This window comes from Pelophylax lessonae (genome assembly GCF_965119305.1).
Source record: "Pelophylax lessonae genome assembly, chromosome: 2".
NCBI classification, from domain to species: domain Eukaryota; kingdom Metazoa; phylum Chordata; class Amphibia; order Anura; family Ranidae; genus Pelophylax; species Pelophylax lessonae.
Genome location: NC_138769.1, coordinates 590,940,966 through 592,075,424, shown reverse-complemented (window position 1 = coordinate 592,075,424; position 1,134,459 = coordinate 590,940,966). Strand labels below are relative to the sequence as shown.

At 42.7% G+C, this 1,134,459-nt stretch overlaps 2 protein-coding genes across 9 annotated transcripts in view; both read right to left on the bottom strand.

Annotated features, from left to right (window-relative positions):
• Positions 1 to 84,673, bottom strand: part of LOC309545931 (twist-related protein 2-like) — a 102,176-nt gene extending 17,503 nt beyond the window's left edge. Inside the window, exon 1 of the mRNA XM_082245369.1 lies at positions 83,909 to 84,673. Within this exon, the coding sequence (XP_082101495.1) occupies positions 83,948 to 84,436 (489 nt within the window). The 5' untranslated portion in view covers positions 84,437 to 84,673 and the 3' untranslated portion in view covers positions 83,909 to 83,947. The remainder of the gene's footprint in view (positions 1 to 83,908) is intronic.
• A 75,775-nt stretch (positions 84,674 to 160,448) lies between these two features.
• On the bottom strand, positions 160,449 to 758,314 carry HDAC7 (histone deacetylase 7). Of its 8 annotated transcripts, XM_082245365.1 has the most exons (26): positions 758,185 to 758,314; positions 510,700 to 510,756; positions 368,506 to 368,562; positions 229,418 to 229,590; positions 228,989 to 229,067; positions 226,910 to 227,027; positions 224,557 to 224,669; positions 222,245 to 222,367; positions 220,974 to 221,083; positions 218,947 to 219,115; positions 214,357 to 214,550; positions 210,286 to 210,477; positions 208,971 to 209,187; positions 206,513 to 206,646; positions 202,998 to 203,118; positions 190,198 to 190,247; positions 183,083 to 183,190; positions 182,689 to 182,744; positions 181,312 to 181,399; positions 177,487 to 177,606; positions 172,389 to 172,486; positions 165,289 to 165,407; positions 165,064 to 165,197; positions 164,469 to 164,553; positions 162,416 to 162,560; positions 160,449 to 161,697 (listed from the first exon to the last, which is right to left on the bottom strand). In XM_082245365.1, the coding sequence occupies exons 4-26, from the start codon at positions 229,541 to 229,543 to the stop codon at positions 161,646 to 161,648; spliced, it is 2,751 nt and encodes a 916-aa protein (XP_082101491.1). In that variant the 5' UTR covers positions 229,544 to 229,590; positions 368,506 to 368,562; positions 510,700 to 510,756; positions 758,185 to 758,314; the 3' UTR covers positions 160,449 to 161,645. The 8 variants fall into 8 exon arrangements, with proteins under 8 accessions (XP_082101491.1, XP_082101488.1, XP_082101492.1 ...); XM_082245362.1 differs by lacking the exons at positions 510,700 to 510,756; positions 758,185 to 758,314 and adding an exon at positions 484,845 to 484,878; XM_082245366.1 differs by lacking the exons at positions 510,700 to 510,756; positions 758,185 to 758,314 and adding an exon at positions 368,964 to 369,075.
• Positions 758,315 to 1,134,459: the final 376,145 nt, after the last annotated feature.

Genomic DNA, 1,134,459 nt, shown 5'->3' with positions numbered 1-1,134,459 from the left:
CCACCAGGGCGAGCATTTAGGTCCACATTTGTTCAGGGACATACGGAACACAGGTATTCTGCAGGGGGGCTGGGTGCCTCTGGGGGGCACAAAAACATCCGAACTAGATGCACAGGGGCCTAAATGCCCAGTGTGCATGTGGCCTAATAGGGAGCTTAGAGGGCAGTAAGGGGCAGATTCATGCTTAGCATGCTTACAGGAAAAGTCAGCATGAATATAGTATTAGCACCTTATCTCTCTGTCATTCAGACATACAATTTTCAGTGCAGGCAACCTCTGCTCATGCTTTTCATCACATGCTAAATTACTTTTATACTTTAAAGCTAATTATAGACATTTATAGGTAGTAGGATGTGCCTCTTTCGGAATGTATCTTGTTCAGCCTTCCCTAAAGGACCTTGTCAAAAATACTATTCAGCCAATAAATACCCTGAAAAAGAACAAATGCATACCTTTCCTCCTGCCCCTGCCATTGAATCACTCAAGTGAAGAGGAATCCTCCCCTGAAGTCTGTTGAGAAATTAACAATTCTGGGAGTGCCAATCTGCAGTTCCCACCTGCCATGCTCAGTGATGACCTCCTCCTCACTAAAGATGTGGAGGTTGCCTGCCGCAAGTGTTTGGTTCCTTAACAGACTTCAGCAGATGATACCTACAGTATTTAATGTAGTAGCAATCAGCAACATGGGTAGCAGAAAAATATTTACTCTCTTCTTTTGCAGGTATTTTTGAAGAGAATAAATTCCTGACAGGGTCACATAAACACCATCAGGGTGAAACAGCACCAATCAACCCAGCCTTCTAACATGTCCAGTTGGCTGTTTCTCTACAGATGGTTGGGTGACCCATCTATCTGCCCCACAGACATCAAGTTGTGTACTTACTCCAATGAAAATGGCAATGTCTTTCTATTGGTACCATAAGTTCACCCACTTTGTGGAAGATCTAGGCATATATGAACAGATACAGAGAACATGATGATGCACTGCATTTGTCTGTGTTTAGCACCCATGATATGTTCATATTTCTTTACTATTATTAATTTTAGGTTGTAGAAAATGTTTGATATGTTTGGTAAACTAACTGATCAAGTCAGGTAGTTAGCACATTTCTTCTGTATGTACTTCATTACAGCACACTTGTACTAGGAAAATATATAATAGAACTAAGCTATGTGCTTGGTTGTAGACAATCCAGGATGCCACTGCATTCCTCTGTTTTTAGAATATGTCCCTTTTATTAAAAAAAAGTACAAAAGTAAATCTGTCTTGTGAAGCAAAATAAGACAGGCATGGTTTGTCTGCTGCTTCCTCAGGATGGTGACCCACCTTTCCAAGCTTCTGAAGCTAAAAACTAAAAATACAAATACTGATTTACTGCAAACTTGTATTTACAGAGGGTTATGCAAAATCCTAACCACCTCTTAAAAATGCTGATGATGGCTGTGTCCTGTTAGGCACCAACTACTAGAGCAGAATGTGGGAGTGGTAAAAGAGGCTTTCACGGTAATAGCAGGCCTCTTATAGGGGTGCAGATGCCTCCCTGAGAATGTTGAGCAGGGAGATATCAGCCCAACGTTAATCACACAAGAGCCCACTCAATGTTTTTACATGACTCCCCTGACAGACTTAAGTTCTACTATATTAATGAGAACAATTAGGGATAGGGCGAGTTCACAGATTTTCCAACAAGTCAAAAAATTCTGTTTGCTAAAATTATCACTTTCAAAGTTGGGTGCAATTCTTTTAGCACCTTGCCCTCAGCAAAGTGTACCTCCTAATAACCTGATCCTTGCCCAAGTATCGTACTGACCATTGGATTAAGCTGGGATCATACCTCTAGAGGTCTAGTGGAGTCCATTTCTCCCTGGGTTGGTTTGTGGTCATAATGTTATGGCTGATCGGTATATGTGGCTATGTTCTGTACATTAATAATACCAGGTAGACAGTTTAAAGTATTTAAAATGTGTATATTTGTTTTCCAGTGTTTTTCTGACAAAGGTTTCGGTTATAACCCTCAAGCTTTGGCACTAATAGGAAACAAGATTCATGTTGTATAGAAGGGAGACACAAAAGTTTTGGCAGAGTATCAGGTTTAGAAGGTATTTCATCAATACAACAAGGCACAGAGTGTAGCAATTTCTGACCAGCATAACTAACCAAAGGCCAAAACCAACTAACAAAAAAACAACTAACTATCAAACAAACTAACCAAGGGCAAAGGAGGACCTTACAGAAGGACATTAACCTCCCTGGCGGTATCCCTGAGCGTGACTCGGAGTGGATTTTTTAGGCTAGGATCGGTATCCCCGAGTCACGCTCAGGGTGGATGTGCAGAGCGCGCAGCGGTGTCTCTTACCTTCTCCTGGCGATCCAGCGATGATCTCCCATTGCTGTGATCACCAGCCGAGATCCCCGCCGCTCGTCCGTCGGTATGATGACTTCCTGGTTCCATTCCCTGCAGCAGCAATGCTGCATGGGAGCGGAACTGGGAGGGAAATTCAAACGTTGCACAAAACACAAACACATAACACATTTATATTATATTATATATATATATATACATATATATATATATATATATATATATATATATATATATATATATATATGTGTGTGTGTGTGTATATGTATATATATATATATATATGCACATATATATATATATATACATATATATATATATATATATACACATACATATATATATATATATATATATATATATATATATATAATATATAACGCATGAGTTATAATCTAATCAATAATATAATTTGATTATATATATTATATATTATGTAATAAAATTAAATTATTGATTAGATTATAATTCATGCGTTTGTGTTTCAAATTTATCACATCTGGGATGTCTACTAGAGTCTTGTTTTGGTCAGGTTTAGGTCAGTAATTACTAAGAATTGTAGGCCTATAATACATAACGCCAAATTTCCATGAAAAAAATTGTACCGCTTTTGGTACATAATTCCTGACATAATCATACCGCCAGGGAGGTTAAGACATTTTTCAACTTCCAACTTTCTCAGCTAAAACTTATATACATGCACCTTTTATTGTTTGAATTTTTCCTGCAGTTTCCCCCAGCACTGACATAGTGTAACAATTGCCTTGCCTCTGAAATTTTCCAAACAGTTTAACAAATTTCCAATCAAACAGCCTTTTTAAAGCAAATGTGGTGGCACAAAGCTTTCCCTTGTGCCCTGTAATGCCCTGGTAATGCCAAACTGTGCAAAATAGTTCTAATGTCTGGGATAACTGCTGGTTGGTAATGTTTGTGGTAACGATTATTCACCAACTGTGTGACTTAGCTGATGTGTTTTGTACCCAGATTACAAAAAATTCTTATTAAGATTGAAATGTTTGCAAAGAAATGACATAGCCATTTACACTAGTAACATACATATATATTTTTGTAAATCATTTATGCTACATCAGTATCATGATTATTATGTAGCACTGACATGGTGGAAATAAGAAAGAATACTGTGCCTGGAGCAAATGGCAAAATCAAAAAGTTCATCTTTAAGGGGTCACAGAAGGCAAGGTCCCTTTTCTCTGATTTCAAAGGAAACATAACCCTTTCTGCCACACTGGATTATTAGGACATTGCTAACAATGTCTGCTGAGCGGTACATCCAGGTATTTAAGTTACGCCGAACCTTTAAATTGCCATGAGAGATCCAAGCTCTATTTACTGTAATTGCAAGCTTGCTCTCACCTCCACTTTGTAGGATTCTGCCCAGCTGAATTTGCTTAAAATGTTATAGTTTGATCACATTATATTTTAGTTCAAAACAGATGGCATGAAAAGGAATCCATCCAAGAGGAGGGAGAAACATAAACCCCCCACCTCCCCTTTCCTAAAAGGGATTCTGCTCATAAAGAGAGAGAAGTATGGAAGTAATTGAGAGCCAAGATTAGCTCTCCTTTCATCTTCCAAAACATCCTGTCCCTAGAGATGAAATAGTGAGTGAGGATGATGGGAGCTTCACACGCTTGAAATAGTGGGATTGCGCCATTTTAAAGCAGTGATTCCTTGGACTAGCAGTGGGATTCCATTTGTACTGCCAGAACATAACATGATGGAAACCCTGGTAACATATAGCATAGCTGAAGTGTCATAAACTCATTTTTTGGGGGGGGGGGGAGATTATACTTTTTTACCGATAAAACTTTTTTTTGTGAAATAACTTTTATCAAAAAAAAAATCAGGTTTTTGCTTTTGTTGTACTTCCTACTAATCTCAGTATCCGTCTAAACTAAGATGGGAGGCTTCCCTCGTCCTTGGATTAGACAGCTTTGTGGCTGATAAAAAAGACCTAGTTTTGCTTCAGGGTTCCTAATCTGCTGGGGTGGCAATAGGTAGGCTTTGGTTTTTGCTTTTCAGCTAAACTATTTAAGGAGCCGTATTGAAATTATGGTAAGTTTATCATTCAGGCTTTACATCATGCAGTCTTTTCACACGACTCACGCTATTACAGGCAAAACAGTTCTGGATCATGGCTTCTACCAACATCTGCCCATCACAACTATTCAATGGAACTGGTAAAATGTATTGAAAACTATTGTCAGCAGAGGAAACATTTTTATGTTGAAAGATTATATTCTTCAGAATGTTCTATTTCAGTTGGTTAAATATGTTTTTTTTTTTTTATTAACTGGATCATATAAAAAAAAATGAAGCATGTGTGGGTGTTTGTTAATGACATGTTTGTAACGTATTTCTTCAAGTACTTGAGTTGAAATACTTGAATTTGTATTATAATACAAATGCAATACTTGGTTTGTATTGAACACAAGTTTACACTTGCATTTATTGCTGCCTCCTTGCATTCCTATAAATGACGCATGTTCCATTCTGCTGCATTTAAATCAGACCAGTCATGGAAATGCAAGGCCCACTTATCTTATAGATTCACACCTTCCAATGCAAAGGTTTGGCGTGTTTTTAACAGGCAAAAACTGTTGATTTTAATTGAAGAAAGGAAACATTATTAGAAAAAAGAAAATGGTATTTGTCTTATACCCCTGCCTTCTGCTGCTGTGAAGGTGATGTCACTCAGCCTTGTGGTGGGATCCTCAGATTTTTCCCAAAATTCCACTATGAGGCTGAGCGAAGTCACCCTCTACATTTAACTCTATGTTTATACATGATAAATTATGAGGCGATTGTCTATCAGATAAGCAGCCCTCCATACATTTTTCTATGTCTGTAAATACAGTATAAGATAAATGTTTATATTAAATTCATATACTCACTAATGTAACTGAAATATTAAGGTGATTGATTTCTTTCTCATATATTCCACTTTTCTTACCTTATTTTGTTTTTGTGCATGATAATAAAATTGTATATTTTCAGTATTAAAAAAACTGCAGCAAATAAATGTTTATACCTTTATTTAAAGCGCACGTGTGCTATCTATGCCTACACTAAGCAAAATAAGAGGTTTACTTGATAGCAGGTTATACATTTTATACATTTATTCCTAGCAAGCTTTGAATTTGTTAAGCTGTCAAGCAAAATTGTTTTACAAACTTTCATAAATATGAGCCTAATTTTCTAAAGCTTTCTTTGGTGGTATTTATTAACCACTGGTTTTTAAAGTTTACTATATAAAGGAAAAAAGAACAAACATTTTGAAAAAAAAAAAAAACTCGCTCACTTCTGCTATAAAACATGTAAAAGGAAAATGCTAGAACAGTACATAAGCCCCCTAAATCAGGGGTGTCAAACTCAATTTCTTCATGGGCCGCATTAGTAGTATGGTTGCTCTCATAGGGCCAGATGTATCTGCGGTACGATATGTGCAGAGTGCAGAGCTCAGGATAAGGTTATATACAGAGTGCAGAGTTCATGAATGAATTTTGTAGAAAGTGCAGAGTCCAGGGGTGGGCAATGTACAGAGTGCAGGGTTTTAGGGGTGCGCTATGTACAGGGTGAAGAGTTCAGGAGTATGTTATGTGCAGAGTGCAGTGTTCAAGGATGAGCTATATACAGAGTGCAGGGTTTAGGGGTGCACTACATACAGAGTGCAGGGTTCAGAAGTGCGTTACGTACAGAGTGAAGAGTTCAGAAGTGCACTATGTACAGAGTACAGTGTTTAGGGGTGCGCTACGTATAGAATGCAGGGTTAAGGGGGTACTGTGCACAGTGTGCAACTTTAACCTCAACCCCCCTCCTCCCCCAGAATCCTGCCATGCCCCAGTGTGAGTGTGTGTAGGGATCTGTAAAGAAGGCTTCTGTGTTTACAAGTGACAGCAGGGAGCGAGAGCAGAGAGTGAGAGCCGGAGGTGGTGGAATGGAGTTCTGCCACATTCTGGCTGCAAAACTGGGTGTGAGGGGCACATGACAAGCCCTGGCGGGCCGGATTTGGCCTTTGGGCCTTTTGTTTGACTTATGTGCCCTAAATGAACCCTTTTTGGAAAGTAAGGCACCCCAAAGTAATCAAATTTTGCCAATTTTTTTGCAAACAAAGAAACATGTTGGTATTGAGGTAGGTAAAATATGGATCTTGGCAATTGTGCACTAGATACATTAATGTACAAGAAGAGGAGTTTAAGTGATTAATATACAGGTCACATACAGTGGGAAGATGAAGATGAAAGGGTTATTGTGCACACATACAGGATAAAGGAGCTGAACAGTTAGAAAACAGGTTGCACAGAGAAACAGGCTGGAGATCATATGTACAGGAGAGGATGGGGAGGAGTTTAAAGGGTTAAAAAAAATCCATTACTAGTGAAAATGCCTCACCATTATCTGCTGCTGGTAACTATGTATTTAAAAAACATCATTAATTAAAAGTTACTATTTCCTCTTCTTCCTCTGTTGTAAAAGAAAAGGAGAGGGCTCTCCAGAGAGAACGTAGCTTTAGTAAGGTCAGCAGCACTAAGATGCAAGGATAGATTTAAGAAAATACTCTTTGCTTTAGCTGGCCATACCCTGTAAGTTTTTATTTTTTCATTCAGCCAGCAGCCACAAACAAGTTTGGTAGAGGAAAATTGTATTCTGACAGCTGTACTGACCGCTGTCTGTATATACCAATCATTGGCTGAAGCCACTGATCGAGAAAAGTTTCCCAGCGCGTCACTGCAACAGAAGTTGATCAAATGAGTGGGGTGGTCACACACTGACTGAAATTCGTCCAGTCCCTGCTGAACCGGTTGAATTTTGCTCAGTACATGGCCAGCTTTAAATGTATGTTGTTGTTTTGCTGTATGCCTTTATACACTATTAAACCGGCGTTCCACCCTGAAAAAAACTTTTCACCGTCCGCTAGCTTACACAAACCTGAAAAAGAACTGGATAATTAAAGTTTTTTTTTGTTTTACTTACCTTGTTTCTAATGAAAATATACTTACCTTCCTTCCTCTTCCTCCCTCTGCGGCCGCGGCCCGCGCCGTCTCTTACTCCTTGCATTTACTCCTGGGAGATGAGTGTCATCAATCCCAGGAATCAATGCGCCTGCAACAGCCCTGCTCGTCACTTCTGGTGCAGGCATGTCATTCCCTGCTGAACAGCTTCTGGGCATGCCCGCCTGCACCGGAAGTGGCGAGCAGGGCATTCTGGGACTCCAACGTCACCGAAGAGGACACCGAAGAGGACGCTCTGGCTTCAGCTGCCCACACCTGAGATGGCAGCACTGAACAAGACATTTTCAAGGTAAGTATTTCTTCTAAAAGGTAAGTGAAACAGGGGACAGTTCAGAGGCTATCATTTTTAAGAAGCATTTTCTGTGTTGTTGTTTGGTTGTATGCCTTTATACACAATTAAGAAGCAATTTCTGGGTGCAAAAGATCTTGTAATCAGCTACATGTGTTAAAGGGCATGTAAAACAAATACAGTGTGTTATACATGTAGTATATGGAATATAAGGTAAACTGCATCTAAGATGAGTGAGTTAATGGGCCTAAAAATGGAAGACACCTGGACATATTCTGTAGGGTCCCCAGTTTTCCTTGTAGTTCCTTTTGTATTTTTATAAAAACACTGCAGCAGAAGCAATGTACGCAAACCACCTTACAAATTGCCTTTTGTTTTGCCATTTTTAATTCTGATCCAATAATGTACTGCAGAATTTGCACAGTAAAATATTTTCGTCTATTGTGGTTTCTGTAAATTCTGCTTTATGACTCACAATGATTACCAAAAAGCAGCAATGCATTCCTTCCTTTATTTTAAGCCTATAACTAGCCCCAAACCAAAGCTGCGTTCTTTATATCCTGTGTAACACGCACATCCGACTAAGTGTGCGTGGGCCATTTAGCCATACACCGTGAAGAATGATGAAACAATGGTTAGGGACTGAGTAATAAGACCTTTAAAAACCAATGCATTTAAAAAAAAACTGTCACAAACACTTTAAAGCTTGGATTCCAAATATACATTTCAATTTCTCTTATTGTGTTCTACTGTTACAAAGTTGCAATGTCTCGGTCATGGGGAGTTCAAGAAACTTTGCTTTTAAACTAGTGAGCATCCTTCATTGTAATGTTGGGTTTTAAGTTTTCCAGTGTTTTCAGGTTTTTTAGCACTCTGGTTCACCACAGACTTTGTTCCCTATTTCTTTATGTTTTATATGTGCCTTTCATCAACAGCAAGCTGTGGCCCCCGATATATCAAGAGGAATAGGAACTTTCTATATTCCCTTACAGTAACCACTCAAATTCAAAAATACCACAAAAATGACAACTAATTTAACCAACTAATCTTTACAACTAACTTTGGGTAACTGAGGCAACAAAGACCATTCTTAATAGTGATACATTAAAGCTTAACTCCAGTCAGCCATAAAATATCAGTATTTTATTAATCTCCCTTCCCCCTTTCCCAGATGGCAACAAGGATTAAAAGCTCATTTGGTCGAGCGGAGGTTTACTTACCTTTTTCTCGCTGTCGTGAGTCTCTATGAATATGGGAGAACCTGTGACATCCTAGCCTATTTTAATATATTTTATATTATTACATTTATACATTAAGGGCCAAAATACTTGGATAGACACAAACAAATGGGAACATCCTTTGATACCCCCCTTTAGTGTCTAATCTTAGTAGCCTATTGAGTAGCCTGTAATTTCTACCAGTAAACCTAAAACAAATGTTAAATAGAGATTGATTACCAAAATTTGCACATGCATATGCAAAATTACATTTACCTGTAGAGAAGCCTAACTTCAGGTAAATGTGTTTTTGTACATTTTTGAATAGAGCAGATAAGAGGTGGAAATGTAATCCGTATTTTGGCTCTGTTTTATTCTATAAAAAAAACAGAAAGAAGAGGCACCTCTGAGTGTAGACTGTTAAGTGGTTTATTGAAAGAATAAAAGAGTAAAACTCACATAATAATAATATGTATATTGTTATGAAGTGAAATCCTGTATTACTTTCTACCCTTTATTTTACAACAAATCACAAGTAAAAAAAAAATAATAATAATAATAATAAATAAATAGATATGTAATGCAGGATTACACTTCATAACAACATATATCTATTATTATTTAGCCTTTATTTCAATTTTTTTTTTTTTTTTTAGAATTCTTAACTCTTTAAAAATATATTGTATTTTTGTATTGTTGTAATATTGTAATATCATTTATGTTTTTAGATCAGTATTATTATATATTTGCCACAAGGTGGTGTTTTTGGTTTGTATAAAATAATTAGGAGTTCCCTCCTCACTAGCTTGAGAAAGGAGCGCGCATTGTAACATTCCACCTACTGCGCATGCTCCGAAACGCGTCGCGGACTAATGATGTTAGAGGTCGATGCTTCTTTCCAGCATATGTTCCAGCATGCATTCCAACCCTCAGTCCTGGCTGTTTCCCTTTCTACACTGATTGCATGCTGGATTCAGCGTGACAAGGCAGCGACACAGCTCCAGCATGGGTACCACAGCCCCTACACCTCTGAACGTCCCCTGGGTAATGGGAATACCCGAAAAGCCGGTATTAACATACCACTGTGTGAGTTTTACTTTTATTCTTTCAAAGAACCACTAAACAGATTACACTCGCCTCTTCTTTCTGTTTTTTTTACATGTTCTGGAGAAATAGCTTCTACTCCCCCCCCCTCTTGAAGGTTAGCCCTGCTCCAGCTGATTTGTTCTCTTGTGGCTGTAGCCATATGGACACAAAAAAATGGACTACCTATATATATGTAATCTCAGCCCCATCTGTAGACGTCTATGTAGTAGCGCCAAACTACCCATGTTCTAACTGTTTTGTTCTATGACTCCACTGGGGAGATCTCTCTCACATCTTGTAGATCATCTGGGTGGGATTTTTACAGCTGATGACTAATGTTTTTTCACTTTTCTAGGCCTAAAATTATATTTTTTTCCCCCAGTAGGCACAATCATGCAAGTTTATCCAATATGGAATTACATTTTTGAAGAATTATCTTTTATTAGAATGCTTGTTTGATTGTCACATCACACACAGTCGACTGTTGAATGTCTATAGGCACATTCATACCAAATACTTTTCTAATTTGTTTTGCAACCTATTGTTGCATGCTAGCAGCAACCTTTGGCTAAGGTAGGTTTCAAACACTTGAAAATGTTAGGTGCAAATCTTAAAATGTAAGATCGTTTATAGGGCAGCTACAACCTTCAGCAGGCTATACATATGGGGATCCGATTATCCAGAGGGGTGATTGAAAAAGCTGAACAGATTCCATCCACACAAGCGAGGTGGATGAAGGAATCCTCCCCCTGTGTTATTGTGGGTACTCCTCCACTGTTTGAATACACTGATCAGTGCTGCAGCCAATGGCCTGCAGCACTGATTGAACAAACATTTTCCAACAAGCCCATTCACCAGACAACAATCATTAGATCGACTTCTCTTGTATGGGAATGGCTATAGATGGATGGAAATTCAGCCGATCCCTGCTGACAAGGCTGGATTTTAATCCATCTATGGCCAGTTTAAATCCAAAATAGTGAAATCTAGAAAAAGACACCAGCTTTATCAAATAAATGCGGACGTGTGGTGTCCTATACATAGTAGAAGAAATTGATTGATTAAAGTGTATGATTTGGGAGAAAAAAAATGAGATGATCTGGGAGGAAAAAAAGATCTGCAAACATAAATATGGTGCAAAGTATTTATTTATAAAATTAAGTAATAGTGTTAGCTTAAAAAAGCAATCAATAAATCTACAAATAAATGAACAAATAGTGTCGTTCTTATTGAGCTCTGGGAAAGCAAGCTTTAGGCCACACTGTTTTGTATTATAAAACTTACTGACCATCAAGTAAAGTCTTATAATGCAGTTAGATGGAAAATAAAAATGTCTGCAGCTTTGCAACGCCTTTAAACACCCAACCAGTGTGAAATGCCAAGTGGAATGGTACAGATTTATTGCTAACCTCAGCATTTCTAAGTCAGCATTTACTGGCTTTCAGAACTTCCTGCAAATAAAAGACCTCATACTGATAGCTATAGATACGGCACTAGTGTAGTTTTGCAATAATTCCAAGATCACGAACAGTTGGCAGTTCATTGTTAACGATTCTTTTGATGCCTAGCCAGCTACAGATAGTTTTTTTTTTTTTCAAAGACTGATTTTAAAAATAGGAAACCATAAAACTGGAACAATAGGGGAGCAGTTGCTAACAGCAACCAGATTGCTTACTTCTTTGGGAAGATAAAACCAGATTGGTTGGCATGGGCTTCTGCTTCATTTGTATTTAATTTATTTGTTATTATGCTTTTTATAGGGACGTGATGAAACTGGGGGAATTTTCATGCATGTTGCTGCATTTTCCTCCACAATGTATTTGAAATGTATTGTGTTCCTTTGGGGTGTGTTAGTTAAAGAATAACTAAGGAGGATAAACTGTTTTTTTAGTTTAGGATAGAGTGGAGATGGATTGGAACACCTCTCAGTTGTTATTGCTGTCTGTGCCCCCATAAGGGAGATTTGCCCTCTCTATTTGCCCTCTCTATTTGCCCTGTTTACCATTATCATTGAAAGTGAACGTAAAATAAAATCCTGAATTTTGGGTTGTCTCCAGAAAAGTAATAAAGGAGACATCTTCCAATGGGGACACTAGTTCTGGTGACCTGGGGGTCCCCCAAGGAACTCCCTTAATTTGCAGGGATTTCCTCTCACTTCCTCTTTGGCTAGGGGACAGGAAGTGAAGAGAAATCTCTGCAATGGGATACGAATGGTGTAAACAAATCTGTCAGGGGTTATATCCAAAATGAAAAAAAAAAGTTTGCCTATAATTCTACTTTAACATTGACCAGCTATATTCTAAATATCTTGACCCGCACCTTCGTATTCAAATATCCCAAAGTCCTTTACAAACTTAAAGCTTAACTCGACTTTTGTTGAGACAAAAAAAAAAACAAACCCTCTGGGTAATCTATGTACATTACAAGGATTATGACAACCTTTGTTGCAGATTCCTACCTTTTTTAATTCTGAAGAAATCACTGTTTGTTCCTCTGTGCCACTGTGTTGAGTGAGTCTAAGTGGTTTCATAATTATTATTCAGCTGTGCACCTGCAGAACACTAATGAGGAAAGCTGCTTTGCCTGCATCCCTTTAGATGTGTTCCTATTGGAAGTATCTCACCAAAAATGACATTTATGTTGCAGGGGATGCTAGAAACCTGACTTGTATCTTAGGCAGACTTCTGGGAAAATCGGTGAGCCAATCACACAAGCAGGAAGTGATGTTTCTGGGGTGTGGTCAGTACACATTCTGTGTACAGAACACCTCCCGGTAGCCATATTGCATTGCATTTTCAGAAAAATACAACGGCTGAAGATTGAAAAGGAAAGGCAATTTTTAATAACCTTTAATTACAATATGACTTGTGTCGCAATGTTACAGCATATGCTACATTATTTTTTTGGGGGTTTTTTTTTGTTATGCAATATATTTTTCAACTTACTTTAACTTACCAAGCTGTCCTGGCAAAGTAGCAGTTAGAAGGTAGAGGCAAACAATTTGACAGCTGACAGGGGTGCTTACAATGGTCAGATTTTACTAATTTAAGTAAAACCTTTATCTCTAAAGGAAAAAAAAAATACTGTTTGCTTTAACTGCTTATAAAGTGCTTCAATTTGTTAGTAAAGTCTATTTAAATCTGCTAGTTTAACACTACCCTCTCCCCAGACTGACAATGCTGCTGTCCATACTTAAGGTGTCTCCTTTGTACTTCAACCAGAATGCAGACACCATAAGGTAATGGCTGGATCAGCAGATGAAAAAACGGGGGAAAAAATTGGTAAGCTGCAATACAGTATATAACATTTTTGTTTTTACCCGTTTAAAATGACACTAAACTTTGGCTTAAAAAATTATATTAAAGTATGTATTCCTAACTGAAAAAAAGAACCTTCTATTGCTCTTAGTCTTCTTCAAATTCCTTTTTTTTGCTACTGTTATCTGATTTCCTGTTAGAGGGTGGCTACCTGCATTCTCCATGGTCCAACTGTATGTAGGTATGTAGCCATTCTCTCTTGTTTGCCCTTGAGGTGGACTAAGGACTATGTACTTGCAGTGTGCACAGAGTAGTGCACATGACTGCAACTAACAAGCATTGCTTGTTCCAAACAAACAGAAGTGAGGAGGAAAATTAGAGGTTTAGGAGCTCAGGGAGGATGCTGGAAGTGGTAAGAAAAATACAGTAAGAAAACATTTAATGAAACATAGATTACAGGGCCATTAGGTGGTGGATATATATATATATATATATATATATATATATATATATATATATATATATATATATATTGGTGTTAGGAACTGTCACATTGGCTTTTTTTATATATTTGCACTTTTTTATATATTTGCACTTTTTTTTTTTTGCATTGGTAATTGGCATTGGTATTTTATCATATGTTTTTTTTAAAGACATCACTGCACACTTGCTTGCTATTAGCATAGCACTGTGAGCGCCACTTCCTTTTCTTCTGATTTTTATTTTTTAGGTGATGCATTCACTTCTTAAAGGGGCAGCAACACATTCTAAATTTATTTAGGGCGCCATCATTTGTTATTATGACACAGTGGATATATATAGCTTATTTTTGGAGAATAAGGATATCCTTTAGTGTCACTTTAATTTTCCAGAATCCTCCTGGTCCTGGCACCTTATAACGGAAAATGTTAGATTTAATTGACAAGTCTTGAAAAGAGTAAAAAAAAGTTGGCTCAACATTTTGAGTGGAAATAACTATGATTAACGTCAGAAGAAAGTGCCCTGGGAGTACACATGAATAAAAGAGAAAAAATGTAGAAGAACGATGATAAGGTATATATAACTAAGCCATAAATATTAGTATGGGGAGTTCTTTTTATTGTGTTTAAATATGTAAAGCATAAAATAGAAGGCAAGCGAGTTCTTATGGACCTGTTTAATAAGTTCAGTGGCCACCTATGGATAATAATTTTTATAGTATTTTTCCACAGGGGTAAAATATAGTTGAAACTACTTTTAAAGCATGCAGTGATTTAGTCATTTTAATATAGCGCTGTCCCTGGAGTTCAATGAAAATTAACATTTCCAGGCTGTAGCTCTTTATTTTCAGAATTTCATAATTCAATGATGAACAATAATATCACTATTCATTTTGAAATATGCACTTTAGGAATTATCAATACACTAAGCCTTGGTTCACACCAGTGCGGCTTTAAAATCGCACTACTTCAGCATGATTTCAAAGCAGCAGATCAGTGCGAATTTCACCTCTAATTTCATTGCGGCTTGCAACTTCGTTTAACAGAAAATCCCAAAAAAGTAGTGCACAAACTTTTTCAAAGCTGCTGTAATGTGACTCGCATTGATTTGAACAGTTCAATTGCCAGCAAAAGGGTGTGACTGGTCATGTGATTTTGAACTATCATATCGCATGACAAATCGCACCAGTGTGAACCAGGGCTAAAGCATAGTATGTGTCTGTCAACAAAGATTCACTGCAGGTGAATTTTCAAGGTTGATGTGTTCACCTCCAGTGAATGTTTGGTGAAAATTGCAATTGCTGCTTTATTAATATGCCCCCAAGGGTGAGTTACAGGCTCTTGAACTAGAATATTTGTTACAAGTCAGGCTCACAGACTTTGCATATTTTGCTAATCCATTCTCAAATTTGTAGCAGGTGCTAAATGTGTGTGCAACATTTTACTTTTTTTTTTTTTACATCTTTGAGTCAGTTTACACTAAGGCGACGCGACTCCTTACTACTTCGGGGGCGACTTGTGCATTACCATGCACCACGACTTTGGAGCAACTTGCAGGGACTTCACATAATAGAAGTCTATGCAAGTCGCTCCGAGGTCGGTCCGAAGTAGTACAGGACCCTTTTTCTAAGTCGGAGTGACTTGTGTCGCTCCTATTAGAACGGGTCCACAGCTTCTCTATGGAAGGCGACCTACGGCGACCTGTCAGGCGACCAGGTCGCCTGACAGGTCGCCCCAGTGTGAACGGGGGCACAGGCTCTTGAATTAGAATATTTGTTACAAGTCAGGCTCACAGACTTTGCATATTCTGCTAATCCATTCTCAAATTTGTAGCAGGTGCTAAATGTGTCTGCAACATTTTACTTTTTTTTTTTTACATCTTTGAGTCAGTTTACACTAAGGCGACGCGACTCCTTACTACTTCGGGGGCGACTTGTGCATTACCATGCACCACGACTTCGGAGCGACTTGCAGGGACTTCACATAATAGAAGTCTATGCAAGTCGCTCCGAGGTCGGTCCGAAGTAGTACAGGACCCTTTTTCTAAGTCGGAGCGACTTGTGTCGCTCCTATTAGAACGGGTCCTGTAGCGGTCTATGGACCGCGAGGGAGCGCGACTTGTCAGGCTGACAAGTCGCCTGACAAGTCGCGCTAGTGTGGACCGGCTCTAATGGTATAAAGATTTCGGGCGCGAGAGAGATTTGTATCCAAAGCAGTCATGGGAAGACACAATAAAAGCAGTTGGAGTGCAGCAAACACCCTATCACTGATACACAGAAAAAATATCACATTTTCTGTTTATGTAAGTGCATATTTCTTTTGCTAAAAAAGTTTTTGTCATAATCTACCATTACAAGTTTATTTTAACTTTAAAGTGCTTCTATAGGCAGAAGGTTTTTTTTATCTTAATACATTCTGTGCATTAAGATAAAAAACCTTCTGTGTGCAGCAGCCTTCCTCAACCCCCCTAATACCTCCCCGAGGCCCATCTAGATCCAGCGATGTTGCATGAGAGACTTAGCTGTACAGGACCCCCTCTCCTGATTGGCTCCAGCCGCTGTCAATCAAAGTCAGTGAGCCAATGAGGAGAGAGAGGGGCCAGGGCCGAGCCACGCTCCATGTCTGAATGAACACATGGAGCTGTGGCTCGGCTCGGGTGCCCCCAGAGAAAGCTGATTGCTATGGGTGCACTCAGCAGGAGGAAGAGGACAGGAGCGTCAGTGAGGAACCCAAGAAAAGGAGGATCTGGGCTGCTCTGTACAAAACCACTGCACAGAGCAGGTAAGTATAACAGGTTTGTTATTTTTTTTTAAAAAACAAGACTTTAGGCCTCTTGCACACGATACTCCTGTTTGAGCATCTTCTTTTGGCCTCTTGCACACAGTACTCCTGTTTGAGCATCTGCTTTTTCCAGAACTTTTTTTTTGTATGTATTTGCAAGTATTCGTGTGTATTTGTGCGTATTTGCATGCATTGAGGCTTAAATTACTGACCAAAAATGCAGATTTTTCTATTTTGTTCTTACTGAAGAATGCACAGCGCTTGTTTACGCGCCTATGTGCACAGGCACATTACAATTAATGGGCTGTATTTTTATTTTTATAGCTCAGAAAAAAAAAAAAGCTGTACTGAGATTTTTCAAGCTGCGAGATGCTCAAACAGGAGTATCGTGTGCAAGAGGCCTTAGTATCACTTTAGAGTTTAGGTATAACTAAAAACTTTTTTTTTTAGTTTTGGATAGAGTGGAGAGGGATTAAAACCCCTGTGAGATTTTATTGCTGTCTGTACCCCGTTAAGGAGCTACAACCCTTCCTATTTGTCCCGTTTACCATTATCATTAAAAGTGAAAGTAAAAGAAAATTCCACATTTTTGGGTTGCCCCCAGAAAAGTAATAGAGGGGAAATCTTCCAATAGGGACACTAGCTATAGTGAGCTTGGGGTCCCCAAGGAATTCACTTGATTTTCAGGAATTTTCTCTCACTTCCTGTTTGGCTATGGGACAGGAAGTGAAGAGAAATCTCTGGAACAGGACACAGATTGCGAAAAACATTTTGACAGGGGTTATAACCCTCCCTTGCTCTATCCAAAATAAAAAAAAGTTTTGCCTACTGTTCAAATTAAATTTTAAGCATTAGATGAGCAACTAGGTTTTAGAACAGGTTAAAGGATAACCTCACTTCAGTGAATTTGTCCTTTACCGCCCACACACCACCACCAAACCCACCCAGTATATTCCACATGGTTAAAGAACAACTAAACACTTCTGTATGGAAGTCTACACAACTAATACATCCGTTACTATTTGAATCACAATCCTCATAAAGTAAACCAAAACCCTCCCTGACTGAGCCAAATTCTCCTTAATTTGCGTCTCACATGCTTCCCCTCCCAGACACTGCAGCTCACAGTGGGAGGGTGTCAGCAACAGAGGCTGTGCTGTCAATCCAGGAAGCAGTGGGCAGGACTAGGCGTGGCCAGATGCTGATTGACAAGCTACTGGCAGAATCAGAAGTGACAATGCTCTCTGCAACGACTTTCATCCCACTGGCACAGCCTACATGAGAGTGACAACTCTGTTGTGAATTCAGGAGCAGTGGAGCATCATCACACTATCACAAGAAGCTGCATAAAGTGGACTTTACTGGCAGGATCAAAGGGTATTTTCAGAGAGACTAAGAGAAAACTGTAAGTGTTGATGCACTTACAAATGAATACTGCTCCAGATATTCTTTTTTTAATGGGAGGCTATATTTCTACTTTAAATACTGACCTACAGTCACACTCAAGAGATCACTGTGCAGTCCTGCCCAGCCCTACACAGCCTTGCTTGTAGACAGTACGAAACGAGTCCTATGCCTTTGGCACATCAGTAACCCAACCATAGAAATGAATGAAAATGAAAGGAACAGTGTGAATTCATAGTAGGGGCTAGCACGGCAATGACAGTTAGAAAAGACATTGGTTATATAGCATGTGCACAGTTAACGCAAGGTCCGGTGAGAGATTGGCAGTGCAGTAAAATGTCTTTTGATATATGTAACCCTTATTAAGCTTCCGGGTTACTTTTTATATTTTTCCTTGATAACACATTTAAATGAGTGTAAACAATACAAACGCATACAAGCCTGACATCTTTCTGAAATTAATTTGCAAGCTTTACATGTGCAGGAAATATGATTTTTGTGCATAGAGCACGGCACTTTTCCATGCCACCCTACTCTGTCGTGGGGAGAGTTTCATCACCATGAGCTGATGCTGCATCTGGTAAGTAAAGAAGGAGGATCTGCACTGAAAGGTGGAGGGGTCTGTACTGAGGGGGGATCTGTACTGGGTTAGTCTATACTGGGAGTGGTGGGGGGGGGGGGGTTCTGTACTGCATGATCTGTACTGAGGGGTCTGTACTGAGTGGTTCTGTACGGGGTGGTGTGGAGGTCTGTACTGAGGCAAATTCTACACTGGATATCTGTTCTGTGGGGGGGCGGGCATACTGATGGTTGTCTGTATTGAGAGGGGTCTGTATTCAGGGGATCTGTACTAGGGGGTGTCTGTTTGGAGGGGTTCCATACAGTCTGTACTGTCAGTTGTCTGCACTAGGGGTTACCATACTATGGACTGTTTGTACTGGGTGGTGTTTGTACTGGAGGGGTCTGTACTGAGGGGGTAGTTACTGAGGGATGTCTGTATTGGGGGTCTGCATTAAGGGGGTAGGTACTGAGGGGTGTCTGCACTATGGACTGTTTGTACTGGGTGGTGTTTGTACTGGAGGGGTTCGTGCTGAAAGGTAGTTACTGAGGGATTTGTGTACTGGGGGGTGGTCTGCATTGAGGGGGTAGGTACTGTGGGGTGTCTGTACAGAGGCAGTCTGTACTGGGGATGTCTGTACTGAGGATGTCTGTACTGAGAGAGCCTGTACTGAGAGGGGTCTCTACTGATTGATGTCAACACAGGGGAGGTCTGTACTGAGAGGTATGTATTGGAGGGTCTGTACTGAGAGGTTAGCCTGGGAAGGTGGTCTGTACTGAGGTGGTGGGCTGGGAGGGGAGATTCAGAGGTGTGGGGGAAGATCTGCACAGATGGGAGATTGGGGCCATTGGCTGAGATCTGTACTCTGGGGGTTATGGACTTGTGGGGGATTTATACTGGCAGAAGAGAGTCATTTTTGGTAATAGTCTGTACAGTGGCCTGGGCATTATGGACTTCTGAGCCCTGCACTCTCTGCACTTTGCCTGTTACACTTGAAATTATAGGAACAATGCTGTGGAAAATGTGTGTTGTCTATAGAGTGAGTAGGCTAAGATTTTATTTAACCACGCCCCTTTAAGCCCCTCCTACCGTTAGCATAATTTGGTCAGACCCATAATTTGGGGCTACATGCGCTGCCTTATTTTTTTTTTGTTTTTGTGTGAGTGTGTCTATGCGTGTGTTGGGGGGATTGAAAAAAATCGGCCTGGGGTGCCAGATATGCTAGTTACACACCCTTACTAAGACAAAGCAAAGAGTGGTTAAGAAGTGCAAAGTCCAAATAACCATAGGAACCAAATAAATTACAATGCAGGCCAATAAGCATATAATTTCTGATGAATTGTTGACTGTTACTTGTACTTTTCACGTCATCAGTGTTCTTTGTTCTACAGTAATAAATTGGCAGAAATTTTTAACTTTTTCTTCACAAAGCACCGGGATCTGGGGAGGTGTATTTAAAATGTACCAACCAATAAAAATCACATTTCACAGGAATCAGTAGAACACATGTTGACATTATCAAATCACATTATTATTTTGATCAAAAAGTCAATTTTTCTTGACATAATTAAAAAACATCAGCTCTCCAGCTTCCAGCCAAGGCAATCTAGGTCACAGAATCCCTAGCTCTGGCTACCAGTCATTAATATTATATGTAGGTGATAGTGCCGACCAATACAATTAAATAAGCCACTATAGCCTGTGTCTCAGCATGTGATCATTTAAATCAATTAGTAGCCTTTTAGGCCCCTTTTACACTTGTGTGATCTGGAAGTTACGTGACTTTAACGCGTCTTTAACGCAACTTTGACACGACTTAAAGCAATGCCTGTGTAATCTTGAGGTCTTTGGACCTCAAGTCGCATCAAAGTAGTGCAAAGTAGTGCAGCGAAGTCACATAGATATGAATGGTACTCATTGGAAATTATGGGATACAACTTGTCATGCGACATATTACTAGAAACTTCTATAATGTATAAGAAATTACACAGCTTCATACTATACCCCTGAGGAAAGTTGTTTCTCAACTGAAATGCGTCGAACTTGGAGAATGAATTTCCAATGATGTTCCATTTATCTGGATGAGCACCTTTTGCAGGCTGTGATTTTTTATTGTTTTTGCATATTTGCACATGTCCAATTGTTCACCACTTTTTCTATGAAATGTGATATGTATACTTTTTATACGATTGAAATAAATGTAATTTTATAATACATTGGATGATTGGTTGCCTACATAGTTCCATCCATAGGGGGTCTTTTACCCCTTTGTGTTCACTATTTAGTGCACATTCAAATGAATACTGAAAAAAAAAAAAAATATATATATATATGCACATGAAGTGCTATATGTGTATCATTAAACCATCCAAATACTAATATTTCAATACATATGTGTAATGTTTGCTATATACAAGGGATCAACCGATTATCGGCAAAGCTGATATATCGAGGGCCGATCTGCACTTTCCCCGATATATCGAAATCGGCCACCAAGGTGATTGATATTGCCGATATTTTGGGAAAGTGCTTGTTCCAGAGTGATGCCTGCAGCTAGAGGCATCATTCTGGTACCGGCGTCCATAGCCGACGGTCGGCTGTCTTGTAATGACAACCGATTCGGCTGAGAAGCCACTCGGCTGTCACTACAAGGAGCTGGAAGAGGCGCCCCCCCTCTCCCGCTGCCTTCCGCGGCTCGCCCGGGTCTCCCGTCCCAACGGGAGACCCGGGCAACCAGCCTGCATGGCTGCCAAAGACCCGATCAAAGCCGCATGAAACCCGGAAGTGTTGTCATGACATCACTTCCGGGTACTGGCGCCAGATTAAAAAACTGACAGCTTTCAAAACAGCCAAACTTGGCGTTTTGAATGCTTTTAAGTGCAGAGGAGGGGCTTGGGGTCTTTTAGATCCCCAGATCCCTCCACAATACTACATGTGAAAGAAAAAAAAAATAATTTTTTTTTTTAAATGTATGAAAATATCGGCCCATATTGGCCGATACGTATATGCCTTGGCCTTATCGGTATCGGCAACGAAAAACCGATATCGGTCGATCACTACTATATACACAAATGAACATCAGGAGATTAATTCATATATAAACAATCAAAAAGTCCAATAAAGTGCTATTTATGTGCCATTCACAAAAAAAGTCCAAGATCAATGCTCCTGGTTCAGGGCTATATATAAATATTTGTTCTTTTATCTTCCCCTTTAAATACACCATGGCTGGTGTTTTTACTGCGTATGTGCTCTTTTGATATCATTTTTATACATTTTATACATTTCTTTGCACCCATATTTGTGCTGAAGTAACCTCACAGTTAAACACTTTGATCAGTCATTAATATTGTTATAAAATAATATAACATGTAGAAAATAATGAACTTTACCGGTGGACAGGGGTTACATAAAAACCGATCTTTAATGTTTATATTTAAAAGCATTAAAATGACTACAGTTCCCCTTTAAAAGAGAAATCCTGCTCCATTTTTGGCTGCAGAAAAGCCCAGCTAAGGAAATAACTTTAATTTGTATGCGTGCTGGCTGTAATCAGAGGAAAATAATCCAAGCGGCATAAAGTTTGATGTTTGTGTGCATATTTTTAGAAGGATTTGGCAAAATTACACAGGTTTGGATGTGTCATTAAAAAAGAGGCTGAAATGATTACTATCAAGGAACCCATGCTGTTCAAGTAAAACCTTTTAACCTTATAAAATAAAGGATTAGTAAACTGATGGTTTCAGCATGTTGAAATATTTCATTTGAATAGTTTATATGTAAATAGTATCGTCTACTTTTATCATTTTATGCTCCTGACATTAAATAAGTCCTCAGACTACATCCCAGGCTGCTGCAAGTTACTGTACACCCGACTAGCTGTGAGCGCAGGTTCACATATGTGCGATAACAGACATCGCATGTGATTCGGAGCGCACTGCTCTGCAAATCACGTGCGATGTGTATGCGATGCAAATTCAGCCATACAGATTGTACACAACTCGCACGGGACCCTTTTTTGGTCTACACCAGACTCGGATCGCATGGGTATTCACACCTATGCGATCTGATTCATGTCCGAACTGACACTGCGATATGCGAACTGATCTGGGGGTTTAGTTAACTTTGTTTTGACACCCCAAGCGATACGCATATGGCAGTGTGCACTGCCTGTGAGTTGAATGCATATTTTTAACACTGATTACTGTAGTAATGTCACTGGTCCCTCCACAGTGGATTCGCAGGGTTCCTGCATCGCATATGTGTGATAAACTGATCTATATAATATAAACCAGCTCTGATTATCCCATTATATTCTATCTGATATAGATGGGTGAATTACAAGGCCTGTAAATCCAGAGACCCTTTTTTTCTGTGTCAATTAAAGCTTAACACAAAATGTTTCATTTAATTAGACTTCTCAATAGTCACACAGGATTTAATCCATATTGTGTGCACCAAATGACTTTGCAGACACAGGTATTAGCTTGTAAAAGTATTGCTGACATCATCACTGTGCTACTCATAGCCTGTGTTGTAAGTAGAAATGTGGGAGGGACCCAGCAGGCCCCACCCACTACAGGCTGCCTTCAGAAAACTACAGAAGGGGGCGGAGATAAGATCAGTCACCAGTGGCATGACTACAACCTTTGGGGTCCCGATGCAAGAAACCATGAAGGGCCAGTGGCCCATTTGCAAGTGCAACCTTTGCGACTCTGGTAGTTCCGCCACTGGTGTCAATATTTTTTTAATTTTATTTTTTTATGATTTTTTTACCATTTCATTTTATTTTAAATCTTACAATTTTCTTTTTGATTATTTTTTAAACATTTTTAGGAGTCCCATTGGGGGGCTTTGTTGAAATATTAAGGGTCTAAAAGGACCTCTGATGTTTCACCTTCGAGACAGAAAAAGTAGATTGAGGACAAAGCCTTCCATCTCCATTTATGCAGCTTCAGCTGCACAGAATGAATGAACAGGAATAGCTCTGTACAGATCTTCAAGTTTATTCACAAACTGAAGAATAGTAAACAGTGTACTATGCTTCAGTTATAAATGGACAGAGTCAGTGATTGCTACCAATCACTGACTCTGTCCATTCCGAAAAGGAAGGGGCTAGTAAATTACATATTTCCTGGCCCTTACTCCGCTATCCATCCTGACACATCTCCCGCAGCCACCGGGGGGGGGGGGGGGAGAGTGAAAGGTGGATGCTGGGAGAGCTGCGGGGGAACAGGGGAGCCAGGAGAGCACATGTAATAATACACATAACTCTTGTATTTAGACATGATTTGCTTATTGTGGAGGAGTTCAGTTTTAAATTGGTCTAATTGCTTGCTGTAAGGTATCTGTACAGCATTCAGCCTTCTTTTTCTACCTGCATTACATCCCCAGCAATCCTTTCCTTCTCTTTGGGGCACTAAGGCTGATTTACTAAGGATGTTCAGAATCTTAACTGTGTTATTATTGCCTTCAGTTATTAAATTATGTAAAAAGCAGCTGTACATCATTGGGAATTTAAAGTGAAAAGGAATTTGCTTTTCACATGATTAGATAAGCAAAATAAATATTAACACAATTTTTTTGATTTTCTAAACCTCTTTAGGCCTCATGCACGCTGTGCGCTTTAGCCATCTCTCCTAGACGCCTGTCCTCCTGCCAGTGGCGTTTTGGCAGAAAAGAACTCTTGACACTTGTAAGCGCAAAAAATGTTTTTAGGCGTGTTAGCCACTTGGGTATTTCTTCATTTTATTGGCCAAAATAATATTTTATTTTGCCAATCTAAATGAGTTAATGCTCAAATGGAGTGTTTAAACGCGGCAAGCATTTTTTCTGCCAAACCGCTGCTGCTCCTGAAAGCCCTGGCAGTAGGTTTTTATTTCTGCCTCTAAACACCCCTATGTTTAAACTCCTTTAAACACCTATCTGTGCATGGACACATATGCTGAGATGGAGGGGCGTTTAGAGGCAGAAAAAAAAAATGCTAGATGCCACTAAGAAAAGCATTAAAAGTGTCCAGTGTTCAAGAGGCCTAAGTATATCAGCCTCTCTGTCTTTACTTTTCCGCTTCCATCGCCATTTTATTTTCCCTTCACTTTCTTCTTCTCTTTATCAAAGACCTACTGGTCTCCCTTCATGTCTTTTTTTACTGTTTTAACTAGTGATCGACCGATATAGTTTTTTCATTGCCGATACCGATACTGATATTTTGGTCATCGCATATCGGTATCGGCCGATATGGGCCGATATTTTTGTACATTTAAAACATTTTTATTTTTTTTTTGTTTTTACTTGATAGGTACTCTTGTGGATGGATCTGGAGGTCTAAAAGACTATAAACCCCTCCTTTGCATTTAAAAGCATTCAAGATGCCAAGTTTGACTGTTTTGAATGCAGTCATTTTTTTTTTAATCTAGCGCCAGTCCCCGGAAGTGATGTCATGACATCACTTCCGGGTTTCTGCATGGAGACCCGATCAGAGCCGAATGCAGCTTTGATCGGGTCTTCAGCGGCCATGCAGGCTGGTTGCCCATGTCTCCCGGTTGGACGGAAAACCTAGGCGAGCTGTGGAAGGCGGCGGGAGGGTGGGACGTCCCCTCCCGCTTCTTGTAATGACAGTCGAGCGGCTTCTCAGCTGCATCGGTTGTCATTACAAGACAGCCGACCGTCGGCTATGGACGCCGGTACCGGAATGATGCCTCTAGCTGCAGGCATCACTCTGGTACACTACTTTCCGAAATATCGGCAATATCGGTAACCTCAGGGGACGATTCCGATATATCGGGGAAAGTGCAGATCGGCCCTCGATATATTAGCTTTGCCGATAATCGGACGATCACTAGTTTTAACCTTAACTTACTGATCTCTAATTATATTACTTGCTATAACATTCCGTTTAAATATTCAGGGCCCATTCACACCTTTCCAGTGCAGTGCACTGCAGTAAGGCATGAGTTAGGTGCATCAGCCCATTGTGGTGCCATTCATTTTGAATGGGCTTTTATTTGCTTGGGATTCCTTACCCCTAGAACACACCTGCCTTAACTAAATGGCCTGCCTTAACTAAATGAATGTTGCTATGCTTAGGAACATCCATGTCAAGGTCTGAATAAGCCTTTCAAGGTCTTGTGTGAACATTTTTCATATTTATCTTGTATTTGTGTTCTCACTTCTGCATTTTAAATATCAAAGGTTGTATTTCGGACAAGTGGTAACTGCTTGCATCCCTGTATATTTCAATGTGTACTTCGTAATTGTTTAACCACTTGCCGACCATCCGCCATACTTATGCTGCTGTAGGGTGGCTCTGTCCTTCGACACGACGTACCTGTACTTCGTTTTGTGGGACAGCTAGTGGGGGCACAGGGGGAGCCAATCAGCGGGTCCGGTGTACACCTACGATCGCTCGCCGTGAAGACAAGTTGGCAGACTGCTGTTCTGTCAGTGATGAACACAGGGATCCTGTGTTTCTCTTATTTAGGAACACAGGTCTCTGTGTTCATCCAGCAAGTCCATCCCACACACAGTAAGAAAGCACCCCCTAGGGACACTTTTAACCATTTGATCGCCCTGTTGTTAACCCCTTCCCTGCAGGTGTCATTAGTACAGTAACAGTGCATATTTTTAACACTGATTACTGTAGTAATGTCACTGATCCCTCCAAAAGTGTCAAAAGGGTCAGTTAGGTGTCTGATCTGTCCGCTGTAATGTCACAGTCGCACTAAAAATCGATGATCGCCGCCATTATCAGTAAGAAAAATAAATAAATAAAACCGACATAAATCTTTCCCTTAGTTTGTAGACACGATAACTTTTGCGCAAACTAACCAATATACACTTATTGGGATTTATTTTTTGCCAAAAATATGTATCAGAATACATATTGGTCTAAAATGATGAAAACATTTTATTTTTTACATTTTTTTTTATTGGGAATGTTTTGTAACAGAAAGTTTTTTTTTTCAGAATTGTGGCTCTTTTTTTGTTTAGAGCACAAAAAATAAAAATCGTGCAGGCGATTAAATACCACCAAAAGAAAGCTCTATTTGTGGGGAAAAAAGGACATAAATTTACAGCACCGCACGTCCATGCAATTTGTTAGTTAAAGTAATGCAGTGCCTTATCGCAAAAATGGCCTGGTCATTAAGGGGGTAAAACCTTCCGGTCCAGAAGTGGTTAAATAAACATATACTGAAAAAAGCTCAATGGCTGACAGAGCCGTGTCACACGAGCAATTCTTCTGCTGGCAACACATTAGCAGCAGCAGAATCACCCAAGTCTTACATTTATCTTTATAAAGTCACTCCGTCATTGGTCGGAATACTGCCTAGTCTTCTTTGCTAGCAAGGGGTCATCAAATGAGTGACATCTTCCTCCCCCAGTCTATGGGGTAAGAAATATATAGAAACAAGTAAGCCATTTCTTAGAGATCCTGACACTGGCAAAAACTCAGGCAGCAAGCCTATGTTTGTGATTCATGCAGACCACTGTCAACTGACCTCGCTGCAGGGAGCAGCCAACGGACTGGTTAGAAAACCAGTTCCAAATGATTCCTCTTAAGTAGTACCAGCCTTCTCCCTTTATTTCACAGCAGAAAACATGAACTCCCGTCCCAGCCTAGCATGCATGTGTATGCAGCTAGGGCTGTTGGATTGTTCTCACACCTTTCTCTGAAATATATAAAATTTAACATGTAACTTAAAGGTACAATTTTATTTAGTTTTGGATTCAGTAGACAGAAATTAGAACACCTGTCAGGTTTTGTATTGCTTTCTGTGCCTCCAGTAGGGAGATTTAGAGCCGGGTCACAGTGGGTCGCCTGCCATAGATTAGCACAGGACCCGTTCTAATAGGAGTGACACAAGTCGCTCCGACTTAGAAAAAGGATCCTGTACTACTTTGGGGCGACCTGGAGCGACCTGCATTGACTTCAATGATATGAAGTCTGTGCATGCCGCTCTGAGGTCGCGGTGCGACTTCACAGGTCGCCCGGCAAGTCGGGTCGCGCCTATGTGAACCGGCTCTTACCCTCTTTATTTGTCCTGTTTATCATTATCATCGAAAGTGAAAGTAAAAGAAAATCCGAGATGTTGAGTTTTCACCAGAGAGGAAATCCCTCAATGGGGTCACTAATTCCAGTGACCCTAGTAATAACCATGTATTCCCTCACTTTGGAGGGATTCCCTCTCACTTTCTGTTTTGGCCATGGGACAGGAAGTGAAGAAAAATCTCCCCAGTGGGACACAGGGAAACAAAGACAAAAATGGGATTATACTCTCCCTTATTCTATTTAAAAAGAAAAACAAAAGTTTGCCTTTGTTTCCACTACAAGTCTTTAGTAGAATGAAATGAAATTTAATGTAAAGAGAAAATATACATAACCTAACGTTTAGACTATGTACTATTTCTGTTTTTATTTTATTTGCCAGTGTCATATAAATAGATCATTTACAGGATAGCTCCATATTAAAATAAAGATATATATATTTTTTTCAGATTTAAAAGTGATCTGTGACTACAAATGAAATATAGACATATGGTTATTTAAAAGGGGGAAAAAAGCACAGCACAATAAAATCACATGAGGCTTGTATCCTCTCACTTCTGTTTGCTCCAATGGCTCAATAGCGTACGATTTATGAGTGAATAGATAGTTTTAAAGTATAGCAGAGGAAATATAAAGACGATTTCTACAAGCATTATTTGCACCTAACTGCCCATGTAGTGTAACCTAAATACATTTCAGAAGAAAAAAAACTGTTTCTGTAGAAATGAAAACACTTTTTAATGGGTCCCCTGTTTGTAACAATCCTACTGTGTGTGTGTGTGGTTACTTCCACTACTTTTTCGTAGTATGCTTGTTGTGCGTTTTGGTATAAAATTTGACTATTTTTAATTTATTACTAAAAGGCGATGTCTGAACTATCAATAAAATTATGACGCAGTGCCTCCAGCCGATTACGGCAAATAATTTAATAACTAAGAAAAACCCAATCAATTTTGTTCAGACCTCCAATAATATACCACAACAATTTTCCTGAGCCCTTGGCGCTTACGGTGAATTCTTACCAATATATAAATATCTCCCAATTAAATTAATAAATATAATTTATTAAGATACGAGTATAATTATATATTTACATACAAAACTAAATTTACTGGTGATTAATATTCCACACACAATATCAAAATACGTTGCACAGATACAATGTGATTAGAATTAAATTTTTTTTTTTTAAACCAGACACAGAATTAAATATAACCCGATAAAAGTAAAATGAACTGTGAATTAAAATATTAAAAACAAAATGCCTGACCACTCTTAAGGCAGTTTCTCACTTTCCGCGGCCGTAGGAAAGAAAGGAACTTATCTTAAAGAGTCACACCCTATTATACCCAACACACTTAAATTCAGCCTTAACTCTAGACAAACACTTGAAATTCATAAAATCAATTGATTCAGTGAAAAGAAAAATTAACATATAGAGTTGCTCTACCCGATGTAAATGACCATATATGTATAATTTCAGACAATGTCATACAATTCCTATTATCTTGGGAGTAAATGGGTTAAATTATTAAGTCTATCTCTCACCACTCCTTCCAAGGAAAATGTTCAAAGTAAAGTAGTTCGTCTCTCAGCAGGAGATCAGCCAATGGGCAGTGGTCAAAATGGCAGCAGTCTTTTCCTGTGTCCTTCCTTAGGCGTGTTTTTTAGGATTTTTTTTTTTTCAGAGTCCCTTGTTTTTCCCGGGGTCCTTATTTATATGATCAGAAACTATTGATTGAAATGACCACTCCCCAACCAATATTGACTGTTTCTTCAGTGGTGGTTTTCAGAAGTGGGCAGTGACTAGTCGATTGTCACCTGCCCATTGGTTAACAGTTAGTTGCATCATTGCAAATGGGATTGTCCTATAATGTGATGTGGGAGTTGCTATAAACCATATATGAATTATATTTTTGGGGATTTGGTGATTTCTGCTTTTTATAACATTTCAATATTTTGATTCAAGATTATGTTTTCTGCTGGTAGTGTCATTATTAATAGCTGTATTCATTTCCTGTAGGAATAATTCCATAATCCTTGTGTAATATTCTTTAAGTACAAGAGATTTATAGGGATATCTCATGCTAGTGTAGTTTATATCATCATTGAGCATTATTTGTGATTTGGTGGGTGAGCCATCTCTATTGATGAATTATTCTAGTGAAACACTATCCCCTACATATAACAACAAAGTTCAATATATGGTGATAACTGGATACACACACACATGCACATACACACACAGATATATTAATACACGTGCGTGTACACACATACCCATACATATACACACACATATCCACACACGCACATGTACATATGTACCATACACATATACATGCATATACCTACACACCTACACGCACATATATACATACATGTGTATACATATATATATATATATATATATATATAAACATATCTACATACACAGATGTACACATCCTAGTCACCATTTTGTTGAAGAGGCTTATGTATTCAGCTGAGTCAATACTATTGCGTCTTAAGAAGAGTTAGTTTTCACCCTAGAACAATGGGGACCGTCTATTGCTTTGTTTCTTCTGTTGAATAAGTTTCTTCTTCAAACTTTGATTTTCAGGTTTTTATCACCTTTCTTTGTACAAAACCTTGAGAATTGGGGACGTTTTTGTATGGCCAATTGTCTCTGACTAATTACACAAACCTGTCTGAATTTGCACTGTTGAAGGTTTGGTCAATACTATTGTGTGTGTGTGGCCAGTTTTTTTTTTTTTTTTTTTACAGAGGTTGATGTGTCAGGCTGAGGTCAGTGTAAGTGTCGCAAGTATATTTCATCATTTAATATTTTCATATATCGATAACCTGACATATCCCCCTTTTTGATTTGCATGTATGTCAGCATCATACAGGGAAATCAACTAATAGGCAGGTTATGGATCATTATGGTACATTCCACTGACGAGTCTGTATTGCTTTCGAGTGTAGGGCGTACTATTCCTTGATTTCAGGGGATATGCTGAGGTTTAAAACATTTTCCGGTGTAGGTCCTTGGATCCACACTTGTGCAAACTTTTTGGGTGATGATTCGTTTGTCAGTCAAGATGAATCCGGGTGCTTCTTGGACAAGTATTCCCGATGAAGGTCCTGGTCGGGCGATGAGGCCGGCCTGGCCTGGTAGACATATCCACAGCAGGATACCCAGGATGCTCCACATAGCAGGACTCCAGGACATTCTCGTGGGAAGGTCTCTCCTTCGGGATATCTGGTCCTCCTTCCTTGAGTGATCGCTGGCAGACAGGTTTCTGGTTTGATACATCAGATCATCATCAGGGCTTCCTGCTAGGGTCTGGTCGCTAGCACTTCCGATTACCAGTTTGGCTGTCATCTGGGGCATCATTATATACACTATAGTAGGTAAATAAACAGTTTTAGTATCAGATACATATATATAAAAATAGCCCTGTAAAGCAAAATGTGGATTCACCCTAATTCTTTTTCTGCCCTTATGATCTTTCCATAATCCAAGAGGAGTGCGTGGTTCAGTCTCCCAACAGCTGTAATTGTGATTTGGGATGGCAAGCACGCAATTGATTTATATGCACCCATCTCTCACTGATTTCACCATTCCGAGGGATGTGCAATTTATATGCTACGGGGGAAATCTTATCAGCTATGTTAAACGGACCTTTCCAAGATGGAAGGAATTTCCGTTCCTTGACCTGGTCTCTCGCAAAATTGTATAGGTAGACTTTGTCCCCAATCTCGTACTCCTTCTTGGTGGTTTTAAGGTCATAGTAGGTTTTAGCGCCAACTGCGGCTCTTTCAATGTTTCGCTGGGCAAAGGCAAAAGCATACTGTAAATGTTTTCGCAGATCCTCTATGTATTGGTGTGTTGTGGTGGCATTGACCAAATTGTGATCTGTAGTGCGGTACAATAAGTGCTGGGGCAATACCATCTGCCTTCCGGTCATGAGTTCGAAAGGGGACATTTTTGTGACCGTACTCGGAGTTGCCCTTAAGGCCATCAAGACTAGGGGAAGTTTAACATCCCAGTCTTTGCCTGTCTCCTTAACAAATTTCTTTAGGATGTTGACAATTGTCTGATTGTACCGTTCTACTCCACCACTAGAGGAGGGCCGATATGCGATATGCAATTTCCTTTTCACGCCCAATATTTTCCACAGTTTGGTCATCACTTCACTAGTGAAATGTGAACCCCTATCGGATTCTATCCTCTGGGGTAGACCAAACCGTGAAAAAATGTGATTAATTAATAAGGCAGCGCATGTATCAGAGCTATTGTTTGGCGCTGGAATACATTCAACATACTTGGTAAATAAACATGTAACGGTTAACATATACCGATTCCCTCGTGAAGATTTAGTGACAGGTCCAATGAAGTCCATTTGAAGGTCTGACCAAGGCATACAGATCCCCCTTTTCTGAAGGGGGGCCCGATGGGTTGGTGAAGCCGGTTGAAATTGGGGACATATTAAACAGCCTTGGCAGTATGCCTTCACATCACGCAGCATATGAGGCCAGTAGGCATAATCCCGAAGGATCTCATAGGTGATCTTCTCCCCACGATGCCCGGCAGTGGGAGCGTCATGGGCGTGTTGCAACATTAACCCTCTAAATTTAAGTGGAACTACCCATTGTTGGATACTCCCTTTTGATGTGCGTATCAACAATCCCTGATGCAATGCAAACTGGGATTTGGACTTCATTAAAATGCGTAAATCCTCTTTACCGGTACCATCCCCTTGGCTAATGGGATTTTGGTCAGAATTTTCTAGGTGTCTATAAAATAAGCCAATTATTGGGTCTTCTTTTTGAGCTGTAATTAAATCTTCACTGGGGGCATCATGACTCCATTGTAACACATTTGCATCTTTGCTCACCCCGGCTTGTTGTCTAGTTACAGCTTCTAACTGTACTGCCCCCAAAAATTTATCAATATCTAGTGATTCACCTGTTATGGCCCCTTCTTTGGCCAGGGAATCAGCCAGATCATTACCTTCCTTCTCGGCACCTAGGACTTTAGAGTGGCCCTTGGTCTTCTTAAAATACAAGGTGATGTCATTTTCCCTTACCAGCTGGTCTATTTGGCAAAATAACCTACCATGTTTAACGGGTTTTTGGTTGCTTTTTAGCATGTGGTTCCTTTTCCACCTAGGAAGATATTCAACAAAACTGTTCCTAACATAATTGGAATCGGTGATGATGGAAAATTCTTTTAGGTTATATTCTATGGCCATCTCGACAGCTTTTAGAATGGCAGCGAGTTCAGCAACTTGGCTGCTTTTGGATCCAAGCTTGTATCCCACAGAGGTTGGGGCTACACCTTGGGTCCATACAATCCCAATACCTGCCACTAGTTGGAGCTGTTCTCCATCCTTATGATGATAGGCGCAACCATCTACATATACACACGGCAACCGTTTACAGTACTCTTCATCATAAACTTTATAGGGAGACAACAGTTGTTCTTCCAAAAAGTCAGCGTCCGGGTCTCCCTTACTGGGATTGGTGGCTGAACAGTCATGGAGCTCAGCAAGGCCCTGGGCTACTGGACTTTTCTTGTTCTGTTTATAACGAACTTCCAGAGGCCATCCTTGCAAGGACAAAGTCCAAGCAGTGATGCGGCTATTAGACACATTTCCATCCCTGATACGTTCACTTTGTAAATACTGTAAAGGTTGGTGTGCGGTCTCAACAATAATTCTTTCACCTTGAATATAACTGCGGAAATTCTGTAATGCCCACACCGTGGATAATAAAGCCTTTTCGCAGTCTGTAAACTTCATCTCTACTGGGGACAATGTTTTGCTAGCGTAAGCAATAACCTTACTGACATTCTCTTGTTTCTGGTAAAGAACAGAACTCATACTTACCTGCGTGTACCCTGTCTCAAGATAAAAGGGTTTACCTCCTTCTGGATATGCAAGGCAAGGAGCCTGGGTCAGACGAACCTTCATTTCCTTTACAGCGTCTTCCTGTTCCTTACCCCACGACCATCCAATGTCTTTCTTTAGCAGATGAAGAAGCGGTTTGCTTATTTCGGCGTAGTTGTCAATGAACTTACGGGAATAGTTTACCATCCCTAGAAACGATCTCAACTCTTTCAGATTAGTAGGGACCTTACAGTTTAGCACAGCCTCAACCTTTTTCTTTTGGGGATTTAGACCTTCCGAAGTAACTTCATGGCCTAAGAAATTTACACGTGTGCGACACCACTGGGCTTTTTGTAGAGACAATTTCGCCCCGGCTGATCTTAACTGGCCTAGGACATGTCGCAGTTCTGTAAGGTGTTTGGTCATGTCAGTACTCTTGATTAGGATGTCATCAACATACGCCAGTGTTCCTCGCTCTAGGGCATCTGGCATAGCCTTATGCATAAACACAGCGAATTCATGGCCAGAATTGATAAACCCAAAAGGCATACGAACCCAACAGAACTGCTGGTTCCCAAAACTGAAAGCTAGTTTATACTGGTCTTCTTCACTGACTTTAATGGTCCAGTAACCTTGGGCACAATCAAGGGCTGTGAATACCTGGGACCCTTGGAGTTGGGCAAGACACTGGTCTATGTATGGTACAGGCCATCCTGACATGTAAACACGCTTGTTTAGTTGTCGGAGGTCAGCGCACAAGCGCCACTGTCCATTGGGTTTCAAAACACCCAGGATGGGGTGATTATAGGAGCTGTGGATGGGCCTAATTATACCCCGTTCATTTAGCTTCCTAATAATCTCGGCTAGAGACTCATAGGAGGCCAAAGGAAGTCTATATTGTTTGACGAACACTGGTGGGGCCTTTGGGTCAGTCTGGATTCTGGCGAAGTGGAGTTCGGTACTCCCACAATCGTAAGAATCCTTGGCAAAGATCTCCTGGAATTCAAAGAGGAGTTCGCGGAGCAATTGTCGCTCGAGATCATTGGAGCATGCATCTGCTAGTGCTATTATCTCTTCAACTATCTCTTTGAATCCAGGAAAGCTTTCAGGCTGCCCTATCTCATATGCCTCTTCAAGTCTGGTGGTTAAATCACTAGGTGTATATCGGGCACTTTCCTCCCATTCATGTCCTTTGGGGCACTCTTGTTCTTTAATCGGTTGATCAAAGACAAGGGATGTCTCTTCAATTCTACAGGTACCATCCTTAGAATCAAAGGGATAAATGGACTCAATGGTGAACATACCTTCGGGTAAAGAATTGAACGATTGTTCAACTAATTGCTCCTCAGATAAATATTCCTCAGGTATGAGTCCAATCACTTGGTTAGTGACCCCAAATGTGTAATACCCCGTTTCTACCGCAAGACCGATAATGGTGTCCTTGGGTAGGCTAAGGTCCTGATTTGAGAGGTTGTGTATGTAGATGTATATAGGGGATTGATGCGTGTTGATCAGAGGCGTGTGGGTAATTTTTAGTCCTTCCCCCTGCATTCTCTGGGATATGCATACTAGCGCATCTGACCCTTTTAATCTTTGTCCCCTTTTTATTTTTACGGGGAGTACAAAATTATTTCTGCCTTTGGGCACGATAATTTCTTGGGCTACCTGAACCTCAACAGCATAAGGCATCTGCTGTTGGAATTTCAGGGCTAAATTTACATCCTGGTATCCCTCAGGGACCCCCTTTAGTCGACTCCATAAACAGTCATTGATTAAGTCGACTTGAGTGGCAAACCGATGCAGTAAGTCGTTGCCGATATATATTTGGTTTTGGGGATTGTCCAAGACTATGAACACGTGAGTGGTTGTCTTATTACCTATGGTAATGTTTAACAGGCATCTAGCAATGGAATTATAATCCTCCGAATCATCAATGGCGTCTGAAATCCAATGACGTTGAGGAGTGGATAAATGGATCATTTCTATCTCAGTCATATGTTTTAAGAGCCCATGGCTCACAAAGCTATGCTCTTGCTTTAAATCAAGTTTGGCATATTTTGACCTACTAAGACCATTTATCTGGATAGGGATAAATAGATCACTGCTAACCCTTTCCACTCCTGTTAGGAACTGAGCGTGGTTTCCCCCTTTCCTAATTTTATTCTCCTGATGGAAAGACATGGTCAGTACATTATCTAGGAGGGAGATCTCTTTTATTTTATCACAGGGGATTTTAAACACATGGTCATCTCCTCCCACTTCAAGGCTTTTGTGGTCAGGTTGGATGACTGTTACATCAGGTAATTGACTATTTCTGAAATGAACTTCCAGGGAACCAGGCCTTTCTTCCACCAGGTGGCAGTGTTGCCGGGAATGGGGAGTCTGAAGTCTCTCATATTTAATTGGTGTATTGACTTGGGACCACAATACCTTGTTCACACAATCAACAATAGTGTTGAGCCTTTTAAGAAGGTCTATTCCAATGATCATGTGATGGTGTGGGAGAGTGGCAATAATAACAGGGTGCCTAAGTTCCTTATTACCTAATTTAAGTTTAAGCCAGGCAGTACCCCTAACTTCTAGTGGTTCTCCACCTACCCCTACCAGGGAACAATCAAAGCTCCTAAGTTTTGGTTTCTTGGGCATTGAGTTTGTTACTCGATTAAAATGTTCCTCTGACAGGATTGTGGCTTGGGACCCAGTGTCAATTAGGCCTAAAATTGGGTGATCACTGGCATCCTGTATTTTCACCGTAGTGAAATATCTCCCATCAGATTCGTTCAACTCACACATGAAATTGGCATGGTTGAAGATCTGGGAACCTGTCAATAATTTACAATCAGCATTGATCTCACCACACGTCACAGATTCTGTGCGCTTATTATTCCTTCTGGTTTGCCTGTTGGACTTCCTCAAGACGGAAGCGCAATGAGTGGGGTGCGCTCCGTCAGACTGGTCATTTATGACTATCCCCAATGGCTCGGCTAGGTTAGAGGGGTTAAGTGAACACTGCAAGGCAGGAGGGGAATTAACAACCAACATTTGATCCTCCCTGGCCCTATGACTATGTTTCTCAATTGTGGGCACATCAGGGGTAGAGCATGCGCCCCCTTTTGCTGCATACAGTGTTATCCCCTCTGGGCCTATCGGGGGGAGGTCTATGCATTCTGTGACCTTTGGTTGGTCACAGGAGTTGCCCCTAAAAAAGATGGGTTGTTAGATTGGGTGTTCATGAATTGTGTCATTTGTCCGACCATTTGATTCACCTGCTCCTCAATTTGTCCTATACGTTGGTTGAGGGTATTTTGGTACGTTGCCCTATTTTGTCTGACCCTATTACGTTCCGGATGGGACTGGGTAGATGTCTCAGACTCATAACCACTCCTCAGGCCCCGATGCTGGGAACTCTCTCTCGGAGGTCCCTGTATTTCTCCTTGACCTTGGGGAACTTGGGGAACTGCACCAATCCGGGGTGCTCCCTCTCGTTCCTGGTCAGGAGGCGACCTATGGTCATTGTGGTTCTCAATAATATTAGGGTTTCTCATGAAGTTTGGGTCCTGGTTAAAGTTGGGGTTTCTGCCAAATCTGTTGTATCTACGGAAGTTGGGGTTTCTTTGGAATCTGGGATACCCATGGAAATTGGGGTCTCTGTGAAAGTTGGAGTATCTATTAAAATTGGAGTTTCTGTCAAAGGGGGGGTACCTATTAAAATCGGGATCCCTATTGAAATTGGAGTCTCGATTGAAATCAGGTTGGAACCCCTGGGAATATTCCCTCTTGCCCTTTCTGTGTTGTGGACCCCTTTCACTTTCACTACTGTACCCACGTGGCCTCTGTCTGTCCCTCACCGTTGGCTGGAGTCGTGGTGCGACTCCGGGAGGTCTACTGGGCCTTCCATCTCGGACTGCCTCTGCATAAGATTTTCTCTCTGTCTGTTCACCCGAAGGTTGAGGGGGCATGGTAGTGGCCGCTACTATTTTAGGGTTCTGCTGGGCCTCTCTTTTTACCCCACTTTCACTGGACTGTTGGATTGAGAAAAGGTAGTCACTCTCCCTTACTAACCAATCCAGGGAGCGTCCTTTCCTAAAGTCTTGTGCAAGACCTAATTTTATATAAGCAGGTAATGCTTCATAAAATAAGGTCTTGAATTCAGACTGATCAGGATTGGGATCCTTTTCAGCCAGAAAATAGGCATTTTTCAGTAATGCCAGAAACTCTGTAGGGCTCTGATTATGACCACATTTTAGATTATAGGCCGCAGCCTTGGCAGACGTTGTAGTTTTATATGGTCCAAACTCCATTTGACACCTATGTTTAACCTCCTTCCACGACTGACCATACAGGGTTTTTAACGAATCAAAGAATTGTCTGTTTTTACTTTCAAATACCCAAGGTAGCAAATCAATTTTTGTACGATCGTCCTCAATGCCTAAGATTTCTAAGGTACGTTCGTATGTTCCTAGATGGTCAGTGATGGCGGGGGATCCTTTCTTAGAAAAGACAGGAACAGTTTCTTTTAAAAATCGGATGATTTTGGGGGTGTCATATCTTTTAAAAAGGACCCTGGGCCTCCTTTCCTGTTTATATGAAGCCCTATCCATTTCCTCATCTGTATACTCTGGGGAGTACCTTTGAAGCCTAGGGGGTGACCCATACTCAGACTCTGATTGGCTATACCTTACCTGTCTCTCCCGCTGATATGGAGATCCCCCTCTTTTTATTTCCTGTTCACGATTATCACCCAGATGCATTAATTCGTGATTTATCATGGATGTTAAATCTCCTATCCGTTTCTCCAATACTTTCTGCTCTGATCTTAGAATCTCAATTTCTGCGTTGTTTGTTTCATCCTCAGTAATAGAGTTATGTTTCTTAGGGGTTTCTTTTTCTTGTCTATAAGATTCTATTTCTTGTTTAAGTGTTTGATATTTTTCTTTTAGCTTCCTAAATTGGACACGGGTTTCCTCATATAGGGTTTTACTATTTTGAACCTGGATAAGTAATTCCTCCTCAATTCCCTTAGATTGGTTAATTCTAGTCTCAGCCCATTGGAGTTTTTCTAAAAGGGATCCTATGTCTTGGTTTTTGTTTATCAAGAGGGAGCGGGTTTCCAATAATTCTTTCTTTAGGGCGGGCATTTGTGTGATAAATTCATTACACAAAAACCACAGAGTAGGCCATGTTTTCATAATGAGACGATCTTGGACCTTCGTGTCCTTCTCATTAGCATAGGCCCTTATAAGTTGGTAAACCCGGCCGCCTTCAATAAACAAATTATCAGTTAAACTCTGAGCTTGCTCTTTTTCATCCTTGACATACTTGTCTAAACTGCATCCTATGTTTAATCTTCTACGAAGGTGTTCAACTATTCCATAATCAACAAATTTATGTAATGTTTCTCGATTTTTATCAGTATCTTTAGCGGGGGTAGTGGCCATTGTTGGGATGGTTTCACCTTCCTGGCTGTGCCTAGATGGACTTGATTCACTGTGATTTCCTGCCATGCTAGGACAATAGATATTTTTGACAATGTATGTGGACAATCACCAGTATGTTTTGTTATATGGTAAGATTTCCTTATAAGCGATCTCAGCACGTGCCTCCAATTAATATGTTGTGCGTTTTGGTATAAAATTTGACTATTTTTAATTTATTACTAAAAGGCGATGTCTGAACTATCAATAAAATTATGACGCAGTGCCTCCAGCCGATTACGGCAAATAATTTAATAACTAAGAAAAACCCAATCAATTTTGTTCAGACCTCCAATAATATACCACAACAATTTTCCTGAGCCCTTGGCGCTTACGGTGAATTCTTACCAATATATAAATATCTCCCAATTAAATTAATAAATATAATTTATTAAGATACGAGTATAATTATATATTTACATACAAAACTAAATTTACTGGTGATTAATATTCCACACACAATATCAAAATACGTTGCACAGATACAATGTGATTAGAATTAAATTTTTTTTTTTTAAACCAGACACAGAATTAAATATAACCCGATAAAAGTAAAATGAACTGTGAATTAAAATATTAAAAACAAAATGCCTGACCACTCTTAAGGCAGTTTCTCACTTTCCGCGGCCGTAGGAAAGAAAGGAACTTATCTTAAAGAGTCACACCCTATTATACCCAACACACTTAAATTCAGCCTTAACTCTAGACAAACACTTGAAATTCATAAAATCAATTGATTCAGTGAAAAGAAAAATTAACATATAGAGTTGCTCTACCCGATGTAAATGACCATATATGTATAATTTCAGACAATGTCATACAATTCCTATTATCTTGGGAGTAAATGGGTTAAATTATTAAGTCTATCTCTCACCACTCCTTCCAAGGAAAATGTTCAAAGTAAAGTAGTTCGTCTCTCAGCAGGAGATCAGCCAATGGGCAGTGGTCAAAATGGCAGCAGTCTTTTCCTGTGTCCTTCCTTAGGCGTGTTTTTTAGGATTTTTTTTTTTTCAGAGTCCCTTGTTTTTCCCGGGGTCCTTATTTATATGATCAGAAACTATTGATTGAAATGACCACTCCCCAACCAATATTGACTGTTTCTTCAGTGGTGGTTTTCAGAAGTGGGCAGTGACTAGTCGATTGTCACCTGCCCATTGGTTAACAGTTAGTTGCATCATTGCAAATGGGATTGTCCTATAATGTGATGTGGGAGTTGCTATAAACCATATATGAATTATATTTTTGGGGATTTGGTGATTTCTGCTTTTTATAACATTTCAATATTTTGATTCAAGATTATGTTTTCTGCTGGTAGTGTCATTATTAATAGCTGTATTCATTTCCTGTAGGAATAATTCCATAATCCTTGTGTAATATTCTTTAAGTACAAGAGATTTATAGGGATATCTCATGCTAGTGTAGTTTATATCATCATTGAGCATTATTTGTGATTTGGTGGGTGAGCCATCTCTATTGATGAATTATTCTAGTGAAACACTATCCCCTACATATAACAACAAAGTTCAATATATGGTGATAACTGGATACACACACACATGCACATACACACACAGATATATTAATACACGTGCGTGTACACACATACCCATACATATACACACACATATCCACACACGCACATGTACATATGTACCATACACATATACATGCATATACCTACACACCTACACGCACATATATACATACATGTGTATACATATATATATATATATATATATATATAAACATATCTACATACACAGATGTACACATCCTAGTCACCATTTTGTTGAAGAGGCTTATGTATTCAGCTGAGTCAATACTATTGCGTCTTAAGAAGAGTTAGTTTTCACCCTAGAACAATGGGGACCGTCTATTGCTTTGTTTCTTCTGTTGAATAAGTTTCTTCTTCAAACTTTGATTTTCAGGTTTTTATCACCTTTCTTTGTACAAAACCTTGAGAATTGGGGACGTTTTTGTATGGCCAATTGTCTCTGACTAATTACACAAACCTGTCTGAATTTGCACTGTTGAAGGTTTGGTCAATACTATTGTGTGTGTGTGGCCAGTTTTTTTTTTTTTTTTTTTACAGAGGTTGATGTGTCAGGCTGAGGTCAGTGTAAGTGTCGCAAGTATATTTCATCATTTAATATTTTCATATATCGATAACCTGACATGCTGTAGCTGTCATCGGTGAGGGAAAGGACAAAGACAACATGTCTACCACTGACTTCAGTAACCTTTCAGCAGGGCAGGTGTCTGGTTTAGGATATCCTATAGGTACTATTCCTTCCATTGTTATATGGCACTAGTCATCCCACTGACACCAAAAATGAGACACCATTCCTTTCACTGACACCAACAGTGGGGCACTTTTCCTCCCAATGACAAGAACGATGGGGCACAATTCATCCCACTGATACCAACAACGAGGCACCACACTCATACCAACAAAGGGGCACTATTCCTCTCCACTAGTACTAAGGATGGGGCATTATTCCTCATCCTACTTGACCACAAGCATTATGTAATGGTTTGTCTGGTTTTGGATATCATCTATTCCAGTGGTCTCCAAACTGCGGCCCAATGGCCAGATGCAGGCCTGTGTTTCCCTTTATTCAGCACTTGGGGTACTATTCCTTCCATTGATACAAGGCACTAGTCATCCCACTGATACCAACAACGAGGCACCACACTGATACCAACAAAGGGGCACTATTCCTCGCCTCTAGTACTAAGGATGGGGCATTATTCCTCATCTTACTTGACCACAAGCATTATGTAATTTTTTTTTACTCCCGCTAACCACCAAGCCTGAAACATTGTCTGCTCCTACTGATGCTGGAGCATTATCTACTCCCACACAGCCACAGCTTGGTTCCTCAAAAGTCTGAAGTACAGTATATTGGCTATTTGTTTAGAAATTTTGGAGACCCCTGATCTAAACATTATCAATTTTTTTACGTGTAAGAAATAACGTTTTTGTGAACACTAACCCATACAGTTTAAGGGTCCATTCACACTAGCGCGACTTGTCAGGCGACTTGGTCGCCTGACAAGTCGCGGTAGGTCGCTCGCCATTGAATAGTACAGGACCCGTTCTAATAGGAGCGACACAAGTCGCTCCGACTTAGAAAAAGGGTCCTGTACTACTTTGGGGCGACCTGGAGGCGACTTGCATTGACTTCAATTATATGAAGTCCGTGCAAGTCGCGCCGAGGTCGTGGTGCACAGCGTGCACCGCGACTTCACAGGTCGCCCCACAAAATCCTGTTGCGGCAGTGTGAATGGGCTGTAAAATAGAAAGGCGAAATGTAAATAAAATTTAAAAAAGTAAATATAAAAAACATTATAAATAAATTTTTTCCTTTTTTTTTTGTTTAAGTGCTTTGCTGCATAATGAGCTCAGAGAGCTGCGGAAGGAATAGTGTACTGATCTTCCAATGGAATAGCTGCGTGGGGGGGGGGGGGGGGTATGGGGGGGAGAGTATCACCACTCTAAACATTCTAATCAATCTAATCATTGGAGGATAGAAGGGTGAGTTCCTAGCATAGCCAGAAAACTGACCATGCTGTGCTCTCATGCCTAAAGTGAAAATAAGAAAGCAGAAGGACTGGCAGGGACACCACGAATTCTACATAAAGGAAGAAATACAAAGACAAATGGATACTTTTTCATACAAGTACATGGTACAGCAGGCACAAGTAATGTATTCTTTAACCACTTCAGCCCTGCCCACCGCAGTTTTACTGTGGCAGGCAGGCGCTCCTGGGCAAAGTGACGTAGTACTACGCCGCTCGCTCAGGAGACTGTAGGGGGCAAGCTCCCGCTCGCTAGTTGGGGAGCCAGCGCGTGTGACTGGCGGCTCCGATGGCCGCCGGCCACCCGCGATCTCCCGCAGCTGAGAGAGAAGGACAAACGGCTGATGTAAGCACAGCCATCTGTCATTCTCCCTGAAGTGATCACAGAGGCTATGTAAGCCTGCTATATAGGATCGCATGTCTCTGTGATTACTTCACAAGCCACGCCCCTCCACAGTTAGAATCACGCCCTTAGGGATACGTTTAACCCCTTGACCCAGTACAGTTAACCCCTTCCCTGCCAGTGTCATTTTTACTGTAACAGTGCATTATTTTATACCGATTACTGTAGTAATGTCACTGGTACCCCAAAAGTGTCAAAAATGTCAGTTAGGGGTTCGATCTGTCCACCGCAATGTCGCAGTCCCGCAAAAAAAATCGCAGATCGCCGCCATTACTAGTAAAAAAAAAAACAATAAAAATTGCATAAATCTTTCCCGTAGTTAGTAAACACAATAACTTTGGCGCAAACCAATCAAAATATGCTTTTTGCGATTTTTTTTACCAAAAATATGTGACAGAAAACAAATTGGCCTAAAATGTTAAAAAATTTTGATTTTTACATTTTCTTGTTTGAGAATTTCATATAAAAAAATGTGAAAAATATTGTTTTTTTTATCAAAATTGTCGCACTTTTATTGTTTATAGCGCAAAAAATAAAAATCACACAGGTGATCAAATACCACCAAAAGAAAGCTCTGTTTGTGGGAAAAAAAGAATGTCAATTTTGTTTGGGTACAGCGTCGCACGACCGTGCAATCGTCCATTAATGTCACACAGTGCCGAATCGCAAAATAGGGCCTGGTCATTGACCAGCCAAATCCTCCGGGGCTAAAGTGGTTAAGAAATAAACAATTGTCAATAGTTGTGCTTGATCAAACCAACCAAAGACATGTCTACAGGGCTTTTGTTCTCTGTATAATCAGCTCCTAAGTCATACACATTTAGGTCGGTGGAAAGGAAGGATTGAGTTGGTGTAAGGCCATTAGGCTGCTTAGATTTATAGAATAAATACATTTTCAATAGGGCTTTCCCTCTTATAGCTATTCAGCAAGGGTGCTAGTCAGAATCCACATATCTGTGTAGGATTAAATAATGCAAATAATAATGCTCATATGGACCAGAAGGAGTATGTAAAGCTTGGAGCTAAAATTACTTTAAGAATAATAATTAAATTCTTTCACTGCTGGAGCTGTTTTTCCATTTTTCGAACTAAATAGCACAATTTTTACATAAAATACACCTGAAACACCAAACCATAACATATTTTCTGAAAAAAGAGAACCAATAGAAAAAAAAAAAAATTATGTCCCACTGTGTTAGTTTAAACAAATTATAGTGCATACAAAACAGTTGGGTAGGTCAAGACTCAAAACACAGATAGAAACTACAATCCCCAAAATTGTCCAAAGGCAAATGTGCATGGTGATACCCAACATGTGTTATGCAATTGTTGTTTATGTACTCCTAGGTTCCCCTACACATGCATTTGTGCACAAATTTGCAAGGGGACAGACGACATTCATTTTTTTTTTTTTTTTTTTATATATAGTAATATTTTTTTTTTAATTTGTATAATTTTTTCATTTCATTTTATTGCTATCGCAAGGACACTGATACATTCCAATGTGATAGCACTTTGAAATTACAGGTACCCTTAATGGAGAAATCAGGGGTCTTTTGAAGATGCCGGATGCCTCTCATGCACTCAGTCAACTCTGATTAAGATTACAGAGGTTGATTAACTGAAATTGGAGAGTTAAAAATCTGGTGCAGCTGTGCATGGTAGCCAATCAGCTTCTAACTTCAGCTTTTTCAAAAAAGCTTTGACAAAAAAACCCGAAAGCTGATTGGTTTCTATGCAGAGCTGAACCAGATTTTGCACTCTCCAGTTTTAGTAAATGAACCCCACAGTGTCCTTGATTAGCTGCTTCATCTGGCTCCCATGACGGAACAAAAAGCTTTGAACCCAGAAGTACTTTTAGGCCTCAGTGCTTCCTGGTTCATATTTTACAAAAGTGATGGAGGATTGTCTTGATGGGTGAATGGACAGCATGTGGTGGGGGTCACATTAAAAAGTGTAAAAGAGCATCAGCCTGTCTGCAGGGAAACATACACAAATGTGCAAAAAAAGCACTATGTCATGCAGAAGAGTGTACATTGTAGAAGTGATAGGACAGCTATATAGCCTTTGGATCACTACTACAGCATAGCCAGCAGTCAGTGTTGGAGGTAACTAGTTACAAAGTAACTGATTACAGTAACTACATTACTTTTTTTGGTAACTAAGTAATGTAACTAGTTACAATACTAATATTGGTAACTACACTACTTTACTAGGCTATAGGAGGTAACTACACTACTTTACTAGGCTATAGGAACGCGCTTTCCTGCGTTACCCAAGCTGTGCGATACAATCTTTATTTCGAAGAATAGAGAGGGATGACGTTTATGACTTTTTGTTGCACTTTATGTTTTATTCTGTTTTTTTCAGGTTTTGTTCTCATGTTTCCCAAAGCCTGTGTTTATACAATAAACTCTATGCAGAAAGAGTGTCATGTATCTTCTTCTACACGGTCAATTAAGAAACAGGACAGTAAAGTAATAAGTAGTGAAGTTACTTTTCAAATGCAGTAACTAGTAAAGTAATCTCGTTACAATTTACAGAAGTAACTAGTTTCATTTTTTGAGTAACTACCCCAACACTGCCAGCAGTCTGTTCTTGAAAAGTTAACACAATCATGGCTGCTATAGCACCCATGAGTTTCTTTACAACCCACAACTGCCACTGATGTAGTAGTTACGTTGGTGGCAATAAAACAAGACCTTTGTTTTCAGGTTAAATCAACAGTTTTACATTATGATTCCCTGAAGCATATGGGACGGCAGGAAGGAGTTTGCTTGTAAACATGACTACCCTTTAATAACAATTTTTTTTTTTTTATAAATAAATAAATAAATAAATAAATAAATAAGGCACTCGGACACTTCGTTGGATGGAAAAGGCCGCGGCTTATTTTATTAGCTGGTACAAACTTGAAATACTCAACCAACAATATTTTCTTTAACATATTCAAATACAACCAACCCAGTCATGAACAACTCGGGTTGTACAAGAATAAAATTATCATTAATTTTAGCAATTATCCAACACACCATCCATAAAACATAACTTACACCACAAAAAACGTCCCCCTCTGATACAGAGGTGACCCAACCAGACTAATATTGTAAGCCGCGACAAACCTAAAGGGAGGGAGGGAGGGGAAAAGCAGGTGAGGATTTTGAAGAGATTGAGCTGTGAGGGCTCGGGCGGACCATTAAATAGCCCCCCTTCTGAGGTAGCCTTCCTCCCATAGGAGGGAGAGTGTGGGCGTGGATAGGGGCTCATTCGCTGGAACCACTACTCTAACTCAAAACTGCCTAGCTACTGCAACTAGTTTTGCCCAGCTACACCTGAGGCGGGAAAACCTGAGCAGGAAAGCCAGGAAAACAAACCTTAGGGTCAAAAGTTCACTAACCCCTGACATAGCTTACCAGTATAACCCATATTAAAATGGCCTCACTAATGCTAACTACCTAACTCTCACCCTTCCACCATCCCATAAGAAAGGGGGCTTATATTAGCCCCCTTTCCCATATGGGACGGCAGGAAGGAGTTTGCTTGTAAACATGACTACCCTTTAATAACAATTTTTTTTTTTTTTTTTTTTTATAAATAAATAAATAAATAAATAAATAAGGCACTCGGACACTTCGTTGGATGGAAAAGGCCGCGGCTTATTTTATTAGCTGGTACAAACTTGAAATACTCAACCAACAATATTTTCTTTAACATATTCAAATACAACCAACCCAGTCATGAACAACTCGGGTTGTACAAGAATAAAATTATCATTAATTTTAGCAATTATCCACCAGACAGGCGATCCTCATCGCCTGTCACCACACCCCCGAAGCGCGGCCAGTTCTATCATAGTACCAAGGTTGGCGTTGAAAATGTCCAACCCAATGTTTGAAAGGTGGACCCCATCATCCCTGTAAAGACCACGGATGCCACCCTCCAAGTCCGAGTGCCTATATGACAAAATATCGCTTTGAAGCAAAAATTTTTCCAAAGCTTTGTTGACCCTCTTTCTAACTCTGCCTAAAACCTTAAGGTAACCAGCAGACCACACCAATCTTTGAATTATTTCTGAAAAAACTATGACCGTACCAGGCAAGTTCTGCTGCACCCGGAGTAGATCATCCCGGATCTGAAAAATCAAACTAAGAGTCTTCACACTACCCACATCGTTACCACCCAGATGTACTACCAAAATGTCAGGGGGGGGGCGGTTGACAAGTAACCCATCTAAAGTATTCAATAACTCCACCCACCGCATACCCCTCTTACTAAACCAAAATAACTGAAATCTGTTTCCATCCAGGCCAAGATGATCTGAGTAAATCCTCCTCTTTGCTCTCAGGTGAGCCCAGTGCACGAAGGAGTGCCCCACTATCCAAACTCGTAGCCGATTACCTGGAAGGATCAAAAACAAGATTATGGCGAACATAAGAAGTATAGCAGTCAGACTTCCATCTCCCCAAACCCTTAATCTGACCAACCTCTAAACCCGACCTGGAGGTCTCAGTTGCTGCCCCAATTCTAAAAGAGTGGGAGGAAATTTACCCACGAGGTCCGCGTCTGGGAGCAGCTGAAAAAACTTTTGTACCTGAAAGCGAGACAGAGAGTCCGCCAGATCATTGTCCTTACCTGGGACATACGATGCCTTAATCCAGATATTAAAAGTTAAGCATTTAAAAACCAGATGCCTCAGCAGCGCAATGACCGGCGGAGATCTCGAGGTCAGACAATTAATTGCATATAAAACGCCCTTATTGTCCGTCCTTACCAAAATCCGATGATTACTAAAAAATTCCCCCCATAGCTCCAGGGCCACCACGATAGGAAACAGTTCCAGTAATACCACATTTTTAACAAGTTTTAAACATTTCCATCGTTCGCACCAACGCTCCGCGCACCAGTGCGTACGCCAGATGGCGGCGAAACCAACTGAACCCGCAGCGTCAGTGCGAAGAAGGAAATCCTTGTCCAGGACAAAATCTGATTGCCAAACTGCTTTACCATTGAAATGCAGCAAGAACTGAAGCCAAACCATTAAGTCTGCCCTCATCTCATGTGACACTCTGACATGGGCAGAGGGGGACTTCAGACCAGAAACAGCGAGATACAACCTTCTAGAGAAAGCCTTGCCCACAGGGATTACCCGTGAGGCAAAGGCCAACAACCCCAATAAGGACTGCATCTCTTTGAGGCAAACTTTCTTTTTCCTGATGACTAAAATTAACATACCTCTTAATTTTCGTATCTTGTCAGCCGGCAATCTGAACTCCATCTGGACCGTATCGATGGTGATTCCTAAAAATTCTAAACATGTGCATGGCCAAACAGTTTTTTCAGACGCTAAAGGAACCCCAAACGACTTGCAGAGCATGCAAAAAGTTCTAAGAAGAAATTCACAGTCGGATGTACCAACCGTCCCCATAAACAGGAAATCATCCAGATAATGCATCACCTTGGATGACCCCGTCACCTGTTGTAGCACCCATTCCAAAAAAGTTGAAAAGCACTCGAAGTAGTAGCATGACAGGGAACAGCCCATGGGCAGGCACCTGTCAAGATAAAATTTGTCTTCAAAAAATATACCCAAAGAATTAAAGCAGGATGGATGCAGAGGCAACAGCCGAAAAGCTGACTTAATGTCCGCTTTTGCAAGCAATGCACCTTTACCTAAAGTTTTAATAATCACCAGCGCGTCCTCAAATGTTGCATAAGAAACAGACGCATCATCAGCATCAATCTCCTCATTCAAGGAAGCACCCCTGGGATAAGAGAGGTGATGTATTAGTCTAAAGGAATTCGGCTCCTTCTTTTGGACAATGCCAATGGGAGATATTCTGAAATTCCTAAAGGGAGGGTAAGAGAAAGGACCCACAAACCGACCTTCAGAGATTTCTTTATTTATCTTTTCTTGAACAACATCAGACATGTTAGCAACCGACTTTAAATTCTGAACAATTGTACAACCTAACCCAGAAAAACGCGGAAGGCGAAAGCCAAACTTGAAACCGTCAGTTAGTAGCTCCGCCTTCCACCGGTCTGGATACACCCGTAACCACGGGAGCAGTTCTGATACTTTCACTGGCGTTAGGGCCTTTTGGAAAACTTCCCTGTTGGGCCCCGGCCATTCTCCTAAAGCACTTTGCGACTGGATGTGCTCCAGCGCAAAATGCACACTCGTGCCGGTATTTACACGTACCTGGCCATCGACACTGCGAGTCGTTAAAACTGAAACATATCCCCCGCTTATAGGCTGGGGCACCTGCCACCTGCTGGGGAGGGACGGAAGGCACCCTAGGCTGAAAGGGCGGCCTTTGTGGCACAAATAAATCAAGCCACAAACCCACATCTTTAGTACCCCATTTAAGACTAGGGTGCACTGCCATTTTTTGCCTGAAAGCCATGTCGTAGTTAAACCACGCTATTCCTCCAAAGCTTTTATAAGCCTCTAGGATTATCTCTATATGGTGAAATAATCCAACGCTTTTAGCAGGGAACTTCTCACATAGGACAGAGGAGTAAATGCAGAATGCCTGCAACCAATTAAATATGGTTTTAGGCACAAATCTCTTCCTGTCCTCCTCTTCCTTCCTATCCACTTTTGTCATGAACTCCCTAGAGGAGGGTAGCAATGATAAAAGATCAACGTATACACCCTGCCAGACCTTTTCCTTTAAGGCATCAGGTAGGTGGAAACCCAAAGGGGAGACCTCACACGGCATTGATTCCTTCAGAAAACTTTCGGGCAGGTTCTGGGTCTGAGCTACAGAGAATACACTGTTATCCCTAGTGGCGCCACTAGGTGGCAGCCAGACGTCACAAACGGCTGGAGTAACCTCCACAGGCTTCTGAACCTGTACAGTTTGTACACATTTTTTAAAAAGATCAAAAATGACAGAATCAGACAGTACAATAGACTCACCACCCTGCGTGGGCTGATGGCCATGGGGGCTGGGATCCTCCTGCTCTGGTCCCGCTGCGTGATGCTCCTGCATCACCATGCTGGGAAGACATCCTCCGACCTGGGTAGAAGCTGCGCTCTGCTGGCCAGCCGGCGCCCATCCGCCAGTCTGGGGTCCCGATGCCGACAAGGGGGGCGGCATGAAGCCCGCCGACGAGCTCCGATTCCTGACGTCCGCATCCTCGTCCGGTCCATCCTCCTCCGCTCTTCCGAATCTTCCGACCGCGGAGCGCCGTCCAGCTGAAGGGGAAAATCTTCTCCTCGGTGTTCTCCGCCTCTTCGTGGGGCCGACCGCCCCGGAACTTCTTCCTCTTCCGGAGTCACGGCCGACGTCAGAGGTCCGGTGACCGAACGAGTCTCCCGGCGGACATGACGCGGCAGCGTGACCTATGACAGAAGCCTCTGACCTCCCGGGTGACGGCATCACTTCCTCCGCCGCCGCCGCTGCTGATGTAGATCGGAACCCGGGTCCCGCGGCAACTGAAGGCACCTACGGATCCAGGCATCGCCTCCTTCCTCTCCTGCCCTCTCGATAAGCTGCCTAAGGAGACTCATAACAGCCCAAATGCTCCAGAAGACCACCGCACGCAAGAAGAAGAAGAAAAGCAGGTGAGGATTTTGAAGAGATTGAGCTGTGAGGGCTCGGGCGGACCATTAAATAGCCCCCCTTCTGAGGTAGCCTTCCTCCCATAGGAGGGAGAGTGTGGGCGTGGATAGGGGCTCATTCGCTGGAACCACTACTCTAACTCAAAACTGCCTAGCTACTGCAACTAGTTTTGCCCAGCTACACCTGAGGCGGGAAAACCTGAGCAGGAAAGCCAGGAAAACAAACCTTAGGGTCAAAAGTTCACTAACCCCTGACATAGCTTACCAGTATAACCCATATTAAAATGGCCTCACTAATGCTAACTACCTAACTCTCACCCTTCCACCATCCCATAAGAAAGGGGGCTTATATTAGCCCCCTTTCCCATATACTTGCAGTTTCTTCTCTCCCTTGCTACTCTAGCCAGTAGTATGTGACTCTCTACATATGACAGGACTGAGACAATCCTATTGCTCCCAGAGACTGAAAGGAGCAATATGGTAGTTTAACCACTTAAGCCCCGGAAGATTTTACCCCCTTCCTGACCAGGGGTTTTTTTGCAATTTTTTACTGCGTGACTTTAACGGACATTTGCGCGGTCGTGCGACGCTGTACCTAAACGAATTTCACGTCCTTTTTTTCCCACAAACAGAGCTTTCTTTTGGTGGTGTTTGATCATGTGCTATAAACAAAAAAAGAGCGTAATTTTTGCAAAAATAACAATATTTTTCACTTTTTTTATATGAAACTCCAAATAGAGCAACAATATATGCATTCAGTTGTACATAAAACGTGAAAAAGTGTCCATGTGCAAAATAGAACTCAATCTTAATAATCTTAAAAAGTGCAAAATAATCCAATGAAGGAATGATCCGTGCAGAGTGAAAGTAAAGGGATCCGTCACCAACAGTACCCTCACACTCAGGCTTCTTACCAGATGTCCAGGACCATAAATTATAATTGGTCAGACAGGCAGCGGCAAGTTTATCCAGAAGGGTAACTATCATATGGATCACAGATCGTATAGGGGGAGACTAACAATGGTAAAAAAAAAGGAAAACTCCCATAGTGAAGCCTATCATGATAAAACAGGATTTATTTTAAAATATGGCTACAATTACCTTTATACAAAACATAAAGTGTCCATTCACACTACCGCGACTTGTCAGGCGACTGGTCAGCCTGACAAGTCACGGTCCGTCGCGGTCCATTGTGTGCTACAGGAGCCGTTCTAATAGGAGTGACACAAGTCGCTCTGACTTAGAAAAATGTTCCTGTACTACTTCAGGGCGACCTGGAGCAACTTGCATAGACATTCATTATATGAAGTCCGTGCAAGTCGCCCTGAAGTCGCGGTGCACGCGACTTCACAGGTCGCCCCCGAAGTCGTGCCGCGTTAGTGTGAACCGGCTCAAAAGGCATTTGTTTTGTATAACAGGAGAGCAGCAGGCTGTTGGCTTCAAACACTACCGCTGGTAAGGGATCAGGCGTTTGGGATCGTCGTCACTAGTAGGCCACTCCCTGATGCATTTCGTAATTAACAAGGCGTCTTCAAAGGATGGACCAAGTAACAACAGTACACCTAAAAGAACCATACTCTTCTTTTTTTAAATTGCAGTCTCTGGACTGCTTTTCCATGTTTAACCACTTACGGACCAGTACATATACTGCGGCAGGTCAGCTCATTCCCGCAAAACGACATACCTGTACAGCATTTCGCAGGACAGTGAGTTGGGGCGCACGCCCATTCACCACAGGGGAAGCTGATCTGTGGGTCTGGTGGCCTCGATTGTCGCTGTGCACCCGCGATCGCTCCCCGTGGAGACAGAACGGTGGTCTGTTGTAAACACAGCAGACCGCTGTTCTGTCAGTGATGATCACAGGGCTCCTGTGTTCCTCTTTAGGAACACAGGTCCCTGTGTTCATTCCATAAGCCCATTCCCCACACAGTTAGAAAGCACCCCCTAGGGACACATTTAACCCTTTGATCGCCCCTAGTGTTAACCCCTTCCCTGCCAGTGTCATTAGTACAGTAATAGTGCATAGTTTTAGCACTGATTACTGTAGTAATGTCACTGGTCACCCCAAAAGTGTCATAAATGTCAGGTTTCCAATCTGTCCACCGCAATGTCTCGCTAAAAATCACTGATTGCCGCCATTACTAGTTAAAACAAATAAATAAAAATTACATAAATCTTTCCCCTAGTTTGTAAATGCAATAACTTTTGCGCAAACCAATCGATATGCACTTATTGGGATTTTTTTTACCAACAATATGAGGCAGAATACAAATTGGCCTAAAATGATGAAAAAATTAGATTTTAAAATTTTTTTAATGGGAATATTATTTAGCAGAAAGTAAAAAATATTGTTTTTTTTTTTTTTTTCAGAATTGTCGCACTTTTTTTGTGTATAGCGCAAAAATAAAAATCACACAGGTGATCAAATACCATCAAAAGAAAGCTCTATTTGTGGGGGAAAAAATACATCAATTTTATTTGGGTACAGCGTCACACGACCGCGCATCTGTTTGTTAAAATAATGCAGTGCCGAATTGCAAAAAAATGGCCTGGTCATTAAGGGGGGAAATCTTCCGATCCAGAAGTGGTTAACAGGGTGGAGTCTGACTGCTTTTAAATGGCCAGCAGGTTGGAGGGCTACCCAGTTTCTTAACACAATTGGAAATCCCTTGTATAGGAGTGTTGTAATGACAAACAACAAAATATTATTTGTTAAAATATTAATATTTACATATTTTATTTTAAAATAAAAACTATTAAATGTAGAGCATACCTACCACAAACAGTGGCATTGCCTTTACAGGTATATTACAAAGTCAGTTGTGTATTTTATTTCTATTGACGAGCACAACACCAATAAAAGTTTTGTTGCACAGCAACCGTCTGCAAATCATCTAAATGCTAAGCTCCAGTTTTATCAGTAAAATACAATATAAGGTCACGTAGACTTGTTTCTGCGGTCAAGCAAAATGCAGCAACTGATTATCTATAAGTTCTGATACAAATAATTGGAGAGAACAATACATACAATAATTGATACAGTAATTGACTGTGGAAATGGCTGACTCACTCCAGTGATAACCACAGTTATAAAAGCAAAAAGCTAACATCTGTTTTTTGTAGGCAGCGAGCTGTAACTAACACTGACCGCACTTTATCATCTTTATTAACATTCAATTACAATATGACTTGTGTCACAATTGTATACGCTATATTATTTTGTCTTTGTTTGCTTTTTTGTTCCCCCCGTAAGTGAAATTACCCTTTAAACTTTAGTACCGTTAGTAATTGATAAATGTGGCTGATCTAAGTATTGGGTGTGGGAGTCTCCAAAACCATCCTCATAGACAGGGCCGGACTGACCATCGGGAGGACCGGGCATATTCCCGGTGGGCCGCGGCGCCGGCTCTGACTCAGTCCGACTCCTCACAGACTCAGTAGAAGACATTCATTTCCCTCACTGCGGCCGGTGTACTTGCCAGCTACACCGGCTCCGCGGCCAATCAGCCTTCGGCTCAGGGGGGGTGTGAGTCACACCCCCCCCCCTGAGCAGAAGGCTGATTGGCCGTGGTGCCGGAAGTCAAGAGAAATAGTGAACAGTCAGTCAGTGTGTTTCTTCCCGCCGCGCCGGTCTCCTGCCCGGCGCGGCCAGCAGCCCAGCCCGCAGCATCGGCACCCAAGCAGCTGCAGATGGCAGCTCCTTCAGTCCAACTCCAGGCTGCTCGCGGCGGCGGCGGGGAGAGAAGGTAAGTACGACTCCAGTGCCTGCAGTGCTGTGCAGCCCCGGCCGTGTGTACTGATTAGGAGGGGGATGGGGCAGCCGGCCCACACATTTGGAACAAGCTGCCTTCAATGTTGAGTTTTTTGGAAAACTTTTTCAGTTTCTCCCACATGTCTGCCGCCCCTTCATGACAATCTGCGAGCACTATGACAGCACAAATGTGAAATTCATTCCAGTATCTGAATGGGACATAGTAAAGACACATGGTTAGTTTAACCCTGTAAAAGTGCCAGCTACAGAGAAAGCACAAGCAGCTTAAAGGCGACTTGAAGAGTCAGAAATAAGGTGCCTGCTATAGCTCAAAAAAATGCTAGTTGCTTGATCTAATGCTGATCTACTGACTTCTATGCTTTCCAGGTCACTGCCCTGAAAGTAGGCAGACCAGGATTTCTGTTTTTCACCTGCTGCATGCTTGTTTGGGGTCAGGCACGCAGAAAATATTGACGTCAGAGACTGCCAGTCAACAAGCATTTTTCAGAAGCTCAGCAAGACAACTTACATCTTGTTCTCAGTATAGGTGCTTTGAAATCTGTGCATGCTTAGTGCGCTGCAGATTGTGCTTTCTTACAAGATCATCCATCCACTTGTTCTCTGTCTCTCTATCTCTGTCTCTGTCTCTCTATCTCTCTCCTGATGTTTCCCTATCCCGGCTCCTGCTGCCGCTGGATGGATACCTGTTTCTCCTCCTCCCTTCTGCAGACATTCTGCGGCTGCGTGCTCTTCAAGTCCCCACAGTGCTTTTCATCTCCCCCTATGCTCTCTGGCTCCCCCAGTGCTCTCCACCCCCCTGTGCTCCCTGGCTCCCCCCTAAGTAATTTCCAGTCCCCCCCCCTTCATGCTCTCCATCCCCCTGGTTTTCCCTGCCCGCCCCCTCCCCCGCCCCCCCCCCCGCCCCCAGTGCTATCCACACCCTGCGCCTTCCAACCCCCCTGCAATGCTTTCCAACCCCCCCCCCCCCTTAATTCTCTCCAGTCCCCCCCCCCCCTTGCCCTTCAGCTCCTCCAGTGCTATCTGCTTTCCCTGTGCTCTCCGGCCCCCCTAGTGTCCTATCTTCTATCATGTCTGCAGTCTCTGACCTTCTCTTGTATCACATCTGCAGTCTCTTGACCATCTCCTGTACTATGTCTGCAGTCTCTGACCATCTCCTGTATCATGTCGGCAGTCTCTGACCATCTCTTATATCATGTCTGCAGTCTCTGACCATCTCTTGTATCACGTCCGCAGTCTCTGACCATCTCTTGTATCACGTCCGCAGTCTCTGACCATCTCTTGTATCACGTCCGCAGTCTCTGACCATCTCCTGTATCACGTCCGCAGTCTCTGACCATCTCCTGTATCACGTCCTCAGTCTCTGACCATCTGCTGTATCACGCCTCAGTCTCTGACCATCTCCTGTATCACGTCCTCAGTCTCTGACCATCTCCTGTATCACGTCCTCAGTCTCTGACCATCTCCTGTATCACGTCCTCAGTCTCTGACCATCTCCTGTATCACGTCCTCAGTCTCTGACCATCTCCTGTATCACGTCCTCAGTCTCTGAGCATCTCCTGTATCACGTCCTCAGTCTCTGAGCATCTCCTGTATCACGTCCTCAGTCTCTGAGCATCTCCTGTATCACGTCCTCAGTCTCTGAGCATCTCCTGTATCACGTCCTCAGTCTCTGAGCATCTCCTGTATAACGTCCTCAGTCTCTGAGCATCTCCTGTATTACGTCCTCAGTCTCTGACCATCTCCTGTATCACGTCCTCAGTCTCTGACCATCTCCTGTATCACGTCCTCAGTCTCTAACCATCTCCTGTATCACGTCCTCAGTCTCTGACCATCTCCTGTATCACGTCCTCAGTCTCTGACCATCTCCTGTATCACGTCCTCAGTCTCTGACCATCTCCTGTATCACGTCCTCAGTCTCTGACCATCTCCTGTATCATGTCCTCAGTCTCTGACCAGCTCCTGTATCATGTCCTCAGTCTCTGACCAGCTCCTGTATCATGTCCTCAGTCTCTGACCATCTCCTGTATCATGTCCTCAGTCTCTGACCATCTCCTGTATCATGTCCTCAGTCTCTGACCATCTCCTGTATCATGTCCTCAGTCTCTGACCATCTCTTATATCATGTCTGCAGTCTCTGACCATCTACTGTATCACGTCCTCAGTCTCTGACCATCTCCTGTATCACGTCCTCAGTCTCTGACCATCTCCTGTATCACGTCCTCAGTCTCTGACCATCTCCTGTATCACATACTCAGTCTCTGACCATCTCCTGTATCATGTCCTCAGTCTCTGACCATCTCCTGTATCATGTCCTCAGTCTCTGACCATCTCCTGTATCATGTCCTCAGTCTCTGACCATCTCCTGTATCATGTCCTCAGTCTCTGACCATCTCCTGTATCATGTTTGCAGTCTCTGACCATCTCCTGTACTATGTCCAGCGGGAACACTCTGCAGCCAAACCGCACAGCACACCCAAGGTAAGTGGAGAACTGGAGAGAAGAGTGACTTCTACTTAGGGATTTCTTTTGCAGATAGGCTGGGCTGGCTCTGGCAGCAACAATTTAATTCAAATCAGGATTCCTTTTGCAAATAGGCTGGCCTGGCACTGTCAGCCATGCATAGTACTAGTCTAGTACTATGCTTGCCAGTGCCAGGTCAGCCTATTTGCAGAAGAAATCCTGATTTGAATAAAATTGTTGCTGCCAGTGCCAGCCTACCAGGGGCTGATCTGAGGCGTGAAGGTGCAGGAATTGGGGTGATCTGAGGTGTGAAGGTGCAGGAAATGGGGTGATCTGAGGTGTGAAGGTGCAGGAATTGGGGTTATCTGAGGTGTGAAGGTGCAGGAATTGGGGTGATCTGAGGTGTGAAGGTGCAGGAATTGGGGTGATCTGAGGTGTGAAGGTGCAGGAATTGGGGTCATCTGATGTTGGAAGGTGCAGGAATTGGGGTCATCTGATGTTGGAAGGTGCAGGAATTGGGGTGATCTGATTTGTGAAGGTGCAAAGCTCACTTGATTTCTTACTATTATTCAAGCGGTTTACAGCAGTTCCTTTATATGAAGCTGAGTTGTTTTTTATGTATCTGGCACTCCCAATTTCTTTGAAAACATTTTTCGACACTATTTTTAGGACTCAACCATCAAAACAGGATTTAAAGTAAGAAAAAAAAAAAAAAACAGCATCATATGGCAGCTCTGATCTAAATTGGACCCAATCTGTCAGATTAAACTAAAAAAGGTACCGTAATCGAATCCACACATCCTGGAACATTAAATCCTCTCATCAAGCATCCCGACGAACGCCCCTCCCCGCCACGCCCCAGTCACGCACCCCCCCCCCCCCCCTCGCGGGCTGCTCAGTCCAAAATGCCCAGGCCTATTTTTTGTCCCAGTCCGGGCCTGCTCATAGACAAATAGGTAGGCCCTTGCAAGACATGGTTATTGATACATTTAATGTATCAATGAAAACGTCTTAGGGATTGATGTGTGGTTGGCATTTCTTTATAGGTTGCAGAGTTAGATTGTAAAGTGTGGGCCAAGTTTGGCCAAAAAGAACCAATCTCTCTTTTTCTGCCATCAATTTCTATGAACCATATGCATTTCTCTAAACACTTTAGTCACATCCACATATGCATTCTTCAAAGGTCTTTTTTTAGGTGTAAGTTTGATTTTAATTGGTGGCTCTACATAGACATTACATATCTGAGACACAATGGCAAATAAGTATATATAAATATATATATATATATATATATATATATATATATATATATATATATATATACTGTATATATATATATATATATTTATTTATTTTATTTATTTCAGGTACTTATATAGCGCTGTCAATTTACGCAGCACTTTACATATACATTACACATTCACATCAGTCCCTGCCCTCAAGGAGCGTACAATCTAAGGTCCCTAACTCACATTCATACATACATAGTAGGGCCAATTTTTTATACAGGATCCAATTAACCTACCAGCATGTCTTTGGAGTGTGGGAGGAAACCGGAGTACCCGGAGGAAACCCACGCAGGCACAGGGAGAACATGCAAACTCCAGGCAAGTAGTGTCGTGGTTGGGATTCGAACCAATCAATATTTATACATATATATATATATATATATATATATATATATATATATGTATATATATATATATATATATATATATATATATATATGTATATATATATATATATATATATATATATATATATATATATACACAAATATAATTTGTATATATATATATATATATATATATATACACACACAAGATGCAGCAGGTTTGATCTACTAAAAGCATCAGCATCATTATAACTTTTGTATAAGTTAATCTAAGTTCACTTTAATCACCTGTTCATCCGTACCTTTATTTTTTATTTTTTTCCTTAAACCAAACAGGTTTACATCGCTGAGAGTGAAAATGATCATTTTAGTAAATCACCATATGAGCAGTACTTTTTGTGCATGTTGTGTTGCTTGATCTGCATAAACTGACCTGACTGTAATTTTTAAATTACATTTGTCCCTTTATTTTTATTTTATTTTTATTTTACTAATGAAGTTTCGGGAAAAGCACTTTGACAAACCTAAAGGGAACTTGTTACAATGGCTGTTACCTTTTACAGTCAAGCGCCCCATTCATTGCTGGGTACTGCCACTGCCTGGCTGCTGGGGAAGGGGGGGGGGTAATTTTGGGGAAAAAGTACCCCTACATACAATGACATTTTCTCCCCCTCAATTCCCCCCTTCTGTGAGTTAGGAAATAGCAACCTGCAGAGCCATGGTTGTGATAGGTTAAAACCATTTTTTATCTTTCCCTTAAATCACGAAACCTGACTTATCTATTAGACAAATTGTGTTTTGACTACATTTTCCTTCGTAGCATTCGGCTTCTAAAGAAACATGGCATCATTTTTACATTTGCATTATGTCTGGGGTTTCTTAGAGGCTTTTAATCATTTTAGTCACACATATAGACAATTTCTGAGGTGAGTCATTTCTGACCTATCCCTACCCACAATTCAGGAAACCGCTTAGGTCTTTGGATGGATTCAGATCTGCGTTCTTAACATATTACTGGAGTTCCCATGTGTGCACTTGGCATATCTGCTTGCACGCTAAATTATTTTGGGCAAAACTTCAGATATTTCTGGCAAAACCGCTTCTTAAAAGTAATTTAAAAAACAATAACGATCTGAGAAAATACTGTGCGTATTTTTGTTGTCCTTTGAAAAGCCGGATCCCATGGGACACAATGAATTTATGAGCAAGTGTGCATAAATCAAAGCTAAGCTTTGCTAGCGTCAGTATAATTTAGCCGTGCAGTTAACCCTTGCTTTCTACAAATGACTGTGTAGTGTTTTTCTGTTCTTTGCAGTATTTGTTACAAATGTCTTATTGTGCTGGATTTGCCTGTAGGCTAGTATTTGTTTCAAAGCCCTCTTCACCTTTGAGCGAGCCAGCCAAGAAATGCTGGAAGCTGTCATTGATGGCTTGCTTTTGAAAGTACAACTTCTAGGGCTGTCACTGTTTTCCTTGTTTCTTGATAAGATTCCGATGTTTCCCTACCAAGGGCCCTTTCACATTGGCGGTAATGCTTACTGAAAAGAGATCAGTGGTGGTTTGCTTTTCAGAGGATGGTATAGCAGTGGCAGGCATTCAGGGGGAACTACTCCTGCCTCCGCACGCCCTTTCTTTTTTCGTACTTTTTTAGTTGCCGAATGGCAATTTTACATTACAGGACCGTGCTGAAACTGTGTGAGCCAAATGGTTCACAGTCCCTGTGCAGTCACATTGATATCTGCAGCACAAGTAAAAATTGGCATGGGCACAAAGCAACGGCATGTGTACAGCTCTATCAGGCAGTAATGTCAGAGTTCCAGTTGGGTGTCCACCAGTGCGAAAGACACCTTAAGGCAGTGGTTCTCAACTCCTGTCCTCAGGACCCACTAACAGGCCAGATTTTAAGTATTACCTTGGGGAGATGCAGACTAGAATACTGCAATCACTGAGCAGCAAATTATATCACCTGTGATGTATTTCAGTTATCTTGCAAACCTGGCCTGTTAGTGGGTCCTGAGGACAGTAGTTGAGAACCACTGCCTTAAGGAAAAGAACATGCAAAATAAAATATTTTCTGATCTTAGAAAAGAAGTTAAAGCTGTGTGCAGTTCAATGAACCAACCATGTGCTAGCAAATATACTTTTTTAAAATTTGTTCACACATGATTGGGATTCTCCCTATTTACTATTACTCACTTTGCAAAGTAAATGTACACTTTTTAAAGTGATCAGCTTCTATTCCTTTGGAAAATCAACCCCAGCGACTCAAAAACAAGCATGCAATCAGTCAAGTACTGCAACACTTGAATGTCAAACAAGTTTCAGGTCACATGGATTTACTAAAGGGGTAGAGACTGTTCTCTGAGTAACTGGTCATGCTAACAAATATTCTGTTCTGTAATTTCATACAAGCTCTCGTATTCACAGTCATCACAGCTTTACCTTATTTTCTAGCATTTGTTTTGCTAAGTGAACAGTCCCTGTTGCTTTAGTACATCAACCCAAGTAACTTACTAAAACTAGCCATACACTCCTAGGTTTTCATGTGTAGCCCGGGGGCGGAACAAGAGAAAATCAATAGATTCCTCCATCTACGCTAAACAGCATGCATGGAGGAATCTGCACTGACGGCAGAGATGTATAGTAACTAAGTAGAACTACTTCACTACTGTACTTAAGTACCGAAAGGCGGTATCTGTACTTTCCTAGAGTAGAATTTTTTTCTCCTACTTCCACTTTTACTTCACTACATTTTTTCGATGATTTCAATACTTCTACTCCGATATTTTTTTTTCGTGCTGCATAGTTACTCGTTACAATTATAAAAATTACCACTGCCAGAACAGTAGATGGCAGGTTTCATGAAGCTCAAAACATGTGTATTATCAGCGCATACGAAAATAAATGCTACTGTATGTATAAATAAAAGCTGCATTTGAAATAATAAAAGACAATATGATGTTCAAACTTTTGACTTCTTTCTTTAATAACTACATAACACAGTACTTGTACTTTTACTTTCAGTACTTGAGTTGCAAATTTTTAAAAAAAAAACTACTTGCAATACTTAAGTACATAAAATGTTGAATACTTTAGTACTTCTACTCAAGTCACTTTTTGATCGAGCACTTCCACTTCTACTCAAGTCACTTTTTGATCGAGCACTTGTACTTTTACTCAAGTATGGGTTTCGAGTACTTTATACAAGTCTGACTGACGGCTATTGTATTCAAGCACAGTGGCTGCTTAAATACCCAGACAGTGACTGCATCTAATTAAATGCAGTCACTATTTGTCCGGCAATATTTCCCCCAGTACTGACAGGGCCACCACAGCTCAAACTTCAGTGATTCAGCAGGAATCAGTTGGAATTTGAACCAGCTTTAGGTTGTAAGGCATTGCTCCCACCTGAGTGTTTTGGAATCATAGGCAGAATCACGTTTGCGATGCCATTATTTTTTAATGGCATCCCAAACATGGTATGACTTTGGTGCGATTGTTGTGCGCATTGCTGCAAAAAACACAGCCCCAAATGTGCCTGGCTTGGTACATGAGCTTCTTTGGCGTGTTTTTGGAGCGGAGGGAGACCTGCTCCAAAAATGCACCACAAAAACGTGAACAAAAAAAAAACTATACTAAATGGCACAGCAGGTGTCGCTTAGGTGTTAACTGAGCCTAAAGGAAAGATAAAGATGACAACCTTATAGGTTGTATCTAACTCAGCATCTAAAGCCTGCCACACATAGATTGAAATCCATCCAGTTCTATGGGCAGGCTGAGTGTACCCAAGTCCATTCATCAATCTACTTGGGTACAACCAGCCTGCCAGATTTTTCACATGCAATTTCTTCCGCCAACAATAGCTGCTAGCAGTAATTATTGTACTCTGCCAGCCAGTAAGGCTCCCTGTGCATTAAGCCTCACCCCCCACCCCCTCCATGGGCAGAATACAATAGAAGTGCGGCATTCCCCCATCAATACTGACTGCGCTGCGTTACTCAGTATCTAGTTACCTCACCTATGACAAATCTCCTAATGCTGTCCTGATAGACTCCCTTTAACAAGAAGATAAACTTATGTATTGCACATTGCTAGTTATGCCAGTGCTGCTAGCGGAAATTAGCATTTTCTAATTCTGCCTGGTAAAATATTTGCTCCTTGGGTCATGTGGACAGTAGCAGTAATGTAGCTTACTTCCAGTTAGAAGAAGCAATTTTTTGAGAAAGCAAAAAAATAAGAATTTCCATATACTTCAGCATAAAGTTTTTTTTTTTTATAAAATATCTGCCTAAAACTGTTATGGAATATCAAAGTGTAAAAAAATGTTTCATAATAAAAAGCATTAAAAGCAAAAAAAAAAAAAAACATTAATTTACCCAATATTATTACATCATCAGATAGAATTAAAAGGGTACAACTGCATGCATAATTTGTCTTCGTTTTTTACAAGAACGTATTCATTGTATTTAATCAATTTGATAATCTTGAAGTGCAATAAGATGCCACAAATATGGCACATAAGCGATTGTATATTCTGGCAATTGGATATTACAATGTAAAACAAATATATATCAAACAGATTACTTAATAATATTCATGATGTCACATTATGGTTGCACATACGATTATAATCACAGAGTGGCTAAGGGCCTATTACCATGCATTTTCCCACATAACAAAAAATGTGAATTCCTGGGCTCATTTTTTTTTTTTCATACTAGTACTATATAATCTGCATGAAACTTAAAGTTTATCTAAACCCAAGAACAAAAATGTAATATATTGCAGAATATCAGTCCTCAAAAAGTGAAGGCTGCAATTTTCTTCCAGGCTTTTTTACATTTATTTTTACCTGGTGTTCGCTGGAAATGATTCACTAAAACGGGAGAGTGCAAAATCTGGTGCAGCTCTGCTGCAACCAATCAGCTTCCATTTTTTTTTTTTTTTTGGTAAAGCTTAATTGAACAAGTTGAAGTTTGAAGCTGAGTGGCTACCATGCACAGCTGCACTATATTTTGCACTTAGTAAATCCCCCACTGTACTGTATCTCTGGAGAAGCAGCATTTTCACCCTAGGGAACGAAGTTTGTTAGGACTACTGAACACCTACTCCTCTCCTCTTTTCTATAATTTGACAAGGGGGGATTCTCTAGCCCACAGCAAAAGGTGAGGACAAGTCCCCTTGAGTCCCAGAGATTTATTTTGTTTTAGTGATATCTCACTTTCACACATATCTTTTAGGTTGTAGCCTACCCTTACATATTATACATTGGGGTTAATTTACTAAAACTGGAGAGTGCAAAATCTGGTGCAGCTGTGCATGGTAGCCAATCAGCTTATAACTTCAGCTTTCTCAATTAATCCTTGACAAAAATCTGGAAGCTGATTGGTTTCTCAGCAGACCTGCACCAGATTTTGCACTCTCAAGTTTTAGTAAATCAGCCCCATTGTTTTTTAGGGCTTTAATTTTGTAGCCAGTTCTTTTATTTCCTTTGTTTTTATTGGGGAAAAATATGAAAACAAAATTAGAGAATTGTATTTTCCTGTAATTTTTAGCCCCCGTTCACACTGGGGCGACCTGTCAGGCGACCTGGTCGCCTGACAGGTCGCCTGGCATAGAGAAGCTGTGGACCCGTTCTAATAGGAGCGACACAAGTCGCTCCGACTTAGAAAAAGGGTCCGGAGCTACTTTGGGGCGACCTGGAGCGACCTGCATTGACTTCAATGTTATGAAGTCCGTGCCGGCCGCTCCGAGGTCGCGGTGCGAGCAGCGCGCCGCGACCTGTGAGGTCGCCCCGGGAAGTCGGATCGCCCCAGTGTGAACGGGGCCTCAAAGGAATGTGTACACCCCCATATATATGTTACATAAAAGTATAATTTTAATCAGCCAACTTTGTTGATTTTATTTTAACACATACATGAAATCGAAAATGGGTAAGTATACATATCTTTCTTACAAAGGTTAGTTAAGATAAGTGTTAGGAGGGGAGAGGGAGCAGTTTTAAGGCTAGTAAGGTGTAAGCTGGAATTCTTTTTAAAGCAATATTAGACCCAGAAACATTATTTATTATATTCTAGTTTAATAATTCTTAGATGTGATGGCTACCTTAGTTTTCTTGTTTAGGCTTTTTTCCCTTTATTTTCACCTGTTGATCTGTCCAGTAAGTCTGCTGTTTTTCTCATTTCAATAGTTTTTTATTAAATTTCCAAGAAAAAGAACAAATAACAATTACAATATACAGGTACACTGGTTGAAATCCACAACAATCACATTGAACATTGTATACCCGGTTCAAAGTCTAAGAATACACTCTCCTATAAATGTATCAGTTAAAAGGTTGAGACAAACCATTTACCACTGACGTGTGCTTACAATGATTAGCTTTTATTTAGGAAAAGAAGATGAGAAAATGTTTGCTGTAACTACTTGTGTAACTGCAGTGTGAGCTGGAGTTTGGCTTCAATTAGTTAGTGTATCTAAATCTGCTAGTACAACTAACGCTCCCTTTTCCCCAGACTGAAAATGCTACTGTCCAAATGTGCCCCCCTGTGGTACTGGCCAGATGACCAGGTGAAAACAGAGTGAAAAAAGACTTAAAATGAAAACGAATGCAGCCATCACATCTAATGATTGGTAAGCTGCAATATTTTACATTTTTTTGGTTTTGGGTTTAATACTGCTTTAAGTAAAATATTATTTATCTTCTTTTTTTTTTTTTTCTTATGTAATGACTTACTATAAAGCCTAAAAAGTCAACAATTAGAAAATAGCTATCATTCCTTAACATTTTATTTAAGCTTTGCAAAATGCACTCACTTTTAGATTTCCTCCAATATAAGCTGTATATTCATTCATAAAACAAGATGTTGCACTCAGTGGAATGTGTGCTTGGTTGCTGCATGCGGCTTGTGCACATATGTGCAAATAACACTCAGATTTAGTAAAATCTGAATAAGTTACCCTACAGCATAGGTTACCCTACAGCATCGCCTTTAAATGGCAGCCTGGCAAGCGATCATACACTTTTAGTAAATTAGGCCCTTAATGTGAAGCTCCATGAAACTGCCTTGGCATTTGTCCAGCGGAAAGAAATATTTAAGTGGTATTTTTCACAAACAGATTAGTGTGCTGCGCAGACCTAATAAAGTCCTTCAGTGCCCCCAGATTTTACAAGCAGGCATAGTGCCGTATTTTAAGAGGAATATTTTTAGCTTGTTCTAACATATCTGACTTTGGTCAAATTTAAAATCAACATGCACTTTACCCATCCAAGACAAAGAATCAAGTTTACTGTACTACCCCTTTTTACAGCTGCCAGTACTCATCTTCCCTTTAATCCCTTTCTAATCTGTTTGGCCACCAGTAGTGTTGGTACTTGCTGATTGACTACTTGGGTACCCAGTGCTTCCACATGGCAGGCAGAGTTTTCATCCCTGTCAAAGCTTTAAGGCTAGGATCACACCTAGGGTTTCATGAATGCGAGTATTTTGCACACATTTTTTGTGTCTTTTTCACGTTTTTCACATGCTACAAGCAAAGGGCATCCCATTTATTTTAATGGGCAACCCTACATGTGACAAGCGTGCCAAAGTAGCTCATGTAACTTTTTGGGCGTTAAGCTTTGCGCATTTTTTAACCATGCATTTTGATGTGTGACAAAATGTGCATCTGCTGGTCCTGTTCGGGATTCTATTAACAATGGATGGCGCTGCAAGTGCTACATGCGTTTCGTGAACATACGCAAAAATGCGCGCCTTTGCATGCATTCACAAAATACTCAGGTGTGAACCTAGCTTTTTATGACTTGCAGCTTACGCAGGACATTTTGGGGTGGATTTACTAAAACTGGGAGTGCAAAATCTGGAGCAGTTGTGCATGATAGCCAATCAACTCCTAACTTCAGCTTGTTTATTTAAGCTTTAATAAACAGAAAAAATACCTGGAAGCTGATTGCTTTCTATCCAGATCTGCATATATCCATATATCCATAGTAAATCAACCCCTTTCTCTTGTCTTCTGATGACCAAAGCAGCAGGTAGTTAAAAGAAAGGTGATTATGTAAAGCTTTTGGCAGCATTTAAAGAAGCCCTTTTGTTACAATAAAATACCTGAAATAGTGCCACTCTGTAGAGGAAAAACAGAAATACTTACCTTTCCAGCGGGCAGTGGTTCCAATCTTCACTCACTTGCACCACAGTGTGTAGTGGAGTACAAGATATTTGACGCACCCAAAAGTGTCAGATGCCAGTGGTGCCCATTGGTCTTCTAGACAGCAGAGATTGGAGGGGCTGCCCACTGGACAGGTAGGTATGACTTTTTTTTTTAACAGGGTACTATTGAAGTTTTATATTAGTGTCAGGGTCACTTTGAAGCAACCTGTTGCCTTGCCCTTTCTTAGCTTAAAAAAGATCTACATACTAGTGGAAAAGCTGTTTTCTTTGGATGTTGAAATGTATAAAAAGAACTATTTATCAGATTAATCTGCTTTCCCTGCAAAGGCAGAGAACCTGATATGCAGTCCAGAAAAATCACATCAAGAGAAAAATGTTTCTGTTTTTATGTCGGCAAACTATATCAAACTACTTAATGACATAGGGAAATCTCATACTGTATCATGAGAGAGTTTTCCTGGATGCCTACTCAACTGCTCAGTGCTGAGAAGAAGGAGCCACCCTTGGCCCCTATTTTTATTTTTTTTTTATTCTTCCAGTAATTATCTGGGTCTCTAGTGTTTGATTCTCTCCAAGGCAGATTATCCAGTGGAGAAACAGTATATCTTAATACTTAATAGTTACTTAATACAACATACTTAAGGGTCAGGTAAGAGGTGATTGTATCAGGGGGGACCTGCTATCTCCAAAGACTTTCATGCCTTATTTTAAAATGGCAACCATGTGCCATGTGATTGGGCCTTCTATTATCACCAGAAGCATTCATGACTTGGTTTGAAAATGTCAACCGTATGTGACCAGTGATTTACCGTACATGCATGGTCCACCAGTGTCCTTGATACCCTCCAAATTGCCCCTACCCTAATAGAAACTTAGCATTGAGCAACCATCCACTCTGTGACTTTTCTGCATGTTCTGACAACTGACCCTATACTGTTCTACCGCACATGTGCTGTCAACCAAGCACTTTGAGCTAATGGGAGGAAAAGGGGGTTACATTTTGGGGCAGAGGGGTGGCTTTACTGCCCCTGGCTTCAGACACTTCTGAAAAAGACAGTAAAAATGAAGTCCAAAGCACCGAAATATATTTACAATGTTTACTTCCGCTTTATTGATTTTTTAAATACTCAAGCCAAAATGTAAATAAAATTAGCCAAAAAACACCTTTTTATTTGCATTAATCTGCTGTTTTCTAAGACACTTGCAGTTTATTCTTACCATTCACCTAGCCTTGTATGTATTTCTATGTCTAGCAGTTAACCATATACTGTACTTGGATGCACCTTTTGTGACCATTTCAGTAAAGATTTCTCCTTATCTTCTACTGAAAACTTTACAAAGTTAGTAACCTGTGACCTCAAGAAATTATTCCTAAATTACCAAAATCTTTTTATTCATCCAAAGTTTATTTTATATTGAAAAATACAGCCTCAATCATTTTATATCATATAAAAGTGTATAAGTTTATTGTGTTAAAAAAAAAAAAAAAAGTTCAAATCTAAACGTTTTACATGCTGTGCATTGTATGCACCTTATGTGTTTTCTATTCACCACCATTGAACTCTGTGTAATGCACTTTGTTCTGGAAACCGCAGTAAAGATGCAGCAAGCAGGGCTAGATAGATAAAGATAGATAGATAGATAGATAGATAGATAGATAGATAGATAAAGATAGATAGATAGATAGATAGATAGATAGATAGATAGATAGATAGATAGATAGATAGATAGATAGATAGATAGATAGATAGATAGATAGATAGATAGATAGATAGATAGATAGATAGATAGATAGATAGATAGATAGATAGATAGATAGATAGAACATATATAAATATATATTTAGCTACTCAGAAGCAAGTTAAAGCATACTGCATTTGACTTGCTTTTATGTTTGATGCCCTTATGGTTTGTCCAGTATACTTATTGTGAAGGAGTGATGCAACAATGTTGGTTCCTAATGCATGCAAAGTTATTCTGTAAACTTTGGTTTACTTTTCTCCATAAACATTTAGAAGTTCCTATCCTTTTTGCCTTAGGGCCTTCTCTACATCCTCTTTATTCCTGTATCAAACAGCTTCAAAGACATAGGAAGGCATGCAAGACTTCTACTTTCAGAAGGCTATTAAAATCCAGAAAGAGTAAGTAAAATGTGCGAGTTAAAAGGAAAGCTGGGTTTATATCACATAAAAGGATTGAAACTGTAAACATATGTCGTGAAGTGGCACCTGGGTATGTCTTTAGACATTTCACAGTGCAGGTCAAATTGGAGATGGTTGGCTTTCAAGACATGTTTTCCAGATGCTGGAGACTTTATCAAGGTACACTTGTTAATATAGAGGGACACTATTCCTGTATTGTAGAACCATATATGTATACCATATTATTTCTACTGTTCCCACATATTCAATAAAAGTAATACCCAAAGCTGAAGTATACTGTTCTATAAACATGTCAGTATAAAGCTGTAGTAAAGACTTATGGTGGTAATAAAATGATACCCTTCTCATTATAGCATAAAAAAAGCAGCAGTGTATATGGTGCACCAATCTTTGGCAACCTATCAGAAAGACTATTTTGGTGACTATATTAAACATATATAAACATGAAAGATGAAATTCATTTGCATACTTTGGGTTGCTCTACATTATTATTTGTGCCAAAAGAATGAAGTGTATCTCTAGGCAAATCTTTTTTTTTTTAGCTTTGAGTGGAATAAGGCAGCATTATAAACTCTGTCGAGTTTTTATTGCTGTCTTTGTCTCTATTGCGGCAATTCACCCCTCTATTTTTACTGGTGACAATTGTCACCAAGAAAACAAGCGAGAGGAGATATAAAATTCTAGACATTAAAGTCTCCAGAACCAGAGGTGATAGGAAATCTTCTATAGGGGACACTTGTTTCAGGGACAGTGGTCTAAGATGTTAATTTCCCCCACTTTGTGAGATTTCCTCTGCCTACCTTGTTATACCCTGGGACAGGATATGAAGGGAAAATTCCCAATGGTACACACGTAAAAAAAATAAAAAATCTGACGGGCTTTAACCATTCCCTACTCTATTCAAAACTAAGAAAAAAAAATTTAGGCTTTGTTTCACGTTTCATTTATTAGGTACTTCGTGGAGATCATTTCCAAAGTGCTATCTAGAAAATGTTCTTAGTCCTTATTTATTAATAAAAACATAATTTCAGACCACTGTGGACCATAGTGCGTAGGATAACCCCTATGCACAACATTTACCCAATAAAAAAAAAAAATCCAAGTGTTGATGAAAACATCTTAAGAATGTAATTTCCATGTCAAGATGCATCCCATGAATCCCTACAAGCACAGCTTGCATTGCTTCAACCTTGTGAAACCTTGATTTGCTAGCCTTATCCTGTCTTCAGCTTTTTGCATTTGAAATTCATCAGTACCATATGGAATGCCATGGGGATATGTATTTATTTTTAAGAAACTGCCAGCTGGCAAAATTTTAATGCTATTAAATAAGTTCACTGTTTCTTTAAATTAAATACCCAATCATATGCAAGGAAAATTGTGTGTGTTTGTGTATAAAGTCATCAGTAAAAATCTGTGCTTCCACCCCCTAATTCATAATGGAATCCGATCTAAAAAGATATATAAAGAATATCATAGTGTAGCCCATGTGATTTCCCTGCTTTTTTATATTTCTTTTATGACTCATTGCTAATCATGAAAGATCCTTAATCGTGTGTGCTTTTTTAAAAATTGGATGGGCTTGCTTCATATTTATGGGCGATTTGCAGCTATGATTGCACATTTTTTAAATAAATTCTGTTACGTTACAAGTTCTGTAATGTAAGTTAGTTACTGCAGGTGGTTATAATTTGCAATGTGCATACATTTGTAGGTTGTGCACATTGTACAATTAATATCTCTTACTAAATGTTTCTCTAGGTATTGTACTGTATGGAATAATCTTTTCTAAGAGCGACCTAGAATCCTATCAAAGCATGGTAAAAGCTAACTTTAAAAAAAAAAAAAATACCAAGCCCCCACATTTCAAAAAAACTTCTTATTTTTGCAAGGGCATGTAAGAACACAAAAGTATATTCACTTTACTTCATGGACCTACAATCTTCCTCCTCTACAAATGTGGCTGTGAAGACAGAGCCACCAAAGCCACTCTTTATGCAAGTCTCTGGCTGGTCTCATTGCCACCTATCTCGCCATCCTCATAACTCCTGCACTGTAATCAATGCAGAAGAATTACCGCGTAATCAGGATGGGATGTAGCCACTGGTAGTACGGCCTGTCCATATTCCAGTATGGTACTGGCTGTTATTGGATCCTAAAGAAAGAAGTGCTAGCTCATCCCCTTGCAAAACTAAGCAACCCATTCATCATGAGCTTGTGGAGGCGATTTTTTTTTTTCATGTACCCAGAGTTGAGCTGTAGTGCTTTTAAAACCTTGCTTTCATGTATCATTAGTGATACCATATGTACATAAGGGCTGCCATCACCCTCAATGCAACACAGCTTGAGACCTTGGGGTTAATTTTCTAAAGGAGTAGAGGCTGTGCCTAGCAAAGAATATGTTCACAAAGTAAATGTTCAAAGAGACTGTTAGTAAATAAGGTCAAGCTGTGTTCACTTTGATGACCCAATTATGTGCTAGCAAAAAAATGATTTTGTTGTTTTTTTTTTTTTTGTGTTTTTTTGTATTTCCCTTGCATTGGTTATTCCCAGTCAAGATAGCTTCTCCTTAAATAAGGAGTATTACTTTGTAAAGCAAACATATACATTGCTTGAAGAACAGTCTACACTTATTTAGTAAATCCACAGTCGTATCACCTACACCTAGGCTGAAAATGACATGACCGTGGTCAGAGCAATACACTTGAATAGTCTGGAATTGGGTACAAAATTTAATTTTTTTTTTTAATGCTGCAATATGGCCCGTTGGATCAGGTTGAATTTTATTTATTTTTTAGGTGAACTTAAAGCACTTTTTGCATTCATTATTTAGCACAATTGGTTAGTGGTTAGTACTCTTGCCTTACAGCACTGGGGTCCCCGGTTCCAATCCCAAACAGGACAAACCTGCATAGTTTACAAGTTGACCTTTGCTAGCATGGGTTTCCCTCTGCACTCCAAAGACATGCAAGTAGCTTACGGTAATTGGTTCTTGTCTAAATTGGCCCTAGTTTGTGTATGTAAGCATGTGACAAATGAACCTTGCATGCTCCTCAAAGGCTGTGCCAGACCAATTTCACAAAGCGCTGCATAAATTACTGTGCTATATACATACCTGTAATAAATAATAACGCATATTTTATCAATAGACGTTTCCTAGACACCAAATGTTATCAAATTTTATCAATAGATTTTGACAAAGATTCACAACAAGACAAATAAAATAAAAGATATTTATGTATGGTGCCGTACAGAATAAAGTTCTTGTACTTCTTTTGGACGACAGGCGTCCCGCGATTCTGTTTGTGATTTTTCCACAATTCGTCAGGCGACAATCGCGGCAAAATCAGGCCGCGTTTGGGGTGCTATTGCAAGTGACGGGAATTGCACGGGTGTCTCTCGATTTGCAGTGATTCGGGATCACAGGCAGAATTATGACGATTCTGCCTGCGATCCGGGACGCCAATATGTGAATGGAGCCTAACTGTGAGCTGCATCAGTACCTGAGCTCATTGCTCATTGCTGTTTGGTGTTTCCTCATAATTACACTTTTGTGTGCATTATCAATCCAGCTGCATCATGTCTCATCTACTTCTACAGTGCCAAATTTTTACAGAAAATTATTATATCTTTATAAATGGTCCATCCAAAAACAAATAAATGGACATGGGAAAGTCTTTTTTTTTCTAAGTACATTTTTGGCAATTACCTTTATTCCTTAATCAAATTAACCTGTTATGAGAGAATTATGGGGTTGATTTACTAAAACTGGTGAAGCTCTGCATGGTAGTCAATTCGCTTCTAACTTCAGCCTGTTCAATTAAGCTTTGACAAAAAAAAAAAAAAAAAAGCAGCTGGAAGCTGATGGGTTTCTATGCACAGCTGTACCAGATTTTGCATGCTCCAGTTTTGGTAAATCAACCCCTATGTTACTGACCTCTGGTTCTGAAGATGCTTGTTGCCTGGCTGTCATGCTGACCTTTTGGCTTTAATACTGTGAATCCCTGACCCAGAACAATTATGCAAATAAGGACCTTTGCCTTTTCTCTGATCTACCTGATCTGCATTATTGTTTCAGGTCATTGACTTTGAAAAGTGTCAGTATAACAGCCAGGAAACTGTCATTCTCAGAAGTAGAGAAGCAATTTCAGCCCTTATATATCAATACAGGTTTATTTTAGATCATATTGTAAAATTGATGCTGCACAGACCTTGATAGTTTTGCTGTGCTCCATGCAGTGACTGAACAGGCTTAATTCTGTGCTTATGCTATTTTTACTGGCAGTTTTCTGCCTTTTGCCTGTTTCTGTATTTCTGAATGTTCTACTGAAACATGTTTCCTGGCAACAGATTTTATACCTGCAGCACTTCTTCATAGTTTCTCATTTTTGTTTTTGAATTAAATTTGAAATAACGGTTTAAAGTGTATTAAAAAAACATTAAGCATGCTCAGACCTCAAAATAGTGGGTGTAATAAAAGGGTCATAGTAAATGTTATTGGGAATAAATGTGCAGGCTTTTGGTGTTTTGTAGAGGAACTAACATGGAATAAGAGGTATTTAGCAAAAATTAGATATTATCAAGGATAGGAATTCAAAACAAAAATAAAAAAACTGGGGAACATTGCTCTAGTTAGCTTGAAGTTACAGTTTTTCTGGGTACCAAAATCAGTACTCATCTATTTCACCAAATCTTTTTAGCATTATTTGAAATTTCAACACAAATGCATTTATCAGCTTTTTACAATCATTTCTTTAGTAACCAAAATCAACTTTTCAGAATCCATTTTCTACTATTTGTACTTCATGACAATTGGTTGTCAGACAGTAGAAGATGGATCGTGGTTGGTTGTTATACATTATTGCACTAAAGAATTAGACTTGCTTGTCTCCTGTATTCCAGCCCTTCTGGTGTGGATCCAAACAATAACCTGCCTCCTAGTCTTTGGGATTGATTTACTAAAGTAGATAATTTAAACTTAGCAAATACAGTGAAGCTATGTTCACTTTAAATAGCCAATTATTTGAAAAAACAATAAAAAAATGATTTTGGCTTACACTTAATTAATGTTTAAGATAAACATAATGCAATCATATTCACTAAGGCTAAGCTAATTAGATATGAGTTTGTTAATATCAACATACTGAAAAGCAGTGGTATATCTTGCAATGTTTGTAAGTAGAATTAGGTGAAATTACCTTTTTTGGTGTTAAAGTATATTTTTTGGACAATATGTTATGGGGAGACTTCTTAATATTTCAGGGTGTCATCTCTTTATCCCTGAGGAAGAGACTGATCAAATAAATCTCGAAACACGTTGGGTAAATGATGTAAAAAAAACGAGCAACTTGTGGAATATCAAAACTTCACAACGCATGTGGTTTTGGAGAGTACCACTTCAATCGGTATATATTCACCCAATGTTTCTCAAGTCAATTGTGGCTGCTTGTGGTTTTTTGGTAAAAAAAAAATAATACTTTTGTATTTTTGAATAATTTTGTATTAAAGTAAAATATTTTTAAACAAATTTGATTTTGTGGGTTTGGTTGCCCGCACAATCCCATATAGGTTAAAGGAATACAATTTAGGCTAATTGGATATTTTCAAAGTGAAATTTCTCTATTGCTTTAGTAAATGAAGCCTTTTGTGCTCACGGTTATAAAAAGTTTTATCTAGTGTGGACACCATTGTGTTACTACAAAAAGGGTCCCAGGCAAATAGAACGTTTCCATGTTTTCTTGGAATGTCCTTTTTAAAGTACATGATACATTTCCATAGAAATATAGTAGCTTTACACAGAATAGGTTGTCTTATTTTTCAGAACTGCCCTACAGGAATTTTCTCTATGGCTTTTCTGATCTACTAATGTAATATTTTAATTAGTTAATCAAAGAAGCAAACAATGCCTTTAGTGTTTCCTTGTTGGTGCTATAGATTTCCGTTTTTAGGTCTGGGCACTGCAGCACACACCACATAAGTATGATATATATAATTGAATTTCCATAATCTAGTTAAGATGTTGACTTTTGTGAAAGTGACACCGCTAAATGTGAAGCCTGGAGTACAAAATGGAAGGGTTATGTACTCGTCAGTTAATTACTGTGGACTGCCACATTCAGATGTGATGTAAAGAGTTGACATAATGTGTGTCTGCAGTTAGATAAACCAATAAAATATGGAAACTGTAAACCATTACCCTGAAAATGATCTTTCTCCCTAGCCTTCTTTGCAAATTTTTTTTACTTACTTTTTTTGTGAGTGTATTTCATCTCTTCTAACATGCAAAGTTTATCGGGAAATTGTGGCCACAGCTGCAGTTAATGTTCCTATGTTGATCCACATACTGTGCAGACTGCCACCGCACGACAGGAGACAATTCCGCCTTCCTTTGAAGTTGGCCCGGTAGTGGCCTCTCTGCACGTTCCGATAGTGAGAACGGGTAACGCTTGTTTGTTTTGTAAATCTTCATGTTGTGAGTTTGTATAAAGCACAAGATGACAATTACAGTGGCGATGGATCTGCTGTGCCCTGCAGAGAACTCCTATGTTATTGTTCTTTTTCTTTAAATGAGATCATTATCAGTACAAATTTGAGATTTGGAAAAAACACAAAGGTCCTCATTGTGAATTAGAAAGAATCAAAGCTGTCATGTGTTGACTGTTTAAATCTTTCTTGTCTTAAGTTCATGCTGCTATTGCCAAGTAGAATAATGACATGTATAAAACAATATAATACAGATTTAATATTTCCATGTAATATGGCCATAGATAGAAACTCAGATCTTTTGTTGGTAAAATATTCATTTCATGCCCATTCTCATATAGTTACCTATTATTATCTTTCAGAATTCATTACTGTACTCATTTTTAAAACATATTTCTGAGAAAGTATGGGTTTTGCCAGTAACATCAATTCTGAGCAAATTTGCTCACAACGAGATACATTTTCCAGCATGCTGAAAGATTTACTTAGGAAGCAACTTTTATACTTGAGCCCAGTGAAACTATGTTCCCTTCATAGACTGGTGAATGGTGAAATTTAAAAACACAAGACACACAATTGAATTCCTGAAGCTGGCACAGATTTACAAACACTACTATTTATTAATTTACTAACCCTTCACATCACATTAATTTACTAACCCTTCACATTACATTAATTTACTAACCCTTCACATCACATTAATTTACTAACCCTTCACATCAGTCCAGTAATCTACAGTAACTAGCATTTATTATTGAATGCCTTTTTACATTTGCTTATGTGAGCATAATTTTAAATGGCACTTTAATGATGATAAGGTGTTTTTTTACTTAATTGGTGGGAAATAGACAAGTCCTTTAGATAAAGGGAAGCAATGGATTGATTTGTAGTATACACACAAATCTGCATGTTACCTGCATTTACAAGCAGTGCATTTTATTATTGTGGGCCCCTTTGGGGCCAGTTCACACCGGTGGGTTGCAGGTGTGATAAGCTAAGTCATGCTTGCAACATCTTTTTTTTAAAGCATGTGTTAAATGGGGGGTTTAATTTACTAACGGCAAATAGGCTATTCACTCAAAAAAAAAAAAATGGAATTTGCCCCAGAGCTTAGTGAATGAGATGAAGCTTTGCTGACTTCCTTACGTGCAAGCAAAAATACTGTTTTTTTTTTTATTCCTTACATGTGATGAGATATTTTTTGTTAAGTGAACTACATTAAGTTCTGGGGCAAATTCCCTTGCAAAGTGCAATTTGCCTTGCTAAGTGGCTAGTCTATTTGCCTTTAGTAAATAAACCCTATGCAATTAATTGGTAACCCATGTAAGATGCACCTAAGTCAGGCCATAGATTATGCAATTTTCTTTCCTTCCACCATAGGTGGAAAATTGCATGATTTCCCTATCAACACAGGTGGTGTTGATGGGAAATCCCTCCCACAGCGCTACTGCGTTCTGTTGGTGGGGAGCCTTCCCTGCTGGCAGAACACAATGATTAGTGTTACTGGCTATAGCCGGCGGCACTAATCATTTGGGAAAAACCTGTTAGGCTGGTGTGCACAAGTCTATCGATAACCAGGGTGCCCATACATGAATTGAAATTTGGCAGTCCCTGTTAAAACTGTCAAATTTCAATCCATGTATGGCTGGCAAAGCTCACATGTAAAATACAGTGCACTACACTTAAACCAGAAAGATGAGCATCAGTCCTTAATGTGTAGATAAAATATTGTAGACTTTTTCCCCCTACATCACAATGCAGCCTTCATAGACAGCAATTCAGAATGAACTCTCCCTGCATCCTACGGTAAAAAGACACCAATCTCACCACAGGCAAATGCACAGACACGGTATGAGCTGACACTTCAACAATATTTTTAACATGGACTAAATACAGGTTCCATGAGTGACACTCAGATCTTTATCACACCAAAGGATGAGCCAGCGTATCGAAAATGTAGGGTGGAAGAGCTAATCAAGATTTTCTCTATTTTACATACTCTTTTTTATATGTACGCGTTGCCTTAACATATTGAACAATATTCTACAGTAAGCAAGCCAGTGGTATGGGCTGTACTAAGAAAGCATTTTGACATATCCACTTATCAAAAGAGTTGTCCTTGACTTCAAGGGAGCATTAACACTGGACATGAAGCTATGGTTGCATTATACTTGCCTCGTGTTTGTATTTTGCTGCATTCCCCATGAGTCACTTAGAGATAATAGGACTAATTAACAAGGAGTAGACAAATGGTAACTTAGCTTGGTAATTAAGCTGAATCTGTGAGCACAACTTCCCCATATTCAATAGGCTATGTATACATACCCTTTTCTAGTCTTGTTAATTTAAACTCACCAAATCTCTGTTGTAGATGTAGACATTAGTGTAATGTACACTGCTAACTTTGGTTTAATACCACTTAAACATTGCATGTTCTATTTGAGAGTTTATGCTAAATGTGGTAGTTTGTATTGAACCTCAATAAACCCCTAAAGTGGTTTCTCTGAAACTGGTGCTTTTTATCAAGTAAAAGAAAAAACATTTAGGTGTATATGTAAACCATTGATATGTATATATAACTGAAAAAAAATGTAATTTGTCTGTAATGACCATGGTTCATATAAGGTGTCAGCCCTAATCTCTGAGTTCTAGTTTGATATTTGCAGATTAATGTAACCTAATGGTTACTTAAGTGTCTTATGGCTCCATCAGTGAGATCTTTGCTCTTATCGGCCCATTTGTCTGTCCACTACAAGGTGGTCCCATTCTCCTTGTGGAATACTTCATACTTTACATTAAAGTGAATGGAGCAAAATAAATGTCTATGGCATGGAGGGTACAGGTAGGAAATGTGGCAGATGTGTTATTGGAATCTCTTCAAATACAAAAAGATTATTCAGTCCTAGGTGGACTAACCCTTTAAAATGTGATATTATTATTTGCTTAATCAACTGTTAATGCAAAATGTTTTCCTTACATATGCTATGGTAAAACACAATTGATAAATGCAATAATACAACAGCACATTTATAGACTATATAAATAGGTGCAATGGATATGGTAAATTTATAGAAAACAATAAAATAGCAAATGCCTGGGCTATTACTGTCTTCACCATCAGCTCCTTTACCTCCATAGGTCTATTTCGCTTTAACACTTTCAGACCAGCAGGTAGATGCATCAGCTACTGAGTGGTGGTTATATTTACTGTAATAAGAGAAATAAGGTAGCTACCATTGTTGATCTTCCAGTAATACCAGTCACCTGACTGCCAAGCTTTGATATTTTCTGAATCACTGACCCAGAAAAAGTATACAGATTAGAAATTCAGAGTGAAGTAAGACTGACGTGTTCCAGGTCCATGCTTCAGAAACTAAGAAGACACTGGACTAGCATGGAAGCCAAAAAACAAACCTTCCCATGAGAGGTCAGCAATGACAGTTCCTATATTCTCTTAGTACTGCTTTATAAATTGAGGAAGGCTACCTGGATTTTCCTAGATTCAGTTTGAGATACATCCACCAGTATCATGTACACACACAATAATTACTCTGTAATAAATGACTTTTATGGGAAAACTAAGCACGTTTGTTTCAGATAAAACCATTTTACACAGCATGTTGGAAACTGCAGCTGTGTCCCAGGAGAAGGAGCAACACTTTACTATGTTTTCAGAATAACCCAGTTAAAGTTGATGGAAATCCAGGCCAGGCTATAGATTATAAGAGAATTCATCCTAAATGCTATTCCTCTGTGTTTATCAGCAAAAACAGGAATGCTAATCCTAATAGCAGGCTGTATTTCATGGCCGGCTTTCCACCGTTCATTGCCAGAGCCTGTAAACCTGCAGTAAAGTATGTCATTTTGGAATCTTCTGCAAGTGTTATAGAACTTTCACCAGTGTGCTGTATTTCTATAGTAGTAAAATCTGATATACTAAATAGGTCATTTATACACTACCCAAGAAGACCTGTGCTTGCCTTAAACATCCAGTTAAGCTCATTAATATTTTCCCTAAACTGATTGCGGTCTTTCCAGTTGTCAATGTGCACGGTGCAGTTACCTGCAGCTGTTTGATGTCATTTATCTGACTCCTGCTTTGTGTTACTGTATGTTGCAATTGCTTACTGTCTCTTTATAAAAGCTTTATTGTTTTTTTTTTTTTTTCACTTTTTTTTTTTTTAATAAACGCTAGATCAGGTGCTTCCAAAACTGATATGCAGAGACAGTTCTTAGAGATTTAGGGCTGCCACTATGTATAGTCTAATGCAGCCTTCTCTCCATCAGCTAAATATATGATACTTAAAAACATTAGTAAAGTGTGTAGACCAGATGCTGCAATTCAGCCCAATATTAGTACTGACCTTTATTGGTATAATGCTTTATCTGCATATATAAACCAATTTGTATTTTGTACATTGTTGCTTTGTATAATGCATTGAAGTCGTGCAGTATTTTTTTGGTATTGGTAATCTTGGCAAAACATCAAGCTAATTTGTATGTTTGAATTTGAAATGCACTACATACATCAATTAGATAAATCTCCATAACAGCGTCATAGAAATAAGTAAAAATTATAATTAATTAATTTTTATTAATAATAAAATTAATAATAGTAATGGTAACTGTGATTTAAAGAACCACAACACAAAATGAGATTCTAGTTAACGATTTATGCTGATAACTAAATAGGGGCTCTAGGGAATTGTGGTTGCCAATCACCCTTATTCTTGGGGACATTATTGATTTTTTGTTATTAGAATTTTTTTCTCCCTCCTAAATTTCAACATGCTTAAACGTCATACTAAGATCTCAGTTTTTGGGGTGTTTTCTTTTAGCTGTTTCTACTCCTATTATTACTGTTATGATATCATGTAATTATAGTATACCACAACTTCCCAAGAAAATATCAGGTGTAAAATGCTTATGTACACTTCCTGGGTGCTCCTTTACATTTCTCTAGACCAGATCCATTGCTTCAAGGGAAATATAGAATGAAATAAAATACATTTATTTTGACTTTTTGAAGAAATATTTTTGCCATCGCACCAGACATGGACAGGTTTTGTATATGACTCCCAAAGTGATTTGATAAAACCTTCATTTTCATTCTACTCTTCAATTTTTCAATATTCAATTTAAATACCCAATCAGACTCAGGTAAAATCTCAGTTACAGTATATGCAAAGTAGCAATTAAGTAGATTTGCTAACCTTGACTTCACTTACCACATTTTGTTTTGTAAATACTCCTAATTTACCAAATCTTGGATCTAATCCACCTAACAGTTTTGAACATTTGCTTTTCACAGTTTTTTTTTTTTCCAAGTAAAATTTTATGTCTCTTTTCCACAGCGCTATGCCCTTCGTTTCCTGAAAAGAAAAGGCAGCTTGTAGCTATTGCTCCTCGATTTGCTAAAGGTCTCAACAGGAGCAGAAAGGTCAAGTGTTAATTAAACAAACATGATTTTGACATTTGTGTCTGTAAAAGGATGTGTCTAATAAAACTCCTTCCCCACAGTGAACTCAAACTAATATATCACCTTAATTATGTCTTACAGCACTAACACGATAAGCTTTGACATTGACATATATTAAAATATAGCAAGGAAAATGTTTTGCATGCTTTGCTTTCCTTTCTCATTAAGGTAAGGGAAACCTATAAAATATAAAAATGCAGAACTTATATTAGATCATGGATACCACAAATCTTTACCAAGATGTCGGAACTAAATCCCATTCTTTAATTTAAATTTTGTTTATTTTTTTGCAATGTTAACATGCTGGTATATAGTTTTATTTTATTTACATGCCTATGTTGTTATTAGAATTATTGCATGTAAAATGTTAACACATTGCACAAAACCTTGCTAAAATTGTTGCATGTGCATTTTTTAGTGTTACATTTAACAGAGATTTTCTTTCTTACCTTTTGCATGACAAACAAAAGGGTACCAGAAGAAAATGAACAAAGGTGAATGATAATTACATTTAAAACCAGTAACATAGTAAAATTATTAGGCAGGCAGTAAAAATGAGCAGAAAATGCCTGCGATGACAGAACATATCACTCGGTACGCTGTGACGAACAGCAGCAGTCATTACTAAATCGACAGCAAGAAACAGATTTCCGCAGAAGTGAATGTATGAGATGTAATGTTTATGTCCTTTTACATCAAAACTTTATTTGGTTAGTTACCGACTAGAATGATATTTCTTAGCCATAACCACAGCAGTTCATTAATCAGAGGTAACGACAATCCTTGTCTAGTTTCACTTGGCGAATGTAATAAAGCAGTGCAGTGAGCAGTCAGGATGTACAAGGTGCACCATTCCAAAACAGCCAATCAGGTTTTAGTTTACTGCTGTTGGATCAATCAAGCGTTGATTTCTGGTTGCCGTGGGTTACTACACATTGGCTTTCTTCTGTACTTACCTTATTGAATAAATCAAGTTGATTTGTTAACTCTACATTTGCTTCTAGCCTTTATGTGATTTCCAGGATTATAAACACTTTATTATGGGCTGAGTGTTTATAATAGGCAGCTAACTGTATTACAGTAACACATGTAAAGGTGCAAGTTCAGTTCTCCTCTAGGAAGATTCCTGGTACATACACACGTAGTAAAATGCATCATTGTCATGCACAGCCCCCTGCGTGTTCTACGGTGGAGGAATCTTTAAAAGTTTGTTTATGTTACAACGTCCAAAGGCAAAATTTAAAAAAACAAGCCTATACCACAAAATAGACAAGGCAAACTACTTTGATTATTGGAGAAAGATGTTAGCAAGGCAGCTGAAACGTTTGAGATGAAACATTTGGACAGTTCTTGAATGTTAGATAAATAAGCTGTGGGACTCAGACAATGTATAGAAATAAACATCAGAAATAGCTGCACGGATTTTCTCCGGTGGTCTGCATACCCTAGACATGGGCATAAATCAACGGAACCCATACATATTGATTTTCAACTAAATGAACCACCACATGGTATAATTTAGCTGTCAGCTCAGATTTTACCACAAGTTCATTTGTTACTTAAAAAACAAAAAAAAAAACGAATAGCAAAAGTGAACCTTACTATTTCAAAAAGTTGTATGCGATCCTTGACATGTCAAAGTTTATTTCCACTATCTTGGAACGAATACTAGCAGATATACAAAGACATGTGGGATGATGAATGTGCATCGATTTCAGATCCAGGCTACTTATTGCTACATAACACCTAACAATATTTTATAAGGTAGGTGTTTACTGTTGGGATCAGCTCTGTGAACACAACACATTTTCATATACTCTTTTAAAATATATATATATATATATTTTTAAATTGTGAGAGGAAAGAAAGACGTGTTTTCATTATTTAGCTGTAGGATAATTTCTTAGGTAGCAAAAATATGAAAAAGGCTTTGGTAGAAAAGGTATTCCTCAATGGCAATGGTGCAAGTGATAAGAAACAATAAACCATTTTACGTATTTATTTAAACTAAACATAGGATGCATATGTTTGCAACTAATTTATTATTGCCAGAGAACATTATTTTATTAATAATGTGCAGACATAATGGAAACATTTTAGATATATCATTAATTATGTCAAGTGTACTTTGTATCATACATCTGTTTGGGTGCCTATACAGTTATGTGTATCTGTATACCTTCATGTTCTGTATAAAGCCTTGCTGTAGTAGTTTCTTTAGATGTTCTTAACAAGTAGTGTATTTTTAATGAATTACATTAATCTGTAGACCTCTACAAGACTTATCTGTTTATCTGTTGACATAGTATTTGGTGTTAGTTATATAAATGTGCAGAAACTTGGAGAGAAAATATATACAAATGTGGGCAGTGGGAAACATTTTTTGTCCTTTACAGCTTTTAATTAGGTTCTTGTTTTCATAATATAAGGTGCACTATCACATTTGTAAAATTGGATTAACTTCTAAGAGCAGTGATATAAAAATATATATCAGTGCTCTTAGAACTTGGAATCAATGTTTTTTTTTTATGTATCCTGAGTGTTTTGTTTCTGTTATATAGTTTATTGAAACTACAGACTGTCTTGCAATTGCCATGTTAGACACTGCTAATTGGGCTTTAAGTGTTGTGCTATGTTCAGCACTGGGCACCTTGTTGTAAGTAATGAAGTGTGGCTAAGACTTTTCCGGCTGTACAGTTTAATCAGTCTGGATAGTGTAATGAAGGAAATGCTTGCACCTCATTCCCACCCAGGAGACATGATTAGCCGTGAAAAGTGATAATGTGGCCTAGGTCAGCCAAGCCCTCTCGTTGTCTAATTTATAACAGGAGTGTATAACATCCTTTTTTGCTTAGTGGTCTGAATGACAGGGATATAAATGACAAGTGCACTGACTGTTACAAGCTTAGAGTGCACACTAGTGAAACAATGTAACCCTGTGTGAAGATATATTGGTCACAAGCCTCCAGAAAGTGTGAACAAGGTTGTAGATGCCTGCAGCTAGAGGAAAGTGTACATTTATGAATCAACCCCTCATGGTTTGCTGACAGGGAAACAGAATATAATAGAAAGAAGTGAGATTTTGAACACTTTTCTGAAAATTATTGTGACACTATATGTAATGCATTTTCCACCTCCTATATTATTACATAACACAGAGTTCCTGGATAACAAGGACATTAACTGTAATAGTAGATCTTGGATGGTATCTAAACAAGCATATTAAACGCTCAGATTACCTACAGTTTTTCAATCTTTGCATTTCAGATGAGCAGGTGATACACGGCCATTGCAAACTCCATATAACAGACAAAAAACTGTTTGCCAAGCCTTGTTGTTTATCCACATACCTTCTTGAACCGCAGGCACAAAGGACATCGGTTGGTGGCTCAGTGGGATGTTGACATGGACCAGGCACCTTCCATTCTCCAAACAGAAAAGGCATAGCTGAGTCTTTCATGAGCAAGATAGTTACAGCTTGCAATCTTGTGGTCCAGCTCATCGCTCTGCAAGACTTGATACAGGAAATCAATATAACGTGAAGCCAGCTTCAGGGTCTGTATCTTGCTGAGTTTATCAGATGGTAGAGTAGGGATGATCTTGCGCAGCTCTGCAAAAGCGTCATTTAATGACTGTGTGCGTTGCCGCTCTCTGACATTGGCGATGATTCTCTGTGTGTGTACATCCTCAAATGTTTCTAACTGGGGACTCCTTTTGCTGCGTTTGCATGATGGTGATAGGGACATCCTTCCATCACCAGATTTGCCCACCAGTACTGTGCGCTTACGTATGGCCTTTCTCTGTTGGCGCTCAGCCTCTTCCTCACTTGTTACCAAGCTGCCTTCGGGGGAGTCGGGGCATGTTCCTTCTTCTTTCATTTTGTATGAAGTGGTCCCTGCTGCCTGAACTCTACTTGTTATCCTCCCCCAGATGCCTGCTATGGGATGCACTCTTATTTGTGCCAGGACCTTTTTAAAGTGTTGGAGGCAAAAGGCTGTACCAAGTAAGGTGAAAACAAATTCTGGAAAGCAGCGTGTGTGTGCCAGCCGATTCAGGCAGAGTGTGTGCTCCTAAGCTTAACAGGCTTCCCGAATAATGCTCCTCTCCTTCCTTCTTTTCTTTCACTCCTCATTTTTGGATGTTAAGGAGGGATTTCACAAGAAATTGGCCTTGTGCGTCTTCTGATTGGATCATCCAAGCCAATGAATTGGGGGGAGGGATCCATAACTTCTCTCTAACTTTGTGATTCCAAATAACTCTTCACCCCCTCCCTCTCCTTTCCTTCAGTCAAAACCAATCCATCATGGAAAGGTAGTATAAACGTTGCTGGACATTATGGGTTCCAGATTTAAGCCCTGCAGGCACAGATGCACAGTGAACGGAAGGCTGGAGCAGACTGCCCATCAAGCAAGAAGTAACATAAAGGCGGCATCAGTCCCCTTAGGCGCCACTGAGGGGGTACAGGGGCCTTTCCCAGTGAATCATTGTTACCCCTTAAATCTTTCAGACACTTCATCATTTACATATAAAGGCTGCACCGTGCAGTCTTTGCATTCAGAAAGCATAATTTCTCTATCAACAAACGCTGCTAGGCAGAAGAAAATCTTTATATAGGATGAGGTTACCTCACTGGGGAGAGTGTATGGTGTAGAAGAGCAGCACAATAAACAGACACTGTTGTGACAGATTGTACCAGTGCAAATCCTAACCAGATGATGGGAAAACCCTTTCCTTTCCGAGTTGATTTTATAGACACGCATTATGTTTGTGTCCCGAAATCCCCTGATCAGAACAGACTGCCAGTAGTGTTTTGATGTTGCATTGGACCAGTCTTTAACATTATGGGAAACTGACATGCTGTGATGCTGCTGCCAACTGTAAACTCCACTGATATATATACACATGCACAGGCTGCAAAGATACACAACCATTTAAAAAAAATCAAGATGAATCATCTTGTCTAAACAGGATAGCAAACATATAGTTGTTGTAGTTCCAACAAAAACAGGCAATGGGAAAAACTAACAATAACACTTTGTATCTATGCTTGGCAGTTGAAGCTGCACATGTAGCAGGAGCTGGGAGTCAGTGTGCAGATAATGTAGACCTAGGTACATATCTGAGAATAGTGGACTCTGTTTCCTTCTTAAATGTTGTATATTCATATGTCACCACTCTGCCTTGACCTGCTTATTGACTGAACTTAAAGCACCCTCTTTTTAACTTTTGCACCCCCATGTTGGTGATCCCTTTAAAATATCTCCTTGGACTCTTTTTTTTTTTGCCTTCAATGTAAGTACCTTATTTTTAAGCCGAAAATGCCGCTTCTGCTGTACCTCGCCGCAGCAAGGTACGTCATGTCTGCCCGGCCATTGGTGCCATCAATGCCAGGAGTCAGTGGGCATCTGCCACTTGTAGCATCGCCACGCTTTGTACAATGTGCGCATATATATATATATATATATATATATATATATATATATACACGCAGGTTTGGGAGGTGCATGCTGGGTAGCCAGCTGTCATATTCCGGAAGAAACAACGAGTGGGCTTTAGATGCCCACCCTGAAGATGGGAGCACACTGAGGAGAGCAGATTTAATTTTTTTACAAATTAGAAAACCTACATTTATTAATAAATCTGTTATGTATAGGATTAGTTGAAACCATCACGGGTGTGTTTTATTGAAAATGAAAAAAAAACAAGCTTGAACATTTATATGTTCCAATATGTTTTAGCTGTTTGCCTAGAGTTCAAGTTAAACCACTTAAGCCCCGGAAGATTTTACCCCCTTCCTGACCAGGGGGTATTTTGCGATTCGGCACTGCGTGACTTTAACAGACAGTGCGACGCTGTACCTAAACGAGTTTGACGTCCTTTTTTTCCCACAAACAGAGCTTTCTTTTGGTGGTATTTAATCACCTGTGCCATTTTTTGATCACGCGCTATAAACAAAAAAAGAGCGTCAATTTTGCAAAAATAACAATATTTTTCACATTTTTTTATATAAAATTCCCCATAAAAAAAAAGTAAAAATCAAAATTTTTTAACATTTTCGGGCAATTTGTTTTATGCTACCTATGTTTGGTAAAAAAAATCTCAAAAAGCGTATTTTGATTGGTTTGCGCAAAAGTTATTGCTAGGGTGTATGTAGTTCCGCGCTTAGGATGAGGGGTATATATGTACAATTGAACACCGCACCTAGCTGCTGCCCACTTCAAAAATGCGGCCCTAGAAGGGGAGCACTTGAAGAAATAAAAGGGGAAAGGAAGTGATTGGCGCTGCCTGGTGGGGTGTTATGGGAATGTATATGTAGGATACTATGCTTCTAGTAAGATGTCCTATAGAGGCCTGTGTAATAATTTAATATTGGAATCAGTGGATCATCAACTTAAAATCTGATAAATGACAAACCTGTGTAAAACCAAAGTTGGTCTATGTATAAAAAATGAAATAAAACCCTATATACATAACATCAGTAAATAAATTTCATAAGTATAAAATGTGCAAAGAGAAGTGCAAAAAGTGAATAAAAAAAGTGAAGTGCTAAAAAATAAATAAAATTGATCCAATGAAATCCAGTAGTAAATATGTGACCATAAAATAACAATAGGTAAGTATGCTATAAAAATTCTTAATAAATATAAGTAAAGTAATAAATAGCGTATATATGACCCTAAAATGACAATCGATGGGTATGCTCTTAAAGTGCCAATAAATACAAGTGGAAAAAAATGAATAAATAATTCCCAATAAATAAATAAATAAGTGCAAAAGGTGCAAAAGGTGAACCAATTAATTGTACAGTAAGACGAAACCGGTAGAGAGCGTGACCACGTCATTTCCGTCCACTGAACCCGAGACTTGGGACGCACATCCGGCGGTTGGTTCGCACGCTACTTTCTGGCGTGCACCGCAAGAGAGGAGGTTGCGGCTCCTATGCCAGACGGGCATATCTTTGTATTTTATACCTTGTGAGTACATGTCTTTTTTATATAATAAAGCTGTTCTGTGAAACAATTTTACACTATTGGAGGCTCCTTCCCTTTTTCTCCTACATACCCGGGCACTGTACTGGATTCCTATTTTATACCTATTGAGCTGACATCTGCATTACTACCACGGAGTGATACCAAGGCCATAGGAGATCCTGATTGCCAGTGTGTGGGAGCGATCCCCTAATAATCGACCCGCTGTTTACCCCTGTAGGGGTAAGGGAATCTGGTAAGCGCAGGACCCCAGGCTCAGGGGAACACATCTTCCTTCTGCCCACCCACTATACTTTGGGCATAGAGAAAAGAGCACTTCAAATCCACCATATATTGACTTCACTTATTTAGGACCCTTTTGGACTTTTTAACCACTGAGACGGCACATTTACTTGGATTTATTTGTTGGATTATTTTTATTGACTTTTTAGTCTGCATTTTTTCATTTATGTACCGCTATTCAAGCAAAAGTTATTGCGTTTACTAACAAAGGGAAAGATTTTTGTAATTTTTGTTGTTTTTTTTTTTAACACGTAATGGCGGCGATCTGCGATTTTTTTTGCGGTACTGCGACATTGCAGCGGACAGATCGGACCCTTGACTGACATTTTTGACACTTTTGGGGTTACCAGTGACATTTCTACAGTAATCAGTGCTATATATATGCACTGTTACTGTAAAAATACACTGGCCGTGAAGGGGTTAACTTTATTTGAGAGGGAGGGGCTGTGTGTGTCCCTAGGGGCGTGATTCTAACTGTGATTGGCTGTCTGTTGAGCTGTAGTTACACTGATCAATGGTCCTACATAGTAGAACCGTATGATCGGTGTTTCTACACAGGGGAGAATGACAGGCAGCTTGTTTACACAAGCTGCCTGCCTTTCTCCCTCTCCCCCGACGATCGCAGAGTGAGCGGCGGACATCGGGTCCGTCGGTCACACGCGCGGTGGGGTCCGTGACCGCGCGGGAGCGCGCAGCCGGCGGCGCGCGCTCGCTCCCCAGAGCCTCACAGGCTAGTGACGTATATTTACGTCACTTTGCCTGTGAGGGGCTGACCGCCACAGTAAATCTACTTGCGGCGGTCGGCAAGTGGTTAAAAAAGCAAGTGTTGAATGATAGTCCTTTAATCGTGTAAGGCATGAAAAAAAAAAGAGATCAAATGAAAACCGACAAAGAATAAAGTGCAAAAGAATTTAAGGAATAAACTGTTGAAATAGAAAGGTTTAATCTGGGTAATTAACATTATGGAGGGTGGCTGGTTTTAGCAGTTTAGTGTTGTCCTGTTTTGAAGATGAATATTTGTTGGTTATTGTAATTCGATGACAGTAATATATTTTCTGCATCATCAGAGACCATTCTGAATTCTTTATTTGAACACTCAAAATTAGCTGTAAAAAATGTAAAAAATGAATGAAAGAGAGATAAAGCTTAATGTACTTTTTACTGTAAAACAGAAGGAACTTAAATGTTTTCAGATCTGAAAACCATGCCAAGGAAAACATATCTGTTGCCCCCAGCAACCAAACATAATTTCACATTTATTTTCAGTCCTGAGATATAAAAATGATTGTTGGAAGCTGGTTAGTTGCTAAAGACAAAAATACATTTTTTCTCTAGAACAATTGTCAAACACTACCCCCATTGGGACTATAGGGAAAAAAAAAAACATCTGATTTCTTATATAGACCATGAAATCTTAACTAAAATGCCAATGAAGACAACTAAAACCAGCTTCTTCGATAGGAAACCCCCTGCTGACACAACAACCTCATAATTAATGTCTCCATCTTATAATATAAAAACACAGGGGGGGGGGGCGTTTCTGAAAGGTATGCTGGATGAAAATGAAGCCATTCTTTTGAAGTTCATATAATCAGTAAAACTAGTTTGAAAGCTCAGAAATTGCTTGGTTTCCCACACTGTATTAAATAACATGTAGGATTAAAGGTCACACATATCTCTCAACTAAACAACCTCAGCACCCTAGGGCCTTTGAGAGGAGCTGAGGAGTTCTACCTTTAGATTCCTGACAACATAATAAACGGTAGGTTTTTCAGCCCACTTGTATAAATACATACTGCATCAGTTTATTTTCATCCTCTTTTAAAGGATCAGTCCACCTTATACTTGTCTTTTAAGTTTTGGAGGATGCTGTAAAGATAAAGCACCTAATGGGTTTCTAATATCTTTTAGGAGCTACAGTGGTGAGAATTCTAAGCTGTCTTTAAAGGTCCACACACACCTGCCAAGGTCAGTACGTGGAGCTTTGAATCTCCCATTTGTAATAATCAATATCTCAGTTGAAATTATGAGACTTCAATTTGAAGTGTGCGAACATCTCCATTATAGCAGGAGGAGTAAGACTCCATGGGGGGAGAGAACAAAGTGGGGAGCGGAAGCTGGAGTCCCTAAGAAATATTGGAAGGAAACTGTTGACTGAAATATTCCACCAGGACTTGAAACTAAAATTAAAATATAAAGCTTTGTCTCTGTATCAGAAGAACCATTTTTCTTTCTCCAGAAACTACAGATAATTGTTGAAGAGGAAAAAAAAAAATCTTCAACATATTATTTTGCATGACAGCCAGATTATTGAGGATTTTAAACAAATCCCAGAAAGGCATCTACAAAATCATTAGGACAACAGTGATTTAAAAGGATAAAGGAAGGTTAACTACAGTAAATACAGGCGTTAGATTACACTCCAATCATTTTCCATGGTGAATAAATGTTCAGTTCAAAATTGATTAAAAAAGTGATAGGTATAGGATTTCTTATACACATGAGTCGCAGTAATAATATCCAAAAACAAGATACACTTTAAGGTAAAAATAGGCTGTATACTGCCAAAAAAAAAAACCATGCAAACAAAGGCATAATGAGCTAGTATGCATCGCATACTAGCTCATTATGAAATACTTACCTTAAAATGAAGCCCTGACATGGACGCCCGGACACCGCTGTGGGAGCTGACATGCTCCCTCGGCGTCTCTTCTGGGTTCGGCGGCTCCGGTGCTGTGAGTGGCCAGAGCCGTGATGATGTCACTCCCGCGCATGTGCGCCGGAGTCACTTTCCGGCAAGTAGCCGGCAAGGAACTCTGAAGGTCTGCTGGACGTTCAGAGCGCATGCGCCGCTAGTGTCAGCGGCTGTATGCAGGGCAAATATCTCCTAAACCGTGCAGGTTTAGGAGATATTAATTGTACCTACAGGTAAGCCTTATTATAGGCTTACCTATAGGTAAAAGTAACAACATTGAGTATACTACCACTTTAATAAATATATGCATTGAATGGAATAGACATTTCCACTGCAAATAATTTAGAACATTTACTCAAGTGTTTAGGATGCAAACATAAATAGTTTTGAGGTTGTTTTTAAGATGCTTTGAGCCTTTTTTTTTAATTTACTGGAGAAAAGATATACTTCTGATTCTGTACAAAGGTTTCCTAACCTTATATTGCATATTCTTTGACTATTCATCAATTCCTTACTTTTCTGAAGGTGCAGCTGTCTTAAAACAGATTCTTATATCATTCATTTAGCTCGATTTTGGAGTATTTGTACTCCTACACTGTACCATGGCACTATTTAGCACAAAGGACAAGTCTTACACCTGACCAGCAGTCCTCCATCCATCTCAAATTAGAATGAATATAAAATCTCTTTAAACTGAATGGGTTAATGGTAATTGGGCTAGCAGAGATGTTGGTTTAAGGGAATAAAGCTTTTCATAGCCTGAATATACCGATAACATTTCCCAAATCTCACAGGTTAAAAACATGTGTTTTTTTTCCTTACTAAAAAAAATAGAATTGTTGCTTTATTATATACATCATACAATTGTAAAATGTATGCATTTGTTCGTTATGTTATGTACACCTAAATATATATATGTACATTAGAAAACAATATGCAATGTCTGCCCAGTTTTCCTTCTTTGCGGTTTTAAAAGTGTTATCTATTGAATATTTGTGAAATTGCAAGTGAAAGGTTGAAATGGTGGACTAGTCTAGTGTGTGGACTAGTGTTCCCTACAAACACCCAGGCAGGAAGACGGACTCATCTACTCAGATAGATTTCGATTGACACAATATATATATATATACTTTATGTTATTTAGCTTAAAGAGTCATAAAAACAAAGGAACGGATCATTAATAATAACTGACCTTCTGTTATTTGTTGTTTTAGGAAATTACTGTAAATCACTATAGTCAGAGAAAAATACCTTTATTAGTTTTGGCATTGCTATAAAGTCACAATGACCTTTCTTCTAGCAGTAGCTGACAATCATAGGAATTTTTTAAAACACAGATTTTAGAGAGTTGTTTGTGATTTGAGCATCATTAAACAGACAATGTGTGAAATAATACGCAACTAATTTGTAGAGAAGAAATGCACATCATGTTCGTTCACACTAGCCATGGGGCTATGTTGGGCATTATTGTCCAAGGAAGTCCCAAAGCATAAACAAGGCAGTTGGTGTGAAGAGAAACAATTAGAACTGTTGTTTCAGTTCACACCAACCTGCTGCATTAGTGTGCACTGAACAAAAGTAGGACGGGTTTCATTTTTGCACAGTGCAGTGAATTGTGACGCACATCACAAGGGGCTGCAGTGCATAGTGTAAACGAAATGTAATTTTGTTAAATTTCAATAAAGTTTTACAAAATAATAAATTAAAAATGTACTGGTGAAATGCATTGTAACAACGCAGTGAATAGCCCATACACAAGGCACACCCATGGTCATATGTTATATGGACACACACTGGTGTGAATGGACTCTAATAAAAAAAATGTTAAAAAGCCTTCAGCACAGAAGGCCAGTCTGTAGACATGTTCACTTTATAGGCACATGAGGACTCATTGTTTCATTTACATGTATCCCAGACCTGCTGACCGGTGTATATTACCAGGTATAAGTGACGTTTGCTTTTGTTTAACCTTTTAGGTGTTCATTTTGCTTCTCATGCATACATTTGCATACAACAGAAATGGAATCTTTCCTGTTAATTGCTTAGATACTGTGGAATTTAACACATGATATATGAATAGCATATAGAACTTTTATGCTATAAATACTCAACCTTGTCTTATGCTGGAGCCCCCAATAATCAGTTTGCCATTATTGCATTCTAACAATATCTTATTCTTAATGGAACCCCATTAAATACATCAAATTTAATAATAAGGGGACTGATAAAATGGATTACAAGACCCTGTATGAGATCTTGACCCATTGTTTACTCAACTCCGTACTTGAGGAGCCATGCTCAAGCTACATTTTTTATTGTAAGTATTGATCACATTTACATTGATTACCCATCATAGGACAAAATATGTTTGCATTGCTAGCAGTAAAGTTACTCCTCTAGCAAATTCATAACTGTATGTTCTTCCAAAAAAGGTATATCTTTTTGACCTGCTTCTATCTCTTAGTGGAAAAATCTATTTCAAAGGCTGGTTTAGGTATTACATTAGGTGGGATGGACGAGGGCTGTCATGGAAAAAACTTTACTTTTACAATAACGAGTCAAGTTTAAGTGTTATTGTAACCTAAGCTAAATCTAGTACTCAGGGACCATTAAAAGCACTCCGGTGGCAGTTTTTAGGCTGCATGGTTAATTTAAATAACAATTGGAATAACAAAAGTAAAAACTTTTTAATACCACTTTTTTGCCACAAAAACCATCATGCAATACAAAAAATATTTTAATGATTTAATAAAAATAAAGTGAATACCATTTTAAGAAGTGGATGTGTCATCTCATATGTACCAGTAAAGTACGCAAACCTTTTCTAATTTTGAGCCAAAAAACAAATAAAAGATCTGACCATATATTTTAATTATGCACCAGCTATCATTTTTTTCATGATCTTGGGAAACTCTTTGAAGTTGAAACGTGATTTCACTGTCAAGTGCCTGAAACATTTCAGAGAATAGGTACATTTTGCACTAAAAGCATCCATCTGTCCTAAAATTATTTTAATTGAAACACCTGTGCTCATTGGAATTGAATAAAACCTGCAACGATGGTGACCCCTGTAGATTGGTTGGGGAAACTGTATTGCAACAAGGAAGCTGCCTTGCACAGAAAGGGTAGAAAAGACTATAAGACTTCACAGCCTCAGCAGCCTCAGGCTGTGAAAGGGTTAATGCAACAAACTGCTCTGAACAGGGTTCAGTTCTCTCATATGTGAGCAATTAGCACCATATTCCTACCAAATAAGATGCAGATGTGTCATGACCAGCGCATTATCTTTGATGTCCTGTGGTCTGTCATGTGATTTAACCCTATCATTTCCAGGTGCATACCAATTTTTGGTGTGCCAGAATGGCAGTGCATAGACAAGAACTCTAAACAGTAAGCAGCATTTTTTCCCAGAGGGATGTTAATTTAAATGCCTAATATGAAATATACGGTTATGACATTTATGCAATCAGTGTTTGCATCTGCATGAATTAGGACAGGCATGAATGTTTTTTAAAGCTACATCAGAACACTTGTGCCTGCAGGCAACCAGTTTTGGACACATTTTTTTCTTGATGAAAAATAGCAATGTCTGTTTTTAAGCTGACATGTGTAACACCAAACCAAGATGTGTTACAGTGGGTATGGACCTTTATGTCTCACCTAGCTTAAGAGTAAATAGTGCATAAAAAAACGAAATCTATGGAGAGCTAATATTGTGGTTATCAGCGCAGCATGAGGGATGGGGGTTGCAGTTTAAAGAATCATAATCTCTATCACATTTATTTCTAAATAGCAAGATAATGTAAAAAAAAAAAAAAGTCAACATGCTACATATGCAGAAAAGAAAGCAGTATGTTAAGACGTGGACTAGAAGGAGATACAGCATTGTGGGTATGATATTAATTTTGACAACATTGCATCTTCTCAGTCGTGCAACAGAACCTCATACCTATTGAAATACAGTTGGACACAACAACATTTAAACATAGTTGTAAATCATTCCAAGAATATAATGTTAATAACAGTATATTGAATGTACCCTTGTGGCTCACAGGGACCAGTGTTAGATACTAGAAAAATGGAACAAATCACCAGGTGAAGATGGCTTATACACGAAGGTCCTCAAAGAACTTAGCCGTGTCATATCCAGACCTTTTTTCCTAATTTTTGAGAACAGCTTACTGACTAGCATGGTGCCTGCTCATTAGCAAAAAGCAAACCTGGTACCAGAATTGAAAAAGGACCAAGATATATACCTGAGAATTATAGATCAGACAGCCTAACATCAATAGCATGTTAACTATTGGAAGGAATTATAAGGAACCATTTCCAAGAATTTGCTGATGAAAATACAATAGTAGTATTAGTAGTACCCAACATGAATTTATGAAAAGATCGTTCTTGCCAGACCAACCTTTTTAAAATGATATGAGGAAGTAAATTGTAATTTGGATAGAGGAAGGCCTGTGGACATAGTGAATCTAGATTTCGCTAAGGCATTTTATACGGTACCCCTCAAACGATTCATCTGAAAATCTACACATTAAGGCCTTTTGGCATTGATGATGACATGGTATGTACCTGGGTGCAAATGGTTGCAGGAGCATGTCCAAAGGATGATGATTAATAGAATAATTTTCTGAAGGGCTCTGTCCTGGGACAAATTCTGTTTAGTTACTTCATAAATGATATAGATGGCTGAATAAATAGTTCAATCTCAGTGTTTGCTGAATATACAGAGCTAAGCAGGGCAGTAGCAACTTTACAATAAAATCAAATAGGTAGTCAAATGGCAGATGAGATTTATAGTAGGAAAGTGTAAAGTTAGTACACTTGGAAGTTAAAAATATGCATCCAAGTTACATGTTAGGAGGAAAAAGGATCTGGGGGTCCTAGTAGATAACAAACTCAGCAATACCATGCAATCCAAGCTGCAGCATGCAAGGCCAGTGGACTATTAGCATGCATTTAAAAGGGTATTTACTCAAATGATAAAACTATAACTGTACCACTTTACAAAACTCTGGTTTGGCAAATTCTTGAGTATGCCATCCAGTTCTGATTACCAATCCTCAGGATGTGCTTGAACTGGAGCAATTGGGGAACCACTGCAAACATTATACTTAAATTGTTCTTTAGTCATCATTTGAAAAATTTAAAGTCAGCAGCTAAAATACTGTAGCTGCTGACTTTAATAAACAGACACTCACCTGTTCCAGGATCCAGTGTGGTTTCTTCACTGGCCTTCAATCCCTGGCGCCAGGATGCTAACTATGGGCAGCTGGCTGTGACTGCTTGCTGCTTCATAGCCAGCTTCTCACTGTGCATGCTCTATCTGCATAGTCCCTCAGCTTTCAGGGACCTATGACATGTCCCAGAAGGCTGTGGGGGAAAGAGGGGTGCGAACTTCTGAAAAGTTTGCTGCAGTATTCCGACCGGAAGAGTGGTAGCTGGTACCTGTCAAAACCAGGTTCCTGATCCCCCCCCCCCCTAAAAAATGATGTTCCAAATGGGAAGGAGGAGGGGGGGAGGAGGAGGAAGAGCAGAACTACCTATTTGGGTGAAGTTCAGCTTTAATTACCTATGGAGAAGAGCGCTCAAGGGGGGATATGATAACAATATGCAAATCCTTGAATGGTGACTCTAGCATTGGGAGCAAACTTTTTTCTCTTAGGTCTCTAAAGCAAATACGCAGCCACACAATTAAGTTGGATGAGAAACAGTTTAATCCTAAACTGCGTAAGGGGTTCTTTACTGTTACAGACGTGAGGATGTGGAACTCTTTTCCACAGTTTGTGGTTTCAGCAGAGAGTGTAGATACGTTTAAAACTTTTAGATGTGTTTCTTAGTGAATCTAATGTTCAGGGATATGGGAAATCGTAGTGACACACATACATTCCCAGGTTTAACTGAGACTATAACCTTACTAGCTATGTAATTGGAGGAGCTTTGGGAGCCATCTTTGGGTATCTAGTTGATTTGATGCGTGTCGCGCATTGAATATGAAAGTTTTGATATATTTTTTGGGCTTTGACGTTTGACTGTCTTCCATGTTGTTTGACCAAAAAAGGTGGTTGGCTATATGAGAGAAATTTCATGACATGATTTGAGGGGATCATCGGTGAAGGTCACTACCTAGTGGCGTGCATCTGCTATTTAAATTCTGGCATGAAAGGTTTAGCAAAAATATTACCTTGAAAGAGCCCAAAAGAGATAAAGAAAATAAGTGGAGAAAGTGGATAGCTCAGTCTCATCTGTCTAGTCTAAAGGAGACAGATGAATAAGAGTAAAGTGCCACGCACATGGAATTTCCTAATCCAACATGTTTAAGAGTGTCTTCAATAAAAGCTCGGTCAACCCATTTGAAGGTTTTTTCTCTTCAGTTGATAATAACATCAAAAGGAAGCCTTTTGTTCAGACTGAGTGAATTAAGTCAAGATCTCTTTTCTTCTTTATAGATAGTGATGTGATATGAGCTATGATACGCAGATTGTTCATTGCAGTCCATAAATGGCACCAATTGAAATTGATGCAACATTATTTACTTTTTCCATTCTCCTTTTTTACTACTTACCTCTTTCTACTTACCCTCTTGTTTATCCTCTCTAATTTACTTTCCACTGCTTGCTTGTAAATAAAGGAAACAATGAGTGCCAATCATATGTGATGCAAAAAAAGAAGGAAAATGGTCTAGTGACTTCCATAACACACCTCCATCCCAATATTCATACAGACAAAAGAGATTGACCCGCGGGACTTTAAATGAGCTAGGTGTTAGTGGCTGGAAATAAAATGCTGAGGTAGATAGGTAATAGAGTAGACTTTTATTTCGATATGTAAAAATATTATACAAGTGATGAATGGTATCATACACTGGTTTGCATATTGAAATAGCCTCCTGGCTAAAGTGTAAACAATATACAGCATAAATAATAATATATCACAGACCAGGGGTAGATATGGACCAAATGATCCCCTGTTTGGTTTGCGGCAGAACTTTAGAACATCGCAAAAGTTTCGGAACCGAATAATGAACCCCATTGAAGTCTTTGGGACCTGAACTGGAAAAATCAAAAGTGCCAATTTTAAAGACGTATATGCAAGTAATTGAGCATACAATGGTTATGGGGGTCCGGGTACTGCCCTGAGAGACATGTATCAATGAAAAAAAGTTTGTAAAAAACATAATTTTTAAATGGTGAGTGATTTAATGATGCCTAAAGTGAAACCATCAAAATGAGAAATAACAATAAAAGTTAAAAAATCCTTTAAATATAGTGCCTGGGGGGTCCCCTTAGTTTGCCTGTAAAGTGGCACATCTGTACCGTGTATAGAACATGCCACAGCAATAATGACATTTATAAAGCCAAAAAATGACATTTTCAATTTTAAGCTTTCTTTATTTCATAAACAATGGCTTGGGAAGCCAGTCTGTATGATGAGGCCACAATTTAATGCACTCGGAACAAGATTAGAGAATTTTTGGATAAATTTTGGTGTCTTTTCTGCAGATTTTGGATAGAAGTAACAGGTGCGGAAAATTGGGCTTTGGGTGTCGGTGGTGCCTTCACACTGTAACCCCCTAGAGGTACTTTTGATGAAAGCAAGAATTGGCCTTGCTGTCAAAAATTGCAATGATATGAAAAATTGGTCTTTGGGTGTCCTTGGTGCCTTCACGCTGTAACTCTATACAGGTACTCTTGATGAAAGCAAGAATTGGCTCCAGGGCCGCACTGGGAATAAAAACCAGCCCTGGAAATAATTTCATACCAGCCCCATAGCATTATTATACCAGCCCAACGGCATAACGCCATTATTTTCTTCTTCATAAAAGGGAAAACCATGCATTTAAGAGCACACGTGAAGAGTGTATTATATATAGATAAGACAGATACGAAAACACATAGGGCTTTATATATGTAAGAGCAAATTCAGGTTAAAAATGGTAAAAGTGCAGGCATGGTGTAGGAGGTGTCAGAGGCTGTGCGGACATGGTACAGGAGATGTCATAGGCTGTGTGGACATGGTACAGGAGATGTCATAGGCTGTGCGGACATGGTACAGGAGATGTCAGGGGCTGTGCGGACATGGTACAGGAGATGTCAGGGGCTGTGCGGACATGGTACAGGAGATGTCAGAGGCTGTACGGACATGGTACAGGAGGTGGTCATAGGCTGTGCGGACATGGTACAGGAGATGTCGGGGGCTGTGTGGACATGATACAGGAGATGTCGGGGGCTGTGCTCACATGATGCAGGAGATGTCAGAGGCTTTGCGGACATGGTACAGGAGATGTCAGGGGCTGTGCAGACATGGTACAGGAGATGTCAGGGGCTGTGCGGACATGGTACAGGAGATGTCAGGGGCTGTGCAGACATGGTACTGGAGATGTCAGGGGCTGTGCGGACATGGTACAGGAGATGTCATAGGCTGTGTGGACATGGTACAGGAGATGTCAGGGGCTGTGCGGACATGGTACAGGAGGAGGTAAGAGGCTGTGCGGACATGGTACAGGAGATGTCAGAGGCTGTGCGGACATGGTACAGGAGATGTCAGAGGCTGTGCGGACATGGTACAGGAGATGTCATAGGCTGTGCGGACATGGTACAGGAGGTGTCAGAGGCTGTGCGGACATGGCACAGGAGATGTCATAGGCTGTGCGGACATGGTACAGGAGATGTCATAGGCTGTGTGGACATGGTACAGAAGGTGTCAGAGGCTGTGCGGACATGGTACAGGAGGTGTCAGAGGCTGTGCGGACATGGTACAGGAGATGTCAGAGGCTGTGCGGACATGGTACAGGAGGTGTCAGGGGCTGTGCCGACATGGTACAGGAGATGTCAGAGGCTCTGCGAACATGGTACAGGAGATGTCAGGGGCTGTGCGGACATGGTACAAGAGGTGGTCATAGGTACATACCTATTTTGTACTATTTATGCTAATATGCATTTATTTTAATTTTTCAATTGGCTAAGCATTAAAAGTACATAAAGTTAAAGCTTCTTTAGTTATTCTTCCTAGGGTAGGCAAGGACATCTGGTAGCATTCTAGGAGATGGTGTCTGCTTTTTTTTTTTCTTTAATTCTCCTAGAAAAATGTTTCTTTACTGATTTGAAAGAATCAATTTGAGTTTGGATTTCATGCTTTTTTGAATTTCCCAGAAGGGGGGGCATAGTCACTACTTTCAAAGATGGCTTCATAAACCACGAGCTTCTTCTCTACAGTGAGCCGGCGGCTACAACAAAATGGCGGCGATAACCAAACACTGCAGGCCGCTGTTAGACCTCTAGAGGCGGATCGCCAGTGTCTCAAAAATATGAAGCGGTCGCAGCCACAGCTCAAAGCGGCCCCAGGGCAAGCAGCCTACCGGGATTTTTCCCGCTATCCCGGTAGGCCAGTCCAGCCCTGATTGGCTCTTGTGTGTTCTGTGGCATAGGAAAAATAGTGTCTGCATAAATCTTGCCTTGAGAGGAAAGGAAGTCCTCCTCTTCTTCCCGCTGCCCTGCCTCGAGTGCCCTGTTCATAATGCCACACAGAGTCTGCTCCTGCAAGAACACAACAGGGATTGTGTCACTAATGCATGCATTATCACGTCTCACAATCCTTGTGGCCTCCTCAAATGGTGACAGTACAGTGAATACATCCTTTATCAACAGCCAAAGGCGTGGAGAAAAAAAAAAAGGAGCTGGCCTGAGCCTGTCATTGTGCCATACTCACACAGGTACCCATTGACGGCCCTCTGATGCATGTGCAGCTACTGCAGCCGCTGGTAGGCACAGATCAGGCAGTTTACAGGCAGGGGGAATTCCCGCTGCATTTCAGCCAGCCGAGCACTGGCTGTGTATGACCGCCTGAAATGGCTGCAGACTCTTCTGGCCTGCTTCAGCAGATCTTCCAACCCTGGGTACCTGTTTAAAAAAATGGTGTACCACCAAATTGAGGACATGTCCCTGTCTAAGGGCAGACAAGAGGTTTGTGCTATTATCACACACCACCATTCCTGGCTCCAGCTGGCATGGTGTTAACCACCTCTGGGCTTGCCACTGCACAGCTGCCAGAATCTCTGCTCTAGTGTGGCTCCTGTCCCCTAGGAAGCTGAAGCACTGCATGTTTCCTTGCAGTCTGACTCATTGAATAGCACCTTGAACACTTAGGGGGTACTTGTAGTCCACTGGACAAATAAACTTTTTTTTCTTTAAAGTTTAGAAATATCTATGACCTCAATATGCAGGTCTGCAGGTGTTTGGAAGCTGGCAGTGGGTTATAGAGGGTGTGACAGGGGGTGGGGTGTTAGCGAGGCAGCAGTAGGGTGCCAGGTGTAATCAGGAAGAGGATAACAGGAGGTAGGGTGTTAGCAGGCTGGCAGTGGTGTGCCAGGTGGGATGAAGATGAGAATGAGGGTGACAGGGGGTAGTATATTAGGAAGGTTGCAGTTGGGTGGCAGGTGTGATGAGGATGACAGGGGTAGGTTGTTAGCAAGGTTGCAGAGGGGTGGCAGGTGTGATAAGGATGACAGGGGGTGGGGTGTTAGCAAGGTTGTAGTGGGGTTTCAGGTGTGATGAACATGGGGATGACAGTGGGTGGGGTGTTAGCAATTTTGCAGTGGGTGCCAGGTGTGATGAACAGGAGGATGACGGGGGGGGGGTGTTAGCAAGGTATTAGTGGGGTGGCAGGTGAGATGAGGATGAGGATGACAGTGCGTTGGGTGTTAGCAAGGTTGTAGTGGGGTGCAAGGTGTGATAAGGATGAGAATGACTGGGGGTGGGTTGTTAGCAAGGTTGCAGTGGGGTGCCAGGTGTGATGAAAATGAGGATGAAGATGACAGTGGGTGGGGTGATAGCAAGGTTGCAGTGGGATGCCAGGTCTGATGAAGATGAATATGTGGATGGCATGGAGTGGGTGTTAGCAAGGTTGCAGTGGTTTGCCAGGTGGGATGAGGATGACAGGAGAGAGAGAGAAAAAAAGAAGAAAGGCACAGAAAGAGAGAAAGAAGGTTCACAAATATGAAAAAAGAAACACATTTTTGGCATGATCTGTATTATTTATGAATTTAGAAATTGGGAAATACATTTATTTTTAAACGTTTAGAAATATCTATTACCTCAATTTGCACATCTGCAGGCTGTAACTGATACTGTTGAGAGGTCAAAAACTGTACAGTGGTGTTATCTCGTTTATGGAATCACTGCCTCTTGAAATCCACTATAGCCTGTGTCCTCATGCATTTATGGGAGGACGGATCATCCATTAATCAAGATGTGACACCCCACTCACTGTGTTCTTTTTTTGTTAGTGGGCATGGGGGAGGAGGGAGGGACTGGGCTTTAATCTAGGATCTGTATACATTCCCACATGTGTGATGTTAATACCATGTGACCTGAATAGCTCAGCTAAAACCTGGAAGTGTTCTCTTCAGCAATAGAGACCAAACTGAGCATGTGAAGCTTTACTACACTCAATGTGTCTTATCTGGACTTGTCCAGTGTGACATTGCAGGAGGTGGAGGATCTGTGCATACAGGATCACACAGACTTTTTACCCAATGCAGAGGATTAATCACTTAATTTACACAGTGAGTATAACAAGCTTGCTCTTCTGCATATATAGACAGATTTTACTGTTGTGGGTTTAGTAACACTTTAAGAGGGACCCTCTGCTAAACAAACTGTGAAGTTGATGGTTTGAGAAGTGTTTAAGCTACATGGAATTGTGGTGTCGGACAGTTTACTTTAACATTTTGGAAACACTTTCGCTCAGCTTTAGGTGTAATAATAAATCTGTCTTGTGCTTTTCATCCTCAGTCTAATGGTCAGATTGAGATGACCAATCAAACTGTAAAGCAGTACCTTTGATATTTTGGCAGTTATCTTCGTGATGACTGAGTGGACTATCTTCCTATGGCAGAGTTTGCTTATAACAATTCTAAAAGCCATTTTTTCTTAAATTCTGGGTATCGTCCAGTTTTTATTCCTGATCTCCCTATCTCAACTCCACTTCCTGTCATTACCAACAGAATATTCATATTAAAAGAGATTCAGGAGAAATTGGTTGATACTTTGAAGGAGGCTCCGAAATATTACAAGAAAGCTGCTTACAGACATCGCAGAATACTCTCTACTTTTCAAGTGGATGACAAAGTTGGGTTATCTACCAAAAATTTGAATGTTCATGTTCTATCTGCTAAGTTGGGTCAAAAGTTTATAGGACCTTTTCAGATCTCTCCTCAAAATAACCTGGTCACCTTTTTCATAAAACTTTCTGACAGTATTAAGATTCACCCTGTTTTTCACAAGTCACTACTTAAACCATTTAATGAAATTCCTCCACCTCCTGCACCTGTTGAGGTACAGGGTAAAGATAAATTATTGGTTGAGAAAATTCTTGATACCAGGATCTTTAGTACCAAATTAAAATATCTGGTTCAATGGGAAGGGTATGGGCCAGATGAAAATTCTTGGGAAATTTAGGAGAATGTTCATGCCCCTAGATTAACAAGAGAATTCCACCTGAGTAGAGTTGGGTGAATGGTTCGGCCCAAACATGAGTTCGTGCCGAACATTAGCTGTTCGCCCATTCAATGAACACCTGAATTATCATGGCGTTCGACCATTTGTTCGGCCTGACGAATAACCGCAATGCACTGTGCTGCTGCCCAGTGCATTAGAAGCCCTGATTGGCTGAAGCAAGTATAAATCAGTGCATTACTGCATGTTTAACGCAATATATATTTCCGTGCATTACTGCATATTTAATGCAGTATATATTCATGCCTTACTGCACGTTAACACAGTATATATCTGAGCGTTACTGTACGTTTAACGCAGTTCATATCCATGAGTTACTGCACATGTAACGTAGTCTATATCAGTGCATTTCTATATGCTTAATGCAGTATAAATCAGTGCATTACTGCACGTTTATTGCAATATATATTTCCGTGCGTTACTGCACATTTAACGCAGCATATATCTGTGTGTTTCTATATGTTTAACGCAGTATATATCTGTGCATTACTGGATGTTTGATGCAGTATATATCAGTGCCTTACTGGATGTTTAACGCAGTACAAATCAGTGTGTTACTGTGCGTTTAATGCAGTATATATCCATGCGTTACTGCACATTTGGCACAGTATATATCAGTGCGTTACTGTATGTTTAACGCAGTATATATCCGTGCGTTACTGCACGTTTAACGCAGTGTGTATATATCAGTGCTTTACTGCACATTTCACACAGTATATATCAGTGCATTACTGCACGTTTAATGCAGTATATATCTGTGCGTTACTGGATGTTTAACGCAGTATACAGTGGATATAAAAAGTCTACACACCCCGGGTAAATTGTCAGGTTTCTGTGATGTAAAAAAATAAGACAAAGATAAATCATTTCAGAACTTTTTCCACCTTTAATGTGACCTATAAACTGTACAACTCAATTGAAAAAAAAAAGCGGAAATCTTTTAGGGAGGGGGAGTTAAAATAAAAAACTAATATATTGTTGTTGCATAAGTGTGCACACCCTCTTATGACTGGAGATGTAGCTGTGTTCAGAATTAAGCAATTACATTAAAACTTCTGTTAAATAGGAGTCAGTACACATATGCCATCATTTAAAGTGCCTCTGATTAACCCCAAATAAAGTTCAGCTGTTACTAGTAGGTCTTTCCTGACATTTTCTTAGTCACATCCTACAGCAAAAGCTATGGTCTGCCGAGAGCTTCCAAAGCATCAGAGGGATCTCATTGTTAAAAGGTATCAGTCAGGAGAAGTATACAAAAGAATTTCCAAGGTATTAGATATACCATGTAATACAGTGAAGACAGTCATCATCAAGTGGAGAAAATATGGCACAACAGTGACATTACCAAGAACTGATGAAACTGAACAAAATTGATGAAAAGACGAGAAGAAAACTAGTCAGGGAGGTTACCAAGAGGCCTACAGCAACATTAAAGGAGCTGCAGGAATATCTGGCAAGTACTGGCTGTCTGGTACATGTGACAACAATCTCCTGTATTCTTCATGTGTCTAGGCTATGGGGTAGAGTGGCAAGACGGAAGCTTTTTCTTACGAAGAAAAACATCCAAGCCAGACTAAATTTTGCAAAAACACATCTAACGTCTCCCAAAACATGTGGGAAAATGTGTTATGGTCTGATGAAACCAAGATTGAACTTTTTGACCATAATTCCAAAAGATATGTTTGGTGCAAAAACAATACTGAACATCACCAAAAGAATACTATACCCCCAGTTAAGCTTGGTAGTGGCAGCATCATGCTTTGGGGTTGTTGTTTTTTCAGCTGGAACATAGATCTTAGTCAAGGCAGAGGGAATTATGAACAGTTACAAATACCAGTCAATATTGGCACAAAACCTCAGGCTTCTGCTAGAAAGTTAGACATCTTTCAGCATGACAATGACCCAAAGCACCCCACTGTAACCTTTCTAATTCACTACCCCCTGTCACCCTCATCCTCATCTTCATCACACCTGGCACACCACTGCCAGCCTGCTAACACCCTACCTCCTGTTATCCTCATCACATCTGGCACCCCACTGCCGCCTTGCTAACAACCCACCCACTGTCATCCTCATCCACCCATAACCCACTGCCAGGCTCCAAACACCTGCACTGAGAAAGCAGCTTATTCAAATGTTGAGAGGACAAGGGTCTCTTCCCCACAAATGTGTGGTGACGGGTAACGTGGTCTATAGATGGGTAACATGGTCTGTGGATGGGGGCATATTAAAATATAAAACAGAATGTTAACAATAAAGATGCCTCCCTAGTTGAATGATTAAGTGTTACTAAACCCACAACAGTAAAATCAGTCTGTATATGCAGTAAAGCATGCTTGGTGTACCCCTTATGGTGGATCCTAAGGGTTTAATCCTCTGCATTGTGTAAAAAGATGGTTTGATCCTGTCTTCTCTAAACCTCTCCTCCTTTCATAGACTCTTTTCTATGGAGGGTACATGTGATCAGCACAGACCCAATCAGAACTGTCCAGACTTGAAGCCTGATAGGACAATCGTGGGAGAAAAAAAAAACTCCTTCTACAAGCTATCATACTGATACAAGTCACAAGATTGCTCTAACTGCTATATACAGCTGATAAAAAAGTATTTATCAGTTTATATTTACTAAAATAATTACATTTCTCATACCACTTTTCGAGGAGTCTCAAGAATGTATTGGAACTTTTGGCACCTAGTAAGTTCTTCTGAGATAGTATTGTACCTTCAGAGTTGCCTTCCTGGAGGAGCCCAGACAACATCCTCTGTAAGGCAGCGTCCTTACCACCCCCGCCCCTGAAACGGGTCGAAATGAAATGATAAAATTGAACCTGCAAAATAATAGACACCAACGTCCTTGTCTAGAAAACAAACCCTGGGCAGAACAAATACATTTCAGATGTTTATGATCAATTAGAACATTTACAGGATGATTAGCCCCTTCCAGTAGCTGCCTCCATTCTGAAAAGGCTTCCTTAATTGGCAGAAACTTTTTATTACCAATGTCATAATTCCTTTTGGCTGAAGACATTAAATGAGAGAAATAGGCAATGAAGCATCAACTTACATGATAAAAGGAATCAGATCAGAATGTACCAATATTGGTACAGAAGTGAAAAGAGACATTAGCTTACTAAAGGCAGTCTGTGCCTCAAGTGACCACACAAAGGGTATCCCTTTCTTTGTCAGCTGTGTAATTAATTGGTACTTTCACCTTAGGGAATTTCTTCTCAATTTTCTGTAGAAGTTGGCAAATCTAACAAATCATATTTCCTTAACATTTCTAGGGGCAGGCCAATCCACCACTGCTTTGATCTTCTAGGGATCCATGCTCACTTCATTTCTCCTTCTGGAGAAATAATATATCCCAAGAACTGGATCTGGGTTCATTTAAATTCCCTTTTTCCCCAGTTTGATAGAGGTGATTGTAGCTGTATTAGTGTGCACTTCTGACAAAAAGTAACATAGACAGTACTCAATTGTTCCAGTTATATAAAGATATATATAGACATATAAAGAGATAAAGATGTTTTTTCCTTAATGCTTGCTCCTCCAGGTTATCAGAAAGGATGAGAATATCATCCAAATATACAATTACAAATGAATCCAGCAGATCTTGAAAAACATCATTGATGAAGTGTTGAAAAGTTGCAGGAGCGTTGCAAAGGCCAAAAGGCATAACCAAGGACTCGAAATGCCCAAATCTGGTTCTAAAGGGAGTTTTCCATTCATCTGACAAAAACGTACAAGGTTAAATGCCTCCAGTAAGTCTAGTAGTTTTGTAAAGACTTTTGCAGCAATTAAAGTGATTGTAAAGTCTGTTTTTTTTCCCTATTAAAATAACAAACATATTATACTTACCTCCTCTGTGCAGTGATATTGCACAAGGCAGCCCAGATCCTCCTCTTCTTGGGCCCCTGGCTGAAGCTCCTGGCCCCTCCCTTCTGTTGAGTTTCCCCACAGCAAGCAGGTTGCTATAGGGGCACCTGAGCCGAGTTGCAGCTCCATGTATCTAGTCAGACACGGAGATGCCCTTGGGCTGCGCCCCTCTCTCTCCTGGTTGGCTGAGTTTGTGTCTCAGTCAATCAGCACAGAGAGTTCCAGATGGCTAAGACACTCATGGGCATGAATGGATAGAGAGGTAAGTATTAGAGGAGCTGAGCGGGGCTGCTACACATGATTTTACAACCCCTTTAAGGGAAGTGGATAACAGTTTTTAATAGTGATTTTGTTCCCTGTAATCTAAGCACAGATGCAAGGTGGAGTCCTTTTTTTCATCAAAGAACAGGGCTGCCCCTGCAAGAAACATTAAATGTCTGCTAAACCCTTCTCTAAATTCTCATCAAGCCACTCCCTGAGCACCTTTATTTCTGGTTCAGATTGATTGAAAAGGTAACCAAAAGGTATTTCTGCCCCTGGAAGCAGTTCAACGGGACAATAGAACTCATGGTATCGTGGAGGCAGGTTATCATATGACTCGGTAGTTACCACTTCAACTTGTGATTCCTTGATCGGCTGAGAACTTGTTCAACAAGGTTTTTCTTTGCAATATTCCACGTAATGGGGGTGGGGGGGGGGGGGTTCAGAAAATGTATAGTCCATGCTCCCTAGTTGATGGAGGGATTCTGGGTAGACAACCAAGGAAAGCTCAGGATTACAGGAAATTTTGATAGTCTCATGGTGAATAGCCTCAAGTCAGGGTACCAATTGAACTGTTTAATGGGCAACAGGTCTTGACGATTAAGGTGAACCATCCACTGTCTCCAGTTGTCTCCATTTCAGTAGGGGCAGATTTAATTTTTGTTTGAATATTATTGTTTTGGGCAAAATCTATGTCCATAAAGTTCCCCCAAGTCCGGAGTCCAGCATAGCATAGCAGAGCAAGTTTACACACTTAAGGACTAAGCCTATTTCTGACACATGTGGTTTACAAGTTAGAAAGCAGTATTTTCTGCTAGAAAATGACTTAGAACCCTAAAACATTATATATATATATATATAAATATATATAAAGCAGGTTTTCCAGGCATTGAGCCTGAGGTGGGTCTGCCATTGCTACCGGTTTCCTCTCCAGCCCATGTGAGCTGTGACCCCAGGTGTGAGAACTGAGACAATGACAATTCCAGCATCTTTGGTTTGGTTGTTTTATTGTATTTAGGGGATGGGAGAAGGGAATGAGTGATTTACTCCTCTGGCTCAACTAGGTACACTTTTGGGACTCTTTGGCAAAAATGCCTGTTAGCGCAGTCTTGACGCCAGCCGACGCTAGCCAATGCTTCCCGATGCTTTAATACACTGTAACACTGCAAGCTGTGCTGGAACCTCGACTTTAGTTCAGAAGATCCAGTACTGTAGAATACTTGACTTAAGACACTGCTTTACTCCAAAAGTCACTGAACAGCTCCCTCCAGCCCTGCGCTGGCTTGAGGTAGCTCTTTGTGAATTCCTGTGATGCTGCAACTCTCCACTGCCTTCTGGGGTAGTTACAAGCCTGAATGTGTCTCTGATTGGGTTTCCTTCACTGCCCAATGAAAAGCCTCTCACAGGGCCAGTGGGGAGACTCCCCTCTCAGCAGACACAAGTGGGAGCCATGACAACCTACCTAATCAAAAGAAATCATGGCTCTGCTGTTAGGCAGACAAAGCACGCACCTACATTGCCTTGCAAAAGTATTCGGCCCCCTTGAACTTTTCCACCTTTTGCCACATTTCAGGCTTCAAACATAAAGATATAAAACTGTAATTTTTTGTGAAGAATCAACAAGTGGGACACAATCATGAAGTGGAATGAAATTAATTGGATATTTCAAACTGTTTTAACAAATAAAAAACTGAAAAATTGGGCGTGCAAAATTATTCAGCCCCCTTAAATTAATACTTTGTAGCGCCACCTTTTGCTGCGATTACAGCTGTAAGTCGCTTGGGGTATGTCTCTATCAGTTTTGCACATCGAGAAACTGAAATTTTTGCCCATTCCTCTTTGCAAAACAGCTCGAGCTCAGTGAGGTTGGATGGAGAGCATTTGTGAACAGCAGTTTTCAGTTCTTTCCACAGATTCTCGATTGGATTCAGGTCTGGACTTTGACTTAGCCATTCTAACACCTGGATATGTTTATTTGTGAACCATTCCATTGTAGATTTTGCTTTATGTTTAGGTTGATTGTCTTGTTGGAAGACAAATCTCCGTCCCAGTCTCAGGTCTTTTGCATACTCCATCAGGTTTTCTTCCAGAATGGTCCTGTATTTGGCTCCATCCATTTTTCCATCAATTTTAACCATTTTCCCTCTCCCTGCTGAAGAAAAGCAGGCCCAAACCATGATGCTGCCACCACCATGTTTGACAGTGGGGATGGTGTGTTCAGGGTGATGAGCTGTGTTGCTTTTACAACAAACATAACGTTTTGCATTGTTGGCAAAAAGTTCGATTTTGGTTTCATCTGACCAGAGCACCTTCTTCCACATGTGTGGTGTGTCTCCCAGCTGGCTTGTGGCAAACTTTAAACAACACTTTTTATGGATATCTTTAAGAAATGGCTTTCTTCTTGCCACTCTTCTATAAAGGCCAGATTTGTGCAGTATACGACTGATTGTTGTCCTATGGACAGAGTCTCCCACCTCAGCTGTAGATCTCTGCAGTTCATCCAGAGTGATCATGGGTCTCTTGGCTGCATCTCTGATCAGTCTTCTCCTTGTATGAGCTGAAAGTTTAGAGGGACGGACAGGTCTTCGTAGATTTGCAGTGGTCTGATACTCCTTCCATTTCAATATTATCGCTTGCACAGTGCTCCTTGGGATGTTTAAAGCTTGGGAAATCTTTTTGTATCCAAATCCGGCTTTAAACTTCTCCACAACAGTATCTCGGACCTGCCTGGTGTGTTCCTTGTTCTTCGTGATGCTCTCTGCGCTTTAAACGGACCTCTAAGACTATTATAGTGCAGGTGCATTTTTACAGAGACCTGATTACACACAGGTGGATTCTATTTATCATCATTAGTCATTTAGGTCAACATTGGATCAGTCAGAGATCCTCACTGAACTTCTGGAGAAAGTTTGCTGCACTGAAAGTAAATGGGCTGAATAATTTTGCACGCCCAATTTTTCAGTTTTTTATTTGTTAACAAAGTTTGAAATATCCAATAAATTTTGTTCCACTTCATGATTGTGTCCCACTTGTTGTTGATTCTTCACAAAATTTACAGTTTTATATCTTTATGTTTGAAGCCTGAAATGTGGCAAAAGGTCGCAAAGTTCAAGGGGGCCGAATACTTTCGCAAGGCACTGTACCTGTAGGGTGCTACATATAATATATACAGTGGGTACGGAAAGTATTCAGACCCCCTTACATTTTTCACTCTTTGTTATATTGCAGCCATTTGCTAAAATCATTTAAGTTCATTCTTCTTCCTCATGAATGTACACATAGCACCCCATACTGACAGAAAAACACAGAATTGTTGACATTGTTGCAGATTTATTAAAAAAGAAAAACTGAAATATCACATGGTCCTAAGTATTCAGACCCTTTGCTCAGTATTTAGTAGAAGCCCCCTTTTGATCTAATACAGCCAGGAGTCTTTTTGGGAAAGATGCAACAAGTCTTTCACACCTGGATTTGGGGATCCTCTGCCATTCCTCCTTGCAGATCCTCTCCAGTTCTGTCAGGTTGGATGGTAAACGTTGGTGGACAGACATTTTTAGGTCTCTCCAGAGATGCTCAATTGGGTTTAAGTCAGGGCTCTGGCTGGGCCATTCAAGAACAGTCACGGAGTTGTTGTGAAGCCACTCCTTCGTTATTTTAGCTGTGTGCTTAGGGTCATTGTCTTGTTGGAAGGTAAACCTTCGGCCCAGTCTGAGGTCCAGAGCACTCTGGAGAAGGTTTTTGTCCAGGATATCCCTGTACTTAGCCGCATTCATCTTTCCCTCGATTGCAACCAGTCGTCCTGTCCCTGCAGCTGAAAAACACCCCCACAGCATGATGCTGCCACCACCATGCTTCACTGTTGGGACTGTATTGGACAGGTGATGAGCAGTGCCTGGTTTTCTCCACACATACCGCTTAGAATTAAGGCCAAAAAGTTCTATTTTGGTCTCATCAGACCAGAGAATCTTGTTTCTCACCATCTTGGAGTCCTTCAGGTGTTTTTTTAGCAAACTCCATGCGGGCTTTCATGTGTCTTACACTGAGGAGAGGCTTCCGTCGGGCCACTCTGCCATAAAGCCCCAACTGGTGGAGGGCTGCAGTGATGGTTGACTTTCTACAACTTTCTCCCATCTCCTGACTGCATCTCTGGAGCTCAGCCACAGTGATCTTTGGGTTCTTCTTTACCTCTCTCACCAAGGCTCTTCTCCCCTGATAGCTCAGTTTGGCCGGACGGCCAGCTCTAGGAAGGGTTCTGGTCGTCCCAAACGTCTTCCATTTGAGGATTATGGAGGCCACTGTGCTCTTAGGAACCTTAAGTGCAGCAGAAATCTTTTTGTAACCTTGGCCAGAACTGTGCCTTGCCACAATTCTGTCTCTGAGCTCTTCAGGCAGTTCCTTTGACCTCATGATTCTCATTTGCTCTGACATGCATTGTGATCTGGAAGGTCTTATATAGACAGGTGTGTGGCTTTCCTAATCAAGTCCAATCAGTATAATCAAACACAGCTGGACTCAAATGAAGGTGTAGAACCATCTCAAGGATGATCAGAAGAAATGGAAAGCACCTGAGTTAAACATCAGTGTCACAGCAAAGGGTCTGAATACTTAGGACCATGTGATATTTCAGTTTTTCTTTTTTAATAAATCTGCAACAATGTCAACAATTCTGTGTTTTTCCGTCAATATGGGGAGCTGTGTGTACATTCATGAGGAAGAAGAATGAACCTAAATGATTTTAGCAAATGGCTGCAATATAACAAAGAGTGAAAAATTTAAGGGGGTCTGAATACTTTCCGTACCCACTGTATATATATATATATATATATATATATATATATATATATATATATATATATATATTGTGGCAAAGACTCTGGAGAATAAAATGGCTGTTGTTCAAATATTTTTTGTCACACTGTATTTGCGCAGCAGTCTTTCAAACTCAATTTTTTGGGAAAAAATACACTTCACTGAATTAAAAAAAAAAAAAAAATAGTAATGTTAGTCCAATTTTTTTGTATCTTGTAAAAGATGATGTCACGTCGAGTAAATAGATACCTAACATAATACGGTTTAAAATTGCGCACACCCGTGGAATAGCAACAAACTACGGTACTTAAGAATCTCCATAGGCGAAGCTTTAAAAAATTTTAACGGTAACCATTTTAGAGTTACAGAGGAGGTTGAGGAGGTTGTTACCAACAGAATGCCAGCCCTTAAAATGCGGTACCGGATTGATGCCTCCAGCTGCAGGCATCACCTCGGTAAAAGCACTTCTTCAAGCTGACCTACAGGTACGTCAGTTTGCGGGGAAGTGGTTAATAGAGATGACAAAATGATAAAGTTGAGAATTGACTTTATTTTCTTCATGGATCAAAATGAGATAAAATGGAGTTTATTTTTTCAGGCACTTTAACATCAGTCACAGTAATTGTTCTTTCGACTTTGTTGGGACAACTAACTGCTTAATGCCCAAAGTCCCCACAATAGATACATGACTTCTCTGAATGTCTTTCTTTCTCCTGTGACTAAATTAATCTCTTAATAGCATCAATCTGCATAGGTTCAGAAGCGTTATAATGCGGAGAAACTTTTGGACCCTTCCGAACAAATTAACTAGCCGAGAAATGCATTCTATATTTATCTCAAAAGTAGTCAATTCACCCAAAAAAATGTAATATTTCCAGAATGTGTTTAATATCAATATTTTGCGATATTTAGCTTACATTTTTCTTTATTTTTGGCGTTTTTTTTTTTTATGAAGGCCAACTGCACCAGAAGGCACACAGCAATATAATAAAACTATGATGAAATGTTACAATTTTTTAACATTCCTGAGCTCATAGGAGAACATTTTCACACTGATACATTGTATACTTTTCACTTTCTGGGAAGTGCAGAGTTCCTCTAATTGTTATTTTGGTACCTTTCGCTTATAATTCTATAAAACAAACACACTCTTTTAATAAATTTTAGGTGGATAACACACCTGAGGGCGCCTTCCTTTTTTGGCTTTACGCCAAGTGTTTGTAAAACTGTATTGCTTTATAGCATTTTCTATATGAACATATCATTTGGATTATATGCTCAGCCTTTTATTGATATCTCAGAGAGACAGTAATTCTAGTTTTGTTTTTGTTTCCCGTGACACACACTCTGGTTCGGAGTAGCTGTGCTTCTTTCTCCAGCTCCGCATCCTGTGAGGTCGTTGGTGGTCGTTTGGTCTGGAATTGTGGGCATAGGCATGGACTTGCTAGGCACAGCATGGACCGGCTTCATGACAGGTATACAATCCACGTGTGGATCTCATACCAAAACAGAGGAAGACCTTAGGACCTATCTAGGCAAAATGTATAACTTATTAAAACGCAAATCACACCTTTACTGGCATATCGAGTATTTCCTCAAGTACATTGATGAGAACATCAGTCCACAAGGGCTGAGGATACACACTCTCCCTACTGTGAGAGATCCATCTGAGACTTTCAAGAAAGAATGGGAGAGTATACTTAATACATGTAGTCAAGATTTGATGAAATCACTCGTGACCCAGTACAAGGTGGATATGACAGCGTTAGACATTGAAATAGATCAAATGAATACCAAATATAAACAGGTCTTCGAGGCCCCTAATTTTGCTCCAGCTTGGACAGAGGTGAAGGCTAAACTAGAGGTTATGAACAAAGAAATTATTCATAAAAAACAAGTTAAATTCCAAAAAGACAAACAAGCCTTCAACGAAGGCTATGCCTATAAATGGAATCTCAAAACCCGCCCCATACGTACACACCGCACACGCACTATCAATCACGCAGATATCACGGATGATAATGTAGAATCTGATTCTAGCTTGGCCAGTTCCCTTTCGCACCAATCACGAGCACCACGATCAGGCCCTCCTGCCCTTAACAAACGCACCAAGGCCCGGAAACGAGGACGAGGCAGTGCTGGTCCTTCACCCACTTTACCCTCGAGTCAAAATAAGAAAAAACCTGATACACTCGTTAATTTAAACACATCCACGAGCCTACCAAACATAGCTCCTACACTACAGAAAGTACTAGCCAGAAACACTTCACTACCCTCTAACACTAGTGATTCCGCTTCCGCTATATCGGACGACGGTTTTTTAGAGCTACCCAATCCCCAAACACCCAGGAACACCAAACAGGGCAATTTAAACATGTATGTGAAACCCAAAACAACCTAAATAATTCCAACACACACACCAATTCCTCAAATAAACTCAATATTATCAACTTAACCCCGTTTGACTTGACTCCTGTCCAAGAACAAGTGCTTGGCCTGGGTTTAGGCTTTTGCCCTTCCAGAGCTATTGATACTTCTGAAACTATAAAAGACCTGCACCTGTTTGCAAGAAATCTTACTTTTAAGTTTATGTTTGACAAAGATAGGAAACAAAAACACTTAGAAAAACAACTGGCCGAACAGACCAAGCACTTTACCATGGCTGAGAGCCGGGCCATCAAGGACCTAGTTTTGCTATATGAAGAGGGCAACACGGAAGTTGTATCCATGATTGATTTGGTGGATTCACCTGATGAAATCCCTCCCCCTCCTACTTCTCAAATTATTTCAAAAAAGGTTTTCAAACCGAAATCAGAAAAATTTCCTGATCTATCTAACAATGCTAACATCTGGACGTTCGTTCAACGGGTGTCCAGAGATTTAAAAACTACTTCTTTGCCCCCCATCCCTAGAAACCTCACTAGAGATCAGGCCCTGGCCTTATCCTCACTTCAAAACAATAAAGATATCCTTATAAAACAATCAGACAAGGGGGGTAACATAGTTGTTATGACTCCTCCCCAGTATGAAACCATGTGTCTAGAAGTCTTGTGTAACCGGGAATGGTACCTGCCCATCGAGCCTGGTTGCATTGAGGATTTCATTTGTGAATACAGATCCCTGTGTTTTGAGGCCCTTTCCCAGGGCCTCATAGACAGGGATACGTATAATTTTCTGTCTAACAAATATCCCAAAACTCCCACCTTTTATACTTTGCCTAAGGTGCACAAGAGCCTTGTGCACCCTCCTGGTAGACCTATCGTCTCTGGCAACGAGTCGCTCACGGAGCACGCCAGCAAATTTGTGGACTCATTTTTACTTCCTCATGTCCTTGCACTTCCGTCCTATATCAGGGACACCACTGATCTTCTTAAACACCTTGAGGAGATTCAGGTCCCTCCGGATGCCCTGCTTGTAGCAATTGATATTGAGGCATTATACTCTAGTATCCCGCACGACCAGGGCATCCGGATGGCCGAATCTTTCCTCAAGGAACAGGATTACAAGACCTGGCCCTTGATGGACTTTGTCCTCCAGTTATTAAGATTCATTCTCACGAGAAATTATTTTACCTTTTTGGAACAAACATACTTGCAGGTCCAGGGGGTAGCTATGGGCACTTGCTGCGCTCCCTCTTATGCGAATTTATATCTGGGTGCCTGGGAGAGGCTGGTCTTTTCAGACGAGAGAATGGAACAGTGGATGTCTCACATTTTAATTTGGTACAGGTTCATTGATGATCTGTTGATCATATGGACAGGTACAGTAGATGAACTTTCACTTTTTTTGAAAGCCATTGATCATAACAATCTAAATCTCAAATTTACTTATACGTTTGACAGGCACGTGATTTCATTCCTTGATCTGAACATCAGCCTCTCCCCGGATGGCCTCATTGACACGGACCTTTACCGCAAACCTAGTGCGGGTAATACCATTCTCAGTGCAGCAAGTGCCCATCCCGCCCCCTTGATTGCAAGTATCCCTTATGCCCAATATTTAAGGCTCCGTAGAAATTGTTCCATGGAAGCCAGGTTTTATGTCCAGGCTGGCCTGCTTCGTGAGCGACTCCTTGCCAGAGGATATTCTAAGACGCTGCTCAGGAAGGCTTACAATAGAGCCATTACCTATTCGAGAGCTGATTTGCTCTATAAAACCACCTCCAAAAAAGATGATAAAAGTGTTAGATTTATTACCACATACTCTGCTCACGATGATGTTTTGCGAAAGATCCTGAAGCGCCATTGGCCGATTCTTACTCAAGACTTTACCCTTCACAAATATCTAAGTGCCAGACCCAGTCTGGTATTTAGACGATCAATGTCCCTTAGAGACTGTTTAACTAAAAGTCATTATACCAAAGAATCTACTAAAGTAGGTCTCCCAAAAGGTACATACCGCTGTGGGTCTTGTAACAAATGCCCTTGGATAAGAGTCGGTACTGGTATTCGCTTGCCCAGTGGGAAGTGGTTTCAGTCCAGACATTATGCCGACTGCGACACTCAGGGGGTCATTTACCTCATGAGCTGTCGCTGTGGGGCATTTTATATCGGCAAGACCATTCGGAAATTGAGCAAGCATATAGGTGATCATATCTATCACTCTGAGGGAGGTACAATACAAACGAGCGTCACACGTCACATAGCTTTCTGCCACAAGTACGATAACTCCATGGTCTCGTTTTTTGCTTTGGAAGTGATCCCCCAGGATCCCCGTGGGGGAAACTGGGACAAACGGATTCTACAAAGGGAATCGTATTGGATAGAATCCCTAGAGGCTACCATACCCCCTGGGATCAATGAGGTTCTGACTTACAAACCTTTCTTGGGTTAAAAAGGTCTTTTCCCCAATGGTCTATTCCTCCCCTTTTTTTCTCCCCTTTTTATATACATTTCTGGATTGCCCTTGAGCCCGGTCGATGTAAGTTCCTGGACGTTCATGCCCTTTATTTGCCCACGATTCATCTCTGGACCATCCACCCCCTGTGGCACCGCAGATGTGACTCTGGAGAATGGTCAGTTTGCCAATTATTCTCATTATTGAAAACTTTATCCCCTTTCTATACTCAACTTCTGAGTTGATGTCTCTCTGGGATTTTATATCTCCAATTGCTGTAGTAGTTAATACTTAATACTATGACATGTCCTATTTTTTGTGATGTTAAATTTCCCGTGTGTTGGAGGATCTCAGTACTCCACAACATGGTATCCTTTTGTAGAAACTATGGGGAACCTATTGTTTCCTATAAGTTTCTTCTACAACAATCATTTACATTGAGGATTGTAACTTTATACTTTACACAAATATTAATAGGTGTTTTTTTTGCCATTACTTTATTTCCTTATCACGTCCATTGTCATATTTGTTTACATGCATGCTATGATTCCTTTGGCGATCGAAGTGCATCCGGGGCACTATCCATGTGTGTGGTCTTTCCTCCTGCCACTGGGTGGCGTGCTCTCCAGACGTCCCAGCGGATGTGTGGTCCTCTCACACATCGCTGGCCGGATGTTCATTGTCCGTCCGGCGTTGATGTGGCCGCTTTCCGGGCTGTCCTTTGCGGCCCGGTCTGAGCGACACTGCGCATGCGCCTCTTCGGATGCGCGCGCAGTTGAGGACCTGACCCGCCCACGTTACGCGTGACGTCATGCGCGGCGTGGTGCCGGGTTGAGGGCCATATTAGGGGGATTAAGTGTCTCATTCAGTCACTTAGGAACTGGTGTGTGCGGACATGGCGGTCCCACGTGGGTAAGATACTTAGAACCAAAATGGCGTACCTGTTATCAGATGATAGATGGGGTTTTTTTTTTTTTTTATCACCCTGTAATATGTCTATCTCTCCGATAATGCTATTTAGATGTCTGTGACGGCTGGCCTTACTCCTTTGACCAAGTCATACAAGTACAATAGCTCATATCCGGGCTCTATTTAGATCTTTAGTTACCTATCCTTACCAGGAAGGACTTATCCTCCATTTTGCAGGTAAAGCCCCCCTTCCGCTTATTTTTCAATCATTGAACGGAGATATAATATACAGCATTTTGGATCACAGATGCACTGTTTGATTTCCATCCCAACAGATCATTACTCCGCTGGGTATTTTCCAACTTGGCCGCCATGTTTGACACCTCCCGCCTTTAACCTTGTTCATTTTGACTATATAAACGTGTCTATCTCAGACACTGAATAAGGTATATATGTTAGGCCTATATACAGGCTTTTCTCTTTTTTGACCTGGCGGTGGAGGCTTTCTTAGCTCATTACACTTACATTCTTATCCCACCCCCTATGCCCCTCCACATCCGCGGGTGAGACGTTTTTTTCTGGGGAGCTTTCTATCCAATTGGTTTGGTGGTGGATCTCTCTGTGGTGACGGCCCTGGATGCCCTTTGATGTTCCATATTGGCATGCACTTTATGTTTTGAATTTATACATATATGCATTTGAACTAATAACAAATGTTTGTTGTCGCTGTATCATACAGGCACTGTACATTGACACATTCTTATTCCCCTGAAGAAGCGGTGCATCATTGCCCGCGAAACATGTCGGGATTGGTTTGATGTTCATCATTGGACCTACTTATCTTCATTATTATTACTGCCTTATGTCTAATACATTGTTCTTTTTGTATATGTCAAAATACATACATCTATGTTGCATTGTTTGTCTTGGATTTTAAAGATGTTATGTCAATAAATATTTCTAGCTTTTAAACTATGTACTTATTATTTTGAACTACCTGGTACCTTTAAAGTCCCACCAGCCCTCCCATTTTTCTTCTCATCTCCATTTGTTTTTCCTTTCTTTTTCCCCATTCTTCCTAGCTCCCCACCCTTTTCTTTTCCCTTTTTTGTCCCCTTCCCCCATCCCTTTCCTCTTCTCACTTTTGCTTTTTCCCCTCCCCTCCTTTCTTCCCCCTTTTTTCCCCCCTTTCCCCTCCCCCTCTTTCTTTTCCCTCTCTCTCTCCCTTCCCCTTCACTCATATGTCTCTCTTTCTTCTCATGTCTTCTTACCCCAGCACCTACCTGTACACCTCGGGTTCCAGCTGTGGGTTTCACTCCTTGGGATACCTTTCCCAGTATAGATCCTATTTTGCAAAATTCTAAAATACTGCCATCAAACACCAGCTGATAAATAACGAATGTGTGTGTTTTTTTTAGGGAATTGACTTTAATTATTTATATACATTTTTCTGCGGTGAACCTCTCACTGTTTTAACAAAGGTGCAGTGCTGTATTTACCTCGAAAATGAGTTCCATAACCTTCATATCGCATGCAATAATACATAACACATAAGTTAACACATACATAGAAAAAAATTTTTTAGGGTAAGATGCCCTTTAAATATTTTTTGCTGTGTCTATTTAAATTACAGTACTCTTATTTTTACCTGATTACTCTCTTGAATACATTTTAAATACATATTTTACATACTCATACTTTTATTGAAAGGTTATGCCAAGGGCCTGGTCTAGTCTCACTAAGGTTGACAAACCACTGCTCTACGACAATAAAACATCTAAGGGGGGAACACTGTACCCTAGACACTATTTATCATGACATTAAGTCTTCTTTCATTTGAAATTTGCTGGCACGTATTACAAAACTCATAACTTATCTTGGTACTTTAGCTTAATTATATCAGCATGCTTCATGAAATCTATGCTAAACTGTCTTCCATTTTCAAGCATTTTCAAAAGTCAGGGACTGTTTCACCCAACCCAACAGGATGTTCCACTTTATGTAGAATTCTAGGAACTTTTCTCCTGTGAAGTACTTAATACGTTTTCCTCCGTTTCATTTTCTTTCTGCTATATCTTCCTTTCATCTGCTTTCTTCTTTTTACCCTCTTCTCCTTTTTTGATTTTTAACAGTAACTTAAACACATCTCCAGATGTCACAAAATAATATAAGATGGAGAGTATATGTAAGTAAGTCATAAATCAGGGTATGCAAAAAATGAATATAATACAGATCAAACTGTCATGTTTGGACGATGGAAAAATAAACAGTTAGACATAAAACTTACACCTATGAATTATCATTGGATTAGACATGAACAATAATATACTCGAGTAACATTTTGTTGGTGGTACTGAAATCCCTCACAGAAAGAAAGGGGGAAGGGACAAGAAACAGAGGATGTTCAAGTCCTGGCAGTCTGGCAGTAATAGAATAGAGTGTCCTGTGGGTGAAAGCGAAATGAGTGAGTAGAGGAAGGAGAGAGGGAGGGGGAGGTGAAATAAACTTGGTAGAGTTTAATCAAGTTCTGGAAGTGAAGTAGGGGAAGGGAAAGAGAAGGAAAGGTTATATTTAACTAAGTTCCTCTGAACCTTCTGGTCCATGGTTGTGCCCAGGGTCCAGTACCCCTCACTGTACTGGCCAGGGAAAGCCAGGGTTAGGGGGTGGAAGGAAGGATAGAATGACAAAAGGGTAGAGTGCCTTAGGAAAAAAAAAAAAGAAGGGGAGCTAAGTCGCAGGGCCTTTTGTGGGTAAGTGTTGGCCCTGAGTGTAGTATACAGGTGATTAGTTTTTGATTGCCTTGTATGATGCTGATCTATGAAATTCCTCCATGTGTGGTTAAATTATTGCAGTCTGTCAATTTTGTAATGCACTGTGGACTCCATCTCAAATAAGTAATCTACCTGATCTACCCAGTCTTTCTTTGAAGGCATTGTAGGTATCCACCATAATCAGGGGATCAAGCTGCATGCTGCATTAATGAGGTGTCTGAGTAAGTGTTTTCACACTGAGTTAGATTTCAGTTGCATCCCCCAAAGCCAACCGCCCCTCTTTCCCCCACACCTGTATACAAGCAGTACAGCCTGCACCTCCTGTACAGGGCCTGGGGGACCGGGCACCTGCTGAGCAGAAGCAACGGCTGTACTGCTTTATTGCTGACACCGATACTCATGTGACTCCCCTTGTAGTGCTGCCAGCTTCCCCTCCCTCCATCCAGGGGGATTAATTGTAGTATCTGCACCCCCCGCTCCGATCACTCCCACCCCCCCTGCCCTCCGGGCCCCCCTGTGTGCCCACTTTCACCTGCTGTCTTAACCAGTTTGTGTGCCCTATTCCCTGCAGCGCTGCTGGCTTCCCTCCTTTCCTTCCCATTGGCAACTGCTAAGGGCAAACAGGGGGTCATTTTAGGATGAAGAATGGAGGGCACCTTTCTTTTCTAAATGAACATAGTGAGCAATCAGCACCGATCACTCACTGTGTCTATTCATCACTAAAACCTAGTAAACTGTGTATATTATGCTTCAGTTTGTGAATAAACAGGAAGCCTCTGAGTGCTTTGATGATCCTAACCGATGCACTACTGCCGAAGCAAAGTTGCATAGTTTGCAGCAGGGTAGACGTTCCTGAGTACATAGCTGAATTCCGATGTTGGATCTCAGATACCACTTGGAGCCCAGCAGCGAAAATGAGAGGTAAAAGATAACCTCACTAGAGTACAGACTCCTAATGATCTTCATCCAACTATGTATCCGAATTGATCAGAGACCTACAGAAAGGAGGAAGGAGAGACCTGGAATGTTTAAAAGTAATGTTACAATGAGTTACTTTAAGTCAAAAATTCATGCCGTGTTTATCTCTTAGTGAATTGACCCCTTTGTCTCTATCATTCTTATATACAGTAGGTATTCTATCTAATACTTGGTACCTGGTTGATCCTGCCAGTCACTTTTCTTCCTTGTTCTAAACTGACCTCACAAAGCACAGAAGATGTGTGTCGTCAGTTTTCATCCTTTGGCTGGACATTCAGAGTTACATGACACTATGCAGACACACAGCATGCCTGTATTTGGTGGTTTGTTCAGCCTCCACGCCCCCCAACCAATCACAGCCTGCCTCTTGCTCACACCCTCTCTGAATCACAGCCTGTCTCATAAACAATGCAGTTATGGTGCCTGCATAGTTATAACTGTATTAGTAAGTGTCTATAACATGTTCACAACTACTTTATTTAAAGTGGTTCTAAAGGCTCCTGTTTTTTTACCTAATGCATTCTATCCATTAAAATAAAGAACTTCTACGTGCAGCTCTCTCCCCACTCTCCCCCTTTATACTTACCTGAGCCCCATCTCGATCCAATGATGTGGATGAGAACATTGGCTCTCCCAGGCCCCTCTCTCCTCATTAGCTCACACAGCAGCAGGAGCCTCAGATAAATGCTTTCCTTTTACCAGCACCACACCTACTGCACATCTTCTGCCTCACAGCCAATCAGCAGCCTCCTACACAGTCGAACATACTACATGCAGACTAGGCTATCATGGACAAAGGCGTCATACTGAGAAGTAATTCTGTTTGAAAGAAAGAGGCAGTATAGAAGGTTAGTGGTCCGGCTTTAGGCTGCGTTTTCTATGGTTGAGAACCACTATCGCAGAACTTTGAGTCACAGTGAATTTACTGTTAGAAGGAGTACTGTAATATTTTCAAAAAGTGATAAATACCTGCAAGTCAGGAACAGATTAAGAACATAATGGATAGGGCTGAGGATTTTGGTGGGCATAAAGGGCTGTGCATCGGCGTGTGCCCAGAGGTAAAGGGTGCAGCGTTACAGGCCCAATGCTACTGAAGTCCCAGGGTTCCATAAGAGCCCTGCATCAGTGTGCGTGACGTGATCTGAGATGAGATGGAAGGGCACATCTGTGCAGACCTCACACAACACTACAGAGGAGGAAAACCCGGCCTCCATTAGGACTTTCCACCCAGTACCCATTAATAATCCCACCAAGCCCAGCCCAGGCAGTGCGTGGGGAATGCAGGACCGGTCAGGCCAGAAGAAATTTCTCCTCCATGCGCAGCCTGTTCTTTTTGGGCAGCTGGGCCCAGGAATTTTCTTCTCAGAGAATAGGTGCAGGAACCACCCCCCTTCCCACAGTGGAGCACGCCACATCATAGGTTTGGTGTGGCCAAATTGTACAGTGGAAGGGTCTTAAAGGGACATTGTTAAATAACACCAGGAGTGAATAACACACAGGCATAGGGTTCAGTAGAGCATAATAAACAGAGTGCTGGGTTCAGGAGAGCGTAGTACACAGGGTGCTGGGTTCAGGAGAGCATAACACACAAATTGCAGGGTTCAGGAGAGTGTAATACATGGAGTGCTGAGGTTCAGGAGAGCGTAACACACAGAGTGCAGGGTTAAGGAGAGAATAATACACAGAGTGCTGGGTTCTGGAGGGCGTATTACACAGAGTGCTGGGTTCCAGAGAGAGTAATACACAGAATGCTGGGTTCAGGAGTGGGTAATACACAGAGTGCTGGGTTCAGTAGTGCATAATAAACAGAGCGCTGGATTCAGGAGAGCATAATACACAGAGTGTTGGGTTCAGAAGAGCATAACACACAGAGTGCAGGGTTCAGGAGAGTGTAATACACAGAGTGTTGGGTTTAAGAGTGCATATTACACAGAGAGCTGGGTTCAGGAGAGAGTAATACACAGAGTTCTGGGTTCAGGAGTGCGTAATACACAGAGTGCAGGGTCTAGGAGTGCGTAATACACAAATACCCAGAGTACTGGGTTCAGGAGAGTGTAACACACCGAGTGCAGGCTTCAGGAAAGCATAACACACAGAGTGCTGGGTTCAGGAGAGCATAATACACAGAGTGCTGGGTTCAGCAAAATGTAATACACAGAGTGCTGGGTTCAGCAAAGGGTAATACACACAGTGTTGGGTTCAGCAAAGGGTAATACACAAAGGTCTGGGTTCAGCAAAGCATAATTCACAGAGTGCTGGGTTCAGCAAAGCGTAATACACAGAGTGCTGGGTTCAGCAAAGCGTAATACACAGAGCACTGGGTTCAGCAAAGCGTAATATACAGAGCACTGGGTTCAGGACAGAGTAATACACAGAGTGCTGGGTTCAGGACAGAGTAATACACAACGTTCTGGGTTCAGAACAGCATAATACTCAGAGTGCTGGGTTCAGGACAGTGTATTAGACATAGTTCTGGGTTCAGGACAGCATAATACACAGAAAGATAGGTTCAGAGCAGCATAATACACAGAATGATAGGTTCAGAACAGCGTAATACATAGAGTGCTGGGTCCAGGACAACATAATACACATAGTGCTGGATTCAGGACAGCGTAATACACAGAGTGCTGGGTTCAGGACTGCATGGTACACAGGAGGGTGTTAGGCACAGAATGCAGGGTTCAGGGGTTTGCTATGCAGAGAGCACTATTGCACCCGCATCCATAACTCACTCGGCCCCTTTTTCTCACAGATCTCTACAGCTACCTCCTAACCCTTCCTCCCCGAACAGCTAAGCTTTGCATTTAGCTGCTTCAGCAGTGACCTCTCAACTCCTACTGCCCTCACCTTTTCATAAAAATCATCCCCTCCCCATCTGTTCACCTCAGAAGCCGCTGGTCTCAGCCTTCCACACAGTCCATTTGTGGCTCTGCCTTTCCACAACTGGACAGAAGCAACAGCGGGCATAAGATTGTTCAGCAGGGGGTGTCGGAAGGCTGTTTCTCAGCCAGCAAGCCCTCTCTAAAGCCCACAAAATCATCCGTGCACCCGCAGCTCTCTCTCTGTGTCTGCCCTGAGTGTTGTGCTGGGAGGTTCTGATGGAGCAGTGTGCTGTCACTTGTAGCACAGAAGTCGGGCTTCTGTATTTACAAGTGACTGAAAATAAAGGTGACAATAAAACTGGGCATCTTGGGCCTATATTAAGGTAGAGGCCTAGTGCTGCAGCTCCATTAACCCCTACGTTAATCCAGCCCTACTGCAAGTGTTTTACTTTTCATGGTACATTGAATCAGAGTTGATTTTTTTACACTGAACAAGTGAAAGCTGATCTGTGCAGAAGGGATTTAATAATTAAAAAAAAGCATTGAGAAAAAAAGAAAAGAAAAAAAACATAAAAATGGAACAAAACAACAAACTACATAAGTATAAACTCAGTTTAAAATGACCCACCCAAATCATCAGTGGTGCAGCAAATTCTTTTCCAAATTCACATAGTTAAGTGGAGATAAACTGTGTGTAGTCATTAACCTAGGGATTTCAAATAATTGTAGTATAAATACACTATATCTAGAAAGTCCAACATCTGGGGAGCCAGCATTTTACATACCTTACACCACAAGGACAAATTAACACTTTAAGCAATTTCATGAAAAGGTGACCGAAAAACAGGGGGGGGGGGGGTGAATATAAGAAAAATACAATAAAGTCATAGAATACCGCTTCAAGTTCACTCTTTAGACCAACATACTTCCCCAGAGCCCCTGACTTTCTCCAGAATAGGTTTCATTATACACTACACCTGAAGTGCATATCTGCAAAGATTTGGTAAAATGTATATGGTAGCTTTATCAAAGTTAAGCATATTTTCCTCAAATCTATTAAATAATATAAATGGATGCAAAAGATCAAAAGATCATCTTGCTGGGTCACATTGTGTAGGAGTTATGGAGAATGAGGGATCAATGTAATTTGTCAATTTCAGTCATTGGGTAATCTCCCTAAAAGCATGAACTCCAAGAACAGTAAGTACAGTTACAAAGGGAGGGTGGTTGTGTCTGATATTTTCTTGAGGGGACAATTAGCTATAAATACTGCTTCCTGGAGATAGTTTTAAAGCCCTTGGTGGGTAAAGAGAACCCTGACCATCTGACCCTGACATTATTTGACCTGTTAATGTTTGCCTAAATGTTGAACCGAAACTGCATGATCTGGCTGGTGAACGATCGTTCTTAGCAATAATTATTATATAAACATGCACTTTTCAACCTTGCATATTTGTGCCCATGGAGAAGGAAGTGAGGTGCTTTGCAGGCACCTCGGGGGACGACAGTAACTATTTGGCTGAGAAAACCTGTTCTGGCTGATTGAGTCACAGAGTAGACTAAAGGTCCCTATAGACAGCTCGAATATTGCTTGACAAATTTTAAAATATTCTCTTTCAAAGTCCAAATTAGAGCTTTGAAGCTATAAAATGTTACCAAGATACTTAAACACAAGACCAGTATACAGGGCCAGCGCCAGCATATGGCTGCTTAGGCAGCTGCATTAGGGCACCATGATGAGGGGGGGGGGGGGGTTGAAAAAAATCTGAATCCCCAGCCACAACACCTGTCTTTTGTTACCTAATGCTGCACCCTCTCTCCTACTGGGCATGACATGGACGCTTTAGTTTGCCTCATCTGTTAGCTGCCCTGAGCCAGAGAGAGGGCGCTGGGAATACATAAATCCTCCCCTTCAGTACACACTGCTGTGTAGTGCAGCAAGATGCACCTTTGCCTATGTAGACAAAAATCCTTGCACCGACCCTGACAGTATACAAAATTAATAATAGATATAAACCTAAAAGTAGTATATTCATTGTAAGCCAGGCCCTCAAATCAAAGTTTGGTGTATGGGCTTAATATATAGAATGTAAATCCTAACAATGAACTTCTCTTATTTGCTTCCTTTTATCTTGTTAAATATACAGTTAAAAGCATTTTGTTATTTATGTTTTATATGTACAAAAAAATGTAATCTTCTCAAATTTCAGAGCTGTCCTGTGTCCTCTGCACATATCCTATTTTATTTCTATTTAGCACCCTATTTCCTATTTTATGACTACAGGACTAAGTCAGATACTGCCTAGGCTTTGGAGAGGAAAACAGTGGGAGTAGCTGAGTAGTTTAGCAAGCAAAGCTAGGCAAGGCTGACACCACTTATCTTAAAAAAATAAAAAGGAAAAAATTGCAATAGCATTTTAAGAGCTGAGTGCATTTCTGACACAGTAGGTATTTTTCTGTATTTGCATAAAGGGATAAAACACAGGGAAACGTGCATGTATTTCAGAAATGAGGGTGTTTTTATTTCTTTTGCCCTAACATATGCTTTAAGATGCTTTAAAATATGCAATTTGATTTAGCAGGGCATTAAAGTGACTATAAACAATATTGTTACTTCAAAAACAATTCATACATATTCACTTTTTAATGGCCCTGTGATCTATTTTTTATTATATAAGTCTGTATTTTTCTGCTGCTTTGTAATGTCCACTGTGAGCTCACGAAACCTCTCTATTTCCCCCTCACTTTCTTTTGTCTGAAAGCAGTGTACATTAGCTTGGGCCATGTAGACTGCTCTATGCACACTACAAATCCCATGGTCCCCAGTAACAGTCAAGAGAGGGTGGCTACATCCCCACATACGTTAGGACCATGGGGGCAGTAAATTATCAGGGAATTAGTCATAGAATTCATGATCTCTACACCAGTGGTCTTCAAACTGCATCCTGCAGGCGGGATGTGGCCCTTTGCTTGCCTTTATCTGGCCCTTGGGGCACTATTCTTCTCACTTACTGTATATGAAACACTATTGCTCTCACTGACACCAGCAGTGGAGCTTAATTCCTACCACTGAAACCAACAGGGGGGCACTATTCCTTCTACTCAAACCAACAATGGACTATTATTTCTCCCACTGACACCAACAATGAAGCACTATTCTTCCCACTGATACCACCAATGGAGCACAGTTACTCCAACCGATACCAATGATGGTACACTACTCCTCCTCCTGCTGACTACAGGCACTATGTAATTTTGTACTCCCAATGACCATCACACCTGAGGTATTATTTACTTCCACTGATGATGGGACATTTTCTATCCCATCAGCCATAATCTGGCCATACTAACTTCTGAAGGACAGTAAATCCATGGTTTAGAAAGTTTGAAGGCCCCTACCTACCTAAGAGATTTGCCTTTCCAGGCAGGAGGCCTCAAACCTGTTCCACAGGGAATAAAACTTATTTAGCTGGAGAAGATGTCTTTGACTAAAAAATACAAGGAGCAATAAAATAATCTATTGAGAAATGTTGCAGGGATTACAGATTAAAGTTTAAAATTCCCTGACATACCCAAAGGATTTGTACCCCCGTTCCTGCTGAAGTGGGAAAGGGATTTGGACCTAACGCTCTCTTCTGAACAAACAGAACGCATTCTCTATTTTGCCCGTTATTTGACCATTGAGAGCAAATATCAGGAGTTGGGACATAAGATCCATTCAGGATGGTATAAGGTCACTGCACTTCTATGGAAAATCTAGCCTGAGGCGGTGGGCACCTGCTTGGGCTATGGAGGGGGTGAGGGCACTATGTTACATATCTTCTGGACCTGAAAATGTCTGGATGGGTTTAATCTCCAGTTGGGAAGACTATTAAGCTGTTTACTGACTTTGATCTGGGCTCGGACTCCGCCAGGTACCGTGTGCACCACTTTGATCTCCCGAAACACAGATACAAAAAATCTATGCTTATTCACTTGTTAAAGAGTAGCCCCTCTTTTGTTGGGAAAAAAATAATTCCCCTCTGGGTGATCTATTGTACATTACAAGGATTTTGACAAACTTTGTTGCAGATTCCTACCTTTTGTTATTTTGAAGAAATCCCTGTGTGTTTGCCATGTACAGAAGTGAGTCTAATGGGGTGGTTTGCTAATTATCAACCAGCTGCTGCACCTTCAAGGGTATAATGAGGAAAATTGCTGCATCCCTTTAGATGTGATTTCCTATTGGGAATACCCCACCAGAATGGCATTTTTGTTGCAGGAGATGCCTGATATCTGATATGTATCTTAGTGGAGATTTCTGGGAAAATCAGTAAGCCAATCACACAAGCAGGAAATGACATATCTGGGGGGGTGGGGGGGGGGTGGTCAGTACACATTCTGTGTACAGAACACCTCCAGGTAGCCATATTGGATTGCATTTCACATAAAATTACAGAGCTGCAGATTGAAACGGAAAGGTAATTTTTAATAACATTCAATTACATTATGACTTGTGTCGCAATTGTATATGCTATATTATTATTTTTTTTTTTTTTTTGCTTTTTTTTCCACGAAAGTGGAGTTACCCTTTAAATGTGGCAAGGGAATGTATACAGGCATTATTGAAGCTAGATTCACCCCCTACTCATTCATTATGGCTATCAAAAGTATCTGACATCCATTCTTTGTAATCTATCATTGTTGCCCTGAGTGGCAAGGAGAAGTTCAGACAGAAGTGATTCCACTGGACTCTATACATGTGTTCCCGGGAGTACAACTCTGACCTTGCAGCTGAGGGGTGAGGTTCCTTCCTTTTCTCCTAACCTCTCCCCACCCCTCACCCCCTTTTTTTTCATACTCACACTGTCATTCTCTCTCCGTTTTCCCTCCTCTTTGTCACTGTTAGTGGTTGCTGACCAATGTTACAACCATGTTTCTGGTTCAAATAAAATGTTCAGATAGGGTGGAGGGGGCACTACTTTATTGGTGATAATCTACTGGTTTTTGGTATAAATGTGGACTATTTAATTGGTTGTTCTGCTTTATTTTTACTTTATGCCGGTGTTCTATCAGAATACTGCTACCTATCAGATTCTGCAACTGGAAGTGACGTATGGATGAGAACAACTTACTGCACATGTGCCATGCGTTCCAACATGGCCGCTATGCATTCCAATAGGTTTCCTAATGTGACAGAACACGAAGCAGAGGTGGACATCTTCTTACACCCACGCAAGTCTTGAATTTTACATTTATTTTAGCAGTAAACTCTCCTTATAGACTGAAATAGACTATTTTACCATGACGGAGTGAAATAGTCTATTTCACTATATAATCAGTTTGTTGCTGAGCACTGCAGGGTGTACCAAGATGGCCGTCGCCATCTTCTACCTGCAGGTTTCTCGCTATACTTACTAGAATACAATATTAATACAAATGTAATACTGTGATTCAGTCTATAAGGTGAGTTTACTGCTAAAATAAAAAAAATAAAAAATCAAGACTTGAGTGGGTGTAAGAAGATGTCCGCCTCTGCTTCATGTTCTGTCACATTAGGAAACCTATTGGAACGCACAGCGGCCATGTTGGAACGCATGGTGCAGTAACCTGTTTTAGTCCGTACGTTACTTCCGGTTGCAGAATCTGATAGGTATTCTGAGAGAACAGGGACAATTATAGCCTGCTTTTCTATGCTATTATGTACTGATGCCACCTTAACCCTTTCTGTATATTAAAATTACAAAAAAAAAAATGTTTGGCACATTACGGTGTTGCTAGGCCAAATAAATGAAAAGGCCACCTGTAAAAGATAAATAATTTCTGTCTGTTTGACCACTCAATAAATGGCTGTTACATCACTAAAGCAAAGCTCTTGCTTTGGTCATTTGAAGAGAACACAAATCTAGCTATTCAAGCCCCTAAGCTTTGTATTTCCAGGTGTATTAACATTTATTTTTTTAATGCAACCTTATAAAGTTTTTGCAATAATTAGGGCTTTATGTTTTTGGGCCAGTATGACAGTAAACATTTATGTATTTGTATAGTTTTTTTGAAAAGTCAAGTCTTATCCCATGAGGTACAGTAAGTTTGTCTAGAATTAAAATGCAAGCTTTGCATCTTCCAGTAATGTCCACAATACAGATAGACAGAATTTGTCACAAGGAGGATTTTTTGGCTGTTAGAGGCCCAGCCTTAGCATTTCTGACCAATATTACACACGACCCAAACAGGTGCATTGCTTTTCACATACCATACTTACCATTAATCATTTTGTTTAGCAGGCATTTCTTTGTTACTAGATGTGTTGTTTTTTTATTATTATTATTATTCATATTTACAATACTATACTATACTATACTACTTACAATAAACCACAGTTCTTTCTTTAGAACAGTTTAACAGACAATGAATAAATAAATTATAATTTAAAGTAATTTTAACCCCTCCTATAGACAGGATATAGAAGTTGTGGCATCATCCTGAGAGGCTTACCCAGCATTGTCATAAGGTTTCTATCACATGCACATTTTTTATTTCCTAAGGGGTAAGAGCTGTCAACAACCAATCACTCACAGCCCTACCAGAAGCTTTAAAGCAGGCCCTTTCTCAAACAAAACCGAAAAATGATTCCTTCAAAAGAGAGCATAACCACAAGAGGTGGCCACGGCACAAAAATGCACAATAGCAAGTTAAAAGGAACATATTTATAAGGTCAGTACTAAATATTGCACAACATTGCCATTAGTAATGACCTACTTAGTATTTTAGTGCAAGACCAAACCTACAGGGTAAAGTACATATATATGCCTTACCTTTAAAAACAACCCATTTAAAAAAAAAATAGAAATGAAAGGCAAAACATTTGTGTGTGTGTATGTGTATATACAGTATATATATATATATATATATATATATATATATATATATATATATATTATTAATACCTTTTTTCTTTTATTTTTTAAGTGATCATACTCCTATTCTTAGCTGCATAAGGGACTTCAAGAGCTGAAGTGGAGAACCAGCAGTACATTGATCTACCCAGTGAAAAGCTGGGTAAAGATGTGTGTCTGTACAAGGCAAGACCATTAGAGGACAGGTAGGCTGTTCTCCCAGCATAGTCAGAAAACTGATCAACAGGTCAGATTGAAATAGAAAACCAGGGGGCCAGGCAGGATCACCAGGTATTTCACACAATAGAAGCAATACAAAGAGAACAGGATGCTTTTTAAAATAGGTACATAGTACAACAGGCACCTACCAGGAATATGAAATGCTGAGGTAACATATTCTTTAGCCAGTTCCCATCTGGGGTATAGTAAAATGACCCCAGCAGGAACCTCTCATCCCTCCAGGCGGTCTGCCCGTTCTCGCCACTCCCGTGTGCCCCCAGGGGCATGCAGCATGGCGATTGGGGATGGAGAGTGTCCCTTGGAGGGTAACATAGAGAGGGACGCCCATAAAGTCTGCAATGGGAGCTGTAGTATAGGGACTAAGGATATGAGCCAAGAGCGCATTCGGCACCTCCAAAATTACAGTGAACTATATTTACTAAATAGGTGACTTCTGAAGGCAATTGATTCCACTAGATTTTAGAACGCTACACTTTTTACTTATTTATTTGTAAAAAATTTTTAAAACCATTTATCATTTTCCTTCCACTGCACAATTATGTGCCACTTTGTGTTTATCTATCACATAAAATTCCAATAAAATATATTTACATTTTTGGTTGTAACATGATAAAATGTGGAAAATTTCAAGGAGTTTGACATTTAACAATTGACAACTGTGTAAAAAAAAAATTAGTTTTCATTTTCTTTCTACATTTTCTAAAAACTTGTGGGGAAAAAAATGACATGTTCAAAAGACTTATTATGCCTCATACATTATACGTTTCTATTGTCCTGGTGCTCCAAGACCTTCAAAAATGTGATAGGTGTCAGGAAATTATATGTATCATTTATGCTCCTAGAAAGCCTGAAGGTGCTCCTTGCATGTTGGGCTTCTATATGTGGCTAGGCTGTAAAAAAGTCTCACACATGTACAAACCCAATTCCAAAAAAGTTGTGACACTGTACAAATTGTGAGTAAAAAAGGAATAGACTAGTTTACAAATCTCACAAACTTATATTTTATTCACAATATAATATAGATAACATATCAAGTGTTGAAAGTGAGACATTTTGAAATGTCATGCCAAATGTTAGCTCATTTTGGATTTCATGAGAGCTACACATTCCAAAAAAGTTGGGACAGGTAGCAAAAAGGGGCCAGAAAAATTTAATGTACATATAGGAAACAGCTGGAGGACCAATTTGCAACTTATTAGGTCAATTGGCAACATGATTGGGTATAAAAAGAGCCTCTCAGAGTGGCAGTGTCTCTCAGAAGTCAAGATGGGCAGAGGGTCACCAATTCCCCCAATGCTTCGGCGAAAAATAGTGGAGCAATATCAGAAAGGAGTTTCTCAGAGAAATATTGCAAAGAGTTTGAAGTTATCATCATCTACAGTGCATAATATCATCCAAAGATTCAGAGAATCTAGAACAATCTCTATGCGTGAGGGTCAAGGCCAGAAAAACATACTGGATGCCTGTGATCTTCGGGCCCTTAGACGGCACTGCGTCACATACAGGAATGCTACTGTAATGGAAATCACAACATGGGCTCAGGAATACTTCCGGAAAACATTGTCGGTGAACACAATCCACCGTGCCATTCGCCGTTGCCGGCTAAAACTCTATAGGCCAAAAAAGAAGCCATATCTAAACATGATCCAGAAGCGCAGACGTTTTCTCTTGGCCAAGGCTCATTAAAATGGAAAACTGTTCTGTGGTCAGACGAATCAAAATTTGAAGTTCTTTTTGGAAAACTGGGACGCCATGTCACCCGGACTAAAGAGGACAAGGACAACCCAACTTGTTATCAGTGCTCAGTTCAGAAGCCTGCATCTCTGATGGTGTGGGGTTGCATGAGTGCGTGTGGCATGGGCAGCTTACACATCTGGAAAGGCACCATCAATGCTGAAAGGTATATCCAAGTTCTAGAACAACATATGCTCCCATCCAGACGTTGTCTCTTTCAGGGAAGACCTTGCATTTTCCAACATGACAATGCCAGACCACATACCGCATCAATTACAACATCATGGCTGCGTAGAAGAAGGACCCGGATACTGAAATCGCCAGCCTGCAGTCCAGATCTTTCAGCCATAGAAAATATTTGGCGCATGATAAAGAGGAAGATGCGACAAAGAAGACCTAAGACAGTTGAGCAACTAGAAGCCTGTATTAGACAAGAATGGGATAACATTCCTATTCCTAAACTTGAGCAACTTGTCTCCTCAGTCCCCAGACATTTGCAGACTGTTATAAAAAGAAGAGGGGATGCCACAAAGTAGTAAACATGGCCTTGTCCCAAATTTTTGAGATGCGTTGATGCCATGAAATTTAAAATCCACTTATTTTTCCTTTAAAATTATACATTTTCTCAGTTTAAACATTTGATGTCATCGATATAAAATATTGAAATTTGAAACGTCCACATCATTGCATTCTGTTTTTATTCACAATTTGTCCCAACATTTTTGGAATCGGATTTGTAGTATCTCTTTACTCAGGAGGAGCATCAGAATGTAAAAAATGTATATAACCACCTTTTATGCCAGCAGAATGTATTTTGGGGTGTAATTGCTAGTATGCATATGCTGCGTGTAAGAAATAACTTGTAAATATGACAATTTTGTGTAAAAAAAATAAAAATTTCATAGTTACATAGTTAGTCAGGTTGAAATCAGACACAAGTCCATCTGGCTCAACCAATAAAAAAACAAAAAACAGTAAAGCAAACCCATACAATCCCATATACACAATCCTATACCCACAGTTGATCCAGAGGAAGGTGAAAAAACCCCAGCAAAGCATGATCCAATTTGCTACAGCAGGGGAAAAAAATCCTTCCTGATCCTCCGAGAGGCAATCGGACATTCCCTGGATCAACTTTACCTATACATATTTGTATGATGTAGAAAATCGGCGCTCAAGGGATCCCTTGATAAAGTCACGTGCGTAGTGACGCAACGCGTCGGGAGGAGCCGGGTGACGTCACTTCCGTGTTCACGGCCGCAACCGGAAGTTCTACAGTGTATTGCTTTCAGCATTCGCTTTGCTTGTTTGTTGCTGTTTATTTGTAAGTGTATCTGAATTTCTAATTAAACTGGTTTTTGAAGTTACTGCACCATGAGCGTCTCATTTTATACCCTATGAGGCGGAACGGCTCGGAGTAAGCATATTGTGCAGCTGAGGACCTGTATTGCACTGGGAGATCGATGTACTGCGAACATCAGTGATTACATTCCCGCAAGAGAGGAGAGAGTTCGGAAGCCCATCTTGAAGGAAAGCAGTCGGCTTTTTTGGATTACACACATGTGCAGATAGTGTGTGTTGGAGGTAAGCAGCCACTACACACTTTTGTGTCGGAGATTGGATCGATATCCAGATTATTTATGCTATAGTCCACGATTGGTTGATTTTTTTGAAGATTTTCTTTTTGAAGAATTTACTTTATTCATATGTGATTGTGTTTATTGGACACTGTGGGACTTTTTGGAAATTTATTTTCACACATACGTCTTTTCATCAATTTTTTATCACAGATTTATATTATCATTCAATAATAATTGCAATGATTATTGCCATTTATATCGATTGTATTGATCATCTTCCTTGGGATTGCACCACAAGTTTGACACACTATTTATTTAATTAGAGGACTTTATTTATGCACAGTTTTTTTCACATTTATTCACCGAAGATTTCATGTGTATAGATTTATAGTTTTACAGTTTTTTATTGAGTGATGATTTCACCTTGAATACTTTGATCCTTTTGCATCAGTGCTCAATTACATAGAGCATCATTCACGGTGGTGGACATTGTTACTGTCACAGTGTTTATCACATATATTTATCATTTTGAATTAGCGCCGATTTTCTACATCATACACATATCAATTCACGGTGGGGACACCGATTAAGATTGGCAGCTTTTTCTTTATTTTTGTTTTTATTTTTATTTTATTTTTATTTTTATTTTCACTTTTATTTATTTGATTTTGGAATTGATTCACTCCTATCAAACCCCTCTGGGTAGCGCATTGATCCTCTTACTATATTCATACCTATACATATTAGTACCCATTTATATTATGTACACCTAGAAAATAATCCAGGCCTTTTTTCCTTATATTCCTAAGAATTGTGGGAAAAAATTACAACTTCAAAAATCTCACTATGCCTTTTACTAAATACCTTAGACTGTCTACTTTCCAAAAAGGGGTCATTTGGGGGGTATTTGTACTGTCCTGACGTTTCAGGGCCTCAAGAAATAAGATAGACAGTCAGTACATCAGCTGTGATCAATTTTTAATGATTGGCACCATAGTCTTTCACACAGACTAAATAATATCCACTAAATTGGGTTATTTTTACCAAAGATATGTAGCAAGAAACATTTCAGCTCAACATTTTTAAAAAAAATTTAACATTTTTAAGCTGTGTGTGTTCTTTGAAAATGATGCAACTTGTCTAAGTAGTCCTTGGGAGTGTTACCAATGGAACTACTAGTGTAGCGCTTACCCCCGAAGGGGCAGCTGAGAATGACCAGGTGTCCCATGCTATTGCGGAGGCTGCCTGCCACAGACACAGTCCCAAGCACATTGACAACACAGGTTCAGTCTAGGGGGATGTCTTTATGTGGGTTTTATTTTCAGAAACTTTAACAGGAGGGCATTTCAGGGTTCAGGATACTCCAAAACGATAGCGAAATTAACAGGACAAAATCTCTCACAAAATCCTCTTGAAACAGCATTGACTGGAGGTAATGGGGAACGGCCAGTAATTCTAGGTCTCTATAAGAGCAAATCTAGTCCATCCTGTAATTTCTGGCCATCAGTTCCTTCTAGCACACTTGAAAGTCCAAAACCAGGTCTTACTCACAATGTTTTAGGACAGTTGTCTGCCACCCAGCTTTCACACAATACTCTTAAGTAAGGGAGACAAAGATCCTTGCCCAGATCAGAATTCCAGGACAGTACCCTTCAGCAAAAGTCTCTTTAATAATTGTATCCAGCCCTTCAGCCCAGCACCTGCTTAGGTCCAACTGCAATTCTTCAGCACACTCTAGTTGCCTCCGAGGGTTGGCAGCCCAAGAAGAACTGGAGCCCTCCTAGCAAAGGAAGAACTGGAGAGGCTTCCCAAACATTTATCAATTCCCTAGCTGCCCCCTGGATGCCCCCTTCCAGGGATTAGCTGAGGCATGATACATTTTTATAGCTGTATATTTAATCCTCCCTGCCCTATATTCTGGAATCCTTCTCCCAGAAGCAGGTAGAAGAAATCAAACACCAAACTTGGAAAGCCTTGACCAGACAGAAAAAATGGATCAATGCTCCACTGACTACAGTAAGGCTAAAAACTAAATTTAGCCTAATAACCGAATTAGAGGAAGGGGCTACATTAGCTTTCAGTGACAGCTGTAGTCAGCTCCTGAGCCTATAAACCTGCTACAGAGCAACATACAAGAGCATATTGCAGTACAGTTCAGAACAGTGTCTTTACATTATGTTTCAAGAGGGAAGGTAGAGATGGCATCTTTGACATCATTTGCATATTTTATTACCTGTGACTGTTGCTAGAATAAATAAAATGAAAAACATTTCCCAGCTAATAAAGAAAAAAATGATTAAAAAAAATTATATTTTTCCCACCACACAAGCACCACTACTCTTCACTCTGTTAAAGAGTTTAAGGGCTGAATATCAGGCAGCATCGGCCGGCTTAATAGAAACAGGCCAACATTCGCCCTGTGTGTACGGCAGCCAGTCCGACAAAAGTTTATCCCATTAGTGCTCTTAGACAATGGCTGAGAGCGCTGACTGGTGTGTTCTGGGGGGGGGGGGGTAAGAGAAAACAATAGCACAGCAGAGAACATCGCTGTACTAACATTGCATAGTTAGTACAGTGGCTCCTCCCAAGCTCTTCCGTTTTTTTTTGTTCAGCTCTTTAGGTTGAATGATTGAAAAAATGAATAGTGTCTAATAGGCTTTAGCTTGCTAAAAGATCTTCAGCATTCAACATTTTTGGGTGTGTCAGATGCCTGGTCCCCTTCTGTGTTCTGTGTTTTTAGAGAAAGGATGGGTGGGAAACATAAGATGGAACCACAGTGGGCAGCAGGGTACCAGGCATCTGAGTGAAGAATGGGAGTTCGTCCAAAAGGACAGGTATTGTATGTGTTAATTCCTTTCTTTACAGGTTGGGCTTTTTTACAATGTTTTACAGAATCACTCTAAATATGGCAAATGAATGCAATATTGATTTGTTTAACTCATATGCGATTAAAAAAAAAAAAAAAAATCACATCATTAGCAGCGCTCAGAATAATATATAACATAAGTCTTTTAACTTATCCACAAAAGGATCCATAAAAAATCCATATAAACACCAGGTGAGAACTCATTTTCATAGGATGGTAGGTAATGGCTACAGGAACAAAGCTGTATGTTAGATTGTCACACAATGTAACCAGTTTAAAAGCATGACAATGAATCAACCAAGTAGGCATCTCTCACCACTGTACCATCCTGCGGTAATTCCTGGGAGAAGCACGCTCAGTCAATGTTCGTAACAGCCGTGTGTTCACGTCCTAACGCGTTTCGTCATCATCTTCGTCAGACGTCCACTTTGTGGGAACCTGCCGACCAGCCGCAGATATACAAGTGGTTAATACTTTCAGTTATATTAAATATTGATTTGTTTCCTACTTGTTGCTGTGGAAAAAATTGTTGCAAGTACAGTGTATCTAAATTTCCTACCAAATGAATAACAAGCTGTCCTGAACTAAAGCTGTTTAATATGTTAGATGACAAAAGTTAAAAAGTTATAAGGAATAGAACCAACTCATCTTCTAAATTTAAAAAAAAAAAAAAAAAGTTGAAATGTCAGTACACTGCTCTGCAAATCACATGTGATGTCTGTGCATTGTGAATTTAGCCATGCAGATTGTATGGCTGAATTTGCATCGCATTCGGAGCAAAGTCACACAGGACCCTTTTTTTGGTCCGCACCAGAATCGGATTGCATGGGTGTTCACACCTATGCAATCCGATTCATGTCCGAACTGACAGTTCGCACTGTGATATGCGAACTGGGTGTCGTTAACTCTGTATTCACACCCCCAGCGATTTGTATATAGCAGTGTAAACTGCCTGTGAGACCAGTGCGATGTGGGAACCCGCAGTATATTCGCAGGGTTTCCGCATCGCAAATGTGTGAACCGGCACTCAAGGTAATCAGACAAATGTATTTATACTCTCAAGACATAAAAGTGGTGTTTGCAATAATATCTAATTTTTAGTGCTTTTAAATTGGGTTTTGTTCAATAAGGCAAAATGCAAAGTACAATAGTTTACTGTAGCAAATCACAACTCTTATTTCACTGACCTTACTTCAGTAAACTGAAATCAGTATACAAAGGAGGCTTTGACTTACTGCACTTACAGTGGGATGTCATTATTGATATTTGCACATCATGTTGAATAAGCCTTAATATGTTAACAAGTCCAACCATTGGAAGAGCCGCAAAATTGCTGCAATATGCTTCATATTGACTATGCATTCACGTCAAGTAGAGAAAACTCTCTCCTACTCTGCTTGATTTATGGGTTTATACCAGAGTGCAGTTGTCTTTTTGTCCCCCAACGTTCTCCCCCGGTAAATGCTACTCATTTTCAGCAGTGCCTTCAGTCTTTACAGAACATGATGAGGGTCTCTCTAATTTCTGTGGCTCCCACCTTCCAGTATGCACCTTCGATGTTCGTTTACACCAAATGCAGCCAATTGCATTTTAAAAGGCAGCAAAACCCAGTATGAACACATATGCAAGAAAAGTGTATTCCAGCGAGTCTAGTTTAAAACATGTGAATTTAAAAACAAAGAACAAAGTACAGAATGCTGCATTTTGCTGCACCGAAACGCACAGCAAATACACGTAAACATGCGCAAACGCTATGCAAATGTTCAGGAACGCAGGCATTGCAGGAATTTAGGCAAATGCACTGCAAACACCCATGAACATGTGCAAATGCATGTGTAGCACCCTCCTAGTCAGGTGCTGGGCAAAAGCATTGGGTTGCTTTCCTGCTTATCAGGGAGCAGGATTTCTAGTTTTGCCTCTTACATGTGTCCAGGTGTGATTCACTTGGTCTGAGGGAGTGTCCCCATGGTATCCAATAGGGGAGCATGTTGGACAGTGGAGGAAACCCAGCCAGTGACACACAGGCTTTTGTGGCAGTCCCAGTGGAGGGCACAACAGCGGTGCATCCTGGGATTGACCATAAAAGCCAAGGGCTCATGTGACAGGACATCTTTGGGCGGGAAGCCAGGTACCAGGAAGAGGGTGAATGCTGTCTCTCCTCCTGTCCTGTTGGAAAGAGGTCACAGGTAGAGATGGCCTTGCGGTTCACCGGCGGTCGGTTCGCGGTGAATTTTGCTTGTTCGCTACCCGCCAAATTTTCGGACACATGGCGTCGTTTGCGGCAGCCATATTTGTTTACATTGGGGAAAACTTTGACCCATGACACAGCCGTCAGGTGGAACGGGACAGCCAATTGAAACATTCCAGCACATGGACAGTCCCCCTACCCTATAAATAGACCCGATCTGGCGGCCACTTCACATTCCGCTTTCTGCCAGTGTAGGGAGAGGTCTGCTGTGCTCATCAGGGAGAGTTTGCTAGACACATATAGCGCTGTGAAGATCCACAAAAGTACTTTTTTAGGGCTGGTATTTTTCGGTATAAGTCTAGTATCTTTTGAGCTTAGGGAGAGGTATCCAGTGGTTGCTTTAGGGGCAGTTAGAGATCGGCTTCAGTCACACACAAATCGCTCTGTCAATGTCCACAAAAGTCCTTTTGAGGGCTGGTATTTCAGTATAGGTTTAGTATCTTTTGAGCTTAGGGAGAGGTATCCTGTGGTTGCTTTAGGGGCAGTTAGAGATCGGCTGCAGTGACACAGAAATCGCTCTGTCAATGTCCACAAAAGTCATTTAAAATGCTCCAATGTCGTTTTAGGGTCTATTACAGTCTCTTTACTATAGGGGCAGGTATCCTGTGGTTGCTGTAGGGGCAGTTATAGATCGGCTGCAGTGACACAGAAATCACTATGTCAATGTCCACAAAAGTCATTTAAAATGCTCCAATGTTGTTTTAGGGTCTATTACAGTCTCTTTACTATAGGGAGAGGTATCCAGTGGTTGCTTTAGGGGCAGTTATAGATCGGTGCAGTCACATAGAAATCGCTTTGTCAATGTCCACAAAAGTCATTTAAAAAGCTCCAATGTTGTTATAGGATCTATTACAGTCTCTTTACTATAGGGGCGGGTATCCAGTGGTTGCTTTAGGGGCAGTTAGAGATTGGCTGCAGTCACACACAAATTGCTCTGTCAATGTCCACAAAAGTCATGTAAAGGGCTGCAAATGTTTTGGTATTGCTGTGCAGTGCACTAAAAAGGGGGGGGGGAATCCACAGTATAATATACTTTGTAGAAAGCATATTATAGTGAATTAGTACTATTATTGCGCACTGTGCAGCATTGTGACAGGTGTGGTGGTGAGACTGAGCGTTTCTGCAGCAACAATACACACAGTGACAAAAGCACTTCTAATGTATTATAACTGGTGTGATAGACCAATTGCCCCCCCCCCCCCCATGCCACATATTGAAGTGGGGTGTTATCTGAGTAAACTTTTTCAAGTGTATTTGTGTCATGCAACAATATTGCCTAGTTTGCTGAGTGAATTCTGGTACACACAGCGCCAAACTCACTGGCCAATTTTTTGAACTGGTGTGCTACACCCCCCCCCCCCCCATGCCACATATTGAAGTGGGGTGTTATTTAACAGTATAATTTTCTAAGAGTGTATTTTAGTCCTGCAAAAATTTGGCCTCTTGCTGTGTAAACAGTTCTACACACAGTGACAACAGTTACTGGCCAATTATTTGTAGAACTGGTGTGATAAACCTGTGGCCCCCCAATACCACATATTGTAGTGGGGTGTTATTTAACAGTATAATTTTCTAAGAGTGTATTTTAGTCCTGCAAAAATTTGGCCTCTTGCTGTGTAAACAGTTCTACACACAGTGACAACAGTTACTGGCCAATTATTTGTAGAACTGGTGTAATAAACCTGTGGCCCCCCAATACCACATATTGAAGTGGGGTGTTATCTGAGTAAACTTTTTCAAGTGTATTTGTGTCATGCAACAATATTGCCTAGTTTGCTGAGTGCAGTCTGGTACACACAGCCCCTAACTCACTGGCCAATTTTTTGAACTGGTGTGCTACACCAATGCTCCCCCCCCAATGCTACACATTGAAGTGGGGTGTTATCTGAGTAAACTTTTTCAAGTGTATTTGTGTCATGCAACAATATTGCCTAGTTTGCTGAGTGCAGTCTGGTACACACAGCCCCTAACTCACTGGCCAATTTTTTGAACTGGTGTGCTACACCAATGCTCCCCCCCCAATGCTACACATTGAAGTGGGGTGTTATCTGAGTAAACTTTTTCAAGTGTATTTGTGTCATGCAACAATATTGCCTAGTTTGCTGAGTGAAGTCTGGTATACACAGCGCCTAACTCACTGGCCAATTTTTTGAACTGGTGTGCTACACCAATGAGCTATAGGATATTAAATTGGGCAGATCATGATAATGAAATTGGGCTACACAATAATATAATAGACAATGATCAAACAATATTTTTTCTTCTTCTATGTGACTAGCCTATATTAATTTATCCTACCATGAACCCTGAAAAATCCCTCAGTATGATCAGCTGCTCGATCCAGGCTTTCTTCGCCTCCCCCGTGCCAAGATGATCTAGCTGGGCATCTAAACTTCTGATTGTTAAATTATGGGCCGCCCTGAACATTTAAATATCTCTTTCTATATGATCTAGGTCACTGTATAAAAACATGGCCCTAGACCTTTTAGTAATAAAAAAATGTGAAAAACTTCTTAAATTATGTTCATCAATGGTTGCCCAGCGGACTCTAGGCTGACAGCGGAGACTAACTTGAATCTGAATAGCTCCACCATTGCCCGCTGTATCTGTCTCACTCTGTGATAGTTTGATGGCATATTTACATATGTATTTTTTGCCCAATATCACTTTCATAATGAAACTAGTGACAGCGCGTGGGATTTAGGGAGCTTCTGTACGTTACAGCGGTGATACTGCCCAATGATTAATTTGGAGATTGAGAGTCCCATGTCGATTGACTAGGAACCGGCTCTATGTCCCAAATCGGGACATTGAAGTTCCGGTGTTTGCCGGCAGTAGTCCTGGATCCATGCCCTAATTGCTTTTAGATAAAGATTGTAGAGCATTACCTTTGTTTTACCACAAGATGGAGACTCTCCATCCGGTTTTTAATTGAGGTAGGAGGTAATGATGGAGGAGTGTCCGCAATGCTGTCACCTGTTGGCATTAACCAATCACGCGATCTTCCTATTTATTCACCTCCCAAACCCTCCAATGACGTCCTGACGAAGCGTGCGTCACGCACGCGAAACGCGTTGACGTCACACGCCGGCCCCGCACAACCCGGAAGAGCCACATATGCGCTCCGGCTTCCATCCATGGCGCGGAAATCCGGTTTCATACTGGAACACGCTGTTTTCCCGTGGCTTGCCGAAGCTGTACCTGCCTGCCGGGCCTCCATTTAAACGTCCTCTGAAGAATACGAGCAGAAGTCCACTGATCGAAGGTCCCAACTGCTTGGTGAGCATAAAATCATTAAACAATAGGGGATTGAGAAAAGGCTGTGACCACCAGGCTGCCTGTGGACATACAGCATATTAATGCCTACCAGTGGAAAGCCTTAATCTGGCCTATGGTTAATTCCACTTTTATGAGACCCAGCCTTATTTTGGTGTGAGCCTGCGCAGTACACATATTGCACTGCGTCTCTCCCCTGCTCCCGCACCTTCAATTTAAAATACTGCAAGTGACTTTCTGCCCCAGAGAAACGTCTGTTGGCCTGACATTGTTGCCCCATATCCAAGAGGAACTGCATCAAACCCCCCCCCCCTATAGCAAATCTACCCTTGATCCTCCCGGGACTGGTCCTCTACACTCTTTTAAAATACTCGGTATGCAGACACTCCTTCAGACACCTTCTTCCCAATGGTGAAATTATCTTGGAATTCCGAGTCTATTGGTATTTATAAATATTGTGTCACGGTTTAGCCTGCCACTGAATATATATAATTTTGGAACTCCATAATGTATTGCCTTGTCCATGAAAGGACCTCTTTGACATCAATGCATCAGCCGTGTAGAATCAAGTTGCTATAATGACAACATTAATGATGGTTATGATCCCTTGTTATTTGGTGTAGCTATTTTGGTCCACAACAATTATTGTTTAACGTTTATACTGTGGCATGCCAGCCAGTAGATCTTTGAGCACACTGCGTTCACAAATTCCGAATCGGAATATACGCAGTCTGCCCAGATCTCTGCTGTCTTTAAGTTTCCGGAGTATGTGTGTGGCCGGCCCTGTGAATGTGTGTCGTTGGTTTTAATGTCTAGTATGTGTCTTGTTGTTTGCATCATACCTGCTGATATTTGTAATGTGTTCCCCTAAGACGGGGTATTTTTTAGACCATGTGTCATCTCTGATCCTTAATAAAGTTTTTTCCAATTTCACTAAGTCTGTTTGAGCATCCCTTTTTGCAGCTGTTCTAAGGGGTCCCCTATGGCCCCTTCCATGTGTTTAATTTTACACCAATGACCCCCCCCCCCCAATGCCACATATTGAAGTGGGGTGTTATCTGAGTAAACTTTTTCAAGTGTATTTGTGTCACGCAACAATATTGCCTAGTTTGCTGAGTGAAGTCTGGTACACACAGTGCCAAACTCACTGGCCAATTTTTGAACTGGAATGCCACACCAATGCCCCCCCCCCCCATGCCACATATTGAAGTGGGGTGTTATTTAACAGTATAATTTTCTAAGAGTGTATTTTAGTCCTGCAAAAATTTGGCCTCTCGTTGTGTAAACAGCGCTACACACAGTGACAACAGTTACTGGCCAATTATTTGTAGAAATGGTGTAATAAACCTGTGCCCCCCCCCCCCCATGCCACATATTGAAGTGGGGTGTTATTTAACAGTGTCATTTTCTAAGAGTGTATTTTAGTCCTGCAAAAATTTGGCCTCTTGCTGTGTAAACAGTTCTACACACAGTGACAACAGTTACTGGCCAATTATTTGTAGAACTGGTGTGATAAACCTGTGGCCCCCAATACCACATATTGAAGTGGGGTATTATTTAACAGTATAATTTTCTAAGAGTGTATTTTAGTCCTGCAAAAATGTGGCCTCTTGCTGTGTAAACAGTGCTAGACACAGTGACAACAGTTACTGGCCAATTATTTGTAGAACTGGTGTAATAAACCTGTGGCCCCCCAATACCACATATTGAAGTGGGGTGTTATCTGAGTAAACTTTTTCAAGTGTATTTGTGTCATGCAACAATATTGCCTAGTTTGCTGAGTGCAGTCTGGTACACACAGCGCCTAACTCACTGGCCAATTTTTTGAACTGGTGTGCTACACCAATGCTCCCCCCCAATGCTACATATTGAAGTGGGGTGTTATCTGAGTAAACTTTTTCAAGAGTATTTGTGTCATGCAACAATATTGCCTAGTTTGCTGAGTGAAGTCTGGTACACACAGTGCCAAACTCACTGGCCAATTTTTGAACTGGAATGCCACACCAATGCCCCCCCCCCAATGCCACATATTGAAGTGGGGTGTTATCTGAGTAAACTTTTTCAAGTGTATTTGTGTCATGCCACAATAAATATTGCCTAGTTTGCTGAGTAAAGTCTGGTACACACAGCGCCAAACTCACTGGCCATTTTTTTGAACTGGTGTGCTACACCAATAGCCCCCCCCCCCCCCCCGTGACCGATAAGCGCACTTGCCTAGCTCATGACAGTGTACACTACCTCACATTTATAAAAATTAATGAGGCATGGATCTCTGAGGAATTGAACACAGGTGACCAGTAGACCAGGTTTCATCGAAATTCCTCATGCCAGGCAACAAATATGGAAAGACCACCATCCACCCACAACAATTCCTGGTCCTTGGCTTCACTAAATACAGCGGCATAAAAGGCATTTCATGTCCATTGAATGGCTAATTTTTGCAGCCTATACAGGCCGACACTTACTGTTCTGTGTACTGTGAATGCCTACTGCACCTCTAGCCATCATATACTACGTTCTTTGCTGTCAGTTCAACCCATGTGAGCTAATTTTTGCGGCCTATACAGCCCGCCACCAACTTGTGTATACTGTGAACGCCTACTGTACCTCTAGCCATCATATACTATGTTGTTTGCTGTCAGTTCAACCCATGTGAGCTCATAATGTGTCTGACCAATCCTTTTATACGGCGATTTCGGCACGTCTTCTGACCCTTCCAAACGTCCCTCGCCTTGTTGGCGGCGACTTTAATGCCGTTATTGATCCTATCCTAGACAGGTCCTCCCCTTGTCCCTCGTCACATCTCCGTGCCCCTGACTGCCCCACTTTGCTGGCGTCGATGGTGGACTCGCTCTCTATGGTGGACGTTTGGCGACACTCGCACCCCACGGATCGGGAATACTCCTTCTACTCTCACCCCCATAAATTATTCACTAGAATAGACTACCTTTTCTGCACTGACTCCCTTCTCCCCCAATTACGTGAGGCCACGATACATGAAATAGCGGTCTCTGATCACTCCCCGGTTTCCGTCTCCCTGACGCTCTCTGACACCCCTGCCGTCCCTCTTATTTGGAGATTTCCATCCTACCTCAAAAACAACACTGATTTCATATCTGATTTACACAGTGCGTGGGAAGAATACTCTGCGGCTAATTCACAACATTGCGGCTCCCCTCTCCTTTTTTGGGAGGCCGGCAAAGCCTTTTTAAGAGGCCGCATCATTTCTTATGAGGCGGCTTTTAAACGTCATGCAAACGGCGGGTACAAAACTGCTAGTGAACGACTGCGGCTTGCTCAGCGCGTACTTGTTCAGTCGGATACACATGACAATCGAACATCCTGGCTTGCAGCTAAACACAACTTCGATGCCTGGGCTGATAAGCTGGAGACCATTCACAGGGCTCACTTATCCGCAACTTTGCACAAGTTCGGCAACAAAGCGGGGAAATTGTTGGCTAGGTTGTGCAAAGGCCCGCTATCCACCACACGCATTGGTATGAATTTTAAGGGGAAACCCACGGCAAAAGAAAATGGTAGAGGTACTCCCCAAAATCCGAACCAGACCCTTATCTGAGCATGCAGCGTGGCAGGCCAGGATAGGGGAGAGACAAGCAAGCAATCCCCATTCCCCAAACCACACCACATGCTCTCAACGTGGGAGGGGCACTTTGTCTACATGTTGAGGAGGGCAATGGCCTCTTCCCCAGAACCCTGGCCCAGTGGTTGTGGGAGTGCAGGGGATAGATTATTGGAATCTGGAAGCCCCCTTTAAGAAGGGGGCCCCCCAGATTCTGGCCTCCCCTATGCGAATGAGTATGGGGTGCATACAGTAGTACCCCTACTCATTCACCAAAAAAAATGTCAAAAGTAAATAGAAACACAAGCCAGTTTTTGACGAATTCTTTATTTGATTAGATAAATAAACATGTCCCCCGGAGTAAATCTATCATCAATCCCAATTAACGCAGTTCGCCAACACACATGAAAAAAGCACTCCGCCTGCCAAACATGACCACTCCCGTCACCTGTCACTCGCCGAATGACAGCACCACTTCCCCCACTGCTAAGAAAAAAAAGAGGCAAGGCCACCTGGGCACATTACTGGGTAACCCCTCTCTCATGACAGCACTTGGAGTCCCTGCCCTGTGATGTTATAGGGGCGGGGTCTCAGGAGCTGCATGGAGCCACTGGGTGACCTTGCCCCTTTGACATCATGGGGCAGGTTCTCCAAGTTCCATCATGAGGGTGGGGTCACCTGTGATATAAATTGAGGGCCCTGCCCCTTTGTTTACTTAGCAGGGGGACTTCTTAAAGGGGGGCTTCCAGATTCCTATAAGCTACTTCCACAACCACCAGGCCAGGGTCGTGGGGAAGAGGCTCTTGTCCTCATCAACATGGGGTCAAGGTGCTTTTGCTCTTGCATCCCCCCTCTTGCCTGCTGGGTTGCATGCCTGGATAAGGGTCTGGTATGGATTTTGGGGGGGGACCTCACACCATTTATTTTGGCATTGAGTTCTTTTTAAAATCAATACCAGAACTGTCAGCCAGCAGTAAAAACACACAGTCAAAATGTATCCGAATTGTACTGCAGCTGCACTCAAAATCGCCTTGAAAATCAGCTCCAAATTGCACTGCACTAATATGAACCTAGGCTTACACTGTAAGTCTAAGTCTAACACAGTATGCAGAAAGCAGGACACGTTAGTCAGAGTCAGAACTGCTTTCAGACTGGGATTTTGAAGCTACAGATGCTTTCTAGTACTCCTCTTATTAAAGCTCAACCATAGTCAATTTTTTTCTGTTGAATGAAGTAGGGGAGAGTTACAACCCTATCAGCCATTTTTTAATCTGCCTTGTCCCTATTGTGAAGATGTCAAATCACAAAACTTACATATACAAAAAACTTAGAATTGAATTTGCTGTCAGATGACAGCTTTGGCTGCTTTACTTCGGTTTGTAAACAAAGTGGCCGGGGATTCCTTTCATCCATGTTAATGGGGGATGCTACAAAAAATAAAAAATAAAACTGTGTAGGGTCCATCCTAAAAATCCATACTAGACTCTATTTTTTATGAGGGTCTGGTATTGATGTCAAGAGGAACCCCATACCAATGGCACACAAAAAAAGTATTCTATACCAAACCCTGGGTGATATGATTGACAGCGGATTTACATCAACAAATTTTTTGGGGAATTTTTTGTGACTGATAAAAGATGTTTCTTCATGGGGGGGGGGGGGGGGGATCTGGTTGCCTCCCACTAAATGTTCGGATCAGGGTCTAGTGTGACATTTTGCGGGAGAGCCTGGAATTTTTCTGTCTTGATTTTTGCATGGGGTTCCCCCTCAAAATACAACCACGCCTGGTATGAATTATTAAGGGAACTCCAAACTCTTTTTTTTTTAACCACTTGACCTCCGCAAGGTTTTACCCTCTTCATGACCAGGGCATTTTGTTTTATATTCACTGTACCACTTTATCTGGGAATCGTACAGTCATGCAACATTGTATGCAGATTAAATTTGCATCATTTTTTTTTTTACACAAATAGAGCTTTCTTTTGGTGGTATTTGATCACCACTGCTTTTTTTTAATATATTTAAAAAATATATATTTTTTACTTTCTATTATCCATATCTAATCAAAAGATAAAATTTCCTCATACATTTAGGCCAAAAAGTATTCTGCTCCATGCCTTTGGTTAAAAAAAATCCCACAAAGTGTATAATAATTAGTTTCTGTGAAAATAGCACCTACAAACTATGGTATATATATATACTGGAATTTACGCAGCTATAGACACTATACTGTAATGGTGGTGATTAGCGACTTATAGTGTGACTGTGATATGGTGGCGGACACTCTGGCACTAACAGACACTATCTGGGAGGGTAACTGACAATGACATCACTAATACAGTGATCAGTGATAATACTGTACACTGTTCCTGTACTAACGACACTGGCTAGATAGGGGGTTACCATATGGGGGCAATCAAGGGGTTAACTTTGTGCCTACAGATGTGTAATGTGTGCTGCTTTTATTTTCTGATTTGGCTGTTTTTTCTCTCAGCTTTACAGAGAGAAGAAACAGCCAGATCGCTGTTCCTATGCACACAGAACTCTGTCTGTGATTAGACACAGACACATTGGCTAAAATCTGCTGCCAAACTCATCATAGTTGACAGAGGTGCTTGCATTCCCGCCCCGAACCTGAAAAATAGGCAGCGACGTAAAGATAGGTTGTCCAGCCTGCCTGTTCAGCTCACCAACAATAAAACTACTGTATTTAAACTAACCCCTTTGTTTTCATGACTGGGGATTCCTGGTCAGCAAGTGAATGAAGCTGGGTGATGTCACTGGTTGCTAAGGAGAAGCGGGTGCTGGCATTATTATATATGAAGTTTAACTTCTGCCGACTGGGCTAAAAGTCCAGCTTTTGGACGAATGCTCAGGCAAGCAAAATTGTGTTAGGACCAAACTGGGAACTAATCCCTATTCACAAGGCTTTGAATGACAAATGTACAAATATGTGCTTAAATATCATAATCATAATTGATGCATCTTTAAAGTCTAATTCCAGGAAAAGTAAAAATCTTTCTGCCCCTACGCTGCAAGGGTTAAAGGCTTGTTTAGGTTGAGAGGACAGGAAATGCAATTTGACTTACCTTATTCTCCACTTCCCTGGCAGACTCTGCTCTCCTTTACCCTAGCAGTGGACTGTTCATCATTTCTAATAAAGGGCTATTGGCCCTGCATTGATTTTGATGACATCAGAGGGTATCCAACTGTTAGAGCATAGAGAAGAAGAGGGCGGGGCTGAAGGAAATAGCCATGCAGTGGAGAGGAGCCTGTGGGAGCAGAGTCTCAGGAAATGGTAAAATTCTATCATGCTTACCTTGTTATTTTTGGTTGCTGGTTCCAATCCATGGCAGCATACATGTGGTAGTAGCCCCACCTACTTCATCTAACAGGATATGTACATAGATATAAAGTTTTGATGCCAACAGCTAATTTCCTGTAAATGCTAGGGACAAACTGGATAGGGTCAGTAGGTTTAAATGGATTGGTGCCAGGAAAGGAAAATTACAAGGCAATTATGATAGAATTTTCTGTTTTCCTGGTGTCAACTTGGCAGCATACATGAGCCAAAAACTCAGCTAGGGAGGAAATCTCAAGCAAATTCTAATAATATCTAATCTAATCTAATAAAGAATAGGGAATGGGTGCGCTAACCTAAATTATATGCAGCCGCACTAGAAAAGGTGAAAATAAGAGTGGAAAAAATGAAATAGTGCACTTACAATGTGGCATAGAGTGTATACAAACACATTAAATCATATAGTGATACTGAACCACACAGTGGTGATAAAAAACATAAAAAATAAATACATCAAAAGTCCATTAAAAAAACAATCTCTCAAAAGAATGCATAAGCGTGATAACACACAAAGAGTCTTTTAAAGAAAGAAGTGTCTTCCAATTAGACCACTGTGAGACGACAAATCTGTGACACAAATGTGAATAAGATGGTCCCTTACCAACTGGTAACAAGAACCAGGTGCAATAAACTATAACTTCCACACGTGCACAAAACTTGTCTGGTGTCACCCATGTGGTATGCGTGGCTTTTAACCAGAATTCTAAAGAGGGTAGGCCTGGAACCTCTGTTGGTATATGGGTAGTGTGGACAGTATCCAAAGTCAGCTCTCGACCATAAGGTATAGATATCTATTCCTTCCCAGGGCGTATCACTCTCCTTTAAGGACCGAGGCTGGATATTGCTGTCTCAAATGACGCGTTTCTGGAGCAGAAGTCCCAGCTGGCGCCTAGTAAGGAGAAATGCGTCTCACAGTAGTCTAATTGGAAGACACTTCTTTCTTTAAAAGACTCGTTGTGTGTTATTAAGTTTATGAATTCTTTTGAGAGATTGTTTTTTTTTAATGGACTTTTGATGTATTTATTTTTTATGTTTTTTATCACCACTGTGTAGTTCAGTATCACTATATGATTTATTGTGTTGGTTGTATAAAAAAACAATCTCTCAAAAGAATGCATAAACGTAATAACACACAACGAGTCTTTTAAAGAAAGAAGTGTCTTCCAATTAGACTACTGTGAGATGCGTTTCTCCTTACTAGGCGTCAGCTGGGACTTCTGCTCCAGAAACGCGTCGGGGGGAGCCACAACGCCATCACGCTACATGGACCATGCTGCAGGCGACCACATTTTGCTATAGGAACCTTGTCTTATCCATTTGATGCCATGTAAGTGCAATATTGCATTTAAATAATGTGTTTTAATAAGGATAACGCACTATTGGCCATTTTTCCTTTCCATCTTGGGGGAGCTTCATTTGAGACAGGTATATCCAGCCTTGGTCCTTAAAGGAGAGTGAAACGCCCTGGGAAGGAATAGATATCTATACCTTATGGTCGGGAGCTGACTTTGGATACTGTCCACACTACCCATATACCAACAGAGGTTCCAGGCCTACCCTCTTTAGAATTCTGGTTAAAGGCCATACCACTTGGGTGACACCAGACAAGTTTTGTGCACGAGTGGAGGTTATAGTTTATTGCACCTGGTTCTTGTTACCAGTCGGTAAGGGGCCATCTTATTCACATTTGTGTCACAGATTTGGTCTAGATGGAAGACACTTCTTTCTTTAAAAGACTCTTTGTGTGTTATCACGCTTATGCATTCTTTTGAGAGATTGTTTTTTTTAAATGGACTTTTGATGTATTTATTTTTTATGTTTTTTATCACCACTGTGTGGTTCAGTATCACTATATAATTTATTGTGTTGTTTGTATCCACTCTATGCCACATTGTAAGCGCACTATTTCATTTTTTCAATGGGATCCTATGCCCAAAGTTAGCTTCAAATGGGGCTGAATGTTCACCAAAAGAGAGTAGGATAGAAGACCAGGTGGCAACCTTGCAGATCCGAGAAACAGTCATTTGAAGCAAAAAGATCAAAAAGCACTCCTAGATGTAGTGCTTGCCCAAACCCAAGATGACCACCATATGAAATCCATTCACTGCAAATGCTCCAAATGATGCAATATTTCCTGCGGCCTTGTTTTTTCTTCCGCAATGGCCACTGAAATTTACATTGGAATGCAATGCAATCACAGCCCATCGAAGAGAACACAGCACAAGACTTCTGAGGATGTTAACAGACAAACTCCAGAAAGAAAAAAACATACTTGTCCTGATAACGCAGTTCCATGACTCCAAGGATCCACAGACTTCTTAGGAGGCAGCCTGGGATAAATCTAGACAAGGAAAGCACTTTAGAGGAATATAGACTTAGCTGACCTACTAAATACAGTGGGGAAATCCCCTGCAGATTTTGTAGGTTTGCCCACTTACAAAGAAATGAATGGTCTATAATTGTTATCATAGGTGTATTTTAAATGATGGAGACAGAATATCAACCAAAAATCCAGAAAAAAAAACACATGATACAAATGTTATAAATTGAGTTGCAGTTCAGTGAGTAAAATAAGTATATGATCCCCTAACCACCAACAATAATCCTGGCTCCCACAGACTGGCTACAGTATGTGCTCATGTGGTACACAGATTAGTCCTGTCAATTTAAGAAGGTGATCCTAACAACAGCTTTCTATGTGTATAAAAGACACCTGTACACAGAATCTTCTTCCATTCAAACCTCACCATCATTGGCAAGACCAAAGAGCTGTCAAAGGACGTCAGGGACAAGATTGTAGATCTGCACAAGGCTGGAATGGGCTACAAGCCCATCAGCAGGAAGCCTGGTGAGAAGGAGACAACTGTTGGAGCGATTATTCGCAATAGGAAGAAATACAAAATAGCCATCAATTGCCCTCGGTCTGAAACTCCATGCAAGACTTTGCCTCATGGGGTAAGGATGATCATGAGAAAAGTGAGGGATCAGCCTAGAACTACACAAGAGAAGCTTGTGAATTATTTCAAGGCAGCTAGGACCACAGTCACCAAACAAACCATTGGTAAAACAATACACCACCATGGATTAAAATCCTTCAGCGCCTGGAAGGTCCTCTCCTCAAGAAGGCACATGTACAGGCCAGTCTGAATTTTGCCAATGAACAGCTAAATTATTCAGAGGATTGTGAGAAAGTGCTGTGGTTAGATGAGACCAAAACGGAGCTCTTTGGCATTAACTGAACTTGCCGTGTTTTGAGGAAGAAAAATGCTGACTATGACCGTAAGAACACCATCCCTACAGTCAAGCACAGAGGGGTTAACATTATGCTAAGTGTACAGGCTGACTTTGCCACATTGAGGGGCCAATGAACGGAGCTATATATTGTAAAATCTTGAATGAGAACCTCCCAAGAGAACACTGAGGATGGGTCGTGGATGGGTCTTCCAGAATGCCAATGACCCAAACAATCCTGCCAAAGCAACAAAGGAGTGGCTCAGGAAGAAGCACATTAATGTCATGGATTGGCCTAGTCACTTTCCAAGCCTTAATCCTATAGCAAATGTATGAAGGGAGCTGAAACTTGGAGTTGCCACCACGACAGCCAAGAACCCTTAGGAATTTAGAGAAGATCTGTAAAGAAGAGTGGACCAAAATCCCTCCTGAGATGTGTGCAAACCTCGTAACCAACTACAAGAAACGTCTTACCTCAACACTTAAAAGCTATGTACTGAACCTGTGAGCAGAAGTAGGCGGTACTACTATCACATATATGCTGCCATCTTGGTGCCAGGAAAGTAAAACTGCCTTCCTCAAAGCTCATCTTTATGGGCAGAAATGAGTGGGCATCCAAAACATTTTCAGATTTTTTATTTTTTTTTGCTGGCTAGAGTTCTTAAGTTATACTGGTTGTGCAATCCCAGCCATCGACTTGCGTAGCCCAAATCTGTACCCAGTTAGCTGTACCTTTCATACAGTACATTATATACAACTGCTCAGAATCCATCACAACTTTCTACAATTCACAGAAAGACTGGAAAATCTTTTTAATCCAAGAAGTAAGATTGTGTGCCATAAATTAATCCTTTCCCTTGTCCTCCGTCTAGGTTGGATGAAAGCAGTCAGCAAATTTCAACTCTGTAACAAATCTTTTGGAAGAGATACAGACTTTTATATCCTGTCAGGAATACTTACCGTATATACTCGAGTATAAGTCGACCCGAATATAAGCCGAGACCCCTAATTTTACCACAAAAAAGTGGAAAAACATATTGACTCTAGTATAAGCCTAGAGTGGGAAATGCAGCAGTTACTGGACCCAACTGGACCACCACGAGACACAAAACAGGGGCTGCGGGCATGGTACAGGAGATGGCACAGGTCATGGTACAGGAGATGGCGCAGGTCATAGTATAGGCATTGCACAGGTCATGGTAAGGGCATGGAAAAGGTCAGGGCACAGGTGATGGTATAGGCATGGCACAGGTGATGGTACAGGCATGGCACAGGTGATGGTACAGGTCATGGTACAGGAGATGGTATAGGCCATGGTACAGGAGATGGTATAGGCCATGGTACAGTATGTACAGGCATGGCACAGGAGATGCAGTGCTGCGGGCATGGTACAGGAGAATGTCCACATTTGGATTATGTGGTTTCTAAAGAGTTGGCTGGCTTCAACTTATAGGCTTTCATTGTGAGAAACGCAATGAAGCACAAGCATGGCGTAGCACTGCAAAGTAAAAAATAGAGCCTGCATGTGTAAAGATATAGAGCATGGCTACCACCATGTAAGCATACTTACAATGCGTAGAAACTAGTGATCGATCGATATCGGATTTTCGTTGCCGATACCGATACCAATATTTTGGCCAATGCATTTCGGTATCGGCCGATATTGGCCAATAATTTTGTACATTTTTTTTTTTTGACAGGTACTTTTGTGGAGGGATCTGGGGGTCTAAAAGACCCCAAACCCCTACTCTGCACTTAAAAGCATTCACAAGTTTGGCTGTTTTCAATGCTGTAATTTTTTTAAATCTGGCGCCAGACAGTACCAGGAAGGGATGTCACTCATGACATCCCTTCCGGGTTATTGCATGGAGACCCGATCAGAGCCGAATGCGGCTTTGATCGGGTCTTCGGCGGCCGTGCAGGCTGGTTGCCCGGGTCTCCAAGTGGGAGCCGCATTGGTTGTCATTACAAGACAGCCGACCGTCGGCTATGGCCTCTAGCTGCAGGCATCACTCCGGTACAAGCACTTTCCTAAAATATCGGCAATATCGGTAACCTCCGGGGGCCTATTCCGATATATTAGGAAAAGTGCATATCGGCCCTCGATATATCGGCTTTGCCGATAATCAGTCAATCCCTAATAGAAACCAGCAAAAACATACACAGTTCAAGAAAAAAAAAGACATTTTATTGCTCAAATTTCATTTTTTTACAAAAAATATATAAAGATATACATATATATTTATAATTTCCTTCTAGACAAAACAGGAGGTCCGTATCCCAAGCCATCTATAACAACATCAAAGAGTTGTATAAACACAATGCCTTCATTAGAATGTGTACGCACAAATGCAAGCCTTCTTTTGTGGGGGAAAAAAATTTCATGGTACAAAATTCCAAAAGTGGAAGCCCTTTTCACTGAGACCCAGTGAGGAGAAGAAAAGCGTATATACACAATCACCTATCGCCCTTATAATTCCTGTCTTTGGCCTGTAGCTCATGTTTGTCTTTCTTAGCACACAATAGAATTTCCCTTTGAGACTGAAAGTCACTGATGCATTTAAAATTATCGAAATGCATTGCTATGAAATGGAGTTTTGAAACACTGTGAAAGGTGCACAACCTGGATGACCTATATAGATAACAAAAATCTTCCTATGCTGATTCTTAAAAACTTTGTAGCTCACAGTTCGCAAAAGCGGCATGGCTTCTCTCCTTTGAAAATGGCGACCTCAAGTGGTTTGGTGCAGAATTGCAGTTACATTTATCAAACAGAACAGGCTGGCATATTTGGGGATAGTGACTAAATGTACAAATTTTTAAAACATTGGACTAGCAAATGGCATATTTTTGGAAATTATACAAATGCTAATCATCTTTATTTTTAAACGTGAAAAACATTCCCCATAGAATGTTTTTGCATTTTAGCAACGCTGTTTTAATAGTACATTACACAGTAACAAAACTGCTTATTTTTTTACTATATAAATTTAGCCATCAACCTATAACTATTCTAATTATCAGTTATTTACAAAAACTTAGATCAGACGACACAGTATGGCTTCCATGTCTAGCTTTCTGTAAAAGCAAAGCCAACTCTTGTGCAGGACTAAGTACTGGATTATGGTATAGAATGGTCATCATTCACTTTGAGACTGCATTGTTTTAGTGAGAACAGCCAGTCATATTTTCCTAGACTATAAATCAAATTAGGCTATGAAATATATTATGTATTAATGCACTGCATTGTGGACAACCCATGCTAGTAAATCACAGAAGATACATGTATGGGATAGGAAGTATTTTCATTCTCTAAGCTGGAACAATTTTCCAAAATGGGATAAATTGTATTTAAAAATGTGTACTGTTAAACAGTGCTCCCAGCTAAAGAAGTAAAGGTTAATAAGTTTGTAAATGTGCTCTGCGTTAAATAGAAGTAGGTAACATTTCACGCATAAGATTTACAACTTTTTTTTTAAAAAAGGAACAGTGCTCAATGCAGTTATTTGAAAAAAGAATTAAATATAATCCCTATTTCTCTGACATGAGCACAGTACGTTTGAACGTTGCTTCCCATACTGCTTTATTAGAGGAGTCCAAGCCTGGCATACAGGAGAAGCGGGCATAAGAGGTTCTAAACTGTCTTACAAGTTACAACTTATCCTGCATGTACAAGACAATTTCAGAGACTGGCCTTGATTCATCAAGCAGCTAAAGCCCTCTCTCAAGTCATGCTAAAGTTGCCACTAACTCAGAATTATTTCTTGTTTTTTTTTTTTTTTATGCCATAAGTGCTACAGAATCAGTCATCATCTCAAACTGGCACTCTATACCAGTGGTCCTCAACCCTGGCCTACAGGGCCCACTAACAGGCCAGATTTGCAAGATAACTGAAATACATCCCAGGTGATATAATTTGCTGCTCAGTGATTGCAGTACTCTAGTCTGCATTTCCCCAAGGTAATACTTAAAATCTGGCCTGTTAGTGGGCCCTGAGGACCGGAGTTGAGGACCACTGCTCTATACAACACCTAGGCCCCTTTCACACGAGAGGACCAATCGGGTCCGCCTGTCAGTTTTTCAGGTGGACCCTCTATTCTCTTTTATTGGCAGTCAGATTGTAAACAGACTTGGGTTTGTTGTTTACAACCAGCTACCTCCGATCCAATAAAACCAAACGGAAGGGGATCTGTTCCTCTCTGTCTGGCCGGATCGGAAGGTAGTCAGATGCAAACGGACAGCTGTTCCATTTACATTGGACTGCCCATAGAGCAAAGCGGGCTGTGTCCCTGTCCACTCTGCATGAGCAGAGCAGGCACAAACCTGTCTTCTAGACGCTCCGCTCAGCAGGGATTCAGCCGATGGATCCCTTACTAAGAAAAACAGACCTGGCCCGTGTAAAAGGGGCCTTTTTTGACACATTCTTTAAAAACATGTCACCTATTCACTCCCCCCCATCCCACTTTTTTGTTCTTCATGGTGTCAAGTAAGAACATGACAAAGGCATCTGTTTGCCATTTGTTTCTGATTTTGTAACCATCAAAATGACAGACAGCTGTTCAGTCCATCCTATACTCCTACTAATTGTATAACCTAGCATAAACATGTGCAATGTTACCCCTAATTACAGCTATTTCCCTAATTAGCTTCCAAATAATTTCACACTGTGTATCATTATTTCTTTATACAACAGCGAACATGAAGAGATGGACTGTCCAAACATTTACAGTAGTGATAATGGTGGAGGAACAGAAATGGAATGTTGCCCTGGTCTCAGTGCCTCTGAAGTGATTTGTGGTGTGTCAGTGTGCTGTTACTTCTTAGGAAACTTCTACATTGAGGGGGTAAATTGTTTTGTGTGGCGAGGCATTCCAAGTGGTTTAAGATTAAACACAATACATTATCTAGACCAGATGTTGGCCAATATAAAAAGATAAAACAGACTTCTCCTAGTCTTTCTAATTTTTAACGAAAAGCGTAATGCCTTCCCTTTTTTGACACATGAATACCTTATAGAACTGATACAATTTGTGCTGGAGGGGAGGAATAAACATAGGCCAGCATGAGAGAAAAGAGGGTGTTTGAACCAGAGGACCCAGTGAGAGTGGGACACAGCCAACTGTTTGATTTACAGATCAGCCGCTCATGCTTTGCAGTCATCACACCTGACAGGGGTATGAAGTGTGAGACTGGAGAGGTACACATTATTATTTTTCTTTTCTACTGAAATCACTTCAAAGATCTTTATAGCTCCAAAATTGACAGGTATTGCGAACGCAGCAAGCGAAAAACCTGGCGGATGATAAAAGGAAAGACATCACAAGCACAGTACCAGTGTAAATCCCGCTGCTTACTCCTTAATCCACATGATTCTTAGCAGGACTCGTGTATTAGCAGAGTCTATATGATCACATTTTTTTCTGTGGAAATGGCCGAAGACCGCCATACAGTCAGTCAGACAATAAGGAACTGTGGGTTGGTTTAACATTCTACTGTAGTGGTTATACAGATATAGACTCAGACGGCACATCAAAATTCAGCACAACCATTGTGAACGGCTTGGAAATTAAATATACAGCGCATGATAGGTTTATTTTCACTGACATGGAATGGACTTGTTTGGGTTGTGAATTGAAAGGTTTATCCATCTGGTGGCATTACTATAAGGTTTATAAGAACCCCAATGAAACAATGTTTAATGCCTCGTACACACGCAACGATTATCGGTCATCTTTTGTCCAGTGTTGTTGTGTTGGTTGAAATGTGCTCTAGACTGCACACAAATTTTCCCGGCCAACAAAAACCAACTTCAGAAGTGATGTCATGTGCTGGTTTACTTTCCGTGTGTTTTTTCTTCTCTGAGCATGCCCAGTCTTGCTCATCAGATTTTTGTCTGCCGAAATCTGTACTGACTGACGGAAAATCGGCCGTTCTGTTGACGGCCAGTAAAAATTTTATAGCCTGCACACCAGATTTTGTTTGGCCGAAAAGTCGAAGTCGGTTGTCGAAAGCATCATACTAATGCCCCGTACACACGCGTCGATAGTTGGCCGGGAATTTTCGGCCAACGTCCGATCGGCAGATTTTTGGCTTGTTAGTATGATGCTTTCGACAACCGACTTTTCGGCCGAATAAAATCTGGTGTGCAGGCTATAAAAATTTTGTTGGCCGTCAACACAACGGCCGATTTTCCGTCAGTCAGTACAGATTTCGGCAGACAAAAATCTGATGAGCAAGACTGGGCATGCTCAGAGAAGAAAAAACACACGGAAAGTAAACCAGCACATGACATCACTTCTGAAGTTGATTTTTGTTGGCCGAGAAAATTCGTGTGCAGTCTAGAGCACATTTCAACCAACACAACAACACTGGACAAAAGACGGCCGATCGGTCAGCCGATAATCGTTGCGTGTGTACGAGGCTTAACAAGCCGAAAATCGGCCGATCGGACGTTGACCAAAAATTCACGGCCAACTATCGATGCGTGTGTACGAGGCATAACACTCTACAATTTAGCTTAGCCATTCAATTGTGTGTGTGTGTGTGTGTGTCTCTCTGCTGTTCCTACCTATACTCACCCCAGATCTGGGTCATTAAAGACTAGCTCCTGCTAAAATGAATTCTCACTAATACGTAGATACCAACTTTTTGTATCATCACAGAACTCCAATGGAGTCATCTTTTCTCCTTCCACCAGATCAACCTGATTCAAGTCCAGTCAGGTAGACAAAGCAAACTTTGACCATTTGGTAAAGCAAGACAATATTGCTCCTTCTAACTGAATTCCTTACAGGAAGGAACTGGTAAAGAAATAGAAGGAGAATACCATCCAAAATGCTAAAAAGTCAACTTTGTGGTAGCTTAGCCTTTAGTGGACAGCAGATCATTTAATACCACAGTCATCAGAATGTAAGAAAACATGGATACACTGGAGAGCTTGTGTTCTCCATTTATCTTGGGTGACCTGACTAAAAGCAGAGATACTGTACATGTCACACACAGGCCCTACATCTTGGGTGACCTGACTAGTTAAAGCAGAGATACATGTCACATGCAGGCCCTACACTGATGCCGTTTTTTTTAAGAGGTGTGCGTTTTAGTGGAGATCATTAACCTTTGACAGTTTAGAAACTATATAGGGGCCCAAAAAGTGCATGTATCTGTGAAAACACCTGTCTCAGCAACGTACTATAATCATAGGATTTTGAACACATGGTTAAAAAAAAACAACACACAAAATGTTTTAAATTTTTCTGTAATATCTGCACCATATAACTTTTCAAATTCTCACGTGACTACTTAGTGCACATGGGAATGTGAAAATGACTTATTTTGCAAAGTTTCTCCAGATTGTCTCATCAAGCATATATTTTACAGCAAACTGGTCCATTGTGTTTTTTTATTTTTTACACAGTCTGTTAGAAGTTAATACATGATATTCAATTGTCTTTATCCTGTATGTGGTGTGTCGGGGGGAGGAGGGGGTGACTCCCCATAGTGCAAATGAACAACACAAAATCCATTCCATCCACGTAACGATTAGTGGTCATTGGGAATATCTAGAAAGCAAAAAGGCATTTTCTAACTTCCAGGTGTGCCAGGCACTTACAGTCTCATTCTAGGTTATCAGCATTTTGTGAATCTCCAGTGAGTGGTCTACATGAAGTTTCTCCTGTACAGAAAGGTCCGCTTTGGTCAGGCTGCAGGATCATCCTGCAGTGCTCCGTTTATTTTTACATGATGAAGCGTTTTGATGCGTTTTCACATAGCTGAGTTTGGCATTGAGAACGGTTGTCACATTTCCAGCAAAATGATTTCATGAAAATTGTCTACCAATCTTGAGCTTGGTAAATCAACCAATTGGGTACAATCTGTAAAGTATGGGAAAATGTTGAAGCACAACTAGCATTTGATTATACACTAAATTACACAGAAGAGTAATGTTCATCTTCACAGGTCTGTACACTTTTTTTTATATAATGGGTAAGACGGACGGTGTCACTAACTTCTGTTGTCTTCCCTTCACATGGTTACCACTTCATGTGAATGATATCTTTGGTTGAGTTCAGCAATGTCCTCTTGGTGCATAGCCACAGTAATAAGACAATAAAGTGTCTATGTACAAATTTATGTGCTCAGGTAACAAATGGAATTCTGTTATTCAGGCAAGATCCCATGTTCAACTCATGCTAACGCGTGATGGCTTGGTGCAGCTTCAGGAATGATCTCACAGGTTAGGGTCTAGGTCATCTTTGAGTTAAGATTAATAAAGCAAACGGCACCACTGAATGAACTTGAAAAGTAGCTCATCTCATCCATTAGAATAGCTGTTTGCTTCGCCAGGTCATAGACTCATGGGACCGTCTTCCTCCATGGGTTCTTCCTGAGGTTCACTGCTGCAGGGAGAAAATAGAAATTATTTACATCATCTCTAACATCTATAACAAAGCCTGCATTTCAAAAGCCATGTTCATGAAAACAAAGACCACACAACTTCATTTTCATTGGAATTTTGTTATACCCATACTGGTCTTACAGGTAACAATAGGACTGCTGAATATAATGTTCATTTTGATGAAAGAATCATTCTTTCACCAATCGACTGAAGTAATTCAACCTATGAATAACTGGTTTCATTAAAAATATGAGCTATCCGAAGGACAAATTGGATTTAACCAAATAAGATTTCTCTTTGTTGTATCAGATGATCATTTTTGAAAGAAAAAAATATTTTTAATGTTTAAAAAGATTATTATATGCACAAGACCAGTGCGGCAAACCTTTACATTATAGATAGTCTCAGCCTATGGAGGTATTACTGAATACAGAAATGTCTGCTGTAAAATTGTGCAAAAGATTATAGACCGGCCAGCCATAAACACACAGAACATATTTCATTAGTTGGGTGTATCTGCCAGTTCTCTCTTCTGACTGTATGTCTATTCATAACCATTCCATGATAAAACAGATATACACTAGCATTCTACTTTATATGCATCCTAAAAAAAAAACTGCTATTTACCATCAGTAACTGGGTATTGCCTGTATTCAAAGTATGAAACATCTAAATTATTTTTTAACACATATGGACAACGACAATTTGAAAAGACATACTTCCCAGCTGCTGCCATTGTTCGCCCTACTGACAAAGAGGCCAGGGCAGTCACAGTGTCCACCTCGTCCCTATCGAGTTTTTGTGCTTCCAGGAGAGAGTACCCAACCTTGGAGGCAAACCGCTTGACGTATGTCCAAAATTTACCTGTGGTTTAACAAAAACAATCATTATAGAGCATTAGGTCTTCCAGGATATTTCTATTAGTAAAAAGTTTTATTTTTTTTTTTCTTAAAATCTATATGAAATATGTAAAATATGTAAAAAGACTCTCATTTACTAGTGAGACTACCCTATCACTATACCTGTCCCATGCCAGGATTATATTGATCTGAGCACAATACACTGAGTCTCTTGGGGATGGTTCACACCTGTGCGATATGTAGCGTTTCATTTTAAAAGCATTACCACTGAACTCTATAGAACGTGCAGGACTTAAACCCAATGCACCCAAAATGTGCAGCTGTGAAAGGGGTCTAAAGTGAATATAAAGCCAAAGCTTTTTTTGGATAGAGAAGTGATGAGTTAAAACTCCTGTTGGTTTATTTTTTGCTGTCTGTTTTAAGTCCTGTCGATGCAACCATAAGTGACACAAAATCTCTACAAGGGGGCGATAATCCCCCTCTTGTACCATTGTCACCAGACGTCCCTATTGAAAAACATTCCTAAACTCTTGCTCTGTGATGGGCATGAAATTATGGATTTCCCATCACTTTCTGTCTTTCTGAAAATGGCCACCAGGGAAAAAAAAAAAAATCACAAGATTAAACACTTTTTTTAAATAAATCCTATGTAAAAAAAGTGTGACTCTCAGGTGAAAATTGTGTGAATACTGGGTGAAAACAATAATAAAAAGATCTCGTAAATGGGAAATCCACCCGTGTAAACACAGACAGCAATAGACAAAAAAAAAAAAAAAAAAAAAAACACTCGACAGGGTTTCTAACTCTTCTAATCAAAAAGTGAAGAAAAAAAAAAATCTTTGGCAATACATTCCACTTAACACCTAATATGAAGCCTTTCGTAGTATTATGACTGCGTACACATAAAGGCCCATTCACACCAGCCTAGCCCGCCACGGTGTGTTAAATGCACATGCTGTATTGTGCATTAACATGTGTTGCCTTAGTGCAGCCCATTCATTTAAATGGCTGCTTAACACCCCACAATAGATAAAGAATCTTGCATATTAGCAATGAGCGGCAACACAGATGCCTTGGGGTACCATTAAAATGAATGACACGCAGCACAACAACATGCACTAATGTGCACTGCAGTATTGCATGGTTTATTACTGTGCTTTGGTGAGAATGGACTGTCGCTCCTGTGTGCTTAGCAATAAAGTATCACTTAGTTCACATGTTACAGAGATCTTACAATGGTCACAAACAACTGTGGCATTAAAATCATACACAAAAAAAATCATCGGACCATGCCATCCATATTTCTTGTACAGCCAATAATCAATGCTTGAGAACAGCCATGATTTCCAATCACACTGCGTCACAATAAAGCAATCCCCATGTAGCAGAGCCCTAATTCCTTAAACTTTTTGCGATAGCTGCATGAAAATATAACATGGGCTTTAATTAGTTTCATAAGCTATTAGGTTAAATAACACAGCTACAGCATATAGAAGACAACCATAACATCCAGATCGTCCTTGCCTCCAGGAGTGATCACTGAGGGTGGGGAGGTGTGTGGTTGGAATACTTATAGGCTGTTGCTGAAAGCTTTCATTAGTTCTGGCCAAATTGGCTATCTCAGACATAGTTTAGTGGCGATTCTATAGCTGCTGATTTCTCATTAAATTCTGGAATTAATTGAAATGAGATCTTAGTAACATTTGTGACTGATTTATCATGTGGGGAGTCTTGTGACAGGCTCTTTGAAGTTATGTCTTCCAGATTTATGTAGAAAAGTCATTGAGTGCTCCCCAGCTGCAAGTGCTTGCCACGCATTATAGTACAGAGCACTGCGTGGCAAACAGCCTTCACTGACAGAGGGGCTTCCTGCTCTATAAATGTACAACCCCCAAACCAAGACAAGACTTACTCTGTACTTGAATAACAGTCTCTAATGATCTCACAGCGTTGGGGTTGGGTCTCTGCCTCAGAGTTTCTTCGGGGAGGGGATCCAGCTGGAAGTGGAGAGAAGATAATTATGGGGATTGAACAGAACAACAAACTATTCCCAGAAGGACATAATAAACACCTCTCCGAGTAGGATGTATATTAAATATATATCTGAAGCTATGAAATTACATTGGGGCTCATTTATTAAAGCATCTGGAAGAGGAACTATCTGCACAAGTCATAACTAACCAAATTCCAGCTCTCATTGTCAAGTGCAGGTTTGAAAATGAAGGGAACCTTAAATACTGTTCTAGGCAAAATACATTCATATCATTTCCAAATCACTAAATGGGAGCCAACAGGTGCTTTAACTTGCTAATGCCTGCCTTCACACGGGGCACCTGTTTAGTGGGGAATCTGTCAGGTATTAAAATTGTAGATGTTCTACAACTGGCAAGCTGGACCAATGCATAAAACAATTAAAAACAAGACAGCTTGGTTCTGATCTTCTGGGTGGCTTGTAGCAGATCATTTACTACCAAAGAGAATATTTACTGGTGAAACACTGTACTCACCTCATTGCCCAATAAAGCAGATACACAGGCCTCAGAGGCATCACATATTGCTGTCAAGTCATGGCCACCTTCCAAAGCCAGAACCACTCGGCCACCAGCCAAACTCATAAGTTGACGTGTCATATGACCAAAACCTAAACACAGAAGCAAAGGAAAAGTTTAGGATCTAATATAAAAGTAAATCAATATTTATGTCTTACAACCCAAAGTCTAGCCTGCTCTTACACTTAGCTGTTACTTTGTATCCTCCAAGTGGAGCTGGGTGTCCTTCAGCTGCATCAAAACCAGCTGATACCAAGACCACATCTGGAGAGAATTCATGAGCAATTGGCATCACCACAGTCCTGTAAAGAGACAAAAAGGAAAAAAGTCATGTTGAGAGTAGAACAGGTATTCAGTAATTAATAACCAGCTTAATTCCAAATTTACCAGAAAACAAACCTAAACTGCCTCTGGTGTTATGTCGTCTGACAGATCACTAATAGCATGCTTTTGCTCCAGTCTAACGTGCACACAAAATAAAGAAACTCCGAACAAGGCAACAATGCAATGGATACACTAAACCAGTGTTCGCCTACAATAAATTAAGGCCAGCCATAGATGGAGCAAATTTCTTTCTTGCATCCACGGGAAAAAGGTTGACGGGCAATTCCTCCTGAGCCATTGTGTTCTCCCAGCGGGGGAAGCCATCCCTGCTGGGAGAACACAGTGATTATTGCTAGAGGCTATAAGAGCTGCTTGCAATAATTGCATGTAAAATCCAGCAGGCTGGTTTTACCCATGTTGATCACTCGATCAACTTGGGAACATTCACCCTGCCCATACATGGTTCAAAAACCAGCTGGGATTCCAACTGCCTATGACCAGCTTTAGTCACTTGTTTTTTTTCTTACTGTATACAGGAATATAAACTGATATTTTGCATACATGTTTAAGTACTTAAAAAAAAAATTTCAAATAAACATGCAATACAGAGAATGCTTACATGGCGCTGTTATTAATAATAATCAGAAAGCCCAGCACTGCCTGGTCACCATTGGTGAGCCTGTCTCACTAAAAACCCATACAGCTTTAAATATTTTAGCAGGGAAGGGAATATGTGTCCCTCCTCTGCAGCAGTGACACAGCTGCTTGTTTTGTAAAAAGACCTCCAAAGCAGGAGATGGAACAATACGGGGTATGCCCAGCACCGTAGTAAAGGACACAGAAGAAGTGGTGGAGAACAGGTGGAGGAGTGCTGGTTAGCAAGAGGTGAATAAGAAATACTTATTTCAAAACACACACACCCATGTCATTTAAAATGTACACCACAATTCAAATTTTGCAAACATAACTAAATCTGTATATAGACTTCAGACTTGGAAACAAGTCAAGTGCTGTATGCTCCTCGGGATCAGTATGATTACAGAATCTACTGAGATGCTTTGACATATTTAAATTTTCTTGATTTCCCTTTCAGCAGGTCAAGGTGTTGCTGGCTTTGACCTGCTTTTGTATTCACATTGGGGAAGTAAAGCAACTCCAATGCAAAAACCTAAGCACATGCACCCTAAAAGGTTAGCCCACCCAAAAGCAATACTTCAGTCTATTATGTTTTAATTTTAATTTTATACTAATAAAATGTGAATGGGGAAAAAGGGGAGGGTCGGAGTGGCCCCACCTTAAAATAGCCATGGCACTTTTGCAGACATAGGATGAAGAAAACATCTGAATCCTGTAGATATGTGAAGAACTGTTAAATGACTTCACTCTCTTGTATCAACCAAAAACTGAAAAGGATTTTGCTGGAACTGACTCTTAAATACCAAATACGATTAGCGCTAGCAAACTAGAGTTAATGAATGCGTTCAGGAGTAAGACTAGCCTCCTAAACTGAATCTAGAAATCTGACAGATCCCATTCCCAAACAGAAAATTATATCATACAGTGCGAAAATATCTGGCTTCGCTATATTCATGTTCGCTAAAGCAAGTTCCTCCGCTCTTCAATCATGAATCACTTTCCAGGTATATCCCTTTGCTTTCTGTGCCCATCTTTGGCAGCCCAATGCATAAAATGAGTGGAATGAATGCCACCACTGCTTGTCACTTGGCTATCCTGTAGAGCTGACAATCTAATAAGCAACAACAGGGCTTCATAAAAGGCAGCAACAAGGAAATAAGTAAAGCTGTGAGCGGAATCATGCTTTCTTTGTGCAGAAAACCTATTTATAGAATGCCTTTCATGTAAAACAGATCCAGATGTAGAATAGAGGGAAGGGGGCTGCTGGGCAGGAAGAGGCAATCTCATAATGTGGAAGAGAATTAAGACGCTGCAACAGTCACATCAAAAATTCCATTTAACTCATTCACAACTGAGATTTATACCACCAACAGTCAGCAAAAATGAAATAAGATATGCATTGTCCTAAAGGGGTCACCTCATCCAGAACTGATATTTCCGCAATCCGAACCAGTTACCACTTCCTTTCATCTCCCTACCTTAGTTCCTGGATATGATCAAGGTGGCCTGGACTCTCCCTCTTTCTGCAATGGAAGGTGGCTAACTACCCCATAATGGCTGTCTGCTGTGGGCAGCCAAGCTCAAAGACCTTGTCACAGGACTTTCCAAATAGATAAAAGGAGCCACACAGTGATTGAATCTGCTTGAATCTATCAAACCAGAATTCGTGTTTTGGGTGGAATGGCCCTTGAAATTAATTTTTAGAGATTTTTGGTGGATGCTAGAGAGCTAAAGCTAGCCACAGATGTTACAACTGCACTCTAAAATCTGTTACTGTTGAGATCCAAACCAGTGAGAATGAGAATATTATACAATCGTCAGAATTGGATGAGGCTTTAAGAAACCATGAATGGTTGAAATATATCTAAAGTTGAACTCCCAAGCCAAACATACTGCATACCACTAATATGAATGCACAACATCGTTTTTTATATTAACTTCCCATATTTCTCTGCATATGAAAGGCAGACAGAGGTCAAGCACTGGAGACAAGTGTGTAGTAACACAGGTAGGACCTCATCGGTATGCTGCTATCGTTTCACTGTTCATGCATGCAGCATGCTGGGGATGGGGAGTGTTTAAACAAGCAGAACTTCTCCAGCCTTTTCCTCCATGGTCACTCTCATATAAGGAGTACAATTACAATTATTTCCGGGGAAAGAGATGCTGAAGTATGCACATGGGAGATACTTATAGGATTAGAGTAACTTGTATATATGGTGCCTCAAGTTGAGACCCTCCAATTAGGAAATTTACCTCTAAGCAGACCATAAGGGCTCTTTCACACGGTCCGCCTCCGTAGGCGGATCCGTGCTGCTCAGCGGGGATCGATCCGCGATCCCCGCTGAGCCGGCGGATGACAGCTCCGTCTCCGCTAGCAGTGCGGAGAGGGAGGTGTCACAGCCCCCGCTGCTCTCTATGGGGAATCGGATGAGAGCGGACCGCCTGTCCGCTCTCACCCGATCCGATCCCCGGGAGGGATGGAAAATAGGGTTTCCATCCGTCCGGATTTCATGGACAGGATCGGATGCGGATGGCAGCGGGTGTCAGCGGACATGTCACCGCTGACATCCACTGCTCCATAGGGCTGAATTGGGCATCCGATCAGATCCGCCTAAAAAACTGACAGGCGGATCTGATCGGACCGCCCGTGTAAAAGAGCCCTAAAGTGTACGATATGAATGCAGTTTTCCATAATATTCTCTATGGCACTGCCATTTCTTTTACACAATAGTGGCATCCGTTATGAGGAAGCAATGCCCCTGCAGGATTTTTCACTTATATTTTGGAAAATGCATATTTAGTAAAAATATCCCAAAAAAAAAAAAGGTGGGAAGAAATAGAGGCAGAACTATGGCAGAGAGTCTCAAAGAGGAATAAGCCAAGGGGTCATTCAGCCCATCGAACTCTACCTTAACTGAAAGTTATTTTTGGTGGGCTGGCACTTCAGATAAATTCAGACCTACTTTTTATGGTAAGGAACCCTGCATTCATAATGAGTGCCAAGAACTCTGAATGGTAAATCAAGCCATATACAAGTAACACGCCACAAGAAAAACATGATGGCGACTAAATGAATGCTTATTTTTTTCCCAGGTGAGAAGTATTTTTTGTTACTTCATCATAATCATTACCTAAATGTGAAGCACTGAAGGCTATGGGGGAATAACCAAAAGGGTAAAAAACACAAATCAAGACAGCACAGTACAAAATATGTAACGGTAACTTTTGTGATTAAGAGCTGGTTCACATTAGCGCGATACGACTCCTTACTACTTTGGGGGCGACTTGTGCATTACATTGCACCACGACTTCGGAGCGACTTGCAGGGACTTCACATAATGGAAGTCTATGCAAGTCGCTCCGAGGCCCCCCCGAAATAGTACAGGCCCCTTTTTCTAAGTCGGATCGACTTGTGTCGCTCCTATTAGAACAGGTCCTGTAGCGGCCAATGGACTGCGAGGGAGCGTGACTTGTCAGGCTGACAAGTCGCCTGACAAGTCGCGCTAATGTGAACCGGCTCTAAAGGGAATCTACAATGTAATTCCAGCAAGAAAGTTTACCTTTCAGTTAATTTTAAGTTTAATGTCATGTTCACATGTATTTGTTGTACCATACTTCTATTTATTTATTAGACATGCAGAGTTGTAGATTTTCCCTCTATTGGTTGTCAGTCAGTATTACGCCACTTGTCTAATATACTAACTGTTTGGATAAAGGTGTCCAAAGTAAGACATAACTTCTGTCCAGTAATACTAAGCAGAAAGCATGGCGCTACTACATAATAAAAACGACATAATAAACTACTACATAATAAAAAAAAAACTACATAATAATAACAAAAAGAAAAAAAATCAGAGAGGAAAGCCCAGTCATGTGACCTTCTCTTCACAAATCATGGAGTTCTCCCTTTTGCATTAACCATTTAAGGATCGCCTACCACAAATCTACTGTGGCACACCAGCCCCGAATGTGCTGTCATGATAGGTTACAACACAAGCCGATCAGTGGGTCCTGGCCAATGATTTATGGCTAGAGCCCGCCGATGGGCTGGGCGAATGACAGAAGAGAGTCGTATTAAAGCAAATAACACAGGGCTCTCTACTGTCAGCAGCGATGTGGGAATAAAAACCAGCACATTGCTATGTGAAAACACCACATAGTAAACACATTACACATTGTTAGGCACACAGTTAACCCATTGATCACCCTAGATCTCAAACCTTTCCCAGCCGGTGTCATTAGTACAGTGCACAATATTAGCACTGATCACTGTATTAATGTTATTGGTGATGTCAGTGGCAGTTAGTCAGTCCCCCCCCCCCCCCAAGGGTCAGTTAGTGTTAGATTGCCCACAGCACTATCGTAGTCCCATTATAAGTCGCTGATCACTGCCATTAGTAGTAATAAATAAATAACTAAAAATTCTAATATATATATATATATAACATAGTTTGTAGACACTATAACTTTCACACAAACCAGTCAATATACACTTATTGGAATGTTCTTTTCCCAAAGACATGTAGTAGACCAAAACGTTTTTTTTTTTTTTTATTGGATATGTTTTAGGCCCCGTTCACACTGGGGCGACGCTACTTGCCGGGGCGACCTCATAGGTCGCGGCGCGCTGCTCGCACCGCGACCTCGGAGCGCCCGGCACAGACTTCATAACATTGAAGTCTATGCAGGTCGCTCCGGGTCGCCCCAAAGAAGCTCCGGACCCTTTTTCTAAGTCGGAGCGACTTGTGTCGCTCCTATTAGAACGGGTCCGCAGCTTGTCTATGGAAGGCGACCTACAACGACCTGTCAGGCGACCAGGTCGCCTGACAGGTCGCCCCAGTGTGAACGGGGGCTTATAGCATAGAGTAAAAATATTGCCTATTTTAAAAAAAAATTCTAGTCTTTTTTCATTTATATCGTAAAAAATAAAAACTAGACTAGCTAGAGGCTTCATTTAACAAAGAAATTAATGCTACAATGGTGGCAGGAGGGTATAGCTGACAGTACAATCATGCCAAAAACGTAGTAGGAGGGTATAGCTGACAGTACAGTAATACCACTACAGTTAAAGGAGATTATAGATGGCAGTACAATAATGTCACTATACTAGTAGCAGGGTAAATATGACAGTGTGATAATGCTACTACATTGGCAGGAGGGTATAGCTGGCAGTAAAGCAGTCCACTAGAGTAGTGGTAACATATAGCTAACACTACAGCAATACCACTAGCATAGCAACAGGGTATAGATGACAGTACAGTAATGCCACTATATTAGTGGTAAGGTATTGTTAACAGTACTATAATGCCACCACAGTTGGAACAGAGTATAGATGACAGTACAGTAATGCCACTAGAGCACCAGCAGGGTATAGCTGACAGTATAGTAATACATCTAAAGTAGCAGAAAGGTATAGCTGACAGTATATTTATGCCACTATATTTGTGGCAGGGTATAGCTGATAGTACAGTAATGACGCTATAGTAGTAGCAGGGTATAACTGACAGTACAGTAATGCTATTAGGAGAGCAGCAGGGTATAGGTGACAGCATGGCAATGCCACTATAGTCGCAGCAGGGTAAAGCCGACAGTACTGTAATGCCGCTACAAGAGCAGAGAGGTAAAACAGCAGAACAAATCACCACCAATATTGGACAAAATTAGCTGAAAAGGAAACTAAAACAAGTTTCAACAAATCAGAAAGCAGAGAGAGGACTGGGTGGACTGGTGCTGGCAGTAAAGAGTGCTGTAATTATCAGTACACTGATCTGCTTTACTTTGCTCAGCAATGTGCTGCATGCTATACTCTCAGCAAACAGGTTAACAGTCACTCCAAACAATTTACACAGTCGATTAGTAGGCCCCATGCAAATATTATTATCCCGTAAATAACGGCACTATGGCTGTACATTTTAAGCCTATTCCACTTGCTGTAAGATTGGCTGCACAAGGTTAATAACAAGTGTTGTGTGTACTGCACACTGGTAAGGGTTTAATGGAACAGGGAGTGTTGGGTTGGGACTATTCTGCAGCCATTCATGTTGTGCCTGTCCTGTGTGTGATAATATGGTTATTTTAAAGGAGAAGGCTGCACTGATGTTGCCCAAATAATACCTGTGACTGTGGACACCCAGAGGGCTTCAGTCCCCAGCTCTCCTCATCCGGCACATTCCACCAGCACTAATAATGCACTACAAGGTCAGAAAAGACAGAAACGAAAAGGAGTGAAAAGTGGGAGCAGAAAAGAGGAGCCAGGAAACCATGAAAAATAAGGGATTGGCAAGGGCAGGGTGAGGGCACAGAACAAAAACAAGACTCACCTGAACGCTGCAAGGTATTCTGCATCACCCATAGGAGGATCTAGACCGCCTGCCCATGCAACATTCACATTAAAACCTTCCCCACTGTTAGCACCAACCTGAAAGAAAAATCAATGCAACACATTAAATAGTAGAATAGACATTCATTTGATAAAAGAAAACATGGGGGTTAGACTTTTTGCCCCCACATTTTAGCTTTGTTTCTTTACCTTACAGGTAATGGAAATAAACAATTGGTTAGCTATTTAACGAAAAACTAAAATCAAATAAAAAATATTGATAGGGTTTCTACATGCTGAATATATCGGACACATAATTCAGATTATGCAGGAGAATGATTCCCTGCATGTGATTTCAACAGTAACAACGTCCGTTTGGATGAAACGCGTAGGGCATATTTATAACGGGGGCGTCATCATGCCCACTAGGGCACTGGATGCAGTGTATACAAAAAATCTTGTTATTTCTTTACGATGTGAGTATTTGTCTATTTTTAATAAATAAACAACAACAACATTGTCCAGCCATGAGCGTTTAAGGGCAATGAACAACAGATAGCCACATTTTATATACTAAATATAATTTTCATTCACAGTAATTATACTTAAGCCTATTGCCTTTCCCTTAGCTTAAAATGGCAAAATGTTAAAATATCAGGTGAGCACAGAAGTGCTTAAAGGATAAGTTCACCTTTAGTAACAAAGAACATGTTCCTGCTCCTACAACTTCTCCACGATCCCCCTTATAATTGTGATAGCAGGCTCCGGGATTTTCTCCCTGCACCAGCTGTCACAATTTGAAAAGAATGAGGCTGTGGGAGGCACCGCCCATACGGCTGCATTATTCTGTGAATGAATGAACTACAAGTACCAACATGTTTTGCGGCTGATGCCTTGTAGTTCTCAATGAACTGGTGAGCGCTCTAGTAGTTCATTGATTCTTTCTTTCATTCAGTAACTGCCTGTGATACGAGGTAATGGCAGACACAGACAGTCTGTAGGGGCCTGATATTGCACCTGTGATCTGGTGCAGGCACCTAACAAAATATTAATAAATGAACATTTTTTACTATTACTAAAAACGAATTATACATTTTTTTTTTTTTTAAAGATGAACTTATCCTTTAAACAAACTTAGAATTGACCATATATCCACCAGCAAGCCCATAAATATGTCAGACCACTCTTGCTGTATAGGGGCACAAGTAAAAGCAACAGCTAAATTATAAGATAATTATTACTTAACACCCATTGCTAATTAGGTAAACACAAAGGGAAACCACATATAAAAATAGAGCTAGAAGCCTATACCATATATTTAAACAGATGTGACAGATGTCTGATTGTAAGACTGAGCAGAGTGACTCATTACTTGTGTTTTGTTTTTTTGTTTTTTTCATGTCAAAAAATCCCATTCAACATTTTAAGCCAGCCACCCAAAATAGTGCAGCAACAAGCAGGCTTTTCTCTAGATTATTATTATCATACAGGATTTATATAGCGCCAACAGTTTGTGCAGCGCTTTACAACTTTACAGCTTTAGGGTAAACAGTACAGTTACAATACAATTCAATACTGGAGGAATCAGAGGGCCCTGCTCATTAGAGCTTGCAATCTAAAATAAAAAGGTTATGACTGCAATGCTCAGGCCTTTGACTCCACGTGAACAGCAAAGGTTAACAGTGCAGGAGAGGAAACTTGCTCTTGCCGGCTTCAAACGATAAAATGCAAGTGTTCTGTCTATCACTTTTATAACGTTGTTTTCAAAGGAGTTATTTTGGGCAGGAACACTTATTTCCCATCTGCTTTGCATCTTCCCTCCCCCTTTTTTTTTTGCAAAAAAACCCCTTTGTTCCTCAAAATATCAAAGTGATGATGATAAACTGTTTACAATGCAAAATCCTCTCAGGCCCTCATCCCGGGCACCCCTTCTGTAGTAGAGGCTGCACGTAATCAGCTGTGTCAGTCCTAAACTGTTCCTAAGCCATCTGTCTGCAATTATATGAAGATGCTGCAAAAGATCTAACACAGTGAAAGAAATATGGCAACTATAAGCCTAATGGGCATCAGTTTGCGTTGGTGACAAATCATCATCCAACAGGTGTGGGCACAAGATATTAAGCAGACCCCACTAAGCAGAAGATAGAAGGATTATTTTGCAGATAATAAGAAAATCTCCTCAGTTGCTCTTGGTTAATGAATTCTGCACATAATAATTGCCCAAGGTTCAGCTGGATCAAACTAAATGCCCAAAACTACCAAGTATGGAAGAGCATGTGACTGGTTCTGTGTGACAGTACCAGTGCTGGGTAGTTGGCACAGCACAGTCACAAAGCTTTAAATTTGGGCTTGCATAGGGCTTCCTTTCCTTGTTCCAGGAATTTGAACAGAATATCAGAAGGCAAAGGAAAGGCAAAGTGCAAATTCACTTAAAAAATTACCTTTTAGGTACATCAAGGTTTCTTTGGGCTAACAGTACTGTCAAGAGTGCGGGCATCTTTTCGTGCCTCTGCAAGTATCATTGATAAAATATATAAAGGGCATCAGCATCTGCCCAACCTGGAGTCAAGTCTAGTCTCTTTCCAAAGTAAAGCTATGCCTCCACCATTCTAAAGCTCAGTGCCAGTACCTCAATCTTTAACAGAGGCTCTAGAACTATAATCCCACCACTTTATAAAACTCTGGTCCGACCACATCTGGAGTATTCTGTCCAGTTCTGGTCGCCAGTCCTCAGGAAGGATGTGTTGGAGCTGGAGAGAGTCCAGAGAAGGGCAACTATACTAATTAGGGGATTGGAGGACCTTAATTATGAAGAGCGTCAACAATCGCTTGATTTATTCTCCCTGGAGAAGAGACGCCTGAGAGGGGACATGATAGCAATTTACAAATACCTCAATGGTGATCTCAGCATAGAAAAAAAACGATTCAGTCGCAAGGATTGCGTGAGGACGTGAGGTCATACAACGCAATTAGAAGAGAAGCGTTTTAACCTCAGGCAACGCAGGGATTTCTTTACTGTTAGGGCTACAAGATTGTGAAATTCTCTACCACAAGAGGTAGTTTCTGCGGGAAGTATGGCTACTTTCAAAAGACTCTTGGACGTACATCTCAAGGATCAGAACATTAAGGGGTATGAGAAATGATTACGGCCACACACACCCACACAGGTTGAACTGGATGGACTATTGTCTTTATTCAACCTCAACTACTATGTAACTATGCAATATTGAAATGCTAACCACTTGAAGACCTGCCTTTTTTCTGACATTTGTTGCTTCCAAGTTAAAAATCAGTATGTTTTGCTAGAAAAGTACTTAGAACCCCCAAACATGATGATTTTTTTTTTAGCAGAGGCCATAGAGAATAAAATGGTGGTCATTACAATATTTTATGTCACACTGTATATGCACAGCGGTCTTTCAAAGCACTTTTTTGGGGGATATAATACACTTTATTGAATTAAAATAAACAAAACAGTAAAGTTAGCCCAATTTGTTTGTATAATGTGAAATGTTTTATGCTGAGTAATAAGATACCGAACATGCGCACACAAACTACGGTACTTAAAAATCTCCATAGGCGATGCTTTAAATTTTTTTACAGGTTACACAGTTTAGTGTTACAGAGAGGTCTTGCGTGAGAATTATTGCTCTTGCTCTAACTTTCGCAGCGATACCTCACATGTGTGGTTTGAACACTGTTTACATTTGCGGGTGCGACATAGGTATGCGTTCGCTTTTGCACTCGAGCATGGGGGGATGGGGCACCTTAAATTTTTTTTTTTTCTTTTTTATTTGACTTTTTATTTTTACCCTTTCCTTTTTAATTTTTTGACCACTTTTATTGCTGTCACAAGATGTTTACCTTTCTTGTGACAGTAATAGGCAGCGACAAGTACTCTTTATGGAGAGATCTGGGGTCTCCTCTACACTTGAAAGCATTCAAAGCGCCAAGATCAGTGTTTTTGAATACTTTAAAATTTTTAAAACTGGCACATTTAAGACTCCAGTAAACTGGAAGTGATGTTGTAAGGTCACTTCCAGGTTACTACATCCGAGACCTGATCAAAGCTGATTCCGGCTTTGTTCGGGTCACTAGCCAGCTGGCAGATATGGTGGCTGGTCGCTCGGATCTCCTGGTGGGACTGGAGAGCCCAGGTGGGTGGCAGAAGGCAGTGGGAGGGGAAAAATTGCCCTCCTGTACTTGTAATAACAGCTGAGCAGGTGCTTACCTGCATCGGCTGCTAGTATAAGAAAGCCAACCGTCAGCTCTATCACCCAGGCACAACCACTTGAAGCAAAATTACGTACATGTACGCGACTTTGTGGCAAGTGGTTAAATTGACAAGTCCAAAGACAAGTCTTCGCTTCAGCAGCAAGGCCTCTTTAACTGCTTCAATACTGGGCAATTTCGCCCCCTTCCTGCCCAGGCCAATTTTCAGCTTATAGCATTGTTGCATGATATTTGCGCGGTCATGGAACACTGTACCCATAGAACATTTTTATCTTTTTTTTTACCTGGATAGAGCATTCGTTCAGTGGTATTTAATCACCACTGGGTTTTTTATTTTTTTGCTTAACAAATGAAAAAATACCTAAAATTGGAAAAAACCTGCATTTATTTTGTTTTTTATTTTTGCGTTTTTATGCTTTTTTTTTTAAGGGGAGATTTTTTTTTGTTAGGCAGATTAAAAAATCAAAAAATGCACTACATGCATTTCCACAGCTTTTCCATTGAAGTCTATTGAACCACAAATGCACCATGTTGCGTTTTAAATTCGTCCATGGCCCTTTCCAAAAACGCAGTGGTTGAAAAACGTATAGATGTGAACGTTTTCCATAGGAAATGAAACCATGTTAATTGGGCTGTAGTGTGTTTCTGCAAAATGCACTAAAATATGCATAGGTGTGAACCAGGCCTAAGCACAGTCTGTTCATTCAGAAAAGATAATCAATGGTAGTATATCCTGGAAAGCATTTTCCTTTTGCCTACAGCAGAATTTTAAATAGGCCTGCGAGTGTGGTTTATTACAGCTGATCGTGGTTAATGATGAAAAGATGGCTTTGCCAGCCCATTGTCTTTATGAAGATAGTTATTACCTCGTCAGCAGCTCCACTGCCAGGAAAGAAGTTGCCGTCATCATGTCGATGAAGGGAGATGTATAATACATTGGTATCCCTATAAAACACTCGTTGTGTTCCATTGCCATGGTGAACATCCTGGTAATAAAATTGATGACACAATAGTTAGTGAATAAAAGGTTTATCTTTAAACAAATTACATTGGTCTCATCTTTGCTAAAAGATCTTGCAAGTAAATTACAAATAAAATGTAAATAAAATCAGCGCAACCCCAAGTGAAATAAAAATTATTAAAAATGATTCCACCCCAATGGCAGCATACATTGTGTTTTTCACAAACCACAAATAGCAGATAAAATAGCAAATTAATCCAGTGCCAATGGTGAATAAAAAAAGTATATAGTGTCAATTAATGGCATTAACAAGTGTAAGACAGTGATTACATAAGATAAATAGCATCAATTAATCCCAATTACAAGTGTATAGCAGTGGTTCTCAAAAATAAATAACAATTAAAAATGTGCAAAATAAGACCTATATATATATATATATATATATATATATATATATAATATATTTCTTTTATTTCATATATATATATATATATATATATATATATATATATATATATATTTTTTTTTTATATAACCACTGCTATACACTTGTAATTGGGATTAATTGAGGCTATTTATTTATCTGATGTAATCACTGTCTTACACTTGTTAATGGGATTAATTGTAAGTAAATTACCCACAAATACATTTTATAAAGTAATTTTTTTTTTAGTGAACAGTGATTTCCTATCTCGTCTGTCTGGGTTTTCCTCCCATGTAGTAAAACAAAGAAATCTTCACGTCTCAATATATCTCTCTTTTGGTTGTGCACAGGTACTGCAAACATTCAAAGGAGAGACAAAAGCTCATTTGAATTTATTTGCCAATATCACTAAGCTTTGAACATTTAGATCTAGATCTTGATTGATAGTCTAAAGCCTGGTACACCCTATTTGTTTTTTCCTGGGTTGAACAAAAAAAAATTGTCAGGTCAGGGGCGCTGTACTAATGGTCCAGCATTAGTACTGCAATCTCCACTGCTGAGCTGTTGTTTTCTGACAGGGGAACGGAACCCCACCAGAACACTCTGATCAGTGCTCTAAGCCAGTTTTCCAGCAAGCTGGCCAATGGCCGGATTCTGTTGGACCAGCTGGCATACACACTGGCCTAATGTCAGCCGACATTTGTCCCATGTGTACAGGGCTTAAGTCAGTGGAAGAGCTATTATTTAGAGACAAGAGCACAAAGGATCTTCACATCTGCATACAGGTAACCATATCTTCATAAGCCATCTTCAAACATCAGCTGTGATACCTCCAAAGGCATAATGATTAATTCCTTAACAAAACCACAGCCCCAAAGTCATAGCTCATCACAAACAAGACAGATATTCATTGTCAGCTACTGCTCTAATGAACACCACCACCACCATCTGAACAATGACAAGGTCACCTGCAAACCAGAACAGCACAAGTACTATGGCCTCCTACGCCTAAACCAGTAGCGATACCACCAATGGATTACAAAATTATAAACCCATGTTGTGGAAGTCAAGAAAGAAAGGAGGGGTACTAATTTGCATCAACCCCAAAAAAATAGATGAGGCTAACGAGTCCTCGTGAATCTATCTCATCTAAATCAACCCGGCTGTACGATATTCTCATTATTCACTCAGCTGCTGGATAAAATCTGCTTGTTTTTAATGCATCATCTTCAATGTGATGAATGACTGGAGGGAGAATGCAAATATATGACATCTAGTGGTGGAAATCCATTACTACATGAATTATAAGCCATTTAAGCTGTAACCAGCAAACCTCTCCCAGCTCTTAAGAAGTTAGCACTATTGGCAAAGGAAACGCGTCAACATGTCGTCATCACACACGTGACGTCCAATAGGGATTGCAGCTATGAGCATGCACCTTTGAACTGGCGGTAGCCGGGCATCTAACAAGTGAGTGGGCTATTCATAACCGGAGTGGTATGGCAATATACAACACGCTGACTTGCAGCATAGGAGCTGGCGGACGGTAAGAGGTGGTGAGCTTCCGTCCACTGCTACTCTCCACTATATGCAACTGCTGGTGTATTCACACCCAGGCAGTCGTGACTTAAAAGATATGTCACTTCTGCTAGCTTGTATACACTCTGTACAGGAGTATTGCCCTATCAGAAAAAACCTGGAGCTTTTCTATTGAGTATACCAGCCCACTAACACACATTTGGAAAGGGCAATCTTGCAGCTGTAGTAATACTCAATCACTGTCAGATCCATATGCAGTCATCATATCCTCCCACGGATTGATTCATTTTTGACTGGCTACAGTTAATCTATTGGATTGATGGACTACTACATAGTCTCAGACTTAGATAGTCCCTAACGTGAATCTCCATTTAGGTCCAGTGATGTGACTGGATTGTATAGCTGGAGGTGAGTGGTAATCCATGCGCGTCTGCTTAATCCCCCATTACTGACAACATTGTCACCATTTTAATTTGGTTTGGTGGAGGAACATGTAATTTGTTTTAATACTTTTCAATCGGTTATTTTCAATAAATTGTTTTTTTATAACCATTATGTCCCTTTATGTAACATTCTTGGTGGGCCTTGTCCTCCTTTATTGCATGTTGTGGAAGTCAGACAAAACATTTTCCCCATTCTACAGGACTACTAGGCCACATGTTTCGGTGCAAAGAATGGCACAAAAATACAATGGGAAACTAAAGCAAAAATGATGACCTATCAGTTGCAAAAAAAAGATGCATGTCTAACAAAAAATTAACATACTATTGGCTTTAATAACAAAATCTTGATTCTCGCTTAAAAAAAAAAAAAGGGGGGGGCTAGAACACCCCACCTTCCTACTCCAAACCGCTGCAACATTTAATTTCTTAACTTCTTCAGAGTGTTGAGTGGCCAGACACCCAGGAGGGAGTTGCAGAAGGTTGGAGAGGGCTTGTAAGTGTGACTGTGCTGTATTCAAGTTTTATAGTGCACACAGCAATCAAACGCGAAAATAGGACAAAACAGGGCTGCAACCAATACAAGTTTTTCAGAATTCCACTCCATGCAATGCCCTGTGATGGATGACAACTAAAATGACTTCCTCTACAGAAGGCTGAGGACTGTCTATTCTCCTCTATGGGACAGTGCTGGTACTTGGTGAATGGCCCAGCACTGTCACATAGAGGCAAGTAGACAGTCAAGTACCCATACTGCTGCAACTAGAGCAACTCTGAACTTATAAAGGGCTTCTTTTCTTCATTCCTGGCTCCAAGCCCCTAAAACAAGGGGGGGGGGGAACTTTGCAGAGGAAAACAAAGAGCCTGCAAATTTTCATCTCCTTTTAAAAATGCTATTTTTTTTCTGTTGGTCACTGGTTCAGTGCTTTATAAGTCCCTGGCCCAAAACAAGGATGTAGCCAGTGAAGTCAAAATGACTGATTAGTTTACTGATCCAAGAAAAGTATGCTAAACAACTGGATTGATAAGGGCAATTTACATTTTCTGAATGAAAAGTCAGAAAAATGCAGCCTATGTACACCTTTATTAGGCCTCTATGGAATTTCCCAGATCTCTAGGTACATGTAGAGCATGTAAACAGCTGGTAAATGAAAAGGCTGCTGCACTCAGGCATCTTCCTCATCTCCATCTAATTCAGAACCAAGGAAAATGCAGGTGGAGCCCATCTTTATAGAAGGGATGCCAATCTCTGCCTGAGACCATGTAAAGTAAACACAGTGCTAAGGGAGAAAACTGCACAAAAAATGGCAATGTACATATAACTTACCCAGTCCACAATAAGAATCTTTCGGACGTCTAGTCTCTGTTGCAGTTGTTTGGCGGCGATGGCTACGGAGTTGAAGAAACAGAAGCCCCTAAGAGGCAATAAACCAAATGTCAGGACACATAATAAAGCTAGCTGCAGACATCACAGAGAAGTCTGACATGAAGACAAAACCAAAATGCTAATAGATATCTTAAATGATAATAAATCTCATTAAAAAAACATTCGGGTTGATTTACTAAAACTGGAGTGTGCAAAATCTGGTGCAGCTGTGCATGATAGCCAATCAGCTTCGGACTCCAGCTTGTTCATTTAAGCTTTGACAAAAAAACTGGAAGCTGTTTTTATCTAGTGCTGCACCGGATTTTGCACTTTCAGGTAAGCAAATCTTTTTTTATTCCCCTAAACTAGGGGTCTCCAGACTTTCTAAAGAAAGGGCAAGTTTATTGTCCTTCAGACTTTAGGGGGGTCAGACTATGGACATTGGGAGTAAACAATGCCTGATCTTAGGTATTAGGGGGAGAAATAGTTGGTGTCAGTAGGAGGAATAGTGTCCCATTTTTGTTGTCAGTAGAAGAAATAATGTCTCAAGGGCCAAATAAAGGCAAGCAAAGGGCTGCATCTGGCCCTAGAGCCGCAGTTGGGTGACCACTGCCCTAGACCAAAATGAGCAATTTATCCTTGCAGTGCAGGCACAGCCTCCTACATGGGATATTTTTTCTAGTGGGCTTTAATGTAGTCTACTTAGATACACTGTAAAAGTTTTTGGCATTAAGAAAATTAGCCTACTAGGGTAATATTATTACTAAGTCTACTTATGTCATAAAACAAACCTTGACTTAAAAAAACAAAAATTTACAAAATCACTCTGGGTAGGCAACTCCAACATGTTGACAGAACCAGTTACATCTTCTGAAACCCCAAAAACAGCGGTGCCCTGGGTTGCAAAAGCAACCCTATTTGCTGACATTGACCCAATGCCCCCTCTCCTCATTCTGTTGGGTAGTGAGGCTACTCATAACAGTGATGGTTCAATTGCAAGTCTTAGGAAACACAGGGAACAGAAAAAGACAAGAGCTAAGGTGCCAGTATTGCACATCAGCGCTCCCTACTAAGCAGTGTACGTAGCAGTTTACTATGTTTTAAAGCCCACAGGTACATTTAAAAATGAATTTTTAACCCAAAAAAGTGTAGTAGCACATGCATCATTTACTAGATAGACTATGAAGGGTTCACTATCTCTGACATCTAAATGCATTTTATAGTGTTATGCTAAACTAACTTCATATACTAGTTATGGAGAAAGACACCCTGCTGTAAATGGCTCCAAAAAACACAGTCAGTTAGGATACCAGCAGAAGAAATATAAAATATTCATACATAGCAGTTGACGGGTCTGCATGATGTCCTGGGGGCCTCACCAAAGCAAATCCATTCTGCAAGAAAAAGATAGAACCTGATGAGCTGACAGCAGAATCACATTTATGAATGCAGCTCTGAGGCTCAGGAAATATAGTCTGCTCCCATAAAACAGACATGGAATTTTATTTCAGTGGCCATCCAAACAGGTGCAGCCAATATGTGGATAAAGGCGGTTATGTTTAGAACAAACAAATATTATCCATATTACCAAATTGAATAAATACACAAATGTCCAGTACTGGAGTCCACTGTCTGATCTCCATTCCATGGCAGAAGAAGAAGAGATGGTTTTCAGGAGGTCACAGAGAAGCTCCAGTTACAGTTGCCATAAAAATACTTTTACACAACATACCTTTAATTCTTGTGTTACAACTTTAAATGCCAGTTCAATGACGCTTCCGGCAGCCCAGCGAGCAGCATTTGAGGAATGGAGCTCATTCCAGATAGTGTCACTGTCCACCTGCAAGTAAAAGGAGTGGCAAGAAATTAAGTAGCTATTATTTTGAAAAATTTAATATGTAAAGAAGACGTGAACTAGTTGGAAGTTGTGCCCAAAAAAGGTAGGCAGAGTGTAAAGGACTAGTCATCAGTATGCCTGTGGTCTCTCTGCTACGAATCATTTCCCTATTACTAACCTAACCTAACCTAACCTAACAAGCATGTTCTGCTCAGTATCTCGGTATGGAAGCAGCCACCCGATAAAGGCAGAGCCTTGCTTCCCCATGTCAGATACTGCAGCAAGGTGAACAGTGAACAGAAGAGCAGTGACATCAACAATTTTGCTCCAAATCTCCTGAGTATAGCAGTCAGAAACAGCAGATCTATAGTTTCACAATGCAGATATACAGCTTTGAGACTACAGGCACAGGAGTAACTAGGAAACTTAAAGAGGGCCTTTAATCAAAAAGTCTCCCCCAACTCCCCCCCCACGATTGTTTTTTTTTTTTTTTTTTGGGGGGGGGGGGGGGAGAGCGGGTACCTAGTTTTGACAGGTACCCACTCCCACTTGGATCGCCTAGGCGATCTGAGCAGAAATTTTTCTCCCACCCTCCCTGCTCGCAACCTACTGGGACAGGTCGCAGGTCTCAGAAGGCTGTCTGTCAAACTATTCACAAAGTGCAGCGCGGCTCACACATGTGGAGTAGGTAGCCAGCTGTGAAGCCACAAGGAGTCACAGCCGGCTGCCCACAGTTAACATGCTGGCGCCAAGGACCAAAGACCGGTGAAGAAATTGGTTAGGTGAGCACAGGTCTGGATTCTTGGGCAGGTGAGTTTGTGTTTATTGAAAGTCAGCAGCAACAGTTTTTGTAGCTACTGACTTTTAATTTTCGCACATCTGACTGAAGCTCCTCTTTAAAATACCAGGATGTGCACTACTATTTTTCCATAAGGGACACAAAACAAAAATGGGATTTTTGACTTACCTGAAAAACCATTTCTCTGATGTTCATTGACAGACACAGCTCCTGATCTTGTTAACCATTGGGTTATACTACCCCCTACAGGAGAAGGACACTAGGCAGAAAAAAGGTCTGGCCACACCTATGGGCTGTCCCAGGGGATATACTCCCTCTCTCTGCTATAGCCACTCAGTTTTGTTACATGCCATGTCAGAAGAATTACAACTCCGCAGAGGGGTGGGTGCTGTGCCCGGCAATGAGCATCAGAGAAATGGATTTTAAGGTAAGACGAAAACCCTATTTTTTCTTTCGTTCATTGACGGACATAACTCCTAATCTTCTTAACCATTGGGACGTCCCAAACCAGTGTTAAACATGAGGGATGGGAACAGCGAAAAATAAATTCCCAAGGCTAACTATAGCCAACCAGGTAAACTGGAGCTCAACCAAAACAACTGGAGCTCACCTGAAAAGAACAGCAGCCTGCAAAACCTTGCGGCAAAAGGAAGCATCCGCAGATGCCAACACATCCACTTTAGAGAACTTTGTGAAAGTGTGCGCCAACGACCAAGTGGCCGCCTTGCAAACCTGCATCTGATGATGGAAGGCCCAGGAGGCACTGGGTGCCCGAGTAGAGTGTGCCTTGACAAGAAAAGGAGGAACTTGACCCTTGATGGAATAGGCCTGAATCACCGTCTGTCTGATCCATCTGGAAATGGTCACAGAGGAATCGGACAGTCCCATTCGTAAGCACAAATAGTGAGTCTGATTTCCTATAAGACTTCGTAGCTGCCAGATACACCCTAATCGCCACATCCAAGGCATGCAAAGCAATTTCCTTTGGATGTTTTGGCCTGGGACACAGAGAAGGCAACACAATGTCTTCATTCAAATGAAAATCAGAAAAAAGCTGAGGAAGGAACGAAGGACAGGGGCGAAGAACCACCTTATCACTGTGAACCACCAAGTAAGGTGAACGACAGGGTAACGCCACCAATTCAAACACCCTGTGTGCAGAGGTGAAAGCCACCAAAAAGGCTTCTGGGACAGCGTAAGCAGGGGAATCTCCCGAAGATTCTCAAAAGGAGGCTTCTGGAGGACCGAGAGCATCATTTGAGGTCCCAGGGCAGCAACAGAGACCGCACTGGAGGGGTAAAGTGCCTAAATCCCTGAAGAAAATTACGCACAAAGAAGTATGTGACCCTTGATAGTACTCAAGGCCAGTTTCTGTTCAACCCCCCGTTGAAGGAAGGTCAAGATCCGAGCCACCGAAAAAAGAGAGAGGATGAACCCCAAGAGACTCACAGCACGCAATGTACGATTTTCGTGTATGATGGTAGATCTTCCTAGAAGTAGACCTCCTAGCTTTTAACAGCGTTGGAATCACTGACTCAGACAAACCTCTATCCAGCAGCACCTGGTGTTCCACAGCCAAGCCATCAAAGCCAGTGACTGTAAAGCAGGATAGAGGATTGGTCCGTGGGACAGCAGATCCTCCCTGAGAGGAAACCTCCAAGGAATGTCGGCGACCAGTCACACCTGATCGGTGTATCCAGCCCGGCGAGGCCAGTCTGGGGCCACTAAGATGACCGGAATCCTTTCTGCCTCGATTTTGCTTAGAAGTCTTGGCAGAAGCTTGAGAGGAGGGAAGGTATAAAGCAGACAATACTGATCTCCACAGGGCCACCAGCATGCCAGTGGCATCTGCCTGTAAAGCAGAATGAAAGATTGGGCCTTGGAACAGCAGATCATCCCTGAGAGAAGAGGAAACTTCCAAGGAATGTCGGCGACCAGCCGCACCAGATCGGCGTACCAAGCCCAGCGAGGCCAGTCCGGGGCCACTAAGATGCCTGGAATCCCTTCTAACTCGGTCCTGCATAGAAGTCTTGGCAGAAGCTTGAGAGGAGGGAAGGCGTAAATCAGACGATACTGACCCCATGGGGCCACCAGCACACCAGACGATTTTGTGACCGAGCCACAGACCTCTGCACCTTTCTGTTGAGCAGGTACGCCAACAGATCCACCTTGGGCTTCCCCACTGGAGACACAACCGAAGAAACACCTCTGGATGAAGGGACCACTCCCCTTGGTCCAACGCCTGCTGACTGAGGTAAGCCGCCTGACAGTTTTCCACCCCGGGAATGTGTACGGTGGAGCGGGTTGAAACTAACCGTTCTGGCCACCTTAGAATGCTGGCTACCTCCAGAGCCACCAGGATACTTTTTGTGCCCCCCCTGTTGATTTGGCATTGTCCGATTAAATGTGCACTGGACATCCCTGATGAGGATCCGTCCAATGTTCCAGGCACAGTCTGATCGCTCGGAGTACCAAGACATTTATCGGTAGTTTGGGCTCTTCCAGTGTACAGACCCCCTGAGCCGGAATTTTGCAGAGGACTCCTCCCCAGCCGGACAGGCTGGCATCCATGGTGACTACTGTACAATACAAGGGGAGAAAGGATTTGCCCAGCCGAAGAACAAAGCCACCACATCAGGGACTCTATCGTGCGAACTGACTCAATTCTGAACTACGGCGCCCGCACAAAACAGGTCCAGAACCCCTGAAAACATTCCAAAGTCGGAATCGGGACCATCACCCTTTAAAGTAAAAGGTCGTGCACCACCTCAAAAAGAGCCTGTAGGCGGACCGGGGACAGTCGCACGTTGGAAGGAAGAACCTTACCGGAGGGTAAGAACGCAACTCGAACTTGTAGCTGGACCAAATGACTTTGTGGACCCACCTAACTTGCACCAAAGGAGTCCACGGGTCCGGGAACCAGGGAAAAAATCCCCCCACCCTAGATACTGGTGAGGGCACACCTTCATGCTGAAGGGGCCTTGTCTGCAGGTCTGGAGAAGCCCGATCTTGACTTGCCAGACCAAGTTCACGTGGATCCTCCAAAGGAGGCCCCGAAGGGCTCCGATTCCTTGTCATTTGACCATGAGGGACAAAAAAAACGTATAAGCAGAGAAGGAGGGCCCATGTCTACGATGAGGGTCGTTGCCCTTAGTAGCCTGCGGAAGAAAGGTACTCTTCCCCCATGTGAGACCTTTAATGATGTCATCCAGGGTAGCACCAAACAGGCGATCTCCTTGAAAGGGAAGATCAGTCAAGGCCTTTTTAGAAGTCTGGTCTGCAGACCAGCATTTGAACAAATAGACACGCCAAACGACCACTGCCAAAACAAACAGCCGAGCCACTTGGGGAGCCGCATTCCAAAGAGACATCACAGAGAAACTGCAGCCCCTGGACCAGCTGGTCCGCCAGCTCAGCAAAGGCAGGGGGGAGCTACTCCCACTCCAGGTCACTACGCAAAAGCCTAGCCCATTTGGTCAGAGTCTGCGACACCAGGGCATTGGTGACTATTGGCCTCAGTGCCAAACCAGCCAGGATGTACATATTGCGGACCACAGCCTCCGCCTTCCTGTCAGCTGGGTCCATAAAGGCTGGGGACTCTTCAACCGGAATCATGGTTGCCTGTTCAATCTGGAAACTAGAGGGTCCATCACAAGTGGAACAGTCCACTTCTTAAGAAGGGGCTCCTCACAGGGGTGTCGCCTAGCAAAATCGCTTAGGGACCTCAAGGGGACGCTTTGGTCATCCTCACTATTTAGTGACACTTGTCAAAATAGGAGGGAAAAGAGAACACGTTTTCCGCTCTGGATGGCTTGTGAATGCCAAAGGGAACCTGTGCCTCTGCCGCAGCTTCAGCTGCATCCTCCATCTTTAAGGTCTCACGCACAGCTACAATCCCTGCGCCCACCATCTAAAAAGAAAAAAATGCCAGGACCAGAGATTCCAGCAAGGAGAGAGGAGTACCTATAGCAGAGAGAGGGAGTATACCCCAGGGGACTGCCCATAGGCGCAGCCGGACTTTCTTTCTGCCTAGTGTCCTACTCCTGTAGGGGGCAGTATAACCCAATGGTTAAGAAGAACAGGAGCTGTGTCCGTCAATGAACGAAAGAGAAATTTTTAATTTTTCAGGGTGCTGCTTGGGCACAAATAGTACTTCTATATTTTCCCTATAACAGTGCAGATCCTGGTTTTGGTAAGTTAATTTCTAGGGCAAAGATTTAACAGCATTTTAGAAGATAAGCACAACTGTACCATATACACCATGGGGAGAAATAATAGAATAGGGTAACATCAAATCATAATAGCAAAGATCATATTGTGTCAAACAAGTCATTTTTTATCATTCTCTTGTTGACTAAGTTCCTGGTTGACACACTGTGTCATTAGAAATGTATTTTCCAAATGCCAGTTGGTAACCCAACACTAGAGTGTCTGACTGTATTACCCGAGGATACTCAGAGCTAGATCTTCAAGTGCTTATGGATAAAGCGCTTAATGATTTTGGGTGAGGCAGGAGCCTCAAAGCCAGTGCCTGCCCGTGCCTCTGATCTCAATTATGGTTTGTTTTTAGGAATAAACGCACTGGAAAGGAATTTATTTTATCTTTTTTTTCTTCTTCTTCTTCTTTCATTTCCCGTGAAACATCTTGTTTTCATCAGAGTCGCGTCAGCGCCAGGGAAATAACAAAGGAGACACGGAAAAACCTGGGGGATTCTAGACTAATCAAAGCCATGTGTGAGGCCTTAACTCAATCATCCCCTGAGGTTTAGCTGGCACAAGGCTCAGCTTTGGGTGAATCACTCATGGGACAGTTATGGGGACAAGTGAGTTTATCTGGCCAGGGTCCTCGCAGAAGACAGTGCAACTCGCCGTAGAGTCCATGATGCATAGTGATGAGTTGGAATGCCAATTATTCGGATATAATCACAGACCAGTATCATATTTTAAGTACAACGAAAGGCAACATGTTTTATTGCTGTCTGTGTCTCCATTAGGAAGTTTCACTCTGTCTAAATGTCCTGAACATCAATATTACCAGAAATAAAAGTTAGTAAAAAATTCATAATTTGGAAGTTGCCACCAGCACAAGAATAGAGGAGATAACTACCAATAGGAATGCTTGTCTCCCTGACAACTGTCTAAGAGGAGATTTCCCTTACATTGGAAAGATATCACACTTTCTGTTGAGTCTACATACCAGGAAGTAAAGCAAAATTTCCCTAATTAGACAGCGATGGCAAAAAAACAAAAACTAAAACATGTGGTTTTAACCTTTACCTACTTTATCAAAAATGAAAAAAGAAAAAAAAAAAAAGCTGTTTTGACTTTAGATATCCTTATATATTATATATATATATATATATATATATATATATATATATATATATATATATATATATATATATATATATATATATCCTAAATGCTCTTAGTCAGCTTAACAGTTAAGAGTAAAAGAATGTGTTTTCATGTATTCCATGTGTTAGATGAAAGACTCCCATATTTCCCTGAAGGATAAGGAACATGACTTCTAATGTACCATTATATCTGGGAGACTATCAAAGGGGACAGTTGGGAACATGCATTCCTACTGTCTCTATAAAGAGGTGCAATCTTGAAGAGATTGACTTCAAAGTGTCCCACTGTCAGCACAAACTGTGAGATATATAGGTGTTACTCCATCTGAGAGAAATATATGGTGAAATCACGAAAAGAAAGAAGCAAAAGATCATTCTATGAGCCCGAGTGCTTATGGTACAGATGTGATGTAAATGCAGTATAGGAGCAATCAAATACCGTATTCGCTATTCCCAAACAAATGACAACAGGTTACAGGTTACTACTGGTTAAATCCCACCCTTACCATTATTAAATGCCTTTTATTTTTAATACATTTTTTAATTTGTATCATTAAAATGTTTTAATTTTTATTATTAGTTTATTAACTTTTATGAAATAAAAGTTATTGCCTGTAGAACAAATTAAAGCATGGCTAGAAGTGGAAGCTAACAAAAACACCTTTAAGTTTTGATTGCTTCAGCAACGTTTCTTCTGCTATAAATTGCCAAAGGTAGAACATATTCCCAAAACATCTAACACACCTCTACACAGAGAAGGAATCTTATTGGGTCTATACCTTAATTAAACAAGGTTTATCAAATATATACTGTATCATAGCAAAAAATTCCTTACGATCGTTAGAGAGACTCACCCCAAGTCCTCCACACGGCAGCATAACAAACATCCTCTGAGCAAGAATTCCTAAGAGACAAAAATAAAATATCATTGTAAAATACAAAATGATAAAAAGATGTAAAGAAATGTGGCAGCTTTCAGTTTTTTGGTGTTTATATAAGTTCCATTATTGGTGTTCTCATCGGTTAGATAGGGGTTTCTAATTACAGAGCTTCCCTAATGCAGCTTCCACATATTATTGCAAATGTATGCAACCAAGACTTGTGGTGTAAAACATGGTACCGTGTAGCCATTTTCAAATATGAAAACCAAAGTTGCTAAAACAAAAATCACTTCTATAAATATTAAGAGCACCACTGGCCATTAAAAGAGAAATGTAAGAAATGTCTCACTTCAAGCGTTTAGCTGTTTAATTGCCTTCTCAATGTTTGTGTCTCAAGATGCAGGGCTGCAGCTTGAAACTTTTAAAAAAATGCAGATCAATGGAAGTACACAGAATGCAGAAACAGGAGATGTTGCCGCAGGAAGCTTTACACAAACATCCAACATGTAGGATCGTAAGCATATAACTTAGGAGAGGCGAGATGCAAACTGGTCCATCACATGTCAGAGCAACACAAATGGGTTCCAGCAACTTGTGTTTTATATGTTCCTATTGTGAACAGAACAAATCTTTTATGACTGTAAATAAATTTGGGTGTATAGATTATAATTCAGTACAGTATACTACATAGGATTTACTCAAACTGGAGAGTGCAAAATCTGGTGCAGCTCTGCATAGAAACCATTCGGCTTCTATCTTCAGCTTGTTCAATTAAGCTTTGACAATAAAACCTGGAAGCTGATTGGTTTCTATTTAAAGCTGCACCAGATTTTTCACTCTCCAGTTTTAGTAAATCAAAAGTGCTGGGATTTTTATATTCAGCTGAAATTTTATGTATATATGTGTATATATATATATATATATATATATATATATATATATATATATATATATATATATATATATATCTGTGAAGACTATGGACACTCATGAACTATACATTCTGCATCAAAGTAGAAGAAAAACAAACCAAGGGTGACTAAAGCTGGTCACAAGTGATGCGATTTTCTTTCCTGCAACCACAGTTGGCAGACAAGAAAATCGCTAGATTCCCCCATTACCACAGTCAGTGTTGATGGGGGACTCCCTCCTGCCGAGCTATTGTGTTCTCCTGGTGGTAGGGGGGTGCAATCCCTGCCAGGAGAACACACAGTGATTATTGTTAAAGCGGTAGTATACCGCTTTTTTCACTTTTAACTACAGGTAAGCCTATAATAAGGCTTACCTGTAGGTACAATTAATTTGGGAGATATTTGCAGTGCATGCAGCCGCTCACGCGAGCGGCGCATGCACTTTGAAAGTACGGCGGACCTTCAGCTTCCCTTGCCGGGAGCTAGCCGGAAAATGACTCCCGCATGCGCGGGAGTGACATCATCGCGGCTCCGGCCAATCACAGCGCCGGAGCCGCCGACTCCGGAAGAGACGCAGTGGGATCATGTCAGCGCCCCCAGCGGTGTCTGGGGGTCCGTGTCAGGGCTTCGTTCTAAGGTAAGTAATTCAGAATGAGCTAGTATGCGATGCATGCTAGCTCATTATGCCTTTGTCTTGCAGGTTTTTTTATTTTTTTTTTTTTATTTTAGGTTTACAACCGCTTTAAGGGCATAAGCCGCTGGCAATAATCACATGAAAAATCTGACATGCTGGTTGTACCTAAGTTGATCAACTTGGGTACAACCAGTATGTCAGATTAATTTTTTTTTTTTTTTGATCAATCAACTTGGGTACAATCAGCCTGCCCATATATGGTTAGAATCTCGGCCCATCCCTGCTGATCTGGCCAAGATTCAAACTGTCTATTACTGGCTTAAATTAAATTACAGGGGTCAATGACTCCAGCAGTTTGTTATCTGGCATTTAAAATGATAGCAGTAGTGCATGTGAGAAGGGTAAATATATTTACAAATAGGAACAGATATTTTGCTTCTTAAACACATGTTATAGAAGGGATGTTTAACACTCCAGCTGTGGTGAAACTACAAATCCCATCATGCCTGTGGCTGCCATGGTTTTGCAATGCCCCATGGGCCTTGCAGCTCCACAATAGCAGAGGCTGCCTACCACTGCGAACACACACACACTTCATACTGGCTGCATACATATCATAGACAGACTGTTACTGAAGGGCGTGCATACAAATCTGTACAGGAAATGCCATTATGAAAATATGAAACAGCAAACTGTAAAAAAATAAAATGGCTATAAAGCTCAGTTGGCCTTTCACTAGCAGCTTAAAAGGTGTACAATCAGAACTCACACTGTAGCTACTAAAACATGAGGAGCACATTCCTCACTCAGGGCTCTATACTTTTCCCTATATTGGTATGTGGGGACAAGAAGATATTATCTTTTTTATAACTTTTAGAATCAGCATTAAGAGATGAATCACAAGCAACAACATATGGATAAAAAAAAAAACAGAATGTTCAGAACCACATGTATGTCAGTATGAAATAAAGGTGCACACAACCATGAATCCTAAATGTTGATTATCAGCCTGGTGATAAGAAGAGACAGAGAAGGAGAGAGTCAAGGGGGAGATTTTTTATAGGTTTCTCCGAGAGAATAATAAATTAGATCTAGTTGATATGATGTTAGTACAGAAGGGTTAGTGTGAAGGGTGTATTCTGCGCTGTTGGCAGAATTCAGGAGTCCATATGAGAAAGCTTTTGTGATTGCCTAAGGTGAGTCATCCCTCCATACTCCTGATTTCATTTATTTCACACACCTACTCAACAGAGGGGACCACAGTAACCCCCCCCCCCCCCCCCCCGTGTTGTGGGCAGAATCTGGCATAATAGATGGTCAGTTTGGTTGTGGCACTGCCTCCAGATTATACGGTAAACTTAAAGTATCTGGCCAAAAGGACTTTGAAAGAGTAGGCCAATTCCACCAGCCACCAATACTGAAGAGAAAATTCTGTTGGGCTCACGTTCCATCTTGTAAGAAGTCTTTTTTTAGAAGTAAAAGCAAGATTCTCTGCTGGGGTATGATTTTGTTTTGTTTTTTTCTCCCCTATTGACATGCCCAGCTCCTGCCTCAAATTCTGTATTAGTTCCTATAGCATGATATTTTTGTCCTTCTGGAGCGTGCTATGGAGGAGAGATGGGGTATATGTAGGAGTGTCCTGTAGGAGGACAAGAATGGCCTGCTGGTTTTGTAGGAACAGATCAAGGTGGATATTTGTTTAAATGTAAACTGCAACAGTCTATGCCAGTGATGGTGAACCTTGGCACCCCAGATGTTTTGGAACTACATTCCCATGATGCTCATTCACTCTGCAGTGTAGTTGAGCATCATGGGAAAGTTAGTTTCAAAACATCTGGGGTGCCAAGGTTCATCATCACTGGCTCTATGCTGTGGACAAAGGCTTTAAGGGAAATCACACTTTTGCTATCACCCCACACCAAGGTAATAAAAATAATGTCTCTCGAATGATCCCCCCCCCCCCCCCAAACATGTGTTAGTAATATTAGCAAGCGAATAGACAGAATATGCTTGTCATCCAGTAGACTTCAACAAAATGGTGGCCGCCTGCACACAGACACTGACTCCCTGTTGCATAAATGGGACTTAGATGGGTAGAAGGTGGCATCAGCTCCTATTCTCAACCTGTAGAGAACTCCTCAGATGTGTTTCGTCCTTTTTGAGGCTTAATCGTAGAACCCCTTACCCTCCACCCTCTCTGGCAGTGGTGATCCCCAAAGTGTTTACATACTGGATGCAGAAATATCCCCACGTGCTGGCCAGGTTTGCACGTCACCCACCCACCCCTGCCCACAGACATGAACGAAGCAGTACTCCTACAATAAAGATGCTAGAGTACTATGCCATGACAAGTAATAGTGCTATGGCAGGTACATCTACAGCAGGAGACTTTTGCATGCAGAATGAAGACTCAGAAAAGGAGGTAAGTGTGTACTAGGCTGGTGGTGTTGGTGGTGGTGGGGGGGGGGGGGGGTTAGGTTAGATTAGTTTAAGGAAGCTGGGGATTTCTGTAGCAAAAGTGTAGTTTCACTGGCCATACATTATACAATTCTCTTGTACAATTTTCCTTTAGATTAACAAAAATCATAAATCATATATAATGAGGTCAAACCTAAACATTTTCAATTTGTATGCAATCAGGCAGCCCTTGCACTAGACAGTTGAAGGTAAATCTAAAGGAAATTAAATAGGAAAATTATATAATATATGGCGAGCTAAAACCAATTAGCTGCATTCCTTGTTATTGAGAAAAAAAAATGGCGGAAACAATTGAAGTGCATCAAAGACTTAAATACCTACAGTTATCTTACTGCCAACCTTATCTGCCCACAAGCTGAACATAGCTCTACTATCAATGCAAACAGTAGTTACAGCAAACAATATTAGCTACCAATTTGCAGAGTTCTTCACAATATGAATGTAGAAATCCTCTTAAAAAAAGCCAGCCCAAGACTGTTTAAAGAGATAACTGTTGGCTAAAAAGGTGGCAAAACCTTCCCCCCTATATTTTAAAGGCTAAGTTCAGAAAAAAATAATTTTGCAGAGAAAAAAAAATGTGCATTAATGAATTTTACCTACAGTTTATAACAGGTGTAATGTCAGGCTCCTGCACACTCTCCCTCCAGCTTTCTGCCCATACCTATGTACAGCCTTTCAGTTAAAAAGCTGGAGGAAGCACGCTGCTCAACATATTCAGTCTATTGAGAAATAAAGCTGTCTGCCGTGGTAAAAGAGAGGACTTGTAGTTTGTTAATTCACAGATCCATGTGAATCAATGACATGCCTGTGCAGGCAGAGCCCTGCAACAATTGTAGAAGTGACAGCGGCTGCGATGGAGAAAAACCCCAGCCTGCTGTTACAGGGAAGTGGCTTAGGGGGTGCTGGAACATGTTATGCCATAAGGAAGGATGTAACATGTAATATGTTCTAAAGGTGAACTTAGCCTTTAAGAAAGCTGCATTCTAGCAAAGCTCTTGGGAACAGTTATTGGATATTATGTTCATTCTGATATAAAATTTTCTGTGTACATTAAAAATTGTACAGCCAGTAAAAGCAGATTTCTGAGACTTAGCAATGGATGTTTGGAAGAGGTTTTAAATCTTCTTTATACAGTACTGCGATGCATTTTGATGAGCTTAGCATGATTACATGGAAATGAAGTCTTGCTTCATGTAATCTGTATGAGCCCACGCGAGGGCAGCAGAACACAAGCAAATGTAAATCAAGATGAAGAAGTGGGAAATTCCAAGATAAACTATTATCGAGATCCTTCCCTCTTACCATTTCTGATGTCCAGCATTCCAGAGAAGAGCAGCAATGGCTGGCAGTTACTTTATTTATTTTTTGTCTCTGGTGCTGACAAACAGGTTTGTAACCTTATCTAATACTGATTGATGTGTAGGATCTGTGTTTAGAGAAGCTGTCACTAAGAACTAAGTGAAATGGAATCCTGGAGTCCTGGGCTGTTGTCATGGCCTAGATGTACATGCTGCCCGCTGCAATAACCCTATGCTGTGCTCAGGACTGTAGTAATGAGGTGGGATCTAAACCTTATCTGGGCTGATGAATAGCAGAGACTTGTCAACATTGCTCCAAAATGGTATTTCTTATAACCCCAGGTTGGTCACAGGTAAAAAGCAAATTATCTTTGACAATGTGCAATATTCTAGGTCAACGGGTTCATTTAATGACCTGGCATCTCATTTGCCAATTAAGGTCTGTCTGTCTTGGCTGCATCCAGTCAATTTCAAACTATCCTTTCTCAACTGTTTGTTTTTAAGGTAGATTAATGCAGGCCATACATGGGTAGAATTAAAATTTTAGAGTTTTGCAATTCGATGGTGCCACCATTGATATCAAAATTCAACCAGCCAAGCCTTCAATTTCACCTCATGTTGCTACAGAAAATACATTTTGTGGCCGGGAATCTTCTTTTCCTTCCAGGTCACAGCTCGTAAGCATTTCTTTTTTCGCTTATATTTCTTGAACGATTCTCTCATCATTGATTAAAAATTTGTTCATTTTTCAAAACATTTCCAACATGCTGATCACTCAATATCAATGGGTGCACAAAAATCTACTGTTCCAGCATCTCACTAATGGTGCAAACGTCAAACAAAAATTCTTAGCTATGATTTTCGAAAGAAAATTCTTTCGAAGTTTGACCCATGTATGGCAGGCTTTAAAGTGAGTTTAGTTCTTTTTTTTCACCTACTGCTGCAGTTACATAACTTACTTGTAATGCCCCACATCCTACAGCCTGATGGTTTTGGTGGAAATCTCCTGTCTAATGATGTCCGGTACTCTTCACAGCTCTTAACTACTGGCACTGCGGGTGTTCATAGCTTCAGGTCTACCCCAGCAGTACATTTTAGAAACTCCCAATGACAGCCCATCCTCTCCTCCACTGATAAAAGTCAGTTCAGGAGATTCTGAAATGCATTATAATGTTAGACCCGAAGCTATTGATCCCGTAGTGCCAAAAGTTCAGAGCTGTGAAGAGGATCGAATGTCACTGGAGAGAAGATTTCTATAGGAACCATCAGCCTGCAGGATGTGGGACAATCTTCTTTAACATTGGGTTACATCACTGCAGCAGTAGGTAAAAATGTTTTTTTTTTTTTAAACTACACTTCCCCAAGAAGAAGAGTTATGCCTCATACACACGTGCAGATCGTCGGCCGAACGATCGGCCGTCTTTTGTCCCTGGTCTGTCGTGTCTGTTGAAAAGTGCAAAAGACTGCACAAGAATTTTGTCCGCCGACTACAGCCGACTGCAGAAGTGATGGTTAACTTTCCCTGTGTTTTTTCTTTTCTGAGCATGCCCAGTCTTGCAAATCTGCTGTCTGTCGGCCGAATTCTGTATTGACTGGCGAACAATCGGCCGCTCTGGTGTCGGCATACAAAAATTTTAATGCTTGCATGACAGATTCTTTTCGGCCGAAAGTGCGCTGTCGGCTGTCAGAAGCATCATACTAACAAGCCGAAAATCGGCCGATCGGTCGTCGGCCGAATCTTTTCGGCCGACAATCTGCACGGGTGTACGGGGCATAAGGCCTGCCATAGATGGAGCAAATTTCTTTCCTTCAACCATGGGTTGCAGGAAGTGGAAGCTGTCCCTGCTGGGAGAACACAGTGATTACTGCTGATGGCTATAACAGCCACCTGCAATAATCGCATGTAAAATCCAGCAGACAGGTTGTACCCAAGTTTATTGATCGACCAAGCCTGCCATACATAGTTCCTGCTGAACCGGCAAAGATTGAAACCATCTATGGCTGGCTTTAGCAACAACTGGATGCTTTATTATTGAGATCCATAGAGAAATGAGAGCAATACGTAGTAAACACTGACAACAATCAGAATTCAGTAATTAGATTAGAAGACAAATAGCTTTAATTAACAGACAGACAGACAGACAGACAGGCAGGCAGGCAGGCAGATAGGCCAGCAACATCCTGCATTATGTTAGGCCAGCCAAAGCAGTTAGAATCTCAACCGGTTCATCAAACTATTGATGGGCAGGCTGAATGTATCAAGTTTATCGATTGATCAAATTGGATACAACCAACCTGCCAGATTCTCTTGCGATTATCGCTAGCAGCAGGGATTCCCCTGGTGGGGATGGCTTTCCCAACTGGGAAAAGACATTTGCCCGGCAGGGGGGATTCCTGCATCAACACTGTCTGTGTTGAGGGGGGGGAATCAAGCGAGTTTCTTTCCTGCAAGAAAGAAATTCGCTCTATGTATGGCCAGCCTTAGACTTTCTTAGTATCAAAAGATGATAGATCTAGCGGGTAGCCACTATAACAGTAGGCCCATTCCACAGGAATCAGCTGGCTTGTGAGACATTACCAATTATTTCTGCTTACCAATATTATTTGAATTATGTTATTTATTATGCACTGTAATGACCAGTCCCACATTAGAGACATTTCCAATGTGCCTGTAGTGTTTTCTATGGATGAAATAGGTTGTTAGCATTATTGCCTTGCAGTGCAAGAGTTTCCTTCCGTTGCTGTGCAGCTGGATCGGGAAATGTCTCAGCGCCTGTGATTAGCGCAGTGAGTGTCGGTTTCCTGGCAGGATCGGGCACATGGGAACTCAAACACGCCTGAGCCCATCTTTGGAGCTGTGATTGCCTCCCCCACAATCCACAAACATGCTGGTAGATTTGTAACTTTCTATCCATATTTGTCCTACAAGTGACTCCGTACAGGCATAGCGAAATATACCAGTGTTAGGGACACTGGCCTTAAAAGTGGTTGTAAACCCCCCTTTCTAACTTGTACCCATAGGTAGGCCTATAATAAGACTTACCTATAGGTACTGTAAATATTTCCTTAACTTGCACTGTTTAAGAGATATTTACTTTGCATGCAGCCAGTGACATCACTGACGCATGCGCTCTGAAGGAACAGCCGCCTGTGCCGTTCCTTCAGAGCCCTGTGCCGTGAACGCCGGCTCCCATGAGCATGTGCGGGAGTGATGTCATCGCAGCTCCGGCCAATCAGATGGCTGGGGTACGCAAACCAGAAAGAAAGACGGCTGAACATGTCGGCCCTGTCACCGGTGAGCAGATGGCACTGGGGGGGGGGGGGGGGGGCTTTGTTCTAAGGTAAGTATATCATAATGTTATAATAATTATTAATCAGCGCAATATCATATCTAAAAACATGAACAACAAAATATCCTCTACCCCAATATTAGCGCACAGGTGCAAAAGTTATCATTGATAATGAATTGCTGCCCGTATTAAAAAGTGCTTTCACTTTACTCCAATGAATATAACTGTAATGAAAATACAGCGCAATCTCAACCCATCTGTGTGTAACCAACATTGTTTCTACATGAAAAGACCTTTTAGTATCGTGAGTCAGGATCGATACAAAGGAGGAGATTTACTAAAACTGGAGATTGCAAAATCTGGTGCAGCTCTGCATAGAAACCAATTAGTCATTCAAAATGCAACAGCGCTAAAAGCTGAAAATTGGTCTGGGAAGGAAGGGGGTTTAAGTGCCCAGTATTGAGGTGGTTAAAGGTTTACAACATCTTTAAGACAGACTAACGTAAATGGGTGATGTGGCCGTAGGCTAAGCCTAGAGCACCTGGTATTCCCAGGCAGTCTCCAATCCAGGTACTAACCAGGCACGACCCTGTTTAGCCTCCGAGATCAGACGAGATTGGACGCGTTCAGGGTGATGTCCTTTGATGACACCCTGGAAGGTGGGGCGAAACGCGTTGACGTATTTTCGGTTATGCTGTCCTCCGTGGAACTCATGCCTGAACAACGTTCCCGGAAGAACTGTACGGTCGGACTTTGATCTTGTAAGTAATTTTACCTTTTGCGCAACAAAGTGTTTACATACTTCATGATGGCAGCCTTCTATTTGTATTTTTGAGCCTCTAAAGATCATACTACTGGTGGGGAATGGAGTGCTATATCTACAAGGAGGATTTGTGGCATATATCTACTACTCTTAAGCTGTTTAGACCCCAGACTGAAACAGCCGTGGGGTCCATTACTTCTGGTGAGTGGGGACACAAAAGGGGAGTTGAGCACCCTGCACCGGCTGATGAGTTTTCAAGCACCTTCTATAGCACATTTATGCACCTTTATGGACTTTTGAAGCACTGATGCACTTTCAATCGTGAAATATTGAATTTTTTTATTTGCACAATATTGTATTTATTCATTATAATGCACCTTTATGGACTTTTGAAGCACTGATGCACTTTCAATCGTGGAATATTGAATTTTGTATTTGCACAATATTGTATTTATTCATTATAATGCACCTTTATGGACTTTTGAAGCACTGATGTACTTTTAATCGTGAAATATATATTTTTTTTTGCACAATATTGTATTTATTCATTATAATGTACCTTTATGGACTTTTGAAGCACTGATGCACTTTCAATCGTGGAATATTGCATTTTTTCTATTTTTGCACAATATTGTATTTATTCATTATATAGTCATTGTTTTTCTATTATAGCACCTGCAAATGTTTATATTCATATTTCAGGCAAGCTGTTTCATATTTATATTTATCTGTTTCTAAGTCTACCCAATGTATAGCAGCTGCCCTTAAGTGCTTCACCTATTAGCACTTGATAGTTGGTTGCACGATTAACTTTGTATAGGTCACGTTTATATATGCAAGCGCTGTTTTTACCAATATCTAAAGTTAATGGGTTTTTTTTTTTTTTTTTCAAAGTGCTGCAATTAAAAGCATATCAGTGCTTTATAAACAATAAAAAAAACACGTCTATGATGTGTATTTTTGTTCAGGTCTATATAGATACTGTTTCCTCACTTTGTGTTTTCAAGTCTATGACATCCAGGGAGAACAGGGAGTACTTCCTCTTCAATGCACAAAGCTGTTTGTCACAACTGTTTTCTTTCCCCACAGTCTGGAACGCATGACTCTTGTTTTGCTTCTCAGCAGGTCATCAGTTTGTATAAGGCTGCATTAATGCAGTTCCTTGTTTTTCCCTGACGGATCATACTGTTTGTATTTTTTCTGTTACGTCACCAATACATTGCAATGTGATTTTCCATTTACAAATGACATTGAGCACCCACTTGTAGGGTCGGGAAACAACAATTAGAGGAACCCAACAAATCATAATATCATCTACAATAACATTTCCAAAGCAATTACTCTTCAGTAGACATCCATGCAAGTACAACAGGAGTTCCTGATAAATATCAAATGATTGCACATCAATCTTCTTTCCTAGGTTTGGCCAGCTGCTGGGCCTCAAGCTAGATAAAGCTTTGAAAACGCCAATTTCTTAAAGCTTTTGGAAAATCATTGCTCTGAAACCCGTACGATTACTGAAATGTGGCATAATCTGATCTGAATAGGCTGAGGATGTGATAGAGTAGACAGTAACTATATTACAGTGGACATGTCAGAAGCTATATGCATCAGACAACAGGAGTAACATCTTGTTTGAGATATATGGTAAATATAGAATTAATAGCTGGCATTGATCCATACTGTGTTAACCCTTAGAGCCCATTCAGACAGGGGCGACACGACTTGCTGGGGCGACCATATAATTGAAGTCCTGTACTACTTTGGGGCGACCTGGAGGCGACTTGGTCGCCTGGCAAGTCGCCTCCAGGTCGCCCCAAAGTAGTACAGGACCCTTTTTCTAAGTTGGAGCGACTTGTGTCGCTCCTATTAGAACGGGTCCTGTACTACTCTATGGCGAGCGACCGACCGCGACTTGTCAGGCGACCAAGTCGCCTGACAAGTCGCGCTAGTGTGAATGGACCCTTAAATGGGAAGTATTGTCGTGAACAAGCACAGGCAGCTCACAGACAGGCAGCAGGATAAGGTAAAGTGTCATTAACTCCCTTAAAGTGGAAATTTACTTTCTCAATCAACATTGACTATTTTTAATTCCTATGCTGCTAGCATTAGTAAATAGATAGAGAAATATATCACATTTGCTTTTCTTTACTTGTTTCCTGGTTTCCAGACCTAAGCAAATGATGTCATACATCCCAGGAGTCTTCAGTAGGGGAGAAGGGGTTTTCTCAGCTAAGCACATCCTCCTGCCTGCATGCCTGAGCTAAGGCAAGATGGATTCCAGTAAGTAAATGCTACATGAATCATACACCCTTACTAAAGAAGGCCATGGCCAAAAATGCTAAAGAGTGTGTTTCAAAGTGATTTCTCAGCAAAATAATACATGGTGTAGATGGTTGGGTGAGTTTGCTTTGAATATTTAACATGAAGTAAATAGTGTTCTTGGTTTGTGATGCTCAGATGCAGTGTAGTTCCACTTTCAGTGTTAAGTGTGGGGGTTAAGTGTGTCGGGTTTGCTGAACAAGACTCGGGTTGCACCCAAGGAGAGAGGTTTTAAATGTTTTGTTGACTATTATGATGAAGAAATGTTTCTGGCTCTCCACGAGCCCAGCAATTAGAATTCTCACTATTGCATATACCCTATGTGATGGTTGTACAGAAGGTCATCTTCTACTATATAAATCCTTGTTACATAAAGGGCTATCAAATATATAAGTAATAATGTTACCCTGACATGAATCATCAGGGGTTCACACTGAGGAGGGCTGATTTAATTTTCAGATGCTTACTATATTGTCTATATGGTGAATTTGTATGTTTTATGTAGATGTATACATTTAAGCAGAACACTAGCAAACGTATGTAGTATCAGGTTACGTGAGGTTCTATTCTTAGACAGTTTGAATCTCGGCCAGCTAAGCTGGAACCAGCCAAGATTGGAACAATGTATGGGCAAGCTGAGTGAACCAAGTTGATCGATCGATCAACTTAGGTACAACCAGCATGCCGTATTTTCCATGCGATTATCCTGTCAACACTGACTGTGCCGATGGGGGAATCTTATTCCCGTAGTTGAAAATTTGCTCCGTGTATGGACTGCTTTACTGCAAGGTGCAGCAGTATCTAGAATCTAAAGGGTATACATTATAAATCAGATCGCCATACACAAGTGAGGATTCTCTGTAGTGCTGGTAATGGCTAGTTTGTGTCTGAAGACACTAAAACAGAACACTTTCAGAGGCAGGCTTCGTTTTCTGGTATAAGCCCAGACATGTGTGCAATGTTCACCCAAACAGAGCACAAAAAAAAAAAAAAAACAGACACGTTAACAGCTGTTGATTTTGAATACCTACGACAAGTTTTGTGTGGCGTTCTGTACTTTTGGAAAGGAATACATACCCGCAAGCTTGCGATTGTCCAGTTTGAGCCTATTATGAGGATTGGTGCCATAGAGGAGGACGTGTGTCTCTGTATGTACTGACTGCAGCTCTTCCAGGGATGCCTTTCTACCACGAAAGCACTGCAAAATACACAGACCATTAACTTTACATGGTGCAGTAGAAACAAGCTCTCTATGACACACTACGAGCCCCAAATCTAACAGTCAGAAGTCTGTTTTTCATGTCTCACAGTATTGTCAAGTGATGCCAAAGGCAGAATACTAAGGTAGTCCTATTAAAGGATAAAGAACCAGGGGGAAACAGACCTGCAGGGCAGCAATGCTAACCACTGAACTGCAATGCCTGCTCTCAGTGTAAGAAGAATGAGAAACCAAGCCTGTTTGCCAAGTGAGCCTCTTACGGTGTTGAAACAAGGCCTAGAACAGTTATTTTTAATCTTGTTAAAGTGGAAGTAAAGGCAAAACATACCAAACTTTAAACCTACTCTCAGCCCCATTGTAAGCCTAATCTATCTAGCCCTGTAAAAAAAAAAACAATTGCTATAGTTACCTATTCTGCAGCCAGTTCGGTCCCAGGCTGCGCTGTCAGCGGTGGCCGCAGAGTGCAGAGAGGCAGCCGACAACAGAAGCCCCATGGGTGACGTCACTTCTCAAGCATTTCCCAGCCATTGTTGGCTCTCCCCTGCACACAGGAGCTGGTGGAGACTAGACCGGAGTGGCTTCAAAATAGGTAAGTATAGTGTTTTTTTCTTTACAGAGGTAGACAGATTAGGCTTAGAATGTGGCTGAGGGCAAGTTTAGATTTAGTTAGGTTTTTCCTTTACCTCCACTTTAAATAAAAAATACTGTTGAATATCTAAATGAAAACCCAAGCTGGGAAAGTGTGGCTGCCTCCAGATAGGCTTTGTAGAGGAGTAAAGGCAGATCTTCCAACTCCTGGGATTTGGCCCTCTAGATCAGTCTCTTAACCACCTTAGCGGTATCCCCGAGCGTGACTCGGGGTGGATTTTTCAGGCTAGGATCGGTATCCCCAGGTCACGCTCGGGGTAGATGAGCAGAGCCTGCAGCGCTGTCACTTACCTTCTCCTGGCGATCCAGCGATGATCTCCCATTGCTGTGATCGCCAGCCAAGATCCTCGCCGCTCATCCGTCGGTCTGATGACTTCCTAGTTCCGTTCCCTGCAGCAGCAATGCTGCATGGGAGCGGAACTGGGAGGGAAATTCAAACGTTGCACAAAACACAAACACATAACATTTATATATATATATACACACACACACACACATATATATATATATATATATATAATATATAACGCATGAATTATAATCTAATCAATAATATAATTTTATTATATAATATATATTATATTATATAATAAAATTATATTATTGATTAGATTATAATTCATGCGTTTGGGTTTCAAATTTATCACATCTGGGATGTCTACTAGTCTTGTTTTGGTCAGGTTTAAGTCAGTAATTACTAAGAATTGTAGGCCTATAATACATAACGCCAAATTTCCATGCAAAAAATTGTACCGCTTTTGGTACATAATTCCTGACAATCATACCGCCAGGGAGGTTAACCAGGGTTCCTCCAGAGGTTATTAGGGTTTCTTGAGCATCTCAGATGAGTTCCCACTTGACACTAATGATCTTCTTCGCTATCTTTAAAGTAGAATTCCAGCCTCGACCTAACTACTCTTAAAAATATCCCCTACCCCCTTCTAAACCTATGGTGACTAACGTGTAAAAAAAAGATGTGTACCTATTCTCAGCCTGTTCCGGTCACACGATCCCATGTGACAGCCAACAGCAAATACAGGGGAAAGGAGAGAGCGCTCAACAATGGCTAAGAGGTGACGTCACCCATAGGCTCTCATGTCCTAACCATTGTTGGTGCTCCCACCTCTCCCTTGCAGGTGCCACTGGCTGACACAGGGGAGCTGGATCATGTAACAGGATGAATATACTGTTTTTAGTCAGTCCAATTTTACACAGATTAGTCAGCAAAGGTTTTAGGAGGGGACCATTTTAAGACATGTTAGGTTTTGAAAAGGATTTATCCCAATGACCACAAATGTAAGGAGCATTATTCACACTGACCATCACACTAAATTTACTGTGAGCTGTGAATACGAGTATTAGCAGGGGTTTCCGGAGACTGGAAATTTATTTCAAGGGTTATTCCTTGTTAAAAGGTTGAGAAAGGCTGCTCTAGATACTCTATAACAGTAACAGTACAGAGATGCATACAGCCCTTTCTATCAGTACATACATGTACCACTATCAAATCAGAGAGAGTAGGGAAATCCCAATAGTAGGTATGGTGACTTCCAGATTTTGAGAAGCCTAAATGTAAGCACTACAAATATTACAATCTGAAAAAGTCCAAAACAGATTTTGAAAGCGTCCATTAGTTACAGCCAACAGGCTTTGCACACATCCAATTTAGAACTTCCAGTATTCTGGTGGATGGACACAACTCTGCTATTTGTATACTGGCTTTCAGCAAATGCAAAGGCAATTCACCACAAAATGGCCCCCAGACTACACAAACATGGCCCTTGGGCATTGCACGACAAAGGCTACAAGAAAATGGTGGCCCTACGTGACACTACGAGGCTCCCACGGACCCAGGAGGGATCCCTAGGTTTAGGACAGGCACAGGCAGGATGGGGGGTCCTGGCAAGAGCCCCCATGGGGTACAACCCCTCCCCCCCGCACAGCCGATCATCCGGTTCCAGTGGCGCCCCCCATAGCGCCCTGTCCCAGGTGTAATAGACCAAAAACACAGCTCCAGCATTAGTGGAAGGGGGGAGGAGGTGGGTAGGATCGGGAGACAGGTGAAGGGGGTGCTTAACGGGGAAGGAGGGGAACACGGGGGTCCAACCATCCCATGGAGGGGCCCGCATCCCAGAGGGAGAGGGGGATCAGCTACTCACCATACCAGGAACCAGGCGGGCACCGCTCCAGACAGAACCCCTCTCCAAAATGGGGGGGGGGGGGGGGCTGTCGTCTAGGAGAAACGTTCTGACTCGGGCCAAAACCCAGTCGTATGCGACTTTGCGTGGTGTTTAACTGACCTAGCGCTGAGCTGAGGCCTGCGTGGGCTCGCAGGCTAGACTGGGGTGACCACTGGATCTAGATTATCCCGCCTGTCACCCAGTCCAGTAGTTGATTGTAGATCTCACAGGAAAAACCAGGAGAAAAAAAATCTATCTAAAAGAAAAAAAATTTGCCTGGACCAGAAATACCAGCAAGGAGCTAGGTCCTTACTCCTGACTAAGCAAACAAAAAAAAAACTGAGTACCTATAGCAGAGAGAGGGAGTATACCCCCTGGGACTGCCTATAGGTGTAGCCAGAATTTTTTCCTGCCTAGTGTCCTACTCCTGTAGGGGGCAGTATAACCCAATGGTTAAGAATATCAGGAGCTTTGTCCGTCAATGAACGAAAGAGAAACTATATTTAAATACCCACCCCTCCAAAGTAAGAGATGGCTAAACTTACTTCACAATGATTTCGCAGTCCTCTTTCTTGCAAGCGGGACCAGATGCTTTGGATTCTCCCAGCATGCTCTGGGTGGTTGCTGTTGTCTCCACAGGTACACTGGTGTTTCAACATCACAGAGTCATAAACAATTCCTATAGAGGAAAAAATGTTTACTGTATCTTTTGTGGCCAACCGTTCAGCTATTACAGTGGTGATTTTCAACATTACTGACAGATATATAAATATAGGTACACTGGGGGAATATATCAATCCACTCAAACTGAATCATTAAAACAGAGAAGAGAACAAATGCGTAACAAACTAAAACAGATTTACTAGAAGCCAGAAAAGATAAAAAGGTAACTTGGCTGTTTTATAGCAGCAAGGATCACCTCTCATATGCTGCATCTAGGGGTGTACGTCCATTCATGTATGTATGTATGTATGTATGTATGTATGTTTCAGCTTAGAGATGTGTATACTTGTGTATAGCCGTATCCTGTAACTCATTTACACTGTACACAACACCTGTGGCCCCCAGGCACAAAAAAAGGACATTATATGTCCCAATACGCCCATGTGCATGAGCCCTAATGTGCCAACAAACAGGACCAGCAACCAGGATTTTGCAGTGGAGCCTATGATGAGGCACTCCCATTGAGCGATACACGTTTTCTTGTGAAGGTAACTATAAGCATGCAGCGCTTTTCTTGTTTTTTTTTTAATAATCCCCCTCTACTATTTTTCACAAGCCCACCATTTCCTACTGGTTTAAAGTGAAAATAGAGAGAATGTAGGCAGAAAAGGGGTGGAGATGAAGGAATTTTCACTTAGCTTAGTAAATGAGCTGAATATGTACTGATTCATTCAATCAATTTTTTCTTTTCCTCGCATGTGATTGGAAATTCTTTGCAAAGTGAATTTTCACCACAATCCCTAATATAAGTGAAAGTTCAATTGTGAAGCAATGATTCACTTTGCAATATGAACATGCTCTTCTCCTTTAGTAAATCAACCCCTGTGCTCTCTCCTTGATAAATCTCCCTCTGTCAAGCTCATTCTATAAAAAGCTAGTTTCCTATTTATCAGTTAGACATGGCGGGAAACAAGCTTTGAGTTGGGGAGAAAAAAAAGTGCTGCACCCAAAATTCCAGATGCGTGGTAAGTGGTAAAAGCAAACTTGTGTCATCCACAGAATATCCAAAAAGATATCTTAGGCCCCTTTCAGACTGAGCGGAATCTGTTCAAGCGGATCTGCTTGCCAGCCGGGAATCTCCAGTTGATTCTCGCTGAGCAGGCGGATGACAGGTCCGTGTTCGCTCTGATATGCAGAGCAGACATGGACACAGACTGCTCTTCTCTATGGGGCGGTCAGATAGAAATGGATTGCATGTCCGTTTCCATCTGATTGTCATTCGATCCGCCGGATGGATGGCGAACGTATCCCCATCTGTCTGTTTTTAGCAGCCCGGTTTGGATCGGATGCCGACGGGTGACAGAGGACACATGTTTGCTGACATCCGCCGCCCCATAATGAACAATGGGTGGTCCAATCGGGTCTGCCTGAAGGACGGCCAGGCGGACCCTATCAGTCCGCTGGTGTAAAAGGGGTCTTACCAATAAAGTAGAAAAAAAAAATGGCAGATAGGATTTTTAATGCAGAAGAGACGTACTATATCCCTTCTGCATTAAAGTTTCCTACCTGCCTGACTGCACCATACACTGAGCAGCACATGCACCAATCAGTGTACAATTTTGGCAATAGTGAGATGGAGGAAATCCTGCACATGTGAGCCCGGCCCGGCCAGTGAAAAAGCTGGATATCTCTACACGGAAGCCGACTGGCCAAAGTTGTCAGCAGCAGGCAGGGAGTTCCAGTGCTAAACAGAAGATGAGCATAGTTCCCCTTTAAAGCAATGATGGCTGACTCTTTGTATTGCTGTCATAGATTCTGCTTCTGTGACACATGTGGTGGCTGTTGGATGTGGTGGAATAAAACCCACCCCTGCTTTTGCAAGGTTTAACAAGACCAGAAATTCTGAAGAAATTTGCACGATTCCACCATCAACACAGACAGTACTGACAGGGGAATCAGCAATTGTCTTTTCCCGGCGGGGGGGGTGGGGGAAGCCACCCTTCCGGGAAAAGACAGTGATAATCGCAAGAGAATCCAGCAGGCTGGTTGTACCCAAGTTGATCGATTGATCAACTTGGTACATTCAGCCTGCCCATTAATGGTTTGAATCTCAGCAGGTTCCTGCTGAACCAGCTGAGATTCTAATGGTGTATGGCTAGCCTAAGTACCTGGTGGCCTTACTCCATAAGGTGGTATCTTCAAATAGAACTTTTTCTTATCAAATTTAAAATGATGGTTGAATACAGAAAATGTAAATTGGATAGGTTGCAGTGGTCTGATTCCCTGTCTGTCACAGTTCATATAGGTCACACAGAGTTGTTTTTGCTGTGTGATCATTACCTGTGGTGAAGCGCGGCTTCTCAGGCTGTTCTGGCAATGTGAGTGTTATGGTTTTGGAGGAAGGATCTTGACTAGGGATAGAAGCTGAAGCTGGAGAGGACTTTGCTCTTGTAAGAGGACGATGTGTTTGAGGCATAAGAGGGATCAATAAAGTGTCCAGTTGCTGAGGTCTTTTCATGTGCTGTGCGCGAAGATGGTTTGGATCCCACATGTAAGCCTGACAGGAAAACAAAGATTGTCACATACAGCTAGATCAATGGCCAAAAAAACTTCGCCAGATCAGCAAAAGATTATTTACAGGTTATGGACACTTAAGAGTCTATTTATAAAAGAAAATCTCAATCATTTACACAACCATCACCAATATTCTCTGCAGTTTGTCTAATACGTGAATGTCCTTGATTCCCAGCTCCATCTAGTGGCCATAATGCAATATGTTTCTGATTAAGGTATTCCAAGAAAATACCACATTATAGCCAGTAGATGGAGCTGACAATCATAGGAAATAAACATAATACACAGATTGCGGGGATTATTTGTGACAGCTATGCAAAGTTGAGGCAAATGATCACCATTTTTTTTTAAATAGACCCTATAAGGGGAGATTTACTAAAACTGGTGCACACAAAATATGGTGCAGCTCTGCAAAGAAACCAATCAGCTTCCAAGTTTTATTGTCAAAGCCTAATTGAACAATTAAACAAACTGATGTTAGAAGCTGATTGGCTACCATACACAGCTGCACCAAATGTTGTGTGCACCAGTTTTAGTAAAACTCCCCTAGAGTCTAGTCACAATCTAACGAATTAGTAATGTATAACTAGAATCTGTATTTAGTAGCTTTATTCGTTTTATGTAGATTTTCTGCATGAAGCTGACACTATATTGCAATTAAATAATAATACTTTTTTAAAAAAAGTTAAACTTATAGTAATATTTCTACTTATCCTGCTGTTGCTAAACACAACCAAGTTTTTTACAAGCCGCCCAAGCAAATCCAAAAAATGTGAAGCAATGATTCCTTTACAAGGCTGAAACAGTGGGGTTGATTTACTAAAACTGGAGTGCAAAATCTGGTGCAGCTGTGCATAAAAACCAATCAGGTTCCAGTTTTTATTTTATCAAAGCAAAAAATAACAATTTAGAAGATGATTGGCCACCATGCACAGCTGCACCAGATTTTGCACTTTCCAGTTTTAGTAAATCAACCCCAATATGTCTCTGCTAACACTATTCCATGCAATCATTCTTCCATACTCCAGTTCAGTATATAGTGCTTTTACCATGGCATTTGCATATGGATAGAGACCAGTACCTGTGGAACAAAATGCTGGATTACTGGTTGACCACCACTTGGCACATCTTGTACACCGCGTAAGGCTTCTGTTCGAACTCTAGTAGAGTTTCCTCCCAGCTCACCAGGTCGTTCATTTGCTGGGCTGCTGTCATCCATCTCCTCTGATGGAATCTGGCTCAGTCTCGGCCTTTCACTGGTTTTCTGTTGGCGCTGCAGAAATAAGACATTTGTAAATGCCTATACAGGTTTAGTAAATGCTTATTAGAGTTCTTCCAAACTGACACACTAAGGTATAATCAGTATACAAGCTAGCCATTATGGACTCCCTGGGGGCCTGACCTGGAACAAATGAAAAACTGCTGTGTATCATAGCAGTCATTGACTTCTTAACTTCTTTATCCAAATCCACACCGACACAAAGAATCTAAACTGGTTGCTATGGCTTTTCTTTACTCATTTTTATGGAGCAGGTCATTGTGACCTTCAGTTCATGTTAATGTTGCTCTTCACTGAAAGATCGATGGCAAGAGATTGCCTTTTCTTTTTTTAAAGCTATAGAAAAAAATGACAGCCAGAGAGTCTAGTCAAGCAGTTTTTCTGTTTCAGTGATTTTAATTGAGAATTGTTTAGAATACTATTGACTTTAAAGCTGTAAATTACAAAAGGGACTGCATTCTCAAATGAAGACACTACATTCATGAAATATGTAGCCCATTTTATTTACTGTAGTGTGCCTTATTCGGTGCTTCTCCATGTTGCATTTCATGATTTAAGTAGGTTGCAAGAAAATGAATTTCATGGCTAGGACATTCCAGCCCTCCTATTGATGAAGCACGTTTCAAAAAGATGAATTTCATGGCTAGGACATCCTAGCCCTCCCATTGATGAAGCACAGAAATATGAAGAGTCACGTCAATAATATTGGAAGAGAATGTAGGAAATTAAGAGAACACAAAGGTAAATTCAACAACAAAGGCTTATGCCAGGTATACACGGGAAGTTTCTTCTTCATTTAATACAGTGGACTGAACCAAAAAAAAAAAACTTACAGATCACTGTACTAACACATCCAATGTTAGTGTGGCGATCCCCCTGCTGAGCCATTGTGTTCTGATAGGGGGAATGCCCCCTCTCCAGAACACATTGATCAGAGTTTGCAATGACTGGCTGCAAGTACTGATCAGATGCTCGTTTGACTGACTTCTGTTGGACAAGTAGCTGTACACATGGGCCGAAAGTTGGCCGGTAACTGCCGAACCAACCATTTTCAGCCAATTTTCTGGCCCCTGTGTACCTAGCTTAAACTGAAACTAGTGTGGGGGTAGACTTGCAGTTCTTATGAAACAACTTTTTATTAAAAAGAGGCCCAATGTGTCCATATCAGTAACTGTACATAGGAAGAGCACCATCGGCCGGTGTACGAACTTTTGGAAGTTGAGAATCTTAATATCTAGAATATAGGGTGGATTCAACATACAAGCCACACACAATGATACTGAACTACAGTATACATAATGACAATGGCTGGGGCAAGATTTGGTTAAAAATTTCTATTTTTCACATTGGTCTGCACACAGTGGACCTATGGCTTCAATGTTGTGCATTTTGGGTTATCTCTCTATAAAGTTTACTAGCCCTTTATTGGTACCATTAAAAGGAACTTTCACTGATGTGAAAACTAGTCTCTGAAGTTTTTTCTTCCACCTTGCTAACCTTAACCTCCCTGGCGGTATCCCCGAGCGTGACTCGGGGTGGATTTTTTAGTCCAGGATCGGTATCCCCGAGTCACGCTCGGGGTGGATGTGCAGAGAGCGCAGCGGTGTCTCTTACCGTCTCCTGGCGATCCAGCGATGATCTCTCATTGCTGTGACCGCCAGCCGAGAGTCCCGCCGCTCGTCCGTTGGTGTGATGACTTCCTAGTTCCGTTCCCTGCAGCAGCAAGGCTGCATGGGAGCGGAACTGGGAGGGAAATTCAAAACGTTGCACAAAAAACAAACACATTTTATATTATATATATATTTATACATATATATATATATATATATATATATATGTGTGTGTGTATATATATATATATATATGCACACACACATATGTATATATATATATATATATATAAATATATAAAATTATATTATTGATTCGATTATAATTCATGCGTTATATATTATATATACATAATACACACACACACACATATATATATATATATATACACACACATATCTATATATAATATATAACGCATGAATTATAATCTAATCAATAATGTAATTTTATTATATATATTATATATTATATAATAAAATTATATTATTGATTCGATTATAATTCATGCGTTTGTGTTTCAAATTTATCACATCTGGGATGTCTACTAGAGTCTTGTTTTGGTCAGGTTTAAGTCAGTAATTACTAAGAATTGTAGGCCTATAATACATAACGCCAAAAAAAATTGTACCGCTTTTGGTACAGAATTCCTGACATAATCATACCGCCAGGGAGGTTAATAACCAATGTAGTGGTTCAGTAGTTTTTAGTATCCACCAAGGACTATAAAAGCACAGACCTCAGAAAATGTTATAGCATGGAAGGTTACTTCATTGCTTGTACAGGCTGCAATTTTAAATTAACTTTAGCAGGAATGTCAGCATTAATCTTAAAGGGCAGTTTGTCAATCTTTGTGAAAATTGTTACAATTTAGATTTAGATTGTTAGATTTATTACAATTACAATTTAGATTGTTTTAGATTAGATTACAATTTAGATTGTAAGCTCCATGTGCAGGGCCCTCCTATTCGTTCGGTAATGAATTGTGTTGTAATTGTACTGTCCCCCTTTATATTGTTAAGTGCTGTTGGCACTATATAAATCCTGCATATTATTCTAATAATAATTATCATGTCACTGATTCCGTTTATAGTTCCATAAGGCACTGGAATATATCAAGTTCATATCTTCCAAAACAGATATTTTTGTTTTTTTGTATATAGGAGAAAGTTATACCACTGACAATTTCTTAGCTCTCATGAACTTTATCAGTGAGATCACTACTCTTTGTAACTAGGTTAGATATTTTCTGTGATTATGAGAGGGTCCCAATTACCTGATTGAATTATTTATTTAGTATTATGAAGAATACAACAGGACATGCTGGAGTGTACAAATGTGGATAGGAACACTGGAAACTCCCAGGTGCAAGGGAACAGAGGTTAGCTTTACAGCAGGAAGATCGTGCTGTCAGAGTATGCAAAACATAGAAGAAACCCTGCTTCATTTTGAACTAGAATATCACTTTCGCACAGACTGACCCTTTAAAACACATTCAGACCCAAGAGTAGTTAGAGGCCTTTTGTCTTGGCACAGTGCTATTTATTAGCAGCAAAGGGGGACAATTTATGACCCAAGCTGCAATATCATAAATCTTTCCCTCCCATATCAGTATATATGGTTTTGCACTGATATATATAGTAGGCTGCTTTGTAAAATGAAAGCTGATGACTAACAGCCATGCCAGATAGAGCCACACAGGAAGTACTGGATAATTAGCTTCTGAGGTTTCCTGTATTGGGACAACATGACAAAGCTGAATATTCCAACAATAGGAATTTACAGGAAAAGACGAACATAAATAACAAAAAACAAATGTGACTGCATTCCAACATGCAGCAATCTGAGGTCTATGTCTTAAGTAGTGGTCTGGAACATTAAAGTCTATGTGAAGACTTTTTTCAGTTTTTGTTAGACCTTCCTTCAAATTGCCTGGTTGTCAGCAGAACAAGTGGTGGATTAGTCTCTCAATGTATACAAATGTTCTGGTGATAACAGTATAGGAGGAATTTCCCTCATTGTGAGATTTCCTCTCACATGTATTTCCAAGACAGGGAGTGAAGGGATATCTCCTCAACAAGACACAAAGAAAAAAAAACAACATAATGATGTTTTTAAACCTTCTTAAACCGAAAATAAAAAAAATTGCCGGTTATACATATACTTTAACTAATACAGTTATTTTGGTTAATACAGCTACTTTTGCTGCTGTATGAAAAGCCGGTCCAATATGGAGTAGCTGCTATCATATTCTGTGCTTACCTTATTTGTCCGTTTCAAATAATCAGGAAATGCTGCATATTGCTGCTGGAGGAGCAGTTGCTGTTGGAGTGTTTTAGGATTTTGAGGAAGAGGCTCAGAACGGGTCCGACTTAAGGCTTTGTGGTGCCCAGTAGCTGACAAATGGTCAGGGCTGATAAGGGGATGGGTGAACTGCAGTGGAACAGAATTCAAGCCTTGAAAAGAAAGAGAAAAAGAAGAGAGAATTATATATTAAAATTCCCTTTAATCTGGAAGTGTGATATTCACTTATACCACAAGGTGGCAGTGAAGACATTTTATAACACGAAATTTGCTAAATAAAATGATTCAGAATGAGAGATCACTGCTAGGTGGATAAATCAGCTCTCAAATCAGGGATCTTTAAAGGATAACTCCACTTTTGCGGGGGGGAAAAAATAATATAGCATATACAATTGCGACAGAAGTAATAATGTAATTAAATGTTATTAAAAATGTCCTTTTCTTTTCAATCTGCAGCACTGTAAATTTTCAGTAAAATGCAAGGCAATATGGCTACCTGGAGGCCTTCTGTACACAGATGGTGTACAGAATGCCCCCCAGAAATGTAATTTCCTGCTTGTGTGATTGGCTCACTAAATTTCCTAGAATTCTGCTCTAAGAAGTAAAATTTTTGGCATCACCTGCAACATTAATATAATTTTTGGTGAGAAACTCCCAAAGGGAAATTACGTCTAAAGGAATGCAGACTCTGACACGTTCCTCATTATAATCCTGCAAGTGCAGAAGCTGATTGATAATTATTAAATCAATTCCATACCCATTTATTGTACATCTATTTCTTAAGAATAACATAACATAGGAATCCTAAAATCTTTGCAGTGTACACAGATCACCCACAGGGGAATGTTTTTTCTCAACAAAAGTAGAGTTACTGTTGAAGTGCATTGCCACAAGGACCCTTTACTACATGTAGTGTACAAGGACATTCAGGCAATATATAAGGCAATTAGGCGTGCAGTAACCTATAAATCTAGATTAGAGAAGGAATGGTTGCTGGGGGTTATTACACCTCATATATAAGCTCACAGCACATTGCTTGCAGTTCATTTTGATAAGGCAGTGCAAATTGCTAAGTATAAATTAAATACATTTTAAGGTTTCTTTTTTTTTTTTTTTTTACTTCCCAAAAGATTTGTATTTGTGTTGCCACAACCCTGCTTAATAGAAGAGACCTGATCTTTCTCTGCTGATGTTCAATAACACTTAATGGTTTTCTCCATGCCCCTACAGTGTAAACCAGGGATCCTCAAACTACGACCCTCCAGCTGTTTCAGAACTACACATCCCATGAGGCATTGTCAAACTCTGACATTCACAGACATGACTAAGCATGATGGGAGTTGTAGTTCCCGAACAAATGGAGGGCCGTAGTTTGAAGACCCCTGGTGTAAACATACAGTAAAATGAGAAACAGCAAGCCGATAAAATCATCTCTATCTCTCTGATCTGTACTGCTATCAGCATGCTTCTTGTACTGTAGAACAACTGTCTGGCTCCTTGTGCTGCTTCTTCTTCCCCAGTCTAAGCTCTATTGTACAGTGGACTGAAAGAGGCTGTAAAACAGGTCAAATTCAGGGTCTTACACTGAAAGCAGTAAAAAAAAAAAAAGCAATTTTTGAATGTAATAATAATTACCATTCTGCATTAATTTGCATCCCATTTATCAGCATGTATTGCTCATTTAAATAATTCTGACAGTCTCCTGGGAGGATTTCACATCTACCAAAGACACACTTGGAACGCTTGCAGTTATTTCCATCCAACCCACTGATAAGAGCTGTGAACTCAAGCTATCGGAAATGAACTAATGGCTTACAAAGTACAACACTCCAGTCTAATTACTGTCACAGCCACTAATAGCAGAGCATCTTTAATTAAATTGGTGGCTTTGCCATTTTGCATAATAAGCACATTGGAAAAAATACAAGCCGATGATGTCTGCAAGTTTGTGAGGCTAAACATAATAATAGCTAGCATGTGGGAAAAATGTCGGCAGCCAACATCTACTTCTTTCCGTTTTCTGCAAGTCAGGTTGTGAAAGCAAAAGCTCAAATCGCCCATACGCAATGCTGGGGGTGATAGGCACTGTGCATCGTTCTTCCACTAATAAAACCTATACCACTCAATTCACAATAGCAAAACCCATTTGGTGGTTTTTTCCAACTGTGCTTACTTTGTTTATTCACTAAAATGTATTACCCTAGTTAGTCTATTAAAATGTTAATTATTCTGATTTGACTCTACTCTAGTGCTATGTATCTAGATGTTTTTTATAATGAGATCGGAGCTTGGAGTTTAGTCTGTGGGAGATGTATATTAGGCACAGGAATGGCACAGATTAAAATAGAAAGCTGCAGAGAGGAATGCTTTCAGACTCTGATTTTAGAACTAGATTCTTCAAGCAGTCTTGATTTCTCTTTATTTTATCTCTGCTAGAACCCACGTGATAGCCCTTCAACTCCTAACAGTCCAAAAACTGCTGTGATAAAAAAATAATTTCAGAGAGGGTGTACTCAGCTGTATAGGATTTTAACCACTTCAATACTGGGCCCTTTTACCCCCTCCCTGCCCAGGCCAATTTTTAGCTTTTAGAGCTGTCGCAGTTTGACAATTTTACGGTCATGCAACACTGTACCCATATAACATTTTTGTCATTTTTTTTTTAGACAGAGCTTTCTTTTGGTGGTAATAAATCACCACTTGGTTTTTTTTTATTTATTTATTTATTGCTAAACAAACTAAAAAAGACAGACAAGACAAAAAGAACAAAACAAAAAAAAAATTAAATAAACACTTTTCTTTGTTTCTGTTATACATTTTGTAAATAAGTAGTTTTTCTTCTTGACTGATGGCCATTGATGATGCAACACTGATGGGCATGAATATTTTTATGATGTCATTCTGCATTAATAGGCCGCCTCCCTCACCTTGGACAGCCTCATCTAGAGTCAGGACTAGTCTCGCAGGAGTGTATCACAGCCATACACCCACCCACAGCAGCCCAGTGCCAGCCAGCCACCCACATCCACAGGTTCTGTACCAGCCAGCCAGTCAGCCAGCCACAGGCACTCTACCAGCGAGCGTGCCAGCCACTCACAGGCCCTGTACCTGCCACCCACAGGCCCTGTACCAGCCAGCCAGCAATGCACAGGCCCTGTACCAGCCAGCCACCCACAGCCCCTATGCCAGCCACCCACCCACCATAGGGTGCCAGACAGCCAGCCACCCACCACAGGGTGCCAGACAGCCAGCCACCCACAGACAGGGTGCCAGACAGCCAGCCACCCACAGACAGGGTGCCAGACAGCCAGCCACCCATAGGCCCTGTACCAGCCAGCCACAGGCACTGTACCAGCCAGCCGCCCACAGGCCCTGTGCCAGCCACCCACCTATCACAGGGTGCCAGCCAGCCACCCACCATAGGGTGCCAGACAGCCAGCCACCCACCACAGGGTGCAAGGCAGCCAGCCACCCACCACAGGGTGCCAGCCAGCCACCCACCACAGGGTGCCAGCAAGCCAGTCATTAAGCATTAATCAACAATGAACATGTTCAGTATCAGATTTGTGTCAAAAAAATTCTTTTTTCAAAACTTTAAATGTACAAAATATTGGCCCATATATACGTTGTGACCAAAATATCTGTATTGGTATCGGTATTGGCCCTCAAAAAAACATATCGGTCTATCCCTAGTATTTAGTTGTTCAAATGTTTAAGGGACGGCATCACTGGACATTTTTTCTTTTGTTAATAGTACCTTTTATGGCATTTCACTCACCTTATGGCTTGATGTTTATATATGTTGTGGCGGTTCATTTATATGCTATGCTATATTGATATACTTATGTATGATATTTATATGATATGCTATATATTAAGAATGCTAGCAGTATATTTTTTTTCTATAGGTATAGATTTGTCTCACATTTTTATGCACTTTAACGCATAAATTCTTACATGTGTTGTTGTTATTTGAATCATTATTGTGTTGCGATACACTTTTTCTATCTGACAGTTCATGGTGTTGCCTGTATTTGACAGGTTTCCGGTTTCTCTGCACACTACTAATTCTACGATCACTACTGTGGCCAATGTGAGCTATCCTAGGAACAGTGAGAGGGCTACCTAGATGAGGTTCAGAAGATAATCTGCTGTGATTTCAAACGCAATACTGTTAGCATGCTTCACCATTTTGTGAATTCAAATAATATTTAGAGGAACACTTGTTAAAAAAACAGGAGGGTTGTCTTTCTTCTTTGGGAAAAGCCACTTACATAGGCTGACTGATACACAGTATGCAAGGTCGAGGGTAACTGCTACAGTGTAGAGGATTTGTCACCGATTGTGTGTCTGTGCTGCCTTATTTCTGCATGATATTTTAACATGGCACGAAAAGATCTATGGTTTGATATGGACAAACATTTCTGCCAGGTAGCAGTCTGGTTAAGGAGCTTGGGAGATACAGGTAGACAACAGCAGGGACATCTTCAGAAATAAGCTCATCAGTATGTAAGTGGCAATCATCGACTTTTAGCCAAAACGACATACTTGCAACCATCGATGCATGCGTAGGCTCTAGAATGATGACAGGTTGAAGCCGAGTTGCCAGAGAATTCGTACCATCATGGCTTTCTATACCTGGCATGTACATAGTGGAATGTGTCAGGTGTGGCACTCGATGTATCAGGCTGGGCAAGGTCCTCCGTTCCATCTCCGCCTAAAGTGGGAACAGATTATAGTGGGTATTATAAATTCCTAACACATAGCACTACAGAATACTTACTACTTTAGACATTTAACAGTGGCAAGGCAATAACTAAAATTTTATGGATATGAAGAGAAAAAATATCCATCATATTTAGCCCCCATTCATACGGGTGCAACCTGTCAAATCGCATGTCAAGTCGTACCCTATAGTTGGCAATGGAACTGTTCAGATCTATGTGACAGCGACTTTGTGGTGCTGCACCGATCTAAAAAAAGTAGTTATTGCACTACTTTTGGCGATTTCAGGTGCGACTTGCATAGACATCTGGGCATGAAGTCGCACAGATGTCAGCCAAGTCTCACCTGAAATAGCACTGATATGCTTTGAAATTGGGCGATTTCAAGTGAACTCGCATGACTTCAAAGCTGCATTTAGTGTGAACCTTGACTAAATTAGGTAAAAAGCATAGTAGGTACCGAAAGCCTATAATCAGGTTTACTGCGCTGCCCAATTTGGTGAAGTATTTCCATGCATGGCTGCTGTGTGCTCACATGAGTTAGGAGGGGTGGGCAGCATACTCTAACGCCCTGGTGCCCAACCCCAGCAGTCTTTTAGTGGGAACATTGATTAGGGGAATAGCATTCATCTCTACTAGCCTCATGTAACATGTTCCCAGTTTCATATTGTCTTCTGCTGTCACCCGCAGCCAAAAATGTATCTTGTCCACATTCTCTGACCCTCATTTCCTCTATTAGGTCTGCAGTTTCTAAGAGTTTTCTCAAGCATTACATATATTGCGACCCTTTGATGATGTCAGGGGCCGCATGTGGGGCCCTCTTTAGCTCATAAGTTGACAACCACTGCTCTAACAGAAAACAGTGAAATCGTGCCAGGATGGCTCACAAGAGAATAACAGCCAGCCTGACACAAACCCCACCACCTCACATTTCTCTACAGTTATGCTGCCTACTTCACTGATTCTATACAGAGTAACCATGGATGGTATGGACATGTTTGTATTTTATGGGCCAAGAAGTGCAACAACCTGTATCTTCTGCTTAGCAGGTACCTATTACTCTTTACATCATGTGCCTGCCACTAAGCTTCAGTCCTAATTAAAAGTAGTTTTATCCTTCAAGGGGAAAATTGTAATGTTACCCCAAGTTAAATTACTGTCAAAATACTTAGTAAAAGCAATATTTATTCTGTTTTGGAAATTGCAGACAGATGGCCTATATATGCTCACAAAGCATGAGGATGGTGGTAGTCAGTAGTACAGTAGGAAGAGAGATGAGTGTCAGGTGTACACACAGTATGCCACTTAGCACCTGGTACACCTCTCAACTAGAATCCATGCACATTTAGTGCCGGTTCACACTTATGCGATCACAGACATCGCATATAATTCGGAGCGCACTGCTCCTAAAATAGCATGTGATGCCTGTGCGGTGCAAATTCAGCCATACAGTTTGTATGGTTGAATTCGCACCGCAATCGCAGTGAACTCGCACAGGACCCTTTTTTTGGTCCGCAGCAGAATCGAACTGCATGATGGTTCACACCAATGCGATCCGATTCATGTGCGAACTGTCAGATCGCACTGCGATATGCGATCTGATCTAGGGGTGTCGTTAACTTTGAATTGACACCCCCAGCGTGTCGCATATGGCAGTGTGAACTGCCTGTTCTGCGGATGCGATGCGGGAACACGCAGTATATTCGCAGTGGTCCCGCATCGCAATAATGTGAACCGGGACTTACCTTGATAAAGTAATGTACTGCATGAAACAGCTGTTGACCAGGATATATAACCCTTAGACCCATAGTGATGGATAACAAGTTGCCCCAGTTCTGCTTATACCCTTACCTCTGAGGCAGCTCCAGGCAAGGAGGACAAACTTCCATTCTCGGCAGCTAGGCTGTCATTTGGTGAGCTGCAGCCGGAAACTGGAGTGCTGCTACTGCTGGGAGAGGAGTCTGCAATGGAAACAGAACAGATTCAAAGCGTCTGCATGATGATGTTACCTTTCTGATAGCAGTGCAATCATAGACCTGCAGTGATTTTTGATGTCCAATTAGCAAATGTTACAGAATCTGCTGTCAGCACTCTCTGAGGGGTGTCTGGCAGTGAGAAGTCCATGTTTACCATTGCCTTTCTGATTCAGGGTCAGAAAAAGTAGCAGCAGAGAGGATGATAGGATTTCTCCATCAGGATGACTAAATGACCTGACTGCAACAGATTGGAAAACAAGCCAAAACCTAAATAATGCTAAACCTACTCTCTGCCACATTCTAAACCTCATCTATCCAACCCTGTAACAAAAAAAAAAAAAAAAAAAAAAAATCGACATACATACCTTTTCTGAAGCTGATCCGGTCTGGTCTCCAGCAGCGGATGCTGTGTAGTGAGAGACAGCTGATGTCTAGGAAATGCCTGGGAAGTGACATCACCCATGGACTTACTATGGAGCTTCTGTTGTCGGCTGCCTCTTCGGCACACTCCCACACCCTGCAGCCGCCGCTGACAGCTCAGCATAGGAACGGACTGGAGCGGCTGCAGAACAGGCAAGTATAGTGATCTCTTCTTTACAGAGCTAGATAGATTAGGCTTAGAATGTGGTTGAACTTTCACTTTCATGCACCCATTTTAACAATGCTACCTACTTCTGTTGTTATAAGTGGATAGCTCATTTGCAGCCCTGTACTGTAAGCCAATGAAGCTGTCCATTCCCACCTTCTTCATGCTGACTGACAGCGCAGATTATACATGACAAAGTATTATTATACCATGGTAGTTTTTCCTGATTCAGACCTGCTGTGACTGATATGTTAAGTAAGGGAGATGTTACACCTAACCTTCTTCACATGTGTTCTGGCAATTACTGGTTTGGGGACACCATTAAAAGCATGTTTTTGTTTAATCAGAGTTCTTATTTAAACACTAGTAGGCCTGTTGGGGCTTTTCTAAACTATTATACACCAGACTGTACCCAGTATTAAGGTTTAATGCTTCTTTAAAAGGATGCATTATTTGAGCAGACAAACAAGTTGGGTATAAGACAGGGGTGCCAATAATGCCTGTGATCACAGCAATGAAAAGCTAGACATGTTACCACCTCCGATGTGTCATTCACCCACCCTGTGTTTCTGGGGGTCTTCTTCTAACTGCAGGTGGAGCGCTTTCCTTGCGTGTAAGTGGGTTCTTCCTCCTCTCCCCCGACTTCTTGGGTCTGCAAGGCCACTTCAAGTTTGGCTCAGAGGCTGCAGGGAAATGAAGTGCACAATTCTAAATGTTAAGAGTTTAAAAGCAACTCCGCCAAGTTCTGGCTGGGTTGTTACAAAGAACCAGAACTTGAATGCTGAAGTGATTTCCTGATGTATTATATCAAACTGGAACATGTAATGAAGTGATGTAAAATAACATGGTATATGGTTCCCAAGCAAGTCAGAAATCAGGAAAAAGACAACCTATAAGAATTTATAAAATCTATTTTTATTTATTTTTTACATATAACTTGTTCATGGCCTAAATGCAATCTGTTTTACGTATATTATCATCAGACAGAGGGTTCCCAGAGCACAGCACAGTAGCTTGCTTTGCCTGATAGAGACCAGGACTTTTCCCCTGTAAAGGCAAAGAGCTGTTCCACAAGTCAAGTGGAGGATCTTGTACCTTAATAAGGTCTTACTCTTTAAATTTTTTTAGCATAAGTTTCATTAAAACAATGTTAGAGCTGACCTATTAAGAAGATAATTTCTTGCTGAGGTAGTTAAAGAATTAAAATATTATACTATATACTATCCTATATACTAAGACAATATACTTGTGAGTTTGTTTGCATGAACAAGAACTGGGAAACTATCTTTTCAGTCCGGCCTTTTTTAATGACCTAAACCCTCAGTGATCTGCAACAGAAAACACAGCACTGTAAAGTAATTGGACTAACGACAAACACTGGCCTTTTTAATTACATGTTGGAGGCATGAACAGTCCAAGGGTTTGTATCGACTTCAGACTAAAGCTGGCCATACATTGCTTGAATTTCAGCTGATTTCTGCTGGCTCGGCTAAATTTGAGCGGTTTATGGTCCTGCTGGCACCTCTCTGTTCGACAAAAGTTGATTGATCCATCGACTTTTGTCCAAAAAGCATGTTGGGAAATTGTCAGCCAAACACTGCATCTAATCAAAAGTAAGCACTGCGCGGGTTGGTTGTCAGAATACAACAGGCCCATGGGGGATTAATCCATCTATGGTGTTAACGTGCATAAAGAAATTACTTGAATTTCTTCCATTTAGACAATACGCTAAACAAAAGAAATCTAATAATGCATGTCCAGCCTAAAAATCCAGTTTAATGCAGAAAACCCACTTGCATATGAGATTCATCTCATTAGGACCAGTCTTCACATATACTGACCTATACAATTAAACTAACTAGCAAAGAAAACATGTATACCTGCTCTATATGATTGAATTAAAAATTCATACACTGAGGTCCACACTGGTGAAAACTGCTTTGCAAACCAATACTGAACAAAATAATAAACGCAACACTTGTTTTTGCCCCTATTTTCATGAGCTGAACTCAAAGATCTAAGAAAACCGGGATTCATCTGTGAAGAGAACACCTCTCCAAAGGGCCAGATGCCATCGAATGTGAACATTTGCCCACTCAAGTCGATTACGACGACGAACTGCAGTCAGGTCAAGACCCCGATGAGGACGGCAAGCATGCAGATGAGCTTCCCTGAGACGGTTTCTGACAGTTTGTGCAGAAATTCTTTGGTTATGCAAACCGATTGTTGCAGCAGCTGTCCGGGTGGCTGGCCTCAGGCGATCTTGGAGGTGAAGATGCTGGATGTGGAGGTCCTGGGCTGGTGTGGTTACACGTGGTCTGCCCCTTGAATGTACTGCTAAATTCTCTTAAAATGCCTTTGGAGATGGCTTATGGTAGAGAAACGAACATTCAATTCACGGGAAGCAGCTCTGGTGGACATTCCTGCAGTCAGCATGCCAATTGCACGCTCCCTCAAAACTTGTGACATCTGTGGCATTGTGATGTGTGATAAAACTGCACATTTTAGAGTGGCCTTTTATTGCGGCCAGCCTAAGGCACACCTGTGCAATAATCATGCTGTCTAATCAGCATCTTGATATGCCTCACCTGTGAGGTGGATGGAATATCTCAGCAAAGGAGAAGTGCTCACTAACACAGATTTAGACAGATTTGTGAACAATATTTGAGAGAAATAGGCCTTTTGTGTACATAGAAAAAGTCTTAGATCTTTGAGATCAGCTCATGAAAAATGGGGGCAAAAACAAAAGTGCTGCGTTTATAATTGTGTTCAGTGTATATAAAGCAAAACATAAATGCAATAGTATATAGCTCTGCCACCTCCATTGTGTCATAAGTCACAACCAGATACCAGCTGGAAGGAATAACTTTACCTGTTCTTCTGAGAGGAAAATGCTCAGAAGGATTACAGTTGCTGGCAGCATCCTGGGGAATGAAATTGTTGGGAAGAGGAGGATGAGGTTCCGGTTCAATCAAATCAGGAGGCCTGAAAATAGATACACCACTGCTTTCCTTACTGATGTTTGTATCATTTATCATATACTACATTTATGTGTTTCTATACAATGTACTTTACCACACACGTAGGACACCCAACATTTGCTGTGATTTATTCTTCCAAAGCATATACATCTTTGCACACTGGTACTGACTAGCATTCCATTGTTTCTCTTCTCCCTCAGTTTCTCCCCCTCGCTCAGCTAATGTGACCCTGGTGCTGAAGGAGAGAGGCAGGTGCCTGACGTTCTTATCAACCAATATGGTTAGGACACTGGCTAGAAGGTTGTAATGGTGCTTAAAGCGGAGTTCCGGGCACAAAAACGATTTTTTTTTTTTTTTTTGTGCCCCTCCGCTAGGTAGACCTGACCTGAAAAGGAATTGGATAGTTATTTTTATTTTTTTTTGTTTACTCACCTTTTTATTGAAGATCGTAAATACTCACCTCTGACTGCTTCCTCCCTCGGAGCCGCGGCTCACCCCGTCACTTCCTGCGCTGCGATGATTCCTGGGAGCTAAACGTCATAGCTCCCAGGAATCAATGCGCCGCACCGGCCCCGCTCGTCACTTCCGGGCGACGCCGCATTCCCCTGCTAAACAGCTTCTGGGCATGCCCAGAAGCTGTTTAGGAATGCGGCGCCGCGCCGGAAGTGACGAGAGGGGCCGGTGCGGCGCATTCTGGGAGAAGAAGACGCGGAAGAAGACGCAGAAGAGGACCGCGCCGGCTTCAGCTGCCCACAACAGAGATGGAAACGTTGTGGAAGAAATTTTCTAAGTAAGTATTTCTTCTAAAAGGTAAGTGCGAACCGGGACAGATCAGAGGCTAGCCATTGTGGAATGTGCTAGCCCTGACTGTCCCGGGGGTATGTTCATCAAAAAATTACATCTGTGCCCGGAACTCCGCTTTAATGAAAACTCGTGGCTTTATGTAACTAATAGGCTTGCTTCCCCCCAGGTATTTTGCCAAGGCACCCCTGAAGACACCTGAAGGCACCCCAGGATGCCTGGGCACACTGGTTAAAAAAGGCTGATTTAGAATACTGTGTCCAGTTCTGAAGACCTCACTTACAAAAAGATATAAGATAGAAGGAGTCCAGAGTCAGGCAACAAAAATGGAGAAAGGGAGAGTTGAGACATGATTAAACCCTTTCAATACATCAAGGGGGGTGACTAAGCTTCAGGAATGAAGTATTTTCAACATGAAGCCAAGATCAAGAACACAAAGAGATGACATCAAAATAGCAGGAGGAGTTCAAAACTATTTTTGGAGAGTAATATTTTACTGAAAGAGTAGTTGATGCTTGGAATAGACATCCAGCAGAGGTAGTGAGGCAGCTAACAGTAAGTCGATTCAAATATGCTCGGGACAAATACAGATCTATAATCAGACAAAAAAGTCTTGATGTACCACTTCTGCCGTCTCTTTTTTATGTTTAAGGTCCCTATACAACATTTATCTATACACATACCAGGGCCAATTTAGACTGGAGTCAATTAACCTACCAGCATGTCTTTATAGTGTGGGAGACACTGTGTTGCTCACATCAGTCAACATATCAATTACTTGATTTCTAACAACATTTAAATAATTACAGCTATTATATGATGTTATAACACTACAGCAGAATAACATAATAGAATCGAAACGTTAGCAAAAGGGTTTTCTATAAAATAAAGAAAACACAGCAAACCAGACATACTTTGACACTTGGAAAGAAAGAAAGAATGACACTTGGAACCCGATTGGTTATTATGAATGATTCTTCCACCTTCCACTTTATCCACTAGAATGGGGAAAGGAAACCTCAGCACTCCAGCTGGGGTGAAACTACAAATCCCAACATGCCCCTGCCTCTGGGAGTCATGCCTGTGGCGGTCAGTTTTGCAAAGCCTCATGGGACTCGTAGTTCAAACAACTGGAGTGCCACAGTTGCCTATCTCTGCACTGGATCATATGGCTGATGCAGTAACAAAAACATTGATGGGTGTGATATGACGTCACATCTGTAAACCACCGAAATACAGAATGGAGCGCCAGACCAAAACCAGATGAAAAAGTCCAAGATAATTGTTGATTTAAAAAAGTCATAAAAACATCCAACGTCTTTAAGTGGGCAACACCAGCTCCCTTTCATCAGGGCTCAGCACAGGATAAAACGTGAATGGACTCAGAGAAACCAGTACTGAACTCTCCACACGGAGGAATAAATTGACAGCATTTTCGGTTACCTGTAAGGCATGGGTTGGCCGCTGTGATTGGTGACATTAATGCGATCGGGTGCTACTTGCTGCTTGTTCCGAATCATCTGCAACAGTTTCTGCTTCACTGCTGGGCTGGCCATGGCACCTAGGACCACAGATTATAAAAGCAGAAAAGAATAGTGACAACTAAGTCCAGTGAACGAGGGTGTGTACCTTCATATACATATTGTCCAAGCATATAGCAAAAGACAGTCTATCCGGACCAGTGATGGAGAACCTTGGCACTTAGATGTTTTGGAACTACATTTCCCATGATGCCCATGCACTCTGCAGTGTAGTTGAGCAACATGGGAAATGTAGTTCCAAAACATCTGGGGTGCCAAGGTTCGCCATCAACACTCGTTGAAATGTTTTGTTAGTTCAGCAGAGAAAACAGCAATGCTTTGGATGATCAGATTCCATACATGAACACTTTAACGTCTCCCGCTAAACTAAACTGCACAAGTGTATAGGATCATAAAGCAGAGGAGCTTCCCACACTGTGAATGACCAGATAACAGCTGCCAAACACGGTCACTTCCAGTAGAGTCTTATTTAGCTCTGTCTTGGCCCTGCACTGCGGGTAACAAGTGCAGCACAGCTAAAACCGCATAACTCTGCATCAACACCCCAAACACCTTTATTAAATCGCAAATAGCAGTTGTGAAAAAAAAACCTCCACTCAATTCTGAAAGCCCCACTTGCCTATTCCTGTGAGATGAGGGGTTCTACTCTCACAATCAGGTTGTTTCAGCAACCAAGACTTGTGGTTCATAATTACATTCTCAGATCTGAGCTGCTTAAAGAGCAAATTTCATGTGCATGCTCATTGTATTCTCAAATCAGGCTACATTACTCCTCCTACCTTGCCAGAGATTGACAGCTGGGTAAGCAAAAATTGATGGCCCCAATGGTTAGCTTCTAACCTTATTAGATCAGATCTCCAACTCTACAAATAATAGTGAGCAGGAAGAAACTATAAACAGTTTCAAGCAGTAGGGGGCACACTTGCATTGGAAATTTCAAGTCAGCTCATCCTTTGTATAAATTAGATTTGGTGGCAATAAGCACAAAAATAGCAACTAAGGTGTATATGAAGATTTACCAAATTAACTTTGTCCTAATTTTCAATTGCTATCAAAAGGATATTTATCACCTAAGCTGCCTTACATTAAAAAAAAAAACACCAAAATGCAAGCAGTTCATACCCCTTTAAAGAAGGTTTGATATTTCACTAGTTATAACTATTTGCAGCACTGTTTGGTGATTTATAGGTTACCATTTTAGGTTGATGAGTGAGAAAGTAATTAGCTTCTAGTTATAGGTTGAGAACACCTGCATGATGTATGCTTTATACGAACAGAAAAAAAGGCATGCAGTTTGACTTTGTCATAGAAAAGTAATCATAGGTTATTTTATCATATTTGTGGGATATCTGATCCACACACAGGCACATACTGCAAAAATGACTTCCAGTGTGCTAAGACCTATTTATTGAAAGCCATGCACACAAATCAGATTTCAATTTTCATCAGCTTAATGGTACACACCGGCCGAAAATCAGCCGAAAACACTCGGTTCGGCAGGAACCGGTCAACTTTTGGCCCCTGTGTATAACTCCTCATCTCACGACCAGCTTGTCAAACAAGCATGCAGGAAAACCAGCATCCTATCAGCGCTCGCAGCCAATGGCTGGGAGCACTGATCACTGTATTCTGGCAGGGGGCAGTCCCTGTCAGGATACAATAGCTCAGTGGGAAAATCACAGCACTAACATCGGATGTGTTAGTACGCTGATCCATACGTTTTTTATTTATTTTTTTCGCTCAGCCCACTGGGTCGAATGGAAAAAAAAATAAAAAACGACCAAACTACCCTTGTGTACCCAACATTAGATCCATCAGAACAATAAAGTGTGACTACGCATTTTGAAGGATCCCAATGTTTCCTAACAAAACCACATTTGTTTCAAAGCAAAATACAAAAAAGTAATTTTTTAAAACATGTAAACATGTTATGGACATTTTAAATAAAATAAAAACAAAAATTTATAGAAAGGTTCCATACTGCCTTTGTTTTTATCCTTGTTGACCAGATGCCTCAGGCTTTGCTCCTGCCGTCCATTGTCTGTATTCCGACAGTCCACCTGGGAAATGAAGAGTGAAGATCAGCGACGGAAGACACAGTGTGGTCCCCATTACATCTAGTCTACTCGTATCCCCATTGATAGAAAGGAATAGCTTGGCATTGAAGGCTAGCTGTGTCACTGTACACGTCTCACTACATAAGTGACAAGTTCTCTAGAACACTACTTGGAAAAAGTAATACGTAAAAAGGGGAATTTATGCATACACCTTTCATTAACCAACCCAACTCCTACACTGATAAAACAATGCGTGTTGTCATGGCTCAGTAACCGTGTCAGGAGTCAGTGCTGTACAACCTCTGGAATTTAAAATACTCAAGGAAACAAAGACAAAGAAAAAGGAAAAATACCCTTATTTTGGGGTCTATATGGTGTTGTGGAGTGATGGCTGAGAAGAATGCTTGCTGGGCCTGCTTTATGTTCAGCAGTGCGGTGTCCGACTGCTGGTTGTGACGCTGGATTAGGTGAAAATCCATAGGGGTGGCTTGCGTCAGCACTGTGCTCGATGGAAGTGTCAAGTCCACTGCAAAACAAAAACAGCAAAACATATACGTCAAGCACGTTTCCAGCATAAGAATACATTGATCAGTTGATGCTAATCAATTACTACTCATGTCAAACCAAGTCTGCAACTACATTACTACAATAAGTTTTGTACATTTATAACAGTGCGATTGTACATTCTCCTTTAGACCAATACCTATAATAGTACAAGGGCCTGAAGATGTGCATTGAAGTGCTCCCCAACACATGGTATCGCACCGCAGAGCACTGAGATGTGCTGCATCCAGAAGAAAAAGGAAAGGTCCAGTTTTCAGTGGGACAGAGAGCATTGGCCGCCCATGTAATAAAATTGGCGATGATGTGCATATGGTAACACACTGCTAAGGTATTAAAGTGGAAGTAAACTCAGGTGCCGCAATTCAAAATACATATAAAAGTCCAATATTCCTTTGCTATAAAAAAAAACACACCGCAGTATAACTGTTCCCCTTATCTTGCTTTTTTTCTATCATTTTGCTTACTTTACATCTGCTGTCTCTCTGCCGAAGGCTGTTTTCTTCTGATTCCATCACATAGTAAATTTCTGCCCTTTCTCTGGTTTCCTTGCCTGTAATCTCGCGCATGCGCATTACAAATTTAGCCAAGCCTCGTTATTATCCTTACTATGGAAACATAGCCATTCTTAGCAATGCTGCTACTTGTAATGGCTGATATGTACACCTCCTGTGATGTGTCAAGTCACATGGGGTGTTTCAGGAACTCAACAATGGATCAGCAATCCTGGGATATTGCAAAGCATTGCCGCGAGTGCTGATGACAAGGCCCGACAACTGGATGTGTGGACTGAGGGAGAAAATGCGCAGGCGATTTCACTACAGTACAGATCAGGCTGTAACACATAAAGGGCACATTTGTGGAGGCAATGAAAGATAGTGACATGTAAATAAGAGCACACTGCTTCACATGGGGAAAACATTTCAATGATGGTTTACTACCCATTTTATAGGCCTATAATGTGTATTGCCAGCTATGTGCTATATTGCCAGGCCTGTGTTCAAAAAAGCAACACTATTGTATAGTATACTTGAAATTCGTAGTAACATGCACAGCTGGGTTTAACCACTTAAGCCCCGGAAGATTTTACCCCCTTCCTGACCAGGGCCTATTTTGCGATTCGGCACTGCGTGACAATTACGCGGTCATGTGACGCTGTACCTAAACTAATTTTTTTTTCCCACAAACAGAGCTTTCTTTTGGTGGTATTTGATCACCTGTGCGATTTTTTGATCATGCGCTATAAACAAAAAGAGGGCGTCAATTTTGCAAAAATAACAATATTTTTCACATTTTTTTTATATGAAATTCCCCCCCAAAAAATGTAAAAATCTAAATTTAACATTTTTGGCCAATTTGTTTTATGCTACATATGTTTGGTAAAAAAAAAAAAAAAATCGCAAAAAGCGTATTTTGATTGGTTTGCGCAAAAGTTATCGCGTTTACTAACAAAGGGAAAGATTTTTGTCATTTTTGTTTTCTTAAGGCGTAATGGCGGCGATCTGCGATTTTTTTGCTGTACTGCGACATTGCGGCGGACAGATCGGACCCTTGACTGACATTTTTGACACTTTTGGGGTTACCAGTGACATTTCTACAGTAATCAGTGCTATACATATGCACTGTTACTGTAAAATTACACTGGTAGTGAAGGGGTTAACTTTTTATTTTGAGAGGGAGGGGTTATGTGTGTCCCTAGGGGTGTGATTCTAACTGTGATTGGCTGTGGCTTGAGGTGTAGGAACAGTGATCAACAGTCCTACATAGTAGAACCGTATGATCACCATTCATACACCGGGGAGAATGACAGGCGGCTTGTTTACATTAGCCGCCTGCCTTTCTCCCTCTGCACCGACGATCTCCGAGTGACCGGCGGACATCGGGTCCGCCGGTCACACACGCGGGGGGGGGGGACACGTTTCCGTGACCGCGCCTCCGGGGGCGCGCGCTTGCTCCCTAGACCCTCACAGGCTAGCGACGTAGTACTACGTCGCTCTGCCTGTGAGGGGCTGACCGCCGCAGTAAATAGTCGTGCGGTGGTCTGCAAGCGGTTAACATTGATTGTAAGCTGTAACAAGCAGGGCCCTCTGATACCTACTGTATTAAAGTGTATTGTATTTGTACTGTCTACCCTCAAGTTGTAAAGTGCTGTGTAAACTGTCGATGCTACAGTATATAAATCCTATAATAATAATAATAATAATAATATTGGGTACAGTAGGCTTGCGCTTATAGGTGACAAAGCGCAAAGAGGCGGATTTTTCCTGTATAGTTATCGGATGCACATTTGGTTTCCTGAACATTAGTAGAAATGTATCTCACACAATCTTTCTTACACATTGCAAAACTTACACTAAACCCGGCCATAGATGGGTCGAATCTCAGCTGGTTTAGCAGGGATTTGAACCATCTATGGGCAGGCTGATTGTACTTGAGTTGATCCATCAACTGACTTGGGTACATCCAGCATGTCAGATTTCTAGCATGCAATTGTTGCTAGAGGCTATAGCTGCTAGTAATATTCATTGTGTTCTCCCGGCAGGGATGGCTCCCCGTGCCCGACTGACTATGTTGATGGGGGAAATTGTGCGATTTTCTTTTCTGCAACCCGTGGTAAAAGAAAAGAAAATAATCTATGATCTGCCTAAGCCAGGTGGGCACCAGTAAAACAAGATGTTGTGAGCCTACAGGTTCCAGTGCTGGAAACTTGTGGTGGATGGGAAGGTCCATCTGGAGTCCATTCAACCCTGTACTTGGACATATGAAGATATCTTCCAATGAGGCCTGATAGCATAAGAATAGCACTCTTAAAACTCTATGGGCCCTTACATTGGCATCCAGACATGTCACCAGGACAGCTACAAGTATTTCAAACCAGTAAGTACTAGGAAATGGTTCAGCTGGAGTTCACATCTTTACTGGCAGTGCAATCACCAATGTCACACAGTGAAGGAATGGAGATGTTTACATAAAAAGTTAGGAACTTTCCAGGCCAATTTTCTTTGGTCACCCCACTGCTGTTCTGCGACATTCTTTTCTAGTGAAATTCGAGGTACAGATAAGGATATTTGCATACTGCACCAAGTTCTCAAATATGAATTGATGGGACTTTCCTCTCTGAAAGTTGCCAAATATCCAGTAATTACAAATTAAAAAATAACAATAACTATTAACCCACTAAACCAAATCAGTGAGTTGTGTAAATGGTTCCCCCTCTCACCCATAGCAGCTGTTACTATTACTCATAACATGGACCTTCGGCCCAATGCTACACACAGATCAGTTCATGTTTTGGTGGGTGTGTCTTTATTTATACCACATAAAAGGAAATTTATGATGACTCTTTGCATTTTTGTCTCTTACAGTGTTTGATAACAACTCCCCCTTTAAATATTTAGAATTATTATACACAGTCCAGTTTTGAAGTGAACCAAGCTTTGGATATATTTTTCATGTTAGGCCTCATGAACACAGATCTTTAAAAAATTCAGCTTTTACTGGCATTAAAGCCGAACTAAACCCTCCTATCGTTGTCAGCCAAGGAAGCTGCCATCTTCACCTCTCTTTGATCTTCACCTGCCATGGTGCTGCACATGTGATCAGTTATGACACCAGCCATTGGATGGTTTTACACCTTGGTTGAGAACACAACCAATTGTGACAGTTAGCATTCTCAGTACATGACGGGAAGGTAACTGTTTTTTGAAACTATTGAATTGATGGATTTAGTTCCGCTTTAAGCGCACACATAGACATTTACAAGTACATTCGAAAAGGAGAGTTTACAGGCGAAAAAAAAAAAAAACAAGAAAACACCAAAGGTGCATTCAGTTGAAGCTTTAGGGCAGAAAAAACACGGAAGGTGTCTAAACGCGTCTAAATGCACATAAATGCTAGACGCATCTTGTATTTGAGCATTAATTGCGATGGCCAGAAAAAAATTATTATTCTAGCCATTGGAATGCATTAATGCTCAAATGCTGGAAACAGCCTAAACAGATGTCCCCTTTAGAATGCACAGCTCAGTTTAAATACCGGTACAGGGCATGCACAGCTCAGTGTACATTCGGGCACAGGACATGCACAGCTCAGTGTACATTCGGGCACAGGACATGCACAGCTCAGTGTACATTCGGGCACAGGACATGCACAGCTCAGTTTACATTCCGGCACAGGGCATGCACAGCTCAGTTTACATTCCGGCACAGGGCATGCACAGCTCAGTATACATTCGGGCACAGGACATGCACAGCTCAGTGTACATTCTGGCACAGGACATGCACAGCTCAGTTTACATTCTGGCACAGGACATGCACAGCTCAGTGTACATTTGGGCACAGGGCATGAACAGCTCAGTGTACATTCCGGCACAGGGCATGCACAGCTCAGTGTACATTTGGGCACAGGGCATGCACAGCTCAGTGTACATTTGGGCACAGGGCATTCACAGCTCAGTGTACATTTTGGCAAAGGGGATGCACAGCTCAGTGTACATTTCTGCAAAGGGGATGCACAGCTCAGTGTACATTCTGGCACAGGGCATGCACAGCTCAGTGTACATTCCGGCACAGGGCATGCACAGCTCAGTGTACATTCTGGCACAGGGCATGCACAGCTCAGTGTACATTTGGGCACAGGGCATGCACAGCTCAGTGTACATTCCGGCACAGGATATGCACAGCTCAGTGTACATTCTGGCACAGGACATGCACAGCTCAGTGTACATTCCGGCACAGGGCATGCACAGCTCAATTTACATTCCGGCACAGGGCATGCACAGCTCAGTTTACATTCCGGCACAGGGCATGCACAGCTCAGTTTACATTCCAGCACAGGGCATGCACGGTTTAGTTTACATTCCGGCACAGGGCATGCACGGCTCAGTGTACATTCCTGCACAGGGCATGCACGGCTCAGTGTACATTCCGGCACAGGATATGCAAAGCTCAGTGTAAAATCCGGCACAGGACATGCACAGCTTAGTTTACATTCCAGCACAGGGCATGCACGTCTCAGTGTACATTTCAGCACAAGATATGCAAAGCTCAGTGTACAATCTGGCAGAGGACATGCACAGCTCAGTTTACATTCAGGCACAGTCCTATGTGCTGGGATGAGTTAACTTACTGCGCATGAGTGATGTCATACTGCACTGACCAATGAAGATGGCCAAAAACTGGCACACGGAAGAAGCCAGGGAGACGATCTGTTTTTCATCAATCGGCTGATGGATGAAAAAAATGGCCATCAATACATCTCTATGGAAAAACAGATGTAAACGGATGATTATCAATTTACATCCGCTTCTGTCAACATTCGTTTTTATGGAACGGATCAAAGCCCTATTTTTCTTCTGTTAACCTTCCTAGCGGTATTCCAGAGTGTGGCTCGGGGTTAACTTTCAGTACCAAAAGTGGTAACCCCCGAACCACACTCAGGATTACCCCAGAATGTTACTCACCTTCCCTGCGATCCCCCCGCCGTCCTCCCCGCCATCCTCCCTGCCGTCCTCACACTGCCGATGCCAGAACTTGCCTTCCGGTTCCCTTCCCTGCGAGCGTTATGACGCAGGGGGGTGGAAACGGCGGCAAATTCAAAAGTGTAAATACACAAATGACATGATACAAAGCTGTGATCCTAACGGATTACACTGTATCATGCCATTTCACCACAGGATTGCATCTGGTGACTTTCCCAGTGCCCTGCCTGTGCTTTTCCAGTGCTTTGTGTCTGGAAAATGGAGAACGACCATGGCCTCCAAAAAGCGTTTTTTCTTTTTGCGCAAAAGCACTTTTAGATGAACTGGAAAACAGCAACAGCAAAACGAGTTGCTTGAACTGAGCGATAACGATTCGTGGGAAAATGCGTCATCAGGTATGAAAAGTGACGACAGCGACAATTCTGATGTCTCTTTCTGGCACATAGCTTGTGGAATTTAGGAAGTATATCAAATGATTCGGAGCTGATGATGATGATGTAAAAAAAAAAAAAAAACTGATGAAAACGTCACTAAACTGATGAAACGAACGCTCCGCATGTATGAAAGCCTAATACACACGGGTTAAATGTTGGTTGGCATCGGCCGGTTCACTAGAAACCAGCCAACGTTCGGCACCTGTGTATTGGAGTCGGTCCGACCGGCTGACCAGAATGTTCTGGGGGGGAGATCCCCAGTCAGAACACAATAGAGCGGCAGGGGAATGTCAGATAGTACAGCGGGGGAGCCGTCTGTTTTTTTTTGGTTCAGCTCAGCTGGGTTGAACGAAAAAAGAAAAAAAAAAAAAACTACTATTGTGCACAAGGCAAACACAAAGGATTTCAATAGATTTTCTAGCATGACATTAACCCTTCCTTGACAACTGCATCTGCAACACATTAATTTGATTGTGCAGCAGGTATGACAGTCTTCCACATGCTACAAAGAAATGAAAACTCTCCTGGGTAGCTGAACTCTAAAGTGGAGCTGTCAGTCGGGTTCACGGCACGATTCCATGTGTATGCACAGTTTTTTTTCAAATGAAATGACTAAGAAACTTTGAAAAAGATACTTCGACTCGAGATATTATGTGTCCTGACATTTGAGATACATCTGTTCACGTTTACGCATTTTTAGATTGTCAGCAAATAGCTGCTTTCATTTCTCCAGTGAGAACCAAAATGTTGGTGCGTTAAAAAGGAAATGACAATCTAAAAATAAAGCGAGGTGAAGTACTTTTAAATATCCTGTTTTCTTCATTGCAGGGGGTGCAGAGTGTATCTGGAGAAGTTAAGGGTGACATAGGAATTTCAGGATGGTGCAACATATGGGATTGATCATTGATCTATCTTTAGAGTAACTGCCGTCTGAAAGGAGATATTTACTGTAATGTGGAGCAATATCTATATGGCAACATCATTGACTGCTCTTCCTAAAGCCAAGCTCCCGCCAAGTTCTTTTTTTAAGTTTTAAAGTAAATCATTAATTAGAACTTCTGCCAGTTTTTTTTTTTTTTTTAATTGCCATCTGTTAGGCTTCTTTCACACGGTCTGCCTCCGCAGGCGGATCCGTGTTGCTCAGCGGGGATCGATCCGCGATCCCCGCTGAGCCGGGCGGATGACAGCTCCGTCTCCGCTTGCAGAGCGGAGAGGGAGGTGTCTCAGCACCCGCTGCCCTCTATGGGGGATCGGAGGAGAGCGGACCGCTTGTCCGCTCTCATCAGATCCACTCCGCTCCGATTACTGAACGGATGGAAAAATAGGGTTTCCATCCGTCCAGATTTCAGCACAGGATCGGATGCGGAGGGCAGCGGGTGTCAGCGGAGGTCACCTCCGCTGACACCCGCTGCCCCATAGAGCTGCATGGAGGATCCGATCAGATCCGCCTAAAAAACTGACAGGCGGATCTGATCGGACCGCCCGTGTGAAAGAGCCCTTACTCTTGTGGGGAGAGTTTCCCCATGCTTGCTGTCAATGTGACATGAGGACAAGAAATAAAGTGTCACAGGGATAGAAACATGAAGAAAACAATAAAAACCCCAACTACAAGAAAAAGTCAGCATGCGGCCCATGTGGCAGTTATTGAGGTTCACATAATTAAAAAAAAAAAAAAAAAGGCATATGGTATCCACTGATACAGTGTCACCGTAAGCCAAGCACCCCAGCATTGGGCATATGGGTGTGGGTCCATGTGACGGTGCTGAACAATGCCTCTTGTCTGTACATCAAAAACGAAGGGATTTCCAGTCACTACTTACCAACCAGCCAGCAACCAGCCAAATTAACCTGTCTAACAGTATGCGTTAAAAACAGGGGTTTAGTTGCACACATTTGCAAATACATGCGTAAGCTGCAGGCCGCCCCAAGGCACCCTGATATCTGCAGTCCCTAACTCTACCTTTAAAGAGGAAGCAATGGAAGCACATGCATTCTGATGAGAGGTAAGCCAAGCACCCCAGCATTGGGCATATGGGTATGGGTCCATGTGACGGTGCTGAACAATGCCTCTTGTCTGTACACTCTGAGAGGTACGGATAGGAGATTAAGCTATGGGGATTTCAAATCCCCGGACCGGTAAAGCGGTGTCCCGATGCCTGACAGCGGGGGATCACAGGACTCGGGTACAGCAGGACCAAGGAGGGGGTCCAGTGTTTGCTCACCTTACAGATTTTCTGTAAAAGTGAACTTTACCCTTTAAAGAATATGTAAATCCAAAATGTCATATTCCTGATATGTGCCTGCTGTACCATGTACTTGTATGAGAAAGTATCCTGTTCTCTTTGTATTGCTTCCTTTATGTGAAATCCCCTGGTGTTCCTGCCAGTTCCCCTGCCTTTCTATTAAAAACTGACCACACTAAGCAGGAAAACACAGAGTGGTCATTTATCTAGCTGTGCTGGGAACTCAGACTGCTCTCCCCCAATGATCAGACTTCTTCTGACACCCCCCCCCCCCCCCCCCCCGCACAGCCATTCAGTGAAAAGATCAGTGTGCTACTGTTTCTGCACCCTCATCTCTCTATGCAGCTGAGAACAGAGGGTATGTGATCACTTTTTTAAAAAAAGAAGGGAGAGACACTGGAGAGGTTGAGCATGGGAGGAGGTCACGAGGGAGCAATAGAGCAGGCGGTCTTAGGAGAAACAAAGGGAACAATTTGGTTGGAATTTTGAGTGATGCAGCTGGGTTGGTGATGTAGCTGGGGGCAGAATTGTGGATGGCTTTGTAGGTTGTTGTTAGTATTTTAAATTGAATTTATTGGGTGAGTGTCAGCCAATGGAGGAATTGGCAGAGAGGGGTAGCAGACATTGAATGGTTGGTAAGGTGGAGGAGTTTGGCAGCAGCATTCATGATGGACTGAAGGGGGGATAGCCTATGGAGAGGTAGACCTACTAGAATGGAGTTGCAGATCTTATTCTAGTGTTGGTAAGAGAATAGGAACGAAAGGCCAAATGAGGTGCTAAATCTCAGCCAGTGAACATACCTTACATGACTGTTGAAAGCCATTTGTTACAACTCTTATAACCAACCCCCCCCCCCCCCCCCAAACACACACACACATGCATGCACACAGTGATTTTGTGTATTTGATTATAACAACTTTAATACATTTATCTTTAAATTCATCTTTGCATATTACAAAACAATTTTCAGAATTAAGATCTTTTAAAGAAAATTTTGATCGTGCAACCTCATTTATCAGCAAGCTATTGGCTTATTTCTAGCTTTATGGTCACTAAAAAGCACAGTGAACGCCTTCAGAACAGTTGGGATTTCCGTTTTGCTACACAGATGATATGAATTAGTTCCCCCCAACAGCTTTAGCAAATTCAAGAAGGTCTGACTGTCTTTGGATTTTTCCTTTATTTCATAAAATGCAACAATAGGGGCGAGTCTGCCAGAAGCACGAGAATGAAAACGTTGTCACCCACATGTCAACTTGCACTGAAAATATCAGTTTTACATAGGCCGTCCCCTTAGGCCTAAACCCCCGTACACACGATCAGAAAATCGTACGAAAAAAATGGGATTTTTGACTTGGCGTAAAATCCATTTCTCTGATGTTCATTGGCGGACACAGCTTCAGATCTACAGGCAACAGGAGCTCAACCAAAACAACTGGAGCTCACCTGAAAAAACAATACACCCTCAAAGAGGGTCCTCTCAACAGCAGCCTGCTAAACCTTGCAGCCAAAAGAAGCATCTGCAGATGCCAACACATCCACTTTATAACCACCCGGTTGCCAGGCACAAGCGCCAAGCGATCCCCAGTAGAGAGGGAGAGAACCCCACCAGACTCACCACCCAGCAGAAACAGGCACCTGCAGCCACCAGGATAATCTGCACTCCCCGTGCGGTGATCAGGAAGTGAATGGACCCAGGAGTCAGCACCAGGGGATGAGGAGGGGCTCCCACCACCAAAATCGCCGCCCACAGGGCTCCACTGTCGTGGCCGCTGCTATTTTCAATGGCAAACCACCGCAAAATGGCCACCAGACTACACAAACATGGCTGCTGTGTATAGAAACACAGGCTACAACAAAATGGTGGACCTGCCTGGCACCACGAGGCTCCTAGGGACCCAGGAGGGATCTTTAGGCCTCAGGACAGGCCCAGGCAGGATGGGGACCGTGGTAGGAGTCCCACCAGGTACAACCCCCCCCCTGCACAGCCGATCATCTAGTTGCCAGTGGCGCCCCCCCGCCCCCATCACCAACATAGCACCATGCCCCCAACCTGGGAGGTGTATTAGACCAGCCACACAGCCCCAGCATTAGTGGAGGGGGGGTAGGGTGAGGGGACAGGTGAGGGGGTTGCCTAACAGGAAGGAGGTGAACCCGGGGATCTGACTGTCGCAAGGGGACAGCTATTCCCCATACCAGGAACCAGATGGGCACTGCTTCAGACAGAACTCCTCTCCATTGAAATGGGGGTGGCTGTCGGCCAGGAGGAAGGCTGAGGCTCGGGCTGAGACCCAGTCGTATGCGAGCTCACAAAGCGTTTAACTCGCTGGCCAGCCCCTGTCCAGTGGGGCTATGTCGCGGCCGACCTAGCGCGGAGCTGATAACAGCCAAAGAAAGCTTTATTTGTGGGGAAAAAAGGACATTTGTTTTATTTGGGCACAGTGTTGCGCGACCGCGCAAATATCAGTTAACGTAAAACAGTGCCAAACAAAAAAAATAAAATAAAATTGCCGCGTAAATCTTCCGGAGGTCAAGTGGTTAATTGAACAAGCTGAAGTTAGAAGCTGATTGGCTACCATGCACAGCTGCACCGGATTTTGTACTCTCCGGTTTTAGTAAATCCGCCCCTATGTATCCCTGCATACATAGACGTTTACAGGCGTTTTAGAAGAGGAGCGTTTACGGGCTTAAGAAAAAACAAAAATCACCACCAGTGTTTCAGGAGAGGAGCGTTTGGGCATAAAAAATGAACAATGTGCATAAACACTAAGACCCGTTCACACTGGGGCGACCTGTCAGGCGACCTGGTGGCCTGACAAGTCGCCGTGGGTCGCCTGCCATAGAGCAGCACAGGGCCCGTTCTAATAGGAGCGACACAAGTCGCTCCGACTTAGAAAAAGGGTCCGGAGCTTCTTTGGGGCGACCTGCATTGACTTCAATGATATGAAGTCTGTGCCGGCCGCTCCGAGGTTGCGGTGCGAGCTGCGCACCGCGACTTCACAGGTCGCCACCGCAAGTCGGGTCACCCCAGTGTGAACGGGGTCTAAATGCATTTATGAGCGTTCATGCGTTACTGCATTTTAATGGCCAGAATAAAAGAATATGCATTAACACACATAAAAACGTATGCAAAACTCAGCTTTTGCCGCATTTTGTTTAAGCAGCGTTTTACCTGCCAGAAGAAAAGGCGTCCAGGGGAGTGCATTGTGTACGAAGCCTTAAACCAAAAATGAGGTAGGTGGATACAGATCAGTCTTGGCTATCTTTTGTGCCTTTAACAGAAGCAGCTACTTTGTCTTCTGAATTGACAGGATTACTACAACCTATCTAGCTGCTAAGACCCATCAATATCACTAGACACAGTTCAATGTGATTGGTCAGGCAGGCAAACCTACGAATGTGACTTCAAAGCCGGCCTCTGCGTGGGCGATGGGTGAACATTGACCAAAGCTATAAAATGCGAATTCTTTTCACCGATATGAGCGTAGGGGTCACCCAGCCGGCTGTGTTTGTAAACAGTGTGGCTCATGATGACTAAGCCGGTTATCTGCTCTTCATCCTTGTCCTATTTCTCAGTTTATTTATAAGTTTTATGGGGCTTTCCAATGAAACTAAACCACCTGATTCTTCAACCTTTTGTATTCAAAAACTTGTCAAGAACTTTCAAAAGGACCACCTAAACATGAATCATATTTCATTATTTATCATCTGTTTGGCCATTCTTTATTTTCAATAGCGACATGGATTTTCGTAACAGACAGTAATAGGATAGCCCAGAGTACAATGAAAGGATTATTCATCCTGTGACCAAATACCTGGACCCCTGAGCAACGTGACACGACTTTCTTTGACCTGATTGTAACATCATTTTCATCAGAATGTAACATATGGCACAGCGCAGCACTATTCCGAAGCTAGCTGGCAGGCAAGGACTGTAACCCAAGCTTACCTTCCCTCCAAACAAAGCGCTTAACAAGGGGTGGAAGAACTTTTTATTTTTATTCTGGCGATATCAGATGGTTGGCGAGCGAGGCAGCAACGCACACTAGACCTGTATTTATGTTTACTAAGGTAGGGGTTTCCAATATGATCACCATGTTTAACCTCTTCACACCGGTGGTGCACATATATGCGGCCTCCCGGATGGTGGGCCTTAACACCGAGGGGCCTCATATATAAGTGCTAGAATGTAAACAGAGCTGTGACGAGCGTGCGCACCCTGCGTGCTCCCTGCACAGTTACTGGCGGCTAACGGAGAGCTCCCGATCTTCACTTGCCATCAGGAGCTTTCTGAACATATGACTGCTGTGACAGCCAATCACAGCGGTCACATGATCAGAAACACTTCCCCGCCTCCCGGCATCAGAAACCACTTAAAGGCCCGGGAGGAGCCAGCGTTAAGAGGTTAATACAGAAATGGTCCATAAAGTGAACTTGGTGCAAAGTTTTTCATTTTAAGGTCATTGCACCTTTGCATCTGGAGGAAAAGAGATTTAACCATTGCATATTGAAAGGCTTCTTCACAGTAAGAGCTGTAAAAATGTGGCCATACACTCCCTCATTCATTTGTAGTTGTGTTCACATGAGGGTGCCTCCAGGGAGACCTCACAAGGCATTGGAAGAACCCAATAGATGGAAATGTACTTTGCCAGATTTTTAAGGTCAATGGTACAGCGCTGGATCAAGAGGGGACTCAGGTAAGTATGCAGGGATGCATTAACATGGAGATCCACCCAAAAGGGGAAGTTCTGCTCCAAGACCTTCTCCCCCCTCTTCTGCCTAACTTGGCATTTCATTATGAGGGGGGGGGTTTTGACAGGTACCCGCTCCCACTTCTCCCCTCCCTGCATGTGCAGCGGGCAGCCGGCAGTGAAGCTGAAAGCGGAACAGCCGGCTGTCCACAGTTAGGATGCTGGTGCTGGGAACCCGGAGGCTAGTGAAGAACTAGCCCAGGTGAGGACGGAGCTGGATCCTTGGACAGGTAAGTGTGGATTTGATAAAAGTCAGCAGCTATAGGATTTGTAGCTGCTAACATTTAATATTTTTACACTCTAAAGCTCCTCTTTAAGGTAAAAAAACTTTAGAACCACTTTAACGTCTCATGGGTTTAACAACACTTTAAGTGCAGCCCCTAACATCACCAAATATTCAGTAACTGATATACCACAGACTGCAGGCCTGCTTTAAATGGTCAGAGATGGTCAGAGACTGCAAACAGGAGTTGAGGAGGACGGAGGACATGCACAGACCATCATAGACTTGAGACACACAACATAAGACTATTAGGGGTTGAGTCATTGCTCATGTAGCTGCCTTCATAAAAATAAATGCTAGCAGATTTGTGCTTCATCAAACTTCTTTAAGGGTCCACACACACTGGGCTTAAAAAAATGCCAGTTCCCTTGGCAGAAAAAAAATGCTCATAAAGAGTGTATAAGCGTTTAGGCGCATTTGGGAGCATTTTTTTCTGCCCCTAAATGCTGAGCTTAAAATTTGCCTTTTAATGGACATGCATGGACACATAGGATAACATTGAGCCGCTTCTATAAGCAAAACGCTAAAGTCCTCAGTCCTGTAAAAATTACTTTTGTTGCTTCTCTCAGTGTAATAAAACAGGGATGAAAAGCAAAGAAAGGAAGATCAAGTGAAAGAAATAAAGGGGCTCTGAGTGTCGCGCTATACGCGTTCAAGGGCTGCAGGTTGGGTACCAGGTGTCTAAATTCAGTTTATGTTATCAAGAATGCATCAGAGAATTGAAGGGTTACTAAACCAAAATAACAAAATCAGTGTGTATACGCAGTAAAGAATGCGTGTTATACTCACTGTGGAACCTAAGGGGTTAATCCTCCGCATTGTGTAAAAAGGTTTTTGATCCTGTCTTCTCTGATCCTCCCTTTCTTCCACTGACAATGTATGTCCCGGTATTTACAGAGATGGGGGACAGGCTGTATATACTCAGTTTGGTGTGTATTGCTAGAGAGTTTTTTTTTTTTTTTTTTTTCTTGGGAGAGTTCATGTGATAAACACAGGACCAATCAGCACTATCCAGACAGAGGGTCAGGGGTCCTGCTGCCTCACTGGACAATCATGGGAGAATGAGAACTCCTCCGACACTCATAAAAATCACAAGACTGCTCTAACTGCTGATGAGAAAAGATATTTAGCAGTTTATATTTAATAAAATGATTGCATTTCCAAGTTCTGTGTACTGTGGGAGACCAGATATAGTGAATGCAGGGTCCTGGGTTTAGTAACACTTTAAGGGCTGTTAAAAAAATGCCCAAACTCACAAAAACGTGATTTTAACAGCAGCAGTGTAGTGTGCATGATGCCTTATACTATTTTTCTTTCTGGTAGCTCACATTTTGAAAAAGGCTTTGATCCTGTCTTCTCTGATCCTCTCCTTCTTCCACAGTCCCCAAACCATCTCCTGATAGAACAGAGCCTTTGGAGGCAAGCTGCACATGCTCGGTTCGGTGTGTATTGCTGTATTAATGTATAGGAGAGTGCATGTGATCAGCACAGCGCCAATCAGCACTATCCAGACAGAGGGTAAGGGGCCCTGCAGCCTCATAGGACAATCAGGGGAGAATGAAAACTCCTCCTACAAGCTTTAACCAGACACTGGTAGAAGTCACAAGATTGCTATTTACTGATAATGTGAAAATGTATGTAGCAATTTATATTTACTAAAACTATTGCATTTCCATGTTCTGTGTATTACGGCAGACCAGATATAGTGAATGCAGGGTCCTGGGTTTAGTAACACTTTAAGGCCCATATATTTGATGAGAATTTGACGGAAAAAAAAAAAAACGCATTATGAGCGATTGTCTGATAATCTATTTGTTAGTACACAGCTTTTGAGAGTCGATCCTGACAGTTCATGCAGAAATATCCGAAGGGACAAGCATGAAAATGTTTCTCGTACAAAAACAGAACAAAGAAATTTTCTGTAATCAGTATAGTATTTGTATGAAAAAAGTCGCATGACCTAGACTGCGTATACTTGGAAATGAAAAAATACATTACAATACAATACATCACTTCCGAAGTTGTGTTCTGTCTTATAAGTATATTTGTAACTTATTGGTTTTCGCTATGAAACTGGGATACAGAAAAAAAAAACTATCATTCATCTGATATACTCATCGTGTGTACCAGGTTTTACTGCAGCAGGAGTGAGACTACACAGTGGGTTGGATGAGTGCTCAGGTAGGTCTAGCTCTTGAGAAGTTACAGGGTTAGCAAATTTGCCATCTACCAGAAGATGTACACTACATGCAACTGCGTGCAAAACTGCCCTAATTTACTCTTGCCCCAGTTTATGTTGCTATTTTTATAGCACTGCCGTGCATCATTCTTCGCTTTTTTTTTTTTAACCATGCTCTTTTAACACTAGGCAGTGCAGGTTTTTGTAAGCATATGTGGAAGGTAACCACCCGGACAAAATCAAGCTTGCAAGTCTGGGTTCACACTATTGCGATGCGGGAACCAGTGCCAATCCAGTGCAGGTTCCCGCATCGCATGTCCCTGGCACGCAGTTCACACTGCCCTATGCAAACTGCTGCGGGTGTTAATACAAAGTAATGACACCCCCAGATCAGTTCACAGATCACAGTGCTGTCAAATAGTGCAGGATTTAGATTGCATGGGTGTTCACACCCATGTGATCCGATTCCAGTGCGGACCAAAAAAAAAGGGTGCTGCACCATTTTTGTCCAAATGCGATGCAAATTTAGCCATACAACCTGTATGACTGAATTCACATCGCACAGACATCGCATGTGATCTGCACAACAATGCGGTGAGAATCACATGTGATGTCTGACATCGCAATAGTATGAACCCAGCCTAGAGTCACTGCAGTATAGGCTCTTTCACACGGTCTGCCTCGGTAGGCGGATCCGTGCTGCTCAGCGGGGATCAATCCGCCGATCCCCACTGAGCCGGCGGATGACAGCTCCGTCTCCGCTTGCAGTGTGGAGAGGGAGGTGTCACAGCTCCCGCTGCTCTCTATGGGGTACCAGATGAGAGCGAATGGAAGAGCACAAAAAGCCGCACAACCGGTTGAAGATGCAAAAAGTTAAAATCCAAATTTATTTTGCAGGCAAAAAGATAAAATCATCCAAGATGAAACCAAAACAGTCGGAGACATGGGGGGGGGGGGGAAGGGGAGCACGGCGGTTGATGCGTTTCACGGAGTCTTCCGCTTAGTCGTAACCATACCAGATGAGAGCGGACCGCCTGTCCGCTCTCATTCGATCCGATCCCTGAGCAGATGGAAAAATAGGGTTTCCATCCGTCCAGATTTCACGGACAGGATAGGATATGGATGGCAGCGGGTGTCAGCGGAGGTGTCTCCGCTGACACCCGCTGCCCCATAGAGCTGCATGGAGGATCCGATCAGATCCACCTAAAAAACTGACAGGCGGATCTGATCGGATCGCCCGTGTGAAAGGGCCCTAAGTATCAGAATAGCAGGAATTGTAGTAGTAATATCTGAACAGGGGGATTGAGAAGAAGAGAAGAATGTCAAACATGATAGAGCTGCACTCTCAGCAGTAAGTTATATAGTGCGACAAATATTCATTTTGTTCTAAAATAAACATGGTAGGGTAGGTTTTTGAGAAGGAACAATCACGTTTGCCAGTAGGATAGATTTTGATTGGTGGGAGTGAAGTTAACTGCTGGGACGGGAATCAGAAGTGGAAAAACATGAGATGGCGCGGTTTTAGATTTATTAAAACAAATTTGTAGTTTGTTCAGTCAACAGGCAATGGGAAACAGGAATGTAAATAAACATGCAATACAATGCAGAAACAAAAGCAGATAAGGCCAACTTTACGGAAATATTAAGGTGTATGCAGCAACGGAATGCAAATGGAAATGATGATGGGTAGAGTAAAATAAGAACCCAGAAAGTTGCTGAGGCTGATTTTATTCATTGCTTTTGGTCCTGCCCATTGTTTTTTTCATTCTGGTCCGCAGTCGATTCCTTTCTATCTACCATCCTAGGTCTTCCTAATATCCTACATTGTAAAAATTGTTTATTGGGTATCGGTCTGGTCTCCACATACACTAAACGATTATTACGTATTTTACATTTTTTGCTAAAAAGACTATCCTCCTGAGTTGGAAGGAGACCTCAAGGCATCAGGGCAGCTATCGGAAGTTTTGGGGCCCTTTACACAACTTTAGACCTGGGCCCCTCCGGGCCTGACCACCAACATTCCACAGGGCCCGCCCTCTGGCCATCCCACCGAATCCACCCAATGGCCATCCCACCGAGTCCTTCAGTGCACCCGCTTCTATTTTAACACTCTTACAACTTAACTTATGAAAATGAATCCAATCCATCAAAGAGACATCCCCATATATTCAGCAAATAATCATCCCAATTCAGTAAAGAGACGGCCTCATATATTCAGCAAAGAGACATCCTAATCCAACAAAGAGACAGCCTCATATATTCAGCAGAGACATCCCAATCCAGTAAAGAGATGGCCTCGTATATTCAGCAAAGGCACTTCCCAATCCAGTAAAATGACAGCCTCATATATTCAGCAAAGATATATCCCAATCCAGCAAAGAAACAGCCTCATATTTTCAGCAAAGAGACAGCGCAATCAAGCAAAGACACATCCCTTCAGCTGCATTGGCTTACTCTACAGTCACCCTGCTTTAGCAATTGCTAGTTACTACAGCAGCAACAACTCAGTTTTGTTGGTTGGGGCCTGGGCCTATTCAGCAGAGACATCCCAATCCGGTAAAGAGGCGGCCTCCTATATTCAGCAAAGACACATCCAAATCCAGTAAAATGACAGACTCATATATTCAGCAAAGATATATCCCAATCCAGCAAAGAAACAGCCTCATATTTTCAGCAAAGAGACAGCGCAATCAAGCAAAGAGACATCCCTTCAGCTGCAATGGCTTACTCTACAGTCACCTTGCTTTAGCAATTGCTAGTTACTACAGCAGCAACAACTCGGTCTCATTGGTTGGGGCCTGGGAGACAGGGTCCCTCGGAACACCCAGGTCCCCTACATGTGTATGGGCCTGTCCCCCCCTGATGGCTGCCCTGCCCACTATAACCACCTGGCTCTAATTGATTACCAATAGCTTGCCTTTATATAAACTCACCTTTGAATTGCGAAAACGGCCTCTTCTTTTCGACAAAACATGGATCAGATGGCTGTCCAGCCCTCTTACCCTGACATCTTCAGGCCCAGGAGACTAGTCTATATTACTGCTATTATTTACCTCTCTGAATGACTAAATGATCTGCTGTATCCTGATCTATCTCTACTAAATGTCAGATACAGATTCAAATACTATAGATGTATTCACTTCTATGTATAATTTGTACATGAGACTAAGGAGGCACTTTCGGGTTTTGGTTGCGACCAACTGCAACCGTTAATGTTAATGTCTATTGTATATGCAAAACCTTTAATTAATTTAGCTTTAAAAAAGAAAAAAAAGAACCCAGCAGGTTATATTTTGAGGACTGCCCACAATGGTAGCACAGTGGTTCAGGGTGACAACATACAGAAAATAGCACTACTTAAAAGCCTCCCACACAATATCTTGCCAGCCCTCCTCCCACTGTGGGTGCTGGCCCGTCCTGGAGCACACCTCGCTTTGTGAATCCACCACATTAGTAAACCCAAGACCATACTCTACATAGATCAGCCACACAGAGGCTTCAGCTACAGTCCTCGCACATTGACCATGCTTGGATGTGGCTGATCTATGTGGAACATGGTCCTTTGCCTTTAGTAAATCAACTCCAATAAAAAAACTGTGTGTGACGGAAGAAATCTGAAGAAAAAAAGCCTGCAGAAGCTTTGCTAAGCCTGGTACACTTTTTTTTTTTCCATTCAACCAACCAACTGACAGCTCCGGTCAGAGCCGATGTACTAACGATCTGACGCCCCCCGCCAGAACTCTCTGGCCATTGGCTGAGAGCGCTGATCGGAAGGTGGTCGGATGATGGTTTCCCATGGCCATGAGCATGACTTGCTCACAGCTGACATACACACAGGCCAAATGTCGGCCAGTTTTTATGGAACCAGCCGATGTTTACCGACATTCCCCTGGTGTGTACAGGGCTTAAGTCCTGACACTTTGAAACAGCTTTGTCCCCTTGCAAACAATCTACATTCAGTTTACTGCAGCAAGATTACTCCACTAATGAAAATCCTGATCAGTTGGATCACTAAGCAATATAAATTTCCAATTTGGCATAAAAGTGGGAAATTTGATGGTGTTTCACTACACAGGTTCAATGCCTTTGCATAGAACAGCTGCTTTAATACCAGTTCACATAAACCGACCACAAGCCACAGGAATGGACGGTTTGGGGTTTTGTGGTGAAAGGCCAGTCAATGAATCCGATTTCTCTTGTAAAGTCTCCATAGCTTTGACCGGCCATAGACAAGTCGAAAAATGAACGTTCTGCGGATAGAAAAATGAAAATGGTGCATGCGATTGTGCCATCATTGGTTTCATTAAACAAAATCCAGCATGTTGAATCAGGTACTTTCGATTGTGGCATGAAAATCATGTGTCGCAGCTGACACACTAATGATGCGCAAAACGAACGACCAAGAATTTTCATCCAGTTTTTGACTCGTTTATGGCCTGCTTTGTTACCCTTTTTCCTCTTCGTTAGGAAAAAAAAATCAGCAATTATTTTATGTTAAAAGGTAGGTGGATAAATATAACTTATCTCTATTCATCTAGGTTTGGGACGCCTGCCAGAAAATCTAGATCAAGCACCGATTGTTGGTGTGACCTATGGGAACTCCTAGGTAGGGTGAGCTGGTTATGGCTTGACTCCTACTTCATTCTAAACCATTGGAGGTTGCACCTTGATCATGTTGAGATATCACTGCAATTCTTTCATAGATTGGCCTCAGCCTGGACTTCAGAAGGGGTTTTCGCTCACTAAAAATATACCCTTTATTATGGCACCGCAGGCAAGTGGTTTTGCTAGCCGACACAATTTATTTACTGTTTCATCTCAAAACTTACACTTCAAGTCCTGAATATAGTTTAAAGGCTGGACTTCTATTTGTCTTGCCATATAGTCAACAATCTGCTATTTCAGGTGGAGCACGACCTGTGTGCACAGTGGAGACCATTCAGGTCTGCACGTTAATTAAACAATCGACAACTGATAGAGAGGTAAGAAGTCCTGATATCTACTTTTTACTACACTGGGCTGGATACAGGTGTGGCAAATGTTATTTAAGAACGTTTCATTGCACAGGCTACAAGGTTCACTTAGAAGCAAACGTAGAAGCAAACTTTTGGATTCTGTGTTATGGATCTGAATAATTACGCACCTGTGAGAATGTCCCCATTAAACACAATGCAGCTGCAATCAGATCCCTAAAATAAAACGGTTGTAAATTATTTATTTTTTTATACGATCCTGTGAATATGGGCCTAAGACCCCATTCACACTAGCGCAACTTGTCAGGCGACTTGGTCGCCTGACAAGTCGCGGTGAGTCGCCTGCCATTGATTAGCACAGGACCCATTCTAATAGGAGCGACACAAGTCGCTCCGACTTAGAAAAAGGGTCCTGTACTACTTTGGGGCGACCTGGAGGCGACTTGCATTGACTTCAATTATTTGAAGTCCGTGCATGTCGCGCCGAGGTCGCCCCAGCAAGTCGTGTCGCCCCTGTGTGAATGGGCTCTTAATGTGACACCAGGCCAGGTTATCCCTATAGTTTCAAAAGCATGACTACCAAGAATTTAGAAACCTGTAGGCTTAAAAATGTATCCAACACAGGCACCCTAAATAAGTGCAATTATGTTAATCAATATAATTCAGTAAACAAATTTGTTAGCATTAAAGTGTTACCACACCCACAGCAGTAAAATCAGTGTGTATATGTAGCAGGGATCGACCGATTATCGGCAACACTAATATATCAGGGGCCAATATGCATTTTCCCTGATATATCGGAATCGGCCCCTGAGGTTACTGATATTGCCGATATTTAGGGAAAGCGCTTGTACTGGAGTGATGCCTGCAGCTAGAGGCATCGCCCTGGTACCGGTGTCCATAGCCAACGGTTGGCTGACTTGTAATGACAACCGATACAGCTGAGAAGCCGCTCGGCTGTCATTACAAGAAGCGGGAGGGGGCGTCTCTCTCCCCCCCCCCCCCCACCGCCTTCCACGGCTCACCCGGGTCTCCCGTCCCACTGGGAGACCCGGGCATCCTACCTCCACCGCCGCCGAAGAGAAGACCTGATCAAAGCCGCATTCGGCTCTGATCGGATCTCCATGTAAAAAACCCGGAAGTGATGTCATGACATCACTTCTGGGTACTCGGCGCCGAATTAAAAAAAATGACAGCATTCAAAACAGCCAAACTTGGCGTTTTGAATGCTTTTCAATTCCGAGGAGGGGTTTGGGGTCTTTTGGACCCCCAGATCCCTCCACAAGGAGTACCTTTGGGGAAAAAAAAAATTATTTTTACATGTCTGAAAATATCGGGTGATACCGATATCCGATGACCAAAATATCGGTATCAGCATTAAAAAAAACGATATCGGTCAATCACTAATATGTAGTAAAGCATGATTTTTATACTTACTGTGGAACCTAAGGTGTTAATCCTCTGCATTGTGTAAAGAGGCTGTTTGATCCTGTCTTCTCTGATCCTCCCCTTCTTCAACTATCCCCAAACCATCTCCTGATAGAACAGAGCCTTGGAGGCAAGCTGCACATGCTCAGTTTGGTATGTATTGCTAGAGAGGTTTTTTTTGTCTTGGGAGGGTGCATGTGATCAACACAGGGCCAATCAGCATTGTCCAGACAGAGGGTCAGGGGTCCTGCAGGCTCATAGGACAATCAGGAGAATGAAAACTCCTCCTACAAGCTTTAACCAGACACTGATAGAAGTCACAAGACTGCTCTAACTGCTGATGAGAAAAGATATTTAGCAGTTTATATTTACTAAAATTATTGCATTTCCATATTCTGTGTACTGTGGGAGACCAGATATAGTGAATGCAGGCTCCTGGGTTTAGTAACACTTTAGGGAACAATGGAATACTACATGTAGCTGGGTAAGGAGGCTGAAGCAAACTATTGGTTGACTGAGCAGTGGGACTACTAGAAGAATGCCTTATTTGTGTGGAAAATACTTCATCTCAAAGAGAAAAAATAATAATTATAAAATAAGTTTAAATAAATAATGATAAAATATAAGAACCAAGTCAGTGACAGATCGGACAGGTTGTTTCCACCATGTACTTGCTATCATTTCTCTTCCGTTTATCAACATAAACGTCACATTGCAGATCAATAACTCCTAACTAAAGAGATAAATATTCTGAATACATGGATGGATGGATAGAAACACCCACGCACATATATGTAACATACAAGGTGTAGTGTAGGAAAATGAAGAACAAAAGTGATCGGTGTCACTAAAAAATAAAAACCAAACGAAAAAAGTCTGAATTATAATCGGTTGCTGAAATGTACACGGCTTCACCCTTTACTTCACTTTTGAAGTTAAAAGCTTAAAAACGATCTATAGAACTAAAGACAAAACTTTCTTTTACATTTTTGGACAGCGCTAAGCTATCTACTGTATGTATACACTATTGGAATTTTTAAGAAAAATTCATACAGAAATTCCTAAATAAATCCTCAGTACATTCGATGGTTTGACAAATGTAATTGGTAAGTAGTTCAAAACTTGCTTGCTTTTAACATTAGATTTTGGAAAAAATAGACTTTACTTAGTAAAGCTTCCTCTGTAACTTGTACCTATAGGTAGGCCTATAATAAGACTTACCTATAAGTACTGTATATATCTTCTAAACAAAGCACCGGCACAACACTTACGTGTTAACACATCTTCTTTCTGGGTTCGCGTCCTCTGGCCATCTGATTGGCCAGAGCCGTGATGATGACACTCCCTTCAGGACTCTGAAGGAATGGCACGGGCGGCCGTTCCTTCAGAGCGCATGCATCAGTGAAGTCACTGGCTGCATGCAAAGTAAATATCTCCTTAATGGTGCATGTTTAGGAGATATTTACTTTGCATGCAGCCAGTGACTTCCATTCCTTCCTTCCTTCCTTCTTTCAGTGTGCCATTCCTTCAGAGTCCTGTGCCGTGAATGGCGGATCCCGTGCGCATGCACAGGGGTTACATCATCACGGCTCTGGCCAATCAGATGGCCGGAGGACGCGAACCCGGAAGGAAGACAGGTTAACATGTAAGTGTTGTGCGGGTGCTTCGTTCTAAGGTAAGTATTTCATAATGAGCTATTATGCGATGCATACTGGCTCATTATGCCTTTGCCTTTCAGGTTTTTATTTTTTAATGTTTTTTGGGAGGTTTACAACCTCTTTAACGAAAAAAAAAATACTTAGGGCTCCTTTCACACAGGTGGCCCGTTCAGATCCGCCTGTCCGTTTTTTTTTGGCGGATCTGAACGGTCCCCCCATGCATTCCTATGGGGCATCGGATGTTGGCGGTGACATGTCCGCTGACATCCAATCCGATCCGTCAAATCTGGAGGGATGGAAACCGTATTTTCCATCCGTCTAGCGGATCGGATGAGAATGGACTGACGGTCCGTTCCCATCTAATTTCCCCCATAGAGATGCATGGGGAACTGACAGCTGTGTCTCTGCACACAGCGCGGAGACACAGCAGTCATCCTCCTGCTCAGCGGGGGATCGGCGGATCGATCGGGGGGAGAGAAACGGACTCTGTCCGACGGACGGAGTGTGTAAAAGGGGCCTTACACTGTGAGAAATTCATTTGAGAAAAATTTTCCACCTTGCCCTTTCAAATATTCTCATCACTATGGTCAAAAATGAACGCTGATTTGACCCCACTAACAATTTGAAAATTTAGACGAGTGTTCTGAAAACTAAAAATTTCAAATAAAAAATGTAGTATAGACAGCTTTAGAGAGGGTTATAACCCCTGTTTTTTTTTTTTATTTTGCCTCTATTCTTTTCTGGTGACAACCCAAAACTCTCACTCCCAATGATGACGGTGAACAGGACAAAAAGAGTGAATCTCCCTAATGGGGACACCGACAGCAATGAAAACTGACAGGGGTTCTAATTACCCTGCAAAATTAAAAAAAAAAATAAATAAATGGATTGTAGCTGTACTTTAAGACTGGATTTACACCTTCCTGCACATCCATATTGATGCACTGTCATTGTCATCGGCTTACCTCTATATGCATGTTCTCACATGCTCTATAAAACATATAGGTGTGAATGGGCTCTAAAGGATAAGTGTGCACTTATTACAGATATTACTCCCCTGCCTCAGCAATAATATCCCAGGCTATACCTCTGATGATCATAAATAAAATCCCTGAACCCTAGTTTCTGAAAAGCTACTATTATATAGGGATATAGATAGGAACTGCTATAAAAGTAGAATGCCCCTGCCTGCACCTTGGCTCGCATGATGGCAAACTACCCCTGAAAAATAATGTCATTATTGGGAACATCATAGCTGAAGCAGGGGGAGGGCCTTTGGACAACCTCTTTAGAAAAATGCACTTTTATGGGGATATGTAGTACTTTACTTTAGTTTTTAAAGAAATAAGTAAAATGTAATGATCGTTGTACTGGTAAATCCTATATCAGCATGGTATTGGTGTAAAATATTTCCCATTTTTATTTAGATAGGAATATGCCCAATACGATCAGATGGTGAGCTCTCAGTGAAGTATAAAGTATTGCGGCATAGATTTTTAGGTTTTATACTCTAATCATGGTGCAATCAGAGGAGTAAAAAACAACATGTCGCTCTGACAACATGCAAGTGAAAGCAATAATCCTTCATTGTGACTTACTCTGTAATTATTTTTACAGGAATCATTCAGCGAGGTTGCTGACTTCAGGCTACTATAGATAGATTTCTGGATGAAAACTAATGATTAGGGTTTAGCATAGTGAGAAAGTACAAATAAATTGGTTTTTATGCAGAGCTGCACCAGTTTTAGTATGCCACCAACTACCCCTATGTACAAATAAATTCATGCGTATTTTGTACATGATCAGGGAACTTGCAACTTTCTGATAAAAATGAAAATATTCATATACACCGATCAGCCATAACAATATGACAGGTAAAGGGAACATCTCATTACAACAGTATCTGAAAATTGGTGGGATATATTAGGCAGCAAGTAAACATGTTGTCCATGAAGTTAAAGCGGAGTTCCACCCTGGAATTTTTTTTTTTAATAAAAATACCCCCGGGACAGTCAGGGCTAGTGCATTCCACAATGGATAGCCTCTGATCTGTCCCGGGTTGCACTTACCTTTTAGAAGAAATACTTACCTTGAAAAAGTATTGTCCAGCGCTGCCATCTCAGGTGTGGGCAGCTTGAAGCCAGCGCGATCCTCTTCTGTGTCCTCTTCCGTCTTCTTCGGCCCCACGATGCACTGCACCAGCCCCGCCGTCACTTCCGGTGCCGAAGCGTCATCCCTGCACAGCTTCTGGGCATGCCCAGAAGCTGTTTAGCAAGGTATGACAGCGCCTGCACCGGAACTGACGTCGGGGCCGGTGCAGGCGCATTGATTCCTGGGAGCGATGACGTTCAGCTCCCAGGAATCATTGCAAGCCAGGAAGTGACGAATCGCCGTGGCCGCCGAGGGGAGGAAGTAAGGTAAGTATATTTTCTTCTAAACCAGGTAAGTAAAAAAAAAAAAATTGCGATTATCCATTTGTTTTTCAGGTGACCCCGGGCATGAAGATGGAGGTAAGTTTAATTTTAGGGTGGAACTCCGCTTTAATGTGGTGAAAGCAGAAAAAAATCGTCACAGCAGTTCGTTGTATATGGAGCTGTGAAGCCCATGGTAACCCAGGTCCACAGCCAAAAGCTTCTACAATGGTCACATGAACATCAGAACTGGACTACGGAGCAATGGAAGATGGTGGCCTGGTCTGAGGAATCACGTTTTCTTTTACATCATGTGGATGGCCGGGTTTGTGTGTCACCTACCTGGGGAAGAGATGGCACCAGGATGCAGTATAAGAAGACAAGTTGAAAGAGGCAGTGTGATGCTTTGGACAATGTTCTGCTGGGAAACCTTGGCTCCTGCCATCCATGTGGGTGTTACTTTGGTGTCCATGCCTCAATGGGTCAGGGTTGTTTTAGCAAAAGGGGGCCAAACTCAATATTAGGTGGGTGGTCATAATGTTATGGCTGTTCGGTGTAAAGCACATGCATTCTGTGCTCTTTGTATAAATTGACAGGAGCTCCTGATCACTATAAATCTGATCACTATAAATGTGCAAAGGATTTGGGTCAAAAAAAAAATCAACAAAGTTTTAAAATTTCAAGAAAAAAAAAAAAAAGTTTACTGCTTATTTTGACAATTACCTTTTCAAGTATTACAACGTGATTTATTTTAACCACTCGCCAATGGCCAGCAGTACATATACTGTGGCAGGTCGGCTCTGTCCCGCGAAACGATGTACCTGTACGTCGCTTCTCGAGACCACACACACGCCCATTTGCCACAGGGGAAGCCAATTTGTGGGTCTGGTGGCCGTGATTGCCCCTGGGCAACCGCGGTCTGCTGTTGTAAACACAGCAGACTGCTGTTCTGTCAGTTATGAACACAGGGATCCTGTGTTCCCCTTATTTAGGAACACAGGTCTATGTGATCATGCAGCAAGCACACCCCCCCACAGTTAAAAAGCACCCCCTAGGAACACATTTAATCCTTTGATCGCCCCTGGTATTAACCCCTTCCCTGCCAGTGTCATTGGTACAGTAACAGTGCATATTTTTAGCACTGATTACTGCAGCAATGTCACTTGTCCTCCCCCCAAAGTGTCAAAAATGTCAATTAGGGGTCTGATCAGTCCGTCGCAATGTCGCAGTCCCGCTAAAAATTGTTGATCGCCGCCATTACTAATAAAAAATAAATAAATCAAAATGACATAAATCTTTCCCCTAGTTTGCAGACGTGATAACTTTTGCGCAAACCAATCAATATACACTTATTGGGATTTGGTTTTGGTTTTTTTTTTACCAAAAATATGTAGCAGAAAACAAATTGGCCTGAAATTTGGAAAAAAAAATTGATTTTTAATTTTTTTTTTATTGGAAAAGTTATATAGCAGAATGTAGAAAAAAAAAAATATATATATATATATATATTTTTTTTTTTTTTTTCAGAATTGTTGCTCATTTTTTGTTTATAGCGTAAAAAAAGAAAAAACGCAGAGGTGATTATATACCACCAAAAGAAAGCTCTATTTGTGGGAAAAAAAGGACATCAATTTTATTTGGGTACAGTGTCGCATTACTTTGCAATTGTCAGTTAAAGTAACGCAGTGCCGTATCGCAAAAAAATGGCCTGGTCATTAAGGGGATAAATCCTTTCCGGCCCAGAAGTGGTTAATTAGTGCCTAAACTAATAGAAACCTATTTTGTTCCAAGACAAATCCCCAGAACAGAAGCTTGTGTAATTAAAAATCTCATCTGACTCATTTAATAAAGCAAACAGCAAAAGTACAACCAATCAGAATTCAGCCTCTGCTGACCTGGTTACAGTAAACACGTCTACTAGTCTATTCTGCACATAACTACTGTCCTCTGATCTGTGTGATTAACTTCTATAGCCCATTAGCATCACATTTTAATACCATCTAATGAACATGTAGCCACAGGGCATTTCTAAACATAGCAACATCACTAGATGCCCAGATAGCTGTAGACTGTCATCCTGTAGTAGGAAAGGAAACTTGCTATGACAGTCTGCAGGAACAGTATGGAAACAGAACGGAAGACAAGAGCTGGAGGACCAGTATTTCCTCATTCGTACATTGCCGGCTCTAAACAATTTTAAGACATGAGGATAATTTGTAAAAAGAAAAGTCATGGGCGTTGGAGCCCAGACGGTGGGTGGAGGGGGGTTTAAGGTGCGCCTGGAATTAAATGATGAGGAAACTAGATCATTTCCACATAAAAGGACAGAAACAGGGCGTCTGTAATCCTGTAAAGACATTTCAAAACCAGGTTGCCTTTGGTATACCTCTTCCTAATGGCGTCCTATGGGGATACAGTCCAATTTACAAGACTCAACAGGTTCTCCGTAGTCCTGCTAGTATGCGCTGGTGCTGGCTGGCCTCCATGGCTTTGCACTATTTATCCAAAATGATGAAATAAAAGATAACTTTATGTGATTGTGTTGCAAACGTCTGTAATACCGTAAGTATTAGAAATACTTGGTACATAGGGGTGGGGGGAAGACATACTAAAACTGAAGAGTGCAAAATCTGGTGCAGCAATGCATAGAAACCAATCAGCTTTCATGTTTTATTGTCAAAGCTTCATTAAACAAGCTGAAGTAAGCCTTCGTTCACGCTGATCGCGGCTTTGAAATCGTGCGAGTTTGTCTAAAATTGCCGCATATCAGTCTGACTTCAGGGGCAACTTCAAATACATCTGGGCCGGTTCATGCACAGATGTCTACTGAAATCGCCCCCGAAGTCGGCAAAAGTAGTGCAGGAACTACTTTTGGAAATCAGTGCGGACCGATTGAAACGCTTCAATTGCCGGCAATAGGCTGTGATTTGACTTGTGAAAAACCATCAGTTAGGGCTGGGCGATAAAACGATACCGATAGGTATCGCGATAGTCCCGTGCTCGATAGCAATAAGAAAACTTGAACGATAAATCGAAAAGTCCGCTCCGACGGGTTTAAACTTTTAAAAATGGCGCCGCCCGGCGCCAACACGTCATTGCGCACGCGACGCCGCCGCTCGGGAGAGGCCGGGAATAGCCGAAATTACACGAGCGGTGGCGGCGGGTGCGCAATGACGTATCAGCGCCGGGCGGCGCCATTTTTAAAACGAAGGCGCCTCTGGAACAGGTAAGTGAAACAGCTTCACTACCTGCCGTTATGCAGGGCTGCGGGCATACTACAAGGGATGCAGTGCTGTGGGCATGGTCTACCTGTACCATGCCCACAGCACTGCATCTCCTGTAGTATGCCCACAACCACGGATCCTCTTGTACCATGCCAGTACCCTGCATTCTCCTGCACCATGCCAGCCACCCTGCATTCTCCTGCACCATGCCAGCCACCCTGCATTCTCCTGCACCATGCCAGCCACCCTGCATTCTCCTGCACCATGCCAGTCACCCTGCATTCTCCTGCACCATGCCAGTCACCCTGCATTCTCCTGCACCATGCCAGTGCCCTGCATTCTCCTGCACCATGCCAGTGCCCTGCATTCTCTTGCACCATTCCAGTGCCCTGCATTCTCCTGCACCATGCCAGTCACCCGGCATTCTCCTGCACCATGCCAGTACCCTGCATTCTCCTGCACCATGCCAGTCACCCTGCATTCTCCAGCACCATGCCAGCCACCCTGCATTCTCCTGCACCATGCCAGCCACCCTGCATTCTCCTGCACCATGCCAGTCACCCTGCATTCTCCTGCACCATGCCAGCCACCCTGCATTCTCCTGCACCATGCCAGTGCCCTGCATTCTCCTGCACCATGGCAGTCACCCTGCATTCTCCTGCACCATGCCAGTACCCTGCATTCTCCTGCACCATGCCAGTCACCCTGCATTCTCCTGCACCATGCCAGTCACCCTGCATTCTCCTGCACCATGCCAGTGCCCTGCATTCTCCTGCACCATGCCAGTACCCTGCATTCTCCTGCACCATGCCAGCCACCCTGCATTCTCCTGCACCATGCCAGCCACCCTGCATTCTCCTGCACCATGCCAGCCACCCTGCATTCTCCTGCACCATGCCAGTGCCCTGCATTCTCCTGCACCATGCCAGTGCCCTGCATTCTCCTGCACCATGCCAGTCACCCTGCATTCTCCTGCACCATGCCAGTCACCCTGCATTCTCCTGCACCATGCCAGTGCCCTGCATTCTCCTGCACCATGCCAGTGCCCTGCATTCTCCTGCACCATGCCAGTCACCCTGCATTCTCCTGCACCATGCCAGTACCCTGCATTCTCCTGCACCATGCCAGTCACCCTGCATTCTCCTGCACCATGCCAGTCACCCTGCATTCTCCTGCACCATGCCAGTACCCTGCATTCTCCTGCACCATGCCAGTACCCTGCATTCTCCTGCACCATGCCTGCCACCCTGCATTCTCACCCTAGGGTCCTTATTTTAAATGGGTAATAAAAAATATCAATATATATCGATATCGACCGATATGAAACACTGATATCGTGATACAGTTTTCAGCCATATCGCCCAGCCCTACCATCAGTCATTCCAACATTTTTAAGTATCAAGTCCTGCAGTTATTCAGAGAAGCAATATGTGGAGTAAACTGAGGCGTCTACATTTGCACCTTATAATTCTTAAGCAGGGTACACACTAGAAAATCTGCCGAAAATTCCCGCCCGATGTGAAATCGTCCGATTTTCGCCTAGTGTGTACACAACTTTCAGCAGCCGATGCCGACATTTTCAATGAAAAAAAACGGAGGGACAAACACCAAAAATTTTTTCGTCCGTCCCCAGACGACCAATTTTGGTTTAATGCGTATGCAGTACGTCCGTGAAAAATTGGATACGAAAGACCGCGCATGATCTGAAGTTGCTGACAACCCGGAAGTCTAGGAACAAATGTGCCAAAAAAAAAGAAAGTTCGGACAAGAAATTTCATGAACATTTATGCACGGTAATGAACGCTGAGCAAGAGAGAGAAAAAACGGAGGATATTTCGTCCGATTTTCGTCAAGCGTGTATGGCCCTTTAAGCTAGGATTGTAAATGTGACCCCTAACTGACAATTACCAATAATAATCGTGATGCATTGAAAAAGTAATACTTACAAATGTACACTGCCCAATAAAGTGACTTTTAGGAAAGTTGTCCCCAACCCCCTCAGTGAAGTCTTCTTCCACGCTCCTGAGATCATTTAGGAAAGTTGTCCCCAACCCCCTTAGTGAAGTCTTCTTCCACGCTCCTGAGATCTCTACTGAGAAGTCCCACCAGCTGCCAAACAGCATTTGCAAGCAACGCTTCCCAACTCATTGGGTCCTCTTCCAAGTGTAGAGTTCCCTTCTCATTCCCATAGATCAGTGGTCCTCAACTCTGGTCCTCAGGGCCCACTAACAGGCCAGGTTTGCAAGATAACTGAAATACATCCCAGGTGATATCATTTGCTGCTCCGTGATTGCAGTACTCTAGTCTGCATCTCCCCAAGGTGATACTTAAAATCTGGCCTGTTGGTGGGCCCTGAGGACTGGAGTTGAGGACCACTGCCATAGATTGTCTGTCTTCCCCTGGATGTCTAGGAGCCACCATGAGCAAGGACAATTCAAAGAAATTCAAGGGGCCACCGTAAGCAGAATATGTAGCAGCCACTAAGTTTTGCTTGCAATCGCATTGCGTCGCAGGGCTGTACAGTGGACAAAAGAAAATATATCAACATGTGGGCTTAAGTGGAATTAACCAAAAGGAACACGTCAAAGTGATGTCATCCTTAAAGCCCAACTATAGACTAAGCATTTTGTTTTTGACAGAATGGGTATGCAATCAAACTTCGACCATCTTCCTACTGCAGAGGTTCAGATTCCAGGCATTGGATCTGAGATTGCTCCTAGTAAGGGGTTGCAGAATTGTAATCTTTAGTTTGAAGGAAAACGATAACTCCGGTTAGGTTGTTCTCTCTCTAGCACAGGACAGCCTGCTTAGGCTTCTTGGAAAGAGTTCAGGAAAGATAAGGGAATAAAAGAATAACATTAACAGGATATAGAGTCCAAAAGTATTCATTGCAAAATAACAAGATGGCTCTAAAATCTTAATTTAGTGCTACAGTCAAAATACCCTGAAATGATCTTCCAGAAACTGATATCTGGGGATAAAATGTATCACTTTACAAGCTAAAACCTACATTCTGTGCTCATTGTTCAATTTTTACCAACATTTCCCATTCATTATTTTTCTGAAACTTGTGGATGCATGTGGGAAATTCTTGGTTTCAGTAACTGAATGGCTTCCTATTCACAGAGTGGCATCACTGTAAAGCTTGGGAATAAACGGAAAGAATCAACTGCATGAAGTCCAGAGTGCAAGTAAAAGAATCCTGATATATAACTTTGCTTATTTGCATTTGCAACTTATCATACAACATAACGTAGAAAAAAAGTAGAATTCCCAAAACGACAAACTTTTAACTTTAACTTGTATCTATAGCCAAACCCCATTTAAAACGTTATATATATTTATATATATATATATAATAAGTTAATATAGTAAGATTAATTGATTAAAACATCTGTTTGTTTTTTTTCTGATTGGGGAAATGTCCCTTCACTTCCTGTCCTGGAGACACACAAGGAAGTGGGAAGAAACCTCTCCATAGTGAGGGACATCCCCTCTTAAGCAGGCCATATGCAGATTTTTTTTTTTTTTCATTCAGCCGCGGGGTGAAAAAAAAAAATGTAGATTCCTTCATCAATGTATCAGGAACTGGCCAAAATGTGTCTAGTGTATGGCCAGACTTAGGCAGTTGTCACCAAAACAGGGGTCCCCTCTGCTGCTTGCAACATTATGATTTTGGATTTCTCATCACTTTCTGTTCTGGTGACAAACAGCTAAATGAGGTTTGGGAAAAGAAAAGAGACGTTAAAGCAGTTCTTGACCCTAGAAACAAAAATTAAAAGTCAGCAGCTACAAATACTGTAGCTGCTGACTTTTAGTAATAGGACACTTACCTGTCCAGCGCAGTCCTCACCCCAAGCTGGCTCTTTGGCCATCTTTTGGTTCAGGTGCCAGCATGTTTACTTTTGGAAGCCGGCTGTGACTGCTTGCAGCTTCACAGCCAGCTTCCCTGTGCCCGTGCATGGGCCGCACTGTGCTTTGTGAATGATCCCGTAGCTTTCTGGGACCAGTGACATGTCCCAGAAGGCTGCAGGGAAAGGGGGTTGGGGGGTATGGCGAACCTTTGCTTGAATCACTGCAGCAATTTGACCAGAAGTGGAAGCGGGCCCCTGTAAAAGCCAGGTACCTACTCCCAGGGCCAAAACCTGAAGAGGAGGGTAGGGAGGAGGAGGCAGACAAGTGGAACTTCCTCTTTTGGGTAAAGTTTTGCTTTAAATTGTCCTAGCGGGTAGCAATAAAAAAGGACAGGACATTGTAACTCTTCCCTACTTTACTCCAGGGGTGCCAAACTCAACTATGAGGGCCACATCAGCATTATGATTGCCCTCAAGGGGCCGGTTGTATCTGTAATACTAGAAGTCCAGAGTATTACAACCCCCTTACATTAGATGTCAAGAGTCCCCCCACCCTCCCTTACATCAAAGTGCACCCCCTTACCTTGTGTTGCTGCTGAGAAGAAGCTGGGGGCAGAGCTAGGAAGCAGAAAGTGCAAGGCCCGGAGGAGGCCCAAAGGAGGGCTGGAGCTCTACTGCAGCTCCAGGAGAGGCTAGGGCCACATGAAATGGCCTGGAGGGCCAGGTTCAGCCTGCGGGCCTTGTGTTTGACACATGTGCTCTAGAGGAACACCTACCTTATTTCTGAAGCCACTATCCCCACTGCTCTCTTGCAATGTCAGTGAGCCCGTGATATTTTGCCATGCAATGCAGGAGTGCTAAGATGGCAAAGAGAGGCTTTTATGGCTGACTTGAGTGCAGTTTTAATGTGAACAATACACTTACATTTATTTGCTCTCCATGCCTCAAACAGTAATACACGTATAGAAGAATTTAAATGGCTGCAAGGGTCCACACCTCCTTCTCAATATGCCATGGCTGTCAATAGTAGACGATGGACAGTTTGGCTTCTATGGACTCCCAATGAACATAAAGTAGCGCAGCCAGAGACACAAAATAATTCTGGATGTCTGGTTTAAGACTGCAGCTAATTTGCATGTTCACAATCTTAGAAACTGTAACAAAACTGTTATTAAGTTAAATTTGGACATCTAAGGCGCTCTGTCATTAAACACTATAGAAAATTTTGTTTAGACCGCAGTTATTTTTGTTTGTGAATGTAAGACACTTAGAATTCTTTGAATACTTACTTTTCTGAAGTATGATCATGTGCGTCATTACAGTCACTGTGTTTATGCTCTATATATACTGGTATGCAACAAAAATAAACACAACATATGGTGGAATAGGCCTATTTATATGGTGTATTAGCTACATACAGAACTTTTACAGCAGTGGGAACAGTGGATGAACTTGGGCTCATGACTCTTATGTTTGATCCATCTGGAGTAATGAAAGGTGTCTGCACTGCCGCTAAGGCTTACAGCAACCAATCCTAATTAATCTCTCGTTTTGCAGACAAGGTCAGAGATAAAAATGAAATTTTGCTATAGGCACCCTCTCTCTATTTTTGGTCATCTCATTTAATCAAAGTTGCCACTTTTCAAGATTTTACCTTTGAATCAAATATAATGACCACTTGCTTCCTGAGTAAAGAGCCCCATAAGGTGTCGGAATGCAATGCTGGCACATCCCACAATATTTCTAATGGAAATCCACAGTCTCTGTTTACTAAAACAACGATTATCGGCCGACCGGTCGTCCGTCTTTTGTCCAGAGTGGTGTTTTGTTGGTTGGAATGTGCCTAGACTGCACACGCATTTTCTCGCCCGACAAAATTCTACTTCAGAAGTGATGTCATGTGTTGGTTTGCTTTCTTTGTGTTCTTTCTTCTCTGAGCATGCCCAGTCTTGCTCAGCAGATTTTTCCCTATCGAAATCTGTACTGACTGCACAAAAATCGGCCGTGTTTTGACGGCGGACAAAAATTTTATAGCCTGCACACCAGATTTTTTTCGGCCAAAAAGTCAGAGTTGGTTCATGCTAACAAGCCGAAAATCGGCAGATCGGTCGTTGGACAAAAATTCCCTGACGATTTTCGATGCGTGTGTACGAGGCTTTAGGCCCCTTTCACACAGGCGGACCGTTCAGATCCGCCTGTCCGTTTTTTTGGCGGATCTGAACGGTCCCCCCATGCATTCCTATGGGGCATCGGATGTCAGCGGAGACATGTCCGCTGACATCTGACCCGATCCGATCCGTCAAATCTGGACGGATGGAAACCCTATTTTCCATCCGTCCAGCGGATGGGATCGGGTGAGAACGGACTGACGGTCCGTTGACATCCGATTTCCCCCATAGAGATGCATGGGGAACTGTCAGCTGTGTCTCCGCACACAGCGCGGAGACACAGCTGTCCTCCTGCTGCTCAGCGGGGGGTCGGCGGCTCGATCCCCCGCTGAGAAAAACGGACTCCGTCCAACGGACGGAGTGTGTGAAAGGAGCCTTAGACTTAGGTACCACACCCACATGACAGTGTTGGGGCCAGACTCCTGGGCTGCAACAGCAGGTTCATTTTTGTTACATTAAGGTATGATTAGGAACCATATCACATCCAATACATGCCCTTATATAATCTTATGTTCCTGCTCCAGGTTTAGTTCACATATATTTGTTAAACACGCCTTCTATAACTATACTGCTCTATACATTATACTTAAATAACCCCCTACACAGGAAGACCTATGTCAGAAGAAGAAGGTCCAAGGACGAGAACCAACCAGGGCTTGCTGCATGGTGCTGTCAAGGGGAGAACAGAGCGACAAACTCAATAGAGTGGAGATGCTTCATTATCCTAATGGCTGGTAAGGTGAGGGTTGGTGAGTGACTGAGCTATATTGCTTGACTTCAGTGGAAAAAAAAAAAAAGGAAAGTCACTGTGTGAGTGGAGTATTGGAATTAAACATTTTTTTGCAGGGTAAGGCTGCTTAATATGTATATATATTTCATCTATATTTTTAATTGCCAGCATGACATGGACAGTTCCTATTGGCTGTCCAGTGGAAGGGTCCTCTCAAGATTCAGAAGAGAAGTGAACTATAGGGAACCAGCAGTTCTGGGCACATCTGCACCTCTGGATTACCGATTCTCTTCAGACCGTAGTGCCAATGGGCCTGGATTGGGGACTTAGGTCAGTATAACTTACAGTAGCAGGTAAGAAAAGAAGAAAACCTTGTAGCATGAAATAGAGGGGGTGGGAGGGAAAGGGTAGAGAGAGAGGTAGAGGCCTATTTTGCCTAGAATGGGGTTTTAAATGGTCTTTCCACCCAGTACAGATCATAGATATATTGCAGCAAAGTGAATTATGAGCTTATTTTTGACTCAATGGCAAAACAATGGCAACTAATCGAGTCCAGCAGCGGAAAAGAACACTGTGTTGGCGTACAGACAACAACTGGTCACATAAACATTTTATAAACCCCTAAGGTCACTGGTTGTAACCTGTCAAATTGGCTAAGGTCTTCTTCGGATTTAACAAATACAAGCCAGTGGTACAATACAATGGGGTTAATTTACTAAAACTGGAGAGTGCAAAATCTGGTGCAGCTTTGCATAGAAACCAAGCTGAAGTTAGAAGCTGATTGGCTACCATGCACAGCTGCACCAAGTTTTGCACTCTCCAGTTTTAGCAAATCAACCTCATTGTCTATGTTATGGCTATTTTACCCACAAATGGTAGTATGAGCGGCCGGACCTAGCGGTAAAGAGTTTACCAGCTGGGTGTGATTAACCAGAAACAATCCCATTCCCTATTGTACAATAGTTTTAGAGCGTAATGGCACTGGTTCAGAATAGGGATGCAACGATCTGATATTAGGATCGGATATCGGCGCCGATATGGCCATAATAGCTGGATCGGTAAAATTAACAGATCCACGGGCCGATCCGGTTTTGCTCTTTACATAGCTGTGAGGGAGCAGAGAACAGCTGTCAAAGAAAAAAAAAAAAAGAGCTTCCTGCAAATGCCTGTCAGTCTCCCAGTTAAAGAGGAAGTAAACCCTCCTCAGGAAGTTGTACCTATAGGTAAGCCTATGATAAGGCTTACCTATAGGTACTGTAAATATCTCCTAAACTTACACCGTTTAGGAGATATTTACCTTTAATGCAGCCAGTGACGTCACTGGTGCATGCGCTCTGAAGGAACGGCTGATCGTGCCGTTCCTTCAAAGCCCCGTGCCGTGACCGTCGGCTCCCGCGCGCGTGCGCAGGAGTGACGTCACCGCGGCTCCGGCCAATCAGATGGCCGGATGCCGCGATCCCGGAAGACGGGCGACTGAACATGTCGCTCGTCATACAGGTAAGAGAGCGGCACGGCGGGGGCTCGTTCTAAGGTAAGTATTTCATAATGAGCTAGTATGCGATGCATACTAGCTCATTATGTCTTTCTCTTGCAGGTTGTAAAAGAAAAAAAAATTTTAACGAGTTTACAACCTCTTTAAGTAAACACAATGCATACAATGTATCTTTTCGTTCCGTCTGCTGGAGGAGGGAAGTTTAACCTCTTAAATGCACAATGTTATAAGGTATTTGCCAATACCGATCCGGAAGTATTATTTTGTTATAAGCTCACAAAACAGTACTTTCACAAAGCAAAAGATCAGCATCGGGACCGGGACCAAAAAAGTCGGATCGGTGCACCCCTAGTTCAGAAAACACATAGGGCTATGAGTATGAGTAAAAAGATTTATTCACCTTGCAGCGCAATCTAAAGAACGTGTTGACTGTATTTAAGGGATACAACTATTCAGCCCCCCATGGGATGTCTCCACCCTTAATGAGCTAGGACTCTTGTATAAGGCTGGTGATGCATGGGTATTCTAAAAATGAAGTGAAACCATGCTACTACTGGCCTGGTAGAAAGATGTGCACTGTTTCAGAGTATCAGAGAGGATGAATGAATCTGTAGGGTTCTGCAGAATGCAGGGTGGGGGTGGAAGAGAGCCTTGTGCATCTTGAATTCTATTTATGTGCATCCTGTCTACCCCCCTCCAGATCTGCTCAGATTTCCTCTAGTGGTATCAATAGCAGAGAAGCTTACATACAAATAACCAGTTTGGCCTCTGCATTACTTCCTTTAACTGCTTCAGAACTGAAAGAAGAGAAAGAAAACATTAAGTAGAACGCACTTCTCGTACCCCAGGGACTACAATAGGTCATGGCGTGAACCTGAATATAAGAACAAAAATAAATATAGTCGTACACTCTCCCCCACCCCGCCTCACGTTGACTGCACAGCAAGAACAGTTATATGCTTAAAATTGTGCGTCTAGATCTTCCTGAAAATGGACAAACAGTGGCAGACCCTGTCCTAACTGGAAAATAGTATTCTTTTTGTAGTGAAATAAGGGAACACAACGGGGATGTGTTTACTGCGTTTATGCATCAGCCAAGCTGCAGAGAAGTTTGCACTTCCAAAGAGCAGTGCAAGTATAAAGAAGAGAAGATACCTTTGGGCGACATAGAAGAAGCAAAACGGAGGTCCTCTGTTCACCAAGCAGATACAAGACATGCTTTGGCAACAGCTTGTACTGAGTCACGGTGCTTCACCGTCATGTGATGCACACTGCAAGGCAAACCAGACGCACATACATAAAGGAAGTGCCTCAAGAGTTTCATAAAATGTGCTCATCTCTTATAAAGTATTCATTTTAATTGTATATATGTGCAATAAACTGAGAGTTTGTATGATAGCTGATAAAAGTCAAGAATGGAAAAAATAAATACAAGGCGGTTAACATCTCCCTTTTCTGTGATCCCTGTAGGAAGGGCTTAGAACTTGGTTGCAATTTTACCGTATACCTATTGGGCAGATCCTCCCCCTTTCCTGTTTGAGTCAGGGGGCACCAGAGGTACAGGAAACGGGAAATTTCCCCATCAAGGGCAACAATAGAAGCATAACAGAATATCTAGCACTCCATCCTAAACTTACAAATATATTTTTGTCTCGACTCGCACTAAGATTACCATGTAGTAAAATGTAAACCCGCCCAAAACTGATCGTTCTATTATTAGTAGATGCTGACTCACCCAAAGCTTTCTTATTTTTCTCAGGGAATCCAAAGATGAGAACTCTACTAACATTTCTGGGGTTGCCCACCCTCTCAAACCTCTAGCAGAATTTTTAGCCTTAAAAATGTTGGCAGCATAACTTTCCATGTACTTAGAGAGCTAAAAGTGTAACTGCACCTTTGGTTCCTCCCTCAGAGCCCACTTCTGATCCAGCACTGTATTGGCTGTGCGACCTTATCAATGTCACATACCTGTCTGGGCCTGCGCTCTATACTCAAATTTATTCATAGGGAGAGCTCTCGAGTACAAGGTTGTACTCTGGACTAGTGGTCCAAAAGACTGAATGAGTGTATGGGTGGGATTTTGACAAGCAGCTTGTGTGGCGCTGATGAGGCCGCAATGCCAATATCGAGCCAGAATCCAGGACAAGCAAATATAACATTGTTACATGGTTGGTAGGGTTGAATAAAGACACCAATCCATTCAGTTCAACCTGTGTGAATGTGTGCTCATGTCAAAAATCATATCCCATATCCCTGTATATTGTGCTTGCTAAGATGCCCATCTAAGAGTTTTTGGAAACTATGAATACTTCCCACTGACACCACCGATAGTGTAAGTGAGTTCCACATCCTTACTGCCTTGACAGTGAAAAGACCTCTACATAATCAATACATAATAATGTTAAATCGCTTCTCCTCTAATATCATTGAGTGGCTCTGTGTCTTCTTATGCTCCCGGAGATTGAATAATTTATTCCCTATGCTAAAATCATCATTGAGGTATTTGTATATCACTATTCTATCTCTTCTCAAGCGTCTGTTCTCCAGGGAGAATACGTTTAATGTTTCTAGTCGTTCCTTGTAAACTAAGGTCCTCCAGTCCCCTTAATAATATTGTTGTCCTTCTCTGGATTCTCTCCAGTTCCAGGACATCCTTTTGTAGGATTGGTAACCAGAACTAGAAGGCATACTCCCGAGTGGCTGAACTAGAGTTTTATAAAGTGGCAGAATAATCATTTTATCTCTTGAGTAAATCCCCTTTTTTTGCATTCTAATACCAAAAATGCTGGGAACCCAGTTGCAATGTTCTTGAGATAATCACCTCAAGAAACTACATTTTTACCCCACCATTTTGAGGAAGGGAGGTCTGGATAACAAATAAATAAAATATTACTCTGAGTACTTTAAATATAATATGCACAGATTCCCCAATCTGCAAATGCACCAGTGGGCTGCATGTTTGGAGAACGAATTGACATGTTTGATGTATAACTATAGACTAATGATGAATGTTTTATAGACTGTCTTAGGTGATTGAGTGCTTCCAATGGACCATCTCTGCATCTCTCAGAAATGATGGTCCATCAGTATGACTACACTGCTAAAACATAAATGGGCAATACAGACTATGGCATACCTCTGGTAAATGAATAAACCTCTGAGGGCCTTTTGTACATCATACAATAAAAGTTGAGAGACTTTTTACTTTTTGGTAAAATTACGCAATTGTTTTTATTTTAAAACTACAATATATTTGTCTGTGATGCTAAAATGTTTTTTTTTTTTAAAGATATCCGCCCCTTCATTATTACAACACCCATGGCTTTCAGAGTATGCTACTGTGCCTACGCAGTGCTGCTGAAAGACGCGAGGGCAGGGAGGGTGAGGTGAACATAATTAGAGAGACAAAGGTGTAAATTAATATATCTGTGTATATATTTGGTTCTATTTCACACACAGCAATCCTCATATGTAAATTCTCCACAGTAAGATGCAGAAAGGGAGAGAAGGCCCAAGCACATTCTGTGAGAGGTTTCCATGTTCCTAGAAATAGTAGTTGGTAAAGTTACATGCGCAGTGCCTTATGGTTCAAGCTCTACGTCTCTGTAGTACTTGGTGAGTGGAATGTGGAAAATTCAGGCCGGAGAGGTCATAGCAAGGTACATTCCCAGACTCCAGTTTCAGAGTTTTGGTTGTCATGGTATAAAACATCCATCCCTATGCTTACACTTGACACCATTCCTAGAAACTGTAGAACGTTGTACTGGCCATAAAAATATGAAGGAACAACGGTATCACACGTGCATGCTAATATTACATAATAGGGACTTGAAACATACAAACACTGACTATGGTCATCCTACGATTATTCCTCTACATCTCAACATACAAATGGATTTAGTACTTATTTAATATTGTGTTTGTGGTACAAACCAATACAATTAAAAAAAAACTATAAGTTTGCTTCAGTTGTGCTCAACTGTTTCCAATGTAACCCAATGGAGTTGATTTTTTAAAGGCAAGTAGGCTGGTCACTTTACAAGGGAATTTTCCCTTAGCTTGGTGAATGAGGTAAAGCTCTGCTAACTGCCATCATCCAGTCACGTGCAACCAAAACTTATTTTCATTGCACATGATTGGGTATTATTATACAGAATTAATATAGCGCCAACAGTTTCCGCAGTGCTTTACAAGACGGTATTCTTTGCAAAGTTAATTTTCACCACATTCACTAAGCTAAAGGAAATCTCCCTTGCAAAGTAAACATCCTATTTGCCTTTAGTAAATCAATCCAACATCTTAGTGTACATCATTCTAAGATCCAAATAGACTTTTTTTACACAAGAAATCAAAAAGGGGTTGATTTACTAAAACTGGAGGGTGAAAAATCTGGTAGAGCAGTGCATGGTAGCCAATCAACTTCTAACGTCAGCTTATTCAATTCGAATTTTACAAAAAAAATAAAAAACTGGAAGCTGGTTTCTATTTAGAGCTGCACCAGATTTTGTCCTCTTCAATTTTAGTAAAAAAAAAAAAAAAAAAAAAACCAAAGCGTAAAGTAACCTGAATTGAGTGTCAGAATTTCAACACTAAGTGGACTTTCCCATCTGGTCTAGACTACATGCAATGTCATTTTATGCTTTACAACTTTCTATTCATCATATTAAAAACTTTTAGCTCATAAATCAGTTATCTGCAACAAAAAGAAACGTGAGAATAACATTCTGTCACAACATTCAATAAACTGTCGAATTACCTTCACATTATGTCATACAGCACATTCTATTCTACAACAGTTCCCAAACAGCTGTAAATTCAGACAACCGACGACAATTATAGTAAAAGCACAAGCAATATTTGTGTTCATAAGGAAGCACTTAAGTGACATCTTTCTCCATCCTATGACATCAGCCACTCATAACACACTTGTATTTCATGAAAACAAGAGCTTTCCTTGCCCTAACAAAGCAGTTAGCTATTACTGCCACTTATCAGAGGTGTATGACGTCCAGCGTGGCCTGATGATCAATCAGACTTCCTACCTTACAGACACAAATACTCTTTTTTCAGTAGCAGGTGCATAAGACATCCCAAACAGCAAATCAGACAAGTAACCTTGCAAATGGCAATGCATCCTTTTTCCTTCTCCTCCTCCCATCACAGCTGTGGATCTGATGTTTTTGAAAGACGCGTTCCCATGCTTTCATTATGGAGAGGTAACACCCACTGGAAAATGGGACATTGCCTTAGGCTCCTGTAATCACCCTACGCAGGACCAGCCCGTGCCACTTCTCCGGCTAGACAAGCCTAGCAAGAAGAAAATCTGCCTGGCTTCTGTCTTTGCGGGGACACAACTCCGAATGAACCACTGGTAAGAATCGTGATTTTGAAAGAGATTCTACAATAAAACTTACTAAAGTAAATGATGTCCCCAAGGGCCAATCTGCTCCTGCAGGTAAAGTAGGGGGCAGAAAGGGACAATGTGGCAATGTTCCCTGTACCTTTTAGGAGGAGTGGACCCCCTCTGTGCATACCTGCCGTTAATCTATCAATTATTATATATGTGCTCTCAAAATGATAGAATTAGGACTGGGGTGCTGTGATGTGGCCGCTGCAGCTTAAAGTGATTGTAAAGTCTTGTTTTATTTTCAATAAAAAACAAACAAACATGTTCTACTTAGATCCCGTTCAGACTGGGGCGATGCTACTTGCGGGGGCGACCTCACAGGTCACGGTGCGCAGCTCGCACCGTGACCTCGGAGCGGCCGGCACGGACTTCATAACATTGAAGTCTATGCAGGTCGCTCCGGGTTGCCCCAAAGAAGCTCTGGACCCTTTTTCTAAGTCGGAGCGACTTGTGTCGCTCCTATTAGAACGGGTCCACAGCTTCTCTATGGCAGGCGACCTACGGCGACCTGTCAGGCGACCGCCCCAGTGTGAACGGGGTCTTACCTCCTCTGTACAGTGGTTTTGCACATAGCAGCCCAGATCCTCCTCTTCTCGGGTCCCTCTTTGGATCCACTGGCCCCTCCCTCTCTGAGTGCCCCCACAGCAAGCAGCTTGCTATGGGGGCACCCGAGCCAAGCCACAGTTTCTTGTGTCCATTCAGACACGGAGCTGCCATTTCGGCCCTACCCCCTCTCTTCTCAATGGCTAACTGACTTTGATTGACAGCAACGGGAGTCAATCGCGCCACTTTTGTGTCTTAGCCAATGGAGGAGGTGAGTCCCCGACGGCTGAGTCGTGGACATCGAGATGGGGCTCAGATAGGTATTGGGGGGGCTGAGGGTTGTGCTGCACACAGAAGGTTTTTTATCTTAATGCATAGAATGCATTAGGATAAAAACCCTTCTGATTTTACAACCACTTTAAGCATATATTTGCAAATGTGTGCAAACTAAACCCCTTGTTTTTGAGGTGAACTGTTAGACAGGGTTAATTTGGTTTGTTGCAGGCTGGCTGGTAAGTGAGCTGCTTTGCTTCTTAGAATTTAGCTGCATCCACAGTCCGATTTCGACTGTATTTACGCAGTATACATGTAAACTTTTGCACAATAATTTGCATGCGTAAATGGACATAGCCATTTGTACTGCCACCCCTACCTAGTGAATTCAGGGCCAGGGGGAGATGTAAACAAATAACCATTATGCAGCAGCAGCAGTGACGCAGGTGTGGAAAACCCTCAACTGTGAATGACAAGGTCATTCTGTGCCCGCGCTGCCACCACCTACACATTGTTGATGTTTACATCTTCCAATGGGCCTGAATGAGTCATTCACTAGGCAGCAGCACAGAATGACCTCGGCCTTCCGTCATTCAGAGTGTAGAGAGCAGAGCCAGCAAACTGTGGTTTTCTCGCTGGACAATTTATTTAATCAACCAGGCATGTAACCCAAAGGTAAATCTGTATGGTTCAAAAGTTGATTTTTAAGGGCTCAGAGTTAAGAATAACACTATTAATAAACTAGCAAAAAAATCAGGAAAACCTACATAATAGGAAGCTGGATTACGTTTATGGCCAGCTGTTTATCTGTTCTTTAGTTCCTTTATGTAATACTTAGACCCATACTTGTATACATCAATTCCAGTAAAACAAGGTAGTGTTCTTTATTTTCTTTCAGTGGCTATGTGCCAATATTTCCATAAAACTAAAAGTATAGGATGCCCACCGCAGGCTCCAAATTTGATATAAACTCCTTATTAAAATAAAAAGAAATATTTGTAAAGTCCATGAATATAACCGTTCAACACTGCCAAGCTATTTTTCGAGTAGCAGGAAATTACCATAAAACAATCCGGCTTCTCATCTTCTCTCTTGTTGCCTTTAAAGACCACAAATGTGATGTCCAGAGTCTGTCTTCATTACTTGTTAATTGTATTTTCAGAAACCATAAGATTAAGTAAAAGCCACACACCCATCATCATTATAACCATGCTTCCAGTATAAAAGCCTTTTATATAGTTTAGTTCCCACAGAAATCTCCAAAGGGGTGGAGACATCAGGTTAATTTAAGCCTCTGACTCACTTTGTATATAGTGATGATATTTTTGGTAGTATAGAGCTTGCGGGCTTCAATGTCATCCATCTATGTTACTGTCAGACCTGTCTAAGTAGGAGTACCCAATTTGAAATAACATAATAAAAAGCTATGTGTGTCATCAACGCCCACCTATTGTTGATCACAGTATTACCTTGGACATAAGTAGGTGGTCAGATCATTAACACATTCAGTTGCAGGGCAATGCTGTTATTTGGTTCAGGTAAGTCCAAAGCCGCGTTCTCTTGTTTTTCCAAGCATGCATGGCTGTGCTTTGCAGGAGGCCCCTTTGGCACCATGTTGTACTAATCTCAGGGGGACAATGTTAAGCAGGGAAACCCACTCCATTGAGAATTTACTCCAAGAAAAATCAGGTTAGGGTGTCTAGTTGAACCCTAAAGCCTTGTACACACGAGTCGAAATTTGGCCGGGAATTTTCGTCCGAAGACCGATATGCCGATTTTTGGCTTGTTAGTATGATGCTTCCGACAACCCACTCCGACTTTTCGGCCGAAAAAATTCTGGTGTGTAGGCTATAAAATTTTTGTCCTCCGTCAAAACATGTCCGATTTTCGTGCAGTCAGTACAGATTTCGACAGGAAAAAATCTTATGAGCAAGACTGGGCATGCTCAGAGAAGAAAGAACACAAAGAAAGCAAACCAACACATGACATCACTTCTGAAGTAGAATTCTGTCGTGCGGGAAAATTCGTGTGCAGTCTAGAGCACATTTCAACCAACAAAACACAACTCTGGACAAAAGACGGACGACCAGTCGGCGGAAATTCGTTGCATGTGTACGAGGCTTAAGGTTTCCCTTAAAGAGACTGTCAACCAATCCTCTATGTCTACCTGAAACCTGGTCAAGCTCTTTTGAAGGATCAGTGGTCTCCAGCATAATATTTTGTTGCTAAAGTTTTTGGCTTGCGGCATTGCATTTCAATGCAGGGATTTTTTTGGCATTATTGTTGTAATACTAGTTTCATTGTAATCGTCATTGGTGGCTTGATAGAAAAGAAGGTTAAATTAGGGAGATAGGTGTGGATTTTTTTTTAAGTTAAAGTGGAGCTCCACCTAAAAGGGGAAGCTCCGCTTAAAGGACTCGTACCCTGTTCCTCTTGAAGAATTGGCACTTTTGATGAGCGAGGGGGGGGGGGGTATCTGATTTTGACAGGTACCCGCTCTAACCGCCTAGACGATTGGAAGTTCTCCTCCCTCCCTCTCCCCCCCTGCAGTTTTCTGGGACACGTGACAGGTCCCAGAAGACTGCTTGACCATTTACCATGTGCAGAGGTGGGCACCTGGCTGTGAAGCCGCAAGCTGTTAACATGCCAGCGCCGAGGAAAGAATAAAACAGAGTCACATGATCACTTTCTCTTGCTTAGCAGATCACGGACATGCGGGTGGACGTTTTGAAATCTGGAGGCATGTACATCATTATCAGAAGTGACGCATGGCTCTGAGCTTTAGCATTTCCAAGCAGATGGAACGCAAACACATACACGGTGGCATAACCTCACTTTTCCCAGAGGACCTGCAGCCATTCACAGCAAGGTTGGCTCCGAAACCCACTGTCAATCAACAGCAGAGGGATGGCCGGGAGGTGTGGCCACACACAGGCCACGGAAGAAACAGGCAGGTCGTGTACTTGCGCAGCCTGCCTGTGTCCGAGTACGGCATGACTGAGGACGCAAACTGACCATGCTAGCACGGATTCGCTAGTGTGGTCAGTTTTCAACCTGGTGATAGGAAACTGGAAGGATCAACCAGGTAATCTAGAAGAATAAATCGATGCAATAATATATTATTATGAAAAGCACTGCTGAAACACATTAGGAAACAGATTGAATATATTTGATTTTTGCGTTTACAAACACGTTAAGGGTTATGCTAAGGGGATAAGGTGAAACTTTTGGGTTTAAGGACCTGCTGTCAAAATACAATACCGCAGCCGGAGATTTGTCCATCTGCAATGTGCACCATGGATGGAGGAATCTGTAAAATGTATTCCTTTCAGCCTGGAGACTGAATGGAAAAAAAGATATATGTGCATGGCCAACTTAAGGGAGGTTGATGTTAAGGATTAGGTTCAGTGATATCTTTGGGGGTTCTATTAGCTTTAAGATCAGGGGTTGGGTTAAAGTGTATTTTCTTTGCATATGGGATTGAATAGAGAGAGGTTTCTAAAATGTTCAAATGTGTTCCAAGAAAAACGTTTATGCTTTATAGGTAAAGCAGTAATATATCACATAATCCTGAATGGTAAATAATAGGGTGAAAATAACATGCTCTAAATAACACAGGCACTAAAACAAGACACGTGAGAAAAATATCCTGCCCAAACATGATTTTAATCAAAGAGGAGGGAAACACTACAATAGGTAATGAGATGATTGTGGCTGAAGGTCATGGGACCTGGTTACTCAATAACAAATGAATAAAGTAGCAGGGAAGATGAATAATTTTAAAGTGGTAAGTATGCTGGACTATTTTGACATTTAAAAATACAAGCCCTAGACAGTCCCTACTCCCTAAAAATCTTAAACTGGCCATTTATCATTTTTGCTGGTTCCCAATGAATAGCCTCAAAAAAATCAAAGTACACCGGGCAGAAGATCATCCACTGAACACCACTTGCATCCAATCATGGAGGAATCTGATAGATTCCTTTCTTTTAGCCTGCATGCTGAACAACAGAAATGTATGCTGTATGGCCAGCTTTACTGCTCCTAAAGGAAACCTTAAAGCTGTGCATGGAAGAGCTGTGCATGGAATGACTTCACTGGCTGGTCTGAGAAGCAGAAAAGAAACATAAAACCGGAGTTGGGGAGTGTTCCCAAGGTGAAGCATGACACTGTATAATATAATACAAGTGTATGAAAGCCAGTGAAGATGTTGGCATCAAGGGACAACAGCTAAGGAGGAGTGGCATTTATAGATAACTCAGCATACAGTTGGTGCTGCAAGAATAGAAGATGAAACTTGAGAATTTTTTTGGAAACATAGTGAAAATGTATAAATTGACCAGATTCTTGTGGTCTGGAGCTATGAATGAGGGGTATGTTTTGGAGATGACTCCCATGCTAAAAAGACAAGACACAGAGGTGAGGAATGAAGGAGAGGGCTGAATCAAGGGTAATGCAAAGCCCCAATATGTCAGGCAGTGTCAGTAATGTAAATGATATAGACCAGGGCTTCCCAAACTTTTTGAGCCGAGATCCACTTCTGAATACAGTTATTTTTTGGGACCCACTTGCTTGTAATTGAATATTGTAAAGCGCTACAGAATTTGTTGGTGCTATATAAATGCAAATAATAATAATGCATATTTTAAAGGGAGGGGGATGTTAAATTAAAAATATCAATTTACTACTTTTCAATTTAATATTGAATACACTTGCCAGATGTTCTAAGTGAGGGGTCAGAAACCTGTGGCATATAAGCAGAGTTGTAAGTAATCAGCACCCTCATAGACAGTATAAGGCAGGCAGAGGACAGAAATCAACCACCCCAGGACAGTGATCAGTAGGCCATATGGCACTCACCCTCCTTCCTCTCTCAGTGGTCCACAGTGAAGGTAAAGCCTCTGTTTGCCCTCTCCAGGGCCCAGCACACCTCACCCAGAGTCTCCATGATGAGGAGCTCTATGCTGGTGTTGGTGTCCTGGCTCTTCTCCTTCAGATCCTCTACTGGGGTCACAGAAGCTGCTATGAACTCCTGACACCGCCGGACCACCTGGTCCTCCTATGACACCAAGGCTGCCGTCTCTGCCCGCTAAAGCTGAGAGAATCCCACTGCCAGTCTAGCCACCACCGCTGCCGCCAGCAGGACAGAGGGAGCTGGCTCTGCACCCCATGAACATATCCTACATAACACCCTACATACATACTCACTGATGCAAGTATCCTCCTTGCGGGAAATGCAGACCAGCGTCCGTAAACTGCGTGAGCAGGGCCCTGAATCCATCACGATTTGACTGCTCTGGCTCTCTGTAATTTGCGCGGGCTCGCACAGCACAATTTAAGCAAGCCCGCTCTCAGTGATTTCCGGCTCAGCGTGACCGACTCAAACGCAGCTCTCGACCCACCAGTGGGTCCCGACCCATAGTTTGGGAACTCCTGATATATATTGGTTTACATTTTAAAGTGCTCAAAAAACCTGGAGGAGACAGATGGTCCCCTAATGATGTCAGAACAGAAGATGGCGATGGCCCAGAGTGCTGAGACAGAGTGGTGGCCTACACTCCCACACTAGGTGAGTGTTTGAGGCCAACTCCCCTATCAAGTGTTCATAACCCTGCTTAAAATCCGGGGAATATGATCTGCTTGTTCAAAAAATGTGGGAGTACTCAGAGTAAAAAATGGTATCATCAGTCTGACAGGACACCAATATGGTGGCATCAAACAGAGGTAAGTAAGCATCTCCTGGACACACAATGGAGCCTGTTTGTCTATGTCAGAGTTTCCCCACAATGCTCTTTAATAACGCAAGGGAGTTGACCTTCATTCATTTAAAGGTTGATGCTTGGATAATGTCAATGGTTATTATACTAGACAAACTGTAGGAAAATCAATATTCACAATCATTAATGATAAATACGTTCCAGATAATGCATTTAAATGCTTCAAAACAGTCCACGATAGAAAAACAATTTTCGTAAAAGGGCATACATATCTCCATCTCACACACATACTGTATATATGGGTGGGTTCTCAGTTTGTTTGGAACATTCCTTGGCATCTACGGTAATAAAAACAAGTGCAATAAAAAGAACCCCGTGTTTTTGCCTCTATGTGTTGAATATAACCATACAGGTGCTTTAATGACCTTGTGAGGCAAGGTTGTAATTGTAATTTTATTATAAGCATTTGTAGGCCTTGGCATCAGTCATAGGGCAGCACTAAGCCTCAGCAAAGGCGTGTTGAAGTGTATGTAGATGGTATTGAAATGTAATTCAGGAGACATAAAACTATATCTATATTATATTGCTTGTTGGTCTAAATATCAAAATATAGCTGTAAATAGAAAATAGGAAATCTGCTTTAAGCAAAATCTAGAATCTGCTTAAAAGTGCATTTCAAGGAGGCACAACTCCACCAAACTCATCATTAAGATGTGTAACTAGGTTAGGATAGCATGGTGCCTACATATAGCCTTATTGTGGAGGGCTGATCATGGTTTAAAGCAGGCATGGCCAACCTGCGGCCCGGAATCGCAGGCAATGCGGCCCACTGCCCCCTGACCATTTTTTTTTCTTTTCTGCTGGGGAGGAAGGAAGTCGAGTCGGGTTCACAGCCACAGAGGCAGCCTTGGAGGGGATCATCCACTAGTTGTGTTAAATTAGTGCTGGGGCGGGGTGTTCACGGCAGCACGGTAAGGGCGCGGTGGCGTTTTATTACTTATATACCTTAACTATAGTATATATTTTATATGCGGCCCGAGAAAATTTCTCTACACTCAATGTGGCCCAGAGAAGCCGAAAGGTTGGACACCCATGGTTTAAAGTATAGGTTTTAGAATTGGACTGCTCATTCAGAAGCAGTGGTGATAAGCTGGTTACTAGGGTAGGCCCTGTGCCATGGTTACCCAGAGAGCTCTAGATACAGGGTCCACAGGAAAATATATACAGCGTTTTGCACCCACAGCAAACATCCGATTTATCAAGTCGTATTCTTTAATAATTAAAAGTAAACATTTGCTAAGGATGATCGTGAACCTCCTGCAGGGACCTGTACACTAGTTCTGTCTCATTAGAGATCATCAGCCCCCACTCATTGTATCTACTAATTCCCAGTAACAATACTGCTTTAGAATTTTAGAAAATAGTTTTTGAGAAAACAAATTGGGTAATCTGAATGTTTTGCCCTATACCCCATTCAAAGTCTAAAATGTATCAAAAGGTCGCAGTTCTCCTGAAGAAAAAAAAAAAACATTACCACCCCACCATGATACATTGATGGCAGTGCATTGGTAGCAGGTGTTTCGTTGATAAAAAAATAATTATTTTAGAAAAAAATTGGTCAGAAAATAAATTCTCCACCAAGCAGCACCTACATCCAATGAGATACGGGTACTGTTTGGATATTTTTTCACAGCCGGGGGTGGTGGCTGTCAGAATTCAATAGCCAGCACTGCAGATTTGTCCATCTGTGCTGTTTATTGTGAATTGGGCAATTTTGGCATGTATGGCCAGCTTTGCACTAACTTGGTTTTTGGATGCCAGCAAAAAGGCAGACAGTCCTGGGTATGCTCTATCTATCATCTGGGAGTCCCATGCATCTCAAAGAAGCGGCTCCTATAGGCGTTTGAGCTTTTTTGAGCTCACATTTTTTCTGCCTGGAAACTCCCCTCCATGTTAGCCAATGTGTCCATGCACACCATGGCTTTTTCAGGGTTTTACCAGCATATGGCGCTTATAGGCAGAAACCCCCCCCCCCCCCCCCACCAAACTCGCGTTTTTTGAGCAGAAAAGACGTCTAAGTGCCCAAAAACGCACAAAAGTGCACGAAAAAGCTCAACGGAGCTTGAAAACACATAAAAAAATAGGAGGGTTTGTGGAAAAAAAAGTGATATCGGATCACAGACACACCGACAAGAGGAAATTAGATGCACATTCCGACACCCTTTGACATCTTTTGTGTCTTGATCTCCATGAACTTTTATTTGATACAATTATTCTATTTAAGCTCAAAAAAGTTTAAAGAAGCTCACAGGAGCTCAAAGAAGCTCTTTAAAAAAATGCAAAAGAGCCCAAAAAAAGTACAAGCTTCTTCAAGCTGATATAAAAGCTCAAAAGTCTGGAAAAGGGGATTTTTTTTGAGCTGCGGTATGCAAGAATCCTTACAGGAAGAAAAATAAAAAAAACCCCAACAAACTCAATTTTTTAAGAGGAGCTTTTGAGCAGAAATGACGCCTAGTGCCCAAAAACGCATGAAAAAGCGTAAAAAAAAAAAAAGTTTAAAAAGAGCAGAAAAACTAAAAAAAAAGCTCAAAAGTGCACAAAGAAATTGGAAAAAGGGGAGGTTTCATGTAAAAAAAAAAAAAATGCTCAAAGTGCAAAAGAGCACAAAAAAGTACAAGCTTCTTCAAGCTGAAATAAAAGCTCAAATGCCTGGAAAAGCAGATTTTTATGCAGTGTGCATGAGCCCTTTCAGGCAGAAAAAAACCCCACCAAACTCCCGTTTTTGAGAAAAGCTTTCCAGCAGAAATGACACCAAAGTGCCAAAAAGCGTGAAAAGGCATGCAAAAGTGAAAAAAAAGCTTGAAAACGCACAAAAAAAATAAAAAAACAGAACAAATTAGCTGAGCTAAAAAAAAAAAAAATGTATGTTCAAAAAAATGTGCAAAAGAGCACAAAAAAAAAAGCACAAGCTTCTTCAAGCTGAAATACGTAGAAGCTCAAATGCCTGTAGAAGCATTTTTTTTTTTTTTTAGCTGCAGTGTGCATGAGTCCTAAACATGTTTTAAGAAAAATATTCACTAATACAATAAAAAAAAAGAAAAAGGGATGAAACATCAATTTACACGTTTTACGCTGTTGCACCATGTGTTAAAAAGTCCCCTGTTTTCTTTGTATTGTGTCCTTTGTGTAATATACCCGGTGTGCCTGCCTGTCCTCCATTGGCCAAGAATTCTGCTGACAAGTGCCGCCCTGCACACCCATTTACTGGGAAGATCAGTGTACTGCTGCTTCTCCAACCCCAGCTATCCAAGTCTCTATGCAGCTGAAAATGAAGGCTATGTTTTCACTCATAAAAGAATAAACATAAAGGTATTTATAATATATATATATATACACATTTTTTTTTCACACACACGTTTTGTCTTTCATTCCCATTTTAAACTGAATGGGTTGTTTTACAAGGTAAGGGTTCACATATACAGTAAAATCTTGGACTGAAAGTAACTTGGTTTGAAAGTGTTTTTCACGACAAGCAAAATTTTTTTATACATTTTGACCTGATAGACAAGCGATGTCTTGACATAGAAGTAGCGTCATGTCACAACTGAGTATATAAGAGAAGAGAGACGCCTCTAAGTGTAGCAATATGGTTACATTTAATGAAGGTACAACATTTAGCAACTTACATGGCTGATGAATAAAACACACATCTAAGTACGCAGGCATCTGGGGCAAAGCTGTCCACATAGACCATCCTCCACACCGCCATCCCTTTCCCGCTGTGCTCTACGAGTGCTTCAAGCCTCGCTTTCAGATCACTCTACTGCAGGGTAGTCTTCCCAGTCACCACTGCAGACTGACAACAGTGAGAGCCGGCGGTGAGAGGATGATCTATGTCAGGGATCCTCAAACTACGGCCCTCCAGCTGTTGTGGAACTACACATCCCATGAGTCATTGTAAAACTCTGACATTCACACACAAGACCAGGCATGATGGGAATTGTAGTTCCTGAACAACTGGAGGGCCATAGTTTGAAGACCCCTGGTCTATGTGGACAGCTTTACACTGGATGCCTTCATACTTAGATGTGTCTCTTAGTGCCTATTCACACTACCGCGACTGGTCAGCCTGACAAGTCGCGGTCCATGCAGTGCTACGGGAACCGTTTTAATAGGAGCGACTCAAGTCGCTCCAACTTAGAAAGTAGTTCCTGTACTACTTTGGGGCAACATCGGAGCGATTTGCATTGACATTCATTATATGAAGTCCGTGCAAGTCGCGGTGCACGCGACTTCACAGGTCGCCCCCGAAGTCGTGCCGTGTTAGTGTGAACCGGCACTTATAATCATCAAGCATGTGAGTTGCTAAATGTTGAACCTTCATTAAATGTAACCATATTGCTACACTTAGAGGCGCCTCTCTTCTCTATTATACTCTGTAGCTCCTGCTGGATTTTGCTTCTAATCCCCTTGTGGAGGCGCCATTTGTAGATGGACATTTTATGGTTACACAACACATCACATTGCTATAATGTTTTTATATGGACTATAAACTGAAGGACTCATGAATAAATGGTTGTGGAACGAATTGTCTGAGTTTCCATTATCTCCTATGGGGAAATTTGCTTTGATATAAGAGTGCTTTGGATTACAAGCATGTTTCCGGAACGAACTATACTCGCAATCCAAGGTTTTACTGCACATGAATCATCATACAGCCTCGTCGTACTAGTCCTATTCAGGAGTAACAATTCAATACAGGAGGTTTCCAAAGGCATTTCTAAAAGACTGTCCCATCTTCTAAAATATTTTAATATCTAATAAATGACATAAGAAGGGGATTGTTATTCTATAAAGAAACAGTTGCCAGAAAATGACTTTCCCCTACGGTGCCACCTGTCAATTCCCTTGTGAATGGGTTAAAGTTCTTGGCTTGGATATAAAGAATCCATAACTGGACAGACCTGCTTGGCAGGCTCATGAAGGGGGACTATGAAAAAAAGCACACATTCAGATGCCGGGGCTTTCAGAGCTTACTGCTCAGGGATCATGACTGCTTTGTTTAAATGCACAAGATCAGTTTCCTCCTTAATGCACTTGGCAGCTCCTCGGCAAAACCGATCACAGGCGCAGTTGGCAATCTGACACTGTGCCAGCAGGAGATTTTGTGGCTTTCTTTGGGAAGTAATGTTGTCTGCTTATTACAGCACAGCTCTTTAAAATCAGAATGTTGTGGGTGGAAGGAACTCAGTCCTGCCAGCACTCCATGTGGCTGAGGACAAATCACTTTGGGGGCTGAATATCAAGTTATTTGTCTCTATGTAGCCTGACATTTATTTGATATCCCCTACTCAGCTCTCTACGTCAAGTAGAATAAATGTCTGCGAGGCGAGCGAGGCGAATGCCAGCTACGGCTCAGGACTGTCATCTCGCAATGACTGGGCAAAGGAAAGCAAAATGAGAGGAAGCATATCCATGTTCTGTCAGGATTAGATGGCTAATATAACGTGTGCTTGTTCCATTCAATAGGAGTCTGGAGCTTTGCTTGAATGCCGCTGAGCCGCTATAGACCAAATGCATCTCTTGTAGTCATCTTCAGCCTCACAGAACACCTTCCAGGGCTAGATAATTCCCAGCAAACTTAGGAAAGTTCAAAAGTCACAACGTATTATAAGGCCCCTTTACCACGAGTGATTCACTCAGGTCCACCTGTCCATTTGATCGGACCTTCCATTCTCCTGGGCAGTCAGATGTAAACGGACTTGGGTCTGTCTACACCTACCTACCTCCAGGTTTGGTCCAATACGGCAAAAATAAAATGTATGGGGATCCGTTCCCCTCTGTCTGGCCAGATCTGATTGGCAGGCAGACTCTGCCCATAGAGCAGAGCGGACACGGACCTGTCATCTGGCCGCTCTGCTCAGAAAAAAACGGATCTGGCCCGTGTAAAAGGGGCCCTACAGTAACCTGAACAATTACTTTAACAAAAGGCAAAAAAGCCCCTAATTAGGTGGGACTATATAGGCCTATACAGTCCCACCTAATAAGAGGCTTTTTGACTTTGTTTATGTCTCATTGGGACGATGGCAACCCACATCCTGGATTCCGAAAAATTGGGTAATATTCACATTGAAAAATGACTTTATGCAATTTAAACAACATCTGGTAGTTGCAAATTAGGCTTGCACTGGATGGCTTCTCTGTAAGCTTAGTCTTGAGAGAAAGAGGTTCAAGGAGGATGCTCAAGGTGTCCCTTAAAATAGTTGTAAACCTCAGACATGAAATCGGAACAGAGCATATCCCTCTATAGAGTGTATGTATCTCATTCCAGAGCTCTAAGTGTAATTTCTCTCTGCTGCCTCGTTTCTCTATCTGCATGAGTCCCTTTTGACAAGTTTTTCTGTACCAAAAGGTAAAGAGGAGACAGGGGAGGGATCGCCAGCACACAACCTTTGATTGACAGCCTCAGCTCGAATCTTGGCTGGTGTGTGTGTGTGTGTGTGTGTGTGTGTAGGGGGAGGGGTGTCCTTTCCCTCCAATCAGCTCTCAGAGCTCTACAGAATGTAACTTCAGCTCTGCACCTCTGAAGCTCAGACAAGCTGTAAAAATTCTGAACTTTGAACGGTCGAAAACAATAGATGGGTGCAGATAAACAGGTAAGACTTATGTGGGAGAATTTGTTAAAAGACGAAGTACAGCCAAAGCTCGTTTCCCTGTACTTCTTCTGTGAATCACAGGAGTGCAGTTTGTTCTGCACTCCTGTGACTCGTTTTCAGCAGACAGCAGGCTAAAGTCCACTGTTGGCCGATGTCACAGAGCCGGCCCTGGCTCAGGAAAGGATTGCGACCATATGCTGGGATCTGCCCACATGCCTGGACTGGCATCTGACTCAGCCTCTCAGTGTGGGGAGGGCAGAGCAGAGAGCCAGTGATTGACAGTCACCACCCCGCTGCTCTCGAAGCTCTGAGAACTGAGCTATTAGCAGTGATTGATCGCTCAGCATACAATAAAAAAGAAAGAGAGAGAAAACAGCTGTGCCCGGAACTGTAGTACCTGTAGTATCTATACGTATCTAAATCATGAGTACTTTAGGCACGTATTTTACGCAGGATATTCTTCTAGCTCGGCTGGCAAGAATCTGCGTTCTGTGCAGAAAATACTCGAATGCCAAATGCATGAACCAAAAAAGGTTACACCATATATCACTGCCATGATGTTGTTAACTTTGGTATGAACTTCTCGTCTCAGACCTGTGGCCAGAGCCTCATTTTTCAAACAGAACTCCACTGAGTAATAAGGGAAATTCCTCTATTGTATTTTCTCAGAGGAACACATAGGGTGATCTACTAAAACTGGAGAGTGCAAAACCTGGTTCAGCTCTGCATAGAAACCAATCAGCATCCAGGTTTTTTGTGTCAAAGCTTAAAGTGCTTCTATAGGCAGAAGGTTTTTTATCTTAATGCATTCTATGCATTAAGATAAAAAACCTTCTGTGTGCAGCAGTCCCCCTTAGCCCCCCAAATACTTACCTGAGCCCCATCTTGATCCAGCAATGATAAACGAGAACAATAATAAAGTTGCGCTATATTATTGTGAATATTATTTGCTGAGTAATGTCCATATGTAAGAAACACCAGTTCTATATTATTGTGACCATTATTTGCTGAGTAATGTCCATATGTAAGAAACACCAGTGCACAAAATCAACAGAGAATAATCCTTGTGGTTCTGGTCCTTGTGACTCAGTGTGAATCCTTCCACCACCAATGTGTAAAATCCACCACCAAACGGGTAGTCTGTTTACCAGATACTAAGACCATAGAGGTCCTTAAACACCTTTATCGCTCAACCAGGGCTGTGGGTCACCACACGATTGAATTGGGAAAGGGTCTCCTGGGGGATCGTCAACGCTCAGTTATCCCGGTGATCATACTCCCCATTAATACAACAGAGAGTCCAACAAAGCCTAAAACCATTACAAAATGTATTAAAATAAAGGGTTGCACTTACATCAATGTAAAGCAAAACAGCAAAAAATATCCATAAGATGGCCAGCTGCACAATATCGTCCGTACTTTGCAGCTTGCCACTGGGGCACTCTGAAGGCAAGAGGAGCCAGAAGCGTCGGTGGGGGACCCCAGAAGAAGAGAATCAGGGCTGCTCTGCGCAATGGATAAGCCGATGATAGATGTCTCCCCTCCGGTCCAGCTGCAGACTGCACTCTCGGATTTAACATAGATGTTAAACGAGAGACTCGGCCGCCTGGGACTCTCCCTCCTAAATGACCGAGACACAACAGCGGGCACCATTGACACCGCTGTTGTCAATCAAAGTCAGTGAGAGAATGAGTCTGAATGGACACAGAGCAGCGGCTCAGCTCGAGTTCCCCCGTAGCAAGCTGCTTGGTGTGGGGGCAACTCAACAGGAGTGACGGTGAGAGACCCGAGAAGAGGAGGACCTGGGCTGCAAAACCACTGCACAGAGCAGGTAAGTATAACAAGACTTGATTATCACTTTAATTTAAACAAGCTGAAGTTATAAACTGATTGGCTACCATGCATAGCTGCACCAGATTTTACACTCTCCAGTTTTGGTAAATCATTCAGCATGTTCTATAGCAGTGGTTCTCAGCCTTAAATGAGACCAGGGCCCGGTAATCTCTTCCCAAACCTTCCATGCCACAACAGTAGAATAAAAGGTTTATACTTGTTCAATAAAAGTATGGGAATGCAAAAATGTGTATAAAATGGATTAAAGAGGGAGCAATCAGATGAAAATATTAAGTATTGGAATTTTACCAGACAGATGGAAAAAGGCAATTATAATTTATTTTTCCTCATTCTCACTCTGGCTTATTCTATCTCTGTAGAACAGCTTACAGCTGTATAAAATGTGTAACTGTAGTGGCAGCACTGTGGAATAGGCCAGAGCTATATAGTGTAAATGTATAACAGACATCATAGTAGTGTGTGACTGTGGTGGGACATGAGAGTGTAAGCTCCTCTGGTGCTAAGACTGACATGACTGTTTGACATTGAGGAATACACTGCCAGTGTATTTTTTCAAGCTGTACCATTTCACCATTACCAACAAGAAAGGGTTAAATTACTGCACGCAGTTGACCTCAATAAAAAATTTGTCTGAGCAGAAGAACAGGTCAAATTCTGAAGACCCTTCCACCACTCTATGTCCAACATGTCTCTCCATATTTCATCTTCCTTCTCCGTGTTCCATTCAAAGATAATCATTTGGGACTAATTCTCTGTCTTGGGAAGAGGAGCTGACGACTGGGTATTTAAAATCACACAAGTAGGAGACACTTACAGAGCTCAAATATTATTGTCCGCACCAGGGCGGGCAGTGACCTAGGAGCAAAGCAAGTGTGCCCTGTAGGCCCAGCAGACTGGAAGCGGTGGCCTGGCAGAAGTGAGGCTGCAGCCCAGCAGACAGGAAGCGGCGGCCTGGCAGAAGTGAGTGCCCTGTAGGCCCAGCAGACAGGAAGCGGCGGCCTGGCAGAAGTGAGTGCCCTGTAGGCCCAGCAGACAGGAAGCGGCGGCCTGGCAGAAGTGAGTGCCCTGTAGGCCCAGCAGACAGGAAGCGGCGGCCTGGCAGAAGTGAGCGCCCTGTAGGCCCAGCAGACAGGAAGAGGCGGCATGGCAGAAGTGAGTGCCCTGTAGGCCCAGCAGACAGGAAGCGGCAGCCTGGCAGAAGTGAGTGCCCTGTAGGCCCAGCAGACAGGAAGCGGCGGCCTGGCAGAAGTGAGCGCCCTGTAGGCCCAGCAGACAGGAAGCGGCGGCCTGGCAGAAGTGAGTGCCCTGTAGGCCCAGCAGACAGGAAGCGGCAGCCTGGCAGAAGTGAGTGCCCTGTAGGCCCAGCAGACAGGAAGCGGCGGCCTGGCAGAAGTGAGTGCCCTGTAGGCCCAGCAGACAGGAAGCGGCGGCCTGGCAGAAGTGAGCGCCCTGTAGGCCCAGCAGACAGGAAGTGGTGGCCTGGCAGAAGTGAGGCTGCAGCCCAGCAGAAGGCCGGGTCCAGTGCCTGAGAACCACTGCTCTATACTAGATATTGTAAACAAGGAACCAATACCAACAATTACAATGTTTCCAGAAAGCCTTCCTTCCTGAATTCCATCACAAACAATGAAAGCTTCCAAAGTCCAGAGATTTGCGGCTGGTTCACATCTGTGCAGCGCACTTTGGATTTTAGATGCGTTACCATTGAACTCTAGAACATACGCTTTCATAAAAGCCATCAAAGATGCAGCAAGCAGGATTTTTTTTTGTAACGCACCACATCTAAACTGCTCAGGTGTGAAGCACACCTAGAATCTTTTCCTTTCATACAACAGGGTATTATGCACTACCCAAAGGTAGACTGGGTCTCTGAAACTCATTTTGGTCACCCTCTGCTATCTGGCATGTATGGCATGTATATATTTGTAAAGCCAAAACGTCATTGTTAGTTTTAGAAAGAATAGAGAAGGAAATGCCAGTCATTTATTTTGCCGGGTATACTATTTAATAAACTTTCCCTTTACTTCCTGTCCCAGAGACACAAGAGAAGATAGAGGGAATACAAAAAGTGACTGAAATCTCCTCTTAGACGGTTGTCCCTGGAACTGCTGTCCCATTGGAAGATTCTGTCTTACCGCATGTCCTGAAGGCAAATCTAAAACTTTGGCTTTCTCCTCATATTCTTTCTTGGTGGCAAATTATTATTATTATATAGGATTTATATAGCGCCGACAGTTTACGCAGCTATTTACAACTTGAGGGTAGACAGTACAAATACAATACACTTTATTACAGTAGGAATCAGAGGGCCCTGCTCGTTAGAGCTTACAATCTAAGATGGTCACAAGTACAAAATACAGCGGCAAATCTCCCTAATGGGGCAATAAAAACCCAACAGAAGGGACTTGCCTACATCACCACTTTAAGTTTAGAAAAGTATGGAAATCTGTTTTTTCCTGAATCATACTCACCTTGGTGGATGCCATTGGCTCTAACACTGAGAAACAAGAGATCGAGGACCACCAATCCCTCGGTTCTAAGAGATCCATGAGCAGAGAGATGGTAAATGTCCATCAAGCAGCAGTTAATAGGGTTCTTACGGTGGTTGCAGGGGGTTCCCTGAGCCATGGCTGATTGATCTCCCGTCTGATGGTGCCTGTATTGTTCTGGGTCCCAGAAGAAATGGTCAGCACTCAGGATGGCATTCAAATAAATGTCTTTCCTTCATTGAAGAAGCATGTAGTATAATTGCTGTAAAACACTTAAGGCTACGTTCACATCTTGGCGTTGCTATTACAGGCATTTTACAGGCGTTTTTTGTGCAGGCGTTTTTAGATTGAATAGAGACCAATGGAAAACGCCTGTAATCTGCCCAAAAAGAAGCTCATGAAATTTTTTGAGCGTTGGGCGTTTTGCTCACAGAGTCAAAACGCTCATATGTGAACAGGGGCCATTGAAATGAATAGGATTTGTCTTGTTGGGCGTTTTGAGAGCTGATCCTAGAGCAGAAAAACGCCCCCAAAACGCCTACATATGAAAGGAGCCTTACACGTTTCGGCCATCAGGTCTTAATCATTAAAGGTAGAAGCGCCCACAAACCTGTTTCCAATTGTTCTGGGTCCAACTCCACTCAGCAGAGCTAGCAGAGTTACACTAGTCATCTTTTTTGGCAATCCACTTTTTCCCACTGACCACCAATGTAAGCTGACCCCCAATGAGTTGGTTTTAGGTGTTCTCCGAGGCCTGAAAATGATTATTTGGGTTCCTCTGGGGTAAAAAGGTTTGAGTGTAAATAAAACAGCAAACCTTCTCTGACAAGGGCTTGTACACCACAAATATACTAACCCAGTTGTAGCGGAAGAGCAAACCCTGACTCATATGATTTGTTCCCTCCAACGCTTGCAAAATCACATTTATAATGCAAAGGAATTAGGCAACCCTAAAGCAGAATTATCCACTTTATACAAGTACATGGCACTTCAGATTTTATTTTAGGACCTTGTAACGGTCACAAATGCATTACACTAAACCTAACTTTTTCACCCCAAAAAAAATCTACTAATTACTTCACATTGAGAAGCTTCCAAAGCCTTTGTAGCTTCCACTGCATCTGCCTTAGGAAACAACTCTATCATATATTTTATTCCAATGCTAGAGGGCTGGGCAACTGACCACCCGATCACCAAGCCGTCTACACCTTGTTTGGAAGAAGCTGAGTGGATACATTGAGGAGATTATACAAAGACTGGAGGAGACAGATTCTGGGGCAGGTGTGCATGGCAACCAATCAGCTTCTAGCTATCATTTTCAAAGCATAACTGGACAAGATGAAGCTAGAAGCGGATTGGCTGCTACAGATTCTGGATGCACAGATTAAATTCCTCATTGTATTTATTTAAGCATTTTCCTTTACACTGATGAAGACTAAGAATATACAAACAGCTGCATGCAATCTGGGTAACCTAGAAGGGAAAGGAAGGAAGGAGAGAGATGTACGCATTCTCACTCGCTAGAACCCTGGAACCAGCAGCACTCTTTTCTGTGATTTAGGGCCCTTTCACACGGGCGTTCCGCATGTCCGTAAATCATCCTATTTTTTTATGGGTGATATACGGACATAATGTAAGTCAATGGGATTGCGGATGTCAGCGGATGACCATCCGCTGACATCCGATTTTCTTCCTTTCAGTTCTGTTCTGTTTTTTGGAACGGAACAGAACCCTATTTTTGTTCCGTTGAAAAAAACGGAAAGGAAGCAAAAACCACAATGCCCATAGACTTACATTATGTCCGTATATCATCCGCAAATGGATGGGATGATATGCGGACATATGGAGCGGATGACAAAAATGTCATCCGTGTCCGTGAAAAAAAGAAAAGTGCCGGAGCGGATCGCAATGCGGTCCGCTCCGTGTGAAAGAGCCCTTACAGAGATGTCAGGCATGTGGTGAAAGAACCTCTTCATTTGCTTGCCTGGAGAATATCTCCATTAGGACAGCAAATCTCTGCATCTGATTTCAAGTCTAAGTGCTGAAAAACACCATTATAACTACAATGGGATAATCTGCAAAAGCAGAATATTATAGGAGACACCTGAATAGATTCCACAGGTGATAACCACCAACTACATTATCTGCAGTATCAATCCACACCACAAAATGCTTTCAAGTAGATATAAATCTTACCAAATTAGTAATTACTGATCCATGATATATCATAAACAATTTTTGTTTTCCTAAAAAAAAAGTAAAGTTTTCTATCTTTATTACATCTCAGTACTGCTGATCTCCTTTGCCCTCTTTGCAGCCACTTCCTTTCTACATGTACTCCAGAAATGGCTGCATGGCATTTCTAGAAGCAAGTTTCCCAATGGTGACTACCCAGGTATGGTCCACTTGTGTGTGTGTGTTGAAATGACATCTTGTCTCCATTGGTAGCCTCTTGTGACACAGCACTAGCACAACTGGAGGACAATGACAGAGTTGTCAGGAAATGCCTGAACAAGGACCCCCAGGGTCAAGGATCACCAGGTTTTACTTTAAATAAGCAGCACTTTTATTTAATGAAACATTAACATATTACCAACTTAAGGCTCAGTTCACACTGCAGCGACTTGGGATCCGACTTGTGAGATCCTAAGGCTCCATTCACACCTGAGCGCATTGTTTTCAGGCGTTTTCTTGGGCTTTTTTCAGGCGTTTTTTCTGGCTTTTTTCAGGCGTTTGGAGGTAGACATTGACATCTAACAAAAACGCTTGTAATATGCCAAAAAAGAAGCTCATGCACTTTTTTGAGCTTCAGGCGTTTTGCTTCAGGCGACAAAACGCTCTGATGTGAACAGGGGCCGCCATTGAAATGAATGGGATTTTGCTTGTTGGGCATTTTGAGACTTCAGAGACGAGCTGAAAAACGCTCAGGTGTGAACAGGCCTAAGTTGCGTGACATGTGAAATGCCATATTAGTCAATGAGAGCTTAGTCATATTTAGCACTACTGAAGTCGCCCCGACTTTAGAAAAGATTCCTGTACTTCTTCAATGCTCATAACTGCTGCTAAACTCGCATAAACTTGGTATGTAAAAGCTGGAAAACTGATGTTTTTCACTGTCCCTTTCCAGCTGTCAGTTTCCAGCGTTCAACTGCCCTGTGTACATGAGCCCTAAAGTGGGGTACACACTGCAGAAAATTCCCGTCAGAGGTAAAATCGTATGATTTTCGGCTAGTGTGTACACAACTTTCAGCAGCCGATGCCGACATTTTCAACGGAAAAAAAAACGGAGGGACAAACATCAAAATGTTTATTGTCCGTCCCCAACATGACCAATTTTCGTTTTATGTGTATGCAGTACGTCCATGGAAAAATCGGATACGAAAGACCGCGCATGATCTGAAGTTGCTGACAACCCGGAAGTCTAGGAACAAATGTCATAAAAAAATAAAAATAGGATGAGAAATTTCATGAACATTTATGCACTGTCAACTAAAAACGGTTATGACCGCTGAGCATGAGAGAGAAAAATCGGAGGATATTTCGTCCGATTTCCGTCAAGAGTGTACGGGCCTTAAGTCAGATCTATTATTGAGTCTGTGTTTTAGAGAGCCAATCACGTCAGTTCATCTGATATCATCCGATCGGACAAGCATGAAAACATTACCAGATTTTCATCTAATCAGTACAGATGTCATCCGAAAATACAATACAAATACACTACAACACCGGACATCACTTCCGAATTTTTATTCTGTCGTACGAGAATTTTCCTAACTTTTGTAATCTCTTCATGTTTGATATGCAACTAACATGCAAAAAAATTGGGTGATCTGTCTGATTTTCGGATTGTGTGTGCAGACGGGGCTTTAATGTGGCAGTGCTAAGAGAGATGCTTCATAGCAGCCCACAGTAACCAATAAGAAAATATGTTTTATACAACAGTAAGCTGAATCGTTATTGGCTGTCACGAGTCACTGTTCCCCATAGAATAAGACTGCCGTGCACACAGACAGTTCTGCTAGCCTCATGATTTCTCTCCAGTGACACGAAGGAACCCAGATTTACAGAGATGTCACTAAGTCACGGGATTTCAGAGACGTGAAGGATATGAAACCATTATTACAAACAATAGGACACATTCTGACCAATTAGACACAGTCTATATACCCTGCTACAGCATAGCACACAATGGGGAATGCCCAGACCTGGAGCTGGGGAATTTTCACCATCCTGGATTCCCGTACATGTAATGGCACTTTTCCACTGCAAGTACCGGTTTGGCTCCAATCGGCCCTGCTGGGCTCGGTTTGGTTTTCCACTGCATGGTACCGCATGGTACGGTGTTGGAACAGTTTGGTACGGTTCGGTACAGTTTGCTTTTTCACTAATAGTAAGTGGGTGGGATAACAACGATTCTCTGACCAATCAGTGGCTAGTAGTGACAAACAGTCAAGGCTGCATGCAAAAGATTGTGGGATATGGTACCGGTACGGCCCTCCTGAACCACAACCGAGGTGGTACTGTTTAATGGCACTTTTCCACTGAAAGTACCGGCTCGGCTCCACTTGGCCCTGCTTGGCTCGGTTTGGTTTTCCACTGCATGGTACCGCATGGTACGGTGTTGGAACAGTTCGGTACGGTTTGGTATGGTTTGCTTTTCCACTTACTGGAACCACAACTGAGGTGGTACTCTTTAAGTGAGCCGTACCATGCGGTACCAGCAGTGGAAAAGCACAAAAGCGAGCCGAACCGTTCGGTTCCATGCAGAGGAAAAGCACCATAAGCAAGCCGTACCGTTCGGATCCATGTAGTGGAAAAGCGCTGATGTACCGTACCGTACCGAACCGTTCCTACAGCGTACCATGCGGTACCATGCAGTGGAAAAGCACAAAAGCGAGCCGAACCGTTCGGTTCCATGCAGTGGAAAAGCACCATAAGCGAGCCGTACCGTTCGGTTCCATTTAGTGAAAAAGCGCTGATGTACCGTACCGAACCGTTCCAACACCGTACCATGCGGTACCATGCAGTGGAAAAGCGCAAAAGTGAGCCGAACCGTTCGGTTCCATGCAGTGGAAAATTACAAAAGGGAGCCGAACCGTTCGGTTCCATGTAGTGGAAAAGCACCGCCGTACCGTACTGAACCGTTCCAACACCGTACCATACGGTACCATGCAGAGGAAAAGCGCAAAAGCGAGCCGAACCGTTCGGTTCCATGCAGTGATCAGCACAGGAGAGGCTTGTTTTTTGTTTTGTACTAGAAAATGAAACCACTGAGAATTCTGCATGAATGTTATTTAACGTCTTATTTGCAAAGGTGCATTGCCATTACACAAAGGTGACAATGCTATATATAGCACTATATTACTTGTCAACTTTAATTTGCACTGATATCTTATCAGGGAGTGCAAGCTTTCTTTATACATTAGACAGACACATACACATTGAGGCTGGGTTCACACTGGTGCAATGCGGGAAACCCTGCGAATCCTGTGCGGGTTCCTACATCGCACCTAAATAGCAGACATCTGCAAACCGCTGCGGGCGTCCATGTAAAGTTAATGACACCCCCAGATCGGTTCGCAGATTGCTGTACGAACTCAGAAATCAGATTGCATAGGCGTGAACATCCATGCGATTCGATTCCAGTACGGCCAAAAAAAAAAGGTCCTGTACCATTTTGGTCAACTTACGATGTAAATTCAGCTATACAAATTGTACGACTGAATTCACACTGCATGTGATCTGCACAGCAATGCGGTGCGACTCACATGCGATGTCTGTGTTTGCACCAAAGTGAACCCAGCCTGAAACTCCCTTTCATCTATTTAAAAACCTAAAGCCATTTCCTGATAATACACTTCAAATAAATCAGACCTTGCAAGGTATAGAAATATGATATAGCCTGCCGCAAATGTTTGTGATCACACAGCTTGGCACATATTTCCTTATCAATAACCTGCCTTTATTTACACAACTTTACCAAGCAAGATGTAGAAAGCATGCCTTTCAGATCACTTTATGAATTCCTATTCATCCAAACTATGAGTACACTTCAAAAATTAGAACTCACTTCAAAATGTCATTTTAGGAGCTTAAACAGTATGTTATTGCAACATTTCATATTCCTGATATGTGCATGCTGTACCATGTATTTGTATAAGTTATCCTGTTCTCTTTGCATTGCTTCCTTTGTGTGAAATACCTGGAGATCCCCCCTGCTTTCCCATTTTAAACTGACCACGCTAGGCCTGAGAGCCCATCCTTCCCAGTATAGTCAGTTTTCTGGCTGCCCTGGGAGAACAATCTGCCTGTCCAGCCATTCAATGGAAAGATCAGTATACGTCTGTTTCTCTGCCTCTTGCTGACCCCCCTTTAAAGGATAAGTCCAGCCTAAAACAAAAATCCCTGCATCTAAAGATCTCCACATTCTAGCACTAACCTATCTAGCCTTGTAAAGTAGAAATCAGTATACTTACCTTTTTAGAAGCCGATCTGACCCGATCTCCAAGCTCTGCAGAGGACACGGCCGACAATGGCGGACAACGGCTGTGAAATGAATGGGATGTGACGTCACCCATTGAGTTACTATGGGGCTTCCATTGTTGGCTGTGTCCTCTGCCCCTGCCTCCACTGCGAATCTGGGGCTGATCGGCTTCAAAAAAGGTAAGTATACTGATTTTTTTTTCTTTTCACGGATAGACAGGTTAGCGTTAGAACATGGAGATCTATAGATGCACGGATTTTAGTTTTAGGGTGGACTTATCCTTTAAGCACCTTATGCAACTGAGAACACAGGTTTTGTGATCACTTATTAATATAATAATATTTATTAAATAAAAAAAGGTATTTATAATGTTTATTTTAAAAATATTCACAAACATTTTGTCTTTCACTTCCATTTAAAACTGAATGGGTTGCTTTACAAAGTAAGGGTTCACATATACTTTAAAGCAGACCTTTAGGCCCCTTCCACACTAGCGGACTGTTCAGATCCGCCTGTCAGTTTTTCAGGTGGATCTGAACAGACGCTCCATGCATCTCTATGGGGCATCAGATGTCAGCGGAGACATGTTCTGTCAAATCTGGACGGATGGAAACCCTATTTAACATCTGTCCAGCGGATGAGATGGGATTGGATGAGAATGGACAGGTGGTCCGTTCTCATCCAATTCCCCCATAGAGGACAGCGGAGACCTGACAGCTGTGTCTCTGCACACAGCGTGGAGACACAGCTGCCATCCGCCTGCTCAGCGGGGGATCGGCGGATCGATCCCCCGCTGAGAAAAACGGAGTCCGCTGATGGACTCCCATGTGTGAAAGGGGCCTTACCCCCAAGATCAACTAAGTCTAAGGGCATTTCTTCTCCCCTCTGGAATTTATACCATTTTTTTTTCTTTTAAGGGTGGGTTTTGTTTAACCTTTAGGCCTGGCACTGCCCAACCGCCACCAGTCCTGCCTAAGCGAAGACAGCATGTCCATGCTGCCTCAGCCCCCCGGGATTCTTCACCACATATCCCCTAATGCTAAAGGAATAGGGACTCACAGCAGCCAGAGCTAAGGACATCATCAGAAGCTGGCTGCCTAAACCTGAGGCTAGCTTCTGAGGACAATGGAGGCCCAAGTTGGCAGCACGGCCTGATCAGCAGATCATAGCAGGAAAATGCTGGATCTACTGGGCAGGTGAGTATCTGATTGCAGGGCAACACTACATAACAAGTTAAATGGGGCTTAAAAGATTACAATATAATAACATAAAAAAATAACCCCCCACCTGATTGCCAACATTTAGCAATATCTCCAACCCCGCGCTGATGGGTTTTATTTATGAGGGTTTCTATGAGACAATTTGTCTCCAATGTACCTAGTATGTAGCTGCTGAACAATTTCTTCCTTTTATCTTTTATTACCACCATGTTATGTGGCTATTGGTTATAAAGATAGTCTAGGCAGTTTCAGAGACTGTTATGTCAATTAATGCCCCATACACACATGCAGATTATCTGCAGACTTTTGTCTGCAGACTTACCAAAAACATATAATATGAGGTCAAACCTAAACACTTTAAATTTGTATGCAATCCGGCAGGCCCTTGCACTACATAGAAAAGGTAAGTCTGCAGACAAAAGTCTGCAGATAATCTGCACGTGTGTATGGGGCATGACTCCTGAAGGAGCTGACCGCTCTAAAAGTTGCTTACTCTTCACACGACTCAATGGCACTACCATTGTCTGGTCATATCGGCCTACAACCAGGTTAGCTACTCCATTACTCCTTCATTTCTTTGTAAATTCCAAATTACAACAAGGTTCATGAAGGTTAACAGATGCAATATTTTAATGTTCCAACTCTGCAGTAAGATAGGGTTTTGTCCCCCATGAGCCTTTCCGGATATCTAGGATCTTTTATAGGAAAATCACTCCTTACATCTACATAGGCAGAAATTTGTCCTACTCTATCCAATTTGGAATGGTTGTTAAAGTGGCGCTGCGCATTCCTATTGGCTTGGCAGCCGAGGAGGGAGGAGGGGGCCGAACTTCCGAGGGACGGCGCCCTGGCGCCATATCCCAGAAGTGGGGAAGGGTACCTGTCAAAAACAGATACCCATTCCCCCCTCCCCCTGTAAGGTGCCAAATGTGGCACCGGAGGGGGGGAGGAAACAAAAGAGCGGAAGTTCCACTGTTGGGTGGAACTCCACTTTAAGGTTTTTGGATGAAGTGCAGAAGGGTCAGAACTGCCATCAGTTTTTTATGGTGATACGTGACCCCGAATCTTCTTGTCTCGAGGACCACATAGGAGGTGAGGAGAAATATTCACACTGGGAACTCAAATCATTCAGACAGCAACAAAGGTTTGAGCCCTTCTCTGCACTTTCTGGAAAAAAAAAAAAAGTTTGGTTGCAGTTTTACTTTAAAACCTGTCTGGAACCACACGGATGATGTTGGTTGGTTCTTAGCCAAAGGCAGTTATGAGGTTTTTGTATCAGCTGATATGGTATTGGCAATCCCTTGGTCAAAGGAGATTCCCAGTAAATTACAGTTGGTCAATAATGTAACAATCCATTCTTCCGTGCTTTTTTCCCACGTAAAATGCAAATAATGTAATGCCCCGTACACACGTACCGATCGTCGGCCGAACGATCGGCCGTCTTTTGTCCCCGGGCTGTCAGTGTCTGTTGAAAAGTGCAAAAGACTGCACAAGAATTTTGTCCGCCGACTACAGCCGACTGCAGAAGTGATGTCATGTAATGGTTAACTTTCCCTGTGTTTTTTCTTTTCTGAGCATGCCCAGTCTTGCAAATCTGCTGTCTGTCGGCCGAATTCTGTATTGACTGGCGAACAATCGGCCGCTCTGGTGTCGGCATACAAAAATTTTAATGCTTGCACGACAGATTCTTTTCGGCCGAAAGTGCGCTGTCGGCTGTCGGAAGCATCATACTAACAAGCCTACAATCGGCAGATCGGTCGTCGGCCACGATCGGTACGTGTGTACGGGCCTTAAGGCATGGGTATCTGGGGCTGTTTTTTATGTGAGGCCCTCCAAATGTAAGGCTACGTTCTCACTGTGGAGTTTTCTAGGAGGTGCATACTGTATTTCTATGGAAGATGTACTTTGCTGGAATCCATAATTCAATAAGCAGAATTTATTTACAGTCCTAAAGTAAAAAGCAGTGAAAAAGCCTGGTACCCATGGGCTGAAAATCGTCTGGTTCAACAAAAACTGGCTGACATTTGGCTTCTGTGGAAGGGGCATGCTGGAAAAACATCTGACTATCAACAACTAATCAGCCAATGGATGTGAGCGCTGACCGGCGTGTTATGGTGGGGGGGGGGGGGGGCAGTTTCCTTGTCACAACACAATAGCTCAGCGGGGGAGATCGCTGTAAGAACATCAGATAGTTAGTATAGCGAGCTCATTTTTTTTTTTTTTCGTTCAGCTCGCTGGGTCGAACAAAAATAAAAACGATAGCTGGTACCCAGCATAAGGAGATGACCACACTACCTACCTAGATTGTACGCAGGGCATACATACTCCTTTTTCATTTTTGGCTTCATCTGTGAAGCCTCCACATTTTAAAACTCCTACAGCATATACTATACTATATAATTGCCCCATAAAACGATTAAACAGAAAAAGCCCCGTGTGACAAGCTCTAAACCGGCGTTGCACTAGTTAATAGTTGTGGACAAGCCCTGTTCCCTAATGAAAATCCTCTGTACGTCTTCATTTTTCAGAAGAAAGCAGAACAGGCTCTGCTCATTATTTGATTGGAATGACGTAGGGCAGCCCTAGACGGGGAGATAAAAAAGGCAATTCACACGTCAATGGCGAGCTGCAGCGTGACTACCGTGTTCCTGGCTGGGAAGCGGCAAGCTGTGACTGGCAGGCCTGACTCTCCCAGGTTACAGCAGTTCCTGCAGACGCACCGTGCCAGTCAGACGACTATTGCAAAACTCTGGCAAGAAGAAAACACATGGGAATTTCTGTATGCCGGGGCACGATGATTCACACAAGTGCCACCTCATTCTGCACCACAGCAAGACGCTGGGAGCACTACAAGTTATTTCTTGTCCTATTTTTTACATGTAATGGGGTCTATCTCATGTCTCTTCCAACTGACCTGTCCAGCCTTTAGTGCCGGTTCACACATATGCGATGCGGGAACCCTGCGATTCCACTGCCGGTTCCCGCATTGCACTCAACTTGTAGGTTGTTCACACTGCAAATCGCTGGGGGTGGCAATACAAAGTTAACAACACCCCCAGATCAGTTCGCATATCGCAGTGCGAACTGTCAATTCGGACATGAATCGGATCACACTGCGATATGCAAACTGATCTGAGGGTGTTAATTGTATTGGCACCCCCAGCGATTCGAATATGTCAGTGTGAACTGCCTGCGAGTTGAGTGCGATGCAGGAACCCACATTGAAATCGCAGGGTTCCTGCATCGCATATCTGTAAACCGGCACTAAAGGCTGGACAGATCAGTTATTTTGGAAGACACATGAGATAGACCCCAATACAAGTAAAAAATAGGACTGTAAAATTCAGAAACACCCATGCGATCCGATTCTGGTGTGGACCAAAAAAATAGTCCTGTGCGACAATGGTCTGAATGCGGTGCAAATTCACAGACATCGCATGTGGTTTGCAGAGCAGTGCACTGCGAATCACACATGATGTCTGACATCGCATATGTGTGAACCGGCACTAAAGGCTGGACAGGTCAGTAGAAGGTTTTTTGGAAGACGCATGAGATAGACCCCAATACAAGTAAAAAATAGGACTGTAAAATTCAGAAACACCAATGCGATCCGATTCTGGTGTGGACCAAAAAAAGAGTCCTGTGCGACAATGGTCTGAATGCGGTGCAAATTCACAGACATCGCATGTGATTTGCAGAGCAGTGCACTGCGAATCACACATGATGTCTGACATCGCATATGTGTGAACTGGCACTTAGGCTCGGTTCACACTACTGCGACCTGAAAGTCGCACGACTTATGGTGTGACTTTGTCAGCAGACTTCCTGGTGACTTTAGAAGCAACTTTTAGGAATGCCTGGGTAATCTTCCTGTAATGTCAGATCCAAATCTCATCAATATAGAGGAGGATCTGCCTTGGAGACGACTTCCATTAAAGTCTATGGTCACAAGTTGGATAGAAGTCGCCTTGAAGTAGTACAGGAACTTTTTCCAAAGTCAGAGCGACTTGAGTAGTGCTAATTAGGACAGCTCTCATTGACTAACATGGAATTGCACATGTCCTGCGACTTAGGATCTCACAAGTCGGATCCCAAGTCGCATCAGTGTAAACCGAGCCTTGATAGCACCTGTATGGGGAGAAATACAGCGGCTACCATCACTGACTTTCTTAGGGAGATGCCTGCTGCTTGCCTGTTGCTAGTTTTAATACTTTCTGTAAGTGACCAAGAACAAGCATGCAGCAAGTAAAAGTCAGTCCTGATCTACATGCATGTTTTAGATCAGTAGAGACATCAGCATCACCTCCAAGTTTTCCTCAAAGCAAACACTACACAGATACAGCCCAGAATGTGGCGATACAATGCAGACATTCAGGCTATGAGTGTCAGAGCCTTCCATCGTTTTGCAAGTCTTTTTCTTTTTGCACGATTTTGCAACATTTTTTTTTTTAACCACTTTACCACCGGAGGATTTTCCTGCTAAAAGACCAGGGGGTTTTTTGCGATTTTTTACTGCGTGACTTTAACGGACAATTGCGCGGTCGTGCGACGCTGTACCTAAACGAATGTCACGTCCTTTTTTTCCCACAAACAGAGCTTTCTTTTGGTGGTATTTGATCACCTGTGCGATTTTTTGATCACGCGCTATAAACAAAAAAAGAGCGTAATTTTTGCAAAAACAACAATATTTTTCACTTTTTTTTATATGAAATTCCCCCCAAAAAAAATGTAAAAATCAAAATTTTTTAACATTTTCGGCCAATTTGTTTTACGCTACCTATGTTTGGTAAAAAAAAAATCGCAAAAAGCGTATTTTGATTGGTTTGCGCAAAAGTTATCGCGTTTACTAACAAAGGGAAAGATTTTTGTCATTTTTGGTGTTTTTTTTTTTAACGAGTAATGGCGGCGATCTGCGATTTTTTTTGCGGTACTGCGACATTGCAGCGGACAGATCGGACCCTTGACTGACATTTTTGACACTTTTGGGGGTACCAGTGACATTACTGCAGTAATCAGTGCTATATATATGCACTGTTACTGCAAAAATACACTGGTAGTGAAGGGGTTAACAGTATTGGACAGGGAGGGGTTAAGTGTGTCCTAGGGGCGTGATTCTAACTGTGCAGGGACAGGTCTACTAGTGTAAAAACAAAGATCAACAGTTCTACATAGTAGAACTGTCTGATCTTCACTTTTACACAGGGAGAACTGACAGGTGGCTTGTTTACATAAGCCGCTCTGTCTTTCTCCCGCTGTACTGGCGAACATCGGGTCTGCCAGTCACACTCCCGCACTCCTCCGTGAACGAGCCGAGGCGGGCGCTATTGGCTCTAGAAGGAGTGACAGGCGAGCGACGTAGACCTACATCACTCTGCCTGGCCGGGGCCGACTGCCGCAGTAAATATACTGTGCGCAGTCGGCAAGTGGTTAAGGTGCTCCCACTGATGTCTTTTTGGCCAAAGACTTATGATTATGACTCAATTTTTCTGAGCGTCAAGCACCAGCACATTGCTCGGATGTGTAAGGCTCCTTTCACACAGCAGTCCGTCAAACGGACTCCGCTTTTCTCAGTGGGGGATCGAGCCGCCGATCCCGTGCTGAGCAGAAGGATGACAGCTGTGTCTCCGCGCTGTGTGCAGAGACACAGCTGTCAGTTCCCCATGCATCTCTATGGGGCAAATCGGATGGGAACGGACTGTCGGTCCGTTCTCATCCAATCCCATCCGATCCAATCTGCTGGACGGATGGAAAATAGGGTTTCCATCCATCCAGATTTGACGGATCGGGTCGGATGTCAGCGGACATGTCTCCGCTGACATCCGATCCCCCATAGAGATGCATGGGGGGACCGTTCAGATCCGCCAAAAAAAACGAACAGGCGGATCTGAACGGTCCGCCTGTGTGAAAGGGGCCTAAAGGACACAGCAAAATCCAATGCCTAGTACACATGATGAGAAAATCGCACACAAATACCGCTTTCTAAGTGATCGTCCGATAATTCAAATGTTAGTACACAGCTTTCCAAAGCCAATCACAACATTTTATGTGAAATGATCCGAAGTAACAAACATGAACATTTTTCTTGTAAGACCACGCATGCTCAGAAACAAAAGAATACATTACAATGCAATACATCATCGCGGCAAGTTGCATTCCATCTTACGAGAAGTTTCATAACTTTAGTAACCTATTCGCTTTCAATATGAGACTGGCATGCAAAAAGAAAAAACTGGCGTTCATTTGTCCGATATTCTCATTGCTTGTACTAGCGCGATGAGAAGTGTAAAAATGAGCGCACTTTATTGAGTGTCTGCGCGCATCACGTTTAGGGCAGCCCGTTAAATTTAATAGGCTGCCCTATGCACAAAAATAAAAAAGTGCTTGCACCATTTTCAGAATTGTGCTGCGCCATGGGTGCCATTAGGAATTATTGGCACTGCTGCACATCTGCAAAGGGGCAACGTGTTATTGGCCATTGTGGGAAAGCAGGGTGACGGTAGCCTGTGCGTCCAACATTGAAGCGATTTTGGAAGCCTGTTTCAAATCGCTCAGATGTGAATGGAGGCTCTGTGATCCTGCACCTTAGGCGACTTTCCATCTTCCAGGGTCCCAAGTCTAAAACTACGTTCACATCTTGGTGTTGCTATTTACAGGCGTTTTTATGGGCGTTTTTTCAGGCGTTTTTGTGCAGGCGTTTTTAGGTTGACAAGTGACCAATGGAAAAAAATAAAACCGCCTGTAATCTGCCCTAAAAGAAGCTCATGTACTTTTTTGAGCGCTGGGCCATTGAAATGAATAGGATTTGTCTTGTTTGGCGTTTTTTGAGCCGATCATAGAGCAGAAAAACTCCCCAAAAACACCCCAAAACGCCCACATGTGAACTTAGCCTCAAGCCACTGCAAATGTCAACGCTTCCTGCTACTGACAAAAAACTGCCCTTCCCAGCTCTGGGCGATTTAAAAATGTTTTTTTTTTTGCAATAGAAAGCAGATTGCAAAAGCCAGAACAGCAGCTTGTATATGGCCAGCAATACAGAGAAGGTTTCCATATTTAGCAGTAATAATGTAGGCATGTACAAGCCATCGGTGATTTGCACATTTCTCAAAATAGCAACTGAAAAACGAATATTTGCTAACAATGTCATTTGTATGCACAAGAGAACATGTGTCTAAAAGCACCGGTGCCTTCAACTCATATGCAAATCAAACCCCTTCTATACTCATACTCTATAAACCTACTAAAATCTCAGCCCAGAATTGATGCATCCAATCACATGATGCACAGAAAACTGCCTAAAAAAATAAAAACAAACGTCATACTTACCTACTGTGCGGTGGTTTTGCACAGAGCAGCCCTGATCCTCTTCTTCTCAGGTCCCCCGCTGGTGATCCTGGCTCATTCCTCCTGCCAAATGCCCCCACAGCAAGCAGCTTGCTATAGGGGCACCCAAGCAGGCATTCTCCCGAGCCACTCCTCTGCATGTCCATTCACACACAGAGCCAAGGCTCAGCCCCGCCCTCTCTCTCCCTCCTCATTGGTTCACTGATTGTGATAGGCTCCCGCTGCTGTCAAACCAATGAAGAGGGACAGCCACCGGAGAGACAAAGCTCTCGTGCACATTGCTGGATTGCAATGGGGTTCAGGTAAATATATATACACATACATACATACATACATGCTGTGTATGTATGTATATATATGAATGCGAGTTTGGGACTGCCTGTGTATATATTATATATATATATATATACACACAGTATATATATTTATAGATATATCTATATCCCATTTATCCGACTCATATATACAAGGGAGAAGCAGGAAGTAAGAGGAAATCTCCCTCTAGGAAGGGAATTTCACTCCTGTAGGAGTTATTATGGGAAGAGGTGTCCCCACTGAAGCTTTATCACTAATCCTTGTTTCCACAACAACCCAAAATTCTCCAAATCCAATTGTCACAGGGTTAGAAAGTGAGGTAATATCTTCTGAACAGGGGTACAGACCAAAAAACAAACGTTATAGGGGTGTTAACCCTTCCCTATACTACCTACCCAAAACTTTAAAAACATTTTTTTGACTGGAGTTTCACTAAAAAAAATGTACCTGATAAAACTTACATACAAATTCAATTTAAAGTGTTACTACACTCAGGAGCCTGCAGTCACTATATCTGGTCTTCCACAGTACATAGAACATGGAAATGTAATTTAGTAAAAAAAAACTGCTAAATACATTTTCCCATCAGAAGTATATAGCAGTCTTGTGACTTTTATCAATGTCTGGTTAAAGCTTGTAGGAGGAGTTTTCACTCTGCCCTGACTGGCCTATAAGGATGCAGGACCCCTGACCCCCTGTCTGGACAGTGCTGATTGGCCATGTGCTGATCACATGCACTCTCCCCAAAAAAAAAAAAACCTCACTAGCAATACACACCAAACTGAGCATGTGCAGAGTGCCTCCAAGGCTCTGTTCTATCACCAGATGGACTGTAAAAGAAGGGGAGGATCAGAGAAGACAGGATCAATGCAGAGGATTAACCCCTTAGGTTCCACAGTGAGCATAACAAGCATGCTTTACTGCATATACAGACTGCTTTTACTGTTGTGGGTGTAGTAATACTTTAAGAACAAACCTACAGAACCTATCTTGTTTGTAACACAGGGGACTGCCTGTATCTACAGTATATATACATATATACAGTATATATACAGATATATCCTACGGCACAGTGGTGTAGTGGTTGGCACTTTCACCTAGCAGCAAGAGGGTCGCTGGTTCGAATCCCAACCCACGACACTACCTGCCTGGAGTTTGCATGTTCTCCCTGTGCCTGCGTGGGTTTCCTCCGGGTACTCCGGTTTCCTCCCACACTCCAAAGACATGCTGGTAGGTTAATTGGATCCTGTATAAAAAAAATTGGCCCTACTATGTATGTATGAATGTGAGTTAGGGACCTTAGATTGTAAGCTCCTTGAGGGCAGGGACTGATGTGAATGTACAATGTATATGTAAAAGCGCTGCGTAAATTGACAGCACTATACAAGTACCTGAAATAATAATAATTATAAATACCTTTTTTTCTTTTTTTTTAAGAATTGATCACATAATCTGCAGAATGTATAGAAATAATAGCACACTGGTCTTCCCAGTGAAGAGCTGTGCAGAGGGGCGTGGCAGCACAAGTCTGACCATTGCAGGACAGGCAGGCTGTGCTCCCAGCCCAGCCAGAAAAATGGCCATGCTGGAATAGATGTGCTTTCAGGCCTAGTGTGGTCAGTTTGAAATGGCATAGCAGAGGGATTGGCGGGATCACCAGGTATTTCAAAAAAAGGAAGCAATACAAAGAGAACAGGATACTTTTACCCCAGCTCCTCGTTTCTCTGAACCTTTTACATGCATATGAATATTAGAGAAATTGGGGCCCTGCATTTTTTTCTGAAAATACCGCCGAAGTAATAAATGTTGCAACACAACATCATTCCAAATTAGCTTGTGATCATTTTCCTCCCAATCTACCCAACACTGTACTTACCAGGTGAATGTAAAAAAACCTTCACTATGGGATTAGCCTAACTGTAATACTAGAGCGGGAGGACCATCTAATTAAATAGCACTTAGCACTCAAGGGAACAGGCGGCTATTTTTACTTCAAAGCCGAGGCAGGGTCAACAACATGACGTCTTCCTCTGTCAAGTCAGTCTTCTAAAATAGACCCCCTGGCTCCGGAGATAGGCCGCAGTCTTTCCCAGAGCTTGGGTCAGACAATCTGCTGGTGGAGTCACAATGCACAGCAGTCAGATGTTATTGGGTCTCTGGGAATGATACGCTGCAATCTCTTCCCCAGAGGCTTTCAAAGCTTGTTTTTCAGAGTAAAAATAGAGAAGTAAGAAGGCTGAATATGTAAAAGCACCAAACTGATTGCCGGCTCCACTTTAAAGGAAAAGTGCACTCCCACTGGATGGCATGGTACTTTGTTACCAGTGCAGTGCCATTCCAAAACGAGTGCATGGTGCGCTCCGCTGCGATTTCACCTGATTCAAAATGAATGGGCTGAAATCACACAGCATTGAACTGCATGTGAATCGCACAACGCCTTCCTGTGCGATTCCTAATGTGAACCAGACCTAAAAGAAGCAGTACAAGATCGAAAACAGAGAGAGTTGGCCCATAGAAACACCAAGAGTCACACACGACTGAACGGCTCAGTCAATTTCCCAATCAAAGTTTGTTGGGGGCCAAATAGTACTGAAAGGCTGGGCCACACATAACAGTAAAAACCTGACAGTGATTCTAACCCTTCCCTACAATATCTGAAACTAAAAAAGGGGCTAGACAACACTTTAAACCCAGCAGATGCCATAAAGAACAATAGTTGTGCCGAGGCATGCACCATGGTAGACATAGCACTAGCCATTAGTCAGCAGTATGTTGGTGACAGGGGCAGGCTAGATACTAAAGCCAAAAATGTAATATAATTCAGCTTACCAATCATTACATGTGGTGGCTGCATTCATTTTCTTTTTTTAGGTTCTTTCTTTCTCCATCCCTCTCTTTCTTCATCATTTTCTCTCTTTCTTTCTTCCTCTTTCTCCATCCCTCTCTCTCTTTCTTCATCCTTTTCTCTTTCTTTCTTCCTCTTTCTCCATCCCTCTCTCTCTTTCTTTGTTTCTCCGTCCTTCTCTCTCGTTTTTTCTTTCTCCATCCCTCTCTCTCTTTCTTTCTCCATCCCTCTCTCTCTTTCTTTCTTCATCCCACTCTCTCTTTCTTTCTTCATCCCACTCTCTCTTTCTTTCTTTTTCCATCCTACCTCTCTCTTTCTTTCTCCATCCTTCTACCTCTCTCTTTCTTTCTCCATCCTTCTACCTCTCTCTTTCTTTCTCCATCCTTCTACCTCTCTTTCTTTCTCCATCCTTCTCTCTCTTTCTTTCTTTCTCCATCCTTCTACCTCTCTCTTTCTTTCTCCATCCTTCTACCTCTCTCTTTCTTTCTCCATCCTTCTCTCTCTTTCTCCATCCTTCTACCTCTCTCTTTCTTTCTCCATCCTTCTCTCTCTTTCTTTCTTTCTCCATCCTTCTCTCTCTTTCTTTCTTTCTCCATCCTTCTACCTCTCTCTTTCTTTCTCCATCCTTCTCTCTCTTTCTTTCTCCATCCTTCTCTCTCTTTCTTTCTCCATCCTTCTCTTTCTTTCTTTCTCCATCCTTCTCTCTCTTTCTTTCTCCATCCTTCTCTCTCTTTCTTTCTTTCTTTCTCCATCCTTCTCTCTCTCTCTTTCTTTCTCCATCCTTCTCTCTCTTTCTTTCTTTCTCCATCCTTCTACCTCTCCCTTTCTTTCTCCATCCTTCTCTCTCTTTCTTTCACCATCCTTCCCTCTCTTTCTTTCCGAACTTCAGCTCAGATCCCTGCAAAACCAGGTACCGGCTCCCATCCAAAAAGTGTCAAATGTGGCAGTTGAGGGGGGGGGGGGGTTTGATGCCAACAAGTGAAACTTCCCATTTTGGGTGAAATTTACTTAGCAATCTCCTTCCCCCACAACTCCTGATTTAATGAGTGGCAACTTCTTGAAATTAAAAAACAGCAGGACACAAAAGGTTTGTAGAAAATCGCTTGTACCTTCACCACATTACCCTCCTTCCAAAACAATTGCTGTTAAAAAGTAAGTAAACCCTCCCAAAAAAATGAAAAAAAAAAAAACCCCTGCAAGACAAAGGCATAATGAGCCAGTATACATCGCAAAATTTTCAAGAATTTTAAAAATGAAGACGGGTGATCCCACATCTCCTGTCACTGCTGGGCACAGATAAGAATAAAAGGTAACAGGAGCTTCCCCCATCCTGCTCTGGATAAGCACTGCTTTCAGTCTGCACAATGAGATGGACAGGATGGCAACAAGTACATTTCCTGGGCCACACATTTACTGCTGTCCATCCGCCAGAGAACTAGGGAAAGGTTTTAAAGTCTATGCACAGCCAAAACATTTTTTTAAGTTTTGATTAGACTAGGGAATCTTTAAGGCCCAGACAGTTGTCTCATTAGAAGATTTAAAATTCAACAGGGTCTGAAGCCAGTCATAGATGGTTTGAATCTCGGCCGCTTCCGCAGGGACCGAGCGAGATTCAAATCATCTATGAGCAGGCTGATTGTACCCAAGTCGATTCATGGGCAATGTAAGCCCATGCTGTAGCCGTCTTTCGGCTATAGCGCAGGCAGAAGAGGTTAAGTACAGGCAGGTGATTCCTGTGGCATTTACCTCCTGGAATCCATCGCTCTTTAGCTCAGGAACGGGGGCATGGTTAGCTAAAAAAAAAAAAACACCTCCCCTCCTGAAGTCTCCTGAGATTTATGACATCATTTGCCTAGGCCTGGAAACCAGAAAGTAACTAAAGAATATAGGAAAGAAAAGTTTAAAACAAGTAAATATGATATATTTTCCTATCAATTTACTAATGCTAGCAGCATAAGAATTAAAAACAGTCAATGCTGATTGAGTGACGGAAGTTCCCCTTTAAAGTGTCACTAAACCCACATAATAAAAAAACTATCAATAAAAGGTGTATTACATGCTGTTCATACACACTCCGTCACTATGGGATTCGTTTTCTGTATTCTGAAAAAAACCTGGTTGATCCTGCTGTTCTCTATCCAAGTCCCCAATTCAGTTAGAGATTTTACAGAGCAGTGTTGGCAACTCTGCACATGCTCAGTTTTCAGTGAGTTTCTGTGCTGAGCATTTCCTTCGGTCTGATGCTGCATCTGTCCCCTGCGACTGAGAATCGAGCGATCAAACACCACCAATCGCTCGGCTCTCAGAGCTCCCTCGGCAGAGAGCTGATGACTGTCAGTCACCGTCCCCCTGCTCTGCCAACCCCCCACCCCAGCTGGGGTGCTCGGCTGTGAAGGGGACGGGGGCAGCCGCCTGAGGCTCTCAGCGGCCCACTGAGAGGCTGAGCCCGGTACCAGTCAAGGCATGTGGATGGATCCTGACCATATGGTCACGATCTTTTCCGAGCCTGGACCAGCTCTGATGTCAGCTGACAGCGAGCTTCAGCCCGCTGTCTGCTGAAAACAGGACACAGGAGTGCAAAACAATCTGCACTTCTGTGATCCACACAAGCTTTGGCTGTACTTCTCTTTTAATACTGCCTGAACTGATAATATTCAGCTATTCAATATACTACAGCTTCAGTAGGACATGAGTTACCCAATCCTTTCTTTTGGTATAAATGATCTTTTATAAATAATTATTATACCCCGTGTTATTCTCTAGCACGAAGAAACAGATAGCCATAAAAGAACAGTGATAAAAAGGTGAATGGCCTGCCAGGGTACAGTCCAAAGGAAAATGTGGAGTGAATCACAGCCTTGCATCTTAAAGATAACTCCGGCTAAACAGCTGAATGCCCGATATAAACACATGAATGGGTGAACTGCTGCGGCTAACAAATGATTTGCCATTTTGCTCAGCCAAACCTGGGCATCGGACACCCCTGCCAAACTGCATAGCCAGGAGGGTGTCCTCACTTCCCCTGTTGGGGCTATGGTGGTCTAATAGCATTGGCGTGTGCCTGGTACACAGCTGCAGGGTAACACTGATTATATGATGTTTATAAGGATGTTACTGAAGACAAATCATTTCTATCACCATCAGACTCCTCTACTATTCACCAGGCAGGGATGATGGGTACACACAAATGACTTGTCTTGGAGAGAGAGGGTAAATAAACCTCTTACCCTGCGGACATATCAGGAGGTATCCAATTGCAAGCAGACTAGTAGGGCACATACCGATCACGCAACAAGGACGTCTTCAAAAGGCATCCCTCAACATTAAGAGACGAGCGCCTTTTTTCTGCATATATAAATACCAGGCAGATGAAAGGCAGCAAACACTCGTCCACATCCAGAATAATCTGTAAACTCCAGAACTGACCCTCACCTATTTTCCTCCAACCATCTAATCAGGTAACAAGAAAAGGAAAAAAAATGAAGTTTGCTCCAATTTAACCACTTTACCACCGGAGGATTTTGCTGTCTTACGTCCAGGCCACTTTTTGCGATTCGGCACTGTGCGAATTTAACTGAGAATTGCGCGGTCGTGCGTCGCCGTACCCAAACGAAATTTACGTCCTTTTTTTCCCACAAACAAAGCTTTCTTTTGGTGGTATTTGATCACCTGTGCGATTTTTACTTTTTGCGCTATAAACAAAAAAATTGCGTTTATTTTGAAAAAATAACAATATTTTTAAAAAAATTTTTATATGAAATTCCCCCCCCCCCCCCAAAAATGTAAAAATCTAAATTTTTTTACATTTTTGGCCAATTTGTTTTCTGCTACCTATGTTTGGTAAAAAAAAATCACAATAAGCGTATTTTGATTGGTTTGCGCAAAAGTTATTGCGTTTACTAACTAAGGGAAAGATTTCTGTCATTTTTGGTGTTTTTTTTTTTAACGAGTAATGGCGGCGATCTGCGATTTTTTTTGCGGGACTGCGACATTGCCGCGGACAGATCGGACCCTTGACTGACATTTTTGACACTTTTGGGGTTACCAGTGACATTACTGCAGTAATCAGTGCTATACATATACATTGTTACTGTAAAAATGACACTGGGAGGGAAGGGGTTAATTTTATTGGAGAGGGAGGGGTTAATGTATGCCTGGTTCTTACTGACGTGTGTGGGGGGAGGTGACTGAGTGACACAAGGACAGATCGCATGTTCAGCTATGCTGAACCCTGCAACCTGTTACTCCTTGTCACTGAGGAGATCCGCCCGCTCTGTTTACACAAGCGGGCGGATCTCCAAACTAGATTCCCCGACGATCGGGGAAGAGCATCGGCGATCGCCGCCGCTACTCCCCTGGCCCGACTCCCGCTGTGAATGAAAACAGCGGGAGCGCCGCCTACAGGGGAAGGAGTCCAGCAACGTAGTACTAGGTCGCTGGACAATAACGAACCACTTTGCCGCAGTACGGTCAACGTGACCGGTCGGCAAGTGGTTAAGCTTGGATATGTGATGTGAGTGGAGACTGGGGGAAAAGTATTAAGTCATTCCAGCTGTTATATAACAAGTGATGAGTACCCAATAAACTACATTTAAAGTGCAACTCCACTTTTGTTGAGAAAAAAACATTCCCCTCTGGGTGATCTCTGTACATTGCAAGGATTATAACAAACTTTGTTGCAGATTCCTAACTTTTATGATTCTGAAGAAATCCCTGCTTGTTGGCTGATTGTATGGCTGAATTCGCATTGGATTCGGACACAACACGCACAGGACCCTTTTTTGGGCCCGCAGCAGAATCGGATCCCATGTGATCCAATTCATGTCGGAACTGACAGTTTGCACTGCGATATGCAAACTGATTTGGGGGTGTCTTTAACTTTGTGCTGACATCCCAAGCGATTCGCATATGGCAATGTGAACTGCCTGCAATTTGAATGCAATGCGGGAGCCAGCAGTGGATTTGCAGGGTTCCCTCATCGCATATATGTGAACCGGGACTTAAAGAGAACCTTCACCCTCCCCAAACACTTTCCATCACTGCACTCTTATCTGATAGGACCATTTCCCTATAAATCAGAGATATCCAAGCTGTCCTAGATTTGTGCTTACAGAGTATTTCATCATCATCACCTGCTATGTATACATTGCTGTAATATAGTATACAGCCATTAGGAAGCAGAGAATTCATTGGAGCAGGGAAGTCTTCTCCATAAAGAAAATGCAGAGGACTATATATATATATATTATGTATGATGGTGACATAACCGCTAATCTAATTAAAGTGTCTTGTCAACAACAAAACAGAGAAAGCCTTAATAAAATTAATTAGCACCTTACAAGTCTCTTTGGGAAATCTTCTCTGAAATCAGCCACTAGCAGCTGCTTTTTTACTTGTCTGATTTCCCCACTCACACGAGTATTGGATCCCAATGGAAACTGTTTTCACCCAAAAGTTACCAAAACATTACAGGGGAGCGTAAGGCTACATTCACACCTGAGCGTAGCGTTTTCGCGTGTTTTTTACCGCGATTTTTACCGCGATTTACAGGCGTTTTTTGTGCAGGCGTTTTTTGATTGAATAGATACCAATGGAAAACGCCTGTAATCTGCCCAAAAAGAAGCTCATGTACTTTTTTGAGCGTTGGGCGTTTTGTAAACAGCGTCAAAACGCTCAGATGTGAACAGGGGCCATTGAAATGAATAGGATTTGTCTTGTTGGGCGTTTTGAGAGCTGATCCTAGAGCAGAAAAACTCCCCAAAAACGCCTACATGTGAACGGAGCCTTACTAAAACTGGAGAACTCCGCATCTGGTGCAACTGTGCATAACAACCAATCAGCTTCTAACTTCAGCTTGTTACATTAAAGTGTTACTAAATCTGCATTCACTATATCTAGTCTCCCACAGTATACAGAACATGGAAATGCAATTATTTTAGTAAATATAAACTGATAAACACCTTTTCTCATCAGCAGTTAGAGTAGTCTTGTGACTTCTATAATGTTCCTAGTAAATCTTGTAGGAGGAGTTTTCATTCTCCCCTGACCCTCTGTCTGGGCAGTGCTGATTGGCCCAGTGCTGATCACATGCACTCTCCCAAGAAAAAAAAAAAAACTCTCTAGCAATACACACCAAACTGAGCATGTGCAGCCTGTCCCCTGGCTCTGTAAATATCAGGTTATTTTTTGGAGACAGTGAAAGAAGGAGGATCAGAGAAGACAGGATCAAACAGCCTTTATACACCATGCAGAGGATTAACCCTTTAGGTTCCACAGTGAGTATAACAAGCATGCTTTACTGTATATACACACTGATTTTACTGTTGTGGGTTTAGTAACACTTTAACCACTTTAGCCCCAGAACGATTTGCTGACCAGGCCCTATTTTGCGATTCGGCACTGCGTAACTTTAGCGGACAATTGCGCGGTCGAGCGACGCTGTATCAAAACAACATTTACTTTCCACAGTGTCTGTGTATATTTCACTATTTTGAAACACACACTTTGAACGCTGCTGTTTATTTGAATGTACTGTATTATCCTCTACCAATAGGATGTTGTGCTAGCAGCTCAAGACCTACTTACTGGACTTTGATTCATTATTCCCTTTTTTTTTCTGTTCTAGCGCAATATTTGGATTTTTTATTTCTTCAGGGGTGCCTTAAAATTTCCCAAAAATTGTATATGAGCTGATGTGTGGATGAAGCCTGCCTTTTAGTTACACAAAGCCACAGTTTTTCATTGTGCACCATTACAACCTTCTAGCCTCCGGCATCCAAATGATCAATGGCATCACCAATTGATAAGAGGATGTCAGTCACCTGCATGGCATCCTTGTTTGACTCTCCCTTGCCCCCCTCCAACAGCATTGAGGGCACCTTAGCTGAGTGATGGAGAAAAGAAACATTGGAATACTAGTCAGTACCTGTTTGAAAAAGTGTATTTATTTGCTTTGGATGAATAAATCACCTCTAACGTTAGACGTCCTACCCGTGTGGATGTTTCTACGTTATGCAAAACTATTAGGATCGCTTTTAAATTTTAGAATGGTGTGCCTCAAGCCTGTCCATTATTTTTAAAGGGTGCCTCAAGCCTGTCCATTATTTTTAAAGGGTACCTCGAGAGTGTTCATAATTTTAAAGGGTGCCTCGAGAGTGTCTATAATTTTTAAAGGGTGCCTCGAGAGTGTTCATAATTTTTAAAGGGTGCTCGAGAGTGTTCATAGTTTTTAGAGGGTGCCTCGAGTGTCTATAGTTTTTAAAGGGTGCCTCGAGAGTGTCTATAGTTTTTAAAGGGTGCCTCGAGAGTGTCTATAGTTTTTAAAGGGTGCCTTGAGTGTCTATAGTTTTTAAAGGGTGCCTCGAGAGTGTCTATAGTTTTTAAAGGGTGCCTCGAGAGTGTCTATAGTTTTTAAAGGGTGCCTCGAGAGTGTCTATAATTTTTAAAGGGTGCCTCGAGAGTGTCTATAGTTTTTAAAGGGTGCCTCGAGAGTGTCTATAGTTTTTAAAGGGTGCCTCGAGAGTGTCTATAGTTTTTAAAGGGTGCCTCGAGAGTGTCTATAATTTTAAAGGGTGCCTCGAGAGTGTCTATAATTTTTAAAGGGTGCCTCGAGAGTGTCTATAATTTTTAAAGGGTGCCTCGAGTGTTCATAATTTTTAGAGGGTGCCTCGAGAGTGTTCATAATTTTTAGAGGGTGCCTCGAGAGTGTTCATAATTTTTAGAGGGTGCCTCAAGAGTGTCCCTAATTTTTAGAGGGTGCCTCGAGTGTTCATCATTTTTAGAGCGTGCCTCGAGAGTGTTCATCATTTTTAGAGGGTGCCTCAAGAGTGTCCCTAATTTTTAGAGGGTGCCTCGAGTGTTCATCATTTTTAGAGGGTGTCTCGAGTGTTCATCATTTTTAGAGGGTGTCTCGAGTGTTCATCATTTTTAGAGGGTGCCTCGAGTGTTCATCATTTTTAGAGGGTGCCTCGAGAGTGTTCATGATTTTTAGAGGGTGCCTCGAGAGTGTTCATTTTTAGAGGGTGCCTCGAGAGTGTTCATTTTTAGAGGGTGCCTCGAGAGTGTTCATTTTTAGAGGGTGCCTCGAGAGTGTTAATTTTTAGAGGGTGCCTTGATTTAGAAAAGGTTGAGAAACACTGTTCTAATAACTCTGCAAACAAACACGCCAAACTAGAATATCTCTTCTGGGCGGATGGGACCTTTAAATAGGTATTGTAAAACAATCCTTGTTCATACCAGCCTGTTTTCTAAATTCATCTGCCAGCGACAGTAATAGGCACACAAATACCTCGTAGTATAAAAGGTGCTAATACAGAATACAGGGTGTATTCACTTAGTGCACCAAGATTTCACAACCTCCACTAATCCAGGTAATGTAATATTCAGAGCGCCCCTAGGGCATTGTTACCCAAGAGTTCACACACTAATCAGCTACTACTAGGTGACACCCTGATACCGCGCCGCTTTCTGAATGGACTCCTGCCCAATAGAAAGGGACCGGCTTCCAATCAACCTAGAAAAAAAAAAGTGTACTACTCAACTATACAAACAGAATCTCTGATGAATGCATATTCAAAGAAATGTCAACATATTCTTTTTAAAACAGGAACAAATTCAGGCGATACCTGTTTAAACAGGTCAGCTGGATCACCTAATGCAGAGAGATGCCTATAATTACAGCTGGCTTATATGATCCCTGAGCAGTGGGAAATGAAGGCCTGTTCACCACTGTTAGGCCCCTTTCACACGGGCGATCTGATCTGGTCTGCCTGACAGTTTTTCAGGTGGACCGGATTGGATGCTCTATGGGGCAGCGGATGTCAGAGGAGAAATCTCCGCTGACACACGCTGCTATCTGATCCGATCCTGTCCGTGAAATCAGGACGGATGGAAATCCAATTTACCATCCATCTGGAGGATCGGATCGATAGGATTGGATGAAAACGGACGTTCTCATCAGATCTCCCCATAGAGGACAGCGTAGATCTGACAGCTCCAACTCTGCACACAGAGCGGAGACGGAGCTGTCATCTGCCTGCTCAGCGAGGATTGGGGGATCGATCCCCGCAGAGCAAAATGGAATCTGTCTAGCACACCACCCGTGTGAAAGGGGCCTAAGACTGGCTTCACACTGGTGCCATGTTAGACATCGCATGCTATTCAAATTCAGCCATACAGATTGTATTGTAAACTCAAAGAACCGGTCAACCTTGCTTGATTGATCGATCTTTGACAAACCACGCTTAGTAATCAATTCATTATACTTAATCAATTACAATCAATACATTGGTACCAATCATTAAAGTGCATTCCGTGCAAAAGTGCCAATAGTAATACAAAAACTGTCAATAATGTGTAAGCATTTGCAATTGCGAAAAATACATAAAGTGCTATTAGTACAATCAATACAATGGTAACAAACATTAAATAATAAAGTGCATTCCATGCAAAAAGTGCCAATTAATAATATAAAGCGTGAGCATTTACAATTGTGATAAACGCATAAAGTGCTATAAGTAAAAACTGCATGAAAAGTAGATGTGTATTGTCCTTAATCACCAACGTGAGTCAAACATGCAATGTGATCTTGGATCCCTCCTCCAAAATCCTCCATCCTGTGCTTATGTATTGCTAAATTCGCATTGCATTCGCACCAAAATGGTGCAGGACCCTTTTTTTGGTCCGCACTGGAACATCCACGCGATCCAATTCCTGCACCATTTGGCAGTTTGCACTGCAGTCTGCGAACCAATCTGGGAGTATCATTAACTTTGCATGGACACCCACAGCCATTCATAGATGTCAGTGTGAACCGCTGGCAGGTGACATGCGATGCGGGAACCCACACTGAAATCGCGTTGGTTCCTGCATCGAATATACGTGAACCAGGACCTAATGCATGACTATTTCATTTCTTCTTTGCAAGGCAAGGTTCACATTAGTGCAATGAGGAAATGCCAGGGCAGAATGATATCATCAGTCTGCTGCAGATACAAAGAGTATCCCAAGTCTCCCCTCCCCCAGTGATCACTTACTGGGACTGTAAGGCTCCATTCACACCAATGCATTTTTTCCTGCTTTTTGCAGAAACACAGGACATTTTTTTATACATTTTATTAAATAGGTTCCTATGGAATACATTCACTTCAATGCATTTTTTGTGCCTCTGCCTTTTTGGAAAGGGTCAGGGACTTTTCTTTTAGCCTCCGTTCACATTAGGTCGCTCCGACTTATGGGGCGACCTGTGAAGTCGCGTGCAGCGCAACTTCGGCGCGACTTGCGTGGTCTTCACATAATGGAAGTCAATGCAAGTCGCCTCCAGGTCACCCCAAAGTAGTACAGGACCCTTTTTCTAAGTCGGAGCGACTTGTGTCGCTCCTATTAGAACGGCTCCTGTACTACACAGTGGGAGCGTGAAGACCGCGACTTGTCAGGCTGACAAGTCGCGGTCCAAGTCGTACCAGTGTGAATGCGGTCTTAACGCAAAACTGTGCTTTTGTTGTGTTTTTGGTTCAACAGACTTCACTGGAGAAGCTGCAGAAAAGGCATGTAGTGCATTTTTACCATGATTTTGCGATTTATTCTGCCCAACAACACATTTGCCAAAAGAAATGCATAAAAAACAAAAACTGCGGCAAAATTGCAGTAAAAAAAGAAAAAAGCAAACTACATAGGTGTGAATCAAACCCTAGGCCTCATGCACACTGGTTTCTTGTAAATGCTGTTTATCCTGACAGGAGAAAATCAGTGTTATAAACTCACCCAAGCTGCATTTTTTTTTCAAAAGAGTTTAGCAGAGTTTAACAGAATTTGGAGTTTATTTATTTCAATTGCCAGCATTTTTATTTATTCTGGCCATTGAAATAAATAAACGCTTGTTTATGTGCGTTTATGGGCATTTATGAGCATTTTTTCCCGCATTCAGCATTTTTTGTGGTCAGAAGAACTGCTCTTGAACGCAATTTTAGTCCATAAACTCCCCTGCTAATAAATTTCTAAAAACATTCATGTGTGCATGGACACAGAGGATAACAGAGGGGAGTTCAAAGTGTTACTAAACCCACTACAGTAAAATCAATGTGTATATGCAGTAACATATGCGTGTTATACTCACTGTGGAACTTAAGGGGTTAATTCTCTGCATTATGTAAAAAGGTTTTTGATCTTTTACCTGATAGTTTTAAATCTGATATTTCCTGATATTTACAGAGCCTGGGGACAGGCTGCACATGCTCAGTTTGGTGTGTATTGCTAGAGAGTTTTTTTTTCTTTTTTTTTCTTGGGAGAGTGCATGTGATCAACACAGGGCCAATCAGCACTGTCCAGACAGAGGGTCAGGAGTCCTGCTGCCTCATAGGACAGTCATAGGATAACAAGAACTACAAGCTTTAATCAGCCACTCATAGAAGTCACAAGACTGCTCTAACTGCTGATGAGAAAAGGTATTTAGCAGTTTATATTTAATAAAATAATTGCATTTCCATGTTCTGTGTACTGTGGGAGACCAGATATAGTGAATGCAGTTCTGGGTTTAGTAAAACTTTAATGGCTGTTAAAAAAAAAATGCCCAAACTCACAAAAACGTGATTTTAACAGCAGCAGTGTAGCGTGCATGAGGCCTTATGCTATTTTTTCTTTCATGCAGCTCACAAAGTAGGAGCAGATCTGTGAAATAATTTGTGTATACACCAAATATAACTATACTGCGCAGGCAGATAACTGTGCCATCTAAAAACAGGCCATAAATTATGCGATTTTCTTTCCTGCAACCACAGGCATGCTAAAATGGATCGACTTGGGTACAATCAGCCTGCTCATAGATGGATCGAATCTCGGCTGGTCCCTGCTGAATTGGCTGAGATATGATCCATCTATGGCCGGCTATAGGGACAAGCATCCTAATTCTTGCAGTAGCTACTAACCCTGGATGATATTGAGCTTCTCAGTTTTTTTTTTCCATTCAGCCCCCTGGGTTGAAGGAATAAAAAATGAAAATGTGTACCAGTCTTTAGTTCTGGTAGAAACCAAGGGATGAGAGCCAAGTAAAGATGCATTTAACAACCAATTTAAATTCCGTATGCTGGTGACGGGGTCACTTTAACATAAAAATATTTCTGATATTTCGATAATACTTCATCTATCCACTTAAGCCCCAGCCCTATTTCGGACACTTTTTGTTTACAAGTTAAAACCAGTATTTTTTCCTAGAAAACTACTTAGAACCCCCAAACATTATATATATTTTTTTAGCAAAGACTCTGGAGAATAAAATGTCCATCATTGCAATATTTTTTGTCACGCAGTATTTGCGCAGCGGTCTTTAAAACGCCATTTTGTTTGGAAACATTTTGAAAAATCACATTTCACTGCATTTAAAAAATACTAAACAGTAAAGTTAGCCCATTTTTTTTGTATATTGTGAAAGATGATGTCACGCCGAGTAAATAGATACCCAACATGTTACGGTTTAGAATTGCGCACACCCGTGGGATGGCGACAAACTACGGTCAATAGAGATCTCAATAGGCAACGCTTTACATTTTTTTAACGGTTACCAGTTTAGAGTTAGAGTGTAGCTCTTTTTTTTTTTAAATTATTGCTCACGCTTTGGCGATCGCAGCGATACCTCACATCCGTATACGTTTTTTTTTGTGCGCGAGCTAACGGTGACGGGGGCGGCTAAAGTTTTTTTTTTTTCCTATTTATTTTATTTTTTTTTTTAACTTTATTACAGGTTTTTAAAAAAAATAAATCTGATCACTTTTATTGCCGTCACAAGCAATGTAAACATCCCTTGTGACACCAATATGTAGTGACAGGTACTCTTTACGGAGGGATCGAGGGTCTAAAAGACCCTAGACCCCTCCACTACACTTTCATGTATGCAAAATGCCGAAAACTGCATTTTTGCATACAGCAGTTTTTTAAATCTGCCGCCTTTTGCAGCAGAGTAACCCGGAAGTGACGTCATGGACGCCGCCTCCGGGTTACGTCATCGGAGACCCGATCGAAGCCGTTTCCGGCTTTGATCGGGACTCCATCCAGCCGGCGGACGTGCCGGCTGGGTGCTCGGGGCTCCCAGTGGGACGGCAGGCCTGTTCAAAGTCACGGAAGGCGGCGGGAGGCGTCCCCTCCCGCTCACCCGGGTAACGATCGAGCGACGGTCGTTACTGACGGAAAGCCGGCCGTCGGCTGTAAACCACGGTACCGGGATGCTGCCTCTAGCTAGAGGCATCATCCCGATATAACACCGCAAAGTCTGCCGAAATAGATCTACGTCACTTTGCGGTAAGTGGCTATACCATGTATTCTGACAGTATAATCCAACTCTACCTAGCAGTTAGGAACAAGTTGACTGATATGACACACCTGCCCTACAAAAAGTAGTTATTTTTGCAGAAAGCTATGCAAACAAACTAAAAAAACACATCCCCCTTACGTCGATGCCAACTGCCAGAAACAGCTGTGTGGTTTGCTGTGAAGATATGAGCCACAATCTCTGTGGAAGATCTTGAGGTGTGCAGAAGGTGTGCTCCTACTAACCTTCATCTCAAAATAAAACAAAACATGAGCATCCTGAGTGTTACCCTTTTGGAGAAACTATGACTGAGAAGGAAGCCGGTTTTCTGATAAGGAGGATATTATCAGAAAGCTAAACTTAGGTAACCCAATGATTTGTCTGTCACAAGTCACGGACTTTCCAACACCACACAAAAAAACTGTGTCACTGGTGTGTCATAATCTAACATAGTTTTATACATTTTTAGTAAACAGTGTTGGATAAATACATTGGGTTCTCTAGTGCAATACCAGAAGGAAACCCCATTGCAATTTCTTCTATTAAGCTGGCCATGGATGGAGTGATTTTCTTTCCTGCAACCTCAGTTTCCACACCCGTGGTTGCAGAAAAGAAAATCAGTGTTGATGGGGGGATTCCCTCCCATGAAGCCATTATGTTCCCCTGGTGGGGTTAGCCATCACCTCCAGGAGAACACAGTGATTACTGCTAGTGGCCCAATAACCGCATGTAAATCCAAAAGGCTGGTTGTATCTGACAGGCTGGGTGTATTGATAGATCAGCTTGGGTACATTTAGCCTGCCCATATATGGTACACAGAACCGGAGGAGATTTGGATTGTCTATGCTTGTCTTTAATTTGGAAAATTGCACCATTCCTGTTTTAATGCTACTAATGATTCACTAGGGCTCTGTTCCAGCTGAGGATCCATGAGCAGATCCCCTGCTGATTTGGATCAGAATGGGATGGATGTCGCTTTTTTGAAGCCTTGAAATAATCCTCAGGTTTTAGCGAACCTGAGCTGAAAAGCTCAAGGTACATACACACTGGTGGTCTATGATAGAAAGCCCCCTTACATTGGTGGTTAGTGGAAACCATGCCCTGTTACACTTGTGGTCACCAAAAAGAATGCAAATCAATGGTAATCCGTGTAGTTGCCCCATATTTTAGGGGTCAGTTGGAACAACGTTGCTTACATCAGCGAGAAGAGTGCTCCCCTTACAGGCTGCCAACATGATCATTGTCTACTTGAGAAAGCAGAGGGGAACTTCCATTTGGTCCAATGCCACTGGCATGGTAGATTGGAATTGGCACTGGGCACATTTAGGCAAAAGATCAATCTGCTACTGTGCAGTACTCAATGGACCCTTAGCAAATTCTGGAGAAACCTAGTTGAGAGTGGCTGCTCTATGGTAAGGCTGCCTCTAAGTACAGTCAGCAAAACAGCAACTGTCGGTGTGCAAAAACCCTGTACATACCATAAAGTTCACTATATGTATTATAGTCAAATGCATTTCCCCATAAAAGTGCTTGTAAATAAACAGCAGTGATAGTACCACATGCTGACATTTGTCCCAACTGGGGACATATTGAAGGCTGAGGTGCCAACAGACTGATGCTGCAGTCTAGCCCCTGGGAAATGGTCGGTAATGCACACCAAGTGGTCGGTAATGCACACCAAGTAATCCTTCGCAGCACTGTGCATAAGGCCTATCACATGTACACACACTACTCATACAGGGTCAACATGAAGACCATCAATGTACATGTAAGCTATGATAGGAAGCAAAATGGAAAAACCCATGTCAATACATGAACCTCCATGGAAATTATACCTTGCTAGGAGATAAACCAAAGACTGGTGCTATAAGGTCCAACGAATATGGTCAATAAACAAATGATTATTGTTCCATTGGAAAATGCTTTCACTTGAGGAGATCTGTCCATATTTTGGTCATCAAATTAGAACTAAAGTCAACACTTTTTTTGTTAGTTTTGGATAGAGTACAGAGGGATTGGAAAGCTTGCCAGTCTTTATTGCTCTCTGTGCCCCCGTTAGGGTGGTTCACCCTCTCTTTTTGTTTACCATTATCATTGAAAGTGAAAGTAAAAGAAAATCCCAAATTTTGGGTTGTCTCCAGAAAAATAATAGAGAGGAAATGTTCCAATGGGGACCTGGATGTCCCCAAGGAATTCCCTTAATTTGCAGGGACCTCCTCTTACTTCCTGTTTGGCTATGGAACAGGAAGTCAAAGGAAACCTCTGCAATTGGACACAGATCGGAAAAAAAAATAATACATGGGTTATAACTCTCCCTTCCTCTATCCAAAATGAAAGAAAAAAAAGTTTTGCCTATAGTTCTACTTGCTTAAAACCACTTTCCGACCGCCTGTAAATATACGTCATTAGCTTGACGTTAAATACCAGGCTTAAGGCTGCAGCTAGATGCCATAACCCCAGTATCTTTTTTTTTTCCTCAGGCAGACGACTTTCTGATAAAAGTGATCCCTAGTGGCAGATTCACCGCAAGATCACTTTTAGAAGCGGCGGGAGAGGTGCCCCCCCCCCCTTAGTGGTTTTGGGGCTGACAGTACCGATCGGTAACCATCCGGCGACAGCAGGGTTTTTACCATAGAGATAAGCGATGGCTAGATGGAAACTGCTCATCTCTATGGCCTTGGAGGACTGGAGCGACATTCATGTCACTTCCGGTTCTCGGGCCATATAAACATGATTTTTTTTTTCTAAAGCAAATAATAAACAAATTTTTATTTGTTTTTGATCTTTTGCTTTAAGCGCCGGTTCACACTACCGCGACGCTACTTCCCAGGGCGACCTCTGAGATCGCGTGCGAGCAGCGCGCCGCGACCTCGGAGCGGCCGCCACGGACTTCATAACATTGAAGTCTATGGCGGTCGCCTCCCGGTCGCCCCCAAAGAAGCTCCGGACCCTTTTTCTAGGTCGGAGCGACTTGTGTCGCTCCTATTAGAACGGGTCCGCAGCTTCCCTATGGGACGCGACCTGCGGCGACCTGTGAGGCGACCAGGTCGCCTCACAGGTCGCCCTAGTGTGAACCGAGGCTTAAAGATAGAGGAGAGATTTGGGGACCCCAGATCTCTCCATAAAAAGGATCGGTCATGCTGCATTGTTAGCACAAGGGATATTTACATTCCTTGCAATAACAATAAAAGTGAAAAAAAAAATGTTAAAGAAGCAGTGTAAAAATTTAAAAAAATTTAATAAAAGAAAAAATAAAAAAAAATTTAAAGCACCCCCCCCCCCCCCATCTCCGCAGTAGTAAATGCATACATAGGTCACACCCACATATGTAAACAGTGTTTGCACTACACATGTGAGGTATCACCGCAAATGCAAGAGCAATAATTCTAGCACTAGACCCCCTCTGTAACTCTAAACTGGTAACCTGAAGACATTTTTAAAGTGTCGCCTATAGAGATTTTGAAGCACCGTAGTTTGGCGCCAATCCCCGAGCACATGCAAATTTTTAAGCATGACATGTTAGGTATTTATTTACTCGGTGTAACATCATCTTTCATATTAAATAAAAAAATGAGAATATATATTATGACTTTTTTTTTTTTTATTTATTAAAGTGTATTTTAATTTACAGAAAAATTGAGTTTCAAAAACCGTGTGACATAAAAAATTTAAACAGCCGCCATTTTATTTTCTAGGGTCTCTGCCTAAAAATATATATATATATATATAAAATGTTTGGGGGTTCTAAATAATTATCTGGCAAAAAATACTGATTTTAACTTGTAGGCAACAAATGTCAGAACAAGGCCTGATCCTTAAGTGGTTTCACATTTCTATTGTGAATCGTATCGTATCGTATTGTCTGTATATTCTACAGATAATATATGTATATGCTTGTTACCAAAAAAAAGCCAGCACTCCAGAGATGGAATGCTTATAAGGACCCAAAGGATGCTCTTGGATAGTGGTTTATGATTAATGTGCTTCAGAGGGGTTTTCTTGCACATTCGAAAAACAGAGGTCTCTTAGACAAAATTGACTTGTGTATATAAAAGACAGTGTAAAGTGGGGTACACACCAAGAAAATCAGGCCAACGTTCGTCCGATTTTCCTCGTTGTTTCACAGCAAATCGGAACCGATGAACGAAAATTATTACGAAAATTCTCGTACGACAAAGACTTTTTATGTTGTTTATTGTTTCTGATCATGCGCAGTCTCTCTTTTCTTATTTTTCATGTACAAAAATCATACGAAAACGGTACACAAAAACGAAAACAGTTTGTTTTTTGCCATACGAGAAAAAATTTGGAGTTTGTAGTTTCTTACGAAAATTCTGAATCGTCTGTAGAAAGTTCTGTACACACTAAACAAGAATCGTACGAAAATTCTTTGGACGAAAATGTTCGCCCAACTTTTCTTATAGTGTGTACGAGCCTTAAGGGACACAAGACTTTAATTTTCTTTGGAGCCAAAACCGATGTAAAACACCACATAAAAGGAGCACAATAAATGCACACTGATTAGCTGCATACTCAGACACATTTGCAAAGTGTTGAAAAGCACAAAGCCAAGTCACATTATAGAAGCAGTGATGGACCGATCACCAATGTATGTCTTTCAGCAGTGGTATATGTTTTAGCAGTGCTGTATTTTATGCTTAGAAAGATAATACCAAAATAGCACACTTAACAGGAAATTACAGAGCTATAATGGTCTGCTAGATTTCTTAAGTGTCAACCTGTCAGAAATAAACTGAGTTAATGATAATCTGTTATAGCGATAAGACTCGGGGCAAAGTCATTGTGAGAAATGAGTAATAAGCTTTAGAATCTGTGATCTTTACATGTTAATTGGGCTTGCCTCTCAAAGCCCATCTCCAGACTCTTTTTTTTTTTGTTTTGGTGTGTACAAAGGTTAGAGAGTATTGAGTTGTCATTACTGGCTGTGTGCCCACTGGGAAGGATGTGATGAGAAATCTGTCCAATGGAAACAAAGACCACAGAAAAAACTGTGGGGAAAGGTTAGAACCTCCAATTTTTTTGTCCCACCATTTTTTTCCCTTGGCATAGGGTTGCCAAGGAATTGGCAGTCTACCCAAAAAAAAGTCAACAGAAGTTTAGGGGACCATGACACCTGTGTGCATGTTGTCACATGTGTTGGTATGGTGCATATTGATTATAAACATGCCCACAACATGTGCCCATGGACCAAGAAACTTGCCAGAAAGCCAACACATATTTTCTTTATGACGTGTTGCAATGAGAGGGAGATCTGACGTTGAAAATGAATACCTACCCACTAAAACACCAATACACGGTGCATTGTTGTACAATGTGTTTGATGCACATAATGCACAGCTACTTCCAGTAAATATGGAAACATATGTGAGAATCTGACCTAAAACATCCCTACTATGTTCAAAAATAAAAAAGGAATTTGGGCTGGAATTGTGCCAGACACTAAAAATGGTTAGTGGTATGCAATCATATCACAATAAAATAATCCACTCTAACCAAAATAAATTACATTTAAGAACGTGACAGTGAATGATGAATATTTCTAACTAAAAAAAAAAAAGAACTTTAGTCACATTGATTATCATTAAAACGTTTTTATATCCTGATAAAGCACTAAGATAATACAAAATCCTACAAGATATAAAAGTCTCTATGAGTCTAATAATAGTATTTCAGGGACCTCTATAAAAATTCCAGTGTGGTCCACTCCACAACTTATTGATTAAAGTTCAGAATCTACAAGGATTTCTTTTGGGTTACAACTTGCTCTGTATTACTGAGTTTATTCGTTCAACCAAAAATTGCTAATTCTACCACTGTAAAAAAACACTTCAAACCAGATGACCCCTACATAGTTAGAAGGTCATATGTGCTCAAAACCCACTCCATCCATCAATCCGAATTGCTATCCAAAGTCTGTTTATTACATCAGGCCTTCACGCTAAAATGGCCACATCCTAGCCATAAAGAAGAGTTAGAAAATACAGTATAAATACCCCTCCATGGAGAATCTCAACACAGCCATCCATGACCAGAGATGGATTCTGGAAGAAATGGTTCCACTGGCAAAATTTCAAATTCACACAAGAATACAAATACAACCAATAGACCAACTCCATCATCAGAACCAGACGGCACATCAACTTTCTACTTCAGTTCTCAATGGGAACCTATGCCCTCCACCTTCAACCAACCCATCCACTTCACCTAGACCTCCACTATCCTTCCCTCCACTTACCCTCTCCCAGGGGCTTCTACATTCAATACCCCCATTAGAATAACTATTCTAAACCCCTCATCTAATGCCTGTTAAACCCTTAAAACAAAAGCAGTTCACACCACTTTTATCACCCCATAACTCAAATGGTATGCTGCATAAACCTGACACAAAACTCATAAATGTTTACTTCTTTTAACGTTTTCTTGAATGTATGCCCAAGTTTCAAAAATTACAAGAAACTGTGCCAGATTATAAGGCAGGAATAAAGAAAAAAAAGGAAGCTATACTTACCTTTAGCACCTAGGCAAAGGTGTCATCACAATTCTTCAGGCAAGATCCAAAGGGAAGATGTAAAATCTCACATCCTGCACAATGTGAGTGGGTATATTGTTGAGAATTAGGATACTCCCCATGTTATCCCAGAACCTCGCCAGAAAAATCATGACATCACTCTCCAGAGCAAAGCAGACCTTGCTTTTTAGGGCTCATTCACTCCCTCTGTGAAGTCAAGAGTTGCAAGGGAGTGCTGATACGTTGGGTAAAACTGGAGCAGAGAGGACTATTTACAAAAGTACTGATACTTTGACCTGCAAGGGCACTTACACTGGGGTTGATTTACTAAAATTGGGGAGTGCAAAATCTAGTGCAACTGTGCAAAGAAACCAATCAGCTTCCAGGTATTTTGTCAAAGCTAAATTGAACAAGCTGAAGTTAGAAGATGATTGGTTACCATGCACAGCTGTACCAGATTTTGCACTCTCCGATTTTAGTAAATGAACCCCACTGTCTCCCACATTTTAAGTTGGCTCCCATAGGTGGGAAGATGGAATGACACTGCAATCACCTGTCCATGGTGGAATCCTCACCAGCACACAGTATTTGCACACCTGAGGGCCCCAATTTCCTTCCAGACTTTTACAATGAACCTTCTTGAGGTATTTAAATCACAGCATGGAGGAGGCGTGGCCTTACAGAAAAGCATGTGTGTTACATCACAACATTTAATTAGGTAAGCGCAAAAACACACAATAAAGTTTTAAATTCTCACCAGGCTTATAATTACACCCATTCAACAGCAGGCGTCATCATTTTCAGTCTTTACTCTCAAGGAGCAAAACAGACTGCTAAACCTTGCCCGAGGACTTGCATGTTCCAGTAAATATAACCTGTCAAATTGCTGTGATCACAAAGGTAACCAATATGCCAGAAACCACATCACTGCAAACAAAACTTTTTTTTTTTTACTTTTTTGATAAATATCATTATTCCACCCATATTCACAGGTAATACACTTTGGGGTCGATTTACTAAATCTAAAGAGTGCAAAATCTGGGGTTCATGTGCATGGTAGCCAATCAGCTTCCAGGTTTTGTTATCTAGGCTTAATTGAACAAGCTGATGTTCCAAGCTGATTGGCTACTGCTGCACCAGATTTTGCACTCTCCAGTTTTAGTAAATTAACCCCTTTATATTCAATCATTTTATTAGGGTAATACACTTCAACCATTCTACTGGCGCTGTTTACATTTTACCATTTTCCCCCATAGTCTCCTAATGGTTCTTATACACCAAGCATGGAAATCATGAATGTATTAAGTGGACCTGTTGTGGACAAACATTGGCAGTAGCCATTATGAGGACTGAAGCAATATTCCTGAAAAAGCAATACATCATTTCCCTAGATACTGGGACATTCCTGAGTCATGACACGCTCCATAAATCATACCTTAGTGAGGTCATTTGTTCTAGCTGAACAGAACGAATGTGGATCCCACTTCCCACTTGTAAAACAGCTGTGCCTACTCTGAACAGGATTCAGCAGACAAATATCTGTCGTAGCTTGGCAACTGAAAAATGTTGCCCACAAATGAGCCCATTACCAGTAAGATTCAGCTTTTAGATGTGCCGTTATTTTGGAATACTGTTGTAGCAAATTGCATTTTTAATTGGAGTGAACCCATTTATTTTTTCACCTCTGTTAATGCCCACATGAACCAAAGTTGGACGTGCAACAGCCTTAAGGACCGTACACAAGATCCAAAAATCGGACAACAGATCCTCTGTTTTTTTTCTTGCACACTAGTCGCATATTGAAAATGGAGAGGTTACTAAAGTTACAAAAATTCTCGTACAACACAATAAAAAATCGGAAGTGATGTCATGTGTTGAAGTGTATTTCTATTGAATTTTCGGATGACAACTGTACCGAATAAAGGAAAATCATACGATCTGGTATCATACGGGAAAAAATGTTTTGCTTGTACGATCGAATAATATCGGATGAACTGTCATGATCGGCTCTCGAAAGCTGTGTACCAACGATCTGATAATCATACGATTGCTTCGAAAGTGGTATTTTTCAGATCGTGTGTACAGGCCTTTAGCAGGGTTAAGAAGAGAAAGGTACTTGAAGCTCAAGAATGTAACCCCTAACTGGAGTCTGGACAACATTTTCTTTGCACTGGGTATCACAAGCAGTTTTTTTTTTTAAACTTTTTTTAACTAGAATTGCACTGATACCGACACCGGTATCGGTGCTGATAGTAAGCATCTACCTGTACAAACGCAAATGCTTCCATACTGAAACTGATACCTTCAAATCCACAGACAAACTGCTGCCTTTAAACCCAGTTCACATATTTGGGAATTGGATGCTTATTGAACATGACGTGTGAACCTGCAGCCTTTTCAGTAGAGCCGGTTTGCATATGTGCGGCCCGGCACCAGCGCATTTTAAAAAGAGTTCGGTATGATTTTGAGCATGGCTTAGGTGTGATTTTCATTGTCATACACTTTGACAATTCGCACCTGAATGGCACCGGAACCGCTGAAAAAATTTGCACCGAAGAGGCTGAAATCCTGATGTCAAAACTGGCATATGTGAACCTGGTCATATGGAGAGACTTGACACTAAAAATAAGTATTGGTAATTGGTATGGGCAAGTACTTAGGAAAAAGTATCAGTACTGGGTTCTAAAAAACTGGTATCGGTGCATCCCTAGTTTTAACCATTTTTTATTCTTTGTTGCAATCCAGGGTTGCCAATCCCCGTGCAGCCACTTCCTGTCTACATCCGTGTTCTCTCCAGCAACGGATGAATGGCATTTCTCAGAGCGGGTTTCCTGCTGGTGACAAAGGTAGACCATGCCTGCATAATGTTTGTGAAAGAGCGTGTAACCTCTTATAGATGCCATTATAAAAGCATCGCCAACACAGCACCAAATTAGGAGAAAGGGACAGAGCGTAGTCACCTTGCAAAGTGCTGAACAAGGACCTTCATGGTAGGATTACCAGGTATTATTTAAATAAAAGCTGCCAATTTAAAAATACTGAAATTCTATTTTTGAAATAAAATGACCATGACGGAGCTCATATGGAATTTGAGTGATTAAGTTAACATATATCTTACGAGATAATTAACTCTCATGTCTGCCTAAGTCTGAGTATTTACTAAATTAGCTTTATAGTTCCCTTCTGTTCAAAAAAATGTTTTCATTGAAACTCAAGGAAAAATGTCCAGCATTCCACTAGAAACTTATTCAAATATGTTGTCTGCATTCTACATTTTTTTTACAAAAATACTTAACAAAGGTGTAATTCCACCAGAAATCCAGAAAAATCCTTTAATCATTCAGATGTCATGTAATAACATTCTCTGTGTTGTTCTGGGAAAAGCCTTTTTAGTGGGCACAGTCGGCACACATAATGGCAGCTATTTTTCTGCCGCACATATGCACGCTCTATTTGCATCCAAATTACCGCTGTTGTTTCAAGTGCTCAGTTATAAATTATGACACAGTAATAAATGCATGAAATAGCCCATGAACACAATCAAGAGACTATTTCTGTTCACAGCCCTTTCCAAATTATTTTGTGTAATTGACATCCTATTAATGGCGGTACTTGCCCTAACAGGCCCTTTGTGTTTGCTTATTTGAAGGCAACCTTTTGTTCTTCCTAAGAGACTGTATTAAGAAATTTGAGCATGTTTCCAAAAAGAATAGCTGGGACTATTATATGAGAATAGAGGCACACAAAAAGTGCTATCAGAAACCAGTCCTTTCATGCTAGAAGATATGAGCAGGTGACGTGCCCAAACTTCTTAAAGGAGAACCCCAGACAGACGTAAACTTAGGATATAGTCTTTAAATAAGATACAAAAGTCACCAAAAACAATAGATTAGGCCTGGATTGAATTTCAGTATCCGACACCCTTTAAATAGCTGTGTCACAGCCAATATATAGAAATTATTGGGCTGAATAACCTAAGTAGTATACCTTGTTCACTTAGCAAAGTAAATGAGGAAAATCTAGGTTTACTTCAATCACTGAATCATGTGCAAGCACAGGTATTCAATCGCTAGGTATTCAAAGCAAGCCCAGCTACACCTTATTAACTGTATCGAACATGCCAGCCAAATGCCTGTCAGTTTTTCAGGCGGACCTGATCGGATGCTCCATGCACCCCTATGGGCCAGCAGATATCAGAGGTGACACCTCCACTGACACCCACTGCTAACCGATTCTATCCTGTCCGTGAAATCCAGATGGATGGAAACCCTATATTCCATCCATCTGGACTCTGGAGGATCAGATAGGATTGGATGAAAAGGACAGGCAGTCCGTTTTCATCCGATCTCCCATAGAGGAGAGCGAGGGATCTGACAGGTCTGTCTCTGCAAAGTAAGCGGAGACGGTGATGTCATCCGCCTGCTCAACGGGAATCGGATGATCGATGCCCGCTGAGAAAAATGGAGTCCACCGAGCGCAAAGCCCGTGTAAAAGGACCCTACATTTTCTTCAGGGGTGCTATGGGAAAATGCCTTAAATTTCCCAAAAAATGTATACAAGCCCGCAAGATGGATCAAGCCTGCCTTTTACTTACACAAAGCCACAGGTTTTTATTGTGCACCATTTCAACCTTCCAGCAACGTGTCCTAACAACCAGTGATGTCATCAGTGTTGATAAGAAGGGTGTTGATCGCCCTCACAGCATCCTTGACCCTCCACTGCTCCTCTCCATCAGCACTGGGGTCACTTTAGCTGAGTGATGGAGAGAAACTGAGGGAGAGGAGAAACACTGGAATACTAGTCAGTACCAGTGTGCAAAAATGTATTGTCTTTGGAAGAATAAATCACCTCTATGTTGGGTGTCCTACGTGTATTGATGCTGCCGAATTACTGATATAATAGATTTTTACATTTTAGAATAGGGTGCCTTGAGACTGTCCATAATTTTAAAGGGTGCCTTGAGACTGTCCATAATTTTAAAAGGTGCCTTAAGACTGTCCATAATTTTAGAGGGTGAAAAAAGGTAGATAAACACTGCTATATACAATACTCCACATTCGTAAAAGATGGAAGCAACTGTGACCGGCTTATTTACTTGCTAAAATGTGTGCAGACTGGTGTCCATTGGGTAGAAATTATGCTTTTATTATTACAACCTCAAAGGCACTGTAAATGCTATGACGACAAGCATGTGGCAAGTCGTACTGTGTAAAAATTGCTTCTATGTGGCCTTGCATTTAGCCTGCGTTGATCTTTCCAGCTTACAGCAGGATCCACAGATATTGTGTAAATGAGCCATTAGCCCTTGCTTCCAAATCTCTTTTATGGGGCTCTGAAGATTCCCAGACTCTTCTATTTCCCCAGGGACCCCAAATATCCCCTCTGTGACCTAATGAACAGTGAAGAAATGTGTATTACATCACTTCCAGGTTCAGAGCTGTCATTCCCCGGCTACTGCAGCTGAGGTAGCAGCTAATCAAGTACATCTATTCTTGAAGAGCTGCAGTGCAGGACAGGGGAGACATTAGGGGTCTAATAGACCCCTGATGTCTCCATAAGGGACCTGTTACCTTCCCACGCCATCTCATAAGGCACAACCCCCCCCCCCCCCCCGCCAATAGCCACCCCAATGCAAACGCATAGTTTAGGGCGCACACATATAAATTCCCACGAACGTCAGAATGAGAACAATAATTTTAGGGCCATAATTCAAGATTAACTATAAACTGATAACATGTAAAGACTTTTACAGCGTCGCCTATGGAGAATTTCAGGTAACATAAGAGATTACCATGTTTGTTATGCATTTAGTCCGCGCAACCCCCTCTTTTTACATTTTATTAAAAGATTGGATTTAATATTGTAATTGTCTGCACTAAAATTTAAAGTGGTTGTAAACCCTATAAAAAAAAAAAATAAAAAAAAAAAACCTGCAAGACAAAGGCATAATGAGCTAGTATGCATCGCATACTAGCCCATTATGTTTAACTTACCTTAAAACGAAGCCCCGACACGGACCCCCGGACATCGATGCGGGCGCTGCCATGATCCCTCGTCGTCTCTTCCGGGTTCGGCGGCTCCGGCGCGCTGATTGGCCGGAAGAGACGGCTGCAGCGCGCTGATTGGCCGGAGCCACGATGACGTCACTCCCGCGCATGCGCGCGGGAGTGATTTTTCCGCCAAGCTCCCGGCAAGTTAATTGAAGGTCCCCCCGGACCTTCAGAGCTCATGCGCCGCTCGCGCGAGCGGCTGCATGCACTGTAAATATCTCCTAAACCGTGCCGGTTTAGGAGATATTATTTGTACCTACAGGTAAGCCTTATTATAGGCTTACCTGTAGGTAAAAGTGTCAAAAAGCGGGATACAACCGCTTTAAGTGTATTTTTTCCTAAAAATATGTCTTTGATAAACATCTGTGCAGATATAGCATAATATAAAAAATTGCAAAGGCCATTATGTTATTCTACAGGGTCTTTGCTTTCAGAAAAAATATAATTGTTTGGGGCGTCTTCTAGAAATTTCTAGGAAAAAAAAAAAAAAAGGTATTTCAACATATGTGCAACAAGTTAAAAATTGCTGTAGTGGAAAAGTGATTAAAGGAGAAGTATGGACAAAAGCTTTTTTGGCTCACACAGTTCGTGCTTTAGCCCACTGTCAGCTGAAGTCACTCATTCGGTCCATGCTCGAGAAAGATCCCAACCATATGGCTGAGATCCACACAGATGCCTGGATAAACACCTGATTCAGCTGCCCAGTGATGTGCTGAGAGCCTGAGCTAGCCCCTCCCACCTTCTCCCTAGCCCGGGTGGCGGGGAACAGAGCCGCTGACTGAGTCAAGGCTCTCTGCTCAGAGTGGGCGGGGGAGAACTGAGCGATCAGTGGTGTTTGACTGCACTGTTCTCACTGTAGAGCCAGTGGGGGACATATGCAGCATCAGATCAATGTTGCATCCACTTCATGTGAAAAAAAATCAAAATAAATTGTGATCATGTTGCAAGAGGAGTGAAGGAAGATGTATATGTAAGAAGAAATATCTTACATATCTAGAGGGCGATAGTCTGCTTTAAGCAGGAAAACGAAAATGGTAAAAATTGAAAGGTTTTTGGCAATGCCCTTGCCAGGAGTTTCTAAAGGAGTACATTTTATTTTAGCCTAATGAAACTGTCTATCTGAACCACCCAATCAAATAAATGGCTTGTGTACACTAGCTTTAGACCCGGAAAAAAAAGCAAATATTGGCCTGTGGGCTTCAGGGTGGATTTGATTTAAATCATACATTTTACAGAGCCACTGTCATCTCTGTCCCGCATCGGCTCCTCCTCTGACCCGCTATTGACTGACCGACAGTCCAATTCACTTTACTGGGACAGCTGGTGATGCAGCAGTGACACAACAAGGTGAGGGACGTGGCGGCAGTGGGTGAGTGGATGCCCCCTAACAGGCGCTGCCATGATGGATCTGAAATGACAGGTGCTCTTTAAATGTAAGGACTCATTCTTGCTGGTAGTTAGTGAGAATGCATGCATGCAGTGCATGTTCTCTAATGCCTCATACACACACACCGATTGTTGGCCGACCGATCGGCCGTCTTTTGTCCAGTGTTGTTGTGTTGGTTGAAATGTGCTCTAGACTGCACACAAATTTTCTCGGCCAACAACTTTCTGTGTGTTTTTTATTTTCTGCCCAGTGTTGCTCATCTGATGTTTGTCTGCCGAAATCTGTACTGACTGATGGAAAATCGGCCGTTCTGTTGACGGCCAACAAAAATTTTATAGCCTGCACACCAGATTTTGTTCGGCTGAAAAGTCGCAGTCGGTTGTCGGAAGCATCATACTAACAAGCCGACAATCGGCCGATCGGACGTTGGCCGAAAATTCACGGCCAACAATCGTTGCGTGTGTACGAGGCTTTGGCTTGCAGAGCTTGGATTCATTAAATGAGCTTACCAAAAATGTAAATATTGCAGAATATACAGCCTCATGCTACATAAATAAGCTCCATTTCATGCTGAATAAACTAAATTATTAATATATCTTAAATAGAAAACTATCCTAGGACAGATTTTTACTCCAAAAGCATTTAATTAAAATAAATTTGATTAAAATAAAAAAAAAATCAGATTTAGAGCCGGTTCACACTGCCTGACAAGTAGCGCTCCATTCTGTGCAATTGAACCGTTCTAATCAGAGCGACTATATATCAAAATAGTGCAGCGCTAGGAACATTGAAATAAATCATACATAAAAAGGCTAAAAACTGTAGTATGGTTAATCACTCAACCAAACCCAAGTGTGCATAGAAACATGAGTCCATTATATTAAAAAAGACAATCAACTTGCAAGGATGGTAGAGAGTCCAATGCAGAGTAGAAATCCCAAGGTGCGGAGAGCAGAGTTGGAAAGACACCCAAATGTGTGAATAAGGTGGCTGCTTACCGCAAATAGTGGGCCTCCAAATTAATGGATAAGCCACTTAGGCGTGAAGTGTTAGCCCTAATGGGATGGACTTTCTCCTCCACTTCAGTGGACCAGGATCAATTCCGTGTGTTCCTATACCCCGCTCAGTCACAAGGCAGATATGACTCCAATATGTATGGCAGTATGCAAGGAATGAAGGAAATCATAGCGTAATCCCGTAATACAATTAAATTGGTTTTATTAAAGTTCTACTTACATTATGGCAGACATGTATGTGCAGACAGTATACAATAGCGGCGTCCCGCTAGGATAAAACACGAGCCGGCGTCTTGGGGGCGTGACAGGCGCGATGTCCGGAACCTCCCGACCGGTTTCGTCAGAGTGACGTCGTCAGGGGCGTGGTTACCGGACATCGCGGTCACGCCTGGTAAATACCCCATATGCTCATCACTTCCGGATAATCCTCCAATTAAAGAAGAAGAAGGGCGGAAGTGACGCATCCGCTGTTTGGCCGTTGAGGGCGGAAATGATTAATATGTGAAAACGATCTAGATGTTCACAAGGGACAGGGTTGGAACACTCTGTCCTCTTTCGTTCTAACATTAATATAATAGAATATTAAATGAGCCACTATGTTAATTATACAAACAGCGGCCCAAAAACAAAAACAAGCAGTATAGAAAAAACGGCAATATAGAGAGAATAGCCACCAATTGTGCATAGCGCCATCTTGTGGCCAAAAATTATATTGCGGCCAAAAAAAATCCCTAATTGAAATAAAAAAGAGGAACGAGGGCCAAAAAGTGGATTGCAACACCTTTCCCTTTAACAGATGACCTCTTACTCATAGCCTTACATGTATCAAAATACTCATAACAATAAAAAGTTATTAAAAAACAGTGAAAAAGGCCATTAATTAAAAATACATTTAGCAGATAGTGATATATGGCTAAAAATACATATAAAACCAGAAAATATCAAAATAAAGCTTGAAAAATAGTGCAATTCCTAGAACTGCAAAGATTAAGATAAATGGGACTTGATGACATATCTATCCATTTCCCGCATCAACCTCATTAGCTGTTATTGATGAAACAGTTAATGTCCCATTCGACGTTAAGGCCGAAGGGGACATAGGATTTTAAAATGTAAATCCATCGTGTTTCAGCACGGGATAATTCCCTTTTGGCATTAGCTCCTCGCCAATTTGGAGCAAATTGATCAAATGCCACAAACAGCGTGTTGCGGGGGTCTTTATGTCGACAGGAGTCGAAATGTTTCGACACACTGTGGCCAGGAAAACCTTTGCGGATATTGGCCACATGTTCTCCCATGCGTATTTGCATGGTCCGCAGAGTTCGTCCAATGTACTGCTTCCCACATTTACATTGGAGTAGATAAACTACATTTTGTGTTGAACAAGTGATGAAGGAATTAATCGGGTATTCTCTCCCAGTGACCTGAGACCTAATTTTCTCTATCCTCCTACCCTTGAACGCATTTAGAGCACAGATATTGCATCTCTTGCAGGGATAGAACCCTTTAAGTTCTGGGAAAAACCTGGGTTTCTGTGGTTTCTCGATAACATTATGGGCCACCTGGTGTCGTAGCGATGGGGCACCTCTAAAAATAACATTAGGCCGGTCTGGGAGGACTGGACCCAGCACTCTGTCATTTTTAATGACGGACCAATGTTTTTGCATAATTTTTTTGACCTCATAATGTTGGGTACTGAACGAGGTGACAAAACAGTTTTTAAACGGTTGATTATCATTGGTTCTTGTGCGAGGGGCTAATAGATTCGACCTATCCATATCAGCCACCTCCCTGATGGTCTTATCTAAGGAGTCGGCATGATATCCCCTATCCAAAAACTTGCTTTTGAGCTGTGAGGCTTGTGAAAGGAAGCTGTCAAGGTGGGTACAATTACGCCGTAGCCTCATAAATTGTCCTTTGGGGACGGCTTGTAACCACGATTTATGGTGACAGCTATCCACTGGGATAAAGCTGTTTCGGTCGGTCTGTTTAAAAAAGGTGGAAGTAACCAACCTGTCCTCTTCCACAGACAAACTCAAGTCCAAGAAACTGATATTGGTAGTGCTACTGGTACAATCCAGTTTTATACCTCTGTCGTTCTCATTTAGTGTAGACATGAATAGATCAAGGGAACACTGATCACCATCCCATAGGAGGAGGATGTCGTCTATGTACCTCCTCCACAGCACCAGCTGGGGTGGTCGGTCCTTATAGACGACATCCTCCTCCCACCTGGCCATAAATAAATTGGCCAGGCTGGGGGCAAATTTTGCCCCCATAGCCACACCGCGGCACTGTAAAAAATAGGTGTCATTAAACCAAAAAAAATTGTGCGTCATTGCAAAACTCAAAATCTCCAAGATGAACTCAATCTGCTCTTTATCTAACCCACTGAGGGTATTCAGATAATATTGTACCGCCTCATATCCCAATTGATGTGGGATGATCGTGTACAGGGACATGACGTCAGCCGTGGCCACGATCATACCTTCCTTCCATGTGACGTCCTTAATGATGTTGAGGACATGTGTCGTGTCCTTGAGATAGGAAGGCATTTGTGATACCAGTGGTTGGAGAAAGGCATCAACATATCTCCCAATGCGAGAGCATAAGGAGTCTATCCCACTAATGATGGGACGACCGGGGGGTTTAATGGGATTTTTGTGTACTTTAGGGAGAAAGTACATAACTGGCAAACGGGGAGCCAGAGGGACAAGAAACAATTTTTCCTTTTCTTTAAGAATGCCTTTATCAAAGGCTTGATTTACTAGAATCTGAAGCTCTTTTTTGTATTTTACTGTAGGATTCCTATTAAGAATCTGGTAAGTGTCCCTATCGCTCAAAATGTTGTTCATCTCAAGGACATAGTCATCCTTGTCCAGAACGACAATACCGCCGCCTTTGTCGGCCGGACGAATGACTATGTCCTTGTGTTCACACAGTGTCTGTAGCCCAATTTGCAGGGAATTGTTAGTCGGTGGCTTCCTTATCTTAATCTTTTCCAAGTCACCTAGTACCAGTTCTTTGAAGACCCGAACAGAAGAGGAGACTTTTCCAGATGGATTAAATAGAGAGGCGTTGGCGAGGGAAGTATGTGTATACTTGTTGGTATTATTAGAAATGGTTCTACTGGGATTGGATAATATATATCTTTGTATATTCAACTTTCTAATATATTTTTGGACATCAATGAAGGTGTCAAACTTGTTGATTGTCTTTGGAGGTGCAAACTTCAATCCCCGGTTTAGCACGGATTGTTCCTCTTTAGTGAAAGAGGCTTTAGAAAGGTTGAATATACCCCCATCATTTATAGTCGCCTTCTTTTTTGCCCTCGCCTTCCGCCCCCCTCTGGTCCCTCTCTTTGTTCGGTATCCCTTTGGATGTTTTGATAGTCTCTGGGAAAATCCCCTTGGTATTGGTTCATATTAGATGGTGGGGGTGGACGAAAATTACGTGGTGAATCGAATTGTTCGTATTCTGACCCAAAACGATCCCTGTTATCATTCCACCCTCTCGGTTCATTCCTAGGATGACGGGTGATGACCCTGTTATCATTAGGGGAATCCCATCCACCATTATCCAGAGGAGTGAACCTATTAAAGGTAGGTACACTACCTCCAGGTCTTGGTGTATAGGGGGCATCATAATAATCATATTGTGATGGCCCCCGTCTGTTATTAGGCAAAAGTTTTTGCTGATTGGAAAAATAAGGCCTATTATTATTCCTATTATTGTTGTTATAATTATTAGACCCTCTGTTGGATGGAACACCTGGGGGGAATTTTTTGATATTATGTCCCTTCCCGCCATTAATGGGCTTATTATTAAACCCTCTAGAAGAAACTTGGCCATTGGGTAATGAGGTGGTGGCTGTCACAGTGTCCATGGGTTCACCCTGAATGTTATCACCCATATTGGCATTAGTGGCTGCCCTAGCGACTTGCCATTTAAACACTGTGTCGTTTTTATAGTCACCCACATCGCGATTATACTTTCGTTTTTTCTTATTTTTTTGATCAATGGTCTCTTTTTCTAAATGTTTTACAAGGAGCTCGGACTGTTTTTTATATTCATCTTTCTCCTTGAATTCGATCAGAGATTTTTTCAAATCACTGATTTCACCGTCGATTTTAGATAACTTGCTCCTTTTCCTACTAATGAGGAATTGTAAAAACTGAATTCCAGCCCCATTAAAATATTTGAACCAACCATCTAGGTCAGACTCATCACTCTGGGGATTGACCTCCCACCTGAGGCTCCTAGGTACCATCTTATCTGCGACATATCGTTCTAAGAACGCTATGTCCCAGTTAGTGTGCACTTCGGTAGTCATCAGGTTCTTTAATCTCGTAAAACGGCTCCCGACATCATCTGTTGGAACCAGGGTGCCAGTGAAGACATCCTCCATATCAAGGACCTGTTGAGTCCTAAACTCAAAAATGTCCATGGTGTGATAAACAGTAATGATAAAATACTAGCAGCAGAATAAGAACTATAAAAAGCAAATAAAATCAAGGGGGGAATCCTGCGCTAAATAACAAATAGAGATGACAAACTGATCGTATATAATGACATGAACAGGCTAGCAGCTAGAACACTGGACTTATAGAAATCCCACTCAAATATATATCAAAATAGTGCAGCGCTAGGAACATTGAAATAAATCATACATAAAAAGGCTAAAAACTGTAGTATGGTTAATCACTCAACCAAACCCAAGTGTGCATAGAAACATGAGTCCATTATATTAAAAAAGACAATCAACTTGCAAGGATGGTAGAGAGTCCAATGCAGAGTAGAAATCCCAAGGTGCGGAGAGCAGAGTTGGAAAGACACCCAAATGTGTGAATAAGGTGGCTGCTTACCGCAAATAGTGGGCCTCCAAATTAATGGATAAGCCACTTAGGCGTGAAGTGTTAGCCCTAATGGGATGGACTTTCTCCTCCACTTCAGTGGACCAGGATCAATTCCGTGTGTTCCTATACCCCGCTCAGTCACAAGGCAGATATGACTCCAATATGTATGGCAGTATGCAAGGAATGAAGGAAATCATAGCGTAATCCCGTAATACAATTAAATTGGTTTTATTAAAGTTCTACTTACATTATGGCAGACATGTATGTGCAGACAGTATACAATAGCGGCGTCCCGCTAGGATAAAACACGAGCCGGCGTCTTGGGGGCGTGACAGGCGCGATGTCCGGAACCTCCCGACCGGTTTCGTCAGAGTGACGTCGTCAGGGGCGTGGTTACCGGACATCGCGGTCACGCCTGGTAAATACCCCATATGCTCATCACTTCCGGATAATCCTCCAATTAAAGAAGAAGAAGGGCGGAAGTGACGCATCCGCTGTTTGGCCGTTGAGGGCGGAAATGATTAATATGTGAAAACGATCTAGATGTTCACAAGGGACAGGGTTGGAACACTCTGTCCTCTTTCGTTCTAACATTAATATAATAGAATATTAAATGAGCCACTATGTTAATTATACAAACAGCGGCCCAAAAACAAAAACAAGCAGTATAGAAAAAACGGCAATATAGAGAGAATAGCCACCAATTGTGCATAGCGCCATCTTGTGGCCAAAAATTATATTGCGGCCAAAAAAAATCCCTAATTGAAATAAAAAAGAGGAACGAGGGCCAAAAAGTGGATTGCAACACCTTTCCCTTTAACAGATGACCTCTTACTCATAGCCTTACATGTATCAAAATACTCATAACAATAAAAAGTTATTAAAAAACAGTGAAAAAGGCCATTAATTAAAAATACATTTAGCAGATAGTGATATATGGCTAAAAATACATATAAAACCAGAAAATATCAAAATAAAGCTTGAAAAATAGTGCAATTCCTAGAACTGCAAAGATTAAGATAAATGGGACTTGATGACATATCTATCCATTTCCCGCATCAACCTCATTAGCTGTTATTGATGAAACAGTTAATGTCCCATTCGACGTTAAGGCCGAAGGGGACATAGGATTTTAAAATGTAAATCCATCGTGTTTCAGCACGGGATAATTCCCTTTTGGCATTAGCTCCTCGCCAATTTGGAGCAAATTGATCAAATGCCACAAACAGCGTGTTGCGGGGGTCTTTATGTCGACAGGAGTCGAAATGTTTCGACACACTGTGGCCAGGAAAACCTTTGCGGATATTGGCCACATGTTCTCCCATGCGTATTTGCATGGTCCGCAGAGTTCGTCCAATGTACTGCTTCCCACATTTACATTGGAGTAGATAAACTACATTTTGTGTTGAACAAGTGATGAAGGAATTAATCGGGTATTCTCTCCCAGTGACCTGAGACCTAATTTTCTCTATCCTCCTACCCTTGAACGCATTTAGAGCACAGATATTGCATCTCTTGCAGGGATAGAACCCTTTAAGTTCTGGGAAAAACCTGGGTTTCTGTGGTTTCTCGATAACATTATGGGCCACCTGGTGTCGTAGCGATGGGGCACCTCTAAAAATAACATTAGGCCGGTCTGGGAGGACTGGACCCAGCACTCTGTCATTTTTAATGACGGACCAATGTTTTTGCATAATTTTTTTGACCTCATAATGTTGGGTACTGAACGAGGTGACAAAACAGTTTTTAAACGGTTGATTATCATTGGTTCTTGTGCGAGGGGCTAATAGATTCGACCTATCCATATCAGCCACCTCCCTGATGGTCTTATCTAAGGAGTCGGCATGATATCCCCTATCCAAAAACTTGCTTTTGAGCTGTGAGGCTTGTGAAAGGAAGCTGTCAAGGTGGGTACAATTACGCCGTAGCCTCATAAATTGTCCTTTGGGGACGGCTTGTAACCACGATTTATGGTGACAGCTATCCACTGGGATAAAGCTGTTTCGGTCGGTCTGTTTAAAAAAGGTGGAAGTAACCAACCTGTCCTCTTCCACAGACAAACTCAAGTCCAAGAAACTGATATTGGTAGTGCTACTGGTACAATCCAGTTTTATACCTCTGTCGTTCTCATTTAGTGTAGACATGAATAGATCAAGGGAACACTGATCACCATCCCATAGGAGGAGGATGTCGTCTATGTACCTCCTCCACAGCACCAGCTGGGGTGGTCGGTCCTTATAGACGACATCCTCCTCCCACCTGGCCATAAATAAATTGGCCAGGCTGGGGGCAAATTTTGCCCCCATAGCCACACCGCGGCACTGTAAAAAATAGGTGTCATTAAACCAAAAAAAATTGTGCGTCGTTGCAAAACTCAAAATCTCCAAGATGAACTCAATCTGCTCTTTATCTAACCCACTGAGGGTATTCAGATAATATTGTACCGCCTCATATCCCAATTGATGTGGGATGATCGTGTACAGGGACATGACGTCAGCCGTGGCCACGATCATACCTTCCTTCCATGTGACGTCCTTAATGATGTTGAGGACATGTGTCGTGTCCTTGAGATAGGAAGGCATTTGTGATACCAGTGGTTGGAGAAAGGCATCAACATATCTCCCAATGCGAGAGCATAAGGAGTCTATCCCACTAATGATGGGACGACCGGGGGGTTTAATGGGATTTTTGTGTACTTTAGGGAGAAAGTACATAACTGGCAAACGGGGAGCCAGAGGGACAAGAAACAATTTTTCCTTTTCTTTAAGAATGCCTTTATCAAAGGCTTGATTTACTAGAATCTGAAGCTCTTTTTTGTATTTTACTGTAGGATTCCTATTAAGAATCTGGTAAGTGTCCCTATCGCTCAAAATGTTGTTCATCTCAAGGACATAGTCATCCTTGTCCAGAACGACAATACCGCCGCCTTTGTCGGCCGGACGAATGACTATGTCCTTGTGTTCACACAGTGTCTGTAGCCCAATTTGCAGGGAATTGTTAGTCGGTGGCTTCCTTATCTTAATCTTTTCCAAGTCACCTAGTACCAGTTCTTTGAAGACCCGAACAGAAGAGGAGACTTTTCCAGATGGATTAAATAGAGAGGCGTTGGCGAGGGAAGTATGTGTATACTTGTTGGTATTATTAGAAATGGTTCTACTGGGATTGGATAATATATATCTTTGTATATTCAACTTTCTAATATATTTTTGGACATCAATGAAGGTGTCAAACTTGTTGATTGTCTTTGGAGGTGCAAACTTCAATCCCCGGTTTAGCACGGATTGTTCCTCTTTAGTGAAAGAGGCTTTAGAAAGGTTGAATATACCCCCATATGGGGGTATATTCAACCTTTCTAAAGCCTCTTTCACTAAAGAGGAACAATCCGTGCTAAACCGGGGATTGAAGTTTGCACCTCCAAAGACAATCAACAAGTTTGACACCTTCATTGATGTCCAAAAATATATTAGAAAGTTGAATATACAAAGATATATATTATCCAATCCCAGTAGAACCATTTCTAATAATACCAACAAGTATACACATACTTCCCTCGCCAACGCCTCTCTATTTAATCCATCTGGAAAAGTCTCCTCTTCTGTTCGGGTCTTCAAAGAACTGGTACTAGGTGACTTGGAAAAGATTAAGATAAGGAAGCCACCGACTAACAATTCCCTGCAAATTGGGCTACAGACACTGTGTGAACACAAGGACATAGTCATTCGTCCGGCCGACAAAGGCGGCGGTATTGTCGTTCTGGACAAGGATGACTATGTCCTTGAGATGAACAACATTTTGAGCGATAGGGACACTTACCAGATTCTTAATAGGAATCCTACAGTAAAATACAAAAAAGAGCTTCAGATTCTAGTAAATCAAGCCTTTGATAAAGGCATTCTTAAAGAAAAGGAAAAATTGTTTCTTGTCCCTCTGGCTCCCCGTTTGCCAGTTATGTACTTTCTCCCTAAAGTACACAAAAATCCCATTAAACCCCCCGGTCGTCCCATCATTAGTGGGATAGACTCCTTATGCTCTCGCATTGGGAGATATGTTGATGCCTTTCTCCAACCACTGGTATCACAAATGCCTTCCTATCTCAAGGACACGACACATGTCCTCAACATCATTAAGGACGTCACATGGAAGGAAGGTATGATCGTGGCCACGGCTGACGTCATGTCCCTGTACACGATCATCCCACATCAATTGGGATATGAGGCGGTACAATATTATCTGAATACCCTCAGTGGGTTAGATAAAGAGCAGATTGAGTTCATCTTGGAGATTTTGAGTTTTGCAATGACGCACAATTTTTTTTGGTTTAATGACACCTATTTTTTACAGTGCCGCGGTGTGGCTATGGGGGCAAAATTTGCCCCCAGCCTGGCCAATTTATTTATGGCCAGGTGGGAGGAGGATGTCGTCTATAAGGACCGACCACCCCAGCTGGTGCTGTGGAGGAGGTACATAGACGACATCCTCCTCCTATGGGATGGTGATCAGTGTTCCCTTGATCTATTCATGTCTACACTAAATGAGAACGACAGAGGTATAAAACTGGATTGTACCAGTAGCACTACCAATATCAGTTTCTTGGACTTGAGTTTGTCTGTGGAAGAGGACAGGTTGGTTACTTCCACCTTTTTTAAACAGACCGACCGAAACAGCTTTATCCCAGTGGATAGCTGTCACCATAAATCGTGGTTACAAGCCGTCCCCAAAGGACAATTTATGAGGCTACGGCGTAATTGTACCCACCTTGACAGCTTCCTTTCACAAGCCTCACAGCTCAAAAGCAAGTTTTTGGATAGGGGATATCATGCCGACTCCTTAGATAAGACCATCAGGGAGGTGGCTGATATGGATAGGTCGAATCTATTAGCCCCTCGCACAAGAACCAATGATAATCAACCGTTTAAAAACTGTTTTGTCACCTCGTTCAGTACCCAACATTATGAGGTCAAAAAAATTATGCAAAAACATTGGTCCGTCATTAAAAATGACAGAGTGCTGGGTCCAGTCCTCCCAGACCGGCCTAATGTTATTTTTAGAGGTGCCCCATCGCTACGACACCAGGTGGCCCATAATGTTATCGAGAAACCACAGAAACCCAGGTTTTTCCCAGAACTTAAAGGGTTCTATCCCTGCAAGAGATGCAATATCTGTGCTCTAAATGCGTTCAAGGGTAGGAGGATAGAGAAAATTAGGTCTCAGGTCACTGGGAGAGAATACCCGATTAATTCCTTCATCACTTGTTCAACACAAAATGTAGTTTATCTACTCCAATGTAAATGTGGGAAGCAGTACATTGGACGAACTCTGCGGACCATGCAAATACGCATGGGAGAACATGTGGCCAATATCCGCAAAGGTTTTCCTGGCCACAGTGTGTCGAAACATTTCGACTCCTGTCGACATAAAGACCCCCGCAACACGCTGTTTGTGGCATTTGATCAATTTGCTCCAAATTGGCGAGGAGCTAATGCCAAAAGGGAATTATCCCGTGCTGAAACACGATGGATTTACATTTTAAAATCCTATGTCCCCTTCGGCCTTAACGTCGAATGGGACATTAACTGTTTCATCAATAACAGCTAATGAGGTTGATGCGGGAAATGGATAGATATGTCATCAAGTCCCATTTATCTTAATCTTTGCAGTTCTAGGAATTGCACTATTTTTCAAGCTTTATTTTGATATTTTCTGGTTTTATATGTATTTTTAGCCATATATCACTATCTGCTAAATGTATTTTTAATTAATGGCCTTTTTCACTGTTTTTTAATAACTTTTTATTGTTATGAGTATTTTGATACATGTAAGGCTATGAGTAAGAGGTCATCTGTTAAAGGGAAAGGTGTTGCAATCCACTTTTTGGCCCTCGTTCCTCTTTTTTATTTCAATTAGGGATTTTTTTTGGCCGCAATATAATTTTTGGCCACAAGATGGCGCTATGCACAATTGGTGGCTATTCTCTCTATATTGCCGTTTTTTCTATACTGCTTGTTTTTGTTTTTGGGCCGCTGTTTGTATAATTAACATAGTGGCTCATTTAATATTCTATTATATTAATGTTAGAACGAAAGAGGACAGAGTGTTCCAACCCTGTCCCTTGTGAACATCTAGATCGTTTTCACATATTAATCATTTCCGCCCTCAACGGCCAAACAGCGGATGCGTCACTTCCGCCCTTCTTCTTCTTTAATTGGAGGATTATCCGGAAGTGATGAGCATATGGGGTATTTACCAGGCGTGACCGCGATGTCCGGTAACCACGCCCCTGACGACGTCACTCTGACGAAACCGGTCGGGAGGTTCCGGACATCGCGCCTGTCACGCCCCCAAGACGCCGGCTCGTGTTTTATCCTAGCGGGACGCCGCTATTGTATACTGTCTGCACATACATGTCTGCCATAATGTAAGTAGAACTTTAATAAAACCAATTTAATTGTATTACGGGATTACGCTATGATTTCCTTCATTCCTTGCATACTGCCATACATATTGGAGTCATATCTGCCTTGTGACTGAGCGGGGTATAGGAACACACGGAATTGATCCTGGTCCACTGAAGTGGAGGAGAAAGTCCATCCCATTAGGGCTAACACTTCACGCCTAAGTGGCTTATCCATTAATTTGGAGGCCCACTATTTGCGGTAAGCAGCCACCTTATTCACACATTTGGGTGTCTTTCCAACTCTGCTCTCCGCACCTTGGGATTTCTACTCTGCATTGGACTCTCTACCATCCTTGCAAGTTGATTGTCTTTTTTAATATAATGGACTCATGTTTCTATGCACACTTGGGTTTGGTTGAGTGATTAACCATACTACAGTTTTTAGCCTTTTTATGTATGATTTATTTCAATGTTCCTAGCGCTGCACTATTTTGATATATATTTGAGTGGGATTTCTATAAGTCCAGTGTTCTAGCTGCTAGCCTGTTCATGTCATTATATACGATCAGTTTGTCATCTCTATTTGTTATTTAGCGCAGGATTCCCCCCTTGATTTTATTTGCTTTTTATAGTTCTTATTCTGCTGCTAGTATTTTATCATTACTGTTTATCACACCATGGACATTTTTGAGTTTAGGACTCAACAGGTCCTTGATATGGAGGATGTCTTCACTGGCACCCTGGTTCCAACAGATGATGTCGGGAGCCGTTTTACGAGATTAAAGAACCTGATGACTACCGAAGTGCACACTAACTGGGACATAGCGTTCTTAGAACGATATGTCGCAGATAAGATGGTACCTAGGAGCCTCAGGTGGGAGGTCAATCCCCAGAGTGATGAGTCTGACCTAGATGGTTGGTTCAAATATTTTAATGGGGCTGGAATTCAGTTTTTACAATTCCTCATTAGTAGGAAAAGGAGCAAGTTATCTAAAATCGACGGTGAAATCAGTGATTTGAAAAAATCTCTGATCGAATTCAAGGAGAAAGATGAATATAAAAAACAGTCCGAGCTCCTTGTAAAACATTTAGAAAAAGAGACCATTGATCAAAAAAATAAGAAAAAACGAAAGTATAATCGCGATGTGGGTGACTATAAAAACGACACAGTGTTTAAATGGCAAGTCGCTAGGGCAGCCACTAATGCCAATATGGGTGATAACATTCAGGGTGAACCCATGGACACTGTGACAGCCACCACCTCATTACCCAATGGCCAAGTTTCTTCTAGAGGGTTTAATAATAAGCCCATTAATGGCGGGAAGGGACATAATATCAAAAAATTCCCCCCAGGTGTTCCATCCAACAGAGGGTCTAATAATTATAACAACAATAATAGGAATAATAATAGGCCTTATTTTTCCAATCAGCAAAAACTTTTGCCTAATAACAGACGGGGGCCATCACAATATGATTATTATGATGCCCCCTATACACCAAGACCTGGAGGTAGTGTACCTACCTTTAATAGGTTCACTCCTCTGGATAATGGTGGATGGGATTCCCCTAATGATAACAGGGTCATCACCCGTCATCCTAGGAATGAACCGAGAGGGTGGAATGATAACAGGGATCGTTTTGGGTCAGAATACGAACAATTCGATTCACCACGTAATTTTCGTCCACCCCCACCATCTAATATGAACCAATACCAAGGGGATTTTCCCAGAGACTATCAAAACATCCAAAGGGATACCGAACAAAGAGAGGGACCAGAGGGGGGCGGAAGGCGAGGGCAAAAAAGAAGGCGACTATAAATGATGGGGGTATATTCAACCTTTCTAAAGCCTCTTTCACTAAAGAGGAACAATCCGTGCTAAACCGGGGATTGAAGTTTGCACCTCCAAAGACAATCAACAAGTTTGACACCTTCATTGATGTCCAAAAATATATTAGAAAGTTGAATATACAAAGATATATATTATCCAATCCCAGTAGAACCATTTCTAATAATACCAACAAGTATACACATACTTCCCTCGCCAACGCCTCTCTATTTAATCCATCTGGAAAAGTCTCCTCTTCTGTTCGGGTCTTCAAAGAACTGGTACTAGGTGACTTGGAAAAGATTAAGATAAGGAAGCCACCGACTAACAATTCCCTGCAAATTGGGCTACAGACACTGTGTGAACACAAGGACATAGTCATTCGTCCGGCCGACAAAGGCGGCGGTATTGTCGTTCTGGACAAGGATGACTATGTCCTTGAGATGAACAACATTTTGAGCGATAGGGACACTTACCAGATTCTTAATAGGAATCCTACAGTAAAATACAAAAAAGAGCTTCAGATTCTAGTAAATCAAGCCTTTGATAAAGGCATTCTTAAAGAAAAGGAAAAATTGTTTCTTGTCCCTCTGGCTCCCCGTTTGCCAGTTATGTACTTTCTCCCTAAAGTACACAAAAATCCCATTAAACCCCCCGGTCGTCCCATCATTAGTGGGATAGACTCCTTATGCTCTCGCATTGGGAGATATGTTGATGCCTTTCTCCAACCACTGGTATCACAAATGCCTTCCTATCTCAAGGACACGACACATGTCCTCAACATCATTAAGGACGTCACATGGAAGGAAGGTATGATCGTGGCCACGGCTGACGTCATGTCCCTGTACACGATCATCCCACATCAATTGGGATATGAGGCGGTACAATATTATCTGAATACCCTCAGTGGGTTAGATAAAGAGCAGATTGAGTTCATCTTGGAGATTTTGAGTTTTGCAATGACGCACAATTTTTTTTGGTTTAATGACACCTATTTTTTACAGTGCCGCGGTGTGGCTATGGGGGCAAAATTTGCCCCCAGCCTGGCCAATTTATTTATGGCCAGGTGGGAGGAGGATGTCGTCTATAAGGACCGACCACCCCAGCTGGTGCTGTGGAGGAGGTACATAGACGACATCCTCCTCCTATGGGATGGTGATCAGTGTTCCCTTGATCTATTCATGTCTACACTAAATGAGAACGACAGAGGTATAAAACTGGATTGTACCAGTAGCACTACCAATATCAGTTTCTTGGACTTGAGTTTGTCTGTGGAAGAGGACAGGTTGGTTACTTCCACCTTTTTTAAACAGACCGACCGAAACAGCTTTATCCCAGTGGATAGCTGTCACCATAAATCGTGGTTACAAGCCGTCCCCAAAGGACAATTTATGAGGCTACGGCGTAATTGTACCCACCTTGACAGCTTCCTTTCACAAGCCTCACAGCTCAAAAGCAAGTTTTTGGATAGGGGATATCATGCCGACTCCTTAGATAAGACCATCAGGGAGGTGGCTGATATGGATAGGTCGAATCTATTAGCCCCTCGCACAAGAACCAATGATAATCAACCGTTTAAAAACTGTTTTGTCACCTCGTTCAGTACCCAACATTATGAGGTCAAAAAAATTATGCAAAAACATTGGTCCGTCATTAAAAATGACAGAGTGCTGGGTCCAGTCCTCCCAGACCGGCCTAATGTTATTTTTAGAGGTGCCCCATCGCTACGACACCAGGTGGCCCATAATGTTATCGAGAAACCACAGAAACCCAGGTTTTTCCCAGAACTTAAAGGGTTCTATCCCTGCAAGAGATGCAATATCTGTGCTCTAAATGCGTTCAAGGGTAGGAGGATAGAGAAAATTAGGTCTCAGGTCACTGGGAGAGAATACCCGATTAATTCCTTCATCACTTGTTCAACACAAAATGTAGTTTATCTACTCCAATGTAAATGTGGGAAGCAGTACATTGGACGAACTCTGCGGACCATGCAAATACGCATGGGAGAACATGTGGCCAATATCCGCAAAGGTTTTCCTGGCCACAGTGTGTCGAAACATTTCGACTCCTGTCGACATAAAGACCCCCGCAACACGCTGTTTGTGGCATTTGATCAATTTGCTCCAAATTGGCGAGGAGCTAATGCCAAAAGGGAATTATCCCGTGCTGAAACACGATGGATTTACATTTTAAAATCCTATGTCCCCTTCGGCCTTAACGTCGAATGGGACATTAACTGTTTCATCAATAACAGCTAATGAGGTTGATGCGGGAAATGGATAGATATGTCATCAAGTCCCATTTATCTTAATCTTTGCAGTTCTAGGAATTGCACTATTTTTCAAGCTTTATTTTGATATTTTCTGGTTTTATATGTATTTTTAGCCATATATCACTATCTGCTAAATGTATTTTTAATTAATGGCCTTTTTCACTGTTTTTTAATAACTTTTTATTGTTATGAGTATTTTGATACATGTAAGGCTATGAGTAAGAGGTCATCTGTTAAAGGGAAAGGTGTTGCAATCCACTTTTTGGCCCTCGTTCCTCTTTTTTATTTCAATTAGGGATTTTTTTTGGCCGCAATATAATTTTTGGCCACAAGATGGCGCTATGCACAATTGGTGGCTATTCTCTCTATATTGCCGTTTTTTCTATACTGCTTGTTTTTGTTTTTGGGCCGCTGTTTGTATAATTAACATAGTGGCTCATTTAATATTCTATTATATTAATGTTAGAACGAAAGAGGACAGAGTGTTCCAACCCTGTCCCTTGTGAACATCTAGATCGTTTTCACATATTAATCATTTCCGCCCTCAACGGCCAAACAGCGGATGCGTCACTTCCGCCCTTCTTCTTCTTTAATTGGAGGATTATCCGGAAGTGATGAGCATATGGGGTATTTACCAGGCGTGACCGCGATGTCCGGTAACCACGCCCCTGACGACGTCACTCTGACGAAACCGGTCGGGAGGTTCCGGACATCGCGCCTGTCACGCCCCCAAGACGCCGGCTCGTGTTTTATCCTAGCGGGACGCCGCTATTGTATACTGTCTGCACATACATGTCTGCCATAATGTAAGTAGAACTTTAATAAAACCAATTTAATTGTATTACGGGATTACGCTATGATTTCCTTCATTCCTTGCATACTGCCATACATATTGGAGTCATATCTGCCTTGTGACTGAGCGGGGTATAGGAACACACGGAATTGATCCTGGTCCACTGAAGTGGAGGAGAAAGTCCATCCCATTAGGGCTAACACTTCACGCCTAAGTGGCTTATCCATTAATTTGGAGGCCCACTATTTGCGGTAAGCAGCCACCTTATTCACACATTTGGGTGTCTTTCCAACTCTGCTCTCCGCACCTTGGGATTTCTACTCTGCATTGGACTCTCTACCATCCTTGCAAGTTGATTGTCTTTTTTAATATAATGGACTCATGTTTCTATGCACACTTGGGTTTGGTTGAGTGATTAACCATACTACAGTTTTTAGCCTTTTTATGTATGATTTATTTCAATGTTCCTAGCGCTGCACTATTTTGATATATATTTGAGTGGGATTTCTATAAGTCCAGTGTTCTAGCTGCTAGCCTGTTCATGTCATTATATACGATCAGTTTGTCATCTCTATTTGTTATTTAGCGCAGGATTCCCCCCTTGATTTTAATCAGAGCGACTACTCGGAGGGTGAAGTCAGAGCGGCTTGCATTGACTTCTATTAGAGAAGTCGTTTGCAAGCCGCGATCAAGTCGTGCTGCACGGGCGGCTTCAAAGTCGGGGCGACTTTGAGTCGCCCCGGTGTGAACCGGCTCTTAAATTTTAAAAATCAGAGTTTTTTTTTTTTTTTTTTTATAAATCATTGATTTTTATCCACCCTGGTATGCTGTGAAATGGCACTGGGCGGAATTATGGATCTCATTTAGACAGGATGCAAATGTGACACATTTTTGTAAATTGTGTTTGATGCCTTTGATCTGCAGTTGTTCCTTGTAAATTCCATTATTACAAGAACATTGAAGTAGAATCACCTAAAATTTGCATGTCATGTGGTGTTGGGGAATATAAAAAAACATCAGACGTTGGACAGATAAGGTTAGCTGTTGTACAGTAAAATGATATCTTTATTAAGTGATAAAAATCGTGGGAGAGCAAAAAAAAAAAAAAAAAAATGTATTTTCCACAGACCATCATTTATGGACATAAGAGTTGATATGTCTCTCAGATGTAGGGACAGAAATCTGAGGGTTTGATTGCTATCTAACAAAACAGGATTTTCCAGCTCTGCTCTTCTGTACTTCATTCCCATAAAAATGTATAAAATTCAACATATTTTAAGAAGAATAAAAAACCTAGCAAAGTCAATTGTTATTATATTAACAAAGAACATTTCATCACATCTATGCCATGTGTTTTCCCTTTACAAATATTTCTCACGCGCACAAAAAAAGAACTACTAATAAAAGTCGGCATTCTTTCAGCAGACTAATAGACTGGATGACACTATAGGTATTTACAGTAAGTTTCTCTCCGAGATCGGGAAGGCTTGTGATCATCACAATGAGAGATTACAATAAAATTCACCTCCAGGCCAGAAGGAGTCTGGTTGCTTCTTCACGTCTGAGAAATAATGTGATTCTCATGAGTTCAGTGGAACGGATAGTAAATCACCACTATGGAAATGCGGGTGTTTTTACAATACCATCATGTGTTTCCAGCTGGCGCTGCAAAAACTGTTGAAACACTTCAGGTATACGCCAAAACAAATCTCCCAGGACAGGAAGTTTGTGAATAAAAATAATTGTCCCATGAGAGGAAGTGCCTAGAAACTTTAAGATTGTATATATCAACAGCAATTGTTTCGCTGTCTATTGTATAAAAACAAAAAAACAAAAAATCATCCAGTTTGGTCAGAGTACAGGCTCATATTAAAGACAAAGTATAGAAGTCACCGTATACAGAAGTGACCATAAGCATGGTCTATATACTTTCTCTGTAAATCAAAATTCACTAATTAAATGTGGGGCCAGACCACCCAGAATTCCTTTATATATTACATACTTCTTAGTGCAGGGATTGACAAATCCCAGGCGCCAGGTCGCCATGGCGACTAGAAATTGCATCCTGGCGCCTGGACTTTTATCAGTCCATTCATTGTTGCAGGGATGCACAATTTGTATCGCACGATGCCCGGGACATGCAGAACGAAGGAAGCATTCGGACAGCTCCACAGCCCACACACATGGGTAAAGTGCACCCCCATCCTGCATGCACCCCCACTATGTATCCTGGTCTCCGCCCACCCATTTGCGGGCCCAGGACTGGCATAGCAGGCACCACAGGGTAGAGGGGAGGGAGGTCCCCTTTACTCTCCATCTTGTTCCTGACCCAGAAGAGATATGTATGATGTCACGGCTGGGTCACCATTGACAGTTTCCCCAGCCAGCATAACAACAAAAACAAAAGAAGGGCGCACCAACCTAGTGCATAGTGCACTTTAAATGTTTGTTAAAAAAGTAAATCTCAATAAAGAGAACCTGTCACCAAAAAATCAGCCCATGTGATGGGGAAAAAAAAATTATTTTAATTGTAAAAAATTAAAGTTACACCCAAGTACAAAAAAACAACCCCCCGAAAAAAAAAAAATAAATCTGAGGCCTCCCACCCCCACACGTGCTGGGGCGCCTATGCATGAAAACTTTTAATGCGATACATGTTACATATCACCACGCATGCGCAAAAACTGGCTCCTAACTTTTTAACCTGACTCCTGGATTCAAAGCAAGTTTGCCAGCCCTGGCTTAGTAAGTTGAAGCTTACACAGAGCTATGCAAGTCCCCAATCCCCCCTACGTATTCAGGCCCGAAGATTGGCCATTCAGCCACCCAGCACTGTATTGTGGGGAGCTAGGGGGTGCATTGAGTATTTCTCAAGCAGTCTGATGGGGTAGGGGGGTGCAAAGATAAAGTAAGGGTACTGGCTTTTATAAAAGTCCTCTTCACTATAAGATTAACCTTATCCCATATTCTCTAAAAATCACATCTTCATGCTCCTTGCATTCTGATATGAAATCTTACAGTCATTAGACATTTTTGCTTTAACTTACAATCACTATTTTCCCACTTTCTGGGTTCGTGAGGCATTTGTAATGTAACCTTGGCCCCACAGATGTACCCTGGGAAGGCTACATCACCAGTGCTTTCCCTCTTAGATGATGAGCATGGTCACATGTTCCAGGAAGTAAGGCCTGGTTCACACTATTGCAGGTGTTCCTGCACCCGCAACCACCTGCAGCTAAAACTCGCTGCTGTTTAAAAAATTCTTAATGACACCTTCACGCATCTAAAAACACTGCACATCTACGGGTGCGGGAACCACCGGGAAAACGCATGGCAAAAAAAAAAAAAAAAAAGCACCATGCAATTTTCTGGACACTGTTTTCAAAATGGTGCAGGAACATTTTTCTTGCAAGGTAACGCAGGCACAGCAGCCTATTCAAATGTATGGGCTGCTTTTCCTGCGCAAACGTGGCCCGCAGATCCAAAATAGTGTGACCCAGTCATTTAGGCAGATGGATCTATCTTCCCTTAGTGAAAATGGCCACTGTGAGAGGAATGAGGAGGAAAAGAAAAATAAGCTATAGAAAGAATAAAAAAAGCCTGCAATTTCCCGGGGGTTGATTTACCAAAGGCAAAAAGATTGTGCTATTTGCAAGTGCAGCTCCACGCTGCAAGTGCATGCGCTCCAGAACTTAGTAAATGAGGTTGACCTCTATCATCCAATCATGAGCAAGCAAAAATGCTGTTTTTTTTCCCTTGCACATGATTGGGTATTCTTTGCAAAGTGCACAGTCTATTTGACCTTAGCAAATCAACCCCTATAAGTATCTATTTGTAGATTGCCATTACTAAATATATCTAAAGCAGCCTTTGTTGTAGTTTTTAAGATAAGGGTGAAGTTCCTCTTTAAGATATAGATTGGGATCTCTTGGGTAAAGGCTGGCCTTGTTTTCATATGGTTTCAAGTGACATTTGACATATGCCTCAACATATATGGTTTCACATGAGGCCACTTCAATGGATGCCCTCCATTCTGTCTCAGCGGGTGATCCTAGTCTGATCCCCACTCAGAACGGAAATGGATGTACCATATGTGACATCCGTGTCCTTTCCAATTTTTCATTCATCTTATGATGGAGGAAAATGGGACCCATATAATCTCTATAGGTGGGCAGATGTAAGCAAATGTGCATCCACCTATATCTGCCAACATCTGGTCAGGTCAGTAAAGAAAGAGGAAACGAAGACCTGGACACCGTTTTTTTCAATGAACAGGAGGGCTCCATTCACACTTGTGCAACCTGTCATGCAACTTTGGACAACAGTAGCATGACAAGTCACTCCCCATGTTTTCCAATTATAACCATTTATTTATGTGTGACTTAAAGTTTCAGCGGCTTCAAAGTAGTTTATGTACTACTTTGGTCTGACTTCCATGCAACTTGAGGGGCACAGACTTCAATGTTATTCCTCAAAAGTTGCATGAAAGTTAAACCTGAATGTCATACAATGCAACAGTTGTCCATTATCTCTGGTCAAAGCCAAATTTATATTCCAAGTCTCACCCATCCAAAGTTACATCAGAGTTTTACTGCTAAAGTCAGTGCAACTTTTGAGTCGTACAACTGTGAATAGAGTATTTTGGGCACAGGTGCGGGCATATATAGGTGGACATTGGCTTATATCCGGCTACTCATAGGAACATAGCGCAGTCCATTTTTGATCCATGTAATCACAAGTCAAAAATGGACTGATGGGGGGCTAAAGTTTTCATCCAGCTTTAAAGTGGTATTAAAGCTTTGGCTTTTTGTTTTTTTAAATAACAAACATGTTATACTTACCTGCTCTGTGCAGTGGTTTTGTACAGAGCAGTTCCGGTCCTCTTCTTTTCAGGTCCCACACTGGCACTCCTGGCTACTCTCCCTCAAGGAGTGCCCCTAGAGAAATCTCTGCATGCTTGCATCCATAAGACACATAGAGCCGCGGCTCGGCTCAGCCCCCCTGCGCTCTCCCCATTAGCTCCTACTGCTGTCTCAGCCAATGAGGAGGGAGAATACGGGACAGCCAAGGCATCCTGAACATCGCTGGATCGGAGGGAGCTCAGGTAAGGATTAGGGGCTGGGGGATCGGAGGGAGCTCAGGTAAGGATTAGGGGGCTGGGGGATAAGAGGGAGCTAAGGTAAGGATTAGGGGCTGGAGGATCGGAGGGAGTTCAGGTAAGGATTAGGGGCTGGGGGATTGGAGGGAGCTAAGGTAAGGATTAGGGGGCTGGGAGATCCGAGGGAGCCCAGGTAAGGATTAGGGGGGCTGGGGGGTCAGAGGGAACTCAGGTAAGGATTAGGGGGGCTGGGCGATTGGAGGGAGCTCAAGTAAGGATTAGAGGGGCTGGGGGATCGGAAGGAGCTCAGGTAAGGATTAGAGGGGCCGGGGGTAAGGATTAGGGGGGCTGGGGGATTGGAGGGAGCTCAGGTAAGGATTAGAGCAGCTATGGCATTGGAGGGAGCTCAGGTAGGGATTAGAGAGGCTGGGGGATCGGAGGGAGCTCAGGTAAGGATTAGAGGGGCTGGGGGATTGGAAGGAGCTCGGTTAAGGATTAGAGAGGCTGTGGGATCAGAGGGAGCTCAGGTAAGGATTAGGGGGGCTGGGGGATTGGAGGGAGCTCAGGTAAGGATTAGAGCAGCTATGGCATTGGAGGGAGCTCAGGTAGGGATTAGAGAGGCTGGGGGATCGGAGGGAGCTCAGGTAAGGATTAGGGGGGCTGGGGGATTGGAAGGAGCTCAGTTAAGGATTAGAGAGGCTGGGGGATAAGAGGGAGCTCAGGTAAGGATTAGAGAGGCTGGGGGATCGGAGGGAGCTCAGATAAGGATTAGAGGGGCTGGGAGATTGGACGGAGCTCAAGTAAGGATTAGAGGGGCTGGGGGATCAGAGGGAGCTCAGTTAAGAATTAGGGGGACTGGGGCTGCACACAGAAGGTTTTTTACCTTTGTGCATAAAATGTATGAAGGTAAAAAACCTTCAGCCTTTAGAACCACTTTAAAATTAAACTAAAGCCAAAACTTTTTTCATTTTGAATTGAGAAGGGGAGGGTTATAACTGACATCTATACCCCATTGGAGAGATTTTCCTTCCAGTCCCAAAGGCATCAGAAAGTGAGGGACTGGTCACCACTGGAAGATTTTCGTTATATTTCGGTTCTGCTGACAACTCAAAACTTGTGATTTCCTTTCACTTTTACTCTCAGTAATAAAAGGTCACCAGGACCATTAGAAAAGGTGACAACAAGAAAAACTTGACGGGTGTTCAAATTCCTCCCCACTCTATCCAAAACAAGTTTTGGTTGCAGTTGCATTTTAACTTGTCAGACGGGGCACTAAATCACCCAAAACCGCCTTAGACTGCTAACACCTATCATTTCAATTCTGCTATAGAAATCTGTACCCAACCACCCTTCACACTTTAACACACAAACCTTACTTTTAAATGTTTACAGATAGTTTTCAAGCTTCCCTCACTCGTATTACCAGACTGGTAGAAACAGGACACAAATAGACTTTCCTTTCATATGATCTTTATCGATCAGCTTTTCACAGCCAATGACAGAAGCTTATCTATAATCCACGATGGCTTCCTGTAAATCCTAGCCATAGTGCATAAGGGGGTTTTTATTAGGGATCGACCGAATATCGGTGGGGCCGATAATCGGAGGCCGATATTCACTTTTTTTGAAGTATCGGTATCAGCCACAAACTTGCCAATGTGACTGATTTGTACCTGGTTGTACCGGAGTAATGCCTGCAGCTAGAGGAATCACCCGGTACCGTTGTTTAGAGCCAACGGTCGGCTTTCTTGTAATGACAACTGATGTGGCTGAGAAGAAGCTTGATTGTCATTACAAGGAGCAGGTGGGGACAATCCCCCTCCCGCTGCCCTCCGCCACTCACCCGGTCTCCCCTCCCACCTGGAGACAAGCGGGGCGCATGACGCCCAAAAAAGGTACAAGAGCTTCTTTGGGGTGTAATTCGTCCCGCAATTTTGTAGATTTGCAATTTTGCAGGCAGAAATCGCGGAAACATCGCACAGCGTTTGGGGTGCCATTGCAAATCACGGGCAACACACGGCGTCCCGCGATTTGCAATGATTTCTGGATCGCGGGCAGAATTGCGGTGATTCTTTCCGCGATCCGCTACGCCCACATGTGAACGTAGCCTAAATGTGCAGAATATCTGCACCTAATATCGACTATCGGCCTTAAAGGGTGGCCGGAAAATCTGTATCGTCCCTGAAAAAACGATACCGGCCGATCCCTTGTTTGTATGGCCAAAAAAAGATTCAATTCCGTTAGGCAAGAGGCTCTTCTCTTGGAAGCAAATGAAGTCCTTCTCAGGGACCTCCAAACACAGATTCTGCAGAGATTAACAATGAAAGGAATTGTGTGCCAATTTCTTTCAGCCGATGGGCAAAGCTATGCAAAATGGTATTCATAATTTAGACCGTGCAAAGTATTTGGAATTTTGCACCAGTCTGCTCTTTACAGCATGTTTGAACTTCGGTGGCTAGTTTTTAAAAACATGGAGAATTTTTTTTTTTTTTTTTTTTACCCTTTTGATGAAAAAAAAAAACAAATTTTCTCCCTTTTTATGAATCATCACACACACTAACCTAAATTGCTTGATTTTACAGTAATTAAATAATAATTATCAGCATGGCCAACCCGTGTGACTATGCTTATAGTTGGAAAAGCATGCTGAATCTTGTAGTTCCACGGCTGCCAGAATTCACAAGGTGCTCGACTACATTCTATGTGTTGCCATAGATTGAACATTCTGCTTAACATCCATTTGACAAGACATACAAAATGTATTGAATATTGTACAGTTAAGGGCCTATTCATGCCATAATACACAATAAAATGTGTTTACATGCATTTTCATGGGTTATGTGCATTCACAAAGATGCAAAGCCATCAACACCCCAAATACGTAGATGCATGTCACGTGTTTATTCGGAATTATTCACAATAACCAGGAGAAACATATCTGGATTGCTGGTGACTTCCTATCTTTGCATTCAGTTCTGGCACAGCACCATCCATGGCATTAACTTTGAGCCCTCATTACCACAAGGTCCAATACTGTGGGGAGTGAAGCTTCTATTTTGACTTCATAATGCCATGTGTGTTCGTCCCTATTTCCTGTGTCACCACATTACTTTTACTTCCGTTGCATACATTCAAGTCCAAATTAGCAAGCCGGCCTGCGCATCCTTAACAACAGATGACTCATTAGCTGTCAGCAGGGTTCCACTGACGGCTGAGTGTAAATAAAAGAACTGTCAGCAACTACTTTAGAGAAAATAAAAAAAAACATCCAATCCATACTAGGGCCTTCGTGAGCCCCCCTACCCTAAAGCACCCTACCCATGTTTAGGGCATGTGGCCTGGTATGCTTCAGGGGAGAGGGTTCGCTCGCCCCCCCCCCCCCTTTCCTGGCCTGTTGGGCTGCATGCTTAGATAAAGGTCTGGTATGCATAGGGGGGGGAGCCATTTTTTTCTTTTCATTTTGATGTCAGGTTTCCGGTATCAGCCCTACCGGATCCAAGGGGCTGGATATGGATGGGGGGGGGGGGGGGGAGACTCCACACTGTTTTTTTCTCAACTTTTATTTGCTGACAATTCTTTTCTTTTGTTTATACTCAGCTGTAAGCGGGGAAGCCCACAGACAGCTGATGAGTCATTGGTTGTTAAGGACACAGCGGCCAGCCTGCCGCCCGCTCCTTAGCAACCAGCTATACGCTGCATAACGGCAGCACAGAAACAGAAAAATTCCGTATTAAGCGTTTTTTTTATTCAGCATTTTTTTCAGCTCCTAGTGTGCATTGAGCCTAAATATACACAGCTTGGAAGCGTCTAAACCCGGACATATGCGTCTTATCACATGTGACCCCTTCTGAGCGTCAAAACATATAGCCACTGCTGCGGCTAACCGGCCTTCTTTTTCTTCCATTCACAACGCATAAGCTGCATATTTCTTGCAACATACACATGGCTTCTTTTTCAGTCTCATTAGGAAACTACAATTCAAGCTGTGAGAGTGGAAGCAGACTAAAATAGGTTCCAAAGGTTCAAGTAGGAACAGACACTGAAAACCACACGCTGTATCTGCGTCCATCATGTTCTCTGTACATAGTAACAGAAACAACTTGTACATGGCTAGGATCAACTAGAACAAGCTTTTCATCTCCCTTTTACATTTAATATATAATATTACATAAATATTTTACATTTAATTACATTTAATATTCTAAAGCAACAGAATTTTAGCAGCTTTACAAAGGAAGGAAAAGGGCCCCCAATCCTAGAAACCCGAGAGCCCAAGATATGCATGTGCAAAGGTCATTTCAAGGCTAGTTTACTAGCAGGAAGGTACGCCAGTAATTTTAGGTTTTGTTGTCAGGCCGTTATTTTATTAGCACTCACATTATAGGACAGGAAGAACCGGCTTCTGACAGGTCATGGGTCCATCCTGCTCCTGTTTCACTCACCCAGAGGCAAGCTACAGCGGTCATAGGCCACTCCTGCCACCACTGGCATTGTGCTAGGCTAAGAAAAGGAGAGCTTTTCCATCTGTCACTGTGCCACCTTTGTCATCAGACAACAGTAATTATGAATCACTGTCTTCCCTACATCAGGTATAGAACACACCTGACACTGGGAACATGACAACATTATTAGTGTATCTGACGGGATGGTTGGGGTTAGCGAGTTCAATATCCTTTTCTGGACACGTTTTTTGGTCAGAATGATGTCAAAGTTGAGAGATGGGGGACTCCCAGAGCTAACAATCTCTGAATGCAGAATATACTTTCCTTTAAAGTGGTTGTAAACCCTTACATTAAACCTAATAAAGTGACTGGCCTCAGGTGATACACAGATGAAACAATCCTACTACATAAATTGTAGCTATCTGCAGTCCTTTCTTCTCTACATCTGTTTAATTGCCGACTGCCGTCAGTATATTTACTGCAGCAGTCAGCCCCTCACAGGCAAAGCGACGTAGGGGTACGTCGCTAGCCTGTGAGGCTCTAGGGGGCGAGCGCGCGCCGCCGGAGGCACGCTCCCGCCCCCGCTCGTTCGCGGACCCCCCCCCCCCGTGTCACTCGCGATCTCCCGCTGTGAAGGGAGAAAGGCAGGCGGCTAATGTAAACAAAGCCGCCTGTCATTCTCCCCTGTGTAACAGCAGAGATCATACGGTCCTGCTATGTAGGACCATAGATCTCTGCTGTTACACAAACAGCCACAACCAATAACAGTTACAAGCACGCCCCTAGGGACACATTTAACCCCTCCTTCTCAAATAAAGTTAACCCCTTCCCTGCCAGTGTCATTTTTACAGTAACAGTGCTTATGTAAAGCACTGATTACTGTAGTAATGTCACTGGTAACCCCAAAAGTGTCAAAAATGTCAGTCAAGGGTCCGATCTGTCCGCCGCAATGTCGCAGTCCCTCAAAAAAAAAAAATCGCAGATCGCCGCCATTACATGTTAAAAAAAAAAACAATAAAAATGACAAAAATCTTTCCCTTAGTAAACGCAATAAATTTTGCGCAAACCAATCAAAATACGCTTTTTGCGATTTTTTTTAACCAAACATATGTAGCAGAAAACAAATTGGCCTAAAATGTTAAAAAATTTTGATTTTTACATTTTTTGGGGGGAATTGCATATAAAAAATGTGAAAAATTTTGTTATTTTTGCAAAATTTACGCTCTTTTTTTGTTTATAACGCATGATCAAAAAAATTGCACAGGTGATCAAATACCACCAAAAGAAAGCTCTGTTTGTGGGAAAAAAAGGAAGTCAATTTCGTTTAGGTACAGCGTCGCACGACTGCGCAATTGTCCGTTAAAGTCACGCAGTGCCGAATCGCAAAATAGGGCCTGTCAGGAAGGGGGTAAAATCTTCTGGGGCTTAAGTGGTTAAAGTGCTGAATTCATAAAGCTTGGCTGAGAGGTCAGAAAAAAGGGGGCGGAGAGGTGAATGTACACTGTGCAGAGCTCAGTGCCGAAAGCTGAGAGCTGATTGGAACCCTTACAAATCCCAGCTGGTGCATAACTCTTGAGGATCTCTGTATTTTCTACCAATGGAGCAGGCTCCTAAATAAATCCCGGTGGCTCCTGCATTGGACAGGCTAGCTCCTGAATTCCATAATAATTTGTCCACCCCTGCTGTTATTTTGCGTGGCATTAAGTGCATTTTCCATAGGACACCCTTCACCACTATGGAAGAAATGCAAGCTTGGAAATGCACCACTTTAAAGATGGTGAAGGACATTTAATACCATTTAAAGTGGTTTGGATGGGTCCTTATACAAAGATTATACCATGGCTCCCTGGACCAGGAAAGTCTGCATCTTGGTGGCAGCTGTAGAACTACCAGCACTAGAATGTCCAAGGTCAACTCACTACTATGACCTTTTCATCAACCTCTGAATGGACCATTATACAACAAAGGTGACTGCTAAAGTAGTAGTCCAGACCAAGGCAATTAGCATCTTTATGGTGTCTGCAAAGATATATTACTAAAGGCAAACAGACTGTGCACATTGCAACATTGCAAGTACAGTTGCTTCAGAGATTAGTAAATGAGGTGAATCTTCACTTTGCAAAGAATACCCAATCGCATGCAAGAAAAAAAAACAGCATTTTTGCTTGCACGTGATTGGATGATGGAAGTCAACTGATCTTCCCCTCTTTGACTAAGCTCCGGAGCAACTGCACTTGCACGGTCTATTTTCCTTTAGTAAATCAACCCCAATGAGTCAAAGAATGTGCAACCACTATCGACTACAATGACTTTATCAACCAATGCCGAGAAGCTACAGACTTGTTTGTCTCAACATAAACTTCTGGTCCAGTAGTATTTTTGAATTATTATATGAAAGTTTTAATAAACGCTGTAGTATATAAACACAAATGCACCAACAACAAACTTGTAGAGTACTTTCCATGCACTGTAGCGCAGTTTAAAGTGCACCTTAAGCTCAGAGATGCTAATGGGCCATTATACAACAAAGGTCTCATCAGGACAGCCAATGTGGTAGTCCAGGCCGGGCAACTGGCATCTTAGGATACATCTACATGGTGTGAACAGGGTAAGTCGCCAGTGAGAATCAGTAGATTCTTGATGGTGGTACTAAACACTTCCTGCACTCACTGTCTGCAGAGACAGTGGTGGCTGTCGTAACTGTAGTCTGTACAAATCAATGGCTGCTAACTGCTCAGATAAGTGAACACCGGTAACTCCTCAGATGAGTGAACACCGTTGAGTGCTCAGATGAGTGAACACCGTTGAGTGCTCAGATGAGTGAACACCGTTGAGTGCTCAGATAAGTGAACACCGGTGAGTGCTCAGATAAGTGAACACCGGTAACTCCTCAGATGAGTGAACACCGGTGAGTGCTCAGATAAGTGAACACCGGTGAGTGCTCAGATAAGTGAACACCGGTAACTGCTCAGATAAGTGAACACCGGTGAGTGCTCAGATAAGTGAACACCGGTGAGTGCTCAGATAAGTGAACACCGGTAACTCCTCAGATGAGTGAACACCGGTAACTGCTCAGATAAGTGAACACCGGTAACTGCTCAGATAAGTGAACACTGGTAACTGCTCAGATAAGTGAACACCGGTGAGTGCTCAGATAAGTGAACACCGGTGAGTGCTCAGATAAGTGAACACCGGTAACTGCTCAGATAAGTGAACACCGTTGAGTGCTCAGATAAGTGAACACCGGTAACTGCTCAGATAAGTGAACACCGGTAACTGCTCAGATAAGTGAACACCGGTAACTGCTCAGATAAGTGAACACCGGTAACTGCTCAGATAGGTGAACACCGGTAACTGCTCAGATAAGTGAACACCGGTAACTGCTCAGATAGGTGCACACCGGTAACTGCTCAGATAGATGAACACATGTGAATAGAGCCTTAGAACATCCCTGAGTCAGTGTGTGTCCATGGTCAGTGTTTCTACAGAGTTTGGACACACAACTCGGCCGCAGTTAATCAGCCAGTATATAGGCGGCCATACCACAGAGCGTTGCTGCATCCGGAGAATGAATTTAGCCACCTCTGAACACAGCACACTATGCGCCCCTTGGTGTCCGTGTGATTGTAGCTGTAGTGGTGGCTAGAGAACATTCAGCCTGGGTTCACACTTGTCCGTTTACATTTTCATGCAGCTTTTGTGTGTATTTGATGCATTATTCGAAGTTCTCCCATGTAAGTCTATGGAGCTAAAATCACACCACAAGAAGGGCCTGCACCTTTTCTGTTATTCAAAAGGCATTTGTATAGGTGTGACTGGACCCCATAGACAATAATATGATTCCTCTTTTTGTGCATTGCTGAGAATGGAGACTTGGTGGCATTTCTGGGTGTTTATTTCCGCCCTATACTGCCTCCTACATTTGTAATAATGCGAATACAAAGTACAGTACTGATTAAAGAAAAAGTGTTGCAGAGCATATAAAAAAAGTAAATAAATACAAGGGTTAATGCACGTGGGGTAACCCTCCAACTTCCAGCCTAAGGATGATCACGTGTTAAAAAAAAGCATGCAACTACTTTGAAAACTTGAGGTGTGTTCAAAGCTATTGCAAGTGTTCAATATATACCATCAGTGGAGACGAGCCCCAAGTCAAACAATGTGCAAAGTCTACCCACTGCTGTGACTTTACTGCACAGCTAGAAGACAAACTTCTGTTAGATTTCCTACTAAAAAATCATAACGGGGGGGGGGGGGGACAGATCCCATAGAAAGGGGGAAAGAAGAGTTCCCATAGAAAGGAGAGGGGAGAACAGACTGTATCAAAAATAAGGGGAGGAGAAGAGATCACAATGAAAAGGGGTAGAGAAGAGACCTATAGAAAAGTGGAGAAGAAGAGATCCCAGAGAGAAGGGGAGGGAAAGAGATCCCATAGAAAAGGGGAGGGAAAGAGATCCCATAGAAAAGGGGAGGGAAAGATATCCCATAGAAAAGGGGAGGGAAAAAGATCCCATAGAAAAGTGGAGGGGAAGAGATCCTGTAGAAAAGGGGAGGGGAAGATATCCTGTAAAAAAGGGGAGGGGAAGAGATCCTGTAGAAAAGGGGAGGGGAAGAGATCCTGTAAAAAAGGGGAGGGGAAGAGATCCTGTAGAAAAGGGGAGGGGAAGAGATCCCGTAGAAAATGGGAGGGGAAGAGATCCCGTAGAAAATGGGAGGGGAAGAGATCCCGTAGAAAATGGGAGGGGAAGATATCCTGTAGAAAATGGGAGGGGAAGAGATCCCGTAGAAAAGGGGAGGAAAAGAGATCCCGTAGAAAAGGGGAGGAAAAGAGATCCCGTAGAAAAGGGGAGGAAAAGAGATCCCATAGAAAAGGGGAGGAAAAGAGATCCCATAGAAAAGGGGAGGAAAAGAGATCCCATAGAAAAGGGGAGGAAAAGAGATCCCATAGAAAAGGGGAGGAAAAGAGATCCCATAGAAAAGGGGAGGAAAAGAGATCCCATAGAAAAGGGGAGAAAAAGAGATCCCATAGAAAAGGGGAGGGAAAGAGATCCCATAGAAAAGGGGAGGGGAAGAGATCCCATAGAAAAGGGGAGGGGAAGAGATCCCATAGAAAAGTGGAGGGGAAGAGATCCTATAGAAAAGGGGAGGGAAAGAGATCCCATAGAAAAGGGGAGGGGAAGAGATCCTATAGAAAAGGGGAGGGAAAGAGATCCCATAGAAAAGGGGAGGGAAAGAGATCCCATAGAAATGGGGAGGGAAAGAGATCCCATAGAAAAGGGGAGGGAAAGAGATCCCATAGAAAAGGGGAGGGGAAGAGATCCCATAGAAAAGGGGAGGGGAAGAGATCCTGTAGAAAAGGGGAGGGGAAGAGTTCCCGTAAAAAAAGGGAGGAGAAGAGATCCTATAGAAAGAGGGAGGGAAAGAGATCCCATAGAAAAGGGGAGGAGAATAGATCCTATAAAAAAGGGGAGGGAAAGATATCCCATAGAAAAGGGGAGGAGAAGAGATCCCACAGAAAAGGGGAGGGTGAAGAGATCCCATAGAAGAGAGGAGGGGTAGAAGAGACCCCATAGAAGGGGGGGTAGAAGAGATCCTAGGTAGAAGAGATCCCATAGAAGAGAGGGAGGTACAAGAGATGACATAGAGGGTAGAAGAGATGATGACATAGAGGGGGGGGTAGAAGAGATCACATAGGGGGGTAGAAGAGATCACATGGGGGTAGAAGAGATCACATAGGGGGGTAGAAGAGATCACATAGGGGGGTAGAAGAGATCACATAGGGGGGTAGAAGAGATCACATAGGGGGGTAGAAGAGATCACATGGGGGGGTAGAAGAGATCACATAGGGGGGTAGAAGAGATCACATAGGGGGGTAGAAGAGATCACATAGGGGGGTAGAAGAGATCACATAGGGGGGTAGAAGAGATCACATAGGGGGGTAGAAGAGATCACATAGGGGGGTAGAAGAGATCACATAGGGGGGTAGAAGAGATCACATAGGGGGGTAGAAGAGATCACATGGGGGGGTAGAAGAGATCACATAGGGGGGTAGAAGAGATCACATAGGGGGGTAGAAGAGATCACATAGGGGGGTAGAAGAGATCACATAGGGGGGTAGAAGAGATCACATGGGGGGGTAGAAGAGATCACATAGGGGGGTAGAAGAGATGACATAAAGGAGATCCCAGCACAGAGTGTAGAAAGAGCTCCAATGGATAGTACTGGAGAGTGCAGACATTCCCCTGTATAGTGTAGTGGAGTATGAGTGCAGACATTCCCCTGTATAGTGTAGTGGAGGATGAGTGCAGACATTCCCCTGTATAGTGTAGTGGAGGATGAGTGCAGACATTCCCCTGTATAGTGTAGTGGAGGATGAGTGCAGACATTCCCCTGTACAGTGTAGTAGTCGGTGTATGAAGGGAGAAGCAGTGACACATGGTAATGAGTAATAATAATAGTGATCTCCTACCTGCTCCCCCGGTGTGCTGGCCGCTCCTCAGCCCCTTGTCTCCCCTTCGGATGGCATCTGTGGAAGAAGCGGAATCAGCCTCGTAAATGGTGTTTAACATTTGATGTAATCCAGGCATGGAGGCGGGTGAGTGAAGGGCTGTGGGCGCTCCGTGCCCCGGCTGTGCACACTCTCTGCTCTCTCCTCTACACCCGGCAGCCGGCCATGTCACTCAGAGAGCACCGTGCGATCCCCGCTCACACCCACACACACACACAGAGGAGTATGGGCTGTCCCTCCCGGCCGGGCTCTGCTCTCTTCTCTCCCTTCTATCTCTCCTCTCTCTTTCCCTTCTCTCTCTTCTCTCTATCACACTCTCACGCAGCGCTGCCCCGAGCCTAGACTGACAGAAATAGATCGGAGGGGGGCGGAGCTCCGCCAAAAATAGAGCCGCGAGCCGGAGCCAGCTCCACACTCACATCCACAATAGAAGTGTGCATTGTTCGGACACGGGGCGCCGGGGTTGGCTGGAGCGCCGCCCAATCAGGTGTCAGCCTGGGGCTCGGCCATTCTCTGTACACCGCATTCCGACTCCATCTGCTGAACAGGAAAAGAAGCGGCAGTCACGTGCTCTGTGCCTCCTTCTACCTGCACTGTGTGCTTGTCATTGACACCGGGAGCTCCATACACTGTGCGATCCTCATGTCATCCCACAGACTTTCTCAAACTTTTCAGCACAAAGGAACTTTGGAAATAGCTATATTTACAAGTCATGATACATTCGTTTCTCAATTGCTCAATGAACTCCTAGTAACCTCTGGAGGAACCCTGGGTGAGAAACTGTCATAGGAGGACCTACCCAATCAGACACATCCCTGCTCTACATAGGAACATTGTACAATCACATTGTAATGTGTGTGCCAGGTAACCCTACATTTCTGGAAACTGTGAGCAGCAGATTCTTATTGCACCGGGGACATGCTATGATTCTTATGGAATAATACAAGCGTAGGCCTCTTGCACATAAATACCTAAAAACATTTATGTATGCAATTAGGCTTTTGTTTTTTAATGATTAAAATGCAGCCCATTGTTAATGGTCCTGCACACACAGAAACATAAACTTGCATTGCAAATAGATCAGGAAAAAAAATCTCGCAGGCCAGTATTTTATGTGCAAATACACAAATACAACACACCCCAATTTCTACACACATGCACAACTACACTCATTTACTTTACAGCCTATCCTCCCGTTTTTACACAGAAATCTGATGTTAAAGTGAAGTTCCAGCCTCAAAATGAAAATTTGACATCCGCTTGCTCTAAGTAACCTGAAAAAGAATTGGATAATGACGATTTTTTTGTTTTTGAAGAAAATATACTTACTTTCCTTCTATTTCCTCCCTCTGCCCACGCTGTCACTTCCTGCTTGCATTGATTCCTGGGAGATGAACGTCATCGATCCCAGGAGTCAATGCGCCTGCACCGGCCCCGCTTGTCACTTCCTGCTTGCATTGATTCCTGGGAGATGAACGTCATCGATCCCAGGAGTCAATGCGCCTGCACCGGCCCCGCTTGTCACTTCCGGTGCAGGCGCGTCATTCCCTGCTAAACAGCTTCTGGGCATGCCCAGAAGCTGTGCAGGGATGACGCGCCCAGTACTGTATATTGGCCTAGGCCAAAAAGGCCCAGGCCTAGGGCGGCACTTTGCAGGGGGGCAGCAAAAAAGCTGCACCCTGCACAAAAGAAAAAACAGCTGGGTCCCGCACGAAAAGGGTCTCCGTCTACACTTTTAATATAGTGCCAGTCTTATGGGGTGAATTGGGCCAGAGGGCAGAGTCCAGGAGGCAAATCGGTCTGGCAACCCCATAAAGCGGTCAGTGATGAGGCTGCACTGATGGGCAGTAATGAGGTTGCACAGATGGGCACTAATGAGGCTACGCTGATGGGCACTGATAGACTTGTGGTCTGTAGTTCACAGATGACAGGGCGGTTCATAAACAGTAAAGGGTGTGGCCTTTACAGGAAGGGGTGGGTCATATGTAAATTAGGGGGTGTATAAGTGTAGCCAGGCCTAGGGCAGCACAAAACCTAGATACACCACTGGACGCGCCTGCACCGGAAGTGATGAGCAGGGCATTCTGGGACTTTAACGTCACCGAAGAGGACGCGCTGGCTTCAGCTGCCCACACCTGAGATGGCAGCGCTGGACAAGACATTTTCAAGGTAAGTATTTCTTCTTAAAGGTAAGTGAACCCGGGGACAGTTCAGAGGCTCTCATTGCTGAAATGCACTAGCCCTGACTGTCCCGGAGGTATTTTTATCCCCAAATTTTTTTTGAGGCCGGAACTCCGCTTTAATACATCTGTACGGTGTGCAAGGACCTGCCTGCTCACCGCTTTACACTGAATGTATACTGAGCTCCACATGCACAGCTCAGCGGCCATTCCCAGCACACTGTTGGCTGTGCCCAAATGACTGACTTCTGTGAATTGGAAGGGCTGGCCCAAGACATTGTGCTGCCTGGGTCCAAGAATGAAATGCAGCCCCCCCCCCCCCCTAAAAAAATTCACGCCCACCAAAAGCCCCCCACTTCCATTATTTTATATCATGATAATAAAACTAAATTTATCAGGAAGTCAGATTGACATGCAACAGCACCTTGTCTATCTGCAAAATTATATGACAATCCACCATGTTACCGCTCCCCCATCTTGGTGCCCTAGGGCATCCATGGGTGCAGTGTGTGTGTCAGCACAGTGGGCCCCCCACCCCTCAGGGCCCATGTGCAGTGAACAGGTTTCACCCATGGATGATATGCCACTGGGATAGGGCTAGTATAGGGGCGGGCTAGGGCTGTAGAGTGATTTTTGAGCATGACAGGTTATGCAACATTTTGGCCATCCAGCAGATCAGAAGCCACTACTGGAAATAATGATAGACACCCTTTGTGTCCTGTCACACAGAACTAACTTATATTACCTCTCTGTTTCTCTCTCGCAGTGCTCCCACAGTCTTCACTGCCTAGCCTCATGCATGCACCAGAGCAGAAGAAGGCAGGCCGGGTGAGAGGCCGGCCGCACCCTCTCCTCCAGTTCCACCCAATAGAAATGCAAGCTGCACCCAAACATCGTTTGCTGTAGCACCCTTGTCCTAAACAGGGCTGCTAATAAATGTAGCTGTGCTAGGTGGTAGCTAGCCTTGCTGATTTGTAGTCTCTGTGATCACTGGATTTTCCTCCTAAGCCTGGTTTAGCTGTGGTTTCTCCCTTTTGTCAATAGGTGGCACTGTTACCTTTTGCATTGGTGTGATGAATTACAGTCAGGTCAGGAATATGTATACTTTTCTCAGCCAATCACTGTCCGCTGGGCATGCTGGGAGAAGGTATTTATTTGGAGGAAGTCAGGTGGTCTTTGTCCTTTCCACCCAGGTGTGTGAGGAACAGCTCCTGCTGGGTAGGCCTGAAGCCTGAGGCCTAGCCATGTGCTCAGGGCTCTGTATGGCAGAGCCTGCACATTACCTGGAAGCATGAAGGAAAGGATGGAGATCTGAGAAGAAGTACCAGAGGTGACTCTGCCATGAATCGGGGAACCATGGAGATCCTGGGAAAGCTTCAAGATGGAATCATCCACAGAGTTCCTGCACCTTCCGTGAGTTTAATATTGTTGCTACAGGAGACAGCTCATGCTATAAAGTACTGATTGCTGGTTCCAACTTAAAGGCTCTTTTCCTGTACTGCTGTCTACCTTTTCTACATTTTTGTCTAAGGAGTCTGCCAATCTTCTGTATTTGACGAAGGGTGTCCCGTGCCCTACTCCTCTCTCCCATATTGTTCCTGTCGGGAGAAATAAACTTCTCTTTGATCAAGCATAAAAGTGACTGGCGCCCTTCTTTCTATCTTGTACACCACCCACCATGCCTAGTAACCGGCACTCTGAGGAGGAATGTCGGCCCTCCCTGTCTCTGGGGGTCACCACCAGGCCTTTGGAGTTTGGGTGGCGCTACACAGGGAGAAGATATCAGCAGCCAGCGAAGGGATGTAACTGCCGCATCATTGGAAGGTGCAGGTGATGATCTTTGGGTCCATGCACTAGGACTAGGCAGCAGAAAAAATGCCAGATCTGCTGGCAGAAAAAAAGCAGCATGAAAAACGCTTCAATGGAACATATTGCACACGAGTTTAGGCACGTTTGTGTTTATAAACGTTTTCCCCAAAGCACTGTAAAAAATGTACACTAAGGCTCGGTTCACATTTGTGCGATGCGGGAACGCTGCGAATATGCAGCGTGTTCCCGCATAGCATCCGCACATCTGGCAGTTCACACTGCCATATGCGATACGCAGGGGGTGTCAATAAAATGTTAATGACACCCCCAGTTTGATCGCATATCGCAGTGTGATCTGACAGTTCGCACAGAATCAGATCGCACAAGTGTGAACCACTGTGCGATCCGATTCTGAGGCGGCTCAAAAATGCCTCATGTGCGAGTTTAGTGCGGATGCGCTGCAAATTCAGCCATACAAAGTGTATGGCTGAACTCGCATTCGCACAGGAGATCGCATGTAATGAAGGAGCAGTGCGCTCTGAATTACATGCGATCAGCGCATCCGCACAAGTGTGAACCGGCTCTTAAACGCAGCGTTTAGGCACATTTATGGATGTTTAGGCACGTCAAACATTTTTTTCTCCCCGAAAACGCCTCTCAAAAGCGCACTTGTGATGGTTTCTTTTCTTCCAGCCTGCAAACGCTCTTTCTCAAATATGCCTGTAAGCGCCCAAATATGCATGGGGCTGATTTTCTAAAACTTGAGAGTGCAAAATCTGGTGCAGCTGTGCATAGAAACCAATCAACTTCTAACTTCAGCTTGTTCAATTAAAGTTGTTGTAAAGACTCAAGGTTTTTTACCTTCATTCATTCTATGCATGAAAGTAAAAAAACCTGTGTGCAGCAGCCCCCCTAATACTTACCTAATCCCCACCTTGATCCAGCGATGTGCACGAGAGTCTTAGCTGTCAATCACAGTAAGTGAGCCAATGAGAAGAGAGAGGGGGTGGGGCGAACCACAGCTCTGTGTCTGAATGGACACGCAGAGCAGCAGCTTGGGAGTGAGTCTGCTTGGGTGCCCCCACAGCAAGCTGTTTGCACTGGGGGCATTTGTCCGGAGGGAGGGGCCATGAGCACCGGTGGGGGACCCGAGAAGAGGAGGATCACGGCTGCTCTGTGCAAAACCACTGCACAGAGCAAAAAAGAATAATATAATTTTTAATTAAAAAAAATTCTGCCTTTAATAACACTTTAAATTTTGACAAAAAAACTGGTTTCTATGCAGAGCTACACCAGGTTATGCACTCTCCAGTTTTAGTAAATCAACACAATAAGCTAACATTGAGCTTCTACAGGCTGCAAGAATAAATGCTAAACTGTATAAGGAGTATTTTTTTATGATCCATGTGCATGAGGCCCTAAGGCTATGTTCACACTTGCTAAAAATACTAATGCTGACACCAATGCGCCTATAATGTTACCGCGTGTTTTGACGTGTTTAACCACTTGCTGAGCAGCCGCCGCAGATATGCAGCAGCAGGTCGGCAGATTCCCGTGAAATGAACGTGGGTGCGCCTATTCGCCACAGGGGAAGCTGATCTGCAGGGCTGGCAGGGGCACCCGCGGTCGCTCCCCGTGGAGACAGAACTGCAGTCTGCTATTGTAAACATGGCAGACCGCTTTTCTGTCAGCAATGAACACAGGGCTTCTGTGTTCCTCCTATTTAAGAAAACAGGTCCCTGTGTTCATTCCATAAGTCCACCCCACCCCCCACAGTTAGAAAGCACCCCCTAGGGACACATTTAACCCTAGTGTTAACCCCTTCCCTGCCAGTGTCATTATTACAGTAACAGTGCATATTTTAGCACTGATTACTGTAGTAATGTCACTGGTCCCCCCAAAAGTGTCAGAAATGTCAACAATCGCTGATCACCGCCAATACCAGTAAAAAATAAATAAAAATGACATTAATCTTTCCCCTAGTTGGTAGACATGATAACTTATGCGCAAATTAATCAATATACACTTATTGGGATTTTTTTACCAAAAATATGTAGCAGAATACAAATTGGCTTAAAGTGAAGAAAAAAATAGATTTTTAATTTTTTTTTATTGGTAATGTTAAATAGCAGAAAGTGAAAAATATTGTTTTTTTTTTTTCAGAATTGTCGCTCTTTTATCATTTATAGTGCAAAAAATAAAAATCGCAGAGGTGATCAAATACCACCAAAAGAAAGCTCTATGTGTGGGAAAAAAAGGACATCAATTTTATTTGGGTACAGCGAAATTGTCCGTTAAAATAACGCAGTGCCGAATCGCACAAAATGGCCGGGTCATTAAGGGGGAAAATCTTCTGGTCCAGAAGTGGTTAGCATGCGTTTAGGACACATTAAAAAACACACCCCAGGCGCCCCCCACGAGATATTTTTCCTAATTCACTGATAGTCCACCTCACTGACATTTGAATAACAATTGTCAAGCACACTGTAAATGTGCTGTAAACGTTACAGGCGCATTTACAGCAGGAAACCATAGACTTGCATGGAAGGAGATGACAAGCTTCAACTCCTCCCAGACTGCACACGTAGCTTCGTTTTTCCGCACAGCGACAAAAACACTACATGGTTTTCAAATGTGAGCATTTCCGTCTGCTGTTCTTATTATCCTTTGCAGGCTGTGGAAAGTGGAAGTTTGGCCTAAAACTAAAATTTCTAAATCTACTTGCAGCCACAATCTATCACTAACCTATCTAGCCCTGTAAAGAAGAAATCGCTATACATACCTTTTCTGAAGCCACTCTAGTCCAGTCCTCAGCGGTGGAAGCTGCAGAGGAGACAGTTGACAATGGCTGGGAAGTGACGTCACCCATAAAGCTACTATGGGGTTTCCGTTGTCATCTGCCTCTTCTGCACCCGCTTACATAGAGAAGCTGCCGCTGACAGCTCAGCCTGGGACTGGAACGGCTTCAGAAAAGATATATATACTTATTTTTACTTTACAGGGCTAGATAGGTTAGTCTTAGATTGTGGATGCAAGTAGATTTAGAGATTTTAGTTTTAGGCTGAACTTCTACTTTAAGGGGGTAGTCGCAGGGGGGTAAACCACAGCTCAACCATCAATTTTTGCTACCCCTCAACTGCAAATGTGAACTAAGCCTAAAATAGATCATACAATCAGATTGTAATGTCTATGGTGAGCTTAAAGCAGAATTAAACCTCTGAATTCTTTTTTTGCCCTGATTATCAGTACAGCCCCATCAGTGCAGCCTAGCAATGCTGCCTATCAGTGCCACCTATTAGTGCCCATTAGTGCAGCCTGTCAGTACCCATTAGTGCAGCCTATCAATACTGCCTATCAGTGCCACCTATTATTGCCCATCAGTACTGCCAATCAGTGCTCATCAGTGCCGCCTCAGTGCCCATCTCTGCAGCCTCCTCAGTGCCCATCAGTGCAGCCTCATCAGTGCCCATCATTGAAGAAGAAAAATTACTTATTTGCAAAATTTTATAAGGGAAATGAAGAAAAACATCAGTGATGATTAAATACCACAAAAAGAAAGCTCTGTATGTCTTAACAAAAATGCTACAAATGTCATATGGGTACATTGTTGCATGACTGCTCAATTGTCATTCAAAGTGTGACAGTGCTGAAAGCTAAAAAATTGGCCTGGGCAGGAAGGAAGTGAAGGTGCCGGTACTGAAGTGGTTAAAAAAAAATCTATACTCACCTCTATGCTTCAGTAGCAGTGTGATGCTGCAGCTGTTCCCTGCCAGCTTTAAGACCAAGAAATGAGTGATCACATGACCGCTGGTCGCTCAGTTCTCAGTCTTCCCTGAGCTGAGAGTGGTGACTGTCTGTCACTGCTCTCCACTCTGTCCTTCCAGCACTCATTGGAGTGGTGGGAAGAAAGAGGGGAGGGCACATCTTGCTTTGGCTCTAAGTTGCCCACTGAGAACCGGAGCCAGCTGTCAATTAAGCATCTGGGTGGATCCCTATATTAATGGACAGGATCCTTCCAGAGCTTGGAGTGGCTCCTTGACATCAGCTGACGTGGACTTTAGCTCACTGTCGGCTGATTCTGGGTCTCAGGAGAGCAAAAGTAAGTGCACTCCTGTGATCTAAAGGAGAAGTATGGCCAGAAAAGCTTTTACTATACTTCTCTTTTACGACAGGGCAGTAGGGAAGGGGTTTAAGTGGTTCTAAAAACAGAAGTTTTTTTTATCTTAATGCATTCGCTGTATTAAGGTAAAACACCTTCTATGTTCAGCTTTCCCCTAGACCCACCTTTTACTGTACTTACCTGAGCCCAATCTCGATCCAGCAATGTGCATGGGAGCCACAGCTCTGTCAGCTCTCTCTCTCCTCACTGGCCATGGAGGTTATCAATCACAACCTGAGAGGAAAGAGCGGGGGTGGGCCAAGCGGCGCTGTGTGTGTGTGTGTGTGTGCCAATGGACACACAGAGCGCAGCTCAGGATCGAGCCTGCATGAGTGCCCCCATAGCAAGCCGCTTGCTATGGGGGTAGTCAGAAGGGGGGGGGCCAGGAATGCCAGCAGGGGACCTCAGAATAGGTGGATCGGGGTTGTTCTGTGCAAAACCACCGCACAAAGCAGGTAAGTAAAATATGTTTGTTATTTTTTTTTAAATCCCTTTACAATAATTTTAAGTGATGGCTGTCCACCCAGATTTGTACAGTATTTGTATCTTGTATGTTCTTCCTTGTTCTTTCCCCGTACAAAAAAAACTGACACACTTTACATTCCTTACCTCTCTCCATAAAACACTGACTGCACATAGAAATAACACTCAAACTGGCTTTCCACTTTACAGATGAACAGGTTTGAGTAGACAATATCTTTATTTATTCTATGTTTGCACAGGGACATATTTGGTGCTGCTGCTTTTTTATGCAATTGTTGCTGTACTGCATTCGTTTACTCCCCCCCCCCCCTTTTGTCACCTGGTGATCTGAGAACCCTTGGCTGTAAGGCTGAAGACATATTCCCAGACACACCCACTGTCAGCTCTCATATAGAACACCTGACATAAAATAATGATAGTGTTAATGGGGGCCTCTGTCCATGGGTTTAGGGTTTGTGTTGATGGCAGCAGTTTGAGCTTGGGTTCAGTACTCTGGAAGTCAGCTGTCATTGGTGGGCCAAAGAGCTGGGGAAAGAAGATTTCACACCCTGCAACTTCAGAGATACAAAGGGGCAGGGATGCACATGACATCAATGAGATAATATGGCCGCATGTCAATATTAGGTCACCAATGTCATTAGCATTCCAGCCCCTTTGTATAGAGGCAAAAAAAAAATAATTCCCAGCTCACTTACCAACCAGCCTGCAACAACCCGTCATTTTTTTTGTTGTTTCTTGACATGTGTCACCCTTCCATGTGCTTCTTGCTGCAAAGGCCAGGTATAGGTTGGGGTGGTTGTCATTTGTTTGTACTGTTGGTGAATTGGTGGGGGAATGTACTGGATACCTTCGCAAATAGCAACCATTGTGCTATTGCTGGATGTCCTGTTGGTTTATATACCTATAAGGAGGGTGGGCTCCCTCCAGGTATACCTGCCCTTAATCTATCCATTAGTATATATGTGTTCTCAAAATATAGAGTTAGAACTGCAGTACACTGGGGTGCCATGAAGTGGCCCTGCAGCTTACGGATATACTTTATTTGTGAATGTGTGCAAAGTAAAACCCTGGTTTTAACGTGAACTGTTGGACAGGAAAATTCAGTTTGTTGCAGGCTGGTTGGTAAGTGAGCTGGGAATTTTTGTTTGTCATTTTTTGACATGCTTCACCCTTCTATGTACTCCTTGGCAATGGGCAGTTAAAGATTTGAGTGGTTGCCATTTGTTTGTACTTTTGGTGAGTTGGTCAGGGGACACACTGGATACCTTTGCTGCCATTTTGCTTTTGCTGGGTGTCCAGTGCATTTCTATACCTTTAAGGAGGGGTGGGCTCCCTCCAAGCATACCTGTCCCTTATCTATCCATTATTATATATGTACTCCAAATCTGGAGTCTCTCAAAATTTATAGAGTTAGGACTGCAGTACACTGGGGTGCTGTGACATGGCTGCTGCAGCTTACACATATATTTGCAAATGTGTGTAAATGAAACCCCTGGTTTTAACGTGAACTATTAGACAGGACAATTCAGTATGTTGCAGGCTGGTTGGTAAGTGAGATGGGAATTTTTCTTTGTTGTTTTTTTTTTTTTGTATACAGGCAGCTGCAAGACAGGGAATCTCCTGCCTGCAGCTCATTGGCCCAGTAATGACAGCTGACTTCCAAGTTCAGACCAAACCCAAGTGCATCACTAATTTAGACACTTCTGAGATCATTCAGAATTGAGTAAACGGTGCACCTGATCTGCAGTTGACCTCCTTCTCATCTGCATTTAACCTGTTTCAAAGGCTTGTATGGGAATGCAAAACCCATTCAAAGCAAGCAAAAGCCTGATGACACATGACTATGAAGTAGAACTAACTCTTCGAAGAAAACTAGCGATGTGACACCTGTGATCTCCCTCATTGGTGCCGATATCTTCTCCCACTTCCTCCAGGTTTGGGGTCTTTGCCCATCTTGAATAACTGGGCCAGGATGAAGTAACTCCAGTGCATGTTTGCGGGAGATAATTCATTCCAGCACCAAGGCATGCCGAGAATGTAGACTGAGCTATGGATGGGTTTTAAAGCATCTTGCAAGGAAGGAAAGAAGTCTTTATTGTAGAAGATACACAAGGGGGTTGGTTTATTAAAACTGGAGAGTGCAAAATATGGTGCAGCTGTGAATGGTAGCCAATCAGCTTTTTCAATTAAGTTCTTACAAAAAAATGGAAGTTGATTGGTTTCTGTGTCGAACTATACTAGATTTTGCAATCTCCAGTTTTAATAAATAAACCCTAGTATGGGTCGTTTTCAATTAAAAACCCTTCCTGCTCTCAACTTTTTAAAATCAGGCCATGCATGGCAAAGTGAGAGTGTGTCTGTAAAGTGGACCTCCACCCCCTGACCTCTTTATACTCTTCTTGCCAGAGCTTAAATTAGCCATGTTGGTGACCCAGAGGTGCAGTGACGCCACTTCATCAGGCTCGAGAAATATCACAGAGGAGCAAGTTAGAAAGGAGGCTGAGGGAGCACATGGAAGTTAAGGGATTTTTTTTTTTTGCAGACATACTGCTATTTTGCCCTGCCCTGGGTAAGGTGACTATGTTTTTTCATGACTAAACCAACAGAGTGTGGGTTTAATATTAGCTTGTGTCTTGCCCATGTTGAATAAAACATAGGACTCCTTTAACTGCCACCCTCTCCAACTCTATATACCTGCCTATCCTTTTGCTACCCCACATGTCACGGTTTATTTTTTATGAACAAAGAGATAAAGCTCAGCTCAAAGTCATGACCTGGAGTCTACAAAGGACAGTGGTCTCCAAACTGCAGCCCGTGGGCAGGATGTGGCCCTTTGCTTGCATTTATTTGGCTCTTGGGGCACTATACTTCCCACTGATACAAGGCACTATTCCTCCTACTGACATCAATGAAGAGGTACCATTCCACTGACACCAACAATGGGACACTATTCCTCATACACCCAGGAACATTATTTTTCCAACTGATCTAAATGATGGAACACTATTGCTCCCACTGATGCAAACAATCGGGCACAGTTCCCTCTGACACCAATGACGGGGAACTATTCCTTCCACTAACACTAATAATGGGGCACAGTTAATCATTTTTTATGCCCGCTGACCACCAAGCCAGAGGCAATGTTTATTACCACTGGCACTTGGGAATTTTCCAGTCTCACTGGTGTCAGTCAGTGTGGCCCCTCTATAGTCTGAAAGACAGTAAACTGGCCCTTCCTTTAGAAAGTTTCCATCTCCATGGGACAGCTCTGGGTGCCTAAACCTCTAATCATCTTGGAGGAAGAGGACTGAGCTAACTGCCCCCTTTAGGCCCCTTTCACACATGCTGTCCGTTTGTTCGGTTTTTCATCCATCCGTTGACGGATGAAAAACGGACATCAATGCATCTCTATGTAAAAACGGATGACAACGGATGATCATCAGTTAACATCCGTTTTCATCCGCTTCTGTCAATGTCCGTTTTTTTGAACGGATGAATGGTCTATTTTTCATCCGTCAAAAAAACGGATCGGACGAAAAACGGATGACAACGGATGAAAAACGGATGACAACGGATGAAAACGGATGACAACGGATGAAAACGGATGAAAAACGGATGACAACGGATGAAAAACGGATGACAACGGATGAAAAACAGATGACAACGGATGAAAAACGGATGACAACGGATGAAAACGGATGACAACGGATGAAAAACGGATGACAACGGATGAAAACGGATGAAAAACGGATGACAACGGATGAAAAACGGATGACAACGGATGAAAAACAGATGACAACGAATGAAAAACGGATGAAAAATGGATAACAACTGATGAAAAACGGATGAAAAATGGATGGAAAAACGGATGAAAAACTGATACATTTTGACGTGACTGAACTGATGAACTGAACAGACCGTATGTGTGAAAGGGGCCTTATACCTCGTTTTCTTGTTCCAGCAAAGTAGGGCAGTGGTGGAGCAAAGAGAGGTTGGATAACATGCATGCATTTGTTGCAAAATTAACATCAACCAATTAAAGGATTAAACAAGCAAATTTCCCACTAGCCAGTCATGGAGTTTTAGCCAAAGGATGGCTACAAAGATACCGAAAAATAAATGTAACAAAGATTTTAGTGAGTTCAGCAAGTTCGATAAGTTAAGCACCCAGAAAATTCAAATGTTTTCACTTTGAGTTAATGATTAAATTAATGAGTACTCTGCAGGAATTCACCCAGAGCATGACTCACTGATGTCTACTTTATGATAGGTTATATTTTTAGCACAATATACACGGTTCCTAACCATGTTGAAGGCTACACAAATAGTCTGGTATGTCTACGTCCTGCAAGAGTTGTCTAGGATGTGTCACTCATTCCCTTTTATTTGGCAGAGACATAAAATAAATATCATTCTTAATACTACTACCATCAGACCTTTCCATTTTCTTCACCCATTCATTCACAGAAAAACAATTTTCATGGGGAAAGCAAGAGTTGTCCAAGTTTAGCGAACTTGGAAACTTTGGATGTTTTGGAATGAACTAAAGCATACCAAGATACTCATATTTATGAAAGGCTGTGTTTCATAACTTTACAGTGGACCAATAGTCCAACCAAATGTAATTTTTTTTTGTTATAGATCCAATCGGGAGGTTGAGTCAGCCCCTGGTCTCTTTTATATCTTGGATACTCAAAACTTCCCTGCCATCATTTTATGACTCTATCCCTGTACACCTGGGTGTTTTTGGTATTCCGACCCACCTCTAACATGTTCCAGCTCCCCTTTCTAAGTTCTCCAAGTAATAAAATGATTTATAAAAACAAAAGGAAAACGTGGGAACTGTCTATTCTAACCACAGCAGGTGTACAGACCTCAGAGTTTTCCTGAAGAAATAGAAGAATGTGTCAGGCAGTTTCTAACTCTAGCATCTACAAAAAAACTAAATAAAACTCATTTTTAGGTGGACTGACTTAAACTGATACTTGGCAACTTTTTACTGTAGGGAGAAGTGAGTTTAAAGCGGAGTTCCGGCCTCAAATACAATTTTTAACGAAAAATACCTCTATAATACTAATCCATCGCCCTTTACAGAACCGCTATTCTCATACTTACAAGGTGTACAGTATTGGATTTTAGTCAAAATCTTACTTTTAAAAATGCTGTCTGGGTGCGGCCATCTTTGATGTTGGCATTGGAAGCCACAGTGTAATCTGCTGTGCCCTTCTTCCTGATTCCAGGGAGTGTTCTGGGAGTTCTTCCTGATTCCAGCCTCCTGGGTGTGATGACAAACAGCTCCCATAATGCAATGCAAAGGGGGAAGTGATGTCGGTGGCCGTGGCCACAGAGGGGGGAAAAGGAGGAAGTACAATCAAAAATGCCCTGAAAATAAGATAAGGGACCCCCGAAAAAAATTGAAAATGCCCAATTGTTGATCAGCATAGCGAGCACTTCAGGAATTACTAAAGTTGCAAAATAGGCCGGAACTCCACTTTAAAGCTTCAACCTGACAAAAAAGGTTTAGACCAGTGACTAAAAGCTGCAGAACAGGCCCACTGATTGGTCTTGTTGCCAAGATGTGACATCACCACAATGCCACCAGTAGACTTTGTGCCACCCTGAAGACCTTGTGAGGGCCTTGTAATGGACGCTTTAGGGAGCTCATGGGCATCTTCCCCATCACCTCATGGGCATATTCCCTTTGTCCCTAATTGCCAGGTCTTATGTTCCTATTGCTGCTCATAGTGGGGTCAGCAAATTTCTTCCTTAGAGCTTTGCACTATCTATCTTCATTCAGCCATTCAATGAATAGAAAAGGCTAACGCCAGCCATAGATGATCTGACTTTCTTTCCTGCAACCACAGGTTGTAGGAAAGAAAATTGCTTGGTTCACCCAATAAAACAGTCAGTGTTGATGGGGAATCCCTCCCTTGGAGCTATTATGTTCTCCCAGCAGGGGGGCCGGGAGAGCCGTCCAGGCCAGGAAAACACACAGTGATTAATGCCAGGGGCTATAGGTGTTGGCAATGATTGCATGGAAAATCCGACAGGCTGGTTATACGATCAACATGGGTATAATCAGCCTGCCTATACATGGTTTGAATCTCAGCCCTCCAAGATTCGAACCGTCTATGGCCGGTTTAAGTCTTTTGTGACTCAGTGAAAGGCGTCATGTGACATACCGAGTGGTCCCCACCTCCAGATATATTTTATGTGTATCTAAAGGCTTTTTTTTTTTTTTAGGTTTGAATAGAACATGGGTCTCATTAAGACTTAAAGCATTTGTTACCCCAACACTTCATATCTCTGATATGTGCCTGCTGTACCTGTAGGCACATATCAGGAATACCACATATCATGCTGTACCATGTACTTGTATGAGAAAGTATCCTGTTTTCTTTGTATTGCTTCCTTTATGTGAAATCCCTGGTGTTCCTGCTAGTCCCCTTAATTTCATATTAAAAACTGATCACAATAAGCAAGAGAGCTCACCATGGTCAGTTGTCTATGCTGGGAATTTGTCCTGCTCTCCTCCAATGATAAGACTTGTCCTGACACGCCCCCCACTGCACAGCCATTCACTGGCAAGCTTAGTGTGCTGCTGCTTCTCCTCCCCCAGCTCTTATGTAGCTGAGAACAGAGAGAATGTGATCACTTATAAAAAGGGAAAAAAGATAGTTATATATATATATTTTTATATATATCTATGCAAAATGTTTTAATTTCTATTTTAAACTGAATAGGTTGTTTTACAAGGTGATCGTTTACAATCACTTTAAAGCAAGGGAAAACCCCAAAATTTGAATTGTGACAAGTTATGTTCTAATAGGGACACTTGTTCTAGGGACAGCTGTCTAAGAGGGGATTTTTCTGATTTTAGAGAGATTTTCTCTCACTTACTATTGGACTAGAAGTGAAGGTAAATGCTCCCAATAGAAGAGAGAGAGCAAAAAAAAAAAAAAAATGGAGTTTTGGCCATTTTCTACTTTATTCAAAATGTATGTTAAAAAAAAAAAAAAAAAAAAAGCGCTTTACATTTTACCAGTTTTTTTTTTTTTAAGAAGAGCAATCTGGATGGTTTGTACAGTATTATGAGGAAAGGTAGGTGTTTGTTTGATTAAAGAAATGTAATAGAACATTGTTAGCTCTGTGGGAAAATGAGTTACATTTTGAAAAACGATCACTTGTCCACCTTCATGTCTAAAATAAGTAAGTACTAAGGGCAAACCTAACAATCTGTTTTGTTGAAATATTAACTACCCACACATAGAAATATTTTTTGACTCTAGAATGACTTACTTATGGTTGTTTCATCTACCCACGCATACACAGCAGTTCAGAGGGTGAAACACTGAACCAAGATATTTCTTTATGATCTTTTTGGTTATTTGTCATACTTTTGCACTCTTTGTGTGCACCATTCCAGTAACCAGTGTGAACGCCTGTGCTCTTTAAGATAAGCTCCAAACAGACAGCTAAATGCACAGCTCAAATAAATACAGTATATGGCAGCAATTTTACCTGCCAAAGGCTTTTTATTTCTGTCTATTCTGTCCTGAGTTTTACACAACTCTGCCACATAGCACAGTCCTGTCTGCAGGGAAGGGGACTTTCTCTGCTACAGTTTCACTTTCATTTGCAGATCCCCTCCCCAACCCCGGCCTGTAAATGGACAGTGAATAAAGAGCTCACATCTCTGTCACTCTGCTTTCTCCTCCTATCAGCATGTTCCTTGTTCTGTAAAACCCTGCACAAAAATTGTATAGATCTCCTATTTCTTTTAAATGGAACCCCAAAACATATTTTTGGGATTGGAGAGAGGGGGGAAGAATTAGATTTGTAATGCTGTGTCCACCCAAAAGAGATGTCCTCCCACTCCCTAGGAGGTCACCTGGCCAAGAAGTGAGCAGAACCGCTACAGACAATGAGAGTCCTGTTTTAGTATAGTAGGAAGAGTTATAACATCTGTAAGGTTAGTAGTGTTGTCTCTGTGGGTGTGACCTATTTCACTTCCTGTGTGGTCACCAAGTCATGAAATGAGGACTCCTAGTCAAGGTAGCAAATATTTGTTATATTGTCATCTACTGTTAATAGAGAGGCATTGTTGGTGGGAAGGGGTGGAGTAACACAATGGTTATGCAAGTAGTCACTGCAGCTTGCTTTATAGTGCACCCCAGCATTACAGGCGAGACTACCCAGCAGAGCAGCAACCCTAAATCACAACATATATATATAATGTATGTGTATACAGTATATACAGTATATTGTATATAGTTATTAATATTATACAGGATTTATATAGTGCCAACAGATAATGCCTCGTTCACACGATCAGATAATTGGATGACTTATTGTTCGCATTTTGTTGCATAATACTAGTATCAAATTCTACAATGTGTACTAAGCCCCCGTTCACACTTAGCCCCCGTTCACATGCAAGCGACGCTACTTCCGAGGTCGCTTGCATGTGTGAACGGGGGGTCGCCTCACAGGTCGCCTCCCATAGGGAAGCTGCGGACCCGTTCTAATAGGAGCGACACAAGTTGCTCCGACTTAGAAAAAGGGTCCGGAGCTTCTTTGGGGCGACCAGGAGGCAACCGCCATAGACTTCAATGTTATGAAGTCCGTGGCGGCCGCACCGAGGTCGCGACGCGCTGCTCGCACCACGACCTCGGAGGTCGCGGTGCGAAGTAGCGTCGCCCCTATGTGAACGGGGCCTCAACGCATGATTTTTTTCGTACGATTCTGGAAAAGCTTCCTGGTTGCGTAATTACGTATCAGATAGTGAAAAACAAAAACAATGGCAGCCAGTTTTTTTCCGGGTTATTTTTGTGTTTCTGATCATGCGTGGTCGTTGTCTATCGATTTTTAGCGGACGCAAACTGTACTGATTAAATGATTGTTGTTCGCTAGGCTATCGTACGAAAAAATTTTGGTGTTTGTCCCTGTGGATTTTGTTGGGCAAAATGTCGTGATCGGCTATCGAAAGCTGTGTACTTACGATCAGATTATCGTGCGATCAATTTGAAAGTGATTTTTTTCATATGATTATCTGATCGTGTGTACGAGGCATAAGGCTTCATGTACACTGCTGCTGATAAATGGATGTTTAGGAGCAGTTGGGCGTGTTTTTCAGCAGCCCCTGAATTCTCCTCAATGTTATCTTATCTGTCCATGTACACTGAGTTTTTTACAGTTGTTTAGAGGCAGTTGCGTTTAGTGGCATTTTTTTTTAAAGCAAAAAAATGTGTTCAGGACAGAAATTTATTGGCATTTGAAATTCCAAGAGAGAGAGATTTTTCCTGCATTGTAGGCATTTGGGAGGGTATTGTGATCACTAAAATCTGTTATCTGCAAAAACGCTTGCAAACAAAAGCGCTCATGAACGCTGATAAACGCGGCATGTAAGCCCCGGTTCACACTAGTGCGACCTGTGAGGCGACCTGGTCGCCTCACAGGTCGCCGTAGGTCGCCTCCCATAGGGAAGCTGCGGACCCGTTCTAATAGGAGCAACACAAGTCGCTCCGACTTAGAAAAAGGGCCCGGAGCTTCTTTGGGGCGACCAGGAGGCCTGCATGTGAACGGGGGCTAAAAGTGGTAAAACTGATGTTTTTTAACATTGTTTACTGGCTATCAAGTTACAGCATTCAGAAGAGGTTTTTCAATGTCCAGTGTACATAAGGGCTAAGTCCCGGTTCACATTTGTGCGATGCGGGAAGGCTGCGAATATACAGCATGTTCCTGCATCGCATCCGCACCCCTAGCAGTTCACACTGCCATATGCAATACGCTGGGGGTGTCAATTAAAGGTTAAAGACACCCCCAGATCAGATCGCATATTGCAGTGCGATTTGAAAGTTCGCACAGAATCAGATCGCACTAGTGTGAACCACCATGCGATCCGATTCTACTGTGGACCAAAAAAAGGGTCCTGTGCGGGTTAGGTGCGATTGCGGTGTGAATTCAGCCATACAAACTGTATGGCTGAATTTGCACCGCACAGAGATTGCATGTCATTTTAGGAACAGTGCGCTCCGAATTACATGCGATCTCTGTGATCGCACAAATGTGAACTGGCACTTAAGGAGGATTAAAACCTCAGTTTCTTGCCACCTGTGTCCCACTGGGGAGATTTCCCTTTGCTTCCGGTCTCAAAACCAGGACAGTTAAGGCCCGTACACACGATACGGAAATCGGAAGTAAAATTTCGTCCAACGAATGATCTGCCGATTTTCAGATTGTTAGTATAGTGCTTTCGACAGCCGATTACAAATTTTCAGATGACAAAAACTGGATGTGCAGGCTATAAATTTTTTTTCGTACGCCAACACAACGTCCGATTTCCGTTTAATTAGTACAGTTTTCGTTCGAAAAAAACCATAAGAGCAAGACTAGGCATGCTCAGAAACGAACGAACACATACAAAACAATCCAGCACATGACATCAATTCTGAAGTTGAATTCTGTCGTACGAGAATTTTTTTGTGAAAGTAATTTCTTCACTTTCCATATGAGACTAGCATGCAACAAAAAACAGGTGAAAGATCGTCTGATAATCTGATCGTGTGTACGGGGCTTAAGAGGAGATGGAACAATAAGGGAATCCCTGGTTGTCATCAGGGTTACCAGAACTAGTGTCCTCATTGGAATATTTCCCCTCTCTATTACTGTTCTGGTGACAATAATAAATTCATTTTTACTTTCACTCTTAGTGATAACAGTAAGAGTCTGTTCACACTAATCCGACTCAAAGTCGCCCCGACTTCGGGCGACTAATGAAGTCGTCCATGCAGCGCGACCTTAGCGCGGCTTGGAACGACTTCTCATAATAGAAGTCAATGCAAGTCGCTCCGACTTTGCAAAAAAATAGTGCAGGAACCTTTTTCTAAGTCGGAGCGACTTGAGTCGCTCTGATTAGAACGGTTCCATTGCACAGCATTGGAAGCTACTTGTCAGATCAGTGTGAACCGGCAGTAAACAGGACAAATAGCGAGGTTGATTCTCTCTACTGGGAGCACAGAGAGCAATACAAACCTGTTGTGTTCTAATTCCTCTCCACTAAAAATACACGTTTGCCTTAAGTTATACTTTAACTAAAATGTATTTATATTTATATATTACCTGATGCCATAATGACAGTTGCAACACATACCTCCAGTCCACTAAATAAATAAAAAAATAAAAACGAGAAATCATAAAGCCGGGAAATAAAAGGGTGAGTTTTGGGCTAATTTCAGGCCCCACCCAGATAACATATGTTCCCAATCATGTTTTTTTTTTGCATTATTTGTACATTTCTGCAGGTCACACATGAGACAACCCAATCACTTGAATGGGCTGCCCTATGCGTGACAAACTCGAAAAATAAACTCCAGAACCCTTTCAAGTGTGTGAGCTTTGCACGTTTTTCTGTGACTTTCACATGTTTTGTCGTGGCAAAATCGCAAAGCAATTGGGGTGGTATTAAGAAATAATGGCACTGCAAGCTTGTTGCACATTTCGCCACATTTCTGAAAAGTGGACAGAAACGTGTGATTCTGTCCTCGTTTTTAGAACATCCAAGTGTCAATGGGGATTCAGATTTTCCCTCACTTCTGGTCTGGTTAAAACTCTTGTCAATGTAACAGTGTGTCACTCTCTAACGGAACGCCATACATCAGTAAAAAACCTTCAAGTGTTCTAATGCTTCTCTATGCTATCCAAAGTTTTGGCTGGACATACACTTAAAAAAAACTCTTGCAGTTGGCCCTCCCTGCATTGCAAAGATTAAATGTGTATTAACTCTATGGAATAGAGGAAAAGACTGTAATACTTACCCTATTTCTCGTATCAGCGCTTTCCTTTTCTCCCTGATGCTTTGGGCTGTAGATGGTCCCCTAGAATTATCATGTACAATGCAGGACTGCAGGTCCCATATTGTATGTGAGGAGGTAAGCACCCCACGAAGACTTGAATGCATTGGAGAGGAGGCTGCAGGGGACCAGACGCAAAGATGAATAGGGAAATGAGAAATAAGCTATTACACCTTATTCTTCTACCCCCAGGCACCCTATTACTTTATCCCTAGACTTAACAAGCCCCCCCCCCCCCCCAGGGTATTTTTTTTTTGTGCCAAGTGTTACCAAATTTAAAAATGTCTAACAAATTACAGAAGACTAGAAGCATCAACATTTTCTTACAGTTAAATGTAACAAATGTATATCTTGGGATGTTTAACCACTTGCTGACTGCCCACAGTAATATTACTGCGGCAGTGCGGCTCCCCTGCGTCCAGCCATGTAGCTTTATGTCACTGGAGGGAAAGTGGTTTAGGCGGCGCGCGTGCGCCGCCGGAGCCGCTCTCGCTGTGTTTCAACACAGCGGGAGTCGGGCCAGGGTAGGAGAGGCAGTTTGGAGAGACGATTGCCGCCTTCCTCCTCCGATCATCAGGGAAACTGTGAGAAGACCCCCCTGCTTATGTAAACAAAGCAGGCGGATCTTCTCAGTGACAGGCAGGAAGAGATCAGCAGATTCAGTATAGTCACAGAACCCCCCCCTTCCCCAACACACACACGTCAGTAAGCATTAGGCATACATTTTACCCCTTGATCACCCACAATGTTAACCCCTTCCCTGCCAGTGTCATTATTACAGTAACAGTGCATATTTTTAGCACTGATTACTGTAGTAATGTCACTGGTCCCCCCCAAAAGTGTCAAAAATGTCAGTTAGGGGTCTGATATGTCCGCCGCAATGTCGCAGTCCCGCAAAAAAAAATCGCCGCCATTACTAGTAAAAAAAAAACAATAAAAATTACATAAATCTTTCCCGTAGTTTGTAAACGCAATAACTTTTGCGCAAACCAATCAAAATACACTTATTGCGATTTTATTTTACTAAAAATATGTAGCAGAAAACAAATTGGCCTAAAAAGTTAAAAATTTTTGATTTTTTTAATTTTGTTTTGAGAATGTCATATAGCAGAATGTGAAAAATATTGTTTTTTTTTTTTTTCAAAATTGTCGCTCTTTTTTTTTTATAGCGCAAAAAATAAAAATCGCACAGGTGATCAAATACCACCAAAAGAAAGCTCTATTTATAGGGAAAAAAGGACGTAAATTAGTTTTGGTACAGAGGCGCACGACCGCGCAATTGTCCGCTAAAATAACGCAGTGCAGAATCGCAAAATAGGGCCTGGTCAGAAAGGGGGCAAATCCTTCCGGGGCTTAAGTGGTTAAAGATAGTTACCTTATTTTAGAGGTCTAGTTATCAATGCTTTCGCCCAAGATTTATACAATTTTTATTCAAGATTATTCGCAAAAGTTTGTTAATGGATTCAACTGAAAAATGTGTGAATCTTGTGTAAAAGTTGTGTGAAAAATAGGATAAATTGACCTTTTAGTAAACACGGTCTTCCAGCTGTATTAGCGAAGCGTTATCTTACCAGCTCTTAAAAGCACAAGAAGGTGGCAACAGCTCTAATGAGTTTCTCTGATAGACATACACCACAAAATGACTCAGCAGGCCATTGTAACAGTCAACACTAACCAATGATAATTCCAGATGGTCAACCAACATTTTTGTCAGGTTCTTTGTTGCATCACTTTTAGCCAGGCATGCACAGGATCCAACCACTGACAGATTTCGTTTCCTAAGCACATAAACTCTTTGGTACTATTTTACAATTTACTATACGACAGTAGAAGGTGTGTTAAATAACACCACATGTTCAGCACAAATTAAGCAAAAGTCTTCTAGTCTCTACACTGATTTTTTGGGGGTTTTTTTTCAACAGCAGATTTGTTATCCCATGCATGAACAACTTTTCGAAATCCTAATATCAGATAAAAAAAGGCTTAAAAGGACCAACTTTAGCTACAGCTATAATTTGATATATTTTATGTGGCTAGTGTAATATACTGAGGGTTGTACTATAATCATGTTGTGCTTTCAGTGAGGAATAGGGTAGGCTTCCTGTACAGAAGAGAATTGGGCCAGCGGCATTTTCTTCTTGGGCCAGTACCTATAAGATATGCTGGGCTGGTGGCACTGGGTGGAGATACTTTATCATTTATGCATGGGGTCTGCATTAAATGAAACATGCTGGCCATTGTATCTTCTTTCTGTTGAGAACTGTATTCACAGCATCAGGTAGAGGGAAGGCTCCTAGTATCAACATTATCAGTTGTTCTGAGATGTCATGTGACCAAATGCCAAAAACGAAGCTAATACTGGACCAGTTGAAATGATGCTTCTTGATAATGATGTGTCCCTTAGGAACACTTAGCTTTAACCATGCCCACCAATCACTCCAGAACCAAGGCACACCTTGCTAGGTAACGTTCTCTAGCCCTCAGAAATGTTTCCCAAATCTGAAAGGGACACTTGGTTGTGTTTGTCCCCTGGCCAAAGGTTCCCTGTCCTGCCTTGCTTCTGTATCCTAACTGTGCCTGGGAAATATATGTTAGTGCAAACAGAACACCCAGACATTTCTGTAAAGCCTAATAGAGTACGGGAGGAGAAGAACTTTTGCCAGTTTTTTATTGTTTGGGCAACATTTTTCCTCACTTTCTTGCCTTGAGATCATTTAACCACTTGCCGACTGCGCACAGTATATTTACTGCGGCAGTCAGCCCCGGCCAGGCAGAGTGACGTAGGTCTACGTCGCTCGCCTGTCACTCCTTCTAGAGCCAATAGCGGGCGGGCGCGCGCCTGCCTCGGCTCGTTTACGGAGGAGTGCAGGAGTGTGACTGGCGGACCCGATGTCCGCCGGTCACACTACGTTCGCCGGTACAGCGGGAGAAAGACAGAGCGGCTTATGTAAACAAGCCGCCTGTCAGTTCTCCCTGTGTAAAAATGAAGATCAGACGGTTCTACTATGTAGAACCGTTGATCTTTTTTTTTACACCAATAGCAATGTCCCACTACAGTTAGAAGCACGCCCCTAGGACACACTTAACCCCTCCCTGTCCAATACTGTTAACCCCTTCCCTGCCAGTGTCATTTTTGCAGTAACAGTGCATATATATAGCACTGATTACTGCAGTAATGTCACTGGTACCCCCAAAAGTGTCAAAAATGTCAGTCAAGGGTCCGATCTGTCCGCCGCAATGTCGCAGTCCCGCAAAAAAAATCGCAGATCGCCGCCATTACTCGTTAAAAAAAAAAAACACCAAAAATTAAAAAAATCTTTCCCTTTGTTAGTAAACGCGATAACTTTTGCGCAAACCAATCAAAATACGCTTTTTGCGATTTGTTTTACCAAACATAGGTAGCGTAAAACAAATTGGCCGAAAATGTTAAAAAATTTTGATTTTTACATTTTTTTGGGGGGGGGGGGAATTTCATATAAAAAAAAGTGAAAAATATTGTTATTTTTGCAAAAATTACGCTCTTTTTTTGTTTATAGCGCGTGATCAAAAAATCGCACAGGTGATCAAATACCACCAAAAGAAAGCTCTGTTTGTGGGAAAAAAAAGACGTGAAATTCGTTTAGGTACAGCGTCGCACGACCGCGCAATTGTCCATTAAAGTCACGCAGTAAAAAATCGCAAAAAACCCCCTGGTCAGGAAGGGGGTAAAATCTTCCGGGGCTTAAGTGGTTAACCCAGCCATAGATGGAGATATTTTCTTTCCTGCAATGAGAAAATCGCTTGATTCCTCAATCAACATAGTCAGTGTTGATGGGGAAATCTCTCCTGTGGAGCGATTTTGTTCTCCTGGCTGGGGAGTGCAGGGAACTGTCCCTGCCGGGAGAACACAATGATTATTGCTAGCCGCTATAGCTGCTGGCAATAATCACATGAAAAATGCAACAGGCTGGTTGTACTCAGAGAATGCTTTGCATTTTTTGAAGGAATACAAATCCTTATCTAATTGGATGAGGTGGAGAGTGTGACTTTACCACCCTGCCTCTCTGGCTCATCCAATCAGAAAATGCAAACTATTTTCTGAATAGTACACTGTGCTTCAATAAGCAGGAGTGCAGTCACTCAGTGTAGGACATGGAAGCATGTCACTTGGTGTGGTGTATGGAAGCAAATGAAGATTGTTTTAGAGGTGTCTACTTTAGTGATTTCCATCTTCCAGGGGCATCGGCCAAGTATATACATAATGGACCAATATACACTGCTCAAAAAAAATTAAAGGAACACTTTGAAAACACATCAGATCTCAATGGGTAAAAAAAAAATCATGCTGGATATCTATACTGATATGGACTAGGTAATGTGTTGGGAAGAGGGAACGAAAGGATGCCACATCGTTGATGGAAATGAAAATTTACAGACGGCTGAATTCAAAGACACATTGAAAATTAAAGTGAAAAAATGATGCAGAAGGCTAGTCCATTTTGCTGAAATTTCTTTGCAGCAACTCAAAATGGTACTCAGTAGTTTATATGGGCCCCACGTGCTTGTGCACATGCCTGACAACGTTGGGGCATGCTCCTAATGAGATGACAGATTGTGCCCTGGGGTATTTCCTCCCAGATCTGGACCAGGGCATCACTGAGCTTCTGAACAGACTGAGGTGCAACCTGGTGGCTTTGGATAGACCAAAACATAATGTCCTAGAGATGTTCTATTGTATTTAGGTCAGGCGATCATGGGGACCTTTCAATGGTATCAATTCTTTCATCCTCCAGGAAATGAATGCATACTCTTGCCACATGAGGCCAGGCATTGTCATGCACCAGGAGGAACCCAGGACCCACTTTACCAGTGTAGGGGCTGACAATGGGTCCAAGGATATCATCCTGATACCTAATGGCAGTCCAGGGTGCCATTGTCAAGCCTGTAGAGATCTGTGCGTCCCTCCATGGATTTGTCTTCCTGGACCATCACTGTCCCACCACCAAAAAGGGTCATTCTAACAATGTTACAGGCAGTATAACGTTCTCCACGGCTTCTTCTGACCCTTTTGCGTCTGTCACATGTGCTCTCATCTATGAAAAAAAGCACAGGGCACCAGTGGCGGACCTGCCAATTCTGGTGTTCAATAGCAAATGGCAATCAATCTCCACGGTGCCGGGCAGTGAGCACAGGGCCCACTAGAGGACATAAGGGCCTCAGACCACCCTCATGAAGTCTGTTTCTGATTGTTTGGTCAGAGACATTCAGACCAGTGGCCTGCTGGAGGTCATTTTGTAGGTCTCTGGCAGCGCTCAACCTGTTCCTCCTTGCACAAAGGAGCAGATACCAGTCTTGCTTATGGGTTAAAGACCTTCTATAGCCCTCTTCAACTCTCCTAGAGTAACTGCTTGTCTGACACTTACCCTAGCCAAATGCAAACCTAATGAAACACAGTCAGAAAAGATGAGTAGGGAAGAAAATAACATTGGCCTTCACCTGTAATACCATTCCTGTTTTGGGGGGGTCATCTCATTGTTACCCATCTAGTGCAGCTATTGTTAATTTCATTAACACCAAATCAGCTGAAACTGATTAACAGCCCCCTCTGCTACTTAACTGACCAAATCAATATCCCAGAAGTTTAATTGACTTGATACTATACTCTGATTACAAAATGTTCCTTTCATTTTTTCGAGCAGCGTATTTATGCATAATATAGCCATACCTGGAATTGTTCTATGATTTCCAACTAAAGGCAAACCTTTTTTATTTTTTTTTTTCATTTTGGATAAGAGTAAAAGAGAGTTATAAGTTTGGGGAGATTCCCCTTCACTTCCTGTCTTATAGCAAAAACAAAGAAGTGAGAGGAAATCCTTCCAAAGTGAGGGAGTCCTTGGTTGTCACCAGGGACACCAGAACTAGTGTACCCAATGGAAGGTTTCCCCTTTATTCCTAGTTTGGTGACTACCCGAAATTTTGGATTTTCTTTACCTTGCACTTCCGGTGATAATGGTAAACATGACAAACAGAGAGTGTGTTTCTACCTAACAGGGGTACAGAGAGCAATATAAACTAACAGGCATTCTAATCCTCTATCCAAAAAAAAATGTTTTGTAGTAAGTTATACTTTAAAAGACCCTGGAATGGTGCAGTTCTCTTACTGAGCTGGAGAGCCGAACAACCACACAAGCATACGTATAGATTCATTTACATACTAAGCCCACAGCAGTGTTTGTCTTTGGACATTTATTTGATATATGATCAAGCTGAGAGGCCTAATGTGAAAAAATGTAGGCATTTTGCAACTTATAACTTTTCATATTTGTGCAGCAGGTTTTCCAGGCCTGTGGCCTGATGTGGGTCTACCATTGTTACCGGTTACCTCTCCAGCCCATCCCATATGAGCTGCGACCCTGGGTGTGAGGACTGAGACATGGGCGACTCCAGCATCTTGGTTTTGTGGTTTTTATTGTAGAAAAGGGGATGGGAGAAGGGAATGAGTAACTAATTACACTTGGGACTTAATCCTAGAAAAATGCCCGTTGGCGCTTCCTTGACGCCAGCCAACGCTCACTAACACTGAGAACACACTGTAGCTTAATAGAAGTGCTGAATCCTCGACAATAAGTCCAGAAGACCCAAGACTGTGAATTGTAGAATTACTGACACTGCTGTACTGCAATGTCACTGAATATTCCCCTCCCGCCTTGCACTGGCTTGAGGTATACAATGTAGATTTCTGTAAAACTGCAACTCTCACTGTCACACTCTGTCCAATTCAGGGCCCATATGCAGGTGCCCCCTTTAACTTGAACTCTTCGGGGTTCACTGACTATGTACCCCCCTCTGTAACTTCAGGGTCCTCAACGTAGGTACCCCCTTTCAGCTAGCTGACACTGGATCCCAGAACCTCTTCCGGAGTGGTCCCCTCTGACTCTGGCAGACCCCCAGGGGCAATCACAACTCACAACCTGTGTAGGCTTTCCTGGGACTGGACCCCTCTCATGCTCCGCAGGCTCTCAGCACATCAGATTCCCTCAGCTCAGCTCAACACTCATTGGATTTTCAGGGGACTCCCCGAGACATCCACTTCCTCAGACAGGAGGAGAGACAGCTGCACTCTCCTTCCTAGGATTCTGCTCCCGCCAAAGACACCATATCACGCACTTCCCCCAAACTTATACCCACTCCCAGAATCCTTTGCAGCATAATCTGCCTTCTGGGGTAGTTACAAGCTGGGATGTGTCCCCTGATTGGGCTTCCCACACTGTCCTATGAGAAGCCTCTCATAGGAGCCAGTGGGGATACTTCTCCCCTCAGCAGGCATATCTGGAAGCCCTGACACCCTAACTAAATAAATCACAGCCCTGCTGTTAGGCAGACAAGGCCCACTATACATTTACCTAGCACCTACCTGTATGGTGCTAAATTTGCTTCCTATTACATTGAATATGCATGCAGCAGCAATCAGTGTCTGTTAGATATCATAATTGTATCCAATGCCATACCATTCAGCTGTGATATCGCAAGTCCCGGTTCACACTGCCACGACTTGTCGTGCTCTATTCTGTGCAATGGAACCGTTCTAATCAGAGCGACTCAAGTCGCTCAGACTTAGAAAAAGGTTCCTGCACTACTTCGGGGCGACATCGGAGCGACTTGCATTGACTTCTATTATAGAAGTCGTTTGCAAGCCGCGATGAAGTCGTGCTGCACGGGGCGGCTCAAAGTCGGGGAGACTTTGAGTCGCCCCAGTGTGAACCGGCTCTTAGTATCACCCTTGTAAGATCTGTGGGTGAGAACATTTCAGTGGATGGTGGATATGATGTATCAGTGTTTTCCCTGGGGATTGTCTACATACAGCTAAGCTGTGTTGACATCCTGATACATTTTAAATGTTGATAGCCTGGATACTATGTTTCATGTTCACCACTTCTACTTTCAGTAGTTGTCTCCAGTACCTGACTGAATATGGGAGATGCAGGTTAAAGAGGAAGTAAACCCTCCTCTGCAACTTTTACCTATAGTTAAGCCTATGATAAGGCTTACCTATAGGTACTGTAAATATCTCCTTAACATGCACCGTTTAGGAGATATTTACCTTACATGCAGCCAGTGACGTCACTGGCGCATGCGCTCTGAAGGAACGGCCGCTGGTGCCGTTCCTTCAGAGCCCCGTGCCGTGACTGTCGGCTCCTGCGCGCGTGTGTGGGAGTGACGTCACCGCGGCTCCTGCCATTCAGATGGCCGGAAGCCGCGATCCCGGAAGACGGGCGACTGGACATGTCGCCCATCATACAGGTAAGCGGGCGGCACGGCGGGTGCTCGTTCTAAGGTAAGTATTTCATAATGAGCTAGTATGCGATGCATACTAGCTCATTATGTGTTTCTCTTTCAGGTTGAAAAAATAAATAAAAAATTTTTGTATGGGTTTACAACCTCTTTAAAAGGCAAGGTGGTGGCAGTAGTTCAGTGCAATGTATTTTTAAATTGGTGGGCCTGTTGATATTTTGTATATTAAACTTTTTCCCTTCATGCTATCACAAGGACAGGAAAAGAAGAAAAAGAAACACAGAGAGGAATAAAACTCTGCCAGAGGCTCCAAACACTTCTTCTGTCTCTGTTCAAAATCCCAAAAATTGCCAAAGTCCAGAAAAAGAATGATATACAGTATATATACATACACACACACACATACACTATATTACCGAACGTATTGGGATGCCTGCCTTTACACGCACATGAACTTTAACCACTTCTGGACCAGAAGATTTTCCCCCTTAATGACCAGGCCATTTTTTGCGATTCGGCACAGCGTTACTTTAATGGACAATTGCTCGGTCGTGCAATGCTGTACCCAAATAATATTGATGTCCTTTTTTTTCCCACAAATAGAGCTTTCTTTAGGTCGTATTTAATAAATGGTGCGATTTTTATTTTTTTGCGATAAAAACTAAAAAAGAGCGACAATTCTGATTAAAAAAAAAAACAATATTTTTCACTTTCTGCTATATAACATTCCCCAAAAAAAAAATTTAAAAATCAACATTTTTTTAATATTTTAGGCCAATTTGTTTTCTGCTACATATTTTTCGGAAAAACGCAATAAGCGTATTTTGATTGGTTTGCGCAAAAGTTATCGCGTCTAATAACTACGGGAAAGATTTATGTCATTTTTATTGTTTTTTTTTTTTACTAGTAATGGCGGCCGATCTGTGACATTGCGGCGGACAGATCGGACCCCTAACTGACATTTTAGACACTTTTGGGGGGACCAGTGACATTACTACAGGATTCCGTGCTAAAATTATGCACTGTTACTGTAATAATGACAGTGGCAGGGAAGGGGTTAACACTGCGGGTGATCAAGGGGTATAATGTGAGCCTAGGAGAGTGATTCTAACTGTATGGGGGCGGGGCTTATGGAATGACCATAGAGACCTGTGATCCTATGTAGAAGGATCACAGGCACTCTGTGATCATTCCAGAGAGAAGAACGGTCAGCTGTGTTTACAACAGCTGACCATTCTTCTCTCTCAGCGAGGAGCGATCGTGGGTGCCAGGTGGCAATCGGAGCTGCCTGCCCCGTGCATTAGATTCCCCGCTGCTGAGTGGGGACGGGAGCGCCCTGCCGGTGGCATGCACTTGCCCCCTAGCTGCAGGCGTGCGACCGACTTAGCCCTACATCGGTTCGTGCAGGAGGGCCAGCCTGCCGCAGTATATAAGCGGTTAATGGCATCCTCCACCCTAAACTCGCTCATCCATGTCTTTATGGACCTTGCTGTGTGCACTGGTGCACAGTCATGTTGGAACAGGAAGGGGCAAATTTGTTCCCCAAACTGTTTCCACAAAGTTGGGAGCATGAAATTGTCCAAAATGTCTTGGTATGCTGATGCCTTAAGAGTTCCCTTCCATAAGGAGCTAAGCCGAAACCCTGAAATACAACCCCAAACCATAATCCCCCCTCCACCAAATGATTTGGACCAGTGCATAAAGCAAGGTCCATAAAGACATGTATGAGCAAGTTGGGGGTGGAGGAATTTGACTGGCCTGACCTCAAACACTTTTGGGATGAAGTGGAGCCTACAAGCCAGGCCTTCTCTTCCACATCAGTGCCTGATCTCACAAATGGGCTTCTGGAAGAATGGTAAGATATTCCCATAGACACACTCCTAAACCTTGTGGACAGCCTTCCCAGAAGAGTTGAAGCTGCTATTGCTGCAAAGGGTGCGCCAACTCAATATTGAACAATATGGACGAAGACTGGGATGCCATTAAGGTTCATGTGTGTGTAAAGGCAGGTGTCCCTATACTTTTGCTAATATAGTGTGTGTGTGTGTATATATATATATATATATGTACAGTATAATAGAAATATACATACATTGCCACGTGCAAACAAGTAAACAAATACTAGTGTAAAAGTATGTTCTTACTGTGTTTAACTTTGACTACCTTTCTGCTGCATGACTGATGGTCTTTTATTTAATGATTTGCAGATTTCCCCTCTAGCACTGCATGCAATCAGCATTCTTGCTGGATGACTGATGAAAGGAAATCAGTTACAAGATGAGTGGTCTTGAGTCTGTATGGTGTTCAGTAAATCTCAGGGAGCAAGCTGACCCACAGATTTGCAGTGTGATAAAGCAGCTAAACATGATCACTATACAGCTATGGCTGTCAGGATGTGCAGATAAAGTTTTATTTAATAGGTGAATATGTTGCCTATTATTATTTTTTGCCAATAATATTTAGGGTTGCAAGATGAGTTGTGGCACCATGCCTTATTATTATTTACTATTTTATTATTATTGTATTAATACTTTATATTTGAACAGATACCAGGACATGCTGTAATAATCATTAACACATGAATAAAAAGATTACAATTTTTATATAATAAATATTATTCAAAGAAATCCAAAACATATTGTAAAATCCTTTCCAATAACAGGACCTTTTCTAAATGTCATATACATTTACACAGACATTGTGCCAAATAACCATCTCTATATGACTAATCACCTTTTTATGTATCACAGCATTTTATTGGGCTCCAATTTGGCCTTTACAGTCATCAATTTTCTAACTGAAAAGGGGAGTAGTCCTTCCCTAACATGTTTCACAGTTTAGCTTCCTCAGGAGGATAGAAAAAGAATAATGTTGCAGCAATGAGCTTCCAAATACCAAAATGGGGAGTCCACAACCCAGTCAATGCCTCCAGTGAAGACAAGTGGGAACACCTGGGGTATTATGCAGGAGCCTGTGGTTAGTGATCATGCACGTTGGGTTTCATAGTAGATGCTGGTCTGTTTAGTGTTTTGTCTGTTCTCAAACTAGACGGTTACTCATCCATTATTATTATTATACAGGATTTATATAGCACCAACAGTTTGCGCAGCGCTTTACAATGTTAGGGCAGACAGTACAGTTACAATACAGGGGGAACCCATAGGGATAATACATTTCTATAAGCACTGTGATCGCAGTATGATGAAAATAAGTGTCCCCTGGGACAATGACTAAACAGTAATACCGATTGGCTCTATTGATTGACAATCCATAATGCCCATATTGATAATATCCTTGCTATCAAACTCTAGCAAAAATGCTCACAGTAAGTATGGACCTTCAGGCCTCCTGCAATTCCCATATTCAGTTGGATTGTAATCTTTTTATTAGTGTTTTAAAACTAATAATTGGCACATCAAAAGTCCTTCTAGCATAGGGGAAAAAAATTCAGTTGCAAAGAGTTTAAAAAGACATGCAGCCATTCCTTAAAACTGGAAGAGAATTGATTAAAACCTAAACTGCATAGATAGTTTTTTGTCAGAGGGGTAAGGATGTGGAACTCCCTTCTATTAGTGGTGGTGTCAGCGGGGAGTGGCGATGGTTTAAAAACAAACTATTTGATGGGCATCTTAACAATCACAACATACAGGGATATGGGAAATATTATTAATATAAGTTAACACATAAACCCACACCCACACAGGTTGAACTGGATGGACTGGTGTCTTTATTCAACCTTAGGCCCCTTTCACAAGGGCGTACCGCTCGATGGAGTCCGTTCTGCTCAGCGGGGGATCGATCTGCCGATTCCCACTGAGCAGGCGGATGACAGCTCCGTCTCCGCTCTGTGTGCAGAGATGGAGCTGTCAGATTCCCGCTCTCCTCTCTGGGGAGATCGGATGAGAACGGACCACCTGTCGATTCTAATCCGATCCGATCCTCCAGACGGATGGAAAATAGGGTTTCCATCCGTTCGGATTTCACAGACAGGATCAGAATCGGATAGCAGCAAGTGTATCCGCTGACACCCGCTGCCCCATAGGAATGCTTGGAGCATCTGATCAGGTCCACCTGAGAAACTGACAGTGGAAAATCTAGTGCAGCTGTGCATGGTATGTAAAAATATTTGGTGCGCTAAACTTAAATTATATCCTAAATCAATAAACATATACCACTTGCCGTAATAGTGCAAATTTAAATTAAACCATATGTGTAAAAAAGTCCAAAAAATAAAGTCCATCCATATGTAAATAACAACATTTTGTGCATGGTAGCCAATCAGCTTCTAACCTCAGCTTGTTCAATTATGCTCTTTGACAAAAAAAAAAAAAAAAAAACCTTGAAGCTGATTGGAAGCTGATTGGTTGATCTGGTGGTAGCTGCACCAGATTTGGAACTCTCCAGTTATAGTAGATCAACCCTTATTTACCAATGCAAAAGTCCTTGTGTGGGTTTAAACATAATGAAAGTGCTACATTATGGATTTACCAACAAGTGTAAAAAACAAAAAAAGCAAACAAAACCTAAAAAAAAACAAGAAACCCACCAACATTGGTGTTGTCCCTCTTAACATTTTCCCATCATAGACCTTTTTGGGGGGATTTACTAAGACTGGAGCACTCAGAATCTGGTGCAGCTGTGCATAGTAACCAATCAGCTAACTTCAGCTTGGTCACTTAAAGTGTTACTAAACCCAGGACCCTGCTTTAACTATATCTTGCCTCTCACAGTGCACAGAACATGGAAATGCAATTATTTTTTACAAATTCTAAACTGCTAAATAATTCTTATCAGCAGTATATAGCAGCCTTAAGACTTATATCAGTGTCTAGTTAAAGTTTGAAAGAAGAGTTTTCATACTGCACTGAGCTGTCCCCATTAGGATCCAGGACCCCTGACCCTCTGTCTGGACAGTGCTTATTGGCCCTGTGCTGATCACATGCACTCTCCCAAGATATAAAAAACTCTCCCTAGCAATACACACCAAACTGAGCATGTGCAGCTTGACTCCAGTAACTCTGTCTTATCCAGACCTGTTCTGGAGTCAGTGGACGAAGGGGAGGATCTGTGCATACAAGATCAAACAGCCTTTTTACACAATGAAGAGAATTACCCCTTAGGTTCCACAGTGAGTATAGTTTTTGTGAGTTTAGTAACACTTCAAGCTATGACAATAAACCCTGGAAGCTGATTGGTTACTATGCAGAGCTGCACCAGATTCTATATGCTCAAGTTTTAGTAAATCTGCCCCATAGTGTCTCATGGTAAATAAGCATGGCCTGATATAATACAGCTACAAGACTGGAACTTTCTGAAGTAGAGTGGAGAAGAGTTGGATCCTTTGTTTTTTTTGTTGTTTTTTTTTTTGCTTTATACGTTCCCTGTAGGGAGCTTTCCTTAAGTGCAGACCCAGTGGGGATCTTTTCTTAAGCGCAGACCCAGTGGGAAGCTTTCATTACTATATGTCCCAGTGGCAGCCTGTCAGTATATAAGTAATTGTCTCATGTCAAGGAAGTGGGGAAAAATCTTGCTTTTGTTCTATTTGTCATGTGATATTATTGGCATAGATCAGGTGATGCAAAAAGGAAGGAGGAATCTGCGCAGACACGTATGTCCAAGTGAGGAAGACTAGTGCATATGACTGATGCTATACATGACACTGGGGGAATGAGAGCTTGGCAGAGTCCACAGTTTTGGTAATCATGAAACTGCATTCCAACAAATAAAGAATAGGAGCTCATGAGGCAAAGTGCAGAAGCCTAGTCATGACCTCTGCAACCATTTTTCCTACATCATTATTACACTGGGGTTATGGCTGCACCGTGTCTGCCCAAATCATTCCCGAAAAACAGCGCCGGGATGGACGCCACAAGTGTGCGGATATAACCCCCAACCTGCCCAGAGGCGGCTCAGGCGGACACGACTCTCCAGACGATGACGATTGCAAGGTGTCACAGTGGTGGAGGCGTGTGAGGTGTTTTGGTCCGCACATTGGTTTCCTGTGTGTCTGTGTTGTCACCGGAAATAGCTGTCACTGCATTTTTCTTTGGTCATCAATTGGATTGAGGAGAGACATAGAAGAAGTGTGTGCTGTATTAGAAGATACCCCAAGGTGCTATCATTTATACTGGATACAGTCATTGGGATCCAAGCCTTTTGTGGAGATCATCATACTTGCCCGATTACCTTTATCCATGTGAGTGAATGGGCATGAGCTCTGGCTGAGAAACGATTACACATTTATCCCATGCATGCGGCCTTTTTCCAAAAATCTGATCTTATAAAAATCTCGGGGACGTGAAAGGACAGCAAGAAGAGTCACACACCCAGAGACTGACAAACAGCACGCCTTTCTCCAGGCTCCCGTGGGACATTAGAGTGTAAGCTCCTTTGTTGCAGAGACTGATGTCATCCCTTATGTACACCTGGGGTCCATTGAGGTCTGCCGGTTCCATGGTCCTACCCTGATGTTCTGTGGCTGATCGGAGAGGAATTTGGACGTTTACTTGTCTCTGGTGACTGACTTTGCACGCCTGTTTGACCTTCCGTAACAGGGGGTGCAACTGTCCGGTAAGGGTACACCCTTTATTGATTGTGTGATCTCTGCCAGAAACTCCATTTCAAGATTATTGTTGGATTTGTGGCCACTTTTTCAGCATTTGAATCTTTCCTCTACATGGACTTATGGACTTTGGTTCACCTCTTTTTTCTTTAGTTAGTTAGTTGTTCCATTTAGTGGCGCTGTACCATCTTCACATTATTACACTGCAAGTAAACTATTGTAAATGTTCTGCTCTGATCCTAAAGCTTATTACTCTGCTGCCCAAACTGCAGATCCATGGGTGCCTTCTGCCCAATGGAGCATTGGACACAACAGAGGCCTGAGTTACAGAGCTTTGTTGCACTTATGACTAAGTGAATATTGGAAAGTGACCTCAGAGACATTAAGAGGAATTCTGTATTTGAATTCTGAGTCTCTTTAAACTAAAAAAGTTAGTTTTGTCTAAAGTCAAAAATTTATTTTGAAAATATTTTGTGAATTAAAGTGAAAGTTCACTCTAAAATAATTGAACATTAAACAGCTATATAGCACATTAACCTTGATAAATGCATAGCACCAGGCTTGACTTCTGTCCTTGCAACGTTTTTCCAGTATTTGCCATTGGAGACTGCCAGGCATTTACCAGCGATACCATGCAACTGTTGGCGTTTGTTGGCCTACCTTGTGCTATCTACATGTTGACAGCATCAGGGGACAGAGCAAGCGTTTGGCAGTCAATATTTGCAATGCAACCACAAGATTTATATATCATGGGCAGGCTAAGCAACGCTGTGAGGTGCATGGTGTCACTGATAAATGGCCGTCAGTTTCCAGTGCTGATTGCTGGACAAGCAGAGCGCAGATAGAAATCGAACATGGTGCTTGCACTTATCAAGGTACATGTGATATACAGATGTTTAATGCACCCCCTCACCCTTACCCGAAACTGACACCATCAATCATCTAAATGTGAGAAAAAACAGTGAGAAAAAAAGTATTTGATCCTCTGTTGATTTTGTACGTTTGCCATCTGACTAAAAAATGATGACCAGTCTATAATTTTAATGGTAGGTTTATATAACAGTGAAAGACAGAATAACAAGAAAAATATCCAGACAAACACATTTCAAAAAAGTTATAAATTGATTAGCATTTTAACGAGTGAAATAAGTATTATCATTTAGCAAGATTTCTGGCTCCCATGTGTCTTCAATAGAGGTAATGAGCTGAGATTAGGAGCACTCTCCTAAAGGGAGTGCTCCTAATCTCAGCTTGTTACCTGTATAAAAGACACCTGTCCACAGAAGCAATCAATCAATCAATCAATCAGATTTAAATCTCTCCACCATGCCACAAGATTGTAGACCTACACAAGGCTGAAATGGGCTACAAGACCATCGCCAAGCAGCTTGGTGAGAGGGTGACAACAGTTGGTGCGAATATTCACAAAGGAAGAAACACAAAATAGCTGTCAATCTCCCTCAGTCTGGGGCTCCAGGCAAGATCTCACCTCGTGGGTGAGAACCTCCTTCCCCCAGGGCATTGAAAATGGGTCATGGATGTGTATTCCAGCATGACAATGACCCAAAACACACAGCCAAGGCAACAAAGGAGTGGCTCAAGAAGAAGTACATTAAGGTCCTGGAGTGGCCTAGCCAGTCTCCAGACCTTAATCCCATGGAAAATATGTGGAGGGAGCTGAAGGTTTGAGTTGCCAAACGTCAGCCTCAAAACCCTAATGACTTGGAGCGGATCTGCAAAGAATAGTGGGACAAAATCCCTCCTGAGATGTGTGCAAATCTGGTAGCCAATTACAAGAAACGTCTGACCTCTGTGATTGTCACCAAGTACTAAGTCATGTTTTATGAAGTGGTCAAATACTTATTTCACTCATTAAAAGCAAATCAATTTCTAACTTTTTTGAAATGTGTTTTTCTGGATTTATTTGTTGTTATTCTGTCTCTCACTGTTAAAATAAACTTACCAATAAATGTATAGACTGATCATTTCTTTGTCAGTGGTCAAATGTACAAAATCAGCAGGGGATCAAATACTTTTTTCCTTCACTGTACATACATAAACACATGTTGATGTTGTGTTGATTTATTGAAGGCAAATAGGCTGTTCACTTTGCAAGAGGATTATCCACCCAGCTTATTCCTACTTGAGTTTGTGCCATCCCATGAATTATGCTAGCTCCAGATCTCCAAGAAAAAAAAAAAAAAACCCTTTTCCTGTTTGAATTCTTACAAAATTTCATGAAATCTCATGAAAAGCCTTTTTTCCCCCAAAAGATCTCTGATCAAATCTCACGGTTTACAATTAGGATTTCCCTGGAAGGAACTGGTAAAATACCCTTCCCACGGGGTATCTGTAAGGCCCTGGCTACATTACCAGTGCCTCACTCAAACAGGAAGTGGGATAAAATAAACTGTAAATAAAGAATGTTTTATTTTCCATATGACTTGCACATATTTTCAGATTGGCATATAGAGTTGCATGCATCTGGGCTTTTTATGTTTGTGGGGGTAAAGGTTCACTTTAACCTTCCTAGTGGTATTCCTGAGTGTGGCTCGGGGTTAAATTTCAGTGCCAAAAGCGGTAACCCCGAGCCACACTCGGGGTACCGCCAAGGAGATCGCTGGGGTTACTTACCTTGTCACCGGGATCCAGCGATGTGTGCGGCGGCGGATCTTCCTCCCGATGCTCTGTGCCTCGGCTTCCGTCTCCTGCGACATGGCGTTCGCAGAGGGGTGGAACCAGCGGCAAATTCAAAAGTAAAACACACCAAACACACTGATACATTGCAAAATAAAATAAATTAACATTAGTTTGCCCCCCAGTGCCCTTTCCTGCAGTTTTAGGCTCCATGTACACGGGACGCTGGAAATGCCCGTTTAGGAGCAGTTGGGCGTTTTTTTCAGAAGCCCCTGAACCCACCTCTATGTTATCTTATCTGTCCATGTACACCAGGTCGTTTACAGTCATTTGCAGGCAGTTGCGTTCAGGGACTGTTTTTAGTACGCAATTATTTGCGTTCGAACGTGTGTTTCCCGGCGTTTCAAACGCACAAACGCGTCCGAACGCGTCTGAACGCGATGACCCGCGTTTAGCGTTCGCGTTTTTCCATTTTAAAGGGGAATAATTTTTATGACCTCTAGGAACGCTTCTAAACGCAAACGCCCGCAAACGCTGCTAAACGCCTGCTAAACGCGGGTACAAACGCGACTGAACGGACGTTTCAAACGTCCTAAAAATTCCAGCATTCAAAGGGACTTTTAACAACGTCCCGTGTACATGGAGCCTTACTGTACTTTTTATGTATATATATATATATATATATATATATATATGTGTGTTTATATATATATATATATATATATATATATATATATATATATATATGTGTGTATATATATGTATATATATATACTGTACACACATATATATATATATATATATATATATATATATATATATATATATACAGTATATATATGTATACATACATACATACATACTTTAACTTATTTATAGTTATTTATTATATTATAATTTATGATTTTGTGTTTCAAACTTTATCATACCCGAGAAGTTATAAAGAAGAACGCACAGTAAAAAAAAAATCATATGTAAATAGTTGGTTTGGGCTGCTCATTCTTAAGAATTACATGCAAAATAATGGTACCGCTTTCAGCACCTAAAATCTGAAAGAATCATACCGCCAGGGAGGTTAATGTTTACAGAGTAATTCTTAGATGAACTTCCACTTTAGCAAAATGTTTCTTTACAGTGTAGAGGGGTTATATTTAATCTTCTAGACCGTTCTGCTTCCCCTTCTAAACCTCTAAGACAGCCTTTCTCAACCTTTTCATCACAGAGGAACCTCTGAAATAACCTTCTGATCTCAGGGAACCCCTAGTAACCTCTGGAGGAACCTTAGGGTTCTGTGGAACCCTGGTTGAGGAACCATACTCTAAGGCATTACCCTCAGAATTCCATTCTTTTTCACCTCGGCACAATATAAGACATGCCTGTTTAATGACTGTGCTCTAGCCAAGTGACTCCATATTACTTTGTAATGTCTCAAGGCTGACATCACAGGTCTAGTGCGATTCATCTGAGAGAAAGTAGACTGCAGATTCCTCTGTGTAATGTTACCATAAGCATCAGCCATACAAATCCCTTTCTTGCAACAGATGCCTGCCCATCTTTGTCACAGCTTCCAGATGCATAAACGAGAGATAGAACAGACTCCGCTGCATATAAATGATGGCAAAGGTGTCTTAAATGTTCTGTCAAACAGGGTATTTGCTTTACATCTCCTGAGACAGGATTTTCATGATGAAAATAACTCCCTCTTCATCAATCCAGGCAAGCGTCATACTGCTAGAGCTGTTAGCGGCCCTGTAAGCACTTATTTTAGCTCAGTATAAACTCTGCTTTTTCTGTAAACATAGAGGTATGCTCACTATGTGTTCTAAAATGCATGTCTACTGTTTATACAGCAAGGGCCATACCATTTGTGATGGAGCTCCATAGAAAATATGTATGCACTGTCAGAAAGGTTCCGCTAACCATATGCAGGGCCAGCACCAACCTGCTTAACCACTTGAGTCCTGGAAGGTTGCACCCCCTTAATGACCAGGCCATTTTTTTTTGCGATACGGCACTGTGTTGCTTAAACTGACAATTGCGCGGTCATGCGAAGTTGTACCCAAATAAAATGAATGCCCTTTTTCTCACAAATAGAGCTTTCTTTTGGTGGTATTTGATCACCTCTGCGGTTTGTTGATTTTTTTTGCACTATAAACAAAAAAAGAGCGACAATTTAAAAAAAACAAAATTTTTTTACTTTTTGCTATAAAACATACCCAATAAAAAAGAAGTAAAAAATCGAATTTCTTAATCAATTTAGACCAATATGTATTCAGCTACATATTTTTGGTAAAACAATCCCAATAAGCGTTTATTGATTGGTTTGCGCAAACGTTATCTTTTTATGGAATTTTTATTTATTTATTGTTTTTACTAGTAATGGCGGCGATCATCGACTTATAGCGGGACTGTGACATTGCAGCTGACAAATCGGACACCTAACTGAAACTTTTGACACTTTTTTGGGAACCAATGACATTATTACAGTGATCAGTGTTACAAATATGCACTGTTACTGTACTAATGACACTGGCAGGGACGGGGTTAACATCAGGGACGATCAAAGGGTCAAATGTGCTCCTAGCTGGTGCTTGCTAACTGTGTGGGGGATAGTCTGGCTGGATGAAGACAAAGATCAGTATTCCTGCTTACATGGGCTGACTGGCAACTTTCGGCCCAGGGGGCAAGTACAAACCAGAAGCCCATGGTGCAGCGACTCGGCCCCCCTCCCACTCTCCCTCTTTCCGGCCTCCTCCTTATTCCCATTCCAGAGCGCTCTGTCCTTGTCTTCATCCCACAATCAGTAGATCACTGGCTGGGACTTTTTACTTCTCTTCACCAGGAATCCTTTAGGCATGTCTGTGGCAGAAGCGGTGCAGCCTTTTTATGGGGCATCTGAGCAGTCCAGGGGACACTTGCCCCCCTGCCCCCTGGCCCAGTCCTCCCCTGCCTGCAGGAACACAAGATCTCTATCTTCTTCCCTGTCAGAACAGTGTTCTGCTTTGTTTACAAAGGATGATCGCCGTTCTGCCTCTCTTGGGAACGATCGTGGGTGGTCGACGGATATTGGGTCCCCTGGACCTGCTGATTGCCATATCCTATGTCCAATCAGAGGTGCGTGCGCCACCCAGTGGCTATTGCATGAAACGACTTACAGGTACGGGATTTCACGCAATAGAGCCAGCAGGTGATCGGCAAGTGGTTAAAGTGGTTAAAGTGATTGTAAGCAATCACCTTGTAAAACAACCCATTCAGTTTACAACTGAAATTAAAGGTAAAACATTTCTCTATAGATATATAAAAAACATTATATATACCTTTTTACCCTTTTTCATAAGTGATCACATTCCCTCTGCTCTCAACTGCATAAGAGCTGGGGGAAGGAGAAGCAACAGCTCACTGAGAGGCTATGCAGAGGGAGCATGTCAGGACAAGTCTGATCATTGGAGGAGAGCAGGCTGAGTTCCCAGGATAGCTAGAGAACTGACCATGGTGTGTTCTCCTGCTTAGTGTGGTTAGTTTTTAGGAGGAAAGCAGAGAGTCTGGCAGGATCATCAGGGATTCCACACAAAGGAAGCAATAGCAAGAGAACAGGATACCATTTAATAGAAGTACATGGTACAGCATGCACATATCAGGAATATGAAATTCTTAGGTAACGGACACCTTAACCACTTCAATACAGGTCACTTTCACCCCCTTCCTGCACAGGCCAATTTTCAGCTTTCAGCACTGTCACACTTTGGATGAAAATTGCACGGTCATGCAACACTGTACCCAAATATAATTTTTCCTTACTTCTTTAACACCAATAGAGCTTTCTTTTGGTGGTATTTAATCACTAATGGGTTTTTTATTTTTTTACAAAAAAAAAGAAAAAACAAAAAAAATTTGAAAAAAAAAAGTTTTTCTTATTTTCTGTCAGTAAATTTTGTAAATAAGTAATTTATCTCCTTCAGTGATGGGCACTGATGAGGTGGCACTTATGGGCACTGATGAGGTGGCACTAATATGCCGCACTGATGGGCACTGATAGGTGGCACTGATAGGCGGCACTGATGAGCACTGATAGGCGGCACTGATAGGTGCCACTGATGGGCACTGATATGCGGCACTGATGAGCACTGATAGGCAGCACTGATAGGTGGCACTGATGGGCACTGACAGGTGGCAATGATGGGCACTGACAGGTGGCACTAATGTGCGCGAGCGTCTGTTCTGGGGCGCCATCATATGACGTCCTCCCAGAACGAGAGCCGCACCGCTCTGCCATCATTTGACAGTGAGCGGGCGGCAAGTGGTTAAGGTTTATGTACACCCAAAATCTATTTGCCAATATGTTTGATATCATGCTTTGCTGTATACACCATTTTCTTAAAGCTTAAAGTAGAACTCTAGGATAAACATAACTAATCTATAAATGCTCCCTTCCCCGCCTAACACTTACTCTGACTAATCTGTGTAAGAAAGATCTGTATACTTATCTATTTTCAGTCTGCTCCGGTCCAATCACCTGATCCCGCTCCTTTGTGCCAGCCAGTGGCAGCTGCAGGGGAGAGGATGAGTGTCAATAATGGATGGTTCATGGTAAAGCCAGCCATTGACTAATCAAATCTTGGTCATTTTAGCATGTACCAGCTGGGATTCCAACCATGTATGGGCAGGCTGATTGTATCCAAGTTGAGCGATTCAACTTAGGTACAACCGGCATGTCAGATTTTTTATTTTTGCCAGCGGCTTTCACTGTAATATTGGTGTGCCTCACAGGCTCGTATAAAGGTTTGGGGAGCAAAATGGATGGTATATGTTCCCGCTGCTGCTGGAGTGCCCGACGAGGGAGTGGAGCTCATCCCAGATCCTGTGACCGCTGTAGAGAAGAAGGAAAGAATCCCTGATGCGGCACATTCATGCGTGTGGTATGACAGTGGAAGAGACAACCTCAGCCTTGGCTCCCTGCCCGCCCAAGCCCCAACGCATTTTACTTCACCCCCGGAGTTTAGTCATGGGGTCATTAGTCATCACCCCCGTGGATGTTTGGCAACAGGCTATCTTCTGGCCGGGATACCTCCTTGTGCCCCCCTCCCTGCCGGGAGAATACAATAGCTCCACGGGAGGTATTCCCCCATCAACACTGACTGATGGGTAATCAGGTGATTTTATTTCCCAAAAATCCCTCAATCTTTGACCGGTGTTCTGCCGAAAAATTCCAAATTGCCAAAACCTCCAATCACATCACTCCGGTGACTCTCCAGCAGCAATAATTGGAGATTTTGACCTGTTTGTGTTTTCATAGAACACCGGCAGTGTATAACTACGGTACATGCTATAATGAATGTCCACTCATTATAGTGTGCACCGTATACGCTGCTGCCTGTTCTATGAAAACACCAACTTGTCGAAATCTCCAATTATTGCTGCTGGAGAGTCACCAGAAGTGACGTGGTTGGAGGTTTTTGGCAAGTTGGAGTTTTTGGCAGAACGCCGCCTGTAGCCTATGGGTAATGGGTTTTTCCCAGAGCCTACTGGAGTGAGGAGTAAGGTAAGTAATGCAGCCCCTTCATCTAACAATAGAGTTAACGAACATTTAATCCTATGCAGTGGGGGAAGGGAAGGGGAGGGGGGTCACCACAAGCACAGTTTTTCCAGATTTTGTCAATCTATTGTCAATTTTCTTACCTGATCCTGCCAGTATGAGGACTTCCTGTTGCAGGCTGACTACATTAAGCCACTACCTTGCAATTATCAGGAGTGTTGTCAGCCTGCAGTGTGAGGCCTTGAGCTGGCTGTTAGGCTGCCTACTAGGTCTATCAGATGAGAAGGCCAAGGACACCCTGATGAAGATCCCAAAGCAGGCTGAAAACAGTGTTGCCAATTGGGAGGCAGTGGGACAACATTGTCTCATACAAAAAAAAAAAACAGCATACTTTAAGAAACTGCATACAGTAGGGAATGGTGCCAAATATACTGAAAAATAGATTTAAGACATTCAATCTATTACAATCTGTGACGCTTCCAGCTTTGCAAAATGACTCACAAGTGCTGGGAATCAATTTGTTAAGAAAAAAAAATAAAAGCAGTACTTAAAACGGTTACATATTAGAGGATTTACAGGACTAGAAATATCTGTACATTATCCAAGATGTGGAATGTTTCCATAGACAATCCATATTATTTATAGTAACGAAACCAGGATTTTTTTTCCCTTTGGTTAAGTCAAGAGGTTGTTTTTCTTATTATCTGGGTTACAGAGTGCAAGTAATTTTATTATTGCACTGCATAGTCAAGCAGTGTTCCAATATCCTGTGTACCTAAAGTAGCCATCTCACCAACATTAAAAAAAATACAGTAAAAGCAAAGAAAAAACAAATTTTTAAAATGTCTTAGGGCTCTTTCACACGGTCCGCCTCCGTAGGCCGATCCGTGCTGCTCAGCAGGGATCGATGCGCGATCCCCACTGAGCCGGCGGATGACAGCTCCGTCTCCGCTTGCAGTGCGGAGAGGGAGGTGTCACAGCCCCCGCTGCTCTCTATGGGGGATCGGATGAGAACGGACCGCCTGTCCGCTCTCATCTGATCCGATTCCTGGACGGATGGAAAAATAGGGTTTCCATCTGTCCGGATTTCACGGACAGGATCGGATACGGATGGCAGCGGGTGTCAGCGGAGGTGTCTCCGCTGACATCCGCTGCCCCATAGAGCTGCATGGAGGATCCGATCAGATCCGCCTAAAAAACTGACAGGCGGATCTGATCGGACCGCCCGTGTGAAAGAGCCCTTAGAGAGTTTTTCCTTGCCATAAATGATTTTTTGTTTACTTAATAGACTAGTCAGCTCTCAAGCACAGCCCTCTCCCTCCTTGCATGTCACAGCCCTCTCCCTACTTTTGGGAGTGTCTAATTATTCTCTGTGCTGGCCCAGCTCCTCTGCCCTGCCCCTCACTTTCCTACATAACCTTTTTTTGCAGCAGCTGGGGAAGTAGCAAAGGGGAATACTTAACCACTTCTGGACCAGAAGGTTTTACCCCCTTAATGACCAGGCCAGTTTTTGCGATTTGGCACTGCGTTAGTTTAACGGATGATTGCACAGTCATGCGACACTGTACCCAAATACAATTGATGTCCTCTTTTTCCCACAAATAGAGCTTTCTTTTGGTGGTATTTGATCATCTGTGCGATTTTTATTTTTTGTGCTATCAACAGAAAATGACCGACAATTTTGAAAAAAAAAAAAAAACAATATTTTTCACTTTCTGCTACATAACATTCTCAAAAAAATTTAAAAATCGAATTTTTTCATCAATTTAGGCAAATTTGTATTCTGCTACATATTTTTGGTAATCCCAATAAGCGCATTTTGATTGGTTTGCGCAAAAGTTATCACCTCTGCAAACTAGGGGAAAGATTTATGTCATTTTTATTTATTTATTTATTTTTTACTAGTAATGGCGGCGATCTGTGATTTTTAGCGGGACTGCGACATTGCAGCGGACAGATCAAGCACCTAACTGACATTTTTGACACGTTTGGGGGGACCAGTGACATTACTACAGTAATCAGTGCTAAAAATATGCACTGTTACTGTACTAATGGCACTGGCAGGAAAGGGGTTAACACAAGGGGCGATCAAAGGGTTAAATATATGCCTATGGGGTGTTTTTTAACTATGAGGGGGGCTTATTGGATCAACACAGGGACCTGTTTTCCTAAATAGGAGGAGCACAGGAGCCCTGTGATGATAACTGACAGAACAACGGTCTGCTGTGTTTTCAACGGAAGACCGCTGTTCTGTGTTCCCGGGGAGTGATCGCGGGTGCCCGGCGGCAATCGCGGCCACCGGCCCTGCAGATCAGCTTCCCCTCTTGCAAATCGCCCCCCATGCTCGCTTCCGAAGGGGAGCAACGTATGGGTACGGTGATTCACGCAGCTGAGCTAGCCTGCCGCAGTATAAGCGGTTAAAGAGTGTCCCCTGAGTGAAAGTTCTGAACCTGCATCTAAAAAGTGTGCAATAACATGGGATTTCAATGGTCCAGCTATTCCAGGAGGCAGCAGTGAGGGTGATGACTTCACCAGTGCCTCCCAGAAGCACTGCAGGCACGGGCAGAGGTAAGTCATTTTTTTTCTGGGCAATCTGTTGGTTTATAAATGGCTTTTCTAACGCCTTTTGTATTGGGATGGCTTGCAAAGAGTTGGGCCTTTCAATTGGCATGAAGGGTCGGAAAACATGTGGGCCACATCTCTAAATGATGCTGTGCAAGATCATAAAGTCTGCTGAGTTTACTGTAATCTTCAATATGTCCATTGCATTGCATCAGTTCTGTAATCCCCTCACATTTGTTTGGCAGGACTGCTGCTCATTGTCAAATGATCCTGTTTTAGATACCCAGGGTGCTTCTTACATATCATGAGATGAGGGGAGAAATTTCAAAGAATAGAATTCATAATAAAATTACTGCCTTCACCTTGGACAAAATTTGCCTCCAGTTGACTTTAACCACTTAAGCCCCGGAGGATTTTCCTGCTAAAAGACCAGGGGATATTTTGCGATTCGGCACTGCGTGACTTTAACGGACAATTGCGCGGTCGTGCGACGCTGTACCTAAACTAATTTGACGTCCTTTTTTTCCCACAAACAGAGCTTTCTTTTGGTGGTATTTGATCACCTGTGCGATTTTTTGATCACGCGCTATAAACAAAAAAAGAGCGACAATTTTGCAAAAATAGCAATATTTTTCACATTTGTTTATATGAAATTCCCCCAAAAAAAAAGTAAAAATCAAAATTTTTTAACATTTTCGGCCAATTTATTTTATCCTACCTATGTTTGGTAAAAAAAAATCGCAAAAAGCGTATTTTTATTGGTTTGCGCAAAAGTTATCGCGTTTACTAACAAAGGGAAAGATTTTTGTCATTTTTGTTGTTTTTTTTTAACGCGTAATGGCGGCGATCTGCGATTTTTTTTGCGGTACTGCGACATTGCGGCGGACAGATCGGACCCTTGACTGACATTTTTGACACTTTTGGGGTTACCAGTGACATTTCTACAGTAATCAGTGCTATATATATATGCACTGTTACTGTAAAAATACACTGGTAGTGAAGGGGTTAACTTTATTTGGGAGGGAGGGGCTGTGTGTGTCCCTAGGGGCGTGCTTTCTACTGTGATTGGCTGTGGCTTGAGCTGTAAGGACACTGATCAACGGATCTACATACTAGATCCGTGTGATCAGTGTCTTTACAGCGAGGAGAATGACAGGTGGCTTGTTTACACAAGCTGCCTGACATTCTCCCTCTCCCCCGACGATCGCCGAGTGAGGGGAGGGGGGGGTCCGTGACCGCGCGGGAGCGGGAGCGCGCCTCCGCGGGCGCGCGCTCGCTCCCCAGACCCTCCCAGGCTAGTGACGTTAATTAACGTCACTCTGCCTGGCAGGGGCTGACCGCCGCAGTAAATCTACTTGCGGCGGTCGGCAAGCGGTTAAAGTGTAACTGCACTTTTGTTATGAAAAAAACATTCCCCTCTGGGTGATCTCTGTACATTACAAGGATTATAACAAACTTTGTTGCATAATCCTTCCTTTTGTTATTCTGAAGAAACCCCTGTTTGTTCCTCTGTGCTGAGTGGGTCTAATGGGAGTGGTTTCATAATTATCTATCAGCTGTGGCAGCTGCAGGGCTCTAGTGAGGAAAGCTGTTGGCCTGCATCCCTTTAGATGTGCTCCTATTGGGAGTATCTCACCAAAAATGACATTTTTGTTGCAGGGGACGCCAGAAATCTGACTATATGTATTTTAGGCAGACTTCTGGGAAAATTGGTTAGCCAATCACACATGCAGGAAATGATGTTTCTGGGGTGTGGTCAGTGTACATTCTGTGTACAGAACAGCTCCAGATAGCCATATTGCATTACATTTTCAGAAAATTACAACAGCTGCAGATTGAAAAGGATTGTGTCGTAATTGTATATGCTATAATATTTTTTCTTTATTTGCTATTTTGGAGTAAAGTGGAATTGCCCTTTAATGCATTTTACCATGATATCAAGAAGATGAAGTTACCACTATTTTTTACATTGCTGAGTACATGTACATGTAGTACTTTACCTCTGTAACATTTCTAAATTTCCTCCCCCCTTTTAACTAATGAAACCACCAAACTACTCAATCACTCCCTTGCTATCTCCCACCTTGACTATTGTAACTTCCATCTCATTGGTCTACCTCTCAATAGGCTATTCCCCTCTTCAGCCTATCATGAATGCTGCTACCAGAATCACCTACCCTACTAACTTCTCATTGTTTGTCACCCCACTCCTTCAATCCCTACACTGGCTTCTGATTGCCCAACAAGTTTAATTCAAAATACTAACAACAACATACAAAGCCATTCACAACTCTGTCCCGAGCTACAGCATCAATCTAGTCTCCAAATTTCACCAAAACCGTCCTCTCAGCTCCTCCCAACACCTCCTGCTCTCAAGCTTTCTTGTCTCCGCCTCCCATGCTCGTCTCCAGGACTTCTCCAGAGCCTATTCCATCCTCTGGAACTCTCTACCTCAGTCTGTCTGGCTATCCCCTACTCTGGCTGCCTTCAGGCGATCCCTGAAAACTTGTCTCGTCAGGCAAGCCTCACACACCTCCAAATAACTGAACTTCTATCACTTCTATCAGCTCATCCCCCACAGTTATAACCTTATGTACCACTTCCCCCCATCCCATTAGATTGTAAGCTCTTATGAGCAAGGCCCTGTTAACCATTTTGTGTTTTATTGTATTGTAACTGTATTGTCTCCCTTTATATTGTAAAGCACTGTGCAAACTGGTGGCTCTATATAAATCATGTATTATAATACTTGATTTAATATTTAACATCAGTTGTATTGTTGGAAAGAGCACCCCCCCCCTACCCCCGTCCTTGGCACACAGCTGCCCAGCTAGCAAGAGATGGCTGCTTTGCTTTGTAGCCTGTCTCCAGCTCACAGCACTTGCCCAAGGCAATCACCGGCAAGAGGAATGCAGAGGGAGGTGAGGCATGTCAGCCTACTGTACCTTTGCATTCCTCTTGCCGGTGCTTGCCTTGGGCAAATGCTGGGAGCTGGAGACAGGCGCTACAAAGCAAAGCAGCTAAATAGATACGTTACTGAGTAAACTACTTGTTGCATGGGCATTCTTGTGGCACATATTCCCATCCACCCTCTGCAGATACACAGAGACCCCCATGGAAAGGTGACCAAGGAACCTGAGAGCAGAGTGGCCAGTTCCGATTTAGGCCCTCTACATTAGAGCAGCCGCATATTGGGTGGCCATTCGCAAAGTGGAGGGCACAATGTCTATCATTGTAGATAGTATTAAAGGGCACCTAGATTGATGGGACAAAGTACTACATGTACTTTCTCTCATGAGGAACTCATTGCAATAAACAGAGTGTTAGCAAAACATGGCAAAGGAAAGCCATGTCCACCCAGAGAGCAGCCAATACATCTCCATGAGCTATAAATATAGTAACCGCTACATTAATTATAAAATCAGGCTTGGAGAAGCTATTTTATCTGATTGGCCTGATTGGTCAAACTGATTCTTATTGGTAGAATACAAAAACAACCTAAAAACACAAAAACAACCTACCACAAACCTCACCTGCCAGAAAATTTGCAGGACAGCTTGGAAGAGCTGGCCCTCATTTTTACCCAAGCAACTAGAATCACATTTTCAGAAGAGATTCAGCAACTGACACCAGAATTCCATTGTACCCGTTCACTTCTGAGTGATGTACTGTGGCTCAACGCTCAGAAAAGTACCAAAACTTCTTTGGGGCATGACCATTCAACTCAAAATCCAGGCTTAGAACCTGAATAAGAGGGGTAAATCACACAATGGGAACACCTGTTTCAGTGACAGCTGTCTAAGAGGGAAACTTCCCACACATTGGACAGGTTTCCTCTCACTTCCTGTTGTGTCACTGGGACAGGAAGTGAAGATAAAAGACTCCACTTGGACACACACAGGGGTTTTAATCTTCTTTACTTTTACAGATATACATTAAATTCTGCTAAAACTTCATTTAAATCTTTTATTACAAAAATATCCTATGGCCGTTGGTTTTTCAGGAAAGGCTTTGAAGTCATCTTCCCCCTTCTCTGGGTATCGAAAAATAGTTCCCTTTTTTCTAAGTATAAATACATTGCGGCTGTTTGTGAAATTTGTTCTCCAGATCTATTTTAAAGCAAAGCAAAAAAAAAAAGGCCTAGAGCTTTTACCAAGATTGCTCAGTTTGTACTGTTATGAAATACTTCAAGTTCCTCAATAAAAATCTTTTATAGTTTACAAGTTACAACCCTTTCCTGCCCGTTGCAGTTCTATTTCCCAACCAAGCTGACGTGTTGGCTACATATTTAGCCTCGTTTAAATCAATTGATTTTTTTTTCTGTTATAGCTAAATGCTAAATCCAATGACATGACCCAAATGTAGAGTTATTGATGATCTTGGTGTAGGGGGAGGGGACGATCAGAGGCTGGAGGATATTTGGCCTTAAATTATTAGGTCTGCTGTTTCCTGTTCTTGTAGTTTTTGGATGACACCAAAACATCTGTGTGAACTGTAATTAATTCACGGAAAGGCTATTTCTTGCCTGTAATCTTTTATACTGGGTATGTATATTCGTTCTAGGTATCTGTTCCATCTTCCTGAAAGTAAAGGGGAATGGGGAATGGGGAGACATTGTGCTGTTCTCAGGCGTGTTGATCCTAATGTCAGCAGTGTATAATATCTATTATGGAAATATTCACACATATATATATATATATATATATATATATATATATATATATCTGATTCCTTCTGTATTGAAGTGTATTGTATTTGTACTGTCTACCCTTAAGTTGTAAAGCGCTGCGTAAACTGTCGGCACTATATAAATACTATATAATAATAATAATAATATATATATATATATATATATATGGAAATATTCATATAGACATTTGAGCCTCATTCACACAGGCTTACTTAAGCGTAGATCCGTGAGAAGGCCTGTATTTGCCCGCACAGGGTGCACAGATATTCCTAGTATAGATGTACCTAGTGCAGCAGTCCCGTACATGTCTCTTGGGACACAGTGGCTGCATGGATACAACCGCTGGTGTCAATTAGACAGCCAAATGCAGACAGTGTGCATTTGGGCCCATGCACCCACACCTGTATGTTTGTCAAATTGGAACCAGCGCCCGTGTTCATGCAGTTTCTTCATCCCATTAGACATGAATAGGACTGCCTGTACACAAATGCACAGATCACCCATGCATACTGTGTGGGCAAACATGGCCCTTTGCATGGATGTACATTTAAGCATGCCTGTGTGAATGAGGCCTTAAAAGAGAAGTATGGCCAAAGCTTTTTTGGCCATACTTCTCCCGTGGCTCCCAGGAGTACACTTATGCCCCATACACACGTGCAGATTATCTGCAGACTTTTGTCTGCAGACTTACCAAAACCATATAATATGAGGTCAAACCTAAACACTTTCAATTTGTATGCAATCCGGCAGGCCCTTGCACTACATAGAAAAGGTAAGTCTGCAGACAAAAGTCTGCAGATAATCTGCACGTGTGTATGGGGCATTAGTTCTGCACTCCTGTGACCCAGAGTCAGCTGACAGCTTGGCCATCACAGTTGGCTCCACTTGATTAATGTGACAAACAGACCATTTTCTTTTTACCACACTTTTACTGAACCTTTGAAAACTAGGCTAACAAGACATGATCAGCAGATTAATTGTGAATTTTAAAGGCTAACTTCACTTTTTCCAGAAAAAAAGTCTATGCAGTCAAGGGGTCGAGTAGATATTAAAAAACTGTGCAACTTTGTAAATCATTCATTAATAATTTTGTCATCCTTAAAGCCGTGTTAAAAAACTCTTGTTTAGGAATCCCCACATTCTACCTTTTCTTGTAATGCTGGGAGTGAGTGTCAAACAGTTTTCACATCTTAACAAGGCAGGACATGGGGATTGCTAACTGGGAGTTTCTTGGTCAGGCTTCCAAGAGGATCGAACTGGCCTACAGCTATCACAATAAAATAAATGAACATTTTACAAAATTGCACAGGGCCCCTTGACCACATAGGCTGTTTTCTGGAAAAGGTGAACTTAGCTTTTAATGCCGACATGTTGTTGGACCGATGGCTGATGCAATTGTCTGTAATCTATTAATTTCTTTTAAAATAGTTTCTCCGTTCAAGATAGTCCCTGGGGATGGTCCCCATCTGATATTCCCCCGGGGCCGGGGGAGAAGGTGGAGACTCCAGTTGTTGTGCACATGGCAGGGAGTTGTAGAACCTAGCCACAAAACTAGTCTTATCTCTGGACAGTTGCTGCAGAACTCTTCTACTACCCAACAACCGGCACCGTCATTAATAATTAGAGAGGATGGATTCCTCTGCTCAAAGAACAGGACCTTAGTTACACGCTACCTTTGAAGGAAAGGGGGGCAAACACCTGTAAGCACCCATTAGCCCCGGTTCACACCTGGGTGATTTTAAAGTGATATTAAAGGCATGATATTAAATAACAACCATGTCATACTTACCTGCTCTGTGCAGTGGTTTTGCACAGAGAAGCCCCCATCCTCCTCTTCTCGGGTCCCCCAACAGCACTCCTTGACCCTTCCTCCTGCCGATTGCCCCCATAGCAAGCAGCTATGGGGGCACCTGAGCAGGCTCGCTTCCGAGCCACTGCTCTGTGTGTCCATTCACACACGGAAAGCATCTCGGCCCGATCTCTCCTCATTAACTCACTGGCTGTGATTGACAGTAAAGGGAGCCAATGGTTCCCGCTGCTGTCTCAGCCAATGAGGAGGAAGAGACCTGCTGCTCTCGTACACATCGCTGGATCAAGATGGGACTCAGGTAAGTATTAGGGGGAGCTGCTACACGAAAAAGTTTTTTACCCTTATGCAAAGAATGCATGAAGGTAAAAAACCTTGAGCCTTTACAACCACTTTAAGTGTTTTTCTAGAAGTGCTTCAACATTTGACATGATGCCCATCTACACCTGAGCATTGTGTTGCTTGAAACTTGTCACTCAAAGCTGAAAAAGTACATGAGCTTCTTGAGCCACATGTTTTTGGTCCCTAAATGCCTGAAAACACCAGTAACATGAACAATTTCTTGCCTCTCCTTCTCTTAGTAACTAGCTTTCCATTGGTTAAAAAAAAAAATGCTCATGCCTGAAAACGCCTGAAAAATGTGCATAAAAATAAAAAATAATGCTCCAAAAACACTTGAAAAAATTAAAGTGTGAACCTTGCCTTATAAACAGTGATCCCTTGGAGAGGTAAAAAAAAACACCTGCAAATGTTACATTGCATGTAACATGAAAATACTGTATATCCAAAAAATATGTCAACTTTAAATGCACCATATCCCGTGAAGCCTAGACGATAAACAGTTACATTTGATCGAATCATACTCTATGAAGAGAAGCTGGCAGGAGACTACTTTGAGTCGGGTGAGGAATCAACATTGGAGAAGTATTATTCTGGCTTGTTCTGTTTTTCACAAACAGGAAAACTGCAATGCACTTAGCGAAGGGATTGGAAGAGAAAAACAAACCTGGTCCAAAATGAACAATACTCCCAGGGCACTGAAACCTTCTGCCAAATTTATGAAAGCTACATTTCAACCCCAACCGTATAATTCCTTCAGCTTTCCCACATACGACAATTGGACTCTGTTGAAGGACACACAAGCAGCTGTTGATGGTGGAGAAACAGGGTCCTTCAGTTCAAAAGCCACGCCTGTGAGACATAAAACCAATGTTTTCTCCCCATTTTGCACATGTAGCGTTTATGTCTGGCACTGAATGTAGAATTCATAATGCCATATGATTCAACACACTGGCTCAATTCTCAGCAAAAAAAAACCTTGCGGACTATCTTTGCCAGCTAATAACACTTTGGACAATATCTCCACCAACATTCTTCTTGCCTTTCCATATGGCTAAGAAGCGCCTTATGCCAGGGCTCATCTGCCAGATTTGACACTGAAATCATGTTGCAGATATTCCACACAGATGTTGCATCATCTTGAAAGGCTATAGTACAAAAATAAATGGCTAGCCTATTAACTGTTCGCTATTTTGTTACGCCAACAAGATGCAGCTGAAATTTATGGCTTCCATAGGCATTCAGACCTGACATCAAAAAACATGTTCAAAGAGTTTTTGAAATGATAGACTTTGATATCTTTGCATGTGAATATGCTTATAAAAATGATCATCCTCATGTATATTCATTGTAGGGATGGAGTCACCAAATCTCTTCATCACATTTACAGGTTCTGCCTTCTGCAGTGCACTGATTATGTTTTACTGTTCCTCTGTAAATGCAAGTCTGTAATGGCCCGTACACACACGTCAAAAATTGGCAGGGAATTTTCGGCCAACGTCCGATCTGCCGATTTTCGGCTTGTTAGTATGATGCTTCCGACAACCAACTCCGACTTTTCGGCCGAAAAAAATCTGGTGTGCAGGCTATAAAATTTTTGTTGGCCGTCAACACAACGGCCGATTTTCGTGCAGTCAGTACAGATTTTAACAGGGAAAAATCTGATGAGCAAGTCTGGGCATGCTCAGAGAAGAAAAAACACAAAGAAAACAAACCAACACATGACATCACTTCTGAAGTAGAATTTTGTTGGCCGAGAAAATTTGTGTGCAGTCTAGGCACATTCCAACCAACAAAACACAACTTGGACAAAAGTCGGACGATTGGTCGGCCGATAATCGTTGCGTGTGTACGAGGCTTTAGGCTAGTCACAATGAAAACAACAGACTGCTTTCTTATTCAGTGATCTCTGCAGCAGTCCAGCAATAATCCAGAATATACTTCCTGGTATAACAATGGGGAAAAACTTACAAACTCAGGTAATCATAAGAGACATCACTGCAAGAATGTAAAAATCTAAAAGGGTCCTTTCACACGGGGCGGACCGTATTTTCCTCCGCTCAGGCATTTTTTTTTTTTTACACGGACATGGATGACACTCTGGAGTGTCCGTTCCGTATGTCCGTTTATCATCCCATCCATTTGTGGATGATAAAGAAAGGTAATGTATGTCAATGGGATTGCGGATGTCAGCGGATGAAACAGCTGACATCCGTTTTTGCGTCCGTTCCGTTTTTTTAAACGGAAGAAAAATAGGGTTCTCTTCTGTTCCAAAAAACGGAACTGATCGGAAAGGACGCAAATCGGATGTCAGCGGATGGTCATCTGCTGACATCTGCAATCCCATTGACATGCATTATGTCTGTTTTTCATCCGCAATCAGATGGGATAAAAAACGGACATACGGACCGCCTGTGTGAAAGGACGAAAAGTCATGTAAAAAAAATATCACTTTTTAACAATACCATGAGTACTTATTGAAAATATACCAAAGTTTACCACTAAAGTGGACCTAGCATCAGGTTAATTTTTACACGTCAAAGCTTAACTCCAGGTATGATCTGATACATTGGTCCAGCTTGACACCGACAATCACTGTAGTAGTCAATGCTGTTAGGCCTTGTTTAGACTTGCAGTTGGAAAAAATGCACGGTTGAGCCACTTTTTGCTGCCTACCAACCACCTCTTCTACAGCTGCAAAAGACAGCGGAGGGGGATGTTTACATGTTGCAGCCACAATGCTTTGCGACCTAAGTTGATTTAACCTAGCTATCGGCAGGCAGGATGCTACAAATTTCAATAAGGGGGAAGCGCCACAAATGCCCCGCAACTGCATGCATTGCCCCAGTTTGCAGTGCAATTGTTGGCAAAGATGGGGTTAAAACAGGTGGTGAGGAGGCGTCACATTTTTTACTCAGCGGCTATCAATAGCCTCTAAAGCGCAATCCAGAAGCGGATTTCAGCAGAAAAAGAGATTTAGACGCACATCTAAATCTACCCGTAAGGGTCGTACACAAGGACCGAACATTAGGTGGCATTGGTTTGGCCCCTGTAAACGGCAGCCAGTCCAACAGAAGCAGCAGATGACTGGGAAAGGTTTGCTGATCTCCACCCAATCAGCACTCTCAGCCAATGGCTGAGAGTGCTGACCAGCGTGTTCTTGGGGGGGGGGGGGGGGGGGCCTGTCAGAACACAATAGCTTAGCGGGGGGAGATTACTGTACTAACCTCAGATTGTTGGAATGGCAGTTCCTTCTGAGCTCTTCAGTTTTTTTTTTTTTTGTTCAGCCCGCAGGGTTGAATAAGAAAAAAATCTACTAGTGCAGGGATCCTCAAACTATGGCCCTTCAGCTGTTGTGGAACTACACATCCCATGAGGCATTGTAAAGGTCTAAAATTCACAGACATGACTAGGCATGATGGGAATTGTAGTTCCTGAAAAACTGGAGGGCCATAGTTTGAAGACCCCTGTAGTGTGTACTAGGCTTTACAGTGACAGCAGCAATCTTTCATGTCCTGTGCCACCATTTACAGAATGCCTATGATTGTATAAGGTGGAGCTATGGACATATCGTCATACCTTGTCGTATCGTACCTTTGTTACATCCATGTTCATAAACTTGGATGTAACAGCCTTGTATTTTTTTTTTTTTTTAAATACAAGGCGATCTGTGAAGGGTGGCAGTGCCATTCACAGATGCTGGCACAGGACCCGGAAGATCATGTCTCCCACTCTGGTAGCACCGACTACTACAGTGATTATTGGCTTCCCAAGCTGTCCCTCAGGTATGAAATATGCTACTTGCAGTCCAAGCTGTTCCAATATAACTGTGCAATAATGATCATACCTGCAGTTCAGCTTTAAAGAGGAACTAAACTCTCTTAATCCAAATTAACTATTTTATTCATTATGCTAGCAGTAGTACATAGATGTAAAAATATATTTACTTGTTTTAACCTTTTTTTTAACACTTCTTTAGTGGTTTCTTGGTTTCTTGCCTAGGTCAAACTGATGTCATACATCCCAGAAATCTTTATAGTCAGAAGGGGCTAAGCACACCCTCTTGCCTGAATGCCTGGGCTAAGGGCAGAGGGAATCAAGGAAATAAATGCCACATAAATCATCTGCCCATACTCAAGGTAGCTGCAGCCATCAACTCTAGGGGGGTGCTTTTAAAGTGATTTCTCAACAAAATAAAGCATGGAGACAGGGATGGATGGGTGAGTTTGCTTTACCTTTTAAAAATTGATTAAATAGCGTTTTCAGCTTGTGTTGCTCAGGTACAGTTGAGTTAAGCTTTAAGTGCATGCATGCTAAGTATTGGGTAAGTGACCTCCCAAAGAGATTACCGGATCCCCCTGACAGTTGACAGTGCATTCATCTCTATTTTCCTCCAGATGGAAAGCACCATATTTGATCAGGCACTATCCAGAGTCAGCATTATTTCCCTAGGCTAAAATATTGGCTTCAAAAATACACAGTCATGTAAGCCCTGGTCATAGGCGTGCGCACAGGGTGTGTCGGGTGTGCCTGGGCACACCCTAATCACCTAAAGCACATTAGCATTATCGCTCTGTTTGCCAGTGAGGAGATGGGAAAGATCTCCCTCGGACCTGCTCTGCCCTAAGAGAAGTGCCACACACTTCTATTTCACTTTGCCAGCAGGGAGAGTAATGTATCGGGGCCATGTACATGTAGGCAAACACATGCATGTGTATTTAAACTTTGGGGTGCACACCCTAATGCAATAGGCTGCGCACACCTATGGCCCTGGTGCCTTTGCAGTTCTTGACTGTGTTCACAAATGTCTGGCAAATTTTAGCCCTTGCTATGGCCTTTCACCTTGTGACTTGCTACAAAGTTTCAATGTATTCCGATCACTGGTGGGGGGGAGAAGAATGAGGAAATGCTTCCTCCTGCGTGCAGCAGCCTGGTGTTATCATCTTAGACCATGTATACTTGACACATCAGGAATGTATATTTTCAGATTTGTAAAGTTACTAAAAGGTCCACTTTACCAACAATATTTAGGCATTACTATTCAATGCTAATATGAGATTTATGAGTTACAGTTAGCACGATTGATTAAAAAACGAAGAGCTGATTTGATACTAAAGTCTCATTTTTTTGTTCTGTGCAGTGTTTTTGCACAGAGCAACCTGGACCCTCCTCTTCTTGGGTCCTTTGTCGGCGCTCCTGGCCCCTCCCTCCTGTTAATTGCCCTTGCAGCAAGCAGCTATGGGGGGGGGGGGGGGCACCCGAGCCAAGCCACAGCTCCCTGTGTCCATTCAGACACGGTGTCGTGGCCCCGCCCCCTTTCCCACCACACTGACTTAGATTGACATCAGCGGGAGCCAATGGCGCCATACTACTGTCTCAGCCAATGAGGAGGGGAGTCCTAGACAGCCGAGTCTCTCGTGCAACAACGCATGCACATAGAATGCATAAAGATAAAATACCTTCTACCTTTACAACCACTTTACACAATCAATGGCCCATATACAATCTGATTCAATAAAGTGGAATGTTATCCTCTTAGCGTCCATTCATAAAATTGCATGTTCATAGCATCCCAAAACTGTAGGAAAAATAGTTTCTATTATAATCTATGAAGCTGTTCACGTAAGCGCACTGCATTATAGTACAGTACAATGCATTGTTGAAAAATCCTGCTTGCTGCATCATTCTCACAGTTCTTAAAAAACATGTATTACTTTATAGTCAATGGTAATGCATTAAAAATGCATTAATATTGTAATACTCATTTTTAGTATTGTATTTTCAGTCACCTGTCCATGATTTCACATGTTTGCAGAGAGAAAGGAAAAAGCTGTATAAATTAAAGTAGAACTATAGGCATAACTTTTTTTTTTCATTGTGGATAGATCAAAGGAGGGTTATAACCCCTGTCACATTTTTTTTCACCATCTGTGTCCCATTGCAGATATTTCCCTTCACTTCCTGTTCCATAGCCAAACAGGAAGTGAGAGGAAATCCCTGCAAATTCCTTGGGAACCCCCAGGTCTCCATTGGAAGATTTCCCCTCTACTTTTCTGGGGACAACCCAAAATTTAGGATTTTCTTTTACTTCCACTTTCAACGATAAAGGTAAACAGGATAGAGGGGGTCCTAATTACTTTGTTATACTTTAAGATATTATTTTGTGAATTAAGGTACGTTGGCCCAAAAACAGCTTATCAATTATTTGTGCTCATTAGGGTTAAAGATTTTTACTTTGTATTATGAAATTTATCAATTTGGAAAGGTTGAGCCTACCAAATCCATAGCTAACACTTGACCCTTTAAAATTCTTAGGCTCCATACACATTGGGCATCAAAAATATCACTTTTAAGGGCGTTTTACTTTTCTTTTTTTCTGCCTCTAAACGCCATGTTAGCTTACATGTTCATGCACACAAAGGTGTTCACAAGCATTTAGAGGCAATAAAAAAAAAACCCAGAGCCAGCTTGTTCAGGAGAGGAGTCTTTTGCTGCTATAAAATTCCTAATGCGCCTAAACATGTGTCATAGTGTCTAAATACGCGTTAACGTGTTAAGCGTTCATTCATTTCAATGGTCAGAATAAATTAATATTTTGGTTAATGAAATAAATGAACGCCCAAGTACTTTGTGGGCCTAAACGCATTTGCAAAAACACTTCCTTATGCTCATTTTTGATGGTGCTTTCCTCCTGCCAGGAGAAAGGCATTTAGAAGAGCTGGACAGGCGCCCAGTGTGCATGGGGCCTTACTTTAAACATTTCCAGTTCAATAATAAATCCGTATTATTGATTTCACTTTTCTTTACAAAAAAATAAGAAAAGCAAAAAGTGGGGTTTTTTAGGCCAAAATGTTTTCTCATATACTCTATAGCAGTGGTCCTCAACCCTGGCCTACAGGGCCCACTAACAGGCCAGATTTGCAAGATAACTGAAATACATCCCAGGTGATATAATTTGCTGCTCAGTGATTGCAGTACTCTAGTCTGCATCTCCCCAAGGTAATACCTAAAATCTGGCCTGTTAGTGGGCCCTGTAGGCCAGGGTTGAGGACCACTGCTCTATAGAACACTAGTTGGTTTCTTGGTCTCTTAAGCCCTGAAGAAGCAAAACCAAGCGAAATGCGTTGGCTGCGCAGGGACCATTTCCACCTTCTCTTGTTGAGACCCACCACTTGGTTATCCTACAATCTGTGTTCTTGCTTTTATATTGCTATATGTGTTATATGTATGTATGTCTTTAGAGCATGTTAGTACATGCCTTTTTATGGGAAGAATAATTGATTAATAAATATGTGTTTTTAACAAACCTGCTGTGTTATGCTATATTCTGATCATCTCATTTTGGCCTAAAAAACCCCACTTTTTCCTTTTCTTATTTTTTGTGTGGTATGTATAGAGGTGTGGCCTAACTTATTTACCGTAATATTTTTGTTCACTGTTCTTTATTTTTAATACTGAATAATCATTAAAATTGCAAATAATTCTAAGTTCTAGGTTATTTCTAGATATGTCTCAGTCTTATCTGGTAGGCTTCTTTGACACACTTGATGCTGCAACCAGGACTACACATTGCTGTAGTTATCTATACTGTTCCATAATGTCTCCACAACTCTTTGAAGTATCCAGCATGTTGAAAGAAAAAATATTTTGATAAGAGCCTGTTTTAACATTCCATTGACGATGGACAAGACAAACCTCTATAGATAGGCAACAGGGCTAGCAGAAAACATGTGAAGCTCTCCTACTGACCTGAGCACTGTTGCTACTTTTCAGCCAGTTCTCCATTGGTAATGGTTTCACCTAGCTGCCTTCTATTATTATAACAACAGAAAAGTGGGAAGGGTACCATACAAATGAAAGACAACACAGTTGAGTATTGTCCATGATTTTTTTTTATTTGCACTAACATTTTACATTTTCAGGACAAGGTTTCAGGTATACCCTCCTCTTCTTGGGTACAAGCTGTACCTTTAAGGTAGTACATAGCCCTTAGAAGAAATCTTGTCCTGAAAACGTTACAGTTAGTTCACACTAATATGGCTACAATCACCTAAATCCCTTAACACCAGTGCCTCTAGCCAGAGATGTATAGTAACTAAGTAGAACTACCTCACTACTGTACTTAAGTACCGATAGGCGGTATCTGTACTTTCCTGGAGTATAATTTTTTTCTCCTTCTTCCACTTTTACTTCACTACATTTTTTCGATGATTTCAATACTTCTACTCCGATATTTTTTTTTGTGCTGCATAGTTACTCGTTACAATTATAAAAATTACCACTGCCAGAACAGTAGATGGCAGGTTTCATGAAGTTCCAAAAAATGTGTATAATGTCATGTGTAAATCAGCGCACACGAAAATAAATGCTACTGTATGTATAAATAAAATGGTCTACATATCTGCTGTTAAGGGGAAAGAGAACCTCCCCCAACCAAGGAGAGTCACAAGCGTACATAGACCTCTTCTGGTAAGAGGCTGATTTTGCTTTTTTCACTGGAAGTTGAGAGCACAGGTTTTTGCAGTTTTGTTTCACTGGAAGAGTCTATTTGGATATTATTTTGCACTTACCTCCATCCGCCGGGTAAGGGGGAAATCCACAAGGTGGTGGGAGTCTGCACCTATTATTTGGAATAGCACCTGTTTGATTCCTGCACCTTTGAAAATATATTCCTCTTGTTTTGTCACATATATATGGTATTATGGTATTATATATATATGGACTTTTTATTGACTTTGATTTCATACACTCTTCCTTTATTTCATTATTGGAATATATTGTTGTATATCACATTGGTTTATATATGATTTTGCGCACCAATAAGCTGTGGAGAAAAAAAAAAACATGCAGGGAAGAGAAGGAGGGATGCTTTAAAGAGGGAAGGGAGGGACATACTTTATCTGTTTTTGTTTACAAAAAGTTACAGCCAAAGGAATTGTGATTGTCCTTTAGGTTAATCATTTGAAATAATAAAAAACAATATGATGTTCAAACTTTTGACTTCTTTCTTTAATAACTACATAACACAGTACTTGTACTTTTACTTTCAGTACTTGAGTAGCACATTTTTTTTTAAAAAAACTACTGGTACTTTTACTTTCAGTACTTGAGTAGCAAAATTAAAAATGTTGAATACTTTAGTACTTCTACTCAAGTCACTTTTTGATAGAGCACTTCCACTTCTACTCAAGTCACTTTTTGAACGAGCACTTGTACTTTTACTCAAGTATGGGTTTCGAGTACTTTATACAAGTGTGCTCCTAGCCCTTTAAGAGGTTTCTGATGCCGAGAGGTAGGGCAGGGCTTCTGATCATGTGACCCCTGTGATTGGCTGTCACAGCGGTCACATGATTGAAATGCTCCCGATCGTAAGTAGAGATTGGGAGGTTTCCGTTAGCCGCCAGTAACTGTGCTGGGAGCGAGCAGGGTGCGCGCTCTCGAGACAGCTCTATTTACATTCTGGTATGCATATATTCGGCCTCTCTGTGTTAAGGCCTACCCACCAAAATGCAGAATATATGCGTACCGCCGGTGTGAAAAGGTTATTCATACACATTTATAAGAATCTGTTACTTAGCCAACTTAAGACTCCTACTTGCCCACCGTTGATCTACTTATACTCGCCTTCCTTGCTTTCCTGCTGCTTCCAGGTATCCATGAAACAGTGCTCAGTCCTAGGAGTCTGATCACCAGGCCTGAACACTATTGTTTGCTGAAAAGATGGCATCATCAACCCTGTCCAAAGCCTGGTACACACTATGAGATTAACAAATTATCATCCGTTTTTTTTTTTTTTTTGCATGCTAGCCTTATATCGAAAATGAAGAAGATTACTGGTCGAAAATTCTTGTGCGACCAAATAAAAATTTGGAAGTGATGTTGTGTTATATTGTATTTTTATTGTATTTTCAGATGAAAACTATACTATTTAAACTAACACCATCTGAAATAAAGCTTACGCAGGGTTTAGATCCTGGAGCAATGGAAAACCAAGAGGGTATAGAGACAGGGAGTATAAGGCGCTCAGAGGAGAGAGCTAGTGAAAGACTTTGTCATTTTGCTGGTTTAGTCCTTTTTAACAAGCTTATTAAAAAGTGCAAAGAGTCATTTCACATCAATCATAATTCACGCTTCAGTCATTTGACTTAAAGTGCACCTGTGTCCACGCTATGGATGTTAAAGCTTTGACATATTTCTTAACTAACAGTAAAAGCTTTAAAACAATCTGTCCCTGACCTCTGTAGCTACATGTAGTAGAAAGTCCTTCATTTTCAGAGATCCTCAAAGATCATAAAGACATGAAAGTCAGGTTTCAGTCAATCTCTAAGGGCCCATTCATACTATGGCATTGCAGTAACATTACATGTCCTGGTGCAATGTGGTGACATTCATTCTAAACAGTGTTAATTTCGTCGACTAAAACCGACTAAAACGTTTTCGTCGACTAACACAATTCAGATGACTAAAATACGACTAAAACTTGAATGGCATTTTAGTCTTAAGACTAAAATATGACTAAAACTAAAATGGCATTTTAGTCAAAAGACTATAACTAAAACTAAATCGAAATTTGCTGCCAAAAATTAACACTGGTGCATGCTCAAAGCATAAATAATAACATATTAGATTTTTCACTCCAGGACCAGCAGTAGTATATAATGAGTTTGGAAATTGTAGAGAAATGCTTAAATAATGCATTACAAATTACAATTGAACTACACCCATTTGATTATAGATGACTAAAATGCGTTTTAGTCGACTAAAATGTAGGGCGTTTTAGTCGACTAAAATATACTGGAGTTTTAGTCGACTAAATACGACTAAAACTAAAACACTTGCAGAAGACTAAAATAGGACTAAAACTAAAATGCCATTTTAGTCCTAAGACTAAGACTAAAACTAAATTGAAATTTGCTGCCAAAATTAACACTGATTCTAAAGAGTTACAGTGCAGCACAAGGCATTGCACTAACATGCACTTTGGAGTGGTGCCCTGCCGAAAATGGTGCACGGACCAATTCTGGAAGAGCACCGCAAGACATGTTAGTGTGTTGCGCTGCGCTGCAATGCACATCCATTGGCAGGGTGTGTTGGGGTTCCATCTAGACTGAATGAAATCACATTGCACCGACGCAAGTAATATGTTTTACCACATGTTGTGGTAAAACACCCTTTAATGCACACATTCATGTGCATTGGTGGGCGTTGCATTAGGAATGCATGTGAATAGGAACTGAGCTGCCTTAGCACATTTTGGTCAAAATGAATGGCAGTGCACTGCATGAACACATGTAAAGTGTATTAATGCATATATTTCTGCAACATGTTAAAACAGAGAATTTGAATTCTTTAAGATTAATTCTTTAAGACAGTGGGGTTGATTTACTAAAACTGGAGAGTGCAAAATCTGGTGCAGCTGTGCATGGTAGCCAATCAGTTTCTAACTTTAGCGTGTTCAATAAGGCTTTGACAAAAAAAACTGGAAGCTGATTGATTTCTATGCAGAGCTGCACCAGATTTTAATCTTTTCTCAATTAAATCTTTTTACAAATTACCCTGCCAAGAGCAACCAAATTACAAATTTGTAATACAAATTTTACGAAATTTGGATTAAAAATGATTAGGTCTTCTTACTCTCTTCGAACCCTAACCCCTTTTGAAGATACATGCAAACATAATGGTCAAAGGTCTTATTACATAAATTCATGCATCCACCCTAGAAAGGCAAACCCCCAGTCCATACTCATATATGACAAAATGGAAAGCGACTTAGAAGAAACTTTGGATAAAAAGGATTGGTTTTAGATAGGGCGTACTACATCAAACCACTTTAATTAATGCAACTGCAATGGAATCTAATTATAAACTATTACTCCGATGGTATTTGGTTCCACAAAGCTTGATAAGGAATTCACCCTTCAACACCAACATAACAACAAAAGTTTTAGAGGCTGCCTAACCCCTGGTACCTTCTTACACATCTGGTGGGACTGCCCCAAAATTAAACAATTTTGGATTGAAATTTACCAAATGATTCATACCATATTATGCATAGGATTACCGGAAAACCCATAAGAAGTGTTATTAAATTTAAAACTGCCAAAATGTACTAAAAAACAATTCAGACTTTTAACATTTCTATTTACTGAAGCCAAATAGACTCTGGCAAAGACTTGGTGGTCCTCCATACCAACTTCTACTTCTACTCAGGTGAAAAATAAGATGATGATGGGATATGACTTATGAAAAGTTATTAGCAACCCTCCATGAAAAAAGAGGAAGTATGGTCTCCTTGGATTGATTCCTTTCTCTCTATAGCAGTGGCATAGCGTGGGTTGTCAGCACCCGGGGCAAGGCAAGTAATTTGCGCCCCCTAACCCGCGGGATTTTAGCACTCGAGTCTCTTCCACTAGATTAGTTAAAGAAACCCTTACCCCCTAAGCACATGTATTATTGTTATGAAAATACTGATGTAATTAAAGTAAAATGCATCTAAATACAAGTTTGAATGACCAGCGTGCCCCCTTTCAATGCAGAATGACCAGCGTGCCCCCTTTCAATGCAGACAGACCAGCGTGCCCCCCTTCAATTCAGAGAGACTTACCTGCAGCGACGGCTTCTCCTCAGTTCCCTGCACCTCCTCGAGTCCTCCCTCCTCCTCCTCGGCCAATGGCATGCGTTTGCCTTTCGGCTAATCAGGAAGCGGGTCTCGGACCCTCTTCCTAATTGGCCAGGAGGAGGATCCGTGTGACAATAGCGAATTTTCATTCGCTATTGTCACACAAATGGGTGGGCTAGGGTGCACTGCTCTGCGCCCCGGGTCCACCCTTTTTTGAAGCCTATTAGAGCCTCTGGCTCTAATCAGGTGATTTAAAAAAACCCCACTCTGTGACAGCGCCAGGCTGCTGACTCACTCGCTGCTAAACTGACTGAGCAGTGAGGAGAGGCGGCATAGGCGGTGCTTGATTTGCAACGCCACCCACCCTACACCAATGGACAGGTGAGGCAAAGTCCAGCCCCGCCCCGAGCCGAGCCGACCCGCCCTTTTTCAGCCATAGGGCGCCCGTGCTGGACATCTCCCAGCCTAAAGATGGAGGCAGCCGAAGAGAGTGTGTGAACTGTGTATGTCAGAGTCAGACAGACAGAGTGACACTGCGGATGCGCCCCCCCCAGATGTTGCGCCCGGTGCAGCCGGCCCCCCCTGCACCCCCCACGCTATGCCACTGCTCTATAGCCTTTGATAAATCCTTGTTACCTTTATAAACCAAAATATTGTTAACGCTACTTTCAAGTCCATGTGATTGGTCCACACGTCAATTCTACTCTCTGACCCCTCTCTTTATTCCTTTTCTTTTTTTTCCCTTTATTACACAAAAAACTACCTTTATATCTACTAAAATTCAACGATACTCTAAAACACATATATATAGGACAAGTATTATTTTTTATTGTTTTATACTATATTGGGTTTAAAATTAATATTATACTGCACAAACTTATGCTTTGTAAAACTTCCATATTTTTTATGATATGCAACTACTTCTTGTTATCTACATGTTTATATATACCAAGATGTTTTGTCTTTCTCTATAATCTTATAATTTAGTGTTAAAAAAGTAGTAAAAAAATAATGAAAAAAAAAAAAAAAAGGACTGTAAATAAAAACTATGGTAAAAAAACAGGTTCCCGCCCAGGACCTAATGTTTATAGATACTTAAGTAACCTTTCTCCTATATGTAATATATACAGCGCTATCCTCCACATAGTTTTGAAAAGAAGGAATTTTTTGTTGTTACCTTTTACCCACACACAAGAAATGACTCAGCATTATCCTGTGATTCTAATTTGGGAAGAAGCTTCACATTCTGCTTGTTATGATTTAAGTTTTTCTTCCTTTTTGCTATGTGTAGCCATTGTCTTCGTGCAAAGACCAAGCCACACAAACCACTAGTGCATTAGAAGCATACAGAGCCACGCTACCGGACTTCGTATTCAGTCTGCACTATGCACAAGCTGTGAACACAATTATACATTTTATCATTTAAACCACAGGAAGGAAGAAACTACCAGACACAAACATACACAGTATTTTAGGCCTGAAATCCATACATTAAATAATCTGTGTAGGTTTTGTGGCATTGTTAAATCATTTTAAGTGGCTGCATGATCATGGGACAGAGTGTTTGCTGAATGATTATGTTGTTCAGTGGCGGCCCCTGCATAGGGGGCGCCAGGGCGCCGCCCCCCTTAAAAAAAAGGAAAAAAAAATGACAAAAAAGAACAATAAAGTTATAGAAAAAAAAAAAATTGGTTCGCCGGCCTATGTGGTGACTAAAGGGGGGGGTGGGGTTTACGACCCAGAAAGGCGCCGATTGGCTGCCTTCTGGGGGCGTAACCTGGGTGCAGGAAAGAGTGCTTGGCCACCCCCACCTTCGTGATATCCTGGCTGTGATTGGTCCAGTCTCCAGCCTCGACCAATCATCATCCAGGACATCTGATCGCTGACGTCGCAATGGGGGCGGTGCCGGTGCGTGCGTCAGTCACTCACCGTCACCGCCGCTCACCTTCCCGCCGGTTCCCGCCGCAGAAGAGGACAAGGGAGAAGCCGCTCACCTTCCCACCGCCGCAGAAGAGGACGAAGGATCGAGGAGGGGAGAAGCCGCCGCCGATAGCCGAGCCGCCGCCAGGTAAGTGCATTGGGTTGAAGGGAGCACGCACGCTGGTCTCTGCATTGATTGGGGGACTTTGCTGTGGGCACTCTGCAATCATTGGGGTACAATGCTGTGGGCACTCTGCAATCATTGGGGTACAATGCTGTGGCACTCTGCAATCATTGGGGTACAATGCTGTGGGCAAATGAAAAAAAGGGTTTTTATGAAAGCAATGGAAGCAAGGTTGCCTCCAAAGTCTTCACAAAGAAGGAGTGATCAGATATGGGCGCCAAGAAAACACTAAGATGACTGAGTAGTAGTGAAAAATTAACAATATATTTATTAAGGCACTTGTGCCTGGTGGGTGAACTGGAAACAAGACTGGACACAAATACAGATATAAAACATTAAAAACATGTACATACAATGGATTGTATCACCACAGACCTCAATGTAGAAAAATGATGGTTAGAATGGTTCACCAGCTTTTGCTGGTATTTATCAAGAGGCCTTCCTTGAAACCAACCCCCCCTATTATTTTTAGACAATGCTGTGGGCACTCTGCAATCATTGGGGTACAATGGTGTGGCACTCTGCAATCATTGGGGGACAATGCTGTGGCACTCTGCAGTCATCGGGGTACAATGCTGTGGGCACTCTGCAGTCATTGGGGTACAATGCTGTGGCACTCTGCAATCATTGGGGTACAATGCTGTGGCACTCTGCAATCATTGGGGTACAATGCTGTGGCACTCTGCAATCATTGAGGTACAATGCTGTGGGCGCTCTGCAATCATTGGGGTACAATGCTGTGGGCGCTCTGCATTGAAAGGGGCTCGCACGCTGAACTCTGCATTGATGTGGGCATGGAACAGTGTTCATTGCATTGAAGGGGGCACAGCACAGTTGCATTGAAGGGGGCACGCACGCTGAACTCTGCATTGTGGGGGCACAGCACAGTGTTCATTGCATTGAAGGGGGCACAGAACAGTGTTTATTGCATTGAAGGGGGCACAGCACAGTGTTTATTGCATTGAAGGGGGCACAGCACATTGTTCATTGCATTAAAGGGGGCACAGCACAGTTGCATTGAAGGGGGCATGCACGCTGAACTCTGCATTGTGGGGGCACAGCACAGTGTTCATTGCATTGAAGGGGTCACAGCACAGTGTTTATTGCATTGAAGGGGCACAGCACATTGTTCATTGCATTGAAGGGGGCACAGCACAGTTGTATTGAAGGGGGCATGCACGCTGAACTCTGCATTGTGGGGGCACAGCACAGTGTTCATTGCATTGAAGGGGGCACAGTGTTTATTGCATTGAAGGGGGCACAGCACAGTGTTTATTGCATTGAAGGGGGCACAGCACAGTGTTTATTGCATTGAAGGGGGCATAGCACAGTGTTCATTGCATTGAAGGGGGCATAGCACAGTGTTCATTGCATTGAAGGGGGCACGCACGCTGATCTCTGCATTAAAGGGGGCACGCACGCTGGTCTCTGCATTGAAAGGGGGCATGTACGCTGGTCTCTGCATTGAAAGGGGGCATGTACGCTGGTCTTTGCATTGAAAGGGGGCATGTACGCTGGTCACTGCATTGAAAGGGGGCATGTACGCTGGTCTCTGCATTGAAAGGGGGCATATACCATCTCCTGTACCATGACCTGTGCCATGCCTATACCATATCTGTGCCATGCCTATACCATATCTGTGCCATGCCTATACCATCACCTGTGTCATGCCTGTACCATCACCTATGCCATGCCTATACCATCACCTGTGCCATGCCTGTACCATGACTTCAAAGTCACGCAATTTTTTACTGCATTTTTTGACGCGAAGCAATACCTATTACATTTTTCTTTTTGCGCCCCCCCCAAAAATTTTGAGCACCAGCCGCCACTGATCTTGTTATAATTTTATACCTCATATGGCCTCTGGCAGTTTGACTTAAAATGATTGTAAACCCTCACAAATACCCAGTGAAGTGACTGGCCTCAGGTGATACGCAGAGAAGAAACAAATCCTCCTGCATAAGTTGTACCTGTTTATCTACTGCTGTCCTTCCCCTACAACCATTCAAAGTGCAGAATTTACACAGGATCTCTTAGCTCTGAAAACGGTGCAGGGAGCTGAAGTTACAACAGTGAGTTCTGAAAGCTGATTGGAGGAACCCTAGGAACAGAACTGAAGCTGTCAGGAACAGAACTGAGGCTGTCACGAAAAGAGCTGAGGCTGTCAGGAACAGAACTGAGGCTGTCAGGAATAGAACTGAGGCTGTCAGGAACAGAGCTGAGGCTGTCAGGAACAGAACTGAGGCTGTCAGGAACAGAGCTGAGGCTGTCAGGAACAGAACTGAGGCTGTCAGGAACAGAGCTGAGGCAGACAGGAAAAGAACTGAGACTGTCAGGAACAGAACTGAGGCTGTCAGGAACAGAGCTGAGGCTGTCAGGAACAGAGCTAAGGCTGTCAGGAACAGAACTGAGGCTGTCAGGAACAGAACTGAGGCTGTCAGGAACAGAGCTAAGACTGTCAGGAACAGAACTGAGGCTGTCAGGAACAGAGCTGAGGCTGTCAGGAACAGAACTGAGGCTGTCAGGAACAGAGCTGAGGCTGTCAGGAACAGAACTGAGGCTGTCAGGAACAGAACTGATGCTGTCAGGAACAGAGCTGAGGCTGTCAGGAACAGAGCTGAGGCTGTCAGGAACAGAGCTGAGGCTGTCAGGAACAGAACTGAGGCTGTCAGGAACAGAGCTGAGGCTGTCAATCAGCTGGAGACCCCTTCCCTGTCACCATTTTTCTCCTGGTGTCAGGAAAACCTGTCAGAGGTGATTCATGCTTATAGCATAGGAAGGGGACAGTAGACATAAATTACACTTATTGCTTTAGATTTAGACAAGTACACACTATAGAGGGATATGCTTTGTTCATATTTCATGTCTGAGGTTTACAACCACTTTAACGTAAAAGTCATTATTGTAAATACATGTATTCCTTCTTGAATCTTGGGGTTCTTTTCCAGATCTCTGCAGTATTACAAAGTTAAACTCTATCTTTGCGCAAGAAGCTTCCTGTAACAACCACTGGTCACTGCTACTGTCTCTCCTTGTGACAGGTGATTGGTCTTGTATCCGCCTCCCCCATGTTGTTTTCTGCAGGCAGTCTGTAGTGGGTGGGCTTGTTAGGTCCCTCCCACAGCTCTGCTCCCTACACAATCTATGTGCAGCACAGTGATGACATCACTGCATCTTTTGCAAGGCAAAAACTGGGTTTCCAATGGCATTTAGTGCACATAAAATGGATTTATATGTTTTTTTGGCTATTGAGGAATATATTGAATTCAAGTTTTAGTGCCCACAGTTCAGCTCTAAAGCCTATGTCCATTTAAAAACATAACCCCCCCCCCCTCCATTTCAAAGTTTCAAGTTTTGTACAAGCAAGTTTCAAAGCACGTCAGTGCAGTTTTCTGTGTTGTTTTCCAGCACTGTTGCACTTGTGACTCACTTCTTCTAGCTGTAAAGGAGACAATCATCAGTTTGACATCATCAAAGGCATGTCATACCCCCTCCCCAGGACCAGGAAGAGCTGCTTGGTAATAAGGTGAACCTCCAGTTATATGGCGGCTCTGGAATGCCTACTATGTTATAACCATTACAGCTGATATGACTTATCTTCTATTAAAGCGGTGTTCCAGCTGGGGGAAAAAAAATGAAAAGTCAGCAGCTACAAATACTGTAGCTGCTGACTTTTAATATATAGACACTTACTTGTCCAGGGAGCCCACAATGTCAGCACCCCCAGACGATTTTCGGATCGGCTGCTGGGTGCTGCCGCCGCCATTCGTTCTAAGGGAAACCCTACTGCGCATGTGCAAAGCATTCTAATTGACTTGGCATTCTAATCGGGTAGGCAGTGGGGGAAGGAGGAGGGGGGCCAAAATTCCGAGGGACAACCTGTCCCCCCCCCTCCCTGAAAGGTGCCAAATGTGGCACCGGAGGGGGGGGGGGAGGAAGCAGATGAGCAGAAGTTCCACTTTTAGGTGGAACTCCAATTTAATATGATCAGTAGAAGAAAAGATATAGGCAGCTTTTTACAACCTCTTTAATTGAACAAGCTGAAGTTAAAATCTGATTGGTTACTATGCACACCCGCACCAGATTCTGAGTGCAGCAGTTTTAATAAATCTCTCCCATAGGATCACCTGTATGGAGGGTATGTAATGGTGGTGCTACTGGTGGGGTCTGCAAGCAAGGCTACCATTAAAACATATAGGTCAATTTATTGCGCTGTGATTGTTATTTGCAACGATTCCAAATTTCATCAATAAAAGCCAATGAGAGCAGAAAATAACAATCGTATGGCAAATAAAACAAGTTATAGCTCAGTGTATTGAGTCTCTTTCTCTGTTTTGCTGTAAATGTTCTGGTTGTTGGGCCAAAGCCAAGAGCACTGAAACCTTCAGGGTGTGATTGTGTAATGTAACATGAAAAGCATTTTTCCTCATTTCCTGTTCTAACTGTCTGATTCATTAGTGCTTGAGTATTTAAGAACAAATTATTTAGATAGGTGAAAAATTACATACCAGTTTTCCAGCAGAACATTTTTCAAGTGGCATAGTACATTAAGTGAATTATTAGATTTAGTAAAACGAGTTGGCATGAAGTCAGCCTCCCCCCCTCCCTTTCCCACATGCAAGTTTTTCTCATTTTATAATATGCTGCACTGTGTGAATATACCCTAGGTTCACACCTGTGCATTTTTAGTGCATTTTGCAGTTTGCAGAAATGCACTACAGCCAATTTAACATGGTTTCCTATGATACACGTTCACATCTATGCATTTTTTATCGGCGCTATATAAATCCTGTATATTAATAATAATAATAATTATTTAGCTGGCACATTTTTAGAAAGGGTCAGGGTTTTTTTTCCCCGCAGCAGATTGCATAATAGCAGGGCTTTTTTTCAGCGGGAACGCGGGGGAACGCCGTTTCGGCACCTCCAGCCTGAATGTATGCAATGGCAAAGGGGTGCTGGGGTCAGTGGGGTAAGCTGAAGGGCCTATTGATCCTGGCTGCTGGGGGATCTGTTGTTGCTGGGGTGAAACTATTGTTGCTGGAGGGCAATTTGTTGTGGGTGGAGCTATTGTTGCAGTGGAGGATTTATTGTTGCTTGGGGGAACTTTTGTTGCTGGAGGGCTATTGTTGTTGGGGAGGGTCTATTGTTGCAGGGGAGGAGTTATTAGGGGGGGGGGCGATTGTTGCAGGGGAAGATTTATTGTTGCTGAGGGGATCTATTGTTGGGGGGGAGTCTATTGTTGCTGATTCCAGGGGATCTATTTTACTGCTTATCTAGTTATCATTGACAAATCCCATACAAATGATCTAAAACCACAACATGATTGGAGTTTAAAAAAAAAAAACACAACATGATACTTGGTTCTGTATTCTCTAAAAGGGGGTACTGGTGGGTGGTAGAGGGTGGAACCAAAGGACAGCGCTCTGACTTGGGTAGGGGTGGAGACAAGGGATGACTCAGAAGAGGGGAGTACCTGCACCTATTCTCCGAGAAAAAAAGCCCTGCGTAATAGACTTCAATGGACCCGCACCAAAAATGCAAGTGTTGCGTAATTTATGTGTTTTTACATGCATTTTGCATTTTTTATAGCTGGTTGTTAAGGATCGGGCCGGGAAACACGTTCTTAATACCAATGAGCCAATGTCAGGGTTCCCCACTGACAGCTAAATGTAAAAAAGAAGAATGGTGGGCTAAAAAAAATCAAAAAAAAAATCTATCCCATAGTTTGTAGACCCTATAACTTTTGCGCAAACCAATCAATATACGCTTTTTGGGATTTTTTTTTTACCAAAAATAAGTAGCACAATACAAATTGGCCAAAATTGATGAAGAATACAGATTTTTAAATTTTTTGTGGATTTGTTTTATAGCAGAAAGTAAAACAATATACATCTTTTTTAAAATGTTGGTCTTTTTTTGTTTATCGTGCAAAAAATCAAAACCGCTGAGGTGATCAAAAGAAAGCTCTATTTGTGGGAAAAAAGGACATCAATTTATTTGGGTATAGCGTCACACGACCACACAATTGTCATTTAAAGTAGCGCAGTGCCATATCGCAAAATATGGCCTAAATACTGAGTAAAACCTTCCGGGGCTGAAGTGGTTAAACCAATTAACATAATCCCATACACTTTAACATGTTAATGTCATTTTAAAGGTTGTTTTCAATCCTTTAAAATATAAGGCTTATAACACTTACTGATCCTGTCATCCTTGTTCAAGCGCTTTTTGTCTATTGTCTCCTGTCTCTGTCTCCCAGTTGTGTGCTGACATTGTCACCCTTTTACATGCGTTTCCAATGAAGAATATGGGAGCACTTTCAGCACGCATTGAGGGGACATCTTCTATGTCTCCCGGAGAGGCTGGCTTCACTCTGACCGGATCGGCACTTCAAAGACTGTTTTCTCATAACAGGAAGGAGACATATTCCTTTTGAAACAACCATACTGTTCCTGCAATTTTATGGCACCCCTCTTAGGAGAGTACTTGTTGCCCTTTGCTCCTGTTTTCTGAATCCAATGGAATCTCCTGAAGAAGCTGTATAGCGAAACGCGTAGCGATAAACTTGGGCACACTTGCACATCTTGAACCCTGTAGACTCAGGCACAGAGGGTCGACCATATCTATGGTCTCTAAATACAGACCCCGATATGTTGGAATATACATGGGTTCTTTTGGTTTAGGAGCATATTGTCGCACGGCTGTGCATACACATCTGTGTGATGGTTTTATGTAACTTTTTAACATTAAATTTTGTCTATATTTATATTATCCAATTTTGTACATTTTTTGTGAGATTAATCAGTGTATGCCTATAAAGTCCTACTACCCTCAGGGGAATCGTACCTTTCCTTTCCCCTTACTCTTTATCCTTTCAGCACACGTTACACAAGCATTGTCCATTGCTATCGTCATCAAATTCACAACTAAAAATGTCGGACTGTACTGCCATGACAAGAAGCACACAGAGATCTATAAAAATATACATTTTATTTCATGTAGTGTTAAAAACATTGCCAAAACAACTTGCTAAAAACAAACCAACATAATATTTGCTATGCATGCAGGCAATTAGTTACCTGATATCATAAAAAATACAGTCACTACAAGGCTGAATTGTCAACTTTTCCGAGCGTATGTATATTCCTGATGGGTTTCCTTGTGCTCCTTCTTATGCTGGTAAAGTTTACTATTGTTATTATATTTTTAACAGAAACGTTTTATTTATTAATAAAGTCAGAAATTTTTAGTTGTGATTTTCTATAATATTCGGAGTGCTTCTATACCGTTTGCTATCAAATCAAATCAAATCGACTTTATTTGTCAATTCTTCCACATGTACAATACATACATACAGAGAATCGAAATTACGTTACTCTTAGACCCCCGGTGCATACAGATAACACTAACAATATAGCCTAAAAATCTAAAAACACAAAAAAAATAATTAAAAATAAGGTTAAAATAAAAACAGCGCAAGGCACACAACAGATAAAGTGCAGACCAATGACGTTCCATGGTGAATGAGGTAGTGAGCAGACCAATGCTGCCAAAGTGACTGGTGCAAGTCATTGAATGCTAGTGGAAGGAGGGAATGGAAGGACCTAGGGATATAAGATCTAGGGAAGGGGAGGTGCATAGTTCAGTGGTGCCTATGGCAGAAAAGGGACAAAGGTGCAGGTTCGGAGCGAGTTCAGCTTCCTGACAGCCTGATGGATAAAGCTGTCCTTCAGTCTGCTGGTCCTGGCCTGGAGACTCCGCAGTCTCCTCCCTGATGGCAGCAGACTGAAGAAGCTGTGTAACGGGTGGGTAGGATCACCGTCAATGCATAGAGCTTTGCGAGTGAGATGGATTCCATAAATATCCTGAAGGGAGGGGAGAGAGACACCAATGATCTTCTCAGCTGCTCTCACTATGCGTTGCAGAGTCTTCCGGCAAGACGCGTTGCAGGTGCCATACCACACAGTGATGCAGCTGGTCAGAATGCTCTCGATGGTGCCCCTGTAGAAGGTGTACATGATGGGGGATGGGGCTCTGGCTCTCCTCAGTTTGCGGAGAAAGTAGAGACGCTGCTGTGATTTCTTGGCCAGTGCTGCAGTGTTATCAGTCCAGGAGAGGTCCTCTGTGATGTGCACACCCAGAAACTTGGTGCTACTCACTCTCTCCACAGTCGCACCGTTGATGGTCAAAGAAACATACTGAGTATGCGCTCTCCTGAAATCAACAACAATCTCCTTCGTCTTCTCCACGTTCAGAGAGAAATTGTTGTCACTGCACCACCCGGCCAAGCAGCTCACCTCACTCCTGTAGTTTGTCTCATCTCTGTCCCTAATGAGACCCACCACAGTCGTGTCATCCGCAAACTTAATGAAGAGGTTGGAGTTGTGTAACGATGTGCAATCGTGGGTCAGCAGAGTGAAAAGGAGGGGGCTATCCTTCCTGATCGTCATCAGGAATCCATAACCCCCACTATATGTTATCAATATTGTAGTAAAACTTTCATCCAACCCTTACAGCATTGCAATGATTACATGTAATGCTGGCCATACAACTAGCTGAAAAATCGTTTGAAAATCGGTCATTTGGTCCGTTCGGTTTTATTTTCGTCCAGTTAATGGGCACAAATAGAAAATCGGTTTTAACTTTTCAAAGCCGAAAAATCGAAGAAACAGTTTGGAAAATTCTGCTGAACGAATGATAAATTGAAAGTTTGATATGTTTCTCGCCCAAACTGTTTGCACTAGGCATATGTGACAATCTGAACGAAAAACAGATTCATTTATGTCCATTGAATGATTTATCATTTGAAATTTGGTCATTACACGATGGCACGATTGTCTGCTCTCACGGCCAATTTTTCGTTTTTCGAAAATGAGTTCAAACGATATTTCGGCTAGTGTATGGCCAGCTTTAAGGAAAAATGGCAGCGAAAAAATCTCCAGTGGGTTTAGGCATTCTGCCACTGTAGTTCGTTATGGTCTGCATGGGAATTTAGCTAGGGTGTGTCCTTCACCTAAATATTGTGTACTGAAGGGTGTATCTCTTTCCCAGCTAAGGCCTCGTTCACACGGAGCTTACCAAAGCGTACGCCCGTGGAGGACCATGTTTACCTGCATGGGGATGCATAGGTGTTCCATGCGTCTCCGTTGATGTCAATAATGAAGCAGCAGCTGCATGAATACAGATTCTTCTCCCAATCTGACATCTGTGTGGGTGCACTGTAGGGATCGACCGATATTGTTTTTTTATTGCTGATACTGATAACAATATTTTGATCATCGTGTATCGGTATTGGCCGATATTTTCGTACATTTTTATTTTTTTATTTCTTTTACTTCACAGGTAATCTTGTGGAGGGATCTGTAAAATACCCCAAACCCCTCCTCTGCACTTAAAAGCATTCAAAACGCCAAGTTTGGCAGTTTTGAATGCTTTCATTTTTTTAAATCTGGCACTAGTACCCGGAAGTGATGTCATGACATCACTTCCGGGTTTTTGCATGGAGACCCGATCAGACCAGAATGCGGCTTTGATCGGGTCATTGGCGGCTTTGCAGGCTGGTTGGTGGGACGGGAGACCAGAGCGAGCGGAAGAAGGTGGTGGGAGGGAAGGGGAGGGGACGTCCCCTCCCGCTCCTTGTAATGACATAATCGGTCGATCCCTAGTGCATGGTCCCGAACATACACTGCCTGCATTCAGGGTCCTGAACCCCTATGTCACTTTGAGAGCAGCAGCTGTGTTCGTTCAACTTCTGCTTCTCAACCGACATCAGTGGGATTGACAAAACACCTGTGCATCCCCATGTGGGTAAACATGAGTGAAGGATGCCTAAGAAGGTTTAGGAAACCCTAAGGGGCCCTTTCACACAGGCGTTGCGATCGGGTCGCCGTTGAGCAAAACAGAGTCTGCCGGGCGGAAAGCCTGCATGAAAGGACCCAAAGTAATAAATGTAATTCCACAAAAAAGATATGTTTATTACTCAGTGAATGTCAGTTGGGCATAATATATGCCTAAACGGCATGGGAGTGTGGCTGCAATCATTTTTGTTTAGATAGTTCAATTCGTTTAGTCAGCGTAATTGCCGCTATTGGTTTTTGCATAGCGGCTTTTTGAACGGGTTTTTAGGCGGGAAGCGCTTGGATTGGTTAAATCTAATCCAAGTAAGGCGGGAAAGTCACGCGTCAGCCGGGCGGGAAACATGTGAGTCACGTGCGGCTACGTCATAGGCATAGGCTTATATAAAGGGCTGCGTGGCTTCAGTCTCCTCAGTGTCTCTGAGCGGCTTGGCGAGCTCCCCACCCCCCCACCCTGTCGTGGCACGTTTATGTGGTCTGTCACCCTTGGATCAAGGGGGGACTTATTTGAAGATTTAAAGATATATTTTGACTGGTCATCACTCGAGTCCTACGGCTGAGTGATGTGGTTTTCTGGATTTGAATTTATTAATATTTATCGAGTATTTATTTATTTATTTATTTATATTTATTAATATTTATGATTATTTATTTGATGATTATTAAAGTTGTTTGCAATAATTTAAAGAAACCAATAAATGTGCCACGGCCAATTTTTTTTATCCATCTATGAGTGGTCTGTTAATTATTGAGTGATCTGTTTTAATTTATAGATTTAAGTATTTTCTCAATATTTGATTGACATGGCAGTCTACAATCCCATGGGTTATCACAGGTTTTTTTGTGAAATCTCTGTTGCTGGTTCATCTTACTTTGCAGCAAATTCATTTGAAAATGAAATAAATCATTGTGTTTTGGGCTGCAACGACTTTTATTATTTGCTGAAAAGCAATAGAGGTCATCTCTGGCATGTTTTATCAAAGAGTGTGGAGTCATAAACAAGCTTATCTTATATGCTAGTTAGAGACATTTGTATCAACGCACAAGTGCTTTTTATGCAAAAAGTTACTTTAAAAATACCATAACCCTATAAAAAGGATACATTTAAAAAAAAAAAAAAAAAAAGTTAATTTCAACTAACTGGCTACAAATGTATCACAAATTCATCCTTTGAAAAGGCAAAAGCATTTTTAATGCTAAACAAACACTTTAACAATGTCTAATTCCCAGCCCGAATAGGAGCCTAAGCCCTTGTTCACATTGGAGCGACTTGTCATTCAATTTGATAGGTCAAATCACGTGACAAGTCGCACCCTATTGTCGGCAATGGCCATATTCAAATCAGTGCGCCGCAAATTTTGCGGTGCCCCATGGATTTGAAAAAGTACTTCCAGTGTTCAGTCAGAATCTGGGACCCGTCAGATTAGGTAATGGAAGTGACGTTCCGTCACCTGAATACTTACTGTGCATGTGCAGTCATAAGGCGCCAGCTGACATTCTACCACACCCAGCTACAGTCATTTAACGAATAAAGCGAGAGAATATAAATTAAATGCCTAAAGGTTCACCACTGACCAGTTGTTCACCGCATGTATTTATTTAGCACTAGTTAAGTAGGATGTTTGATTTATATCAATTGGGATTGCAGCCAACCTTAATGCAAAGGTCTAACTTTACACTTTTATTTTTATTATTAGTTTATGTTTCAGTTTTGATTGAAGCTCAGCACACTTGTAGTTTGACATTAGCAAACATTACCTAATCTGACGGGTCGCCAATTTATATTTTAATTTCTTTTCAAATTTTTTTTCATTTTAATTGTTCACCGCATGTAATTATTTAGCACCAGTTAAGTAGGATGTTTTTATGATTTATATCAATTGGGATTGCATCCAACCTTAATGCAAAGGTCTAACTTTACACTTTTATTTTTATTATTAGTTTATGTTTCAGTTTTGATTGAAGTTTAGCACACTTGTAGTTTGTCATTAGCAAACATTACCTAATCTGACGGGTCGCCGTTTCTGACGAAACACCGGCACTACATTTGGTGATTTTCGTGTGCGACTGGCATAGACATCTGTGCATGAAGCCACACAGATGTCTTAAAAGTCGCACCTGAAGTCACACTGACATGCTGCTTTGAAATCGAGTGATTTCAGATGAAGTCGCATGATTTCAAAGCATTCAGGCTGGATTCCCATTTATGTGAATTGGATGTAGGTTTCCCCCGCATCCAGTTTGCATGGCAGGAGAGTGTGACCAGCTCTCAATGGAGCCGAGTCACACACCTCCGGTGAGGCCGTGGTCTGAATTGCAGAAGGGTCCTGTGCATCTTCTGGTCTGTTTCAGGTACAAATTCAGGTAAAAATTCGGACCTGATTCGCGCCTGAAACGGAGAACAGACACGTACCTGCCATGCCGCAGCATGTGTGAACCCAGCCTCAATGTGAAGAAGGGCTAAAACTAAGAGAAAAAATATAAAACAAACCTAAATGAGGAGAAAAGACAGGAAACAAGGCTGCAGGAGATCAGCTGTATTTGGATCTAACCAAATTTTAAAAAATGGTAAAAAAAAAAAGGAATTTTTTTTTTTACAAATGATTTTATTTAAAAATGTTAAAACCTGGATGCTATCTATGATACAATGTGCTTTAGCAAAACTAAATGTTATTCTGTTAGGATTCAGACCTATGTAAAGCCCAACTCCAAGTAAACAAAATACTCTTACCTCAATTACTGTGCTATACTACCATATAACATGTTTTTTTCATTATCATGCAGCATTTTTGTTTAAATTGATCAGAACCTGTGATGCCTTACAGAGTTTATTCAGCACCCTGACTTCTGGCCACTGGTGGGATGAATCCATAGGGCACCCTATTCCTGATATCAGTACACAGACCACAGCAGCATTGGTGGACATTTTCATACCATTGCTGTATTCTTAGTGATGCCAACAGCAGGAAACAATGAGGCAAACAGGAGCTGGGCTGAGAACCTTCTCACCTGCCGCCCCTTTTGGGCTGTGACTTTCCCAATGGGATGTAATGCTTTGCTGTGTGTCAGTGCACTTCGGCCTTCCCATCCCTGTGCTTAGCTCTTCTATTACTTGTATCATTGTAGAAAACAAACAGATCACTGGTTGGACCAAAGACCACACAATAGTCAGAAGTAGTACTAAAAAATTAAAATGATTCCTTCATAACAATTGTTAACATAGACTTCTTCTAAAGGCCAGTTCGACATTGGCCTATACAGTGGAGGCAGAATCTGTTCCCTCCAAACTTTCACTTCCAGCTTATGCCACAACTAAGCTTGCAGCTAATAACCATACAGGGATGTGATAGACATTGACAGCTGTATTAATAAAACAAATCTTTTCTCATAGGAATGGAATTAAAGGAAGGAGCCAACATTCCACATGTTAATCCTCAACTGCTGTACAGATCTAAAACACAGGGAAAACAAAGGTGACAGTATCTGTTCACACAGCCTAATACACAACTAAAATAGCTGCCCTAATATGACTACCCAGCTATACTAACAAAAAGAGCCCGATTTACATTTTAGGAGGTACAGAAAGCTTGTCCCCTTGAACCTGCCCATCACACATGCCAAGCCCTATACCATGCTCCTGTTATGTTATCTGCATAGAGTTTGTGTGCTCTCCCCATGTTTGTGTTGGTTTTTTCCTACAATCCAAGGAATAGCACGGTATTATGCTTCCACCCTTAGTAGGCCCTAGTTTGTATATGACTGTGTTAGGGACATCAGACTGTAAACCCCTTTGAAGGGACAATGATTAGTGTGAGTGCTTTAACGTTCTCTGCAAAGTGTGCAGAAAAAAATGAGACAAATTGAAAAACGTATCACTGCCTTAATACATTTCTATAGGCAAATGTTGATTACCTTAAAGGCATTATGGCAATATATATATATATATATATATATATATCTATGTATATACAGTGGTGGAACAACCAGGGTCGCAGCATTCGGGGGCAGGAACTGCGAGTGGAGGGGACCCTGCCCCCGCCTGTTCTGTCACTGCAAGAGGAGGGGACCCACCACCCACCCACCCATTCTGTTACTGGGAGGGGAGGGGGTGGTCACTGCGAGAGGAGTGGGCCGCCCCTGCCCGCTCCTCCTGTCAGTGGCTCAGAGTATGTACTGAAGTCCCTCCTACCTCACACGTATAGGAGACAGCAGATCTTCTCCTCCCGCCCCTCTCCTGTGTGCACCGCGGGAAGTGTGAATGATCACATTCAGCTGCTGAGCTTTGCCCTGTGCACACAGTAGAAGGGGAGGAGAAGGAGCAGATTGGCTGTCTACTATCTGTGCAAGGTAAGAGGGACTGTCAGTGCAGGCTCTGAGTCTGAGCTGTATGAGTGAGACACTCTCAGCTCCGAGTACTGCTGATGGGCACTGATAAGTGGCACTGATGGGCATGGATAGGCAGCATTGATTGGCACTGATAGGCAGCATTGATGGGCGCTGATAGGCAGCAATAATAAGCACTAAGTTGCACTAATAGGTGGTATTGATGAGCACTGATAAGTGGCACTGATGGACAGCACTGATGAGCACTGATAGGCAGCATTCTTTAGCAATGATAGGAGGCACTGATAAGCAGCATTGATGAGCACTGGTCGGCAGCATTGATGAGCACTGATAGGTGGCATTGATGAGCACTGATAGGCAGCATTGATAAGCACTGATAGGTGGCACTGATAGGTAGCAAAGATGAGCACTGATAGGCGGCATTGATGACCACCTATAGGCAGCATTAATGAGCACTGATAGATGGCACTGATAGGCAGCCCTGATAGGCAGCATTGATGAGCACTGATAGATGGCACTGATAGGCAGCAGTGATTGGCACTGATAGGCAGAATTTATGAGCACTGATAGGCAGCACCGATGGGCATTTGTGAGCACTGATAGACAGCATTGATTAGCACTGATAAGTGGCACTGATAGGCTGCATTGATGAACACTGATAGGCAGCACTGATGGGCATTAATGGGCACTGATAGGCGGTATTGATGCGCACTGATTGGCAGCACTAATAGGCACCGATAGGCGGCATTGATGAGCACTGATAGGCGGCGTTCATGAGCACTGATAGGTAGCACTGATAGGCAGTACTGATGGGGCTGCACTGATAATCAGGACACTGATGATCAGAGCCCTGATTATTAGTGTAAACAATGTATTGAAAGTCTTGCTGGTAAACGGCTCTCTTTTCCTCACACAGACACAGCGTGGGAAGAAAGGAGTGCCAATTACCGACAAGTCTTTTTACATGAGATCAGTTGATTACATGGTAAAGGGCCATTCAAAGAACGCAGCAGTCACAGAACATGCTGGATGCACGCCCCAGCCTATAGTGAGCTAGAAGTAGTGGTGGCTTAGAACATAATAATAATAGGAAGAAGAAGAGGAAGGAGAAGAAACTACTCAACTGGCATGCATCTACTTGCTGGCCATTGTACTACAGCTAGGGATATATACTGTATCTTGCCACTATCAGTACCTTTGGCATTGGCCATTTGCTATGTTCATAGCAAAGAGAATGCTTGCCTCAGACAGGTGCCATGGTAGCCATATAGGCTGATGTTGCAGTGGGTTTCCCTTTGTTAGAGAATGATATTAGGTAAAATCAATTGGGGGAATACAGAATCTTGAGTTTGGGTTCTAGTCAGGTTCCTCTGCTCCTTCAGTGTCGGGTCACAAGTCTGACCACTACATTCTTTATCATATAAGTACATACCTTGATGTAAATGTGACCAGGCAATAGGCTTGTGAACTTGTTAAAGGATATCTTTGTATGCATCCCTTTTTCTCAGAGTAAAGAAATGTAGCTTTATGTCTCTTCAAAATGGCTCCCACAGTTGCTTCCCAAATCAAAGCCAGAGGTATATATTGAATATTACACATCAACAGAGTAAGCTAGAGCAAGCATTTTCCAATGGGCTTTACTACTAGGGCTGAACACAAACATGGATGCTATCATACCAAGCCTTTGACTTTACAGTCACTAATCAAACACCCCAGTATCCAGATCATGGCTTATAACTTCATTATGACTTTCATGAACTGCATGCATGTTCCAAGTCAGTGAATCAAAATCCTAAAGCATGGGGCTCAGCATAACCGTCATACAGCCTCCATGTTTCTCCCTTGATTTTTTATAGGCCCACTTCAGAACTTAGAATTGGAAAAACAAAGCCAATGTTAGCTGTTGTATCCATTGTAAAGATATGCAGTTACTGAGAAAAACTGATAAATCACACATCTCCATGCAACCAGTGTAGCACCATATACAGTACTTTTACTTAGTTGCAAAGTCTTGAGCCAGCGGTGACAATTGAAAACCATGCCGAAAATTATTTGAGAATTCCTCAATGAAGTATCCATTTACTGTTACAAACTATCTACATCATTTGTATAGAGGGGTTCTATGCAAAGTATGAGCTATGATGAAGAGCTTTCTTCTTGACAAATGTAACGCAATAGTCCTAGACTAATAGCTCTTTATCACCCTCCCATTAAGTCTTAGCATGCCTTACAGTATTCCTTTTTAAAAATAAACTATAAGGGTCTGTTTATTTGTTACAAATGGCTGCATGTAAAAGAACAATAAAAGTATTCACTTAGATGCTGATTAAAAGACTTTGCTTGGTACATCATCATGGAAGCATTCTCTGTGTATTTATTTTTAGAGAGCCTTGTAAACATTTTACTTCCTGCTTGTGTGACTCCCGCTTGCGTCTCTGTATATAATATATCCATTTAACAATACACGGGGCTGGGTGAAAGGAAATTTATTCTCTGAGGACTCACATTGTGGTTTATTTCTATCATAACCTTTTGCTCAGGCAGTCTTTGAGTAATGACTGAAGTACAATCAGACAACCATTTGATCTAGAACAATGGTGATGATGTTTCAGGTTCATCTTAATCATGTCTGAAGTACACAATGGCACGATGTAATGTGATTCTGACTACAAACATTTCTCTTCCCTCAAAATGAACTAATAAATAAGTAAATAAAATGCAATTGGGAGTCTTTCCAACTTCAAATTAGAACAAAACAAAAGATTTCCAAACTGAATTCCTGCTTTTCATACCCAAAAAAGTATGTTGAAATATTTAAACTTACAGCCCATCTCTGAGCACAATAATCTTACCAGAGATAAAATACTTTTACTTTCCTTTCCTTAATGCAGACTTTCTTGTTATTTAGACCATGCTATTCATTTATGTGCTGGAGGCTGTACAGGTCCTGCTATATGACTGGGCCTCTTAGATGTAAGGGCTGCAGGTCTTATAGACCCTAGCATCCAGGGCCAGTGCTACTACTAGGCAAACTAGGCAGCCACCTAGGACGCACTGCCACCTAGGCGCAGCTATGGCCAGTGCCACATTCCTCTCCTGTCACCTCCTCCTCCCCAGTGGATGTCACTTCTAGAGAGGGGGGCAGTGTGTACAGGAAGGGCTGTGTAGGGTTAAAGGGGGGCAGTGTGTATAGGAAGGGGGGTGTAGGGTTAAAGGGGGTGAAGCATTAAAGGAGGGCAGTGTGTGCAGGAAGAGGGTGTAGCGTTAAAGGGGGGCACTGTGTGGAGGAAGGGGGGGCAGTGTGTTCAGGAAGGGAGGTGTAGGGTTAAAGGAGGGCAATGGGTAGAGGAAGAGGGGTGTAGGATTAAAGAGGGCAGTGTATACAGGAAAGGGAGTGTAGGGTTAAAGGGGGTACAAGTAGCTGGTCTTGCCTAGGGCGCAAAATAGTCTAGCACCGGCCCTGCTAGCATCATAGTCATGTGTCTGCCTCCTTCTTCTCCTGGCCATTCACCAACTAATATTCCCTTCCCTACCCCTTCGGGGACCATACCCTTGTCCAGTCCATGTTTATCCCCAGAAACCAATCATTTATTTACTCATCCTTAACCCCCACCTCCTGTTATACATTGCTGTTCCTCAACAATTCTTACACCCTCAAGGCCTTTCCTCTAATCCATGTCTCTCCCATTTTATCTTATCAAATGCAAATGGTTTATTGCATATGCGTGTCTTATTTGGATCTTTCATTAACCAATTGTGTACTATATGTTATGGTAATGTATTTTTTTTTTTACTTTTATTTCTTTTACAATGGTATACATTTGTATTCTTTCAAACAACTGTATCTCCTTCAAAACTTAATAGAACCTATTGAAAAGAAAAGATCACAACACCCTGCCTCAGTACTCCTCTCTAGACCCTTTATTCCTGATGTAATCAGTGGACTGGCTCTTGGGAAGGGTTGTGTACATATCAAAATGCCTTGATGGGTGGATGTCAGTCTGGAGTATTGGGAGTTCCAAGGCAGGCTGCAGACCACCTTATCAACTTTGAGCCTCAATTATTGAAAATATTGAAATCCAAAAGTAAGCCCACAGACAGGAAGAAAGAGCTAGATAATGTTGGATGCCTGGAAATGAGGCGGGCTCTATCTGACGCTGAAGCTTCTACTACACTTTCTGAGGAGCTCACAGTGTGCTGTGAAATCTGAGTAAGCAATTTCAGTACAGCAAAGGAGACTTTTCAACTGTGCCAGACTGAAGGTAAAGGGCCGTACACACAGGCCAAATATCGGACAGCGTTGGCTGGTGTTCTGCCAAAAACTCCAGTTTGCCAAAATCTCTAACTACGTCACTTCCGGTGACTCTTCAGCAACAATAATTAGAGATTTGGACGAGTTGCTGTTTTCACAGACCACTGGCAGCCAATACACTACGGTACATGACCAGTTGCCTTTTTTCACAGAACACTGGGTAAGGGGGAAGTGACGTGGTTGGAGATTTTTGGGAGTTGGAGTTTTTGCCAGAACACTGGTTCAATAGAAACCATCTGGCATTCGTCCTGTGTATACAGGAGCCGAAAAAGGTCTGCCAATCTGCACCCAATCAGTGCTCACAGCCAATGGTTGACAGTGTTGATCTGTGTGATCTGTGTGATTTGGTGGGAGGGGGGAGGGGGGATCGCCCTGTCAGAACAAAAATAGCTCATTAGGGGAGATTGCTATATTAACATTGCATAATTAGTACAGCGGCTCCTTCCAAGCTCTTTCGTTTCATTTTGTTCAGCCTGCTGGGTTGAATGGAAAAAAACTTCTATAGTGTACCAGGCTTAAAGCGAAGTTCCGGCCAAATTTTTTTTTTAACTAAAAATACCCCTAGAATAGTCATTGTTTGTGCATTTAAACAATGATATTCGCTAACCTGTCCCCTGATCCCCTGTACCTGCAGGATGAATTACTTACCTTGTGAAGTTCTTGTCCAGCGCTGCCATTAGCGGTGTGGGCAGCTGAAGCCGCAGTGTCCCTCTTCCTGGAGTCGCGAGTCCCAGAATGCTATACCTCGTCACTTCTGGCGCAGGCGCGTCATCCCACAGCTGGTTCTGCGCATGCCCAGAAGCTGTTCTCAATCATTCAGCAGGGAATGACACGCCTGCACCGGAAGTGACGAGGGACACCGATGCAGGCGCATTGACCCCTGGGATTGATATTAAGGGGGAAAAAATGGGAAGGGAAGGGGATTGGACAATATGGGAAAAAAATGGGGAAGTGGGACTTTATATGAGACCCGTGCTAAGGAGTCTCCATCCCTAATATGGTAGACATAAAGCATGGGGAACACATAGTGTTCAAACTAAAAACGTGGGACTTTGTATGAGATGTGGCCAGTATACACGTATGATGTATTAGTAATGCATATATATATATATATATATTTATATATATATATATATTAAATTATAATATTAAATTGTATTTTTCTGTACATTTTGTACATCCCCTTTGAATCAATGTATATCTATTATACTGATGTTTAAGTGCTATAGTATTTGCTAATAAACACGTGATGAATAATCATATGCCTCTTTATGCTTACCAGCAGTTGTATATGCATTACTAATACATCATTACGTGTATACTGGCCACATCTCATACAAAGTCCCACGTTTTTAGTTTTAACACTATGTGTTCCCCATGCTTTATGTCTACCCTGGGATTGATGACACGCATCTCCCAGGAGTCAATGCAAAGGAAGTTGGAAGAAATTAAGTTATTTTTAATGAAAAATAAGGTAAGGGAACCAAAAAAAAATATCCAATTCGTTTTTAGAATGTGTTAATGCTATGTATGGTGTTAAGTTGAAAATGAAGGTAGAACTATTGGAAGGTTTACTTTCTCCTCTTGTTCTGGAGACAACTGTAAAATTGTGGAAATCCCATCACATTCTGTCTCAGGGAAAGTGGTCACCAGGGCAAACAGAGTGCTTGGCTAACGGAGACACCATAAATAAACAGTATAAGGGAAATCCAGCACTCAACCAATCAACCTCAAAATTTTAATGAGGTTATTTTGCAAAATTAATATACAAATCTGCAAAATAAACCACGATACACCATACACATCACCATTTCAGGGCTGTCTGTCACCTTGAGAAAGGGGTCCGCCATGGCCACGAAACAGATGTATCATTTTTTTTTTTTTTTTTGCACACTTGTATTTTACAACTACAAATGACCTCATTTAAATTTTAAGGTCGATTGGTTGAGTGCTTGCTTTTTCTTTTACTTACATTAACATGGGTTGTAACCCTTCAATACTACATCCAAAACCCAAAACAAAGTTTGCCTATATATATACTTTAAGATGTCTCACAAACTCATCATATACAAATTATAGCTCTAACTATGTAATAGAACAAACTTACATATGTACCACAGTCCTCCTTGCTCTCCCGGTAACAGACTTTCTGAACGTACTCTGAAGCAGGTAAATTTAATCTCATAACAACACTTCTAACATTTGCATTCGTTTTCCATTTACAATAGGTTAAAAGGTTGATTGCATTAACAGCAGGTTTGCATGATCATAAAACCGAACCAACGACTGTAAAATGTTCCCAATACAGTTTGTGTTATGGGCTCAAAAGGCAATGAGAAAAAAGCGACAGGAGCTACAAATCCGCAAAACATTATAGAGAATTCATACAAATCTGCACATCTCAGACATAGGAAGCGACGGCTGGCTATATTCTCAAGTCTGTTTGGTCTAGATTGAGCTGGGGAAGTAGAGAAAATATTTGCTTATGATTAGAAGTCGTTATATTACACTGCTCCTTTAACAAATACCTGTAAAAAATGCCCTGCAGCAAAAGATTAAGGAATTTCATTCTTTGTTTATTACACCAGGATTGCTTCATGAAGAAAAATAAGCAATATACAGAAGGCTGTTCAAGCAATGGGGAATATGTAATCCTCTGTGCTTCTGTTACTGCACTGTGGATGGACCATAAGCTCTATAAAAACAGTACAGGGATCTTCTGCTTATAGGCTTCCAGGAAATCCATTGATCTTAGCAGTTCTGAAAGAGCACACTGAACAGTAATTGCTGGAGCACAGATCTTCTTCTTTTGCATGAGTTATTTGCTTAACACCTATTTGCTTATTGTAGATTGTCCATATATGCAAACTGTGTGGAAAAGTAAACTCCTAATGACTACCCTTCCACCTGGAACCTTGTAATCTATCAATAATGACACCACAGTCCTCTGGAGAAAGCTATTAAAGAAGGGTAATATCATACCTCTTAACTTTCTGAGATTGGAAAGAAGGGACACATTATAGCATGCATTATTTTGGCTAAGGACACACCCCTGCCATACCTCTAGTAACACAGAGCATAGAGTATAAATTTCCAAAAAATTGGTTTAACCCAAGTTTTGGCTTTTTTAAAGTACCAAAAAATAATAATTTGACAGTTAGATAAAAGGTTTAGTGCAGTAAAACACTCTTTGATAGGTATGTAATACAATTGTAAAGAGATACTTACATCAGGAAGAAGGAGGGGCAGACTCTCCAAATGAAGGACAGTTGGGAGGTATGTAAAATGGTAGCTTATAAGGCTACAGAGATGCTACTGTGTTTCCTTGAAAATAAGACCGGGTCTTATATTAATTTTTGCTACAAAAAAATGCATTAGGGCTCATTTTCAGGGGATGTCTTATTTGTCCCCTGTCTTCTCCCCCCAGCTCAGGAGTCAGCATCTCTGTAATTCCCAAAATAAATCCCAGTTAAAGTCCTTGTAAAATCATTAAATCCACTCTGTAAATGGATTATAGAATGTCCAGTGTGTGTCTTTATGTAACATTGTAGAATTCCCTGAGGAAGTCACGTGACTCCGTGACGTAACGCGTAGGAACCCGGAACCCGGAAGTGACGTGCGGTACGGGACAGAGCCCCCACGGCGTTGTTTTGACACTGGGAAAGGCAATTTTTAATGTAAGTCTGTTATGTTTTATGCAATAAAATTTTTAAATACTGCACAATGATGGCCCCATCACTTAAATGAGCCCTAAGGAGGTGATACACACCCAAAGAGATCGCACCCTAAGGAAGGCACTAAAAGATCCCCACAGACAATACAAGATCCGGAAGGAACATAGGAACCCCTGGGAAAAGTTTGCATCCACTTGACACCATGCTGGAATAAAGGAGGAAAAGGAACCACCATCTACCCAGACATATAATACAGGCGTATTATCCTCTGATCTGAGGTGAGAATATAGCACACCTAGAAGTGAAATCACGGCACAAGGTGGAGGAAAAGAAGTTACATCACTCAATCACCGTTATTTATTGTATTGGTTTTTTATATATAGTTTTTGGATATTAAGCTACCTGGTGCAGCCAGTCCATTGAGAATTGTTTGATGCACCGGTTGGATTGGACACTCAGTGATATGTTGATTTGCTAATTTGCACATATTTGATACATTGTTTTTTATCGTTGAAGTCTTAATTGAACCTATATCGATATTGGCACTGGATGCACAGAGCACTTTCTTAAAAAAGCACCTATAAGAAGCACTATTCAATTTTTATTAATTTTAATAACTTTATTGGAATAAGATACTCACACAAGCACTTTATAATTATATGTATATGAATCAAGGATAAATTTTGAAACATATGTAACAGGAATGTAGTATACCTATTTTTGCACATAGATAATTTATTTTTGAGGTGAAAACTACACACAAGCACTTTAATACATTTTAAACACCCCGAAGCGCATCACAACCCCCCTAATAATTGTAGAAAATACCTCATTCACGGTACTGCTGGGCGCTCACGTGACCCACCGGAGCTCTTCTTCCCTGCTTCGAGCACTGCTGAGGGAGATGCCGGGAGGAGAGCTCCGGCGAGTAATTTCTACAATAATGTTACATAAAGACACACGATGGACATTATATAAACCTTTTACAGCGTAGATTATATGATTTTACAAGGACTTTACCTAGGGCTTATATTCGGGGTAGGGCTTATATTGTACTCACCCTTGAAAACCGAGATAGGTCTTATTTTCAGGGGAAATACAATAGACCCAAAGCTAAAATGAAACTAGCTGCCAGCCATATCAAGATTAAAAAAACAAAAAAAAAAAACTCTAAAATCAGGTTACACATGCTACAATCAATTTGTACACTATCTGAAAAATGTATTTTTTTAGACCCTGTTCACACTCTACATCACATTGCAAATTTCTGTGCATTTCCCAATGCGTGCTGATGCATGACAAGAGGACTGGCATTCATTTCTATGGGTGCTTTAGGGGGTATATTGATGACACTGGAACCTGAAGCTAAAATGGGTTATTGTTTTGTGTTCAAAACAATGCCACTGTTATGTTGCTGTGGTCCCTGAAGGGAAGGCAAATTATGCAGACCAAGGGGTCAGCCTAGGTTGTGTAGGTTAAACTCTAATTTGGAAATTAAAGTGCCACACCCAAATATTTAAGTCAGAAATTGAGTTTATACCAAATAACAGTTGGGTACAGCAGCCAAAACATTTAGGGAGCCTAATATGACCCCCTTTATCAAAGCTTAAAGTGTAACTCTTCTTTTGTTGAGAAAAAACATTACCCTCTGGGTGATCTATGTACATTACAAGGATTATAACAACCTTTGTTGCAGATTTTTACCTTTTGTTATTCTGAAGAAATCCCTGTGTGTTCCTCTGTGCTGAGCGGGTCTAATGAGAGTAGTTTCATATTTATGAATCAGCTGTGCACTTGCAGAGCTCTAATAAGGAAATCTGCATCCCTTTCGACATGTTCCTATTGGGAGTATCTCAACAAAAATTACATTTTGGGAAAATCAGTGAGCCACGCTAGCAGAAAATTATGTGTGATTCAGTACACATTCTGTGTACAGAATAATTCCAGGTAGCCATATTGCATTGCATTTTAAGAAAATTACAGCGGCTGCAGATTGAAAAGGAAAGGTAATTTTTAATAACATTCAAATATAATAAGACTTGTGTCACAATTTTTTACACTATATTATTTTTTTCCCCACGAAAGTGGAGTTACCCTTTAACCGCTTGCCGACCACCGCAAGTACATATACTGCGGCGGTCAGCCCCTCACAGGCAGAGTGACGTATCGGTACGTCACTAGCCTGTGAGGCTCTGGGGAGCGAGCGTGCGCCGCCGCCGCCAGCGCGCTCCTGCGCGGTCACGGCCCCCCCACGCGTGTGACCGGCGGACCCGATGTCCGCCGCTCACTCTGCGATCGTCGGGGGAGAGGGAGAAAGGCAGGCAGCTTGTGTAAACAAGCCACCTATCATTCTCCCCTGTGTAGAAACACTGATCATACGGTTCTACTATGTAGGACCATTGATCAGTGTTCCTACAGCTCAAGCCACAGCCAATCACAGTTAGAATCACGCCCCTAGGGACCCACACAGCCCCTCCCTCTCAAATGAAGTTAACCCCTTCACTGCCAGTGTAATTTTACAGTAACAGTGCATATATATAGCCAGGGGCGGACTGACCATTCGGGGATTAGGGCACTGCCCGAGGGCCCAGGGTCAGTAGGGGCCCCATGAGAGGCTACACACTACAGAAAGAAGCCAGGAACTTCCATGCAGGCTATGCAGTGGTAGATATTTAAATGCCCCCTCTATGTGGATGAGCTGCAATTTGTAGGTGGGGCTTTGTGTGGATTGAGTGTGGACACAGGGGGCCCCATGATCTCTGATTGCCCGGGGGCCCCATGAGTTGTCAGTCCACCCCTGTATATAGCACTGATTACTGTAGAAATGTCACTGGTAACCCCAAAAGTGTCAAAAATGTCAGTGAAGGGTCCGATCTGTCCGCCCCCATGTTGCAGTACCGCAAAAAAAATCGCAGATCGCCGCCATTACGCGTTAAAAAAAAAACAACAAAAATGACAAAAATCTTTCCCTTTGTTAGTAAACGCGATAACTTTTGCGCAAACCAATCAAAATACGCTTTTTGCAATTTTTTTACCAAACATATGTAGCATAAAACAAATTGGCCGAAAATGTTAAAACATTTTTATTTTTACTTTTTTTTTTGGGGGAATTTCATATAAAAAAATGTGAAAAATATTGTTATTTTTGCAAAATTGACGCTCTTTTTTTGTTTATAGCGCGTGATCAAAAAATCGCACAGGTGATCAAATACCACCAAAAGAAAGCTCTATTTGTGGGAAAAAAAGGACATCAAATTCGTTTAGGTACAGCGTCGCATGACCGCGCAATTGTCCGTTAAAGTCACGCAGTGCCGAATCGCAAAATACCCCCTGGTCTTTTAGCAGCCAAATCCTCCGGGGCTTAAGTGGTTAAGAGAGTAACCCTTTGTAATAAATTGTGAGGGTTGCCACTGCAACACAGTGACGTTCAGCCACTTATTGAGAAACAAGGATTCGTATGTGGTCTATTCACACCTGGGCCTCTATGCACAGGGAAAAATACTATAGGAGCTTTTTTGGTGCATCAACATACGTCTTTGGCCCCACAGACTTCTATAACAGTGTATGAAAACACATTAAAATGTGCTTCAAAAATGCACAAAAAACACATAAAATTGAAGTTTAAAAAAAAAACCACATAAAAAATGCAAATGCAAAGGTGTGAACCTAAGTGGCCAATCAATGACTGATGACAAACATCACTTAAAATATTTTTTAACACATTGTTTTGTGTTTGTGATCAACTGACAATATTGGATAAATAGGAAAATTGTTTTATCTCTAAGCCTCGATTCACACTAGCGCGACTTGTCAGGTGACTTGTCAGCCTGACAAGTCGCGCTCCCTCGCGGTCCATTGACTGCTACAGGACCCGTTCTAATAGGAGCGACACAAGTCGCTCCGACTTAGAAAAAGGGTCCTGTACTACTTCGGGGCGACCTCGGAGCGACTTGCATAGACTTCCATTATGTGAAGTCCATGCAAGTCGCTCCAAAGTCGTGGTGCATGGGAATGCACAAGTCGCCCCCGAGTCGTGCCGCCCCAGTGTTAACTGACTCTAAGTCTGCACGTGTTATATTTTGAAAACTAGACGTGTAGCATGTTGATATTTCACAGAATAATGAACCGTATGTACCTAATTTTTTTCTTTGACCTTTGTACAATGTATTGGTTTTTACATCTCCTTTGTTAAATTTTGTAGAACAAAAGTTCAATAAAATTAGACTGAACTAAGATACTGTCAGTGAAAAATGTAAAAGATCGATTAAACTGAGAAGGTATAATCAATCTGTATTGTGATCAGTTTTCTGGTACACACAAAGATATCTGACTGATCAGAAGTAATAGATGCAATTTTGGCACTGTCAATTGAGGCAGCAGGGTCCAAGTCTATGATGTACTCTCTAATCGATCAAAGGGTTTTGGTTTTATTTGATTTGACGGTCACATTGAAAGATCAATTGAATGATTACAGTATATTGTTACCTGTAAGACCACCATTTGTTTTGCCAACAAATGCCAGGAGGACCTACCTGAATAATTCACTCAATTCATATCCAGTCAGTCAGACTATTTAGAAGAGATTGTAAAATGCTTCCAGAATTATATTTGGAATCTGGTAATGCTCCTTCACACTAATGTTTTTTTTATAACTGTATTTCTGTCGCTCAAAGGATAAATCTACCTTAAACTAATAAAAACTGTTTGTGAAAATAATCAGTAGATCCAGTTAAGTTTGACCAACGGAGCTTTTGGTTAGGGAGGCTACCCATTACACTGAAGGATCCGTAGGGAAGACTGAGTGCATAGGGTTTGACCAAGTCAAGATTTGCATATATTTGCCTTGGATCTACTTGATTCTTTTGACATACAGTTTCACATAAAGAGGTTCTTGACCCTGTTTGAAAAAAAAATAAAAGTCAGCAGATACAAATACTGTAGCTGCTGACTTTTAATAAAAGGATAATTGCCTGTCCAGGGATCCAACACTGTCCTCAACTGGGCCAGGTCTTCACTGGTCTTCCGGTCTCCAGCGCTGGCATGTTAACAGTGGGAAGCCGACTGTGACTCTTTGCTGCTTCACAGCCGGCTTCCTACTGCAAAAGCATGAACTGCACTAGGCTTTTCCTGGTGGAGAAATTAACAGTTTGGGCTGGACACAGCAATCACAGTGGGTTTCTAATTATGCAGCTCCTCCAATCAGAAAACATCTAGCATTCCTTTCAAAGAATACAAGGCATTATGTGATTGGACAAGGTGCACTTGAACATCACAATCTCCCCTTTTCCAATCAGAGAATGCCTTATATTCTTTGAAAAGTATATATTTTCTGTATGGAGGGACTACTCTGCGAGTGACTCACTGTGATTGCTGTGCTCCAGCACCGTCTTGTCAGTTTCACCGTCAGAACTTCTAGTGTGACATCACTGTGAGAAGTTGCCATGAGTGAGGCACACGTCATTAGAGGCACCTTACTGGTACCCAATTAATGCCCCCAGTAAAGTTTTTGCCCCCACTTCATCTTTAAAGTAAAATTCTGGGATAACTCATCTTACAAATACTCCTTCTCCCTCCTAACACCTAAGCTTACTAACCTGTGTAAAAAAGATGTACAGTATCTCACAAAAGTGAGTACACCCCTCACATTTTTGTAAATATTTTATTATAGCTTTTCATATGACAACACTGAAGAAATGACACTTTGCTACAATGTAAAGTAGTGAGTTTACAGCTTGTATAACAGTGTAAATTTGTGGTCCCCTCAAAATAACTCCACACACAGCCATTAATGTCTGAACCGCTGGCAACAAAAGTGAGTACACTAAGTAAAAATGTCCAAATTGGCCCCAAAGTGTCAATATTTTGTGTGGTCACCATTATTTTCCAGCACTGCTCTAACCCTCTTGGGCATGGAGATCACCAGAGCTTCACAAGTTGCCATTGGAGTCCTCTTTCACTCCTCCATGACAACATCACAGAGATGGTGGATGTTAGAGACCTTGCGCTCCTCCAACTTCCATTTGAGGACGCCCCACAGATGCTCAATAGGGTTTAGGTATGGAGACATGCTTGGCTAGTTCATCACCTTTACCCTCAGCTTCTTTAGCAAGGCAGTGGTCGTCTTGGAGGTGTGTTTGGGGTCGTTACCATGTTGGAATACTGCCCTGCGGCCCAGTCTCCGAAAAGAGAGGATCATGCTCTGCTTCAGTATATCACACTACATGTTGGCATTCATGGTTCCCTCAATGATCTGTATCTCCCCAGTGCTGGCAGCACTCATGCAGCCTTAGACCATGACACTCCCACCACCATGCTTGACTGTAGGCAAGACACACTTGCCTTTTTACTCCTCACCTGGTTGCCGCCACACACACTTGACACTATCTGAACCAAATAAGTTTATCTTGGTCTCATCAGACCACAGGACATGGTTCCAGTAATCCATATCCTTAGTCTGCTTGTCTTCAGCAAACTGTTTGCGGGCTTTCTTGTGCATCATCTCTGGAGGCTTTCTTCTGGGATGACAGACATGCAGACCAATTTGATGCAGTGTGCGGCGTATGGTCTGAGCACTGGCAGGCTGACCCCCCACCCCTTCAACCTCTGCAGCAATGCTGGCAGCATTTATAAGTCTATTTGCCAAAGACAACCTCTGGATATAACGCTGACCACGTGCACTCAACTCCATTGATCAACCATGGCGAAGCCTGTTCTCAGTGGAACCGTTCCTGTTAAACCGCTGTATGATCTTGGTCACCATGCTGCAGCTCAGTTTCAGGGTCTTGGTAATCTTAGTATAGCCTAGGCCATCTTTATGTACAGCAACAATTCTTTTTTTCAGATCCTCAGAGAGTTCTTTGCCATGAGGTGCCATGCTGAACTTCCAGTGACCAGTATGAGAGAGTGAGAACGATAACACCAAATTTAACACACCTGCTCCCCCTTCACACCTGAGATCTTGTAACACTAATGAGTCACATGACACCAGGGAGGGAAAATGGCTAATTGTGCCCAATTTGGACATTTTCACTTAGGGGTGTACTCACGTTTGTTGCCAGCAGTTTAGAGAATAATGGCTATGTGTTGAGTTATTTTGAGGGGATAGCAAATTTACACTGTTATACAAGCTGTACACTCACTACTTTACATTGTAGCAAAGTGTAATTTCTTCAGTGTTGTCACATGAAAATATATAATAAAATAGTTACAAAAATGTGAGGGGTGCACTCACTTTTGTGAGACTCTGTATATACTTACCTATTTGCCACTCTGGTCCGGTCATGGGATCAATTCCCTTGTTCTCAGCCAGCGGCTGCTTCAAGGAAGAGGAGGGAGCACTGACAATGGATGAGCCATTGAAGCCTATAGCTGGATACACACTATCCAACTTTTGTGGTTAGATTTCCTTCAGATTTACCTTTTCTATGTAGTGCAAGGGCCTGCCAAATTGCATACAAATTGAAAGTGTTTAGGTTTAACTTCATATTATAAGGTTTTGGTAAGTCTAAAGGAAAAAGTCTTCAGAAAATCTTATAGTGTGTATGGCCCATATGGGTAATGTCACAACTCCAGCTTTACCAGCCATTGTTGAACATGCTCTTCTCTCCCCTGCATCCGGAAGGGTGACACAGGGGAGATCATGTGACTACACTGGAGCAGCATGAAAACAGGGAAGTATACGCATCTTTCTTACACAGGTTAGCAAGCATAGATGTTAGGAGGTGGGAGGGAGTGTTTTTAAGATTAGTCAGGATTATCCCAGAATTCTACTTTAATCCCCCTAGCGGTATTCCCGAGTGTGGCTCGGGGTTAACTTTCAGTACCAAAAGCGGTAACCCAGAGCCACGCTCGGGATTACCCCGCAATGTTACTCACCTTCCATGCGCTCCCCTGCCGTCCTCCCCACCGTCCTCCCTGGCATCCTGACAGTCTCTCTCCGCTCTGTGCACGGCCGAATGCCGGCACTTGCCTTCCGGTTCCCTTTCCTGCGAGCGTTGCAACACAAGGGGGTGGAACCGGCTGCAAATTCAAAAGTGTAAAAACACAAATGACATGATACAAAGCTGTGATCCTAACGGATTACATTGTATCATGCCATTTCAGCACAGGATTGCACCTGTTAACTTTTCCAGTACCCTGTCTGGGCTTTTCCAGTTCTTTGTGCCTGGAAATTTTTGAACGACCGTGCGATCCCCCACCATCCTCCCCCACTGTCCTTCCCCGCCGTCCTCCCCGCCGTCCTCCCGCTGTCCTCCCGCTGTCCTCCCGCTGTGTGCTTGGCCAATGCCGGCACCTGTCTTCCGGTTCCCTTCCCTGCGAGCGTTGCGACACAGGGGGGTGGAACCGGCGGCAATTAAAAAAATGTAAGTACACTCAGTTTCGCTGTCGCTGTTTTCCAGTTCGTCTAAAAGCGCTTTTGCGCATGGTTAGGATGGGTCTGGAGCGATATGGGGGGCGGATTGAGGCTTAGATCATTCCCCTGATGTGTGACTGTTGAGTGATTGGTGTGCTCTGCCACGGACCTGGTGGATTGGTATGGGGGGTTTCTCTGGGTTGTCACCTGTGGGGGGTTTGTTCAGATGGCCAGCTCGCCTGCTCCTCCTAAGGGAGTGTGGGTGGGGAGGCCTGGTTCTTGGTTCTGGGCTGAGGGGTGGGGGGTTCCGGGATGTTGTTTTTCTTTAAAAATGCAAAACTTGGGGTCCTACTGGGCGCATGGTTAGTGCGAGCTGATCGGCGGCTGTCTGAGGGGTTTTTGCCTTTTTTACTGTATACCATATGTGTTATGGAACATTTTTTGTTTCTGGATGTTTACCCCTTGGAGGCTGTTGTGCTATGCTGGTTATGTAATGTTTCTGTTGCACTGTGTGCCTAAGTTGGACTTCAATAAAAATCTTTTTCAAAAAAAAAAAAAAAAGCGCTTTTGCGCAAAAAGAACGCTTTTTGGACGCCATGGTCGTTCTAAATTTACCAGGCACAAAGAACTGGAAAAGCACAGGCAGGGCGCTGGAAAAGTCACCAGGTGCAATCCTGTGGTGAAATGGCATGATACCGTGTAATCCTTTAGGATAACAACTTTGGATCATGTCATTTAGTGTACTTACATTTTTTAAGTTGCCGCCGGTTCCACCCCCCTGCATCGCAACGCTCGCAGGGAAGGGTAGTGGAAGACAGGTGCCAGCATTGGCCGAGCACACAGTGGGAAGACAGCGGAAGGACTGCGGGGGAGGATGGCGGTGGAGGACGGCAGGGGAGGACGGCGGGGGATCGCAGGAGAAGGTGAGTTTTGAAATGTAAAACAGATTTCCATGCAAAAGAATGTACTGCTTTTAGCACAGAAATCTGTACATAATCAGGGAGGTTAAGCTTATGTCCAGAGGATAGTGGTAGTTTTATATAAAAAGGATTGTATTTAAATAAATATTTCCACAGTTATTCAGTGATCATTTTTTGTACATATTCAGTACATCCTCTGTCATCTCATTCGATGTAGCAGTTCCTGGAGTGGTTTAAGAAAGGAGGAGGTAGGGCTTAGCAGAAACTGACAAGCTATGTCTAAATGTGGACATGCATAGGTAGAATGGATGAATTTTGAGTCGGTTACATTTTTTGAAATGTCACATTATTAGGACCACAGCTTCTGGTGGAGTAACTACAAAAACTGTAATACCAGATACAAAACTCAAATAATAATTGCATACACTGAAATCTCCACAATATATGAAGGATAATTTGGGTCTAGTCCGGAGACGCATTCTGTTGAAACTCGTCCTTTGCCATTGCAAACATTGCAATCACAACGCTAATCACCACATTCCCAAAGCTCTTTTGAGTGCAACTGTAGCTTACATGATTCCAATCTATGCCAGTTTAAGGCTGGCATCTCCTCCACCCATTAACCCAAACACACTCTCAGGGCTGTTTCCTGCCTGCTGTTATTGAGTAACCCTTATTAAATGTACACTAGCAAAACACTGCTTATCATGACTTCACTTGCAGTCTTTTGCTTACTTCCGTAAATAGACGCATTATCTGATTGGCAACCTTTAGTTGGTTAGAAGCACACACACATTTGAAATAATAATGAATTTGCTTTTGCCAGCAGAATGAGTATGTTACAGTGATCCAACATATTGTCTGTAAATGCAGACTTCATCCAGTTAGTCAAGTTACAACGCTTTATTTAGAATGGACTTGGAAAACCTGTATGGCCGGTAAATAAAGTAATTGACAGAGAGGCATATAAAGTGAAGCTAGTAAATTTTATTACAGGGAACAATGCTTTTAATGTAGTTTATGCCAAGTTGCTCTCCAAAATTGATCACAGGATAAAGGGTATCTGCATTAAGAGTATATATACGTAGGCTGCCATTGCTGATTTCATTACTGGTTGCCTGGTGTGAGTTTGCAGCTCTATATAGGTGTTTTGAGTCTGGGCCTAGAAATTGCATAAGCAATAGGATCAACATGGCAGTCAGACAGACGTCTTGAAGTCAGCAATGAAGGTCTACAAACTTTTTTCATGAAATGTTTCCTGGGAAATGGTAAACTCTTTATGATACATCTATATACATTAAAAAATGCAGTTTTTTTCTACTTGGCTATGCTTGTTTACCCATCATCCTTCTTTATATTACCATAGAATAGAAAAAGTAGAAGAAACTCTGCTATACGTGAGATAAGAGCGAGGTGCTGGATATGAAGCCCTTAGTGGAGCCAAATGATTTGGGTTCAGTTTCTCTAATGGGGCCCCTCAGAAATAGGATTCCCCAAATAGGTAGTCTATTTACAGTTGGATCAAAAAGTACCGAACAAACAAGTCCAAAAAAGTTCTGAAAGTGAGCATAGAAAGGACAATAGACATCCAATGCATTTAGGAGGCTCAAACATCTCCCCCTTCATCAGGGCTTAAAGGAGAAGTACAACCAAAGCTTGTTTGGCTGTACATCTCCTGTGGATCACAGGAGTGCAGTTTGTTCTGCACTCCTGTGACCCGTTTTCACCAGACAACAGGCTGAAGCGCATGTCGGCTGACATCACAGAGCCGGTCCAGGCTCGGGCAAGATCATGACTATGAAGTCAGGGTCTGCTCACATTACATAGTTACATAGTTACATAGTAGTTGAGGTTGAATAAAGACAATAGTCCATCCAGTTCAATCTGTGTAGGTGTGTATGGCCGTAATCATCTCTCATACCCCTTAATGTTCTGAGCCTTGAGATGTACGTCCAAGAGTCTTTTAAAAGTAGCCATACTTCCCGCAGAAACTACCTCTTGTGGTAGAGAATTCCACAATCTTGTACCCCAATGCTGAGATCACCATTGAGATATTTATAAATTGCTATTATGTCCCCTCTCAGGCGTCTCTTCTCCAGGGAGAATAAATTAAGCGATTGTAGACTCTCTTCATAATTAAGGTCCTCCAATCCCCTAATTAGTTTAGTTGCCTTTCTCTGGACTCTCTCCAGCTCCAACACATCCCTCCACATGCCTGCACCACCACCCAGCTCAGCCTCTCAGTGAATCGATAAGAGCTTGAACTGGCTGCTCCCAGTCCTTACACAGCCCAGCACTCCAGTGATTGAGGAGGGGGTAGAGCATAGAGCTGCTGACTAGCAGTCAGCAACTCTCTGTTCAGGGAGCTGTGAGAGCCAAGCAATCTGCAGTTTTTGATCGCTCGGTTCTCAGTGTTAGAGCGGGTAAGGGACAGATGCTGCATCCATTTAGGTAAGTGTAAATGTGCAAAAAAGTCCAGATTCCCTGGGTAGGGGGTGTGTGCACATGCACCGCCCCAGCTTTGTTGTGATTAGTTACAGCACAAGCCGATCAGTGAGTCCCGGTCAATGATTGATGGCCAGGACTCGCCGATCGGTGAAGCAGAGGACAGGCCAGGGCTCTGTGATTGTAAACAACACAGAGCTCTGTCCTGACAGTGAGGATGTGCCTGTTTTTGTTGCCCTGAAAAGCAGGGAATAAAAACCAGCACATCCCTTAGTAAAAACACACCAAGCATTTAAAGGCACACAGTTAACCCTTTGATTGCCCCTAAATGTTAACCCCTTCTCAACCAGTGTCATCGTTACAGTATTAGTGTGTATTATTAGCACTGATGACTGTAATAGTGTCACTGGTATTGTCAGTGTTGATTAGTCAGTCCCCCCCCACCCAGCATGAGTTAGTGTCAGATTGCCCACTGTACTATCACAGTCCCACTATAAGTCACTGATCACCACCATTACTAGTATAAAAATAAACAAATAACTAAAAACTCCAATATATATACCATATACCTTTAACACAAACCAATTAATATATTTTGGAATTATATTAAATGGAATTTTTGTTACCAAAAATATATAGCAGAATACTTTTTGGCCTAAATTTGTAAAGAAATGTGATATATTACCTTTTTTAATGGATATGTTTTATCACAGAAAGTAACATTTTCGGTCTTTTTAATTTTTATAATAAAAAATAAAAAACCCAGTGGTGATTAAATACAACCAAAAGAAAGCACTATCTGTGTGAAAAAATGTATACAAATTTAGTTTGGTTACAGCTTTGCATGGCCATGCAATTAGTTAAATTATCTCCCAGATAAAGTAACGCAGTGCCAAATAGCAAAAAATGGCCTGGTTAGAAAGGCGGTAAAACCTTCCAGAGTGCAAGTGATTAAAGTGTATGCACACCCTAAAGCAGTGATGGCAAACCTTGGCACCCCAGATGTTTTGGAACTACATTTCCCATGATGCTCATGCACTCTGCAGTGTAGTTGAGCATCATGGGAAATGTAGTCCCAAAACATCTGGGGTGCCAAGGTTCGCCATCACTGCCCTAAAGCCTCATGCTCACAGGCATCCTGTGTTTATGTAGGATAAATTGATCTATGTACTATGATCGGATCCATTCCTCCTGCATCTAGATTTATTTGCCTTTACATATGGTAACGCACGTTTAGCTGTTTTAAGTTGCAGAAAACCAGGTTAAATGGTCCTGGGGTGCACAAAATTATTGTTGGTGTAAACTCAGCTAGACGCAGCTGAACATCTAGGCGCCATAGAATTCAGCCATAGAAAAGCATTACATGCATTAGAAAGGTCCCCCAAACCCATCTAGTTGCTTGTGCTTTGACCCCAGTGGGCCAGCAATAAACCTTTCTTTTTTTACCCCTTTTGGTCTGTTAAATATACTTTTTCTAGCATTTTGTTATATCTGCCTAAATAAACAAAATGCTTATTGATCCTGTCAGAAATTGTGTCAGCTGGTGACTTCCTGTGCTTTTTGCCTGTGCTGCACTCAATTATCATTGTTCCTAACAATCTTTGTGGACTACAAAACACCCAATTCGATTATTGAGAGGAGGGGGAGGTGTTCTGTAGTTCTGTCCTAGGGTGGGACTTTGTTACTGGCAGGATCAGCAGGTAAAAAAAAAAAAGAAAAAAAAAACTGAATGTACTAACAATATCTAAAGACTGCTAAGATGTTTATTTTTGGGTTTAGATACGCTGTAAGTGGTGTACTTCATCATAGACGATATCAGCCTTTAGTTTCACTGACGGAGAATAACATGAGAAATGACACAGCTGCAAGTAGCAGATCTAACCTTTGAGAAGTGTGGGAAATAGGTCACGATATCAGAATAAAATAATGAAGATTCAGTAAAACAAAGCTACCTGCAGTGTGCAGCACAGGATGTATTCTCATATCACTCTATTAAAATATTGTTCCCTCGGTGTTCTACTACAATCTGAATGGCATAATGCCCTCTACAGGGAACATTTCATATTTCCTCTAAAAATTCACTCATTCATTTATACTCTGTGAACAAAATTAAAAACTAGAACAATCCAGATCTTTAATACAACCACTTTTATGATGCATCATATAAGGGATTCTGGTGCTGTGGGTTAAAATCTGTCCCCATAGCCACCAATAAAGTTCCAGTTTTCAGTCTGTAACTTACACTAGAAAAGTGCAGTAAATGTACATATTTTATAACTTTGCTATATTGGCTAAGTATAGACTTAAAGTGTTTGTAAACCCAACATTTCATATTCTTGATATGTGCCTGCTGTACCATGTACTTGTATGAGAAAGTATCCAGTTCTCTTTGTCTTGCTTCCTTTATGTGAAATCCCTGGTGTTCCTGAGAGTTCCTCTGCTTTCCTATTAAAAACTGACCACACTAAGCAGGAAAGCACACTGTGGTCAGTACTCCAGCTATGCTGAGAACCCAGTGTGCTCTACTCCAATGATCACACTTGTCCTGACACGCCCCTCCTGCAAAGCCTTTCACTGGGAATCTCAGTGCACTGTAGCTTCTCCTGCCCCAGCTCTTGTGCAGCTGAGGACAGAGGGAATGTGATCACTTATAAAAAAGGGAAAAAAGGTATTTATAATGTTTATATTTATACAAAAATGTTTTCCCTTTCATTTCTTTTTATATTATATAATAATAAATTATATTATATTACTCTCTCTCTCTCTCTCTCTCTCTCTCTCTCTCTCTCTCTCTCTCTCTCTATATATATATATATATATATATATATATATATATATATATATATCTATATCTATATATATATATATATACACACAGATATTTTGCCTTTCATTTCTTCATTCCTATTGCAAGGTGAGGGTTTAGAATAATTTTAAATAGAGATGGATTTTCGCTATAAAGTCAGCCCTGAGCAAAGTTGTCAACTTCCATGTAACATTTTCTGTAGTATAATCCTAATTTATAGCTGTACTCCTAGATAAGCAAATATTCCCTAAATGTGTATTTGTGAGGAAGAGCATGTGCGCAATTGCAGGCCAGCATACAGACTTACATATCCACTTAGAAAAGCTATCACATTCAAGTAAAAATCCAATTTTTTCCTATGAGGCTGTTTCACACCTATACACTGCAGTTTAGATGGAAAGGGAGTCCATTCACCCCTATGCGCATGCGCTACCATGTGCACGGCAATGCATGAAAGTGTGACTCTAGCCTTAATGTATTTGTACATTGTAAATTGTTTTTGTTATTACGTATTATGCGCAATATATTGCATATATGTGTAGCACTACTTCCACTTGAGCCGCTGTAGATTCAACTGGTTCTTTCCCAAAACAGTGCAGAGGCAACCAGGCACACAGCAACAGTCCATTCGCTCTAGCTCATTGAACAGCCTAGGAGTTTGTCTTTTTGTGTTTTATTGCTTGTAGAAACTTGGGAGAGGTTTAGGGATGATAAGGGATACTACAAAATTCTGCAGAGGACACTTCCCTCTCTCAGTAACAGAAACGCAAATACAGGTAGACTGGAACAGTCTATAGGTTCATGCCTGGGGACCATGAAGTAGCTTTAGCATAGGTACAGCTACACTGGAACAGTCTAAAGGTTTACAACTGGGGACCATGAAGTAGCTTTAGCACAGGTACAGGTACACTGGAAACAGTCTATAGGTTCACGACTGGGGACCACGAAGTAGCTTTAACACAGGTACAGCTACACTGGATCAGTCTACAGGTTTACAACCGGGGACCATGAAGTAGCTTCAGCACAGGTACAGCTATACTGGAACAGTCTATACTAGGTTTACAACTGGGGAACATGAAGTAGCTTTAGCACAGGTACAGCTACACTGCAACAGTCTATAGATTCACGACTGGGGACCATGAAGTAGCTTTAGCACAGGTACAGCTACACTGGAACAGTCTACAGGTTTACAACTGGGGACCATGAAGTAGCTTTAGCACAGGTACAGCTACACTGGAACAGTCTACAGGTTTACAACTGGGGACCATGAAGTAGCTTTAGCACAGGTACAGCTACACTGGAACAGTCTACAGGTTTACAACTGGGGACCATGAAGTAGCTTTAGCACAGGTACAGCTACACTGGAACAGTCTACAGGTTTACAACTGGGGACCATGAAGTAGCTTTAGCACAGGTACAGCTACACTGCAACAGTCTATAGATTCACGACTGGGGACCATGAAGTAGCTTTAGCACAGGTACAGCTACACTGGAACAGTCTACAGGTTTACAACTGGGGACCATGAAGTAGCTTTAGCACAGGTACAGCTACACTGGAACAGTCTACAGGTTTACAACTGGGGACCATGAAGTAGCTTTAGCACAGGTACAGCTACACTGGAACAGTCTACAGGTTTACAACTGGGGACCATGAAGTAGCTTTAGCACAGGTACAGCTAGACTGGAATAGTCTATAGGTTTACGACTGGGGACCATGAAGTAGCTTTAGCACAGGTACAGCTACACTGGAACAGTCTACAGGTTTACAACTAGGGAACATGAAGTAGCTTTAGCACAGGAACAGGTACACTGGAAACAGTCTATAGGTTCACGACTGGGGACCACGAAGTAGCTTTAGCACAGGTACAGCTACACTGGAACAGTCTACAGGTTTACAACTGGGGACCATAAAGTAGCTTTAGCACAGGTACAGGTACACTGGAAATAGTCTATAGGTTCACGACTGGGGACCACGAAGTAGCTTTAGCACAGGTACAGCTACACTGGAACAGTCTACAGGTTTACAACCGGGGACCATGAAGTAGCTTTAGCACAGGTACAGCTACAGTGGAACAGTCTATACTAGGTTTACAACTGGGGAACATGAAGTAGCTTTAGCACAGGTACAGCTACACTGCAACAGTCTATAGATTCACGACTGGGGACCATGAAGTAGCTTTAGCACAGGTACAGCTACACTGGAACAGTCTACAGGTTTACAACTGGGGACCATGAAGTAGCTTTAGCACAGGTACAGCTACACTGGAACAGTCTACAGGTTTACAACTGGGGAACATGAAGTAGCTTTAGCACAGGTACAGCTGGACTGGAATAGTCTATAGGTTTACTACTGGGGACCATGAAGTAGCTTTAGCACAGGTACAGCTAGACTGGAATAGTCTATAGGTTTACGGCTGGGGACCATGAAGTAGCTTTAGCACAGGTACAGCTAGACTGGAACAGTCTATATGTTCATGGCTGGGGTCCATGAAATAGCTTTAAGGTGCAGCACAGAAAGAAGGCTCTACTCGCAGAATCCTGTAATAGGATCAGTCCATAGGTGCAGCCCTTGTAAAGTACTCCAGCATCCAGTCCAAAGAGCATCAAAGGGGAAAGTCGCCCCCCCTCCTTGAAGTCATTGATCATTTATAAGTGGCTAGGGGTTAATACAATTTGTGTTATAAACAGTGTCCCTGTAATTTTTCAAAGATTTAGTTTGGTTGCAGATACATGGACTGCATAGGGTTGGTGCAGCCTATACATTCTAAAGCGTGCTATACACTAGTAAAACTCTACACAAGTACGATTTTAAAAAATATTTTGTTTTAGGAACATTCCTTCATTTTTTTAATTTAGTAGGTCATGTTGACATTTGTTTCTGACCACAGTGATTTGAAAATTCTGAGGAGCAGGATAAAAAAAATTTCTATAACAAACAAATTTCTAACAGTGAATGTAGTTTTCGTTTGGGAAATTACATTCATTCCAAAATTGAATACCAAAAGCAAACAACATTTTTAAAGTATTTTTGAACATCATTAAAAACTTCTGTTAAAAAATCTATTGGATTGCAGTGATTAAAATGGATGGGCAAATGGGGTGGGGGTCATGTGGCTCAGTAATGAAAATGGCCAGCCTCAGATACAGCTGTCTTTTTCCTAGAGCCCATCTCTGTCCTTTTAAACTGAAATTTTTTTAGGGCTGGTAAATGTAATGCTTGCACTGGCCCTTGAATGAACAATTGCTGGCAGACACTGATATTTAAAGGAAAAGTGTGGGAAATCAAAATAACAAACAGACATATTCACCTATATGGCTACAGCACTGATCTGATGCTGCAGCTGTCCCCTGCGAGCTGAAAGACTGAGAACTGAGTGATCACATAACCACTGATCATTCAGTTCTCATTCTTCGCTGAGCTGAAAGGCTGAGCCAGCTGCCGGTCAGGCATCAGGGTGGATCCCGACCTTAAAGGAGAAGTATGGCCAAAGCTCTTTTGGCCATACTTCTCCTGTGGATCAAAGGAGTGTACTTAGTTCTGCACTCATGTGACCCAGACTTAGCCGACAATGGACTAAAGTCTGCTGTTAGCTGATGTCACAGAGCTGGTCAAGGCAATACAGGTGTGATCTGCCCAATAGCCTGACTGGCAGTTAGCTCGGCCTCCTCCACAGTCCAGCGCTCCAGTTGACCTGGAGGGGCAGAGCAGAGAACCAAAGCAGGCTGTTGGTTGACGTTATAGAAGGATCCTGACTTTAAAAGAGAAGCAGGGGAGATGAAAATAACAAATATAGATACTTATCTAGCTGGTTGCAGCATCTATCCCCCACCAGCTCTATACCAAGAACTGAGTGAACAAAGGCTGCTGATGGCTCAGTTTTCTAGTCCTGCTGAGCACAGAGTGGGGACTGTTTCTACTGACACTGTCCACTGCTCTACTGACTGACACTGTCCACAGCTCTATTGACACCGTCCACTGTTTTACTGACACCATCCTCTACTGACACTGTCCACTGCTCTACTGACTGACACTGTCCACAGCTCTACTGACACCGTCCACTGTTTTACTGACACCATCCTCTACTGACACTGTCCACTGCTCTACTGACTGACACTGTCCACAGCTCTACTGACACCGTCCACTGTTTTACTGACACCATCCTCTACTGACACTGTCCACTGCTCTACTGACTGACAGGAGCCCTGTTTCCATCCGCCAAGTCTGGCTCCCACACAGTTAGAATCACCCCCTAGGTACACATTTAACCCTTTGATCGCAACTGGTGTTAGCCCCTTCCCTGCCAGTGTCATTATTACAGTAACAGCGCATATTTTTAGCACTGATTACGGTAGTAATGTCACTGGTCCCCCCCAAAAGTGTCGAAATGTCAGTTAGGGGGTCCGATCTGTCCCGCTAAAAATCGCATATCGCTGCCATTACTGGTAAAAAAATAAATAAAAATGACATAAATCTTCCCCCTAGTTTGTAGATGCGATAACTTTTGCGCAAATGCAAACAAATCGAAATACACTTATTGGGATTTTTTTTTACCAAAAATGGCAAAATACAAATTGGACTAAAATGGTGAAAAAGTTAGATTTTTAAATTTTTTTCATTGGGAATGTTATATAGCAGAAAGTGAAAAGTACTCCTTTTTTTCAAAATTTTCACTCTGTTTTTTGTTTCTAGCACATAATCAAAAAAAAGCAGAGGTAATCAAATACCACCAAAAGAAAGCCCTGTTTGTGGGGAAATAAAGGACGTCATTTGGGTACAGCGTCGCACGCCCATGCAGTTGTCAGTTAAAGTAACCCAGTGCCGAATTGCAAAAAATGGCCTGGTCATTAGAGGGCAAATCCTTCTGGTCCGGAAGTGCTTAATCTTTTTCATGTTGTTCAGGTAGATCTCCACCTCTCAAAGGTTGCCTACCGCTGCTTTAAAGTATAGTTTTTTTTGCATCATTCCTTCTTGGCAACTCTAGTTTTTGCTCAACAGTTACTAGACAACCCCAATTAGCTCCACTTCTCTATTTACCTGCGGTACATATGGTCCTATGTTCTGTTTGAAGGAGATGCCTATAGACATAGTTTTATGGGCTTTATGGATGCACTAACTCCCTTGAGTTGGTATGTACATAGTGGTAGGGAAATTAGCTTCTACCCAAAACTAGCAATACTGTATCTGTGTACTTCTGGGGAAGGAAGATTAGATTGTAAGCTCCTTCAGGGAAGGAACTGCTTTGAATGGTCTAAAAAGCTGGAGACATTTAAATTCTAAGTAATAATAAAAAAAGAAAACGTCTACTACTGGGTTTTGTTGGCTTAAAGCTAAACTCAGGGAAAAGAAAAGTTCTACCTCGAAACTCCATTAATAGAAGTTTATTGCTGCTGAACACTGAGCAGGGGCTTGTAATCTTGCTGCAGGCCACTTGTTATTACTCATATGGATATATTTGATCCATTCTTGGACCGTGTTTTGCAAGTTAAACATAAATATAAAAGAGCTCATATTTACAATAATAAAGGAGATCCTGAAGCCATAGTAGTGTGCCATTTACAATAAACAGGCCAAGAGAACCCATAAAATGATATTAAACAATCCCGTGCTGCAAACAGACTACAGGCTTGTCATCAAAGGTTGGCTTATGGTTATTAATAACTATAAACCTATATGTGCATTCAAATTAGTGAAAGCTGATCTGCGGCAAGTAACATTAAGATGTATTTACTAAAAAACTTATGGCTGTTCTACAAAGCTGGATCTAATGTAAAGGGGATTACAGGCAGGACCAAAGGGTAGTAAAAATGTATACTCAATCACATTACCTTTTTTTTTTTACTTTTGAACACATTGTTCAGAATGGCAACTAAAGCTTGCTGGTGATATAACCCCCATATCTCCATTACACAAGATACTCTTTCATTCACCATAAAACCTCTCCATCAGCAAAGTGCTGTAATGAGGAGCAAACAGCCAGCTGCAAGCTATCTTCAGCTCAGGAACTGCTGCAGCTCCAAAAATTCTCCAGTTGCGCATAACCTGATATTACATAAAGGTATGAATGATTTTACCTTGAATGTAAATCTCTTAAACGCTCAATCAGATTATGTGGATTGTTTTAATTACCTTTAACTCATCTAAGGGTTTATAGGCTGGTGGGTCTAATGTAAAAGTTGCACAAGTTGCAAGTTGTAAGTCACTGATTCAAAGTTATGTAAAAAGAGGAATATAACTATAAGGCCTCATGCACCCTGGACGTTATAAAAATGGCAGTAGCATTAGGTGCAGAAAGCTGTAGCTGTAGAATGAGTTTTGCAGTGTTTTTGCAGTAGCGTTTTTCAGCGTTTTTTTTTTTTTTAGCTGTAGTGTATTTAGCTTTTTATAGCAAAACTACACTCCCACAAAAGCTTATGGCTCAAAAACGCTGATAAACTTCGAATAGCCACAGTTTTCAGTGTTTTTTTTTTTTTGCGTTTTTCAGCGTTTTGTAGCTTTTATTAGCGTTAGAGCGTTTTTACAGCTGAAACGTCATCTAAGAGTATATAGGCTGATGGGTCTAATGTAAAAGTTGCACAAGTTGCAAGTTGTAAGTCACTGATTCAAAGTTATGTAAAAAGAGGAATATAACTATAAGGCCTCATGCACACTGGACGTTATAAAAATGCCAGTAGCGTTAGGTGCAGAAAGCTGTAGCTGTTGAATGAGGTTTGCAGCGTTTTTGCAGTAGCGCTTTTTCAGCATTTTTTTTAGCAGTAGGGTTTTTAGCTTTTTATAGCAAAACTATACTCCTACAAACGTTTTTGGCTCAAAAACGCTAATAAACGCCAAATAGACGCGTTTTTCAGCTTTTATCTTAGAGCGTTTTTACAGCTGAAACGTCATCTAAGAGTATATAGGCTGATGGGTCTAATGTAAAAGTTGCACAAGTTGCAAGATGTAAGTCACTGATTCATAGTTACTGTATGTGAAAAGAGGATTAAAACTAAAAGGCCTCATGTGTTTTTTTTTGCGTTTTTCAGTGTTTTTCAGCTTTTATTAGCGTTAGAGTGTTTTTACAGCTGAAACGTTCTCTAAGAGTATATAGGCTGATGGGTCTAATATAAAAGTTGCACAAGTTGCAAGTTGTAAGTCACTGATTCAAAGTTATGTAAAAAGAGGAATACAACTATAAGGCCTCATGCACCCTGGACGTTATAAAAATGCCAGTAGCGTTAGCTGTAGAAAGCTATACCTGTAGAATGAGTTCTGCAGTGTTTTTGCAGTTGTGTTTTTCAGCGTTTTTTTAGCTATAGTTTTTTTTATCAAAACTATACTCCCACAAAAGCTTATAGCTCAAAACGCTGATAAACGCAGAATAGCCACGTTTTTCAGCGTTTTCCAGCTTTCATCAGAGTTAGAGCGTTTTTACAGCTAAAAAACTCCTCTCAAAACCCACTAGTTCTGGTTTATTTTCCAGCCAGAAAATGCACCTGTCAAAAAAACGCTGATAACAGCCTATGTGTGCATGGACATGCTGGGGAGTTTACTGGCTGCAGAAAAAAAAACGTCTGCAGCCAAAAAACAGCAGCTGTAAAAACGTCCAGTGTGCATGAGGCCTAAGGGGCCACGGAATTACCAAGTGTTTATTGGCTAGAATTGGTTCTCAGAATGTGGTAAATTATGTGAGGCATTTATATATACAGTAGATGTTAAAAATGAGATGGCTTGGGACCCTCAATACACTAAATCAGTGACCCCACTAACATGTTACTAATAGGCAGATTAAAGCAGAACTTAAAGTGGTATTAAACCCTTAAGTAACATTTAATATGTTGCAGTTTACTAATTCTTAGATGTGACGGCTGTATTAGTAGCTCCACTTTCATGAAAAAATATATCAAATAAAAAAAAGCCTAACATAGCATAAAAAAATGCTACACAAGCCATATTGTAATTTACTGTTATTTAATTTACCTTTCCATTTCAGTCGGCAGAGCTGCAATTTTCTGTAAAATACAATGCAATATGGCAGCCTGGAGGTCTTCAGTACACTGTTGATGGAGAAAGCTTGCCCAGAAATGGCATTTCCTGCTTGTGTGATTGGCTCACCGATTTTTCCAGAAGTCAGTACTAAGATACACAGAGATTGATTTACTAAAACTGGAGAGTGCAAAATCTGGTGCAGATGTGCATGGTTGCCAATCAGCTTCTAACTTCAGCTTGTTCAATTAAGCTCCAAGAAAAACCTTGGAAGTTGATTGGTTTTCTTTGCGCAGCTGCACCAGATTATGCTCTCTCTAGTTTTAGTAAATCAACCCAACAGTTCTTCACAGTAAGAGCTTTATATATGTGGAATAGACTTCTTCTAGTTCTGGCCGGCTCAGTAAATTATTTAAAAAAAGAGCTGGATGCATTCCTAAATGCACAAATTATATTTGGATATTAACTAGTGATCGACGATATCGTTTTTTTTACCGTCGATATCGATATTTTGGTCATCGGGTATCGGTATCGGCCGATATCTGACGATATTTTCGGACATTAACAAAAAATGTATTTATTTTTTTAATGTCTACAGGTACTGTGGTGGAGGGAACTGGGGGTCTAAAAGACCCCAAACCCCTCCTCTGCACTTAAGCATTCAAAACGCAGAGTTTGGCTGTTTTGAATGCTGTACGTTTTTTGAATTCGGCGCCGCCAGTACCCGGAAGTGATATCATCCCATGACATCACTTCCGGGTACGCAGCAGCGCCGAATTCAAAGAAATGGAGACCCGGGTCAGACAGCGGCGGTAACAGTAGGATTCCCGGGTCTCCCGGTGGGATGGGAGACCCGGGCGAGCCGCGGTAGGCGGGAAGAGGGGGGGGTCCCCTCCCGCTGCGGAAGGTGGCAAGAGCGGTGGGGGGGGTCCCCTCCCGCTCCTTGAAATGACAGCCGAGCGGCTTCTCAGCAGCATCAGTTGTCATTACAAGACAGCCGACTGTCGGCTATGGACACCGGTACCGGGGTGATGCCTCTAGCTGCAGGCATCACCCCGGTACAAGCACTTTCCCTGAAATATCGGTAAATAAAAAGCCGATTCCGATATATTGGGGAAAGTCCATATCGGCCCTCGATATATCGGCTTTGCCGATAATCGGTCGATCTCTAATATTAACATTTATAGGAAATAGCACCAGGGTAGTCGATCCAGGGTATATCTGATTGCCTTCTGGGGGATCAGTAAGGGATTTTATTCCCCCCACTGTATCAAGTTGCATCATACTGTATTGAGTTTTTTTGCCCTCTTCTGAATCAGCTGTGGGTATGGGATTCTGTAAGGGCCGGTTCACACCATGAATCACACAAGAACACGATGCACGTTCCTGTGCTATTCACATGTAATCTCAGTGCATTGTGATTTCAGCCCATTCATTTCAAAGGGCTCTAATTGCGCCAAACCACATATCACTACTGCGCTACTTAACAAAACTCACATTTACCAGATTACGTGGTACTACTGTACCATGAGATCCAGTGCAGGCAAACGCACTGTGTTTGGGGTGTCATTAGGTTAACACTGACATCTGCTGCAGATCACAAGGGCAGTGCTTTTTTAATCCAATGCGGGAAACCCCATTCTCTGCATGTTTCCCGCACTGCGTTCTGGTGTGAACTGGCCCTGAATGGAGTTTTTCTGTATTTTTTTTTCTATTGACTGAACTAGATGGAATTGTGTATTCTATTTTTTTTTTTTTGGGGGGGGGGGGATGTTATATAGCAGAATGTGAAAAATATTTTTTGTTTTCTTTTCCCAGAATTGTCGCTCTTTTTTTTGTTTATAGCGCAAAAAAATAAAAATTGCAGAGGTGATCAAATACCACCAAAAGAAAGCTCTATTTGTGGGAAAAAAAGGACATCAATTTTATTTCGGTGAAAGGATAGTTGGTGTTAAGCACCAACAGTCCTGCGCAATGGGAAATTGTGATATAAAATTATTTTTTGTATTTCCAAATGATCCTCAATAGGAGGGTCAAAAGGAATAGGAGCCGCAGCGTGACTGTGAAACACGTATGAAATTAGAAAAATTATATAGTGAAATATAATTTGGACCCTTGATAACGTCAGCTGCTCGCTGAAGAAACGCGTCAGGACGTCTGATCGCATTACGTTACACGTGCCATGTCATTTCAGGGCTCTGGGTGGAACGCGGAAGCGGCGTTCCCCGAGGACCCTGATTGTTTGCTACTAATCGTCTGTTTGATCTACCTCATTATAAGTGTTACTCTTTTAATAAATTTGCCATACATTGATGTACTTCACCATGGAGAGTCTCTTTTTATCCTTATGATGCATATGAGCCCATCACCCTGTTAGCAAGATCTTTAGGAGGACGGCTCATCCTTGGCTGGTAACATATAAGAGGATACTTGCCATACCCTGTCTTGCATCTGTGCAACAAAACTCTTACTGACCCCCTATAATTTGAGGGTCTATTATTTCCGGTAAGAAGTTTGACTCACCGAGTGGTCAAGGTGTATGGTGGAGGTGTTTGAAATTTAAGAAGCATAAAAGGACCCTATTGATATCCCTATCATTGGATAACTTCTATTGGACTGGTCTCTGGGCCCATTAACATTGCCGTTGGGACGGATTTGCTGCACTTTATAGCACTAGCCACCTTTGTATATTTATCACTGTATAAGTTATATATCCAGTCACAAATTTTGTCTTATACAATTCATACTTACCTTCTGGTTTAAGGTAGGATATAGAGATATATCCATTTGAGCACTAATATCACATTTAAGTAATTGCATTGTTGTAATTTTACTATTTAGGGTTGTTATTCATTCATTTTTATTTACTTACTATATCACACATTTTTCTGGTGGGCGCGGCCATTATATTTCACTATATAATTTTTCTCAATTTTATTTTGGTGCAGTGTCGCACAAATGTGAAATTTTCCGTTAAAATAACGCAAAAAATGGCCTGGTCGTTAATGGCGCAAATCCTTCTGGTCCAGGACTGGTTAACAATGTACAGCTTTTTTATGAAGATTACTCTCTACTCTTTTATTTCAACACAAACTAAACTCCTTAGGCTACATTCACACCTGAGCGTAGCGTTTTTCGCGCGTTTTTTTACCGCGATTTTACCGCGATTTTTGCGGCGTTTTTTACCGCGATTTTACCGCGATTTTTAGCGCGATTTTTGTGCAGGCGTTTTTAGATTGAATAGAGATCAATGGAAAACGCCTGTAATCTGCCCAAAAAGAAGCTCATGTACTTTTTTGAGCGTTGGGCGTTTTGTATACAGCGTCAAAACGCTCAGATGTGAACAGGGGCCATTGAAATGAATAGGATTTGTCTTGTTGGGCGTTTTGAGAGCTGATCCTAGAGCAGAAAAACGCCCCAAAAACGCCCCAAAACGCCTAGATGTGAACGGAGCCTTACAGCTCTTATAGTAAATGAGGTATGCCTTAAGTATGTAAGGAGTAGTAGTGGTCTCCTCTTTATTGGCAAACATATATGCTCCTAAATAGCTACACCATATTCCTCATTAATTGCACACAGGATAAAACAATCCCATAGTATACAGATATACAGTACATTAGCAATTTGTTGTTATCTCTAAGCACTTTACTAGGTTTATGTATGTTTTATGTCTATGTCAGGCAAGGGGTCTGTTCCATTATGGAAAAAGCCCCTATAGGGGAGTTATTCATTAACCTGTGATCTGTCTGGGAAACTATACTGGGAGTAATAAAAAAAGAGTACAACCGATATGAACTTATGTCTGCAATTTCTTTATAACCTCTAAGTGTTCAACGTGTTACATTTTTACCCTCCCGTTTACATTTCTTTCAATATAGATATATATAGCTTTTCTTTTTCACCTCCGTATTACTGTGCTACATAACCGTGAGCTAGATCATTAAGGATAGAACAGTCAAGGTTACAACAGAGATAAAAAGAAAATGAAAAGAGTTGAAGTATTTTGAAGTCTCATTTACCTTTGTTGGGTCTGTTCATCTGTCAGCCACTCGACTGCTACCCACAATCCTCACCTATGTGTGAGCTTGTTACTGTATGTCTATCTGGGAGCTGGTTCAAACCAACCTATGTCTTTCTGCTTTATGCTGGTATATTTTCTTAAGCAGTTTGTGGTCTGACAGACACAGTTTTAACGTGAATGTACCTTTTTTTTTTTTCTCATAGTAAGTGCTCTGTGAGTTTTCTTTCTCAGTATTATTTCCATGATGGGTTTCGAAATTACCTTCTACTTGACCCCATGTCTATCTTCATTACTTAAAAAAGAGACTACCAATTTGTAATCTTTTTCATGAGTTGAAACCATTTAATGATATGTCTTGCAATTGCAACATCTTCCTGTATAAAATTATGCAAGTCTTTTAGGTTGATTTAGCAATGATACAGAGAGAAGTGTTGTACCGTACCCCAAAACAACCAACTACCAATCAGCTTTTAACAGTTTATTGTTACTTGGACTTAGGAAAACTGGTGGTGTGTATATTTTTGTGGATAGCTACAGTTCCATTTTTTTTCCCAGCAAACTTAGTCGTTAGTTTAAAAGACAGCCTGCAGAAACTAATATTTCAGATATAGTTGGTGCCTGGTGGTCTGAATCAGTTACTAGATTCTCATAGGTATTGGATAATCCAACACCGAGATCCTCCTGCCATAATTCCTGAATATTTTCCTGTCCAACTTGGACTTTTAGGGGTTTGTACCCACCTTGGTGTGTTTCAGTGCATTCTGTTGCATTCTTCATAATATAAAATTAATTTTAAATCCAACTGGAAGAAAGAGAACTCTCCTAATGACCACAGCAGATCCAGGAACAAGAGCAGAAATCTTGCATACAAGAGATAATAATAAACTGGTAAAGGTAATAAACTGTCAGCTGGATGAATGCTAAATCCACTTTTAGTACATTTTTGCCTATTGTGATTCGATGTCTATTCCTAAAAGTCCTTAAAAAATCCATATCTTTACCCATCTTTACTCTGGTGAGATCTTTGCTGCACAGCTTGCTCAGAGCTGAACAGCCCCTTCACTGTCCGGTGCAGGTCCTCACACTATGATCACCATTCATTCCAATAAAAGGTCTGTATTAGGAGGGTCTTTCCATTGGAATGAATTGACATTGCAGCAGACAAGTGAAGATGGACCCAGTGCTGACAGTGTCCTGCTTACATCTGGGCTTCTTGGCAAGATGTCTGCACTTGTTCATTTATGTATGAGACCACCCAACTCTATTTAGAAAACAGACGCACCATTGGTAGATATGTGCTGGTGTTGTTTATAAGAAAATTTGTTAAAAGTAAGAAAACATGCTCCTGCAAGATCACTCCTATGTCCAGGCACACCTTCCTAAGCTTCTAGATGGATGTGAGCATATTGATGGCATGACTGGCACCCAAGTGAACAATGTACTGACATTGATCATTGCATGGGGAAAAGGGGGTGTAAGAACTCATTAGTCAAACTATAAAGAATCTTTAATCATCACGTGCTATCAATAATTCATTATTTAAATTTCCCTTGCATATGGTCAGTGGCGTCTCCAGCTTTTATATTTAGGGGGGGCACATGGGGGGACGGGATCAAAAGTAGGGGGGCCAACTATAAAACGCAATTTTTATATATATATATATATATATATATACATACATACATACATACACACATACACCATCTATCTATCTATCTTAGAATGCACTCCAGAGGCCTTGTTACAAATTCAATTTGTTTTATTTGTTGAAAATACAATACACATGAGCGTCAACGTTTCAATCTGACTAGGGACTTTCATCTAGATGCTAAAAAGTCCTTAGGCGTACTTCCGACAAGGAAGCTGAAGAGTCCCTTTAACATGACCTATAAAAATAAACCTGAAATATTCCTGACAGTGGACATCAAACACATAAACATGAAATATTACTGACAATGGACATCCAATGAATAATCATGAAATATTCAAGTTAAATGGTCAGGAATACTTCATGTTTATGCGTTTGATGCCCATGGTCAAGAATATTTCAGGTTTATGCGTTTGATGGCCAATGTCAGGAATATGTCAGGTTTATGCGTTCGATTCCCAAAATGGAAATCAAACACAAACTTGAAATATTCCTGACAATGAGCATCAAACTCACAAACAAAGTACACCTCACAATGGGCATCAACATTAACATGAAATATTGCTGGCAACGGCCGTCAAATGCATAAACATGAAATATTCCTGACAATGGAGATTAAAAGCATAAAGCTTAAATGACAATGTGGACTGACACACTGACAGAATTTTACAGCTGGACATAGCAAACTTACAGACATGTATTATACATGTTTGCCATGTTCAACTGTAAAGTTCTGTCAGCGGGTCAGTCCACATTGTCATTTTCAGGGGCGTTAGGGCGGTACGAGAAAGGAAATGTGCAGTGGACTCACTGCTCCACTTACCTGGCACCTCTAAAACCGATGTCCCCGGGCCTGCTCCTTGCGTGCTGGCTGTGTCTAGCTCCTCTGCTGCTTGCTGCTGCTTGCTGCTGCCTCGCCTTACCGATGACTTCACTGATGTTGTCCACACACTCTGGGCCTTCAATAGCATAAAACATGAAACATTTGTGAAAAATTGGCCAAATAAAGACATAAACATGAAATATTCCTGACAATGGGAATCAGTCACAAATATTTCATGTTTATATATTTGAAGGCCCAGAGCATGCGGACAGCATTAGTGGAGTCACCTGTAAGGTGAGGCAGCAGTACGCAGCAATGGAACCAGACACAGCGAGCCAGCACACAAGGAGAGCACTAGTGGAGCAGTTCAGCTCAGCTGTAAAAGAAATTTGGTCAGCATGTCAGCCCACATTGTCATTTTCAGGGGTGTGAGGGTGGTATGAGATGCAAATGTGCAGTGGACTCAATGTGAGTCCATTGCACATTTGCATCTCAAACCACCCTCATACCCCTGAAAATGACAATGTGGGCTGACATGCTGACAGAATTTTACAGCATTGTTCAGCTGTAAAATGCTTTCAGCTCAGCATGTCAAGCACTGTCCACATTGATAATTGTTGGGTCAGGGTGTGAGGGTGGTATAATGCATGGGCAGTGAGTGGACTCACTGCTCCAGTGACTCACCTCCCACTGGCTGAGGCTGCCACCTCTATGATGCCGCCAGGCCTGCGGCTGCTGCTCCTCGTGTCCTGGGCTGGTGGCTGGCTCGGCTCCTCAGAGTCCTCCACTCGGACCACTCTTCTGTATACTGGCGCTTGCTTGCTGAAGTTGCTGGCTCACTGGCTGGGCTGGCATATGCTTTCTGCTGCCAGACGCCAGTGTCCCCGGTCCCCGACAGACTGAGACTGCTGACAACACGTGACGCCAGTCACGCCACTCCCGCGCGGCGGCGCGCGCGCTTTCGGCCAGGCTGGGGCGGGCTGGTGCTTGGTGCACACTGCGCAGATGCGCGCCACGCACTCTGCCTATGCTGACGTCATGCCGGCGCCGCTCCGCTGTGCACGCCCCCTTTGCCCACCCGCCGGGACGGGTCGGGACATTGCTAGGTTGGAAAAAGACCAGGGGCTTCAGCCCGAAGGTAAATTTGATAACCCCTCCCACATTTTAAAGTCCAGCCCAAGCTCCTCCCACATTTAAAAAGTACCGCCCATACTCCACCCAATGCCCCTCCTCAGTCAAGGGTCAGACATGGGGTGCTATGGAGCATGGTACAGGGGGTCAGGAGAGGAGAGGAGAGGAGAGGAGAGGAGAACAGGGGGTCAGGAGGAGAGAAGAGGTGAACAGGGGGTCAGGAGGAGAGAAGAGGAGAACAGGGAGTCAGGAGGAGAGAAGAGGAGAACAGACATTCTTCTCACTGACCTCTAATGTAAGGAGACATTCTTCTCACTGACCACCAATGTAAGGAGACATTCTTCTCACTGACCACCAATATAAGGGACATTCTTCTCACTGACCACCAATGTAAGGAGACCTTCTTCTAACTGACCACCAATGTAAGAGCATTCTTCCCACTGACCACCAATGTAAGGAACGTTCTTCCCACTGACCACCAATGTAAGGAGACCTTCTTCTCACTGACCACCAATGTAAGGAGACATTCTTTTCACTGACCACCAATGTAAGGGACATTCTTCTCACTGACCACCAATGTTAGGGACATTCTTCTCACTGACCACCAATGTAAGGAGACATTCTTCTCACTGACCACCAATGTACGGGACATTCTTCTCACTGACCTCCAATGTAAGGAGACATTCTTCTCACTGACCTCCGATGTAAGGAACTTTGTTCCCAATTTTGTTTATTAAAAGTCTTGCAATCAATAAGCATAAAATCAATATACATAAATAAATATATACATATTTACATGAAAAGGGGGGGAAAAAAAATACATAGCAAATTCTGCTCTCAAATAAAGACTGCCTTTACAGCAAAAACAAAACTCACATCATGAAACACATCATTACCGGAAAAAATTATCTTAAGACTCACACCACCACACCAGACATCAAACCTGCGAGGTCAAGAAACAAAACCACTCCCATTATGCATGCAGCCCTTCTTCAAAAATGAAGATATTAACTAACAAAAGCTAAGGGCGTGAAAGAAATAGCATAGGAAAAAAGCTTTTCACCCAGAGATGGACAGTTCACCAAAAGCAGGTCTGATATTCCTCCACGCCCTTATCCAGACCGCTCGAGGCTCCCTGCCCTTGTCAAGACCCCGAATCTTCCCAACCTCACCCAGAATATCGTACACCACCACCTCGACAGGGAGGACTTTCTTCCGCAGGGTAATCTGGCACCGTGCATTCCACGTGAAGTAACGGACAACTATACTAACTAGAAAAAGTGTATCCAAATCAAAATCCCAGCGAGTCGGGAATGCCCCGTACACCCACTCCGCATAACTCATGCGATAGAGAAAGGGGATGCCTAGAGCCCTCCCCACCCTTTTATACACCTCTATGCTAAAGGGACACTGGAGCAAAAAGTGGTCCATAGACTCCACTTTACCAACACACTCCGCTCTAGGACAATCCCGATCATCCACAGGGCGATGCTTCAGGTTCCCTCTCACATAGAGCCTTCCATGGAAAGCGAGCCAGGCTTGATCCCTAAACTTCAAAGGGATTCTTCCTAAGTTAATTAAACGCAACCCCTCCCTCATTACGGGGCCTGGGCAATCCCTTAAGGTCAGCGACACACTGAAAGCAGTGAAAATCCTCTTCTCCAGAAGCTTTCTGGGGAGGGACTTGATATCCCCCACTGTCACCTGCCACTGCCTAAGTATTTTCAGACACGGGGCAACATAAGCCGGAAGCTTGCCATGTCGGACTCTCAGACTTTTCACTGGCCCGCCATCTTCCCAGCATCGCAGAAAAGGCCTAAACCAAGATTGAAAAATACCCACCCATCCCGGCGGGGTCTCTGCTAACATATTACCAAGATTATACTTTAAAAAAAGCAGAGAAAAGAAAACTATAGGGTTGACCATTCCTAGACCACCCTCCCGCCTGGACAGGTAAGTTACATTGCGTTTGATCAGGTTCAGCCTATTTCCCCATAACAGTTGGAAAAAGCAGCTGTACACCCTTGCATAGAGAGATTCTGGCAAGATACAGACAAAGCTGACATATAAAAAGATTGGGATCAGGTAAGTTTTAATCAAGTCAACCCTTTCCCTCAAGGAAAGTTTCCATTTCTTCCAGCTTGCCACCTTGGCATTGGCATTCAACAACCTGCTTTCCCAATTTCGATGACCATAGTCACCAGGACCAAATTTGATGCCCAACACTTTAATTTCCTGCTGGGGCTCTGGGAAGGCATCCGGAAGTTCGAAGCTTTCACCCTCCTCACCCATCCAGAAAACTTCACTCTTTTCATGATTGATTTTAGAGCCAGAAGCCTCAGTGTACTGCTCTATCACAGAGACCACCTCCTGCGCCTCCTCCATCCCAGAGATAATAACAGACACATCATCGGCATAGGCCACGACCTTCAAAGGTGGCACACCAGCAATGCCCAAAGGCACCCCACACAAGGATCCACTCTCTAACCTTCTTATGAAGGGGTCGATTGCGAATACATATAGCAGGGGGCTCAAAGGACACCCCTGGCGCACACCAGAGCCAACCTCAAAAGGCCGTCCAACCCAACCATTAACAAGTGGGAAGCTCTCAGCCCCTTTATATAATGTTTTCAGCCAATCAATAAACCTCCCCTGCAGGCCGTATCTACCAAGTAGCAAATACAGGTACTCATGATTGACTCGATCAAAAGCCTTCGCCTGATCCAATGCCAGCAAGTACTTTCTCCATCCAGCAGCCCTGCATCGCTCCAAAGCCTCCCGGACAGCTAAAATTGCTGAAAAGGTACTTCTGCCCTGGACCGAGCAGTGCTGATGATTGGACAACAAATCGCCTGCTACTGACGACAAGCGCCAAAAAAGAATCTTCGCCAAGATCTTTCTATCAACATTGAGAAGACTGATGGGGCGCCAGTTCTCAATTATTGAGGGGTCTTTACCTTTTGACAGAAGAATCACAGCGGATTGCCTCATGGAGGGAGGGAGAGAACCCTCTTCTAAACAGCTGTTATAAACCTCCGCTAAAAAGGGAGCCAGAATGGACTTAAAACACTTGTAAAATTCAGCTGTCAACCCATCTGGCCCAGGCGACTTTTTGGTAGCCAGCTTCTCTATAGCACGAACTACCTCATCCGCTGAAATTGGTTCTGTCAAATCCATCAAAGGCAATGTATAATTTCCCAATCCTGGAGTAGAATCCAGAAAGCTTTCCATCCTGTCCCGACTAAGGTCCTTTCTTCCCAGAAGGTCTACGTAATATGACCTGAAGATCTCCAGGATCCCTGATCTGGACTTCACCAGGGAACCCGTACTATCCCTCAGACCTATGACCGTCTTAACTGCTATGCCTTGCTTACAGTTCTGGTAAGGATCAGGCGAGTGATATTTCCCATAATCTCTCTCCAGAACCAAGGAGGCATGCCGGTCGTATTGACACTTCCTAAGAAGAAGCTTTACCTCCGAGATCTCCCCTGGATCTCCTCCATACGAGACAAGACGATCAAGCTTCCTCCGCAAATGCTGGTAGGCAATATACATACCAAGCTGCTTCTTCTTACTTATGGCCTTGAAAAGTCCAATCGCCCTTTGTTTCACAAGCTCCCACCACTCTGACTTACTGCTGCAAAAGTCCAGAATAGAAACCTGTGCCTGAAAAAAATCCTCAAAGGATTGTCTTACCTCTACATCTTCCAGGAGAGCCGAATTCAGTTTCCAGGTACCCCTTCCCCTGGGTGGTGTGTCCGAGGCATTCAGAGTCACAGACAGCATACAGTGGTCAGAGAACTCCACCGCCCTCAACTCAGGAGCCGAGAAAGCAGAGTTCTCCTTTAAAAAAAAACCTATCTATCCTACTCTGACTATTCCCTCTCTGAAACGTGAATCCCGTGCTGCCAGGGCAGTGCTTAATGTGCACATCTACCAGGCCTGCTTGTCTAACCATATCTCTAAGAAAAACGCTATCATAACCCAGCCTGTCTATGGAGACCCTCCTGTCTTCAGGCCTAATTATGGTGTTAAAGTCACCTCCAAAGACAACCTGCTGGGATGTAAAAAGGAAGGGCTTGATCTTTGTGAGGAGGCATTTCCTGTCCCATTTTGACTGCGGTCCATAGATATTGATCAGGCGCAGGTCCTGCCCCCTAACAGAGACGTCTAAGACCATGCATCTCCCCATTTCTACCTCAATTATCCGCCGGCACGTTACCATATCGGTTTTAAAAAGAACCGCAACTCCGCTGCAAGGCTCAGCCGCAAGAGACCAAAAGGAGGGACCGCATCTCCACTCCCTTTTTGCTAGATGGACATCGGCCAAAGTATTGAGCCAGGTCTCTTGCAAAAATAAAATCTCAGCATCAAACTCACTGAGCAAAAATAAGGCAATATCACGAGCTCTTGCAGATTTCACGCTGGCGACATTAATGGTCGCCACCTTTATCAGAGCGGGCACTGCCATCAGGATGATTGGGGTAGTCGTTTCTTAACCTCCACCACACTCTCATCACCCGAGACAGCTCTCTTTACACTATGTGACTCCCCCTCATCCATAGATGATAAACAAATAGATAAATCCGACACCAACTCCTCCCCTGATAAAACCGAAAATGTGTTGCCAAGAGGAACCCCTCCTGGCTCTAACTGTAAGGAAGAAACGACCACTTTACTGGTCTTCCTCTTCTTCTTTTTCTTCCTCTTTGTCCTCTCCCACCCCTCCTCATCCGAATCCTCCACAACAGAGGGTGAGACATGGGACATAGACACCCCTCCCTCAACCCCATCGACCCCACCACCATCCAGCACCCCTGCACCCTCTTGGCCGCGTTTGCGGTGTCGAGAGACAGGGACTGGAGGTGGAGTAGGCCGAGGGGGAAGATCCACTATACCCGCCCCCCCAGCAGCTTCCGCTAGTCTGGAGGATCTACGCACAGTAGATGTAGGAACAACCACAGGAGGGACAGACTCAGGGACCACATCACCAGGGGAAACAAAATCTGACACAACAGACACAGGAAGGACAGACTCAGGGACCACATCACCAGGGGAAACAGAATCTGACACAACAGACACAGGAGGGGCAGCAACAATTTCCTCTCTAACTTCAGCTGCTTCATCTTCTTTATCAAGCCTCTGCAGCTCAGTCTCCAATCCTGGCAAGTTATGCAGTGCCTCTGGGCACTGGCTATATGGATGACCCAGCTGCTGGCACAAATTGCACCGAATCTGGGTGCATTCTCTGGCCAAATGGCCTAAATCCTGGCACAGTGAGCACTTCTTGTGGGTGCAGGACGATGCAAAGTGGCCTTTATCACCACATTTATTGCACACCTTAGGCTGACCTTGGTAGAAAATGGTCAGCCTATCCCTACCCAGAAAGGCTGAGCAGGGAAGGTGCTGAACTACATCGCCCAGCACCCCCAATTTTAGTGACACTGTCCAGGCCCCTGTCCATATCCCATGCTCATCAAGGACCTTCCGCAGTGGAGTGAGGACCTCGCCATATCGGCGTAGCCATACTAATAAATCAGCCTCTGGTATGGATTCGTTACGCACCAAAATGGTCACTGATTTTATCAGAGGCTGTCTTGAAATCACTTTTGGCACCAAACCACTCCACTGCTGAAGGCCCTTGCACCTCCTAAATCTCTCCCAGAAGAGATCCAAACTTTCAGGTTTTACAAACGACAAATCAAATTCATAACTCCCCACCGGGCAAATTAAAGCAAAAATATCACAGACTTTAAACCCCATTTCCAAAATCAACTCAGCCACCCTCCCCCTTACTGGTGAAGTTCCATCCCCCACCCACCTCAACTGTACCACATTCCTCCTCCTATACCCACCAAACCTCCCTGAATTTTGACCAATAACAGAATTCCCACCACCCACCCTGGTGTGACTCCCCAAAGCTGAAGCATAGCTTCCAACATTCCTCCCAGCAGAAAATCCATCAGTTTTTTTAAAATTATCTGACACACACTTAGCAGATAACGATTGCACAGATTCGGGATTGATCTGTGCAATCGAATCTTTCCTCTGCTGAGCAGGAGGAGAAATGTCATTTTTATTTTTCCCAGCATTACTAACCCCTTCACCACCACCCACCACATTCATTGCTTTAACATTAATGTCATTTTTTATACTTGCTGGGATATTTATTATTGCTGTTGTCTTCACAGCAGAATCCATAGCTGCTGCACTGGTAAAAACTCCAGCTGTCATCTTCTCTTCCACTAGGACAGGGTTTTCAGCTGTGGAAATAGCATTCTGTTTTAACACAGCAGCAGGTAAAGCATTGCAGGATACTTCCATTCCACTTCCAGAACCATGTTGATCCCCTCCCCCATCAGCACTCAGCTGGTCAATCAGCACTGGAAGACTGGGAGGCTCAGGTGAACATGAAGCAGGCTCTTTGGAGCTGGCAGCCATTTTGCTTGCCGTGGGACTACTGGTCTCAGCCAGACCAGCAAAATCCATGCCTGGGGTGTTTAATGCAGGTCCATCCACATTCATCTGATGGTCCGGGGATTCCACGGTCAGGGATTTTCCTTGCATGTCTGTCGGTTTCTCCACAGCGGTAACTCCCATAGGTAGCTGTATGCAGAGCTCCTTCTCACCTGGGACACCATCCACTACAGCAGATGGGGCAGACATGTTGGATGGCAGCATGGTGTACTGGGATTTCTCCACCATTACTGGCTTTGCTGGCTTGTATCTCCTCTGCCCATCCTCAGGGATTTCTGATGGATCATCAGAAAAGACAAACTTGTCTGCTTTCAGGGGTGACTCCATCTGCTGGATGAATGTCAGGGATCCATGTCCACTCTCAACCCCCTGGCTGGTTGCCGCTGGTGATTCCCAGTTCTGGCATGGGGGGAGAGGTGCAGAGGCAGATGGAGCCTGGTCATCCATTAACTGAGCCTGCTGATCCACAGAACTTGCTGATGCTTGGCTGGTAAAACGCCTCTCATTGTCAAACTTTTCTTTAAATGCTCCACTTCTATCTTTCAGCCTTTCCAATAATAAAGATTGTTCCTTTACCTTTTCTTCCAATTCCTGTAACTCAGGCTTCATGGCTGTGCGATTTTTACTCCAGGCCTGGAAATACTTGGTTTTGAAGGATTTGTGTTCAGCCTTCAAAACTTTAAGTTTTTCTTCCGCTCTCCCAATCGCCCTAAAACGATTGATAACCTTCTGGCTGAAGACATCCGCATTCTCACCAGGGCCTGGACCCACAGACAGGTCCTCCACCTCCTCCTCACTAGGCCCTGTGTCATCAGGGGGATCCCTCCCAGGGCCTCCCCCAGGATCAGGCATTGTTCCTGGGCCAAGCTAGCAAGCAAGGCCCAGGCTTGAAAAAAGGCTGGTTCTCAGAGAGCTCCTTGGGTGTGTCCTCCTCCTTCTTCCCACTGACCACCAATGTAAGGAGACCTTCTTCTCACTGACCTCCAATGTAAGGAGACCTTCTTCTCACTGACCACCAATGTAAGGAGACCTTCTTCTCACTGACCTCCAATGTAAGGAGACCTTCTTCTCACTGACCTCCAATGTAAGGAGACATTCTTCTCACTGACCACCAATGTAAGGAGACCTTCTTCTCACTGACCTCCAATGTAAGGAGACCTTCTTCTCACTGACCTCCAATGTAAGGAGACATTCTTCTCACTGACCTCCAATGTAAGGAGACATTCTTCTCACTGACCACCAATGTTAGGAACATTCTTCTCACTGACCTCCAATGTAAGGGACATTCTTCTCACTGACCACCAATGTTAGGAACGTTCTTCCCACTGACCACCAATGTAAGGAACATTCTTCTCACTGACCACCAATGTAAGGAGACATTCTTTCCACTGACCACCAATGTAAGGAGACATTCTTCTCACTGACCACCAATGTAAGGAGCATTCTTCCCAATTTTTGTTTATTAAAAGTCTTGCAATCAATAATCATAAAATCAATATACATAAATAAATATATACATATTTACATGAAAATGGAAAAAAATACATAGCAAGTTCTGCTCTCAAATAAAGAATGGCTTTACAGCAAAAACAAAACTCACATCATGAAACTGTCATTACCGGAGAAAATAATCTTAGTAGGACTCACACCACCACACCAGACATCCAACCTGCGAGGTCAAGAAACAAAACCACCCCCATTATGCATGCAGCCCTTCTTCAAAAAGAAGATATTAACCAACAAAAGCTAAGGGCGTGAAAGAAATAGCATAGGAAAAGAGCTCCTCACCCAGAGATGGACAGTTCACCAAAAGCAGGTCTGATATTCCTCCACGCCCTTATCCAGACCGCTCGAGGCTCCCTGCCCTTCTCAAGACCCCGAATCTTCCCAACCTCACCCAGAATATCGTACACCACCACCTCAACAGGGAGGACTTTCTTCCGCAGGGTAATCTGGCACCGTGCATTCCACGTGAAGTAACGGACAACTATACTAACTAGAAAAAGTGTATCCAAATCAAAATCCCAGCGAGTCGGGAATGCCCCGTACACCCACTCCGCATAACTCATGCGATAGAGAAAAGGGAGGCCTAGAGCCCTCCCCACCCTTTTATACACCTCTATGTTAAAGGGACACTGGAGCAAAAAGTGGTCCATAGATTCCACTTTACCAACACACTCCGCTCTAGGACAATCCCGATCATCCACAGGGCGATGCTTCAGGTTCCCTCTCACATAGAGCCTTCCATGGAAAGCGAGCCAGGCTTGATCCCTAAACTTCAAAGGGATTCTTCCTAAGTTAATTAAACGCAACCCCTCCCTCATTACGGGGCCTGGGCAATCCCTTAAGGTCAGTGACACACTGAAAGCAGAGCCCAAAATCCTCTTCTCCAGAAGCTTTCTGGGGAGGGACTTGATATCCCCCACTGTCACCTGCCACTGCCTAAGTATTTTCAGACACGGGGCAACATAAGCCGGAAGCTTGCCATGTCGGACTCTCAGACTTTTCACTGGCCCGCCATCTTCCCAGCATCGCAGAAAAGGCCTAAACCAAGATTGAAAAATACCCACCCATCCCGGCGGGGTCTCTGCTAACATATTACCAAGATTATACTTTAAAAAGAGCAGAGAAAAGAAAACTATAGGGTTGACCATTCCTAGACCACCCTCCCGCCTGGACAGGTAAGTTACATTGCGTTTGATCAGGTTCAGCCTATTTCCCCATAACAGTTGGAAAAAGCAGCTGTACACCCTTGCATAGAGAGATTCCGGCAAGATACAGACAAAGCTGACATATAAAAAGATTGGGATCAGGTAAGTTTTAATCAAGTCAACCCTTTCCCTCAAGGAAAGTTTCCATTTCTTCCAGCTTGCCACCTTGGCATTGGCATTCAACAACCTGCTTTCCCAATTTCGATGACCATAGTCACCAGGACCAAGTTTGATGCCCAACACTTTAATTTCCTGCTGGGGCTCTGGGAAGGCATCCGGAAGTTCGAAGCTTTCACCCTCCTCACCCATCCAGAAAACTTCACTCTTTTCATGATTGATTTTAGAGCCAGAAGCCTCTGTGTACTGCTCTATCACAGAGACCACCTCCTGCGCCTCCTCCATCCCAGAGATAATAACAGACACATCATCAGCATAGGCCACGATCTTCAAAGGTGGCACACCAGCAATGCCCAAAGGCACCCCACACAACGATCCACTCTCTAACCTTCTTATGAAGGGGTCGATTGCGAATACATATAGCAGGGGGCTCAAAGGACACCCCTGGCGCACACCAGAGCCAACCTCAAAAGGCCGTCCAACCCAACCATTAACAAGTGGGAAGCTCTCAGCCCCTTTATATAATGTTTTCAGCCAATCAATAAACCTCCCCTGCAGGCCGTATCTACCAAGTAGCAAATACAGGTACTCATGATTGACTCGATCAAAAGCCTTCGCCTGATCCAATGCCAGCAAGTACTTTCTCCATCCAGCAGCCCTGCATCGCTCCAAAGCCTCCCGGACAGCTAAAATTGCTGAAAAGGTACTTCTGCCCTGGACCGAGCAGTGCTGATGATTGGACAACAAATCGCCTGCTACTGACGACAAGCGCCAAAAAAGAATCTTCGCCAAGATCTTTCTATCAACATTGAGAAGACTGATGGGGCGCCAGTTCTCAATTATTGAGGGGTCTTTACCTTTTGACAGAAGAATCACAGCGGATTGCCTCATGGAGGGAGGGAGAGAACCCTCTTCTAAACAGCTGTTATAAACCTCCGCTAAAAAGGGAGCCAGAATGGACTTAAAACACTTGTAAAATTCAGCTGTCAACCCATCTGGCCCAGGCGATTTTTTGGTAGCCAGCTTCTCTATAGCACGAACTACCTCATCCGCTGAAATTGGTTCTGTCAAATCCATCAAAGGCAATGTACCATTTCCCAATCCTGGAGTAGAATCCAGAAAGCTTTCCATCCTGTCCCGACTAAGGTCCTTTCTTCCCAGAAGGTCTGCGTAATATGACCTGAAGATCTCCAGGATCCCTGATCTGGACTTAACCAGGGAACCCGTACTATCCCTCAGACCTATGACCGTCTTAACTGCTATGCCTTGCTTACAGTTCTGGTAAGGATCAGGCGAGTGATATTTCCCGTAATCTCTCTCCAGAACCAAGGAGGCATGCCGGTCGTATTGACACTTCCTAAGAAGAAGCTTTACCTCCGAGATCTCCCCTGGATCTCCTCCATACGAGACAAGACGATCAAGCTTCCTCCGCAAATGCTGGTAGACAATATACATACCAAGCTGCTTCTTCTTACTTATGGCCTTGAAAAGTCCAATCGCCCTTTGTTTCACAAGCTCCCACCACTCTGACTTACTGCTGCAAAAGTCCAGAATAGAAACCTGTGCCTGAAAAAAATCCTCAAAGGATTGTCTTACCTCTACATCTTCCAGGAGAGCCGAATTCAGTTTCCAGGTACCCCTTCCCCTGGGTGGAGTGTCCGAGGCATTCAGAGTCACAGACAGCATACAGTGGTCAGAGAACTCCACCGCCCTCAACTCAGGAGCCGAGAAAGCAGAGTTCTCCTTTAAAAAAAACCTATCTATCCTACTCTGACTATTCCCTCTCTGAAACGTGAATCCCGTGCTGCCAGGGCAGTGCTTAATGTGCACATCTACCAGGCCTGCTTGTCTAACCATATCTCTAAGAAAAACGCTATCATAACCCAGCCTGTCTATGGAGACCCTCCTGTCTTCAGGCCTAATTATGGTGTTAAAGTCACCTCCAAAGACAACCTGCTGGGATGTAAAAAGGAAGGGCTTGATCTTTGTGAAGAGGCATTTCCTGTCCCATTTTGACTGCGGTCCATAGATATTGATGAGGCGCAGGTCCTGCCCCCTAACAGAGACGTCTAAGACCATGCATCTCCCCATTTCTACCTCAATTATCCGCCGGCACGTTACCATATCGGTTTTAAAAAGAACCGCAACTCCGCTGCAAGGCTCAGCCGCAAGAGACCAAAAGGAGGGACCGCATCTCCACTCCCTTTTTGCTAGATGGACATCGGCCAAAGTATTGAGCCAGGTCTCTTGCAAAAATAAAATCTCAGCATCAAACTCACTGAGCAAAAATAAGGCAATATCACGAGCTCTTGCAGATTTCACGCTGGCGACATTAATGGTCGCCACCTTTATCAGAGCGGGCACTGCCATCAGGATGATTGGGGTAGTCGTTTCTTAACCTCCACCACACTCTCATCACCCGAAGCAGCTCTCTTTACACTATGTGACTCCCCCTCATCCATAGATGATAAAGAAGTAGATAAATCGGATACTAACTCCTCCCCTGATAAAACCGAAAATGTGTTGCCAAGAGGAACCCCTCCTGGCTCTAACTGTAAGGAAGAAATGACCGCCTTACTGGTCTTCCTCTTCTTCTTTTTCTTCCTCTTTGTCCTCTCCCACCCCTCATCATCCGAATCCTCCACAACAGAGGGTGAGACATGGGACATGGACACCCCTCCCTCAACCCCATCGACCCCACCACCATCCAGCACCCCTGCACCCTCTTGGCCGCGTTTGCGGTGTCGAGAGACAGGGACTGGAGGTGGAGTAGGCCGAGGGGGAAGATCCACTATACCCGCCCCCCCAGCAGCTTCCGCTAGTCTGGAGGATCTACGCACAGTAGATGTAGGAACAACAGGAGGGACAGACTCAGGGACCACATCACTAGGGGAAACAAAATCTGACACAACAGACACAGGAAGGACAGACTCAGGGACCACCTCACTAGGGGAAACAGAATCTGACACAACAGACACAGGAGGGGCAACAACAATTTCCTCTCTAACTTCAGCTGCTTCATCTTCTTTATCAAGCCTCTGCAGCTCAGTCTCCAATCCTGGCAAGTTATGCAGTGCCTCTGGGCACTGGCTATATGGATGACCCAGCTGCTGGCACAAATTGCACCGAATCTGGGTGCATTCTCTGGCCAAATGGCCTAAATCCTGGCACAGTGAGCACTTCTTGTGGGTGCAGGACGATGCAAAGTGGCCTTTATCACCACATTTATTACATACCTTAGGCTGACCTTGGTAGAAAATGGTCAGCCTATCCCTACCCAGAAAGGCTGAGCAGGGAAGGTGCTGAACTACATCGCCCAGCACCCCCAATTTTAGTGACACTGTCCAGGCCCCTGTCCATATCCCATGCTCATCAAGGACCTTCCGCAGTGGAGTGAGGACCTCGCCATATCGGCGTAGCCATACTAATAAATCAATAAAAAGAAAAGAGAAGGCGCCTGGCCCTTTAAATAAAAGATTGTTGAACCTGCTGCCCTTTTAATTGTAATAAAACAATAAATAGGTATATATCATAGGTAAAAAGGCGCTGGTAATCTTAATATATCACGTGTTATAAAAATTAATAGGTGATTTAAAGTGTAATATATGTGATTAAAAATTGCTACAAATATATATATGATCTACTATTGGTGCAATTAGCAAAGAAAAGTGCATACCAGTGCAATTTCAATTCAGAAGTGTTTGTGCTTCTCAAAGTAAATTAATCCACAAAGGTGTGGATCAGTGAACCAATAAATAGATATATAAAGAATTCCATACAAAAATCACATAAGAATATATAAAAATATAAATATATAAATGTGCTCCAAGTAGTGTTTAAAAATCCAGGCAATAGCATGCAATCAACCAATAAATTTTGATTGCATGCTATTGCCTGGATTTTTAAACACTACTTGGAGCACATTTATATATTTATATTTTTATATATTCTTATGTGATTTTTGTATGGAATTCTTTATATATCTATTTATTGGTTCACTGATCCACACCTTTGTGGATTAATTTACTTTGAGAAGCACAAACACTTCTGAATTGAAATTGCACTGGTATGCACTTTTCTTTGCTAATTGCACCAATAGTAGATCATATATATATTTGTAGCAATTTTTAATCACATATATTACACTTTAAATCACCTATTAATTTTTATAACACGTGATATATTAAGATTACCAGCGCCTTTTTACCTATGATATATACTAATAAATCAGCCTCTGGTATGGATTCGTTACGCACCAAGATGGTCACCGACTTTATCAGAGGCTGTCTTGAAATCACCTTTGGCACCAAACCACTCCACTGCTGAAGGCCCTTGCACCTCCTAAATCTCTCCCAAAAGAGATCCAAACTCTCAGGTTTCACAAACGACAAATCAAATTCATAACTTCCCACCGGGCAAATCAAAGCAAAAATGTCACAGGCTTTAAACCCCATTTCCAAGACCAACTCGGCCACTCTCCCCCTTACTGGCGGCGTTCCATCGCCCTCCCACCGCAACTGAACCACATTCCTCCTCCTATACCCACTAACCAACCCCCCAACAAACCTCCTTGAATTGCGATTACTAACCAAATCCCCACCACCCACCCTGGTGCGACTCCCCAAAGCTGAAGCATAGCTTCCAACATTCCTCCCAGCAGAAAATCCATCAGTTTGTTTTGAAACATCCGACACAGACATAACAGATAACGATTGTACAGATCCGGGATTGATCTGTACAATCGATAAATCTTTCCTCTGCTGAGCAGGGGGAGAAATGTCATTTCTATTTTTCCCAGCAATATTATCCCCTTCACCACCACCCACCACATTCATTGCTTTATGATTATTGTCATTTTTAATACTTGCTGGGATATTTGTTGTCTTCACAGCAGAATCCATAGTTGGTGCTGCACTGGTAAGAGTTTCAGCTGTCATCTTCTCTTCCACTGGGACAGGGTTTTCAGCTGTGGAAATGGAATTCAGTTCTAGCACAGCAGCAGGTAAAACACTGCAGGTAACTTCCATGGCTGCTTCCATTCCAAAAACAGCAGCATGCTGATCCCCTCCCCCACCAGCAATCAGCCCTGAAACACTGGGAAGCTCTGGTGAAAGTGAAACAGACTCCTTGGAGCTGGCAGCCATTTTGCTTTCAGAGGGACTACTGGTCTCAGCCAGACCAGCAAAATCCATGTCTGGGGTGTCAGATGCAGGTCCATCCACATTCACCTGATGGTCCGGGGATTTCACGGTCAGGGATTTTCCCTGCATGTCTGTACTGGTTGTGTTCACAGCAGAATCTCCAATAGGTAGCTGTAGGCAAAGCTCCTTCTCACCTGGGACACCATCCACAACAGCAGGTGGGGCAGACATGTTGGATGGCAGCATGGTATACTGGGATTTCTCCACCAGTACTGGCTTTGCTGGTTTGTATCTCCTCTGCCCATCCACAGGGATTTCTGATGGATCATCAGTGAATGCAAACTTATCTGCTCTCAGGGGGGACTCCATCTCCTGGATAAATGTCAGGGATCCATGCCCACTCTCAACCCCCTGGCTGGTTGCCGCTGGCGATTCCCAGTTCTGGCATGGGGGGAGAGGTGCAGAGGCAGATGGAGCCGGGTCATCCATCAACGGAGCCTGCTGATCCACAGAACTTGCTGATGCTTGGCTGGCAAATCTCCTCTCATTATCAAATTTTTCTTTAAACACTCCGCTTCTATCTTTCAACTTTTCCAGTAATAAAGATTGTTTCTTTACCTTATCTTCCAATTCCTGTAGCTCAGGCTTCATGGCTGTACGATTTTTACTCCAGGCCTGGCAGTATTTGGCTCTGAAGGATTTGTGTTCAGCCTTCAAAACTTTAAGCTTTTCTTCAGCTCTTCCAATCGCCCTAAAACGATTGATAACCTTCTGGCTGAAGACATCCGCATTCTCATCGGGGCCTGGACCCACAGACAGGTCCTCCACCTCCTCCTCACTAGGCCCCGTGTCATCAGGGGGGTCCCTCCCAGGGCCTCCCCCAGGATCAGGCATTGTTCCTGGGCCAAGCTAGCAAGCAAGGCCCAGGCTTGAAAAAAGGCTGGTTCTCAGAGAGCTCCTTGGGTGTGTCCTCCTCCTTCTTCCCACTGACCACCAATGTAAGGAGACCTTCTTCTCACTGACCTCCAATGTAAGGAGACCTTCTTCTCACTGACCACCAATGTAAGGAGACCTTCTTCTCACTGACCTCCAATGTAAGGAGACCTTCTTCTCACTGACCTCCAATGTAAGGAGACATTCTTCTCACTGACCACCAATGTAAGGAGACCTTCTTCTCACTGACCTCCAATGTAAGGAGACCTTCTTCTCACTGACCTCCAATGTAAGGAGACATTCTTCTCACTGACCTCCAATGTAAGGAGACATTCTTCTCACTGACCACCAATGTTAGGAACATTCTTCTCACTGACCTCCAATGTAAGGGACATTCTTCTCACTGACCACCAATGTTAGGAACGTTCTTCCCACTGACCACCAATGTAAGGAACATTCTTCTCACTGACCACCAATGTAAGGAGACATTCTTTCCACTGACCACCAATGTAAGGAGACATTCTTCTCACTGACCACCAATGTAAGGAGCATTCTTCCCACTGACCACCAATGTAAGGAGACATTCTTCTCACTGACCACCAATGTAAGGAGCATTCTTCCCACTGACCACCAATGTAAGGAGCATTCTTCCCACCAAAGTGTACAGATGTCAATATGGGAAAAGCACTCAGTGTACAGATATAAGTGTTATATATAGGGAATAGCACTCACTAAGTGCTATTCCCTATATATAACACTGATCTCTGTAAATTGAGTGCTAGTACCTATAACACTGACATCTGTACTACAATGAGTACTATTCCTTATATAACATTGATATGTGTACACTTAGTGGCACTCAGTATACCGATATCAGTGTGCACTCAGTGTACTAGGGAATATTAGCACCTGGTAGATGTGCACTGGGGAAGAAGGAACACTCATTCAGCCTGGCTGGTAATTATAGACACAAACTAAACTGCTGTAATTACAGTAAACTGTGTGAGCAGGGCAGGCATCAGAAATTGAGGCCCCTTAAACAGCTTTAGGCCTGGGCCCCCCCGGTCCTGACCACCACATTCCCCAGGGCCTGCCAACTGGCCATTCCCTCAAATCCGCCCACTTGTCAGAGGTGTACACAACATTTGTAGTTTGGGGGGGCGATAAAACGCCATATTTGATCCCTATCCCCCCGCAGCAGGAATTATACACACAGTCACACAGGTGTAGCACCTGCCAAGTGTGACCCATTCAAGTGAATGGGGCCACTCTGCAAACGCCCTGCAACTGTGTGCAATGCATGCCCATGTGGGATCCCAGGGGTTAAAGCAGGTGGTGAAGAGGTGATAAAACACCTCCTTTACCCCCTTGGTCGCTGTGCTGCACAAGGTTGCAGAGCGCTTGCTCCTCACTTGAATGGGTCACACTTGGCAGGTGCTACACCTGTTAGGTGTGACAGGGTGAATAATTCCTGATGAGGTATGTGTACACCCCTGGACACTGCAGTTAAAGGGGGTGTGGTTGGGTGGTGGTAAAAACAGGGCTCAACTATGGCATTTTTACCGCCCCCCGATGTATCTACAGTATATACACAGACGGGAGAGAGAGAGAGAGAGAGACCCAGTACCAGGATCCTACTCTCCACTGAGCAGTCACCCCTGTGTCTCTGTGTGATGTAGTAGAACGCTGGAGCCAACAACCAAAGCGGAAGTGACATTAATCCAGGGGCACAGAGCAGGGTGTGGGTATGGTTACACATTGTGGAGCATGCATGCTCCATCCTCAGGCCATAAGACGCTACAGAGCAAGACGCTTTATTTACATACAGAGGAAAATCAACAGTGTGGCTGAACCAATAGATGCTTTAACATTTAAGCCCCGGTTCACACTTATGCGATGCGGGAAGGGATTTGCAGCCTGTTCCCGCATCGCAAACGCACCCCTGGCAGTTCACACTGCCATATGCGATACGCTAGGGGTGTCAATGTAATCTTAACGACACCCCCAGTTTGATCGCATATCGCAGTGCGATCTGACAGTTCGCACAGGATCGGATCGCACAAAAGGGTCCTGTGCGTGTTTGCTGCGGGTGCAGTGCGAATTTAGCCATACAAAGTGTATGGTTAAACTCGCACCGCACAGCCGATCGCATGTAATGAAGGAGCAGTAAGCTCCGATATTACATGCGATCGCTGCAGCCGCACATGTGTGAACCGGCACTAAAGGGACAGTACATTGAACATAACTGCAATATGACAAACAATGCTAATGTCATATTGCAGTTTAGCAGTTGTATTCAATGCGCGGTCCTTTTAAATGTCACAGTGTCTATTGGTTCAGCTGCACTTTTGGTTTTCCCTTGTGTGTGTATATAAAACTGCATGCTCTGTAGTGTGTTCGTGTTAACAATAGTAAGTGGGGTCATGGTACACCACAATCCCCCTAGACCCCACTAGCAGAAGTTCTATCTCCTCCCAAAGCACCCCCCAATCACTACACCATGTGTGCTACTTGCCCTCCCCCCCCCCCCAACTATATCTATAAACTATACACAGGGGGGAGAGAAAGAGAGAGAGGGTGGAGGAGAGAGAGAGAGAGAGAAAGAGAGAGGGGGGAGAGAGGGGGGAGAGAGAGAGAGGTTTGTTCACTAGTTGTCAAGTTACAGCATCCTGAAGAGCTTTTCAAAGGTCCAGTGTACATGTGGACTGACAGAAATAGAAAAGTGTAAGAATAAATAACCCTTCCTTACTTTAGAGATTCCCTATCACTTCATGTCCTGTCCACGATGTTGGCTACATGCAAAGGTGCTGAGTTTCCATACAATATTGCAGTCACCATGCGGGTCACCCTGGATGCTTGGAGAAAACAGCAATCTATGTCATCATCAAGATTCCTCCACCATTATATATCAGTCCAGAACGGATGAGAGAGATAGCTCACCTAAAGCTGCATTTTCTTTCTGCTCTGAGGTCTTCTGCTGTCGGGAGGAAGTGGGTGGAGCCAGACAATCAATAGGCACGGAGGAGGACAAGGCATAGCCTCCACTGCTCTGCATTCTGGGTCCTCTCTTCGCCTTGCCTTCATCCTTGGGACAGCACTGGTTGCTAGATGCCAAGCGGCTGGCAATCATAGCAACCAGTCTACTGCACACCAAAGCGGCAAGCAGAGGAGAGGAATAGGTCTCCGGGGCGGCCGTCCAGCAGGTACATTAAACTTAACTGCTGTCTGTGCATGGCATGGGCTGTCTGACAAAGGGGGCGTGTCCCGCATATCAGTTCCGCCCATCCCGACATCAGAGCTACATTTTGACAGCTCTACTTTCTCTCCTTGCAGCTGCCTGGCTTCCCACCAATCACTGGCGCTGTGCACAGTGCATGGCTCGAGACAGAATGAGAATCCATGACTGTTGCTGTGCACATAAATTGGGGGGGCACATGGGGGGGCACAGACTAATTTTGGTGGGGCCATGGCCCCCTCTGGCCCCCCCCTAGTGACGCCACTGCATATGATTGGGTGTTTAAAGTGAACACAGCTTCACATTACTAACATTAACTTTGCAAAATAAACATTCACTTTAACACCCCGTTCACACTGGGGCGACCTGTCAGGCGACCTGGTCACCTGACAGGTCGCCGCAGGTCGCCTGCCATAGAGAAGCTGTGGACCCGTTCTAATAGGAGCGACACAAGTCGCTCCAACTTAGAAAAAGGGTCCGGAGCTTCTTTGGGGCGACCTGGAGCGACCTGCATTGACTTCAATGATATGAAGTCTGTGCCGGACGCTCCGAGGTCGCGGTGCGAGCTGCGCACCGCGACCTGTGAGGTCGCCCCGGCAAGTAGCGTCGCCCCAGTGTGAACAGGGTCTTATAAGTGAAAACCCAGTACTTATTTAGTAAACCAACTCTAGTGATATATTACTTGGTAGGGTTGAAACTGTGGGGGGATAACATGTGCCCCAGGCACCGGATTGAGAGAGTTGACGCTGATCCCATGCCTCCCTGTTACACCTGTAACAGGGCTGTGGGGATGGGGGGGCACGGGCAGCAGAAAGAGAGGTTGGGAGGGAAGGGGCAGCGGGTGTGGCATTTACTAGAACTTATTGGCTGTGTTCTCCTTCTGCAGCCACTGATAGCCAGCATTCAGTGGCTACAGGAGGAAAATACAGCCGATCTTTTTAAGTAAATGCCACCCCCACCACCCCTCCTTTCCTCTCTTATGCTGCCCATGTCCCCCCCTGCTCTGCAACATTGTAGCAGGTAGTAGACATGCTAGGAATCTTCTGCTACTGCCCTATTGACACCAACCTACTGACATGGGCACTGCTCTACTGACACCATCCACTGCCCTACTGACACCAACCTACTGACACCGTCCACTGCCCTATTGACACCAACCTACTGACATCGTCCACTGCCCTACTGACACCAACCTACTGACACCGTCCACTGCCCTACTGACACCAACCTACTGACACCGTCCTCTGCTCTACTGACACAATCAACTGCTCCACAGACATCGTCCACTGCTCTACTGACACCATCCACTGCTATACTGACACTATCCACTGCCCTACTGACACCAACCTACTGACACGTCCACTGCTCTACTCACACAATCCACTGCTCCAAAGACATCGTCCACTGCTCTACTGACACCATCCACTGCTCTACTGACACCGTCTACTGCTCTGCTGACACCATCCACTGCCCTACTGACACCAACCTACTGGCACATCCACTGCTTTACTGATACCTTCTACTGCTCTGCTGATAGCATCCACTGCCCTACTGACACCAACCTACTGGCACATCCACTGCTCTACTAAAACCATCCATTGCTCTACTGAAACCATCCACTGCTCTACTGACACATCCACTGCTATACTGACACCATCCACTGCCCTACTGACACCAACCTACTGACACGTCCACTGCTCTACTCACACAATCCACTGCTCCACAGACATCGTCCACTGCTCTACTGACACCATCCACTGCTCTACTGACACCGTCTACTGCTCTGCTGACACCAACCTACTAGCACTGCCTTACTGACACTTTTAAGCTAGGATAAGTTAATATTTTTACAGTGACATTTTATTAATCTTCACATATTTTTTTTTTTTGAAAAAAAAAAATCTTCACATATTTTATGGGTACAGGAATGTTTTTATTTTATTTAACCCTGCCTCTTTAAGGCTCTCCCACTGTAAACACAATTTGGCCACACCCACTGTTCACCGCACTATGCCATGACTGTAGAATGAGACAATTTCAAGCATCACCTACACAGCAGATTAGGAGGAGCACCACTTTACAGTGTATTCCAGGAATTACTCATATGTAGAATGAAGACTTACAGGAACACCATGTAGGTGAGGTTTGAATGAGGTGTCAAATCTCACACTGATAGCGAAGTAGGAGGGGCGCCGCCAGTATAGAAGAAATGAGCCAAGAAGTGGGTCTTTAACCACTTCTGGACCGGAAGATTTTCCCCCTTAATGACCAGGCCATATTTTGCGATTTGGCACTGCTTTACTTTAACGGAAAATTGCGCATTAATGCGACGCTGTACCCAAATAAGTCCTTTCCCCCCCCCCCCACAAATAGAGCTTTCTTTTGGTGGTATTTGATCACCTGTGCGATTTTTATTTTTTGTGCTTTAAACAAAAAAATTGCGACAATTCTGAATCTGAAAAAAAATATATATATTTTTTTAGTTTTAGATAGAGTGGAGAGGGAGTAGAACACTTGTCAGTTTTTATTGCTGTCTGTGCCCCTATTAGGGAGATTCACCCCCTCTATTTGTCCTGTTTACCATTATCATTGAAAGTGAAAGTAAAAGAAAACCCCGAATTTTGGGTTGTCCCCAGAAAAGTAACAGAGGGGAACTCTTCCCATGGTGATACTAGTTCTGATGACCTGGGGCCCCCAAATAATTCCCTTAAAGGGGTTGAAAAGTCAGAAGGTTTTTTTATCCTAATGCATTCTATGCATTAAGATAAAAAAAACCTTCTGTGTGTAGCAGCCCCCCCCCTAATGCTTACCTGAGCCCCATCTCGATCCAGCGATGTCCACAACTGTCTCAGCCATCCTGGAATCCCCTCCTCATTGGCTAAGACATAGCAGCAGCGCCATTGGCTCCCACTGCTGTCAATCAAAGTCAGTTAGCCAATGAGGAGAGAGAGAGGGGGCTGAACTGCAGCTCTGTGTCTGAATGGATACACAGAACTTGGGAGCCCCCATAACAAGCTGCTTGCTGGGGGGGCTGGGGGGGGGGCACCCAAAGGGAGGGAGGGGCCCAAGAAGAGGAGGATCCGGGCTGCTCTGTGCAAAACCAACTGCACAGAGGAGGTAAATATAATATTTTTGTTATTTTTATTGAAAAAAAAAATGAGACTTTACAATCACTTTAATTTGCAGGTATTTTCTGTTTGGCAGTGGGATAGGAAGTGAAGGAAAATCTCAGTAATGAGATGGTGAAAAAAATCTGGCAGGGGTTATAATTCTCCCTTGCTCTATCCAAAATGAAAAAAAAAGTTTTGCCCAGAGTTCTACTTTAAGTTTAAACAGCCAATTAGAATTAATCTTGCACGGATCTGACATAAGATTAGTACTTTATACTGAATAAGGCAGATACAGTTTTACTTAAAAAGCCAAGCACATTATGAGTGTTTAGTGATCCTTAACTACTAATTAAAAATTGACTTTTGTCTACAAATACATTTAAATGGTTACCTGAGGTTAATTCACATCACTTGCTCTTTGCACTATTCCTCTCAATTTCTCATACGTCAGTCATACCTGATTTGTGCTATATTGTCTTAGCTTCATGACGTCTGCAGATAATAATCAATAAAAGATCGGTACTTACTGAATCACAGTACTCTAATCCATTAATCTCAGTTTTCAGTTCTTGACGCATATATGTCTGAAAAAAATAGACCTTGATGTTATACATTATCTATCAAGTAGCAACAAAAAAAACTTTAGTATTATACGCACAGTGGCTGTTATACAATGTATTTGCCTAGTGATAAAGGTATCTTTATGCATCATACATGCTGCAAATGACACTTTTGACAAATATGCAATTTGCCTACAAAAATAAAAGTTAACGATTGTTTATTTAGTAAATCAAACACAAGGAGTCTCAAAATGATCTACACAATTATCACCCTCTACAGATTACAGAAGCATGATAACTTTATACCTAATTACTGGAAAAACCGCATTCCTAAAATAACCGCATAACATACAATAACCCAATTCTAATTGTGTGACATCTACAGCACTTTTTGTGATATATAATGGTGCTTTATAATATGAAACTCCACCTTTGCTAAAAGAAAAATTCCCCCCAAGTTAACTGTATATATATATGCAAACCACAGCAGTGGAGTTGTTTTACTGTTTCAGAATAAGTTCCATGTAAGATGTTCTGCATTAATTCACATGCTCAGTTGTTTTTTAGACCTATTACACTTCCTGTGTTAGCACTCCCTCGGGCTCAGTTCACACTGGGGCGACTTGTCAGGAGACTTGGTCGCCTGAGAAGTCGCACTCCATTCTGTGCAATAGAACCGTTCTAATCCGAGCGACTCAAATCGCTCCGACTTAGAAAAAGGTTCCTGCACTACTTGGGGGAGACTTCAGAGCGGCTTGCAATGATTTCTATTAAAAAAGTCTATTAAAGAAGTTGTTTGCAAGTCGGGCTGTAGGGGGCGGCTTCAGAGTCAGCCACCCCAGTGTGAACTGAGCCTCACAGTAATAAGTCATTGGAAAAGTAGCGTTAATACTTAAAATATAGTAGAAGAAGAGCGTTAGGACTACAGAACACCTCCTACTCTCCATTACATATGGGGAAGGTGTCCTGCAGAGTTGTATAAAGTACTCGAAACCCATACTTGAGTAAAAGTACAAGTGCTCGATCAAAAAGTGACTTGAGTAGAAGTGGAAGTGTTCGATCAAAAAGTGACTTGAGTAGAAATGGAAGTGTTCGATCAAAAAGTGACTTGAGTAGAAGTACTAAAGTATTCAACATTTTTTGTACTTAAGTATTGCAAGTAGTTTTTTTTTTAATTTTGCTACTCAAGTACTGAAAGTAAAAGTACCAGTAGTTTTGAAAAAAAAATTGCTACTCAAGTACTGAAAGTAAAAGTACAAGTACTGTGTTATGTAGTTATTAAAGAAAGAAGTCAAAAGTTTGAACATCATATTGTTTTTTATTATTTCAAATGCAGCTTTTATTTATACATACAGTAGCTTTTATTTTGGTATGCGCTGATAATACACACGTTTTGAGCTTCATGAAACCTGCCATCTACTGTTCTGGCAGTGGTCATTTTTATAAATGTAACGAGTAACTATGCAACACAAAAAAAAATATCGGAGTAGAAGTATTGAAATCATTGAAAAAATGTAGTGAAGTAAAAGTGGAAGTAGGAGAAATAAATTCTACTCTAGGAAAGTACAGATACCGCCTTTCGGTACTTAAGTACAGTAGTGAAGTAGTTCTACTTAGTTACTATACATCTCTGGTATCCTGTAGGTTACAGAGAAGTTATCTGCTCACTGGATTTCTGGCAGGATCAGCGGGTATTGCTTTGCATTCATCTAACAGACATAAAACATTTTCAATGATATATCTAACCACTTAAGGACCGGAAAGTTTTACCCCCCTTAATGACCAGGCCAGATACGGTACTGTGTTAATTTAACAAACAATTGAGCGGTCATGCAACGCTGTACCCAAAAAAAATTGATATCCTTTTTTTCCCCACAAATAGAGCTTTCTTTTGGTGGTCTTTGATCACCTGTGCGATTTTTATTTTTTGAGGCATAAACAGAAAAAATGTATTTTTCACTTTTTTCAAATGTTTTCATCATTTTAGGCAAATTTGCATTCTGCTACACATTTTTGGTAAACAAAACCCCCCAATAAGCGTATTTTGATTGGTTTGCGCAAAAGTTATCGCGTCTACAAACTAGGGGAAAGGTTTATGTCATTTTTATTTATTTATTTATTTATTTTTACTAGTAATAGGGGCGATCAGCGTTTTTTAGTGGGACTGTGAAAATTGCGGCAGACAGATTGGACCCCTAACTGAAATTTTTTAACCAGTGACATTACTACAGTAATCAGTGCTAAAAACATACACTGTTACTGTAATAACGACACTGGCAGGGAAGGGGTTAACCCAGGGGCGATCAAAGGGTTAAATGTGAGCCTAGGGGGTGCTTTCTAACTGGACTTGTGACATCAACACAGAGTTCTGTGATCCTAAATAGGAGGAACAAAGGGGCTCTGTGTTGATAGCAGAGAGAACAACGGTCTGCTGTGTTTACAACCAGGTAGGAAAAATGGCTAATTGGGCCCAATTTGGACATTTTCACTTAGGGGTGTACTCACTTTTGTTGCCAGCGGTTTAGACATTAATGGCTGTGTGTTAAATTATTTTGAGGGGACAGCAAATTTACACTGCTATACAAGCTGTACACTTATATAATAAAATATTTACAAAAATGTGAGGGGTGTACTCACTTTTGTGAGATACTGTATATATACATGTTTTTTTCTATTATTTTGTATATGTTGTTGCTACTATACAATGATTTTGAATGATGTGTTGAGTTTGCTCCGAGTTCAATTGGTGCATCAGATTCTTTCTGGCAGTGGGTCTGAACAGAACTCTTCACATACGATTTGAGTGTATGTACTGAGTACTGCAGTCAGGCTTTCTTTGTGGTTCCAGCTAAGTTCTGTTTTAAATGTGCTAGTTCACCTGTAACCTAATGATGACACATTAGAGCTGTATATACTGTAGGTGATTGTGGTGAATTGTTCCGATAGGTAATGACTAAGCGCTAATATTTGCATGAAACGCGTCTAACTCTTTGTCCTCTGCTCCATCTATCAATCACTTGTCATATGAAGCTGCGATAAAAAGGATTATTGGAATTGCAGCCGTCCGGAAACATTTCCTTCTATAACAGACCAAAAGGCTGCATTTAAGAGAAGTTCATTGTTAGGGTGTGCATACACTTACAGTGCCTTGCGAAAGTATTCGGCCCCCTTGAACTTTTCGACCTTTTGCCACATTTCAGGCTTCAAACATAAAGATATAAAACTGTAATTTTTTGTGAAGAATCAACAACAAGTGGGACACAATCATGAAGTGGAATGAAATTTATTGGATATTTCAAACTTTGTTAACAAATAAAAAACTGAAAAATTGGGCGTGCAAAATTATTCAGCCCCTTTACTTTCAGTGCAGCAAACTCTCTCCAGAAGTTCAGTGAGGATCTCTGAATGATCCAATGTTGACCTAAATGACTAATGATAATAAATAGAATCCACCTGTGTGTAATCAAGTCTCCGTATAAATGCACCTGCACTGTGATAGTCTCAGAGGTCCGTTTAAAGTGCAGAGAGCATCATTAAGAACAAGGAACACACCAGGCAGGTCTGAGATACTGTTGTGGAGAAGTTTAAAGCCGGATTTGGATACAAAAAGATTTCCCAAGCTTTAAACATCCCAAGGAGCACTGTGCAAGCGTTAATATTGAAATGGAAGGAGTATCAGACCACTGCAAATCTACGAAGACCTGGCCGTCCCTCTAAACTTTCAGCTCATACATGGAAAAGACTGATCAGAGATGCAGCCAAGAGGCCCATGATCACTCTGGATGAACTGCAGAGATCTACAGCAGAGGTGGGAGACTCTGTCCATAGGACAACAATCAGTCGTATACTGCACAAATCTGGCCTTTATGGAAGAGTGGCAAGAAGAAAGCCATTTCTTAAAGATATCCATAAAACGTGTTGTTTAAAGTTTGCCACAAGCCACCTGGGAGACACACCAAACATCTGGAAGAAGGTGCTCTGGTCAGATGAAACCAAAATCGAACTTTTTGGCAACAATGCAAAACGTTATGTTTGGCATAAAAGCAACACAGCTCATCACCCTGAACACACCATCCCCACTGTCAAACATGGTGGTGGCAGCATCATGGTTTGGGCCTGCTTTTCTTCAGCAGGGACAGGGAAGATGGTTAAAATTGATGGGAAGATGGATGGAGCCAAATACAGGACCATTCTGGAAGAAAACCTGATGGAGTCTGCAAAAGACCTGAGACTGGGACAGAGATTTGTCTTCCAACAAGACAATGATCCAAAACATAAAGCAAAATCTACAATGGAATGGTGAATGGTTCACAAATAAACATATCCAGGTGTTAGAATGGCCAAGTCAAAGTCCAGACCTGAATCCAATCGAGAATCTGTGGAAAGAACTGAAAACTGCTGTTCACAAACGCTCTCCATCCAACCTCACTGAGCTCGAGCTGTTTTGCAAGGAGGAATGGGCAAAAATTTCAGTCTCTCGTTGTGCAAAACTGATAGAGACATACCCCAAGCGACTTACAGCTGTAATCGCAGCAAAAGGTGGCGCTAAAAAGTATTAACTTAAGGGGGCTGAATAATTTTGCACGTCCAATTTTTCAGTTTTTTATTTGTTAAAAAAGTTTGAAATATCCAATAAATTTCATTCCACTTCATGATTGTGTCCCACTTGTTGTTGATTCTTCACAAAAAATTACAGTTTTATATCTTTAGGTTTGAAGCCTGAAATGTGGCAAAAGGTCACAAAGTCCAAGGGGGCTGAATACTTTCTCAAGGCACTGTATATATAATAAAATTGCATTTTATAGCTCTATGTTCTTCAATTTCGTTTCTAAAGGGTTATTGCTCTGGGTCCTAATTCACATACAAAGGCCATACCTTATTCAACTGTCAGCCTGTGACCTCAGACTACACAGAGTTGTATGAGAGAGGAAGTGAGACAGTTAGAGGTGTAGAGCAATGAAGATTCTGAGAAATCATGACTACAACCTGTCCGTTGCAATGATACTATGGCAGCAGATAGATATGGAGAAGTATTTTAGTAGCAATAAGTAAAAAAATAGCTTGTATGTTTTATCAGTATTTCACAGCCAGAATGTAAAGGATAAATGCACACGTGCAGCCTGAACTACATTAATTTTAGCAGGAAAGCTTGTCAACAGATTAACAATTTTCTATTAACCACTTCTGGACCGGAAGGTTTTATCCCCTTAATGACCCGGCCGTTTTTTGCGATACGGCACTGCTGTACTTTAACTGACAACTGCGCGTCGTGCGACGCTGTACCCAAATAAAATTGATGTCCTTTTTTCCACAAATAGAACTTTCTTTTGGTGGTATTTGCTCACCTGTGCGATTTTTATTATTTGCGCTAAAAACAAAGAAAAGCTACAATTCTGAAAAAAAAAAAACAACAATATTTTTTACTCTCTACTGTAAAACATTTCCAATAAAAAAAATTTAAATCATTTTTTTTCATCATTTTAGGCCAATATGTATTCTACTACATATTTTATTTCCACAAATAGAGCTTTATTTTGGTGGTATTTGATCACCTGTGCAATTTTTATTTTTTGCGCTAAAAAACAAAAAAAGAGTGACAATTCTGAAAAAAAAACCTAAATATTTTTTACATTCTACTATAAAACATTCCCAATAAATTTTTTTTAAATTAAATTGTTTCATCATTTTAGGCCAATATGTATTCTACTACATATTTTTGGTAAAAAAAAATCTCAATAAGTGTATATTGATGGCTTTGCGCAAAACGGATCGCTTCTACAAACTAGGGGAAAGATCTATTTCATTTTTATTATTTATTTATTACTAGTAATGGCAGGGATCAGCGATTTTTAGCGGGACTGCGACATTGCGGTGGACAGATCGGACACCTAACTGACATTTTTGACACTATTGCAGTAATCAGTGCTAAAATATGCACTGTTACTGTACTAATCACACTGGCAGGGAAGGGGTTAACACCAGGGGCGATCAAAGGGTTAAATGTGTCCCTAGAGGGTGCTTTCTAACTGGACTTGTGACATCAACACAGAGTTCTGTGATCCTAAATAGGAGGAACACAGGGGCTCTGTGTTGATAGCAGAGAGAACAACGGTCTGCTGTGTTTACAAGTGTGGAGTGTGGAGGATTGACTTGCTAGATGAACACAGAGACCTGTGTTCCTAAATAGGAGGAACACAGGATCCCTATGTTTATCACTGACAGAACAGTGGTCTACCACGTTTACATTGGTAGACTGCCATTTGGTCTCTACAGGGAGCGATCATGGGTGGCCGGTGGACATCGTGCCCACCTGACTTGCTGATTGACTCCCCTGTGGGCAATCGGTCGTGGGCACGCCTCCAACCATGGGCGTGCCCCCGAAGACACGCGCCCGCCCTCACTAGCTGTCCTGCGAAACAACTTTTGCAGAATAGAGCCGACCTGCTGCAGTATTAGTATGGTGGCTGATCAGTAAGTGGTTAAAGATAGTGGAGTGTGGGTTACACAAGCACTGAGCCAAGCTGCAGGAGTGAGAGGATTAGGAAGGGTATAGTGCCAAGCAGGCTGTACCGGTATCTGAAATGTGGGTATTTGCACATTTGGCTCAAGGGCATGGAGAAATGATTTTTTCTTATATTTTGTTTTGTGATCCAAGTGAGACATGCAGTAACCTTCTGTTTTACAAGGCTCTGATTTTCTTCTCATTCATTAACTGGAGGCTTTTTGGTTCCTTTTAAGCCCACCTCACCATCACCATTATATTATCTTGTTGGTCCCAAAGCTCTACTTCATAGAAACCATGTATATACTGCTTTGATGATGGCCACCTTGTCTGTTAAGGCTGTATAAAATAAAATGACCTATAGCTAGGGTAAATGGCTACTAGGAATGAGCACAGGCTTGGTCTGAACTTGAGTTTGGACCAAACCCAGAAGGAAGCTGTCACTCAACCCAAGTTTGAACCAAATCCATGCTCCTGCTTAACAACTACCCAAAGAGACATGACAACGTTTTTAAGGCAATGTACACTTTACAAATAAGCTATATCCCCTTGAAAGTTGTTACAATAAGAGCCCATTCACACTAGCGCGACTTGTCAGGTGACTTGTCAGCCTGACAAGTCACGCTCCCACGCGGTCCATTGACCGCTACAGGACCCGTTCTAATAGGAGCAACACAAGTCGCTCCGACTTAGAAAAAGGGTCCTGTACTATTTCGGGGCGACCTCGGAGCGACTTGCATAGACTTCAATTATGTGAAGTCCCTGCAAGTCGCTTCCGAAGTCGTGGTGCAATGTAATGCACAAGTCGCCCCCGAAGTAGTAAGGCGTCGTGTCGCGCTAATGTGAACCGGCTCTAAACAACACACAGTCAGAAAATATAATAAACAATAAAAAACATATTAGAACATAAAATCAAGATTTTTAACATTCTGTCTATTCCATCAGTGAAGACAATTCTAGTCCCATCCAGGTTGCGAGACACAGGGATGAAGCAAAGCTCATCTTACCTGAGATATGGTGTAACGGTGTTTCCTTTCAATAAAAGTTTGTATACAAAAAAAAGAAAAGACAAGGGGCAGGAATGGCACAATACATCAAATTATTTTAATTAAATGTTGTGTAAAGCAATAGATTTGCCTCTAGATGACATTTATGGATACATTTTAAATAAAAGTGTCAAATCAAAAAAAAAAAAAAAAAAAAAGATATGGTGTAAAGGTTGGAATACATTTCAGGGTTTGAGCCCCTTCTTGAGCTTTAGGCTTTGGAGGGGGTTGAAATCCAAAAATGTGTCCCACCTGCACACTGTCATTCGGGTAGGAGGAAGGGGTTGAACCCTCATACACTTCCTACCATCACACCATCATTTGGGTAGGAAGAGCCATGCTTCATGTGCACAGGATCTCCGTTGACAGAATAAACATTACTACATCCTGCCAATTGCCATAACGCCATTTCCGGAACCCATGTTGGGGAAAAATAAATATTCATATTGATAAACTGGAGAATTCTAACCTTTGTGAGTGTGACTTCCTAATTGTATGTATGAATACATTTCTTTGTTTTTACCACACTATTTTTGTGCTCTCATTCTTTTGTCCTCTCTTTTTGAAATGGCTTTATGCAATTTGGAATAAATGGTTCTCTAACATTAAGCTGTATCTTTACCATAGACCATTGGCTCTGGGAAAATTGTTGGCCCTAGGGGGGCAAAAAGAAATGATTTGCATTTTCAACCCATTTTCCTAAAATGAAGAATTAACCCCTTTTGTTTAAGATTTGTGAAGTATGATTTGCGAATACCCTTCGTATTAGGAAGTCTCTATAATGCTGTGAGGTATCACTCTACTAACATGTACCCCTATACCTAATATTGTATATTTCTCCATATAACATCCACAGAGATACCTGAACCTTGAAAGTTATATCCTATGCCCAACCCATGGCCTGACAATTACAACTCATGTCCTTCCTCTGACGACGTCATCTTGCGACGAAATACATCAAATAGAGCCTATCTGTGACGTCATTACGCCTGTTGGCATGCATGTGATAGTGCTTCTTAGCCTCTCTCTATAATTGCATTATGAGTACAAGTCTTTAAACAAATTCTTAATAGTTTAAGCAGTATTACACATTCTGCTTCTCCTTTGTTCCTTCTCATGACTTTGGCACTGAGGCTTTGTCTTTGGCCATTATCAAACTATTTGACAAATAGGTATTGTTCAAGCCAGGCAGTTTTAATTGCGATGTACACTACATTCAATGCTGTGGACCTCCTGTAATCTAGAGGTCAATGGTTCTGGTAAGGAGTTTGTGCACTTAGTGTTCAGGAGCATGAAAGTGATCACTAGAGTGAAGCGTGGTTTGCCACATCACAGTGTTTCCAAAGAACTGTTTGCATTTGTTTTCACTTACCTGTTTTAAAGGAATAGTGCACTTCTAATATTATAAATCACTGGTTGTAATATTGATTTTCTATGTCATATTATGTTGGAAGTATTGTTTACGTACATTGATTTTTTTTTTTTTTTTATATTTGACATTCTTAAATAGCTAGTGCACCTAATATGTTTTTATATGTATTTTTTGTCTAGCATTCAGATGTTTTCTGTGCTTCTTTTTCAGTGATTAACACTGAGAATAATGAAGGTCCCTTGAACCTCCTTTAGGGAAAGGGAGCCTTGACTGCCGGAAGCATGGCATCACGGTAGGTGCGAACCTAAAAGGGAAGTTAAGTAGCTCCCTTAGGATTGGCTACAATGACCTGAGGTGACTGGGTGGAGCCACCCCCCGCCCGTTGTGATGTTTTGTCACAGCTTTATTGGCGGTTTTGACCTCGCCAGCAATTGATGTTGCTTTATGGGCTATGCCCTCAAGTTAAATTCTGGGGTCAGTCTAATGCCTGTTTGGCACTGATGGTAAGGACAGGCCTCTTAGACTATGTGAGTTTATGGGTGCTCACAATAAAACTGTGACTGGCATTGTTGTTTGGTAAATTCTTGGGTCAGTGTAATGCCTGTCTGGCACTGATGGTAAGGACAGGCCTCTTAGACTATGCAAGTTTATGTTTTATGTACGGTAGAACTGTGACTAGCATTGTTGTTTGGTACATTTGTGGGTCAGTGTAATGCCCGTCTGGCACTGATGGTAAGGACAGGCCTCTTAGGCTATGTGAGTTGATATGCGGTAGAACTGTGACTGGCATTGTTGTTTGGTACATTTGGAAAGTTGTTACTTTTGCAAAGTTCAGTAAAGCTGTGGCCTTGCCCTATTTCCAACTTAATCAGCCTCCGTGTCTTTTTGGGGGGCAAGGTATTGGTTTTTTAGTTGGTCATAAAAGAACCTATGCTTCTCAGCAGTCAAGATTTTATTTTTTTCTAATACATCACATACCATGACCTTACAGCCATGGTGCCCATGCAGGCCGATGGACACATCCTGCTCTCCTGCACTGATATTTCAGTTTTGCTTGGTTGCTCCTTCTTTTATCTCTTTAGGTCTTAGGTGGTGAGAGATATATATACTAGAATTCTCATTTTCAACTGCCACAACCATAACAAAACCCAATGTTGGTGTCAAATTCCCCATAGCACAAAATAAAGATATACGAGAATCCAACAGCAAGTTAGGATGGCCATAGATGGAGTGAATTTCTTTCCTGGGAGGGGGAACACAGTGAAGATTGCTAATGGCTATAACAGCTGCTTGCAATAATTGCATCTAAAACCTGATAGGGTGTTGTACCCAAGTTGGGTACATTCAGCCTGCCCATACATGGTTCCAATCTCGGTCTGTTCCTGCTGAACTGGACGAGATTCAAACTGTGTATGGCCAGCCTGAGCCAAGCTTTTGTAATGGTCTCATGCAAGGGGCCGAAACACAAACTATTCTAAGAAAATCTATTCCCTGGAGTCTAAGGGCTCTTTCACACTTGTAGTCCATCAAACGGACTCCGCTTTTCTCAGTGGGGGATCGATCCGCCGATCCCCCGCTGAGCAGGAGGATGACAGCTGTTTCTCCGCGCTGTGTGCGGAGACACAGCTGTCAGTTCCCCATGCATCTCTATGGGGGAAATCGGATGGGAACGGACCGTCGGTCCGTTCTCATCCGATCCCATCCAATCCGATCCACTGGACGGATGGAAAATAGGGGTTCCATCCGTCCAGTTTGACGGATCGGATCGGGTCGGGTCGGATGTCAGCGGACATGTCTCCGCTGACATCCGATGCCCCATAGGAATGCATGGGGGGACCGTTCAGATCCGAAAAAAAAACGAACAGGCGGATCTGAATGGTCCGCCTGTGTGAAAGGGGCCTAAGAGATTTTAGAGATCGGAAGTTGAAGCTGCTTCAGCTGAGAAGAACCCGCAGAAAACCGAAATCATTTTTGACTGCAGTTCACTTGCAATTTCATTTAGATTGTTTTGAACCATGAATTAAAAATGAGGCCCATATTTAGGTACAGCCTGGTTGAAGGGTTTTACATATTTAATGTCAGTGTCACAAAGGCAAATCAATACAAAGAAAAGACATAAATTAAAAGGAAATTTTCAAAGTCTATCACACTATGATAAAGTACTTTTTTTTTAACACAATGATTTCCTTTTTCATAGAAGCTAGCTCTATACTGTTAAATGCCAGACCAACCTTGAGGACATTTGCTTCTGTGGTTATAAGTGCAAAGTGACTTAGTGTGCATAATTTTCAAGCTATCTAAAATATTTTTCTACACAATGCCAGACACAGTCATACCATACCAATGTTAAGAAATCTGTGTATCTACAGACAGAACCTTTTTTTTTTATTAGTTTAGGATAAAGTGGGGCAGAATTAGAACCCCTTATATGTATTTACTGCTATCTTGGGCTCTGTAAAAGAGATTTCCCCTCACTTATTAGTGACATCGGATTCACCAGACAGGAAATGAGGAAAAATCTGCAACAGAGACACAAATTGCAATAAAACTTTGACAGAGGTTCTAGCCATCCCTTAGTTTACTGTCTGTCAGTGTTGCTGTTAGACTATATTAAAATAATAATCATAATAAAACAACAGCCTGGTTAGTTAAGCCCCCGTTCACACTGGGGCGACCTGTGAGGCGACCTGGTCGCCTCACAGGTCGCCGCAGGTCGCCTCCCATAGGGAAGCTGCGGACCCGTTCTGATAGGAGCGACACAAGTCGCTCCGACTCAGAAAAAGGGTCCGGAGCTTCTTTGGGGCGACCAGGAGGCGACCGCCATAGATTTCAATGTTATGAAGTCCGTGGCGGCCGCTCCGAGGTCGCGGCGCGCTGCTCGCACCGCGACCTCGGAGGTCACGGTGCGAAGTAGCGTCGCCCCAGTGTGAACGGGGGCTAAAATAGTGAACATAAAATATTTCCATGAGCTGAACTCTCGGATAAGCAAACATAGGTGTTGATTTACTAAAACTGGAGAATGCAAAATCTGGTGCGGCTCTGCATGGAAGCCAATCAGCTTCCAGGTATTTTTTTTTTTTTATGGCAAAGCTTAATTCCACAAGCTAAAGTCAGAAGCTGATTGGTTTCTATGCGGAGCTGCACCAGATTTTGTACAGTCCAGTTTTATTAAATCAACCCCAATTTCTAAATATGTAAGCTATGTGTATTATCACATGCATCTTGTTTTGTTTATTTGTTCCAGATCTGTTCAGTAACCCAGTATGGAACATTGTCTTTGTGCAGGAGCTTCCTTCAGTAAGGACCAGTAACTGATGCTCTCTCCTTGTGCAGGATGACTGGTCTTGCCTTTGCCCCTCCTGTAGTTTTCTACAGGCAGCCTGTAGTGGGCGGTGTCTGCCGGGTCACTCCCACAGCTCTCTGCACAGACTATATGCAGTACAGGGATGATATCACTATATTTGCAAAGTAAAAACTAGTATTGCAAAGACATTTGGTTACACACAAATAGCTATCTCTATAGGGGGAGGGACCCTGATTTAATAAGTGGACCCTGCATTTTACTACAGGTAAAAAATATATTGTGAACCTATTATGATTTCAACTCCTAAATTGTGCCCCTTTGAGTGTATACAATCCTAAATGTAGGAATATGTTCAGTAAGTCCAAATGTCATGCTTCCAACCTTTTAAAATTGCCAAAATTATAATGCAAAAGACACTCTGACAATAAGAAAACACACTGTGATGATAAAAAAATAAATAGAAAAAATAAAAAATACACTGCATGCAAGAAACATATTATGCATTTAGTGACACAACCTAAACAGGTCAGCATAAAAAACAGGATGCTAAGGACACACAACTTAAGCAAACACATTGATGCATTTGTATCTTTCCTTTTACACTTTGTAAGTATGAAAATACAAATATCTAACCACATGCCATGAGTAATTTCACTCATTTTCTTTTACAATGGCAGTTAAAAAACATAAGCAATGCAATTTTATATATATATATATATATATATATATATATATATATATATGAAAACGCCTGACTGGCTGGCGAAACGCGTTGGACGGGACTACACGGTGACATAATTTCCGATCTGTGGAACATTTCCTGGTTTTACTGCATGTTTTAATTTTTAAATAAGTGAGTGGGATGTGTTAGAAGAATGCTTTTATTTTAGTTTAAAAAAAAAGACGTTTTACATGGTGGATGTGGCATGAGTCCAAGGGACCGGAGGAGATTGTTGGTGGATTGGTAAAGGAAAGGTGCTGTATATCATCCTGCAAAGACCCAGAAGGAGAATATCCACAAGCCTGGGAGACTTTATTGCCGAGAAGCACAAAGTCAAAAGAATGAAAGGAAAAGGGGAACAGTAATAAGCCCCCTTTTCCTCATGGGAGAGTGGCTGGGGAAATAGGTAGAATAGTTCATAAGGTAATTCTCCCTCCTTTTCTCCTCAGGTAAAGAGGGAGGGACTCCTAAGGTATCCTGAGGGAATAGTAATAGTGGGCGTGGTATTGCAGGGGTCAGAGCACCTATAGGAATAGGTATAGGGTAGAAGTTTCTAGAGCCCTCTGAGCCCCTATATAAGGTAGAGCTCTCCTCAGAGGGGCTCATTCGCCTCAGAAGATTTAGCAGTGTGAATTCAGGAGCTGACAAATTTTGGAGTATAGGAGACTGCTGAGGCGAGAGGATGAGCCTATTGAGACAAATTATAGAAAGAGCAGGGGAGGACGGTGGTGAAGAGTGGTTACGAATGTGCTTAAGCTTACCAAGGAATGCGAGACAAGCAGCCGGTGGAAATTCTGCTGCGGACGTGCGGGCGGAGGTGATTCCAGCTTTGAATGCCCCGCCGACGGAAGAAGATACGGCTGAGATGGAAGAAGGTCCGGGTCAAGTGGGAAGAAGCACCGTCATGTCGGAGGGGCGGACGAAGAGGAAGAGAACGCCTGCCAGGCGGCACTCACAGTCACCAGCGAGACCTCCCGCGAGAAGGCCCGGGACCGGGACACAGCGCAGGCGCAGTGACCGGGAGTCAGCGTCATCAAGCGGCGCCGGGAGCGGAAGAAATGAGGAAGGCTCCGGTCGTGGAAGTCAAGCTCCGGTGCCGGAAGAGTCTCCGCGGCAAGAGATACAGGGCGGGAGCGGAAGAAGAGCTGAAGAGCCGGCGGTGGAAGGTCAAGCAATCCCGGTGGTCGGGGAGGAGCTGGAGGAGAGACTACAAACACAGCAGAATAATGAGAATGGTGAGTGGACAACGCTGCCAATTCTCTCCAATATATCTGAAATGTTATTTAAATTGTCTAGAGATGTTAGGGAGCTGCAGCAAAACAGTAGATTGGTTCAGAATAGCCAGGTTGCAGAGCCAGCTTTGTCAGCAGCAGAAGTATGGGCGCCACCTTGTGGGGGCTTAGCTAAAGACAGGAGCATGCAGGAGAGTATGGTGGATTTAGTTGAATTAGATGGTAGACAGGTGGCAAGGTCACAAAATATTCCTGAAACATGTCTTAAGGAAGCTATACCTTGTGAGGTGTCACCGCTGGGCTTCCATCTATCACAGGGAATAAAAGAAAAGATTTGGAGAGGTGAGTTTATGGATATACTATCTCTTCTGCCATCAGCTAGAGAATTTATTAATAAGAGTGACAAAAAAGATGATAAGTCAGAAGAGGATAGGAAAAGGCCTGTTGCTAAGAATTTTAACAATTGGCTGCAATCCTTTTTTATTTTTGCTGCAGTTCTTTGTGAGAAGTCACCTGAAAAGAGTGTTGGACTTTTCCAACACTTGGATATTATTTTAGAAGCGTACAAGAGCTTCAGTGGTTTTGGATGGTATAGTTACGATGAGGCTTTTAGACAGAAACTGTCAGTGCACAGGAATTTAAGATGGGGGATTAAGGACGTAGGATTGTGGCTTAACCTTTTTCTACCCCAGAAATCAGGTTATGTCAAGCAGCCTGGTCCCTCCTCGCAGCAGTCCACCACTACATATAGAAAAGGGATCTGCTTTAACTATAATGATGGACAGTGTAAATGGCCCCATACATGCCGATATAGGCATGAATGTGCATTTTGCGGGGGAAGTCACCCGGTGTCAAAATGTTTTAAGAAACTGTCCGCTAACAACCAACAGAACCTTCAAAAAGGCAACCTCCCCAGTGAAATTACAAAAAATGTTGCCCTACCTGTTAGTTTTCCCAGACAAGGTGAGGGCACAACTACTGTTTGAGGGCTTTGAGGAGGGTTTCTTGTTGCCCTCCTTTTCAGGTTTAGGTTGTAGGCAGTTTAACAATTTAAAATCAGTTGATCAGTTCCCTAGTGTGGTCCAAGCAAAATTAGATAGAGAAATTTTGGAAGGAAGGATGGAAGGTCCTTTTGTTTCACCTCCTTTTGAAAATTTTAGAGTTTCCCCATTAGGTATTGTCCCAAAGAAGGAGAAAGGTTCTTTCAGATTAATTCACCACCTTTCATTTCCCAAAGGGGAATCATTAAATGACCAGATAGACCCAAATTTAATATCAGTATCATATGCTTCATTTGAGGATGCTCTTGAAAAGCTTAGGGCTTTAGGTGCAGGGACTTTAATGGCTAAAGCGGACATAAAATCCGCTTTCCGTCTACTCCCCATTAACCCGGTTTGTTTTAACTCTTTGGGAATTTTCTTTAAGGACAAATTCTACTTTGACAAATGTCTCCCGATGGGGTGTTCAGTTTCATGTAAATATTTTGAAGATTTTGCTTGTTTTTTGGAATGGGTAGTGATGAAAGTCGCAGGTTCTAGCTTTATGATTCACTACTTAGATGACTTCTTGTTCATGGGTAAAGCAGAATCGTTAGAATGTCTTCAATTATTAAATACGTTTTTCAATATTTGTAGTAAGTTTGGAGTCCCATTGGCGGTTGAAAAGACGGTGTATCCCACCACATGTCTGGAGTTCCTAGGAATTACAATAGACACGGCGGCGCTGGAGTTCAGATTGCCGGAAGAAAAAATTCAAAGGATTAAAGGTATGTTAATTAATCTGGTTAGGAGAAAGAAAGTGTGTTTGAAAGAGATTCAATCTCTTTTGGGCCTACTGGCTTTCGCCTCAAGGATCATGCCGGTAGGAAAGGCATTCTCCAGGAGAATGTACCTGGCAATCTCTGGGCTAAAATCCCCTTTTTCACATATTAGGGTGACCAGCGATATTAGGGAAGACATGTTAGTTTGGCTTCAGTTTTTAGAACATTTCAATGGGAGGAGTTTATGGCAGAAGGAATTCATTATTGATGAAGAATTTTTATTATTTACTGACTCTGCTGGTTCGGTAGGCTTTGCAGCGATCTGGCGAAACCATTGGTGCGCAGATCGCTGGAGCCAAAGCTGGAGAGGAAAAGGTCTATTGAAAAATATAGTTCTTCTGGAGCTTTTTCCCATAATAGTCGCTCTGGAAATATGGGGAAAAGAATTTAGTAATAGAAGGATATTGCTTAGTACGGATAACAAAGGAGTAATGTACGCTATCAATTGTTTAACATCCAAGTCTCCACCAGTCATTGCTCTTTTGAGATATATGATTTATTTATGTTTGAAATATAATATATGGCTTAAGGCTCGACATGTGCCTGGTAAGAGCAATGACATGGCAGATGCGCTATCTCGCCAACAGATGAGCAGATTTTTCCAACTATTACCAGAGGCGGATCCAGTGGGTACCAAATTCCCAAGGAAGTTATGGGAGTTGATATAAGTCTGGTTACAGAGAATATCAAACACTCCATAGCCCCTTCGACCATGGCAGGTTACCAGTCAGCTTGGCTGATGTGGATTTCTTTTCTAAAGGAGCTAAAAGAAGATGAACATAATTTTTCTGAAGGACTTGTAATGTTGTTCTTAAATAGTTTATTCAAGAAAAATTACTCCTGGGCACACGTGAATAAAATCTTGGCCGGAGTTTCGTTTTTTCAAAAAATGAGAAATTTACCATCTTGTGTGTCGTTTTTTACAGTTAAGCAGGCGCTTAAAGGATATAGGAGGAGGAGTTATAGCAGTGATAAGCGTAGTCCAATTACACCAAAAATTCTTTTGGACCTATGTATGGCCACAGGTGAGGTTTGTTTTTCTGTTTTCGAAGCTGCCCTGTTTAAAGCAGCCTTTTCTCTAGCATTTTTTGGAGCTTTGCGGATTTCAGAGTTATTAAATATTTTAAGAAAGGAGGTAAGTCTGGAGGGTAACTTAGTGAGGATAAAGTTAAGAAGGTCAAAAACAGACCAGGTAGGTAAAGGATGTGTTATTTGTTTAAATGCTCTCAGTGGTTCTCTCATATGCCCAGTTAAGTCATTGCAACAGTATCTTGAGTTAAGACCAAGTTTTGGTGAAAAGGCTCTTTTTATTCATGCATCAGGTGCAAACTTATCTAAATATCAATTTAATAGCGTTTTCAAGAAATGTGTGGTCAAGCTAAATTTAACAGGAATGCATTTGACATCACACTCTTTTCGGATAGGGGCAGCCACTGAGGCATCTAGATTAGGATTGGAAGATTCAATAATAAAAAAGGTTGGAAGGTGGAAGTCAGATTGCTATCAATTATACATCCGACCTAATTCATTTGTTTGATTCTTTTCAGATGGAAAAAGGATCATTTGGATTGTCGGGCATTCGTATATCTTTTGGGCGTTCAAGAGGGCAAGACAGAGGGTTTACTCTGAGAATTTGGGAATGGATCCAGAGAAATTCAAAGTATACTGGTATGGTAGGAGGGGCATGGTTTGGGCTGACCTACTATTTGAGTTAAACAGGTTACAATCATTGTTTCCTCCTCCGGATGCACTTATCGTGCATTTAGGAGGAAACGATATTGGGCAGGAAAAAACTTTGGAATTGATTTTCAGAATCAGGGATGATCTTTTTAGTTTTGGGTTGTCGTCACCAAATACTATTATTATCTTTTCTGAAATCGTTCAAAGGCTGAGGTGGTTATTTTCACCTTATTTGAAGAGTTTTGAAAGGATAAGAAGAAGGATTAATAGGTCATTGGCTAAACTTTTGCCTAATATAGGTGTTATGTCTTTCAGACATAGGGAATTGGAAGGGGGTACGGAAGGATTGTACAGGGATGATGGGGTACATCTTTCCGAGATAGGATTGGATGTTTTTAACGCAGACCTGTCGGATTGTGTTGATATGGCCGCGGTGCGGGGTCGTTGGTGACAGAAGGGGTTAGTTTTCCCCCTTCTGTCTTTTGGAAGTTGATGCTTGAAATGTGATGTTATTTATCCGGCCTGAGCTGTGGTGGCTAGGCTGTTGAGTGTGTTTAAATTTTTAATTATATATTTATTTATTGAAGTTATTTTAAAATAAATAATAAACGGCCGCGGCCTATATATTTTCCAAATAATACAGGTGTCTGCTTCTTATTTTATTTACTTAAGTAAAAATGCTAAGTGGTTATTGAATCCTGCCTACTGTCCCATGAAAGGAAAAGGGGAACAGTAATAAGCCCCCTTTTCCTCATGGGAGAGTGGCTGGGGAAATAGGTAGAATAGTTCATAAGGTAATTCTCCCTCCTTTTCTCCTCAGGTAAAGAGGGAGGGACTCCTAAGGTATCCTGAGGGAATAGTAATAGTGGGCGTGGTATTGCAGGGGTCAGAGCACCTATAGGAATAGGTATAGGGTAGAAGTTTCTAGAGCCCTCTGAGCCCCTATATAAGGTAGAGCTCTCCTCAGAGGGGCTCATTCGCCTCAGAAGATTTAGCAGTGTGAATTCCCCATCCCCCCCCCCCTTTTTTTGTCGCGGCTGTTAAAAAAAAAAAAAAAAAAAAAAATAAATAAATATATATATAGATATATAATAAGTAAGTGGTGTCGTTTTTTGCTATAGCAAAAGGGCAATTTTATATGTTTATGAGTGGAAGTTGATGCTTGAAATGTGATGTTATTTATCCGGCCTGAGCTGTGGTGGCTAGGCTGTTGAGTGTGTTTAAATTTTTAATTATATATTTATTTATTGAAGTTATTTTAAAATAAATAATAAACGGCCGCGGCCTATATATTTTCCAAATAATACAGGTGTCTGCTTCTTATTTTATTTACTTAAGTAAAAATGCTAAGTGGTTATTGAATCCTGCCTACTGTCCCATATAGGGAGTGACACTGGGCACAGAGCAATGCATGCAGCACCGTGAAGCAGGAATAGCAGCACAGAAGCACATAACATTGGAGCGCCTTATGAAGTCATATTTTGGAGAACTTTAAGCATAGTGACACTTTGCAAGACAGATATATAATTATCCATACATTTTTTTTGTGTGTGTTTAATTTTTTCAGACTGCATTGGGACATTTATTTTGCAGAATATTTGCACAAAGTATTTTATTGTCCATTTAAGGTATATATTGTGTTTGTGGCAGCACGATAGGGACAGCGCTGTGAACAGTGATTTACAGTTCTAACAATTGCCTATAGTTCTTAGCTTGGGCATTTGATGAGCAGCTTGCAGTCCCAGATAAACATTCATGCTCTTAAAGCACTGTGGTTAAGTTATCATTCAACAATTATATATATTTATATATAAATGATGTTTTTTTTTGCATATAAATAAGGCCAATGTCTATCCTTCTGTTGGTAAAAGCTATATAGTCAGATTAGGCCTAAGAAGTATATGTGTAGAGGAAGGAAGGGCAAAGTGCTCTTGATCCTAAAGAGTGATTCTTACAGACAAGAGAGAGGGGAGCTATGCCATAAGCAGTGGCCTTGAATGCACTATGTGCAGTATCTGCCTGCAGGTCTGACCTTCATATGTGTCTGTTGTAGTACAGACAACAAACAGTCTCAGCACTCAGCAAAATCGCACCCTTATCTGTCATACTTAAGCAGCATGGCTCAACTGATAATTCTGAAAATAAAAGAAAGATTGTGGGTGGCAAAAGTTTAACTTGGTTGGACTTTATATCTTATTTTGCTGAATGTGGTATCAAAGGGCAGTCTTAGTAAACCAACGGAGTAACTGTGATCTAAGAAAATGCCATAATACTGTTCAAAGTGATGCAGGATATTTAAACACATGGAAACATAGAAAAGACCATATATATATATATATATATATATATATATATATATATATATATATATATAAACTGCTCAAAAAAATTAAAGGAACACTTTTTAATCAGAGTATAGCATCAAGTCAATTAAACTCCTGGGATATTGATCTGATCAGTTAAGTAGCATAGGGGGTTGTTAATCAGTTTGAGACGGTTTGGTATTAATGAAATTAACAACAGGGGCACTAGGTGGCCAAAAATGAGACAACCTCCAAAACAGAATGGTTTTACAGGTGGAGGCAACTGAAATTGTTTTCCATAGGGCCCTTTCACACGGGTGCTCCGTATGTCCGCAAATCATCCTATTTTTTTGCGGATGATTTACGGACATAATGTAAGTCAATGGCATTGCGGATGTCAGCGGAATACCATCCGCTGACATCCGATTTTCTTCCTTGCAGTTCTGTTCCGTTTTTTGGAACGGAACAGAACCCTATTTTTCCTCCGTTCAAAAAACGGAAAGGAAGGAAAATCGAATGTCAGCGGTGTCATCCGCTGACATCCGCAATGCCCATAGACTTACATTATGTCCGTATATCATCCGCAAATGGATGGGATGATATGCGGACATACGAAGTGGATGACACAAATGTCTTCCGCTCCGTGAAAAAAAAAAGTGCCGGAACGAATCGCAATGCGGTCCGCTCCGTGTGAAAGAGCCCATATTCATATTTTCTGACTGTTTTTCACTAGTTTTGCATTTGGCTATGGTCAGTGTCAATACTGGTAGAATTAGGTGATACCTGGACCCAATAGAGGTTGCACAGGCGTTCCAACTCCTCCAGGATGGCACATCATTATGTGCCATTGCTAGAAGGTTTGCTGTGTCTCCCACCACAGTCTCAAGAGCATGGAGGAGATTCCAGGAGACAGGTAGTTACTCTAGGAGAGCTGGAAAGGGCCAAATAATTTATTTAACCCATCAGCAGGACCGGTATCTTCTCCTTTTGCAAGGAGGAACAGGATGAGCACTGCCAGAGCCCTACAAAATTACCTCCAGCAGGCCAATGGTGTGAATGTCTCTGACCAAACAATCAGAAACAGTCTTCATGAGGGTGGCCTGAGGGCCCAATGTCCTCTAGTGGGCCCTCTGCTCACTGCACGGCACCATGGAGCTCAATGGGCATTTGCCATTGAACACTGGCATTGGGAGGTCCATCACTAGCACCCTGTGCTTTTTACAGATGACAGCAGGTTCACCCTGAGCACATTTGATGGACGTGAAAGGGCCTGGAGAAGCCGTGGAGAACGTTATGCTGCCTGTAACATTGTTCAGCATGACTGATTTGGTGGTGGGTCATTGATGGTCTGGGAAGGCATACCCATGGAGGGCCGCACAGACCTCTACAGGATACACAATGGCACCCTGACTGCCATTTAGACCCCTTGTCAGACCCTACGCTGGTGCAGTGGGTCCTGGGTTTCTCCTGGTGCATGACAATGCCTGGCCTTTCATGGGGAGAGTATGCAGCCAGTTCCTGGAGGATAAAGGAATTCATACCAGTGAATGGCCCCCACAATCGCCTGACCTAAATCTAATAGAACACCTCGGGGAAATTATATTTTGGTCTATCTGACGCCACCAGGGTGCACCTCAGTCTGTTCAGGAGCTCAGTGATGGTCCAGATCTGGGAGGAAATACCCCAGGAAACCATCTATTGTCTCAAAAAGAGCATGCAAGCACGTGGGGGGCCATACAAACTAATGAGTACCATTTTGAGTTGCTGCAATGAAATTTCAGGAAAATGGACTAGCCTGCTGCATTATTTTTTCACTTTGATTTTCGGGGTGTCTTTGAATTCAGCCCTTTGTAGGTTGATAATTTTCATTTCCATTAAACGATGTGGCATCCTTTCCCTCCTAACACATTACCCAGCCCATGTCAGTATAGATATCCAGCATGAGATTTTTCCCCATTGAGATCTAATGTGTTTTAAAGTGTTCCTTTCATTTTTTTGAGCAGTGTGTGTGTGTGTGTGTATATATATACCGTATTTTCTGGCGTATAAGACGACCCCCCTATTACATGATCTACCAGTAATACTTATACCTAGGTTACCTTGGAGATATTATACTCGGCGTATAAGACGACCTCACATTTTTGGGGGATTTTTTTGAGGTTCAAAAGTAGTCTTATACGCCAGAAAATACAGTATATATATATATATATATATATCATCTACAGGGCTGCTGTTAGAAATCACGGGGCCCCGTACACACTACCTGGCAGGGCCCCCCTCAAGAAAATATTAAAGATATATTTAGCAAAAATTACAACAAAATAACTATTATCAGACACAAATATAACATAACTCGCATAATTCCTGCTAAATCTAAAAAAAAAAAAACTATGTTAAATAAAAAAGAAGATGAGATGAGAAAAATATACAGGCTGGGCAGTTGGAGCTCAGTGATCAGAGAGACAGAGAGAGAGAAACAAAGTTACAATTTACAAATAAACTCCTGAGCAGAGATAAGTGCTGGGAGGGGGGCCTACATAGGGAGGGGGATTAGTGAGGGACGACTATCTCTTTCTCAATAGATAGAAGCTGATAGCAGGGAGAGGGACAGATCAGATTCAGGTGCTGGAGGAAGATTTCTGTAATTGTTGTCCATCACTAATCCCCCTCTCTGTGTGGGCCCCCTACAAGAGGACTGGTGGTCCCCCCCTATCAGCGGCCCTGTATATATATATATATATATATATATATATATATATATATAAAATATTTTTTTCTTTCTTTTTTTTTTCGTATACTCAGGTATAGATCTTTGTTGGTCCCAAGTATTTTTGAATCTAACTGACTCAATACCTCTGCTGGAAGTTTATTCCAAGCATCAATTACTCTTTTGGTAAAATAATACTTTAATATACTCTATAAACCTTTTATATAGCAATTTCAGGATGCAAGTGAAACTAATCAGGGAACTGCTAAAGCTACCAGGAAACACTGTAATTATATTTAACCTAAAAGTCCCTTCCTTTTACTAATTTCTCCATATTCCACCATAGACATATTTCACATAATTCCTCACACGTGGAACGTTAATCCTGCTTCTTGTGCAGAAGTATTACAAATCATATTTAATCTATCAAGATAAGTTTGAATCTTCTTGGTGGCTGTGAGAAATACTTTAAAACACAGAGCTTCCTGTGTTTTAGAGACACCGATTGGGATGAGAAAAACTGAGAGCTATGATTTACTAAATTTTGTAAAAAAATTTGGAAAGTTTTGAGAAATTTATGTTGGTAAAAATTACAAAACATATTGCCGGGAGGCAGCAGAGATGAGCTTTAATAAACAGCCCCTGCCATCCTAATATTACGCTCATGTGCCCTTTTTACTAATCTAGATGGCGATTTGGTTATAGAAACTTGTAGGCTATCAGTCAGGGCCATCTAGACAGCAGAGAATTAATAAAAAACGCACTGTGAATTAGATGTAATCATATATAAGGTATGGAAGTGCTATGTATGATGCTGTACAACAACTAAATATTAAAACCAGACTTTGACTCGGAATGACCAAGGAGGATTGAGCCCCACCACAGATGGGAAATCTATGGCTTAACTAAGCAGCTGAAGAAACCAAGTGATCAACAGAAAATAAATAGAACATGTATGAAGTTTAAAGGAATGTTTTTATAACATCTTTCTATTGTTTTTGGTGTGGTCTTTTTAAGCAAATGTAAAATGTGGAATAAAAACCCATTTGCAGGCCAGATGCACTAAAGGCTCTGTAGCCAAGGAAAACAGGGTGATATCATTGAAATTATGAATGGGTGCAATTTTCTCAGACATATTGCACTGAACTCTATATGATCTCGGCCAGCTTTTCCCAACCTTTTTTAATGCAGAGGACCCCTTAAAATAATTTTCAGGTAACCCCTACTAAATGATTATATCTAGAGCTCATAGAAAGCTGTAGATATAATAATAAAAAAATAAAGATTATCATTAGGGCCTGATGTTTGAGCATCAGCATTTCCAGATGTAATTTCAGGCGTTTGTGTTATGCTTATTTGCGCATATTTGCTTGTACGCACATTCACACGTTTCTTAGGCCAAATCTGTTGAATATTCAATATATTTATGTTCATATACACATATTTGTTTGCATTTGACCACATTTGTTCGTACTGGCGCAAAATACTGACCTGGAACTCAGTCTTTTTTTTGTACTCATGAATATGCAGCGCTTGTTTATATGGCTATTAATACAGACTTTTTGTAAAGAATGCATTTTAGCTGAGTAAAAAAAAAAAAAACCAAACACAATGTACTGAGCTTTTTCAAGCTGCAGTGTGCAAGAGACCTAAAACTCCCCCTGTTCTATGAGAAAAGTTATTTTAAATAATTAAAGGATAAATAAAAAATGGCCAGAATAAAAAAAAATTGACCAGTTAAGAGAGTTAGTTCTCCATTAAGTAAAATATTAATTTTGCTGAATTTCTAATGGTTTAACTTATATATGTACCACTTCAATTATCTTTATTGCTATAACTATTTACATCTCCTGGAATCTGACAAAAAGACCTTCTGAAATGGTGAATGCATGCATCAGCATGTGTCCCTTGCATTAGGTATGTACATAGGACGAGTGTATTTAAAGTGATTGTAAAGGCTCAAGGTTTTTTACCTTCATGCATGAAGGTAAAAAAACCTTCTGTGTGCAGCAGATCCCACTAGCCCCCCCCCCCCCAATACTTACCTGAGCCTGATATTCCTCCAGCAATGTGCATCAGAGCTCTCCAGGGACTCTCCCTTCTCATTGGCTGAGTGAGCCAATGAGAAGAAAGAGGGAGCAGGGCTCGTGAACGAGCCTGTTTTGGTGCCCCTATTGCAAGCTGCTTGCTTTAGGGGCACGGGGCAGGAGGGAGGGGCAAAGAGCACCAAGGAAGGACCCAAGAAGAGGAGGATCATGGCTGCTCTGTGCAAAACCACTGCACAGAGCAGGTAATTATAATATTTTTGTTATTTAAAAAAAACTCAGCCTATAATATCACTTTAAACTCTTCCCCGTATGACAGCTGGTGCTGTGACTTATTGTCAGCTGTTTTGTGTGTAAAACTGCTGATTTCTGCCATCCTAGTTATTGACCCAGATCTCCTGACTCATGCTGCATCTTCTGTCACTATGGTGGACTCTATTTGTTGCCTATCTTCACCTCGGACTGAACACAAACTAGCCCAGTCTCCCACTTGCCTCAACCTCGGCCTGAGCACCAACCTTTCTTGCTTGCAGCCTGCCTCGACCTCTGCTTGAATTTTTGACCTAGCCCAGCCGGTTGCCCAATTGCCAAAACACCAGCTAACCCAGCCTGGGGTTTGCCTGAGCATCGACCATTCTTCTTTGCAGCCTGCCTCGACTTCTGCTTGAACTTAAACTGACCTAGCGACATCTGCTGCCTACCCTGTCCTCCAGCTAGCCCAGCTTGAGGCTTGCTTCCACCTCCTGAGCAACAACCATTCTTGCATGCAGCCTGCCTTGACCTCTGCCTAAACTTTGACTGACCCAGCCCTGCCTACTTTCTGCCCTGCTGCCTACCTTAACCTCAGCTTGAGTGTCAACCATTCTTGTTGGCAGCCTTCCTCAACCTCTGCTGGAACTTTGACCAACCTAGCCCAGCCTGCTGCCTACCTTGACCTCTACCTGAACACCAGTTAGCCCAGCATGCGCAGCTCAGTGTACAGGGCATACAGGCAGGTAAGAAATGTTAAAGTGGTTGTAAAGGCATAAGGTTTTTTTATCTTCATGCATTCTATGCATGACGGTAAAAAATTTCTGTGTGCAGGAGCCTACTAGACCCCCCTGTTATTTACCTGAGACCCCTCTCATTCCAGTGATGTCCACAGGAGCCTTGCTTCTCCGGGGTTTCACACTCCTGATTGGCATTGGCAGCAGCGGGAGTCATATGCTTCCGCTGCTGTCAATCACAGCCAGTGAGCCAATCAGGAGATGGTGGGGGCAGGGCCGATATGCGGCTTAGTGTGTGAATGGACACACAGAGCCGCGGGTCGGGAACGCACCTGCTTGGGTGCCCCCAATAGCAAGCTGCTTGCTGTGGGGGTGCCCGGCAGGAGGGAGGAGCCAGGAGTGCCGGCGAGGGACCCAAGAAGAGAAGGATCCGGGCTGCTCTGTACAAAACCATTGCACAGAGCCGGTACGTGTAACATGTTTGTTATTTAAAAAAGTATTACCCTTCCACATATAAAATGCTGTTTGCCATTTTTTCCCCCTAAAGTTCCACTTTAATCTGCACCATCTTTGTTTAGGCATCATACAGAGTCTGTGTCTGCTTCTTGTATTGAGAAGCTGGACTAAGAAGTGTGCAGTTCTTGTCTATGTTTCCAAATGTCTGACACAGATCAGCCCCCACTGCAGCTTCTCACTTTGTGACTTGGTACAGTTACAGTAAGTTACAGTAATTGTCTAATAACTGGGGGAGAAGAGACTGCGGCTCGCTGATGACATCATCTCAGCCTGGGCAAAGTGACTTTTCTGGAACTGATAATATGGAAATCATCATGGAAATGAAATTGCAGCTGTGTATTGAGCATCAATAATCTACTTATGCAGATCTGTAAAGATACTGAAAGGTCTATTCAAATAAAAAATCATTTTTTCACTGAAAACCTGAAGACTTGAATAACCAATCACGTGGTGTGGAAGTAAACCCATGTGGTGTGGAAGTAAACCCACATTCACTTGGCTAACTAAAATGATGACTGCTCTATTATATCTTGAAAAAAATCCTATTTTTTGTCTATAGCTAATTTCATTTTCTTTGAACAAGTAATTACATGTGTGTTGGACATTTTAGGCTCAACACTTATGCATCTGTGGTATCCTGTGTTTTTTTTTTATTTTATTGGTTTAGGCAGGTTTTTGTGATTTTCTTGATGTTCACTGCCAGGGCCGGCTCTACCATGCGTCCCGCTGGGTCCATTGGACCCAGGCAGCACTTGGAAAGGGGCAGCAAATTGACTCCCTAGATAGATAGTGTGGCGATTCTTGCGCTATCACGGTTTTAAAAAAAAATATATATATTTCCCAGGTGCTGCAAGTAGGTACTAGTCTGATACCTGAACAGTTTCTATAGTAAGTAAATGGGGGGGATATATATGCACTGCGCTCCTGGGTTATAGCAGAAAAGGCCGCTTTAAAATTTGCAAGATGGGGACATAAATATGTGAATAAATGAATTTCAATACAAATAAATAGCCATAAATTTATGTTATGAAAGATAGGCACATAAATAAATGAATAATTAAATTAAAAAAAGTCACATCTAATGAAATATACAATGTGCTTTAACCCTAACCTTTTATATGAAGTGCATAGGTGCAGACTACCTAATCAAATGTGCCACTGATAAAATAGATTCCCCTGAAGAAGTCATGTGACTCGTGACGTAACGCGTAGGGCGGGTTACTCGGAAACTGAAAGTGACGCAGCGGCAGTTCAACCTGATGAGTATGAGGAGGCAGAGTGTCTCCTCCGGGGAACGTCCCTCATGTAATCGTGGTGTGCGCAATGACGTCAGACATCAGTGCACTCCATCTCAAGCAGGGCAGGCTGGATCTTCACGGCAGACACAGGAGTGACAGGAGGACTGAGGACAGACAGTGGGTGTTTGGTGGACCGGTTGGGTGGTGGGTTATGGAAGAAGATTACAGTATATGTAATATTTTCTACATTTTATATTTATATAAAATAATGGATGTGGGGGCCTTTTGATGGGTGTGATTTTTTTTGGGGGGGGGGGGAACAGCATTATGTTGACTGCCATTACCATAAACAGAACCTGTAACAATGGATCATAAAATGGTCATAAACGTTTTCAGCCAACACATGCCAATGCACTGCACAGTAAAAACCATGGCAAACCTGTGCACATATATGTAAACACATAGATGCCAATGGACCCTTTAACTTAAAGATGATTATCAATCAGGCATACACCATGATTTTATAAAAAAAAAAAAAAAAACAAACAACACATAAGACATAAAAACAGCCCACTGATAGAGATAAAACAATTGCCATATATACTTTCTAGTACAGAAAAGCAGTGCACCCTTTTTCAACACTTCTGCATAACATTCCATGTAGATATGATAACTGTTAAAAAAAAACACTATTGTACCCAGTTTTGTGCAGAACATAGAGAGGGGTTCCCCTAAATGGGACTTTTTAGGCACAGAAAGATCTAGTATTATAATAATCAAAAATAACTTAGATAATAATGGTGATTTTATTGAATGTGTATAAACAAAAAATTAGATGTTAAAAACAGATACAAGCTATACCAAATGACACCAATGATCAACCAAATGACAGAACTTTAACCCGACATGTTTCGAAGATAATAAACTTTCTCTTCTTCTTCAGGGGAAGCTCAAGTAAGTATTCTATTAACAGAAAAATATGTATATGAATATTATATACTAAATGTATAAAAAGTACATTTAAAGATATTGTGTTAACATTACTTACAGGGTTGACAGTGTCTAGACTTAAATAGCTTGTACAAGGGGTTAAAACCAAGGAAGCTGGGCTTGATCTGACTGGCGGTGTGAGCTGCTGATATGTATATGCAGCTTGGATGGTATGACAGGGTAAGCTGACCCGAGACCTCCAATATGGGCGTCTGAAGTCCAATAAAGTTAGGAAGCCAAACACGGTACCATATCTTGTCCCTCTTATAAATGGTGTTAAAGCCAGACAGCTGGTAAAAAAAGGATCACAAGAAAGGATTGGGTTTAGAATTCTGATAATTCAATGTATGGCAAAAGGAATGAGTATTGGAATTACTCAAAACTTGAGATTGCCAAATAATGTCGAAAATAGATTAAAGAAAATTGTTACTTGTACCTTAAAGGATGTGTAGATGGACAGACGGATCCTCTCCAGCGAGCAGACAGCAGATACTGTGCTGCCCGAATGCTGGGAGGGGATGTATAAAAGGCCATACTAATTAGGGAGAAGGAGGCATCAGCTGGCGTCCAGGACTGGGCTTCCTGGATCGCAAGCGCCGGGCCCGCCCCCACCCGACGTGTGCGCCGCATAGCGGCACAGCGCGGAGTGGGCGGGGCCGGCGTCTGCGTTCCACCGGCACGGCGTACGAAAACCGGAAGTTCAAAAGAACATCCGGTCTTCGTTGGTGCGCACACACCCGAGGGGGAGTGGAGCTGGAAATGCACCAATGAGAGACATCGCCTGGAAGCGATGTGTCTCCACCGTGCCGGGACGCACACAGGGGAGGAACCCGGGAAATAGCTCGCAGATAAACGGCTGATAAGATGCAAAATAAAAAGTTTAATCAGAGACATTTAATCAGCCAATATAGTTGGGCATATTAATATATGTATATTTTAAATGTATGTAACACCGCTAGAGATCAAGACCAGGCCAAGGTGTTGTAATGGAGACCACCTAGAGAACACAGATAGAAAAAGAGCATCAATAATACAAATTGGAAATATTCAAGTTATACAATACGAATGTGGACATTAACATCATGGAAATGAGAAAACATCTGGTGTAATCAGAAAAAAGATAACAGTAGAACACAACAGTGAAATTCATTATGTGTTATCTACATGTACAGAATAAAAAAGTACAGTACATATGTGGACATATTACTCTGTAATTATCATTTTTCCATTCCTCCTGACTCAAAGCCTTCCAGGAATGGCTTGAAAGACAACATGCCATTTAACCCTGGTGGCTCAGTGGCTTTGAGGGAATAGATCCACCTCAACTCAAGTTGGAGGAGACTTTTGTTCCAGTCTCCTCCTCTCGGGCTGGGGTGGATACGATCAAGGATTAAGAACTTTATTTTAGGGAATTTTCCCCCGTGGACTGTGCCTACATGACGTCCAAGCGGGAGTTCTGGGTCAGACTTCCTCATGCTGAGGATGTGCCGGTAGGCCCGTCGCCAGAACTCTAATTTAGTTTTGCCTACGTAGAAACATTGACAATCACATAGCAGTAGATACACCACCCCCGCCGTGCGACAGTTGGCGAAGTGTCTAGCTGTGAAAATAAGACCGTTAGGCAACATGGGATTTTTTTTGTGTCATCATGTAGCCGCAATAGTTGCAGCTGCCACATAAAAAGGTCCCTTTGTATTTGCAGCAACTAGTGAGGGACTCATCCATGAATTCACTCCGAACCAACCTGTCTTTGAGCGCAGGGGCTCTTTTGAAAGTGAATTTGGGAGTGTCTGAAAGATATTGGCCCATAATTGGATCGGATGATCGGATCTGCCCTACGACTAAGACGTATTTGCTCTGATCTACCCTCGTTTCAATCTGCAGCCGGTGGGCTGCGGGATAGATTATTACGAAGAGGTTATTCTAAAAAATCACTCAAACATGCCTATAAGCGTGCTCTTCTTAGCGATAGGAAAGCTTTACTAGCCCCAAAGAGGGTTCCAAATACGGACAGCAACAGTGATGAACCCAGAATTATAACTCCATTTACATACCAACATTCTCAAATCAGACGGATTGTTGCCAAACATTGGCACCTTCTGTCATCCGATCCAATTATGGGCCAATATCTTTCAGACACTCCCAAATTCACTTTCAAAAGAGCCCCTGCGCTCAAAGACAGGTTGGTTCGGAGTGAATTCATGGATGAGTCCCTCACTAGTTGCTGCAAATACAAAGGGACCTTTTTATGTGGCAGCTGCAACTATTGCGGCTACATGATGACACAAAAAAATCCCATGTTGCCTAACGGTCTTATTTTCACAGCTAGACACTTCGCCAACTGTCGCACGGCGGGGGTGGTGTATCTACTGCTATGTGATTGTCAATGTTTCTACGTAGGCAAAACTAAATTAGAGTTCTGGCGACGGGCCTACCGGCACATCCTCAGCATGAGGAAGTCTGACCCAGAACTCCCGCTTGGACGTCATGTAGGCACAGTCCACGGGGGAAAATTCCCTAAAATAAAGTTCTTAATCCTTGATCGTATCCACCCCAGCCCGAGAGGAGGAGACTGGAACAAAAGTCTCCTCCAACTTGAGTTGAGGTGGATCTATTCCCTCAAAGCCACTGAGCCACCAGGGTTAAATGGCATGTTGTCTTTCAAGCCATTCCTGGAAGGCTTTGAGTCAGGAGGAATGGAAAAATGATAATTACAGAGTAATATGTCCACATATGTACTGTACTTTTTTATTCTGTACATGTAGATAACACATAATGAATTTCACTGTTGTGTTCTACTGTTATCTTTTTTCTGATTACACCAGATGTTTTCTCATTTCCATGATGTTAATGTCCACATTCGTATTGTATAACTTGAATATTTCCAATTTGTATTATTGATGCTCTTTTTCTATCTGTGTTCTCTAGGTGGTCTCCATTACAACACCTTGGCCTGGTCTTGATCTCTAGCGGTGTTACATACATTTAAAATATACATATATTAATATGCCCAACTATATTGGCTGATTAAATGTCTCTGATTAAACTTTTTATTTTGCATCTTATCAGCCGTTTATCTGCGAGCTATTTCCCGGATCCTCCCCTGTGTGCGTCCCGGCACGGTGGAGACACATCGCTTCCAGGCGATGTCTCTCATTGGTGCATTTCCAGCTCCACTCCCCCTCGGGTGTGTGCGCACCAACGAAGACCGGATGTTCTTTTGAACTTCCGGTTTTCGTACGCCGTGCCGGTGGAACGCAGACGCCGGCCCCGCCCACTCCGCGCTGTGCCGCTATGCGGCGCACACGTCGGGTGGGGGCGGGCCCGGCGCTTGCGATCCAGGAAGCCCAGTCCTGGACGCCAGCTGATGCCTCCTTCTCCCTAATTAGTATGGCCTTTTATACATCCCCTCCCAGCATTCGGGCAGCACAGTATCTGCTGTCTGCTCGCTGGAGAGGATCGGTCTGTCCATCTACACATCCTTTAAGGTACAAGTAACAATTTTCTTTAATCTATTTTCGACATTATTCGGCAATCTCAAGTTTTGAGTAATTCCAATACTCATTCCTTTTGCCATACATTGAATTATCAGAATTCTAAACCCAATCCTTTCTTGTGATCCTTTTTTTACCAGCTGTCTGGCTTTAACACCATTTATAAGAGGGACAAGATATGGTACCGTGTTTGGCTTCCTAACTTTATTGGACTTCAGACGCCCATATTGGAGGTCTCGGGTCAGCTTACCCTGTCATACCATCCAAGCTGCATATACATATCAGCAGCTCACACCGCCAGTCAGATCAAGCCCAGCTTCCTTGGTTTTAACCCCTTGTACAAGCTATTTAAGTCTAGACACTGTCAACCCTGTAAGTAATGTTAACACAATATCTTTAAATGTACTTTTTATACATTTAGTATATAATATTCATATACATATTTTTCTGTTAATAGAATACTTACTTGAGCTTCCCCTGAAGAAGAAGAGAAAGTTTATTATCTTCGAAACATGTCGGGTTAAAGTTCTGTCATTTGGTTGATCATTGGTGTCATTTGGTATAGCTTGTATCTGTTTTTAACATCTAATTTTTTGTTTATACACATTCAATAAAATCACCATTATTATCTAAGTTATTTTTGATTATTATAATACTAGATCTTTCTGTGCCTAAAAAGTCCCATTTAGGGGAACCCCTCTCTATGTACTGTCTATTAGGGATGTGGCACATTTGAACATTGGTCATACACACCCTTTTCTCAGTTTTGTGCAGAACACGTGCTGTACACACAGCCGACACTATGATGGTCACAATCAAATTTGATGTAAAAGCACAGTGTGGAAACACGTTTCCTTTTTTAAGGATAAAAGCTCAGGGCTGCCATTGCTGAGCTCTCCTTTTGAAAATACCAGTTGCTTGGCTGTGATGTAGGTCCTCTTGCCTTAACAGCTTGACTCATTGACCCACAGCTAGTATGCAGATAAGGTATTCTAGATTTTATTCTTTCTGATACACTTATTCATTTCAGTCTGTGACTCAGTCGGTATGAGAGCCAGTGGTTCAGCAAAAGTAAGCAAAAGTATCTACCATGTTTATTTTAAAAAAAATACTTTTAGTTCATGCAGTCGGTGGCAAGTAATCAGCTGTGAAAAAGTCAGTATCTATGAGGCTTTCTACACAAATCTACAACTGTTAAAGCAGAATAGAGTCAAAAAGTAGTCTGCTCCTGAAAAAAAGCAGATACGGGAAATTATTTCATTAAAGGGGCATAGTTATAAAGAAGTGAATGTTAAATTCTCCAAACATCTACCGCAGGTGAATCTCCAAGGTATGTGTTTTAAATCATAGTTATTGATTCAACACCAGTAAATATTTGGTGAAAATCATGTCAACTCCTTTTTAAAATACATAAATATATATATATATATTAACATGTCGCAAAATGCTTGCACATTTTGGCTGTGTTTGTCATTTTAAACACTTTGCCAATTCAAAACACAGAAAAATACCTACGTTTCTGTAGTGATCTGACATTTCCTCTGCTGCACTTAAATCCTAAACAGTGTTTTCAGCCCTGCCGGTATTCTCATCTGCTGGACCACAGAACACCTCCTCCTTATGTTATGGAGATGAGGAGGGGAGGAAGTGTTCAGCATTCCAAGGCTGACAGCACTGCTTGGGATTTCAGTGCAGAGGCAACGTTGTCAGCTCACTACAGGAAGTTTGGAGCTCCCTGAATTTTATTGTAAATGTGTCAATTTTGCATAGATGTACTGAAAATGTATACTTATTTTGCCCTGTCATATAATTTAATGGTAAATTTAGTTTTACAATTTGGACATTATTTTTGACTGTGACAAACTGACAGATACTACTGTACATCCAAAGATGACCATACAAGGAGCAACATTCATGCCCCAATCAGTGACAGTCAATGCTGGATTTTCTGACAGCTGTGGGTGCTGGCTATAAGAGTACCATAGCTGTAAGGAGAAATTAACCCATCCATGATGCTGTTTATCTGAATGAGAAAAAATTTGCAGTGTATGGCCCGCTTTGGTTTTTTTTTCTTGGTGGCAGATAACTTTGAACATAATGTACTCTAAGCCCCGGATTGTTTCCCCTCTGTGGGGAAGCCATACTTATTAGACAATGCCTGGGTGGCCATAGAACTATCAGAGACTAAGAAGCCTAAGTCCAGGTGGCCATATAGCTATGGGAGGCTTAGCAGTCAAAGCCTGGGTGGCCAAAACCTATTGGAGACTTAGAAGCCAGTGGTCAGAGAGCTATGGGAAACCTGGAAGCCAATGTCCTGGAGGTAAGAGAGCTATGGGAGTCTCAGTAGCCAACGTCAGGGTAGCCATGGAGCTATGAGAGACTCAGTAGCCATGGTCAGGGTGGCCATAGAGCTACAGGAGACTCAGTAGCCAACGTCAGGGTGGCCATCAAGCTATGGGTGACTCGGTAGCCAATGTCAGGCTGGCCATAGAGCTATAGGAAGCTCAGTAGCCAATGTCAGGGTGGCCATAGAGCTATAGGAGACTCATTAGCCAATGCGGGTGGTGCCATAGAGCTATGGGAGACTCAGTAGCCAATGAAAGGGTGGCCATAGAGCTACGGGAGACTCAGTAGCCAATGCCAGTGGTGCCATAGAGCTATGGGAGACTCAGTAGCCAATGCCAGGGTGGCCATAGTGCGATGGAAGACTTACTAGTAAATGACAGGGTGGCCATAGAGCTATGGGAGACTCAGCAGCCAATGCCAGTCGTGTCATAGAGCTATGGGAGACTAAGTAGCCAATGCCAGTGGTGCCATAGAGCTATGGGAGACTCAGTAGCAAATGCAAGGGTGGCCATAGAGCTACGGGAGACTCAGTAGCCAATGCCAGTGTTGCCATAGTGCTATGGGAGACTCAGTAGCCAATGCCAGTGGTGCTATAGAGCTACGGGAGACTCAGTAGCAAATGTCAGGGTGGCCATAGAGATATGGGAGACTCAGTAGCCAATGACAGTGGTGCCATAGAGCTATGGGAGACTCAGTAGCAAATGTCAGGGTGGCCATAGAGCTATGGGAGACGCAGTAGCCAATGCCAGTGGTGCCATAGAGCTGTGGGAGACTCAGTAGCCAATACCAGGTTGTCCATAGATCTATAGGAGACTCAGTAGCCAATGACAGTGGTGCCATAGAGCTATGGGAGACTCAGTAGTTAATGCCAGGATGGCCATAGAGCTATGGGAGACTCAGTAGCCAATGCCAGGATGGCCATAGAGCTATGGGAGACTCCGTAGCCAATGCCAGGATGGCCATAGAGCTATGGGAGACTCAGTAGCCAATGCCAGGGTGGCCATAGAGCTATGGGAGACTCAGTAGCCAATGCCAGAGTGGCCATAGAGCTATGGGAGACTCAGTAGTCAATGCCAGGGTGGCCATAGAGCTATGGGAGACTCAGTAGCCAATGCCAATGGTGCCATAGAGCTATGGGAGACTCAGTAGCTGATGCCAGGGTGGCTATAGAGCTATAGGCTCCAGCTTATCTGTAATATAATTCATGGCTAGACCACATAGAGATTCTAGAGCCATAGAGAACAACCACTTATTACCTCTTCACAGTTTTCAGAACAATATCCACACGCTCTATCTTTAGAACACTAGCATGTGTACTGCAAGTGCAAACATTTTTTAACAAGGCAAATGAAAAGTATTCCAAGACTAGGTAAATATTTGACATACTGTTTTATAACAGTATGCAGCTTTGTTACACAGATTTTACTGAAAAGGTAGATGCTGCAGCATAAAGTGTATGGGCGGAAACAAAAGTAGGTCAGTAACAATGCTTTCATATCTAAAATGACCAGACTAGCAGAGCCGGGGCCCCCTCGTCACTGTCAGCGATCGGTTCGCCATGTACATCTGGAACATATTGAGTGTACTGCATTAGAGAAAAAGACTTGTTGCACAGAAAACAAACAAATGGCAAAAACAATGATGTGCTGTCTTTGTGCCCTTCTTGGCTGTACAAGGAACGAGCTCCTTTTGTTCTGTGATTCTGGCTGTGGTCTCACTGTTTCGTTTCACTAATTAACCACTTCACGCAGAGAAGCCGCTTATTTTTAGCCCCTAACACCTGTGTCATACAGCCTAAGGAAGTCCGGAAAAGCGCTGCACAGTTAGTGACTCTTTCTGGGAATCCCAGTACGCTCTAATTGTAAACAGGCTTTGCGTGAGCGCGGCCCCGCAGCATACCCGAAATGACTCAAACGGGGTGTCAGGGCTGAGTCAAACAGGAAACTGAAACCCAACTCTTACTTGTAGAGAGAACTAGCACAAACACATGCAGGTGGCCTATTTTAATCGCACACAAACAAAGGGTAATTATTGTGCTAAAAATAAAATTGTGACATGTTGCTGTCTTGATTTGTTTTTCTTCTGCTCACTTATTATGAAGGGCTTGTCATCGTGAATTCCAAAATCATCACTGTAGCTGTTTGTCATCACTCACAACTTTCTGAGATGGGAAACAGACACCTTTTAGTCTCAAAATAGAAAAAAAACAGAACTATGGTCAAATGATAAAATCACATTTGTGACAAAGGCTGCTCATAACAGTAGGCAGGGCCGGGACAAGGGTTGGGCAGGAGGGGCGGCTGCCCTGGGCACAGTGCGGATTTTGTTGGGTTGTGCTAGAATGGGTTATTTGGAGGGTGGGATTTGTACTAGGAAAGGGGATTTCTGTTAGGAAAAGGGATTTCTGTTAGGATAAGGGGGATTTGTGCTAGTAGAGATTATTGAGGGGATTTGTGCTAGGAGAGAAGGGCTAGTGCTAGGAGAGGGAATTGGGGGGATTGGTGCTGAAAGAGGTGGAACTAGAGGGGGGAGAAGACTTGTTATAAGAGGGGGGAGTTGGGGAAGGAGAGGATTTGAGCTGGTAGGAGGGATTTGTACTGGAACAGGGGGAATTATTTTGGGGGGAGAATTTTGGCTTGCAAAGGGAACTTATGCTTAGGGGATTAATGTAAAGATTAATGCTGATTTTTTTTTTTTGGGTGGAGGGAGAGGATTTTGCTCATACGTTTGAGGGGGGCGTCATTTGGCTATTCGCCCAGAGCAATAGATGACCTTGTCTCAGCACTACCAGTAAGACCAGACTCTCTAGGGGAGATTTACTAAAACTGGTGCACACAGAATCTAGTGCCACTGTGCATAGTAACCAATCAGCTTCTAGGTTTTATTGTCAAAGCTTAATTGAACTAGCTGAAATTAGAGGTTGATTGGCTATGTGCACCAGTTTTAGCAAATTTCCCCCTCTGTTTTTCTAGGTACCCTCTGGACAATTTTGTAAATACCCATTGATCATGCCTGGAGAACCATTGGTTAGGCACTTAATTTGATAGGGTGATGGCCCTCTCCCTTCTGCAGTGAAATAACTGAAGGGTTGTCACCCTTGCTGATGCTGCAACTGTTTGGATGTTGACTCTATTAATAGATCAGTGACTAGCCGTGTCTTGCTCTTCCCACAGCTCTTTAGATTACCAGCATCTGTAGGAGCTAAAGAAAGTGATGTGAAAGCCCTGCTCAGTCCCTCCTACACTCTCCAGCACTATCTAGCAGGGTGGTGAAGAAATCCAGCTTCCCAGCTGCATTTACCAGTAAAACAACTAAAATACATTTCTTTTTTTAGATTGAACATGCCAACCTGCCTTGAAAATGCCTATTAATCATTTAAAAAGAGGCTTTAGGTGGACTTTAATGTACTGTTCGGACAGATCCAAAAACAGAGGTGCTTAGAGAATGGCCTGTGCCAAGCACCCATCCTGTATGCAATATGGATCAAAACACATGCAGGAAGGCAGTTGGTGGGTCTTGTGTTGCATTCAGTACTTCAGTATGGATCAAAACACATGCAGGAAGGCAGTTGGTGGGTCTTGTGTTGCATTCAGTACTTCAGTATGGATCAAAACACATGCAGGAAGGCAGTTGGTGGGTCTTGTGTTGCATTCAGTACTTCACTAATGGATCAAAACACATGCAGGAAGGCAGTTGGTGGGTTTTGTGTTGCATCCAGTACTTCAGTATGGACCAAAACACATGCAGGAAGGCAGTTGGTGGGTCTTGTGTTGCATCCAGTACTTCAGTATGGATCAAAACACATGCAGGAAGGCAGTTGGTGGGTTTTGTGAGGCAAACAGTACTTCAGTATGGAGCAAAACACATGCAGGAAGGCAGTTGGTGGGTTCTGTGTTGCATTCAGTACTTCAGTATGGATCAAAACACATGCAGGAAGGCAGTTGGTGGGTTCTGTGTTGCATTCAGTACTTCAGTATGGATCAAAACACATGCAGGAAGGCAGTTGGTGGGTTTTGTGTTGCATTCAGTACTTGGGTGTCCATTGACTTTCTTTTAAATTCTGTTTCATTCCAAACTCTGTCCCAGAAAACAAAGACTGGGTTCCACTGGCCCTCTGAAAATAGCATTAAGTAAAACAAATGTGCAGGACACACCTTTAGATATCATTCCATCATTTTGAAATAAAAATGACCAAAAGTGTTGTGCAGAAGAACATTAAAAAAAAAAAAAAAAACAATATGTGCATGTGTATACCAAAATCACTCCAATGAAGGAGGAAAAGATTGGCCACAGTTAGAACATTAAGAAAGCGAGGCCAGAACACATTGGCCCCATAAAAGATGATAAAGGAAAAATGGCCACTGAGGACAGAGAAAAGGCAGAAGTGTTAAATAATTTCTTTTCTTCAGTCTTCGCAAAGGAATCGGGGGGCTACACAAACCCCGCTTGTAAGGCCGAACTAAATAATACACCTCAGGAAGTGCCGCCATGGCTAACAGAGGATAGACTTAGAGCTAAACTAGAGAAACTTAACATAAATAAATCCCTGGGACCGGATGGCTTGCACCCAAGGGTTCTTAATGAGCTCAGCCAGGTGATTGCCAGACCATTATTCTTGATCTTTAAGGATAGTTTACAGACAGGTATGGTGCCAGCTGATTGGAAAAAAGCCAACGTGGTACCAATATTTAAAAAGGGGCCGAGATATATCCCGGGTAACTATAGGCCGGTCAGCCTAACATCAGTAGTCTGCAAAATTTTGGAGGGGATGATAAGGGACCACATACAAGACTTTAGTAATGAAAACGGTATTATAAGTAGTAATCAACATGGATTCATGAAAAATCGTTCATGCCAAACCAATCTATTAACCTTCTACGATGAAGTGAGCTGCCACTTAGATAAAGGTAAGCCTGTGGATGTGGTGTATCTGGACTTTGCAAAGGCCTTTGACACCGTTCCCCACAAACGCTTACTGTACAAACTAAGGAAGGTAGGTATGGACCATAGGGTGAGTACCTGGATAGAGAACTGGCTCCAGGGGAGAGTCCAGAGGGTGGTGATTAATGGGGAGTACTCTGATTGGGCGGGTGTGGATAGTGGGGTCCCCCAGGGCTCTGTCCTGGGACCAATCCTGTTTAATTTATTCATAAATGATCTAGAGGAAGGGATATCTAGTACAATCTCAGTATTTGCAGATGATACTAAATTAGGCATGCCAATATCTTCTATGCAGGATGTGGAAATCTTGCAAGCAGACCTGAACAAAATAACGGGGTGGGCAACTACATGGCAGATGAGATTTAATGTAGAAAAATGTAAAGTAATGCACTTGGGGGCCAGAAACCAGAAAGCAAGCTACTCACTAGGGGGGGAACCTCTGGGTGAGTCTAGGATGGAAAGGGACCTGGGGGTACTGGTAGACAACAGGCTTGGAAGTGGCATGCAATGCCAAGCCGCTGCAAGCAAAGCCAACAGGATACTGGGTTGTATAAAAAAGGGGATTCACTCCAGAAATAAAGAGATTATTCTTCTACTCTACAAGACTCTGGTCCGGCCACATCTGGAGTATGCTGTCCAGTTCTGGGCACCGGTCCTCAGGAAGGATGTGCTGGAACTGGAGAAAGTCCAGAGAAGGGCAACAAAAATAATTAGTCGAATGGAGGACATCAGCTATGAGGAAAGACTACAAGCACTGAACCTATTCTCTCTGGAGAAGAGACGATTGAGGGGGGATATGATATCAATGTACAAATACTGTACTGGCGACCCTAGCATAAGGAACAAACTATTCAGAGAAAGGAGATACAATAAGACACGTGGCCACTCACTAAAACTTGAGGAAAGGCGGTTTAACCTTAAAGTGCGTAAGGGGTTCTTCACTGTAAGAGCGGTAAGGATGTGGAATTCTCTTCCGCAAGCAGTCGTATCAGCAGGGAGCATTGATAGTTTCAAAAAAACTATTGGATGGACACCTTAAAGACCACAACATACAGGGGTATACAATGTACGGTTAAAAGCAAACACACACACACATCATAGGTTGAACTGGATGGACTTGTGTCTTTTTTCAGCCTCACTAACTATGTAACTATGTAACTATGTAACTATGTAACCTGTTGATGGAGGATAGTGGATATAGAAGAAGCAAACAGTAAACATTGGTCTTATTTACTAAAACTGGAGAATGTAAAATCTGGTGCAGCTCTGCATAGAATCCAATCAGCCTCCAGGTTTTCAGTCAAAGCTTATTTGAACAATAGTGTTGGGTGAGCAGTTCTGACCAAGCATAAGTTCATCCCTAATATGGCCTGTTCGCGTGTTCGGGCTGAACACCTTAAATTTCGGGCTGCTCCGCAGGATGTGCGCCTGCCGAGCGCACATTAAATAGCTGTCAGTTGTTAAGGAGCAGGCCAGGAAGCCGGCTGCCACATCCCTTACAAGGGATTAGACATCAGCTGTCAGCAGGCTTATCCGCTGACAGCTGAAAGAAAAAAAAAAACATTGCCGGGCAAATGAAAAATTAGAAAAAAGGGCGTGGTGGTCCCCTCCCATCCATACCATTCCCTTTGTGTCTGGTATGAAAAAAAAGGCAATGCCAGACCCTTAGCCAAGGAAAGTAGGTAGTAGTAGTAGAAAGGAGTAGGCAAGGAAAGAAGGGGGACAAGCGAGCAGACAATCCCCCCCCCCCCCCCGAACCATGCCAGGCCACATTCCCTCAACATAGGGGGTGTTTTGGGGCAGGGGGGCTCTGTCCCCCCACCCCAAAGCACCTTGTCCTCATTTTGATGGGGAAAAGGGCTTCTTTTTTCCAGAACCCTGGGGGGTGGTTGTGGGGGTCTGTGAGCAGGGGGCTTATCGGATTCTGGAAGCCCCCTTTAAAAGTAGTGTAAAATCTGGTGCAGCTCTCTATAGAAGCCAATCCCCTTCCAGCTTTTTTTGTCAAAGCTTAAAGTAGAACTTTAGGCAACATTTTTATTTTCATTTTGGATGGAGCAAGGGAGGGTTATAACCCCAGTCAGATTTGTTTTTTTACCATCTGTGTCCCATTGTGGAGATTGCCCTTCATTTCCTTTTCCATAGCCAAACAGGAAATGAGAGGAAATCCCTGCAAATTATGGAAATTCATTGGGGACCCCAAGGTCACCAGAACTAACGTCCCCATTGGAAGATTTCCTCTCTAATGCTTTTCTGGGGACAACCCAACATTTTGGATTTTCTTTTACTTTCACTTTCAATGATAATAGTAAACACGACAAATAGAGAGGGCGAATCTCCCTAATGGGAGCACAGACAGAGATAAACACTGACAGGTGTTCTAACACCTCTGCACTCTGTCCAAAACTAAAATAAAAGTTTTGCCTTTAGATACACTTTAATTGAACAAGCTGAAGCTAAATGCTGATTGGCTTCAATACACAGCTGCACCAGAATTCGCACTCTCCGATTTTAGTAAAACAACCTAAATGTGTTTAATTTTTCTCCACACTGGTGTCTGACTAAAGACGCTGCAATCATTTTAAGATTAGATTCTTCTCAATGGCAATATTAACAATTGGTCATTAAAATTTTATATAGATCAGTAAATCCATTCTAAAAGAGGAACCTCCTATGGAAGAAAGAGGAGCAAGGTAATGGATCTTCAAAACCAGAACTATCCCTTCAATATTTGGAAATTCACATTAAATGTATGTGCATTATGTGTACTGTTATATATACACATATATATATACATATATATATATATATATATATATATATATATATATATATATATATATATATATATATATATTTTTTTTTTTTTTACACTGTATATATATATTTGAAGATGTATGTGTGTGTGTATATATATATATAGTGTGTGTACTTTTTTTGTACGGGTACTGCATATGCACTGTGTATTCAATCTATGGAGGCCACCAGACCTCTATATCAAAAAAGATATATGTAGAAAAAAATATAAGCATTAAAGCGGTATTAAACCGAAAACCAAAAATGTATTATATTGCAGCTTACCAATTTACCAATCATTAGATGTAGTGGCTGCATTGGTTTTCTTTTCTTTGGCCTCCACCCCCCCCCCCCCCCCTCTGTTTTCACCTGGTAATCTGGCCAGCAACACACCTCCGGTATGAGTGAGACACAACTCTGGAGGACTGAGCTCAGGAGGCACAGCAGACAGCAGCATTGTCAGTCTGGGGAGGAGGGGAGTGTTAAATGTATTAGCAGATTTCATTACACTGACAAACTGAAGCCAAACTCTAGCTCACACTTTAAAATCAGTTTTTTTTCCATTTGGGATAAAGGTTTTGCATGAATAAATAAAAGCTGATTATTTTAATCACCCCTGCCATTGGCAACTGGTTTGTCTCATCCATGTAAACTGATACATTCTGATTGGAGAGCTTGTTCTTTTGAAAATAACAGACTTGTTGGCTGGATCACCAGGTGAAAATAGCTGCACCCTATTAGATTGTAAGCTCCTCTGAGCAGGGCCCTCTTAACCCTCTTGTATTTTATTGTATTGTAACTGTATTGTCGCCCTTTTAGGCCCCTTGCACACTGCAGCTTAAGAATGCTCAGTACAGCTTTTTTTTTTTATGAGTTAAAATAGAGCCCATTCATTCTAATGTGCCTATGCACACAGCCGCGTAAATGAGCGCCGCGTATTCTTCATTAAGAACAAAATAGAAAAATCTGCATTTTTGGACATTAATTTATGCCTAATGCGCGCATTTGCGCGCAAATACGCGTAAATGCGATCAAATGAACGCACACGATCATACTGTTGATCTGGAAAAAAAATTTGCATATTCAGAGGCGTGAATTTACGCGAATTTGCGCGAGCGCAAATGCGCGCTTTTTAAAAAGACAAAAATTACAGCTGAAAAAGGAGATGCTCAAACAGGAGTATCGTGTGCAAGAGGCCTTATATTGTAAAGCGCTGCGTAAACTGTTGGCGCTATATAAATCCTGTATTATAAAAATAATAATAATAAAAAATAAGAAAGAAAAAAAATGAATACAGCCATCCAATCTAGGAGTTGGTAAGCTACCATATAATAAATGTTTGCTTTTGGGTTTAAGGGACAAGTTCACCTTTAAAAAAAATATTAAATGCAAATTTTTTGCATTGTAAAAAAATGTGCATTTATTATTTTTTTCCAAAGAGCCAGCAGAGCACTGCACCTACGATCAGCACTTTAAAGTGTTGTTCTGGGAGTTGCGTTGCGTGATGTAAAATGATATTAATTGCTCTAGATTGATTCTAATTATGTGCAATATGTATCCACTTGCTCTAACATATTAACCGCTTGCCAACCGCCGCAAGTACATATACTGCGGCGGTCAGCCCCTCACAGGCAGCTCTGGGGAGCGAGCGCTCTCGCTCCCGCGCGGTCACGGACCCCCCCATGTGTGTGATGTCCGCCACTCACTCTGCGATCGTCGGGGGAGAGGGAGAAAGGCAGGCAGCTTGTGTAAACAAGCTGCCTGTCATTCTCCCCTGTGTAGAAACACCAATCATACGGTTCTACTATGTAGGACCGTTGATCAATGTTCCTACAGCTCAAGCCACAGCCAATCACAGTTAGAATCACGCCCCTAGGGACACACACAGCCCCTCCCTCTCAAATAAAGTTAACCCCTTCACTGCCAGTGTAATTTTACAGTAACAGTGCATATATATAGCACTGATTACTGTAGAAATGTCACTGGTAACCCCAAAAGTGTCAAAAATGTCAGTCAAGGGTCCGATCTGTCCACCCCAATGTCGCAGTACCGCAAAAAAAATCGCAGATTGCCGCCATTACGCGTTAAAAAAAAAACAACAAAAATGACAAAAATCTTTCCCTTTGTTAGTAAACGCGATAACTTTTGCGCAAACCAATCAAAATACGCTTTTTGCGATTTTTTTTACCAAACATATGTAGCATAAAACAAATTGGCCGAAAATGTTAAAAAATTTTGATTTTTACTTTTTTTTTTTGGGGAATTTCATATAAAAAAATTTGAAAAATAATGTTAGTTTTGCAAAATTGACTCTCTTTTTTTGTTTATAGCGCATGATCAAAAAATCGCACAGGTGATCAAATACCACCAAAAGAAAGCTCTGTTTGTGGGAAAAAAGGACGTCAAATTCGTTTAGGTACAGCGTCGCACAACCGCGCAATTGTCTGTTAAAGTCACGCAGTGCCGAATCGCAAAATACCCCCTGGTCTTTTAGCAGCCAAATCCTCCGGGGCTTAAGTGGTTAAAGTGTATGTAAATCCAAAACTTTTTATTTTTTTTTTAGTATATGCTGTATATAGAGATCTCTATAATGTAATGGGTTGGCACACTACCATATGCAGAGATCACAGGATATGCCTGTCAATACCATCTTGTTAGAACTACTTCAGTTAACTTGGAATAACTGATCCCCGATTGTCAAACGACTCCACTAAGTGCTCTACTCAACAAGAGGGCAACAACAGAACATTACAAAGATATGCCTGCAAGTTCTGAGGTTTCCTCACAAATGAACTGCTGCTAGGAAAGGTCAAAAATAATGAAAGGCACTAAGGAATGTAGGGCTAAAAGACACTGACAGCTGTTGATCTGGCACAGAAACAAAAGGAGACAGGAAAGGTTTACCACCCCAGGGAATGAATTGGGAAAATTGACAGACTTAGCAGCGTTTCATAACTCCTAGATCTGGCCCTAAATACCAGTTTACATGAGAAGGTTGACAGTGGTTCTCAGCATTACCATATGGATATTCAGATATTCCACTCATTTACAGCTGCTGCTGAATAATAAAACGGTGAACAAAAAAGTGAGGAAGACATCCGTTTTCTTACAGTAAACTTATACTGAAAAACCATGGAGGTAGCCACTGGAAATTCTTTCTCTAAAAATACTAGCTACTTCACTGCTTGGCTGTCATCCTGATCCAGTGGCTTTAGGACTGTCTGGGGCACTGACCTGGAAAATATACACACATCATAGGTGTGCGCAGGGGGTGTGTCGGGTGTGCCTGGGCACACCCTAATCCCCCCGTATGGTGCAGATTCCCCCTGCTGATATTTCAAGGGGGTTCCTAAAAAAAAAAAAAAAATAGTAAAAAATAATAAAAATAAATTAAATAATAAAAATAAAAAACTACTGACACTGTCCACTGCCCCACTGACACTAACCTCTGCCCTACTGACAAGTCTACTGCCCTACTAAAACCATCCATGTTTTAAGAAATTTGGGGTGCACACCCTAATGCAATAGGCTGTGCACACCTATGACACACATCAGGTTTTCGGTCCTCTCTCACTCCTTCCTGTTGATTCTATTGAGAGTGGTTGCATGAGCTAATTTACAAGGATGTATTCCAAATTTACCCAAATAATGGAGGGTGAAAAGCAACTTTGATACAAGTAAATATTCTTTTGGACATACAAAAATGTATTTGCAGAGACATTTTGTTGAAAGTGGGAAAATACACTCACTGGCCACCTTATTGGGTAGACCTTGCCAGGTAGTACCGGGGTGGACCCCCTTTTGCCTTTAGAACTGCCTTAATTCTTCATGGCATAGATTCAACAAGGTGTCAAAAACATTCCTCAGAGATTTTGGTCCATAGTGACATGATAGCATCACGCAGTTGCTGCAGATTTGTTGGCCCCCGTTCCACCACATCCCAAAGGTGCGCTATTGGATTGGGATCTGATGACTGTGGAGGCCATTGGAGTACAGTGAACTCATTGTCATGTTCAAGAAACCAGTTTGAGATGATTTGGGCTTTGTGACATGGTGCATTATCCTGCTGTGCCAAGAAAATATTCCCCAAACCATTACACCACCAGCCTGAACTGTTGATACAAGGCAGGATGGATCCATGCTTTCAGGTTGTTTACGCCAAATTCTGACCCTACTATCTGAATGTGGCTGCTGAAATTGAGACTCATCAGACCACACAACATTTTTCAAATTTTCCATTGTCCAATTTTGGTGAGCCTGTGTGAATTGTAGCCTCAGTTTCCTGTTCTTAGCTGACAGGAGTGGCACCCAGTGTGGTTTTCTGCTGCTGTAGCCCATCTTCTTTGAGGTTCCATGTGTTGTGCGTTCGGAGATGGTATTCTGCATACCATGGTTGTAACAAATGGCTATTTGAGTTACTATTGCCTTTCTATCATCTCTAACCAGTCTGCCCATTCTCCTCTGACATCAACAAGGCATTTTCATCCCTACAACTGCCGCTCACTGGATATTTTTTCTTTTTCGGACCATTCTCTGTAAACCCTAGCGATGACTGTGCATGAAAAACCCAGTAGATCAGCGTTTTTTAAATTACTCAGACCAGCCTACCTGGCCACAACATCCATGCCACATTCAAAGTCTCTTAAATCCTCTTTCTTCCCCATTCTGATGCTCTGTTTGAACTTCAGCAAGTTATCTTTACTAGGGATGATCGAACGGTTCGGGTCGACCATCGGTTCGACCCGAACATTGACTGTTCGAGGTTCGGCCGAATTCTGAACTTTTTGCTGAAAAAGTTCGGAATTCGGCAACCAGAACCGACCAAAATGCAATAGGACATGAACTGGGCTTTAAAAGCCCATGATTGGACCAGAACCATCAGTAAAAGCCAATTGAGGGGGCAGGAATGTGATTGGAGTGACTAGGGGATATAAGATAGCCCCGCCAAATCTCTACCATTTTAATACAGGGCTGTGGAAGAGAGTGGAAGCAGTTCTGTTACTTCTGCTTCAAAGTGTCATTTAGCAATTATTAGTGTGAGGAAAGGGATATCTAGTGTAGTTAGGGTACTATTTTCCACTATAGTTAGATTTAATAATCTAGTTTCTGTAGGGAAAGTGTTAAGTGTAAGGGGACCATAGTGTAGTGTAGGGTTAACTGACTCTGACTGCTATGGCAGGGTGACAAAACCCTTCCATGTCAGGGTGACCGCTATAGAGAAAAGATCGTTTCTCTTAGAAGACTTATAGAACCGGATAGTGGCTTCGCCCCTGTCACCCGGCTTTTTGTTGCAGGCGTTTATAGGGCTTTTTTGAGGACATGTTTGGAGTCAGGCATGACATCTGAACTTCTGTGTAGGGGTATATATACACACACACATGTATGTATATATACACATACACATATATAGGTGTGAAAGTAGCAGAAACCTATGCTTGCGCTAATTAAATAATTAACACCCATATGGCTTCTCTGCTATAACACCTATATATGTGTATGTGTATAAATACATATAAGTGTGTGTGGGTATATATACCCCTATACAGAAGTTCAGATGTTATGCCTGCCTCCAAAGACCCCCAAAAAATGCCCAAAAAAACCGCCTGCAACAACACACCTGGGCGTTTTTTTTTTTGGCGCAGGCGTTTTATTGTGCATTTTTTGGGGATCTTTGGAGGCAGGCAAAACATCTGAAATTCTGTATAGGGGTATATATACACACACACTTATATGTATTTATACACATACACACATATAGGTGTTATAGCAGAGAAGCCATATGGGTGTTAATTATTTCATTAGCGCAAGCATAGGTTTCTGCTACTTTCACACCTATATATATATATGTGTATATATACATACATGTGTGTGTGTATATATACCCCTACACAGAAGTACAGATGTTATGCCTGCCTCCAAAGACGCCCAAAAAATGCCCAAAAAAACACCAGCTACAAAAACGCCCAGGTGTGTTTTTGCAGCAGGCGTTTTTTTTGGGCATTTTTTGGGGGTCTTTGGAGGCAGGCAAAACATCTGAAATTCTGTATAGGGGTATATATACACACACACTTATATGTATTTATACACATACACATATATAGGTGTTATAGCAGAGAAGCCATATGGGTGTTAATTATTTAATTAGCGCAAGCATAGGTTTCTGCTACTTTCACACCTATATATGTGTATGTGTATATATATATACATACATGTGTGTGTGTATATATACCCCTACACAGAAGTACAGATGTTATGCCTGCCTCCAAAGACGCCCAAAAAATGCCCAAAAAAACGCCAGCTACAAAAACGCCCAGGTGTGTTTTTGCAGTAGGCGTTTTTTTTGGGCATTTTTTGGGGGTCTTTGGAGGCAGGCAAAACATCTGAAATTCTGTATAGGGGTATATATACACACACACTTATATGTATTTATACACATACACATATATAGGTGTTATAGCAGAGAAGCCATATGGGTGTTAATTATTTAATTAGCGTAAGCATAGGTTTCTGCTACTTTCACACCTATATATGTGTATGTGTATATATACATACATGTGTGTGTGTGTATATACCCCTACACAGAAGTTCTGATGTTATGCCTGCCTCCAAAGACCCCCAAAAAATGTCCCAAAAAAATGCCTGCTACAAAACCGGCAAGGTGTGAAAATAGCGGAGCCACTATCCTGTTCTATTGCAATTCTAATACAAACAAACTTTTTTTTTTCTGGTTCTGGACATGCTACAGAGCTGAAACTTCACAGGTACACTTTTTAGACCCCCCAGACACTAAATCCAAGGAAATCTCATTTTTTTTTTTCCCAATAATTTTTTCAATAATTGGCTCTCTATCAAAAATGACAATTTTTAAGAACTTTTTTTTGTGTGATTAATAGTCCCTGGGGCATGACCCAGAACCCTAGGCACTTTTTAGGGGCATTTATTGGGTTTTAGGGCTTCAAAATGGTGTTTTTTGATTACCGAAGTTCGGGTCCCATTGATTTCAATGGGGTTCTGAAATCCGGGCCGAACTTTCGGGAAGTTCGGGTGTTCTGGTTGAACCGAACTTTTGAAAAGTTCGATCATCCCTAATGTTTACCTCGTTCAGTTGCCTAAATGGATTGAGTTGCTGCCATGTGATTGGCTGATTAGCAATTTGTGTTACCAAGCAATTGAACACCTAATAATTGCAATTGTGTACCTAATAAAGTGGCCGGTGAGTGTATACTTATCCTTAAAGGGGAATTTCACTGCATCTGAGCACTACAAACCCAAAATACTTTTTAATTTATTTTTAAAATTCAAAGCAAACTCAACCATCGCCCTATGTCTCCATGCTTTATTTTGCGGAGTGTAAAACACGTTGAAAAACACCCCGTAGCATTTTTGCCCGTAGCCTTCTTGAGTAAGGGCAAATGATTCATGTAGCATTTACTGCCTGGAAGTCGTCTGCCCTTAGCCCAGGCATGTAGGCAAGAGGGTGTGCTTAGCTGAGAAACCCCCCCTGAAGACCCCTGGGATGTATGACATCATGGAAACCAGGAAGTAACTGAAGAAATGTGAATTTTTTTCTTTTTAAAACAAGTAAATATGATACACTTTTCTATCTATTTGCCAAGGATTAATAGGCATAAGGATTAAAAATATTATTGACTGAGAGGGCAAAGTTCCACTTTAAATAAAGCTTTTCTTAGAGGCAGGCATTGCTGTGTTTGTGTTCTGCAAGTCTCTAAAAAAAATCACTGCTAAAAAGATTCATAATAAATCTACTAATCTTACTAATTGCATCCTCCTATTTGAATCAATGACCGAAAAAATGCAGAAACTTTGATTTGGAGCATGTGCTACTGTCCTGTGATCGATCAACTATAAATACCGATCGGCTTGCTTCCATTGCCTGTCATGTGTTCCAATGGAAGCTGGTGGTTGTAATTCCTTGGCTAAAAATAGCCACTATGCTCCTAGCCAAAGCTTTCCCTCTATGCAAAGCGCAAAAAAAAGTTTTGGCTGGAGTTTAACCTTATCAATTTATTGTTTTATTATTTATGGCTCAAGCTGTGCAGTATGAGTTCATAAACCAAGATGAGACTTCCCTCTTTTAAGCCTGTTCGTTAGATTTGGTTAGAGTTGGTTTTCAGTTTATTTGCCCTTTTACTGTATGTTCAGGTCCTTTTTCTCATTGTTTGGCCCATTTAACCACTTCTGGACTGGAAGGATTTGCCCCCTTAATGACCAGGCCATTTTTTGCGATTCGCACTGCGTTACTTTAACGGACAATTGCGCAGTCTTGCAACACTGTACCTAAATAAAATTGATGTAATTTTTTCCCCAGAAATAGAGCTTTCTTTTGGTGGCATTTGATCACCTGTGCGATTTTTATTTTTTACGCTATAAACAAAAAAATAGCTACAATTCTGAAAATAAAAAAAAAACAATATTTTTCACTTTCTGCTATATAACATCCCCCCCCCCCCCAAAAAAAAAGTTAAAAATCAAATTTTTTCATCCTTCTAGTATCCCAATAAGCATGTTTTGATTGGTTTGCACAAAAGTTATTGCATCTACAAACTATGGGAAATATTTATGTTATTTTTATTATCATTATTTTTTTTTTAGTAGTAATGGAGGCGATCTGTGATTTTTAGCAGAAGACATTGCAGCAGACAGATCGGACCTCCTAACTGACATTTTTGACACTTTTGGGGGATCAGTGTCATTACTACAGTAATCAGTGCTAAAAATATGCACTGTTACTGTAATAATGACACTGGCAGGGAAGGGGTTATCCTAGGGGCAGTCAAAGGGTTAAGTGTGAGCCTAGGGGATTGTTTTCTAACTGTATGGGGGAGGGACTTGTGAAATGTCCACAGAGACTTGTGATCCTATATAGAAGGATCACAGGGACTCTGTGATCATTCCAGAGAGAACAATGGTCTGCTGTGTTTACAACAGCTGACCATCGTTCTCTCTCAGCAAGGAGAGATTGCAATCGGTGCCGCCGGTCCCATGGATCAGCATCCCCGCTGCCTAGTGGGGAAAGGGCCCCAAGGAGTGTTCCCGCGAACTGCCGTACAGGAATGGCGATTCGCGCAGCCGAACCAGCCTGCCGCAGTATATATGCGGCAGGCAGTCGGCAAGCGGGTAATTTTGTACAGATTATACTTTATTTCCATGTTTTCCCCTTTCTCTATTCAAAATCACATCAAGGAAGCTAGAGATTAAAGTGACTGTAAGGGGGGAAATATAAAAAAAAAAAAAATAGAAAACATGGTATACCTACAGCTCCCATTCTCCTCTTCTTCGGTTCTCCACCGGCATTCCTAGCTCTCCCCCCTCTGTTGAGTGCTTTCATAGCAAGCCGCTTGCTTTGGTAGCTCACTCCTGAGCCGTGCTCTGTGTGTCCATTTGCACACACAGTGAAGCTCGGCCCCACCCCCCCCTTCCTCCTCACTGACTGTGATTGACAGCAGCAGGAGCCAATGGCTCCTGTTGCTGCCTCTGGGCCAGTGAGAAGAGAGAGAGGGAGAGTGCAAAAATCCTTCTGCCTTTAGAACCACTTTAAGTAGTCAGGTCTGACTTCTTATAATCAATGTAAAATCAGTATGCCTGAAATACAACTTCCCTCATACAAAGCAGCCAAGCTGCCATTAGCATCCAAAAATATATAGCTGAGAATTTCTTATACTCACAGCAAATTCTTTATAATGTGCATAATGATTTAAAGTAACAAGAACAATTATAGATACACTCACTATAGATGCAAAGTACATTTTGTGATGCAAAATCGCAAAAGACTGGCAAGGCAGTTTGTAGCCAGCATCCATCCTGTGCCCTATGCATAATACGTTTAAGGACACAAATTAAAAAAATGGTTAAACATTCAGTTCACTGATATATCATTTTGCTGAAGAGAGACCATTTACTACCCTATTCTCTGCCATACACAGATATCAACAAATAATCTCTTGTTCTTAGGCATTTTACCAAAAAATTAGATATTATTTGAAGCATAGGCGTGCGCACAGGGGGTGCAGGGTGTGCCTGGGCACACTCTAATCACCTTGTATGCATTAGCATTATCTCTCTGTGTGCAGGCAGGGAGATGGGAAAGATCTCCCTCTTACTGGCTCTGTGCTGGAAGTGAGACCAATGCGCTGGAGCCATATATATGTAGACACACACATGCATGTGTGTTTGAGTTTTGGGGTGCACCCCCTAATGCAGTGATGGAGAACCTTGGCACCCCAGATGTTTTGGAACTACATTTCCCATGATGCTCATGCACTCAGCGGTGTAGTTGATCATCATGGGAAATGTAGTTTCAAAACATCTGGGGTGCCAAGGTTCCCCATCACTGCCCTAATGCAATAGGTTGCACACGCCTATGATCTAAAGTTATCTACATTAACTGGTCTAGTCTGGCAAATAAGCAGCTACAACCAGATTATCATGCTCTGATCCTCGTGCACAAATATTAATATTATATAGCAAATGTTAGTAAGCGAAGGGAAAAATTCAAGAGAGCAGCCACCAGCACCAGGGACATATCTCATTCTAAGTACATACCAACCCTTGGGCCAATTTAGAAAAATGTAACTAAACTTGGGCTTTACCAAAATAGCCCGGTCACCTCCCAGTCTGGGATTGGACAGTTAAGGCAGAGCAGCAGAACTATAGTGAGTTTACTGTACTCTCTCAGAATCACTGACGAGCCAAATTGTGAGTTTTCATCCTGAAATTTCAGTGAAAATCAAGAGATTTCTGCAAAATTTCCCTATTTTGGTGAACTTCATGGGGTCAATGGGAAAAGTGAATTTAAATGGTTACTCCACTTTCGTGGGAAAAAAAAAATGCAAATGAAGAAAAAACAATATAGCGTATATAGTTGTGACACAAATCATATCGTGATTGAATGTTATAAGAAATTACTTTTCCTTTTCAATCTGCAGCTGTTGTCATTTTCTGAAAATGCAATGCAATATGGCTACCTGGGGCTGTTCTGTACACACAATGTATAGTGACCACACCCCTGAAACATCATTTCCTGCTTGTGTGATTGGCTCACCAATTTTCCCAGAAGTCTATACTAAGATACAAGTCAGATTTCTGGCATCCCCTGCAATAAAAATGTAATTTTCGGTGAGATACTCCCAATAGGAACACGTCTAAAGGGATGCAGACCCAGCAGCTTTCCTCATTAGAGCCCTGCAGCTGCCACAGCTGATAGATAATTATGAAACCACTCCCATTAGACCCACTCAGCACAAAGGTACAAACAATGACTTCTTCAGAATAACAAAAGGTAGGAATCTGTAAAAAAAAGTTTGTTATAATCCTTGTAATGTACATAATAGATCACTCAGAGGAGAATGTTTTTTTTTTTTTTTTTTTTTTTCAATAAAAGTGAAGTTACGCTTTAAGATTGGATTTAGTGGATTGTTAAGGGTGCAATGGGTTTAAATGGTTCCAGAGGCTAATATACTTTTAGATGTTTACCATCCTGGACCTGTTTTGCTGCCAAAAATGGCTTCTTGCTAGTTTCATTATTTTATATATTTTTCACAGAAAGAAAAAAGAAAATAAAAAAGTATAAGAAAAAATGTAAAGTGACCTTACACAAATATTAATCAAATATACACACACTCACAATGAAAAACACTTAGGCCCCGTTCACATTGCCGCGATTCGACTTGGGGGGGGCGACCTTCGAGGTCGCGGTGCGAGCAGCACGCCGCGACCTCGGAGCAGCCGCCACGGACTTCATAACATTGAAGTCTATGGCGGTCGCCTTCGGGACGCCCCAAAGAAGCTCCGGACCCTTTTTCTAAGTCGGAGCGACTTGTGTCGCTCCTATTAGAACGGGTCCGCAGCTTCCCTATGGAAGGCGACCTACGGCGACCTGTGAGGCGACCAGGTCGCCTCACAGGTCGCCTTAGTGTGAACGGGGACTAAGGGGCAAAACCATAAAGCAGTGAACGTGACATTTACCAAACATTCACTGCAGGTGAATCTAACTGGTGAATGCACTTTAAGGGTCCATTCACACTAGCGCGACTTGTCAGTCGCAAGTCGCGGTCGGTCGCTCGCCATTGAATAGTACAGGACCCGTTCTAATAGGAGCAACACAAGTCGCTCCGACTTAGAAAAAGGGTCCTGTACTACTTTGGGGCGACCGGGAGGCGACTTGCATTGACTTCAATTATATGAAGTCCCTGCAAGTCGCGCCGAGGTCGCGGTGAACGCTGTGCACCGCGACTTCACAGGTCGCCCCAGCAAGTCGTGTCGCGCCAGTCTGAATGGGCGCTTAGTGCCGGTTCCCATTTATGCGTTGCGGGAACACTGTGAATAAACAGCGTGTTCCCGCATCGCACCCGCACAACAGGCAGTTCACACTGCCATATGCGATACACTGGGGGTGTCAATTAAAAGTTAACGACACGCCCAGATCAGATCGCATATCGCAATGCGATCTGAAAGTTCGCACAGAATCGGATCGCACTGGTGTGAACCACCATGCGATCCGATTCTGCTGCGGACCAAAAAAAAGGGTCCTGTGCGTGTTTCAGTGCGATTGCGGTGCGAATTTAGCCATACAAACTGTATGGCTGAATTTGCACCGCACAGACATCGCATGTAATTTTAGGAGCAGTGCGCTACGAATCACATGCGATCTCTGTGATTGCACAAATGTGAACCGGCACGAAATGACAAGAACTGATTAGCTAACCATGAATGTCAGGTAAATGTTGCATTCACTGCTTTTTAAATATGCTCCTAAATAAAAAAAATTACAAAAACACTACCCCAAATACATCTCCCTATTAAAAGAAAAAAAAAAAAAAAACATGAAAATAAAAAGACAGTAGTTTTTTCCAAGCATATTTCACCTAAGCAGCTAAATGAGTGAAATTGAGAGTTTCCACTCAATCCCTGGTCAGAATGTTCCTTGCCATGTGATGTACGCTAAAATGTATCTCCCATTCTGAGTGCTGATGTGTGGGAGATACAAAAGGCTGACACCAAGTTACAATTATATACTCACACTAGCTGCATTAACAAATAAATGTAATTATTTTAAAATAAACATATAATTGTATTCATTGATGTTTATATATCGGCCTAGAGTTAAACTGTGACCAGACTATGCACACTTAAATATTTACATATTCTGAACAAGCAACAAAAGTACTTTAACCACTTCTGGACCGGAAGATTTGCCCCCTTAGTGCCGGTTCACACTACTGCGGGTGCGCTGATCGCATGTAATTCGGAGCGCACTGCTCCTTCATTACATGTGATCTCCTGTGCGGATGCGAATTCAGTTATACACTTTGTATGGCTGAAATTCGCACTGCACCCGCACAAAAGACGTACAGGACCATTTTTTCAAGCCGCATCAGAATTGGATCGCACAGTGGTTCACACTTGTGCGATCCGATCCTGTGCGAACTGTCAGATCGCACTGCGATATGCGATCAAACTGGGGGTGCCGTTAACATTTAATTGACACCCCCTGCGTATCGCATATGGCAGTGTGAACTGCCTCTTGTGCGGATGCGAATTCGCAGCCTTCCTGCATCGCACAAGTGTGACCCGGCACTTAATGACCAGGCCGTTTTTTTGCGATTCGGCAAAAGTGTGCTAAAAAAATGCATTGTTACTGTAATAATAACACTGGCAGGGAAGGGGTTAACCCAGGGGCGATCAACAGGTTAAGTGAGAGACTAGGGGAGTGTTTTCTAGCTGTATGGCGAGGGACTTGTAAAAAGGAACACAGAGACCTGTGATCCTATATAGGAGGACCACAGGCGCTCTGTGATAATTTCAGAGAGAACAATGGCCTGCTGTGTTTACAACAGCTGACCGTCGTTCTTTCTCAGCGGGCATTGATCGCGGGTGCCTGGCGGACCGGAATCCTTGCTGCCTAGTGGGGGCGCTCCCACAAACCGCCGTACAGGTATAGCGGTTCGCGCAGCTGAGCTGGCCTGCCACAGTGTGCGGCGGGTGGTCGGCAAGTGGTTAAAATAAGCCCTTCTTCACCTCTGTAGTTTTAGGCATTGTGGAGAAATGAATTAAAGATTATAACAGGGGCACAGAAATCAGTTTTCTATGTTGAAAAAAATCTTGGTAGAATGCTAGTCTTCTAATGTAAACAAGCAGCAGGAAGGGGTTAAAACATCTGCTGTTTGTTTACATTAGAAGACTAGCATTATACCAAGATTTTTTTCAACATAGAAAACTGATTTCTGTGCCCCTGTTATAATCTTTAATCGTTAATTTCTCCACAATGCCTAAAACTACAGAGGTGAAGAAGGGCTTATTTTAACCACTTGCCGACCGCCGCACGGCTATTTACGTCAGCGGTCAGCCCCTCACAGGCAAAGCGACGTAGGGCTACGTCGCTAGCCTGTGAGGGTCTAGGGATCGAGCGCGCGCCGCCGGAGGCGCGTTCCCGCTCCCGCGCGGTCACAGACCCCCCCCCCCGCGCGTGTGCCCGGCGGACCCGATGTCCGCCGGTCACTCGCGATCGTCCGTTAGAGCGGGAGAAAGGCAGGCGGCTAATGTAAACAAGCCGCCTGTCATTCTCCCTGGTGTAGGAATGGTGATCATACGGTTCTACTATTGATCACTCTTCCTACACCTCAAGCCACAGCCAATCACAGTTAGAATCACGCCCCTAGGGACACACATAACCCCTCCCTCTCAAAAAAAGTAAACCCCTTCACTGCCAGTGTCATTTTACAGTAACAGTGCATATGTATAGCACTGATTACTGTAGTAATGTCACTGGTAATCCCAAGAGTGTCAAAAATGTCAGTCAAGGGTCCGATCTGTCCTCCGCAATGTCGCAGTCCGCAAAAAAAATCGCAGATCGCCGCCATTACGCGTTAAAAAAAAAAACAACAAAATGACAAAAATCTTTCCCTTTGTTGGTAAACGCAATAACTTTTGTGCAAACCAATCAAAATACGCTTTTTGCGATTTTTTTTACCAAACATATGGTAAAAAAAAAAAAAATTGGCCCAAAATGTTAAAACATTTTGATTTTTACTTTTTTTTGGGGGGGAATTTCATATAAAAAAAATGTGAAAAATATTGTTATTTTTGCAAAATTTACGCTCTTTTTTTGTTTATAGCGCAAAAAGTAAAAATCGTACAGGTGATCAAATACCACCAAAAGAAAGCTCTGTTTGTGGGAAAAAAAGGACATCAAATTCGTTTAGGTACAGCGTCGCACGACCGTGCAATTGTCCGTTAAAGTCACGCAGTGCCGAATCGCAAAATAGGCCCTGGTCAGGAAGGGGGGTAAAATCTTCCGAGGCTTAAAGAGGTTGTAAACCCTACATTTTTTTTTAACCTGCAAGAGAAACACATAATGAGCTAGTATGCATCGCATACTAGCTCATTATGAAATACTTACCTCAGAACGAGCCCCCGCCGTGCTGCTCACTCACCTGCTCACTCACTCATCTTCCGGGATCCCGGCATCCGGCCATCTGATTGGCCGGAGCCGCGGTGACGTCACTCCCGCGCACGCGCGCGGGAGCCGACGGTCATGGCACGGGCCTCTGAAGGAACGGCACCAGCGGCCGTTCCTTCAGAGCGCATGCGCCAGTGACGTCACTGGCTGCATGTAAGGTAAATATCTCCTAAACGGTGCATGTTTAGGAGATATTTACACTACCTATAGGTAAGCCTTATCATAGGCTTACCTATAGGTAAAAGTGTCAGAGGAGGGTTTACTTCCTCTTTAAGTGGTTAAGAGGTTTAAAATGCCAGGAGGCGGGCATTCTGATCACATGACCAATGTGGTTGGCTGTCACAGCGGTCACATGATCGGAATGTTCCCTATCACAAGTATGCATTGGTAAGTTTTCCGTTACCTGCCATTCTCGGTACACTCAGTGTGCTCTCAGTACAGAAAGACGTTTACATATATGTGGCCTTTTGGCTTTAAAGCCCACCGTCCCAGAGGCCACATCGATGCGTATGGCTGGCGGGAAGAGGTTAAGCTGTTATAAACTGATTTAGTTCCAAGCACTGCATTATTGCTGGATGCTGCACACGGTATAAGCAGAAGATTGCACAATTTGCCCATAGTCAGAATGAATGCAGCATTCACATTAACCTTCTTTTAAACATTGTCAGCTTTGGTTGAAATATGTTATCTAATTAGACGACTGTAAGATAAGCTGTTTTATTTTTGGCAACAGATTCCCTTTAAGGCAAATGCTCACAATATGTACAGTTCTACCTGCGTAAATAAGAGGTAGTACTGTATGTAGTTGGGTGACACTGACAGTTTTCTACTATTTACAGATCAGCTACTATCTAATTATAGCCAGTAATTCTTTTTTAACTCTAGGCGATTTTCAACCTATTTGGGCTTGGTTTGCAAAAATGTTTGACCTATTGTATAACAAATGAGCAAGGTGCCATTTATGTTGTTAAACAATATACAGTGCCTTGAAAAAGTATTCACACCCCTTGAAATTTTTCACATTTTGACATGTTACAACCAAAAATGTAAATGTATTTTATTGGGATTTTATGTGATAGACCAACACAAAATGGCACATAATTGTGAAGTGAAAGAAAAATGCTAAATGGTTTTCAAAATATTTTACAAATAAATATCTGAAAAATTTGTTTTCAGCCCCCTTTACTCTGATACCCCTAACTAAAATCTAATTGAACCTATAATTGCCTTCAGAAATCACCTAATTAGTAAATAGAGTCCACCTGTGTGTAAATAAAGCTGTTCTGTGAAGCCCTCAGAGGTTTTGTTAGAGAACCTTCATGAACAAAAAGCATCATGAAGGCCAAGGAACACACCAGACAGGTCAGGGATAAAATTGTGGGGAAGTTTAAAGCAGGGTTAGGTATTTAAAAAATATCCCAAGCTTTGAACATCTCACGGAGCACTGTACAATCCATCATCTGAAACTGGAAACAGTATGGCACAACTGCAAACCTACCAAGACATGGATGTCCGTCCACCTAAACTGACAGGCCAGGCTAGGAGAGTATTCATCAGAGAAGCAGCCAAGAGGCCCATGGTAACTCTGGAGGAGCTGCAGAAATCCACAGCTCAGGTGGGAGAATCTGTCCACAGGACAACTATTAGTCGTGCCCTCCACAAATCTACCTTTATGGAAGAGTGACAAGAAGAAAGCCATTGTTGAAAGAAAGCCATAAGAAGTCCTGTTTGCAGTTTGAGAGAAGCCATATGGGGGACACAGCAAACATGTGGAAGAAGGGGCTCTGGTCAGATGAGACCAAAATGGAACTTTTTGGCCTAAAAGCAAAATGGTATGTGTGACGGAAAGCTAACACTGCACATCACCCTGAACACACCATCTCCACCGTGAAACATGGTGGTGGCAGCATCATGTTGTGAGGATGCTTTTCTTCAGCAGGGACAGGGAAGCTGATCAGAGTTGATGGGAAGATGGATGGAGCCAAATAAAGGGCAATCTTGGAAGAAAACCTGTTAGATTCTCCAAAAGACTTGAGACTGGGGCGGAGGCTCACCTTCCAGCAGGACAATGACCCTAAACATATAGCCAGAGCGACAAGGGAATGATTTAGATCAAAGCATATTCATATGTTAGAATGGCCCGGTCAAAGTCCAGACCTAAATCCAATTGAGAATCTGTGGCAAGACTTGAAAATTGCTATTCACCGATGCTCTCCATCCAATCTGACAGAGCTTGAGCTATTTTGCAAAGAAGAATGGACAAACATTTCACTCTCTAGATGTGCAAAGCTGGTAGAGACATGGCCAAAAAGACTTACAGCCGTAATTGCAGCAAAATGTGGTTCTACAAAGTATTGACTCAGAGAGGCTGAATACAAATGTTCGCCACACTTTTTATTTATTTGTAAAAAATGTTGAAAACCATTTATCATTTTCCTTTCACTTCACAATTATGTGCCACTTTGTGTTGGTCTATCACAAAAAACCCAATAAAATACATTTACGATTTTGGGTATAACATGACAAAATGTGGAAAATTTCAAGGGGTATGAATACTTTTTCAAGGCACTCTGGTTCAAGGAAATATGGGAGAAGTCATTGATAGAAATGACAGCTTCCGCAGGAGATACACAGGAAACACAAAACAAGATCTGCTTGTGCATTCATAAATTAAGCTTAACCAGTCCTGGACCGGAAGGATTTTCCCCTTATAACTAGGCCATTTTTTGCGATTCAGCACTGCGTTATTTTAACTGACAATTGCGCGGTTGTGCGACACTGTACCTAAATAAAAATGTCCCTTTTTTCCCCACAAATAGAACTTTCTTTTGGTGGTATTTGATCACCGCTGCAATATTTATTTTTTGCACTATAAACAAAAAAAGAGTGACAATTCTGAAAAAAAAAAAAAAAACAATATTTTTTATTTTCTGCTATAAAACATTCCCAATAAAAAAATAAAAAAATCTAACTTTTCATCATTTTAGGCCAATATGTATTCTGCTATATATTTTTTTGTAAAAAAAAATCCCAATAAGTGTATATTGATTGGTTTGAGCAAAAGTTATCACGTTCACAAACTGGGAGAAAGATTTATGTCATTTTTATTTTTATTTTTTTTACTAGTAATGGCGGCGTTTAGCGATTTTTAGCAGAACTACAACATTGCAGGAGACAGATCGGACACCTATATTACATTTTTACACTTTTGGGGGGACCAGTGACATTAATACAGTAATCAGTGCTAAAAATATGCACTGTTACTATACTAATGATACTGGCAGGAAAAAGGGTTAACACCAGGGGCGATCAAAGGGTTAAATGTGAGCCTAGGGGGTGCGTTCTAACTGTGTGGGGGATGGACTCACTAGATGAACATAGAGATCTGATTTACTGAATATCAGGAACACAGGATCCCTGTGTTCATCTGTGACAAAACAGTGGTCTGCCTTGTTTACACCGGCAGACCTCCATTCTGTGTCCATGGGGAGCGATCGCGGGTGCCTTTCGGACATCACAGCTGCCAGGCCCGCACCAGCTGCTACATGACGTGACGTACATGTATGTTGTTTCGTTTAACAGAACCGACCTGCCGTTGTATAACTACGGCGGCTGGTCGGCAAGTGGTTAAAGCACGACATGTTAGGTATCTATTTACTAGGCATAACATCATCTTTCACATTATACAAAAAAGTTAGGATAAATAATGTGTTATGTTCTTTTTTCCACAAAAAAAATGAGTTTTAAAAATGTCTGCAAAAATACCATGTGACATAAAAAATTGGAAAGACCACCATTTTATTCCCTAGGGTCTCTGTTAAAAAAAGTCTATATAATGTTTGGGGGTTAATTTTCTAGCTAAAAAAAAAATATTATGTTTACATGTAGAAAAGGAATGCCATAATTGCCTTGGGTAGGAAGTGGATAATAAAATAGAGCTACCTAGGGTTTTTCCTTGATGGAGGGTCCAGAATAGAGAATCTAAAGAAAGTAAGCTGCAATAATTATTTTATTTATTTATTTTTATAAGATATGTGAATGCGAACAAGTACTGAATAAAGTAGGCGTTATCCCAATTTGGCTGCAAAAGCAAAAATAACTTTAAAGTATTACTAATTGTTATTGGACAGAGTGGTGAGGGGTTAGAACCACTGTCAGGCTATTATTATTGTCCGTGTTCCCATAAGGGATTTTCATTCCCTCTAATTGGTCTGATAAAAAATGTCACCTGAAATGACAGTAACATTGGCCACCCATGGCTCAAATTGTAGCTGGTTCCTGTTGAATCAGGCCAAAATTTGAGCCATGGGTGTCCCCTGTTGCACTGCCCACCTTGACAGCTTTGATCCAAAAATGGAAGAATCAGGAGTTCAGCTTTAAAGCCTCTGTCAGTTCTTTGTCATCTGTATCCCTTTGGGAAGGGTGAATCTCCATAGCAGATACACAAATAGCAACGCATTTTTTGCTGGGATTCTAACCCCTTGCCAATTTAACTAAAACGAAATAAATGGATTTGACATTAGATACACATTTAAAGCTGAACTACAGATAAACAGCTAAAGCTCCAGTTGCAGCAAACAGATAATGTGAGATGTTATACTTGCCACAAGGTTTATCATTCTGTTCAGCTTCCAATCTCCTGATTGGAACACCCCTACTGGACAAAAAAGCCAGGATAGTGACTTCTGTTTTCTGCACTTAAAGTGGAACTTCATTCTCTCAATCAACATTTTCTCTCAATTAACATATTTTTAATCCTTATGCTGCTAGCATTAGTAAATACATAGGAAAGTATATCATATTTACATTTTTTTTTTTTTTGCACTTCTTCAGTTACTTCCTGGTTTCCAAGCTAGGCAAATGATGTCATACATCCCAAGAGTCTTCAGGAGAGGAGGGGGGGGGGGCTTTCTCAGCTAAGTAAACCCTTCTGTCTGCATGCCTGAGATAAGGGCAGATGGATTTCAGGAAGTAAATGCTACATGAACCATCTGCCCTTTCTCAAGATGGCCACAGCCAGAAATACTAGGGCAGTGATGGCGAGCCTTGGCACCGCAGATGTTTTGGAACTACATTTCCCATGATGCTCATGCACTCTGCATATGTAGGTGAGCATCATGGGAAATGTCGTTTCAAAACACCTGGGGTGCCAAGGTTCGCCATCATTTCAAAGTGATTTCTCAGCAAAATAAAGCACGGAGACATGGATGGAGGAGGGAGTTTGCTTTGAATAAAATTTAAAAATTAAATGGCGTTTTTGGTTTGTGGTGCTCAAATGCAGCGTAGTTTCACTTTAAGTATTTTCAGCTTGACTGTTAAAATGTGAGAAAAGTCTGAGTTTTGGATAGAGGGGTTAGAACACCTGTCTGCTTTTATTGCTGTCTGTGTCCCTGTTAGGAAAATCCAGCCTCTCTATTTGTCCTGTTTACCGTTATCATGGAAAGTAAAAAGTAAGTACTGTATAGGGTAGGGCTTAATGGTTGACACTAGAAATTAATAAATGGGGGGGGGGGGGGGGGGGGTACCATCATCCTTACACTTGGGTTTCTAAAGAGCACCCCTTGTGGGGGATAAATTGACTATCTCGGTACCCAAGGATCACAATGACATGGTAAAAATATTTGATTTATCCATAGTTAAAGACAAAGACATACTGTGTGTCTATAAATGTAGAATGCAGCAATTAAAGAGACATTTGAAAAATCCTTAGTATTCCTATTAACCACTTCAGCTCTGGAAGGATTTACCCCCTTAATGACCAGGCCATTTTTTGCGATTCGGCACTGCGTTACTTTAACTAACAATTGCGCAGTCGTGCGATACTGTACCCACATACAATTGATGTCCTTTTTTTTTTTTCCACAAATAGAGCTTTCTTTTCAAATTTTTTTTTTTTTTCATCAGTTTAGGCCAATTTGTATTCTACTACATATTTTTGGTAAAAAAAAATATCCCAAAAAGCATATTTTAATTGGTTTGCGCAAAAGGTATAGCGTTCATAAACTATGGCATATGTTTTTTGGACATATTATTATTATTTTTTTTTTATTAGTAATGGCGGCTATCAGCAATTTTTAGCGGGACTGCGACATTGCATCGGACAAATCTGACATTTTTTGGGGATCAGTGACACCAATACAGTGATCAGTGCTAAATAATTTGCACTATTACTGTATAAATGACACTGGCAGGGAAGGGGTCAATACCAGGGGTGATCAATGGGTTAACCGTGAGCCTAATTGTGCTTACTAACTGTGGGGAGGGGGGGGGGGGGAGGGCTCTGTGACATTTAGCTCTGTGGTCTGTGTTACCAATTTTCCCAGAAGTCTGCCTAAGATACAAGTCAGATTTCTGGCATCCCCTGCAACAAAAATGACATTTTTGGTGAGATACTCCCAATAGGAACACGTCTAAAGGGATGCAGGCCCAGCAGCTTTCCTCATGAGAGCCCTGCAGCTGCTACAGCTGATTGATAATTATGAAACCACTCCCATTTGACCCACTCAGCACAGAGGAACAAACAATGATTTCTTGAAAATACCAAAAGGTAGGAATGTGCAACAAAGTTTGTTAAAATCCTTGTAATGTACAGAGATCACCCAGAGGGGAATGTTTATTTTCTTTTATGCTTTAAATAAGTTAATTTTGTCACAATTTGATCTATTGATAGTTTATATGCGTTATTTTGTTTAGCGCTGCACTTTCTGTTAGTTTTACCCCTGATTTAGATATTGAAAGTGAATAAATATCATCAGCACACCAAGGACTCCTCAAAAGGGTCCAAAACTTTATTCCATGGTCACATAATATACAGCAACGTTTCTGAGCCACGCAGGGCCCATTCTTCACTTTGAGTATGCACGGTTCCCAACCTATGGTCATTACAGCACCCAGCATCATTGAACAGCCGATTATCTTGAATTTGTGCATGGAGAATATTGCGTTTGGACCTGATTTAGATATTGGGTACACATCAGAGCACACACAAAAAAGTGCAATCACTGGCTTTAGTCCACAGACATTGCAAAAATCCTTTTCACAGAACAGAGTGCAAGCCTGAACAAGAGGTTCTAATTTTATTCATTTGTGTAATTTAAGGATAGCAGGCTTATGCTGATAAACAGAGCACCGCTTCCCCCCGCCCACGCAATCATTAACTGAAATTCACAGACTATTTTTAACCCTCGCGCAGTGAAATGAAGAACACACTCGGAGCCTGGTGGGCGGCTTCTATCTGTTTGCCGTACGATTACCAGATTAGTTTCCGAATCAGGGCTGGCGTGGGTTAGTGTTTACATCTCAGGATCACAATGTGGCTCTGTGCCCGTGATAGTCGAGCCTCTCTGGGTGACCGAAAACTAAAAAAACCGATCTCCCCTTTCTTAAGAAAAACAAGCCTGGGTTCTACAATACAAACATCGTTTCCAGTATATGCAACTGTGGGAGAGTCCCGCAAGTTTCAGATACATCAAAGACATGACATAATGAGCAACCTCATGAAAGTCTGCAAAAGATGAATTGTGCTAAAAATATAATAGCTGCATATTAGGATTGTTAACAATAATCTATATTTAGGCACATATAGATCACATCACCGCATCTAACCAAAAACCAATTTATTACATTTGTTGTTATGGTTGTGTTAGACAATAGATTCCAAATCTAAAAGGCGAAATGTTCTTAAAGCGGAGTTCCGGACACATACACTTTTTTGAGCTAAAAATACCCCCCTAATCCTAAGCTACCCCCAATTACCCTAACAATAAACCCACGTAACAGTACATTACATTTACTGAATAACGATAAATACTTAGACTACAAATATACTTTATTGCAGGTACAAGCCTATTTACCCTGCATTGGCTCCTGATGAGTGGAAAGAACCCACGAAACGCGTAGAGCCCTTTTCGATGCTACGCAATTACCACTATCTGATATATTACTTGTTCATACAACCATTATTCATCAATGCATCTTGACAGCGAAGTCTAGGTCTATTTATAACACCCACAACACGATGGTGTGGCGATATGTCTTAGTGTATATATATATGTACTATGTGCAATTAATGAGCAATACTATTTATTCATTGTATTTTGAAACGACTCAATATGTGTATATGTACCAATAAACAGTTTATACATTGATTTTCTACATCACGTTATAGCTGTGTGCTTCATTCAAAGTCCCAAACCTCCCTCCTCTTTTATCTGAACCAGGGATGGAGGCATATGACCCTACCCAGTCATTGCCTCATTTAAAGTCCCACATATCCCCCCTTTTTTTGAAAGATAAATACTTACCTTTAAAATTAATTGCAGAGCGCGGCCATCTCCGGTGTGGGCATATGAAGCCGTGGTGTCCCCCGCTGTGTTCCTCTTCCTGGTTCTGGGCTACCCAGAATGCCAATAGCAATCTCGCGCTTGCGCTGTAGATTTTAATCGGCACTCAGAGTAGCGGCCTGCTGTTCCCATTGCATCCTGGGATTGATGACGCTCATCTCCCAGGACACAATGCAAAGGAGGAAGTAACGTCAGGGGCTGTGGCCGCACAAGGAGGAAGAGGAAGGAAGGTAAGTTTATTCTTCATTAAAAACAAGGTAAGTGAAACAAAAAAAAAAATATTAATTATCCAATTCTTTTTCAGATTTTTGTACTCTAACTGATGCTGCAAAGTTTATTTTTAGGCTGGAACTCCGCTTTAAATTAGAGGTTTAGACAATACTCTACATTTATGGCCATTTACCCCCTTTTTCAAATTAGCCTTTGCAAACACCACAAAAAATAATAAAATAAATATCTGAATGGTTCACAGATCATCCTTTGGCTATGGAACTGGAATGCACACTACCTGACCCAATGATTAAGGGCTTGTGTCAATGAGCAATTGCAGCACACTTTTTTCGGCCTTTCTTTTTCAAATCAGTTTGAGATGCTTCTAAGTTCCATATACGTTCTTTAAAGGTTAATTTGACCTTCTTAGCTGTTTCCAGCTGTTTTTGATTTCCCATTGACTTGTAAGAGAAGAGTAGCTCTGAAGTGGACAAAGGTTGATGTACATAGGCCCTAAGGCTAGGGCTACACTAGCAAATAAATCTTTTTGCCACTCATTAGCAGTCACCTCATTTGTAGCACACTATAATTAAAGTGGAACTACACTGCATATGAGCACTACAAATCAAAAACGCAATTTATTTCATTTTTATCATTCAAAGCAAACTCCTCCCTCTATCCATGTCTCCTTGCTTTATGTTGCTGAGAAAGAGCTTTGAAAAACATCCCCCTAGCATTTCTAGCCGTGACCATCTTGAGTAAGAGCAGATGATTTATGTAGCATTTACCTTCTGGAATCAATCTGCCCTTAGCTATAGCATGCAGGCAGGAGGGTGTGCTTAGCTGAGAAAACCCCTCCTCCTCTCCTGAAGATTCCTGGGATGGATGACATCATTTGCCTAAGCATTGAAACCAGGAAGTAACTGAAGAAATGTGAATACATTTTTAAAACATGTAAAAATAATATACTTTCCTATCTGTTTACTAATGCTAGCAGTACAGTATAAGAATTACAATGTTGATGAAGAGAGTAAGTTCTGCTTTAAATCTTAAAGGGATCTTAAAGAGATTTAAATATCAGTGTAGCCCTAGCCTTAGAATGTGCTCACAAATTATTGAATGTCAACTGTATAAGGCAGAGGTCTCCAAACTGTGGCCTGGGGGCCGAATGCGGCCCTTTGCGTGCCTTCATCCGGCCCTTGGGGCACTATTCTTCATACTGATACAAGACACTATTCTGCCAACTGACACCAACAATGGGGCACCATTTCTCCCAATGACACCAATAATGGGGCACTATTTATCTCTATGATAAAAACGATGGAGCACTATTCCTCCCCCTAATAACAAATGTGACAATGTTTTCTCCCACTGATGACAGGAATATTTCCACTCCCGACGAGTCTAAGTCTGAAGGACTCCTGATATAAAGGCTTGTGAACACAGGCATTTACCTACTTTTGAATTACTTTCCCCTTTGCTTATACAAATCAATGTACCATATATACTCGAGTATAAGCCGAGTTTTTCAGCATGTTTTTTCATCGGCTTATACTCGAGTCACTGTCTTTTTAAAAATCGCACCGCCTGGCGCCGACGTGTCACCGCGCATGCGCCGCATGCCCGGGAATAGCCGAACGTGTACGGGCTTTCCCGAGCATCGGCGGCGCATTCGCGGTGACGTATTGGCGCCGGGCGCCGCGCTTTTTAAATCGAAGGTGCCTCACCGACAGGTAAGTGAGAATCCTCCGCAGCCCCTGCATTTCCTCATGCAGTGCTGCGGGCATGGTACAGGACATTCTCCTGTACCATGCCCGCCGCACTGCATCTCCTGTGCCATGCCTATACATACTGTGCCATGCCTGTACATACTGTGCCATGCCTATACCTACTGTGCCATGCCTGTACATACTGTACCATGCCTGTACATACTGTGCCATGCCTGTACCATCACCTGTGCTATGCCTATACCATCACCTGTGCCATGCCTATACTATCTCCTGTACCATGACCTGTGCCATGCCTGTACCATGACCTGTGCCATGCCTATATCATCACCTGTGCCATGCCTATACCATCATCTGTGCCATGCCTGTACCATGCCTGTACCAGGACCTGTGCCATGCCTGTACCATGACCTGTGCCATGCCCTTACCATGACCTGTGCCATGCCTATACCATGACCTGTGACATCTCCTGTACCATGCCCACAGCCCCTGTTTTGTGTCTCGTGATGGTCCAGTTGTGTCCGGTAGCTGCTGCATTTCCCATCCTAGGCTTATACTCCAGTCAATAGGTTTTCCCACTTTTTTGTGGTAAAATTAGGGGCCTCGGCTTATATTTGGGTCGACTTATACTCGAGTATATACGGTAATTGCCAAATCAGCTTGAGGCATTTCAGAAGCAACTTAAAGCACCTATAAGACAGCTCCAAGCAACTCAGAAGCAGCATCAATCAACTCATAAGCCAATCACAAACGTCCTAGATGCAAGTCAAAAACAGGTCAACAACCCAACAAACACAAAAACATCCTGCATTCAACTTCAGCTTCTGAATCTAAAGAGCATATATGCAAGCCCTAACACAGTCAGCTCCTCAGGGGAAACGGTCATACATACCAATCACACCCATACTTATCTCTGTGCTTCCCTTTAACACATTATTATTTATTTTTACTGTGTCGTATAGGATTTTTGAGATCCTTGAGAAACTCAGGGGCATGTATGAAAAGAAAACGTTAATATACAGGGTTCTGCTTATGGAACCCTTTGTGGTTGATTTACTAAAGACAACAAATATTTTTTTACTTTCCAAGGGAATTTTCCCCATAGCTTAGTGAATATTGTAAAATTTCAGCATTTTTGCTTGCATATGATTGGATGATGGAAGTCAGCAGAGCTTCACCTCATTCACTATGTTCTGGCGATAATTCCCTTGCAAAGTGCAACTTCCCTTGTAAAGAGATCAGCCTATTTACCTCTAGTAAATCAACCCCTTTGTATACCAATAATCTTGAATGCAGTAGACCTGGAAGGTTACCGAACCCATATAGAAGAATAGACTATTACTGTCAATACACATCCCTGAATATGGTCACCTCACAATGCGGGTCAAAGTAAGCCCTCTATATCACACAATCTTTCCGTTTCTCACTACCTTCTCTTATCTCTTTTGTTTCCTTTGGCAAAGCCACGTTATGCCGGTGAAACTGAGCAATATTTAACAATCGTTTCCTCCTTGCTCTCAGCGTTAGGTCACAAACTGGTGTTGTGACACATTCTTTTTCCCATGACAAGTCACTGAGGTCACCAACAGAGAATGGTGAGAAAGGAACAGAGCCATGAAAAGACCAAGTGTTCTATACATATAAGTTCGCTCTGTAATACGAGCACTTCTTTTCATCTAGCTGAGCCTTTTCTGTGCGTTTTCTAGCCTTATATTGTCATGGGATTAGAGGGTGACAGCTCCTTGAGTGGGAACAAAATGAGTATAACACAAACATCATTAAGTTTAAGAATGTTATGAAACCAATGTAAAGTGCAGCAGAAAAGTGAGATATGCAGGGACCAGCAGTCCATTTTATAGTGAAACTTTTTTTAGTTACTGAAAATATAATATACAGTTGCAAAGTTAACACAGTCTGGCCCCATTGGTCCTCATTACTAAAATATATGTGCCTATATACCAGGAAGGTGAGCAATGAGAATATGAACTTTACTTTACTAATTACTAAAATGTCTGACGGAAAAATTATGCTTATTTTCCACAGTGATCAGATTCTTCTTTCCCAACTTAAAGCATAGCTAAATCCAAAATTTATTTTTCATTTTGGATGGCGTAGGACATAGTTTGGGGAAGTTTTCCCTTCACTTTCTTTCCTATAGACACATCGGGAAATGTGAAGACCTTGCTCCAACAAAAAGGAAATGCACTCTTAAATAGTTGTCACCAGAACAAGTTGTCCCCATTTAAATATTTCCTTTCTTTTCCTGTCCTGGCAACAGCTCAAAGTTATGGACTCCCAGTGATGACAAATGGAGAGGATAATGTCCACAATGGGAACACAGACATCAATGAAGACCTAACAGACCTTATAGCACTTCTCCACGATATCCAAAACTCCAAAAAAGTTTTGGCTTTGCAAACATATTAAAGCAGAGATAAACTATCAGAATTCCATGCACAAAGAATTTTACTCATAGGACCAGCTTAAATCTGCTGTATACCGTACAGGAAGATAATAGGCTAATTAGCTAAAATATTCTACTATGTTTATATACTGCATCTTTAGTCTTGTAGTTGGAACTGGTCCATCTATTTCACAAATTGAATGGACACTTTTTCTATATACATGTCAGTTAAGGCTGCAACTATTGAACTCATTGTCCCATAAACAGAAACTCTGCTCCAGTCCCAAGTTCCAGTTATTCTGTCACTGGGCTCTGCCATCTCATCTGTCCTCCAGCAAAAAAGAAGGCCAAGCTAGGCTGCCAGTCGCAGCTTGCACATCAAAGAGTTCTCTGCCCTTCCTGTAACAGCCTTTTACTACTACACTTTGCATATTTCAGCAGCCATGGGGACCTGTAAAAGATGGAGATGATGGCTTGACAGCTGAATTTTACTAAAAGTCAAAATTTGCATATCAGTAATTGTGCTGTTCGGTCTGCCTAGATTTTGTAGAAAAGATGAGTATGCCTAAAAGAGCCAAATAAGCAGACTTTGGAAGGGCACATCTGACAACCAGAATAATTTGTTGTTGGCATATGAGTCATGGCTGCTCTAAAGAGACAAGGCTCCATTTACACCTGAGCGTATCGTTTTCGGGCATTTTTTTTGGTGTAATTCAGGCGTTGTTATGTTTTTTGCAGGTGTTTGGAGGCAGGCATTGATATCTAACATAAACACCTGTAATCTGCAAAAAAAGAAGCTCATGTACTTTTGAGCGTCAGGCCTTTTGCTTCAGGCGATAAAATGCTCATAGGTGAACAGGAGCCATTGAAATGCATGGGATTTTGCTTGTTAGGCATTTTGAGACTTTAGAAATGAGCATTTTATGAGCTGAAAAGTGTGAACAGGGCATAAAGGAATGGGTTTATGTTAGTTCTGAAAGTCTCAGCTTGGCTAGTGTGATGTATTACCTTGTTGATGCTGCAGATCATATCTTTCCTATGTGCACAGCTCCATCTAATTGATGAAGAGGAAAGTCAAAGTGTAGAGAATTGTGGGATGAAGGGCTTTATCTATTTTTGCATGACTTAAAGTGTTAAGCCCTGTACACACGATCAGAATATTGTACAAAAAATACCTATTTCGGTGCGATCGTACGATAATCTGATTGTTAGTACACAACTTTCGTCTGAAATTTTCTGAAGGATGGGACAAACACAAAAATTTTATTCGTACGATACCAGATTTTCGTCCAAAAATACATTACATCACTTTCAAAATTTTATTCTGTTGTATTCTGGAGAATTTTTCCTCTTTAGTAACCTAGTTGTTTTTTGATATGGAGACTAGCATGCAAAAAAAAAAAATCGTCTGATAATCTCATTGTGTGTACTAGACTTTACGTAACCCAGGACCCTGCATTAACTATATCTGGTCTCCCACAGTACACAGAACATGGAAATGCAATTATTTTAGTAAATATAAACTGCTAAATATCTTTTCTCATCAGCAGTATTGTGACTTCTATCAGTGTCTGGTTAAAGCTTGTAGGAGTTTTCATTCTCCTCTGACTGTAACACTTTATGTATGGACCATAAGGTGAGTACCTGGATAGAGAACTGGCTCCAGGGGAGAGTCCAGAGGGTGGTGATTAATGGGGAGTACTCGGATTGGGCGGGTGTGGAAAGTGGGGTCCCCCAGGGTTCTGTCCTGGGACCAATCCTGTTTAATTTATTCATAAATGATCTAGAGGAGGGGATATCTAGTACAATCTCAGTATTTGCAGATGATACTAAACTAGGCTTGCCAATATCTTCTATGCAGGATGTGGAAACCTTACAAGCGGACCTGAACAAAATAACGGGGTGGGCAACTACATGGCAGATGAGGTTTAATGTTGAAAAATGTAAAGTAATGCACTTGGGGGCCAGAAACCAGAAAGCAAGCTACTCACTAGGGGGGGAACCTCTGGGTGAGTCTAGGATGGAAAAAGACTTGGGGGTACTGGTAGACAACAGGCTTGGCAGTGGCATGCGATGCCAAGCCGCTGCAAGCAAAGCCAACAGAATACTGGGATGTATAAAAAAGGGGATTCACTCCAGAAATAAAGAGATTATTCTCACACTCTACAAGACTCTGGTCCGGCCACATCTGGAGTATGCTGTCCAGTTCTGGGCACCGGTCCTCAGGAAGGATGTGCTGGAACTGGAGAAAGTCCAGAGAAGGGCAACAAAAATAATTAGGGGAATGGAGGACATCAGCTATGAGGAAAGACTACAAGCACTGAACTTATTCTCTCTGGAGAAGAGACGATTGAGGGGGGATATGATATCAATATACAAATACTGTACGGGCGACCCTAGCATAAGGAACAAACTATTCAGAGAAAGGAGATACAATAAGACACGTGGCCACTCACTAAAACTAGAGGAAAGGCGGTTTAACCTTAAAATGCGAAAGGGGTTCTTCACTGTAAGAGCGGTAAGGATGTGGAATTCTCTTCCACAAGCAGTCGTATCAGCAGGGAGCATTGATAGTTTCAAAAAACTATTAGATGGGCAACTTAGAGACCACAACATACAGGGGTATACAATGTATGGTTAAAAGCAAACACACACACACATCATAGGTTGAACTGGATGGACTGATGTCTTTTTTCAACCTCACTAACTATAAGCTGGCCATACACCAGTAGAATGTCATTCAAACTTTTCGAACTTTGAAAAATAGTTTGTTGGGGAATTTGATCTTCCCATCATTGAGTCAAGTAGTTTTTTTTTTTAAAGCCTTTATAATAATGTCTAGACCTGCTGCAGGATGTGAATTCCAGGCATATTCAACAGGTTTCTTTTATTTCTAGCACATGCGCATTGAAATATGCATGACTTTTCCAGACCGAAAGCCACATACGCAGTTAGAATTTTGTTTGTTCAAGAAAAAATCCCTATCCTGCTCCTTGAATTTTTTTTTTTTTTTTTGCTGCTATGGTTAAATATGATCATTGATTTGAACCCACTAATCATTAGAAAATCAAATGTACATTCCCAATACAATACCAGCTCTAGCTCTACCTGCAGTGTTGCCTGAGGGCTGTTGCTATCTTGGTTATGGAAAGAGATTTTGTTAAATGGGAAGTTTAGACTTTAAACAACCCATCCTGGAGTTCTTCTTTAAATTGCACAATGTTACACATGTCAGTGCTGTATTAAGGGTATCAGAAATCTATTTCCATTACAGCAAACTATCCATGACTTACAGTTTCATTTTTAAAAATTCAAGATTTATTATTTTTCATTTTGATGTCCCTCAAAAATTTCCTAGATTTTTAAGCAGTTCTTCGGCATCATGACTGAGACTCAGCATATAATATAGAAAAAAAAACGTATTTGTAGCATTTACGATGGTTGTGTGGAGCCATGAGCTAGAACAACATTTGTTAAAGTGTGGAAACCGCACATTCTGGACATGTTTTAATCATTTATTTGTGCTTCACTCATCTTCTAAATTTGTATCTCGATATGGGAGTCTTTTTGGCCCAGCTGTCACTTCCGCTGAATAAGTCCCACAGTGTACTCCAATCACCAGATACTGGCAGACGTTTGCATATTTCCCAACCATGTGATTCCCAGGGGTCTGAAATTTTAACCTTGGCTGAATTCCTGAAGGGGTGATCAGTGGAATGTCTGCGGACATGAGTGTTCTCCAACGTACAGCGTGGAAAAGGCTGTTTCATATAAATTACCTTCTCTCCAAACCACCTACTTTATTTTCGATTGTAAAATATTACTGCCAGTTGGTTCTCAAATATAGAGTCTTGGGTTAGGTTTCTTACTTTCATTTCTCATAATCTGAGATTCTCAGAAAATGATCTGTGTGTAAACTTGTGGTATAGTGGACACAAAACACTCAGCTTAGCAGTCACGTAGTTGTGGCCTGTCGCCCATACGTAGCAGCACACATAACCTGTATTTGTGCAGTCACAGCCTATAACTACACTTGAAAATCGAAACACCTGGCAAACTTTTTTTTTTTTTTTAAGTGCTCCTGCCATATACCTAACCATACTTCCATAATTTTAATACTAAATAAAAAATACTAAATTTAATATATGCAAAAAATAAATAAATAAATACTTACATAGTTACATAGTAGGTGAGGTTGAATAAAGACCATAGTCCATCCAGTTCAACCTGTGTAGGTGTGTGTGGCCGTAATCATCTCTCATACCCCTGAATGTTTTTCTCCTTGAGATGTACGTCTAAGAGTCTTTTGAAAGCCACCATACTTCCCACAGAAACCACCTCTTGTGGTAGAGAATTCCACAATCTTGTAGCCCTAACAGTAAAGAACCCCCTGCGTTGCCTGAGGTTAAAACGCTTCTCCTCCAATCGCATTGTATGCCCCCGGGTCCTCATGCAATCCTTTCGACTGAATAGCTTTTTTTCAATGCTGAGATCACCATTGAGATATTTATAAATTGCTATCATGTCCCCTCTCAGGCGTCTCTTCTCCAGGGAGAATAAATCAAGCGATTGCAGCCGCTCTTCATAATTAAGGTCCTCCAATCCCCTAATTAGTTTAGTAAATACAACAAAACGTATAAAGTAGTTTAAAGTGTTACTAAACCCAGGACCCTGCATTCACTATATCTGGTCTCCCACAGTACACAGAACATGGAAATGCAATTCTTTTAGTATATATAAATGTATAAAATTTATAAAATATATATATTTTTAGTATAATATAAACTGCTAAATGCCTTTTCTCATCAGCAGTATTTACAGTCCCTGATTTGGAACAATGTCCCTCTGTCCTTCTTCCCTCCTCATTTGTCCCTCATTGTGGTCTGATCTATATAATTGTATATAAAATGCACTTTTTATCTTTCAAAAAGTGTTTTTCAGTGCTAAACCTTTCATCCAGTTTCTAAATTTCTGCATTTGTAAAGTTCAAAAGCCAAAATGAATGAATAGTAATGGTAAAAAAAAGCACTTGTGGGTTTACCCATTATTTTTAATGTACAATTCTCCTTTAAGGGGGCGTGGTAGGGGGTGTGTCTTATGGCTACATACTTTTGCTAATAGGTGTCCCTCGTTCCCATCTCAGAAAGTTGGGAGGTATGGTATTTAGCAGTTTTGTGACTCCTATCAGTGTCTGGTTAAAGCTTATAGAAGGAGTTTTCATTCTCCCCTGATTGTCCTATGAGGCTGCAGGACCCCTGACCCTCTGCGTGGACAGTGCTGATTGGCCATGTGCTGATCACATGCACTCTCCCAAGAAAAAAAAAAAAACTCTTTAGCAATACACACCAAACTGAGCATGTGCAGCTTGCCCCCAGGCTCTATGCTATCAGCTGATAGATTGGGGAGAGTGGAAGAAGGGGGGGGGGGGGGTCAGAGAAGACAGGATCAAACAGCCTTTTTACACAATGCAGAGGATTAACCCTTTAGGTTCCACTGTGAGTATAACAAGCATGCTTTAATGCATATACAGACTGATTTTACTGTTGTGGGTTTAGTAACACTTTAAGTAGAGCTGTCACATCTTGAGCAGTTAAAACTGAGCATATGACAAAATAATATGTAAAAAGAGGTTACCAACAATTCAAACCACGTGTCAAAATGATCAGCAGATCTAGAGGTATAGAAAGATGAAGATTATGCAAATTCTGACTCTAATGTTTACAAATGCTTTTGCATTTTTCAGCCCTAGCCTGCCTTCATTTATCTTACCTGTGTTTTTTTACAAAGACCTAACCTCAAAACTGAGTTCCGCTGTTAAGCGTATCTTTATAGAACTAGACCTTTGTAGTGAGTTACCGCACTTGCTTTGACATGCATTATGCTCTGCATTAAAGTGTGTTGTGTTACCACAGCTTATTCAGTGTGACAATGCTCCACCATGGTCCTGCACTTTTTTTTTAACCATATCACCCACACACAGATAGTTTACATGTGTGCATGTTGGGCATTAAATGTAAGGATGGGCCTTTGAGAGGCGGAGGGGGGCATTCAAACTGAATGACACTGCAATGGACCAAATTATAATACATACGCATTTTACCATTAGATACCCCTAGGGCCGGGACAAGGGGTGGGCAGGAGGGACGGCTGCCCTGGGCACTGTTCTATCATGTGAAGTGGAAGGGGCACCTCACAGAGAGTGTGGGAGAGGGGATTTGTGTTGAGAAGGGAAATTTGGGGGGGTTAGGGGGTATAAATCGTTCTAGGAGGGAATTTAAGGGAGGTGTGCTAGGAGTGGGCATTTGGGGGGTTTTGTGTTGGGAGGAGGAATGGAGGAAGAGGATTTGTGCTAAGAGGGGCATATTTTTTTTTTTGGGTGGGGGGGGGGGGGGGTTGTGTTAAAAAAGTAATATGATAGAATTTTTTTTTGGGGGGGGGGGGTAATTTGTGCTAGTAGGGATAATTGGAGGGTATGTGTGCTAGTGCTAGGAAGGGAAACATTTTTTTGAGGGGGGGGGGGCAGATTGTGCTAGGAAAGGGGATTGGGGGATGGGAATTTGTGCTGAAAAGGGGGATTTGTAGTGGGGGGAGAATATAATTATAAAAATGGTCTGTCACTGTCATTTGCGTACACCTTCATCCCTAATTGAATACAAAAATAGAAAAACATTATCCCTGGTGGGACTTTAATTGAGGTGGACGCAATAGTCACTTGTGATTAGTGTATAATTTATTGGATAAAAACAACATACAACGTGTAATGCATAAACCAATATTCAATACAGGCATCAGTGCAATACATGATAAGCATGATGACAGGATCAGACTTTGGTGCCTCCACCGTATGGTAGCGTCACACCTGTCCGTCCGGTCTAGCCGCATGTAAGCGTGGATCTCCCCACATGGGTTATATATTTATTGAGTTTCCACATTTATTGGCTAGCATAATGTATATTTAATAATTGGAATACTGATACCTTGCATAGTTATTTACTATATAGACAGGCTCATATACATATACTCCTGATGAGTGGGCACTCTGACTCACGAAACGCGTCAAGTTCAAAATAATATATATGATATTCTTTATACAACACTGGTATTGTTATCCTGTCATCATACTTACCATGTATTGCATTGATGACTGTATTGAATATTGGTTTATGCATTACTCATTGTATGTTGTTTTTATCCAATAAATTATACACTAATCACAAGTGACTATTACGTCCACCTCAATTAAAGTCCCACCAGGGCTAATGTTTTTCTATTTTTTTAGTGGGGGGAGAAGATTTGTGCTAGGAGGGGAAATTTGAGGGGTAGAGGACTGGTGCTAGGAGGGTTTTTTCTTGAGGGAGAGGATTTGAGATGTGGGCCAAAAGATTGGTGCTGGGTGAATTGCAGCAGGAAGACAGATTTGTACTGGAAGAAGGGGGAATTTATGCCTGGGGTGAGCATGCAAATTAGTGCTTGATGGTTTTTTTTTTTGGGGGGGAGGGGATTTTTGCTGACACATAATGCTCATACATTTTGGGGGGGGGGGGGGGCGCAATTTGGCATGTTTGCCCTGGGCTGTAGATGATCTTTTCCAGACACTGAATATCACTGCAACTTCAGTGACTCAGTGACTTCTTCCCAAACGATCAATGCCGGTGGCTATAGCCGGCAGCACTGATCATTGTACTCTGTCAGTGGGGAAGGATCTTCACTGTCAGAATACAATACCACAGCAGGAGGGGAATTGAGGCATTTTATTATGGTAAACTCAATAGTTGAACAAAAAAAATGCGTAATGTATGGGTTGCTGTTACCACCATTTATTACATACAGTGGGTAATTTAACAGTCTGCAATGAGGGCAAATGAAAGTGAGACCAAATTTTTTAGCATAGGTAATCTGATCTTTGATAAATTGAGGAATCAAAGAGTTCACATTGACTGCGGTGATCAAGCGACTATATGCATTGGCTTTTGGAGGCTTTTCTGAAAGTTAGAACAGCCTTGGTCTGTATTCCATATTATTTATCTATACCAAAAATATTGCTAGCATAGTTTTGTATAACTTTCCTGTATATGTCCACTTTAACGCCAAAATCCAGCCAAAATGTGTCAGGGATTTATCCCTGTTTTTGACATCATTGGGGAGACTTCCTTTATCCATGGCGCTTGTGCAAGAAATTAAGCGTGTGGTTACAACTAGGACAGGAAGGCAAAAACTAGTATACAACATTGTTAGGAGTGGTAACCCTTCCTTACTAAAAGATGTGTTTTTGTTTAAACCCTATTGGAGAAATTTCTTACCACTTCCTTTCTTGACAGGAAGTAAGAGAGAATTAAAAAAAAACAGATAGCGAGTCTAAGGCCCCTTTCACACGGGCTTTCCGATCAGGTCTGAAACAAAGAAAGACAGAGGCACCTCTAAGTGTAGACTTTATATGACAAGTTTAATGAATAAAATTATACACTCACATCTGCAAGCATATATTATGCCCATAGACAAGGTTCCAATGTGGGGAAGTGATCATCATACAGTCCTAGACATCCATCCTGCTGGAGCCGAGATCCCCTCGCCGTGGCCGGCTACTACGGCGGGGTTGAAACCAGGAAGCAGGCTCGGTGTAGTAACTGACAGCGAGGCTTGGTAGATAGTCAGATGAGGATGACGTACAGGCGATTTGCCGCACATGCGCAAAGACTGGACAGATTTAGACTTCGCTGCTAGCAGCCTTTGCACATGTGATGGAAACGGTGCATGTGCAGAGATGGCTGGGGAATCCAACGCATGCGCAGATGTACCACAGGCAGGCCCGTTGCTACAAGGCAGGCAAACCAAGCAATTGCTTGGGGCCCCGAGCTGGCCTGGGGCCCCAAGACAACGACTGGTTAGGAATAAATGCAAGGACACTGTGTAAGGCTGTGAGCGCCCCTTTGATCGTCAATGCAGTAAAGTGCAATGACACTGTTATCGGGATCTCCCTCAAGGGGCCCCTCTCTGCCTCAACAGGTTTGTAAAAAGTCTGATAACATCTGCAGACACAAGAGAGATCCCTGGCCTACCAGCTAGACTTTATGCAGAGCATGGACAGTGCAGACTGACAGCTCCTACTGTATACAGATAGCAGGGCTCTAAATGCAATTACAATTCCTGCAGCCAGTGTGGATGAGTGAGGAGCAGATAGCATCAGGGTGAGTAGCTGCTAGGACCCTCTGCTTCTACATCTGCCAAGTGCTGACAGGTCTGAAAACTTCTTTCTTTTTTTTTCTATCTCCCTTCTAATCTTAGTCTTCCTATGTCTCTTTTTGTATATCAGTCCCCCTCCTCTCTCTCTCTCTCTCTCTCTCTCTCTCTCTCTCCTTTCTTTCTTTATTATATCTATATCTATCTATCTATATCATATATGTAAATATATATATATATATATATATATAGATAGATAGATACTTAAACTGTATGGCTATGCTGTGGTTCCTGTAGGCTTTGCATGTGTGCGGGGGGTCGGGGGGCCTCCATGTCCATTCTGCTTGGGGCCCCCAAATTCCTTCAGACGGCCCTGACCACAGGGCGCTCTTGAGACTCAAGCACTATAGCACATCTGCGCACGCTCAGGGGGCAGTGAGGACTTTTTACCTAGACAAGAATTATGGAATAGCTGCTGTGCAGCACAAATGAAGTACAATTCCCCCCCTACAATTGTACAATTGTTGATGAGGGCAGGGGAAGAAGAAGGTCGGCACAACATTACCTTATTGCATACAGTCATAGCCAAAAATATTGGCACCCCTGCATTTCTATCAGATAATGCATCACTTCACCCAGAAAATTGTTGCAATTACAAATGTTTAGGCATTCTCATGTTTCTTTCTCCATGTCTTTTGAAGTGGAAAAACCAAAACCAGAATCTGACACATTCCACACAAAACTCCAAAAATGGACTGGATAAAATAATTGGTGCCCAAAATTTTATATTTGGTTGCACACCCCTTGGAAAAAAATAACTGAAATTAATCACTTCCTGTAACCAATGTAATCAATGAGTTTTTTCACTTCTCTACTGGGATTTTGGACCAAACTGCTCCAGGTCCCCCAGATTGGAAGGGTTCCTTTTCCCAACTGCTGTTTTGAGATCTCTCCATAGGTGCTTTATGGGATTTAGATATGGACTCATTGCTGGCCAGTCCAGTACTCTCCAGCGCTTTGTCTTAAACCATTTCTGTGTGCTTTTTGACTTGTGCTTTGGGTCATTGTCCTACTGTAAGGCCCATGACCTCTGACAGAGAACCATTTTTCTGACACTGGGCCCTACATTGCACCCCAGAATTCTTTGGTAGTCTTCAGATTTCATAATGCCATGCACACAGTTAAAATATTGAATGCCTGAAGCAGCAAACCAACCCCAAAACATCAGTTAAAATCCATCATGTTTGACTGTAGGGACTGTATTCTTTTCTCTAAAGGTCTAATTTCTTTTTCTGAAAACAGTAGAATGATGGGCTTTACCAGAAAGCTGTAATTTTGTTTTGTCAGTTCACAGCACATTCTCCCAAAAGGATTTTGGCTTCCTCAGGTTAGTTTTGGCAAACTTTTTGATCAATTTTTCTCTTTCATCCACGTCCAGGGAGATTAGCTATAGTGCCATGGGCTGTAAACCTCTGGATAATGTTGCGCACAGTGGACACATTAACAATAAGATCTCTGAAGATGGACTTGTAACTTTGAGATTCTCAATGCTTTTCCACAACTTGTGTTCTCAAATCCTCAGAAAATTCTTTGCTTCTCTTTCTCTTCTCCATGCTCCGTGTGGCACACAACAGAAAAGTCAATCTTTCACCATTTTAACTAGTTGCTGGTGCGATTTCTTTTTTTGTAAATTCGTTTATTGAAACAGAGAAATAAGGCACATAACAAGCCACCAGATAAACACCGTAACCAGTAACAGCGTAAATTTAGGAAACATAGCTCTCGACTGATACAGACATCATGGAGTAACAGGATAATAACATAGTGGAACTTGGGGGCATACAGCCCCTGATATTCAAACACAAGCATTCCGACCCCCTAGAACCCAGCCCATACGGGAATATGATACTAAGTGTATAGTCAGGAGCCCAAAGGCCATCACGGGGCCAACCCCGGGCACCACCGGCATCTAACACATGGCCGGCATCAGGCGCGCGGGGTCCGCCCCCCAACAGTCTCTCAGGAGCTCCCCAGGGGCAGGGGGGGACGACATCAGTACGTCCGTCCGGGAGCAAGGTGTGGATCTCGACAGAGAAACAGGAAAATATGCCTGTAAAAGTAAGCTAGACCGAACCATAGAAAATAATAAAAAGAAAAAAAAAAGGGTATAGAAAAGACAGCAAAAAGAGAAAAAATAAGAGGAAAAAGGAGGGGTAAGGGAGAGAGATAAAGGAGGGGGGGGGGGGGCGGGGGGCCGTGTGGCCCATCAGCACCATAACTACAGAGCATCAAAGCAGCAGATCACGGTACTCTGCCGAAAATGTAAATTCGTGCCAGTAGAACCAGCGTTTCGTAAATTTCTCTCTGGTTCCCCTCTCCGTCGCCATCAGATCTTCCATTTCATTAATGGATTTGACTTTATTAAGCCACATGGCCACGGTCGGGGGCTGGGTCTGCTTCCAAAGGGGGGGGATGCAACTTTTCGCTGCCGTGAACAATAACGGCAAGATGGATTTCCGATAAGACGCCCTCGGGAACTCGTGATGGTGGAGCAGGAATAGCGCAGGGTCCAGTGCCAGAGAATGGTCTGTGAATTATTGGGCAATGAGGCGCACCGATGTCCAGAACGGTTGAACCCGTTCACATGACCAAAAAATATGGAGGTATGTCCCCCGCTCCCTGCCGCACCTCCAACAAGTGTCAACACTGGACGGGAACATCCGACTCAGCCGCACCGGGGTATAATGCCATCTGGTCAGGCATTTATATCCTACCTCTTGGTAGCGAGAGCAGATCGAAGTTTTGTACGTGAAAAACAGTAGGCGTTCCACCTGCTGATCAGTGAAGGACAGACCAAGATCACGCTCCCAACGTGCAACGTAGGGAGGTCGGAAGGATGCCTCAGGGGTGACCAGAGTCTTGTACATGAGGGAAATAGTGTGACGTAAAGGAGACAGAACGGAGCAAAGTTCCTCAAAGTAGGTGAGACGTCTGGCGAACTGGGACGCCGCTGGAAGAGACTGCAAAAAATGCGAGAGTTGGACCTGTTGCCAAAATGTCAGGTCGGAGAAGGCGGCGTCTGATTGAAGGTGAGACCTAGTGATCCAGGATCCCTCCCGCACAAAGTGGCGGGCCTGACCACGTCCCGCGTCTCTCAGGGACCTAAATCCCGGCTGGTCCACCCCGGGAGGAAAATCAGGGCTGTCAACCACCTGGAGAAGGGGGGACGGCAGGGTAGCTAAGAAGCCCCCATGACACAATCGCCTCCCCACTCGCAAGGTGGGGCCAATAGTGGGGTGCTCCGACAGTTCCCTCTGGACGGCTAAGGGAGTCCACAAAGAGGCCTCAGGAGGGGTCCCCACCAAGCTCCGCTCCAGCCGTACCCACTGTTTCAGGGGTCCATGGCGGTACCAGTCCAAAACACGGGACAAGTGACATGCCTCATAATATGCGATAGCATCCGGTAGTGCCATGCCGCCGCTCAATTTAGGCATGCGCAGAACGCGCAGCGCCAGCCTCGGGGAGCCCCTGCGCCATAGAAACTCCCGGAACACTCGATTAACCTTCCGGAGGAAGGAGGTCGGGACGGTCACCGGCACCGCCTGGAACACATATAATAGGCGGGGCATCACGTTCATTTTTATGATATTGCATCGCCCGAACCACGAAAAACGGCCCACATGCCAGTCATCGAGATCTTTTTTAATTCGGGTCAACAAAGGAGGGAAGTTGCAGTCAAGCGATTTCTATATTGTCAGCACCTGTTAATTGATGCAGTAGAGTTTAATCACAAATTACAGGAGCATCACTTGGAATGCAATTATTTCTTACAATTTTGAGAAGGTGCCAACAATTTTGTCCAGTCCATTTTTGGAGTTTTGCGTGGAATATGTCAAATTTGGCTTTTTGTTTCTTCACTTTTTTGTGTCATAGCAATACAAACAAAAGAATAACAATGAAGAAAAACATTAGAATACCTAAACTTTTGTAATTGCAACAATTTTCTAGACGAAGTGCTGCATATCTGACAGAAATGCAGGAGTGCAAATATTTTTGGCTATGACTATAGTACACACTATCAGTTTTTTTTTTTTTTGTTCAACCCAGCGGGCTGAACGAAAAAAAAAAATAAAACTGAGGAGCATAGAAGGAGCTTGCTGTACTAACGATCTGAGGTTAGTACAGTGATCTCCCCACTGAGTTATTGTGTTCTTACAGGGCCAGAACACACCAGTCAGAGCTCACAGCCATTGGCTGCCAGTGCTTATTGGATGCTAGTTTTTCCAGCTTGCCAGTTCGACTTCTGTCGGACAGGCTGATGTACACACGGGCTGAATTTTAACAGAAACCAGGCAATAAAACTCTGGTCCGAACACATCTGGAGTATTCTGTCCAGTTCTGGTTGCCAGTCCTCAGGAAGGATGTGTTGGAGCTGGAGAGAGTCCAGAGAAGGGCAACTAAACTAATTAGGGGATTGGAGGACCTTAATTATGAAGAGCGTCTGCAATCACTTGATTTATTCTCCCTGGAGAAGAGACGCCTGAGAGGGGACATGATAGCAATTTATAAATATCTCAATGGTGATCTCGGCATAGAAAAACAGCTATTCAGTGGAAGGGATTGTATGAGGACTAGAGGGCATACAATGCAATTAGAGGAAAAGCGTTTTAACCTCAGGCAACGTGGGGGGTTCTTTACTGTTAGGGCTACAAGATTGTAGAATTCTCTACCACAAGAGGTGGTTTCTGCGGGAAGTATGGTGGCTTCCAAAAGACTCTTAGACTTACATCTCAAGGATCAGAACATTCAAAGGTATGTGAGATGATTACGGCCACACACACCTACACAGGTTGAACTGGATGGACTATTGTCTTTATTCAACCTCACCTACTATGTAACTATGTAACTATGTAATATTCGGCCTGTGTGTACCAGGCTTAAGGGGGAAGATCTGTTTTAAATTGCCCTTAAAAAGTCCTTATATGTGAATGTGAACTGTTATTCTTGCCAAAATATCAGAATTGTGTTTAGCTACTCATACTATTCATGTGACCCCCTATTTCTCTTTTACGGAAAAGCAGTTAGGTTTGATCACGTACTGCCCCCAGCCTGCTGACTGGCCAATGAAGGAGCAGCATCACAGAAATTGGGTTATCCCCATGCCCTACTTTTCTGATCCCAGTGCTTAATTTACAGCAGAGTGCAATATTACAGAATCAGTTTTTACCTGTTCTCCTAATATGAGAAAGAATATAAAGTAAGATACTTTTATGAGCTGTATTTTAACAATATATATAACAATTCTTAATGTTTCTTTAACTCATTTCTAAAAATGTTTTTCTATTTGCCTGCAGGTCAGCTTTTAAACTGGCTGAGGCTGCAAGGAAAGAACAGGAAAGAGCCCAGAAAATGTTAGTTTGAAGCAGGTCATGTAATGGAACAAAATAGATAACACTTACTTTTTGCAGAGTTTATTATTTTTCTGCCTGGATGACTTCAGTAAAAAATCACTTTAAATTGCAAGGCTGAAAAATCAAGTGTGCTGGAAAACGAATTCTTTCCGAATTAAATTATAACCTATAAGTGTAGTTTAACAATATTATATACCGTATATGCCGGCATATAAGACAACAGAGCGTATCAGACGACCCTCTAATTTTGCAGGTAAAACATAGGTTTTGGGCTATACTCGTCCTATAAGACTACCCCCACCCCATGATTGGGTCTTGTCTGGCAGCCGTTTACACCCACAAATCAGGCAGGAGTATAAAATATGAACCGTAAGAGGACTCTAGGTTTAGGACTACCAAGCTGGCCCAAAACGAACGTCCCTAATCAGTCAGCCTGCTGGATGTGCGGTAATACTATATACAGAGATGTATAGTAACTAAGTAGAACTACTTCACTACTGTACTTAAGTACCGAAAGGCGGTATCTGTACTTTCCTAGAGTAGAATTTATTTCTCCTACTTCCACTTTTACTTCACTACATTTTTTCAATGATTTCAATACTTCTACTCCGATATTTTTTTTTGTGCTGCATAGTTACTCGTTACTATTATAAAAATTACCACTGCCAGAACAGTAGATGGCAGGTTTCATGAATCTCAAAACATGTGTATTATCAGTGCATACGAAAATAAATGCTACTGTATGTATAAATAAAAGCTGCATTTGAAATAATAAAAAACTATATGATGTTCAAACTTTTCACTTCTTTCTTTAATAACTACATAACACAGTACTTCTACTTTTACTTTCAGTACTTGAGTAGCAATTTTTTTTCAAAACTACTGGTACTTTTACTTTCAGTACTTGAGTAGCAAAAGTTTTTAAAAAACTACTTGCAATACTTAAGTGCAAAAAATGTTGAATACTTTAGTACTTCTACTCAAGTCACTTTTTGATCGAGCACTTCCATTTCTACTCAAGTCACTTTTTGATTGAGCACTTCCACTTCTACTCAAGTCACTTTTTGATCGAGCACTTGTACTTTTACTCAAGTATGGGTTTCGAGTACTTTATACAACTCTGACTGTATATACCTTAGCTTCGGCTACATACAGTATACTGAGCCAATTACGGTGAGCGATGTATTCTATTAATACAAAGGCAGCTTGGATTGGCTGAGTCAGAGGTTGTAACATTATCAGCCTGCTTCCCTGACTCCACCAATCTGAGCTGGCTTTGTATTCACTAATAGAATACATCACTCACCGTGATTGGTTCAGCGTGGTATACTGTATGTAGCGGAAGCTCCGGTACATACAGTATTACCGCACATCCAGCGGGCTGACCGACTAGGTATGTTCGTTTTGGGCCAGCTTGGTAGTCCTAAACCTGGAGTTCTCTAAGGTTCACATTTTATAATCTGCGTATAAGACGACCCCCCCCCCCCCCCCAGTTTTTGGGGGATGTTTTTAAGGTTAAAAAGTCGTCTTATATGCCAGCATATACAGTACTAAAGTTGCCTTTCCAAACTGTTCACCATGAAAGAATCCTTTAAATTATTTTTTGGTTGTCAGGTAACCCATGCTTAAAATTTCTACAGCTCATGGTACATTGGCCTGCGCAGCAAATAAAGACATAAAAATTAAAAAAAGAAAAAATGCTATACATAACTTTTTTGATATCCAGAGAGGATCGTTTTTTGACAGCCCACTGTCCTATGTGTTAGCATTTTTTTTGTTATTATTTAAATAACAATGGAAAAAAATGTAGACAGTGAAGATTTTAGTGTCCTTTTACATAGGTGGTCAGTGGCAAAGTGTACGCCGACACTAGTGAGTAGAAAAGTGCACCTTTATATTAGTAGTCAGTAGGAAAATGACTCGCTTTCGTTAGTGTTTAGTTTTAAAAATGTCTCTTGCATTGGTAGTCACTTTGAAGAATACCCCTTATAGACAGCTATATATTGAATTGGCTTTGGTGATTAGTTACATAAGAAGCTAGAGGTGAGGCTCCACTGTTCATCCACCACTTTAAGGAGCTCCTAGCAACCTCTTAAAGCACGGGTCTCCAAACTATGGCCCTCCAGTTGTTCAGGAACTACAATTCCCATCATGCCGAGTCATGTCTGTGAATGTCAGAGTTTTACAATGCCTCATTGGACGTGTTGTTTTGCACCAGCTGGAGGGCCGTAGTTTGGAGATCCCTGTCTTAAAGGAACCGTAGGGCTCCAGAGAACTTTGGTTGAACAAGTCTGTGTTAAAGTAACTTTTGTAGGCTAAATTTATTTCATACTTCTCCACCAACTACAGCAAACCAAGATTTAACTGTTTTGAACAAGTACCGTATTAGAACCGTATTTTCATGCAAAATGCATTACCAGCAATTCTACGCAGAACCCAATATTTTCTTATCTAAAACAAAAAACTATATACAGTATACCTTCTTTCTGCAGTTTTCTAGCCAATATGGGGACATCACAGTAGCTTCCTTTTCTTGCAGCAATGGGGGGAAGGGGCACGGAAAAGGGGGGCCAACATTCTTCCTAGACTGTAATGACATGTGAGCGCTGCTCAGTTCTGGAGCACATTAAATGGGTAGAATGATCAATGATGTGATTTTGGTTAAATTAATTTTCCCACTGGTGACATTTTGCTGCATAAACTGTTGGCGCTATATAAATCATGTATAATAATAATCATAATAATAATATTTAAAAGCCTAGGTTCACCTTTGGAACATGTTACATGTTACAACTGTATTTAGGGCATAACATGTAACATGTTCCAGCAGTGCCCCCTCGCCCCTCTCACCCCTCTTCCCTGTGACAGCAGGATTCTTCTCCCCTGCACCCGCTGTCACCCTTGTACAGCCGCATCATTCATTCACAAAGATCTGTGAATGAATAAACTGCAAGGCCTTCAGATGCACTTGTAGTTTCAATGGACTGTGAACATGCTTATCTGTGAGCTTGTAGTCAATTCACTCTTAATCCAACTTTAACCACTTGCCGAATACTCACAGCAATCCTACTGCGGCAGTACGGCTACCCTGGGTCCAGCGACGTAGACCTACGTCGCTGGACTCCTAGTGATTTCAGAGGCTTGCTCCCGCTGTGTTTAGACACAACGGGAGTCGGGCTGGAGGAGGAGAGACGGCGATTGCCGCCTCTCTTCCCCGATCGTCGGGGAAACTGTGAGAAGACCCGCCTGCTTATGTAAACAAAGCAGGCGGATCTTCTCTGTGACAGACAGGAGGAGATCACAGGATTCAGCATAGTTGAACCTGCGATCTCTGTCTGTGTCACAGAACCCACCCCCCCCCCCCTCCCACACGTCAGTAAACATACATTTAACCCATTGATCACCAACAGTGTTAACCCCTTCCCTGTCAGTGTCATTATTACAGTAACAGTGCATGTTTTTAGCACTGATTACTGTAGTAATGTCACTGGTTCCCCTACAAGTGTCAAAAATGTCAGTTAGGGGTCCGATCTGTCCGCCGCAATGTCGCAGTCCCGTAAAAAATCGCAGATCGCCACCATTACTAGTAAAAAAAAAACAATAAAAATGACATAAAACTTTCCCGTAGTTAGTAAACGTGATAACTTTTGCGCAAACCAATCAAAATACGCTTATTGCGATTTTTTTTGTTGACCAAAAATATGTAGCAGAAAACAAATTGGCCTAAAATGATAAAAAAAATTTAAATTTTTTAATTTTTTTGGGGGGGAATGTTATATTTAATGTGATCAAATACCACCAAAAGAAAGATCTATTTGTCGAAAAAAAAGGACGTCAATTTTATTTGGGTACAGCGTCGCACGATCGCGCAATTTTCCGTTAAAGTAACGCAGTGCCGAATCGCAAAATAGGGCCTGGTCATTAAGGGGGCAAATCCTTCCGGTCCTAAAGTGGTTAAACAGAAAGCATACATAGGTATATGCAGAAAGCTGGAGAGAGAATATACAGGAGCCTGACATTGCACCCGCAATCCACTGTTTCTGAGTTCAATGCTCTGCAATCTCATGTGGGGAAAAATTATAAATTCTGCAAAAATATGTGCATTTTTTCTCTGAAAGGCGAACTTATGCTTTAATGTCAATTTCACTCATTGAGCTCCTTGCTCACTATTTGATTAAAAACTATACAACTTTTTTGCTTATTTCTTTATTTAGAGGGTTTTGCTTTTGTGGTGGGTGTTTAGGGTAGTTTAGTTTCTTTAAATTATTCTTCCTTGTATTTATGTTTTTGTTTTTTCCTTTTTTTTGTGTGTTTGATCATTATTTGTATACTATCCTTTAAAATTTCACTGTCTGTTGTTTTCTTTTTGCTAAAAAAAAAAAAAAAAAAAAAAAAAAGGTCCATTGTAGATGCATTTACTGAACAGCTTTACTTTCTGGCCAAACTGAGCTTTAGTCCCGGCTCACACTGGTGCGATGCGGGAAACCCTGCGAATCAGTGCCAGTTTCCGCATCGCACCTGAATTGCACACTGGTTCACACTGAGATCTGCGAATTGCTGGCGGTGTCAATGTAAAGTTAATGACATCCCAGATTGGTTCGCAGATCGCAGTGTGAACTATGAAATGGTGCAGGAATTGGATCGCATAGGTGTGAACACCCATGCAATCCGATTCCAGTGTGAACCAAAAAAAAAAAGGGTCCTGCACCATTTTGGTGCGAATGTGATGCAATTTCAGCCATACATTTTGTATGGCTTAAATCGCATCGCACAGACATCACATGTGATCTGCACAGCAATGCGGTGTGAATCACATGTAATGTCTGGCATGTGAACAGCCACTTAGTATAATGTGTTGATTTGGTTTTAACTGACTGCTCATGTGTACAATAATTGGCCTATGTATTCCTGTGTTATACCACATTAGTGCATAGCAAACATCCTTTTGCATTAGATGAAAATTCCAATTTAATAAATACATGAAACGTCAATTCATCTAGAAGAAGATTTTGAAGTGAGCATGAAGATACAGTTATTCCCTGTAGTAAATCACCCTCAAAGGTTTACGTTACTGTTAGCTATAACATTGCTGTAACAATTGAGTTCCAGAGTAAATGCAATAAAGAAGTTAAATCAATTGGTGTTTGGCATGCCTCCCAACTCTCTGAGATGGGAAAGGAGGACACATTATAGCACCAAGTACGTAGGCACCTCCAGTTATGTGGACCAGAAGAAATGAATATGTAAATCATGATTGGTTAAACCCACAAGTGATTTTTCAGCTCTCTTTTTCCTGTATACTAGCGTTTCGAAACAACAAATGTAATATTTAGAGACTGGGTGAAAATGTTGTTATTTAACCACTTGCCGACCGCCGCAAGTACATATACTGCGGCGCTCAGCCCCGACCAGGCAAAGTGACGCACCGGTACGTCACTAGCCTGTCACTCGCTTGTGAGCCAATAGCGGGCGACCGCTGAGGCGCGCGCCTGCCCCGGCTCGTTTCCTAACAAGTCAGTGGGTGTGACCGGCGGACCCGATTTCCACCGGTCACTCGCGATCGTTCGCCGGGAAGGGAGAAAGGCAGGCGGCTAATGTAAACAAAGCCGCCTGTCATTCTCCCCTGTGTAAAAATGGAGATCACATGGTTCTACTATGTAGAACCGTTGATCTCTGTTTTTACACTAGTAGCCATGTCCAATCACAGTTAGAAACACGCCCCTAGGACACACTTAACCCCTCCCTCTCCAATACAGTTAACTCCTTCCCTGCCAGTGTCATTTTTACAGTAACAGTGCATATGTATAGCACTGATTACTGCAGTAATGTCACTGAGTGTCAAAAATGTCAGTCAAGGGTCCGATCTGTCCGCCGCAATGTCGCAGTCCCGCAAAAAACATCACAGATTGCCGCCATTTCCCGTTAAAAAAAAAAACAACAAAAATGACAAAAATCTTTCCCTTTGTTTGTAAACGCGATAACTTTTGCGCAAACCAATCAAAATACGCTTTTTGCGATTTTTTTTTACCAAACATATGTAGCATAAAACAAATCGGCCGAAAATTTTAAAAAATTTTGATTTTTACATTTTTTTGGGGGAATTTCATATAAATAATAAAAATATTGTTATTTTTGCAAAATTGACGCCCTTTTTTTGTTTATAGCGCATGATCAAAAAATCGCACAGGTGATCAAATACCACCAAAAGAAAGCTCTGTTTATGGGAAAAAAAGGACGTCAAATTCGTTTAGGTACAGCGTCGCATGACCGCGCATTTGTCCGTTAAAGTTACGCAGTGACGAATCGCAAAATACCCCCTGGTCAGGAAGGGGGTAAAATCTTCCAGGGCTTAAGTGGTTAAAAAAAAAAAAGCTTTAAAAAAAAAAAAACTTTATAGAGGGATATACTGTACATCAACTTAAAAAAAAAAAAAATGTATATACATTCTATCTATTTCTGTCTATGGGAATACTATTTAGTGATTTTTAAAGATGCACCACTAATTTTCTCTCAAACATCATGATTATGAGTATTATTACAAAGGGGTATTTGATAAGAGAACAGTTTGACATATTGGCTGGGGGATTTACTTAAACTGGTGCACACAGGATCTGGTGCAGATGTGCATAATACCCAATCAGCTTTTATATTTTATTGTCAAAGCTTAATTGAACAAAGTTAGGAGCTGATTGGTTACTATGTAATGTTAGAACAGACCGTGTACACATCTAATTTAAAACTGATAATGGAGATCTGCCAGCACAGTACAGTGTAAATTATGGCATTGGTGAACACAGTTCTATAGCCCCCTTCTTTGCATTAAAGAAGGGGGCTATAGAAGGGGGAAGGGGGAAGCTAGGTAGGACTTTAAACTAAGCAAAAAAGTAAGCAGCGATTTTGAAATATATTTTTAACCACTTAAGCCCCGGAGGATTTTCCTGCTAAACGACCAGGGGGTATTTTGCGATTCGGCACTGCGTGACTTTAACAGACAATTGCGCGGTCGTGCGATGCTGTATCTAAACGAATTTGGCGTCCTTTTTTTCCCACAAACAGAGCTTTCTTTTGGTGGTATTTGATCACCCGTGCGATTTTTACTTTTTGCGCTATAAACAAAAAAAGAGCGTACATTTTGCAAAAATAACAATATTTTTCACATTTTTTTATATGAAATTCCCCCCAAAAAAAATGTAAAAATCAAAATTTTTTAAAATTTTTGGCCAATTTGTTTTATGCTACCTATGTTTGGTAAAAAAAAATCGCAAAAAGCGTATTTTGATTGGTTTGCGCAAAAGTTATCGCGTTTACTAACAAAGGGAAAGATTTCTGTCATTTTTGGTGTTTTTTTTTTAACGTGTAATAGCGGCGATCTGCGATTTTTTTTTGCGGTACTGCGACATTGGGGCGGACAGATCGGACCCTTGACTGACATTTTTGACACTTTTGGGGTTACCAGTGACATTTCTACAGTAATCAGTGCTATATATATGCACTGTTACTGTAAAAATACACTGGTAGTGAAGGGGTTAACTTTATTTGGGAGGGAGGGGCTGTGTGTGTCCCTAGGGGCGTGCTTTCTACTGTGATTGGCTGTGGCTTGAGCTGTAAGGACACTGATCAACGGATCTACATAGTAGATCCATGTGATCAGTGTTTTTACAGTGAGGAGAATGACAGGTGGCTTGTTTACACAAGCTGCCTGACATTCTCCCTCTCCCCCGCCGATCGCCGAGTGACCGGCGGACATCGGGTCCGCTGGTCACACACGCGGGGGGGTCCGTGACCGCGTGGGAGCGCTCGCTCCCCAGAGCCTCACAGGCGAGCGACGTAGACCTACGTCACTCTGCCTGTGAGGGGCTGACTGCCGCAGTAAATATACTGTGAGCAGTCGGCAAGCGGTTAAATTATGCTATGTGAATTTGGACATGTAACAAATATAAAGTTAGGGTTATTCCAATTTGGCAGCAAACACGGAAAACACACTTTAAGGCCAATTATGAATGTAAAAGAAAGAAAGGTGAAAATGAAGAGTTGCTGCCCAATCTAGACAATTGGAGTTTACCCTTCATAGGATGAACTAAACCATCCGAGCACCACAAACTTAAAGCGCTATTGAATTCATTTATAGTACTTAAAGCAAATATGCCTCCATGTCTCTATGCTTTTATTTTGTTGAGGAATCATTTTGAAAAATACTCCCTAGTGTTTTTTTTTATATTTATACATTTTAATTTGTCTTCCAGCAATGCATATAGAACAGTTCACAAAACTGTAGCAATCAGTACAAACACATATTACACATTGGAAATCATAAGTGGTTAAGTACACAGAAAGAACACATTAGCAGCATATGAGGTAGAGAAACTTTTGGACCCCATGTGCTCTGCCCATAGTCAGGAAACCAATCAGACGTTGCTAAGATCGAAAGGAACTATTTTCAGAGAAAGAATTTAGTGAATAACGGGTCTAAAGTGACTCAAAACAAGGTAAAAGGAAATAGGGTAGAAAAATACAATTTAGATTCTGGAGCGGTAAACATAGAGTGGAAAATGAGCACGGCCATCTTGATTAAGGGCAGATGATTCATGTACCATTTACTCTTAGGAATCCATCTGGCCTTAGCTCAGGTATGCAGGCAGGAGGGTGTGCTTAACTTAGAAAGACCATCCTCCCGTACTCTAGATGAAAAAAATGCCAATGGGGAACAAAAATGCTCCTGTGGTGTATCACATAATTTGGGCTTAGGCCGGAAACCAGAAGGCGACTGAAGAAATGTAAAAAAAAAATTTTAAACAAGAAAATCTAATGTACCTTGCTAGTACAGTATTTACCAATGCTAACAGCATAAGCAATAAAAATAGTTAATGTTGACTGAGAGAGCTTAGGTTTGCTTTAACACCTTCCTTCCCAGCCTATAGTACAATGATGGCTGGGCATGAGCACTGTTGTTCTGGGAGAACATCAGCGGTGCGATTTATCTACTGCACACAGCCAACATACCATGTGATCGCTGTGACCAATAACAGCAGATCACATGACAATTGTAAACAATGGATGGCTTCCTTTCATGCCATCCTTTGTATACAATTGTGTTGCTAGCTGTGATTGGTCACAGTGATCACAGGGTACAGACAGGGCAATCGCAGCCCCTCTGTTCCATGTGATTAGCTTTGGCCAATCACAGCTAATCACAACAAAAGACACTGAATGAACCAGTTTCATTAAGTAAAAAATAGTTGCTTATACCAATGAAATTCATAATTATAATGTGTAAAAAAAAAAAATCCTGATCACTTCCCCAGAGTAGTACAGAGTAGCTACTATGATAACACTGTATTGCTTTGGTCAAAGTGTGTTAGAAAAAAAATCATTAAAAAGAATAAATTAAAATTGATTAAACATTTTTTATTTGTTGTTACATACTGTCACCAGTCAGTGTCCCTGATCACCGCCACACCAGTTATATGATAACACTGTACTGCATTGGTGACAGTATGTAAAAAAAAATTTGTGAAACCAATTTTTATTCCTTCATTTTTTAAATAATTGTAACAAAAAATGTAAAGTTCAAAAAACATGCCATGCCTCCCACTAAATACCTTGGACTGTCTACTTTCCAAAAAAGGATCATTTGTTGATATTTGTACTACCCTGTCATTTTCGGGCATCAGGAAATGAGATAGGCCGCCAGTACATCAGGATTGATCGACTTTCAGATACATATACCATAGTTTGTGGACTCTATAACTTTCCTACAAACTAAATAATAAATACTGATTTAGGTTATTTTCACCAAAGAAAAGTAACAGAATTAATTTTGTCCTAACTTTATGATTAAAAATTATTTATTTGCAAAATTATATAACAGAAACAAAGAAAAAATATTTTTTTTTTTTCAAAACTTTCTGTCTTTTTTTCTTTATTTAGCAAGGAATAAAAAAAAAAAAACCCCAGTGGTGAATAAATACCCCCAAAAGAAAGCTCTATTTGTGTAAAAAACACGATAAAAATTTCTTATGGGTATAGTGTTGCATGAACACGCAATTGTCATTCAAAGTATGAGAGCGCTGAAAGCTAAAAATTGGCCTGGGCAGGAAGAGAGGAAAAGTGCCTGGTATTGAAGAGGTTAATTACTAAAACGGACCATCCACTATTGGCATCATATTTGGCCTTGTATTGTTTTCTCCACTTTTTGTGAACAGGTTCTACTGAGTATTGGTGAGTTGTGGTGATTTTTGTTTTATGAGTCTTGTTCTAAAATTCCTAAGAAAAGCAGTGCTACTCAACCTTGAAGTATGTACAATGGATTCCAAAAAATCTTCCTTAGAAGACCAACTAATTGAACAGGGTCAAAGTTTCCTGCTTTTGAGGTCTGGTTGTCATAGCAACAGGAAATTGACGGGAAACGGCTGCTTCCTGCTTGCACAGGAAGTGCCCCTGTGTCGCGCCTGCCATCCGAAAACAAACAGCGTTGGCTTTAAACAGACGGGGTCCACCGTAATGGGAAAGCACAAAGTAGTTGTTAGGAGGGGGAGAAAGTACAAGGAATACTGAACCACTGAGAGATAAAGAAGAAAGATATAGCCTGAAAACTGTTGACTTTTCTTTAGAGGAAATGATTAGAAATATAACAAGAAAAAGAAACATTAAGTCACCCCTTTAACTTTGTCCTTCCTGTTTTTTTTTTTTTTTCCATAACATAATGTACATACATTCCAATCTGACCATGTATTATAAGGTAGTAAGACGCTTTTAAACACTACAAAACCTATACAGCATATTTTAGAATTATATTTCGATCCAGAAACAATAGCAAATAAGTATTATGCTTTGCAGAAACTATTCTTTAGGGTAAAAGGTTAACTTTAAATGAAAACACGGACCCAAATGGGTATATCTATAAAGCAGCAAAGGTGCCATTCACCACACCTTCCCTGTAGGTGCTTCATCCTGATGCTTGTGTTTTAAAATGCTGTTCGAATATATTTCAATTACTAAAAATGGAGGAAAAATAAAATAAAATGCTTATACATCAAAACTTTTTACATAGATTTATGAAGACAACAAAAGGCTTTTTTTTTTAATATATAACTGCATTGAATATAGCAAAGGCAACTGTCCCTGAGTCTATGACATCACTGTGCCCATGTGTACCAGCTCCTCCATTTATCATTGATGTTGATGATGAGCAGGGTGGGGACAAGGGGTGGGCAGGAGGGATGGCTGACCAGTGAAGGGGGTGCTAAGAGTGGTGATTTGTGTTGGGAATGGGATGGGGCAAGAAGACTTGTGCTAGAAGGTGGGATTTGTGCTGGGAGGGAAGGATTTTAGGTGGCGGGAGAAGATGTGTACTAGGAGGGGACACTTTAGGGGTAGAGGATTTATGCTAGGAGGGGGTGAATTTTTTTTTGTTTTTTTTGGGGGGGGGGCATTTGAGCTGGGGGGATTTGGGAGGGAAAAGATTTGTTCTGAAATGGGGGTTTTCAGCAGGGGGGGGCGATTTGTACTGCGAGGAAAGGGGGATCTAGGGTGCTTTAGGGTAAAGCATGCAGATTAGTGCTTAGTCTGTTTGGGAGGGGATTTTTGCTGACACATAATGCTGATACATCTGGGGGGGGGGGGGGCACAGCTTGGCATATTCACCCTGGGTTCTAGATCAGTGCTCCCCAACCTTTTTATCGTCGCGGACCGGTCAATGTTTGATAATTTTACCGCGGCCCACTGAGGGGGGGGGGGGGACGTTGATTGTTTATATTTTAGATTGTTTTGATTTAATAATTTTAAATTATTGTATTCAAAATAAAATACAGTTACACCAAAAAATGAATATAAAGTGATTTAACATTTTAACTCAAAAGAACGCTAAATCAATGAGAACCCTGAGCTTGTTTCTTTGCAACGAGACGGTTCCATCTGGGGGTAATAGGAGACAATGACACCCGAAGTGTGTTGCTTACCGGTGAACAGAGAGAAGAGGGATACACACCTTCTCTTTACCAAAGCTACAACGCCACTGCCGCTTGCAGCCACTCAGCTCCAGACGTCACCTAAAACCGACACGATATCACGATATTTTGCGCATGCGCGGTACTGGTGCAGCTTTAGGTGACGTCTCTCAGCTCCCGGTTAACCTCTCGTCCATGGAAAGTCGCACAAACCTGAGAGAAATACACCCCAGTAAATAAAATGGAAATTATTTAATGTTCCATGGGGCGGCCCGGTACCATTTGATCCACGGACCAGTACCGGTCCGCGGCCCGGGTGTTGGGGACCACTGCTCTAGATGACCTTGTCCTGGCACTAATGGTCACTTTGCAAACTGAACGTTTACTCTTCAAAGTACACTGAGCTTAGCAAATTAGGTAAATCAATGTTCACTTCAATCAACCAATCATATGCTACAAAAATCATGTTTTTTTCAATGTTCCTCTCACATGATTGGATGCTTAAAGTAAACACAGGTTTACTTTATTTATTAGCTTTCACTTTTCAAGGTAAGCATACAATTTTCAAAGTGTATATTATTTTGCAAGGTGAATTGGTAAATAAACCGCATTCAAGACATTATGAAACTATTCACCTTTGTCACAGCCTATCACATTATCTGCTGTTTGAAATTCTGGTTGAATTGTTGGCAAAAAATAAATATTGGTATTTACTTGAGATCCGAACAGAGACAGCAACTTATTATACCAGCACCATTTTAAAACATCCCCTGAACTAAATGGAACGTAAAGGGGGGTCTAAAACTGCTGGCTCTTGATGCGTTGGCACACATTGCGCAAACAAACGCATGCGTATAGACATAAGTCCCTAGAAACAGTCTGGTTTTAGGGGTGTACACAGGGGCAGACTGGAAACTTTCTGCCCAGGGGGAAAGTACAAACCAGAGGCCCTTGGTGCAGCGCCTCGGCCCCCCTCCCACTTTCCCTCACCCTCCATCCCATTCTCCCAATCCTCCTCCTGACCCCTATTATAAGCTGCAGCCTTGCTCCGGGTACTCTCTACTTACCGGCTGAATCCAAGTTCCCGACCTGGCCAGCAGGGGGAGGTTGGGGGAAGCTGGGACAGCTCAGTTGGGGCTGGCCAGGGCAGAAGAGTCTCCAGTGGGGCATGGAACCAGCCTCTGCCCAGACACAGTTTACACCATCCATGCTGGGGAGGGAAGCCTGCGCTCTGTCGTTGTCTTCAACCTGCACTCAGTAGGTCAGTGGCGGGGACTTTTTACTTCTTTTCACCAGGAATCCTTTAGGCATGTCTGTGGCAGAAGCGGTGCAGCCTTTTTACGGGGCATCAGAGCGGCCCGGGGGGCAATTGCCCCCCTGCCCCCTGGCCCAGTCCTCCCCTGTGTGTACATCCATATGCATGTACAAGTTTGCACAGCTATCTGCCTATACCTACATACAGCTGCATACAGCTATTGATTTCTATGGGCATGTGCATACAGCACCTGTGATTTCCGACTGAAAAAAATTACCTCATTTTACAACATATGGTCCTAGGCGCCAAAATGAAAAATGCACTCGGACTCTGGGGATTTAGAGAGAAAAAAAAGCCAGAGGACTCAAGTGGTTAAACTCCTGGTCACATAGGAGTTTTAGGTGTTCCTACCCACTTTTGCATGTTTCTTCATTGTCTCTTACATTCTCCATAATATCAAAAATAGAAAGTCCAGCAAGTAGACTAGGAACATAATGGCCACCGCAGATTTGCAGACCCAAGAATTCAAGTTCAGATATCTCACCACTAAAGTTCCTGAAAGGTATTAGAAACTTTAAGGGGGTTTATTTGTTCAACATCTACCAGAAAAAAATACGAAATATCAGTTTTGTGAGGACCGACAATTTGCAAATGAATATTTGAAGGGTTCAGGTAAAAGAAAAATAAAAAGGCCCTCTTCAGGTTCTCCCACGAGAATTAAAAGTTTCTATTAGACCTCTGGTCCTGCGTGACCTGTTTAGAGCATTAGTAGTTAAAAAACCTACCTGCTTTTGATGAACAATCATTTAAAAAAAAACATAGAACAACTTAAAAAATATTTAATATATATATATATATATATATATATATATATATATATATATATATATATATATATATATAACAAATATATGTAAAGAAGCCTAAACAGGAAAATGCAAGGGTTCGGTTCATGAATATCTTGACTCTTTATAGATTGAAATTTTTTTAAAACACAAAATAAAGTTCAGTCTGCAAATCCTATGTTTACTAAAGAAGATTTCTTTCAATACCGCTACAGTGGAATCATTTCCCTTCTTCAACAGTTCTATAGCCATGAAAATCATCTTATCACACAGGGAGCCATCTAGTGGACATAGACATTCTACCCTGTATTTAGTACTAAAAATCCTTCATGGATGTTGTTACAGTGACAAGATTTAACAGAGGAAAATTATTGATCATGATTCATGAACAATAAAAAGAGACCATTGTCTTGACAACCTCATCACTACATGATACACCCAATGTATACAAAGAGAAAATATGATAGAGTTGTTACATTTATGAGCTAGTCAGTCCAAACTTTGACTGGATGCAGAACACACATTAGAAAGTTTGGCATTGGACAGTATTTCTCTTTTTTTTTTTTCCGAAAATCTTTTTATTAGTTTTAAACACAAACAGCAAAACGGGTGCACTGGGTTCACAGTACAGCAATTAACCACTTAAGCCCCGGAAGATTTTACCCCCTTCCTGACCAAGGGGTTTTTTTTGCGATTTTTTACTGCGTGAATTTAACGGACAATTGCGCGGTCGTGCGACGCTGTACCTAAACGAATTTCACGTCCTTTTTTTCCCACAAACAGAGCTTTCTTTTGGTGGTATTTGATCACCTGTGCAATTTTTTGATTATGCGCTATAAACAAAAAAATAGCGTAAATTTTGCAAAAATAACAATATTTTTCACTTTTTTTATATGAAATTCCAAAAAAAAAAAGTAAAAATCTAAATTTTTTAACATTTTCGGCCAATTTGTTTTATGCTACATATGTTTGGTAAAAAAAATTGCAAAAAGCGTATTTTGATTGGTTTGCGCAAAAGTTATCGCGTTTACTAACAATGGGAAAGATTTTTGTCATTTTTGGTGTTTTTTTTTAACGAGTAATGGCGGCGATCTGCAATTTTTTTTGCGGGACTGCAACATTGCGGTGGACAGATCGGACCCTTGACTGACATTTTTGACACTTTTGGGGCTACCAGTGACATTACTACAGTAATCAGTGCTATACATATGCACTGTTACTGTAAAAATGACACTGGCAGGGAAGGGGTTAACTGTATTGGAGAGGGAGGGGTTAAGTGTGTCCTAGGAGCGTGTTTCTAACTGTGATGGGACATGTGTACTATTGTAAAAACAGAGATCAACGGTTCTACATAGTAGAACCGTCTGATCTCCATTTTTACACAGGGGAGAATGACAGGCGGCTTGTTTACATAAGCCGCCTGACTTTCTCCCTCTCTACCGACGATCGTAGTGTGACCGGCGGACATCGGGTCCACCGGTCACACGCCTGGACTCCTCAGTGAACGAGCCGGGGCGGGCGTGCGCCTCAGCGGGCGCGCGGTCGCCCGCTATTGGCTCACAAGCCGGTCACAGGCTAGCAACGTAGATCTACGTCACTCTGCCTGGCCGGGGCTGACTGCCGCAGTAAATATACTGTGCGCAGTCGGCAAGCGGTTAAATCAGCATGATAAACGACCCATGTTGCTCACACAGGGGCGATAAGAAACAACTCGTAATTCAGAACTGAGGTAGCTACTCAGAAGATGGCAACTATCGGTACAAAGAATGCACAAGGCATGACATTATCAAAACACAAAAGCCGCAAGCTTACTCGTTGTATCAGATACGGAGGCAAAAAGGCACAATCTGCTTCTAGTTGGACATTGCCGTGGAGGAGTCCGCCAGCCACCTGGCCCAGACTCTATCATGTTTCTTGGAGCAGCCCCTATGAGTGCAAGTGTCCCGATACAGTGGTATCTCCAAGTCTACTAATGCCTTCCATTGCGAAACCATGGGGGGGAGCTCGCTGCCTCCAGTGAAGCGCAATGTTTTTCCTGGCATAAAAAAGCAATAGGCCCAGGAGAGTGCGTTCCGCCATCCTGGGTACCAGGTCATCCAGTAATCCCAAGAGACAAATTCTGGGAGATGGATCGACCGAGATCTGGAAAATATTAGCGATCACGGAGAGTACCTGAGACCAGTAAGGGGAGAGATCCAGGCATGTCCAGAAAATGTGTATCAAAATCGCCCGGAGCTCGGCCGCATCTCCGGCAGCCTGGGGAGTGAGAGGCATGGATTTTGTGTAGGTGGTGGGGGGTAAGATATGGCCTGTGTGCAATCTTGTATTGAACAAAATGGTCCCTAAGGGAAACCAGAATTTTAAAGGGAAATTCCCATATGTTTATCCAGTCCTCCGAGTCCAAGTCCGGAATGTCCTGGGCCCAGCTACTGTGAAGGCTGGAGAGCTCCGGACAGGAGACTCGAAGGAGGTGAGCATAGAGAACAGAAGTAGACCGTTCAGAGCAGTCGTAATGAAGGACACGCTCCAGGGACAGTATTTCTTTTTTTAAATCAGTTGTCCAAAATAATTAAAGCTGAACTCCAGGCAATGTACCTCCTGACTGTGACATAAGTGATGAAACTTACATTTGGAGCTGGAGCACAGCAATCACAGTGTGTCTCTTACTCTGCAGCTCTTCCATTCATAAAAACATTTTGTATTTTTTTTTCAATGCATAAAAATGCATCCTGTGATTGAACAAGGGGTAAATAAATGTTTCAATCTCCCCTTGGCGACTCACAGAATGCATTATATTCTTTTAAAAGAATACAAGACATTGTCAACTCTTATACTGTACCTTTATTTCTCTACTTTGTTCCCCATTACCTCTACAGACTAACTCACTCACTGCCCAGAAGGACACTACCAATCATCTCAAAAACAAGATAGATGCCATTTTAGACAAGGTCCTTACTGTCCAGATATCTCCCCCACTTAATATACCATGTCTACCCTCACATTTAATACTTTCCTCTTTTGACCCTGTTAATAAAGAGGAGGTTGCTCAACTTTTCACCTCACCTAACCAATTTCCCTCTGTACCCTTCCCTTCCCCTCTAAACAAATCTAGACACCTTATTGCTTCATTTTACACTTTGTAATTCACATCTTTAATTTCCTCCTCTCTTCTGGCATCTTCCTCACACCTCTAGAGCATGAACCAGTCACTCTTATACTTAAAAAGTCTTTGCTGGGCTCCATTAATCTGAACAACCTAATACCCATCTCCTTGCTCCTGTCTACCTCCAAATTTCTAAATTGCATAGTCTACAATTGTCTGAGCTGCTGCCACACAGGGCCAGCGCTACCAGTAGGGTGACCTAGGAGGCCGCTAGGGCGCAACTTAGCAGGGGGCGCCAGCGGAACCTGACCCGAGGTAAGTGACTTACAGTAAGTCACTGAAGGTGTTTTACCAGTGGCGGCCGGCCCGTCCATTAGGGGAGCAGGGGCGCCACCCCCTCTATCCATCCATCCAGCCCCCTAATCTACATGCAGGGCGCTGGATGCATGGATTCCAATGAGGGGTTGTTTTTCTTTTTTTTTTTTTGAAGCACGTGATTAGAGCCACAGGCTGTGACCATAGCGAATATTTGCTATTGCCACACTGATTCTCCATCCGGCCAATCAGGAAGCGGGTCCTGAGACCTGTTTCCCAATTGGCCAAAGGAGAAGGCATCCTATTGGCGGAGGAGGAGGGAGGAGACAGCCGCCAAGAGGGGACATGGAAGAGACTGAGGGGGGAGCCGTCGCCGTCCGGAGGAACAAGGTAAGTGAACTGGTGCCGGGGGGGGGGGGTGGGATTATAGTGTGGACTGGACTCTGGAGTGACGGGGGGTCCTTGGCCAGGTCTGTCTGTCTCGTGTCTCGTTACAACCAAGGTATGCAGAATACCATCTCTGAACGCACAACACACCAAACCTTGAAGCAAATGGGCTACTGCAGCAGAATATCTCAATGGGTGCCACTTCTGTCAGCTAAGAACAGGAAACTGAGGCTACAAGTCACTCAAACTCACTAAAATTGGACAATAGAAGATTAGAAAAAGGTTGCCTGGTCTGATGAGTCTCGATTTCAGCTGCAAAATTTAGATGGTAGGGTCAGAACATGTGGCGTAAACCACATAAAAGCATGGATTTATCCTACCTTGTATCAACGGTTCAGGTTAGTGGTGGTGTAATGGTATCGGGGATATTATCTTGGCACAATTTGGGACCCTTAGTACCAATTGAGCATTGTTTAAATGCCACGGCCTACCTGAGTATTGTTGCTGACCATCTCCATCCCTTTATGACTACAGTGTAGCCATCTTCTGATGGCTACTTCCAGCAGGATAATGCACCATGTCACAAACTTTAAATCATCTCAAACTGGTTTCTTGAACATGACAATGAGTTCACTGTACTTCAGCGGCCTTCGCAGTCACCAGATCTCAATCCAATAGAGCACCTTTGAGATGGGGTGGAAAGGGAGATTCACATCATAGATGTGCAGCTGACAAATCTGCAGCAACTGTGTGATAGTATCATGTCAATATGGACCAAAATCTCTGAGGGATGTTTCAAACACCTTGTTGAATCTATGCCACGAAGAATTAAGGCTGTTCTGAAGGTCCAACTAGCCTGGTGTACCTAATAAAGTGGCCAGTAAGTGTATATGTATATATATATATATATATCACCCTCCTAGGAAGGTGCTAGTGAGAGAATATAGTCTTTGGCTCTGTCTGCCTATCAGAGGAGCAGCAGGGAAATCTATCTTGCTTTCTGTGTACCAGAAAGCAGGATCTGTGAGTGAGGTCTGCTCAGTGTGTGATTCATTGAGTCTAGATAGTGTTTCCACACTGATTTAAAAGGGAGGCATGTTGGACAGTGGGAGGAAATCTGACCAATGAATACACAGGCCTTGATACAGTCCCAGTGATTGGTAGAGACTGGCTGTCTCAGGGCATCATGGGATACTGTATAAAAGCCAGGAGCACATGGGCTGCGGGGTCTTTGGCTGGTGAGCAGAGTCCCGGAGGGAAGGTGGTGGCTGCCTCCTCCTCTGTAGCAGTGGCACGTGGTCACAGGCAGTCGGCCTGGGGACCAGAGGAAAGGAACTGAACCTAGAGGTCCAGGAGAACTGACTGGAGGGGTTGAGACACTGGAGACTCTAGAAAAACAGTATCGTGAATACAGGGAATCGTGTCTAGGGGCCTGACCCAGTGTAGGATAGTCAGAGGATGGGTGTCAGTCTTTGGAGTGAAAGGGGATACTAGGCAGGTATCTCGAAGATAATCTATCCAACTAAGTCACCTGAACATAGACTTGACCTAAATTCATCTAGTGGCAAGGTGAAATTGCAGTCTGGCTGCATCCCCAGATAGGAGTCCTCATCCATTGTGAATAGTTCAATTTGGAGTATTCCACTATTCCCTTCTCCCATCCTGATTTAAAATAAAACACCAAAAACAACTACATACCCCTGGACTGATCATTGACTGAGCCAAATAAGTAAAGTGTTAACCGGTTGCCGACTGCGCACAGTATATTTACTGCGGCAGTCAGCCCCGGCCAGGCAGAGTGACGTAGATCTACGTCGCTCGCCTGTCACTGGGTTTTGAGCCAATAGCGGGCGAGCGCGCGCCTGCCTCGGCTCGTTCACGGAAGAGTGCGGGCGTGTGACCGGCGGACCCAATGTCCGCCGGTCACACTACGATCGTCGGTAGAGCGGGAGAAAGGCAGAGCAGCTTATGTAAACAAGCCGCCTGTCATTCTCCCCTGTATAAAAATGGAGATCAGACGGTTCTACTATGTAGAACCGTTGATCTCTGTTTTTACACTAGTAGCCATGTCCCACTACAGTTAGAATCACGCCCCTAGGACACACTTAACCCCTCCCTGTCCAATACAGTTAACCCCTTCCCTGCCAGTGTCATTTTTACAGTAACAGTGCATATCTATAGCACTGATTACTGCAGTAATGTCACTGGTACCCCCAAAAGTGTCAAAAATGTCAGTCAAGGATCCGATCTGTCCACCGCAATGTTGCAGTACCGCAAAAAAAATTGCAGATCGCCGCCATTACTCGTTAAAAAAAAAAAAACACCAAAAATGGCAAAAATCTTTCCCTTTGTTAGTAAACGCGATAACTTTTGCGCAAACCAATCAAAATACGCTTTTTGCGATTTTTTCTACCAAACATATGTAGCATAAAACAAATTGGCCGAAAATGTTAAAAAATTTTGATTACTACATTTTTTTTGGGGGGAATTTCATATAAAAAAAAGTGAAAAATATTGTTATTTTTGCAAAATTTACGCGCAATGACCGCGCAATTGTCCGTTAAAGTCACGCAGTAAAAAATCGCAAAAAAACCCCTGGTCAGGAAGGGGGTAAAATCTTCCGGGGCTTAAGTGGTTAATTTGTGGATGCCAATGTTGCTAATGGTAACCCAGGAGGACCCGGAAGTGTATTATCCAGCAGTCCGCAAGGGGGCAGTGCTAAATATATATATATATGTATAGACAGAGTAGGTAAAGCATAAGGACACCGAGCAATATTCACATACTTTTTAGGAGCAATACCAAGAAGGACCCAGCCAGGTTGCACTTGTAGGCAGGGCTATATTATGCTTAGAAAGTGTTAACGACAGCAACATTTTATGGGTTAGATATATGAACACGGTCAATTAGCCCTCCACATCTCCCTAAAGCCCCATACACAGGATCAGAAAATTGTGTGAAAAATACCACTTTTGAAGCAATTGTATGATAATCTGATCGTTAGTACAGAGCTTTCGAGAGCCGATCATGACAGTTCATCCAATATTATACGATTGGACAAGCACAAATTTTTTTTTTGTACAATACCAGATCGTACAATTTTCATTTAATCAGTACAGTTGTCGTTCGAAAATTCAATACAAATACACTACAACACATTACATCACTTACTAATTTTTATTCTGTCGTAAGATAATTTTTGTAACTTTAGTAAACACTTAATTTTTGTTATGTAAGAAAAGAAACAACTGCACATCCAGGAATTCCAATTGCCTTTAATTTCCAAAGTGATGACACCAAAGACACCAACAAAGGGTCACGTAGACGCGTTTCACACATACATCTTGTGCTTAATCATTTTTGATATGAGATTAGCATGAAAAAAAAAAAAAAATAATGGCCGATCATTCATCCGGTAATCTCATTGTGTGTATCAGGCATACGTTGCAGACCACATTCTTCATATCCTGAACATCTTGTCTCTTATGAATAACTCAAGTCTAAAGATAAATCCAGATATCTAGAGAACCTTGGTGATTCCTCTGATACAGAATCATGTGCCAAACATTTTCAGCTTTGAGTGGTAACCCACTCCATCCTCCAGTACCCACACAAATCTCAGCTGGGAATCACTGGTCACTAAGCAAATAGCTATTAGACACTAACTCCTTGAAAATATAACTGAATCAGCCAAAAAGCAGCGCCAATTGCAAAATACTGGGAAACTGTTTTCTAAATCTGTCTGGACTAAATCTACATAGCTATCAGGACTATTGTCATAAATAATGGCGTCTTTAGCTATTTCTACTGAAGCTGCTATGACTATCTTTTTTGATTCCTGTGGCATGCTGATTGCTTTGAAGTATGGATCTAGTTTTATTCCCCACTATATATTTATGAGAGCACTCTATATGGTGCCCAACAATCCTCTGGAAAACAGACAAAAACTGAATGTTTTTGCAAAGTGGTTGAAAGTTGGCTTGTTTTTAAGTAGGAATCTCCTTTAGGTAAATTGTAGTTATATCATGCTTTTTTAACATTCAACATTATAATTCCACAAGATTCTATTTCCCAGTGACTGTTTGCTTTGATTAGACTTATGCTGCATTAATCAAAGCCGCTCTTCCTTATCTCTGATGATGCTAAACAGATGGGGGACAAATAATTTGATCTATGTGTAAAAGTGCTGTAAATTCCTGTGTTTTCTCCCGATAGCTGCTCCCTGAACTCCGCTGTGCCCAGTTGGAAGTCGTTAGACTTTGTTGGCCCACCAGATGGAGCCTTTAAATGTGTTGCAATGTTAGAGATGTGTGTCATATGTAACGTTTTTCATGGGCAGTAATGTGGTCACATCTGTGCAGCACATTTGTGTTCTCTAGAACAATGCAGACATATCTATTTCCTCACTTATAGCGAGGAACAATGCTATGCAAAAGGAAGAGAACTGTTATGTGGATTTATGGGAGACATAGATCCAAAGGAACATTAATTATTTTAAACTTCTCACAGCTCTTGTAAGAAACGAAGTATCTTACGTTGCTTTGATAAATTAACAAGAAATAATGACATCTTCAGGCTTTTCAGTGAGTCAACATAAAGAGCACTCATGAAAATTGCAGTAAGCCCTAAAAAAACAAATTAAAGCGGAGTTCGACCCTCGGAAAGTTTTTTTTAATAAAAATACCCCCGGGACAGTCAGGGCTAGTGTATTCCACAATGGATAGCCTCTGAACTGTCCCAGGTCACACTTACCTTTAAGAAGAAATACTTACCTTGAAAATGTCGTGTCCAGGGCTGCCATCTCAGGTGTGGGCAGCTGAAGCCAGCGCGTCCTCTTCGGCTTCCTCTTCTGTGTCCTCTTCGTCCCAGAATGCCCTGCACCGGCCCCGCTCGTCATGTCCGGTGCAGGCACGTCATTCCTGCACAGCTTCTGGGCATGCCCAGAAGCTGTTTAGCAGAGGATGACGCGCCTGCACCAGAACTGACGAGCGGGGCCAGTGCAGGCGCATTGATTCCTGGGAGCGATGACGCTCAGCTCCCAGAAATCAATGCAAGCAGGAAGTGACGACGCGGGCCACAGCCGAAGAGAGAGGAAGAGGAAGTAATGTGAGTATATTTTCTTCTAAAACAAGGTAAGTAAAGAAAAAAAAATGTGTGATTATCCAATTGTTTTACAGGTGACAGAGAGGAAGAAGATGGCGAAAAGTTGCATTTTAGGGTGGAACTCCACTTTAAGAATCATCTTTTCATTGGTCTTACAACAAGATCATAAAACCTGACTAGTTAATATGGGTCACTTCACTTTTATTCCTAAGTAAACTGCCTTTTTCGATAAGCTACTTTGCTAGTGTATATTATCCACTTGCCGACCGCTTACTTTATATATATACGGCGGCAGAGTGGCTCCTACAGGCAATATCACATATCGGTACGCTGGTCACCTGGTGGCAGCTAGGGGGCGAGCGCGCGATTATCAGCGGGGAAGCCGATGCGTGTGTCAGGCGGCTCCGATTGCCACCTGACACCCGCGATCGCTCCTGTCTGAGAGAGAAGGACGGTCAGCTGTTGTAAACACAGCTGACCGTCCTAGTCCCTAAAATGATCACAGAGCTCATGTGATCCTTCTATATAGGATCACATGTCTCTATGGTTATCTCAGAAGTCACGCCCCCCCACAGTTTGAATCACTCCCCTAGGGTCACATTTAACCCCTTGATCACCTATACTGTTAACCCCTTCCCTGCCAGTGTCATTATTACAGTAACAGTGCATATTTTTAGTAGAGATCGACCGATTATCGGCAAAGCCGATATATCGAGGACCGATATGCACTTTTCCCGATATATCGGAATCGGCCTTTTGATTTACTGATATTGCCGATATTTCGGGAAAGTGCATGTACCAGGGTGGTGTCTGCATCTAGAGGCATCACCCCGGTACCGGTGTCCATAGCCGACGGTCGGCTGTCTTGTAATGACAACTGAGGCAGCTGAGAAGCCACTCGACTGTCACTCCAAGGACGACCCCCCCTCCTGCCACCTTCCGCGGCTTGCCCGGGTCTCCTTTCCCACCGGGAGTCCCGGGCATCCTACCTTCACCACCGCCGTCTGACCAGGTCTCCATTTCTTTGAATTTGGCGCGGCCGAGTACCCGGAAATGATGTCATGACATGACATTACTTCCGGGTACTGGCAGCGCCAAAGTAAAAAACTTACAGCATTCAAATCAGCCAAACTTGGGGTTTTGAATGCTTTTAAGTGCAGAGGAGGGGTTTGGGGTCTTTTAGACCCCCAGATCCCTCCACTACAGTACCTGTAGACATATATATATATATTTTTTTTAATGTCCGAAAATATCGGCCAATATCGGCCGATACCGATATCCGATGACCAAAAAATCGGTATCGGCGGTATAAAAAACGATATCGGTCAATCACTAATTTTTAGCACTGATTACTGTAGTAATGTCACTGGTACCCCAAAAGTGTCAAAAATATCAGTTAGGGGTCCAATCTGTCCGCCGCAATGTCACAGTCCCGCAAAAAATCGCAGATCGCCGCCATTACTAGTAAAAACAATCAAAATGACATAAATCTTTCCCGTAGTTAGTAGACACGATAACTTTTTGCACAAACCAATCAAAATACGCTTATTGCAATCTTTTTTACCAAACATATGTAGCAGAAAACAAATTGGCCTAAAATGTTAAAAGATTTTGATTTTTAAAAAGAATGTGAAAAATATTGTTTTTTTTTTCAAAATTGTTGCTCTTTTTTTTTTAGCGCAAAAAAAAAAAATCGCACGGGTGATCAAATACCACCAAAGGAAAGCTCTATTTGTGGGAAAAAAAGGACATCAATTTTATTTGGGTACAGCGTCGCATGACCGCGCAATTGTCCGTTAAATTAACGCAGTGCCGGATCGCAAAATAGGGCCTGGTCATTAAGGGGGCAAGTCCTTCTGGTCTTAAAGTGGTTATAGACAAATAACATTTTAAATAGCGCTCCGTTTTGGGGGGTAACCATGCACAGACATATTTTTTTTTATCACTCCTGTTCTCTTCCTTGCTTAATTTGGTCTGGGTGGGGAAGGCATTTCATAGCTGGAGTCAGTCGTCAATCTATGTCTGCCTATCTCTTGCAATGTCTTTCTGTATTTGGCAATATCCATTCATATGTCCCTGTTCATAGATACCATTGTGTGTCTGTCTTACTGTATCTTTTATTCTGTGTAAGCATTAGGTGATATCAAACAAGCGATGCAGTCACTCCATCAATGGCTGTAACACAAGATGTCACAGCACTCCGGGCCAGGTAGCAGCTCAAACAGGATAATTCCAATGAATTGTTTAGGCAGAATCTCAAACTATATAGCTTCTGGAAAATTGTATTAATTTGTAAATTCACAAATATGACCATATGTTAGAAATGTTAGACATAATTGCATGATCCCAGTGTATTACAGTGTCTTCTGGGACAGTTTTTACTCTAAACAGTAGCACTCTATTCATACATGTTCTCTGGTTAAGGGCAATGTTGGAGGGAGGATGAGCTATGCACAGACAGGTCCCAGTGCTGGGGACAACATCCGGTATCAAGCAAACTTCTAACCTGTTCGTTTAATTTGTCCTTTGAGAATACTTAATTTATATATTGAAATTTCACATTCAGTACTGTTGTACGCTTTCCCTGTCAGGAGAGTGTAACCCTCCTGTTCCTTGGCAGCTGCTGGTCTCATATCAGCACCCTGGTTTTAGCTGAGCTTCACTTTCCATATCTACCTGCATGGTGATTGATGTAGACGCTTGGTGGAAAACCAAACCTGTTTTATGTCTGCTCAGCCCTTAGTGTCATGCTTGTGATAGTGGTTGCAACACATACTTCAAGCTCCCTGTTTGCTTGCCTTGTTACCGTACCTTGAGCTTTGCCCTCGCCTGATCCCCACCCTGCCTGCTAGTTTGGATTTCCCTGTTACAGGCCACAGGTGTAACTTTGGATTCTTCTCTTAACTCTGCCTGCCTTTTGACCATGGATTTCACCCTGACTACTCTCTGAAAGTTGCCTGCCTTGAACCGGACTGCCATGGAACCACTCTGCCTGTCTGCCAGCGGCAAGTACCTGCTTGCTGTGCTTAGCTTGCTAAAGCATTGTGTTTAAGACCTGAGAGCAACTGAGTACCGGCAGGCCTGCTTGCCTTAGGAGAAAGGGGGCTGCTATAGGTGAAGAAACATTGTCACTAAGATAGAATATGATGATAAAGCTAAAATTTTAGAATTTTCACTAGAAGAAGAGGTGAGGAGGATTCTTCCAAAGATGACACCTGTTCCAGTGACAAAAGATTAAGAAATTTCCAATAACTTTTCTGAGATTTCCTGCTACTTTTAGTTCTGTCTACACAACAGACTATGAAGGCACATTATTATTATTATACAGGATTTATATAGTGCCAACAGTTTGCCCAGCACTATACAAAATGAAATCCCATCAATGGGACAAAAAAAGCAAAAAATTTAACTTACAAGGTTTTTTTTACTCTGTTATATCCAAATCAAAAACAAATTTTGGGTATAAATACACTTGGAGTTCTGTGACCTTTATAAATAATTGTAACACGTTGGTTGCTTCTTTAATGTTCCCACATAATTCCTCTGTAAATCCTAATGTTTAAAAAATGAAAATAAAGAAAGAAGATACATTGGTAACCTTAGTGATCTTGCAGTTTGGGATTTTTCATACACTCTCAAAAGACATAGAGCATACGCCTGCTTACATTTACTGCCACACTGGCATAACACTAATGTCCTATGCCCAAACATAGCTGTCACTCTGCTGATCTACCTGACTTGACTATTTGGATGCCAAAAGTTTTGGCACCATTCTAGACTTCTCTGCACTACTCCGATCACCATCCCTCAAATCCCTATTAACTCGGCTTTCTTGATTAACTGATATTACCCAAGAACCATCATCATTGTACCTGGTTCTGGTGGATTTTTTGGGTAAGCCACCAGGACATGTGAACTTTCCCGTGCCTTCTCCACCATCATGTTGGGAGTGGGTCACATGTGTCAAGAAAAATGCCTCTAGGTTTTCTCTTCTTGTTGTGCTAGACAGTAGATCCTCTGTATTCTGAAAATTTCACTAAAGTACCCATGTTATGCCAAGAACTATTTCTTTTTCTTTTTTTTTTTCGATACATTGTTCACCATTCTTCATCATATCTTGCTTTCTTATCATCCAGTTTATAAAAATAATGAATACGGAGAATTGTGCCACAAATGTAGAGTATAAAACTAGTGAAGAAAACAGGAAAATATTGGCAAAGTATGATGAAAATGAATAAAGTAAAAGTTGTACCACTGAACAAAAATGTTGCCTCTCCAGCTTCAGATACTCCTTGCTGTTTTTTTTCTGTGAAAAAACAGGGGAAAGTATTTCACTAAGTGTTGAAATATATATTTGAAAAACAATTTGGCCCTTATTATATTATTTCCCTTTGTTTTGTTGAAATATGGCAAAAATTAGTAGAGAATAGGCCAGCTTTAGAGCAACTGTATAATAGGCAATGCTATCAGAACAGATATTTCCAGTGAAAAAAATGGCACAGTGTCAACTTTGAATCTTTGTTTGTAAATCATATAATAAAAATAATCGGATTTAAAAAATCAAAAATAAAATATAATATGAGAGCAGATAAACAATAGGTAGACCCATGAGATTCCCTACAGCAAAAAAATAGAGCAATTCATTGGTTCCTGATTTTTCCAAATTTGCAGATGGCTGATGCTGTACAGGCTGACGACAGAGCTAAGTTGGCCATACATGTTGGACAATCAACATTTGTTGAACAGAATGGTGTCGGTGGATGGAATATTGGCCAAGCCAGTAGAAATTGGCCAAAATATAAGCAGTGTATGGTAGGACCTAAGCTTGTGGTTAAACTTGTAATTATGAAAGGTACTGAATCTAGTGTACATTAGTACATTCCTTAGTCTATATTGGGCTTATCAGAATCATTATCAGACGTGTGATTGGACTTCAGCTCAGACACATCGTCTCTCATATTTGTGCATGTTTATCTTCCTGGTATAGAATTATGTCATAAATATGTGAACAGACGTGTACATTTTACAGTAAAAAGAAACACTACTACCTTCACTTTTTGTTTTGCATTTTTAGACTAAGGCACCTTTCATGCAGGTAGTGTTTGTTCAGTCTCAGCAGGGGATCCTAGAATAATCGCCCACTGAGTCAGATCAGAATAGTATGGATGTCACATTTGTGTCTATTCCAAAGTTTCCTCCTTGGAAAAACGGACCCATCTAATACCAATGGGTGGGCAGACGTAAGCAGACTTGCATATGCCTATATTCACCCACTTCTGGTCCAGTTAGTAAAAGCGGACCAGAACGTAAACATGTTCTGCTGGATCCGATGGACTTGGAAGAGGGCTGATGTAGACAGATGCAAGTCTGCTTAAACCTATCCACCCATAGGGATGTATTGCTGTTCATGGGACAAAAAACAGACAGATGGACAGCCATTGTGAAAATTCCATATTGGTAGAAATTAAGACAGCGCTGTTTTTAACCACTTACCTACAGTGCACTTTCACCCCCTTCCTGCCCAGACCGATTTTCAGCTTTCAGCGCTCTCACACTTTGACTGAGAATTACTCAGTCATGCAACACTGTACCCATTCAAAAATTGTGTCCTTTTTTTCACACAAATAGAGCTTTCTTTTGATGGTATTTAATCACTACTGGGTTTTTTATTTTTTGTGCTATAAATAAAAAAAGACTGAAAATATTGTGAAAAAACGCATTTTTCTTTGTTTCTGTCATAAAATTTTGCAAATTAGTAATTTTTCTTCACAAATTTTGGCCAAAATTTATACTGCTACTTATCTTTGGTAAAAATAACCCAAGTAAGTGTATATTATTTGGTCTTTGTGAAAGTTATAGAGTCCACAAGCTATGGTGTGAATCATTGAAAATTGATCACACTTGATCACACCTGATGTACTGAAGGCCTATCTCATTTCTTGAGACACTAAAAAGTCAGGAAAGTACAAATACCCCCCAAATGACCCCTTTTTGGAAAGTAGACATTCCAAGGTATTTAATAAGGGGCATGGTGAGTTTTTTGAAGTTGTAATTTTTTCCCACAATGCTTTGCAAATTGAAGATTTTTTTTTTTATTTTATTTTTTTTTTACAAATTGCCGTATTAACAGGTTATTTCTCTCACACAGCACATGTATACTTGCAACTACACCCCAAAACACATTCTACTACTCCTTCTGAGTATGGCGATACCACATGTGTGAGACTTTTTCACAGCCTGGCCACATACAGAGGCCTAACATCCAACCAGCACCGTCCGGCATTCTAGGAGCACAAATTTCACATATAATTTCCTGACAACCTATCGTACTTTTGAAGGCCCTGGAGCACCAGGACAATGGAAACCCCCTATAAAATGACCCCATTTTGGAAAGCAAACACCCCAACGTATAATTTTTGAGGCATAATGAGTCTTTTGAATATGTCATTTTTTTCCACAAGTTTTTGGAAAATGTGGAAAGAAAATGAAAACACATTTTTTTTTACACAAAGCTGTCCATTTATGCAATATTTCTAACACATAGCATGTACATAGCAAAAATTGCACCCCAAAATACATTCTGCTATTCCTCCTGAGTATGGCAATACCACATGTGTAACACTTTTTCACAGCCTGGCCACATACATAGGCTTAACATCCAAGTAGCGCTTTACACAAAGTTGTCCATTTATCCACTTTAAGACTGGGCCTATTTTTGACACTTGCTGTTTACAAGCTAAAATCATTTTTTTGCTAGAAAACTACTTGGAACCCCCAAACATTATATATTTTTTTTTAGCAGAGACCCTAGAGAATAAAATGGAGATCGTTGCAATATTTTTTATCACACCATATTTGCGCAGCAGTCTTCCAAATGCGATTTTTTTGAAAAAAAATCACTTTTTTGATCTAAAAAATAAGAAAACAGTAAATTTAGCAAATTTTTTTTCCATAATGTGAACGATAATGTTACGCCGAGTAATTAGATACCCAACATGTCATGCTTCAAAATTGCGCATGCTCACAGAATGGCGCCAAACATTGGTACTTAAAAATCCCCATAGGCAACATTTTAAAAATTTCTGCAGGTTACTAGCTTAGAGTTACAGAAGAGGTCTAGGGCTTAAATTATTGCTCTCGCTCTAACGATCGCGGCGATACCTCACATGTATGGTTTGAACACCGTTTACATATGTGGGCGGGACTTGCGTATGCGTTTGCTTCTGCGCGCGAGCTAACGGGGACAGGGCGCTTTAATTTTTTTTTTTTTTTTTTTTCCTATTTATTTTATTTATTATTTTTTTATTTTTACACAGTTTAAAAAAAAAAAATGTTTTGATAATTTTTATTCCTATTACAAGGAATGTAAACATCCCTTGTAATAGAAATAGGCATGACAGGTCCTCTTTATTGTGAGATCTGGGGTCAAAAAGACCTCACACCTCACAACTACACTAAAAAAGAAAAAAAAAAAAAAAAATTGTTGAAAGAGGAAAAAAAAAAAGCAAAAAAAAAAAGCGGCCCTTTAAACCGGTTGCTAGGCAACATCTTTTGACGTAGCTCCGGTCCTCCAAGACCATAGAGTTGAGTGAGGGCCATCTTGCCCTCACTCGACTTCCTGTCTCTGAGGATCCGGGACCGGATAGTTTTCCCCGCTGCCGGCGGGTCCGGTAAGCTGGGAAAACGTCTGGGACGCGGCAGGAGGGGGGGGGGGCACCTCTTCCCCTGCACCGTAAGGGTAATTCCGCGGCGAATCCGCCACTGGGACCACCCTTATCTGAAAGCCGACCGCCCGCCGTTTCAAAAAATACCTGGGTTATGGGGGCTATCTGCTGCCATAACCCCAGTATTTAGCTTTTAATGGCCGACGCATATAGTCCTTAGGCGGTCAGTAAGTGATTGCATGTATATGGCAAACAGGTGACGATGACTGATGGGGTGACAGGTGACGATGACTGATGGGGTGACAGGTGACGATGACGGATGGGGTGACAGGTGATGATGACTGATGGGGTGACAGGTGATGATGATTGATGAGGTGACAGGTGACGATGATTGATGAGGTGACAGATGACAATCACTGACCGGGTGACATGTGACGATGATTGATGGGGTGACAAGTGACGATCACTGATGGGGTGTCAAGTGACGATGATTGATAGGGTGACAGATGACGGTGACTGATGGGGTGACAGGTGACGATGACTGATGGGGTGACAGGTGACGGTGACTGATGGGGTGACAGGTGACGGTGATTGATGGGGTGACAGGTGACGGGGCGATGGTCACTGATGGGTGACAGGTGACGGGCGATGGTGCACGGCGGTACTGATGGCAGTCTCTGGTGACCGGTGAACTTTAGGCTACATTCACATGTGAGCGTAGCGATCACGGGCAGAATCACTGCGATTCTGCCCGCGATCCAGAAATCATTGCAAATGGCGGGACGCCTGTGCGTTGCCCGCTGTGCGATGTTGCTGCGATTTCCGCCTGCCGAATCGCGGTAACATCACGCAAACAACGCATGACGCCCCAAAGAAACTCTTGTACTTTTTTGGGCGTCATGCGATGTTTGCGCGATGTTACTGCGATTTGGCAGGCGGAAATGGCGGCAACATCGCACAGCGTTTGGGGTGCTATTGCAAATCACGGGCAACGCACAGGCGTCCCGCAATTTGCAATGATTTCCGGATCGCGGGCAGAATCGCGGTGATTTTGCCCGCGATCGCTGCGCTCACATGTGAACGTTATGGGTGTCAATTTCTGGGCACTGATGAGGTGACTGTTGGGTGACAGGTGACATTGGGGGGGGCTGAGGACTGTGTGGGGACCTTTATTAGTGTGATTTTACTTTTTACATGTGTACAGAGCAGTAACTCACTATTTCTAGCTCTTCTCCCCTCATACTGGAAACTGTATGAGGGGAGAAGAGCTAGTAACAGTGAGTTACTGCTCTGTGTTTACATTTTGTGATCGGCTGTGAATGGATTCACAGCCGATCACTTAGTAAACAGTCACTGTCAGTGACTGTTTACTACCGCCGGTGACAGCTGTGTTCCTACGGAACACAGTGCCACCGACATGACCGCGCTGCGCGCTCCCGATCGCGCATGCGCGGTCATCTCCCGGCCGCCTCCATTGTGATCGGCTGTGTCATTGGAACACAGCCGATCACGTGGGAAACAGCCATGCCTATTGGCTGTTTCCCCCCTGCCGGTGACCGGCTGTGTCCCGGGGACACGCCGACACCGGCAGTGCACGGCGGCGCGCCCGCGATCGCGCGCCTGCCCTGCTTGAATGGGCGGACGTCATATGACGGCCGCCCAGGATAATAGCCGCACCGTCCCGCCGTCATATGACGGCGGGCGGGCGGTAAGTGGTTAAAGCTAAAATCTAGGCTGGAACAAAAAATGTCCATGCAGTGCCCCCTTCTCCAATGATTGTTATTTGTAGGGGTTCCAGGATAAGGAGAAATACTAATTTCATGCTCCAACACGCTCCCTCTGTTTGTGTGACCCCCCTCTCTAAGCTTCTCATGGCTGCAGTTGTGTTGCCAGTCAATCCACATACAGTGAAGGGTTAATAGCCCTGTATTGCTTGTAATGATGCAGAGTAAAGAGTAGTGCTGGGGCCTGCAAGAACATGGAATAGGGTAATAGAGCCTCTTCCTCTACCCTTGTAGAAATAAGCATTTACCCTTGCAGTGTAGGGGACCTCACTGCAAAGGTATTTTTGAGTTCCAGCCAGCAGTTCAGCTTTAAAGTGGTTCTTAAACCTAAACATTTTTTTACCCTAATGTATTCCTTGCATTAGGGTAAAAATGTTTAGGCATCAGTATTGGCCCTTTGCCCCCTTTTTACTTACCTGAGCCCTCATTCAATCTAGCACATCTGCAACTCTTCTCCCCCCTCACTTCCGTGTCTCACTGTCATTGCTGGGGCACTGGGAGTCATTGGCTCCCACTGCTGTCAATCAAAGTCAGTGATAAAGGAACGAGGGGGCGGGGTTGAGTACCACTGTCTATGTCAATGGACACAGCAGCAGAGATTGGAAGTGAGCATGCACAATCACCCCATGGGGGCACTGGACAAAAAGGAGTGGTCAGGAGCGACGTTTGGGGACCCGAGAAGAGGAGGTTTGGAAAGTATAGACATGTCTGTTTTTGTTTTTTTCCTTTATAATCACTTTAAAGGGTAACTTTTTTATGGGAAAACAAAAGGGAATAAAAAAAAAATAATATAGCATATACAATTGCAACACAAGTCATATTGCAATTAAATGTTATAAAAAATGACCTTTCCTTTTCAATCTGCAGCTGTTGTAATTTTCTGTAAAGTGCAATGCAATATGGCTACCTGGAGGTGTTCTGTACACAGAATGTGTACTGACCACACCCCAGAAACATAATTTCCTGCTTGTGTAATTGGCTCACTGATTTTCCCAGAAGTCTGCACTGAGATACAAGTGAGATTTTTGGCATCCCCTGCAAACAAAAATTGTATTTTTAGTAAGATATTCCCAATAGGAAATAATGACTAAAGGGATGCAGACTCTGCAACTTTCCATATTAGAGACCTGATTTTGCAGCAGCTGACTGATAATTATGAAATCACTCCCATTAGATTAATTTAGCACAGGGGCACAGAGGAAGAAACAGGGATTTCTTCAGAATAACAAAAGGTAGGAATCTGCAACAAAGTTTGTTAAAATCCTTGCAACATACATAGATCACCCAGAGGGGAATGTTTTTTTCTCAACAAAAGTGGAGTTTAGCTTTAAGTATATCGGAGAGGATTTTTCACAATGATCCATGATGATACAGTAGATTCAACAGGTTTTAGAACCGTGTAAATTCACATGGTATACGTGGTGCAAACTGTATTCTAGAACAGAATCCAAAAAAGTAGACCGCACTCGGGAAAGTAAGATGAAAACAATCAAAACTCCTTTATTCTTCTTCGGTGTAGCAGACAGACAGTACAATGCACATAACAGACGTGCCCGGTTAACGCGTTTCACGAATTAAATCGCTTACTCATAACCATGGTTATGAGTAAGCGATTTAATTCGTGAAACGCGTTAACCGGGCACGTCTGTTATGTGCATTGTACTGTCTGTCTGCTACACCGAAGAAGAATAAAGGAGTTTTGATTGTTTTCATCTTACTTTCCCGAGTGCGGTCTACTTTTTTGGATTCTTCATAGCTTGGACGGCGGATCTGACCAGCACCACCCTTTGAACTAACACCTGAGCGGCTCTCTCTTTGTTGTCAATTGTATTCTAGAACAGCCATTACTACACAGTTCCAGATGCATACACAGAGCTTACATTTCAGTTTTATCTTAAAATTTGCTGAGACCTCAGAAACATACATCTCTGTAGGCACCTAGAGCTTTGTAGAAGATTACTGACATCATGGGTCACCTGACCAACAGGCCAGGACCTCTGAGCCCTTTTTTCAGTTTGGCAATGAGATAGAGATATCCAATTAATTTGTTAGAGTGTTACTTTTCATTTATGGATGTTTTATTACTAGTTCATAGTAATTCACAAACCCACTAATCAGAGCACCACAATACTACTTGTCCAGTCTTTATGTGTTATAATAAGCCATAGCAAATTCCTTTTTGAGTTGTGGGAAAAGGCTCGTTTAAGTCATTAAACAGTTGACCATTGTCCTTAGGGCTAGTATTACATAAAGACAGGATATTTGTGTTTCTGATTGCTGTGCTTCAGTCGGACTAGAGGTTAATGATGAAAATCATCAGATGTTTAGACAATTTGTTTTGCAGTTCTTAATTATTTCTTGAAAGGTAAATTGTTTTCAGGCATATAGGTAGCATAGCACAACCCAAAAAGGAATATAGGATTACAACAATGTGCTTGATGTCTTAGTTCATAAAACATAAGGTCTTGATCAACTTCTTCAGTCCGAGACAAAAAACCTAGAGTTAGGATACAGATCCAAAAATACTAGACCATAAACTGTATGCTTTAATGAACTTCTCATATTTGCTCCCTTTTGATCTATTAAAAATACTATTCAAACGAAACGTTTTGCTCTGTATAGTCCAAAAGAAAAGACGGTTATTGATGATATCTTTGTAGGCAAAACTTTAATCAGCCAAAAAGCTTCAGTACGTGATCCCATACCCAGGACCACCCAGCTATAAATTAAAAGAGGTGTGTTATATTTGTTGGATAAGTACAAAAAAGACCTGTTGATCCTGCAAGAAATCCAATAATTTCATGTGTTTTGTGCAATATTATCATAGTCTTATCTTTCTGCCCGGGTTACCTCTGTGAAGTTCAGATCAATTCCCTCTTATGAGGATGAGGCATTGGGGAGGTGCTTTGTAGTGCCGACACGTCTTCTCTAAGGATGACGACTTTACTTCTCCAAAGATATAGTACAGTCAGTTAGTGTCACCCTAGGACAAGAAAATGTGTTACTGGCAGGTTCACTGGGTGAAAATAAAGATATATAAAAAAAGAATGCATCCACCATATTTGGAAGGACTGGTAAACTGCAATATATAAAATTTTTGTTTTCTGGTTCAGAAGTACCTTAAGACTACCTTCACATTATTAAAAAAGTGAGTGGACAAATTTAAAGAAATTACGTAACAGATTAAAACAAAAAAAAAAAGCCAAAACCACCAGGCTCCCCAAAGGAGCTGTGTGCAAAAAATGTCAGCTAACCAGTGACTACATCCAATCAGATGAACTCATTATTTGGTTATTCTGATGACTGTGGGTGTCAGCTGTGACAATACAATAGAGTGCAGCAAGAGATTTATCTATCCACACTGTTTAGCTTTAGACAATTTTAAAACAGCCATGCCCTGTTGTGTGAAATGCGTTAGTAGGGTAGTTGCATGGGCAGTAGCTGTCATCATTGGTGTCTGTGCAAATAAACCAAGATTTGTATGATGTCCTCAGTATGTGGCGGCTTCTTTTTTTTCTTCCTGGTTGCATCACAAAAGTTAAGATAATATCAGAAAGCAGAACCAGTGACAGGGTCAGGCAAATGGGTTGGAGAAAAAAGATGCCCACCTTGGCTGCATTATTAGAAAGTGTAAAACTAGAGTTACCGCACAAATGTGGAATTCATTCTGAGGAGTGGAAACTTTGGATCAAGAGTAATTTGGAGATTTTAAATTGACAGGATTTGACCAATGTCATCATGAGACTAAACTGAAAGATGACTGGCTGGCCACTTAGCACCATGTTCTGGTGGTACCTGTACACTCTAGCGCTTTGAATCCTCCAAATGTATGTGTTTCCAGAATTACAGCCAGAGTGATCTTCCCCAGCATTAATGCTCCCCCGACTGGGAGTTAGCTACCTCAAATTCTTGACCTCTTAATGCACACACTAACGGTAAACTTCCACAATAACCCTAATTTACTAAAGGAATAAAGCATGTTTGACTGAAGTGAATTTTTTGCTTATCTTAGTGAATAAGGTGAAACAATATATATATATATATATACATATATATATATATATATATATATATATATATACATATATATATACTGTATATATATATATAGTATAATAATAGATATGATATACAGTATATCAAACTTGAGCATAAAGCGGTCATCAGATGTTTTAGCATGTCATAGTAAATAACTTGGTAGAATGACACTATCAATATTATTAAATGTCAAAAATCGGATCCATCAATAAAATTGAGGAGTCAATATCTTGCATGCCAGAATCCTGCTCCCATTGGTCTATGTAATTCACTTGTTTACTGAAGGCTTAATGGTGTTTTCATGCTGTATATTCTTCTCTATTATTCCTGCAATTATGCCTGATTTATAGTCATAACATCTTGTTTGTTTGGCTATGTCTGACAAAAATAGTTGCACATAAGAGCATCCTGATTGGTAAATTTGTTATGGGAACAGTTTAAACTTGTGTAGTACGCCAAAAAGTATCATGTGATCATGAGCCATACTGAAGCCAAGCCCCTTATTACAAAATGTATTTTTCTGTTGTTCTAACTATATATATGCTCGGGACATTTCTTGAAATAAAGGAACACGCTTTGACTCTACCCTCGTGTGTGTCTCTGTGTGTTCCTGAATATTCATAGGGAGTCCATCTAGCCATCCGGTTCAAAAGTCCCTTACATTTATCATTTTAAAAGGAATATATAGTCTTATCAAGGTAGAGCAGCATGGTGTTAACAAATTAGTTCACTTTACTGAACATGTTACACCCATATTTAGGGTGTAACATGTGACACGTGCAGCAACTTTCCCCACACCCCGATTACCCCCTTCCCCCATGACAGTGGGTGAGGGATCCTCTCCCCGCACCGACTGTCAGATTTCAAAAACAGCGAATCACAGGAATCTATGAATGAATAAACTACATATACCTTCTTCCACCGCTGCAGGCAGCTTGTAGTTCTTAATGAACTGCGAGGGCACTGGTGAGCACTCTCGTAGTTCATGGACACTTTCTCCAGCTATCAAACAGAAAGCCCATACAGAGATACAGGCAGAAAGCTGTGGCACATGTCTGTAGGAGCCTGACATTGCACCCACAATCATGGGACAATCATGAGTGCAATGCTCTGCAGGCTCCTGGAAAAAAATAAATGCACCTTTTTGTTATCTGCAAAAACGGGTGCATTTATTTTATTTTATTTTCTTTAAGGTGAAAATAGCCTTTATATGATGTTATCAATATAAGTTAATATTAAAAAAAACTTTGTTTTGATGTATATATAATTGTAAATGAGGTAGCCATGATTTCCCATTACATACTAAAAGTTTCCAGAACGTTCACTTTGCAAATTAAATGTTCTCTTAGTTTAGTGAATAAGCTGAAACTGCTTTCACGTTATTCATTGTGTACGTGTATGATCGCCATTATGTTTAATGTTCAGTAATAATGTAAATGCAACAATAAACTGGAACAACATTGTGTCTCAGTACTGCGCCTCTAAATAGTTTCCAAGGTTGACTAATTTAAAGCAGAACTTCCTTCATAAAGATATCCTATTAAAAGATAAAATGATAAAAGAAACTTTTTGCTGCGTTACTCACTATCAATCTGGAGCTGTTCCCCCACAGTAATTCTTTATTAGCTTTAGCTATGCTCAGTCTTTAACAGCCAGCTATTTTCAACCCACTTCCTCTTAGGACAGGCTGTCAAGGACCCACCACCAGCCTGTACCTGGACAGTGAAAGAGAAGCAGCACAGTGATGAGCTCTGTCACTCTACCTTCACCTCCTATCAGCATGCTTCTTGTCAACACATGAACTGATTGGCTGTTTGTACTCCTTCTTCCTCTCCCAGTCTGAGCTCTGGTATACAGGGACTACAATTGGCTGATACAAAGTCCAATTACAGTGCTTACACAATTTGAATTAAAACAATAACATTTAGTGCGTTTCTGCCCAAAATCCAGAGGTATGGGCCACAAAACCACAAACAAACAGTCACATAGCCTTTTCTAATGGCACTTTTCCACTGCAAGTACCGGCTAGTACCGGCTCGGCTCTACTCGTCCCCTGCTTGGCCCGGTTTGCTTTTCCACTGCTGGTACCGCATGGTATAGTGTCGGAACGGTTCGGTACGGTACGGTATAGGTTTGCTTTTCCACTAAAGTAGTACTAAAGTTAAGTGGGTGGGATAACAACGGGGTGGGTGGGATTCTCTGACCAATCAGTGGCTAGTAGTGACTGCATGCAAAGGATTGTGGGATATGGTACCAGTTTGGTACCTGTTGGAACCACAATCGAGTAGGTACTGTTTTTTCAGAGCCGTACCGTACCGTACCGTTCGGTTCCATGCAGTGGAAAAGCAAACCTATACCGTACCGTACCGAACCGTTCCGACCCTATGCCATCCGGTACCAGCAGTGGAAAAGCACAAAAGCGTGCCGAACCGTTACGGTTCCATACAGTGGAAAAGCGCTATAATTGTAGGCAGCCTGATTTGTATATCATTTTGTTGCTGGGGTGCTTTTTTGGGTGTCCCTCCATATGTTTAATGTTTTAGACTGCCGTAATCAATTTCAGTAAACACTGGCAAAGAACTGTCTGTTTTTGAATTTCGTATAATTAAAAAAAATTTGCTGAACAATAATCCCCAAAAACTATTTTGAGGTACTTTTCAATTAAATTAGTCACATTAACGAATGTAGTGGTGAGAATGTTTGTACATATGTACGAGTCTAGTGTATGGCCATCTTTACTTACCTTATCCATCACTCCCCTGGCACCTCGCTTGTGGTTGATCCCTCAGCATCCTTGCATATAATGCAGGGCTAACGGCTCTGTATTGTACTTGATTATGTCAGAGTACCTAAGACCACTGGAGCGCCATACAGGGAACAGTCATATAGTGTTCAGGAAACCTGGGGGAGGAGGGAGTAAGTAAAAGATCTTGCCCAACTGCAAGGGAGGATTTTTCTTTTGCATAGAGTTCAGCTTTAACCGCCTTCTGTCCAACGACGTATCTGTACTTCACTGGATAGAAAGGATGATATCTCGGTCATCGCCTACAGTTGTGTTTCCAGCCAACAATTCTGAAGCCAGTAAAAGTAATCCAAACAGCTAAAGAGATGCTAGATTACTTTTATAGGTGGCGCCACCATCTTTACTGGACTCTCCTGAGCGATCAGGGAGCCGGTAAGGATGCGACCAGCGGCATCCACCTCCGGACACACAGAAAGAGGAACTGATGTTGTTCCTCCCACTGTGCGATGTCAGAAACCGGAAGCGACAACAATTTAGCCACTTCCAGTTTTGGCTCTTTGTTTACTTACTAATCTGTGTCTGATCAGCTGCATTGGAGGCTGCAGGAGATGTCTGGGGTCTAAAAGACCCCAGATCTCTCCATAAAGAGGACCTGTCACAGCCATGCTATTACAAGGGATGTTGTTTATCTCTTGTGATAGCAATAAAGTTAATAAAAAAAAAATGAAAGTGACTATGTAAAAATGTTTAAAAAAAAATAAAATAAAATAAATAATAAAATAAATACAAATTTGATCGTGCACAAATGCAAGTGTATGTTCCGGTCCTGCACGTACATGTATATGTTGATTGTACCACACATGTAAGGTATCCCCACGAACGTCAGAGTGCGTGCAATAATTCTAGCTTCAGATCTCCCGTGTGACCCTTAAATGATAACTTGTAAAGGCTTACAAATTGTATCCTATGGGGATTTTTAGGTAATGTTGTTTGTCAATTTTAAAGCGTGATATGTTTGGTATCTATTTACTCAGCATAACATCATCTTTTATATTTTACCAAAAAAATTGGGTATTATATTGTTTTTTTCATGCATTAAAAATCATAAAAGTGATTTTTTTCCAAACAAATTGCGTTTGAAAAACCTCTGCGCAAATATTGTGTGACATAAAAAATATGCAACACCCACCATTTTATTCTCTAGGACCTCTGTTTAAAAAAATGTATACGTTTGGTAGTACTAGCAAAAAATTTATGTTTTATACCTGTAGGAGAGTGTCGGAATTAACTTTTATTATAGCCCAAAAAAAAAAAATGTTGAGCCATATTCTTCTATAACCCTTTCTCTGACAGTGCCTTTGTTGCATTTTTTTGCACACACGTTTAAAAAAATTGTAGGCTTGAAGATTATTTAAATCCCCCAAAACATTATATGTTGTAAAAATTTAAGGTTCCCCTAAGTTGGGACTTTTAAGGCACATAAATTTAAGAAGATTAATAATAGTAATGGTGATGAAAAAATAATAAATTTTATTAAATACAAATGCAAATAATGAATTAAAAAACAATGTGCAAGCAGAAAAAGGACAGAAAGAAACAACTCATATCGCTAGAACATGGAACCCGACATGTTTCGGAGCTGAAATGCTTGCTCCTTCTTCAGGGGAGGTTTTTTTGCATTTCTATTAGGGATGTGGCACAACAAGCTCTAGGTCTTTAGCACACCCCCCAAACATTATATATTATACAATAGTGGTAGCTCCAGGTTTTTATGTCACATATTAGCACAACAGTTTTTCAGCACACAATTTCAGTAAAAAATACAATAAAGTTAATTTTAGAACACAAAGAAATATATTACCCATTTTTTTTTTTGGGGTAAAATAATACAGATGAGGTCACACCAAGTAAATAGATGTCAACATGTCAAACTTTAAAATTATGTGCATTTGTGAAATGACAACAAACTCTAGTAACCATAAGCAGAACTTTTAAAGCCCCTACAGGTCATCATTTTAAAGTTAACTGTAAACAATGGGCCTAGAATTATTGTTCTTACTTCAGTGTGCACGGCGATATGTAATGTGTAGTGCAATCAACTTTTTTGTGCATTGGCGCAGTTGGCACATTTGTTGTCTGTGCATGTGTGTAAAGGTGGGGCAAGGCTCAAGATTTTTTTGGGGGGTGGTTAGGTGCTTGAATGTAACTTTAACTTTTGACCTTGCTGGTCTACCTCCACATGTGTGTTGATAGGTGAAAGTGTTGCCAGGGTGTGTGGAAGTGATCCATCTAATTGACAACAGTTGGACTGTTAGCTGGGAGCGAGTGTAACCCCACCCCTTCCCAAAAGGGTTAAATCGTTGAAAAAATTAATAATGGGTTTCCGCATGCACTTTTATTTTATAACTTCATTATAATTCCAATACATACAATAGTTATATTTGACAATCCAATATAAGCTTACCTAAAAAAATGACTTTTGTAATTCAGAAGGCAGGCTCTGTGAAATGTGTGACACAGCAGTGCCTTCTCACAGGGCATAGTGACTACATGTCACAGAATTCAAGGAAGTAAATGTGCAGAGAGCTTCACAAAGTAAGTTTACAAACTTTATGATCGCTCAGATTAATATCCGGGTACTCCGATTTCCTCCCACTCTCCAAAGACATGCTGGTAGTCTAATTGTCTCCTGTCTAAGTGATCCTGTGTATGTGTGTGTATTAATGTCTGTTAGGGTCCTTAGATTGTAAGCTCTTTGAGGGTAGGGACTGATGTGAATGTACAATATATATATATATATATATATATATATACAGTATCTCAAAAAAGTGAGTACACCCCTCACATTTTTTTAAATATTTTATTATATCTTTTCATGTGACAACACTAAAGAAATGATACTTTGCTACAATGTAAAGTAGTGAGTGTACAGCTTGTATAACAGTGTAAATTTGTTGTCACCTCAAAATAACTCAACACATAGCCATTAATGTCTAAACCGCTGGCAACATAAGTGAGTACACCCCTAGGAGAAATTGTCTAAATTGGACCCAATTAGCCGTTTTCCCTTCTCGTTGTGATGTGACTCGTTAGTGTTACAAGATCTCAGGTGTGAATGGGGAGCAGGTGTGTTAAATTTGGTGTTATCGCTCTCTCTCTCTCATACTGGTCACTGAAAGTTCAACATGGCACCTCATGGCAAAGAACTCTCTGAGGATCTGGAAAAAAAAAGAATTGTTGTTCTACTTAAAGATGGTCTAGGCTATAAGAAGATTGCCAAGATGGTAGCCAAGACCATACAGCGGTTAAACAGGACAGGTTCCACTGAGAACAGGCCTCGCCATGGTTGACCAAAGAAGTTGAGTGCATGTGCTCAGCGTCATATTCAGTGGTTGTCTTTGGGTCTTAGACAAATTAATGCTGCCAGCATTGCTGCAGAGGTGTAAGGGGTGAGGGGTCACCCTGTCAATGGTCAGTCCATATGCTGCACACTGCATCAAATTGGTCTGCATGGCTGTCATCCCAGATGATGCATAAGAAAGCCTGCAAACAGTTTGCTGAAGGCAAGCAGACTAAGGACATGGATTACTGGAACCATGTCCTGTGGTCTGATAAGACCATGATAAACTTATTTTGTTCAGATGGTGTCAAGTGTGTGTGGCAGCAACCAGGTGAGGAGTACAAAGACAAGTGTGTGTTTGCCTACAGTCAAGCATGGTAGAGGGAGTGTCATGGTCTGGGGCTACATGAGTGCTGCCGGCTCTGGGGAGCTACAGTTCATTGAGGGAACCATGGATGCCAACATGTACTGTGACAGACTGAAGCGGAGCATGATCCCCTCCCTTCGGAGACTGAGCCGCAGGGCAGTATTTCAACATGATAACGACCCCAAACACATTTCCAAGATAACCACAGCCTTGCTATAGAATCTGGGGGTAAAGGTGTTGGACTGGCCAAGTATGTCTCCATACCTAAACCTTATTGAGCATCTGTGGAGCATCCTCAAATGGAAGGTGGAGGAGTGCAAGTCTCTAACATCTACCAGCTCCGTGATGTCATCATGGAGGAGTGGAAGAGGACTCCAGTGGCAACCTGTGAAGCTCTGGTGAACTCCATGCCCAAGAGGGTAAGGCAGTACTGGAGAATAATGGTGGCCACACAAAATATTGACACTTTGGGCCAAGTTTGGACATTTTCACTTAGGGGTGTATTCACTTTTGTTGCCAGCGTTTTAGACAATAATGTGTTGAGTTATTTTGAGGGGACAGTAAATATACACTGTTATACAAGCTGTACACTCACTACTTTACATTGTAGCAAAGTGTAATTTTTTCAGAGTTGTCACATGAAAAGATATATTAAATTATTTACAAAAATGTCAGGGGTGTACTCACTTTTGTGAGATACTGTATATATATGTGAAGCACTGTGTAAAGTGAGAACGCTACATAAGTACCTGTAATAAATAAAATAAATAAATAAATAGGAGTAGGTTAGAAATAATTAAAATACAATGTGGAAATGAATATATGATTTTACATTTTGACACTTTACGTAAATATTTTTCTGTTTAATGGGTAAGATTTGGAATTCCCTTCATGTGATATCTTTGTGGACATGAAGATTCATTGCCAACATGGTCTGTTGTTTGAAGCATGTGTTGTAAATAATGTCGGTTACTATCTAATGGAGTTACTGACCCACCCTTGGCTGGGTTATAGAAGAGGTTATATGCTTCCTAATTGCCAGGTCAAATAAGAAAAGACAGACAGACATGTTGTACTATGGCAAGGCCTGGAGGGAATGATTGGGAAGGTCAGAGCAAGAGAAAAGTAGTGACACATGGCGAAGAAAGTGTGAAGTCATGGCAGTCTCCTGGTACACATTGAAACTGTTAAGGACATCCTGTGGGAACAATTTTCTCAGTATGAGAGAAAGGAGGGTAGGAAGGAGCGTCACAGCCTATTTTCAGCCTTAATCAATCAAAACAACAATAAATACTTTTTCTCTGTGTGAAATATTGATCCCTGTGAATCCACTACACAGAAAGAAGGCAATGTAATTTTCATCACTGTCATCCTCTCTTAAGTAAAAGTCCAGGAACTTACAATGTTGAGGGTTAGAATGATCATTCTTCTGTTTTTGAAAAAAGTCTTTCTAAAGCTAGCTCTACGCTAATAGATCTATACTGTTAAAATACAGGAGGCGCTGTCAAACAGTGACTGGAATTACCAGGAATTACCTCCCCGTCCTCTTTTGATTTTCGGATTGTAAGATGTTGGGCTGCAGGGTGCCAACTGGGTCAACCACTCAACTTCAATTCTGTCCAGTTTGTTGTGCAATCAATGTTTTCATATGCAGGCACCCCAACATGTTTGTGGGCAGGTTGAAATAGTAAAGTGCCTTTCCCGTTTTTTTGGTCTTTTTGGCAGGTTCTTCTCTGGGTCTGGCCCACTAATCCTGTGGTCTATAAACATGGGAAAATGGTTCGTTACTAGGAGAACCTCCCGGAGAAGCAGTTGGGGAGAGTTCATCCCCAGAGAGATTTACCCTTGTAAAAGAGAGAGATCGAGTAAGAGAAGGAGGCCATACATCAGCATCAGAATGTAAAGTCACCTGAACTTGGGGATCCCGCTGAGGACACCAGCACTGGAATATGCCTCTGAAGGATTTACATCTGCATGGGAGTTCCTCTGAAGGACTGTAATTGCTTGGACTACACCTTAGCAGCACTCAAGTCTGTAGTTAGAGTTAGCAAACTAGGAAAGAATAATGCTTTGATCTGCTGGACTATGAGATGTCTATTTTGCACCTTTTTAAGTAAAGTCTTGCAATGTTGTCCTTGCCTGGTCTGAAGTGACAAAATCGCAAGTAATTTGGGGTAACAGGAGTCTAAAAAGCAGCCTGACTAAATCGTGCACCTGTTATTGGTGGCACGGCCTCTAGCAGCAAGGGAGATGTTGTCGGCACTCTGCCAGCGATCTGTCTCCCATGGCAACAGAAGCAGACTGCTGAGGTTCTCATCCTGTACTATGGTTCAAGACTTAAGTTAAGTGCACGGGTGGAGCCCGCACAGAGTGAGCCTGACCAGTGCCCAGCAATTTAGTCTCACCAGTGCCCAGCAATGCAGTCTCACCTGTGCCCAGCAATTTAGTCTCACCAGTGCCCAGCAATGCAGCCTCACCAGTGGCCAGCAATGCAGCCTCACCAGTGCCCAGCAATGCAGCCTCATCAGGTGCCCAGGAATTCAGCCTCAGCAGTGCCCAGGAATGCAGGCTCACCAGTGCCCAGCAATGCAGCCTCACCAGTGGCCAGCAATGCAGCCTCACCAGTGCCCAGCAATGCAGCCTCATCAGGTGCCCAGGAATGCAGCCTCATCAGTGCCCAGGAATTCAGCCTCAGCAGTGCCCAGGAATGCAGCCTCACCAGTGCCCAGGAATGCAGGTTCACCATTGCCCAGGAATTCAGCCTCAGCAGTGCCCAGGAATGCAGGTTCACCATTGCCCAGGAATTCAGCCTCAGCAGTGCCCAGGAATGCAGCCTCACCAGTGCCCAGGAATGCAGGTTCACCATTGCCCAGGAATGCAGGTTCACCAGTGCCCAGCAATACAGATTCACCAGTGCCCAGCAATGCAGCCTCACCAGTGCCCAGGAATGCAGCCTCACCAGTGCCCAGCAATGCAGCCTCACCAGTGCCGAGGAATGCAGCCTCATCAGTGCCCAGGAATGCAGCCTCACCAGTGCCCAGGAATGCAGCCTCACCAATGCAGGGGATCAGGGAGGAGAGCGGAGGAGAGAGAGGAGAGCCACATCACATCTTCAAACAGGCTGGCGTCCCCCACTGTTTCAGCTGTAATTTAAATCACCGGGCTCCCATGTCACACAAGTCCCGCTTCCTGGATCGGCTCCTACCTATTACAGACAGCACACGTCCCGCCATTGGACAAGTGTGCTGTCTATCAAAAGAGTCAAACAAGGAGGCGGGACTTTGATTGACAGCGGCACCCGGCGATTTAAATTAAAGCTGAAACAGTGGGGGACGCCATCCTGTGTGAAGATGTGATGCGGCTCTCCTCTCTCTCCTCCGCTCTCCTCCTTAGTATGCCACTGGAACATTTAATTTATTGGTGGTAGTGTCCCTTTAAGATAAAAATAGATACAACTATGTTAAAGCACTGCTAAATTAATATAAAGATTAAAACAGTGCTAAACATACCATGACATAACCTATAATACATATATAAATAATAAATAATGTGTAATTCAAACAATGAACACCCTAGTAAAGTGCAATAGTGCATTAGACTGTGTCTCTGGTTGAATAAAGTGCAAGTGAAGTAAGCACTTCAGGACTTATTACTTCACTTGCACTATCACATTGTTTTTTATCCCTATCAGTGTTCATCAGTGAAGGAGAAAAATGTTAAAACAGAAACGCACCTCCTCCTGGCATGTGGCCATTACATTCTGAGTCTGCAGCTCAATTCATCAAGGCAATCCCGCCCCTCTGGACTGCATTGCCCATAATTCCTTGCACTGCTTGTCATACGTCATCCAGGAGGGAGGAAGAGGGAGCAACACTGTGCTCTGCTCTCTGCAGTCTCCCTATTGCCACTGAACAGAGAGAGATGGGAGGCGGTAGCAGAAGTAGGAGGAGAGCAGCACTATTCCCCCCCCCCCCCCTGCTCAGCAGGTGCACTTGCTCCACTTTTACAGGGTTGTCTGACAAAGGGGCGGAGCTCTGCATATTGGCCCCGCCCATCCCCAACATCAATGCTTAGATCTGACAGCTCCACTCACTGTCATTGCAACGGTATGCCCCCCTTGCCCACCAATCCCTTCCTGTGCTGAATAATTCTTCACAGTACTCAATGTCCTGCTACTAGCTAGAGAGCTGCCCCTGAATCCGGGGATGGAACCGGGGACAGATTAGATACGGGACAGTGTCCTCAATCCGGGGACTGTCCCCAGAGACCGGGGATGTCTGGTCACTGTACTAAAGATGCCTAGCGTAGCCCAGAAGAACCCACCCATGGGTAGGCCTCCCATATGACCCTTGCCTGGCTCCCAACAAGGAGGGAAACCTGGAGAACAAACAATCACCATTCTACCCCTTACATGTACATTTATTTATGTACCTTTACTTTTATTCACTTAAAGTGATATTAAAGATTTTTTTTTTTTAAATAGAAAGATTATTGTATTACTTTCCCGATCTGTGCAAAGATTGTGCAGTCCCTTAACTTTTCTGGATGGCCAGAACAGTTAGTGGAAAGTTTTTACATTTTATTCTGGAAATGTATTAAAGTAAAAGATGTTCTGACTTTAGAACCACTTTAACTTTTTTGCTACGACATAGGGGACCCATAGCCCCCTTTGTGATAACATATTTATAGTGACAGGTTCTCTTTACTGATACTATTAGACCCCTGATGTCTGCCCTGTACTCCACTGAAGCTAATGGAGCACAGATCTTGTTCCATCACCTACTTTTCTGGCCACAGGTGGTGGGAAAAGTGCAAGCAGAAATCGGAAGAGATAGAATCCTTGTTGCTTTTGGGTTCCTACTAGCTAGGAAAGAATAACAAAAAGAAAATTTCTGGTCTGCCTCCCCTCTATGGTGGGGGATTGCACGGGGTAGTCTGCCAGGTCTTTTTCCTCTGAAAGCCGAAATTCGGCCTGTGTTATTTACATGCACTGCAGCTGGGAATGTGTAGAAAATAACTCTAAGCTGCTGACGTATTACATATGTCAATGGCAGTGAAAGGGTTGAAGCTAGCTACAACTTTTATTCTGTACAGTCTATTTAAAGTGCAGCAACCCAACAGCTGCAAAGAATAATGAACAACAAACACACTAGGAATGAAACATTTAAAAAACATAACTTGGCACTAAAACGCATCGCTTGACACTGACCTTTCTAATACATAATGCAACACCTGTTGTGGCTGCTGAATGTTTGAAGGTGGCAAATATCCAGTGTAATGTAACTAGTTCAAAGATCACCACGGTGAGTTCTAAATCACATTCCACAAAGCTTGGAATATTTCGAAGTATGTAATCGAGGATTCTATGCTGACCACTAATGGAATGGGAAACTTACACTGACCACCAATGTAAGGGGGGATTTACACTGACCACAAATGTAATGGGAAATTTACACTGACCACCAATGTAAGGGGGAATTTACACTGACCACCAATGTAATGGGAAATTTACACTGACCACCAATGTAAGGGGGAATTTACACTGACCACCAATGTAATGGGAAATTTACACTGACCACAAATGTAATGGGAAATTTACACTGACCACCAATGTAAGGGGGAATTTACACTGACCACCAATGTAAGGGGGTATTTACACTGACCACCAATGTAAGGGGAAATTTACATTGACCACCAATGTAAGGGGGGGATTTACACTGACCACCAATGTAAGGGGGGGATTAACAATGTAAGGGGGGATTAACACTGACCACCAATGTAAGGGGGGATTTACACTGACCACCAATGTAAGGGGGGATTAACAATGTAAGGGGGGGATTAACACTGACCACCAATGTAAGGGGGGATTTACACTGACCACCAATGTAAGGGGGGATTAACAATGTAAGGGGGGATTAACACTGACCACCAATGTAAGGGAAATTTACATTGACCACAAATGTAATGGGAAATTTACACTGACCACCAGTGTAAGGGAAATTTACACTGACCATCAATGTAAGGGAAATTTACACTGACCACAAATGTAATGGGAAATTTACACTGACCACTAATGTAATGGGAAATTTACAGTGGCCACGAAAGTAATGGGAAATTTACACTGACCACAAATGTAATGGGAAATTTACACTGATCGCCAATGTAAGGGGGGATTTACACTGACCACCAATGTAAGGGGGGATATACACTGGCCACCAATGTAAGGGATGGTTTACACTGACCACCAATGTAAGGGGGGGGGGTGATTTACACTGGCCACCCATGTAAGGGAGAGTTTACACTGACCACCAATGTAAGGGAGGGTTTACACTGACCCCCAATGTAAGGGGGGGATTTACACTGGCCACCAATGTAAGAGGGGATTTACACTGACCAGCAGTGTAAGGGGGGATCTACACTGACCACACTGACCACCAATGTAAGGGAGGGTTTACACTGACCACCAATGTAAGGGAGGGTTTACACTGACCCCCAATGTAGGGGGGGGGATTTACACTGGCCACCAATGTAAGAGGGGATTTACACTGACCAACAGTGTAAGGGGGGATCTACACTGACCACATTGACCACCAATGTAAGGGAGGGTTTACACTGACCACCAATGCAAGGGTCTACACTGACCACCAATGTAAGGGGGGGATTTACACAGACCAGCAATGTAAGGGAGAGATTTACACTGGCCACCAATGTAAGGGGGGGGGGATTTACACTGACCACCAATGTAAGGGGGGATTTACACTGGCCACCAATGTAAGGGGGGATTTACACTAGCCACCAATGTAAGGGGGGGGGGGGTTTACACAGACAAGCAGAGTAAGGGAGGGACTTTCACTGGCCACCAATGTAAGGGGGGGGGTATACACTGGCCACCAATGTAAGGGATGGTTTACACTGACCACCAATGTAAGGGGGGGGGGATTTACACTGGCCACCCATGTAAGGGAGAGTTTACACTGACCACCAATATAAGGCAGGGTTTACACTGACCCCCAATGTAAGGGGGGGGATTTACACTGGCCACCCATGTAAGGGAGAGTTTACCCTGACCACCAATGTAAGGCAGGGTTTACACTGACCCCCAATGTAAGGGGGGAGGGGAATTAACACTGACCACAAATGTAGGTGGGGATTTACACTGACCAGCAATGTAAGGGGGAATCTACACTGACCACCAATGTAAGGGTCTACACTGACCACCAATGTAAGGGAGGGTTTACACTGACCACCAATGCAAGGGTCTACACTGACCACCAATGTAAGGGAGGCTTTACACTGACCACCAATGTAGGGGGGGGGGGGGATTTACACTGACCACTAATGTGAGGGGGGATTTACACTGATCAGCAGTGTAAGGGGGGATTTAGACTGTTCGGCAATGTAAGGGGGAATCTACACTGACCACCAATGTAAGGGGGAATCTATACTGACCACCAATGTAACGGAGGGTTTACACTTACAACCATTGTAAGGGAGGATTTACACTGACTACTAATGTAAGGGGGGATTTGCACTGACCAGCAATTTAAGGGGGAATCTACACTGACCACCAATGGGAAGATTTGCACTGACCTCCAACAAAACATAGATGTTAACATTGGCATAATTTGTAATATCAATATTTATACCGCCACCAATGTAACAGAGACATTTACACTGACCACCAATGTAACGGAGACATTTACAATGACCACCAATGTAGAAGAGTTACTTCCATAGGATAGACTTCTACCTCCTTACAAGCAATGAATGAATGAATGAATGAATGAATAAACACTAGTGGGTGGAGTTTGAGCAGTACTGTCCTGCTCCCATCATTCATTCATTCATTCGCTCATTACTAGCAAAGGAAGAGCCTACTCCCCATGCCTGTAATCCAGTGGCAGGACACAATGCAGGACATAGCCATCACAGGACAACTGCCTAAAAAGCAGGACTGTCCCAGCAAATCCAGGACAGTTGGCAAGATCTTTTGATTTGGTCACTAGGGTAGTAATAGGAAGCGAGGTGGAATCTTCCCAACAGGCACACAGATAGCAAAAAACACAACTCTGACTTTCCAACTGTCCTATCCCCCTCGGATAGACAGAGATACACGAGTAGGGAAATTGTACAGGGCTGATATCACTGGAGGGTTTGACCTGTAAATGTCAGTAGCCACATAAATTCCCCAGTAGTGAGGATAGGCAGTTACAAAGGAAGTGGCAGTGATCTTAGTTTTCCCCAAAAATTCCCTCTCATGTTTACTTTGTTCATTAGAGTATGACATGCTAGAGCTAGGTTAGCCTTCATTCCTATAACACAGTAATGGAATTTCCACATAACTTGTAATGCAAAACCGTAGAGCATACATTGATTTAAACAAGAACAATATTCTCTTTATTGAGCATTTTAGGGCTTATTCTCATAACCGTTAAAGTGGTTGTAAACCGCTACACGTTTTTCCTTATTTCCTTACCTGCAAGGCAAAGGCATAATGTGCTAGTAGGCATCGCATACTAGCACAGTATGTGAAACCTACCTGACAACAAAGCCTTCCAGCGATGCAATGTCATTGCTGGAGACAGCTTCCATCTTCACCCGTCTTGCTTCCGGGTTCGTGGACTCCGCCTCTGTGATTGGCAAGTGCTGCGATGATGTTACTTCCGTGCATGCGGGCGGGAGCCGCAGATCACAACACAGGGCTCTGAAGGAATGGCACCGGCAGAGCGCATGTGCCAGAGATTTCACTGGCTGCATGCACAGTAAATATCTTACTAAATGGTGCATGTTTAAGGGATATTTACACTACCTATAGGTAAAATTTAAAGATGGAAGTTTACTTCCTCTTTAAAGGATATGGTTGTTTTTGTATGAATGCATGTTTATTTGGAGCATCCTGAATGCTTATTGTAAATGTTTCCTACTATGACTGAAAATATCAATCTAACTAACCCGAAGGCTCCATTCACACTTGAGCGTATCGTTTTCAGGCGTTTCTCAGGCTTTTTTTGGGCGTTTTTTGGAGGTAGGCATTGACATCTAACAAAAACATTTGTAATCGGCCAAAAAAGAAGCTCATTTAATTTTTTGAGCTTCAGGCATTTTGCTTCAGGTGACAAAACACTCATATGTGAATAGGGGCCATTGAAATGAATAGAGTTTTGCTTGTTGGGCGTTTTGAGACTTTAGAGATGAGCGTTTTACGAGCTGAAAAAACGCTCAGGTGTGAACAGGTCCTAACACTTTACTGACCTAAGCACTAAGCATTTTTCTAAAACACTTAGCCTTAAGTAATACTGTGCAGTGGACTGATTGTAACTACCACTGACCAGAATTCTATACTCTTTATAACTGTTCTTGCACAACTCAAATGTGTTTAATATAATGGCAAATGTCTCAATCTTTATAGTTATTGATAAAACATTGGTCAATCTGACTCAATAATAGTACAAGTGTAATAAGGACAGATGGGATTATTTTGAAAGGTAAAGATAGAGAAAAGTAGTACCCTAACTTCCCCCATAGACACAACAAACACACACTGATTGCCTAGCCATGTTTTTTGATGAGTGAAAAATAATGCCTCAGTCCAGAGACTATATCTCACGTAAGGGCAGGACCATCTTAATACATGGCACCATCTGCGCTCTGTCTAGGGGCTCCAAGTGCTTGGTAGTCTTGCATTAGGCTCTGACAGGATATGTGACAGCAGTGTGACACACTACTCCTGTCAGCAAGGAGGAGAAACGCTGGAAGAAAAGCACATCAAAAGGGATGCAGACCTTACCACTTTCCTCATTAGAACCCTGCAAGTGCATCAGCTGATTGATAACTATAAAGTCACCCATTCACATGAACTTTACACATGGACACAGACAAAGAAATAGTTATTTCTTCTGCAACAAAGTTTGATAAATCCTTGAACACGTGTACACAGATTAGACAGAGGGAAATGTTTTTTTGAAATAATATTTTACTGATAAGAGAAAATTATGCAATAGGATACACACAAAAAAAAAACTGTTTTAAAGGGAAAATAAAATTTTAACAAAGTTCATCTTTTCTTTGGGTCCTGCGCACAGTACAGTTTACTGCAGAGTAAGTCCAATTCTGACAGAGTCACTGGTCCTCAAAAGAAATCAATCTTAGAATTCTGTCATGGTTCCAGTTGCCAAAGTCTGAGCAATAATAAATGACCCCATGTGCATATGCACTAAAATTCTTAATTATTTACGAGAAAAGGGGAAATCACCTATTAGTCACAACCCTACTACAAAATGTTGGAAAACCCATGTGAATGATAACTATTTCACTCCTGCAACAGGATGTTGACCTGGTGGATATCAGTGGTAGATTATAAGAAAGGCAGAAAGGGTCATTTTTTTTAGGGCCCTGCATAAAATACAATTCAGACACTACATTCCAAAGTCTTTAAAAATGCTTCACAAGCTCATGTCAGAGGCAAAATTCACATTCTTATGTACATGGGCCCTTATGCAAGATGACATTAAACTGGCGGGGGGGGGGGGGCACAAACTAAAACAGCCCAGGGCCCAATAGACATGTGCGAATTATTTCATTATATTGTACATATGTAGTTCATGTGGAGTGGTCCCTAGCGTGCCACATCCCGGGTACAGAATCAAAAACAAAAGGGTTCCCCTGTGGGTGGGACTTTAAAGGCACTGATATTTTAGAAATTACACATAATTACACGTAATTTCTGAAATATCAGTGCCTTTAAAGTCCCACCCACAGGGGAACCCTTTTGTTTTTGATTATTTCATTATAAATCAAAATTTTCATTATTTAGATATATCCAAATCTCCAAATCATAAAAGTAACGAATTTCATGAATGTGAAATAAATTCCAAGGAAATTAATTCTCTGAATTTGAATTTAAAAAAAGGAATTCAAATTTTAATTTAAAAATTAATTTGAATTCAAAATAAAAATGAATTGCAATAAATACAGTAAGGTAAAAGTGAAATAAGATGTTACAGTACGGTATAAAAGTGAAAAAAGATGTTACAGTAAGGTAAAAAAGTGACATAGGATGATGATTCCTACTTAGGCTGCTTTAAAGAATAGAAACAAATAGAATAGAACAAAACAGAATAGAAAAGAATAGGAAAAAAAAAAGAATAGATTAGAATATTATTGAATAAATGTAGCCGTCTTCCGAAACTCAAATTTCAAACTAATATATATTTATAATATATAATAAATATATGAAACTAATTCCGAAAATGAATTATTCTAACATAACGAATATGACAAAACAAAATGATTAACCTAACAAGTGAATCTAAATCAGGCATGTCCAACCTGCGGCCCGAGGGCCGCATGCGGCCCAGAACCACAGGCAATGCGGCCCACTGCCCCCTGGCAATTATTTTGTTTTAGCTGGGGAGGAAGGAAGTTGAGTCGGGGGCACGGCCACAGCGGCTTCCAACTAACTGTAGGCAGAGGCTACCTCAGAGCCTCTGTCAATGATAGACAGCACATTGGTGACGTCTATCATAGGAGCCGGTCCAGGAGGCAGGACTTCGTATGACAGCGGTCGCTGGATAAGCGGGAGATCCCTGCTCTGTGTAATCCAGTGGCTCTCCTCTCTCTTCATTGCAGACTGCATTGGATGGGCATGCACTTGTGAGGCTGCATTGGATGGGCACTGATCAGGCTGCATTGGATGGGCATGCACTTGTGAGGCTGCCCTGGATGGGCACTGATCAGGCTGCATTGGATGGGCATGCACTTGTGAGGCTGCATTGGATGGGCACTGATCAGGCTGCATTGGATGGGCATGCACCTGTGAGGCTGCGCTGGATGGGCATGCACTAGTGGGGCAGCATTGGATGGGTACTGATCAGGCTGCATTGGATTGGCATGCACTGGTCGGGCTGCATTGGATGGGTACTGATCAGGCTGCATTGGATGGGCACGCACTAGTGAGGCGGCGCGGGAAGGGCGCGGCGGCGTTTTATTACTTGTATACCTTAACTGTAGTATATATTTTATATGCGGCCCGAGAAAATTTCTCTACACTCAATGTGGCCAAGAGAAGCCAAAAGGTTGGACACCCATGATCTAAATCTAAATTACATTTTTTTTTCCGTCGTGCACATCTCTAGGGCCCAAGATACAATTATGTCACTTCTGGTGGATATACTAACTGTGTAGACTCAAGGGACAAGGAAACCCACTGGTATAGAGGTGGAAAAAAGGATGAAGTTTGGCTCTCCATTCTATTGCTGGGCCCCACCATTGAAAAACAAGCACCTAAGGATGATTGTTTAAGGGCTTTAGCATAGATTGGGTCTATAGAAGGTTTGTCAGATCTTCCTTTTAATTGCTGACATGTTTAAGTTATTAGGATTATGTTGGTAATTAAATTCACCTAGTATTGTATCCAGTGCCAGAACAAGGTAATCTAGAGCCTATGGCGAACATGGCAAACGGCACCCCCCCCCCCACCCCAAGATGAATGAGCAATATGTGTCAGTAAAATTCCCCCCTACCATACCACTGACCACTAATCTGCATGCTTACCCCTAAGCATAAACTCCCCTTCCTCCCAGTAAAAATCCGCTCCCCCGCTGAAATCTCCCCTCTCAGCACAAATCTCCCCCCCCCCCCATCTCTCAAATCCCCTGAGCCGCCCACCTCAAGAAAAAAAAAACACCTCTCCTCCCTCCCAGTACAAATCCCCTACCTCTAAAATGTCCCCTATTAGTACACATCTTCTACCCCCCACTTCAAATCCCTCCCTACCGGCACAAATTCCCCCCTCCTAGGACAAAAATCTTATCCCCACCCCCCCTCCCAACACAAATTCCTCTAGATCACCACTCTTATCCCCCCCCCCCCTCAAATTTACCTTCCTAGAACAATATAAAACAACACTTAGAGCTTTGGGGAGAGATAAGTAAACATTACAGATATATGTGCTTTGTTAAAATTCCATGACTCAGGTGAACAACCACTTTAAGCACAGCGCTGTCCTTTCAAAGCTTGCTACATGTGGCAGTCTCTCCCCTCATGAATCCCTAGGTGTGCTGATGCATGCACTCTGTTCTCCTTGCTCTCACTGCTCTCAGGCAAGAATCCTGTTCATACCATACCATCTTCCCTAAGCCAGCCCAAGCCCAGCCTGGAAGCAAACCCCCCCCCCCCCCCGGGACACTTCCTAGGCCACCAACAGCCTTCTCAGCACTCTATCTTCCACCCAAATCCCCTGCTGACCTGGCTTCACCATATTTAAGGGCTCAGGAAGGAAAATCTGCCCGGAGAATGGTCAAGTTCCCACAAAGATGCAAAACGACCCTCCTAGCCTCTGCCCACTAACTTCTAAAGGTTTCTCCAAACTTCCAGATCCAGGGGGGGGGGTACCAGAGACCTGCCTCTGAGAGTCTTCCTGCCTGACCTCTAGTAAACCCTGACCCAATTTCAGACTCAAAATCTAACCATGTGTCATTACACAGATTTGCCTACACTGACACTAGCAGCACGCTAGAGGGTTCTACATATATACAGTATGTGTTAATAAATAAAGGTAAATCAGGGTATCCCTGATCAAATAGTACTGGCAGGGCTACAGAAAATTATGAAATTAGTGATGGGCATCTGTGCCTGCAAACACAACATAATCCCTGTGTGCTCATGCTGCAGCACAGCACGTACATATGTAAAGTAGCAAAGATCAACCCCAGTGCTCTGAATGTATCTTTACACAGGGACCTAATGCAGTCTATGTCTAATACTGATCACAAAGCCACTACAGTACATGGTAATTGCAACTAGTGTTTTGATGTGTTGCATACCTGCCATATTTTAGGTCTTCTACAAACTTTGCTAAACGGAAAGGCTGACCATGTATGAAGCAAATTTGTGGTAACCATTTTTAACCAACTTTAAATTAGTAATCAATAAAACAGATTAGGGAAACCAAACATTAAAAACGTATATATTTATATTTTTAGGACAGACAGGCTTGTGTTGACATTTGTGGACCACTACCTAGGGCAGCAGGATTATTCCTGGACCACACTATGCTACACATTTACAAACTGTGATCATTTTTATATTTGTTTGTCTCCTCTGGCCATCTCTGAGCATTTGCAGCTGAATGATTTACAGAAAAGACTGTGTACAGTGGATGTAGGGAGTCATCAGAAGACTCAAGAAGTTCATATATCCATCTCTCCTGCTCTTGTTTGTTGGTCTGTGCAGTAAAAAAGTGTAAAGCCCCGTACACACGTACCGATCGTCGTCATACAAACGTTCGTCTTTTCTCCCCGGGATGTCAATGTCTGTTGAAAAGTGCAAAGACAGCACAAGAATTTTGTCCGCCGACTTCAGCTGACTGCAGAAGTGATGTCATGTAATGGTTAACTTTCCCTGTGTTTTTTCTTTTCTGAGCATGCCCAGTCTTGCAAATCTGCGGTCTGTCGGCTGATTTCTGTACTGACTGGCGAACAATCGTCCGTTCTGGTGTCGGCATACAAAAATTTTTATGTTTGCAAGAAAGACTCTTGTCCGCAGAATGTGCGCAGACAGCTGTCGGAGGCACCATACTAACAAGCGTACAATCGGCAGATCTTTCGTCCGCCGACGTTTGTATGACGACGATCGGTACGTGTGTACGGGCCTTTAGTGGATACAAAGTAGACAGCATGTTTCCTCCAACAGCACATGATCAGGATACATCAGAGGTCAGCCACGTATCTACTGCCTCTGGCCAGCCTTCCTCAACTCCATTTCCCTCTAACCCAAAAGAAATACATTAGTCTAAAAAGAAGAGTAAAATAGCTGTATCCGTCTTTTATTATCAATAGCATACACATTTAAATAACAAAAAACATAATATTACAGATCAAATAAGGTTACAGGTCCTTGAAAGTACCATATAACTAAACATTGTGTCAGTGGCACCAGTTAGCTAAGTTATGCCTCCAGATGCAAACACTGTCTCGGGTACCTCAGAAACCTGCCAATCGAAAACTACCTGCTCACTATTAGTTGACCAGACCCACTAGAGGACACCATACTGAAAATGTGTCCCCACCATTTTCCCTAAAACATGAAATTTAAATAATCTTTAAGGCCACAAATTGCCAAAACTTTCTATAGTATAAGATACTGCCTGAATCTTATAATCATGAACCAACAACTAGGGCAGGGAGTGACGTTCATCCAATGACTTCTGATCTCCTTCTGGATCTTTCTCACTCCTCCTTGCAGACCATCCTCCCATACTCCAACCCATCACCCAGCTTCTTCGACCAATCCAGTAAGTGCAAATACTTTCCTCACCAAATAACCCCAAGCTGGTTCCCCTTCCATCCAGTCATGTATGCCCTGCACTGCGTTCATTTCTTGTATAGCTCCAAGCATGCATTTCTAGCCTTAATTTTTATTAAAATGATCACATGACACATGGGCAGAGCTTTTATAGTGTTTCATCATCTAGGAGAACTGTGGTGGGCTGTATCTATCAGTTTAATATTTTTTTTGTTTCAAAGCTGAAAGTGTTGGAAATGTCTAAAACAAAGGAAGTGGGTGTATGGCCAACATAAGCTTTGCTCCTTCCTAACAGCAGGAGGTCAGATGTTCAGTTTCATTTTGTAAACTGCATTGAACTGAAACTCATAATCTATACAGTCACGCTGGACATCAACACCGTTTCCATTGCACGCGTTTTATTAAATTCCCACCATATGTTCTGGATCACATAGTCCTTTATCAATAGGCAGAGAACACTATATCTAATTCACATCATAAGTAAATAACGACTGCTGGTAGATGAGAAAATGGGTTCCATCGTTTGACAGAGAACATAAAAAGATAAGACTGACAGCGCCAAGATGTGACTATTAGCATTAAGACAGAAGGCTTGTACTGTCGCCAGATGTAAGGCTTGAAATGTAAAGGAGAACTGAACTGACTTTTCATAGACACATTCTTAGCGCTAGCAGGGAATAGGCCTGCATACCGTGGGCTCCAGCCAAGAGGTACAATGTGATCTTGCATTATCTGTTATCTTTTTGTTTCTACAAAACACACTCCAGCAACAGCCAGCCGGGAAAGGAGGCTGCAGACAAACATTGTTTTCAGAGCTATCTCTAGGATTTCCTGCTTGCGGAGGAAGACAGATAAGCTCTTAGGACTACAGATGGAAGCCTTGGAGTTATATCACACACTTTTATATCGGTAATAACACAATTTTCTCACTAGAAATAAGAATAGCCCTGAAAGCTAGGGATGTCTGGAGTTATAGCTCATGTGAATGCACACATGAGCTATAATAAACGCCAGCAGACTTATTCAGTAAAATGATGCTGAGAACAATGATGCTATGCAAAGGGAAGAACCTTAAAGCAACCAATCAGATTTCCCTTAACTGAAATTATGTTAATTTAAAGATAACTGTGCTTTTACACAACGTACAGTTATCTTTTTGTCTTTAGGCCGCTTGGCAAAATTCCATTCCCCCAGATCCATACTAATGCTAGCCATGAAAGGATCGAAATTTGGTCAGGACTGGACACATTTCGATCCATGTATGGCCATCTCTGTTCAACAGAAGTCGATTGCTGGATTGAAGTTTGTTGAACAGGAACATTGGAAAACTTTTGTTGATCAGCTTCTGCAGCCAATTAGCTGTTACTGATCAGTGTATTCTGACAGCGGGACTCTCAACTGTCAGAATACACTGATCAGCAGCTACAGCCAATTGGATCAACCAAAGTTATTTAATATTTTTTTTTTCATTCAGTCTGAATTGAGGCAGGATAAAAAATGTACACAGTTTAGCTATCTAGCTGCCTGCCCAGGCTGGAGAAAGGATTTAGGTGTTTCATGCTAAGTTCACGGTCTGAGGTCACGATGGCTGAGGTCCAAAAAAGCAGGTTGCAGTGGGTCCAGGAGTTCCAGCATCACCAGCTCGGCTCCACTTGGCACTGCTTGGCCCAGCTCGGCTCAGTTTGCTTTTCCACTGCGTGGTATGAGTCGGTACGTTTAAGCACTGTATAGGCTCTACTCGGCTTGGTTTGCTTTTCCACTAAAGTAGTAAGTGGGTGGGATTACAACGATCAATGACCAATCAGTGGCTAGTAGTGGCAAACAATCAAGGCTGGATTGTGGAATATGGTATAGGTACGGCCCGCTTGGAACCCCAACCGAGGTGGTACTGTATAAGTGAGCCGTACCGAGCCGTACCATGCAGTGGAAAAGCGCCTATAGTCAGGATCAGGGAAAGGATGTTGTTCATATTGAACTGTATGCCACATTATGTTCAGTAAAGTTATATTCACCGTTATAAGCCTGGTCTGAAGTTATTCAAATTTTGGTTCTTGCATATTCCAAAGAACCTGGGTCTGTAAAGCACTACATGGTATGGAGTAACACTGCTACAATGAGTTGCTATGGGTAACCAAGTGAAGGAACAATCTACAGGCAACCAGTCTGGTAAGGTGACAGGTTCTCCAGCAGCAAAGGGGGTCAATGTTCTGGCACCCTTTCTAGTGGTCGGTATCCAATAGCAACCGGATCCGGACAAGCATAATGGAGATCTATGGCCTGGTCATGAAGTTCAGGAAGGAAAAAATGAACTGAGGGCATGCATAAGATCCCCGATAAGTGCTCGGCCGACCCTATTCTGTTAATGGGAGTGAGGTAACAGAAGTACGCTGGACTGGTGAAGTGGGTGCAGGCTCAGCACGTTCCTCCAAATGCAAACATAAAAGTTATAGTATGTAGTGACATGGAACAAGTCACTAATCACAGGAACTCTATATTTTATTACTGCACACAGTGAAAGCTCATCTCTAAGACGATAAACTGCCTTAATGCTAGATTCTTCACATAACCGCAGCCTGGTCCCGGGCATTGATGAGCATGCTCCACGCGAGAGGTACCCCCATGCACAGGTGCAGATGACCCTGCCCACAGGCTGGCTAAACTAAAAAAAAAATCATCTATGGCCAGTTTTATATAATATTACCACTGTAGTGGGGAAATTGAGAGTCAGCAAAAATATTGTAGCTACTAGCTTCTAAGAATACAAATACTTATAAGTCTATGTAGTCCAGGGCTGTCTTCTACACAGCCGATGCTTCTCAGACTACCTGTTCCTCCACATCGCCACTGCCTCCCTTCTGTGCATGCATGAGGCCAGCTATGAGACTGGGCTTGCAGCATGTGTGATGTTATCCTAGGAGGCTGTGGGGGGAGGTGGACCAGGTCAACGCCATCCTCAGCTACGAAAAAAAAAAAAAGCTTCTATTTCTTTATAGGCTGAGAGGAGAAATGAAGGAAGGCAATTTTAGTTTTCAGGTGAAGATCAATTTTAAGGTACGAATAAATCTGTGCAGAGGAACATGGACGGGACATTGCCAGGATGCCTAGAGAAGTAGTTATCTTTTAAAGATGTATCCTGATGATTTTCCTGTACTACTTATACATTGTTGGTAGTCAGTAACAAAGTTGCTAAGCACCTCCCTTTCTGCAGGACCCCCCTCCCCCCCCATTTTACAATTTGCCCAGAAGCTGTAGACTAAAATGTTTTATTGCTGCAGAATTTTTTTTTCATGATTTAGTAATATTGCTATCATTCCCTGATGGTAAATCTATGTATAGGGGATGGGTTGTGGCACTGCTCTGTGTGCAATAAAAACAAATGCATCCTTAGGGGTATCAGTGATTCCGAAAACCCACAAAATAAATCAGCTATGTGCGACATTTGCAAAAATGGTTATTATGTGTAAAAACTACTAGTGCAAAATATAAATTATTGTGCAACATGGGTAAAAAATGTGCAAAAATTCTAAAAGTGCAGGTGCTACAATAGTGTGCAAGTGAAGTGAGCTTCCAATTACACTCAAATCATAAACAATCCATGAAATCTCACATAAAACATAAAGTGATCTGTAGAGAAAACAAATTGTTACCTCAGCTCTACTGCTAATGTGGAAGTCCATGAACTCTGATCCGGTGCTCTAGCCAGGAGGTTCAGGTCCCATAGGTAAGATTATTGAATCAGGAAGGCTGGCAACTTGGATGCTCGTGAATAAAAGTACTTTATTTATTACATGGGTACACAGGCACAGGTTCTGACGCGTTTCGTCTATGGAAAAAAAGGGCTTGTTTTGCTATAAATATCAGTTAAATATGTATGCTTTGTTGAAGGCGCCTTGGCCGAAACACGTTAGAATATAGCCTGTGCCCATGTACGCATGCAACAAATAAAGTACTTTTATTACGAGCATCCGAGTTGCCAGCCTTACTGATTCAATAAAGTGATCTGTGCTTGCTAAACACACTCAAGTCACGAACAATCCATGAAATCACACATAAAACATAAAGTGATCTGTTCTTGATAAACAATTTGCGGGTAGTGTGCAGTGTCCTATAAATTCAGCGTTCCCATTAGCCTTGTTGATTCTTATGGAGGCATCAATAAAGGGACGTTACTTGACAGGGTTACAACCAGGGGGTTGTGCCACAGCATGCAATGTGCCTGGTGTCTCCACTAATGCCCCCCTCCTGATATTACACTCACCAGATGTCTCTCCCCTTGCAACAGGGGTATCTAGCTCTTTCAGCTACACCTGGCTGTATGCTGCATCCACGCCCAAATTTCTGGCGGCCTTTCCTTGCAGTCCCCAGCAATATCAGTGGTACATAGAAGAGACAGCCCCCATAGTGTAAAACCATACAAGCAGTTTTATCGATAAAAATTCAGAAGTGCACTTACATTTAATGAGATACAAATCGCTTGAGTCAAAATACCAGGAAGTCCAGGACGCAATGCGCTCCACAGACCCAAACCAGAAGTGTTGCAATGACGCTAGGGTCGTTCATTTACCTCCCGCTATGCTCTCATATCTTTCTGTATGCCGCAACACACAACAATGCATGATAATGCCTTTCTTTATAAAATGTAGGTCATGTTTAAATTTTGGCATGTTAGGGTGCATTGGCAGCCCATTACTTTCAATGAGCTTTTTTCATCCAACACACATTAACCCAGGACATAACACAGACATCTCAAGTATCCCGCAAGTTGCGGGAGTCTCTCGCATTTCGCCCTGCACTCATGGACATCTGCGAGTGCAGGGCGATATCCCAGCAGGGCTGATGACGGCAGTGTCAGAGGCAAGCTCAGTTGTCATGACTGAGAACGGAGCTGCTATTTAGGTCCGGCTCCCAGGCGGAGTGATATCAAGTGCACTCCGCCTGTGGGAGGAGCAGCCATACAGAGGAAGCACGCGGCTCTGCTCTCTACTGCAGCCGTGTGCTTCCTCTGTATGACTCCTCCTCTCACAGGCAAAGTGCACTTGAAATCACTCCGCCTGTGAGCCGGTACTACGGAGTAAATAGCGGCTCCATTCTCACAGTCTTGACAACTGAGCTTTGATGCTGCCGCCCTCAGCCCTGCATTGGTCTCTGCATTGAAGGGGGCATGATGATCTCTGCATTGAATGGGGGCACGCTGGTCATTGCATTGAAGGGGGCACGATGATCTCTGCATTGAAGGGGGCACGCTGGTCTCTGCATTGAAAGGGGGCACGCTGGTCTCTGCATTGAAAAGGGGCACACTGGTCTCTGCATTGAAAGGGGGCACGCTGGTCTCTGCATTGAAGGGGGCACGCTGGTCATTCTGCATTGAAAGGGGGCACGTTGGTCACTGCATTGAAAGGGGGCACTCTGGTCACTGTGCATTGAAAGGGGGCACGCTGGTCACTGTGCATTGAAAGGGGGCATGCTGGTCACTGCATTGAAAGGGGGCACGCTGGTCTCTGCATTGAAAGGGGGCACGCTGGTCTCTGCATTGAAGGGGGCACGCTGGTCACTGTGCATTGAAAGGGGGCATGCTGGTCACTCTGCATTGAAGGGGGCACACTATACCTTGATTACTGAAGGCCCCTTTCACACTTTTGTGACCTCAAAGTCAAGCAATTTTTTACAGTTTTTTTTGCCGCAAAGCAATGCCTATTACATTTTTCTGTTTGCGCCCCCCCAAAAATTTTGAGCACCAGCCGCCACTGCCCAGCACATAACTGTAAATATCCCAACATGTGCAGTGTTTCTGACTTCCACCACCATCACCACTTCAAATCACTGAAGTGGTCATGGTGGTTGAAGTGTTCCTTTAATACCTCCCAGAAGAATTAAACCTCCGTATACTGATAACATTTCATTATCCTCTGGTTGTGTTAAATTGGGAAGAAGGAGCGCAGCGGCGTCCGCAGGGGGGGGGGTTGCAGCGGCGCGGAGTGCCACCTCCCTAAAATTACTTTGCCACCTCTCTGAAATTAGTTTTTGCAGATTGGGATGTCTACATAACAAATAGGAAACAATCACAAACATGTAAATGGGGCCTAATTACTGAATAGATTATACATGGGAAACACCTCTATACAACTGAAATAACATTTCTAAGGCCCCATGCACATGGGTGAATTAGTGGCGTACAATGTAAATTCTGGCTTTTTTTCCAAGCCAGAGAAGCCCAGTTGCTGCATAGAACGATGCAATGACATGAATGGTTGTGTGCGACTCTATGTGGGTATATGCCAGTGTGTATGTACACCCTGTATGCAGAAAGTCTATGTTCAGGAGTACGACCATGCACTATACGTGGGTAACATAAGTACTGGAGTATTATGCATATGGACAACTGTATGCAGCACCTAGGCTTCCCAGGTAAGGGAAAAAGCCAGAATTTTATATTGCCCCTAATGCACCCATGTGCATGAACCCTAATTTAACATGTAACAGCCAATCACAAAGAAACATTTATTACTCTGTACATTTGAAAAATGATATGTGATTGGTTCCTCTGGGCTGTACATAGTGTATAGTACAACTTTTATTCAACAAGCACTTAAAGTAATATGAAAGCATTAGCTAGAAAAAAAAACATGTCATACCTACCTTCTCTCTGCATTTTTTTTTCAAGCAGACCTCATCCTCTTCTTCTCAGGTCCCCTGCTCTAGTTTCTGCCTCCTCCCCCTTGACCAGTGCCCCCAAGAGCTAGCCACTTTCTATGGGGACACTGGTGCATGCTCGCCCCTGAGCCCTGCTCAATGCATTCATAAGTCACAGCTGTGGCTTGCCCCCCCCCCCCCGGCTCTCTTCCCATTGGCTCACTGGCTGTGATTGACCAATGGCTCCCGCTGCTGTATCAGCCAATGACAATGGCTCCCTTGCACACTGCTGGATCAAGGGGGTCTCAGGTGAGTATTTAGTGGGGCTGTAGGAGGAAGCAACACACAGAAGGTCTTTTACCTGCATGCATAGAATGCATGCAGGTAAAAAACCTCCAGGCTTTACAACCACTTTAACTACTTACCTACTGGGCACTTTCACCCCCTTCCTGCCAAGGCCAATTTTCGGCTTTCAGCACTGTCACACTTTGAATAAAAATTGCAGGGTCATGAAAGATTGTAACCAAATTTATTTTTTATAATTTTTTCCTACAGCTAGAGCTTTCTTTTGGGGTTATTTAAATCACCACTGCATTTTTAAAGTTTTCTAAAAAAAAGGCCTAAAAAAAGTTTTTCTTAGTTTCTGTCAGAAATGTTTGTAAATAAGTAATTTTTCTCCTTCACTGATGTGCACTAATGAGGTTGTACTGATGGGCACTGATGAGGCTGCACTGATAGGCACTGATGAGGCGGCACTGATGGGCACAGATGAGGCGGCACTGATGGGCACAGATGAGGCGGCACTGATGAGGAGGCATTGATATGCAGCACTGATGGGCACTAATAGGCGACACTCACGGGCACTGATAGGTGGCACTGATGGGCATGGGTGCTGAACCTTTGACCCACCAGCTGTTGCAGAACTACAAGTCCCATGAGGCATTGCAAGCTGCTAGCAGTTACAAGCATGACTCCAAAGACAGAGGCATGATGGGATGTAGTTCCGCTGTTGTATGGTCACTGTTTTTCCTACCTTGAATTGGCCAAATCAGTATAGCTAAAAATTAATTTGTCAGAGTATAATAAACGTGTAGTGGCCTAGCCTTATCCACTGGTGGGCACTGATAGGCTGCACTGATGGGCACAGATGAGGCGGCACAAAAGGGCACTGATGAGGATGCACTAATATGCAGCATTGATGCACACTGATAGGCGCCACTGATATGCAGCACTGATGAGCACTGATAGGCAGCACTGATAGGCAGCACTTAGACAATAGTAGGTGGCACTGATGGGCGGCACTAATAGGTGGCACTGATGGGCACTGATGGAGGCACTAATGAGCAGGCACTGATGGGCACAGAAAGACAGCACTGACTTGCATCACTGATGGGTGCAGAATGGCCTCACTGATGGGCACAGATTGGTGTCACTGATGGGCACAGATTGGTGTCACTGATGAGCGCAGACTGGCATCACTGCTGGGCACTGTTGGGGCTGCACTGATAATCAGTGCCCTGATTATCTGTACAGGTCTTCCCTGTGAGGAGATGCTGCTGATCGGCTCTTCTCTCCTCACACTCTGTCAGTGTGTGATAAGGAGAGCCGATTACTGGCACTTCCGTGTTTACATGTGATCAGCTGTGATTGGACACAGCCGATTACATGGGTAAAGAGCCGCATCATCGGCTCTCTACCGAGATTGGGGTCGCGCCGCGTTTCAGGGACACAGCGCGCCTGCAAATGGTACATTGCAAACCCCGTAGGCGTGTGATTGTGGTGAGACTGGGCGATGTCATATGACGTTGGCCCAGTACAAGAGGGGATCCCTCATTTGTCTATACGGTGGGCGGGAGGCAGTTAGTTAATTTGATGGTGTACAGTACTGCACTTTCCATATTGTAAGGCATGGGTGCTTAACCTGTGACCCTCCAGCTATTGCGGAACTACTGGTCCCATGAGGCATTGCAAGCCGCTGACAGGTACAAGCATGAATCCCAAAGACAGAGGCATGATGGGACTTGTAGTTCCGCTGTGTATGCTCACTGTTTGCCCTACCTTAAACTGGCCAATAATGTGTATTTTTCCATTGAGAAAACAATAAAAGCAGTAGAGTAAAAATGAATTTGCCAGAGTATAATAAACGTGTAGCGGCGTAGCCTCATCCACTACCCCCTCTGAGCTCCCTCGGTCTCCTGCATTGCGCACGCTGTGAAAAATGACTGGAATCACACTTCATCTTAGGAGCCAGTTTCCATTAGCTGTGTAGAAGTGCACATCAGCTACTTAGGGGCCTGGAGATCCTGAAACTTTCCAGTCTGAGTTACGTCCTCTCCAGGCAGCTCTAGGAGGGCACACTTGTGTCTGAAGGCCAGCATTAACACCTTTTGTGTGCAGTGCTAAAACGTAGACATAACGTACGTGATACAACAGCACACACGATAAAACCTGGAGAAAATAATCCGCTCTTAACAACAGCATATGAGTGTTTTTCAATGAAGCATTGTCTCGAAGGTTTGGAAGTGGGATTTACATTCTGCCGAGCTTGTTTTCTAAACATTGTCAGGATTCAGACGTAAGACAGATGCTAGCCTACACCCCACTAATCCATGTGAACATTAAATTCAAGTATCACAATACAGGCTTTGGCTCCGTTCTATTTTTATTTAAAGTGGTAAAACGCACTTGCAAAGAAGATCGCTTTATTTTTAGGTCTATATGGGATCATCCGGGAGGGTGGCAGCCCTTGTTTCTAGGGATAGACCAATATGTTTTTTTCAGGGCCGATACCGATACTTTGGTCACAACGTATCAGTATCGGCTGATATGGGCCAATATTTTGTACATTTAAAGTTTTGAAAAATAAAGACAATTTTTGGCACAATCTGGTACTGAACATGTTAATTTTTGTTTAATGCTTAATGGCTGGCTTGCTGGCACCCTGTGGTGTGTGGCTGGGTGGCTGGCACCCTGTGGTGGGTGACTGGCTTGCAGGCACCCTGTGGTGTGTGGCTGGGTGGCTGGCACCCTGTGGTGTGTGGCTGGGTGGCTGGCACCCTGTGGTGGGTGACTGGCTTGCAGGCACCCTGTGGTGTGTGGCTGGGTGGCTGGCACCCTGTGGTGTGTGGCTGGGTGGCTGGCACCCTGTGGTGGGTGACTGGCTTGCTGGCACCCTGTGGTGTGTGGCTGGGTGGCTGGCACCCTATGGTGGGTGACTGGCTTGCTGGCACCCTGTGGTGGGTGGCTGGCTGTCTGGCACATTGTGGTGGGTGGCTGACTGTCTGGCACCCTGTGGTGGATGGCTGGCTGTCTGGCACCCTGTGGTGGGTGGCTGGCTGGCTGGCACCCTGTGGTGGATGGCTGGCTGTCTGGCACATTGTGGTGGGTGGCTGACTGGCTGGCACCCTGTGGTGGGTGGCTGGCTGGCACCCTGTGGTAGGTGGGTGGCTGGCACCCTGTGGTAGGTGGGTGGCTGGCACAGGGGCTGTGGGTGGCTAGCTGGTACAGGGCCTGTGGGCTGCTAGATGTCTGGCACCCTGTCTGTGGGTGTCTGGCTTTCTGGCACCCTGTGGTGGGTGGCTGGCTGTCTGTCACCCTGTGGTAGGTGGCTGGCACAGGGGCTGTGGGTGGCTGGCTGGTACAGGGCCTGTGGGTGGGTGGCTGGCTGCCTGGTACAGAACCTGAGGGTGGCTGTCTGGCTCTCTGCTACAGTGCCTGTGGCTGGCTGGTACAGGGCCTGTGAATGTGGGTGACTGGCTAGCACCGGGCTGCTGTGGGTGGGTGTATGGCTGTGATACACTCCTGCAAGACTAGTCCTGACTCCAGACGAGGCTATCCAAGGCGAGGGAGGCGGCCTAAGAAGGCAGAATGACGTCACAAAAATATCGACCAGTTCCAGGGCCGATACCGATATATCAGGGAAAGTGCATATCAGCCATCGATATATCGGCCTTACCGATAATCGGTTTGTCTCTACTTGTTTCCCCTATGAAAAGCGACTGACAGGCAGTTTGCAGGCAGCAGGGAGCCTGCTTTAAATCTCAAAAGGCTGAACCACCACTGCCGAAACCACATGCATTGCACACAGTTGTGCCAAGGCCTCATTAGCCTAAATGGTTTGCCATACTGCTTGCCAAATGCAGCAGAGGGTATAAGGCTCCATTCATATTGGGCATTTTGGGATCTCAGGCAGAATCCACCCAAACATGTGTTTTGCAATTGTGCCCAAGATCCCAAAATGCCAAATGTGAATGGAGCATAATTTTTTAAGCATTTACTGTTCATTTTTCAAAGCAGCATGTGTGCAGCCCTGAGAAGCTTTATATGCTTGTTCAGGTGTGCGGTCAAATCGCGGCTCAACCACCTGCATTTACCACTCCCTGGCCACACATCTAAATGAGCCCTTGCTGAAAAATGACAAGTGAAAGTAGATGTAAACCCTATCGCTAAAATCTCATATCAGGGTTAATCAATGTCATTTCATGTCATGTTATTTTATCAATGTGAGCTTTCATTAAAATAATACCTGGTGATTTTCCCATAAATGTCCTTTTTCAGATACCTCCTGTTATGGGGTGACAACGCTTGTTTTTTCTCTTTATATTGAAATGACACACAAAAAATGAAATAAAGTGCTAGTTTAATGGTGAATCACAACTTTAGTGGACCTGCCTTGCAAAAATGTAAATATGCCTATTTACTAACATCTTCGTCCATGTCCGGGACATCGTCACCCCAATGACCCACACCTGAAGTGCTCCCCTTCCGAGCAGTCTTGCTGTTCAGATCACACCATATTACCAGGTAGTTCCGCCAGATCATGCCCACTTTCTGGCAGTCATGTTCCTAATTATGCAGGAACTGTCCGCTAAGCTAATACCTTTTTTTGAGTAATTCCCCTTTCATATGGACAATCTGATCAGGTCAGTTTTTCAGGTGGACCTCATCGGATGGTCAGTCCATGTATCCCTATGAACTGGCTGGTGTACACAGACTTGTGTCCATTTACACCCACCTACTTCTGATCCAATCTGGTCAGCGAAAAACAAATGGAAGGGGATCCGCCCTCTCATGTAGGTGGTTTGAATTGGATCGAGGTAGTCAGGTGTAAATGGACAGCCAGTCTGTTTACACCTGACCTTCCATAGATCAGAGTGGGCTCGGTCCATGTCTGCTCTGCATAAACTGGATCTGTCATCTGCCCATCTCTCTGCAGGAGATCAGCAGACAGATCCCCCCCCACCCCTGAGGAAAGCAGATCCGCCACGTGTGAAAGGGGCCTTATTGTGCATGCTCAACTCAAATATGGGTGCTGCTGTGATCTCGGGACATCACCTGGAACACAACATCATCAGAACAGAAGAGAGAGATGTGGGATGGTCCCAAGCAAATCAGGGACAGCTGGCATTTATAAATATGTAACAAACTGACAATGTATATACAGTGGGTGTAGAAAAGAATCACCCCCCCCCCCCTTTAACGTAATCACATTTTATTGTGTTACAGCCTGAAATGAAGACAGACACCTTTTCTGTTTTATCCAGCTGTATTTACTAGTGCAACTTATAACATTCAAGTGAAGGATATAACACCAACGTGTCAGAAAAAAAAATTAAAAATAGATTTTGAAAAAGGATCACCCCCCTCACTTATGTCAGTATTTTGTTGGACCACATTTTACTTTAATTACAGCCTTTAATCTGTTGGGATATGTATCTACTAACTTTGCACATCTAGACTTTGTCCATTCATCTTTGCAGAACTGCTCAAGTTCAGTTAAATTTGATGATGATCGTTTGTAAACTGCAGTCCTCAAGTCATTCCACAGATTTTCAATGGGGTTTAAGTCTGGACTCTGACTAGGCCATGCAAGGACATTCACCTTTTCTTCTTCAACCACCGTGTGATCATTTTTGTTGTGTGCTTTGGTTAATTGTCATGTTGGAAGGTAAACCTTCTTCCCATTGATAACTTTCTGCCAGAGGCAGTGGACTTTTCTTCAAGAATTTGATGGTATTTTGCCCATCCATTTTTCCTTCTATCCTGACAAGTGCTCCAGTCCCTGCTGCAGAGAAACACCCCCATAACAGGATTATACAACCTCCATGCTTTACTATAGGAATGGTGTTATTTGGATGGTGCGCTGTATTGGATTTCCGCCAGATATATTGTTTAGTGTTGAGGCCAAATAATTCAATTTTAGTCTCATCTGACCACCTTAAACACACCTTGAAGATTCTGAGGCCACATGGAAAAAAGTGGTATGGTCAGATGAAATTAACATTTTTTTATTTTTTTTAAATTTTTTCTGACATGTTGGTGTTATATCTTTCTCTTGGACATTATACGTTATACTAGTAAATCCAGCTGGATAAAACAAAACCTGTGTCTTTCTTCATTCAAGGCTAAAAAGCAGCACAATTTGATTATTTTAAAGGTGAGGGGGGTGATTCTTTTCTATACCCACTGTACAAAATTGGTCTGTGTATGCAAATCCTATTCTCATCTCTTCCTCTCTCATTCTACTCAAACTTACTTAAAGCAGAGTTCCACCCCCCCATACTGTAGCTGCTGACTTTTAATATTAGGACACTTACCTGTCCTGGAGTACAGCGATGTCGGCACTGCAGCTGATATTTCGATCAACTGTCGGATGTTGCCGCCGCCATTGCCAGTAAAGGAACCCGGCAGTGAAGCCTTGCAGCTTCACAGGCGGGTCCCTACTGTGCATACGCACTGCACATTCGAATTGACTTGGTGGCCGGGGAAGGAGGAGGGGGACAAACTGCAGAGGGATGGCGCCGCGGCGCCGTTTTCCAAAAGTGGGGAAATAATACCTGTCAAAAACAGGTACCTGCTACCCCTCCCCCCTGAAGGGTGCCAAATGTAGCACCGGAGGGAGGAAGCAAATGATCTGAAGTTCCACTTTTGGGGGGAACTCCCCTTCAAATAGAGCACCGGCACAAATGAAAATTTTATGGGCGGCACAGTGGTGTAGTGGTTAGCACTTTCACCTAGCAGCAAGAGGGTCGCTGGTTCAAATCCCAACCATGACACTACCTGCCTGGAGTTTGTATGTTCTCTCTGTGCCTGCGTGGGTTTCCTCCGGGTACTCCGGTTTCCTCCCACACTCCAAAGACATGCTGGTAGGTTAATTGGATCCTGTATAAAAAATTGGCCCTACTATGTATGTATGTATGTATGTGAGTTAGGGACCTTAGATTGTAAGCTCCTTGAGGGCAGGGACTGATGTGAATGTACAATGTATATGTAAAGCGCTGCGTGAATTGACAGCGCTATATAAGTACCTGAAATAATAATAATGAACATGAAAAGAGGAAGTGATGCACATAGCAACCAATTTGTTTTCAGTTTCAGAAGCTTTCTTCTGGCGGAAACAGAAACTCAAATCTGATTGGCTGCAATGGACAACACCTACCACCTCAAATTTTCAGACTACGCGCTTTAGAGTTAATTATGAGCAGGATGGAATTGGCACACTCCCTTCCATTTTACATGGCAGACAATGCACAACATGTCTTACACCATCTGGCACCAAACAGCACACTGCAACTCAAGGAGAGCTAACGTACTATTTGGCACCATTGTTTTCCAAGGAAAGGGAATCAGCATTTGCTTGAACGATATTAGCATAGTCAGAATGACTGCTGGAGAAAAAAAGGGCATAAAATGAAACTTTATGACTTTTTTCGGTAAAAACTCTTTGTTCTATGTCCTTATTCTGCAGTCAGACTTAATAAATTATTTGTTTAAACAGTTACGCAGATGTGTTTTTTTTTTTCTTATTTTGAGCGATGAAGAATAAAAGGGAAACCCTGGCATAGAGGAGGACCAAGAGGCAGGCAGCTTCCAAGACACCTCACACACACACCCAAAATGCTGATCACTATTACATTCTGCATTAAATAATCATCAGTCTATCTGGAAAGATTTCTGGGAACTGTAATTAAATCCAATCCCACCACTCCCATCTCTGTAAGCTTACAACATATTTCCCATAGTTCATGAGAGAGATTTAAACTCTCTTATAAACCTTATTAACCTTTTCCGTGTAGGCAAGGTGTTTTATTTTTTTTAATTCTTGAATACATTTTTATTGAACCAATGCAATCACATTAATACAATAAGGAGAGCGTCTGAAGCATGAATCGCATACCAGAGGCAGGTGCCTGTAAGAAAGTGTTTGCAGCAATTGTACGTTATCATTAACATTCATATTCACTAATATATAAAATAAAATACATGTAAAGCAGGATTGCCACCTTTGTGGTCTCTAAAAAGCTAGCAAAAGAGCGCCATTTTTACAGTCTCTAATATTATCCTGTAGTGTCTGAAATCTGTTGTCAGCATATGTAGCACCCCTCTAACAGCCGAGGAACACTCATTCATTGGCAAGGTGACTTATCAGTCATGTACCTATCCCAGGTACAGGGCCACTGATAGGGGGGGACCACCAGTCCTCCTGTAGGGGGCCCCAACAGCACGGGGTATCCTTGCGGTCAGGCAGGGGGGTAAGTACAGAAGGAAGCACTGTGTGGCACTCTGCAGCAGCTGAAAGCCAGTTTTTCCTCCTGCCAGCTTTCAGCTGCTGCAGGGAGAGACACAGACACAGGGCATCGTTCCTGTAGTTGCTTCTCTGACGCAGATCCCCCTCCCTGTTCTGTCTGTTTCTGATACCCCACGTGCCCACTTTCACTGTGCCCCCCCACAGCACTGAAGGCTTCCCTGCCATGTAAAAAAAATAACAAATTGTAAAAAAAAAAATAATAATTAAACATTGTAATAAACATTGTAATAAATAATAAAAAAATGCTAAACATCTTTAAACATATATATATATATACATTTTTAATGTAAAAACAATTTAAAAGGGCTAATTCACGCAGGTTCCCTGTTTATTTTTGTGTCTACTAATAATGATTTTAGTGTATTTATAGTGAAGATATTGTCTTAAAATATTCGGGGGGGGGGGTCCTGCCAGGTAGGCTGTAGAGGGTCCCTTGATTTCTAACAGCAGCCTGGGCCAGGTATACCCACCTTCAAGAAACCCCAAGCAGGCCACAGCACTGATAAAATGCGGTATTTTGATAGGAGAGAGAGGCCATTACTTAAGGAAGAAGCTGCTGCTGTGCTCTCTCTTTAGAAAACCTAGAATGCTCTGCAAAACCATTGTCATTGGTGCACTCTATAGAACAATAGAAGGAAAGGATACCACCTTCCAAAAAGAGAGCAGGACTTTAAAGGATATTGGGTTGTCACTGAGGTGAGCAAACACATGGTATTCATATAAAAAATATAATTTTTATTATTGTACAAACATAGTTAAAATCTAAAGTTGAGTTTAAAAAAACGAATATACAGACAATAGCCCAGTGGCTAGAATTTTTTCATAGTTGCAAATTCCAGTATATACATAGATTAGCTTCATTGGTAAATTGTGTTCCTACATGTTTCACAGAAAAGTTTCTCTGCTTCTTCAGGGAACTGCAAAATGTGTTGGACCACAATGTACCAATGAAGCTAATATATGTATATACTGGAATATGCAAATACGGAAAAATTCTAGCCGCTAGTCTATTGTCTGTATATCAGTATATGTTTTTTTATAGTAAACTATAGATTTTAACTATGTTTGTACAATAATAAAAATTATATTTTTAATATGAATACCATGTATGTGCTCACCTCAGTGACAACCCAATATCCTTCAAAGTCCTGCTCGCTTTTTGGAAGGTGGTATCCCTTCCTTCTATTGTTTTAATAGGTACCTAGGATGCGGGGAATAGTCCCTAGAACTGGTTGAGTACAGATTATAGATGGGCACAATATATTAAATGGTTATGCATAAAAAAAAAGATATTATATATATATATATATATATATATATATATATATATATATATATATATATACACAGTGGTGATCGAAAGTTTGGGCACCCCAGGTAAAAAATTGTATTAATGTGCATAAAGAAGCCAAGGCAAGATGGAAAAATCTCCAAAAGGCATCAAATTACAGATTAGACATTCTTATAATATGTCAACAAAAGTTAGATTTTATTTCCATCATTTACACTTTCAAAATAACAGAAAACAAAATAATGGTGTCTGCAAAAGTTTGGGCACCCTGCAGAGTTAATATCTTGTACTGCCCCCTTTGTCAAGTATCACAGCCTGCAAACTCTTTTTTCAATTCTTGTTTGAGGTATCTTTGCCCATTCTTCCTTACAAAAGTCTTCCAGTTCTTTGAGATTTCTGGGCTGTCTGTCACGCACTGCTCTTTTAAGGTCTATCCATAGATTTTCAATTATTTTGAGGTCAGGAGATTGTGAAGGCCATGGCAAAACCTTCAGTTTACGCCTCTTGACGTAATCCCCTGTGGATTTCGAGGTGTGTTTAGGATCATTATCCATTTGTAGAAGCTATCCTCTCTTTAACTTCAGCTTTTTCACAGATGGCATCAAGTTACCATCCAAAATGTGCTGAAATTTTATTGAATCCATTTTTCCTTCTACTCGTGAGATGTTCCCTATGCCACTGGCTGCAAAACAACCCCAAAGCATGATTGATCCACCCCCATGCTTAACAGTTGGACAGAGGTTCTTTTCATTAAATTCTGTGCCCCTTCTTCTCCAAACGTACCTTTGCTCATTCCGGCCAAAAAGTTCAATTTTAACTTCATCGCTCCACAGAACTTGTTTCCAAAATGCATCAGGCTTGTCTATATGTTCATTTGCAAAGTTCAAATGCTGATTTTTGTGGTGAGGACGTAGAAGAGGTTTTCTTCTGATGACTCTTCCATGAAGACCATATTTGTACAAGTATCTCTTTATAGTGGAATAGTGTACCACAACTCCATTGTCTGTCAGATCTTTCTGGAGGGATCGTGCAGTCAAACGTGGATTTTGAATTGTTTTTCTCACAATCCTGCAAGCTGTTCTGTCTGATATTTTTCTTGGTCTTCCAGATCTTGCTTTAACTTCCACTGTTCCTGATGACTGCCATTTCTTAATTACATTCCGAACAGAGGATATTGACATCTGAAAATGCTTTGCTATCTTCTTATAGCCTTCTCCAGCTTTGTGAGCATCAACTATTTTCAGTTTCAGTTTTCTAGACAACTGCTTAGAAGATCCCATGGTGCTGATTGTTGGGGCAAGGTCAGATGAGTCTGGGCATTTAAAACCTTTGAGATTGACATCACCTGGTCTTCCCAGATGATGATTGAGAACAATCCATGACACTGGCAGGTCTCAGCCTTGCAAAGGGGGCAGTGCATGCTATAAATTCTGCTGGGTGCCCAAACTTTTGCAGATGCCATTTTTTTGTTTTCTGTAATTTTGAAAGTGTCAATGATGGAAATAAAATCTAACTTTTGTTGACATATAAGAATGTCTAATCTGTAATTTGATGCATTTTGGAGATTTTTCCATCTTTCCTTGGCTTCTTTAAGCACATTAATACAAATTTTTACCTGGGGTGCCCAAACTTTCGATCACCACTGTATATATATATATATATATATATATATATATATATAAATAAAATATATATTGTTATTATTATATATATATTAGAAAGGATATAGAAAATCTGATTAATAACATATAAACCTAGAAAATAATGGCACCAAAACAGTTAACCTTTCCCTAGCAGACTGAATAATGGCTAAGAGAGGTTGGGCAGAATGTAATCTTGCTTGTTAACCACATTGGTGAGCGTTTACTTTTATCATCCTTCTTTTCTTTTGAACTTGTGCAAAATGGAATGACTGTTCAAGTGTTCCTAAGTTAGAATGAATTCTAAATATAAATCTGGCTCTGAAGCAGACTTGCTATTACGACTCACTTCTGTGTATCTGATTTCACATATGTTTATATTTGTTGTATTTTAAATCTGTTGTTAGCACATGCGGCTCTCCTCTGCTCTAGGTAACAGCCGAGGAACACTCATTCATTGGCAAGGTGACTTATCAGTCATGCACCTACCCCAGGTATACCCACCTTCGAGAAGCCCCAAGCAGGCAACAGCACTGATGGCATATGGTGTTTTCATAAGAGAGAGAGGCAGTTACATAAGGAAGAGGCTGCTGCTGTGCTCTCTCTAACCTAGACTTCTCTGCAAAACCATTGTCATGGGTGCACTTTGTATTAAAATGATTATGCATAAAATAAAGATGTTATATACATTTTAAAAAGGATATAGAAAATCAGATTAAAAACATATATTATTATTATGTTATATTCCTGTATAATAATATAAACCTACAAAACAATGACACCAAAACTATTGAAATGCCCCTAGTAGACTGAATATTGGCTAAGAGAGGTTGGGCAGAATTAAATCTTGCTTGTTAACCACATTGGTGAGTGTTTACTTTTATCATTCTACTTTTCTTTTGATCTTGTGCAAAATGGAATGACCATTCAAGTGTTCCTAAGTTAGAATGAATTCTAAAAATAAATCTGGCTCTGAAGCAAACTTGCTATTATGACTCACTTCTGTGTATCTGATTTCACATATGTTTCTACTGATACTCCAAATTTCTTGTAATAGGCTACTCATCAGCTCTCTTCCTTCAAACACGCAGTATTTTATACAGCAAAGCACAATAGCTTGAATTAACCAATGACAAGTCTTCCTCTATCTAAGCTGCCAAATGCTTGTATGCGGTTGCTTGATATACTGATTTTTTGTTATTAAAAAGCCACCTATTATTTGTTGTTAATAGCTTGAATTTATTAGTGAAAATTAGGACAGATAAGCTATAGGTGTTCATTTTGAAGACAGAAAAGTAGGTTACCACAATTGTATGTGTGAAATCAAAGACAATTTCCTGGGCAGTCTTTGCATATTTTGCATCTAGCTGTACTGCCACTAGAACTCAGTTTGCACATTCTGCCCCTAGGCAAATTGTTTTGTACCAAACCCTCCTACCTTGCCCCTTCCACTCCAGTTGATTGACTAGCCATAGCATGACACTAACAAGGTTACTGTAGATATCATAACCATGAAAGGCTGGAAGTGGAGAATTAGGAGAAAGAACTCGTCCACTTGTATGTCAGTAAGCCTGCAGCCAATGAGAAAGAACTATCATTCTACTTTGGTATTAGTTTAGTTCTAGGTGGGCTGTGTGAGAGTAGGTGGACTTTACGCACACTGTACAATACTCCACCAACAGACCAACTTCATACTTGCCAACTGTCCCGTTTTTGCAGGGACAGTCCCGGCAAATAGGAGCCTGTCCCGGGTAATTTACATTGTCCCAGCAAGCGCCTGTTAATCGGGCTGCCCGTAAATGCCCGTTACGGGCAGCCTGGCCCGTAAAAAAAAAAAAGATGGTTGCGGGCCGACATAGTAACGGCGCATGCGCCGTTCCGATGCCTGCAAGGCTCGGGAAAGCTCATACAAGCTCGGCCGGGCGGACGCATGCGCAGTTACATAATGGCGCCGCCTGGCACCATTAAAACCTAATTATATCAGATAATATAATTAGGTTTTATCGTACTTATTTACACCTTACACTTTATTTATATTTACAGATTACATTTTTCGTATGGTCACACCTGAGCACATTTCACACTTTAGAATTGCAGGGAATTGTGATGAGAATTTTAAACTTTAGGCAGAAGTAGTGCAGCTGAATGGGAGAATTATTCCAACTCTGCTACTTTGGCCTTAAGTTTGAAATTCCCTTTTCAATTTCCTGTAATTCTCTCTTTATTGAGTAGACCCTATAATCTGATAAGTAGGCAGGAATTAATTATGCGTAGTGGGCGGAGCTTCAGGGAAGTGGGTGTGGTAAGTAATTGATAGCTGTGCCCCTGGAATTTTTTTTCAAATGTTGGCAACTATACAACTTTGCAGAGACAGCAACAATGAGGACCTGGCCAGATTGCACTGGGAAGCAAGGATGCACTCCTAAACTTTGGATTACACACAGAAATATCTTACTGGTTCTGCAACATATTGCGTAGGTGGCTGTGTGCTACCCTCAGAAACCCTACTTTCTAGGGCACAACTTGAATTGCCTATGCTAAAATCAGGTCATGATTACCATGCATTTCCATTTATTCGTAAAAATAACGTCCACATTATTAGAATCCCTTTTTTGGGATGGACAGAGTGGAGTTATTAGGAGACAAGCAGTAATCTGCTTCTGTTTTGCACGCCTATTTTTGAAACCATAAAATCTATCATAGATGTATGCATCCATGCTGTTTGTTACAGGCATTGATCTGAGGAGTGTTGGATAACATCCAGAATGAAACATAGCTGAAGTTTAGGGAGAGTTCACAGACACAGCTTAGGGGAACAGATGTTAATTAAGGTATCTTCATAGCTTGTGGTGCAATCCCAGACAATCCTGAGAGTTTGCAGATGAATGGAGACCTTTCCCTGGGGACATTAAGAGATAGTCATTCTGTGTTTACTGAAAGCAATATACAATTCAGGACAATAAGGTCACCAGTTTGTTTTTGATGGCAAAAAGAATATTTTGCTGTGTCTTATATCAGCGAGTCTACATCCATTTCCAACAAAACCACTTTCCTTAGATAAAAAAAAGCAATACAAAATGCATATTTCAGGGGTGACTGTATTCTTCTGAGTAAGCATATTATGGTGATTATAAATATACTCCAAAAATTCTCTGCACATATGGAAGTAGTCATAACAGTGCTACATTAGTACTTTACTCTAAACAGCTAAAAATGGCTTTGCATGAACCATGGCCTATATTAGCACTTTAAGCATAAACAGCAGTAGACAAATTACCGACAAAGTAATTTGGTTTGGTAGCACTTCATCTACTCCGAACCCAAGGTTTTTCTTTTGTTCAGGTTTTATTTCTTATCAGTGTGCATATAATGAGTAATTGAAAAAAAAACATTCTGAAATATAACCTCTGAATCAGCACCTCCATGACCTGATCTCAACAAAAATTGGCAAGGCCACTATTTTAAAACACTTGCATCCATAGGCAGTACAGAATGATACACAACTTGGCATACAGTAGGTAGTGCAAAGTATTGACACTTGACTGGTTTGCAATTGCAGAACTAAAGAATGCTTTCAACAAACCCACAGTGTTTCTATTAACGGTTAAACATGGTAAGTGATCTGTAAGAAGGAGCATCCTTCTGGTGGGATTGAAGAGGTCCTATAATTCCTCTGCATGGCCATATAACAGCTAAGCCTATTGAAAAGGTGTAACTACTATTCCTGAATAATGGTCCCAAATGATAGGATGATAAAAAATCCACATATACTACACATTTAAAGCGGTTGTATACCCCAAAAAAATAAAAAATAAAATAAAATAAAAAAAACCTGCAAGACAAAGGCATAATGAGCTAGTATGCATCGCATACTAGTTCATTATGTATTACTTACCTTAGAACGAAGCCCCGACATGGACCCCTGGACATCGCTGCGGGCGCTGCCATGATCCCTCGGCGTCTCTTCGCGGTGACGTCACTCTCACGCATGCGCGCGGGAGTGATTTTCCGGCAAGCTCCCGGCAAGGAAAGCTGAAGGTCCCCCCGGACCTTCAGAGCGCATGCGCCGCTCGCGTGAGCGGCTGCATGCACTGCAAATATCTCCTAAACCGTGCCGGAATAGCCAAAAGAATAAAAATTTGGCAGTGATGTAATGTGTTGTAGCGTATTTGTATTGTATTTTTGGACAAAAAAAACTATACTTTTTAAACTAATATCGTAAGATCTGGGATCGTACGGGAAATTTTTCTGTATTTGTCCCATCTAATAATTTTGCATTAATTGTCATGACCTGCTCTCAAAAGCTGTGTTCTAATGATCAGATTATCGTATGATCGCTTTGAAAGCGGTATTTTTCGTACGATTTTCCAATCGAGTGTACGAGCCTTTACAGGCAGCATCTCTATCACTTTTGGTATGACTACCAATTAGCAAAGCCAACAAGAACAAGCTTTGTTGCGCTTTGAGAAATTGAACTTTTACTATGTGATGATGCAAATACGTTTATAATTGCCCAACTAGCATAAGGGTCACGTAAACATTGGTACAGCTCAGGGAAGACAATGAGATAGATACTATTAATGCAAGCACACCAATTTACACATCTGCCTAAAGTCGAACAGTTGGTTAAAATGTAGATTTGAGGTTTAAATCATTGCTGACTTCATGTCAAATCATATGCTCAGTGTAATAAAGAATGATTCAAGTTTGGTGGGGCATCTGCCAACCTCCTTGATTTTTGCTTATACGGTTCATCTTGTACCCCCGTTATGTCTCCCTGTCTGTGTTTTGCATTGCTCTACTACCTTTTAACATGTGAAATAGGTGGCAGAACCTTAAAGCTAACCAGTCATGGAAAAAATCTGGAAATAGTGCCTGTTCATCCCAAAATACAGTTTTCAGGGTTACTGACCTAAAAAAGCATGCAAATAAGGACTTCTACTTTCTCTCTGACTTTATTTATCTGCATACGTGATCCTGAACATAGCAGGCTGGAAGCTAGAATTTTCAGAAAGAGATCAGAAACTCTTCTCTCAGCACACGTCTTCTTTAGGCTATTATATAATTAATAACCATTTGCATATTTTTAAATTGTAACTCCACTTTTGTTGAGAAAAAAACATTCCCCTCTAAGTGATCTCTGTACATTACAAGAAATTTAACATACTTTGTTGCAGATTCCTACCTTTTGTTATTCTGAAGAAATCTTTGTTTGTTCCTCTGTGCTGAGTGGGTCAAATGGGAGTGGATTCATAATTATCTATCAGCTGTGGCAGCTGCAGAGCACTGATGAGGAAATTTGCTGGGCCTGCATCCCTTTACACGTGTTCCTATTGGGAGTATCTCACCAAAAATGACATTTTTGTTGCAGGGGATGCCAGAAATCTGACTTGTATCTTAGAGCAGACTTCTGGGAAAATTGGCGAGCCAATCACACAAGCAGGAAATTATGTTTCTGGGTTGTGGTCAGTATACATTCTGTGTACAGAACAGCTCCAGGTAGCCATATTGCATTTGCAGAAAATTACAACAGCTGCAGATTGAAAAGGAAAGGGAATTTTTAATAACATTCAATTACAATATGATTTGTGTCCCAATTTTATACGCTATATTGTTTTTTCGTTATTTGCTATTTTTTTCCCAACGAAAGTGGAGTTACCCTTTAAATATGTTTTATTAATTCAATTCGGGGTCGCCTGAGAATTCAGAGAGTGCAGAGCGTGCTGAGTTGAGCTGAGGGGATCCGGTGTGCCAAGAGCCTGCGGAGCTTGAGAGGGGTCCAGTCCCAGGAAAGCCTACACAGGTCGTGAGTAGTGCGGATTGCCCTGGGGGTCTGCCTAGAGTCAGAGGGGACCCCTCCGGAAGAGGTTCGGGGATCCAAGGTAAGTTATCTGTAAAGGGGGTACCTAGGTTGAGGACCCTGAAGTGTAAATGGGGTACATAGTCAGTGGACCCTGAAGAGTTCATGTAGCAAAGGGGGCACCTACAGTCTGGGCCCTGAATTGCATTGCGTGTGCCAGTTACCGTGTTAGCTATTTGGAGTTCTACAAAATACTACCTCAAGCTGTGGCAGGTGGGGGAAAGTATTCAAAGACTTACACAGTGAAACAGTGGGTCAGGAGTTCTACAGTTCTCAGTCTTGGATCTACAGGACTATAGGTCAGGGATTCACCCCTTCCTCTGTTTTACAGAGTGTTCTCAGAGTCAGTGAGCGTTGGCTGGCGCTGGCTAGCGTCAAGGAAGCGCCAACAGGCATTTTTCCATGATCAAAGTCCCAATTGTAATTAGTTCAAGCCGAGAGGAGTATCCCACTCATTTCCTTCTTCCATCCCCTAAATTTATAATAAAAACCACAAACAAAGATGCCGGAGTTGTCACTGTTTCAGTTGTCACACCTGGGGACTCAGCTCACATGGGCTGGAGAGGATTCCGGTACTAATGTCAGACCCACATCAGGCCACAGGCCTAGAAACCTTGCTACAAATACAGTATATCAGTGTAAAAGGGCCCTAAAGAGGCCCTGTTGGCAGCTCATTCATTTTGTGGATGGAGGAATTTCCAGTGCAGGCTATTGTATTCAGACATCCATGGGTGCTGTGGCTACCGGAATAACTGGACAGTGACCCATCAGATACAGTCACTGTTTAGTTATTCTGGCAAGCCAATAATTTTCCACCCAGTTCAATCGATTTTTTAAATCAACTTTTGCTAAGCTCGGGGGTGCTTGCAGAGCTTCCCATGGCTGAACTTTTGGCCAAACTGGCAGTATTGAATGACCTTTGAGCCATCTATGGGCAGCTTTACTCTAGGAGAGGAAGAGACAATTTAAAAAACATAAAACGTGACTATTAGAGCCGGTTCACACTTAGGCGACACGACTCCTTACTACTTCGGGGACGACTTGTGCATTACATTGCACCAAGACTTCGGAGCGACTTGCAGGGACTTCACATAATGGAAGTCTATGCAAGTCGCTCCGAGGTCGCCCCGAAATAGTACAGGACCCTTTTTCTAAGTCGGAGCGACTTGTGTCACTCCTATTAGAACGGGTCCTGTAGAGGTCAATGGACCGCGAGGAAGCGCGACTTGTCAGGCTGACAAGTCGCCTGACAAGTCGCGCTAATGTGAACCGGCTCTTACTGAAAAAAAAAGCCAGTAAATAAAAATATAACAAACAAACTCGCATACCATTTTTTTGGGCACTTTTCCCTGAGAAAATATTATATAAAAGACAGATGTTGTCTCAATAGAATAGAAAATATTCATTTAACATGAATAATCAATTAAATAGCCAGAAAGCCTGGGGCTACTTCTAATTTTTGTTTTTGTAGCTAGTAGCAGGAGGATCCAAGCATCAGAATGGACAAACTTATTTCTGCAGGTCCACAAACAAACACGCAAACATCGTGCAATCCATTCATGGAAATAGCACTAATATACAGAATTGTTTCAGCTGGGATGTGAATTTGAGAATGCAGTTTTCCTCACTTGATCATCATCAAGAATATGTTTAGAGGTAATCTTACTTTTGACAAATACGAATTAAAACTTTGTCATTCAAGGAACAAAAATAACAAATTGCTGCTGAAACCCCATGGAGTTCCTTTATTATTTATAATATGGTGTGCATTGATGCATCGATATTACATTCAGGTTTGGTATTTTCTTGGTTTTAATTTGGGTCCTTGGTGGCACCACTCTGCCTGACATTCTTCGATGAAGATGCTGGGTGTAAAACGTTTAGCCAAATAGTGGCTGCAACCAATCAGCTACAGCCAGGGCTGCTGTTAAAAAATCAAGGGGCCCCATACAACCTACATGATGGGCCCCCCGACCCCCCCCCCCCCCCCGCCGAAAGTGAGGACATATATTTATCAGTCCTTTTCCCTGCAACCTCAACTGCACAGATAAATGAATAGGAAGCGCCCTGAGGCTTCCTGCTCATTCATTTAAATACAGTTGACTATGCTTCAGTTATGAATAGACGCAGGAGTGATTGGTACCGATTGTTCACTGTGTTCATGCAGGAAAGGATAGGGCCAGAAAATGACAGATTTACCAGACTCTTTAACTGCTCTCACCTTAAAACATCCATCCGTGTGCCTGCAGCAGCTGCTGGCACGAGAGGAGAGAAGGGAAGCTGGCAGCAATGCGAGGGAAAGGTTCACACAGGGGGGGCTCAGACAGCAGATGGAAGCAGCGCATGCACTAGAACCAATCCCCCTGCAGTGCAGCCGGAGGGAGAAAGAGGAGCAGAAGCTGGTAGTGCTGCAGGGGGAGGCAGAGGAGGATCAGTGTCTGGAATAATAAATACAGCCGCCCCTCCCACTCAGCAGGTGCCCGGGCTCCCCTTTTGAACTGATGGGGCCTGGGCCCAGTACAGGAGGGCTGGCTGTACTGCCTTATCAACGGCCCTGGCTACGGCCACAGTTTGTGTATTCTGAAAAAGGGTGATGCCAGCTGTTAGAATACAATGGCCGGCAGCGGGAGGTATTTCAATTCGCACTGTTTAGCATGGATAGGAGAATCAATTTATTACTAAAAAATGTTTGACCATTCTTACACTTCTGGTTTGGATACACCAGCGAGAGATGAACTCCTACAGTAACTGTCCAGAGTAAAAAGCGATGCTAAAGGAAAGAATTTTGTTAAAAAAATACCAAACATGTTATACTTACCTACTCTGTGCAATGGTTTTGCACAGAGCAGCCCCACAAGTCACAATAAAAATCTCACAGAGGCTCTAACCCTTCCCCAGTTAATCACAAACTAACAAAGTATTGTTTCTGGAGTAAAGCCCCGTACACACGCACAGATTGTTGGCCAACTGATCGGCCAACTTTTGTCCAGTGTTGTTTGTTGGTTGAAATGTGCTCTAGACTTGCACTGGACTTTTGTTGGCCAACAAAAACCAACTGCAGAAGTGATGTCATGTTCTGGTTGACTTTCCGTGTGTTTTTTCTTCTCTGAGCATGCCCAGTCTTGCTCATCTGATTTTTGTCTGCCGAAATCTGTACTGACTGAAGAACAATCGGCCGTTCTTTGTTGGCCAACAAAAAATTTATAACATGCACACCAGATTTTTTTCGGCCGAAAATTCGCAGTTGGTTGTCGGAAGCATCATACTAACAAGCGGCAATCGGCAGATCGGACGTTGGCCAACAATTTACGGGCAACAATCTGTGCGTGTGTACGGGGCTTTAGGCTTTAAAGTGGTTGTAAACCTCTGAAGCTAAAAATGACCCTAGCATATTCGCACATAGTATGTAAGTGCCTTAATCCAAAGCACCTAGTGTGATTTCTGTCTTCCCTCTCATTCCTCTGCTATCTGCAAGAGTCTCTTCTGACAGGTTATGCACACACCACAGAATCCCAAGAGACAGCCTGCCTCCAGCACCCTCAGCAGGTGATTGACAGCATCAGCTGTGCATATTTCCATATACCATTTTGTAGAGGGGGGTCTAGCCATTCCCTCCACTCAGGTCTCAGATTACAGTCAGCTCCTTTGCTCTGTGCTGTGCAGTGTGTGGCATCAGACCCCCCCCCCCTTCTAATGCTCAGAAATGCTGTGTAAACTGTGCATTTTAAATAGCTGTAGAGAAGAAATGGCTGCAGATAAATAGGTACAACTTATGAGGATTTTCTTTTCCATCTCTGAGTGCCGGTTCACACTTCTGAGAGTGCGGCGATCGCATGTAATTCGGAGCGCACTGCTCCTTCATTACATGCGATCTCATGTGCGGATGCAAATTCAGCCATACACTTTGTATGGCTGAAATTCGCATTGCACCCGCACAAAAGGCGCACAGAACCCTTTTTTCCAGCCGCATCAGGATCGGATCACACAGTGGTTCACACTTGTGCGATCCGATCCTGTGCGAACTGTCAGATCGCACTGCGATATGCGATCAAACTGGGGGTGTCGTTAACATTTAATTGACACCCCCTGCGTATCGCATATGGCAGTGTGAACTGCCATATGTGCGTTTGCGATGCGGGAACAGGCTGCGAATTCGCAGCCTTCCCGCATCGCACAAGTGTGACCCGGCACTTAGGATCATCTGAAGCTAGGCTTTTTTTTTTTTGCTGTCTTTTATAGGTTCTCCCAAAGAGGTCACATGAAGGAATAAAAACCTGAGAGAACTTTTAATTCTTTTTTACTTTATTTAAAACTGAAACAAAATGTTGGCTGGAGGTAGATTTTAATGTGATCCTGAGTTAAAATTCAAATAATCCCAGACTGTTAAAGAAGAGGCTGTGTACTCACCTTTCTGACAGGCCAGTATGTTATAACACGGCCACATGGCTGCTCCTTGGTTGCTGTAGGTATTTGATACTTTGGATAGGTTAAATACCTGCTCCCTCCCGTTTCATGCTTTAATTTCTCCCATTGACTCGAACATCCTTTAGTGATGTGCATGCCAGCAGGACAGTGGCGGTTCTACATTAAATTGCTCCCCGGGCGAGACTCCCTCCCGGCGCCCCCCCCCCCCCCCCCAAAAAAAAAAAATAACATGACAAAACTTCACATCTTGTACACACCACACATTTTATTGTAGTAATACTATGTCATTCCATAACAGTCCAATTTTTCATGTCACAGTGCCCCTTTAAAAATTACAGTATCCCTCATCACATCACAGCACCCCATTACATTGCAGCCATTTTCACCTCATAGTGCCCCTTTACACATCGCAATACCCCTTATAACATCCCAACACCCCATTACATTGCAGCCATTCTCACACCAATGTGTATACTAGTGCGGTATGACTTAAACCTGCAGGGGGACCAGTTTTTTTATTTGTAAATGACTTTACTACTGCTTTAGGCCTGATTTACATGTATGTGGGTTGGCGGCCCACATTTTAGAAGGGCACAGCATACTATTCATTTGAATGGGCTGCTATGCCTGCGTTTCCCGTAGAAAAAAGGTGCATGCAGCATTTTAAAATTTCAGGGGCCTTGAAATCCATCCTGCTTTTGCACCATGCGACTTACTTGCAGTTCCTGCACTGGCAAGCTTTCTGCGTTTTTAGGCATGTGGGCCATGCATTTAAAAACACAGTGCGTTTGCATGACACAGTTAACACAAATGTACTGTGTTTTTAAATGCATGGCCCACATACCTAAAAATACAGCAAACTTGCCAGTGAATGAACTGCAGGTAAGTCGCATGGTGCATGATGCCACTGAAATTTTAAAATGCTGCATGCACCTTTTTTTCTGTGGGAAAGCAGCTCATTCAAATGAATAGGATGCTTTGCCTTTGAAAATGTGGGTCCCCAACCTGCATACATGTGAATCAGGCCTAAAGTAGGCCCATCAAGCAGTGTCTGGTCTGGTGGTGGCCCAGCCATGCAGCGTGCTCTCTAATAAATAAATCCTTCTGGACACAGCCTGGTAGTGGCAGCTGGTGCTCAAAATTTTGGGGGGGGGGGCGCAAACAGAAAAATGTAATAGGCATTGCTTTGCGGCAAAAAACTCTGTAAAAAAATAGTGTGACTTTGAGGTCACAAAAGTGTGAAAGGGGTCTTCAGTAATTAAGGTATACAGTGACCAGCGTACCCCCTTTCAAAGCACAGTGACCAGCGTACCCCCTTTCAAAGCACAGTGACCAGCGTGCCCCCTTCAATGCAGAGACCAGCGTACCCCCTTTCAATGCAGAGGCCAGCGTGCCCCCTTTCAATGCAGAGGCCAGCGTGCCCCCTTTCAATGCAGAGGCCAGCGTGCCCCCTTTTCAATGCAAAGACCAGCGTACCCCTTTTCAATGCAAAGACCAGCGTACCCCTTTTCAATGCAGAGACCAGCGTGCTCCTTTTCAATGCAGAGACCAGGGTACCCCCTTTCAATGCAAAGACCAGCGTACCCCTTTTCAATGCAAAGACCAGCGTACCCCTTTTCAATGCAGAGACCAGCGTGCTCCTTTTCAATGCAGAGACCAGGGTACCCCCTTTCAATGCAAAGACCAGCGTGCCCCTTTTCAATGCAAAGACCAGCGTACCCCTTTTCAATGCAAAGACCAGTGTACCCCTTTTCAATGCAGAGACCAGCGTGCTCCTTTTCAATGCAGAGACCAGGGTACCCCCTTTTCAATGCAAAGACCAGCGTACCCCTTTTCAAGGTAGAGACCAGCGTGCTCCTTTTCAATGCAAAGACCAGCGTACCCACTTTCAATGCAAAGACCAGCGTACCCCTTTTCAATGCAAAGACCAGCGTACCCCTTTTCAATGCAGAGACCAGCGTACTCCTTTTCAATGCAGAGATCAGGGTACCCCCTTTCAATGCAGAGACCAGCGTGCTCCATTTCAATGCAAAGACCAGCGTACCCCCTTTCAATGCAAAGACCAGCGTACCCCTTTTCAATGCAAAGACCAGCGTACCCCTTTTCAATGCAAAGACCAGCGTACCCCTTTTCAATGCAGAGACCAGCGTACTCCTTTTCAATGCAGAGACCAGGGTACCCCCTTTCAATGCAGAGACCAGCGTGCCCCTTTTCAATGCAAAGACCAGCGTACCCCCTTTCAATGCAAAGACCAGCGTACCCCTTTTCAATGCAAAGACCAGCGTACTCCTTTTCAATGCAAAGACCAGCGTACCCCTTTTCAATGCAGAGACCAGCGTACTCCTTTTCAATGCAGAGACCAGGGTACCCCCTTTCAATGCAAAGACCAGCGTGCCCCTTTTCAATGCAAAGACCAGCGTGCCCCTTTTCAATGCAAAGACCAGCGTACCCCCTTTTCAATGCAGAGACCAGCGTACCCCTTTTCAATGCAAAGACCAGCGTGCTCCTTTTCAATGCAGAGACCAGCGTACCCCTTCCAGGATGCTGTCATGTGCCCCTCCTCCCCATTCCCAGTTGCGAACATAGAGGAGAGCGAGAGCAACTTACCTGCAAGTGACTACAGTAGTGTACACTACCCTCCTTGGCTCCTCCTCCTCGCCTCACCGCCTCGCCGCCCCCGCCGCTAGTTCTGAGCGCGGCCGCCGCCGCTGCATAATCTGTGTGTAGTAGTGTACTCTCCTCCTCGGCTCCTCCTCCTCGCCTTCCCCCCCCCGCTAGTTCTGAGCGCGCCGCCGCCGCTGCATAACCCCTGGCTGTGTGTGTAGTGTACTCTCTTCGGCTCCTCCTCGCCTCTCCCCGCCCCCGCCCCCGCTAGTTCGGAGCGCACCAGGCAAACTTTACCGATCCATCCATCGGCTCCTTCAGCAGCAGGGGCGGCAGCGGCGCCGCACCAAAGATGATTTTCTTTTTCTCCAGGAGTCGTTCGTGTGCCGAGTGCCGCCCCCCACGTGATGCCGCCCCGGGCATCTGCCCCGTTCGCCCGTGCCCGAAACCGCCACTGCAGCAGGAGATACCACAGTGTGCAGCAGGAGAGAGGGCATTTGCACATACAGAAGTGGGGTAGTAAAGAGGCTTAGTGGTTACTACCTCTGCCTTGCAGCACTAGGGTCCTCTGCCCATATCCCAATATACATGGAGTTTGCATGTTCTCTGGATGCTCCAGTTTCCTCCCATACTCAAAAGACATGCTGTTAGGTTAGTTGTCTACTGTCTAAATTTGTCCTGGTATGTGAGGTAGGGAGATTAGATTGTAAGCTCCTTGATGGCAGGGACTAATGCAGGGGTGCTCAACCTTCATAAGAGCGAGGGCCACTTAAAAGGTTACTAAACCCACAACAGTAAAATCTTAATAGGCAGTAAAGCATGCTTGTTATACTCACTGTGGGACCTAAGGGGTTAATCCTCTGCATTGTGTAAAAAGGCTGTTTTATCATGTCTTCTCTGATTCTCCCCTTCTTTTATTGTCCTCAACCCATCTCCTGCTAGTACAGAGCTTTGGAGGCAAGCTGCACATGCTCAGTTTGGTGTGTATTGCTAGAGAGTTTTTTCTTTTCTTGGGAGAGTGCGTGTGATCAGCACAGGGCCAATCAGCACTGCCCAGACAGAGGGTCAGGGGTCCTGCAGCCTCATAGGACAATCAGGGGAGAATAAAAATGCCTCCTACAAGCTTTAACCAAACACTGATAGAAGTCACAAGGCTTCTGATGAGAAAAGGTATTTTGCAGTTTATAATTACTAAAACTATTGCATTTTTATGTTCTGTGCACTGTGGGAGACCAGATATAGTGAATGCATGGTCCTGGGTTTAGTAACACTTTAGGTGATTTGGTGACCTGTTGATGTTTGATCCTGTAGTGACTATGTAGCCAATATATACATACACTATATTGGGACGCCTGCCTTTACACGCACATGAACTTTAATGGCATCCCAGTCTTAGTCCATAGGGTCCAATAGAGTTGGCCCACCCTTTGCAACTATAACAGCTTCAACTCTTCTGGGAAGGCTGTCCACAAGGTTTAGGAGTGTGTCTATGGGAATGTTTGACCATTCTTCCAGAAGCGCATTTGTGAGGTCAGGCACTGATGTTGGAGAGAAGGCCTGGCTCGCAGTCTCTGCTTTAATTCATCCTAAATGTGTTCTGGCTGGTTGAGGTCAGGACTCTGTGCAGGCCAATCAAGTTCCTCCACCCCAAACTTGCTCATCTATGTCTTTTTGGACTTTTCTTTGTGCACTGGTCCGCAGTTATGTTGGAACAGGAAGGGGCCATTCCCAAACTGTACCCACAAAGTTGGGAGCCTGAAATTGTGCAAAATATCTTGATATGCTGATGCCTTAAGATTTCCCTTCACTGGAACTAAGAGACCAACTAAACCACTGAAAAACAACCCACACCATAATCCCCCCTCCATCAAATGATTTGGAACCAGTGCACAAACAAGGTCCATAAAGACATAGATGAGCGAGTTTGGGGTGGAGGAACTTGACAGGCCTGCACAAAGTCCTGACCTCAACCCGGTAGAATAACTTTGGGATGAATTAGAGCGGAGACTGAGAGCCAGGTCTTCTCATCCAACATCAGTGCCTGACCTCACAAATGCGTTTCTGGAAGAGTGGTCAAACATTCCCATAGACACACTCCTAAACCTTGTGGACAACCTTACCAGAAGAGTTGAAGCTGCTATAGCTGCAAAGGGTGGGCCAACTCAATATTGAACCCTACGGACTAAGACTGGGATACCATTAACCACTTTAGCCCCGGAAGATTTGGCTGCTCAAAGACCAGGCCCTATTTTGCGATTCAGCACTGCGTGAATTTAACGGACAATTGCGTGGTCGTGCGACACTGTACCCAAACGAAATTGATGCCCTCTTGTCCCCACAAATAGAGCTTTCTTTTGGTGGTATTTGATCACCTGTGCGATTTTTATTTTTTGCGCTATAAACAATAAAATAGCGACAATTTTGAAAAAATAACAATATTTTTCAATTTTTTTATATGAAATTCTCAAAAAAAAAATGTAAAAATCAAAATGTTTTAACATTTTAGGCCAATTTGGTTTCTGCTACATATTTTTGGTAAAATAAATCGCAATAAGCATATTTTGATTGGTTTGCGCAAAAGTTATTGCGTTTACTAACTACGGGAAAGATTTATGTTATTTTTATTGTTTTTTTTTAACTAGTAACGGCGGCGATCTGCGATTTTTTTTTGCCGGACTGCGACATTGCGGCGGACAGATCGGACCCCTAACTGACATTTTTGACACTTTTGGTAGTACCAGTGAAATTACTACAGTAATCAGTGCTATAAGTATGCACTGTTACTATAAAAATGACACTGGCAGGGAAGGGGTTAACTTTACTGGTGATCAAGGGGTTAAGTGTGTCCCTAGGGGCTTGATTCTAACTGTCGGGGGGCGTGGCTTGTGATGTAATCACAGAGACATGCTGATCCTACATAGCGGAATCGCATAGCCTCTGTGATTACTTTAGTGAGAATGACAGACGGCTGTGTTTACATCAGCCGTCTGTCCTTCTCTCACTGCAGCGGGAGATTGCGACTGACTCCCCAGCTGACAAGCGGGGGGCGGGAGCACGCCTCCGGCGGCCCGCGATTGCCCCCCTAGCTCCTCCCAGGCTAGCGCTGTACATGTACACCACTTTGCCTGGGAGCGCCAGACTGCCTCCGTACAACTGCGGCGGGCGGTCGGCAAGCAGTTAAAGTTAATGTGTGTGTAAAGGCAGGTATCCCAATACTTTTTGGTAATATAGTGTATTTACTGTAAAACTACAAAGTATCATCATGTCTATTTTCACAAGTCTTTTGCCTTTTTGGACACAAAATATAGGACGAGTCCAATTCTCACAATTTTTTGACTGCTGGAAAAAAATGGTAGATTAGGCGTAGGGGAAAGTAGGAAGTAAAACAGGTGAGCTGATAACTGGAAGCAAATTAGAAAACCATACTTTGGCCTGACATTCTTCGGCCTTCGCACAGCGACACATCGTGAAATGTTTACCAAGCTATTTCCATCTATTTTTAGCTGATATACCTGACAAACATGCAGGGTTAACTGAGTGCAGGTTATTTCTTTGTTTTTCTTAGGAAAGCCTACATACCTTTCTCAGTATGGAGAAAAAGCATGGCTACTGCTTATATAAACATGTAGAGACTTGTTCCCCAAGTAGCCAAGACATTTAACTGTCTGCATGTCTTTTCCAGCATTGCTTTTCTGCCTGTGCAGAGGTTAAGGAAACTGACCCCACTTCACAAGCGGCCTTTTATCCTTCCTTCTTTCCTACTGACCTTGTACTGCGTAGTCAGTAAGCCTGAGGGCACGACTTTACATTATAGCACTTTCAAAAAGGTATTTGCAAAAAAATAGACAGTAGCTGCAGTATATAAACATATCAAATATCTATCACCGTTGATGCACGATGTGAAAGTATATCCAGACAGCTTATGGTTAGGTGGACTTAAAGGAACCAAAAAGCCATCTACTGATCCACAGCAGATCCTTCGGAAAACTGAAGGTATTTATTTGTCATCACCTCCAACGCAAATCCTAAAAATAAGGGTTGGATTTCTCATTGAAAGCATAGCTAAGACCAAGAACAAAAATGTAATATATTAACCACTTAAGCCCCGGAAGATTTTACCCCCTTCCTGACCAGGGTTTTTTTTTGCGTTTTTTTACTGCGTGACTTTAACGGACAATTATGCGGTCGTGCGACGTAGTACCTAAACGAATTTCACGTCCTTTTTTTCCCACAAACAGAGCTTTCTTTTGGTGGTATTTGATCACCTGTGTGATTTTTTGATCATGCGCTATAAACAAAAAAAGAGCGTAAATTTTGCAAAAATAACAATATTTTTCACATTTTTTTTATATGAAATTCCCCCCCAAAAAAATGTAAAAATCAAAATTTTTTAACATTTTCAGCCAATTTGTTTTATGCTACATATGTTTGGTAAAAAAAATCGCAATAAGCGTATTTTGATTGGTTTGCGCAAAAGTTATTGCGTTTACTAACAAAGGGAAAGATTTTTGTCATTTTTGGTGTTTTTTTTTTTAACGAGTAATGGCGGCGATCTGCGATTTTTTTTGCGGTACTGCGACATTGCGGCGGACAGATCGGACCCTTGACTGACATTTTTTACACTTTTGGGGGTACCAGTGACATTACTGCAGTAATCAGTGCTATACATATGCACTGTTACTGTAAAAATGACACTGGCAGGGAAGGGGTTAGCTGTATTGGACAGGGAGGGGTTAAGTGTGTCCTAGGGGCGTGATTCTAACTGTAGTGGGACATGGCTACTAGTGTAAAAACAGAGATCACGGTTCTACATAGTAGAACCGTCTGATCTCCATTTTTACACAGGGGAGAATGACAGGCAGCTTGTTTACATAAGCCGTTCCGCCTTTCTCCCGCTCTACCGACGATCGTAGTGTGACCGGCGGACATCGGGTCCGCCGGTCACACGCCCGCACTCCTCCGTGAACGAGCCTCAGCGGGCGCGCGCTCGCCCGCTATTGGCTCAAAACCCGGTGACAGGCGAGTGACGTAGACCTACGTCACTCTGCCTGGCCGGGGCTGACTGGCGCAGTAAATATACTGTGCACAGTCGGCAACTGGTTAAAGTTTAATAGTTGTACTAGTACTAGTGCTCTAGAGATGGTGATGGAAATATTTAATCATTTGAAGTCTTTTATCCCTATATTTACACCTGGTGATCCAGACAGTGAAACAATTCCTGTGATAGGGTGAGAACGTTTACTCAATGTTCCATTTCTATGGAGAAGCAGAATTGTCACCCCCAAAACAAGAAGTTTGTACTTCAGAACACCTCCCTTTTTTCTATTTTCGTGTAGGTGTTTTGTAGTCACACTTCCTAAAAACAATGTTTGAAAAGATTCCTCATAGCTGAGCTTTGTTGACCATACCCCCCCTTAATCTCCTCTTCTCAAGAGAGAAGAAATTCAGTTCCTCCAATCTATCCTCTTAGCTGAGCTCCTCCATGCCTCTTATCAGTTTGGTTGCCCTTCTCTGCACTTTCTCCAGCTCCCTGATATTCTTTTTGAGAACTGGTGCCAAAACTGAACTGCATATTCCAGATCAGGTCTTACTAATGATTTGTACAGGGGCAAATTTATCTCTCTCTCTCTCTCTCTCTCTCTCTCTCTCTCTCTATCTCTCTCTCTGCAATCCATACCTCTATTAATACAAGAAAGGGTTTTGCTTGGTTTGGAAACCACTGCTTGGCATTGCATGCTATTATTAAGCTTAATCGACCTGAACCCCCAGATCTTCCTCCTCTATGGATTCCCCCAGTACTACTCCCCCTAGTATGTATGATGCATACACAGGGGAGGACTGGGCCAGGGGGCAGGGGGGCAATTACCTCCTGGGCCACTCTGATGCCCTGTAAAAAGGCTGCACTGCTTCTGCCACAGACATGCCTAAAGGATTCCTGTGGAAGAGAAGTATAAAGTCCCCACTGCTGACCTACTGAGTGCAGGATGAAGACAAGGACAGAGCGCAGCCCCCCTCCCAAACATGGATGGTGTAAACTGTGTCTGAGAAGAAGCCAGTTCCATGCCCCACTGGAGACTCTCCCCCAGCCAGCCCCAACTGAGCTGTCCCAGCTCTCCCCAACCGCCCCCTGTTGGCCAGGTTGGGAACCCGGATTTGGCCGGTTGGTAGAGAGTACCAGGAGCAGAGCTTCAGCCTGGAATAGGGTTCAGAAGGAGGCCGGGAAGAGGGAGAGTGGGAGGGGGACCGAGTCGCTGCACCATGGGTTTCTGGATTGTACTTGCCCCCTGGGCTGAAAGTTGCCAGTCAGCCCCTGTGCATATATATTCTTAGCCCCCAAGTGCATCAATTTACATTTATCAACAATCCAGCTCATTTGCTACATACTGTAGTTGCCCAATTAAACAGTACATTGAGGTTGGCTTGTAATTGGAGACATCTTATAAGGAAGTTATTCTACTGCAAAGCTTGGTGTCATCTGCAAAGACTGAAATGATACTTTTAATCCCAGACCCTATATCATTTATAAAGATATTAAAAAGTAAGGGTCCCAACACTGAACCTTGGGGTACACTACTGATAACCCTAGACCATTCAGAGTATGGTGTGTTTAGGGGCCTTGTATTTTAGGTGTGCTCAACTTGCGTTTTAGGTGCATTACCATTGAATTCTATATAATGTATCAAGGATGCAGCAAGCAGGATTTTTTTTTTTTAATGCACCGCACCTAAAATGCTGATAAAACACACTGGTATGCACAGGGCCTTAGTTAAAAAAAAATATACCTGATAATTTTGTCACTAATCTAATTCTGTTTTGTGTGCTGTGCCTTCTGTGATGGTAACTCAAGTAGTGTTTTTGGCCTTCCCCCTCACCTTTGTGAACTACAGAATTCCCCCCGCCCCCACTTAGATGTATGGAGATAAGAAGGACAGGTGTATGTAGCCCTTCTTGTAACACAGTTCTTGTCCTAGAGTGACAACACTTTACTATAGATACAGTACAGCGAGTGAGCGTTGTCACCCTAGGATAGGAAATGTGTTACTGGCAGAATCACCGGGTGAAAATAAATGATCTAGCCACCACTTCTAAGGACTTGTAAGCTGCAATATATATTCCATTTTTGTTCTTGGGTGATACATTTTTACATGCAATCCTAAAATAATTTTAAAGAAACAATTGTGGTGCTGGTCTATGATCCCTTCTATACCCATGCTGGCTGATACCAGTAGTGAACTAAATATATCAAAAAATAAAAATAAAAAAAATAACCTTAACCACTTAAGCCCCGAAAGATTTTACCCCCATTCCGACCAGGGGGTATTTTGCGATTCGGCACTGCGTGAATTTAACGCACAATTGCGCGGTCGTGCGACGCTGTACCTAAACGAATTTGACGTCCTTTTTTTCCCACAAACAGAGCTTTCTTTTGGTGGTATTTGATCACCTGTGCGATTTTTTGATCACGCGCTATAAACAAAAAAAGAGCGTCAATTTTGCAAAAATAGCAATATTTTTCACATTTTTTTATATGAAATTCCCCCCCCAAAAAATGTAAAAATCAAAATTTTTAAAAATTTTCGGCCAATTTATTTTATGCTACCTATGTTTGGTAAAAAAAATCGCAAAAAGCGTATTTTGATTGGTTTGCGCAAAAGTTATCGCGTTTACTAACAAAGGGAAAGATTTTTGTCATTTTTGTTGTTTTTTTTTTTAACGCGTAATGGCGGCGATCTGCGATTTTTTTTGCGGTACTGCGACATTGCGGCGGACAGATCGGACCCTTGACTGACATTTTTGACACTTTTGGGGTTACCAGTGACATTTCTACAGTAATCAGTGCTATACATATGCACTGTTACTGTAAAAATACACTGGTAGTGAAGGGGTTAACTTTATTTGGAAGGGAGGGGCTGTGTGTGTCCCTAGGGGCGTGGTTTCTACTGTGATTGGCTGTGGCTCTAGCTGTAAGGACACTGATCAACGGATCTACATACCAGATCCGTTTTATCAGTGTCTTTGCAGCGAGGAGAATGACAGGCAGTTTGTTTACACAAGCTGCCTGACATTCTCCCTCTCCCCCGCCGATCGCCGAGTGACCGGCGGACATCGGGTCCGCTGGTCACACGCGCGGGGGGGTCCGTGACCACGCGGGAGCGGGAGCGCGCCCCGGGGGGCGCGCGCTCGCTCCCTAGACCCTCACAAGCAAGCAACGTAGCCCTACGTTAGTTTGCCTGTGAGGGGCTGACCGCCGACGTAGATAGTCGTGCGGCGGTCGGCAAGTGGTTAATCAAACAATTGACATGTGCTGCAGTGAAAGTAAAAATATATATCACATAATGAATGACTAAATAGCAGTGTATATCAATCCTTTAAGCAGTAATATTCTAATCCAAAAGCAATATGTAAACAATGCCTATTCATAAAGTGCAAGTGCTGCAAAAAAGTGCAAAATATTGTGCTATAGATAAACAAAAGTCCATTTGTGATCCAGAAAAATACTTAAAATCGTAAAAGTATTCAAATTGCTGTAAGTGACAACCAGCGCAAATCCTTCACCATCCACACTATACTGACTCACCAGAGTTAATGGCTGGTCACATTATAAACCAGCTAATGCGCTTATCCCAGAATAATGGCAAATATGGGCTCTGAGTACTGCACAGGCTTGCAGATTTTTATAGTATATTTCCATTTTTCTATTAAATGAACTTGTCATGAACTGTAATTATAAAAATGTGAAACTTACATTTATTTCTTGATAGTAAAGTTCATGTATGCCCTGGGGGTTCCTGAACCTGCAGATGCATTATGTTCAAATCTTGTCTGTGAGCCCAAGTTAAGAGCTGTGACGTGCAACCAAGATCCTACAATACAAGTACAGACCTCTACCTGCCACTGCAACCTACAGTGAAGGAAATAAGTATTTGATCCCCTGCAGATTTTGTAAGTTTGCCCACTTACAAAGAAATGAAGGGTCTATTATTTTTATCATAGGTGTATTTTAAATGATAGAGACAGAATATCAACCAAAAATCCAGAAACAAATCACATAAAACAAATGCTGAAAATGAAGTTGCAGTTCAGTGAGTGAAATAAGTATTTGATCCCCAGGAAAAACACGACTTAGCACTTTGCGCAGAAAGCCTTGTTGGTAATCACAGAGGTTAGACGTTTCTTGTAGATGATGACAGGGTTTTCATTATTTTTTTTGGGGGGGGGGGGTTTTCATTATTTATTTGTAATTAATTTTTTGTTGTTCTGAATTATATGCTGATTACCAAAATGCTCCAAAATTTTAATTATTCATTAATAAAACTTTTTTCTCCAGCCTGTGAATATTTACATTTTTAAAAGGAACAAGGAACATTTCTTACTAAAATGTTTGGAGACCCCTGGTGTAGAAGATGCCCTCCAGCCAATAATACACTATGTCACTGGTAGTAATTTATTTCATATTGCTGGTGACCCTGATCAAGAAAGATTGCTGCCCACAGCACACATGCCTATGGAATGGGGTAAGATTCATTGTATGTGGACAGTACAGTAGGCAATGATTCATTGCATGTTGTAGTCTGCTTTTTTCCCAAGACACATACAACTGAACACTTCATTGGACAGCGTCATTCAAACAAAACTGAGGTCCTGCCAGTCCTGGGCTAAAGAAAGGGCTTCTTGCATGGGGGTCCCACTTTGGACTGCTCCTGGGGGTTATTATACTACTGCCTAACAAAAGATTGTAATGAGATCTGATAAATGCTACTAGTTATCCTACTACAATGTGCTCCATTTTATGCAGATAAAATAAAAAAAATGGTTGGACTTACTTTTTTTTTTTGGTGCCAGGCACACTACTATAACTAGATCAGTGGTGTAACATTAGTTACTTATTGAAAATCAAGATCTCATAAGATCGTGAATGCCTGACGAAGGGGCATGCATGCCTCGAACGCTAGCACCACCCCGCTTCCACCGGATGTGATGAGGGAGAAGCTGTGACGCCAACAGGACACCAGGAAGTGCCAGAAGCCACTGACACAGCCAGGACCCAGGGCTGTCTACACCTCTCCTGCCTCCCCTGCAGTGGATCGGATGACTTGCTGTAAAGCCTGCTTTCCTATCACTCATGTGAGTGCATTACCTTTTATGCCAATAAAGTATTGTTTTAATACTACACTCAGGTGGCGCTGCTCTGTTCTCTCTCTTTTTCAGTAAGGACAATATAGTAGTCCCCCAACCCCATCCTAAAGGGCATAGGCCATAGGGCATAAAAAAGTGCAAGAGTGCAGGATTTTGAGCACCCAGCTCTACTTGCATGCAGCCTTGAGGCATGGTAACATCCCAGGTAGGTTTTAAAAGTTCAACTTTGCCATTGTTGGTCCCCAGGACTTTTACCTCCCTCTTGTCTCTAAATGAAAAATGTAGAACACAAAAAAAGGACTTGTAAGATGTGACCCCCCCCCCCCCCCTCAGCAAATTGCACACACAAAACATACAATTCTTATCCTTTATTGATAATTGAAGGCATAAAACATTATTGTGTAATTAAAAACAAATAAGAATAGTTCCAACACATTCATTACACCCCTGAAGAGGCTGCACCAGGAACCAGTATGCAAACATCTACATTATGATAGCATATAAAGGGCCATGGGTCCAAAGTAAATAATACTCCATTACTGGTCACTTGGTGAATGCAGCCTCACTCTACACAATTACATGAAATGTTTCCTGGGGAGTAGGGTGCTGAAGAAGATCTGTAGCTGTTTAAAGGCTAAGTGATGGAACTGGAGCTCCAAATATGGATATACGGTGTGGGGATTCCCAAGAACCCTGAGAGGCATCAGCAGGGGGACATGGACAGCGCAACCAAAAGGGGAAAAGAGCACAATACCAACACAGCACCAAGTGTGCTATCTCCTGTAGATACCGGCACTCAAATCACCACACTGGCCAAACAGACCTCTTGTCTCTTGATTGCTGCTATCTTCAGCCAGACTTCTTTTGGGTACAGAGTCTTCAGTCTTCATCCAGTCTAATCAAGTGCGTTACCTTGGGTTACCTTGTCCCAATCCTAGCTTCTATAAATGCTGGGATTCTACACTGAGCTAGTGTAAAAATGATTAAAAAAAACAAAAACTGATAGACAGGGAAAGTCTCTACTACCATAAAACTCTAGCTGCCACCATTTTTGTTTCAAACTAGACTTCAGCACATAGGACATCTTAATGTCAACTAAACCTGACCATACATTATGCATTTTTATCTTCTTCAACCACAGAAGGAAAGAAAATCACTTGCTTTTCCCAACAAAGAAGGTAAAAAACCTGTGTGCAGTAGCCCCTTCAACCCTCCCCCAATACTTACTTGAGACCCATCTCAATCCAGCAATGTGCAAGAGAGCAGCAGCCTCCTCGTTGGCTAAGACAGCAGTGGAAGCCATTGGCCCCCGCTTCTGTCAATCCCAGCCAGTGAGCCAATTGGGAGAGAGAGCAGGGGTGGGGCTGAGCGGCACTCCGTTGTGAATGGACATACATAGCAGCGGCTCGGGAGCAATTCTGCTTGGGTGCACTCATAGCAAGCCAGCTTGCTATGGGGGCACTTAGGAGGGGGGAGGGGCCAGGAGTGCCAACTAGGACCCAAAAAAAGGAGGATCGGGGCTGCTCTGTGCAAAGCCACTGCACAGAGCAGGTAAGTATAACATCTTTGTTTTTTTAAAAAAAACCTGCCTTTATTATCATTTTAAATGCAACGATTTAGGTATTAATTTGTTTTAAACTACAGTAGTAAAGAATACATAGCATTCTCACATCCTTTTATCTTTTTAGAGTCCTGAACCCCCATGGGTTTTGATTTGTGACTGAATTTTGCTGAGGAATGCCTTCAAAATAATTCTTTACACTCAATGAAAAGTCTAATTTCTGTACTTCTGCTCCAGTGCTCTGTGCTGGCAGAGCTGAGTAACAGCTACACCACCTCATCACAAGTATTCTCACACAGACTTGTATTGCAGAGAAGAGGAAAGAGCGTCCCTGAGCAGGTCTGTTACAGAGAGATAATAATTAAGTGCAATCATTTTTAGACACCCTGTAAGTGCTTTAACAGGAAGCACGCCACCTGCTGGTATAATCAGATACTGGCTACAAAAAAATTAATGTTCATTTTGAACACTACTTAATGGGAGTCCATGGAGTTGCTCACAAGAGGGGCATTAGATGGTGGGGTTCCATGTCACCACATGGATGCTACAGCAAAATCAGAAAATTCAACTATTCTGGCAGATCCCCTTCAGTGATCTGAAAGTATAATTTCGACTTTAGTATTTTGTGTTGGAGATCAAAGCAAACCTTCTGTAACACAATGGTTAACTTAGCTATGATATTTAACAAAACCATAATTTATGTTCTCAGTAATGTCTAATAAATTCCATACTATAATTATGGGACTTATTACAAGTCATCCTGATTTCTCAAACAAATAAATGCTTTGCCAGCGTTTTTTCTATGTCTTGAACTTGTGAACTTTCCATCCCTTCCTCTACTTTCTCCAGACCCTGGTGTATCTCTGAGAGACAATCATTTTAGAGAAAAAGGAAATGAAGCTGAAATGATATAAACACAATCAGTAAATTGGCATGCCTGTCTAGCCATGTGCGCTGCTTGTTGCTGCTATAGGTCCCCAAAGTAAAGCAATTCTCCTGGAGTTAATGTATAGTCAAAGTTTAGTAATTCTTTAGAATTATTGATGCAGAACTGGACTTACTACTCAGCAGACTTTAGTGGAATTTACCCTGGTTTGAAATGTGCTGAATTTGTACAAGTTTGCAGCTTTTCAGGACTGGAGAGACAAATTAAGTTAAACTTATATTAGAGGGTCAAAGTATAACTGTAAGCCAGGAGGGATAAACTTATTGTTAATAATAGTATAAAATCAATAGAAATAAGGAATTAAAACAAAAAAAAAAAGAGTGGGGAGTGCACCAACCCTAAATACATGAGTAATAAATGTTTTTGCATCAAGCATCCACATGAACCTAGCCTTAAAAGGTCTAGATACATTTTAGGAATTTGGTATCTAAGCTCCAAAATATAAATGAACCAGAAGGCACCCACTATTTGGCTCTAGTTATTGCCCTATCAAGCTAAGTGCCCCACTCCCTAAATCCCTTTGGTTGCTACTTGCTAGTATCTTTTTTCGGTATGGTGATGTTCTTGACTCCAGTCCTGCACATAAAGGTTCCTAGCACTGCCCCCTGTAGGCCTTTATAGGCCTGAGAAGTATCATGGCACATTTCACAACAAACCTACACAGCACTGTTTGCTATAAAAATCAGATAAAAGGCAAATGGAATAGACGTTCTGACTTTAGCACATCTGCAGCGTTGCTTGGATAGCATTTGTTATTTATTGATAGATACTACCAGTTGGCTTGGGTTGCTCTTTAAAGCGGAGTTCCAGGCATTTTCACAACCCCCAACCCCCCCCCCCCCAGGTTCGTCATCGCTTCCTGTATTTTCATTGCTTAGTTTTTTTTCCCTTTTTTACTTGTTGAATTCCTCCCCTTCTGCAGTACCTACCTGTGACAAGGTACGTCATGTCCGGCTACGCATTGGCTCCTGGGATATGAGTGTCATCAATCCCAGGAGACAAGGTGCCTCCACCGTCGCCGATGCTTGTAGTATTGCGCCGCACTTTGTTGTTATGCGCATGCGCAAGATTGGGAGGTGCATGCTGGGTAGCCAGCAGCGCCGTATACTGGAACTAGATAGCAGTGGGCTTTAGCTGCCCACACTGAAGATGAGAGCGCACTGGAGGGGGCCTGCAAAGTAGGTTTTTCAAACTAAATGACATTTACAAAACCAAGATTTTATAGTAATTTTGATTGATGTAGTATTACCTGCAAATTACATGGGAGTGTTTAAAAAGAAAAAAAATGCTCAAAGTCTGCTTTAACCACTTGCCTACTGGGGCAATTTTAAAACCTTTACACACATGGTAAAGTGGTTGTAAAGGCACTAAGTTTTTTACCTTTATGCTTTCTTAGCATAAGGGAAAAAAAACTTCTGTGTACAGCAGCTCCCCCAGCCCCCCCTAATACTTACCTGAGCCCCTTTTCCATCCAGCGATGTCCATGAGAGCCTTGCCTCTCCAGGGACGTGCACTCCTGATTGACTATTGGCAGCAGCGGGAGCCATTTGCATTCTATGCATTAAGATAAAATGCTTTCTTTGTGTAGCAGCCACCCCAGCAACCCCTAATACTTACCTGAGCCACATCTCTGTCCAGCCATGTCCACGAATCCCCTGGCCGTGCAGAATCAGGTCCCTCCTTATTGGCTGAAAAACAGCAATGGCACCATTAGCTCACGCTGCTGTCAATCACAGCCAGTGAGCCAATCGGGAGACAGAGGGGGCAGGGCCGAACTGAGGTTCTGTGTGTAATTAGTAATATTGGGGGTCTATAAGACCCTCAGTGGCTCCATTGCCTTCCAATGCAGCTAATCAAGCACAGATCCTGCTTGATTCACTGTATCCTCAGCTATACTAGTAGAGGAATGGCAACTGTGACCCTGAAAGTGACATAATAAACATTGCTTCCAGGGTCATTAGTCATGGGGGGTCCTGGGGATGTTCTTCTATGGCCTTCTCCTTTCAATTTTACAAGCCATTTCCTCTGCTCAGGACTCCCAAGAGGAAAGGGAGAGCCTAGTAATCCCTGTGGGTTCTGTCAGGGGAGGGGGGTGCACACTTTTAGAGCCCTATAAAAGAGATCGGGAAGAGACAGAGCCACCCATATCACTTTTATATGAAAACACAGATGATAAAATGCAGCAGGAGCTATGAGCTTGCGTTAACCCCTTGTCTATTATGTCGTTTATAAATGTACCTTGGTAGACAAATGGTTAAGCTTGCTAATTGGCCTTGAAGCGAACTGACTAAGGCCTTAAGCCTGGTTCACACTGGTGCGACATGGGATTCGATTTGTGAGAGCCAAGTCGCGTAACATGTCAAATTCAATGTTTCATACTTAAACAGGTTGAAAAAAGAAATAAGTCCATCTAGTTCAAGTAATAAAAAAAAACATATAATCCCAATACTGTATACACAATCCTATACCCACAGTTGATCCAGAGGAAGGCAAAAAACCCCAGCAAAGCATGATCCAATTTGCTACTGCAGGGGAAAAATTTTCTTCTTGATCCCACAAGAGGCAATCGGATATTCCCTGGATCAACCTATAAGTGTTAGTACCCAGTTTTATATATGTACATTTTTAGGAAAGAAACCAGTCCTTTTTAACTGCTTTACGACCGCCTGCCGCAGTTATACTGTGACAGGCAGCTGCTCCTGGGCAAACCGACGTAGCTATACGTTGGTCGCGAGCAGGAGGCTAGGGGGCGAGCGCACGCTGCCAGTGGCGCGCTCCCGCCCCTGTTAGTCAGCAGGGAAACCGATGCAGCAGGCAGGCGGCTCCGATTGCCGCCTGACACCAACGATCGTTCCCCGCAGAGAGAGAAGAACGGTCAGCTGTGGTAAACACAGTTGACCGTTCTTCTCCCTGGAATGATCATAGAGCATATGTGATCCTTCTATAAAGGATCACATGTCTCTATGGTCATTCTAACAAGCCACGCCCCCCCACAATTAGAATCACTCCCCTAGGCTCACATTTAACCCCTTGATCACCCACAGGGTTAACCCCTTCCCTGCCAATGGCATTATTACTGTAACAGTGCATATTTTCTGTGTGATAAAACTTTTGTTGCCAGAGGTTTAGACATTAATGGCTGTGTTATTTTGAGGGGACAGCAAATTTACACTGTTATACAAGCTGTACACTCACTACTTTACATTGTAGCAAAGTGTAATTTTTTTCAGTGTTGGCACATGAAAAGATATAATAAAATATTTACAAAAATGTGAGGGGTGTACTCACTTTCGTGAGATACTGTATATTCTTAACTTTACATTTATCAAAATTAAACCTCATTTGCCACATAGTTGCCCAATTAAACAGTACACAGTTGGTGTCATCTGCAAAGACTGAAATGGTACTTTTAATCCCAGACCCTATATGATTTATAAAGATATTAAAAAGTAAGGGTCCCAACACTGAACCTTGGGGTACACCACTGATAACCTTAGACCATTCAGAGTAGGAATCATTACCATTTCTCTCTAAATATGGTCTTTCAGCCAGTTTTCTTTCCATTTACAAACTGATCCTGCCCGGCCTGTAGACTTTACCTTACACATGAGCCGTGTGTGAGGAACTGTGCTAAACGCTTTTGCAAAATCCACATATTTTATGTCCACAGCCACCCCTCTGTCCAAGATTTTACCTACCTCCTCATAAAAGGAAATCAGGTTTGTTTGACAACTTCTGTCTTTCATGAATCTATGCTGTCTGTTGCTTAAATATTTTTTTCCAACAAGAACTCATCTATGTGGTCTTTTATATACTATAGAAGGTAAACTAACAGGTCTATAGTTACTTGGTAAACTATGAAAGCCGTCTTGACTGATATGACACAAGTCGCCCCGACTTTAGAAAAGGTTCCTGCACTACTTTGGTCCGACTTTGATATGACTTTAATGCTAGGTAGTGTAAAAAGTCACATTGAGGCCCAGTTCACACTGGTACGATATACGCACCGACGTTCAGAGCACATGTTGCATGACGTGTTTAAATCAAAGATTCCCTATGAGAGCCGTCTTTACTGGTCCGAATTGTGTTGGTCCAACTTTGGAAAAGGTTCCTGCACTACTTTGGTCTGACTTTGGTCCAATTTCAGCCCATTGAATATCATTGATGTCGTATCCAAGTCGGATCAGCATCTTAACTGATCTGACTTGTGACATGCGACTCGTGCTCAGAGTCAATGTTAGTACTGCAAAATGTATTGAAAAAACCCCCAAATCCATACCAGACCCAAGTTGCACTCATCTCAAGTCGAAACCTGTTCATTAAAGTCTCACCGATGTCTAACTGATGTTGCAGGACAAAGTCGGATCGGAAGTCGTGGGACTTTAATTGTCGGAGCAGTGTGAACCTGGCCTAAGTCGGAAGTTGGACTGAACTTGCCGGGCAAAGTCAGATCGGAAGTAGCTCGACTTTCATGTCAGAGCAGCATGAACCTGGGCTAACTCTGGACTTTTCTGTTATTATATTTTTAATTCTATATTGATATTTTTATATATACTTACCATGGGACTCTAGCAAAAACTTTCTTTTTGTGGAAGAGGGCTCAAGCACCTTTTAGCTTTTTATTTTTGTCTGTGTCCCTCCTGAAGATAATCACTCTCGCTTTGTGTCCCTGGTGATCTTGTAAAATTTTACAATTGTTCAGAACAGAAGGCGAGGGGGAATCTCCAAGTGGAGACACCTGATTCAGTGATAGCTGACAAAGCTGGGCTATCCCCCTTGCTTTGGGAAGACGTTCCCTTTTTCTTGGAGTGTTATGAAATAGAAAGTGTGGCCAAATCTCCCCAATTGGAACACAGACACAAAGATAACACAGCACAGGTTCTGGCCGGAGTTCCACTTTAAACACAACAAATGTGCAGAATACAAAGTCTGTTACGTAGCAGTGGACAGCTGCATTATAATACAAGGAAATGAAAAACATCTTAGCGGAGGAAAGGCTGGGGGGATTTGACTATGCCTTGTTGTTTGTTCAATAGATATGTGTGCTATTCACATACTTCCTCGTACATCCATACAGAAGACGTTATCACAATGTGCATGTGGAGTTTTTATCGTTTAACTTTACAAAGACCTGACCTTCTATGCTTGCAGCACCAAGGATTCAAGAAAGCAAACAAAAGAAAAGAAAGTCCTCATACTCTGCTTGTCACTTCCTCCTGAATAAAATGCCAGCACGTCAATTGCTTGTTAATACAAGAGGCAACTGTTAGCAATTATAACAATCTGTATTATTTAATGCAGAACATCTAAAAGCAATAGAGTAGGAATGCTAAGCTCTAGAGTTGCACTACAATGCAAAATGTAGATTAATGGCATTTTCACATGTGGTTGCACACTGTGTTGCATTTTTAACACCTTATGCACAGTACACAACACTACATGCACTGTATGCATTTTGCGGTGCGTTGTCGTTTTATCTTTTACAAATATTTTTATTGAGTAGAGAAATAAACAAACAATAAACTACTTAGGCTGCATTCACATGTCAGCTTATAATCGCGGGCAGAACCGCCGCGGTTCCGCCCACGATTCGGAGATTTATTGCAAATCGCGGGACGCCTAGCGTTGCCCGTTGATTTGCAATAGCCCCCCAAACGCCGAGCGATGTTGCCGCGATTTACGCCCGCCGAATCGCGGCAACATCGCGCAAACAAAATCGCGGGACGCAATACGCTCCAAAAAAGTACAAGAGCTTCTTTGGAGCGTATTGCGTCCCGCGATTTTGTTTGCGCGATGTTGCCGCGATTCGGCGGGCGTAAATTGCGGCAACATCGCTCGGCGTTTGGGGGGCTATTGCAAATCAACGGGCAACGCTAGGCGTCCCGCGATTTGCAATAATCTCCGGATCGCGGGCGGAACCGCGGCGGTTCTGCCCGCGATTATAAGTTGACATGTGAATGCAGCCTTAAAGTGATTGTAAAGTCTTGTGTTTTTTTTTTTTTTTTTTTAAATAACAAACATGTTATACTTACCTGCTCTGTGTGATGGTTTTGCACAGGGCAGCCCGGATCCTCCTCTTCTCGTGTCCCTCGTCGGTGCTCCTAGCCCCTCCCTCCTGTCGAGTGCCCTCACAGCAAGCAGCTTGCTATGGGGGCACCCGAGCCGAGCTGCAGCTCCCTGTGTCCATTCAGACACAGAGCTGGTGTTCGGCCCCGCTCCCTCTCTCTCTCTCCTGATTGGCTAACTGACTTTGATTGACAGCAGCAGGAGCCAATGGTGCCACTGCTGTGTTTCAGCCAATCAGGATATGTGGCTCAGGTAAGTATAAGGGGCTGCTGGGGCGACTGCTGTAGAAGGCTTTTTACGGTAATTGGATTTTTGAATTACCGTAAAATCTATTTCTCTGAAGTTCATTGACGGACACTCCTGATATTCTTAACCATTGGGTTATACTACTCCCTACAGGAGTAGGACACTAGACAGAAAAAAAGTCTGGCTACGCCTATAGGCAGTCCCAGGGGGTATACTCCCTCTCTCTGCTATAGGTACTTAGTTTAGTTACAAGCAGTGTCAGAGAAAATACAATTCCACAGAGGGGTGGGTGCTGTGTCCATCAATGAACATCAGAGAAATGGATTTTACAGTAAGTCAAAAATCCCATTTTCTCTTTTGTTCATTGACGGACACAGCTCCTGATATTCTTAACAATTGGGACGTCCCCAAAGCAGTGTTAAACATGAGAGGTGGGAACAGCAAAAATATTCCCAAGGCTAAAAACAGTAGCCAACCAGGCAATAGGGGCTCAACCAAAACAACTCAAGCCCACCTGAGAAAAAAAAACAATACACCCTCAAAGAGGACCAGGTCCTCTAAACAGCAGCCTACAAACCTTGCGGCCAAAAGAGGCATCCGCACATGCCAGCACATCCACTTTATAGAACTTTGTGAAAGTGTGCACCGACGACCAGGTGGCTGCCTGCAAACCTGTGTCACCGACGCCTGATGACGAAAGACCCAGGAGGCACTGAGCGCCCAAGTAGAGTGCACCTTGACAGGGAAAGGAGAAACCTGACCCCTGATGGAATAGGCCTGAATCACCGTCTGTTTGATCCATCTGGGAATAGTCACAGAGGAAGAGGATAACCCCGTCCGAGACCCATTCGTAAGCACAAATAGTGAGTCTGACATCCTAAAAGACTTCATAGCTGCCAGGTACACCCTAATTGCTCAAACCAATGATGGTACTCAAGGCCAATTTCTGTTCAACCCCCCATGAAGGAAGGTCAAGATCCGAGCCACCAAGAAAGAGCAAGGATGAACCCCAAGGGACTCACACCACGTGATGTATGTCTTCCATGTACGATGGTAGATCTTCCTAGAAGTAGATTTCTTAGCTTTTAACAGCATTGAAATCATCGATTCAGACCAACCCCTATCCTTCAGTACCTGGCTTTCAACAGCCAAGCCGTCAAAGCCAGTGACTGTAAGGCAGGGTGGAAGATTGGCTCTTGGGACAGCAGATCCTCTCTGAGAGGAAGCTCCCAAGGAACGTCGGGGACCAGCCGCACCAGATCGGTGTACCAAGCCTTTTTGCCCACCTGAGAATGCAGGCTACCTCCAGAGCCAATAGGACACTTCTTGTGCCCCCTTGGTGATTGACATAAGCCATGGCTGTGGCATTCTCTGATTGAATGTGCACTGGACATCCTTGGAGAAAATCCGACCAATGTTCCAGGCACAGTCTGATCGCTCAAAGCTCCAGGATATTGATCGTAATCTGTACTCTTCAAGGGTTCAGACCCCCTTGGCAGAATTTCTGTCGAGAACGCCTCCCCACCCCGACAGGTTGGCATCCATGGTAACCACCGTCCAATACAAGAGGAAGTAGGATTTGCCATGCCGGAGCACCGGAAAACGAAGCCACCAGATCAGGGAGCAAATGATGAGGCCGCACAGCGGGAGGTAAGCGGCGACCGGGTTAACACAGGCCACGGCCGCCGCTTACCTCCCGCTGTTCGGCTGTACGTGTGTCTCCATTCTGAGTCCGGACTGCAGGGCTGAGCTGTATATCTCACACACAGCTCAGCCTCAGAGACGCAAAATGAGAGAGAGAGAGATCGTCAGCTCCTCCTCCTCCTGCCCCTTCTCCTCCTCCTCCCGCCCCTCTCCTTCTGGGTCTACCCCGCCCACACTCTCTGGGGATGTGTGGGCGGGAAGTTTAACACAGAAGAAAAGCTGCAGACAGCCTGAGCCTTCATCCTGGGGTAAGTAAGCTTACCCTCTCTCCTGCCCCAGTATGTAATAAATGTAAGGGGGGCTCTGATGTAAGGGGGGTCTGTGGGGAGGGGGTCTCTGATGTAAGGGGGGTCTGTGGGGGGCTCTGATGTAAGAAGGGGGGGTCTGTGGGGGGGTCTCTGATGTAAGGGGGTTCAGTGGGGGGTGGGTTCTCTGATGTAAAGGGGGCTCTGTGGGGGGGTCTCTGATGTAAGGGGGTCTGTGGGGGGGGGCTCTGATGTACATGGGGGCTCTGTGGGGGGTCTCTGATGTAAGGAGGGTCTCTGAGGGTCTCTGATGTAAGGCGGACTCTGTGGGGGGTCTCTGATGTAAGGGGGGGGGCTCTGTGAGGGTCTCTGATGTAAGAGGAGTCTGTGGGGGGGGCTATGATGTAAAGGGGGCTCTGTGGGGGGTCTCTGATGTAAGGGGGGGCTCTGAGGGTCTCTGATGTAAGGGGGAATCTGTGGGGGTCTCTGATGTAAGCGGGGCTCTGAGAGTCTCTGATGTAAGGGGGGCTCTGAGGGTCTCTAAAGTAAGGGGGGCTCTGTGGAGGGGGCTCTGATGTAACAGGGGCTCTGTGAGGGTCTCTGATGTAAGGGGGGGTCTCTGTGAGGGTCTCTGATGTAAGGGTCTGTGGGGGGTCTCTGATGTAAGAGGGGGCTCTGTGGGGGTCTCTGATGTAAGGAGGGCTCTGTGGGGGGTCTCTAAAGTAAGGAGGGCTCTGTGGGGGTCTCTGATGTAAGGGGGGCCTCTGTGGTGGGTCTCTGATGTAGGGGGGCCTCTGTGGGGGGTCTCTGATGTAAGGGGGACTAAGTTATTAGTGAACATAAAAAAGTTCCAAGAAAAGTCCAATGAAGTGCCAAAAAGGTGCAAGAAAATGTGCAAAAAAGTGCAAATAAATATTTATGGTGACAAATCTTCAAAGGAAGGTGTGCGCCAAAAAAGCACCCTATGTGCTGCTTCCACCAATCACCCCAAACTGACTCACCAGACTTAAATAAAAGCCTTTGTATTTCATGGAATCACGCTATGTTGATTCATTCTTTGCACATTGTAGAGGTTATGATTATGAATATTTAATTGTTATTTATTTAGTAGTGGTATATGATATGTATACTGTAGTAGCCATGCAGATTTAACTAATAATTTAGCACTGTGCACTTTTTACAACAGAAACAGATTTGGGTGACATATTTATATATCATTTTAGGGTAAATATTATTTTTGGGCTGATTTTTTCCCTGTTTTTGTCTTGCTGCTGCACGCACTTGCAGTCAATTAGCAGCAATTATACTCTTAAATAGTTTTTCAATAGATACAGCCATGTTTAGGGGGGCGAGAGGTGAGGATGGGGGGGTGCCACAAGATTAGCTCGCACAGGGCGCCTGAACACCTAAGGCCGGCCCTGGTCGCAGAACCATACAGGGTGACCCATGTCCATGGCGGCCGAATCAGATTCAGGATCTGAGGGGACAGATGAGACAGGGGAAGGCGGGAGGCACTTTTTTGCCAGCCCGTCGCTCAAAACCAACTCCACCGGGGACACAAAGAACTCCAGGACCGCACCGTCAGTGCGTCGATGGATGGTTGGGAGGGGGGGTCAGGTGGGAAGATGTGCTCTAAAAGACTCCATGAGTCATCAGGGGGACCCCACAAAAAAGTGTAAAACACTACTAAGGGACACCCCTACCTCTCTGGCAGCACACCCGGTTGCCAGTCACAGAGCCCCGATCAATCCTCAACAGAGAGGGAGAGGACCCCACCAGACTCACCACCCTGCAGAAACCAGGCACCGCAGCCACCAGTAGAATCTGCACTGCACGTACGGCGATCAGGAAAAGAAAGGATCCAGGAGTCAGCACCAGGGGATAAGGAGGGGCTCCCACCTCCGAAATTGCCACCCATAGGGCTCCAATGTCATGGCAACTGCCCCAAAACCCTCCAGCGGGGAGAGAGGGGACAGTTACTCACCATACCAGAAAACAGGCAGGCACCGCTCCAGACAGAACCCCTCGCCATTCAAATGGGGGGCTGTCGGCCAGGAGGAACACTGGAACTCGGGCCGAGACCCGGTCGTATGCGACCTCGCGAGGAATTTAACTCTCAGGCCAGCCCCCGTCTGGTGGGGCTATGTCGCGACCAACCTAGCACGGAGCTGAGGTCTGCGTGCGTGCGCTGGCCAGACCAGGGTGACCACTGGATCTAGATTATCCAGCCTGTCGCCCAGTCTGGCAGTTGATTGCAGATCTCACAGGAAAAACCAGGAGAAAAAATCTATCTAAAAGAAAAAATGTTGCCAGGACCAGAGATCCCAGCAGGGAACTAGGTCCTTCCTGACTAGGCAGAAAAAAACCTATAGCTGAGGGAGGGAGTATACCCCCTGGGACTGCCCATAGGCGTAGCCAGACCTTTTTTCTGCCTAGTGTCCTACTCCTGTGGGGGGCAGTATAACCCAATAGCTAAGAATATCAGGAGCTGTGTCTGTCAATGAACGAAAGAGAAATACAACATGGTACAAACATTAATATAAACTGTTGTGCACAATGTTCCATGTGTTCATACACTGTGACCTTTAGCATAAGCACTTAAGCTGGTTATCTGCTAATAAATATGGCATTTACCCTGAGGGGGTTCCCCTCCTTCAACATTGTGAACAGTATGCATTTCTTTTCATGTTGTTATTTATAAGTAAAGAACATGTATTTAAAGGATTAATCCGCATACAACCTTTGATGGAGAAAGAGGGACCGAGCTCCGTCGCAATGTTACCAATAAAATGCTGTTGCTTTGATTTATCTCCACTATAGTGCAGTGATTACCAATGAGACCATTTGATGGAGAGGTAAAAGGTGAATTTGTTTGCTAATATCCCACCTTTCAATACCTCCATTCCAGTGCTGGCACAGGGTCATCCAGTGCCAAGGGCAAAGATGCCAAACTGCATCCCCCCTTCCCTTAGGGTTAGGGTCAGGGCACCCCATCCTTGCAATAAAACACTGCACCTAGGGCAGCTTCCCCTCCTGCCCACTCCTTGTCCTGGCCCTACTTCATTCTGATGATCAGCAAGGTTTATGTGACTCTGTTATGAGAGACATAAGGGGGCTGACTGCTGGGATCCCTGGCTGTATCTGACTTTAATATATACTGCGGCAGTCGTTTTGTGCAATACCCAGTGGGGGCACGGGCGCATGCTGATTGGCCACAGGGGAAGCCAATCAGTGGGGCCGGTGGACATGATGTCCGCCAGCCACCCGCAATCGCTCCCCAAAGAGGTAGAACGGCCATCTGCCAATGTAAACAAGGCAGACCACCGTTCTGTCAAGGATGAACTTGTGTTCTTGCTAATCAGGTACACGGATCTCTATGTTCATCTAGTGAATCCACCCCCCACACAGTTGGCAAGCACCCCCTAGGGACACACTTAACCCTTTGATTCCCCCCGGGGTTTAACCCCTTCCCTGCCAGTGTCATTAGTACAGTAACAGTGCATATTATTAGCACTGATCACTGTAATAACGTCACTGGTTCCCAAAAAAGTGTCAAAAGTGTAAATTAGGTGTCCGATTTGTCCGCCACAATGTCGCAGTTCTGCTAAAAATCGCTGATTGCCACCATTACTAGTAAAAAATGAATAAATAAATAAATAAAAATGCCATAAAAATATCCCATTGTTTGTAAACGCAATAACTTTTGCTCAAACCAATCATTATATGCTTATTGGGATTTATTTTACCAAAAATATGTAGCATATTGGCCTAAATTGATGAAGAAATTAGATTTTTCATTTTTTTTTATTGGATATGTTTTATAGCAGAAAGTAAAAAATATATATATTTTTTTTTTTTCAAAATTGTCGCTTTTTTTGTTTCTAGTGCAAAAAATTAAAACCACAGAGGTGATCAAATACCACCAAAAGAAAGCTCTATTTGTCAGAAAAAAGAAAATTACTTTTATTTGGGTACAGCGTCACACAACCGTGTAATTGTCAGTTAAAGTAACGCAGTGCCGTATCACAAAAAAGTGCCTGGTCATTAAGGGGGTAAAATATTCCGGTGCAGAAGTGGTTAAGCAATAGTAAAGTCTGTATTCAAACTTGTACCTACAGGTAAGCTTACAATCAGGTCTGTCTGTTTTGTCAAATGCGGGCAAAACGCGGGTCTGCTAATGGCTATTGGGGTGTCATTAACAATTAGGCTAAATTCACATCTACCCATTTCCACTATGCTCAGGTGTGAATGGAATGTGCTTGGGAGGAGAGCTTTTAGGCAGCAAGGATGACCTGGGAGGAGAGGTGAAGGTTAAGAAAAAAAAAAAACACTGATCTCATCAAAGTCACATAGGAATTCTTCTTATCTGATGCTGATGGGACTTTATGTTAACATAGAAGTTTATGGGGCTGAAATGACAATGTCGCACCAAAGTAGTACAGGAAGCTTTTCTAAAATTGCCCCCTGGTGAGTCACATTGATTAGGATGGGCAACACTGAAAATAATGTGATTTCCCTTGTCATGTAATTCTGTGCGAACAAAATGAAGCAGCGCTAACAAGCTCAAAACACGCTCACAACGTGCTAATGAGTACCTAAAAATTTAAATTATGAATAATAGTGTAAAACAATACAAATATAAGTGCAAAAAGTGCACATTCATATAAAGTCCAATAAATTAGTGAATCCAATGTTAAATCAGAGATATGACATGATTGAAGATCAAAAGTGGAAATCGCCATCACCAACCACCACCAACATGCGCCTCTTACCAAATTCCAAGACCATAAATTATAATGGTCAGGTACGCTCAAACCAGGCAGATGAATGTCATGGATAGAAAGGCAGACTGCAGGTGTGGGAATCCATATACTGGAACATGAATAAACAAACAAAATCCCATAGTGAAAACCGTCAAGGAATAGGATGTGATGTTTATTAAAACAATGGTGCAATTACCTTACAAAGGTCAATATACAGCAATATGAGATACCGGCAAGCTGTCGGCTAGAGCAAACACTGCTCCGTGTTCGCAACTGTGCATGCGTGATGACGTTTCGTCACCAATGACGTCAACGGGGGACAGGCCAGATGTAATTCTGTGCGACTCAGAAGTTGCACTAGTGTGAACCGGGGCTCATTTTATAATCTGTAAAATATTTACTGTATATTATACTAGTATTATAGAACATTTACATTCCACAGACTACAAAACACACCACAAACCAGGGACTTCAGGTGCTGTCTTCAAGAGAGATTGCTGTCAATTGTACCCTTGTCCCAACACACACACTGAAACTGATTTTTTGAGGGAAGCCCAAAAAAAAAAATTTTCTTTGGCTAACAAGAGAATGAAGCACCAAGGGAAATCCATGTAAACACTGAAAAAAGTACATATAAATCCTATGCAAACTGAAGGATCTCTTGCAGATAATCGGGTGGATTTTCAAAAGGCAAATAAACTGTGCACTTTGCAATTGCGCTCATTTTCCCCAGAGCTTAGTGAATGTGGTGAAGCTTCACTAGGTAAAGAATACCCAATCGGGTGCAAGAAAAAAAAAAAATTTTGTTTGCACATGATTGGATGATGGAAATTAGCAAAGATTTACCACATTCACTAAGCTTTGTGCAAAACGCACAGTCTATTTACCTTTAACATTAACACTAACATTAACAGAACATTTCTGATTGGTTGCTTTGGTTTGCTGACATTCTTACACCATCCTACAGAATAGACCTGATTATTTAATACAGTTACCTCTAATGCCTCGTACACACAATCAGATAATCAGACGACTTATCGTTCGCATTATGTTGCATGATACTAGTATCGAATACAACAATGTATACTAAATGTATGACTTTTTTCATACGGTTCTGGAAAAACTTCCTGGTTGCGTAGCTACATATGGGACAGTGCAAAACAAACACAACGGCAGCCATGCTTTTTACGGGTTATTTTCATGTTTCTGATCATGCGTGGTCATTGTCTATTAATTTTTAGCGGACGCATACTGGACTGATTAACCACTTGCCGACCGGTCACGTTGAACGTACTGCGGCAAAGTGGCTCGATATTGTCCAGCGACGTAGACCTACGTCGCTGGACTCCTCCCCCTGTAGGCGGCGCTCGCGCTCCCGCTGTTTTCAGTCACAGCGGGAGTCGGGCCAGGGGAGGAGCGGCGGCGATCGCCGCTGCTCTTCCCCGATTGTCGGGGAATCAAGTTTGGAGATCCGCCCGCTTGTGTAAACAGAGCGGGCGGATCTCCTAAGTGACAAGGAGTGACAGATTGCAGTGCTCAGCATAGCTAAACATGCGATCTGTCCTTATGTCACTCAGTCACCTCCCCCCACACACGTTAGTAAGCACCAGGCATACATTAACCCCTCCCTCTCCAATAAAATTAACCCCTTCCCTGCCAGTGTCATTTTTACAGTAACAGTGCATATTTATAGCACTGATTACTATAGAAATGTCACTGGTACCCCCAAAAGTGTCAAAAATGTCAGTCAAGGGTCCGATCTGTCCGCCGCAATGTCACAGTCCCGCAAAAAAATCGCAGATCGCCGACATTATGCGTTAAAAAAAACCCACCAAAAATGACAGAAATCTTTCCCTTAGTTAGTAAACGCAATAACTTTTGCGCAAACCAATCAAAATACGCTTATTGTGATTTTTTTTACCAAACATAGGTAGCAGAAAACAAATTGGCCAAAAATTTAAAAAAATTTAGATTTTTACATTTTTTGGGGGGAATTTCATATAAAAAAATGTGAAAAATATTGTTATTTTTTCAAAATAAACGCTATTTTTTTGTTTATAGCGCAAAAAGTAAAAATCGCACAGGTGATCAAATACCACCAAAAGAAAGCTCTGTTTGTAGGAAAAAAAGGACGTAAATTTCGTATGGGTACAGAGTCGCACGACCGCGCAATTGTCAGTTAAAGTCGCACAGCGCCGAATCGCAAGAAGTGGCCTGGATGTAAGACAGCAAAATCCTCCGGTGGTAAAGTGGTTAAACGATTGTCGTTCACTAGGCTATCATATGACAAAAGTGTTCGTATTTGTCCCTTTGAATTTTGTTGGATGAAATGTCGCAATCGGCTGTCGAAAGCTGTGTACTAACAATCAGATTATCGTGCGATCAATTCGAAAGCGATTTTTTTTTTTGTACGATTATCTGATCGTGTGTACGAAGCATTATTTTGCTCAGCTTTTATGGCAGGCATAGTTTAAAGCAGCCTTTCTCAACCTTTTCAACTCAGAGGAACCCTTGAAATAAATTTCTGGTCTCGGGGAACCCTGCTAAAAGTGAAAAATCTACAACTCATGACACATTAGTGTGACAGTCAGTGGGAAGAAACCCCCTTACTCTTGTCATCATTGGGAAGAATTACCCCCTTACAGATAGCTAAAAGGAACAATGGTGTCATTGGGAACTTATCGGAGAGGCAGAAACTGTTCTTTGCTCAAGGAACCCCTAGCAACCTCAGGAGGAACCCCAGGGTTCTACGGAAACCTGGTTGAGAAACCCTGGTTTACATCAATGCCAAACCAATATAATTAAACAGTTGCCCAATTTGTTGGTACCTGTGGAATCCATTGTATTCTATAGTGTATTAGCATAAAGTATTGGTACTAGTAATTCAGTAGAAGAGCACAGGTCACAATGGAGAAAGGACAATAGTACAATGCAGCTGGGAGTAAGGGGTATGTTTTCAGAGGTGGGAAATAAAGTGTGTTGTATGGGTGTGTTTCGAGGGGTGGGAAAAGCATGTACATTTTTGGAAGAACGTTTACGCATTTCAAGCAGCTGGCTCTGAGTTGGTAGATTATGAGTTTTCTAGCCCTCCAGGGATTGTGAGAGTGGTGAGGTCACACCAGCTGCACAAAATTAAACCCCTGGAAACAGCTGGATGAGAAGCAGCCACAGCTCAACCACCAGGACCTCTGTGTTCCGTGCTTTCCTGTCGCATTCACTTCTTCACAGTATCGCTCTTAGTGATTTCATATTTTTCTAGGCACAATATGGATTTAAGTGGAACATTAGCATCACTAGGATGCCGGAGAGTAAGGAAGCTAGTTCTGCTGTAATACGCCCAGTCTGGTTATGTCCGATGATGCAGTATTCAAAACTGTTTTTGAACACAGTAATATCTCAAAACTTTGCTTGTAAAGCAAATAAAAAGTTGGTTTTGCTCAGCTGAAAAAATAACCTTCTTAAAACTGAAGGTAAGTTACAACTGTTTTTGGGTATAGAGCACGAAGGACATACATTTGGGGAAATGTAATAACACCGCATATTGCAAAATCTGGTGCAGCTCTGCATAGAAACCAACCAACCAATTGAACAAGCTGAATGGTTACTATGCACAGCCGTAAATACATATTCGCCAGCACACCAAGGATCTTGCAAAAGCAGTCCAAAAAACTTTATTCAAGATACGATCACATCAAAAAATAGTGCACATGCCTGACGAAGGGGTCCTGTGCGGCTCCGAAACGTTGCACTATTTTTTGATGTGATCGTATCTTGAATAAAGTTTTTTGGACTGCTTTTGCAAGATCCTTGGTGTGCTGGCAAATATGTATTTACTTGTAACTAATCCAGTTGCCAACTGGTGATCGCTTCAGCACCCAGTACACATGAGCCTACAAACCAGGAAGGTGTGCGATAGGAATATGAACTATACTATGCACAGCCGCACTAGATTCTGAGTGCACTGGTTTTAGTAAATCTCCCCCATTGCCGCCAATGAAGAGTATTCTATGTCCTGCTGGCTGCTGGTTTCTGTAAAAATCCTCCGCTTAGTAATGGTAAATACTCCTCAAAGTAGTGAACTATTGGTGCTGCAAGGGTTAATTGGTGCGACTCTACCAGTGAAGGATCAAGCCACTTGCCCTCCCTTCCTGCCTCCCTCCTTCAGTCACAGGATTCCTTGTATTATATCCAGAATGCAGGTGGATGAATGACAGGATCCCTTTCCTCCATTCACAGACTATGTTGCATCAGTGAAAATAACTTGCTTTGATTTATCTCCACTATAGTGCAATGATTACCCATGGCCATGGGGCCATTTGTTGGAGATGTAGAAGGTGAATTTGTTTGCTAATATCCCCTCTTTCAATGTCTCCATTCCAGTGCGGGGACAAGGTTACCCAGCGCCCACGGCAAAGATGCCAAACTGCGTCAGGGCGCCCCCCATCCCTGCAAAAAAAACACTGCACCCTGGGCAGCCATCCCTCCTGCCCACCCCTTACCCGGCCCGCTCCATTCTGATGATCAGCCAGGTTTATGTTACTCTGTTATTAGAGACATAAGGGGGTTGACTGCTGGCATCCCTGGCTGCATCTGACTTCAAGCAGAAGTAAAGTCTGTATTTAAACTTGTACCTACAGGTAAGCTTACAATCAAGCCTGTCTGTTTTGTCAAATGCAGGCAAAACGCACGTCTGCTAACAGCTGTTAGGATATCATTAACAATTAGGCTACATTTACATCTGCGCATTTCCTCCCCTATGCTCAGGTGAGAATGGAATGTGCTTGGGAGGAGAGCTTTTAGGCAGCAAGGATAACCATGGAGGAGTGGTGAGGGTTAAAAAAAAAAAAAACACTGATCTCATCAAAGTCACATAGGAATGCTTCTTATCTGATGCTGATGCGACTTCTATAAGTTACCATAGAAGTCTATGGGGCTGAAATTGCACTGGAGTCGCACCAAAGTAGTACAGGAAGCTTTTCCAAAATTGCCCCCTGGTGAGCCGCATTAATTAGGATGGGCACCATTGAAAACAATGTGATTTCCCTTGTCATGTAATTCTGTGCGATACCTTTCCTCCATTCACTGACTATGTTGCACCAGTGACAATAATACAAGGAGTTCTGTAAATGGACAGGGGGGTGTGGAATGAGAGGGCGAACAGCGTGATCCTTCATTGGTAGAGCTGATGCAGTTAACCCATGCAGTGCCAGAAGTTTGCCACTGCGAGGAGCATCTGACATCACTGATGGTAGGATTCTTGTAGGAACCAGTAGTATATAGGATAGTTTTCATTGGAGGTAAGGTAAATCCTTAGTGCTTTACACCCGTAAGAGTTTAAATTAAACTTCAGCTTTAAAGTCAAAATACTAAAACAGTCATGTGCATTCAGGGCCTGGACAAGGGGTGTGCAGGAGGGGCGGCTGCCCTGAGCTCTGTGGTTTCATGTGAGGTGGGGGAGGGGGGGTGTGGGGGCGCTGAGAGGAAATTGAGGAAGAGGGCATTTGTGTTGAGAGGTGCAATCTTGGGGGGTGGCAGGGGGTAGGAGTTTCAAATGGAATATGCCTTCAGACAGCAGCAGTCTGAGCATATAAGACAGCTAGTAATTGTGCCACATCCTAAAGTTTACTAATAGAGAACATGGAAGACTGGGAAGAAAGGATTTTCCAGGCACACAATATAATTAAAATGTTATTTATTAAATTTATACATAGAAAACAAAAAGAAACAATCAAAGAAAAAACAGCATAAACATGTTGATAGATATAAACAACGAATAGGGCTCAATATTGGCTCACTAATCGTATGTACAACATACAGCAGTTCTTGAGAATTCTATTATTTGCATAAATAGATTACTGTTATACATATCCTGAATGAAAGAGGAGAACTTAGAACACCAAGGAGATCCTGTCCGTGGTTAGCCCAAAGTATAGGCACAGTCCAGCCAGGGTCAGCTGATGATAGTTGATAGTAACAGTTCAGCTGCTCAACATGTTTCGCCTCATGAAGAGGCTTCATCTGGAGCTTAAATGTGAATAAATTCTGTACGATTATTGTGCAGGACTCGTATCACTGCAATGTATTTTGATAGTAAGTAACGAAGAGACAATCATGGATTAGTCAGAGCTTGGTATCTTATGAACTAGAGCTGTATTCAAATGTGTAGCTGCCCCAGGGATAGTATACACACTAAGGCTAAGGCTAGGTTCACACCTGTGCGGGTGGTGCCAATGCGGGACAATTTCTTACAGCTGCAACCAATCACCCAGTAAAACTTAGGACTCGTGGAATCCTAATGGCACGCCGCCCACACCCGCACTGGGAAACACACTTTACTTGTGGTTCCTATGCCATCTGTGATTTCCAAAGTAGTACATGGCCTTCTTTCCTCATTTCACGGGGTACAGCAGCCCATTCAAATCAATGGGCTGCCGTGCCCGCTCATACTGGGGCCCACATGGCCACGTACGTGTTACCTAGAGTAACTCTCTATTCGTCCTGGTGAGTGGTGACCACTGCCACTGGGACTGAAAGTGAGGGAAAATCCAAATCTTTTAGAAAACAAACAGAAAATCTTCCTATGGGAACACTTGTTCAATGGACAACAGTCTAAGAGGGAATTTCACTCACATCGGGGAGATTTGTTTTTACTTCCTGTTGTGTCTACTAGAGAGGAAATTAAAGTAAAGCTTTCCAATGGAAAAATACATTTAGACCCAACACAAGTATAACCATTCCCTACTCTATCAATAATGAAAAAACAAAAACAAATGGCCTTAGATATGCTTTAAAGCAAACCTTTAATGGAAATAAAAGACTTGAATAGCCTTGAACCCGTGCCCTGGTCCATTTGTCCAACCAAGAACCCGTGCCCTGGTCCATTTGTCCAACCAATAGGCAGCCAGACATTTGTCAAAACTGCAGGTATTGAGCAACAGACTTTTTAATGTATAGATATTTATTAGTGTTCTTGTAATAATGGTAAGGTTATTCCCCTACTTGCAGGAATAACAGTAACCAGTTCTGGACCGGAAGATTTACCCCCTTAATGACCAGGCCATTTTTTTGCGGATCGGCACTGTGTTATTTTAACGGACAATTGCGCCGTCATACGACACTGTACCTAAATAATTAATTAATCTCCTTTTTTTCCCCACAAATAGAGCTTTCTTTTGGTGTTATTTGATCACCTCTGCGATTTTTATTTTTTGCGCTATTAACAAAAACAGAGCGACAATTCTGAAAAAATAAAAAAAAAACAATATTTTACACTTCCTGCTATATAACATTCCCAATAAAAAAAATAAAAAATCTAATTTTTTCATCCTTTTCGGACAATTTATATTCTGCTACATATTTTTGGTAAACAAAAAATCCCAATAAGTGTATTTTGTTTGGTTTACGCAAAAGTTATTGTGTCTACAAACTAGGGGAAAGATTTATGTAATTTTTCTTTCTTTCTTTTTTTACTAGTAATGGTGGCGATCAGCAGTTTTTAGTTGGACTGCGACATTGCGGCGGACAGATTGGACCCCTAACTGACATTTTTGACACTTTTGGGGGGGGGGGCAGTGACATTACTACAGTAATCAGTGCTAAAAATATGCACTGTTACTGTAATAATGACACTGGCAGGGAAGGGGTTAACCCAGGGGTGATCAAAGGGTTAAATGTGAGTCTAGGGGAGTGATTCTAACTGTATGGGGGAGGTATTTGTGAATTGCACCTCCGGCAGCGCGTGCTTGCCCCCCAGGGGCGCTCCCGCAAACCGATGTACACATACGTCAGTTCACGCAGCCGAGCCAGCCTGCCGCAGAATATCTGCAAGTGGTTAAAGCCAGCCATACAAGGATCAAAATTCAGCCGGTTCAGCAGGGACTGGGCGGGACGATCCCTGTTGGAATATGCCTGCTCCATCAGTGTGTTCTGATGGCGAGGAAGCCTCCCCATTGTCAGAATACAAAGACCCCGCAGGAGGATTCCACACATTCGTGGTGGATGGAGGAATTAAGTCACTTTTTTTTCTTCACCCCCCTGGTTGAACTAACAAAAAAAATGAATCATCTTCTATGGGCTGCCTAACAGATTGCTCCATCCAAACAAAAGAGGCGGATTGAGAAATCCCTTCTCCTTCTCCTCTTGGGATATAATATTTACACCTGCTGATTGACTGCAGACATTGACTGGGAAAAAATTTTCAGCATGTCCCTTGATCCAGATCTGGCAAGTAACACACCTCCTGGATGTAGGAGCACAGGAGGCACCTTAGGACAGCAGCACTGTCAGTCTCGGGGGATAGACGCTCTAGCACAGGGGTGTCGTACTGGTGGCCCTCCAGCTGTTGCAGAACTACAAGTCCCATCATACCTCTGCCTGTGGAAATCATGCTTGTAACGATCAGCCTTGCAATGCCTCATGGAACTTGTAGATCTACAACAGCTGGAGGGTTTCCAATTTGACACCCCTGCTAGCAGATTTAGATACACTAACATACTGCAGCCCAACTCCAGATAATGTTTTTTAAGCAGTTACAGCAACATTATTTATTTATTTTTTTCGGGACAAAGGTTTTACCTAAATAAATAAAAGCTGATCATTGTAAGCACCCCTGTCAGTGGTAAATGGTTTGTCTCATCCCTCTAACTGCTACATCTGCAAGAGAACTTGTTCTGTTTTAAAGAGGTTGTAAACCCTCGAAAGTTTTTTTTTCTGAAACCTGAAAGAGAAACCCATAATGAGCTTTAGTTAATAATAGCTCATTATGAAATACTTACCTAAGAACGAGCCCCCGCCGTGCTGCCCACTGAGCTGGATGACGGGCGACATGTCCAGTCGCCCGTTTTCCGGGATCGCGGCATCCGGCCATCTGATTGGCCGGAGCTGCGGTGACGTCACTCCCGCGCACGCGCGCGGGAGCCGATGGTCACGGCACGGGGCTCTGAAGAAACGACCAGTTCCTTCAGAGCGCATGCGCCAGTGACGTCACTGGCTGCATGTAAGGTAAATATCTCCTAAACGGTACATGTTTAGGAGATATTTACAGTACCTATAGGTAAGCCTTAATATAGGCTTACCTATAGGGAAAAGTGTCAGAGGAGGGTTTACTTCCTCTTTAATAAACAACAAACTAGAGGAAAGTAAAAGTAAGGAAAAATAAAGGAAAGAAAGTCCAAAAAAGAGAATTAATGGAGCCACCGCATGCAGAAATGTGTAAGCTAAGCTGCACTATAATAAATAATTGAGTTTGGGTTTACTACCAATCAAAGGTTAGTATGATAGAAATAAGATGAGTACTACTAAAAGACTATTGCAATGATAAATCACGAAATATTGGTACAATGGTTTTAAAATAAATAGACCTATTTTCTAGTGCATTTCCCGATATCTGAACACAAAAGCAAACATTTTCTTTGTAATAGACCTTACAACTGCTAGACCACATCCTTTAACAAAGAACTGATTAACAGAGATGTTAAGATATGCCCTCATTTTCACCTGTTTCATTGGCTACTGTATGACACCAAAACAGATGATACCCTGCAGTATTAAATCCAAAAGCAAACATTTATTATATAGCAGTTTACCAATTACTCGATGAGATGGCTGCATTCGTTTTCTTTTTTAGACTTTCTTTTTTTTTCACAATAAGGCAATTTCACAATAAATATCCTTTATTTCCATCTAGTGATCCAGCCAGTAAGTCTGTTGTTTTTCAGAGCACAGAACAAGCTGTGGCGGGAAATGCCATCTGCCACTGGCAGGGGTGCTTACAATGGCCAGCTTTTATTTATTTCATTATTTATGTAAAACCTTTATCTCGAAAGAAAAAACAAAAATGTTTGCTGTAACTGATTATAAAGTGTGAGCTGGAGTTTAGCTTCACTTTGTTAGTGTGTCTAAATCTGCTAGTGCAACATAGTGTATAATAATGTCCATTGTGTCTTGTTGCACTTTATCTAAGGCCCCTTTCACACGGGCGGCGCGCCCAATGGACTTCGTTTTTCTCCGAGGAGATTGATCCGCTGATCCCCACTGAGCAGGCGGATGACAGTTCCGTCTCCGCTCACTGTGCTGAGACAGAGTTGTCAGAGCCCCGCTCTCCTTTATAGGGAGATCAGATGAAAAAGGATTGCCTGTTCGTTTTCACCTGATCTTATCCGATCCGATCTTCCATCTGTCTGGATTTCATGGACAGGATCGGATCGGAGAGCAGCGGGTGTCAGCGGAGATGTCACTGCTGACAACTGCTGCTCCATAGAGGTACATGGAGAATCCAATCAGGTCTGCCTGAAAAACTGACAGGCGGACCGGATCAGAAAGCCCATGTGAAAGGGGCCTTATGGGGGAAAATAAGACCCCATTCTTTAGTAATTATGCCTGTAACTCCTGTTTTGTAGGCTTAAGGCTCTGTTCACACCTGAGCGTTTTTCAGTTTTTAAAACGCTCATCTCAGAAGCTCCAAAACACCCAACAAGCAAAATCCCATTCATTTCAAAGACCCCTGTGCACATATGAGCGTTTTGTAGCCTAAAGCAAAACGCCTGGAGCTAAAAAAAAAGTACATAAGCTCCCTTTTTGGCAGATTACAAGCGTTTTTGGTCAGATGTCAATGCCTGCCTCCAAACGCCTGCAAAAAACACCTAAAAAATGCCTGAAAAATGCCTCAAAAACCACCTGAAAAATGCCCCAAAAAACGCCTGAAAAACACCCAAAAAAACTTCTAAAAAGATATGCTCAGGCATGAATGTGGCCTAAGGCTTCATGCACACTGGGGCTTTTTTTAAACTCTTTTGTCCTAGCAGCTTCAAAAACGCCCCCAAACCACATTTTTGCATATGCCTTTAGGCATATGTAGGAGCATCATGCATTTTGGCATTTGTTAATTTCTTTGAAAAGAATATTAATTTATTCTGGCCACTGAAATAAAAAAACGCTCAAACGCTAAAGGTGCCTAACGCTTAGGCGTGTTTATACATGTTAGGCTGCATCGGGCATTTTTTTCTGCCCAAAAGCTCCTCTCCGAAATGTGATTTTGGTGCACTCACATTTCTGCCCCTAAATGCCCCTGCCTCTAAACTCCTCTAAAAGCCTGCATGGACACATAGGCTTACATAGAGGGGCATTTAGGGGCAGAAAAAAAAAAAAAAAGTTAAATGCCTGTAAAATAGGCGCTTGAAAGCTGCAGTGTGCTTCTCTCTCTCCTGTACTAAAAAAAATCACCTGTGAAGTCCACATTATGTATTATGCCAGCTTCCAGATCCTCCTCCTCCAGCAATACATGGAGGAGTAGTCTTCAGAAAATCCATGTCATGTAGGCGTACCTTCCAGGACTAGTGGGGGGATCATTACATAGGCTAATGACAAAGGATGAACTTAATGTTTGGTCTGGATAAAAGTTGGGACAAAACCTTGACTGTTCGGGTTTTAGGATGGAGGCCTGAACAATTATCTGTTCAGTGGGAGCCAAACATTATATATAACAGCATGCCTCCCAACATTTTGAGATGGGAATGAGGGACACATATTAGAAAAAGTATGTAGGCCTAGGGCACACACCCCATCACACCCCCTTAACCTCCCTGGCGGTATGATTCTTTCGGATTTTAGGTGCTGAAAGCGGTACCATTATTTTGCATGTAGTTCTTGAGAATGAGCAGCCCAAACCAACTATTTACATTTTTTTTTTTTTTACTGTGCGTTCTTCTTTATAACATCTCAGGTATGATAAAGTTTGAGACACAAAATCATAAGTTATAATATAATAAAAAACTATAAATAAGTTAAAGTATGTATTTATGTTTACATATATATGTATATATATATATATATATATATATATATATATATATATATATATATTATATATACGTATATATATATATATATATATATATATATATATATATATATATACATATATATATATACACACACACACATATATATATATATATATATATATATATATATATATATATATATATATATATACCTATATATATATACCTGTATACATAAAAAGTACAGTAAAACTACAGGAAAGGGCACTGGTGGGCAATGTAATGTGAATTTATTTTATTATGAATGGTATCAGTGTGTTTGGTGTGTTTTACATTTGAATTTGCCGCCGGTTCCACCCCCCTGTGAACGTCACGTCGCAGGAGACAGAAGCCGTGGCACGGAGAGGATCGGGAGGAAGATCCGCCGCACACCGCTAAGATACATCGCTGGAACCTGGTGACAAGGTAAGAAACCTCTTTTACAGGATCCAGCGATGCTTCTGGCGGTACCCCGAGTGTGGCTCGGAGTTACCGCTTTTGGCTCTGAAATTTAACCCCGAGCCACACTCGGGAATACCGCTAAGAATGTTAAGGGAGAATTATACAAAAAAAGAGTAGGTAAACCCACAAGTGCTTTTTTTCCAAAACATTTCCTTTATACTGACTTCTGAAATTTACAAATGCAGCAATTTGGAAATTGGATGAAAGCTTGAGTGTGAAACACTTTTTGAAAGATAAATAGTGCATTTTATATACGGCTATGAGGGACAATTGAGGAGGAAAGAGGGAAAGAGGGACTTTGTTCCAAATCAGGGACAGTCCCTCGAAATCAAGGACAGTTGGGAGCTATGTAATAGCAGCATTACATCCGTCATTATACATAACAGCTTCCTATCAATGGTTTTAAAGGACCCTGGTGGGCACCAGCCTCACTGAGTCTTTAACATCTAGTGACATCACCAGGCTCTATTTACTTAGATGACCAGCAATCCCTGGCCATGTAAGCATAGAAGCTGGAAGCAGTTAAAGGAAAAAAAAATGGCATGGTGGTTCCTCCCTAATTCATACCAGATCTTCCTGGCAAAGCACCTTGTCCCTTGACAATGAGGACAATGGTCTCTTTCTTACAACCCTGGCCCGGCAGTTGTGGAGGTCTGCAGGAAAGGGGTTTATCAGAATCTTGAAGCCCTTTAACAACAATGAGGGCGCCCCCAGATGCTGGTCCTCCCTGAATTAGTGAGGGGTATGTAGTACTAATACAAGCAAAGGTTGCTCTAGGTGGAAGCAAAAGAGTTTTGGCCCACGGGACTTTAAATGAGGTATGTGCTAGTGGCTGGAGATCAATAAAATATACAATTGGATAAATGAAGTAACATTAATTCTTTATTGTATTTTGTAGACATAATATGACAATGATGTCATGTGTGCGGTATCACATGACGTAGCTTAATAGCTAAAATTGCAATCAGTAAACAGTATACAATGTAGAAAGCGGTACATCACATAATGGCATGCATCTTGGTGTTACAGCTTGGTTACAAAAGTGGCCTTATCTTATTGGGGTTCCATAATGGTAGAATATACTGTATCATGATCTGACGCGTTTCGAGAGCTAAACTCCCTTCTTCAGAGATCAATGTATTCAAAAATGTATCTACAAAGAAACAATATGTTGGAATAAGTAATGGAGGGTAAAAGGATTGAAAGGATTCAATGAAATATGGACTCAGAAGAGTATCAAATATTCACCAGGTTGCTCTAGGTGAGTGATTAGCAGTCCATCCACTGCTCACCTAAGGTGAAGATGCTGGCACAGCTTGTCTACAAAGCTACAGGAAAGCTACAGGAAAGAAGAGGATAAGGAACCCACTGGACTTCTTCAACCTTTATTACTCATAAGCACTAGCTGTAGCACAAAACGCGTTAACTTTCCCCTGTACCCTATACTGTCTGTGATGAGTGGAACATGCAATAAAAGTTGAGGAAGCGCAGCAGATTCTGGATCCTCTTCTTTTATTTGGGTATGTAGTACTCATTCACCAAAAAAATACGAACAGCAAAAAAATGTCCCACATTGTACATCCTCCACCAATCACGCTGTCCAGCAATGTAGATGCATAGTAATAACAATGCCTGATGACAACCTGCCGAAAGAAACGAACCCACCTAATATAAACTAATATAAAAAAAAAAAAGTGGTGATGTAATTGAATATATTTGGTCATGACCATATTTGTTCAATGATGCTATATTTTTGTGTGGGGTCCCCCTAAAATTTGTAGCATACCTGATGGACTTGGTATAAATTATAGAGGAACCTCAACCTAATTTTTTTTGTAAGCGCCCCCTATTACCTATGACCAAATATATTCAATGACATCACCCGGGAGACACCACCACTTTTTTTTTTTTAGGTGGGTTTGTTTTTGTAAGCGTCCCCTATTACCATCTATAGGAGATCCCCATCTAGGATTAGGGTCTTATATAGATCAATGTACCGTATATACTCGAGTATAAGCCGACCCGAATATAAGCCGAGGCACCTAATTTTTCCACAAAAAACTGGGGAAACTTATTGACTCGAGTATAAGCCTAGGGTGGGAAATGCAGCAGCTACTGGACCCAAGTGGACCACCACGAGACCCAAAACAGGGGCTGCGGGCATGGTGCAGGGGCTGCGGGCATGGTGCAGGGGCTGCGGGCATGGTGAAGGGGCTGTGGACATGGTACAGTAGATGCAGGACTGTGGGCATGGTACAGGAGATGGTTTAGGCATGGTACAGGAGATGGTTCAGGCATGGTACAGGAGATGGTACAGGCATGGTACAGGAGGTGGTACAGGCATGGGACGGGAGATGGTACAGGTATGGTACAGGCATGTCACAGGAGATGGTACAGGTATGGCACAGGAGATGGTTCAGGCATGGTACAGGAGATTGTTCAGGCATGGTACAGGAGATGGTACAGGCATGGCACAGGAGATGGTACAGGCATGGTACAGGAGATGGTACAGGCATGGCACAGGAGATGGCACAGGAGATGGTACAGGCATGGTACAAGAGATGGTACAGGCATGGCTGCGGAGGAGTCTCACTTACCTTTTGGTGAGGCGCCTTGCATTTAAAAATGGCGCCAACACGTCACTGCGCATGCGCCGTCTGCCCATGAATAGCCAAACGTGTATGGGCTTTCCTGAGCGGCAGCGGCGCATGCGCACTGACCGGTGAACAGGTAAGTGAGACCGTGACTCGAGTATAAGCCGAGAGGGGCTTTTTCAGCATAAAAAAATGCTGAAAAAGTTGGCTTATACTCGAGTATATACGTAATCCCAGGCCACCTTGTTAACAAACAGAACAAAGCATCCGGGAGCTGTCATTATGCCAGCAATTAAAACATATTTTTACTTTGTACATGTCAGTGTTGTATGTATCACACAGATGCATCACTTCACAGGCAGAGTTACAGCATCCTTCAGGCAATTTTGTTGATGGAATTTTGCATTTTTAATGTTCATTTAAAGAGTTTTTAAAATAATTTCTTCGGCCAAAATTGTTAAGCATTTACTTTTTTTTTTTTGCTTTGGTACCGGTCCCCTAGGACAGTACCCAACCCCCTCTTCCCTTTGTTTGGAAATCCTTTGCCTAATACACTAGAAAACGACCAGAGTTGATTTAAAAGCATTTAGCTCTACATGACTGGTCTCCACAACAGGAAACAGTTAGCAGGCAGCATTTCATGATGAATTACTGGAAAAATTAACCAAAGGCAGCTTGAGAAAGCAACATAATAGCAAAGCTAGAACATTTGCTGTATTTTATTTTAAAAAAAAGTATGCCTGGAGAACATAAATGCTAAATTGAGTGTGAATCCGGACTTCAGTAAAGCTTTGTTTGCTGGACGGAATTTTTAATTGTCATGTTGAATTATTCTTCAGCACAATACCCACACACACAAAATCCCAATACCAACACATACTACAACCTAGTACAAACACATGCTAAAACCCAGTACCAGCACACACTGCAACCCAGTACAATATATCTGCATTATCAATATGTATATCATTATAGATTTTTTTTTTGTAAGAGAGCTCCTCTTAAGAGTGATACTTCCTCAGTGATAAATTAATACCTGCGTGTACAACTCCTTTTTTATATGCAGAACTAAGATGATTTGCATTGTGCATAAAAGAAGAGTTTGGGAATATGAAAAACAGAAAAATCATACTCACCTAGATGGCTGCAGCACCGATCTGAGCTGCAGCTGTCCCCTGCTGCCTCTAAGACTGAGAACTGAGTAATCAAACATCGCTGATCGCTCAGCTCTCGATTCTCAGGCTGCAGAGAGCTAGTGATTGTCATTTACCGGCTCTCTGCTCTGCCCCTCTGGCACTCACTGGAGCACTGAGCTGTGGAGGGGACCAGGAGTGGCTGGCTCAGGCTCTCAGTGGCTTTCTGAGAGGCTGGGCTAGCTGTCAGTCCAGGCTTCTGGGTGGTTCCAAACCATATGGTTGGGATCTTTTCAGCCGACAGCGGGCTTTGGCCAGCTGCACTAACTGCACTCCTGTGACCCACATGAGAAGTATGGCCACAAAACCTTTGGCCATACTTCTCCTTTGAAGAACTACTAGCAAAACACAACATTATAACTAATACAATTTCAATACAAACAGCTATTGGCTCATGTAAGCTTTTTGTTTTGGTTTGGGCTTTTTTGAACAGTGGTCTCAAACTGTACCCCCGAGACCGGATGTGGCTCTTTGCTTGCCTTTATCTGGCCCTTGGAGCACTATTTCTCCCACTGACACAAATGATGGGGCACTATTCCTTCCAATGACACCAATGATTGGGCACTAGTCCTCCCATTGACACCAATGATGGGGCACTATTACGCCCACTGACACCAATGATGGGGTACTATTCATCCCACTGACACAAATGATGGCGCACTATTCCTCTCACTGACATCAATGATGGGGCACTCTTCCTCCTGCTGCCACAAGTGCTGGGGCACTATTCCTTCAACTGACACCAATGATGAGGCACTATTCATCCCACTGACACAAATAATGGGGCACTTTACCTCCCACTGACACCAATGATGGGGCACTATTCCTCCCACTGACACCAATGATGGGGCACTATTCTTCCCGCTGACACAAGTGACGAAGCACTATTACTTCCACTGACACAAATGATGGGGCACTATTCCTTCCACTGACACAAATGATGGGGCACTATTCCTCTCACTGACACAAATGATGGGACACTATACCTTCCACTGACACCAATGATGGGGCACTATTCCTCCCACTGACACCAATGATGGGGCACTATTCCTTACAGCTGACACCAATGATGGGGCACTATTCCTCCCGCTGACACAAGTGATGAAGCACTATTACTTCCACTGAGACAAATGATGGGGCACTATACCTCCCACTGACACCAATGATGGGGCACTATTCCTCCCACTGACACCAATGATGGGGCACTATTCCTCCCACTGATACCAATGATGGGGCACTATTCCTCCCACTTACACCAATGATGGGGCACTATTCCTCCCGCTGACACAAGTGATGGGGCACTATTACTTCCACTGACAGCAATGACGGGAAACTATTCCTTCCACTGATACCAACAGTGGGACACTATTATTTCCACTGATATCAACAGTGGGACACTATTCTTTCCACTGATACCAACAGTTGGACGCTATTCTTTCCACTGATACCAACAGTGGGACACTATTCCATCCACTAATACAGATGTTGGAGCATTGTTTACTCCCATTAATGCCAGGGCATTTTCTACAAACATTGGCCACAGTCCAACCCATCAAAGTCTGTAGGACAGTAAACTGGCCATTTAATTAGAGAGTTTGAAAACCCCTGACATGGAAGATGGAGAATTGAAGCTGTAGTAGGAAATTAAGCCTGTTTCAGATACAGTACAGTTATGGACAATCTGTACATTATACAAAATGCAATTTTTCTGCCATGTCACAAAATGGTACACACACAGAAAACCTTAAAGTAAAATGAACCTCTGGTAAAAAAAAACAAAACAAAAAAAAAAAAACAAAGAAAAAAACATTATTATATTTAAGTATGTACCTACCTATGTAGCTCAATGTTAAGTTTGCTTGTCTTTATATCATTCTAGGTAGGCTAACTGAGGTTTCTGCTGGGAAGCAGCAGTTGACCTGATAGCCAGCTGGGTATTGGTAATGATATTGTAATAAATGTTGTTACTCACTGCGCATATCCCTATAAAAAATACACTGTGCTAAAAAGATATTTGTTATATATTATATGTTGGTGCATCCACTGTGCGTTATTGGATTGCTGCTGTGGACAACCTAAAGGTATAATGTGGAATAATGGTAATATATGGAATATTACCCACAGCGCATATCCTGTTTAAATAAATGATATGGTGGGACAATATGTTGTCTCTTAGTACCTCTGTTAGATGTTGTACACTTGTGCTTATCTGTGAACCAAATTAAAGTGCAAGTGCTGTATTTAGTGTGACTTAACAATCAGTGCAGTAAATATATATACACATATGACGTAAATATTAAATATGACACAATTGATATAATCCGATGTTACTGCAAAATAAAAAAGTGCAAAAATAGCATAATAAAATCTTGGGTGCAAAAATGTGCAAACAATGCAAGGTGAGAAAAGTTCAAAGGTTATAAGGTGCAAAAAATGATGTCCATATAGTCCAAATGAATTGTGGTGATTATCCCAACTGAAAATGCTAGCTTCAATGACGGTGTTCCAAAATAACACTTTGTGCAATAGTGGTGTTACCCTCTGTGCTCCTGTGTTAGTATAGTAAGCAATGCAAACTCACCAGATGGTGTTGACCCCTAATACCTTACGGTAAGTGGGTCAATAAAGCTTGTAGGTAGATGTCCAGCGGGGGTCCCAGCCATCCGTGCCCGGGTGGTCCTGGATCCTCCTACAGATGAGTATTTTAAAACACAAGTATCGCACTCCTCATGGTGTAGTAAGGTAAAAATCCATATTTATTTAAAAAAATGTAAATGAACAGAGATGCGACAATATTTAAAATGCAAATACGTATAAAATCGTTGGTGGTACGGGTATAATAGAAAAACCGCTTGGGAAGCCTTGCGGGATGCAAGTCTCCCGCTTGCTGCACAAGGTATTGGTAATGTCTCAAGTTTGTGCAATTGCTTGAAATCTGGACATATGCAATAAATCCTTTCTACGCCAAACATAACTTTTACCAGCCTTTACTTAAAAGTCGTTTTTTCTGTGCAGATATTATTATAAGTAATTCATAGCGTTATTTGTATTTATAGATGAAAAGAGAAATGGTAAGGCCTAATCCTGGTTTTAGCATCTCCTAAATCATCCTGCATTTCTTTCTTTTTTGCCATCACCGCTTCTAATACAAGGCGACTTCAAGAGATTTAGTAACTCTCAAATAGTAGTTTCTCACATTTCCCATTATCTTGATGGTTTTGGATTCAGAACATGACCTCTTGATCCAGAATTCTCTGCCAGTCTTGTATCTCATGAAACGCCTGGACATATGTGAAAGACTCTTTTGTGTCATTCCACATCTCCCTCCCTGCTCCCTTCTGTACATGCAATCGAGTAGACAAGAGGTATCTTGATACGCAGGATAGTTACAATGTGTTCTTCTTGGAAATCTTATATCATTGGAGTGAGTCTTATCCCTAGTGATCTGTGTATTTGTAAAAGCATCACCCTATCAAAATAAATTACATTGTTTGGATAAAGTGAAACTGACCTTTCTTCTGCTAAGAGGGATTGTATGATGGAAGGGAAAGCATATGAGGGGTATGCCTGAAAAAGGACACTAACCAACAGTAAACCAGCTTTTTCAATAGAGGCTGTTAAAGTATATTTTAAAAAGTGTGGGTAAATCCTAACAATGAACTGCTCATAATACTCTTATTTGTTTCCTTTTGACTGTTATATACCACTGAAAGCATTCTGTTACATCAGTACATTGTTACATCGACTCAAGTGGTAATATAAAAACGAAGACCTCTTACAGGTAAAGTGGTTTATTCACTTCTCCTTTTTACATTTTCGTACCTTCCTTCCGAATTACTGAATGGAAGTTTAAAAATGTACAAAGTCAACTGCCACTTCATGTTCATTGACACTGTATTGGAGATTCATAAAGGATAATCCCTGGCAAACAGCCAAATACACAGTTGAAATACAGTAAACCCCCGCTCCACCGTGGTTCAGTTTTTGCAGTCCTGGTATATTGTGTTTTTTTTGTAATATTATTTTACAATATAAATCATTAAGAATTAAATATTGTTGTGTTTTCCATAGCTCTTGCTATGTCTCTCATTATCTTTTATGTGTTTAAATGAGTTTCTATTGTTTTAAAAGTGTGTTTAAAGACCTTAAAATGCTTTTACACGTACAGTGACAGTAAAAAAAAAACATGCCTACAATGCATTTTAATAGGGTTTTTCTATTTCGCGGATTTTCACTTTTCGCGGCTGGGTCCTGAACGTAACCCCCGCAATGGAGGGGGGTTTACTGTACTTATAATACAGCCATTTTAACAGCCAAAGCATTTCTACTTCTATTAATCCAGTTCACAGATGTACACAACTCTGCCACACAGCTCAGTTCTGTCTTTGATTGACAGGGTCAGAGGTGTTGGTGAAACTTCCGAAAATAGTTCAAGGTCCTCAAAACTGAAATGGCTACTCCTCAGGATTAGAGGAAAAAGCAACTCTCTAGATGCCACTAAAAAAGTGATAGTATGAGAGCACCATTCAAGCTTCTAGTAAATCCAGTAGGTCAGCAGATTCACAAAATGTATCCAACACATTTCAGAGGCTCACTGGTTCCCTCATTATCAGGGTTTATGGTAGTGAAAGCATTCATGGAAGGTTTGTTCTGCTAACTGCTCTAACATGCTGTTAACCTGGCAATCAGAATGCACCTTCAATGTTCATCTTCCAATACCTCAAATTAGCTTACATGGGTTTAGTATGTGGGCAGGTTGAAATAGTTAGATAGGTGCTGTCTGGCTGGGAGGGTAGAAGATAATGCCTTTCCTGGTTCTTTGGTCTTTTTGGCGAGTACTTCTCTGGGTCTGGTACGCAGAGTTCCCCGGTAGTCCGATACTAGAGAACTCCCCAGAGAGCTAGTTGGGGAGGGTTCAGGGATTTTCTCCTGTGAAGAGCCTAAGAAAGAGAGAGTGAGTAGCCGTAAGGGTGAGAGACGGAGAATGACAACCGCCGCCTGCTTGGTCTGAAGTTACTAAAGAGGTATGTTACAAGTGACCAGCACACACATAGTTTGCCAAATAGGTCTTAACACATTGGGATATGAAGACATCGGTGTGGTGTGGAGTAGAGTGGTTACCTGGAGCAAAGGAAGTGTAACAAGCAGCCTGTTGGTAGTGTGTACCTGTCATAGGTAGCACAGACTCTAGCAACTTGATGTTGTTGGCGCTCCTTCCACCAGCGGTCTGTCTGCCAAAGCAATGGGAGCGAAATTTGAGCCGCAGAGGTTCCCATTCTGTTCAGAGGTACGAAGGTTCAAGAGTTATCTTGAGTGCATGCGTGGAGCCCATGCAGAGTGCATGGTGGGGTCCTCTCTGCTACTTGGGATTATTAGTGGAACATTCCAGAAAGGTGGATGTGGAAATTGACTCAGCGTGTCCCTCCAAAATGCAGATTACAGAGAATATGTGCATTGTCACGGGGAATGGAGAGATAACTGGATAACAGTTACAGTACAAGTGTACATGGTGTCGGTTAATCTCTAACAGTAGAGGTGCACCTTAAGGTTGAGAATTCTCCCACAGCAGCCTCAGCCTTGTCCCAGGGCATTGATGAAAACAGCACAAAGCATAGATATCACATGTATAGTGAAGTGACCCTGTACAAGGTGCCTAGTGAAGCCCAGAAGACCCCACCCCGGGGTATGCCTCTCCTGTGACCCTTGCTTGGTGCCCAACGAGGAGGGAAACATGAGGACAAACAACCACCGTCCTACCCTTACAGTATACTATAAAGTTTTTTAACCACCATTAGCCCAAATGAAGGGGGACCAATGAGTCCTAAAACACATTGGCTACATTTTGTGAATTCTGCTAAAATTAATAAAGATCCACTGGAAGTACTAAGAACCTCACTGTATCCATAAGAGGCTCAAACAGAGCAGATGGCAAATAAGCTAAAATGTTGTGAAATTCCTTCCAGTGTCCATATAAACCTCTGTGTGGGGATGAGGAGGATATCTCACTTTTTCAATAAAGAAGTTTGAATGTCCTGTGTTGTGCTGGATGAGCCCATAGCACAGAAAACTACACAAACCAATGTTGGGTATACCTTAAGATGCCAATGCAACTTTCCGTAGCCTCTCCTGATTCAAGAGGAACTAGTACATATCAAATCACTAAGGGATCTCCAGACTTCAAAAATATCAGACAAAACCACTACCACCACTAGTAATTATAACTTAAATTAAATATATATTTATTTAAGGAAACTAACCTAACTGAGTTGTATTTTTTTATCTTTGGACCAACACACTACAATGTACATGTGTTTACCCATAAACTTAAATTTACATAATAATTTAATCTTCACAATGAATAATAATCCTGAAGAATTTCTCATCATAATGCCAACATTTGATTTCAAAATTATTCCACTTAATATAGAAAAGCAATGAAGTATTTTTCCTAAGGAGGATTTTCAGAGTCTACATCCATCTGATTTATTCCCACGTTTATTTCCCACATGTGTATGTACCTTACTCATGCTCAAAGTATAATTGTTACCACTTGTAGGTAAATCAACATTCTAATATCTTTCAAACAATTCTAGGGACCTCATTCATCAATGGCAGTATGCTAACAATAAAATAATTTCTTATATTATAATCAATCATGTGTTATGACTACAAAAATTCCAAACAAGTATAAAAATTAGACATATGATATAAATTTCAATCACACAAAGGTAAATAAAGACAATAACCTATATAATCTAGGCTTGGGAGTTGGCGCCACATAATTGAGGCTCAAGAATGGGACCAATTGCTCATTTACCTATGGAACAGCAATCTTGTCACATTTTATCATGTAAGCTTTATGGACAGACTTTAGCAGTCTTTCCAAAAATGTTTGGGCTTGAAAAGTCTTTCTTTCCCTACATATATATTTTATATTTTCAATATTTTTTTTTTCTGCATCACTACCAAGCTTTTTAACGAAAAAAAAAAAAAAATACTGCACAATAACAACATGCACAGTGCATAGCAACTTATTGGATTCACTTTTACTAAAACAATGAAATGATGAGTTTTGATTGATTTATAAGGGGAACAACACATTGGGGTTGATTTACTAAAACTGGAGAGTGCAAAATGTGGTGCGGCTCTTCATAGAAACCAATTAGCTTCCAGGTTTCACCGTCAAAGCTTAAATAAACAAGCTGAAGTTAGAAGCTGATTGGCTACCATGCACAGCTGCAGCAGATTTTGTAGTAAATTAACCCCTTTATCCTTTGACTTAGATTATTGGTCACTTGACTAATACATTGGTCTCCTTAGGCAGCTCATGGGTTGCAGGAAAGAAATTCACAAGATTCCCCCATCAACACAGACAATGTGGACAGAGGAACCCAACTGAATTCTATAGCAGCCGCTTGTGATAATTGGAAGCAACTCCAGCAGGCTGGTTATACCCAGGTTGATCGATCAATCAACCTGGTACATTCAGCCTGCCCATTATTGGTTAGAATCTCGGCCGTTTCCTGCTGAACTGGCTGAGGTTCGAACCATGTATGACCAGCCTTAGTGACAAGCCTTGATTTTCTAAGGATCTAGAGAGTGCAATCCATTAAATAAGAGCGAGGCTGTTACTAGGTGATCGGTTCTGGTAACTTTCCCAGCTAAAAATCAAAGCCAAAAACAAGATATAAGAGTACAGGGAATACGGAGTATTAAGCCACACCTTGTCTGATCAAATTGTTAGTATTTGGGAGAACATTTTGGAGAAATTTCATTTTAAGTCTTGATTCACAGAGATTAGTTTGTTGCACTTTTGTTAGGACTCCTGATAGTTAGGTTTAGACTTCACCTCCTTAATCACTTGCCTACTGGGCACTTAAAGCCCCTTCCTTCCCAGGCCAATTTTCAGCTTTTTAGCGCTGTCGCACTTTGAATGACAATTGCGCGGTCATGCAACACTGTACCAAAATGAAATTTTTATCAATTTTTTAAAACAACAAACAGAGCTTTCTTTTGGTGGAATTTAATCACTAATGTTTTTTTATTTTTTTGCTGAACAAACAAGAAAAGACCGAAAATTTAAAAAACAAAAAAAAAACAACAGTTTTTATAGTTTGTTATAAAATTTTGCAAACAGGTAATTTTTCTCCTTCATTGCTGTGTGCTGATGAGGCGGCACTGATGGGCCATTGATAGGCACTGATAGGCTGCACTGATGGGCACTGATAAGGCAATACTAATAAGGCAGCACTGGTGGGAACTGATAGGTGGCACTGATGGGTGGCACCAAAGGGCACTGATAGGCGGCACTGAAGGGCACTGGTAGGTGGCACTGAAGAGCACTAATAGGTGGCACTGATAGGTGGCACTCATGGGCACTAATAGGTGGCACTGATGGGCACTGATAGGTGGCACTGATGGGTGGCACTGATGGGCAATGATAGGCATTGGTAGGTGACACTGATTCAGCACTGATGATGGGGCACTGATAGGTGGCACTGGTGGGCATTGATAGGTGGCACTGGTGGGCACTGGCAGGTGGCACTTACCTACACTGGTAGGTGGCGCTGGTGGCCACTGGTAGGTGGCACTGGGGCACAGATTATCCTCTCCTCTTCGGGACCGATGTCCCTTTAACAGCAGCTGGTGATCGGCTTTTTTTTCTCCTCACGCTGACAGCATGAGAAAAGAAGAGCAAATCTCAGACTGCTGTTTACATCATGTGATCAGCTGTCATTGGCTAACAGCTGATCATGTGGTAGGGGCCAGGATCGGGATATTCAGATCTGTGATCAGCTGAGTCTCAGGGACTCGCTGATCACAGAACGTGCCGCGTGCGCTCCGCAGGCAGTTCATGTATGGGAGGACATACATGGACGTCCTCCCACCAATTAAGGTCCACGCTGTAGCCATCTTTCAGCTATAGCGCTGACGGGAAGTAGTTAAAGACAGCCCTTTTATATGTGGAAAAGCACCGAATTTACCCACTTCAGCTCCAGAAGGTTTTACCCCCTAAATGACCAGGCCATTTTTTGCACTGTGTTACTGTCACAAAAAATTGCACAGTCGTGCGACGCTGTACCCAAATACAATTGATGTCCTTTTTTCCCCACAAATAGAGGTTTCTTTTGGTGGTATTTGATCACCTCTGTGGTTTTTAGATTTAGATTTTGCGCTATAAACAAAAAAAAGGGCGACAATTTTGAAAAAAAAAAAAAAAAACACAATATTTTGGACTTTCTGCTATAAAACATTCCCAAAAAAAATGTAAAAAAATCGAATTATTTTTATCAGTTTAGGCCAATTTGTATTCTGCTACATATTTTTGGTAAAAAAAAAATCCCAAAAAGCGTATTTTAATTGGTTTGCGCAAAGGTTATAGCGTTTACAAACTACGGGATAGTACATTTTTGGACTTTTTATTTTTTTTTATTTTTATTAGTAATGGAGGCGATCAGCGATTTTTAGCAGGACTGCAACATTGGGGCAGACAGATCGGACACCTAACTGACTTTTTTTACACTTTTTGGTGACCAGTGACATTAATACAGTAATCAGTGCTAAATAATATGCACTAATAGTGTATAAATTACATTGGCAAGGAAGGGGTTAACACTGGGGGTTAAAGTATGCCTAACAATGTTTACTGACTGTGGGGGGGAAGGGCTCTATGACAGCTTAGCTGAAACTTATGATCGTTCTCTGCCTGTGTGACAGAAGACCCTCCTGCTTTGTTTACATAAGCAGGCGGGTCTTCTGTCAGTTTCTCTGTTGTAAACACAGCAGACCGTTGTTCTCTCTGGTATCAATGCAGAGCTCCTGTGTTCCTCCTATTTAGGATCCCAAGTCTCTGTATTGATTCCATAAACCCATCCTCACCACAGTTAGAAAACACCCCCTAGGCTCACACTTAACCCTTTGATCGCCCCTGGGTTAACCCCTTCTCTGCCAGTGTAATTATTACAGTAACAGTGCAAAAGTGTCAAAAATGTCAGTTAGGTGTCCGATCTGTCCACCGCAATGTCGCAGTCTCGCTAAAAATCGATGATCGCCAACATTACTAGTAAAAAAACAAATAAATAAATAAATAAAAATTACCTAAGCCCCCGTTCACACTGGGGCGACCTGTGAGGCGACCTGGTCGCCTCACAGGTCGCCTCCCATAGGGAAGCTGCGGACCCGTTCTGATAGGAGCGACACAAGTCGCTCCGACTCAGAAAAAGGGTCCGGAGCTTCTTTGGGGCGACCAGGAGGCGACCACCATAGACTTCAATGTTATGAAGTCCGTGGCGGCCGCTCCGAGGTCGCGACGCGCTGCTCGCACCGCGACCTCGGAGGTCGCGGTGCGAAGTAGCGTCGCCCCAGTGTGAACGGGGGCTTAATCTTTCTCCTAGTTTGTAAACGCGATAACTTTTGCGTAAACCAATTAAAAAATGCTTATTGGAACTTTTTTTTTACCAAAAATATGTAGCAGAATACAAATTGGCCTAAAATGATGAAAACATTTGATTTTTACATTTTTTTTTAATTGGGAATGTTTTATAGCAGAAAGTGAAAAAATATTAATTTTTTTTCCAGAATTTTCGCTCTTTGATCAAATACCACCAAAAGAAAGCTCTATTTGTGGGGAAAAAAGGACATCAGTTTAATATGGGTACAGTGTCACACGATGGTGCAATTGTCCTTTAAAATAACGTAGTGCCGAATCGCAAAAAATGTCCTGGTCCTTAAGGGGGAAAATCTTCCGGTCCAGAAGGGGTTAAGGAAAACTTCTGCATCCAAACTTCTACTTAGCGGACCTAACACAATGCGCATTTTGAAAATCACTGCTGATGTGCAAATAAATGATGTTTCTTCATACACTCGGGCTCTGTTCTCATGGGAAGCCAGGGGGTGGTAAAACAGGCAGTTGAACCATGATTTTACCACCCTTGATGGCCTCCCCTAAAGAAAACACATGCCACAAAGCAAATCATAAATGAACCCCCTGTCACATTCAGAGGGTGGTACCACCGCTTTTCAGGGTTAAAACACAAAGTGAGGAAGTGATGCAACCTCTGAAAAAGTAAATCACCTTGGATTGCTATTCAGAGGGGTGACATTGGCTGCTGCCTATGTAAATAAGGCCTTAGGGCCATGTCTAAGGTAGCACAAAAAGCTTTATAGTCATCTCCAGAACTGGACTAAGATCTGATTCACACCTATGCAGTTTCGCTTTTCAATCTGTTTTAGATGTGTGTTTTGCATTTTTGAACATGTGGTTTTAATGTGTTTTCACGTTTTTTTTTTATGCGATTTGCACTTTTAATGCCCTATTAAAAAGAGAGATGTTTTTGTTGTTAGGCAGATTAAAAAATGAATATTGCATCAAAAACGCCTAAAAAACGCACAGCGTGTGTTTCACAGGCGTGTCCATTGAAGTTCTTTGATCCAAAAATGTACCATGTTGCGTTTAAAAAAGTCCCTGACCCTTTCCAAAAACACAGCGGCTGAAAAACGCATAGATGTGAATGTGTCCCATAGGAACCATGTTAAATGGACTGTACTGTGTTTCTGTAAAATGCACTAAAAAAACGTATAAGTATGAACCAGGCCTTTGGGAACATTTTTTGAAAGGGACAGTCTGGTGACAGCTGTCTAAGGCCTGGTTCACACCTATGCAGGTTGCATTTGATGCTTTCTCCGGATGAGCAAGTTTGGGGTGGAGGAACTTGACTGGCCTGCACAGAGTCCTGACTTCAACCCGATAGAACACCTTTGGGATGAATTCGAGCGGAGACTGTGAGCCAGCCCTTCTCATCCAACATCAGTGCCTGACCTCACAAATGTGCTTCTGGAAGAATGGTCAAACATTCCCATAGACACACTCCTAAACCTTGTGGACAGCTTTCCCAGAAGAGTGGAACCTGTTATAGCTGCAAAGGGTGGGCCAACTCAATACTGAACCCTACAGACTAAGATTGGGATGCCATTAACCACCTGTACGGCGCCAGCGGGGAAGCCGAGGTGCGGGGCCAGCAGCCGCAATTGCTGCCGGGAACTCGCAATCGCTCCCTGTGAAGAGAGAACAGCGGTCTGCTGTTGTATCACAGCAGTCAGTTGTTCTCTCTAGTATCAATGCAGAGCTCCTGTGTTCCTGCTATTTAGGATCACAGGTCTCTGTGTTAATGTTACAAGGCCATCCCCCCCACAGTTACAAAACACCCCCTAGGCTCACACTTAACCCTTTCATTGCCCCTGGGTTAACTCACCCCTTCCCTGCCAGTGTCAATATTACAATAACAGTGCATATTTTTAGCACTGATTACTGTAGTAATGTCATTGGTCCCCCCAAACTGTCAAAAATGTCTGATATGTCGCAGTCCCGCAAAAAAAAAAATCGCTAATTGCCGCCATTACTAGTAAAAAATTAAATAAATAAATAAAAATGACATAAATCTTTCCCTTAGTTTGTAGATGCTTGTTAGGATATTTTTTTAACCAAAATATGTAGCAGAATACAAATTGGCCTAAATTGATGAACAAATTTGATTTTTACATTTTTTTGGGGGGAATGTTTTATAGCAGAATTTTTTAAGAATTGTCGCTCTTTTTTTGTATATGGCGCAAAAAATGAAAATTGCACAGGTGATAAAATACCACTAAAAGAAAGCTCCATTTCTGGGGAAAAAAAGGACATCAGTTTTATCTAGGTACAGCGTCGCACGTCCATGAAATTGTCCGTTAAAGTAACGCAGTGCCGAATCCCAAAAAATGGCTTGGTCATTAAGGGGGAAAATCTTCCGGTCCAGAAGTGGTTAAAGTTCATGTGCATGTAAAGGCAGGCGTCCCAATACTTTTGACAATATAGTGTATATTTTTATACTGTACATGTATAAGCAGTTTGAAAATTGTCAAAAATACAAATGCCCTTTCTATCACATGCAATCCATGCCCTATAAACACATAAAATTAATAATGTGCCGAGTAAATATTTATTAGCCCTGTAATTAACTACATGTAGCCTTCTGATCCATGATGTCACCAGTGCGCAGTGATTGGTTGTAAATTAGGCAGCCATGAATTATGTGGAATTGTCAGAAGGAGTAAAAGCATATTGGAACTTTCACCCACGGATGGCAAGAGAAGGATGAAATGCGCACAGCCCGAGGTAAGTCACAGCCCTTTGTAGTGTTTGCTGCATACTTCACATCCATCTGGTTTCCATTCACATTCATTATAGGTTTGAATGCTCTAAACCCCTGTAAAGAGGTGCATTGGGAATTGGATCATCTAGTTTCAAAAGCCCGAGGGGATCTCCATTTCTAGGAAGTGGAGCAAAATACTTGACTTTTCTATTTTTATTATTAAACAGAAGATATCACATGTAGTAAACAAACTTCATTCCTTCTCAGATTACCGCTCACATTCTGTTCTTTATTCCAAGATATCTACGCTGTGGTAGAAAATATGCACACACATAAACCAAGATTTTTGAAGAGATGGGGGAGGCCATTGTGAAATGGGCATTACATTTAAATAAATATATTGGCTTTTTTGATTCAGTGCCAGGACAAGGTCATCCAGAGTCCAGGGCAAAGATTCCAAACTGCACCCCCCCATATATAATGTGCAAGCTTAGGGGAAACACGCTCAGCAGTCACTCATTTGTCAAAATCACTGCAACTATCACTACTCCTGGTAGCCATGTAACAGAAGGAAAGCGCCCCCATTCCTACAGTAAACCATTGCGCCCAGGGCATTTCCCTCTCGCCCACCCCTTGTCCCGGCCCTGTTTATAATAATAAGCTTTGTAGAGTATTTTTTTTACATGTACAGTATTAAATGACATTCCATTCATATATTATGTTAAAATACATTTTTAGATCCATTTCTAATGCAATGAAAGAAAGGAATGGAATTTTGGTGGTTTCACTGACATACAGTAAGGCTGGCCATACAAGTTCAGTTCTCTTGTACTGTTTTCCTTTAGATTTACCAAAAACCATATAATATGAGGTCAAAACTAAACAACTGTCATTTGTATCCAATTAGGCAGGCCCTTGCACTACATAGTTTAAGGTAAATCGAAAGGAAAATTGAACATGTATGGCCAGCCTAAAGGCTCGTACACACTATAAGAAAATCGGGCCAACATTTTCATCCAAAGAATTTTCGTACAATTTTAATATAGTGTGTACACAACTTTCTACAGACGATTCAGAATGTTCGTACAAAAATTCTCGAAGGGACAAATTTTTCTCGTACGGGAAAAAACAAACGATTTTTGTTTAATGTGTACTGTTTTCGTACGATTTTTGTAGAAGATAAATCATAAAAGAAAGACTGCGCATGGTTAGAAACAATAAACAACAAAAAAATCCTTTGTCATACGAGAATTTTCGTACAAATTTTCTTAAGAAAATTCTTTCATCGGTTCCAATTTGCTGTGAAACAATGAGGAAAATCGGACAATCGTTCGCCCGATTTTCTTATAGTGTGTACCCCACTTAAGTAAGAAAAAGCCCTTCATTTGCTGAAGTGGGGATTGTCTCAGCTACGCCCCATTCATCGGATCAACTGCCTGCACAATCAGGGCTGGATTTACATCTCAGGAGCCTATAGGCAAATAATTCTGAACCCCCCCCCCCACACACACATACAAAAAAGACAGTAGGATTTACTTTTTTTTTTCTTGATAAATTGCCACAAAGGTCTAGGAAACTTTCAAAATTTCAGTAAAAAACACACTAAAATGGATTTTAGGGCAAACAATTGCAATAAACTACCCACGTTTTTAGTAAAATATAAAAGAGGAGGTTGCACTGAGTAAATAGATACCCAACATGTCAAACTTTAAACTTGTGTGCGCCCGTGAAATGGAGACATACTTCAGTACCCTATATCTTTTATAGGCGACACTTCAATAGCCCCCTAGAGGTCATCAGATACCACAACTATCAGCCCATCCCCACATGCCAAGGTCCTAGATGTAGTCCTGGATTCTGAACTCTCCTTCAAGCCCCACATCCAATCACTGTCCAAATCTTGCCGGCTCGACCTCCGCAACATCTCCAAAATACGCCCCTTTCTAACCAATCACACAACAAAGCTCCTAGTTCCCTCCCTGGTCATCTCACGCCTCGACTACTGCAATTCCCTTCTCATTGGCTTACCTCTGCACAGGCTATCCCCCCTTCAATCCATCATGAATGCTGCCGCCAGACTCATCCACCTTACCAATCACTCAGTGTCTGCTACTCCTCTCTGTCAATCCCTCCACTGGCTTCTGCTCACCCAACTAATTAAAATAAAAATACTAACAAATACTTACAAAGCCATCCACAATTTAGCCCCCAGCTACATCACTAGTCTAGTCTCAAAATACCAACCTAAACGCTCTCTTCGTTCCTCTCAAAACCTCCTGCTCTCTAGCTCCCTCATCACCTCCTCCCATGCTTACATCCAGGACTTTTCCAGAGCCTCTCCATTCCTATGGAACTCCATACCCCAATCTGTCCGATTATCTCCTACTCTTTTAGCTTTTAGATGATCCCTGAAAACCCTCCTCTTCAGAGAAGCCTATCCTACCCACACCTAACAACCGTACTTCCATTTTCTCCATCAGTTCATCCCCCACAGTTATTGCCTTCTTTTCACTTGACCCTCCCTCCTAGATTGTAAGCTCTAATGAGCAGGGCCCTCTAATTCCTCCAGTATTGAATTGTATTGTAACTGTATTGTCTTCCCTCATATTGTAAAGCACTGCGCAAACTGTTGGCGCTATATAAATTCTGTATAATAATAATAATAATCAGTTTAGTGTCATGGAGGAGGTTTTGTGCCAGACTTATTTCTCTCACTCTGGCGTGCGCGGCGATATGTAAGATATTACGTTTTCACATGCCTCAAAATGTTTTTGGGGTATTTTATGTGCTTGGGTGTAACTTTGCAAAAAGAAAGAAAAAACAAACATTTTTTTGCTTAATGTTTTTTTTTTTCTTCATATAGGAGGCAAAAAGTCCCCTTTGTGATGATTTTTAGGTGACAGGTTGTCTTTAATGAGACATGCAGGGTCTAAAGGACGCCCCATGTCTCCTATGGGGTCCACTGAATGTATGGCAACTCAGATCGCATTGCAATACATGCCTTCCCGGCTATGTTAGCTGGGAAAAGAGACAGGGTGACCCGGAAGTGATATCATACATGTCACTTTTCGAGTCACAGCAAGAAGGGGAGGCCTGTCTTTTCATTTTCATTTTGGGAGGCTTATATAGGTCAAAAACAATGCATGTCATATCAACAAGCCTTGGTCAAAGGCGGTTAACCCTATACACTTTGGATTCTAAATGTAAAAACGCATTCAAAGCACATATCAAAGCGTCTGTAACTTCTTGATCGGACTTTTAATGTGTCAATAAGTATCCACACCATAAGGTATACTATATGTATCTACAACATAAGGTATACTATATATCTACAACATAAGGTATACTATATGTATCTACAACATAAGGTATACTATATGTATCTACAACATAAGGTATACTATATGTATCCACAACATAAGGTATACTATATGTATCTACAACATAAGGTATACTATATGTATCTACAACATAAGGTATACTATATGTATCTACAACATGAGGTATACTATATATCTACAACATAAGGTATACTATATGTATCTACAACATAAGGTATACTATATATCTACAACATAAGGTATACTATATATATCTACAACATAAGGTATACTATATATCTACAACATAAGGTATACTATATGTATCCACAACATAAGGTATACTATATGTATCCACAACATAAGGTATACTGTATGTATCCACAACATAAGGTATACTATATATCTACAATATAAGGTATACTATATGTATCCACAACATAAGGTATACTATATGCATCTACAACATAAGGTATACTATATATATACACAACATAAGGTATACTATATATCTACAACATAAGGTATACTATATGTATCTACAACATAAGGTATACTATATGTATCCACAACATAAGGTATACTATATATCTACAACATAAGGTATACTATATGTATCCACAACATAAGGTATACTATATGTATCTACAACATAAGGTATACTATATATCTACAACATAAGGTATACTATATGTATCTTCAACATAAGGTATACTATATGCATCTACAAAATAAGGTAAACTATATGTATCTACAACATAAGGTATACTATATGTATCTACAACATAAGGTATACTATATGTATCCACAACATAAGGTATACTATATGTATCTACAACATAAGGTATACTATATGTATCCACAACATAAGGTATACTACATGTATCCACAACATAAGGTATACTATATGTATCTACAACATAAGGTATACTACATGTATCTACAACATCATGGCCCCACCCCCTCTGGAAGCGTACCATCTTCGGCCTAGGCTCATGGTACTTCAGTACAGAAAAGCACTTAGACGTCGTTCCATGAGTGCCATTCTGTACAGGAGCAAAGTCCTTCCCCACCATGGTTCAAACGTAAGTCTTTTTTTTTCAAGAAATAATGCATTTGATTCTAAGTCTGGCACACATGTACACCAATCCTAAATCATTTATCTAATTTTTCACCAAAAATCTCTTTGAATTTTGCCAAGAATTATATTTATCTGATAATAGCAATATAAATAGTGTAACAGTATTCCACTATATGATAATAGCGCTGTTCAACTTTGTTACTCTCTTATCAGGCGTCTGCAAAAAATGCACTTACTTCATTTAAAACAATCGGAACCCATCTTCTAAACATTTTCCCATTGGAACCCATCATCGTCTAATTTTTAAAGATCTCCTTGTGCCAGTCATGGTAAAAAGTCTGTTGTTTATAAAGCTCAATAACTCAAGCAGCAAAATGGCGTATCCCCTCACTATCTCTAAGGTTTCACTAGAAGACAGTTGGCCTGAAAGGACAATACAACTGCTATGCTGCCTCTTCAGATAACCTATAGTGTTGTGTATATCCTTTAATATTTACAAACCTGAAAAAATTAATCAAGTTGACCTAAACCCATTTTAGTTTCCCTTTTAAATGAAAAAGTTTTAAGTTTTCCTTTGGTACTCATTGGACCACAATCCTCCTGTGGGAGAAGACACAGTGGGGCAGATGTCTAACTGTGAAATCCTACAAAAAGAATACACAAGTTGGAGCTGATTACTGAAATTGAGTTTTCCAGTTTTCCATTTCCCAGACATTTTGACATTTTGGTAAACTGCATTACAGTCAATGGGGAAGGCAAAAAAAAGGTATGTTTTGGTTTAATAATTTGACTGAAGAGTACGGATTATTTTGAACAAACCTGGATCTGTTTTTGTGCCCGAAACAGACCCTTGTAAGCGTTATTATTTTGTCACTGAAGGTAAGAAAAAATAGATAGAGAAAAAAAAAAAAAAAATAAAGCTTAATCAAAAATAAAAAGCTAAATACACAAGGAAAAAAACTTAATCATGGATAACACTAAATAAAATAAAATATAATCAATTTTTCTAAACACATCTCTTTCCGCTAACTCAAAAAAAAAACACTATAAATTAGGGGAATTTAGTAAATTAGTAAACCCAGTATCTGCTTTGGTGAAAATTAGTCAATTGCAGAATCGGAAATTTTGTCGCAAAATCAAATTTTTAGTCCAGGAAAAGGCAGTTTAAAATCTGAAGTTTAAAACAAACTTATTGCAATCAACTCTTCACTCTTTTTATTTCTTTATTTTTTTTTAACTTTTGGTTGTGATCCACTTTTTGGAGCGGACACTCGGATACAGCTACAAAAAAAAAAAGACAAATGAAGCAAACAAATCTCTCTGGAGATCGTAAGCTTAAATTCAACATTTGCCTGTGCTGCTGAAGCTCTTCTGTGTTTTGGAGTTGGCAAGAGTCTGTAACTGACTGTCATCAGCACTGCATTGGTTGATGTCATAGAGTGCAAATTCCAGTCCTTGCCAAGTGTTCCAACGTATTAGTACAGTACAGAGCCAGCAAAACTGGCTCAAGCTGCGGCCAGTGGGTGCGACCAAACTTCTAAGCATGTTTACATAGTATGTAATCGTGGTCCAGGTAACTGGCTGACCATAAGTACTCAGCTGCCACGGCATTAGAGGAAGATAAATTCTTCACTTCTAGCTGTCAGAGTTATTTAGTAATAAAGCCAAACAAAAAGTTAAAGTGAAATAGCCCAATGGTCGGATTGAAAGATACATTTCTGATAGCTTGCTAATGCTTGGCTGTACTTTTCTCTTGCTGTACTGATAAATTATTATTATAGATTTATTGATATGTTGATTACAAGGAATGCCAGCTGATGTTTAAGGACATGCTCAACTTAACAAACTTTTTAAAGCCCAACTCTACTTTTATTATTATTATTATTTTTTTTTATTTTTATTTAAAGGTATGCAGTAATACATAACAGAGTGATTATACAATTAGCAGTAATAACAATATCCAAACAACAGGTTCAATACAACAAGTAGTAAGTTATACAACACTACGTTAAAGTTGACTAAATGGTGAAAGAATCCAACTCTACTTTTAAATGAAAATAAAAAAAGCACTTGTTAACCACTTGCATACAGGGCACTTTTACCCCCTTCCTGCCCAGGCCAATTTTCAGCTTTCAGCGCTCTCGCGATTTGAATGACAATTGCGCGGTCATGCTACACTGTACCCATATGACATTTTTATCATTTTTTTTCACACAAATAGAGCTTTCTTTTGGTGGTATTTAATCACCTCTGGGTTTTTTATTTCTTACAAAAAAAAAGAAAAAAGACAGAAAATTTTGAAAAAAAAAAAAGTTTTTCTTATTTTCTGTGAGTAAATTTTGAAAATAAATACATTTTTCTCCTTCACTGATGTGCGCTGATGAGGCGGCACTGATGGGCACTGATGAGGTGGCACTGATGGGCACTGATGAGGTGGCACTTATGGGCACTGATGAGGTGGCACTGATGAGGAGGTACTAATATGCCGCACTGATGAGCACTGATAGGTGGCACTGATAGGCGACACTGATGAGCACTGATAGGCGGCACTGATGAGCACTGATAGGTGGCACTTATGGGCACTGAGAGGTGGCACTGCTGGGCACTGAAAGGTGGCACTGCTGGGCACTGAGAGGCGGCACTGATGGGCACTGAGAGGCGGCACTGAGAGGCGGCACTTATGGACACTGATGGGTGGCACTGATGGACACTGACGGGTGGCACTGATGGGCGGCACTGATGAGCACTGATGGGCAGCACCATCAGTGCTCACACTCAGTGCCCATAGTGCTGCTAGTCAGTGCCCATCAGTGCCTAGATGAGCAGGCACTGATGGGCACTGACTGGCAGCACTATGGGCACTGATTGTGGGCACTGATGGGGGGCACTGATGGCGGGCACTGTGGGCAGTTATGGCATTTTTTTTTCCCTCTTGTGTAATCAGGGCACTGGTGATCAGTGCCCTGATTACATTTCTCTGTGTCCCCTTAACGCTGATCGGCTCTCCTGTTCCTCACACGCAGTCTCTGTGTGAGGAAGGAGAGCTGGCAATGAGAGATGATCTCATATGTTTACATTTGAGATCATCTCTCATTGCACGTTCCGATCACATGGTAAATGGCCGCTGTGGTTGGCCATTCACCACGATCTGTGATTGGCTGTGTCCAAGGGACACGGCCGACACAGATTTTCCCCGATGTGCTCTCGCGGGGAGCCTGTTACTGGGAGGCCGTATAAAGACGGCCTCCCGGAAATTAGAGCCCACGCTGTAGCTGTCTTTCGACTATAGCGCGGGCGGGAGGAGGTTAAAATAAAAAAGCATCTTGTGCCGCAATGCTCACTTCCTCTCCAATGTTGCCCCTGTAGACTTAACTATCTATGATCCAGCACTGGTCGTCTTACGGTTTAAAGTGTTTGTAAACCTCAGACATGAAATGTGAACAAAGCATATCCCTATATAAGGTTTAGTGGTCTCAGTCCAGAGCATCTAAGTGTCATGTCTGTCTTCTGCCCCATTCCTCTGCTATCTGCATGATTGACTTCTGACAAGTGCTGCTAAAACCAAGAGATAAAAAGGTGACAGGGGAGGGATCTGCAGCACACAGCCTGTGTTTGACAGCCTCATCTCTCTTCCTGTGTGCTGTGTGGAGGGGGTTTGCCCTTCCCTCCAATCAGCTCTCAGAGCTCTCCTCACTGAGCTCTGCAGTGTGTAACTTCAGCTCCCTCCTTCCTGTTTTCTGACAGCTTAGACAAAATTTATCAACTCTGGACTTTGAATGGATGTAGAGAAGAAAATACGGCAGATAAACAGATACAACTTATATAGGAGGATTTGTTTAAACTCTGTATATCACCCGAGACCAGTCACTTCACTGGGTGTATGTAAGGGTTTACAACCACTTTAAGTGGCACCCAGGGTCAGTCATCACATGTTCTGTGAGCCAGGGAATCAACAACCTACCTCCAACCGTGATGTCATCAAGCTGCCCAGAGCTCACAGGGGAGTTTTGCAGAGCCTGATGCCACATGGGATTGTTCTTTGCTGCATTTGGGACCACCACTGAAGGAAAAACAGGAGGAACAAAGCCCATTCATTCACAGGACTGGACCGCAGACCAGATGAAAAATGTATTTATAAGTTTACATGCCAATGGTACTCCAAGAAATGGGCGCTAGTAACCCAGGGTTGGGCTTTTAGGAAAGCAGAGCAAGGAACCAATGTCATGTAAAAATTGTAGTAGTTCATGACGACTAATCAGAAATTGCCTTTTAAAGACAAACTCCACTTAATAAGTAAAAAAACCTCCAGTAAACTAAATGCTGTACAAAGGGTTATAGCAAACTTCTTATCTTTTTCTGTTGTCTATATATTGATACATTGACAGCACTGATTTATATGTAGAAGAATCAGCCTTTATTATAACCACCAGATCAGTCTCATCATGGGCTGTAGTAAAAGATCAGAATTCCTTTACACATGCAAGAATCTCAGGAAAAATGGATCTGCTCTTGCCTATAATTTGAATTTGTCAAAAGCAGTGAGCAAATTTCTTGAGAGAGAAACTTCTGGGAGACTTCCATGCACAAACAGTGTACAGAATACCCGCAGTTCCCATGATTTTAAAGAAGTATCATTTTAAATGTTTTGAACATTATATTGTAAAATGGCTATTGTGTATCAACTATGTATGTTAAATTTTTTTAATTTACAAAAAGGGAGTTTCTTATAAAGCCCAGTTACACCTAAACCCACTTCCCCTACCTCCCAGTCCCTCTTAGGCCTGGACTTGCAAGCCATTGCAAAGGTTAACTGCTTGCTTAGGTCTAGGGGAGAGTAAAAACAGTTATTTGCCCTATCCTCCACTTCCCTGGCAGACAGTGCTCCCCAATGCTCTAGTGGTGGACTGTCCCTCTGTGTCATTACATCCAACGCAGGGCTATAAGCCTTGTATTGGTCTTGAGGACGTTGGACCTTAGACCACTGGAGCATAAGTTAGAAGAAGTTTAGGGATCTGGTTTATCAGTGCCGAGGAGGGGAGGATTGGTTAAGTAAATCTTCTATTCTTTGCCCTGAATGGGCAGTTAACCTTTCAGTGCGGGAGCAACCCCACTGCAAGGAGAAAAATTCAAGTTTCCAAGAGTTGGGCTTTAACCACTTGCCAACCGGCCAATGTATATATACGTCCTGCATTTAAACTTAAATACCGGTGGTATGGCAGCAGATAGCTGCCATAACCCTGGTATTTTATTAAACTACAGGCGATTGGCTTTCCGATAAGGGTGGTCCCAGTGGCGGATTCACCGCGGGATCACCCTTCCGGGATGGTGGAAGAGGTGCCCCCCCCCTCCCGCTGTGTCCTGGTCCTTTTCCCTGCTTACCGGACCCGACGGCAGCGGGGAAAACTATCGGGTCCCGGATCCTCACAGACAGGATTTCGAGTAAGGGCAAGCTTGCCCTCACTCGACTCTATGGTCTAGGAGGACCGGAGCGACGGCAAACGTCATTGCCTAGCAACCGGCTTAAAGGTCCCTTTTTTTTTCATTTTTTTTTCTATCTTTTAGTGTACTTGTGAGGTCTGAGGACTTTTTGACCCCAGATCTCACAAAAAAGAGGTCCTGTCGTGCCTATTTCTATTACAAGGAATGTTTACATTCCTTGTAATAGTAATAAAAATGATATATTTTTTTTTTTTTAAAAACGGTGTAAAAATAAAAAATAATGAATAAAATAAATAGTAAAAAAAAAAAATGAAAGCGCCCTGTCCCCGTTAGCTCGCGCGCAGAAGCGAACGCATATGGAAACCCCGGCCACATATGTAAACGGTGTTCAAACCACACATGTGAGGTATCGCCGTGATCGATAGAGCAAGAGCAATAATTTGAGCCCTAGATCTCCTCTGTAACTCTAAAATGGCAACCTGTAGAAATGTTTAAAATGTCGCCTATGGGAATTTTTAAGTACCAAAGTTTGTCGCCATTCTGTGAGCATGCGCAATTTTGAAGCATGACATGTTGGGTACCTATTTACTTGGCGTAACATTATCTTTCACATTATGGAAAAAATTGGGCTAACTTTACAGGATTCTTATTTTTTAATTCAAAAAAGTGATTTTTTTCCAAAAAAATTGCGTTTGGAAGACCGCTGCGCAAATACGGTGTGGTAAAAAATATTGCAATAATCTCCATTTTATTCTCTAGGGTCTCTGCTAAAAAAAATATATAATGTTTGGGGGTTCTAAGTAGTTTTCTAGCAAAAACAACAGATTTTAGCTTGTAAACACCAAATGTCAAAAATAGGCCTAGTGGGCAAGTGGTTCACATCTTACGATGATGAAAACTGGCTTGATTGCTATGGATTACTGCACTTTGCATTTTAGCTTTCTGGTTGAAATAGACTTTATTATGTTCCATTTTGTGCTGAAGACCATAATAATGTTGTTTGTACAGGTTCGCAGAGTTGGAGACCATGTTTGCTGTACTAAATTCATGAAAAAAACACTCCATGGATGGTACAAGTATTTTTATTACAGCTCCCGCCTCATTGACATAAATATTGTCTGCTTCCTCAGCAGAAGTGAGTCAGAGATGCTGAAGAGCCACAACAGTCCAGGGTTATGACTCTCCCATGTGTCTGATGCCAGAGGGCTAGCAAGACATTTCCACAAACACAAGTTAATTACCTCACTCCAGTTCCTAACTTCCCTGCTCATTTTGTTTTTTTTTTCAGACAAAGTTTTTTCCAATTCTTCATAAAACTCAGCAAAGTCCTGGCGCAGAAAAGCAGCAGACACCACATTGTAAAATTACAGGTTCATCCACTAGTCAATATAAAAAATAAAAATAAAAAACTTTACACACCTAAAGCAACTATCATAAGACAGGAATTCAGGAGGGGGTGACTTCAGCTCAGTGATTGGCAGCAGCTCCTCAAGTCATAATCGGACAGAACAAAGCAGCAAAGTAAAGCCTAATGAAATTTAGCAAACATATTACTTTTGTTAATGGCAAGCAGGGCAGCCATCAGGGGGGGACAGCCCATACACATGTAGGGGGCCCAGGCGTTCCAAGGGGCCCGGCCGCCCAGGCCCCCACCAACGAGACCGAGTTGTTGCTGCTGTAGTAACTAGCAATTGCTAAAGCAGGGCAGCTGCAGAGTTAGCCGATGCAGCTGAAGGGATGTCTCTTTGCTGGATTGGGATGTCTCTTTGCTGAAAATATGAGGTCGTCTTTTTACTGGATTGAGATGTCTCTTTGCTGAATATAAGAGTTTGTCTCTTTACTGGATTGGGATGTGTCTTTTCTGAATATATATGAGGCTGTCTCTTTACTGGATTGGGATGCCACTTTGCTGAATATTTAAGGCTATTTCTTTGTTGGATTGGGATGTCACTTTGCTGAATTTATGAGGCCGTCTCTTTACTGGATCGGGATGTCTCTTTGCTGAATATATGGGGATGTCTCTATGCTGGATTGGATTCATTTTCATGTAATAGGTTGTAAGAGTGTTAAAATAGAAGTGGGTGCAGTGAAGGACTCGTGGGATGGCCAATGGGTGGGTTTGGTGGGACGATCAGAGGGCGGGCCCTGCGGAATGTTGGTGGTCAGGCTCGGAGGGGCCCAGGCCTAAAGCTGTGTAAGGGGCCCCAACATTTCTGATGGCTGCTCTGATGGCAAATACATAGTTCCACCATGGAATTAACATCAGTGATGTTATCAGGACATGTGATATACTGTGCCTTAGCCCTGCCCCCCACACCAAAGCTGTGCATGCAGAGAAGAATGGATTTGATCACATGACCTGAAATAATACAATTAAAAAGGTATTTCTGCTCTTTTGGTTCTTGCAATTTATGGTTGGATTGTTTAGGCTCCGTTCACATGTAGGCGTTTTGGGCCGTTTTTGGGGAGTTTTTCTGCTCTAGGATCAGCTCTCAAAACGCCCTACAAGACAAATCCTATTCATTTCAATGGCCCCTGTTCACATCTGAGCGTTTTGACGCTGTGAGCAAAACGCCCAACGCTCAAAAAAGTACATGAGCTTCTTTTTGGGCAGATTACAGGCGTTTTCCATTGGTCTCCATTCAATCTAAAAACACCTGCACAAAAAACGCCTGTAAATCGCGGTAAAAATCGCAATAAAATCGCAGTAAAAACGCGCGAAAACGCTAGGCTCAGGTGTGAATGTAGCCTTAGTGTTTATTTGCCAATCTACATGACAACGAGTCATGTAGAAGGATTATCAAACACCTTAACCACTTCTGGACCGGAAGGTTTTGCCCCCCCTAATGACCAGGACATTTTTTGCGATTCCGCACTGCGTTACTTTAACTGACAATTGCGCGATCGTGTGACGCTGTACCCAAATAAAATTGATGTCCTTTTTTTCCCACAAACAGAGCTTTCTTTTGGTGGTATTTGATCACCTGTGCAATTTTTATTTTTTTGAGCTATAAACAAAAAAAGAGCGACAATTGTAAAAAAAAAAAAAAAAAAAAACAATATTCCCAATATGTGTATTTTGATTGGTTTGCGCAAAAGTTATCGTGTCTACAAACTAGGGGAAAGATTTATGACATTTTTTTTCTAGTAATGGCGGCAGTCTGCTATTTTTAGCGGGACTACGACATTTAAGCGGATAGATCGGACCTCTAATGGACATTTTTGACACTTTTGGGGGGACCAGTGACATTACTACAGTAATCAGTGCTAAAAATATGCACTATTACTGTAATAATGACAATAGCAGGGAAGGGGTTAACCCAGGGGTGCTCCAAGGGTTAATTATGAGCCTAGGGGAGTCTTTTCTAACTGTATGGGGGAGGTACTTCTGGAATCAACACAGAGACCTGTGATGCTAAATAGGAGGATCACAGGCGCTCTGTGATCATTCTAGAGAGAACAACGGTCTGCTGTGTTTACAACAGCAGACTGCCATTCTCTCTCAGCGGGGAGCGATCGCGGGTGCCCAGGGGCAATCACTGCCACTGGTCCCAAGGATTGGCTTTCCTGCTTCCTAATGGGGGCGGGCGAGCGCCTCTGGCGGTGCGTGCGCGCCCCAGGAGCGCTCCCGCGAACCGCCGTACCTGTAGCCAGCTGTAGTATATCTGTGACGGGCGGTCGACAAGTGGTTAAAGATATTCTTTGCAAGAATTAATTAAAGTGTATGTAAACCCTAACAATAAACTTATATTATTTGCTCCCTTTTCATTTGTTACACATAGAATTGAAAGTATTTTGGTATATCTATTTGATAAGTGCAAAGAAATACCTTCTAATCATGAAATAAATCCTATGAGCAGATAACTTCCTGTGTTCTCTGCCTGTTGCATTTTTGTCAGTTAGAATTGTTCCCACCAATATCTATAAACACCTCCCTCTATGTTATGGAGACATCCACTTTATCGGGAAATCAGGGTCAGGGGAGGACTGGCAAGGGGGGCAGGGTGGCAATTGCCCCCGGGGCCACTCTGAAAAGTGGTAAAAACTAGTAAAAAGGCCGCACTCAGGGCTGGATTAATGTAGGGGCCAGACACTGTATACAGCTGTCAGTCCAAAACCAGGTGGGCATGGATGGTGAGCTGATTCCATGGTTCAATGGGCCACTTGACTGGACTTGCCCCCCAGGCCTAAGGCTGCCAGCCCTCCCCTGATCAGGGTCCACCACCCTGCCAATCCCACCACTGGCTTCTACTCATCCAATAAATAGTGTTTAAAATACAAACAACAATTTATAAAACATCTATGACTAAATATCATCAACCTCATCCAAAAATATCACCTGAATCATCCACTCTGCTTCTCCCAAGACCTCCTGCTCAAGTTTCCTTGTCACCTTCTCGCATGCTCACCTCAAGGACTTCTCCAGAGCCTCTCCCATCCTCTGGAAGCCCTGACCCCAATCTCTCCAGCTATCGCCTACTCTGAACGCCTTTAGTTGATTCCTGAAAATGCATCTCTTCAGGGAAGCTTATCCCACCTCCATCTAAAAAATGAACTTTTATTTCTTCAACTCATTTCCACACAGTTGTCACTTTTTGTATCCCCCCCACCCTTTTAGATTGTAGGCTCTCATGAGCAGGGCCCTTCTCATGCTCTTGTCTTGAATCATAACTGTACTACAATTGTGTCTCCCTTTATATCGAAAAGTGCTGCACAAACTGTTGACGCTATATAAGTCCTGTATAACATAATAATGGAGAAAGGGCAAGGTGATGTATTCTGTAGTCCTGTCCTAGGGTGGCAGCACTGCTCCTTCATAGATAGAGTACGATGAGTGAGTCTTATTGTAAGGTTTCGTCTTAGCAGTTGACTGGTGGATCTTGGTGATGGATCTTCTTTGGTCATTTACAGTTGCTCTGGGAGCAAACAGGCTTCTAGGATATTTGTTACTTGGCTACAAGATGATGCTATTATCACAGTGACATTACCGAGCATGTGCACTGGACGAACATGCACCTCATTCCTATAAATTGAAAGGCTTCTACTGATTGATTCACACATCTAGGGAACCAGGAGCCTCCATAAGCATGGCAGCAATGCAGATCTAAGTTACAATGCACAATTTTCTTTCCTTCAATCTGTGGTTGAAGGAAAGAAAACGGCGCGATTCCCCCAGCAACACGCTGCGCTATTGTATTCTGAAAGCGGGAGGTTTCCCTGCCGTCAGAATACAAGGATTACTGCAGGCAGCTATAGCTGCCGCCAGGGAGCAAACGGAAAAAAAACCCAACAGGCTGGTTGTACTAAAGTCAATCAATATATTGACTTTGAATACAACCAGTCTGCTCATAAGCTGCTGAGCCAGTCGAATTTTGGTCTCTCTATGGCCACCTTAAGTGTCTGAAAGAATAACTGTTCTTTTTGCTTATAGCAAATATATGAACAATTTTCACAGTAAAAGACAATGATTGACTACTATTAGCAAAAAGAGTTTAATTTGACAAGTCAGTAGAAGAGACCCCTTGTACCATGTTTAATGGTGGAAAACAAAGGGGACATTTCAGACTTCACAAAGCCTGGGGCTTAAATGCAGCAACTATATGACCCCTGTAATAAATGGATCCACCAATACTAGAAGTGACAAGTATGTTATCTGAGACCTCACTAATGATGCTTACAATTTGATGGTACAGCCTGCATACCCACCAGTGTCATTTAGCACACCATCACTGGCACTTTTTAAGATGCAATGGCTTTGATATTTGGCTGTCTCTGGCTGATCCCCAACAAGCATGCAGAAAGCAAAGGCAGAGTGAAGTCAGTGACTCAAAAAGTCCCAAATACACTGGATCAGCTTAACCACTTTACCACCGGAGGATTTTGCTGTCTTACGTCCAGGCCACTTTTTGCGATTCGGCGCTGTGCGAATTTAACTGACAATTGCACGGTCGTGTGATGCCATACCCAAACAAAATTTACGTCCTTTTTTTCCCACAAACAGAGCTTTCTTTTGGTGGTATTTGATCACCTGTGCGATTTTTACTTTTTGCGCTATAAACAAAAAAAAGAGCGTTTATTTTGAAAAAATAACAATATTTTTAAAATTTTTTTATATGAAATTACCCCCCCAAAAAATGTAAAAATCTAAATTTTTTTAAATTTTTGGCCAATTTGTTTTCTGCTACCTATGTTTGGTAAAAAAAAAATCACAATAAGCGTATTTTGATTGGTTTGCGCAAAAGTTATAGCATTTACTAACTAAGGGAAAGATTTCTGTCATTTTTGGTGTTTTTTTTTTTAACGAGTAATGGCGGCGATCTGCGATTTTTTTTTTGCAGGACTGCGACATTGCGGCGGACAGATCGGACCCTTGACTGACATTTTTGACACTTTTGGGGGTACCAGTGACATTTCTACAGTAATCAGTGCTATAAATATGCACTGTTACTGTAAAAATGACACTGGCAGGGAAGGGGTTAATTTTATTGGAGAGGGAGGGGTTAATGTATGCCTGGTGCTTACTAATGTGTGTGGGGGGAGGTGACTGAGTGACACAGGGACAGATCGCATGTTCAGCTATGCTGAACCCTGCAATCTGTCACTATTTGTCACATAGGAGATCCGCCCGCTCTGTTTACACAGGCGGGCGGATCTCCAAACTCGATTCCCCGATGATTGGGGAAGAGCAGCGGTGATCGCCGCCGCTCCTCCCCTGGCCCGACTCCCGCTGTGACTGAAAACAGTGGGAGCGCGCCTCCGGTGGCGCGCAAGCGCCGCCTACAGGGGGAGGAGTCCAGCGACGTAGGTCTACGTCGCTGGACGGAATCGAGACACTTTGCCGCAGTACAGTCCCAGTGACTGGTCGGCAGGTGGTTAAAGCCAAATAACTAGCATTTTCAGAGGGAGAGGTTAGTAATGGCAGCCTCCATTTTTCTTTCAGCCCAGGTATATTTAAATTTTCGGAAATAAATTTTCACTATGCAATACCGATATTATCCACCTGAAAGGATAGAAAAAGAGACTTCCTGTCACATTATGTACAAAAAAAGTCATGTGATGGCAACTTTTTCTGTGGCCTTCTTGACACCTCCACCAACAAATACCAACATGCATCCCATTAGGGAAAATTGCTCTTGCACATTTTTTAAAACAAATTGCTATTTACGGAATAGAGTGAGGTAGAAAAGATAAATGAGCACGGATAGCTCACACTTTCTATGAATGAGACCCTAATGGCCTGTTCACAACAGCAGCTGAGTTAGAATGCACAGCAACTTTTTTAAAACTATAATGAAATGTCAAAAATGGGTTTATTTACTAAAACTGGAGTGCAAAATCTGGTGCAGCTCTGCATGCAAACCAATCAACTTCCAGTTTTTTAAGCTTAACTGAACAAGCTTAGTTTAGAAGTTGATTGGCTACCAAGCACAGCTGCACCAGATTTTGCACTCTCCAATTTTAGTAAATCAACCCCAAAGTGACATTTCACATAGTCCAATCAGCTGTAGTGTGGGGCAATGTAGTGGATGCTGTGCTGAAAAAAGTACTCCATGCTGTATTTTTTAAAGGGGAACCACTGCATCACAGTCGTGTGAACTGAGCTGATTGTAAAAACGGCAAATTGACTTGTATTGCACTGGGACAATCCTGGGAAAAGCTGCTTAGTGCACATGGTGTGAACGGACCCTAATAATAAAAACTGCACTAAATATTGATGATGTCCAAACACCTATAGGAGCTAGTCATGTACTAGCTTTCAACAAAACCAGCTTCTTATTGGAATTTTGGGGTGAGAGTCATTTGCATTATATTATTCTGTACAAAAAAAAGTCCTGAAAATAATAAATAGGCTTTGTAATATCTTTGGTTCCTTTATATGTGCATTTAAAAAAAAATCAACTTTGTTACAAAAATATATTTCATAAACCACACAACATACAACCGTATTTCACAAATACATGCAACATTTGCTGCAAAACAGTTAAAAAGTATAAAAATGCCAATGTTTTACAGACCCCCCACAATGCACACTATATATATATATATATATACATTGCAGGTATCTTACACCAGAGGGGCAAATGCATTGCCTGATATCAATCTGTCATAATGTCAATATAATAAACACAATTTTTTAAACTAAAAATAAAAGTCCCTTTTGTAGACCATTGCATACACTTATGAGTCAGTTTAGAACAATTTAGCGTAAATACAATTATCCTACTTTTTGATTTTCATTGATACTGTTTTGACCAAGTGATGATAAGTGAAAATTCCAGAGTTTGGTTTTCCTAGAAAGCATGCACAGGTTAAACTATGCAAGTTTAATTTACGGGAAGATAAACAGAGTCTTAACCAAGCAAATATGAATGCAATGAACCACTTTTTAGGTTGTAAATGGGAACACATCAATCAAGATGCAGAGGAGTTCCCCAACTTGTAGAAAGTGATAAGCCCTCTGTACAAAGTTTGCTGCAGGACCAGCTTTTACAGATAGCAGATTGTATTTATGGTTCATGTGGAAGGGTGTGGGTTGTGATATTTTCTTCCATAGAAATTTGGCTCTTGGTCAGAGAATTTTGGCTTGTGTAAGAACACCGCATTAAAAAATACTGGAAAGATCTCAAGAGGGGAATTATTAGACTGTAATATTGCACAGCAGGGGATGTGCACTATTGGTCAAGCATAGAATGTATGGGGGGCACTCACCGCATAGAATGTATGGGGGGCACTCACCGGTGGTGGGGTCATGCAGTCCTATGGCTGGGAAACCATGGGGAGAGGATGTGGCTCAGCAGCGCAGTTTGTTTGAAACATCACAAGATCCACTATGCCGGAGAGAATGAGAGTAGCAGCAGCTTGAAGAACAGAGAGAGTGAGAGAAGAGGAAAGGGGAGGGAGGCCAGGGAGGGACCATACAGGAGGGATCTATGACTGGGTTCAATTGACAATAGAAGGAAATGCTTTACTTGACCTTAACCCCTTTGCTACCACAGGGGTCTGCAAAGATGATCACCTAACATGAAAGATGAAAACAGTGTCAGTAATCACTTCCAGTAGCAGCTTTGAGTCCTGTCTAGTGCATGACATACCATATGACACGTTCTATGCACAATGATACTCTGAACTTAGTGAATATATCTAGGAGGTCTACATAAAAAAAGGAATCTGACATTGAAAGAGAAAATATCATTTAATTTTTTTATTTTTTAAAAGGTGTGCCTCATTGAAACATTGATACCAAGTTGTGCAATTAAATGTATTCTTTGTTTCCCCCAACCTAAAATATACCGTATATATACTCGAGTATAAGCCGTCCCGAATATAAGCAGAGGCACCTAATTTTACCACAAAAAACTGGGTAAACTTATTGAATCGTGTATAAGCCTAGGGTGGGAAATGCAGCAGCTACTGGACCCAAGTGGACCACCACTAGACCCAAAACAGGGGCTGCGGGCATGGTGCAAGGGCTGCAGGCATGGTGCAGGGGCTGCGGACATGGTACAGTAGATGCAGGGCTGTGGGCATGGTACAGGAGATGGTTTAGGCATGGTACAGGAGATGGTACAGGCATGGTACAGGAGATGGTACAGGCATGGTACAGGCATGGCACAGGAGATGGTACAGGCATGGTACAGGCATGGCACAGGAGATGGTACAGGCATGGCACAGGAGATGGTACAGGCATGGCATAGGAGATGGCTCAGGCATGACACAGAAAATGGTTCAGGCATGGTACAGGAGATGGTTCAGGCATGGTACAGGAGATGGTACAGGCATGGTACAGGAGATGGCACAGGCATGGCACAGGAGATGGTACAGGAGATGGTACAGGCATGGTACAGGAGATGGTACAGGCATGGCATAGGAGATGGTTCAGGCATGACACAGAAAATGGTTCAGGCATGGTGCAGGAGATGGTTCAGGCATGGTACAGGAGATGGTACAGGCATGGTACAGGCATGGCACAGGAGATGGTACAGGCATGGCATAGGAGATGGTTCAGGCATGACACAGAAAATGGTTCAGGCATGGTGAAGGAGATGGTTCAGGCATGGTACAGGAGATGGTACAGGCATGGTACAGGAGATGGCACAGGCATGGCACAGGAGATGGTACAGGCATGGTACTGGAGATGGTACAGGCATGGCACAGGAGATGGTACAGGCATGGCTGTGGAGGAGTCTCACTTACCTTTCGGCGAGGCGCCTTACATTTAGAAATGGCGCCGCCCGGCGCCAACACGTCACTGCGCTTGCGCTGTCTGCCCATGAATAGCCGAACGTGTACAGGCTTTCACGAGCGGCAGCGGCGCTTGCGCACTGACCGGTGAACAGGTAAGTGAAACCGTGACTCGAGTATAAGCCGAGAGGGGCTTTTTCAGCATAAAAAAACATGCTGAAAATGTCGGCTTATTCTCGAGTATATACGGTAAGTATGGTGTAAACGCACTGAGGTTTATGGTGGATACCCTCTTTGTAGATAAATTGCCATGATCTTTGAAGTTCATTGTAATGCAAATACACAATAAGACCATTATCACCTAGCATCTTTGACTCCATTCACATATAGGCATCTCAGATCCGCAATTCTGCCCGCGATGCCGAACCATTGCAAGTCGCCCGTCCGATCAGGGCCACTGATTGGGGGTAACCACCAGTCCTCCTGTAGGGGGCCCAGGCACACAGGGGGGCCCCAACAGCAGGGGGAATCGGTAAAGTTGGGCAGAGGGGCAATTACAGAAGGAAGCCCTGTGTGGCTCTCTGCAGCAGCTAAAAGTCAGTTTTTCCCACTCCTGCCAGCTTTCACCTGCTGCAGGGAGAGACACAGACACAGGGCATCGTTCCTGTAATTGCTTCTCCGACACTGATCCCCCTCCCTGTTTTGCCTGCTTCTGATACCCCCTCTCCCTGTGTCCCCCCCTTTCACTCTACCGCCCCCCGCAACGCTACAGGCTTCCCTGTCCTGTAAAAAAATAACAGATTGTAAAAAAAAAAAAATAGCAATTAAACATTGTAAAAAATTAATTAAAAAAATGTAAAATAAAATAATTGTATACATTTTTAATATTTTTTAAATAAATTACTATTTTTTTTTTTAAATATAAAAAACTATTAGAAAGGGCTAATTCACACAAGCTCATCGCTAATAATGATTTTAGTGTATTTTAATGAAAATATTGTCTTGTTATATTGGGGGGCCCTGCCAGGTAAGCTGTACGGGGGCCCTGTCATTTCTAACAGCAGCCCCACATGCAGTTACTGTGACTTGCAATGGGACTCCAAACGCAGCCCGATTTTGCCACAATTTTTGCCTGACGAATCGCAGGATGCCTGTCGCCCGAAAAAAAAAAAAAGAACTTCTTTTGGGCGACAGGCATCCCGCGATTCTGTTTGCATGATTTTACCGCGATTTGTCGGGCAACAATTTTGGCAAAATCGCACCGCGCTTGGGGTGACATTGCAAGTCACGGGAATCGCACGGGCGTCCCGCGACTTGCAGTGGTTTGGTATTGCAAGCAGAATATTGGCAATTCTTCCCGCGATCTGAGATCCATGCTGAAAAATGCAGGTAACTGCAATGACACATAGTTTTGTGTCATGTTCACACCAGAACGCTGTGGGGTTGATTTACTAAAGGCAAATAGACTGTGCACTTTGCGAAGTGCAGTTGCTCCAGAGTTTAGTAAATGAGCAAAAGCTTTGCTGACTTCCATCATCCAATCATGTGCAAGCAAAAATGCTGTTTTTTTTTTTTCCTTGCATGTGATTGGGTATTCTTTGCAAAGTGAAGCTTTCCTTCATTTACTAAGCTCTGGAGCAACTGCACTGTGCAAAGTGCACAGTCTATTTGCCAGATATGGGAGTAAGTCACACATGTGAAAGTCACAAGCAAGTCTCAAGTCTCAACCTTCAAGTCTCAAGCTAGACCCAAGTTACTGTGGCGAAAAGCAAGCAAGTCAAGTCGAGTCCCTGCTAGAAGTCAAGCAAGTCAAGTCAAGTCACAAATCAAGTCAAAATACTGATCTACCCCAATTTTCACCTTTAAATCAGTTAAAAGTCAGTGGTCAGGAAAGGTTTTGTTTTATTTTCAACATTAACAAAACTGCTTAGTGCTTTTTTTATTGGCATATTATACAAACACATTGAATGCCCAAACAGCTCAAAATCCTTCGTCCGGTCATGTTTCAACACCACAGTCACTAAAAACATGTTAAGTATTTCCATTGTTAAACAGCCAGTGTCCTAAAAGTCAGAACACACTGAGGTGTTTTAACCACTTGCTGACCACCGCACGACTATTTACTGCGGCAGTCAGCCCCCTAAGGCAAACTGACGTAGGGCTACGTCGCAGGCCTACGAGCCTCTAGGGGGCGAGCGTGTGCCGCCAGATGCGCTGCCGCCCCCGCTCGTTCACTGCCATCCCCGCGCGAGTGACCGGCGGCTCCGATGTCCGCCGGTCACTCGCGATCTTCCGCTGGAGAGGGAGAAAGGCAGGCGGCTAATGTAAACAAAGCCGTCTGTCATTCTCCCTGGTGTAACTGCAGAGATCATAGGATCCTGCTATGTAGGATCGTATGTCTCTGTGGTTACATCAAAAGCCACACCCCCCACAGTTAGAATCACGCCCCTAGGGATACATTGAACCCACTGATCACCAATAAAGTTAACCCCTTCCCTGCCAGTGTCATTTTTACAGTAACAGTGCATATTTTTAGCACTGATTACTGTAGTAATGTCACTGGTACCCCCAAAAGTGTCAAAAATGTCAGGTAAGGGTCCGATCTGTCCGCCGCAATCTCGCAGTCCCGCAAAAAAAATCGCAGATCGCCGCCATTACTAGTAAAAAAAAAAAAACAACAATAAAAATGACATAAATCTTTCCCGTAGTTAGTAGACTCAATAACTTTTGCGCAAACCAATCAAAATATGCTTATTGCGATTTTTTTACCAAACATATGTAGCAGAAAACAATTTGGCCTAAAATGTTATAAAATTTTGATTTTTACATTTTTTGGGGGAATTTCATATAAAAAAAATGTGAAAAATATTGTTATTTTTTCAAAATTGTCGCTATTTTTTTGTTTATAGCGCAAAAAGTAAAAATAGCACAGGTGATCAAATACCACCAAAAGAAAGCTCTGTTTGTGGGAAAAAAGGACGTCAATTTTATTTGGGTACAGCGCTGCACGACTGCGCAATTGTCTGTTAAATTCACGCAGTGCCGAATCGCAAAATAGGCCCTGGTCTTTGAGCAGCCAAATCCTCCGGGGCTTAAGTGGTTAAGTGACTGTGGTGTCAGAAACATAACAGGCACATTAATTTTGCTTTAACACATCTTGAGAAAATGCAAATATTTAATAACTTAAAAAAGTAAAGTAATTTCGAGTCATCAAGACAAAGTCAAGTCATGAATACCAAGTCAAAGTCAAGTCGAGTCTTTTATTAATTTTAGTCAAGCAAGTCTCGAGTCCTCAAACTGGTGACTTAAGTCTGACTTAAGTCAAGTCATGTGACTCAAGACCCCCACCTCTGATATTTGCCTTTAGTAAATCAACCCCTGTGTTTCTCTGCGCTGCAGAGCCGTGCAATTTTATGCAACAAGTTTGCATAATATTGCAGCACAATGCACATAAATGTGCGTCAATACATCAAATGCATCTCAATGCAACGCACCCCTCATTCACAGAAATTTAAAAAAAAAGGATATGCACTTTGCAAAATGCAGTTCCACTCTGCAAGTGCAGTTGCTCCAGAGCTTAGTAAATGAGGTAAAGCTTCACTTTGCAAAGAATACCCAATCACATGCAAGGAAAATAATAAAAACAGCATTTTTGCTTGCACATGATTGGATGACGGAAGTCAGCAGAGCCTCTGCTCATTTACTAACCTATGAAGCAAGTGCACTTGCAGAGTGTACCTACAGTTTCCAAAGTGCACAGTCTATTTGCCTTTAGTAAATCAACCCCATAGGGTCCTTTCACATGGGGCAGACCCTGCCTGCAATCTGCTTGCTCAGCAGGGGATCTGTCAGCTGATATCTGCTGAGTAAGTGGAAGACACAGACACAGCCCGCTCTCCTCTATGGGCTGTCAGATGTGAAGCGAACCGACTATCTGTTTACACACAACTGCCATCCGATGCGCTGGATAGATGGAGAATGGATCACCATCCCTCTGTTTTCAGTGGATCGGATTAGATGTAGGCGGGTATATATGGACACATGTCCATTTACATCCGCCACTCCAAAGAGGAGAATGGAGGTTACGATCAGGTCCGCCTGAAAAACAGACAGGTGGACCCGATCAGAACATTTATGTGCAGGGGGCCATAAGTGCGCATAAAAATGCACAAAGTGTTTTTAGTAGGGTTTTGTGTTTAACAACCAGTCTCCTCCTCCTCCAAAAAAAAAAAACATGAATCATGAAACAGCTTAAAAAAACACACTTAAAAAATGCAAAAACACGCTGCAAAAATGCCCCATAAAACACACTAGCCTACAGGGTATCTCCATTTTTGTTTATAAAAGGATATAATATGCATAACTTCTGCTCATAGGATAAGTTATTTAAAAGTGTACTTATCCTTTAGGGTAGCCATTCTCAAACAGGGTTCCGTAAAACCCTAGGATTGCTTCATAGGTTGCTAAGGGGTTCCTTGAGCAGTGGCCGATTGATATCACATCTGATGATGCCTGCATAATTCTGGTGCCAACGTGTCTTGACAGAACCAATGGCATAGCACCAATGACATGATAAGCTTCCTATTGATCGCATATGTAAATGGCATTTTTCCTCTCACTGACCATCATGTAAGTTCTCAAACTGACCCCCAATAAATGGTGCATTATTTCCACTGGCCCTCAATGTAAGGAGAATTCTTCCTCTTACGCTATATAGATGTAAGGGAACATCATTCCCACTGAGCACTGGTGAAAGAAGACTCTTCACCAATGGAAAGAGACATTTCTCCACTACCTCACAGTGGCTGACTGTGTGAGACAAGAGCACTCTCTACTCACTGCCGTTGTTTGTTGGGGATATTTTGGATGCCTTGTTCAATTTAAATTTAAAAAGGCAATTTAATTGAAATCTAGAGGAGTGAAGATGTTGCCGAGCAAAGAAAGTAATCATAAGAATTCTGTCTACATGAGAATATCTGGGAATCAAGTTAAAGGAGCATAGAAAACCACCAAAGATCACCGACAAGGGACCTGAGCGTTGACCCATTGTGACAGACCGGGGGAGACCCTTAAAGGGGCAGATATAGGCTTCAGAACGGCATCCATCTGGTAAGAGGCTATTTTGGTATCTCTTCCACGGAGGGTTTAGAAGCGCACTATCCCTCCTACTGCACAGGGAATCATCGCTCTTGGGGGTGGCTGTTTTGCACTTATATTTCCACCTGCTGGTAAGAAGCAAACCCTAAAGGTGGTGGGATTCACGATATAACAATTAGACACGTTTAGTTTGGATTATTCACCATGCAACTCTATTTCATCACTTGAAGATATCAGTGTTTTTCATTTATCCAGAACCTTAGGGTGTTTGGACATTTAATTTGGGACACTAGTCTCAGGACTTTTATCACACCCGCTTTGTGTTGGGGTATCTCACGCTTATATTTTATATGCAACTTTATTTCATCACTTGAAGATATCAGTGTTTTTAATTTATCCAGAACCTTAGGGTGTTTGGACATTTAATTTGGGACACTAATCTCAGGACTTTTATCACACCCCCTTTGTGTTGGGGTATCTCACGCTCATATTATTTTATTCATTTGTGGGAATCACTACAGTAATTTTATTGTGACAGCTGTGCACATTGTGTTATTGGTCACATTGGTTGTTAATACACCCTTTTAAGGGTATTTCACAGTCACCATTCTTTATTTTTTGTAGGTATCACCTTTGTTACACACATTGGTACGTTGTATTATCACAGGTTGTTATGTTTGTGGTCCTTATCACTTCACAGTGATAACATTTAAGTTTTAGCACACCAGACATTTTATTTTTTCATTTTTATTCTCCAAATCAGGTATTTGGATCTTTGGCTGCAGCTTATTTAGATTTATCAGCGCACCCTTTTTACACTTCTAATTTCTCCACTAACCACTAGTTTAAAGCAGTCTGTGCTTTTTTTTTTTCTGGAAATTATTATTATTTTAAATTTTACAAAATTACTCAAATTTATTTTATTTTATAGGGCAGGAGGAGTTGAAAAAATGATCTATGTGTGATGTCAAATACTATAGCTTTGACACATTATTTTTCATTTATTTTTATATCTATAACTTACTGATCTTGCTAATGTATAATGAGCTGCAAATATAATTTTATTATTTATTATAATATTTATTATATTATTATTATTATATTTATTATTATTATTATTATATTTATTATAATTTTATTAGTTAGTTATTTTTAATAGTAATTTTAATAGTTTGCTAATAGTAAATACTTATCTAAAAGGAGGGACTGCGTTGATCTTGACCATAAGGCCCCCCAGGTGCCTTTCTCTAAAAATCTACCCAGCTGGCATTGGCAAGTCCTTTTGTGCCACTGTTGCTATCCTTTTCAGTGGAAAGCTTGTCAACATTTGCAGATGATACATGTATGTGTTGGGGGTGGTTTGGGTAGATTTAGAAGAAAAGGTAATTTAGTGCCACAAAGCCACATGATGAACATCAAGGGACTCCCAAGGTTTAGGTAAGTTGATGCGATTAGGGAAATATTCACTGTGTGCAGTACATCAAAACACTGTAGTGCATTCCCACGATGCAACGCAAGTTTGCTGGGAAGGTGCATTGAGGGTGCCATTCAAAATAAATTGCACCACATTGCATTAATGTGCGTAACACGCGTTACCTAAGCGCACTGATGTGAATAGGCCCTTACCATTATCAAAGAATCCCCCTTCATTTTACCCTGCAGACCGCTATGATTTTCTATAACAGCCAACAAAAAATTCAAGTATTGCGTCATTATGAACATGACAGCTGGACACTTTTTGTACACTGCCTGTGTATAGGATAGCCCCAGTCAAGTAATTTCCTGCTCACTCAATTGGCTCAGTGCATTTACCAGGAGTTTTCTCTTATCCCAACACTGGAACTGATCATGTGACTGGAGAAAGCGGACCCTATCACTTAGCAAACAGGAAGGAGGATGTGAATGGAATAGAAAAGCGAAATAACAAAAAGACTGTACAACGAATCCTTGGACTGTAGTAAGTGACATTAAAAGGAATTTTCTCAATAGTCGTGGTTTATATTTTAATAGTGATGAGCAAAAATAGGAGTTTTCATTTGCCCAGAAATTTCAGCAATTTTTTGCCATTCACTGAAATTTTTCCATTTTAGTGATATGCATTGCAATCATTGAGGAAGGTGAAATGTTAAATTGCTTCTAAGGGTTACGGAAACTTTTGACTATCCTGAACCTCTTTTTGTTGAAAAAAAAAAAAAACAAAGACCTCTCATTAGCAGTATAAAAAAAAAAAAAACAGACAGTGAAAAACAGTAATTTATAAAATGTAAATTGACACAATACACACAAAAACAGGAAAAACACAAATTAAAAAAAAAAAAAAAATTAAACAAACTAACCTTGACACACTTACCCCACCCCAAAAGAAACATCCTCTGAATAAAAAAGGGTTATTGTATGTGGCATCTGAATGAAGCATTTTTAACCACTTAAGGATCAGAAGTTTTTACCCCCTTAACCACTTCTGGACCGGAAGATTTTCCTCCTTAAAGCGGAGTTCCACCCTAAAATTATACTTACCTCCATCTTCTTGCTCCGGGTCAACTGAAAAACAAATGGATAATCGCAATTTTTATATTTTTTTTACTTACCTTGTTTAGAAGAAAATATACTTACCTTACTTCCTCCCCTCGGCGGCCACGGCGATTCGTCACTTCCTGTCTTGCAATGATTCCTGGGAGCTGTACATCATCGCTCCCAGGAATCAATGCGCCTGCACCGGCCCCGACGTCAGTTCCGGTGCAGGCGCATCATACCTTGCTAAACAGCTTCTGGGCATGCCCAGAAGCTGTGCAGGGATGACGCTGCGGCACCGGAAGTGACAGCGGGGCCGGTGCAGTGTATCGTGGGACCGAAGAAGACGGAAGAGGACGCAGAAGAGGATCGCGCTGGCTTCAAGCTGCCCACACCTGAGATGGCAGCGCTGGACAATACATTTTCAAGGTAAGTATTTCTTCTAAAAGGTAAGTGCAACCCGGGACAGATCAGAGGCTAGCCATTGTGGAATGTACTGGCCCTGACTGTCCCGGGGGTATTTTTATTAAAAAAAACTTTCCCAGGGTGGAACTCCGCTTTATTGACCCGACCATTTTTTGTGATACTGCACTGCGTTACTTTAACTAATAATTGCGTGGTCATGCAAAGCTGTACCGAAATAAAATTGATGTCCTTTTTCCCCCACAAATAGAGCTTTCTTTTGGTGGTATTTGATCACCTCTGTGGTTTTTATTTTTTGCGATATAAACAAAAATAGAGCGACAATTGTGAAAAAAAAAAACAATATTTTTTACTTCTGCTATAAAACATTCCCAATAAAAAAAAAATAAAAAGCATTTTTTTTTTATCAATTTTAGATCAAAATGCATTCTGCCACATATTTTTGGTAAAAAAAAATCCCAATAAGAGTATTTTGATTGGTTTGAGCAAAGGTTATTGCGTCTACAAAATAGGGGATAGATATATGTAATTTTATTTATTTATTTATTTTTTACTAGTAATGGCGGCGATCAGCGATTTTTAGCGGGGCTGCGACATTGCGGCAGACAGATCGGACCCCTAACTGACACTTTGGACACTTTTGAGGGGACCGGTGATAGTTATACAATAATCAGTGCTAAAAATATGCACTGTTACTGTACTAATGATACTGGCAGGGAAGGGGCTAACACCAGGGGCGATCAAAGGGTTAAGTGTGCTCTTAGGGGTTGCTTTCTAACTGTGTGGGGGTTGTACTCACTGGATAAACACAGAGACTTGTGTTCCTAAATAGGAGGTACACAGGATCCCTGTGTTCATCTCTGATAGAACAGTGGTTTGCCTTGTTTACATCAGAGGACCGCCACGCTGTCTCAATGGGGAGGGATCGTGGGTGGCCAGCGGACATCGCGTTCCCCCGAACCCACTGATTGTACCCCTTTCTGGTCAGTCCATGCATGCACGCACCTCCACTATCTGTTACATGAAGCAACGTACAGGTACATTGTTTCGCGTAATAGAGTGGTTTAACCACTTTTCGACAAAAAAGAGAAGAAACATCAGTGAATGGTGACACATATTCACCCCATGAATACATTGAATCAGAAGAATGGTTAACAAAGCAGATATCAAGATATTTGTCTATCCCACTCCACAAGAATCCTGATATTTGTCCAAAGCTACATCACCATGGTCATACTTCATATAAGACATATTATTATTATATGTCACGTATTACTCGTTGAACAGTCAATTAGACTTTCCAATGATAAAATTGTCAAGAAGATGTTAATTTGGATCAGAGAGGGCCTACAAACATACGGTCATTGCCCAATCTTATGTTTGCAGGCAGGACTGGACAAACAGTCTTTTGTGTTTGCCTTAAAGGTACTGCCTATGTGACTTCCTCTGGTATAAAAAACATGGGGACATACCTGGAGTGATTTTGGTGAAGTGTTCTTTTTGCCTCTATGGTAGCATACATATTTATAATGTCATGGATAGGCACCAGGAAAGAAAAAAATATGGAAAGGTAAATATTAAATTTTTTGTTTTTTTTCATCATTTTTTCCACCATCTCTCACATTTCAGACATAAGGCTTTCAATTCTGTAATATTTCTGTAAAACTTTCCTACTACGCAGAAATTGTACATACATTGTTATTGGGGCACAAGAAGGCTTTTTTTTGGTAGTATTGACTTCCAAAAAATTATTAAATTCTCTATATTTTTTTACAAGCAATAGTAAGTAAAAAATAGAAAACAAAGCACCTTCTTCCATTTTACCAATGTACATCATATAAAGTGTTTTTTTTTTTTGTGTGATTTGCTCTGTTTATCATGACAGCAAAAGTACTATATATATATATATATATATATATATATATACTGCTTAAAGAAAATTAAAGAAACACTTTTTAACCACTTCAGCTTCGGAAGGTTTTACCCTCTTTCTGACCAGGCCATTTTTTTTCATACTGCACTGCGTTGCTTTAACTAACAATTGTGCAGCCACTGTACCCAGAAAAAAAAAATTATGTCCTTTCTTTCTCCACAAATAGAGCTTTCTTTTGATGGTATTTGATCACCTCTGCAGTTTTTATTTTTTGCGCTATAAACAAAAAAGTCCCAAAATTTGGAAAAAAAAAACTATATTTTTTACTTTCTGCTATAAAACATCCAATAACAATCCAATAAAAAAAAATGTAAACAAAATCAAATTTCTTCATCAATTTAGGCCAATATGTATTCTGCTACATATTTTTGGTAAACAAAAATCCCAATAAGCGTATTTTGATTGGTTTGCACAAAAATTATAACATCTACAAACTATGGGATAGATTTATGGACTTTTTTGTTTTTTTTATTATTGTTTTTACAGTAGTAATGGCAGCGATCAGAGATTTTTAGTGGGACTGCAACATTGCAACGGACAAATCTGACACTAAGTGACACTTTTTGGGGACCAGTGACACCAGTACAGTGATCAGTGTGAAAAAATGCACTGTCACTGTATAAATGACTCTGGCAAGGAAGGGGTTAAAATCAGGGGTGATCAAAGGGTTAAGCATGCTCCTAGGGAGGGCTTTTTAACTGTGGGGGGAATGCTGTGACTGGAGGAAAATAGAGGAAAATAGGAGAAACACAAGATCTTCATTTTCCTCCCTCACAGAACGGCGGTCTGCCTTGTTTACATAGGCAGACCACTGTTCTGCCCCTCCTGTGAACGATCAGTGGGTCCCAGCAGCCATGGTGGAGGGGAGCACCTTATGAGCTTTGTTTTCTTCATCTGCAATGTATTGATAGTCAACCAGTGTGCCCCTTTGTTTTTATCTACATTTGGTGACTGTCTGACACATTTTATTTTTTACGGATTTATTTCACCCATTGGATTAAATTGATTTGGACTATCGATTTATCATAGCCTGTTTGTGGCTACTGTTCACATTTATTTACATTTGTTAAAGCACCCATTTAAATATTTTATTTCACTGTGTTTCAATTGAGATCACTTATTAAAGTGCTTGTAAACCCCCCTCTGTAAGTTGTACCTATAGGTAAGCCTATAATAAGGCTTACCTATAGGTACTGTTAATATCTCCTAAACTTGCACCGTTTAGGAGATATTTACTGTATAGTGCGCCAATGACGTCATCAGCGCATGCGCTCTGAAGGAACGGTCGTCCGTGCCATTTCTTCAGAGCCCTGTGACATCATGCGGCTCCCAGTAGCATATTGGGAGTCTGCAGACCCGGAAGGAAGACGGCTGAAAATGGATGCGGCCTCCAGCGGGGACGGCGAGGGCTTCGTTTGAAGGTAAGTGTCACATAATGTGCCAGTATGCGATGCATACTAGCACAGTATGCTTTTACTTTTCAGGGGGAAAATAACAAGAAAAAACCCATTGGGTTTACATCCTCTTTAAGCGCTGCACTTCTCTGTAACATGTTTGTTACGAGGTTATATATTCACCTTTTGGTGCTAGCCGCTGTTTTTATATTTCACCAGCACTTTCATATGCCTGGGATATTCGTTCCCCAGTCCATATCAGTATAGATATCCAGCATGATATTTTTACCCATTGAGATCTGATGCATTTTCAAAGAGTTCCTTTAATTTTTGAGCAGTGTATATACAGTATATACCCATCAGCACGACCGGTATCTTCTCCTTTGTGCAAGGAGGAAAAGGATGAGCACTGCCAGAGCCCTACAAAATGACCTCCAGCAGGCCACTGGTCAGAGATGTATAGTAACTAAGTAGAACTACTTCACTACTGTACTTAAGTACCGAAAGGCGGTATCTGTACTTTCCTAGAGTAGAATTTTTTTCTCCTACTTCCACTTTTACTTCACTACATTTTTTCAATGATTTCCATACTTCTACTCCAATATTTTTTTTTGTGCTGCATAGTTACTCGTTACATTTATAAAAATTACCACTGCCAGAACAGTAGATGGCAGGTTTCATGAAGCTCAAAACATATATTATCAGCGCATACGAAAATAAAAGCTACTGTATGTATAAATAAAAGCTGCATTTGAAATAATAAAAAACAATATGATGTTCAAACTTTTGACTTCTTTCTTTAATAACTACATAACACAGTACTTGTACTTTTACTTTCAGTAGTTGAGTAGCAATTTTTTTTTTCAAAACTACTGGTACTTTTACTTTCAGCACTTGAGTAGCAACATTTTTAAAAAAACTACTTGCAATACTTAAGTACAAAAAATGTTGAATACTTTAGTACTTCTACTCAAGTCACTTTTTGATCGAGCACTTCCACTTCTACTCAAGTCACTTTTTGATCGAGCACTTGTACTTTTACTCAAGTATGGGTTTCGAGTACTTTATACAACTCTGTCACTGGTTTTGACCAAACAATCAGAAACAGACTTTATGAGGGTGGCAAAGCTTGTTTTGTTATTTAATCTTTTGGTGGGCTATTCATTTTTATCTTGTTTTTTTTTGGCTTGAGTTCTTTTTTAAGCAAAGTTCTAGAAACACTTTCAAATGCAAAGTTATCGGTCAGTGATCTCAAGTTATATAATCTTACACCAAGGGACGGTCCAAGTACACTTTGACCACTGATAATATCAGGACAGGATCAGAATATACAAAATGAAGGACAAAATTGAAGTTAAAGATCTTGCTAATAGAACAAGCATGCAGCAATAAACAGACAAACAAAGAGTAGTAGTACTTAAAATGGATCTTCTTGTATTCTTACCTTATTTTCTCTATCGCTCATTGACAGACGTAGTCTTCTTGATTCTCAAGAGCTGGGTTATGTTGTCTCCGCAGGAGTAGGACTAGGCAGAAAGACAAAACGTTCTGGCTCCACCTTAGGGGCAGTCCCTGAGGGTATATCCTCCCTCTCTCTGCTACAGGGTATATCCTCCCTCTCTCTGCTACAGGGAATCAGTTTTTTTCTGTCTAGTCAGGAGTAAGGACCTAAGTTCCTTGCTGGGATCTTTTGGTCCTGGCAAGATTTTTTCTTTAAAAAAAAAAAAAAAAAGATTTTTTTAGGCAGTTTTTCTCCAGTATTTTTTTCCTGTGAGATCTTCAAGCAAATACGCCGGACTGGGCGACACTAGTGGTCACCCCAGCCGGCCTACGAGTGCGCGCAGACCATTGCATTGCGCTTGGTCGGCCGCGACACATTCAAGTAAGTATGCGGGGCCGGGCGACGGGCTGGGTGTTGAGATCCAGTGGTCACCCCGGTTTCTGCCTACGAGCGCGTGCAGACCAGAGCTCCGCGCTGGGTCGGCCGCGACGGAGTCCCAGTGAAGGGACTGACCTTGCGAGTTAAAAGTCTCGCTTGGACGCCAGGAACCAGAGAGTCGAGGCGTCCGGAGTGGTCCACAACCCCCCACCCCGGTGGAGAGGGTATTGTGAAGAGAGGGTGCCTGTCGGTTCGGTATGGTGAGTAAACGTTCCCTTTTTTTCTTTCCTTGTTATGAGGCAGTATGAATTATGGGCCCCTCCATACATGGTCAGTATATATCTGACACTAAAAGTCCCCCTTGTAAATACAGTATGTGTTTGTGGGAAGTGGACTTGGTTTGAGAGCTAACACTCTACCCAGCAGACTGTAGCATTACAGCAGACATAGGAGGTATAATCCTACCTTATTTGTAGTGTATCTCCTGTAGATCAATAAATCGCCACTTAGCAGAGATGCAGGTGGATGTGCTGGGAAAAACGATTTCGGCGGTCCGAAGCCATTTTGCCGTAGACCAGGTGCATGTATGTCCTCAGGTCACGCCGGCCGCCATGTTTTTGGAGTCTAATGTCTCCTGTATGGGGGCGGCCATGTTTCATGAGCCCAGCTACCTCGTGGAGAGCTGGGAACGCCGGAAGGCGTACACAGGGGGCGGAGCCACGTCCTTCTACCCGGGAAAAAGCAACAGCTCCTTCCAGTCTGTAAAAGACAGACGCTGACTGCAGTTGGTGGGAAACTTCACTGCATCGGTTGGTGAGCCTTGGGGGTCCCTCTCTCTCTCTGTGGGGATCGAGAAGCAGGTACTCTGAGGGGCGCTATTGCGCTAGGGGGAGACACTTAAAAAAAAAAAAAAGTTTTTTTGTTTTTTCTGGCAAAGGTGTCCTGAATTAACATGGACCCTGCCACTCATGTATCTCCTCCGGATCCCCTCGAGGGGTCTGCAGGATCCTCCAGCACCCCACTGACGATTGAATCATTGTCAGCTATTATGGAAACTTTTGTGTCCCGGGTGGAAGTGGCTTGTCAGGGACAGGGCGCAAGAAAGCGACCCCCGCCTAACCCCTTATTATCTGAAACCTCGGATTCAGACTCTGAGCCTATTTCTGCAGTTGCAGGTACTTCATCTGGGATTGGTGTCTCGTGTACTGTCTCTTCAGACAGTGAGGAGGATGTTTCGGCATCAGCCATAGCCAAAGAGGAAGCGTTGGTAAACACACTCATTGTATCTGTTCAAGAAACCTTAAGATTACAGGGTATTCCGTCGGAAATAGCTGAAACTGAAATCCCTTTTGGGACTAAAAAACGCATCAAAGTGGCGAAGGTTTTTCCATTGCCCAAATGTTTTGGCAATCCAATCAAAGAAGAATGGAGTCTGCCAAAACGCACTTCTACTATTTCTAAACGCATTAACAGGCGTTATGAGGCCGTTTGAGGAAACCCTCATTAAGAAATGGACAGAACCACCTGTGGTGGATTCACCAATTGCTAGATTGAATAAAGCCACGGTTATTCCTCTAGAAGACGCTCCGTCTTTTAAAGATCCAGTGGATCGCAAGATAGAAGCTATGTCTCGCACCATGTTTACCTTGATTGGATCAGCTTTCAGACCAATAATTGCTATTGGTCTGGTTTCGCAGGCTGTAACTGAATGGACCAAGTGGTTACGCCGGGACTTAGAAGAGGTCCCTCAGGCGGTATCAGATTTGTTGGAACAAATGATACAGGGGTTACAGTTTGTGTGTGATGCGGCGTTAGATGCCACTCAATTATTGGCGCGAGCATCTGTCTCAGCGGTGGTTCTCAGGCGTACACTGTGGCTAAAAGGTTGGTTAGCCGACCAAGGTTCCAAAAAAGCATTGGCTAATATCCCCTTTTTAGGAGAGCGTCTATTTGGAGCCAACTTAGATGAGATCATTAAGGATCTCACGGGTGGAAAGAGCACCTTTTTACCGCAAAATGTTAAAGGTAAAGGAACTCGTCAAAAACGAGGGCCTTCTTTTTCTGCTCACAAGAGGTTTTTTCGTCCCGCGGGTGAAAAAATTAAGTCCTCCAAAGCTCCTTCAGGAGGCTTCAGGGGACGTTGGTCGGGCAAGCAAAAGCCCGCCCCCTCCAGACCTGAAGATAAATCGTCCAAAGCCTGAAGGTGCGCCCCCACCCATAACTGGGGTGGGGGGACGTCTTCGCCGGTTCCCGGCCCCATGGCTTTCCAGAATCCCGGACAAGTGGGTTTGCGAAGTCATAAGGTCAGGGTACAAGATCGAGTTTCGATCTCTCCCACCGGCGCGATTCTTCCCTTCCAATATTCGACTATCCCCGGATCGTTTAGAAGATCTTCAGGGAGCACTCACGGATTTACTACAACAAGGAGTGGTAGTCCACGTTCCTTGGACAGAACATTTTCAGGGGTTTTATTCAAACCTATTTACAATACCCAGGAAAGAGGGCAAAGTGCGTCCAATTCTGGACTTAAGGGCACTCAATTCTTTTGTCAAAATAAGAAAATTCAGAATGGAGTCCATTCGCACAGTAGCAGCCTTCCTGCATCCAGGGGATGTCCTAGCGTCCATAAACATCAAGGACGCATATCTTCACATTCCCATTTTCGCAGGACATCAGCGGTTTCTACGCTTTTCCGTAGAAGAGAACCACTATCAGTTTGTGGCGTTACCTTTCGGTCTCGCCACGGCTCCTCGGGTCTTCACGAAGGTGTTGGCCCCAATGTTGGCACTACTGCGCCAAAGAGGCATATCGATTCTTGGTTACCTAGACGATCTTCTGCTTCATGCAGAGTCTCCTCAGACCTTGCTACAAAACATAGAAATTACTATAATTTCTTTACAGGAATTCGGGTGGCTGGTGAACCAGCAAAAGTCATTTCTGGTTCCCACCCAGAGGCTCGAATATCTGGGTCTAATTCTAGACACAGTCAGGACAAGAGTTTTTCTTCCGGTAGGGAAACTCCGGAAGATTCAATTAGCAGTCCAGTTGTTACTATCCAACAGCTGGTCTTCTCTTCGAACTTGCATGAGGGTTCTGGGGTTGATGGTGGCTTCCTTCGAAGCAGTCCCATTTGCCCAGTCCCATACCCGAATTCTTCAGCAAGAGATTCTTCTCAGATGGAATCGGAATCCGGAATCCCTGGACAATCAGATCCGATTGAGCAAACAGACCAGAGAGTCTCTGGTCTGGTGGCTTCGGTCTCCGATGCTCAGCCAGGGAAAGTCATTTCTGCCAATATATTGGACGATAGTGACCACGGATGCCAGTCTATCCGGATGGGGAGGAATTCTCGGTCAGTTATCTGTCCAGGGACTTTGGTCCCTGGAAGAATCCAGGTGGCCGATAAATGTATTGGAACTGAGAGCGATCAGACTTTGTCTGATTCACTGGACCGAGCAGCTCCAGGGCAGCCCGGTTCGGATCCAGTCGGACAATGCCACGGCCGTGGCTTATGTCAATCACCAGGGGGCACCAAGAGTGTCCGAGCGGCCAAAGAAGTGGCTTGCATTCTTCGCTGGGCGGAACGATTTGTTCCAGCTATCTCTGCGGTGTTCATTCCGGGGGTGGAGAATTGGCAGGCAGATTATCTCAGCCGTCAGACTCTGGATCAGGGGGAATGGTCCCTCCATCCAGAAGTTTTCCACCAGTTGTGCCTACGGTGGGGCACCCCGGATGTGGATCTGTTGGCATCACGATTCAACAGGAAAGTACAGAGATTCGTGGCTCGCTCCCGCGATCCTCTAGCAGAGACCGCAGATGCACTGATCGCCCCGTGGGGGCAATACCAGCTAATGTATGCCTTCCCTCCTCTCGGGTTACTGCCAAGACTTCTTCGCAGGATAGAGGAGGAAGGAATTCCAGTAATTCTGGTAGCTCCGGACTGGCCTCGTCGAGCTTGGTACGCCGACGTGGTCAGACTGGTGGCGGACGTCCCGTGGAGACTTCCTCTCAGGGAGGACCTACTGTCTCAGGGACCGATCTTCCATCCTGCTTTACGATCGCTGGCTTTAACGGCCTGGCTATTGAGACCCAGGTGCTGAAGGACAAAGGTTTGTCAGCTTCAGTTATTCCTACTCTAGTTGAAGCAAGGAAAGCGACTTCCAGAAAGATTTATCATCGTACATGGAAGTCCTACATTGCATGGTGTGAACCTCTGGGGTTCCGTCCACGGTCTTATTCGGTTAGTCGAATATTAGCTTTTCTGCAACAAGGGGTTGAGCAGAAACTGGCCTTGAGTACTATCAAGGGTCAGGTCTCAGCATTAGCTATCTTCTTTCAGAAGCCTTTGGCTACTCATTCCTTGGTGCGGAATTTCATCCAGGGGGTGCGACATATGGCTCCGCCAGTGCGCGCGCCGTTACCACCCTGGGATCTTAATTTAGTATTGTCGGTTCTTCAGAAACCTCCCTTTGAAGATATTAGGGAGATTCCTCTACCTACGTTGTCCCAGAAGGTGGCCTTCTTGGTGGCTATTACTTCTGCACGCAGGGTGTCAGAACTGGCCGCATTATCTTGTCGTTCCCCATATCTGGTGGTTCATAGAGATAAGGTGGTTCTTCGTCCGAACCCATCCTTCCTACCAAAAGTGGTTTCAGAATTTCATCTGAATGAAGAGATTGTATTACCTTCCCTGTGTCCTAAGCCCAGTCATCCTCGGGAGTTTGCTTTACACTCCTTGGATGTGGTCCGGGCGATCAGGGTATACTTGAAAACGACAGACTCGTTTCGCAAGACGGATTCACTTTTTGTGATCCCGGATGGACCCAAAAAGGGGTTGCCTGCATCTGCCGCGACCATTTCCAAATGGATCAGACAAACGGTGGTACAGGCTTATTCTATTAAGGGTCGGGAGCCCCTGTTCCCTGTTAAGGCGCACTCCACTCGGGCGCTTAGTGCGTCATGGGCCTTTCGCCATCAGGCGTCAGTGGTCCAGGTGTGCAAGGCGGCTACCTGGTCGTCGGTGCATACCTTTACAAAACATTATAAAGTTGATGTAATGGCATCTTCTGATGCCGTGTTTGGCCGCAAGGTTTTGCAGGCCGCCATTTGAGGAGACCAGTGGTCTGCCTCGAGGGTTTTTTTCCGTTGGAAATTTTTCTTTTGAGTATCATTCTTTGTTTATAATGAGCCTTTAGAACTTCTAGTTTGGCACCGGTTGGGCCTTCTAGATTGGATTTTGATTTCTGTCAATCCCACCCCTCATTTGTGGCACTGCTTCTGGATGTCCCAGCTCTTGAGAATCAAGAAGACTACGTCTGTCAATGAGCGATAGAGAAAAATGGATTTTTGTAAGATCTTACCGTAAAATCCTTTTCTCTTAAGCTCATTGACAGACGTAGTACCCGCCCCTCTATCATTGAGTTGGGTTGGGTTAAATTCTCTGTTACTGCTTTAGAACAGAACTGATTCCCTGTAGCAGAGAGAGGGAGGATATACCCTCAGGGACTGCCCCTAAGGTGGAGCCAGAACGTTTTGTCTTTCTGCCTAGTCCTACTCCTGCGGAGACAACATAACCCAGCTCTTGAGAATCAAGAAGACTACGTCTGTCAATGAGCTTAAGAGAAAAGGATTTTACGGTAAGATCTTACAAAAATCCATTTTTTTATTACTCCACTGCCCACAGCTTCCATTTTTACCTAAGGAAAATGCATAAAATGAATGAATTAAGGGAAAAAGTTCATGCTTTATAACCACTTCAAGAAGAATAAAAAATAAACCTGTGATATGTAGCTTTAGTTGTCGTCTGGAAATAATAAGACCTCATGCACACTGGGTGTTTTTACAGCTCTGACATCTTTTTCCTGCCTTTTTCCCTGCATGTTAGCCTATGTGTCCATGCACACAGTGTTTAGAGGCAGGAAAAAAAAAACCTCTGCCAGTGCGTTCAGGAGCAGCAAGGTTTTGGCAGAAAAACCACTTAGTGCTTCTAAACGCTGCTAAACACATTTAAACGCTTCTAAACGCTAGGCGCACTTATCATTTCTGTGTTTATTCCTTTCAATAGCCAGAATAAATTAAAATTCTGGCCAATAAAAAAGATAAATTCCCAAACACTGCTAAACTCTGCAAAACGGGTTTGCAAAAACACAGCTTATGTGAGTTTTTAACTCTGATCTGTCAGGAGAAACAGCGATTTACAATAAACCAGTGTGCATAAGGCCTAAATATGAAATACTGATATGGAATATTTAAACTTTCTTTGATCAAAGTAATTTTTTTTTTTTAATTTTGGATAGAATGGAGAGAGATTAGTACACCTGACAGTTTGTATTAGTTAGTTGCTATCTGTGGCCCCACAGGCAGTGCCATCTTAAAGAGGTTGTACACTGAGAAAAAAAAAATTTCTCTTCTTTACATCCTGAAAGAGAAACCCATAATGAGCTAGTATGCATCGCATACTAGCTCATTATGAAATACTTACCTTAGAACGAGCCCCCGCCGTGCCGTCCGCTTACCTGTATGACGGGCGACATGTATAGTCGCCCGTCTTCCGGGATCGCGGCATCCGGCCATCTGATTGGCCGGAGCCGCGGTGACATCACTCCCGCGCACGCGCGCGGGAGCCGACGGTCACGGCACAGGGCTCTGAAGGAACGGCACGATCTGCCGTTCCTTCAGAGCGCATGCGCCAGTGACGTCACTGGCTGCATTAAAGGTAAATATCTCCTAAACGGTGCATGTTTAGGAGATATTTACAGTACCTATAGGTAAGCCTTAATATAGGCTTACCTATAGGCACAACTTCCTGAGGAGGGTTTACTTCCTCTTTAAGAGCCTTATAGGCCCCTGGGCAATGCAGTACACTGGGGCTCCCTGCCTACACAATCACGCATGAGAATAAAAATGCAAGGTAGTTGTCTCTTGTAGTATATATTGGTCCCTGTAATATGTATATAGTAAGGTATATACTCCAGGTAGTAGTTGTACTCTCTTTTAGTATATAGTGTTCCCTGTAATATGTATATAGACTATATACACATTACAGGGAACACTATATACTACAAGAGAGTACAACTACTACCTGGAGGATAATATATACCTAACTATATACATATTACAGGGACCAATATATACTACAAGAGAGTACAACTACTACCTGGAGGATATATACCTTACTATATACATATTACAGGGACCAATATATAGTAAGGTATATCCTTCAGGACAGGTAGTTGTCTGTCTCTTGTGTCATCGATCATCATCATGCCATCATTGCCATGAGAGAGTTAAAAAAAGAATATAATTTAATTAAGCAGCCTGGCAGCTGGGCTGGCTGCCTTACCTTTACAATGGCTGCACATGGGAGGAGGTGGGTGGAGGCGGAGGCGGAGCCAGTCTTCTAGGGTCGAGACGGAGGAGAGGAGGACTAGCCTCCGAGGATTCCTCCGAGGAGTCCTCTGCTGTGGCGCTGTGCATCCTGGGTCTGCACTCTGCTCTGCTAACGTCGCTGGTTGCTAGATGCCAATCAGGCTGGCCTTAGCAACTAGTGTGCAGTGCAGTGCAAACTCGAGCCACGGCCGCCGCCGGCGGGCGGATAACAACAAGGGGGGGGCCCGGGCCGGCGGACAACGGAACGGGGGGCCCTAGACCACCAGGGACATGCCACCATCCATGTGGGGTCCCTTGGCAAGTGGGGCCCCGGGGCAACCGCCGGGCATGCCCAGTGGAAAAGACGGCCCTGCCCACAGGGAGATTCACTCTCACTATAAGTCTAAATGGGGGCACCGAGAGCAATAGAACTTGCCAGGTGTTCTAATACCTCTCTATCCAAAACTTAAAAAAAAGTTTTGAAATTAGCTATACTGTAAAACAGACAAGTGAAAAGGAGCCCTTAGGGCTCTTTCACACAGGCGCTCTGTCATCCCATTTTTTTGCGGATGAAATACGGACATAATGCATGTCAATGGGATTGCGGATGTCAGCGGATGACCATCTGCTGACTTCCGATTTTCGTCCTTTCAGTTCTGTTCCATTTTTTGGAACGGAACAGAACCCTATTTTTCTTCCGTTTAAAAAACGGAAAGAAAGCTAAATCGGATGTCAGCGGTGTCATCCGCTGACATCCGCAATCCCCATAGACATGCATTATGTCCGTATATCATCCGCAAACGGATGGGATGATATGCGGACATACGGAGCGGATGACACAAGTGTCATCCGTGTCCATGAAAAAAAAAAAAAGTGCTGCAGCGGAATAGAAAATCGGAGCGGCCGTGTGAAAGAGCCCTTAAAGTTATTGTAAAGTCTTGTTTTTTCTTCTAAAAAATAACAAACATGTTCTACTTACCTCCTCTGTACAGTTGGTTTTGCACAGAGCAGCCCAGATCCTCCTCTTCTGTGCTCCTGGACCCTCCCTCCTGATGAGTGCCCCCACAGCAAGCAGCTTGTTATGGGGACCCCTGAGCTCAGTATCTATTCAGACAGGGAATTGTGGTTCAGCTCTGCCCCCTCTCTCTCCTCATTGGCTAACTGACTTTGATTGACAGCAGCGGGAGTCAATGGCGCACTGCTGTGTCTCAGCCAATCCCGGATGGCCGAGGCACTTGTGGACATTGCTAGATTGAGATGAAGCCCAGATAAGTAATAGGGGGGCCGAAAAAGGCTGCTGCAAACAGAATGCATTAAGATAAAAAAAACCTTCTGACTTTACAACCCCTTTAAAGACATCCAGACATCACTGCTATTTTACACACCCAGAATAGTCGATATTTTAAGCATTTGCCCTCTTGTGCAATAAAAAGTATCTAGCAGTACCTAAACCAGGGGACCTGCTCTTGCAGCACAGAATAAAACACCAGTACATTTGCAGGACTGATCAGTAGAAAATACAAATTTAAATATCTTACCAGTAGCCACTGCCACCATACCTTAAAATGGACATTACTGTAAAGAGGAGATTCAGCAAGGTTTCCAAAAATTATAAGTCAGCAGCTACAAAAACTGTAAAACTGTAAAATAAACAAACACTTACCTGTCCAGGGGTCTAGTGCCATCCTCACCAGGGCCGGTTCTTTGCCGGTCTTCAGGTCCTCGGTGCTCAGTGCCAGATTTATATGGGGCAAAAGGGGCAATTGCCCCCCCCCCCCCAGGTCAGAGGGAACTCCAGACTTCCTTTATAAAGAAATAAAATGTATTTTCCCTCGAGACTACAGTAGTGTGTTAGTTGAGGAAATTTTCCCAATTTGCAGCCTTTACCATGCTCCGGTCACGTCTAACTCATTCTCCACAGACATTTTTTTTATATGATGAAGGGCTTGCTGATACCTTTCCAGGAATTAATGTAGCTCTTAGAATATATTTGTGCATGATGATCACTAGTTGTTTGGGATAAAGGTCGTTCAGCAAATTGGCACTGATATAAAAATGATCTGACCCATGAAAGACTAAGTCCCGGTTCACACTGAGGCGACCTGTGAGGCGACCTGGTCGCCTCACAGTTCGCCGTAGGTCGCCTCCCATAGGGAAGCTGCGGACCCATTCTAATAGGAGCGACACAAGTCGCTCCGACTTAGAAAAAGGGTCCGGAGCTTCTTTGGGGCGACCCGGAGGCGACCGCCACAGACTTCAATGTTATGAAGTCCGTGGCGGCCACTCCGAGGTCGCGGCGCGCTGCTCGCACCGCGACCTCGGAGGTCACCTCCCGAAGTCGGATCGCCCCTATGTGAATGGGGCCTAAGTGATCTGTGTCCACTGACTGTCCAGAGCAGTGTCCTTAAAATGATACAGTTTGATGAGTTAATTAAAGATTTTGCAGATGCTAAGTGCACGGAGAAAGACTTTTTTGTAAATATTGTAGTGTGATGATAACTGTGATGTATGAATTGCCAGTTCCAATAACCTGTATATAGTGTGTTCTTACAGTCAATTAAATTGAGAAAAAATAATCAGACAAGTGTCTTTTTAGGAACCTAACACACACATAAATATATATATATATATATATATATATATATATATATATATACTGTATATATATATATATATATATATATATATATATATATATATATATATATATATATATACTTTTTTTTAAACAAATGGAGTTTATCAATCTTTTCAGTTCACTTTTTTATTTGTCATATAATTGAATTTCTTTGTTGGGGGCCCCCCGAACTTGAAGTGCCCTTGCCCCCCCCCCCCCAGGCCTAAATCTGGCACAAAATTTTATTTGTGGGAAGCATTCTGTAATTCCTTGAGGCTTCACAGCTGGCTCCCCACTGCACATGTGCGAACTGGGCTGTGCCCCGTAAATAATTATGCAGCCTCCTGCGACTTGTGATGTGTCCCAGAAGGTTGCAGGCAGGAGGGTGTCAAACTTCCACTCTGATTGCTTAGTTTTTTTGAAAAGTTGATGGCTGCGCTGGACTGACCTGCTCGATAGAGGGTCTGTGGGTGGGTGGTAGGTGAGAGGGAGGTTATGCTGTTGGTTGCAGATACGAATAGCAGCATTTATGCCCTGAAGAAGGGGGAGTCTCTTTTCCCCCGAAATGCGTTGGCTTTAACATGTTCTGCTACCAATAAAACAACAATCTTTTGATCCAAGGGGGATTCTTATTGCTGATTTTGGGCGCTCCTTTAACCGACTACCACTAGAAACTCTGATTGCTTAGGCAGCCAGAACAGAAGTGGGAGTGGGTACCTGCCAAAACTAGGTACCCTCTTCCCAAAAATAATAAAAAAATATATAAGATATGGCAGATGGTGGGAGGATCAGATGGATCCCCTTTTGGGTGAAGTTCTGCTTTAATGTCAAAGGCATATTAGATATATATAGACAAGATCTGCCTTACTGTGCTTTCTGAAGGGGATCAATGCCAGCAGGTCTCACATTTATATTGTATTTTTCAGTTTTTGTGATTAAACCATACAGTTCTTTGTGGGCTTTGAAAAAAATAAGTGTCTATACAATAAAGGCGTTTAGAATTAGGTAGTCCACCACTGATATAGAGCTCCATGAAATGTATGGCAAATTACAAAGCACTAGAAATAAGAGCACCCAAGGGACCCCAGATGATCTCACATGATGTAACTGTAATTAGTGCCCTGCTGAGTCGTATAACCAAGGCTTCTGATTGACCCCAGCCTATCCATGGCTTACATAACTGCCTCCATGAAATTAGCGTTTGGAGACTGGGAAGTCTAGAATACATTGATTGTGTTCACAAAACACAAATACACACAGTGAAGGCTTTATTGGAGGATTGTAGTGGAGGAGACAGGCAAAGATTTATTTGTTTAAACACAAACATTTTGGTTTCATGCTCTAAAACACTTTAACCACAGGGATGAATAACATAATTGACATTACCAGCACACGCCGTAACACTGACAGTCTCAGAAAATGTGTTTATGTTATTAATTGTAATTGCTGTAAAATTAGATTCATTAGAATTGTCTAGCACTTATTCCTCATAGGCTCCAAGAGAACAATAAGTACCTGTCAAAGCTAATCTAATTGTGTGCAATGTAAAGATCTGTCGTGTTGTTAGTACATACATGTGTTGCAACAGGAATGTACAAAATTCAATTATAAAAGAGGGTTTTATTGTGATGTGATATTCATTATTTATTTTGAAGGATTTATTGAAAAAATATTATCTGTAATACAACCAAAATATTTTAGTTCATCAGACAAAAAAAACACATTTGAGTACTGTCTGTTACTTCTTTTCTTTGCATTTGCAAGGGACCATTTACACTTGCTTCGATTTCAACACATAATAAAGCGCTTACAGCTTTAACATGCTTTTTTAATGTGTTTTTGATGCTTCAGTGATGCTTTAATGAAGCTTGGCAGATGCCCTATGTGTGTGTTGATTGCTCATAAGTACCCCCACTCAACAGATTCCCCAGCTCCTTAGTACCCCTGTTTAGCAATGGTATGCTTGTTCAGCAGATCCCCAGCTTATTAGTACACTCCCTCAGCAGACCCTAAGCCTAGCAGATTCCAGCTTATTAGTGCATTCGCTCGGCAGATCCCAGCTTATTGATACTCTCGCTCAGCAGATCCTCAGCCTATTAGTACTCTCGCTCAGCAGATTCCAGCTTATTAGTGTACTCGCTCAGCAGATCCCAGCTTATTAGTACACTCCCTCAGCAGATCCTCAGCCTATTAGTACCCTCGCTCAGCAGATCCTCAGCCTATTAGTACCCTCGCTCAGCAGATTCCAGCTTATTAGTGCACTCGCTCAGCAAATCCCAGCTTATTAGTACACTCGCTCAGCAGATCCCAGCTTATTAGTACACTCGCTCAGCAGATCCCAGCTTATTAGTACACTCGCTCAGCAGATCCCAGCTTATTAGTACACTCCCTCAGCAGATCCTCAGCCTATTAGTACCCTCGCTCAGCAGATCCTCAGCCTATTAGTACCCTCGCTCAGCAGATTCCAGCTTATTAGTGCACTCGCTCAGCAGATCCCAGCTTATTAGTACACTCCCTCAGCAGATCCTCAGCCTATTAGTACCCTCGCTCAGCAGATCCTCAGCCTATTAGTACCCTCGCTCAGCAGATTCCAGCTTATTAGTGCACTCGCTCAGCAAATCCCAGCTTATTAGTACACTCGCTCAGCAGATCCTCAGCCTATTAGTACCCTCGCTCAGCAGATCCCAGCTTATTAGTACACTCGCTCAGCAGATCCCCAGCTTATTAGTACACGCGCTCAGCAGCTCCCAGCTTATTAGTATACTCCCTCAGCAGATCCCTAGCTTATTAGTACACTCGCTCAGCAGATCCCAGCTTATTAGTACACTCGCTCAGCAGATTCCAGCTTAGTAGTACCCTCACTCAGCAGGTCCCAGCTTATTTGTACACTCGCTTAGCAGATCCCAGCTTAGTAGTACCCTCGCTCAGCAGATCCCAGCTTATTAGTACACTCGCTCAGCAGATCCCAGCTTATTAGTATACTTGCTCAGCAGATCCCCAGCTTATTAGTACCCTCACTCAACAGATCCCCTGCTCAGTATTACCTCCAGCTCTGCTGATCCCCTACTCAGTAGTACCCAGTAGCTCTGCTGATCCTCTGGTTTACTGATCGTTTTTTCTCTCTAGTTCCCACTCACCTCCTGCTATATAGCTCCCATACTGGTACAACATGTGACATTGTGTCAGGAATGTACTGGTCACGATACTGCAGTAACCTGGAGATGCACAGAAGGGCGCAGGCTCAGACTCGCTGGTACCCATCTAGCTGTAAATAGACGTGCGCCAGTGCACGTGGTAACCATTTACATTGGCGCCTAGTGGCCTATATTAGTGCAGCAGCTTCACTTGTCCTTTGCTGTTTGATCTGCAGCTGTTCCTATATCCTTGCATCTGATCCTGTTGATTCCTGTGTTTGACCCGGCTTGCCCCTGACTTGCATGATCGCTACCTATCCTGACCTTGGCTTGCTCTGGACTTTGCTTTGGCTCCTGATATCTGCCTGATCCTGTGTTGCCGACCTCTGCCTGTATCCTGGTTATCCCTTGCCTGCTGTCTGTGCCCGCATCTGCCCATTTGTTTCCGACCCAGCTTGTCCGACCACACATTTAGTCACTACTACTGCTGTCGCTACCACCAGTCTGATATCCGCTGCCTGCTGACCTCAGTTCCAGCTTACCATCCAGCTCTTGTGACGGATCTTTCATTCACTTCTTCACCCAGCAGAAAGATCACAAGGGCATCTGTAACTCCCCACAATCGGGGGACGCCTCCTTTTGCACGTCAGGCTCAGCCACAAGGTACCAAATACGTGACACATTGCTAGTTTCACAAATTATATATGTAGCACTGCCCCCTTGAGGACTGCTGGATTGTACACCTTAAGATCCCCCTGAGTTACCAATAGCAACTCCAGCATGCACAATTTAACTCTTTACTCTCTGGCTCAGTCAATGAACAGTCTAGGGGATGTAGTTGTTTTTGTAGTTTTATTTAAATTAGGGATATGAGAAGGGAAGAGTGGGATACTCCAACTTGAACTATTCACAGTAGATGAGGATCCCTGTCTGAAGATGCAGCCAAGCTGCTGATTCAACTTGCCACTTAGATGAATTTAGGATTACTTGTTAGGGTGAATTATCTTCGGGATACACTCCTAGTACCCCCTTTCACTCCACCTGTTGACACCCGTTCTCTGACTATCCTACACCAGGGTGCCCCCCGCAGGTCAGGCCCTTAGACACAATCCTCTGTACTCACGATACTGTTTTTCGAGGGTCTCCAGTGTCTCAACCCCTCCAGTCAGCTCTCATAGACCTCTGGGTTCAGCTCCTTCCTCCTGGTCCCCAGGCCGACTGCCTGTGATCGCGTGTCACTGCTACAGAGGAGGAGACAGCCGCCACCCTCCCTCTGGGACTCTGCTTACCAGCTGAAGACCTTGCAGCACATGTGCTCCTGGCTTTTATACAGTATCCCAGAATGCACCGAGACCATAAGTCTGTGCCAATCACTGGGGCTGTATCAAAGCCTGTGTACCCATTGGTCAGATTACCTCCACTTTCCAATATACCTTCCTATTGGACCAGTGTGAAGCACTCCCTAGACCAGATGAATCACACACTGAGCACCATGAGCAGACCTAACTCACAGATCCTGCTCTCCCATATTGCTGTCACTGTCTGCTAGTTGCTCCAGTCTGGACCCCACTTATCTTGCTGTTGCTCCACACTGCCCACCAGATGTGAGGTCTGCCCCAGACACTTCCAGAATATGAACCGGAAGTGACTGCTGATGACATATTTCTGGTTCACTTGTTGGCCTCCCAGTGCATCCTGGGATATCTCATACCTCAAAAACAAAGAAAAGTTAAAGCTGAATAAAAGCCTCCCAAGCGCTGCAGGTGTTGTAAGCGAGCTTTGTCATAGGCTTCAATGGAGGCTTTGAAGACACTTTGAAGCACCATGAAAGTGACATTAGGTATAATTTTTGAAGCGAAGCAAAGCAAAGAAAACATAATGTGTAAACAGGACTGTAAGCTAACCATTTTACTTAAAGTGATAGTAAAGTCTCGTTTTTTTCCTATAAAAATAACAAACATGTTATACTTACCTCCTCTGTGCAGTTGGTTTTGCACAGAGTAGCCCAGAACCTCCTCTTCTCGGGTCCTTTTTCTGTGTTCCTGCCCCTTCTCCCTGTTGACTGCCCCCACAGCAAACAGCTTGCTATGGGGGCACCCGAGCCAAGTCACAGCTCCCTGTGTCCATTCAGACATGGAGCCCCTTACCTGGCCCGCCCCCTCTCTCCCCTGATTGGCTAGCCGACTTTGATTGACAACAGCGGCAGCCAATGGCGCTACTGCTGTGTCTCAGCCAATCAGAAGGGAGCATCTAAGATGGCTGAGACACTTGTGGACATCGCTGGACAGAGAGAGACCTCAGGTAAGTGTTAGGATGGCTAAGTGGGGCTGCTGCACACAGGAGGCTTTTTATCTTATTGTATAGAATACATTAAGATAAAAAACCTTCTGCCTTTACAACTCCTTTAATGACAGGGGCCTTGATTGGCATTCAGAGTGCTAAAAAAGCACGTCCATTGACACATTTTGAAGCAATTGTAAAATGAGCCCTAAACAGTTACATTTTCAGGCAAGCATTTGGGGTATAACCCCCTCCTCTAAGGTCCAAACATATGATGAAAAACAAATTGTAACTTGAAATAAGATTGATTTGCTCAGTGAAAATTTTAAGCAAATAGATCATATTTAATACATATATAATATAGTAACTGTGCTACATAAACATAATTTGATTAATTTAAAGTTGAACTTCAATAAAAAAAACTTTTATTTAAATATTATACTAATAATATTTATATTAATAATACTTTATAAAATAATATTATACTAATAATATTGAAATATATTTCTTAATAGCCATAAATGATATAAATCCACTTTGTGGGCACCAAATGCGTTTACAAACCACGATAATATTATGTATAAGTAGCAGTAGCATCATCACTGTGCTGTACATAGCATGTGCAGAGCAGTAGGAGGGACCAAACAGGCTCCACCCACTATAGGCTGCCTGCAGAAAACTGCAGGGTGGGGAGACAAGACCACTCATCTTACACAAGGAGTGAAAACAGCAGTGAGTGGTCTTTATTACAGGCAACTCCCGCACAAAGGCAAAGGGTCATATTGGATTACTGCACAGACATGAAGGAAATACACAAGGCCCACCAGGATTAAAATAAGAAGACAAATGCCCCTTGTAACTAGACAATATTCACCTATCCTGGAGTTCATCTTTAAAATTCAGTATATTAATTATGTAAAAAAATCCAGGGCTGGGTTAATGATACTGCCTAACGAAAATGTGTCATATATGGACTTATTAAATAAAAAAAGGAAGACACAAAGTAGAGAAATCAATATCAACCAATTAGAATCAGAAAAAATGTCATTTGAATGAAATCAAACCATCAAAAGATGAAGTATATTTGGTTGTTTTATTTTCTGCACTTGGAACTATGCACCTGATTTTGTCCCCATATTAAATAAAACAATGGGGAGAATTTTGGAGCAGTTGAGCATAGTAACTAATCAACTTTTAGTTTCAGTTAGTTCAGTTAAACTTTGAAAATGTAAGCTAGAAGCTGATTGGTTGCCATGCACAGTTGCTTCAGATTCTGGTTGCTCCAGTCTAATAAATTCTCCTCAATGAATACAAAAATGATGCAAAAGGGTTTCAACACACAACACAATAAAATACAAACAAAATGCTACATTGCAATGAAACATTTATTTGTACATTATTTTGTAAATTTTCAATGTAACATCACTGAAACCATTGTGTACTGCTGAACAAAGCTTTGTTAATGAGGTGTTTTTCTCACGCTGAATAGTAATTCCTAAGATCATTGATTCCTACAGGCTCTATAAACATACAAGAACCTTTCATGCCTACAAAAACACGCTTACAGGTTGCAAGTTTTCTTCTTCCAAAAACAGATTTACAAAAGTAAGTACATCTTCCATCTTGTAAATGAGCACTCACTTACAGAGGCCTAGCTTGAAGCTTGTGAGCCCCCTATGCAAAGGTTTACCTGCCCCCCCCCCCAAAAAAAAAAAAAAAAAAACTACCCTCCTCTGCTTAACTAGAGATTCTGAGTAAAAGGAGGGGGGGGGGGTTATATTTAAATTAGGACATTTGGAGTACCCAGCCAGGGCTCCTCCCACAAGGTCTGTGTGAAATAAGCTATTGTTTAGTACAGTGATGGCAAACCTTGGCACCCCATATGTTTTGGAACTATATTTCCCATGATGCTCAGCTACACTGCAGAGTGCACGAGCATCATGGGAAATATCGTTTCAAAACATCTGGGGTGCCAAGGTTCGCCATCACTGGTTTAGTATAATAAACGTATTATTAGCATTGTTTTACTCAGACTGTGCAGCTACACAAAAGCTCTCTGGAAATTAGGGGCCCATATATATACTAAAGGTGGGCTGGTAAGTGCTGGGATCCCCTCCTGGTGTCACATAGACCTGCACACTACTGTACTCACATGTGTGTCAAGTGATAAACAGAAGAGATGCTTCATCCTAACCATGCTCCAGGTTTCTAATCTGTAAGTGATGTTGGGCAGGGAGCATCTCCTTCAGTCCCGGCCTTACCAGCACTAGCTCACTACACATGTTATAAATTGATTTTACAATCTGTTTTGGATATACTAACAACTTTAAAAAGGGGAGAAATAACCGCGCTAAACAAATAATAAATAATAAAGCTGCAGCTTAAAGTGTGACATACACCCAAAAATAGAAATATAGAAAACAAGCCACGCTATTCAGTAGTGAAGTGCTGTGATCACACAATAACAAGTATAATGAAATTCAAAAAGTCCTAAAGTCTCTGAATAAAAATCCCAAAGGAAATAAATAGTGTTCATAAAGTCCACTGGGTATAGATGAACATCCACTAGTGGTACAAACTGCTTACCAAAGTGCCTCAGAAATATTGCCCAATGTCAGGGTTTAAACATCCAAGATCTCCAGATGGATATCCTACAACCAGATCAAATTCCACTGTGTTTCAGGTATTGTACCATAGGATGACTCAGCAGGCATTTAGACCATATACATGGAAAAGAAAATGGTATAGGATCCCATAGCGTAAAACTGATATGTAAATATAAATTATAGTGAAAGAGGAATGTTCCCTTAAACCGTGAAAGTTAGGTGAAAAAGAGAATTTCCAAGTGTAGTAACAGCACCGAAAGTGCCAAGACCACCACCATATGTGCAATCTGCTTACCAGATAGATATAATCAAATCGCCAATGATGTTTGCAAAGACACCCAACTTTCCCTGAAGGGCATACCACCACCGATAGTACTATCTGCTTACCAGACAAAGAATGTTTTTGGCCAATGAAGGGAGATGAAGAAAGATATAGATGGATACCAAACTCCACATAGAAGCGGTGACCGCCACCCCAATCCACAAACTGCTTACCAGATGGATGATAAGGTAACGCCAAATGCAGAAATCAATCCACCGAATTATGTGTACTCCAAGGACTCAACTAGAATTCCTCCAAATGAAGTGGGAATCGTATCTCGAAACGCCGTTCCTGAAGTCACAGTGAAAAAGTCCCTTTTACTTGGTGAAGTCACGCTCCTTATCACATTATGGGCCCTGGTCCCTGGCAAAGCTCCGCTCCGCACCGCCTCAACTCCTACCGTTAGACCACGCTGTACCCTAGGGACCGGGGCCCATAATGTGATAAGGAGTGTGACTTCACCAAGTAAAAGGGACTTTTTCACTGTGACTTCAGGAACGGCGTTTCGAGATACGATTCCCACTTCATTTGGAGGAATTCTAGTTGAGTCCTTGGAGTACACATAATTCGGTGGATTGATTTATGCATTTGGCGTTACCTTATCATCCATCTGGTAAGCAGTTTGTGGATTGGGGTGGCGGTCACCGCTTCTATGTGGAGTTTGGTATCCATCTATATCTTTCTTCATCTCCCTTCAAAAACAAAACCAAAAAACATTCTTTGTCTGGTAAGCAGATAGTACTATCGGTGGTGGTATGCCCTTCAGGGTAAGTTGGGTGCCTTTGCAAACATCATTGGCGATTTGATTATATCTATCTGATAAGCAGATTGCACATATGGTGGTGGTCTTGGCACTTTCGGTGCTGTTACTACACTTGGAAATTCTCTTTTTCACCTAACTTTCACGGTTTAAGGGAACATTCCTCTTTCACTATAATTTATATTTACATATCAGTTTTACGCTATGGGATCCTATACCATTTTCCTTTCCATGTATATGGTCTAAATGCCTTCTGAGTCATCCTATGGTACAAGACCTGAAACACAGAGGAATTTGATCTGGTTGTAGGATATCCATCTGGAGATCTTGGATGTTTAAACCCTGACATTGGGCAATATTTCTGAGGCACTTTGGTAAGCAGTTTGTACCACTAGTGGATGTTCATCTATACCCAGTGGACTTTATGAACACTATTTATTTCCTTTGGGATTTTTCTTCAGAGACTTTAGGACTTTTTGAATTTCATTATACTTGTTATTGTGTGGTCACAGCACTTCACTACTGAATAGCGCGGCTTGTTTTCTTTACTAACGACTATGTAATGCATGGGCCTTTCTGATTGGATATAGGTTGATTCAGGGGTGTTTTATGAAAGCAGTGTGCAAAACTATTCATTGGGCAACCTGGGCAGTGAATAACAAAATGCAATATGCATGGTGCGCCGCAGCAAAAATTGATGTGTTTCTAATTGTGCTCAATATTGGGCATTGCTTAAAGAGGTGTGGTTAAACAGAGTCAGAGTTGACTTATATACACTGTTCAAAAAAATTAAAGGAACACTTTTTAATCAGAGTATAACATCAATTCAAGTAAACTCCTGGTATATTGATCTGGTCAGTTAAGTAGCAGAGGGGGTTGTTAATTATTTTCAGCTCCTTTGGTGTTAATGAAATTAACAACAAGTGCACTAGATGGGCAACAATGAGACGGCCTCCAAAACAGAAATGGTTTTACAGGTGGAGGCTACTCATCTTTTCTGACTGTTTTTCACTAGTTTTGCATTTGACTAGGGTCAGTGTCACTACTGGTACCTAGACCCTATAAAGGTTGCACAGGCAGTCCAACTCCTCCAGGATGGCACATCAATGCGTGCCATTGTGACAAGGTTTACTCTGTCTCCCAGCGCAGTCTCAAGAGCATGGAGGAGTTTCTAGGAGACAGTCAGTTACTCTAGGAGAGCTGGACAGGGCCATAAAAGGTCCTTAACCCATCAGCAGGATGAGTATCTGCTTCTTTGTGCAAGAAGGAATGGAATAAGCACTGCCAGAGCCCTACAAAATGACCTCCTGCAGGCCACTGGTGTGAGTGACTCTGACCAAACAATCAGAAACAGACTTCATTAGGGTGGCCCGAGGGCCTGCCATAATAAACTGTCCAGCACCGTGGAGCTTGAAAGACATTTGCCATTGAACACCAGAATTGGCAGGTCCGCCACTGGCGCCCTGTGCTTTTCACAGATGAGAGCAGGTTCACCCTGAGAACATGTGACAGACGTGAAAGGGTCTGGAGAAGCCATAGAGAATGTTATGCTGTCTGTAACATCATTCAGCATGACCGGTTTGGCAGTGGGTCAGTGATGATCTGGGGAGTCATATCCATGGAGGGACACACAGACCTCTACAGGCTAGACAATGGCACCCTGACTGCCATTGGGTATGGGGTTGAAATCCTTGGGCCCATTGTCAGACCCTACGCTGGTGCAGTGGGTCCTGGGTTCCTCCTGGTGCATGACAATGCCCGTCCTCAAGTGGCGAGAGTATGCAGCCAGTTCCTGAAGAATGAAGGAATTGATACTATTGAATAGCCCCCATACTCGCCTCACTCAAACCCAATAGAACGTCTCTAGAACGTCTTTGGTCCATTCAACGCCACCAGGTTGCACCTCAGTCTGTTCAGAAGCTCAGTGATGCCCTGGTCCAGATCCGGGAGGAAATACCCCAGGACACCATCTGTTGCCTCATTAGGAGCATGCCCTGATGTTGTCAGGCATGCATAAAAGCACATGGGGGCAATACAAACTACTGAGTACCATTTTAAATTGCTGCAATTAAATTTCAGCAAAATAGACTAGCATGCTGCATAATTTTTTCACTTTGTAGTATCTTTGGGTGTCTTTGAGTTCAGCCCTCTGTCGGTTGTTAATTTTTATTTCCATCAAACAACGCGGCATCCTTTCGTTCCTAACACATTACCCAGTCCATATCAGTCTAGATATCCAGCATGAGATTTTTCCCCATTGAGATCTGATGTGTTTTCAAAGTGTTCCATTCATTTTTTTGAGCAGTGTAGTATAAAACGAAACACTGATGAATAGGGAATGTACAGCACGCTATCTATGCAGATACATTTGAGGGGCCAGGGCTCAATACTAGACATCTACTGAACTCAGAACTCAGTGTCACTACTGATCCCTACACTGTGTTCATTTATGAATCACGCCTGAACTTTGCTTCACCTACTACTGAACTCTACACAGTGTTGGACCCCTGAACACTACATCACTTACTGCTGACTCCTGAACTCTGCATCACGTGCTCCTAACCCCTGAACTCTGCTTTACTTTCTGCTGACCTCTGAACTCCTGTCACTTACTACTGACCTCTGTGTCACTTTTGCTGACCCCTGAACTTTGCCCCTGGAATTCATAAAGACTGGAACAGACAGATTTTGCAAAAGTGTCTCTCATGCATTCTAAAAGTGGTGCAGCATGTACCAAATTTGTGTACCTGTCTAGAACTGTGTCACCTACTACTGACCTCTGTGTCACTTACTGCTGACCTCTGAACTCTTCTTCAAATATTCCTGACCCCTAAATTCTGTGTTACTTACTACTGACCTCTGTGTCACTTTTTGCTGACCCGTGAACCCTGCGTCACTTACTGCTGACCTCTGAACTCTGCTTCACATTTTCCTGACAGCTGAATTCTGCATTATTTACTACTGACCTCTGTGTCACTTTTTGCTGACCCCTGAACTCTGTGCCCCTTACTCCTTACCCCTGAACTCTGTGCCCCTTACTCCTTACCCCTGAACTCTGTGCCCCTTACTCCTTACCCCTGAACTCTGTGGTATTTATTACTGACCTCTGAAATCTGCATAACTTACTACTGACCCCTGTGTCGCTTTTTGCTGACCCCTGAACTCTGCATCACATAATACTGACCTCTGAACTCTGCATCACTTACTATGGACCCCTGCATCACTACTGATCTCTGGGTCACTTACTACAGTAGTAGTTCAGAGGTCAGTAGTAAGAGATGCAGGGTTCAGAGGTCAGCAGTAAGTGACACAGAGTTCAATGGTCAGTAGTGACACAGAATACAGAGTGCAGTAGTAAGTGACTCTCTGTCTCTGAGTACAAACAGCCCATTCCTGCATGGCCTACCTCAGTTCTCCTTCTCCTTGGACTCTTCACGGTACTCAGGGTACTGCAGCTCTGTCTCTTCTCCCCCTTCTACTATTCCCTGGTCCAGTAGATTCACAGCCAGTCATAGCTCTGGCCCCCTACTCCCTGCACAAGCCTTTAGCACCCACCTCCTCCCTCACATAAATGAACAGCCGTTCTCCTGCAGCTGCCTGTGAAAAGCACAGCTGCATTGGAGAAGTATGTTTCCCACATTTGCTGTGCAATGTGTGAGGGCACAGTGGGCCCCATATGCACTGCACACATTGCACACATGGATGATACGCTACTGGGTTGATTGGCTAGATTAGTTAGGTCCACATATTGCAAGTCTAAATCTTACATTGATTGTACAAAGATTGTACGGTCAGATTGTACCATATGTAGTGACCCTTTGATTGCAGAATGCTTCACACTATTTGAATAAGAAGTTAAATAATGTTGAGAAGTTAAATAATGTTGGCTGATGATTAGAACTCTTCATTCGCATATCTATCTATCTATCTATCTATCTATCTATCTATCTATCTATCTATCTATCTATCTATCTATCTATCTATCTATCTATCTATCTATCTATCTATCTATCTATCTATCTATCTATCTATCTATCTATCTATCTATCTATCTATCTATCTATCTATCTATCTATCTATCTATCTATCTATCTATCGTGAATAAATCTTGCTCTTGGGCGGTAACTGGATGCAGCACATGAGAGTTGTTCTCATACATGGGCTGTCTGATTACTACATCCACAAACGTGTGTGAGCTACTGTATGTGAGTAATGATGCTAGCATTCAATCAGATGACTCCAGAGTTAGGTCATGGTTGACCTTTGTTTTATCTGTCTCTCCCCACCATGCTCATGTGAATAATTTTCTCCTATATCGTTGCATTCTCTCTTTGTGCTTCTGGTAGACCTGACCAAGGGAGTCTAAGAAAATGACACATAATGGCCTTTGACTTAATAAGCTTAATCCCTAATTATGGTAATTGATTTTATTTTGAGTGCTTATATTATACAATTTATTTCTAGGAGTTTACATTTGTGAAACTTAGATTTAACATCATTATAACAGTGCATTCCTACAGCTTCTGCTATTTTTCTTCCATTTTTGTCATCTTTATTGCATCTCTTATTTCCTAATTTTATTTTTATTATTCTCAGCAACTTTTTTAATGCCATATTAACAACTTTCCTATTTAACTATATCAGCTTATTTTAAATGTGAAAATTTAGTTCCCATAGAGTTTTTTGCATAAAAGAACTTGTCACCAGATAATACCTTTACATCAAAGTACAAAGCACAAAGCTGTAGAGAACTGACGCACCGCAGTCTGCTGGGAAACCAACATTTCCGTGCCTAGTGCATCCATAGCTGCCCCAATCTGACACCAGCCTCTGGGGATTAAAGTGGTTGTAAAATCAGATGTTTCTTTTTCTTAAAGAATTCTATGCATTAACATAAAAAGCCTTCTGTGTGCAGCAGCTGCCCTCAGCCACCCCCCCCCCAATACTTATCTGAGCCCCCTTTCTACCCAGCGATGTCCACGAGTGTCTCAGCCATTCTCTCTCTCCTGATTGGCTAAGAAACTGCAGCGGCGCTACTCCCACTACTGTCAATCAAACTCAGTTAGCCAATCAGGAGAGAGAGGGGGCAGAGCCAAACAGCAGCCCTGTTTCTGAATGGATATACGGAGCTGCAGCTTGGTCGAGTGCCCCCGTAGCAAGCTGCTTGCTTTGGGGGCACTCGAAAGGAGGGAGGGGCCAGGAGCCAGTGGTGTATTTTGGTTTTGTGCTGCCCTAGGCAAGACTAAAATTGGGCGATCCCTTCCCCATCCTATGTAAATTTTCCCCACTCCTTCCTTTTTAACGGATGTGACTCCCTCCAAAATTGAAGGACTCCAAGTCCCAGCATGAACCCCTGAGATCTCACAAGGGGGGGGGGGGTGAGAGGGGGTGGGAGAGAGAGAGAGAGAGAGAGAGAGAGAGGGGGGTGGGTGAGGGAGAGAGAGGGGGGATGAGAGAGAGGGGGGAGGGAGAGAGAGGGGGAGAGAGAGGGGGGTGAGAGAGAGAAAGAGGGGGGTGGGAGAGAGTGGGGGATGAGAGAGAGATAGAGAAAGATGGGGGTGTGAGAGAGTGGGGGATGAGAGAGAGAGAGAGAGAGAGAGAGAGAGAGAGAGGGGGGTGAAAGGGAGAGAGAGAGGGAGGATGAGAGAGAGAGCGAGAGAGGAGGGTGGTGAGAGAGAGAGAGAGAGAGAGAGAGGAGGGTGGTGAGAGAGAGCAAGAGAGAGAGAGGAGGGTGGTGAGAGAGAGAGAGAGAGAGAGAGGAGGGTGGTGAGAGAGAGAGAGAGAGAGAGAGAGAGAGAAAAAGAGAGAGGGGGGATAAGAGAGAGGGGGGATGAGAGAGAGAGAAAGAGAGGGGGTGAGAGAGAGAGAAAGAGAGGGGGCGAGAGAGAGAGAAAGAGAGGGGGTGAGAGAGAGGGGAGATGAGAGAGAGCGAGAGAAAGAGAGGGGGTGAGAGAGAGGGGGGGATGAGAGAGAAAGAGAGGGGGTGAGAGAGAGGGAGAAAGGAGGGATGAGAGAGGAGGGGGGTGAGAGAGAGAGAGGGAGGGGGGATGAGAGAGAGAGGAGGGGGGTGAGTGAGTGAGAGAGAGAGGAGGGAGGTGAGAGAGAGGTGGGAGAGGCGGCTCTAGCAACCAGTGGCCAAAAGAGTCTCAGGTGGAGGGGGCGGATTTTTTGCTGCCCCCCCCCCCTGCAAAGTGCCGCCCTAGGCCTGGGCCTTGTTGGCCTAGGCCAAAATACAGGACCTGAGAAGAGGAGGATTTGGGCTGCCCTGTGCAAAACCAACTGCACAGAGGAGGTAAGTATAACATGTTTGTTATTTTATTTGAAATAAAAGGAGACTTTACAATCACTTAACTTAAATGGCTTTGAATATCTTTAGCCCACTAATTATGTATGAATGGATTTGAAGGTAAACAAAGCCATTCATATGAATGTAGAAAGCTGAAGTGAGGACAATGGTGACACAGCACTGTACTCACCTTTGAGTTCAGAACTACAAATGGATTTGCTAACGAATAGAAATCTATTCTTAAAAAAATAAAATAAAATAAGGACTTATAAAAACACTGCACTGTGCAGAAAAAAAAGTAGTTCATGCAGTACTTTTTCTAGCACAAACAATACAATCCAGTGGTGTGAACTGCCAGGCAGGAGACAAGGCATTTTATGATGGGATTTCAGTGGGACTGAGATAGAATATCCACCCAACACAGTCCTTTTGCATCTAATGTGAATTTGCCCTCACTAATTGTTGCATGTTTTTGTTGTATTTTATTATTTAACCACTTCCCACAGAAAGACGGCTACAGCGTGGGCTTACTTTGCCAGAAAGTTGCCAAAAGAGGAGGCAGCACTATCCATATGGTATTATGAGAGTACTGTAAAAGCAGCTCATGGATATGAAACGCATTTATTGAGAAAAAACAATCGTTTAAAATGTATAGGACACAATCAATAACGGAGAATTAAATCAGATAAATTCCAAAACTAAATTTACAAAAATTATCAATAAATAAATTAAATATACAAAATTAGCTAGGTGATCTGAATAAAACAAGCCACTGCCTTTCCTTAACCAGTGCAACTACATACTCCACTGTGACTGGCATGCATGCTCTGCTTTTTGGTTCTGGCACAATTAGACCAGCAGAGGAAGAGAACACAACATCACAGCGCACTTCCAGGTCCAAGCAAAACCTGATTGACAGATCCGGAGCTGTGCAGTTTGGCATCTTTGCCCTGGGCACTAAATGACCTTGTCCTGCGTCACCTATCAGAGTGGAGGAAGTTTAAATGGAGTGGTCTTTATCAGTTTGGGGGCTGCTATAAGATGCAGCCAGTATGAAGATATGGTCTGAAATCCTCTGCTTATTCTCATAGCTGTTTACTGGGTGAAGCTGGAAACACTGATGCTGTTTCAATTAGTAAAAGAGATGTTGTGCCCAAAACAACTGCTTACCAGCACCAAGGCAGTTTTTGGCAGCCAGGTGGTTTGCTCTACGCCAGCTCTTTCTGGACGAAAACCAGAAGTTCTAGGCAAATCATTTATTCTTCTATGCATCTCAGGACATACAGTATTTTCAAAATTTTTTTAAGTGTATTGTAGAAATGGAATCCAGACCTGATAAAGTTCTGCTTCACTGATATAAATAATGAAGTAAAGTGATCTATGCAATAATTGATGGCGTAAGAAAATGGCAATGTTATCTGAGACAGACAACAATAAAACTCAAACCTTCTTAAAAGAGAAGTTCAAGGTTTTAAAAAAAAAAGAAAACATTTATACCCGCCTTGATGTACCCTGCTACCTCTGTAGTGAAAACTGAGCGATCAAACACCGCTGATTGCTCAGTTCTCCCCCTTCGCTCTGAGCAGAGAGCCAGAACTGTTAGTCAGCGGCTCTCTGCTCTCCCTTCCAGCGCTCACTGGAGAGCTGGGCTGTGGAGGGGGTCGGAGGGGCTGGCTCAAGCTCTCAGTGGATTGCTGATAGGCTGAGCCAGAAGCCAATCCAGGCTTCTGGGCACAACACCAACCATATGGTTGGGATCTTTTCAGAGCCTGGACTGGCTCTGTGACATCAGCTGACAGGGGACTTTTATTACAATATTCACCTTCAATTTGGAGCTGTCACCTATGATTATTGCTTTCCAGCACTAGAAGTCTTCCAGGTTGAATAGCCCACCATCATTTAACGCACTTCCCGTGAAACCAAGATGTCATGGACATACCTGGGAACTTTCAAAAGTTGGTGAGCCTCAGAATGAGTTGGAGCAATAGGAAGGGTCATCAGCAAGAAGTATTACAATAGTAAGAATAATGGAGTAGCATCATCACAGAGTCCTGGCTCACAGTACTCCTTCACAAAGCAGTTCTCACATGTCATTATGTGAACACTGCTCAGTCAGTTCCACCAGCCAAGAAGAGGAAGGACTGGAGATGTCACAGGCCAAACCTAAACATTGCAAAAAGGTATGTATTACGTGAATTTTTTTTTTTAAAAGTGATGGGGAGAGGGTTTTGCCAAAAATGTCAGCTTTAACAGAAATAATAAATAAATCTAATTTGTACAAGAAGGTATTTTTGACATTTTAAAGCTGCCTTCAGCGATGAATAAGATATCCTACAATAACACTTTTGGAAAACAGCCTTGGGGTCAAGAACATTTCCACTGCTTGTTAAAACCTAGGTAAAACTTCAAGGCAGCCGGTGAACTATGGGAGATTTAGGACTTTCTCTGCTGATCATAAATACTGGAATGTGTTTCATGTAATACGACATACCTTTACTGCAATGCTAAGTTCTATTTTTGTCAAGGAAAGAATACTTATCTGATGCATAATATATCTTCTAAGTAGCCAATATTTATATAAAAAGTGCTAAATGCATAATCCTATGTTTGAAAGCTCATATTTCTAACAAGTTCACATTTAAAGCCCAGTTGTAACAAATAGAAGAGGGTGACAGATCAGTATTAGTAAGATTAAAAAGTGTAATTTATTAAGTATCACTTACATGTAAACAAGCTGCAAACTGGGCACAGGGCTGGTATAGATGCTCAGATGAAAATAGTGGTCCCTATGGACTGGAGAGTAATTACAGGCACAGACCAGGAATCGCCATGGGGAGAGCCGCTCTCCCCACACCACTGCAGCTGAGTGCACAAGCTGAAGATTGAGAGAGGGGCAATCCCCAACACATTTTTGAGGTCCTGCCTCCTTCCTCAGGCTAACCCGCCCCACACATGAGGACAGATATTTATACTGTCATGAACTTCCCCTTCCCCTGTCATGAACTTCCTCTTCATGACAGTATAAATATCTGTCCTCGTGTGTGGGGCGGGTCAGCCTGATGAAGGAGGCAGGGAAACGCGTTGTGGCCGCCCCCTCTCTCCATCTGTCTGCTTGTGCACTCAGCTGAAGTGGTGTTTGATAGAGCCCCGGAGGCTGCCGGTTCTCCCCACGGCGATTCCTAGTCTGTACCTGTAATTGCTCTCCAGTCCATCGAGACCACTACTTTCATCTGAGCAACTATACCAGCCCTGTGAGCAGTTTACAGTTTGTTTACATGTAAGTGATACGTAATAAATTACATTTTTTATCTTGCTTATACTGATCTGGCAGCCTCTTCTATTGGTTGCATGCCTTTGAGGAGATCACAATACCTATCGAGGAGCTGCCGGTGAATGTACAGTATGTGTCCTTTCTCCTATCAAGATTACCATTCCTCTGCAATAGTCTTCAGTGGACTCATATGACTGTTTGTTTGGCCAGTGGAGCGCTGACTCATCTGCTATTTATTAGCAAATGACTTTTGGCTGTTGTTAAAGCCCAGTTGTAACTCTTTTTAGTACTGAAGAAAAACATTAAGCCTCAGTTCAAACTTGGGCGGCTTCAAAGTTGCCCAAATCTGAAGCCGCCCTGTGCAGCACGACTTCAACGTGGCTTGCAAACAACTTCTCTAATAGAAGTCAATACAAGTTGCCCCCAAAGTAGTGCAGGAACCTTTTTCTAAGTCGGGGCGACTTGAGTTGCTTCGATTAGAACGGTTCCATTGCACTGAATGGAGCGCGACTTGTCAGGTGGCTAAGTCGCCTGACAAGTTGCCCAGTGTGAACCGGGACTAAGGGTGCTGTAGAAATGAACATTTAAATGGTTTTTACAGGCACTTATATAGTGCCGTCTTTTTAAGCAGCGCTGTACATACAGTGCCTTGAAAAAGTATTCATATCCCTTAAAAATGTTCCACATTTTGTCATGTTATAACCAAAAACGTAAATGTATTTTATTGGGATTTTGTGTGATAGACCAACACAAAGTGGCACATAATTATGAAGTGAAAGGAAAATAATAAATACTTTTCAAGTTTTTTTACAAATAAATAAATGAAAATTGTGGCGTGCATTTGTATTCAGCCCACCATAGTCAATACTTTGTAGAACCGCCTTTCACTGCAATTACAGCTGCAAGTCTATTTGGGGATGTCTCTACCAGCTTTGCATATCTAGAGAATGAAATGGGCGGCACAGTGGTGTAGTGGTTGGCACTTTCACCTAGCAGCAAGAGGGCGCTGGTTCTAATCCCAACCACGACACTACCTGCCTGGAGTTTGCATGTTCTCCCTGTGCCTGCGTGGGTTTCCTCCGGGCACCCCGGCTTCCTTCCACACTCCAAAGACATGCTGGTAGGTTAATTGGATCCTGTATAAAATTTGCCCTACCATGTATGTATGAATGTGAGTTAGGGACCTTAGATTGTAAGTTCCTTGAGGGCAGGGACTGATGTGAATGTGCAATGTATATGTAAAAAGCGCTGCGTAAATTGACAGCGCTATACAAGGGACTTAATATAAATAAAAATAAATAAAATTCTTCTTTGCAAAATAGCTCAAGCTCTGTCAGATTGGATAGAGAGCGTCTGTGAACAGCAATTTTCAAGTCTTGCCACAGATTCTCAATTGGATTTAGATCTGGGCTTTGACTGGACTATTCTAATACATGAATATGCTTTGATCTAAACCATTCCATTGTAGCTCTGGCTGTGTATTTAGGATCATTGTCCTGCTGGAAGGTGAAACTCTGCCCCAGTCTCAAGTCTTTTGCAGACTCTAACAGGTTTTCTTCTAAGATTACCCTGTATTTGGCTCCATCCATCTTCCCATCAACTCTGACCAGCTTCCCTGTCCCTGCTAAAGAAAATCATCCCCACAACATGATGCTGTCACCACCATGTTTCACAGTGGGGATGGTGTGTTCAGGGTAATGTGCAGTGTTAGTTTTAAGCCACACATAGCGTTTTGCTTTTAGTCCAAAAAGTTACATTTTGATCAAATCTGACCAGAGCACCTTCTTCCAAATGTTTACTGTGTCCTCCAACGCATGGCTTCTCTCAAACTACAATTGGAGCTTCTTATGGCTTTCTTTCAACAATGGCTTTCTTCTTGGTACTCTTCAATAAAGGCCAGATTTGTGGAGTGAATGACTAATAGTTGTCCTGTGGACAGATTCTCCCACCTGAGCTGTGGATCTCTGCCTCTCATACATGCTATGGGCCTCTTGGCTGCTTCTCTGATTAATGCTCTTTGCCCGGCCTGTCAGTTTAGGTGGACAGCCATGTCTTGGTAGATTTGCAGTTGTGCTATACTCTTTCCATTTTTGAATAATGGATTGAACAGTGCTCCGTGAGATGTTCAAAGCTTGGGATATTTTTTTATAACCTAATGCTACTTCTCCATAACTTTATCCCTGACCTGTCTGCTTTGTTCCTTGGCCTTCATGATGCTGCTTGTTCACTAAGGTTCTCTAACAAACCTCCGAGGGCTTCAAAGAACAGCTGTATTTATACTGAGATAAATCAGGTGGACTCTATTTACTTATTAGATGACTTCTGAAGACAATTGGTTCCACTAAATTTTAAAGTCAATGATTACATGGCGCTCTCTGATGGTGGGTGGCATACAATGAGGTAAAAATATAGAAAGTAAAAAATGGGTAGAAAAATATAAAAAAGGATGAGGTGGAAGGGGGCCCACGAAAAGCGGCTGCCAGCTGGAGCAAGGAGAGGCTTTTTTGTTTATTCCACTAAATTTTAGTTAGGGGTATCAGAGTAAAGGGGACTAAATACAAATGCACGCAAAACTTTTAATATATTTATTTGTAAAAAAATGTGAAAACCATTTAGCATTTTCCTTCCACTTCACAATTATGTGCCACTTTGTGTTTGTCTATCACATAAAATCCCAATAAAATACATTTACGTTTTTGGTTGTAACATGACAAAATGTGGAAAATTTCAAGGGGTATTAATACTTTTTCTAGGCACGGTATGCATTGTACATTCACATGAATCCCTGCCCTCATGGAGCTTACAATCTAGTCCTTAGATGGTACGAATGCATTTCTTTTTTTTTTTAGGACTTCTTTCTTTATGGAGGAACCAAAGTTATCACCTTAGATCCGATTTGGACTACATCATCTCCATTACAGGAGGGCAGGAGCTACTGTATTTCTAGTTTACTGTATTTCTAGCTTATTTACACCAGTTTCCTGCTTGTTTGAGTGGCTTGTAAGTTTCTCCTGAAGTCTGCACTAGGGCTAAGTAAAACATTCTACAGTCTACATTCCCTGCTATAGGAATTTCATTTTTGGTAAGATGCTCCCTAAGAGTTAAGTGCTTGTAAAGGGATGCTTAGGCCTCATTCACACAGAGAGAGTACTAAAGCATACGTCCATGCAGAGCCATCTTTACCCGTAGTGGGATGCACGGGTATCCCGTGCATCCCCACAGTGTCATCTTAAGAGCATTATAGGCCCCCGGGCAATGCAGTGCACTGTGGCCCCGCCTACACAATCACCCATGAGAATAAAAATGCAAATTATGGATAAGGCGATATTTATTTGTACAGCAGTGCAAGACTAATGACAGCTTCCAAGTTCGGCAGCTATGTCCGGTGAACACACACACACAGACGGGAGTCAGACTTGACTGTCCTGTGTGAGCCTGTTCCCGTGGAGGCGGACAGGCATTCCTGCAATTGCGGGCTCCCCCTCCATGGCCCAAGTGGCCTGACAGCAGCACAGGGCCGACAGGTGCTTGACACCTGCTAAGTTCGGCGGCGGGATGCACACGGAAGTCAGGACTAATGCTTGGCTGGTGCTGGGTCGTGGGCAGGTGGGGCCCCCTTGGCAGGTGGGGCCCCCGGGCAACTGCCCAACGTGCCCATTCGGTAAGACAGCCCTGCATCCCCAGGCAGGCAGTTTCATTGATGTCATTTGTGATCCAAAGAATGCACGGACACAGAAGCTGCTCCCAATCTGTTTTCTATGTGGGTGCAGGCGCATGGCCCCAAATTTTCACTGTCTGTATTCGCAAACTTATGTACCAAAGTGATTAGTTCCTATATGTGTATTTAGGTTGAGTTATCCGTTATCCATTAAAGACTTTGTTTAGTCTGATTCGAACATAAAATATATTTTCTATAAGAAGGAGCTGGTAAATATACCAGCTGTTTGTCTACAATATGAAGATTGACAGTAAAGATCACACAGATGAAAGAAATTTAAGTTTGTATAGTATCACGGTAGCTTGAGTTGTTCCCTGGTTCAGCCATACTCCCAACTGTGAAATATTTGAAAAGGAGCAGTGGCCACACACAATAACAAAACAAAAATGTGACTTTCCCACATGGTCTCTGGCAGAGGATATTCAAACAGTCTGTTAGTACAAACCATTGCTAACTGTCATTCCACATCTTTTGCAACCAACAACTGTGGCAGCAGCCACAAATGACAGGGAAAGCCGCTGCGTGGTTTGTTAGTCATTCACAAGACATTGGCAAATTGTGGTTTCATAGAAATGTACAATGAATACACTACAACGTGTCCTACAACACTATGGTCTAACCTTGCAAGAGACACTTTAAATTACTCTTATTTAGGTTTTTGTCTTATGTGATAGTCCTGCCCTTTAATAGGTTAAAATGGAAATACAGCACGCAGATTCCCAACACTGGGCCTTGTTGCATGTTGAAATGCAATGAGTCAAAAGCTAGCGATGTGTTAAAAAATGTTACTAATTTGGTATGTACCATCTAAAGAGGGTTAAGTGTAAAATCTATTTTTCTTGGCTGAGGCACACTGACTTTTGCGTAGTTCTGGCTCTTTATCTTAATAGATTTGACATCTTCACAGGCAGCTATTTAACCCCTTTATATAGATCTTGGCAGAGATAGCCTGCTCCGTGTGCCAAATGCTCATCTGATTTATCCATGAGTCATGTGCCCACATGTACATACAATGGTGCTTCCAAGTTTTATTTCTATGCTGGAGATTTATTAATACTCCTAGCGATTGTATTAAATAAAGACTTTGACAAATAAAGATTAAATAAAAACGATGAAAAAGATTCCTCCACCAGGGATGTGCAAAAAAGACAAAAGCCAGTGCAGGATGAGAACAGATTATGAAATATAAAGCAATACAAAGATTAATTCTCAGTACAGAGATATAAAAAAAAAAGAAATAATATATAAAGATAAAAAATGTGTCAGCCTCTCAAATCTTTTGCAGAGGAAAGATGCACATGGATGGTGCAATTCAGTCAAAAGAAGAGAACTACACAAAAGTTTTCCCTTTGCACACCCAGTAATTTATTGCTGCCTGTTTCTCAATTAGTAAAATTTACTCCCTCTATTCGTCCTCCCTAATCATAAAAATCTGACACTTTTCAGGGATTCAAAGGGTCCCCTTTCTTTAGAGCTTGGCACTGTTGTACTGATAAAATTGTACTGATAAAATTGTAGGGATCATAGGCATGCGTACAGGGTGTGCCACGTGTGCCTGGGCACACCCTAATCACCTTGTGCAGTGCTGATTTCCCCTGCTTCCTGGTGCCCCCTGTCTCCCCCCTATAGTGCTGCCAGCTTCCCTCCTCCCCTCCCGGCTGCTGCGGGGAATGTTTTTAGGATGAAGAGCGGGAGATACATATTTACAAATGTATCAGTTTCACTTTAGGAATATTAAACAGACCATTTTGGTATATATCAGTTTAGTTTAATAGAGCCCCACAGGACTGATCTAAAACTTCGAAGACAGCAGGACAGCTGTTAGTAGGAAAAACATACTAGTTGTTTATTGTGTCAAGTGTTAAAGATATTGGAGAAGCTGCTCTTCGTATTTTTATTTTTTGCCTTCAAAACACAATATGTGATAAAAATTCAGCATCCTTCCTCGTAGCTTGCCTATATGCTCTTTCCTGCTGTAGGCAAATTAACTTGAAAAAGTAATAGGTTTGTTGTGGACGCACTATAGGCTGGCCATACTTACCTTACCCGAGCTCCCCCTCCATCAAGTTGCTGCCGAAACACACAAACAAACTTTAAAAATGATTGTGTGGTGTGCAGTTTTAAAATAGATGGTCCTATAATATTACGCAAAATTTGTGCTGTAAACCAGCATTTCTGAAAGTAAATTTTGCCAAGGGGCAAATAGCAATAATTGAATGCGCATGCTCCACCCATTGTCTGTAAAATAAGGATTAACCACTTGCCGACCACCGCAAGTACATATACTGCGGCTGTCAGCCCCGGCCAGGCAAAGTGGCGTACCGGTACGTCACTAGCCTGTCACTGGCTTGTGAGCCAATAGCGGGCGAGCGCGTGCCCGCTGAGGCGTGCGCCCGCCCCAGCTCGTTCCCTAACAAGTCAGTGCGTGTGACCGGCAGACCCGATGTCCGCCGGTCACTCGCGATCATTCGCCGGTAAGGGAGAAAGGCAGGTGGCTAATGTAAACAAGCCACTTGTCATTCTCCCCTGTGTAAAAATGGAGATCAGACGGTTCTACTATGTAGGACCGTTGATCTCTGTTTTTACACTAGTAGCCATGTCCAATCACAGTTAGAAACACGCCCCTAGGACACACTTAACCCCTCCCTCTCCAATACAGTTAACCCCTTCCCTGCCAGTGTCATTTTTACAGTAACATTGCATATGTATAGCACTGATTACTGCAGTAATGTCACTGGTAACCCCAAAAGTGTAAAAAATGTCAGTCAAGGGTCCGATCTGTGCGCCGCAATGTCGCAGTCCCGCAAAAAAAATCGCAGATCACCGCCATTACTCGTTAAAAAAAAAACACCAAAAATGACAAAAATCTTTCCCTTTGTTAGTAAACGCGATAACTTTTGCGCAAACCAATCAAAATACGCTTTTTGCAATTTTTTTTACCAAACATATGTAGCATAAAACAAATTGGCCGAAAATGTTTAAAAATTTTGATTTTTACATTTTTTTTGGGGAATTTCATATAAAAAAATGTGAAAAATATTGTTATTTTTGCAAAATTGACGCTCTTTTTTTGTTTATAGGGCATGATCAAAAAATCGCACAGGTGATCAAATACCACCAAAAGAAAGCTCTGTTTGCGGGAAAAAAAAGGACGTCAAATCGTTTAGGTACAGCGTCGCACGACCGCGCAATCGTCCATTAAATTCACGCAGTAAAAAATCGCAAAAAAAAAACCCCTGGTCAGGAAGGGGGTAAAATCTTCCGGGGCTTAAGTGGTAAATAGAGTAGTAAACCAATATTTTGGGATTTATAATAAAATTGAGTACATTTTGCATTTCCTTTGTCAGAGTGGCTACTCCATGGTCTTCACATACTGTATGTCTAGCGTAGCCACCTTACCTTAGCACATTCTTGTACTACAATTCTACTCTACAATTCCAGCCACCTGTGGGTGCAAAAGCCTCCACCCAATTTCCTCATCAAGATGCTTGTTCTACAGCATCATATGGGAAACACTCGCACATTACTGAAGACTGGTGCAAGGCCTCTTGGAAGATGAAGTCTTAGCCTGGCAAGACATGTAAACATGATGATATGTGCATTGCTTAAGCTTCACACCAGAAGATCAGGAATGATCTTGAACATGTTTTAAGTAGGGGATTAGTGACATTTTAAATCCATTTTTGCATATTGGCACAAAGATGTCTAAGAAGTTTAAGAAGCTTTTCTGATTTCATCACTAAAACAAAATTGTAGTTACCATATAAATTGTATATTGATAAGTATCATGAGTGAATTTTTTATAGATGATTAGCTAGCCATGTATTTTAATTGAGAAGTTAAATAAGAAATCCAAGCAGCATAGACAGCTTATTTACTTTGTCTTTTCTATGGTAATAAAATGATCATGACCTGCAGCTCAAGAAGAAAGAAATTAGACCATGGGGAGTCCATATCTTTTCCTGTCCTTGTGCTGACCCATTTAGGTTGTCTATTGAGGGAGCGGTCCACTCACCCATAGGAAACATGTGCTTCCCGAGCAGTTTGTTGATAGGAATAATTTTTTTTGCAACAAAGTATGAAAACCCTTGCCTTAAGACCCCCTTCTAGTTTTCCACCACTTGTGTTGCACTGTTTAGTTAATCGGTCTCTCTATACATTTCTGAAATGGTTAGTTCGCTGTTCTTTTTCAAATGTTTCCATTTTTCAAATCAGACAACTTCTAGTTTGCTGTTTCCATTTATTCATTTTTCCACATTTGCATTGTTTTGTGATTGTTTTTATACAGTATATTGAAATTCACTACATATATGAAAATTAGCATACATAATTGTTAAAATATTGGCTTTTCTTTGATCCTTTGTAGGCGCTCACTGATTTTCATTGTCCAGGTTTTGCTCTATTAATAGTTCCTTGTTTTTTTATTTAAAAAAAAGATTGTCTCAAATATTCAAAACCATGTTATGAGTTTTTTTTTAGTATTTAAATGTCTGCTGTCTAAATTCATACCTAAATGGTCTGTCAACTCTATTAGAGATAAAGAAACCCCAGTGGTGGATTAATTGTATTGTGGGTCATAGGTTGTATTCAATTCATGCTCCACATGCAATTTTATTGGGATCATACATTAGGGTCAGTGTACATAGACATTTGTGTTTTTTTCTGAAATGAGTTTTGTGAAACATTGCTTAAGGGTTTGGAATGCAGTGTTTGACGTTTGAACTGGATCGACTGCAGAGTTATACTCTTTGCAAATAACACAAATGTGATAGTGGGAGATAATATGAAAATGTTACTGTCAGGTACAGGGAGGGTGCATGATCATTCAAAATAAGCCTGAAATAAACCTTCAAACAGAGAAAAAGGGGAAATTACATTCTTCTGATCATCCCCAAAAGGCCCCCTGGAGTAATGGGACGTGGGCAGCTGTCATTTCTGCCTCTATAATCCGCCACTGAGGAATCTTACTCTATATGTAACTTCTTTAAAACATATCCATTAGTACTGAATCAACATTCTATCATTAAAGTGTATTTTCAGCCAGAACTAGTATTTTCCAATAATAACATAAGAAAGAATTAGAATCCTTGTTAGTTTTTACTGCTCTCTGTGAGATTTCAAGATATGAAGTGACTGGGGCTTTGCGCAATTTACTGTATAGAGGTTCCTCGGCCCCCTTCCCCGTTGCCCATTCTATGAAGGCTGTTGGTTGTCCCATCAGTGGCCCCCCCCCCCCCACACACCTCGTTGGCTGAAACCCTCCCTTCATTAATTCTACATCTTGCATGATCCCAATATATGGGCATCCAAAGGTATCAAGTATCTTAATCAAATATGTCCAGATAGTTTTTACAAGAACCTTTGACTCCTTAAAATCACAATATTCCCTCCCTAACTCGTATCTGTTCCGATGCATTCAATCGTGCCATGCTTTTCACTCTCAATTCTCTACTCAACATTCTTTACGGTTTCAGGGATAGAGTCTCTGCTGGATGACTCCCTGGTGAAACCTCTCTACCATATACAAAGCCTGATGGCCTTGACAAACTTCTATTGTGCTGGAGGTCCTGGAGCTAGATTCCGAGGATTGAAAGAACATTTGGGACTATCCCATGCAACAGTCAGTCTCTACCAGGGATCGACTGATTCAATTTAAATTTCTCCATAGAGTACATTTTTCTATTCAAAAACTGCACAGGATTTTCCCTGACATCCTTCTAAATGTTGGCGTTATATGGAGGACCCAGCTACATTTATACATGTATTTTGGGAATGTCTAGTCATTCAGAATTTTTGGACAGATGAATCCAAGTGCATTTGTTCAGTTATGACTGTAATGTGCCATTATCTATCGATGTCTGTATACTGGGTCTTGTTCATCTGCTGGTCATGTCCAGGGCCATGAAATCTTTGCTGGGCTTGCAACTATTCTATGCCCACAAATCTATAATATTCAACTGAAAATCTCCTTAGACCCCTACAGTTGATTTCTGAAAGTCCATAAATAATAAGATGGTGCCACTCTATAAATATACTTATTATGAGTCTTGAGGATGCCCCAATAAATTCTCCAAGGTCTGGGACATTTGGACCGAATCTACGGGGATGCACGCTTCTGTCACCACTCGCTCCTAAAAAAATCTTTGTATTGCTTTTTGGTACTATATGTGGACCTTGCAGAGTGTTGTGGGATTAATGCTTCCATTACACTACTAATCTATACCTTCAGTGAAACACATTTGTTTGCCCTTGGGCATTGGTTGCCATACTATTTGTATTTTGTGTTACGTGCTATATTGTGTTTGTTTTTTCTCTAAGCCTGGGTATGCCCAAAAGGTTTTGTTTTGTATAAATACATCTTTTAAATTCAATAAAAATTATTTACAAAAAAAAAAAAAGATATGAAGTGTCATGTCAAGATATGAGAGGGACAAAAAATAAAAATACCTATTATTACCAGAGCAAAAGAAGACTAGAAAACCTACTAACTTTGCTGTCTGTGTTCTTATTGGAGATCACATCCTGTATCAGAGGCAATATTTTCACCAGGACAGGAAGTGTAGAAAAATCTCTCCAACCAAGCCTCAGACAGCAATAAAATGTTGACCAAAGTTCTAATCTTTCCCCCTAATATTCAACTTTAAAAGATCATTGTTTTTTGCTGAAGTTACACTTTAAGCTATAAGTGCATGGGCCTTAGGGCAGCTAAATGAGCTGCAAAAAGTGCCCATGTGTTCACGCACTTCCAGAATTGATTCCTCCAGCATATTCATTAAAAAGGAAACATCTGGCATTTAGTCATAAGAGCACACATTTGAAAAACCAAATGATGATGAAGAAGAGGAAACACAAATTATCCTTTACTGACATCTTGTTCTAATTCTTAGTTATAATCATTCTCAAGTTCTACTATTGCAATCACCATCGCAATTCATTTTGTATCAAACACAAAATATAACATTTCCAAATGTAAAACAAACATGTAATAGCAGAAAAGAGTAAATAAGTCCCTTATTGTGTGCTGAGTTTAAGAAGCGCCTCTTGTTTCTCTCAGTTGCCAGAGGGCTCTTTGGCATTAAAAGGGATAAAGTTCTTTTTTCAGCCTCTCCTTTCTCTCTGGACACAGCGGCTTTCTGTTTTGTTTTTGAATATAATTTTGGAACTTGTTTTCTGCCCTTGATTCTTAACCTTTTCACTCACCCCATAGCATGCTGCTCCAAAATAAGAAAATATTTCCGGTTCTTCTTTTTCTAAAAACCCCTAAGGCCCTCCAGTCTTCTGTAGGTTAGCCCATGGGAATGAGAATCATTTCAAAAAGGTCCATTCAAGTCACATGTTCATTCTGCACATGGCTTTGTTCCTGCCCTCATTTTATTGTGTTATTTATTCTCAGGCACAAACCACTGCATCTGTTCAATAGGTGTGGATATCTTTATCTATTTTGAAACATCATTCTCTAAATATCCAATTGCTGGTTCCTGCTTTGAGATCATTTCTGATGCTAAACGGAATTGATTTATCTTGAAAGAATGCCGTTTTTTGTAACTTGTTTTATTTAGTGCGAAGCTATTGCTAAAATAAATCCAAAATAATTCAAGAGCATAATATTGTTGTACAAAAGCTGCAAGCAATTATACATATTATATATACAGTACTGTGCAAAAGTTTCAGGCAGGTATGAAAAAAATGGTGCAAATTAAGAAGTCTTTCAAAAAAAGAAGTTTTTTTGAAGAAGAACGAACAGAAGAGAAATTCAAATTAGTGATCGACCGATATCGGTTTTTCGTTGCTGACACCGATACCAATATTTTGGCCAATGCCTATCGGTATCGGCCGATATTTTTGTACATTTAAAAAATATATACTGTATATATATTTTTTTTTGACAGGTACTTTTGTGGAGGGACCCCTCCTCTGCACTTATATGCATTCAAAACGCCAACTTTGGCTGTTTTGAATGCTGTCATTTATTTCAATTTGGCACCAGACAGTACCCGTAAGTGTTGTCAATGCGGCTTTGATCGGGTCTTCGGTGGCCGTGCAGGCTGGTTGCCCGGGTCTTCCGGTGGGACGGGAGACCCGGGTGAGCCACGGAAGGTGGCAGGAGGGGGGGACGTCCCCTCCGGCTCCTTGTATTGACAGTCGAGCGGCTTCTCAGCCGCATCGGTTGTCAATACAAGACAGCCGACTGTCTGCTATGGACGCCAGTACCGGGGTGATGCCTCTAGCTGCAGGCATCACTCCAGTACATGCACTTTCCCGAAACATGAGCAATATCGGTAACCTCCGGGCAGGCCCGGACTGGGACAAAAAATAGGCCCAGGCATTCTGGACTGAGCAGCCCGGGAGGGGGGGGCATGATGGGGGCGTGGCGGGGGCATGGCGGGGGCGTGGCGGGGCGTGACTGGGGCGTGGCATTCGGACATGATACAGGAGATGGTCAGAAACTGAGGACATGATACAGGAGATGGTCAGAGACTGAGGACATGATACAGGAGATGGTCAGAGACTGCGGACGTGATACAGTAGATGGTCAGAGACTGCAGACGTGATACAGTAGATGGTCAGAAATACAAGAGATGGTCAGAGACTGCAGACGTGATACAAGAGATGGTCAGAGGCTGCAGACATGATACAAGAGATGGTCAGAGACTGCAGACATGATACAGGAGATGGTCAGAGACTGCAGACATGATACAGGAGATGGTCAGAGTCTGCAGACATAGTACAGGAGATTGGCAGAGACTTCAGACATGATACAGGAGATGGTCAGAGTCTGCAGACATAGTACAGGAGATGGTCAAGAGACTGCAGACGTGATACAAGAGATGGTCAGAGACTGCAGACATGATACAAGAGATGGTCAGAGACTGCAGACATGATACAGGAGATGGTCAGAGACTGCAGACATGATACAGGAGATGGTCAGAGTCTGCAGACATAGTACAGGAGATTGGCAGAGACTTCAGACATGATACAGGAGATGGTCAGAGTCTGCAGACATAGTACAGGAGATGGTCAAGAGACTGCGGATGTGATACAAGAGAAGGTCAGAGACTGCAGACATGATAGAAGATAGAAGGACACTAGGGGGGCCGGAGAGCACAGGGAAAGCAGAGAGCACTGGAGGAGCTGAAGGGCAGGGGGGTCTGGAGAGAATTAAGGAGGGGTTTGGAAATCATTGCAGGGGGCTTGGAAGGCGCAGGGTGTGGATAGCCCTGGGAGGGGGCGGGCAGCAAAAACCAGGGGGACGGGGGGAACTGGAGAGCACTGGGGGGGACTGGGAATCACTTAGGGGGGAGCCAGGGAGCACAGGGGGGTGGAGAGCACTGGGGGAACCAGAGAGCATAGGGGGAGATGAAAAGCACTGTGAAGACCACGGGGGGGCTAAGGAGCACGGGGGGGCTAAAGAGCACGGGGGGTCTAAAGAGCACTAGGGGGGTTAAGAGCACTGGGGGGGGGGGCTTAAGAGCACTGGGGGGGTAAGAGCACTAGGGTGGTTTACGAGCACTGGGGGGCTAAGAGCACTGGGGGTGTTAAGAGCACTGGGGGAGGGTTAAGAGCACTGGGGGGGGCTAAGATCACTGGGGGAGGGTTAAGAGCACTGGGGGGGCTAAGATCACTGGGGAGGGGGGGGGGTTAAGAGCACTAGGGGGGGCAGTAAAATAAGTTGTATAGGAGGGGGATGGGACAGCTGCATATAGAGAAATTGATATTTCCATATTTCTCCTGGGGCTAAGAGCACTGGGGGAGGGTTAAGAGCACTGGGGGAGGGTTAAGAGCACTGGGGGGGCTTAGATCACTGGGGGAGGGTTAAGAGCACTGGGGGGCTAAGATCACTGGGGGGGGGGGGTTAAGAGCACTGGGGGGCAGTAAAAGAAGTTGTATAGGAGGGGGATGGGACAGCTGCATATAGAGAAATTTATATTTTCATATTTCTCCTGCAGCCGCAGAATACCTGCAGAAGGGAGGAGGAGAATCATCCATCCAGCGGCAGCAGGAGCCTGGAGCCGGAATAGGGAAACATCAATTCCTCTATATGCAGCCGCCCTATCCCCCTCCTATTCAGCACACACGGGGCTGCACAAGTGCACAGCACTGCAGGCACTTACCTTCTCCCCGCCGCCGCCACCCCCCATGAGCAGCCCGCCCCGGACTGAAGGAGCTGCCACATCTGGAGCTGCTTCACACAGAGATGTGGGCTGGGCTGGCAGTGCCGGGCAGGACACCGGCCTGACACCCCTATTGACGTGAGGAAGCGGGAACATTTGACTTGTCCGGCTCCGCGGCCAATCAGCCTTCTGCTCAGGGGGGTGTGACTCACACCCCCCTGAGCAGGCCACAGTGAGTGAGGGAACTTAAGAGCCGCGGCCCACCGGGAATATGCCCGGTCTGCCCTATGGCCAGTCCGGGCCTGCCTCCGGGGGTTGATTCTGATATATCGGGAAAAGTGCATATCGGCCCTCGATATATCGGCTTTGCCGATAATCGGTCAATCCCTAATTCAAATCAATATTTGGTGTGACCACCCTTTGCCTTCAAACCAGCATCAGTTCTTCTAGGTACACTTGCACACAGTTTTCGAAGGAACTCTGCAGATAGGTTGTTCCAAACATTTTGGAGAACTAACCACAGATCTTCTGTGGATGAAGGCTGCCTCAAATCCTTTTAGCGCTTCATGTAATTTCAGAAAGACTCAATGATGTTGAGATCAGAGCTCTGTGGGGGCTAAACCATCACTTCCAGGACTCCTTGTTCTTCTTTATGTTAACGATAGTTCTTAATGACATTGGCTGCATGTTTTAGGTCATTGTCCTGCTGCAGAAAAAGTTTGGGGCCACTCATACACTTGGTGTGGCATGATGGATAAGTGTCTGACTATCAAATATGGAGACAATCCATAAATAAAAATGGGGATTTAGTTCCACCATATGGCCATATCGTGCTCAAGCCCACCACTGCGTCAAAGTACCCCATTATCGGTGGGTCCTACACTATCCATAAAAAAGGGGTGAATCCAGCCTCTCTTACCCTTGGAGACAACACTCCTTGCTGGGAAGGTGTGCTAATGCACTGCAGGGGACTCCTCCTATATCTACTTGATAGAGGACACCAATAGAGTACAGGTGTGTGTGGGGGATGGGATGCTCAACCTCATAAGTCTGGTCAGACCGAATACATAATAAACAAGCAAAAAAAATTTTGAGGTTGAGCATCCCATCCCCCACACACACCTGTACTCTATTGGTGTTCTTTTGCATGGTTGCGCTATTCTTTTTTAATATACATGTTGCTTGGTCCATAGCTGCACCGGCTTTTTAGATATACATGTTCAGGGTTTGCTCCCCCAATTTTTTGCTTGTTTATGGATAAGTATCTGCCTGTATTGCATAGCACTGACCTCAACATCATCAAGTCTGTCTGGGATTACATGAAGAGACAGAAGGATTTGAGTCAGCCTACAGCCTTAGTTTTCCAAGATGTTTGAAACAACCTACATGCTGAGTTCTCTCAAAACTGTGTGCAGGTGTACCTAGAAGAGCTGATGCTGAATTGACCTGAAAGGGTGGTCACACCAAATATTGATTTGATTTAGATTTTTCTTCTGTTCGCTCACTTTGCATTTTGTAAATTGATAAAAATAAACAATTGAAATGTATATTTTTGAAAGCATGCTTACTTTAGAACATTTCCTCACACCTGCCTAAAAACTTTTGCACAGTACTGTATATATATATATATATATATCAAAGAAGAAGGATACAATCTCCAATCTTCTGCAAAATTCTTTCCTTCAGTAAAGAATTTTGTATCCTTCTTCTTTGATACATATGTGGTGGTGGAGGAGCGGGGGCCTACTATTGATATTACAGTAAACCCCCCTCCATTGCGGGGGTTACGTTCCAGACCCAGCCGCGAAAAGTAAAAATCCGCAAAATAGAAAAACCCTATTAAAATGCATTGTAGGCATGTTTTTTTTACTGTCACTGTACGTGTAAAAGCCTTTTAAGGTCTTTAAACACACTGTTAAAACAATAGAAACTCATTTAACCACTTCAATACAGAGCCATTGTAAAATGACGTCGGCAACATGGCTTTAGCGATCCGGGCCGCCGTCATATGACGGCGCCCGGATCTCCCCGCTACTGCGCGCCCCCGGGGGCACACAGCGCGGCGATCGGGGGTGAGGCTCGTCCCTCGGACTGAGCCCAACCCCGATCAAGGTAAACAGCCAATAAAATTGGCTGTTTACCACGTGATCGGCTGTGTCAATCACAGCCGATCACATGAGAGGCTCCAGCGCGAGCCGCTCTTTCCTTTCTTAATGCGCGACCCCCGGGGGCGCGCAGCGCGGCGATCAGGGACGAGGCTCGTCCCTCGGACAGAGCCCATCCCCGATCTAGGTAAAGAGCCAATGAAATTGGCTCTTTACCACGTGACCGGCTGTGTCCAATCACAGCCGGTCACAAATGTCATCAGAGAACACGGTAACTAGCTGTCACCGTGTTCTCCTCCTCACACACTGATCCTGTGTGAGGAGGAGATTGTGGTAACAGCTAGTTACCAAGTACAGTGCACCCCAACCACACTGATTGCCCCCCCCCCCAATAAAAAGCACCTGTCACTAGCCCATCAAAGTACCCGAGTACCTGTCACCAGCCCATCAGGTACTCTGATGACAGGTACTCGGGTACTCTGATGGGCTGATGACAGGTACTCTGATGGGCTGGTGACAGGTACTCAAGTACTCTGATGATGGGTACTCGGGTTCTCTGATGACAGGTACTCAGGTACTCTGATGACAGGTACTCGGGTACTCTGATGACAGGTACTCGGGTACTCGGGTACTCTGATGACGGGTACTCAGGTACTCTGATGACGGGTACTCGGGTACTCTGATGGCGGGTACTCTGATGACGGGTACTCGGGTACTCTGATGACAGGTACTCGGGTACTCTGATGACAGGTACTCGGGTACTCTGATGACAGGTACTCAGGTACTCTGATGACAGGTACTCTGGTACTTTGAGTACCTGTCACCGGAGTACCCGAGTACCCATCATCGGAGTACCCGAGTACCTGTCACCTACCCATCAGAGTACCCAAGTACCTGTCACCTACCCATCAGAGTACCCGAGTACCTTCCACCTGCTCATCAGAGTACCTGACACCTGAAGTACCCGAGTACTTGCCACCTGCTCATCAGTACCCATCACTACTTATCGGTACTCATCAGTACCCATCAGTACCTATCACCTATCAGTATCAGTACTGATCATCCGTACCCATCAGTACAGTATCAGTATCACCTATCAGTATCAGTACTACTCATCAGTACCTATCACCTGCCCATAAGAGTACCCGAGTACCTGTCACCTGCCTATCGGAGTACTCGAGTACCTGCCACTTGCTCATCAGTACCAGAGTACCTGTCACCTGCCCAGCAAAGTACCCGAGTACCTGTCACCCTTCATACAGCCACCATGTCTAAGTCCAAAAAGGTTTATATACGTCCTCCGTTTAAACCTAAATACCGGTGTTATGGCAGCAGATAGCTGCCATAACCCTGGTATTTTTTTAAATGGTTGGCTTTCTGATAAGGGTGGTCCCAGCGGCGGATTAGCCGCGGGATCACCCTTCCGGGGTGGCGGAAGAGGTGCCCCCCCCTCCCGCCGCATTCTGGTCCTTTTCCCCGCTTACCGGACCCGCCGGCAGCGGGGAAAACGATCCGGTCCCAGATCCTCACAGACAGGATGTCGAGTGAGGGCAAGCTTGCCCTCACTCGACTCTATGGTCTTGGAGGACCGGAGCTACGGCAAACATCGTTGCCTAGCAACCAGTTTAAAGGTCCCTTTTTTTTTTTTCATTTTATTTAATTTTTTTTTATTTTTTTTTATTTTTTCTATCTTTTAGTGTACTTGTGAGATCTGAGGACTTTTTGACCCCAGATCTCACAAAAAAGAGGTCCTGTCGTGCCTTTTTCTATTACAAGTAATGTTTACATTTCTTGTAATAGAAATAAAAATGATCAATTTTTTTTTAAAAAAACAGTGTAAAAATAAAAAGTAATAAATAAAATAAATAGTAAAAAAAAAAAAAAAACAATTAAAGCACCCTGTCCCCGCAAGTTCGCGCACAGAAGCGAACGCATATGGAAACCCCTCCCACATATGTAAACAGTGTTCAAACTACATATGTGAGGTATCGTCGCGATCGTTAGAGCAAGAGCAATAATTTGAGCCCTAGACCTCCTCTGTAACTCTAAGATAGCAACCTGTAGAAATTTTTAAAGTGTCGCCTAAGGGGATTTTTAAGTACCAAAGTTTGTCACCATTCTGTGAGCGTGCGCAATTTTGAAGCATGACATGTGGGTATCTATTTACTCGGTGTAACATTATCTTTCACATTATGGAAAACAATTGGGCTAACTTTACTGGTTTCTTATTTTTTAATTCAAAAAAGTGAATTTTTTCCCAAATATTTTCCCATACGGTGTGATAAAAAATATTGCAATAATCTCCATTTTATTCTCTAGGGTCTCTGCTAAAAAAAAATATATAATGTTTTGGGGTTCTAAGTAGTTTTCTAGCAAAAACAACTGATTTTAGCTTGTAAACACCAAATGTCAAAAATAGGCCTAGGCAAGTGGCTAGGATGCATGATGATGCTCCTTGGATGTTGGGCCCCTCTATATGGCTAGGCTGTGAAAAAGTCTCACACATGTGGTATTGCCATACTCAGGAGGAGTGGCAGAATGTATTTTGGGGTGTCATTTTTGCTATGTACATGCTATGTGTTAGGAATATCCTATAAATTGACAACTTTGTGTAAAAAAAAAAAGTTTTTATTTTTTTCCCACATTTTCCAAAAACTTGTGGAAAAAAATGACATGTTCAAAGGACCCATAATGCCTCATAGAATATACGTTGGAGTGTTTGCTTTCCAAAATGGGGCCATTTTGTGGACTTTTCCATTGTATTGGTGCTCTAGGGCCTTGAAAAGTGTGATAGGTAGTAAGAAAGTTTTATGTGTATTTATGCTCCTAAAACGCCTACTTGGACGTGGAGTCTCTTTTTGTGGCCAGGCTGTGTAAAAGTCTCACACATGTGGTATCACCATACTCAGAAGGAGTAGCAGAATTAATTTTGGGGTGTCATTTTTGCTGTGTACGTGCTGTGTGTTAGAAATAGCTTATAAATTGACAACGTTTTGGGAAAAAAAAGAAAAAAAACATTTTTTCTTCATTTTCCCAAGAATTGTGGGAAAAAATTATAACTTTAAAAAACTCACCATGCCTCTTACTAAATACCTTGGACTGTCTACTTTACAAAAAGGGGTCATTTGGGGGGGGGGGGGGTATTTATACTGTCCTGACATTTCAGGGCCTCAAGAAAGGAGATAGGCAGTCAGTATATCTGGTGTGATCAATTTTCAGTAATTGGTACCATAGCTTCTAGACTCAATAACTTTCACACAGACTAAATAATGTACACTAATTTGGGTTAATTTTACCAGAGATATGTAGCAGTATAAATTTTGGCCCAAATGTATGAAGAAAAATAATTTTTTTGCAAAATTTTATAATAGAAACTAAAAAAAAAGTGTTTTTTTTGCAAATTTTTTGCTCTTTTTTTGCTTATATCACGAACAAAAACCCCCAGTTGTGATCAAATACCACCAAAAGAAAGCTCTATTTGTGTGAAAAAAATGATAAAAATTTTGTTTGGTTACAGTGTAGCATGACTGAGCAATTGTCATTCAAAGTGTGAGAGTGCTGAAAGCTGAAAATTGGTCTGGGCAGGAAGGGGGTCTAACTGCTCTGTATGGAAGCGGTTAAACACATAAAAGATACTGAGAGACATAGCAAGAGCTATGGAAAACACAAAAATATTTCATTTTTAATGATTTATATAGTAAAATAACATTACAAAAAAAAAACCGCAATATACCGGGACCGCAAAAACTGAACCGCGATGGAGCGGGGGTTACTGTATTTTCAATTGTTGGACTTGGATACAAGAGGAGTGACTCACCCTATAACTGCATATTATAAATAAATACATCCCTCTTGGCTAATTAAATCCTGGACTATTTATTATTATTTTCAACGAAACACTTACAATTTGATACTTTAGGATCGGTTCACATTTGTGCGATGCGGGAACGCTGCGAATATGCAGCGTGATTCCGGATCGCATCCGCACATCTGGCAGTTTACACTGCCATATGCGATACGCAGGGGGTGTCAATTAAATGTTAACGAAACCCCCAGTTTGATCACATATCGCCGTGCGATCTGACAGTTCACACAGAATCGGATCGCAAAAGTGTGAACCACATGTGCGATCCGATTCTGAGGAGGCTCAAAAAATGCCTCATGTGCGTGTTTGCTGCGGATGCGCTGCGAATTCAGCCATACAAAGTGTGTGGCTGAATTTGCATCCGCACAGGAGATCGCATGTAATGAAGGAGCAGTGCGCTCCGAATTACATGCAATCAGCGCACTTGCAGAAGTGTGAACCGGCACTTACTGCTACACCCTCCAGCCTTCCTCTGTGCTGCTTCCCATAGCTTCCAGTCAGAGAGTGTGGCACCTTTTCTCTCCTCCATTGCCACCAGCAGGACTGCTTCTTTCACCATCACTCAATCAATGTGCATGCGCAGGGAGTTACTGAGATTCTCTGCTAGTTTCTCGGCCTAATATTATTATTATTACAGGTACTTATATAGCACTGTCAATTTATGCATTTTTTACATTCATATCAGTCCCTGTTCTTAACCACTTCAGCTCCGGAAAGGTTTTACCCCCTTAATGACCAGGCCATTTTTTGTGATACGGCACTACGTTGCTTTAACTGACAATTGCGTGGTCATGCGACACTATACCCAAATACAATTGATGTCCTTTTTTTTCCTACAAATAGAGCTTTGTTTTAGTGGTATTTGATCACCTCTACGGTTTTTAGATTTTGCTCTATAAACAAAAAAAGAGCGACAATTTAGAAAAAACACAATATTTTTTACTTTCTGCTATAAAACATGCCCAATAAACTTTTTTTAAAAAATCATATTTTTACTACATATTTTTAGCAAAAAAATTCCCTAAGAGCGTATTTTAATTTGTTTGCGCAAAAGTTACAGCGTTACCAAACTATGGGATACATTTTTGGACTTTAATTTATTGATTAATTTTTTATTAGTAATGGCGGCGATCAGCGATTTTTAGCAGGACTGCGACATTGCGGCGGACAGATCAGACACCTAACTGACATTTTTTACACTTTTTGGGGACAGTAACATTATTACAGTAATCAGTGCTAAATAATATGCACTGTTACTGTATAAATGACACTGGCAGGGAAGGGGTTAACACTGGGGGTGATCAAGGGGTTAAATGTATGCCTAATAGTTCTTACTGACTGTGTGGGGGGATGGGTTGGACAGAGGCAGGGAGAAATTGATGATTCAGCCTAGCTGAATTACACAATCTTTCCCTGCCTCTCTGACAGAAAAGCTGCCTACTTTGTTTACATAAGCAGGTGGCTCTTCCTTTAGTCTAGGCGAAGATCGCGGGAGGCTGGCGACGATCGAGCCTGCTCCTCCCACGGGAACGCGGCTCCGGAAGCGTGCAAGCACCGCCAAATCCGTGTGCACATAATCACGTAGAGCTCACGCACAGCCGAGCCGCCCTGCCGCAGTAAATCTGCATAGGGCAGTTGGCAAGTGGTTAAGGAGCTTACAATCTAAGGTCCCTAACTCACATTCATGCATACAGTACACATACTAGGGCCAATTTAGACATGAGCCAATTAACCTACCAGCAGGTCTCTGGAGTACCCAGGGGAAACCTACGCAGGCACAGGGACAACATGCAGGTAGTACGTGGCATGATGTGCCAAAATTATCCTCATAGCAAGTTGACAGGAAAATGGGCAGATTACATGTCTCTGTGACTGGACGCATCAGTGCAGTCCATGAGGAGAGGGTTCACACAGCGGTGGCTCCATAGACACGGCGTACTATTAGGAGCCATTGCAAAAATAGAAGTGCTCCTAGAAACAACAACAAAAAATATCCCATGCTAACTACAAGATGAATGACCAAACAAGTTTACATGTAAGTGACGTGTGGTATGTGATTACTTTTTTTATTTGGATTTAATAACACTTTACATATAACCTACTTTCCATATGAAAATATTCGGCTCTATACTACACTATGCTAGCAGTCCAGTTAATGCAGATGAAGAGCAAGAAGCTCAAGTTGCACCCCGAAAAACACATTTTTCTCTTGGTTTTAAATGCTTTCAGCTTTGACATACTGGGAAGGAGGCATGACAGGAAGAAAAATAAATTTGAACCACTAATTTTGAAGCCTCTAGGTCCCCATCCCCGCCAGTCTTATACACACCTCTCATTGATCCTGCAAGATATTATGGATGACGCCACAGAGCCCCTTTGCAGAATTATCTGAGCCGGCCTATGCATGCCTTGGGAAGTCTCCATTCAATCCAAACTAGAGTTTGTATTTTATTTGTACATAAAGTATGAACAATCTACAGGACTGAATGGAGAGTGCAAAGCGCATGCATGGCCTCGGCTCTGAAGATTTTGACAAGAGGCTCTGTCTGGTGTTGTCTGACAAATCTTGCTAGATGGAAAAGGAGATTAGAAGACTGGTGGTGGGTGGGGGCAGGGAAAGCGTTAAAGCAGTATTAAACCTAAAACTAAAAATGTAATATATTGCAGCTTACCAATCATTAGATGTGGGGGGATGCATTCCTTTTCTTTTTATTCAGCTTTCCCCTTCTGTTTTCACCCAGTGATCTGGTCAGTAACACACCTCCTGTATTCAAGTGCCCCCACTCTGGATGAAGGAGTACAAGGGGCACATATGGACAGCAACATTGTCAGTTTGGGAGGAGGGGACTGTTAGATGTACTAACAGATTTAGATACAATAACAAATTATAGCCAAACTCCAGCTCACACTGCATTTACACAAGCAGTGTACAAGCAACAGTTTTTTTTCTTTTGGGATTAAGAATTTTTCATGAATAAATAAAAGCGGATCATTGTAAGTACCCCTGTCAGTGGCAAATGGTTTGTCTCAACACTTTTAACTGATACATATGTAGGAATGCTGGTGTAGCACCCTACAGGTAGGTGCTAGGTAAATGTATAGTGGGCCTTGTCTGCCTAACAGCAGGGCCATGGTTTCCATGTGTGTCTGCTGAAGGGGGAGTCTCCCCACTGGCTCTGTGAGAGGCTTCTCATAGGGCAGTGGAAGAAGCCCAATCAGGGATACATTCAGGCTTGTAACTACCCCAGAAGGCAGATTCTGGGAGTGGGTACAAGTTTGAGGGAGAGCATGACTCATGGTCTTTGGCTGGAAGCAGAGTTCCAGGAGGGAGAGGACGGCTGTCTCTCCTCCTGTCAGAGGAGGCGGATGTCTCGGGTGCTGCCTGATAATCCAGAGAGCGCTGAGTTGAGCAAAGGGTTTGCCAAGAACCAGCGGAGAGCGAGAGGGGTCCAGTCTCAGGAAAGCCTACACAGGTCGTGAGTACTGAGGATTGCCCCTGGGGGTCTGCCTAGAGTCAGTGGGGACCACTCCGGAGAAGGTTCTAGGATCCAAGTGTCAGCTAGCTGTAAAGGGGGTACCTAGTCAGAGGACCCTGAAGTGATAGAAGGGGTACCTAGGTTGAGGATCATGAAGTGGTAAAGGGGGCACCTGCGGTTGGGCCCTGGAGAGTTAATGCACAGTGTGAGTGCATCAGTTGAGAGTTGCCGCCATACAGGAATACACAGCAAGCTACCTCAAGCCAGGGCAAGGCTGGAGAGAGTAGTCAGAGACTTTGCAGTGCAAGCAGTGTCAGATGTTCAAAGTTCTACAGTCCTGGATCTGCTAGACTTAAGTCGGGGTTCCAGCACAGCTTTCAGAGATACAGTGTGTTCAAAGCGTTAGTAAGCGTTGGCTAGCGTCGGCTGGTGTCAAGACAGCGCTAATGGGCATTTTTGCTACAAAAGTCCCAGAATTGTACATAGTCGAGCTAAAGGAGTATCCCATTCATTCCCTTCTCCCATCCCTTAAAACTACAATAAAACAACCAAACAAAGATGCCGGAGTTGTCAATGTGTCAGTTCTCACACCCAGGGCCGCAGCTCACATGGGCTGGAGAGGTAACCGGTAACAATGGCAGACCCACTTCAGGCCACAGGCCTGGAAACCTTGCTACACTTGTTTTGTTAATAAAACAACCGACTTACAGGCCAGATCACCAGGCGAAAATAAAAGAAAGTCTACAAATAAAAACAAACGCAGCCATCACATTTCAGAACTGTTAAGCTGCAATGTAAGAAATGTTTGCTTCTGGGTTTAATACCACGTTAATTAGGGATGCACCGATCCGACTTTTTTTGGACCCGATACCGATATCTGGCGTTGTGAAATCGCTGATACCGATACCAGAACCGATCCGGAGCTACACACAAAGCAAGCGGCTGCAGTACAGAGCAAAGCCGCTGCTTCATGTGTGTGGCTCCTCCATTCGCAGGCGGAGTGCATCTGATATCACTCCGCCTGTGAGCCGGACCTATACAGCAAGTAGTGGCTCCCATCCCATACTACTACTGCACCTAGTAAGGGATGGCTGAGCCGTTACTCAGCAATAACCGGATCGGCCAGTGAATCGGTCAATGTTACTGATCCCCCGATCCATCTAAAATGGCCATATCGGCGCCGATATCCGATCCTAATATCGGATCGGTGCATCCCTAACGTTAATATAAGTGTAACTGGACCGAAGACTAACATGCACATAATGCTGGGCCCTTTAAATAATAGGCCTTAGTGAAGCCGATACAGGCTGTTGCACTATACAGACGTTTGTGGATAACTATACATTGGAATAAAACATTTTAAAGACATATTGTGCTCTTGTTTCTGTTATAGGGATAAGTATTTCTGAACAGTTGACAGATATGACCCAAATATACACAACTTCTAAGAATCACCATGGCATTGTGCAATAGCAGACAATAGCATTAAAATACACTGAAAATCCAAGAAGCAAGCTACATGCTGATACAATTAGAGGTTAGAGGTTAGCCACTGGAACCAGTAACATAACTAGAGCCCACAATGACTTTCTCCAGAACTGTGATGTGCTTCCAAAAAATATATTCCAAAGTACATTGTATGAAGGTAATATTCTGAACTCTAGTTTGTGTCTTCACTATAAGAATTCTTTTGTGGTGGCTTTACTAGAGTGTCATTATAGACCAAGGCTGTATGCAGTAAAAGCTTTTTGCCTGGCCAAAGACAGTTAGTTTTTTTTTGCTCAGCTTTTTCATTCAAACAATGTGGATTGAGCAACCCCCACCAAAGATGATCTTTGTATCAGAATATGCTGATCAGTGGCTGCAGCTGATTGGCTGCAGATGCTGATTGACAAACCTTTTGTAGATTGTTCCTTTAACAGAAGTTGATCTAATGACTGACTTCTGGTGAACAGGGAGAGCCACACATTGATCGAAGTTCATCTGCTCCCTGCTGAGGCAAAATCACGGTCTATTTCCAGCTTAAGGCCCTTTTCATACTGGTTCACTTTAACCACTTTACGTCTGCTCGCGGTAATACTACTGCGGCAGAGTGGTTCGTTATCGTCTGACGACGTAGTATTAACGTCGTCAGACACTCCCCCTTCTGGGCGGCGCTTACGCGCCGCCGGAGGCTCGCTCCCGCTGTTTTCATTCACAGCGGGAGTTGGGCCAGGGGAGGAGCTGCCCCGATCGCCGGGGATCTAGTGTGGAGATCCGCCCGCCTGTGTAAACACAAGCGGACGGATCTCCATAGTGACAGGGAGTGACAGATCGGACTGCTCAGCATAGCTGGACATCCGATCTGTCCATGACTCACTCAGTCACCTCCCACGTCAGTAAGCACCAGGCATACATTAACCCCTCCCTCTCCAATAAAATTAACCCCTTCCCTGCCAGTGTCATTTTTACAGTAACAGTGCATATATATAGCACTGATTACTGCAGTAATGTCACTGGTACCCCCAAAAGTGTCAAAAATGTCAGTCAAGGGTCCGATCTGTCCGCCGCAATGTCGCAGTCCCACAAAAAAAATCGCAGATCGCCGCCATTACACGTTAAAAAAAAAAACACCAAAAATGACAGAAATCTTTCCCTTTGTTAGTAAACGCAATAACTTTTGCGCAAACCAATCAAAATATGCTTATTGCGATTTTTTTACCAAACATAGGTAGCAGAAAACAAATTGGCCAAAAATTTTTTAAAAAATTGGTTTTTACATCTTTTTTGGGGGGAATTTCATATAATAAAATGTTAAAAATATTGTTATTTTTTCAAAATAAACGCTCTTTTTTTGTTTATAGCGCAAAAAGTAAAAATTGCACAGGTGATCAAATACCACCAAAAGAAAGCTCTGTTTGTGGGAAAAAAAGGACATAAATTTCGTTTGGGTACGGCGTCGCACGACCGCGCAATTGTCAGTTGAAGTCGCACATCGCCGAATCGCAAAAAGTGGCCTGGACGGAAGACAGCAAAATCCTCCGGTGGTAAAGTGGTTAAAACTGCCAGTAAAACGTAGCCGCACTCTTGAGCATCTGTGGCGAAAGACTAAGTCACAGCAAGATTTCAGCCAATATAAATCTGCCCTCAAAAAATACAATTCCTGCCTCCACACTGCCAAATAGACCTATTTTATCACTCTCATTAACACCCTCTCACACAGTCCCCGTTAACTCTTTTCTACCTTCAACGCTCTACTTTGTCCTCCATTACCTCCACCCACTAACTTACTCACTGCCCAAGAGATTGCCAATCACTTCAAAAATAAGATTGATACAATTCGTGAAGAGATTTTTACACTACAGATATCTCCCTCACCTTACACTCCTTGTCCTCCTGCACAATCAATACTTCCCTTGTTTAACCCAACTACTGTAGAGGAAGTCACTAAAATGTTTTCTAATGCCCACCTAACTTCCTGCCCCCTGGACCCTGTTTCTTCTCAAATACTACGGTCACCCTCTGGCTCTATCCTACACTCTTTAACTCATATCTTCCCCAACTCTCTAAAACATGCGCTAGGCACTCCCATACCAAAGAAAGCCTCACTAGACCCAACCAATCTTAACAACCTAAGACTCATCTCCTTACTGCCTTTTGCCTCCAAACTCCTTGAACGTTTAGTCCATAACCGCCTGAGCAAGCACCTCATTGAGAATAACCTTCTTGATCCCCTTTAGTCTGGATTTCGCTGGCAGCACTCCACAGAAACTTCTTTCCTAAAACTTACAAATGACTTACTAACAGCTAAAACCAATGGTCACTACTCCGTACTCTTACTCTTGGACCTCTCCGCTGCCTTTGATACTGTTGACCACCCCCTCCTTCTCAAAAGACTCAATTTGCTTGGTCTCCGTGACTGTGCTCTCCATTGGTTCGAATCATACCTATCTCACAGCACCTTCAGTGTCACTTACAATTCCACTTACTCCCCTGCAACTCCTCTTACCGTTGGGGTCCCCCAAGGTTCTGTCCTTGGACCGCTACTATTCTGATTCTACACCTCCTCCCTGGGTCAGCTAATAGCCTCCCATGGCTTCCACTACCATTTCTATGCTGATGACACCCAAATCTACCTCTCTACCTCTCAGCTCACCCCATCAGTCTCCTCCCGCATCATTGATCTACTAACAGACATATCAGCCTGGATGTCACACCATTTCCTCAAACTGAATCTACATAAAACTGAGCTCATAATATTTCCTCCTCCACATGCCCCTTCCCCTGAATTCCCTGTCAAGATCAATGAAACAACTATCAGTCCTTCCACACATGCCAGGGTGCTAGGGGTAACCCTGGACTCTGCACTGTCCTTTCAGGCTCACATTCAATCCCTGTCCAAATTGTGCCAACTTAACCTCCGCAACATCTCTAGAATACGCCCCTTTTTAACAAACGACACCACCAAGCTTCTAATTCATGCCCTGGTTATCTCTTGCCTCGACTACTGCAACTCCCTCCTCATTGGATTACCTTTACATAGACTATCCCCCCTCCACCTTACCAACCGTTCAGTGTCCTCCACCCCTCTCTGCCAATACCTTCACTGGCTTCCACTCACCCAACAAATAAAATTCAAAGCACTAACAATAGTTTACAATTCCATTCAAGACTCTGCTCCCATCTAGATCAAAAACCTGATCTCAAAATATCAACCAAGCTGCTCTCTTCAGTCCTCCCAAGACCTCCTGCTCTCTAGCTCCCTTGTCACCTCCTCCCATGCTCACTTCCAGGATTTCTCCAGAGCTTGTCCCATTCTTTGGAACTCTCTACCCCAATCTGTCCGACTGTCCCCTAATCTATCCATTTTTAGATGATCCCTGAAAACCCTTCTCTTTAAAGAAGCCTATCAAGCTACTCAATAATACACTGTTTCGCTTTCTCCATCAGCTCATCCCCCACAGCTATTACCTTTTGTATCAATTGACCCTCCCTTTTAGATTGTAAGTTCTAAGGAGCAGGGTCCTCTGATTCCTTGTGTACCAAATTGTATTGTAACTGTAATGTCTGCCTTCATTTTGTTAACCGCTTCCATACAGAGCAGTTAGACCCCCTTCCTGCCCAGACCAATTTTCAGCTTTCAGCATCCTCACACTTTGAATGACAATTGCTCGGTCATGCTACACTGTAACCAAACAAAATTTTTATCATTTTTTTTCACACAAATAGAGCTTTCTTTTGGTGGTATTTGATCACAACTGGGTTTTTTTTTTTTTTTTTCGCGATATAAGCAAAAAAAGAGCAAAAAATGTTGAAAAAAAAAAAACACTTTTTTTAGTTTCTATTATAAAATTTTGCAAAAAAAATAATTTTTCTTCATACATTTGGGCCAAAATTTATACTGCTACATATCTCTGGTAAAATTAACCCAAATTAGTGTATATTATTTAGTCTGTGTGAAAGTTATTGAGTCTAGAAGCTATGGTACCAATTACTGAAAATTGATCACACCAGATGTACTGACGGCCTATCTCCTTTCTTGAGGCCCTGAAATGTCAGGACAGTACAAATACCCCCAAATGACCCCTTTTTGTAAAGTAGACAATCCAAGGTATTTAGTAAGAGGCATGGTGAGTTTTTTTAAAGTATAATTTTTTCCCACAATTCTTGGGAAAATCAAGAAAAACATTTTTTTTCTTTTTTTTCCCACAAAGTTGTCAATTTATAAGCTATTTCTAACACATAATGACACCCCACAATACATTCTACTACTCCTCCTGAGTATGGTGATACCACATGTGTGAGACTTTTACACAGCCTGGCCACAAAAAGAGATTCCACATCCAAGAAGCAGGCGTTCTAGGAGCATAAATACACATAAAACTTTCTTACTACCTATCACACTTTTGAAGGCCCTAGAGCACCAATACAATGGAAAAGTCCACAAAATGACATTTTGGAAAGCAAACACTCCAACGTATATTCTATGAGGCATTACGGGTTGTTTGAACATGTCATTTTTTTCCACAAGTTTTTGGAAAATGTGGGAAAAAAATAAAAACTTTTTTTTTTTACACAAAGTTGTCAATTTATAGGATATTCCTAACACATAGCATGTACATAGCAAAAATGACACCCCAAAATACATTCTGCCACTCCTCCTGAGTATGGCAATACCACATATGTGAAACTTTTTCACAGCCTAGCCATATAGAGGGGCCCAACAGCCAAGGAGCACCATCATGCATCCTAGCCACTTGCCTGGGCCTATTTTTGACATTTGGTGTTTACAAGCTAACAAGCTAAAATCAGTTGTTTTTGCTAGAAAACTACTTAGAACCCCCAAACATTATATATTTTTTTTAGCAGAGACCCTAGAGAATAAAATGGAGATTATTGCAATATTTTTTATCACACCGTATTTGCGCAGCGTTCTTCCAAACGCAATTTTCTTTGGAAAAAATTCACTTTTTTGAATTAAAAAATAAGAAACCAGTAAATTTAGCCCAATTTTTTTCCATAATGTGAAAGATAATGTTACGCCGAGTAAATAGATACCCAACATCTCATGCTTCAAAATTGCGCACGCTCATGGAATGGCGACAAACTTTGGTACTTAGAAATCCCCATAGGCGACACTTTAAAAATGTCTACAGGTTGCCATCTTAGAGTTACAGAGGAGGTCTAGGGCTCAAATCATTGCTCTTGCTCTAATGATCGCGGCGATACCTCACATGTGTGGTTTGAACACCATTTACATATGTGGGCGGGGTTTCCGTGTGCGTTCGCTTCTGCGCGCGAGCTCAGACAGGGCGCTTTAATGGGTTTTTTTTTGTTTTTTTTACTATTTATTTTATTTATTATTTTTTATTTTTACACCGTTTTAAAAAAAAAAAAAAAAATTATCATTTTTATTTCTATTACAAGGAATGTAAACATTCCTTGTAATAGAAAAAGGCACGACAGGACCTCTTTTTTGTGAGATCTGGAGTCAAAAAGTCCTCAGATCTCACAAGTACACTAAAAGATAGAAAAAAAAAATAAAATAAAATAAAATGAAAAAAAAAAGGGATCTTTAAACCGGTTGCTAGGCAACGGCATTTGCCGTAGCTCCGGTCCTCCAGGACCATAGAGTCGAGTGAGGGCAAGCTTGCCCTCACTCGACATCCTGTCTGTGAGGATCCGGGACCAGATCATTTTCCCCGCTGCCGGCGGGTCCGGTAAGCGGGGAGAAGTACCGGAACGTGGCGGGAGGGGGGGGGGCACCTCTTCCGCCATCCTGGATCGCCGCTGGGACCACCCTTATCAGAAAGCCAACCGTCCACCGTTTAAAAAAATACCAGGGTTATGGCAGCTATCTGCTGCCATAACACCGGTATTTAGGTTTAAACGGAGGACGTATATAAACCTTTTTGGACATGGTGGCTGTATGAAGGGTGACAGGTACTCGGGTACTTTGCTGGGCAGGTGACAGGTACTCGAGTACTCCGATAGGCAGGTGACAGGTACTCGGGTACTCTGATGGGCAGGTGACAGGCAGGTGATGGGTACTGATGAGTAGTACTGATACTGATAGGTGATACTGATACTGTACTGATGGGTACGGATGATCAGTACTGATACTGATAGGTGATAGGTACTGATGAGTAGTGATGGGTACTGATGAGCAGGTGGCAAGTACTCAGGTACTTCAGGTGTCAGTTACTCTGATGAGCAGGTGGAAGGTACTCGGGTACTCTGATGGGTAGGTGACAGGTACTCGGGTACTCTGTTGGGTAGGTGACAGGTACTTGGGTACTCTGATGACGGGTACTCGGGTACTCTGATGACGGGTAGTCGGGTACTCCGGTGAAAGGTACTCAAAGTACCCGAGTACCTGTCATCAGAGTACCCGAGTACCCTTCATCAGAGTACCCGAGTACCCGTCATCATCAGAGTACCCGAATACCCGTCATCAGAGTACCCGAATACCTGTCATCAGAGTACTCGAGTACCCGTCATCAGAGTACCCGAATACCTGTCACCTATCCATCAGAGTACCCGAGTACCTCTCTGTATCCCATCAGAGTACCCGAGTACCTGTCACCTACCCATCAGAGTACCAGAGTACCTGTCACCTACCCATCAGAGTACCCGAGTACCTGTCACCAGCTCATCAGAGTACCCGAGTACCTATCATCAGAGTACCTGATGGACTGGTGACAGGTACTCGGGTACTTTGATGGGCTAGTGACAGGTACTTTGATGGGCTAGTGACAGGTACTTTGATGGGCTAGTGACAGGTGCTCTTTATTGGGGGGGGGCAATCAGTGTGTTTAGGGTGCACTGTAATTGGTAACTAGCTGTTACCACAATCTCCTCCTCGCACAGGATCAGTGTGTGAGGAGGAGAACACGGTGACAGCTAGTTACCGTGTTCTCTGTTGACATTTGTGACCGGCTGTGATTGGACACAGCCGGTCACGTGGTAAAAAGCCAATTTCATTGGCTCTTTACCTAGATCGGGGATGGGCTCTGTCCGAGGGACGAGCCTCGTCCCCGATCGGCGCGCTGCGCGCCCCCGGGGGAGCGCGCATTGAGGAGGGAACGAGCGGCTCGCGCTGGAGCCGCTCATGTGATAGGCTGTGATTGACACAGCCGATCACGTGGTAAACAGCCAATTTCATTGGCTGTTTACCGTGATCGGGGTTGGGCTCAGTCCAAGGGACGAGCCTCACTCCCGATCGCCGCGCTGCGCGCCCCCGGGGGTGCGCAGTAGCGGGGAGATCCGAGCGCCGTCATATGATGTCCGCCCGGATCGAGAAAGGATTCCTGCCGCCGTCATTTTACTATGGCGCGGTATGGAAGGGGTTAAGCGCTGCGCAAACTGTTGGCACTATATAAATCCTGTATTATAATAATAATAATAATAAAATGCTGAGCTCTTTTCCAGTGCTTTGAGTGTGCTTTTGAGGCGCTTTTGGTGCGGTTTTTAAAGGACAAGTGACTCAAAAACTGCTCCAAAAATTAGAGGCACTTCCCATTCATTTCAATGGAGAGGGGCATTTCTGGGGCACTTTTTTTTAGCTCTACAAACATGCGGCAAAGATGCTGCATGCAGGATTTTTTTCAATGCCAGCATACCGCCCCAGTGTCAAAGCATTCTTTAAATCTATTGGGAAGCAGTTTTCTTGAGCTTTTAAGGAACTTTTTTAACGCAAAAGCACTTGGAAAATTTTAGAGTGGAAGTAAACCCTCCTATTCTTTAAAGCCAAGAAAGCTGCCATCTTGGCCTCTGTTTAATCTTTAACTGCCATGAAGCTGCACATGTGATCAGTTATGACACCAGTCATTGGATGTCAATTTAGTTGAAACCACATACTGGGGATGTAACTGTTTTTTGAAATCGTTGAATCGATGAGTTTACTTCCACTTTAACATTTCATGAGAGGTCAGTAGTCTCATAGTTATGACTAAGCGAATCTAATTTCGTGAAACGCGTCAACTATGTTTGTCCCCTGTCTCTGATTTTTTGTTTTCATGCTTTTTGGAATTTTTCAATAAACGGATTTTATCTTTTTCACTTTCAAATTGGAGTGCAGTTACCTAATTTTCATTTACTCAGCTGCTGGGATTGCAGATCCTACCTGCACACAGTTTGGATGTCTGGACACCTACACACCTGAGCGGTTTCCTCCCTTCTTTGTATAGGTCAGTATTCTCCAAATGTACATTTATACTCTTAAATATTGAATGTAGTTTCTTTCCAATGACACAACTTCTAAATAAAGCTCATAAATGATCACCAAGACACAGTGATAAATTTCTTATTTAGGGCAAATAGAATAGAGTGCCTACCCTTCCACTAACATTATTATAGATTTTAAGTCATATCTACAATGAAAAAGATAGTGATGGATATTCTAAAGGGATATAAGTAACACAAGAATACATACTAGCTTTTACAGGGTGCTTTTCATAAGCTAGCTTTTCTAGCTTTTTAGCATTTGGAGAAAAAATAATCATGTATTATCTAAATTGTGCCTTAGTCATTTTTTACTCTGAATAGCTTTGCAACCTGATTGGGAAACTTTCTTACTATTAACTATGTTGGACAGCAAGCACCTCATCACCTCTTTCTCTGACTGACATCAAAACGTCCAGGCAAATTCTACTTATGTCACAATCCGGTCTGGAAGTGTTTACCGTTTGACCCTAGTTTCATATTAGCAACCACAAGAGCTGAGGGTATCTGAAAGGTTAATCTATCTATCTATCTATCTAGTGCTACTTCTGTAGGAGCCGCAGGATTATAGTCCAGGTCTTCCCCGTAGGCTTTGCCCCGCAACCAGGCACACATACTCATTCACATTCACACTCATTTCTTCAATACCCTGTTGTGACAAACACCCCCTGTCAGTTTCCAATGGCGTGCATCTGCCACATTTGTGGTCCTTAAGGTAAATGGCAGTGAGAGGTCTGTAGCAGGATGCAAGGGGTTAAGCACTGGCCACACCTTGCTCCCCACCTGGGGTATAATTTGTCTTTCCCTGGGTCAATCTGTCGTTGGTGCTGGGGAAATGAGATGAGCAGGCTATGAGGGAACATGTCTGCAGGACTGGAGCAGACCCAGAGAAATCTATTTATTAGCCAGAAGGCTTAATGTTTTGCTGGACTTTTGTTTTTGGGCTGTGTTTCGTACCCCTGCACGGGAATTCTTTTGTTTTCTATACATGCTGACCAAAAAACATGGGCAGGAAGCCCTTAACCTTTAATGCGGCTTGGATTACCTCTCTGAGAACTCTCTACTTGGACCTGAACCCCCACAGGGTGTTGGTTTTGTTGTTTTTATTTTTGAAGAACTTGGATAGAGTTGAGGGTAGTGGTATGATACTTCTAAAACAAGAACTATGTATGACTTGTATGACTTAAGGACCTTGGCATTCATTTCTCAACAAGCTATAGTAAAGTCCAGATTGAAACAAACAGAAGATTTCAGCTTGAAAGTAGCAGTAGTAGTGGTAGTAGTAGCTTTTCGATAGGAGATTATCTGGACAAAGCTCCTCAGGACACCAGCTGGTATCTCCTTTAAAAAGACCCACAGCTACCTATGTAACAACAGAGGGGTGTTTACAAAACAAAGGTCCCCACAATCTTTAAGAAGTGTCTTTACTCACAAGACCCAATGACAGATGGTAGCCTCCTCCCAACATCCAAGTGAAACCTCCCTATTATACCAGACAGCTCTTCAGAAGATGGCCCTTCTCTTTAGCACCAGGGTCTCAGCATTCAGGCCTTCAGGTTGCCCATCTGAGGCCTTACGGCAGCAGACATCTCAGCAGTGCCTGGGAAGGGAAGCATTCATCTCCAGGGTGGACTAATACACACTGGGAAAAGACCCTGAGCACCGTGTGCTCGCAGAATACTGTATATACAGTTACCCATCATTCCATTAGAGCCTGGGATAGGCCAGGGCTGTATCAATATCCATGTTGCCACCTGCATAGCTCCACACCTATTATCCAGAAACTTCTCAAGTTCCCTGGATACAGAAGAAACTATCAAACCAGGCTGGCAGCAGCTGAGCACACAGAGCAGCCCTAATTAAACAATCACAGCTTCATTGACTACCATAAGAAAAAATATGCTTTTGCCTAACAAACAATTACAGCCACACTGACTACAGTGTGGCAACTAAATTTACCTATCAAAAACCACAATAAAATAATTCTAACTTATCTATTTTCTAGCACCTATCTAGGATTTGCTACAAATCTAATAAGTATTTGTATTTGGGCAGTAGCTCAATGAGGGGGCTCCTGACATCCTCTAAATTTGAGCCATATTGCACCTTAAAAAAATACTGTAAAAGGCAGGTGCCTATGTAAGTCCCTTTAAAGAATGGTCCTGTCCTGGTGTGTGGAAGTCACCCAGCATATGTAAAGAGGGGTGGGAGGAGCCTAATGGTTGTTGCGCACTGGAGAGGGACTACAACATCATAGAAATATGAGTTCCTTGATTCTTGAGTTCCCCTTCAGGGGTGTAGGGCTGCTCCTGGCTGGGCAGGAGAAGAGGCGTCATGGTTCCTTGGCAGCTTGAAGCATAGTGATACAGTATATATAGCGATTGTGGCACACTTGTTACCGCTCTTGAAGTATTGCTAGAATTCTGGAATATGGATGTACAATACTTCCTTATTAAGATGTAAAACATTTTACAAAGTAAAGCTTTCCAACTTTGCAACCGAGTGTCACTCTTCTTTTTTAGAGGGGGCTGAAAATAAAAACAGAAAGTTGTGTTTATTCTGCTGGTGTATGTAAAACATATATCTTAGATGTTTGTGATGGGTAGGGACTTCAAAGGTTAATGTCTGACCCTTTTGTATAGCTTGTAAGTGCTGGTTTACACACTCACTTGAAGGCTGTGTGCCCCTGTGTCTGCAGAAATGACCTGGAAGGCTAGACCCCTTTGTGTGTCTCTGAAAGCTGAAGCTGGGGTTAGAAAAAGTGTCTCTTGTGCCAGTGGAAAAGTGGACTAGGGATTGACATGGGAAAGCTTAGGCTCCCAGCTTCTGAGGAGACTGTTGGGGCCCTGTGTGTTGGAAAACGTTTTGAATCCCTCCATACTGAAGAAAGAGAAGACATGTGATTTACAGTAGAGGCAAAGGACTCCTTTACAACTATGACTTGGATGTTTTAAGTAAAGCAGGGAAAATCTCCCCCACACCTGAATTGATTAGATCTCTGACACATCCATTAGAATTGCATACAAAAGTTGCCGTGTGGTTTTCGGCCCTTACCCCTATGAGAAGACCAACAAAAAATGATAGAAAGGAAAAGATGGGGCTTTGCAGGCCAGTGGGAGTAGAAGGATCAGACGCCAAACCAATTTATAAAACCAAATAACATTTTATTGGTATGTAAAATAAAAAGCATGGACTACCATGCATATTGGGTGCAATTAGACTAACATACAAAATAGTAAAATCAAGCAGGATGGGTCATTTACAACATAGAAATACATCCCATAAGGGAAACAAAACCAAAGTGCCTGTGTAGGATGGAGAGTAGGTCTCACGATGGAATCGGTCAATGTAGGTCCCCAGCAAGCCGACGTGTTTCGCTCAAGGCTTCCTCAGGGCCTGAGAGACCATGACAGACCGGTATTTCCTTATTGGTAATGACTCAGAGTAGATGACAAGGTTGTGACGACACAGATACTGAATAGGGATTACTGCTTCCGTATTCAAAATATAAGCTCCATGTTGGCGTCATACACATTCTATTTGCGCTGGATTCAAAAGTTTGGACCCTCGTGTACCACAAAGGGAAGGCTTATAATCTCCACTGATGGTAGTCTCCTGGGAATCTCGACTACCCGTACCCTCTCCCTGATATATTCAAAATTATGGATACGGATATGGATCAGCATTAGGTATAAAAGATCTATTTTTGGTACAGGAATGGCTCCAGGCAGGAAAAGACATGCATATACGTATCACTATTTTTGATAGAAGGGACAATAAGTCTAAGTGGAGATTATAAGCCTTCCCTTTGTGGTACACGAGGGTCCGAACTTTTGAATCCAGCGCAAATAGAATGTGTATGACGCCAACATGGAGCTTATATTTTGAATACGGAAGCAGTAATCCCTATTCAGTATCTGTGTCGTCACAACCTTGTCATCTACTCTGAGTCATTAACAATAAGGAAATACCGGTCTGTCATGGTCTCTCAGGCCCTGAGGAAGCCTTGAGCGAAACGCGTCGGCTTGCTGGGGACCTACATTGACCGATTTCATCGTGAGACCTACTCTCCATCCTACACAGGCTCTTTGGTTTTGTTTCCCTTATGGGATGTATTTCTATGTTGTAAATGTCCCATCCTGCTTGATTTTACTATTTTGTATGTTAGTCTAATTGCACCCAATATGCATGGTAGTCCGTGCTTTTTATTTTACATACCAATAAAATGTTATTTGGTTTTATAAATTGGTTTTGGCGTCTGATCCTTCTACTCCCACTGGCCTGCAAAACCCCATCTTTTCCTTTCTATCATTTTTTGTTGATCCATTAGAATTCTTGATACTTTTACCATTTTTTCCAGATATCATTATCCCAGTGGTTAGCAAACTTTCTCCATCAGTGAAGTTGTTTCTTTAACCCCTTGTTTACCAAGATACATTTTAAAATGCCTTGGTATTCAAGGTGTTAAAGTGTTACTAAACCCACAACAGTAAAATCAGTCTGTATATGCAGGGAAGCATGCTTGTAATACTCACTGTAGAACCTAAGGGGTTAATCCTCCACATTGTGTTTAAACCTGCCTTCTCTGATCCTTCACTTCTTATACTGTCTCAAATCCATCTGCTGGCAGTACAGGGCCTTGGAGGTACTCTGCACATGCTCAATTTGGTGTGTATTGCAATATTTTTTTTTTTTTTTTTGGGGGAGGGTGCATGTGATCCGCACAGGGCCAATCAGCAGTGACCAGAGGGTCAGGGGTCATGCAGCCTCATAGGACAGTCGGAAGAGAATTAAAACTCCCCCTACAAGCTTTAACCAGTGCTGGACCGGACACTGATAAAAGTCACAAGACTGCCATATACTGCTGATGAGAAAAGGTATTTAGCATTTTATATTTACTAAAATAATTGCATTTCCATGTTTTTGTACTGAGCCTGTCTTCTGTGGGAGACCAGATGTAGTGAACGCAGGGTCCTGGGTTTAGTAACACTTTAAGACAAGCCAACTCACAGTTTTCAGGGAAAAGTGGATCTGGGCAGCCACCTGATCACATTTACAGGGCTCCAGGGATCTCCCTCCATCTGCTGCAAGTGCCCACAGTGGTTCTCAGGCTCTCCAAAAAATCATATTATGTCCAGCTCCAGCAATATACGTGTGTTCAGCTAAGGGCACAATGAAAAAAGGTTGAAATTAACTATGGTTATGGAGTGAGGTAGGGACAAAATATTTAAAGTGGTTCTAAAGCCTAAATGCATTCAGGTGAAAAACCTTCTGTGCTGCAGCCCCCCCCCCCCCATTTTCTTACCTGAGCCCGATCCAGCGATGTCCATGAGCTCCGGCCGCTTTCTCCCTCCTCATTGGACTGATTGATGGGAGCCATAGGCTCCCACTCCTGTCAATCAAAAGCTGTTAAACGAGAATGGGGGGCGAGTCCTGCTATCTGTGTCAATGGACGCAGCAGCGGGACTCGGGAGCAAGCTCGCACAGGTGCCCCAGGGGAAAGCGGCTTTCCATGGGGGCACACTCTGAAGTGGAGAGCTAGCAGGGGACCCCAGAATGAAAGGATTGGGGCTGTTCTGTGAAAAAGCATTACACATAGCAGGTAAGTATAGGCATGTCTGTTATTTTAATTGAAACAAAAAAAACAGGAGTTTAATACTGCTTTAAAGCAAACAAACACACAATGCTTGTGTAACACGATAGGTAATAAATCACGTTCTGTGCTTGATTAGCTGCAGTGTAGGATGGGGAGAAATTGGGGTTCTAATAAAACCCTGATGTCTCTATAAAAAGGACCTGTCAATTTTTAGGTACCAGAGGTTTTTACGATTTTATGAGTGAACACGTTTTTAAGACTTCACTTTTTTCGTATCTGTTTACTCAATCCAGCCCTTTTGCTTATATTTTACTGATAATGTGGGTATTATATTTGTGTGCTAGAAAATTAATTTTCGTGTATTTTTTCTTGAAAATATGTGTTTGATATACAGTTGTGCTAATATCGTGAAACATACAACATTGTGACTACGGCGATTTTATTCCACAGGGCTTATGCTTTCAGAAAATATATAATTGTTTTAATGTAATTTCTAGCAAAAATGGCAGATTTTACCATGTGTGCGAAAAATTAAAAAATGCTCCAGTAGAAAAGTGTTTTTTTTTTTTTTTCAATAATGCTTTGGCAATCCACAAAATTGTGGGATTGTAAAATGTAGCCTTTACATTAAAAAGGTCCAAAAATATATACAGTATATACAGTATATTTATGTGTATGTGTGTGCACATAGGACAAATATTTACAAGGTAACATAACAAACAGTTTTTGTAAAAGGAATCCTGCAATAGCACAGTAGTGGAATACTAAAGAAGCACTTAAATCAATCTAACACCCAGCAAAGAGATCATAACAACTACAGTAATTAGGGAAAACAGACTGTATGCCCTTCTACACAGCAAAAAGGCTGATCCTTTTGATATTGGAAAGCGTGTAGAGAAGGTCAAGGCTTACTTCAGATAAGGCAGTACCTGCCGCTGGGTTCAGTAATCATTACTACGCTGCAACTGTCTCGTACAACACCAAGCTGGTCTCTGGTTTCTTCTGAGAAATACCACATTAAACGTGTCTTAGATTACCCATGTGAGTGTTTTGTAACGGCTTCATCTGCGTTACACAATGCTGGTATAAATTGCCCGTGCATTTCAACTTACACAGTTAAAACATACCAGGTGCCATGTAAAGCTGAGGGCAAGCAGCTAAATACACACATGACATACATACATGAAGCTGTTTTACCTGCCATGTATTTATTTTTTATTTTTATTGTATTCACACAGCAGAAAAAAAAAAAAAAAACAATACAAGAAGACATACACCAGTCCCCTGGGCCAGATTCCTAACTATACATAGACATCTAACTATGAAGTAGAACCCCCCCCCCCCCTCCCAAAAAAAAAAAAAAAAAACAATACCTCGTAGTTGGATGTCTATGTAAAGTTAGAAATCTAGTCCAGAAGACTGGTGTACATTTTCTTGTATATGTTCTTGTATCTGCTGTTTGAAAACAATAATATCTAGTAAGTAAGTATAGCAAGGTGATTCAAGTGAGGAACCAAGGCACAAAACCCATACAACGTAAAAACCATGGCAATATATGTCCAATCTACTGAATCAAAGGCTTTGTCCACGTCAAGAAAAAAGCACCACCCTCATCCCCTGATTAGGATGGTCAACCTGTAAGTGTGTAAAAAACCTTCTCAGATTAGTATCCGTAGACTTTATAGGGATACTCCCTGTCTGATCAATATTGATGAGCACTGTGATAACTCGAGACAGTCTAGTGGCCAATATTTTGTTTAAAATCTTCTGATTCTGATTTAGAAGGGCTATTGGCCTATAAGAGGAACACTCCAATGGGTTCTTGCCGGGTTTGGGTAATAAAAAACCATGAGCCTCCATCAAAGAGGAAGGCAGTACCCGGTTGTCTAAACAGTAATAAAATAGGGATCTAAGCCTAGGGATATGCGCCTTCATATGTAGCCTATACCAGCCTTTTTCAACCAGGGTTCTCAGGGATCCTGGGGTGCCTTGAGGTTTCCTCAGGGGTGCCTTAGCAAAATGCCTAAAAATTGCCCAAAAATTGTATACAAGCTGGCGTGTGGATGAAGGCTGCCTTGCTTATACCAAGTCACAGGCTTTCATCGTGCACCATTACAACCTTCTAGCTGCTGCCATCCTAAAGGCCAATGGCTTCATCAGTTGGTAAGGAGGATGTCAGTTGCCTGCATAACATCCTAGTTTGACCCTCTCCTGCCCCTCTCCCTCTCAGCGGTGCAATCACATTAGCTGAGCGATAGAGAAATATTGGAATACTAGTCAGTACTAGTTTGCAAAAGTGTATTGGCTTTGGAAGAATAAATCACCTTTAACGTTGAGTGTCCTACTTGGACTTGTGAATGTTGCTGCATTTTGTAAAACTATTAGAATAGTTTTTACATTTTAGAATGGAGTGCCTTGAGACTGTCCATACTTTTTAAAGGGTGCCTCGAGATTGTCCATTATTTATAAAGGGTTGCCTCGGGATTGTCCATAATTTTTAAAGGGTGCCTTGACTAAAAAAAGGTTGAGAAACACTGGCCTATGCCATTCAATGGAGAAGCCATCTGGTCCGGGAGATTTTTAGGCAATAACATTTTTTGGGCCAATTCTATTTAAATATTTATTTTCTAAAAGTTCTAAAAGCATAAGAGTGTTATAACTTCTGTTAGTTTTTTTGCCATCTGCTTCCCATTGGGGAAATTTCTGTTTACTTCCTTTCCCACAGCCAAAACAAGAAGTGAGAAAATCAATCCAAAATGAGAGAATCCATGGTTGTCACCAGGGAACCACTGCAGAACAGAACCTTCCAGGGGATTGGGCCCAGGACCACGGCATGCAAAGCCTCACAAAGTATGTGCGATGGTTTTGATACTTGACTTCGAGTCTGAACACGAGTAAGGAGAAAAATGTGTTGTGAAACACTTTTGCCTCTGACCATGAGGTGGCGCTAACCCACATGTGAAACAGGTGTACGTTTAGTAAACTGAGAAGTTTTCTCTCAGTTCACTTCTCGGCAGTTCTCAGAGAAAAAATATCTCCTCTGGCACCCAGTTTAGAAGGCGGAGAACCTCACTTCTCACAGGGTGATTAGAGGAGAATTTTTTTTCTCTGAGAACTGCCGAGATCTGTGTATAACTGGGTGGACTGCCTGTAATCTCACGAGATATTGTGAGATTACAGCCGCCCCTAAGTTTAAAAAGTGAAACTAAGGTTTAAAAGAACTCGTAATGACATGTTCTGACACATGAAAACGTATCTATACACACACACATGCACAGTATATATACATATATACATACAGTATATATATATATATATATATACACACACACACACGTATGTATATATATACATACATACATACATACCAGTACATACAGTATATATATATATATATATATATATATATATATATATATATATACACACCAGTAAATACAGTATATTTATATATATACACACACACACCAGTACATACAATATATATATATATATATATATATATATATATATATATATACACCAGTATGTACAGTATATATATATATATATATATATATATATATATATATATATATATATACATACACACACCAATACATACAGTATACATATATATATATATATATATATATACACACCAGTACATACAGTATATATATATATATATATATATATATATATATGTGTATATTATGTGACAGGAAGTCAGGTAAATCTGTGGATGTTGTCACAGACAGGAGATACATTTCCACCTGGTTTAGAAAATTCACCAATTACTATAGGGTGTCGGCTGCAGAGGTAGCCAGAAAGGTGTTAGCAGTGCTGTATCTTGGCCTAGGCCAACAAGGCCCAGGCCTTGGAGGGCACTTTGCAGGGGGGCAGCAAAAAAGCTGCACCCAGCACGAAAAAAAAAAACAGCCGAGTCCTGAGTCCCAGCACGAAAAGGGTCCCCGCCGGCTTGGGCTACACTTTTAGTATAGTGCGAATCTTATGGGGTGAATAGGGCCAGAGGGCAGAGTCCAGGGGGCTAATCAGTCTGGCACCCCCATAAAGAGTTCAATGATGAGGCTGCACTGATAAGGCTACGCTGATGGGCACCGATAGACTTGTGGTCTGTGGTTCACAGATGACAGGGCGGGTCATAAACAGTAAGGGGTGTGGGCTTTACAGGTAGGGGTGGGTCATATGTAAATTAGGGGGTGCACAAGTTTAGTCAGGCCTAGGGCAGCACAAAACCTAAATACACCACTGGGTGTTAGGACGTTGAAAGACATCAGCTGTTCAGGATGAGACAATCAACGTCCTTACCTCTGCAGCCGACACCCTATAGTAATTGGTGAATTTTCTAAACCAGGTGGAAATGTATCTCCTGTCTGTGACAACATTCACAGATTTACCTGACTTCCTGTCACAATATATATATATATATATATATATATATACACACACCAGTACATACACCTACAAACACACATACATACATACATACAATATATACATTCATTTTGAACCCACTGGTGCTGATATATGGGAAGAAAGAAGTCTTCTTCCTCTAATCACACAGCTTCTCCCCCTGATTCTCCACCTCTGAGCTGGAGAAGCATGAAGAGGAGATCTTCAAAGAGAAGCACAGTGATAAGGTGACATCATGTGTTACTAAACTGGCCGTTTCTATTGCAGTGAATGCAAGCCGTTTGTGTACTGAGATGAGAAGAGAAGAATATGTTCTCCACTACTCTTCTCAGTAATTTAAACCGGCAATGCTCTGAGACAAGCCGTGATCATCCAGATCTCGGCTTATCTCAGTTTACTAAACGTACACCACAATGTGAATTAATCAGCATGCAGTTCCCCTATGCTAACATGCACTATATTGATAACAGGCTGTATGTGTTTTTCACATCTTTTTTTTTTAAATGTTGACAACAGAAAAATATGCCTCAGGAATGTGCATTAACAAAGCAGCTTGTAGTGAAAAGCATGAAGGGGTGATTTAAAGGCAGGAAATTGTGGGAGATGGGCAGAATGTTGTCACTCCATAACACAAAGTGCACATACAGGGATTTTTATATCAGTATTACTAGCTGTTAATTTCATGGTAGCTATGCTCTCTGCTTTCTGGTTCATTTTGTCACAACCAGTCCTCCTCCTGAGAAAAAAAAGAAATGATTTGCATGGCTCCACACAGGGCTGTCTTTAACACAGGGCAAAAGGGGCAGCTGCCCCGGGTCAAGTCATTGTTGTGGGGCCCAAGGCAGCTGCCCCTTGAGCCCCCAAATAGTTGATAAGTGGATTTAGGAGGGCCCAAGAAAAATTTTGCCCAGGGTCCAATCAATATTAAAGACGGCCCTGGCTCCACATGCAACATGCCAGCACTGAAGCACTCAAACAATTCCGTCTTCTCCAACCACAGATAGTTTAAAGGGGGCTGGCTGGGGGCTCAGAGGGATTAATAATTAAGAGCTGCACATAGGTAAAATCTTAATGCCACCTTTGCTTGTTGCTGTTGCTTCAGCAAGCCAAAAATGGAGTGCTTAAACACATTTTCACTTACATCTTCAATTATTTCACAATATTCCCATTTTGGAAGATCTGGTAGAACTGGTCCATTTATGGATTAGGTTCTTCCTCAGACATAAAGCTCTATACCTCTCTAATTAAAGATCACCCTAACCCCAAACCTGTGTCCCTGCAAAAAAAACCTCCAAAAGAGACTAACTACTCTCAGTCTCCCAAACATTCAGCAATCTACCTTCCGAAAATAAAGTCTTCAAACCACCCAACATGTTTCATCATATCTATCATGGCTTCATCAGGAGTGTTCAAATAAATAGTTCACAAATGTGCTAATGCATCATAACAAAAAAAGTAAGAAAATAACCCTTCATTGATCCTCACTGTTATTTTGCTGTCCGAGCGCAGATTCTCTTCCATTTTTACATCAAGTATTTTAGGACCACACAAAAAATGTCCATCTCTTCTTCTCCGTGACTTGGGGAAGAGGTCTTCTGTAGTCAGAGAGAACTCAGAACAATGCCAACTGATGACAGTCAGCAGAGGCAGAGAGCACTGTTCGTTATAAACTCACACGATTTCTGGCAGGATCAACAAACTATTTTTTGCTCCTATTGTACACTTATAATAAATCACATTCAGTGGTATATTAACCACTTCAGCCCCCGGAAGGTTTTACCCCCTTAATGACCAGGTCATTTTTAGCGATTTGGCACTGCGTTATTTTAACTAACAATTGCGCGGTCGTGCGACGCTGTACCCAAATACAATTGATGTCCTTTTTTCCCCATAAATAGAGCTTTCTTTTGGTGGTATTTTTTCACCTCTGCAGTTTTTAGATTTTGCGCTAAAAAAAATAAAAGAGCGACAATTTTGAAAAAAAAAACACTATTTTTCTACTTTATGCTATAAAACATTCCCGAAATAAAAATTAAAAAAATCTATTTTTTTATCAGTTTAGGCCAATTTGTATTCTGCTACGTATTTTTGGTACAAAAAAATCCCAAAAAGCGTATTTTAATTGGTTTGCGCAAAAGTTATAGCGTTTACAAACTATGGGATAGATTTTTGGACTTTTTATTTTATTTTTTGTTTTTATTAGTAATGGCAGCGATCTGCAATTTTTAGCGGGACTGCGACATTGCGGCAGGCAAATCTGACACTAAGTGACCTTTTTTGGGGACCAGTGACATTAATACTGTAATCAGTGCTAAATAATATGCGCTGTTACTGTATAAATGTCACTGGCAGGGAAGGGGTTAATACCGGGGGTGATCAAGGAGGTAAATGTAAGCCTAAATGTGCTTGATAACTGTTGGTGGCTCTGTGACAGGCACAGAGAGATTGGTGTTTCAGACACACAATCTCACTGTGCCTGTGTGACAGGAGGGTCGCCTGCTTGGTTTACATAGGCAAGGGGCTCTCCTGTCAGTTTCTGTGATGATCGCGGCAGGCCAACTTCAATCGAGCCCGCTCCTCCCATGGTCTGGCTTCTGCTGTGTCTAATCTAAAGACCGCGTGCACATAATCATGTAGATCTACATGATATTGCGCAGCCGAGTGGCCCTGCCGCAGTATATCTGCGTGGGGCGGTTGGCAAGTGGTTAAATATACTAGAAGGGAGCAAATAATAGAAGATTATGGTTAAGGTTTACATACACTTTTAATGTATTGAGGTGGATATTAATTTTAAAGTATTCATACTGCCCCCTAGAATTATATCTCTATGTTACAAACTTATCACATAATTTATTCTACAATTATCAGTAATAGTTCCCAATGATCATAAAATGAATGGCATAGATTGCAAAACTGGTGAAATGTGTTTTGTATGTAAACCAAACAAAGGTAGTATTTGAATGGAAATTTATTGACTCCTGTCATGTACATTTAATAAAAATCAGCATGAGTTTACAAAGCTGCCTTGCCTTCCCTTTAGCTTGGAGGGATTTTGAATGATTTCAATATGCTTAAAAGCTGTATGGTTCGCATTAAAAAAGCATTTATTTTAGGCAAAATGCTTTTGAAAAGTGTATGGGACACAGTCTGCACCACTCTACTGAAATGAGTTTACATACAAGAAATTATTACTGTATTGTAATGACAAGGTGCTAAGCTCAAGAAACATAACAATCCTCATCCATTTGCATTAGCTTGTAAGTATTTTAATTTTGTAATAATTTTTAAAGAGGCACTTACTGTACAAAAAATAACCACATACAAGTATTCCTTTTAAACCAATAGTTAAAACCTTAAATATTTAAAGCCCCACTGCAGACAAAGGGATAACCAGTACCTAACAAAAGTGTTAAAAAGCCCATAAAAAAGCCTAAATCCACACTCAGGTTACCCTCTGCAGTCCTTCTCTAGGAAGTAGAGACTGGTGATCATAACGCTTTAGCGGTCTTATTGCTACCCCTTGCATAGTCCTGTCAGGATAGCATTACTTGAAGTTTTCTGGATCATATGAGGACTCCTTGAGTCCCCTGTAGAGACCACTCTGATGGACTATTTAGGCAGCAAATGGGCAGTGTTCATACCACCAGGAATAATGTGAGCATTATAAGAAGAACCATTCTGTATTAAAGACTGAAAGCATGAAGATATGGGACCTGGTCTGTCACATGGTTCCAGGTTTTCAGGATTTCAGATTTCAGGTAAATAAACAGAACCTTTTTTTTATTTATTTTTTTTTTAAACTCTAGTTATTAGCTCAATAGGGTGGGTTAGAAAAGGTGTAGTGAATTTATTTTTTAACCATTTGTCAGTCTTGGCTATAGCTAGACAGAGTCTGGAATCTCTCCAATAAAACAAACAACAAAAGATTCGTCTTAATCCAGTGCTGGGGGGGGCTACAAACCACTTGAGTCATACCTCAGAAAAGTCATAAAAATGTCTATGCCACGGTTTGTGATAAAAATATTTATTATAAAATAAAATCAAAGGATTCCAAGGATGGAAAGGGTTAAAATATGGCTGACATACAATAAATGTTTAACATCATGCTTGATTATGAACCTCGGTCACACTCAAACCTTGGCAGGCTGACTCAGGCATATCAAGGCCAGTGCTGGGGGCAACCAAAAGTGGGTAGGCGCCAGATGTCGCATGGGCATCCACCCAGTGGAAGAGATGACAGACCACTGGTTGAACCCGTAAGAGTCAGTGATGTGAAGAAGCTCCCAATGAACCGGGCAGAGAACTCCAAACCGCCGGATGGTGCAGCTGGTGTAATCGGGTGGTGCGCTGGATGTGACGTCACCATACAGAGCGATGTTGGACTGACTCACCACAACAAGGCTTGGGATGGAACGCAGATGCGGTGTTAGGGCAAAGGGAAAGCTGTCAGCGGGCTGTAGTCATGACAAAAAGTTTCGGGCATGGCCCTTTGTTAAATTGCGAATAGTGTTTGTAATTGTTTTGTAGCTGTCTGCACCCCTGTTGCAGGGATTTCTATTACTTCCTGTGTGATTCCAGGCACATATAGTAAATTGAGAGGAAAACTCCCCATCAGAGACATAAATAACAAAAAAAACCTGACAGGGCTGCTAAACTTTACCCACTATCTAATTTGAACACATTTAAGCTATAGTTGATTGTAACAGATCCCCAATACTTGGACCAAGTATTTCTGTCTTAAGTCCCCAGAATCTCAAGTGATGCAGTGACCTGGCCCCTCAATTCCCCCCAAACATTAGCCTGAGCTCAATGAAGGGTAAAACAAAAGACACTTTATTCACCAACTCACTTCCAATATATATCCAGTTTTAGGAACTTGATTGCATCATGCAAATGTATTGTATACAGAACATAATTAACATACCTTGGCCTTCTGGAAAGAGACAATAGGTGAATAAGACTGCAACATTATCATAATTTATTCTGCAAGCAACAAGCCCAAAACATAGCCGAATACACATTCCTATAAGTGTGAACACACTTCACCTCTAAACAGATGAAAGCAGAAGACATAGGCTCTCAGACTGCACGTCTCCATTTTCAACACACCTTATTATTACTGTCAATGCACATCCCTACAGTAGACGTCATTAGCATCTCTTTAGTCTCTCAATGTGGAGAAGTCCTCTGCTGCAACAGGCAACTTTAGGCCTGTAACATTGATCCCAGTCTGAGTCTGTATCTTGGGGTGACATGGATTTGAGTCCAAAGCAACACTACTCCCCCATGGTCCTCCAGCATATACCCCCACACAGAGGTGAACTCCCCTACAAGCCAGGGCCCGTAGTCCGTGGGCAGGAGGCTGGCCTCCACACTCCTCCAGTAGCCCGTGGCGAACATCCCAGCAAATGAGCGTTCGTCACATATCTCCCCCCTCCTGGGGAGACTAACCAGACCCCAGACCTCCAACTGGTTTGGGTCTCTGTTAGTCTGGTGTCTTTTCCCAGACTGTGCCATGCTCCAGAGGGCCTCCTGCCCTACGTCCCAGTTGAAATATCCAGGGTCTTCCTGGACAGGGCACCAGCTATAATCCACTCCAGAGGCATTCCATTGTTGCTGGAGGGGCAAAATCAGGGTGGCATGGGCCCCCATACTGGGGGTTTGGGGATCTGGGCCGATTGCCCAGCATCTCTGTAATCCAGGGGTGGAGGCCACAGCCCCATCCACCCCTTCCATGCCAAAAGCTGCATGGCCTGGTGGGCAGATACCAGTGGGGTTCTGCCCAGCTGCCAGCTCTTCCACTGGGTAGGCACTCAGCTGCTGGGGCAAGGGACCTACAATCGCCTCTCCTGCTAATGCTGGCTGGTCCTGGGTAGTGGGCACGACCATCTCCACCCCCAGTGCTGTTGACTTCTGCTGGGATGAGGGACCTACAATCGCCTCTCCCGGGACCAGGCAGCTGTTGACTGCTGGTTGGTCCTCGGTAGTGGGCATGACCATCTCCACCCCCAGTGCTGTTGGCTGCTGCTGGGACAAGAGACCTACAATCGCCTCTGCCGGTAACGCTGGCTGGTCCTGGGTAGTGGGCACGACCATCTCCCCCCCAGTGCTGTTGGCTGCTGGTGGGACGAGGGACCTACAATCGACTCTCCCGCTAATGCTGGCTGGTCCTGGGTAGTGGGCATGACCATCTCCACCTCCAGTGCTTTTGGCTGCTGCTGGGACGAGGGACCTACAATCACCTCTTCCGGTATCGCTGGCTGGTCCTGGGTAGTGGGTACGACCATCTCCACCCCCAGTGCTGTGGGCTGCTGCTGGACCAAGTCTAGGAGGTGTTGGTAGACCTGTTCCAACCCCCACTCGATGATAACAAGGTAGATGAGGTCTAGTCTCAGCTCCAACAACAACTGGACTGGTAGCATCCTTCTCCGGTAATAATAAATAGCCCAGAACCGCGACATCGCAGGACTGCCAAAATCATCCTCCTCCTCCATGGCTTTCTACAACAGGCCTGGGCCATCATAGCCCACCCCCCTCTGGTTTAATGCCTTCTGCCAACAAAGGGTCTCGTTGGACTGTGTACCACCATAGTGCCCGGTACGAGTCGTCCAGCATAATTTTTCTCTGCACCAGGCACTCAAGGTGCCTTTCCCACTGCGTCAAGGGTTGTTCTCCCAGGATAAACATCCGTTGGCTCACTTGATCCTGCCAGCGTTGCGCTGTACTTGGAAGCTTCTCTTTCCGCCAAAGCTGTGCTACCTCCATGGACTCCTGCCAGAGTTCTTGCATTACATATTTTCTCCAGTTCCCCTTGTCCTTGGCTGACATATGGCCCTGTTCCTTTGCCAGTATGTCTTGTAGTCTCCACTGGAACTAAACCTCATATGGGGACACTGCCCGGGGGCTAGCTCGCTCCATCTCCTGAGTTCCTCCTTAGACCGAGATGCTGCTGGGCTCCTCACTGCATTCCTGGTTTGGGATCTATTCAGAGAAGAATCCCACCACTTGCAACCAGTGTAACAGATCCCCAATACTTGGACCAAGTATTTCTGTCTTAAGACCCCAGAATCTCAAGTGATTCAGTGACCTGGCCCCTCAATTCCCCCCAAACATTAGCCTGAGCTCAATGAAGGGTAAAACAAAAGACACTTTATTCACCAACTCACTTCCAATATATATCCAGTTTTAGGAGCTTGATTACACCATGCAAATGTATTGTATACAGAACATAACTAACATACCTTGGCCTTCTGGAAAGAGACAATAGGTGAATGAGACTGCAACATTATCATAATTAATTCAACAAACAACAAGCCCAAAACATAGCTGAATACACATTCCTAGAAGTGTGAACACACTTCACCTCTAAACAGATGAAAGCAGAAGACATAGGCGCTCAGACTGCACGTCTCCATTTTTAACACACCTTATTATAACTGTCAATACACATCCCCACAGTAGACGTCATTAGCATCTCTTTAGTCTCTCAATGTGGAGAAGTCCTCTGCTGCAACAGGCAGCTTTAGGCCTGTAACATTGATCCCAGTCTGAGTCTGTATCTTGGGGTGACATGGTTTTGAGTCCAAAGCAGCACTACTCCCCCATGGTCCTCCAGCATATACCCCCACACAGAGGTGAACTCCCCTACAAGCCAGGGCCCGTAGTCCGTGGGCAGGAGGCCGTGGCGAACGTCCCAGCAAATGGGCGTTCGTCACATTGATCTTTAACATGTCCTTTGACCATTATTATATATTTATTTTCTATCCTTCATACTAATATGATCAGGATCCAGGGTATTTTTTTTTGTTTGTGATTCTTGTACTAAACACCAATTATATTAGTATTTCATTCAAGTAAGATTAACATGTTTGGTTTTTACTTATGAGGTATGATATGGTGGGATAAATGATAGTTCTGTGATAGTAAAGCTAATATATCTTCATCTGTGATTTTTTTTTTCTCGCCACTGGTTCTACATATGAATTTGTCTTGTCCTCAGTTGAGGAACACTTTCTCTTTGATGGCCATTATTCATAGTCAAGTTGATTCCTACAATTACGTAGTTAGTGATTACTCATAAACAATAAGATAAAGAATGATACCAATATAGAATATCTAAGAACAAAATTTGGAATAATATCGAAGCAACACTTTTGCCAAATTGCATCCACTGCCATAATTCCAATTGCCTTGTTCGTGTTTTATATCCCAGAACAATAAGTGTTCTGCCAAAAATATAATACTCCAAGAGCATTTAAACATTTCCTCCATTGCTATATAGCAGGGGTCTCCAAACTTTCAAAAGAAAGTGCCAGTTTACTGTCCCTTTGACTTTAAGTGGCCGGAATGTGCCCAGTGTGAGTAAATAAAGCCCGATCTTTGGTATTAAAGGGTGAAATAGTTGGTGTCAGTAGAAGGAATAGTGCCCTATTTTTGTTGTCAGTGGAATAAATTATGCCCCATCATTGGTGTCAGTGGAAAGAAAAGTTCCCCACTGTTGAAGTCAATGGAAGTAATATTGCCTTAAGGGCCAGATTAAGGCAAATTAAGGGCTCCACAGTTTGGAGACCACTGCTTTATTGCATCCCCTCTTGTTTTTCTCCCCCCTTACTGCACCCTGGGCATCGGCCTGTACTACCCTTCCACTAAATACACTGATAAGCAACAAGTGAATTCCAGAAATAACAAGTAGTAATTGAATAATGTAGTAATTTCACCATATGTTTTTTTTTAATCATTTTGGAATATTTGGAGTGTGGAATGGTTAAAATCACTGTCATCTTTTTTTTTTTTTGTTTGTTTCTTTCTAGAGATTTTGTTCATTTTCTAGAAAGTAAGAGAAAATCTCTCTAAAGTCCCAGTCCACTAGGACACAAACAAAGTAAGGGCACATTTACACCTGTGCAGTGTGTTAACACACACTTTAATATGCTCAAAACAATGAACTGCAAATGCATCAAAACATCCAAAATATTAGATGCACCCCAACGTTTTTGACTCAACGCATTATGGTGCTTTGCCATGCATTACATCATTTACAAATGTATGCTACTGCACCATGTCAACGCCCTAAATCCCCCTAATGAGAACACAGATAGCAAAAAAAAAAAAATGTTAAAGCCTTGGAATCCTTGTGTCTGCATGAATATCTTCGGTCATATTATAATTCAGTATGCAACGTATGTAACTGTAAAGTGACGTTAAACTTGTTAAACTTTGTAAAAACAATAAAAGATTAAAATGGAAAAAATAAATTAATGCTATAGCCTATCCTGATGAACAGCGCTAATGTTGGGCAATTATTGTGTATTGTAATTTACATATTGTGCAAGCTATAACGTTATTGAGTCTCTAAAAGAACATAGTAATGACCACCCCATAACTTTACACATATAGAGTTTAGTGCAGAAACTGTGTGCCAGAGAAAATGAACCGCATGAGCTGAGGAATAAAAGCCATGGTGCCCAGTTTGGTTAGTATTTTTATAGAGGCGGTAGGCAGGTACAAATAGAGCCACACGGACGCCGGCAATCACCAACTGGGCTACTTCTCCTACAGCAGTGTAGTCACAAAAACTTCTTTCCATAAGACCGCAAATCTGTCAGTAATATGAAGGACAGGTTATACATTCATTACATAAACACAAACACACAAAACAAACACATGTACAATGTAAAGCAATACACATTACTGTAAAGCATGCTATTTGTCTGTGTTGTACCATATGTCTCCCACCCTCAGTGAAGACCATAGAGTTCCAGCATATGGTTTTCTTTATACTTGTATATATAAAAGGAGAATACAAACATAACCTTCTGGGAAATGCTATTATAATTGTCATGTTACTAAACCTGAGAAACAAATGTGAACATGGATTTACTGGACTGGGAGGAAAATGTGAGTTTCCAGCTTGTACAATTCACTGTAATCAATACTGGTAAAACATAAGACATAATAGTTGATTACAATCTTCACATCTAATGGGTTTACCCATTTCCTTTTACACACCAAACATCATTTACTGGCTGGTACTCCAACTTGATTTCAAGTGGCAGAAAGCCAAGGGGCAAATGTAATCAGATGTAATTACACAGTTAATGCAATCTTAGCTTCCACAGATCTGATAATATTCTACTTATAGAACATTCCAGGACCTTGTTGTACAGTGCAAATATAAACTACTCATTTTTTCTTCAACACTTAGGAACTATAAAATTAGACATATTTGGCAACTACTAGGAATGTTAGTAAATTTCAGGAAAGAATAGATGATTTACTTGCCCTCTGCTTAAGAACAATGCCAACCTAATTACAGCAGAAACAACTAATCTATACAGGACTTGACTTTGCTATAATGCTTTATTTTAAAGTAACCCTTTCCTATGACAAATATATGAATATACAGTGGGTACGGAAAGTATTCAGACCCCCTTAAATTTTTCACTCTTTGTTATATTGCAGCCATTTGCTAAAATCATTTAAGTTCATTCTTCTTCCTCATGAATGTACACATAGCACCCCATACTGACAGAAAAACACAGAATTGTTGACACTGTTGCAGATTTATTAAAAAAGAAAAACTGAAATATCACATGGTCCTAAGTATTCAGACCCTTTGCTGTGACACTCATATATATTTAACTCAGGTGCTTTCCATTTCTTCTGATCATCCTTGAGATGGTTCTACACCTTCATTTGAGTCCAGCTGTGTTTGATTAAACTGATTGGACTTGATTAGGAAAGCCACACACCTGTCTATATAAGACCTTCCAGATCACAATGCATGTCAGAGCAAATGAGAATCATGAGGTCAAAGGAACTGCCTGAAGAGCTCAGAGACAGAATTGTGGCAAGGCACAGATCTGGCCAAGGTTACAAAAAGATTTCTGCTGCACTTAAGGTTCCTAAGAGCACAGTGGCCTCCATAATCCTCAAATGGAAGACGTTTGGGACGACCAGAACTCTTCCTAGAGCTGGCCGTCCGGCCAAACTGAGCTATCGGGGGAGAAGAGCCTTGGTGAGAGAGGTAAAGAAGAACCCAAAGTTCACTGTGGCTGAGCTCCAGAGATGCAGTCAGGAGATGGGAGAAAGTTGTAGAAAGTCAACCATCACTGCAGCCCTCCACCAGTCGGGGCTTTATGGCAGAGTGGCCCGACGGAAGCCTCTCCTCAGTGTAAGACACATGAAAGCCCGCATGGAGTTTGCTAAAAAACACCTGAAGGACTCCAAGATGGTGAGAAATAAGATTCTCTGGTCTGATGAGACCAAAATAGAACTTTTTAGCCTTAATTCTAAGCGGTATGTGTGGAGAAAACCAGGCACTGCTCATCACCTGTCCAATACAGTCCCAACAGTGAAGCATGGTGGTGGCAGCATCATGCTGTGGGGGTGTTTTTCAGCTGCAGGGACAGGACGACTGGTTGCAATCGAGGGAAAGATGAATGCGGCCAAGTACAGGGATATCCTGGACAAAAACCTTCTCCAGAGTGCTCTGGACCTCAGACTGGGCTGAAGGTTTACCTTCCAACAAGACAATGACCCTAAGCACACAGCTAAAATAACGAAGGAGTGGCTTCACAACAACTCCGTGACTGTTCTTGAATGGCCCAGCCAGAGCCCTGACTTAAACCCAATTGAACATCTCTGGAGAGACCTAAAAATGGCTGTCCACCAACGTTTACCATCCAACCTGACAGAACTGGAGAGGATCTGCAAGGAGGAATGGCAGAGGATCCCCAAATCCAGGTGTGAAAGACTTGTTGCATCTTTCCCAAAAAGACTCCTGGCTGTATTAGATCAAAAGGGGGCTTCTACTAAATACTGAGCAAAGGGTCTGAATACTTAGGACCATGTGATATTTCAGTTTTTCTTTTTTAATAAATCTGCAACAATGTCAACAATTCTGTGTTTTTCTGTCAGTATGGGGTGCTATGTGTACATTCATGAGGAAGAAGAATGAACTTAAATGATTTTAGCAAATGGCTGCAATATAACAAAGAGTGAAAAATTTAAGGGGGTCTGAATACTTTCCATACCCACTCTAACTGATGACTTCCCTTTTTAAAATTTTAGTTAGCCAGCTGTTATTCTGGTCCTCTGGCTTCTATTTTTTTGTGAGTATTTTCATAAAGGAGGTAGGCAGGCAGGCAGGCACAAATAGAGCCAAACAGATGTTGACAATCACAGACTGAGCTACTTCTTCTACAGCAGAAGAACAATTAGGGAACACGACAGCCTCTTCATGGAATGTCTACCTGAGCTTCTTCTAAGCAAGCACTTCATTCATACCTATGGAAAGACCGACCATTGGGTGAATAATAAACAGCTTTTTCATAGGAACAGAAATTTTACAGCTAAACTCCAGGCCTCTCCCCCCCATCAATACCATGGTAAATGCTTGGTTTTGCCAGGAGTTCCATTAAAAAGCAGTTTTAATTACCTTATCCCTTGCTCCTGAAGGCTTCCTCCTCACCGCTACGTCGGTCAGAGGTACTCTGACATAATTACATACAATGCAGGGCCAGCAGGGGGGATCCTGAGGGCCTACCCACAATTGAGGGAACAAGGAATAGGGTAAGTAAAACTGCTTTTTATTGGTACCCTAAACAAAAACAAGTATTTACCTCTTGCAAAGCAGGGAGAGCCTCACTGCAAGGTTAGTTTTGAAATTTTCCCAGATTTGGGCAGAGCTGTTCCAGAAGAGCAAAGAGGCTGTGTCACTCATAGCAGAATGCACAGCAACGATCTTAGAGAAGCAAGAACGGGAGGTTGCTGGAGGAAGGGGAAAACTGAAGGACAACTGTATGTAAAAGACAACTTTATCCTTGGTGAATTTGTCTTTTATTATATCCTCCCACACCCCTGAGTGCAACCCACCTGGAATAATACCTACCTTCATCTATGATCAATCAATCTTTTCTTTGGCATAATTTCACCCAGCTAGTACACTTTATACTGTGCACGTCCACCATAGTCTCGCACACAGAAATGACAGGCAGGGAGGGAGGGGGAGAGACTCCGAGCATACAGAGGGATGACAGAGGCATGTAAACTGACCATGGTACCATAGATCAGCAGCCATGATTACTGTGGTCAGAACAGCTAGGGGGACACAGGAACAGACAGGATCAACCAGATATATTACAACATAGAATGGGACAAATGAAACTGCAGAGGAACTGTGGTATTTACCATGCTTTAAAGTAACAGAAGCTTTTTTTCTCTTTTTAGGGTTACAACCTCTTTAATCACAGTAAAGATTTGACCGTTAAAGGCAACAGATTTTTTACTTCAGACAACAACTGAATCCATTTAAATCTGGAATATGACTCTCTCTTAAATCATACAGTACAATGATTTACTTTTGGAGAAGTTAAAGTGGTGCTAACCCCAGGACCCAGCATTCATTATATCTGGTCTCCCACAGTACACCTAACATGGAAATGCAATTATTTTAGTAAATACAAACTGCTAAATACCTTTTCTTATCAGCATTATATAGCAGTCTTATGACTTCTATCAGTGTCTAGCTAAAGCTTGTAGGATGAGTTTACATTCTTTTCTGACTGACCTATGAGGCTGCAGGACCCCTGACCCTCTGTCTGGACAGTGTTGATTGGCCCTGTGCTGATCACATGTACCCTCCCAAGAAAAAAAAAAAACTTTATAGCAATATACACCATACTGAGCATGGGTAGAGTGCCCCCAGGGCTCTGTTCTATCAGGAGATGAATTGGGGACTGTGGAAGAAGGGGAGGATCAGAGAAGACAGGATCAAACAACCTTTTTACACAATGCAGAGGATTAACCCCTTAGGTTCCACAGTGAGTATAACAAGCATGCATATATACTGCATACACACTGATTTCCCTGTTGCGGGTTTAGTAACACTTTAAACTCTGAAGGAGTGGCTTGAGCTGTTTACAATGCATTCTTGGAGAAATACTGTTAAAAGTATATTAACTGGATGATCATCTCTGGTCAGTAAGTGGAGCCTGGCTGGGGCCCAGTGAAAACATCTGCTAAAGGATCAACAATCTCACTGTTACGGGTGCTCCACCTCAAAAATTGGCAATGCTCTTTTAAATGCCACCCTGCCCAGTAATATTCACACCCTTAGAGTTTGCTTGCTCTGACGCAGAGCTCAGGCCTCCTGGTGAGGCTTCAGGCGTCGTTGTGGCTTGTTGCGTCATTGCTAAACCCTGTGGAAAAACTTGTTCTTTTTTCACTAGCCCTGGTTCTCCACTGTATGCTGCTTCTGTAATGTGGAAACATGCTCTCACTTTGTAGTTGTGCATTGTTTGGCCTCACATACTGGGAATAGTTTGGAATCACAGAAATGTTCTAATAAAACTCACAGGAGAAGTGTGGAGTATCAAGATGTTTGCATTTAATATGTGTTTTATTATGGAGGCATTAAAATGGGATTACAGAAGTCAAACAAAACTGTATGTCACTGTATTTCTACTAATGTAATAAAAGAAAGCTGAACTTCAGGCAGATATAAAAGATCCTAATTTTATCTAGTTACGAATTCATTAAAAGCTGTTAATTGCATTCCTAAATACTTCTGTATGTATATTAATCTAATCTGTACCCTAACCCATAATATAGCCCTTTAAACCAGAAGGAGGCATTTGGGAATCTGCACCACCGGTGACTAGGAACTTAGGCTACGTTCACATGTCAGCGTAGCGATCGCAGGCAGAATCACCGCGATTCTGCCCGCGATCCGGAAATCATTGCAAATCGTGGGACGCCTGTGCGTTGCCCGTGATTTGCTATAGCACCCCAAACGCTGTGCGATGTTGCCGCGATTTCCGCCTGCGGAATCACGGTAACATTGCGCAAAAAAAATCGTGGGACGCATGACGCCTCAAAGAAGCTCTTGTACCTTTTTTGGGCGTCATGCGTCCCTCGATTTTTTTTTGCGCGATGTTACCGCGATTCGGCAGGTGGAAATCGCGGCAACATCGCAGAGCATTTGGGGTGCTATTGCAAACCACAGGCAACGCACAGGCGTCCCGCAATTTGCAATGATTTCCGGATCACGGGCAGAATTGCGGTGGTTCTGCCCGCGATTGCTACGCCGACATGTGAACGTAGCCTTAAAGTGATTGTAAAGTCTTGTTTTGTTTTGTTTTCTTTAAAATAGCAAACATGTCATACTTACCTCTTCTGTGCAGTTGGTTTTGCACAAAACAGCCTGGATCCTCCCCTTCTCAGGTCCCTCTTAGGCTCTCCTGGCCCCTCCCTCCTGTTGAGTGCCCCCCTCTCTCTTCTGATTGGCTAAATTATTTTGATTGCCGGTGGCATGAGCCAATCGCGACGCGCTGCTGCCTCAGCCAATGAGGAGGGGAGTCCCAGGCAGCTTAGACACTCCTGCAACATCACTGTATTAAGATGGGCTCAAGGTAAGTATTAGGGGGGCTGAAGGGGGCTGCTGCACACAGGTTTTTTTTTTATCTTAACCACTTCTGGACCGGAAGGATTTGCTCCCTTAATGACCAGGCCATATTTTGCGATTCGGCACTGCATCAATTTAACGGACAATTGCACGGTCGTGCGACGCTGTACCTAAATAAAATTGATGTCTTTTTTCCCACAAATAGAGCTTTCTTTTGGTGGTATTTGATCACCTGTGCGATTTTTATTTTTTGCGCTATAAACAAAGAAAGAGCGAAAACTCTGAAAAAAAAAAAAACATATTTTTCACATTCTGCTATATAACATTCCCCCCCAAAAAAAAATTAAAAATCAAAATTTTTTTTAACATTTTAGGCCAATTTGTTTTGTGCTACATATTTTTGGTAAACAAAATTGCTTTTCGTTTTTTTTTACTAGTAATGGCGGCGATCTGCGATTTTTTGAGGGACTGCGACATTGCGACAGACAGATAGGACCACTGACTGACATTTTTGACACTTTTGGGGGGACCAGCGACATTACTACAGTAATCAGTGCTAAAAATATGCACTGTTACTGTAATATGACACTGGCAGGGAAGGGGTTAACATTGTGGGTGATCAAGGGGTTAAATGTGAGCCTAGGGGAGTGTTTCTAACTGTGGGGGGGCGTGGCTTCTGAAATGGCCATAGAGACCTGCGATCCTATATAGAAGGATCACAGGGGCTCTATGATCATTCCAGGGAGAAGTATGGTCAGCTGTGTTTACAACCGCTGACCGTTCTTCTCTCTCAGCGTGGAGTGATTGCGGGTGTCAGGCAGCAATTGGAGCAACCTGCCCCCTGCATCGGCTTCCCTGATGAGGAGCTCGCTCCCTAGCTCCCTGCACGCGACCGACCTATACCTATGGCGGTTTGCGCAGGAGCGGCAGCCTGCCGCAGTATAACTGCGGCGGGCGGTCGTAAACTGGTTAAAGAGCAGTTCTGCCCCCCAGGAAAAAAAATTAAAGTCAGCAGCTACAAATACTTTTAAATATTAGAACTTACCTGTCCAGGTTTCCCACGATGTGGGCACCCGAAGCCGATTTTCTTATCGGCTCTCAGGTGCTCCCGCCCCCATTCAGGGTAAGGGGACCCAGAAGGGAAGCCTTTCAGCTTCTCAGCTGGTTCCCTACTGTGCATGGGCAAAGTGCTTTGCACTTTCTAATTGGCCTGGCGGTGGAGGAAGAAGGAGGGGGCCAAACTTCCAAGGGACAGCCCCCCTTCGCTGTCTCCCAGAAGTGGGGAAGGTTACCTGTCAAAAACAGGTACCCGTTCCCCCCTCCCCACCTGAAAGGTGCCAAATGTGGCACCAGAGGGAGGTTGGAAGCATATAAGCGGAAGTTCCACTTTTATGTGGAACTTCGCTTTAATGTAAAGAATGCATTAAGATAAAAAAAACCTTCTACCTTTACAATCCCTATAATGACAGGTGGAGAGAGCAGAGTGAGTTTAGTAAAGGTCCTTTATTGTCCAGTTATTAGGCTGGGAGTCAGTCATTGACCAAGCTCTATTGCTTAAGTACAAAGTAGTGTGAACGCTGACCTGACAATGATATGTGTATTCAATACAGAATAGAATTACCAGGTAAGACAGTTTATGAACACTATATATATATTTTATATGTTGTAATGTTTTTTTCTGGAATTTTGCTTTAAAGGGCATGTATAGTATTTTGAGACCTCATTCACACTTTGGATTTGGATTCCAAATTGCGTAACTATCGCTGATAAATGCACGCTGTGCATTTGGGTGCCATTATCCTTCAATGGCACCCCAAATGTGATGCAATTCTGCCATGATTGTCACGCAGCAGGATCACACAGCAATCACGCCAAACCTGGCCTTTAAAAAATGGTTAAGGCATGTTGCTGAAAGGAGTAGAAGCATCTTTTCAGGCGACAAATGCTCATAGGGAAGCCCATTCAAGTGAATGGGCTGGTCTTATGTTACATGCAGAATCACATGACAATCTCGCTTTGTAAATCTCAAAGAGGGAACCATAGGTGTGCACAGCCTATTGCATTAGGGTGTGCACCCCAAAGCTCATACACACATACCTTTCTCTGCAGCCTCAGCTGCACTGCACAGTGAATTAATGGAAAGTGCTCTGTGCTTAGCAGCTTCCTGTTCATTCACAAACTACGGCATAGTAAACACAGTGTACTATGCTTTAGTTATGAATAGACACAGTGAGTAAGTGTGTTCACTGTGTTCATTTAGGAAAGGAAGGGGCCGGTAAATGACATAATGATTAGCCCCTTCCCTCACTCTCCATCCTTAAACATCCCCCGAAGCAGCCGGGGGGAGGGAAGCCAGAAGCACTGCGATGGGGAGGGCACTACACGGGGGGAACCTGGGCAGTACTAAGAGAACTGGCACCACACAGAGTGATTAGAGTGTGCCCAGGCAGACCCAGCACACCCTCTGTGCATTCCTTTGGCGGGAATACTCATTCCCGCTACACAATATGTTAATGGAGCCTTAATGGTTTGTTAGTTGCATATGCTTCCTATTTTGCAGCTCTCCAGAGTGTTCGTACTTTACAGTTTCACAGTGTACATCTATCAGTCTTCCATTCTTCTGCAATCTCTGCACTCCCTCTGTGGCTTATATCTAGTGCCAACAGTTGTTAAAGTGCATCTGTCATTGAAGAAATACTGGGTCCAGCATTGCCGGCCTTCCTGTGAAAATGCTACTTGTCTGACTGTCTATATCTACAATGCTTAGATTACAGATTCAAAACAACTAATACAAGTTGGAAAGAAATCCCTTATTGCTATACTTATTTTGGGTCAAATACCTGGAAAGTCCTAAAGCCAAATTGTTAGTATGACCAGGGATTTTTTTCTCAGAAAAAAGGTGCAGGAACTCAACCACGACCCCCCAAAACCCCCTCCCCAAACTGGTCAAAATTTCACTAACAGTAAGAGGGTCTTAAAGGGGCATAAAATACCAGGAGTGTATTATGTACAGAGTGCAGAGTTCGGGAGTGTGCTACGTATACAGTGCAGGGTTCAAGGGTGCACTACACACAGAGTGCAGAGTTCAGCCTTCTTCCACAGCTGCTTAGCTCGGCATCCCCCATCCACATCTCACTTTTACCCCTCTTCTTCTCTAGTACCTCCCCTCACACTGTAGATGCTTTGCCTCTCTCACTTGCAGGGAGATCATCCAGTGGGGGTGTCATCATTCAAACTGCACCCCAGGCACTGGCATCTCCTTTGTCCCCATACTGCACTTGGAAAACACAGGAAGCCAGACCTCTGTGTTTACAAGTGATAGTGATGAGCAGGGAGCAGAGAGCCTGAGCCAAAGGTGGTGGAATTGAGTTCCACCAAGTTCCAGCTGAAAAAAAGCCCTGAGTATGACAGACAAGCAACTGGTGTGGCCAGCAACAGCACCCAACATATTTCTCCCAGGACAATTTTCTATTACCTCTTGTATCTTTTGACCCTCCCTCTTAGATTATAAGCTCTAACAAGCAGGGCTCTCTGATTTCTACTGTATTAAATTGTATTGTAATTGTACTGTCTTCTCTAAGTTGTAAAGCACTGTGTAAACTGTTGGTGCTAAATAAATCCTGAATAATAATAATTTAGCTGAGGGGCTGTGAATTGCAGTAAAATACAAAGCTCCGCCTTGTGCCTAATCTACAGGTTTATATATTTAAAATAATTACAAAAAATAGGGGTGGGAGGCAAGCGAATAAATATTAAAATATTAAAATATCAATATATTAGGTTTAACTACAGCTCTAACAAATCAAAAGGTGTAATCAACAAAAATATACTTTACTTTGGCTTTAAATAAAATTTCTAGTAAAAAAAAGTCTAGTTTTTCTAATGGTAAAAGGTACTTTAATTGTTGATAAAACTTTCAGTGCTTTGGGAACTAGTTCAGTTAAAGTTGCTATTAAAGATAAATCAAATAAAAACGATTGATTTCTATTATATATATTTATCATAATACAAACTAAATTATATATATATTTACCATAATGAAAACAACTTGCTTTTATGAAAGAAATTAGCAAAAAAAACAGCAAATAAATGGAAATGTGCCAAAATAATATTCAGAGTTTAAGGGACACAAGCCAAAAATGTGAGCTGTGCTCCAATCAGGAAGACATAAATTACTGCCACCCCAGACCCCCCCCCCCCCCCATAACAGGGTAAAGAAGCTTTTAAAGCTACTGTGGTACATTTGGTTTAAGGGCTTTTTATTAAGATTTTGCATGTGAACTATGATTTGGTATAAATGTCTTTTATTATACAAGGAAATTTTCAGGACAGAAATGTATCTCTAATGTCCGGAACTGAAGGCCTTTCCCTACAACACATTGCAAGTTTATCAGTGTGAACCCTGGAGCTTGTAGTATAGTAGCAAAACCAGCTTATTTGATAAATGTATTGCATCTACATGAAACACTTTACCAGAATTAGTTCATTCATGTTTAGACATTTTATATATTTTGTCTTAAAAAATATCAAATGTAGACTTTAAATGATAAAAATGATGAGAATTTTTAGTCCATGGGTAAGGATTGGCTGTTTGCCAGTCATTTGTTGCATGTGTTGATCTGCCTAACAACATCTTTACTATATGTGTGGAAATCTGGCTATTGGAATTATAGCTAGAAAATGTAAATATTTGAATTGATTCATTTAATTAATTAATTAAATACATTTTTGGATCACTAATAAATGTATGATATTGCATTAAAATGTAATGCTGTTAGTTGGACAGCTAAAGATCCAATTTTACTGAAGAGCGAGAATTATGTACTTGCCATTATTGAATACTATACATAGTAAATGTAGTATAATGTTCTAAATGAATGGGACTCTGCTTTACTGGGGCCTTTAGCAGTCTCCACATTTAATTCTAGCCTTGTAACAATATCTTATGGTTTGGATATTGAAACGTAACATTTCATGGAGTGATAGAACATGCAAAAAATCATTATGCAAAGGGCAGCTTGTCTTACAAGCCTGTGATCAGCAATTATAAGTGTTTGTGCTGTCATAAGCAAAGTTGCACATCTATACATTGGGTTAGCTATGTTAATTATTAAGGAGCTTTGCTCAAATTAGAGGAATAGCTGATGCAGCTGTGTGTTTCTGTTAATAATTTTCATTTTTGTACAAGGACATGACAAATTGTTCAGCATTTTCTATTTACTTACAAAAAAAAAAAAACTAACAGCTCTAATGAAATAATTTCAAAATAAGCAAAACGTGTCTACATGACTTCAAAAATATGCCTGCACATATGATAGCTTTTGTAATGTTGCGCAATTTACATGGGATCCTTTGTGAAAAATAACATTTGGGACAACAATTGTTTAAGGCGTAAAAACCCAAGGGAAGAATATAGAATATTTGACACAGTCCTGACCTCAGTATCTGAGGAAAGGGATTTAGGAGTAATTATTTCAGAAGACTTAAAGGTGGGAAGACAATGTAATAGAGCAGCACGAAATGCCAGCAGAATGCTTGGATATATAGGGAGAGGTATAAGCAGTAGAAGGAGAGAAGTGCTTATGCCGCTGTACAGAACACTGGTGAGACCTCACTTGGAGTATTGTGCGCAGTACTGGAGGCCATATCTCCAGAAGGATATAGATACTCTGGAGAGAGTTCAGAGAAGAGCTACTAAACTAGTACATGGATTGCAGGAAAAAACTTACCAGGAAAGGTTAAAGGACCTTAACATGTATAGCTTGGAAGAAAGAAGAGACAGAGGGGATATGATAGAAACTTTTAAATACATAAAGGAAATCAACTCGGTAAAGGAGGAGAGCATATTTAAAAGAAGAAAAACTACCACAAGAGGACACAGTTTTAAATTAGAGGGGCAAAGGTTTAAAAGTAATATGAGGAAGTATTACTTTACTGAGAGAATAGTGGATGCATGGAATAACCTTCCTGCAGAAGTGGTAGCTGCAAATACAGTGAAGGAGTTTAAGCATGCATGGGATAGGCATAAGGCTATCCTTCATACAAGATAGGGCCAGGGACTATACATAGGATTCAGATATATTGGGCAGACTAGATGGGCCAAATGGTTCTTATCTGCCGACACATTCTATGTTTCTATGTTTCTAAGGCTGGCTTCGCTCTTATTATGACAAAGGCTAGTTGTCAGATGTACATTTGGAAGGATTGGGAAACAGAGATTTCGGGCACAGGAGTTTTGTTAAAAAGATTTCTTTTATTCAACACAGAACTAAATATTTTAAAATCATAGAAAAATACAGGCAAATAATTGTGTATTAAGGACACAGTGAGACCACACAACAATGGTCTATGTTGTACAATATCTCAGTGCATAGAACTTATAACAGTCGGTTTACATACAGTTCAAAGTACAAGATCATTTGTAGTCATATAATCCTTGGAAACGTATTGCTTGTTATCAGAAGAACCGCCGACGGACACCCAAGCAGTATGGTGCCGGTCAGCAGGGTCGACTGAAAATATAAGTTAACATTCACCATGTAATATATGACCTTTTGCTTTGAGCAAAGGTCATATATTACATGGTGAATGTTAACTTATATTTTCAGTCGACCCTGCTGACCGGCACCATACTGCTTGGGTGTCCGTCGGCGGTTCTTCTGATAACAAGCAATACGTTTCCAAGGATTATATGACTACAAATGATCTTGTACTTTGAACTGTATGTAAACCGACTGTTATAAGTTCTATGCACTGAGATATTGTACAACATAGACCATTGTTGTGTGGTCTCACTGTGTCCTTAATACACAATTATTTGCCTGTATTTTTCTATGATTTTAAAATATTTAGTTCTGTGTTGAATAAAAGAAATCTTTTTAACAAAACTCCTGTGCCCGAAATCTCTGTTTCCCAATCCTTCCAAATGTAATTGATCAATTGAGGATAGGGGCACACCCTAAATTGGATACGTCATGGCCAAGATGGCTGCTATCTGTGGACACATGACTTGTAAAATAATAGTTGTCAGATGTGTTATGGCAAATGATGAAACATCTGGTTTTAGGTCATGTATATACACTTGATGTGCAAGCATGTTGACCTACGTCTGGTGACTGTGAGTTTACTGCATGCTGATTGCAGGTTTGCTAAGCCATGAACAGACTCTGGCAGCAGTCCTCTAATGTATTGTGTCTGTCCTAAAATGTATTGAATACCTAATTTTTTGAAAGCATAATAATGCCTATATAGCTAAATGTAGGTGGGAACAACTATTGGGTATTATGGTTTGGCTTCTACAACCAATCAAATACTTGTTTTTGTTATTTTCTGGGGCTCCCTCTTCTGACCTCTTCTTGTTCCTATTGTATTACCAGGTTGTACTAAAAAGTATTGTTCCTCTGTTCTTTTTTTTGAAACTGCATGCATAGCCATGATCATCCTACTAGGCTACATATTAGGCTTGTAGGGCTGTAAAAATCTGTGATATTGGATGCTATGGCTTCATCATCCTGCTAGGCTGTGACCACTGTGAAATTGTATACTATGGCTTCCTTATCCTGCTTACCTGTGAGCTCTCTGAGGCTGTATACTATGGTTTTATTATGCCTCTTGGCCATGAGAATTACAAGGATGCATACTATGGCTGTGCTTTTCCTCTAGGTCATGAGCTCTATGAGGTTGCATACTATTGCTGTGCTTTTCCTCTTGGCCTTGAGCTCTACGAGGATGCATACTATGGCTGTGCTTTTGCTCTAGGCCATAAGCTCTACGAGGATGCATACTATGACTGCACTTTTCCTCTAGGCCATGAGCTCTATGAGGTTGCATACTATGGCTGTGCTATTCTTCTTGGCCTTGAGCTCTACGAGGTTGCATACTATGGCTGTGCTTTTCCTCTTGGCCTTGAGCTCTACAAGGTTGCATACTATGGCTGTGCTTTTCCTCTTGGCCTTGAGCTCTACGAGGTTGCATACTATGGCTGTGCTTTTCCTCTTGGCCTTGAGCTCTACGAGGTTGCATACTTTGGCTGTGCTTCTCATATAGGCCATGAACTCTAAGAGGATGCATACTATGGCTGTGCTTTTCCTCTAGGCCATGAGCTCTACGAGGTTGCATACTATGGCTGTGCTTTTCCTCTAGGTCATGAGCTCTATGAGGTTGCATACTATGGCTGTGTTTTTCCTCTTGGCCTTGAGCTCTACGAGGTTGCATACTATGGCTGTGCTTTTCATCTAGGCCATGAACTCTACGAGGATGCATACTATGGCTGTGCTTTTGCTCTAGGCCATAAGCTCTACGAGGATGCATACTATGACTGCACTTTTCCTCTAGGCCATGAGCTCTATGAGGTTGCATACTATGGCTGTGCTATTCTTCTTGGCCTTGAGCTTTACGAGGTTGCATACTATGGCTGTGCTTTTCCTCTTGGCCTTGAGCTCTACAAGGTTGCATACTATGGCTGTGCTTTTCCTCTTGGCCTTGAGCTCTACGAGGTTGCATACTATGGCTGTGCTTTTCATCTAGGCCATCAACTCTACGAGGATGCATACTATGGCTGTGCTTTTGCTCTAGGCCATAAGCTCTATGAGGATGCATACTATGGCTGCACTTTTCCTCTAGGTCATGAACTCTATGAGGTTGCATACTATGGCTGTGCTATTCTTCTTGGCCTTGAGCTCTACGAGGTTGCATACTATGGCTGTGCTTCTCATATAGGCCATGAACTCTAAGAGGATGCATACTATGGCTGTGCTTTTCCTCTAGGCCATGAGCTCTACGAGGTTGCATACTATGGCTGTGCTTTTCCTCTAGGCCATGAACTCTAAGAGGATGCATACTATGGCTGTGCTTTTCCTCTAGGCCATGAACTCTATGAGGATGCATACTATGGCTGCGCTTTTCCTCTAGGCCATGAGCTCTATGAGGATGCATACTATGGCTGTGCTTTTCCACTTTGCCATGAGCTCTACGAGGATGCATACTATGGCTGCGCTTTTCCTCTAGGCCATGAGCTCTATGAGGATGCATACTACGGCTGCACTTTTCCTCTAGGCCATGAGCTTTGCAAGGATGCATACTATGGCTGCGCTTTATCATGAAAATAAAGATTGATAAATGGAAGAATATATTTGTGATGTTAAAATATCAAATGCTCCTGGGCAGAAGAGCTGACATAGTTCAGCCCTTGGTGGTGGAGTAGGAATGGTCCAGTGCTGTATATTACTATACAAATAGTTCAAAACATATATATTATGTGTTTTATATATAGCTCTGCTCATGCTTTTGTAGAACTAGTAGTAACTAGTAGTTAACCTATAATTTCTAAATGCCTCAACAAGTACAGACAAAGGTAAAACTGATTATGTGTTTACCGTAATAGCTAAATTACTTTAAAGAAAAAATGTACTTTTGTTTAAAAAAATGAAATATAATTATTTGCTACATAATCAATTTAGTAATCCAAAGTTATAAAACATTAGCTTCCAATTTTAGACTGTCATTATTCTCAAGCACCTCTAGGAATTTCCCATTTCATATGATTCAGCCATGGCCACGGTATCCTGCTTGTTTGCAAAATTTTCTTAAATTCTTCTTGCTCATTTAAAGGGCAGAGAGCTTAAAATCAAGTTTCAGGCACCCTCAACAATGTCCTAATGGTTAGTACAGCAATGCTATCAACTCGCCTATCAACAAGCCTATCAAAATTACTTAGCACCTTGCAATATAGTAGAAATCTGCGCCCTGGCTGATTGATGACGTCAATCCAGGGAACAGTTGAATGACAGCCTGGGCTCAGGGGGAGAAGGTTGAATAGCATCGGCCGTCATTCATCCCAGAAGGCTGGGGACATCTTTTGGCAGGAAAGATGTACTGCAGTGGCCAGTTCCAGATTGAAGGTGAGTAGTACTGTTTTTTTTTTTTTAAATATATTTTTACTATTACTATTATTTTTAATTTTATTTGTATTAGCTGGAGCCCAGCTATGAGATACTTACCAAAGGTGCTGAACACCTACAGGTACTCAGGGTGCATGTTTCTTAATGCAATTCTGGGATAGATAAATTAATTCTAGTGTAAAAAAGTCCTTATCAGTACTCACTTTGAGGACATACAGTGGTTCTGTCCCACTTCCTCTCTCCCTCTATCTCTCTCTCTTAGAGCTAGTTAGTTCAAGCCAATCTAGAGCATCTCTATTTCTTCCATATTCTCTAAGAAGGTGTTAGTTATTCACAGAGATGGGGCTTAGGAAAGTCATTGCCTTCTTATACTTCAAAAGACTGGGACAGCTTCCTCTGTACTGCAGTTTTCTGAAGTAAAATTGCCTTGGATTCAACTTCTGTGTTTTTTGAAGAGTTAAGCTGCTTGTGGATGGTGCCACATCAGCAAGTGACCATACTGTCCCGATTGACTAGGTCTAAGAAGGTGTACAAATGCATAGAGTAGCATTTTAAACTAAACAGTATGGCCTCCAGTATGTACCTACAGAACAGAAGGGAACATGAAGTATGCCTTAAAGGTTCCTAAAATCTTTGTAAAGAATACTTTTTTGTTTAACTTTAATAAGGCTCTGCAGTCACCTTGCAGCAGCCAAACTGCTGCTAGGAACCAGTGGGAGGGTTAGAGACTAAATGCACTGATATTATCTCCATGGCTGCCCTTCCTTTCCTTGCTGCAGATGGGAAATTTACCTTGGGTCTCCCCAAACAGACATATAGACATGCGGATTTGTTACTACATCAAAGAAACAGAGAGGGTTTGTGTTTGAAGCACGTGTTAACAGGGAAAGTTCTTGTTCCCCATAGCAAGCACTATGTTCACAAGTCCCTTTAAGTCTCCTCTCTTGAACATGACCATGTTCACTGCAGTGATAGGTAAAGGAAAAGAGACAGGAGAGGAATATTCCTCCTCTTCTCTCTGGTGTAGGGTCAAAGATCCAGGGTAAGATACACTACATTGTCAAAAGTATTGGGACACCTGTCTTTACACACACACATGAATAGAATTGAGCGGACACCTGGATGTTCGGGTTGGACGGGTTTGGCCGAACTTCGCAAAAAAGTTAGAGTTAAGGACCCAAACTTGACCCGAACTTGACCCCAAACCCGAATCCCATTGAAGTCAATGGGGACCCAAACTTTTGAGCACTAAAAGGGCTCTATAAAAGTAATGGAAAGGGCTAGGGGGCTGCAAATGGCAGCAAAATGTTGTTAAGAGCATGGTAAGTGTTCTGCAAACACATGTGGATAGGGAAATAACTTAAAATAACATAAAATAAATAAAAATAAAAAATAATAATCTTGATGTAGGAGGACAAGGCCCATATGGAGTAGGCGGTTGAGGGGGCGGTGGATATGGCGGTGTAGGTGGAAGCGGCGGTGGTGGAGGAGGACGAGGTAGCCAACACTGGTTTAATTTGATTTTTTTTTTTAAATTAGGGTACACCCCAAAAGAGTGAGAAAGATCAAAAATACAACAATGGCTGGGTAAGGCCGGTATACATGTCTATCCTGCATAAGTCCTGTGGGATCCATGCCTGGTTCATTGTAATGAACGTGAGCTTGTCCACATTTTCTCTGGACAGGCAGCTGCGCTTGTCTGTGATAACGCCCCCTCCCGTGCTAAATACAAGTTCAGATAATACACTGGCTATGTATCTCACAGTAACATGTGTAGCAAACGCTGCAAAAAAAATTTTTTTTGCCCTAATAATAAGTATGTTGTGTATTTTGCCCAAAAAGGGGGTTTTTTGATTAACACAGTAGGACAGCAGCGTGTATTCTACACGTACAGATGCAGCAAGCAAGGGCTATAAAATTGTGGATTTTAGCCCAAAAAGGGTGTTTTTTGACTAACGCAGTAGAACAGCAGCTTGAATTCTACACGTACAGATGCAGCAAGCAAGGACTAAAAAACCATGGATTTTAGCCCAAAAAGGGTGTTTTTAAAAACCCAGAAAATTATAGCTATATATAGCTTAAAATGCGCACTGAATAATGCGACAGAGCCCCAAGATGGAGGGTGATGCCAAAAATGGGTGTTTTTTCAAACACAGAAAACTATTGCAGTATTTCAAGCTTGTTTTTATCACACATGCAGAAAGCAAAGGCTGTAAAACTGTGTATTTTGCCCAAAAAGGGTGTTTTTTGACTAACACAGTAGGACAGCAGCTTGAATTCTACACGTACAGATGCAGCAAGCAAGGGCTATAAAATTTTGGATTTTAGCCCAAAAAGGGTGATTTTAAAAACCCAGAAAATTATATCTATAAATAGCTTTAAATGCGCACTGAATATGCTGGTGCACTGAGCTTGCATCAAATCCACCCCCCCCCCCTGCCGCCGCCCACTTAACTAACAGATGGATAAAAGTATTTTTTTTGTCACTGGGATCAGGGCAGGGTAAAAAGATTGTGCACTGCACCCACATAACAAAATCTATGTAGATGAGTTGAAGTTCTGATTAAAGAATAATATTAATGATTCTGTCCTCCTTCTATATTCTCTCCCTCTCTCCCTCAAAGCAGCAGCGCCCTAGTACACAACAAAATCTATGTAGATGAGTTGAAGTTCTGATTAAAGAATAATATTAATGATTCTGTCCTCCTTCTATATTCTCTCCCTCTCTCTCTCAAAGCAGCAGCGCCCTAGTACACAACAAAATCTATGTAGATTAATTAGAATGATCAAAGATTCTGTCCTACTCCTATGCTTTCCCTCAAAGCAGCAGCCGCAGGCAGCCATTCCCTACACTAGATAGAGGAGAGTGACCTATGTGACTCCAGCTTATATAGAGGCTGGGTCACATGCTGCACTGGCCAATCACAGCCATGCCATTAGTAGGCATGGCTGTGTTCGTTTCTAAGGGCACACCAGTTAAACGCTTGTGGATTGGCTGCCCTGCATCTTTTTTTACGCTCCATTAAATTTCCGGACGCCAACTCGATAGCGAATATACAGTACGATGTCCGGGTTCGGGTCCGGTACCCGAAAACCCTAAAGTCCAGTGCGAGCCCAAACTTTACAGTTCGGGTTCGCTCAACCCTACACATGAACTTTAATGGCATCCCAGTCTTAGTCTGTAGGGTTCAATATTGAGTTGGTCCACCCTTTGCATCTATAACAGCTTTAACTCTTCTGGGAAGGCTGTCCACAACGTTTATGAGTGTGTCTATGGGAATTTTTTACTATTCTTCCAGAAGCTCATTTGTGAGGCCAGGCACTGATAATGGAGAGAATGCCTGGCTCACAGTCTCCACTCTAATTCATCCCAGAAGTGTTCTATAGGGTTGAGGTCAGGACCTTGTGCAGGCCAGTCGTGTTCCTCAAACTCACTCATCCTTGTCTTTATGGACCTTGTTTTGTGCACTGGTGCACAGTCATGTTGGAAAAGGAAGGGCCAATCCCAAACAGTTCCCACAAAGCTGGCAGCATGAAATTGTCCAAAATGTCTTGGTATACTGACACCTTACGAGTTTCCTTCACTCAAACTAAGGGGCCAACCCAAACCCTGAAAAATAACCCCACACCAAAATACCCCCCCACCAAATGATTTGGACCAGTACACAAAGCAAGGTCCATAAAGACATGGACGAGCGAGTTTGGGTGGAGGAACTTGACTGGCCTGCACAGAGTCCTAACCTCAACCCGATAGAACACCTTTGGGATGAATTAGAGCAGAGAGTGCAAGCCAGGCCTTCCCTTCCAACATCAGTGCCAGACCTCACAAATGTACTTCTGGAAGAATGGTCAAACATTTCCATAGACACACTCCTAAACCTTGTGGACAACCATCCCAGAAGAGTTGAAGGTGCTATAGCTGCAAATGGTGGGCCAATTCAATATTGAACCCTGTGGACTAAGATTGGGATGCCATTAAAGTTCTTATGCGTGTAAAGACAGTCGTCCCAATACTTTTGACAATATAGTGTATATCTAATCATTGTTGGGAGAGCAGAGTATAAGCTTTTATTTTCCTTTATAAAGCTGCATATGAGATCACATTCTATATTACTTTGTGATAAGAACATTCTTAGCCGATCGCTGTGAATGCGTCCTTCTCAACTCTGGTTGACGTACAAAATATCATAATGTTTTTTTGCTTCACTATAACTGCTTTCCAAATGTTGTCCTGGGCTTTTCACTTAAGGGAATCTCTTCTCATGCCCATTGCTTCATGAAAATGCTTTGTTTCCACACTTCATCTCTTTTCTCTTTACTTCTCTTGTCACCACTTCTAAATAATCATTTAGAATTTTTGTTTGCATGACTTAAATAAATGATTCCCAAACTTTCCTTCCCTGAAGACTTGTAAACACAGCATGAGAACAATACAGATTTTATATACACACGCCATAAACATATAATCACCAGCTTTGTCCATTGTTGGGCCACAAGGGAGACCCTGATTAGAAGATATTTGAAGTGTATTCATCCTAGACTCTACACCAGTCCAGATTGTCATCACAAACCTTCTCTCAAATGTCTTCGATCCATATTATGTAACCAAAGCAACACAATGTATGTAGGTAAAAATGATTTCCAAATTCAATAAGCACCATTATTATATCTGTAGGGGCCTGACCCAGTAAGAACAACTTAACCCATTTTAATTGTTATTTAATCAAAAGGCATCCTACAATTAGTAATCTCATGTAAAGCAAAAAAAAAGACACAAAGCCAAATTGAAAACTGTTTTTCAGCTTTGTGGTCAATTGCGTACATCATGTACACAGATTTCTACTCACTGACTCTGTGCCCTGACACTGAGACCTCCATTTGTGATGGGCCAGTGAGCTTGAAGACTTCATCCCATGCTGTTTATTAAGGTAAACGGATAAAGGTCAATTGCATCATTAGGGGCCTTACAGTAATATATAACTTCATAAACTAAGTTGCAATGCAAGGGCATAATCATAGGGAGGGCAATGGAGGACCTTTCCCATCAGGGTAGAGAACCAAACATTATTGCTGTTTACCAGCAGTGTGTTTTACATAGAACAAAGCTCTTCTCTTCCTTTCACAATTCATTTAAAGTGGATATAAAGGCAAAATCATTTTTTTACCATAATACATTCTCTGCAATAATCTAAAAAAACTTTTTAAAAGCTGCTTTCCCGTAAAAACCCCTTAACCACTTAAGGACCAGAAGGTTTTGCCCCCTAATGACCAGACCATTTGTTTGCGATTTGGCACTGTATTACATAACGGACAATTGCACGGTCGTGCGACGCTGTACCCTAATATAATTGTTGCCTTTTTTTTCCCACGAATAGAGCTTTCTTTTGGTGGTATTTGATCACCTCTGCGATTTTTATTTATTGCGCTATAAACAAAATAAGAGCGACAATTAGAAACATAGAAACATAGAAACATAGAATGTGTCGGCAGATAAGAACCATGTGGCCCATCTAGTCTGCCCAATATTCTGAAAAAAAAAACACAATATTTTTCACTTTCTGCTATGTAACATTCCCAAAAAAAATTAAAAATCAAATTTTTTCATCCTGTTAGGCCAATTTGTATTCTGCTACATATTTTTGTAAAAAAAAAAAATCCCAATAAGCGTATTTTGATTGTTATCGCGTCTACAATCTAGGGGAAGGATTTATGTCATTTTTATTTTTATTTTTTTTTTACTAGTAATGGCGGCAATCTGTGATTATTAGTGGGACTGCGACATTGCGGCGGACAGATCGGACCCCTAACTGACATTTTTGACACCTTTGGGGGACCATTGACATTACTACAGTAATCAGTACTAAAAATATGCACTGTTACTGTAATAATGACATGGGTAGGGAAGGGGTTAACCCAGTGGTGATCAAAGGGTTAAGTGTGAGCTTAGGGGGTGTTTTCTAACTGTATGGGGGAGGGACTTGTGGACTAAACACAGAGACCTGTGATCCTAAATAAGAGGATCACAGAAGCTCTGTGTTCATTCCAGAGAGAACAACAGTCTGCTGTGTTTACAACAGCAGACTGTCATTCTATTTCCCCGTGGAGGGGGGGGGGGGGAGGCTGAGCAACACTGGGTTTGTCTATAGATGCACACAGCCCAGATCGGTGATCAAGCTCACATGAGTGTCCCAATAGCAAGGGGCTTGCTATAAGGGTTTTCTGTCGAATAGTGCATAATGCCTCCCACTATTGATCAGCTGGCGTGATGCGCAGATCCCCTGAGACATTATCCGACTATCTGCAAAGCATGGAGGGAGAATCTAGTTGTCAGATTCTGCCTTGCTCTCTCTTCGCATGCGACATCACAGGCGGAATTCTATTGTTGGGCGGATTTGGGTGTGTTGCAGGGTGAATCTTGTAGTGTGGATTTGGGTGTGTTGCAGGGCAGATTCCATCGCTCAAGTCCCGCGCATGCGCAGAGAAAGCAAGGCAGAACCCGACAATTAGATTCTCCCTCCACGCTTTGCAGATCGTCGGATAATGCCTCTCACAATTTGCGCATGCGTAGTGTTGATGTCACGCCAGTTACGTACTGCGTACGCACAGATCGTCAGAGGCGATCCGACAGGATGCACTATTTGACAGAACAGGGGCACTTGGCTGGGCCAGATTTCCAAAACGCACTGTAGCCATGTGCCTACAGGTTCCCTTCCTAGTTTTTCTCTTCTTTTTTTTTTTTTTTAATAGGAAATTGTTGCCCAGAACCGGAACCAACAGCATAAGGCCGCTTTGGCAGCTGTTAGAACACCAGCATGGGCCAGCCGCCCAAAAAGAACAGACCGTGGCCACCGGCCGTAGTAAGAGAGATGAGGATGATTCTGGAGGAGGATGAGGATAATTCTGGAGGGGGATAAAGATGATGGAGTTTCATTGTGTAGAAGGATGAGGATGATGGAATTACATTGTGGAGAGGGATGAGGATTTTTCACAAATTTGCACTTTTCTTGATGGTTCTCATAGCTCATTTATTTGAAACTTGTAATATTTATTTTATTTTTGTTCTGAGTAAAAATATTTTAACAAGAAAAAAAAGAAGTCGGTCTTACTGTCTTTTTGGGAGGGGCGAATTGGGAGAATTCTCTGCCTATTTGCTCCTGAGATGTAAATCCGGCCCTGGAACTCAGAGAAGAGGAGGAGCCAAGATTGCCTGTGGAGGACTCCAAAAGAGGAGATGCTCTTTGCAAAACCATTGTATAACATGTTTATAATTTTAAGAAAAAAAAGAAAAAGCTTTACTTTAATTTCTGTTTAAACCTTTACTTGTGTATAGGGATTGAAAAAGTAGTATGTTAGTAACAAATGATCACATTTAAGGATAAAAAGGACGGTCAAGGGATAGTAAAGGGTCTCAGTTAAAGTTGCATTAAATAGGAACAGACAACTTCTGGAGCGCTTTATCTCTCTCCGGCAGCTGTTTTCTTTTTTTTGTATTTCTACAAACTTTATTTGAAGTGTAAAAAATGACACTTTATTCTGTCACTGTACACTGTATGCTCCTGTACAGTGACGTAAATGAAGTGTAATTTTGTACACTTCAAAGTGTAATTTTGTACACGTGATGCACTGCTGTACAGCAACATGCTATTCTGTACAGTGCATGCCTACATTTTATCGCAGCTCATTGCAGCGCAGACCCAGGATGCCTTGCAGTGTGAGTGGGACATGGGTAATGGCATTTTACAATGTGTGAATACACCCTTAAACATAGCTCTAGACATCAGGTATAAGTGTTCCTTGTGCTGGTAATGGTACATAGTAAACACAGGATCTGTGCTAAAGTCAGAAAGTTCTCTCACTTTGCCTAAATGCTGTGTAACCCCCCACATGATAAACAAAAACAGCTAAAGGATAGCAGGAAGGCAGTATGAACGAGTATGTGAAGCCTGGGCCATGTAACCTCTTTCTCTGCTTCCTGCATCTCCTGTCATATTCAAACTTTTAAGCCTGGTTCGAATTTGGTAAAGGTTACCATTCATTCCAATTGTTGCAGAGTGCGATTACTGGGTGCAGCGGAGTCCATTCAGATCAGACATTGTGGAGTAACAGGAACTGGCTTCTTTATTGAAACATAACACAGAGAGCAAAATATATCACCTTCTCATTGTGATAAAACACAGACAGGAAGAGATAACCAACAAGTACAGTGCAGTGTACAGGAAAATGACAACACATCATAGAAAATGCATAGCATATCACTTAGCATTAGCGACATCTACTGTCCTATTTGTGAACTGCAGTTTATCAGATAAGCTAAAAGCTGTTGTATCTCCAACACCCCTTCTCAACAGCTAAGGCTTAGTCTATTAAACCCATCTTCTTCGTAAGCCTTGAGTGTCTTTCAGTGGTCAGAGGCTTTGTAAGGATATCTGCTGTCATATCCTCGGTTGGGCAATAAAGTAACTCAAGAAGGCCTTGCTCTTGAAGATCCCTAAGAAAGTGGAACTTCACGTCAATGTGCTTGGTTCTTGAATTAACTCCTTCCATGCGCGCAAGTGCGAGGCATCCTTGATTGTCCTCATAGATTTCTGTTGGTCCCAACTGTGGTTGACCCAAATCTGTTAATAGCTGTCTCAGCCATATAACTTCTTGGCTTGTTTCCGCTGCAGCAACGTATTCTGCTTCAGTAGACGACAGTGAAACAGAGAGTTGCTTTTTACTAGTCCAACTGATGGTACCTCCTGACAGAAAAAATAAGTATCCACTGGTAGATTTCCTGTCACTGTTGTCTCCTGCCCAGTCAGCATCCACATATCCTGTTAAGGTGCTTTCATCACTTGCTGGTAACTTTAACTTGTAGTGCAAAGTCCCTTTTAGATAGCGAATGATTCGCTTTACGGCATTCCAGTCCTTTTGACTTGGCATCGAAACCTTTCTGCATAGGATTCCAACAGTTGCTGCAATGTCCGGCCTTGTAGCAGTGGTACGATATAGCAATTTCCCTATTGCCTTCCTGTATTGAGTATTAGTAGGTAATGGGTTATCTTGGCAATTCATCTCCTTTAGGTAGTTGGTTTCCATAGGAGACTTTACTGGTTTGGTGTCTTCCATTCCAAATGTTTCAATTATTTCTTGTATTTTGTGTCTTTGGTTCAGAAGAAAGCTGCCATCTTCCTCTCTCTTGATCTGGATGCCGAGGTAATTCTTTATGTTGCCAAGATCTTTGGTGTTGAAGTTCTGATTTAGTTTTTCTAGGATTTCTGCTTCATCCCCTTCTTGCTCAAAGCAAATCAGGATATCATCCACATAAATAAGCATATAGACCCATCTGTCTGACAATTTCTTTGTGTATAAGCAGGGGTCTGCTTTACTCCTCAGAAAGTTTTGATGTGTAAGTACTTCATTTATTTTTATATTCCACGCTCTGGCTGCTTGCTTTAGACCATATATACTCCTGCAAAGTTTGCAAACTAGGTCTGGCCTTTGTTCATCTTTGAACCCTGGCGGCTGTTCCATGTAAATCTCTTCTGTTAGCTCGCCATGTAGAAATGCGGTTTTCACATCAAAATGTTTCACTTGCATTTTCCTTGTGACGGCTACTGTCAGTAAAGTCCGTATTGTAGTGTGCTTGACTACTGGTGCGAATGTCTCGTCATAGTCCTCTCCGTATTTTTGAGAATAGCCCTTGGCTACTCGTCTTGCTTTGTATCCCTTAATTGTGCCATCTGCATTGTATTTCACTTTAAAAGTCCATTTACAGCCTATGGCTTTCCTTCCGGGTGGTAGTTCTGTAAGTGTCCATGTTTTAGTGTCATGCATGGATTTTATCTCTTCATCAGCAGCCTTTATCCATTTACTTGCTTCTTGTTCTGAAAGCTGAGATATTTCTTCCCAGGTTGCAGGTTCGTTGATACTGGCAGTACTTGCTTTGTATGAGAGACGTACAGGTGGTTTACCTTTGTTTTCTCTTGTTGAACGTCTCGTTTTTGTGTCTGAGCCTTCTTGTGTCTGCTCTTCAGTACTGGTAGAGTCTGCACTCACTTCAACTGTTTGTTCAGAAGTTACAGAGATAGGCTGGTCAATGTCAGTTTTCCCTTCTATTTTTGCTTCTACTGTTGTCATTACATTGTCTCTGAAATCTTCAACAAAAGTTATGCTGTTGCTAACGGTAACCTTGTCTGTTTTGGGATCAAGGATTCAGTAACCTTTGACATTGTCACTGTATCCAACGAAGATACCTTCAAATGCTCTGTTTTGGAGTTTGGTGCGTTTTTCTTCAGGTATGTAGATGAATGCTTTGCATCCAAAAACTCTTAGGTGTTTTACATTTGGCTTCTCATTGTGCCAAAGTACATATGGAGTTTTCTCTATTGTTCTGGAAAGAAGTCTGTTCTGCAAATATGTAGCTGTCATAGCTGCTTCACCCCAGTATTTTTGTGGTAGTCCAGAGTCTGTCAGCATACATCTGATCATTTCAGTCAGAGTTCTGTTCTTTCTTTCAGCTACTCCATTTTGTTGTGGTGTATATGGGACTGTCTTTTGATGTTCTATTCCATTCTGTTTTAAGTACTCTTGTATTTTATATCCTGTGAATTCACCTCCATTATCACTCCGAAGTATGAGAGGCTTCCTCTGAAACTTGTTACTGGTCTTTATTATATAGTCTTGTAATTTGTCAAAAACTTCACTCTTGTGTTGCATTAGGTAGGTGACTATGTATCTTGAATAGTCATCTATGAAAGTCACTATGTACCTTTTGCCTCCAGGTGTTGGTGGGTTTAGGGGACCACACACGTCACTGTGAACTTAGTCAAGTGGTCTTGAAGCTCTCTTCTGACTGACTTTGGGAAGTGTTGCTCTTGTAGCTTTGGATTTAATGCAACATTCACACTTAACAGTAACTGGACAAGGGGATATTGTTAGATCCCTTGTCAGATTCCTCCTCTGTAGTTCCTGTATGCATTCTGGGTGTCTGTGACCTAGACGTCTTTGCCATATATGTATACAGTCATTGTGCTTGTGTGTACATAGTCTCACCTTTTCCTTCACTGTGTCGAGGTGATATAGATGATCATCCAGCTTGGCACTTGCTACTGTCTGGTTGCCGTTTAGGATTGAACACTTCTCACCTTGGAATTTTACAGTGAGTCCTCTGGCTGTTAGACGCTTCACAGATAAGAGTCCTTCTTCTAGATTAGGAACATAAAGCACATCTTTCACTGGTATGGCTAAATTGTGTCCCGCATCATCAGGGCATACAAGGGTTCCATGCCCATAACCTTCTGCATGTATTTTGCTTCCATCTGCAAGATAAATACTTTCTTTGTTGTTCAGATCAAGTTCTGTGAAAAAACTTCTATCACTCGTCATGTGACTGGTTGCCCCTGAATCGATGCACCAGCCTTGACATTTATTGTTGCCTGTCACTTTAAATGTGGCATTCCAGCTTCCTTCCCATGGATCATTGATTGTGGCTTTGACCTTTTGTTTAGCATAAGATAGACGCTCTCTTCTTTGCTCTGCTTTCCATATAGTACAGTCTTTCTTTATGTGTCCCTGTTTGTGACATCTGAAACACACTCTGGTCTCTTTCCTGTGTAAGCTTGCGTCTGTACCTTTAAGAGCGGTTCTGGTGTCGGTTTCTGTGGAGTCATGCACTAATTCCTTTCTTCTGTGATACTCATCTATGAGCCTGGTTTTTACAAATGCTAGCGTCAGATCTGTCTCAGGTCGTGTCTCCAGTGCATTGATCAGTGCAGTATATATATCGGGCAAACTGCATAACAACATGGCTGCAGCGTGGCTGTCTGTTATATTCTCCCCGATTGATCTGAGTTGCGCAATCACTTCCAGCATTTCGTTTATGTGCTCCTGCATGTCCTGTTCTCTGCTAAGTCTCATTCTGTAAAGTCTCCGCAGTAGAAACAGCTTGCTGTTTAAATTGGATCTTTCATGCATTCTATTCAGTACGTCCAACATGCCTTTCGCTGTGTCCTCATGGCGTATAGGTATGAGCTGATCATCCTCCACTAGTAAGCTTATGGTGGCCCGTGCCTGTCTGTTTTTCTTGTCCCAGTCCTGATTATTGTCCTGTGGCCTCTCTGTAGTGGTAACCTCCCACAAGTCATCTCTAGATAATAGCATTTCCACTTTAAACTTCCATAGCTGATAATTGTCATTGTTCAGCTTGGCCACTGAGAGTTTAAGTTCTGAGTTTCCAGACATTTTCTCTCCTTTATATATAAACAGTCTTACTTGTCTATACGAGATGTCACTGGAAACCTTCCTTATGTCGATCTCCGCATCACTCACACTGTCTCCCGTTGAAGGCTTTGTTCTGCCTGGGACGCACCTGGTCATAAAAGACTTTATCCGGATCCTGGGCCCATAACCTGTTGCAGAGTGTGATTACTGGGTGCAGTGGAGTCCATTCAGATCAGACATTGTGGAGTAATAGGAACTGGCTTCTTTATTGGAACAAAGCACAGAGAGCAAAATATATCACCTTCTCATTGTGATAAAACACAGACAGGAAGAGATAACCAACAAGTACAGTGCAGTGTACAGGAAAATGACAACACATCATAGAAAATGCATAGCATATCACTTAGCATTAGCGACATCTACTGTCCTATTTGTGAACTGCAGTTTATCGGATAAGCTAAAAGCTGTTGTATCTCCAACACCAATTTCTCAGGGATAGGTCCCCATTTTGAGAGGCCTGTCCCATGGATACAAATGCCCCCAGAGGTGACCTCCCATCAGTAATTTTAAGTCAATCAAACCATGGAAAGCCGCTCCTCCTTAGTGTTTTTTTTTTTCCTCTGCAGCTCCACCAGGGACATGGCCAAAAACCTTACAGTAGAACTTGCTGCACACCAAGCCCCTATGGATCCTGGGGCTCTGGTAATAAGGCAGAGGGGGCAGAGCATGGCCCTTGTCATATGGTGCAGAAGTGGTCCTTGAGCTCAGAACCTGTGATGTTGGATGAATACAAATAGCGGTTCTTTGCGGTGGTCTCTGCTCACTATGTGGGTCCTGCTGTTATGGGCCTGCCAATCATCAGCCACCACAATCAACTGCTGACACCAGGCTAGGTGGTAGGGGGGAGGAGCCACATTAACATCATATAACAATGTGATACACTGTATGGACCTTTTGGGCTTCTACACTCTGTGTTAGTTACTATTCTGACCTCTGAACCTCTTATCTTTAAAACGTCTTTATTTTTTAGGGCCTTGCTGGTGTTTAAGGGCCTTGCTGGTGTATCTCTTTTAGAAAGTGTGCTGCATCCCGGTGATCTTGTTCATGCTTTTTATACTCCCGCATGCTGCACATGTGATCAGATATGGCACCAGTCATTTGATGGTTTAACAGTTTGGTTGAGAGCACAACCAATGTGACAGTCACACTCCTGGCATGTGCCAGGATTGTAACTGTTTTTTGAAACCGGTAAATCATTCGGTTTAGGTTCCTTTTTAATTCTGTCTAGACTGTACCTTTAACACTGCATATGACTATAATTTGTTAAATGCAGCATAACAGTTTATGTAAAAAGGTGTATTGGGAAAATTATAAAGTAAAGTATTTTGGCACCTGGAAGCCACAGGCATGCATATAGCCCCCTGCATGGATGTATTACAGCAGTGGTCCTCAACCCTGGCCAGATTTTCAAGATAACTGAAATACATCCCAGGTGATATCATTTGCTGCTCAGTGATTGCAGTACTCTAGTCTGCATCTCCCCAAGGTAATACCTAAAATCTGGCCTGTTAGTGGGCCCTGTAGAGCAGGATTGAGGACCACTGTATTACAGGATTAATTAATTAGGTTAATTAACAACATACACTCCTAAACGCAGACCGTCTGCTCAGAGCTGTGCATATCCATACAGACTGCGTACAGCCATATCTTGCAATTCATTTGTACTGGCAGCTATTTGCAAATACGCCCGTATTTTACATTTTATGGCTTAATTTGTCTGTGTGCGTTAGCCCTAAATGAGCTGCAAATAGAGACGGTGCCATACTAAATAAGGGGTATCAAGTACCAATATTTAACTACATTATATCTCCTTGAATTGAGCTTTGTGTTAAACTGAACTAAACCAGGTCATGTCCAATAAATATGAAGTAAAACAATCTGCGCTATGCCAAATATAGATGAATCATCAAGCAGCCAGCATAAATTGTAATAACAATATTGTTAATGTAAGTCCATATGCAGCGCTAACACATATAAATGTGGGTGAATGAAGGGATAAAATTCCTCCACCAACTTCTGTGTAAAGTAAAGCACACCGCACCACCATGAAGCACTCCAATCTGCTTACCAGATAAAGGAATAAGATGGGCAGTATACAGTCACGTAAGGACACACACTCACAATCTTTTATTTTCAGTATACAGTATATCTTGCAAATGGACATTAACCAAACATGTAGCAGTTTCAGAGTGGCAAAGCAAATTCAATGCTCCAGCTATAAATCCAGGACTGCAGCCTCTCGGGAAACAGCGATGTAAAATTTCAATGGGTCCAACTTTTTTTCTCTCCATCCGACCAACACTAGTATCTCCAAAGGTAAATAAAAGGTCTTATAGTGAAATCTGTAGTATAAAGGGTAGATTTATTTAAAAGTACTTACATCAAAATACACATGGTACATCGGTAGAAATGCAAACGCTGCGGCTTCATCGTGCTTGTGTGTTTGTCACGAGTGCCTGACTAGTTTCGACCAATAGGCCAACCTTTGATGATGACCTATTGGCCGAAACTGCATAGTTACATAGTTAGTCAGGTTGAAAAAAGACCATCTGGGTCAACCAACAAAAAAACAAAAAACAGTAATGAAAACCCAACCATACAATCCCTATTCACAATCCTATACCCGCAGTTGATCCAGAGGAAGGCGAAAAAACCCCAGCAAAGCATGATCCAATTTGCTACAGCAGGAGAAAAATATTCCTTCCTGATCCCAAGAGGCAATCAGATATTCCCTGGATCAACTTTACCTATAAATATTAGTACCCAGTTATATTATGTACACCCAGGAAAGACTCCAGGCCTTTTTTAAAGCAATCTAGTGAGCTAGCCAGAACCACCTCTGGAGGGAGTCTATTCCACATTTTCATAGCTTTTAAGGTGAAGAAACTTTTCCCTATTTAAACTAGTCAGGCACTCATGACAAACACACAAGCCCGCTGAAGCAAGCGGCATTCGAATTTCTACTGATGTACCATGTGTATTTTGATGTAAGTACTTTTTAAGAAATCTACCCTTTATACTACGGATTTCACTATGAGGTCTTTTATTTACCTTTGGTGATACTCGTGTTGGTTAGATGGAGAGAAAAAAATTTGGACCCATTGAAATCTTACATCACTGTTTCTGGAGAGGCTGCAGTCCTGGATTTATAGCTGGAGCATTGAATTTGCTTTGCCACTCTGAAACCGTTACATGTTTGGTTGATGTCCATTTGCAAGATATACTGTATACTGCTCATCTTATTTCTTTATCTGGTAAGGAGATTTGAGTGCTTCACTGTGGTACGGTGTGCTTTACTTTACACAGAAGTTGGTGGAGAAATTTAATCTATTCATTCACCCACATTTATATGTGTTAGTACTGCATATGGACTTACATTAACTATATTGTTATTACAATTTATGCTGGCTACTTGATGATTCATCTACAGTCAGTAAAACAGTGTTGATATCGGTGCAAGCAGTGATTAGAGATCAAAGCTGATGAACACCCAGGTCAAAGAACAAACACCAGTAAAATCAATATAAGCAAAAATCGTGCAGCGCTACATATACAATAAAGATATATAAATACATAAATAATTTAAAAGTCCATGAATAAATAAATGAATAAGGCTGATATCTCCAATAATCAGAATGGGACAGTCCATCCAATATATGAAAAACCCCAAAAGTGCACAGTGCTGTAAACAAATCCACAAAGGTGCTCAAACCGTGAATATGCTCCACCTTCCAAACCAGCCTCTCACCTGAGAGCTGTGTATACACAGCTTGTAACCAACACACTGGCCTCTGGATACAGTTAGATATATATAACCACTTCTTAACCCTGGAACTCTAGGTCCTCTTGGTGGTGAGCAAGGCTCTCATGGAAAGCAAAATAAGGCAAAGAAAGTGTAATACCGTCAATGATAGGGACTTTATTAAAGTTAAAAAGCCTCTTGCTTGATGTGCTGACAATCTAGAGCATAACAGCATAACGAGCCTGTCAGGTATGACACAGTGCGGTGGACGTTCCGAGCTCCGCTCTGCTATCCGACTGGACCGTGGACTGCGGGGGACGTCACGTAACTCCTCCCTCCCTCCGCACGTGTTACGTCCCTAGGGGCGGGACTTCTTCAGCTGACGTAACGTGTGCGGAGGGAGGGAGGAGTTACGTGACGTCACCCGCAGTCCACGGTTCGGTCGGCTAGCAGAGCGGAGCTCGGAACGTCCGCCACACTGTGTCATACCTGACAGGCTCGTTATGCTGTTATGCTCCAGATTGTCAGCACATCAAGTAAGAGGCTTTTTAACCTTAATAAAGTCACTATCATTGATGGTATTAAAACATGGGTTTCTTTGCCTTATTTTGCTTTTTTTGCTAATTTTGCTACAGTATGTGTGTGTGCATGTGTATACATATACTAACAGTAGAGCAGTGGATGGCGTCAGTAGGGTAGAGATTGGTGCCAGTAGGCCAGTGGATGGTGTCAATAGTTTTTGTTTGTATTATTATTTTTTTTATATTTTTTACAAATTTATTTAAAACCACTTTTTTTTTTTTACAATTTTTTTTACGAGCTCTGTTAGGGGGCTTTGGTGAAATATCAGGGGTTTAAGCAAGGGGAATCTGTGCCACACAGGGTGATTGGGCTTTGCGCATGCCTATGGCAATTCAGTAATTACGACGTGTGTACATTTGCTTTTTTAAACATACATTTTATATTGTTTCCTTGGGTATATAGCTGTATGTATTTTTATATCTGCCTGGAGTTCAGCTTTAACTTTTAAAACCCAGCGTTTCTTTTCTGTGGTAGTTTTTTTTGTAATATTATGATTCTGGTGCTCATTGCTGTATTAGGAATTACTAAATATGAGATGTTAAGCAGAAAGCCAGGACACCAATGCTCACCTGAAGCCAATTCACTGCAGCCAAATGTTATAAACAATATTAAAAAGCCATTGCCTCTAATCCTGTGTAGGAAGAGTACAGTTCCAAAGCATTGAGTAACCGCTACAGTCCACACTAATATTTAATCAGACTGTATAGATGTTGAACCCCCAAACCAATATCTTGATTTATTGTTTATCCCGTATTTATAGTTATTCTCTGCTTTTCTTCATTTAACATCTTAATTTCCAAAAAATATATATCGATTCTGTTTCCCAAGCTGTCACTTCCAGCGAACCATAAATGTGATCTATGGGCCACCACATACTGCTATTGCACACGTTAAACTGTATGAATATGAAGGAGTCTAAAAACCTCCACTAAGGTCAGAACAGGTGTTGAATGCCCACCTCTCATGTTCTTGACCGTAAGGCCATGTAACGTATCCAGTGTTACAAACTGTTAAAGGGCAAGCTCCTTGCAGGCTGGAAAGGATTAATGACAGCATTGTGAGTACAAGATAGTAATATTATTGTGCTATTTTGGAGAGGGTAACATCATCATCATCAATTATGTAGCTGTCACTGGATTAACATGCTTACTTCTGAAGCTTAAATTTCAAATATAGCTCCTAGCTTTCTCCAACATCTTTACTACCTATTTTTTATGCTATGCATTGTGTTTGCCAAGTGTTGGCATTAGGTGCATTTACAATGTCAGACATAAGCGTCCAAAAAAGTGTACACCTAAAGTGAACATTTGGCCAGGTTATGAACATTCAAGTATTTACATATTCTTATCAATAATCAGTAAATGAGCTTAAAAGCAAGTCCTCAATTACCTCTGTAGCTGCCAACACTGTGGAGCAATTCATTATTAATGTTCCCAGCAGAGGCAATTAAGTCATTCATTTTCTCTGTGGGTCAGCTCACCCTGCAATGATTTGTGTGTGACCTGTCAGTCATTTATTTATGCAGATTTCTAAAATGATTAAGAAATCTATTTTAAACATCTACATAAAATTTAATTTCACCTTCCAGTTCACAAAAAAACTCAGATATCCTAATGGAAAACATCAGAGAATTACTTTTTGTGCTAAGCCGCCAAGGAAAAGAACTGGTGAGCCATTGAGCAGAACACTGAGGTGGGAACAGAATTGTTTGGATGCAGATTATCTGGCAGGAAATAGCCTGTCAAAGAAGTTTATTGATGAAATCATTGTTTACCGCACATCCATCTTGTGATTACAATCAAAACAGCAAATCTACAAATATACAAAAGCTGCAGAAGACGACTATTTACACAACTACAGCATTAAAAGTATATTTAACAGAAAACAATAGTATGGTATATTTTCAATGAGTCCATATTCAGAGTTGTTACTGTAATATTTGCATGAGATCAGTTTTGGAAGAGATTTTCACAATATTACTTTTATTTCATAATTTTTTCTTTTCCTATATATCTATACTGTATATACTGTATATTTCAAGATTAATCTCAAAGTGCTCTCCGTATATTAGTCTACACAGTTATCCCTGATGAGTGACTGCTGAGATAAAAGGATCAGGAGTGGGTTGGGAACTTTTGGCCTGGGAATCAAATACAACCAGCCGACTTTTGTATGATAAAGACAACTTCCTATGAGCTAAAGGAAGAGCAAAGTGTGCAGCTGTACCGCAGCTACAGTGGTGATCGAAAGTTTGGGCACCCCAGGTAAAAATTTGTTTTAATGTGATTAAAGAAGCCAAGGAAAGATGGAAAAATCTCTAAAAGGCATCAAATTACAGATTAGACATTCTTATAATATGTCAACAAAAGTTAAATTTTATTTCCATCATTACACTTTCAAAATAACAGAAAACAAAAAAATGGCGTCTGCAAAAGTTTGGTCACCCTGCAGAGTTAATATCTTGTACTGCCCCCTTTGGCAAGTATCATAGCTTGTTATTGAATCTATTTTTCCTTCTACTCGTGAGATGTTCCCTGTGCCACTGGCTGCAATACAACCCCAAAGCATGATTGATCCACCCCCATGCTTAACAGTTGGACAGAGGTTCTTTTCATTAAATTCTGTGCCCCTTCTTCTTCAAACGTACCTTTGCTCATTCCGGCCAAAAAGTTCAATTTTAACCTCATCGGTCCACAGAACTTGTTTCCAAAATGCATCAGGCTTGTCTATATGTTCATTTGCAAAGTTCAAACGCTGATTTTTGTGGTGAGGACGTAGAAGAGGTTTTCTTCTGATGACTCTTCCATGAAGACCATATTTGTACAAGTATCTCTTTATAGTGGAATAGTGTACCACAACTCCAGTGTCTGCCAGATCTTTCTGGCGGGATCGTGCAGTCAAACGTGGGTTTTGAATTGTTTTTCTCACAATCCTGCAAGCTGTTCTGTCTGATATTTTTCTTGGTCTTCCAGATCTTGCTTTAACTTCCACTGTTCCTGATGACTGCCATTTCTTAATTACATTCCGAACAGAGGATATTGACATCTGAAAACGCTTTGATATCTTCTTATAGCCTTCTCCAGCTTTGTGAGCGTCAACTATTTTCAGTTTCGGTTTTCTAGATAACTGCTTAGAAGATCCCATAGTGCTGATTGTTGGGGCAAGGTCAGATGAGTCTGGGCATTTAAAATCTTTGAGATTGACATCACCTGGTCTTCCCAGACGATGATTGAGAACAATCCATGACACTGGCAGGTCTCAGCCTTGCAAAGGGGGCAGAGCATGCTATAAATTCTGCAGGGTGCCCAAACTTTTGCAGACGCCATTTTTTTGTTTTCTGTAATTTTGAAAGTGTCACTGATGGAAATAAAATATAACTTTTGTTGACAAATTATAAGAATGTCTAATCTGTAATTTGGTGCCTTTTGGAGATTTTTCCATCTTTCCTTGGCTTCTTTATGCACATTAATACAAATTTTTACCTGGGGTGCCCAAACTTTCGATCACCACTGTATAAGTGGCTATGGTGAAAGGTGGGTGTTGTCTTAAAGCAGCCTTTCTCAACCAGGTTTTCATGGAACCCTGGTATTCCTTTGAAGGTTGCTAGGGGTTCTTTAAGCAATGAGCAATTTCTGCATCTCTGATAAATAACCACTGACAACAATGATCTTCTTACCTATCTGTAAGGTAGGATTCTTTCCAGAGGTCCACCGAATGGAAATGTTGGTTTTGAAACCGAAAATTCAGGATGCACTTCGCCGAAACCGAAAATGACAGTTTTAAAAAATATATATATTTTTACATGTAATTGTATTATATTCAACTTTTTAATTAATATCATGAATTTAAATAAATATGCATTTATTGTTAGCCCTTATCAACACCTTTAGGGCAAGAAAAGCTCAAGAAAAATGCATCCCTTTAAATTCTTTGTATGTCTTCACAATGGTCCTTTGCACGTCCTTTGTGGTGTTCCCGGCAAAATTGTGATAAAACCGCGGCAAAATCATGGTAAAATTGGCACCTTTTTATTTATCGACAAAATTATGAAAACACAATTTTCGGCCGATATGTTTCGGCTGTAGAAATTTTGATGCATCTCTAATTCTTTCCAATAACCTCAAATACAAGGAGCAGTGACCATCATATTAATGCACACGATATTGTCAAAGTATTGGGACGCCTGTCTTTATACACACATGAACTTTATTGGCATCCCAGTCTTAGTCGGTAGGGTTCAATATTGAGTTGGCCCACCCTTTGCAGCTATAACAGCTTTAACTCTTCTGGGAAGGCTGTCCACAAGGTTTAGGAGTGTGTCTATGGGAATGTTTGACTATGTTAGCCCCTTAGTTCTAGTGAAGGGAACTCTTAAGGCATCAGCATACCAAGCATTTTGGACAATTTCATGCTCCCAACTTTGTGGAAACCGTTTGGGGATTGGCCTCTTTCTGTTCTAACATGACTGCGCACCAGTGCACAAAGCAAGGTCCATAAAGACATGGATGAGCAAGTTTGGGGTAGAGGAACTTGACTGGCCTGCACAGTTCTGACCTCAATCTCATAGACTCCTTTGGGATGAATTAGAGCGGAGACCGCGAGCCAGGTTTCTCGCCCAACATCAGTGCCTGACCTCACAAATGTGCTTCTGGAAGAATGGTCAAACATTCCCATAGACACACTCCTAAACCTTGTGGACAGCCTTCTCTGAAGAGTGGAAGCTGTTATAGCTGCAAAGGGTGGGCCAACTCAATACTGAACCCTACGGACTAAGACTGGAATGCCATTAAAGTTCATGTGCGTGTAAAGGCAGGCTGCCCAATACTTTTGACAATATAGTGTATATCACTGCTGTATTTAGGCCTAGGTCGACAAGGCCTAGGCCTAGGGCAGCACTTTGCGGGGGCGGCAAAAAAGCCGCCCCCCGCATAAAAAGAAACCCTAGATCCGTTGCACTGCGCTGCGCATGCGCTACTGCCGCCGCTCTGGAAAACCCATACACGTTCGGCTATTCTCGGGCAGGCGGCGCATGCTTGGTGACGTAATGGCGCCGGGCAGAGCCATTTTTAAATGTAAGGCGCCTCAAGGTAAGTAAGACTCCTCTGCAGCAGATGCAGGTGCTGCGGGCATGGTACAAGAGATTCTCCTGTACCATGCCCACAGCACTGCATCTCCTGTACCATGCTGCCCACATACCTGCATCTCCTGTACCATGCCCGCAGCACTGCATCTCCTTTAACATGCCCGCAGCACTGCATCTCCTGTACCATGCCCGCAGCACTGCATCTCCTGTACCATGCCTGTACCATGCCCGCAGCACTGCATCTCCTGTACCATGCTGCCCACATCCCTGCATCTCCTGTACCATGCCTGTACCATGACCGCAGCACTGCATCTCATGTACAATGCTGCCCACAGCCCTGCATCTCCTGTACCATGTCTGTACCATGCCTGCAGCACTGCATCTCCTGTACCATGCTGCCCACAGCCCTGCATCTCCTGTACCATGCCTGTACCATGCCCGCAGCACTGCCTCTCCTGTACCATGCCTGTACCATGCCCGGCTGCAGCACTGCATCTTCTGTACATGCCCACAGCCCTGCATCTCCTGTACCATGTCTGCAGCCCCTGCACCATGCCTGCAGCCCCTGCATCTCCTGCACCATGCCCGCAGCCCTGGAAGATTTCCCCCCTTAATGACCAGGCCATTTTTTGCGATTCAGGACTGCATTAATTTATAGGACAATTGCACGGTCATGCGACACTGTACCCTAAAACATTAATGTCCTTTTTTCCCCACAAATAGAGCTTTCTTTTGGTGGTATTTGATCAACTGTGCCATTTTTTTCGCTATAAACAAAAAAAGAGCAACAATTCGGGAAAAAAAATGTTGTTTTTCACATTCTGATATATCACATTCCCCCAAAAAATTGAAAAATCAAAACTTTTCATCCTTTTAGGCCAATTTGTATTTTGCTACATATTTTTGGTAAATAAAAAAAAAATCCCAATAAGCGTATTTTGATTGGTTTGTGCAAAAGTTATCGCATCTACAAACTAGGGGAAAGATTTGTTATTTTTATTTATTTTATTTTTTTTACTAGAAATAGCAGCAATCTGGGATTTTAAGCAGGACTGCGACATTGCTGTGGACAGATCGGACCCCTAACTGACATTTTTGAAACTTTTGGCGGGACCAGTGACATTACTACAGTAATCAGTGCTACAAATATGCACTGTTACTGTAATAATGACACTGGCAGGGAAGGGGTTAACCCAGGGGTGATACAATGGTTAAGTGTGAGCCTAGGGGGTGTTTTCTAACTGTATAGGGGAGGGGTTTGTGAAATGAACATAGAGACCTGTGATTTTAAATAGGAGGATCACAGGCACTCTGTGATCATTTCAGAGAGAACAACGGTCTGCTGTGTTTACAACAGCAGACCGTCGTTCTCTCTCAGCGCCAGCGGGTATGATCGCGGGTGCCTGGCGGCAATTGCGGCCACTGGCCTCATGGATTGGCATCCCCGCTGCCTAATGAGGGCCCCCAGGAGCGCACGCTCGCCCCCAGGAGTGCTCTCACGAACCGACGTACCCATACAAAACAACAAAATATACAAGTAGGCACTTTGTACCCACTTTTAATGTACAGAGAGGAAGAGGTGGAGTCTAAAGAGGAAGGGGTGTGGTTTACAGATGACAGGATGGGTCTGAAATGAGAAGGGATGTGGCCTTGACAGGAAGGGGTGTTTCATAGTTAAATTAGGGGGCAGCACAAAACCTAAATACACCACTGGTGTATGTAGTCAAGAAGTATATCTAGTTATGGGTTTTTCTATCCTCAGCTAGAAAAGGCACCAGATTAGCCTAAGGTATATGTGAACCCTTACCTTGTAAAACATCCCACTCAGTTTAAAATAGAAATGAAAGGCAAAATGTTTGTGTGTATATATATATAAATATATACATAATAATGATAAATATATCTATATATTTTTTTAAGTTATAACATGACCTCTGTTCTCAACTGCATAAGTGGCTTAGAGAGCTGGGGGTGGAGACTGAAGGGGGTGTGTCATCAGGAGGCAGAGAAACAGTAGTACATGGATCTTCCCATTGATTATCTGTGCAAGGGGGCATGTCAGCAGAAGTCTGACTTTTGGAATACAGGCAGGCTGGGCTCTCAAGCAGAAGCCAATGAAGAAAACTTATCATGGTAAGCTGGAAATAGGAAAGCAGGGGGAATGGTAGGATCACAAGATATTTCACACAAAGGAAGTACTACACAGAAAACAGGATACTTTTTATTATAGGTACATGGTACAACAGACATATATCAGTATTATGAAGTAATGGGGTAACATAAGTCTAGCTACAGTCCTGCCCATTGACAGCTGAGAAAATCTTTTAGGGGGGGGCACACATAGGAAGGGCATAATGGTAGCGTTAGTTCAGTGGTGTCATGGGATGCTAGTGGATAACATCTGGTGTATTTATGAAGATCGTGCTCTACCTTATTAAGCCCTTTCCCTCTCTCTTGCGAGCAGCCACCCTCAGAAACCTGAGCCCAACGGCCATTATATATATATTACACACACGTGGTCAGTGCTGACATTTTTACAAATTCCACAAAGACAATGATTGCTGATGTTCCTACAGAGTAATTATTTTTGTTTCTTCACTTTTTTACGCCATGCTTTTTTAAACCCTGTTTGGGTCATCATCCACTGACTGTTTCCTTTGAGCACAGCTAAGTCTGGCACTATAGATATATGTACATCATTCTGCCTGCACTGTCTGCCAGACAGCATCTCCCCTCGGAGGCAGCTCCACCTAGCTCAGTGCGTTTCACATTAACCCCAGGCAAATATTATGATTCGTATTCTGGCTGCCTTCAGATATTTATAGCCAGCTCCCCCAAAACTGAAATGAACCTACCAGCTACAAGAAGCAAACACACAAAAGAAAGGCTTAGATAGATGAGTATTTCAGCTGTCAGAATTAGTAACAGCTTCCATTCCGCCTCTTCAGTCATTGAGTTCTTGAAACCGAGGATCAAATGTTCCTGCATATCTGGAAAGATACATTGAGGGAAGAAAGAATAGATTCAGAAAGGTCAGAACAACAGATGCAAAAGAATAAAATTGGAGTAAGCGCTGCCATAGAACAAAAAAACCCCCAAAACAAACACTTACATGGTGTTCTTTAAGGATTTTAACCATCTATATGCTAGACATTTTTCTGTTTCGATAGGAACTTCACCTATAGAGCTAAATAAAGAAAGGTCTATAAACAGCTTGCAACAACTGACACATTTTGCACTGATAAATGCTTAAAGTGGACCTTTCAGTAATTATACATGTCTGTGGGGAGGAGTCCCTTATCTCAATCAATATGGAACAATGTGTTTGGGCATGTGATGTGTGGGGGCATCTTCACCATGTTGAGGGCATGTGGCCTAGTATGGTTCAGGAGGAGGAGGGAACGCACATTCATTGCCTCCTTCCTTTCCTAGCTAGCCAGGCTGCATCCTTACCTGGTATGGATTTTGGGGAAGACCCTACACTTTTTTTTTTAGTCCATAAGGTTTTCCTTAAAATCCATATTAGAATGTTGAAACAGTTTGCCCTTGGGACTTTAAATGAGGTGTGACACGCCCAATGATGAGATATAAAATGCAAATTTATTGGTACATACAATGTCAACAAATTAACATGAACAAGTACCTTATTGTCAAACTGATTTATGATGTTATACATAGTATATTATATATTCATAGTCAGGTACAGTATTTCATAGAACAATCCAAGGTAGGTATGAAAATGCATCCTGGTAGTCTGACGTATTTCACGAACAACCGTTCACTTCCTCAGGGGTTGATGAAGTACATAAAGTCTGTGAAAAAAAACAGTTTATGGTATGTAATAAAGATAATGGATAATGTGGTATTAATGCAAACAATAAGGGGCCACCAAGGGGTCTATACTTACAAATCTGTTGAAAAAGAGATTGCATGCTCAGTTTCTATTGGCTGCCGATAGGAATGTCTATCCCGGGAGCTGTGGACCTGGTATTCACGAGGGCCCGGCAGGACAAACAGGGCCATACGCAAGCACAAACCAACATGATGTGGCATCCAGGGTGATGGCTATAGGAGACATATCTATGTAACAGACTAATTTCTAAAGTGTATATGAATGTAGTATCAAAAAGCAATAAAAGGAGTATAAGATTGTACAGTAAGTAGGGGTATCAACTAGTATCACTAGGAGTGGGCCTGAATTCAAAAAAATATATATGATGCTCAGAGTAATTGTTAAAAATGGGCAATAAAGAAAAAAAAAGTGTGAAAAAGGACCAATGATGTGTAAATAAAATTGAGAGAAAAAGCAAAACAAATAACCCCCGGGGCCCAGAGGTAGTGAATCAAAGTGACCTACCTAAGTAGGTATATGTACCAACAGAGTACTATATTGGCTGATGCGCAATCAAAGTGAGATAAACATGACTGCATAGGTGCATGGAATATATCATACTATGTAAGGGTGAGGGAGAATTGGAGAGGGTGAAGATGAAAATACAAAGTGAAAAAAGGTGCGCTGATATGGTAAACCACACAATACTCAAAGTGAATTGCTACTCACACTAATTCAAGTACTCATGAGCTTGTAATGGAAAATATAAAACCAAGAAGTGGAGCCTTATTCTGAAGTAGGTGTGATGTGTACAATAAATATAAATATAAAAAATATGGTGAATAAATATGACAAAGGATAAAAATTACCATGTGACCAAAAATAATTGAAGACCAATAAAGTGATAAAATCAGTTCATAAATAACATATAAGTTCGTTCATCAAAATTATGACATAGAAGTTCATTCATCAAAAAAATATATGACATAATAAGAATCTTCTTGTAAAAAAAATCCAAAATCTTCCACTACTTTGCTCCACCTGAGCTCTGAATACAGTACTTATTATGATAGAGCAATAATATTCATTCGGTGTTGGTGGAAAAGTTAACCAAAAATAACAGAAAAATTTGACAGAGAGATGATAATAGATGATAATAGTCGGATGGTAATTATCTTCACTCAGAGCGTACTCATAGATATATAAAGGCAGAGGAGATATCCATAATGAATAAACAGTTAGGATTTATTAAATAAAAACAAAGTTATCACTTACATCACAGTAAACAGTGGCAAATGCAACATTCCTCCCGGCAAGTGAGCTGTTTCAATACCGAAGCTGGCGCCGCGCCAGACTCTGGTGGCCCCTTAGTGTTTTGCATTAGTACAGCATTATCCACTATATTTATTACATATCATAAACTGTTTTATTTCATAGACTTTATGTATTGCATCAATCGTTGTTCACGAAAAGCATCGGGCTACAAGGATGCATTTTCATACGATGGATTGTTCTCTGGAATACTGTACCTGGCTATAAATAAAAAATATACTATGTATAACATCATAAATATGATTGACAATATGGTACCTGTCCGCGTTTACTTGTTGACAATGTAATTACCAATAAACCTGCATTTTATATCTCATCATTGGGCGTGTCGCACCTCATTTAAAGTTTCAAGGGCAAACTGTTTCAATTTTGTATGTTAATTTGGGATGGAGGTGCGTCAAGGAACAGCGTAAGTATCATGGGGTATGTAGTTCTTAAAGGGGCGCTGCTCAATACAAGTGAATTTAGGAGTGAAAAAGGAAAATGTTGACTCACATTGCCAAACCATTCATAGCCTGGGTGATAGATAAAGAAAAAATAAAATTAGTTAGGGGTAGTCTTGGCATTCAACCAGACCAAAGGGCTGGAAGGATACCAGACCTCCACCTCACTTAAGGTTGGGATTTTCAAGGGCTGTGATACAGTGGCGGATCCAGGGAGGGGGGCATCGGGTCAATTGCCCCCCCCCGCAAAAAAATATTACCCACTTACTCTCCAGTCCGGCACCAGCCCAGAGTTCCCAACTTCCTTTCTCCCCAAGTCCCCAGCAGGAGCAGGCCAGCAGTGCGGCGTAGAGCTGAAAGCTTCTCTTGTAGTCCCGCCGCCGCGCCACTGGCCTATACAGAACAAAAGCCGCAGCCCGCCCGCAGTGAGTGCACTGGTTGCTATGCCAATCGCCGATTGGCGTCTAGCAACCAGTGAAATCACCTCACCGGTCCTAAGGAGTGGAGGAGGAGAGCGATGCCCCAGCATCCACAGCGGAGGCTGAGTTTCCTTCCTCGCACGCTTAAAGCCTGACTCCACCCACCTCCTCCATCCAGGCTCCAGCTTCTCTCCAACTAAGCCAGGCAGCCAGCAGCACCGACGGAGGAGAAGAATCTGATTCTGAGCAGTCACTCAGGGTCTGTGACACAGAGAGTGACAGTGACTAGTACAAAAGTAAGTAAAATTTAATGTATGCATTAAAGAAAAAAAAAAAAGTGCCCTGCCCTTACCTTTGCCATTAATGTTAAAGCGGAGTTCCACCCATTTATTATGAGATGCACTGACTGAATCCCCTTTAAAAATGTTTTTACCAATGCAAACTATTTTTTTTTTGTAAGGAAATACTGTTTTTCTTCTTTAATAATCCGCACTTCCGGGTCCTGCCGCCTATAGTTAATTACGTCACCCGGCAATTCGCAAGGGCTCCTGGGATAGCGGCGTCATGTATCCCAGCAGCCCTTGCGAATTGCCTAGTGACGAAATCTCACGTTATTTCCAGACCGGCACCAGCTGTTCAGTCCGCGCTCACTTAGAGGAGTCGGGGCGGAGCGCGGACTGAATGCAATACATCCCTGAGAACAGCTGGTGCCGGTCTGGAAATAACGCGAGATTTTGTCACTAGGCGAATCGCAAGGGCTGCTGGGATACATGCAAGGAGCCCTTGCGAATTGCCGAGTGACGTAATCACCTATAGGCAGCAGAACCCGGAAGTGTCGATGAATAAAGAAAAACGGTATTTCCTTACAATGCGAATAAAATAGTTTGCATTGGTAAAAGCATTTTTAAAGGGGATTACGTACATCTCAAGTTATTAAAATGGGTGGAACTCCGCTTTAACCACTTAGGGAACAGGCCTATTTCTGTCACTTTACAAGTTAAAATCAGTATTTTTTGCTAGAAAATTACTTAGAACCCCCAAAACTTTTTTTTATTTGCAGAGACTAAGGCCTCTTTCACACGGGCGATCCGATTCTCCTTTCAGTTTTTCAGGCGGACCGGATCGGATGCTCCATGCATCCCTATTGGTCAGCGGATGTCAGCAGAGACATCTCCACTGACATCCGCTGCTATCCGATTCGATCCTGTCCGTGAAATCCGAACGGATGGAAACCTTATTTTCCATCCATCTGGCGGATCAGATGAGAATGGACAGGCTTATCCGATCTCCCATAGAGGGCAGCGGGGCTCTGACAGCTCCGTCTCCACACACAGAGCAGAGACGGACCTGTCATTCGCCTGCTTAGCGGGAATCAGCAGATCGATCCCCCCACTGAGCAGAAGGGACCTCTTTGGACAGTGCGCCGTGTGAAAGGACCCTCACTCTAAAGAATAAAATGGAGATTGTTGCAATTTTTTTGTCACATCGTATTTGCGCAAGGTCTTACAAACGCAATTTTTTGGGAAAAAATACACTTATGTGAATAAAAAAAAAAAAAACTGTAAAGTTAGCCCATTTTTTTTTCCCTAATGTGAAAGATAATATAACGCGGAGTAAATAGATACCATGTCATGCTTCAAAACTGCACACGCTCACGGAATGGCAACAAAGTTTGGTACTTAAAAATCCCCATAGGTGTCGTTTTAAAAATTTCTGCAGGTTACCAGTTTAGAGTTACAGAGGAGGTCTAGGGCTTCAATTATTGCTCTTGCTCTAACGATCGCGGCGATACCTCACATGTGTGGTTACATATGGGGATGCGACTTGCATATGCGTTCGCTTCTACACGCGAGCTCAGAGGGACGGGATGCTTACATATTTTTTTTTCTTATTTATTTATTTTTTTACACTGTCCCTTTTAAAAATATTTTTTTTGATCACTTTATTACAAGGAATGTAAACATCCCTTGTAATAGAAATAAGCAGGACAGGTCCTCCTCGATGTGAGATCTGGGGTGCCGGTTCACATTTCTGCGATCACAGAGATCGCATGTAATTTGGAGCGCACTGTTATTACCCTTTTAATAATAAGGTTATATGTGGTTAAACGTATCCTGTCTGTAATGTAATATTCTAATCTGAAATGATAAACGTGTCACTGTTTTAAACAAGGTTAGGACCGCATAATATGTTAAAAACAGTTCTGTAAGCGACACCTTTTTTTCTGGCAGTGCCCCTCCCGAGACTAGACTCTGGATCCGCCCCTGCTGTGATATAGTCTGTGAGATTGGTAAGAGAGTATAACAAAAAAACAGTTGTAAAAAGAAGACAATTTTATTCAAAATACAAAACACAAATACATACATTTAAAACATAATTTAGCAGAAAGTTACATATCCAAGCATAATTGGAAAAATAAACAGTAGTATGGACCACATAGGTTCTACATGTTTAGCCGAGGTGTAAATCCTCATAAAGTGGCTTCCTCAAGGACCAGATAGATGTAATCACATTACTGATTCTAAATAGTAGAATATAAAATAAATTTGTTATAGAAACAAAAAGGTGCAGGGAAGTCATATGCACACACAAAATCTGTTAAGTACAATAGAACTGACCCCCCACATATTGCAACCCATGTTCCTACTCATAGATCCAAATGTAATGCTTACCATTTCAAACAAGATATGACATCTGCTTAAGGTGACGGTAGCCCATGGTGTAAAAGCACAGCCTGAATGCTAACTCGGTAATCGCCAGAACGAGTTCGGCAGAGACCAGGGTCCCCCACAGAATTGGTGAGCACTGGACCGGGCTACAGCCCGCAAGTGAAGCAAGTAGATCCAGGGGGTAGAAGAAATTAGCCTACAGAATGAAGAACACATAAACGGGGGGAGAGAAGAGGGGGACCAAACAGGACACCCCAATCAGTAACTGCTATGTTAAAAATTTCTTAGCACTGGCAAATGTCACTTCCGGTGCTTGCGCCATCTTGGATATCACAACCAGCGTGAACTACAAGGCAGCGTCAGATGCTGGGAGTGATACACACATACATCCGTCCAAAAGAGGGGGCAGACTCGGGGAACAAGGGGAGACAGACATTCAGATATTCTTGTGACATTCTCCTCCTCCCCCATGGTGTATTCCTCTGCACAAGCTTGTGCGACCCCCCTCCCGGTGTGCACTCGGGTGCCAAGCCGGGGCTGGGTGAGCTGATCAGTGTACCAGCTCACTGCTGATACCATGTGATCTCTGTAACCAATCACAGTGGATCACATGCCAATTGTAAACAATGTATGGCTTCCTTTCTTGCCATCTATTGTGTACAATTGTGTTGCTAGCTGTGATTGGCCAATCACAGCTAATCACATTAATACACACTGAATGAATCAGTTTCATTCAGTAAAAATGGTTGCTTATACAGTACTAATTAAATTCACTGGTATAAGCAATCATAATGTGTAAAAAAAAAAAGAAAAATCCTGATCATTTCTCCAGAGTAGTACAGTGTGTAGCACCTTTGTCTTAAACAGGGGCTACTGGTAAATTTAGCTGTGCTAGGTGATAATTAGTCAGGCTGATTTACAGTCTTTGTGATAATTTAGGTTTTCTCCTAAGCCTGGTTTAAATGCGGTTCCTCCCTTCTGTCAACAGGTGACAATGTTGCCTTTGGCATTAGTGTGATGAACTGCAGTGAGACTGAGTTATGAATATGTATATTTCTTTCAGCCAATCAGTAGGAGTTTCATGGCCGCTGGGCGAGAGTATATATTTGGAGGAAAGTCAGATGATTGATGTCCTCCCACCCAGACCTTGGTCTGGTGTGGATGTGTGAGGCCTGCAGTCTAAGGCCTGGCCATGTGCTTGGGGGCTCTCCCAGAGAGAGCCTGTTTGCTGCCTGTGGACATGGGAGAGGATCTGCCAGAGAGAGCCTCTTGTTGCCTGGGGGCAAGCGGAGAAGGATGGAGTTCTGAGATGAAGCACCAGAGGTTACTTTTCATGAGCCGGGGACTGTGAAGGGGCTGGGAAAGCAGGGGAATTAATTCAAGGAAACCCTGCATGGAGACAGTTGTTGCTTATGTAGGTACAGAACATTGAGTGCAGGCCTAAGGCCCTTGTTCTGTATTGCTATCTACCTGGCTGTTTTGTTTTTGGAGTCTGCTGATCTGTCTGCATATTGTGCTAGGGTGTCCTGTACCCTAACCCTCTGTCCCACCCTAACCCTCTCTGTTGTGAGCGATAAACTCACTTTTGTTCATTCTAAAAGTGAATGACTTTCATCTTTTCTGCAGATGTCCACACCCATCATGCCTAAGAACCAGCACCCTGAGGCAGAAAGTCAACCCTCCCTGATGCCAGAGGTCAGGAGGGCGCTACAAGTGTTACTACAAGAACACTGTGTTGCTCTGGTCAGAGTGTGTTAAAAAATGGAAAAAAAAAAAAAAAAAAAAAAGAAAATTGAAAAAAAAAAAAAAAACTATTAAAAAAAATGTATTTATTTATTTTTTTACATACTGTCACAAGGCAGTTCCCCTAATCCCCGCTAAACCAGTTATATGATGATGCTGTACTGCAGTGGTGACAGTATGTAATATAAATTAAAAAGAAAAAGTTGTGACAAAAAAATTAAAACTTGCCATGCCTCTTATTAAATACCTTGGACTGTCTACTTTCCAAAAAATAATCATTTGGGGGATATTTGTACTGTCTTAGGTTTTCGAGCCTCAAGAAATGAGATCTGTCAGTACATCAGGTTTGATCAGTTTTCAGATATACTGTATATACCATAGTTTGTGGGTTCCATAACTTTCCTACCGACTAAATAATATACACAGATTTGGGTTATTTTCACCAAAGAAATGTAGCAGAATACATTTTGCCCGAAGAAAGATTATTTATTTGCAAAGTTTTATAACAGAAAGGAACAAAAAGCAATTTCTGTCTTTTTTTCATTTATTTAAAAAAAAAAAATTAAAGATATCACCAAAAGAAAGCTCTATTTGTGTGAAAAAAATGATAAAAATGTCATATGGGTACAGTGTTGCATGACTGCGTAAATGTCTTTCAAAGTACAACAGTGCTGAAAGCTGAAAATTTGCCTGGGCAGGAAGGGTGTGTAAGTGCCCTGTATTGAAGTGGTTAACAGCCCACTAGCCAATTGTTTGCACACTCTTAAAGGGACAGCTGCATGTGCACCACCTTACAGAAGGGCCCCAACGAATGCCTGCCACCACTGATAATTAGGCTCCAGTTTTTTTGCAACCACCTCCAGGGGTACCCCTCCATCAGAAATGCATAGGCCCACCCTATATTGGGGCTGTATGCATCATGTTGTCACGTACCTGGAGATGGAGCCTGACGTGGAGAGGAAGGCGATCTCTTACACCTCCGGCCTAGTACCCCTGATAATGCAAACAGGAGACACAGAAGCCTGGAGTGGCACAAGTGCCTAGAAGTTCAGATGGTGAAGGCTGCAGATGAGGTCCGTGCGTACTTGGATGCAGACTGGATCGTGATGCAGACAGCAGGTACTTGGCAGACTGACTGGTCACAGGCAGCAGATGCTTAGCAGGCTGGCAGATCACAGGCAGCAGAGTAGTCAGGTTCAGGCAGGAGTTGGCAACGGCAGACAGGCAGACAGCAGGATAAAGCGGAGACGTAGTCGAAGAGCAAGCCAGGGTCGGTTCAGGCAGAGTTCAATCGTGGTCAGACGGATCAGGACAGCAACAGAGTAAACACCAGGAACAGGAAACAGGAAGCAGGAAGCTGTAGACCATAAGGCAAGGTCCTAGTGCAGCAGAGGTGTTTATATAGGCCATTTGGCGCCACTTAGTGGCAGGTGTGGAAAGTGAACAGGAATCCAAAGTCCATAGGTTTGGCTAAATAGGCTTTCTCCGTTGGTTAACAAACACTCTCCGTCTGCACATAACTATGTGCCTGGGCTTACTTCTTCTTCCCTGACACTGCCCCCCCCTTACGGGCAGCCTCCGGATGCCCAACTGAGTAAATTTCTCAGGGTACCTGCAGCGGAAGGCCTGAATTAGTTCCTGGGCGTGAACATTCGATTCTGGTTCCCACGAGTTTTCCTCAGGGCCATAGCCCTTCCACTTGATCAGATATTGAAGCTGATTCCTCCTTTTCCTACAGTCTAAAATGGCCTCTACCTCATATTCCTCTTCGCCATTGATGACCACTGGTTCAGGAGGACCTGAGTTCCGTTCTGGAAAGGGATTAGAAACTGTGGGTTTTAGTAGAGACACGTGAAACACAGGATGAATCTTCAGTGAGTCTGGCAATATAAGTTCATAGGAAACATCATTTATCTTCCTCTTTACTGGAAAAGGTCCCACAAATTTGGGACCAAGCTTTTTCATAGGACAAGCCAACTTGAGATTGGTGGTGGATAACCAGACTTGCTCACCTGGTTTCAAAATTAAATCTCCCCTTTTCTTCTTATCAAAGAATCTCTTGTTGTCCTCCTGTGCCTTAGAGATTGTTTCCCGCAAGATTCTGTTGTTATGTTGGAGAAATTCAAGGGTGTCTTGTACAGCTGGATTTGAAGAGTCAGGAACAGTATTGGACAGAAATAAAGGGTGAAACCCATAGTTAGCAAAGAAAGGAGATTGTTTTGTAGCAGAGTGTCTTGAATTATTGTATGCAAATTCAGCCAGCGGTAATAATGAAACCCAGTCATCCTGAGAAAAAGAAGTAAAACAACGGATATATTGTTCAAGAGTCTGATTTGTTCTTTCAGTCTGACCGTTAGACTGAGGGTGGTATGCAGAGGAAAATGAAAGTTCTATCTTTAGTTTTTCACAGAGAGCCCTCCAAAACTTTGACGTGAATTGTACTCCTCGATCAGAAACAATGTTTCCAGGAACACCATGGAGCCTCACAATTTCCTTTATAAAGACTCTGGCTGTTTCTATTGCGGAGGGAACCCCTTTCAAGGGCACAAAGTGAGCCATTTTGGAAAACCGGTCCACCACGACAAAGATGGCTGAGCACCCTTCAGATGTTGGTAGTTCTACCACAAAGTCCATTGAAATCATCCTCCAGGGTCTATCGGGGACTGGAAGGGGCCTAAGTAAACCCCAGGTCTTATTTCTGCTACTCTTGTTACGAATACAAATGGTGCAAGAACTTACATATTCCTTACAATCCTTGTCCAAATTAGGCCACCAGAACAGGCGCTGTACCAGATCTGTGGTCTTATGAACTCCGAAATGTCCTGCCAAGGGATGATCGTGGCATAGTTCCAGAACTGCTACTCGGACATTCTCTGGTACAAATATCTTATCCCCAGACCACAGTAAGCCTTCTCTAGCAGCAAGCGTTGTCCCAGGTGGAGAGGGAGCCCCCAATGAGGCCTGCTTGATTTGTGACAAGATATCTGTTTGCAGCAACAAAAAGTTTCCTGCAGATAATATAGTATCTGAAGTAGGTGGGTCTTTGGGGTCATCAAACATTCGGGACAAAGCATCAGGTTTGACATTCTTTGATCCTGGCCTGTAGGTTATATGAAACAAAAATCTTGAAAAAAAAAGTGCCCACCTGGCCTGACGTGGCTTCAAACGTTTGGCTGCCTTCAAGTACTCCAGATTCTTGTGATCTGTATAAATCAAAATTGGATGCGCTGCCCCCTCCAAGAGGTACCTCCATTCTTCCAGAGCTGATTTGATAGCAAGCAGTTCACGATCTCCCACATCGTAGTTTCTCTCAGCAGAGGACATTTTACGTGAAAAAAACGCCACTGGGTGTAACAGAGTCTTTGGGCCCTGGCGCTGTGACAGAACTGCCCCTACTGCGTTTTCGGATGCATCTACTTCCAAGACAAAGGATAACGCTGGATCTGGGTGGCTAAGAATGGGTGCTGATGTAAAGAGTCCCTTTAGAGTCTCAAAAGCAGCTTGTGCTTCAGGTGACCAACAGAACCGAATGCCCTGCTTGGTCAATTGAGTGATGGGGGCAATAATGGCAGAAAACCCCTTAATAAATTTCCGATAGAAATTTGCGAATCCGACAAAGCGCTGGACTCCCTTCTTGTCTGATGGTGCAGGCCACTCTAATATGGCAGAAACTTTCTGTGGGTCCATTTTGATGCCTTCAGTAGAGATGATCAACCCCAAGAACTGAATGCTTTGCTGTTCAAACTCGCACTTTTCTGCTTTGGCGTAAAGTCCATGTACCCTGAGCCGACCGAGGACCTTCTTGACATGACCTCGGTGAAGCTCCAGAGAAACAGAAAAAATCAGAATGTCATCAAGATAAACAATAACGAAAATGTCCAGAAAATCCTTGAAGATATCATTAACAAAGTGTTGGAAGGTTGCCGGTGAATTACATAGCCCAAACGGCATTACTAAATACTCAAAGTGCCCAAATCTGGTACGAAAGGCCGTCTTCCACTCATCTCCTTCTCGAATGCGTACCAGATTATAAGCTCCCCGTAAATCCAGCTTGGTAAATACTGTTGCTGATCTAAGTCTCTGGAACAATTCTGGAACTAACGGAAGGGGATACCGGTTCTTGACTGTAATTTTATTCAACTCGCGGTAATCCACACAGGGCCGGAGAGAGTGGTCTTTCTTTTCCACGAAAAAGATACCTGCCCCTGCTGGTGAAGTGGAGGGACGGATGAAGCCTTTACTTAAGCTGTCATCTATGTACTCTTTCAATGTCTCTAGTTCACGTACAGACAGAGGATAGATTCGTCCAAATGGGATTTCAGCCCCAGGCAGCAACTCAATCGGGCAGTCGTAGGATCTGTGAGGCGGAAGTGTGTCAGCTCCGCGTTTGCTAAATACGTCCAAGAAGTCATGGTAAACTGCTGGGACGGCTTGGTGTAATTCAGCATCAGAGTCCATGCATAGTAAGGGCAATGGTAGACCTGAAGGTCCTAGGAGGCAGTGTTCATGACAATATGAAGATTGAAAGTCCACTTTGCCAGTCACCCAGTCAATACTGGGGTTATGTGCCTGTAGCCAGGGTATACCCAAAATGACTGGAAATAGCGGGGATGAAATAGCGTCCAAACATAACAGTTCCTTGTGACCAGATGGTGAGGTTAGGACTGGCAAAGGTATAGTCTGTTGAGTGACTGTTCCAGATCTTATGCTGGAACCATCGGCCAGATATACAGAAAGTCCCTGGGCTTTGGGCTGCAAAGGTATCTGATGCTGAGTGGCAAAAGCCAGATCAACAAAGCAGCTGCAGGCTCCTGAGTCAATTATAGCGGAGACTGGAACGGTTCTTCCTGAAAGCTGGAACGAGATAGGGAGAGCAACATGAGTGGAACTAGAAAGCACTGGTGGCAGATTAACAGGTAAGATGGTCAGACACTTACGTGCCTTTGCTGGACAGTTCTGCACATAGTGCCCCGCTTTCCCACAGTAGAGGCATAGGTTGTTCTGGCGGCGGCGTTGACGTTCTTCAGGCGTTAGAGAGGTACGTAGCAGCCCCAATTGCATTGGCTCAGGTTCCTTAGCTGTGGGTGAGGCAGGAGCGGCTGAAGCCATGTTTGCTCTTGGCGGGGCTTTCCATACGGGAAACGCATGACTGGAGGACCTTTCCCACCTTCGTTCCCTGAGGCGGCGATCAATCTGGATAGAGAGATTAATAAGTCCTTCCAGTGAGCTGGGTACCCCTACACGAGCCAGTTCATCCTTTAAGGGTTCAGCTAGGCCCAAGCGGAACTGGTAACGCAAGGCAGCGTCATTCCAGCAGGTGTCAGCACTCCAGCGCCTGAACTCTGTCACATAATCTTCCACTGCCCTGCGGCCTTGCTGAAGCGAGTGGAGGGCCGCCTCTGCTGATGCGGATCGCTGAGGATCATCGTAGAGTTGTGCCATAGCGTCAAAAAAGAGAGTCAGGGTGGACAGCTTGGCATCGTCTTTCTCTAGCAGATGGTGAGCCCAGGCTTGAGGTGCGCCTTGAAGTAATGATATGACGAACCCAACCTTGGTTGCCTCTAAGGAGAAGGTGCGAGGTTGTAAAGCAAAATATAATTCACATGCGTTGCAAAATGCACGGAATTTGCTACGATCACCAGAAAATCTCTCAGGCATAGGAACTCTGGGTTCTGGAGGCAGCATCAGGACAGTGGGTGCAGCTATGGCTCCTGAAGAAGCAACTGGATTAGCAGGAGTCGCATCAGTCGCTGAAGTCGCCACTGCAGGAAGTGTCTGGATGCGATTTTCCAGTTGAGTGTACCCCTCTTGTAAGTCCTTAATGGCTTGTGACAATGCTGTAATGTGTTGGCAGATCTCATCCAGGGGAGATGCCCCTCTCTCAGGCTCCGACATGGCCTTATGGTACTGTCACGTACCTGGAGATGGAGCCTGACGTGGAGAGGAAGGCGATCTCTTACACCTCCGGCCTAGTACCCCTGATAATGCAAACAGGAGACACAGAAGCCTGGAGTGGCACAAGTGCCTAGAAGTTCAGATGGTGAAGGCTGCAGATGAGGTCCGTGCGTACTTGGATGCAGACTGGATCGTGATGCAGACAGCAGGTACTTGGCAGACTGACTGGTCACAGGCAGCAGATGCTTAGCAGGCTGGCAGATCACAGGCAGCAGAGTAGTCAGGTTCAGGCAGGAGTTGGCAACGGCAGACAGGCAGACAGCAGGATAAAGCGGAGACGTAGTCGAAGAGCAAGCCAGGGTCGGTTCAGGCAGAGTTCAATCGTGGTCAGACGGATCAGGACAGCAACAGAGTAAACACCAGGAACAGGAAACAGGAAGCAGGAAGCTGTAGACCATAAGGCAAGGTCCTAGTGCAGCAGAGGTGTTTATATAGGCCATTTGGCGCCACTTAGTGGCAGGTGTGGAAAGTGAACAGGAATCCAAAGTCCATAGGTTTGGCTAAATAGGCTTTCTCCGTTGGTTAACAAACACTCTCCGTCTGCACATAACTATGTGCCTGGGCTTACTTCTTCTTCCCTGACACATGTGCACATGAGTACCTTTATTTTTTTTGGGTTAGCAAATGCTGAAACTTTTAACCCTGTTTGCATTGGGTAATGTTGGTTTAGCATTTGTTTAGAATTACTGCAGTATATTAATTGCCATAATATTGGCCCGTGTTCACCCTTTTTAGTTCAGCATCTTTAAAAGTGTAGAGTTTTCTACCTACCGATTTATGCCTTGTTTTTGACTTCCTTTATTACAATATATTTACTTTATCTCACACTCTACAGGTTGTGGCCTATTTCCTGAAAATGAATATGGTGTGGTAATATACTAACACCTAAGTTACACAGGTTTGAATGACCTTCAACCTTTAACCAGGTGTGCCAGGGATGACTGAGCAGTTTAAGGAGCAGTTGCAGAACAGAGGCCCCATCAAAATCAAGCGGCTCCTCCCGGGGTAGCGCTACAGTGGTATTAGTGGTAGTGGTAACTAATAAATTAATTTATGAAGCAAAATTAATTAATATAATTTATAATTAAATAAATAATTAATAAATCTTATAATTTACTCCGGAACTCCTTCCATTGGAGAAAAAGAAAAAGGTGCCACTACCCCAAATCAACCGAGATTCCTCCTGAGCTGTCAGGTACAAGATAAGCTCAACTGTCAACACGATAATTAATAGAAAATTATCTGCAACTGTCAAGGTCTTACCTTGTCCTTTTGTTGGCAGCCATCTTGCCTGCTGCCTGTGTGTTGCACAGTGATAATGCTGCACACCTGACTATGTCTATCACCTGATGGGTTGCAGTCCTTGCCCTTGCGTTTGTGCTCCAAGGTGCATCTCTGCTAGCAGTCTTCTGTTCTCCGTGTTCCTCCGTGTATGAGCTGGCTTGGCTGACAACTCTCCTGGCTCTCGACCCCACAGCGGCAGATGACGCCGTATTGGCAGACAACCCGGCATCGGTAGACTATCCGCTTCTGGACTCGACCCCGGCTTGGATGACTACCCGCTTCTGGACTTGTTTCATCTCTCGCTTCCCCACTCTTGCTGTGCTCTTATTGTTGTTTGCTCCAATAAACTGCTTGTTTTTACCTGCACCCCCGTGTGATCTGGTTTCCTGGCACCCTGACAGCAACTTCATACATGCTCCTAAACCTTTTCAAATTTATTGATACGCCATAAAAGACTGGTAGGTACAGCAGATCTACTTTCCATTGGTGCATGTTTTTCCTGGTAACCTTCTGGGTACCAACTGGACGGTAGCGCTACTTCCGGTGAGCAGCCTAGCCTGAGCCAGTGATCTTTCTGAATGTTTTTTACACTCACTACTTTGTATGAACTCACATCAAAGTCCCAGCACCTGCTGGATGATTTTTTCCTCATTGGCTGTTATGAAGGCAGCTGCACCTGATATGCACCATAACAACCAATGATGCCATGCAGCCGCCTGTGTCCCAGCAACAAATTACATCATCAGTTCTTAGAATGCAGGTGGTCAGCCCATTCAAACTCCGGTTGGTGTGTTAGGCAACCCATTGAAATGAATGAGCTGCCTTAACAACATGCACATTATTGCAAGACATTTACATAGCACAACAGTGTGAACAGAGCATTAGTGAGCTATTTTATGAGGTGTATCCTCGCCTAAATGGATGCAAATACTGCTGCGCTCCTTAACCACTTCCATACAGAGCAGTTACACCCCCTTCCTGCCCAGACCAATTTTCAGCTTTCAGCGCTCTCACACTTTGAATGATAATTACTTAGTCATGCAATTTTGTATCCAATCAAAATTTTCATAATTTTTTTCACACAAATAGAGCTTTCTTTTGGTAGTATTTAATCACCATTGGGTTTTTTATTCTTTGCGATATAAGTGAAAAAAGAGTGAAAATTTTGGAAAAAAAAACATTTTGTTTTAGTTTCTATTATAAAATTTTGAAAATAAGTATTTCATAAATTTGGGCCAAAATTTATACTACTACATATCTTTGGTAAAAATAACCCAAATTAGTGGTTATTATTTAGTCTGTGTTAAAGTTATAGAGTCTACAAGCTATGGTGCCAATCATTGAAAATTGATCTTATCACACCTGATGTACAGACGGCCTATCTCATTTCTTGAGGCCCTGAAATGTCAGGACAGTGTAAATACCCCCCAAATTACCCCTTTTTGGAAAGAAGACATTCCAGGGTATTTAGTAAGAGGCATGGTGAGTTTTTTGAAGTTGTAATTTTTCCCACAATTCTTGGGAAAATGAAGACATAATTTTTTTTTACACAAAATTGTCATAATAACAAGTTATTTCTCACACACAGTATATGCATACTTGCAATTACACTCCAAAATACATTCTGCTACTCCTCCTAAGTATGGCAATACCACATGTGTGAGACTTTTACACAGCCTGGCCACATACAGAGGCCCAACATTCAAGGAGCACCGTCAGGTGTTCTAGGAGCATAAATTGTACATATAATTTCCTAACGACCTATCACACTTTTGAAGGCCCTGGAGCACAAAGACAATAGAATTACCCACAAAATGACCCCATTTTGGAAAGCAAACACCCCAACGTATGTGGGACTTTGTCACAGCATATCTAAATACAGAGGCCCAACATGCAAGGAGCACCGTCAGGTGTTCTAGGAGCATAAATTACACACATAATTTCATTACAACCTTTCACAATTTTGAAGGCCCTGGAACACCGGGACAAGGGAATTATCCACAAAATTACCCCATTTTGGAAAGCAAACACCCCAACTTATATTCTATGAGGCATACTGAGTCTTTTGAACATGTCATTTTTTTTCCAAAAGTCTTTGGAAAATGTGGAAAGAAAATGAAAACTCATTTTTTTTACACAAAGTTGTCGATTTATAAGATATTTCTAACACGGGTAGCATGTACATAGCAAAAATTACACCCTAAAATACATTCTGCTACTCCTCCTGAGTATGGTGATACCACATATGTGAGACTTTGTCACAGCATAGCCACATACAGAGACCCAACATGCAAGGAGCATCGTCAGGTGTTCTAGGAGCATAAATTACACATATCATTTCATTACAACCTATCACAATTTTGAAGGCCCTGGAAAACGAGGACAATGCAAATCCCCACAAAATGACCCTATTTTGGAAAGCAAACACCCCAACACACAATCTAGGAGGCATGGGCTGCAGATAGGTACTCAGGAACTCTGATGGGCTGCAGACAGGTACTCAGGTACACTGATCGGCCTCAGAAAGGTATTCGGGTACTCTGATGAGCTTCAGAGAGGTACTTGGGCACTCTGGGCTGGAGACAGGTACTCCGGTACTCTGGGCTGGAGACAGGTACTCGGGTGCTCTGGGCTGGATACAGGTACTCGGGTACCCTGGGCTGGAGACAGGTACTTGGGTACTCTGGGCTGGAGACAGGTACTCGGGTACTCTGATGGGCTACAGAGAGGTACTTGGGTACTATGATGGGCTGCAGAGAGGTATTGGGTACTCTGATGGGTGGAGATACTTGGATACTTTGATGGGCAGATGACAGGTACTCAGTTATTCTATTGGGCTGCAGATAGGTACTCAGATACCCTGAGGGGCTGGAGACAGGTACTCAGGTATTCTGATGGGCTGCAGATAGGTACTCTGATGGGCTGGAGACAGGTACTTGGGTACTCTGATGACAGGTACCCGGGTACTCTGATGGGCTGGTGACAGGTACTCAGGCACTCTGATAACAGGTACTTGGGTACTCTGATGGTCTGGTGACAGGTACTTGGGTACGCTGTTGACATGTTCTCATGTACTCTGATGGGCTGCAGAGAGGTACTCGAGTACTCTGGGCTGGAGACAGGTACTCAGGTACTCTGATGGGATATAGAGAGGTACTCGGGTACTCTGATGGGCTGTTGACAGGTACTCAGATGACAGGTACTCGGGTACTCTGGCGACAGGTACTCAGGTACTCTGGTGACAGGTACTCTGGTACTCCGATGACAGGTACTCGGGTACTCTGACGACAGGTACTCGGGTACTCTAATGACAGGTACTCAAAGTACCCGAGTACCTGTCATCAGAGTACCCGAGTACCTGTCACAAGCCCATCAGAGTACCCGAGTACCTGTCATCAGAGTACTCATGTACCTATCATCAGAGTACCCGAATACCTGTCACCAGCCCATCAGAGTACCCGAGTACCTGTCACCAGCCCATCAGAGTACCCGAGTACCTGTCATCAGAGTACCTGATGGGCTAGTGACAGGTACTCGGGTACTCTGATGGGCTGGTGACAGGTACTTTGATGGGCTAGTGACAGGTACTTTGATGGGCTAGTGACAGGTACTCTTTATTGGGGGGGCAATCAGTGTGTTTTGGGGTGCCCTGTAATCAGTAACTAGATGTTACTGCAATCTCCTCCTCACACAGGATCAGTGTGTGAGGAGGAGAACACGGTAACAGCTAGTTACCGTGTTCTCTGTTGACATTCTGTGACCGGCTGTGATTGGATACAGCCGGTCACGTTGTAAAGAGCCAATTTCATTGTCTCTTTAACCTGATCAGGGATGGACTGTGTCAGAGTGACACTCTTCATCCCTGATCGGCGCTCTGCGCGCCCCTGGGGGCGTGCGGGAGCGGCGTGCACGAGGGAAGTGCATGTGGCCGGCTGTGATTGGACACAGCTGGTCACATGGTAAAGAACCATTTTTTTAATGGCTCTTTACACCGATTGGGGATGGGCTGTGTCCCGACGGACACGCCACATCCCCGATCGCCGCACTGCGCGCACCCCGGGGGACGGAAAAGCAGCGGATACGGGCGGACGTCATATGCCTGCGTCATTTTACTATGGCCCGGTAAGGAACTGGTTAATATAACAACCAATGACACTGTGTAGCCACCTGCATCCTAGCAATCATCATTTGTTAGGATGCAGGCAGGCAGCCTACACAGTTTCTTTGGTTACTAGAACACAGACGGCCCCCAGGATCCTAGCAACCAAGTATCCAGAAGCTGTCATTCTTACCTATATCAGTAATGTATTGTTTTACCAGCATGTAAACTATTAAATCTTTCAAGTAGCAGTATGTTCAAAAGAGTATTTTTGTTGCTTTGTTGTAGCAATATGTCAGTCCTATATTGACAGAGTATATAGTGTGTGCTAAAATATTTTCTTTTTTCAGTGACCAAGGAAAACTTCAGGTACACACCTTACAGCCTGTTCACACTAGGCCACACACTTGACTGTAGTGGCTTAGTGTGTGGCAGCAGCCATTTTAGTGGGACTGTAGAGCCAAGCAGCAGGAGGCAATCTGATGTGCGTTTTATCACACCAAACAGCTTCCTTTTCTTTCTTTTTTTTTAACCTTCTAAGAAGTGCACAATGTGACACTTAATTCATGTCACCAAAAAGCAGCAGGGTGCACTGCGCTTGCTGTTAGTGATGGACGAACATCGACCGGGGCGGTTCGCGAATGTTAGCCACAAACTTTCTCAAATGTCCGTGAACCGCAAGTTTGAGGCGGGCCCCATTGACTTTAATGGGAAGCGAACTTTAAAAACCTTTAGGTCATATTTGCAGCCACAAAAGACTTACTAGCTGTGCACAAATAGTCCCACCACATGGCCAATGTAATAATAGAAGTATTGCAATTTTTTTTTTACAGCAAAAAACATTTTTTTTTACCTAAATCAGTCAGAACTGACAGCAGCCGGTAAATACATGTCAAATACATATAGGGTCCATTCACACATCTGTAAAATGGGTCCGCATCCATTCTACAATTTGGCGGAACGTTTACAGACCCATTGATTTTCAATTCCAGTCTGAAAATTTAGGCATTCACAGGATAAGTAAGTGACGGCCATAAAATGCCCCAAAAATTAGCCCACATGGGTTTACCTGACAGCTAAGAACGTTGTATTCAAACCACCCTCTTCTTGCAGGTGCTGTTGGATTGCTTCCCGCAACGGTCTCTCTGTGACTGGAGATTCTTCTGCCAGCGCACGCAAAAGCAGAATGCAGCATTTCTCGCAGCAAGGCCTGGAAGTGCTGCATTCTGACCGCCCTCTGTGATGGTGGTAACATTTCCGCCATTTTTTGTTTGTACCGGGGGTCTAAGTAAGTTGCCACCCAGTACTGGTCCTTGCCCTTTATGCTTGTTATACGGGGGTCCCCCTTAAAACACTGGAGCATGAAGGCCCCCATTCGCACTAAACTGGACGCGGTGTAGTGGCCTGGCTCCAGCTCATCATCCAGGATAATGTCGTCCTCGTTCTCCTCCACCCATCCATGGACAACACATGGGATCCCAGACAGGATTAAAGCATGCTCTTCTTGCTCCTCCTCATCCGCCACGGCACCATCCTCCTCTGACTCCTCTTCAGACTCCTGTTGTTGACTTGCCTCAGATAGAGTAGCACCCCCTGGGAATTCATCCAACATTGCGAATTCCTCATCTTCCTGCTCCTGCTCCTCGATGGCTTGATCAATGACACGACACAATGCACGCTCCAGAAAGAAGGCGTAAGGTACAATGTCACTGATGGCGCCCTGGCCGTGACTGACCAGTTTGGTGATCTCATCAAATGGCTGCAGAAGTCTGCATGCGCCGCGCATGAGCAGCCACTGGCGAGGTGAAAAAAACCCAAGTTCTCCAGAACCTGTCCTGCCACAGAGTTCGTACAGGTAGTCGTTAACTGCACGTTTCTGCTGGAGCAGCCTATCAAGCATATGCAACGTTGAGTTCCATCGCGTCGGGCAGTCACAAATAAGATGCCTGATGCAAGCCACGGCTTTGTAAGATCTTCTGAAATGGCCCGAGATTTTCCTGGACTGCTGCAAGACATCCTGGACCACAGGGTATTTGGCAACGAATCACTGCATGACCAAGTTCAAGACGTGTGCCATGCATGGCACGTGTGTTATGTTGCCCTGTTTCAGTACGCTCAGCAGATTGGCACCGTTGTCGCACACTACTTTACCAACTGTCAAATTGTGCGCTGTCAGCCACTGATCTGCTGGTGAACGCAAAGCTGAAAGGAGTGCAGGACCAGTGTGGCTCTTGGCTTCCAGGCACAACAGACGCAGCACAGCATGGCAACGTCTCACCTGGCATGTGGAATAGGTTCTGGGGATCTTGGGTGGCGCAGCGGAAGAGACGGTAGCAGCGGAAAAGGAGGAGTCAGCTGAGGAGGAGAGGGAGGATGGAGGAGGAGGAGAAGAAGAGGCAGGCCTGCATGCAATCCATGGCGGTAAAATCAAATCTACACGTGTGCCACGGTTTACATGCTTGACGGCCATCAGAAGGTTCACCCAGTGGGCAGTAAAAGTGATATACCTTCCCTGCCCATGTTTGCTAGACCAGATGGTCAGTGTGCCAGAGATACATTCACTTGCCGCTGAACATGGCCATACAGCTCTAGAATGACCTTCTGTGATAAATATTTCCTGCCTGGGACCTTCCATTGTGGTGTTCCAATGGCCACAAATTTCCGAAAAGCCTCCGAGTCCACCAGTTGATATGGCAGTAGTTGGCGGGCTATCAGTTCCAACAAGCCAGCAGTCAAACGTTGAGCAAGAGGGTTATTCAGAGTCATCATTTTTTTACTCTCCAACATTTGGGCCACGGAAGCTTGCCTTTTTCCAGAACAACGTGAGGACGGCATGATGGAAGGTGGAGTGGAGGACAATTGTGAGGAGAGAGGAGAAGGAGAAGAGGCTGGACGTTGAGAGCCTGGAGTGTGGCTTTGTGGGTTCTGACGGCATTGCTCCCACTGGGCTCGGTGATGGGAGTTCAGGTGCCTTCTTAAGGCGATCGTCCCTAGGTGAGTGTTGGGCTTACCACAACTTATGCGTTGACTGCAAAGGCTGCAGATGGCAACACTGTTGTCAGCAGCGGACACATTAAAAATAGCCTACACTGCGGAGCCATGTGCCGGCGTCCTGGGAGCGCCTGATGTGACCGTACATGGTTGATGGCTCGCTCCTGATACATTTGCAGTCTGCTTTGTCCCTCCTGTGCAATGCAAGTTCCGCCTGCTTCTCCTCCCTATCTGCTGGTTCGTCTCTCCCTCTGAACTTCCCTCCTGTTCCTCTCTTGTGGGCACCCATGTGACGTCCATAGACACGTCATCATCCATGTCACCTTCCCCACCACTAACATTCGAGATTTTGGAGTAGGCTGATCTGGGTACTGTCGTCAGACTGCTGAGTGGAGGCTGTTGCTACCTCCTCCTCCTGATCCGATGCCAACAATGGCTGCGCATCACAAATGTCTTGTGATGGATCAGAAAATAATTCCAGTGACTCAAGCGGAGGGTATATGGTGGTGGTGTCTTTGGGGTGCACACAGCAGAGAGTGAAGAGGGTGCACATAAAGAGGATGAGGAGGGTGCAGAAGAGGAAGGCTGGGTGAGCCACTCAACCAAGTCTGGTGCGTCCTTTGACGTAATCAAACGCACCTTCTGAAACTTCACACTTTGGCTCCGGCCTACTGCTCCTGCCCTACCCCTACCAGCCCTGCGTAAGGGCCTGCATCTTCCTCTGCCTGTCATTTTTTAATTTACCCTGTGACAAAAGTCTCTAGAGAAGCGCAGTATATGTGAAACCTGGTATATAGCCACAGGGGGGGGCCACAGGTTCATCACAACAGTTCTACAAATAATTGGCCAGTAACTGTTGTCACTGTGTGTAGCATAGTTAATGCAGCAAAAGAGGCCACATATTTGCATGACTAAAATACACTCTTAGAAAAGTATACTGTTAAATAACACCCCACTTCAATATGTGGTATTGGGGGGCCACTGGTTTATCACACCAGTTGTACAAAAAATTGGCCAGTGAGTTTGGCACTGTGTGTAGCAGAGTAAACGCAGCAAAATAGGCAATATTGTTGCAGGATACAAATACACTTATACAAGTATACTCAGATAACACCCCACTTCAATTTGTGGTATTGGGGGGCTACTGGTCTATCACACCAGTTATAATACTTTAAAAGTGCTTTTGCCACTGTTTGTAGTATTGCTGCAGAAACGCTCAACACACCAGTCACAATGCTGCACAGTGCACAATACAAATCCACTATAATATGCTTTCTATATTACAAAGTATATTATAAGTGGATTACACCCCTATATAGTGCACTTCACACCTATAACAAATACCAGTCCTTAAAATGACTTTTGTGGACCTTAACAGAGCGATTTGTGTCACTGACGATCTGTCCCTGGTGCACACAGCAGACCTCTCCCTACACTGACAAAAGAGACTGTAGACCTATACCAAATACCAGCCCTTAAAATGACTTTTGTGGACCATGACAGAGCGATTTGTGTCACTGACTATCTGTCCCTGGTGCACACAGCAGTCCTCTCCCAACACTGAAAAAAGAGACACTACACCTATACCAAATACCAGCCCTTAAAAGGACTTTTGTGGATCTTAAATTAGCGATATGTGTCACTGACTATCTGTCCCTTGTGCACACAGCAGACCTCTCCCTACACTAACAAAAAGAAGAATGTGAAATGGCCGCCAGCTCAGGTCAATTTATAAGGTAGGGGGTAAGTCCATGTGCTGCAATGTTTCAATTGGCTGTCCCGTTTCACCTGATGGCTGTGTCATGGGTCAAAGTTCTCCCCAATGTAAACTAGTATGGCCACCGCGAACAACGCCTTGTGTTTGCAAAATCGACGGGCTGCGAACAAGCAAAGTTCGCCGCGAACTGACCGCCGGGTGAACCGCAAGGCCATCGCTACTTGCTGTGTGGTGACATGCAGGGCCATCAAGAGAGGTGCAATGTTATGCAAACATGTTGCATAATATAGCATAGCTTTGGAGCGCAGTGAAACACTGCAACCTGGTGTAAGCATTGCACCAAAAACAATTGTTTTCTGTGTGTCATTGCACCTGCATTTATCCATGAGGAAAAACACAGGTGACTGCACATAATGTTAACGAGATCTTATATAGGCAGAAGAGGCTATTAGAGAAACTACTTGTTGGAAAAAAAAAATTCTTTATATCATGGCAGCAAAACAACGTTAGTCAGAAATATATTCCTGCCTTTCCTAAGTACAGTGATCCCCTCCACCCAAAAGTCAGTTTTTGTAGATGTTCTCTTTAAGGTAAAATACATTTCCTCTAATTTATCATACATTGGTGCAAATCCCCTTGTAGACAAACAACAGAAAAGGGCAAATCCTAGACTAAGTCTATTATTTCTGGATACGGTTTCATTTGTAAAATTTTTAAGAGTTTGTTCATATTAACAGCATTTTCTTTCATCTTCTCTTGTCGCTCATTTTTTTGGTTTTGCCTGTGGCACTTGGTCAACCACAGTTAAATGCATTATAGGAAACTTCCTTTATTCAGGTTTTTAAATGGTATCAGCCTTCTTCATCTTCTTTCCATTAGAACAACCACTGCAATATCCAAGGAGCTCGGGAAAACTAGAATATACGCAAAACATACTCAGCCATCTGTTAATTTTTCAAGTATAACAATAAATTAATGCAGCTTTCCAAGAAAAGCAGAGTTTAATTCAGTCAAAAAAGTCATGTGCCAGATTAGATTTTTGCTAGAAAACCACAACTTTTATCTTTTTTTTTCCAAGTTAATGCATGTTATCTTATTACAAAACAGATTTTCTATTGTTATAGTGTTGCCAAGTCTCTCACTGGTACAGTTCTACTGTCTAAATGTTCATGCACGCAGAGATTTTATAGACATTTTCTATGCCTAGTGTAAATGTTTTCCCGTGCTTAGGGAGCCACACGTGTCATGTATAGCCTACCATACAAGTGAATGGTTGTACTTATTCATACTCTTGTAAACAAAGATGCTTCTTTGTATCAGCGTTTACTTGCACATGCGTGTTCAACATATTTCCTGAACTCAAAATTCTTAATGTGGGAAGGTTTTAAGCAAAAAGTAATGGGTTGATTTAGGCTGAAATCTAGAAAGATCCCACAAACTTTTGGCCCAACTTCGTAGATGGAACATGGGTCTTCAAATTTTTAGCTGATAACCAAATTTTGTCACCCACATGAAAGGTAGGAAGTGATCTGTGATGTCTATCAGCAGCCTTCTTGTAACATTCCTGAGCCTCCCTCAATGTCTTAATCAGTTTCTCCTGAATCTCCTGCAATGTACTTAATCTGTTGGTAACAGAAGGAATTGGAGTTGAGATAGGGATATCAGGAATAAAAACTGGATTATATCCGGTGTTTAAGTAAAAAGAACTTTGAGAAGTGGAGATATTTTTACAATTGTTATGAACAAACTCTGCTGCAGGAAGATGATACAAAACATTGAAGGTACTGCTCCAAGGTTTGATTGGTCCTCTCAGTCTAACCATTAGACTGAGGATGAAAAGCAGAGGACCGATTAAATGTTACTACTAAAGCTGAGCAAAAACATTTCTAAACTTTTGAAATAAAATGCACTCTGTCAGACACCACATCATCAGGAATTCCATGTAGTTTAAATACTTCTCAAACCATTAACTCTGCTGTTTGTTTAGCAGAAGGTACCCCCTTAACAGGTAAAAAATGAGCCTTCTTAGTGAGACAGTCGATGACGAACATGATAGAGGTAATTTCTTTTGAGGAAGGTAAGTCTACCACAAAGTCCATAGAAATTCATCCCCATGGTCTTGATAGAACAGGAAATGGCTGGAGCAACCCCAAAAGAGAAGCTTGGGATGTCTTATTGCGTGCATAGGTCAGGCACAAGGCCACATAGTGTTTGACATCTTACTTCTAGCCAGGCCACCAAAAGGAACATGACAAAAGTTCTTCAGTCTTAGAAACCCCAAAATGCCCTGCAAGTTTTGAGTCATGAACCAATCCGAAGGCTTTAACCTGAGCAGATTTTACATAGAGACAATGCATACAGTGAGTGAATCAAAAAGCAGTTCTTTTGCTCAAGGCTATATTCCATAGGAGGATGATGAGAAGTGGGTCATTCTCATACCCCCTCCGTAAGGAGACTCCAGAATGTCTTGAAACTCGTGGCCCCTAGGAAGTTCTTTTGAGGCAGGATTGTACATTCAGAGTTACCTTTCTGGAGAGGTTCAGTCAACATCCTCGATAAGGCATTAACTTTACCACTCCTTTACCCAGGTCTATACGAGATAATAAGATTAAACCTGGAAACAAACAGCGACCAACATGTTTGTCTAGAAGACATAATCTATGCCGAACGAATGAATTCTAGATTTTTATAATCAGTGAGAACAGTTCCTGGATGCTGAGCCTCTTCCAGCACATGCCTCCTTTTAGAAAATGCTTCCTTAATTGCCAGAAACTCCTTATTCTCAATGTCATAATTCTTTTCAGCTGAAAATAAGCAGGAGAAATGCGCAGAAGGATGAACCTACATCTTTTCTTTTTTTTGCTGAGAAAGGATAGTGTCACGATCTGGATGGAGGCCAAAGTGCAGAGAAGGCTTCCCTTGCAGCTCAGTGTGAGTCACCCCTGGAGGTGGTACAGGAGGTGAAGCGTCCCAAGTAGCACAAGTCGCCTATGGTGAGCACCAGATGATTGCAGGAACTCTGGGTAAGGCAGGCAACTAGAGGAGTAGTAAAAGCCAGGCCGAGGGTCATGCACAGGTGATCAGTCCACAAGCAAGGTAAGTAGCAGAACAGGGATGAGCCGGGGTCATACACAGGTGAGCAGGCAGAAACAGAGTCCTTAGGCAAGCCGGAGTCATACACTGGGGAAACAGGCAGGTAGTATCAAGAGCAAAGTCTGAGAAGCAAGCCGAGGGTCAAACACCAGGAGGAGGTCAGATGGTTCAGAAACAAGCCAGGTCACAACAGGAAGTCCAAGGAGATAACAAGGTTCAGGTCACGGGAAGCTGACGAGATAATCCAGCAATGAGGCTTATCCTATGGCCACCTTTTATAGGCCAGCAGAGGGCAGTGTCAATTGAGGCAGTAGCGACCATTGCTATTACCGGCAATGTTGCCAGTTCTCCTGCGGTCATTTCCCTGACGGGCCAGCAAAGGGCTGTGTCGATTGAGCCAGGAGCATCCATGACTAGTACTGGCAGAAATGCCAGTACGGCTGTGTCCCTGACAGATAGCTCCCATGGCAGAGGCATCCACTTCCACTATAAAAGTAATTTCAGGATGTACCAATATTGGTGCAGAAGTGAAAAGAGTCTTTAGCTTAATAAAAGCAGTCTGTACCTCAGGTGACCATGCAAAGGGCACCCCTTTGTTTATCATCTGTGTAATTGGTGATATCACCTCCTTTAGGATAAATAAAAAATTCCAAGTCTGACGGAACCATCCCAAACTCCGCTTGATTGCTTCTGTCAATATACTGCTTCCTCCAGTCTCAACATAGATGTAATATATTATAGCCGCATATTGCAACCAAGAACTAGGCAGGACTAGTTTAGCTGCAAAACTGGAACTCTTTATTGAACAAACTTACACAGAATGAAGAGAAAAGGGGACAAATGGCCTCTTTTATTCATGGGGTAGTGGCAGGTGAGGATAGCTTAGGAGAAGAAATAGGCAGAACTTAGTTGTCAGGCAGTTTAGAGCCTGTCAGACTTTGCTGTAAGATGATTGGCTATAGGGTTTAGTTAGTGTATGTGAGTATCTAGGTAGAATAAGCCCCTAACCTGTTTGAGCCGGCTTTTCCCGCCTGTGAAGTTCAAGTTGATTGGCTGAAGGGGTTCAAGAGGACCCATTTAAGGGTCCCCCCACAGATGAGTCGTCACTCCGTCGGTCAAGCAGAGAAGAAGGAAGACAGCCCAGCGGTTCCAGAATCGGCTTTCAGGGAGGAATCATCGTCAGCGGCAGCGGTTTTTTCCCACTTGTCGGTAGTTCTAGCAGGCGGTTTTCGGGTGAAGAAGACGACATCGGCAGCTTTCCTGGCGGAAGACAAAAGAGAGGAGTTAGGCGCCCCCGCTTACCTCAGCCGAGATGAGCCTCTTAAGAAGACTGATCGAGCGGGCGGGAGAAGATGGCGGCGAAGATTGGCTCCGGAGGTGTTTCGAATTGCCGCTCGTCGCTGCATCCGAGGGAGCGGAAGGTGAAGACCTCGCAGGACCGGCATCGACGGCGGCCGCCGGAAGAGACGTCGGGCGAGGATCGGGTGACGCGGCAGGCGCAGACGGAAGAACGTCATCGTCGGTGACGCCGGTCGGAGAAGACGTCACGGAGAGCGGTGTGCGCAGGCGCGTCACACACGGAAGAACCAGCCAAGGGATTGGGCCGGTGAAGAGGCGGCGCACTCCGCGCCAACGGTTCTCCCCTCCGGCGGACGTCAGGCGCGCCGGGAGGGGAGGCGAAGATTCACCGAGAAGAGGCCAAGCGGGAAGACCTGCTCCAGGACCCGGAGCGAGGGCCCGGTCGGAGGCGGCGAGATCGATCGGCGGGACCAGGAGTCCGGAAGGGATCGCGCCGGCGAGATCAGGTGAGGAGACCTTCATGGACACTGTGCCAGCCCCCACATTGATCGCTAGGCCCCCCGGAACTCAGTCACTCCCACCAGCCAGACCCTTAGAAATTAGGCCATCCGGGACGCAGCAGCTCGGGCCACCAGCCCCTACTAGGGTCCCTAGGCCCCCCGGGACGCAGCAGCTGGGGTTGCCAGCATCTGCCTTAATCACTGGGCCCCCAGGACCGCAGCAGGTCGTCTCAGACTATCACACTGGGGGTGCTGTCGCTCAGGACAGTGCCCCCCTGCCAGCCATTTCAGGTTTGCTACACAATTTCCTGAAGGATTTTAAAGTCTCTGCTAGAGGCCAGTACTGATACTAGGTCCTGCATCCCCGCTAGTGTGCTGGCCAATTCTACAGCCGTATCTGCCACCCCTGCTCATATAACGGGCGATATGGGGGTTTCACAACCTGCCCCTTCACCTAGGGATGTCTGGGTTCCTCCCACGGGCAATTTGGAGGTTGAACCTCATAGGCCCCAAAGCTTGCACTCTGAGATGTCGGCTTCTTATCTCCTGGCTCAATCACAGAATTTACCTGAGACTTCCCTTAGGGAAACTCTCACCTGTGAAATGTCCCCGTTAGGTTTCCACCTATCCGAATCGGTCAAGGAGAGGATATGGCAGGGACATTTTATTGATATGTTGTCACTGTTGCCTTCAGCTAGGGATTTTGTTGCTAAAGGGGATAGGAAGGATGATGAGGAACTAAGGCGCCCTGTTTCCAAATCTTTCAATAACTGGTTACAGGGCTTCTTTATTTTTTCGTCAGTAATGTGTGAGAGATTCCCTACTAAAAGCGTGGGGCTTTTTCAACACGCGGATATCATAATAGAAGCGTACAAGAATTTTGGTGGGACTTCATGGTTCCAGTATGACGTGGCTTTTCGCCAAAAACTGGCGGTGCAGCCTGCTATGAAATGGGGGACTAAGGACGTCAGCCTTTGGCTGGACGTTTTTCTCCCCCAGAGGTCAATTTTTTCCAGGCAGCCCTTTCCGAGTCAACAGTCCCAAGCATCCTCCTCGGGTTTTCAATTTAGAAAAGGAGTGTGCTTTAATTTAAACAAATCCGTCTGTAAGTGGCCGGGTTCGTGCAAGTACCGGCACGAATGCGCCTTTTGCTCTGGGGCCCACCCCATTGCTAAATGCTTCAAGAAGCAAGGGGGTCAGGCCCCGGGTTTTTTACACAAAGGCAGTAACCCCAGTGAACCTCACCGCCATGCTCCCGTGGCTCCAGCGCTACCCAGACAGGGTGAGAGCCACCCTACTAATTGAGGGCTTTCAGGTCGGTTTCCCCCTTCCCAAATTTTATGGTCAGGGTTGTAAGTTGGTGGGGAACCTTAGATCCGTGGTGGGTTTGGAATCGGTTGTGGCCGAAAAGGTAAGTAAAGAAATCGAGCTAGGTAGATTCGCTGGCCCTTTCTCTGCCCCACCCTTTGAGGATTTTAGGATCTCCCCTTTGGGCATTGTCCAAAAGAAGGAGCCTAATTCTTACAGGCTTATTCATCATTTGTCGTTTCCTTTCGGGGATTCTTTAAATGATGAAATAAGCAAGGATTTAGCTACGGTTCAATATTCTTCGTTTGACGATGCCTTGGTTAAATTAAGGGGTCTGGGACAAGGGGTTTTGATGGCCAAGGCGGACATCAAATCGGCTTTTCGTCTGCTGCCAGTTCACCCGGACGCTTTTAATTCCCTGGGTTTTTTCTTTTCGGGTAATTTTTATTTTGACAGATGTCTCCCCATGGGATGTTCACTGTCATGTTTTTATTTTGAGTGTTTTGCCACCTTTTTGGAATGGGCAGTTTCGCTACTTTGCGATTCGACCAACATCGTCCACTATTTGGACGATTTTTTGTTCTTGGGAAGGGCAGGGTCTACGGACTGCTCGCGCTTACTGAATGGTTTTGTTCAGTTGTGCGAACTGTTTGGGATCCCGTTGGCACATGAGAAGACGGCTTTTCCGTCTACTTGCATTCAATTTTTAGGCATCACAATCGACTCCAATGCGATGGAATTTAGGCTCCCGCCAGACAAAGTGTCTAAATTGAAGTTTTGCCTTCTGACTTTGATCCGGAGACGTAAGGTTCGTCTTAAGGAGATGCAGTCCTTGCTTGGTTTGCTGGCTTTTGCTTCCAGGGTTATTCCCCTGGGTAAGCTATTTTCCAGGAAACTGTATGCAACGATTGCGGGTCTGAAGTCGCCAAATTCTCACGTGAGGTTAACTCAGGAGGTCAGGGAGGATATGCTGGTGTGGTTCCAGTTTTTAACGGATTTCAATGGCAAAAGTCTTTGGCAGGAAGAATTTATTCTTGATAAGGATTTTTGTCTCTTCACCGATTCAGCGGGTTCGGTCGGCTTCGCCGCCATTTGGCGCACGCATTGGTGCGCTGATCGCTGGTGCCAGAAATGGGTTCAATTGGGTTATACACGCAACAGTGTTCTTCTCGAGCTCTTTCCCATTGTGGTGGCCCTGGAGGTTTGGGGCCATCATTTTCGGAACAGGAGATTAATGGTTAGGACCGATAACAGGGGGGTGATGTTCGCTATCAATTGTTTGTCCTCGAAGTCCCCTCCTGTTATAGCCTTATTGCGGTATTTAGTAGCTAAATGCTTATCATTTAATATTTGGATTAAGGCAACTTTCGTCCCTGGCAAAGATAATGGTTTGGCGGATGCTTTGTCTCGCTTACAGATGGAGCGATTTTTTACGCTGTTTCCGGAAGCGGACGAGCTGAGCTGTCATTACCCGAGCCACCTATGGCACATAGTCTAGACTTGGTAGCAAAGAATGTCTTGCGTTCTTTGGCTCCGGCGACCATGGCGGGATACCAATCAGCATGGTCACTATGGGTGTCACATCTTCAGTCCTTGGGTGTATCCCCTGATAGTTTTTAGGAAAATTTGGTTTTGTCATTTTTAAATTCCTTATTCCGTATGGAGTATGCATGGTCTCATGTAAACAAAATTCTGGCAGGAGTATCTTTTTTCGTTAAGTTAAAAAATTTCCCTTCATGCTCTTCCTTTTTTACAGTGCGTCAGGCCCTGAAGGGTTACCGTAAAGCGAATTTTTTGCCTGATTCTAGGAAGCCCGTTACTGTCCCACTTTTGGAGAGTTTATGTGCGATTACGTCGGTCGTTTGTTTTTCTTATTACGAGTCGGTCCTTTTTCAGGCGGCTTTTTCGTTAATGTTCTTTGCGGCACTGAGAATATCGGAGCTGGTGCCGACAAATAGGACGCTTAGCTCTGGTCTTTTTCTCTCGGATGCGGTTTTATCTGACGTGTCGTGTTGCATTTTGATACGCTTCTCTAAGACGGATCAATTAGGTGTTGGGAAGCGCGTTAATTTACACAGGTTTCGCAACTCTTCCATATGTCCGGTGCGTTTATTAAAAAAAATGTTGGCAATTAGATCAGCCGGTTCCAAATTCTTGTTCAATCACCAGGATGGTAGGCCATTGACTGGCTATCAATTCAATGCAGTTTTTAAAAAATGTCTCGTTCAATTGGGTTTGGAAGAGGAAAGGTTGACTTCACATTCCTTTCGTATTGGTGCTGCTACTGAAGCGGCAAGATTGGGTCTCGATGATCAATTTGTTAAAAAGTTGGGTAGGTGGAAGTCGGATGTTTTTCAAACTTATATCCGCCCTGACACTGTTTGTTAAAAAATTTTTCAGGACGATGTCTGGACGTGTGGATCATCGGACATTCGTTCGTGCACTGGGCTCGTGCACGAGCCAGAAGACGTCCTTATGGCGAAAACATCGGTTTAGATCCCAATTATTTTAGGGTTCAGTGGTTTAGCAAGAGAGGAATGCTGTGGTCGGAATTTCGTCCGGAAATTTTTAGACTACTGCAGTTTCTTCCCCCCCCGGATATACTGGTTGTACACCTTGGGGGGAATGATGTAGGCAGAGCGAGAACTTTAGACCTGATTTTTGCGATCCGGGACGACTTGCAATTATTAAGGTCGACATTCCCTTTTATGACCGTTGTTTTTTCGGAGGTTATACCTAGACTCGCTTGGTTCAAGCACTGTTACTTGAAACCGCTTGAGAAAATTCGTAAGCGCGTAAACAGGGCTTTGGAAAAGCTGCTGCGCGTCGTTGGTATTTTATCTTTTCGGCATATAGAGTTGGAGGGAGGTACTAGTGGATTATACAGGTTTGATGACACCCATTTATCAGACATTGGCCTAGATACTTTTAATGCCAATCTGGGTACTTGCGTGGAAGAGGCCGCGTGGTGGGGGTGTGCCAGGCGGGTGTGAGCCGCCTGCCTTTTGGATGTGTCAATGTATTTAGTTGATTAATGACAACCTGGGTCGTTGGGACCGGGTTTGTTCTATACTGCTGTTATTAAAGTTTAAAAGATTTATCGATCTTTAATGTGTAAAATAATAAACGGCCGCGGCCTCTTTCATTCCAAGTTAAGTCTGAAGGTGTCTCATTTAATAGTTATAAGTAAGTTTAAGGAAATCCTGCCTACTACCCCATGAAGAGAAAAGGGGACAAATGGCCTCTTTTATTCATGGGGTAGTGGCAGGTGAGGATAGCTTAGGAGAAGAAATAGGCAGAACTTAGTTGTCAGGCAGTTTAGAGCCTGTCAGACTTTGCTGTAAGATGATTGGCTATAGGGTTTAGTTAGTGTATGTGAGTATCTAGGTAGAATAAGCCCCTAACCTGTTTGAGCCGGCTTTTCCCGCCTGTGAAGTTCAAGTTGATTGGCTGAAGGGGTTCAAGAGGACCCATTTAAGGGTCCCCCCACAGATGAGTCGTCACTCCGTCGGTCAAGCAGAGAAGAAGGAAGACAGCCCAGCGGTTCCCCTCCCACCCCCCCCCTTTTTTGTTTGTCGCGGTCAGTTTGTTATTTTAGGGTCACCTTCGGTCACGTCGAAGGGGGACGTTTTGTTGTATTCTAAGTTGGATGTGTCAATGTATTTAGTTGATTAATGACAACCTGGGTCGTTGGGACCGGGTTTGTTCTATACTGCTGTTATTAAAGTTTAAAAGATTTATCGATCTTTAATGTGTAAAATAATAAACGGCCGCGGCCTCTTTCATTCCAAGTTAAGTCTGAAGGTGTCTCATTTAATAGTTATAAGTAAGTTTAAGGAAATCCTGCCTACTACCCCATATATATCCCACAGGAGGACAGTCCCCTCCTGATCATATTACCCTAACAATACAAACTACATGCAGAAATATGATTACCATAGCTAAACAATAACCACATGGACAATAACCCAGATATTTACCCAAAACATCACGCAATGGTTTAGATAACGAGGTACAGCTAAATCATGGCTAATCCCATCATAGAGGATTTTCCAAGAGCTAGTCAAATTAGCCACCAGACAGAAACAATAGGTGAACGAGAATCACACCTAGACAATCCTTTGATTAATCAGGATCTCACTCCAGGTAAGACTGCCTGGCCCCAAGGTTACAAGGTACATTACATATTATTACAAGTATAAACACATCCCACAATGACCACTCCAAGGGTTCCCCAGGTACCCACCTCTAAAAGAGTAGTATTCCCTGGAAAGCCAAGGCCCATAGTCAGTAGGCAAGAGGATAGCCTGCAGTCCCCTCCAAAAGCCTCTGTCTCAGGTAAGACTGTCACACCAAAAACTGCATCTGGGTTTGTTCAAGCTCACATTTCTCTAATTTAATAAAAGTTGGTTCTTCCTTAACCTTTTAAAGACAGTGCAAACATGCTTGCGATGCTCCCTTAGGTTATTAGAAAAGATGAGAATATCATCCAGATAAGCAATCACATACTGGTCCAATAGATCTTGAAAAAAATTATTGATGAAGTGTTGGAAATTTGGAGGAGCATTGCAGAGGCCAAAAGGACTCAAAATGCCCATATCTGGTTCTAAAGGCTTTTTCCATTTGTCTCCTTGACGAAAGCAGACAAGGTTATATGCCCCTTAAGTCTAGTTTTGTAAAGAGATAAAGGAAGTGAATAACTGTTTTTAGAGTGATTTTATTCAAGTCCCTGTAGTCAATGCATGAACGCAAGGGGAAATCTTTAAAAAAAAAAAATGTTTTCAAAAAAGAAGAGGGCTGCCCCTACAGATGTTCAGGGTCTAATAAAGCCCTAAATTCTCATCAAGTCACTCCCTGAGTACCTTTAATTCAGGTTCTGTCAGATTGAAAAGGCAACCAAAAGGTAATTTAGCCCCTGGGGGGCAGTTTAATAAGTAGATCACAGAGAGAGATAACTGCGCTAAACCCCTGTAGATAAGCAGCAACTTAAAGTGCGACAAACAACTGAAACAAAGTAAATAAATAAGTTGCGCTAAAATTGAATAATATTTAGCTCAAGAAATATTATGCAAAATGGTGAAAAAATTATTGAGAATTTATATGGTAATAAACATATACTACTGAATGAAATCACAAATAATGTTCAAATGTTCATTAAGTTGTGTATTCCGAAAATCTGAAGTCTGTGAACAATCCAAGATGAAAACTGGTGAAGCCACTAGATGTACAAACTTCTTACCAGAAATAGGTAAATCAATCGCCCAAATCTCAGAATATCAATTCTGGTCGAACGGCTTCCAAATGACTCCTCAGATTTCCATGATGTCTCAGTAGTCAAGATGCCAAGTGCATGAAAAAATATAAAAAGCTTCCATAGCATGATGCTGTATCATCCAGTATTGTGACTGATAGTGATCAAAGGTAGTGTGAATCACCCAAAGTGTATACCACCACCAATAATGTCTCCGTGCCAGACATACAATATATCAAATGAATAGTGAAACCAACTCCCTTAGGTCCAATCTGCTTACCAGAAGGAAAAATAGTAAAGCTAGCCAAAGCCAGAAATATAGGCCACCAGATGAAGCCCGATAAGTTCAGAGGGAACCGCCACCAACACCACAGCTGCTTACCAGATATAGGTATGTAGAAAGCCAATATCGGTCTGTAGGGGGTGTCCTCAGATTGACCTGGCCAAGGTGACTCAACAAGGTTCTCCAAAGTAATCCAGTGGCAAGATTATGCAAAGCAAACAAAACGCTCCATAGTGTAAAACCATAAATTTATTTGCAGGATAAAAGAAAGCAACTTACAAGCATCAAGGTAGAAAAGGCGTGGGTTTGAACGAGCTGCTGGCCGGTCGGCTCCTCCGCCCGTCCTCAGACTCGTGATGGTGACGTCAGCACGCCGCGACCGACATACGTTTCCTCAGATATGACGTTCTCAAGGTAGTTTAATAAGGCAATCATATGGGAGATGAGGAGGTAACTGATCGGAATTCTTATCACAGACATCCCGGAACTCTTGTCATATGACTGCATAGTAACCACATCCACCTGTGATTCCTTGACCGGTGTAGAGCTTGCTCAAGTATCTCTACAGTATTCCTCACATTGGGGACGTAAAATTTATAATACGTACTTCCCAGCTGATGAAGGGAATATAGGTGGAAAACCATGGAATGCCCAGGGGAACAGGAAATTTGGGTGACATAATCAGCTGAAAACTGATAGTCTCACAATGGTCAGCCTCAAATTGGAGTACCAGATGAACTGTTTCATGGGTAACAGGTCATGAAGATAAGGGTGAACCATTAACTATCTCCATATCAATATGGACAGATTTATTTCTTATTTTCTGTGGGCAAATTCTATATTCATAAAGTTCCCCCAGCCCCAGAGTCCAGCATAGCAAAGTAAGGAAATTCAATGCTCTCCGAGATACATTTTATAGGGATAACAAAATGAAATAGTAGAGAATTTACTTTCTCTTCATGAATCAATGGGGAGATAGACTGGGTAATGGAGTTTATTTGTTCAACATCACATCAGTCGCAGCAATTGTTTTTCGAACCTTGTTAGAACAGTTAACTGTGTAATGACCAGAGTCCCCACAATATAGACATAAGTTCTCTGACCGTCTTCTTTCTTTCTTTCTTTCTAATAGAAATGGATCTCTTAATAGTATCAACCTGAAAAGTTTCAGGAGTGTGGAGAAACTCTTGGATCCTTCTGAACACATTGACTTGCAGAGAAACGCATGCCACCATTACGTCTAGAAATTCCTGATCTCTCCTTCCTGCTTTCTATAAGTCTCTCATCAATTTGGATACATAATTGGATGAAAGCCTCAAGATCATTAGGAGTCCCTACTCTGGCAAGCTCATCATTTACCTGGGGTTCTAAGTAGGGATGGGCCGAACATTCCCTTGTTTGGTTCACACCAGAACATCTCGAGCAGGGAAAAGTTCTAGCGAACATGGGAACTCTATTAAAGTCTATAGGATACGAACATGAAATATCAAAATTCCTCATTTTAAAGGTTATATGCAAGTTATTGCCATAAAAAGTATATGTGGACCTGGGTACTGCCCTGGGGGACATGTATCAATGCAAACATTTTTTTTAAAACAATCATTTTTAAAGGAGCTGTAATTTTAATGATGCTTAAAGTGAAACAATAAAAATGAAAAATTCCTTTAAATTTCATGCCTGGGGGTCCCCTTGATGTGCCTGTAAAGTGGTGCATCTGTAAAATCTTTGGAGCCTGCTGCAGCAATACTGACATATCTAAAGGGAAAAATGACATTTAAACTTGCTCGTGCCCGTAAAAAAGTAGATAAAAAAAACGCGTATGTCCCCGCCCTCCCCAGTCCATACCAGGCACTTCACATCTGGTATGGATTTTAAGGGGAACACAAAATTAAAAAAAAGAACTGGCGAGGGGCCTGTGGTCTGTGTTCTGTGGTTTTTACTTTTTTACACTTTTTTGGTAAATGGGTATGGGTACTATGTACCCGATACTCATTCACATGGGGGGGGGGCAGGATCTGGGGATCTTATTAAAGGGGGCTTCCTGATCCTGAGAAGCCCCCCACCTGCAGACCCCCACAACCACAGCCCAGGGTTGTCAGGAAGAGGCCCTTGTCCCCATCAACATGGGGGCAAGCTGCTTTGGGGGGCACCCCAAAGCACCCCCCATATGTTGAGGGCAAGCAGCCTGGTATGGTTCAGGAGGGGGGGCGCTCGTTTGCCCCTCCCCCTTTCCTGCATGCTCAAATAAGGTTTTGGGGGGGCCACACCATTTTTGTTTTGTTTTGGCATGGAGTTCCCCTAAAATTGGTACCAGACCCAAAGGGCCTGGTATGGATTTTGGGGGGGCCCCACGTCGTTTTTTGTTTTTTTTTTTGTAAATTCTGTCATAGGGTTCCCCTTAACCACTTAAAAACAGGGCAATTTCACCCCTTCCTGTCCACACCAATTTTCATCTTTCAGTGCTCATTGGCATCTATAGCAAATATTGGTCGGCTTGACATGGCACTGCTCCTGGTCTTTAACATTGGCGTCTATGAGAAATCTTGGGCAGCTTGGCATGGCACTGCCCCCGAACCATAAATGACAGGGACACCAAATTTGGGGAGCACCGAGAGGGGACTCAGGTCTACAACATATTTATACATTTTAAAAGTAGGATATGCCTGTACACTACACTGACTGCACAAAGTGAATGAACTCACTATCCACTAACTACCTACCTAATCTCCATTGTCACACACTATACACGGCTGCCCTGTAAGCAGCAGCCTTATATAGTGTGGGGTGTGGACTTAGCCCCTGAGCCATGATTGGCTAAAGACACCCTGCCTTTGACCAATCATGGCTCTGACAGGACATTGTGCTGTGATTGGCCAAAGCATACAGGTCAGGTGCATGCTTTGGCCAAACATCAGCAATCGCAGGACTACCATCAACCAGCAGGATAGGTACACAGGCAGTCACCCTGGCGGATGAAGTGGGCTCACCTGAGCTGTGGAGTCTAAGTACTAACCGGTGTATTAACCGGTGCTCACCAGAGCCTATGATGGTGGACATAGATTTTCTGCGTGTTAGTTCCAGGTTGCAGTTCTCATGATCGCCCCACCAGGAGGTGAGCAGGCTGGGGTTTAGTAGCGTATATAAACAGGTAAGGACCAAACAGAAGCGTAGTCAGTAAACAAGTCAAAGTTCAGTAAGGAGTAGTTGCAGGTTGGGATCAGGCAGAAAAATAAGCAAGAAACAAGCCAAGGGTCGATAAGAAGTGGTAGCAAAATATGGACAGCAGCAGGGAAAAAGTAAAAGTTAAAGCAAAAGTGAGATACTGGCTGAAGAGAGCACAATAATCTGGCATACAGGAAAATCAGAGACATGGCTTTAGTCAGGAAGTTCATGGGAGGAGCAAAGAGTTCAAAATTCAGCAGAAGTCGATCCATTGGATCAGACAAGGTGCTGCCCAGCATCTCGTTAGCGAAAAGAGTCGTTATCAGACACAGCAGAGGTCCCAAGTTCAAGTCCAGGCCCTGACAGCGGCTGTGTTCTCACTCCCCCTCCTCCTTCCTGACAGTGCAGCAGGTGGCAGTGTTCACATGCACACAGGAGCTCACATTAACAAGCAGGTGGTAATGTTGACATACACACAGGAGCTGCACAAGGAGGAGGGGTAGAGAGAGCACAGCCTGCACTAATGACTGGAAAAGTGTCTGGGATAGAGCCATCAACACAAGCATGGGCTCAGTGTTAAAACTGAGCTGCGCAGTGTTTTTGACAAGTGAGAGACTGCTGGGCATAGGATCCCCTAAGCTTGCACATCATGAATGGGGGGGGGGGGTGCAGTTTGGCATCTTTGCCCTAGGCGCTGAGTGACCTTGCCCCAGCACTGGTCAGCCCCTACTGACGAAGTCGTGACGTGGAAGCGTAAGACGCCACGCGTATAGGGGGCGGAGACTCGGACGGACGAGCGGCGACCTTCCAGCACGGCTCCTCACAGCTATCATTGTTCAGTGTGTACGGTCCGCACAAACCCTATTGTGCCCCTTATGTGAGTGCATATTTTATTCATTTATAATAAAAGGATTGTAGCAGTGAGCACTTAGATCCTGTGATTCTTTTATATTTATCTGCATATTGAATCCATGAGTCCATGAGAGATATTTGTCTAGCAAGAGGTATCCATTGATCTCACCCTGATTGAGGATTTATTGCCTGCATATCATCTCAGTGAGGTGAGAGGCTACCTTGTGGCTAGATGGTGGTGGTGTTACGAGCACTTTATTATAATGAAACTCCTATCAAGCACCTTATATATTTTTTTTACGGCTTGGCTTACTTGTGGATTGGACTTTTCATGCACTTAATTTTTTGGAATGCACCTCATGGACACTTGATATATTGCACTTTATGAGATATTAATATACATTTTTTTATCAAGCACATTGTCACTTTATTGTTTTATTGTTTTATTCCAATACCTTTGGTTTATATAGCGCTGTATATATAGCAGAATGTGAACATTTTTTTTTTTCAGAATTGTCGCTCTTTTTTTGTTTATAGCGCAAAAAATAAAAATCGCAGAGGTGATCAAATACCACCAAAAGAAAGCTCTATTTGTGGGAAAAAAAGATATCAATTTTATTTAGGTACAGCATTGCACGACCACGCAATTGTTCGTGAAAATAACGCAGTGCCGAATCACAAAAAATGGCCTGGTCATTAAGGGGGCAAATCCTTCCGGTCCAGAAGTGGTTAAAGGGGTTGTAGAGTCAAAAGGTTTTTTATCCTAATGCATTGTATGCATTAGGATAAAAATCCTTCTGTGTGCAGCAGCTTCCCTCAGCATCCCTAACACTTACCTGAGCCCCCTCTCTATCCAGCGATGTCCACGAGTGCCTCAGTGGTCCGGGATTCTCTCTCCTGATTGGCCTGAGACACAGCAGCAGCTCCATCAGCTCCCGCAGCTGTCAATCAAACTTAGTTAGCCAATCAGGAGATGGAGGGGGTGGGGCCAAACAGCAGCTCCATGTCTGAATGGATACAAGTGTCGTGGAAATGAATAGGGCTTGGAGCATAGAAACCCGCTTCAGTGCGCTCAAAATTAATACGCACCAAACACTATTAATAGCTTGTACTGAAAAGTACAATTGTTCCCGCTCTTTTGTATAAAGGTTTTCCAAGCGCTCGGCGACAAAAAAAGGAACAGACACGTTGGGTCATTTCAATGCCATCTGCCAGGTCTCTCTCTTGGTATGTATGTATGTGTGTGCATGCGTGTGTGTGGGTAAGAGCAAGTGTTTGTGTGTAAGAGTTTCTGTGTGTGTGTGGGTAAGAGCAAGTGTTTGTGTGTAAGAGGGTTTCTGTGTGTCTGCATGGATGAATGGCTGTGTGAGCTTGTGTCTATGTGTGTGTGTGTGTGTGTGTGTGTGTGTGAGTGTGAGCCTTCCTGTGTCTTCTGTGTCCCTCTCAGGGCAGGGCTTGGTTTATTTACAGCAAGTGAACAAAAGGGAGTTACAGGGAGTGGCTTCACAACCACCAATCACAGAACATGTATACATTCAAAAAGTACAATGGGCAGTGCTTATGTAGAAACACAGCCATGTGCAGAGATGAGCAGAAATGGCTGCCATCTTCTGGACCTGTCTGTGTTCATCCATAAACATTACCTGTTAGTGGATCTAATCAAACGTGATTCATATATAAACCATATTTGATAGTGACCATTCTATTTGTTCCAGTTGATGAGGCTTTATCTGCATAAGATAATAGCAGCAGCCCCTCAGTCACACCGATCGAATGTGACTAAAAGGTGCCATCTATTAATCTTGGCAAAATGATAAGAATTTCCATATCACAAACATATCTCAGCAGTATAGGGCCCCGAACTGCGGACATAGATCCGTGCAATGGACTCTCTTTGCTACTAGTATTGTGCCATCTTATCCAATGGAAGGTTTTCACTATCAAGTCTTTCCTGCAATGACAGTTAAAGCGATAATCACTGTGAATAGCGATTATCGGTAAAACTCGACACTGTGAGACATTATGACTATTTAACTAAAGAAATGTCCACAACCAAAATTTCCACAACAGCCCCTCCTCTTTGTCATATGCTCCCATGTGTCCCTTGATGAATCTTCTTCTTCTTCTTCTTCCAAATAAACAGAAAAGTTCTTCTCACGATAAAAACTATCCATTTCAAAAAGTTTATAAAAAAGAAAAAGATAACGGGTAAAAACAATCCATCGAAAGGAAACGACACTTGGGTTACGTTCTTCGGGAGATTACTTCAGAGGGAGGGCATGAGATGATGGGATGCGTTGACCAGCGGTCGGGCTGGAGTCCTTGGCGTCGGATGCAGGGGCGGAATCTTGGGGTGTCTCGTCTCAGCAATCAGGACGAGGTCATCTGCTCAGGCTTTGGTGACTCGGTCGTCCAGACAACAGGATCATATAGGAGGAATAGAAACAAGGACAACATAAGTATATATACTCATTTTTCCTTCAACCAAGATCCAATGGAGAACAAAAAAATCCCCAGAACATCCCAAAGCAATAAAAGGATTCCAACCCTCGCTAGCTATAGCTCTGGCTCTGCCTTGCAATGAAGTTACCTTATCCATATGGGCTTGGACCTTATCACTGGTGTTTGCTATACCGGAACAGCAGTCTTCCCCTATGAATTCACAGAAACCCCCCTTGGAAGCTAAAAGAAAATCTAGTACAATTTTCTCCTACAGTAAAAACACCCAGAGTTTCATTGGTGAGATGACTGCTATACCTGTCCCACAGGTTGTAGATCCTACGAATCAAGTTCCAGTGGCAAAGCTAAAGTTAAAACCCAACCGTGGACTACCTGATTGTCCCGATACCCAAATTGTATTGACCAGAAAAGAACAGGAGCCAGAGCTAACATTAAAACTGAAATTGATGTTACCCTCTAGGAATGTGTCATTAAATTCTGTGGACAAGTGTCTCTTGGTTGTCTTCATGATGATACGAATGTCTGCCATTGCTAGGGTGTAATAGCTAGGTGGGGGTTTGGAGAACACCCAGCCATTAGACCTGTTTTCCGTCTTACCCAGCTGAAAATGCATTGCCCTTGCTAAATATGTAAATAAAAACGATACTCCACATTATCATTCTTGGATGGAGTTGAGCAGCTTTTTGCAGTGACTGGCATGGATCCAGAACCTCAAGGAAGTCGGCATTGTCAGCTGAACCCGGTAATACCTCAGAATACCTCCGCTCAAATCCCGTCCTTTGACATTTCCTCAAAATGACTCAGTCACCTGGTTGGACAGAATGTACACCGGTTATCGTGTCAGGGTCCGGGAGAGACTCCCGAACCCCATGATGGACCTTTTGGAGCTCCCGTTGCCAGGACTGCACCCACCCCTTCAGCTGAGAATGTAAACATGACAGCTGCTGAGGAAAGCACAATCCAGGCTCTGGTTGACTCCCAAACAAAACGTTGTAGGGTTAAAACCATGGGGCATTCCTGTTGAGGTAAAGAGCAATGAAAAAAACATTCGAGCCATGGCTCTTTCTATTCAGCCGTTCAACCTTACCGCTAATCCCCGAAGCGCCGTACATACCTCTGCAAAGATCTGACCAGTGAAGTGTGATCCGCGATCTGACTCGATCGTTCCAGGCAGCCCCCTTGCGACAAACTATCTCAGACAGGATCTTTTTTGTGGTGGCAGTGGCAATGGCATGGTGAACGGGCCAAGCCTCTGGCCACCCAGAAAACATATCCGGACAGACCAAAACACGCTCAAGTCTATCTGAATGCGCTAAAAGGGATATTCCAGTTTGGGTGAGTGCCTTCTCGGTACCGTTACCGTTTTCAGCTGCGGTAGTAAAGCCAGGGCTAATCCAATGCTCCTCCACTTATGCACACATAACCATCTTTGACTGGTGCCCGGGGTAATGAGCCGAGTGGGCCATCATGGGAAAAAGGGATCTGGTTAAACACCATTTACCATCAAGACCCCAGATGTCATCTGGACCCTGTGTAGCCCCCAAAACCATCCATATCCTCTTTTCCTGCACTTCCGCTTGGGATTGCAGTTTCTTAACACATCAGAGGGGATGGCTAGCATCAGGGTCTCTGTCATCAGGCTCAGAGCATCTTCCTTAGCAGCTCTATCTGCCAAGGCATTTCCATTGGCTTCCATAGTCGTCTCAGTAGTATGAGCCTTTACCTTCAGAATGGCTATAACGTGTGGCAAGCAAAAGGCAATGAACAGCTCTATTAACCCCGCACGTTTCACCGACCTCCCCAAACTAGTCAAGAACCCTCTTGCCTTCCAGACAGGACCACAATCATGTGCCAGCCCAAAAAGCATATCTCAAATCTGTATAGAAATTGATCCTCTGATCTCTATGTCTTACCATCTGGGGTGTAGTACCTGGAACCATCGACAAAAAGGTTAGCAACTGGAATGGGGGTCTCCTTCACTGGACTGACAGCCGCTGATTGCCACTCCATCCAAGAAAGACAATCGTGTTGTTCCTACTAAAGTTGGAAATTGATGAGAAAAAGAGAAAGAAAGAAAGAGAGAGAGGTTTTCTGCACGGCCTTCTCCCCCCCCCCCCCTTCTCTTCCTCCTTAACAGGAAGAAGAGACGCAGGGTTCAAAAATAGTGCATCGTTTAAGGTTACGAGGTCTTTGGGGGTCCTTTAATGTCTGTATTCTCTGAGTGGTTAGATGTTGGGTACCCAGAGAAATGCAATGACCTAAAAAAAACAAGCTTCTCCTTGCAAAACTGGCCTAGCCTGCAATAGAGAGGTTCAGTCACTGACACTGTCTGGCCCGTGAGACCTACAGTGGGAGTTGTCTCCCCTGGAAGGGGAACCTTGCCTCTGGGTTCTTGAGATCTTAAAACCGCGTTGGCTGCATCGGTGTCAGCGAGGCAAGGGAGGGGCTATTTTAATTCCTCTAGGATGTGAGCTGACACCGGTTTATCAACGCCCTATGATAAGTCATAGTTGTTTCTGACCATACCTACCTTTGAAATTTCCGGATCCCCCGGAATAAATTGCCACTTACCCCACGGACCAGCCGGGTTGGTAGGACAATTATGCCTGATGTACCCTGACTTTCCACATCCATAGCAGACCTGTTAAAAAACTTCTAGTTTGCCAAAGAGTTCAGCTGTTATGACAGGCTGTTGAGAGATAGAGACACTGTGAGGTGAGGGGGGGGGGGTGTTACAAGTATCGAGGTCTGCACTGTGAGCTGAAGAAAACGGAGATTTAAATGCAGAGACAGTGACAGGTTCAGTGTCAGCGGATCTGGCTCGTCTCTGTAAAGTTAGCCCAGGAAGAGCTTCCTCCACTTCTCTCACCAGATCGCTGGATTCGGCTATCTCATCAGACCAAGTGTACATAATGCAGTTCTTCCGGACTGAAACCACCTCATGCACGCCTTGCTGACTGACCATAATAGATCTCTGAAGCCACAATTGCGCTATGCTTAGCATCGTTGTTGCCTGGAGCCTAGTTCTGAATTCAATAATGAACTCCTCCCATCTCCAGACATCAAAAACACCTTCCAAAAGGGATGCACCAACTGTTTCCCTTGGTTATTCCACTTCCTGAGGGGTCTCATGGCCCGAGTCCCAAACTCAGACTTCATGTACCGCGAAAGTTGTTTGTCTAATCTGGGGGACCTGCGTTACTCCCCATTGCATGGATAAACCATTACCCATGACGTTTCGAATCGCTTCCTTGCACCTGGTTTAGGAGCAACACTGCTAGGTGCCAACTTTGACAGTGTTGGCCTGCTTCCGGACTCCTGATTATTTTACACGGCCCTCCGCTGGTCAGCTAGAAGACCCCAACCCGGTGGCTTCATACGGCTATACAGCTCATCAACCCCCACTCTCTCCCCAAGAATGCGGGGCAGGTTTCGGTATCTACTCCTCACACGTTGAAGGCTGAAACAAGCGTGTCGCAATCACCCGTTTCACGTAGATGGCTCAAAGTACACACGTTCGTTTTGACCTAACCCGTGCAGCCAAACAATCCCGAAAGCACAATGAAAGTCCTCCCTATACAAACCTTGGCTTCAGTCTATTCCTTGATGTTGCATTAAAAATTAAATTGAGATGCCGGTTACTGATTGCACACTGGAAGGTATAACCTCTCTACCTAAAATCCAACCTGCAGTACCGAAAACTACCTCTGTGGGAAACAACTGCCACTCAGTACAAAACAACCCTGAAAACTGAATCCAATAATAAAAATGGATCAGTCACACTCCACAATGTACTCTTATCATTGGAAAAAAATTAGTTACAACAAAAATGAGACAAAATACACCACAAAAAAACAGCTTAACCACTTTACCACCGGAGGATTTTGCTGTCTTACGTCTAGGCCACTTTTTGCGATTCGGCACTGTGCGAATTTAACTGACAATTGCGCGGTCGTGCGACGCCGTACCCAAACGAAATTTACATCCTTTTTTCCTCACAAACAGAGCTTTCTTTTGGTGGTATTTGATCACCTGTGCAATTTCTAATTTTTGCAAATTAAAATACAAAAAAAAGAGCTTAAATTTTGAAAAAATAACAATATTTTTCACATTTTTTATATGAAATTCCCCCCAAAAAAATGTAAAAATCTAAATTTTTTTACATTTTTGGCCAATTTGTTTTCTGCTACCTATGTTTGGTAAAAAAAAAAATCACAATAAGCGTATTTTGATTGGTTTGCGCAAAAGTTATTGCGTTTACTAACTAAGGGAAAGATTTCTGTCATTTTTGGTGGTTTTTTTTTTATGAGTAATGGCGGCGATCTGCGATTTTTTTTGCAGGACAGCGACATTGTGGCGGACAGATCGGACCCTTGACTGACATTTTTGACACTTTTGGGGGTACCAGTGACATTTCTACAGTAATCAGTGCTATAAATATGCACTGTTACTGTAAAAATGACACTGGCAGGGAAGGAGTTAATTTTATTGGAGAGGGAGGGGTTAATGTATGCCTGGTGCTTACTAACGTGTGTGGGGGGAGGTGACTGAGTGACACAGGAACAGATCGCATGTTCAGCTATGCTGAATCCTGCAATCTGTCACTGTTTTTTACTTAGGAGATCCGCCCGCTTTGTTTACACAAGCGGGCGGATCTCCAAACTCGATTCCCCTGGCCTGACTCCCAATGTGACTGAAAAAAGCGGGAGCGAGCCTCCGGCGGCGCGCGAGCGCCGCCCACAAGGGGAGGAGTCCAGCGACGTAGGTCTACGTCACTGGACAGAATCGAGCCACTTTGCCGCAGTTCAGTCCCAGTGACTGGTCGGCAAGCGGTTAAACAAAAACTTACAAAACAAAAAATAGTTACCCCTGAAAACAGACAAAAACACAAAAAACAAAAACTGATGGGTTGGATATATATACTGTATATATATATATATATATATATATATATATATATATACATATATATATATATATATATATATATATATATATATATATATATATATATATATATATATGCTAAATATGAACAAAAAGATGGACAAAGCTAGCTAGAAAGACAACTGCAATGATCCTGTAAAAAAAATCTTCCTCGATGCCGAATTTCAATTAAAATGAAAAAAAAAAAACATTACTTTTAAACTGAAATACAGTGCAAAAATGACATCACAAAGTTGCCCTTTAAAACTACCAAAAAAGAGAAAAATGTTTGTTAAAGCTCAAAATAGCATTTCAGCCACATGGGTTTTAACACTATTTAACAAAATGGTAACGTGGGGGTGGTCCAAAAAAAGAATGGCTGTCGCACAAAGGAAATTACATCACAACCACATGTGACAAAATGGCTGCCATCCGAGCACATGGTCCACACGAAATGGTAGCACAAAACAAAGAGTTTGAGCAACCGTGTGGTACTTCGTACACAACAAAGATATAAGAAAACACAGAAAAACAGGATTTACGATCAGTTGTATTCAGAGACAATAGCTATCCTCATGGAATGCTGATTTTAGCCTACATAACAAAATCTGCTACTTAAAACAGAAACTTAGTCCAAAATCATATGCTCTATGCTCAATTCAAACATCAGAGTCTAAAATAACCACTGGTTTCACTAATAAATGAGTTCCCGCCAAAAAACAATCCAGCACACACACACACACACACACAAACCAATCTGCCGCCCAAACCAACATCGATCGATAATATATTGTTATCTCATCGAACGAAGCTGATATCACAGCAGAGATGCTACAAGGCAATATTTAACACATATATATCACAACCCCAGGATGTATTAACTGGGAACCTTGTATACAGGTTTCTCCCCCAATTAATAGACCTGATCCCCAGCCACAAATATTAATACAAAACACCCCATCGTTATACAAAAGAGCGAACGCTGCAAATGAAAAGGTTCTTTTGCTAAGCTTTGTTTCTAACTTCCACAGCGGACAAAGAAAGTAAGCCTTGGTTTAAAACAACAAATTTTCAAAAACTGAAATGAAGTGTCTTACCACACGGCCGGCCTTTGTTGCAGCAAACCCGACTCACTTCCCTCCTCTAGGAATAGTGTTAGGGCTACCTGACTCGCCATAATGTCGTGGAAATTAACAGGGCTTGGAGCATAGAAACCCGCTTCAGTGCGCTCAAAATTAATACGCACCAAACACTATTAATAGCTTGTACTGAAAAGTACAATTGTACCGCTCTTTTGTATAAAGGTTTTCCAAGCGCTCGGCGACAAAAAAGGAACAGACACGTTGGGTCATTTCGATGCCATCTGCCAGGTCTCTCTCTTGGTATGTATGTGTGTGCATGCGTGTGTGTAGGTAAACGCCCGTACACACGTACCGATCGTCGGCATACAAACGTCGGTGGACGAAGGATCTGCCGATTGTACGCGTGTTAGTATGGTGCCTCCGACAGATGTCTGCGCACAATCCGCGGACAAAAGTCTTTCTTGCAAACATGAAAATTTTTGTATGCCGACACCAGAACGGACGATTGTTCGCCTGTCAGTACACAATTTGGCCGACACACAGCTACAAATCCCAACACGCATGATCAAACCAAATGAGTTCCCGGAAGAATTTTCTCTAGTAAACTCAACATTTTATTCAGAAAGAACTTTCGGCTCGCGGAAGTCCAAGAAATATGTGAAATGCGGAGCACATGCTCATCTTGATAAATGTGAGAAGAAGGAAGATGCTGCTCATAATGCCATACTTTTCTAATAAAAAGGCATGTGTTCTGTTATGATGAAGATAATGTTTGTCTATTCTATCTGTTCTATCAAATTTTAGAATTAAATAATTTGAACTCTTCACCATTATTTTTGTATTTTCACACCAAAGATCTAACTATTGATATGACCCTTTATTCTTGTATGAATTAATGTCTAAAACATATTTTTCAGGTTATGCACAATATTAAACATGTTAACAAATTCTGATAGGCCATTTTTTATTTTCATTTTCTTTATTTTTTGGATCTCAGCAAAAAAAAAACAAAGCAAACATCAATACTTTCCGTATAATAAACTAAACATAAAAAAGGTCCATTTGGACAAAATTAAACTAGAAACTGGCAAACAGGGGTAAAATAAATAATAGGGGGTTGCAAAAATTAAAGTTGCTGGTAACTGAAATCAGGTTGCCATGAGGGCAGGTTTGGATCCTGCTGGCCATATTGCCACTGGCCATGTGGCATTTGGCGAGGTGGTGGGTGTTGTGGAGGTGGAGGTGGAGGTGGAGGGCACGGGTGCTCCTGGCATGCGTGGCTGTGCTCAGTAAGTATGCCGTTTTCAGCCTTTTGCAGCACATCGAGGATGATTTTTCTGGCATACTGACACTGCCTGAGGTCCACCTTATCCAAAATTTTTGCCGTCATGTTGCCGAAGGACTCATTGGCCTCCGGTTTCCGACGTAGGGCTATGGTGGCCTCCTGGATAAACTCGTCGGTGATGTCATCCACGTGCTTCCTCTTTTGCCTCCGTTTGGCAGGAGGAGGTGGTGGTGGAAAGAGTTCCACAGGCTCCTCAGGCTCCGCAGGCTCCCCAGGCTCCTGGCTGCAACCTGGCTCCTCCTCAGTGACACTTCCCTGTTGATGAAATGAACAATTGATTAGAATGTTATAGTGTATATCAAAATGCATGTTTGTTATATTATTGTGAACAAATAGCAGACTTTACATACAGTGGCGTATCTAGGGTCTCCAGTGCCCTTGTTGAGGAGCTGTATTTGGCAACAACCCCCCCCCCCCCAAGATCAATGTAAAACTGTAACCCACCCCCCCCAAAAAAAATTTAAGGGCATTAAAAGTTTCTAATTTGCCCCTTGTTTGCCCAGTGTAGAGCTCTCTAGTGGGCAATCATTGTCTCAGGTGTGAAAAAGAAAGAGAGGGTTGAGAGATAGAGAGAGGGAGAGAAAGAGGGGGTGTGAGAGAGAGAGGAGGGGGTTGCAGAGAGAGAGGGGCCTGAACTTGCAGAGGGCTTGATGTAGGGCATTGAGGGTGAAGCAGTGCAGGGAAACAGGAATAAGGAAGCCACCTGCCTTGCTGACCCAGAGTGAGAGACCAGAGACATGGAAGCAAGGATGGATGTATCATTTGCAGGAGCTGTTAGTTTTGTATTAAAAAAGGTTGAGCCAGAGGAATGCTGAGGCTACAGCAGTGTTTGTTAGGACCAGAGGTGTGCTGGGGATGCAGCAGTGTTTGTAAGACCGGAGGGGTGCTGGGGATGCAGTGAGAGGCAGTCTCAGTCTCCTGGTCTTTTGGCTCAGCTGCTCTCAATGTTTTACACCTGCATGAAGCAGCTCTCAATGTTTTACACCTGCATGAATCCGCCTGCAAACTGGGGGTTCTGGGGTGTGCAGGCTGAGTGGATTGTTAAAATAAACAATAAAACAATGCCAATGTTTTTGTGACCCACCCCCCTTGGCCTGCGCCCCTGGCGGTTGCCTGTCATGCCAACCCCTTGCTATGCCCGTTTACATAAAGGGTCAATTATGGTTTAGCTTATAATTTTGTTACATGATTACATTTTAGCAGACAATATATTGTGAAATGCCATACCTGAGTAAAACTCTCCTCCAGGAAATCCTCATCCTGGCTTGGATCAACCGACACTGAGCCCTCTGCCGATGTAGAAGGCAGTGTTGAAATTGACGGCCTGGATTCCATGGTGTCTGCCAGGAATCGCATGTTATCATAGTACCACAGCCGTGGTACATATACATTCCGTGCACCTGCTCCAGACTGGGTGGACTCCTCTATTTTTTTTAACTCCCGCCTGTAGGCAGTGCGAATACTGTTTATTTTTTTGCGGATATAAGTAAAATTTGCCCCAGGACAGACGGGCTTGTAGAAGGCCACCAAATGTTCCATGGCCTGTTTTCTGAGTTTTCTATTTTTATAATCTGCGGACTTGACTTGCCACAAACACGGCAGTTGCCTGAATTCATCAATGAAACTGATGAGAAAGTTGTGGGTGGTGAAATTGTCCACCATATTGCAGGACAGTATATGCCTGCAAGACACAAAACAACACAAAACATATTAAAATAGCATGTATTTTGGCACATAATAAAGATATTCCTAATAAAAGCTGTATAGGGCCCAAAACACACACTTTCTATTAAAAGAGTCGTACCTTTGTTTGTGGGGAAAAGTCGTGATTCGCCGCTCGATCGTGCTCCAACTCTCGATATGTCCGCTAGCGAATCGTCGGCCGAACGATCTGGCGTCCTTTAAATACAGCGCAGGCGTCAACTCCTCCTCCAGTGGCGGGCTTGTGCAGGGGTGTGTACGTGCCGAAGATCAGGCCTACATGCGGCACTCACACCTGAGGCAGTGGAATAATCATTGTTTAATTACGAACCATGTCTCAACAATCTGGGAGCTCAATTAGTGGGGGCCGAAGTGATTGGGCCACCCGAAAATCAAGGGCTACACCCATGTCAAAGCCAGAAATGGTGGAGATGGTCTCCATTTTAGAAAAAATGGATTACGATGGAAAGTTGGCAAATTACGATCGGCCCAATGCCAGGAAAGATGGCATCATGGACAAGGTGGTGGCCTGTTTGGTCAAAAAATTCGGTGTCGAGCGATCGAAAGATCAGATTCGGAAACGGTGGTCTGACCTCAAACACCGTGAGCAGGATCAGCTTTCCCAAATCCATCGGATTTTGAAAAAAAGTAAGTTTTTTTTTTTTGTTTTTTTTTTAATCATGCAATATGTTTTTTATAATTTTGTGTATGTTGTATTAACATGTCTAGATTATAATGTCTATGTAAAAAGTTAGATTACTCATTTTAGTTGTCATGTCGTGATTTGATCGATCTATTGTTGATGTTTTAGTATATGACATTAAAAGTCAGGAAGCCATAGTTAAAAATATATGTATTGTGTTGCAACGAACGTTCTTTCCTGCACGAATCTTCTCAGCAAACATTCCTATTAATCACAGATTATTATTCAAACCTTTAAATAGGAGAAAAACGTAAACTCCGTGCCAAACTATGGGAAAGGAGGAGGAGAGGTTTGGCAGCTCCATCGGCAGTTGTGGAAGAAGAGGAGGACATGGGCCCAGATGGTGGCACAGATTCCACTAAAGGTAATTGGTTCCTATGCACTGTCAAACATTAATGTACCATATTTTTCGTAGATAACCATGTACATGTCTTCATATTTGTTACTAAAAGAGCTATCAAGCAGGGCACCATGTCCTAACAAATGTACCTCTTGTGACTTTTATGATATGGCCAATGTTTTGTATTATGTAGATGAAGACATTATGCCTGAGGTGATTCTGGTGGAGCCTACAAGTGACCAGACACCAGAGCAACAAGAAGGTTGGTAGTCACAGATTTTTGTGTAGTGGGATCATAGAAATATGTGTATTTGCAATGATTGTTTAACCTTATATTCTTGTATTCCCTTACAAATTTACATTGCAGATGTTGCATCATGCCAGGATGTGGCATCCCCAGCCAGGTCTGAACCAATATCTCCTGGCAACTTGCCAAGCAGCATGGAAGCCACTTCCGAAACTGTGGAGGAACCAGGACCAAGTGTCCAAGAGCCAATTGTGTGCCCACGTAGGTTTTTTCAGAATGATTTTTATCAGTGTTATTTTTAGCCTCCAATTTACAACACTAGTTCCCTATGGGAGCCTCTTTATTTGAATGGAAGTCGCACCGTAAGTCGGATCAGGATGCTCTGACTTGCGGGGCCACTTGCGTTGTGAAGATTTTTGAGGGGGAACTACACCAAAAAATTGAAGAACCCACCGTGGGTGTCCCCCCAAGTTCACAACCAGGCCTTTTGTGTGTGGTATTGAGTTTGAGGGTATGCCCACAACAAAAAGACAGCGTGGGTTACCCCCAAAACCCCTACCAGACCCTTATACAAGCATGCAGCTTGTCAGGCCAGGAAAGAGAACGAGCAAGCGGACCAAACACCCCCTGGACCACAGCAGGACACATGCCCTCAACATGGGGGGGTTTTGTTGCTTTGGGCCAGGGGGCCTCTGCACCGCACACCCAAAAGCACCTTACTCCCATGTAGAGGAGGACAAGAGCCTCATCCCCACAACCCTGTCTGGTGGTTTTGGGGGGTCATGCGGCCAGGGGGTTCCTAGGACTTTGGAAGCAACCTTTAACAAAGGGTGGCCCCCAGATCCCAGACCCCAATCACTATGTGAATGGGTATGGGGTACATAGTACCCCTACACATTAACCACATAAATGGAAGTGTATGTGAATAACGACAGGAGACGTTTATGAAATGTTCTTAAAGATCTTCGTCCGGTCTTCTCCACTCTGCTCTTTGGATCTTCTCCTCTCCAGTCTTCTGCTGTCCAATCTTCTGCTCTTATGTTGTCTGCTCTTTTGCCCTAGGCTCTTCTTCTTCCTCCTGTCCTCCTCCAATGCTGTTGCTGTGCATTCTGCCCGTCTCTGGTCTCTGCATCTTAATATATATACATTACAACCATGCCCTCACAATGACGTCATCATGCGTTCACACCCCTAATGAATATATAGTAAGCTCAGGAGACCGGCAGAATCATCAGCAACAGCATTGGAGGAGGTCAGGAGGAAGATGAAGAGCCTAGGGCAAAAGAGCATAAGAACAGGGTAGGTATTAACTCGAGAGGAATTTAAAGATTACCTGCACACCAAATGTTTCTATATTATGACCTCATGTAGGTGATTCACATTGACTCCGTTGTATTTTATTTTCCAGATCATGTATTACATAGTTGCACATTGGCCAAATTGACCCGTGAGGCTCTTCAATGCTGCTCAGACCTCGAGCAAATAAAAGAGACTGCAACGGCATTGCAAGGAAAGATGCGTGATTTTGTGGACATGCTTGCCAAATTTTAAAAAAAATTAATTTAAAATTTTTTACTGTTTGTTTTGGGATGTTCCTATTTTTATATAATATTTTATGCCAGTTTTATGACACTCAGATGTTAAAGAGTGTACCCAAGTTTGGGAAAAGCACTTTCCAACACCCTAACCCTAACCCTAACCCTAACCCTAACCCTGTGAATGTTTGATACTAAAACATTTTTACATTCAACAATGTGTGTTCAATTCTTTATTAGACTTTCGTTGGGGGGTCGAGGTCTAAAGCTGTGTAAAGAAGCACTAAATGTATGATGGCTGTCCTATTCACATATTTACATGTTAATGAAAGCATTTGGGACACTGCCATATGCAAGTTGCTGGAGGTGTCAATGAAATGTTAAAGATACCCCCAGTTTTAACGCATATCACAGTGCGATCTGACATTTCACACAGGATCGGATCACACAAGTTTGAACGACTGTGCGATCCTATCCTGATGCGGCTGAATAAATGCATCATGTGCGACTTTTGTGCGAGTGCAGTGCAAATTGAGCCATACAAACTGTATAGCTGATTTTCGCATGAACATCTGATCGCATGTAATAAAGGAGCAGTGCGCTACGATATTACATGCCATCAGATGTGCAGTGTGAATTGAGACATACACTTTGTATGGCTACATTCGCACTGAACACGCATACAAGTCGCACATGACCCTTTATTTCTGATGTATCTGGATTGGATCGCACAGTGCTTAACACTTGTGGAATACAATCCTGTGGAAAAAGTAAGTGGCGGGTCACCCTTATGCAATGCTGGAAGGCTGCAAAGTCGCAGACTTCCCGCATCGCATAAGTGTGACTCAACACTCAAGGTACTAGCAGTCCTAGGATTCAATATGGCATTGATATTGCCAGTAGCAATCAGTGTAGGGAGATCAGTGTAATCTATAGTGTATTGCTTGTTCGTTGCTCTAGTTCACTTTCCATTACCTATATATATATAACACTTTGAGATGAACAATGATCAAGTTTCACATAACACTGACATATCCTAACATTGGTGGGCAGTGAGAAGGATGTCATAAATGAACACAACATAACAGGTGTAGGTACTTTGTTAATACCCTAATGTATTATCTGAAATATATAGTATGGGCAACTTCTGGACAATGAACACCAATATAAGGTGACATTAGATGAACCTTGGGTGTGACCTAGTTCTCAATGTGACAGGGTTTGTGTACATTTTGTGGGGTGCAGAAGGCCCTTGTATTTACACCACTGGCTAAAAAATAACACATGGCCATCATCACTTTGGATCAGCTGGTGAGAGACTACAGTCAAGAAACACACTGATGAATGTATTAACCCTTCCAAAGTCACACATATATAACACATGATTAACCCAAATAATTGTGTTTGGCATATGTGCCCAAATGATTATAATCCACAATACAGAATCATTGCAATTTTTGTTTAATGTGTTGAAAAATAATATATCTCTGACATTTATCTTGTGTGTCCAATCTTTAACAAGATTAATGTGTTTGTGACAGTGATTGCTGCCAGGACACAGCTCCTCTCCCCACGAAATAGTCCAGATATTCCTGGCGGATCTGACGGGCCCTGTGTGATGCCAATGCTGACCGTCCAACTTCCATTGACGGCATGGACTCCACTTGGTTAGAAGGTTGGGCCTCTCCACTTGTACCTGGCATAGCAGGGTCAGTATCCAGTTGCTGCAATACATAATTTTGTGCATTCCTGCGTAGGAAGTTGTGCAAAATGCAGCAACACAAGACCACATTATCCACTTTGTACAGTGCCAGGTTTATGGACGTCAGGAATATCCGGAACCGGTTGGCCATTATCCCGAAGGCATTCTCCACAACTCTGCGAGCTCTGGACAACCGGTAGTTGTAAATCCTTTGGTCTGGGGTGAGGTTCCTCTGAGGGTAGGGCTTCATGAGATGCTCCCCAAGCGCAAAAGCCTCATCTGCGATAAACACAAAGCTCATACCCTCAACAGTTTGCTCCCTGGATGGCAGGTTCAGAGTGCCGTTCTTTAGACGACGAGCGAACTCCGTCTGATCAATAACTCCCCCATCCGAATTGCGGCCATTTTTGCCAATATCCAAAAAAATAAACTCATAGTTTGCATTAACTATGGCTAGCATGACTATACTAAAAAAACCTTTATAATTATAATAAAATGTGCCGGAATTCGGAGGGGGGACAATGCGGACGTGCTTCCCATCAATAGCACCCCCACAATTGGGAAAATTCCACTTCTCCAGAAATTGATCAGAAATCTCCAGCCATTGCTCTGCGTTTGAAGGAAACTGTGGGGAAAAAATAAAAAAAAATAAAAAAAATAAAATTAGTGCTTGAGCACATCACATTATTAATTACACACACAGTTGTCTGTTAAATGCTTATGCAACTTGCTAAAAAAATATACAACAGGAAGGCAAAGGTTTGGATATGGGGATGTAACATCTACATACATTTATTTTCAACCTCCTATTGTTCTTATATTGTAAAGGGCCATACACACTAGAAGATTCTCTGAAGACTTTTTCGTGCAGATTTACCTTTTCTATGTAGTGCAAGGGCCTACCAGATTGCATAGGATTTGAAAGTGTTTGTTGGACCTCATATTATTTGGTTTTGGTAAATCGGAAGGATAAATTGTTCTGACAATCTTCTAGTGTGTATGGCCCATTATACTCACCAGCTAGAGCTGAGATTTACAAACTACGGCCCTCCAGCTGTTGCAGAACTACACATCCCATGAGGCCTTGTAATTCTCTGACATTCACAGACATGACTAGGCATGATGGAAATTGAAGTTCGTGAACAACTGGTGGGCCATAGTTTGAAGACCTCTGAACTTGAGCTTTGGTATATGCTGACTTTGAGATTTAGCATGTGGGTGGGGGATGGGTAAGTAAAACTGGGCATTTATACATCAATAAGGGCTTGTGGTCAGTGAAGGTTTTAACATCATTACATAAACATACAGAATCATAGGTGGGAATGGATGGACTGATGTATTTTAGATAAATCATTAACTAGGTACTAAAACATTGGCCAAGGAATAATTGTTTGAGGGAAAGCAATAAAATGACCCAAATTCAAAATACTGTTAACAGGCAATGCGTTTAGGGACACATAGGTGAGAATGGTGGGGTGGTTAGTGGGTAATTTTACAAATGGTTAAAGATAATCTACATCTTTACTACTATGTGCATGCGGACAGAGGGTAGTTTACAAATAATGGCCTGTATCAATTGCTGTACATCCAAAAACATCATAATTCGGGTGAAACTAGTAATACATGTAATGTAATGTAAAAAATCAAACATACCTTGATATAGTCCTTCTGCAAGACCTTGATGATGGCAGAGCAGGTCTCAGGGATGATGATACCAAGTGCTTGGGGGGAGATGCCTGTGGTGAACTTCAGATCCTGCAGGCTTCTCCCTGTTGCAAGATACCTCAACGTCGCAATTAATCTTTGCTCAGGAGTAATTGCAAGCCGCATACAAGTATCCTGCTTCAGAATATAGGGGGACACCAGGGCAAGAAGACGGTAAAAGATGGGATCCGTCATCCTCAAATAATTCCTGAAGTCATCAGGATTATTTTCCTGGAGCTCCCTCAGCAAGGACATATGAGAAAATTGATCACGGTTAAGCAACCAATTTTTCGTCCAGGAGGTCCGCTTCTTCTTCCTATTGCTCGTACGTAGTCTCAGAGCCAAAACTCCAACACTAACGACAGCAACGGACGAATTCACGGTCGCCATAATAAATTCTCGAACGATGTCTCGGAAAATAGCGAAATGTCGTCAACCAAACAAATGCTACCGAAATCAGCGCGAGATGCCCAGAAGGGTCACGGCCAAACACTCACTTCCTCTTTTGTAGCGGCGAACGTGCGTGGAACGTAGTGACGTCATTTTCTGTCGGAAGACAAATGTCCTGGGCAAGTTTAGAGCACTTTTCAACAGACAAACAACAAACACACCAGCCGCGAACATTTGTAGGACGTTCTGTCGGCCGACGATCGGTACGTGTGTACGGGGCTTTAGAGCAAGTGTTTGTGTGTAAGAGTTTCTGTGTGTGTGGGTAAGAGCAAGTGTTTGTGTGTAAGAGAGTTTCTGTGTGTCTGCATGGATGAATGGCTGTGTGAGCTTGTGTCTGTGTGTGTGTGTGTGAGTGTGAGCCTTCCTGTTTCTTCTGTGTCCCTCTCAGGGCAGGGCTTGGTTTATTTACAGCAAGTGAACAAAAGGGAGTTACAGGGAGTGGCTTCACAACCACCAATCACAGAACATGTATACATTCAAAAAGTACAATGGGCAGTGCTTATGTAGAAACACAGCCGTGTGCAGAGATGAGCAGAAATGGCTGCCATCTTATGGACCTGTCTGTGTTCATCCATAAACATTACCTGTTAGTGGATCTAATCAAACGTGATTCATATATAAAACATATTTGATAGTGACCATTCTATTTGTTCCAGTTAATGAGGCTTTGTCTGCATAAGATAATAGCAGCAGCCCCTCAGTCACACCAATCGAATGTGACTAAAAGGTGCCATCCAGTGCTTTAAGTGGCCCAAAAGAGGTGCCGGTACTCTATTATAGCCTATACATTTTTTTTTTTTATGACTTCTACCTATGACCAAATACATATGGCTACCTTAGACTCTTAGACTCACCTAGAAGCATACAATGTGCTGTGCAGCTGTGGCAGGCAGGCAGGGCACTGTGTTGTCGCTGAGGGCGGCTGAGCTTAAACTTGAGGCCGAGGCGCCACTTTCTCTCTTCAGGAGAAACCAATGCGATCTTTAGATTATGCGCTATAAACCAATAAAAGAGCATCAATTTTGAAAAGAAAAAAAGAAAAAAAAAGTATTATTTCTCATTTTATGCTATGTAATATTACCAAGAGCGATACACAGATAAACTAAAAGTAGGGGGGCCAGAATCGCCCCCCTACTTTTAATTAATCTGTGTATCGCTCTTGGTGTAATATTATAGAGCAGAAAGTGAGATACTATTTTTTTTTCTTTTTCAAAATTGACGCTCTTGTATTGGTTTATAGCGCATAATCTAAAAATCGCATCGGCTTCTCCTGAAGAGAGAAAGTGGCGCCTCGGCCTCAAGTTTAAGCTCAGCCGCCCTCAGCGACAACACAGTGCCCTGCCTGCCTGCCACAGCTGCACAGCACATTATATGCTTCTAGGTAAGTCTAAGGTAGCCATATGTATTTGGTCATAGACTCATAGGTAGCAGCAAAAAAAAAAAAAAAGTATGGATGCCTAGCTTGCTGCTACCTATGACGAAATACATATCATATATCATGGCTACCTTAGATTCACTCACCTATAATGTGCTTCTCTGCTGCTACTCACCTAATGTGCTGTGCTGTGCGGGTGGCAGGGGCCAGGGCGCTGTGGTGGCAGGAAAGATGACAGGGCACTGTGGTGGCCCTGGCAGGTGCTGTTGTGGCAGGCGGCAGGCAGCCAGGGCACTGTGGGGTGACAAGCAGCCAGGCTTTACTTTCTCTCAGCAGTGGCAGGACACCTGTTTTCTTCTAAACCATGCAGGGCACTGCTGGAGGGGGATGGAGCATTGGAGCCAGCCCCAACACTGTTTAGGCGCGGAGGAATAACTCCCTCCTCCGCTGTGAATGCTGGGGCGGTGGGCCGGGCGTATGACGTCACTGGTTGCTAGATGCCAAGCGGTAGGCGATCTAGCAACCAGTGATACAGGAAGGAAGCACAGGCACAGCAGAGGCAGAGCGGTCAGCGGTGCGGCCGACATCGATGCTGTCTGCAGAGCGGCGTCCCCCCCTTTTCAACAGTGGATTGGCCCTGAGCTGCGTACTGGTACGCTAAAATCATGTTCTGGGTGCAGGGAGAGGTGGCGGTACTCTCAAGAGCTTTTTTCAGAAGTGGCGGTACTGAGTACCGGTGCGTACCGGCCCACTTAAAGCACTAGTGCCATCTATTAATCTTGGTAAAATGATAAGAATTTCCATATCACAAACATATCTCAGCAGTACAGGGCCCCGAACTGCAGACATAGATCCGTGCGATGGACTCTCTTTGCTACTAGTATTGTGCCATCTCATCCAATGGAAGGTTGTCACTAACAAGTCTTTCCTGCAATGACAGTTAAAGCGATGTGAATAGCGATTATCGGTAAAACTCGAAACTGGGAGACATTATGACTATTTAACTAAAGAAATGTCCACAACCAAAATTTCCACAACACACGGAACTTCAGCGCGACTCAGGTGCCCTCATAGCAAGCTGCTTGAGGGAGGGGCCAGGAGCTCCAGCCAGGGACCCAAGAACAGGAGGATCTGGGCTGTCCAACTGCGCAGAGGAGGTACGTACAGTATAATATGTTTGGTATTTTCATGGAAAAATATTTGATTTTACAATCACTTAAACCTTTTTTTAAATTACACAACATGCAGCAATAAATTAACAGTATACATGTTCAATAAATTAAGTCAGTACAGGAACATAAAAAAACATTGTTTTATGTACCAGTGTAATTTTTTCAACACACATCATTTTTTTCTTTACCCTTATTTACTGTTTAATAAAAACACACTTTTGTTACTGTGAACATATGGTAAGATCCAGTGTCAAAGAATCCATAATTATTAAGTGAAGCTATTCTTGCCAGTGATGAAGCCATATTGTCAATCAGTAGATCCATTCATAGCTTAGAGATGCTCCAGCTGTTTCTTTCAAAAACTGGCTCCATCCTACCAAAATGGACCCCATTCTTAGATGGATGATGTAAAAACTCTTTCTCTCGCTGCCCAGCTGAAACTTTTCACTCTGCATGTGACCAACTTATTACATTATACTTAATTTATGAACTTCCACATGCCAAGAAGTAATGGTGGTTTTGGAATGATATGTTTAAACAGAATGGTAAAGCAACTCAATGTGCGATGGTCTATCATAACGTAGTTTGAGTGCTTGCAGCTGCTTTGTTCTGTAAAAGTTTATATTATCTAGTAATACCTAGCAAGGCATTTGGACAAGAGTACATTTAAGTGGGCACTCATTAAATTTACTATTTTTTTATTGTGTTGGCATTTGTACCATGCCAGCATCCACCCTGGTGCCATACAAAAAAGGTGTCACAAACCGTTATATAGTAACTATTTGCACAACAAAAACAAGCTGCAATAAGAGAGAAACACCTGCCCAAACAAACTTTCAATCAAGGGAAATAAATGAAAATAATTTGGATAGAACTGCATCTACAAAAATTGGAAAATTATTCAATAAAAGCTAGTGTTTAATTTAGAATGATGGTGGTCTAACACGAACATTAGCAGAGCTTGCATGCTTATCTCGTGATTCTAACCTTACTCCCACTGTGGCAACTAACCAGCCTGGAAAATCATCCCACAAAGAGAATAGGGTTGGGATGAGCGTACCTGGGTCTGGTCTGAGGCAAGGTGGGCGACATTTAACCAGGGGTCAAGTCCTGGGGAAAAAAGTGGGGGAACTTACCCAAGATCCCCCCCCCACCTCAAAAAAACAAAAAATTGTGTGGGTGTGTATATATATATATATTACATACTCCATGTGCAGAAATGCTACAGGAGATGGTGAGAGAGTGTGTGAACATGCTACAGAAAAAGGTCGGAGAGTGTGCGGACATGCTACAAGAGAGGGTCGGAGAGTGTGCAGACATGCTACATGAGATTCTCAGAGACTGCAGACATGATATAAGAGATGGCCAGAGACTGCAGACATACTACAGGAGATGGTCAGAAACTGCAGACATACTACAGGAGATGGTCAGAGACTGCAGACATACTACAGGAGATGGTCAGAGACTGCAGATATAGTACAGGAGACAGTCAGAGACTGCAGACATACTACAGGAGATGGTCAGAGACTACATATATAGTACAGGAGATGGTCAGAGACTGCAGATATAGTACAGGAGATGGTCAGAGACTGCAGACATACTAAAGGAGATGGTCAGAGACTGCAGACATACTACAGGAGATTTATTTATTGGTGTTAAGATAATTATTTATTTATTTATTTATTCACACAGCGCTGCACTTTGTATTGCACTTTATCTATAACAATTTATGTCAGTTGTGGTGTTAGCTGCTCATTTCTATATACAGTATATATATTTTTGTTAGCGCAGCTGTATTCAATTTTTTATCTATAGTACAGAAGACAGTCAGAGACTGCAGACATAGTACAGGAGATGGTCAGAACTGCAGACATACTACACAAGATGGTCAGAGACTGCAGAGATACTACAGGAGATGGTCAGAGACTGCAGACATACTACAGGAGACAGTCAGAGACTGTAGACATGGTACAGGAGATGGTCAGAGACCGCAAATGTGATACAAGAGATGGGTAGAGACTGCAGAAATGATATAAGAGATGGTCAGAGACTGCAGACATGATACAAGAGATGGTCAGAGACTGCAGACATACAACAGAGAGATCGACGTGCGTTCCGGGTCCTGAAAGTCGTCTTTTTCAGCGGTAAACGAATTATGAGGGGGTTCCCCCCGGAGGATCAACTGTATACCAAAGGAGGGGACCAAGCAGTCTTCACTCTAATGTGGCGTTGGAGTGTGGATGAAAGCCCAAATATAGCATGGGGATGGCCCGCAGAAACGGGGCTCACATGAAATCACCAGGGATGCCGAAGCATCACCTGGTAAGAGAGATCATGCAATAGAGGGGCCCAGTGAGAACAACCTCTGAAGGGGACAGCATGTCACTGCATGGATGCATAGCGATGGTTACTAAATGAAGTCTATTCATGTTGTTGGCTGGCATGGATACTATTGGCCCCGCCCATTTTACACGGAGGAGGGGGAGGGATTTGTGCAAGCACATCTAGTATACATTTAGGCCTGGAGAAGAATGGACCAGCTCTGAGGAAGGGAGCGTGCCTCCCAAAATGCGTCAGCGGTCCTACTACAGGGACATGTCCTTTTCCACATTGTGGTGGGCTCATTCTATGCGATTCTTGCTCTTCATGTTTTTGAGTATGTACACGAGAGGGTCAGAAACTGCACATATAGTACAGGAGGCAGTCAGAGACTGCAGACATACTACAGGAGATGATTTGAGACTGCAGACATACTACAGGAGACAGTCAGAGACTGCAGACATGGTACAGAAGATGGTCAGAGACTGCAGACATACTACAGGAGACTGTAAGAGACTGCAGACATAGTACAGGACATGGTAAGAGACTGCAAACATGATACAATAGATAGTCAGAGACTGCAGACATAATACAAGAGATGGTCAGAGACTGCAGATGTGATGCAAGAGAATGTCAGAGACTGCGGACATGATACAAGAGATGGTCAGAGACTGCAGACATGATAGAAAATAGAGAGCACTGGGGGGGGGGCAGAGCACAAGAGGAGCCAATGAGCACTGGGGGGGGGGGGGCTAAAGAGCATTGCGGGGGAGCTGGAGAGCACCAGGGGGGTCGGAGAGTGCGGAGGGTGGAGAGGACTGGGGGGGGCAGGGAGAATGGGGGGGGGTGGAGAGCCCGAGGGGGCGGAAAGCACTGGGGGAGCCAAAGATCACTGGGAGGGAACTGGAGAGCACTGCAGGGGGGTAGATAAGGAGCACAGGGGGGCGGAGAACACTAGGGGGGGAGCTGAAGAGCACTTGGGGGAAACAGGAGGGCACTGAGGGGAGGCTGAAGAGCACTGGGGGGCCAGCAAAATAAGTTGGATAGGAGGAGAAGCAGGGTCAGCTGCATATATTCATTTATTCATTTTTCCATATTCCTCCTGCAGGCATTCAGCAGCAGGAGGAATATGGAAAAATCAATTCCTCTATATGGAGCTGCCCCTCCTATTCAGGCACACAGGGAGGCTGCTCGGGCACTTTCTTTCCGGTCCGGCGGCATCAGGCAATAGGATTTCTTGCAGTTCCTTCCCCTTCACGGTCATGTGGCAGCTAGGTAGTTTCCGCCCCCCGGCACAGACTGCTAATTCGGCAAATGTGGCACCCAGGGCAGACCCCCCCCCGTTGGTACGCCACTGCCTGCCACACAGCTCACGGGAATAGTGTTCCTGCTGTGGAAAAGTACAGGAACCCTGTTCCCATGTATTCCGGCAGGACTCATGCCCTGCCTTTAACCACTTAAGGACCAGAAGGTTTTACCCCCTAAATGACCAGGCCATTTTTGGCAATTTGGCACTGGTTGACTTTAACTAGTAATTGCGCAGTCATGCAATGCTGTATCCAAACCGAGTTTAGGTCCTTTTTTTCTCACAAATAGATTTTTATTTTTTGCGATATAAACGAAAAAAGACCAAAAATTTTGAGAAAAAAAATGACATTTTCTACTTTTTCTTATAAAAAATATCCAATAAACTAAATTTTTGTCATATATTTAGGCCAAAATATTTTTGGCTACATGTCTTTGATAAAAAAAATCTCAATAAGCGTATATTTTTTTTGGTTTGCGCAAAAGTTATAGCGTCTACAAACTATGGTGTATATACTGGAATTTACGCATCTTTTACTTTCTGACTGCCTATCTAATTTCTTGAAGTGCTAAAATGGTAGGGCAGTACAAAACCCCCTCAAATTACTTCTTTTTGGAAAGTAGACACCCCCACGAATTAGCTGAGAGGCATGTTGAGCCCATTGAATATTTAATTTTTTTGTCACAGGTGTTTGAAATTTTTTTTTTTTTTTTTTACACAACTTGTCATTAAAATTATATATTACTCATGCATGCCATGGCTATATGTGGAATTACACCCCAAAATACATTCTGCTGCTTCTCCTGAGTATGGAGATACCCCGCGTGTGATACTTTTTGGCAGTCTAGCCGTATACAGGACCCCAAAAACCAATCACTGCCTTCAGGCTTTCTAAGGGCGTAAATTGTTGATTTCACTCCTCACTACCTATCACAGTTTCGGAGGCCATGAAATGCCAAGATAGTACCCCCCCCCAATGACCCCTTTTTGGAAAATAAATATTGGCATTTCATGGCCTCCGAAACTGTGATTGGTAGTGAGGAGTGAAATCAACAATTTACGCCCTTAGCAAGCCTGAAGAAGGTGATTGGTTTTTGGGGTCCTGTATCTGGCTAGACTGGCAAAAAGTCTCACGCATGTGGTATCCCCATACTCAGGAGAAGTAGCAGAATGTATTTTGTGGTGTCATTTTACATATACCCATGGCATGTTTGAGCAATATATCATTTAAATGACAACTTTGTGTAAAAAAAAATGTTTTTAATTTTCCCGAAAATTGTGCCAAAATAAAAAACATTGGGTTGTTTTGTGCTATACTGACATTTCAAGGCCTCCGAAACTATGATAGGTAGTGAGAAAGTAAAATTAGCTATTTACGCCCTTAGAAAGCCCGAAAGCAGTGATTGTTTTTTTCCTGAAGGCGGTGATTGGTTTTTGGGGTCCTGTACCCGGCTAGACTGCAAAAAGTCTCACGCATGTGGTATCCCCAAACTAAGGAGAAGCAGCAGAATGTATTTTGGGGTGTCATTTCACATATTCCCATGGCATATTTGAGCAATATATAATTTAAGAGACAACTTTGTGTACAAAAAAAAAAATAATTTTCCAGAAACCTGTGCCAAAATATAAAATATTTCATGGACTCAGCATGCCTCTTGGCAAATAGCTTGGAGTGTCTACTTTCCAAAATGGGGGGGGGGGGGGGGGGGTTGTGCTATCCTGACATTTCAGGGCCTCCGAAACTGTGATAGGTAGTGAGGAAGTAAAATGTGCAATTTACGCCCTTAGAAAGCATGAAAGTGAGTGATTGGTTTTTGGGGTCCCCTACACAAGTAGGCTCCCAAAAAGTCTCACACATGCAGTATCCCTGTACTCAAAAGAAGCAGCAGAATGTATTTTGGGGTGTAATTCCACATATACCCATGGCATGTGAGAGCAATATATCATTTACATCCTTACTACCTATCACAGTTTCAGAGGCCCTGAAATGTCAGGATAGCATCTGACATTTGCGGCGATACCTCACATGCATGGGGCAATTGCTGTTTACATATGACATGAGACCGCTGCTTGTGTTTGCCTTTGCACGCAAACAGGGGTGCTTTAAATTTTTTTTATTATTATTTATTTTGCTTTTTTATTTTATTTTTACATCTTCCCTTTCATTTTTTTCTGATCATTTTTATTGTTATCACAAGGAATATATATATCCCCTATGATAGCAATAAGTAGTGACAGGTACTCTTTTTTGAAAAAAATGGGGTCTATTAGACTCTGGATCTCTCCTCTGTCCTTAAAGCATCTGACCACACCAAGATCGGTGTGATAAGATGCTTTCCCCATTTAAAAATGGCGCTGTTTATATCCGGCGGAACTGAAGTGATAAATGCTCGTAGCTGCCAGTTTCTTAGGCCATAAAGATGATTGAAAACATTCTGGTCTCTGAGCAGCTCTATGGTCAGCTGACGGAACCATCAACTGTGGTCTCAGGTTACCCAGTAGGACAGGAGAGCTTGAGAAAACCTTGGAAGGCGGCGGGAGAGGGGGACAGTCCCCTCTCACTGCTTGTAAGCAGGATTGCTTTTACATAAAAGCCGACCGCCAACTGTAAAAGACTATACCAAGATGATGCCTAAACCTGCAGGCATCATCCCAGTATGACCACTCAAAGTTCAGCGATGTACCAGTACCTTGCTGGTCCTTGTTGGGCATATATTTTAAGGTTCTTTTTTTTTCATGCAGCCTGTGGGCTGAACGAAAAAAGAGAACCTAACAGATTCCTCCATTCACATTGATTAATGTGGATGACTACCATTAGACCTCCCAGCATCCACTCACTTCTAATGATGGGCAAACATGCAATGTTCTTTTTGGGCTGAAGGAAAAAAAGAACATAGCAGATTCCTCCATTCGCATCGATAGATGTGGAAGAAGAAATCTCTGCCAAGAAAAGTGTTAAAAAATATATGGTGAAGCATAGGGGAGATCCGCCCTCTGTGTGCACTTCTTGGGGGCTGGGTCGAGGAACTAAACACAGTTGCTTGCAGATGTCGGGGCTGATCCTGCTAACGCTGTGTTTTGGGAACACTAAACTAAACTATATAGCTAATATAGTTCTGATCTGATCAAAGACATTGATTCGTTCAGACACTATACTAGTAATGGAGGTGTTTAGAGTGTGTGTGTGTGTCACTGGCAATCAAAGGGTTCAAATGTATTACTAAATATGTGGCAATCTGACGCTATCCTGGATTGACACTAACGCTAATGCTAACTGACATCACAGTAATCAGAAAAAAGATCTGTACACTATAATAGTGACACTGTGACGGGGCAGTGAAGTGGTAAACTGGGGTGATCAGGGGGTTAAATCTTTATTAGGGAATATATAGCGGGTACCCTAAATCTATCTGGGACTGATGCTAACTATCACTAACTGCCTGTGGAGTGAATATACTAAGAGTATATCCTTGCGCCAAGTGGATTGAAATTAGTTGTAAATAGAGATTATAAAAAGTATAAATATATAAATGTGGAGATAAGCAGCTGCTATAGTATGGAATGTGAAGTGAAAGTGTATAGCCTCAAAAATAGGGGCTACCTATAGCGCTTGCTAATTATTGTGTAAACATATGCTACCAAAGTGCAAACAATAAATCAATACAAATTATAGTAAATTAATAAATAAATACATACAATGCATAAATAAATAAATAAATAGATAAATATCTTCATAAATGAGATTCAGTACAGTGTGGATACAGTTAATAAAGTGAGAGACGTGCTTATTGTGCTTATTGTTTCAATAAGTGCTCAAAAAAGTTCATATATAGAGTCCATAAGAAATCAAATAGTGACTTTTTGTAAACAGTTCAGGGTTGCTTTAGTGAAAAAGTGCAAGTGCTCTGTGCCCGACTTCCAAATGGTCTTAGGATGACACTCGATTTCCACCGTGAAGAGTAACAGAAATGCTCACTCACCAGAGGGAATGGGTCTTATATGCCTTATGGCACTAAGACCAGACAGCGCTTGTTTGGCCACCTGGGCCAGGAAAGGTCCCACTCTAGGGTTCAGCAGTCTCAGCCCTCACTCCTCTCCGTCCATGCATCCGACCGTGTAGGGTAAAGAAAGAAAGCTCCAAATGGTGTGATATCGTTTAAAATTGTTTATTTTGTATCCAATGTAAAAAAACAAGCCAATATAGGGAAAAAAAGGCAGTGTATATCGTCACAGACGGAGCCCTGGAGTGGAGAGCGGTGAACACCATATGCATTCCACTCGGCTCCCGTGACGTCACAGCGTGCGTTCCACCTTACACGCGTTTCGTCATTCCGTTGACATCTTCAGAGCCCAAATCCGATCACCGCTGGGTCAGCGGGCGCTCGCGTCTGTGCCCCCTACCCACAGTCGCGAGCAAAATACAGGTACGTTGATTCTCGCATCCGAGCCACCTTGCCGCAATAAATCTGCGGTGGGTGGTCGGCAAGTGGTTAAGGGAGTTTGGGTGCCAAATTCAATTTGCCATGGCCTAGTGAAGTAAATGGGAGCCGATTGTTAAAAATCAGTTTTGACTATTTTCTAGGGTAATGGGCAGCTGATTGTTAAACAAATGGTATGGGGGGGCTGGGCGACTGTCCCGGAAAACATGTACGAAAGCAAAACCCTAGAATACTTATTGATAAAATTACAAAAATACATACCCATTTACATCAATATCGGACCCTTATCCTTGATGAACGTCTGGTATAGATGTCAGGGGAGACCCTATGCAAAAAAACAAAAAACAAATAAGTGTGAAGTCTGCCCCTAAATTCCATACCAGCATGGAGCTTGGCAGGCCAGGAAAGGGGAAAGATGAGCGTGTGTCCCCCCCCCCCTCCAATCCATCCAATCCCACATACCTTCAACATGGGGAGGGGTAACTTGTCAGGGGAACCCCTGTACCTCAACCCACCCCACATTTTTTGGAGGACAAGGCCTCTTTCCCTACAACACTGGCCACAGTTTTTGACAGGTCCTTCATAAAAAAAAAAATAAAAAATAAAAACAATGGCACAAAATGTGCATCCACCATGATGTTCAGTAAAACAGATCCATGGCAATAACAAAAGAGCCACCAAAAGAAAAAAACCCACTGACTGCTGACACTTCCAAACTGTTTGCTCGCAAATGACAGCTTTGATGGATGACAGCTGATATAAACAAAAGGTTGAGGTCTCACAGGTGATGTCATTGACTAATAAATCAGTCAGCCTTTATAAAATTTAAAAAAACCTAAAAATTCTGCCTAGGAGCAGGCACCACTAAGTGCCTACTGGTACCTCTTGTAGACAGAAAACCCGGCTGTTTGCAACTCTGATACTAAGGTACATAGGGCCTAACTTCTTCCACTAAACTCTGCCCTGCTTCTAAGGAGTTGTTTGCATGCTGTCTGTGACAGGACTCACTGTTACTGGGAATGAAAGACAGACAATATGCTAATATCATCAGCTCAACCACCTGTTTTCCAGACATCGTTGAATATGTTGATGTACTCACCTGTTATCTACAACAGGTTCTGTATTTACACCTATTGTTTGTATATTGTATGGCAGGAACTCGAGGACAACCGTCTGCTAGTTAATTGGCTCAGGTTTATTGAATCACTGTCATCTATTAGTTGCTGAGTGGAAATATACTGTTTGTGTTGGTTGTTCTTTAGATATGTTAATTATATTTCTGTATACAATTTCATCTGCATAGGATAATGTAGTCAGGCAACCCCTGACCTGTGTGCAGTAATTTGATCAGGAGTGGGATATGCTCATGTGTGTATAAATTGAGTGTGAAACTGTTCAATAAAGGAGAGGGTTCCAAAACTTGTACAAGCTAAGTTGTTGGCTAGCTATGTATGGGGGCGTCTAGAATTTGATATCTATGTTCATGACTGCAAGGAAGCCGTATACTGACGGAAGTCCACAAGTACAGTGTGGGTCACCGGCTCCGTTACACTATCCATTAAACATACGTGCAACCACCATTCTCATAAGTAATACTATGATTGGTAGTTCTGTATCTAAGTGTTAGTGTTTAATGTACAGTATTATTCTTTCTTATTGAACTACACTGTTATGATGTAATTTCCTGTCTCTGTGTTTTCCTTTAAAACAAAAAGGGCTCCGCAACTTTTAAACAGGTTTGAACCCAGCTACAGCCAAAGTACTAAACACTGCTACAGATACAGCTCATAGAAACAGCAAAACAGTCTCTGAAAAAGAGAAAGGTCAGAATGTATATCTTATTGTTGCTAACAGTGCTTCATAAAAATATTCAGTTGCTAAACTAGCAAAGCAGAAATACCAATCCTGGAAATTTTAAATGAAGATGCTGATGATAAGAAAGGATACATGGAAGTGTATACCAGACCCAGAACAAATCCACCTACACATGAATGGACAGAGAAGGACAAAAAAGCTTAAAGTACTATATCCCTGATCATAGAGGATGTTTGAATCGTGCACATATGCACGCAAAAAGCTGCAATAGAAATGTCCGCGTCCCTTGCAATATGCAGGGACCCTCATGGGATAGTACAAAGTGAGGTCTGCCTGCTTTTCCCTTCCTTTGTCTTTGCAGGCTGCTGATGGTATTGCACTGGAAAATCTCCCCCATCAACTGTCTTCCCATTTCATGTAAATTGGTACTGTATGCGTGTCTTTTTTGTGCCTATGTAAAGCCGAATCCCGCCCCACGCTGCCAGCCACCTGGCCTTTGCTGACTGGCCTATGCTCCCCCATGCTCCCCCCCTTTCATCTTTATTTATTATGTCAAGTTGTTATTTAGTGAGGGTTCGTCTTCCAGTCTAGTCTGAATGGACATCGGTATTGAGTTCCTGTATTTGATCATTCCGTTAGGAATTAAAGTGTGGGCTACACCTTGAATAAACACTGTGGCCAAATTATGACTGTTAAAAACTTATAGTTGGAGTCTGTCTCTTTATTTATTGTCATTTTCCTACTTTGTGCTAACCCATGTGATAGGCGATAAAGAAAATACAAAGAAAAAGAGAGCAAATCTAAGCAATAAAGTGCACTTAATTAGAAAGCTTTACCAGCCTAAGCTAAAGAAAAGCTAGCCCATACAGGACTTTATAAGTTGTACCTTAGAAATAGTGGAAGAAGAAATGAAATACTTTCATATACAGTGCATCCGGAAAGTATTCACAGCGCTTGATTTTTTCTCCATTTTGTTTTTTTACAGCCTTATTCCAAAGTTGATTAAATTATTTATTTTTATATTCTACAAACAATACCCCATAATGACAACCTGAAAGATGTTTGTTTGAAATTTTTGCAAATTTAAATAAAAAACGAAATATATCACATGTACATAAGTGTTCACAGCCTTTGCTTAATACCTTGTTGAAGCACCTTTGGCACCAATTACAGCCTCAAGTCTTTTTGAGTATGATGCTACAAGCTTATTAACACTAATTTGTGGGCAGTTTCTCCCTTTCCTCATTGCAGGACCTCTCAAGCTCCGTCAGGTTGGAAGGGGAGTGTCGATGCACAGGCATTTTCAGATCTCTCCAGAGATGTTCAATGGGGTTCAAGTCTGGGCTCTGGCTGTGCCACTCAAGGACATTCACAAAGTTGTCCCGTAGCCACTCCTTTGTTTTCTTGGCTGTGTGTTTAGGGGTGTTGTTCTGTTTGAGGTCCAGAGCGCTCTGGAGCAGGTTTTCATCAAGGATGTCTCTGTACATTGCTGCATTCATATTTCCCTTGATCCTGACCAATCTCCCAGTTCCCGCCGCTGAAAAACATTCCCACAGCATGATTGGACAGGTTATGAGCGGTACCTGGTTTCCTCCAGACATGACACTTGCCATTTCAGGTCAAAGAGTTAAATCTTTGTTTCATCAGACCAGAGAATTTTGCTTCTCATGGTCTGACAGCCCTACAGCAGGTCCTTGGTCACCTCCCTGACTAAGGCCCTTCTCCCCAGATCGCTTAGTTTGGCTGGGTGGCCCTGGTGGTTACAAACTTCTTCCATTTTTAGATGATAGAGGCCACTGTGCTCATTGGGACCTTCAATGCTGCAGAATTTTTCTGTACCATTCCCCAGATCTGTGTCTCAATACAATCCTGTCTCATAGTTACATAGTTACATAGTAGGTGAGGTTGAATAAAGACAATAGTCCATCCAGTTCAACCTGTGTAGGTGTGTGTGGCTGTAATCATCTCACATACCCCTGAATGTTCTGTTCTCTGAGATGTACGTCTAATAGTCTTTTGAAAGCCACCATACTATCCGCAGAAACCACTTCTTGTGGTAGAGAATTCCACAATCTTGTAGCCCTAACAGTAAAGAACCCCCACGTTGCCTGAGGTTAAAACGCTTCTCCTCTAATCGCATTGTATGCCCCCGAGTCCTCATGCAATCCCTTCGACTGAACAGCTTTTTTTCTAAGCTGAGATCCCCATTGAGAAATTTAAAAATTGCTATCATGTCCCCCCTTAGGCGTCTCTTCTCCAGGGAGAATAAATCAAGCAATTGGAGACGCTCTTCATAATCAAGGTCCTCCAGTCCCCTAATTAGTTTAGTTGCCCTTCTCTGTACTCTCTCCAGCTCCAACACATCCCTTCTGAGGACCGGCGACCAGAACTGGACAGAATACTCCAGATGCGGTCGGACCAGAGTTTTATAAAGTGGAAGGATTATAGTCTTATCTCTGGAAAACATCCCTTTCTTTATGCATGCTAATATTCTGCTAGCCTTGGTAGCCGCCGCTTGACATTGCAAGCTGCTGCCTAGTCTATCATCAACCAAGACTCCCAGATCCTTCTCCATTTTTGATTCCTTACAAGGGTTCCCCTCCTAACGTGTATTGTGCTTTAATGTTTCTAGTCCCCAAGTGCAAAACCTTACACTTCTCTACGTTAAACCTCATTTGCCAAGTCGTTGCCCACTCCGTTATTTTGTCCAGGTCATTCTGTAGGATATCTGCTTCATGCTGTGCTGTTATTGCCCTGCCTAATTTTGTGTCATCAGCAAAAACTGATATTGAACTACTGATCCCGTCCTCAATGCTATTTATGAATGAATTGAACAAGGTTGGTCCTAGGACTGAGCCTTGGGGGACCTCGCTTACTACCTCAGACCAGTCTGAGTATGCGCTGTTTATTACCACCCTTTGGACACGCCCTTTTAGCCAGTTCCGTATCCAAGAGCAAACCCTGCTGTCGATACCTGCAGACCTTATTTTATAAATGAAGCGCTTGTGGGGAACTGTATCAAACGCCTTAGCGAAATCTAGGTACACCACATCCACTGGTCTGCCCCTATCTAGCTCACAGCTCACCTCCTCGTAGAATGTTAAGAGATTGGTTTGACAAGAACGCCCATTTGTAAACCCGTGCTGGCTACTACTGATGATGCTGTTGTCTTTAGCATATTCTACGATATAGTCCCTTATCATCCCCTCCAGAAGTTTACATACTACTGATGTCAGACTGACCGGCCTATAATTTCCCGGTATATGCCTCTGACCCTTTTTGAATATCGGAATCACGTTTGCTTTCCTCCACTCCCCTGGTACATCTCCTGTCTTAATACTGTCCGCAAAGATCAGGAACAGTGGTCTGGATATAACCTTACTGAGTTCCTTGAGTACTCTCGGATGTACGCCATCCAGGCCTGGTGATTTGTTTGTGTTAAGTTTATCCAGCCTTTCCCTGATTACACCCTCTGTAAGCCATAGTGGCAAGTCCTGTGTATTACTACTAACCATACAGTCATGGTCAGTGTACCCCTCCTTTTCCTGTGTAAAGACTGACGAGAAAAAAGCATTCAGCACGGTTGCTTTTTCAGTGTCCTCTGTAACCATCCTCCCTTCATCGTTAATTATGTGTGCAATATGCTCTGCCCCAGTTTTTTTGCTGTTGATATACTTAAAGAATTTCTTTGGGTTTTTTTTACTATCCTCCGCTATTTGTCTCTCAAAGTCTATTTTAGCCATCTTGATTTCGTGTTTACACTTCTTATTTGCCTCCTTGTATTGGTCGAAAGCCGATACTGTGCCCTCTGATTTATATTTCCTGAAGGCCAATTTTTTTCCCCTAATAAGTTTTTTAACGCTATAGTTTAGCCAGCCAGGTTTGGCTTTGTCTCTTCTAAATTTATTTCCCATAGGAATGCACTGCAAGATGCCTTTGCTTAATATGTTCCTAAAGCATTCCCATTTTTCCTTTGTGGTCAGGGATCCCAGGGTCTGGTCCCAGTTTACCCTTTCCATCAATGAGTACAATTTTGGAAAGTTTGCCCTTCTGAAGTTAAGGGTTCTTATGTTCCCCACTTGCCTTGCTATATTGTTATTTACACTAAATGTGATCATCCTGTGATCGCTAGAGCCCAGGTCTCGGAGGTCTACAGACAATTCCTTGGACTCCATGGCTTGGTTTGTGCTCTGACATGTACTGTTAACTGTGGGACCTTACATAGACAGGTGTGTGCCTTTCCAAATTATGTCCAATGTTGAAAAAAACACCTCAAGGATGATCAGTGGAAACAGGATGCAGTTCAATTTTGAGTGTGATGACAAAGGCTGTGAATACATATGTACATGTGATTTTTTCCGCTTTTTATTTTAAATACGTTTGCAAAGATTTTAAACAAACTTCTTTCTCATTGTCATTATGGGACATTGTTTGTAGAATCTTGAGGAAAATAATGAATTGAATCCATTTTGGAATAAGGCTGTAACAACAAAATGTGAAAAAAGTGAAGCACTGTAAATATTTTCCAGTCGCACTGTAGCAACACTGATATTCTGTGGTCTCCACCTATTAGATGCTTGTTCCAAAAAAGTTGTGCATACTTGCACATTATGACAAAAACCCTGGGCTCTAGCAGTAGAGTTTATTTACACTTTGAGCAATCTAAATGTCATTTGGTTAAGGTTTACTACTTTAGGTAAAAAAGTTAAATTCATCTGGAACTATGATCCGAACATCCAACACATGAAGCAAGCATTTTACAATCAAATAATCAATACTTATAACATATACATATGACCCATTTGTTTACAGGTAAAAACGTGTTTTCAGTTTTTCAGTAAGTGTAAAACAGAGAAAGTTCAGGAATGTGTTTGATCACAATGTCATTCTCTGTAAACTGCAGAATAGTTGAAAACTAGTCTGTGTTTTCCTGCAGTGTTCCCCCATCCGTGTTTAACATTCTGCAGCCAATTTCTCCCTGGGAAAACAAAAACCTGGAACGGCAAAGACAGATAGAATTAATGTGACAAAGATTAGTGAAAAACATTCCTACCCCCTAAAGAGATGGCAGATAGCCTAGAATATGAGTGGAGATTAGGGAGGAAATATTCTGAGCAGGGGATCTCCATTTGAGGTTTGGGCCAGACTGTTATAAGGGTGGGGATACCCACAATACCTAAAGAAGGAGGCCAGCAGGAGACAAGCAACTGGGGGCAGAGCCAGCAGTCTTTTACTATTTAGGAGTCTGTGATATAGAATCCATTTGGGTTGAACCCAGAGTTGCCATTCCTTGTGCAAGCTGATCTATTGCTGGCCTAACAAGTACGGAAATGTTTAACCTTTCTGATTTGTGCCAACTGGATTATTTTAGGTGAAATAAGTCGAAAAGTAGAAATTTGTTTGCTGAAAATGGCTCATAAAGAATACCATATACATCATCCAGACTGCCGTAAGCGTGCATAAATGTGAATTTCCATGTTCTCTCTGTCCGTACCCTTGTCAGTAACCACAGTTTATAAATGAAATAAAATTAAGAATAATACTTCAGGAAGGATGTTGACTTCTCTAAATAAAGACAGTCTACAACTTGCAGAGAAACTGGAGATGAGCTTAGGATTTAACCACTTGCTTACTGGGTTAATTCTGACACTTCTCTCATATATGAAAAACTCTGTTTTTTTTTTTTTTTCTAGAAAATTACTTAGAACCCCCAAACATTATATATATATTTTTAGCAGAGAATAAAATGGTGATTGTTGCCATTTTTTTTATATCACATGGTGTTTGCGCAGCGGTTTTTCAAACGCAATTCTTTTGCCAAAAATACACTTTAATGAATTTAAAAAAAAAAAATAAAGCACAATTTATAACAACGTTTTTTTTTTCATAAAGTATAAAAGATGATGTTATGCAGAGTAAATAGATGCCCCACATGTCATGCTTAAAAATTGTGCAGACTTGTAAAAATCTCTATAGGCGACGCTTTCAAAATTTCTACAGTTATCTAGTGCTTTGAAAAAAAATGCCCTTGTTTACATTCGGCCAGAAACAAAAGTTACGTTATCACGTCGCTCCGGTCCTCCTAGACCATAGAGATGAGCCCATACAGGGCCTCTACTCATCTTTGTGACCAGCAGCCGCAACCGCAAGATCATTTTTTGGGCTTCCCACCAGGTAAGCCTGAAAACCCCTGAGAAGCAGCAAGGAGATCGACTTCAACAAATCTGCCACTCGGACCACTTTTATTAGTTAGAGATATACCGGCTGAAAAAAACAATACAGGGGTTATGGCGTATTGCTGCAGCCATAACCCCTGTTATTCCACTGCCAACCGAGGATATCTTTTGTCTATGGCCTGATTGGCTAGTGGTTTCAAACATACTTCTCCACAACAGGCTTGTTGGCAAAGCAATAACCTGGTGTATAGAAGTTACAGAAATAACATGTTATCATAAAGATAAGGTAGAAAATGAGTTCAGCATCCTAGATTAAATGAAAATAATTTTGCCTTCTGTCTCTCTTGCTCTCATTCACACACACTCACTCTCATTGAAATAAAAAACTATTTTAACCACTTAAGCCCCGGAAGATTTTACCCCCTTCCTGACCAGGGTTTTTTTTGCGATTTTTTACTGCGTGACTTTAATGGACAATTGCGCGGTCGTGCAACGCTGTACCTAAACGAATTTCACGTCCTTTTTTTCCCACAAACAGAGCTTTCTTTTGGTGGTATTTGATCACCTGTGCGATTTTTTGATCATGCACTATAAACAAAAAAAGAGCGTAAATTTTGCAAAAATAACAATATTTTTCTCTTTTTTTATATGAAATTCCCCCCAAAAACAAATGTAAAAATCAAATTTTTTTAACATTTTCGGCCAATTTGTTTTATGCTACATATGTTTGGTAAAAAAAAATTGCAAAAAGCGTATTTTGATTGGTTTGCGCAAAAGTTATCGCGTTTACTAACAAAGGGAAAGATTTTTGTCATTTTTGGTGTTTTTTTTTTAACAAGTAATGGCGGTGATCTGCGATTTTTTTTGCGGTACTGCGACACTGCAGCGGACAGATCGGACCCTTGACTGACATTTTTTACACTTTTGGGGGTACCAGTGACATTACTGCAGTAATCAGTGCTATACATATGCACTGTTACTGTAAAAATGACAGGGAAGGGGTTAACTGTATTGGACAGGGAGGGGTTAAGTGTGTCCTAGGGGCATGATTCTAACTGTGATGGGACATGGCTACTAGTGTAAAAAAAAGAGATCAACGGTTCTACATAGTAGAACCGTCTGATCTCCATTTTTTCACAGGGGAGAATGACAGGCGGCTTGTTTACATAAGCCGCTCCGCCTTTCTCCCGCTCTACCGACGATCGTAGTGTGACCGGCGGACATCGGGTCCGCCGGTCACACGCCCGCACTCCTCCGTGAACAAGCCGAGGCGGGCGCGCGCCTCAGTGGGCGCGCGCTCGCCCGCTATTGGCTCAAAACCCGGTGACAGGCGAGCGACGTAGACCTACGTCACTCTGCCTGGCCGGGGCTGACTGCCGTAGTAAATATACTGTGCGCAGTCGGCAACTGGTTAAACAGAATGAGTTTACCTGTCTATTGATTATTCATTGTATTGTATTCCATTTTTTAGCCCTGATGAAAAGGTACAAGGCTCTTAAAATGTGTTGGCATTTGCAAGATGTAAATCCGGCAATAGATAGATAGAATCTTTGGGAAATATCAGGCAAGTCTCTTTAGAATCAGGGACAGTTAGAAGCTATGTGACTGTAATGGAAGTGGGAATTGAGTGATTTTCTTTCCTTCCAAAATCAAATCGTCTATAGCTTGGCTAACCCTTATAAAGTTTCTTTAAAGACAAGAATCCTAACCTTTCTTTCTGCTAGGTAACCTAATAGGTCTCTTTTCAAAGATTCACACTGCTTCCAAAGAGTTTATTGTGGTAAGAGATATACCTACCTCAGCAGATTCTTAAGCAGCCTACAGGAATGTTACAACAAAAAAGTTACATTTAGCAATAAAATTTGATTTCTCTTTGCAGAGAAGGACAACATTGAGATGCTGAGAAGCAATAAATGCATGTATGTTCAAACTTTAATAAAAGGCTAAATGTAAATGCCCGTTAGCTCATAATGATCCTGTAGACGTATAATCGCTTTTCACAATTGTTTTTTTTTCTGACATGACATCTTGGCTGTGTTTAAGTGCTCAGTGTAGATTATGGGTAGGTAAACTGATTTTGACAAAATTGGTTTTGCTGTGATGCATTGGGAAATTACCTTTTTTTCCTTTATTTATTGAGTGTGAGTTTTATTTCAGGGAAGGAGAACTGCATTTAGGATAGTCTTAGTTTTCTTTTGTATTTGTGTTTTATTTCTCCCTTTTTGGTATGTATAATATTATTAATTTATTATTATTTTTTTTTTTTTTTGTAATGCTGCTTTAAATTTTCTTTAACTTTAGAAAAACATAAACTTATAGAGCTAATGAGGTATCTTTTTTTGACACGAAAATAGGACCAGGGTATTTGAAAGAAGCCATTTAAAGCCATTTAAAAACAATCAAAACCCTTTCATTTCTTAGTGAATTTGTTCCCTCAAAACTACCAACTCTCCCTCTCTGTCATCCTTAGTTTGGACATAAACAGTGCTTGAAGAAAAAACACTCAGACTCAAAAAAGCAATATGTATTTTCATAACCACACAGTATATATATATATATATACAGATATATTGTAAACTAAATTTGCACATACAGTGATCTGCTTCAGTATACAAATTAGACTTTCCAGGCTTGCCTCTGGGGAGATGAAGCTAAGGAGATATGTGAATTCTGGCATCTTTTCATCTCTGGGATGTGTTTGGAAGAATATTGTACTTTCTATATGGACAACACCAATAAGTGGCAAGGGAAAACAATTCACATTTGCAGAGATGCAAGTTTAAGCTGATGTTGTATTATTTAGCTGCCTGCCATGAAATACACAAAAACGGGGAGTCAAACAGACATGTTAGGTTTGTTCTGCATCAAAGAGTCTGTTAAGAGTTAAAGAAGAACTTCACCAAAAAGGGGAAGTCCTGCTTTTCCTCTTCCTCCCCCCTCCTATACTACCTTTAGACAGTCTTTTGGCGGGGGGGGGGACCTGGTTTTGAGAGGTACCCGGCTACCCGCTCCCACTTCCATTCAGATTGCTGCGGCTGATCCACCAGAAGTTCTCCTCCCCCTCTCCTGCCACATCACAGGTCCCAGAAGTCTTTGGGACCATTCACAAAGTTCAGCACGGCTCATGCATGCAAAGTGGGCAGCCGGCTGTGAAACCGCAAGGGGTCACAGTTGGCTACCTACGGTTACATGCCAGCACTGGGGGGAAGCAGGTACCTGGTTTTGAGAGGTACCCGCTCTCACTTCTGCTCAGATTGCCGCAGCGGATCCACCAGAAGTTTCCCCTCCCCCTCTCCTGCCACATCACAGGTCCCAGAAGGCTTTGGAACCATTCACAAAGTTCAGCACGGCTCATGCACGCAAAGTGGGCAGCCGGCTGTGAAACCGCAAAGGGGTCACAGTTGGCTACCTACAGTTACATGCCAGCACTGGGGGGAAGCAGGTACCTGGTTTTGAGAGGTACCCGTTCTCACTTCCGCTCAGATTGCCGCAGTGGATCCACCAGAAGTCCCCCCCCCCCTCTCCTGCCACATCACAGGTCTCAGAAGGCTTTGGGACCATTCACAAAGATCATAACAGCTCATGCACGCAAAGTGGGCAGCCGGCTGTGAAACCACAATGAGTCACAGCTGGCTACCCTGCTAGCACTGGGGACCGAAGACCAGCGAAGAAGTGGTTCAGGTAAGGACTGTGCTGGATCGTTGGATAGGTAGGTATCCTTTTTTAAAAAGTCAGCAGCGACAGTATTTGTGACTTTTACAATTTTGGTCCTAAGGTGAAGAACTGCTTTAACTATTACACATACACAGACCTTAGATACTGTGATAGAAGGGGGAGGCCATTATTCTGTAAGGCAGGTTTTGACATGTGTGCATTTCTATGTAGTCTGAGCCTTTTGATTGTACACGACAAAGTAAAGTCACTTACCACAGAAGCACAAGGTCTGTTTTTACACATATAATTTTTGATTGGGAGGGTCGGTGGAGTACATGGGAGGTTTTTTTTTTGTGTGCTAACACTGCAGTTATCCTTTTAATAATTACATTGATTATGGCTTCCTAGCTAGAGTATTTGGGACTAGGAAAAAAACAAAAAACAAAAACAGGCTTTAGCAAAAGTAAATGGGTATTGGACAAAACGAGAACATATACCAGATAGGAAATGTCCGATCACATTTTTTTATACACATCTCAATGGACTATTGATTTTACATGTTGATTAAAATTCGGAAAAGTACTCTGAAACCTCGTAAACTATTTAATCACCTGGGGTGTTTTTGTGGGGTTGCATATACAAGGTCTAGAAAATAACTGTGGACAACCATCACCCATTAACCACTTAAGTTATATTAATAAAGAAAAAGGTGCACAAACCAATGTGAATGTGTAAAGCAGCTCTGTGATAAAAATATATATGTGAAAAAAATTTTCAAGTTACATCCCTTTTTTTCACATTAAGCACTTAAGGCCTGGAAGGTTTTACCCCCTTAATGACCAGGCCATTTTTGCAATTTGGCACTGTGTGAGTTTAACTGGTAATTGCGCAGTCATGCAATGTTGTACCAAACAAATTTGATTCATCCTTTTTTTCCCCACAAATAGAGCTTTCTTTTTGTGGTATTTGATCACCTCTGCAGTTTTTATTTTTTGCGATATAAACTGAAAATTTTGAGAATAAATTACATTTTCTACTTTTTCTTATAAAAAATATCCAATAAACTCAATTTATGTCAAACATTTAGGCCAAAATATATTTAGCTTCATGTCTTTGATAAAAAAAACTCAATAAGCATATATTTATTGGTTTGTGCTAAAGTTATATCGTCTACAAACTATGGTGTATACAGTATCTCACAAAAGTGAGTACACCGCTCACATTTTTGTAAATATTTTATTATATCTTTTCATGTGACAACACTGAAAAAATGCCACTTTGCCTGAATGACTCACTTCTCACGAACCCCGCAGATGCAGCTCTCTTATCTTCTGCTCTTAGCCAATATTTTCTTGAAAATGCCACTGAGAGTGCATCTCCCTCCTTGGTGTGGGAAGCCCATAAGGCTACTATAAGGGGCAAGTTGATGGAGCTGGGGGCGAGGAGGAAGCGGGAGCAGGGCCAATTGATTGCTGAGCAGCTTGCCCTGGTGGCGGATCTGGAAAAGTCACACAAACTATCATTGCATGTCTCCCACTTACAGGCCTTAACAGAGGCTCGGGAATCCCTACGATCCTTACTTGACAAAGCTACCAAGCGCAAATTTCACTTTTTAGTTCATAAACGTTACGAGTGGGGTGATAAGCCCGGTAGAATGCTTGCCAGGTCTCCTAGAGCCCAGAAGTCAGCAGCCTTTGTACAGAAGGTGAAGCTTCCCTCTGGCCTTATGGTCCATTCCTCTCCTGATATTGCCAAAGCCTTTAGGGATTTTTATAGCAAGCTTTATCATGTAGAAGGCGATCTTTGTCATCTCCCTTTAACCGAAAAACGCAAACGTATTTGGGCTTACCTTAAAAGGGCTAATCTACCAACCCTTTCCAAACGCTCCCTGCGGAAATTGGAAAACGACTTTTCTGTTGAAGAGTTCCAATTGGCACTAAAATCCACCCAAGTCGGTAAGGCGCCTGGCCCTGATGGTTTCACGATTTCTTATTACAAAAAGTTTGCAGATGTCCTACTCCCTCACTAAACCTCATATGCCAACTCCATTTCTAAATCCACTGGTTTTCGCCCAGAATCACTAGCCGCACACATTTCGGTCCTGCCTAAGCCGGGAAAGGACCCCACAGAATGTGGCAGTTACCGCCCTATATCCCTCCTGAATGTAGATCTTAAATTGTACTCTAAGGTTCTAGCTAACAGACTCCTGCCCCTGATCCCCTCCAGGGTCTCCGCTGACCAGACTGGTTTTATCCTCGGTCGGGAGGCGAGGGATAACTCCCTTCGTGCTCTCTCTCTGATCTATTTTGTCCGCACTGAGTCCCAGCCCACCCTGTTTATTTCTACTAACGCTGAAAAAGGGTTTGACAGGGTGGACTGGGACTATTTGTTGACTACCCTCCGTTTTTTTGGCCTTGGCCCTAAGGCTATAAAACGAATTGCGGCTTTATATGCCCAGCCGACGGCTCAGGTACGGGTTAACGGCCTTCTTAGTACCACCTTCCCCCTTCATAATGGCACGCGACAGGGGTGTCCTTTGTCGCCCCTTTTGTTTGCCATCTCACTCGAGCCCTTTTTATCCACTATTAGACATTCCAACGACATACATGGTGTCACTGTGAACTGTCAGACGCATAAATACGCAGCTTATGCGGATGACATACTTTTTTTCATCCAACGACCTCGTATCTCTTAGCCTGTACTCTTACGAGCCTTCGCAGACTTCCGCCACCTCTCAAACTTCAAGATTAACATGTCTAAATCTGAAATATTAAATATTAATCTCCCCCACACTGAAACCTCCGCTCTGACCCCACATTTCCCATTTCAATGGTGTCCGGATAAATTGAAATACCTAGGCATTTTTCTAACCCCCCGCTTGGATAACTTGTTCCGTCATAACTACATACCCCTATTGAACATGCTCAAATCAGATCTTCGGAAATGGTCCTCCTTACATCCTTCTTGGTTGGGCAAGACCAACATAGTTAAGATGAACATTTTGCCTCGTATTCTATTTTTCTTTCAAATGTTACCGCTGGGTGTACCTATTGGCAGTGCCGGCCCGTGCATAGGGGGCGCCAGGGCGCCGCCCCCCTTAACAAAAAGGAAAAAAAAAAGACAAAAAAGAACAATAAAGTTATAGAAAAAAAAAATTGGTTCGCCGGCCTATGTGGTGGCTAAAGGGAGGGGGTGGGGTTTACGACCCAGAAAGGCGCCGATTGGCTGCCTTCTGGGGGCGTAACCTGGGCGCAGGAAAGAGCGCTTGGCCACCCCCACCTTCGTGATATCCTGGCTGTGATTGGTCCAGTCTCCAGCCTGGACCAATCATCATCCAGGACATCCGATCGCTAATGTCGCAATGGGGGCGGTGCTGGTGCGTGCGTCAGTCACTCACCGTCACCGCCGCTCACCTTCCCGCCAGTTCCCGCCGCAGAATAGGACGAGGGAGAAGCCGCTCACCTTACCGCCGCCGCAGAAGAGGACGAAGGATCGAGGAGGGGAGAAGCCGCCGCCGATAGCCGAGCCGCCGCCAGGTAAGTGCATTGGGTTGAAGGGAGCACGCACGCTGGTCTCTGCATTTATTGGGGGACAATGCTGTGGGCACTCTGCAATCATTGGGGTACAATGCTGTGGCACTCTGCAATCATTGGGGTACAATGCTGTGGGCACTCTGCAATTATTGGGGTACAATGCTGTGGCACTCTGCAATCATTGGGGTACAATGCTGTGGCACTCTGCAATCATTGGGGTACAATGCTGTGGGCACTCTGCAATCATTGGGGTACAATGCTGTGGCACTCTGCAATCATTGGGGTACAATGATGTGGGCACTCTGCAATCATTGGGGTACAATGCTGTGGGCACTCTGAAGTCATTGGGGTACAATGCTCTGGGCACTCTGCAATCATTGGGGTACAATGCTGTGGCACTCTGCAATCATTGGGGTACAATGATGTTGGCACTCTGCAATCATTGGGGTACAATGCTGTGGGCACTCTGCAATCATTGGGGTACAATGTTGTGGGCACTCTGCAATCATTGGGGTACAATGCTGTGGGCACTCTGCAATCATTGGGGTACAATGCTGTGGCACTCTGCAATCATTGGGGGACAATGCTGTGGCACTCTGCAATCATTGGGGTACAATGCTGTGGGCACTCTGCAGTGATTGGGGACAATGCTGTGGCGCTCTGCAGTGATTGGGGACAATGCTGTGGTGCTCTGCAGTGATTGGGGACAATGCTGTGGCGCTCTGCATTGAAAGGGGCTTGCGCGCTGAACTCTGCATTGATGGGGGCACGGAACAGTGTTCATTGCATTGAAGGGGGCACAGCACAGTTGCATTGAAGGGGGCACACATGCTGAACTCTGCATTGTGGGGGCACAGCACAGTGTTCATTGCATTGAAGGGGGCACAGAACAGTGTTTATTGCATTGAAGGGGCACAACACAGTGTTTATTGCATTGAAGGGGGCACAGCACATTGTTCATTGCATTGAAGGGGGCACAGCACAGTTGCATTGAAGGGGGCATGCACGCTGAACTCTGCATTGTGGGGGCACAGCACAATGTTCATTGCATTGAAGGGGGCACAGTGTTTATTGCATTGAAGGGGGCACAGCACAGTGTTTATGTTGGCCCCATAAAAGATGATAAAGGAAAAATGGCCACAGAGGACAGAGAAAAGGCGGAAGTGTTAAATAATTTATTTTCTTCAGTCTTCACAAAGGAATCGGGGGGCTACACGAACCCCGCTTGTAAGGCCGAACTAAATAATACACCTCAGGAAGTGCCGCCATGGCTAACAGAGGATAGACTTAGAGCTAAACTAGAGAAACTTAACATAAATAAATCCCCGGGACCGGATGGCTTGCACCCAAGGGTTCTTAATGAGCTCAGCCAGGTGATTGCCAGACCATTATTCTTGATCTTTAAGGATAGTTTACAGACGGGTATGGTGCCAGCTGATTGGAAAAAAGCCAACGTGGTACCAATATTTAAAAAGGGGCCGAGATATATCCCGGGTAACTATAGGCCGGTCAGCCTAACATCAGTAGTCTGCAAAATTTTGGAGGGGATGATAAGGGACCACATACAAGACTTTAGTAATGAAAACGGTATTATAAGTAGTAATCAGCATGGATTCATGAAAAATCGTTCGTGCCAAACCAATCTATTAACCTTCTATGATGAAGTGAGCTGCCACTTAGATAAAGGTAAGCCTGTGGATGTGGTGTATCTGGACTTTGCAAAGGCCTTTGACACCGTTCCCCACAAACGCTTACTGTACAAACTAAGGAAGGTAGGTATGGACCATAAGGTGAGTACCTGGATAGAGAACTGGCTCCAGGGGAGAGTACAGAGGGTGGTGATTAATGGGGAGTACTCGGATTGGGCGGGTGGGGAAAGTGGGGTCCCCCAGGGTTCTGTCCTGGGACCAATCCTGTTTAATTTATTCATAAATGATCTAGAGGAGGGGATATCTAGTACAATCTCAGTATTTGCAGATGATACTAAATTAGGCATGCCAATATCTATGCAGGATGTGGAAATCTTGCAAGCAGACCTGAACAAAATAACGGGGTGGGCAACTACATGGCAGATGAGATTTAATGTAGAAAAATGTAAAGTAATGCACTTGGGGGCCAGAAACCAGAAAGCAAGCTACTCACTAGGGGGGGAACCTCTGGGTGAGTCTAGGATGGAAAGGGACCTGGGGGTACTGGTAGACAACAGGCTTGGCAGTGGCATGCAATGCCAAGCCGCCGCAAGCAAAGCCAACAGAATACTGGGTTGTTTAAAAAAGGGGATTCACTCCAGAAATAAAGAGATTATTCTTCCACTCTACAAGACTCTGGTCCGGCCACATCTGGAGTATGCTGTCCAGTTCTGGGCACCGGTCCTCAGGAAGGATGCGCTGGAACTGGAGAAAGTCCAGAGAAGGGCAACAAAAATAATTAGGGGAATGGAGGACATCAGCTATGAGGAAAGACTACAAGCACTGAACTTATTCTCTCTGGAGAAGAGACGATTGAGGGGGGATATGATATCAATGTACAAATACTGTACTGGCGACCCTAGCATAAGGAACAAACTATTCAGAGAAAGGAGATACAATAAGACACGTGGTCACTCACTAAAACCTGAGGAAAGGTGGTTTAACCTTAAAGTGCGTAAGGGGTTCTTCACTGTAAGAGCGGTAAGGATGTGGAATTCTCTTCCACAAGCAGTCGTATCAGCGGGGAGCATTGATAGTTTCAAAAAACTATTGGATGGACACCTTAAAGACCACAACATACAGGGGTATACAATGTACGGTTAAAAGCAAACACACACACACATCATAGGTTGAACTGGATGGACTGATGTCTTTTTTCAACCTCACTAACTATGTAACTATGTAACTATGTAACTATGTAACTATGTTTATTGCATTGAAGGGGGCATAGCACAGTGTTTATTGCATTGAAGGGGGCACAGCACAATATTCATTGCATTGAAGGGGGCACGCACGCTGATCTCTGCATTAAAGGGGGCACGGAAATCCAACACCAATCTTGCAAATGGAGTTTCTGGCAGAGATCACACAAACAATAAAGGATGTACCCTTACCGGACAGTTGGACCCCCTGTTACGGAAGGTCAAACAGGCGTGCGAAGTCAGTCACCAGGAACAAGTATTGCATCCAAATTCCTCTCCAAACCACCACAGAACATCCGGGTAGGACCATGGATCCGGTAGACCTCAGTGAACCCCAGGTGTGCATAAGGGATGACCTCCAATAATACAAATGGGGGCGCACATGGTGAAGTATGTACAGAACTTTTATTAAAGGAAAAGGTAAAAAACTCACATGTGGCTGCTTGATACAGGCATGTTAATCAATCGATTGGCCGCGGCTCGAGCAGCGTGACTGCATGGGGGCTAGTGTGCCTGTCACGCTGTTCGAGCCGCGGCCAATCGATTGATTAACATGCCTGTATCAAGCAGCCACATGTGAGTTTTTTACCTTTTCCTTTAATAAAAGTTCTGTACATACTTCACCATGTGCGCCCCCATTTGTATTATTGGAGGTCATCCCTTATGCACACCTGGGGTTCATTGAGGTCTACCGGATCCATGGTCCTACCCGGATGTTCTGTGGTGGTTTGGAGAGGAATTTAGATGCAATACTTGTTCCTGGTGACTGACTTCGCACGCCTGTTTGACCTTCCGTAACAGGGGGTCCAACTGTCCGGTAAGGGTACATCCTTTATTGTTTGTGTGATCTCTGCCAGAAACTCCATTTGCAAGATTGGAGTTGGATTTACGGCCACAATTTCAGCATCTGATTTTTTTCTCTCTATATGGACTTATGGACTTTGGTTCACCTCTGTATATTTAGTTAGCTAGTTACCCAATTTAGTGGCGCTGTACCATCTCTACATTTACTTTTGGTTTGATATACTTTGTACGAGCAGCCTTTTTTAGCATTACCTTCTTTGTGCGCAGCTTTCTCCCTATTATTTAAGGGGGCACGCACGCTGGTCTCTGCATTGAAAGGGGGCATGTACGCTGGTCTCTGCATTGAAAGGGGGCATGTACGCTGGTCTCTGCATTGAAAGGGGGCATGTACGCTGGTCACTGCATTGAAAGGGGGCATGTATGCTGGTCTCTGCATTGAAAGGGGGCATGTACGCTGGTCTATGCATTGAAAGGGGGCATATACCATCTTCTGTACCATGACCTGTGACATGCCTATACCATATCTGTGCCATGCCTATACCATATCTGTGCCATGCCTATACCATCTCCTGTACCATCACCTGTGCCATGCCTGTACCATCACCTATGCCATGCCTATACCATCACCTGTGCCATGCCTGTACCATGACTTCAAAGTCACACAATTTTTTACTGCGTTTTTTGACGCGAAGCAATACCTATTACATTTTTCTTTTTGCACCCCCCCAAAATTTTTGAGCACCAGCCGCCACTGCCTATTGGGCTTTTTACTATTTTGCAGTCTTTGATTTCCAGGTTTATCTGGCAGGGCAGGCGCCCCAGGATTGCCAGGACTATGCTTTTTCGTCCAAAGCGTTCTGGGGGATTATAGTATCAGGGATTATTTCCGGGCGGTCGCACTAACCCGTGTGGCTGATTGGAAGTACTCTTTTAGTTCTAAATTATGGGTACAGCTGGAATACGACCTATGTGACAGAGACTTGTCTGAAGTACCATGGATTCCGAGGTCCGCCAGGGCCCTCTCACCAAACACTTCTCCCCTGACCCTATCTACCTTGTCCGTCTGGGATTCCATTCATACAATGTTTTCCTGGAACTACAACTCCCCCTTAATGCCTCTGCTGAACCACAACCACTTCATGCCTGGTAAACTGGATGCTGGATTTAAAAATTGGTCTCCTAAGACTCCCCTCTTGTTATCCCACGTAACCCACTCTAATACTGTGAAACCACTTGTTTGATGTGATATATGGAAGGAGACAGCACAAGCCATTACTGTACAGAAGCCATGCTTTACTGAAGTAAACCAACAGGAAAAGGAAACACAACACAGGAAGTAGTACAACAGAGATGCACCATAGAGTTGCATTTAAAGAAACATATCATCCATAACATCTCCCCCTTTTAGTATTAATAAATGAACATGTGAAATTCGATAGAGACACAGTAATAACACATTCTATAGGTTAAGTCTCATAGGTGGTTTTGAACATCTACCACTACGGGTGAAGACTGGCCCTTGTGCAAGGATTCCTTTAGCCCTCTCTGAATTTACTGGGCTTCTCTCATCAGGTACTGGTATGCTCTGCGCTTGACGGTCGTCAGGCATACTTGCTTGCCCAGAACTGTCATTGCCGCTGGTATGAGGCTGTGCCTCTGTACACTCCTCACTGTCAATGGGTGAGTATGTCCTTGTGATACTGGGTGAGTCTGAACTACCAACGGGATACTGAGATTCAGGCTGCTCTGCCACTCTCAAATCCACTCGATTGCGGCGATAACGAGTACCGTCAACGTCCACAAGATAGGAGCGTGGTGCCACCTTTTGCAGACAAGTACCTATTCTCCAACGGCCTGTACGATCGCCAGGCAATGGCTTCATACGGATTCGTTCCCCCAGATTCAATTCTGGCAAATCTCTGGCCGACGTGTCATATCGTGCCTTAGACACTTGTCTCTTAATCCTTAATTTTTCTGGGACACCTTGTATGACAGAGGGTTCAAGCAGCCTATTTGCTACTGGTAAGGAGGTCTTCAATCTCCTTGACATAAGTCTTTGTGCCGGACTACTATCCATGCCTTCAGTTGGAGTGTTTCTCCAATGTAAAATGGCTTTCCATGGGTCTTTACCATCACTTTGTGCTTTCTTGCATAAATTTTTAACAATCTTTACAGCTGATTCTGCTTTGCCATTAGCCTGTGGATGACGGGGTGAGGAGGTAACATGCTCAAACTCCCATTCAGTAGCAAATTTTCTGAATTGTAGGCTTGCAAATTGAGGGCCATTGTCGGAGATCACTGTATCTGGTTGGCCATGACGTGCAAACTGTGCCTTGCACCTCTTAATTGTTGATTCCGTGGATAAGTCGGGAAGAAGGTCTATTTCCCAGAAGTCTGAATAATGATCTACTAATAGCAGGTATTCCTTGCCTGCGTAGTTGAATAAGTCCATACTGATAATCTGCCACGGACGTGTAGGTATCTCATGTGACATCATGGTTTCTTTTTGTTGTAAGTGGGCATATTCATTGCAGGTGGGACAATTACTGACAAAGTCTTTGATCTCACCATGCATGTTGGGCCAGTAAAGGGTATCACGAGCTTGTCGATAGCATGCTTCACCACCAATATGGCTGGAGTGTATGCGCAATAACATTTCTGCTCTCAGTGACTTTGGCACGATGACTCTTGGACCTTTGTACAAGATACCATTTTGTATGCTGATCTCATCTCTAAAGGACCAATATTCCCTTACAATTCCAGGTACTGCCTCTTTTACATCCGGCCACCCACTCAAAACAATAGACTTCAAAGCTTGTAAAGTTGCATCACTGTCAGTGTGCTGTATGAGTTGATGTAATCGCTGATCTGTGACATTAAGATAGTCCGCTTGATTGATATCAGCAAAGAAATTTTGTTCCCGTTGCAGCAGACAAATTGTACGATGCTCATGCTCACCTCCAGGTGCCACATCATCTGACGTAGCTCTGCTCAGGGTATCGCTGATATACATATCACATCCTGGCTTGTAGACAACATTGAGGTTGTAATGCTGCAATGTAAGCATCATGCTCTGCAAACGCTTGGGAGCACACAAAAGGGGCTTTTTGAATATGGTTATCAGAGGTTTGTGATCAGTTTCAGCTGTAATTGAATCCCTTCCATAAAGATAATGATGGAAACGCTGGCAAGCAAATACAATGCTTAAACATTCCTTCTCAATTTGAGCATAATTTTGCTCAGCTGATGAAAGAGCTCTGGATGCATATGCAACTGGTTGACCTTTCTGCAAAAGGCAACAACCTAGACCATTTTTACTGGAGTCACTTTGTATCGTAACAGGCTTTGTGACATCATAGTATTTTAACACTGGGGCAGAGGTGACCAAGCGTTTTATGTCCTCTACTGCCTGGTCATGCTTGGGAAGCCAGTGCCAAACTGCATCTTTGTCCAGAAGTCGTCGTAATGGCTCACACACCTCAGATAAGTGTGGGAGGAATTTTGCCAGGTATGTAACAAAGCCAATAAATCTCTGTACGGCTTTGGCATCAGCAGGCAGTGGCATGTCCACAATGGCTTTAATCTTATCCGGGTCAGCTTTTAAGCCTTGTGAAGACAGGATATGTCCATGGAAACGAACTTCTCCCACCTTGAACTGCAATTTCTTTACACTAAGCCTCAGCATCACCTGCCGACAACGATCCAGTAGCGCTATTAACTTTTCATCATGGTCATGCTCAGCCTCCTTATCAGTATTACCGCAGCCAACTATAAGAATGTCATCAGCTATTGGCTCAATTCCATGAAGACCACCTAATAGTTCATGCTGCTTTCGCTGGTATACCTCAGGTGCTACAGAGACTCCAAATGGTAGTTTGAGCCATCTCTTTCTGCCCCAAGGAGTCCAGAACGTGGTCATGTAGCTACTCCTTTCATCCAGTTTGCACTGCAAAAAGGCATCTCTAGCATCAACAAGTGTGAAGACACGCGCTTTAGGAAGTTTGTGCAAAATATCATCGAGCGTTGGCATTAAGTAGTGTGACCGTTTCAGGGCCATATTCAGAAACTTGGGATCAATGCATATTCTGATCTTCTCAGGCTTTCTGATAACGACCATGTTACTGATCCAATCTGTAGGCTCTGATACTGAAGTTAGATGTCCTTCAGCTTCATATTTATCTAGTTGAGCTTTAACCTGTGGCTTAATGGTGATAGGCACATTGCGAGGGGCACATTGTACAGGTTGAATGGTAGGATCCAGTTCAAAACGAACCTCTCCTGGAACAGAGACTATCGGGCCCTCAAACACATCACTGTAGGCGTGAAGAATTTGCTGTTTTGTCAGTGGCCTAGTCAGAGATTTTGCAGGCTGCTTATCCACATTATGTAGCTCAGCAGGAATGGTGAACAGCATCAGTCCAAGGCGCTCACATGTTGAACCCGATAATAGAGGTTGCTGATCCGCGTCTACAATCTCAAAGTTCAGTTTGTGTATACAATCACGTATGCTGCATTCTGTTTGGAATAGTCCCAATGATTCCATTAGTTCCCCTGAATACAATTTTAGTTTGGTGCTACTAGGATGAAGGGGTGTTCTGGGTGCCAGTTTCATTTTGTCCTTTATACTCATGACATCACACGTTGCACCCGAGTCCAGCTGGCATGGTTGGATTATATTGTTTAATCTGAGGTTTACAAACCATTTTTTGCCCTTTGTGTTTACAGCACCAATGCATTCTGAGGAGTAAACCATATCAGTGCTAAGCAGGTGTGCGTCCTCCGGATCGGATATTTGCTCAATTATGTGCAGCTTCCTTGCTTCCATTTTACTGGAGAGACACACCCTTGCAAAGTGATTTGGTTTACCACATGCAGTACAAATTTTCCCATATGCAGGACACTTTTCTTTCTCTTGTACATGCACATTGCCGCAATACTTGCATGATGCAGGCTTCCTCCCAGGTGAGTTGTGTAGGTGACCCTTGTGCTGAAACTTATGCTGGTGGTTTCTGAAGTTTTGCTGTTGTTTAGAGGCTGCATGGATATTGTCAACCAGTTTATCCTGCTCCATAGCTTTCATATGTTTGTCAGTAATTTCTGCAGTGCGACATATCTCAATTGCTGTATGTAGATCTAAATCATGTTTCCTCAACAGGTGGCGACGTGTGCTTTCACTGGTGATACCCAAAACTATTTTATCACGAATAAGTTCATCTCTCAGAGAGCCATACTCACAGCTTGCAGCTTTTTCTCTTAGCCGTGTGACAAACCTGTCTATTGATTCACAGTCTTCTTGCTCACAGCAGCCAAATATATATCTTTCATAAATGACATTTCTAGAGGGTCTGAAGAAAGCTTCCAATGCATTCAGAATGGTTTTGGTGTCACTCTTTTCCTCCTCTGTGAGGTTCAGATTATGCTTGTACACATGGAGGCATTCACTGCCCATCACCCTCCTCAGTGTGGCTGCTTGCACTGCTGCAGGCTTCTCATTCATCCCTGTGGCTAGGGAGTAGTCCTCAAATTCAGCCCTGAAATTGTCCCAGTTACTGCTGACATCTCCACTCACCCTCATTGTCTCAGGCAGTGGAATGCTGTTAGCTGCCATGATGCTGTTCTCCTTGCTGCAAATACTCAGTATCCAGGACAGGACTGCAAGTGTTAGAAAGCACAATCAGTTCTAAGAACACTCACATCAAGGCTAGCAGGCTCTCAGCATCAAATGTGTAGAAGGAGTATGGATCCAGAAATCTTCTGACACCATGTTTGATGTGATATATGGAAGGAGACAGCACAAGCCATTACTGTACAGAAGCCATGCTTTACTGAAGTAAACCAACAGGAAAAGGAAACACAACACAGGAAGTAGTACAACAGAGATGCACCATAGAGTTGCATTTAAAGAAACATATCATCCATAACACCACTTAGCCACATTTTGGGCTCCAGCCCCGTAACGGTCATGGATCATTGGAGACACAGACAGTTGTCCAGGTTCATAGCTACTCTTCCACGTCCGTTGCGTGTCTCCAAGGAATTGAATCCTATTGAGGCGATATTATGCCCTCGGGAATCCCCCCCCTCCACCCCACCTCGCAGTTTTACAAGGCACTTATCTCATTACAAGGCCAACCCTACCCGGACTTTCTACACAAATGGGAACTGGATATTGGATCTCAAATTTCTGATGATCGGAAGGACAAAGTTCTTGCATTGGCTCACATTTCCTCTCTCTCCACCAAGGTGGCGGAATCCAACTACAAGCTATTGTCCCGTTGGTACTATACCCGCAGGAAAATGCACATTATTTCTCCAGCCATCTCCCCGTTATGCTGGAGGGGATGCGGAGATACTGCATCGCACGCACACATCTGGTGGCACTGTTCGGTAATTCAGCCGTTCTGGTTGGAAGTCCTTCAGCTTATCCAAGTCATCACGGAAGTTACTATCCCATCAGATCCCTGGGTTGTTTTGCTGCATGGAACTAACACGCCGCTCTCTAAGTACAAAAGATCAATGATCCCTCATATGCTTAATGCGGCTAAAGCCCTGATCCCCACCTTCTGGGGCTCACTGACCATTCCCACGATATGTCACTGGCTACGGAAAGTTGATATGACATACCAATTAGAGGAACTTACTTTCATAGCCCATGACAAACTAGACCGTTTCCTCTCTACCTGGCAACCTTGGTCTTCTTTTAAAAACACTTCATCCTATGTGGCCCTACTCACTGAGGACACCCCCTTGGTTTATCACCTTCTAATGTACTCCTATCTGATTAAAGTTTTTATTGTTGGGTACATAAATTGCCCGTGGCCTAATTTCCTCCCCCTCCCCCCCCCCTTATCCTCTTTCTCTCCCAGCTGCTCTCCCCTCTTCTTTCTCTTTCTTTTCTGCTTTTCGCTATCCTTTCGTTTTCCTATAAGTTCTCTCCTACATTTGTTTATGATGCAAGATGGTGTGTTATCATTATGTTTTTTCAGACTTTTTATGACTGGGTGTGCTTGGCACACACTGAGATGTTCATGCACTCATTGATATTGTTCCATAGCTACTTACCATATTTAATGTCGGATTGTACGTTCTATGTTCGGTTTTTCTTTGTCTTTTTGAAAAAAATTTCAATAAACAGAAATTAAACAAAAAAAAAAAAAAATGCCACTTTGCTACAATGTAAAGTAGTGAGTGTACAGCTTGTATAACAGTGTAAATTTGCTGTCCCCTCAAAATAACTCAACACACAGCCATTAATGTCTAAACTGCTGGCATCAAAAGTGAGTACACCCCATAAGTGAAAATGTCCAAATTGGGCCCAATTAGCCATTTTCCCTCCCCGGTGTCATGTGATGTTAGTGTTACAAGGTCTCAGGTGTGAATGGGGAGCAGGTGTGTTCAATTTGGTGTTATCGCTCTCACTCTCTCATAATGGTCACTGGAAGTTCAACAGGGCAGGTGCCATGGCAAAGAACTCTAATGATCTTTTTTGCTCTACATAAATATGGCCTAGGCTATAAGAAGATTGCCACGACCCTGAAACTGAGCTGCAGCACAGTGGCCATGACCATACAACGGTTTAACAGGACAGGTTCCACTCAGAACAGGCCTCGCCATGGTCGACCAAAGGAGCTGAGTGCATGTGCTCAGTGTCATATCTAGAGGTTGTCTTTGGGAAATAGATGTATGAGTGCTGCTAGCATTGCTGCAGAGATTGAAGGGGTGGGAGGGTCAGTCTGTCAGTGCTCAGACCATACGCTGCACACTGCATTAGATTGGTCTGCATGGCTGGCATCCCAGAAGGAAGCCTTTTCTAAAGATGATGCACAAGTAAGCCCGCAACTAGTTTTCTGAAGACAAGCATACTAAGGACATGGATTACTGGAACCATGTCCTGTGGTCTGATGAGACCAAGATAAACATATTTGGTTCAGATGGTGTCAAGCATGTGTGGCGGCAACCAGGTAAGGAGTACAAAGACAAGTGTGTCTTGCCTACAGTCAAGCAAGGTGGTGGGAGTGTCATGGTCTGGGGCTGCATAAGTGCTGCTGGAACTGGGGAGCTACAGTTCATTGAGGGAACCATGAATGCCAACATGTACTGTGACATACTGAAGCAGAGCAAGATCCCCTCCCTTCTGAGACTGGGCCGCAGGGCAGTATTCCAACATGATAACGACCCCAGCACACCTCCAAGACGACCACTGCCTTGCTAAAGAAGCTGAGGGTAAAGGTGATGAACTGGCCAAGCACATCTCCAGACCTACCCTTCTGAGCATCTGTGGGGCATCCTCAAACGGAAGGTGGAGGAGCGGAAGGTCTCTAACATCCACCAGCTCCGTGATGTCGTCATAGAGGAGTGGAAGAGGACTCCAGTGGCAACCTGTGAAGCTCTGGTGAACACCATGCCCAAGAGGCAGTGCTGGAAAATAATGGTAGCCACACAAAATATTAACACTTAGGGCCCAATTTGGACATTTTCACTTAGGGGTATACTCATAGACATAAATGGCTGTGTGTTGAGTTATTTTGAGGGGACAACAAATTTACACTGTTATACAAGCTGTACACTCATTACTTTACATTGTAGTAAAGTGTAATTTCTTCAGTGTTGTCACAAGAAAGGATATAATAAAATATTTACAAAAATGTAAAAGGGTGTACTCACTTTTGTGAGATACTGTATGCTGGAATTTACGCAGCTTTTACTTTCTGACTGCTGATCTCATTTCCTGAAGTGCTAAAATGACAGGGCAGTACAAGTACAGGTGTTTAAAAATGACAAAAAAATATATATATATATATTTTGTTTTACACAAAGTTGTCATTGAAATTATATATTGCTCGTACATGCCATGGGTATATGTGGAATTACCCCAAAAATACATTCTGCTGCTTCTCCTGAGTATGGGGATACCCCATGTGTGAGACTTTTTGGCAGGCCTGACTCTGCTAACGCTGCGGTTTAGTGTGCTGTGTATTGGAAGTGACAGTAATCAGCTGATACTACACTTCTTGGGGGCTAGGTAGAGAGGCTAAACGCAGGTGCTGGCAGGTGTCGGGGCTGATCCTGCTAACACTGCATTTTGGGAACACAATACTATACTATTGGGGACACTAGTATAGTTCTGATCTGATCAAAGCTATTGATCCGTTCAGACACTATACTAGTAATGGAGGTGTTTAGTGTGTGTGTGTGTCACTGGCAATCAAAGGGTTAAAATGTATTACTAAATATGTGGTATGCAATCTGATGCTGTCCTGGATTGACGCTAACTAACGCTAATGCTGACTGACGTCACCTGTGACACTAATACAGTGATCAGAAAAAAGATCTGTACACTATAATAGTGACACTGTGACAGGGCAATGAAGGGGTTAACTGGGGGTGGATAGGGGGTTCAATCTTTATTAGGGGATATATGGTGGGTACCCTGAATCTATCTGGGACTGACACTAAACTACCACTAATTGCCGTTCACACTAACTGGGGTCACAAGTGACTCTAATACAGTGATCAGTAAATTATCTGTATACTGTATATAGTGACATTGTAACAGGGAGTGAAAGGGTTAACTGGGGGTTGATCAGGGGGTTAATTATGTGCTTATGTGTACTGGTGTCCGTGTATTGCTTGTGTACTGATGGTAGATGCCCTCTCATCTCACGCTGGAACCAAAAAGGGCTCCAGGAGGGGAGATTGCATAATTTCCTGTGCCTGTGTTTAAATTACACTGGCACAGGACGTTCTGTGATTCACTAGAACCGATCAGCAGGTCCAAGCCATAAATCATTGGCCTGGACCTGACAAGTGATCGTCTCTGGAGCAAATCCAGAGCGCGCGCTCCCTACCCGCGGGCAAAAGCGACATACAGGTACGTCAATTTGCACGACCGAGCCACCTTGCCCCCAAAAAAAATCAGTGGCGTGTGCTCGGGAAGTGGTTAAGTGGCCTATTGAAGTCAATGGGAGTGTTAAAAATCAGTTTTGACTATTTTCTAGGCTAATGGGCAGCTGATTGTTAAACAAATGGTATGGGGGGAGGGGGGGCTGGGCGACTGTCCTGGAGAACATGTACAAAAGCAAGGCCAGACCCCTCTTTTCCCTGGGATTGCTATTTCACAGATATCCCAAGAGACAGCATGCTCTTAAGTTGCAGCACATATGATTGAGCAGTGCCTTCCCGCACATGCACACAAATGCTGCAGTTCGCATAATTTTCCATCTACAAAAGTTGACGGTATATATATGCACATTCATGAGAAATCACACATGCAGATCGCCTCCGGCCTCTGCCCGCTCACAAACACCTCTCACGCTGGAATCGAAAAGGGCTCCAGAAGAGGAAATTGCATAATTTCCTGTGCCTGTGTTTACATTACACAGGCACAGAACATGCGGCCATTGGTCAAAACCGATCACCAGGTCCAGGCCAAAAATCATTGGTCAGAACCTGATGACTGATCGGTTCTGAACTGAATCAGCATATCAGGGGGACCGTGGGTGTGCACGCCCCCTACCCCCACGCGCAACTGACATACAGTTATGTCAGTTCGCGCAGCTGAGCCACCTTGCCGCAGTAAAACTGCAGCGGGTGGTCGGCAACTAGTTAAACAAAAATATGGAAAAAATCCACAGGAGGGGCATTCTTTAAAAAAAAAAAAAAAAACACTCTACAGATTTTGCTTAAAAGCAAATAATTCTGGCGTCTATAGTTGTTTTTTTTTTTTTTGTTTTTTTTATACCCAGTCTGCTAAAAAAAAAAAAAAGTAATAAAAAAAATACACCATGATACAAAAGTAAAAAAATAAATAAATAAAATCAACATTATAACTACAAAGTATGCCCCTTTCACCCATCCACTCAATCTAATTCCATACAGTGGTGTAGTGGCGTAGGTGTCTTTTCAGAAGGGGATGAGGGAGTTTAGATGGAAAACACAGCAGTACACTATATTACCAAAAGTAGTGGGACGCCTGCCTTTACACACACATGAACTTTAAAGTGGTTATAAAACGCTGGACATTTTTTTTTTTTTTGGACCCTGCAAGGTAATGTCATATTGTGCTAGTATACATTGCATACTAGAACATTATGTTAAACTTACCCTAAACTGAAGCCATTCCAGTGCTGAGATGTTAGAACTGTAGGCACTCCAATCGCCCGTCTTGCTTCCGGGGTCGCGGACTTTGGCTCTGTGACTGTCCGAAGCCGCAATGACGTGATGCGCACAGGAGCTGCTGTTTATGACACAGGGCCCTGAAGGAATGGCACAGGTGTCTGTTCCTTCAGAGCGCATGCGCCAGTGATGTCACTGGCTGCATGTACAGCAATTATCTCCTAAACCGTGCTTGTTTAGGAGATATTTACACTACTTATAGGTAAAAGCCTGAGATGGAAGCCTACTTTAACTTTATTGGCATCCCAGTCTTAGCCCGTAGGGTTCAATAATGAGTTGGCCCACACTTTGCAGCTATAACACCTTCAACTCATCTGGGAAGGCTGTTCACAAGGTTTAGGAGTGTGTCTATGGGAATGTTTGACCATTCTTCCAGAAGCGGATTTGTGAGGTTAGGCGCTGATGTCGACAATAAGGTCTGGCTCGCAGTCTCCACTCTAATTCATTCCAAAGATTTTCTATCGGGTTAAGGTCAGGACTCTGTGAAGGCCAGTCAAGTTCCTCCACCCCAAACTCGCTTATCCGTATCTTTATAGACCTCGCTTTGTGCACTGTTCAAAATCATTTGGTGTAGGTGGGATTATGGTGTGGGGTTGTTTTTCAGGGGTTGGGCTTGGTCTCTTAGTTCCAGTGAAGGGAACTTCTAAGGTGTCAGCATACCAAGACATTTTGGACAATTGCATGCTCCCAACTTTGTGGCAACAGTTTGGAAATGGCCCCATCCTGTTCCAACATGGCTGCGCACAAGTGCAAAAAGATAGGTCCATAAAGATATAGATGACCAAGTTTGGGGTAGAGGAACTTGACTGGCCCATTCAGAGTCCTGACTTCAAGCTGATAGAACACTTTTGAGATGCATTAGAGTGGAGACTGCAAGCTAGGCCTTCTTGTCCAACATCAGTGCCTGACCTCACAAATGCGCTTCTGAAAGAATGATCAACCGTCCCATATACACACTCTTAAACCTTGTGGACAGCCTCCCAGATAAGTTGAAGCTGTTATGGCTGCAAACTGTGGGCCAACTCAATATTGAACCCTACGGACTAAAGCCCCGTACACACGTACCGATCGTTGGCCGAACGATCGTCCGTCTTTTGTCCGAGGGCTGTCGTGTCTGTTGAAAAGTGTAAAAGACTGCACACGAATTTTGTCGGCCAACAACAGCCGACTGCAGAAGTGATGTCATGTGATGGTTAACTTTCCTTGTCTTTTTTCTTTTCTGAGCATGCCCAGTCTTGCAAATCTGCTGTCTGTCGGCCGAAATCTGTACTGACTGGCGAACAATCGGCCGTTCTGGTGTCGGCATACAAAAATTTTAATGCTTGCACGACAGATTCTGTTCGGCCGAAAGTGCGCTGTCGGCTGTCGGAAGCATCATACTAACAAGCCGAAAATCGGCCGATCGTTCGGCGGCCGAACATTTTCGGCCGACAATCGGTACGTGTGTACGGGCCTTTAGACTGGGATGCCATTAAAGTTCACGTGTGTGTAAAGGCAGGTGTCCCAATACTTTTGGTAATATGGTGTATTTAGGAGAGGTAGCAAACTACTAAAAAATACCGTGGATTAGAGCTGACTTTTTTTTTGAAAATAGCTACTTCTAGAAATCAGCATTTGTCAGAGAAACTCATATAATCTGACAAACGAATACAATTTAAAAAAAAATGACACATCCTCCAAAACCAGCAGACTGACAAAAGGGATTTACTATGCACATACAGCTCACAACAGGTTAATAGATCTATTTGGATGGCTAGTAAAGGCCTGGTAAAATCAAATATTGCTTTGGTATCTTTTCAGTCTTTAAATAGATTTCAAGAACAATACTATTTTCATAGCAAACTATTTTTCTTTCAGCCCAGGCATTCCAGTGACTTGTTTTACAGCTATGTGCATATTTCTCTTGAGACACTGGGGTCACTCCTCAGGTTAGGTAAGTAATTTTTTTTCAGAACACAGAAAGGTATGAATCACACACTGCATGGTACAAGGATTTGAAACACTGAATATATATTTACATAGGGAAAATACCCTCTGTTCCTTGACAGAAATATGAATTGCTGTCAAACAGGCCAAAAGTAAGGCTATATCCTGCAAGAAATGTTTTCTTTTTACCAGTGGCGGCTGGTGCTCAAAATTTGGGGGGTGGGGGGCGCAAACAGAAAAATGTAATAGGCATTGCTTTGCGGCAAAAAACGCTGTAAAAAATTGCGTGACTTTGAGGTCGCAAAAGTGTGAAAGGGGCCTTCAGTAATTAAGGTATAGAGTGCCCCCTTTCAATGCAGAGAGACCAGTGTGCCCCCTTTCAATGCCCAGTGACCAGCGTGCCCCCTTTCAATGCACAGTGACCAGCGTGCCCCCTTTCAATGCACAGTGACCAGGGTGCCCCTTTCAATGCAGTGACCAGTGTACATGTCCCCTTCCATGCACAGTGACCAGCGTACATGCCCCCTTTCAATGCACAGTGACCAGCGTGTCCCCTTTCAATGCAGTGACCAGCGTACATGCCCCCTTCAATGCACAGTGACCAGCGTGCCCCCTTTCAATGCAGTGACCAGCGTACATGCCCCCAATGCAGAGATCGTGCCCCTTTCAATGCAGTGACCAGCATACATTCCCCCAATGCAGAGATCAGCGTGCGTTCCCCCTTCAATGCAGTGACCAGCATACCATTCCCCCAATGCAGAGATCAGCGTGCGTGCTCCCTTACTTACCTGGAGCAGCAGCGGCGGCAGGCGGCTTCTCATCAGTCTCTCGGAGTCGGCTTCTCCTCGGTCCCGGCGGCGCGTCTCCTCCAGTCCTCCCGCTCCCGCCTCCTCCTCGGCCAATGGCATGGGGTTTGCCTTGCGGCCAATCAGTAAGCGCGTATCGGACTTGCTTCCTGATTGGCCAGGAGGAGGATCGGTGTGACAATAGAGAATTTTCATTCGCTATTGTCACACAATGGGTGGGCTCGGGACGCACTGCTCTGCGCCCCGGGTCCACCCTTTGCATCGCCCTATTAGAGTCTCTGGCTCTAATCAGGTGATGCAAAAAAAAAAGCCCCATTGAACTCCATTGCGTCCGGCGCCCCTGCATGCAGATTAGGGGGTCGGACACATGGATGGGGGGGCGGCACCCCTGCGCCCTCAGTACACCGGCCGCCACTGCTTTTTACACATTACCATAAATAATAAAAAGTTGTATGAGCTGTACTTTAACTTTACTGTAACTTTTAATTGTCTTCTCTTTTTTCATGCTTCATGCTTCTTAAAGTGTTACTAAACCCTTCACTATATCTGGTCTCCCACAGTACACAGAACATGGAAATGCAATAGTTTTAGTAAATGTAAACTGCTAAATACCTTTTCTCATCAGCAGTATATAGAAGTCTTGTGACTTCTATCAGTGTCTGGTTAAAGCTTGTAGGAGGCATTTTCACTCTACTCTTGCTGTCCTATGAGACTGCAGGACCCCTGACCCTCTGTCTGGACAGTGCTAATTGGCCCTGTGCTGATCACATGCACTCTCCCAAGAAAAAGAAAAAACTCTCTAGCAATACACACCAAACTGAGCATGTTAAGCTTGTCCCTATGCTCTGTTCTATCACAAGATGATTTGGGGACTGTGGAAGAAGGGGAGGAACAGAGAAGACAAGATCAAACAGCCTTTTTACACAATCCAGAGGATTAACCCCTTAGGTTCCACAGTGAGTATAACAAGCATGCTTTACCGCATATACAGAATAATTTTACTGTTGTGGGTTTAGTAACACTTTAATATGTTGACAAAATGGTTATACAGATAGTCCTTGGGATATGTTACTTTTGAGTTGTAATACTGGGGAAATGATGAGAGTTCCGCTTCCCTCATAACATACTTATATTTTCCCACCATTTGATTGTTTCCAATGTTTTAGCACTGTGCCAAGGTTCCTGTGCATATGTATATTCCCGGGTGACAGCAGAATGTAAACAAAGGAGCTTGTCATTAAAAATGAAAACAAAAAAAATACAGGGATCCCCCACAATCCATACTAGGCACTTCAGGTCTGATATGGATTTTAGGTCGAACTCCATGCCACAAAAATAAATATGGTATGAGGTCCCCCAGTACCAGACCTTTACCGTAGCATGCAGCCTGGCAGGCCAGGAAAATGGGAGGAATTGAGCGTGTGGCCTCCTGAACCATATTGGACCACATACCTACAATAAGGGACCCCCCCATCAAAGCACCTTTTTCCCATGTTGATGAGGACAAGGGCCTCTTCCCCGCAACCCTGATCAGGTGGTTGTGGGGGTCGGGGGGGGTGGAGTGCTTATTGGAATCTGAAAGCCCCCTTTAACATTAAGGGCCACCAGATACTGCCCTGCCATGTGAATGAGTAAGCTGTACATAGTACCCCTACTCATTCTCAAAAAAACTGTGGTTAAAAAAAACCAAAAACATAGCTTGTGACAAATCCTTTACTAAAAAAAACAAAAAAAGTCCCATGTTGTACATCCATTGTCAATCACATTGTCTAGCAATGCCGATCCACATCAGTCATGATGAATGATGGCCGCTGACCTACACGTTAAAAAAAGGCCCCTGCCGACACATGATTGAGCTCATTGCTTATCTCGCACCAAATGACATCCCCAGTTCTCCCCTCCTCTTAATGTCCATATTTGGTCATGAGGTCATCAGGGGCAGGGTCACACTGTGACTTTATTCACTAGGATGGGGCCCTTTCCTGGCCTGCCAGGCTGCATGCTCAGATAAGGCTCCAGTATGAATTTTGGGGATTACTTCATGACATTTCTTTTTTTTTTTTTGGCATGGGGTCCCCCTTAAAATCCATATTAGACTTGTGAGTTTGGTTTAGGTTGTTGGGGACCCCCACTCCATTTTTGTTATTCTTAATGATGGGCTCCTTTGTTTATATTCTGCTTTCAGCCAGGAATTCCAGGCTGACAGCAAAGGATGAGTCACTGTTTGTTAGGATGCCAGCGGTTGTTGGCTCCTTAAAGAGGAAGTAAAGCCTGGAATCATTTTTTTTCTTATTTGTTACCTGGAAAGTAAATGCATAATGTGCTAGTATGCAACATATACTAGCACATTATGTGACAGTTACCTGCAATGAAGCCCACGTCTATAGGTGTGCGCAGGGGGTGTGCCAGGTGTGCCTGGGCAAACCCTAATCCCCCCGTATGGTGCAGATTCCCCCTGCTGATATTTCACCAAAAGCCTTCCAAGGGGGCTCCTAAAAAAAAAAAATTGTAAAAAATAATAAAAATAAATTAAATAATAAAAATAAAAAAACTACTGACACTGTTCATTGCCCCACTGACACTAACCTCTGCCCTACTGACAAGTCTACTGCCCTACTAAAACCATCCATGTTTTAAGAAATTTGGGGTGCACAGCCTAATGCAATAGGCTGTGCACACCTATGCCCACGTCGTCTCTGCTGGAGGTCACATCCATCTTCGCCCATCTTCCTTGTGGGTCTGCGGACTGCGGCTGTGCTTCTGGCCGGAGCCGCATGATGTCACTCCTGCACATATTCACGGCAGCTGCCAGTCATGGCACAGGGCTCTGAAGAAACAGCACAGGCGGCCGTTCCTTCAGTGCGCATGCTCCAATTACGTCATCGGCTGTATGCAACGTAAATATCTCCTAAATGGTGCAAGTAGGAGGTATTTACAATACCTATAGGTAAGCCTTGTTATAGGCTTACTTATAGGTACAAACATTACAGGGGGGTATACAACCACTTTAGCATCAGCATCTGTGAATTGAGCAGTCTTCTTCCCCTACCAAAAATTGCAGCAGCATCAAAAATGCGTGAAAACAAACCAATGTTAACGCCTTTCGTCATACTAAATGACACAGTGAGGCTTTTTGAAAAGGTTTGGAGCCCGTGGATTGCACACCTAGAAGGGGACCCCCGAACTGGACTGTTGAAGGCCACATAGGTGGGCCTACTTCAAGCATGCTGGTAATGTAAGGTAACTTACATTGTATACTCTAATCAAATTTGACCTGAAGTATTTTTACTTAATCTACACTATCATATTTTCTCACGCCATTTCTCATCGTTTCTTCTTCTTCTCCTTCACTCTTATGCCTCGTACACACGCAACGATTATCGGCCGACCGATCGGCCGTCTTTTGTCCAGTGTTGTTGTGTTGGTTGAAAGGTGCTCTAGACTGCACACAAATTTTCTCGGCCAACAACAACCAACTTCAGAAGTGATGTCATGTGCTGGTTTACTTTTCGTGTGTTTTTTCTTCTCTGAGCATGCCCAGTCTTGCTCATCTGATTTTTGTCTGCCGAAATCTGTACTGACTGATGGAAAAAAAGGCCGTTCTGTTGACGGCCAACAAAAATTTTATAGCATACACACCAGATTTTGTTCGGCCGAAAAATCGCAGTCAGTTGTCGGAATCATCATACTAACAAGCCGAAAATCGGCCGATCGGACGTTGGCCAAAAATTCACGGCCAACAATCGTTGCATTTGTACGAGGCATTACTTTCTTTAGGTTGGTCTTTCCCAACGTAATTTCTTTGGTATTCCCTTTATGGTTTAGGTATGTTTTAAAAAATGAACAATGTCTCAAAGTTGACGGGGTGGGGACAGTAGGGAAATTGACCATAAAGTCTTCTTATGCTTATCCCCGGCAAGGTCAACCGATGTATGTTTCTTCAGAGCTACTGACAATGTTTTGTTGTATGATTAGTCATGTTCATATACCACATTGTCTGTACAATATTGCTCATTTGTTTTTCTATATTGAATACTCAATAAAAACATTGAAAGAGAAACAAACTAGAAGGAGAATTTTTAGAGGTGCTCGGATGTCGGTGACAATTTAGTGCTCCCCGCTCCGAGCACCTCTAAAAATTCTCCAATAGAGCACCTGCACTCAAGTCACTTTTTGCTCTCTCTCTTTAAGAAGGGTATCCCATTGTGGGACCACCCTCCCTCCTTTTTGACTTTTCTAGTCATTACGGACTTACCATTACTTGGACTATTTGTGTCAGATTTTAGAGTGGTTTTATAAGATTTTTCATTTTGTGTCTATTTATGATACTATTTATTGTATAGTACCTTGTTTTACACTTCACAGTATTGTATTTCATATTTCTTATATATTTTTCTAACACTTCACAATATTGCAATTTTTAGTGGATCCAACTCAATTGATTTTCCTACCAATTTTTTATCGATTGCCCTATTTATCAGGCTGACACTACTTATATCAATTTTACCTTTATTCACATTTTTTCACATTGGACTTTCCATCTTTTCTTTTTTTTTTTCTTCAATTGTTTTAGCACTATCATATACCCCTCACAGGGTTGGATCACTTATTATAATTACATTTACCTTCACCAGTCACCTTTAATGCACTTGACACTTTATTAACATTTACAGTGGAGAGACACATTTTATATATATATTTATGTAGTATCATTGTAAGACGTATGGAATATTTAATTTAATATATTTTGGCAGCGCCATACACCTCTCCTGTTATTTTATCATTCTACTATATTTCTAGGAATATAGTGTATAGGTGGGCTGCAGCCAGTATTTATCATATCAGAGGCTTAAAATTATCCTAAGCACGGATTTCCCATTTTTCAGCAAATAAACCATGCCAGATCCCACACCTGCTAGCTAAGAACAGGTAAATTGCTGGTTGCTGGATCATAAAATATTGATGACTGACATTGCTTGGTCTGAATCATTGCTTGGTCTGATTAATCCTTGTTTTTGCTGCAACATGTAGTTAGTATGGTCAATACTCAGTCAAAATTCCTTCAGAACTGTGGCAGCATGGGTCAAATTTTTGAAGGAATATTTCCAGAAAGCAAAAGTGGTCCTACCCCATAGCAAATAGGTATACCTAGTAAAATGACCAATTTGTGCATGGGTGTTATGTTTTTAAACAGGCACAGTTTCTCTTTAATATTCACATGTCTTGTAAGTAAATCTACTTACAAAAGCAATTAAATGCTTCCAAGATCCTCTGTACACAAACAGAGCTCATTCTCATTACTGTTTTAAAAAAGTAAAAATCATCAGGAAGGTCTGGATAAGCTCACTACTTATTATGTCAGAAATCTTAAAGCATTCTTCATGCTTTTAAATTCTCTTTTTAGCATATGTATTCAGAGGGCAGCTTAAATCTCTGTAACAACACCCTCTCAATATTTGATTACCTGTTAGTTCTACTGCCTTTAGTTCTACATTAGGCATGAGACAATTTATGGTAAACCTAATCCCAACCACTACTCTGCGACATACAGTAAACTTTAACATGTTAATATAATTTCAAAAAGTTGATTTCAATCTCTTTAAATCTGCAGGTTTCACTAAAATAATACATGATGATCCAGCCATGTGATCCTTGTTCAGGCACATCATATTATGGGCTGACAACTGTCTCCCAACTGTACTCTTTTATGTCACCCTGTCTTGTATCATGCACCCCTAAATTAGACCACAAGCAGTCATGCTGCCACATATTGCACAGTTATGGTCAACTGTTGTCACTATCAGGAAACCAGTCTAAAACTAATGATGTGCATCTGACACTTGAAGGAGAGTGTGTAGACAGGAAGTGGTTGAATGTGATCAGCAGCATGGAAGTGTACCAAAAAAGGATAAAAAAAAAGAGAAACACTGGATTTTATGGCAAAAATAGCAGTTGATTATGATGTTAAGTGGTTTAGTAATCTAAATGCCAACTGGTTAGGATTTAGATCTACTATCAGAAGAACAAGTAGAATTTCCTGCTATGAGTGAGCCTATATTCTACAGTCATAAACTGTAGGACATAGCACATGAAAGGATCAGCCTTTCTCAACCTTTTAAACACAGAGGAACCCTTGAAACAACTTTCAGGTCTAATGCTTTTCTGCATTAGTGTGATAGTCAGTGGGAAGAATGCTCCTTACTCTTGTGGACATTATGAAGAATTACCCCCTTACAGATAGCTAAAAAGTTCAATGGTATCAGTGGGAACTTATCTGAAAGGCATTGCTCAAGGAACCCCTAGAAACCTCTGGAAGAAACCTGACTGAGAAACCCTGGATTACATGGACGTAGAATACCTCTGCAAATGTTGTTTCTTTTTAGTATTTAAAAAAAAAAGCTATAGAGTTAGAACAAAAACAAGAGAGATTTGGGAAGCCCATTGGAAAAAATGTCCTCACTTCCTATTCCAGGAACCAGTAATTTAAAAATAATCTCCCTAGGAAACCCAAACAATGATGGAACCCTTGCAGAGGTACTTACCCTTCCCAACTCTAATAAAAATGTTTACTTTCAATTGATTGTGCTCTGATATTTTATTAGTTTTGTTGATACCTACATCCCAAATTACATGATTTGGAAACACCAACTCCCACTAGGGATATTGGAAAAGGGTGGGCTTAGGGGAACTTTTCCTGGTATCGTACTCAAAAAACATATATATGGCTACACATATGTAAAAAATTAACAAATTTTATTATATTATAAAAAAGGAACATTAATTGTTCACAATGTTGACACTACAGGACATACATACAAAAGAAAAAATACATATGTAACCATTATAGTACTGGTGACATTTCAAAGTCATTTGACAAGTAAGGTCCTCTTTATTTGAGTGTGGGGATATAGATACCTCCACTTGGATCCTTGCCCGACATGTTTCGCTATACAAAGCTTCTTCAGGGGCAAAAGAACTCGATAGAGATATCGTTACTGTCTATAAAACATCGGTACATATAGTTACACATCAATATATATGAATATTCCGAGAGCATTGATATAAGTGATAAGACTGTCCCAAACACTAACCTCCAATGACTGCACGTACTACCCCCGTGGGTCGGATGGGAAGCTGGAACAGTATATGTGGCATTCGAAATAACGTCTCCCCGGCGAGTGTGCGCTAATTATAAAACCTACTTTCCTTAAGGAACGACCAGATTATATATATATATATATATATATATAGTTGGATAATAGTCACTGCCATATGGTGTTTATTCAAGGGAAGTAGGTTTTATAATTAGCCCCCACACTCGCCGGGGAGACGTTATTTTGAATGCCACATATACTGTTCCAGCTTCCCATCCGATCCACGGAGTACGCGCAGTCATTGGGGGTTAGTGTTTGGGACAGTCTTATCGCTTATATCAATGCTCTCGGAATATTCATATATATTGATGTCTAACTATATGTACCAATGTTTTATAGACAGTAACGATATCTCTATCGAGTTCTTTTGCTTTGTATAGCGAAACATGTCGGGCAAGGATCCAAGTGGAGGCATCAATACCCCCACACTCAAATAAAGAGGACCTTACTTGTCAAATGACTTTGAAATGTCACCAGTACTATAATGGTTACATATGTATTTTTTCTTTTATATGTATGTCCTGTAGTGTCAACATTGTGAACAATGAATGTTCCTTTTTTATAATATAATAAAATGTGTTAATTTTTTACATATGTGTAGCCATATATATGTTTTTTGAGTACGATACCAGGTAAAGTCCCCCTAAGCCCACCCTTTTCCAATATCCCTAGTGGGAGTTGGTGTTTCTTAATAAAAATGTTTATAATGCTATCCATATTCCTGGTAAGTGGTAATAACAAGGGCAGTCCTTCCCAAAAGGAAAACAATATATGACATGATCCATAGAACAACAGTAAAAATCATCAATGGTATAAGTATTACCTTTTGACTGTAAAGTCTTTTTGTCCATGATGGTCAAACCTGCAGGTTTTGTACAAGGGTTTACGACATTGATACATGCCTTTAAGGGGAATCAAACAAAGCTGGTCAGTGGGGCGAACAGGTTAAATTTTTTTTTTAGGTTAGGTGCTATTCTTTAGGTAATCTTGGGCTTAGCCTCAATGATCTCCTGTAAGTGTGGATCTTGTAAGAGAATAGCTCAATTTCTATTGATGATGGATTCCATCCTATAACGTGTGATGAATCAAACAGACTGACCATTTTCTTGAATAATGGTTTTGGGTGGTTTGCCATGTAGGTATGTACGGTATGCTATTTCTATCACCTTATGAGGATACCCTTTTTCTGAAATTTTTTATTTAAAAAGGTCACTTTGTGTCACATAATCAGAATCATAGGTGCAATTTTGTCTTGCCTGCAGAGCTGTCCCTTTGGGATGTTGCTAATCAATCTGGGATGGTGGCAGCTGGTATAGTGCAAAAAAGAATTGCCAGCAGTTGGTTTTGTATAATTTTTAGCCTGCATGGTGGAGCCTAAATGGTAAAGTTCTAGGTCTAAAATGGCTAAAGAATGATTGTTATGAACAGATGTAAAGGAAAGGCCTAGAGGGTTGTTGTTGCAGTATCTGACAATCCCCACCTGGGATGAAGTACCATGCCAGATAATAAGGATGTCATCAATAAAGCAACCAAAAAGAAACAATATTGGCAGCAGTGGCGGCCTGTTCATAGGGGCGCCAGGGCGCCGCCCCCCCCCCCCCTAAAAAAAGAAAAGAAAAAAAAAATTACAAAAAGATCAATAAAGTTTTCAAAAAAAAAAAAATTGTGTTCGCCGGCCTATGTGGAGGCTGTGGGGGGTGGGGGGTGGGGTTTACGACCCAGAAGAGGCGCCGATTGGCTGCCTTCTGGGGCGTAACCTGGGCGCATGGTACAGCGCTAGGAACCCCCCACTTTCGGAATGTCCTGGCTGTGATTGGTCCAGTCTCCAGCCTGGACCAATCATCATCCAGGACATCCGATGCTGACCCGTGACCCCGCTGACGTCGCGTACGTCAGTCACGAGTCAGTGCGGTGGACGGACGGGCACTGCAGAGCGGAGCGGACTCAGCGGAGACTCGGAGAGCAGACCGGAATCGGCTTCAGAGAGACGGACGACCTGACCAGGCAGTCACCTCACCAGGCCGCAGCCGCGCAGCGTCTCCAGAGGAGTGGAGGTCATCTGGACTGGAAGAGAAGACTCGATCACCACCGGTAAGTGAGCTGTGGCGCTCTGCAATCATTGGGGTACAATGCTGGCACTCTGCAATAATTGGGGGACAATGCTGTGGCGCTCTGCAATAATTGGGGTACAATGCTGGCACTCTGCAATAATTGGGGGACAAAGCTGTGGCGCTCTGCAATAATTGGGGGACAATGCTGGCACTCTGCAATCATTGGGGGACAAAGCTGTGGCGCTCTGCAATCATTGGGGGACAATGCTGTGGCACTCTGCAATAATTGGGGGACAATTCTGTGGCGCACTGCAATAATTGGGGGACAATGCTGTGGCACTCTGCAATCATTGGGGTACAATGCTGTGGCGCTCTGCAATCATTGGGGTACAATGCTGTGGCGCTCTGCAACCATTGGGGGACAATGCTGTGGGCACTCTGCAATCATTGGGGGACAATGCTGTGGCGCTCTGCAATAATTGGGGGACAATGCTGTGGTGCTCTGCAATCATTGGGGGACAATGCTGTGGCGCTCTGCAATCATTGGGGGACAATGCTGGCACTCTGCAATAATTGGGGGACAATGCTGTGGCGCTCTGCAATCATTGGGGTACAATGCTGGCACTCTGCAATAATTGGGGGACAAAGCTGTGGCGCTCTGCAATATTCGGGGGACAATGCTGGCACTCTGCAATCATTGGGGGACAAAGCTGTGGCGCTCTGCAATCATTGGGGGACAATGCTGTTGCACTCTGCAATAATTGGGGGACAATGCTGTGGCGCTCTGCAATCATTGGGGGACAATGCTGTGGCGCTCTGCAATCATTGGGGGACAATGCTGTGGCGCTCTGCAATCATTGGAGGACAATGCTGTGGGCACTCTGCAATCATTGGGGGACAATGCTGTGGCGCTCTGCAATAATTGGGGGACAATGCTGTGGCACTCTGCAATCATTGGGGTACAATGCTGTGGCGCTCTGCAATCATTGGGGGACAATGCTGTGGCGCTCTGCAACCATTGGGGGACAATGCTGTGGCGCTCTGCAATCATTGGGGGACAATGCTGTGGCGCTCTGCAACCATTGGGGGACAATGCTGTGGCGCTCTGCAATCATTGGGGGACAATGCTGTGGCACTCTGCAGTGATTGGGGTACAATGCTGTGGCACTCTGCAGTGATTGGGGTACAATGCTGTGGCACTCTGCAGTGATTGGGGTACAATGCTGTGGCGCACTCTGCAATCATTGGGGACAATGCTGTGGCGCTCTGCAGTGATTGGGGACAATGCTGTGGCGCTCTGCAGTGATTGGGGACAATGCTGTGGCGCTCTGCAGTGATTGGGAACAATGCTGTGGCGCTCTGCATTGAAAGGGGCTCGCACGCTTAACTCTGCATTGATGGGGGCACGGAACAGTTGCATTGAAGGGGGCACGCACGCTGAACTCTGCATTGTGGGGGCACAGAACAGTGTTTATTGCATTGAAGGGGGCACAGCACATTGTTCATTGCATTGAAGGGGGCACAGCACAGTGTTGCATTGAAGGGGGCATGCACGCTGAACTCTGCATTGTGGGGGCACAGCACAGTGTTCATTGCATTGAAGGGGGCACAGCACAGTGTTTATTGCATTGAAGGGGGCACAGCACAGTTGCATTGAAGGGGGCATGCACGCTGAACTCTGCATTGTGGGGGCACAGCACAGTGTTCATTGCATTGAAGGGGGCACAGCACAGTGTTTATTGCATTGAAGGGGGCACAGCACAGTGTTTATTGCATTGAAGGGGGCACAGTACAGTTGCATTGAAGGGGGCATGCACGCTGAACTCTGCATTGTGGGGGCACAGCACAGTGTTCATTGCATTGAAGGGGGCACAGCACAGTTGCATTGAAGGGGGCATGCACGCTGAACTCTGCATTGTTGGGGCACAGCACAATGTTCGTTGCATTGAAGGGGGCACAGAACAGTGTTTATTGCATTGAAGGGGGCATGCACGCTGAACTCTGCATTGTTGGGGCACAGCACAGTGTTCATTGCATTAAAGGGGGAACAGAACAGTGTTTATTGCATTGAAGGGGGCACAGCACATTGTTCATTGCATTGAAGGGGGCACAGCACAGTTGCATTGAAGGGGGCATGCACGCTGAACTCTGCATTGTGGGGGCACAGCACAGTGTTTATTGCATTGAAGGGGGTATAGCCAGAGATGTATAGTAACGAAGTAGAACTACTTAAGTACTGTACTTAAGTACCGAAATGCGGTATCTGTACTTTCCTAGAGTAGAATTTTTTTCTCCTACTTCTACTTTTACTTCACTACATTTTTTCGATGATTTTGATACTTCTACTCAAGTATTTTTTTTTTGTGCTGCATAGTTACTCGTTACTTTTAAAAAAATTACCACTGCCAGAACAGTAGATGGCAGGTTTCATGAAGCTCAAAAAAATGTGTATAATGTCATTTGTAAATCGGCGCATACGAAAATAAAGGCTGTGTATAATAAAAGCTGCTATACCAAATCTTTCCAATAAAAAGAAAATATGAAACAAACAAATAAATTGTGCTACAGCGCTTAAAGTGCATCAAGAAACTACTAACAAACACAACTTGGCTGTGCGAATAAAGTGCCTGTGCAATCGATATAATATCATTGTTGCGCCCAGTGCCCTGCCCACAATCCACACAGTATCAAAAATAAAGTGACATGAATGTGCTATAGCCTAAATGCAGTGAAAATAATTATTCCCACAATGTAACAGTAAATTCAATTCATATAAAATATGACAATAAATCACAATAAAATAAGTTATGAAATAAGTTAGGTCAGGTGCGTGCAACAAGTTGGAGTGTGTAAAACTATCTATAACAAAAAGTCCATAAATGAATTCCAGTGTGCAAATCTAAAGTGTCACTTCACTTGTCAGATGCTTCCACCTCCTTCAGTGCTCGAGTGACCGACCAACACACTTAATGGTGGTGGCACTGGTGGATAGCGTCTGGGTGGCACTGGCACTGACTGCACTGGTTCAAAAAGCCATATATATTTAATTATTTCAATTCTCAATCTCATAGGTCCTCTCCTCATAAGATATTAATAACTTAAGATTAGGTGATGAACTTCTTGGCGGCCCTGGCAGGATGACGGGGACACCCGCCACTTCTGGAGCCGAGCCGCTGTGATTCCCCAACATGTGACAAAGTGACAGCCAGGAGATCTAGTGGCTAGTAGTGCTCAACAATACCGCTTTTATATATAAAAATGAAATAAAATATACTGACTCACAATTTAGTAGCAGGTAGCGTGTAGCAGTAGGCAGCACAACTCAATTCAATCAATCCCACAGCCTCGCTCGCGCCGCGGCCCGCGGAATCACTGTCATGATCATCAAGTTAAGACCGCACTGGAGGAGCCATGCTGCCGTCTTCCCGCTCGAGGTCTCTGCCTCTAGACGTGTTGTGTGTCACTCAGACTCCACCCCTTAGGGCCCTTACTGAGAGGAGTTGTGACACGGGCGGCGGGACGCGGGATCAGGACTCGGAGCATTTTCTTCGTTATCTCATCTTCTTCTCTATGAGGTGAGTGAGGTGGACCGTGGAGAGGGCCTAATCCTTGCCATGGCAAATGTGCCATTTGAGCATCAAATAATCAATATAAAATATTAATATTATATACACACGGGTCATGAGTGGCTTTTTTGAACCAAGAAGAGTGAGACTGACGGCTATGATGATTATCCAACCATCCATGGTCCATGGACCATAAGTGTTGTGTTGTGGTGGTGCCTGTGCTTCCTGCGGCCTGCCTCTGCCTGTGCGGCTGTGCCTGCACTGCAGTGGCCACTGGCAGTGGCACTTGACTTGAGCAAAGCAAATGAGCACTACTAGTGTGAAGGACAGGTGGTGGAAGCATGTTCTGACAAGTTCTTATAATGAAAATAATATAGACAGCTTTTTGAACCAGTGCAGTGCCAGTGCTACTAAGGTGAGAGGCAGAGAGAGAGGCTATCCAGTCCACCACTTTACTTGAGCAGATCACAGAAGAAAGGTGGAAGCATCTGACAGCAAGTGACAAGCACTTCTTAGATTGCACACTGGAATTCAGTTATGGACTTTTCGTTATAAAGTTTAGTTTACACACTTAAACTTGCACCTAACTTATTCACAATCACAACTTATTTTATTGTGGTATTGTCATATATATTTTATATGAATTAAATTTACATTGTGGGAATAATTTGCACTGCATTTAGCACAGACATGTCACTTTATTTTTGATACTGTGGGAGATGATTTTGAATACAAGAAGAATATATATAATTGCAGGCACTTTATTAGCATTTTTAGCACAGCCACTTTGTTAGTAGTTTTTGATGCATTTTTCACTTTAAGCGTTGTAGGTTTGATGAAGCTGGCCTGGCACATCATCATCAATTGAGCAAATCAAATCAAACCGCGATTAAGAAGACTGCACATGCTCCTGTTCTGCCTTTTGATCAGCTGAAAAGATGGACGAACCAAAAACACCACCTTCCACCCCTGGCCCTTCAACTTCAAGTGATCTGCCTGGCTGTGAGAGTGAGGAAGCTCAGGAAGGAGACCACCCCTGGCTTTAAAAGGTGGATGCTTTAAAAGGGGAAGGGAGGGACATACTTTATCTGTTTTTTGTTTACAAAAAGTTACAGCCTAAGGAATTGTGATTGTCCTTTAGGTTAATCATTTGAATAAATCATTTGAAATAATAAAAAACAATATGATGTTCAAACTTTTGACTTCTTTCTTTAATAACTACATAACACAGTACTTGTACTTCTACTTTCAGTACTTGAGTAGAAATTTTGTTTCAAAACTACTGGTACTTTTTACTTTTAGTACTTAAGTAGCAATTTTTTTGAAAAAACTACTTGCAATACTTAAGTAAAAAAAATGTTGAATACTTTAGTACTTCTACTTAAGTAACTTTTTCTGCGAGCACTTCCACTTCTACTCAAGTCACTTTTTGATCGAGCACTTGTACTTTTACTCAAGTAGAAATTTTGAATACTTTATACAAGTCTGGGTATAGCACAGTGTTCATTGCATTGAAGGGGGCACAGCACAATGTTCATTGCATTGAAGGGGGCACGCATGCTGAACTCTGCATTGATGGGGGCACGCATGCTGGTCTCTGCATTGAAAGGGGGCATGTACACTGGTCTCTGCATTGAAAGGGGGCATGTACACTGGTCTCTGCATTGAAAGGGGGCATGTACGCTGGTCACTGCATTGAAAGGGGGCATATACCATCTCCTGTACCATGACCTGTGACATGCCTATACCATATCTGTGCCATGCCTATACCATCTCCTGTACCATCACTTGTGCCATGCCTGTACCATCACCTATGCCATGCCTATACCATCACCTGTGCCATGCCTGTACCATGACTTCAAAGTCACGCAATTTTTTACTGCGTTTTTTGAAGCGAATACCTATTACATTTTTCTTTTTGCGCCCCCCCCCAAAAAATTTTGAGCACCAGCCGCCACTGATTGGCAGCAAAGGGGTTGTTATGCCAGGTGTGTTTTTCCTCCCAAAAAGCCATGGTCAAGTTGGCATAGGAGGGTACAAAATTTGAACCCATAGCAGTGCCGTGAATCTGCAGGTAGTAATCATCATCAAAGGTGAAGTAATTGTGTGTCAGACAAAAGGATGCGGATTCCAGGACCAACGTGGCTTGTGCTGGATGTACCTGGAGGTCTTGAAATAAAAAAAGTGTTGTAAGGCAGTAAGGCCGACCTGATGGGGGATACTCTTGTGGACATTAGGAAGAATTACCCCCTTACAGATAGTTAAAAAGGCTAAATGGTGTCAGCGAGAACTTATCTGAGAGGCATTGCTCAAGGAACCCCTAGCAACCTTTAGAGGAACCCTAGAGTTCCATGGAACCCTGGTTCAGAAACCCTGGATTACATGGACGTGGAATACCTCCGCGAATGCTGTTTCTTTTTAGTATTTGAAAAAAACGAATCCGTAGAATCATAACAAAAAAAAAAAAAGAGATTTGGGAAGCCCATTGGAAAAAAATGTCCTCACTTCTTATTCCAGGAACCAGTAATTTACAAATAATCTCTCTAGGGAACCCAAACAATGATAGAACCCTTACAGAGGTTCTTACTCTTCCCCACTCTACTAAAAATGTTTATAATGCCATACATATTTCTAAAGAAATCGTAATAACAAGGGCAGTCCTTCCCAAAAGGAAAGATTACAGCAATAAAAACATGTCAGATGTTCAACATTTCCCAAGTCTCTCCATAACTAAAAAAACGTTTTGAGGGGTGTCACACTTTTTGCCATGGTACAATAGATCCAGTGAACAGGGTATGGCTGGCACATAAGCTATTTGGTAGGTGTTTCTTTTTTTAACTCTTGCCAAGTGCTGGGCTACAGCAATATGGATGAGACATTGCTATTCATTTTTCTACCCCTCTACTGATATTCTAATGCTATGCTGCACTATTCTCCTCCAGCCAGTAAGGGAAGTGCTAAAGCCAAGCAAGCTCATAGACATCTAAGCAGAATGCTGAGGATCTTGTGAGTTGTAGTTGGAGACAGCAGCCATAAAATGGGGCCAATTGACTCCTTACACTGCAGATCCCAATATGCACCTTGCAGTAGGAGTGAGAGGGGATTTTTATTAATCTGCCTGGGAAAGTTCTATCTCTTGGAATCCAGGGAGTTAAAGAGAAAGCATCTCTGTCTGATTATTTACCTTAGGGCAGAAGACATTACCAGCGGAGATCTGAGCCTGAGACTGGAAGTGAAGACACCCAGGAGCAGGGCAGCACCAATCACATCACAGCAACTGCACCACTGCCAAAGAGAGACTGGAGCATCCACTCAACCTCTTCTTCCCACTGCTGATCACTAGAGGCCTTTGGGGAAAGACTGAGAGGACCTCTTTCTACAGCAACAGGTCATACTGCTAGCAGAGACTGAATCACTGAAAGCAGGACACCAAGTGTACCCAAACCATACCGCACCCAAAGAGCACTCTGTGCCACACTTATTCCAAACCTAGACTGCACCTATACCAACCCCATACCATAATATACCAAACTTGTACTGTATCTGAGCCAGATCTACCTTGCACCTGTGCCGAGATTATACCAAGCCTCTGCTGCACTTATACTACAAGCAGGTTAACTGGGACCCCCACATCCTCCTTTTCTTTTGGACAATGTATACCCAGGACTAGCATGGCTGCCATAAATTTGCTCTGGCTATAAAGTTCCATGGCTTGGTAGACTAAACTTTACTACTGCTCACTTTTGCACTTGAGACGGCCTTGCTACTTTTCATGCTGATTTGAATGGTAAAGGAGATGTAAAGCCCAAGCTATGGATCACAGGAGTGCAGTTTGTTCTGCACTCCTGTGACCTGTTTTCAGCAGAGAGCAGGCTGAAGTCCGCTCTCTACTGACATCACAGAGTCGGTCCAGGCACCGCATCATCATGACAATGAAAGTCGGGATCTGCCAGGAGCCTGGACCGACACCCAGCTCAGCCTCTCAGCAAGCTGCTCTGTGCTCGGGGAGCTGTCAGAACCAGGCGATCAGTGATGCTCGATCGCTCAGTTCTCAGTGCAGAGGCGCCGGGGGGACAGATGCAGCATCGGACCTAGGTAAGTATAAAATTTTTAAAAAAAGAAACTCAAACTTCTCTTTTAAGCATCAACTTATGCCTAATCCTTACTGTTAATCACTTTGTATGCCAAGCTGTGTTATTACCATATTAGGTTTACCTTTATTACCTGGTTTAGTGCCTGGTTTCTTTGATATAGCGCTAGTACTGGGTACTAAGTAATACTTTATGTAATTTCCTGTGACATTGTATGCTTTTACAGTCAACCTGGTATGTTAGAAGGGCTGAAGTTTTTTGGAAAAGGTTAAGGCAAATAACAAAGGAGCAATTTTAGATCAGCGACTTCTATGGGGTTAGCGCTACATAACTAGCCTGAAACATAGTATCAAGAAGTATCCAGCCATTTAGTAATCTGTACTAAACATAAAAGCATTATCTTCTGGCTCTGGGATTGGTGTTAAGTTATTTCAGCAGCTCAGAGCATACTAGTGCAGGAGGTGACTCTGCAAGCTGTCTGTCACTGTGAATCTTTCTCTATGGCTCTGGCATTGGAAACTTTGCTCTGAAATTACATGTCACAAAGATCCCAGTGCCAGGACATGACCAACTAAATATATTTGATATGTTATATTTGAGAAGCTGATATATACAGTATCTCTGGAGCAATTATTTTTTTTTGATTAGCGTAGGGAAGAGTTAGAATCTATTTTTTTCCTAGCTTCTAGATTTCGCCTTACTTCGTGTCCCGGAGATCAAACAGGAAATCAGATCTCCCTAGTGCAGCCAAATACAGCAACAAAAATTTGACAAAGGTTTCCAGTGTTTTTTTTACCTTATGTCAGAGTTTCTCATCAGTGCTTTGAAAAAGTATTCATTCCCCTTGACATTTTTCACATTTTTTCATGTTACAACCAAAAACGTAAATGTATTTTATTGGGATTTAATGTGATAGACCAACACAAAGTGGCACATAATTGTGAAGTGGAAGGAAAATGATAAATGGTTTTTCAAATGTTTTACAAACAAATATGTGAAAAGTGTGGTGTGCATTTGTATTCAGACCCCCCCCCCCCCCGCCCGAGTCAATACTTTGTAGAACCACCCTTCGCTGCAATTACAGCTGCAAATCTTTTTGGGTATGTCTCTTCCAGCTTTGCACATCTTGAGAGTGACATTTTTCCCATTCTTCTTTGCAAAATAGCTCAAGCTCTGTCAGATTGGATGGAGAGCGTCTGTGAACAGCAATATTCAAATCTTGCCACACATTCTCAATTGGATTTATGTCTGGACTTTGACTGGGCCATTTTAACACATGAATTTGCTTTGAAATAAACCATGCCATTGTAGCTCTGGCTGTATGTTTAGGGTCATTGTCCTGCTGGAAGGTAAACCTCCGCCCCAGTCTCAAGTTTTTTGCAGACTCTAACAGGTTTTCTTCTAAGATTGCCCTGTATTTGGCTCCATCCATCTTCCCATCAACTCTGACCAGCTTCCCTGTCCCTGCTGAAGAAAAGCATCCCCACAACATGATGCTGCCACCACCATGTGAGGATGGTGTGTTCAGGGTGATGTGCAGTGTTCATTTTCTGCCACACATAGCGTTTTGCTTTTAGGCCAAAAAGTTCAATTTTGGTCTCATCTGACCAGAGCCCCTTCTTCCACATGTTTGCTGTGTCCCCCACATGGCTTCTCGCAAACTGCAAACGGGACTTCTTATGGCTTTCTTTCAACAATGGCTTTCTTCTTGCCACTCTTCCATAAAGGCCAGATTTGTGGAGTGCACAACTAATAGTTTTCCTGTGGACAGATTCTCCTTCCTGAGCTGTGGATCTCTGCAGCTCCTCCAGAGTTGCCATGGGCCTCTTGGCTGCTTCTCTGATTATTGCTCTCCTTGCCCGGCCTGTCAGTTTAGGTGGACGGCCATGTCTTGGTAGGTTTGCAGTTGTGCCATACTCTTTCCATTTTCAGATGATGGATTGAACAGTGCTCCATGAGATCTTCAAAGCTTGGGATATTTTTTTATAACCTAACCCTGCTTTAAACTTCTACAGAACTTTATCCCTGAGATGTCTGGTGTGTTCCTTGGCCTTCATAAATGCTATTTGTTCACTAAGGTCCTTTAACAAACCTCTGAGGGCTCCACAGAACAGCTGTATGTATACTGAGATTACATTACACACAGGTGGACTCTATTTACTAATTAGGTGACTTCTGAAGGCAATTGGTTCCACTACATTTTATTTAGGGGTAGCAGAGTAAAGGGGGCTGAATACAAATGCATGCCACACTTTTCAAATATTTATTTGTAAAAAAATTCAAAACCATTTATCATTTTCCTTCCACTTCACATTTATGTGCCACTTTGTGTTGGTCTATCACATAAAATCGCAATAAAATACATTAATGTTTTTTGTTGTAACATGACAATATGTGGAAAAATGGAAAAGGGGTATAAATACTTTTTCAAGGCACTGTATGTAACTGCTGACACTAATGGTCTTTTTAGTTATCTGTAAGGAGGGCATGATTCTCAATGGCAACAAGTGAAAAGAGCATAGTTCCCAGTGACGATCATGCTAATGTGTCAGGAACTGTGGATATAGTAATTATTAGCAGGGGTTCCCTGAAACTGGAAAGTTATTTCAAGGGTTCCTCCGCGGTCAAAAGGTTAAGAAAGGTTCCATTTGGAGACATTTTACTTTCTTTCTGTTTCCTGGCCACAAAGGAAGTGAGGGCCAATTTCCCCAATGGCAATAAAAATCCAGACAGAGGTTTTACCACTATCAAAAAAAAAAATTAAAATGACCAGTGTTGCTCTATAAATGTTTTACAAAATTTAAAGGAAATTCTGATTTTTTAACAATACATATTATAATGGTTTTAGCAAGTTACAGTATGTTGACATGATTTGTTAAAATCATTTTTATATTGACACCATTTTGCTGTTTTCATCTTATTAAATCGACTCCATATTGCTAAAACAGATGGGGTGTGAATGGGTGGGAGGCAGTCATTAAGCAGTTAATCTAAGCAATGTGTAGTCCACACTTTCAGTGGATTGTGTAATGCACTGCTGAGTGATACATTACAGATCCCTCAGCCTCCAAATAGGAGATATCTATGTGTGGAGGAGAGACACTCGATAAGCTAAAATATGCTGTATAAAGACAGCAGCTCCCATGGATAATTTCAAAAACACGTGTGATTCAAGGATCAAAGCTACACATGGAAAGTTTATTCTGCGTGTCTCAAATCCTCTACGTTTAATAATGCAGGTGCGTCAAGAACCCACACGCTTCAAGGCAACCACAGTGTCTGTGAAAATGATAAACACAGCTTGCTATGGATACAACTTAACTGACAGGGACTATACCAACTTTAATAAAGCTGCGAAATTCAACAACTACTTGCTGATTTACTGAAATTTTGTCTGTTATCCACCAAACAACTGACTGGTTAAGAACCGGCTCATGCTGCCTCAGTATATGGATGTTTGGACCCCTACCAAGTCTACTGACTGGAGTAAAAGTGTGCACAAAACTACTCAGTCACACTTTACTGTAGGTGTTGCTGTGGCCAAATCTTTACTACGTGCCTCCTGCCTTGTTCTGCCCCTTTCCACCCTAATCACCTGGCAATTACATTAACAAAAGGAAATGTCATAGTAACACAAGGAACACGGAGATTGGAGGAAGAGAAGATACAAAAGAATGATGGCCACTATGCATCATTACATCTAGAAGTGACCATTGGAAAAGCCCAAATCCTATCCCGCTACCAGTTTTGCTTTAGGTGGACTTAAAATGGGTAAACTATGGCTGGTTTTTCCAGTACCTGTGTTTTCAGTGCTCATGTCAGGCAGTACTTTGGAGCTCTTTGGGATCGAAACAATGCAGATAATCAGGGTAAGGAGCGCTGCAGCATAAAGCAGAACTAATACAGTCTGTGCCTTTAAATCCACTTTTGTACAGTGTAAATTAAGCACATAGTTACATAATTAGTCAGGTTGGAAAAAGACACAAGTCCATCTGACTCAACCAATAAAAAAAAAACAGTAAAGAAAACCCAAACATACATTCCCATATACACAATCCTATATCCAGAGTTGATCCAGAGGAAGGCGAAAACAACCCCAGCAAAGCATGATCCAATTTCCTACAGCAGGGGAAAAAATTCCTTCCTGATGCCCCGAGAGGCAATTGGATATTCCCTGGCAAGCGATCTATGGATGGAAGATGGGCGAATATAGGGAAGGTCGGCCTCCTTTATTCATAGATCATTTTTCATTAATGGAAGCTACAGTAGGATGACCAGATTTTTAAAATAAAATTCAGGGACATTTTTTTTTTTGTACTAGTAATGGTGGCAATCAGCGACTTATAAGGGAGTTGGCACTTTGTGGGAACCGCTAACACTAATACATTGATTAGTGCTAAAAATATGGACTGTCACTGTACTAATAACACTGCCTGGGAAGGGGTTAACATCTAGGGCAATCAAAGGGTTAAATGTGTGTCTAACAAGTATTTTCTCAACGTGGCAGGAACACAGGATCAATGTCTTCCATACTGACAGAACGCCAATCTGCCTTGTTTACATAGGCAGACCTCCGTTCTGCCTGTATCTAGAACAATCGGTGGGTACCGGTGGACATTGAGTCCACCAGACCTACTGATTGGCTCTGATACCCAGAAATGCAGGATCATATATATATATATATATATATATATATATATATACAATAAATATATATATATATATATATATATATATATATATATATACAATATATATATATATATATATATACATATACACACATGATCCTGCTCAGTGCAACCGCCCTGCAACAGTAAGTCTGCTACAGGGCAGTCCACAACTGGTTAAGGTCATCAGCATTATGATAACTCAAGCAGCAGGCACTCTGTCATGGCTCTGGCTGGCTTTGTCACAGTGTGTCACATGACATGGCTGTTGGGTGCTGATTTTGGTAACTTATGACCAGCCAGAGCCACGATAGAGTGCCCCCTGCCTGTGAGTTATGTTACCATACATTATTCCAGAGAAACAGACACAGTGCAATGTAGTCTAATCACAGACACCCCCAAAGCACACCTGTGTTAAAGCCTTGATGAGATTAGTAGCCCCACGATCGGATCCGCTTCCCCTCTGTTCCTGCTGCTAGACACTGTCAGCTGAGCTCAGCTGTCTCTCTCTGCCTGTAACTGCCGCCCGCCTCACCGCCTCTCAAGTCTCACTCTCCGGGCCCCGGCTACTAATGGGTGTGAAGCGGATCTGAGCGGAGGAAGATCACTCTGCCAGAGAAGACAAGGAGATAGGCAGGCAGAAGAAAATGCGTGTGGGAGCGCAATGGGCATGCGCCCAAAACTGAAGAAATAGTCCCTCCACTCTGACCAGCACATGATCATCAGAAAGGGGCACAGATCATGGAAAAAATATACCCCCTAAGCTAGTAGGTGCGGGGGTGTGAAATTCAGAACTTTTTTTTCTAATTCTGCACTGAATGTCTTTGAAATTCCCCGGGCCCCTGTTCAAATCCAATCCGGGGACAAAACTGGGGACAGACTTGGTCCGGGGACAGTGTCCTCAGTCCAGGGACTGTCCCTGGAAATAAGGGACATCTGGTCAGCCTCGTCAGGTCAGCCTCGTCAGGTTCCTCGTCTCTTTTAACCTCTGCAGCATCATAATTTCATGGCTGAGGGGTATGGGAGAGAGGAGAGGACTGAGGATCTCAATTATGACAGCCAGCACAGGGGACACTTCAGGAAAAATGTTAGTACTGTCCCTTATGCAGATAAATATATATATATATATAAATACTCACCTCTATGGCTGCAACATCGCTGTGATGTTGCAGCTGTCCCCTGCTGGCTCTAAGCTAGAGAACTAAGCGTTCAGATGACTGCTAATCGCTTAGTATTTGGTCTGCGATGAGCAGAGAGCTGTAACTGTTACTGGCTCTCTGCTCTGCCCCTCCAGCACTCACTGTGGGATTGGCTGGCTCAGGTTTTCAGTGCCGTGCTGAGAGTCAGTTTAAGATTAGGCATCTGGGTCGATCCCAAGATTATTGTCAGGATACATCCAGAAACTGAAGCGGTTCTCTGGTGTGAGTCTTACCCCCTTGTTGGCTGATTTAGGGTTACAGGAGTGCAAAATAAAGTTCACTCCTGTGGCCCACATTAAAAGCTTAGGCCATACTTCACTTTTAACCACTTCGCACACACCCTATTGTAAAATGATGGCCGAGCAGAAGCACTGTTTTCCTGGGTGGACATCATATGACATCCTCCAGGTGCAGGCCTCATGTGCACCCTAGGGGTCATGCAGCTGTGACAACTGTCACCAGCTATTTCCACCAGACACAGCAAAAGACAGATCGTTGTACCGTCTGGCCCTGGCACTATGTGATCGCTGTGACTAATCACAGCGATCACATGTCAATAGTACACAATGGCTTTCATTCATAGCCATTCATTGCGTACTATTGGGATCTCTGTGATTGGTAACAATGATCACATGGTACAGACAGGGCCAGTCACAGTGACCCTGTACCATGTAATAGCTGTGGCCAATCCCGAGTATCAGAATTGTTCACAATGGCACAAAAATGAAAAAATGATTGCCTAAAACAGTGATCATCATCAAAATTCTGATCACCTATCCAGAGCAGTACAGTGTCTTTATGTATGGTGACACTGCACCGCTATGGTCACAGTGAAAGAAATAAAAAAAAAGATAAAAAATTATACCATAGTGCTCTGGTATTTTCTTTATTTTCCAAAAAATTGTGACAAAAAATTAAAACCTCAAAATACTCAGCATGGCTCTTACTAAATAGCTTAGACTGCCTACTTTCCAAAAAGGAGTCATTTAGGGGTATCTGTACTGTCCTGGCATTTTAGGGCCGTAAGAAATTAGATAAGCAGTCAGTACATCAATGTTGATCAATTTTTAAAAATATATACCATAGTTTGTAGACTCTACTGTATATATAACTTTGACACAGAGTAAACTATATACACTAATTTGGGTTATTTTTTACAGAAGAAATGTAGCAGAATACATTTTGGTCTAAGATTATGAAAAAAGATTATTCATTTGCAAAACTTTTTTAGAAACAAAGGAAAACGTGCTTTTTTTCATATTTATTGGTATTTTTTCATTTATATACCATACAAAAACCCAGTGGTGACTAAATACTACAAAAAGAAAGCTCAATCTGTCTCAAAAAAGCATAAAAATGTAATTGGGTACAGTGCTGCATGAGTTGAGATGCTTTGAGTAATTGTCATTCAAAACGTGACATCGCTGAAATCTGAAAATTGGCCTGGGCAGGAAGGGGGTGAAGGTGTCCGGTATTAAAGTGGTTAAAATGTTAGAAACCCATTAAAAACAGCAAAGGCATAAAACACCAGACAAACATATTTAAGAAAAGTCTGTCCTCTATGTTTGGGGTGAAGATTAACCGCTTGCCGACCGGCGCACGACTATTTACTGCGGCGGTCAGCCCCTCACAGGCAAAGCGACGTAGTACTACGTCGCTAGCCTGTGAGGGTCTCGGGAGCGAGCGTGCGCCGCCGGAGGCGCGCTCCAGCTCCCATGCGGTCACGGACCCCCCGCGCGTGTGACCGGCGGACCCGATCGTCCGCCGGTCACTCGCGATCGTCGGGTGGAGAGGGAGAAAGGCAGGCGGCTAATGTAAACAAGCCGCCTGTCATTCTCCCCAGTGTAGGAATAGTGATCATACGGTTCTACTATGTAGGACCGTTGATCACTGTTCCTACACCTCAAGCCACAGCCAATCACAGTTAGAATCACGCCCCTAGGGACACACATAACCCCTCCCTCTCAAAAAAGTTAACCCCTTCACTGCCAGTGTAATTTTACAGTAACAGTGCATATTTATAGCACTGATTAATGTAGTAATGTCACTGGTAACCCCAAAAGTGTCAAAAATGTCAGTCAAGGGTCCGATCTGTCCGCCGCAATGTCGCAAGTACCGCAAAAAAAAAATCGCAGATCGCTGCCATTACGCGATAAAAAAAAAAAATTACAAAAAATCTTTCCCTTTGTTAGTAAACGCAATAACTTTTGCGCAAACCAATCAAAATACGCTTTTTGCGATTTTTTTTTACCAAACATATGTAGCATAAAACAAACTTGGCTGAAAATGTTAAAAAATTTAGATTTTTACATTTTTTTGGGGGGAATTTTATATAAAAAAAATGTGAAAAATATTGTTATTTTTGCAAAATTGACGCTCTTTTTTTGTTTATAGCGCATGATCAAAAAATCGCACAGGTGATCAAATACCACCAAAAGAAAGCTCTGTTTGTGGGAAAAAATGGACGTCAAATTCGTTTAGGTACAGCGTCGCACGACCGCGCAATTGTCCGATAAAATCACACAGTGCTGAATCGCAAAATAGGTCCTGGTCAGGAAGGGGGTAAAATCTTCCGGGGCTTAAGTGGTTAAATAGCTCTCACATGAATGTATGCAGGTCCTTCTATCTGCATAGTGCAGGCACTAAGTGCTTGTTGATGTAAACAGCATGGGTACATGCATAAATTCTGTAACAAAATTTACCTAACATAAAAACAAACAGCTTTCATGGATAATGCAAATCCTGGGACCAATCACCCACCCAGCCTTACCCACAACCTGCACAGACCTCTCCTTATGGCCTTGCATTTTCTTCTTCTGCCACCATGGCACCGCTTGATGCCTGACATTGATGCCATCCTGAGCCCCACACATGGATCTAGTTTCCAACTGGAATGGGACACTCTCAGTTTCCACCATGACAACCACATTGCTGCACAAGATGTGAGCACCCGCTGGGGCCCTCAGCCTTAGTGGACATCCACCCCAGGTAAGTACTCATTTCCCAAATGGCTATGTTCCAAAAGCTTATCTGAATGTCTTCAGCTGACTTGAATGAGCTCAGCTGACTTACTGAATAAGAAAGGCAGTGCAGGTTAACACTATTGGGCCTATCAGTAAAAAAAAAGGCATGATGAAAATTATTGCCTTCACAACTTTCTAATTTTACCAAAATGCGTATTTGCTAGTATTTTTCTTTGAAATTATGTGTGAAAAGAAAAGTAGAGGAAATGTGAAAAGGGTCTGTGAAATGTAAAGTTGTTATTTAGTTGAACTTTGTAGTTGTAACTCTTTGTAAAATACAGGGAAAAATGTTAAAATACTATCCTCAGTGGGGTCACTTTTCTAGTAATTACATATTTCCCCTAATTGTAATGCTTAACCACTTGGCAAACAGCCGCCATAGTTCTACGGTGGCAGGTCGGCTCTGTGCTGCTGTACGTTGCTTCGCGGGACCGCTATAGGGGGGTTGACGCACCGCCAGAGGCGCGAGCACACACCAATAAGCCACAGGGGGAGCTTTATTCATTGCTTTATAGATATGGAAAAATATACCAAAACTGGGAGAAATTTGAAAGCTAGAATAGGAAAATATGGGAGAAAATAATGACTGGAAAACTTTATTTATGGGTCAGAATTCAAAAGAGCATCTGAATGAGCCAGAAGAGTGACTCCCTTTCTTCTCCTTGCTCTATTTTTTCTATGGAGACTTTCAATTAGAGAGAGAAACCCTGAATGAAAGCTTTGCTTCTGCTTTAGGAAACCCATGATGCAGGGTGCTTCTTTTATTAGGGTTGTACCTATACAGTTTTTTTACTGCCGAGTACAAGTACTGAAACTTTTGGTCAAGTACTTGCCAATACTGTGTACCAATACCTTTGCGGTGTGATTTGAGCCCTGCGTGAACTCAGGTTAAAGTCACTATGACAAGCCTGGGTTCACACAGGAGCAGTGAGGGAAACCACATGCAATTCAGACAGGAATCACACCACATTCCTGTGCAATTCTTTGCAGTGCAATTTGAGCCCATTCATTTTGTATGGGCTCAAATTGCACCGCAAAGGTATTGGTTTCAGGTATCAGAGCATTTGCCGCAAATGCTTAGTATCGGTAACGATTCTGGTATCGGTGCAACCCTATCTTTTATATTTAGAAAATCAAGATTTGGAAAATGTATATATATATATTAAAAACAATATATATATATATATATACAGAAAAAGCTTGGTTTACGAGTAACGCAGTTTATGAGCCTTTTAAAAGACGAGCGAAGTTCTTTTAAAAATGTTGCCTTGATTTGCAAGCACTGTCTTGATATACGAGCAACATATGAGCAGTAGTTTTAATGTTAAAAAAAAAATTACACTCACAATGTTAAGGAGTCTGGTGCAATTCCAAAGCTGCTGCTGTACAGTGTACAGTACTGTATGTGGCCAGAGGTCCGGGAGCACTGTTGGCTCCCAGCGCTTCCTGCAGAACTCAGAGACACTCTGAGACACTCCCAGCTGGGTGGGCGGATGTAACGCGCGTTCAGAGCACCTAGAAGTGACGACAACAGTTCCCGAGTGTCTCCGAGTTCTGCAGGAAGCGCTGGGAGCCACCAGAACCCCCAGACCTCTGGCCATATACAGAACTGCATACTGTACACCAGCGGCTTTACTATACAATACATTAATACCAGTGGCTTTGGAATTGCACCAAACTCCTTAACATTGTGAGTGTACTGTAATTTTTCTTTTTGTGGAATGAATCATCTGAGTTTCCATTATTTCTTATGGGGAAATCCGCTTTATTATACGAGCGCTTTGTATTACAAGCATTCCTCCGGAAAAAAATTATGCTTGCAAACCAAGGTAATACTGTATGTATATATATATATATATATATATATATATATATATATATATATATATATATATATACTCCAAAGCATTATAGTTTCTCTTTTTTTTTTTAGCATCTCAACTTTCTGTAAATTTGTTTCATTCTTTTACTGATTACAATAATATCAACACTGGAAGAGACTTCTAAAATTCATGAATACGCTAGGAATTCACACAATAATACAGTCAAAGAATTCACCAGTGTACAGTGTGTAACTGGGGAAATCTAACCTTCTCATAAGTTACTGCTCTGCTCAGGCTCTATTTCGATATTTGAAAAAAAAAAAAAACAGAGAGCGAGAGAGAAAGACAGAGAAAAAAATTGGCTTACTTTGCTGTGCAGCAATGCAGAAATCTAAATATATCATTGTTCTGGAATTTCTGAAATTCTTTACCAGATGGCCACAGGTAATCAGTATTTGGCATGTGAGCTCCACCTAGTGGTAGTATAGGAAAATTCTCAGTGAAAGCACTGGAGGTGGCCAGTTTGTTTATTTCATTGTCCAGCAGGAAATATGAGCTACCAATAATGATGCAGGTGGCTCTGCTCTGTTGCAAAAATAATATACAGGCAAGAAAATAAACAACATCTGAGTGGTGTTGAGCAAATTGATTTAATACCCAGGCAAACATGAAAATGTGCTCATTGCTTCGGTTTGTTCTCAAAAACATATGCGTGCAGAATTTTCCACTCCGCATAGAATTGTACAAGTCATGAAGCATTGCTGTCTGTATTCCTAATTTGCACGATTCTGTGCAAATCAGATAGATTTGCATGCAGTTATATATTCTGGAGCATCAAAAACTCATTAACAGGGAAATGTACTGATTCGAGTAGTCCTATATAAAGATAAATTAACATAGCTCCCAACTGTCCCTGATTTTAAAGGACTGTCCCTCATTCGGGAACAACGTCCCTCTTTCCTTCTCATTTGTCCCTCATTTAGGTCTGATCTACATAGTTGTATATAAAATGCACTATTTATCTTTCAAAACATGTTTCCCAGTGCTAAACCTCTCATCCAAATTTTAGATTTCTACAAAGCCAGTAGAAAGGAATTGTAGTAAAAAAAAAAAAAAGCACTTGTGGGTTTAAAGTGATTGTAAAGTCTCATTTATTTATTTTTAACCACTACATGACCGCCAGCCACAGATTTACTGTGGCAGGCAGCCGCTCCTGGAGAAAGCGACGTAGTACTACATCGCTCGCTCTCAGGAGGCTAGGGGGTGCGGGCGCGCCACCGGCAGCACGCTACCGCCCCCGCTCGTCAGCCGGGGAGCCAGTGCGTGTGTCAGGCGGCTCCAATTGCCGCCTGCCACCGGCGATCTCCCCCCGCTGAGAGAGAAGGATGGACGGCTGATGTAAAAACAGCTGACCATCCTTCTCCCTGCAATGATCACAGAGACTATGTGATCCTGCTATATAGGATCGCATGTCTCTATGATCATTTTACAAGCCCAACCCCCCCACAGTTAGAATCACTCTCCTAGGCTTGCATTTAACCCCTTGATCACCCATACTGTTAACCCCTTCCCTGCCAGTGTCATTATTACAGTAACAGTGCATATTCGTAGCACTGATTACTGAAGTAATGTCACTGGTACCCCCCAAAAGTGTCAAAAATGTCAGTTAGGGGTCTGATCTGTCCGCCGCAATGTCGCAGTCCCGCAAAAAAATCACAGATCGCGGCCATTACTAGTAAAAAAAAAAAAAAAAAAACAATAAAAATTACATTTTCATAAATCATTCCCGTAGTTAGTAGACACAATAACTTTTGCGCAAACCAATCAAAATACGCTAATTGCGATTTTCTTTACCAAAAATATGTAGCAGAAAACAAATTGGCCTGAAATGTTAAAACATTTTGATTTTTAAATTTTTTTTTTGGGAATGTTATATAGCAGAATGTAAAAAATATATATATATATATTTTTTTTTTTTCAAAATTGTCGCTCTTTTTTTGTTTATAGCACAAAAAATAAAAACCGCACAGGTGATCAAATACCACCAAAAGAAATTTTGTGGTGGTATTTGTGGGAAAAAATGACGTCAATTTTATTTGGGTACAGCGTTGCATGACCGTGCAATTGTCCATTAAAGTAATGCAGTGCCGAATCGTACAGTAGGGCCTGGTCATTAAACAGCAAAATCTTCCGGTCCTTAAGTGGTTAAATAACAAACATGTTCTACTTATCTCCTCTGTGAAGTTGGTTTTGCACAGAGCAGCCCAGATCCTCCTCTTCTCGGGTTCCTGGCTGGAGCTTCTGGCCCCTCCCTCCTGTCGAGTGCCCCCACAGCAAGCAGCTTGCTATGGGGGCACCCGAGCCGAGCTGCAGCTCTGTGTGTCCATTCAGACAAGGAGCTGCTGTTCAACTCTGCCCCCTCTCTCTCCTGATTGGCTAACTGACTTTGTTTGTCAGCTGTGGGAGTCAATGGCACCGCGGCTGTGTCTCAGCCAATCAGGAGGGAGAGTACCGGACAGCCGAGGGACTCGCGGACATCACTGGATAGAGATGGGGCTCAGGTAAGTATTAGGGGGTGTTGGGGAGGATGCTACACACAGACGGGTTTTTATCTTAATGCATAGAATTTGTTAGGATAAAAAACCTTCTGCCTTTACAACTCCATTAACTAATACATTTTTGTGTATAATTCTCCTTTAAGGGGACGTGGCAGGGGGTGCGTCCTATGCCTACATACTTTTGCTAATAGATATCCTTAATTTCCATAGCAAAAAGTTAGGAGGTATGAAATAAATGTTGCCTTTACATGAAATCAACACAACCATGCATGGACCTCCCTAATAGTTGTGTCAGTCAAATCAGGTAACTCTCAATATAGGAGACACTGAGTGCAGTGGGAGTCAAACACCTGTGAGGAGAAAGTGGGGGCGTGGTTTACCGGTGCTGTGTGCGTCTATGGATGCACTCAGCCCCACACGGTGACCCCTTAGCACCTCACTTGGTGAGAGGGCACGCAAAAGAATAAAGAACACATAGCGCCAGTACGGGGCTGCCAAAGAGGAGTTAAGGGACCACTTTGTACAAAATGATTACACAGAAAACGTAAGTATAATCTCTTTTTTTTTTAACAAAAAAAAAAAAAAAATAAGCATTTTGTAACTATGTAATATCACTTTAAAATAAATTTGTGCTGACATCAGTTATTTGTATGCTGAAGGTAGTTAAATGTGGGTAACTGGGGGTTCATATACATTCTTACAGTACTTACAGGGTGCCTGCTGAGTCTTCTAGGATTTCAAGGACCTCCAATATTCATGGGATCCCCGCTGGGTCTTGCATGATTTTCAGTACTCCTACGACCAGTGGCGCCCCCCCCCCCCCCCCATCCATGTGTTCAGCCCCCTAATCTACATGCAGGGCGCCAGACGCATAGATTCCAATAGGTTTTTTTTTTTTAAGCAAGTGAAAAAAGGGTGGGCTCGGGGCACAGAGCACTGCACCCTGAGCCCACCCAGTTGTGTGTGAATGAATATTCGCTATTGTCACACAGATCCTCCTTCTGGCTAATCAGGAAGCGGGTCCTGAGACCCATTTCCCGATTGGCCAAGGAGGAGGAGGAGGGAGGAGGAGGGAGGAGGAGGGAGGAGACGCAGGAGACGCAGGAGAAGCCACCGCATGCCTGCCCTCCACATGTTAACGGGGAGTGAGCCGGCGAGAGGGGGGTATGGTGTGCGGGCTGGCGTGGTCCGGGGGGGGGGAGGGGGGTATGGTATGGTCCGTCTAACCCCCCCGGCCCATGGAGCACCAGCCGCCACTGCCAACGGCCTCCACATTCCAGGACTTTCAAAGCTTTCTGAAATGACGCTAAACATGTCCTCTGACCACAAGGGTTTTTAGCACCAATTTTTGAAGTCGTTGATGCTGTGTTTTATCATCTACCCCAGAGTTAAAGGACTTTCATACTTGTCTGTGAGTTGCCTATCTGTTGCCGACTTAACTGCTCTTGACAGCTATCTGCCTTGACCACTGCCTGGACCTGACTGCTTCCTTGCCTGCTGCCTGATTTGACCCTTGCCTGGATCTGACTACTCCCTAGACCCGCTGCCTACCAAGACCTCCGCCAGAGCTGATTTTTTACAAAAAGAGTTAAGCTTAATGTCTTTTTTTTTTTTTTTTTTTTTGCTGTGACATTACATTTCAATTCTTGAACAGAAAACTAAGAAGGTAGAAATACAACCATTTGCAAAAAAGTATATGCTAAAATATAATTTTATTTTTATTTGCACACAACTCTCCAGGGAAAAAAAAGTATTGATGAAAATAGATTATTTCATACCTCTGTGATTGGGAATTAAGTTTTTTTCTTCATTCGGGAGCAGATTTACAAGATGAAAACAAGTAAAGGTAATAGGATCCAACACATAGAATGTACTTTTGTTACAGTGAAATGTTTTGTTTATTTCACCTTCTGCGCCCCCTAAGCTGTGGTTGAAGTCCTGCCTTGTAGTTTGCATCCCGACCACAGCAGCTGCTCTATGCCAAGTAGATGAGACTTTCTCATCTGATAACCAGAGATGCATCCTCCAGGTGTGCACAGCAGCTCTGAACAATATGATAAGGAACGTATGTGAAAGGCTGTGTGTGGTAAGACTGTGGTAGAACATTACCATATACCCAGAGTTCACACTGTGTGCATTATTCCTTGGCTCAGTGTAACATACATGTTTTAGAACTTCAGTCAGATGATTATCGTGTTGGGCTTCCTGGTGTTTCCAGGCTTGTACTTAAAGGGGTAGTATACTCATTTTTGTGACTTTTACCTACAGGTAAGCTTATAATAAGGCTTACCTGTAGGTACAATTAATATCTCCTAAACCTGCACGGTTTAGGAGATATTTGCCCTGCATGCAGCCGCTGACGCTAGAGGCGCATGCGCTCTGAAGGTCCGGACCTTCAGAGTTCCATCCCGGGCACTTGCCGGAAAGTGACTCCGGCGCTCATGCACGGGAGAGACGTCATCGCGGCTCCGGCCACTCACAGCGCTGGAGCCGCCGAACCCGGAAGAGATGCAGAGGAAGCATGTCAGTTCCCACAGAGGTGTCCGGGGGTCCGTGTCGGGGCTTCGGCTTAAGGTAAGTATTTTATAATGAGCTAGCTCATTATGCCTCAGATACCTGTGTTAAAAGGCTTTGGTGCAAACTGCCATTTCCTGACCGATGTGCCACACACTTGTTCTGAAGAAGTTAATTGAACCACTTGACCTCCAGAAGGTTTTACCTCCTTTATGACCAGGGCATTTTTTTGCTATTTAGCACTGCACTACTTTAACTGGCAATCGCTCCGTCATGCAACTTTGTACACAAATTACATTTATATAATTTATTTTTACACAAATAGAGCTTTATTTTGGTGGTATTTGATCAACACTAGGTTTTTCTCTCTTTCTCTCTCTCTCTCTGTATATATATATATATATATATATATATATATATATATATATATATATATATATAATTATATACTTTATATAAATATATATTAATTATAATATATATATATGCAAAAAAAAATATTTTCCATTTTCAGTTATAAAACATATCCAATAAAAAAAAAAAAATTCTTCAATTTAGGTCAAAATATATTCTGCTACATCAAAAAAGGTGAAACTAAAGCCCCGTACACACGTATTGATTGTCGGCCGAACAATCGGCCGTCTTTTGTCTGGTGCTGTCCTGTCGGCTGAAAAGTGCTAAAGACTGCACACAAATTTTGTCGGCCAACAACAGCCGACTGCAGAAGTGATGTCATGTGATGGTTAACTTTCCGTGTGTTTTTTCTTTTCTGAGCATGCCCAGTCTTGCTAATCTGCTGTTTGTCGGCCGAATTCTGTACTGACTGGCGAACAATCGGCCGTTCTGGTGATGGCCAACAAAAATTTTAAAGTCTGCACGCCAGATTATGTTCGGCCGAAAATTCGCTGTCGGTTGTCGGAAGCATCATACTAAAAAGCCGACAATCGGCCGATCGGTTGGTGGCCGAATATTTACGGCCGACAATCGCTACGTGTGTACGGGCCTTTAGTTCTGTGCAATGTTGAAAAGTCAGAAAAAGTTATTTAAAAGCTGCTGCCTCCCCAAGAAACCCCTCCCTAGCTGAGGGAAGTGTTTTGGTAGTGAAAAGTATTAGAGTGGGTGGGGCGCTGCTTTACATATATTGCTGGGAAATTTATAGTGCTTAAAATATAAGGGCTCATTGTGGTACATTCAAGATTATATATAAGACAAATGCAAAATAAGCAACAGAAATAAATCAATAAGTGCTTCTTTTTAATTTTTGCGCTATAAACAAAAAAAGAGCGACAATTTTGAAACAAAAAAAATATATATATTTTTCACATTCTGTTACATAACATTCCCCAAAAAAAAAAAAAAAAAAAAATTAAAAATTTATTTTTTTTAACATTTTAGGCCAATTTATTTTCTGCTACATATTTTTGGTAAAAAAAATCGCAATAAGCATATTTTGATTGGTTTGTGCAAAAGTTATCGCGTTTACGAACTATGGGAAAGATTTATGTCATTTTTATTGTTTTTTTTTTTTTTTTTTACTAGCAATGGCGGCAATCTTCAATTTTTCGCGGGACTGCGACATTGCGGCGGACAGATCGGACCCCTAACTGACACTTTTGACACTTTTGGGGGGACCAGTGACATTACTACAGTAATCAGTGCTAAAAATATGCACTGTTACTATAACAATGACACTGGCAGGGAAGGGGTTAACCCTATGGGTGATCAATGGGTAAAATGTATGCCTCATGCTTACTGACGTGTGGGGGGGGGTTCTGTGATAAAGACAGAGATCGCAGGTTCAGCCATGCTGAATCCTGTGATCTCTTCCTGCCTGTCACTGAGAAGATCCGCCTGCTTTGTTTACATAAGCAGGCGGATCTTCTCACAGTTTCCCCCGACAATCGGGGAAGGGATGCGGCAATCACCGCCTCTCCTCCTCCGGACCGACTCCCACTGAGTCTAAACAGTGTAGGTCTACATCGCTGGACCCAGGGGAACCGCACTGCCGCAGTAGCATTACTGTGAGCAGTCGGCAAGTGGTTAATTACAAGCAGGCAGATCTCAGTGCAAGGGTTGTTTTCTGTAAAGTCTCTTCTTTACAGCTGCCGTGCTGAAAATAGACCTACAGTAAATAAGTCAGATGGGGACACACTCCACTTTCCACTAGTGGATAAACTCTGTATGCCAGAAAGCACGATGCTAGTGCAGGGCTTTCTAACAAGAAAAGCCTAGTATGCATTTTAGTTGCACTCTGTAATAAAGAGCATCCCCTGCAACATAAATGCCATTTTTACTGAGATACTTCCAAAGGAGTAAAAGGAAATCACATCTAAAGAGATGCAGACCCTGCCACTTTCCTCATTAGAACCCTACAGGTGCAGCAGCTAAGTGATAACTATAGTCACTCCCATACAGATTCACATAATACATAAATACATGGACACAGACAAACAAAAACAATTTCTTCAGAATAAAAAAAGGTAGGAATCTGCAAAATGTTTGGTAAAATCCTTGCAATGTGTATAGATCACCCAGGGGGAAGGTTACTCTTTAACCCCATCCCACTAGGAGACCCGAGCGATCAGCCAGCACGTCCGTTGGCTGGCCGGAGACCCAAACAAAGCCGGAATTGGCTTTGATCAGGTCTATGATGTAGTAACCCAAAAGCAACTTCACAATGCCACTTCTAGTTTACTGGCCTTGTTTTTGATGTAAAAAAATCCAAAGTATTCAAAAACACAGATTTTGGCTTTTTAAATACTTTGAAGTGCAGAGGAGGGGTTTGGGGTCTTTTAGACCCCAGATCTCTCCATAAAGAGTATAAGAGACTATTACTGTCACAAGCGATGTTTACATCGCTGCAATCATTAAAGTGAGAGCAATAATTCTAGCAAAAGACCTGTCCTGTAACTCTAAACTGTTTAAATTTTTTAAAGCGTCGCCTATGGAGATTTTTAAGCACCATAGTTTGTCGCCATTCCATGAGTGCGTAACATGTTAGGTATTTATTTACTTGGCGTACGATCATCTTTCACGATATACAAAAAATTGGGCTAACTTTACTGTTTTTTTTTATGCAGTGAAGTGTAGTTTTTTCCCCCAAAAAATGCACTTGAAAGACCGCTGTGCAAATGCCGTATGACAAAAAATATAAAAAATATTGCAATGACGCCATTTTATTCTCCAGAGTCTCTGCTAAAAAAAAAAAATATATGTACATATATATATATATATATATATATATATATATATATATAAAAAATGTTTAAGGGTTCTATGTAATTTTCGAGCAAAAAATGCTGATTTTAACTTGTGAGCAACAAATGTCAGAAACAGGCCTGGTCTTTAAGTGGTTAAATGGTTCATATAAAAAGGAGTAGATACAAGCAAGTCGGTTTCCGTTTTTTTGAATAATCTTGTTATTTATAGGAAATTGCTTTTAAATGCATACATAAAGTATCTATTCGACAAATGAATTTGCCAGTTTATGAAATCTAAAATTTTCCAACATGTTCTTGAACATTTCCATATAGTAACAAGGAATGAATGACACTGAAAATCAAATTTTTGCCATTTTAGTAAAAAAAGCATTATAGTCAATAGGCAAGACAAAATGAAGGTGTTTTTTTGGTAGATTTTTAGGGTGCAATAGGTGAGTTTGTTTATAATTATTCTTTAGAATATTGGATGTCTAATGTGAGTCAGATGGCTGTAAAACTGACATCACCCCCTCCACTGTGTGTCACACACACATCTGTGTCTTGTGGGAGCCCAAGGCATCCATGGTGCCATTGGGAACAGAGAGCAGAAGATGATGAACCTCAGTTTCCCATTCTCCCTTGTAATGCACAAGCCTGGAAGTGCTCATTTCTGAGCGCTTCCATGTTCAGTGCTGTCAAATCCTTGTTGAGCATGGCTGAGAAAATGGCAGATCAAGTACAAGCTGTACTCGATGTGTTTAAGCGAAGTACAAAGGAGGCATTAGGGGGTCTATTAGACCCCTAATGTATCTACTGTGTAAAGAAAACCCGTTGTAAGAAAATTGCTATTACATAGGAAGCTTGTCAAAAGTGTATAAGAAAAAAAGTTAAAGAATGCTTTTTTAAAAACAAATAATTCCCTTGTCCTCTCTGTATGCGCACATACAAATGCAAACATGGTCATAGGGTGCAAACACATAGCTAAACAATCATTGCAGAACACATATCAGTTATCGCTCCACACACTGAAGTGAGAAGAATAGGTCTAGACTAGGGTTGAGCGAACACGGTCTGTATTATTCGTGTTCGTACCGAATAATTGGATTTTTGTTACCCGAACACGGACCCGAAAACTTTACTGTATATTCGGGTAAAAATCCGTGTTCGGTCGTTTTATTTCCGGGTTTTGTATGCATTGGCGCGCTTTTCATGGCGGGCTTTCAACAGCCAATCAACAAGCGTTTAACTGGTGTGCCTTAAGCCATCCCAGCCATGCCTACAAATGTATTAGTAGCTGTGATTGGCCATCTGAAGCATGTGACCAAGTCTTTAAGTTCGAGACCGAGCGCCGCTGCGTCATTCTGCTGTGTAGTTCAGGGACAGAGCATACATCATACGTGCTGGCTGCTGATTAGGGACAGACAGGCAAAACTCATTTGTGTCCGCATAGAATTGAGGGACAGGTCGGAGTGTGTTAGGCAGGGCGAGTTGTAGGGCATTTTAGGGAGAGGCTGCTGATTTTTAGGGTCAGTTTTCTACAATCGATTTTGCAGTGACCGATCTTATCAATCCTTTTAGGGAGAGGCTGCTGATTTTTAGGGTCAGACAGTGTGTTCTACAATCGATATTGCTGTGTGGGGTGGGGTTTGCAGTGACCGATCTTATAAATCCTTTTAGGGAGAGGCTGCTGATTTTTAGGGTCAGACAGTGTGTTCTACAATCGATATTGCTGTGTGGGGGGGGGGGTTTGCAGTGACCGATCTCATCAATCCTTTTAGGGAGAGGCTGCTGATTTTTAGGGTCAGACAGTGTGTTCTACAATCGATATTGCTGTGTGGGGGGGGGTTTGCAGTGACCGATCTCATCAATCCTTTTAGGGAGAGGCTGCTGATTTTTAGGGTCAGACAGTGTGTTCTACAATCGATATTGCTGTGTGTGGGGGGGGGTTTGCAGTGACCGATCTTATCAATCCTTTTAGGGAGAGGCTGGAGATAGGCAGGTGTCAGTGGTCCACATCGATTTTGCTGTGTGTGGGGTGCAGTGAACACAATTTTTTGCCCACTGAGGAGGAGGGAGAAAAGTCTTTTTCTATCAGTCACTGTGTGCAGCGTTTTTCCTTCAGCTATGCTGTGCTGACTCTGATCATACACTGCTGTGTTCAGTGTTCACATGTGCTATTATTGAGTGGTTTCAAAAATCATACACTTTTTTCTATTCCACTATTCAATATACAGCCTTGGGTTAAAAAAATTAAATTGTCGCCTGCAGCAGAGCTGGATGATATAAGACACTGCTGTTCACATGTGCTATTGATAAATCACACCAATTTTATATCATATTTTCTATTCCGCTATTCAATAAAAACCTTTGGGTATAAACAATTAAATTGCGGGATAGTCTGTGTTGGTACGTGTGAGATACACCTTTCCAATTTTTGGGGTTCATCTCATACTTCTGAAGATTTGAGGGTGCTGCCTGTTCCAAACTCCTCCTACTCCTCATCCTGCCTTTTAGGGGTACAAAAAATAGTAATTGGGGCCTAGTGTGGTTCTGTACGTGTGAGATACATACACTTTTTTTGATCATATTTTCTATTCCGCTATTCAATAAAAACCATTGGGTATAAACAATTAAATTGCGGGATAGTCTGTGTTGGTACGTGTGAGATACACCTTTCCAATTTATGGGGTTCATCTCATACTTCTGAAGATTTGAGGGTGCTGCCTGTTCCGTACTCCTCCTACTCCTCATCCTGCCTTTAGGGGTACAAAAAATAGTAATTGGGGCCTAGTGTGGTTCTGTACGTGTGAGATACATACACTTTTTTTGATAATATTTTCTATTCCGCTATTCAATAAAAAACCTTTGGGTATAAACAATTAAATTGCGGGATAGTCTGTGTTGGTACGTGTGAGATACACCTTTCCAATTTTTGGGGTGCATCTCATACTTCCGAGGATTTGAGGGTGCTGCCTGTTCCAAACTCCTCCTACTCCTCATCCTGCCTTTAGGGGTACAAAAAATAGTAATTGGGGCCTAGTGTGGTTCTGTACGTGTGAGATACATACACTTTTTTGATAATATTTTCTATTCCGCTATTCAATAAAAACCTTTGGGTATAAACAATTAAATTGCGGGATAGTCTGTGTCGGTACGTGTGAGATACACCTTTCCAATTTTTGGGGTTCATCTCATACTTCTGAAGATTTGAGGGTGCTGCCTGTTCCAAACTCCTCCTACTCCTCATCCTGCCTTTAGGGGTACAAAAAATAGTAATTGGGGCCTAGTGTGGTTCTGTACGTGTGAGATACATACACTTTTTTTTGATAATATTTTCTATTCCGCTATTCAAAAAAACCTTTGGGTATAAACAATTAAATTGCGGGATAGTCTGTGTCAGTACATGTGAGATACACCTTTCCAATTTATGGGGTTCATCTCATACTTCTGAAGATTTGAGGGTGCTGCCTGTTCCGTACTCCTCCTACTCCTCATCCTGCCTTTAGGGGTACAAAAAATAGTATTGTGGCCTAGTCAGGTTCTGTACGTGTGAGATACATACACCTTTTTTTGATAATATTTTCTATTCCGCTATTTAATCTACACCTTTGGGTAAAAACAATTAAATTGCGGGATAGTCTGTGTCGGTACCTGTGAGATACATACACCTTTTTATATCATATTTTCTATTCCGCTATTTAATCAAAACCTTTGGGTATAAACAATTAAATTGTGGGATAGTCTGTGTCGGTACGTGTGAGATACACCTTTCCAATTTTTGGGGCGCATCTCATACTGCCGAGGATTTGAGGGTGCTTCAGTCTGCCTCCTGCCTGTTCCGAACTCCTCCTACTCCTCATCCTGCCTTTAGGGTACAAAAAATTTAATCGGGGCCTAGTTTGTGTTTGTACGTGTGAGATACACCGTTTTGTAAAATTTGTCCTATTCCGCTATTCAATATACACCCTGTTTGAGTGTAAAAAATTAAATTGCGGGATAGTTTGTATCGGTACATGTGAGATACACCTTTTTAAATTTGTTTGGTACATCTCCTTCTACCGCCGAGGATTGCAGGGCGCTTCAGTTTGCCTCCTGTTCCCAACTCCTCCTACTCCTCTTCCTCAGCCTGCCTTTAGGGTACAAAAAATTGTAATCGGGGCCTAGTCTGTGTTTGTACGTGTGAGATACACCGTATTATAAAATTTTTCCTATTCCGCTATTCAATATACACCCTTTTGAAGTAAAAAAAATTAAATTACGGCATAGTCTGTATCGGTACGTGTGAGATACACACCTTTTAGATTGGTTTGGCGCATCTCCTTCCACCGCCAAGGATTGCAGGGCGCTTCAGTTTGCCTCCTGTTCCCAACTCCTCCTACTCCTCTTCCTCATCCTGCCTTTAGGGTACAAAAAATTGTAATCGGGGCCTAGTCTGTGTTTGTACGTGTGAGATACACCGTATTATAAAATTTTTCCTATTCCGCTATTCAATATACACCCTTTTGGAGTGTAAAAAATTAAATTACGGCATAGTCTGTATCGGTATGTGTGAGATACACCTTTTAAATTTGTTTGGCGCATCTCCTTCCACCGCCAAGGATTGCAGGGCGCTTCAGTTTGCCTCCTGTTCCCAACTCCTCCTACTCCTCTTCCTCATCCTCCCTTTAGGGTACAAAAAATTTTAATCGGGGCCTAGTCTGTGTTTGTACGTGTGAGATACACCGTTTTTTATCCTATTCCGCTATTCAATATACACCCTTTTGGGGTAAAAAACATTAAATTGCGGCATAGTTTGCATATTTGACTGTGAGATACACCCGTGCGATACTGTTGTTGTTTTGTTCTGCTATTCAATAAACACCTTTCTAGGGCAAGATCTTAAATTACAGAAATATGAGGAGACCGTCAAATAGGGGCCGTGGCCTGGGTCGTGGTGCTGCTGGTAGAGCTCCTGTTGCAAGGAGAGGACGTGGTCGATCTGTGCCAGCTACACGCACAAGTGAAACACCTTCCTCAAGTGTTAGTAGGCGACAAAACCTGCATCAGTATTTGGTAGGGCATCATACGCCTCTAGAAGTGATGATGCCAGAACACGTAGAGGCGATAGTAGATTGGTTTGCTGCTGACAGTGCCTCCAGTTCCTTCACATTGTCTCCCACCCAGTCTACTGCAGAAAGGTCAGAGTTGGCACCTGCAGCCGATGTCCAACCGTCTTTCACCTCACCCCCTTGCAAATCAGGCAAGCAGTCTGAGCCCCAAGCCATACAGCAGTCTCTTCTTCTTTTTGATGACTCTGTCAGCAGGGTTTCCCAGGGCCATCCACCTAGCCCTGCCCCAGAAGTGGAAGAGATTGAGTGCAGCGATGCCCAACCACTTATTTCTCAAGATGAGTACATGCAAGGACCATCGCAGCACGTCTCCGATGATGACGAAACGCAGGTGCCAACTGCTGCGGCACTCAGAATTGTGGAGACCGACAAGGAGGGCAGGGGTGAAGACTGGGTGGAAGATGATGTGGAGGACGATGAGGTCCTCGACCCCACATGGAATGAAGGTCATGCAGGTGACCTGAGTAGTTTGGAGGAAGAGGCGGTGGTCGCACAGAGCCAACAGCACAGCAGAAGAGGGAGCAGGGTGCAGAAGCGGAGCGGCCGTGCCCTAGGCACTACGCCTGCTACTGCCCAACGCAGCAAGGGAACGAGCGCACCAAAGCCAGCTCAAAGGAGTTCTCTAGCGTGGAAGTTCTTCAGAAAATGTGCTGATGACAGGACACGAGTGGTTTGCACCCTGTGCAATCAGAGCCTGAAGCGAGGCATAAACCTTCTCAACCTGAGCACAACCTGCATGATCAGGCATCTAAGTGCAAAGCACGAGCTGCAGTGGATTAGACACCTTCAAAACCAAGAAACGTCTCTGGCTCATCCTGCTTCCTCTTCTGCTGCAGTCTCGGCCGCTCCAGCCACATCTGTAGTGATACCGGCACCTGCCACCCCGCAAACAGACGATCTGTCAGCAACACCACCTCCTGGGTCACCAACCATCTCCACAATGTCCTGTGGAAGCGTTCAGCTTTCCATCTCCCAAACACTTGAGAGGAAGAGGAAGTACCCCCCTACCCACCCGCGATCCCTGGCCCTGAATACCAGCATTTCAAAATTCTTGGCCTTTGAAATGCTGTCATTCCGTCTGGTGGAGACACACAGTTTTAATAACCTTATGTCGGTGGCTGTCCCACAGTACGTCGTGCCCAGCCGCCACTACTTTTCCAGGCAAGCCATCCCTTCCCTGCACAACCAAGTGGGGGAAAAAATCAGGTGTGCACTGAGCCTCAAGCCCGGCCTGGTGGTGTGCGATAACGGGCGAAATCTCATAGCAGCTCTGGGCCTAGCCGGTTTGACGCACATCCCTTGCCTGGCGCATGTGCTGAATTTGGTGGTGCAGAAGTTCCTTAAAAACTACCCCGATATGTCAGAGCTGCTGCAGAAAGTGCGGGCCGTCTGTGCGCACTTTCGGCGTTCTCACCCTGCTGCTGCTCGCCTGTCAGCGCTGCCTTCCCGCTCACCGCCTCATATGTGACGTGCCCACAAGGTGGAACTCCACCTTGCACATACTGGAAAGACTGTGCGAGCAGCAGCAGGCCATAGTGGAGGCTCAGTTGCAGCACGCACGCGTGAGTCGCTCTGCGGAACAGCACCACTTCACCACCAATAACTGGGCCTCCATGCGAGACCTGTGTGCCTTGTTGCACTGTTTTGAGTACTCCACCAACATGGCCAGTGCCGATGACGCCGTTCTCAGCTTAACTATCCCACTTCTATGCCTCCTTCAAAAAACAATTCGGGCGATGATGGAAGAGGATGTGGCACAGGATGAGGAGGAGGAGGAGGATGAAGAGGTAACATTTCCAAGGCTTTCAGGGCAGTCATTCACAAGGGGCTCCGAGGGTGGGTTCCTGCACACACAAACGCCAGGGACACAATTGTCCAGCAGGGGCACAGTTCTGGAGGATGAGGAGGAGGAGCTGGAGGAGGAGATGGAACCATGTTCACAGCAGGGTGGCACCCAGGCCAGCTCATGGCCATCACTGGTGCGTGGCTGGGGGGATACAGAGGACACGGACGATACACCTCCCACAGAGGACAGCCTTTCGTTGCCTCTGGGCAGCCTGGCACACATGAGCGATTACATGCTGCAGTGTCTCCACAACGACCGCCGAGTTGCCCACATTCTAACTTGTGCTGATTACTGGGTGGCCACGCTGCTGGATCCCCGTTACAAGGACAACGTACCGTCCTTAATTCACTCACTGGAGCGCGATCGCAAGATGCGCGAGTACAAGCGCACGCTGGTAGACGCGATGCTGCTGGCATTCCCACCTGACAGCGGGGCCACAGTGGAAGCACAAGGCAGAGGAGGAGGAGGAAGAGGTCGCCAATGCAACCAGGGCACCGCCAGCACCTCAGAAGGCAGGGTTAGCATGGCCGAAATGTGGAAAAGCTTTTTCAGCACGCCACAACAAACAGCAGCACCAGCAGCTCATATGGAACGTCTTAGCAGGAGGCAGCATTTTACCAACATGGTGGAGCAGTATGTGTGCACACGCCTACATGTAGTGAATGACGGGTCTGCCCCCTTCAACTTCTGGGTCTCCAAATTGGGCACATGGCCTGAGCTTGCCGTTTACGCCTTGGAGGTGCTGGCGTGCCCTGCAGCCAGTGTATTATCTGAACGGGTATTTAGCACGGCTGGGGGCGTTATCACAGACAAGCGCAGCCGCCTGTCCAGAGACAATGTGGACAAGCTCACGTTCATTAAAATGAACCAGGCATGGATCCCACGGGACTTTTCCGTACCTTGTGCAGAATAGCGATGGATACCGACCTTACCCAGCCATTGTTCTATTTTTGCTCTTTCTCACTCTTTTGGGGTGTACCCTCATTTACAATTTCTGAAAAGAAGCAGTGTTGGCTACCTCGTCCTCCTCAGGGCCAGATTAACGTAGGGGCTATTGGAGCTGCAGCTCCAGGCCCCTACCTTTATATAGGCCCCGGGTTGGCCATATTCACTGTTACCGCTCTTCTGTCACTTGTAAACTCAGAAGTCTGGCTTCTATGCTCGCTTCCCCAGGCAGCTCCCTCAGAACCTCCCCACACAGCACGAAGGCCGGACAAGGAGGGACAGTTGCCGATGCATGGATGTGTTTATGGGCTTCAGAGACAGCATCCCATGTTGAATTAGGCATGCATGGCTGCACCCTTCCTCCTCTGGGTGCATGCCAAGGCACGGCCCTTAAGGCCCTTTAAAATCCTCAGCACCAAGCCCATGATGCTCTTAATCCGGCCCTGGTCCTCCTCCACCGCCGCTTCCACGTACACCGCCCATAGGTGTGCGCAGCCTATTGCATTAGGGTGTGCACCCCAAAGTTTAAATACACATGCATGTGTTTGCCTACATGTACATGGCCCCGATACATTACTCTCCCTGCTGGCAAAGAGAAATAGAGCAGAGCAGGTCCGAGGGAGATCTTTCCCATCTCCTCACTGGCAAACAGAGCGATAATGCTATGTGCCCTAGGTGATTAGGGTGTGCCCAGGTACACCCGGCACACCCTGTGCGCACGCCTATGACACCGCCACATCCACCACCACCTCAACCTCCCTCCTACTCCATATGGGCCTCGTCCTTCAGAGATGAAGAACATTGTTTTATTTTTCTGTTTTTTTTGTTGTTTTAAGTTATTTCCCTATCCACATTTGTTTGCAGAGCACTCGCCATGGTCTTAACTACGTTTTGCTGCCATTTGCAGCACTCTAGCCCTTTCCATTGGTGTTTTAGAGCCATTTTAGTGCCTGAAAGTTCGGGTCCCCATTGACTTCAATGGGGTTCGGTGTCCGGGAAAAGTTCGGCAAAAGTCCGGGACACGGACCCGGACTTTTTTTTAAAGTTCGGCCGAACCCACCGAACACGGACATCCAGGTGTCCGCTCAACTCTAGTCTAGACCTATCATTTATGGTTAACTTTAAATTGATGAGCTGTGATATTTTCCAGACTCATCTATTGACATTTTAGGATATTGGAATTTGTTGCCATTTTGTGCGCACGCAATTATAAGTCTTGACTTACCAGTATTTACTAGACTTGGTCTCATCTTTTATAATTACAAAAAATGTGGAGATTTTATTTTGTTTGCGTATTCTGGAATTAATCTGAAAGTATTTTTTTTGCTAAAATAATGGCACTGTGCTTATCAGTTGGTGTTTCTATTGTGTGCTGTTAGTGGCAACTCCTATAGGAGCAATTAAGCCTGCACCATTACCATTTGCTATTACAGCTATAGCAGAATGTCCATTTACTCACCATGCTCAGCTACTAGCGCAGACCCATTTAATTCCATTTACCACAATTCCATGGGTTCCTCAAAATGCCCTGGAAAGATAAGTTCCTCAGCTTCTCTCCCTCAGTGGCTCAGAAAGGTCACATCTGATGAGGCAGAGGTGGCTTAGCAAGTGATCAGCAGCCAGGTGAACAGCCCTCCACTGTCAGAACCAGTGGACGGGCCAACTAGGAAAGGGATGTGACCGCAGGCAGCTTCTCCAGAAGACCCATCGACAGTGGGGAACACCTCCACAATTTTTACCAGAATACTGCAAATCCAGTGTGGAGGCTTTTTGTCCTTGGGTCTTAAACCGCCTGCAGGATCTGTGAACCTGTTAAAGCGACATTAAAGATTAATTTATTTTTTGTAACAAACAGGTCATACTTTCCTGCTCTGTGGAGTGTTTTTTTTTACACAAAGCAGCCCCATCCTCCACTTTTCCGGTCCCCCACCGGTGTCCCTGGCTCATCCTCTTCAGCCAATGCTCCCAATAGCAAGCTGCTTGCTCTGGGGGCACTGGTGCATGCTCACTCCCAAGCTCCACTCTATGCGCCCATAAGACACACAAAGCAAGAACTCAGTCCCACCCCCACTCTCTCTTTATTGGCTCACTGGCTGTGATTGACAGTAGCAGAAGCCAATGAGAGACCCAGGAGAAGCTCAGCTCTCATGCACATGGCTGGATTGAGAGGGGGTTCAGGTGAGTTTTTGGGGGGGCCGCTGCACACAGAAGGTTTTTTAACTTCATACAAAGAATGCATTAAGACCACTTAAAACCACTTAAAATTTTTTCTCAAAGAAGTGAATCCGGAACTGGTGTCCCTCTTCACTGTAGTCCAGCTGTTGCGATTCAGTCCCTGGACCCTGAGCAGTGTAGTTTGGCTGGGGGCATAGCACAATGCAGAACTTTGGCTGCAGGTACAGTGTCCTTGTTGGATGCTTAATCGACAAGTGTTTTCAGAGACCATCTACCCAATTTATCAATGTTTTTCATTATTTATTTTCTATTTTTGATAACTACTGTTAGGAATGTTTGGAATTTTGTAATTAAGGCTGCTGTGGCCAATAAACCCCACTTATATGTGGATTTGTTCTATTATTGGCAAACTGCTAAGGATAGGGTGGAAAATAGCCTAGTGATTGTCATTGCAGGCTTCCTCTGATATACGCATACCAAGTCTTAAAATGGGGACATTTGTTCTGGTAACAGCTGTATCAGGCGAAAATGTGTTCCTGGAGAGGTAAGTGAAGGGACATCTCCCCAACAGTACATAGACAGCAACCCTGCTCCCCTCCCCAAAAAATGACAGGGGTTCTAAGCAGTCCTTACTTTCTCAAAAAAAAGATTGTTTTGGCTGCAGATACACTTTAAACACTGATGTCCTAAACATCTTCATGACTTTCTGTACATATGGGAAACACATTCTAATCTATTTTTAAACTGCTCCAGTATTCTAAGGTCACCTAATCTAAAATTTGCTATTATAACAGCAGATGATACATGCAAGTATATGAAAGTTTGATGTACATTTGTGCATTATATAGTAATAGGGAATGTTATCCAACAAAGAAAGGTAATCATTTGCAGTGACAGATAATGTCTATTTATCTCAGTGTAGTAGGAAAACTATTTTAGTCTATTATTTCTTTTTATTATTATTGTTAATAATACAAATAATAATTATACCATTGCATTCGTCATGAATCCCAGTGCAAACCTAAAGCAAAGGTCTTACATTTTGATGGCCTCTAATAATAATGATCTCCCCACACAAATTTCCAAAAAATAATTTATGAAACTCGAGAGCACAATTTTCTCATAATTACATAAAATATTTCACATACTGTCTGGAAGTTTACTAAACATTTTTCCAGTGCACAAATGCTTTTTTGATCTATAAAAGTGAGACCACTGGTTTTATCATTGCCACAGGAACACTTATTTACTAAAGTGGCCCTGGTTCTGATATCTAGAAAGATTCAAAATCAGCTTTGCGATACAGTTTTTCACGTACAGTATGATATAGCTATTGCATTTGTAGCCTGGCTGCAGGTTTCATCTAAAGTTGTCCGGGGTTGTTCTGTCTTTTTTACTATTAAAGCTTCTGCAAGCCAACAGAACATTGGATTATGGGAAATGTAGTCCCAGAAGGAATGAAGATTGTGGATCACCTGTTTGATTGGACTATTCTCCCAGGGAGCATTGAGACTCGCAGGGGCAGATGGGAGTGTCTATAAAAAGGGGGCGGGGTCAGGATTTGATCACTTGCCTCGAGGACAGCGCGCTGTGAGGAGGGGAAGAGCAGCTGCAGAGAAGGATAGGCCGGAGGCCTAGTGGACAGACACCAGGGAGAGAGAGCGGTGTGCGGACGGCCCTCGGTGACAGACCGGGTGGAGGGACATTCAGAGAGACTGCGAGTGCTTCTGAGGAGAGTGAGACGCTGGCGGTATGGACAGTGGGATGCGGAGTTCATCACATTAGGTGAGAGAGATCCAATCTGAAAGTATATACTGTAATTGCTGGACTGAGCCAGGGTGAGCCTGTGACGCAGTTTAGTTTGAACAGAGGGCTGCACTTATCATATAACGGTTGCCACAGGACGCTGCAGTACTGAATGGTGCATGGCAGATCAGAAGGCCTCACTCCACCTTTCCAGATTCCTTAGATTGGGTACCAGTTGATTGGGTACAGCAGCCTATTTTCCTTTTTAGTTTGGATTACAGTTGATCATCACCTTTACCGTGGATTACAAATACTTTTCCTTGGATGATTAAGGACACCTTTGCCGGCGAAGATTAGCAAGGCCTTGCTCGTTCAGAAGACTCTTGCAATCGGAAGAAAAGGGGGCCCCCTATAGGATACAGAGTGCACTCTGATACATAGCCTAGTTTTAGGTTAACAGAGTCACTGAGATAAGTTAGTAATATTGTGGTGTTATTCTTTATTACAATAAAGCATTGATTTCTATGGTCACTCTCGCATTACATTTGAGGAGTAATCTATTGACAGATTATTGATACATTAATCCTCAATTATATAGCACAATATATATGCATTTGTGTTGCTCTATTAGATCCTGAGTGCTGAATCTTATACAACTCTGGGTTGAGGATTCATGATCTCTCTTGCATTATTGGTCTTCTATATTGATTGTTTTATTGAAACTGTTTGTTCATTCTTCTAATCACAAGTTAAAGATAGTAAATTTGATCTTTATCAAAATCTGGTAATGTCTAATTATTCAATTTGTCTGAACCTATAGTGTCAAGTGGGTTGGACAATGTTCAGGGCAACAGAAGTGAGGAGGATGTGTATACACTTAGCCACTCCCCAGGGGGCAGGGCTACACATGATTACAGTCTTACCACCTTGTTACTCTACTTGCTACATTCAAAATAATATGTTTGACATTTCCCATTTGTGTCTGGTGGCTTGGTGATCTCCCCCGCAAAACTCTGCTCTTTTGCATTCCCACCAGGGGTATACTGACAACTCATGGGGCCCCTGGGCAAAAAGAGACCATAAGGCCCCCTTTGTTTCCGCCCACACTCAAGCCACACCTACACCAGCACTGCTCATATTATATGTGTTTGTCACAGAATGTAGGTACACTGTGTTTAAAATAAATGTTTAATAACTTAAGAAAATTTACATTTCATTAAAGAAAGTGCAACAATGGTAGGTGCCAATTGTCAAGGAGTGTGGATGCACATGTACAGCCCCAAACACAGACAGTGTGCATTCGAGGTCACTCATCCCTACCTGCCCACCTATCAAATTAGGACCTGCGGCTGTGTTCATACAGCCGCTGCATGCCCATAGAGTAACCTGCAGCTCCAGCTGCACAAAATAACCACTCATTGACACTGGATGTGCAAATGCAACTTGTGTAAATTAGGCCTTAATTTGATTAGGCCTTTATTTTATTATTTTTTACATGTTGTAATTATTTTTTACACTTATTTATCATTTGTTGCAATTTATTTTTACATTTTTTTCACAAGGCTTTTTTTGGGGGGGGGGGGCAGTGGACAGTGTCAATAAAGCAGTAGATGGTGTCAGTGTTTTTTTTTATTTTTACAATTTTTTTTTTTTTTTTTACAATTTTATTTATTAATTTTACAATACGTTTTTTAATGATGCTTTTGTGGTAGGGGGGCAGTGGATGGTGTCAGTAGCATATGAAAAAGTGCATATACTGCGCTAACCAACCCAAGTCATATATAAACTGCTGGCACTAACAACTGACAAACAGGTTGAAATAAACAATAAATAAAGAAAAGTGCAGCGCTAAACTAGAGAGAACTGTGACAGCTCTCAATATAAGTGATATAGTGCATAGATAACCAAATCAATGGTAATTATAATCATAAAAAAATATCAAAAAAGAGTCCCAATGGTAAGTGCAGGGTAAAAACATCCAAGATGATGAGGTGGATCGCAATGTGAGTATATCCCCAAGCCACACCTACACCAGCACTGCTCACATTATATGTGTTTGTCACAGAATGTAGGTACACTGTGTTTAAAATAAATGTTTAATAAGTTAAGAAAATTAAACTTTTATTAAAGAAAGTGCAACAATGGTAGTTGCCAATTTTCAAGGCGTGTGGAGGCACATGTACAGCCCCAAACACAGACAGTGTGCATTCAAGGAACCACTCATTGACACTGGATGTGCAAATGCAACTTGTGTAAATTAGGCCTTTATTTTATTATTTTTTACATGTTGTAATTATTTTATACATTTATTTATCATTTGTTGAAATTTATTTTTAAAATTTTTTCCACAATGCTTTTTTTTTGGGGTGGGGGGGGGGGGCAGTGGACAGTGTCAACAAAGCAGTAGATGGTGTCAGTGTTTTTTTATTTTTATTATTTTTTTTTTTTTTTTTTACAATTTTATTTATATATTTTACAATATGTTTTTTTAATGATGCTTTTGTGGTAGGGGGGCAGTGGATGGTGTCAGTAGCATATGAAAAAGTGCATATACTGCGCTAACCAAACCAAATCATATATAAACTGCTGGCACTAACAACTGACAAACAGGTTGAAATAAACAATACAGTAAATAAAGAAAAGTGCAATGCTAAATTAGAGAGAACTGTGACAGCTCTCAATATAAGTGATATAGTGCATAGATAACCAAATCAATGGTAATTATAAACATACAAAAATATCAAAAAAGAGTCCCAATGGTAAGTGCAGGGTAAAAACATCCAAGATGATGAGGTGGATCGTAATGTGAGTATATCCCATCACCAACACCAAAATAAATACTGCGCTCCCCAGAAGATGTTGACCCAAACTACTATACAGCATAAGGGTCAAATAAAGTTCATAAGATGGGAATAGGATTCCTTGAAATGGACTGCAACCACGGATGTTCCACAGGTAGATGTCCAGTAGAGTGAATGGAGGATGGAGCTCAAAGACATCCAGGAGGACCATGTGAATGTAGACCAAAGGAAACAAACATAGTGTAAAAACCCCAAAAATAAATTTATTTACAAAAGGGAAATGCACTCACAAACAGTCCAGTGGTACAGGCAAATATATTATTGATATTTTTGTATGTTTATAATTACCATTGATTTGGTTATCTATGCACTATATCACTTATATTGAGAGCTGTCACAATGTCATAATGTGTATTTTTTATTTTTCTTATTTTATTTTTTCTTATTTTTTACAATTTTATTTTTTTATTATTTTTTTTACAAGTTTTTCATTACAATTTTTTTACCAGCTCTGTTTGGGGGCTTTGGTGAAATATCAGTGGTCTAAATAGACCCCTAAAAGTCTTACTTTTGAGAAAAAAAGGGACAAATGACAGATTCCCCAATCCCTTTCTATATAGCATTAGTTTGCACTACTGATGAATGAACAGGAGACAGGGGCTCCTGTCCATTCATAAATTGAAGAATAGTAAACACTCTTTACTATGCTTCTGTTATGAATAAACCGAGTCAGTGATCAGAAAAAGAAGGGGTTGGTAAATTACATATTTACCAGTCCCTTTCTCCACTCTCTATCCTGAACAAGCTCCGCAGCTGGCAAGAGAGGAGGGAAGCCTGCAGCACTGTGGGGGGGGGGGGCAGGGGGGGAGCACACAGCGGGCGAGACAGCAGGGTGAATCCTTTGTCCAGTTGGGGGAGATTGGTGTTGAAGGAAGCAATAACAAGCACTGATCTTCCTGTACAGCTTTCCATGAAGAAGCTGAAAGCTGCAGGAGGGAGAGGCTGCTTCATGGAAAGCCATACAGGGAGATTGGTGCTTGTAATTGCTCTCACCCCCACACGTTAGATTCACCCTGATGCACGAGTGCCCAAATGGTTAGTCCACACCTGGTTCCCACCATTCCACCAACCATTGTGTAGTCCATTCTGCAGCTCTGGGGGCAGGAAAGAAAGTCTGTGACTGTGCTGAAGAGGAGACTCACTTTTACACAGACAAAGTTTAGGGAGGAGACTACTGTTACTGTAAAAAACTGTGCAGCCAGAGACAAGCTTACCCTATGTTGAATAAGGATGCACACAGGATGTAGACTGAAAGGGTTGTGGGAGGTTTAGTTCTGACAGACTGCATTAGCTTGGTGAGCTGGAAAGAGGAGACCGCTGATCCTACAAGGCACTGGGGCAAAGAGGAGTGGTGGTTCCCTGCTGTTTCGCAGGCTGAAATAAGAAGTGTGAGGGCTGTTCTGAGATGACTGCACCTTTGGCTGCCAGCAGACTGATCACCGCTGTACGTGAGAAGGCGAGAGGCACAGCGACAGACATCTTGGGACACAGAGAGTGCCACGGATACTGATAGAGTTGCTGCCTGATCAAGGTGGAAGGACACTGCAGACACAGACTGCCTGTGTTTCACCCAATATACAGAGTAAGACCATCTGCTACCACACAAAGTTTCTGAGAGGCTGCTGGCCAAATCCACATTACACTTTAACAAAAGGGGGACGGTGTTGTTTGTGTGTATCACAGAACCAGTGCTTTTCTCAGTGCTTAAGGGGGGCAGAGTAAGGGTCATCATCAGTGCCTAAAAAAGACATGAGTTGGGCCCTAACAAGCTGGACAGCAGAAGAGACTATATTAAAGACTGCTGAATGGTTAAGCGTGTGTTGTTCTCTACACCCATTGCTTGCTTTTACAGTATATTTCTTACTACTGTTCACCTATTTGCAACATATTCCTTGCTATAGTTTGAATGATTACTGTATCATAGTTGTTATTTTATATAGTATCTTTTTTGCCACCAGGGTACTGAATGTGATATTAGGACTCCCCACCCAGCCAGGTGTGTCAGAGTGCCCAAGAGATAGAGGACCCAATACATCCAGCGGCTCCTTTGAGCGTGAGCACCACATTTTCATATTCTATCTACTTTGTTAAATTATCTGAAATATAAAAAAACACAAGTCTCCAACAGAGAGAATATGATCCTCCAATAGAGGCCACAGCAAGTATCCAGATCTAGGAAATTAAAGTATGAATATATCTCACCAACAGAAACTATTATTGGGTTTAACTCGCCAGCATCTAACATAAATGAAAATAATTTTAATTGGATGGCTTGTTTAACCTATTGCCATTCATGTAACACATAAGTGCGGTGGCAACAAGGGTGGACTTTAATGCCCACACTCTGCACATATGCTTCCATTAAGGTTTTTGTGCTGAGAGTGTTCTCTCCCAAGACAGTAAAGGACAGTAACATGAAAAGCACTGGATTGATAGGTGCATCTCTCTGTCACTCCACTCTCTTCTCCTATTAGCATACTCTTTGCACTGGAGGACTCCTAATTGGCCCCTTGTGTTGCTTCCCCATCCCCCAATTTGAGCTCTGCTGACCACAACAGGCTGATAGCCAGCCAAATGCAGGTACTTACACTGCTTGCATTAATAAAAATTACATTTAGTTATGTATTCATAAATTAGGAGCTGCATTAAAATTGCACTATAGGCAAACCCTTTTTTTTTTTTGGATAGAGTATTGGAGGGTCACAACCCTTGTCAGTATATTTTTTGTCATCTGTGTCCCATCCTTTCACTTCCTGACCCATAGCCAAAAGAGGAAGTGAGAGGAAATCCCTGCAAATTAAGGGAATCCATTGAGACCCCCAAGTCACCAGAACTATTGTCCCCATTGGAAGATTTCTCCTTTATTACTTTTCTGGGGACAACCCAAAAATTGGGTTTTCCTTTTTATTTCACTTTTAATTATAATGATAAACATATCAAATAGAGATTGTGAATCTCCCAAATAGATGCACGGACAGCAATAAAAAGTGACAGGTGTTTTAATCCCTCTCCACTCTATCCAAAACTAAAAAAAAAAAAAAAAGTTTTGCCTTTTAATTATAATTTAATTTGTGTCTTTTATGTCTGCCTAGAGTTCAGCTTTACCCCTTCTGGTCTATGCATTCTATACTCCAGTCCCATTTTCTTTTCTTTTTGGAGTTGGTCTGAGGTCTCTGCAAATATAGTCTATGGAGCTGCCATTTGCAATAGCATGGACCGGGAGAGGGGAGCGCATGGACCGGGAGAGGGGAGCGCATGGACCGGGAGAGGGGAGCGCATGGACCCAAAAATTTGAGCTGCACTCCTTGTAAAGTTATCAGGTAGCTGTATCTGGGAAAAGACAGTATGGCAGTTTGTGTTTATATGACACTTACCCCTGTTGTCCTTTTCAGATATATGTCCTGGAGATCCCCTTTATCGGTCCTAGAGGGTAGGACGTAGACCTCATCTTTCAACCAATATTAGGCAAGGAACGTTTGCACTGCTCTTTGACTTTAGGGTCCAGATTTTTTTTTTTTGCAATAGTATGTTGAGAGGTAAATAACAATCTGTCTATCATTTAGAATAAATAATATAGTCCTATATAATGTAGATGTAGATTTCTAAGTAATGTGTAATTTAACGATCAGAACTAGTTTATTATGAAATAGCTTAGATAGACACTTTTATTCACACTGTGGTGCTTGATCCCTCTAAAAGAGGTGAAATTCATTCATGTACTCTGCAGGCCACATTATGCAAGTGTGTGGTGACAGGATTCCCAACTGATTACAGCTGGACAGCAGCGTGGGTGTGATAAAACAAAAACATGTGTGGACCACAAAAACACTACACAGCTTTGCACTGGGATTTCCTTTCTGAGAATAATACCGGACTGAAATGGCAGAGCACTCTGCTACACAGTTTGGTACTGGAATTGTCTGCCGTTTGTATGGAGGGGGGAAAATCATGGAGTTGGTCACAAACTGATGTTAACATGCTCCTACTGTATGTGTAAGGGTTTTATATTGCTTATTTGAATCAGGGGGTCTTCTTACTAAGAGCTGAACTCTGGTCAGCATCCCAAAAAAAAGAAAATCCCATGTTGGTTCCTCACTGTATTTTAGGGATCTTTTAGTCTAGGAGCATGTAATATATGACTTACCTTATGCTTCAGTCGCTCGAAGAAGGCCTCCTTACCAACATCATCATATACAATGCAGGCCTTCATTACTGATCAAAAAATGCCATTTGCTTGGCTGCTTCTGACTTCTGAGTCACTGACAGGAACAAGTTGATCTGTATATGTGCTCCAAATCAGTAATGTAAAAAGAACTTAAGGTAATGGTCATAACTAGTGATGAGCTTGGGTTCGGGCTTAGGTTCAGTCCAAATCAGGAAGTTAGCTTCTATTGGTGGGGACAATGAGCTGTGGGCATGAGATTCCCCGCCTCCATGGCAGCCTCCATGTTTCCTCAGTACAGGTTTCTGTGGGAGGCCATTGTAGAATCTTTCACATCTACCACCTGCAGCCAGAAGCTGAGGACAGCCAAAAGTGACAGAATAGCCAAGAGTCCTGACCTTGGCTGATATACATATCTGTTTGAAGAGATTGAGCAGAATTTTAAGCTATGTACATATAAACATATTCCATTTTACAAAGGGTTGTTAAAACTCATCAACTGCTATGGTAGTGACTGAGGCCTACTTTTTAGGCTTCATTCACACCATGTGCAGAAACATCAGTTCTGTAAGTGCCCTGTTCACACCACACTACAACACCAGTATCAGGTGAGATTTTATTCTGCGCAGGAATCAGCAACGTGTATGCAGCTTTCTGTGTGGTAAAAAACATCAACACTGTTGTGTGAACAGGGCACATAACTAAAACGAGCATGAAAACTGATGGCATTGTACATAAAAACTCACTGAAGCGTGCATGAAAACTGATGTAGACAATTTTACAGTATATTACTTAGTTAGGGGTATTGGTAGGTGGAAGTGTGATCCTTTTTAAGTTTTAGTACTCTCCATGCTTTGGGTCATTTCATATAAGTAGAGCCCTCCTCTTGCCTAAAAAAGGTTTGCGAGGAGACTCCTCTGGGTTGTTTTCCGTGTAGCACCCTTTAGTTTAGTGTGCTAGAAGTTTTGTTAGTGTAGGTAAATTAGCCTGGCTGAGAGCCAGGCTGGGCTGAATCTGGGTCAGGGAGGCTGGATGGCGTATCAGGCAGCATCTCTGATACCTCCCCCTACTTGATGGGACTTTCGAGAAGTTTCCAGAAGAATGGGAGGGAGGTAATGAGGAGTTGCCTGGAGTAATGAGGAGGACTCCAGCCAATCCCCAGCAAGTGGGCTGGCAGGGGGTAGTCCCCTGTTTTATACTCAAGCTCACCCCAGCAGGGTCAGTAGAGTCCAGGTGGAACCTGGAGATAGAGTGCTGAGGAGGCTGTCTTGAGGGTAGCCCCTTAGTCTGGGGGGAGGTGACCTTGAGCCTGGGGCTTGGGTGCTGGAGGGATCCTCTACAAGACACTGTCCTGGATGCACGGGAGCAGGTGTGAGGACAGCGGGAAAGGGTCAAGAAATCTGGGAAATCTCCAGGGAGAAGTCAGCCAAGAGGGCTGATGAGTCTGCAGTCTTGCAGGAGTGTGGGAAGCATGGGCGTCCTCAGGTAGGGGCAAGGGGGGGCAAGTAGTTGTTAAGCCACTTTATACCATCCTGTCTGGTCTGTAATTAATAATCCTGTGTGCCTGTGTATGTGTCACTGAGACAGGAGCAGACAGGCAGGGATAGAGGAGGGAGAGAGGACAGAGGGAGGACAGGAGGGCTGCAGATGACGGAGGCACGTCAACTGACCACAGTGTCAGGGCTCAGCAGCATAGTGTGGTCAGTTTACAGAGGGAAGGACTTAGCCTGGCAGGATCAGCCAGGTATTTAAGATGATATAAGGGGCCAAATTACACAGTAAAGCACGGTGCTGTATAACATGCTTTAAGGGAACAGGATCCATTTTTTTTTTTAGGTTAACAAATGCTTTAAAAATAAATGCTGCTGTTTGCTTTTTAAAAATAAATACTCAAAATAAGTATAGTGATTAAGCCTCTTCCCTTCATGACATTGCTGAAAAGTGGCGTAGCATGGGTGACCTTAAAATGATGCCCCCCCCCCCCCCCCTGAAAAAAGTTCTGCGGACGCCCATGGTGGGAAGTAGCCAGGTAGACTAGTGAAAGGGGCAGCTGCAGCCAGTCTAGCAGTGCCGGAAAAGGTGGTGCTAGTATTGGTAGCCACAGGGATGGAAGCTGGACACTGACTTTTGCTACATTAGCTAAGGGGCCAGCAGTCCCTGCCTGTAAATAGCCTTTGCTTTATCTGACTGTTGCTTTTTGCCAGATCAACTTACAATGTGTCAGCTGGATCTGTGTGATGTTGTTTTCTGCAAGCAAGTGAGGTGCTGGAGGAAGCCGAGGAATGTGTATATAGACTGTGTATATAGTTGAAGTGTCTCTGATGAGTTATTTGAAGCCAACTGGGCATCCCATAATAATTCCATCCCCCTCCAAGTTACATACATAGGTATGCCAGCAATGTGAGGAAAGGCATTGCCTCTTAGCAGGATGGTGCCCCTGTGTCAAGGAGATGCCAAATGGAGGACCACTGTAGGCTTCTAGACTATCTAGAACAGGGGTGTCAAAATCAATTTCATTGCAAACCACATCAGCATTATGGTTGCCCTCAAGGGGCCAGTTATATCTGTAAGATTAGATGTCCAGAACACCCCATGCCCCTTACACCCTTACATGAGATGTCAAGAGCCTCCCCACTATCAGAAGTCAAGAGTCACCCACCCTTCCCTACATCACAATGCACACCCTTACCTTGTACTGCTGCCAGGAAGAAGATGCGGGTGGATCTGGGAAGAAGTGCAGGGTCTGGAGGAGAACCAGAGGAGGGCTGGAGTCAGCTTCCAGAGTCTGCTGAATGCAGAGACCAGGGGAGGCAGAGGCAAGGTGGTGTTGTGGCTGCACAGAGAGGTGCAGGATCTGTAGGAGGAGTTCTGCCCTCCTCTCTGCTGCCGACTGCTGGGAAGGGGGGTGGGCAAAGACGAGCCTTTCTGCAGCTGCACAGCGGAGTGCAGGATCTGGCAAAGGAGTTCTGTCCTCTCTTCTGACGACTAAAGAGACAAGATGGGGGCAGAGACAAGATGGGTGCCGCAGCTGCAGGAGAGGTGCGAGAGCCACATGAAATGGCCTGGGGGGCCGCATTCTAGAATATGAGCAGTATGCCCTGGAACAGTGTATATATCTTAGCACACCTCCTGGATTGTAAAAGAATTATGCAAAGCCTAAAAAGAACCACTCAGTATCTAAGATATGTGAGAACCAGTGGTACCTCCTGTCTAGCCAATGTCTGGACTTTTACATATTAATACATGAAGAATGACCCAAACTGAGGATGTTTGTAATGTGTTTACTACAAAATGACAAGTTAAGTTAAAAAAGTAATTTCTAACCTTGTCCTGGCTTCATTAGTGTCTCGGCAAAGTTAAATACTGCATTACAGAGACTGGAGAGTTTAGTTTAGGTAAGAATAGAGTCATGTGAACTGTGAAGTGTTTGGTGAAAACCTGGTTGGCCACAGAGCGTATGGTAGTGGGAGGAACAGAATCACCCTCCTGGAGTGAGAGATGACCCCACAGGTAGCATGCATCAGGTAACAGGTAACTTGGGCCCCAGTGTAACATGGACCCCAGTGTAACATGGGCCCCGAACACCCAGATTGATTTTGGAGCTCTACCCTGAACCATGAGAGTCATAGGCCTATGCAAGAGAGTGCCCTGCACATTAAGGGAGTTCAATGTTAAAAGAAAATGAGTCTTTCCAATGACATTCAGATGTTCTGAGAATTTTTCAACAATTTTAATTAGAAATTTTATCCATCTATGGCCAGCTATAAAGTAAACCTGTGATTATATAAATATGGACACTTGTTAATGTTCTCCAGTTATAGGCATGCCCGCTTGGTCTTCTCTGCCTGGTGAGTCACTAAGTACAGGTCTAAAAAGAGTGAGCTCCCCACGTTTCCTTACTTCCAAATTGTTTCAGGTCACTGACTAATTACAGCAGAACTTCACACAAAAGAGGATGTTCCGATTTTCTTCCGCCTCCCCCATCCTATATTTGGAATGTTTTTTGGGGGGGCAGTGGGTACCTGATTTTGGCAGGTACCCACTCTAACTTCCAGTAGGATCGCCACAGCAATCTGAGTGGACGTTTGCCCCCCTCTTCCCCCGAAGCCTCTTGGGACACGTCACAAGTAGGGATGATCGAACTTTTGAAAAGTTCGGTTCGACCAGAACACCCGAACTTCACGAAAGTTCGGCCCGGATTTCAGAACCCCATTGAAATCAATGGGACCCGAACTTCTGTAATCAAAAAACACCATTTTTAAGCCCTAAAACCCAATAAATGCCCCTAAAAAGTGCCTAGGGTTCTGGGTCATGCCCCATTAACTATTAATCACACAAAAAAAAGTTCTTAAAAATTGTCATTTTTGATAAAAAAGCCAATTATTGAAAAATTAAAAAAAAAAAAAAAAAGAGATTTTTTTGATTTTTACTTTGGATTTAGTATCTGGGGGGTCTAAAAGGTGTGCATGTGAAGTTTCAGCTCTGTAGCTTGTCCAGAACCATGAAAAAAAAAAAGATAATTTTTCAGTAGAACAGGGATGTGGTTCGGGAGCCTCCTTTAACTTTATATGATCTTTTTTTCTGGTTCTGGACATGCTACAGAGCTGAAACTTCACAGGTACACCTTTTAGACCCCCCAGACACAAAATCACACAAAAAAAAGTTCTTAAAAATTGTCATTTTTGATAAAAAAGCCAATTATTGAAAAATTAAAAAAAAAAAAAAAGAGATTTTTTGATTTTTACTTTGGATTTAGTATCTGGGGGGTCTAAAAAGTGTACATGTGAAGTTTCAGGTCTGTAGCATGTCCAGAACCAGAAAAAAAAAGATCGTTTGTATTAGAAAACTTTAAGCACAGGAATATGGCTTCTCTGCTGTAACACCTTGCCGGTTTAATAGCAGGCATTTTTTTGGGTTCTTTGCAGTCAGGAAAAACATCTGAACTTGTGCATAGTAGTACTGTGCACAAGTTCTGATGTTTTGCCTGCCTCCAAAACCCCCCAAAAAATGCCAGCAAAAACACACCTGGGCATTTTTTTTTTTGACGCTAGCGTTTTTTTTGGCATTTTTTGGGGTTCTTTTGAGGCAGGCAAAACATCTGAACTTGTGTATAGTGGTACTGTGCACAAGTTCTGATGTTTTGCCTGCCTCCAAAACCCCCCAAAAAATGCCAGCAAAAACACACCTGGGCATTTTTTTTTTTTTGACACTAGCGTTTTTTTTGGCATTTTTTGGGGTTCTTTTGAGGCAGGCAAAACATCTGAACATGTGTATAGGGGGTATATATAGGCATATATGTCTGAATATATACCCCTAGACATATATAGGTGTGATAGTAGCAGAAATATATTACTGTAAATGATTTCATTAGCGCAAGCATTTATTTCTGCTACTATCACACCTATATATGTCTAGGGGTATATATTCAGACATATATGTCTATATATCCCCCCTATACACATATTCAGATGTCATGTCTGACATCAAACATGTCCTCAAAAAAGCACTGGCAGTGGCAGCCCCTGCAGCATTAAAAAATGCTTGCTGGTGAGAAGCCACATACCTGTCCCGAAGCAGAGAAATGATCATTTCTCTATAGCGGTCACCCTGCTATGGAAGGGTTTTGTCACCCTGCCATAGCAGTCACTGTCAGTTAACCCTACACTACACTACGGTCCCCTGACACTTAACACTTTCCCTACAGAAACTAAATTTTTGAAGCTAACTTAAGTGTAAAGGAGCACTCTAACTACACTAGATATCCCTTTCCTCACACTAAAAATAGCTAAATGACACTTTTAAAGTAAAATTAACAGAACTGCTTCCACTCTCTTCCATGTCCAGTATAACAATGCTGGGAATATGGCGGGGGCGATCTTATATACTGGGGGGCGTATTCACTAATGATTGGTCTAGGGACCCCCTAGTCACTCCAATCACATTCCTAGCATTCTCCTGCCCCCTCAATTGGCTTTTGCTAATGGTTCTGGTCCAATCACGGGCTTTTAAAGCCCATTTCCTGAAGCATTGCATTTTGGGCGGTTCTGGTTGCCGAATTCAGAACTTTTTGGGCAAAAAGTTCTAAATTCGGCCGAACCTCGAACACCCAATGTTCGGGCCGAACCGATGGTGGACCCGAACCGTTCGATCATCCCTAGTCACAAGTCCCACAAGACTAAGGGACCATTTTCAGGACGCACCCGGCTGTGAAGCAGCAAGGAGTCACAGTCGGTTGCCCACATTTAAGCACTTGAAGACTGGCAAAGAGCCAGGTCAGGTAAGGACATCACTGGATCCTGGGACAGGTAAGTGTGTGGTGTTAAATGTTTTAAAAATCAGCAGTTACAGTATTTGTACCAGGGCCTATACAAGACAGCTACAAGGAAGCAATTGTAGCTCCCTTTTCTATCCTAGCTGGTCCTCTATAAGACCAGTTTTCCCCAATGGCAGTACTATATTTTTTATTTAGCAAGGAACAATAACCATAAAAAACACAGAAATATTCCAAAAACTTGCCGAAGCATTGCATTTTGATTGACAAACAATTTTTAGCTTTGGGTTAATATTGGTAGGTGGTACCATAGGGTGGTAATTTTCCCATTGTTTATCTACTGCATGTACTCTTATATACTAATAAAATGCATACCATTGTGTTTATTGCCTTTTTGCAGTTGCACAAGGATAGAGGATTGGCAGCCCTCAGATGGCTGGCTTCCATTTGCAACATCTTGCCACTGCATATTATTTTAATTATTGTTAAAAATAAGAGATTTCTTTGCCAGAAAACTGAATGATGAAACAATTCCTTTGTAGTTGGATGCAATTAGAAAATCCAGTGTACTCAGAATAATTTGTAACAATAAAAAACATCTGATTCTTGTGACTTTCCCACCCAGATCGAGTCTTAATGCTGAGGCGGACAGCTACTTCCTGTTTCCACCAAACATCGCCATCTATTTTGGATACTATGGAAACTATTTGAGGGAAGATCCGGTCGCTTTTGTTTTATTCATAAACCAAACAGAATTGTTTGTCTGGCTCAGAAGAAAATGAAATATGCCGAAAACTGTAAAAGAAAACATCTGAGAATTGAAGCATGTTGCTTATTTGTGTTGCTATGATGGAGAAACATGAAAATTGATTCATTTTGTCACCTTGACATTGTCACCCAGAACTGCTGTCACCTGGGATTGTGAAGGAAGCTGTGTCTGACATGAAAGAAAGGCAAGGCTGCAGTGCAAAGATTTGCTAAATGTCTCCTAAAGATAAGCTGTGTGCCTATGTTTCTCCAACTGCCTGTATGCCTGGAAGCAATTGTATGCTTGGAACTAGACCAAGTCAGGAGTTCATCGTAAACACAATCTATGCCAAGCCCCAAAAATATATCTGGGTGTCTAAAAAGGAAAGAGTGGAACTGCAACATTTCTTTTTGGCAATATCATCTGCAGACAGATGTGTCAAATGAAGAAATGGTCTCAAGTCTGCATGTGAAGTTTAATTAAAAAAAAAAGTTATATTTGGGGGTTTAAAACACATTCTCAATTTAACTATGTAGCAAGATTTCCAGGCCTTGAGCCTGATGTGGGTCTGCCATTGTTACCGGTGACACTTCCAACACATTTAAGTTGTGAACCCAAGTGTGAGGGTTGAGACAATGACCATTCCGGCATCTTTGGTTGGTTTTGTTTATTGTATTTTGGGGATGGGAAAAGGGAATGAGTGGGATACTCCCCTGGCTCAACTAGGTTAACTGGGACTTAATACAAAAATGCCCGTTGGCGCTGTCTTGAAGCCAGCTGAATGCCGACCAGCGCTTGGCGTTTGAAGATACTGTTATGCTGAACTTGTGCTGGAACTTCGACTTTAACTTGTTTGTTAACTCAGAAGATCCTGGACTGTAGAACACTTGACTACTGACACTCGATCTAGCTCAAAAGTTACTGAACAGCTCCCTCCAGTCCTTCACTGACCGAGGTAGCTCCTTGTCACTGCTTGTGCCGCTGCAACTCTTAACTCTGTACACTTCACACTGTACACATTAGCTCTTCAGGGCCCAACCGCTGGCGCCCCCTCTACACTTCAGGATCCTCTAACTTGCCACCCCATCTAACATTTCAGGGTCCTCTGACTAGGCACCCCCTTTACAGCTCGCTGACTCCTGGATCACTGGAACCTTCTCTGGAGTGGTCCCCTCTACACTTGGCAGACCCCTAGGGACAGTTCACAGTACTCACGACCTTGGCAGGCTTTCTTGGAACTGAACCCCTCTTCCTCCACTGGTCTTCAGCACACCGTATCCCCTCTGCAGCTCAACACAGCATTCTCTGGATTCCCAGGCAGCCACCGAGACACCCAATCCTTCTCCTTTCTGGGACTCTGCTTCCCACTAAAGACGCTGCATCATACGTTCCTCTCAAACTTATACCCACTCCCAGAATCCTCTGCGGTAATCTGCTTTCTGGGGTAGATACAAGCCTGAATGGGCTTCTGATTGGATTTCCTCCACTGCCCAATGAGAATCCTCTCACAGAGCCAGTGGGGAAACTCTCCTCTCAGTAACCACACCTGGGAGACATGACAGCCCAGCTGAAATCATGGCCCTGCTGTTAGGCAGCCAAGGCCCACTATACTTTTACCTAGCACCTACCTGTAGGGTGCTACAATTATATTGTATTATTTCCTGACAAAGAAAACAACCTTGGGGTTGTGAATACTACAGAGCTGTCGAGGGTCCACAGCTTTTATTATGATCTCAACATTCAAATTTCCGGACCTTGTTAATGCGCTCCAGTTGCAGCCCATTGCCTTTTAGACCTCAGATCAGAACCCTGCTTCATGTTGGTTCTGTCCTTTCAAGCAAACCTTGCATTGGACACCAACTATGTCACCTCCCCCACTCACACATTTGGACTGGTTCCTAGGCCCTGTCAGCACATCAAGGTGGACTAAGGAAGCATCAAATTGGAGGTCTTCCTGCTAGAATTATCCAACAAAAAGCCGGCAACTCTGTGCTTCTTCTTAAAAGATCCTTTGTTGATGCACAACAGCAAATACAATGTCCACAGATGCTAGTGCGTTTTGGCCTTAGCCTTCCTCATAGTATGTATCTATGGACATTGTATTTGCTGTTGTGTTTTAATGAAGGATCTTTTAAGAAGAAGCACCGAGTTGTTGGCTTTTTGTTGGATTTATGTACAGTGGACTGGTTGGCCTGAGCACCGGCACTCTTTACATCATTTATATGGCGGTAGAGCTTGGGTGAGTCTTGCATATATATCCTTTCTGCTAGAATACCTAATTAACACCTTTAATCCTAGTATGCTTAATAATCCAGTAATATAAATGCTATGCTATGCTATGCTATACTGGGGGCAGCACAGTGGCTAAGTAGTTAGGACTTCAACTGACTGCTGAAACCACTCCCATTAGATTCACTTTCCCACATGAGCACAGAGAAACACACAGGGATTTCTTCAGAATAACAAAAGATAGGAATCTGCAACAACATTTGTTAAAATCCTTGTAATGTACAGTACATAGATCACCCACAGGTGAATGTTTTTTTCTCAATAAAAGTGGAGCTATGCTTTAAAGTAAGGGGAAAGTACTCAACATATTGTTCAAGAGATTTTCCGTGTCACCCTTACATCTGGGTGTGACAGTGAAAAATGAAATTTCACAGTTTACTGTTGGGGAATCACTGCTGTAGAGCAATTCTACATTCTGTAACCATGTTGTGTATTTACATTATCAGAGTGAAATGTCTGAAGCCTGAAAAAAATGGTTTGAAATTGTTTCCCTCAATGTCATCCACACAAGCCCTTGGGGACATGAATTACTTTTCTGGCAGGTTTTAAAAATAGACATAAAGAAAGCATTCCAGACTGTCAAATTCACTTTCTGAAGAAGGAATAATATGACATTTCATTAGTGCTCACATATCTGGAGAGATTTAATCACATTCTGTTTTTATTGTCTGTTAATAGCAAGGCAAATATGTACTAAAGTACTGATTTGCAAGTCCCAGCTCTTTTTACATTAGGATAGTATATAGAGGACAGAAGGAAGGAGGTATTTAACTTCATTCTCCAAAAGTGCACTCTCCCTTTAAAGTAGATCTAAGCCCAATGACTAACATTTTATATAAGCTGTAATATTTTTATACAGTATTAAAAGTTATTTTCAACTGCACCCCAGGGTGGGAGCTACCATTTGTGTGGTTGCCTCGCTCTGCGCCCACCCATCTATATCTTCCGTTGACTCCCCCCTGTTCCCGATCGTAGGTAATCCAGCCTTTGCTCCAGGCCTTCAGATCTTTCGTTCCTAGAATTGAAGGATCGGGGACTCTTCCAGGCTTCCCACTTTCTGGTGGACAATGCATAGCCCATGCTCCCCCAGCTTACGGACGCTGTGGGGAAATTTTGACTTACCTTCTGGAAAGCACTTCAGATCCACCATTACCTACATTCTTTACCACCCCCAGCATCATTTCTTCGTGATCTTACGCCCTTCAAAGAGCGCTGCACGGGTAAAGGCACTTTGTCTCGTCCCCCCTCTACGATGTACAACCTTTTGATTTCTCCAACTGAGCAGTGCTTCCTGCCGTCTCTCCACAAGTGGGAGGTAGACCACGGTTGCACCTTCACACCTCTGCAGAAACAGAATATCATCCTGCTCTCACTAAAATCCTCGACCTGCACTAATCTACAAGAGACCAATTATAAAATCCTGATGCGATGGTATTAGGTGCCCTCCCTGCTGCACAAATTTTACCCACATACCTCGGACCTCTGCTGGAGATGTGGAGAGGAAAGGGGAACATTGCTACATGTTTTCTGGTGCTGCCGGAAACTCTCTCAATACTGGCAGGCAGTTAGTGACCTTCTTAAAGAATTTGCGGAGTATGAGATTCCAACCAACCCTGCTTTTTTCTGCTCCATCTGTCCAATATCCCGGTACGCAGGTATCGGAAATCTCTGGTACGACACATTCTCAATGCCGCTAAATCTTGCATTCCGATGCTTTGGAAAACCTGACACCCCCTGACTATCAGGGATTGCATACGCAAGGTTGAGGAGGTAAACGGCATGGAAAATCTTATTCTCACTACCCAACATGACAGGGAAAAATATGACAAAACTTGGACGATTTGGAATCTGTTTGTCCTGTCGGACAAGGGGAAGAATCTTATGAGCTCCGCTCCTGACAGGGGTTGAACTGGACTCTGCGTAGAATACCCTATCCTCCCTCTCCATTCCTTATTCCCCTCTTTTTGCCCTCCTCCCCCCCCCTCCTCCTCCTCCTCCCCCCCCTCCTCCTCCCCCTCCCCCTCCCCTCCTCCTCCCCCCTCCTCCTCCTCCCCCCCTCCTCCTTCCCCCCTCCTCCCCCCTCCTCCTCCCCCCTCCTCCTCCTCCTCCCCACTTCCTCCTCCCCCCCTCCTCCTCCTCCCCCTCCCCCTCCTCCTCCTCCTCCTCCCCCTCCCCCCCCTTCCTCCTCCTATTCCCCTCCTACAGTTCCAAATCAGGTCTTACTCATGATGTCTCAGTAGCTGTCTACCACCCAGCATGCCCAGGTAGATCCTCAGTAGGGGAGGTAAAAATCCTTCTCCAGACCAGGACTTCAGGACAGTGTCCTTCAACAAATCCATTAATAATCTCCTCCAGGCTCTCAGCCCAGCTCCTGCTAAGGCCTAGACTACAATTCCTGTCTCATTAGCTATCTCCAAGAGGCAGTAGCCCCAGGAGAACTAGAACCCTACCTGGAGAACAAAATCTTTGCCAAGGCCTCCCATACATTTAGCACCTTCCCGGACAGATTCTGAACATCTCTTTCCAGGGATTGGCTGGAGCATGATAAACATTAATTGCTGGACTATACTCTCCCTGGACCATATTCTGGAAGCTTCTTCCAGAAAAAGGTGCAAGAAATCAAACACTCAGCTTGAGAAACCCTGACTAGGTCACGTATGCAGAGTATGGACAATCAATCAGCTTAGACTGGAGGTTTGGGGCCACCTTCCTCCTGGTCGTAGATTGGGACGGGGGAATCCTCCCGGGTACCCAATCCCTGGATTGTGTAAACCCTTTTTTTGGGGGGATGGGATACATGGCTAAATGGGACTTTCTTGTAGATTTGTCTGAATATATACTTTATACTAGGGATCAACCGATCATTGGCAAAGCCAATTATTGGAGGGCTGATATTCACTTTTCTCGATACATTGTATTGGCCCCGGAACTTGCACTCTACCAGCCAGCCACTCACAGGCCCTGTACCAGCCAGCCACTCACAGCCCCTGTGCCAGCCAGCCACCCACCACAGGGTGCCAGCCACCCACCACAGGGTGCCAGCCAGACACTCACCACAGGGTGGCAGCAAGCCAGCCACCCACCACAGGGTGCCAGACAGCCAGCCACCCACAACAGGGTGCCAGACAGACAGTCACCCACCGCTACAGGGTGCCAGCCAGCCAGCCATCCACCACAGAGTTCCAGCCAGCCAGCCAGCCATCCACCACAGGGTGCCAGCAAGCCAGCCACTCACCACAGAGTGCCAGACAGCCAGCCATCCACTACAGGATGCCAGCAAGCCAGCCACCCACCACAGGGTGCCAGACAGCCAGCCACCCACCACCACAGGGTTCCAGCCAGCCACCCACCACAGGGTGTCAGCCAGCCAGCCACCCACCCACCACAGGGTGCCAGCAAGCCAGCCACCCACCACAGGGTGCCAGACAGCAAGCCACCCACCACAGGGTGCCAGCCAGTCAGCCAGCCACCCACCACAGGGTGTCAGCCAGCCAGCCACCCACCACAGGGTGCCAGCCAGCCAGCCATATACCACAGGGTGCCAGACAGCCAGCCGTCCACCCACCACAGGGTGCCAGCTTGCCAGCCACCCACCACTGGGTGCCAGCAAGCCAGCCGCCCACCACAGGGTGCCAGCCAACCAACCACCACCACAGGGTGTCAGCCAGCCAACCACCCACCACAGGGTGCCAGCAAGCCAGCCACCCACCACAGGGTACTAGCCAGCCATCCACCACAGGGTGCCAGCAAGCCAGCCACCCACCACAAGGTGCAAGCCAGCCAGCCACTCACCACAGGGTGACAGACAGCCAACCACCCACCACAGGGTGCCAGCAAGCCAGCCACCCACCACAGGGTGCCAGACAGCCAGCCAGCCAGCCACCCACCACAGTGTACCAGACAGCCAGCCACCCACCCACCACAGGGTGCCAGACAGCCAGCAACCCACCCCAGGATTCCAGCCAGCCATCTGGAAGAGCAGGATGCTGCAAAAAAGAGAAAAATTTCCAAAAAGACAATGGACAGAAGAGAAACTTCATCGTGGTCAAATAGATGCCATGTTCAGTGTTTTATTGGGGCCTCATGCAGAAGATTCTTCTGAATCTGCAATAATGACCATGGATTATGAACTTCATCTCTATTTGACGGAACCAGTAAATGACAGAAGAAGTGGTGATCCTCTTCAGTGATGGAAACAAAATGAGGCACTCTACAAAAGACTTGCTTCTCATGCTAGAAGATACCTTTCTTCTCCTCCTTCCTCAGTACCAAGTGAGCATGTTTTTTAGTGAAGTGGCAGCAATATAAGAAAAAAACAGAAGCTGTTTAACTGGTAAACATGCTGAAATGTTATGCTTTCTGCACTATAATATTGTTCTACTTAACTGGGAGTATTGAAAGTGAGTAGTACTAGTGTCCAGTCCACTGTCTTTTGCACTGCAGCTATTAGATTTAATCATTGCAGGCAGTGAGTGCACTACTGCAGCAGTTTATGTAAATTTTGTTTTGGGAAGCCTTTAGTTATTATTTTCCCAGCACTTTATTTTTCACAGTTGTCTACAGTCGTCTACTCTTCTAGGACAAGTTTATTTACATGATGTGAAACTGATGTACCTGCAAGTAAAAGCTGTGCGGTTTTCCTATCAGTTTTTATGCAGGTAAGGTGTGAAGAACAAGCCTTTTATGTTAAAAATATTAATAAACAAACATTAACATGTTCAGTACCAGATTTGTGTCAAAAATTGTCTTTATTTTTCAAAACTTTAAATGTACAAAATATCGGGCGATACCGATACTTTGTGGCCAAAATATCAGTATCGGTATCGGCCCTGAAAAATCTACATCGGTCTATCCCTACTTTATACCCCTTTTTCTCCTCCCTCTCCTTCTTTGTATAGTTCTGTAATTATGTTCTGCTCTATTTTAATATATCTTGTGGAACATCTAGAATGTTCATTTTAATGTTGCCAGTATCTGGTAACACTTCTTAGATGTTTTCTTCTATGTATCCACAAGATGGCGCTGTTTATTGACTCCTGTTTTGTAATAATATCATAGTAAATTCCCCTTTTTTAGTGAACCGTGTATGGTTCTATGGATTTTTTATCATTCCAGTCCTGCTTTTGATTACATGTGTTTTTTTCCCCCCTTTTCTGGTGTTTGTGGTGAGACATGGCGGCCTATATACTCCGCCGCCCATCACTTCCTACCTTCCTCTTCACTTCCTTGGGGTGGACGGATGACAGGTGATGTAGTGGGCGGAAACGGCACATCCCGCCATTATCGTGCATGCGCCACTTTTCCACGCGTGCGCGATAGCACTTTCCAGTCACTGTCCTGCGGTGGAAGCACGCCCAAGGCGGTGACTTCAGGAGGGCATGGAGCATTTCATTTTTGGTGCCAAATGATCCTTTTTAAAGGATCCCAGGAGGGACACAAACAATAGTTAGCTCCATACGAGGATTGATGCTAATATGGAGTTTTGCTGAGGTGTTCACAGTTACTCCATCTAGGTAATATCCTTTGGCAATAGCTACTTCCAATTTGGAGTGATCTTTTTGAAATATTTTTATATATTTTCTAAATGTTTATAACCAATAGATTTTACCTGCTTGGATGCTTCACTTCTATGACCCCCTCCTAGCAACTTGACGCCTTAATTCAAAGGGGTTTTTGTTGGCATTTGATTCAGAGACCAGTTATATCTTCTGTTATGAGGTCAATATAGTATGATCTCCAAAAATTGGGTTGGTAATAATATTTATTACTTTCCCTGATTTCAGCAATTGAAGACTATAGGATCTCCATTTAAAGAAGTCTAAAGTCTTTATATATATTCCTCTTTATCCTCTATCTGGATTTTTTGGGGGATTTGGGAGGCAGTACTCTGTGCCCTAGGACCTTTCTTGGTCAATATATCTGGCTGTGGTTGTCCTCCTTACTTGCATGCAGTGATCTCTACTTTCTTTGTGGCTGACCGCAACACTGTTTATATATTTGTAAGTTTCTTTCCTGTGTATTATTTTTTTTTTCTACATTAAATACTATCTAATATATGGTATATCTGTTAAATAATTAGTTGATGTTGTGTTTTTTCTTATATTTGTAGAAACCTATGTGAAATTCTATGTGCAAATAACCCTGAAGAAGCCACAAGGTGAAACGCGTTGGGTGGAGTCCCGTCCCCTTGAGTCCAGCCATTTGGCTTCCTTGGTTAAAGGTAATCAGGGTGGTACCCCTAAGCTTCCCTTATCTTCATTTTCTGAAAGAGGGGGGCTGCACTATGGGTTACTGAATCTGTTCTATGTGATGTTTAGGATTGTGTTGTTCTTATATTTAATATCTCCATTAATTGGAAAATTTTAAATCTTTATTCAATAAAATCTTCAAATTTTATATAGTTGTGATTTATTAGTACCTGACGGGGGAGTTCAACACCTCTAAAGTCCCAGTTTCTCTTTACACATTTTTCACTGACCCTTTTTGGGATGTGGTGTTGACAGGATCGGCTCTGGCATTTCTTTTCTCTTCAAACCCTGATCAGACAAAACAAAACAATTACTGCTCTACTGACTATATTCAGGCCAAAAACGAAATTTAGCCTAGCAGCCTAACTAAAAGAGGATGCCACAAGGGTGCCAACGCTCTGTCACTATCACTCAGTTAGGCTCCTGCTTTGCGTTATCTGTCATATGGGCCTCTGATGAACATTACGAGTGGCTATTTCAGCACACATTACACATGCATGGTTCACTGTTGTCACCATCAGTAAGCCAGCCTTTAAAAATGTCATGCACCTCTCGCTGGAGTGCATGAAAGTTGACAGAAAACAAAAAGGCTGAAGGAGATCTGCAGCTATGAGATGCAACAAAGAATGAAAAAAGGGAACACAAGATTTTATTTTGAAAATATGGCAGTTGTTAATGATACAAAATGTTTTAGCCACCTAAATGTCATTCATAAACTTTCACTACTGCACCCCACTTTGATTCAGAAATATTTTCGCGAACCCTATTCATGTTCTTAGGCCTCTTCCCATCAGATAAATAAAAAAGTGTCACACTAATGAAGAAAGTGGAGATGTATGGGTGATAAAGCAGCATATGGCATCTGTATTGTTTGCCAATCCAAGTCCATACTGAACGTTTATCCCAAATTCTTTATTTTTAACTTTTTAACCTACTGTGAAAATGATAAAGCAGTGCTCAGTAGTCAGATAGATATGTCCAGTGTGTAAAATGAATGAAAACAAAGATTGATAAGTGGCCTATCAAGCAATATATAGGTACACACAGCTTGCCCATCATAGATACTGCATGTGGTGTAAACATACAACGGGTGTGGACTTAAAACATTTTTTTTTTTCTGGACTATTTTACAGTTTGTAGCTATTCCGAGGACCATGAAAACCACAATTTGCAGTACAGTAGAATGTTGACAGTCAAAATGAACAGGGTGTGTTATACATTCTTATTATCTTAAAGGAAGTAAAAAGGACCATCCCTAACCCCCTTCATTCTTATCAATAACTTCAACTTATCATAGGTTCGCAAGAAGCCCCAGTAGCAAGATTTAAACTGAATTTACAGACGTGCACAACATAAACCCATAAGATATGCAAAATAAATGTGAAGGCACTAGCATTGAGAAATAAAAGAATGTGGTAACATAAATCTGCCTTTAAAGAGGAACTTCACCTGAGTTGTGTTATTTTTTAAAATCCCTTCTTGCCCTGTTTGCTGGGTTATTGTTAAAATACATATTCATACCACCAGTGAATCCAGTAGTGTCCTTTTGCAATTTGCCACCTGCACCCCATGTCCTATGTCACCAAGAGGTAGAAGTGCAATGAGGGAAGATGGGTGGGGAGGGTGAAGGTTTGTTGCATTTAATGACAGTAATCTTGGGGCTAATTTTAAAAGTGGCAATTACATTAAAATTAGGTACTTTTTTTGTGAAAGCAAAAAAGCTAAAGAATTAACAACATTTGCAGCTAAATATGTGTTCATAAAAATTATGCGCTCAGTACCCAGAAAGCCATAATAAGTGCACAGACCTTAATCAGGTACAAATATATCAATTATACGTGTGAAGCACCCTACAAGGTAGCTGCTAGGTAAAAGTATAGTGGGCCTTGTCTGCTTAACAGTAGGGATGATCGAACTTTTGAAAAGTTCGGTTCGACCAGAACACCCGAACTTCACGAAAGTTCGGTTCGGATTTCAGAACCCCATTGAAATCAATGGGACCCGAACTTCGGTAATCAAAAAACACCATTTTGAAGCCCCAAAACCCAATAAATGCCCCTAAAAAAGTGCCTAGGGTTCTGGGTCATGGCCCATTAACTATTAATCACACAAAAAAAGTTCTTAAAAATTGTCATTTTTGATAAAAAAGCCAATTATTGAAAAATTAAAAAAAAAAAAAAAGAGATTTTTTGATTTTTACTTTGGATTTAGTATCTGGGGGGTCTAAAATGTGTGCATGTGAAGTTTCAGCTCTGTAGCATGTCCAGAACCATGAAAAAAAAAGAGATAATTTTTCAGTAGAACAGGGATGTGGTTCGGGAGCCTCCTTTAACTTTAACACCTATATGATCTTTTTTTCTGGTTCTGGACATGCTACAGAGCTGAAACTTCACAGGTACACCTTTTAGACCCCCCAGACACAAAATCACACAAAAAAAAAGTTCTTAAAAATTGTCATTTTTGATAAAAAAGCCAATGATTGAAAAATTATAAAAAAAAAAAAAAAAAGAGATTTTTTTATTTTTACTTTGGATTTCAGATCTGGGGGTCTAAAAAGTGTACATGTGAAGTTTCAGCTCTGTAGCATGTCCAGAACCATAAAAAAAAAAAGATTGTTTGTATTAGAAAACTTTAAGCACAGGAATATGGCTTCTCTGCTGTAATACCTTGCCGGTTTAATAGCAGGCATTTTTTTGGGTTCTTTGCAGTCAGGAAAAACATCTGAACTTGTGTATAGTGGTACTGTGCACAAGTTCTGATGTTTTGCCTGCCTCCAAAACCCCCCAAAAAATGCCAGCAAAAACACACCTGGGCATTTTTTTTTTGATGCTAGCGTTTTTTTTGGCATTTTTTGGGGTTCTTTTGAGGCAGGCAAAACATCTGAACATGTGTATAGGGGGTATATATAGACATATATGTCTGAATATATACCCCTAGACATATATAGGTGTGATAGTAGCAGAAATAAATGCTTGCGCTAATGAAATCATTTACAGTAATATATTTCTGCTACTATCACACCTATATATGTCTAGGGGTATATATTCAGACATATATGCCTATATATACCCCCTATACACATGTTCAGATGTTTTGCCTGCCTCAAAAGAACCCCAAAAAATGCCAAAAAAAACGCTAGCGTCAAAAAAAAAATGCCCAGGTGTGTTTTTGCTGGCATTTTTTGGGGGGTTTTGGAGGCAGGCAAAACATCAGAACTTGTGCACAGTACCACTATACACAAGTTCAGATGTTTTGCCTGCCTCAAAAGAACCCCAAAAAATGCCAAAAAAAACGCTAGCGTCAAAAAAAAAAAATGCCCAGGTGTGTTTTTGCTGGCATTTTTTGGGGGGTTTTGGAGGCAGGCAAAACATCAGAACTTGTGCACAGTACCACTATACACAAGTTCAGATGTTTTTCCTGACTGCAAAGAACCCAAAAAAATGCCTTCTATTAAACCGGCAAGGTGTTACAGCAGAGAAGCCATATTCCTGTGCTTAAAGTTTTCTAATACAAACGATCTTTTTTTTATGGTTCTGGACATGCTACAGAGCTGAAACTTCACATGTACACTTTTTAGACCCCCCAGATCTGAAATCCAAAGTAAAAATAAAAAAATCTCTCTTTTTTTTTTTTTTTTATAATTTTTCAATCATTGGCTTTTTTTATCAAAAATGACAATTTTTAAGAACTTTTTTTTGTGTGATTTTGTGTCTGGGGGGGTCTAAAAGGTGTACCTGTGAAGTTTCAGCTCTGTAGCATGTCCAGAACCCCAAAAAAAGATCATATAAGTGTAAAAGAGGGGTCCCACCATCCCTGCTCTACTGAAAAATTATCTTTTTTCTGGTTCTGGACATGCTACAGAGCTGAAACTTCACAGGTACACTTTTTAGACCCCCCAGACACTAAATCCAAAAAAAGTCATGCCTGCCTCCAAAAATGCCCGATAAATGCAAGAAAAAGCGCCGTAGAGAAGCCGTATACCTGTTCTAATAAAAATTATAAGAAAATGCTAATTTTTGGGGGGTTCTGGACATGCTACAGAGCTGAAACTTCACATGTACACTTTTTAGACCCCCCAGATACTAAATTAAAAATCAAAAAATCTCTTTTTATTTTTTTTATTTTTTTTTTTATAATTTTTCAATCATTGGCTTTTTTATCAAAAATGACAATTTTTAAGAACTTTTTTTTGTGTGATTTTGTGTCTGGGGGGTCTAAAAGGTGTACCTGTGAAGTTTCAGCTCTGTAGCATGTCCAGAACCATAAAAAAAAAGATTGTTTGTATTAGAAAACTTTAAGCACAGGAATATGGCTTCTCTGCTGTAACACCTTGCCGGTTTAATAGCAGGCATTTTTTTGGGTTCTTTGCAGTCAGGAAAAACATCTGAACTTGTGTATAGTGGTACTGTGCACAAGTTCTGATGTTTTGCCTGCCTCCAAAACCCCCCAAAAAATGCCAGCAAAAACACACCTGGGCATTTTTTTTTTTTGACGCTAGCGTTTTTTTGGCATTTTTTGGGGTTCTTTTGAGGCAGGCAAAACATCTGAACATGTGTATAGGGGGTATATATAGGCATATATGTCTGAATATATACCCCTAGACATATATAGGTGTGATAGTAGCAGAAATATATTACTGTAAATGATTTCATTAGCGCAAGCATTTATTTCTGCTACTATCACACCTATATATGTCTAGGGGTATATATTCAGACATATATGTCTATATATACCCCCTATACACATGTTCAGATGTCATGTCTGACATCAAACATGTCCTCAAAAAAACACTGGCAGTGGCAGCCCCTGCAGCATAAAAAATGCTTGCTGGTGAGAAGCCACATACCTGTCCCGAAGCAACTCAGAGAAATGATCATTTCTCTATAGCGGTCACCCTGCTATGGAAGGGTTTTGTCACCCTGCCATAGCAGTCACTGTCAGTTAACCCTACACTACACTACGGTCCCCTGACACTTAACACTTTCCCTACAGAAACTAAATTTTTGAAGCTAACTTAAGTGTAAAGGAGCACTCTAACTACACTAGATATCCCTTTCCTCACACTAAAAATAGCTAAATGACACTTTTAAAGTAAAATTAACAGAACTGCTTCCACTCTCTTCCATGTCCAGTATAACAATGCTGGGAATATGGCGGGGGCGATCTTATATACTGGGGGGCGTATTCACTAATGATTGGTCTAGGGACCCCCTAGTCACTCCAATCACATTCCTAGCATTCTCCTGCCCCCTCAATTGGCTTTTGCTAATGGTTCTGGTCCAATCACGGGCTTTTAAAGCCCATTTCCTGAAGCATTGCATTTTGGGCGGTTCTGGTTGCCGAATTCCGAACTTTTTGGGCAAAAAGTTATAAGTTCGGCCGAACCTCGAACACCCAATGTTCGGGCCGAACCGATGGTGGACCCGAACCGTTCGATCATCCCTACTTAACAGCAGGGCCATGTTTTCAGTCAGGTTGTTATGGTTCCCAGGTGTGGCTGTTGAGACTGGGGAGTCTCGCCACTGTGCTCTATGAGAGGGCTCTCATTGGGCAGTGGAGGAAACCCGGCCAATGGCACACTCAGGCTTGTATCTACCCCAGAAAGGCAGACTCTGCCGCACAGCCTTCTGGGAGTGGGTATAAGTTTGAGGGGAGCACATGACGCAGCGTCTTTGGTGGGAAGCAGAGTCCAAGGAGGGAGAGGACAGCTGTCACTAATTCCTGAGGGGACCACTCCAGTGAAGGTCCAGGGGATCCAGGAGCTAGCTAGCGGTAAAGGGGGTGCCAGTGTTGACCCTGAAGTGTAAAGTGGGTGCCTAGTGAGAGGACCCTGAAGTGTAAAGAGGGTGCCTAGTGAGAGGACCTGAAGTGTAGAGGGGGTGCCTAGTGAGAGGACCCTGAAGTATAAAGGGGGTTCCAGCGGTTGGGCCCTGAAGTGTTAGGCCCTGTTTCCACTGCTGTGGCTACAGAGTCGTGCTACTTCTAGCGCGACTCTGTAGTGTTAATTGTTCGCGGCTTTCAGTGAGACTTGTCCCTCATTATAGAAGGAAGTCGCACTGAAGTCGACCCAAAAGTAGTGCACAAACTACTTTTCAAGTCGCCGCAACTCAAGTTGTGGCAGTGAGAACGGGCCAAATAGAAATGAATGACTTTTGACTTGCTGTGCGACTTGACATGTGTCAAATCGCACAGCAAGTCGCAACAATGGAAACGTAGCCTTAAAGTGTACAGCGTGCAGTGTACAGTGTTAAGAGTTGCAGCAGCACAAGCAGTTGCAAGTAGCTACCTCAGTCAGGAAGGACTGGAGGGAGCTGTATCCAGGGCTTTTGAGCTAACCAGAGTGTCAAGAGTCGTTTCTTAGTATAGTCCAGAACCTTTTGAGCTAAGCAGAGTGTCAAAAGTCAAGTCCAAATACAGTTCAGCAAGTCAGTACTTTTCAAGATCCAGCCAGCGTCAAGACAGCGCTGAAAGGCATTTTTTCTTCAGTGACCCAAGTTTTATCTAGTTGAGCCAGAGGAGTATCCCACTCATTCCCTTTTCCCATCCCTATTATCAAATAAACAAAACAAACCAAAGATGCCGGAATGGTCATGGTCTCCAATCTCCCACTTGGGTATTCAGCTTAAATAGGCTGAAGGTGTCACCGGTAACCATGGCAGACCCACATCAGGCCCAATGCCTGGAAAATCTGCTACATTATATACTCCAGAGCTTTATGATCACTAATATATAGTAGTTAAACACACTGTTTGGTAACTAATGGACCTCTCTTAGCCCCACAATGATCAATCGCTCTAACCAGCAACCATATAGCCTCAATAGATGTCTCATGGACTCCCGCATGTCAAACAAAAGCACTTGTTCTCAACAAGGTCACATGGTCACCCCAGATTTTTAAATGCAAGGCGAATCTGTCCCGGTCCTCTTGTATCTTGAGCCTCTCAATTTGACAGTGAGGCCACCCATCACAATAAAGAAAAGAGGGGATAGCAAAAGCTTTAGTTCCAACAGATAAGACTTGTCCAGGGGGCTGGAGAGACACTCTGGTGGAAAAAGCGTGTGTGAGAGGCCAGGAAGTGCAGGGCTGCTGGTGATGCTGAAGAGATCACTGGTAAGCCGAGCATCAAGTGTAAGAGGCAAGCCTGTGGAGATCTGTGGAGATCTGTCTGCTGCACCATCACAGCCACATCTCTGAATGCTCATCACTTTGCTGAATTGGGTGAATGGGTCCCTGACCCACTCAGCATCATCATTAATTTCGTCAACAAAAACATTTTCAGCAACATTTTCGTCAGAGGCCTTTTTACAGTGACGAAAATGAAATGAAAAGTACACCCCAGAACATCCCCCAGAAACATAATTTTCTGCTTGTGTGATTGGCTCACCAATTTTCCCAGAAGTCTGCCTAAGATGCAAGTCAGATTTCAGGCATCCCCTGCAACAAAAATGTCATTTTTGGTGAGATACTCCCAATAAGAACACCTCTAAAGGGATGCAGGCCCAGCAGCTTTCCTCATTAGAGCCCTGCAGGTGCACAGCAAGTTGATAATTATGAAACCATTCCCATTAGACACACTCAGAACAGGGGCACAGAGGAACAAACAGTGATCTCTTCAGAATAACAAAAGGTAGGAATCTGCAACATAGGTTGTTTTAATCCTTAAAATGTACATCCATTCCCCTCACCCAGAGGGGAATGTTTTTTTCTCAACAAAAATGGAGTTATCCCCAGTCCTCTCACACACTTCTTTGCCAAGGGGAAGGTCGCCACCAATGACGCCTACTCCATCATCCAGCTGGGGAAGGAGAAGTACTCCACCTCGGTGGCGGAGAAGAGCGCGGCTCCGGTATGGAAGGAAGAGGCCTGTCGGATAATGCCTCCCGTGGAAAAATGCATCTGACGGACTGCGCATGCGCGGTAAATGACGTCACTCCAGCTGACTGCTTGGCTCAGCTGGGGTTGACGTCATTATTGCGCGTGCGCAGTCCGTCAGATGCATTTTTCGGCGGGAAGAACAGCTGACTGAGAAGAGGCGGGGAGACATTATCTGACAGGACATCGGCCGGCCGTGTAATGAATTCATTAAAAGCAGCTCCTAAGTATAGTAAATAGTAATCATAAAAAGTAAATAATAAACAATAAGAAATTAATTTAAAAAAATGTATATATATATATATATATATATATATATACATATATATATATATATATATATATTTATATATGTTTTATATATATAAATATATATATATATATCTACTATAATAAAGTAGAAGTGCCTCTGCGTCCAGTCCCTGTGTCCGTGGGATTGCGCTACTGTGCATGTGCCCCACGGACAGCCATTGGGACTTGGAGCGCAGAGACTTCGGGCGGCCGGTGTCCTGTCGGATAATGCCTTCCGTCAAAAAATGCATCTGACGTACTGCGCATGCGCGGTAAATTACGTCACTCCAGCTGACTGCTCCGCTCAGCTGGGGTTGACGTCATTATTGCACATGCACAGTCCGTCAGATGCATTTTTCAGCGGGAGACAGTGCGGGAAGAACAGCTGACTGAGAAGAGGCGGGGAGGCATTATCCGACAGGACAGCGGCCGTGTAATGAATTCATTAAAAGCAGCTCCTAAGTATACTAAATAATAATAATAAAAAGTAAATAATACAAAATAAGAAATTAATAAAAACTAAATATAGTGAAATACTAAAGATACATATTAACCACCTCCCTACCGGCCAATGTATATATATGTCCTGCTTTTAAACCTAAATACCAGTGTTATGGCAGCAGATAGCTGCCATAACCCTGGTATTTTTTTAAAATGCAGGCGGTCGGCTTTCCGATAAGGGTGGTCCCAGTGGCGGATTTTCTGCGGGATCACCCTTCCGGGATGGCGGAAGAGGCCCCCCCCCCCTCCCGGCGCGTCTCGGTCCTTTTCCCCGCTTACCGGACCCGCCGGCAGCGGGGAAAACGATCGGGTCCCGGATCCTCACAGACAGGATGTCGAGTGAGGGTAGGCTTGGTCTTGGAGGACCGGAGCTACGGCAAAGGTCGTTGCCTAGCAACCGGCTTAAAGGTCCCTTTTTTTTTTTTTTTTATTTATTTATTTTTCTATTTTTCTATCTTTTAGTGTACTTGTGAGATCTGAGGAGTTTTTGACCCCAGATCTCACAATAAAGAGGTCCTGTCGTGCCTATTTCTATTACAAGGAATGTTTACATTCCTTGTAATAGAAATAAAAATGATACATTTTTTTTTTTAAACGGTGTAAAAATAAAAAATAATAAATAAAATAAATAGAACAAAAAAAAATTAAAGCGCCCTGTCCCCATTAGCTCGCGCACAGAAGCGAACACATACGGAAACCCCGCCCACATATGTAAACGGTGTTCAAACCCCACATGTGAGGTATCACCGCGATCCATAGAGCAAGAGCAATAATTTGTGTCGCCTATGGGGATTTTTAAGTACCATTCCGTGAGCGTGCGCAATTTTGAAGCATGACATGTTGGGTATCTATTTACTCGGCGTAACATTATCTTTCACATTATGGAAAAAAATTGGGCTAACTTTACTGGTTTCTTATTTTTTAAATCAAAAAAGTGATTTTTTTTTCCAAAAAAAAGCGTTTGGAAGACCACTGCGCAAATACAGTGTGATGAAAAATATTGCAATAATCTCCATTTTATTTTCTAGGGTCTCTGCTAAACAAAATATATGTTTAGGGGTTCTAAGTAGTTTTTCCTAGCAAAAACAAGTGATTTTAATTTGTAAACACCAAATGTCAAAAATAGGCCTAGTAGGCGAGTGGTTAAAAACCAAATATGAAATATTAGTATTAAAAAAAATTATATATACATATATATTTATATATAAATGGAAGAATGAAAAAAAAAAAAAAAAAAAAAATATATATATATATATATATATATATATGTGTATATATGTATATATGTATATATATATATATATATATATATATATATATATATATTAAAGATAAATATTAAAAACCAAATATGAAATATCAGTATTAAAAACAAATTATATATACATATCTATACATATAAATTACAAGTGTCTCTGCGTCCAGTCCCTTTGTCCGTGGGACTGCGCTACTGCGCATGTGCCCCACGGACAGCCATTGGGACTTGGAGCGCAGAGACTTCGGGCGGCCGGACGAAACTGTTGAAGCAGCGGGTGTGCGCGGGCATGCGGCGGTTGCACGCTCGCGTTGACTTACTGCTAAGCGGCAGCGGCTGTTACAAGTGGCGGCAGGCGAGCGATGTCACGCAAGAGCCGCTCGGTCAGCTCTGCGCATGTCCCCGATGTTGCTAGGGCAACAGGGACGCTATGCGCAGAGCTGGCTACGTCATGCGGCTCTCGCGTTGTTAGAAAAAAAAGAACGAGATAAGCGAGAGCCGCTCAGTCAGCTCTGCACATGTCCCCGACGTTGCTAGGGCAACAGGGACGCAGAGCTGACAGAGGCTCTCGCTTAACTGGAACAAGTATGTTTTTACAAATGTCCACCTCCAGAAGCAGATGTGTTAATAGAGCTTATGTTATAAAGCATGCTGGTTATGTGGGGAATGAGCATTATTTAACACAAGCTTATCATGCAAAGTTTTCAGGCTTACTTAACAGTGCAGTGCAAAGTGCGACAATGATCAGCAAAAGACAAGACCTAGTAATGACATCCAATTAGATACCAGTTTACTGAAGGCAGAGATGATGATATGGGTTACTTTACACATCCCTGCTCTTTGTGTTACTAAACAATTCCACTGTTTCGGAGTTCTATAAATACATGCAATAGGGATGCGCCCAGACATCGGCGCTCATATAGAACCGCAGGAGATTAGGACTACTGATAAATTCTCCATATATAAAGTGAAACAAGGGAACAATATCTGACTGACCAAACATGTAAGTGCAGTCAAATGATGATATCAGTATGTAACTATAATACTTTTTTGTCTCCCAGAATAAGATTTGGATTGGGAATTGAAAGGCTGGTCTTATTTTGTTTGCCAATGAATGATCATACCTAATTTTAACCTATCCATGTAGCAATGCCAAGACATGACATCCATTTTCCTTTTTACTATAGGACTAAACCAAACAGATACATATATACAACATTCAGAAGAAGAGTGTTCAACTCAGCAAGATGAGTTAAACAGTACAAAGGCCAAAAGACATAGAATCGAAAATAGATCTATTGAAGAATAGGAAAATGAACATAAAAAAAATAATGTTAAATGTAACACAAAGAGGAAAAAATCTGACTGAAGAACTACAATCTTTACAACAACAAAATGCAGAAAGTGAAAGACAAAGACGAGCAAAAAAAAGAAAAAAAAAGAAAATGAGCGAAATAAAAACACAGAAAGACGCAGAGCTAAGAGAGCAAGTCAAACCCCAGATGAACGACTAACAATACATCAGCAAAACACCGAAAGAGAAAGAAAAAGACGAGTAAATAGATCTATTGAAGAAAAGGTAAAAGATCAAAAGAAAAACACTGAAAGAAAAAGAGCTAAAGAAGCAACTTTAACTCATGATGACCAACAACCTCTACATCAGGAACAAAACATAAACAAGATTGACAGGATAACAGATAAAAGAAATTTACATGAAGATGCAAAGACACTAACTCACAGAAAAAAACAATCAATTTCTATAGAGAAAACCAGAAATGCTAAAAAAGAAATTCAAAAACGACAGCAAGATGCTGAAAGACAAATAGCAAGGAGAGCAAATAGAACTCCAGTGGAACGAAAAATTCAATGTCAACGACATGCCACACTAGAAAGAGAAAGGTTAACACATCTGCCTCCACGTGAACGGCAATTACGGAAACAACAATTAACACAGAGGAAAAGAGAACTACGACAAAGAAAAAACATAGAGAGGGAAATAATACACAACCAAGAGTCAAGGCGTGCAATACTAACAATGAGACTTATGAATGAAATGGAGAACTTTAATGAGGACATCATTACAACACACACGTGTGGATCAGATCAGATATGCCACTTTTGTAGTGCAAAACATTTTGAAGCTGAAAGACCTTCTGATCGAAAATTTTCACAATGTTGTTCAAAAGGAAAAGTAAATCATCCCTCAATTTGTACAAATCCATTAATCCAGCAGCTCATGACTGGACAGCATTACTACAGCAAAAACTTCTTCACCAATATTAGATCTATAAATAGTGCATTAGCATTTGCCTCCATGGGAGCAAACATTACTCCACCACCTGGCAATGGCCCATATTGTTTCCGGATCCACAGATCAATTTGTCACAGAGCAGGCACACTGCACCCAGAACAGGGACAAAACAGACAGTTTGCTCAATTATATATTTTAGATCCTTCTGAAGCAGCAGAGCAAAGAATGCAAAATTCAGCAAATACTGGAATAAATCCAGAACTTATGGAAATACTAAGCACACTCATTGCTCAAACAAATCCATTTGCAGAGGCCTGCAAAATGTTGTACGAAGTTGAAAAAGAATAAGGAGGATGCTGTAACAACTGGAAACGTTATTAAGGAAGTGTCCATGACAATAGTGCAAGATCGTAGAAATGACCAAAGACGCTATAATGCACCAAAACATAATGAGGTTGCTTTTATTTTTCAAAATGATGATGGCAAACCTCCACTAGAAAGAGATTTTCTAATACACTACAAAGCAAGTACAGATGATATAAGGACCGGCGCTACCACATAAATATTGTGTCTGTGCAATTCCATACACTGTATAATTCATATAAAACATATAAAAGTGCATATAGTGCTTAAACCAAAGTGCTGCGTGCTGTAAACCTTTTATATATTCGCATGGGCTGTGCTCAGTGTACCATATAAACACATGTGTACATATAAAGTGCTGAGTGCTATTGATAACCACGTGTGTGATTGCGTGCTAAACAAAGTTTGGCGCCAGTGGGTGTACCACCAATTGCACCGTTGCTTACCGCACTCTTAGGAAGGTGGCTCAGCACTCCCTGGTCACTAGAACAGAAAACAAGCCTCCATTGCGTAGTATATCCTTGTTAGGGTAAAACAACGTAGCATCCACTCACATTTAGGGAGTTCACTATCAGCTTGAGGTGTTCGCCGGGTCGCTTCCGCGTTCCACCAGCTCAAACCGCCGTTCCCGGAAGTGACGTACTGACGTACGCAAACCACGCCCTACGCGTTTCATCATACGACGTCATCTGGAGCGTCCAGATGACGTCGTATGACGAAACGCGTAGGGCGTGGTTTGCGTACGTCAGTACGTCACTTCCGGGAACGGTGGTTTGAGCTGGTGGAACGCGGAAGCGACCCGGCGAACACCTCAAGCTGATAGTGAACTCCCTAAATGTGAGTGGATGCTACGTTGTTTTACCCTAACAAGGATATACTACGCAATGGAGGCTTGTTTTCTGTTCTAGTGACCAGGGAGTGCTGAGCCACCTTCCTAAGAGTGCGGTAAGCAACGGTGCAATTGGTGGTACACCCACTGGCGCCAAACTTTGTTTAGCACGCAATCACACACGTGGTTATCAATAGCACTCAGCACTTTATATGTACACATGTGTTTATATGGTACACTGAGCACAGCCCATGCGAATATATAAAAGGTTTACAGCACGCAGCACTTTGGTTTAAGCACTATATGCACTTTTATATGTTTTATATGAATTATACAGTGTATGGAATTGCACAGACACAATATTTATGTGGTAGCGCCGGTCCCAACATCACTTGCACTTTTTACCATTCTACTACCTCAGTGGTAGGTTGGGGGCAGCTTACACCACCATTTTTTAGTCCAAAAAAGTACTGAAACTCCATAGCGCTGGTATTTAAACCCTTTTCACAGATGATATAAATCAAAGAAAAACACAAAGGATTAGTGTCCTTGACCCCAATCTGGAACTCATGGTTTATCCATTACTCTTCCCTTATGGTGATCAAAGCTGGGGAATTGATATACCTTTGCAACACAGACCTCAAGCGTTAGAAAGTTTAACAAATCAAACACGAAATCCTAGAATTCGAGTTACACAAATGCAATATTACGGGTATCGTCTTTCCATCAGAGACGATTTTAACCCCTTCTTAAATTCTGGCCGCCTTACACAACAGTATATAGTTGATGCATATGTCAAAACTGAATCCAACAGACTTGAGAGTTGAAAAATACTTAGGATTGATGGACCACTTAATTAATGAATTCAATCAGAAAGGCCTGATTCCTGGAAAAACATATATTTTACCTTCCTCATTTGCAGGTAGCCCAAGAAACATGCTTCAAAATTACCAAGATGCAATGGCAATTGTTAGAAAATATGGCAAACCTGATCTTTTTATTACAATGACGTGCAACCCCAAATGGAAAGAGATTGTTGAAAACCTACAACATGGCCAAACTACTGATGCTCGACCTGATTTAGTTGCAAGAGTATTTCATCTAAAACTGAAAGCTTTAATTGATGATCTCTGTAAAAAACATATTTTTGGAGTACCAAAAGCAATTGTCTACGTAATAGAATTTCAGAAGAGGGGTTTACCACATGCTCACATACTACTTATTCCTAAAGATGACTGCAAACCCAAAACTCAAGAACTGATAGACAAAATTGTATCTGCTGAAATTCCAAATATAACCAACACTCCTCGCTTACATGCAATTGTTACAAAACATATGATTCATGGGCCATGCGGACCACTCAATCCAAATTCACCATGTCAACTGACAAATGCACTAAGGAATTTCCAAAACCATTCCAGGAAAAAACGTCAGCAAATGCAAATGGTTATCCAAAATATAGAAGAAGAAACACAAACCCAGCTTCAATTGGGAATGGCAGGACAATAGATAACCATTGGGTTGTACCATATAATCCACATCTTGCCCTCAAGTACAATTGCCACATTAATGTTGAAGTCTGCGCTTTCATAAAAATGTCAAATACCTTTTTAAATATGTGTACAAAGGTCATGATTGTGCAAATGTTGTGATTTAAGAACAAGACACTTTAAATCATGATGAAATTAAGACCTTAATGGATTCCAGATATGTCAGCGCTCCAGAAGCAGCATGGTGTTTATATGGGTTTGAAATGCATTACCAATCACATACCATACATAGGTTAGCAGTGCATCTGCCTGATGAACAATCTGTAGTTTTCAATCCAAATGACATCAATACAGCGGCCCAGAGAGCTTCAGCAAGAAATACTCAATTGACGGCTTGGTTTAAATTAAATCAAGAGCAAGAGCAAGCAAGGAATATTTTATATTCAGACATTCCTATACACTATGTATTTGACTCTGAAACCTGTACATGGAAATTACAACATCGGGGTGCAGAAAAAATCATTGGACGAATGTATTCTGTCAATTTATCATCAGATCCAGAACGCTACTACATGCGTCTCCTATTGCTACATGTTCCCGGTGCAATATCATTTGAAGATCTGAGGACTGTCAATGGAAATATCTATCCCAGTTTCCAAGATGCTGCGAAAGAAAGAGGCCTCATCCATGATGATCAAGTGTGGGAGAACACTTTAGAAGATGCTATCCAATACAGCATGCCAAAACAACTAAGAGAGTTATTTGCATACATTTGTGTATTTGCCTCCCTACAGAACATGAATGATCTTTTTGTAAAATATTAACAGTACCTCACCAAAGATATCGTTCAAAAACATATCCATCACAACGATGAATGCACAATATGCCTTTCTATCGCGTTACAGGAAATATGTAACATTCTACTACTCCATGGAAAAAAATGTGAAGATTTTGGATTACCACCTATACTACCAAATTCAGACTTACTTGCAGATAACTACAACCAAGTCTTTGAGAAGCAAAAAGCAGAAGAAATGACAAGTACATTAAACAAAGAACAAAAAACAGCTTTACAAACAATATTGCAAGCAACTGAAAATGACAACCTTACCAACCATTGATTTTTCATAGATGGCCCAGGAGGTAGTGGTAAAACATATCTTTACAAGACCCTGCTCAGCACAGTTCGTGGACAAGGAAATATTGCACTACCTGTAGCCTCCACAGGTATAGCAGCCAATCTTCTTGAGGGTGGAAGAACATACCACTCCCAATTCAAGTTACCTGTGCCTATAGTTGAGAATACAACATCAAATATACAACTCAATTCTGTTGATGCTGAACGTTTAAGAAATTCAAAAATAGTAATTTGGGATGAATGTACTATGGCCCCCTCTGTAGCTCTTGCAGTGGTTAGCAGACTGCTCCAAGAAATAATGGACAACAACAAACCGTTTGGAGGAAAAGTATTCTTACTTGGAGGAGATTTCAGGCAAACACTTCCCGTGGTACCTGTACCTTGTTGAGGCCTGTGTTAACAATAGGGATGATCGAACGGTTCGGGTCGACCATCGGTTCGACCCGAACATTGGGTGTTCGAAATTCGGCCAAATTCCGAACTTTTTGCTGAAAAAGTTCGGAATTCGGCAACCAGAACCGACCAAAATGCAATGGGACAGGAAATGGGCTTTAAAAGCCCGTGATTGGACCAGAACCATCAGTAAAAGCCAATTAAGGGGGCAAGAGAATGCTAGGAATGTGATTGGAGTGACTAGGGGGTCCAGAGGCCAATCATTAGTGAATACGCCCCCCAGTATGTAAGATAGCCCCGCCAAATTCCTAGCATTGTAATACAGGGACGTGGAAGAGAGTGGAAGCAGTTCTGTTACTTCTGCTTCAAAAGTGTCATTTAGCAATTATTAGTGTGAGGAAAGGGATATCTAGTGTAGTTAGGGTGCTATTTTCCACTTTAGTTAGATTCAAAAATCTAGTTTCTGTAGGGAAAGTGTTAAGTGCCAGGGTGATTGTAGTGTAGGGTGAACTGACACTGACTGCTATGGCAGGGTGACCAAACCCTTCCATTTCAGGGTGACCGCTATAGAGAAAAGATTGTTTCTCTTAGGTCACTTATAGAACAGCGATATGGCTTCTCGCCTGTCAGCCTGCTTTTTGCTGCAGGTGTTTATAGGGCTTTTTTGAGGACATGTTTGGAGTCAGGCATGACATCTGAACTTGTGTATAGGGGTATATATACACACACATGTATGTATATATACACATACACATATATAAGGTGTGAAAGTAGCAGAACAATATGCTCGCTCCTATGACACCTATATATGTGTATGTGTATAAATACATATAAGTGTGTGTGTATATATACCCCTACACAGAAGTTCTGATGTTATGCCTGCCTCCAATAACCCCCAAAAAATGCCAAAAAAAACGCTTGCTACAAAACCGGCAAGGTGGGAAAATAACGGAGCCATATCCCTGTTCTATATTAATTCTAATACAAACAATCTTTTTGTTTCTGGTTCTGGACATGCTACAGAGCTGAAACTTCACAGGTACACCTTTTAGACACTAAATCCAAAGAAATCTCATTTTTTTTTTTCAATAATTTTTTTCAATAATTGGCTCTCTATCAAAAATGACAATTTTTAAGAACTTTTTTTTTGTGTGATTAATAGTCTCTGGGGCATGACCCAGAACCCTAGGCACTTTTTAGGGGCATTTATTGGGTTTTAGGGCTTTAAAATGGGGTTTTTTGATTACCGAAGTTTGGGTCCCATTGATTTCAATGGGGTTCTGAAATCCGGGCCGAACTTTCTGGAAGTTCTGGTGTTCTGGTCGAACCGAACTTTTGAAAAGTTCGATCATCCCTAGTTAAGAATAATAGACTGTGGACTAATTTCCAAATACTTAAACTTAAAAACAATATACGCTCAGTTGACACTGATTTCAGCAAGTGGTGATACACCACACATTGACGGTTTGCCTGAAGATGTAATTGAAATATCTTCCCAAATTTTATGCACAGGAGATATTGTAAAATAAATTAAATATATTGACAAAATTTGTGTTACAGATGTCCCTAACTTAGCAAAAAAATCTATTCTTTGTCCAAAGAACTGTGATGTAAACTCCATAAATGAAGAGGTCCTTAACATTTTAGAAGGAGAGAGTGACATACATCAGCTCAAACTCAATTGATGACTCAAGTGAGGAAGGTATTCAAAACTATCCAATTGAGTTCCTCAATGTATTAACCCCAACAGGTACGCCTAAGCATAAACTCAACCTTAAAGAGGGCGCTATAATTATGCTCCTTAGAAACCTAAACACTAAAAACGGATTGTGCAATGGCACCCATCTCATTGTCAAACAACTTAAGAACAACCTCATCATTGCTCAAGTAATAACAGGTTCAGCGGAAGGAAACATAGTCTTCATTCCCCGTATGGATTTGGCTCCATCATCAACTGATTTACCGTTTATCTTACGAAGACGACAATTTCCAGTAACATTAGCCTTTGCCATGACAATTAACAAATCTCAGGGGCAAACCTTGGAAAAAGTTGGAATTTACTTGCCAGAACCGGTATTCAGCCATGGTCAGTTATATGTTGCATTATCAAGAGTAAGGAGTTTTACTGATGTCATGGTGAAGGTTGTAGAAGGTCCTGACCAAGGCAAACTGTTGGAAAACTGTGACAGAATATTCACAAGGAATGTTGAATTGCTCTACTGCTCTGAATTACAAGGAATGCTCTCAAAATCCTCTTCTCCAGTTGGAGTCGGCAACTGGCCTTAAAAGGACCGAAATCTCCTATAGCCTTGTCCCGCACTATTGGCACCGTTCTTCACCAGACTTTCAACTCACTGACTCATGTCTGTGTAAAATGAGGCAGGAGGTGTACCAGTCCCACTGGAGTCAGTACTCGCCGACCCAGCATTAGCTTGTAATGACAATGGCCCCTCTTTCGGTGTTACTTCTTTCTCATTCAGCGAGAACACTCTGGCATCAACCCCCAGGGTCACTTCTTATTCCTGAAAGCACATGGGGACATCTTCTTGTCACTCCATCAACACCAGCACAAAGTCCATATCATAATCTACCTTCACATCTAAATTGTAGGCCCTCTGGTCTGGTACTAAGGCCCTCAACCACTGCCGGATCTCCTTCTCTGGACATTCACTTCCTGAGATCCTGAGATCTCCAGAACAGTGCTTCACTCCAACTGAGCTCCTGGGGCCCTTCCCCAGGCATTTGCAGCAACCAAATCCATCGCCTTCCCGGTCATTGACTCGTGGCTGGGCTGACTAGGGCCTGCAGGAGTGGAGAACATCCCGGATGTGCCCCCAAATGTAGCACTACTTCCATGAGGGTCACTGTTTAGTTTATGTTCTTCTGCACTGCCCTGACCCTGTGAACCGTAATGCACTGACAATGTATGAATGAGTTTTAAGTTTTACTCAAAGAAGAAACGTGATAAATTATGTCAGTCAGCTAAACCCCGAATAAACTATCAGAGTTCAGCAAGACTGACATCAATCGACAACAAAAACAAAATGTTATAGCATCAAATAACAGCACTAGGCACAATCTTCTATAATATGCAAGTAAATTTTCTTTCCTATTATATCAGGCAGTACTCAACTTAAAGAGCAACTGTAGGCGGACTTATACCATGTGTATCCTAATGAGAGATATGGCAATCAGAAAACCAGAACGTGTCCCCTTTAAGAGCAACTGTGCAATAATGTCCCCCCCCCCCCCCCCTGCAAGGCCTTGCTATATTCTTCATCTGCAGTTGGAGCTCATGTAGAGTAATTTCAAATGTGGCTTGATATGACAAGGGAGTCAAGATGATGGATTGTAATCCTAAGAAATCTGATATCTGCTTCAATGTCTGTGTTCAGTGTAATGAGGAAGTGAGATATTTGCAGTCTGGACCGAGAACAGGCACCCTCTCACCAAACCCTTATGTCTGTCTGTGAGGGCCCTGGGGAACAGGCAATGCAGTCTTCCACGCTCACCGTTCCCTAAACTGGCTGTGCTCTGCTGCTTCAGGTTATCCAGCTGACCTCCACTCTCTCAGCGATACTACAAGGACGTCTGCAGTGTAGTGATATGTTTCCACTCCGCTGAGGCTGAGTCTGCGAGTGGGTCAGACACGTGCAGTAGGCCGCAATCTGCTGCTTCACACGCCACTCAGCAGACTAATGTGCACGAGATGGGTCCCAGGAGCAAGAGAGTTCAAACCTGTTAGGCAGATAGTTTTATAGCTCCTCCTAAGATGCTTCACTCCCCCTTTGCTTCCTGGGAAGGTAGTTTCTTTAGTAATCCAGGCTTTACTCAGCTAAATGTATATTAAAAAAGAATAGCGCAACCATGCAAAAGAAATGACTATTAAATATGGAGACAATCCATAAATAAAAATGGGGGTTTAGTCCCACCATATGGCCATATCGTGCTCAAGCCCACCACTGCGTCAAAGTACCCCATTATCAGTGGGTCCTACACTATCCATAGAAAAGGGGTGAATCCAGCCTCTCCAACCCTTGGAGACAACACTCCTTGCTGGGATGGATGTGCTAATGCACTACAAAGGACTCCTCCTGTATCTACTTGATGGTGGACTCTCAGGGTTTGCTCCCCCAATTTTTTGCTTGTTTTTTACTCAGCTAAAGACTTCAGTTCCCACAATGCCACTCTTCCAGTCTCTGCAAGTTACATAGTTACATAGTTTGTGAGGTTGAAAAAAGACATCAGTCCATCCAGTTCAACCTATGATGTGTGTGTGTGTTTGCTGTTAAACGTACATTGTATACCCCTGTGTGTTTTGGTCTGTATGTTTTGGATCGTTGCTCCCTGCTGATACCACTGCTTGTGGAAGAGAATTCCACATCCTAACTGCTCTGACATTAAAGAACCCCCTACGTATTTTAAGGTTAAACCGTTTTTCCTCTAGTTTTAGTGAGTGGCCACGTGTCTTATTGTATTCCCTTTCTCTGAAAAGTTTGTTCCTTATGCTAGGGTCCTCACCAATACAGTATTTGTACATTGATATCATATCCCCCTCAAGCGTCTCTTCTCCAGAGAGAATAAGTTCAATGCTTGTAGTCTTTCCTCATAGCTGATGTCCTCCATTCCCCTAATTGTTTTTGTTGCTCTTCTCTGGACTCTCTCCAGTTCCAGCACATCCTTTCTGAGGACCAGTGCCCAGAACTGGACGGAATACTCCAGATGTGGCCGGACCAGAGTCTTGTAGAGTGGGAGAATAATCTCTTTATTTCTGAGTGAATCCCCTTTTTAATACATGCCAGTATTTTGTTGGCTTTGCTTGTAGTGGCTTGGCATTGCATGCCACTGTCAAGCCTGTTGTCCACTAGTACCCCCAGGTCCTTTTCCATCTTAGATTCACCCAGAGGTTCCCCCCCCCCCCTAGTGAGTAGTACCTTGCTTTCGTGTTTCTGACGCCCAAGTGCATTACTTTACATTCTTCAACATTAAACCTCATCTGCCATGTAGTTGCCCACCCCATTATTTTGTTTAGGTCCGTTTGTAAGGTTTCCACATCCTGCATAGAAGATATTGGCATGCTTAGTTTAGTATCATCCGCAAATACCGAGATTGTGCTGGATATCCCCTCCTCTAGGTCATTTATGAATAAATTAAACAGGATTGGCCCCAGGACAGAACCTTGGGGGACCCCACTTTCCACACCCGCCCAATCTGAGTACTCCCCATTTATCACCACCCTCTGGACTCTCCCCTGGAGCCAGTTCTCTATCCAGGTACTCACCCGATGGTCCATACCTACGTACCTTAGTTTGTACAGTAAGCATTTGTGGGGGACTGTGTCAAATGTCTTTTCAAAGTCCAGATACAACACATCTACAGACCTTCCTTTGTCTAGATGGCAACTCACTTCATCGTAGAAGGTTAATAGATTGGTTTGGCATGAACGATTTTTCATGAATCCATGCTGATTACTACTTATAATACCGTTTTCATTACTAAAGTCTTGTATGTGGTCCCTTAACATCCCCTCCAAAATCATCTTGAAGACTACAGATGTTAGGCTGACAGGTCTATAGTTACCCGGGATATATCTCGACCCTTTTTTAAATATTGGTACCACGTCGGCTTTTTTCCAATCAGCTGGCACCATACCCGTCCGCCATCCGGTCCCGGTGATTTATTTATGTTAAGTTTCTCTAGTTTAGTTCTAAGTCTATCTTCTGTTTACCATGGGGGTACTTCCTGAGGTGTATTATTTAATTTATCATTACAAGCTGGGTTAGTGTAGCCCCCTTATTCTTTTGTGAAGACTGACTTAACACTTTCGCCTTCTCTCTGTCCTCTGTGGCCAGCTTCCCTTCGTCATCTTTTATGGGGCCAATGTGTTCTGGCCTCGCTTTCTAACTATTTATGTACTTAAAGAATTTCTAGGGCTTTTTTTTTACTCTCTTCCACTATATGTCTCTCGTGTTCTATTTTAGCCGCCTTGATTTCGCCTTTACATTTCTTATTGCACTCTTTGTAAAGCTTGAATGCTGCCAATGACCCCATCTGAGACCAGCACTAGAGGGGCACAGAAACGACCCCACAAAGATAAGTCTGCATACTCAAACATGGTAGTCCGGTCCCGGCTACATTAATATAGTAACAGGATCGGTAATCAGCTGAATGATCAGACAAAGAGTAACTGGAACTTTTAGAGCTGGTTCACACTACCACTACCAGAAAGTCGCCCCGTGACTTGAAGAGACATGTTTAGAGAATTGTTTAGAGACTTGGAAGAGACTTGGAAGAGACTTGTGCACAATTTTGAAGAGACAGGCGACTTTGTCTGTGGGGAATGCCTGGCTAATCTCTTTCTTCTTCCTGGAAAGTCTGATAACAAGTCGTGTCAATTAAGATAAGGAGGCAACTCCCATTGAAGTATATGGGACAGTCGGATCACAGGTCGCCTTAAAGTAGTACAGGACCCTTTTCTGAAGTCGGAGCAACTTCAGTAGTGCCAATTAAGACGGCACTGATTGATTAACATTGCTTTTGTTTTGTCAAGCTACCTGGGGCAACACAAGTTGCCTCACAAGTCGCGCTAGTGTGAATGGGCTCTTAGCTTACTAAAAAGGAGTGGAATCAATAACACAAAACAGATTTAGGATAGCAAAGAACATGCATACACTGGAGAATAAACACCACAGATAAGGAAAGCTGCACTTACTCTTCACAGCAATGTATCTGTGGCTCATTCATATGGCTGCTTAGCATAGTTTTTGTAAAACTCTATAACAACATAGAGTCTAGCTGAGAATCACTTCTTCAGTAAAACAATTGTAGTTAGCTCTAGTAGCACAAGTGAAAAAGCACTACCCCACTGGAAGTGTAATACTGTGGTAGCAATCCAAGGGGTGCTCCTAACTCTAGCTGGGTTTGTTGGAGAAGAGGCTATTAAACTCTGACCCAGCTGCCTGCATGACAGTTCTGACAGTGGAGGGTCTCCCACCTGGCTGCAGATCATCTGTCCAACTACCTCTGCTCATCATGCGCAATCTCTCTGAGCTGTCGAGTGAGGGAATAGAGATGAGTTTTTGTCATGGTCTTACCTTCTTGCTGTTCTCCTTCATTTGACATGTGCTGGTGGCCATCTTGGTTTCTGGGTTTCTTGTAGCCTCCCACCCTGCGGCTCCTCCTTCCCACTGGGAGGAGCTGGATGCCTAGCTCATATATATAGGAGGTCTGTGGCTTCAGTTCCCTGCTTGGTCCTCCTGTGTTCACATGCTTCTAAGACTGCTGCTGCTTCTGGTGCCTGTTCCTGGCTTCGTCTGACTACCCTGCTGGTTCCTGATCCTGGCTTCATCTGACTACCCTGCTGGTTCCTGATCCCGGCTTCGTCTGACTACCCTCCTGGTTCCTGACCCCTGGCTTCGCAAAGACTCTGCATCGGTTTCGCCATCCGTTTGGACTTTTGCTTTATAGCTTGTTTTTCAATAAAGCTTTCTTATTTTCACTTATCTGTTGTTGTACGTCTGGTTCATGGTTCCGTGACATTAGGACCAAGCCATGAATTCTGACGGTACAGGGCCATCCTCGCTACCCACGCTGGTTGCCAGACTTGATCAGCAGGATCACCTGTTGGATCGGTTCGCCGTGGCGTTGCAAACCCTGCTTGAACGCACAGCACCACAGGCCATGAATTCTGACGGTACAGGGCCATCCTCACTACCCACGCTGGTTGCCAGACTTGATCAGCAGGATCACCTGTTGGGTCAGTTCACCGTGGCGTTGCAAACCCTGCTTGAACGCACGGCTCATTTCGCTCCCGTTGCCGATGGGTCGGTTGTCGCTCCTGGGCCCGCTCCTACTGCCACTCCGGTTGTTGCGCCAGAGTCTACCCCGACACCTGTTGTTGCGCCTGCGATGTTTCGGGGTATGTCCGGTTCTGCCCCCCTTCCACAGCGCTTTGGGGGAGAGCCAACTCAGTGCCGAGGTTTCCTTAACCAGGTGGGCATTTATTTCAAGTTGCTGCCACATGCCTTTCCTACTGAGAGATCAAAGGTGGGCTTCTTAATCTCGCTGCTCTCAGACAAGGCCTTGGCCTGGGCCAGCCCTTTATGGGAGAACAACAATCCGGTGGTTGCCGAGTTTTCTGGTTTTGTTGCTTCTCTTCGGAAGGTATTCGATGTGCCGGCTCGTGCTGCCTCTGCTGCGAAGCTCCTTATGTCCATCAGACAGGGTTCACGATCCGTAGCTGAATACGCCATTGAGTTTCGTACCCTGGCAGCAGAGGTGGGCTGGAATAATGAGGCTCTGGTCGCTGCTTTCTCTCATGGTCTCTCGGATGCCTTGAAGGATGAGGTTGCAGCTAAGGACCTACCAGTGGAGCTCGAGTCTCTTATTTCTTTCCTGATTTTGATTGACACCAGACTCAGGGAGAGACCTTCCTTTAAGGAGAGTCTGCGGAGGCCTCCTAACAGTTTGGCGCCTACCTTTGCTGTCCCACCCGTGCCTCCCTCTCCTCCCACGCCTCCTGGGGATGACTTGTCTGGGGGTGAACCCATGCAGTTGGGGTTTGCTCGCCTGTCCGAGGGGGAGAGGGTACTCCGGAGACGCGAGGGCCGATGCATGTACTGTGGTCTCGGTGGGCATTTTCGGTTGGCATGTCCGAACCGTCCGGGAAACGCTCGCACCTGAGATCCTGTCGGGGGCAGATCTTGGGTGGAGTCTCCTCGTCCCCGGTTTCCCGTGTTGACAAACCACTGATCACTGTTGTCCTCTCCTGGGTCGGGGGCTCGGTGACGACCCAGGCGTTGGTGGACTCTGGTGCTGGTGGTTTGTTCATTGATAGTGTGTTCGCTGCCGCCAATTCCATTCCTCTGCAGGCTCGAGGTTCTCCTCTGGCCCTTGAGGCGATAGACGGCAGACCCCTTCTGCCGCCACACGTGACTCATGAGACCCTTCCAGTGGGGTTAGCCATTGGTGCCGTCCACAGAGAGTCGGTCTGCTTCCAGGTTATTTCGTCTCCACACTACTCGGTGGTCTTGGGGTACCCCTGGCTCCAGAAGCATAATCCGATTTTCGATTGGAGATCGGCCGAGATCCTCTCGTGGTCACCGCAGTGTGGGGCTAGTTGCATCCATGGGGCTGTCAAGTTGCTGTGTACTTCCTCGGACTCTCTGTTGCCCCCTGAATACGAGGAGTACCGGGATGTATTCGATAAGGTGCGCGCGGTTGCCCTACCTCCGCACCGCCCATACGATTGTGCCATCGAGTTACAATCTGGTGCCGTTCCTCCTCGTGGCAAAGTCTATCCACTGTCGGTAGCGGAGAATGAGGCCATGGAGGAGTACGTGAAGGAGGCGCTTTCACGCGGACACATTCGCAAATCCTCGTCCCCGGCAGGGGCTGGATTTTTCTTTGTGGAAAAGAGGGGCGGTGAGTTGAGGCCTTGCATCGATTACAGGGGTCTCAATCGCATCACGATCAAGAACGCTTACCCAATACCCTTGATTTCCGAGCTGTTCGATCGCCTTAAAGGGGCCACGGTCTTTACCAAACTCGACCTGAGGGCGGCATATAACCTCGTAAGGATCAAGGCGGGCGATGAGTGGAAGACCGCGTTTAACACCAGGACCGGTCATTATGAATCCTTGGTTATGCCCTTTGGGCTGTGCAATGCGCCCGCAGTCTTTCAGGAATTCATCAACAATGTTTTCCGTGACCTGTTGCAGCAGTGTGTGGTGGTCTATTTGGATGACATCTTGGTATATTCTGAGTCCATGGAGACCCACATTCTGGATGTCAAACGAGTGTTGCAACGGTTACGAGAGAACAAGCTGTTCGGTAAGCTTGAGAAATGCGAATTTCACCGATCCCAGGTAACCTTCTTAGGTTACATCATTTCCGCTGAGGGGTTCTCCATGGATCCTGAGAAGGTTTTGGCTGTCTTACAGTGGCCCCAGCCCAGTGGTCTTCGCTCCCTGCAGCGCTTTTTGGGCTTCGCCAATTATTATCGGAAGTTCATCAGGGACTTTTCCATGCTAGCCAAGCCTCTCACGGATCTGACCAGGAAGGGCAGTAATTCCCAGGTCTGGCCGCCCGAGGCCATCCGAGCTTTTGAGGCTCTAAAGTCCGCCTTTGTGTCGGCTCCGATTCTGTCGCATCCCAACCCTGGGTTGCCCTTTGTCCTCGAGGTGGACGCGCCTGAGACGGGAGTAGGCGCCCTTCTGTCTCAGCGTAGAACACCAGAGGGTCCTCTGCTTCCTTGTGGGTTTTACTCCCGGAAACTGTCGTCCGCGGAGTGCAACTACCAGATTGGTGACAGGGAGTTATTGGCCATCGTGCAGGCTCTTAAAGAATGGAGGCACTTGCTCGAGGGTTCGGTGGTTCCGGTCCTCATCCTGACGGACCACAAGAATCTGACCTACCTCTCTGAGGCCAAGAGATTGACACCACGTCAGGCCAGATGGGCTCTGTTCTTGTCACGTTTTAATTACGTGGTCTCCTACCTACCCGGTTCCAAGAACATCAGGGCGGATGCCTTATCACGGCAGTACTCCGACCTGTCCAGGGAGGAGTCGATTTCGACTTCGGTCATACCTCCGAATCAGATCCTGGCCGCCATTCGCACCAGCCTGACCTCTCCCCTGGGTGAACAGATTTTGGCGGCTCAATCTGGTGCTCCCTCTGGGAGACCCAACGGCAGATGTTTTGTGCCTGAGGAGTTGCGCACTCGGTTGTTGCGAACCTACCATAACTCCAAGACCGCGGGGCATCCTGGAAAGAATCAGCTGTCCTGGGCTGTTTCACGTCTGTTCTGGTGGCCTTCCGTACGCTCCGACATCGCCGCATATGTAGCGGCATGCTCCGTTTGTGCCCAGAGTAAGTCCCCTCGGCACCTTCCGTTGGGCCTTCTGCAACCCTTAGCCACCGGGGAGCGCCCATGGTCACACCTGGGGATGGATTTCATTGTGGACCTCCCTGCATCCCGAGGCCATACGGTCATTCTCATGATTGTGGATCGGTTTTCCAAAATGTGCCACTGTGTTCCTCTCAAGAAGTTACCCTCTGCACAGGAGTTGGCCACGATTTTTGCCAGGGAGGTCTTCCGGTTGCACGGTTTGCCCAAGGAGATTGTGTCGGATCGGGGGAGTCAGTTTGTGTCCAGGTTCTGGCGCGCCTTTTGCTCCCAGTTGGGGATTCATCTCTCCTTCTCCTCGGCCTACCACCCTCAGTCCAATGGGGCCGCAGAACGATCCAATCAGGCCTTGGAGCAATTCCTTCATTGCTATGTCTCCGATCACCAAGACAATTGGGTTGACCTCCTGCCTTGGGCTGAGTTTGCCAGGAACACGGCGGTGAACTCTTCCTCTGGGACGTCTCCCTTCATGGCCAACTATGGGTTCCAACCTGCCGTGTTACCGGAGGTATTCTCTCCCCAGGATATTCCGGCTGTGGAGGATCACCTTTCCGTCCTACGTGCTTCTTGGGTACAGATCCAGAAGTCCCTTGAGGTCTCTGCACAGTGCCAGAGACTCCAGGCTGATCGCAGACGAGCGCCTGCTCCTTCCTACCAGGCCGGAGACCGTGTATGGTTGTCCACCCGCAACCTCAACCTTCGAGTGCCCACTCCCAAGCTGGCGCCTCGCTTTGTTGGTCCCTTCCGAGTGCTTCGCAGGGTAAACCCGGTAGCCTATGCCCTTGCGCTTCCTCCTGGCATGCGGATCTCCAACGTGTTTCATGTCTCCCTGTTGAAGCCACTGGTGTGTAATCGTTTCACTTCCTCGAGTCCTCGGCCTCGTCCGGTCCGAGTGGGCAATCGTGAGGAGTATGAGGTGAGCAATATCCTGGACTCACGCCTGGTCCGCGGTCGGGTGCAGTTTTTGGTTCATTGTCGTGGTTATGGTCCAGAGGAGCGTTCCTGGGTTCCCTCCGCAGATGTCCATGCTCCTGCCTTGCTCCGAGCCTTCCACGCACGCTTCCCTCAGAAACCGTTCTTTACTCCGCGGAGGAGGGGCCCTTGAGGGGGAGGTACTGTCATGGTCTTACCTTCTTGCTGTTCTCCTTCGTTTGACATGTGCTGGTGGCCATCTTGGTTTCTGGGTTTCTTGTAGCCTCCCACCCTGTGGCTCCTCCTTCCCACTGGGAGGAGCTGGATGCCTAGCTCATATATATAGGAGGTCTGTGGCTTCAGTTCCCTGCTTGGTCCTCCTGTGTTCACATGCTTCTAAGACTGCTGCTGCTTCTGGTGCCTGTTCCTGGCTTCGTCTGACTACCCTGCTGGTTCCTGATCCTGGCTTCATCTGACTACCCTGCTGGTTCCTGATCCCGGCTTCGTCTGACTACCCTCCTGGTTCCTGACCCCTGGCTTCGCAAAGACTCTGCATCGGTTTCGACATCCGTTTGGACTTTTGCTTTATAGCTTGTTTTTCAATAAAGCTTTCTTATTTTCACTTATCTGTTGTTGTACGTCTGGTTCATGGTTCCGTGACAGTTTTCCTTTAGTCTAAACCCAGAAGGTAACTGTAATTCCTGGCCCAGCTGCATATTTATAAAAGGGTGGGGGTGCTTGTGACATCAATGCGAATATTATGATTTGAGTTTTGCTGTATTGTTTTTAAAGCATTTCAGGTGGTGACCTTTGGCATCAGAATGATTTATGGAAAAGCAATGTAATTGGGTTTAGGAAGCATAATGAGACCTTGTTTTAATAATCTGTAAACTCTTGTAAGAATTAAAGCTGCGCCCCAGTAGACTTTTATGGATCTGATCTTATGGAATTTTTCAGTAAAGCAGGGCAGAGAGAAATTATGCAGTCAATAACCTACAGCAACCAAGTACAGTTCATTATCTACTGATATGATAGTAGATAGTAGACTGAAATCCAATTGGCTGCTGGCTCTCTGCATCCTGCACATCATCAGTGCACTTTACTAAACGCTTCACTGTTTCAATGACTAAGCCCACAAATGTATAAAGAATGGAGATACATTATGTATTTCACACTATGCAATGTAGTAAATTTGCTTCATGGTTGGCAAATCTGTGTGTGGGCCTTTCTAAGCTCATTCTCTGCAATGCCTCCTGCACTGTGATCTCCCACAGTGATGTATACGATAGACTGGATCAAAACCACACAGAACCCACAAAAGCTCAAATTTGAGGAAGATAATTAATTGCATAAGATGTTCTTCAATTAGTCACTGCTATAATTTAGAACATGTGAAGTGTCTCTTTCCTGGCGACTGATGACATTCTTCTGCATTAGACAATTAAAATAGCTATTCTTGTTTTCTTTGCTAGACAGTCCCAAATTGTATCCAATACCATTTATACCATCGCAGCTCATATTTTTCAAAATTACTACTCTCCATGCTGATACTGCAGATACTGTGTCATGGGAACATATTTAGTATATGTATATCTGGAACTGTAAATCCTGTGCTGTATCTATCTGCTGATACCACATACACTATATTGTCAAAAGTATTGAAGTATTGGGAAACCTGCCTTTACTTGAACTTTAATGACATCCCAGTCTTAGTCCGTAGGGTTCAATATTGTATTGGTCCACCCTTTGCAGCTACAACAGCTTCAACTCTTCTGGGAAGGCTGTCCACAAAAGTTGAGGATTGTGTCTATGGGAATGTTTGACCATTCTTCCAGAGGCGCATTTGTGAGGCCAGGCACTGATGTTGGATGAGAAGGCCTTGCTCGTAGTCTCCGCTCTAATTCAACCCAAAGGTGCTCTATCGGGTTGAGGTCAGGACTCTGTGCAGGCCAGACTCCACCCTAAACTCATTCATCCATGTCTTTATGAACCTGGCTTTGTGCACTGGTGTGCAGTCATGTTGGAACAGGAAAGGGCCATCCCTAAACTGTTCCCACAAAGTTGGAAGCATGAAATTGTCCAAAATGTCTTGGTATGCTGACGCCTTAAGAGTTCCTTTCACTGGAACTAAGAGGCCAACCCCAACCCCTGAAAAACAACCCTACACCATAACCCCCCCTACCAAATTATTTGGATCAGTGCAAAACGCAAGGTCCATAAAGACATGGATGAGCGAGTTTCCTGACCTCAACCTAATAGAACACCTTTGGGATGAATTAGAGCAATACAAGAAAGAAGTACCAGCCAACAGTACCAGCCAGCAATACAAGCCAGAAGTACCCGCCAGAAATACAAGCCAGCAGTACCAACCAGCAGTTCCCACCAGCAGTACCAGCCAGCAATACAAGCCAGCAGTACCAGCCAGCAGTACCTGCCAGCAATACAAGCCAGCAGTACCAGCCAGCAGTATCAGCCAGTAGTACCCACCAGCAGTACCAGCCAGCAGTACCCACCAGCAGTACAAGCCAGCAGTACCCGCCAGCAATACAAGCCAGCAGTATCAGCCAGCAGTACCAGCCAGCAGTACCCACCAACAGTACCGGCCAGCAGTACAAGCCAGCAGTAACCACCAACAGTACCCACCAGCAGTACTAGTCAGCAGTACCAGCCAGCAGTACCCACCAGCAGTATCAGCCAGTAGTACCCACCAACAGTCCTCACCAGCAGTACCAGCCAACAGTACCCACCAACAGCACCTATCAACAGTACCTACCAGCAGTACCCACCAACAGTACCCGCCAGCAATTGCCACCAGCAATACCAGCCAGCAGTACCCACCAGCAATACCCACCAACAGTACCCACCAGCAGTACCTGCCAGCAGTACCCACCAGCAGTACCAGCCAGCAGTACCCACCAACAGTACCTGCCAGCAGTACCAGCCAGCAGTACCCACCAACAGTACCCGCAAGCAGTACCAGCCAGCAGTACCCACCAGCAGTACCCACCAACAGTAGCCACCAGCAGTATCCACCAGCAGTACCAGCCAATAATACCCACCAACAGTACTCACCAGCAGTACCAGCCAGCAGTACCCAACAGCAGTAGCCCCCAAAAGTACCCACCAACAGTACCAAACAGCAGTACCCACCAGCAGTTCCAGCCAGCAGTACTCACCAACAGTACCCACCAGCAGTAGAAGCCAACAGTACCCACCAGAAATTCCCACCAGCAGTACCCACCAGCAGTACCCACCAGCAGTATAAACCAGCAGTACCCACCAACAGTAGCCACCAGCAGTACCAGCCAGCAGTACCCACCAGTAGTACCAGCCAACAGTACCCACAAACAGTACCCACCAGCAGTACCAGCCAGCAATACCTGCCAGCAGTAACCACCAGAAGTACCAGCCAGCAGTACACACCAGCAGTACCAGCCAGCAGTTTCCCCACCAGCAGTACCAGCCAGCAGTACCCGTGAGCAGCACCAGCCAGCAGTACCCACCAGCAGTACCAGCCAGCAGTACCCACTAGCAGTTCCCCCACCAGTAGTACCCACCAGCGGTATCCGCCAGCAGTACCAGCCAGCAGTATCAGCCAGAGGTGAGGTGAAGGTAAGCTGCAGTGCATCCATGTGAAATCAGTCCTAAGCCCCTTTTACACAATCGTTCCGATCAGGTCTGCCTGTCTGTTTGTCAGGTGGACCCATTCAGACCCTCTATTCACCTCTATAGAGTGGCAGATGTAAACGGACCTGTGTCTGTTTACACCCGCCTATCTCCAATCCGATCCACTTAAAAAAACAGAAGGGGATCTGTGCCCTTCTGTCTGGGCAGATCGGAGGGTCCATAGAGTAGAGCGGGCTGTGTCCATGTCTGCTCTGCATATGCTGAGTGGACACCGACCTGTCATCTGTCTGCTCCGCTCATTGTGGCCTGCGACTGGTTACCAAGTCGCTAAAGTGGCCCTCACTCCTCAAAAGGTATATATATATATATATATATATATATACATACATACACACCCACATTTTTTTTTATTTTTTAGGTGGGGGGGGGGGGTCTTGGGTGAGTTCCAACACTTTTTTTTCCCAGGACTTGACCCCTGAGGAATGGTCATACATTTCCATAAACTTTCCAAAACCTTGTGGATAGCCTTCCCAGAAGAGTTGAAGCTGTTAGCTGCAAAGGGTGGGCTAACTCAATATTGAACCCTACGGGCTAATACTGGGATGCCATTAAAGTTCATGTGCGTGTAAAGGCAGGTGTCCCAATACTTTTGACAATATAGTGTATATTTGTGTCACAGGAGATTACCTGTCCCACAGAAAGATGGAAAACAGACTATATAAACTTGATGTTCTCATATTACAATTACTTTTTATTTATAACAGGTATTTTTTTAGCGCTGTCAATTTACGCAGCGCTTAACATATATATATATTGTACATTCGCATCAGTTCCTGCGCTCAGGGAGCTTACAACCTAAGGTCCCTAACTCACATTCATACACTAGGGCCAATTTAGACAGGATACATTCAATTAACCTACCAGCATGTCTTTTGAGCGTGAGTGGAAACCGGAGCACCCTGAGGAAACTCACGCAAGCACAGGGAGGTAGGTACCTGACGGTCTATAGCTCAGGTAAAATTTCATGCATAAATTTAAATTAATCCTGGGGGTCTCTGCAGTATAGAAATATTTACATAGGCATGACTTATACCTGAGGGTCCACTGGGAAAGCTGACAATTACTGCAGTAGTTGGGGCCATTACAGTGATATTGCTATCTCTGGGGTCCTCCTGTTACAAACAGCTTTCCCACTTTTAATTTACTTTTGAATAAACACAAGGTGTTCTCTGATTAAATGCCCTTCTGATTCACCCCATTCAATCAAACCTACTGCAGCTTCTTAAACAGACGATGAGACACTCACAGTGTGCAATGAATAAGCAATTAAGCAGTTTTGGTACAGGAGAGAAGCCTGTACAACTGTGTAAGACTGAAGGTACAGTGGCGTAGTGTGGGGCGGGGAGCTAGTGCGGTCATCCTGGGTGAAACATTTAGAGGGGCATACGTTATACTGAAGCCCTACATCCCCGCCTGTCTCTAAGCACAGACCCTGTCCAGACATGCCAGGCCTCTTCCCGAAACACTGCAGCAACCGAGTCACCAGCACCCTGACAACGGAAGTCCTACACTCCAGCTTACAGTGTATTCTGTGTACATGAGGAATGGGACGCTGCATGGGTTGCGGGGAAGAGCATGTGTTAGGAAGGGGGTACAGGCAGGTTTCCCAGGAAGGCAAAGTTTTCATATAGCAAGCACCCACTCATCACCACTGCTGCGAGTAGCTATACTTGTTAGATGCTACCCACAGGATTAGAGGCACCACTTTGGCACAAAGTAAGCTCTTCAGGACTACTGGACCAAAGCCATGTTTTCAGAGGGTGGATCTCTCTCTCACCCCCCCTGTCGCTTACCCCCTCTCTCTTTCTTACATTCCCTATCTCTCTCTTACCCACCCCCAGGGCCGGCCTTAGGTGATCAGGCGCCCTGTGCGAGCTAATCCCGTGGCGCCCCCCCCGCGCGCATTTTCTTGCACCTTTTTTGCACTTTATTTGACTTTTCTTTTTTATGATCACTAATAACTTAGCCCCCCTTACATCAGAGCCCCCCTTACATCAGAGACCCCCCACACAGAGCCCCCTTTACATCAGAGAGCCCCCACACAGAGCCCCCTTTACATCAGAGACCCCCCACACAAAGCCCTCCCCCCCACACAGAGCCCCCCATCACATCAGAGACCCCCACACACAGAGCCCCCTTACATCAGAGACCCCACACACAGAGCCCCCCTCACATCAGAGACCCCCGACACAAAGCCCCCCTCACATCAGAGACCCCCCACACAAAGCCCCCTCACATCAGAGACCCCCCACACAAAGCCCCCTTACATCAGACCCCCCCTCCCCACGGAGCCCCCCACATCAGAGAGCCCCCCACACATCAGAGACCTCCCACACAAAGCCCCCCTAACATCAGAGACCCCCTACACACACACACACAAAGCCCCCCTAACATCATAGACCCCCTACACACACACAAAGCCCCCCTCACATCCTCACATCAGAGACCCCCCCACACAAAGCCCCCCTCACATCAGAGACCCCCCACACAAAGCCCCCTTACATCAGACCCCCCCTCCCCACGGAGCCCCCCACATCAGAGAGCCCCCCGCACATCAGAGACCCCCACACAAAGCCCCCTTACATCAGACCCCCCCTCCCCACGGAGCCCCCCACATCAGAGAGCCCCCCGCACATCAGAGACCTCCCACACAAAGCCCCCCTAACATCAGAGACCCCCTACACACACACACAAAGCCCCCCTAACATCAGAGACCCCCTACACACACACACAAAGCCCCCCTAACATCATAGACCCCCTACACACACACACAAAGCCCCCCTAACATCATAGACCCCCTACACACACACAAAGCCCCCCTCACATCCTCACATCAGAGACCCCCCACACAAAGCCCCCCTCACATCAGAGACCCCCCACACAAAGCCCCCTTACATCAGACCCCCCCTCCCCATGGAGCCCCCCACATCAGAGAGCCCCCCGCACATCAGAGACCCCCACACAAAGCCCCCTTACATCAGACCCCCCCTCCCCACGGAGCCCCCCACATCAGAGAGCCCCCCGCACATCAGAGACCCCCCACACAAAGCCCCCTTACATCAGACCCCCCCTCCCCATGGAGCCCCCCTAACATCAGAGACCCCCTACACACACACACACAAAGCCCCCCTAACATCATAGACCCCCTACACACACACACAAAGCCCCCCTCACATCCTCACATCAGAGACCCCCCCACAAAAAGCCCCCCTTACATCAGACCCCCCCTCCCCACGGAGCCCCCCACATCAGAGAGCCCCCCCTTACATCACAGACCCCCACACATAGCCCCCCTCACACAGAGCCCCCCCTCACACATAGAGCCCCCCCTTACATCACAGACCCCCCCCCCTTACATTTTTTGAAGGAGAGAGATGTCACTTACTTTATGTTGTCTGCAGCTTTTTTTTTTTTCTTTAAAACTTCCCGCCCACACATCCCCGGGAGTGTGGGTGGGCGGGAGGAGGAGGAGAAGGGGCGGGGCGAGGAGGAGCTGATGATCTCTCCTCCCTCCCTGCACTGACACCAGAGGAGAGATCGTCAGCTCCTCCTCGCCCCGCCCCTTCTCCTCCTCCCGCCCGCCCACACTCCCGGGGATGTGTGGGCAGGAAGTCAGCGTGGATTCCGTGGAAGGATCGGAGGCTGAGCTGTGTGAGAGATACACAGCTCGCCTCACTGCAGCAATAGGTGATCGAGGCACGGCTGCACAGCGGGAGGTAAGCGGCGGCCGCGGCCTGTGTTAACCCTGTCCAGGCCGCAGTCGCCGCTCACCTCCCGCTGTGCGGCCTGAATCGCCTGATCCTCTGCGAGCTGTGATGGCCGCACAGCGCCCTTGTTGCCCATGGCGCCCTGTGCGGCCGCACAGCTCGCACACCCCAAAGGCCGGCCCTGCCCACCCCCCTCTCTCTCACTCCTACCCACCCCCTCTCTCTTCTAACCAACCCCTCTCTCTTAACCCCTCTCTCTCTTCGCTCTTTCTCTTTCTTACCCCCTCTCGCTTTCTTACCCCTCTTTTTCACTCCCTCCTCTCTCTCACTCCCCCCTCTCTTTCTCATCGTCTCTCTCTCTTACTCCCACCTCTCTCACACTCCACCCCTCTCTTTCTAATCCCCTCTCTCTCTCAATTACCCCCTCCCTCTTGCCCCACTCTCTCTCTCACCCCCCTCTCTCACACTCCACCTTTATCTTTCTCACCTCGCTCTCGCTCTCATCCCTCTCTTTCTCTCTCACTACCCCCTCTCTCTCCCCCTCTCTCACTCCCCCTTTCTCTTTCTCACCCTGCGCTCTCTCTCTCTTACCCCTCTCTCACCCCCTCTCTCTCACTCCACCTCTCTCTCTTCCAACTCTCTCCCCCCTCTCTCACTCCCCCACTCTCTTTTCCACCCCAATCTCTCCCCCCACTCTTTCTCTCACTGCCCACCTTCTCATTCTCACCCTACTTTCTCTCTCACCCCCTCTTGCTTTCTTACCCTCCCTCTCTTCCTGGGCTCTCTCTCCCCCCTCTCTCGCTGACCCCCTTTACTCCCCTTCTCTCTCTCTCTTGCTTCCCCACCCCTCTCCTCTCCCTCTGCTCCCTCTTTCACCCCACTCTCTCACTCGCCCCTCTCTCGCACTCCACCCCTCTCCTCTCTCTCTCACTCCCCCCTCTCCCTCTCTCTCTCTCGCCAGACTCTCTCTCTCACGCCTCCCTCTCTCACACTCCACACCTCTCTTTCTCATCTCACTCCCTCTCTCACCCCCCCTCTTTCTCACTCTCTCCCCCATCTCTCACCCCCTCTCTCACTTCCCCTCTCTCTTATTCCCCCTCTGTTTCTCCCCCTCTTTCTCTCACCCTCTCACCCCCCTCTCTCTGTCTCCCCCCCTCTCTCTCTCTCACCCACTCTCTCTTTCACTCCCTCCTCCTTTTCATTCCCCTCTCTCGCTTTCCCAACCCACTCTCTCTCATCCCCTCTCTCACACCCCCTTCTTTTTCAGCCCCCCTCTTTTTCACTTTTTCCATTCCCCTCCTGGAGTTGTGGCAATTGCACCCGGCTCATGGCAACGCACAAATGGTACTCGGCCACTCTCCTGGAGCTCACCACTACCAAGGTTGAGAAGGCAAACATAGCTACCAATTGTGAAGGGAAAATCCGGACCACCAGGCTTTGGCGCCATCAGAGCAACATACTGTAAGAGGGACCCAACTGAGGCAACTGAAAAAAGAATCTTAAGCAAAACAGGTAACCCATACAAGGTACACGAAGACTCAGAGGTGTCAGATCCAATGGCAGAATGAATCCTACCCTTTACAGGACAATCCAGCTGAGCAACAGACATAGAGTCAATAAAAGCTAGCTAGGCAGTACGCACAAAGTCAGAAGAACCCGGCTGGGCAGTAAGTAGAGGATCATTAAAATCAGGCTGGTCATTTGTCAGGGGATCATCAGAGGCAGGCTTGACACCAGGCACCGAATTATCGGGCTGGACAGCAGGCATAAGATCAGCAGGCAACAGATCATCAGGCACAGCAGCAGGCAGTGGATCATCAGGCTCGGCGGGGGGCACTGAATCATCAGGCTGGACAGCAGGCATCGGATCATCTGGCTCAGTAGCGGGCACAGGATCATCAGGCTGGACAGCAGGCATTGGATCATCATGCTCGGTAGTGGGCACAGGATCATCAGGCTCGGCAGCCCGCAGAGGCACATCAGGCTGGGCAGCAGGCAGAGGCACATCAGCCTGGGCAGCAGGCAGGGGCACATTAGACTGGATAGCAGGCACAGGCACATCATGCTGGACTGCAGGCAGAGGCACAGGCACATCAGGCTGGACTGCAGGCAAAGGAACAGGCACATCAGGCTGGGCAGCAGGCAGAGGCTCACCAGGCTGGGCAGCAGGCAGAGGCACATCAGGCTGGGCAGCAGGCAGAGGCACATCAGGCTGGGCAGCAGGCAGAGGCCCATCAGGCTGGGCAGCAGGCAGAGGCTGGGCAGCAGGCAGGGGCACATCAGGCTGGGCAGTGGGGAGAGGCACATCAGGCTGGGCAGCGGGCAGGTGCCCATCAGGCTGAGCAGTGGGCAGAGGCTGTGAAGCAGATAGAGACACATTGAGCTGGGCAGCAGGTAGAGGCACACCAGGCTGGGCAGCAGGCAGAGGCACATCAGGCTGGGCAGCAGGCAGATGCACATCAGGCTGAGCAGCAGGCAGAGGCTGGCAGCAGGCAGAGCACATCAGGCTGGGCAGCGGGCAGAGGCACATCAGGGTAGGCAGCGGGCAGAGGAACATCAATCTGGGCAGCGGGCAGAGGCACATAAGGCTGGGCAGCAGGCAGAGGCACATCAGACTGGGCAGCGGGCAGAGGATAGGCAAGGTCAGTTGGGTTATCAGGTCTGAGACCATCAGAGGCCGGCCTAACCCCATTGGCAATCATAGAGGCAGGCTGGAGCAGATCAGCTGGTGTGGAGGCAGGCTGGAGCAGATCGACTGGCTTGGAGGCAGACTGGAGCAGATCGGCTACCGTGGAGGCAGACTGGAGCAGATCGGCTGGCGTGGAGGCAGACTGGAGCAGATCGGTTGGCGTGGAGGCAGACTGGAGCAGATCAGTTGGCGTGGAGGCAGACTGAAGCAGATCGATTGGTGTGGAGGCTGACTAGAGCAGATCGGCTGGCGTAGAGGCAGACTGGAGCAGATCGGCTGGCATGGAGGCATACTGAATCAGATCAGCTGACGTGGAGCCAGAATTGGATAGTGGCAGGATTTTGTGAGTTGGGAAAAACTTTAGTTTCTTTTTGGGTTTTGCCACTAAGGTACTGCATGTAAACACAGGGCTGTGAGTAGGGGGAGCAGATGATGGCAAAGAAAAGCTGGGGGATGGTGAAAAAGAGGGAGCAGTTACTAAGGAGGATTTCTGAGGGATTGCCGCAGGCAACGGAGAAGAGGTAATCTTCAAGGGGTTAAAGGCAGGGGAGGTGCAGCAAGTGGAAACAGGGTACTGACATATGGTTGGTAGTGGGGTATACTGGGATGCAACTGTGGTTGCTGTGAGTGATGGAGAGAGAGATCTTTGAGCAGGCGGGTGTTTAGCAGTAGGAAGGGGTTGGTGCAAGCTGACAGAGGCTGAATGCAATATATCTGACCATGCTTGTAGTAATAGTTGAACAAGATTCAGTTTATGCTCTGCCTGTCTGACAAGAGACTGCACCGCATTAATACACTCTACTAGCACCTGTTGGGAACATGCTGAATAGTGCGGAAAGAAATAAGACGAGTCATCCTCCAATAACCATACTAGTAATTCTACCTGCGCCATACTGAAGGGGGGAGAAAAGTCATCGCTGCCTTTAGGAGTACTGGACAAAGCCAACTCCGCACAAACTTGAATCAATGGCTGAACATCACCAAACAGTATCCTGTCCTGATCAACTAGGGAATTAGCAAGACAAATGCATTCTAACAGCTGGTCACTGGTCCGATCCTTTAACTACTTTCGCCCCGCCTACTGTACATTTACTGCGGCACTCTGCCGCTTACAGGCAAACCGACGTAGACCTACGTCGTTCGCCCCCGCTCGTTCCCTGGGGAGCCACTGCGTGTGACCGATGGCGGCCGGCCACATGCGATCTCCCGCAGCAGAGGGAGAAAGACAGACGGCTGATGTAAACACAGCCGTCTGTCATTCTCCCTGAAGTAAGCACAGAGGCTATGCGTTCCTGCTATATAGGATCGCATGTCTCTGTGGTTACTTCGCTAGCCACGCCCCTTGACAGTTAGAATCACGCCCCTAGGGACACACTTAACCCCTTGATCACCATTAAAGTTAACCCCTTCCCTGCCAGTGTCATTTTAACAGTAACAGTGCATATTTATAGCACTGATTACTGTAGTAATGTGACTGGTACCCCCAAAAGTGTAAAAAATGTCAGTCAGGGGTCCGATCTGTTTGCCCCAATGTCGCAGTCCTGCAAAAAAATCACAGATCGCCGCCATTACTAGTTAAAACAAAAACTATAAAAATGACATAAATCTTTCCCGTAGATAGTAAACGCAATAACTTTTGCGTAAACCAATCAAAATACGCTTATTGCGATTTTTTTTACCAAAAATATGTAGCAGAAAACAAATTGGCCTAAAATGTTAAAAAATTTAGATTTTTACATTTTTTTATTTGAGAATTTTATATAAAAAAATTTGAAAAATATTGTTATTTTTTCAAAATTGTCGCTATCTTTTTCATTATAGCACAAAAAATAAAAACCACACAGGTGATCAAATACCACAAAAAGAAAGCTCTGTTTGTGGGAAAAAAAGGACATCAATTTCATTTGGGTACAGTGTTGCACGACCGCGCAATTGTCTGTTAAAGTAACGCAGTGCCGAATCGCAAAATAGGGCCTGGTCATTGAGCAGCCAAATCCTCCGGGACTAAAGTGGTTAATATCTGGCTGCAGAATTCTTTTTCCTCTGTCACTAGCAAGGTAAAGTAAACAACCTCCTCAGGATACATCTTGCAACAAACGACAGCAGAGCCAAGATGGCTTCCCTGTGCAGCAACTTCTGGTCAGGACTGGCCTTGGTGTTTTTGTCAGTAACAGGTGTGACCAGAAACGTGTGGACTGCCACAGAGAATATCAGGCACAAGTAAAGTGTAGAATAATATAATTTATTTAACCACTTGCCCACTGCTCACTGTGCTGCTACTGCGGCACAGTGGCTCGTTATCGTCTGGCGAAGTAGACCTACGTCACCTGAAATTCCCCTCTCTCGGCTGCGCGCGCGCCACCGGAGGCTTGCTCCCGCTGTTTTCAGTCACAGAGGGAGTCGGGCCAGGGGAGGAGCGGTGGAGACATATAAAAAAATGTGAAAAATATTGTTATTTTTTCAAAATTGTCCTCTTTTTTTGTTTATAGCGCAAAAAGTAAAAATCGCACAGGTGATCAAATACCACCAAAAGAAATCTCTATTTGTGGGGAAAAAAGGACATCAATTTAATTTGGGTACAGCGTCGCATGACCACGCAATTGTCCGTTAAAGTAACGCAGTGCCGAATCGCAAAATATGGCCTGGTCAGGAATGGGGTAAAATCTTCCGGTCTTAAAGCGGTTAAAAATACGCTCATTGAGAATTTTTTTGTCAAAGACATGTAGCTAAATACATTTTGGCCTAAATATATGACAAAAATTGAATATTTTGGATATTTTTTAACTGTCAAAGTAGGAAAATATTGTTATTTTTTTCAAAATTGTCGCTTTTTTTTATTAATATCGCAAAAAATAAAAATTGCAGAGATGATCAAATACCACCAAAAGAAAGCTCTGTTTGTGGGAAAAAAGGACGTAAATTTCGTTTGGGTATGGCGTTGCATGACCGTGCAATTGTCAGTTAAAGTCGCACAGTGCCGAATCGCAAAAAGTGGCCCAGACATAAGACAGCAAAACCCTCCGGTGGTAAAGTGGTTAAAAATAAGAGAATAACACAAATGAAAACACACCTCCAGTAAACTAAAACTGTGTAAATCAAACCAGATAACCAAACAATAGTGGCATAATACACTTCCTGCAACCATCAGGTGATGACTGATTGCATGAGATGTGAGCTTCTGGCTGCTGAGGGACACCCGCTGCTGGACACTGGAACTGCAGCCTATAGATCTGGGAGAAACAGTGCCACCAGCAGGTGAACCCTTTCCTGACACTTACTCTCTCTCATTCCCCTCTCTCTCTCACCCCTTTCTCTCTTACTCCCTCCCTCTCACTCCCTCCTCTCTCTCTCTCACACGTCCTCTCTTTCTCTTACTCCTCTCTCTCTTTTTAATCCTCTCTTTCTTACCCCTCTCTCTTTTACCCCCCTTTCTTTTTCTCTCCCCTCTCTCTCTCTGTCCCCTCTCTTACTCCCCTTCTCTCTGTTACCCACCTCTCTCTCTCACTCCCCCTCTCACCTAGCTCTCTCTGTCTCTTACTCCCTCTCTCTCTCACTCCCCTCTTTCTCTCTTTCACCCCCCTCTCCCCCCTCTCTCTCTCCCCTCTCTCTCTCACTCAATTCAAATCATATCTGTGGGGATGGGGGGGGGGGGGGGGTTAGTCCTTTTTTTTTAATGTCCCTCTCAGTCTTTGACATGTTGTCATATATTGTGCAGCTATTTTCACTATTGGCTCCTCTTCTTCCAGTATAATTTGATATGTCCACTTCTCTTCTATAGAATTGAAGTCCGGTATGAGAGCTAAGAGTCTCTGGAAGTAAGTAAGTGAGTGTCCCTCACTGATGAGTACTTGGGGCACTGTAGCAGGAAGGGGTCCTCATCCTCCAGGATCCTCTGATCACATTGTTGGCGCACTCTCCTCTCTCTAACCCCTCTCTCTTATCTCTCTCTCTTACCCTCCTCTCTCTCTTTCACTTCCCTATCCCTCGCTCATCCCTCTTTTTCTCTTACATTCCCCTCTCTCTCACCCCTCTCTCTCTCTCTTACCCCCTCCTCAAACCAATGCTAGTCAGAGCTGGTCAAAACTATCTCCTCCTCCTAAAGTTATGACTGACAGCATAGTGCTGTCCACATTTGCTGGGGAGAAGAGTGATGGAAGTGACATCCCCAGCTCTGACATCAAGAAGAGCAATGTACCCCCTGTAACAACTTTACAGTGGTGAGAAAAAGATGGACTCCCACAGCTGTCAATCAAATTCAAATTCAGTGAATGGACGCAGCAGCGGGACTCGGGAGCAAGCCCGCATGGGTGCCCCCAGGGAAAGCAGCTTTCTGTGGGGAAACCCGATAAAGAGAAGGTTCCTATGTCGATCCGACTTCGGGGGCGACCTGTGAAGTCGCGTGCACCGCGACTTCGGAGCAACTTGCAAGGACTTCACATAATGGAAGTCAATGCAAGTCGCTCCGATGTCGCCCCGAAGTAGTACAGGAACTATTTTCTAAGTCGGAGCGACTTGAGTCGCTCCTATTAGAACGGTTCCCGTAGCACAGAATGGACCGCGACTTGTCAGGCTGACCAGTCGCCTGACAAGTCGCGGTAGAGTGAGCCGGGACTTAACTTCTTAGATAAAATTATTATTTTTAAATATCCTTAATATTTATAGCAACTATTTGTAAACAAAATCCATAAATCCATCTGATGTCAGAGCCTCGTCTTTTTAAATCCTGCCAGTCTATCATCCACTCCCACACTGTTTAAAAAAAAAAAAAAATATTAAAAGAATGCCAAAATTGTGTTCTAGGCCCTGTGTGAGACTGGTGACCTAGCTGTTTTCCTCTGCAACACAGATTGATCACCAGTCTTTCTTAGCCTGTGATCACAGTGATGTAGGGGAAAAATAATGATAATGTCAACCCTCTGCTCCTTCTGTCTGTGGAAGGGTGTATTATTCACATTAGTAGCAGTAAAGTGCCATAAGTATGTGACTCATGGCAACAGTGTGGTGCATTGTGGTGCCATTCACCACAAAGAGCTTGAATTGTAGCATGCCACAACACACATACAGTAACCATTTATGCGTTTTGTTGCGCTGCACTGAAAAAAAGTGTGTCCATTTATATGTGAGTTGTGGTGCATTTGCTGTCCATTTAAAATGAACATATCCATAGATATTCCTTTTATGTAGAAAGCATTGGAGCTGGAGTTCTGCTTTAACAGGATGGTAAGCAGATTGATAAGCAGATTGGTAAGCAAATTGGTAAGCGGAACTCTGAACACCTGATAACACGTCTCTGATTGAAAAATAATTCTTCCCTGTAGTGGACATGGAGGCAGGGCACAGGCAGAGGAGGGATAACCCCCACTTCCTTCCCATCATCTATCTTCAGAAAAAAATGTTAATACCATTTTGAAATAAATAAGACAATATTAATTATTTTTGTGTCTGTACGTGTCTACTTAAATTGAATTATGTTATACAGTATCTCACAAAAGTGAGTACATCCCTCACATTTTTGTAAATATTTTATTATATCTTTTCATGTGACAACACTGAAGAAATTACACTTTGCCACAATGTAAAGTAGTGAGAGTACAGCTTGTATAACAGTGTAAATTTGCTGTCCCCTCAAAATAACTCAAAGACGCAGCCATTAATGTCTAAACCGCTGGCAACAAAAGCAAGTACACCCCTAAGTGAAAATGTCCAAATTGGGACAATTAGCCATTTTCCTTCCCCGGTGTCATGTGACTCATTAGTGTTACAAGGTCTCAGGTGTAAATGGGGAGCAGGAGTGTTAAATTTGGTGTTATCGCTCTCACTCTCTCATACTGGTCACTGGAAGTTCAACATGGCACCTCATGGCAAAGAACTCTCTGGGGATCAGAAAAAAAAAGAATTGTTGCTCTACATTAGGATGGTCTTGGCCAGCCTTTTTCAACCAGGGTGTCCAGGCACCTTGGGGTGCCTTAAGGTTCCCTCAGGGGTGCCTTGGCAAAATCCCTAAAAATTGTCCAAAAATTGTATACAAGCCCGGTGTGTTGATGAAGGCTGCCTTTTTAGTCTAAGATCTAAGTCTAAGATTTTCATTGTGCACCATTACATCCTTCTTGCTGCCGACGTCCTAAGGACTGATGGCATCATCAGTTGAGGAAGAGGATGTCAGTCGTCTGCATAGCATCCTTGTTTGACTCTTCTCTTTCTTCTCTCTATCAGTGTTGGGGTCACATTAGCTAATTGATGGAGAAAAACTGAGAGAGAAGAGAAACATTGGAATACTAGTCAGTACCAGTTTACAAAAGTGTATTTGCTTTGAAAGAATAAATCACCTCTAAGGTTGGGTGTCTGACTTGGACTTGTGGATTTTGCTGCATAAGGTAAACTATTAGAATAGTTTTTACATTTTTAGAATGGGATGCCTCAAAACTGTCCATAATTTTTAAAGGGTGCCTTGAATGAAAAAAGGTTGAGAAACACTGGTCTAGGCTATAAGAAGATTGCCAAGACCCTGAAACTGAGCTGCAGCACAGTGGCCAAGACCATACAGCAGTTTAACAGGACAGGTTCCACTCAGAACAGGCCTCACCATGGCCGACCAAAGAAGTTGAGTGCACGTGCTCAGCGTCATATCCAGAGGTTGTCTTTGGGGAATAGACATATGAGTGCTGCCGGCATTGCTGCAGAGGTTGAAGGGGTGGGGGGTCAACCTGTCAGTGCTCAGACCATACGCTGCACATTGCATCAAATTGGTTTGCATGGCTGTCATCCCAGAAGGAAGCCTCTTATAAAGATGAAGCACAAGAGAGCCCGTAAACAGTTTGCTGAAGACAAGCAAACTAGGGACATGGAATACTGGAACCATGTCCTGTGGTCTGATGAGACCAAGATAAAATTATTTGGTTCAGATGGTGTCAACCGTGTGTGGCGGCACGCAGGGGAGGAGTACAAAGACAAGTGTGTCTTGCCTACAGTTAAGCATGGTGGTGGGAGTGTCATGGACTGAGGCTGCATGAGTGCTGCCAGCACTGGGGAGCTACAGTTCATTTTGGGAACCATGAATGCCAACATGTACTGTGACATACTGAAGCAAAGCATGATCTCCTCCCTTTCGGAGACTGGGCCGCAGGGCAATATTCCAACATGATAACAACCACAAACACACCTCCAAGACAACCACTGTCTTGCTAAAGAAGCTGAGGGTAAAGGTGATGAACTGGCCAAGCATGTCTCCAGACCTAAACCCTACTGAGCATCTGTGGGGCATCCTCAAATAGAAGGTGGAGGAGCACAAGGTCTCTAACATCCACCAGCTCCGTGATGTCGTCATGGAGGCATGGAAGAGGACTCCAGTGGCAACCTGTGTAGCTCTGGTGAACTCCATGCCCAAGAGGGTTAAGGCAGTGCTGGAAAATAATGGTGGCCACACAAAATATTGACACTTTGGGCCCGATTTGGACATTTTCACTTAGTGGTGTACTCACCTTTGTTGCCAGGGGTTTAGACATTAATGACTGTGTGTGGTGTTATTTTGAGGTGACAGCAAATTTACACTGTTATACAAGCTGTACACTCACTACTTTACATTGTAGCAAAGTGTCATTTCTTCAGTGTTGTTACATGAAAAGATATAATCAAATATTTACAAAAATGTGAGAGGTGTACTCACTTTTGTGAGATACTGTATTATAGTACCACATTGTGCATAGTTGCTTTAGACAAATTTTTGTGCATTATTTTTACAAACCAAAAAAAAAGAGAACTTTTCATTATAAAAATATTTAGCTAGAAATATAAACTTTTCAAATAGCCTAAGCCTTGTATCTAACATTTAGACAACACTGCCCCCAGGTGGTTTCAGTGTATATTTTTAGTATTATTTTCTGGGTTAACAGATGCCAGTTTGCATAGTCTAAAGTCGGGTGACTATTGGGATACACTAGAAAAATTATGAGTCAGGGGTGTAATTCTACATAAAAGATGTCCATGGTCTCCCACCCTGATGGGCAGACAATATAGAAGATGTGTATGGAGTGCTGGAAAAATAATTGCTTCAATGAGTAGCTAGAAACATTTGTTCCCATCATTGCCTGCAGTGCATGATATGTTCCCAAAATTAACAAAATAGCCACACACCACTGAATCCTTTTTTGTTGATTGAGAAAAGCTTTATTGTTCTTAGAGGATAACACCTCTGGCCAGACTTCAATCCTTCTCCTGACTTGTTTCATCCTAATAGTGATTTAACAGTCACTGTAATTCAAACGTTTTCTTTTGAAACATGCTGGGTTAAATTAAATGCTGTGCTTGATGCAAAGCAGGTCAAACACAGCCTCAGACCTGTAATCCACACAGTATAGTTGAAGTAAACAGAAGTAAGCTGACCTGCCTCTCAAATGCACATAAACATCCACATAAACCTCTTAGCAGGTGGATTACTAGTCTACCTGGAGTTACAGACAACCTCCCAAACCTTAGCTGAATATGTGTATTTTTTTATACATGTGTACCTATATCTCCCAACTGTCCCTCTTTTGGTTTGATCTATAGCGTTCTATAAAACAAATGTACTATTATGGCCAATTCTTTGTGGACACCTGACCACCATCACACCTATATGAGCTTGTTGGGTATCTCATTCCAAAGCCATGGGAATTAGTATGGAGTTGCACCCCCATCTCATCTTGACCTTTCCAGCTAAAACAGCCTTCACTCTTTTGAGACAATAATTTACATAGACAGGTGCAATGGAACTTGTATTAAAATAATGCACAACAGTTCACAACAAGCCTGGTGGGACAGCCACTCAGCTGGGCACATTCACAGTTCAGCAGCATGGCAGGAGTAGATTCCAGCTGGAATGACAGCGACTGTTGAGAGGGGACCGAATGCGGCCTGACCGTCTGGTCCCGATCAGGAGTCTGTCCAAAGAGATGAGACCCTATGCTCACCCTGGGGCGTACCAAAGGGTCGGCCAGACCGGCGCCCGCCAGGGGCGCAGGCCGAGGTGGGGGGGCGCAAAAAAATGGATTTTTGTAAGATCTTACCGTAAAATCCTTTTCTCTTAAGCTCATTGACAGACGTAGTCTTCTTGATTCTCAAGAGCTGGGTTATGTTGTTATGTATGTTGTTATGACTTTCCCTGGCTGAGCATCGGAGACCGAAGCCACCAGACCAGAGACTCTCTGGTCTGTTTGCTCAATCGGATCTGATTGTCCAGGGATTCCGGATTCCGATTCCATCTGAGAAGAATCTCTTGCTGAAGAATTCGGGTATGGGACTGGGCAAATGGGACTGCTTCGAATGAAGCCACCATCAACCCCAGAACCCTCATGCAAGTCCGAAGGGAAGACCAGCTGTTGGACAGTAACAACTGGACTGCTGATTGAATCTTTCGGAGTTTCCCTACCGGAAGAAAAACTCTTGTCCTGACTGTGTCTAGAATTAGACCCAGATATTCGAGCCTCTGGGTGGGAACCAGAAATGACTTTTGCTGGTTCACCAGCCACCCGAATTCCTGTAAAGAAATCATAGTAATTTCTATGTTTTGTAGCAAGGTCTGAGGAGACTCTGCATGAAGCAGAAGATCGTCTAGGTAACCAAGGATCGATATACCTCTTTGGCGCAGAAGTGCCAACATTGGGGCCAACACCTTTGTGAAGACCCGCGGAGCCGTGGCGAGACCGAAAGGTAACGCCACAAACTGATAGTGGTTCTCTTCTACGGAAAAGCGTAGAAACCGCTGATGTCCTGCGAAAATGGGAATGTGAAGATAGGCGTCCTTGATGTCTATGGACGCTAGGACATCCCCTGGATGCAGGAAGGCTGCTACCGTGCGAATGGACTCCATTCTGAATCTTCTTATGTTGACAAAAGAATTGAGTGCTCTTAAGTCCAGAATTGGACGCACTTTGCCCTCTTTCCTGGGTATTGTAAATAGGTTTGAATAAAACCCTTGAAACCGTTCTGTCCAAGGAACGTGGACTACCACTCCTTGTTGTAGTAAATCTGTGACTGCTCTCCGCAGATCTTCTAAACGATCTGAGGATAGTCGGATATTGGAAGGGAAGAATCGCGCCGGTGGGAGAGATCGAAACTCGATCTTGTACCCTGACCTTATGACTTCGCAAACCCATTTGTCCGGGATTCTGGAAAGCCATGGATCCGGGAACCGGCGAAGACGTCCCCCCACCCCAGTTATGGGTGGGGGCGCACCTTCAGGCTTTGGATGGTTTATCTTCAGGTCTGGAGGGGGCGGGCTTTTGCTTGCCCGACCAACGACCCCTGACGCCTCCTGCAGGAGCTTTGGAGGACTTAGTTTTTTCACCCGCGGGACGAAAAAACCTCTTGTGAGCAGAAAAAGAAGGCCCTCGTCTTTGACGAGTTCCTCTACCTTTAAAATTTTGCGGTAAAAAGGTGCTCTTTCCACCCGTGAGATCTTTAATGATCTCATCTAAGTTGGCTCCAAATAGACGCTCTCCTGAAAAGGGGATATTAGCCAATGCTTTTTTGGAACCTTGGTCGGCTAACCAACCTTTTAGCCACAGTGTACGCCTGAGAACCACTGCTGAGACTGATGCCCGCGCCAATAATGGAGTGGCGTCTAACGCCGCATCACACACAAACTGTAACCCCTGTATCATTTGTTCCAACAAATCTGATACCGCCTGAGGGACCTCTTCTAAGTCCCGGCGTAACCACTTGGTCCATTCAGTTACAGCCTGCGAAACCAGACCAATAGCTATTATAGGTCTGAAAGCTGATCCAATCAAGGAAAACATGGTGCGAGACATAGCTTCTATCTTGCGATCCACTGGATCTTTAAAAGACGGAGCGTCTTCTAAAGGAATAACCGTGGCTTTATTCAATCTAGCAATTGGTGAATCCACCACAGGTGGTTCTGTCCATTTCTTAATAAGGGTTTCCTCAAACGGATAACGCCTGTCAATGCGTTTAGAAATAGTAAAAGTGCGTTTTGGCAGACGCCATTCTTCTTCGATTGGATTGCCAAAACATTTGGGCAATGGAAAAACCTTCGCCACTTTGATGCGTTTTTTAGTCCCAAAAGGGATTTCAGTTTCAGCTATTTCCGATGGAATACCCTGTAACCTTAAGGTCTCTTGAACAGATACAATGAGTGCGTTTACCAACGCTTCCTCTCGGGCTATGGCGGATGCCGAAACATCCTCCTCACTGTCTGAAGAGACAGGACCCGAGACACCAATCCCAGATGAAGTACCTGCAACTGCAGAAATAGGCTCAGAGTCTGAATCCGAGGTTTCAGATAATATGGGGTTAGGCGGGGGTCGCTTTCTTGCGCCCTGTCCCTGACAAGCCACTTCCACCCGGGACACAAAAGTTTCCATAATAGCTGACAATGATTCAATTGTCAATGGGGTGCTGGAGGATCCCGCAGACCCCTCGAGGGGATCCGGAGGAGATACATGAGTGGCAGGGTCCATGTTAATTCAGGACACCTTTGCCAGCAAAACAAAAAAACTTTTTTTTTTTTTTTTTTTTTTGTGTGTCTCCCCCTAGCGCAATAGCGCCCCTCAGAGTACCTGCTTCTCGATCCCACAGAGAGAGAGAGGGACCCCCAAGGCTCACCAACCGATGCAGTGCAGTTTCCAACCAACTGCAGTCAGCGTCTGTCTTACACAGACTGGAAGGAGCTGTTTGCTTTTTCCCGGGTAGAAGGACGTGGCTCCGCCCCCTGTGTACGCCTTCCGGCGTTCCCAGCTCTCCACGAGGTAGCTGGGCTCACAAAACATGGCCGCCCCCATAGAAGAGACATAAGACTCCAATAACATGGCGGCCGGCGTGACCTGAGGACATACATGCATTCGGTCTACGGCAAAATGGCGGCGGACCGCCGAAATCGTTTTCCCAGCACATCCACCTGCATCTCTGCTAAGAGGCGATATATGGATCTACAGGAGATACAGTACACATAAGGTAGGATTATACCTCCTATGTCTGCTGTAATGTTACAGTCTGCTGGGTAGAGTGTTAGCTCTTAAACCAAGTCCACTTCCCACAAACACATGCTGTATTACAAGGGGGACTTGTAAGTATCAGATATATACTGACCATATATGGAGGGGCCCATAATACATACTGCCTCATAACGAGGAAAAAAGGAAACGTTTACTCACCATACCGAACCGACAGGCACCCTCTCTTCACAATACCCTCTCCACCGGGGTGGGGGTTTGTGGACCACTCCGGACGCCTCGACTCTCTGGTACCTGGCGTCCAAGCGAGACTTTTAACTCGCAAGGTCAGTCCCTCCACTGGGACTCCGTCGCGGCCGACCCAGCGCGGAGCTCTGGTCTGCACGCGCTCGTAGGCAGAAACCGGGGTGACCACTGGATCTCAACATCCAGCCCGTCGCCCGGCCCCGCATACTTACTTGAATATGTCGCGGCCGACCAAGCGCAATGCCATGGTCTGCGCGCGATCGTAGGCCGGCTGGGGTGACCACAAGTGTCGCCCAGTCCGGCATTTTTGCTTGAAGATCTCACAGGAAAAAACACTGGAGAAAACTACCTAAAAAATGTATTTTTCTTAAAGAAAAAAAGTCTTGCCAGGACCAAAAGATCCCAGCAAGGAACTTAGGTCCTTACTCCTGACTAGACAGAAAAAAACTGATTCCCTGTAGCAGAGAGAGGGAGGATATACCCTCAGGGACTGCCCCTAAGGTGGAGCCAGAACGTTTTGTCTTTCTGCCTAGTCCTACTCCTGCGGAGACAACATAACCCAGCTCTTGAGAATCAAGAAGACTACGTCTGTCAATGAGCGATAGAGAAAATAGTTTTTGTGCCCTTCCCTCAGCCTGTGCCCCCAGCGCCCCCAGGCAGCGTGCGGCTCCAATCCCGGAGCCTGCCCTTGTCCACTCCAGATGGCATCAGTGCGGGCTCTCTGGAGCTCTGTCTCTGCCCAGAGGCCAGTCAGCGGTCACATGACCATGATGTCATTAATCGGCTCCAGCGGCAGCAGGTTGGGGATTGCACTGAGGCTGTCAGATGAGCCTGTACCGCCAACCAGCACCTTCAACCTCCTCTCCACTCCCAGGACAAGCCGACCAGGGGACCCCCTCTCTCTCCCTCTGTTAGCCCCCTCTCTCCCTGTCACCCCCCCCTCTCTCCCTGTCACCCCCTCTCTCTCTCTCCCCGTCACCCCCTCTCTCTCTCTGTCACCTCCTCTCTCTCCCTGTCACCCCACTCTCTCTCTCCCTGATACCCCCCATTTCTCTCTATACCTGTCACCCCCTCTCTCTCCCTGTCAACCCCCCCTCTCTGTCACTGCCCCCCTCTCTCCCTGTCAACCCCCCCCTCCTTGTCACCGCCCCCCCTCTCTCCCTGTCATCCCCTCCTCTCTCCCTGTCACCCCCCCTCTCCCTGTCCCACCCTCTCTCTACCCGTCACCCCCTCTCTCTCCCTGTCACCCTCCTATCTCTCTGTGTCACCTCTTTGCTCTCTCTCCCTTTCATCCCCCTCTCTCTCTCTCACAGACAGGGTGCCTGTGCCTACTCGGTCAATGTGCCAAAACCAGGAATCCAGGGCCTTAAATAGCCTGTGCGTGACCCAAGATGTCTGTTTGGGTCACGTGGGGTGGCAGCCACCAAAAAATGAGCTTCATCAGTGGCCCAGGAAAATATAGAGGAACTGTAAGGGGAAAATGTATGCACAGTTGTGCACAAAGACGTACACAAAGATGTGCACTTACTAATAGAAATTTGCAAGTGACAACTAGAGGTTCTATAACTCATAACTCATGCACATAATAATTTGTGAGTGACCACTAGACGTGCCCTGACTATAAGCATGAGCGTACATGAATACTTGGGGCTCTCTTGCTTATTTAAAGTGGCTCCTTAGGCCAGAAGATTGCTCAGTGGTCTTCGGCTTCTACCGTCTGTGACCTGATCCTGTGTTTGTTCCTTTGAATACCTAGCCTGTTTGACTGCTCATTCCTAAAACCTTATTGCTGGCCGACTTGTGACCTGACTCTGCCTGTTGTACACCTTTACGGTGCCTTCTCTGCTCGCCTGATACCGACCCTGGCTTAGCCCTGACTCTGCTCTGGACCCGATTCTGTACCTCTGCTGCTTGGCCATTACTGACTTCTACCTGCCTGTTCATCCGAGACCCTGCATCCACCTGCCTTCCAGCTTGGCTGCTGCCTACTTGTTTGCACCTGTTGCTGTGTACCTGCCCCTCCCAGTCTTCCTGTTGCTCTGCACCTATTGGCGTGTACCCACATCTGCCAGTCCACAAGCCTGCCTGCTGCTTGGCCTTCCATCGAGAATATTCAACCAGGCACCCATGCCACTCCATGCCCTGTATATCCTGTCACCACCTTAAGGAAAAACAGGACAGGAGATGTAAGGGAAAGCCCTCCCATCAGCTCCACCTCAACCAGGTACAGTACATGACAGGAACCTTGTTCCTCCTGGCTTCTTTCCCAACAACAGTGCTGCTGCGGTTGAGCACTCGGGGTCAAGTCTCTTTTAAGAACTTTTAGGTTCCTCTATATCAAATGGGTTAAAAATTGATTTTTGTAAAATCTTACCGTAAAATCCTTTTCTCTTAAGCTCATTGACAGACGTAGTCCTCCTTGATTAATATCAACTCGGGTTATACTGCCCTCTACAGGAGTAGGACTAGACAGGAAAGAAAACGTTATGGCCACACCTTAGGGGCAGTCCCAGAGGGTATATCCTCTCTCTCTCTGCTACAGCAAATCAGTTATGTCACAAAGCAGTGTTTAGAGAATTTAACCCAACCCAACTCAAAAACAGAGGGGCGGGTACTACGTCTGTCAATGAGCTTAAGAGAAAAGGATTTTACGGTAAGATTTTACAAAAATCCATTTTTCTCTGTCGCTCATTGACAGACGTAGTCCTCCTTGGATAATATAAACTCGGGACGTCCCAAAGCAGTACCACAAATGAGGGGTGGGAAAATGGAAATCAAAATCCAATCTAGAAGGCCCAACCAGTGCCAACTAGAAGTTTTAAAGGCTCATCAATCAAAGGATGAGACTCAACTGAAATTCCAACGGAAAAAAACCCTCGAGGTAGACCACCGGTCTCCTCAAATTGCGGCCTGCAAAACCTTGCGGCCAAATGAGGCATCCGCCGATGCCATCACATCAACTTTATAAAATTTTGTAAAGGTATGCACCGACGACCAGGTAGCCGCCTTGCACATCTGGACCACTGGCGCCTGATGGCGGTAGGCCCAGGAAGTACTGAGCGCTCGAGTGGAGTGCGCCTTAACAGGGAACGGAGGATTCCGACCCCTAATCGAATAATCCTGTACCACCGTCTGTCTGATCAATTTGGAGATAGTCGCGGCAGATGCAGGCAACCCCTTTCTGGGGCCATCCGTGATCACAAAAAGTGAATCCGTCTTACGGAACGATTCCGTAGCCTTCAGGTATACCCTGATTGCCCGAACCACATCCAAGGAATGCAATGCATATTCCCGAGGATGATTGGGCTGAGGACACAAGGAAGGTAGCACAATATCTTCATTCAGATGAAAGTCTGAAACCACCTTAGGAAGAAAGGATGGCTTCGGATGAAGAACTGCCTTATCCCTATGAACCACAAGATATGGAGAATGGCATGATAATGCAGCCAGTTCTGACACCCTGCGTGCAGAAGTGATAGCCACCAAGAAGGCCACCTTCTGGGATAATGTAAGCAAGGGAATCTCCCTGATATTTTAAAAGGGAGGTTTCTGCAGAACCGACAAAACCAAATTAAGATCCCAGGGCGGTAAGGGCGCGCGCACTGGCGGAGCTAAGTGCCGCACCCCCTGGATGAAATTCCGCACCAAGGAATGAGTAGCCAAAGGCTTCTGAAAGAAGATTGCTAATGCTGAAACCTGACCCTTGATAGTGCTCAAGGATAGTTTCTGCTCAACCCCCTTTTGCAGAAAAGCCAAGATTCGGGTCACCGAATAGGTACGTCTAGAAAATCCCAAAGATTCACACCACGCGATATAAGTCTTCCATGTGCGATAATAGACTTTGCTGGAAGTCGCTTTCCTTGCTTTAATTAGAGTAGGAATAACTGAAGCTGACAACCCTCTGTCCTTCAGTACCTGGGTCTCAATGGCCAGGCCATTAAAACCAGCGACTGTAAAGCACAATGGAAGATCGGTCCTTGAGACCGCAGATCCTCCCTGAGAGGAAGTCTCCAAGGAGCGTCCGCGACTAGCCTGTCCAAGTCGGCGTGACCGGCTTGACGAGGCTAGCCTAGAATTTCCAGGATAACTGGAGTTCCCTCCATCTCTATCCTGCGGAGAAATCTCAGCAGCAATCTGAGAGGAGGGAAGACATACAGTAGCTGACACTGCCTTTACAGGCCGTTCAGCGCGTCTGCTGCGTCCGCTAGAGGATCGCGGGCGCGCGTTACCAACCTCCGCGCCTTCCTGTTGAGCCGATATGCCAACAGATCCACCTCCGGGATGCTCTGATGAAGACACAGATGGTGAAATCCTTGGTGATCGACCTAAGTCATCACCATGATATTGTCTGACTGGATCCGAACCGGGCTGCCCTAGAGCTGCTTGGTCCAGGCAATCCGACAAAGTCTGAACGCTCTCTGTTCCCACACATTTATCAGAAACTTGATTCCTATCAGGAGTGATGATTTCTCCTGGTTGAGCATTAGAGACCGAAGTCACCAGACTAGAGGCTCCTTGGTCCGCTTGCTCAACCGGATCCGATTCCTGGAGGGAACTGAGAATGATCTTTGGAAAAGGTAAAGAAAATTATCTGCTCAGGGAACGGGAACTACCGCTCCCTGTAGCACCTAAATGTTGGAAGGGAAGAATCGCACCGGTAGCAGTGATCGACACTCGATCTTGTATCCTGATCGTATGGTCTCCTGAACCCCTTAGTCCGGGATTCAGGAAAGCCCTGGATCTGAACACCGGTGAAGACGTCCCCCCACCCCTAAGCTGGGTGGGGGCGCACCTTCAGGCTGTATTAGCCTTATCTTCAGGTTTGGCTGAGTCGGCCTTTTGTTTTCCCGACCAGCGCCTCTTGAACCCTCCCTCCTTTATGAGCGGCAAAGAAAGGTCCACTCTTGTTACGAGGTCCTTTAGCTTTAGCAGCCTGCGGCAAAAAAGTGCTCTTGCCCCCAGTGACATCCTTAATGATCTCATCTAGGGTGGCCCCAAATAGGCGATTCCCCTGAAAGGGGAGATTCACCAAAGCTTTTTTGGAACCTAGATCCGCCGACCAGCATTTTAACCACAGCACACGTCTGAGGACTACCGCTGACATCGATGCATGCCCTAACAAGGGAGTGGCATCCAGGGCTGCGTCACAGACGAACTGTAGTCCCTGTATAATTTGTTCCATCAAATCAGATGCTGCCTGGGGGATACTTCTCCCCTTTAGGTCATGGCGTAACAATTTTGCCCATTCCGTTAATGTTTGTGAAATGAAACCAATGACAATCACTGGTCTAAAGGCTGACCCTATCAGGGAAAAAATAGTGCGGGACTCCGCTTCCATTTTCCGATCCACCGGATCCTTAAAGGACGGAGCGTCCTCCAACGGGATAATAGTGGCTTTATTCAGTCTGGAAATAGGTGGATCCACCACTGGTGGTACCGTCCATTTCTTAATGAGGGATTCCTCAAACGGATAGCGTCTAGCAATGCGTTTGGAAATAGTAAGGGTTCGTTTTGGATGATCCCATTCCTCTTTAATTTTATTACCAAAACATTTGGGTAAGGGAAAAGCCTTCGCCGTCTTGGTAGGTTTACTAGTACCAAAGGGAATTTCCATCTCGGTTACCTCTGCCGGTAAAACCTCAAGTCTTAAGGTTTCCCGGACAGACACAACTAGTGCGTCCACCAACGCTTCTTCTTGTGCTATGGCGGAGGTAGAAACCTCCTCCTCACTATCTGAGGGAACTTTACCTGAGACAACAGCCCCTGCAGAGGGACCTGCAGCTGCAATGACCATCTCAGAATCTGAATCTGAAGTATCAGATGAAATAGGGGTAGGCGGGGGTCGCTTTCTTGACCCCCGTCCCTGACAGGCCATCTCCACCCGGGATACCAAAGACTCCAAAGCTGCTGTAAATGCATCAATATTCTGTGAACTGGAGGGTCCTGCGGCCACCTCAAGGGGATCAGGTGGGGGTACCTGTGTGGCAGGGTCCATGATTATTCCAGACACTTGCCAGAAAAAAATAATTTGCAAAAAAAAATAAAAAAATTTTTTTCTTTAGACCCCCAGCGCCACAGCGCCCCTCAGTGTTACCTGCTTTTGGACCCCTACAGAGAGAGAGAGAGAGACCCCAAGGCTCACCACTTGATCCTCAGAGGTTTCAATACAACCTGTTCCAGCACTGTCTATTACAGACAGGAAGTCTTTGGCTTGCTTTCCCGGGTAAAAGGAGGCGGCTCCGCCCCTTTACACGCTTTCCGGCGCCTCCCCATAGCTCCTCGAGGTGTTTGGTCACCTCAAACATGGCCGCCCCCATGCTGGAGACACGAGGCTACGCCAATATGGCGGCCTTGTGCGATCTGCAGGAAAATGGCGGCGGCCTGTGTAGGATAGCGGCGACTAGCAGCGGCCTGCGGGATGTATGCATTCGGCCTGGCGGCCTGCGGGAGTGCCTCGGCCTGCGGGAGGCTGTGCGGCCCGTGGAAGTGACCGGTTACTGGAGGAATGGCGATCTGGACTGCAGTAACTGCATAGGCATCGGCCTGTGTACACACTCTGACAGGTAGGATACCTTTTACCTCAATAGTAATGCCTCTTAGTACTGCCACTGACTTCAGTCACCCTTATAGTCATACAATGACTTTAGATAGTCAGCTCCCAAACCAAGCCTCCTGGTTTCTATTCACAAAAATCACACTCAAATTGGGGGATCTGTGACCTGTTATAGGATAGAGGGGAGACCCAGAACTGAGTGTCCTACCATCCCAGAGAGGGGCCCGCGTCCACCACAAACCCGACAGGGGGAGAGGGGGAACATACTACTCACCATACCGGAACCAGGCTGGCGCCAACTCCTGACAGAACCCCTCTCCACCGGGGTGGGGGGGCTGTCGACCAATACAGACGCCGTGACTCTGTTGGTCATTGGCGTCCAGGCGAGACGTTTAACTCGCGGAGCTATGGCCTGCACGCGCTCGTAGGCTGAACTGGGGTGACCACTGGATCTCAACATCCAGCCCGTCGCCCAGTTCCAGCGTGCTTGCTTGAAGATCTCACAGGAACACTGGAGAAAAAAAGCTGTCTAAAAAAGTCTTTCTAAAAAAAAAAAGATCCTGCCAGGACCGAAGATCCTTGCAAGGCATCTAGGTCCTTACTCCTAACTAGACAGAAAAAAACTGATTTGCTGTAGCAGAGAGAGAGAGGATATACCCTCTGGGACTGCCCCTAAGGTGTGGCCAGAACGTTTTCTTTCCTGTCTAGTCCTACTCCTGTAGAGGGCAGTATAACCCGAGTTGATATTAATCAAGGAGGACTACGTCTGTCAATGAGCGACAGAGAAACAATGTCTTTAAAGACCTGGCTTTGTTCACAGGGACACTGTCATCCTGGAATATAAAATGGCTTTTCCTAAACTGTTACCACTAGGTTGGAAGGGCACAGTTGTTTAAAAGGGCTTTTTATGCTATATCGTTAACAATACCTTTCACTGGAAAAACCCAAACTCAATAATTTGGTGGGGTGTCCACATATATTTAGCTATATAATGTATAATACAGATGTGGTGGTCAGATAGCCATAGACTTTTGCCCATATTGTGTATTATATTTAAAAAAAAAAAATTAACAAAAGCAAAGACCAAAGTTACCTGCAGATTTTATCTTTTATTAAGCGGAAAAATAAAACCGTGAACCTGATTAGTCATTGTGGGTAAAAGTTCTACTTTTGATCTTGTTCTTCTTCTACAATCTAAGCACATACACTAATTTATCCAACTGTGGTGAGATAGCTTAACTTACAGTCTTAATAGCTTGGCAGACAGTGACTCAATCCAAATGTCATCTTGGAGATTGTAGAAAACTTTAGTACAAAAACATATGCAAGTCATAACATATGAACCTCAGTTTACAAAACAAATTATAATGTGTCTAGCTCCAACAGAATACAGTACACGTGGGGAATGGGCATGAGGGTGTTTGGGACCAACTTTACTACATGGAACATCAGCTAGCTACGAATTGAAGTAGGGACAAAATTATTAAAGCTTGCAAACAGACAATGTATGTGTAACATGATTGATCCTTTGGTCTTTTTCCAAGTTTTTATAAATGATAAAGACAGTTATCAAAAAAAAAAACACAAACCTATTTACATTGTCACATCTTCATTAAATAAATGGTTATGCAATCAAGTTAACTCATGAAAAAAGAATGTGAACTTGTGTATATTCTGTAATTGGTGGATAATCCTTTATTGGCAGTACCCCCTAATAGATGATTTCTGTAGCTACATTAATGTGAAAAACTAAGTACACCCCCATTGAAATTGTTTACTTTGTCATCATATTTGAACAGGAAAACATTAGATCATCATTCAGACAGTTCCTACAGATAAAGGTGATATACTATAACAAATAACAAATAAAACTGACACAATGCATTCATTCTTATAAACCAAATTATTAATATGCAGATTTGTCACATGGAAAAAGTGTTATAACTACACCCCCTGGCAGGTGATGCAAGTCTAAGCACTAGGTGGTTTTAACCAGAGCTCCTGTAGATGGCATTTGGTTTGCACCTGGTGCCAGATTTTGGTCCTCAGGACCAAGAGGTGAGTGGGGACAAGGAGACTACAAATTTGAAACGGGACTACAGCATAGGTGGGATGAAACCTAGGGTCAAGGTAGTTGGCTGGAAGTAATACATACAAGGAAACTGTGCTAAACCACATAGACTTGCTTAGGCTCGAGTATCTCCACACTCTTCTAAATAATCCTTTCAACAAAACAGAGCCGGCAACTCAGAGTCATCCATAGATATAAATCTTTATTTGCTCATGCTATAAGTAAGGATGTATAGCCGAAAAGCGTAAGCCTGTTTGTAAATGGATTTTACCATGTAGCAAATAAATATTTACATGACCCTGAGTTATCTGTAAGGAGAGTGGCCTATGTCCAGGGTCGAGTCAGGTGGCAGGCAAGAGGATTGTTGGAGTCCAAGCACATGTAGTTCTACCCCTGCAGGAGTGGCTAGAATATTTTGGGTTCTCTGTTTATTACTGAGCTGTGGGAAGAGCACCCCCCCTGCTGACACTACCAAAGTAACTTGGCCAGGTAGTTCATTGGCTGTCACTAAAAGGAAAAATACGCACACACTGGTAAAATAAATGTTTCAATCTTATTAAGATCAAGGAATAGTTCAGTAGGCAAAGAAACCAGTTAACCAAAACTATCAATAAACAAGGTAGTACAGCAAAGGGGCAGTGCAACACAGTAAAATACCACTTTAAGACACGCCCACCCATCCTGCAGGACTGAAGATGTAAATGATAGCTCTCAGACTGAGAGATTTCCCCCAAGTGAGCAAAGAGTAACAAAAACACAAGGCTAACTCACTTGTAGACCCTCAGTCAGGAGAGGCTAAGTTTAAGCTTTGGGAGGGGGAGTGCTGGTAGGGACCAGAGGAAGAGGGAGGAGGTGGAGGACGCCACCTCCAATGGGCGTTACAGACCGGGGGTCTGCATAGAACTACAAATGAAATGTGCCAAAACCAGTGGATGGGGGAATAGGAGTAATAGCAGCCTCCAATCTTACAAACAGGAAATCACTGGGGAATAGCAGTTTTATTTGAAAATCATCAGGCCTGCATTTCTGCTTTGAATTTGAAATAACTTGAACAGCAAACGCATTTGCAACAAGGCAGTGTTAAATGGCTTAGGAACCCTCTCATCCTGTCCTTATGCAAAGAAGAGCGAAGGGATGAGGGTCTTGCTGGGGTGCCCCCTTTTTTCTTTGAAGAAATGGCTGCGATAATGATGATGACTTCCTGATCCAGCAGCAAATAGATCTCCACCAGCCTGCCTCCTTAGGACAGTCAACTTTTCTATGACACTCGTGACTTTCTGGCCCAACCTGCTCCAGTCCCAGCCCACGTGGCTTCACATAGTTCTCCCACACTTATCCTTTTAGCAGCAAACTCTCTCTCTCTTCCTTTCATGTTTCCGGGCTTTTTCCTTTATATGTTTCTGCCCCTTGGCAATTGCTCCTGTAGGGACTGTTTCAATGAAGATCTAATGTGTTCCTGTTTCAATATGCTAACAATATGCATATTTTGAATTTATTTTTTCACATGACTGTATAATATCAGGGGTATTTTGGCCCATTCCTGCTCAGATTGCACAATAAGGTTGGCTATTAGTGAATCTTAAGTTGCATTTGCATGGGCAGTCAGATTTTCAGGCAGACCTGATCAGAAGCTAATTGAAGGTGCATGGGCAGGAAGATGAAAACGGATTTCTGTCTGTTTACATCTACCTACTTCAGAGCCTATCCAGGTCCAAAATAAAATGGAAAAGGAAAAGGACTGCTTTCTAGACTTAAATGTGACAGAGAAAAATGAATTTAAAAAAACACAAGTCCTATTACATCTGGAAACCCATAGATCCAACAAAGGTCTACAAACATTTTCTGACAAAATACTGTACGGCATGGATGCCACAAAAGTGACATCTGTCTTTTTCTGTCCTAATTCAACAGGGGATCTGCTGACGGAAACCCTGCTAAACAGAGCAGATCATTTCATGTAAAAGGACCCTAAAGCCTAGTACACAGGGGCCAAATGTTGGCTGGTTCAATAGAAATAGACCGACAATTGGCCCTTGTGTATGGCAGTCTGTTTGACAGAAGCTGGCCATTTGGCCGGCTTCTGTCGAGGCCTTGTGACCAAATACAGTCTGCCAACCGACTCCCGGTCAGCACTCTCAAGCCCCTGAAAAGCGACCATAGACAGGAATTTCACATGTGGTATAGACAATAGACAAGATCTTTTTAATTTGCGACTAACGATTGGAATTCACCATACAGGTTTATTATGATGGCACAATCTCCATTCCCACCACTTAAGCTTACCTCTTGTCTATGAAGATGTGTTTTTTAGTTTTTTTGTACTAGATATTTTAAAGTGAACTCCAAGGACACCAGGAATATCCCCTGATATTTGAGTAGTGGTCCCTTTAATGGGGACAGTTGCAGAGCTTTAGTGGTACTCAGGGGTTCTCACCCATGCAAGTTTGGCTGGGGAGGACTGACTTCTAGGACTCTCTGGAATGCTAAGTTTATATCAGGGACCCGGGATTTTGAAGGTTCAAAGAGACTTAAGGAGGAAGAGCTTTCAAACCCTGACTACCAAGACTTTGGTCCCGAAAGGGGTTAAGTCCCAGGTGAGGGAGGCTTGAAAGGCAGCAGAGGGAAATCAGCACCTATGTCGAGGAAGTGAGTGGACGATACATACTCTCTAGCTGTGTAGCAAATGGAAGCTCTTAGACAAGCTGAGACACGGGCTGCTAAGCCCCCTGTGTGGCCTGCCTGACATCCTTACTTTGGAGGAGCCTGACCCCTGTATGGGACCGAAGACTAGCAGTGAGCCTGCTGCTTAATTACCAATACCAGGATTTGGACTGTTTGTTTTTACTTTGGCTGAAGTAAGCTGTCTTTTGTTTAGCTGTGATTAAAATAAATTAATTGTTTTGCTTTCAACAAACTGGCTGACAGTCATTCCAAAGCTAGCTTAGGTTACATTTGGTGGAGGTTGCAGGGCAGAGTGTAGCCGCAAAAGCCATTTGGAAGCATTTAAATAGCCAGTACCAGGACCCACAGTTGCATGTCCTGGGTCAGTAGAACACAAGCTCTGAAAACCTCACAGGGTGAAATGGAGGAGGTGATAAAAGCCCTGGCTCAGAGCACGATGCAGAGGCCAACCATTGCCATGAGGAAACCACTCGCTTTCTGCTTACCCAGTTCATAGTCCAATAGCAAACTACTCAAGCACAGGTAGCTGCTTTACAGGAAACAGTTCAGCATCTCGCACAGGGACGGGAATGCATGGTTGTTGCCCCTAGCAACCAGGTAGCCGTAAGGGCCAGCCACTACCTGCAAAAGTTGATGCCTAGTGATGATGTGGAGGCATTTATTACTACTTTTGAGAGAACAGCAGAGAGAGAGGAATGGCCCCCACACCAGTGGGCTGGTATTATTGCTCTGTTCCTCACTGGAGATCCCCAGAAGGCCTATTTCGAACTGTCATCTGCTGATGCCAAGGATTACAAATGGCTGAAGGCAGAAATCCTGGCCCGCCTTGGGGTGACTACTGCTATGCGGGCCCAAATGGTACACCAATGGAGGTACCGCCTGGACTGTCTGTCAAGGGCTCAGATGCATGACTTGAGTCAGCTGGTCAAATAAATGGCTGCAGCCCACTGTGTTAACGGGTCCCCAGATGGTGGAGCGGGTCGTGTTAGACCGGTACCTGAGGTCGCTGCCACATGACCTTCAGCGCTGGATGAGTCATGGGGACCCCAAGACAGCAGAGGCACTAGTGGAAATGGTTGGGAAACATGCTGTGGTGGAGGATCTACTGGACCTGTCAAGCCTTGAGAACCTTTGCCAATGAGAAGAGCCAAGTCATCCATAAACCAGGGAGTCAGCACCCAGGAGAGTCAAGGAGCGACTACCCCAGTGTCCCAGAGATCTGCTCCACCATGCAGGAATGAGGAAGTGCTGTGCTGGGGGTGTCACCCCTGGGTCATATCCAGACCCACTGTCCCCTGCAGGAAGAACCCATAGAGTGTGGCGCTCAACGAATTATGTCGTTTTATGCCCAGATGGTCTGTACTGCCCACCTGGACCTAGCTGAGGGGCGGTTTGAATGTGACCTTTGGGTGAACCAGCTTCTTGCCTGAGGGCTGTTGGACTCCGGAAGTAAGGTAAAACTTGTGGGTACCAGGGTAGCTGGGGAGGTGAGTCCGGGAGCAAGAACCCTGAGGGTGGTATGCATACATGGGAACACCAAGGAATACCCACTGGTATCAGTGACAATCACCACGCCCTGTGGCAAAATTGTCCAGGAGGTTGGGTGGTACCCAACCTCATCCATGATGTTATCATAGGAAGGGACTGCCCATTATTTGTTGAACTAAGGGACTACATGAGCCAAGGACTACCGGGACAGCTAGATTGCTCTGTTCTCTTTAAGGGGCTGGACGCCAGCCCTGATAGCGTTGCATCTGGAACAGATGGTCCCCCAGCTAAAGGGACCCTTGGGGGGGGGGATCACTCTTATGCAGGTCATGGCTGGGGAGAACATAGAGGAAGCCTCCCCTCTGCAGTTTATGTCAGAGGAGGACGAGGGAGAAAACTCCTCCAGTCTTGCCCATCCTGATCTTGAGGTGTCACATGGTGCATTTTCTTCTGCCCAAAAGAGGGATCCCACACTGCAAAATGCCTGGGAACAGGTTACAGTAGTTAATGCAGTGTCCCAAGTACCTGAGGCCGAAAAAAGGTTTCCCGGCTTTGTGGTCATTGGTGAGCTGCTATATCGGGTTACAAAGGTTAGGGGAGAAGTGATCGACCAGTTACTGATTTCTCAACCTTTCATGCACGGTGCTTGACCTAGCTCACAATGATGCATTGGGGAGTCACCTGGGGGCTGACACGAACGGGACACGAATAAACGGACCGATTCTACTGCCCGGGAGTGACAGCAGAGGTGAGACGTTATTGCAGATCATGTACCACCCGCCAGCTGACCACACCAATGCCCCACTTGAGGAACCCGTTGGTGCTTTTGCCCATTATCGTGGCACCCTTTGCAAATTGCGATGGATTTGGTGGGCCCATTGGTGAAATCGTTGTTCATAATTTCTTTGGATAGTCTGTTGATGGGAATGGTGCCAGCTGATTGGAAAAAAGCCAACGTGGTACCAATATATAAAAAAAGGGCCAAGATATATCCGTGGAAACTATAAGCCGGTTAGCCTAACATCAGTAGTCTGCAAGATATTGGAGGTGATGATAAGGGACTATATACAAGACTTTAGTAATGAAAATAGTATTATTAGTAGTAATCAGCATGGATTCATGAAGAATCACTCTTACCAGCCCCATCTATTAACCTTCTATGAAGAAGTTAGCTGCCATCGAGATAAAGGTAGGCCTGTGGATGTGGTGTATCTGGACTTTACAAAGGCATTTGATACAGTTCCCCACAAACGCTTACTGTACAAACTAAGGTATGTAGGTTGTGAGAAGGAAGTTGCCCTGGCTGTGGTTAGTCCTAAGCCACCGGTAGGGGAGAACTTAGTCCCAGTTTCAACCCTCCCTAACCAAGCCGCAAATGCAGCAGGTAAAGGAGTTCTTACAGAGGAATAGAGAGAAGTTCTCAGGACTGCCAGATCTTACCAGGGTTAGTGAACATGATATTGTCACGGAACCTAATGTGAAGGTTCGAGTGAAACCCTATTGCATCCCTGAGGCACATAGGAAATCAGTGTCAGAGGAAGTCCGGAAAATGCTCAAACTCGATATCACTGAGGAATGGCAGAGCGAGTGGTCGAGCCCGATTGTGTTGGTACCGAAGCCCAACGGAACTCTGCGTTTTTGTAATGATTTCAGGAATCGAAGTTCAATGCATATCCGTTGCCCCGAGTAGATGAACTGATAGAGAGGTTGGGACCAGCCCAATACATCACTACCTTAGACCTCACCAAAGCCTACTGGCAGATACATTTAACTAAGGAAAGCTGAGAAAAGACTGCCTTTTCTACCCCAGAAGGCCATTTCCAGTATTAAAGAATGCAGTTCGGCTTGCATTCCGCTTCAGCTACCTTCCAGAGAGCTATGGATAAAACCTTACGCCCACATCGGAAATACACTTCAGTGTATTTAGATGACATTATCATCTTTTCTACTAACTGGGAATCCCATCTTCCATGAGTGCAGGCAGTCTTAGACTCTCTGAAGAAAGAAGGATTTACTGTGAACCCGGAAAAGTGTGCCATTGCTATGGAAGAAACCAAGTACTTGGGGTACATTGTAGGTAGAGGGCTGTTGAAGCCACAGATGAACAAAGTAGAGGCTTTCCAGGCCTGGCCCCGCCCAGTCATGAAGAAACAGGTGCAAGCCTTTTTTGGGCATCGTGGGGTACTACCGCAGGTTTGTCCCCAACTTCGCCACTATTGCTGTACCTCTCACAGACCTGACAAAGGGTAAAAAGTCAGTTATGGTGAAATGGAATGAAAAGGCTGAAAAGACTTTCCAGGAGCTTAAAACAGCTTTGTGTCAGTATCCAGTGCTGGTCGCTCCGGACTTCTCAAAATAATTTGTTGTTGAAACAGATGCCTCCAGTGAAGGCTTAGGAGCTGTTCTGTCCCAAGAGGTCAATGGGAAGGAAAACCCCATCGTTTTTCTGAGTAGAAAATTGACAGCTGCCGAGAGAAATTTTGCTGTGGTAGAGTGGGAGTGCCTGGCCATTAAGTGGGCTCTGGACTCACTATGCTATTTTCTCCTTGGTAGGAAGTTTCACCTAGTGTCAGACCATGCCCCATTAACCTGGATGAGACAGAATAAACACACGAATGCTAGTTACCAGGTGGTTTTTGGTGTTGCAAGAGTTGAACACAGACCAGGAAAGCAACACCAGAACGTGGATGCTCTCTCTGGGGTACACTGTAGGGTGTCCCACACTGCCTCAGACACCTCTGCCTCAAGGAAGAGGGGGGGGGGATATGTACAGGACACCGGTAATGTGTCCTGGATGGCAGGTACTGTACATTCCCCCAATATTTGAGTTGTGGTCCCTTTAATGGGGACAGTTGCAGAGCTTTTGTGCTACTCAGGGGTTCTCACCCATACAGGGTGAGTTGTCCTGGGTTAAGTTTGGCTGGAGAGGACTGACTTCCAGGAATCTTTGGATTGCTAAGTTTATATGAGGGACCGGGGATTTAGAAGGTTCAAAGAGACTTGGGGGGAAGAGCCTGCAAATCCTGACTACCAGGACTTTGGTCACGAAGGGGTTAAGTCCCAGGTGAGGGAGGCTTGAAAGGCAACAGAGGGAAATCAGACAAACTGAGACACGGGCTGCTAACCCCCCCGTGTGGCCTGCCTGGCACTCTTACTTTGGAGGAGCCTACCCTGTATGAGACTGAAGACTAGGGATGATCGAAAGGTTTGGGTCGACCATCGGTTCGACCCGAACATTGGGTGTTCGAAATTCGGCCGAATTCCGAACTTTTTACGGTAAAAGTTCGGAATTCGGTCACCAGAACCGCCCAATATGCAATGGGACAGGAACTGGGCTTTAAAAGCCCGTGATTGGCCCAGAAACGTCAGTAAAGGCCAATGAGGGGGCAGGAGTCTGCTAGGAACGTGATTGGAGTGACTACGGGGTCCAGAGGCCAATCAGGAGTGAATACGCCCCCCCAGAATATAACATAGCCCCGCCTAACCTCTAGCACTGTAATACAGAGTCTTTTGAAGAGAGTGGAAGCATTTGTGTTTCTCCTGCTGCTTGTAAAGCTCCAGTGTCATTTTGCAATTATCTTCTGCTGTATGGAGCTGTTCTTTTAGTGTGAGGAAAGGGATATGCAGTGTAGTTAGGGTACTATATATCACTATAGTTAGATTCAATAATCTCGTTTTTGTAGGGACACTTTTAAGTGTCAGGGTTCCGTCTAGTGAGCACGTTGCACTGCTGATATATCTACAGCAGGTATACGTGCTTGCTAGTCAGCTATTGTGCAAAATACCACACCCCCTTACAGGAAGCACATGGTGACTTCACTCTGTCATGTCCGGGTGACCGGAGTTTAGGGTGATCTGGCTCTGCCATGCCAGGGTGACCCCACTCTGCCATGTCAAGGTGACCGTAGTTTAGGGTGACCTGACTCTGTCATGCCAGGGTGACCCCAATCTGCCATGTCAGGGTGACCGTAGTTTAGGATGACCTGACTCTGCCATGCCAGGGTGACCCCACTCTGCCATGTCAGGGTGACCGTAGTTTAGGGTGACCTGACTCTGCCATGCCAGGGTGACCCCACTCTGTCATGTCAGGGTGACCGTAGTTTAGGGTGACCTGACTCTGCCATGCCAGGGTGACCCCATTCTGTCATGTCAGGGTGACCGTAGTTTAGGGTGACCTGACTCTGCCATGCCAGGGTGACCCCACTCTGCCATGTCAGGGTGACCGTAGTTTAGGGTGACCTGACTCTGCCATGCCAGGGTGACCCCACTCTGCCATGTCAGGGTGACCGTAGTTTAGGGTGACCTGACTCTGCCATGCCAGGGTGACCCCACTCTGCCATGTCAGGGTGACCATAGTTTAGGGTGACCTGACTCTGCCATGCCAGGGTGACTCCACTCTGCCATGTCAGGGGGCCGTAGTTTAGGGTGACCTGACTCTGATAAAGCCTCAGTGACAACTATACATAAATTTCCAAAAACACATGACTCACCAGACAGCAGCAGTCTGGGTCATTATATATATCATCTGAAGAGGGCCCTGTCCTACATTTGAATCATTGGATATGGAAAGGTTGGGAGACAAGGATTTCGGGCACTAAATTTTCATAAAATTGCTTTTTATTAAACAAACATTTTAAAAACATCTAGTGATACAAGCAGATGAAAGAAATCTACATTGAACATGAGACCAGAAAACGGTCGACAGTATCAGATATAGTCTTGCATGAGGTGCTAGACCTTCATATAGTGTAGGAACAGTTGTGTACAGAACAAATTGTATTATGCATACATCCAATGCAATATACTTCAAGGCAGACAGAGGCTGCCGGCGGACACCTCGATGCTCAGGGTGCCAGTCAGCAGGGTCGGCCGAAGTTTACAGTAAATATATGGTATACATTACTCATGACAGTTTGCTCAACATGTTTCGCCTTCTCGGTGAAAGCTTCGTCTGGAGCTTAATAATTGTTTTGTCTGTGTAAAAACATAAGTAATTTTAAAGAAACAGAATGTATTATTTACTACATATTCCATAAATGAGAATAATGCATATTATATGTGATATACAATGTCAATGTAAAAGAAAAGGCATTTCGCACATATGGTATTACTGTTCTAGCCATCAGGGGGGGGGGGGGGGCTCAGTGGGTAGGCAAGAGGATAGCCATTGGGACACATGTGGGGACACACACCGTATGAGATGGATAACATTATTTTTTAGGCACCAGTATATATAAATGATAGAGAAAGCATATCTGTATAGGATATGAACATACCTGTACATTGTATATTCTGAACTTTTTTGGTACTGTAACGAGGAGGACTAAAAGACGGTCACTGAGCTCATAAATGGGGGAGCCGATGTTCACAAGGAGTGTAAATACAAACGCTCCTGTGTGTTTGTATCTGGGTTGGATATAGAAAGTGCGCTAGTTATAATATGTCAAACCATTATCGGTAGAAAATAGCCACACCCGGTGCATGTTGATACACAGATAGGTGAGGATAGAGTTGTTTGTATATAAAAAAGAAAGAAACCCATTAAAGAAAGATGCATGGACATATACCGCTCACAGGGAGGGAGCTTCTACTTTATGTCATCATATACCGCAATAATTAGAGGTTTCTATGAGAAGAGTTCCAAAAG

Coding starts and splice junctions, on each gene's coding strand:
- HDAC7 (XM_082245361.1), bottom strand. CDS start 368,623: ATGCCTGGATTACATCAAATGTTAAACACCATTTACGAGGCTGATTCC. Junction 210,478..214,356: donor ATTTGAAACGGACAAATAAG/GTAAGCACAGAA, acceptor TTATTTCTGCAG/CGCCAACAGAAAACCAGTGA. Junction 181,400..182,688: donor GCAGACCCGTCAACTGCTAT/GTATGAATATTT, acceptor ATTGCCTCTTAG/GGGCTTCTGTTTCTTCAACT.